Source organism: Pongo abelii, chromosome 11 (genome assembly GCF_028885655.2).
Source record: "Pongo abelii isolate AG06213 chromosome 11, NHGRI_mPonAbe1-v2.0_pri, whole genome shotgun sequence".
Classification (NCBI taxonomy): domain Eukaryota; kingdom Metazoa; phylum Chordata; class Mammalia; order Primates; family Hominidae; genus Pongo; species Pongo abelii.
Window position 1 is genome coordinate 36,025,857 of NC_071996.2, and position 1,042,411 is coordinate 37,068,267.

At 42.6% G+C, this 1,042,411-nt stretch overlaps 3 protein-coding genes, 1 long non-coding RNA gene and 1 pseudogene across 13 annotated transcripts; 2 read left to right on the plus strand and 3 right to left on the minus strand.

Annotated features, from left to right (window-relative positions):
- Positions 1-165,424: 165,424 nt before the first annotated feature.
- On the minus strand, positions 165,425-224,996 carry LOC134759559 (uncharacterized). Of its 3 annotated transcripts, XR_010135909.1 has the most exons (7): positions 224,341-224,996; positions 204,186-204,346; positions 195,989-196,116; positions 195,094-195,381; positions 192,147-192,219; positions 190,957-191,043; positions 165,425-166,743 (listed from the first exon to the last, which is right to left on the minus strand). It is a non-coding gene; the product is annotated as an uncharacterized LOC134759559 (long non-coding RNA). The 3 variants fall into 3 exon arrangements; XR_010135907.1 differs by lacking the exons at positions 165,425-166,743; positions 204,186-204,346; positions 224,341-224,996 and adding an exon at positions 181,731-182,361 and having other exon boundaries at positions 195,989-196,302; XR_010135908.1 differs by lacking the exons at positions 165,425-166,743; positions 204,186-204,346; positions 224,341-224,996 and adding an exon at positions 181,731-182,361 and having other exon boundaries at positions 192,147-192,240; positions 195,989-196,302.
- Positions 224,997-369,265: 144,269 nt separating this feature from the next.
- Positions 369,266-708,080, plus strand: MGAT5 (alpha-1,6-mannosylglycoprotein 6-beta-N-acetylglucosaminyltransferase). 7 transcript variants are annotated; one of them, XM_063712754.1, is made up of 18 exons: positions 369,393-369,626; positions 439,987-440,127; positions 500,225-500,604; positions 516,330-516,494; positions 572,272-572,348; positions 573,494-573,583; positions 589,290-589,361; positions 591,333-591,494; positions 594,655-594,824; positions 597,999-598,133; positions 602,884-603,017; positions 615,349-615,482; positions 656,295-656,444; positions 666,145-666,291; positions 676,111-676,227; positions 681,616-681,690; positions 695,000-695,157; positions 701,927-708,080. In XM_063712754.1, the coding sequence occupies exons 3-18, from the start codon at positions 500,364-500,366 to the stop codon at positions 702,123-702,125; spliced, it is 2,226 nt and encodes a 741-aa protein (XP_063568824.1). In that variant the 5' UTR covers positions 369,393-369,626; positions 439,987-440,127; positions 500,225-500,363; the 3' UTR covers positions 702,126-708,080. The 7 variants fall into 7 exon arrangements, with proteins under 7 accessions (XP_024099072.1, XP_063568828.1, XP_063568824.1 ...); XM_024243304.3 differs by lacking the exon at positions 439,987-440,127 and having other exon boundaries at positions 369,266-369,626; XM_063712756.1 differs by lacking the exons at positions 369,393-369,626; positions 439,987-440,127 and adding an exon at positions 421,627-421,671.
- On the plus strand, positions 370,264-402,701 carry LOC134759587 (uncharacterized). The gene has a single exon (XM_063712759.1). The coding sequence runs from the start codon at positions 400,595-400,597 to the stop codon at positions 402,419-402,421; it is 1,827 nt and encodes a 608-aa protein (XP_063568829.1). The 5' UTR covers positions 370,264-400,594; the 3' UTR covers positions 402,422-402,701.
- On the minus strand, positions 574,410-574,894 carry LOC103889944 (epididymal secretory protein E3-beta-like; annotated as a pseudogene).
- Positions 708,081-709,429: 1,349 nt separating the features above from the next.
- Positions 709,430-971,501, minus strand: TMEM163 (transmembrane protein 163). Of its 2 annotated transcripts, none has more exons than XM_054549298.2 (8): positions 971,423-971,501; positions 964,438-964,557; positions 806,050-806,093; positions 804,576-804,667; positions 757,162-757,258; positions 719,831-719,942; positions 711,482-711,623; positions 709,430-710,227 (listed from the first exon to the last, which is right to left on the minus strand). In XM_054549298.2, the coding sequence occupies exons 1-8, from the start codon at positions 971,451-971,453 to the stop codon at positions 710,167-710,169; spliced, it is 699 nt and encodes a 232-aa protein (XP_054405273.1). In that variant the 5' UTR covers positions 971,454-971,501; the 3' UTR covers positions 709,430-710,166. The 2 variants fall into 2 exon arrangements, with proteins under 2 accessions (XP_054405273.1, XP_024099181.2); XM_024243413.3 differs by lacking the exon at positions 971,423-971,501 and adding an exon at positions 969,959-970,288.
- Positions 971,502-1,042,411: the final 70,910 nt, after the last annotated feature.

The following is a 1,042,411-nucleotide window of genomic DNA, read 5'->3' on the forward strand; positions in this document are numbered from 1 at the left end:
GGATTGAAAGTATAGCCTAGGGCCATGAAAAAAATATTGACCGATTCACACTAAAATTGAACACACAAACAAACTCTGGCCCATACCACTAAGCAACAATAATTAAAGATGGCTTTTAAATGTGTAACCCCCATACCACCACCATGACCTGTAATGGAGTGCCAGTGTCTTTTGCTTCTAAGGGGGGACTTGGACATTGGGAAAAATCAAGTTGTTTATTGTCAGCAAGAAACAGAAGGGAGAGATTATTAGAACAAAGCCTGGCAGTGCCAATCAAAACCATACTTCTCTAGTCAAGAGTTCAGTTTTATTACATAATGGAAATGAGCCATGTTCAGCTTATTAACAGCATAGGATAGAGCTACAACACATCACCCCAAAGCAGGATACAGACAAGCAGAAATGGCCTGGAACACATCACGTCTCTTTCCAGGCCTCTCTCCTGACAAGGACAAGATGACACATGTATGGGGGTGCTTTTCCAGGTGCTTAAGCTGCTGGCCGTTCTTCCAGAACCTTCTCAGGATTTGCCTATTTTGGGTGCCTTTGCTTCAAACCCAGCTGGAAGGCAAAGTTACTACAATCAATTCATCCAGCATACGTGGGAAAGACAGATGAGGGCTTCTCAACTCATTCCTCTCACAGAAAACATTTTTCACACAACGCTTCAATGACATAACCCAGAAAATGCTAAGTGGAAGAAAGGAGACATTAGCAGGCATTTTTGAATGTAATGATTAGGAGGAAATAAAACACCAAATTTGGAATAGGATAAATCTGGCTTCAAAGCATGGTATTCAATGTGGTTTTGAGCAAATGACTTCACTTTAAGCATGTCATTTCTCTTCTTCTCTCCTGACTTTCCTCTTTTTCTTCTCTTTCAATAAGAACATTTTAGTGAACACCTTCTCAATACTGGGTTCATGTGTATATTGAGGAAAATAATAACTGCCGGGAAAACTGTTAGAAGAATTCAATTAGGAACTACACATAAAGCATGCCTAGCAGAGGAGGCATTTTGGGAATGGAAATTCCCAAACCTTGTATAATAACAAAACCTCAGTGAGCTGAATTGAATACTCAAGGAGTTCAGGAAAGAGCTTAATTCTTCATATTAGCCCTAAGTGGCCAGACATCTTTCTCTTTACATAGGAAACTTGAATATCCTTAGCATAAATGCGTGTTTTCCTTATATGGGAGAGAAAGAGGAAGCTAAAACGGCTGAGCCTTCATAGGTAGGTAAAAGAGCAAGGACTTAGGCCATGGAATGTTGTTTGGGAAGCTGTCCTTTTGTGTTCAAAATCCTACTGGTTGAGAAGAGTCCTCCAATTCAGAGTTGAGAATTCCAGTTGATGACTTCTTTAAAATCACCACCCACCAGGTTCTAAAGACTCCTTTAGAAATTCCAGAGAAAATTTTCGCAATCTATCCATCTAACAAAAGACTAATATCCAGAATCTACAAGGAACTTAAACAAATTTACAAGAAAAAAACAACCCCATCAAAAAGTGGGCAAAGGATATGAACAGACACTTCTCAAAAGAAGACATTTATGCAGCCAACAAACATATTTAAAAAAAAAAGCTCATCATCACTGGTCATTAGAGAAATGCAAATCAAAACCACAATGAGATACCATATCACGCCAGTTAGAATGGCAATCATTAAAAAGTCAAGAAACAACAGACGCTGGAGAGGGTGTGGAGAAATAGGAATGCTTTTACACTGTTGGTGAGGGATAAATTAGTTCAACCATTGTGGAAGACACTGTGGCGATTCCTCAAGGATCTAGAACCAGAAATATCATTTGACCCAGCAATCCCATTACGAGTATATACCCACAGGATTATAAATTGTTCTACTGTAAAGACACATGCACACATATGTTTATTGCAGCACTATTCACAATACCAAAGACTTGGAACCAACCCAAATGCCTATCAATGATAGTCTGGATAAAGAAAATGTGGCACATATATACCATGGAATACTGTGCAGCCATAAAAAACAATGAGTTCATGTCCTTTGCAGGGACATGGATGAAGCTGGAAACCATCATTCTCAGCAAACTAACACAGGAACAGAAAACCAAACACCTCATGTTCTCGCTCATAAGTGGGGGTTGAACAATGAGAAAACATGGACACAGGGAGGGGAACATCACACACTGGGGCCTCTCTGGGGGTGTGGGGCTAGGGGAGGAATAGCATTAGGAGAAATACCTAATGTAGATGATGGGTTGATGGGTGCAGCAAACCACCATGGCACATGTATACCTATGTAACAAACCTGCACGTTCTGCACATGTATCCCAGAACTTAAAGTATAATAATAATTAAAAAAAAAGAAATTCCAGACTTGATTTCCTTACAATCACCAGTCACCGGATTCTAAAGACTCCTTTAGAAATTACTTCAATCAGCTGAATTTCCAGCAACAAGAAAGTCATAAATAACATTCACAGCTAGAAAGGACTTCAGAGATAACTGAAGAGATCTAGAAAACTAGATATTTGGTAGATAAAGAGACTGAGAACAAAAAAGGTGAGACAACTAGTTCAGTGTCTCACAGCTAGTTACTGAAAGAACAAGAACTAGAAAGAAGGTTTCAGGACACCCAGTTTCCATTATGTCCTGTGACTTTAAGATTTTCTTAGCAAAACACACACACACACACACACACACACACACACACACAAAACCCTGTGTTTCCTCATGAAAGAAGGAGAGATTGGTATGGCAGAAAGGACGTGGGCCTAAACAATTCAGCCAATGTAATTCAAGCCCAACTCTGGCCAGCAGGATGAATGACTTGGTACATGTAATATCACCCATGTGCTCATCTGTGGTCAGGAGTCCCTTGTACAGCCGCTGAGAGCTCTGGATCCCTTCCCTGGCTCCAGATATTATAGGCATGTGACACTCCCCTAAAGAGCAATAGAACACCCAGGGTGTGCTTGGCTAACAGACTCACTTGGAGTTCTTTCCTCACTCTGTCCAAATAAAGGCAACTGCTCTCTGACCATCTTTTGTCAATAGCATTTTTGCGCTATCATCCGCAGGGTCACTGGTTGTTTGTTCTTGGACTATATTCTGGGAAGCTTTTTTACTGCCACACTGAGCCTTTGCAGTGAGCCTAGAAGAGCCTTTATCACACAGGACGCGTCAAAGAGGGGGGAAAAAAAGGCAGGGTGGGGAGGGCAAGAAGCGGGGAAAATTGCAATATTAAGCTAGCAGATGCCAAATTGTATAATGGCAAAACTGGAAAAATAGAATTGTGGTTTCCTTGCTCCAAAATCCCGTTACTAAGGTAGAATAGAGCATGTCAAAAGCTCAAATCTTTGTAGGCTAAAGCAAGAGTAAGTCTTTGGATGTAAAATCCTCTTTCTTGGCATAAATTCAACTCAACCAGTACGCATTGAGTGGCTACCCTAAGCTGAGCCAGACATTGTGTTAGGGACTGCAAGAGAGATAAAGGTGGGGATGCCCTATTCCTGCCTTCAAGGAGATTATGGTCTGGTGAGACTGAGGTTAGGAAAACATCATAGGAAAACAGCATAGGAAGCTACTAATTATAATAGCAAGCAGAACACAAATTATTCATTTAGTCATTTGTGGGTTCTTTTATTCTACAGACATTTATTGGAGTATCTGCTATGTGTCAAGCACTGAGAACTTAAAGAATAAATAAGCCAGGATCTGAGCCTTCTAGGAATTCATGGTCCCACTGGAAATATGAATATATCTATGCCATGAGACAGAGCCATGGGAGTTCAGAGAAAGAATGACTTTCATTATGAGGTGGTGAGGCCAGCCCCCAAAGAGAGGTGGCATTTAAGGGAGGGCTTATACATATCCTGACCCAGACCTGAAATCAGCCATGTCCCCAGGGGCATCTAAAGACATGTTAATAGAGACAGAGGAAAGGTAATCCAAGTGAAGGAAGAGCATAAACAAAAGCTCAGAGGTAGGGAAACAAGAGACATGGTCAGGAAACAACTAGTGGGTCCACTTGGCCAGTATGTGATAGGGTGTGCAGGAGATAAGCAAAGCTGCAGGTAGGACTTCAGGTCAGGCCAGGCTGAGAAGCACATTTGGAATGACCTGGTAGATCAGAGAGGCCAGTGAAAATGTCTAGATGCAAGTGGGATCTGACTAGTTCTAGAGGATCTGGCAGCAAAAACACGGTGCATTTGCAGTCTATGGGAATCAGAAGCCAGGAGGTCAAGTTTGCTATAACAGTTGAAGTTCAAGGTAAAGAAGAACCCTAGTAGTCAAACTGTGGTCTTGAAACAGATTTTCCACTAAAAGAAATCAACAGTCCTTGGAGAGGTGGCTGGCTTCAAGACCAGAGCAGAAGATAAAGAAGATGAGTCTAGAATATCTTGTTACGTCAGATAACAAGGATGACTGGTTTTTGTACAAAGAACTCAGAGCCAACTTGGAGAAATGACCACAGGCCAAATGCAGGGAAATTCAAGTATCAAATCAGTACATTAACTGTAGTAAATTGAAACACATCACATGTATTAAATCCATAATTTCACAGTGATTTTAAAAAGAAAGACACTGATTGGTCATTCCTGGAAGATGCTAGGAAACCAACTGATAAAGTGAGAGAAAGAATCATACATTTATCTTATCTTTCCTATGTGAAATGTACCAGTAAGAACCCAAATGTTAAATGAAAAGAACTTTATCGTTATAGACATATTCCTGCCAGTAAATGAATAAGAAATGATAGAACTAGAATATCACCGTTTTGCTCCTCTTTATGAATGAGTCATTGTAAGCATCAATAACTATTAGAAGACAGACAAGTCCATGTTCTGTGCCTCGTATGCCACCATGAAGTGGTCTTGCCAAAAAATAACTTAATCTATAGATCAAATCTATAGGTCTACCAACCAATTTACATGAAATACAATGGACAATGGAATATCTCTACTGACACCACAGGGATACAATGAGCAAGACTGAGGTTGTAGGGGAGAAATCTAAGGACAAAAGACCTGGTTTCTTTAACAAATATATTACAAGGGAAACAAAAAAAAAATGGATAGAGAACCTATAGTTTAAAAGACACTTAAAAATGTTATCAACTCATCACAAATGTGATTTGATTTGGATCTTCGTCAAAATGAATTGTGAATAATAAAACCATTTATGAGATTTAGGTATATGATACTATTAAGAAACCAATATTTCCTTATTTGAGCTAAAAATAATACATTTCAGTTATGTCTCTTAAAATTTCCTCACCTTTTAAAAGTGTTTGTGAATAAAATAATGAGTAAGATTTGAGTCAATATTATACTAATGGGTGGGAATATAGAATTGACTATTACTAAGCCTATGATGGGTGTGTGGGAGTTCATTAAACCATATACTTTTGTATGTGTTTTTAATGTTTCACAATAAAAAGTTAGTAATGAAATCAAAACAATAATAAAGCAATGAAGGATTGAACAGGGAACTGGGGAGTAAGAGGCAAGGACAAATGCCAGAGACCTATCTGTGTAAGCCTGCGGGGAACCTGGCCTCTGGCAGAGAGCCCAGCTGAGGAGGTTCTCAGGTCCTGACAGCTCTTGGCTGTTTCTCTCCTCTTGCCTTGGCTCAAACTCTCCTTTGTTTGAATTTTCCTCTCTCTTTTTGAAAATCTTCCCACCTTTAACATTCTAATTAAGCTTCACCTCCTCATTGCAGTCTTTTCTGAGCACTGCCCCTCACCAGACATAGCAGACCATGCCCTCCCTGGATCCCCAGCCACACTCACCATATCTTCCACCACCATGCCTACCTCTTCCTAATCTTTAAAGCCAAGGGCTCTGTGGATGCATATTTTTATTCTCCAAGCCTAGCACAACACTTGTCACACAATGGATGTTGAAATCACTGAATGAAACGAGCGGGTGACTCTGATCCTTGGGCGCCCAGGGCAAGGGTGGAGCTATCCATAAAAGTAAGAAGCCTGAGAAGTTCAATTGAAAGGTGCATGATGCATTTGGTTTCAGACATATGGAATCTAAAACTCATAGGACTCAAACACAGAAAGGGAAGTTAGAGCCAGATCTACATATCTGGATGTTCCCTTCACAGAGAAGATAATTTAAACCATTGGAAAGGATAAATACTTGATGACATTATTGAGGGCAGACTTGGGAACTAAGGGAACACAACCAAAGAAAAGCATTTTAAAAACAAGAGAGAAGAGAATGATACAAATTTATCTCAAAGGGGAGTGGTGTAGGACAGAATTAAAGATGAGTATTCAGAGGAAGCAAGCTCTGCCAACCGACTGAACTGTGCCAGAAAAAGAGGTCTTTGGTGTCCTACAAGGCTCAAGAAAGTGGGGCAGTGCAGTGAGTGGCAGCAGGCAGAAGGCTAGAAGCCAGACTCAACGGTCAATGGAGTTGGAAATTGTCAAAAAGAAGTGTAACTGTGACTCCCTTTTCATGAATAGCTGATGATAAAGAGATAAAGGTAGTAGCAGCATGGCATATTTTTTCCCGACATTGCAAGAGGAGAGAACTATGATGAAAAACACTCCTGGGAGAGATGTGGTAAGAATGAGGAACTTATAACTTCCAACCTCTGAATATCTATGTTCATTGTTTTGCTTCCATTTCTGATGGAATTAGTAAAATGTTATTGGTTCTTAGAGACAGGAACAAAAATATATAAAAATAAATAAGATTTGCACAGCAAAAGAAACTACCATCAGAGTGAACAGGCAACCTACAAAATGGGAGAAAATTTTCACAACCTACTCATCCGACAAAGGGCTAATATCCAGAATCTACAATGAACTCCAACAAATTTACAAGAAAAAAACAAACAACCCCATCAAAAAGTGGGCAAAGGATATGAACAGACACTTCTCAAAAAAGACATTTATGCAGCCAAAAGACACATGAAAAAATGCTCATCATCACTGGCCATCAGAGAAATGCAAATCAAAACCACAATGAGATACCATCTCACACCAGTTAGAATGGCAATCATTAAAAAGTCAGGAAACAACAGGTGCTGGAGAGGATGTGGAGAAATAGGAACACTTTTACACTGTTGGTGGGACTGTAAACTAGTTCAACCATTGTGAAAGTCAGTGTGGCGATTCCTCAGGGATCTAGAACTAGAAATACCATTTGACCCAGCCATCCCATTACTGGGTATATACCCAAAGGACTATAAATCATGCTGCTATAAAGACACATGCACACATATGTTTATTGTGGCACTATTCACAATAGCAAAGACTTGGAACCAACCCAAATGTCCAACAATGATAGACTGGATTAAGAAAATGTGGCACATATACACCATGGAATACTATGCAGCCATAAAAAATGATGAGTTCATGTCCTTTGTAGGGACATGGATGAAATTGGAAATCATCATTCTCAGTAAACTATCACAAGGACAAAAAACCAAACACTGCATGTTCTCACTCATAGATGGGAATTGAACAACGAGAACACATGGACACAGGAAGGGGAACATCACACTCTGGGGACTGTTGTGGGGTGGGGGGAAGGAGGGAAGGATAGCATTAGGAGATATACCTAATGCTAAATGACGAGTTAATGGGTGCAGCACACCAGCATGGCACATGTATACATATGTAACTATCCTGCACATTGTGCACAGGTACCCTAAAACTTAGAGTATAATAATAATAATAATAAAAAGAATTTGGCAAATTCTACCTCAAAAAATAAATAAATAAATAAATAAATAAATAAGATTTATGTAGCAATTACTATGTGCCAAGTCATCCTATGTGTTTTACATCAGACAATTGAGTCCTCCCAGCCCAACCCTATGGGTATGGTTCTAGTATTGTCATCTCATGTTACAGATGAAGAAACCAAGGCACCAACAGGTTAAGTAACTTGTGCAAGGTCAGCTTGCGAAAGGCAGATCTGGAACTTGAACCCAATGCTCTGGCTTTGTTGTCTTTGTTCTTAACCGCCACACCCTATATTTTCTAATGTGAGGTGAGGTCAGTTTTATTAAAACCATTTTATAGAGGAGAAAACCAGTTCAGTGAAGACAAGTAACTTGCCAACCAGTCAGAGGCTGAGCCAAGATTCAAATTGACATCTTCTTGTGCCAAATCCAGGGTATTTTCCATTATCTATTGTTACTTCTTGGTAAAGGAGACAAAGATGTCATCCATGAAGAGTGAGAGAAGGTTCTTGGGGAACTGGGCACCTATATCTGCAATATCTTTTAAAACAAAAAAGCTTGAAACAGCTTTTGTGTGCAATATGATCATAAATCAATAATAGGTACAATTTTGATGTATGTGTTATAACCAAAAAGCATATTCCAACAAAAATGAAGAATCATTAATAAGTATTCATTGAATAAATGAATGAATGAAACTGATAGAGACACCTCCTCTGCCTTCCTCCATTGGCTCCCAGAAACATCACCTAAAATAAGCTCTATCAATAGACAGGAGAGCTAGCATTTGTTGAAAGTCTTTATGTTCCCGGCACTGTGCCAAGCATATTACATGCATAATTTCATTTAATCTTTGTGACAATGCTATTAAGTACAATACTATTATTACTACACCAATTTTATAGAGATGAGATATATACTTTACCTAAGGAAACATGGCTAGTAAATTGATGACCAAGTTTCAGGCCCTACCTTGGCAGGTTCCAGAGGTTGTGTTCTTAATCACTAAAGATGTTGGACAGTGTTTGCCCTGTCCACGGGGCTTCTAGAAGACCTGGCCCCCACCTTAGATATCTATGTCACAGGGTTCCTATTGCATGAATCCCACCGAATCCCAGCCCCTAAAAATGACTTATGGCTTGGAAGTGGGCATTCAACCCACCTGTTTTTCTACTAGAGGCTGACCTCCTACCTGTGATTGGACATGAAAAGGTAAGCTGAAACAATTAGATTTCTCTTGTGGGACATTAGATGTGAGTAATTGAGATACTTACTTAGCAGTTAGGAAGGAGAAATAAAGTTATATGAGCATGAGTTGGATTGAAGCAGAGAGCCCTTATGGGACTATATGTACAAGCCAACTGATGAAATGAGGAGAGCGAGTCCATGGAGTAAAACCAGAAGAGGATGGAATCGACATGCAGAAAGTAACAGCAATGCCATGCACAAAAGACCAAACAGTCCCTCCAGGAGTCCATAAAAAAGTAGATTTGTTATCTTACAGTCTTCTAGTTCTAGTTGCAGAGGTCTAGATGTTGTTCAGTTCATTTCTCTGGTAACTAGCCTTCCAGATGGCACCAATGATTCCCCTACACTTATGGAACCTCTGCCCACAGGGCTGGTATGAATGATAGGTAGAATATGGCAGAAGCAATGGTATGCTACTTTAAGGATTAGGTTACAAAAGACTGTTGGATTGGAAGACTAGACTTAGGTTACAAAAGACTGTGGCTTCTGTCCTGAATTCTCTCTTTTGAATTACTCACTCTAGGGCAGACAAGCTGCCATGTCATGTGGACAGTCAGGTGGTCTATGGAGAAGCTCACCTGGAGGAAAAGAAGTTTGCAGTCAACAGCCAGCAAGGAACTAAAGCCTTCCAACAACCCCATGAGTGGGTTTAGAAGCAAATCCTACTAGTTAAGCCTGGAGATGATTGCTTGACAGCAACCTCATGAGAAAGCTGGAGCAGCCAGAACTACCCTGTTACACTGCTCTTAGATTTCTGAACCACAGAAACTGTAAGATAATAAATGTTTACTGTTTTTAAATTACTAAGTTTTCAGGTAATTTGTTACACAGCATTAGACAACTAATATACTTTTCTTAGCTCCTGGGAGATCTGTTTCATTTAATGCCCCATAAGCTTTGTTTCAAAAAGCATCCACTTCCCTCAACAAGTTTGAATACGCTTTTGTTTCTTCTGGTTGAAAGGACCAGACCTGAACCCATGCCACTAACTCAATCCTTGGGGACAACACTCCTAGGAGCCCAGACAACTCACCTTAATTCCCATCCCTGTTTTCATCCCATCTGTTCTGCTCAAGTAATTGCCTAGATTCATATTCTACTTTGCATCTGCATCCACTAGGTTCCAAGCCATTTGCCTAACTTTAAGCTACTGGCAGGCTGTGCACTTGACTCTCATCCCCTGAGCTAACTGTCCAGACACTCCCCTGGCCAGCTGGGATCCAATGCTTACCTAACCTTCCAGTCTTATTTTTGAATCTCACAGGACTAACTTCAAATATGTCACCCTTTCCACCATTGCCAAAGTCCCAGCCTTAAGGAACACTTATACTTTTGTTCTCCAGATTGACGTTAAGGCTGCCTTATAGCAAGAACTGATCATGCTTTTTCCAATGGTGAATATGGCACTAAAATTCACTGGCATATTCACCACTGGACAAATCATTAGCAGTACTTGCTATAAGACAGGCTTTGTGCTAGTTCTTGGGGATACACAGATGACATAAGACACAACCCTGCTCATCAAGAAATGTTCAGTCTAGTTGGGGAAACAGGCATATAGGTAAATAATAATTTAACATGACAACTCTTCCCATAGAGATATGTGCGCAGTGATAAGAGGATACAAAGGAGGTAGCAATTAATTCTGCCTAGAGAGGTCAATGAAAACTTCCATAGAGGTGGTGACATTAGGAGGGTTCAGGAAAACTAACAGGGAATCCTCTAATTAAAGAGCAGAGGAAGGGTTCCAGGCAAAAGGAGAAAAGTTTTGCATTAAATGAAAATAGAAAACTCCTTAGAGTTTACAATGGTTAGTTACTCAGAAAGTAGCCGTTTCATACGTGGATTACTTAGACCAAGTAATTCTAAGAAGCTATTTTATAGATACTCTCAACCTAACCAGAAATTTATCTTTTTGTTTGTTTTGTTTTGTTTTGTTTGAGATAGTCTCACTCTGTTGTCCAGGCTGGAGTGCAGTGGTGTGATCTTGGCTCACTGAGACCTCCACCTTGCGAGTTCAAGTAATTCTTATGCCTCAGCCTCCCAAGTAGATGGAATTACAGGCATGTGCCACCATGCCCGGCTAATTTTTTGTATTTTTAGTAGAGATAGGGTTTCGCCATGTTGCCTAGGCTGGTCTCAAACTCCTGAGCTCAGGTGATCTGCCTGCCTTGGCCTTCCAAAAGTGCTGGGATTACAGGCATGAGCCACCATGCTCGGCCTAGAAATTTATCTTATGGATAAATTTACGTGAAAACAAAATATACATGAAGACATAAACACACAGATATCATTGCAACTTGTTTTCAATAGAGAAAGGAAAGACACAATCGAAATCCCCATTATTAGTGGATTGGTAGAAACAGATTATATACATTCATACAATGGAATTCAGGCAATTGCTGATAGAATAAGGCAACTCCATAGGTATAACTGTAAATTATATTAAATGAACAAATAAGGTACACAGCAGTGTATGTAGTACACTACCATATGTGAGTGTGTGTGTGTTTGCATTTCTGCTTATTCATTTATTCAACAAATATTATTTGAGCTCCTTTTAGATGCCCAGCACTATTCTGGAAGCTGGAGCTATAGTACTGAACAAGAAAAAAATGTAGGGCATGGAGCTTACATTTCAGTACATTCTATATGCATAGACTATCTTTGCAATGACAAAAAGAATCAGGTAGCCATTACTTCCTGGGACAGGTATACCACGAGGTTGAGGGACCAGAGTGTGATATTTCACTTTCACTCTGTTTATCTTCTGTTACTATTTGTTACTATGCTCAAGAATTTTTTAGCCCCCCTCCCTAACTTTTAATTAGAAAAACACAATAGCCATTTCATTTCATTAAACCTCTTCTATTAAGACAGATTTAATGCTCCTTCAAAGCACACTCATTCAATCTTTTCTACATAGATAAACTCATGCCAAGAAATGATCCTGGAAATATATTTCAGACTGATGGTTTCTGGTCTGAGTTTATCTCAAGACTAGAGAAGGGTCAACTGTAATCAAAGTGTGTGATTTTTAAGAAGAAATTTCATCCTAAAGCCACAGAGAGAAATAAATTGATTTTTGTGATGGGCTCTGAGTTGGTTACTAACACAGAGTCCCTCATGTGAAAGAAATAACAGAGTTGGACATGATTAGTATCATTCTAGTACATTGCCACAACAGAACTTTACAAATGATTCCCAGCAACGAGTCAGAAAGAATGTGCCAAGATTCACAGTAGCAGCCCTAATGGCTGGGTTTTGCAATGGCTGAGGGTGTGTGGGGAGGGGCACTTGCTGAAATATTAGACATCATGTTTTCATTTGAGTCCTATGAGAACACCCATGCTCCCTCCTCCAGCTGATTAGCCTGCTGAAAATATATTACCTTCATCTCCAACCGACATAATTCACTAATAACATTGCAGATCAAGAACAAAGTTTAGGCATGTGTTTGGATTAGGTGTGATCTGTGATGACAAAGGCTCCAAACCAAGCACAAATAACAAGGATAGATTTATGTAGGCAAGGATGCTCATTGTGATTATTTATCACAGTGACATCATTTTGGTTGGGGGTGGGGAAAGGGGAAATGAGAATCTTGTGAACTGAGTTTCTGGACACATGGAACTGGTTCCAGCCATCACAGAGGCAAGCACTGTTTGAGTGGCTCCCCTGTCCTTGTCAGGGTTCTCCTGACATCCTACATCATCCTGGCTGGCCCTGTCAGACATCTGTTTTAAACAGAGGCTGCCATTCAGACCTAGTCAGATGAGAGTCTTGTGATACCTACCCATGTCCCTCCAGAGCAAAATGAGGTCACTAAGTCCCTGGGAGTGTCACCTCTGTGCTTGGAGGCAATAATTCGACCTAAGATTCCAGAATTTGAGCCTTTATCTGCCAGACTCCATTGAAACTCTGAGTTATACTGACTTCAATGTCTCTTTTTGTTCTTTTTATACTGAGTTTTATGGGCAGCGGATTCCCCTCCCTGTTGGATATGAGGTGTTGTGGACTCTCTGGGCCAAAAACCACTCTTGGCCCAGAAGGCTCATATTTGGCTTTCAGACAAGCCTGGCAGACACCACCAAGGAGTTGGCTCACGGCCTGCTCTACAGACTTTTTAAAGCAATGGAACCAACACAAGGAGACCTTACAATGTAACAGCTAAACATTGCAAGTTTGCTTCACCTCATTCAATTAACGGGAGACATATTCCAGTCAATGTTAACTGCATACATCCATGTGTCATGTACATACTCTAAGGGTCTGCAGCATTCTGGAATCCTGGATGTCTTCCCTGGATTTCACACAGCATCTGAAGCCTCCATAGAGGCACCCTCATGATAAGATGAACCTCAGTCTAGGAGAGGAGAGACTCACTGGGCTCGAGCAGGTCAGTCAGTACTGACAGCACAATCAGACCCAGGCTCTGCGTCACGCATTCTGGGATGAGGCCGGCACAGGCATAAGGATGCGCACTTGAGACTCCTCCGTGCCTGTGCACTCCTGGAGGGTGTACAGGCATGAGACTCCTCACAATAAGCCTGCAGGAATAGGATATGGAAAATATCACTATTCCTCTTTTATCCAGGGAATCCCAGTTGGTGCACAAGTAATTGCAAAAAACACAACTACCTGTGCACCAACTTAATACATACAAAAAAAGCTAAGAAGAAGAGATCAATGACTTAGTCAAAGCCCCAGAGCTAGAAACTCACAGAGGCAGGATTTGAACTTGCTCTCCTGGACCCAGAGGACCTGCTTACCCCAGTGGCCTTCCTGATTCTAGTGTTTGTAGAGCCATTGAGTGTGTTTCTTATACACAGTGGTGTGTGAGCAACAAACTTGCGCAATTACACTCACAAACTCAGGTACTGAATCTTTCATTTCCCACAAAGTCACTGATCAATTCACCACCTTTACTCTACCCAAAAAATCCCAGGGAAGAAAATAAGGAGAATTCAGAAAACAGGGATTCAAAATAACTAATGAACAGAAAAGTTACGGAAGCTAGGATGGTTTCACTTTGAAATGGAGAAGGTTGCAATCATATAATAAATAATTCTCAATTAAATAAAGTGTCAAGACATATCTCACCCAAAAGTGAGAGATGCCAAAAGCTCCCTCCAGTCCAAATTTCTTCCTTGAAGGATCTGCTACCAATGCTCCAAATTCCATTTTCTGGAGCCCACGATTGACATTCATTCATGATACCTTATGAATCTTTAATACCTTGTCACAGATTCAAATCCACCACTCACAGATAGAATCGTGGCCCTAGAGAGTAAGGTCATGTGGAAAGAGGAGGCTGAGTAGATTCACTTCAGACAGAAGAAGGCAGCAAGGCCTGGGGATGGAGGGCAGCTGAGAGCGAGCGGGAGGGCAGCAGGGGAGGGACAGGCCAATGGCAGTTGTGGCAGTAGCAAGGTGGTGGTGATGTCAGTGGGGACAGGGCAAGGGAGTTAGGTCACAGGGGCCAGCACAGACCCTGTAGCATGTGGATGCTGCATATGTGGAGCGCAAGAAAACTATTCAGATGGAACTTTGTGCCTTAATTTGACCGCACTCATTTTAAAATACTTAAGAAAAATTATTGCCAGTAGAGCAAGGCTGTTGTTTTACAGATTTTACTGCTTTAAAACAAGTGTTGGTTTTTTAAAAAGTGATCTAGTGAAGAAGAAAAAAAGATAAACGTATTCTTTATTGCCACTGAACTGTATACTTAAACATGGTAAAGATGGTAAATTACATATGTATATTTACCTCAATACAAAAACAAATAAATAAAATCAATTTGATGGAAAATGCCAAGTAAAATTACAAGGGGTCCTCAGACATGACGAACATTGGGAAGGTGGCATCCAAATGACGGAAGTTTTGAAAACCCTTATTTAGATCCTCATATTTTCTCAGCCAACATTGATTTTGCTCCTGCTTTGTGCCAAGCACCATGTACCATACAGGGGTGCTCGCTCTCTAGTTTATAGTCTCAGGGTAGTGAGACCAGTAAATCATTACAAAAGAATATCCTATGGTCACTGTAGACACAAGGGGCAAGGGACCCACCAGGCCCAGAGGACACAGGGAAGCTGCCTAGAAGAGGAGCTGTGGCATGAGTCTAGGAGTTGGACACCAGGGTGGAGGATGATGTTCCAAGCAGAGGATGCCCGCATCAAGCCTCAGGAGCACCTAAAAAGCAGGTGTTCCTTACAGCCTCCCCTGCCGCTGTGAGCCACTGATTCTGTGGAGCGGGCTTGAAGGGCATGGTAGATGGGCAGGAAGGCAAACGTGCAAATTTACCTGTCTGCCAAGTGGACCAGGTCCAACAGATAGTCAAAGTCCACAAATACTCTCTCTCAGTTGGTCTGATTTTAAGCACCCCCACATAGCTCCAGCCCTTGAGCCTGGGCTGTGACAATCCCCAGGTACCCTGAGGGCTGACCTTCAGATGTCCTGACCCCTGCCTTCCCTGTGTCCAGCGGCTTTTCTAGAATTACCAATTCTGACATTCCCAACACCCCCCAAGCCTACTTCTAGATTGCTTTAATGATTGATTACAACACAGTTTTTTGACCTTGACCTTGGACTGCATCAAAAATCTGATAACCCTCCCTATTGTGGCTTAAAAGTCAGGGGTCAAATTCCCTCCCTTAGCACTTCCTAAAAGTCGTGTGCAGCTGACCCACAAAATAACCCACTCTGGGTAGAACAGCTGATGGTTGATTTTCCTTTTCCAAAACCAGTGTTCTTCATTTCAGAAACCCTGGAGAACCTGCACAATGAAAAAGTGCAATTAATTAGAATACTTAAAATCCACCAGCAGCTACATTCGAAACAGCAGCCACATGTAAAGCAGCAGCCACCTCTGATGCTGCTGCTGCCTCTGACTAGTCCACAGGGCACTGCCAGCTTAAAGTGATAGGCCCAGACAGCACCCAGGAGGCCACTAAAGGACCATGTGCGGCCTTGAGGTGCTGAAGGAAACAGCACGCTGTTATGGGCTGACTCATTTGGCAATGATGTAATTGGATACCTTTAATGAGCACCCAAATAAACTTTTAAAAATTTTTATAATCACGCCTTTCTTACCACTTAAACACCACTAATGATGTGTTTATTGTAAACTTTTTAAAAATTTTACAATCATGCCTTTCTTACCACTGGTTTTCGGTATTTCTCCACCTTTAAAAAAGGAGAAAAGAAAAATAATCATATAATAAAAATATTAAAAAGCTTATTTATGGACCTTTGCATCTCTTTTGCTCTTTGGTAGAAGAAAAAAAGGGGTGGGGGCCTCAAACAGTACCTGGTATGTAGTAAGTACTCAGTAAACACTAATGTTATAAGGTTATGTACACAAAGAATAAGAAAATATATTCACTCCAAAGCTGAGATGAACATTTCCCTAAAGATGTTGGTAGGAGGCATTTGAATGATGACATTGATTATGTCTATCATAGCATTTTATAAAGATGATAATCATCTTTGCTTCACCTTCTTCACTTCTCAGAGAGTTTTCATTTATATTTTCTATTCCACAACCATACGGTTGGGGGCATCAGGTAATATTATTTCCATTTCACAGATGAAGAAACTAAGACCTAGAGGACAGGATGCATCATAGTCTTGTAGCTGGGTAAGGCAGAAGCCCTGGCTCTCTGTTGGCTCCTCTCTTGCACTTTACCTTCATTAACAATTGCACCCCTGGTTCTCAACTGCAACATACCACACTGGTTTCCTAAATGTGAGCTACCGGGAAGAAACAAATTTGAAAAAAAAAAATTACCCTGAATCTTGTATCTAAAAAAAATCTTTTTGGGACAGAGTCTCACCCTGTCACCCAGGATGGAGTACAGTGGTACCATCTCGGCTTACTGCAACCTCCGCCTCCCAGGTTCAGGTGATTCTCCTTCCACAGCCTCCCAAGTAGCTGGAATTATAGGTGCCTGCCACCACATCTGGCTAATTTTTCTATTTTTAGTAGAGACAGGGTTTTACCACGTTGGCCAAGCTGGTCTCGAACTCCTGACCTCAACTGATCTGCCTGCCTCGGCCTAGCAAAGTACTGGGATTACAGGTGTGAGCCACCACACCTGGCCAAGAGAATCTATTTTATAAAGAGTCACTGAGAACTCAACCAATTCCTCAGTCCTGAGCAAGTGCTTTTATGTGTGAGGCATCATGCTTTTAAAAAGAGAGGGTTAGGAGGGAAAAACAAAACTCGACCGCGATTTCGTCAATGGTGAGCAATAAATACTCCTAATTCTAAAAGTAAATTGGCCTCCTCTAGACAAGGTAGTTTTTACCCTAAAGTTAGAATCTACTCTGGAAACTTCGTAACTTCAACAGGACATCTCCTCCCATCTGCTCTTCCCTTCATGGCTGAATCATCTAGAACTGCCAATTTTCTCCCAACACACACGTTCCCCAAAATGCTGTCTACCCAGCCTTCATCAAACCGTGCCTCTCTCCTCCATTTTACCAAATGTGAAATTCATTCATCCTCTGCCATTTTTCATGTTTCCTTTTAATCAGGTCAAAATGCAGCCTACTAGCAACAGGTACACTCTATACTTTGCCCTAAATTAAGTGACATATACTTCTGTATATCTTACCACATTTTCCTTGTAGAGGGTGATGTTTTCTCTCCTTAGAATGTAAATTCTCAAGGGCAGAAATAAGAGATTCATCTTTTCTTCAATGACTTTCTCATTTCTCTGCCCCAAAACATCTAATTCATTTGGAGATATCATTGATTCTCTCTCTCTTCCTCTCCTCATACTCTGTCATTGTAGTTATTTTCTCATCTAAAAACAACTTTATCTGGCAACTGTCAAGATAAAAATTCAATAGGCAATTCTCACATATTGAATGAAATCAATGTAATAAAAAAGTACTAATAGTTTAATGATACTTTATATTTTTAAAAGTAGTTTTGCAGTTATGATCTTCTGTTTCACAAATTCCAGGTGCTGTTTCTGACCCAATTCCCTGTATCCAAAAGGGAAACCATAAAGGAAAGTGACTTTAATTGCTTAATCCATTCCAGCTATTTAGGTATTACTCTAATCCACACCATTTTGTTGGTATCACTTACTGGCCATTTTAAAAAATAAGTTCGAAATTCCATTTGCCCAAGTAGCAACATTACATTTCAGGATTAGAAGGTGATGGGGAGGGAGGGAGACGAAAAAAATGGTCGCTGCTTTATTAAGAGTACTAATGCAGTAACTTCACTCTTTTCAGAGGAATTTTACCAATTTTCTGTTTGCTGGCTAATCATCTTATTGGGAATTTTAAAAACACAGAAAAGGTTTAAATTGTTCTATCCACCAACTGTTTCTAAAAGCTCTTAATTTAATCCTGGGTAGTACCTTTTCACACCAAGTAATCCTGCTGACAAGCTCCTTTGTATATTTTGTGAGCTGCTCTCATTCTTATAAATTGATGATGAATCTAAAACTATGGATACAGCGCTATCTAGCGGTAGGAATGGGTAGACCAGGAGCCTTGAAGCAAGTTGCTCCCAGTTGACTTTTGAGACCTGTCCTGTTTGCCTGCAGCTTAGCCAGGAAGCAAAAAGTAAGCCTCGTTGTTCTCCTGCATTGAAGTATACTACTATATTGTTAGAACATCTAATGATCAGCAAATTCTTAGTGACAAGAGCTTCTTTTATCTGTCCGCCCCCTATTAAGTCTGCCTCTCCAATTATAGAGATGAGCCTTAAAGGTATAGGTTGAGAGTTGGTCAGGAAAAGGCAAATAAGAATGGAAGAGGAGAAACTAGACCTTCCCAATGAGATATGGTAAGTTTGTGAACAAAAAACAATTTATGAACCAAAAAATGGTGCTCACCATATTCAGTATCCAGTACACATGGATTTTAAAGTGATGATGATGATGATGATAATGATGGTAATGATATAATATCGGTGATGATGGTAATGACGGTGATAATGATGGTGGTGATAACGATGGTGATGCTGATAATGATGGTAACGATGTGTTTATTGTGATGGTGGTAATGATAGTAATGGTGACGGTGGTGATGATGATGATGATGGTGACAATGTGTTAATGGTGATGGTGTTAACGGTGGTGATGATGATGATGCTGGTAATGAAGATAATGATGGCGACAATGTGTTAATAGTAATGGTGGTAATGATGGTAATGGTGATGGTGGTGATAATGGTGTTGGTGATGATGATGATGTGTTAACAGTGATGGTCGTAATCATGGTAATGATAATGACAGTGATGGTGGTGATGATGGTGACAATGTGTTAATAGTGATGGTGGTAATGATGGTAATGATAATGATGGTGATGGTGATAATCATGGTGATGTATTAATGACGATGGTAATGATGGTGATGGTGGTGGTGATAATAGTGATGGTGGTAATGATGGTGATGTTGATGGTGATAATGGTGTTCGTGGTAATGATGGTGATGGTGATGGTAGTGATGATGATGATGAGAGTTGACATTCGTGGAGTGCTTATTATGTCTCAAGTTCTATGCACCCACGGTAACTTATTAAACCACCCCAAAACCACCTGTAACTTCCAATTTGCTGTTGAAGAAACTGAGGCAGAAAACAGCTATTTTCCCTGGACCATACAGCTAATCAGAAAGAGATGCCAGATGTGAACCAAGGCAATTCAAATCCGGAGCAAGTGCCCTTAATAATGATGGTGACATTATTAATAATAATTAATGTTATTATTGATTATTAACAACAATGTTCAAAATAGTACTAATTTTTAAATTTAGAAAAACATTACTTCCAGAAGTAGTATCCCATCTCCAAAGTCAGAATAGACAAGATCTAATTTTTAAATTTAGAAAAACAACATTACTTTCAGAAGTAGTATCCCATCTGCAAAGTCAGAACAGACCAGAGCAACATAGCAACATCCAAGAGCCCATGGTCCACCTTTGCAGATCTTATTCTGTTTGGGCTGTTTGGTCTTCGTTTCTCATTAATACACACACACACATGCTGACACACATGCACACAGACAACCATGCTGTACCATGACTAACAGGCAATATGTTTGTGTTCCCCAAAGAAAGAACAGCTTTGTTGTCAGGAGCTTCATGGGCTGATGCTACTGGAGCGGGAAGAGGCCTTGAAGACAACTTGGGTACAGTTTCCTCTCCATGTTTCAGAAGACAAAACAAAACTAAGAGATATAGTCATTTTCGCAAATTCAAATTGATTAAATGCTTGAGGATTATTAACCTAAAAATAATCGTGACAGTCATTTTAAGGGGAGAGGCACAAAGATGATCACATCCCAATCAAGTCCATCAAGAGGAGTATGGTCCAGTAGGGCAGAAGAGAGGTGATCAAATAACTCTAATGTCATAGAAGGAGGGACCAAGGACTATGATGATAATAATAACTACCAGCATATTACATATATTACAGCATTTGTGTGTGCAAAAACTCAGAAATTGATACGATTATCTGACTCATTTTATAGACAAGAGAGGTTAAGTTTCTTCCACCCTTGGATCTATATATAATGAAAGGCAGAAGGAAGATTTTTAAGCCAGTTATTCTGGATAGCAAGACCAAGGGCTTCAAATCTATGAGAAAAGTACAGATTATTATCCAATACAAAGAGAAAACTAAGTCTAAGAGATCATGGAAGGCTTTGTGGAGGATGCATGCATGAGCTGGGTCATTAAAGATAAATAAGATAGTAAGATTTCAGCCAGCAAATGAGGTCAGAAGGGCACTCCAGGCAGAGGAAGAAGAATGAATTAGTTTCTTCTGTTTCCTGTAACAAATAACCAGATAGTGGATGTCTTTTAAAGAAAAACAGAAATTTATATTCTTACAGTTCTGGAGGCCAACAGTTTAAAAACAAGGTGTTGGCAGGGTCCCGCTCCTTCTAGAGGCTCTAACAGAGAATCTGTCCTTTCCTCTTCCAGCTTCTGGTAGCTGTCAGCATTCCTTGACTTGTGGTCACACCACTCCAATCTCTATCATATTGCCTCCTCCTCTTCTGTCAAATCTCCCTATATTTCACTTCTACAAAGACACTTGTTATTGAATTTAGGGCCCACCCAATAATACAAAATGATCTTCTTGTCTCAAGTTCCTTAGTTACATCTGTAAAGTCCCTTCTTCAACGTAAGATAGCATTCTCAGGTTGCAGAGAACAAGATGTGGTCATATCTTTGCGGGGGCACCATTCAGCCCACTATACATGAACAAGGGGACGGGCAGCAAGAAAGCACATGACAAGTCTTGAGAACCAAAAACAATATGATTGGGCTTCTGTAGATGAAGTATAAAGCTGCAAAGGTTGGATGTGGCCAGGTTGTGAGGACCTTCCGTGCTGTGCTGAGGAGGGCACACTTTGCTGTATGAAAGGGAAACAACCGAAGACTTTTAGGCTGATGAGTGACATATTCACGATTATGCCTAAAGCATAATCAAACAGAATCTTGGAGTTAGTGGGGTCTTTAAGACATGTACATGGACACTAAAACTAATGAGCAAAACTAAGATGAGAAATAGAATACTTACAGGGTGTCAGAGTATGTTCTTATAAAATATTTATTAACTAAAAAGGGAAAATAAATGATTTTATATCAGGAAAACCTGGAAGTCTCCACCTTATCCAAGTGACCAAAGTTAACATCACCACCTCCAGGACATAGCCATGGCGTGCCTCCTCATCTGATGCACTGAGGAGAACACAACATCACTTCTATAGCTGCCCAGACAAAAATGTAAAACCCGAGTCTAATCATATGGAAAGGATGAAAACAAACTGAAAGACAGTCTATAAAATAAAGCCCCTGTACTTCTCAAATTGTCAAGATCATGAAAGTCAAGGAGAAATGGAATAAATATCCTGTGTTAAATGAGACCAAAGAAATATGACAACAAAATGCAAAATGTGATCCTGGATTGGATCCTACATGAGAAAAAAAAAATTTTTTTTCCATTTGTTCAAAGGACCCTTGGGAAACATAGATGAGGAAAATTAGACCTATTATGTTGGTGCAGAAGTAATTGCAGTTTTTGCCATTAAAAGTGATGGCAAAAGTAATAGAATACTTACCCAAAGACATGTAGAGATGGACAAAGATAACTCACTTCCCCAGTCCATGAACTTTCCAGTCTATCCTACAGTCACTCAATAGCTGTAAGTTTTATTTATAGTTTTTAAAATTATTTCTATATTATCATCAGCTCACCCAAAGATGGGTTTATCTGTAGCAATAAGATGCCCTTAAGTAATGACTCTACCTCTGGTCTCAAGACTTCTGACGCCCATGGAAAATGCTGTGCTGCTAAACATAGCCATTAAATGACAAAACACCATGGAGTGAAACCCAGCAAGTTGGATGAATTTTCCATTTCTGTTCAAATCCATTGTCTAATGATGTTTCAAAAATGAAAACCCAGGTGATCAGTGGGTTGCACTGTGGCAGTATCAGTTCTGGCAGAAAGGTTTATATTTTTGGATTTAAAAGTATTTCAAAGGGCACTGAATGTTTCAAAAGCTCTGGGAAACTGGGGAAGAAGTTCTGGGTAACAAATGCCTATTCAGGAACTGCGTATAAAGCACTGATAGATGGCTTAGGTTTGGTGCCCAGTAAAGATAAAGGAATAAAAGGAAACCTTTAGCTTGCATTAGGTTTTATGGTGGGCAGTTAAAGCTTAATTGAAACACAGTGAGCCATAGTAAAAGATGTATATTATATAATAAAAGCTTAATGAATAGGCGTCACCATTGAGAGAGAAAAAGAAATAAAAATACTGACATTTTTTCATACTGACAGACCTACTGATTTTCATACTGACAGACCTACTGACTTTCAGATCTTTTTATTTTCCTGCAAGATGAGAATGTATGTTTGATTCTTGGTGTTGCTTCTTGTTTTTAAGTTGGGGCCCAACATTTTTATTAAATATGAGTGTCTCTGCCCCTGTCATGCATTCACAATTTCCAATATTGGAATGTCCTCAACTGCTTGACATTTCATTTCACTCCCTTTTTTAATGAATTATTTTCCACTTAACAAAAGTACTTTGCCACTTTGCCACTTGTTAAAATATCAGATATGTATTGCCAAATATGGTTCTGCTGAACATTTTTATCTTTGACCTAAAAGATGAGAATAAAAAACGGGTTCATTGAACACAGGGAAATAGTAAATGCAGTGGGAATATCTTAACTACTCAACATAAAATTGATCTGTCAAAATAAGCTGTGGTTTATAAGAAATCACTTTATATAACACATGAAATGCAGGAAAACTAAAACAATGTATGATAAAGGTTACTGTATGGTCAAAATGAAACTAAGATAAATATTGAGTAATAATATTAGCACACACTGTGTGCCCATACATAATTCTAAGAAAAAATATATATATTACTATGCACATACTAGTTTATATATTTTTATATACTTTATATATATAAAACTAACAATCTTCACAAACACTTTTTGAGGAATGTACTAATATTATACCCATTTTACAGATAGAGAAACTGAGGCACAGAGAAGTTGAGTAACTTGCCCGCATTCCTACAAATAGTGAGTGTCAGAGCTGGGACTTAAATCCAAGCAGTCTGGCTCCAGGGTCCATACTTCTAATCACTTTTAATCGGCCAGTAAATATTTCATGAGTACTTCGTAAGTACTATGTTTTCTGTACTTCCTAGACCATATTAGTCAGTTTTTACTGTGGTCAGACAACCCGCAATTTCTAGTGGTTTACTGCAATAAATATTTATTTCTTGCCCATATTACATAAGGGCTGTGAGTTGACCACGCCTCTGATCAGCCCCTCTGGGCTCAGCTTGGCTCACTACAGCCCAGCAATGCCTGTCTTCTTGTAGAACCAGTATCCTTCATCCAGGAGCTCCTCCCTGGGATTTGCAGTGGGAAGGAATTCAAGAGTAGTAAAGAGTAGCTGAGCAGAACACACGCATTTACGGCCTCTGCTTGAACACAGCAAATGTTTATTTTGTTCACCTCTCATTAGCCAAAGTAAGTCACATGGCCAAGCCCAAAGTCAACTGGGGGAGGCTGTCTAGGTCTCCCATGGGTACATAGACTAGTCACTCAGAGGGAGTGAATGGTCAGGAACAATCATCCAATAGTTCAAAGTCTCTTCACCCTTTTCGGGTGATCTCAAAATTAAATTAAGAAAATAAGACTAGCATAAAAATAACTAGAGAATCATTATCAGATACAGGCCATCTTCACTTTGCATGGTACCATGTTAAGTGAAACTTGTGCACATAGGAGTTCAGTCCTTGCTTTGCAAGATTCTACGGTAACTGAGATTTGATCCTGCAGTGCCATATAAAGCAAGGATTGCTTTATATAATAAAAATAATAATAGCACTTAATGATAAATGCTCAACTGTGAGATGGGGCCCTTAGTACCAGTTCTTCTCAGGGCACTTAAAATGAAATTAGAACCATGCCTGTAAGGCCCTACACAACTGGCCTTTTCCCACCTCAGCCCTCATCCTCAGCTCTTCCCCTTTTCACTACACTCCAGCCCCAGGGACTTTGTGCCAAGTTCATTCCTGCCCAGAACCTTTGCACATGCCATTCTACCTGCCTAGAGTCATTTCCTCCAGATTTTCAGACAGCTGGCTCCTTTCAGGCATTGAAGCCTCAAGGGCAAGCAGACCTCTTCAGAAAGACCTTCCCTGACCAGTCACCCTAAATTAGCTCATTGCCACTCCTCCACTTCAGGTCCACTCTCCTGATTTGTTTTCTAAACAGGTCTTACCACTCTTTGAGACTGTTTTATCAATACATGTGTTTACATATGGTTTATAATGGTTTGTCTCTTCCACCAGAATATAAGCTCCAAAGAGCAAGAAACTTGTGTGATTTATTCTGTCTTTACCGCTTAAGACACTTGACTGGCACATGTAGGATGTACAATAAATTTAATTAAATGAATGAATAAGTGTAAACAGAGGCCAGATCACCTAGGGCCTGGTAGCCACAGTTTAGATTTTATTCCAAATGCACTGGGAAGCACTGGTGCAATTTGATAGTTATAAACAACCAGAATGGTAATTATTAAAAAGTCAGGAAACAACAGGTGCTGGCGAGGTTGTGGAGAAACAGGAAAGCTTTTACACTGTTGGTGGGAGTGTAAACTAGTTCAACCATTGTGGAAGACAATGTGGTAATTCCTCAAGGATCTAGAATCAGAAATATCATTTGACCCAGCAATCCCATTACTGGATACATACCCAAAGGATTGTAAAACATTCTACTATAAAGACACATACACACATATGTTTATTGCAGCACTATTCACAATACCAAAGACTTGGAACCAACCCAAATGTCCATCAATGATAGACTGGATGAAGAAAATGTGGCACATATACACCATGGAATACTATGCAGCCATAAAAAAGAATGAGTTCATGTCCTTTGCAGGGACATAGATGAAGCTGGAAGTCATTATTCTCAGCAAACTAACACGGGAACAGAAAACCAGACACAGCATGTTCTCACTCATAAGTGGGAGCTGAACAATAAGAACACATGGACACAGGGAGGGGACAATCACACACTGGGGCCTGTCGGCAGGTGGGGGGTTAGGGGAGGGAGAGCATTAGGACAAATACTTAATGAATGTGGGGCTTAAAACCTAGATGATCAGTTGATAGGTGCAGCAAACCACCATGGCACGTGTATACCTATGCATGTTCTCCACATGTATCCCAGAACTTAAAAGAAAAAGAAAAAGAAACAAATAAAAAATAAATAAGTAAACAACCACGTGTGGGCTAATTGTTTCTTTGGCTTTCTTAAGCTGATAGTGTCCTTGTGGGGCAAGGACCACCATTCCAATCAACAAGTATCAACCTTGGCTACATTTTGAAATCAGATGAGGAACGAGAGGAGAAATACTGCCATTCCACCTCCAAGAAATTCTGATATAACAGGTTTAGGCTGAGGCCTGGACAGGAAAACTTTAAGGACTGCCCAGTGCTTCTCAAATCCAGCCACAATTAAACTCTGCTGATCTCAATAGTACTGACTGTATAACAGAGGTTATGAAAATGCATGTCGCCTCATTACATGCTGCTGATTTGAGCCTTTGGCTCCATTTTGACATTTGTGTGACAGATAATAGGTACTCAGTCTATATGTGTTAACTGGCTTCCTAGTAAATGTTTGATTAATGAATTAATAAATAATTGATGATTTAACTAAAGTATATAAGAGTTTAGAGGTGGCAGAGGTCAGCATGGATTGGTTTAGATAGGCAGACATAAGCTGAGCCTGAGGTCAACTTCTCCTTGTTATAGAATGTTCTGGAATTCTGGAACATCTAGGCTGGAATGGGCCATAGGGGGTGCCCAATTCAATGGTTCATAATATTTTCCTGCTCACAGACTCTTTAGAATTTGATGAAAGTTTTGGACCCTCATCCCCTCCCCTCCAACCAAAAAGAAAATCCATAGTTATGTATTCAATTTGAGCAGGTTCAGAAGGCTCCTGGACAATGGTTTCCCAGCTAAACTCCTCAGGTCCAGCTCAACATGCCCCTTGATAGGAAATGCAACTGATGCCCAGAGACAGTGAGTAATTACTCAAAGCAGAAGCTGAGTCAGAAAGTAACTGGGCTAGATTCTGGTCCTCTGATGCTGAATGTAGTTACCCATCTTCTTTTACATACCGACTGAGGATACAGTTAAGAGGATGAATTCGTAACTAATTATTTTGTGTTTTCTGCTCTATTCCCTTGATTTCTTAAACCTCACACACCATAAAATTCCAATAACTAATCTAATTCCACAGCTGGGCCGCTTCATTAAAAAGTGAAAATTGAAATTCTAGAACAACCAAGTCTTCCAAATCTGCCATATTTTCATGCGAACCTCTAAGAATAGAGTGGTGGGAAACGGCCTCACATAAATCAGAGAAACCCTGAAATAAGGTCCAGCCTGTGGTCAGTCACCACTGTGGCCATCTCAACTGGTCCACATTTGTGAATACACACAGCTGAGGGCAAAAGTTGAATTCCATCCTCCCAGATGTCAGGATGAGTATCACCAAAAGCAGCTGTGGCAGTCAGCTGGGTAGCAGGTGGTCAGGACAATATCTGGACTCAGAAAGCAATGGGGACAGATGAGATCAAAGGATTCATGGATTTGAGGAGTAGGAAAATAAACTGTTGTCTGCCTACCTGGCTAGGTGCGAGTCTTCTAGACTCACAGCAGAGTGAACTATTTAAGAAGGGCTGCTTAATCTTGAAGAAGGCTTATTAACCACCTAAATGAAAGTCAGCCTTATTTTTATCATGAAAAGGACCCTGCAGAGCAGGTTCCCTGTGCACTGGTTGCCAACTCACCTGAGTCCAGTGAGACAGAACATTTTCATACACAACAAGTTACATGAAGTGGGTTTAGTACTTGCAGAAAAGGATAAGACAAGCCTAGGAGCCATTGTGTGCTAGCCCCGCAAGGCTCAAGAAGGCTTCCAGGGCAGACAGAGTCTCAATGCATGTGTCCCACTTGCACCACAGCTGAGTGCCCCGAAATGCTGCCTGCCGTGGTTGGCAAACCTCAGGGGAGACAGGACTCATTAGGCAAGTCTTTGAAGGTCACCCTGCTTCCCAGCAAGACAGAAACAAAGCTTGGGCTATCCTGGACATTCCTCCCTAACACAAGATGTTACATTCCCTAGGAAAAATAGAAACAGCCCAAACTCTTTCAGGCAGTTCCCCCATCTCAAGATGCTACATTCCCAACTCATTCTACAGTTATTCTGGAGAACTATGAGCAAGAAAGTAAGGAGATCTGGGTCAGTCCAAGGCCACTTGGAGAACTGTCCTGCAGACACAGATGCAATGTTTGAAGGATACAGAAGTGAATTCTCCAGCATCTGTTTCTTTCTCCTCCTCCTCTCTTCTGCTGCTCTTCTAGGAAGTCCTACCTGTTACCAGAAGTGAATTCTCTAGCATCTGTTTCTTTCTCCTCCTCCTCTCTTCTGCTGCTCTTCTAGGAGGTCCTACCTGTTACCAGCACCTCCTACAGAGACCAAGGAAAAGAAGGAAATCCGACTTAATTATTAGGTTGTCTGTGAGAGCCATGAGAAAGAATTTGTGCTTTCATCCAAATTGACACTTGAGAACCTCAGGTTTATCTGACTTGAGAATGTCAGATAAACATGTCTTCTCCTAGTTACTAACATATGCATATGTGTATATATGTATATATATTTCTGTAGATGTGTATTTTAAATCACTGTGTATGACATTAAGACTCAAAATACAAAATCAAATGGTCAGACTCATGGTCTGTATGGTCCATCTTGCCCAGGAAAGGGTCCGTAGAGCGTTGTGAAAGAACATGGCAGATGCCATATTAATAACTTTGTCTCTCAAATGCCCCTAACAACTCAGTTATGCCAGTAATTATCTACAATCTCTATTTACTATCTTCACCCCTATTTTTAAGTTTTTCAATTTATCATTTTCAACATGTGTGCCTTTTGAATAATTAGCTCCACAGATTTGTTGTCCTGTCTCACTTCCTTCATCACATGAAACTTGAGATTGGATTAATTAATAGTATACCATACTCAATATGCCAGGGAAACTCAATATAACGTTAAGTACTTATAGCCACTCCGCAGGGTGGACACGTGTCTCAGCTTAAGACTAAGTATACCCTTCATTCGAAATAGCTGAGTTCCTAAACATGGCACTTAGACAAAGTGGAAATTTGTCATATGTTTTAAATATGAAAATTGTTTCTGCCAATTTGTTGACATATTTCCCTCCATCATGAGTATCAAAAGGTTGTGACAAGATTCAGGAAGAAGGGCAAGTGCAGGTGATGCATGGTCTAGCGGGAGACCAGCAAATGTGAATTACAACCATACTTCACCTCTCAGATTCAAAGCCTTATCCCATCACTCGGTAAATGTATGGCGCTTTACTAAGAGATGTTAAATAATGCTGGTTGAGGCACCCAAGACCCTGACATTTCTAAGCTTTCATCAATCACCTACCACAGCCAGAGCCAACAACTCTCTACAGGCCTAAGGCATCCCAGGCAAGTCCTTGGCTTTGTAAACACTAGCTAGGGATTTGGGGCCAAAGCTCAGCTTGAAGTCTACCTGGCAAGCTGCCTATGCATGTGAGATGTGAGGAGGGAACAGTTTGCCTAGATTAGAGGTGGGTCTCAGAAGCCTGCCCTATGCCTGCTTCTCTCTCAGCCCTAACCCAGTTCCTTCCATCTTTGCAAGGGTAAGGTCATCGCACCAACTACATTAAAATGCACCATGAGGAAAAGAATTCCAAGAAAGCACTTACCTGTCATGGTTTCATGTAGATTTCCTGTCATCCTCCTTCTTCTAAAATACCTTCCCTTGAGAGATGGCCTCATATGCATCCCTAAGCATTGATTTTTGTCCTTAACCCATATCAGAGCCCCTCTCCATGATGAAGATCCTGGAGTGTGTAGCTCCTGGAAATGGGTAGTCACCAACAGTGACACTCCATATAAAGATTTGCAGTAGGGACCTGAAAATGAATAAAATTTGCTTCCCCCCAAACATGGCTAGTAGCTGTACTTTTAAACCAGCCTTCATAGATAAAACAATTGGAGGGGTTGAGGAGCTTCCTGAGAACTAATTGTTTTACAGGTTTAAAATTAGTTTCCAGAAGGCACAGCAGAAATAAATAAATCAGCAAATTAGCCACAATCATAGATTTTTCAAATCCTGCAAATTGATATCTAGCCTTCAGGCTGAGAAGTATTTTGCAAAAAAAGCAGCCATTCTTATAATCTTCTTTGCATAAAGAGTCTGATTCATCCACAAATAATAACAGGTAGGCATTTTCAGTCTAATTTTCTCATCCATTGGAGAGAGTTCCAAAACCTTCCTTTTACCAAAGTGTTTCTCCCTGATATTTATCTGATGTGAATGTAATAGGCTAATTAATGTAGGCACCTGAAGGAGATCTCAAGGGCCAAAAATATCTGAAATGTCTGAGGCTCCTGCTGGCTGCCCTGCCTGATAAGGATGCTAAGAGCATGTTAGCAACAAGCATCATTAGACATTCCTCACTTTGAGTCATTTTCATTCAGGCAGATGCAGAGGACCTTTCAGGACAGACCACTGATTCCCTGTAATTTAAAGAAGAGAGCCACATTATACGGGTCTCTCATTTGAATTATATAAGACTCAGAGATAAGCATTTTCTCTCTGAGATAAGAGTAGAGGCCCATAATAGCCATAGAAGTATTTTCATGAAAGTGTTCTCATTTGCACACTTAGCAGCTGCTAGGAAAGATGTGAGCAGCCGTCTGGGGTCTAAAGTGAGCCAGACTCCCAAGCTTAAAGGAAAGACTTGAAGGCAGAGCCACTGGGAAGGCTGGCCACTTATTAGACACCTACATTAGTTATGCTGTTAATCTCCAGTCTTAGACCTATTGGTTCCAGGATCCTGCTGAGACCCGAATGAAGTAGGATGGGAACATTCTTAAGTATGCAATCCAAAAGAAAGTCACAAATGTGAGTCATTTAGGGTGACAACTTTTTCCTACTTGAAAACCAGAGCAGCTAGCAGAAAGGAAATTATTTTGAAATGACATCAGATGTGTGAGGCCATTGGACCCGGGAGAAAAGTAGCTTCCTCACTTGCGCACCAGCCAGGATTTCAGTGTGTCTCCTGAGTACACGGGTACAGAGTTCCTGAGAGACCCTGAGGGTCCCAGTACCCAGCATCACAGCAGCATAGTTATGGAGAGGCCAAGTTATCCTCTTTCCTTTTCTTCCTTTTTTTCCTGTCTGCCATCTAGTAGGAAAAGAACAGAGTTGACCCCTGACAAAATATAAAGAACAAGTGTGGGTACTGAAGGTGAGAAAAGCCTGCAAAAATATTGGCTAGGAGGCACCAATCAGAGATGGGTCCCCAGGAAATAATATGAAATGGGCAAAGAGCAAGGAGAACTGGGGCATGGAGAGGAACTGAGTCCATGCACAGTATGGATGAACACAAAGTGGGGAAGCTGAAGTCAGTCTTGATGTGCTGAGGGCAAGAGCAAGCAGGGACCCAAGAGCAAAGCATGGGGTGCAAACTAGAAATAACCGAAATAGATGCAAGAAACAACATGAGCAGAGGCAGAGAGAGAGACCTAGGCAATCAGAGACACAGCAGGGAGGGCCAAGCCTCGTGTTCATGGATACCTCATGCTGCTGTTCCCATACAGCATGTGGGAAGATAATACAAGGTAATACAGCATGTGGGAAGATAATACAAGACAAGCTCGGGTGACTGTATAGAAATATCTAAAATCCCTAAACAATATGAGTGGAAAAGCTTGGGATTAAAAAGAAAGTTTTTCATTAGTCTGAACATTCATTCAACAACTAAGCATTTTATGTTTTTATAAGGTACTCCAACATTAATTATCCTATTTGATTCTCATAAACAAGGGTGTATGTGAGAAGACAACTGTAATGGTTAATTTATGTGTCTACTTTCCTGGGTCACAAGTTGTCCAGATATTTGGTCAAATGTGTCTCTGTGAGGGTGTTTTTGCACGAGTAAAGGGGATTGGCTCCCTAGTGTAGGTTGGCCTTATCCCATCAGTTGAAGGCATGAATAGTAAGTACAAAAAGCCAACCCTCCCCCAGATAAGAGGGAATTTCTCCTGCCTGACTGTTTTCAAACTGGGATGTTGGGTTTTTTTCCTTCTTCAGACTTGAACTGAAGAATTGGCTTTCCTGGATGAGCTTAGGATAAGATCATGGATAGGAGCCGGGCATAGTGGCTCATGTCTGTAATCCCAACGCTTTGGGAGGCCGATGTGGGTGGATCACCTGAGGTTAGGAGTTTGAGACCAGCCTGACCAACATGGCGAAACCCTGTCTCTACTGAAAATACAAAATTAGCTGGGCGTGGTGGTGGGCACATGTAATCCCAGCTACTTGGGAGGCTGAGGCAGGAGAATCGCTTGAACTCAGGAGGCAGAGGTTGCAGTGAGCCGAGATCGTGCCATTGCACTCCAGCCTAGGCAAGAAGATCAAAACTCCATCCCCCTCCCCAAAAAAAAAAGAAAAAAATCATAGCTTTATCTTTTACTTAATACTTTACTTTGTAAAATAGCTTTAGATTTGCACAGAAATTAAACAGATAACACAAAGCGTTCCCACATACACTGCCACAAACTTCTTCCCCTATCATCAACGTTTTACATTAGTATGATGCATTTGCTAAAAGTAATGAACCAATAATGATATATTATTATTAACTAAAACGTCACACTTTATTCAGATCTTCTTAGTTTTTACCTAACTTCCTTTTTCTATTCCCAGAACTCATCCAGAATATCACATTACATTTTATTGTTGTGTCTCCTCAGGATTTTCTTGGCTTTGATGGTTTCTCCAACTGCTTTTTATGACCTTTGAGGAGTACTAGTCAGGTACACTGTACGATGCCCTTCCATAGAATTTTTTTCTGGTGTTTTCTCATGACATGGGATCTGCATTTTTGAGAAGAAGATTACAGAGTTAAAATGCCATTTTCAGCACATCATATGAAGAGTACAAACCACTGACATGATTTATCTCTGCTGTTGTTGACAATGATCATGTGGCTGACAATGTTTGTCACGGTTCTTTACTGTACTCCTTTTTCTTCCCTTTTCATGTTGTACACTTTGAAAGGAAGTCACTGTGTGCAGCCCACACTCCAGAAGTAAAGCATTGTATCCCTCTACCTTTAGGGTGGAGTAGCTACATAATTTATTTGGAATTATTCTATGCAAGAGAATGGTCTCTTCTCCCCATTTACTAATGCATTTGATCTTTGATTTATATCAATATATGTGCAAGTGGATAGTCATATTATATTCTGGGTTATAACCCAACACTATGTTATAATTTTGTGGTTCACATTGTTTCAGCTTTGGCGATTGGGAGGTTTTTCTGTTGGTTCCTGTGCCCCTTTGACATACTACATTAATGAGTTGTTTTTGTTTTGATCACCTCCTTAATTTCTGATACTACAAGATGCTCAGGATTAACCTTGTGTATTTTCTGCCCCAGTCTTAGAATCAGCCATTTCTCCAAGGAGACCTGGTTCATTTTTGCTACTGGGGTATTTCTTTTGGAAACTCTCAGCTGACAGAAGAAATAAATTTGTGTATATTACTATCTATAAATATTTCTATGTGTAAACATTAGTATCTATATCAAGTTAAACATATGGCTGACTAATGTCTCTAACTTTAATCCATTACCCTACCTGGATCATTCTAACCTCCTCCTCTTGCTTATCTGTAAATTCCCATAGCAACTATGAGAAACCTGGATCTCACCATCCGGCATCCATTTATTTAATTGTTCACTTTCAGTATACACGTATAGCAGTATCAGAATTGTTAACCTGTAACCCCATAAGAAACAACTTTATCAACTAAAGTACAGTGCTTATGTGCAATACCTTTTGTCTTTATTCTTAGTCTCTACTCACTTCCAAAATTACTTAGGTCAGCATCTTTATCACCCCTCCCTTCAGTGAGGCTGTTTCATACATTTGCAACACAGTCAGAATCTCTCGTCACACTACACATTCTTTCCTAGAATCCCCTAACCACGTACATTACTTCTTAATTGTATGCATTAAGGTTCACTCTTTATATTATAAAATTCTATGGGTTTGACAATTGTATAATGTCATATCCAACATTACAGTATCATACAGAATAGTTCACCCACCCCCCACAACAAAAAAAGTCACGTGTGTTTCACCTATTTATCCCTCCCCCATTCCCCACTGGCAACTACTGATCTTTTTAATGTCGCTATAGTTTTGCCTTTTCCAGAGTATCATGTAGTTAGAATCTTACAGTTTGTCATCTTGTTAGACTGGCTTCTTTCACTTAGCAAAACACATTTAAGGTTTCCCGATGTCTTTTCATTGCTTGATATCTCATTTTTATTGATTAATAATATTCTATTTTACGTATACACCACAGTTTTTTATCTATTCACTTACTGAAGGTCATCTTGATCACTTCCAGTTTGGGACAATTATAAATGAAGCTACTATAAACATTTGTGGGCAGGTTTTTTTGTGGACAAAATTTAATTCAGATAAATGCCTAGGATCAAGATTGTGGGACCACATGGTGAGACTATTTTTAGCTTTGTAATAAACTGCTAATCTATCTTCCAAAGCAGCTGTATTATTTTGCATTCTCACCAGCAATGAATGAGTCTCTGTTGCTCCACATCCTCACCAGCATTTGGTACTGTCAGTTTTCTGGACTTTAGCCATTCTAAGGGATACGTAGTGGTATATCATTGTTGTTTTAGCTTGAAATTCCCTAACCACAAATGATATCAAACATAAGAGTTATTTGTATATTTTGAATAGAAGTCCTTTACCAGATGTGTGTTTTGCAAATATTTTCTTCCAGTTGGTGCTTTGTGATTTTATTGTCTTAACAGTGCCTTTAAAAAGAGCAAAGTTTTTAAATTTTAATAAAGTCCAACATCATTTTTTTCATGAATTGTGCTTTTTCTGTTGTGTCTAAAAACTTAATGCCAAACTCAAAGCCATATAGATTTTCTCCAGACTGTCTTCCAGAAGTTTTTATATTTTGCTTTTTATATTTAGGTATATGGCTTATTTTAAATTAATTTTTGTGAAAGGTACAAAGTCTGTGTCTAGATCTGTTTTTTGTCTGTGGATGTCTAATTGTTCTAACATCATTTGGTGTTGGGTAAATGATTTCTTTTCTCCATTGAATTTCTTTGCTCCTTTGTCAAACAACAGTTGACTGTATTTATGTGGCTCTATTTCTGGGCACTCTGTTCTCTTCCATTTATTTATGTATGTATTCTTTTGCAATACCATGCCTTCCTAATTATTATAGCTTAATGGTAGGACTGAAATCAAATAGTATCAGTCCTTCAACTTTGTTTTTTTTTTCAGCTTTATTGAGGTATAATTAACAAAAAATCTGTATATATTCAAAGTGTATAACAGGATGTTTTGATATACACATATATTGTGCAACGGTTACCACAATTAAGCTAATTAACATACACATTACTTCACAGTCCTTTTTGTTTATATATATGGTGTTAATACTTAAGATCAACTCTCTTAGCACTTTCCAAGTATACAATAATTAACTATAGTCATCATGCTGAACATTAGCTCTCCAGAACTTATTCATCTTATAACCAAAAGTTTGTACACTTTGGGGCAAATCTCCCCATTTTCCCTAACACCAAACCCTGGTAGCTACCCTTCTACTGTCTGTTTAAAGTTCTACTTTTTCAGATTCCACATGTAAGTGAGATCATGCAGTATTTGTCTTTCTACACCTGGCTTATTTTTCATAGCATAATGTCCTCCAAGGTTCACCTGTTATTATTGCAAATGACAAAAATTTGTTTTCTTTTTTGGGCTAAATAGTATTTTTTATATATATGGCATATGTGAGATACATATGTCTCACATTTTCTTTCTCCATTAATCCACTGATAGACATGTAAGTTGTTTTTATGTATTGGCTATTGTGAATAATGCTGCAATAAACATGAGAGTGCAAATAGCTCTTCGACATACTGATTTTGTATCTTTTGCATATATACCCAGTTGTGGAATTACTGGGTCATATGCTTTTTCTATTTTTAATTTCTTGATGACTCTCCATGCTGTTTGTCATAATATCTGTAACAATTTACCTTCCCAACGTTTAAGAGTTCCACATTCTCACCAGCACTTCTTATCTTTTGACGTTTTTCCACATTCTCACCAACACTTCTTATCTTTTGACTTTTTTATAACAACCATCTTAACAGGAGTGAGCTTATATCTCGTTTTGGCTTTAATTTGCATTTCCCTGATGATTAGTGATGCTGAGCACCTTTTTGTATACCTGTTAGCCATTTCTGTGAAATGAAAATGTCTACTAAGGTCCTTTGCCCATTTTAAAATCAAAGCCTTTTTTTCAGGTAGGGGTTTTGGTTTGGGTTTTTTTTTTTTTTTTTCCTATTGAGTTGCATGAGTTCTTTATATATTTTGGATATTTACCCTTTATTGGGTATATGTTTGCAAATATTTTCTTTCATTCGGTTTGTTGCCTTTTTGCTTTATTGTCTTTGCCATGCAGAAGTTTATTTGATGTAGTCCCACTTGTTTAGTTTTGCTTTTGGTATCTGTTTTTCATCATATTAAAAAAATCATTGCCAAGACCAATGTCATGGAGCTTTTCCCCAGTTTTCTCATAGGAATTGCATAGTTTCAGATCTTATGTTTAAATCTTTAATTCATTTTGAGTTGATTGTTATATATAGTATAAGATAAAGATCCAATTTCACTTTTTTGCAAATGGATATCCAGTTTTCCTAACACTTTATTGGAGATACTATCCTTTCCCCCATTGCCTATTTTTGGAGACCTTCTTGACTATTAATTGGCCATATATGTATGGGTTTATTTCTGGGCTCGGTATTCCATTTTTCTAAGTATATGACTTTATGCCAGTACCATACTGTTTTGACTACTACAGCTCTGCAATATAATTTAAAGTCAAGAAGTGTGATGCCTCTAGCTTTGTTCTTCTTGCTCAAGATTGCTTTAGCTATTCAGGATCTTTTGTGATTCCATATGAATTTTAGGATTTTTAAAATCTATTTCTGTAAAAAATGCCATTGAAATTTTGACAGGGATTGCATTGAATCTGTAGATGACTTAGGGTAGTATGGATATTTTGACACAATACTGATTTTTCTGCTATCTTTCCATTTGTGTCAGGTTCTATTTCTTTCATCAGTGGTTGATAATTTTAAGTACACAGATCTTTCATCAGCTTGATTAAATTTATTACTAAGTATCTTATCTCTGTGATACTATATAAATAATATTGTTCTTTTAATGTCTTTTTCAGATTTTGTATTGTTAGTATCTAAAAATGCAACTTATTGATTTTTTTATCCTGCAACTTTACTTAATTTGTTTATTAGTTCTAACAGTTTTTTGGTAGTGTATTTAGGATTTTCTACAAATCAAATTATGTCAGCTGCAAACAGAGACCATTTTAGTTCTTCCTTTCTGATTGGCATGGCTTTTATTTCTATTTTTTGCCTAATTGCTCTTACTAGGACTCCAGTACTATGTTGAATAGAAGTGATGAGAGTGGACATTCTTGTTATTGCTCTTAAAGGAAAAGCTTTCAACTTTTCACCATTGAGTATGATTCTATTTTTCCTCTTTAATATTGTGTGGCTATTCCAGGTTTTGCCTTTCTATATAAACCTTAGAATCCATTTATCAATATCCACAAAATAGCTTTATTGGACTTTGACTGAAATTGCCTTAAATCCATAGGTCAAGTTGGAAAGAATTCACATCTTAATAATATAGAGTCTTCTAACCTACAACCACAGAATATTTATTTAGATCTTCTTTTATTTCTCATCAGAGTTTATAGTTTTCTTCATATTTTGAACATATTTTGTTTTATAACTAAATATTTCTTCCTCTTTATTGGCACTAATGTAAATGATATTGTGTTTTGAAATTTCAAATTCCATTTGTTCATTTTTGACATATAGAAAGTCAACTGACATTTGTATATTAACCTTGTACCTTGTTACCCTTGCTATAATTGCTTATTAGTTCCAGGATTATTTTGTTGTTGTTGTTGACTCTTTGGGGATTTTCTACATAGACAGTCATGTCATCTATGAACAAAGACCATTTGATCTCTTCCTTCCCTATCTTTATGCATTTTATTTCCTTTTCATGTTATATTACATTAGCTATGACTTCTGGTAGATGTTGAATTGAAGTGCTAACAGGGGACAACCTCTCCCTCTTCTCAATTTTAGTGTTAAAGCATCCAGTTTTTTACCACTAAGTATGGTTTAGAAGTAGTTTTTTATCAAGTTGAGAAAGTTCCCGTCTATCTCTACTTTGCTGAAATTTCTTATCAAGAATGGGTGTTGGATTTTGTCAAGAGTTTTTGCGGGATCAATTGATAAGAACATATGATTCTTCTTCTCTAGTCTGTTTATGTGGTAGATTAAAATAATTGATTCTTAATTTCAAATGTTGAACTAACCTTGAGTGCCTGCCTGGAACAAATCCCAGTTGATTATGACACATAATTATTTTTATACATGTTGGATTTGAGATTCTATGGCTTTTTCAACAGATCAGATAATAGTGACTAGTCTCATTCTTTCAGGTATTAGAATGTTCAGGTCAGTATTATTTAAAACTTTTTTTCTTTTAGTATTACAATATTAAAACTTCAATTGTTCATTGTATCAGAAACTTCTTATTTCCCCAGTTTGTACCTGCCCCAGACTTAGAAGTCAGCAGTAGGGAGGAGAGGATTGGTAAGAAATGTTGTATTCTCCCCATCATCTCCTTCCTTACCCACTAGCTGAAATTTGTAGCCACTCCTAGGTTGGACTGGGGGAGGGAGAAAAGGAAGAAAGCATAGTTTACACGGCTGAGGCAGTTGTGACGGGCCTGGAGGTTTCTGGATGTTTCACAATGAGCAACTGCTGATTCTTTTCCTAACGAGGCATTTCGAGGGTTCTCCAGAGAGCAAATTCCCTGCTAGGAGGTCTCCTACCTGCAGGTCCCTTGCTATGGATGATATCTCCTCTGATAATCCACTTCTGATGCCCCCTCAGTCCCTGGATCCCTATGGTCCTTCCTTCCCTTGGGGTTGCCTCATTCCTCCTCATGGTCCCCTTGAGTAGGATCCTTTTTCAGGAGACTGCTGTGCTTCCCTCCTAATTGGTCCACACCAGACCTGCAGGGAACATGTCTGTACACATCCTTGCCCCACCAAACTGCAGGGTTTTTCCAATGCAAACTTGACTTTCACTTAAGGGATGCAACTGTAAGTTTTATCAGGTATAACTTGGGTATCTTTTCTTATATCCCCGGATTTCGAGGGGAATACGAAAAGTTTTCCAAGCAGCTTTTTAAAGTTTGACTTAAGCTGAGGCGAAGCCTTTTACCCCACCTCATCTACTTTCAGTCAAGATGTGGGGTCTGCAGAAGGCATGCTGATGACTCTCTTCTCGTGAATTCCTAGCTCCCCCTTTATGGCTTAGAGGTGTGTGATGAGCTAATGAAGGCAAATCCTTCCTTCATCATCTCCATTAAGTGAGTATCTCCTATCCCCAAACTGACACTCTCCAAACCTCAGAAGGAGAGGGTGGAGGAAAGACAATGAGAATCCAGAAACAGATGCTACAGGGTGGAGATGGTTTTTCCCTAAGGAAAGTGAATATTCCTACCATCGATCTTTCTAAAAAGAACTCAGTTCTGTGGCAGGAAATGAAGAGTCCTGAAGTGGGACTTAGACTGGGGAAAGGGGAAAACTTTGTTCTCTGGGCTTCAGGGCTGTTAGGACTGGAACTTCGCAGTGCACACACCACAGAGGATATTAGGAAGGCCAGCAGCTTGGCCAAGGAGGGCCTTGCTCACCTGTGGAAAAGATGGTCTCTGTTTATAGACCCTCCAAGAGGGACCTCATCTGCTAAGAGCTCCTAGTGATGACTGAGTTGATGACCATTCTAAATACTGTATCTAAATCTCCAATTATCAAAAGTAACCTGACTTTGGCTGTGTGGTGGGGAAGCCAGAGAAAGAGCTACCCTTTGCTTGGAAAAAGATGGTAGCAAGGAAAGCAATGACCCCTCTCTGCCCACTGCCCCGTCATCTCAGGCCAGATGGGTGGTGGTAGCAGGGGGCACTGTGGAGGCAGCAGCAGCAAAGGCATGGCTGGGCAGCCCAAGACGGGCCACAGCTGGGGACACAGCAAGCAGCAACCTGTTTCTGAGGTCTCATGAGACAAGGCTGGGAAGGATTCTCAGGAATCGCCCATGAAGGTGTGGCCGGCACTCAATCTTCTTCTGCATATAACTAACTAATGGAAATGTGGCCTCGTTTATGAGCAAATGTGGACCTACTAGTTACAGGAATAGAGGAGTCAGAAACTTTAGGCCAGAGTCAAGGACACAGTAAAAAACGATGTGGACAAGATTAAGTTTGGGATTTCCCCAGGGAAATCATTATCAACTTCTGTCTACATTTTCTATGGTGATTAGCAGTAAAGCTCTAAAAGAAAAAACAGTTTCTGCAGTGGTCTTTGGTGTGGCAATAAAAGGGAAAGGGAAAATTGAGGAGACAGCATATGGGTATTCATCAGTTTTGCAGAGAAAAAGAATTCCAAGGGGTAGAGGAAGCAGCAATGTCATCACAGAAGAAAGGAAAGTAGCTGCCCTTAAGGCAGAGAAGGAGAGTGTGAAGAGAGCCAGGGCCTGAGGAGACATCCTATATCCTCCAAATAGAAGCAAAAGTGAACACCCTCACTCCTCCTCCAAAATTCTGAGTTTTGCAATTGAACACTTGAGAGTTAGTAACCTGTAGAGATTATTAGCTGTGTGGCTTCGGGTAGTTTCCCTCTGAGCCTCAGCTTCCTCATCTTTGAAATGCAGCTCACATTCTGTCTACCTACCATTGGATTATTCCAGAATTGAATGAGATAAAATATGTAAAACACACAGAACAACGTGCACACTAAGCAAAAGGTAATGTTTAAAGAAAATCTTATTCTATTCAGTATGCCCTGGAGATAACATTTATTTCCACACAGTACCTTAATCCATGCTATTAATGAAGATCCTGAGATATCAACAAAGAGTTAGAAGCTTTAAAGTTTGGCACTTAAAGGAGCCTGAGCTGGGCATGGTGGTTCATGCCTGTAATCCCAGCACTTTGGGGGGCTGAGGCAGGTGGATCACTTGAGGTCAGGAGTTTGAGACCAGCCTGGCCAACATGGTGAAACCCCATCTCCACTAAAAATACAAAAATTAGCTGTGCATGGTGGAGGGCACCTGTAATCTCAGCTACTCAGGAGGCTGAGACAGAAGAATCACTTGAACCCGGGAGGCGGAGATTGCAGTGAGCCAAGATCACACCACCACTGCACTCCAGCCTGGGCAACACAGTGAGACTCCATCCCCTACCCCACCAATTGTAAAAAAAAAAAAAAAAAAAAAAAAAAAAAAAAAAAAAGTCTGCTATAGATTTCCAGAAAACTCACTTATTTTGGAGGTGTTTCAAATGGTGACAAATTATTTAACAGCCCCCTCATCAAGGGGTGGGTCTATGTGCCCCTCTCCTTGTGTCTTTGCAGGCTTATAGTTACTTGAACAAAGTCTCACGGAGGTGATGCTATATGTCTGTGAGGCTGGCACATCAAAGGCCATGCAGCTTCTGCCTGCTTCTCTTGGGATACTCACTGTGGGGGAAGCCGGCCAACATGCAAGAAGCCCAGCTGTCCTGAAACCACTGTGCTGGAGAGGCCACTCATAGGCAGCACTATAACAGCAGTAACAAGAACACTTGTGTAGAATATCTCATTTGCCTATAGTGGGGGATAGACTTAATGTGGCCTGATGAGTATTCTCATCAGACCATAATAAAAAATCGCCTGCAAGATTAAGAAACCCATGAACCCAGTGTTTCCAGATTCTTCCCAGGTTTCCCTAACCACCATTTGTTCAGTGAATTCAGAATCCAAAAACCAAACAAGCCTCTTCTTCATCCCCATTTCTGTCACCTGCTCGACTGTTTTGATGTTGATGAGCAATAATTCTATGTTTCTCATGTTCCTCTAAGTGCGATGAGTGGGTCTCATCCTTCAAACCAGGACAGAGCACCTGGGCCCACGGCAGGTGGGATTGTCATCTGCAGGAGCCCTACGGCCTGGCAAACACAGGCCTCCCTCCATCACCGCAACAGTCCCTCTGTCAGCATCCTTCTGCATAGATAAAGGATCATTGTAGGGAGAATTCATGAGCCACCCATTTGTCAATAGTCATGCCTTTGAAAGGAGGAGGGTGAGGGCGGGGAGAAGAAACACAAATCCCATTTTTTAATCTGCTGGGATTTGATGTCTGTTTCACTGCTAAGATTTTTGAGAGAGAGTGCCTGAGAAAAATACTATTGCAGAGGGAGAAGGGTGCAATTGGTTTCCATAGCAACTTCGCAGATAAGAGCAATGGTTCTACCCAGCCTGGAGGGAGTATTAAGACTGAAACGGGCTCAAAATAAGCACTTTTATGACTTTATCTTTCCCTTAAGTATTTAATTTTAATGTAACTTGCACTTGCTTGTTTCACATATTCTAACTCTTACCATGCGGACTGATTCCCCATGATCACCTGTTTTTGGGGACCTCATGAAATGCAAAACTACACTTTGATACCTAATATATTATACTCTACTAAAAGAGAGGAGCATAAAATTTGCAGCGTAAGTGTATTTTAGGGAGTCTAGTCCCAAGAGTCAAAGCAACTTGCCTTGTCATTTTTGAATGAGTACTTGAAAGCTTAGTGTGCTCACTTCACCTACTTGAAAATGACTCAGTTGATAACTTCCTATTTCATGGAGCCGTTGTGAAGAATGAGACAAAGTATGTTAAAAAGATTTGTAAAGTACAAAACACTGCCAATCTAAAGAGCAGAAGTAGTGGTAACAAGAGCAGCATCAGTAGTAGTAACAGTAGCAATATAATTATTAATATTGGCAGAACCAGCATCTAGGTCTCCTGAGTTTACCACTCACGCTGGTTTCTTTCTACCACTCCCCTCAATACTGAAGTCAAGTCCTCTTAATAAAACTTGAATGCCACAGAATCTATCCAACCAAAGACTTAGTTTATCCCAGTCAGAACTGCTCAGGGGTCAGACAAAGTGACAAAGAGTAAAAGAATCAAAGTACAGTAAGGTACTGCCCACCTCCCCTGCCATTTACAGTTCTCAGAATCTTTTCTGTTGTTATCAGTACTTAGCTCTACTCAAAGAGTGCTTTAAACATGGCAGCTGTTATGACCCAAGGAACACAAAACAAAATGGGAGTGGGGCGGAGGGAGAAAGCAAATAGGGACGAACAAGAAGTAGAGGCTGCATGTGCACAGCCAATGCTGAACACCCAAACTTTATATTTAAAAATATATAATTTATATATATTCTATGTCTATAAACGTATGTCTTTTGTTTCAGGTTTTTCCACTAGAATACATACAATGTCGAACTTCAAAGTTATCACCAAGGGAGGCTATGGTCTGAGGCTTGAACATTTCAGTGTTGCTATTTTAAAAGTGACTTCAGAACTGAAAATTAAATTCTGTTTCTTTAGAATTTAAAACTGATAATGACCAAAATGGTTATCTCTCACATTCCTCAAATCATTCACCAAATGTGGCCTTGAACTACTTTTGATTGTTTACAGAAATCACATTCTTCCTTAACACATGAAAAGACACCATCACGGAAGGTTAGTAGAAACATGTGCTCTGAACGCAGCTAATTCCTACAGGAGCTTGAAACCGCCCTGGGCAATAAATATATTACGGGAATAAATCCAAGTTGATTACTTTGAAGTAGAGAAAGCTTATCTGGATGTAAAAGTCCCAGGATATTTGTGTTTAAAAATTAATTATACTACTTCATAGTAAGAACTCCACTCATTCACTTATTCATCAATTTGTTCATTCAACAAATAATTTCTCCCCTACTTTACTGGAATATATAAATAAGACTTATCTTTATGCTAATGATTTTCAAAGTTTTATGTTCATTCTCAACTCCTCCTTATATTTTAGGTCAATATTTCTATCTGCCTCTGCAATCTCCACCTTGATGTTCCATAGACACTTCAGACTTTATACGTGAAAGTTTACATATAGCCTCATCAACCTGGGGACAAAAAAGTTTCTTTTTTTTCTTTTTTTGTTAATCAATGGAGTGTCAACCTGTTCTTATCAATAGGAAGCTGAAGTGCTCCCTCTCTAAAGACCAGCATTTACCATGATTCTTGGAGATCCTGAGTGTATTTGTCAGTTCTCACACTACTGTAAAGAAATACTTGAGACGTAAGTCTCAAGTATTATAAGACTTATATGAGACTTATAAGTCTTAACCACTTATAAGAAAAGAGGTTTAATTGGCTCAGGGTTCTGCAGGCTGTACAGGAAGGATGGTGGCCTCAGGGAGCTTTTATTCATGGCAGAAGGCAAAGCAGGAGCAGGTATCCCACACGGTGAAAACAGGAACAAGGAGGTGCCACACACTTTCAAATGACAAGATCTTGCAAGAATTCGCTCACTATCATGGGAAAAGCACCAAGGGGATGGTACTAAACCATTCATGAGAAATCCACCTGCATGATGCAATCCTCTCTCACCAGGCCCCACCTCCAACACTGATAATAACAAATTCAACCTGAGATTTGAGTGGGGACACATATCCCAAATATATCACTGAGGACTTTGTCAGACCCAAGGGATCAATGTGACTTCCAAATGCCAAGTAGAAAGAACTCAAAGATTTAATTTGCCCACCCTTACCCTTGCTTATCTGACAGCCACAACACAGGTCAATCCCATCTAATTTGCTATCAAAGCCACAGAATAAATGCTGATTCCACACAGGTCAGTGGTGATTTGCCTTGAGTGGTGTTCCAGGGCATCCTGATTGTGTGTTGTGCACCAAAGTGGTGCTCTTGGCTTAAATTAGGGTTCCAGCCTGCCTTACTGTGTCCTCCCGTGTTCAACAAGTAGCTAAAACCAGACAGCAGCCCAGCATGGCCTGCCAAGGTCTATTGGCCTCAGCCACTCTAGGCAGCCCAGACCCCTCTCTCGTGGTGTTTCTCTCCAACGTGCTGTCACTGTGTCCTTCACCACCCTCTCCTTTGTATTCAAGGAGCATCTTTAAATGCTGGTAGTATGTCAGTGCTCTGACCTACACATTTCCTCATTGCACTCAGAACTCAGGATTTTGAGCACTTGCTCCATAGCAGGCACAATCATTCTGATAAATAAAACTGAATCGCTACCATCAAGAAACCTAGAGTTCAGAGGATATACTGATAACTTAAACAGTAAATAAACGTGTTAGGCACTTCAGCAAAGAAGCTGCTGTGAGAGCCAGAGGAGGGACGTCTATGGTATTTCAACTACCTAAGAGTTTTCCTGAGACCTGACTTTATTGCTCCTCTTTTGTTTCAAACCTTTAGGCTTGTGGTCTTTGAACAAAGCAATTGAGGAAAATGATTGGATACATCAGAGTCGTTTCCCTAAACCAGCAAACTTATAAGGATTCCTGTAGCGTTCAGGAAAGGAAAACCACGCTGTGACCTTGTTTTCCCCTTTCCTGGAGCCTTCCACATTCTCCTCCCTAGCTCCTTTCCTTTCCCTGTGAAATAATTTAATTGTATATGAGCAAAAATGGCTTGTCAAAACCTAGCACACATAGGGTTGATAGCTCCTGTGGGGGATTTGACATGGGCAAAGGAGCTACTGGTTAGACAGAGTAAGTGGATTAAATTTCTGTACCCATAAGCAATCTTTGCATCAGCAAATTTTGAATTGTCAGCTGCCAGGTGGCGGAATGCTGGATAATTGGGTGGATGCAAACATCTGCAAAATGAACTTGATTCAAATGGACATGAGGTTGACACCATTTTAGGAAAAAAAGTATCACTTTAATTTTTTCTCTATACGCTGAACCCGCTTCTTTGGTCACATTCAAATTTTTAGAACAAGGGGAGCTCAGGCCTGATACACATGCACAAATATATGCAGCCTCTCCCACAGCATCTTCAGAGATATCAGGAGATTGTATCCAACATCTTCAGGAAGGGGAGGAACACCAGCCCCATTCACCAAGACACAACAAGAGAAGCTCAGTACAAAACTACCATGTCCCGGGCCCTTACCATCGTTTGGGAAATATTGCAAGGATAAGGAAGGTGGTAGAAGATGGACAATCAGATTGGAGAGGAGTAAAATCAAAGACGCATCATAATAAGGCAATGCAGGTGGCTGATCATGGCATGTCATTTAAGAGACAACTTGACCAGAAATACTGCTCAACAATTGGATGTTGCTGAAGAGGGTAAATAGGATTTTCGTTGCATTGGATTGACTTCCTCATTAGAAAATAAAGACATGTGTCTGCAAAACTGCCAGTACAGAGAAATATATGATCCAATTGTTGGAACCATTGCATTGCCATGGGTTGGAATATCACATTACTTAGCTGGTCACCTTGCAAGACCTTGAAAAAGCAATGAAGCATATAGAAAAGCTTCTGAGAAAGGGAGGTGACAGCTATGACCTAGAAAAGGGTACAAAGAGAGAGAGGTGATCCTGTGGGGTCAATTCTCATTCAGTCTCTTATTCATCCAACAAACATTTCCTGACGTCTTACTAGGTCCCAGGCACTACGGATGGGAATATAAAAATGAACCAAGCCCTTAATGAACGTACAAGCATAACTGCATGTGCATGAAATGTGCAACTCTGTAAGGGAGAAAGCAGATCCATTGACATCCAGATGTATTGCAAATGTGAAAAGTGCCCTCACATGAGAATACACCTACAGCAAAGGCATCAGAGACACAGGAACAATTAATTCTGCCTTGAGAAGAGGAAAGGGGCATAGGTCTCTGATGATGTCACTGACAGAAAAAAGTGACTTCAGTGCCAAGAAGGTTGGGGCAGTGGATTGAAAGGACCAAACTGGGAGGGCCCTTTGGGTGAATCCCCAGCATCCTCCCCACACATAGAAAAATGCTTTTTTCTCAACAGATTCCCAGTCAGAAGCACATCTGCCAGTCCCACATTTATGTTCAGAGCTCCGCCTTCCAGCTGCAGCACAGCAGAAAACCTCAGGCTGACTGAGGGGATGGGGAGGTACCAGGCCAAAGCCACCTGGCCATCAGCTCTTGGGCAGGCTGGTGGCCAGAGAAGCCCATGCAGGGCCCTGTCCTGTGAGCCCCATGCTGCAGTGGCTTGCAGGCTCTTGGTCACCTTCTTCATTCTTGTCCCTCAGTTTCTATAGACTGCGCCCCAAATTTGCTGTTTCCACAGACTTTGAGCAGCCTTCTGGCTATGTTTTCTGACTTTGGATTACTTAACTGTCTCTCGACTGCCTGCTATCTAGAATGGGGAGCAGCCCTTCCAGCATCCCAACAGTTCCCTATGCTGGTTGCCAACCTCAGCTCTGCTTAATAAAAAAGGGATTCTTCTGGGAGCACAGCAGGAGAGCTATTATGCTACCTGCCTTCCCTCAGTCCTTCCAGATCCTCCTCTACTATCAGTACCAGACTCTCTGCTCCAGGGGGGCTGAGCTTATAGATCTGTTTATTTCAAGAAAAAATTCAGGATAAAATTCTTTCTAATAATTTTTTCTCCTGATAAACTCTTTCCCTCCTCTCTATGTAAGAAGATATAGTCTGCCCTATGTTCAGTGCTTTAAGGAGAGTATGTGCCAGAAAGGAAGTGCTTAGTGAATCTTAGAGGATTTCGATCACATGCAAGATGTTTTAGAGAAGCATTATTAAACAGAAGGTTTCCTTTTTCCCCAAGGCCTCTGGGGACAAGGGACCAGGAAGGTAATATGGAGCAAAGAAGCCAGTAGAGTGGGCCGAGCTGGACTTGAGGCTCTTCTAAGGGAGCAAATGATACTCAGCTGTACCCAATCATGAAGAAATGCAAACCCCGCATCACCTCTTCTTCCATTGTTCAAGAGCAGCCAGAAAGCTGACTTTTACATGAAATCTTCTGATTTTTCAAATGCTGACAACTAATTCAAAAGTTTTTGTACAACACTGTGCCAGCTAAATACAATGTATCTGTGGGCTGCCTTTGTCTTCTGGCCAGATTTAGCCTGTTGACCACAAGTTTGCCACCTTTACTTTAGAGAGGGATGAAATTCACACAGCAACATGGAGATCTAAAACCCATCATTGGCCCCAACCCATCAGTATAGCCTGCTACAGAAACACTGTGCAAGAGACATTTTCAGAAGGAAGGCAGGAAAGTGGTGGCATTTTATATCTGAAATGCTGCAGCTCAGAATAGACAGAAAGCACAGGACTGTAAAAAGACTCATTTCTTGCCGGGCACGGTGGCTCACTCCTGTAATCCCAGCACTTTGGGAGGCTGAGGCAGGTAGATCACCTGAGGTCAGGAGTTCGAGACCAGCCTGGTCAACATGGGGAAACTCCGCCTGTACTAAAAATACAAAAATTAACTGGGTGTGGTAGTGGGCACCTATAGTCCCAGCTACTAGGGAGGCTGAAGTAGGAGAATCTCTTGGACATGGGAGGCAGAGGTTGCAGTGAGCTGAGATCACGCTACTGTACTCCAGCCTGGGCAACAGAGTGAGACTCTGTAAAAAAATAATAATAATAATAAAAAGCCATTTCTTCAACTCCGTGGCTAACACAGCCACTGGGGAAAGACAAAGCAACCCTCTCATTTATAATCTAGAGAGATGCTGATCCCATCCACCCACCTATGCACAGTGGACGGGGTTCAAGCCAATTTGATCTGAAATAAAAAGAAAGCATAACTCAGCTATCAAGTAGATTGCCTAAGATGAAGAGATTGGAGCTCGGAGAGATGGAATAATCTTCTAGGTTCCACACAGTTAAAAGGTGGTGGATGCAGGATTTGAATGCTGGTCTCACTTATTGGAAAGCAGATGCTCTTTAGGAACCCCATTCCAAACTCCACAGTGATCAAAGCTTATCTAGTGGGGAGGACAAAGATGATGAAGAAGAGGCAGTGGCAGCAGAGGAGGAGGAAAGACAGAGAGAGAGGGGAGCAGGGAGAAAGGAAAGAAAAAGTAACAAATGTAAGAGAAGGGAAGAAAAAGAGAGAAACGGAAAGGAAAAGAGAAAAAAGCAACATAAGGGAATCAGAAAAGGGAAGCAAAACATGGAAGAAAAATGAGGAAGAAAAGGGAAGCAAGAAAAGAGAAGCAAAATATGCAAGTGAGCAAACAGAAGCAAAACATGGGAGCAGGAAAAGGGAAGGAACAAATGAAATTGAGCAAGGGAAGTGAGTAAAGGGAAGCAAAAAATAAGAACAAAAAAAAGAGAGAAATGGGACAGGGAAGGAAGAAAAAAGAATCATGAAAAGGTAGTTGGAAAGGAAAGTGAAAATGAGAAGAGAAAAAGAAACAAGAAAGGGGACGCATATAGGGAACTGTGGAAGAGAAGAAAAGAAGGCAAAAAGTAGGGGAAGAAAGGAGAAATGAAAGAAAAGCAAATAAAGGGAAGAGAGGAAAAAGGAATGCTAAAAATGTGAGAAAAAAAGGAAGAAAAAGTGATTAAAATAGGCAAGTAAAAGAGGGAAGCATAAAAGAGAAGAAAGGGAAGCAGAAAGGGAAGAAAGAAAGGAAAGTGAAAAGATGGGAAGAAAGAAATAAGAAAGAGAAATAGCAAAAGTGATGTGAGAAAAGGTGAGAGAGGGAAAAAGGCAAGAAGAGGTAAGGAAAACAGGAATGGAAGAATGAGAAGCAAGAAAAAGGAAGTGAGAAAAATGAAACAAGAACAGGGAAGTAAGAATAGGAAACAAGGCAAGAGAAGCAGTTAAGTGTGGTGCACACCTGTGGTCCCAACTACTCGGTAGGCTGGGGCAGGAGGATTGCTTGAGTATGGGGGTTTGAGGCCAGACTAAGAAATATAATATGATCCTATTTCAAAGACAAAGAAAGAAGTTATGAGAAAAGAGTTGCAAGAAAACAGAAGTGAAAAATGAGAATGCAAAAGGAAAGCAAGAAAAAGTGAGAAATGTAGGAAAGTAAGGAAAGGGAAAAGGGAAACCAGAAGGGTGAGGAAAAGAGAGAGAAGCAAGAAGAGGGAACAAAGTAGGAAAGAATAAAAAGTAAGAAAAAGGAGGCAAAAATGCAGGGAGAAGGGAGTAAGAAAAGGGAGAAAGGGAAATCTAGAAAGAATAGTAAGAAAGAAGTGAGAATGGGAACTGAGAACATGGAAAAGGATAAAGAAATGAGGAAGAGAAGCAAAAAGAGTGAAACAAAATAAAAAGCAAGAAAAAGGAAGTGAGAATTGGTAAGCCAAGAAAGGGAATGAGAAAGGGGAAATGTGCAAAGGAATCTAGAAAGAGGAGAAGTGATAATGGGAACTGAGAAAACAGAAGTGATGAAAGGGAAATGAGGAAAGGGAAGTGAGGAAGGGGAAGTAAAAACTGCAAGCAAGAAGGAAACTAAAATCGGGAAATAGGAAAGGGGGGCAAAAAAGAGAAAATAGACAAAGGAAGCCAACAACGGAAGTAAGAAAAGGAAAGCAAGAAACAAGAAAATGAGGAATAAAAAGAGAAGCGTGAAAGAAGGAACAGGAAAAGGAAAAGGAAAAGAAAAAAGAATAAAGGAACACAAAATAGGAAAGTAGAAAAGGAAAGCAAGAGAAAGGTAGTAAAGGAAGAAAAAGGTATGAAAAGGCGGGAAGAAAAATATTTAAGTAAAATACAGACATAAGAAAGAGGAGTGAAAAAAAGGGAAACAAGAATGTGGGGGAAAAATATGAAAGCAAAAAAAAAGAGAGAGAGAGAAAGGGCATGCAAAAGGGAAGTATGTGATGCGTAACCAGAAAGGGAAGTGAGGAATAGGAAGCAAGAAAGAAAAGCAAAATGGAGAACGAAGACAGAAAAAGGTAGCACCGGGAAAGCAAAAGAAAAAAGCAGGCAAGGAAAGGGAAGAAAGAGAAAGTGTGGATGAAAAGGAAAGCAGGAAAAGCAAGTCAAAAAGAGGGAGCAAAATAGAAGAGTAAGACAGGGAAGCAAGAATAAGGAAGTAAAAAATGAAAGCAAGAAAAGAGAAATGAGGAAAAAAAGCTAAAAAGAGAAATGAGAAAAGAGCAAGAAAGGGAAGGAAAAAGAGAAGGAAGCAAGAAAGGGAAGCTAGAAAAACGAATCAAGAAATAAAAGTGAGATAGAGAACCTAGAAAAGGAAAGCACAAAACAGAAAATGAGAAAAGAGATGAAAAATTAAGACTAAGAAAGAGATGCAAGAATAGGGAAGCAAGATGGGAAAGTAAGAAATGGTAGTCAATAAAGGGGGGTGAGAAAGGAATTGGGAAAAGGGAAGCAAGACAAGGAAAGTGGAAGAGGGAAGTGAGAAAAAGGTGCTGAGAAAGTTAAATGAGAAAAGGGAGGAGAACAAAAGTATAAAAGAGAACAAAAAAGAGGTGCAAGAAAAGTGAAGGAATAAAGGGGAAGAAAGACACATTAGAATACAAGATATTTTTTAAGGAAGGAAAAAGAAAGGAGGTTAAAAATGCGATCAATAGAAGGTAAGGAAAATAGGAAAGTAGGTAAGGAAGAAAAGAAAATGGAAACAAAATAACAGAAGCAAGAAGTGAAAAAGAAAGGAAAGGAAAGAGAAAACTGAAAATCAGAAAAAAATCAAAGTAGGAAATTAAAAAGAAAAATCAAGAAAAGAATAAGGAAGTAAGAAAAAAAGAAGCAATAAAAGGAAGTGTAATACGGAAGTAAGAAGAGGAACTGAAGAAAAAGAAAGCGAAGTGAGAAAAAAAGTCAAAGAAAAGCACAATAGAGAAGTGTGAGAGAGAAGCTTGAAAGGGAAGCAAGAAAAGGAAATGAGGAAAGAAAAGCAGGAAATGAGATAATGGGAGTAAGAAAGAGAAGGGAGAATAAGGAAGCAGAAAAAGGAAATCAAGTAAAGGGAAACAAGAAAGGAGAAGTAAAAATGACAATCAAGGAAAGAGAACCAAGAAAAGAGAAGCCAGGGATTAGAAGCAAAAAAAAAAAAAAAAAGTTAGAAAAGGGAAGATAGAATAGGGAAGCATGAAAGAATGGGAAGTGGGAAATGGAAGCACGAAACTAGGGAAGTAAGAATGGGAAGGAAGAAAAGGGAAGCCAGAAACTTGAAGCAAAGAAAAGAGGAAGTGAAAAAAAGGGAAGTGAGAAAGGGAAACAAGAGAAGCTAAATGAACAAAGAGAAGCAAAATAAGAAAGTAAGAATGGGAAGAAGGAACAGGGAAGCAAAAAATCAGGAGCAAGAAAAAGGAGGCAAGAAAAGAGAAATAAGAAAAGGGAAGCGATAAAGGGAAGTGAAAAAAGAAGAAAGCAGAAGCATGAAGAAAGATGCATGGAAGGGCAGCAGGAAGCAAGAAACAGAAGCCAGAAAGAAACAAGAAAAGGAGGGCAAGAAAGAGGAGCAAGCAAGAAAGGAAAGGGTTGCAAGAAAGGGGAGAAGAAAGGAAAGCAATAAAGCAAGTAACAAGAGGAAGGAAAAAAAGGAAAGCAAGAAAAGGGAAGACAAAGAGATAGTAAGGAAGGGAGGGAAGGAGAAAGGGAGGAACACTTTCAGATACACACAAGAAGAGTCACGTGATGGCAGCCATTTACATACTCAGTTCTAAACCAGGGTTCTTCCCAGATTCATAGGTTATCTTGGCCTAAGCCCCACTACACAAGAAAATAGACAGAAATCAAAGCAGAGGAGACAACAGAAGGAAAGACAAAAATGCTTTGCTTCCTGTGCTCAGGGCATTGTGAGGAATGGGCATGTGCTGGCAGGGGCCAAAGAGAAGTCTTGTTGAATAAAGTGGTTCTGTAATGAGAGCCTGACCTGGCAACTCTGAAGAGTGAAATCTTTGTTTTCCAAAGCATGAAAGAATAAAGGAATGTATTATACTCATTCACGCTTCTCCAGGTGGTTGATGCTCTGGTCATCTGCTCCATCTTCAGAAGATGCACAGGGTCTGGCTACACTGGGCAAGCTTTGCAAGTAGATCATTTATTATTTACTCTAAAGCTGTGGTGGCTTATGGAGAGAGTTTTGAAGGGTTCCAGAGGATATGCAAGATAGGTTTGGTATTATTTCTACTCTAGCATTAAGCACTAAGCCGCTCCCTACCACTAGCATCTACATGGAAAGAAGTGAAAAACAAATCCAAAGAACCATTTTGCACAGCGCCCAGCTCATAGCAAATGCCCCAAACGTGTGAGTGGAATTAGACGGAATATTAATCTCTTTCTAATTTCAAGATGCCATGCTGTCAAAGGATGTCAAAGAAACCAGCTGTGGTTTCTGGTAATCTCCCGAATGTTCTGCCTCACTGCTTTCTGGATCTAGGAAATGAGGATACCATCTCTATCAACTGGAAGATGAGCCAATACACTATCTTCTGTTTACAATAGAAAAAAAAATGCATGAAAACTATCATTTCTTAAGTATAGCATGGAGATTTTTAATGACCTTAAGGATAAATAAGCATCTCATACTCCCCTAAAATGCCAAAAATCTAACAGAGAATCTGTGGGTTACAGAGATCTGCTCAGTACTGAAGCAGTAGGGTATATGGGAAGGTGCCTTGGACTGGGATATGTTTTCCCTCTGCTTTGACAATAACTAAAGGTGAGTCATCAAGTTAGTCACTGAACTACATTGATTGTCAATTTCCTTGCTGGAAAAATGAAAGAACTTGTTGAGTTTAGGGTTCTCAAATTAACAGTCCTCAGACTGAATCTGGTTAACAGAACTGCTGTGTCTGAGGCAAGTGCTGTCTCACACCGGATCTGCCCGGTTCTTGACCTGTTTGTTGATGCACACTGCTTGTGTACATCTCTCAGGCTGGTCAGTCTGAAGGTCCTTACTGTAACAATGCAGTACCTATTCCCACAAGTGAAAAACTAACAAGGTGCCACTCTCTCTTCCAATCTCCCTTCCACCTCTGATCTTCTTTCCTAATCTCCTTTGAGGACTTTGCTTCTTCCATCCATCTCTTAAATGTTGGGGTCCTTTGGGATCCTTTTCATCTCAGTCTATACACCTCACCCTGGGTGCTCATTTCAACTCAGTGCTCACAGGGCTGAGTGGTCATGACTCCCCCGACCTGCATGTTTAATCCTAATCTGTTCCTTTCCCTGGACGTGAATTTCCAACTTTTCTTGGGCATTCCTACTTGGATATTCCAAAAACACCTCAATCTCAACATGTCCAAAATTTAAACCACATATTCTCTCTCTCTACCACTCCACATCTAGTTGCCCTCACTGTTAAAGAAAAGGGGTCCCAATCCAGACCCCAAGAGAGGGTTCCTGGATCTCACACAAGAAAGAATTCGGAGTGAGTCCATAGAGTAAAGGGAAAGCAAGTTTATTAGGAAAGTGAAGGAATAAAAGAATGGCTACTCCATAGACAGAGCAGCCTCAGGGGCTGCTGGTCACCCATTTGTATGGTTATTTCTTGATGATATGCTAAACAAGGGGTGGGTTACTCATGCCTCCCCTTTTTAGACCATGTAGGGTAACTTCCTGATGCTGCCATGGCATTTGTAAACTGTCATGGCACTAGTGGGTGTGTAGCAGTGAGGATGGCCAGAGGTCACTCTCGTGGCCATCTTAGTTTTGGTGGGATTTAGCTGGCTTCTTTACTGTAACCTGTTTTATCAGTAAGGTCTCTATGACCTGTACCTTGTGCCGAACTTCTGTCTCATCCTGTGACTTAGAATGCCTTAACTGTCTAGGAATGCAGCCCAGTAGGTTTCAGCCTTATTTTACTCAGCGCCTATTCAAGTTGGAGTTGCTCTGGTTTATATGCCTCTGACATCACCACTGCTCCAACCTCTGACCTTTGTTATTTTAATGGTTGAAATAAAGCCAACACTTCTACCTCTCTATTCTCTGGCAAACTCCTCATCTGTCAGATACCAGCTTCAAAGAAGCTGTTGAAAGAAGAGCTCTTCTTGACCACCAAGACTATGCTTCTCAGTGCTCTCACAGTACCCTGGATTTTTTACCTTTCACAGCACGATTTGTGCAGTCATAATTTATTCATTTACCATGAGCTCCTTAAAGACGGGCACAATGTCTTCTTGTTCACTGTTGTTTCTTCTTTATCTAACACTGTACCTAGCCCAGTAAATAACTGTTGAATAGGAAAACCGAATTAAAAGATTGGAGGAAGGCTTCAAGATGGCTGACCACAGGCATCCAGCACTCACCTTCTCCACAAAGAATAACCAAAATAGTGAATAGATAATCACAATAATCACACTTTGAATAAAGCACTTAAGAGAGAACACTGGAATTCAACAGAGAAGGGACAGGAAACCCCTGAGGCACAGAAGGAGAGGGAAGTGAGGTAGTTGGCTCAGCTGCAACTGGCTGGGAGCAGAGAGAGGCTCCCCAGTGCAGGGAAAGGGTAAGAGAGAGATCCCCAGTGGTCCGCATTCCCACTGCAGAATCCTGCAACCATATCCACAGGAGAACCCTCTACCCTTGTGGGCCCAGAGACTAGCCATAGGCTCCTGCCTGGAGATCACATGACGGCATTGCTCCAGAGAGGAAACTCACCCTGGCTCCCATATACACTGAAGACCTAAGCAGCTATAGCAAGGTGCCATACGGAGAGGCCAGCCCTGACCAGACCGTATACTGCCTGGGGACCCAATATCCCCTGCATCTCCACACCCTGGAGCCCCAGTGACAGCCCCTGCATCTACCTGGAGGGCTTTAGCAGTGTGACATCAGTTGGACCCAGCAAAGCAGCAGGCCCCAGCACTCTAGCATACACGGCGTCATGCACCCTGGGGATGGGCAGTGCAGTGCCCTGGAGAGGCTGCCTCCAGGACAAAGACAGCCAAAGTGAATGCTCCCCAGAGCCTGAAATCCACCTGCATATGGCTGCTGCCACTGACAATGACCCCATCCCCCTCGAGCAGCAGGGCCATCACACCCTTGCATGCACCCTGAAGACAGGCTTTCCCTGCTGCTGCCACTGCTGCTGGGGGCCAAAGCACATGCCACTGGCAATGACCCTGTCCCCCTCCAGCAGCAGGGTCACTGTGAACTTGCATGCACCCTGAGGACTGGCTTTCCCTGCTACTGCCACTGCTACTGGGGCCAAAGCACATGCCACTGGCAATGACCCTGTCCCCCTCCAGCAGCAGGGACACGATACACTTGCCTGTACCCTGGGGGCTGGATTTCCCTGCTGGTTCCTCTGCTGTCACTGCTGGAGCTAAAGCATTTACTCCTCAGAGCCTGAGACCTACCTGCCTATGGCTGCTGTCACTGCCAGAGACCCCACCCCATTCACTAAGCAGCAAGAGCACCATGCACTTCTACACAGCCTGAGGACTGACTTTCCCTGTTGCTGCCACCAAAGTAGTCTGCTGGGGGGCCTGGGATCACCTCACCCTGCCCACCGCAGCCAGCACCCATGTGCACCACCAGGGGCCCCGAGGACAGGCCCTCCCAGCCTGTCACCCCCCACCTAGTGCACAAGTGTGCTGCCTGGGGCCTGGGAGTAACCCCACCCCATCCACCATTGCTGGCATCTGTGCACTCCTTCCAGGGGCCTGAGGTCAGGACCACCCAGCTGCCACCTCCACATTCAGCACCCATGCTCGTGGATCAGAAACACGAATATTGTTTAAATGAGCATACTACCCAAAACAATCTAAAGATTCAATGCAATCTCTATCAAAACACCAATGACATTCTTCACAGAAATAGAAAAAACAACCTTAAAATTCACATGGAACCCAAAAAAGAACATGAATAGCCAAATCAATCCTGAGCAAAAAGAACAAATTTGGAGGTATGATGCTATCTTACCTCAAAATATATTACAAGGCTATAGTAGCTAAAATAGCATGATGTTGGTATAAAAATGGACACATAGACCAATAGAACAGAATAGAAAACCCAGAAATAAATCTATGTGTTTAGACATAAGACTTGAAACTGTAAAACTACTAGAAGAAAACATATGGAAAACCCTCTTGGACATTGGTCTAGGCAAAGATTTTATGGCTTAGATATAAAAAGCACAGGCAACAAAACCAAAAATAGACAAATGAAAATATATAATATTAAACTAGAAAGCTTCTGCACAGCAAAGTAAACAATCAACTGAGTGAAACGACAACATGTTGAATTGGAGAAAATATCTGCAAACTATTCATCTAACAGGCAAATATCCAGAATATACAAGAAACTCAAACAACAGCAAAAAAAAATAATAATAATAATCCAGTCAAAAAGTGGGTAAAGTATATGAATACACATTCCTCAAAAAAACACATCCAAATGGTTGACAGGTATATTTTTAAAATGCTCAATATCACTAATCATCAGTGAAAGCCAGATCAAAACCACAATGAGATATAATCATACCTCAGTTACAAGGACTACTTTAAGAAAATAATAAATAACAGATGCTGGCAAGGATGTGGAGAAAAGGGAAAGTTGGTGGGAATGTAAATTAGTATAACAATTAGAATGTAAATTAGGAAAACAGTATGGAGCTTCCTCAAAAAACTAAAACTAAACTACCATCAAATTCAGCAATCTCACTACTGGGTATTTACCCAAAGGAAAAGAAATCAGTATATCAAAGGAATTCCTGCACCCCCATGTTTATTGTAGCACTATTCACAATCTCAAAGATATGAAATCAACATATGGGCCCATCAACAATGAACGAAGAAAGAAAATGTGGTATATATACACAACTGAATACTATTTGGCCATAAAAAAGAATAAAATTCTGTCATTTGCGGCAACATGGATACAACTGGAGATTATTATGTTAAATGAAATATTCCAGGCATAGGAAGATGAATATCGCATGTTCTCACTTATATGTGGGAGCTAAAAAAGTTGATTTTATGGAGATAGAGAGTAGAATGATAGACACCAGAGGCTGGGAAGGATGTGGAGGTGTAGGAGGGGGATGAAGAGAGGTAAGTTAATGAGTACAAACACAGTTCCACAAAAGAAATAAGTTCTAATGTTTGATAGCAGAGTAGGGTGAGTATAGTCAACAATGTATTATATCTTTCAAAGCAGCTAGAAGAGAGGGCTTATTGTTACCAACACAAAGAAAGGATAAATACTTGAGATGACGGATACCCTGGGTCTCCTGACTTGATCATTACACATTCTATGCATGTAACAAAATATCACGTATACCCCATAAATCTGTACAAATATTATGTGTCAATAAGAAAATTTTAAAGAAAGCCAAATTAATGACAGAAACTAATTCATCTTGCCTAAAAATATATAATCAACCCCTGAGGTTCCTTTATCTTCATTTTCTTCTCCTAAGTGCAGCTCATAAATCAATGATCTGCCATGATACATTCTTTTCCAGTTATTATCCGGTGATGTAATTTGTGCACTGAAGCAAAAACTGTTGTCTGTGTAGATTCTCTTGCACTTAAGTCACTGCCTCTCTGATAGCAGGCTGACCACTAAAATAGAAATGTTTATCTAGGAAGGGAGTAAAAGTTTACCAGTTAATTCAACATTGAGTAGGTCTTGTAGAAATGAATTCCACAGGAAATTACACCTCCCTTGCTAGACAGGCCTTTCCGTGCCTGGTTACTATGCAGGATATGTTTCTGGCATGACTCAGAGTGGGTCCATTTTGCACAATCGCAAAGAAGGGACCTTTATCTCTCTCATCTCTACTGAGCCTCAACACTCATTGCCACTTCAAACAACAGGCGTGGGCACCGTGCTCTGTGTGCATGATGACATATCTGCAATTCACCTGCATCCTCACCTTGACCTTGGCAACAGGATTAGGTGGTTGAGGTGAAGATTAATGAGACAATTATTTTTACAAGGAATATAAACAGCCTGGCTCTGCTGTGTTAACAGCATCCACAACATTCGTTGCTCCTAAGCATTAAGATTTTGCTCCTTGAATTCTGAGCAGTGGAAAGTCAATGTAAAGTATTCTTTGATGTAATAACTTATGACAGAAAAAAGTAAATGAAGATAAGGATTGATATCGTTAGAACAAATTCTATTAACATTGCAGTCTCTTGAAAAATAGGGTAGAGTGGGAAAACCTCAGAACAAGGCCTTAGCTCTGATGTCCATACAAACTGTTTAAACACTCAAAGCCTCAGTTTCTTCATCTGTAAAATGGAAATATTCATTAAAAAGAAAGAAAATTGGTATTTAACATAAGAACCAGCTGCAGCCACTTTTATATAATTTAGAATTCAAATCTGGAGAGATCTCTTTTTGTATAAAATACCTCAATGAGCTGCTTTGAGAATAAAAGGTAAAAACTTCCAGAGCATGGTATGGAAAGGGAAGCATGAAAAAAATTAAAAAGTGGGGAGAAAGGAATCATTTTGCACATCAATATGAAAAATAAAATTAAGCCCCAAAGAAAGGGATTGAGAATCATCAGAAGTGAGAGAAAGGAAAAACACAGACCAGATAGGCAGCAAGAAGGCCCTCACAACATGGCAGCAGGTAAATAAGAAATTCCCCATGGAGAAAACTGCTCAGTAGATTTCTATGAACAAGAATATCTGAATGGAATTGGAAGTGGTTTTCTGCCTGTGGTGTAATTACCTTCTATTTTCCCCAAAATATCAATAAAGTCTGCAACACACAACAGGTATGAGAGATGAACTGTCACGATGAAGAAAGGCTGCTGGTGGGACAACAGGTAGGAGAGGCTCAAGCAATTCTGAGGACTGGGCAGTGTCTTGGGAGCAGATGACAGTAGCATAGGCTGGTGAGGGGCTGTAAGCCTCCTTGAGAAGCCCAAAACGGAATTTGTCACCCCTCCATCCCCAGCGCCAAACTTGTCTCCATTGGAAATTCATGGAACCACTGGGTGGACCTGCCTGCAACATATAGAAGGGAGACAGGAACCCTCTGATTTGGATATCCCAGTGGAAGGTGACACCACAAGTCTGGAGGGTCTGTGCACATCTCGGTCTCGTGGCTGTGCTGACCAACTTGCTGAGAAAGGCAATCTCTTGCACAGTCTCCCAACCCCCTTTCAGGTGCATGGGAATGGGCCTTGGGCCCAGCATACCTTCTTACCAAGAGGTAGAGTCCTCACAGCCTGAGCTGGGCTTGTTGGAATATCTTTCCCTGTTTCAGACTCAACTCATACCCCTTTGTTCTGCACAAGCATGTACATTATACGGCACCTGGCCAACCCCACTGCTATTTCTGTCCCCTTTGGGCAGAGAATGTATGCTTCTGCTGCAGCACAAGATGAGTGCACACAGGCCAATGGGCCTTCATGGGCTGCTGGAGGGCCCCACTCACCATGGGGGACTGACGCCCTCTATTGAAGCTGCTCTTTCTCTATCTCTTCTCTATATGAGCAAAGTATGTTCCATCCAGGGCTTGACTGCATTGTGTTTTCCTTGGCAACTCCAATACTGAGACACTGGCAGAAGTGTTCAGGCTCCCATCCTGATAACAGGCAACAGATGCTACTCGATTGACACACCTCAGAGAGATGCACTGGGGACCACGTAAAATAACAGATGTGGAAGTAATTAGCAAACTTTACAATAACATACAAAATAAGGCACTCATGGAATAACAAGTGGATGTTTACATCTCAGGCTGTAACCTACTCCTTCCCAGCAAATGTAAAGCAAGATTTGTAGCTCACTGCAGTTCATTTTAAAGAGCTATAGTAAGTTATAGCTTACAGTTGTTATGATATTCAAACAACCTTACATGTGGCTTTCAACACATCCTATTAATCAAATAATCAGTGAGGATTTGTTATTACGTAACTGATATTACGGAGGAATTAATACAGAAAAAGTATTAACACGTGGTCACTGAACACAGAGAAGTAAATCGACAGAAACTAAGAGGACAGGAAAAGAGTCTATGAAATCTGCTTTCCAAGCCCAACTCTAGCACAAACTAACCATAACCCTGAACAATCACTTAGCCTCTTTGGGCTTCTTGTTTCAGCCATAAAATAATACATATGTCCACTCCATCCTATCTTCCTCAAAGCACTGTTACAAGAAGAGAAATAATACACATGAAAACGCTTTAAAAACTGAAATACTCTGTAAAATAAGGCATCACTATCACTATGAAGACTTTCTTTTGAAAAGAGTCTCGCTCTGTTGCCCAGGCTAGAGTGCAGTGGCACAATCTCGACTCACTGCAACCTCTGTCTCCTGGATTCAAGCGATTCTCCTGCCTCAGCCTCCCATGGTAGATGGGATTACAGGCACCCACCACCACGCCCAGCTAATTTTTGTATTTTTAGTAGAGACGGGGTTGCACTATGTTGGCCAGGCTGGTCTCGAACTCCTGACCTCAAGTGATCCTCCTGCCTCAACCTCCCAAAGTGTTGGGATTACAGGCATAAGCCACCGCACCCAGCCGAAGATTTTCTTGAGTTTCATTTCTTTGCTGTTTTAGATGTTTGGTGTTATGTGAACTCCACATTTCATCTACATAAAATGTCTAGTCTCTTTAAAAATGCTCAGTGAATAAATCATTCACCCAGCATCTTCCAAGTGGGTCGGTTCTGCTTCCCTCCCATATGCTGGAGAACAGAAGGGCAGAGAGCAGCCTACAGGGAGAACAGATTCAGCTCAGGATTGCTCTGATTGTTTTTATGTGGGTAAGAAATGGAACAGAATACAAAATACTGGAAAATATAACTGCATTTGGGTTAGCATAGTGAGATTGCAGGGGTCTTCAATGTCTTTTTTATATCTTCAATGTTTCCTTTTTTATAGCTGTAATGCTCTTGCGCAATAAATAAATGCTCTTGTGCAATAAATAAGAATAAAAACCTTTATATATCCTTTGCAACACTTTGCAATTCACAGAGCATTTTCACATATGCCACTTGATTCTTACTACTGCTCCAGAAAGAGGGCACTGTTATTGACCCCATTTTATAGCTATGGAAACCGAGGCTTGGAGAGATAACACCAGCTCCAGGATCAATACATTCTTTCCATTACTGGCTCTACCTCCCAGATGAAAAGGAGTTGCTGCTGTAGGAAAAACGAATAGGAGGAGGATGATTAAGCAAAAGTTTCCTCAGAAGATTGTTCTAGAAAGAACCAAATGAGGCTATGACTGAAGACATGACTGCTTCAGTCTCTGAAAGCAGAGAGACTAAGATTGCACTGATCTTGCCTGTGAGAAGCATTCCTTGAAGGTTCACGGATGCACATGGGAGCAGCAGGCCTCTCCTCCCAAGAAGAGAGTCAAGCCCCAACAGGAATGGAGGTAAGAGGGGTAGGTGGGAGCACTGGGCTTTCCCAGATAAAAGTTCCTAGGAGCTATAACATTTTGATTGTAACTTGTTGACTTTAAAATGGGTCTAGATTTTATAGAAGAGACAGTTGCCCAAGAAAAGTTACCACAAACCAATAATATTAACAAGCTGGCCCAGCGCAGTGGTTTATCCCTGCAATCCTATTATTTTGGGAGGCTAAGGCAGGAGGATCATTTGAGCCTGGGAGACCAGGCTGGGCAACACAAGGAAACTCTCCATCTCTACAAAAAAAAACTTAAAAATTAGTTAGACATGGTGATGTGTACCTGTAGTCCCAGCTATTCAGGAAGCTAAGGCAGGAGGATCGTTTGAACCCAGGAGTTTGAGATTACAATGAGCCATGATCGCCCGACTGCACTCCTGCCTGGGAGACAGAGAGAGACCCCATCGCTAAAATAAAATAAAGTCAAACAAGCAGTTAAATAAAATAAAGTCAAACAAGCAGCACCTTCAAGGTCTACAGGTCTAAATAGCAGCAAGCACCTCACATCCAGGCCCATAGCGAGACTGAGGGAACAGAAAGGCTGGGCCATTCTGAGACACAAGACACAGGGCTAAGGCAGAGTTGCAAACTGACAGCCCCTAAACCAACCCCTACTCTTGGATGTGCTATTTAGAGTCCCTAGAGCTATCATAGATGTTGTTGTTATTTCAATGTGAATTAGTAGCCAGCATTTTAATACTGTGAAATTTAACATAAAAATCTCCATTTCTAACTTCTTTCGAAAGTAACAAAAGCTCTGGCTTACTGGGCCCAGGATTCTGACGTGACAGCAATTCGCTGGAGCCTCAAAGGGTAGCGGTGCTCTCTCCTCCTCCCCGGGTACCTGCAGCCCATGGCCCTCATCTGTTTCATCTGGGTGGTTCCTGTATGCAGCTGAGTTTGGGACCTCTCCTCTAGTGCTGAAGCAACGATTTGGAGGATAAGCCAAGAAATACACAAGGCAGCTCCAAGGACCAAAGGTGACAACAGCCAGCAAACTGACATTGGCCATTGCCCAAACTCGCATTTCCTCAATTCCTCCCTGGCCCTTCCTGCCGAAGACATGCAGATGTAAATGTTGACCCGCCCCCTTCCTGAGGAGCATCAGGTACCAAAGCATACCCATGGGGTGGGAGTGATGTCAGGGCCAGGCCTCAGGAATGGCTGCCAGGAAACCCCAAGCAGAAACAATGAGCAGTCAGGGTCAAAAGCCATCAAGACCAAAGGCAAGCAGGAGCTGTGAGGGCTCGACTAGAGGAATAAATTCCCTTAACTTGGGGGGATTTGCCTTTAGAAGGTTCTGCATCCCACTCACATGGGGGCACTCTCCTCCATAAAACCAAAAATGGAAGTCTCTGAAACTAGTGCCTAAGGATGGGGAGGGTGAGGTCCCCAGCGAGCCTGCTGCCTCCATCAAACCCAGCTCCATGTGTCACTGAAGACCCTAAATCAACGTTATTCACAAAAGGGATTATTAGATCAAGTCTACACATTTGTCACAGGCTGCTGGAAGGGGTGTAAACTGGTGAATCTCCAAGAGAGGGCAACCTGACCATCACTGGCAAAACTGCCAAAGAATCTACGCTTTCACCCATGAGTCCAACTTCTTGGAATTTACTTTATAAGTACAACTACACAGGTACCAAATGGCATGTATACAGGTTTATCCACTGCAGTTCTGTTCACACTAGAAAAAGATTGGAAATAATCCAATGTTTCTCAAGAAATAGTTTGTGGTACAAAGAATGGAATACTATGTCATTTTTTAAAAGCAATAAGAAAAAATGTGGTGTTTTCTATGTATAAATATGGGGAAAAATTTAACAATTAAGTGAAAAAAGTAAGGTACAGAACAGTATGTATAGTGTATTAACTTTCTATATGAAAGCAGGAAAAACAAAATCTTTATCCATGTTTGCTCCATTTATTTTTTTGTTTGTTTTTCTTTTGAGACAGAGTCTCACTCTGTCACCGAGGCCAGAGTGCAGTGGCGCGATCTCAGCTCACTGCAAGTCTGCTTCCCAGGTTCGAGCAATTCTTCTGCCTCAACCTCTCGACTAGCTGGGATTACAGGTGCCCACCACCACTCCTGGTTAATTTTTGTATTTTCAGTAGAGACAGGGTTTTACCATCTAGGCTGGTCTCAAACTCCCAACCTCAGGTGATCCATCCAGCTTGGCCTCCCAAAGTGCTGGGATTACAGGCATGAGACACCACGCCCAGCCTCCATTTGGCTTTCTAAAACTCTGGAAGGTCTTTCATGTATACATGAAAAAGGAATAAAAAAAATGTTTACCTATGTGGGACACTGTTGGGCCATGAGATAGATGGACGCCAGGTGGGAGAAGGCCTGTCCCTTTATTGTCTGGCTTTTTGAACCCTATGAATGGGTTATGACCTAAAACATGAACACATTCCTTCATAAATGTCAAGTCCAGAAGTGGAGGCATCACTGAGCCTGGACCCTGAGAACAGCACGGACAGAGGCAGAGGGAACATGGGGGGACCTGACAATACAGCACTACCGTGTCTTCTCGAGACCTCACGGTTCTCAGGCATAAGAGCCACATGAGGTACCTGCTCTGAGACTCAGCATCAGTTCACTTGGATGTACCTGAAGGAAACATGAGGGCTTAGCAGGGAGTTTAACAAACTCCTGAGACACTGAACATACAAATGACCTTGGGTAGACCACATATAAAAGTCGATAACTGACCCCCAACCCGCAGCAACCAGCAAAAGAAACCAACCTATTATCCAGCTATAGATAGCCAGCCTGCTGTCTGTAAGTCAGATTGCTATCTCTAGTTACTAGTCCAGGAAGCCAAGCAACAAATCCTGTAACAGTTGGCCCAAAATGGCCAGGCCTTGATTAATAACTGACAGCTTCCCTAATTTTTGTCCCCACTTCCAAATTAAGGCCAACCAGAGAAAGTCAAATATACACCCCTAACAAATCACATAGGCTACTCTGCTTCTAGTTGGCCAGCCTGCAGCTTCCCCATGCCAGGAGCCCAACTGGCACATACCTGAAGCTTTCCCACTCTGCCTGCCTTTGAGTCTTTGCCAAAAAGTGACAGTGGCTGACACCTCTGCTATAGCAGGCTCTGAATAAATAGCCTTTGCCTGTTTGCATTTGGCTGGTCTTTATTAATTTCCACTTTCCTTTTGGACATCCCTGTTGTCCCCAATTTGGAATATCGCAATGAAAGAAGATGAAATTCCATAAGTATTAAAATATAACTAATTATTTATATATAATGACATTAACACTCACACAAGTAATTTCATCAAATTCAAGGAAAGCAGAAGAGGTGGCATTGCAGGTGCTGTGTGTTTATGCAATAAATATAATTGGATGTGTAAAAAAGAGAATTTTCTTTTTATAATTTCATGTATATTTATCATCCTATGACTCTCCCTCTCCTGAGGCTTCCAGACAACTGGTCTCAGAGATTCAGGGAGAAGTTAGCTCCCAACAGAGCAAAGTCAATATAGATTATTGTTTGACTAAATGTTTGAAAGCCCAACATCATGCAGGAAAAAAAGGAGCACCTACATTTGTGTTAGCATATCCAGGATGAAGACTGGCAGACTCAGGGGACAGAATTTCCTCAGTGATTGTGGGAGAAAGGGATGTTGTGTTTAATCTCAGGGTCTTCATTTATTGTACTTCTCTGGAAGAGGTAGGCCATTTAGAAACACCCAAATGGATATGGAGGAGGCAGGGAGCTGTGCTGAAACTCTAATCAACTATGTGACTTTACTTGGAAACAAGGTCTTTAAAGAGGTAACTGAGGTTAAATGAGATCATGAGGGTAGGCCCTAATTCAATAGCACTGGTGTCCTTCTAAGAAGAGGAAGTGGTGCCAGGAGTGTGCCTGCAGAAAAGAGGCCGTGTGAGGACACAGCAAGAAGGAGGCCAAATGCAAGCCAAGAGAGAGGTCTCCCCAGAAACCAACCCTGCTGACACTTTGATCTTGGACTTCCAGCCCCCAGAACTGTGAGCAAATGAATTTCTGTTCTTTAAGTCTCCCGGTCTCTGGTATTTTGTTATGGCAGCCCAAGCTGATGAATACACCCCCAACGTCACCTTGGACCATTGCTGGGTGTGCTCTCCCAGCACCAGCGCCCTAGCCAGCTTTGTGGGTTCCCCTGGCATGGTGTGCAGGGCCCCCGAGGTTGCCATTTGCCCCAGTGAAGGGACTTGGAGGTGCTGCAAGTCCCAGTGCCTCAGCAGAAGCCTGGGGTCCTTAAGGATGGGGAAACTTTGAAACCAGATTCAAAAGGTGAGAGCCAATGTCTGTAGCAGTGACACCAACACATCAAACCATGTGGACACCTCATTGGTTCCACTTTCACATATACTAGTCCTGCTGCTCTGTACCAGTGGCCAGGGAGTCCCCAGAGGATGCCTGTGGATACGAGGGCCCAGACTTCCCTCCACTGCACTGAGCACCTAAGCAGCATCTCTCCCTGCACACACATGGGGGATATATTGTTAAAGAGGAGGGAAGTAGGCAGGGAGGGGCAGGAATAGGAAAGGCAGCACTTATCCTTAAAAAAACGCAATTACTCAGATAAAGTGTTCAACTGATTGGCTCAGGCTAAGATTCAAAATTGGACTACATTAAGTCCCTTCTGGGGCTTCCCACCTCCCATAGGAATGGTTGTCATAAGGGAAATCATATCAGTAACAGGCAAAATAAGAAAAACACATTTTTGGCAATCTGAGTGTGATAAGAGTAATCCATTGCTCTGCTGTATCTTTTATGAGCACATATATCTATAAGTATGTGTACATACATATATTTTGTGTAAGACCATCTAGTGCCTTACAATCAAGCTATTCCTTCAAAGGAAGGATTGAATGTTGCCTAAATTTTAGAAGAGTATTATCTCTGATTTAAAATCATTCAGGGAAGCCTCTGATGGCCCTTTTTCATCTGGATCCAAAGCATTTACCACCTGCTCACATGCCCCGATAGAATACAGCACAGGAATGCCACTCACCCCCTAACCTGGCAAAGCTTCTTCTCTCATCTCTGTCCCTTTCCTAACCCTTTACGGTGGAAAATCTCCCTCCCCACCCGGGGCCATAATGTCAATACACTGAAGACAAAGGAATGAAATCATTTACCCTGTGATTTACCTTTTTCACAAACCCCTACACTATTACTAGATACAGAGACTATGAAGACTCATGAACCTCACTGCAGGTCAAAGAAAACAGAGAGGAGATAGATTGGAGAGACAGCTTAGATTATCATGTTGCCATTTGGTTTTGCTTTCTCAAAGCAGCCACACCCAGTTTACATCTGAGAAGCAATTAAAAACAAAAAACATAAATGTATTTTTAAAATAGGTTCTTGTCAACATTAAGCACTCAACAAAAATTGATGGGTTCCTGTGTTTCATGAAGGAGGGGGACAATCCCAGGACACCAGGCTTCGCCTCGGCAGGGTCTGCCCTGGGTTGGACCTCAGGAGGACACCAGTGTTCATGCCAAAGAGGTTGGTTGCTGGAAGCACAACAGGAAAGTCCCAAGGTACTGGAAACTAAAGAGAGGTCTTCACATGGAACTGAGTGGGTGAGTGAAAGCCAGGAGACATCAGTAGGACAACAGGATAATGGAGCAAGAAAATACAGGGATTCTAAAAAGCAAGTAGAAATGGGCCAGGCGTTTCTGGCTCATGCCTGTAATCACAGCACTTTGCTCCCAAAGTGCCTTACAAGGCGGACGGATCACCTAAGGTCAGGTGTTCAAGACCAGCCTGGCCAACATGATGAAACCCTGTCTCTACTAAAAATGCAAAAATTAGCCAGGCATGGTGGCAGGTGCCTGTAATCCCAGCTACTTGAGAGGCTGAGGCAGGAGAATTGCTTGAACACAAGAGACAGGTTACAGTGAGCTGAGATTGTGCCAGTGCACTCCAGCCTGGGTGACAGAGCGGGACACCATCTCAAAAAAAGAAAGAAAAGAAAAGAGAAAAGAGAAGAAAAGAATAGATAAAAGAGAAAGGAAGGAAGGAAGGAAGGAAGGAAAGAAAGCAGGCAGGCAAGAAGCAAGCAAGAAAGCAAACAAATAGAAATGGAGGTAAAGTAGGGATGGAGGATGAGGGTGCACAGCAGGTCAAAGTGAGTGCAGGATGGATTTCATAGGCCCTAGGGCTTGTGGTGTTTCTGCCTGGTTTTTGCCTGGGTCGGTTCTTCCACCTTTGCTGGGATAGGACTTTCCAGTAGCCAGATGGTGCCATGAACTTGCAGTCTCATGAGAACACAGAATGTGACCTGCAGGGTGAAAGTTAGCTCTGCAGGGTAGCACACACAGAGTACCTGAACAGGGGCGCAGGTGATTTTAGGTAACCAGAAAAAGAGAGGGAGTCCAGGGAAGGCTTTGTGACAAGACGCTTGGGTGGGCCTGGAAAGACTTGAAAGACAGGAGCCAGTGGTCTCATGGCAACATTGCTTCTCATGACCTGGGAGAGGACTGAGGCTTTGCTACATGTCCTCAGCCAAGCTCAGAACATGGTGGTCCTCTGACATCTCCTCCACAGAATAGCCCAAACCTGCTCTGTCCAATAAGGTAAACACTAGCCTCGTGTGCAATTGAAATTGAAATTCATTAAAATGTAATTAAATTTAAAACCCAGTTTCACAGGTGGCTAGATGCAACATTTTAGACAGCCCAGACGGTGAACATTTCCATCAGCATAAAAGCTCAATTGCACAGAACTGGTCCAAACAAAATATTTTGTTGTTGATGGCAATCCAGTAACTATCAGTTTGGGCTCAGAGTCTATTGAAACACTGGGTTGGGAAAATATAAAAATAATCTTAATTTCTAAAAATCTTAAAGTAAATATTTTAAATTACTAAATAATATCCTAAAGGAATATTCCAAGATATTTCAAGTCCAGAACTCGTGTGCTCACAAATTCAGATACTACCTAATATTCTAAAGATTTCCACTGATTTTCCTTGATTCTTTTCTGCTAATGTGTATGACAAATAGGAGGAAAAAATCATGCTTTGAATGGTTTACAGAAATCACAAAAATAGCATCCTACGCACCAAGGAAATTTTGAATATTTATACTTTTTTGTCTCCACCCACACAGTTACTTTGTGTAGAGAACACAGCTGTTCATTTGTAAATGATTCCTGATGTTTGGATGACCCCTGGGGTGGTCTGCAGACATCATCCCCACCAGCGATTCTAATGTTTTGATAGATATCTGAGTGGGTTCACTGTTGAAGCAGGCAGAGCCATCCTGCAGCCCCAAATAAAGACCTACAATGTACCTGTCATATTTAGCATTCATAAGTCAGCCAAAAAGGTTTCAAAACTTCCACCTTGGTGTTGGCAAACTACATAATAAAGAATAATAAATGACAACATGACTGTTCAGAAAGCCACCTGCATCTCATCAGTAGCATCAAAAACCAAGCCTTCAAAGAACAGCCCAGCAGACCTCAGATTAAAGAAGAAAAGGCAGAGGAAAAAATCCAGACAAATCTTTCACTCCATTGTCTGCTGACTTCCTTTAAAATTTTTCAAAAAAAAAAAAAACACAATAGTAACCTACCCAATGACACTGTGACAATACATTCCATCCTCAGTCACTTTACAGGGCTCCTCTGCAGTCCTTCAATCATTAGCTCTCTGGCCTTATATGTTTCTTCCATGAATGAAATTATTTATCCTTTTTAATATGATTCTTTCCCCTTGGGAACATGCAGAATAACGACTGAGTGTGAACTCTATGTCTGGGTTAGCTGGGCATTTTTGTTGCAGCTCCCCAGTGAAAAACAGAAAAAAAAAAAAAAAAATAGAGATACTTGGAATTCCCCACAGGATGGTGGTGATTATAAGTAGCTACCAGTTATTAATTGCTTACCACGTGCCTGGCACTATGCTGAGAACTTTTCATGTGTGTTCTCATTTAATCCTCATGACAAACCCAGGGGAAAGGTGCCACTATTATCCACATTTGGAAGAGGGGGAAACTGAGGCACAAGAGGTGAAGTCATACAGTGGCAGAGCTAAACCCCAACCAAGTATGTCAGGTGCCAAGTCCGGTCTCTTTCCTACCAAACTGTACTAATCTCAGTGAAACTGGGAGATACTCCCTTCCCAGAGAAGAAGAGAGGGAAGAGAATGAAAGGAAACCAATCTGGATGCTCCCAAAGAGGCGTGGGAGAGTGTCTCCTCATGTCAGCAGGGATGATGCCTGCCACAGTTTCAGGGTTTTCCTGTTTTTATATAATGTATCAAATAGTTCACCTTTTGGTTAACCTGTTTCTCTTTCTCTATGGCTTAGAGAAATCAAAATGGATTTTATATTGTTTTGAAAACAACGGGATGGGAGAGAAAGGAAAATGCTGCATTCCTGCATGTTCTCACTTATTTGTGGGTTCTAAAAATCAAAACAATGGAACTGATGTACACAGAGAGTAGAAGGAGGGTTACCAGAGGCTGGGAAGGGCAGGAGGTGCTGTGTGGGAGGTGCGGATGGTTAATAGGTACAAAAAAATAGATAAAGAATGAATAAGACTTACTATTTGATAGTACAATAGGGTGACTATAGTCAATAATAACTGCATTGTGTATTTTAAAATCACTTAAAGAATGTAACTGGATTATTTGTAATGCAAAGGATAAATGTTTGAGGGGATGGATATCCTATTCTCCATGATGTGCTTATTTCACGTTGCATGTCTGCATCAAAACATCTCATGTACCCCATAAATATGTATGCCTACTGTGTACCCACAAAAATTAAAAAAAAAGTGTTGCATTCTCTACTACACTTTCATAAAGGTAGGGTGGGCCATGGGCCAAGGGCATGCAGAAGAAAAGAGGAGTGGGAAGTAGTGAGCCCCTCAGAAAGGCCTTGGGGTCCAGAGAAGCTGTGTAGACTCACACTTCCCAATGATACTCCTCTGGGTAGAGTGAATTTGCAACAGTGTCAGTATCTTATAGCTCAAATCCACTTTAGTTGGTTGGTTGATTTCTTCAACTAACTTGTTGATACCTGCAATGCCACCATGCAGGCTTTCCATTTAGTGTAAGACTTTACTTGCTATTAAAATAAAAATATGGCAGGCAGGATACTAAGATTTTAGGCCAAGAATAGTGAAAGGACTAGCTGGTATATCTGTGAATAGAAAGATCTAAAATAAAATAAATTTTGGTACAAATTTTGGCTCCACCACTTAACCAATCTGTGATTTGGGGCAAGTTATTTAGTATTTTAGAGCTTCAATATTCTCATCTGTAACTGGGGATTTTCCTTATACTTCCACAGTTTGAGAACTAATGAGCTAACATGTTAAAAATTCCTAGTCCATAGTCGTTGCTGTTATTGTTTTGGCAGGAAAAGAAATATGCCTTAATTAAAAACCTACTATGTGCCATAGGTTTTACAAAAGTTTTCTTATTTAACCTTCACAGGAACCCATTTTCCTAGGAAAGATGGAGAATTACAGAGGTTGCATAATTTTCCTAAAAATCATAAAGCAAATTAGTGGTGGGAGCAAAATTCAAACCCATATTTTCACTTCTAGTTGAATGCTCCTTTCACTTTAGCATATAATCTATCAAGAAGGTAAAAAGGTAAAAATAATAATAATAATAAGGCAAAATACCCCTTACTGTTGATCTTACCGAACTACACCATATATGCAGCCATCCTCTCTGCCTACATGGAGAAATGATTCTACTACAGAAGCTCGGGTAAGCTCCATTTTGTCATGCTGCAGACTGGATGACCTCTTGAGTTTCTGTGCATCTCATAGAACCTCTGATAGCATGCCAGGCAGGCAGTATGGATTACATTATTACAGGATAACAAGCAGATCCATCGAGCAAGCACCAGAGCTAATTAGGCCTGGTTTGCTATAGATTCTAGTTTTCTGGATGAGCAACTTGTGAATTGAATTAAACCAAAGACATGTGACATTTCTGGCTTCCATCTCTGGCTTCCTTGAGTCCTGAGAGTTGGCATGTTCTTTGAGATCCTTCTCTGGGAATTCTGGGTCATGAGCCAAAGAGCTGAAATGCCCAGTGCCCATTACAATGACCTTTCCTGCTAACACAAGGAAGGAGGGGCACTAGTAGGGAAGAGACAGTGGGAGAAGGAAATTAATATTGATTGGATGCCAGTCATGTGCTAGGCACCACGTTAGGTACTTAATATCTTTTATCTCTATGCATCATATGTAGTCATGTTTATGACACCCTTTTACACGGTAAGTTGGAACACTGGTATTTCTAAATTAGCCCATGCTCTTGTCAAATGAGTCCACTTTTGTCAAATGTGGAGGGGGGCTCAGAGTGTCTTTTAGCTAGGATTTAGACAGATCTGTCAATCTGGCAAGTTAGACCTGCCAGGAGCCCCTTTTTAGGCAAGGACTTTCAGAAACTTCCTAGAAAAGAATTTATGCTAAAGGGGTTGAGGCAGAATAGGCACGTTTGTTGAGTAACTAGTAGCCATGCCCACCTCTTTCTTGCTAAAAGAGCCCAGATATTAGTAGGGGTGTCAATATGCCTACCTGAAAATGTTTTCCCAGCCTTCCTTGAAAGTAGGAGTGGTCACTTTACTGAGTTCTGGCCAATAAGACATGAACAGAAATCTGCAGAGATTATGGGAAAACATCCATTTTTCCAAGTGAAAGGGGAGAGATAGAAGTGGTATAACCATCTCTTCTCCATCTTCCTTCTGCCTTACATATGGATATGATGTCTGGAGTAGCAGCAGCCACTTTGTGACTATGAGGCAACAGTATGATGGAGGAAGACCAAGCATGACCAAAGGGATGGCAGAGGAGTTGACCCAACATTATTGCTTCCCTCATTGGCACCAACACCTACCTACAGACTCCTCTGTACATGGCAAAATTAAATCCTTATTGGTTTAAGCTCCTATTACTGGGTTTTTCCATCAGACAATCCCAAGAAAGAAACATCAGACAGTAATGGTGGCAGAAATAAGCTTTCGGGGGAGCACATGTAAGACATTATTAATCTGATGTCTTGTATCAGAAGATAGAAGCTAAAGACTATGCTGTCTGGTTTGTCTATTAATATGACCCCATTGTTCCTCCAAGGCCAGTAAGGACAATGAATGAGACCATCATCCACCTACAGAGTGCCTGCCATGTGCAGGGTAGCCAGTGGGCTAGCTGACTGTAAGGGAATCAAAGATTAGAAGGCATAGCAGCCCCCCAAAAGTTTACAAATGTATTTATCTAAACCTAGCTAATAATGCAAAGCAAAACATTTGGAGAACTGGTAATAGTTACACAGCAAAAAGAAACACTAATGAAGGCTGAGCATGTCAAGGAAGAATCCATGAAGAAAGAATGAATATTCAGAGTCTGATAAAAGTCAAAAGAATACCCCTCTACAAATCAAAACTTTTCTCATGCAGTTTCTACTGTCCCACTACTTCCAAGCCAAGAGTGCAAAGGCCATGTTTGACTTTCCAAAATTTACCTGCTCCTCAGGGCTAACCCAGCAGAGGCAGGTGGGAGCCCTACACATGGGATCTGGAAAGACAGAGCTAATGGCCTGGGTGGGCTGAGACCGTCCCCACCGCCCCCTCTCCCTGCCCGGTGAGGTACAAAGGCCCCGAAGTTCACACAGGGAACATACAGAGCCAGTTCACAGGCCTCCTGTTCTCCTCTGATGCGATAAAAAAAAAAAAAAACTGTGGTCATGGGAGGAGAAAGGCAGGCCTCAACTCAAAGGGCACATGGGGCCAAGAGGAGGATGCTTTGTTTACTTAAGATGGAGAAGATGTGGGCACGCTCACTGCCGAGGAAAAGGTGCTGATTCCAGAGGCAGACAAGTCCACACAAGAGGGAGAATTGATTGGAAGAGGATCCCTGAGGAGGCTGGAAGGTGTAGCCAGCAGCCTGGAGAAGGTCTGGCTTCAGACTAAGGAGGGGATGCCTGAGTAACTCCGTTGGAACAGGAAAGCAGCTCAGGTTGGCCCAGTCAGAGCCTCAGTGGTCAAGAGCAGGGGTTCCAGAGGCCAAAATTGCTGGGCTCAAATCCCTGGTCACCACTTCTAAACTAGGTGACCTTGGACTCTGTTTTTTCATTCAAAAGGTAAAAATTCTGTACTTCCATCGTGAATTGTCTTAAGTACTATAGAAAGCTGAGCCTGATAGCAAGAGTCTAATGTAAACCCTAGACATGTCTATTGGGTCCTATTCAGTAGCGATTTAAAAAAAAAAGAAAAATGAGGTAGATCTTTACACACATGCATGAAAAGATCTACAAGACAAACTTCTGAGTTTTTTTAACAGGAAATCACAAAGCGAAACATATATCCACTGTATAATTGTGATGGATCGAAAAGCATGATATACATATAAATCTTTGAGCTCATCGGGATACAAAAAGAAATCTAATAAGATAAGACATTCAAGAATGCTAGGGAAACCAACTCATTTTGAAAGCAGATAAAGGATAAAATCAAACATTTGTTCTTCTTCTGTCTATGCAAACTGTACTTTAAGTAACCAAAGAGTTGGTAAAGGGAAGCATCTTAGAATATTCCGTCTAAAAGAGAAGAAATAACAGAATTTGAATATTATCATTTAGCAACCCCCAATAACAGGTCTGAACATGAAGTTTCAATAGGTGGCAGCATCACAAAAAGAAAGACAATTAGAAATTAGGCACCAGCTGACGGAAAACACGCCACCTATGAAGGAATCCTACCAATAAATCACACCTGAATCTGGTCCCGCCTCTAGAGGTAGATACCAATTCACAAGGAAAACAAGGACAGAAGATCATGTCAAATAGTAACACCAGGGAAATCCAGACTCTGGAAATCTCTTGGAACAGTCTTGTTTCTCAAAAACAAAACCACCTCCCGCCCCACAACCAACCAAATAAATAAATAAATAAATAACTGCAATGGAAAAGAAGAGGTGCCTAAAGATTAAAAGAGATTTTAAAAGTTATCCCCTCAATGTGCATAAACCACACATCGATCCTAATTCAAGCAAGCAAATTACTAAAAGAAATAATGAAATACTGGAGAAATTGCAATGCAAACTAAATATTGAACATATTTAAGAATGCTTATTGATTTTTTCAGGTGCCTGCCTGTTGTTAGGTTCCCTGGAGGCAGACTCTGAGGTGAGAATTCATGTGCTAGTGATCTATTAAGGTAGTACCTCTGGAAAAAACTGGTAAGAAAGTGAGGGAAAAAGAGAAAATCAGGCAAGGGTGCAATCTGAGGCAAAGTCCCAGCCTCAGCCTGATCCTACAGGGAGCTCTGGAGTGGAAATTACACTATAGAAATTGGCTCACCTGGAGGCAAAGGAGCTGACCTTTCATAGCCCAGCACCAGTCCCTGGCTATGGGAGAAAGGTGGGACATGGAGGCACTTCTGGCTTTTGGTGGGTGTTCTACATTGCCTCTAGGGGAGCACAATCTTAATTTAAATCAGGAAAAACCAGCAATTTCCCCAAAACCTAGGGCCCTTTATGCAAATCTGCCCCTGGAGCAGGCAAGAAGTGGCCCAAGCTCACCAAAGGATTCTTGCAAATCTGAGCTAAAACTGATATCTGAGTATTTTTATGGAAATCTTTCTAAAATGTTTCACATCACAGAACTAAAGCCAATGAAGAGAGTATATTGAATACAATTTTAGCTCTTCTAAATGACTTAAGGTGGCCTAAAATATGTTCCATAGAATATAAGTTTCAGAGAAAGCTACAGGAGCTACACAGAGGGGATTCTCTGGTCAAGTAAGTCTGGAAGAAGAGGACTTATCCTAAGTTAAGCAGGTGCTTTTATGACAGCACTTTTCACAGCTGGAAAATGGATACTGTAGATCTCCAGGAAGCAGGTTTCCCAAACCAATAATGGATGTCATTGACTCTAAGATGCAAATTTATTTTGCCATTTTAGCATCTCTGAAATCCAGATGCATCTTATAATACATCTGATGAGTCAGAGATAGGGCCAGATGTAGTGGCTCACACCTGTAATCCCAACACTTTGGGAAGCCAAGGTGGGAGGATCACTTGAATCCAGGAGTTTGAGGCCAGCCTAGGCAACATAGTGAGACCATGTCTCTGTAATTTTTTTTAATTAACCAGGCACTGCAGTGCGCACTTGTCATCTCTGCTATTCAGGAGGCTGAGGCATGAGCCCAGGAGTTTGAGGCTACAGTGAGCTATGATTTCACCACTGTACTCTAGCCTGAGTGTCAGAGCAAGACCCTGTCTCTAAAAAACAAAATAAAATAAAAATTAGAAATACAGCAACTGCAAAACTTCAAAATTTCATGGCTTGAGTCCAAGTCCATTCTAAGCAAGTTCAGTACAAACAGAAAGGGAACTGAAACTGAAGGCCTGATATGTGCCCCCACATCAGGCTTGGTTTTCAGAGTGGCTTCCACTAGATTCAGAGGGGCTATTCTCCCCTCCATAAGAAACTTGAAGTTCGTGTGATCTACCGGTGCCAGATGTGGAGAGAGAACCTAAGCTCCATGCCCACCTTAGTCCAGCACACAATCACCTCCCTAGGAAACAAGCTTCTCCTGCCCAGCGCTGCTGCTGGAACGCACGCCTCAGCCTTCACCCAGTGGCCACAGGCAGCCTCTCGGCTGGGCCCATGTAGTTTATGACTTAGTGAAGCTTTCCAGTGACCGTGACTTCTGCTGCCTGTCAAATGTCCCTTTTCCTTCTGGATACCTTTTGTCCTGCTATACAGCTCATTGATTTTCAACTGCTGCAGGCTGAGTCACACACCCAAGGCTGCTAGGATACTGTGAATAAGTTCTCAGGCAAGGCATGAGGTCATTCTCAGAGTCCTAGACTTGCTTGGGCCTCACAGTGTGACCAGTGGGCAGGCAGAGGCAGGAGTGGTGGGGCTGGGGCCAGGAGATCTGATCTCACTTTCAGGCTGGACCCTGAGGGGTGTCTATGTGTAGTCACCCAAAGCGGTATTATGAAGTTGGTCTTCATTCAGGCAGATGCTCCTGCGTAGGGTGCTCCTGTCCAGGGGTCCAGGGGTGGGGCTCAGTGGTAAGAAAATCCAGGCAATAGGGGATTCCCGAGATCTTTCTGCGAAGTGCAGCAGAGTGCGAGTGGTCACGAGCTCAGCATCCACCCATAGCTGGAGAACCAGGGAGAATAGGAGGAGGAGCCTCCAGCAGAGCAGGGACAGAGGACAGCCCCTAAACGGTGCTAGGGGCTAAATAGCAGAGGCCCCATCTTGTGGTTTGGGTCTGCTCAGCTGTTGCTCAGTGAGAAGCACACAAGTTTTAGGGTCTCTTCCATATGCAGGTAGAAATCCTAAAGGCCCACAGAGCCAAGCTAGTCCCCAGGGCATCAGGAGGAGGTCAGGTGACAGGAAACAGCTGGAAGTGTGAGCCCAGCTCCCAACACTCATGCCCAAGCCTTGCCAAACTGAATTTTAAAAAGTACTCTGTTGGCCAAACACAATGGCTCTGGGAGTCAGCATCACCTAAGGCTGGCAGATTACAGATATGAGGACCCCAGGACACACTCTGAGGTGGCACAGGGGTGAGCCGCAGCCCTCGCTCAGGCTGTCCTCTGCTCCAGTGGGAGCCAGCCCGAGGCTGACTGCAGTCCTCCAGGAACAGGGCCTCTCCTCTGCTCGGGGCTGGCCTGGCACATGCACCCTACAGCGACCCCCCAGTGAGGAGTTTGATGACTGAGAACTGTGCATCCCCAGCTTTCCCATCAGCTGGATGCCCATTCCTCATCCGCATGCTCAGCCAGAGGCTGCCTGAGACTCTCTGATCTGGATTTTAGTGTCAAGTTTCACTGGGGAATTTTCTCCCCTGAGATGATCCTGGAGTTGAAGTGACAAGGAAGGAGATAGGATGAGACAGACGTTTGATCGAGTCATTTGACCCTCATCCAACTGGCAGAGCTCCCTTCAAAGAAACCCTGTGTTAACTCTCTTTTCTGCCCTTCTGCTCCAGTGAAAGGAAGCACACAGACATCAATCTCCATTCACTCCTCCATCCAGGGCCAGGCAGATGGACCATCCTCATGTGCACTGCACAGAGCCCCGACTGAGGCCTGCTCCCCTGCTCACACTTCCTGTGTGGCTGTAACACTCCCAGTAGCAAGGGCTCACTGGGCACACGGCATACCATGCCTGCACTCACTTGTTTGGTTAGGAAAAAACATGGCTTACCACACACCAGGCACCAGTCTAAGTACATCATAAATATTAATGCATTCAATCCTCACCGTAATTCTCTGAGGCAGGGACTGTGATTATCCTCATTTTACAAAAGAGGAAACTGAGGCATAGAGAGGTAAAGTAATTTGGCCCAAATTTCCTTAGAAGTCAAATCTTAACATGCTGTGACTCTTCATGGATGATCAATGAAATTGAAATCTTACAGATTGCGCATGTGAAAGAGGGAACTCACATGTGGGGTGCATATAACTGCTTCCACGTTACTACAAGCAGAGCTAAGGTTGTGCGTAGAGCTTCTCATGGTAGGCAATGCTCAAAGGGATCGCACGTCTTTCCATGGGGTCTCGCCTATTTCATGAGAGGTCCGTAAGCCTTGAGTAGGAGTTTGCTTAAGGCAAGAGGCAGACCAGGTGACATTTTGAGGACTGTTTGAAAGGCTATTTATTGAAAATACTCTTTGTGCCAAGCACCCTCGTAAGCACTTTCCTTGTAGTACTTCACGTAAACTTCTCAACAACCCAGCGAGACAAGCTTTTATTATGCCCATTTTAAAGCTAAGGAAACTGAGACTCGCAGGGGTCACATGACTTGTCCACGGTCCCATCAACGTGGTCCATCTGACTGAAGACTCCACGCTCCCAGCCCTTCGTGTTGATGGTGAGATGGTGAAGGAGAGGGATTTATTGCCCTTGTTGGCAAACATTAAACTCACTTATCAAACTGGCCAAGATGAAAAATAATAACAATTCCCAATTGTTTGAAAGAGTTTGAAGAAATAGTTACTCAAATCCTTCTTGGGAGAATATAAACTGCCGCACATTTTCTGGAGTGCAATTCAACATAAAAGCCCTTAAAAAGTGACTCCATTTTAATTCTGTAATCTCATTTCTAGGCATTTTGCCTAAGAATATAATTGGACAATTATACGAACATATGTGCAAAGCCATTTGTTATAGATGTTATTTCAATGGCAAAGATCTAGGAAAAGCAACCAACAATAGGTGTTTGGTTAAACCATGTAAAGGATGACAAAATGCTTACACAGCCATAGAAAATGGTGCTATAAACCAATTTACTGACAAGGAATGACACACATTTTTTTTTTCCACTGAAATGTGGAGGTTACAGGCCAAAAATAAGCTTTCTTATAAAAAAAAAAAAAAAAAAACCCTGGAAAACAACCCACCCAAAATGCTAGTAATGTTTTTTTCTGGTTAGCAATATTTTAAATAATTTTTTTTCTCTTGCTTGGCTATATTTTTTGCTACAAAAATAATAATGGGTGGATCACCTGAGGTCGGGAGTCAAGACCAGCCTGGCCAACATGTTGAAATCCTGTCTCTACAAAAATACAAAAATTAGCCGGGCATGAGCGTGGTTGACTGTAGTCCCAGTTACTCAGGAGACTGAGGTGGGAAAGTTGTTTGAACCCGGGAGGCCTCGGAGGTTGCAGGGAGCTGAGATTGCGCTATTATACTCCAGCCTAGGTGACAGGGCAAGATTACATCTCAAAAAGAAAAAAAGAAAGAAAGAAAAATAATAATTGTGCAGTTTTCTGAAAAATAAAATGTGTATTTTAAATGGGCCCTTGAGCATAGAAGGAGAAAATTGCTGACATGGTCTTGAGGAGTAAACAGCAGGGCTGTATGGCCTGAGTAGCACCAGGAAATCCCCTACTCCACACGAGCTAATTGCCACCAAGATGCCTCCTGGCTTGCAAGACAAATTCTGTGGAAAATGGATAAGACTTAAAAAAAAAGACAAATTTACCCAGGAATCATGAAATTCTTAATATTTAACTAATCGTGAAACCAAATATAGCAAAAATAATTTGAGAGGTCTGTTGGGAGGCCCAGCCAACAGGGAGGGGGATCAGAGACAATGTCTCCTGCAGAGTCTCAGGTCAAAGAACCAGTGCCCACTATGGGCAGACCAGTGGGAATCATCCTGCCTTCACCAGTCAGCCTGGGTTCTTAGGTGGCATCAGCACCTGTGAGGGGCCACAGCCCCACCCCAACCCCTTGGGAGCTCTGGGCTCTTGGCAGCTAACAGTGCTCACCTGGGACACCTGGGGGGGTTAGACTCCAAGAATGCCAAGATCCCAGGGAGCTTCCGGAGAAAGAGTTCATTTCATATCTTGCCAGCAGAAATGTGAATGGTGGCAGCTTTTTTGCAAAGCTGTCTGCAAATATCTATCAAAATTAACGGCATCTGTGTCCCCCAGCCCAGCTGTTTTACTCTTGGAATCCTTCTCATAGAAATAACAGCACCAGCTCAGGAATGTGCATCCCAGTGGGTTGGCTGCAACATTTAAAGTGTGTACAACAGCCATATTCCTAATTTCTAGATGTTTCGGGCCTTGGGATATCTGTAACAGTTAAAAAAAAAAAAGCCTTGGAGGAGGGATGGTCATTCCAAGTTAGAAGTCAGGAAGGGCAGGAGGTCTACACATACAAGACAGGAAGCTCGGTGAACTGTGGGTTCAAGGAGCATGGTCCAAGCTAGGGGGAGGAGGGCTGGTCTTTTAAAATGCACCCACATTTGTTTTAATCCGGTATGGTAAGACACAACATATGGAAATAGCTGTCATGGAAGGAGAAATGTGTGTGTTCACAGATCCCCAGACAAAAGAGGCCCAGCACAGCACAGCACGCAGGGCCACAAGAGAAGAACCAGCGTTGGTCAGGGGACAGAGGGAGCAAAGGGAAAACACCAGCACAAGCCCATATTGTGGTTTGCATGAGAAGGGACAGGTGAGGCAGCGTGAATAGGCTGAGGATTGATTAGGTTAAATCATTTGGGGAGGCGCTGGGTTATAAGGGCTGTCCCAAGTCATCTAGGACCTGGCCCTGGAGTGATTATTGGTCCAGAGTGTAAGAGCCTGATAGAGAAGGCATGGGATACGGTCTCTGGATCGACTGTTTTGCCTGTGAAAGGCACACTTGCAGAAGAGTTCCTTACTTTCTCTAGGAACTGGCTAGCTGGGAGGGAAATCTCTCCAGTGTCAGCAAGGCCCAGATGTCAAAACATTCAAATCAAAAGACATGCTTTTTTTTCTTTTTTGGAGACCGGGTCTCACTTTGTCGCCCAGGCAGGAGTGCAGTGGCATGATCATGGCTCAATGCAGCTTTGAACTCCCAGGCTCAAGCTGTCCTCTCATCTCAGCTTCCAGGGTAGCTGGGACTACAGGTATGCACCACTATACCTAGCTAATTTATTTTAAGAGACGGGGGGGTTTCACTATGTTGCCCAGGTGGGTCTTGAACTCCTGGTCTCAAGTAATTCTTTCACCTTGGCCTCCCAAAGTGCTAGGATTACAGGTGTGAGCCACCACACCCTGCCTAAAAGATATATTAATACAGTTGGCCAGGCCTCAGGCATTCAGTGGGTTCAGATGTCCCCAGCTAGGTCCAGAAAACCAGGTTGGCCAACCAATCAGCTTGCAGAGAATCATGACAAGGTCCCATCCAACAGGGAGGGCCAACTCTGCAAGGGGAGAGGAAAGCAGGAGTGAGGCTGGCTGGCTTCTGAAGCATCGAATCGTGCATTGGAAACTCAGCAGCACACAGAAGAGACTCAGACTGTCTGGGACCTTAACTTTAGGATTTGGGATTGTGAACTCATTCCAAGGCCCAACATGCCTAACAGAGGCCCAGTGGGACATGAACCATTTTCTCTGAGGATTATATTTCTTTCTGGGTTTATCCTGCAAATAGAAACTGGAGTCTGATGAGTAACTGAGGCCCATATGGGAATAAAAGAAGCCAATAAGGGAGAGAGATACTTTTTCTTGCCCTTGTGCCAAAAGTAAATTCCAAAGACTTGGGTGGCCTCTGAGACTCAGGGCTGGGTCAGGAAACGAAGCATGCTCTGAAGCGGAAGCCTGACTCCCAGTGACATGTACACATATGAAGAAGGAATGGATCATTGCTTCCAGCCAAACACCACTCACCTGCACTGCTCCCACCACATCTAGCTAGACCAGGCCTCCCTGGTGGATAGAACTACCTCCATCAACTCCAATTATTCCCTCAACAGTGGAAATTAATATTGCTCAGATTTTAAAAGAAGGGAAACCAGACCAAGAGACACTCTATTCATGCCACTAGGTTGGGAACTTAATTGAGAGAAGGAATGTGTCTTCATCTCAGCCAAAAGCTGGATCTTCCTTAAAAGCACTTACGATACTTACATGGAAACAGATATTGATCTGTCTCTGTTATGTAACTGACATTTGTGAGGGTCAGGAAAAGAATGGGAATGGCGCCTTTGGGACAACAATAGCCTATTTAATGTACACAAAAAATTTCTTATCTTCCAGGGCCATACATCTGCACACTGTCTCCATCTGCCATCCAACCTGGCCACCCAAATTGTTCCACTTAGCATGGAGAGTCCCTGGGGAGAGTCCCAGGACACAGTCCGAGGCAACACCTGGGTCCCCTCAGCCACAGATAAGTCCTTCATGTCTCTGGATGTTTCCTGAAAAGGCTGAATGCTTCCAGTTCAGAATCCCCGCCCCCACTCCCATCTAAGGAGATGTCATATAATTTCATGTGAGCTGCTGTTGCCCAAATGTGTCTGTGCTGAGACTTCACTGCCTTCCCGCCCCTTCCTGCCACCTCTCCCTACAGGATACTCCATGCCCACCACTTGCTCATCAGAGGAGCTATTTTCTCCATATGTCCCCAGTCCACACCTCTTGCCATAAAATGGCACAAATATGTAGCCCCAGCCCATTATTGCCCAACAGAATGTGCTAATCCCCACCAACCAGACCCTCCCTCCTCAAAGGGAACAAAGGAACAGAGACACGGTCCCCAATGAGCGGGAATAACGTGCCCACCTAGAAGACAGAGCCCAGTTCTGTGGTTCTCCCCTCTCCTTCCCCAGGTATTGAGAAAGCTGCTGGAACAGAAAGCAGTTGGTGCTCAGACTCTAAGCAACTCACAAATCCCCTGGGGATTATGTTAAAATGCAGATTCTGATGCAGTGGGTCTGGAGTGAGGCCCAAAATGATGCGAGTCCAACAAGCTCCCTGATGTTGCTGATGCTGCCAGTCCAGGGACCATACTTTGAGTAGCAAGGGCATAAGAGAACATACCATTCTCGGCTTCAAATGCACACATGCACACACAGACATGCAAGCACAAACAACAGCAGCTTAAAATGGGACACTGTAAAAATGGCCTGTTTGTCTGTTTCTGAATTAGACTGCTTTGAAGATTGTTAAGTTCTCCACATGGCATCAAGCTGCACGCTGCTGTCATTTTGATAACATTTATAAACACATGTTTTAAAAAAAGTCTTTATCCTCATATTCAATTCAAAACACTTTTGACAGGGAGCAATGGAAACACCTGAGGGAAGGAGCATTCACTTCGAGCCACTAGGGAACTCCCCAGTGACTCAAGGCCTCAGGTGAAAGTGCCGATTTATGGATGTGGAATTGAACCTGAGGGGGCTCCAGGAATAAGAGGAGGTGGCTGACATCACCCAGTAGCTCCGGAAAGCCCCGCGTCGGGCTGACAGCAGGCCCTGCCTTGTGCCCATGCAGCCGACTGCCCCCAGCAAACTCGCAGGGAGGGTGAAGGCCAAGGAGACCACCTGTATTTTGTTGGCAGTGGTTTGGGAGGATACGTGTTAGAGAAATTTGCCAGAAAAAAAGACTGAGGTGGAGTTGGGTGTTTGTTTTGTCTTTTTACCCCTGTTTTGCCTTAGGAAGACAACCACTTGGAGGTAGTACTTGTTCACTGTCCTGTGGCTTTTGTAGGCCCTGGACATCCTACTCTTCTTATAGATGAAATACTTAGCTGATGTACGTATGATGACATCACTGGGGAGATATCACAGAGGGGTCCATGTCCTTACAAAGGCGGGTTGTTTTGTAGCTTCTTTCAAACTATTCAGCAATCTCTCCCTCCATTCTCAGAAGCCAGCCTCACCTTTAAAGCATCAAGCCCCTTCCCGAACACCTGTCCCATTGCAAGTCATCTGGATCCTCCGAGGGCTGACACATCTCAGCCTGCCTGCACCACCCCAGAGGTCCCCAGTGGATGGAGAATGCCTAACCCCCTGTGGTGCCCGGATCTCGGCTTAGATTTCTCCCCTCTGTCCTGCAACCTCAGCTGTGTGTGGTTTAGTCCAATTCCCTCTGAGTCCGTGCACCCCTCGCTGGAACCGATTCTAAGCTATCTGGTGCCATCTGCTGGACAACTGCAATCATGGCCAAAGTCCAGTTTCCCAGAGTCCCAGGGAAGCAGAGGAAACACCTCCCCGGATTATTTTAATTCTCTCCAATTCCAACCTGCCCCTATTTGCACTAAAAGGATTCCAAGTATGTTATGAGGTTTGCATCATGTGGTGAGAAGAATTCAGGACTAGGAGCTAGCTCTAATTCAATTAAGCACCCCGAGCTTTGTGTCCTAGGCAAATTACTCATGCTGTTTCCTCAGTTGTAAAAGAGCAATGACCAACTGCCTTGGAGGTTGGTTACCTGGATTAAACATGTTAATGGATGTAGAGCTCCTAAATGTAGCTGACCCCAAAGATGGGAGACAATTTTATCTCTATCACTCTGTCATTCATGATGTTATTAAATTCAATCTAAAATCTGGCTATCATGATGACTGCACCACCTCAAAAAATATTGCTGTCACATGTGGGTCCATTTCTCCTTTCTGCCCTAGCATTGTGTCTGTGCGATACAAAGGACTTTGTTCCACCCATATTCCAACCCCAATCTGCCTGTAGTAAAGACAGATGGCAGCTCAATGGTCTCTAGAATGATCACTCCTATGTTGCATTTGCCCAGAGGATGGGTGGTAAGAAGCACCCTGGACATTTTCCATCCTAGCCTGCCCCTCTAGGGGTGTGAATGTCCACCAGCCACTTAGAGGTCATATGGTTCTAGAAAGAACCTTTAGTGGTCCACAGCCATCCAGCCAGATGTTCAATGAGCTGTCAAATTATTGGAGCTTCAGCTCTCAGATGAAGTATAAGAGTAGAAAGGTCATGAGGGTCCCAAAGATGCTGTGTCTATCTTATGCTACTATCCGCCTATATGACTTCACCTCTAAGCCTTCCAAGTGTTCCTCAATCTACACCTTATAGGCAGTCTGCCTATGCCTGCTGCAGCCCTCCCCAACCTCCAAGAGTTACCAGAGTGACTCTATAAGCTGAAAACAGTAAATTAAAGCTCAGAGATGTGTGGCAGACTCACATGTCCCTTTAGACACAACAGTAAACACTCCCCCCAAAAAACATAACTCATTTTCTCAGCCACCTTTGCAGCTAGGGGTGAATATATGATATGAATCTGGCTAATGGGACGCAAGAAGAAGGTAATAGGTGAGAATGCTGGGTAAATTTCATAAAAGGGAGCCGACTCAGCCAGTATGTTCCTTTTAGCCCTGGCCCATTCCCTTCCTCCTGCTAGAAATGTGAATAAGAGGGTTGGAGGTTAGCAGCCATCTCATGCCCATGAGACAAGCATGCACTAACGATCTTGGAAGACAGCAGATACAAGTAGCCTGCATCTCTGATGACATTGTGAAGCCGCTCTCCTAGTCCCGGACTGACTACATCCAGACTTCACGTTATGCCAGAAAAACAAAACCTTTCATTGTAATAAGTCACTATTTTCTTAACATCTAGTACTTAGAGTTGAAAGTAAGTCCTAAGTGATACAAGATAGTTATTATTGAATCATCAACTACCCAGTAAGTGATGGAGGAAGGAAAGACTTTTTTTTTCTCATGTCTTCATCAGTGCTATTCTAGGTTCTGAATAGGAATATTTGGTACTTAGTCAGCATTCAGTATTTATCTACCAATTCTAAGCACAAAGAAGACAACATGAATTGTCTGCATAACATCTAAATTTTATTTCCTGGATCCAACTTCACCCTTGTACTTTCCATGACAATTTGAGTCATGACAACTGAGTGAGATAAAATCTGTAAAAAGCTTCGCACAATGTGTGGCACATTCAACATGTTCCTCATTTAATGTAGGAAATGTATTCTGTGAACTGGAGATCTAGCCAAATCTGTGCAGGAAAGGGACCTTATCTGATTAGATTTCATAGAGATATGTTCCTGAAATCCCAACTTATTACATATCACTAAGAAGTATGGGTTTAAACTATAGTGTAAATAAACTTGGATTATTAGAAAGATTATATATTATAAAAGGCATACTAATTTTAAAAATTAAATTTGAAAAGTTACATGCCTATTTGGGAACTGATGGCTTCAACATAATCAGTGTGGCTCCCATGAGAGCAAGTATTGGTTGTCATTTACTGATAATCACAAGGCATAACTTAGACTCCACCAAGCGTGGCCCCCAGCAAGGGTGCGACACTGTCCTTGGGGTCATTACACACTAATGCGTGGTTCTTTCTGCCAATAAAGGGCTTGGTGGTACATACTTCCAATAAAAGGCAGGTTACCCACAATGCAGGTAAGCTGGGAGGGTGGATACCAGGCTCAGGAGTCGCTGGAGCGCTGGGGCATCCAAACACAGCTTGCTGGTCAGCACTGCTGTCTGTCTCCCCTTTTACACTGTGAAGTTGCTGCAGTGTGTCAGTCTGTCAAAACAGCCAGTTCTGGCTCCAGAGAGAGATTTTTGTTCATGGGCCTTTTTGTTGTTGTTGCTGTTCTTGGAGGTGGTTGAAGAGTTCCTCTGATTTCTCTCAGATAAAGAGCTGCCGACACTGCTTTACAGCTGCACTGGTGGCTGCCATTGCTAGGTCTAGAGAATGACGTTGCATGCCTTTTACCACCCAGCTTGATCCTCTCTGCTGTGTTTCTTTGAGACAGACTCAGGCCCCTAACTTACACAGCTTTATTTGGTTTTTTCCTGCCAGTCATCATGGGCTAAAGTGATTTTCTAGAACATGAAATGAATGGCAAAAAGAGAGGCAACACAAGAATGAACAACCCTCTTTAGTGGAATACATTCAACTCAAGAGAGTTGAGGGTACAGGCTCATTGGCAGAGAGAGTTTGCATCGTACAGTGCCAGCTCTCATTGTCTAAGAGTGTGAAGAACAATTTCTACTCTGTTTTTGAGCAAAAGTATACAAGAATACTTGAAACATGGAGATAAATTTATAACAGCAAATTGCAATGGATTTCTCATACACACACACATACATCTTCTTAGGGAAAAAGTTCAGAAACAACATAATAAATTAGTACAGTGCAGATTTTATTACACAGAATATATATATACTGACTCCAAAAAGTTGTTCATTCCTCTCCCTCTGTAACAAATAAATACTATGTTCTTTCTTTCAAAAACATTTGTTAAGTCTTGTGCCAGGCCTATTGTTAGAAATTGGAAATTAAAAATGAATAAAACATAAACGCTACCCTCACCTGGCAGCAGCGTAGCACAGTGGCTAAGACTCTGGAGCCTGACTGCCAAGGTGTGAATAGCAGCTCTTCCATTTACGACACCTGTGGCTGCAGGCAATTACGTAACCTCTTTGTAACTCAGTATTCTCGTCTGCAAAATGGGCATGATAATAATACCTACCTTATACAGTTGACATGAAGATAAAATGAGTTAATATTTTTCCTAACTTGGAAGAGTTAGGACATATTATGCATTTTTAAATAGGAAAAATAAAGGAGTATGTGGTTCAGGAGGAAAAAAATAGGCATGTAACATGGTAACTCAAGCAACGTAAAAGCGCTGGGATAAACATGTATTCTGGAAGCCCAAAGAGGGAAGAGACCAGCCCCTAACAGGGAGATCAGGAAGGGCTTCTTAGAGAAGATGAGCGACATGGTCCTAAAACTGCATCTTGCAGGATAAGCAGGAGTTTCCCAGAGGGACAGAGAAAGAAGCAGAGACCCTGGAATATCCAGGCACCTAATTTGGTTTGGGGTTTGGTTTTTTGTTTTTTTGCTTGTCTGGGAACTGACTCCACCTTCCTCCAGGTCCTTGCAGGCCCTATGGGAAGAGACAAGCCCCAACACAAGAGCCCCTTACTGGAGTAGAGCAGGGGTGCAGGGATTCTCCCTTTTGAAACCTTGGCCCTGACTCCTCAGTCCTTGGACAATCAGCCATGCTCCCAGCTGTCATCACATCTCACACATGATTGGTATGACTGAGCCAATTTCAACCAGAAATGTGCTGCAATGGGATTCCCCGTGGAGGCATCGAAACAGCTGTGCTTTCTCTAAGTCTGGAGGGCCCCAAATTTAGAGAAGAGGAGAGCAGCTCCCAGGGAGGACTGGGGAGGGTGGGGTGGAGAAAGGCTCACAGTAAATTCCAGCCTTCGTTGGCTGTCTCTGAGATTCCTCCCAAAAAACCCAAGCCCAGCCTCAAAGAGAATCAGGTCTGGCCAGGCGCGGTGGCTCACACCTGTAATCCCAGCACTTTGGGAGGCCGAGGCAGGTGGATCACGAGGTCAGGAGACCGAGACCATCCTGGCTAACACGGTGAAACCCCGCCTCTACTAAAAATACAAAAAATTAGCCGAGTGTGGTGGCGGGCGCCTGTAGTCCCAGCTACTCGGGAGGCTGAGGCAGGAGAATGGCGTGAACCCGGGAGGAGGAGCTTGCAGTGAGCCGAGATCGCGCCGCTGCACTCCAGCCTGGGCAATGGAGCGAGACTCCATCTCAAAAAGAGAGAGAGAGAGAGACAGAGACAGAGAGAGAGACAGAGAGAGAGAGAGAGAGAGAGAGAGAGAGAGAGAGAGAGAGAGAGAGAATGAACGAACGAACCAGGTCGGATTTGTATAGAAGAATAAGGATCAGCACAACCTGCCCTTTCACTCCACCCTCCTAGCCGTATGTGAGTGTGTGAAGAGACTTTTCAGGAGCTCAACAAAAGCAGGATCTCACTCATGAAATTCACATCCTGAAGCCTCACAGGTAGGAAGACTCCAGCCTTCTTCCTTTAGAGCTGAGTTTAAATGTAAGAACTCTTATGGGCAGCAGCCCCGGACTCACTCTCTCGCCTACCATCTTTCCCTTTTAGCCAAGTGGCTCCTGTAACAATCCTGGAGCCAATTAACTAATGTCCCAGAGGGGACATGAGGGAGGAGAGGCAGGGAAGGGCGTTAGAGAGGCAGCTCAGCAAAAAACAAAACAAAAGCCTGTACACCATTGCTTGATTTCATCTTCCAAAGACCAGCTCCCAGAGTTCAGTAGTAGACACCCATCAGAAAGAAGCAATGCTGGATGAGTAACAACATGTTCACCTGGAACTCAGTAATTATATAGCTGCAAGTTGGTACCTGCTAACTGTACTTAAGGAGCATTTTGCCTTGGGAGCTGGAGATTTATAGGATTCCCACACCTAGAGGGGCTATTTTACAGCCAACCTTGTTCATGGAGTTCCCCAAATATCTGTACAACATGAACTCAACAACCATGGCACTAATACCTTGGTTCTGTGTAACCCTGGGTATCATGTGCCAAACCCAATAAACTCTTCTTATTCACACCTTGTCTGACAGCACTTGGGTGAGGAGAACCTCAGAGGAGATCATAACCATCAGTGAAAGCAAAGTTATTAAATTCACACTAAAATCAAAATGGCGATATTGGCCCCACTCTGTGACCAATAACGTTTCTGAAACTAATTTTTAGGTGTTATTTTTGTTTGTTTTGTTTGATTTTTGTATTTTAGCAACAGGGTTTTGCCATATTGACCAGGCTAGTCTCAAACTTCTGGGCTCAAATGATCCTCCTGCCTTGGTCTCCCAAATCACTGGGATTACAGGCACGAGCTACTGTGCCCAGCCCCAGATTTTCCATCTGTACTGCCTCCTTTCTTCCCCTCCCCTGGTAACAAAAGGTGTGTTCCTAAAATACTCTGGTCAATGCTAGCAAAGGGATTGATCTAATGGGGGAGAAGCCAGGAAAGCGTTCTTCCCAGGAGTTTTCTGACTAGATTTGGGAGAAGAAAGCACTTTTCTTCTCTTATTGTGAAGACCCAAGTGTAGGAACTAAAGGCTTATGGAGCGGATGGCAGCCATATTCCTCTACCAGGTAGAAATGCTGAGCTGAAAAGATGAGAAACTCTTCCGCTATAGAGCGAACCAGAGGAAAGAGATGAAGAAGAAAGGACCCCAGCAAGCCCTTACCTTGACTCTCCTCTTGCCTTAGATGAACATCAGCCCTAAAGTTTAACTTTGATAAACAATAAATTCAAACTTAAAAAAATTAACTTTTTAAACTTTAGTTTGCATTGGATTGGGTTTCTGTCATTGTGTTTCTGTAGCTACAACAGTCTTGACTTCTATGATGACTCCAAAATGAATATGATTATACTTCATAGAGATGTATTCCTGAAATCCTTACTACATATTACTAAGAATTATGGGTTTAATTATTTAAACTATAGCGTAAATAAACTTGGATTAATAGAAATACATTATAAAAGGTATACTAATTTAAAAAATTAAATTTGGAAAGTTATATCTTATTTGGGAACTGCGTGGCTCCAACATAACCAATAATAGGGGAGGGAAGGTAATTCTAGGCCAGAGATATAATTATAATTATCAACTGTTTAGTCTCGACCACTATACTAAAAACATGGGTTTTCAGTGCCATATATAACCTACCAATGATGGAAAAAGTGTAAAAATACTTGTCGTGTCTTCTCATTGATTTGTATATTAGAACAAGCCAGGTTATCTTACAGTAACAACCCCCAAATTCAGTGGCTTAATGCAACAGAGGATTTTGAGCAAACCAGGTGCTTCTTCAAGGCATCTTTCCCCCATGTTGTGGCTCAGGGCTCCCAGTTGCTTTAATCTTGCAGCTCTGGTCCCTATACCAAAGCCTCCTCCATGATCACAGGCCCGAGGAAAGACAGAGAGAGAGGTGTGGGCTTTGTACTGCCTCTGCTCACAGATGACCAGAAGCAGGCACATGGCCTTGTCCACGTGCAAGGGGGCCCTGTCTTCCATAGGCCTGGAAGGGGAAAAGAACTGGATACTCATAATATGGGAACTTGTAATGTCTACCACATCATGCAGTGTATCTTTCCATAGCACAAAAGGGAGCTTAGCCAATACAAAAGCCAAGTACAGCTTAGAGGAGGACTGAACCAGGAGTGTTTTTTAATAGCCCAGATATATCATGCACACATAATAAACAACAATCTCATTCCCATTCCCAAACATCTATTAAACACAGATCCATGATCTCATGGTTCTCAGCACAGGCCTTTTCAAGTTTTACTGTGATTGCCTCTACCCATAGCAGGACTAAGATCAGCTGATGGATACAGACAAAAGGGGTATGTGTGAAAGATGACAGACTGTGAATTCATACATTAATAAAAACCAGAAATGGAAACAAAGACCAAACAGGCAGTGAAGGGTTCCCTACATCTGTCTTCTGATCTCATTCCACTCTCTCCAGCTCCATCTTCTACCCTCAAGAGTCTCTTGCTTTACCCCACTTTGATATTGCAGGCTAAAAGATAACATTGCTCAAAACCCTGAAAGATAAGGGTCCCAGGACTCCTCTTCCTATGCCCATCTCATCCTCCAACCCCTCGTCTGTCTGGCACATGGTTTCTTTCACTCATACATACCAATACCTGAACACCTATTTTGTGCCAGCCACTGCAGCAGGAGCTTTATATGTGTCATCTTATTTAATACCACAACATATCAGGATGATACTGTTGTGCCCATTTTGCAGATGAGAAAACAGAATAACCTAGGCTAACTAGCTCCTGTTCAAGGCTACACATTAATAAATGGCAATGCTAGAACCTGTACTCAGGTCTGAGGACTCCAGAGTCAGACTATGTTATATCTATTGTGCTGCACTGCCTTCCTAATTGATATGGTTTGGCTGTGTCCCACCCAAAGCTCATCTTGAATTGTAACTCCATAATTCCCATGTGTCCTGGGAGGAACCTGGTGGGGAAATGATTGAATTATGGGGGTGGGTCTTTCCTGCATTGTTCTCATGATAGTGAATGAGTCTCATGAGATCTGATGGTTTTAAAACTGGGAGTTTCCCTGCACAAGCTCTCTTCTCTTGTTTGCCACCATGAGATGTGTCCTTCACCTTCCACCATGATTGGGAGGGCTCCTCAGTCATGTGGAACTGAGAGTCCAATAAACTTCTTTCTTTTGTAAATTGCCTAGTCTCAGGTATGTCTTTATCAGCAGCATGAGAACAGACTACTACAATAAATTGGTACCAGTAGAGTGGGGCGCTGCTGAGAAGATAACTGAAAATGTGGAAGTGACTTTGGAACTGGGTAACAGGCAGAGGTTGGAACAGTTTGGAGAGCTCAGAAGACAGGAAAATGTGGGAAAGTTTGGAACTCCCTAAAGACTTGTTGAATGGCTTTGACCAAAATGCTGATAATGATATGGACAATGAAATTCAGGCTGAGGTGGTCTCAGATGGAGATGAGGAACTTGTTGGGAACCGGAGCAAAGGTGACTCTTGTTCTGTTTTAGCAAAGAGACTGGCAGCATTTTGCCCCTGTCCTAGAGATTTGTGGCACTTTGAACTTAAGAGAGATGATTTAGGGTATCTGGCAAAAGAAATTTCTAAGCAGCAAAGCTTTCAAGAGGTAACTTTGGTGCTGTCAAAGGCATTCAGTTTTAAAAGGGATACAGAGCATAAAAGTTTGGAAAATTTGCAGCCTGACTATGCAATAGAAAAGAAAAACCCATTTTCTGAGGAGAAATTCAAGCTGGCTGCAGAAATTTGCATAAGTAACAAGGAGCCGAATGTTAATCCCCAAAACAATGGGGAAAATGTCTCCAGGGCATGTCAGAGGTCTTCACAGCAGCCCCTCCCATCACAGGCCTGGAGGCCTAGGAGGAAAAAGTGGTTTAGTGGGCCAGGCCCAGGGTCCCTGTGCTGTGTGCAGCCTAGGGTCTAGTGCCCTGCATACCAGCTGCTCCAGCCGTGTCTGAAAGGGGCCAATGTAGCACTCAGGCCATGGCTTCAGAGAGTGCAAGCACCAAGCCTTGGCAACTTCCATGTGGTATTGAGCCTGCGAGTGCACAGGAGTCAAGAATTGAGGTTTGGGAACCTCCGCCTAGATTTCAGCAGATGTATGAAAATGCCTGGATGTCCAGGCAGAAGTTTGCTGCAGGGGCAGGGTGCTCATGGAGAACCTCTTCTAGGGCAGTGTGGAACTGTAAGTTCCCAGCCATGTGGAACTTTAAGTCCATGAAACCTCTTTCTTTTGTAAATCACTCAGTCTCTGGTATGTCTTTATCAGCAGCATGAAAATGGACTAATATACTAATCATTGCTTTTGTTTTCATTTAGCAAGCATTCAGAGAATGCCTACAAGATGTTCCATACAATCACAAGAATAAACAAGGCCAGGTGCAGTGGCTCACTCCTGTAATCCCAGCACTTTTGGAGGCCAAGGCAGGAGGATCACTTCAGCACAGGAGTTTGAGACCAGCCTGGGCAATATAGTGAGACCCCATCTCTACAAAAAAAAATTGTATATATATTAGCCAGGTATGGTGGTGTATTCCTATAGTCCCAGCTACCCAGGAGGGTAAGGAAGGAAGATGGCTTGGGACCAGGAGTTTGGGGTCACAGTGAGCTATGATCATACCACAGCACTCCAGCTCCCATCTCTGAAGAAAAAAATTTATATATGAAGACAGATCTGCCTTCCAGTTGCTCACAGTTTAAATCAATGCCACACATGTGGTGCTAAAGATCTGCCTACAAGGCTCGGTATCCCAGGGGTGAAAGTTGTAATCTCCCTGGAGGGGTGAAGGTTTCAGAGAGGAGCTGACATTGACTGTTCTGAGGAGGAAAACTTGGTGGCCAGAGGGTAGATAAGAGGGAGAATTTTCACTGCACGCCCTTTTGTGTCTTTTGGACATCAGGCCCCCAGTGGGATGATATCAGCATGTGGAGAGGTGGGTGAGAGGCCCCCAGTGAGAGGACATAGGTCACACATGCTTTCTGCTGCCCACAGCTACCACCACACCCCCAGCATTTATGCAGCCCTTTGTTTTCAGCCAGCAAGGCCAGGCGTTGGGACTTTGGCCAGGATTAACTCTTTTCAAACAAGTGGCTGCTATGAAGATGTGGCCAAGAACACTGAGAAAGGATGAGAACAGCCCCTCCAGGGGCCTTGGGTGTCCTTCCAAGCTCCCACCTGAAAGCTGTAAGAGTTGCCTTGAAGTAGAGGAAGCCTGGCTCTAGAAACAGGAATAATCTAATGCAGTGGTCTCAAAGTGTGGTGTCAAAACCAGCAGCAGCATCACCCCCTGGAAATTTGTTAGAAATGCAGATTCTCAGGCTCCACTCCAGACCTACTGAATCAGAGACTCAGTATCAGTATTTAATCTATGGAGGAATTCTACTCTAGAAATGCTATTTCTCTCCTCCAAAGAAGAACAGGACCTTGAAGGACCTACTGGGGCTAGTCATTCAACCTTGGTGTGGGCCTGCCCGCTTCTCCGGGACCAGCCTGGGCCACCTCCTGAGAACCACAGATGTGCCACACCTTCAGGAACCCCATCACAGGCTGTCCGAGGAGGAAGGAAGAAGGGTTGAGTGTGCTGACACACAGAGTAACAGGCTGTTTAGTAGAGAGGGTAGAAGAAGGTGAGTGTTCATTAGATACTGAAAAGAGAGGGAGATAAGGGGTCCCCCCCAGAGCAGAGACTAGAAAGCCACTCATGAGTGGTGCCAGGAAAGTACAACTAGGCTCTGGGCAGGAGATAGAAAATTCAGGAATGCCCCCACAACAGAGCAGTTAGACAACATAGGACTTAGTTTAGCATACTATTTCTTGAGCACCTACTGTGGACTAGGCCCACAGGAAAGCAGAGGCAAGGTTGAGATGTGGTAAGAATGTGGACTATGCAGCCCGACTACCTGGGCTTGGATCCCCACCTCAGGTGGGCTCAGCCAGCAGTACCTGCAGAACCAAGCCAGCTGTGTTCACAGGCAGCATCTGCTGACTGGTCACAGCCTTACCTCTGTTGGCTGGTGCCTGGATCATCCTGGTTGTTATGTCACTAGTGTTATAGCAGTATCACCCCTGTTGTCACTTACTGGTAGAATGAACTTAAGTTTTTTAGCCTCTCCACACCTCCACTTCCTTATCTGTAAAATGGAAATAGTAACAGTACCTACCTCAAGGGTTATGAGGATTAAGCGAGTTATCATAAGGACTGTGCTTAGAACAGTGCCTAGGACATTATTCACAATAGCAAAGACTTGGAACCAACCCAAATGTCCAACAATGATAGACTGGATTAAGAAAATGTGGCACATATACACCATGGAATACTATGCAGCCATAAAAAATGATGAGTTCATGTCCTTTGTAGGGACATGGATGAAATTGGAAATCATCATTCTCAGTAAACTATTGCAAGAACAAAAAACCAAACACCGCATATTCTCACTCATAGGTGGGAATTGAACAATGAGAACACATGGACACAGGAAGGGGAACATCACACTTCGGGGACTGTTGTGGGGTGGGGGGAGGGGGGAGGGATAGCATTCGGAGATATACCTAATGCTAGATGACGAGTTGGTGGGTGCAACGCACCAGCATGGCACATGTATGCATATGTAACTTACCTGCACATTGCGCACATGTACCATAAAACCTAAAGTATAATAATAATAATAACAATAATAATAATAATAATAATAAAAAGAACAGTGCCTAGGAGCCTAACATGTTCTCAGTAAATATTAGCTACGATTATTCTTTTTCTCTCAAAGTGTTAACCATGCTTGAGAAAAAGCCAGCTTCCCAGAGTTCAGATAGACAGAGTAGCCTGAGTTGTTAGAGGCAGAAGCTTGATTCCCATAGCGATTTAATTTCTGGGCTTGGCCCCCACCAAGTGCTTAGAGCAGCAGGAGGCAGCTGAATGGCTATAGTCACTGAGGTGGGGACAAGGGCCCCACTGGCCATAGCCAGGACAAAGCCGTTGCACACACAGACGAGCTTGGTCTCCTCCAGAACATGCAGGTGTTCTGGCCCCAGGGCTGGAACAGGCCGTTGGAGCTCATTCAAATATGGAGAAATATTTAGATCCAATCAAAACCACTCCAGATTGTTGGCTCTTATTTTAGACAAACAGGATAAGCAAACTTGGCCTAAATGAGAAGTAGTAATAAATACCCTTTTCCTGTCTAATTATTCAAAGCCAAATGCTCTGAGTCTAAATGTCTCATGGGAAATGTCTGAAGGGTTTCTGGAGTGTTTGGTTAATAACAAAAATTCTTTGTATTGCACAGACATCTCACATATGTGTGATGCTCATGATATGGCAGAGAGGAAAATGGGACGACTGGCCACAATCTCATACTAGACAGTTGGGAACCAAGGCCTGTGAGTGCTGGTGATTTGTCTGGAGGCTCCCAAATATTTCTGGAGAAAAGGGCATGAAATCTCAGTCTAGAAATGGACTTCCCCTCCTGTTCACTGACCAAGTGGAGCCCGCCTTCAGCACACTGCTCCCCAACTCAGCCCACACAGACTTTCTAAAAGATGCCCACATGCACACCCAACCATACACATTAACAATCACTGTCTGGCTTCTCACAGCAAAGGTGGGAGACCCCTGCTCAGTCCTCTGCCATCACCACCTCCCTTCAATACAAACCATTGTTAAGTTGGTTCTACACATGTTCTCATATCTTCTTGACACAAGAGAGATTTACGTACATGTCTCCTACATCCTAAAATGGGCATTTGGGGTTGAGACAGAATAGAAATTTTAAAATAAATGTATTTAAAAGAACCACATGTGTCTCAATAGCAAGACAGTCAACTTCATAGACACACAGGATAATGTGCACATATTAATATGAGAAACAAATTGATATGGTAACTTGCCATTTTTCAAGCAAGGAAGAAGGAAGAGATCACTTGCAACCATGAAGAAAGAACTGTATAAAATATCCTGTATCATGGAGTAGCTGCAAACATGCCATACAGTCAATATATTGTGGGGCTCCAGAATATCAAAATAAGTTCTATATCCTAACTGGAAAAGAGGAAAGAAAAGTGAAAGAAAAGTGAAAGAAAAGGGGAGGCGGAGGGGGAGGGGGAGGGGGAGGGGGAGGGGGAAGGGGAAGGGGAAGGGGAGGGAAGGGAAGGGAAGGGAAGGGAAGGGAGAGAGAGAGGAAGGAAGGAAGGAAGGAAGGAAAGAAGAAAGGAAAAGAAAGGAAGGAGAGAAAGAGAAAGAAAGGAAGAAAGAGAGACAGAGAAGGAAAGAAGGAGAGAGAGAAAGAAAGAAAAGGAAATGAAAAGAAACTTTCCTTCTTGAACAGACATGAAATCAGCTGAAGGGCACTAAAGCACTTTAATCCTGTAACATTCTTTTACATTCAGGCCTAATAGACACTGCCACACTCTGTTAGTGACTTAGACCATGGGTCCCCAATCCCAGACCATGGACTGGTGCTGGTCCATTGCTGTTAGAAACTGGGCTGCACAGCAGGAGGTGAGCAGCAGGCGAGCAAGCATCACCACCTGAGCTCCACCTCCTGTCAGACCAGCGACAGCATTAGATTCATATAGAAGCTCGAACTCTATCATGAACAGCATGTGAGAGGGATCTAGGTTGCATGCTCCTTATGAGAATCTAATGCCTGATCATCTGAAGTGGAACAGTTTTATCCTGAAACTACCCCTGCCCCTCACCTACCATCTGTGGAAACATTGTCTCCCACAAAACCAGTCCCTGGTGTTAAAAAGGTTGGGGACTGCTGACTTAGACAATGATATCATGAGTGGCACCTACTGTGTGTATCTTTATATTGGTGTTTCTCCCTTGAGGTGGACAGGGAAGGGCCAAACAGTGACATCGCACATGTGTCACCATGAGCAGTCCAACCAGGCATCCCACCACAGCCCACGATGATAGCCTGAGAACAAGGAATGTGGCCAAGGACTGTCAAATCATCCTTCCAAACATGTGTGACTTTCTTGGTCTTCTGATACTGCTCTGAACCCTAATGTAGGCCCTCCATCATCCCTCCATTCTGTCTCCAGCTTCCAGCCTTTCCCTCTTTTGTACCTTTGAATAGAATTTGGACAGATTAATTTTCTTATCCCCTAGAAAAGATATGTGCAAACCAGTGGTGGCAGCCAAGCTTCTCAGCCACAAAGAATCACCTGCCACCTTCAGCCACACCAACCATCTCCCCCTAGAATCTTCTCTACAGCCAGAATAACTTGACTTGATGCCTCTAACTAATCCTCCTGGGAATTCCCTCCCCCTCCTCCCCACCTTTTCCAAGTTCTTCAAACTCTAACTCAAATTCCTTCACTTCCATAAAGTCTTCCCTGACTCTTCTAGTCTGAAGGGTTCTTCTTTCCCAACAGAATTTGCCATGGCTCTATTTGCCATGACAAGGAGAAATACAGTGCAAGAGAGTAATGCCACTGTAGAGAGAGAAGATAAGATAGGAGGTGTGGTTTTATGTCTAAGAACATTTCAATCTTTTCTGAAGTAGACTTATTTTTAAAAGTCAATATTTATAAAACTCACCAGCCAAAATGGCTAAAAATTGTTTTTTAATTTTAAAAGATAACAAAACCAATGTTGGCAAGAATGTACAGCAACTAGAACTCTTTACTCTTCCTCTAGAGTATGCTCTATACTCACATACTACTAGCAAAAGGGTGAATTGGGGGAGAGAGAGGGAGAGAGGGGAGAGAGGGAAAGAGGGAGAGGGAAAGAGGGAGAGGGAAAGAGGGAGAGGGAAAGAGGGAGAAGGAGAGAGGGAGGAAGGGAGAGGGAGGGAGAGAGACAGAGAGAGAGAGAGAAAGAGATATGCTCCCAACTGGAGAATAAGTACAGAAGGAAAAATACAAAGACCGTAAGTAATATCCTTAAGCACAGTGTGGGCTGGCTTCACGGCACACAAGCTGTGCAGTGACATAGGACTCCATACTTATAGGTTCCTGACCTTTGTTCAATGTTTTTAATTTTTGAACCTGGGCCCTGCAAATTATGAAGCCAATCCTGTATACCAGTGTATTGCCAATTCCCTAGTATCCAGAATCCAAAATTCTTCCAATAGATCTGGAGCAGATCACTGAATTGAATAGTCTCAACCTCCAAAACACTCTTGGATGCCTTTTTCTGTAAACTAGAATAGCAGCTGCCTTTCTTGCCCTAAAGTCCTAGAGAAGCCAGTTGATTTCAAAGCCCACAGTAGGTTAACTCAGGGTGGGGCATGGGAGGAGTCGGGGGAGCTGCTACCCACTGGGTCCTCTGAGTGTAGTTCCTGAATGAATTAGGAAAAGCTCTTGGTTCAGCTGGATACTAGAGGAGAGTATTGTTTTCCCTGATGTGCTGGCTACCACAGTTCTGGCCTCTTTTCCTGTCCAGGGGCAGATTGATAAATGTGAGAACAATTGGCCTGCCTATCTCAGCTTCTCCTTCTGCCCTCTAGGGAATGAGCTGCCCTAGGGGAGCTTGATTTCTGCTGTTCCTCCTGGGGCAGGGTCTGTCTAGCATGGGGAGGTTGGGCCTGCCCTTTCAAGCATCGTCAGTTGTCAGGGGCTGGGGGGAGGGATGATTATGCTTAATTCTGGGCACACTCACAGACCTAAAGCCATGCCCTCCATCCTGACTTCTATTGGTACTGAAGTAACATTTAGCTTCTATCTGCTTCTCCTTTGTCTTAGTCCCCAAAGCATTCAGAATCTGGGTTGGGAAAGAGGAGTTGACCAGGTTTCTGATCTTCTGGAAGATTACTGTGCTTTGCCTTCTCTTTAAAACTGGCAGCAGACTCTTGAGTAAGAGCACCTATGAAAGGTTCCATCACTATCCCCAAATGACGAAATCCAGCCTGCAAGTTGGCTTCTGCGTGCCTCAAGGCAGAAGGCCCTGCACCTCAGAGAAAACAACCGTCTCCCACCAGACACAAATGAGCTTGCTTCTCCTCCTCTCTCTTCTCTCATGCAGCTGGCTGTCTTTGGAGAGAGAGATCCAACCTGTCTTTTCTGGGCAGCCAGGCCAACAAGGTTACTAACTCTCCTTCAGTCTTGGGAGTCCAACCGCGTGAGCTTCTCACCCAGAACATTATTTTCTGCTGAATTAAATCCAATTCCATTCCCTGCGTTGAACAGCTGACCCATCGCCTCTATTTTCTGCCTGAATTTTGCTCACAGCTCATCTGCTAAAGGCCCAGGAAATTTTCTGGGGTTATTTCACATGAAAGGAAGAGAGCTGTTATTTTTCAACTGATAGAGAAAATTCCCAGGGGACACCTCAGTCAGCCAACCACTCCTGCTGACTTCGGGTAACCAGTCTGGTGGCTGCATTCAATTTCAATTAGCCCCAAGTAAACCTTCTCTTCTCATGTGACATGCAGCAATAATAACTTTTTTTCCTTCATATGCTATCAACCATCAGAGTTTCAAATATAAGCCATGCATTTTTGTGGCTTGTCCATGTTTGGAGAACCTGTCCCTTGGTGACCCATTCTGTCAAAGGGAACTTTCACCTGAGTAATTTCATATCACCTTGTACTCATGCATTCATTCCTTATTTGCTTATTCACTCAACAAAGCACGAAGTAGATACTGGTTCCCCTAACCCTACCTATTATCTTTTCTTTATGCTTTTCAATGCCTTGTTCATAGCCCATCTTCCAGAATGTCTTCCTTGATCAAATCCATCCTTCTCCGACCAGAGCCCTCTGATCTGATTGGTTCACTCAGTATTAACCGCTTAGTCTGAATCAAACCTTCTAGTCCTAACCCCCGTGGTTCTCCACACACATATCTTAAGCTGTAATTGAATCTAGTGTTTTTCAAATGTGGAGGAGAAGTGGTGGTGAATCACATTTTTTTTTTTTTTGAGACAGTTTCATTCTTGTTGCTCAGGCTGGAGTATGAGGGCACAGTCTTGGCTGACTGCAACCTCCGCCTCTTGGGTTCAAGCAATTCTCCTGCCTCAGCATCCCAAGTAGCTGGGATTACAGGCACCCACCACCATGTCCGGCTAATTTTTTGTATTTTTAATAGAGATGGCATTTCACCACGTTGGCCAGGCTGGTCTCGAACTCCTGACCTCAGGTGATCCACCCGCCTCGGCCTCCCAAAGTGCTGGGATTACAGACGTGAGCCACTGCGCCCGGCTTGAATCACACCCTTAAGAGAGCCATTTATAGTTTATAAAATAATACCCAATGTTATACTGTATTTCACATATTTGTATTGATTTTTACAACTCAAATTATAAGAAGTATAGCTTGATAAAATATTCTTGAATTAGAGGGACACAACACACATGTAGTGGTTAGAGGGATACAACACACATGTAGTGATTCTCAATGGAGATGTGTCCCTGTGGGAGATCATCAGTTCCAGAGCTGAAGGGTCCAGTTTTTCTGTTAGTCTGCCTTAGAAGTATTAATCTTTGTCCCAGAACAAGGTCCATGTTTTCTTTTTAAAAATTATCTATTGAATAGAGATGGGGTCACACTATATTGCCCAGGCTGGAGGGTGGTGGTATGATCATAGCTCACCGCAGCCTCCATATCCTGTACTCAAAGGATCTTCCTGCCACAGCCTCCCAAGTAGCTGGGATTACAGGTGGACACCACCATGCCTGGCTAATCTTTTATATTTTTTGTAGAGATGGGGTCTTCCTATGTTTCCCAGGCTGGTCTCAAACTCCTGGACTCAAGCTATGCTCCTGCCTCAGCCTTCCAAGTCTCTGGGATTACAGGCGGGAACTACTACACCCAACCAAAGCCCATGTTTTGTAAGACTTTGTTCTAACTCTTTTCCCTACCTGGTATACCCTCCCTCTGCCTGTATGTGATCCCACCTGTTCTTTTTCTTCTTATTCTTCTTTTTGAGACAGGGTCTTGCTGGAGTGTGGTGGTGCAATCTTGACTCATTGCAACTTCCGCCTCCCAGGTTCAAGCGATTCTCTTGCCTCAGTCTCCTGAGTAGCTAGGATTACAGGCACCCACCACCATGTTTGGCTAATTTTTATATTTTTAGCAGAGACGGGGTTTCCCCATGTTGGCCAGGCTGGTCTTGAACTCCTGATCTCAGGTGATTCACCCGTCTCGGCCTCCCAAAGTGCTGGGATTACAGGCATGAGCCACCGCACTGAGCCCCAACCTGTTCTTAATGAGCAATTCCAACTGCCATCTCATCCTGTAAGACTTTCCTGGTTCTTCCAGCTGGAAGTGGCTTTTTCTTCTGAATGCCCTGTAAGATGTCTCACCGGCACTAATTGTACTGTGGTAAATATTAACACATTTTTATCCACTCACCCTCCTAACAAGTTTCCTGAGGGTAAAAAACAAACACAAGAGGTTTGACTTTTACTCCTGAACTCTAAGATACAACAAAACGCACTTTAATCTTTCTTTAAACCAAATTACATTGGTTCTAAGTCCTACCACCCAGCAGGAGAAACGTTAAATTTCAGCCATTTGGGCTGCTTGCTCGTACCTCCCCCCTCTCACCACCACCATGAGACTACACAAGAATGCTGGCGTCAGGTTCAAGTCCAGGCTCCAGCCCATGCTGAGGTCCGAAGGGACTGGGTAGATGAAGGGTAGACAGCTATAAGAACACTCAGAGGGGTATAGGTAGGTGAACTATGGCTTTATTCAGCAACTTACACTGCTTTGTCTCGGCTGCTTGAGTCGGCTGCTCCCATGCACAGATGTGTGGCCAGCTCTCCCTTCAGGGTCAGCAGCTTAACCCTCTCTCTGGGCATGAGTGTGCCTGTATAGTGTCAGCAGGGCAATTATAGCTTTTACAGACAATAGTGGCTTAGAACCAAGTGATGAGCCTTCTCACGTTATGGCTACATGGCTGTGATAACAAGTGGAGTTATACAACTGGGCTCTGAACTCAGAGTCACACAGGATGTTTACCTTGGCCTATACCCACCTGGCCACAGCACAGCCATGTTCCTTACAACTGGGCTTATGTGGGACCAGAAAACATGGACAGGATCTCTTCCTTTGAGTAGGGTGGAGTCAGCTTAGCTGCTCACTGTCACCTGACTCCTATGGTCAGGTTAAAGCACTGGGTTCCATCCCCTCCTGCCTATCCCCAATATCCAGTGCATAGCCTGCTCTCAGTGAGGCCATTCCAGCTTCCATTGGGACAGATGTTTGTCTCTGCTGAACCCCATCTCTTCACCCCACATTTGACATTGACTGCCCTCTAGCCTCTGTCTTGGCATCTATTTGGTACACATTTACCCCTCGACATAGCCGCACCCCAGTCTTCACAGGAAAAAACCATCTTCATCACATTTGCATCTCCTACCAGTGGCTAATGTAGTACTTATATATTAAGGTATTGAATGAATGGTTAAACATCTCCTGTCCTTTCTTCCTCAAGCCTGGAAGGACATACTGTAGAATTCAGCCTAAATATTTCTTTCTCAGGGAAGCTGCCCCTTATGAAAATAGGAGAGTTCCCTGACCCCCCACTTGCAGGATGTGCAAAAGGGGTGTGTTTCATCTGCTTGGCCACAGTGTGCACTCAAACCCCTTACAGGAGTGGGAGCACGCACACTGGCAGGTACAGGATCCGGGATGAGTGCTCTTGGGCTCCAGCCCCATGGTAGCATCTAGGAGTGGGTGCCTACGACTCCCGAAGCCCCAGCGGGCATGCTACAGTGCTCTTTTAGTTCTGCCATCCACAGACAGCTCAGTGCCCTCTTGGTACCCGGGTTCTTGTCCAACATCCAGGAAAATTGGGTCACACACGGACTTGAAAGATGGTGAATGCGGGGGTTTTATTGAATGGTAGAGGTGGCTTTCAGTCGGATGGATGGGGAGCTGGAAAGAGGATGGAGTGGGAAGGTGACCTTACCCTGGAGTACAGCCGTCTACCAGCAAATCTCCCCTCCAACTATTCCCAGCTGAACTCTTCTTGATGTTCAGATGCTTCTCTTTTCCCCTTCTCTGCCATGCTCTTCTGCCACTCTTCTGCATTTCTGTTCATCTGTTCATGGAGACTGGGGTTTAGAATTTATATGGGTACAGGACGGGGGACATGGCAGGCCAAAAGTCAACTTTTGGGTGCAAAAACAGGAATGCCTATTCCCATTTAGGGCCATGGGTTTCCAGGCTTGAGGGTGGTCTTTTGCTGGGAAAGCACCCTCTTCTACCCAGTATTTCCCTGTCTCCTCTCTGTATCATTGTCAGACACTATCATACCACTCAGTAACTTTTCTTACCATTATCACAGCCATTTGTGTCATTATTTCCTCACGTTTGCCTGCATCGCCAGATGGCATATTCCCTGAGGGCAACGGTGGCCTCCCTTTTGGCTCACTCTCCATCTTTCCTGCCTAGAGACCTGTTACTCAGTAGCCATTCTAATGAATTTGACTTAAGAAAAATCTTGCTCACCTTACCATAGAGCTGTTTCTCTTCCAGCTGTGCCTGTGTTTTTAAAGTGGTGAGGTATGTTGGAAGTCATGGGGTGATCATTCTCCCCTAAGGTAAAAGCAGAGGTTCCTGCTTTGAGAAGCAACTAGTAAGAATCTAGGTCCTTGTCCATATTCCTCATCAACAAGGTCCTGAGTCACAGTCTGGGGACCCCACCTCACTTTCATGCCTCAGATCCAGTTAGAAAAATCCTTGTTGCTTTCCAGTTTTCCTTCTTCACAAGAGAGAGATCCATACAAACCTGAGAATAAATTAAAATTCCCTCAAATATCCAAATAAAAGCCCTTTATGGGCCATTTTCATTTGGGTCCTTTCTTCAATACTATTTTTTTTAAATTAATGAGACAGGGTCTTACTCTGTCACCCAAGCTGGAGTGCAGTGGCTTAATCATGGCTCACTGCAGTGTTGACCTCCTGGGCTCAGGTGATCCTCCCACCTCAGCCTCCAGAAAGCTGAGACTACAGATGCCACTATGCCTGGCTAATTTTTTTTAAATTTTTTGTAGAGATGGGATCTCATTATGTTGCCCAGGCTGGTCTCAAACCCCTGGCCTCAGGCCATCCTCCCACCTCAGCCTTAAGTACAATTTCCTACCACTAAGGCATAGAGCAATAGGGGATTTTAACATGTTTGGTTGAAAATAGCAAAGAACTCAATTTAATGTGTTGGACACTCAAGAGTTGACATCGCATACAGTAATTCTAAGTGAAAATGAGATTGATGACTTTTGTAAACTAGCCTATAAGACTGTGAAGAATCTGGTACCTAACGCTGATGAAAGATATGATATTTTAGCTATTTAAATTAGAAATGGGCCTCACATAAGTATCTTCTAGTATCTGTCTAATACAGATCTGTCTAATCTGAACTGTCTAATACAATAGCTACTAGCTACCCATGGCTATTTAAATTTAAATCCAATTTTTAAAATTAAGTTTCTCAGTATCACTAGTCACACTTAAAGTACTACCATATTGGACATTGCTACATAACATTTCTATTAATACAGAAAGTTCTATGGAACAGCTCTACTCTAGGTGCCTTGAACATACACCAAGTTGAAAAATTGTCTCAGCAGGAGGACTTGTGCTTAAACAATAACCATTCCATAAATAAGCACTCTTTGTACTAAGTGCCAGATTCTGTTGCACCTGCTTCACATCAAGTATCTCAGTAAATCCTCACAACTTGGAAGGTTGGTAGCACATTACGACTCCCCTGTGTTAGTCTGCTAGGCTGTGAACAAAGTACCACAGACTGGGTGGTTTAAAAAAACATAAATTTATTTCCTTGCAGTTTTGGGGATTGGGGAAGTTCTAGGGAAGTTCAAGATCAATGTTTCTGCAGAGTTGGTTTCTTCTAAAGACTCTTTCCTCAGCTTGTTGGTGGCTGTCTTCTCCCTATGTCCTCACATGGTCCTTTCTGTGATTATCTCTGATCTCACTTCTTATTTATTTATTTATTTATTTATTTTGAGATGGAGTCTCACTCTGTCACCCAGGCTGGAGTACAGTGGTGCAATCTCGGCTCACTGCAAGCTCCACCTCCCAGGTTCACGCCATTCTCCTGCCTCAGCCTCCCAAGTATCTGGGACTACAGGCGCCTGCCATCTCGCCTGGCTAATTTTTTGTATTTTTAGTAGAAATGGGGCTTCACCGTGTTAGCCAGGATAGTCTCGATCTCCCGACCTCATGATCCGCCTGCCTCAGCCTCCCAAAGTGCTGGGATTACAGGCGGATCTCACTTCTTATAAGGACATTAGTCATAATGGATTCGGGCCCTACAAAGTAACCTAACTTACCTACCTCTTTAAAGACCCCCATCTCCAAATGCAGTCACATTTTTCTAAGCTACTGGGGGTTGGGACTTCAACAGGAATTTTGAGGAGACAATTTATCCCATAACACTCTCATTTTTATGAGAAAACAGACACAGAGAAATTAAACTTAGCAGTGCAACCCAAAAGATCCAAGTTTCCTGCATGCAACATTATAGTCTAATGATTCCTATTTATCACCTTGTGACCAAGAGCACCCATTTGAGAACTGGCTTGTAGAGAAGTAGATCTGAAGAAACTGACTTGCTCACTTAGGATCAAATCTGATCCATATCCCAGAGCTCAACTATACTCTAACCAGCTGAGTTAGCCACAAAGGGCCGGAGCTGGCAGTTCCCTGCCCTCCCTGACTTGATACACCTGTGGCAGTGCATGCCTGTACCATCCTAGAGTAAGCATACGAGACTTCCCAGCAACATTCGTTGTCTGTCAATTACCTCATAGGTTTAAACTGGCCATATCAGCCACTTTTGGTCAACATTTAGCATCTAAGTATAAACAAGGTAAGCATATACTGGATAGGATGCCACATTTAGTCACTCCATTTCTGAGAGTCTCTGGACCCATTTATTCTACCTACCACTGCTTTGTCCCTTGATGGGACCAATACTGCCAATGGGATTAGAGGAGGGTGAGTGTCAGGGCTACCTGACCATCACACCAGATTGCTTTGTTTCCCTAAAACCAGCAGTCATCCAGTACTGATAGAAAACAGAGCAATAAAACAGTCAAATGACTGACTCCACTTACCCACATCCTTTTTCTCCCTCTTTGTCCACTTGACCCTTTTGGCATAAATGTCTCATGATGAGATAGGTTGTAACTCCAAACCCAGAGAGATGGTAATGTCAGTTATAAATTCCTCCCAGAACCGTGCCTGAGAGGGTGGCTTCCTGGATTGGGAATGAGCAGCCATCTCACTGTTGTATATGCTCAGATTAAAACAATGCAGGAATGCCATTGTCATCTAGTGGGATTTTTTTGCCTTGACATATGCTAATTACTGAACCAATATGATGAGCAAAATAAAGCACCAATTCTCCTCTATAAAAATAAAAGTAACACCCAGCCAGTTCTGTTAACCATAGAAACTAGAGCAGGAAGAACATAGGCAATTGCAATTTACAGATAATTCCAAAAGCTTTGCTTTGTCACTAGCAAGTGACAGCAAATGAGCTCATTTTCAGAGGCTTCAAGGCCAATTCTAATGTAATAAACAGACAGGAACTGTGTGAATGCCACACACACACACACACACACACACACACACACACTCCCAGCCTGACTTAGGAGGAACCAATGGAAAGCAGCCCAGATACCCATTCAGGCTTGACACGCTGCCACCAAGCCCTTACACTTCATATTTATAAACTCACTGCTCATTCAAGACCTTTGGGCTTAATGCAAATTAATTAAACTGCCATGCAGCTCATTTGATTATTACTGAGGTTTTAAAATAATTAAGAGTGAAGGCAACTGATTAAACCCTTTCCAAGCTACTGTGGCAGTTTATGAATTATATAAGTTCCATATTAATGTGACTCCTCTGTGACTGCAGATTAGCTGGGGGATATTCATTAAGATGGAATAAAAAGGCAAGAGTAGCTGTAACAGCCTTTTGTTTCTTATTCCCTGACAGCTTTCCAAGGACCTCAATATGAAAGCATAAAAATAATATACTTTAATTTCTATAGCATTTTACAAATAGGATAATATGCTTTTTATCCCATTTGATCCTCCCACTAATCCGGCGAGCTTGGCAAGGCTGGTGTTGTTCTCTTTGTCTTACGGGAAAAGAAACTAAAAGCTCAAATAACTTAAGTGCCTCACAGATAATAAGGAAGAGAATGTAGCCAAATATCCAGGCCTACTGACTCCCAATCCAGTGTCTTTCCCACACACCATGGTTTCTCTCCTTAAGAACCATGTTTCTCCCAAAACAGTTCCTTCATTCTTCCATCTTAGATGTCTAAAATTTCCAAAGAAAAAGCTTCATTACTTTGGCGTAAAGCAAAGTTTCCTGTATTAAAACAGAGAAGTATTTTCCCCAAGAGATAGAAGAGAAATATTTTTGCTGTACTCTCTTCTTACAACTCCATTAAAACCCATTAAAATGTTTTGCCCATTATACTGGTTTGGTACTTAGCATATTTCAGTGCAAAACATACATACGAAAAAGATACCATTTTCAAAGAAGTAAAGAAACAAGCATGAGCCCAAAACATAAACTATGAAGCACACCTACCCAAAACTGTCAGATCTGAGGCTAGTTGAGGGAACACGGTGAGAGCTAGACTTCATAGAATATGCAGATTTTCCCAAAAGCAAGAATCACTAGGGAAGAAATGACATCAATCTCCCATAAACGCTTCCAGAGATTTTTCAAAATAATGAGTACTTCCTAACTCATTTTATAAGGTCAGCATAATGTTGATATCAAAACCTGATAAGGGACATTACATGAAAATTCTTTACTAAACTTACTCATGAATCCTAAACATAATGCTAGAATTCAAAAACCCACAACAAAATATGATCAAAAAGAATTCAACAATATATGAGAAACATAGTACATTATGACTAGTTAATTTCAGAAATGCAAGGGTAGTTTAACATTTGAAACTAAAATGATTTATTGTAGTTACATAAAAAGAAAAAAATATTTTTTTCAACAGGTGGAGAAAAAAAGTTGTTAAAATTTAACACTTAGTCATAACAAAATCTCAGCAAACTAGGAAGAAAGGTGAACTTCATAATATGATACACGCTATCTACAACAAGCCAATAATGCATATTATATTTAATGATAAAATGTTGAAAGCTTTCCCTGTGAAACTGAGAATGAAGCAAGATTGGAACTTATTAACTACTGCGCTAGACTAATATAATAAGCCCATTAGGTTTACATTGTACTGGATTAATCTAGTAAGTCCAGCCTAATAAGGCAAGAAAAAAGATTAGAAAGAAGAAAAACTACCATTATTTGCAGGAGACATAATTGTGTATATAGACATACAAAACAAACTATAGATAAATTATTAGATTAATACATGGGCTTAGCAATTATACTGGAAAAGTGGTCAACATATGAAAAAATTGTATTTCTACATGCTAGGAACAAAGAATTAGAAAATTTTAAATGTTTTAATTACACTATTTATAATGACACTGAAAAATCAAATGCCTAGGAAATAAATCTGACAGAATTACATGCATGATCTCTACAGAGAAAACTCTAAAACATTATTGAGAGAAACTAAATAAAACTGAAATAAGTTGAAATACTATGTTCCTGAATTAGAAGTTTCAATATTATAAATGTGTCAAATTCTCCCCAAAGTGATCTATAGATTCAATTCCAATCAAAATCTCAACAAGACTTATGCGTGCGTGCGTGCGTGTGTGTGTGTGTGTGTGTGTGTGTAATTTGACAAACTGTTTCTAAAACTGATACGGCAGTGTAAAGTACCAAGAATACCCACAACAAATTCAAACAAGAGCAAAAAAGAAATATTTACTTTTGAAGATGTCAAGACTTATAATAAAGCGACAGAATTACATCAGCATAGTACTCAGGCATGTTTATAGCAGCACAAATTCCAATTGGAAAAATACGCACCCCGCCTAATGCCCATCAATCAAGTGGATAAATATATATAGGTGTGTGTGTGTGTATATACACACACACACACATACACTCACACCATGGAACACTACTCAGCCATAAAAAGGAACAAAATAATGGCATTCACAGCAACCTAGATGGAATTAGAGACCATTACGCTAAGTGAAGTAACTCAGGAATGGAAAACCAGACATCATATGTTACCTGTAAGTGTGAGCTAAGCTATGAGGGCACAAAGGCATAAGAATGATACGATGGACTTTGGGGACTCAAGGGAAAGGGTGGGAGCAGGGTGAGGGATAAAAGACTACATATTGGGTGGTGTTTACTGCTCAAGTGATGGGTGCACCAAAATCTCAGAAATCACTGCTAAAGAACTTATCCATGTAACCAAACACCACCTGTTCCCGAAAACCTATTGGAAAAAAAAAAAAAAAAAGAATATGCAAAGAAAAAAACTATTTGGAAGCACAACTGGCATGATAAAAAGTTAAAAATAAACTAAAAAACATCAGTGTGGTACTGGTGCAAGAAAATACGTTAAAAAGAATGGGATAGAAATTTCAGAAACAGATCCATGCAGTATGGACACTTGATACATGACAAATGTGGCACTGAAAGCATGGGAAAAGATAGTCTTGTCAATAGGTATTGCTGATCAATTAGACAGCCATATGTAAAGACATAAAATCTGATTCCTACCTCACACCATATGAAATAGTTAATTCCACACAGATTGTGTATCTACATATGAAATATAAAATGATTAATCTTCTAAAAGGTAATAAGTAGTAGAATATTTTTATGACCTTGGCATAGGCAGAGATTTCTGAAAGGGACACAAAATCTACTAACATAAAGGAAAAGGTGATAAATTAGGCTAAGTTAAAAATAAAAACTTGCATTCATCAAAAGAAACTATTAGGAGTATGAAAAGACAACCAAAGAATGGGAGACTTTTATAATATAAATAACTAGAAGGGACACATATCTAGACAATATGAAAACTTCTACCAATAAGTAAGAAAAAGACAGACAAGCTTATATAGAAATAGGAAAGACATTTGAATGGGCACTTCACATAAATGAGTATCCAAATGACCAATCAACATATGAAAATGTGGCCAGATTCATTAAACAAAATGCATATTACAACTACAATAAGCTACCACTGGTATAACTTTTTTTTTTTTTTTTTTGAGACAGAGTCTCAGTTTGTCACCCAGGCTGGAGTGCAATGGCATGATCTCAGCTCAGCTCACTGCAACCTCTGCTTCTCAGGTTCAAGAGATTCTTCTGCCTCAGCCTCCTAAATAGCTGGGACTACAGGCGCTTGCTACCACGCCCAGCTAATTTTTGTATTTTTAGCAGAGATGGGGTTTCACCATATTGGCCAGGCTGGTCTTCAACTCCTGACCTCATGACCCGCACCCCCTTGGCCTCCCAAAGTGCTGGGATTGCAGGCGTGAGCCACGGTGCCTAGCCTGGTATAATTTTTAACATGGTAGAATTAAAAAGCCAAACACAACCTACACAGAAGTGTAAACAAGAATGTAAAGCAACAGATGCAGGAGAAGCACTTGGCAAAATTAAACTCCCATTTATGATTTAAAAAAATTTCAACAAACTAGGAATAGAAGGTAACTTTCTAAATCTCATAAAGGGCATCTATGAAAAATCCAACATCATATTTAATATTTAAAGACTAAGATCATTCCTGTGAGATACAGAACAAGACAAGGATGTCTACTCTCACCACTTATATTTGACATTGTACTATAGGTTCTAACCAAGGTAGTTAGGCAGACACATGTTTTCAATTATTCTGGATATATTCTTAGGAGGAGAATTGCTGGATCATATGACAATGCTATGGGTAAGCTTTTGAAGGAAACTGCCAAACTGCTTTCCAAAAAGGCTGAACCATTTTACATTTCTACCACAATATATGGGGGTTCTGATTTCTCCACGTTTTTGTCAACCTATAATAGTCTGTTCTTATTATTACAACAGTCTGTTCTTATTCTAGCCCTCTTAGTGTGTGTAAAGTAGTAACTCATTATAATTTGATTTGCATTTCCCTAGTGACTAATGGTTATAACTTTTCATGTGTTTATTGGACATCTGCATATCTTCTTTAGAGGAATATCTATTCAAATCCTTTGCCTTTTTTTTGTATGGGAGACCAGAGTTTTATTATTTCTCAAATCAACCTCCCTGAGCATTCAGGGATCAGAGTTTTTAAGGATAATTTGATGGGTAGGGGAAGGCCAGTGAGTCAAAAGTGCTGACTGGTTGGGTTAAAGACGAAATCACAGGGAACTGAAGCTGTCGTCTTGCACTGAGTCAGTTCCTGGATGGGGGCCACAAAATCTGATGAGCCAGTTTAATTGATCTGGGTGGTGCCAGCTGATCCGTCAAGTGTCAAGTAAGATCTGCAAAATATCTCAAGCACTGATCTGAGAAGCAGTTTTGGGAGGGTCAGAATCTCGTAGTCTTATGGCTAATTTGTTAGTCCTGCTAAGGCAGTCTAGTCCACAGGCAAGAAGGAGGTTTGTTTTGGAAGGGCTGTTATCATCTTTTTTTTGAGACAGAGCCTTGCTCTGTCACCCAGGCAGGAGCACAGTGGCACAATCTCAGCTTACTGCAGCTTCTGCCTTCTGGGTTCAAGCAATTCTCCTGCCTCACCCCGCCCCCCCGCCCGCCCGAGTAGCTGGATTGCAGGCGCCCACCACAACACCTGGCTAATTTTTGAATTTTGAATTTTTAGTAGAGACAGGGTTTCACTGTATCAGCCAGGCTGGTCTCAAACTCCTAACCTCAAATGATCAACCTGCCTCCGGTCTCCCAAAGTGCTGGGATTACAGGTGTGAGCCACCATGCCAAGCCCCTTGTCTTTGTTTTAAACTATAATAAACTTAGAAACTAAGTTCCTCCCAAAATTAGTTCAGCCTATGCCCAGGAATGAACAAGGACAGTTTGGTGGTTAGAAGCAAGATGGAGTTGTTTAGGTTAGATCTCTTTCATTGTCTCAGTTATAATTTTGCAATGGCGGTTTCAATCCCTCCTTTTGGGTTTTATAGCACCTTAATCTGAAGGTGTTGGCTAACGAAGATGGAAAAGGAGGGAAGACCACTAACTTCCTCCTGCTGATCAGGGGCATAGTAGCAGTAGGTGTTGACCCCAAGGTGAGAGGAGTGGAACCACTTTGCAACTGTCTGAGTGTACTCACGCAGGCCTGGCTGGGGCTCCAAGTCTTGCATGGCAAAGGCATTAGTATTGTCATGTATAGTTTTAGTACTGCATTTAAGGGAACAGTGTATTATAAGGTAAATAATAAGTAGTAGGGTAAGGAGTGAAATTCCCAGTTTTAAAAGTAAAGATTTGAAAGCATTAGTTTGGGGACTTGTAGCCCACAAAGAATTTAGAATTTAGTCCAAATTCCAAAAAAAATAAAAAACCTCAAGAACAGCTAACAACAGGTATACTATAGTTCTTCTTTTGAAGCATTATTTTTCTCTCTCCAGGCCCCATTTTTATTAAAAACAAACCATGATAGAACTGATTTGTTTACAAAATAAACTTTAGTCTTATGTACTTGGCCTGATTATTTACATAAAGCACAGAAAGAATAATTATTCTTCACATAGGCTTTTTAAATTGGCTTTGATGAAACTCTGTTCCATAATCAATCTCAGCCAAGACTTTTTTAAAGCCAAGCCCAGCCATGGGTTTGTACCCTCAAATACTATCAGTTGGGTAAATTCCTCTCCTCTTGAGGTCACAAGACAACTTGGGGCTCCTGGGCCTGTCAGAAAGCAGCATTCCTTACTTACCACAAGTCAGGAACCTTGTACAGGGACTGTGTAGACAAGGTATGGGGCCAGATTTCCCAAGGGACTTTTATTGGTTCTACAAGTCAACCTTGATTCTTTAAAGAAAGCATGCCATTCCAGTCAAAGCCTTGGTAAAATAACCAGTTTCTCCAATTGTGTCTTGTTACAGAAGAAAACAAATTCTTATTGCACTTATGCAAATAACTATACTGCCATAAGTTGAGAATACTCACAAATAGTTTCCAAATTCTGGAGAAATCAGGTAGAGAGAAAGAAATATGCTCTAAATTTTGTTCACAGGAGTATGTTTTCCTCAGTTGTTAAAAGCTATAAACAGCTCAAAAGAAAAGTTTTCCTGGCTCTGGAAAACAAAAAGGATCAGCAAGGTTTTAACCATAAAAGTCAAAAAAATATTACTTTGGTTTTCTATTAGTTCAGTCCACTCAGTTAACTCCTGTTCTGCTTGATATTCATGAACATTTCAGGTTTCCATAAGAGTCCCAAAAGTTTTTTCTCTATTCTAATGTCACATTATCCAAAGTTATTAGAAATCTGCATTCAAGAGCACCTGTCAAAGTCCTATAGCTGATTACAAACCACCTTTTGAAGAGAATCAAAAGAAGACAACAATTGTCTGTGTATGACAAAAAGTCTTAGGACAACTACCATTAAAAGCCACAATTGACTAGGAATTTTGGTTACTTCTGTGGCATACAACTTTACATAACAATTATACTATTAAGAATATATCCTAACTCATGTGAGAATTATAGGCATTTCCCATAATTTTGGAACACATGCCAATAACATATTTATACAAATATAGCCCAAAGAAGCTACACCATTTCATATTTGACAATGCTTTGTGTATGATTTTTATACCAAATAAGCCAAATGTGTCATTTTTGGACTTTAGGGGACATAATATCTAAAAGATTAATTAGGTCAGAAAAAGATGTACTTTGTAATTTGATTTTGGAACATTTGTTAAATATCAAAAGGTGTAAAACACTGGATATCACAAAATAGAATCCCAGGTAACCATTAGTCATTCATTTGGCCAAAATGATAACTCTAAAATTTTAAAAAATAAAAACATTTATTCTGATAGAGGACTTAACTTTCCAAACAACAAGACTCGATGAAGATAGCATGAGGCCAAATGAATCTGTCTCTTCTCTCTCCCCTCCATTTTGTGTGTGTGTGTGTGTGTGTGTGTGTGTGTGTGTGTGGTTTACTCAAAAGGCAAACAAAAATCTTTCATTGTCTCTCAATATTACACAAAAATTTTTCAAAAGAGGAAACAAAAGTTCATGTTTGCACTAGTGTGTCTTTAATGCTAAAACTAGTTTTTAAATAAAATTTTATAAATCTATCCAGTTTTAAATTAGTTTGACCATAAGGTAAGATTTTCATAAACTTTTTAAAATGCTTTCGCTTTACAATTTTCTGTTAAACAACAGATTAATTTTCTAAGCAAACCCTGTTATTTGGGCACTTGGGCCCAGATTCTGGCCCTGCATCAGTGTGCTTTCATTTGAATGTTCGACCTACAGGAAAAAAAACTAAATAAATCTCCTTCAAATCTTAGCCAACTTGCTCATATCCACAGAACTTTCTGTACAAGGTCAACCCTTCATGAACCCTTTATTTTAACTTAAAACGGTCCTTTAACCCTCTAAACCAGGCACAAAAACACATTGTCTTCTTATAATCTTTTGCCAAAACACATTCTACTTTGCTTACACACCTTGTATGTAAAACTGTTTCTCCAGTCGTCTCAATTATATGTTAACTCTTAGCAACTTTTACTTTTGGAGAAAAACCTGGTAAGTATGCGATTTTTAATTAAGTACTAGATATGGAGCCTAGGACATCAGAAGTGCAGATAAGGTCTTACTCTTTCTAGCATAGCTAGGGGGCATGGCTAACTCCACGTATTCCCAAAACTTATCTAGAATCTCATGCTCCAAAGTAGGTAAACTGAACGGTTTTCAAAAGTCAAAGTAGTTTATGACCTTAAACCATTTAGCAAATCTGATATCTGACCTAAATTTAGGCCCAATGTTTAAATTTTGAAGATAGTTTTATTTACCAATAATCATTAAAATTGTCTTTATTTCTGAAAGATTACTAAAGTCATATGAACAAAAGGCATTAGTGTTTCTATCTTTCTGACAAAATATGATTTAAGTGCTTATTTTCCTAAGCCAATTAATCAGAGCTCTTTTATATATAAACATCACGTACACAACACATATAAATACACAGACAGAAGATCCAGTAGTTGTAAGATTTTTCATTTGCCGGTTTCTTAATTGGATGACTGGTTTCAGAGTGGAGCCCTTGGAGGAACAGGGCCAGGAAAGCATGTAGTTTCTAGGACCTAATGAGGCAAAACTGGAAGGCTAACACAGATCCCCAAAATTAAAGGTACCATTTTATACTGGATCCTGGATCCCCAACAAGGAGGGAAATACTACTGGAGAAGATAGTGCTGCGCTTCCACCGTGCATTTCTTTGCAAGGCAACCCGAAGTCAATCAGCCCATTTTGTAATCAGCCCCATCCCCCATGCAAGTCTCATCTCTCGATGAGGACTGGGGATGTTTCCACACCTTCCAGATGGCCTAGAGCATGCTTCTCTGAACCAAGCATGCAAAGAGCCGAGTATCCCTCCGTAACTGCCATTAGCCATCCCTTAAAGTATATTTCTTATCTAGTTATTACACACCAAGGCTAAAAGCTCTCCCATAATGCAAAGCAATTTTGATACCCCCAAAAGTCAAAACCACCACAATGCAAAATAGAACAGAGCCTTAGATTTTAAGAGGGATCTATTTTCTTTCAATTCCTGGAGTTCCAGGAGGAAAACAGAGGTTTTCCCAGAATGGGATCTGTGGTGCCTCCTCTGTTTTCCCCAGGTGTCTCAGGCTGTTAGCAATTATCTTAGGTTCTCTCACATGGGCATCAACAGTGGCAAGAAGACAAAAATGGAGAAAAACAATTCAGTTGACCAAGAAGAAACACTTTTCAGAAAAACATGATTCCGGAAGAAAAAGATAGCCCTTTTAAATACATGTAGTTTGGATATCTGTTTTTAATTAAGCTGATTTTAACCATAGAGTTTCTTTGTTTAAAAAAGAAATCTTTTTAAATTTCTTATTACCAAACTCTAGCCAGGACAGCCAATATTTCTGGCTTTTGAGTTCTATGACAGGTAACATCCCACATGAATATAGTAAGTTTTAACTAAGGTTATAACTTAACCATGGACACATAAGGTGTCTCAAAGAGATGGTAAGCAGTGTTTTCTTGTTTTTAACAAGATTTAGAATTTCCCCAAGGGTAGTTCAGAGCAAGGAAAATTCAAGACAGGAAATCAGAAGTTCTCCATGGCTGGACAGGGGGATGGGTGGAACTCTCAATAAATGGCAGTAACACAAATAACAAACCAGAAAGGAATCATTCAGAAGCCAAACACTGAACCCAGCCTGCCATTGTCAAAAGGCAAAGCCTTAGCTACTGAGCTACACAGCATTAAGCAGCTCCTATTGCTTTCCCCACAAGTCTAAAGCAGCCAATTTCAACCTTGCAAAGGCTTTTAACTGCTCAAGATAATTTTTAGGACTATGACATGAACCCCAAAATTCTTGTCCTCTGGATGGCAGAAACCAAGAGAAAGTATCCCCACATGGTCACAAGGTGAAGCTCTTAAGGACGCAAAACAAGACAGAGAAATTTCATCTAGTATTGATTTCAGGGACCTGTAGCAACATTTGTAAATGACCAGCCTTCCTGGCTGGCTTAAAAAGCAGGTTTATAGAGGTCTTAAATCCACATTTTATTCTGTGATATCCTTCTCTCCATTACATAACAACAAAGAAAGACAAATTATTAGCACAAAGTACACCAGATGTGCTACAGCCTAAGACTAGTCTCACAAATCCTTTTTTCTATTAATCAAACCCTTGAAGAAGAGACAAATAGTGACATTTACCATTTACACACACACATACTCACCAGAAATTTGGCTGGTAAGAATTTCTTACCCTTTTTGCTGGCATACTGGGTTTCTGGGTTCCCTTTCTCTATACCTTCCAGAAGAAGAAAGTGGCTTTTGATGACTCTGCTTATTGCTGTGGGGGTCAAGCCACTGTATAAAATAAAATCACTCTTTTATGTTTTATAGAACCACAGGCAAGAGATTCTCAAGTCTGCAAGATGTTGCCCAACAGGTTGCATGGGGAACTGAATTAAGATTATTCCATCTGAGCAAAATACACATAAAACAGATACTAGTCACCTTGTTCAGTATCCAGTATCAACCTGGCAAAGCTCAAACTTTCTCCTCATTGGTCTCTGTTGTTTTTGGTCCACCCCAGGTGGGGAGGGTCACCTCTGAATAGCAATTCACAATGGGTGGTCTCTGGGAAAGGCAAAGAACGGATAGTTACCGAGACAGGCTTCTCGAGCTTTCTTCAGGGCTCACTGAATGTGATCAGACAAGTAAGGAGGGTTCTCTGAGTTAGGCCTGCTGGACTTCTGTCAGCAATTCCTTCTGAGATCTCCTCCACATCTACAAACACATAAAAGATGAGACAGACAGAAGTCCTTCCAAATCAGATCCCTAACTAAGAACTCCAAGGTTATCCTTTCCAAACTATCCTCCTATTCTCCATCTGAGAAATCTCTCCAAAATCTTCCTGATTGAGAAGTCTCCCGAACCAAGACTCTTCCTACTAGTTAGGAAGGAAGAGGCAACCAAGACTCCCTAGGAGCCAAACTGAGACAGATACCCCATGGTGGAGCTACAGAAAGACACCACACCATGGAGATACAGAACCAGGCAGGAGAAGAAAGGAGGTATTCACAGTGCCCAGGATACTCACCAACCCAGACACCCCACAATGGGGCTACAGACAGACACATGTGACAGGGCTACTGTTATGGGACATCTCCCAGGACTATTTCTCTATTGCAATTAAATCCACACACATTGGGTCAACAGCACCCCACAAGTAAAGAGACTACCAGAGTCAGCACCCAGTACAAGAGAACTAGGCAGCTGCTTGGGCTGGCCTCTGGATCCATTGCCGGAAGGGGGCTACTGAACCAAGGGCAGCTAGCCACAAGGCCAACACCAAATAAGCCCCCAAATTTGTAACCTCCCAATGGGTTCACCTTGCCCACTGCCTAGACAGAGCCAATTTATCAAGACAGAGGAATTGCAATAGAGAAAGAGTAATTCATGCAGAGCCAGCTGTGTGGGAGACCAGAGTTTCATCATTACTCAAATCAGTCTCCCCTTTGTCCAATTTTTGCTGTTGAGTTGTAGGCATGCTTCTTATAGTCTGAATATAAGTCCCTTGTCCCGATATATAATATGCAAATATGTCTCCCATTCCGTGGGTTGGTTTTCACTTTCCTGACAAGAGTTCTTTGAAACACAAAAGTTTCTAATTTTGATGGAGTCTCATTCATCTTTTCCTTTTGTTGCTTGTGCTTCTGTGTCATTTCTAAGAAGCTATTGCTTGATACAAGCTCACAAAAGTTTATTCCTGTGTGTTTTCTTATAAGAGTTTTATGGTTTTGACTCTTACTTTTAGCCTATGATCTATTCTGAATTAATTTTTTATTTGGTGTAAGGTAATTTTTGTCCTTTATTCTATTAATACATTGATTAATTTTTGTATCCTAAACATACCTTGCATTCCTGGGATAAATCCCAGTTGGTCCCAATGTATAAATTTTTTTTCATATTGCTGTAATGATTTGCTAGTATTTTATAGGGGATTTTTGGTCTATATAAGAGATGGTTTTTTGGGGTATGTTATCTTCATCTTGTTTTATAATGAGTTGAGAAGTATTCCCTTTTCTTCTTTTTTTTTTTTTTTTTTTTAAGACTTTGTGAAAGATAAGTGTTAGTTTTCCTTTAAATGGTTGGTAGAATTCACCAGTGAAACCATCTGGTCCTGAGCTTTTCTTTGGGGGAACATTTTTGATTACTAATTCAATCTCATTATTTGTTATAGGTCTGTTCAGATGTTCCATTGTTTCTTGAGTCAAGTTTTGGTAGTTTTGTTCTTTCAATGAATTTTTCTATTTTATCATAGTTTTCTCATTTGTAGAAACTTTTAATTTGCAATTTGTAAAATTTTAATTTTCAGAATTTTAATTTGCAAAATACTAATTTGCAATCATAGCTTTATAATCCTTTTTATTTCCATAAAGTCAGTAGTAATGCCCTCTTTCATTCCCAATTTCAGTAATTTGAGTCATCTTTTTTCTTCTTATTGTGTCTAGCCAAAGGTCTATTTTGTTCATCTTTTCAAAGAACCACTAGCATAAACAAGAAGGAAGATTTACTGACTCACATTGCAAGAATATCCAATGCGGAGAAGCTCTGAGTGAGTTAACTCAGCAGCTGAGATGTCAAGAAGAATCCAGGTTACTTCTGTGTTTCTGCCCTGTGATCATCTTGTTGGCTTAGTCCTTGCTTACCTCTTTCCCACAGCTGCCACAACTGAAGGAATCTATGTGGATGTGATAGTGTCCAGTAGAATAAGAGTAAAAAAAAAATTAAGACTCTCCTGCAGACCCTCCCTCACATTTTATTGCCAGAACTGAATTATATGATCACTCTTAATCCAATCTCTATGTGGATGAGACAATCATAATGGTCACAAATTCATTAGTACACATACAGGAGGGAGACACCAGAACAAAATTATAACAAGGACGTCAATAGACACAGCCTGAAGTTGAAACAGTTAAACAAACATAATGACTCTCATTCCTGGCAGTTTTTCATAATCTGCTTTATGAATTGAAAAAGGCTTTTCAAGACACCAATATTTCCATATCTCATGCTGGAAGAAACATTTAGCTAAAGTTCAGCAATTGAGATTCTTTTTCTTCATTCATATCAATAATGATACTTCTTAGTTTAATAACATGCAAACTATAAGCTCAAATTTTTAAAAAGAAATTCAAATGGTAGAAACTTTTACTAAAACAAATAACATGAGAAGCAATTATATTATATAAATATAAACTGCCTATTATTTATATCATTACCTTTGGCCATCAATACTTCTGTCTAAATTAGCCAAGTTAGTGTATCTATCACATTGGAAAACAAAAGAGCACAGTTTGGGAAGAAAGAAGAGTCCAGAAAGTTTATAGAGCTGAAAGGGATGCAGTGATTGGGAGGAGGTGCAGGGGATCCTGAGCAGCTCTTGAGTGGCAGGGCAATTCTTGGAGCCATGTGGGAGAGCCATGTGACAGCTGGGCAGATGATTTTCTGTATCCTTCCCTACTAAATGCACAGAAAGGCTCTTATAAAACACTCAGGGTCTGAACCAGAGTGTCTATTTAATATTGACGATATGGCCTTGGGCCCAAACTTGATGATACAAAGATGAATACGGCTCAGTCCCTGACCTCAAGCATTCAGTCTAATGGGAAAGATGAACTCATAAAAAGCAATTTCAAGTGCAACAACAGAGGTGCAATGGTATGAGATACAGCGATTGCCCAAAGCGGGGAGTGATTAATTCAGTGTGGAAAGTCAGAGACAACTCTACAGAAAAAAAGTAAAAATCAAAGGACGTCTACGAATTCACCCAGTATATGGCAGAGCAAAGGACTTTTCAGAAACTGAGAAGTTTGAAGTAGTGTGGCCTGCTTCGGGACCCATAAGATGACTGATGCTAACAGTGTGGCAGTGGGGAAAATAAAGCTGGAGGGGAAGCCAGGAACTAGACTTCAGAGGACCTTGCTTGACTCTCAAGGGAGAATGAAGCTTATCCTATGGATGATGAGAGCCATTAAAATTTAATTAAAGAAATGTCCCAATTTGTGTTTTTAGAAATTGACCTTGAGAGTTTCATGTAGAACACATTGTCAAGATGGAAGGCCACAGGCTTATCAGGGGTATGATGCAGGTAATAGAGACCGGAGCCTGAACCAGGGAAGTAACAAGAGATGAAAGTAGGAAAATAGTCATTGACTGTCTTTAAAGGTTGATGGAAAGAAAGCAGTAAAATTAATATGCAGGTGTCTGGATTGAGCAGCTGGGTAGGTAGGATCCAGGATGCAAGCTCAGTCCAAGGCAGCTGAACTTGAGGTATCAGTGTGACACTTCACTGAGGATGCATGTTTGGCAGCTTAGCTTAGATCTCATCCAGAAATAAAGGATTTAGGAGTCTTGAGGGGGCATCTCCTGAAGCTATAGGAGAAGGTCTAATTGCCTGGGGAGAGGGGAGCAAATACGAAGGGAAAATAGAGGGGCCTTGCAATTCAGGAATGAAGGAGTCAGTCCACAGAGGAGGCTGAGCAGGGACAGTTAGAGAGGTAGGAAGAGAGACAAGAAAAATCAGTGCATCCAAATCCAGAGGGTAAAATAATCTCAGAAGGGAATAATCACCTCTGGAAAAAAAATTAAATGCAAATCAAAACCGCAATGAGATACCATCTCACTCCAGTTAGAATAGCGATCATTAAAAAATCAGGAAACAACAGATGCTGGAAAGGATGTGGAGAAACAGGAATGCTTTTACACTGTTGGTGGGACTGTAAATTAGTTCAACCGTTGTGGAAGACAATGTGGCAATTCTTCAAGGATCTAGAACCATTTAATATAATACCGTTTGACCCAGCAATCACATTACTGGGTGTATACCCAAAGGATTATAAATCATTCTACTATAAAGACACATGCACAGGTATGTTTATTGCAGCACTGTTCACAATAGCAAAAACTTAGAACCAACCCAAATGCCCATCAATGATAGACTAGATAAAGAAAATGTGGCACATATACACCATGGAGTACTATGCAGCCATAAAAAAGGATGAGTTCATGTCCTTTGCAGGTACATAGATGAAGCTGGAAACCATCATTCTCAGCAAACTAACACAGGAACAGAAAACCAAACACCACATGTTCTCACTCATAAGTGGGAACTGAACAATGAGAACATATGGACACAGGGAGGGGAACATCACACACCAGGCCTGTTAGTGGGTAGGGAGCTAGCAGAGGGATAGCATTAGGAGAAATACCTAATGTAGATGACAGGTTGATGGGTACAGCAAACCACCATGGCATGTGTATACCTACGCAACAAACCTGCACGTTCTGCACATGTATCACAGAACTTAAAGTATAACAATAAAAACAAAAGAAATAAGAGGAGGAAGGAAAAGAAGTGGAGAAGGAAGAACAGGAGAAGGAGGAGCAGGAGGAGCAGGAGGAAAAGAAGAGGAGTAAGAAGAAAAAGAGAAGAGAAGGAAGAAGAGAAAGAGGAGAGGATAGGGAGGAGAAGATGGGGAGGAAGAAGGAGAGGATGGGGAGGAAGGAGGAGAGGAAAATGTATTCATGCCACATCAGCAGAGAATGACCTGTACCTGTCTGGGAACACTGCTGCTGGTTTCCCTGTCTTTTTTCCAAAGAAGGATGGGAAGCAGTCAGATGAGGCCCATGAATCCAGGGTACTGGAGAGGTGGGCAGCAGAAGCCTGTGCCACTTCTAGTGACCTTTCCTCCCTCATCTACCTGGCCTAGAACAGAGGCACTTTCCCAGTTAGCTCTGTGCACAGTCCAATCCCAAATGGAAATTTCTGGCCACTAAATATTAGCAACTTATAACCTACTAATATTTCTGCCTCATGAGTAGTTATTTTCCTCTACTCTGAGGTTTTGGGAGGAAGAAACCTTGGACCCTCTGAGAGGCAACTTGGAAAGAAACCCAAGCAATTGCACTCACTGTGGTTTCACTCAGCCTTGGGCTGGAGACCAGAGACGGCCAGACCCCTACAGCCTGAAACCCAGCCTCTTACCCTGCTCCTGTAAAGTCTGAAGATGAACAATTCTGTTTCCAGATCTACGCACAGCATATTCACAATGAGGATACAATCGTGATCACCTCCTCAGGAAACAGAAACCATGAAATTTTCCCAACAGCCAATTCATTGCAGGTCGCTGAGCTGCAGCTATGCACCTGTTAGCTCATCACGTAGCCCCGTGAGGTATATTGTTTCATGCTCATCAGTGAAACTCAGATTTGCATCTTCCCTAATACTACTTGACTATTCATAAAAGACAGAGACAGGGTTTGATACCCCATCTGCATGCTCCAAAGTCTAGGATTTTTCCCTCTCTGAATAAACAGGCAGTTTCTACACTTCTTTATTTTAATGGTTCCCTGTACTTCAGATTCCAATATGCAGATAAGCTTTAGATAAGAAAGACATGTGTCCATGTAATGTTGTATACAAACTGAGTTTCTGTAATCAGATATTTCAAGTCTATTAAATTTTATGACAAATCCTTTTTCTACATCAAAGAACCCTTTTACATAGCACAAAGCCAGTCCCTAATTTATCTACAGTTTCGTGTATCGAGTTTCCTTAAAGTAGAGCTCGCTTCTGCCACTAAGGAAACTGAACGCCCTGAAAAAACACCAAGTCCAAAGTTTCACTTTGCTTTCAGTGACAGCCAAAAGGCAAGCTGGGGAACCCCCAGAGCAGCCCCGGAGGGACCCCAGCACTCACATCTGGAGTGCGCAGGCATGTTCTTCACCCATGAGCCAGGAAGACCCTAATCCCTTCTCCTGGGCCCACTCTGTCTGGGCATAGCAGATTTTGCTCGCATGCATTCTTGGAGCTTCTTGGGGAGGCCGTAGAGCCTGGGTTGGCACAAAGTTACCCATTTTCCCTGGTTACCTGAACCTCTCCAGAAGAGACAGGTTCAGGGGGAAGCTGAGGCACATCCCTTGGATGTGGCCATGAAACTCCTCTGCCCATTCTGAACCTAACTTAAGCCTGTGGGTGGGCTTCTCCTTCCCTTACGCCACGCTGCTTCCCAGGAATCAAATAGGTGCATTTAAGGGCAAGCACAGACCCCCACCCCCTCCCCATCTGCATCTCTCCTGAATTTATGAAGTTGGTACAAATTCCTATATACTGAAATGGACTAAGCCCAGGGTTACCTGAACAGAGGAGATGCTGTCCTCCCTGAGTTGGACTTGAACTCTACAGCAGGTTCACCTTTGAGCTGCTCATCTGTGTCATCTACCAAATATTGCCAGGTCTTCTTCTAGGCACAGGTATGACTGCACTTCTCTAGCCCCTTTAAAGGTAAGAATGGCCACGTAGCTTTGCTTTGATCAATAAAATGTGAGCAGAAAGTGGGGTACGGTGGCATCATGCCTGTAATCCCAGCTACTCAGGAGGCTGAGGTAGGAGGATTGCTTGAACCCAGAATTTTGAGACCACCCTGAGCAACATAGCTAGACCGTCACTTCTTTAAAAAACTTTTTTTTAATTAGCTAGTGTGCACCTGTAATCCCAGCTACTCGAGAAGCTGAGGTGGGCGGATAGCTTGAGCCCAGCCTGGACAACATAGAAAGACCTCCATCTCATTCATAAATAAGTAAATCATGAGAAGTGATGTGCGTCATTTCTAGGTGGAGGCTTTAGGTGTCAGTATTGTGCTAGAAACAAATATTAAAATAAACCTCCCGTCAGCCTGGGTCCTGAAGACATAAGGTTGAACAGAGCTGCCAGAAAGTCCTCAGTGGACATGTAGCCAAAGCAGCAGCCATGGGGGTCCCTAGGAGGGGGACCTAGCATAACTCCTAGAGAAGGGGAAACTGGTCAGGGAGGATTCCCAGAAGAGGCTGTGCTGGTGCTGACTGGGAATGAAGGATGAGTGGGTGATGAGGACACACGTGGTGGGTGGTATGGAGTGGGAAGGAGGTGGTCTAGGAAAAGGAAAGAGAAAAGGAGGGAAGAGAGTAGAGTCCCCAGTACGGGCCACATAGCACCAAAGGCCTGGCAAACCCAAGAACTCCTTTCCTGGAAAACCTGCTACCACTTCAACTCTCACCAGAGAAAAGGAAAGAGCCTGGAGGTGGTGGGGGGAGAAACTATAATCCAGGAGAATGAGAAAAACAGAAAGTAGGTTTAAGGAAAAGATGACTAGAAAAAAAACAGGAAATCTAGTAAATTCAGACTAGAAGAGAAAATAAGAAATAAGGTGCCCTACATACCGGCCCCCTAAAACATCAAGCCCTCATCCCTGGAACGTGTAGAGGTGACCTTATTTGGAGAAAGGGTCTTTGCAGATGTGATGAAATTAAGGATTCGTGATGAGACCATTATCCTGTGGGCCCTACATTACTACGTAGAAGTGATGAGAAAGCCATATGATTTCAGAGGCAGAGGTTGGAACCACATGGCCACAAACCCAAGAACACCCAGTACTACCAGAAGCTGGAAGAGGCAAGAATAGATTCTCAGTAGAGACTCTGGTGGAACAGGGCCCTGCCAGCAGCTTGGTTTTGGACTTCTGGCTCCAGAAATGTGAAAGAAGACATTTCTATTGTTCTAAGCCACCCAGTTTGCATCATTTGTTACAGAAGCCCCAGGAAACTAACCCACAAGATGACAAGGAAAGACTCACCATGCTATTTGACAGTCACTCCCTAACTTTCCCTGCATAGAATCCACCTTCCCCTCCCATCCTCCTTAGTCTCCTGCCTCGGGTGCTCTTGCCATTACACACCCCTTTCCTTTCCTTTCCTTTCCTTCCTCCCAGCCAGGCCCCGCCCCAGTGCTCCAGGGCTGAGCTGGCTGGCTGGAAAGGGCTCGGGAGGTAGACCTCCTTCTCTACCCTGTCCCCAGCCTCCTCCACCTTCCTCCTCCACGCCTCTGGCCTCTGTGCCAGACAGAACTACTATTTGTTGGCCATGTTTCTCCACTTGAATGAATTCCAAGCCCTTGGAGGAAAAAGCCTATTACTACCCCCAAGTCTTTTGTTCAATGCCAGGCTCAAAACAAAGATTTGAATGTATAAAAGGCAACTGATAAATATTGGCTAATTGATTAATAATTTTTAATTGGCTATTATTACTAATAACAACCATTGATAGAGGATGTGCCAGCCACTATACTAGAAACATCAAAGAATCAGAATGATAGTAATGACCATTATAACTAATAAGCAGTTATCATGTGCCAGGTACTGTGCTAAACACTAGAAGTATATCATTTAATCCTCACCATCATATTATTATTATCATCTCCTTTTTATAAACGAATAAGCCAGGCTAAGAGAGATTACAGAACTTGTTTAGTGTCATCCAACTAGCAAGCCTCTGAGCAAAAGTTCAAGTCCAAATCAGACAGGCTCTCCAAGCTGTGCTCTTAAGTAGGGTATTTTGGGGGTAAAAAAAAAATCATACTCTTCTAGATGGTCATTTCCTTGGCCACTGTCTTAAAGTACCTCAGTTTCTCAAACATTCGGGACCTTCCTTAAACAATGAGTCCAGGTTTACCAGTTAGATATCTGAGATTCACAATTCCAGGACCTGAAATCAACTTAATTGGCCACGGGGTGGCGCCAAAAAGGTGTGTTTGAGACACAAAAGCCAGCACTGCAGGGCGGTTTCCAGCTCTGTGGGATTCCTAAAGGTGAGCTGTGTGCAAAGGAGGAACCAGAACCACCCAGAAGGAATCAAGCCAAGGTTCAAAGAAACGGATTAGAGAACATGTTCCCTCGGGTGTCTGATGCTGATAGAAAAAGATAGCAGCAAATCCACATGCCTGTATGTCAGGTAGAAATCATAATCCTGAGGAATGCTGACTATTTAAATACATCTGTTTACCAGAAGCATAGAAATCCCTGCGGGTGCCCCAAGGAAGGAAAAATTACAGGCACCACTGCCAACAGCGAGGATGTCCAAACACCTTAGCAAGTCCTTGTTGAAACGGCAGCTCTTAAATGATTCAAATGCCTCTTAGCCAAAACGCATAGCAACAGCCATAAATAACACTATAATTAACATCACATGCAGAACAAGGGAGACTTTGAAAATATTTCCTTTAACATCTCAAAGGAATCATAGATATTCTGCCCTGTAAATGAGGACATTGTCAAATTATTTATCTTGAGCCAGCTGCGAATTTTCCACGTTGTAAAACATCTGCAGATTGCTATGTGCTTAGCAGGAAGAAGGATAGCTGACAGGGCAGCTGCATTCGTGGAGACCTGGCTATGGTGCAAGTTGCCACGTCCTGCACCACTGTTACTCAGAGTGTGGGACCACCCAACGCTGCGCATTGCAAACTGTGTGCTGCCATTCCACAAGTAGACAAGTGCGGAATGTGAAGATGATTATTAGAAACATGTATAGCAATTCGACATTACCGTAATATCCAGGGCTGTGACCTGTTCAACAGAGCTGGACCCATCAGGATGTTGCCAACTTGCTGGTGATTCATTTAAGGCAAGGGCTGTGAACTAGTCCTGCCGGGTAAGCACTTACCAGTCTGAAACAGATTAGAAATTCAGTCAAACAGGCCCTCCGCCATAGGAGTTTGAGAAACACAACCCTATTCCTAGGGTTGTAAGGCAGATGACTCCCACCTTGTCCATCCAGTTCCACAGCCTTAGACAAGGAGTCTAGGAGCTATGGGTGTTGGCTTAGCAGATGGGAAGAAGGAGATGCAATCTCCTCTATTAATTACCGGCTGTGTGGACTTAGGCATGTTACCTAAACTTCCAGGTCTGTACAAAAATGTGGTTAATAGTATGTACTTCATAGAGAGGTTGTAAGAATAATAGGAAACAAGATGGGTGTGGTGAAAGAGTGCTCAGATGGTTTTCATACCTCTTTCTCAATCTCTCCTTCAATCTCTCTATACATCTTGAGAGGGTTTTTAAAATAAAGCCTTCCTTACCCCCAAGGAAATAGTGTTCTCAATACCATCATGGGGTTCTTTATGCCCGAAGCATAAAGAACATCAAGTTCGCCTATGAAAGGATGAGAGAATTCTAGAATAACGAACAAAAGAGAAAAGATGTCGGGGGGAGGAGGTGAGGCGGAGAGTAAAAATGGAAGGAAGGATTGTTCTTGGACAAAGGACAAAAAGAAGTCTTGAGGCCAGCACGGTGGCTCACGCCTGTAACCCCAGTACTTTGGGAGGTCAAGGCGGGCATATTGCTTGAGCCCAGGAGTTCAAGACCAGCCTGGGCAACCTAGCAAGACCCTGTCTCAAAAAGCCAACCAACCAATGAACAAACAAAAAATCTTGAGACCTGACAGGAGAAGCAGCAAAGGACAAGTGAAGGGCATGGAGGGCAGAGGGACAAGAGCTTGATGCTCATTCTAGAAGAAGGTTCTAATAGAAGATAGCCATTACCCCAGAAGAACAGGAAGAGTGCACAGGCCTGGAGCTCCCAGAAGCAGTCTGGTGGAGTGCTCAGAGCCACAGGCACCCACCTCTCCTCACTTGCCCAGGGCTGTGCCAATATTCCTTCTCTCTGTTCTTGGGGAGACCTTGACTTTGGCAGCAGTGATACCCTGCACAGATGAGGTGTTGTCCAGACACAGCACCTGCTGTCTCCATCTGATGCTGTCATTCAATAAATGATTGATAGCTAAATACCAATTATGTGTCAGGCACTGTTCTAACACTGGCGATCCAGCAGGCAACACAACGTGATCTCTGCTGCCCTGAAGTTCATCATCTAGAGGCAATGGGGTAGAAAATGCCAAATAAATGACAATTCCCCCTACCAGGAACAGTGGCATACTATACCTTGCTTCAGCATAGACACTGTGCTGTATGAATATTTAACATTACACTCCAGGGCAGGGCTTCTTATGCTGAGACCTGCAGAGAGCATTCAGGAGAGTTCATGAACTTGGAGGGGAGAAAAAATTATGTATTTATTTTTACTCACCTCTAACTAAAATTTAAAATTTCCTTCAAATATGAATGCAGAAAACCACAGAAGTTCCCATGACTTTAAGAACTAGAAATTAGAGATTTTGCATATCACATTACAACTGTTGCAGATTCGTTGAAATATTTATGCTCATGACTACTCCAAATTTATGGTAGTTCTGAGACCTGCCACCAGACCTTAATATGTAATGCGTTAATAAAGAAGCACATGTATTATTACATCGCATGTATTTAAAATTTTGATAGCTACTGTATATTTCAATATAATTGGTTTCCTCTTATGTATTTTTAATTCCTTTATAAACAGTATTCTGGGAAGGCATCTGTGGGTTTTACTAGCAGTCCAAAGGGGTCCAGGCACAGAAAAGATTAAGAAACTCCATTCGATTCCTCAGGGATCTAGAACTAGAAATTCCATTCGACCCAGCCATCCCATTACCGGGTATATACCCAAAGGACTATAAATCATGCTGCTATAAAGACACATGCACACGTATGTTTATTGCAGCATTATTCACAATAGCAAAGGCTTGGAACCAACCCAAATGTCCAACAATGATAGACTGGATTAAGAAAATGTGGCACATATACACCATGGAATACTATGCAGCCATAAAAAATGATGAGTTCATTTCCTTTGTAGGGACATGGATGAAATTGGAAGTCATCATTCTCAGTAAACTATCGCAAGAACAAAAGACCAAACACAGCATATTCTCACTCATAGGTGGGAAATGAACAATGAGAACACATGAACACAGGAAGGGGAACATCACACTTTGGGGACTGTTGTGGGGTGGGGGGAGTGGGGAGGGATAGCATTGAGAGATATACCTAATGCTAGATGACGAGTTAGTGGGTGCAGCGCACCAGCATGGCACATGTATACATATGTAACTTACCTGCACATTGCGCACATGTACCGTAAAACCTAAAGTATAATAATAATAATAATAATAACAATAATAATATAAAATAAAAAAATAAAATAAAATAAAAAGAACCTCCATTCTAGGGCCTGCCGTTAGTTAACATTTGAAGGGCTTAATCAGAGATTCACCCTCCCAGAACTGTTAGCACATCAAAGACTCCAGTTAGGCACTCCCACCCCAGAGCACTGGCAGCTCTTCCAATCTGACTATCCAGATCCATGCTAGAGAGCTGAAAAGTTAGCAACAGGGATAATGAAAGCCATTTTTCATTGGTGACATGAGTGGTGTTCAACACGTGTAGAAAGGATGGAAATATTATCTAGGCATACATACCCTTACATGAACAGGAATACAAGAAATAAGTAAGCCCAGCAGCTAAACCCTCTTGAGAGAAATACTAGGCCTGGCACTCTGATTTGACCCTGTGTTCTGATACTTGTAGCAGGATTCCCAGAGGACAGCTCAGCTATCTTGCCACTCTTGTTTATAATGGCACTTCATCTATTTCCGGTTGAAGCTTTCATGTAAGATATTATGGAAGCTCTTGAGAAACTGAGGCTGGAGCTTCCATAAACCAACAGAACAAGTGGGTCTGACCATTTCTGTGTGTGCTTTGCCACTCCATACTTGTCTGTGTGGCAGAATTCCTCCTGAGACCTGCTTTCCTTGTAGCATACTAGCTGGTAGCCAGGTGGTGGGGGGGAGATTGTGAAACTAAACGGAGACCGCCCAAATGAGAAGATGCAGAGACTATTTATTTGGACCTTGCTAGAGCAAAGAAGGCAGCTTCCATCACTTGCATTTGGCAGAGACTCCAAGGTAGGCAGGGCAGTAGGAAAGCTTCAGAGTAGAAAAAAGCCAAGCTTCACGGGCTCCCTGATTAACAGGAAGCTGGGGACAGGCTTGCTAGAAATGGGGCTTCCTATGGGGTGGGTTTGAGGGGCATATTTGACTCTCAATAGGGGCAAAAAATAGAGAAGTTAGCAGTCATTGAACAAGCCCTGAGCACTCTGGGCCGACTGCTACAGAGGTGTTGGTTTGGCTCCCAGGACTGATTGCTGCAGAGGTTGTAGGTCAGGGTCATATTGTCATATACGGCTTGGCAATTGTCTGTATACTCAGTCTGTCAGGACCTACAGATCTCAGCTATGTCTTGCAGTGAGATGTTAAGGATGTCTACCAAACACAACCTCAGAAAGGCCCAGATGGCAAAGATCCAGTCACAAAAGGCACGCTTATACAGAGGCGTCTCAAGCCTAATAAAGGTCTTGGGTACCCTGCAGGGTGGTGATGTGCTGGCTCCTCATACTTGTATGTGGAGCAGCTGTAGTGAATACGCTTACTCCCCTGAGGTGACGCTGTGGTAGATGATAGCTTCTCTCACAGCTAACACTTGACACAGTGCCTGACCCATCAGAAGCACTCAGTAAAACATAGCCATTGGTTTGGGGGGATTTTTTATTCATTTACTTATGAAGAGGTAGAATTTTGCCAAGGAAATAGGACCTATGTCAGTGCTTCTCAACCAGAAACAATTCTGTCCTCCAGAGAACATTTGCCAATGACTAGAGACAATTTTTTGGTTGTCACAGCTGGGGCCCACGATGCTACTACATCTAGTGGGTAGAGGCCAGGGATGCTGCCAAACATCCGACAATGCACATCATACAAAAGTCCCCACAACAAAGAATTATCTAGTCCCAAATGTCAATCATGCCCAGGTTGCCTATCCATGGAGATGAATGGAGGAGGAAATGAATAACAGAAGGATTCTCTGGTGTCAGGACAGCATAGTGATCCAGAGAGTAAATCTGGATTAAGGGCGGGACTTGGACCCTGGCTTTGCCACTTCCTGATGAGCAGGACCAAGTTAATACTAAACTCTTCTAATGGCAATATGTCATTCATAGGATTTACTATGAACTGACCTAAGTCAGTTTCATCACACATGTTTCTTAGGTTCCTTCGGGTAGATTGGGTAACCTCAGAAGTTCAAGATGGGTGACAGATGGGGACCCTTTCTCTACAAGCTGGCTATCAGGTTAAAAAGGAAGGAAATTTCAAAATTCTGCCATGTATATAGACATGTATTAGCAACCAAACCCAAAAGGAATCACAGTACCTGTTCTGTAAGCTCCACAATGTCCCAGCCCTCTGCCCCTTGACTGCCTGAAGCCTCGTTTGCATGGGAGAGTCCTGGGAGGCAGACAACACTGACAGCAGGCAGGATTCTGCTAATGTTAAAACTGGCATCCAACACCAGATCTTCTTGCTTACTCGTGGCTGGACACAAGGCAGGTAAAGGAGTTCGCCTCCTGAGTTATTTCCATGGACTCAGGCCATAGGTGTCTCTGGATCTTTATACCCGACTCATGTAAGGGTAGAGAATATTTCTAAAATATTTTATCCAGACCAAATAAATATCTTAAAGATCTTTATCTCACCTTTGAAAACCCATTTCTAATGCTTGCCATGCTATTTAACAAGACACTGATTTCACCAGTCTAGAAATATTTCTGACATTCTCTAAGCTAATTGGCAATGTATCCGATGTTAATAGAAATGCAGATAACAGACTCCTATTTTCACCTTCAGGAGGTTTTTTGATTAGAATGCTAGCAGGCCACTCCTGCGTGTTCCACCCACATTAGACTACCAGCTGCACCTGGGCTGTGGCTTCACTGAAATCACACACACCCAGGAACACATCATCTGGTTCAAAGACTCAAAGTAAATCACAGACACCATAACAGAGCTGTGAAAGATACTCAGAGATCCCATGTGCAAAGCCCTTATCACTGTTCCTGGCACACTAGTAAATATAGAATAAATGCTCGCTATTGCTGTAATTGCTTTTTTAGAAGCCCTTCTCCATCTCCTTGAAGAAAGGAAGGAAAATTTTAATATCTAAGGGTAGAATGGAAAAGGAAGGTTATAGCATTTGTTGAGCAACTCCCGGGTGCCAGGCATTTCACGTGCTTTACGGCATTTAACTGACACAAACCCCTGGCAGGGGGGTGTGGTTATCACTGACTCCCATATGAGAAAGCCAAGCTCAGACGGCCTAAGGCCCACAGCCGATGGCGCCAGAGCCAAGACTGAAACTCTTACATGGGAAAGTCTGACGCCGCAGCCCAGCCACCTCCCCAGCATTGTGCTTTGCACTCTCAACGATCAGGAGATAGTAAAATTCGGAGGTGTCAGGAAGATCCAAGTCTCAGCAGAAGGCAGGTGGGCAGTACAAGGCACAGAGTCAGGGCTGTAGACACAGCCAGCTTGCCTCGGGGGGCACAGGGATGTGGTCTGACCAGAGAAGGCTAACTGGGTATTATCCCCTCAGGGTTGTCATAGGGTGAATTCTCCCAGAATGAACTCCAAGTGGAACAAAATAAGTGGGATGGAGAGTAAGTGACTTTTACACAACCCCACAGTCAGGCGTGGGCTGTGACTCCATGAGTTTAAGGCAGTCCTGATAATCTTCAGGCTATTTGGCCTCTTGAAGTTTTTCTTGGGGTAAAGGGGCCCCAGTGCCCTCTGGCTGTCCTCTGCAGGCACCCAGAGCTGGTCAAAGGAGCCCAGAGGCTCTGGGCAGGGCTTCAGGGGTGTGCTCCGCACTAGTCACTGCCAGCATCCAAAGGGGTTCATCTTCTGAAATCCAGTAAAACCACTCCTTCCCTGGCCCCAGTGAAGGCTCCCGACTGCCCCTGCCAGGCCAAATAACTCAGGCCTCCACCCCTGCCTCCCCTGTTCTGCTTCAGCAACTCTGGCCTCCAGAATCCCCACACACACTCCAGCCTCAGGCCTGCACAATCGCTGGTCTCTGCTCAGGACCATGTTCCCTGGAGACTTTCCTCCCTCCATCCAGCCCTCACCCCAGATGTCACCTTCTCTGAGATACTTGGATTGCCTTTTAAGAGTAGCACCTCTCATGCCTGTAATCCCAACACTTTGGGAGTCCAAGGCAGGAGGATTGTTTGAACCACAGAGGTTGAGGCTGCAACCTCTGATGCAGCCTCAATCACATCACTGTGATTGAGTGATGAGCTGCAATCACATCTCTGCCCTAAGCCTGGGTGAGTGACAGAGCAAGATCCTCTCTCAAAGAGAAAAGAAAGAGCACTTCGGGCCCTCTTCCCTTCACTTCGCCTCCCTTTTCCTCATCACTGCCAGACACCACATTGCACATATTCTTTGTGAATCCATTGTCTGCCTAAGACAGAAATGTAAGCTCCATGAGGAGAGGGACTTCCGTCTGCTTTGATCACTATTCTGTCTTTGGCCCCCAGTACAGAGAAAAGGTAAATAAATGCTTGCTGAATGAAGGAAATGAGTTCATCAGTCAATCCACCAGTCAGTGCAGAATATACTCCCTAAGGCGTTACCAGAAGTAAATCCAAGGACCACTTGGGTCAGAATTCCTTAGAGGACTTACACATGCAGATTCCTGGCTAGGAAGGAAATGGCATTTTCGTGGTTCTGTGAAGGGAAGAGACCACCCCTCATATTGTCTTATGCCCAATTTCTGCCTCTAAAGAAAAAAGAAGTAAAAACTAAAAGGCAGAAATGAAATCCACAGACAGCCCGGTGCCACACCCTGGGCCTGGAAGTTAAAAATCAACCCCTGACTTAATCGCTTGTGTTATCTATGGATTCCAGACATTGTATGCAAAAGCACTGTGAAAATCCCTGTCCTGTTCTGTTCCGTTCTGATCACCAGTGCATGCAGCCCCCAGTCACGTACCCCCTGCTTGCTCAATTGATCATGACCCTCTCACACAGACCCCCTTAGAGTTGTAAGCCCTTAAAAGGGACAGGGATTGCTCACTAGAGGAGCTCAGTTTTTTTGAGACGTAAGTCTGTCAAAGCTCCCGCCAAATAGAGCCCTTTCCTTCTTCAACTCGGTGTCTGAGGGGTTTCGTCTGCAGCTCATTCCGCTACATTTCTTGGTTCTCTGACTGGGAAGCAAGGTGATTGGTGGACAGTCGAGGCAGCCTCTTAGGTGGCTTAGGCCTGCCCTGTGGAGCATCCCTGCAGGGGACTCCAGCCAGCTTTAGTGACATGAATCCTGAGAGCACTCCCAGGTAGGCAATTGCCCCAGTGGAATGCCTCACCAGAGCAGTACACAGTAGGCCCCCCACGGAGGATTAACAGCGGCTGAACACCGGGAAGAAATCGGCGCTTGGAGTCCGGACATCTGGAACACAGTAAGACCAATCTTGGAACTTGCCCACTCCGAGTGGAAACGTGGCCTGATCACCTACGGTGTGCCTTAATCAGCACCTTGGTTTTGGTTTTGATTTTGACTAGATTTGCACTGTTTTGGTTTAGATTTTGGTATTGACTTTTGGATTTGAACTGTTTTGGATTTGATTTTGGTTCTGACTTGGCTCAAATTGCTTGATGAATGAGTAACTCCTTATCCATACTTTGGTTTTAGTGTGAACTGCTTGGTGAGTGAGTGACTTTTTGCCCCCTTTTTCCCCTCTCTCTTTGTAGTAAGAGTGTTGTTTTGTCTCCTGAGAGAGGAAAATGAGTAAAACACAAAGTAAGCCTACCCCGTTAGGAACTATGTTAAAGAATTTCAAGAAAGGATTCAATGGAGACTATGGAATCACTATGACACCTGGAAAGCTTAAGGCTTTGTGTGAGATAGACTGGTCAGCATTAGAGGTGGTATGGCCATCAGAAAGAAGCCTAGACAGGTCCCTATTTTCAAAGGTATGGCACAAAGTAACTGGTAAATTAGGACACCCAGATCAGTTTCCATACATAGATACTTGGTTGCAGCTGGCTTTAGACCCCCGACAGTGGTTAAGAGGACAGGCAGCAGTTGTACTAGTGGCAAAAGGACAGACAGCCAAGGAAGAAAGAGTAGCTCCACTCCCGCTGGTCCCTCCCCTAAGGGCAGAGGAAGGAGAGAGGAGAACAGCAGCATAAGCGGCTGGCAGAGGCAAGGAAAGACCAGCAGAGAGAAAAAGAGAGAGACAGAGAGGAGAGAAAGAGAAAAGAGGGAAGAGAGGGGGGAGGAAGAGAGGGGGGGAGGAAGAGAGGGGGGGAGGAAGAGAGGGGGGGAGGAAGTGAGGGGGGGAGGAAGAGGGGGGAGGAAGAGAGGGGGGAGGAAGAGAGGGGGGAGGAAGAGAGGGGGGAGGAAGAGAGGGGGGAGGAAGAGAGGGGGGAGGAAGAGAGGGGGGAGGAAGAGAGGGGGGAGGAAGAGAGGGGGGAGGAAGAGAGGGGGGGAGGAAGAGAAGGGGGAGGAAGAGAGGGGGGAGGAAGAGAGGGGGGAGGAAGAGAGGGGGGAGGAAGAGAGGGGGGAGGAAGGGGGGGGAGGAAGAGGGGGGGGAGGAAGAGGGGGGGGAGGAAGAGGGGGGGGAGGAAGAGGGGGGGGAGGAAGAGGGGGGGGAGGAAGAGGGGGGGAGGAAGAGGGGGGGAGGAAGAGGGGGGGAGGAAGAGGGGGGGAGGAAGGGGGGGAGGAAGAGGGGGGAGGAAGAGGGGGGGAGGAAGAGGGGGGGAGGAAGAGGGGGGGAGGAAGAGGGGGGGAGGAAGAGGGGGGGAAGAAGAGGGGGGGAGGAAGAGGGGGGAGGAAGAGGGGGGGAGGAAGAGGGGGGGAGGAAGAGGGGGGGAGGAAGAGGGGGGGAGGAAGAGGGGGGAGGAAGAGGGGGGGAGGAAGAGGGGGGGAGGAAGAGGGGGGGAGGAAGAGAGTGGGGCAGGAAGAGGGGTGGAGGAAGGGGTGGAGGAAGAGAGGGGGGAAGAAGAGGGGGAGGAAGAAGAGGGGGGAAGAAGAGGGGGGGAAGAAGAGGGGGGAAAAAGAGGGGGGGAAGAAGGGAGGGAAGAAGGGAGGGAAGAAGGGGGGAAGAAGGGGGGGAAGAAGGGGGGAAGAAGGGGGGGGAAGAAGAGGGGGGGAAGAAGAGGGGGGGAAGAAGAGGGGGGGAAGAAGAGGGGGGAAGAAGAGAGGGGAAGAAGAGGGGGGAAGAAGAGAGGGGGGAAGAGAGAGACAAAGAAGTAGTCAAAAAGATAGAAAGAAAGGCAGAGAGAGGAACAGACAGAGACAAAAAAAGTCAAAGAGAGATAAAGTCAAAGAGAGAGAAAAAGAGATATACAAGTAGTTAAGAAAAAAAAGTGTACCCTATTCCTTTAAAAGCCATGGTAAATTTAGAACCTATAATTGATAATTAAAGGTCTTATTGGTGACCATGTAACACTCCAATACCACTTTGTTGTCAGTGTAAACAAGGGTGTAGCCTGAAAGCACTGAGGCCACTGACAACCCACAACCCGTAGCCTTCCTATCAAAATTCCTTAACCCAGTAACCTGCGGATGGCCCAAATACATTCAATCTGTAGTGGCATCGACTTTGCTAACAGAAAAAAGTAGAAAAATAACCTTTAAAGGAAACCTCATTGTGAGCACACCTCACCCATTCAGAACTATCCAAAACCAAAAAAAACAAAAAAGAGGGGGGGTGGAGAATTTATGTCAAAAGAATGTTATATAGTAAATTCTTGTCCTAAAATTAATTAACTGGTTGTTTAAAGAAAGGGATGTTTGCAGTAAGTCAAAGCTGATACATGTCGAAAAATTGTCTGTGAAAGTCGTGAAAGAAGAAAAGAATTTGTTATAAAAAAGGAATTTATGCAAGAAATGTTATATAATTTAAAAGTAATTAGGCCTCCTGAATGTAAAACTATTGAAGAAACAGTTTATATATGTACAAGGTATATAAGAAAAGTGAAATATACTTTTAGTAAAAGTATTATAAGGAGGTGTAAAAATGTGGATTTTTACCTACATTAAAAGGTTAAAAAAATTTGTTTTGAAGGTTTAAGCAAGTTTTAAAATGTTAATTGTAAAGGAAATTCTGTGTGTAAACATATTGGCTAAAGTTAAAGGGGTATCATCCATTTTTTCTGTGAGCTGTACATTAAAGTAAAAACACAATGGGTTTTCCTTAAAGCACTAACCTGCCCTTTAACAAAAATTATAAAAGGTTAAAAAGTCTATAAAAATCTTACCTTATGGTCAGACATTAAAAATTGAATAAATATGTCTACAAAGTTTTATTAAAACTAAGTTTAACATTAATAACACAATAATATAAAGGTAAAATCTAGCTTATCTGGTATAAACATACAGGAAGCACTGTCAGATATAAAATGGTATTTGGCTTTCTTTGGTCTAAAAACTAATAAAAATAGGTGCTAAAGGAAATTTCTCAGAAGGCACCAAGGACTATAAAGTCCACTGCTGATGTCCCCACATTTAAAACAAAAGGTCAATTTCTTAGAAATTATATACTTGGTTTATCTTCCACTTTCCTTTTCCTCAAAACTAAAAGTCTTTTATCACATGTACCTCCCCTAGAATTTCTGGTAAACCAGCACCAGCCCAAAGACTATGTTCTCATCAAAGTGTGGAAAGAAGAAAAACTTGAGCCAGCCTGGGAAGGAACCTACCTTGTGCTGCTAACCACCGAGACTGCTGTTCATACAGAGAAAAAGGGATGGATTCATCACACCTGAGTCAAGAAAGCACCACCCCCTCCAGAGTCTTGGGCCATAGTCCCAGGGGAAAACCCTACCCAACTAAAGCTAAGAGAAATTTAACTCTTTCATCTATTCTATTACTCTTTCTTTCCTCACTCTATTGCTGCCCATCTAGTTATTAACATAACCAAGTTGAATTCACCTCAAACTATTGCATTTAATGTTTGCCTTGTTATACCCTGTGGGGACTTGCCAAGTCAAAGACAGATCTCTACTTCAGAAAAGTACCTCTGTCCCTCCTGACTCTCCTCACACTGGGCATTAGTAAATTGGGACCATTTAATCTGGGGAGATTTTGATAAAGACCCCAGTGTCAACCAGGAGTCTTGCCCCCCATGTACAGCTTTTATGCTGTAGTTGGTCCAATGTTCTGTGGACTACTAGAGAGCAAGGATGGACTGCCCCAATCAGTTTTTGTAATTTCCTAAAACCATACATTCAGTTCACTAGAGGATCATAGAAGTTAAACACTTAAACTTTGGCAATTAAGACAGGATACCAAGATGCAAATGCCTGGTTGGAATGGATCAAATATTCTGTCTGCACATTAAACAAAAGCAACTGTTATGCTTGTGCGCATGGCAGGCCAGAAGCCCAGGTTGTCCCCCTTCCCCTAAGGTGGTCCTCCAGTCAACCAGGCATTGGCTGCATGGTAGCTCTTTTCCAGGATTCTACAGCCTGGAGTAATAAGTCATGCCAAGCTCTCTCTGCTATATCCCAAAGTTCAGCACCCTGCGGGTCAGCCCCCAAGGGCCATCCAGCTTCCATCTCCCAACACTAAGTTCCCTTCATGTCTCTCATGACAAGGAGGAAACTTAGCATTCCTTAGAGACCTGAAGGGATGCAGTGAGCTTAAGAACTTTCAAGAGCTTACCAATAAGTCAGCCCTTGTTCATCCCTGAGCGGATGTGTGGTGGTATTGTGGGTGGACCTTTACTGAACACTCTGCTAAATAACTGGAATGGCACTTGTGCTTTAGTCCAATTGACTATCCCTTTCACCCTGGCATTTCATCAACCAGAGGGAGGGCAGTTGATAGAAAAAGAATGGATCCGGTTATCAGATGGAAGAATAGCCATGCCACAACTGCTAGGAGCCACAGTTGTACTGGCTATGCGTGAGACCACCCACCTAGGCCAAGGGTCACTTGCAAAGTTGTTAGGCAGGTACTTCTACATCTCACATCTGTCAGCCCTTGCCAAAACAGTGGTGCAGCAGTGTGTCACCTCCTGGCAGCACAATGCTAGGCAAGGTCTAACCGTCCCGCCTGGAATACAGGTTTATGGAGCAGCCCCCTTTGAAGATCCTCAAGTAGACTTCACCGAGATGCCCAAATGCAGAGATCTCATCCCTAGGTTTAGACTGCCCTTATGAATCAGCTAGGACAATGGGCCAGCATTTGTGGCTGACTTGGTACAGGAAACAGCAAAGGCAATTGGGTATGGATCAAGGATTGGAACGTAGCCCCCTTGCGGCCACGGTGGAAAGGACCCCAGACCGTCATCTTCACCACTCCCACAGCTGTGAAAGTAGAAGGAATCCCAGCCTGGATCCACCACAGCCACGTGATACCTGCAGCACCTGAGACCTGGGAGGTGAGATCAAGTCCGGACAATCCCTGCAAAGGTACTCTGAAGATGACAACAAGCCCTGCTCCAGTCACACCTGGAAGCTGACTGGTCCACACATGACTGAAGTATGAGGAAACTCACTGTGGGACTTATTTTCCTTAAATTTTGGACTCATACAGTAAGGACTTCAACTGACCTTCCTCAAACCGGGGACTGTTCCCAGTGTATATGTCAGGTCACTTAGGTAGGGCAAAAAGTTAAAACTGTGTTTTTGTTCTATAGTTATTATAAATGTGCTAGAACTCTAAAAGGGACTTGTTTGTATAATGCCACCCAGTACAAGGTATGTAGCCCAGGAAGTGACCAGCCTTATGTGTGTTATAACCTATCTGAGCCCCCTATGGTCACAGTTTTTGAAATAAAATTAAGAACAGTCATTTGGTGGGGTCTAAACCATACTGAAAAGAATCCATTTAGTAAGTTTCCTAAGTTGCAAATTGTTTGGGCCCATCCAGAGTCTCATTGGGACTGGACGGCTCCAGCTGGACGATACTGGATATGCGAGCATAGAGCCTACAACAAGCTACCTGACCAATGGGCAGGTAGTTGTGTCATTAGCACCCTTAAGCCATCCTTTTTCCTACTGCCCAGAAAAACAGGTGAGCTCCTAGGCTTCCCTGTCTATGCTTCCTGAGAAAAGAGGAGCATAGCCATAGGCGATTGGAAAAATGACAAGTGGCCCCCTGAAAGAGTCATACAGTACTATGAGCCTGCCACATAGGCATAAGACTGCTCATAGGGATACTGAACCCCCATCTATATGCTCAACCGGATTATACGGTTACAAGCTGTCTTAGAAATAATCACTAATGAAACTGGCAGAGCTTTGACTCTTTTAGCCCAGCAAGAAACCCAGATGAGAAATGCCATTTATCAGAATAGATTAGCCCTAGACTACTTGCTAGCAGCTGAAAGAGGAGTTTGTGGGAAATTTAACCTAACCAATTGCTGTCCACACATAGATGAATAAGGGCAAGTAGTTGAAGACACAATTAGAGATATGACAAAACTGGCACATGTGCCCGTGCAAGTGTGGCATGGATTTGATCCTGGGGCCATGTTTGAAAAATGATTCCCAGCACTAGAAGGATTTAAAACTCTTATAATAGCAGTTGTAATAGTAATAGGAACCTGCTTACTACTCCCTTGTTTACTACCTGTACTCCTTCAAATGATAAAAAGCTTCATTGCTACCTTAGTTCACCAAAATGCTTCAGCACAAGTATACTATATGAATCACTATCGATCTGTCTTACCAGAAGACATGGGTAGCGAGGATGAAAGTGAGAACTCCCACTAATGAGTAAAGTTCTCAAAGTGTGTGTGATAAGGGAGGAGACCACCCCTCATATTGTCTTATGCCCAATTTCTGCCTCCAAAGAAAGAAGAAGTAAAAACTAAAAGGCAGAAATGAAATCCACAGACAGCCTGGTGCTGCGCCCTGGGCCTGGTAGTTAAAAATCAACACCTGACTTAACTGCTTGTGTTATCTATAGATTCCAGACATTGTATGGAAAAGCATCATGAAAATCCCTGTCCTGTTCCATTCTGTTCTGTTCTGATTACTGGTGCATGCAACTCCCAGTCACGTACCCCCTGCTTGCTCAATCGATCACGACCCTCTCACACAGACCCCCTTAGAGCTATAAGCCCTTATAAGGGACAAGAATTGCTCACTTGGGGAGCTCAGTTTTTTGAGACGTAAGTCTGCTGACACTCCTGGCTGAATAAAGCCCTTTCCTTCCTCAACTCGGTGTCTGAGGGGTTTCGTCTGCAACTCATCCGGCTACACTGTCATCAGCATCCACCCCTTACCACCCTACCCCTGGCACCGACCCCCCACTCCACCTGTATAGAGGCCTCCAGAGGAAGGCAAGAGGCAAGGTGAAGGGAATGACTGCTTGGCCACCCAGGAGGATAGGTACTTGGCATAGGGTTCCCAGCCCTCCCCATCACCCCAGCCCATCCAGGTTCCCAGGCACCAAGTATGGCTAAGAAGCAGCAGAGCTGTCAGCCTTGCAGGGATACCTGTGAGCTCAGTATATGTGGCTCTCAGTAGCAAGCGTGGCAGACAGGATATTTGAGGGCCCTCCCCAGTTTTCAGACATGGTCTAGCTCTTCTTTAATCTGCGACCCCTGGGAAGGGGGTGATCTCTAGTACTGGCTGAGATTGAGGCTTAGAATCAGATTATTTTTAATAAGAAATAAAGATTTGATTTTTAAAATTGTTTTTACCACTAACCATAAAGTAGGTAAATTATATCATCTTAACCTTTTATAATATGCATTCTTTAGTTTCTCAGTAGTTTTAATATCTAATATTTATTCTGTATTAAATTCAAATTATATTCAAGAACTATTAAGTCATACTTTGAAACTCATTAAAATATATTCAGATGAAAATTGAAGTCAGACTGTTTCTGTCTCTGGAAACAGATTTAATTTGATTTAGAGAAAACAAATTGATAGAGAAGTCTCTTTAAATGCAGATTCCTGGGACCCATCCCAGGTCCACTGAATCAGAATCTGATGGTAGAGGCTTGGTATTTGCATTCTTACCAGGCTCCACTCAGAATTCTCAGTTATTTTCCCCCAAAACCTGTGAGGTTTGAGATGCCCTGCAATGTCTGCCCCTCAGGTAAGTGGGAATGTTAGAAGACCCAGAGTGGGAGGGTAAGAACTGGGCCCCCAGCCTCCCCATGCTCCAAGGTACTTGGTAAGGACAGTGTACAGGAAGGACCTTGTCTCCGAGGCCTGCGAAGGTGGGCCAACAGCCGAATAAACCAAGTGGAGGTAGAGAGGCTCGAATTCAAGAGGGAAAAAGGGACGGAGAAGAAACAAGAGGAAAAATATAGGGTTAACAAATAATGAACGTTAATATTAGCTAAGAATGATGTCCAGGTTTCTTTAACACACTGTGGAGAGAGGAAAGAAAAGACGGAAGCTTCTTTTGAAATCAGGCAGGCCAAGAACTGGATGCAATGAGCATTTCTGTGGATTCAAGCAAAGAACACATGTCTATGATGGAGATGACTAGGGCCTGAACCTCGGCCACTCACATTCTCTGTTTCTCTGGGATGGTCACTGATCTGTGCCTAGGATTCCTCATCTATAAGAGGCATGTATCATTATCTGTGCTTTCCCCTTGACATTTTGGAGGGGAGGCTGGTAGAGTCCATATATGAGAGAAAATTCCAACCAGGAATAATTCTTGCCCACGCTGGCACTCCAAAGGATGGAGCAGAAACAGCTCTAACCCTGGTCTGCTTCTTGTTGTTTGCCCATACCAAGTGCATGACCACTAAGACTTTGAATTTGTTCTAACCCTACTGGGACCAGTCTTTCTCTTCACCTCCATGTTGAACTTGCCGTCCTTTTTTTTTTTTTTTTTGCCTGGAACATTCTTTCCATCTCCACATGCTACCTTCTCATCAATCAGGTCTAGGCTTGACTTTCACCACTTCAGAGAGACCTTCCCAGGCCTCCTTATCCGATATTGCCTCCTCCCCTCCCCACTCTGTCACATCATCCTCTTTTTTCTTTGTCTTAGTACTTATCACTCTGAAATTATCTAATTTGTTCACAAGTGTGTTACCCACACCTGAGCTGTCATGGGAGTTCCTTGAGGGCAGAAGCCTTTTCCTGTGAGCATATTCCCTGAAATAAAGGAGACATCCATAAATATCCAAGAATGAGTGAATTAATGACCTTCCTTGAGTTGCCTCTTGGTCCACCTGCTGTCTATTCTACTCTCAGTTCTTCTCCCCTTGATTCTGTTGGTCTTTTTATCTCTGCTCTTCCCCACTTTGTCCTCTAGGTCCCTGAGTCTGACTGTGTTTCCCCAACACAATGCTGGAGTGGAAGGTTTTAGGCCCCTCCATTTTTCCTATAGGATATTGGCTTGAAATAATCCAGCCTGGGCAGGAATCATTGAAGTTAACCGACCATTCTGTCATGAAAGACCTAGTGCTGATGCATTATTAAGTAGACATCTCCTCATCAAAGAGGGCCTTCTGGCCACCCAGTTTGAGAAGGCAGGGAAGGGGGCATGGAAGGTAAAACCCCCTCCTGCTATACTAACCAACAGGCATTGGGGGTGAACGATGAGAGCCCAGAGATGAGAGCCCTCTGGAGAACTGCAAAAGAAGAAAATAAGATTGCTCTTAGGTAAACAGGAAACTGAGCAACCTTGGATCAGGGGTGCAAGCTTGGCCAAATCTCAGGTGGAGGCACAGCCATATCTAAAGGAAGGATCTCTCCTTCAAAGGAGTGGGTTGGCCCTGGAATTACGTAAATGTTTGTTTAGCCTCATTACTTGCCAAACATCTTGCCAAAAGATCTCCTTGCATTACCTCCTGTAATCCTCCCAACAGCCCTTTTCTTTGCTACTGTTGGTCTTATAAGAATGAGATTCCTAAACCCATGGGAATAGGAACCATGTCTTTTGTTTCTCGTGATTCTTTTGCTTAATATTTTGTCCAAACATCACAGTGCAGAACTCAGTTCTGGGAGGAAGAGCCATTGTTTATTTCCTCCACCCTGGGATTTTCCTCCCTTCTGAAAATATTCTCCTTCTTTATTAGCTTCTGTACCTACAGCAGCTACATAGCCCATTCCTTGCTCTATTTTAGATTCTTCTGTTCTGTGAGGAATGCCGCTGTTACATTTATTTGATGGCCATTACTTATTTCAAAGCAATAGAGCCTGGTGGCTGGGCAAATGAACTTTTGAAAATAAGAGACCTGCAGGGCACAGTGGCTCACACCCGTAATCTCAGCACTTTGGGAGGCTGAGGCCCGAGGATTTGAGCCCAGGAGTTCAAGATGAACCTAGGTAACATAGTGAGACCCTGTCTTTACAAATAAAAAGAAAAAAACCAGCCGGGCATGGTAGTCCATGTGGTCCCAGCTACTTGGGAGGGTGAAATGGGAGGATCCTTTGAGCCCAGGAGGTCAAGGCTACATACAGCAAGCCGTGATTGCGCCACTGCACTCCAGCCTCGGAGACAGAGCAAGACCTTGTCTCAAAAAAAAAAAAAAAAAAAAAAAAAAAAAAAAAATCACAACAACAACAAAAAACCATATTTCATTTCAGGTGCTGCCACCAAATAGATACCTGACATTGGGCAAGTTAACCTCTTAGTGCTGATTTCTGTCAGTGAAATGGGCTTAAAAATAGTTAACCTCAGGATTATTGTGAAAGTTATCATCAAGAGTTACAGTGTAAAGAGTAAATTATTATGAAGTGTTAAAATGTAATTAAAACACACAGAACAATATCTGGAAGGGGAAGTTAAGCTGGAGAGAATATTTGGGAAAGAAGATGGTAAATGCTGAGCAAATTATAGCTGGTAAGGTTTTTTGACTTCAAGTAAAAGAAATTACATTTAGCTAATCAAAGCAAAAAAAAAATGAAGTTCATCATAAAGATTCTGGGTCACTAATTGGCTCAAGGTAATCAGATCAATTTGGGGAGGGATGGGCCTACAGGGAACCCAGCCTTCATGAGGAATCTTATCCTGAGTGTTGTTGCTGGGGTGACCCAGCAGCAATGGCCTTCCATTCTGATTCTGGTCTCAGAAAATCTGGGTCATGTTTTTCCTTTGGGAGAAAGTAGAGTTAGCCTTGTGATGGATAGTTCCTCTGAGATTATATTGAATGGGATAGGAATTGAAATCTATTAATTTCCTATTGCTGCTACGACAAATTACCACACACTTTAAACACCACGAATTTATTGTTTTACAGTTGTAGCAGTCAGAAGTCCACAATCAATCTCAGTGGGCTAACATCAAGGTACTGGCAAGGCTGCATTCCTACAGGCTGCTATGAGAGCTTTACCTAACTTATGGTAATCACAGAGTGTATCATATCACCTCTGCCAATATAGGGTAACCTAATCAATGGCATGATATCCCATCGTATTCATAGGGCCTAGCCACATTCAACAGAAGGGGACTGTACACACCAGTTGTGTGTCTAAGATATGCCTTTTAGCAAGGTGGACAGACAGGTAATCAGATAGTGGGACAGCGTGGGAGGCGCTGTCACAAAGGCATATGAGAGACCTTCTGGGCAACTATGAGTCAAAGTACCTGGGAAAGAGGAAGAAAATGGAAGAAAGATGAATTCTGGGCTGTATTTTGAAGGATGAAGATTAGTCTCTGATGGGAGCCATGCATCAGAGACTAACCATATCATAGTAAACCAAAGGAAAACTCAATTCAGGTTTCTAGTTAAAAGGTTAATGCTTTAATTTAGACCACAGCTGAATCCCAGAAAAGCCAGAAATTAAATCCAGGCAGAATTAATCATTTAATCAGCCAGTCAGGATACTTTGATTTGCTTTGGCAACTTAAGAGAGCTTAGTAGATAGTGCAATATGAATCCCATTTCTAAAGCTTGCTCCATCTTGAAATTCTTCTTAGCTGAGGATTTGTAGTGAATTCTCAGAGTCTGTTGGCTTTTTTAAAAAAATGTCATAAAGAAGCAGGCATATATGGAGTTGCTGGGAGGAAAAATAGTCATAATATTGTCGAGATAGTATGGTGGTTGAATTCACCAATCAGCCAGTTGCCCTGGGCTTATTAGTTTCTTTTTAATCTTACACTGCAATATAGAACTGCAGGACAGCGTGAAATGCGAAAAAGAAAAGAAGCAGAGGAGGGAGGAAAAATGATTAAAGCACACACAAAATAGAAAGGGAGCAAGCAGAAAGAGGCCCCTGAAGTTTCAGCTGGCTAGTGGTGATTGATCACAGCTCCATTCGCTGTTAGATTTGTGGAGGTGGTGGGGTGGGGGCCCTGATTCTCTTGATATTCCTTTTTTCACCAGTTTTAGAGTTGGCTTAGTGTAGAATAAACTAAGCCTAGAAATTTGGAATATTCAAAGATTTTATTTTTGTGTACATTTTTATCCAAGTAACTCATGCATTTCTTTAAAACCAGGTTTTACAGAGGGACTTCTAGTGAAAGACAGCAATTTCAGTTGAGTGGTTCCTGCTCTATCTACAAATAATGTATTTGTGTCTCTCAAATACACAAATACATTAGTCTGGATTTGCACATCAAAACTTCTGTAATCATGTATTTGTGTCTCTTTGTGTATTAATTTGAGAGATCTCGTGACTTCCTTTAGTAGATCAGTTTCACTCACCTAAATTATCACACCAACCCTAACCCCAGTATAGTTTTATCACTATTTGTATCACAATTATTTAGTAATATACTATTATTTAGTGATCACTATTATGTAGTAACTATTATTTTGTCACTTTAGATGATATGCTATAACCTTTGTTTTCTGTTCCATTGTCCATAAACACTTGTGCTTCTTTTTCTCCCTTTCACTGAAGGGATTTAGAAAAAAAAACTGGGATGTTGACAGGTGAAAATAGTTACACCAGATGTTCATAAGTGGTTTGTAACAAAAGTGTTTCATGTGAAAATACATTTAAGACACCCTGGATAAATGAAATAGAACAAATTTCTCTATAATGGAGCAATTCAGAAGCTTTGAAGTGCAAACCCACAGTGTGAAACTTCTGAAGGATGCATATTGTATAGCGTTTCACAAACTCTTGATCATAGAAACATGTTTGGTTGCTTTCTTTCCTCCACAGAACATCTATTCACATTTTAGGGAAACACTTCTAAAATAGTAGGGGAGATAGTGTCCCATTTATTGTGATGTGAGGAGTACGAAGAATCTCCTTTTACTAAAATGGTGTACCCTTTTTGAGCACTTGCAACATGCCTGTGTGGTACTGAGTGTTGGCACATAGCATCCTGTGAGCAAGTACTAATAGTATCTTCACTTTACAAATAGGAAGATCAAGACATAGAAATGGCAAATCATTTTGTCCAGCATCCCACAATTAGCTGAGTGGTCAAGTCAGGAATCTAATCACTTTAGAGCTCCCTAAATATACTATACTACCTCTCCCACTGGCTGTCACACTGCCCAGAATGAGGGCATTACAAGGGCACTTCTTAAAGTAGTTAGATATTTTAGCAGGCTTAGTCATTTTGATAATCATTATGCTGTCTCTATCTCTATACTATAATGCATCATACACCAACAGCACGTGCATCCATTGTCTCAGTTGAACCCTGTCAGACAGTAGAGCTGACAATGATACAGAGGCTAAGTGTCCTAAATCAAGCTACTTAACATATGCACTGCCTCATATTTATCTTGTTGGGGGCAGAATACCATCTTAGTCCATTTTTGTGCTGCTATCACTGAATACCTGTGACTGGATAATTTATAAACAAAAGAAACTTACCTTTTCATAGTTCTGGAGGCTAGGAAGTCTGAGATAGAGGCGCTGGCAGGTTCCCTTGTCTGATGAGGGCTGCTTTCCAAGACGGCACCCTGATGCTGTGTCCTCCAGAGTGGAGAAATGCTGAGCCCCTGCATAGTGGAAGGTGGAAGGGCAAGGGAGCTGAATGCTGTATGAAGCCTCTTTTATAAAGGCCTTAATTCCATCATAAGGGAGAAGCCCTCATGGCTTAATTGCCTTCTAAAGGCCCCACCTGTTAACACTACCACATTGGCAACACCTGAATTTTGTAGGGAACACATTCAAATTATGGCAAACACTTAAAATCTACTTTCGTAGTAATTTTTAAGCATATAATATAGTGTTTTTAACTATAGTCACCATGTTGCATAATAGATCTCTTGACCTTATTCCTCCTAACTGAAATTTTATTTTCTTTGATCAATATCTCCCCAATTTCCCCACCATTAGCCTCTGGTAACCACCATTCTAGTCTCTGCTCCTATGAGTTCAACTTTTTTAGATTCCACATATAAGAGAGATCATGTGGCATTAGTCTCTCTGTGTCTGGCTTGTTTCATTTAATACAATGTCCTCCAGATGTATCCATGTTGTCACAAATGACAGGATTTCCTTTTTTTTTAATGGCTGAATAGTATTCCATTGTGTGTGTGTGTGTGTGTGTGTGTGTGTGTGTGTGTGTGTGTGTGTGTGTGGCATATATATATATATATATATATATATATACCACATTTTCTTTATCCATCCATCAGTTAATGACATTTAGGCTGATTCTATAATTTGGCTATTGAAAAAATGCTGCGATTAATATAGAAATGTACACATTTCTTCAATATACCGATTTCATTTCCTTTGTAACTCCAAATTTCTATTTCTCATTTATCTGTTAATTGTTTCTTTGTAGCTGATGGTGCTCTCACTAGCAACCCAGTTAACTTCCTGGTGAATGCTCTGCCATGCATGCTCTATAAATTAGAGCTCCATTGTTATTTTCAAATACTTGATATGCAAAAGACAGCTCACATTTGAATTCTATTTGCCTTGTTACAAAATAAAATTTAACATAGCATTTGTCAATAAAAGTAGCTATTAAAGTCTTTAAATATAATTCTTACAAATGTTTGAATGATTGTAAAAAATGGTTTTAAATATTTTGTCATCTCTGTATGAAACTCTGTTTTCAATGATGATGATCAAGAATTTGAGGAGAGCACATTAAAAAGTCAATTAGAATGGGCTTGTACCCATTTCAACATAAAACCCAACATACAAAGCTATGTTGAATCCCACTTCCACTAGAGATGTAGAAACTCAAGAGAGAACATTGCACCCACCCTAACAACAAGAATAAACCAGATAATCTAAAAAAATCATAATTTTTAAAAGCCTGTAAGAGAGCTCAGGTTGTAAAGAAACCTAATGAACCAAAATTGAAAGAAAATGACAAAAACCTCCCAGAAGAGAGGAGACCCCATAACTGCTTTTATCTTTGGCTGCACAGTGAGTGGAAGAAGAAGCTGCCATGGATACAGATAAGAAAAAAACAGCTGAACTTCTAGTGCAATTGTAAAGGGAGAGTATAGCCTGCATGATCATTTAGAATCCCCAGGAATCTCAGACACCAGGGGAGTCTCCACTTACCCACCAACTCTTTTCTACAGGCTTTCACTGAGTGCTCACAGAAAGATCAAGCAAGCAAGACACAAACTCCAAGATACAGATGTTCAGAGCTTCTCAAGTCTGAGCAGGTGAACTGAAGGAAATCCCACAGGCACTTTGGTCATGGTGATTATAAGGCAGCAACTCTCTACCACTGGGGGAGGAACAGGTGAGCTGAGTGCACAGTGAGGCATGGTGCATGGGGTCTGCTGAAGTCCAAAGGCTGAGGGGAGAACTGAGAAACTCCATTGGCCTTCTGGACATTACATTGCACACTAGACAATGGCCATCTGCTACTGGGGAGATGCTGGAGAGCTGAGAGAAACATCCCCTCTTCTCTAGGTACGTGTGCCAAGCCTGCTGGAGTCTTAGTACTACAGGAAACCCCACAGACACTATGGTCCTTACCTAATAAGGTAAAGACCATCTACCTATTGGGGGAGGGGCCAGAGAGCTAAGAAAGACATCTCACTCCAAACCCAAGTGCACAGGTATTGCTGAAGTCCAGGGGCAGAACAAGAATATTAAGAGAAACCTCCAGCTACTCCATGCCTTGCACTGAGTATGTGACAGCTTTCCTAAGAGCTGAGACAGGCATGAAGCAAAGGCAAACCAGGCTGGCTAAAGTACTAGGGCAGGAAAGAAGGACTGATCAACTCCCTCAGGCACTCATACCCCAAGTTCTGATTTCTCCATTGAACAATGTGAAGCCTGTGGTGAATTGAATCTAACTAAATCAACAACAATTTCAGACCTAGATCAACTAGACTAAATTATCTCAAAAATTCTAGTGTAAAAATAAGCTTATGGCCTGCCAGAATAAAAATGCCTGCCCTTTTCTGGATATGATTATTATTTTCTTCTGACTCTACTGTTCATTTATAATTAATCAAAAATTATAAGGTACATGAGCAAGTTAAGAAAACGATCTTCCTCAAGAGAGAAAACAGCAGATAGAACCAGAGCCACAGAATTATTGTAATTATCATATGGGGACTGTAAAATAATAACAATATATAAAAGGATTGAGTGGAAAAGTGAGCAAAATCTCTGGACAGGTGGACAATTTCAGAGCCAAATGAAGATGCTAGAAATGAAAAATATTTTATAGATAAAGAATTTTAACACATTGTTAGCATACTAGACACAGAAAAGAAAAGAACAGTGAAAGTGAAGACAATTTGTATCAGAACACTCTACTTGCATTCAAGATATCTGATACATTTAAAACAGCCAAACAAACACATACTTTGAGTTCTAGGAAAAATTTAAATGACCTAGAATTTTCCAACATATATGAAAGACATTAACCCAAGATGGAATAAGCTCTGCAAACTCAAAGAAGAATGAATTCAAAGAAATACCAGTAAAAGCACCCATAGACACATCAGAATCAAACAGATGAATTCCAAACATAAAGGGAAAATCTGGAAAATTGGCAGAGAAAACAAGAGAGATTACCTACAGGGGAGCAACATAGAAATTACAGCTTCTTACTGGAAGCAATGGAGACCAGGAGACAGTGAAATGACATTTTAAAGTGTTGAAAGGAAAAAAAATCAATCTAGAATTCTATGCCAGTGAAATCTTTTCCAAAAATGAAACCAGCCAAAATAAACATATTTTCAGGAAAACAAAAGTGAAGGAAATTGCCTCAAGCAGATTTCTACTACCAGGAAATACTCAAATAAGTTATTTAGGCCAAAAGGAAACAATATTAGACACCCAGTTCCTTAGTAAAGAATGAGAACTCTGGAAAGAGAAAGCATGTTAGTAAATATAAAAGACATTAAAACACACACACACACACACACACACACAAACACACACACATAAATATTTTAAAGACCATTGGTTTCTAAAAGTAAAACTAAAAACAATGTAGTTATTTTACATTGTTCTGACATATTTAGAAGTAAGCTGTATGACAAGAGTATAGAGGGTAGGAGAAAGGCAATTAAAATATATTAAGAGTTTTATATTGCTTGTGAAGTAGTAAAATAATTTTTGTTGTCGATGTGATAAATTAGAGATGCATATAGCAATATCTATATAAAAATGACAGAGACATAAAAGCAACTAATGATGACAGAAAATAACAACAAAAAATAATATCTAAAAATAGTTAATTCACACATTAAGAGAGGCAGAAAAGGAGGAACAAAAAAACGAAGAGCAGGTGGAATAAAACACAAACACATCAGCAAGTATGTATTGGTTTAAAAAGGAAGACCAAAGTATATGTTGTTGACAAGGAATACATTTTCAACATAAAAACACAGAAAAGTTGAAAGTAAAAGGATGGAAAATGGAACAACATATACCGCACAAACACTAATTATAAGAAATCTGCCATGACTATGTTATATAATAGAAAGGAGACTTCAGCACAGAGAGTATTTCATAATGAGATAAAGACAGGTGTTTGATAATGATAAATGAATTATGTGATGAAGAAAACATAACCATTTTAGATGTGACAGAACAAAAGAAAAATATAGATAAGTCCATCATTATTTTGGGTTTAATTTCCTCTGTCTTTTCTTGCTTCTTAAAGTACAGGCTTTGAGCATTGATTTTACAACCAATGTAAAATCAATATTTTGAAGAATTGAATACCACTCTCTCAGCAGTTGATAGCACAACTAGATTTTAAAAAATTTAAACAAAGATAGAAAAGATATAACTCGACTTAATTGAAAGTACTAGAGCATGACGCCCAACAACAGAAAAGGACTGAGTAATCTTCTGAAGTGCGCACAAAACATTCACCAAGGTGGACTATTTTCTGGATCATAAAACAAGTCTCCAAACATCTCAAAGATCAGAAATCATACAGAATATACTCTCTGACCACAGCAGTATTAAATTAGACATCAATAACAATACAATATTTTAATACGATTTTCTGCAATGATGGAAATATCTGTGCTGCCCAAGGTGGTAGTCTGGTAGTCATATCTACATGTGACTATTGAGGACTTAAAGTTTAGCTAGATCATCTTAGCAACTGAGTTTTTAATTTTAATTCATTGTAATTTTAATTTGAATATCCACATATAGCCAGTGGCTACTGTATTAAACAGCACAAATCTAGACAATCACTAGATAATCAGAAATTAAACAGCACATTTCTAATAACTCATTACGTGTGTGTATGTATATATCACCAGGTTATATATGTGTATGTGTATATGTGTATATATATATATATAAAATAGAACAAGTCTAGACAATCTCTAGATTATATATATGTATGTGTATATAAATATATGTAAAATAAACAGAACAAATCTAGACAATCTCTAGATATTTGGAAATTAAACAGCACATTTCTAATAACTCATTACATACGTGTGTGTCTATATATACATATATACATACACATACATACATATATAAATATACGTATATACAGATCACAAGGGAAATTAGAAAATATGAACAGAATGATAATAAAACATATCATTTCACAATTCTGTGATACAGATAAAGCAGTACTTAGCGGGAACTTCATAGTTATAAATGTCTGTATTTAAGAGGAGGAAGACTGTAAAATCAATGCTCAAAGCTTGTACTTTAAGGAGCAAGAAAAGGCAGAGCAAATTAAACCCCAAAAAAGAAAAAAAACCACCATAAAATTAGAGCCAAATCAGGGAAACAGAAAACAATAGAGAAAATCAACAAACGTAAAGTCCTTGAAAAGATCAATAAGGTTGCTGAACCTCTAGCATCGAGAAAAAAGGAGAAAACACAAATTGCTATCATCAGCAATGTAAGAGGGGACAAAATTACAGATTCTGTAGACATTAAAATGACAATAAGGGTATACTATGAACAGCTTTGTATTAATGAAGTTGACAAGTCAGATAACATGGACATAGTTTTTGAAAAGCACAAGTTACCCAAACTGACGTAACAAAAAAGAAAAATATATAAATAGCCTTAAATCCATTAAATGGTTTTATTTGTAAGAGTAGTACGGAGACAGCCAGGTGGGAAGGGGTCCCATGAGAAACTCCAACCAGCCTGTGCACTGGGAGGGATGTGCACTGGTGGGGAGCCTTGGGAAGTTCGCACTGTTTGCAGCAGGGAGGAGCCTGGCCCCTTCTCTTCCTGGGTGGAACGTGGGATTCAATCTGTGAGGCAGGAAGCACACTAGCAGGATTCTGGCTTTGTAGAGGGTCCCTGTTTCCCTTTCCCCCCCACTTTTTACCCAATAAATTCCATTTATTGTCACCCTCCAAATTGCATGCGAGGCTAATTTTTCATGGCTGTGTGACAAGGACCCATCTTTAGCTGAACTAAGGAAAGAGTCCTGCAACTGTACAAATTCAATATTTAATATCTCCTACAATATATGATTTTTTTCTTGTAAATTATACTATATATAAAAAGGATTTTTTTCACCAAGCCTTATCTAAATATTCCAGAATACTCTGCTGTTTGTTGCAGTGTGCCGTGCAAATGTTATCCTTTTCTCTGTGAGCTGTAGCATGAAAACACTGGGAGGAATTTCTCTACCTGGAGTTGAAGTGGAGGTGAAGGGAATGGGGAGAAAGATAAGTTTGGGCAGCACAATGAACAAAGATGTGAAGAGATGTCTATGTCATGGGGTTGTTGTCAAGATTACAATGAAGAAATCATGCCTCTAATGCTCTTGGCATAATGCCTGCTTCATAGCAGGTGCTCAATAAATATTATTCCCCCTCCTCTCTAGGGCACCATTATTTGAGGGAAGTGAGGGTTTTGTCTTTCTGTATAGAAACCTATGTTGTTTCTTCCATACTTTTATTTTCTATAAAGGACAGCTGGAATACTCAAGAGATCCAGTATTGGCTGCTCTTCAGAAATGAGCGAATTTATAAAAAGTAATATTCTGAGTCTTCATAGTGATGTCCTTAAACTGTATGCAAATAAAGAATTCAGCACTTATTAACTGATCTTTCTGCAATTATGTAATTTGTGAAAGAGGCGGTATTCCTACAAAATGAAATGCTTTGTCATAATTCAGATGACAGTAGGGAGCTTTTCGGAACTACAAAAGGACTTTCTTCTAGACAATAGCCAAATAATTAAAATACTAATGTTAGAAATTCATTTGCTTTCGGAGATACCGCGTGTTCAAGAAGATTAAATTTTTTCTTCCAAACAATCCTTTAGACTTTGCCTCTCAAAATAATTTAGGAAGAGTATGTCAATGTTTGATAAAAATGCCTGTCAAGGCAGTTTTAAGCCACTAAAACCTAAATAAAAGGTTATTTTTTAAACGGTACTACTGTTTTAGACATGGGTAATTATCAACATAATTCCCTGGGTGTTATGTCATGCTTTGAATGGGAGGTCTGGAAAGCTAGGCTTCTTTTTTGGACATAATGTATTCTGTATTTCTCCAACATTTAACTTTTAAATTGTTTTTTAATGTTTGAAGACATTTATGGAGCATGACAATACATCATGTCAAACACATTCCCACATTTCATTTTCACAGCACTCCTAATCCCCATTTTACAGATGGTTGCATCATGGGGTAACAGCGTGGTTGGTTTATTTACACACAGGGCCCACACCTGACAGAAAACTGAGCTGAGATTGCACACAGCAGTCTGCTGCAAAGCCACGACGTGCCTGCCATTTAATTCCATGATCAAGGGAAAGCAATCAACAGAGACCAATAGATTTTTGCATTTTAACCTTGGAGTTGAAGACATTTTGGCCATTCCTCCACTTAGTCCTGGGCAAAGCTCATCTCTATCCTAACCCGTAGCTTTACATTTAACCCTGATGTTGATTTTACAAAACGGAAAATGGAGATTTGGAAACAGCTTCCCACAGAGAACAACGTTATTGCCATTAAGACTACTTATCTATACTTTTCCAATAGGTTAATATTTATCTGCAGTTATCTGTGACTTCATTATAGAAGCCTCTAGTATACACTTGAGTCACACCATTCCTTTGAGTGACCATATGTTGGGGACCAGACACTTTACATAGAGTTCTCTAATTATTACACTGACGCTATAACATAGTTATCATTTTTTCATTTTACTAATGAGTTAACCAAGACTCAGAGAGGCTAAATAATAATGAAAACAATAATAAGAAAAGCTAACATTTAGTAAGCACTCACTAGCTAGCAAGCACTGTGCAAAGTACTGTGTATACGATAATGAAAACAATAAGAAAAATTAACATTTAGTAAGCACCCACTAGGTAGCAAGTACTGTGCAAAGTACTGTGTATACAATAATGAAAACAATAATAAGAAAAGTTAACATTTAGTAAGCACCCACTAGGTAGCAAGTACTGTGCAAAGTACTGTGTGTACACTTTATAAACAATATCTCTCATTTCCTCTTTAGAACAACACAAGGAGATTGATGCTGTTATTATCCTATGTCACAGACAGAAGTTAGAGAAGATAAGGAACTTGCCCAAGGTCATATAGTTAGTGAGTACCAGAACAGGGACTTGGACACAGGTCAGATTGACAGCAAAGTCCATGATCAATCATTCCACTTGACAGGCCACCTTCTCTAGAGTTTGGATTCCAACCAAAGTCTAACTACAAAGCATATACACACTCCACTGCCATGTTTCCTAGCAATAAATACCAATCGCAGGGAATAACTCACACAGATGATTTGAACAGCTCAACTAATTCCATCTGCCTTGTCCTATAATAACCCCATCTAGACAACAACCTTGAGTGTTGGGAGCATAAGCTTGTTTGTCAAACCCATTTCTACCCTGCCTCTTCTTGGCTAGGTGACCTTGTAGATGGTACTCAACTTGTCTGAGCCCTCATTCTGTGATTCCTTAAATGAGAAAATAATAGTACTCACCTTGGAAGATAGTTGTAGGAATTAGATGAGAAAATATTGGGGAACTTGTGTGGCATTTTGGTAGGTGAATATACACAGAAGCTATTATTCTAAGATATTACATATGCAATAAGGATAAGATACATCAAAAGGCATATTTAGGAGCAGAATATCACCCATGCTTTCAATCACACTAGTGCCTTTACCTAGCTGCATGACCTGGGATAAATTACATTAGGTTTCTTGGGATTAGGTTATTTATTGAGAAGATAAGAACTAGATTTTCCAGTTGCCTTCAAACACTAATATTTGATAATGCTACCAATGTGTATGAAATTGCTTTGTAATGTGTGAATTACTATAAAATGTGCCCTATTATGATCACCAGGGCCACCTTTTTTATGATGGAGTTGGGAAAGAGAAGAGTGGAAATGATACTTATTGAAGGGACTGCACTGACTCCTCTGTGTGTCTTATGCCATTTCTTCCCGGCATTCTCCCTAAGAGGTTGGTATTTTATGCATATTACAAAAGCTTTAAAACAAATGTTACAAAAGAACCCAAGATTCGAAGACATAGAATGAATTATCTAAGTTCACCCCGCTAGACAAGAGAGGATAGCTCTCAAATTCACACCCATCTGTCAGAAACTTCATGTACCACCCTGGAAGGACCTCTGAAGGCTTGCCAAACTCACCAGAAACTTGAGGAACCAAAAAAAATGGATCTCGAGGCCCAAACAGGTCCCTCACCATGGGCAGGGGTTTTCATACCTTGCACCTTTCCATGTGTCCTGGCCATGGGGACCGAAGGAACCACTGGGGAAATAAAAGGGATCTGGGAATTGGGAATCTCCACTACCCACCTCAGGTAACCGAAAAGGCAGCACCCCAAGCTGCAGTAAGCAGGAGCACCCACAGAAAAAGGAGAGTGAAAATATTCTTTGAAAGAATTTGCTAGCTGGGCTCAGTGGAAATACTCGCGCCTATAATTCCAGCACTTTGGGAGGCCAAGGCGGGTGGAACACTTGAGGTCAGGAGTATGAGACTAGCCTGGGCAACATGGCAAAACTCCGTTGCTGCTAAAAATACAAAAATTAGCCGGGCATCATGGCGGGTGCCTGTAATCCCAGCTACTCAGGAGGCTGAGGCAGGAGAATCGCTTCAACCCGGCAGGCAGAGGTTGCAGTGAACTGAGATCGTGCCACTGCACTCCAGCCTGGGTGACAGAGCAAGTCTCAGTATCCAAAAAAAAAAAAAAATAGAATTTGCTATTTTCTCCCAAAATCAGGGATGCTGTCATTTAGGAAATTTTTTAAAATAATTTTCAATTTAGTATTGTACCAATTTTGAATTATATATGAAGGATATCATAATTTTAAAATTACGATATGATTTTAAATAATATATGGGGGGGCACTGTAATCCTTTTTTTATAGACTTTATTTTTTAAAGCAGTTTTAGATTCGCAGCAAAATTGAGCAGAAGGTACAGAGAATTCCCCTATACTTCTTACATCCACACATGCATAGCCTCCCCATTATCAACATCCCCCACCATAGTGGTGCATTTTTACAATTGCTGAACCTACTCTGAAATATTATCACCCAAAGTCCATAGTTTACATTATCGTTCATTCTTGTGTTGTACATTCTATGGGTTTGGAGAAATCTGTAATGATACATATCCATAGTTATAGCATCATACAGAGTATTTTCACTGCCTAAAGATCCTCAGAGCTCCACCTGTTCACCCCCCCACTCCACCCCCAACCCCTGGCAACTACTGATCTTTTTCCTATCTGAATAGTTTTTCCTTTTCCAGGGTGTCATATACAGACGGTCCCCAACTTATGATGGTTTGGCTTACTGTTTTTCAACTTTACCATTGTGTGAAAGTGATATGCATTCAGTAGAATCTGTACTTCAAATTGTGAATTCTGATCTTTTCCTGGGCTGGCAATACATGATAGGAGACTCTCTGTTGCTGCTCTTGCCATACTAGAAAACAGCAGTGAACAGTAGCTCCCAGTCAGCCACGCTGTCACGAGGGTAAACAATTGATGCTCTAAAGTGTACTGTCTTGCCAGCGTTTTTTGGGTACTGTGTCTTGTGATTTCCCATCCCATCATGTCTAACAAAAACAGCCATCTTTGACTTAGGATATTTTCAATTTACAATGGGTTTATTGGGAAGTAGCCTATAGTAAGTAGAGGAGCATCTGTAGTTGGTATCACACAGTATGTAGCCTTTTCAGATTGGCTTCTTTCACTTAGTAATATGCATTTAAATTTCCTCCATGTCTTTTCATGGCTTGACAGCTTATTTCTTTTTAGCATTGAATAATTTTCTATTGTCTGGATGCACCAGAGTTTATTTACCCATTCACCTGCCGAAGGACATCTTGGTTGCCTTTTAGTTTGGGCAACTATGAATAAAGCTGCTATAAACATCCATGTTCACGTTTTTGTGTGGACATAAGTTTTCAACTCTTTTGTGTAAACACCAAGTAGCATGATTGCTGGATCATATGGTAAGAGCATGTTTAGTTTTGTAAGAAATTGCCAAACTGTCTTCCAAAGTGATGTACCATTTTGTATTTCCACCAGCAATGAATGAGAGCTCCTGTTGTTCCACATCATTGCCAGCATTTGGTTTTATCAGCATTCTGGATTTTGGCCATTCTAATAGGTGCATAGTGATATCTCTTTGTCATTTTAATTTTCATTTCCATGATAACATAAAATGTAGACCATCTTTTCATAAGCTTATTCTCCAACTGAATCTATCCTTTGGTAAGGTGTCTGTTAAGGTCTTTTACCTACTATTTAACCAAATTGTTTGTATTCTTATTGTGGAGTTTTAAGAGTTTTCTTGTATATTTTGTATAATTGTTATTTATCAGATATGTCTTTTGCAGATATTTTCTCCCAGTCTGTGGCTTGTCTTCTCACTCCCTTGACACTGCAAACTTTTTAATTCTTAAAGCAGTGAAGGTCATAGCTCAGCCTAAACACTATCTCCACTATGCCTGAGGCTAGGAGACTACAAAGAAAATATCACTAACACTGATGACTCCCATTAATGTTCTCCAAATATCAAATGTGTTATCAAAACAATTACCTGAAATTTAGATACTATGTCAATAGCTGCCCAGCAGTAATAATACACACAGTTAACCTTGGCCATCTTATCTCAAATGTGCTTCTATAAGAGCTTTGGGAGCAACATGTGAGCAGACAGCTGACTCGAGTGAAGAATCTTGCTATGGAATTACCATTACATTATATCAGGAGTTTAACCTGAGCCCTAGGCCAGATCCTAGGATTACAGGTTAGGAAGCTCTGAAGATCAATTCTGTTTGGCAAATAAGCATTCATAGTCTTTCTTTGTAATATTTATCAGGTGACCATCATGTATATGATACAATATGAGTTATGAAGACATATAAATTTCTCAAGCTAATTAAAATCTTGTAGGAACTATATGGTATGTGTATAATACAAATTGCCTCTCAGCTGAGACAGACAATAAATCTTGAGAATCACTGTGGTTTAATGTATCTTTAATATATTATATTAAAGAGAGACCTTAAAGTTTATTACATCTAATTATCCTCCCAAAACAAAGATCAGAAAAGCCTAGAATAGAATTCTAGTTCCAATTTATTTGTCTTTGTGATCTTAGACAAATTACTTGTCAGCCTTAGGACTTTGTCTTCTAAAAAATAAGTATCTTAGACTTCTGGTTATTTGCTTATCTGGCTGATGGAACACACATGTATGTCTCTACTTTCTCCTGAAACCTTTCTAAAATTATAGCAATTAATTTTTTATCCATAAGAAACAAGAGAATTAGAGAGAGAAAAATTGTGGGTAAAAAATGCTATTAAGTAGAATGAAACTTCTTTCAGTGGCCAAGCTTGGAAACTAATTCACAGGCTGGAACCCTAAAGAGCCTCAAAATTGGGAGGACATGGCACTGCTAGAGATAGGGAAATAGAATGGGACAGAAAAGAGAAGAGTTGGTCAAGAAAGAGATAAACCCCAAGGTTACCTCCTCAGCCACATGCAGTTAGACTATGGCCTTCCTTTGCAATAGCAGAAGACAGGAAGAGAAATTGAATCAAGGGAGTCCAAACACCAGGAGTAGCAAAAGATGGGCTGCTGTCTTAAAAAGAAAGAAATTATGCAAAAGTCTGCTTTTTGGATGGTGAAGTTCCCCAAATCCCCTCGTAATGGACAGAATATGTGTTGCCCCCAAATGTTCACGTTCTAATCCTCAGAACCTGTGAACACAGGGCTGCAAGTGTTTACATAGCAAAGAGGAATTAAGGGACCAGGTGGAATTGAGGTTGTTCATCCATTGACATTATAATAGGAAGATTGTGCTGATTTGTCCAGTGAGCTCAATGTAATCACGAAGGCCCACAAAAGTTGAAGAGGGAGGCAGAGTCAGTCAGAGGATGTGACCACAAAAGAAAAGCACAGTGATGCAATGATGATGGCTTTCAAGATGGATGAAGGGGACTGTGAGTCAAGGAATGTGGTGGCCTCTACAAGCTAGAAAAGGCAAGGAAATGGATTCTGCCCTGGAGTATCCAGGAAAGAACACAACAGATACCTTGATTTTAGCCCAGGGCAACCCATGTGGGACTTCTACTCTCTAGAACCCTAAGATGATAAGTCTGCACTGTTTAAGCTGTCAAATTTGTAGTAATTGGTTACAGAAGTGACAGAAAACTAATACAACCCCTTACAAAGCAATAACGTACAGCAAGTGTATAATTCCAATGCATTGACTATATAGTTATTCATTTGCTATATATATTTTAAATATTGTCTAAAACATTTTTAAGGGGCTATTTCCTCATGAACCTCTATTGCACACTTAAAAAGTAACTTGTAAGGAATAAATGTAAGTGATGGCAATGTCGTCTTGCTTAGTTAATGGTAAAGTTAACATCCTGCCCTCATTTGATTGCTTTCTAAGACAGTGGCCACTTTGACAACAGAAGTACTCAACTGCATGCACACACATATGCTTCACATGTATGTGAACAAGTATCACAAACACATATTGCAGCAAGTCTGTGTTAACTCACTTCACTTATGTTAATAAAACATCTTGGAATACTCCTAAGGTCATTAGTTTCTGTGTAAGGTCAAAGTCCATGGCCAGCTTATTTACTGTAGCTAGTTATAAAGGCACCAACTTAAATTTGAGCTATGAGATCTTTCAAAACAAGAAATACAATGTATTTTATAAGAAATTCTATTTCTACTAGGAAACATTGATTATCTTAATTATTGCCACTCTTTAGGGAGTTGGAAACAGACTTAATATTATGCTTTCACTAAAGCGTAATTAAAGGATTTTTTTCTCTAGCTGATATTATAAATACTAGTATTTGTTCTATGAATTACTTCTGAAAAGAAATTTTACAAATTGGAATAAAATTTTCTTTCTGTATAGATGTGAATGAATGATTTAACTTAATTTCATTTTTACTTGATTTCAAACCCTTCTTGCATGCTTTCATTAAATAACTAAATTTTATCCAAATGAGAACTAGTATCTCCAATTCTATCTTTGCATCTCATGAACACGTGTTCTTTTGTTAGGTCAACTAAGCCACCTGGTGCTGAATATTTAAATTGAAGAGAATCTCTGGCATCTGGCATTCACTATCAGGCTGTCTGCATCTGGCTTAGCCATGATCTTTGTATATTTATGTTTAGTCTCTTCACTGACATTTTATAGAGATAAAAAACGTGGGACAAACTAGGAAAAAAGGATGAACAAAGTAAGGCAACAATGATGTGATATGGCAGAATTTTTACAGTAGCTGGTAAAAAAATGCAGAATTAAATAGTTTTAGAAAGCTTTTTAAAGCTCAAGAACATATATTTTAGAATTCAGTATGATACATAAGAATTCCTTATTTTATAAAGAATATCATAGGTCAGACTAGATATCAAATTTGGGTTATCTTTTCAAAGAAATTATTCATTCAGTCTGATGTTAAGCAAACCCTTGAGTGTTGGTTTTGGGGATTTTTATGGAGCAGATAATATTAGGGATTTTGGGGATGGTGATCAACAGTAAAATAGAAAATATTACTCCTGTTCTTACCCAGCTATGAAAGATAAAATAGTTGAACTTCACAGCTAGAGAATATTAAGACAACAAAAGTTGGTTTTCCTGCTATATAATAAACAAAAAGACATTATCAATTGTATCCAGAAAAATATATGGGAAGCAATTGGGTAAATATAACTGAAATAATCATAATGGAAATGAAAATGTGGTAGCTTGTATTATTTGAAAATCTGGCAGGGCCACTATATCCTATAGAATTGAGTCAAAATTGAGAATTATTCATTAATTTAAAATATCCATCAGTCAATGAATGGATAATGAAAATATGGCAAAAATACACAGTGGAATACTATTCAGCCATAAAAAAATGAAATCCTGTCATTTGCAGCAACATGGATGGAACTGGAGGTTATTATGTTAAACGAAGTAAGCCAGGCACAGAAAGACACGTATGGCATGTTCTCACTCATATATGAGAACTAAAAAAGTTGAACTCATGGAGGTAGGGAGTAGAATGATAGTTACCAGAGGCTGGAAAGTGTGTGTGTGTGTGTGTGTGTGTGTGTTGGTGGGGTGTTACTAGGGGATGAAAAGAGGTGGGTTGGTGAGAACTAACATACAGTTGAAGAAATGGAATAAGTTCTAATATTCAATAGCAGAGTAGGGTGATTATAGTTAACAACAATGTATTGTATATTTCAAAATAGCTAGAAGAAAGGATTTGAAATGTTTCCAACACACAGAAATGATAAGTCCTCCAGGTGATGAATACCCTAAACCCTGATTTCATCATTACACATTCTATGCATGTAATAAAATATCACACTTACCCCATAAATATGCATAAAATTATGTATCAATAAAATAATTTAAAACTTAAAAGTAGCAAAAATGCCTTTGGGAGGCCGAGGCGGGCGGATCACGAGGTCAGGAGATCGAGACCATCCTGGCTAACACGGTGAAAACTCATCTCTCCTAAAGATACAAAAAAATTAGCTGGGCGTGGTGGTGGGCACCTGTAGTCCCAGCTACTCGGGAGGCTGACACAGGAGAATGGCGTGAAACCGGGAGGCGGAGCTTGCAGTGAGCGGAGATCGCACCACTGCACTCCAGCATGGGCGACACAGCGAGACTCCATCTCAAAAAAAAAAAAAAGTAGCAAAAATGCCATGAAGTGGTAAAAGTACAAATACTTCAAAGACTGAAATTAATTGTAGCATAATTCTGCAATTGAAGCATAACAAATTTTTTTAATTTTACGTTTAAAATTACCAAAATATTGTTCTTTTTTTTTTTATTATTGTTATTATACTTTAGGCTCTATGGTACATGTGCGCAATGTGCAGGTAAGTTACATATGTATACATGTGCCATGCTGGTGCGCTGCACCCACCAACTCGTCATCTAGCATTAGGTATATCTCCCAATGCTATCCCTCCCCTCTCCCCCCACCCTACAACAGTCCCCGAAGTGTGATGTTCCCCTTCCTGTGTCCATGTGTTCTCATTGTTCAATTCCCACCTATGAGTGAGAATATGCAGTGTTTGGTTTTTTGTTCTTGCGATAGTTTACTGAGAATGATGATTTCCAATTTCATCCATGTCTTATAAATATTTGATAACTATTATTAAATGTATAAGATATATCTATTCATATGATTATTATGAAGTAATAATTTACATAAATTACATAAATTTACATAAAGCATATGTCAAGCACAGTGTTTCACACATAAAAAGCCTTTGATAAATGACAGCTATTAGTAGCCAACTATTCATCAAACTCCCAAATAAATGCATATCTAAGTTCTGACCCAACCTTCCATTGACAGAGACCTTGATCCTTCACTAGGTCATCCATTCCTTTATTGGATAAGTCTAATACTTACAAAAACAATTGTTGTGTCCAGTCAAAATCTGCATTCCAACTTTTGACTATTGGTATCATTTTTGTCTGTTAGAGCAACATAGAACACCTACTTTGACTTATACATGGCAACCCTTTAAACATTTCTAAACAGCTACCTCCTCTTCCTCAGAGACTTCTGTCTCTTGACCATCGTCTTCAGAAAGTTGAGCCTGGAAATGACCACATTGACCACATTAGTGTGGCCAAGGCAAAGTTTAGACTTGGCCACTTGGAAATTTAGTATTATGATTATCCCACCCTTATTCAGGGCACTGGAGCTGGAGCTTAAGTCATGTACTTGGAACATTTTGCTTTGCAAATATTACAGACAATTAGTTAGCTTGAGTTGAAAGGTAAAATATGAGGATCTATTAGGTTATTAGAATACAGTGATACTCAAGGAAGAGAAATGCAGCTGAGCCACAGGGACATGTAGACAGGAGTCTCCTTCCATCTCTCATGTCCACCCCTCTCTCCAAAGACTAGATTCCTCTGCCGCCCCAGTGGTGGGGGACATGGCTGCCTAGAAATCCAAAGCTTTACTTCTTAGGGTCCAGGCTTTCGAAGACAGTCCAGCTTACCATTCTTGGTTCCGGTTTTAAAATAAACAGAACAGATCCTTATTCTTAAGTTGAATATCAATTTCTGGACCTACCAACTGTGGCCAGGAACCAGGTCATGTTGTGACTTCAGTGCTTTTTTGCAACCATCTGGACAAGGAGAAGGGGCAACTTCTAGAAAAGGTGAACTGAGCACACAGGTCTGCAAGTGTTCACTACAGAATACATTGTTTTAGTTTTTAGTTTTTGACTAGCAGTTAATTGAACTTCAGTGTAATCTCATGTATTCTGTTCACGTTTGTCTCAGTATCTACCTGAACCTACGACATCATTTATAGCTAGTGAATTTTAGCACATCTTTGCAGCCTATTAAAATTTTGTGTCACAACTTCTCATCCAATATGCATTACTAATACCCTCTAATTGTCTGTCTGAAGTCTGGCTTTCACATCTTCATGAGTGGATGATAAAATGGAGATGATCACAGGCAGAACCTTATTGCAGTCCACCAGATACTTCTTTTAGGATTGACATGGATCCATTATTAAACACCTGGGGGATACAATCATTCAATCAGCCGTGATGGCTTAGAAATGAATCTTTCCAGAAGCGCATGGATCTAAGTGTCAGCAACACTGAGGTTAGAAAATTCATCAACTCCACATCCCATGGGCAGAACCTATTTGGGGAGTAGTGTTCCTGCAAGATCAAAAAAGAGGAATTCTTAGAGAGTGACCTGAAACACTATTTTTCCATTCAAACAGGAGGTAGTGCCTGAAATACTCTGTCTCATCGTGTAGATCATTATCCCAACAAATTATTTTTCTCGTGAAAACAGAGCTTATAGAGAAGTTTCCCAAAAGCACCAGTCTGACAGCAAGGCAAAGGCTCAAAAGACCCAAATGGAAGGAGTTGGGCAGGCAATCTCAGTACGATCTGCAGATGCTGGCCCCAGGATAGGCACTCATCTAAGTCATATTCACCCTGTGCCTTCAGATACCTTTAGGACTCAAAAGCATTCACACTTGGAACACTCTGATTTTCTTGAATATTTTCTCAATTGGCTTAGCGGGTACCATCTCATTTTCTAGGTACTTTTCAGTTTTTTAACTAGTGTGTCAAATTAAACCTCATTGTGTTACCAGTGGACTGAATGAACTACGCCATCCATAAACTGTTACGTTTCTAAAAAGTGCACAAATTTTGATGCTAACCAATCAGTTTATTCATTTATCTCGAGCATTTAATTTGTGTTGAGCATTGGGGATAACTCAATTCACAAAACAGTCTCTGACTTCTTGGAACTTAAAAAACCCTCTACTTCAGCCAAACAAGGCTGCTCACCGACCAATGAGCCTTCCAACACTTTCTTGATCTCCTCCATTCCCCCCAAACTCAGAGTTCTTTCCACATCCTGGTCTCCTATTTAATCCCATCTCATTTCTCAAAGAAGTTAAGACAGAATTACCATTTGACCCAGCAAAACCATTATTGGGTATATATCCAAAAGAAAACAAGCCTTTCTACCAAAAAGACACATGCACTCACATGTTCACTGCAGCATTTTCACAATAGCAAACACATGGAATCAACCCATCAGTGGTGGACTGGGTAAAGAAAATGTGGTACATATACACTATGGACTACTATGCAGCCATAAAAAGAATGAAATTATGTTCTTTGCAGCAACATGGATGTAGCTGGAGGCCATTATCCTAAGTGAATTAATGCAGAAACAGAAAACCAAGTACTGCACATTCTCACTCATAAATGGGAGCTAAACACTGGGTACCCATGGATATAAAGATGGCAACAATACAAACTGGGGACTCCTAGAGGAGGGAGAGAATAAGGGGGTCAAGGGTTGAAAAACTAACCATTGGGTACTATGCTCAGTACCTGGGTGATGGAATCATTTGTACCCCCAAACCTAAGCATCACACGAAATACCAAGGTAACAAACCTGTGCATGTATTCCCTGAATAGAAAATAAAAGTTGAGAAAAAAATTCATTCATTCATTTATTAATTAAATCTATCCCAAAGGGTACCTTCACCTCCACAAAGGCTCCCTGACCCACCCTGCAGTGATCGTTCTGCTGTCTGAGTTCTTGCAGCTGAATCGTTTATACCACACATAAGCAGCTAGCAGCTACATTTCAGAGAAAGAGATGAGCTCCAGAGTGAGACAGATACATGTTGAGATACTGCCTTGGCCACTTACTAGATTGTATGTTCACAGGTTATTTGGTATTCCTGAACCACATCTGCAAACTGAGGATGATAATGCCAATTTCATAGAAAAGTTGTGAGGAATAATTTATTCCACGTAGCATATAGCATATTCTGTTTTAGTCCATTCCTGCTGTCATAATGAAATACTTTACACTTGGAAATGTATAAATAATAGAAATTGATTTCTCACAGTTCTGGGGCTTGGGAAGTCCAAGACCAATGTGCCTGGTGAGGGTTCACTCTCTGTTTCCAAGATGGCACCATGTTGCTGCATCTTCTGGAAGGGACAAATGCTGTGTCCTCATATGGTGGAAGGAGTGAAGGGCCAGGCAGCTCTCCAAAGCCTTTTTTATAAGGACACTAATCTCATCTATGAGGGTGGAGCCCGCATTACTTAGTCACTTCCCAAAAGGCTTCACCTCCTAAAACTACCACAGGCCGGGCGCGGTGCCTCACACCTGTAATCCCCACACTTTGGGAGGCCGAGGCAGACAGATCACGAAGTCAGGAGTTCAATACCAGCCTGGACAACATAGTGAAACCCTGTCTCTACTAAAAACAAAAATTAGCCGGGCACGATGGTACATGCCTGTAGGTTGCAGTGAGCTGAGATCGCACCACTGCACTCCAGCTTGGGCAACAGAGTGACACTTCGTCTCAAAAAAAAAACAAAAACAAAAACAAAAACCTACCACAATGGAGTTTAAGTTTCAACATGAATTTTGGAGGGACACAAACCTTCAGACCACAGCATATTCTTCCATCCAAATGTCTAGTTTTCTAACAGCAGTGTAGTGAAAAGAGCATGGTGGCTCTTCACGGTTTTGCTTCCTTAGAAACATCACCCATGGTGAAACCTCATCTCTACTAAAAATACAAAAATTAGCCAGGCGTGGTGGCACATGCTTATAATCCCAGCTACTCAGGAGGTTGAGGCAGGAGAATCGCTTGAACCCAGGAGGTGGAGGTTGCAGTGAGCCAAGGTCATGCCATTGCAGTCTAGCCGGGGCAACAGAGCAACACTCCATCTCAAAAAAAAAAAGAAAAGAAGAAAAAAGAAAAGAAAACAAATATCACCCAATATCTGTGAGTCTCAGTTTTCCGAAAGGCAAAATGGAGATAATAACTAATTTTTACATCAAAACGTTGTTGTGAAGAGGAATTGAGTTAATGTACAGGGAAGTCCTTTATGAGCTATAAATCACAGAACACACGGCAGACTATCCATCTTCATGAATCCTATGTAGGTTTCCTCACTTTCAACTCGATTGGCCTCAATTGTTTCTCTCCTGCGCCTCTCCTTTTTCTAAAGGACTGTGCAGAAACAGTCAGCAATCCTGACCACTGAACACATCACACACACACACACACACACACACACACACACACATTTCCCTGTTCATATTCTGCTTTATAAACTTTCTTACGAAATATAACATTCATGCAAAAGGTGCACAAATCTTAATAAAGCTTGATGAATTTTTACAAAGTTTATAAACAGCCATTTAGATGAATGACAAAACATTACCAGCAACCCACCTCAATGACAGTACCCACCCAAAGTTAGCCATTACGTTGACTTCCATAAACAAAGACTGGTTTTGCCTACATTTTTGTGCTTAATATAAATATAATCATACAGTATAAAGTCATATGTGTCAGGCTTATTTAACTCAACATTAACATCTGAAAATTTACCCTTTGTTGCATGTAGCAATGATTCATTATTTTTTACTGCTCTATAGTATTTATTGTATAAATATGCCAAAGTTTATGTATTCATTTTTTGTTGATGAACACATGTTGTTCCAGTTTGGAACTATTTCAGATAATACAATGAACATTCTTGTATATTTTGGGTGCACTGTGCATGCATTTCTATTGGGTATATAGCCAGGAGTACAATTGCTGCCTCATAGCATACGTATATGGCTAGTAGAGTCTTCCAAACATTTTTTCAAAGTGGTTGTACCAATGTACACTCCTGCCGGCAATGAATGAGAGTTCACTTGTTCCATACCCTCACTGATATTTTGTATTATCCATCTTCTTTGTTTGGCTATTCCAATGAATGAGTAGTAGTGTCATATTGTGATTTCAGTCTACATTGCCTGATGATGAGATTAAACATGCTCTCACATTTATTGACCATTTGGATATCCTCTTTCATGAAGTGACTGTTTAAGTCATTTGCCTATTTTTATATTGCGTTATTTAATTTTTCTCAGTGATTTTCAGTTCTTTACATATTGTGGATATGAGTCTTTTTATATTTATTAACAATATACTCAATATTGTGTGGCTTATGTTTTCACTCTAATGGTGTCTTTTAATGAATAGGAAATTCCTAACTTTAATGTAGTCCAAGCGAACATTTTATGACTAGTGCATTTTATATCCGAATTAAGAAAATTTTGTCTACCTGAGATAACAAATATATCTTCTGTGGGTTTTTTTTTTTCCAAAAGCATTTATTTGTTTAACTTTTGCCTATAGATCTACAATCTGACTGGAATTGATTTGTGTAAGATAAAGATTCATTTTTCCCATGTAGATATCCAAATAACAACACCATTTGTTAAAAAGGTCATCCTTTCTACCCTATACAGCAGTGTCACTTTTGTAAAATATCAGATAACTATAGAGATGTGGACTCTCTGCTATGTTCCATTGGTCTTTTTATCTATTGTTATGCAAACTTCAATCTCTCTTAATTTCAACAGCTTTGTGATATGTCTCAATATCTGAGAGTGTAAGTCCTCAAAATAATTTTTCTTTTTATAAATAATCTCTTTGACTATGTTTTGCCCTTTGCATTCTTATGTGAATTTTAGAATCAGCTTGTCAATTTCTACACAAAACCTGCTGAGATTTTAATCAGGATTGTGTTTAATCTAAAGATCAGTTTGGAGACAATTTACATCCTGACCATTTTAATTCTAAACCACAAAAATGGGGGGGGAACCTCTCTATATTTAGGCTCCTAAAATTTCTCTTGGCAAAGTTTTATAGTTTTCAGCATAAAGGTCTTAAATGTCTATCATTAAATACATTTCTAGATTTGAAAGTTTTTATGCTAATGTAAATCCTATCTTTTTAATTTTAATTTTAATTTTATTTGCATTTTTGTTGCCAATATATAAAAATGCAATTGATTTCATACTTTGATCTTGGATCCAACAACCATGCCAAATTTACTTATAAATTCTAGTAGTTGTCTCTAGATTCTATTTTAGATTTTCTATGTACAATTATGTTGTCCATGAAGAGTGACAGTTTTATTTCACCCTTTTCCAAACTGTCTTCTTAAAATTTCTTTTTATAGCCTTATTGCCTTGGTTAAGATTTCCATTTTTCTTTTAATAGAAGTAGCAGGTATCCATATCATGCTCCTACGCATAGGAAGAAAGTTTTCAATAATTCAAATTGACTTCCTGGTTTGCTAAGAGTTTTTATCATGAATTAATATTATGTTTTATCAAACGTGTTTTTGTAATCATTAAGAAAATTTTATTTATCTCCACTTTTCTGCAAATATGGTGAACTATATTGATTGTTTATTCATAATAAATCATCATTAGCATTTCTGAAATAAACTTCATTTGATTGTGATACCTTCTCCATTTACATATCAAAGAATTATATTTGCTAATATATTATTTAGAATTTACATATATATAATTCATGCTACAAATTTGTCTGTAATTTACCTTTCTTACAATTTCCTTAAGTAATTTACCTATCAAGATTATGCTGGTCCCATAGAAAGTCTAGGAAGGCTACCGTCTTTTTTATATTCTGGAAGAGTATATAAAAAATGGATTTATCACTTGCTTTAATATTTGCTACAAATCACCAAAGAAACCATCCAGACCAGGAGTATACTTTGCACAGAGGCTTTAAATAAAACATTTAAATTCTTTAGTAGATATATAATATTCGAATTGCTTTTTCTTATTGTGTCCATTTTGGTAAGCTATGTTTTTCAAGGAATTTAATTCACTGAAATTGGCATAACATTATTTGTAATGTCTTTTTCTCTTTTAAATGTCTATAGCATCTATACTAATGTCTCTTTATTTATTACTGGAATTGGTAATTTGCTCTCTTTCTTACATCAGTCTTGTCATAGTTTTATCAATTTAATGTGTCTTTTTCCAGAAATTAGGTTTTTTTATTTATTGCATTAATACTTGTTTTCTACTTATCTTATTTCTGCTTTTATTTTTACTATTAACTTCCTACTACTTTCTTTGGACTAATTTGTTGTGTGTGGTGATATTTAAAATTATGTTTCGTTTTGAGGTGAAAACTTGAATTATTGATATGTAGTATTTAATTCTTTTCTAATATATACATTTGAGAATATAAATTTTCCTCTAGGCATTGCAGGAATTCTCCTAGTTTTTGCTAATCTGATGATATATTTATTTCACCATCCTATTTGAAAAATATTTTTATTATTATAGAACTCTAGGTTGGCAGTTATTTCCTTGAGCATCATTTATCTGTTTTCTACATGTTTTGATATGCCATGTCTCCACTATCATTTAGTTCAAAATATCTTCTAATTTTTATTGTGTTTCCTTCTTTGATTCATGAGTTATTTGTAATTTAATAGCTTACTTTTAAAGCAGTTGGTGATTTTCTGGTTAGCTTTTGTTACAGATTTCTAGCATAATTCTACTGTGCTCAAAGACCATATTCTGAATGATTTCACTCCGTTGAAATATATTTCAGCTTGCTTTATGACACAGCATGTGCTAAACTCTAGTAAACCTTCCATAAGCATCTAGAAAACACAATGCATTTTGTCATTGTGGGATGCAGTGTTCTATATCAGACATTTAGAATGTCCTTAACTTTTCTTTTTCTTTTTTTTTTGCTATTATAAGAAATTACACAATATACATCTTACTGTATATATAACTTTTTGTCCCTGTTGAATTATTTCATTTTCTTAAATTCTCAGGAGTGACATTACTAGGTCCAAGGGTTAAAAATGTCTTTTTGTCTTTTCCTGTTTATACAATATTGCTAACTAAAAGTATTGTATCTAATTAAAATGTCAGCCATGGTGCATGAAATCACCAAATTTCCCACAGTGTGGAGGGTTGTAATTGTTTTATTAATAGAGTGGATAGTAAATTGTAACTCGAAGTTAACAGTAATTTCCATGCCTTTGATAACTAGACAAGATAAACATTTTTCTAGGTATTCATTTGCTATTTCAGTTTTCTCTCATATAAATTGCCTATTCATCTGTTTAACAATCTACTGGGATGTTGATAATTTTGGAACAAGTTTGAATGAATAATTTCATAATATCAGCAATTTGCCTTTGGCTTACATATATGATGCAAACATTTTCCCAATCTATTATATTTTTAATTTTAGCTTTACTGTTTTTCACCATACAATCACGCTCAATTTGAGAAGATTGGAATCTCTTACTTTGTTGCCGGCTACTTAAAACTCTAACAATGTTTCATTCTTTTTCAACTGTATATTTATTTTCTTCTCCTAAATTTTTTGTTAATGTATGGTACAGAGCAGGACTGTCCAATAGGGATATAGTGTGAGCCACAAATGTGATTTAAATTTTTCTACTAGTTAATTCAAAAAGTAAAAAGAAACAGGTACAAATAATTTTAATGATATACTTTAACCCAGTATCCAAAAATACAGGCATACTTTGCTTTGCATGGTTCCAATATGCATAAATTCCAGTTACCACCACTTAATTAAATAACACTAATCTTCCAACAACATGGTTCAAATTTCAGTTACTGTGGTATATTAACTCTGGTATATTAACTGTACATTATGCTTACCTGTACTTTATTGCATACAGTTAATATACAGTTTTACTTTATTGCATAAAGTAAAAACTTTGCTGCTAGACTTTCAGTCCACAAATCACTACATAAACAACATGTGTGCATCAATAGCAATGACCAATCATGCCATTTCTTTTGAAGTCTATCAGCAATTGGTCACTATGCATCTGTTATTCAGTCCAGGCGCAGACAGTGAAGCATGCATGGAGTTGTGTTGATTCCTTGTCTCCCAGTGGTAAACTCACATGACATTTTACAGAAATGAATAATCTAAAGAGGGAATGGCCAACAAATACGGAAGTGCAGCAAAGAAACAAAAAGTGATATTGTTGGAAGTGAATGTAGGCGTGATTAGAAGATGGATCACTGTAGGGACTGTTGACACTACTGCTGTTCGAGAGTCTCAAGATATGCAGCCAGAGGAACTTAGTGAAGGCAAATGCATGGACATAAATGTGGAACATGACTGTCCCAAAAACGATACTGTCCCAGAAACGATGATGACCCAGAGGAAGGGACACCAGCAAAAAACTTACATTGGGTCAGGAGCTGTGGCTCATGCTTATAATCTCAGCACTTTGGGAAGCCGATGTAGGCAGATTGCTTGAGTCCAGGAGTTCAAGACCAGCCTAGGCAACATGGCAAAACCCCATCTCTACAAAAAATATAAAAATTATTTTGGCATGGTTGTGTGCACCTGTAGTCCCAGCTACTAGGGTGGCTGAGGTCAGGGAACAATCTTTTGAGCCAGGGAGTTTGAGGCTGCAGTGAGCCATGATTGAGCCACTGCACTCCAGCCTGGATGACAGAGTAAGGCCCTGTCTCAACAAAAAAACCCAAAAAATGAAACAAAACTTCTCATTGAAGAAACTCTCCGATTTCACAACATTGGGAAAGCAAGGAGAAAATGTTGGAAGCTGATCTTAGGAAGTAATATGACAATTTGGCAAAGCTTAGAAAAGATGCTCTCTCCATACTACAAGTTATAGGACAAGAAGAAGGCAAGCACTGTTCCAACTATTCACAAAGAAGAAAAGAAGTACTTTAATTCTCGATGTTTCCATTATTTGAGATTACTGTGTACTAAATAGGTTCATTTTACCACTTTTAAATTTCTGCATACATTTATGGCTGACAGTAAGAATGTTTAAAGTTTAGACAAAAATGTTTTAAAGTTTGCATAATAATCATAATTTTCACCCATTGTTAATTAAAATCACTTGCATCATTTCAGCTTGCAGGATCATTTTCATGGTTCTACACCAACAGGCAAAGCAAGGACTGCCTCTATTATCATTATAACACGTAACCAATATAAAAGTTTGGGGATATATTACATCCTTTTTTCACGTTAAGTCGTTGAAATGTGGTGTATACTTACAGAACATCTTAATTCAGACTAGCCACATTTCAAATGCTAACAGATGCATCATAGGCTACTGGCTGTGCTATTTGGAAACCCAAATCTAGAGTGTCTTTTCTCTTTAAATTAGAGATGAAAAGTGTTGGTGTTGGTGGGAATACAAGTATCTGCCTGGAAATTCTCTTGTCCAAAAAAAACAGTTTAATATAGGGAACAATACAGAGATGCACTTTATCCCTCTGTAGGTAGTAATGAAGGAACTGACATTACTTCAGCTCCCTCTGGAAAAGCGGCTGAGAAAATAAGCCTTAAATTGTTCTCATAAACTCATTGGAATTAGCCTTGTTGGAACAATAAGAGACAAGAAAGAAGAACTAGTCAGTCTTCCTATGAAAACACTGACTATTTCATCCACAATGGGAGCTGAAGCAGCTTGGCTTATCTGAGCTCCAGGGAGATTTTTCAGAGCTTTTGGGTTAACACGTCATCTCTGAAATATATCACACAAGTTCTCAGGGCCACTCAAGAGTAAGTAATCTACATGGAGTTTTGAAAATACTTTTGCCAGTTAGAGGAGTCAGCAAACTATTTATTTGATTTCCTCCTCAGTCTCCCATTCTGGGAATTCCCAATGGCCTAACAGGAATGGCAACAACACCTGCTTGCCTGTCAGTTTGCAGGCATCTTTCTTACCAATATTCCCCAAATGATTACCCTGCCTAAAATCCTAATGTCTCTAGATTTTTTTGGGTGAACAAGATTATAATGTTTCTACATTCTTGTCTCAGCTCTACCTGACAATTGGCCCATAAATATTTGTACACAGTTAAATCTTAAGTTAGATGTGTGTGTGTGTGTGTGCGCGCACGTGCACACGATCATGCTGCTATGCCTAAGAAATTCCTCATTCCTTAGGAAAAGAATATGGTGAAGTGTTAAAATCACAATCTTCAAAGGCAAACCAAATGAGCTCAAATTTCAGTACTATCACTTACTAGCTACATAATGTTGAACATGTGTTACTTAATCTTTTTGTGCCTCAGTTTCTTTATCTATAAAATGGGAATAATACCACCAACATTATATAGTTTATATGGGGATTAAATGAGATAATATATGTAAAATGCTTAGTCAATGTCTGTCACACTGTAAATGCTAAAATAGTAGCCATTCTTTATTATCTTTATTTTGCTATTATGTTATTATTACAACTTTTGCCTAAAAAGGGCCTCGCTTCTGGTACCTTTAGTCCTCTCTTTGAGTGGAACACATAACAAAGGAAAAAGAATCCAGCTTCAAAAGTGGCATTAAGGAGTAAAGGTTTTCTTGGACAAAAGGGATGCTGGCAAAAGGCTATACAGCATCCCAATAGTCTGCAAAACTTCTCAAAAGTCCTCTTCACAACAAATTTCCCAGTTGTCGCTCTCAGAACAAATCCCTCCTGCCTCTCCACAAAGCCCCATACCAGCATCTTCACTTACCTACTGTCTGCTCTTTGACTCCTGCCTTCCACATATTTTTATTTTTTATTTCACTTACTTTTTGGCTCATTGGTAGCTTCATATGTGTGATTCCTCAGGGATCTAGAACTAGAAATACCATTTGACCCAGCAATCCTATTACAGGGTGTATACCCAAAGGATTATAAATCATGCTGCTATAAAGACACATGCACACATATGTTTATTGTGGCACTATTCACAATAGCAAAGACTTGGAACCAACCCAAATGTCCAACAACGATAGACTGGATTAAGAAAATGTGGCACATATACACCATGGAATACTATGCAGCCATAAAAAATGATGAGTTCAGGTTCTTTGCAGGGACATGGATAAAGCTGGAAACCATCATTCTCAGCAAACTATCCCAAGGACAAAAAACCAAACACCGCATGTTCTCACTCATAGGTGGGAATTGAACGATAAGGACACATGGACACAGGAAGGGGAACATCACACACCAGGGCCTGTTGTGGGGTGGGGGGAGGGGGCAGGGATAGCATTTGGAGATATACCTAATGTTAAATGACGAGCTACTGAGTACAGCATACCAACATGGCACATGTATACATATGTAACTAACCTGCACGTTGTGCACATGTGCCCTAAAACTTAAAGTATAATTTAAAAAAAAAGAAAATTTTAAAGACATAAAAAGTAATTTACCTTTCTCCCATTTATATCCCCATTATCTAGATCCCCAGAAGTAACCACTGCAACCAGAGATATTCTATATACAGATAGCAGATAGAAACACACACACACACACACACACACACCATTTTACACCACTGCAATTTGCTTTTACATTTAATAAAACTTGGAGATTGTACCATATTAGTATCTATAGAGTTGCCTCCTTCTCCTTAACACACTGCATTGTTTTCCATTGGATAAATAAGGCATAATTTATTTATCTATTTCCACATTAATAGACATTTAAATTGTTTTACTACTTTGTTATCATAAAAATTGCTGCAATAAGTAACTGTTCATATATGATTTTATACATCTGTAAATTTCTAGAAATTTAATCATTGGATCAAAGGGAAGATGAATTTTTAATTTTTATAGATTTAGCCAAATTGTCCTCCATGTAGGTTATGCTGACTTAGCCCCCTGTTAGTAAGGTTAGAGAGTGTTAGCTTTCTTACACAGGTTAAGTTTTCTAACATTTTCCATGCCCTTTCTTATGCAGAGTATTCTCAGCCTCTTCAATTCTGTATCTCCAGCCATATATCCTAATGGAAGAATGTTTCTGTCTCTTCTACAGTTTCCCCCAGTTAAATAGCTGTAAATTAACTGAGACATCCAGGCTGTCTTCTGTTCCATAATCTCCAGCCCTCAACCCTTCTTTTCTTCCTCCATGATACTCCTGGGGCTTGCATTGTCTGGGGTCAGCTTGCCTGGGGCTGGGAAACATCAAATTGGCCTGCCTGAAAGCAAACAGCTAGGTTCAGGGTGAGACGTCCATCCCCCATCCAGAGTGTGAAGCACCTGCCAAGGGAGGCAGATGATGTCAATCAAATCCTTTTCCTTTGTGATTTTTCCAGATACCCTTGACTAAATCATGGCACATGTGTACATGAGAATACCATACACCCCCAAAAGTGAATAAATTACAACTCTATGCATCAACATAGATGGATCTCAGGAACATATGTCCAGCATAAAAGCAAGTCACAGAAAACACGTGCAATCAGAATACCATAACGCTGAGTTCTAAAATGAGCAGACTAAATTTTTACAAATACAGGTATGCATGGTAAAACTGCACAAATTGTAAAGAGAATGAAAAACACAAAATTCAGGATCATGGTATCCTGGGGGTAGGTGAAGAAGGTGGGCGGATGTGGTCAGGGAGGGTCACACGGAAGCCTCCCATGGTATGGTAATTTTCTATTGCATAAGTTGCATGGTGGGTTCCTAAGTGTCCATTTTATTATTCTTAATTATTTCTATGCTATTTATATTGTGTTATACATACCAACTATTTTATAATATGTTTTCATAAAAAGCTACAAAAGAAGTAGGAACTAGAAAGATGGTCATGATATATTAAGTAAGAAAAAAACAGATAAAATTGTGCATATGACATGATTCTGCTTTGGTTTAAAACACACACACACACACACACACACACACACACACACTCCATATTGATATTCACCAAATGATAATAACGGTTATCTAGGTTGTGGAATTATAATTTTTAAAAAACTTTTCTTATCTTTCTGACATATATTTCCCAATTTTTCAACAATGATTTTTTTTACTTCTGTAATGAGAAAATATGATTAAATATTTTTTTAAAAATCATGTGCTAAGTGCTACCACTAGGCAGTTACATACAGCTACCACTTACTGAACTTCCTCTGAGCCAGGTTCTCAGCCAGGGGCATTACATGTATTTTGTAATTGGAAGTATTATTTTTATTTCATAGAGGAGAAACCAGAAGGCCAGAGAGGTTAAATAACTCGCTCAAAATCAGATAGAGAATGGTTGAGCCAGGACTCAAATCCATCTGTCTTCCTATCAAGCATGTGCTCTTAACCAAGCTTCTGTGCAACATTCAATAGCCTACAGAAGTCCGAAGGAGCCATAGAGTGTCAAGAAGGGTTAAGGGTTTGCTTTACTTTTTAAGCTAATAAGCCAGACTGTTATTTTTCATGAATGTTGGCAGAAGTCACAAGACCCCTCGGTCAGAGGCAAAAGTCTTTAGTAGTCACAGCCCAGTAACAGCATGAACATGCTGTTGGTTTGTATCTGTTCCTCATGCCCCCAAGTCCCACAGGGACAACACAGTGGGGGTATAGATGAATGCATGCACCCAAGAAGGATTGTGTTGCAAGAAAGGAACACTGAACATAGGAGACTCACTGCCTTTATAGGAAGCAGATGCAAGCCTGCTCTTTGTGAGAGAGGTGACTTCATCCTGCAACATTGCTCCCTGCAAACACGATTCTGAGAAAGGTCTTAGGAAAGAGATGTATGGCCTTGAATTCTTGGCATATCCTGCAAAAATGTGCAGGCCCGTGGCAGACTGTGCTCCCAGCATATAGTCAGGATTCTTTGAGCTGCAAATTACAAAAACCCAGCTTAAACTTAATTAAACAAAAGGAGGAATGACAAAAAATGTATTGACCCATGAAACTCCTGTCTCTCTCTCTCTGACTCTCTCTCTCTCTGTGTGTGTTTCTCTCTCACTGTCTCTCTCTCTCTCTCTTCCTATCCTCTATGTGGTCTCCATTCATGGACAGGCACTCCCCTGTGATCATAAGAGAGCTGCCTGTAGCACCAACCCTAATGGAGCATAACAGGCCTTTTCTCACTCCTCAAATAGAAGTCCTAGAACCAAGTCTCAATGGCTATGTCTGGCCTGGATTGGGTCATATGTCCATCCTAAACCAGGCCTTGGGACCAGGGGATAAAGCACTCTAATCGCCCATCCATGGGTTACCTGCCCCCTTCTGGAACCAGGATTGGGATCAGTCCCACCCCAATCATGCAGACTGAGAGTGGGATTTTCTTCCCCACAGAATCAGAATACTGGTAACAGAAGATAAGGCAGTCAATGCTCAGCAGACACAACAAACACTATGCTGTGCCCAGAGAGAGATTATCTCTAAAACATCACATACAACAGACAGTGAGCTAGTTGGACTGACAAGATGAAATGCAATGGATTCCAGTAAGATTTGCAAAGTTCCATAAAGCTCAGTGGTAGTTCTGTGGCTGACTGCTGGCACTCCCAGTGACTTCTGACAATTGAGGCAGTTATCAGAAGCCTGGAGCAGCTTGACTGCACCAATTGCAGTGTGCATGGGGATTTGCCAATACAGAAAGACGGAAAAAAAGAAAAAGAACAAGGAAACCTTTCCTCCGAGCTAATCGGTATATAATTGATTTCAATGTCCTCCTTCAATCTGATGCATCTTTTTTTCTGAACTCACCTAAAATTAAGAACCAGAACCAGGAGCAATATTTCAATGTAGTCACACCCAAAGGAAAAATCCATTTGCAAGGAAATATCCGAAGTTCCCAGTGTTGCTGTTGTTAGCACACAATGTTTCAGATGAGAAGGGAGTGTATCTTCATAGTGGGTTGGGGATTCTGGGATATAAGTTGTAGAACCAAAAAGATTGCAGCACTCTCAATGTGTGGCCTGAGTCAGGGCTTTTCAGAAGAAAAACCAATTCTCCTTTGCAGCTGCCTCCACCACCACCCTTTTCTATTTTCAATGAAGTTGTCTTTAAATCTGTTGCAACTGTAACAATGACAGATGAGAGTTACCATTTTTCAGTAGCTCCACCTCACAGAAGGGGTGATGACTAAGAACGTCAGTCACAAGCACAGCCTATCCTAGCAAAATGCCCTCGATAAAGGGTGATTCAGTAGAGGCTGGGGCACAGCATCTATGAGTATGTGAGAGAAGGGCTTATAGGTACAGAGTGGCCGCCCCAAAAACACTTGTTGTTTTGAGCTAAATTCACTAAACAGCTCTGCTCTCTCATTTCTACCATGGAATGCTACTTCTCTTACTTCTATCAATCCACTGAGTAAAAATAGAAAATTGTCATTTCAGGAACTAAGCTTTGTAATTAAAGAGAATGTGTTGGCCAGAGGAAACCAATCCCAGACCTCACAGGCATTACTGCCTGTTCAGCATCCTGCGTCTCATCTCCTCTTCTCACTGCCTGAAGCCCAATTAACAGAATCCATGCATTTATGCCTAGCTCTCCGATCTTTATTATCGTGAATGCTCTTTCCAAAGAAATTCTCATCCTAGAGCAAGAGTTCCTGGAGGGCAAGGACTGGGTACTGGTTATCTCTTGCTGCATAATGAGTAACTCCAAAACACAGCAACGTAAAACAGAAACATTTATTTTCTCACAGATTCTGAGGGTCAGGAATCCTGGAGGCTTAGCTGGGTGCCTCTGGCTGAGTCTCTCCCAAGGCTGCAAAGTGTCAAACAGGACTACAGTCATCTCAAGATTCAACACTTGAAGAAACCAAGCTCCCCAGCAGGGCTATTGGTAGGAACTAGGTCTTCAGTTCTGGAGATATCAGTTCCTTTTCTCTGGATCTATTCTTCAGGCAGCTTGCAGTATGGCAGCTGGCTTCCCTCCGAACCAGCCAGAGATAGAATGAGCAAGAGGAAAGCTGCAGTCTAATTGTAATCTGATATTGGAGGTGACATCCCATCACTTTTGCCATATTCTGTTTGCCATATTCTGTTTGTTACATCACTAGAGCCGGCCCATATTCAAATGGAGAGCATTCACAGGGTCAAGAATACCAGGAGGTGCAGCTCATGAGGGCCTTCGAGGCTGCCTACTACCAACGACTTCTCATTCACACGCCTGTTCCTGGTACCTAATAGAGGAACAGGCAAATGGTAAGCTTGACGAAGACTTGTTGCACCATATTTAATCCAGTCCGAAAGACTCACCAAGTCACATCAACTAGAGTGGAACACATACGAGGAATAGACAAAGAACAGTGTGGTGGGTATGAATTTCATTCCACCAACTCAAGTGTGCAAGAAATACACAATTTTCTATAATGCCTTAGAATTGTTATTTGAGCCCTCTTCTTGCTAGGGTGACAAAAATGTAATCTCAGTCCATGGGAATTCAGTCCTTTGTCCAGGGTAGTTCCCCAATTCAAGAAAGAGTACTTAGTACCAGGCCATGGGGGGAAAAGGGGAGGGCATCTCCTAAGCCTCAGTTACAGGTGTTGGCTAAAATGTGCCTCACCCCATTTGCTCCTCTATCACCTGTCCACATGCTGAGACTCCTGTCCATGTGAACCTTTCAGGGCTGCACTTCTCTGTGCTATTTATGACCCATTGTGAAGTTTCTGGGCCAGAATAGGACATAAAAGTCTCAGCCAGGCTCTCCATGGCCCATTTGCTAGATGTCCTGCTCATACATCGCCCACCTAGCCTCTTGCAGCCTTCCGGGACTATGGCCAAGGATGATGGCTGCCAAACTTCTCTGTTCTCTAGCCGTCCAACTCCTCTGCAGTGACATGGGCTCCGAGGACCTGCCTTTGAAGCAGGTTGCACCATGGCCCTCTCAGTCCTGTTGACTTTTCTGCTCTTCTTGCTGCTTCTCTGTCTCTCTCTCTCTCTCCTCCTTACTCTGAGCCTGCCCTCAGCCCAGAGGACATTTCTGTAGTCCAAGAGCAGGAAAGTAGGGACAGAAGCTCTTCTGTGTTGACCCTGAACATTCCCCTCAGAGGCACTCCCACTTCCACCAGCTTCATGCTTTCCTATTACACCTCACCCCACCCAGGGCACCTCACTGCTCCCCATCATGGGCCAGGCTCCAGAAACAGGAAGCCAGTGGCTAGCAGGTTACCCCACCTTTTCAAGCTCCTCCCCAAGGCAATGAACACAGATGGGAATCTAGCCTGTAGAGGAAGGAGGGATAATAAAGAAGGAAGGGGGAATTATTAGAGGGGTTTTATTTAAATGGTGAAGCTTTCAATAAATACAATTTTTTCCAAAGGCAAATCATTTGCACCAAGCCAGAAGCCTAGAAAATGTTTAACACTAAAAAAGAAAGGACAACACAGGGGGTCAAAGAACACATACGAAGATGTAAGTCATGCTAGTTATATGGACAGGTGGGAAATGGGAAGGGAGGAAAAGAAGTGCTATGTTCATCTCTCTGGTGACTTCCTCGCCCTCTCTCCTTACTGTCTGGGTCTCACTTTACCTGGGCCCTGGCATGCTGCCTTGGCCCACTCCTGCCATCAGGAAGAAGCTGCTGGGCCCTGGGAGCTCCTGAGCCGTCTCTGCATGATTTGGGCACACAGCTGGGGAGGGGCATAGTCTCCACTCACTCCAGCAGGAAGGGAAGCCTGCGGCGGCCCATGCCTCACCTGAAAAACGTGGCCCTCTAGAAGGAGGTTGGGAATCTCAGGAGGTGGCGGGTGCATTATTTTTCGTGCAAAAATAGCATGCTAGTAATAAAATTTTTTAAAAACCCAAGACTTGAATTATTTAACTGCTTTACTGTCTTCAAGTTTCCCCTTAATTCTCACATTCAAAAGTTAGCTATTATTAATTCTATTTAACTGTAAAGAAATTGAGATCAGCAAGACAGGGATTTGGGACTTGAGTTAAGATATTCTCATTCTAGTATCAGTGACCTTTCCACTACAATATGGCAAAGTGGATGTTTCTAAGTAGAAGAGAATACAAATCTGAACGATTTTCTGGACTAGTATAAGCAATCAATTTACTTCATTCTTTTCTTCAATAGAGCGTCTTGACTGAGAGAAAAAAAAAGGACAATTTTTTACTTCTCCACTTTGTTCCAAATATAAAGAAAGGTGATGCCAGCAGGAAAGATTAGAATGTTCACTTGAGATTTCTGTTTGCTTGCTTGCTTTTTTCTTTTTAATAAAAACTGGTAATTGAAGGTGCCAAAGAAAAATCTTAGAGGTATTTCTGTGGCTGAATTTGTTCATCTGAGCATACTGCCAATTAACTCAATTGGCAGAGCATCCAGGGAGCAAAGTTCCCCAGGCCAGGTGAGGCAAAGTCAGCTTTAGACAACAGGGGAAGCAGCTTGGGATACAATTTCCTTCCCTCACAAGAAAGTCAACTCTTTAAAAGCACCAGGTTGATCATGAGCTACTTGGCATCTTTATTCAGTTTATGAAGGCCAGTCCTGCTCACGCCTCCCTGTTCCATGGCTGAGGCACTCTGGACAGAAAGATAGACCTGCTTTAGAAGAAGGATTTTCTTGCTAACTAGAGGTTCCCTAAGTGGGAGCTGATTTTTTTTTTTTGCAAACCGGACAACGACTCCATAAATATACCAAGTAGTGGCTGAAAACAGAATATTTACCATTTCTCCACATTTTGCTCTATAATTTCTGAAGTATATATAGACACTATTATGAATTAATAAAATACAAATTCACTTAAAAGCATTTTCTAGTTCATAACAGTTTTTGGTCTTATGTACTTAGGCAATAAAATGATGTTTTTAACAGAAAAGTAAAAGTTTTATCCTTTGAGAAGTCAGTAATAATGGTTTACATTATAAAAGAAACTTAACCCTCAGAAATGCTGGCAATCATTGATGCAAGTTACCCAGATGATCCATGCTCAAAACATCTTGGAAACAAAAAGATTAAAACTGATCTTGGAATACTCCCCAAGCTGATCTACAAATCAATGCATTCCTTGTCAAAATCCCAGCTGGCTTTTTTTTTTTTGCATAAACTGACAAAGTTATCCTAAAATTCATACAGAAATGCAAGGAATCCAAAATAGCCAAAACAATCTTGAAAAGGAAGAGCAAAGTTGGAGGACTCACACTTCCCAATTTCAAAACCTACTACAAAGTTTCAGTGATTAAGATTGTGTGGTACTGGCATAAGGATAGACATATAGATCAGTGGAATAGAACTGAGAATCCAGAAATAAATCTTCACATTTACAGTTGATTGATTTTCACGAAGGGTGTGAAGAATGGGGAAAGAATAGTCTTTTCAACAAATGGTACTGGGACAACTGTCTATTCACATGCAAGAGGATTTTTTGGACCCCTACCTCACACTATATATAAAAATGAACTCAAAATGGATAATAAACCTAAACATAAAAGCTAAAACTGTAAAACTCTTAGAAAAAAAACATAGGAGTACATCTTTGTGGCCTTGGATTAGGCAATGGTTTCTTAGATTGGTCATCAAAAGCACAAGCAACAAAAGAAAAAATAGGCAAATGGGACATCATCAAGGTTACAAAATGTTTTCACTTCCAAAAACACCATCAAAAAGGTGAAAAAACAACCCACAGAATGAGATGACATATTTGCATAATATATACTGTCTGATAGGAAACTAGAATTCAGGATATATAAAGAACACTTACAACTTAACCCAAAAAGCAAATAACCTAATTTTTAAATGGGCAAAGGATTTGATAGACATTTCTTCTGAGAAGATATTGTACAGATAGCTAATGAGCACTAGAAAAAGTAGTCAACATCATTAGCCTTGAGGGAAATGCAAATCAAAACCACAATGAAGGACCACCTTACACTCACTAGGACAACCAGAATCAAAAAGACAGACAATAACAAGTGTTAGCAAGAATGTCGAGAAATGGAAACCTTCATAAGTTGCTGGTAGGATTGCAAAACAGCACAGCTGCTTTGGAAAGCAGTTTGCCAGTCCTTCAAAATGTTAAATGCAGTTATCCTATGACCCAGAAATTTCATGCCTAGGTCTGTACCCAAGCAAAAGCACATATCCTCACAAAACTCATACACAAATATTCATAATATCATTAACTATAATAGTCAAAAAGTGGAAATAACTGAAACATCATCAACTGAGGAACAGATAAACCAAATATGGTATATACACATAATGGAATGTTATTAGGCAATAAAAAGAAATGAAGCACTGATGCATGCTAAAATATTAAAGAACCTTTAAAACAGTATTGAAAGTGAAAGAAGCCAGTCACAAAAGGCCACATTTTGCATTACTCCATTTTTATGCAATGTCAGGAATAGACAAATTCATAAAGATAGAGAATAGATTAGTGGTTATCAAGGGCTGGGGCTAACTGCTAATGGATATGAGATGTCTCCTGGGGTGATGAAAATGTTCTGAAATTTGGTAGTGGTAATGGCTGCATAATTCTGTAAATATACCAAAAATTACTAAGTTGTGCAGAGGTGAGCATTTTCTGTGAAGGATCAGTTAGTAGATATTTTAGGCTTTTGGGCCCATATGATCTTGTTAGACCTACTCTGCCATTGTAGAACAAAAGCAGCCATAGACGATATGTAAATGAGTGTGCATGGTTGTGTTTAAATAAAACTTTATTTACAACAGGCAGCATCTTCACCCTCACAGGTATAGTTTGCCAAACCTTACTGTAGACAATGAAAGCTTTTGAGGCAGGGGCCATGCTTTATTCATTTCTATGTCTGTAATGGCCTAGCCAGTAGGGAGAACTCAATATATGCTTACTTGAACTAGACAGAAATGCCCTTCCACCATCTCCCACCCTTGCGCAAAGGAAAGTACTAGCATTTCTCATTCCTCTCAGCCTTTGGCAGCACCTAGGGCTGTGGTGACCAGCTGTATGCTGGTTGGCTGTGGAAGAAGTCCTGCCACCACAGACAGCTGAGCCTAAGATAGCAAAGAAGGAGACAGAAATAGAATAAGTTCAAGTGCTAAAGATTAAAACATGGAGCCCATTTAACACTTGAATTGCCTCATTCCTAGAAGAGCACAGCTGTGGTCTAAGTGTCTCAAGAACTACCCTGCCTAGAGCTGTAATCTTAGTGCAGACACAAGCACCCCTAACAGATCTATCACATCAAGTGGAAACAGAGTCTGTGGTTCTTGTCTGAGAAAGGGCTTCAACCTACTGTTCTAAACCTAGTTAATAAGGCTCTGCTACAGTCTTTACCTATAAAGCCCATCTGCAATATTTGTTCAACTTCTCCAAGGAAGGAGTATGGGTAAATTACAGCATTTGCCATCCTGACTTAATGGGGTTGCTTCAAATTGTGCATGTTCTAAAACTATTTGCTCCAGCACAGGCTAAAAAGAGAGATGGAGTGATGAGATTTGTATTGCATTAAGGACAGTGAGGGAAAATATGCCCTATTTTCCCTCTCTGCGTTTTCCCTGTGATAGACAATGGGGATGCTCCATTGGTCATTTCTGCTCTTATGTATTTGCAGGTCTCAGCTGTCCCCAAATAACAGCCCTGCTGCCCTCCCTTTGGGAAGACATCACAGCGTGAGCAATAAGGACAAGCTTTGAGCTTTCTTCCAGTGGTGGGGATAGATATAAGTCTTCCATACCCTCTGGCCTATTTAGAGCTTAGTGACCTAAGTACATTGGCTTATTATAGACACAGTTGAAGCTGGAAATAATTACAGATATATAACTGCTCATTTCTATAACACTGTATTCCAGTTGTTGGATACTCAAGTGGAGAACATGATGGGAGATGTAATAAAGGGAGCATGTTAAGGAGTCTTCTAGGCAGCAGCACATGTCAGATAGAAAAGATGTTACAAGCTATGCTTCTTTTCTTTGCATGAGGCTAATTTATATGTGTATAATGAGAAACTGAGTATGAGGTTTGGAAGATATAGTTATTCAATATATTGATCTGTGTGTTTTTATTGTCTTTTTAAAGTTTCAGATATCAGAGGGAAAAACCATCAAGTCTATTACTCATTGAGTTAGAAGGGACATGAGAAGTATCTGTTTCTGGTATCCTTTATATAGCCCCCTGGGAGCAAAGATAAATAGATCTCAAGCTGACAACTGGAACCAAAAAGGCTGTCTTAGTTCCAGATGAGTACATACAACTCAGTAATTCTTCATGGCTGTGATGCTCTAAAATCACCAACTGGACTCCTTGCTGCATCCCAGTGGACAGCATTTCAGAAAATGGTACTTAGGGGATCAGGTAAGTAGAAGGCATGGACACAAGGATAGAGTTTCCCCATTGAAGCTGTTAAGTGCCTTGCAAGTATTTTTACCTATAGAATTCCCAGCTTCAAAAAAAAACCATGTCATTATGTGAATTTGCCTCAAAAAATTAAAAACAAAAGGCTGTGTGATGTGGTTAGGCTTTGTGTCCCCACCCAAATCTCATCTTGAATTGTAATCCCCGTAATCCCCATAATCCCCACATGTCAAGGGAGAGACCAGGTGGAGGTAATTGAATCAGAGGGCGGTTTCCCTCATGCTGTTCTCGTGATAGTGAGTGAGTTCTCACAAGATCTGATGGTTTTATAAGGGGCTCTTCCCTGCTTCGCTCAGCACTTCTCCTTCCTGCTGCCTGTGAAGAAGGTCTCTTGCTTCCTCTTTGCTTTCCACCATAATTGTAAGTTTCCTGAGGCCTCCCCAGCCATGCTAAGCTGTGAGTCAATTAAACCTCTTTCATTTATAAATTACCCAGGCTCAGGAAGTTCTTTATAGCAGTATGAAAATGGACTAATACACTGTGTCATTAGGACACTTTCAGTTGCAAGAAAGTGAACTTACTGAGAAGTTTAAACTATAAGTTATCAGTTCATATAACAAGAAGACTAGAGGTAGGAAGGGGACCAGGCATGCTGCATTACAGTCACAGCTTCGTAGCTCTGCAATTCCTTCCATTACCTCCTGTGCTGGCTTCATCCATAGGCTTGTAGTAAGATAATGACAGCTAGTCAATCCATCCTCTGGCAATCTCAGAATTCAAAGAGCATAGGTCCAATATGCAAATGCCTATCAGGCCTCTAATTTATCCCTATTTAATTTGCTCATATTATTGGCCAAAGCAAGTCACCTTGCCAAGCCCAGAGTTCAATATGGGAGACAATGCACAAGAGCATGAATATTGAGAGACATGGTCCCTTGGGGGCCATGAATGGAAGAGTCTACCAATGAGGCCATAGTCACATCCCACTTCCCCTCCTGACCCCCAAAATTTGTCATCTTGTAGTCTCATCTGGCCCCAATACTGTGTCCCAGTTCTGCTCATGGTGCTTCTGCCATCTTCAGTGAACTACCACCTTTAGCAGCTTTCTCTATATCCACAACCTAGCCCACATATAACCTAAAAAAGCAGCAACACCATGTTCTCTCTGGTCCAGGACTTTTTTTCAGATTCTACCTCCTTCATTTTTCTTTGAAGTTCTCCTCTCTCATCGGCTTATCCTTCTTTCTATCTGTAAATGTTACCATGTTCACCCTTTCGGCTTAGCCTCTTCCAAATGACAACTGCTACTTAGAACAAGCTGCTTGATTTTTATTATTGGTCTTCAACCCAAATTCTGCCCCTTAGATTGCCTTTTTTATTTCTATGCATCAAAGACGACCTGTAAGTGATGCCTACCCTGGACTCCATCTGGGCGTCTGGGTCCAGCAGCACTCAGGCATCTATATTTGACTCATGGTCTTGAGTCCTTGACTTGGAACTCATTTGTGACCCCAGTTCCTCTAGGACTATAAGTTGCCCCTCCTCCCTCCAGAGACTTGAGTTCCATCCTGAAGCCCAGCCCAGAAGTGAAAATTTTGCTATAGACTGACACACTCCCCCAGTACTAAGATGCCCAACATCCCAGATGCTGGACCCCATCACTTTCCACTGTCTTCTTAGGACACCCTGACACTTCATTTATGGACAAGACACTCAAACCAGCTTAAGCAGGAGATGGAGATTCATGGGATCACATAATCAAACCATAGGAAAGGGAAACTCGTCTCCAAAATGGACACAGGAACTGGAACAGAGCCAGGCCTGCTTTCCAGCCCTGCCTCTCTCTGTGGCTGTTTATAAATGTCAGCTTCACCTTCACTCTCTAAAGACAGTTTCCTCCAGTGGCAGGAACTATGGCCACTGATGGCTCTAGAATCTCCAGTGGGTATGAATTTCAACAGCTGAATGAAAAGCCCTTAGGTTTCTACCAGAACAGATGATTTTATGCCAAACCACTTAGCAATAGAGAGAGAAGAAAGACAGAGGCTTATAGTGAGAAAGAAAAGAAACTTTCTATCTGAGGAATGTGAACCTCCTTTAAATTACCAGGCCCAGTGAGGCATGAGAATGAGGCCACAGTCACATCCCACTTCCCCTCCTGAGCTAAGTAATCATCTCTTGAATATGCTTGCTATGTGGACTCTAGGCCTATTTTCACAAGTAGCTCAAAATTAACCTAATGTCACCACATGCTAGATATCATTAGGTCATAATCTATATGTCAACAATGTATAGCCAATAACTAATGAATGACATTTCTGTAAACCAAAGAGAATTCCTGACAAACAACTTTGTATCATCCCCCTACGTATCCCCTTGCCTTTGCCTTTAAAAACCTGCTGGTAACAAAGGCCAAACAGAGCTCCTATCCAAGGTCACTTGGGCCTGAATCTTCTGAGCAGCTATCCTCATCTTGGCCCAAATAAACTCTTTACTTACATTAATTTTGCCTCAGTTTCTTCCTTTAGGTTGCCAGTAGCTTCTTTAATAACATTTTTTAAATTTCTTTTCCCACACTGTTTTGACCTGTAGAAGAGAAGGGAGAACAGAAACAGGAAGGTGAATAACAAGCAGGTGAAGTCCACAGGACATCCGGGTCCTGGGCAAACAAGCCCACGGGGCCTCAATGCACTCTTCACGGGGTTCACAGGTGGTGCGGCAAGACCCATGAAGCTGTCTCCACCTTGAAAAGGCTTAGGAGATGCTTTTACACCCTTGTTTGGGTGCATAAATCCAAAAGCCCTTATCCATGACCTTTGGAATCAGATGAGTTTAAGCACTTTTCAGATTTTTAAAACAAAATATAGGGTAGTATACAAGATATACTCCCCATGGAGTATAGAACAGCCCCCATAGTCAAATTCATTAAACATTTTATGGTTAAAATATATAAATATTCACACTTCTTAGGATAATTAATGTTTGTATAGACACTCCTGTTAGTTTAGGTCAGGTCAAGTTTTGCTACTAAATGCATAATATTAAAAAAAGTTGGTTTTCAGAGTTTGGAGATTTAAGAATGATGGTTAAGAGATGTCTACACAAGAGATGTTGAAAGTGATAACTAAAAGCCTGGACTATTGGTTCCCAGGGTTAGAGACCAACTCTGTCCAGAGCTGGAGTCTGTGACTGATTGAGCCGTGTGCCTGCTCCTGTGTCCCGTGCCCCTACTGCCAGCCATGCCTCCCCAATCAGAGCACTGCAGAGCAACCCTTCCCCATACTTCCCACCTCACTGCTACCATCTAAGAACCTACTTGCAAGAAGGAACTGAAACCAGCCCAATTGTCCCATATAATTGATGTTTATGGTCTTTTTTATTAAACTTAGAAATTGACTCTCTTAGTCTTAAAGCTTAAAACTTAATATTTGTCTTATCTGAGTTCCTTCCTCAGGAAACCAACCCTTAGATCTCCTGGTAGTATCAAAGAACTGAAATTTACCAAATCACTCATCCAGACAATGAGATGCCAGACGCTTCATTCCTTTTGATTGCTTCCTTACCCCTTCCTAATTCTTTCCTCTTCACAATCCCCACCACTCTACCTAGCACAGGCAGCTACATTCTTTCCCTGCTATATAAACCACCAATTTTAGTTGGTTGGAGGGAGGGACAAATTTAAGACTTACCTCCCAGCTCCTCAGCTGTAGCACCCAAATAAAGCCTTCTTCCCAGGCAATACTTGTCTCAGTGATTGGCTTTCTGTACAGCAAGCAATGAAACCTAGATCAGACCCCTGGCAGGTTAGTAATAGAACCTACATTTACAGTTGTGAACCTGAAATAATCAAAAGGATCAGAATCCAGTTTTAAACAGTTTCTTCACACAAAGATCTGAGAATACCCATCCTAAAAACACAGACTCCAGAGTAATGGGGTCAGTGCTCCAGAGGTAAAAGTTCTTCCTTATATAGGCAGAAAACAAAGAAATTTAGTAGGATTACAACATTTTCTATACAAGACTGGTTTATGAGTTACAACTTAGTTACAGTTTGTTGTCCTTTCCAAACAGCTTATTTTCATTTCCTTTCCAATTTAAAAGAGTGTACTTAACATTCCATCTTAGGCAATGAAATAATGAAGTCTTTATGTGAGAAAGGTAAGAGAGAAGTTAATCTATAATGATAATCAACATAGAAAATAAGTCTTCCCTGGGGCCCTTTAGTTGTTTACAACATTTTACAAACCAGTATAGGTAAGGAACAGAGCTAATCTATAATCAGAGAAACAAAGGTTATAGCTCCCTGTTTACCTGACTCAGGTCCCATAATCACATTCTCTTGAGGCTCAGAATATTTTAAGATTCCAACAGCTTAGATTTTAAATTACTTATTTTGAAATAGTGGATCACTCACCTCCTGGTAAGAAACCATCAGTCTCACTACCACCTGACCCTACTTTCTGTTTCCCTAGATCATTACAAGATGTCCACAACCACAGGTCTTTCCTCTCTACCTGGACTCTCGCCCTCACAAAGTTCTGAACATCTCATAATAGAATCCAAATTCCTACCCCTTCAAACTATTTCACTGTGACTTCTGAAACTCATGGCCTATCATCAGCAAAATACCATCTGTCCTTAATCTCTTCTCTGAATGTTCATTTCAGTATGAAGGAGGAGAGCTTTATCTTCTTCTCTGAGTGTTTCCTTCTATTTCTTGCTCTGCTGAAGCCAGGCTCTCCCCCAAGGACACTTCTACCCACACAACACCCCCACACAGCCCCCTCAAGATTTGTTTTATCTCACTCCTCTGGTACCACTGAGTTTGTGAGTGGGAAGTTGTCCCACTTCTCATTGCTACTTTCAGAACTCCATTCCTCCCCTATAAACTGTTATAATAATATTTATAATAAGATGCATATTTGGTCTTCACCTCCTTTTCTTGAAACACAGCTCCTAAGACTCTTGGAGTCTCCAAAGTGATGTGTCTTTTTGTATGCTAATGAGATGACTGGTGGCTGGAGGCTCCTAGGTAGCCTCAGGGTGGGGCTAGCTGTCCAGGAAACCAACCACGTGATGAGAAGTTTGAAACTTTCAACCCCAACCCTGGAGGTGGCTCCAGGGAGGAGATAGACTGAAGGTCAAATTGATCACCAATGTCCAATGGTTTAGTTAATCATGCATGTGTAATGAAGCCTCCATAAAAAAACGAAACAGGATTTAGAGAGCTTGTAGGTTGCTGAAAGTGTGAAGGTTCTGGGAAAGAGCACAGAAGCTCTGCCCCTCCCCCCATACTTTGCCCTACATACCTCTTCATCTGGCCATTAATCTATATCCTTTGTAATATCCTTTATACTAAATGGGTAAACATAAGTAGTTTCCCTGAGTTCTGTTATCTGCCGTAGCAAATCAACCCCTTAACGGGGTCTTGGGAATGCCCAATTTATAGCCTGTTGGTCAGCAGCGCAGGTCCCAACTCAGGACTTACAACTGGCATCTGGAGTAGAGGGCAGTCTTGTGGAATGGAGCCCTCAATCTGTGGGATCTGATACTGTCTCCAGGTAGGTAGTGTCAGAATTGAATTAAATTGGAGGATGCCCAGCTGGCATCCGCTGAAGAATTGGTTTGGGGTTGGGAGAAACTCCTGCACATTTTGGTGCCTAGAGGTGAAATATTCTGTGTTGAGTATTGAGTGAGTGTGTAAAAATAGGAAAAACAGTTTGGTTCTTCCTATCTTTTCCATAAACCACCCCCACACACAGCTTCTGTGAAGCTTATGCGCTGTTCAATCCCTCCGTTGCTCCTTTTTGTAGGAGACACTTAAAGGTCTCCAAGCGACTCTGCTCCATTTCCCTCTCTCTCCCTCTAAGACCACTCTTGTACTAACACTTGATGATTTCAGTATTCACGCAGATGACAACTCGAGGGTCTTTATCTCTCAGTTTCTTGATCTTCTCATCTCCAATTATTTTGTCCACCCTACCTCTGCTCTCCCCCACCTTATTCTATGGCATTGCCACTTACTGCCCTCCTTCACAATCTGTGTTTTACATATCCTATTCTCCAAATATCATCTTTTATCTCCCCAGCTTACTCCCCCTGTACTGGAATACCAGTGATTCTTAGCCCACACTAGGATGTTTAACACTGCCATCATTGCGCTGTCCACTTGTACCCCAAACTTTCTTATTAGGCTCTGTGGTCCATTGTTATCATCAGTCCTTTGAAGACACCATCAACTCCTTTGCTCCTCTCTTCTTCTGTCACACTCACCTAGCAGAAAACCTAGCCCTGGTTAAATCTGACTTTCTGCCTGTGCCACACCCACACAGCTGAAAGTGTCCAGAGATAAGCATGCAGCTAGGAAGACTTGTCTCCATGTAAACTCATGACAAAAACCTCCAGTGGGCCTGTAGTGCTGTTTGTCCCTCCAACCACATTCCCTCAGTCAATTCATACCCCTACTCCATGATGAGTAATTCACACCCTCTCTCTTCTCAAATTGCCCACCCTCTTCCCATTCCTACTCTCCACCAAAGACCTTGCCTTTTATGTCACAGAGAAAATAGAAACCAGCCAAAAAGAACTTTCATGTGCTTCCGTGTGTTTTTCTCACCCTCGCTTGCTCATACTCACGTTCTCCTTCATTCCATGTGGTCTCTCATTTCAGCTTTCCTCTGGGTGTTTAGTCCAAACTTTTCCTTCTGAAGATCATCAATCTCATCTCACTTTTTCTCACTACCAGGAGTTCCGTAGCTTCAGCCCCCGAGACCACCTGACTTGTTTCTCAGGGTTCCAACGCCAAATTTCCAGTATGAAAAATCTGACTGGCCCAGTTCAGGTCACAAGTTCACTCCAGTCAATCAGCTGTGGCCATCGAGGAGGGTTGCATTGCACCAGAAAGCCTTAGAAAGAGGCCGTGCTCTGAAAGGGGGATGTAGGGCAGTAGGAAATATAGGACAACAACTAGCCAAAAACAAATAAAACAAAAAACTCCTCCAAAAGTCTGCTTCCACTGGGGAAAACTATATAAATACAACATGGCACATAAAAATTTAGAGAACAAAGCTTTTCAGAAACTACTGAGAACAAAGAGATATCATTACAAAAGGCATCTGAGGAAAGCATAGCTATAATGTATTTTGGTCTGTGTCCCCTAGACCATGTCTCAGAGCCCAGAACTGGCCCTATTGATCTTTATAATCCAGTATATTACATGGTAGCTAGCATTCAATATTTGCTGGATTGAACAGAATCCCCTGGAAGATAATGAAAAAATAAATGACAGCATGATGGGCACTGCAATTCTGCTTATCTATAAAAAGAAATAATTCAGGTTTTCCTGGAGAATTGAACTTTTCTCTAGCACCGAATATTATAAAGGATTGTGAAGAGAAATCTTTATTTGGGTGACATTTGGTCACATAATGGACAATGGCCTCATCTCAGGCTTTGCAAAAGATTCAGAAATGCCTTTCAACTGTCTGTTTCTTATATTATCTCTCTCTAAAAGCCAAGGACATAACACTACCTCATAACTCCAGGGTGGCATTTCCACGGAGAGAAGAGCTAATCCAGCAGAGCAGGCTGTTTTCTGACCAAATCCAGGAATGCAGCTGAGGAATCCTGGAGACGTGGCTATAAGCCATGGGTGGGGGGCTGGGAGGCAGAAAGGTATGTCCAAATCACCTAGAAGAATTTTTCAAGATACGAATTTTCCCTCCAGAGTGACTCTAAAATTACCTGGGTCTCTAAAATAAAGGTAAAGAGGGGACCAGAAGATTACTGGCATATATGTTTTGAAAAATACCATTATCTCCCCCCTCCCTCCCCCTCACTCTCTTGAATACCAATGACCTTGAGGGATGCCTGTGTTTGATAAGTCTTTCTCAAATATCAGTATGTATTTTATGTATGCATATATGTATGCATTTATATGCCATCTCATTCCAGAAAGGATGGCAGATGGCTCACAAGGATACATAAAATACAAAAAAGAAGCACAAAAAATAGAAACAAAATGCCAAAGAGGAAAAAAAAGTTGGAAATTCAAATGCTAGTAGCCCTAAGTGCACTTTCACGAAGTTCAGCTGGTGTGAATTCAAGAAAGGCTGTGCTCACTGAGAAGAGACACCACGCCAGGCGTTCAGGGAGCATGAGCTCCCGGCACTGGAACATCCGCTGGAGAAGCTGAACATTTGTCACCAGGACGAAGACCTCTGACTTAAGTTCTCACCAGATAGAAGCAACCTTACCAGAAAGGGAGGTGGGTGACAAGGGTCCCATTTTGTTAAATTTGAGTTATGGAAGGATCCCCATGAGAGGGCCTGGACAGGATAGCACTTGGAACTTAAGGAACTCACAGGGAAGGTATTATTCGCAGGGAAGGTATTATTAAGTCTTATTATTACCTCCCCTCCTTCCTGGAGAGAGGTCCCAGGTTGAATCACCTGGCATTCAGGTGCCTTTTATACTCAGCTTCCATCTTGACCAGGAACTGAATTACAGATTAGATGTCTAGGTCTTCCAAATCCTGCTTCTATTTAATTAAGGCTGTCTTCCTATACATACAACAATTTATACTTGGAGCATGGCCAGGCATTTATATAAGACCCCATGATAGGACTGAAAGCACTGGCATCTGTATGGAGTGTGGTGGGGTGTCAGGTGGAGGTGGACAGAAGATCACCTGATTCCACTCCAGGATAGTAATAAGTATAGCTCATTTTACTGACAACTTTTAAGGCACTGCGTGCTTTAAATGCATTATCTCATTTAAGCATTTCATCCACCAACTTAGGAGCATTCTATCATCATCTTCATGGTATAAATGAGGAGATGGAGGCTCAGAGAGATTACATGTCTCACCCAGAACAGTTCACTTCCTAAGCTGTTGAGGCAGGACCCAAGCCCAGCAGTCAGGCTGGTGAAGCAAGGCCACAGAGGGCAGGCAAGAGTGGATGTGGACTGTAGTTCGTGGATCCCATGTCTTTAACAACCAGCCTTCAGTTATTCTCTGAAGCCCAATGAACTCAGTTCTTTTGGACCAGTGAAAAAGTAGACTCCATGGAAAAAAATATTTTTGCAATTTCCCTTTCAAACACTGAGTCCTCAGTGAAGTCAAAGTAAAATTTCTGCTAATAATTTAGCAGTTGTCCTGATTTGTCTTGGCTAATGGTGAAGAGTAGGGAAGGTAGAGATGGGGTCGATGAGATGTCATTCTTGGGGTAACAGAGTCATACCATCTAGTCCTGAATTCTTCAAACTGTTTTTTAACCCATGCCTTTTGAGGAATTTTTTGTCCATCACCCTAAGAATTATTGATGTGCAAGAATCTGTTTTCTTTGACATATTCCTCACAGTCAGGAAGATTTTATTCTTCACTATTTTATCCAGTCAGAAATTACAAAAAGCCTTTTTTGGCTTGTTTTCCAAATATTCATTTTGTTACTATCTAAACTGAGTTTTAAATCTACCCATGCCCGCTCTCTTTGAGAGACCCCACCCTCCCAACACCTTTGAGGATCCCTGAGTGCTACTAGGAACTTCTTTCTGAACATATTTTTTTCTGAAATGCTGACTAGAGTTCAAGAGCAAATTCAAGAAGTCAGAAAACTGGTTTCTGCCTCAGCCCTGGGTTTTACAAATTCTCATACACCTCACTGGATCAGCAAAATCACCTGATCTGCAGAAATTTGGACACATCATTCCTTTCAATGTCTTAAAAATGGTATTCCCAGATATTTTCCTCATGTTTCTTTTCTGTCTTTTTTTTTCTTTTTTTTTTTTGAGACGGAGTCTCGCTCTGTCACCAGGCTGGAATGCAGTGGCGTGGTCTTGGCTCACTGCAACCTCTGCCTCCCAGGTTCAAGTGATTCTCTTGCCTCAGCCTCCTGAGTAGCTGGGACTACAGGCGTGTGCCACCACACCCAGCTAATTTTTGTATTTTTAGTAGAGATGGGATTTCACCATGTTGGCCAGGATGGTCTTGATCTCTTGACCTCATGATCCACCCACCTCAGCCTCCCAAAATGCTGAGATTACAGGCATGAACCACCGCGCCTGGCCTCTTTTTCCTTTTCCTTTTTTTTTTTTTTTTTTTTTTTTTGAGACAAGGTATCATTCTGTTGCTCAGGCTGGAGTGCACTTGTGCAATCATGGCTCATTGCAGCTTCAGCCTCCTGGACTCAAGCGATCCTCCCACTTCAATCCGATGAGGGGCTGGAACTACAGGCACTCCCACAACACCTGGCTAATGTTTCAATTTTTTGTAGAGATGGGGGTCTTCCTTTGTTGCCCAGGCTGGTCTTGAACTCCTAGACTCACGCAATCTGCCTACGTTGGCCTCCCAAAGTGCTGAGATTACAAGCAGGAGTCACTGCATCCGGCCTCATGTTTCTTTTACTTTGATGAACAAAATTATACCATATGTTCCCAGTGCTTATATAGGATTTTATCTGACACTTAGGCCACAGGCACATAACAAGTAGTTAATCTTCGAGGTTTCTAAGATAAATGTGTGGTGTGTGCATACATATGTAATTCTGAACTCACACAGGCTACTGAGGAGTTTTAGTTCAGATCCTCCATTCATCATTAAATGGGACAGAATGATGTTTCTCACAGCTTTCAATTCTAGAGATTTTAAACCACAGGTTTGCAGTTCCTTGCAGGTTTAATTAGTTACTCTAAGTAGTGGAGCTGTTCTCTAAATGTACAGTTGGATCCTGAAACACTCACCTTTTGATTAACCTTGCAGCCCTTAGGCTGGAGCAGCTCCTGCATTGGGACTTTTAAGAAATGCCTTTACCTAATGATGGACAGAAGGATATCCAAGGACAGGCACAGGTACAGGCTTTGGAGCCAGGAGACCTGCCTTTGTTTTATGTAACATTTTATTTTGAAATAATTTAAGACTCACAAGAAGTTGCAAAAACTGTACAGAGTTCCCATGTACCCTTCACTCAGCTTCCCCCAGTGGCAAAGCACAAACACAGGATATCAACAGACCTGCTTTCACTATCAAACACTTACTGAGCACATAGACAATGTGCAGGAACTGTTCTATGGGCTTTAAAGTGATAACTCCTTTAATCCTCACAGCAAGCCTTTGGGATAGACAGAGTAACCTCCATTTTACAGCTGAGGAAACCAAGGCACAAAGAGATTAGATAAATTGCCCTTAGCCAAAATTCAACCCAGACTACCTGGTTCTGAAACCTATGCTTTGAAGCACTACACTATCCTGGGTTTTTTTCTATGCGACCTTGGCTAAGTTACTTGTACCATCCTCTGTTTACTTACAAAAATTAAGTTGTTTTGAATATTTTTTTCTAAATTAGGAATAAAATACCACCTACAGGGTCCCATATTCAGTGGATTGTTCTTCCCTTGTACTCATGCCTCCATTCAGTGGATGACTATCGAAAAGCACTACAAAACGAACTAATTTTCTAGTTTTCTAATTTCCATGAATGGTGCAAATCAGTCACTGGTCAAGCAGCATTTGCATTGAGGTTTACACTGGAATAAAGCAGTCATGGCTATGCTTCAATATTTCAGCCACAGCACTGTCTGATTCTAAAATTTCAGCTCTTTCAGATAGTTATCTGAAGAAATGGCAAATGGCTATAATCTGCTGACTGCACAAAATTCAGGATATATAGAATGAAATTAACAAACTAACAGCAAGAAAGCTCTCAAACATATTCAAACAAAAAGGATGAAAATGGATTTTACTCCCATAGTTAGGTCTAATGATAAGAATAGATGCCAAATATGTATTACATGTCTGCAATGTGCCAAGCTCTTTATAGTCTCTCTAATCCTCGCAATTTACATAAAGCACTACCCTATTCGAAGAGGAGGAAGCTGAAGAGCTATCTACTCTTCCTACCAAAAGGAAGGAATTATCAGGAAAGAATCCAAGCGACAATGGCATCCTTTCCCAACTCTGTCATCTGCTCACCTCAAGAAAACCAAGAATGAGCTAACAGTGCAAAGTAAAGTGAATTAAGGAGAAAGTTAGCTCCCTTGCTAGTTAGGAGGTATTCCTGACCAGTCTCCTAGGTCCCTTCCAGAATGTATGTCATGATGTAAACGGTGACCAGTAAGTTCATTAAATCTTGATTCTTTAGTCTAGCTTTCTCAGCCACTCCCTCTCCACTCTTGCCTGAGTTCACGAGGAAGGAGTACAAACTGGATCAGGACAAATTTACTAATGACGGTGCATTGAGCAGAGAGTATGTATTCCATGCTTTATTTCAAGGAGACGGGAAGAGCTCTAACACTTGTTTGGTTGGTTAACTGAAATATGTATCCAAAGGTGGTCTACAGCAAATGAAATCAAAATGCCACAACTTCTTAGTGTACTATAAAGGCAAGTATTTGAAGACCTAAGGAGATTAAAACGCTAGAATGGATTGATCATGTAAGACCTGCTCATCCATTCTGGAAGGGTCCAGAGGACACACCCTTTGCCAAGGCTGTGATAAATTCATGAGGTGACCCCTCCCTCAGCATCCTTGCAGAGTTCAGTGCTTGTTCGTCTCTGTAGATCAGATATTACGGCATCAACTATGATTGAATTAAGATTCCTGAATGCAATGAAGGTGATAGGATTCTAGGGTGGCAGGGACCAAGTGACATCAGAACCAAAGCAATAATAAAAATAGTCTGATTCACAGAAATCGTTGGCATTGACTAAGCTGATCATACTGTCCCTAGAAATAAAGTAGATAGGTAGTCTATTAAGTCTTCTGTATCTGTGTGAGTGGAAAAGCTCTAAGTCTAGTGATCAGAAGTTCTGGATTAAGTCACCAAATGACAGAGTCATAGCCTCTCAGTCAGTTCCCAGACTTGAACTGATTCACCAACATAGAGTTTGTGAATCCTTGAAGAAGGAGCCTGCCATACCGTGAAAAATGTATAAGTGTGTATCTCCCTCCCAATCTTTCCCAAAAGATCCGTGGCCATTTACTAGGGTGGTTGTACCTTGGGGAAGGAGTAACAATTAGACTTTTTCAGGAATTATGGGATGCTGGCCCTGAACTAGCACTAATTCCTGAATGCATAAAATGTTACTGCCATCCACCAGTCAGAGTAGGCACTTATGAAGGTCAAATGATTAATGGAGTTTGGGTTTGGTTCCATCTCGCAGTAGGCCCAGTAGGGTCTGAAATCATCCTATGGTCATTTCCCAAGTTCTGGGGTACATTCATCAGCATGGACATTCTGAGCAGAATCCCCACATTGGCTCCCTAACCTGCAGAGGAGCATGAGCTATCATGGTAGGAAAGACCAAGCGGAAGTCACTAGTACTGTTCTCTACCTAGAAAAATAGTAAACCAAAGGCAAAACCACATTCCTGTAAAGATTAGTGTCACCACCGAGAACTTGAAAGATTCAGGGATGGTGATTACCATGCCATCCCCATATAACTGGCCTATAATAGTTGGCCTGTGTAGAAGACAGAGGGAGCTTATAGAATGACAGGGATTATCCTGAAGTTAAGTAGGTGGTGACTTCAAAGGCAGCTGCTCTTCCAGATGCAGCTGTTGTTGGAACAAAGCAACACATCCACTGTATGCATGCAGCTTGTATGTCACCTTTTATGTAGCTATTGATCCAACAAATGCCTATTAATAAGACCATCAGAAGCTCTTTTCTTTCAGTTGGCAATGCCAGCAATATACCTTCACTGTTCTACCTCAAGGCTAGGGAAACTCTCCAGCTCCATGCCATACTCTAGCCCATAGGGACACCACCACATTTCCATGCCACAGGACACCATACTGGTCCATTACATTGATGAGGTGATGCTGATCAGACCTAATAAGCAACCATTTTAGGCACATTGAAACAATATTTGCATCAGGGCAAGAGAAATAAACTCCACAAAAACCTTAAGAAAATTTCATGATCTATCTCTTTCAAGGTAAAGGACAAGTTGCTACATCGGGCCCATCTTACCTAGGAAAGAGTCACAATGCATAGTTGGTTTCTTTGGATTTTGTAGGCAACATCTGCCATTTGCCAAGTGACCCCAAAATCTTCCAATTTTAGTTGATCCCAGAAAAGTGAAGGCTTTGAAGCAGGTTCAGGCTGCGATGCAAGTTGCTCTAACACTTTGACCATATAACCCACAGATATAACCACACATGAAGAGTCAGTAGCTGATAGTGATGATATATGGAGACTTTGGTAGGCAATATGTGTGAATTACAATGCAGACTCTTCAGATTTGGGAACAAAGCCATGCTATCCTCTGCAGATAACCATGATCCCTTTGAGAAATAACAACAGCTTTTGGCTTGCTACTGGGCCTTAGTAGAGACAAAATGACCATAGGACCCCAAGTTATTATCTGACCTGAGCTACCCAGCATAAACTGGGGTTGCCTGACCCATCAAGCCATAAATGTCAGCATTCACAGCAGCACTCCATCATCAAATGAAAGTGGTATACATGAGATCAGGCTTGAGCAGGTCTTGAGGACACAGATTGAATGAGGATGTAGCCCAGATCCCCAAAGCCTCTATTTCTGCTAGTGTGACTTCTCTCTTTCCACCTATACCTCTAGCCTCCTGAGGAGTTCCCTAAAACCAGTTTATTGAGCAGGAGAAATAGAAAGCTTTGTGCATGGTTTACAGATGGTTCTGTACATGAAAGTGGATGGGTGCAGCACTGCAGCTCCACATGGGGATGACCAGGACAGTCATAAATGGGAATACTCCTAATGAGTAGAACTTGGAGTAGGTGCTGATTGTTCATGTTTCCTAGGAGATATGGCCAGAAGCATAGGTCTAAACTGCTTCATGGGCTGCTCATGGTTTGGCTGGATGGTCAGGGACTTAGAAAGAACAAGACTGAAAAATGAATGGCAAAGAGATCTAGGAAGAGGTATGTGGATGCACCACTCCACATAGAAATGGGGTGTGAAGATGTTGGTAACTCATGTACAAGCTTACTCAAGGATAACCTCATCAGGGGACGAATTTAACAATCAAGTGGATAGGATAACCCATTCTGTGGATACCACTCGGCCTGTTTCCCCAGCCGCTCCTGTCATTGGCCAATGGACTCATGAATAAAGTGGCCCTATGGCTCTGGAACATGGACTGCTCTTCACCAAGGCCAGTCTGGTTTCAGCCACGCTGACTGTTGAATCTGCCAACAGAAAAACCAACACTGAGCACTTGATATGGCCCCATTCCTCAGGAGGACTGTGGCGGGTTGATCACCTTGGATTGCTTCCATTATGGAAGACAGAATAATTTGTTCTTAGCCACTTATTCTGTTTATGAATTTGCATTTTCTGCCTGCAAGGCTTCTGCCAAGACTACTATCTATAGACTTACACAGTGCCTTACCTATCTTCCTGTTATCCCAAACATCCTTGTATATGATATGACCAAGGAACTCACTTCACAGAAAATGAAGTACAACAATCAGCCCATATATCTGGGACTCATGGAATTCACTGATCATATGATGCTCCCCATAAACCTGAAGCAGCTAGCTTGGCAGGATGATGAAATGGCCTTGTAAAGATTCTATTACAGCATTAGGTAGGTGGCAGAACATTAAAGAAGTGGGCCAATATCTTCCAGGAAGCAGCAAATGCAGCAAATCAGTATCTGATATTTGGTGCTATTTCTCCTGTAGTCAGGATGCGCAGGTTTGCAAATCAAGTGCTGAGAATGGGAGGGGCTCCCCTCACTACTCACCTAGTGATCCATTGGCAACATTGTGCTTCCTGTCCCCTCGACTTTAGGTTCTACTGGGCTAGTGGTCTTCGTTCTGAAGGGAGAATTTCTAATAGCACAACAATGATTCCGTTGAACTGGAATTGGAGACTTCCATCTGGCCATTTTGGGATCCCTCGTGCCTGTGAATCAATAGGCCGAAAAGGGGGTTGCTGAATACACTAAGAGAATCACTCCAGTCTATCATGACAAAATTGAGTTGCTGCCACATAAAGGGCATAGGAAGATGTATGTTTGGAATGGACGTATGTTAGTATTCTCATGCCCTGTGATTAAATTCAACCACCTAGTTGAGGCAGGACTAGCAATGCCCATACCAGCAATGAAGGTCTGGGTCACCCACTGGGCAAGGAGCCATGACCAGCTTAGGTGTTTTGTGAAGGGAAGGAAAGTGGAATGGATAGTAAAAGAAGGTAGATAAAAATACCAGCTACGACCCTGTGACCAGTTGCATAGAGGACTGTAGCAGCCATGAATATTTATTCCTTGTTTAGATATTAATGTTTATGTATGTATTAGCTAAATATTTGTTTCTTCCCTCTCTCTTCTCCTTATTATATAAAAATATGCTAACATGTTAACCGTATATTTCAGTATTTAAGGTAGGATATAAAAGTAGGGGCATGAGCTTCCCAGAAGAAGAATGAACATTACCCAAAGACAAAAAAAGGACTATATATCTTCTTTTGGAGACAAATTTAGGGTGTTTCTGTTTGTACATCAGATGGTTGTATCATGTCTTTATTTGGAGATTAAGTCTGGTTTCAGGAGATGTGTATGAGTGACAAGTGATCAAGAAGAGGGCTGTAGCAGCTTTGTAATATATCAGCTTGGTTAGGCTGAACTACAGTTCCTAGAATTTCCTTTTCTGTATGTTTCTGGTTAAGGTGGACCACCAGAGAGATTCTTGTGGAAATTTTGTGAGCATAGGGAAGCAACAGGTGTTTTGTAGTGGGGTGGGGGTTGGTTTGTTTTTGAGAGAGGATCTCACTCCATCACCCAGGCTGGAGTGCAGAGGTGCCATCACAGTTCACTACAGCCTCAATCTCCTTGGCTCAAGAAATCCTGCTGCCTCAACCTCCCAGGTAGCTGGGTCTATGAGCGTGCACCCTCGTACCTGGCTAATTTTATGTTTTGGAGAGACAAGGTCTTGCTATGTTGCCAGGCTGTTCTCAAACTCCTGACCTCAAGTGATCCTCCTACCACGGCCTCACGAAGTGCTGAGATTACACCCGTGAGCCTCCACGCCCAGCCAGCAGGTATTTCTTAGCTCACACATGTTCACATGTATCTGCCAGCTCACTCATAGGTGTGAGGGAGTGGTCAGGCCTGCGACTGCTCTGCCTTCTCTAGATTCTTCTTCAGCCACTGCAACTCCTGCCCAGGTGTGTTTCACACTTGATAAGGAGCCTCAGCTTCTACAGGATATCCATGTCCCCCACCCATCCCGGCCAGAGACAATGGGGACTGACAGGGGGCTCAGCTCATCCCGTGGGCTCCGGCTTGTTCTTTCCAGCCTGTTCTTACTCTGTTTTACTTCGTATATATACAATTTGTTGCAGGGATTCAGCCTTACCAAAAATTATAGGAACCGTCTCACTCTATAAATACATAGTATAATAATATTAAATTATATACACAGCTATTTATATAAATTGGTTGCAGGGATTTGACCTTACCAATAGTAGAAACTGTCTAAATATAAATATACAATAATATTATATATAATATACATATATAATTGGTTGCAGGGATTGTGTGTGTGTGTGTGTCCCCCAGTAGTTCTGCTTCTCTGAATCCTGACTGATACATGGCCCAAAGTGTTGGAAACTTGTGACCACCAGGCACATGTTCCATGAGCCTTTGAAGAGCTCCCATCCCAACCCATCCTGGGCAGCTGCCGTTGTAAACTTCCAGCTTTGTGTCTCAAGGAGGAACCTTCGTGCCTTCATAGTTTCTTTTCCTTTTAAACTGATCCTTTTCTCCCATTGCACATCTCAGGGAGGAGTTTATATAGGGATTATCCCAGAGCAAGAAATACTTGAGGAAACGAGAAATGGCTGTGGAGATCCTTGTTTCACATCCCTGGCCTGGAATAATCACACATCAGTTGTATTCCTCAAGAACCCAAGATTCTTCCCTATCTCTGCATATTCTGGAAGGATGTGATTTCCTGCTCATTTTCGGTGAACCATGAACCCTCTCCAGCCTTTCACGAAGAAGCACATTTTCCCATCGCATGAAATGGCACATCACATATCTGCTCTGATGTAAGTCACCCTGTGAGCTCCCATTCTAGAAGCCTCAGTCCTGCAATCTCTTGTTCCTATTGCTTTCTCTTTGCAGTTGACCTGACCTTTCCAGGAGGGCGAATAACAGTTTCTCCCCTACCTTCAACCATACTAACTTCACATTTTTATGTCCCACAGCTATTTGTTCTACTGTGACTCAGGAGCAGAGATGGAGATGGAACCTCCCCTTCAGCGGAGAAATGTTCACTTCCTCTCCTTTCCCCACACCCCTACTTCCCCTACTCCCCACACCCCAGCCACCCCCAACCCTGGGTGTTCACAGTGGGGAATGATGGGAACCCCCTATACCCGCCAGGCCATTTCTGCAACTCTGAGTTCCTCAAAACTTCTCCTTCTTCTTGGAAAATGCTACCACTGAGGCATGACTAGGGGGTCCTGGGGCTCAGTGATCCTCACTGCAAACTGCAGCCAACCCCAAAGCAGCTTGAGAGACTGACTGAGAGACAGGCAGAGGCAGGAGGCAAGGTGAGACCAAAGCCAAGAGCTCTATTTGGAAGCTGAATTCTTTTTTTTTTTTTTTTTTTTAATTGCACCTATTCTTATTAATTTATTTTAATTTTACTTTAAGCTCTGGGACACATGTGCTTAACGTGCAGGTTTGTTACATAGGTATACATGTGCCATGGTGATTTGCTGCACCCATCAACCCATCATCTAGGTTGTAAGCCCTGCATGCATTAGGTATTTGTCCTAATGCTCTCCCTCCCCTTTCCTCCCATCCCCTGACAGGCCCCGGTGTGTGATGTTCCCCTTTCTGTGTCTATGTGTTCTCATTGTTCAACTCCCACTTATGAGTGAGAACATGCGGTGTTTGGTTTTCTGTTCCTGTGTCAGTTTGCTGAGGATGATGGTTTCCAGCTTTATCCATTTCCCTGCAAAGGATGTGAACTCATTCTTTTTTATGGCTGCATAATATTCCACGGTGTATATGAATTGCACCTATTCTTTTTTTTTTTTTTTTTTTTTTTGTTCTTTTTTTTTTTTTTTTTATTATTATTATTATTATACTTTAGGTTTTATGGTACATGTGCACAATGTGCAGGTAAGTTACATATGTATACATGTGCCATGCTGGTGCGCTGCACCCACCAACTCGTCATCTAGCATTAGGTATATCTCCCAGTGGAAGCTGAATTCTTAATACCAACTTGCTTAGCATCCAAGAGCCATTAAAAATACTCCAACTTCTCACGGATAAAGAAGTACATATTAGAATGCCCATTTCGGCATTCTTTAGAATACTAAAACTGCCCAACGATGGGAATGTTCAATCGCAGAATATTGAGTAGCTATGAAGAATAATGCTTTCACTATTTGTAGTAAAAAAAGAAGTGCCCACAAAATGCTAAATCTTTTTTAAGAGCAAGTGGCATATAAACCCATGTTTGTTTGCTCTAAAATTTGAATTACTGACTATGCCCAGAAACAACAACAAAAAAGTCTCAAGCTGTTAGCAGTGGTTTCTTCTGGGGAGTAAAATTGGAGTACAGGAAATATTTCTGAATCCTTTGATTTAGTTACAATAATTATTATTTTTGTAATTAGAAAATAAAAATGTAAAAAATCGTATTTTTGAAGTCTGGTAAATGACAGAAAAATGTTCATAATAAAAGGTGAATTTTTAACAACATGACGCAGAATGTATAAAAGCTAAAAACACCACAAAATATTACTTCAAAAGGAGAAAAGACACTGAAAAGAAAGAAATCCTTCAATATGCAAATGTTGATATTTTCTGGGTGTTAACATTACAGGTAACTTATGTCCTTCAGGGTACCTTTCATATTCTCAGAAATTCTAAATTGTGAATTAATTTTTTAATAAAAAATAGACATTATTACTTTTCTTATAGCCAGCCTTTATATTAGTATCCTGTGACATGCTAGGCCAGAGCAGCTACACGGGACTGACATTTTCTTATTATTTTCACCAAACAGAGATTCTCTGTGGGGATTTTTCTCACAGATGCTGCAATAGCTGTATTCCTGTGAAGAATGTTACAGAACAAAACTTGGGCCACCTCTGAATGGATATCCTAAACACCTCAGCTTGATCACCACACATTCTATGCATGTACCAAAATATCACATGCACCTCAATATACAAATATACAAATACAATACACATTGTACAAATACAATATATTGTACAAAACACAATATGCAGGTACGAAAGTATTCAAATATTATGTATCAATTAAAAATTCTTCAATCAAAATAAAAAATAAAAACTTGGACATCTCCCACCCTAGAATCGGCTCTACAGGACCCTCGTGCTCCCAGCTGCCCCACCGCATCCACTGTGTGTGTTGTCTCTCAGCCACTGCCTCCAGCTTGTGAAGACTGGTTATGAATTAACCTTCCTCCTAAAAGACTTTTTGTACTCAATTCTCTAACCCATATCTGCTGTCAAGCACCATTTCTTTCATTTGCCCACAATAAAAATTGAGCAGAGATTATTTAACTTACTGCTAAAAGAACCTGTTCAATAGCAGGGCCAGAACCAGACATCCAGCTCCATTATTCTTGCAGTATTCAAGCTCCTAGTGATTGCCAGTCATTGTTGACACTAAGGATGACAAGCCACATTGGCATAGTCCTTGTCCTTTGGGTGCTCAAACCAGGCAGGTTAGGAAAGAGGACCAGGAAGGAGGAACAAACAGGTTTAAAAGGAATGAGATTCGGCAGTCGTGAAGCTAATGAGCAAAGGAAAAACCATGGCCATTGCCATAGAGATAGAGAGAAAATGTAAGAGAACAGCAGTTCTGGAAAGCCAGGCCCAAGCTTGACCATTTTCTGAGGGCTAGGGTTCTCAAAGTGTGTTCCCCAGACCAGCAGCTGCAGCATCTCCTGGGGTCTCACTAGAAATGCACAATCTTGGGTCTGGGCCCCCACCCCAGACCTCCTGGGTATCCACAACTCTGGTGGGGACCGAGTCATCTGCATTTTAATACATCCTTGTCCTCCTTCTCCCTCTTAATACCCCTACCTCCAAGTGATGCAAAATGCTGAAGCTGCAGGACTACTGATCTAAAGCTAAGTGAGTGGCAGATCATGAATAACTCAGGGAGGCAAACACAGCAGGAAACCTGGCATGGACGAGTCACCGGAGCCTCCTGGAAAGACCAGAAAAGGGGCCCCTAACAGAGGATCACCCAACATAAGCCCCCAAAACTGCCCTGTTTCAGTTGCAAGTTAGGATTGAGGGCTGTTTATGAGATGCCAGTTCCAAATGTAAGTTAAATGACTATTCAAACACTGGGGGAGAACTTGCACCCTTATTTCAGCTATTCCAAGGAGTGCTGCGTGAGAGGAAATCACCCAACAACCACCAAATTCCATGAGTCTAGAGAATTATGTAAATACGATGCTACACAGGTGTTAGGATGTGATAAGTGCCTTATTAGAGATTTGCACAATGCCACAGAGAACACAGGAAGCAATCATTGCTGCTGGCTGCAGATAGTTGGAAGGAGGTTTTGCCAAACAGACATTTCATCTGGAACTTGAATTTCAAGTAGAATTTGCCAGCTAGGGAAAAGAGCAGGAGCAAAAGTCAGAGGTCAGAAAGACCTCCTGGATGGGAAGGCACTCAGTGTGGGGGCCAGAGAGCCCCATTGCCAGGCTGAGGAAGATCTGCTTCATTTTGTAGAAAGGGGAACTCATGGGAGGTTTTGAAGCAGAGGAATGGTGTGGTGAAATTGACAAATAGAAAGATCACTTTGTATGGGTGGAAAGAGGAGATTGGAGAGGGGGCCAATTGGAGAGATTGGGATTCCGAGTGATTTCTAATTTCCATTTACAGTCACAAGTTGCTTAAGTATGGGCATACATTCCATTCTGAGAAATGCATCATTAGACAATTTCACTGTGTGAACATCATAGAGTATACTCACACAAACCTAGGTGGCATAGCCTGGTACACACCTAGGCTATATGGTATCTTATTGCTCCTAGGCTACAGATCTAGATCTGTATAGCAGGTTATTGCACTGATTATTGTATGCAATTGTGTCACAATGGTATTTATGTATCTAAACATATCAAAACACAGAAAAGGTACAGCACAAATATGATACTCTCATCTTATGAGTCCTCTGTCATACATGCGGTCCGTCTTGACCAAAATGTTGTTATGTGGCTCTTGACTCTATCTGTGCTTTTTTTCTACCAAGAATGTGTTCTACTCAGCACTTCCTTTGCAATAATGAAGTATGACTGTGAAGAGAAGGGGTCACATGGGACAGGGATACCCTGGAGATGAGACTTAAGAAATGAGAAGAGCAGAGTACATGCCCTCAAGTGGAAGCGCTGGCAAGCAGGAGGGACTGTTGGTCCTCTGAGATAGGAAAGAAGAGGCTAAGAATTCATGAAACACAAATGTGTGATGTCAAAGAGAAGTGGGATCATCTCTACCAGAGGTCTCCATTTTTTCAATAATGAAGATGTCAACATTGTGGCCTGAGAACGCAGGGTCAGGGCTAAGGGTGGGAATTTGAGAAGTGCCACTAAGGTTTGGAACAAACAGCAGCTAATACCCCTAGGGTGTGTGTTCTTTGTCAGGCACTGTGCATACATACTCATTGAATCCTCACACCACCACCAGGAGATCAATGCTATCATTATCCTATCCATCCCACAGAAGAGAAAACTGAGGCACAGTGCGATTACAATCACATAGGTGGTGAGTGGCAAAGCTGTGATTTGAGCCAAGCAGTCACCAACCAATGTGAGAATTCAGAGAAGGAATACCCTAGGAATGGGTAAAAGATCCTAAAGTAGTGCTGAAAGCTCAGCTGAGTTTAAAAGCCATGTGTTTTCTGTGGAGTCCATCAGAAGGCTTGCCTTTGCCCACACCTACAGAGAGAACCTTAGAAGAAATATCCCATGTTTTCTGAAGGGAAGACTAGAAGTCTAAAAGGGCCACATCAAAATGTTGGTGAGGGTTGCATTCACAGAAGGCAACCTGGGCTCTGACATCATGTAGGAAAGCCTCCATTGGAGGGTGCGTGGAGAATGCCAACTGCGGACCAGCAGGCGCCCTGCTGAGCCTAAGGCCCTGCATCCCCATAACTCAGGGATGCTGCAGGGGGAAGAGGGCGGCTTCCCAACCACCGAGTCTTTGCCTCATCCGACTGTGGAACTGGAAGTTCTTCAAGTATTTGGGGGAAGAGCAGCTGCCAACAAAGCTGAATCAAAGGACCTAAAAATAGTTCAAGAAAACACAAAGACAGAATGTGCAATTCAGATGATTTGGGAAACCAAGCCAAACTTAGAAAAACTACAAGATGGGTGGTGAGCAAGGAGACAGCCCTTTGCCTCACTCTCTGGCAATAATTACACCCCTAATTACTGTCTATTTGCTTAGCAGAACTCTCTCCCACTGTTTCTTCATGGCGAAAACTCGCTCGGGTCTTTACTGTATGTCAAAGCATCCGGATCAGGTAAGCAAACCTCCCTGTCTAGTAGCATGCTCACACCAAACCAAATCCTAGCACAGAGAGAGGGGTCCCTATACCATTTCCTACTATCCACAGGATGGGTCCGCCTTACATGCAGGGGAAATAATTGTGAAATCTTAAGTGTCTCCAAAACGTGCCCAGCCTCCTGGTCCTTACATATGACATTTTGAGGTGGTCAGAGGAAATCCAGCCGAGATTTTGGTCCATTAGGATGCATTTGCCTGCCACATCAGAAAACCCTCCAAAACAGTGACTTCACCCATAAGAACATTTTTTAAAATATAATTTGGGAAAAAGTAGTTCCAAGGTCAGTTCAGTACTTCCACATCATCAGGGCATCAGTCAGTGCAACTGGCAGGGAGGGGTGGCAGGGGACCTTCCTCAGTGTCTCCCACCAGATTATGTAGAGACTCCTTTGCTGCTCAGGCTAATGTCTTGATTCCCTGCTCTTTCCAGAGTAAAGTAATGTGTTTCCCACAGAGGGCTTCTGTTAGCCTCCCATGCCTTTTCTAGCTTCTGAGAGCAACTGCTCTCCTTGGCTCACAGCCCCTTCTTCCATCTTCCAAGTGCCTCACTGCAGCCTCTGCTCCCATCATCACATCTCACACCCTCTCCTTCTGATCCTCCTGCCTCTCTCCTATAAGGACCCTGTGGCTACATTAGGCCCACCCAGACCATCCAGGACAATCTCCTCAACTCAAGATCCTTAAGCTCAGCATATCTGCAAAGTTCCCTTCGCCATGCAGGGTAACATAGTCACAGGTTCTGGGCATTAGGATATGGACATCCTTGGGAGCCATTATCCAGCCAATCACAGGCCCTCAAAGGAGACTCTTTGCCTATGTTCTCACTGACTCTAAGGAAATAAGCCACTCCCCCTAAAGATTTCTGTCAGGTATTTCTGGAAAGTTCCAGATGTGTTCTTGAAACATCCCTTTAGGCTACCCTATAACAGTTGCCATTTTCCCTTTAATTTGGTCACTATGGTACCACTGGTGGAGCAAACCTAAAATTGGGGCTCAGCTTGGGGAGGATCTTGGCTTCACTTAGGAAGGAATCAAGAGCAAGCTGACAGCGAAGGAAAGCAAGTTGACTAGGACAACAGTGTGCAGCAAAAAGGCTGCTCCACAGACAGAGCAGAGCTGTCCCCTAGGCAGAGTGGCACTCGTGGATTGAGGGCTGGCTATATTTATACCCACTCTTAATTATATGCTAAATAAGGGGAGGATTACTCATGAACTTTCTGGAAATGGGGCCAGGAGTTCTCGGAACCATATACGGTAACTTTCAGGCATTGCCGTGGCATTTGTAAACTGTCATGGTGCTGGTGGGAGTGTCTTATGCAAATATATTATAATTTCTAGCCCTAGTTGGTTTGGGCCTGCTTCTTTGCTACATCCTATTTTGATGAACAGGGTCGTGAAAACTAGTCCTGCTGATGTCCTGCCTCACTATGGTGATGCCTCTTGACAGTGTGAATTGATCAGGTGTTCTCCAGAGAAACACTGGAAGATACACATACACAGATACACATATTGATACATAAGTACATATATAAAAGAGATTTATTATAAGGAATTGACTCACAAGATTACGGAGGTTGACAAATATAAAATCTACATAGCCTATGTCCAAAGACTGGAATATTGTGTACAACCAGAAAGAGCTGATGTCTAAGTTCAAAGGCAGTCAGGCAAAAAAACCTCTCTTACTTGGGGGAAGGTCAGGCTTTCGTTGTATTCAGGCCTTGAACTGATTGTACAAGGCCCATCCATATTAGAGAGAGCAATCTGCTTTACCCAGTCTACTGATTCAAATGTTCATCTCACCCAAAAACACTCTCACAGACACACCCAGAATCATGTTTGACCAACTATCTGGGTACTCTCTGGCCCAGCCAAGTTGACACATGAAATTCACCATCACACAGGGCCAGTGGCAGAGGTGGTGGTTGCACTGCTCATACCCAGCTGAGCCCCGCTGGAGCAGATGTCACTGAGCACTGACATGGTTGCTGGTGCCCACTGCAGCCTGCACTGCGGTGCCCAGAGGCCCAGCACCATCACCCATCACTGCACAGTCAAACACACCCCCTGGAAACAGGAGACTGAAGTGGTGCAGCCTGAGGTCCCAGTAAGAATGCAGGCACATGGTTTGCATTGTTTGCACCACACCCTTTACTATGGCTGCCTTCCCTGACAGAGGGCATGCATCATGACCTACCTCACCTTTATCCCCTTCCCCACTCTTCCCCACTCTTTGAAACAAACTGATGTACTTCAACTTTCTCTTCCATTAACATAAGCTCTCTCCCCAACCCAGCCCTTTATTTTCCATATAAACAGCCCCTGTGGCAGGTCCCTCACGTGTCCTCTTCCCCTATCAGCCTTCCACCTGTTCAGGCAAGCTTGAACCCTTTGATGAGTACAATTCAAAATTCAAACCCAAACCAGAACCCAATTTCAGAAGCCTGCTGAAAATCTCAAAAGTCTTCAAAGCAAAACCAATGAGTCACCAGTGTCCTGAGACTCTGCAAGCAGAGAAGCAGCAAGAAGTTTAGGTGATATGGGATATGACTGCGGGCCTCAAATTGTACGAGATAAGCCCTGTCTATTTCCTGGCTGAAAGTTTTCTTGCGAATAATCCAGTTTCCATGCTGCCACCTTCAGAACCTGTCCTTGGACAGCCTTTCTAGTCCTGAGCTGCCCTTGAAACACAAAGATGCTGCAGCCAGAATTCCTCTCCCTCCCCCCTTGATAAAGGGCAAAGCAGTGGAATAAGACAGTGGCTCTCCTCAGCCTGGCTTGCCAATCAGGCCAGCTGATCTGGACAGACACAGACTTTCCAAGGCCTTAGGAGAAAGCATACATATTTCATGGGAACCTAATCTAGTTGAGCATGTGGAGGTTGGGGGAAAAAAAAAAAACAAACCTAACAGGTGTTTCCCTCCATGCTGGGCAGGCAGGACCAGCATTTTGCAGGTGGTGAGCTGGAAACTGAGAGCTTGAAGGCCCCAAGAGGAAGCCTGATCTTCTTAGGCCCAGCCCACGGAGGCAAGGGGACGGTAGAGTCATTGATCAGGCTTCAGGTTCAGGGAGCACAAGCTGCTCAGGGGGTCTTGATAGAAACCCTTTCAGCAGAGTCAGAAAAGGAGGTGGCTTTCAGCTGTGTCCCAAGAGGCTCCTGTACAGCAGTACTAGGTCGTAGCTAAGAGCACGCTTTGGAATCAGATAGTCTTGGGTCTTAGCTCCCATTCTGCCCTATCTTAGGAGGAAGAGCTGAGCTGGTTAATTTATCTCTGAGTTACAATTCTTTATCTATAAAGACCTCTGTTATATGCTATCATGAAGCCAATAACAGCATCATTAACAGCTCTGCTGTGTCTGGCTTCTATCTTTCTATTCTGTCTTCCCAGTATGTGGCTTCAATTTTCAAGGTCACCTAATGGTCCAACATGCTCTTCAAGCTTCCAAATTCCAGGCTGGAAGGAGGAGAAAAGTCAAAATGGCAAAACAAGGAGGCTTCTCTCAGATTAGTCAGCTCCTTCTAAGCAGCCTTCCCTGCCCACACAGTACACGCTCTGCTTCTCTTTCACACATGGCCACACCAGGCTGGGTGAGTGTCTGGGAAATCATCCTTTAGGTGCTTTTATTAAACTGAGTTCATGCTCACCCCTTCTAAATTAATTTGGGCATCTGTTACTAAGGAAGAGAGAAAAATGAAGTCTGCTTCAAGAGCCTCTATTCCTCTCAAGTCCCCTTCTAGGGCTTTCCCCATCACAGGCATCTCTTCTCTCAATGAGGACCACAGGCAGGCATCCCTAGGGCAGGACTTCGGCTAGGGCACAAAATGTAAGGAGGGGCTCACACTCAGTTTCCTGCAACTGCTGGCCCTGCCCTTGCGTAAAGCTGAGCTTGAGTGCCTCCTTACATTTTGCATCCCAGGCACCTTGCTTACCTCATCCTAGTCCATTCTTGCCTTAGTGTTGCAAAACGCTAACTCCTCTGTCCCCTTTACCACATTGTGCAGGGCAATTTTCCAAAATGGGGAAACCTCCTATGTGAGCCTCGAAATTTAGATCAGTTTGGGATTCACCAATGCCCTCAGACCTCTGCATTGTTTGGGGTCTGAAGACCCTGCAGAACACATAGGCTGCACCCTCACAGCCACAGTCCCCTGCCCCTCTGAGAGCAGGCAAACAGGTGTGGATGGTCAGTCTGGAGGCCACTTTACTAGGAAGGGCAAGGCCAGTCAGACTTGTGGCACAACTTCTCATTGCTTTGGGTTTCACAACTCCTGCACCAGAAGAAAGAAAGGGCTGCAGCTGGCACTGTTCCCCTAGCCCCCACCCCTGCCTGAGTTCTTCCAGGAACACACCAACCATGCTAACACTTGAGTTTCACAAACCAGCTGGCCTGAAACAAGTTTGGATACATGTGGGTTTCATACACAACGGGTTAATTTCTAGTCCAATTATAATAATGGTAATAATTGGCCACACTCGGGGGAGCTGGCAATTATCACTATTTTTAACCTGCATCACTAAGGCAAATGGTTTTACGTTTAGCTGGTTCTCAGAAAGCTGAGTTTTCTCCAGCTGGGAAAACTGTAGCAGAGTCACTGCCCATCCCTGTTTCCTTTGAGGTTCTTCTTCCAACGTGGTATCACCTGCAAGTCCCAGGCTCATGGGACCACCAGCCCATTCCTCCCTTCATGCCCTCCCTTCCCAACTAGGTTCTCCAAATCAGCAGAGACTCGATTCATCACATCCCCATCTGTGGATACCCACTGGCTCTTGAACCCTGATCGCCTATCTTACCCAACCATTCCCAAAGGAAGTGTGTATTTCTAGTTTTATTTTGACAATGCTCTCTCTGAACCCAGGGTGGGCCTCCTGGTTCTGGGTGGCATCATCATGAGCTTGACCTGTCTCGCAGCCTCTGCAGAGAGAGGTGCTGTTGGTGGGACACAAGGAGGACTGTACCTACTGGGAAGCAGGAGGGAGGGGACAAGGCAAAGAAACTCCCCACCTTTCATCTCTTGCCCCATGGAGAGATTCCTGGCAAATAACCTGGAAAGAGTCAAGAGCAGACAAAAGCTCTGGGGAAGCATGACCCCTGCTTTGCACTGTTTCTTTCTGTGGCACCCATTCATGCCCGTCTTCTCTCTCCCCATCTATACAGTGAGCCCATCAAGGCAGAGCCTGTATATTTTCCTGTTGTCACCCAGCAGTGTCTGATACCATAAGCACTTCTTAAATGAACAAATAGAATTTGGCATTTCTATAGCCTGGATATGTTCAGTCCTCACCAACCCGGGGTTCAAGTAAAGTCACACTAATGTTAATAATTGTCCCCTGGTCACATTACCAGTTATTCTGGTCCGTTGCAAAAGTCTCCCCTCCCACCAGGAGAATTGAAGGATCCTCCAAGAGGTGTTTTCAATGCCCTCCAACCAGTCCAAGTCATCGTTGGGTGGCACAGCTGTTATTGGATAGTTGGTGACTCTGCTGTCATCTCTGCCGTCATCTCTGCCATGAGGCTCCTCGGCCCACCCTTGACATCATTGCTGTGGAAGTGGCTGAGCTGGAGCTGTGCTGATGGTGCCACCATCGATTGCTGCTTTCAAGGCTGCTTTGCCCCCTGAGGTTCAGATCCTACTGGTTCTTCCTCCCTGGCTAGTAACAGAAGAGCAACCCCTGATGGAGTGAGAACAAATACGCTCACCTGTTGGGGGCAGGTTGCTGGGACTCCCAAAACGTCACAGAGTTTGATAAGTTAATTCTTAAATCCAGTAGCTGGGTCAGGGCAGCAAGTTCAACACCACTGCCCACTCCTCTGTTGCAAATGCAGCCAGATCCTTCTTCATTTAGGATTAATTAAGGGGGATATAACTTCACGATTACTACATAGCAGAGTACCACAAACTTAGCGGCTGTTATCCTGAGCAAATAGCACAGGACTGGCCTATGCTAGGTGTCACCTGGGGTTCTGTTTGGCACCACAGTCTCACAACATCAATCAGCTCACAGTCCTGTGGCTCAGAGGTGCAGGTGGGCTCAGCTGGGTTCTCCGCTGAGTCTCACTCGCCGAAGTCACGGTATCCACCGGGATGGGCTCTTGTCTGGAGGCTCTGAGGACGGATCTACTTCCACACACTCGAGTGGGTGGCAGGACTTAGTTCCTTGGGGGTGTGGGACTGAGGTCCCTGTTTCCTTAATGGCTGTCAGCAGGGGCTGCTGTCAGTTCTTCAGTGCCAACAGCCTTGCCCTCATGGGGCGCCTCCATCCTCAAGCAAGCAACAGCGGGTCGAATTCCCCTCGTGCTTCCACTTTCTCTGCCTTCCTCTTCCACCAGCAACTGGAGAAAACTCTGGCTTTAAGGCTCGTGTGATTAGATCAGGCCCATCTGGGTACTCGTTAAGGTCAATGTTGCCATATAACACAATCACAGGTGTGCTGTCTCATCGTATTCACAGGCTTCGGGGTTAGGATGAGATACTGGGGCTAGGGAGTGGGCACTTTACAGATTCTGCCTGCCATGGGGGCTGCCACCCAGCCCTTCATCATTGCATCTTTCAGACTCCTTTCCCCTCCACCCATCTTTCACATCTGAATATGCCTAAACCCTGAAGGTGGATGATACCAAGGAGACTTCATTGCAGTCTCAGTGACCAATGGATTCTTCGGAGAAGGGTGCCATAGGGTGCCACTCTCTGGATGTGTCTGAATCTCTCTGGCCAGGTTGGGCCCTGTGTAGCACCTGGCTTGGGCCCATCACATGCTGAGTGCTTTACATTTGTCATCTCCAACAATCCTAACTGCCCTCTGAGCAGGTGTCGCTGTCCCTGATGGTGAGATGAAGAAGCAAAAGCCCAGAAGGGTAAAGTAAGGAGTTCAAGTCCATTCTGCTAAGAAGAGGTAGAGCCAGTATTTGAACTCAGATATGACTGATTTTTTTTTTTTGCATTTTATTTTATTTATTTATTTATTTATTTTTGAGATGGAGTCTCACTCTGTTGCCCAGGCTGCAGTGCAGTGGCGCCACCTTGGCTCACTGCAAGCTCTGCCTCCCGGGTTCACGCCATTCTCCTGCCTCAGCCTCTCGAGTAGCTGGGACTACAGGTGCCCGCCACCACGCCCAGCTAATTTTTTTGTATTTTTAGTAGAGACGGGGTTTCACCATGTTAGCCAGGATGGTCTTGATCTCCTGACCTCGTGATCCATCCACCTCGGCCTCCCAAAGTGCTGGGATTACAGGCTTGAGCCACCGTGCCTGGCCTTTTTTTTGCGTTTTAAAGTGTAATGTCCCTCTCAATATTTTATTATGAAAATATTTAAACATACAGAAGACATTAAAATAGTAAACTGAGCACTGGCGCGCTTTTGATTTCAACAGTTGTTAATATTTTCCCATATGTGCTTTCCACTCTCTATCTCTCTGTGTACATCTATACATGCATACGTTTATAAAAATATTTTTTGCCAAACCGTTTGAAATAAAGTTGAAGACCCCATGATGCATCTGGCCTAAATTTTCCTGCATACATCTCCTATGAATAAAGGTCAGTCTCTCACAGAACCATAATACACCACATCTAAGAAAATGCAAGCAATCCACAACACCCTCTAGTATCCAGTCCAAATTCAGTTTTCCCTAAATGTCCCAAGAGTGTCTTTTATGGCTGTTTTTGTTGTGTTGTGTTTTGCCACACACAGATTGCCATGTTCTGCCCCTCCATGTCAGAGCAAGACAGGTGGGCTGGAGGTGAGACAAGAAGGAAGGCCCAGGTCTGGGCTTGGTGGCTCACGCCTGTAATCCTAGCACTTTGGGAGGTAGAGGCAGGTGGATCATCTGAGGTCAGGAGTTCGAGACCAGCCTGGCCAACATGGTGAAACCCTGTCTCTACTAAAAATACAACAATTAGCTGGGTATGGTGGGGGGCACCTGTACTCCCAGCTATTCAGGAGGCTGAGGTGGGAGAATTGCTTGAACCTGGGAGGCACGGGCTGCAGTGAGCCAAGAACGTGCCACTGCGCTCCAGCCTGAGCAACAAGAGCAAGACTCCATCTCAAAAAAAAAAAAAAAAAAAGAAGAAGAAGGAAGACCCAGCACCAGTAGGCAATGAGTGGGTCCTGGGAGTTCTCTCTGCTGGGCCTTTAGGCTATTTAGGCTCTGGGGAAAGAAAGCTCACATCACTAGGCCTCTGTCCATAGCAAATGAGTGGAGAAAGAACCTCCTCCTTGAGCTCCTTAGTGATACCTTTGGTCGCTGACCTCCTGAGCTGACAGCTCCTGCTCTCTGTCACTCTGTGGTTGCCACAGATCTGGACATGGCCATGCCCTGTCCCTGACGCTGGGCTGAGTTAGTGTTTCTGTGTATACCTTTCATTCTGCATGCTGGCCTCCACCTCTGCATGCCGGTCCTTCTTCACCTCTGATTGATTGTTGTTTATTACTGAACATAGGCTTGGAAGGAACAGTGCCTATAAGTGCCAGGTAGGGGCACTGTCCCCAAGGATCATGTAGGACATGGGCTGGGAGCCCAGCAGGTGTGAATTAATGACCAAAGGAGCCAATGAACAGAGGTAGCTTGAACATGCCTGAGAAAGCCAAGCTCCTTGAGGGTAAGGTCCCCGTTTCCTAATACCGTGCTAGTCCCTGGCACAGAGGGGCCCTAGGCAGAACTTTAATGACAATTAAGTCAGTAATTAGCAAAATTGGCTGTGCATGAAAATCATCTGGGAAGTGTTAAATCAATGCTGATTCCAATGGCATCCCTCCACATTCTTAATTAATTGGTCTATGGCAGGATATTGGTTTTAGCTGTTTTAACTCTCCAGGTGATTCAAATAGGCTTGGTTGAGATCAATTGTGTTAAATACATGAATAAAAATATGCAACACAGAAAGACATCGTCTTACCTGCCTATTTGAGCCTCTGCGTAGTGTAGGAGTCTTCTCACAGCAACTAGGAGAAAGTCCAAAGCCCTTTGCACAGCCACCAAGGCCCCATATACATGTCCTCTCCCCTGCACCCTTGACTCGGGCCCCCTGGGCCTTCTGCAAGCACCTGTGTTGTGCTGTGGCGCTTCCTCCAGCCAGGCCCTGCACCTGCTCTCTCCCTGGCATGCCCTTTGCCTCACTGTCTTTGCACAGCCAATTCGTAGTCTATTGCCCTTTGTGCTCCCCAGAAGCCATTCGGATCTTACTTCAGACCGGGTCAAGTCCAATCTTCCAACTCCCACAGCACCAGCTGCCCCAGAGGCCCTTACCACGATTTTAATGTTTGTGCATTATTTGTTGAATGTCTGTTCTCCTTACAGAACTTGTGGCTCCAACAAGGGAGAGGCCAGGACCTGCCCCTTCACTGTCATGATGCTGGCATTCCTCATAGTGCCTGCACAGAGGAATTCCACAAATCTGTGAAATGAATGACTGTTGAAACAATGAAAGGAATATTGCTCATGGAGTCGAAAGCTCCAGGCTCAAACGCTTGCTGTTGAAACTAAGTGGCTGTGCAACCTGAGGAGAGCTTCTTAACCTTTCTGAGTCTTCCTTTTCCTCTCTTAAGGCTATTATGAGGACTAAAAATGACAACTATGGCCAGGTGTGGTGGCTCACGCCTGTAATCCCAGCACTTTCAGAGGCCAAGATAGGTGGATTGCTTGAGGCCAGGAGTTCGAGACCAGCCCAGCCAACATGCGAAACCTTGTCCTATTAAAAATTTAAAAATTAGCTGGGCGTGATGGTGCTCACCTGTAATCCCAGCTACTCAGGAGGCTGAGGTGGGAGAATCGCTTGAACCCGGGAGGCAGAAGTTGCAATCTGAGCTGAGATTGTGCCACTGCACTCCAGCCTGGGCAACAGAGTGAGACTCTGTCCCAAAAAATAAAAATAAAAATAAATTTTTAAACAATGACAACTTACATAAAGCACGGTGTTAGTCTACCCTTTTGTTGCCATAAAGAAATACCTGAGGCTGGGTAATTTATAAAGAAAAGAGTTTTGTTTGTTTGTTTGTTTTTTAAGATAGGGTCTGGCTCTGTTTTCCAGGGTAAAATGCAGTGGCGCAATCTCGGCTCACTGCAGCCTCTGCCTCCTGGGCTCAAGTGATTCTCCCACCTCAGCCTTCTGAGTTAGCTGGGACTACAGGTGTGCACCACCATACCTGGCTAATTTTTGTTAGCCAGGCTCAAGTGATCCACCTTGGGCTCAAGTGATTCATCTGCCTTGGCCTCCCAAAGTGCTGGGATTACAGGAGTGAGCCACTGTGCCTGGCCAAGAAAAGAGATTTAATTGGCTCACAGTTCGGCAGGCTTTACAGGAAGCATGGTGCTGGCATCTGCTGCTGGTGAGGCCTCAGGAAGCTTCCAATCATGGCCCATGACCCAAACATCTCCCACTGGCCCCACGTTCAACACCAGGAATCACATTTTAGCATGAGATTTGGAGGGGACAGAACATACAGACTATATCAGGCATTCACTCTAGGGCCTGCCAAATACCAAAATGTCTGTCGATGTTAGTTTTCTTTCTATTCCTTCAAGGAATGCTTATAATCCCCAGCGGGAGTAGAGTGAACATGTGGATTCTGACTCACATACACAGTACATGGATGCCTGTGCAGGGAGGAAGGAAAAATACCTTCAGACTGAGCTGGTTTGGAGAGACAGCAGCAGCAGCATCTCCCTAGAGCATCCTTCTCCCCATGGAACTCACCCCAGGTGAGCCAGCCAGTCACCCAGCCCAGAACAGTGCTACAATGACGGGTTCGACCCTGTGGCTCTGAGGCCCCAATTTCTTTCTTTATTCTAGAAGCAACACATTTCCTTTCTTTATTCTAGTAGCTGAATTCTAAGATAGCTCCCACATTCCCTCCCCATTATATATGTCTTGTAGAATCCCCTCCCCTTGAGCGTGGCTAGGATAGTTACTCCCTTGATGGGGTTATTTTATATAAGACTCTGTCATAGCTGACTGGAAAGAGAGTCTCCTACTGGCTTTGGAAAAGGAAGTCACCATGCTATGAGGGGTCCACAAGGCCAGACCCTGAGGGCGGCCTCCAGTATTTGAGTGTCAGCCTCAGTTGGCAAACAGCAAGAACATAGGGACAGACCTCAGTCCTACAACCATAAAGAAGTAAATTTCATCAGCAACTCAAAAGGGACTGGAAGAGGACCATGAGCTCCACATGAGAACACAGCTTGGCCAACACGTTGATTTCAGACTTGTGAGACCCTACACAGAGAACCCGGTTGGGCCATGCCCAGATGTCTCCCCCACAAAACTGCAAGATGATAAATAGACATTGTTTTAAGCTGCTAAGTTGTGGTAATTTACTACAGAGCAATAGAAAACAAATATGTGTGCTCATAAAAAAATAGAAATTTAGGCATAAATAATTCTATCACTATCACCAAAAGACACTATTGTTTTTCCTGTTTCTGGTGTGGCCAGATATTGTTATTTTTGAAGATACTGTTTTTTTTTTAACATGGTTATAGTCATACTGTATAAACACTTTTCTAATTAATTTTAATTAGCTCTACAGCTAAAACATTTTACAAGCTATAACATATTTTTATAAACCTCATTTTTAATGACTGCATAATAGCCCATTGAGAAGCTATGTCATCGTTTACTTAACCTTCCTCTATGGTGTGACTTTCAGTTGCTTCTAGATTTTACTCTTCTAACTCAACAGTTACTGCTTTTGTGGGATAAAATTTCCCTTCATATTTAGGATTATTCCTTTAGGTTAACTCTCAGGCCTACTAGTCCTCTGATTCACACTTTTTAATTTTTCCCAACCTATTACATATTTTCTAAATTTTGTATACCATTCATATATCATGTGTGTCATATCAAAGAGCCTAGAGACAATTTTCCTCTGCGTGTCCCTCACTGGGTGGTTACAATGGAGAAATTACAGGGCAGGACTAGCATTAGGGTGAGGAGAACAAGGCACTCAGGTGCAAAAGTTAAGGGGGCACCAATATCCTCAGTGATCAAGAGAAGTAATATCGTCATGCAACTGTATTAGTTTTTTAGGGCTACTACTGTAATGAAGTACAGTAGTCTCCCTTATCCGTGGGGAAATGCATTCCAAAATCCCCAGCAGACGCCTGAAACCACAGACGGAGATAGTACTGAACCCAAAGACACAGTTTTATCCTATACATACATAACTATGATAAAGTTTAATTTATAAATTAGGCACAGTAAGAGATTAACAACAATAACTAGTATTCAAATAGAACAATTATAACAATATACTGTAACAAAAGCTATGTGAGTATGGTCTTTCTTTCTCTCTCTCAAAATCTTACCATACTGCACTCACCCCTCTTCTTGTGATGATGGGAGACAATGCAATGCCTACATGATGTGAACGGAGGTGAATGATCCAGGCATTGTGACATAGCGTTGGGCCATTCCTGACTTTCTGATGATGTCAGAAGGGAAGATCATCTGCCTCAGTTGATTCTGGATCCTCAAGCCATGATGATGTCCACGGTTGGATGTCAGGAGCGGACGATGTCAATGACAAAGGGATGTTCCACGTCCAGGGCAGGACAGCACAAGATTTCATCATGCTACTCAGAATGGTGTGCAATTTAAAACTTTTGAAGTGTTTATTCCTGGAATTTTCCAAGTTGACTGCAGAACTGAACCCTCAGAAAGCAAAACCTTGGGTAAGAGGGGACTATTCCATCACAAGCTCAGTAGCTTAAAACAACAGACATTTATTCTGCCACAGTTCTAGAGGCTATGCATCAGAAATCGAGGTGTCAGTAGGACCATGCTCCCTCTGAAGGCTCAAGAAAGAACCCTTCCTTGCCTCTCCTAGCTCTGCTGGCTGCTGGCTGTCCTTGGTGTTCCTTGGCTTATAGCTGCATCACTCCAATTACTGCCTCACTCCAATTGCTGCCTCTGTCTTCACATTGACCACCTTCCCCTTGGGTCTCTGTGTGTTCACACAGCCTCCTAATAAGGACAGCAGTCTCTGGATTTAGACTCCACTCTAATCTAGCATGACTTCATCATAACCAATTACATCTGCAAAGACTCTGTTTCCAAATCAGTTCATATTCTGAGGTTTGGAGAGGACATGAATTTTGGAGAGATACTATTCAACTCAATAGAGGAAACTTTTTAAAAAAAATCAAAATCGATGCAAAAAATCCATGAGGAACAAAATTTCAAAATTCTAAATAAAGACAGAATCCACCCCTGCAGAAGCATGACTCACCTCATTGGCCTCTCACTAGCCCCAGCCTTGGCTTCAATGAGATAAGCTCTTTAAAAAGCCTCCAGGACAGTGTTGGGTAGCTATTAATAGAAAGACACGGTAAACGTTGGTTGCTTTCTCTTCCTTGTCCATATCTTTATGGGTTTAATCGGTTTAATCAATTTCTTCTATCTCTTTGCTTTATATATATTTTCATGAGGGACTCATCTATTTCTGGAGTTTGGACACTCCAGGTGTCAACAAGCATGTTTGTGGCCCACTTTGCATCAATTTGGTCATAAAGGACTGGTAAACAAGCACTGCTGGAAATGCTTCTTTTTCCCCTTGTATCAGCTGTTCATACTGAGGTGACTCTATTCTTAATGGAAAAAAAAAAAATCCATTCCTAGAAAAGAGATGGAGCCAGTGCTTTACGCCAGGTGAGATCTGATTGCTACCAGTGAGTATCAGAGACAGAATCAACACCAATGGGGACAAGAAGAAGCCTCCTCTCCAAGGCTCCAACCCCATGCAGAATCCTAGCAAAACAGACCTGTTAACAAAACCCCTTCGGCCGGGCGCGGTGGCTCACGCCTGTAATCCCAGCACTTTGGGAGGCCGAGGCGGGTGGATCACGAGGTCAGGAGATCAAGACCATCCTGGCTAATACGGTGAAACCCCGTCTCTACCAAAAATACAAAAAAATTAGCCAGGCGTGGTGGCAGGCACCTGTCGTCCCAGCTACTTGGAAGGCTGAGGCAGGAGAATGGCGTGAACCCGGGAGGCGGAGGTTGCAGTGAGTCGAGATAGCGCCACTGCACTCCAGCCTGGGCGACAGAGCGAGACTCCGCCTCAAAAAAAAAAAAAAAGAAAGAAAGAATAAACAAAACCCCTTCTTTTCATTCTGGTAGTTTGTGCTGTAAACTTGGAAAGGTTTCCAGAATTTCCAGAAGCGCCTACTTCTACCTTTATAGAAAAATACACAATCTCTGCTTGTATGTTGGTTTCTCAGCAAGAGAACATAAGAAATTGCACAGCCTGGGCTGCAGTGATTCAAAAAGTAGGTCATAAATATCCTTGAATCCAATTACTGAGGCCAACGGCTGGCAGAGGACAGGACAGCAAGCAGGTTCTACATGGTTTATTTTTCTTTCCTTTCCGGAGTCATAGATACAAAAAGCACTGAAGTCTTCAAGTTTCTCTCATCCTGAAAAAAGAAAGGGCAGAGAATTCAATATTATTAATATCTACAGTTTTTTTAGTATATAAAAAGTTGTGTGCACTTTCTAAATGTAATTTCTGTTACATCAAACTGACAAGGTTGATACTGAATCATCCTTGGTTTTGAAACTAGGAAAGTCTGAGAGAGAGATGTGACCCACTCAGCGTGTCCCCACCCATATGGGTGATCACGCCATCAAACACTGGAATTCTCCATCTGGTTCAGGAACTACGTGCAAAGTAGCAGTTCTAATAGAGTCAGACCCTACAAATGACTTTGAACTGGGGAGTTCAAAGACTTAAAATTGTTCTATATCACAAGTGTTTAAGATTGTCATAGCCATCACCCATGCAATTCCCCTTCTAGAAATTTGCCCCAAGGAAGCAATCCATAATACACTCAAAACTTTAATCTGTAAAGCTTTTTATAGCAGTGTTCTAAATAATAGTGGAAAATGGGAAAAAATACCCCAAATAAGTGATGGTTAAATAAATTAAAATATACTTATTGTTAAAGTATCCCAGGTTTTCCAGCCTTCTGTAATTACCCAAATGCATAATATTCCAACAAAATAACTGAACTACCCATTCTTTATGACGCCGAGATTTTTGAGTATTTCTAAAAATTCACAGGGAGTAGCTGTCACCTCTGGTGTTCATGTTGCTTTTGGCTTCTCGTGTCTTTTGGCCACATTTTTATCCTCTTTCTAGTCTACTAGCAACATGGAAACAGTCCCCTTCATTAATTTCTCAAGGCATCACTTAGATGTGTAATTAAAACTTCTATCTCCAAGTCAGACCTCAGTATTCCTAAATCCATCTCTCATACTTTAAGTTGCTTCTGTTAACAGTGGCAAAATCGTACGGGTCTGCAGCAACTCAATTCTTGCCTCTTCAGAGGAAATAATTCATCCGAGGGGCATAAAGCTGAGTGAGAGACTGAGGCAAGTTTTAGAGCAGGAGTGAAAGTTTATTAAAAAGTTATAGAGCAGGAATGAAAGGAAGTAAAGTACACTTGGAAGAGGGCCAAGCGGGTGACCTGAGAGATTCAAGTACCCTGTTTGACCATTGACTTGGGGTTTTACAGCTTCCATGTTTCCGACACTTTGAGTCTCTCCTCCCTTGATTTTCCCTTGGGGCAGGCTGTGCACATGCGCAGTAGCCTGCCAGAGCCTGGGAGGGGCTGCATGCGCAGTGTGTTTACTGAAGTTGTGCACATGCTCATCTGAGGCATTTTCCCATTGCCAGTGGAGCGTTCCTATAGGAAGGTCACGCACCTGTTAAACGCCGCCATTTTGCCTTTTAGGCATGCCTGGGCCCTCTCGCCCAGCTCCTAAGATCTTACTGGGAAGCTGCTAATCACCCGCTTTAGCTGTTTTCTACCTATTGGGAGACTGCCTTTCCCTGGCACTAGCTGCAACCAATTATTATTTTAGGGAGACAATTTAACAACCACCTGACCATCACCTGATGGTTGCCTAGCATTCTTGTGGAGGTGGTGGGGGGGCCTCTCCTGCCCTGCTCCTGTCCGCCTGGCTACCTGCTTAAACACTTCTTGCTAGTCATCTCACCTGTTTGTCCTGGCCCACCTCCCCGTGGTAGAGTACACTCTTACATGTATCTAAGTTCTTCTCAGGTGCCTGGGTCCTAGGCCTGTAATCCCTGACTCACAGGCCCCACAGGAAGCCAAAACTCTACAACCACCAGAACAACTCTGCCATCTCCCTTTTTTTTTTTTTTTTTTTGAGATGGAGGCTCACTTCTTTGCCCAGGCTGGAGTGCAATGGTGCGATCTTGGCTCACTGCAACCTCCGCCTCCCAAGTTCAGGCAATTATCCTGCCTCAGCCTCCCCAATAGCTGGGATTACAGGCATGTGCCACCATGCCCGGCTAATTTTTGTATTTTTAGTAGAGACGGGGTTTCACTATATTGGCCAGGCTGGTCTCGAACTCCTGACCTCAGGTGATCCACCCACCTCAGTCTCCCAAAGTGCTGGGATTACAGGTGTGAGCCACCGCACCTTGCCTGCCATCTCCCTTTTTGTCACAAACTATGGCCCTAATGCAGGCATTGGTCCCTGCCTTTGCATATTCAAAAGGCCCATAGAAGTGTTTCTTTTATCCCAGTAACAACAACAATGAAAAGTCTCCCTAAAATGAAGTTTGCCACCACACCCTAGAGAACCCAAGATAAACTGCCAAAAGGTTTTAAAATAGCAATTTATTTTCCTTCCCACCACACATTTAATTGAATTCCTCAGAGCCATTAAAAGTCATGTTGTAGAAAAGTATTTAATGACATGGAAACAGTGCTCATGGCATATGGATAAGTGACAAAAAAAGACCTATCTAAAAGTACGTGCAGTAGAATCCAAATTATATAAAAATTGTGTATATATTTGATTATGAAAAGAGGGGAAGATTTGGAAACATTGTTGTGTTTTCCTATTTTACCATCCTACATCCATCTGCCTCAGGGCAAGGCATTTTTACAGATGCCAAGAGAAAGAATTGCTGTTTCGTTTTTGACATTCACAATAGGATTTTACCCCTGAGATAGGCCTGAAAGCTGGGAACTGATGACAACAGACCAGTCAATACATCAGCAGCTTTGCTTAAGAGATTGGAGGGTAGATAAATGGAGAAAGAGTGGGGAAGATGTTCGGGGAGAAGAAACTGTGTCCCAAGAGCTCACGGGACCACTGAGGTAGACAGGACTTGAACCTACTCTCCCCTTGGGGCTCAGGGAAAGAACCGCTGTGCAAAGCGCCCCGTGATGCATGACTTGACCCCAGCTTGGCTAAGAAGGCAGAAAGTCACTGCTGATTGGCATGAGCATCATGGGCAGGGACCCTGAGCTAAGACCTGGACAGGAGGCTGCCTATGTGGACCAACTGGGTCAGGGCAAGTGGAAGACATGGCGGAAACCCAGGGTCTACAGTACCCATGGGAGCTAGGAGAAGACCTAGGTAGCAGGGGGAGGCTCCTGGATCCTGAACAAGCTGAGGGAGAGAACAGGACACATGTCAGCAGTCCACAGATGCCTGGGAAAATGCCAGCAGAATGTCTAAAGATAAGACCAGGCTAGCTGTATCTCAGCAACAGCAGGCAGCACCCCTGGAGGTGCCAGAACAAGGCAGGGGTCCATCTAGCCATGTGGACACGTAAGGTTCATCCTCTGATCTCCCAAATGTCATTTTGAGAAGAGATGCGTGAGACTGGCAGGGAAAGAATCTAAAAGCCTGAGCAATTGTCCCAGGAAGATGATGTTAAATCTAAAAAGACTGTATAAATTGTGGGCTTGGATTAAGCTTAAACTCAGCTGAGCTAAATTGAGGCTCTCTTCTGGCAATCCCTCATAGCAGATGAGGTAGGGGTCAGGAGGGGTCAGATTCATTATATAGCAGTAATTCTCATACTTTGGTGTGCATTAAAATCACCTAGAGAGCTTATTTGATCACAGATTGCTGGGCTAACCCCTAGAATTTCTGATTCCCAGAAGATCTGAGGTGGGGCCTAAGAATTTGCATTTCTAACAAGTCCCAAATGATGCCAATGCTGCTGGTTCAGGGATGACACCTTGAGAGCCACAGTTCTAGAGTTAAAGAACTATAATAACTGCATTATCTCCACCAAGCTAAGTGGAGTGATGTTGAGGCTTCTCCATCTATTGATCTGTCTCTGATCAGAAGCACATATACCAATCTAATTAGCTGTGGGTCTAATTAGATTGCAGGATGATGAATGACTCATTTTTTTTTAATTATACTTTAAGTTTTAGGGTACATGTGCACAACGTGCAGGTTAGTTACATATGTATACATGTGCCATGTTGGTGTGCTGCACCCATTAACTAGTCATTTAACATTAAGTATATCTCCTAATGCTATCCCTCCCCCCTCCCTCCACCCCACAACAGGCCCTGGTGTGTGATGTTCCCCTTACTGTGTCCATGTGTTCTCACTGTTCAATTCCCACCTATGAGTGAGAACATGTGGGGTTTGGTTTTTTGTCCTTGTGATAGTTTGCCGAGAATGATGGAAGTCAGTGTGGCGATTCCTCAGGGATCTAGAACTAGAAATACTATTTGACCCAGCCATCCCATTACTGGGTATATACCCAAAGGATTATAAAACACACTGCTATAAAGACACATGCACATGTATGTTTATTGCAGCACTATTCACAATAGCAAAGACTTGGAACCAACCCAAATGTCCAACAATGATAGACTGGATTAAGAAAATGTGGCACATATACACCATGGAATACTATGCAGCCATGAAAAATGATGAGTTCATGTCCTTTGTAGGGACATAGATGAAGCTGGAAACCATCATTCTCGACTCATATTTTTTATTTTGTGCATTCTAGTTACCTGAAATGAGCATGTATTGCTTTGAAAATCTGAAGAAATGTATATGACAGAATTGTTACCCAAAAAGATAAAGAGCCTTGCTAGCTGGGATCCAGCGAACAACAGCCCAAGGAAATGAGACTGACCCAACAGCCAGGCTCTCACCTTCCTTATAGACCTGGGTTGGTCCTTCCAGTCCCTGAACCTTTTGCTGTAGATGTTTTACAATGAAGACCAGTCCTTTTTATATACAAAGAAAGTAGCCACAAAATGGGTATGATTTGAGAAATAAGGAAAATCCCACAGGTCCTTAAATATCTCCCTTACCCACCTGCTATAGTGTGTGAAAAATTCCTCAACAGGCTAATTCCTAAAGGACTTCAGAAGATGTCCATTGTCACCCCAGCCTCTATGTTATCTGGTAGGGATATTGTTAACTTTCCAACCAAGGAAAGCTGTGATATAATGCGACATCTTCATTGACCTCAGGTCTCTAGGAGTGAGCAGGAATCTAAGGGGTTGGGACAAGTGACAGGTAGATTTTGATGGCAGGTTCAATAGCAGAAGTTCCAGGTCACATGATCCAGCCTGGAGGAAAGAGGGGACCCAGCTGTGTGCATCCAGAGGTCAGCCCAGGAAAGGGGACCTGGAGAGAGGGAGCTAAGACAGACTTACATAAATAACATGAAGATCGAGAGCCTGCAGTCCCCAACCTGGCAACAGGGCTGCCAGGTTGCACTGCAGCTCCAAGCTGGCCCTGCCATGCCTCCTCTGGACAGTGACCCTGCACAGGGGTCTGACAGGGGGCCTGCCTCAAAGGCCAAATGTCCAATACAGGTGGAAATCATACATTTCACACTCAATGGCACTTTAAAAACAGCTCAACTACGTGTAGAAAATTGTCTTCTGGGACATCTTATTTTCCAAAGACAAAATTTTCTGGACAAGAATTGGTACTGGGAGCCCAAGTCTGGCTCATAATGAAACTCAGAGACTGCATAGATTCCTTTTAAAAAGAAATCTCAAGTCTTGCAGAAATCCAGCTTACCTCCTGAAAAAGGTGCGGCAAGCACTTACACCCCGTTATTTCCTATCTACTGCCTTGTTTATAAAAATCACTCAAATATAGATTTTCTGAATTCTGTTTTGAGAATGTCCCAGGCTTAGAGTCCAGGCAGGCTGACTTATAGTTCTGTGCCAACCAAAAGGCTCCATATATTTAGAGGGATGGACATCCATCTTCTTGGCAATAACACTCTGCTGAGGAAAACAAATCAGGAAACAAATCCTTCCGTGGGCAATGTTAACCAGCTGTGGAGTAGTGCTCTTGAGTTCTGCCACAGGCCTGACAATCCACGGCCTCTGTATACAAGGGGACACATACCATTGCACCTAGTAGCACAGATCAGCCAGCCAACTCTGGAGCATGCGTCTGTTCCCTGGTTATTCTCCTTACTTGGTTGTGACTCAACCATGAATGCCTAGCACTACCCCTGGTGCATGATAGGATATTAATGTTTGTTGAATGAATGAATGAATGATTTATTAAATATGTAATAATTATAATGGCATTAACTATGAATCCAACAGTATGCTAAGCAATCTAGATTTTATTATTTAATCTAATCACCTGTACAAATCATTTTACAGATAAGAAATGGGAGGAGGAAGAATGAATCAGAAAAGAAAAGAGGAAAGAGGGATCAAGGGAGGGAATGGGAGGGCAGCCAAGGGGAGGAGAAGAATAAAAGAGAAAGGGGATAGAAGGAGAGAGGAAAGACGAAAGGGGTGGGATAGAATAGAGAGGAGAAGGGGAAGGTGGGGAAGGGAGTGATGAGGACAGGCAAGATGGGAAGAAAGGGACTAGAATGAGAGAGGGAGAGAGTTAGAGAGGGAGGGATTTAGAGACAGACCAACTGGTACCTACAAGTAGCTTTTTCCTAAGGGAAGCCCCGGTCCAGCAGAAGGAGCTGAGGACTGCACTGGAGCCAGCAGAGCACACCATCTGGAGGGGCTGACAGAGGAGCCTGGTGCAACAGCAAGATAGGAACTGGCAGCAAGCATCTGACAAGAGCAACCTGCTGGACAGGCCCTGGCAAAAGAACTTTGATGTGGACCAGATATTAAAACCTAGCAGGCAGGCTTGACAAGTCTGTCAGCAAGTACTGAAGCTGGAGATGTTGGATTAGAAACCAGAGACTGGACTCTAATCCAAGGTTACACACAAGGACCTAGACACAGAGCACAGGGCAGGAATCCAGTTACAGAACAGAAGCACAGGGGAGGCCCAGGCAGGACACCTCCAGTTGAATTGAGGGAAGGTATTTAATATGTTATAGCAAAGTTTTCGCATATTTGTTTGTTTTTAAAGCACGGACTTTATTGTATTGGGTGGGGGGCAAATAGTAGTCATAACAAAATAAAATTAAGCAATACAAAATAGAACAAAGTAAAACTCATTAAACTGTATTACCTACAAATAAGCCTTGTTAATGTTTCTAGATTTCATTTCTAATAACTCTAGGCACATATACAGAGAAAAACAGACAGATGGACCCTCAGACACACAGCTAGATTTTACTAACTGGTATTTTTTAAGTATTAAGATTAAGTTTAACATGTACTTAAATTTGTGGCCCAAATTTTTACTTCCTCATGTTTTGTAAAACCTCAAGCAAAAAATAGGATTTCAAGTCATCCCAGACTATGATATTGCCTTAAGGTACACAGCAGAAGCAACTGAAGTTTCTCTCTGGAGGACCTACCTTCTGCCCAGCCCCCAGAGAATTCCTACAGATAAAGTTCCAAGGAGCAGCTTAGAATTTAACATCATAAAATACCCAAGAAAACAAGGTGCCATGTTTGAGAATAAGCCAAAACAAGAAAGGGTGGAAACATCATGAAACATTTCCGATTTAGAATTATTCAGAAACATTATTTAAAATTATGTTTACTATGCTTGACTGGGCGCTGTGGCTCACTTCTGTAATTCCAGCACTTTGGGAGGCCGAGGCAGGCGGATCACCCAAGGTCAGGAGTTCGAGACCAACCTGGCCAACATGGTGAAACCCGTCTCTACTAAAAATACAAAAAATAAATCAGTCAGGCACCTGTAATTCCAGCTACTCGGGAGTCTGAGGCAGGAGAATCACTTGAACCCGGGAGGTGGAAGTTGCAGTAAGCCAAGATGGTATCACTGCACTCCAGCCTGGTCAGCAGAGTGAGACTCTGCCTCAAAAAATAAAAATAAAAATAAAATTATGTTTACCATGCTTAAAGAAATAGAGGGGATGCTTGAAAATGAACAGGGAACTAAAAATATGAAGTGTGCCCAACCATTTCAAAAACAACCAGACAAAACTTCTAGAAATTTTTTAAAAAACTAATAATTGAGATTAAAACCTTAATGATTGACTGCAAAGCAGATTAGTCATAGCTGAAGAGACACATAGTGAACTAGAAATGAGGACTAAAGAGATTATTAAAATTAGCCACAAATAGATGAAGAGATGGAAAAATACCAAAAAGAAGTCAAGAGGCATGAACCATGGAGTAGGAAGGTACAACACATTATGGTCAGAATTCCAGAAAGAAGAGAAGGAGAACTAGGCAGAAGCAATCTTTGAAGAAAAATAATAATAATAAGAGGTAATCATTTTCTAGAACAGATTAAGTACTCTAATCCACAGATTTCAATCAGAATTCCAAAAAGAAGAGAAGGAGAACCAGATCATTTTCTAGAACAGATTAAGTACTCTAATCCACAGATTTCAATCAGAATTCCAGAAAGAAGAGAAGGAGAACCAGGCAGAAGCAATCTTTGAAAAAAAATAAAAGGTAAGTATTTTCTAGAACGGATTAAGTACTCTAATCCACAGATTTCAGAAGAAAGAGGATAGAGAAATACATTCTGAGATACATCATAATCAAACTAGAAAATACCAAAACAAAGAGCAGATTATAAAAGTAGCCAGGAAGGAAAGATAAATTACTATCAAAGGAACAAAAATTATGTTACAAGACTCTTCTCAACGTAAACCAGAATACAGTGGGATAATATCTTCAACAATGGAAATTAGTACTTATTTGTGTCTATGATGTACCTAGAAGTGCTTTACTTACATTAACCCGTTTAATCTTCAAAATCACAATGAGGTAGGCATTACTATTATGCACATTTTACACACAAGAAAACTGAACCAGAAAGCTTAACTAATTTTTCCACACAGCTAGTAAATGTCAGAGTCAGAATTCAAACCAAGTTGGCCTTGTTTCAGAGACTATGCTCTTAACTACTATCGTCAACTAACTCTCTGTGCTGAGAGAAATCATGTCAGCCTGAATTTTTTTTCCAAAGTATCTTTCTATAATGAGGCCTCAGTTTCCTCTTTCAGTAATGTCAGACTATATAATTCAATTAAAAATTTTAATCTGTAATTTAAAACCTTCCCACAAGGAAAACTTCAGGCCCAGATGGACTCACTAACAAATTCTACCAAATACTTAAGAAAAAAATAAAGCCGATGTTATACAAACTCTACGGGGGGTGGGAGAAGAACATCCCAAATTCCCTTTTTGAGGCAAACATAATCCTAATACACAAAATGACCAAAAAAAATAGTAAGAAAGTAAAATTACAAATCAATCTCACTCATGCACATAGATGCAAAATTTTTTAACAAAGTATTAGCAAATCAAATCCACAAGGGCAATTTGGCAAAATCTGTGCAATTAAAAAGGCATTTACCCTGTGGCCCGGCAACCCTAATTCTGGGAATTCATCTCACAGATTTAACTACCCTTGTAGAAATTGACCAGTGTTCACTGCAATATAGAGTACTCATTACATCATTGTTTGTATTAGAAAGATTGGAGACAACCCAAGTTTTCAACAATAAAGCTCTCATTAAACAAATTATTGTACATCCATACAATGGAATACTGTTACACAAAAATGCATGATGACAATCCTATATATTGATGTGAAAGATCACTGAGATATGCTGTTAAGTTTAAAAAAATCAAAGTACAAGGGCCGGGCGCAGTGGCTCACACCTGTAATCCCAGCACTTTAGGAGTCCGAGGCTGGTGGATCACAAGGTCAGGAGTTCAAGACCAGCCTGACCAAGATGGTGAAACCCCGTCTGTACTAAAAATACAAAAAAATTAGCTGGGCGCGGTGGTGGGCGCCTGTAATCCCAGCCACTCGGGAGGCTGAGGCAGAGAATTGCTTGAATCCGGGAGGCGGAGGTTGCAGTGAGCCGAGATCGCGCCACTGCACTCCAGCCTGGGTGACACAGCGAGACTCATCTCAAAAAAAAAAAAAAAAAATCAAAGTATGGAAGTATTTCCATTATGCTGACTGTTGTACGTGAAAGTAGAAAAATAAGAATTCGTATTCATAGTTGTGTGAATACTAAGAAATATCAGAGGATTACATAAGTCTTCTGTGGGGCCAGGTGGTAGTCAGTAGTGGGAGAAAGAATTTTTGATTGAATTTTCACCTCATATATTGTATTTTGAACCATGGGACTATACTACAAAATCAAATAAATAAATATCAGAAAATAATAATGTCTTATGAGGAGAAAGTAAAACAAGATACAATGCAAACATATGACAGAAATAGCATATAAGGAAAGAAGTGCATAATTGGAATGATGATGGCCCAAGGTCCTGCATTGTTTAGGATGGAAAGCAAACATATTGGTTAACTTTAGAAGTTAAGCATTAATGTTATAATTTACTTAATTGATATATAGGATTCTAATAACATGGGCTCGAAATATATAAAGCAAAGTCTGACAGAACTACTAAGAGAAATAAATATTTTTCAATCATAGTGGGAGATTTTAAAATGCCTATCTAAGAAACGTATGGTTTCAAGACAAAATTTAATTTTTTATTAAATTAAAAAGTAAAGACATAGAAAATTTGAATGACATAATAAACAGTCTTGGTTTAATAGCCATGTATATATAACTCTGGAATCAATAATCAGAGAGAACAGATGAAGTGCAAATGAAACATTTGTAAAAATTGACTTTGTACCAGGCCATAAAATAAATCTCAGTAAATTTCAAACCACTGGTAACATCAGACTTTGTTTTTACTACTACACTATCAATACAGAAGCTCACAACTAAAACATGTACTACATTATAACATTTTAAAAAATCATTTCAAATCTTGGCCGGGCACAGTGGCTGATGCCTGTAATCCCAGCACTTTGGGAGGCCAAGGCGGGCGGATCACCTCAGGTCAGGAATTTGAGACCAGCCTGGCCAACATGATGAAACCTGTCTCTACTAAAAATACAAAAATTAGCTGGGCGTGGTGGCACACACCTGTAATTCCAGCTACCCGGGAGGCTGAAGCAGGAGAATTGCTTGAACCCAGGAAGTGGAGGTTGCAGTGAGCCAAGATCTTGCCACTGCACTCTAGCCTAGGTGACAGAGAAAGACTCCATCTAAAAAAAAAAAAAATTAGTTCCAATCTTAAACTGTAGAAAGATACTCTAACTCGTATTATGAGGCAAACATAACTTTAATTTGAAAACAGAATAAAGACATTATTAGGAAGTAACATTACAGTCTAACCTCATTCATGAATACCATGCAAAATCCCTACACGAACTATTGTGCTTTTTCTATTGGCAAAGCAGGAGAGGCTAGAAATTGAAGTAGTAGAGATACTGAGACCAGAATAAAAGATGGCACAGAAACAGCAGTGGTCTCAAGGAAAAGGGCCACCAGAGCTCCTGCTTGGCATTAGAGGACTTTAGCTCTGTTTTGCAACAGTTCTGGGTCTGAGCACCAAAAGCAAATTTCCACAAGTGTATGTTGGGGGACAGAGAGAGAGAGTCCTCCCTTTTCTACTAGAAAATCAACATGGCTATAAAATTCTTGTCACACACTTCTAAAGTTAACCAATATGTTTGCTTTCCATCCCAAACAATGCAGGACCTTGGGCCATCATCATTCCAATTATGCACTTTTCCTTATATGCTATTTCTGTCATATGTTTGCACTGTATCTTGTTTTACTTTCTCCTCATAAGACGTTATTATTTTCTGATATTTATTTATTTGATTTTGTAGTATAGTCCCATGGTTCAAAATGCAATATATGAGGTGAAAATTCAATCAAAAATTCTTTCTCCCACTACTGACTACCACCTCGCCCCACAGAAGACTTATGTAATCCTCTGATATTTCTTAGTATTCACACAACTATGAATATGAATTCTTATTCTTGTCTGAGTATGACATTCTTGTCATACTCAGAACTTTCTGGGTATTATCTCACTGTGTTTTTACATGTGTTTATCCACTTGTTTTTGTGTTTTTGCTTTTTTTTTTTTTTTCTAAAGGCGTCTCCACTTGTCTCTTGGTTTACTGGAATTTTACCACAAAGTAGTTGATTTATTCGCTTCCAGAATGGCTCTAAAGTAATTATTCCCTGATTCTTTTATGTTTGATAATTGCTGATGTTTTATTTCATGCTTTCTCTCATAATTATAGACATTGCTCCATTGACTATATTGTTGCTGTGGAAAGTCCCATAATAATCTGACCCTTGTTCAAAAGACTTGCTTATTCTGCGTGATGACCTAAAGAATGCCTATCTTTTTCTTTCTCCAATAAATTTAAAAGGATACATTTCAGAGTCTATCACGTGGACCAATTTTATTATACAATATAGTTTGTCTTTTACATCAAAGTCAGATATTCATTCCAGAAAAATTTTTCTTCTATGAAATCTTTTAACAACTTTTCTATTCATTGAGTTCTTTACTTCATGTTTATCAACATTTGATTATTATGATCTCTGTTCCATAGCTGTTATCATCTTTTTCTCTATTTCTTTTATTCTCTTTTATAAATAATCTAAGTTTCAGCCAAGCATGGTGGCTCATGACTGTAATCCAAGCACTTTAAGGGGCCGAGTAGGGCGAATTGCTTGAGTCCAGGAGTTCGAGACCAGCCTGGGCAATATGGCAAAACCTCCTCTCAAAAAACAAATACAAAAAAATCAGCCAGGTGTGGTGGTGCATGCCTGTGGTCCCAGCTATTCAGGAGGCTGAGGTAGGAAGATCACCTGAGCCTGAAAGGCAGAGGTTGCAGGGAGCAACCTGGGTGACAGAATGAGACCTTGTCTCAAAACTAAGTAAATAAATAATTTAATTTTTTTTGTTTTGTTTTGTTTTTTTGAGACAGGGTCTCACTCTGTCACCCAGGCTGGAGTGCAGTGGTATGATCACGGCTCACTTGCAGCCTCAAACCCCTGGGTCAGGCTATCCTCCCACCTCAGCTCTCTGAGTAGCTGGGACTACAGGTGTATGCCACCACGCCCAGCTAATTTTTGTATTTTTTGTAGAGACCGGGTTTTGCCCTGTTGCCCAGGCTACTCTTGAATTCCTGTGGTCCACCTGTGTCAGTCTCCCAAGATGCTAGGATTACAGGCATGAGCCACCACACCCAGCCTATGTTTAACAAAATTATCTTTAGCTTTTCCTGAATTTCAGTGATTACATTTTCAGCCATGATTATTCTATTCCTTTCTGTTTTAAATTTATTACTTTTATAGTGATAGTGTTTTATTCCTCGTTTTCTTTCCTTAGCTTTGCAACTTCCAATTCCACCTCATTCAGATGTTTTATCATCTAATTTCTGAGCTCCTTTAAAGATCTAATCAAGTTCTTCTTAAATTGTTGCATAGCATGAAATACAGTCAGCCCTCTATATCCACCTGCTCGATACCTCAGATTCAACCAATGTCCAATCAAAAATATCCAGAAAAAAATTTTAAAAGATAAATAACACGAGTTTTAAAAATACAGTATAACAACTATGTATTTACACAACATTTATGTTGGTATTATAAAAATCTAGAGATGATTTAAAGTACATGGGAGGACATGAGTAGGTTATATGCAAATACTACATTACTTTATATATGGGACTTGAGCAGGTTATAAAATAGAGTATTTATTATTGTTTTATTTTATTACATATTTAACCAATTTGTAATTACATATTTAATCATTTTATTGTTTTTGCATATTTAATCAATGTGTGTGTATATATATCTATACCTGTCTTAGTCCATTTTGTGCTGCTCATAAAAAATATTGCATATTTATAAAGCAGATAAATTTATTTGGTGCTTGGTTTTGGAGTCTGGGGAGTCCAAGCCCATGGTGCCAGCATCTGGTGAGGGCCTTCCTGCTGATTTATCCCGTGATAGAAGGTAGAAGGGCAAGCAAATGGGAGGGACAGAGATAGGAAATTGGGCCACACTTACCCCTTTTATCAGGAATCCACTCCCATGATAACTCATCCGCTCCAGTGGATAATGGCATTAATCAACCCATGATAGCAGAACCCTCAGGATCTAATCACCTCTTAAAGGTCTCACTTCTTAATACTATTACACTGGCAATTACGTTTCAACATGAGTTTTGGAGAGGATGCTTGAACCATAATAATACCTGTATGTCAACGTATAAAGTATAATATACAAATATATAAATTTTATGTAAAAATACAGAAAAGTACATGCCAAAATGTTAATTCTGGTGTTCTCTAAAAGAAAAATTCTCACTTTCTGCTTTATATCTGTCTACATTTCATAAAATTTCTACAATAAACATGTATATTTTTCAAGGCATCCTATTGTTTTATTTTATTTTATTGTTTTTATTTATAGCCTGCCTTTTTCCAAAATGTATCTGATGTTGTTTTCAGCAGAAGAAATACATAACAAAGTTAATGAAATAGAAAATCAGGACCAACGGGAAAACAAAGGAAATAAGGAAAATTGAGAGAAACAAAGGAGCTGCAAGGATGACCTGATTCTGTAGAAAAACACATTGCTGCCATGTCCCTGCCATGTCCAGCCTGGATGGGCCCAAAGTCCTGTTGTAGGTCTGTGGGTTCCAGTGGGGGAAAAGGAAGTCAGATGAGGGGTGAAGCAGAGACTGGACGTACATCTACCCTAGAGCTGAAGGGTTATTTCTTCACATGTCCCAGCCCAGAAGCAGAACATGTAGCCTGTCATAAAGAAGCTGCTGTTTACACCTAGAACCAGCCTAGCCACTACCATCAAAAAAATATCTACAGGCTGGGTGCAGTGGCTCACACCTGTAATCCCAGCACTTTGGGAGGACAGCACAGGAGAATCACTTGAGCCCAGCAGTTTGAGACCAGCCTGGGAAACATAGAAAGACCCTGTCTCTACAAATTTTTAAAAATTAGCTGGGCATAGTGACGTGTGCCTGTAGTCGCATCTACATGGGAGGCTGAGGTGAGAGGTTCACTTGAGCCCAGGAATTCAAGGCTGCAGTGAGCTATGATTGTGCCACTGCACTCCAGCCTGAGTAACAGTGGGACCTTGTCTCCAAAAAAAAAAAAAAGGGAAAAAGAAGAAACATCTGCAAATGTGCTTATGGGATGATTTAAACAAACCAACATTTGGAACATTAAATTGGATATTAAAATTAAAAGCTAACATGGAGTCAATTCTGAAATTGGCTAATTGCTCTCCTTTGCAGGAAGAGGGCTTTCACATGCCCGTTCACAGTGTCTGAGGGAGACTGCCATCCAGGGCTTCAGGCTGGACAGGCAATCCAGCTGCCCTTCCTGCCTAGACTTCTCTTTGTTTGATGCTGCCCCATTTTTGTTAAGCGTGGCAGAGTCCATTTCATCAGGTACTGCCTGCCCAGCCCCAATCCTAATGCCTCTTCATTGTCTCCTGGATAAAATACAAACTCCACAAACTGATGTTCAAAGCTCTCAACAATCAGGTCACACCCTGTCCACATATATTAATTTCAACTCAAATTAGCAAAGATATACTCAGCCTAACAGTTGAGGGTGCTTGACTTCCCCTTAAAACCCGACTGTCTAACAGGAGAGACAGATATATAAACCAAACTGGTAATACAATGTGGAATGGCATTTATAATGGAACCCAAATAATGGAGTAACTTATTTTGTATTGGCTGAGTGGCTACAGAAAATCCTAAAAGGTCATGGAGTCACCTGAGCTGGCTCTTGGATTAGAAAGAGGAATTTTGCCAGTGGTGAAACTAAGGAAGGCTATTGAGAAAACAGTGAAAAGGTGTGAATGAACATTTTATTTTCAGGGAACTGAGAGCAATCCAGAGCTGCTGGAGAATAACTGGGATATTTCACTGCAAAACTCTAGTGGCATGAATGGCATTGCCATTCATATAGAAATACAATGTGAATGGCACCCCACCCTACCGTGCTGCACAGCACTGGCCCCGGTCATCAACATGGGACTGACTGAACATGTGACTAGAAAAATGGGCTTAGACTAGGAGGGACTTTGAATTCTGTAAGATTTATACTTTATTCTGTGAAAATTAAGAGAGCTATCAGGAATGTTAAAGCCTTGGAGTGACTCAATCACATATGAGTATTCAAAGAGATGTGTATTTATTTTAGCTACCTCTACATATCAAAAAGACATTTATTTTTAAAAATCACTCCTATTTTTATTTTTTTGAGACTGAGTCTCACTCTGTCACCCAGGCTGGAGTGCAGTGGTACAATCTCGGCTCATTGCAACCTCCGCCTCCTGGGTTCAAGCAATTCTCCTGCCTCAGCCTCCCAAGTAGGTGGGATTACAGGCACGTGCCACCACCCCTGGCTAATTTTTGTATTTTTAGTGGAGACAGCGTTTCACCATGTTGCCCAGGCTGGTCTCGAACTGACCTCAAGTGATCTGCTTGCCTCAGCCTCCCAAAGTGCTGAGCTTACAAGTGTGAGCCACCATGCCTGGACAAAAGGTCAGTTTGCAAGTAGTAAGGAAAATAATGTGAGGAGAAGGAGAGAGAGAGACAGAGACTAGGGTTCAGTTAGGAAGAGATTGCAATTGTTCTGACCAGGGACTGTGAGGGCCTTGAGCAGCGCAGTGGCAGGGGAATCAAGGCATTGAGATATATGAGGTTTTCCAAGATAGATTCCAGTGAAATTAGTAACTCATTGATGTGGGTGGTGAGGGAGAAAGAGTCAACAAGTTCAGGAATTGGGTGACTAGGTGGGTGGGAATGGCGTTCACCAAGACAACCAATTCCAGATAGCAGCTCTTTTACAGGGAAAGATGATGAATCCCATCTCAGATGTGTACATTTAAGAGGCTTATGAAACATTAGGATAACCAGAGATAAAGGTCTGGGATTCATTAGCCAAGTTCTGGCTCAAAATAAAAATAGGAGAATTGTTACTCTGTAGATAGTAATTGAAAGTCATGGAACTATGTCTCTAGACTTCAGTAATGATGTGGACAGTTGCAATGGGTCATCACACTCACTATAACAACTAAGAAAAGCATAAATAAGCTAAAAACCATTGTATATTTGTAAATGACATCAGAGAGTTGTGGAAGCAAAGAAGTCTAAAGGAACAGAGTGCTGGTGGAGGAGGCCCTCCTAGGTGAAAAGAGGTCAGAGGCTGCTCTCCTCCCTAGAGGGGTCTGCTGAGTATGTGGAGAATCCAGCCTGCCATAGGCACAGGGACTTTACAAAAATGAGAAACTAGCTGAGCTTAGAACAACCCGTGGGCTGGCAAGACAGATTGGAATCTGTAAGAGCTTTAAATGCACAGCTAATTCTCTGTTGCCACCACATCTGCTGGCCGTGCAGTTGCAGCAACAAGAGAAGCTGGGCCAGGCTGGAGAGAGGAGACACCCACAGCCTGAGGAGCTCGGAGTCCAGAGCCCTGCTAGAAGCAGGGCCTAGAACCTACACAGGATGGAACCGTGGCCCTTATTTCTCACCATATGCAAAAATTAATTTGAGATGGCTATGTGAAATGTGAAAGCTGCAATTTATTTTTTTAATTGATAAATTGAACTTGGTCAAAGTGAAAGACTTTTGTCCATGAAAAGATAACATTAAAAGAATTAAAAGATAAGCTGAGAGAAAATATTCACCATAAATATATATAATATATATACACATACATGATATAACTTGCATCCAAAGTATGCAAAGAACTCTTAGAAATCAATAACAGAAACCATACTGCCCAATTAACACAATGGGCAAAAGACTTGAGAAGTCATTTCACAAAAAAAGCTATCCAGGTGACCAAAAAGCTTATAGGAAGAAGCTTAAAATTGATCAGGGAAATGCAAAGAAAACCCACAAAGAGATGCTACTATATTATCACCAGAAGGAGCTAAAATAAAAAAGACTGAGTACTGCAAGCATTGGTTAGAACGTGGAGCCATTAGAATTCTCATAAACACCTGTTATGAGTGTAAAATGGTAAAAGCACTTTCAGAAACAATTTAGCACTTCCTTAAAAATGTAAACATAAGCTTTCTGTATGGTCTAGCAATTGGATTCCAACATTGGAGTAGAGATATAAAGATATATAAAATATATATCCACAAAAGGCTTATAAAGGGTTTTTAATAAAAATTTGATTTATAATGACCAAAAACTGAGAACATTCTCCAGCAAAAGGAAAATGGATAAACAAACTGCAATGTATTCTTGCAATGGAATACTAAATGGCAGAGGAAAATAACAAACTGTGGATCTATGCATCAACGTAGTAGAAACTCAAAAACATCATATTAGATGACAGAGGTAAGTAAGACAGACCTGGCACGATGGCTCACGCCTGTAATCCCAGCACTTTGGAAGGCCGAGGCAGGTGGAACACCTAAGGTCAGGAGTTCGAGACCAGCCTGGCCAACATGGCGAAATCCAGTCTCTACTAAAAATACAAAAATTAGCCAGGCCTGGTGATGGGAGTCTGTAATCCCAGCTACTCGGGAGGCTGAGGCAGGAGAATCACTTGAACCCTAGAGGCGGAGGTTGCAGTGAGTCGAGATAATCCCACTGCACTCCAGCCTGGGCAACAAAGCGAGACTCTGTCTCAGGAAAAAAAAGAAGAAGTAAGACATAAAATAATACTGACTGCATAATTCATTTTATATGAAATCCAAAAACATGAAAAACTAATATATGATGCTAGAAGTAAGAAGAGGGGCTACCTTTGGGTGGAGAGGTGGAAGTGGGCGTTTACGGGAAGCAGCACAACAAAACTCCCTGAGCGGATGGAAGTATTCTTGATTTTGATCTTGTTAGTTATACAGGTATGTAAATATGCAAAAAGTCATCAAGCTGTACACTTATTTGTGCATTTTCCTGCAGTTAAATTATACTTCCAGATGTTATCCCCTGAAAAGGACACATTGCCTATGCAGTACTCTGTCAGAGAATGCAGAATATAATCAATCTAATCACTAGGAAATATCAGGGAAACATAAAACAAGGAACTTTCTATTTTAAAAACATGTAAATATTGTAAAATACAAAGAAAGACTGTGAAAAAGTTTCAGATTAAAGGAGGCTGTGGAGACGTGACAGCTGAAAACAATACCTGACCCTACATTGAATCATATACCAGAAGGGAAGAATGCTACAAATGATATTATTAGAACAACTGAAAAAACTGGAATATAGACAATAAGTTAGATAACATTATTCTATCAATCAGTGAAAATTTATGAAGGTGACAATTGCACTGTAATTATGTGACAGATTACTCCTATTCTTAGAATGCATACCCCAAAGAATTGAGAGGTAAAGGTCCATAATGTATATAATTTGCCTTCCAATGACTCAAAGGTGAACAATAAAAAATATATATAAGATGAGGCCAGGCACAGTGGCTCACTCCTGTAATCCCAGCACTTTGGGAGGCCAAGGCAGGAGGAGTTTCAGACCAGCCTGGCCAATATAGTAACACCTTAACTTTACAAAAAGTTTAAAAATTAGCCAGGCATGGTGGTACAAACACCTGTTGTCCAAGCTGTTTGGGAGGCTGAGGTGGGGGGATCACATGAGCCCAGCTGAGGCTGCAGTGAGCCATGATCACACCACCGCACTCCAGCCTGGGTGACACAGCAAGACCCTGTCTGAAAAAAATAATAATAAATAACAAATAAATAAATAAGATACCTCAGGTAGGATTTCTTTTCATTGTACTATTTTTAATTTTACAAATTTTTGTAAATTTGGAATTATTTCCAAGTAAAGTTTTTTCAAAAAACAAAAACATTTTTTAAATGTTTATATTGAGAAAACAGCAGACTACAGATCACTGTTTATTAAATGATCATCCCAAATTAACAGTTGTTATTTCTGGAGGGTTATGAGGACTATGAGGTGATGGGGTAAACATTACATTTTTCTATATTATTTGACATTTTCCTGCTTTCAATATTATTGGGGGAAAAAGATTATTATTTTTTTTTTTTTTTTTGAGACGGAGTCTCGCACTGTCGCCCAGGCTGGAGTGCAGTGGTGCAATCTCGGCTCACTGCAACCTCTGCCTCCTGGCTTCAAGCGATTCTCCTGCCTCAGCCTCCTGAGTAGCTGGGATTACAGACGCCCGCCACCACGGCTGGCTAATTTTTTGTATTTTTAGTAGAGACAGAGTTTCACTATGTTGGCCAAGCTGGTCTCAAACTCCTGACCTCATGATCCACCCGCCTCAGCCTCCCAAAGTGCTGGGATTACAGGCGTGAGCCACCGCGCCCGACCTATTTTAATTTTTTTAAGTACAAAACGACCATCAAAATGTGACTTTATTTATTTATTTTTTTTGGTAGTTCAGGCTGACATTTTCCTACTTTCAATATTATTGGGGAAAGAGATTATTTTAATTTTTTAAGTACAAAACAACCATCAAAATGTGACTTGATTGTTTGTTTGTAGTTCAGGCTTGGACCAAAAGGCAAAACTTAAAATATGTAACTCCTATGAAACCTTTAAGATTCAGGTCAAATGTCACCTGCTCCGGAAAGCCTTCCAATTTAGAAAAGAGTCTTTTGGTTAGGTGCAACCTTAAATAATAAGTGTCAGAAATGAATATATTGGCCAGTGGAATACACGAAAGCTTTGAACAAGCAAAACCAAAAAAGGGAGAAGCTACAGCTAGGTTGTGGGTACAACTGGGACTATGGAATAAAAGGTCCCCAGACACTCCATCTCCTAACTCTGTCTTCACTTAGGATACATTCTTTCTCACTGCAGCCCATTTTATTCCGTGAAAGTTGTCAGAATCAAAATGGAGTCACTTGTGTTAAAAATTCTGTCATACAGAGCCAAGGAAGGTCACAAAGGGAGGTTCTCAACCAGGAAAGCCTGATGACAAGAACTATCACAAAAGACTCTGCAAAAACCACAACCTTGCACAAAGGTCATCGCAACCTTACACAAAAAATACTTCTGCTAGGACATCTGCCCAACAACTATCTGTCCAACCTAGGTCTGGTGTCACTCTTGTTATTAATCCTTGTAGCCAAAGATAATATCTCAAAACTATTATGTAATCTTCCTCATTTTTCCTTTAAAATTCTTTGTCTTCCTTTATCTCCCTGAAAGTGCACATAGTTTTCCATGGCACGCATATCCCCATTGCAATGCCTATTCCCAAATATAATTTTCTTTTAGAAAGTCTCCCTCTCTGTTTAGATTGGCACATCCATGTGGCAGGAAATATGGCTGCCTACAGCTCCTGAGAACTTTGCCTCTTAAAATGTGCAGTCCTAGGAAGAAACAGAACCTCTTAATTTTATTCTGAAATATCTCAGAGAAGGAAGCAAATTGGTCAAGTTAGGATCAGCCTCCTTTCCTAGACCAATCAACTAAAGCCAGAGGGTACGGATCAGCTTGAATGCTGTTCCCACCACTGGACCAAGAGTTGAAATTGTATACAGACATGTAAGTTCCTTCAGAAACCACAGACAAAGAAGGAAATATTTCACTCTCCCATAATTCTTAGTTTCCAGCTTTCATATCACCTTCAACTAGTGGCACGGCTACTTGTGTGCTTGCCATAAATTTTCAGTAGACTGTAAGTTCCTTGGGAGTAGGAACTACTCAGTGGATATTCTCTAAATTGATAGCACAGTGCTTTCCACATACTGTATGAACTATAAGCTCCAAATGGAAAGAGATTTAGCCACCATTTTCACTGAACCTTGAACCATGCCTGGGACATGGTAGACACTCAGTAAATATTTGTTGAGTAAAGAAATAATATATAAGGCTGGGCACGATGGCTCATGCCTATAATCCTACCACTTTGGGATGCTGCAACAGAAGGATCGCTTGAGCCCAGGAGTTCGAGACCAGCCTCCTTGCAACATGGTGAAGCCCATTTCTACAAAAAAAAAAAAAAAAAAAAAAAAATTAGCCAGGCATGGTGGTGCACACTTGTAGTCCCAGCTACTCAGGAGACTGAGGTGGGAGAATCAATTGAGCCTGAGAGGTCAAGGCTGCAGTGAGCCATGATTGTGCCACTGCACTCCATTCTGGGAAACAGAATGAGACCCTGTCTCAAGGAAGGAAGGAAGGAAGGAGGGAGGGAGGGAGGAAGGGAGGAAGGAAATATAATCAATCTGTACAAGATGGATGGGTGGATGGACAGATATTTTCCTCTAGTAAAGGTAAATTTGTCCTTCGGGAAACCAAGGTATGCTTTCTGAGCTCACTGGGCTGGGTTGGCGAAGCTGACTGTGGCCATCAGATAAGCACAGTTAGCTAACTAACATTTGGGGTGATCTGTCCCTGGTCTTGGCTTCATTACCTGTAGTCTGTTCATTGAAGCCTTGGGATTGTGAGTGAAACGGAGGCTAAATCAGTCTTCTACAGCTTTGCCTCTGTGGAAGATGAAAAGATACCTAAAAACCCAGCTTAGGAAGGTTGATGTATAGCTGGGCATGGTGGTTCATGCCTGGAATCCCGGCATTTTGGGAGGCCCAGGAGGCCAGACCACTTGAGGTCAGGAGTTCAAGACCAGCTTGGCCAACATGGCGAAACCCTGTCTCTACTAAAAATACAGAAATTAGCTGGGCATGGTGGCACACACCGTTATCCCAGCTACTTGGGAGGCTGAGGCACAAGAATCGCTTGAACCCGGGAGCCGGAGTTTGTAGTGAGCTGAGATCATGCCACTACATTCCACCCTGGGCAACAGAGAGAGACTCTGTCTCAAAAAAAAAAAAGAAAAGAAAGGTTGACATATGTATGTATCCAATCAGCAAATGCTTGGATACCTACCACGGGCCCAATGCTATTCAAAGTTTGGGGGCCTGATAGGAAACAAGACAGAAATAAATGTGTCAGTGTTGTAAAGGAAAAGAGCAAAGTGCTACCAAGGTTCATAACCAAAAGATCCATGTGGAAAGCTATTTCTTTATCCTTGAGGTCAGGAAGGCTCCTGGAAGAACTGACATCCTAAACTCAGACTTGAAGGGATAAACAAAGATTAACTAAGTAAAGAGCCTGGAGGCAGAAGAGCTCCAGGCAGAAGGCATGCAAGCCCACAGACTGGAACTTAAAAATAATCGAGTAAGTGGGTCAAGACTTATCTGTAAGGATGTTTCTTGTGGTATTCTTTATGGAGAATGAAAAATAAAAACAACCCAGGCATCCACAAACAGAGAAATGATTAAATAAAGCTGTGTGATATGATGATAGAACCAGCAAGCCATTAAAAATAATAGTGCAGTTGACAATGCTCAAGGTATATTACATTTTTAATACAGGATGCAAATTTTGCTATGTCTATACTATATTTTATGTATGCATTGAATGTTCAGGCTGATTACCCCAAAATTCTACCTGTAGTTATATCTGGGTCATGGAAGGCATGACAGATAATCATTTTCTACTTTGTGCTTTTCAGTATTTTCCCAAAAAACATTCATTTTACAATGACTATATAGCACTTCTGTTGTGGAAAAAAAAATTTAAGAAAGAAGCAGGCTTGCTTTTTCAGTCCATCGCTCAGTGTGTTCTCCCAGCTGGAAAGCATCAGCAAGGTCGACAAAGGTCCCGGGGTTGTGCAGCTTGGCGAATCCATCCCCTCAGGTCCTGCATTCAGAGCTACCTGGGCCTGTGACTTGGCTGCCCCTGCCTCCTCTTGCATAGGAGTTTTCCTCCCTCAGGAAGGTTTATTTTGCCTTCATTACACAAATGCTGGTGCTCTGAAAGGAGCTTCACTCCAGGGCTTGACAGCGCTGGGGACACGGGAGAAAGAGCTACACTGCTCTTAGCAAGTAGCCCAGGGAAAGCCCGCTCGTCCCTGGTGGCCTCAGCACCAGAAACAGGCATGCCTCAGGTTGTTTGTGAGGGATATGGAGCTGCTGCTTCCCAGCCAACCATTGCCACCTGCCCACCAGATGCAGAAGCAGCCACCTCTGCCCAAAAACAATGGACTCCTTCCAACATGGGAAGACTCCACGAGTGAGGCAGGAAGAGGAGAGGAAGCACTTCTGTGAACTTGAGCACAAGCATTTCACAGTTTAAAGCAATGGTCTCAGCCTTGGCCACAACCTGGAATCACTTGGAGAGCTTTTGAAAATACTGATACCTTGCTTCCTTCACCAATTACTTTAATTAAAAATGGCTGCAGCTGTAAGAACCCTTGTCTGATATATTTGCAACTATGCTCCCGTTTATAAATGTACCTTCTAATGCTCAGTTGCCAGATTCCAATGCAAAGGTGGCATGGACTCCCTTTGTGTGGGTGGGGTTTGTGGGTAGTGGTGAAGGACTGATATCAGAAAAATGCCCTCAAATGTACTGATTTATTAATAAACATTAGGTGTTTGTTTAAAAAAAAGAAAAAGAAAATACCGATGCCTTGGGGCCATGCGCAGAGATCACAGTTTCACCTGTGTGGTCAGTGACCTGAGCATGGGAGTCTGAGGAGCTTTCATTCTCTCTTCCAAGCTCTATTCCTGCACTGCATATTCCCTATAAGACATTCCCTAAGCAAGAATGCCCTTCCTGTGCCATATCCTGCCACCCTCTCTCCTTTCTTTTAAACCAGCCATCTTCAAGAAGAACTGGAGCCCAGGCCATGTGGTCTAATGCAGTTCTCTTGGGCTTCGTTTCTTCACTCACTCAAATGGAAATGGGCCACAGCTTTCCTGCACTTGTAGGCCTCCCCTCCCTAAGAGACACCAGCAGCAGCCAACAGCGGCCCCTCCTCAGAGTTTCAGTTTTAACTCCTCCAAGCTTCTAAGTTTTAGAAGGAGTTTCCAGCCATATGTCTTTGTTCACGCAGTCCTGGAAGTAGAAGCTGCTTTCTACAGTCACTACCTCCTTGATACCTCAGTACTAAGCAGGGGTCAGCAAGGCTCTCTGGCAAAGAGCTAGATAAATAATCGATATTTTAGAATTTGGAAGCCATATAATCTCTGTTGAGACTATTTAACTCTGTCGTGACAGCACAAAAGCAGACATAAACCATATGTAAACAAATGAGCATGGCTGTGTTCTAATAAAGCGTTATTTACAAAAACAGGTGCAGGCCGGATTTGGCCCACGGGTCGTAGTTTGCGGACCCCTGCCTTCTGGTTATCTTTCTACCTTTCCAGTTACCTCATTAACAACTTTGGACCTAATTAATAATTCTGTAGATTGAATTGTCTATGTTTAAATAACTGTAGTTATTTCTGTCCCTTAACTGGGTTCTGTCTGATACCGTTTCTCTGATGTATTTTTATTAGGGGGAGGGAAAATTTTTAAGTAATCTCTTCAATGCTTCTGTATTGTTTGAATTTTTTATAAGCACATACTTTCCAAAAACGTGTTCTCCTTTAATAAGCACTTAGTACTGCCTTTCCTCTTCTTTAGCAGCAAGGGGAGATTATATGTTAAATATTTCATTTCATTTAAATATTCCCTCTGAGCATAGAATAGTTGTAGTCTTCTCAGAAATACTACTGATTATTCCATATTGAATTTTTGTGTTTTATATATATATATATGAAGAAGCAAAAGAATAAGAGCTGCATTGCCAACCACAGGGTGGTTGTGAAAAACAAATTAGATGATGGATTGAAAAGTGTTTTGAGATGTTAAAAGTGCCGCACTGATAGGAAGAGGTGGAAGGAATCACCCCTTTTAGGCTTCCTGTTACAGGCTCTTAACACACTTTAGGGAAAATATTTAATCTACTGTTTCCTGGTCTTTAAGTGCATTTCTCTTATAAGCAGATATTCGTTGTGTGTTTTTAACAAGTCATCTGATTATGAGTATGCAAGACCACAAGCAGGGGCCCCAACTCCACCTACCGTAGGCCAGCGCCATGGTCCACAGAGCCCTTGGTAAATGCCTTGGCATTGAGAGTTGGCAGGAGACCAGGCCCCCCAAGAGAATCCGCTCCCATGGAAGCACTGCCTTTCAGTGTAATACTTGCTAGAGACTTAACATGGCGAAGGAGGAAATTTATATTATCCCTACAGCAGAAGTTATATAGGGTCTATGACCTTGGTTGGACAAAAATACTGAAGTTAAGCACTTCCTTCTGATATTAAAATAGGCAACTATGTGAGCTGTAGCTGTGGCTTTCTCAGCAACAGAAACCACAGGTTTTTTTAAATATCATATTACAGTTGTATCTGGAAATATGTTATCTATGCTCACCACTACTTCAAACTATATGGTGACCATTAGACCCACTTCTAGATCTTTTTATGTAACGTGTTAATAACAAAGTGCATATGCTGTTCTATCTCAAATTTGTTTCTTTTTATATTTTGATAACGGTATTTCAATGTCATGTTTGCTTTGTAAACCTATGTATTTTATTTTCTGCATGGAAAGGGATCTGTATGTTTACCAGGCTGCCAAAGGGCGACATGGCACATAAAAAGTTAAGATTGAGGCGGACGAATCATCTGAGGTCAAGAGTTAGAGACCAGCCTGGCCAACATGGTGAAACCTCGTCTCTACTAAAAATACAAAAAAAAAAAAAAATTAACGGCGTGGTGGCACATGCCTGTAGTCCCAGCTACTCAGGGAGGCTGAGGCAGGAGAATCGCTTGAACCCAAGAGGCGGAGGTTGCAGTGAGCCAAGATCACACCACTGCACTCCAGCCTGGGTGACAGGGAGACTCCATCTTAAAAAAAAAAGGGTTAAGAGCCCTCACCCCAAAATAGTAAATATAGTCTCCCAAGGTGTTTGGTTGTTTTCGTTTCCTAATCTGTATCCTGATCCTCAATGGTTCTTCTCTCTTCACTCCCAGATTCTCATACACACCCCTCTTTTCTCATCACTTTCCACTATACAGAGCAATTCACCTCAGCTACCTTGTCAGGGCAAAATGAGGGTCTCTTCTGTCACACAGCTCATCTTCCTTTGAAGGTGGTTTGCAGATCATGTTTTTTCCCTTGAAGACCTTGGGGTCTTAGCCACTATATCATGGGCTTATTAAACTTCTCTTCTCCAGAATAATTGTGATGAATTGTTATAGAAAAGCCTGGTGTCTGTTGTAAGACCTCAGACACAAGGCTTTCAGGAAGACTTTGTTATTAACTAAAAAGCCTCATACAGGAAGGAACAAAGCAAGCACATGCAATGCAGAATCTCTACCACTTGTACACCCAGTTCTTTGACTGGCCTTTCTAGACACATGATTTAAATCTAGAAATGGAACAGTGGATTGATTCTTTTAGGTACACTGAATTAAGAAGCAAGCTGAGCATAGCAAAATATTATAATATGGAAAGACGTTCTGTGATGTTCTCTTAAAATAGAGCTTAGGTTAGTAATTTCTAAAGAGCCGTTTGTAAAGCCCACTTATAACTGACTTTTGAAAAGGGTCACACTATTTGTTCAAGCCAAGTAAAACATGATTCTTACTTGTTTTCCAAGTTCTGAATCAACAGTATCTGTGACATGTGGCTTTTTTGTTGGGGGATGAGGAGGGCAGGCAGATTTCTTCTGTAGAATGATATCTCTCCATCTTAGCACACCAAGTTTACAGTGCTCTCTTTGAATAACACAGGGAAAAGCCATATGGTAATCGTCTATCAGGTCAAGGACATGCAGTATGAGAGGAAGCATTTTTTCCTGACAAGTGATAACAAGCTACAAGAGCAAGCAAAGATCATTGAGAAATATACAGGACATACCAAAACCCAATGGCCTCCCAGTCCACAATATGAGGCCTAAGATATTTGGCCTGCATCTCTGTGCGGTTCTTTAGGACTTCCTTACAGTCTGCACTACATCTATAGTAGATGCCAAAAGTGATACCTCTTGATTTTGCCCTCATACTTAAAAGATATTTTCACTGTGTACAGAATTATAATTTGGCAGCTGTTTTCTTCCACCACATTGAGGTTATGTTTTTTGCCCTCCATGTTTGCTGTTGAGAAGTCAGCGTCAGTCTACCTGCACCTCCTTTGATAGTGATCTGTCTTTGCTCTTGGTCTGCTTTTAAGTAGTTTCTTTGTCATTAGTTTTCTGTAGATGTGAGTTTCTTTCCTTTCTTTTTAATCTTGAGATTTGTTGTATTTCTTGAATCAGTCGATTGGTATCTTTCATCAGTTGGGCAATAGTCTCAAGAATTACCTTTTACAACATTGCTTCCATCACATTCTCCATCTCCTCTATTTCTGGAAGTCCAATTACATGTGTGTTAGACCTTATCATTCTATCCTCCATGTATCTTAATTATTTTTTCATATTTACCATCTCCCTGTCTCTTTATGCTGACTTCTGTACTTTTTTTCTCACTGAGATTTTGGCCTGCAAATTATTTATTCCCATGTTGGCTCTTCAGTGCTTTTAAGAATATTTTAAAATTATATTTTGTGTAACATTTCTGGTGGTTTTCATTGGTATGATTGTTTTAAATATTTAGTCAAGCACATTCCAAGAAACTGATGTCTATGGTTGAAATTTGATGAGTAAAGCCACTTACATGTTGGAAAATTTTCCACTAAAATGGGAACTTTGGCCTATAAAATTGTTGAAGTTCTTAAATATGTAAATATCTTTTCGATCTAAGACTAAAGATCTTAGAATTTTATAAACTGTTGCATTCCTTTATACCTCCAACTACTTTACTACTGTTACTGACATTTACAATTATATCCAATTGAACTTCGAACATTTTCTACAGCTTTGTCTGACTTAAAGTCACAATCTATGATATCATCCTACCAATGGAAAGTAAACTAATGTCTTTGTGTGTGCCTGTATGTATTTATACTAGATTATTTAGTAATAGTTTATATTAACTTATATCAAAAACCTTATTCCTAGAAAAAATAATTTACTTATTTCCTTTAATTGACAATAAATAAATTTCAAAATAGCAGTACCAATATTAATACAAACAGTGATCCTACTCAGTGAAGTTCAATAGAGTAACTGCTTTTTTTTTTTTTACCCTTAGAACACATCTCACTAAAAATGGCAGTCCCGTTAATTTGTATTATGATGTATTCCCAGAACTCTTTTTATTCATGCCCAATAACAGTTGTCAATAAATATTGTTGAATGAATGAATTTTAAAGTCACTCATCATCCCACATTCTTTGTTGCTTTTTAAAATACTTATCTGAAGTTTTCTATAGTCTCATTATTTCCCTGTATTTTTCAACAAAGGTGTTGACATTCTGACAGATGGTAGTTCTAAGTTTTCAAAAGAGAGTAGCTTTGACTACTATTAATAGTATTGTCTCAGTAGCAATATTCAGCTAGTACAGTAGAGTAGAAATTAGTCCTGTCCCACCACTTTAAGAGATATATGGAAAGTCATTTATAAGAGTTTAGGCACCTCTGGGCCATCCACAATTAGTAAATGCAGGGTTATATCTGAAGAGTCATAAACATAAGATCCTGATATGCAGACCAATTGTGCATTCTACTGTTCAATTTCTAGTCATATTAGACATTGAATATTCAATTACAATTTGACTTTATGGAATTCTGATCTGATATTAGAATTTTTGTATTATCTGTATACCTTTTCTGAACTAATTTTCCTCTTTTTATAATGAGCAATAAATATTCTCTTACCTAAAAAATTATATCAAGTATTATTATACTAAAGTTTATAGTTCATAAATCAAAATCATTCTTCTAATTTGTGTTATTTTGGATCAGCACCAGTTAAAGTCTTTAATTTTCCTTTTGCTCATTTTACAGAGAATCGTAGTGTCTTGGAATTCCATGTGATAACCAAGGAAGGATACATGTAAACACAAGTTATTATGACTATGTATGAGAGTATTACTTCATAGAGTATATCAGGAATATATTATTAGGAATCTTTTTTTGAGACAGAGTCTCACTCTGTTGCCCAGGCTGGAATACAGTGGTGGCATGATCACAGCTCATCACAGCCTTGACCTTCCCAGGGTGAGGTGATCCTCCCACCTCAGCCTCCTGAGTGGCTGGGACTATAGGCATGCACCACCACACCCAGCTAATTAGGAATCTTATTTTAAATTAAAGGCAGTCCTAGTATGGAATGCCAAATTTTTTTTTTCTTTTGAGACTGAGTCTCACTCTCGCCAGGCTGGAGTACAGTGGAGCGATCTGGGTTCACTGGAACCTCCGCCTCCCGGGTTCAAGCAATTCTCCTGCCTCAGCCTCATGAGTAGCTGGGACTACAGGCACGTGCCATCACACCCAGCTAATTTTTGTATTTTTAGTGGACACGGGGTTTCACCATGTTGGCCAGGATGGTCTTGATCTCTTGACCTCGTGATCCGCCCACCTCGGCCTCCCAAAGTGCTGGGATTGCAGGTGTGAACCACAGTACCAACCATGGAATGCCACGTTCTAAGAAGCCTTTAAACAAGTACGTTTAGTACTATAATGTCATGTAAGTTTAGACTTCTAAAAGCAAATTAAGAATATTAGGAAATATAACAAAATATAACCAGATAAAATACATTGCTTAATAAACAGATATTAGAAAAATGTGACAGGTATTACACCTTAAAATTTTACTCAGAACAAGAGAAAGAACTACATATAAATAAAAACCATTGCTTAAGAGGAAATGTGCAAAGCCTACACATGAGAATTTTTAAACGTTCTTAAAAGCACAATAGCAAAAGGTTGGAAACAAGCAAGACCTGGCAATGAGATCAATTGAAGAGGTCATTGTAGCCACACAACGGAGTACTGTACGGCTAAAGAAAGAATGTAGAGGCTCTCTATATATGACAAAGAAAAATCTACAGGTTAAATAGTAAGTGAAGAAAGCAAAGTTTCTAACAGTGCCTTTACAATGCTACCTTTTATATGAGAAAAAGCAGAGAAATAGGAATAAATATTCATACTTCCTTGCATTTGCAAAAAAGAAACAATAAGATAATAAATATAAAATTAATACAAATGATTACCTCTGGAGAACAAACTGGAGTGGATGAAAACAGGAGCGAGTGCAAATGTTTTAGTGCAAATCTTTTTGTATTGTTTTGATTTTATTTAACCATGAAACTGTATTACCTATTCAAATAAAATAAAATTTATATAAAATGTTCTAGTGGAAACATTTCTCTAGATGCACATATTTTTTAGATTATTAGAGTTTGCCTAGCACCAATTCACAAAAGACACCATTTCTTACCATTGCAGCTAGCATAACACAATTACAGTACATGCCAATTGAAATCCCATCTTGCATTACATTTGCATAAAGCAATTGCTCTTTCCCTATGGAGAAAAAACAGCAAATCACATTCTTAATATTACAGTAAAGTGTTAAATTTATCATTTTTATTATATAAATGTTTTTAACCACTTTTTGAAGTTGAAAAGGGATCGTATACAAAGGTCTCCATATTTGAAAAATATATTTTAGAGAAACAAGATCTACAAATGACTTCTTAAACGAAAAAAAACAGCTCCATACCATATTTTTGCTATTTCTAGAACATGGACTTTTTATTCGGTGGCTTGTGTTCTCTTATTAACAGATCAGAATCTTTTAAATAGATGACCAAGCTGAAGACATAGAATTCTTGTTTTTAAAGCAGTTTAATTCATAATTTTTAGTTTTATGTAAAAAAAGTCCTCACATTTTTCACGGTTACAAAAGTACACAGAAGTTAGGGAAATGTTTTCAAGCAGCAGTACTTTATAGCTTTATCAATGAAAGCTTCATATTCAAAACATGTATTTTTAATTGTTTGCTTGGGAAGTGTTCCAAGCAGTCAGTCATTATTGAGACCCTGAAATCACAAAATACTAATTTTATTCAGTATTCAAAAATACCTGTGTTTGTTTTGCTGAATGTTTGCGTCTTTGGGAAATTTGCCATGATTCAGTATTCCACTGTGGTCATTCCTAGGAGAATGTCAGGCTGTACTTTTGCCACCAAGCTATGGGTTGATTTATGTCAGTCCTGTGAAGCTCGAGGGGTCTCTATGTGACCAAGCTGATGGATATGCAGCATCTTGCTCAGCACTGTGCCAGCTCTGTTTCTGCCTGGAGGACTTCACCCACCACTGCTCCAAGATGAAATATTTGTAGTGAGACCATAAAGGGGCCACTCACCACCATCAGGAAGTACATAAACACAAACGCAGCACTAACTTTTTTCCCAGTGCAGTTGCTGAGCTTAGAGAACTGGTAACTAACCCATTTTCTGGAGTACTGTGTGAAGATGAGTAAGTGTGCAGGTGTGCCGTGGCTCATGCCTTTAATCCCAGCACTTTGGGATGCCGAGACAGGTGGATCACCTGAGGTGGGGAGTTCGAGGCCAACCTGACCAACATGGAGAAACCCTGTCTCTATTAAAAAAAAAAAAAAATTAGCCGGGCATAATGGTGTATGCCTGTAACCCCAGCTACTCAGGAGGCTGAGGCAAGAGAATTGCTTGAACCCAGGAGAGGGAGGTTGCAGTGAACCAGGATCGCACCATTGCACTCCAGCCTGGGCAATAAGAGAGAAAATCCATCTCAAAAAAACAAAAGTGTAGGTGAGCAAAAGTGCAGAGACACTGGGAACTGAGGGACATGGCAAGGGGCCAAAAGAAAGGGTCTTTTTGGCAGACACAGCTAATTGCCATGACGGTTAATAATCTGATGGGAATATTAAAACCAATGTTAAAACCTAGAATTTTTCAGTCCATGCTCCAAGTCCTAAGGCCACTGGGCCTGCATCTCCTAAGGGTTGTTTATGGCTTCTTTATGAGCTTCACTCATGCAAGTGGATACCACAATACAATCCCCTTCCTGCTTACGTAGGGGTCAGCAAAATGTTTTCTGTAAAGGACCAGATGGTAAATATTTTAGGCTCTGTTGGCCAGACCATCTCTGTTGCAAATACTCAACTCTGCCATAGACAACACAAAAACAGTAGAAATGGCTGTGTACGAACAAAATTTTATGTACTAATGAAACCATCATTGCAATTGGCTGTTATTTGAATTTCATGTAATTTTCACATTCATGAAACAGTCATTTTTTGACAACCACTTAAAAGTGGGAAAATCAGAGGAGCCAAGATGGCCAAATAGGAACAGCTCCCTCCCCAGCTTTCAGCGTGAGCGACGCACAAGGTGGGTGATTTCTGCATTTCCATCTGAGGTACCGGGTTCATCTCACTAGGGAGTGCCAGACAGTGGGCGCAGGTCAGTGGGTGCGCGCACCGTGCGCGAGCCGAAGAAGGGCGAGGCATTGCCTCACTCAGGAAGCGCAAGGGGTCAGGGAGTTCCCTTTCCTGGTTAAAGAAAGGGGTGACAGACGGACCTGGAAAATCGGGTCACTCCCACCCGAATACTGCGCTTTTCCAACGGGCTTAAAAAACGGCGCACCAGGAGATAATATCCCGCACCTGGCTCAGAGGGTTATATGCCCACGGAGTCTCCCTGATTGCTAGCACAGCAGTCTGAGATCAAACTGCAAGGCGGCAGCAAAGCTGGGGGAGGGGCGCCCGCCATTGCCCAGGCTCACTTAGGTAAACAAAGCAGCCGGAAGCTCGAACTGGGTGGAGCCCACCACAGCTCAAGGAGGCCTGCCTGCCTCTGTAGGCTCCACATATGGGGGCAGGGCACAGACAAACAAAAAGACAGCAGTAACCTCTGCAGACTTAAATGTCCCTGTCTGACAGCATTGAAGAGAGCAGTGGTTCTCCCAGCACGCAGCTGGAGATCTGAGAACGGGCAGACTGCCTCCTCAAGTGGGTCCCTGACCCCTGACCCTCGAGCAGCCTAACTGGGAGGCACCCCCCCAGCAGGGGCAGACTGACACCTCACACAGCCTGGTACTCCAACAGACCTGCAGCTGAGGGTCCTGTCTGTTAGAACGAAAACTAACAAACAGAAAGGACATCCACACCAAAAACCCATCTGTACATCACTATCATCAAAGACCAGAAGTAGAAAAAACCACAAAAATGGGGAAAAAACAGAGCAGAAAAACTGGAAACTCTAAAAAGCGAGAGCCTCTCCTCCTCCAAAGGAACGCAGTTCCTCACCAGCAATGGAACAAAGCAGGACAGAGAATGATTTTGACGAGCTGAGAGAAGAAGGGTTCAGACGATCAAATTACTCCGAGCTACGGGAGGATACTCAAACCAAAGGCAAAGAAGTTGAAAACTTTGAAAAAAATTAGAAGAATGTATAACTGGAATAAGCAATACAGAGAAGTACTTGAAGGAGCTGATGGAGCTGAAAACCAAGGCTCGAGAACTACGTGAAGAATGCAGAAGCCTCAGAAGCTGATGAGATCAAATGAAAGAAAGGGTATCAGCGATGGAAGATGAAATGACTGAAATGAAGCGAGAAGGGAAGTTTAGAGAAAAAAGAATAAAAAGAAATGAACAAAGCCTCCAAGAAATATGGGACTATGTGAGAAGACCAAATCTACGTCTGATTGGTGTACCTGAAAGTGACGGGGAGAATGGAACCGAGTTGGAAAACACTCTGCAGGATATTATCCAGGAGAACTTCCCCAATCTAGCAAGGCAGGCCAACATTCAGATTCAGGAAATACAGAGAATGCCACAAAGATACTCCTCGACAAGAGCAACTCCAAGACACGTAATTGTCAGATTCACCAAAGTCGAAATGAAGGAAAAAATGTTAAGGGCAGCCAAAGAGAAAGGTCGGGTTACCATCAAAGGGAAGCCCATCAGACTAACAGCTGATCTCTCGGCAGAAACCATACAAGCCAGAAGAGAGTGGGGGCCAATATTCAACATTCTTAAAGAAAAGAATTTTCAATCCAGAATTTCATATCCAGCCAAACTAAGCTTCATAAGTGAAGGAGAAATAAAATACTTTAAAGACAAGCAAATGCTGAGAGATTTTGTCACCACCAGGCCTGCCCTAAAAGAGCTCCTGAAGGAAGCACTAAACATGGAAAGGCACAACCGGTACCAGCCGCTGCAAAATCATGCCAAAATGTAAAGACCATCGAGACTAGGAAGAGACTGCATCAACTAACAAGCAAAATAACCAGCTAACATCATAATGACAGGATCAAATTCACACATAACAATATTAACTTTAAATGTAAATGGACTAAATGCTCCAATTAAAAGACACAGACGGGCAAATCGGACGAAGAGTCAAGACCCATCAATGTGCTGTATTCAGGAAACCCATCTCACGTGCAGAGATACACATAGGCTCAAAATAAAAGGATGGAGGAAGATCTACCAAGCAAATGGAAAACAAAAAAAGGCAGGGGTTGCAATCCTAGTCTCTGATAAAACAGACTTTAAACCAACAAAGATCAAAAGAGACAAAGAAGGCCATTACATAATGGTAAAGGGATTAATTCAACAAGAAGAGCTAACTATCCTAAATATATATGCAGCCAATACAGGAGCACCCAGATTCATAAAGCAAGTCCTGAGTGACCTACAAAGAGACTTAGACTCCCACACATTAATAATGGGAGACTTTAACACCCCACTGTCAACATTAGACAGATCAACGAGAAAGAAAATCAACAAGGATACCCAGGAATTCAACTCAGCTCTGCACCAAGCGGACCTAATAGACATCTACAGAACTCTCCATCCCAAATCAACAGAATATACATTGTTTTCAGCACCACACCACACCTATTCCAAAATTGACCACATAGTGGGAAGTAAAGCTCTCCTCAGCAAATGTAAAACAACAGAAATTATAACAAACTATCTCTCAGATCACAGTGCAATCAAGCTAGAACTCAGGATTAAGAATCTCACTCAAAACTGCCCAACTACATGGAAACTGAACAACCTGCTCCTGAATGACTACTGGGTACATAACAAAATGAAGGCAGAAATAAAGATGTTCTTTGAAACCAACGAGAACCAAGACACAACATACCAGAATCTCTGGGATGCATTCAAAGCAGTGTGTAGACGGAAATTTATAGCACTAAATGCCCACAAGAGAAAGCAGGAAAGATCCAAAATTGACACCCTAACATCAGAATTAAAAGAACTAGAAAAGCAAGAGCAAACACATTCAAAAGCTAGCAGAAGGCAAGAAATAACTAAGATCAGAGCAGAACTGAAGGAAATAGAGACACAAAAAACCCTTCAAAAAATTAATGAATCCAGGAGCTGGTTTTTTGAAAGGATCAACAAAATTGATAGACTGTTAGCAAGACTAATAAAGAAAAAAAGAGAGAAGAATCAAATGGATGCATAAAAAATGATAAAGGGGATATCACCACTGATCCCACAGAAATACAAACTACCATCAGAGAATATTACAAACACCTCTATGCAAATAAACTGGAAAATCTAGAAGAAATGGATAAATTCCTCAAAACATACACCCTCCCAAGACTAAACCAGGAAGAAGTTGAATCTCTGAATAGACCAATAACAGGAGCTGAAATTGGGCAATAATCAATAGCTTACCAACCAAAAAGAGTCCAGGACCAGATGGATTCACAGCCGAATTCTACGAGAGGTACAAGGAGGAACTGGTACCATTCCTTCTGAAACTATTCCAATCAATAGAAAAAGAGGGAATCCTCCCTAACTCATTTTATGAGCCTAGCATCATTCTGATACCAAAGCCTGGCAGAGACACAACAAAAAAAGAGAATTTTAGACCAATATCCTTGATGAACATTGATGCAAAAATCCTCAAGAAAATACTGGCAAACCGAATCCAGCAGCACATCAAAAAGCTTATCCACCATGATCAAGTGGGCTTCATCCTTGGGATGCAAGGCTGGTTCAATATACACAAATCAATAAATGTAATCCACCATATAAACAGAACCAAAGACAAAAACCACATGATTATCTCAGTAGATGCAGAAAAGGCCTTTGACAAAATTCAAAAACCTTCATGCCAAAAACTCTCAATAAATTAGGTTTTGATGGGACGTATCTCAAAATAATAAGAGCTATCTATGACAAACCCACAGCCAATATCATACTGAATGGGCAAAAACTGGAAGCATTCCCTTTGAAAACTGGCGCAAGACAGGGATGCCCTCTCTCACCACTCCTATTCAACATAGTGTTGGAAGTTCTGGCCAGGGCAATTAGGCAGGAGAAGGAAATAAAGTGTATTCAATTAGGAAAAGAGGAAGTCAAATTGTCCCTGTTTGCAGATGACATGATGGTATATCTAGAAAACCCCATTGTCTCAGCCCAAAATCTCCTTAAGCTGATAAGCAACTTCAGCAAAGTCTCAGGATACAAAATCAATGTGCAAAAATCACAAGCATTCTTATACACCAAAAACAGACAAACAGAAAGCCAAATCACGAGTGAACTCCCATTCACAATTGCTTCAAAGAGAATAAAACACCTAGGAATCCAACTTACAAGAGACATGAAGGACCTCTTCAAGGAGAACTACAAACCACTGCTCAATGAAATAAAAGAGGATACAAACAAATGGAAGAACATACCATGCTCATGGGTAGGAAGAATCAATATCGTGAAAATGGCCATACTGCCCAAGGTAATTTATAGATTCAATGCCATCCCCATCAAGCTACCAATGGCTTTCTTCACAGAATTGGAAAAAACTACTTGAAAGTTCATATGGAACCTAAAAAGAGCCTGCATCACCAAGTCAATCCTAAGCCAAAAGAACAAAGCTGGAGGCATCACACTACCTGACTTCAAACTATACTACAACGCTACAGTAACAAAAACAGCATGGTACTGGTACCAAAACAGAGATGTAGATCAATGGAACAGAACAGAACCCTCAGAAATAATGCCGCATATCTACAACTATCTGATCTTTGACAAACCTGAAAAAACAATGGGGAAAGGATTCCCTATTTAATAAATGGTGCTGGGAAAATTGGCTAGCCATATGTAGAAAGCTGAAACTGGATCCCTTCCTTACACCTTATACAAAAATTAATTCAAGATGGATTAAAGACTCAAATGTTAGACCTAAAACCATAAAAACCCTAGAAGAAAACCTAGGCATTACCATTCAGGACATAGGCATGGGCAAGGACTTCATGTCTAAAACACCAAAAGCAATGGCAACAAAAGCCAAATTTGACAAATGGGATCTAATTAAACTAAAGAGCTTCTGCACAGCAAAAGAAATCACCATCAGAGTGAACAGGAAACCTACAAAATGGGAGAAAATTTTCACAACTTACTCTTCTGACAAAGGGCTAATATCCAGAATCTACAATAAACTCAAACAAATTTACAAGAAAAAAACAAACAACCCCAACAAAAAGTGGGTGAAGGACATGAACAGACACTTCTCAAAAGAAGACATTTATGCAGCCAAAAAACACATGAAAAAATGCTCACCATCACTGGCCATCAGAGAAATGCAAATCAAAACCACAATGAGATACCATCTCACACCAGTTAGAATGGCAATCATTAAAAAATCAGGAAACAACAGGTGCTGGAGAGGATGTGGAGAAATAGGAACACTTTGACACTGTTGGTGGGACTGTAAACTAGTTCAACCATTGTGGAAGTCAGTGTGGCGATTCCTCAGGGATCTAGAACTGGAAATACCATTTGACCCAGCCATCCCATTACTGGGTATATACCCAAAGGGCTATAAATCATGCTGCTATAAAGACACATGCACACGTATGTTTATTGCGGCACTATTCACAATAGCAAAGACTTGGAACCAACCCAAATGTCCAACAATGATAGACTGGATTAAGAAAATGTGGCACATATACACCATGGAATACTATGCAGCCATAAAAAATGATGAGTTCATGTCCTTTGTGGGGACATGGATGAAATTGGAAATCATCATTCTCAGTAAACTATCACAAGGACAAAAAACCAAACACCGCATGTTCTCGCTCATAGGTGGGAATTGAACAATGAGAACACATGGACACAGGAAGGGGAACATCATACTCTGGGGACTGTTGTGGGGTGGGGGGAGGGGGGAGGGATAGCATTAGGAGATATACCTAATGCTAAATGACGAGTTAATGGGTGCAGCACACCAGCATGGCACATGTATACATATGTAACTAACCTGCACACTGTGCACATGTACCCTAAAACTTAAAGTATAATAATAATAAAATTTAAAAAAATAAAAAAAAGAAGTGCCTGTTCATATCCTGCACCCACTTGTTGATGGGGTTGTTTTTTTCTTGTAAATTTGTTTCAGTTCTTTGTAGATTCTGGATATTAGCCCTTTGTTGGATGAGTAGCTTGCAAAAATTTTCTCCCATTCTGTAGGTTGCCTGTTCACTCTGATGGTAGTTTCTTCTGCTGTGCAGAAGCTCTTTAGTTTAATTAGATCCCATTTGTCAATTTTGGCTTCTGTTGCCATTGCTTTTGGTGTTTCAGACATGAAGTCCTTGCCCATGCCTATGTCCTGAATGGTATTGCTTAGGTTTTCTTCTAGGGTTTTTATGGTTTTAGGTCTAACATTTAAGTCTTTAATCCATCTTGAATTAATTTATGTATAAGGTGTAAGGAAGGGATCCAGTTTCAGCTTTCTACATATGGCTAGCCAGTTTTACCAGCACCATTTATTAAATAGGGAGTCCTTTCCCCATTGCTTGTTTTTGTCAGGTTTGTCAAAGATCAGATAGTTGTAGATATGTGGCATTATTTCTGAGGGCTCTGTTCTGTTCCATTGGTCTGTATCTCTGTTTTGGTACCAGTACCATGCTGTCTTGGTTACTGTAGCCTTGTAGTGCAGTTTAAAGTCAGGTAGCGTGATGCCTCCAGCTTTGTTTTTTTGGCTTAGGATTGGCTTGGCGATGCAGGCTCTTTTTTGGTTCCATATGAACTTTCAAGTAGTTTTTTCCAATTCTGTGAAGAAAGTCATTGGTAGCTTGATGGGGATGGCATTGAATCTATAAATTACCTTGGGCAGTATGGCCATTTTCATGATATTGATTCTTCTTATCCATGAGCATGGAATGTTCTTCCATTTGTTTACATCCTCTTTTATTTCATTGAGCAGTGGTTTGTAGTTCTCCTTGAAGAGGTCCTTCACTTCCCTTGTAAGTTGGATTCCTAGGTATTTGATTCTCTTTGAAGCAGTTGCGAATGGGAGTTCACTCATGATTTGGCTCTCTGTTTGTCTGTTATTGGTGTATAAGAATGCTTGTGATTTTTGCACATTGATTTTGTATCCTGAGACTTTGCTGAAGTTGCTTATCAGCTTAAGGAGATTTTGGGCTGAGATGATGGTGTTTTCTAGATATACAATCATGTCATCTGCAAACAGGGACAATTTGACAATTTGACTTCCTCTTTTCCTAATTGAATACACTTTATTTCCTTCTCCTGCCTTGTTGCCCTGGCCAGAACTTCCAACACTATGTTGAACAGGAGTGGTGAGAGAGGGCATCCCTGTCTTGTGCCAGTTTTCAAAGGGAATGCTTCCAGTTTTTGTCCATTCAGTATGATATTGGCTGTGGGTTTGTCATAGATAGCTCTTGTTATTTTGAGATACTTCCCATCAATACCTAATTTATTGAGAGTTTTTAGCATGAAGCGTTGTTGAATCTTGTCAAAGGCCTTTTCTGCATCTATTGAGATAATCATGTGGTTTTTTTGTCTTTGGTTCTGTTTATATGCTGGATTACATTTATTGATTTTCGTATGTTGAACCAGCCTTGCATCCCAGGGATGAAGCCCACTTGATCATGGTGGATAAGCTTTTTGATGTGCTGCTGGATTCTGTTTGTCAGTATTTTTTTGAGGATTTTTGCATCAATGTTCATCAGGGATATTGGTCTAAAATTCTCTTTTTTTGTTGTGTCTCTGCCCAGCTTTGGTATCAGGATGATGCTGGCCTCATAAAATGAGTTAGGAAGGTTTCCCTCTTTTTCTATTGATTGGAATAGTTTCAGAAGGAATGGTACCAGCTCCTCCTTGTACCTCTGGTAGAATTCAGCTGTGAATCCATCTGGTCCTGGACTCTTTTTGGTTGGTAAGCTATTGATTATTGCCACAATTTCAGAGCCTGTTATTGGTCTATTTAGAGATTCAACTTCTTCCTGGTTTAGTCTTGGGAGGGTGTATGTGTCGAGGAATTTATCCATTTCTTCTAGATTTTCTAGTTTATTTGCGTAGAGGTGTTTGTAGTATTCTCTCATGGTAGTTTGTATTTCTGTGGGATTGGTGGTGATATCCCCTTTATCATTTTTTATTGCATCTATTTGATTCTTCTCTCTTTTCTTCTTTATTAGTCTTGCTAGTGGTCTATCAATTTTGTTGAGCCATTCAAAAAACCAGCTCCTGGATTCATTGATTTTTTGAAGGGTTTTTTGTGTCTCTATTTCCTTCAGTTTTGCTCTGATTTTAGTTATTTCTTGCCTTCTGCTAGCTTTTGAATGTGTTCACTTTTGCTTCTCTATTTCTTTTAATTGTGATGTTAGGGTGTCAATTTTGGATCTTTCCTGCTTTCTTTTGTGGGCATTTAGTGCTATAAATTTCCCTCTACACACTGCTTTGAATGTGTCCCAGAGATATTGGTATGTTGTGTCTTGGTTCTCATTGGTTTCAAAGAATATCTTTATTTCTGTCCTCATTTCGTTATTTACCCAGTAGTCATTCAGGAGCAGGTTGTTCAGTTTCCATGTAGTTGAACGGTTTTGAGTGAGTTTCTTAATCCTGAGTTCTAGTTTGATTGCACTGTGGTATGAGGGACAGTTTGTTATAATTTCTGTTGTTTTACATTTGCTGAGGAGAGCTTTACTTCCAACTGTGGTCAATTTTGGAATAAGTGTGGTGTGGTGTTGAAAGCCATGTATATTCTGTTGATTTGGGATGGAGAGTTCTGTAGATGTCTATTAGGTCTGCTTGGTGCTGTGGTGAGTTCAATTCCTGGATATCCTTGTTAACTTTCTGTCTCGTTGATCTGTCTAATGTTGACAGTGGGGTGTTAACGTCTCCCATTATTATTGTGTGGGAGTCTAAGTCTCTTTATAGGTCTGTAAGGACTTGCTTTATGAATCTGGGTGCTCCTGTATTGGGTGCATATATATTTAGGATAGTTAGCTCTTCTTGTTGGATTGATCCCTTTACCATTATGTAATGGCCTTCTTTGTCTCTTTTGATCTTTGCTGGTTTAAAGTCTGTTTTATCAGAGACTAGGATTGCAACCACTGCCTTTTTTTGTTTTCCATTTGCTTGGTAGATCTTCCTCCATCCTTTTATTTTGAGCCTATGTGTGTCTCTGCACATGAGATGGGTTTCCTGAATACAGCGCACTGATGGGTCTTGACTCTTTATCCGATTTGCCAGTCTGTGTCTTTTAATTGGAACATTTAGTCCATTTACATTTAAAGTTAATATTGTTATGTGTGAATTTGATCCTGTCATTATGATGTTAGTTGGTTATTTTGCTTGTTAGTTGATGCAGTTTCCTCCTAGCCTTGATGGTCTTTACAATTTGGCATGATTTTGCAGTGGCTGGTACCGGTTGTTCCTTTCCATGTTTAGTGCTTTCTTCAGGAGCTCTTTTAGGGCAGGCTGGTAGTGACAAAATCTCTCAGCATTTGCTTGTCTGTAAAGCATTTTATTTCTCCTTCACTTATGAAGCTTAGTTTGGCTGGATATGAAATTCTGGGTTGAAAATTCTTTTCTTTAAGAATGTTGAATATTGGCCCCCACTCTCTCCTGGCTTGTAGAGTTTCTGCCGAGAGTTCCACTGTTAGTCTGATGGGCTTCCCTTTTTGGGCAACCCGACCTTTCTCTCTGGCTGCCCTTAACATTTTTTCCTTCATTTCAACTTTGGTGAATCTGACAATTATGTGTCTTGGAGTTGCTCTTCTCGAGGAGTATCTTTGTGGCATTCTCTGTATTTCCTGAATTTGAATGTTGGCCTGCCTTGTTGAGTTGGGGAAGTTCTCCTGGATAATATCCTGTGGAGTGTTTTCCAACTTGGTTCCATTCTCCCTGTCACTTTCATGTACACCAGTCAGATGTAGATTTGGTCCTTGCACATAGTCCCATATTTCTTGGAGGCTTTGTTCATTTCTTTTTATTCTTTTTTCTCTAAACTTCCCTTCTCACTTCATTTCATTCATTTCATCTTCCATCACTGATACCCTTTCTTCCAGTTGATCTAATTGGCTACTGAGGCTTGTGCATTTATGTCACATAGTTCTCGTGCCATGGTTTTCAGCTCCATCAGGTCCTTTAAGGACTTCTCTGCATTGGTTATTCTAGTTAGCCATTCGTCTAATTTTTTTTCAAGGTTTTTAACTTCTTTGCCATGGGTTCAAACTTCCTCCTTTAGCTTGGAGTATTTTGATCTTCTGAAGCATTCTTCTCTCAACTCGTGAAAGTCATTCTCTGTCCAGCTTCGTTCCATTGCTGGTGAGGAGCTGCGTTCTTTTGGAGGAGGAAAGGAGCTCTGATTTTTAAAGTTTCAGGTTTTTCTGCTCTGTTTTTTCCCCATCTTTGTGGTTTTATCTACCTTTGGTCTTTGATGATGGTGATGTACAGATGGGTTTTTGGTGTGGATGTCCTTTCTGTTTGTTAGTTTTCATTCTAACAGACAGGAGCCTCAGCTGCAGGTCTGTTGGAGTTTGCTGGAAGTCCACTCCAGACCCTGTTTGCCTGGGTATCAGCAGCGGAGGCTGCAGAACAGCGGATATTGGTGAATAGCAAATGTTGCTGCCTGATCATTCCTCTGGAAGTTTTGTGTCAGAGGAGTACCTGGCCGTGTGAAGTGTCAGTTTGCCCCTACTGGGGCGTGCCTCCCAGTTAGGCTACTGGGGGGTCAGGCACCCACTTGCAGAGGCAATCTGTCCATTCTCAGATCTCCAGCTGTGTGCTGGGAGAACCACTACTCTCTTCAAAGCTGTCAGACAGGGACATTTAAGTCTGCAGAGATTTCTGCTGCCTTTTGTTTGGCTATGCCCTGCCCCCAGAGGTGGAGTCTACAGAGGCAGGCAGGCGTCCTTGAGCTGTGGTGGGCTCCACCCAGTTGGAGCTTCCCAGCAGCTTTGTTTACCTACTGAAGCCTGGGCAATGGCAGGGACCCCTCCCCCAGCCTTGCTGCTGCCTTGCAATTTGATTTCAGACTGCTATGCTAGCAATGAGGCAGGCTCCATGGGTGTAGGACCCTCTGAGCCAGGTGCAGGATATAATCTCTTGGTGTGCCGTTTGCTAAGACCATTGGAAAATCACCGTATTAGGGTGGGAGTGACCCAATTTTCCAGGTGCCATCTGTCACCCCTTTCTTTGACTAGGAAAGGGAATTCCCTGACCCCTTGCACTTCCTGGGTGAGGCTATGCCTCGCCTCACTTTGGCTCACGCTCGGTGCACTGTACCCACTGTCCTGCACCCTCTGTCCAACAGTCCCCAGTGAGATGAACCCAGTACCTCAGTTGGAAATGCAGAAATCACCTGTCTTCTGCGTCGCTCATGCTGGGAGCTGTAAACTGGAGCTGTTCCTATTCGGCCATCTTGGCTCCACCCCTGCATAATATATATTATATATAATTATATAAATTATATATAATATGTATTGATTTATGTATAAATATATATAGTATAATTTATATAATTATATATTATATATTCATATTATACATAATTATGTGTAATATATGTTTATTCATATATAATTTATAATATATATTTAATATAATTTATATAATTATATGTTTTACATGTATAAAAATATGTATTTTATGAAATATATTATATACAGTTATCAAGGTATGTGGATTGCCATTATATATATTATATATAATGATCAAGGTATGTGGATTGCCTAAAAATATTGTTCAGTGGGAACACATGGACACAGGGAGAGGAACAGCACACACTGGGGCCTGTCAGGGGAGGATGAGGGGTAAGTGCATTAGGAAAAAGAGCTAATGCATGCTGGGCTTAATACCTAGGTGGTGGGTTGATAGGTGCAGCAAACCACCATGGCACATGCTTACCTATGTAACAAACCTGCACATCCTTCACATGTATCCTGGAACTTACAAAATAAAATAAAATAAAAAATAAATAAAAATAAAAAATAATTAAAAATAAAAATATTATTCAGGCACATCAGCATCTCTCTCTTGGAAAACTGCAACAGCTTCCTAACTCATTTCCCTGACCACCCCCACCCCTTCTTGTGTGATCTTGCCCCACCTCCAAGTCCAACCCAATCTTCACTATGCAAAGTTTTATATATATATATACACACACACACGCATACATATATGTATACACATATATATGTATATATATACACACACATTTACACACACACATATACATGTAAAAATATGTATAATCACATATATGTATATATATCATTAGAAAGAGGGTTTTATTGCTAAAATTTGAATAACTTTGCTTCATTCAACACTCTTATTGGGAAAATCAAGTACTACCATTAGGATGAGACTCAACAAATGCCACACAGTTAGTGAGTGGCAGAGCGGAGACTAGAAACTAGGTCTCTGGGACAATGCTCATTCAACCACACTCCATCACCCTCTCCCATGATAATACCATCAAGGTATCAATATGGTGACCTTTGATTTACAAATTGCAGTATAATAATGAAACCTTTACTGAGTCCTCACTTCATGCCAGGCATTATGCTAAGTATTTTACAAGTATTAATTTATTTAACTCTCGTAAAAATCCAAATAAGTGCTGTTATTGTCATTATTTAACAAATCCAGAAATTGAGTCCCTGAGGAATTAAATAACTTGCTCAAAGAGTCACTAGAATATGTGATGGAGGCAGGATGTGGCTCTGGATGACATGGTTCAGAGCTCATCTTCTGACTTGTATATTATTCTGTATCCCAAGACTGAAAAGACTTATAACAAAGCAAAGATACATAGAGTCAGTGCTTAGCTTTTCCCTCTGCTCAACAATTCTTTTTTTCTAGTCATCTTATTTTCCAACTTTTAAGAAATGGAAGTATTTTGGAAAGTAGTGTGGCAATTTCTCAAACAACTTACAACAGAAGTACCATTCAACCCAGCAATCCCAATATTGGTTGTATACCTCTCAAAATATAAATTGTTTTACCATAAAGACACATACACCTGTTATGTTTGTTGCAGCACTATTCACAACAACGAAGACATGGAATCAAGCTACGTGTCCATCAACAGTGAATTGGATAAAGAAAATGTGGTACATATACATCATGAAATACTACATAGCCATAAAAAAGAACGAGATCATGTCCTTTGCAGCAACATGGATGGAGATGGAGGATATAATCCTAAGCAAACTAATGCAGGAACAGAGAGTCAAATACGGCATGTTCTCACTGAGAGATGGGAGCTAAATATTGAGAACACATGGACACAAAGAAGGGAACAACAGACAGTGGGGCCTACTTGAGGATGGAGGGTGGGAGTAGGGAGAGGAGCAGGAAACTGTGTGTCGGATACTGTGCTTATGAGCCCGGTGATGAAATAATCTGTACATCAAACCCCCATGACATGCAATTTACCTATATAACAAACCTGCACATTTACCTCTTAACCTATAATAAAAGTTATAAAAAGAAATGAAAGTTTTGTAACCCCCAATGGATACACTGAAATCTCTGCTGAGAAAATTAGCAATGAGAGAATTATTTTTCTTCATAGATGAGGGGCCTGGACTCATAGAGGCTTAGACACAAGTCACCATTTCTCATTCACAAATGCAGATAAAGTGGCAAACCCAGATTTGGTTTACATGACAGTGTGAACTAAGTGCACATGCAGTAAAATGATGGTGTGTGTATGTATATGTGTGTGTGTGTGTGTGTGTGTGGTGAGGGGATGGGGAGTGAAGGTGGTAGATGTTGAAAGATACGGCTAGAGAGATATGCAAGGGATGAATCCTCGGTGGCCTTGAACTCTTCAGTTGCTGTGCATTGCACAGAAGCCACTGAAGAGCTTTAAGAGAGCATATGAACGATCAGCTTTATGTTTATAAATATCACTTTGCATAGTGAAGACTAGGTTGAACTTGGAGGTGTGGCAAGACTGCACAAGAAAGAGGGGTCAGGGAAACGAGTTAGGAAGCTGTTGTAGTTTTCTAAGAGAAAGATGCTGATGATTTGCTCAAGCAATGGCAGAAGTGCTTGAACAATATTTGTAGGCAATCCACATACCTTGATCAATATGCATTTCAGTGATGAAAAATAATTTCTAGCATCCCTTAAGCTCTTGGGAGTTAGTTGATTGAATATAATGTTGGCTGAATGCTGGTGGTGTGTGGATGCTTGATTAGAGATTTCAAATGAACTATCCCCTGTACTTGGGGGTGGAAGAGGATGAAAACTGACAAACAGATTTATCACATTGTTGATGCTGAAGAATTTAAAATTAAAGTACTCAGTTGACAGCATAACTGAATGATGTGGATGTGGATGGTGGCTCGAAGAAAGTGAATTGGAAGAGATCCTTATCCTAGAGGATGCTTCAGTCTACTGGAGATGAGATGAAAAAAATGGGCACAGTTGCCTGATCAGATTAGGCAGTGAATAAGGAAAGATGCAAGTGCAGGTGATAAGAGCTACAGATATCACCATAGTTGGCAGGTGGTAAAATGGGCTAAGAGTCAGGAGTAGGCTTAACTTTTCATTCATATAGCAAATATTTATTTAGCAGCCACCATGTTTCAGTAATTGTGGGGATATAACAGTGAACAGAATAGACAAAAAAGTCTCTCCCTATGGGCAGTTTACGTTCTTGGGCTTGAGCTGGATCTGGAAGGAAGAAGAGGCTTGATTAGAAGAGAGAAGACAACATCGGTGGGGGACAGCAAGTATGAAACTTAGACTCAAGGAAACTCAAGGAGATTTAGGGGAGAGGCCAAGGAGAGTTAGTAGTAGGGGGCAACAGGAAATCAAATTTGAGGGGGAGGTTGGGGTTTGGCTTGACAGCTTGGCAGGGGAGATTGAACTTTATGTGCAAACTTCACAGAGCTCTGGGGATGTATGCAAACTTCACATTGAAAGGATGCAGCGAAAACAGCAGAGCAGATGGTGGGGAAGGAAAATCTGTGGCCATCTCAGCATTAGTTATTTTTCTCTTTCACTCTGCCCTGTCTTTTTCTCCTTCCTCTGAGTTTTAAAGATATCTAAAATATTGCAATTATGTGTGAATGCATGAGTAGAATCAGGTGAAACAGCATACAGATTGGTGGAAATTATTATGCAACTGATTTAGCAATAATGCAGACAGAGTTCTCAGAATGAACACTTAACCATTCTTCTTCTGGCCGTTTAACTATATTGTGAGCTTAAGAATAAACCCAGACAATTGATGTACTTGGGTGGAGTGGGTCCCTGGGCAGGATTATATGGACAGAGTTCCTTCATTGGAAGTCCCTCATAGGGAATTTAATGTTAAATGACTGGTAATAAAGTGGAGAATTAAGATTCAGCGAGAGGGAGGGGAAATGAATAAAGTTTCCAAATTCTTTGCTCTCCCTCTTATTCATACCACATGCTTTATGGAATCTTTTATCATTCTGACACTTGCCATTTATATCCCCAGTGTCCTCTCCTGCCAGATTTATTTTACTCTTAATGTTGAAGAGAAATAAAGCTGCTTATGCAATTCTGTAGCTTGCCCTTCAAAATGTAGAACCCCATGATGATTTTTGTAGTAATGAATCCCTTGAATTCATCAGAGCAAAGATGTGCATCATCATTATGCATTATCATTACCTTGAACATGGGAAGCTTCCCTGTTCAGCCCAGATGTCCCCAAGCTGCAACAACCTGATGGCACAAATCATGGTGGAACAATTGTGGAGACTCCAAGCCTGGGCAGAATCTCCCCCAGTGATTTCTGGGAGTCTCCAGAGGGGCCTTATCTGTGCTCAGGGACATGTCTGCTCACATCCTGCTTCTGCTGCTGGTGCCTTCTGAGATAATGCCGTCTGTGTGGCATAGCATCCCTTCAACCTTTAGCTGCCTGTGGCCTCAGAGGACAAGGAGGCATGGTATTTTATGGTGAGTTCTTGCATCTTATCATCAAGGCCCAAAGCATCACTACTTGAATCTGGACTCACAAAATCATTATGATTTTCAGCCTTGAGCTCCTCTCTCTACAGAGTTTAACACAAAGCCATCAGAAATATGCATAATAATGTGTGTTCAGTTTTAGTATTTAAAGACTGGAAATAAACTGATTTTCAACCAAGAGAAGATATTGTATGAATAAATGGTGTTATATCCGTACTGTGGAATAAAATGCAGACATTGCAAAGAATGAATTAGATTTATTTCAGATTACTTGGAGGGATTTGGGTTGCAAAATAAAGACATAGAAATGCTTAGAAATGTAATTCCCTTTTATACAACAATATATTTTAATATATTTTAATATATGTGTATGTGTAAGGGATTGTTTCATACCTTTTTTTTTTTTTTTTTTTTTTTTTTAGAGACAGGGTCTTGCTCTGTTGCCCAGGCTGGAATGCACTGGTTACAATCATAGCTCACTGCAGCCTCAAACTCTTGGATTCAGGTGTTCCTCTGGCCTCAGCCTCCTGAGTACCTTGGACTATAAGCATGTAGCAACATGCCCAGCTATTTTTTTCATTTTTAGTAGAGATGGGGTCTCTCTATGTTGCCCAGTCTGGTCTTGAACTCCTGGCCTCAAGCATCATATGGTCTTTATATGATTTTGTTAGTATAAAGTAATAGAAGGGAAGGACATAATATAGGTTATTAAAATGGTATCACACACCATTTTGGGTCCTGCCTATAAACCAAAAACAAAATGCTAAGCCAAACCAACTAAATGGACCCCCTTTGGGCCAAGAGAAGCCTGAAAAACTAAATTCCCAGCTACGATGGGAAGGGAGGTTGCACAAGCCTTGTTATATCCCTTCCCTTTTGGAGCTTAGGCACAACTGACCAGCATTAACGTTAAAATATGAGGTCATAGGACTGACAAAACAGACTCTTTATCACAATAGGATCCCAAATTTCAACCTGACTCTGGTATAGCATCACATGACAGATAGGATATCTTGAAGAAAATCGAAATATTTTACCCCAAAATATATTTCTTTGACATATTTTTAAATGGTCCTGCAAAGCTGCCTTTCAACCAATTGCCAAACAGAAAATCTTTGAATCCACCTCTCCTGCTCTGCCTCCTTTGGGATGTCCTGCCCTTTCAGGCTGAACCAATATATACCTTATGTGTATTGATTTATGTCTTTCCTGTAATTTCTGTCTCCCTAAAATGTATAAAACCAAGCTGTAACCCGGTCGCCTCGGGGACGCCTTCTCAGAACCTCTTAAGACTGTTCCTGGGCCATAGTCACTCATATTAGAAGAAAACTCTTTAAATATTTAAACTTTTCTTTTTTTATTGTTGTTGTTGTTAATATGCCTCATATTTATTCAGTTAACTTTAAAAATTGGTTAATTTTTAAAAATTATGGCAGCATACACATAATGTGAAATTTACCTTCTGAATCATTTTTCAGTATATAGTTCAGTGGTATTAGTATCTTGTTGTGCAACCACCACCACTATCTATCTCCAGAACTTTTTTCATCTTCTCAAACTGAAAGACAATTACGATAGCTCTACTAAACACCAACTCCTCATTCTCCTTACTCCCAACCCCCATCAACCACTACTCTATTTTCTGTCTCTATGAATTTGCCTACCCCAGCTACCTCATATGAGTGGAATCATACAGTATTGTATTAGTTTTTCTGTGACTGGCTTCTTTCACTTAGTGTCATGTCCTCAAGTTTCATCCATGTTGTACCATGGTCAGAATTTCCTTCCTTTTAAGGCTGAATGACATTCCATTGTATGTCTATATCACATTTTATCTATTCATCCATCAGTGGTACTTGAATTGCTTTCACTTTTTGGATATTGTAAAGAATGCTGCTATGAACATGGGTGTACAAATATCCCTTTTTTTTTCTGAGATGGAGTCTCGCCCTGTTGCCCAGGCTGGAGTGCAGTGGTGCAATCTCAGCTCACTGCAAGCTCCGCCTCCCGGATTCACGCCATTCTCCTGCCTCAGCCTCCCAAGTAGCTGGGACTACAGGCACCCGCCACCAAATCTGGCTAATTTTTTGTATTTTTAGTGGAGATGGGGTTTCACCCTGTTAGCCAGGATGGTCTCGATCTCCTGACCTCGTGATCTGCCCATCTCGGCCTCCCAAAGTGCTGGGATTACAAGTATGAGCCACCACTCCCAGCCAAATATCTCTTTTTGTCCTTGCTTTCAATTCTTTTGGGTCTATGCCCAGAAGTGGAATTGCTGAATAATATCATAATTCTATTTTTCATTTTTTGAGGAACTGCCATACCATTTTCCATAGCAGCTGTACCATTTTACATTCCCCACAAAAATGCACAAGTGTTCCAATTTCTCCACATCCTTGACGATACTTGGTTATTTTCTGGGTTTGTTTTTTTTTTTTTTTTTTTAATAGTAGTTCTACTAGTGGTTGTGAGGTGATATTTTATTGTGATTTGAACTTGCATTTCCCTGACGATTAGTGAGGTTGAGCATCTTTTCACGTGTTTCTTGGCCATTTGTATAGGTTTTTTTGGAGAAATGTCTATTCAATTCCTTTGCCCATTTTTTATTCATGGGTGTGTGTACATGTGTGCCTATCTCTGTGTTTGTGTGCTTTGTTGGTGGTGAGTTGCAGGACTTCTGTTATGGGTTAAATTGTGTTTCCCCCAAATTCATATGTTGAAGTCCTGACCCCCCGTACCTCAGTATGTGACTACATTTGTAGATAGGAAGTTTAAAGAGGTAATTAAATTAAAACGAGGCCATTACGGTGGGCACTGGTGTCTTTATAAGAAGAAGATACTAGCACATAGACTGACACAGAAGGAAGACTATGTGAAGATCTAGGGAGAAGGTGGCCATCGATGAGGCAAGGAGAGAGACCTCTAATGAAATCAATCCTGCCAGCACCTTAATCTCAGACTTCTAGCCTCCAGCATTGGGAGAAAATACATTTCTGTTATTTAAGTCACTGTGGTTCTTTATCATGGCAACCTTAGCAAACTAATCATATTCTTTATATAGTATTCTGGATATTAACCACTTATCAGATATGTGATTTGAAAATATATTTTTTCATTCTGTAGGATGTCTCTTCATCTGTTGATTGTGTCCCTTGATGAACAGAGGTTTTACATTTTGATGTACTCTAATGTTGGTATTGTTTGGCTCTGTGTCCCCACCCAAATTTCATGTTGAATTGTAATCCCCAGTGTTGGAGGTGGGGCCTGGTGGGAGGTGATTGGATCATGGGGGTGGTTTGTAATGGTTTAGCACCATTAGCACCCTAGCGCTGTCTTGTGATAGAGTTCTCCTAAGATCTGGTTGTTTAAAAGTATGTGGCACTTCCCCCTTAGCTTGCTATCTCCTGCTTCACCGTGTGAATATGTGCCTGCTTCCCCTTTGCCTTCTCCCAAGATGGTAAGTTTCCTGAGGCCTCCCCAACCATGCTTCCTGTACAGCCTGCAGAAATGTGAGTCAATTAAACCTCTTGTCTTCATAAATTACCCAGTCTCAGGTAGTTCCTTATACCAATGCGAGAATGGGCTAAGGCAAATGTTTCTATTTTTTCTGTTGTTGCCTGTGCTTCAGTCTTCCTCTTATGCCAGCCAAGCTTTGCTGCAGCTACCAGCTTCAGGGAGGTAAGTTGACAGTACCACCTCTCAGCTGCACTGCCGACTTTCACTTAGGATTTCTGATGCCACTGTGTGGATGCCTGCTGGGTCCCACAGGCATTCACACATGCATACCAACCTGGGAGCTCAAGGTGGGAAACACCCTTGTGGCAAGCATTGAACAATGGGGCTTGGGAACTGGTGGATTAACTCTTGCCTGTTCCTTCCCTCAAGTGGGCAATTTTGAGGTGTGCTCCATAAAACTCCTCAAGTGTCTGTGCTAGGACAAAAAAAGGCTCCCCAGAGGGATATGTGTTAAATCTCTAGAACATACAAATGTTATTACTTTTGGAAAAAGAGTCTTTGCAGATGTGATTAAATTCAGGATTTTGAGATGAGATTATCCTGGATTATCCAGGTGGGTTCTAAATCCAATGACAAGTGTCTTTTTTCAAGGCTATTTTTTTGGAGCAGTTTTAGGGTCACAGTAAAATTGAGAGGAAAGTACAGAGATATCCAATATACCCCCTACCCTCACACATGCACAGTCTCCCCCATTATCAACACTCCCACCAGAGTGGTACTTTGGAAAAACTGGTGAACCTACATTGATACATCATTCTCACCCCAAGTCCAGAGTTTTCATTAAGGTTCACTCTTGGTGAACCTTACATATTCTGTGAATTTTTACAAATGTATAATGAGATGTATCCACTATAATATATCACACAGTGTGGTTTCACTGTCCTAACAAGTTTCTGTGCTGTGCCTATTCATTCCTCCCTCCCCTGATCTTTTTACTGGGTCCATTGCTTTGCCTTTTCCAGAACATCATATAGTTGGAATCCTATGGTACGTAGCCTTTTCAGATTGGCTTCTTTCCCTTAATAACATGCATTTAAGTTTTCCCCATGTCTTTTCATGGCTTGATAGCTCATTTCTTTTCAGTGCTGAGTGATAGTCCATTGCCCAGATGTACTAGAGTTTATGTATTCATTCGCCTACAGAAGGACATCCTGGATGCTTCTAAGTTTTAGAAATTATGAATAAAGCTGTTGTAAGCATCTGTGTTCAGGTTTTTGTGTGGACATAAGTTTTCAACTTCTCTGGGTTAATACCAAGCAGCATAATTACTGGCTCATATGATAAGAGTATATTTAGTTTTGGGTGCCAAACTGAATTCCAAAGTGACTATACCATTTTGTATTTCCACCAGCAATGAATAAGAATTCCTGTTGCTCCATATCCTTGCCAGCATTTGCTATTGTTGGTGTTCTGGATTTTAGCCATTCTGGTAGGTATGGTGGTGTCTACACCTGCTAGACACTACTGCACATCTAGTAGTGGCATCTCATTGTTGTTTTAGTTGGCAATTCCCTGATGACACATGATGTGTGATATCTTTGCATATGTCTATTTGCCATCTACATATATCTTCTTTGGTGAGGTGCCTATTAAGGTCTTTGACCCATTTTTTAGTCTGGTTGTTTGTTTTCTTATTGCTGAGATTTCAGAGTTTCTGTACATTGTGGATAAGAGTTATTTATTAGATATGTCTTTTGCAAATATTTCTCCCCGTTTATGACTTGTCTTTTCATTCTCTTGACAGTGTCTTTCAAAGAACAGAAGTTTGTGATTTCAGGGAAGTCTAACTTATCAATTATTTCTAACATGAATCATGACTTTGATATCATATCTAACATGTCACTGCCAAACCTAAGGTCATCTTGATTTTTTCCTATGCTATCTTTCAGGAGTTTTATAGTTTTTACATATAGTTATACAGTTAGGTCTGTGATCCATTTTGGGTAAATTTTTGTGAAGAGTCTAAAATCTGTGCCTAGGTTCATTATTTTTTGCATGTAGATGTCCAGTTGCTCCAACACTATTTGTTAAAAATATTATCTTTTATTTAATTAATTTATTTTATTTTATTTTTGAGGCAGGGTCTCACTCTGTTGCCCAGGCTGGAGTGCAGTGGCACAGTCATAACTCACTGCAGCCTTGACCTCCCAGGCTCAAGCGATCCTCCCATCTCAGCCTCCTAAGTAGCTGGGACCACAGGTGCACACCACCACACCTGGCTAATTTTTTGTAGAGAGGAGTTTTCCCTGTGTTACCCAGCCTAGTCTCAAACTCCTGGGCTTAAGTGATCCTTCTACTCTAGCCTCCCAAAATGTTGGGATTATAGGCATGAGCCACTGTGCCTGGCATCATCTTTTCTTATCATATTTCCCTTGTTCCTTGGTCAAAGATCAGTTGACTATTTTTATGTGAGCCTATTTCCGGGCTCCCTATTCTGTTTCATTGATCTATTTGTCTATCCTTTCTCCAATGCCAAACTGTCTTGATTACTACAGCTTTATCATAACTTTTGAAGTGTACAGCATCAGTCCTCTAACTTTGTTCTTCTCCTTTAATATTGTGTTGGAAATTCTGGATCTTTTGCTTCTATATATAAACTTTAGATCTGTTGATATTCACAAAACAATTTATTGGGATTTTGATAGGCATTGCATTGAATATATAGACCAAGCTGAGAAAAATTGACATCTTGACAATATTGAGTCTTCCTATGTATGAGTATGGAACATCTTTCCATTTATTTAGTTCTTTGATTTCTGTGGTTTTCCTCATATAGGTCTTGCATATGCTTTGTTAGATTTATACCTAAGTATTTCACTTTTTGCACTATTAATATAAATGCCATTGTGCTTTTAATTTCAAATTTTACTTGTTAATTGCTGGTATATACAAAAAAAATGGACTTTTGTATATTAACCTTGTATCTTGCAACCTTGCTATAATTACCCATTAGTTCCAGATGTTTGTCAATTCTATCAGATTTTCTTTACAGAGAATCATATCGTCTGTGAAAGTTTTATTTCTTCCTTCTCCATCAGTAAACATCTTATTTCCTTTTCTTCTCTGATTGCATTAGTTAAGACTTCCAGTACAATGCTGAAAGGAATGGTAAGGGGAGACATGCTTGGCTTGTTCTTGATCTTATTGGGAAAGCTTACAGTTCCTCACCATTAAGTAGGATTTTAGCAGTTGGTTTTATGCAGATATTCTTTATCAAGTTGAGAAATTTCCTCTATTCCTAGTTTATTGAGTTTTTTTTTAAATCATGAAGGGGTGTTGGATATGTCAAATTCTTTATTTGCATCTATTGATATAATCATGTTTTTTCCTCCTTTTTTTAAATTTATTTTATTTTATATTATTATACTTTAAGTTTTAGGGTACATGCGCACAAAGTTCAGGTTTGTTACATATGTATACATGTGCCATGTTGCTGTGCTGCACCCGTTAACTCATCATTTAGCATTAGGTATATCTCCTAATGCTATCCCTCCCCACTCCCCCCACCCACAACACTCCCCAGTGTGTGATGTTCCCCTTCCTGTGTCCATGTGTTCTCATTGTTCAATTCCCACCTATGAGTGAGAACATGCGGTGTTTGGTTTTTTGTCCTTGCGATAGTTTGCTGAGAATGATGGTTTCCAGCTTCATCCACGTCCCTACAAAGGACATGAACTCATCATTTTTTATGGCTGCATAGTATTCCATGGTGTATATGTGCCACATTTTCTTAATTCAGTCTATCATTGTTGGACATTTGGATTGGTTCCAAGTCTTTCCTAATGTGAATAATGCTGCAATAAACATACATGTGCACGTGTCTTTATAGCAGCATGATTTATAGTCCTTTGGGTATATACCAAGTAATGGGATGGCTGGGTCAAATGGAATTTCTAGTTCTAGATCCCTGAGGAATCGCCACACTGACTTCCACAAGGGTTGAACTAGTTTACAGTCCCACCAACAGTGTAAAAGTGTTCCTATTTCTCCACATCCTCTCCAGCACCTGTTGTTTCCTGATTTTTTAATGATTGCCATTCTAACTGGTGTGAGATGGTATCTCATTGTGGTTTTGATTTGCATTTCTCTGATGGCCAGTGATGATGAGCATTTTTTCATATGTCTTTTGGCTGCATGAATGTCTTCTTTTGAGAAGTGTCTGTTCATATTCTTTGCCCACTTTTTGATGGAGTTGTTTGTTTTTTCTTGTAAATTTGTCTGAGTTCATTGTAGATTCCGGATATTAGCCCTTTGCCAGATGAGTAGGTTTCAAAAATTTTCTCCCAGTATGTAGATTGCCTGTTCACTCTGATGGTAGTTTCCTTTGCTGTGCAGAAGCTCTTTAGTTTAATTAGATCCCATTTGTCAATTTTGGCTTTTGTTGCCATTGCTTTTGGTGTTTTAGACATGAAGTTCTTGCCCATGGCTATGTTCTGAATGGTATTGCCTAGGTTTTCTTCTAGGGTTTTTATGGTTTTAGGTCTAACATGTAAGTCTTTAATCCATCTTGAATTAATTTTTGTACAAGGTGTAGGGAAGGGATTCAGTTTCAGCTTTCTACATATGGCTAGCCAGTTTTCCCAGCACCCTTTATTAAATAGGGAATCATTTCCCCATTGCTTGCTTTTGTCAGGTTTGTCAAATATCAGATAGTTGTAGATATGTGGCATTATTTCTGAGGGCTCTGTTCTGTTCCATTGGTCTATATCTCTGTTTTGGTACCAGTACCATGCTGTTTTGGTTATTGTAGCTTTGTAGTATAGTTTGAAGTCAGGTAGCGTGATGCCTCCAGCTTTGTTCTTTTGGCTTAGGATTGACTTGGCAGTGCGGGCTCTTTTTTCATTCCATGTGAACTTTAAAGTAGTTTTTTCCAGTTCTGTGAAGAAAGTCATTTGTAGCTTGATGGGGATGGCATTGAATCTATAAATTGCCTTGGGCAGTATGGCCATTTTCATGATATTGATTCTTCCTACCCATGAGCATGGAATGTTCTTCCATTTGTTTGTATCCTCTTTTATTTCCTTGAGCAGTGGTTTGTAGTTCTCCTTGAAGAGGTCCTTCACTTCCCTTGTAAGTTGGATTCCTAGGTATTTGATTCTCTTTGAAGCAGTTGTGAATGGTAGTTCCCTCATGATTTGGCTCTCTGTTTGTCTGTTATTGGTGTATAAGAATGCTTGTGGTTTTTGTATATTGATTTTGTATCCTAAGACTTTGCTGAAGTTGCTTATCAGCTTAAGGAGATTTTGGGCTGAGACGATGGTGTTTTCTAGATATACAATCATGTCATCTGCAAACAGGGACAATTTGACTTCCTCTTTTCCTAATTGAATACACTTTATTTCCTTCTCCTGCCTGATTGCCCTGACCAGAACTTGCAACACTATGTTGAACAGGAGTGGTGAGAGAGGGCATCCCTGTCTTCTGCCAGTTTTCAAAGGGAATGCTTCCAGTTTTTGTCCATTCAGGATGATATTGGCTGTGGGTTTGTCATAGATAGCTCTTATTATTTTGAGATACTTCCCATCAATACCTAATTCATTGAGAGTTTTTAGCATGAAGGTTTTTGAATTTTGTCAAAGGCCTTTTCTGCATCTATTGAGATAATCATGTGGTTTTTGTCTTTGGTTCTGTTTATATGCTGGATTACGTTTATTGATTTTCATATGTTGAACCAGCCTTGCATCCCAGGGATGAAGCCCCCTTGATCATGGTGGATAAGCTTTTTGATGTGCTGCTGGATTCTGTTTGTCAGTATTTTCTTGAGGATTTTTGCATCAATGTTCATCAGGGATATTGGTCTCTTTTTTTGTTGTGTCTCTGCCAGGCTTTGGTATCAGGATGATGCTGGCCTCATAAAATGAGTTAGGGAGGGTTCCCTCTTTTTCTATTGATTGGAATAGTTTCAGAAGGAGTGGTATCAGCTCCTCCTTGTACCTCTGGTAGAATTCGGCTGTGAATCCATCTGGTCCTGGACTTTTTTTGGTTGGTAAGCTATTAATTATTGCCTCAATTTCAGAGCCTGTTATTGGTCTATTCAGAGATTCAACTTCTTCCTGGTTTAGTCTTGGGAGGGTGTATGTGTCGAGGAATTTATCCATTTCGTCTTGATTTTCTAGTTTATTTGCATAGAGCTGTTATAGTATTCTCTGATGGTAGTTTGTATTTCTGTGGGATCAGTGGTGATATCCCCTCTGTCATTTTTTATTGTGTCTATTTGATTCTTCTCTCTTTTCTTCTTTATTAGTCTTGCTAGCGGTCTATCAATTTTGTTGATCTTTTCAAAAAACCAGCTCCTGGATTCATTGATTTTTTTGAAGGGTTTTTTCTGTCTCTATTTCCTTCAGTTCTGCTCTGATCTTAGTTATTTCTTGCCTTATGCTAGCTTTTGAATGTTTACTCTTGCTTCTCTAGTTCATTTAATTGTGATGTTAGTGTGTCAATTTTAGATCTTTCCTGCTTTCTCTTGTGGGCATTTAGTGCTATAAATTTCCCTCTACACACTGCTTTGAATGTGTTCCAGAGATTCTGGTATGTTGTGTCTTTGTTCTAATTGGTTTCAAAGAACATCTTCATTTCTGCCTTCATTTCGTTATGTATCCAGTAGTCATTCAGGAGCAAGTTGTTCAGTTTCCATGTAGTTGAGTAGTTTTGAGTGAGTTTCTTAATCCTGAGTTCTAGTTTGATTGCACTGTGGTCTGAGAGACAGTTTGTTATAATTTCTGTTCTTTTACATTTGCTGGAGAGTGCTTTACTTCCAACTATGTGGTCAATTTTGGAATAGGTGTGGTGTGGTGCTGAGAAGAATGTATATTCTGTTGATTTGGGGTGGAGAGTTCTGTAAATGTCTATTAGGTCCACTTGGTGCCGAGCTGAGTTCAATTCCTGGATATCCTTGTTAACTTTCTGTCTCATTGATCTGTCTAATGTTGACAGTGGGGTGTGAAAGTCTCCTACTATTATTGTGTGGGAGTTTAAGTCTCTTTGTAGGTCACCAAGGACTTGCTTTATGAATATGGGTGCTCCTGTATTGGGTGCATATATATTTAGGATAGTTAGCTCTTCTTGTTGAATTGATCCCTTTACCATTATGTAATGGCCTTCTTTGTCTCTTTTGATCTTTGCTGGTTTAAAGTCTGTTTCATCCAAGACTAGGATTGCAACCCCTGCCTTTTTTTTTCCATTTGCTTGGTAGATCTTCCTCCATCCCTTTATTTTGAGCCTATGTGTGTCTCTGCATGTGAGATGGGTTTCCTGAATACAGCACACTGATGGGTCTCGACTCTTTATCCAATTTGCCAGTCTGTGTCTTTTAATTGGAGCATTTAGCCCATTTACGTTTAAGGTTAATATTGTTATGTGTGAATTTGATCCTGTCATTATGATGTTAGCTAGTTATTTTACTCATTAGTTGATGCAGTTTCTTCCTAGCCTTGATGGTCTTTACAATTTGGCACATTTTTGCAGTGGCTGGTACCGGTTTTTCCTTTCCATGTTTAGTGCTTCCTTCAGGAGCTCTTTTAGGGCAGGCTGGTGGTGACAAAATCTCTCAGCATTTGCTTGTCTGTAAAGTATTTTATTTCTCCTTCACTTATGAAGCTTCGTTTGGCTGGATATGAAATTCTGGGTTGAAAATTCTTTTCTTTAAGAATGTTGAATATTGGCCCCCACTTTCTTCTGGCTTGTAGAGTTTCTGCCGAGAGATCAGCTGTTAGTCTGATGGGCTTCCCTTTGTGGGTAACCCAACCTTTCTCTCTGGCTGCCCTTAACATTTTTTCCTTCATTTCAACTTTGGTGAATCTGACAATTATGATGTTAGGGTGTCAATTTTAGATCTTTGTGGCATTCTTCTTGAGGAGTATCTTTGTGACATTCTCTGTATTTCCTGAATTTGAATGTTGGCCTGCCTTGCTAGATTGGGGGAGTTCTGGATAATATCCTGCAGAGTGTTTTCCAACTTGGTTCCATTCTCCCCATCACTTTCATGTACACCAATCAGATGTAGATTTGGTCTTTTCACATAGACCCATATTTCTTGGAGGCTTTGTTCATGTCTTTTTATTCTTTTTCTCTAAGCTTCTCTTCTCACTTCATTTCATTCATTTTGTCTTCCATCGCTGATACCCTTTCTTCCAGTTGATAGCATCAGCTACTGAGGCTTGTGTATTCGTCACGTAGTTCTCGTGCCGTGGTTTTCAGCTCCATCAGCTCCTTTAAGGACTTCTCTGCATTGGTTATTCTAGTTAGCCATTCGTCTAATTTTTTTTCAAGGTTTTTAACTTCTTTGCCACGGGTTTGAACTTCCTCCTTTAGCTTGGAGCAGTTTGATCTTCTGAAGGCTTCCTCTCTCAACTCATCAAAGTCATTCTCCATCCAGCTCTGTTCCATTGCTGATGAGGAGCTGTGTTCCTTTGGAGGAGGAGAGGCACTCTGATTTTTAGAGTTTCAGGTTTTTCTGCTCTGTTTTTTCCCCAACTTTGTGGTTTTATCTACCTTTGGTCTTTGATGATGGTGACGTACAGATGGGTTTTTGGTGTGGATGTCCTTTCTGTTTGTTAGTTTTCCTTCTAACAGTCAGGACCCTCAGCTTCAGGTCTGCTGGAGTTTGCTGGAGGTCCACTCCACACCCTGTTTGCCTGAGTATCAGCAGTGGTGGCTGCAGAACAGCGGATTTTGATAAACCACAAATGCTGCTGCCTGATCGTTCCTCTGGAAGTTTTGTCTCAGAGGAGTTCCAGGCTGTGGGAGGTGTCAGTCTGCCCCTACTGGGGGTTGCCTCCCAGTTAGGCTACTCGGGGGTCAGGGACCCACTTGAGGAGGCAGTCTGCCCCTTCTCAGTTCTCAAGCTGCATGCTGGGAGAACCACTACTCTCTTCAAAGCTGTCAGACAGGGACATTTAAGTCTGCAGAGGTTACTGCTGCCTTTTGTTTGGCTATGCCCTGCCCCCAGAGGTGGAGCCTACAGAGGCAGGCAGGCCTCCTCGAGCTGCGGTGGGCTCCACCCAGTTCGAGCTTCCTGGCCACTTTGTTTAGCTACTCAAGCCTCGGCAATGGTGAGCTCCCCTCCCCCAGCCTCAGTGTCGCCTTGCAGTTTGATCTCAGGCTGCTGTGCTAGCAATGAGCAAGGCTCCGTGGGCGTAGGACCTTCCGAGCCAGGTGTGGGATATAATCTCCTGGTGTGCCTTTTGTTAAGCCCATTGGAAAAGCGCAGTATTAGGGTGGGAGTGACCCGATTTTCCAGGTGCTGTCTGTCACTCCTTTCTTTGACTAGGAAAGGGAATTCCCTGACCCCTTGCGCTTCCTGGGTGAGGCGATGCCTCGCCCTGCTTTGGCTCATGCACGGTGCACTGCATGCACTGTCCTGCACCCTCTGTCTGGCACTCCCCAGTGAGATAAACCCAGTATCTCAGTTGGAAATGCAGAAATCACCTGTCTTCTGCATTGCTCATGCTGGGATCTGTAGACTGGAGCTGTTCCTCGTTTTCTTCCTTCTTTACCTTGTTGATGTCATATATTATATCAAATGATTTTCAAATGTTAAAACTGCTTTGCACACCCAGGATAAATTCTACTTGTCATGATGTATAATTTTTTTATATATTGTTGGATTTCATCTAGCAATATTTTGTTGAGGATTTTCCGTCTATGTTGATGAGAAATACCTGTGATTTTCTTTTTTTGTAATGTTTTTGTCTGGTTTTGGTATTAGGCGGATGCTGGCCTATAGAATGAGTTAGCAAGGATTCCCTCTACTTCTATCTGCTGAAAGAGATTGAAGAGAATTGCTATAATTTCTTCCTTAGGCATTTGATAGAATTCACTAGTGAACCTCTCTGGTCTTATGCTTTCTGTATTGGAAGGTTATTAATTATTGATTGAATTTCTTTAATAGATATGGGCCTATTCTGTTTCTGCTTCTGTGAGTCTTGGCAGATTGCATCTTTCAAGGAATTAGTCTGTTTCATCTGGTTATCAAATCTGTGGGCATACAGTTATTCATAGTGTTTTTCATTGTCTTTTAATGTCCATGGAATCTGTAACAATGTCTTTTATTTCATTTCTGATATGAATAATTTGTGTCCTCTCTTTTTTCTTAGTTAGCCTGGCTAGAGACTTACTAATTTTATCTGTCTTTTGAAAGAACCAAGTTTTTGCTTCATAGATTTTCTCTGCTGATTTTCTGTTTTTCACTTCATTGATTTTTGCTCTAATTTCTGTCATTGCTTTTCTTCTGACTACTTTTGATTTAATATGTTCTTCTTTTTCTAGTTTCCTAGTAAAAGATGACATTATTGATTTTAGATATCTTTTTCTGTTGTAATATCTGTATTCAATGCTACAAATTTCTCTGTAAACACTGCTTTTATTGCATCCCACACATTTTGTTGTGTATTCATTTTGAATTTGTTATAAATATTTTAAAATTTCTCTTGAGATTGACTTCTTGACCCATGTGTTATTTAGAAGTGTCTTGTTTAATCTCCATGTAGTTTGTGATTGTTCTTTGTGTTGTTAATTTTTAGTTTAATTCCATTGTTTTCTGAGAGCAGACATTGCGTGATTTCTATTCTTTTAAATCTGTTGAAGTACGTTTTATGATCCAGGATGTTGTCTATTTTGGTGGATGTTTCATATGAACTTGAGAAAAATGTGTATTTCACTGTTGTTGGATGAAATGTCTGTAGATGTTGATTATATTCAGTTGAGTGATAATGTTGTTGAGTGATAATGTTGTTGAGTTCAACTATGTTTTTCCCAATTTTCTGCCTGCTAGATTGATCCATTTCTGATAGAGGGGTGTTGAAATCTCCACCTATAATAATGGATTCATTTATTTCTCCTTGTAGTGGATCCGTTTTCAGTTCATGTGTTTTTATGCTTTGTTGTTAGGTACATACATATTAAGGATTGTTATGTCCACTTGGAGAACTGACCCCTTTATCCTATGTAGTGCCTCTCTTCATCTCTGATAACTTTCCTTGCTTTGAAGACTACTTTGTCTGAAATTAATATAGCTACTAATGCTTTTCTGCTTACTTTGGTTGATGTTAGCATGGTGTATCTTTCTCCATCCATTTGTTTTAATCTATATGTAGCTGATATGGTTTGGCTCTGTGTCCCCACCCAAATCTCATGTTGAATTTCAATCCCCAATGTTGAGGGAGGGACCTGGTGGGAGGTGATTGGATCTAGGGGCAGATTTCCCCCTTGCTATTCTCATGATAGTGAGTGAGTTCTCATGAGATCTAGTTGTTTGAAAGTATGTAGCACTTCCCCCTTCCTGCACTGTCTCTCCTGCTTCACCATGGTAAGACGTGTTTGCTTCCCCTTCCCCTTCTGCCATGATTGTGTTTCCTGAGGCCTCCCAGCCATGCGTCCTGTTCAGCCTGTGGAACTGTGAGTTAGTTAACCTCTTTTCTTCATAAACTACTCAGTCTCAGGTAGTTATTTATAGCAATGTGAGAACAGACTAATACAGAAATTTGTACCAGAGAAGTGGGCCATTGCTATAAAGATACTTGAAAATGTGGAAGTGACTTTGGAACTGGGTGATGGGCAGAGGTTGAAACAGTTTAGAGGGCTCAGAAGAAGTCAGAAAGATGAGGGAAGGTTTGGAACTTCCTAGAGACTTGTTGAATGGTTGTGACCAAAATGCTGATAGTGATATGGACAATGAAGTTCAGGCTGAGGTTGTCTCAGATGGAGATGAGGAACTTATTGGGAACTGGAGTAAAGGTCACTCTTGCTATGCTTTAGCAAAGAGACTGGGAGTATTGTGACTCTGCTCTAGAGATCTGTGGAACTTCGAACTTGAGAGAGGTGAGTTAGGGTATCTGGCAGAAAAAATTTCTAAGCAGCAAAGCATTCAGGATGTGGTCTGGCTGCTTCTAAAAGCCTATTCTCATTTGCATAAGCAAAGAAATGAACTGAAACTAGAACTTATATTTACAAGGGAAGTAGAGAGTAAAAGTTTGGAAAATTTGCAGCTGACCATGTGGTAGAAAAGAAAAACCCATTTTCTGGGAAGGAATTCAAGTCTGAAAAAACTTGCATGAGTAAAGGAGAGCCAAATGTTAATAGCCAAGATAGTGGTGAAAATGCCTTCAGGGCATTTCAGAGACCTTCACAGCAGCTCCTCCCATCACAGGCTTGGAGGCCCAGGAAGGAAAAATGGTTTTGTGGGCCAGGCTGAAGGCCCCACTGCTCTGTGCAGCCTCAGGACATAGCACCCTGTGTCCCAGCTGCTCCAGCTCCAGCTGTGGCTAAAAGGGGCCAAGGTACAGCTTGGGCTGCTACTTCAGAGGGTGTAAGTCCCAATCCTCAGTGACTTCCACATGGTATTGGGCCTGCAGGTACACAGAAGGCAAGAGTTGAGGTTTGGGAGACTCCACCTAGATTTCAAAGAATGTGTGGAAACACCCGAATATCCAGGCAGAAGTCTTCTGCAGGGGTAGAGCCCTTATGGAGAACCTCTACTAGGGCAGTGCAGAGGGAAAATGTAGGGTTGGAGCCCCCACACAGAGTACTCACTGGGACACTGCCTAATAGAGCTGTGAGAAGAGGGCCACCATCCTCCAGGCTCCAGAGGAGTGGATCAACTGACAGCTTGCACCATGCACCTGGAAAAGCCTCAGGCACTCAACACCAGCCTGTGAAAGAAGGTGTGGGGGCTGTACCTTGCAGAGCCACAGACACAGAGCTGCCCAAGTCCTTGGGAGCCCATCCCTTGCATCAGTGTGGCTTGGATGTGAGACATGGAGTCGAAGGAGAGTATTTTGCAGCTTTAAGATTTAATGACTGCCTTGCTGGGTTTCAGATTTGCATGGGGCCTGTAGACCCTTTGTTTAGGTGGATTTCTCTCTTTTGGAAAGGGAGTATTTACCAGTGCCTGCATCCTGTATTTACCTGTGCGTGCATCCTGTATTTACCCAATACGTCTACTCTCATTGTATCTTAGAAGTAACTAATTTGTTTTTGACTTTACAGGCTCATAGGCAGAAGGGACTTGCCTTGTCTCAAATGAGACTTTGGACTTGAACTTTGGAGTTAATGCAGGAATGAGTTAAGACTCTGGGGGACTGTTGAAAAGGCATGATTATGTTTGAAATGTGAGAAGGACACAAGATTTGGGAGGGGCCAAAGGTAGAATGATGTAGTTTGGCTCTGTGGCCCCACCCAAATTTCATGTTGAATTATAATCCCCAATGTTGAGGTAGGGACCTGGTAGGAAGTGATTGGATCATCGGGGTAGATTTCCCCCTTGCTGTTCTTGTGATAGTGACCTCTCGTGAGAACTGGTTGTTTGAAAGTATGTAGCACTTCCCCCTTCCCTCACTCTCTCTCCTGCTCCACCATGGTAACGTGTGCTTGCTTCCCCTTCTGCCATGACTGTAGATTTCCTGAGGCCTTGTCAGTTATGCCCCCCGTACAGCCTGTGGAACTGTGAGTCAACTAAATCTCTTTTCTTCATAAACTACTCAGTCTCAGGTAGTTCTTTATAGTAGTGTGAGAATGGACAAATACAGTAGCTTTACATTTAAAATGAGTTTTTTGTAGAAAATATATAGTAGGGCCTTATTTTCTCATCTACTCTGACAATCTCTCTCTCTCTATTTTTTTTTTTTTTTTTGAGACAGGACCTCACTCTGTCACCCAGGCTGGAGTGCAGTGGTGTGATCATGGCTCACTGAAGCCTCACCATTTCAGGCTCAGGTGATCCTTCTACTTCAGCCTCCTGAGTAGCTGTGACTACAGAGATGTGCCACTGTGCCCACCTACTTTAAAAATTTTGTAGAGATGGGGTCTCCATATGCTGCCCAGGCTGGTCTTAAACTCCTAGGCTCAAGCAATCCACCTGTCTTGGCCTCCCAAAGTGCTGGGATTACAGGCATGAGCTACTGTGCCTGGCCTTCTCTTACAATCTCTGTCTTAATTTGTGCATTTAGACCATTGATGTTCAAAGTGGTTGTTGATATATTTGGATTAATATCTACCCATATTTGTTACTGTTTTCTATTTGTTGCCCTTGTTTTTTGTTCCTACTTTTTTCTTCCATTCTTTTCCTGCTTTTGGTTGTAATTGAACATTTTATATGATTCTATTTTCTCTGCTTTCTTAGCATATCAGTTATACTTATTTTTTAAAACATTTTTTAGTGGCTGCCCAAAGTTTGCAATATGCATTATTTACAACTAATTGAAGCCCACTTTCAAATAACACTATACCACTTCACAGGTAGTGTGAGTGTCTTATAATAAAATAATTTGAATTCCTCCCACTCATCCCTTGCAGCAATTGTTGTCACCCATTTTACTTACACATAACCATGCATAATCAAATACATTGCTGATACTTGATATTATTTTGAACAAACTGTTACCTATTAGATAAATTGAGAATAAAAACTCAGTTTTTATTTTACCTTCATTCATTCCTTCTTTGATGCTCTTCTTTTCTTTGTAAATCCAAGTTTCTAACCTCTATATTTTTTTCTCTCTAAAGAACTTCTTTTCACATTTCTTGGAAGGCAGGTTGACAAGTATTTTTTAAGAGAGAGACAGGAGGAAATTTGAGATAGAAGAGGAGAAGACAAGACACAGAGAAGAGAAGCTGAAGTGAAGATGGAGCAGAGAGAGATGCAGACACAAGCCAAGGAATGCTGACAGCTACCAGGAGCCGGAAGAGGCAGAGAAGGATTCCTTTCTAGATACTTTAGTGGGAGCGTGGCCCTGCCCACACCTTGATTTCAGCTGTCTAGCCTCCAGAACTGTGGGAGAAAAAGTTTTTATTGTTTTAAGCCACTAAGTTTGTGGTGATTCATTACAGCACCCCCAGGAAATGAATATAGTATCCTAAGCAGGATTAGCCCTAGTTACCTACTGTGGCGGTAAGCTCAATAATTTAAGAGTTAGTTTTTCTTCCTTTCTTAGGTCACTCTTCCCAGTTCTCCATTCTTGTTCCCTATGATCATTTCCCAAAATAAATTCCCCGCATGCAAGCCCTGGTCTCAAGCTCTGACTTCTGGGGAAAATCTAGGCTAATATACTTGGTTCCAGAAGTGACCATAGGAAGCAGAACCTCAAGATGTTATGGTGGAACTGCTTTATTCACTGTCCAAACAGTGGGAAGAACTCTGTTTGTGGTGGTGAGTTGGTAACAACTTCTGGTACCCAATGCATCAGTGAAGTGACCCAAAGGTCTAGGGCATGTGAGGAACAGTCCCTCCAACGTAAAGAACAATTTATTGCTTCTTACATCTCCTGTTACTGGGAGGCACTGTATTTGGTATGGCTCTTTCAATTTGGGAGGTTGCATTGAACGCATTTGGGAATTTTGCTCTAACCCTTTTATTGGGTGTCTCAGAATCCCATCAGTTTTGGGAAGGCTCTGCAGCAGTTCTAGGCTCTGGGGCAGGCTTTGCTGCCACTTAGGTCAGAAGACCTAACATGGTGCTAGAAGTATCCACAATGGATAAGGATGCCTGTGTGGAGTTTGCTGAGGGATACACTCAATATTTCAGTGCTAACTGAAAATGGACCCCTCTGTACTGTAGCCCCAGCCCTGTAGAACAGTAAGAAGAGAATTCCTCATTATGGGAAGAGCTACGAGCAGTATGGTGATTCTTAATTTGTATGGAAGCAGAGATGGTCTTAAGTATGGCTACACGTCGACTCCTGGCAGTGGTAAGTGGTTTTCTGGGTGTCCAGGCATGAGAGGAACAAGACTGAGAGATGTGTCAAGAAGTTAGGAGATGAGGCATTTGGGAGGGCCTATGGGAGTGGGCATAGCATGTAAGGATATTTGAGTGTAATGTTCATGCTCACCACAGGGCTTCTACTACAGAGGAGTTCCCTTCATATGAACATCAGCTCCCATTGTTCCTTGGCCATCTCGGGGCTTGTGCAATGAGCCCCTGAATGCCACAGTGGCCAGAAACAAGGCTACACACTTGGGCCTAGCAGCACAAACTTCTTTTCATCAAGGCTGATCTAGCCACTGCCACTGATAAATGCCCAGACTTCTAGCCAAAGAGACCACAGCCAAGCTCCGGATGTGAAAATATTGCTCTAGGAAACCAGCCAACTACCTGGTGGGAGGTGGATTTTTTTCAGATCCCTTCAATCTTGGTGGAAGCAGCAATTTGTTCTTATCAGAATTAATGCCTACTCTGGATATGAGATTCTTATCCCTGGCTGTTAGCATTGCCATCCAAGGGCCAAGAGAGTGCCTGATTTATCAGCACAGAGCCTATATAACATTGCCTCGGGTCAGAGGCCCATTTTATAGCAAAGAGGTGTACTACTGCATACATGGCTATAGGAATCTCTGGTTCTACCATTTAGCACATCACCTGGAAGTTGGCAGCCCAATACAAGGATGGAAGGACCTATGAGAGACTCTTTTAAGGTATTATTTTGGGGATGGCACCCTGTGGGTTTGGCATGTAGCTTTCAGGATTGTTATTAATATGCATTGAGCCAATGGCCCTTATATGGTCTGCGTCCCCTGTAGCTAGAGTACATGGATCCTGGAACCAAGGCATGAAAGAAGGAGTAGCCACTCTCACCATTACTCCCAGTGACCCACTGGAGGAATTAATATTTTCCACACTGAAACCCTAGGCTCTATTGGATTAGAGGATCTCTAAAAGGTGGAGGCATGCTTGTACCAGCTGGGTTCTGTTGAACCGAAGTTACAGCTACTGCCTAGTCATCTTAGATCCCTTGAGCCAGTGGGCCATAAAAAACAATATTGGTGTGGATAATTGAGTGTAATTACTATGAGAAGATGGGTTTCTACTCCCCAGCAGGGCTAAGAAAATAACGTGTCTGGAATGAGAGGACACTGGTGCTTCATGCCAAGAGGAAACTGTAAATGGGCCATGGCAGTAACCACAACTGCCTAACTGTGGCCAAGGGAACCAAAGCTCCAACTCAGCGGGGATGAAGGGTAAAAGTCTGGCTGAGAGTGAGGGGAGTCAAATGTGTGCAGGTTAAAGAAATGATGCACATCCACTGTGGTATTGAGTCCAGTTGCAGCAGGACGACTGTAGTTTGTTCCAATAACTCTCCCGTAGTGTCTCTCATAGAAATTTCCACTGGCCTCCCCCAGTAAAGGCCTTGTAACTGATTGTATTGAACACCTCTCATGCCTCATACCTTACACTTCTTCAACTCACCTTCTACTATGGCCATTGCTGCAGCGACCAGCATCATACCTGTGTGACTTCCCAGCACCTTCCCTCGGTAGCACTTCATGTCTTACGTTCTGCGTGGAGACCTCTCTGAAGCTGCTCTGTAAGACAACTGCTAAACCAGTCTGGCACTCACTCACTCATGCACAATCTATAGAAGTAAGAGGAAATGAATACCCTATGTGGCAATCCTTGACTAAGGGGAGACAGAAGTTAGGGAATAAATCAGTGCTTCTGTCTTCCTTCCCATAGGCAGACAATTCTGAGGTGCATTATACACAGCTCCTTGGAAGGTCCCAGGGAGACTGAGCCCCAGCTACCATGGCGGTGGGCAGTTCAGTAAAGCACCCTTGTAGTGGCCTTCCTTCCTTCTCTGCTTTACTCTTTTCAGTCCCTCGCTCTTTTTCCTTGGGTCACTTCTCCAAATAAATGACCTGCATGCAAAAGCAAACCCTTGTCTCAGGCTCTGCATTTTGGCTAAGACACATGGATTCCTTGGAGAAAATGGAGACAGTTGTGGAGTGCTGATATGAGTGAGGACAGAGAAAGGTAGAGAAAGGTTCACAGGGAAAAATATCATTTGTATTAGATCCTACTTCTTAAAAATTACATAGATGTGTACTTGTATGCATGAAGACATGTTTGTGAAAATAGTCACCAAAATATTAATGTTGATTATATTAAAATGGTGAATATACTTTATTATATTTTATATTTTAAAAAGTATTTATGGCCAGGCACATGACTCATGCCTGTAATCCCAGCACTTTGCCAGCCTGAGATGGGAGGATGACTTGATATCAGGAAGCTGAGATCAGCCTGGCCAACATAGTGAGACCCCCTATCTACAAAACATTTTTAAAAGTATAAAAAGATAGAAAAGTACTTATTACATTTGTATAAGTTGTTTGAATTATTTACAACAAACAGGTGATATTTATGTATTGTAATCAGAAAAACACCTTAAGAAGGAAGGTATAAATAAATGGTGGGGGGAAAAAAGGAGACCTTTAGACCAAGGTGGGTTTCCTCTTTCCTGGCATCTGTGCACAAAATCTTCCTTTCTCCCTCCTGAAGCCAGAACCCTTCTGGCTGATGTATACATCAGCTTAATGCAAACAGAAATTCGTCCAGAGCCCACTAGTTCCACAGCAGGAGCTGGACTTCAATTGAAGCTCAGTTGGGAACCCCTGCTATGCGTATACACAAGCTTCCAATCTTGTTGAAATCAGCTGAATCAAACCTCAACTTGCAGGAAAAGAAAATGGAAGTCCTGAGCTCACAGGGAGTTGCTATTTCCTCAAAATTTTCACTTATGGCAGATAGAAAGGGGGCCTAAATAAGCCAACAGGTTACAAAGAGAAAATTGGATCCTCTGAGAAATGATACCTTCTGTTTATTATCTATTTATTATAGTCACTACATGGGGTACTAATCCAATTCAGTTCTAAAGGTCCTGATCCATTACCTGGAGTCAACTGTCTCATTTAAACCGTCTTCAGTACAGCTCAGCACAGTTCATCAGTTCATCAGGCCCCGGGTTGAACAGTGGGTAGGACCCAAGGCTGTGCTCTCAGGAGGTGGGGAAAGCTATTGCACCTCTTTTTTGAATGAGGATTTTAATTTTGGAAGATACAAGTAAGTTTCTAATTTGGAGAGTAGGGTGGTATGTACCTTGCAGAGAAAACCTTCTAGGTAGAAGGATTTTAAAATGTGTCCCAGAAGATTGGTGAATCAGGTCCAAAATCCTGGGTTGGCAGCAGCTTCATATGTTATTAAATCTTGACTTTAGAGTTGAAAGGAATTTCCCACTGGAAAAAAAACAGAACAAAAGCTGAAAACTTGGCACTTGACTAGAAAATCAAGAAGAGCGAAAAGGCAGCTCTCTGCAAACATCAGTTTAGGGATCTCAATCACCAGGGGCATCTCTCTTCAGCCTTAAGACCATTGTTTCTACCACTCAGTGTCTATAAAACAAGCTTATACACGTTATTATTCCTTACTGAAAACCGTAATTTACAAGTTGACTCTCTCAGGTTTCATTGTTACCTTTCCCCTGCCCCCAACTCTAGGTTTTCCATAAGCTTCAAATTCATTGCCATCCTCACTCTCCACTTATTCTCTTTTCCTTTGTTTTAAGACTTATTTTACCTTGTCAGGAAAAGATTCTCAGGGTATGAGCCTACTTTGAAAAGGCAGGGTTGAAGGTGGGCAGTTCTGGAAAAGCGAGCCTCAACATCTTTCACCTGTCTTCAGGATAAATTGTTCCTCCTATCTCAGCGGGCTACCAGGGGTAGACTTTCCCAGAGCTGAGATGGGCTGGCTACCCAGGTGACAAAAGTTGGATGCTCCAAGTTGCATGATATTTAATGGTGATTTAAATATTTTTATACTCTAGGAATCTTCTAGAGTGCTAGAAATGTTCTCTATCTTGGTCAGGGTTGGGGTTATCAAGTATACAATATATACAAATTCACCAGTCTTGCATACTTTATTATATATAAAGTATACTTCAATTAAAAAGTAATTAAAAATACACTACCCTCAAAATATCCAGTGCCATGCATAAAACTTCAAACTGTCCTCTTACGATTTTGGGCTTTGAAACATGGAAGAGAGCTAATTGTTTTTTTCTTGGACATTAAACACCACTAAGATAACACGTTTTGAACCGGCAACAATTTTGGTTAGCATTCTCGTCTCATAACTAGAAAAACATTCAATTTTCCTAGGAGAAAAGGAGAACTCAGAGAAGAAATGGACCTTTAATTGCAAGATGTTGTGATAGGAGGCAACAGTCTCCATTTAGTTTATTACTTTCTTTTCCTTTCCTTTTTTTAAAAGGCAACATTTGATTTACAGTTGGCAGTACCCTCAAATGCATTTTCATTTCAAAATGAAAAAATGTTCAATTCTTGAGTGATTTGTGGACAGTGCCTGCCTTCAGGATCTTTTCCCAGTGTGTGGCTTCCCAGGAGACTGCCCCGGACAACCAGCAGGACTGTGCTTCTCATGTGCTCGTAGCTAGAGCCTGCTGGCTGGAAGTAGGGTCCCTGATGCCATTCCACCAAGGCCGAGAGTCCCAGCTGCTTCCCCACTCTGGACTCTCGAAGCAGCACAGGGTGCTCTATGGACCGCTGGTCAGCTGTCTGTTTCTAACTTGGAATTGTTTGCCTTTACTAAATCAGCCACTCTGTGGGCAATCTGGACAAGTTGTTTACCTTTTGAGCTTTCAGGTTTTTTTGCCTGCAAAATGAGGGAGTTACTTGGTCAGACCCAGTGGATGGCAGCTCTGGCTGTGGGTGAAACCACGGGTGAAACTCACCAGGGAAGATTTAACCTGAATAGGGAAGCAGGTGCTGTAGCAAACATTTTTCAGGGCTTTGGCTTTAAGACTGTCAGTTCTTAGAGTTTTTGGTTGCAGAGCACATGTCTTTAAAAAATGCAAGCCTGGTGCGACACACTTCTTCATCATTCATGCCACCGAATGACATTGAGTGTATTTACTGGGTAGTCTGATCCGAATATGTCACATAACCTGCCTGTTTGTTTCCCTTTACTGCTTCTAAAGTTATCTACCCTCTGTTAGAATAAGTGAGACCATCACTGGTTATTTTTATTATTGCTTTAAACCTTCTTCTCTTTAAATATTTTTAGATTCCAAGAAGTTGCAAAAATAACACAGAGTTCCTGTGTACCTTTCACCCAGCTCCCCCAATGATAACATCTTACATAACCATCATCACCGGTTATTATTCCATGATTAACCCCCCTCTCTACCCTCAGTGGAGGCCCAGAGCAATCAGCCTTCGCATCTGAAAGAGCCTAATAGCAAGCTGCAGCATTTTTGCAATGTGAGAGTGAGGAGCTGAGATGAAAACCCAAGCTTCCTAGTTCCTAATCCAGAGCTTGTAGTGTCTTTGTGATACAGCCTTGCAGAGAGGTTAAAAAAAAATCCCCAAATGAAAACTGATGGCTTATCTATTTAAAGTGGAGGCAGCAAATAACTCATGAATTCATGCCTTTGCTTATTACGCCCCTTGCAGTGGAGATGGATGGATAAGTCGATCTATCTCTGCCTACATGTCTCTCTGCACTATGCAAGGAAGATGAGATAGCTTGGGGAAGGCAGTGAGGTGTAATGGATAGAGGACATGGCCGAGACTCAGAGAACTGAAGATATAGCCCTAGTTCTGCCAACTGAGTGAACTTAGTAAGTCATTCTCTGAGCTGTTATTTCTCTGTAAAATGGCAATGGAGGAAGACTAGGCTGGGGAAGGAAAAGTTGGAGGCTCAAAATTGTATGAGTCTATGGAAATGGGTGTGTCAGGCTGGGCTTCCTAGGAAGCTAACTCTGAGAAGGGGGGTAACATGCAGGCTGCTTGTTAAGGCGAAGCTTTCATGGGAAGAAGGGGCTGAAGCAGGATTGGGAAGGGAGAGAAGTTGAGGCCCAATGACAGCCTTGGCACCTGCATGAGGAGCTGTGGAGCTAGAACACCCTTTGGCATAGTATCAAGTAGAGGTGAAAGGTCCAAGCCTTGACACCCACATCCATCTGGTCAGGCAGCCCCCTGCAGCGGAGGCCATTTTTCCCAATGACACTCTCAACTGCTGGTCAACAAGGTTTTCATTAAAGGGTTATCTGGAAGGCCCACCACCATGTCCACCATAAGGCAAAAACATGACATGGCTTTTAATCCATAGAATAATAGAAATACTAAACATTAACATTCACAGGGATATTAGAGATCATGTAGCTCAACCTCCTCATTGAATGGGGGAGGAAAAAGGAAGATTCAGTGACTTGCGCAAGGTCATACAGCAAGGTCATGGCCAACTGAGTCCCGGCCCTTGTATCCATTCTTTCCAGAATAGGACAGCTCATGTGCTATATACCTGCTAAACATCCTCCTCTCTATGTAGAGAGGGCCAGGCAGGCCACAAGCAGTCCTGAGGGTGCTACAAGCTGGCCTTAGCCACAGCTATGGGAGTCTGAAGTCCATGCTGGTTGTTTCTAACAACTCTTTTACTCCCAGTGCCTTCAGTCTTTCAAATAAAGTGGCATTCATCCTTCTGGCTGTCTGTGAGCCTGTCCAGGGAGTATTTTCAAGGCAATCTTTTCTCCTTGGAGCCTGGTTAAAAGGGGGAAAAAGTTAAAAACGCATTAGGATTAGGCTCAGTGGTGATGGTGTCTCAGAGCCTTAGGCCGAATGGGAAATTCATCAATTCATCATTCAAAGCTGGACTGACAGAACACAGAGCCAAGCCGGAGAGGACTGGAAACTGGCATTTCCCCCTGGATTTGCACAATTCCTCTGCAAGGATCGTGGGGGTCTGGGTTGGAGAGCCCTACATGGCTGGATAATGAACTTCCGCTGTCCTGCTGAGAGCTGGCCTCTGTGTCTGGCAGCACTTGGGGAGTGTGCATGTGTGAGGAATTGGGGGAAAGCATGCCAGAAATGGTTACATTTTATAAGAAATGTCTTATCTTTTTCCATTTACGAGGAAAAGAAAACATCAGCACCAGAGCCAAACCTATTTCTCCGGGTAATCCATCTCTGTACTGCTGCTCCCTGCAAATCTCTCTTGTGTTAGGTTCCCTAGCTTCAGACTAATGCATACACTGTATTCCTCAGAAATTTAGTAAGAGAACTACGTGTCTTTTGTAATTTGTATTTCTGTGTCTTATCTCCATATAATGTGCTAATACGGAAATTAATTTCATGCTCATCAGATAGCAAAGTAAATTATCAAGGTATGGGTTTCTTTTAGTATTGTTGAAAGTTCTCCCCACCCCACTGTCTGGCAGCTGAATACTTAATATTATCCAAATAGGGAAAATTATCTTACTGCAAATACATCGGAGCTAATTTAGAGCTGAAGCGATTCCTTCGCTTCTCAAGCCCACATGGGACTTGACCCTACTTGCTCAGTCTCTTCTCATCACTCTGCCTGGGTACCCCCTGCATCCTCTCTAACCCAGCTGCCCTCCAGAAGCTCAGTTAAATGCATTACACATTCTCAAGCCACTGTCCTTTGTGTAGACCTGTCCCTTTGCCTAGATCATCCTTCCTTCCTTGCCTTCCTTCCCTGAGCAACATCTGCTTCATCTTTCAAGAATGCTAAAATGTCACTTCCTCTGAAAGCTTGGGGTTGGGGCTCTCTTTGTGTGTGTTCATGTGTTATCTGAGGCTGGGGATCTGAGGCACACTCCCACAGGTGGGGGTGTCAGATATCCCCCAGGGAGCTGAGATTTGATTCGTTGCTCCCTCCTCACAGGGAAAGGATTCCTGCAGGGGAGGTCTGCTTATGTTCTGGGGGCTGCCCTCCATCTTGGCTACCTACCTTCGGAATGTTTGCTTTCACTGGGCCCTCCTGGATGGATTGGCAACTCTTCCCAAGTCAGACTCTGGTATGCCCTTGTTGGTTTCCAGCAGTTAGCAGGCTGGGCAAGGAGGCGACTGGAAAGAGTCCTCCTCAATGAACGCATGCGTGTAAGAGGGAAGGAATGAACCACGAGCAGGAAGTAAATTTCTTTCCAAGAGAAAAAAGCTGGAAAAATAATTGTTCCTCTTGTTTAGAAGATGACAGCTTTTTTTTTTTTTTTTCTTCATTAAGTGCCCTTCTCTTTAAAAGACAAAAAAGGTAAGATTCTCTGGATCAGAAGCCAGACAGACTTTTTCACAGCTCTGAAAAAGTGAGAACAGCGAATTCACTTCCCTTCTCCCAAAAGGCATGTGCCACCGGGTGCTCCTGGTCCCTGCAAGATCCCTTCCTGTAGAGTTAGGAGGTAGAGGTGTGGCTCCGATGTGTTCCCCACGCGTCCCTGTGAGGTCGGCGCCCTCCCCTGTCCATTCCCCTTAGAGCCTTGGGCCGCTTCCCACCCCGCGTCCCCTGGGACCCCTCTGGACGCCTGGCCCTGCCCGTGAGCGCCGCTCCACTCCGCCTGGGTGTGGGCACGCCGGAAGGCCCCTTCAGCCCCTGCCCAGCCGCCATTCCCGGCTTCCCTGAAGGGCAGGGCAGGGGCGGGAACGGGAGGGAGCTGCATGGAGGGAAGCCGTTTGGGAACTGTGCTTGGTCTGACTGGGTGTTGGGTTTGTGGCCACCCAGAGAAAGGCACGGAGTTAGCCCTTCGCAGTGGGTGACGCCCTGCTCCTCGCCCGGCCCCCCTCAGCTCAGCCTCCTGTGAAAGAGAATCTGGGGTTACAACGCACTTCGCTCCCCAACTCCGGGGGGCGCCGTCTCCCTGCAGCGTGGTAGGAACGGCGCCCCTGCAGGGGTGCAGCTGCAGCCCCAGGGAGAAGCCCCTTCAACCCCCCACGCTAGGAGAGGCCCACCGCCCTGGCCCAGAGGCCGGCCTGCCTCAGTTTCCCTCCCTCTGTCCTCCGCCCCCAGCTCCTTCTCCCCAGAACTAGGCAGGGCAGGACAGCCCTTGGGGGCCTTGGCTCTTTACTTGGGTCCCTTTAGAGCTCTTCCTATCAGTGAGAGGTTTATTCACAAAGACGATTCTTTCTGTTGTTCTGGGGATATTGACTCAAATACACAAAATACAAACACGGAGTCACTCAGATACTACGATCTCTCTAGTCTGTGTTAATCCAGTAAAATTTCTCCCTAAGTAGAACATTGATTCAGGCACTGACCCCGTCCCACGATGGGGAATATTATTTTCTGTCGCTATGCACCACGATGTCAGGACAGCATCCCACTTCGCCACCCTGCCCTGTCCTCCCAGGCTTGCCTGGGCCTGTATGAAGGGATAGTGCCTGTCCCAGAACCACCACTCACCCCTTGGTGGCAATACAAAGAATAAGCACGACTGCTTTTGGGCCCTGAGCCCAGATCCTGGGCTAGGTGTCCCCACACCTGTTAGGGAAGCAGTAAAGCTTTCTTCCTATGCCAGCAATCTCTTGCTGAGGGGATGGGAGGGGGATCCATTCTCTGATTTCACGTATGGTTTTAGTTCCCATGAGAGCCCCCAAGGACTTTGTAGTCACAGCTGTTTGTCTATTCTCAGCTATGCAGGCAGAAAGGCAGGCAACAGGGCCTTCTCCTCGGAGGAGCTATGGTGTCTGCCTTTAGGGAGTGCTCCCACACCTCGGGAGGCTAAACCTTCCTCACTGAGACAGCACAGCTTCCTGTGAAGCTGTAGAGTAGGGAACACTGCCCCGCACACACTGGGGGTTGAGGGCTGTGGAGAGAGGATCCTCACTCAGAGAGGGGGCAGGTTGCCATCAGGCAATGCGGGGACTTTGTCAAGGGCCAGAAACCTGTTTTCCGTTCCTATGTCCCACCCTGGATCTCCTCGTTCTCCTTCCCCAGTATTTGCCAGGTGAGACTCTGTAGTGGCTTTAACTATGGTGCTGGAGGGAGCACGACTGGGTTGTGTGTTTGGGGATGGGTGGAAGAGTGGAGGTGCATGGCATGTATGTGTATGTGTACATGGATCACATATGATGGGCACTTACATGTTGCTTTTTAATGAGAGATATATTCAGTTCAAAGGACATTTAAGGCATTTATGCTGAGCTGCTGCTGCTAGGTGTGTGCTGCTTAGAATGAAAAGGTACATCACACATGTTCTATGCAGTAAAATAACCTCAATCCAGTAGAACAGTGTTTCTCCAACTTTTCAGGCCCTGATCACAGTAAAAATTCTTTTCTTAAAAATTATATTTATTTGTGTGAAATATAACATTTATTATCTTAACCATTTTAAGTGTTGTATTTAAGTTCAGTAGTGTTGAGTATATTCATGTACAACAGATCTCCAGAACTCTTTCATTGTGAAAAATTAAACTCTATACCCATTAAAAATAAATCCCCATTAGAAATATCTTTTATGTTGCAACCTCAGTGCACACACACGCGTACACACACACACACACAACTGCTTTAAAATTTTCATGGAACAAATACTTGCTCTTACTCCATGGAACACACTCTGATATTCTTTTCTATTCTACTTACTTATTTTTGAAAATGCTGGTCAAGACCCAATAACTTATTTCAGTTAGTGTGCTCTAGTGGGTTTCACACCTGCAGTTTGAAATGCTCTGCTGTAGAATACAGACAAGATCACAAATTGCCATGTGATCAGGCAGAGTCAGGTTCGGGGCACAGGGCAGGAGCAGGAAGACAGTTCTGCAGGATTTGTAGGAGGGAGGGAAACCACTGAGTCAGGAAGATCAGAATAGGTCCCCTGGGAGAGTTGCTGCCAGAAATATTCCTCAAAATGTCAATAAGATTTCAACTGAGGGCCGGGCATGGTGGCTCACACCTGTAATGCCAGCACTTTGGGAGGCCAAGGCGGGTGGATCACCTGAGGTCAGGAGTTCAAGACCAGCCTGGCTAACATGGTGAAACCCTGTCTCTACTAAAAGTACAAAAATTAGCCAGGAGTGGTGGCAGGCACCTGTAGTCCCAGCTACTCAGGAGGCTGAGGCAGGAGAACTGCTTGAATCTGAGAGGTGGAGGTTGCAGTGAGTTGAAATCGCGCCACTGCAGTCCGGCCTGTGTGACAAGAGCGAAACTCCCTCTCAAAAAAATAAATAAATAAATAAAAATAAAAAGAGGTTTCAATTGAGAGTAGGGAATAAGAGGGATAAGGTATGTAAATAAAGGGAGGATGTTCCAGGCAGATGAAATAGCAAGTGTGATCGTAACTGCACAACTCACTAATTAAGTAAATTTGTGCCTCTGTTTTCTTATCTGTAAAATGGGGATAGTAATAGTGCTTACTTCTTAGTAACTTGAAGGTTTAGTAAATTAACCCATGTAAAGCACTTAGAAAAGTGCCTGGTACATAGAAAACATGTAATGCTAGTTCTTACTATATATTATATTATATTGACTTTTAAGGAACCTTACTCAGCTATTCCACCTATTTACAACTGAGCTGAAAAAAATGAATCAGAAGATAACTTCCGTCACAAAGCTCTCCCCCAAAATGGAGTTATTGACAATAGTTATAGACCATTGTCTGTTCAATAGCAAGGGATAAAATAGTAAAAGCAGGAATAATAATAACAACTAGCGTTTATTAAATGTCCAGGATGGTACTGAGCACTTTACATGCATTATTTCATCTAATCAGTAGTTATAGTCAGCAGCAAAGCCATTCCTACCTAAGCCCTGGACTATCTGGGTTCTGTATCAGTTTTTCATAGGGAGACCTCTGTCTCTACAAGAAGATCATTGAAGAGAAGAAGGGAGTTTGTCAAGTAGAGAGAAGTCTTTTTAAATCTAGGCAGGCTGTGGGGACTCTCTTGGGAAAGGTGGCAGGTTCTTGAGGAGCAACAAATGAAGTGTATCTCTGTTGCCATGGCCGCCCAAGGCCACAGAGAGCATTCCCAGGGTAAGCCTTTGACCCTCACAATGAGAGCTGATGAAAATTTCCCACCTCTGAGTCTAATTCTATCAGGGGTTCCTAGTGTTTCCACAGGGAAACAGGCAGCTAAACAAAATATAGCATGGGGTTTGTAGAAACCTAGGAAATTCTATGGAGCTCCATCTGTGGCAGCACTGACCTTCTCAAATGGCCCATAGATGACTTTGCTGTCTTCATCCTGCATACTCAGCTACAGGGTGGCTCACTGAAGACCCTGCACAGAAGCTCATGCCCTTACTCAAAAGATCACCTTTCAGGCCCTCCCTGAGGTCCTGCTAAGTCTCATATTAGGTATGACTTTGATCAGTCCAAATAGCTTTCTGTCTTGAAGCAGATTAGGAGCCTGAATTAAAAGGGATTGGAGGGTGTGTGTGGAGCCTGCTGAAGACAAGCATGCTGACTGCAAGACTATGAAGGAAGGAGGACCTGAGACATTACCCTTAACAAATGCCCCATGCATAGAAAACAGTGCTCAGAGTGTTCTGGGAGCAGAACCACGCTACATGGCTTTGTAGCCCACCTAGACCCTGTGCAGAATAACGCACGGGCAGAAGGAGACCCTGTGTTCTCAACACAAGGTGAACCAGCATGCCTAAGTGGAAGGAAAATGAGAGGATAACTGAGAAGACCTGGGGTCAGCCCCAGTTCCACCATGTACCAGTTTTGTGACTTTCAGCAAGTCATCATCTCTTTTAGAGTCTCAGTGTCATGTTTGCCAAATGGGGGTGAGGTGCATGATAATAATAGGACATTGGCTACAGGCTTGTAGTGAAGACAAGATAATATAGATGGAAAGTTCTCTGTGAGTTTAAAAGCACTGAATAAATGTTTGAGTTTAATTATTCAGCTCAGTGTTTAAGGCAAAAAGAATATGTACAGTAAGATTTAAAAATAGTTCTCTCCAAAATTGGAGAAACAAGTTTTGGAATGGAAAGGGATGACTTTCAGCTTGTTAAATGGGGAATAATCATACTTACCTCTTAGGGTTGCTGTGAGGGTTAAATGAGATAATACATCTAGAACAGGGTTTCCTAACCTCTGTGTGATAGGTGTTTGGGTTGGATTATTCTTTGTGATGGGGTCTGTCCTGTACACTGCAGGATGTTTAGCAGCACTTCTGGCTTCTACCTACTACATGCCAGTGAGTAGGTAGTCCTTCCCCAGCACTGTGACAACCAGAAATATCTCCAGACATTGCCAAATACCCACTTTTGGCCCTGGTTGAGAAACGCTGGTCTAGAGCATGTAGAGCAGCATCTGGCACATGTTGAATGCTCAATATGTGTTTGCTTTTAGAATTTTCAGGCTTATGCCTGTAATCTCAGCACTTTGGGAGGCCGAGGCAGGCGGATCACCTAGGTCAGGAGTTCAAGACCAGCCTGGCCAACATGTTGAAACCCCATCTCTACTAAAAATACAAAAAAATTAGCTGGGCATGGTGGTGCACGCTTATAGTCCCAGCTACTCAGGAGGTTGAAGCAGGAGAATCACTTGAACCTGGGAGGCAGAGGTTGTAGTGAGCCGAGATCATGCCACTGCACTCCAGCCTGGATGACAGAGCAAGACTCTGTCTCAAGAAAAAAAAAATCATTAAGGAAAGGTACACAGGAAAAAACAGAGATCCCTGGTATTGACATTGACTAGCTGTGGAACCTAATCTTGAGAATATTAATGAATTTGTGTGAAACTTGGTTTCTCCATCTCTAAAAAATGTTGATCATCATATATACCTTACTTAGTGGATATTACATAAAATAATGGATTAAGTATTACTTTAGTTCCACGTGAGGATATCTAAAACAATGATGGTACTGTATCTTTAAGGCAGGGGTCAGCAAACAACCCCCCATGGGCTAAATCTAGCTGCCATCTGTTTTTGTACAGCACATAAGCTAAAATGGCTTTTCGACTTTTTTAATTGAGTCTCGCTCTGTCGCCCAGGATGGAGTGCAGTGGTGCAACCTTGGCTCAGGGCAGCCTCCGCCTCCTGGGTTCAAGCGATTCTCCCACCTCAGCCTACCAAGTAGCTGGGATTACAGGCACCTGCCACCACACCTGGCTAATTTTTGTATTTTTAATAGAGATGAAGTTTCACCATGTTGGCCAGGCTGGTCTCAAACTCCTGACCTCAGGTGATCCACCCGCCTTGGCCTCCCAAAGTGCTGGGATTACAGGCCTGAGCCACCATACCTGGCCAGCTTTTACATTTTTTAAAAAAATCAAAAGAAGAGTAACATTTCCTGACATGTCAAAACTATATGAAATTCACATCAGTATCGTTGGAACATAGCCCCACTTATTTTACACCTGCTTTCTTGCTACAAGGGCAGAGTTGAGCAGCTGTGAAACAGACAGCACGGCCCACAAAGCCTGACATATTTACTATCTGATCCTTTGCAGAAAAGTTGTCTGACCCTTGCTTTAAGGTCTTAACAAGACTGGCGAGTTGGACCACTTACTTTTGGATATTATGTGCTTCCCCCTTCCATTTGATGCTTGATTTTAGTGAATGATGTAGTTTACCCGAACACCTGAACAGCTGGTATGGCTTTCTTTATCAATTTGGTGTAGTCTGCAGGATCTGTGGCCATGTGGCCCTTGAGACCAGTGAAGAGGACTGGCATCATAAGGACTAGCGGCACACAGTGAAGCCTCCTGCCATTTAACTTTCAGTTCCTCTTCTGAACTCCTCTTTGCTGTCTGGGGCTGACCCAGTTGTCTCTGGACCTGAACAGTTTCAGTTTGAAAGGCTTTGTCATTTCAATTCTAGGTCATAAATGAAGCCTGCCCTTTGTCTGTCTATTCTCTGTGTCACTTATTTCCACTTACAATATCTTTTCTTTTTTCTTTTCTTTTTTTTTTTTTTTTGAGACAGAATCTCACTCTATTGCCCAGGATGGAGTGCAGTGTCATGATCTTGGATCACTGCAACCTCCGCATCCTGGGTTCAAGGGATTCCTGTGCCTCAGCCTTTCAAGTAGCTGGGATTACAGGTGCGCACCACCATGCAGGGCTAATTTTTGTATTTTTAGTAGAGACGAGGTTTCATCATGTTGGCCAGGCTGGTCTTGAACTCATGACCTCAAGTAATCTGCCCACCTCGGCCTCCCAAAGTGTTGGGATTACAGGCATGAGCCACCGCACCTGGCCTACAATATTTTTTCTATAAGACTTTATAAAACATTTGAGTGTCCTGTTTTTATCCCTGGCCTGAATCAGCTGACCATGGGGGCACTTCCTGGTCCAAGGATTTAATAGGGCTTTCCAGCATTGCTTAGTTTTTGCTAATCCATTAGATTGCCTGGTCGGAAAGTTGGTTAAAATATGGAACAAGTACAACCAGGAGGACTCAAAATTACGCCTTCTTTTTGATGGGCCATCATGTAGGGAAACCTGAAGAAGATTTATCTTGAGCAGATGGAGGTAAGGTGGAAGTGGGAGGAGAAACTTACATGAAAGACAAAATGCTCGAGTGCTTCCCACACAAATACCCTAGAAAGTCTGCAAATTTGAGTCAACATTGAGGAAGAAGCCTTCTAAGGGGCCTGCAAAAGCCTTTCAGCAGGTTCACTCCCCATATGCCCACCAGAGTATGCCTCTGTACAGTTTCCTGGCCTCAAACCATCCCTGAACATTTCATGAAGAACATCTCTTCTTGACCTGTGTGTGTTTTGAATTGAGATTTACTTTGCACATTAATTGCAGCAATGGACTGCAGGTTGAACATGGTATAGACTGATCAGGTCTTCCTACCTGGACCATCTTGAGTGATAAACTAACAATGACTAAGCCACAAGGACTATCCAGACTTGCCTCTTGCAGAAGTCCTATCTGTGTGGGTAGCTGCCCTAATGAGAATTAGCTTAGAGCACTTCCTGCTAAAACCAAAGTCAAATTTCCTATGTGGCCACTTCGATGTCTTAATACTTATATTTACAATAAGCATAAAAGGCACGAAGCCTTTTGTGAATAAACCTCCTTAAAGAGGGTGTCTTTGTTCTAGCCCAGAGTCCATGTACCTCTAGATACGTGGTAAAGCAGTCAGGACATTTAACTCTGATGGCAGACAGGTAGCCTACTATTTGGTTGAGAACTTATGCCAGCTTAATGGATATGCCAGCTTTGTTCATTCTATAATTCCTAATTCTAATATCATCGTCTCCAGGATTCCAACTCAGGTCTCTGTTGTTTATCTGGCCAATACATTATTTTTCCTCACCAGTACATTCCCATTCATAATTCCTCTTACCTTTTCCACTATGACCAATAGCCCACATCAATTACATGGATGAGCTTAGTCGGGGAATTGCTTGAGTTGTTGCAGCTGCTAAAGCTGCTTCTCTCAAGGACCATTTATTTCCTCTTGCCACTTGCCAACCATAAAACAACCATATAACAAAAAGAACGAGGCCCCTGATTAGAAAGAGGCCATCAGGAAAACAGCATGTTGCTTCCTTCACCCTGTTTGCAACTTGTTTATGCCCATACAGGCATCCTATGATTCCTAAGTCCCCTCTACCAGTCAATACATCAGTTGGAGGAGACACCTGGGAAAGTGGAGCAGTGGAACAAATCAAAACTGCCTGTGCATGCCTGGATTTTCCATTACTGCAGCTTGTTATCACATAGAGTTCTCTGCTTGTAATGTAGGGAAGCTGGTGTCAGAAGCCCTTCACCCACTGGCAAATTGAAAGTATTGACTTTCTCTTATCAAGTGGTAACCCCATGTCCTATTTGTAATATGATTATTTTTTGGAAAGTCCAAGACTTTTCCCTATATCAGCTGTTTCAAACTTTAATGCGCATCAGGATCACTTGGAGGACTTTTGTTAAAGCACAGATTTCTGAGCCCCACTTCCAGTTTTTCATGCAGCAAGTCTGGGGCTGAAGAATTTGCATTTCTAGAAAGTGCCCAGGTGATGCTAATATTATTGATGTGGAGACTACATTTTGAGAACCATTGTTCTACAAGAAAGCAGACAGGATTACTTTGCCAAAACATTGGTCCAAACATATATTCCTCAACACAGACTCAGATTAAATCTCAAATGCTACAGGACAAGTTTTACCATTTTTTATATAATAGCTTAAACATTAAATCTGACCATAGAACCCATAAACTTGAAAGCTTTTGCAAGGCAGAGAGCAACAATTATGACATTAAGCTAGAATTAAGTAGACTTTTCAGTGAAGACTTGAAGGGTCCCAAAACCTTATTAATGATCATACTGACATGTAGTTCTGTAGCCAGAAAGCTCAGTTTAAACAAAATTGTAAGGGGATGGCCCAGGAAGGTTTTAGCTTACCTTACAGCTGTTTTTGTCCAACACCTAGAATAGCAGTTGGCAAACAACGCCAGCAGGTCAAACCTGGCCTGACACCTGTATTTGTATGGCCTGCAAGCAAAGAATGATTTTCCCACTTTTATTTATTTATTTTTATTTATTAATTTTTTTAATTTTTAAACTGTGGAACAATTTTTATTATTTAAGGATGGGTTTTTTTTTATTATTATTATACTTTAGGTATATCTCCCAATGCTATCCCTCCCCCCTCCCCCCACCCCACAACAGTCCCCAGAGTGTGATGTTCCCCTTCCTGTGTCCATGTGTTCTCATTGTTCACTTCCCACCTATGAGTGAGAATATGCGGTGTTTGGTTTTTTGTTCTTGTGATAGTTTACTGAGAATGATGATTTCCAATTTCATCCATGTCCCTACAAAGGACATGAACTCATCATTTTTTATGGCTGCATAGTATTCCATGGTGTATATGTGCCATATTTTCTTAATCCAGTCTATCATTGTTGGACATTTGGGTTGGTTCCAAGTCTTTACTATTGTGAATAGTGCTGCAATAAACATGTGTCTTTATAGCAGCATGATTTATAGTCCTTTGGGTATATACCCAGTAATGGGATGGCTGGGTCAAATGGTATTTCCAGTTCTAGATCCCTGAGGAATCGCCACACTGACTTCCACAAGGGTTGAACTAGTTTACAGTCCCACCAACAGTGTAAAAGTGTTCCTATTTCTCCACATCCTCTTCAGCACCTGTTGTTTCCTGATTTTTTAATGATTGCCATTCTAACTGGTGTGAGATGGTATCTCATTGTGGTTTTGATTTGCATTTCTCTGATGGCCAGTGATGGTGAGCATTTTTTCATGTGTTTTTTGGCTACATAAATGTCTTCTTTTGAGAAGTGTCTGTTCATGTCCTTCACCCACTTTTTGATGGGGTTGTTTGTTTTTTTCTTGTAAATTTGTTTGAGTTCATTGTAGATGCTGGATATTAGCCCTTTGTCAGAAGAGTAAGTCGTGAAAATTTTCTCCCATTTTGTAGGTTGCCTGTTCACTCTGATGGTGATTTCTTTTGCTGTGCAGAAGCTCTTTAGTTTAATTAGATCCCATTTGTCAATTTTGGCTTTTGTTGCCATTGCTTTTGGTGTTTTAGACATGAAGTCCTTGCACATGCCTATGTCCTGAATGGTAATGCCTAGGTTTTCTTCTAGGGTTTTTATGGTTTTAGGTCTAATATGTAAGTCTTTAATCCATCTTGAATTAATTTTTGTATAAGGTGTAAGGAAGGGATCCAGTTTCAGCTTTCTACATATGGCTAGCTAATTTTCCCAGAACTATTTATTAAATAGGGAATCCTTTCCCCATTGCTTGTTTTTGTCAGGTTTCTCAAAGATCAGATAGTTGTAGATATGTGGCATTATTTCTGATGGCTCTGTTCTGTTCCATTGATCTATATCTCTGTTTTGGTACCAGTACCATGCTGTTTTGGTTATTGTAGCCTTGTGGTACAGTTTGAAGTCAGGTAGCGTGATGCCTCCAGCTTTGTTCTTTTGGCTTAGGACTGACTTGGCGATGCGGGCTCTTTTTTGGTTACATATGAACTTTAAAGTAGTTTTTTCCAATTCTGTGAAGAAAGTCATTGGTAGCTTGACGGGGATGGCATTGAATCTATAAATTACCTTGGGCAGTATGGCCATTTTCACGATATTGATTCTTCTTATCCATGAGCATGGAATGTACTTCCATTTGTTTATATCCTCTTTTATTTCATTGAGCAGTGGTTTGAGGCCCTTCACATTCCTTGTAAGTTGGATTCCTAGGTATTTTATTCTCTTTGAAGCAATTGTGAATGGGAGTTCACTCATGATTTGGCTCTCTGTCTGTTATTGGTGTATAAGAATGCTTGTGATTTTTGTACATTGATTTTGTATCCTAAGACTTTGCTGAAGTTGCTTATCAGCTTAAGGAGATTTTGGGCTGAGATGATGGGGTTTTCTAGATATACTATCATGTCATCTGCAAACAGGGACAATTTGACTTCCTCTTTTCCTAATTGAGTACCCTTTATTTCCTTCTCCTGCCTTATTGCCCTGGCCAGAACTTCCAACACTATGTTGAATAGGAGTGGTGAGTGAGGGCATCCCTGTCTTGTGCCGGTTTTCAAAGGGAATGCTTCCAGTTTTTGCCCATTCAGTATGATATTGGCTGTGGGTTTGTCATAGATAGCTCTTATTATTTTGAGATACTTCCCATCAATACCTAATTTATTGAGAGTTTTTAGCATGAAGCGTTGTTGAATCTTGTCAAAGGCCTTTTCTGCATCTATTGAGATAATCATGTGGTTTTTGTCTTTGGTTCTGTTTATATGCTGGATTACATTTATTGATTTGCGTATATTGAACCAGCCTTGCATCCCAGGGATGAAGCCCACTTGATCATGGTGGATAAGCTTTTTGATGTGCTGCTGGATTCGTTTTGCCAGTATTTTATTGAGGATTTTTCCGTCAATGTTCATCAAGGATATTGGTCTAAAATTCTCTTTTTTTGTTGTGTCTCTGCCCGGCTTTGGTATCAGGGTGATGCTGGCCTCATAAAATGAGTTAGGGAGGATTCCCTCTTTTTCTATTGATTGGAATAGTTTCAGAAGGAATGGTACCAGTTCCTCCTTGTACCTCTGGTAGAATTCAGCTGTGAATCCGTCTGGTCCTGGACTCTTTTTGGTTGGTAAGCTATTGATTATTGCCACAATTTCAGAGCCTGTTATTGGTCTACTCAGAGATTCAACTTCTTCCTGGTTTAGTCTTGGGAGAGTGTATGTGTCGAGGAATTTATCCATTTCTTCTAGATTTTCTAGTTTATTTGCGTAGAGGTGTTTGTAGTATTCTCTCATGGTAGTTTGTATTTCTGTGGGATCGGTGGTGATATCCCCTTTATCATTTTTTATTGCATCTATTTGATTCTTCTCTCTTTTCTTCTTTATTAGTCTTGCTAGCGGTCTATCAATTTTGTTGAGCCTTTCAAAAAACCAGCTCCTGGATTCATTAATTTTTTGAAGGGTTTTTTGTGTCTCTATTTCCTTCAGTTTTGCTCTGATTTTAGTTATTTCTTGCCTTCTGCTAGCTTTTGAATGTGTTCACTTTTGCTTTTCTAGTTCTTTTAATTGTGATGTTAGGGTGTCAATTTTGGATCTTTCCTGCTTTCTCTTGTGGGCATTTAGTGCTATAAATTTCCCTCTACACACTGCTTTGAATGTGTCCCAGAGATATTGGTATGTTGTGTCTTTGTTCTTGTTGGTTTCAAAGAACATCTTTATTTCTGCCTTCATTTCGTTATGTATCCAGTAGTCATTCAGGAGCAGGTTGTTCAGTTTCCATGTAGTTGAGCGGTTTTGAGTGAGTTTCTTAATCCTGGGTTCTAGTTTGATTGCACTGTGGTATGAGAGACAGTTTGTTATAATTTCTGTTCTTTTACATTTGCTGAGGAGAGCTTTACTTCCAACTATGTGGTCAATTTTGGAATAGGTGTGGTGTGGTGCTGAAAACAATGTATATTCTGTTGATTTGGGGTGAAGAGTTCTGTAGATGCCTATTAGGTCCGCTTGGTGCAGAGCTGAATTCAATTCCTGGATATCCTTGTTAACTTTCTGTCTCATTGATCTGTCTAATGTTGACAGTGGGGTGTTAAAATCTCCCATTATTATTGTGTGGGAGGTCTAAGTCTCTTTGTGGGTGACTCAGGACTTGCTTTATGAATCTGGGTGCTCCTGTATTGGGTGCATATATATTTAGGATAGTTAGCTCTTCTTGTTGGATTGATCCCTTTACCATTATGTAATGGCCTTCTTTGTCTCTTTTGATCTTTGTTGGTTTAAAGTCTGTTTTATCAGAGACTAGGATTGCGACCCCTGCCTTTTTTTGTTTTCCATTTGCTTGGTAGATCTTCCTCCATCCTTTTATTTTGGGCCTATGTGTGTCTCTGCAAATGAGATGGGTTTCCTGAATACAGCACACTGATGGGTCTTGACTCTTTATCCAATTTGCCAGTCTGTGTCTTTTAATTGGAGCATTTAGTCCATTTACATTTAAAGTTAATATTGTTATGTGTGAATTTGATCCTGTCATTATGATGTTAGTTGGTTATTTTGCTTGTTAGTTGATGCAGTTTCTTCCTAGCCTTGATGGTCTTTACAATTTGGCATGATTTTGCAGTGGCTGGTACCGGTTGTTCCTTTCCATGTTTAGTGCTTCCTTCAGGAGCTCTTTTAAGGCAGGCTGGTAGTGACAAAATCTCTCAGCATTTGCTTGTCTGTAAAGTATTTTATTTCTCCTTCACTTATGAAGCTTAGTTTGGCTGGATATGAAATTCTGGGTTGAAAATTCTTTTCTTTAAGAATGTTGAATATTGGCCCCCACTCTCTCCTGGCTTGTAGAGTTTCTGCCGAGAGATCAGCTGTTAGTCTGATGGGCTTCCCTTTTTGGGCAACCCGACCTTTCTCTCTGGCTGCCCTTAACATTTTTTCCTTCATTTCAACTTTGGTGAATCTGACAATTATGTGTCTTGGAGTTGCTCTTCTCGAGGAGTATCTTTGTGGCATTCTCTGTATTTCCTGAATTTGAATGTTGGCCTGCCTTGTTGAGTTGGGGAAGTTCTCCTGGATAATATCCTGTGGAGTGTTTTCCAACTTGGTTCCATTCTCCCCGTCACTTTCATGTACACCAGTCAGATGTAGATTTGGTCCTTGCCCATAGTCCCATATTTCTTGGAGGCTTTGTTCATTTCTTTTTATTCTTTTTTCTCTAAACTTCCCTTCTCACTTCATTTCATTCATTTCATCTTCCATCACTGATACCCTTTCTTCCAGTTGATCTAATTGGCTACTGAGGCTTGTGCATTTATGTCACATAGTTCTCGTGCCTCATGTCACATAGTTCTCGTGCCATGGTTTTCAGCTCCATCAGGTCCTTTAAGAACTTCTCTGCATTGGTTATTCTAGTTAGCCATTCGTCTAATTTTTTTTCAAGGTTTTTAACTTCTTTGCCATGGGTTCAAACTTCCTCCTTTAGCTTGAAGTATTTTGATCTTCTGAAACCTTCTTCTCTCAATTCGTGAAAGTCATTCTCTGTCCAGCTTCGTTCCATTGCTGGTGAGGAGCTGCATTCCTTTAGAGGAGGAGAGGAGCTCTGATTTTTAGAGTTTCAGGTTTTTCTGCTCTGTTTTTTCCCCGTCTTTGTGGTTTTATCTACCTTTGGTCTTTGATGATGGTGATGTACAGATGGGTTTTTGGTGTGGATGTCCTTTCTGTTTGTTAGTTTTCATTCTAACAGACAGGACCCTCAGCTGCAGGTCTGTTGGGAGTTTGCTAGAGGTCCACTCCAGACCCTGTTTGCGTGGGTATCAGCAGCGGAGGCTGCAGAACAGCGGATTTTCGACACTAGAAGACATTTATGGAGCCAAAAGACACACGAAAAAATGCTCATCGTCACTTGCCACCACAGAAATGCAAATCAAAACCACAATGAGATATCATCTCACATCAGTTAGAATGGTGATCATTAAAAAGTCAGGAAACAGCAGGTGCTGGAGAGGATGTGGAGAAATAGGAACACTTTTACACTGTTGGTGGGACTGTAAACTAGTTCAACCATTGTGGAAGTCAGTGTGGCGATTCCTCAGGGATCTAGAACTAGAAATATCATTTGAGCCAGCCATCCCATTACTGGGTATTTACCCAAAGGTTTACAAAACATGCTGCTGTAAAGACACATGCACACGTATGTTTATTGTGGCACTATTCACAATAGCAAAGACTTGGAACCAACCCAAATGTCCAACAATGATAGACTGGATTAAGAAAATGTGGCACATATACACCATGGAATACTATGCAGCCATAAAAAAATGATGAGTTCATGTCCTTTGTAGGGACATGGATGAAGCTGGAAACCATCATTCTCAGCAAACTATCCCAAGGACAAAAAACTAAACATCGCATGTTCTCACTCATAGGTGGGAATTGAACAATGAGAACACATGAACACAGGAAGGGGAACATCACACACCGAGGACTGTTGTGGGGTGGGGGGAGTGGGGAGGGATAGCATCAGGAGATATACCTAATGCTAAATGATGAGTTAATGGGTGCAGCACACCAACATGGCACATGTATGTGTATGTAACAAACCTGCACTTTGTGCACATGTACCCTAAAACTTAAAGTATAATGAAAAATAAAAATAAAAATAAAAATAAATAAATAAATAAAAATGAAAATAAAATATATATTATATCATATATTATATATAATATTATACATAATGATCAAAGTATGTGGATTGCCTAAATATATTGTTTTAGCAATGAAACCCTCTTTCTAATTATATATATTAGATATATATATCTAATTAAGTACCTAATATATATGTCATTGCTAAAATATATTGTTAAATATACATATATTTCACACTATCAATACAGAAGATAGATAAAAGTGCTTCTGGTTTAATTGAAGCAGGGCTTGAGCCCCAGCTCTGGGGACTTCATCTTCCTCCTAGCTATTCCCACTCAAACCCTCTGAGATAATATGGACAACCCTAAGGCTCCTAGGTGAGATCACTGGATTACATGACTTTTGAGGACTTTCAATTTAGGAATGACTTTCCCTTTCAAAAGTAGTTTCAAAAGTTCTAGCCATATAGTAAATACACAATAAATATTAAGTATTGTCACAGTTGTTGATGATGTAGGGACATCCTGACTGGCCGCTTTGTTCATGTGTATATTCAACAAGTAATTTTTGGACAGCCTACTATGTGTTCAGATGCTTGACTAGTCCTGGATCATTTGAAGCCTATTGTCATTCTAACACAAGAATGGTAGGCCTCTCCCTGGCTATTGGCAGTCACAGGTTAGTACTAATAATAGACCTAACACAGTGACAGGCATCTGCAGAAATCAACCCCAATCCAGGCTCATTTCACACCCACCTTCTTAACCAGTCTCTGGCAACTGGTTATTTTCTTTTTCAAGAACAGCATTGTAAGAGATAACACTGAGTAAATACCCTAAGTTGTCAACCAAGGAGCCTCCAAGATGACTCAGTCTGAGAATAAGTCAACCGTGGGTGTGCAAGATAGCACAGGAGGTTGCAGTGACCCAATATTGTGCCACTCCACTCCATCTTGGGTGACAGAGCAAAACTCTGTCTCAAAAAAGAAAGAAGAAAGACAAAAGAAAGAAAGAAAGAAAGAAAGAAAGAAAGAAAGAAAGAAAGAAAAGAAAGAAAGAAAGAAAAAAGGAAGGAGGGGAGGAAAGAAGGAAGGAAAGAAGGAAGGAAGGAAAGAAAGAGAAAGAAAGAAAGAAAGAGAGAGAGAAAGAAAAAAGAAAGAAAGAAAGAGAGAAAAGAAAAGAGGGAAGGGAAAGAGGGAAGGGAAAGGGAAAAGGAAAGGGAAAGGGAAAGGGAAAGAAGGGAAGGGAAGGAAAAGAAAAAAAAAGTAAAGAAAAGAAGCCCTTGTATACATCAGGGAACAGAGAAAAGAAAGTCGGGGATACCTTTGGTAATGGGATTGTTAAGAGCCAACAGAAATCCCCTAGACCATCATGATGATTGTCAGTAGCAAGGTGGGAGAGATTTTTAGAGACAAGGATAAATCTTTGGGTCCCAATTTCCAACCAGTCCCACACACTTGGAGTTTCTCCCTTTACTTCCAACCTTATAGGATTGTGTGGTGGTTTATTAAGAATGCCAGCGGCAGCCAAGCACAGTGGTTCACACCTGTAACCCTAGCACTTTGAGAGGCCAAGGCAGGCGTATCACCTGAGGTCAGGAGTTTGAGACCAGCCTGGCCAACACAGTGAAACCTTGTCTCTACTACAATACAAAAATTAGCCAGGCATGGTGGTGCACGCCTATAGTCCCAGCTGCTCGGAAGACTGAGGCAGGAGAATCATTTGATCCTGGGAGGTAGAGGTTGCAGTGAGCTGAGATAGCGCCACTGCACTCCAGCCTGAGCAACAGAGTGAGACTCTGTGTCAAAAAAAAAAAAAAAAAAAGAATCCCAGTGGCATTCCCTTACAGATGCCCTCGCCACCAGATGTCACCCTGTGTCTTCCCACAACTGTTGTCTACTCTTCATCTACCTCCACATAGGCCTGTGCCCTTTTCACTGCTGTTCTTCAAAGAATTCACCTCTACAGAGGCAGCCATGGTGAGGGCTTTGGCAGTCTGACCCCACAGAGAACAGGCAGATTGGACTTTCTCTGAAATTCATTCTAGTGCTATGGACTAAATTGTATCCTCCCCAGAATTCATATATTGAAGCCCTAACCCCTCATGTGACTGTACAATCATGCACTGTTTAGCAATGGGGATACATTCTGAGAAATGCATTGCCAGGCAGTTTTATCATAGTGACGTTGTAGAGTGTGCTTACACAAACCTAGATGGCATAGCCTGCTAAAATACGACATTATAATGTGGGACTACCATTGCATATGTTGTTCATTATTGACCAAACCATTGTTATGAGGCACACGGCTGTATTTGGAAATGAGGCCTTCAGAAGGTAATTAAGATTAAATGAGATCATAAGGGTTGGGGCCTGAACTGACAGGATTAGTGCCCTTATAAGAAGAGACACCAGAGAGCTGGCCCTCTTCCTTCCCACACACATACCAAGGAAAGGCCATGTGAGGATGCAACAAGAAGGCAGCCACCTGCAAGCCAAGAAGAGAGCCCTCACCTGAAACCAAGCCCTGCTAACCCCTTGATCTTGGACTTCCCAGCCTCCAGAACTGTGAGAAAATAAATGTCTGTTGTTTAAACCATGCATTCTGTGGTATTTTGTTATTTTACCTGAGCAGACCAGCATAGAGATCTTTGGTTTTAAGGGATGTCTCACATCCGGTTTTGGGCTATTGAGCTGCCTAAGGAAACATTATCATCCTCTGGACAGAGACTTCATGCTGGCAGTCAAAACCAGCTTTGTTCCACTCTATAACTCTCTGGAAATGTTTGAATCCACTCTGGCAATGTGTTTATTCCTTTGCAATGTGCCAACTGGAGCTTCGAAAGCCTTCTTGAGATCAAGCTTTTGAAAATGTGGCTTAGTGTATGAATGACCGTCAGCGAAGGTCACTCTCCATCCCTGCCGACTGATTCAGCCTGCATAGGCTCCTCCCCTCTGCTGGGGCCAGGAGGGTGGGCAGAAGAATGTGGCTTCCAGCAAAACAAACCACATTGAAAAATATATAGCCATGCAGATACATACATAAATAGGCTGGTTATAACAACAATGTATACTTATTATAGAAAAATTGAAAAAAAAATAATTTAAGTATGAATAAGAAAATTTAAATTACCCATAATCCCACTGCTTAGATGCACTTCCTTCCAGTCGTGTGTGTGTGTGTGTGTGTGTGTGTGTGTGTGTGTGTACAGAATTGGGATCATACCATATATATGTATGTATATATCTTCCTTTGTCATTTAACATCATTTATCATGGATGTATTGTCAAGTCATTAAGTGTTCTTCAAAAGAAAAATACTGTTTTAGTGGCATTTTCCATGTATGACCTTTACCTAAGTGCATGAATCTATTCATGTAAAAATGCCAAAGGGAAAGGGGCTGATGGTAGCTTGATTTCCTAGTGCTCTGAACTCCTTAGCAGTGATTGCCATTTACCAAAGTGGGCTACCCAGAGAAATGGTGGGATCTTTTTTTTCTCTAGAAGAATTTGAGAACAAAAAGTCCCCTCCAGTGGGGGGTGCAGCTTTTAAAAAAGTTTCTCAGGCATGCCAGTCATCTGGGGTCATAACCAGTCACCTTAGGTTTTTACTCCTTCCCTCACCCTACCATCAAGATACAGCCCTGGGAGGACTGGAAGGCTGACAAACAGGTGCACTTGTCTCTTACCTGCAGGCCAGTGCCTAAAATCCTAGACTTTCAGGTCCACCTCTTTCCACCCCCTGGGGGAGAACACAGAGACCTAGAGAGTGGAGGCACGGGCTTGTGAGGGGCAGCCCTGAGACAGGAACGCAGGCCTAGGCCCTCGTGCTTGCTCCTTTCTCTTCCTTTTATTATAGTGAAGTTTTTTTTCAGGCATACAAAAAGGTATAATCCAAGAAGACAAATACTTTGTTTCCCCCACTCAACTTCAGAAATAAAAATATCTCTGAACTTCCTCAGTTCCCCTTCCCATTTCTCACCCTTCCTCATCACCTCCCCCTAAATAGTGACCACAGTCCCAAGTTTTTGGTCTTCATGCCACAGAGATTTTTCATATCTTTACTGCATATGCATACAAAAAATCATATTTTTTTAAAATTGAGTTGTAGTTTCACTCTTGTCACCCAAGCTGTCACCCAGGCTGGAGGGCAATGGCATAATCTCAGCTCACTGCAACCACCACCTCCCAAGTTCAAGCGATTCTCCTGCCTCAGCCTCCCGAGCAGCTGGAATTGCAAGTGTGCACCACCGCATCTGGCTAATTTTTGTATTTTTGGTAGAGACAGGATGTCACCATATTGGCGAGGCTGGTCTCGAACTCCTGACCTCAGGTGATTCGCCCACCTCGGCCTCCTGAAGTGCTGGGATTACAGGGTTGAGCCACCATGCCTGGCTGAAATTATATTTTTTCACATTTTAAACTACATATACTTGCTATCATACTTTGGGACCCTTTTGCAACTTTTTTTGTTTCACTCAATGCTTTTAAAGATTCACCTACATTTTAACATCAAGAATATTCCAGACTATGAATGTGTCACAATATATTTACCTATTCTCAGGCTTGTGAACATTTAGGACATGTTTTACCACCACAGAGGCACAGCAATGAATATTCTTGCACAAGAATATTGTACCTAATTTTTCCTGGGCTGAGCTCACTAAGCTAAGTAGCCTGCGATCGTGAGCTATTCCCCAGATATGCATGGATTCTGGTTACAGTTCTGCAGTTACTAAATTTGTGTTATGCCATCCTGGAGAGGGTGGAAAGGAAACAGCAGTAGTGGAATGAATGAGTTGGACCCAGAACAACTTGGCGGGTGGAAATACATGTAGGAAAACCCCTGCTGAAAATAGAAGAGGGAAAAAAATTCCAGGAGAAACTGTACTCGCAACTCCACCCTGTGATCAATTCCCAAACTCCTTTCCTGGAGGAGCTCTGAGGCCTGTAGGAGATAGAAGGTCATATACTCAGACACTTATTGATTGAAAAAAGGTTAAATCTAACTCTTTCTTTGTCTTTTTGATCATTAAATGAAAAATGCTGTAGATGCTAAAGTTCTTCTGAAACGTTTGACTAATTGCCTGAATTAGGAACAATTTTTTTTATCATTGCCTCAAGTTTTTTAATAGCTGTTTTTTAAGAGAATATTCTTGAAGAATTCAAGCAACACCATCAAGTAACGTTTATTCATTTGAAGTTTTATCCTCTCTTTCTGTTTTTTAAGATCCTCTGAAAAAGCTTAATGTTTATCCCTCCAATTTTTGCCCGCTTTAGCAAGTACCAAAATTCTTGCCCTGAGTTTTTATTTTTTTTAACAAAGGTGAAATTAACACTGCTCTCTTGACCCAGCTGCAAAAGCTCTTCCTTTATATAATGACTTTCACCCATATGGGAAGGAAGCTTGTGAGTCTATCACCAGCCACGGAAAATGAAATTCTCTAAATCTCAGTGAAATAATGTCTGTCTTTGGCCTTTCTTAACTAAAAGAGTGAAGGATTTAGACACAAAGAAAACAGATAGTTGAAATCTGGGCACCTTGCCTTCCCAGAATGTGCTTGCTCCAAAGTAGGTCAGACTGTATTGCTACAAATCTTAACAATTCTTTTTAATACTTTCACTGGTTACATTTGAGGGCTTGGAGGGAGAATAATTCCTTCAATTAATTAAAGAAAAATTACAGTAGTGAAAGAAAGGCTCCAGAAGTGCCAAGGATCTCTATTTCTAACCCTGGTGAGTCCATCAACATTAAAATTACTATCAAAAGAATCACTGGTAGTGACGCAATTATTATACAATGGATGCTTCCATGGCCTGCCATGGTTGACTGCGGACATTCATTCTCCCTCCTGGCGTCTGAGCTGACGCAGCTTCAGGAGAGGCCAAGACCAAGCTGCAAGAAGAGAAAACTGGAATGAACCCGACCTCTCTCAGGTTGACATCCCTCTCCAGGGGTGTCCAGGAATGGTGTTTTTTAAACCCAGAATTCAGGAGAAACTTACTAGAAGGCACAGATTTTGATGGAGGTGTGTGTGGGTGACGCAAATATCCTGGAAACTTGCATATTCTAAGTCCCTGGGGGCATATTGTTTCTGAATCCAAATCCTTTTTTTTTTTTTTTTTGGCCCCTCTTATACTTCTTCCTTAATCACAAAGTGATACAGGTGCACCTAAGAGCAACCTTGCCAGGAAGTAAACAGTACAATTTAGTCAGAGAATCAAAATGTTGCCAGTTTATTTTATTTTATTTTATTTTATTTTATTTTTGGTGAGGCAGGGTCTCACTCTGTCGCCCACCCTGGAGTGTAGTGGCATAATCACAGCTCACTGCAGCCTCAACTTCCCAGGCTCAAGCTACATTTTCTATCTAATTGTGTATTTCTGACTTCAAAATCTTTTAAACTCCTTTTCTAAATCATCACAAGCTAGCAAAATGTGCTGGGCTTTCAGGGATTTTTCAAGGACCTCCAGCTTATTCTCTTAGCACATCTGAGTCTCTGCAAGAAATTATCCCGGAAAGATGACTCTTCATTAAGCTATCCAGAAACAAAATTTTCCAGTGTTCCCCCAATTAACCAATCTAGGACAACACAGATACCATCAACGAATTCTGTCTTCTATGTATCTAAAAGATAGAGGCCTTATTTCAGCCCTCACTGGGAGGGAAATATTGTTCTCGTATTATTATTTGTGTCCCTAATGTTATTTTCTTAACCATATTTATCAACTATTACCAAAAATATACTGCATAAGAAGCAATCTGAAAACTCAATGGTATAACAAATGTATTCGTTCTTGCTCAGGTACTTGTGTGTCGTTAGAGATTTGATGAACCTGGGTTGACCTCAGCTAGTTTGGCATTCAAGCTGTGGGATGAGACAGGTCTACTCTACTTGTCTCTCATTCTCCTCAGATCAGCAGCTTCCAGAGATCTGGTCTTCCTGTGTGGGGAAAAGCAGAAGCACAAATGAACAAGCCCAACCCCACTGGTAGATGTAAAGCCTATGTCTGCTTCACACCCACTAACATTCCTTTGGCCAAAGCAAGTCACACGGCCAAACCTAACATCAGTGGAGCCAAACAATAAACCCTACTTTCCATGGTAGAACCACAAACTCACATGATAAGAGTGTGCGCTGAAGGGCAAGTGGGAAAAGTAATGTAATCTACCACTCAAATATTTTCTATTTTAAACTAAAGCTATAGTTTATAACCAGGTTTGGAACCTTAGAAGACCCCACAGAGAATCAGATAAGCTTCTGAATTTCCCCATTACTGGGTATATACTCAAAGGAAAAAAAGTTATTCTAGCAAAAAGATACATGCACGTGTATGTTCATCACAGCATCACTCACAATAGCAAAGACATGGAATCAACTTAGGTACCCATCAGTTGTGGATTGGATAAAGAAAATGTGGTACATATTGATATGGTTTGGCTCTGTGTCCCCATCCAAATCTCATATTGGATTGTAATTCCCAGTGTTGGAGGTAGGGCCTGGTGGGAGGTAATTGTGTCACAGGATACTCGGAGTGTCGCTTTGCCAGCCAGAAACCTCTGTGGCCAGTGTTGCCTTTGCCCGAGTTTTTACTCAGGGCCACTGGGCTTGTTCCACCCTCTTGGCCTGGCAGGCTGCACTCAGCCAGCACTACTGGCCCAAATCTCATGCCTGCCAAGGGCAAGCCAGGCATGGAGCAGCAAGGGGTGTGTGAGCGAGTGAGCAAGGGGTGTGTGAGCAAGCAAGTATGGAGTCTGGCAACTAAACACAGCCAGGCATGCAGGCTGCAGTGGGATAGGCAGCTCCAAGTGCCAGCACTGACACTGGCTCTCTGCGAAGCTGCAGCTGGACCAGGTGTACCACAAGCAGCTTCCACTGCTGGCACCAGGGAATGTGGTGGTGCCTGGAGGCTTGGAGACACCAGGAACTGCAGAGCCTCAAAAAGGTTGTCACAGTCCTGGCTCGGGGAGCTCCTAGATCTGGGCTCCCCAAAGGGCCACAGCTCTTCTCTCTTTCTCTCTTCTCTCCTTGTCACCCACAATGTGGCAAGCAAGGGGTGTGTTTCAGCCCTGTTTGTGTTACAGATCTTTAAGCCCTGCCATTCAGCAGGTCTCAACTTCTTGTCCTGTGTCGAGGAAGAATGAGGTGCACAGACAAGGATAGGATGAGCAACGTGAAAAGGAGTTTTACCGAGACACAAACAGCTCAAAGGAGACCCTCAGGCAGGTCATCCCGACGAATGTTCAGCTTGTAGCAGACAGGAGACCCTGCAGTGAGTAGCTCCTCTCCACAGGCAGGTCATCCCATCATCTCTTCAACTCTGGCTGAGTCTGGTCTTTTATGGGCTTCAGAGAAGAGGAAGTGTGTGCTGATTCGTTCATGGATGGCCATGGGCAGGCTCAGAAAAGGCATCATAAGTTCACATTCTGGTCCATCAGTCCAGCCCCCAGGCTTCAGGTTGTCTCTGGCTTGAAGGTGGGGCTTCACCCAGGACCCACCCCTTTCCACCCAGAAGTCTGTCTGCTTTCTGCTGTTGCTCAGGCTGTTTGTGTTGAGGGGCACCTGCAGGCCCATGTGGAGCCTCCCTCAGCACCCTCTCAGCCTCCCTCCCATGCTTGTCAGTGCCCAAAGTCTAGAGGGGGCTGAGGCAGCAGGGGGCTGGTGTGTCAGTGCTGCCCCAAGTGTGGGCACACCCAGCCAGGTTACAACAGCACCCAGACTCATCCTCAACTTTGCTCTGAGATCAGAGCAGGCGCCGGGAGTGGGGAGAGGCCAGGCAGCAGGAGCTAGCACTTCTGAGCCTGTGCGGGTAAGGGGGGCTTCCCAGACCCCCAAGAATGCAGAGATGCCCAGGTCTGCATCTGCAGCTCTGCCTGAGGTGCATGAGGCTCCTGCCCTGTCAACTCAGGAGGGGGCAGGGCTTCCACCTGTTCCTAGCTCCCACCGGCTCCATGGAGCATGCAGCCCCAGCCCTGCCTCCCCCACTGCAGCCAGCATCATGACAGTGGTCACTCCAGGTGGGCCACTGCTGCCATCAATTAGATCATGGGAACAGGTTTTAATGGTTTAGCACCATCCCCCTAGTGCTATCTTGTGATGGAGTTCTCATGAGATCTGGTTGTTTAAAAGTGTGCAGCACCTCCCTGCCCACCTCCTACTCTGGCCATGTAAGGTGGGCCTGCTTCCCATTCATCTTTCACGATGATTGTGAGTTTCCTGAGGCCTCTTCATCCATGCTTCCTGTACAGCCTGTGGAACTGTGAGTCAATTGAACCTCTTTTCTTTACAAATTACCCAGTCTCAGGTATTTCTTTATTGCAGTGCAAGAACGGGCTAATACACATATACACCATGGAATACTATGCAGCCACAAAAAGAATGAAATCATACCCTTTGCAGCAACATGGATGCAGCTGGAGGCCGTTATCCTAAGTGAATTAATGTAGGAACAGAAAACCAAACACTACATGTTCTCACTCATAAATGGGAACTAAACATTGAGTGCTCATGGACATAAAGATGGGAACAATAAACACTGGAGACTACTGGAAGGGGGAGAGATGGAAGGGGTAAGGGCTGAAAAACACCTGTTGGGTAGGTACTATGCTCACTCTCTGGTGGTGGGACCATTCGTACCCCAAACCTCAGCATCAGGCAATATACTCATGTAAGAAACTTGCATGTTTAACTTATGAATCTGAAACAAAAGTTGAAATTATTACTATTTTTAAAAATTAAAAAAAAAAAGCTTCTGGCTGGGTGTGGTGGTTCACGCCTGTAATCCTAACACTGTGGGAGACCACAGCGGGTGGACCACCTGAGGTCTGGTGTTCGAGACCAGCCTGGCCAACATGGCGAAACCCTATCTCTACTAAAAATACAAAAATTAGCTGGGCGTGGCGGCAGATGCCTATAATCCCAGCTACTCGGGAGGCTGAGGCAGGAGAATCGTTTGAACCCAGGGGAGTGGAGGTTGCAGTGAGCCGAGATTGCGCCACTTCACTCCAGCCTGTGCAAAAGAGCGAAACTCCATCTCAAAAAAAAAAAAAAAAGCTTCTGGATTTCAATGTTGGCTCCTTCACTAGGTGGCTAGATAACTTTGGCCAGATTATTTATGTTTCTCAGGCCTCAGTCCCTGAGTGTGTAAAATGAGAGAAAATAAGCCTGCTTTACATGACTGCTGGGATGACTAAATGAGACAGTATAGAGAGCTTAGCATAGGGTGTTGTGCATAGAAAATGGGCTCAATAAATAGTAGCTGTCAATAACAGCTATTCAACAGACATTTGTTGGAAACTTTCTACATTTGTTTGAAAATGCCAGGAATTTTTCTAGGCTCTGATGATATAAAGATAACTATTACAGTCCCCAAAACAGGTAATTGGTAACTAGGCGTCCATGGGCAGGAGGCACCCAACCACCCCAGAGTGTCAGGAAAAGCCCCTAGTAGAGACGATACTAAGACAGAGTCTTAGAAAATGAATGTGAATTTTCCAGAAAGGTGGGGAATTTGCCAGACACTAGGAGAGGCAGGGAGGGCATTTCAGCCAGAGGAACGGCAAAAAGAATCTGGTGTGCTCAGAGGAGACATTGCGTGGGTACATAGTGGAGAGGAAGATAAGCTGGAGGAGTGAGAGGGGCTAGGGGACAAGTTTAGTTATCATAATCATTTTTTGCTAAGGAGTTGGATTATATCCCAAAGGCCATTAGCCAACTAATACTGTTCAAATTGGAATCAGTCATCTAATTGCATCATCTCCAAACTACATTAATGCTACACAGTCTCATTTAAACTCCTGTGACACAGAGAGGTCTGGAGTCTGTTGGAAATGAGATCTTCAGTCACAGCTGCTAAGAGAAAAACAGGAACCTTGGCTGCACTTTCAATCTCATGCAATTCAGCAAACGTTTAATGGAAGCTCTTTCTGTGTCCAGCACAAGTATTTCGCACTTGGGATAGAGGGTTGGAGTGGAGTGAAAAGTGTGAACAGACGCAACCTCTGCTCCTAGAAGTTCCAACATAAGGGTTGGGTTCCAGCAAAAGGCAAAGCATGTCTCATAAAAGTGCTATATCTGTGACATGTGCCCTGCCTTCACCCCTCAGCCTGTCCCTTCTCAGACCATGGCCTCTTTCACGTGGTATTTCCTGGACAGTAAACAGGGCTCACCTCCACTGAGCAGGATAGGCTTTTCTGGGCGCTACTCAATGCTGGTCCTCCCTCTACTGCTTCATCCCCATGGTTTTCTTGAGGAAAGAAGACAGGGTCAGCAGGGGAGGGTGGAGGGTTGAGAGTGAAGGAAGGCTTGGACTCACTGTGCCTCACCTTTCCTGCAGGGGAACAATTAAACAGCTTGTGACGCCCAATTTTGTATCTCACGGGCATTGAAGAAAGGGACTTTAAAAAGCTGATTCTAGGCATTAATTAGTAATGAGTTTCTGCTACATTTTTTAAAGTTGTACTTGTCACACCATTCAGTGGTCATTATCCCTTTTTAATGAATCCACAAGGTTAGTTTTATGATTGGCGAGAAATTCAGAGTTTCAGGAGAGACTCTGTAAGTTAGAGAGCCCTTCAGGCCAAGGTCATTCTTTCTAACAAGTGTATAAGCAGCCCCCTTTCTAGGGTGCTCCAGCTTCATGGGGACCCCTTGTGGGGCAGCATCCTTCACCTGGATGCTACCCCTCCAGATGCTTCCAACCTTCAGGCCCCAGCCTGCTCTGCTTCCATCTGAGGTCACCCAGTCCTTTCATACCATGATAGACTCCAACGCTGAATGCCTGGACCTCTAAGCAAGTGCTCCTCTCAGTTCCTCTTATGAGTGTTGGGTTTCACCTCATCTTTCCCCAAGACATTAGAAGCCAAAGGTCAGAGACGCCTTTTCAGACCTTCCTGTTGCCCTAGCTCAGAGCCGTGGGTGGGATCCACCTTCACTTGATAAAGATGATTTTTGAGCCAACTCCCAGCAGGAGGGTTCTGTAGGCAGGCTCTGCCCTGTCATGGGTCAAGCAGGACCCAATTTTCTATTTCTATACATTTCTTGTTGCAGCTGTAACAACATGCCACAAACGTGGTGGCTGAAAACCACCCAGAGATTGATTATCTCACCCTTCTGAAGGTTGGAAGGCTGACACAGGTCTCACTGGGCTAATACCAAGGTGTCAGTAGGTTGCATTTCTTCTGGAGGCTGTAAGGGAAAACCCTTCTTCTTGCCTTTTCCAGCTTCTAGAGGCTTCCTGCATGTAGTGGCCTCAGCCTCTTCCATCTTAAAGCTGGCAGTGGGTGGTCGAGGCTTTCTCATGTGGCCTCAGCCTCTTCCATCTTCGAGCTGGCAGTGGGTGTTCGAGGCTTTCTCACAAGGCAGCACTCTGGTACCGATGCTTCTCCCTTCCTCTGCCACATTTAACAACCCTGTGATCACATTGAGACTGCCAAGATAATCCAGGACCACCTCGTTTTCTTCAGGTTAGCTCATTAACAATCTCATTCCATCTGCTCCCTTCATTCCTCCTTCCACGTAACGTAACATATTCATAGGCTCCTGGGACCAGGACGGGGATGCGTGTGTGGGCCATGATTATGCTTACCACAGTAATCGAGGCGAAGGAGATATGCAAAAACAAACAAAAAAAACCCATTTCCCCAGCTTGTTTAGTGGGACAGACCCAACCAGAGAGAGCCTCAGTAGGCGGAATGCTCCCAAACAGGAAGGGAAAAGGATTTACTGTTATAGAAACATTTCATTTCCTCCACTTAACTTCTTTTATCCTCCCAGGATTTGAAGTTGCCAAAAAGGTGGGAGCCTTTCCTTTGTTTATGGCTGTGACTTTGACACGTTAATGACAGGGGACTTTGCTAGCCTTGAAAGAGTGGGGAGGACCGAAGAGACAGCTTGCCTTAGTTCCGTCTGCCACGGGCCTATCAGAGCCATCATTTCACCTCGCTTTGCGGAGGTTTTCTTCATGTATTCCATGAGGATGAGGCCATCTGCTTCCCTGTCTTAATTAGTTGCACACTTGTGCTTCTGCTGCTATTGCACTATGTTATTATGTTCGGGTTTTTAAAAGTATGATGTGCGCCTCCCTTACTTGAATCAAGACTCCCTCAGAGAATGGTGCATGTTTTCAGTGCCTGAGAGAGGGCGTCTGATTGTGAGGGAACATCTGGAGGATGTTCTGAAACCTTGAGCAGCAGTCAGACTGCACTCTTACTCTTACCTCCTGGAAAGACGCAGTCACAGTCAACAGGGAAACATCTTGCCATCAATTATGAAAGCCTCGTGCAAGCTGCTTGGCTTTGAAATTCAGGAGACTATGGAAGGCCTGTTGGTTGTCCAGAGCAGGAGATACGGACCAGAAGGGAAAAATGGGATCCTGAGTGTGAGTCATTCTCACCATTTTGTCCTCAAAGAGAAAAAAGTGCTGGTGGTGGGTGCCAAGTAGAGGAATAAACAGGTTCTAACATTAAGGGCAGGAGAAGAGAGGGGTTGAGGATGTAGCAGCATGGGAAAATAGTTGGTAAGAGAATAGTTGATGGGAGAATGAACAGGTTTAAAAGTTAGATTAAAAAAAAGAGCAGCAACTCCTTTTGCCCGCCTTGTCTGGTGTTGCATGGTCTCGTCAAGATTTTTTCATCATGGTCCTGTCAACAAATTAACTGATAGGAAAAAAAAAATGAAAAAGCTTTAGAGAATGTGCTCACAGAAAGCAACTGTTCCCCCAAGGACTTGCCCCAGCTCCATCTCTGCTTCTGGAGGGAGACAGGGAGGCACAGCATGTGGCCTGGTGGTCTCCAAGAGGGACGTTCTCTGGCAGTGTGGGAGTCACACTTCAGGCAGCACCTGGTCTGTACATGTCTTGGTGGGAGAGCTGATGTAGGGACTGACCCTAGTTCCCTCCTGGATCCTGCTGCCCTGCCACTTTTTGGTGAAAAGGCAAGGGAGACCCAAACTGAGTAGTCAGAGCTCATCTGTATCAATAGACCTTAGCACAAGAGCTGCTAGGAGTGGTCATGGCTTCTATGAGTGAGTCATTTTATTTTTGAATAGATAACATAGTCACATAGTGGAAAATTGCAAAGGAATGAAAGAGTACACAGTGAAAAGGTTTCCTTCCACCCTTGACTCCAGACACCTAATTCCTTCAATGGAACCAACTAATGTAATTAATTTCTTGCACACCCTGCCAGAAGTATTTAATGCATATATAAGCAAACATACGTAAGTATCCTCTCCCCTTCTTTTAAAATTTAATTGTATTATTTTAAATGGACTTTATTCTTTAGGTCACTTTTAGATGCGTGGCAAAATTGAGCAGAAGGCACAGAGACTTCCCATATACTCTCTGCCCCATACACCGACAGCCTCCCCGCTTATCAACATCCCTCACCAGAGTGGTACATGCTGTTACAGTCAATGAACCTACATTGATGCAACATTACCACCCAAAATCCATAGTTTATATTAGGGACACTCTTACTGTTGTACACTGTAGAGATTTGGGAAAATATATAATGACATGTATCCAGCATTGCATAGTATCACTGCTCTAAAAGTCCCTGTACTGTGCCTATTCATCCCTCCGTACCCCAACCCCTGGCAATCACTGATCTTTCTACGGTCCCTATGGTTTCGCCTTTTCACAGATGTCACATAGCTGGACTTCTACGGTATGTAGCCTTTTCAGATTGGTGTCTTTCATTTAGTAATATGCATTTTAAGTTTTCTCTGTGTCTTTTTCTGACTTGACAGCTCATTTCTTTTCGGTGCTGAATAATACTCCATTGTCTGGATGTACCAGAGTTTATTCATTCACTTACTGAAGGATATCATGGTTGCATCTAAGTTTTGGCAATTATGAATAAAGCTGCCATCAGTATCCACATGCAGGTTTTTGTGTAGACATAGGTTTTCAACTCGTTTGGGTCAATATCAAGGAGTGTGATTGCTGAATCACGTTGTCTCCCTCACCCCCTTTTATCCATATACAATGTTCTGCATCTTGCTTTTTTGTTATATTTTAGAGATCATTCCATATTATCTCCAATGAACTCTTTATGTCAGTAAAAAAAATTGCATGGGAAGGATTATGCATCTAAGCTTATGACAACAGGAACACTTTTTTCTTTGGTAGCCATTTTATGAGACACGGTCATGAAAGATGAAAAAGCCCCTGTTGAGGAAAACCTATGGTATAAATAGTTCATCAAATTTAAATGGGGGAGTTGGGGAGGGAAACATTCTGGAAGCAAGAACATCATCATGTGGCACAGGGGACAAGCACACTGTGTGACGAAAGGAACACAGGATCTAGAGTCAGAAGCTGGTTCGAACTCTGGCTCCTTCTCTTGCTATGCAACCTTAGACAAGTCACTCTTGGACCTGGATCCTCCGTTTTCTCACCTATAGAACAGCACCAATAAAAATGCCTATTTCACTAGCTTTCAGAAGAATCCAATGAGATACTGCACGAGACAGAAGTCTTTGGAAAACATTAAGAGCTAGATGGATATATTCACTCTCTCGGCAATATAGCAGTGTGCCGGCTGTGAACCACAGAGTTCCAGGCCCTGGATGCTGGGTGGAAAGCTGACGCGACCCCATGCCCTGTGGAGCTTATATTCTCAGGGTGTGGACAGGATAAATAAATAAGCAAAGAAGAGAGTTTGAAAGGCAGTGCTAAGAAAGAAATAACACACAGAGAGGTGAGTAAGTGGTCACATGGGTGCCCAAGTGAGATAGGGAGGTCAGAAGTGTGGCCCGCTCAAGGGGTTCCCATAGAGCTGGTCGCCACCCAAGGCAATGAAGGGTGTCGAGGCCAGATATAAATTATCTGTGCCCAATAGTGCCACGGCATGGCAGCCTTGAGAGGAAAGTTGGCAGACAGCTGGGTTGTTTTCTCCTTTTTCCAACTGAAGCTCCTCCCCCCAACCTTTTTCTCTTCCCTGAGGCTTGTCTGGGGCTGGTGGCACCAAGCAACGCAGTGGAGGCTGTGGCTGGTGTAACATGACTCCCACCCATGCACAGATCCAGAACAGGAGCCCAAAGGAGGTCAGAGGTAGCAGGGAGCCCAGTCAGTTACCTGCCTTCCTTCCACACTGCCTCCGCAGCTGGGCCAAGCTGTTTAGATTGTAGAGTGATTTTTTATTTTTTGCTAACACCACAAAGCAGCACATTTGTGCATGTTTATGTGTGAAATGGTATGCATTTAAAATGAAACAAATTTTATATAAATGTACAAACTTACAGAACTGTATTTCTAAGCTTTGGCTGTACTTCTAAGTGCAGTGAGAGCAAAACAGCTTCTCAGATTCACCCTTCGTTCAAAAGAAAGTCTGAAGCCACCCAGGGGAGGCAAGAATGGGCCTGGGATGTCTCAAGCTGCAGGAAGAGAAACCAAGAGGGACTCATCTGAGCTCCTATCGCAAATGCCCCAGAGGTAACTGAAAGGCTCCCAGCCTAAATCCAAGTTTATCCCAGGCCACCTTGTGAATAATAGAGGTAATAGTCATCCTCCACTAAAGAAACACTATGTGCAGAGTACACAGGTTAAGTATGTTCTATGCATCTCTAATTCTCACAACACATCCAGGTTTGTGCTCCATAGGTGGGTCTCAGGGACTGGTAGGCAAGGGATAGAAACCAAAAGGAAAACCTGTACCATCCTCTGAGAAAGGCTTGATTTAAATAAAGTTTTATGACCCAACTAAGGACACAAGCTAGTCAGCAGCCCGGCTGGGATCCCAACACAGGTGTACCTGGTTCTAGATACAGCATCTCTCAACCCATAGCAGTGCATTTGGGCCACCATTTCCACCCACAAGTCACCAGAATCCTCAGGTTGCTGGTCTTAGGGACCCCTGAGAGGCTGCTCGGGGATCCCACTAAAGACCACCAGGCAGACTCAGTTTCCTAAGCAGAGTCTGTAACCTAACAATGATGGTGAGAAGTTCCTGGGTAACCTCTGACTGTGCTTTGCAGCATGCAGGGAGGCCTGGCACCATGTCTATTGTTCCTGCCTTCTGTCTACCTTCCACTGATCAGTTTTAGCAAGATTGGAGACCAGAATAGAAATCTATTCTAATTTGTTCTTTCTCACTAAACTTCTATCAAAAATTACCTATTCCAGGCCAGGTGCGATAGCTCACACCTGTAATCCCAGCACTTTGGGAGGCCGAGGCCAGTGGATCACCTGAGGTCAGGAGTTCGAGACCAGCCTCGCCAACATGGCAAAACCCCATCTCTACTCAAAAATACAAAAATTAGCTGGGCATGGAGGCACATGCCTGTAATCCCTGCTACTTGAGAGGCTGAGACAGGAGAATCGCTTGAACTCAGGAGGCGGAGGTTGCAGTAAGCCAAGATCTCGCCACTGCACTCCAGCACTGTAGTCTGGGCAACAGAGCAAGACACCGTCTCAACAACAACAATAACAAAAATTACCTATCCCAAAGATAGGTTAGTGGTTGCCTAGGGCTGAGGGAATGGGGAAGAAGGAGGAGTGACCACTGATGGGTACAAGGTTTCTTTTGGGTTGCTGAAAATATTTTGGAATTAGATAGTAGTGATTGTTGTACAGCACTGCGGATATATTAAAAACCACTGAAATGTACACCTTATATTGGTGAGTCATGTGGTGTGTCAGTTACACCTCAAAAAAGCTGTTAAGGGAACATTGTTTCATTTCCCATCTTTTCATGACTATTAAGTGATTAGATGTGGTGGGTTTTAAATATGTCTAGAAATACTTTGGTTCTTTTCCACTGAAGAGACGGAACTTAGTAACGCTCCCCTTGAGTACGGTCTGGACTTAGTAAATTTTATCCTAACAATCGCATGTGCCAGGCTAGGCGTGGTGGCTTACGCCTGTAATCCCAACACTTTGGGTGGCCAAGGCAGAAGGACCACTTGAGCCCAGGAGTTCAAGACCAGCCTGGCCAACATGGGAAGACCCTGTGTATACAAAAACCACAAAAATTAGCTGTATCGTCTTAGCTACTGAGGAGGCTGAGGTAGGAGGATCACTAGTGCCCAGGATATCAAGGCTGCTGTGAGCTATAATTACGCCACTGCACCCCGTCATGGGTGATAGTCCAAATAATAATAATAATAGCATTTTCTGGCCGGGCGTGGTGGCTCACGCCTGTAATCCCAGCACTTTGGGAGGCCGAAGCGGGCAGATCATGAGGTCAGGAGATCGAGACCATCCTTGCTAACACGATGAAACTCCGTCTCTACTAAAAATACAAAAAATTAACCGGGGTGAGGTGGCAGTTGCCTGTAGTCCCAGGAAGCTGAGGCAGGAGAATGGCGTGAACCCGGGAGGCGGAGCTTGCAGTGAGCGGAGATCATGCCACTGCACTCCAGCCTGGGTGACAGAGTGAGAGTCTGTCTCAAAAAAATAAATAAATAAAAATAATAATAATAATAATAATAGCATTTGCTAGTAGTGAGAAAGTATAACTCCCAATAGCAGGCATTACAGCTTTCCCCTTGCTTCTCTTCCTTGGATCACTCATCCTTGAAGGAACCCAGCAGCCATGTTGTGAGGACACTCAGACAGCCCCGTGGAGAGCACATGTGGTGAGGAACTGAGGCCTCCTACCAAAAGCCACCTGAATGACCCATCTTAGAAGCAGATCCTCCAACCACAGTCAAGCCTACATGTGACCGCGCCTCGGCCAGGATCTTCACTGCATCTTCATGAGAGACCCTCAGCTAGAACTACCAGCTAATTTGCTCCCAAATTCCTAAGCTGCAGAAACTGTAAGATGATACATGTTTATTATCTTAAGCCACTAAATTTTGGGTTAATCTGTTAGGCAGCATTAGTTAACAAAAGATACAGTAAAATACATGATTAGATAACAATCTGTTAGATTGTATTGGTAACAATGAGCTAATCTGTGGTAAAGTTTGGACAAACACTGGTGGGTGATGCTTTATCCTTCCAAAATAATGCCTCTCTATTTTAACAGAGTAACCTACCTAGAGCTGCAGTGCCCCAATTCGAAAGCACTGTGACAATGGTGAATATTTCCGACTTGTTGGTAGGCATGTAGGGAGGTTATTTTTGATCTAGGGCTCTGGGGAGTTTCTGTGACTTTCTAATTACGCCATGCAGCCAGTTGCCTGTTCTTCCTACGAATGTGTCTGCACTGATTCCTCAGGTGGTCTAGAGAGAAAATTCCTGTCAGAGGCAACACGGGCAGGGACTCGATAATGTTACCAGCCTCCAAGTGGCAGGAAAACGCTCCTTTCTCTCTAGGGTTCCCATTCCCCTTTCTTTTCATGGCACCACCTCCTTTGACTGTCTGGTCTCCCACAAGCAAAGGTCAGCCACTCTGTCCTTTACATCCTTCACGCACGGGTCTTTCCATTCTGGGTAAGTTATGCCTTTGCTGCCTGCTGACTTTTTCTCTTTTTGTCATGTCTTCTGTCTTCTTTGACATTTGTTGCTGCTACAGCCCTTTGGAAAGCCTGGAATTCTACTAAGAATGTACTGAAAACTGGGGATTGGCATGTAAGAGTGCTAGAGTTTTCACAGCAGGGACTTCGGAGTGTCTTTATGCTTGTGTGAAACAAGTAAAGAAGTGCACACACACAACACACCACCCACAAAACAACAAAAAGGTGAGTGTAATGGCTACCCAGAGTCTGCCTCCCCAGCCACAAGCCTGGGCGAGACGTCAGGCTTTGACTCTACACCTTCCTCCACACAGAGGTGACGCCACCCACCCAGACTGAGGGCTGTTAATAGGTAACCAACACCAAAATCATTTACAAAAGATTAATAGTAATCTCTCAAGCACACAATATCTCCTTTGCTATAATCATTACCTTTGAGTATTTCATTTCTCCATCTGCTTTGAGAATGTTTGAGAATTTTCTTTGTCTTTCACTATCAATGTAAACAATCGCTTGGGATCCCCAGGTACTTACTCCAAGTTTTGCATTTTGTGGTTTCACTGCTGTCTCTCTTTTAGAGACCATGAGCTACTAGTGGCCCAGGAATTCCCAAACCGGGCTGGGGTGCCTCAGAGCACTGTAGGGAACTCACAATGGCAGTGGGGATATTTTAATATTTTTGAGGGAAATGCAGCAATACTTGACATTGACAGATACCTCATGAACTGAGGTAGTTCAGAGTTCAGCATTAGACCCAACTATATTCTTTACAATAACATCCTCTCTTTTCAAAGCTGAATTTTTGGTGGTTATTGTGGTAAAAAGGAAGTGTCACCCCAAATTCAACATGGAGCAGAAATGAGGGTGGCAATATCCAATCTAATTCCAAAGTTTGAGAAACTGTGCAGTGTGCAACAGGTACACATATCCTCTTGGTAAGTAATGGTGAGTATTTAAGAATGGAATAATAATATTAGTTTTTGGCTGGGCGTGGTTGCTCATGCCTGTAATCCCAGCACTTTGGGAGGCCGAGGCAGGTGGATCACCTGAGGTCAGGAGTTCAAGACCAGGCTGGCCAACATGGTGAAACCCTGTCTCTACTAAAAATACAAAAAAACAAAAAAAATAGCTGGGCATTGTGGCACACATCTGTAATCCCAACTACTTGGGAGGCTGAGATAGGAGAATTGCTTGAACACGGGAGGTGGAGGTTGCATTGAGCTGAGATCACCCCAGTGTACTCCAGCTTGGGAGACAAGCGAGACTCTGTCTCAAATAATAATAATAATAATAATAATATTAGTTTTTGTTTCAATTTATATACTTTGTTTTAAAAAGGCTAGAATTATTAGGACATAAATATCCCTTAAGTGGTTTAGACCCAACTACTCAATAAATGGAAGTGCTAGGTATTTCTTTTGGCCTCAGGACACTATTAAAAAAATGTCTGCTGCACTAAGAGAACAGTGAACTGAGGAAGTTTGGGGACCTCTGTTGTGGCCTCTTGTGACCTGTCCCCATCCCATCCGTCTCTAGCGCTCCCCTGCTCCCCCATTCTATGCCTTTCCATGGGGCACTGGGTGCTATTCACCAGGTTTGCCGTGCCTCCTCAGCCCTAGGACTTCACATGCGCTCTTGACTCCATTGGGAATGGTCTTCTTTCTCCTCCATGTACACTGAATCACTTCTAATGCCTGTAACTGCACCCATCACCTTGAATTGTATTGACGTGGTTGTAGATTTGTTTTCTCACTAGACTGTGAGCTTCTTGAGAATAAGAAACAGATCCAATTTACCTCAGTGTACATACCCAGAATTGCAGAAAAAGCACTATGTGTGTTACTAGAAGCTGTCTAGAATTCTGCTGGTTATGTACTGCCTCTTACCTTCTCTCCCACAGACACTCCTATTCTCTCCAACCGCCATTGCATCAGTGGTACTGACAGTACAGAGACCAACCATGGAGCACGTGGTCTTCCTTCCTCCTGAAATTATTCCTTTGACAGGAAGTTGCCTATGGACTGGGACCTGGAGATTTTGCTTGGGATGCTCTGGCCTCACTTCAGGAAGAGTTCTAGAGCAGGATGCCACGCCAGACACTTCTGGTTTCAACAAAGAGAGACTCCTAAAGGAAGCAAGGAAGATTGTTGTGTTCTCTTGTGTTTTGGTTGGTTGGTTGGAAACCCAACGTTATGCTTCTTCAGGAGCAAGCATATGCCAGAAACAGCATCCATACCAGGATCCCTCAGCAACTGGGCTTCACAGAGCCTGGGACTCTGGTCAGGAGTTCAGAGCTTGCTCTGAATCCAAGGCAATACTGCTGCCCAGGTCACAGTGAACTTCACCCCAAGGCTCCATAGTCAGTGTGAGAAGTTTTTCCCTCCTCTCTCTAAGGTGCTCCCATTACCAGTTTACCACATTCTCACCTTAGCCCTAGTTCAGAGTCCAAACAGAAGGAATCCGATTGGCCCAGGTGATCAGTGAAGTCTGTTAGCACAGACTAAGAGATTTCCACCTGGCTTCCACCTGGCTGTGCTTAAGTCAGGTGTCTGCTTCTCATCCAATGAGCCGAGGTTCAGAAAAGAGGCTCAGAGGCACCAGAGTGATGACTCACTGGAAGAAAGTCCTCATCGGGAATGGGAGTGCAGCAAATACACTGAGGACTTTCCTCTCTGGTCCCCCACGCTCTTTACTGCTGTGTAGCATTAACTAGCTGTTTTCTCAACAACAGTGCTTGTTCTATTACAGGATCCTTATTTGTCATCCTGAAATTGTCAGTTACAGTTTATGCTCTGATAATGTTCAGACATCCGGTTATAGAGCTATCAGTATCAAGCTCATTATTTAATGTATTAACAACAAAATGACACTCTCTGTTTCCTTGAGCAAGTCTCTTTCTCTCTTGGGAGCTTAGTTGAATTGCCTATGAATGTGAGCACAAAAATGCTTTATTTGCCCAAAGAGAGGGGAGGGACTAGTTCACCTCTTAAGCTACTGTCTCATACCCAGAATCTAGAATTCTGTAGTGATTTATGAACTTAGAGTTTCCAGACCACTGAATCAGGATCTATGTGCAAGATAAATTGATCAATGAGGTAGAAAAAGAGAGCTTCTTAATTTGAGCAATGAAACCCATTAAATAAAGGAAAACTGTTTTAATTGGTATGTCCAAATAATTGAGGATTTTGTCCTTGGCCTACATCGGTAGCTATTTTGCATGGGTGTAGGCCAGGCCTGAATCTCCAGTGAAACCCTCCCTGAATCCAGGCTCATTCCCAGGGCTGACTTTCAACCTCAAAGATGGATTTTTCCCTATGTCTCCCATGAATCTGTGGTGTCAACCACACCATGGCCTCTGCCACTGAGGTATTTGATGTCTTGAACCATTTATTCACAAATTTCACTTTCATCTGAACTGCTTCTCTCTCCTAGACCTTCTTTCTTTTGCAGCATTTAAGCCCTGTTCCAACTGGCTCTTTTGCCTGAACTTATATACATATTCAACCCTCATCCAAAAAATAAACCCCCTTTCTTGGACCCTGCATGATCTCCTAGCTTTGACTCCAGTCTTTATACCCATGCTTAAGGAAGAAGTGGTCTGTACTCAGAGTTCCCATTTCCTCCACCTCCCACCTCCAACCTGAGACAAGGGGGCTTCTGCCCCTGCACACTCCTGACCCTGCCTTTACCAGTGTTACCAGGATTCTCCTAATATCCACCTAGAATGTCTCCATCTTCAGGCCTGACATGTCTGGCCCTGTCCTTAGCATCTGACCTCAAGGATTCCTCCCTCCTCCCTGGAACCTGTGAGCATGAAAATCACCAGTGATTTTGTGAACTTTAGTGAGCATCAGAATCACCTGGAAGGGCTTATTCAGACAAAGCGTGCCAGGCTCCACCTTGGAGTTTCTGACTGAGAGGTCTGGTTTGGGATGCTGGAGTGTGCATTGCTAATGAGTTCCCTGGCGATGCCCATGCTGCTGGTCTGCAGACGACACACTCACAAACATTGCTGGGGGTGATTTTGCACCACTTCCCTTTGAACATTTGGCAATGTCTTGAGACCTTCTTGGTTGTCACAGCTGGAGGGAGAGGCAAGGGAGGGGGGAGATGCTACTGAAATCTGATAAGTAGGAAGCAGGCGACAGCCCTATCCCCCCCAGCCAACAAAGAATTATCTGACCCAAAATACCAATGGTGCTGAAGTTGAGAAACCCTGCCTCAAAGATTTTTTCCTTGGCTGGCTAGTCTCTGGTATCTTCTCCTTGTCCATCTGTCATCCCCATGGCCTTACAGTCCCACCTGTCCTCACTTGTTTATTTCCACTGTCCCTTCTTGGTTCCGACTTCATAACCTCCCATATGGATTACTTGCTACAATAGCTTCTTTTTATTTACTTACTTTTTAGTGCTTATGTTTCATTATTTTTTCCTTCTTTTTTTTTTTTTTTGAGACAGGGTCTCTGTCTGTCACCCATGCCAGAGTGCAGAGGCACTGTCATAGCTCACTATAAACTTGCACTCCTGGGCTCAAGTGATCCTCCCACCTCAGCCTCCCAAATGGCTGGTACTACAGGTGCATGCCACCACATCTGGCTAATTTATTTATTTATTACTTTTTTCTGTAGAGATGGGGTCTCACTGTGTTGTCCAGGCTTGTTTTGAACTCTTTGTATCAAGGGATCCTCCTGCCTCGGCCTCCCAAAGTGCTAGGATTATAGCTTGAGCCACCATGCCTGGCCTACAATAGCTTCTTAAATGAACTTTTGGATGACAAGGTCATCCCTCCTAAGTCAACATAAACTCTCTGAGCATGTGGCTTCCCTAGTTAAAAGCCATCAATGCTTCTCCTCCTCACTCAGTGCCTGCATGAGATCCTGGACGCTTGGGACTCACAAGCCTCTGTGAGCTGCCTCTTGCTGGCCTCACCTATCTGGCCTGCCCCAATGTCCTCCCCACATAGCACACTTCTGCCTTCCGAAGCTTCTTATAACTGCTGCTCTCTGTCTCCAGATAACATATTGTGTTCTCCTCCACCTAGAAAGCCGTTTCTTCATCTCTGCCGGGTGAATTCTTTTCCCAACCTTTAAGACTCAACTCAAGTGCCACCTCTTCCAAAGAGCCTCCCCTGACCCTCCTCGTCTGCTAACTTAACTGCTCCAACTGTGGGTCTCACAGAGTCCCGTGCTGATATCTGTGTTCATCTATCCTAACACTTATCACCCTGGTGGTGCAAGAGAGCCCAGCGCTAAACACACAGACTCTGAGATGAAATTTCAGCATTTGAATCCCAGCTCTGATGTTTACTAGCTGTGTGACCTTGGATAATGCACTTAATGATCTGTGTCTCAGTTTCTTTATCTGTAAAATGGGGTTGATGAGTGCCTACCTTATTAGATTGTGAAGACCGAATGAGTTAATATACACAAAAAGCACTTAGAACAGGGCTTGGCAATTAATAAGCAGTTTAATAGAGTTGGTCATTGTTATTATTATTACTGACTTGTCTGTTTACCTCACTGGGTTGTAAGCTCTGTGAAGATAGCAGTATCTTTTTGATTTCTGTATCTGCTCGTCCACAGTAAGCATTTAATAAATATAAGTTAGACTTGTAAATCTCCTTCCCTTCTTTTCTTGTCTTGCTGTCTGCCTGACACCATTTATTCATTAAACAAGTGTTTACTGAGTACTTTATATATGAGTCATTATTGTACACACCCTTGGTTTCTAGGAGCACAATACAGTGAATGGGGCACTGAATTAAGACTTGAAAAAAACGGGCCAGCCACGGTGGCTCATACCTGTAATCCTAGCACTTCGGGAGGCCAAGGCAGGCGGATCACCTGAGGTCAGGAGTTTGAGACCAGCCTGGCCAACATAGTGAAAACCCAGCTCTACCAAAAACACAAAAAAGTAGCCGGGCATGGTGGTGCACACATGTAGTCCCAGCTACTTGGGAGGCTGAGGCATGAGAATCACCTGAACCTAGGAGGCGGAGGTTGCAGTCAACCGAGATCACACCACTGCACTCCAGCCTGGGTGACAGAGCAAGCCTCTGTCTCAAAAAAAAAAAAAAAAGAGTGAAAAAAACTTGAGTTCTGGCCACCCCTTAGAGGGCTTACACATTAGATAAGGATAATAGTGTCTTTCACCCTCCTCTGTCTCCATAATGTTGTGAAGCTATCATGAGATAATGAATTTATAGAAAGTATGGGACAATCATCAAATGTAAAAATATTTATTTTCCGAACCCACCTTATTTCTTTTTAATGACTCTGGAACAAAGGCATTGGTCTGACCTATGATTATTTGCATACTGCTCTTCACAGATGAGTTGGAGAAAATGTTAAGTGAGAAACAAATGTGCTGAGGCTGTGAGAAGTGAGAAAGCTAAGGGAACAGCTTCATTGTACAGAATCATGCAGTCAGCAACCAGCAGTTTCCAAGGTGTGTTTCAAACAACACTTATTCCAGGTGATGGTAACAAGTACTGGGATGGGGAAGGGAGTTACCTATAGTTGAATAAATTTGGGAAATACTGGGTTAAACAAATCTAAACCAATGTCTTTGTGGTAGGACTTCTCAGAGTCTTTAATAAGCTAATGTACACCATGAATCTCCAAGAGGAGGACCTCAGATGTAGGCAGGGTGCAGAATTTTCTAAAGTTATTGACTTTAGAATCTTTTTCCATTAAACGTCTTGAGAAACAAGTGTTCCATAGTACACAGTTTAGACATGCACAATAGAAAACACTGTTTTGGGCCATCTTTCTTACCTACAGACATTGAAAGTGAGATCCAGATAAATTAAACGACTTCCTCCAAATGACATAGTTGATAGAAGTCTGATTATTAGTCTAGGGCTTTTTCCAAACAACCACACTAATTCCATTCTTTTCCATACTCTCAGAAAACAGAGGCCTGAGGCTTCTGACTTAGTTTCCAAGTGGTTTTCAACTATGAATACCAGAATCTCAAGAAAACTCAAAGTAAAATTGTGAAGAAAATAGATAAAAGTAGATTTCATTGTCTTTCCATTTAGATATTGAATGATCTCCTCCCTCCTCTGAAATTCTCAGTTCAAACTATACTTCAAGTCCCCTGCTTTCAATACCTAGTATATGAGAAGAGCTTAAACAATGCTTGTTGAGCATTGATTCTGCCATATTTCTCCTGTCAGCAGGGAATCACCTCTCTCCCCCACATTCCCATCCCACATTCCCATCCCACATTATCTGCACTATTCGATGGTAATTTTCATAATCTTTCTTATAACTATTTATACACATTCTCTTTCCAGCACTAAATTATAAAATAATAGAAGAAATGGTCTATGTCCTATTCAGTCTCATAAGTTGATTTTCAAAACTATGTCCCAGGAAAAGAGCTACAATAATCATTTAAACTTTACTGTAAATTAATGAATCATTTCTCATGCTCTATTAGCCTGGACAAATTAGGTTTATGCTGCAGTAACAAACAGCCCCCAAATTTCTGTGATTTAACCCAATAAAAGTTTCTCATACATGTTACATATCTCACAATGAGTCAGCAGAGGGCTCTGCTCCACACAGTCACTCAGGACCCAGGCTCATCACGGAGGCTTGACCAATGGCCTCCTCAGTTGCTGCAGCTAGAGATCTCACACTGGATGTATCATGCCTTGGCCCAGAAGCAACACAAGTCACTTCTGCTCACAGCCCATTGGTTAGAACTAGTTATGTGGTCCTTCCCAAATGTAGTGGGGCAGAGAAGTCTAATTAGCTCATGTGACCAGAAGGAAAGGAAAATTGGATGTGGGTGAACCACAGAAGTCTCTACCATGCAATGGGTTTGTAAAAATTAAGCTTTCTTTTTAATAGTGGTATGATAGGCATTGAGAACTTAACAGATGCTTGAAATAACTTTTTATTGATGAATGGGTTGAAAGTTAAAGATATTTAAAGTAACAGAAAGTGTTAAATGAATAGAGCACAATATCAGAATTCTAAACCAATTTTGTCCCTAATCTACGACACTGGCAAATTTGATCACCATGCTAGAACTTAGTTCTCTCACCTGTAAAAATTAGAGATTGATTATATAATTTCTAAGGTACCTTCTAATCCAAATATTCTAACATTCTATGGTGGGGTAGGGGCCATTCATCCCAAGAATTACTCTCTCTTTCTCCATAAGAGAGGTCCTGTTAACAAAGGACCCACCATACTCAGCAGAATTATGTTTGTAACACAAGCTGTGTTGTTGTCCGTATAAATGAAGAGGCCACAGAGGAGAGAATAGCTTAGACAGAAAGGATCCAGCAATAGCCTTTCATTTCAAGCCAGAGTCAAGAAGCAGCCTTAAGCAGACTGGAAATGTCCACTTTTGTTTTGGAAAATACCAAAGTTGTCTCTTCGATCAAAGAAGATTTTAAAAGAAGCAAAAAAATTCTTTCATGTTCTCTGAGCTGCTTTTGGGCCTGAGCCCAGGAAACACTGTTGTAACTGAGATGCAGGGACGTTTGGTAGTGTTATGTTCTTATTTGGCCCAGTACAACTCTTTATTTATTAAAGCCTTGGGGCTGTTCAGGCCAGGGTTCAGTGTATTAGTTTATGTAGTTTGACTCCCTAGACAGAAGACAAATTTGAAAACCCCCTGCTTTAGGGTGACCCAGTTTGAGCTGAGATATTAACTCTGAAGCTTTTTCTTTCTCTTTTCTTATTATGCTGTAAAAGGTATTTGGGGCCATGCTAGCAAAAGGTCAAGATTCAACACCTCACTTCTCCCCTTACCAATGCCTCTCTCCTCCTTCACTATCCCTACATGAATTGTATTCCTTTTTTGTTTATTTGTTTTTCTGAGATGGAGTCTCACTCTGTTGCCCAGGCTGGAGTGCAATGGTGTGATCTCGGCTCACTGCAACCTCTACCTCCAGGATTCAAGCAATTCTCCTCCCTCAGCCTCCCAAGTAGCTGGGATTACAGGCACATGCCACCACGCCCAGCTAATTTTTGTATTTTTAGTAGAGCTGGGGGTTCACCATGTTGGTCAGGCTGGTCTCAAACTCCAGATCTTGTGATCTGCCCGCTTCGGCCTCCCAAAGTGCTAGGATTACAGGCGTGAGCCACTGCGCCTGGCCATGAATTGTATTCTTGGTGTAATTCGGCCCACCAATATTTCTTGAATAATAGTAATATGCAAACCATATGCTATTGTGAACTGAGAAGACCCTAGTCCCTGTGTGCATGGGGCTAGGAAAGTCCTGGGGAGACAAACATGAAGACAAACCACTCCAGGAGTGTGGCAGGTGCAGGACTGGACGTACGTACAACAGTGTGGGGAGGTGCGGGTGCACATCACTGGTTGAGGGGCTTACAGGGAGATTTCTGAGAAAGAGTCCTTAACCTGAGGCCTGAAAAATCAATAGAAGTTTCCCCAGGTTCTGGGGAAGGGTGTGGGAACAAGGGTGTCCCAGCCTTAGCCTAGGCCAAAGCACAATAGAATAAAATAACATTCCATGCTTACAGTACTTCAAATAATTTCAGTTGGTTGAGCATGGAATGAATAAGAGGTGCAGAGGTGAGAAGGGAGCTACATCATGGTGGACCTTGTTCTCTCAAAATAATTCAAGCAATGGTTCTTCTCAAGGGTGGTGGGAGATTGGATTTTGGAAGGACAAAGTGTCTCCTGAGGTCCCAAAATGAATTTTAACTGTGTCAACCAGGTCTCAACAGGAAACAGCACATTCACATTAGGATATTTCAAGGATGTGTTTATTTACAAAGGGACTATGAATAGAGGCATAGGAAAACCACAAGGGAAAGTGCAGAGGTTAGTGCCAGAGGCAGAGGAGGTACCGCCACTCTGAAGGCTGAAGGGACGAGGAGAGGGAATCATTATGGGAACTCAAAAGGGGAAAGTAGTATAGAAGAGAGTTGTGTAGGAACACAGCCAGGGAGAGATCAGGAAAATAAATCCCCCAACCTCTAGCCTCCTGTCCCTCCAATATTCTGCCAAATCTCTTGGTAGGTTCAACTCAACAAGAAACTGGAGCCTATTGATGTTGTCCATAAAGAGTACTAGGTCTGGAGAGACAAATGGAACATACCCAGCAATTTACTGCTGGCTCTGTTGACACTTTTGCCAGCTATGAGGGAGATATTTATGGTTAGGACTCTGTCCATCATGCTCACAGCATTCTCCTCTTCTTCATGGTCTTTTACTTCACATCCCAGGCAATGTTGCCCTATCCTATCCTTCCAGGCAGCTGGAATGTACTCTATGGGATGTGAAACACAAAATGCACCAGACAACTAAAGACATTATTTTATTCAGGCTATTGCAACAGAGAGAACACTCATGAGTGAGGAATGCTAAAGAGCAAGCAGGGAGTCTGGGGTTTTATAGAGGTAGGTAAACAAGAATCACGAGGATGCGTGGAGGCAGGTCTTACCTATCGCATATGGAGAAGGATGACTCTTTGTTGTTAATCATTTCCCAGAATACAAAACAGTGGGAGGATTTCTTAACTGTCACTGTTTCCTGTGAGGACAGGGCTCAGATAAAGTTTAACATTCCCAGTTCCTCCTTCAGTTCAAAACAAGTGAATATTATTCCTCACTGAACAACTCAGAAGTGATCATAAGCCCTCTGGGGTGGCACAAAGCAGGGTCTAAGAAACAGTTTCTCAGGGGCTTTTGTTGGCATTGTTCTTGTAAAATTAGTTGAACCATCTGTTGACAGGTGGTGGCAAAGATCGGTTCTTTTCAAGTCCTGGATATCAGGCATCTTACATTTAAAAAGACAGATATTTAATGTAAAAGATTGCATTAAACTAAAGAGCTAGGAGTTGAAACCAGACAGTAAATAGTCTGACAGATGCCAGGAGGTCAGTGGAGGAAAATCTTTCACTTACACGACCCCATTCATTGGGTTTCTTGAAGTTAGGACGTCAATACTCTGGTGATATTGTCCACAGTCTTGGTTGCCTCCCATATAAGAGCGTGCATGACCTGAGCATTTTGCTGGACTTCCTTCTTTAATGGCCCAAACAGCAGCCATACAGCAGTGTGTCCAGGGAAAAGTTCAGCCCATGAATAATTTGTTGCAGTGATGAATCCTTTGAGGTTTACATCAAATTGTTGGACCTTAGCTCTCAGGGCTTCTTAGGATCCTAGAGAAAAGAGCCAGAGCAAGGCAACTTGGAGTTTCAATAAATAGGAATTTGAGTAATCAAGTTTTTGTTCTTCATGATACCAGGTCAGGTGGGAGGGATGAAAACTGGAAAACTTAGCATTGAGTGTTGTAGCTAGATATTGAAAGAAACTGGAAGAACTGAATATTTGGTGTGGACTGACAATTTGGGCAAGGTAACAGGATCCAGTCCTGTTTGCAAGTAGGTACCACGAGTGTTGTTTTTTTTTACTTGATAGGGAGGGGACAAAGACAACTAAATATCTACCAGAAAGATAGATTGTGCATATGCGTGAAGTATCTGCAATTTACATAAAGGTGCAAAATAGCTCAAAAGGAATGAAGAGGGCTAAAATCTGATAACTGGGAAAGATTTACTCTGGGAAATAATTTTCCACTGATACACAGAATTTCTCTCTACAGTCACCGTTTTCTTGATCAAAAATACTCTCAAAGAAAGATTATCCTTCAACACAAAATAATAGTGGTCTCATTACATTTAGCCTGATTATTTATATAAGTGCAGCAAGAAGAGTATAATTTACCATATATAGGTCTTCTTAAGTTTGCTTTAATGAAAGTGTTCATAAGGAATCTCAGATTGGACTTTTAAAAGCAACTTAAGTTTAGGAAACCAAGAGCTAAGAACTTATCACCAGATCTCACCTGCAGTACCTATAGATTTCAGTGAATTCCACACTTCTTAAGGTTCCCAAAATATCTTCACATTTCTGAACCTCCCAGGAAATAACTTGTCTTACTCAACTGAAATACTAGGAATCCTACAAGCCAAGTAGAGGACAGTTTTCCCAAGAGGGCTCTGTGAGCACTGGCTCCATAAAGTCAGCCTTTGTTCCTTAAAAGTGCTTGGTCGTATCTAATTAAATAAGCATCATTCTCAAATATGACATTCCAGGCAAAGACATAATTGCATAAGCAAGGTTTCCAATTATGTCCTGCTAACAACGAAGACCTCATTATTGAACCTATTCAAATAGTTACAGTGCCGTGAAAAGAAAATACTTAATAGTTCCTGAATTCTGGAGAGATTAGAAAGGGAGGAAAAGATAAATGTTTCATTTCTGTTTATAAAAGCATAATCAACTAAGTTGTTATGAGTTATAGACAGCTTAAGAGAAAAGACAGCTTAGAGGGTTCCTAAAATATAAATAATATAAATATAATATAAATAAATATAAATAACATAAAAAATATAAATAATAAAAAATAAAGCATTAATATAGCAACAATAGGCCGGGTGGCTCACGCCTGTAATCCCAGCATTTTGGGAGGCTGAGGCAGGTGGATCACGAGGTCAGGAGTCGAGACCAGCCTGGCCAATATGGTGACACTCATAGTAGTCTCTACTAAAAATACAAAAAAAATTAGCCAGGCATGGTGGCGCGTGTCTATAGTCCCTGCTACTTAGGAGACTGAGGCAGAAGAATTGCTTGAGCGCAGGAGGCGGAGGTTGCAGTGAGCCGAGATCGTGCCACTGCACTCCAGCCTGGGCAATAAAGCAAGACTCTTGTCTCAAAAAAAAAAAAAAAAAGCAACACTATTCATCAAAAACCTCAATCATCCCCCATCAGTTCACTATGTGATTAATCCTTGCTCATTTCAATGTTGGGTTAGCAATCTCATGAACCTACTAGTTTTTTAACTGAAATCCTGAAAATTCCGACTCAGTCCACTGATAAGGATATATGGCCTCTAAGTTGTTTAACCAAGGCCTTCAGAAGCCTGCACCCAAGGTCCCTCACAACATTGTTTCCATAGGGCTCTGAGATTGTCCTTTGTTGAAGAAAAACCACTCAGACCTGTGGCTGATGCAAGACCTCTCAGGGAAGCATCAGAGTAAAGCAAAACTTATCCGTAGATGACAAGATTCAAACTGGTTGTGTTTAATTTATTCAAAAAAACACCTGTGGTATCTAATTGCAAACTGGACTGGATCCTGTTACCTTGCCCAAATTGTCATTTTTTCAAAAATGAGAAAAGCCTGAGTAAAGTTTATTATAAGAATAATGTAACTGACAAGAAAGAATGTTTGTTTCTATGGCGTGCAAAACAAAATAAAGCCAATCCAAAACACGTTTTAGATAAAATATCCATAAACATAGTGATTAATCCTACTTTCAAGGAAGAGTGGATATTACATCTAGTTTGTAAAAGTGGATGAACATAATTTTTGCAGATAAAAATTTCTGTGGCTGATCGCGGTGGCTCACACCTGTAATGCCAGCACTTGGGGAGGCCAAGGCAGGTGGATCACCTGAAGTCAGAAGTTCGAGGCCAGCTCCGCCAACATGGTGAAACCCCGTCTCTACTAAAAATACAAAAATTAGCTGGGCATAGTGGCAGGTGCCTCTAATCCCAGCTACTTGGGAAGCTGAGTCAGGAGAATCACTTGAATTGGGAGGCGGAGATTGCAGTGAGCCGAGATTGTGCCACTGCACTCCAGCCTGGGCGACACAGGGAGACTCCATCTCAAAAAAAAAAAAAAAGAAAAGAAAAAATTCTTCAGATATGGCATAAAATAATCCTGAGACATAATACACCATGAATATTAAGCACATAGTTAGAATATATCAAAAATATGTGGAAAAGATCAAGTTTAGGAATTCAGTAAGTCTGGAGTAAGTCCTAAACATCTGTATACTAATAAAACTCCATAGGCAAGTGATATGAATCCCAACTTGAAAACCACTGGTCTGAAAGATGCTAGATTCAAATTAAAGAAGTAAAGTTCGACCAAGTTAGCATTGATAAAAAGTAAATGAAATGATGACTGCTAACACCATACTGTTGCTGTCTAATATCAGGCAAGATAGTACCAGGACTCTGGGAAATAGAAATATATTGTGGACAGAGAGGGCATTGACAATTCTCTAGAAACTTCCCATATAGCATATAATTTCAAAATATTTATAGTAACAACATTTAACTGTTACAAATTCAACCTAGGGAAGGTTATGCTTCTTCTCTGATTTGCCAATGCTTTCCATGGACTTCATCAATAGTAACATATCAAATAAACCTAATTATTTCTAGACCCTTCCTTTTTTACAAGGTAAAAGAACAAATCTCTTGTGACTTTTTTAGGGGCTCTCTCAAAAATCTAAAAGACAGCCTTAGGTATAAAAAATATCATTTAGGATTCAATTTAGGAATGGCAAAATATCAAAAGCTGTCAGGAGATTTGAGCATTGATCAAGATATGATCATGGATTACTGAGAACAATACTTGGCTATTTCATCAAAGTGATGATAACAGCTTTAAGAAATAAATGTAGGAGGTAACATGATGGTGAAGAACCTTAACTCAGCTCTTTCAAAAGTGAGAACACTTTGTTCTCTTACATAATCAAGGACATGAAAAAGTCAACAAAAATCACAGTACATTTCACAGTACTCAGAATCTTCGTTATCTAGGCAGATTACGCAGAAGGTAAGAATAATTGCTTTTATAATTTCTTATCAAGAGCAGACCAATAATAGAAGAAAATTTTGTCATTTGAGCAAAATTCTCTCAAAATATAGTTTGAGAGAATCAAACTATAGTTTTGCATCAGTACAATCCCTGGTACTAAAGATCTTTTTGAAAATCTTACAAATAAATCACAAACCATAGCCAGCTTTGACCACAGCAAACAAAATTCCATTTCTGCAAACTTTCTACAACTTTCTATATCCATTTGTGTTTTGTCCAAAACTTTCCTCTGTCTCATTTGGAGCAACCAGTCATTTTACTTTAGAACAAAACTACTCTCTTTTTCACTTAACAAAAGCACATCCCCTTTAGTTCAACTTCTGAAAGTGGCAAAACAAACAAACAACAACAACAAAAAATGCTTATTAACAGACCAAAAGGTATAGCCTCTCCATGTCATACATGGGAACTTCAGGAATACGCTATCTATATAAATATTTATTTATTCCTAAGCCAAGCATTATAGAGGACCTTTAAGAGATTTTGTAACATAATGCCATCCAGAGGTAGGAAAATGTTACAAACTCACTGACATGTATACACTGTACATACAGATACAGATAGAGAGCTCATAGCTTCAATTTTAAAATTTTAGCCATGGGATCGGGCACAGGGACTCACGCCTGTAATCCCAGTACTTTGGGAGGCCAAGGTGGGCAGATCAAGTGAGCTCAGGAGTTCAGGACCAGCCTGGGCAACACGGCAAGACCTCGTCTCTACAAAAAACACAAAAAACAGCTGGGCATGGTGGTGCATGCCTGTAGTCCCAGGTACTTAGGAGGCTGAGGTGGAAAGATCACTTGAGCCCAAGAGGTTAAAGCTGCAGTGAGCTGTGATCACTCCACTGCACTCCCACCTGGGTGACAGAGACCCTGTCTCAAAAAACAAAATAAAATTTTAGCCATGGGTCAAGCATAAATATAGATATAAAACTCATTGTTTTCTTAATTGATTTAATCTCAAAAGGACAAATACACAAACAGAAAAGAGTAACAAAGCAGATTGTCATGCCTCCCACAGCAGAGACAGGATCTCCATAAGCTGTTGACCCATTTACGGAGTTTACAAATGGTCGGACCATAAAACCAAAAGAAGCTGGCAGTAGAAATCATGCAAGTATTCAAAAACAATCAAAATCCAATTTTTACCACGCCATCAATGGACAAGAGTCTCAAACCCAAACTTGAGAGGCAGACTCACCATCAGGTCCTCCAGCCAGCGGTCAGGGGCACAAACCCGAGGACCAGAGGACCCAAGGGAAAGGCTCAGACCTGAGTCATGGCCCCAAACTGTCAAAGACAAAATGAACTGAACAATAAAGGAGATGACTGAATTCAGTCTATTGCAATAGGGAAAATATGCTTTAGTGAGGAATCTCAAAGAAAAGGAAGTAGATCTGGGGTTTCATAAAATCAGGCAAATAAAGGAATTGTCAGGAAGAATGGAGGTAAGTCTTATCTATTGGTAGATGGGAGGGTTATTTGCAGCTAGCAGTTTTGTGGAACACAAAGGGATAAGGGATTTCAGAAAACAAAAGAATAGGAGGATTTCTTACCTGTTGCTGTTTTCCTGGAGTACAGGGGTCAGGAAAAGTTTAGTACTGTTGAGAGCTTATCAAGCAACTAAATGTAAACCATGATCATTATGGTTATTTTAGTGACTTTCAAGTTGGCATCATTCCACAGTGATTATTGTAATCTACTGTAAAATCGTAGTTAGAAACTTTTTTTTTTTGAGACAGTGTCTTACTCTGTCACCCAGGCTGGAGTGCATTGGCATGATCTCGGCTCACTGCAACCTCTGCCTCCTGGGTTCAAGCGATTCTCCTGCCTCAGCCTACCGAGTAGCTGGGACTACAGGCTCCTGCCACCATACCTGGCTAATTTTTTGTATTTTCATAGAGACAGGGTTTTGCTATGTTGCCCAGGGTGGTCTTGAACTCCTGAGCTCAGGCAATCTGCCCGCCTCAGCCTCCCAAACTGCTAGAATTATAGATGTGAGCCACCATGCCCGGTCTTAAAATTTTTTTTACCATAAAAGTCAAATATTAAAGTTTACAAATGATTATCTTTTAAAATATTACTTCAGACAGAGTCAGCGACATTTCTATTCCCTTGAGCGGGTCATGTGGAAAGGAAGTTGTGCAAAAGCATCTACAAACAGTGTTGCAACTTCAGGGCACCAAGAGTTCCAGACAGTGTACATTGAGGTGGCTTCAAGGAAAGGGGAGGCTGGAGAGGAAGTCAAGGACAGGATGGGGAGGGACATCTGGGCCTCTCACACAAATTAGAACCCAGTCTGCAGGGAGGTGGAAAGGGCTTGGAGTTAGGAGTGTGATGCCATTTTGCTAGGAGCCTAAGCAGCAGGGCCAAGCTTTCTGGGTTTGGATCTAGACTTTGCCACCGTGGCTCTGTAATCTTGAACAAGTTACTTAATCTGAGTTTTCTTCCATTGTAAAATGATGTTAATAGCATCTATTTCAGAGGAGTATTGTGACACTGTAATTAAAATGAGCAGAATTATACCTGATATGTAGAATTAGCCACGACTACTACTAGAACTTCAGTCGTTGTTACCTTTTTGTGCTTTCTTGGCTAAGTGTTGCTGCCTGGGAGCTCTGACACCAGTGGGCCTCCAATATTCCCTTATAGGAGTGACTGAGTAACATCGATCTGGTTGGATGTTGTGGAGGTAGGTAAAGGTTCCACTTGATACCATATCTGCATAGCTATTCAGGCAAGAGTGACTAAAGTTAACTGATCAAATGAAAGAATGAGGTTCTGGAGGTTAGGGTGTGGCTAAAGTCTTGCTAATGCTACACGTATTGTGTGTGGGGGAGGGTAGGAAATGAGATTGACTAAGATCTATGGCACTGGCTAACACTATACAGCTCCAGGAAAGTTTGCTTTACATCAGTATCTACTTAGTGCTCCTGCGTAAACCTCTGCTCTACAATGAAAGCAGGGAACTAAAGTAAGATGGATGGGGAGAAACACCAATGGTCTGAATATGTCTGAGACTTGAAATGCAGAGGAAGTTACAAAACCATGGCAAAGGTTGAGTTTGTTTGTTAAAATATATGATGTGTTTCTGCACACGTATGTTTATTGCGGCATTATTTACAATAGCAAAGACTTGGAACCAACCCAAATGCCCATCAATGATAGACTGGATTAAGAAAATGTGGCACATATACACCGTGGAATACTATGCAGCCATAAAAAAGAATGAGTTAATGTCTTTTGCAGGGACATGGATGAAGCTGGAAGCCATCATTCTCAGCAAACTGACACAGGAACAGAAAACCAAACACAGCATGTTTTCACTCATAAATGGGAGTTAACAATGAGAATGCATGGATACAGGGTGGGGAACATCACACACTGGGGCCTATTGGGAGGAGTGGGGAAAGGGGAGGGAAAGCATTAGGACAAATACCTAATGCATGTGTGGCTTAAAACCTAGATGATGGGTTGATAGGTGCAGCAAACCACCATGGCACATGTATATCTGTGTAACAAACCTGCACATTGTTCACATGTATCCCAGAACTTAAAGTAAAATAAAATAAAATATATATGTATATGATATGTTTCATCAAAATATGAGAAATTAAAGGAACAGCATCTCAGCCTCCTCATAAGTTTGCACACACAGGAGTAGATTTTAAGATTCTTGTTTGTCTCAGGGATTGTTCTAACCTTCATTAGGAATGCCAACTTTATTTGCTACTAGTTCCCAGCCCAGCTGAGCATAAGGTCTCTCATATTCCTGTGCAAGTGTCTGCTGGCTGCAGACACAGGCCCCCAGCGTGGTTCAAAGCCAATTTCTGTCCGCCACCTCACTCAAGAATGGCACTGTGGGGGCATTCGTCATGGCCTGAGAACAGGGCAGCAGGGACCACTACCATCTTTTCATGTCGTGCAAGCAAAATACCCATTGTTTTTCCATTATTGAATATCTATTATTTTCCCATAAATTTGAAGTCATAGCTTAAAACATTAGAATGAAATATTACCCCTACCCCACCCCTTCAGCTGGATAGAGGACAAAGAGAACACAAAAACCTGAACACTCATGGCAGAAACATCCATAGAAAAATGCCTCTGTTTCCAAATTAATTCAGGTAGTGTCACCATTTGCTTTGCTATTATGTCAAGCCTTGCTTCCAGGGGCAGAAAGGTTTTACACAAATAGATTGTTAGTACTGTAGGGAGTTGAAGTTTACTCAATCACTACAAGAGCCATGGCTTTCAGAGCTTCTGACCATGACCCAGTGTAAGAAATACACTTTTATTATGACCCAATGCACACATCCATAACTGAAGCCAAACTTCCATGGTAGAAGTTCTGCCACCTTGGCTCATTACTAGCGATCAACCTCATGTCACAGAACCACTGAACATGAGTTGGGAAGAGATGTGTACAATCAGCTGTCAGCACACAGCTGCTACAGACACACACACACACACACACAATAACAACAGTGATTAAGAAACTGCTGAACAGAATGTGTTGCAAATAACATATTTTGGGAAACTATCTAAATTGCAGAGCTTGTAAATCAGGGGGAAGAGTCTATGTGTAATACCTGAAGGTTTTCTTTGCAGAAGTCTGTTGGGAGCCTGTTTCAGCAAAACATCCTCTCTTGTAAGTTAATCTTCTGTTGGTAGTGTTCTAAGAAACGTAGTTCCTCTATTTTATTTATTGATTGATTTTATTTATTTATGTTTTTTTGAGACAGAGTCTCACTCTGTTGCCCAGGCTGGAGTGCAATGGCATGATCTTGGCTCATGCAACTTCCACCTCCCGGGTTCAAGCGATTCTCCTGTCTCGGCCTCCTGAGTAGCTGGGATTACACGAGCACGCCACCACGCCCGGCGAATTTTTGTATTTTTAGTAGAGACGGGGTTTCACCATGTTGGTCAGGCTGGTCTCTAACTCCTGACCTCATGATCCACCCACCTCGGCCTCCCAAAGTGCTGGGATTACAGGCGTGAGCCACCGCGCCCAACCTCCTCTATTTTAATCTCTGCCTTCTTTGATTCTTCTGTGGTTCAGAAACATTGTGCTTCAGCCAGATGGTATTTTCTTTGGAAGCAGTTTTTATAAAACACTAAAAATTAAGTTCGATATACTATAAAATGAAAGGTGAAGGGTGTGTGTGTTTGTGTGTAAATTTACATGACTCCAGGTATTCTAAACAATTGAATGATCATTAGTAGTTTTCCCTTAAGCCTTAAAATTATTTTGGAAGTAAAAGAATCATATTGCTACATAACAAACCACCCTAAAAGTCAATGGCATTCAACAATAAGCATTTATTTCTCACACAATTGAGGGTTAGCTGCAGGGATTATCTGCCTACTCTTTTGTCTGTGGAGCAGTTGGGGGCTCCAATCTGAGCTGGGTTTGGTTTGGGCAGCTTTGTTTCAGATACCCCAAATCCATCTCTTGGGACCACAGAGCTAGACTGAAGAAACCTTGCCTTCTTATAACAATGGAAATGTTCAAGAGAGCAGGAGGAAATTGTAAAGATCCCTGGAGGGCATCACTTTTGCCTCTTTCTATTAGCCAAAGCAAGTCACTCCCTCTTTCTCTCCCACCACAGTGAGAGGGCAGTGCAAAATTATATGGCAAAGGTAATGGTTCCAAGGAGGAAGGAAGAATTGGGACTTCTAGAAGGCTGAATAATGCATTCCAAAAATCTCTACATCCTAATCTCTGGAACCTGTGAATTTACTTTAGGTTTGCAAAAGAGCTTTGCAAATGTGATTAAATTAAGAATGGGGAAATTATCCTGGATTTTTTGGATGGGCCCAACGTAATCCCAAAGGTCCTTCTAAGAGGGAGACAGGAGATCAGAGTTAGTAGTAGTATGTGGGGTAACAGAAGCAGGAAGAAAAGGCAACATGATATGAGGTCATGAGCCAAAGAATGACAACAGCCTGCAGAAGCTGGAAAAGGCAAGGAAGCAGAATCTTCTCTGAAGCTTCAAGAATGAACGCAGCCCTGCCAACACCTTTATTTCAGGCTTCTGATATCCAGAAATATAAGACAATAAGTTTTTGTTGTCTTAAATGTAAACCAAATAGTATCCACTAGGTTTGTGGTAATTTTGTTACCATAGCAACAGAAAACTAGTACAGATTGTAGTATCAGCAAGTGGGGTGCTGATGCAACACATGCCTGCCCATGGGGAAGTGGCACTGGAATTGGGTAGAAAGGCCTAGTTTGCACCCAACAGACTGTTGGTAGAAAAATGGATGTTAAAGACTCTGCTGTTGAGGACTCAGAAGGAAATGAGGAACATTATTGGAAACTAGAGGAAGAGGGATACTGTAACACAGCGTGTGTGGAATTGGTGGGTTCTTGGTCTCACTGACTTCAAGAATGAAGCCGTGGACCCTTGCGGTGAGAGTTACAGTTCTTAAAGGCTGCATGTCCAGAGTTTGTTCCTTCTGATGTTCAGATGCGTTCGGAGTTTCTTCCTTCTGGTGGGTTTGTGGTCTTGCTGGCTCGGGAGTGAAGCTGCGGACCTTTGCGGTGAGTGTTACAGCTCTTAAGGCGGCACGTCTGGAGTTGTTTTTTCCTCCCGGTGGGTTCGTGGTCTCGCTGGCTTCAGGAGTGAAGCTGCAGACCTTCGCGGTGAGTGTTACAGCTCATAAAGGTAGTGTGGACCCAAAGAGTGAGCAGCAGCAAGATTTATTGCAAAGAGTGAAAGAACAAAGCTTCCACAGTGTGGAAAGGGACCCCAGCCGGTTGCCACTGCTGGCTCTGGCAGCCTGCTTTTATTCTCTCATCTGGCCCCACCCACATCCTGCTGATTGGTCCATTTTACAGAGAGCTGAGTGGTCTGTTTTGACAGGGCACTGATTGGTGCGTTTACAATCCCTGAGCTAGACCCAAAAGTTCTCCAACTCCCCACTAGATTAGCTAGATACAGAGTGTGGACACAAAGGTTCTCCAAGTCCCCACCAGAGTAGCTAGATACAGAGTGTCCATTGGTGCATTCACAAACCCTGAGCTAGACACAGGGTGCTGATTGGTGTGTTTACAAACCTTGAGCTAGATACAGAGTGCCGATTGGTGTATTTACAATCCCTTAGCTAGACATAAAAGTTCTCCAAGTCCCCACCAGAGTCAGAAGCCTAGCTGGCTTCACCCAGTGGATCCCGCACTGGGGCGGCAGGTGGGGCTGCCTGCCAGTCCTGCGCCCTGCCCCCGCATTCCTCAGCCCTTGGGTGGTTGATGGGACTGGGCGCCGTGGAGCAGGGGGTGGCGCTCATTGGGGAGGCTGGGGCCGCACAGGAGCCCACAGAGGAGGGGGAGGCTCAGGCATGGTGGGCTGCAGGTCCTGAGCCCTGCCCCGCGGGGAGGCAGCTAAGGCCCCAGAAGAAATCGAGTGCAGCGCCGGTGGGCCGGCGCTGCTGGAGGGCCCAGCACACCCTCCGCAGCCACTGGCCCAGGTGCTAAGCCCTTCACTGTCCAGGGCCGGCAGGGCCGGCCGGCTGCTCCCAGTGTGGGGCCCGCCAAGCCCATGCCCACCCAGAACTCCAGCTGGCCCGAAAGCGCTGCTCGCAGCCCCAGTTCCCACTGGCACCTCTCTCTCCACACCTCCCCGCAAGCTGAGGGAGCCGGCTCCGACCTCGGCCAGCCCATGAAGGGGCTCCCACAATGCAGCAGCGGGCTGAAGGGCTCCTCAAGTGTGCCAAAGTGGGAGCCCAGGCAGAGGAGGTGCCAAGAGCGAGCGAGGGCTGTGAGGGCTGCCAGCACACTGTCACCTTTAATAGTGGCAGGAAGGGTTAGCAGAACCATGTTATATATTTATGTGGAATGAGGAACTTGTCAACCATGTACTTGGGTATTTAGCTGAGGATAGTTCCAAGCAAAGTATTGAAGGTACAACCTAGCTTATTCTTTATAACTTTACAGCAAATGTCAGAAGAAGGAGATAAATTGAGGAAAGGACTGTTAAGCTAAAGGAACCAGGATTTAATGATTTTGTAAATTCTCAGCCTATCCAGATTACAAAAAAGGATAAAATTAGGAGATTTACTGTTAGGAAAGTGTATTCTAGAGAGAAAGCTGCAAGTATGGCTTTTTTTTTTTTTTTTTGAGACAGTATCTTACTCTGTGGCCCAGGCTGGATTGCCATGGTGCAATCATGGTTCACTGCATTCTCAAATACCTGGGCTCAAGTGATACTCCTGCCTCAGCCACCCAAGTAGCTGGGACTACAGGCACATGCCACCATGCCCAGTTACTTTAAAAATTTTTTTCTTAGAGATGATGTCTCACTATGTTGCCCAGGCTGATCTTGAACTCCTGATCTCAAGCGATCTTCCTGCCTCAGCTTCTCAAAGTGCTAGAATTATAGGCGTAAGCCACCACACCTGGCCTGTACAACATTTTGCTAGTGTCTGAGAATAAACAAAATGTCACAGCATTCTGTCACACAGAGAGCTCTTTGAAGAGATTAAATACATGACTCATGGATTCTTTCAGCCATCTCATGGGACTATCTAGGAAAGATCTGTGGAAGAGCCTCTTATCTAATGGAGTGAATCCCTGTGACATACATAGGAGACCCACAAAATTCTTGATGATGTTATACTAGCAGCAACAATGCCAGCTTAGCCAGAAAGGGACAAAAAGAAGACAAAAATTTTAAAAGGTTGTTGGACTCCCAAAATTATACAGACAGGAAACAGGCTGATAAAACTACTTAGATGGGCCAGGCACGATGGCTCATGCCTGTAATCCCAGCACTGTGGGAGGCCATGGTGGGTGGATTGCTTGAGGTCAGGAGTTCAAGACCAGCCTGGATAACATGGTAAAACCCCACCTGTACTAAAAATACAAAAATTAGCTGGGCATGGTGGTGCATGCCTGTAGTCCCAGCTACTTAGGAGGCTGAGGCAGGAGAATTGCTTGAACCCAGGAGGCGGAGGTTCAGTGCACCGAGATCATGCCACTGCACTCCAGCCTGCATGACAGAGTGAGACTCCATCTCAAAAACAAAAACAAACAAACAAGAAAAAAACCTACTTAGATGACAACATGTGCACTCTTCATGAAAAAGGAAGTATGATTCAGAGGATAAAGCTTCAGGCTCAAAGTGTTGAGCCAAGAGCCACAGAGGATTAATCTCAGTTTTTGAAATGGAGTTTTCACAGTTGGATTTCAAAATTGCTTGGGACTGGAGACTCCTTTCTTCCTTCCATTTTCACCTTCTTGAATAGGAATGTCTATAACTCTTATCCTGTGCCTGTCTCACTAGTGTATTTTAGGAGTAGATAACTTATTTTATAGTTTTATGGGTCCACTGACAGAGAGGAATTTTTCCCCAAGATGGATCGTACTCAGAGTCTTACCCATTTTTTATTTAGATAATTTAGATGAACACATTTGGGGCTTTTGAAATGGTAATATTCAAAGAGAATTTGAACTTTGAATTGATGTTATGATAGATTGAGACTTTGGGGGATATTGAGAAGGGGCGAATGTAGCTTGACATAGAATGGATGTGAATCTTTGGGATTCAGAGGGCAGATGGTGGTAAGCTAAATAATGATCCCCCAAAGATGTTCCCAACATAATCCCTGGAACTTGTGAACATTACTTTATATGGCAAAAAAAGGACTTTGCACATGGTTGCTAAGGGTCTTAAAATGGGGAGATTATCCTGGATTATCTAGGCAGACCCTAAATATATCACAAGAATCCTTATAAGAGGGCAAGAAGGGCCGGGTGCAGTGGCTCATGCCTGTAATCCCAGCACTTTGGGAGGCTGAGGCGGGTGGATCACGAAGTCAGGAGTTTGAGACCAGCCTGGCCAACATAGTGAAACCCCATCTCTACTAAAATTACAAAAAATTAGCCGGGTGTGGCAGTGTGCACCTGTAATCCCAGCTACTCAGGAGGCTGAGACAGGAAAATTGCTTGAACCTGAGAGGCGGAAAGATTGCAGTGAGCCAAGATTGCTCCATTGCATTCCAGCCTGGGCTAGACTCTGTGAGACTCTGACAAAAAAAAAAAAAAAAAATTCAGGAAGAGGGCCAAAATATGATGACAAAAGCAGAGATTTGGCCAGGCATGGTGGCTCATGCCTGTAATCCCAGCACTTTGGGAGGTGGAGGTAGCAGATCACCTAAGGTCAGGAGTTCAAGACCAGCCTGGCCAACATGGTAAAACCCCCATCTCTACAAAAATACAGAAATTAACCAGGCATGATGGTGGGTGCCTGTAATCCCAGCTACTCAGAAGGCTGAGGCAGAATTGCTTGAACCTGGCAGGCAGAGGTTGCAGTGAGCTGAGATGGCACCACTGCACTCTAGCCTGGGCGACAGAGCAAAACTCCATCTCACACACACACAAAAAGGGAGAGATTGGAGAGATGCTGCCTGGATCCAGTGAGTACCACAGCTCTAGAAATTAGAAGAAGCAAGGAATAGATTCTCCCTTATGGTCTCCAGAAGAGACTTAGGTCTGCTGACAATTTTTATTCCTTAAGACTCATTCTAGACTTCTGACCTCCAGAACTGTGAAATAATAAATTTGTCTTATTTTTAGTCGTTACGTTTGAAGTAATTTGCTACAGCAGCAATTGAAAACTAATATAGGGTCATTAATACAATCTTCTGTAGAAATAAACCTTGCTTCCCTGTTTTTACATATAAAAATTGTCTTAAGCATTATCATTATTTTTTAAATAGGCAGTTTGTGAACATTTGACATTCTCAAATGTGAGCTGACCTTGTACTGGACCAATCTGTCTTCCAAAAGAAAGCATCTTTACTTTAAAAATAAAAGTCAGTGAGTAATTGGATCGGAAATGCAGAAACGTTTATTATAAGCAACAGTAACAACAGTTAGTTGAAAGGTTATGTGTGATGGAATAACAACTATTAATATGAGAGTATTGGAAGTCACCAAAAAAGATTTTGTAGTTACAAGTGCCCCCTCCTCCCTCCTCAGTTTTGCTGGAGAGAGGCTGGGGAGTCCACATCGTAAACATAGAAACAGTGGGGAAGGAGAGAGGAGAAAGGAAAGAGCTGGAGACCTATGGAACTAGATGCTCTGGAGCAACTGTACCATGTGATCAGTGCAGCTTATACAGAAAGGGAAAGGAGACTTAAAAAATGAATTCCTGTAAGTTATGTACATGTATTTGGATTCTCCTCCAAGTTTGCAAGAAATACAGGGTAAGAATATGAACTGTTTGGAAATTTCTTCTGATTGTTGGAAGGAAGATACATGGTATATTCCAGTGGTATTATCTGGGGTCCTTCCTCAAAGGTTACTTGATCATTTAGAAATGTGTTTAGGCTATAGGTGTTAGAAAAGTGGAACAATAATACCATAACAAGTAGGAATTTGTTTCCCTCATTTAACAACAAGCCTGGAGCTACAGAGTTGTAGAGGAATGGTTCTTCAAAGACCCAGGCTCCTTTCATCTTTCCGTACGGCATTATCCAAGTGGCCTTTCAGTTTAGGTTTATACCTTGTGTTTGAATGATAGCTGTTACAGTTCCAGACTTCATGACCTCATTCAAAGGCAGCAAGTCCAGGGGTGTCCAGGGTAAGCACTTAGCTCCTCCTGCATTTGTTTTTAAAGGAAACAAAATATCTTTCCCAGAATCCCTCAGTGGACTTTCCTTTGGCCAGAACTGGGTCGCATGCTGCCTCATCCCCTCGCACTACTAGAGTAGAGCCTGAGGAAGCAAATATCTGGTTTTGCAGTCTCCAAAGTAGGATGTAGCAAAGGAAATTGGACTTGCAATGGCTTTAGGTTGACCGTCCAATGGTGTCTGCCACAAGTATATCCACTCTCTCTTTTATTGGAAGGGCTTGAGGCTAATGTGTTTGGAAACTGAGCAAGGGCCACATTTTTTGTTAAGAGGTCTGTCCTCCAGAGAAAAGCCACTACCGAGCTCTCCAAAAATGCTGGCATTCCCCTCACCAGTGGATTCCTCAGCGCTGAGGTGAATATGTTTCTTCTGGGGCATTTTAGAGAACATAGCATTGAGGTAGATAAGTAGGTAACACTTGATACATCTATTAGAGCATTTTCTTAAATTCTTGGATTCTCCCTCCACATAGCAAGGTATCCCTGGCATCTCACTTTCATAAATGTAACTTAGCATAGACCTAAAAAGCTCAGACTCTGGAACCAGGTATCTGATTTGAATCCCAGCTATACCACTTACAAGCTGCATGTGGAAAGTTGTTTAACCTATATATGCCTCAGTTTTCCCTTTTATAAATGAAGATGATACTACCTGTCTCATAGGTTTATTATTATGATTAGATAATTTGATGTATGACAGCACTTTGAAAAGTGCTTGGCACCTAGTAGGGGTTACATGTATGCCAGCTAGCATTATTGTTTACACCAGTCCTTATAAGTCTAGATTTCAGCAGCCAACAAAGCAGATGATTAATACTACTCTCAACTGCCCAAGTGAACACATTGAGTCTAGAACTTTGCTAATGCCTCCATATCAATACATTCAGCCTCATCTAAGGCTATGTTCTTCCCTCCTTGGTCTAGCATTCTCAGAATTTCTCTCCACATGTATTCCCCGGATTTTTGCTTTTATAAATTAGCAGAATCTCACACCTCCTGTGATGGGTAAGTCTTTTCCTTCAGAGTTTGCCTTTCCAATTGGCCTTTTGAGGTGTGCTGGGCTCTCTAGTGAGAGAAAATGAGGAATATTTGGCACAGGGCATAAAGTTTCAAGGCAACACCCTCAAGCCAGGTCATTAGAGGATCTCAATCAAAGCAGCAAGAACCTCATGACTGCCTTTATTTGGCAAAGGAAGCCAACATAAGGCCTGAGGGGTGTGGAGTACATCAAATTAAGTCATCTGAATTGTCCTATGTAACTCCATGCAATCCTCAGGGTCCTAATGAGTTCTAATCAATGCTTTTAGTTTCAAATAAGAGAGTGGTTAGGCTATGAATGCAAGTGACTTTGTACTTCAGCCATCCAAAAGATTAATAGTTGAGTTTTTTTTCACTTATTTTGGCCTCCACCTGCTAAAAATCAAAAGGTTTTCTACTTGACTGCTTCAGAAGTCATAGAAAAGCCCTGGTTTATAGGTACCTTGAGCTGAGAATGTAAGAGTTTCAGCTCATAATTCTCTTTTTTAAAGCTGTTCAGGCTGGGTGCGTGGCTCATGCCTGTAATCCCAGCACTTTGGGAGGCCAAGGCGGGTAGATCACGAGTTCAGGAGATGGAGACCATCCTGGCTAACATGGTGAAACTCCATCTCTATTAAAAACACAAAAAATTAGCTGGGCATGGTGGCATGCACCTGTAGTCCTAGCTACTCAGGAGGCTGAGGCAGGAGAATTGCTTGAACCCAGGAGGCAGAGGTTGCAGTGAGCCAAGAGCAAGCCACTGCACTCCAACCTGGGTGACAGAGCAAGACTGTCTCAAAAAAAAAAAAAAAAAAGCTATTCAGCTCCATAAAAAACAACCACCTTACTCTCACAGTCTTATTGTGAGAGTCTTTTTCCTAAGTGTTGTTTTTTTTTTTTTTTTTTTTTGAGACAGAGTCTCGCTCTGGAATGCAGTGGCCTGATCTCGGCTCACTACAAGCTCCGCCTCCCGGGTTCATGCCATTCTCCTGTCTCAGCCTCCCAAGTAGCTGGGACTACAGGCGCCTGCCACCACTCCTGGCTAATTTTTTGTATTTTTAGTAGAGACATGGTTTCACCATGTTAGCCAGGATGGTCTCAATCTCCTGACCTCATGATCCACCTGCCTCGGCTTCCCAAAGTGCTGGGATTACAGGTGTGAGTCACCACGCCCGGCCTATTTCTAAGTCTTATTGCTCAGTTGTCACTTGGTTACCCAAAAGCTTGATTTCAATGGGTACTTCATTGTAGATGTATACAGTTGATAACAAACTTTTGCCACTTCGTTACCCAAAAGCTTGATTTCAATGGGTACTTCATTGTAGATGTATACAGTTGATAACAAACTTTTGCCACTGTATACCATAGGCTGCCTGCATCAAAGACCTTTAAAGAAGCCGAGTTTTTAACCCTCAACCTTAATCAGACTAGATAACCTATCCCTGATTTCATCTATTTCCCTTAGGGTCTATACCTGTTAATTCAAATGTCTGTATCAATCAGGCTACTTAACCATCAGCAACAGAAACTTACTGTGACTAATTAAGGAAGATCACTTGAGCCCAGGGGTTCAAGATCAGCCTGGGCAAAATAGAGAGACCCCCGTCTCTGTAAAATAATTAAAAAGTTAGCTGGGTATGATGGCTTGGACCTGTAGTCCCAGCTACTTGGGAGGCTGAGGTGGGAGGATCACTTGAGCCTAGAAGGTCGAGGCTGCCAGTGAACTGTGATCATGCCGCTGCACTCCAGCCTGGGCAAAAGAGTGAGAATCTGTCTCAAAAAAAGAGGAAAGAAGAAAGAAGAAGAAGGCAGAGGCCAGAGGAATGCATATAGAAAGAACTCCTAAAATCTGGCAAGGTGAAGACACTGTCACCTGGATCACTATCTGCCAGGCATCACAGCTTACATCATCAACATTATGGCATCAGCCACTGGGCACTACCACTAGCAATGCTGCCCTAAAAATTTGGTCAGCACCTTTACCATCAGAGGTTTTGCCTTGTACCAAGATTACATAGTGGATAATTCCTCAAGCCATTAGAGTTCAGGTCCTGGGCAGAAAAACAATTTCATTTGTTTATTTCACAGACACCAGTTACAAGACTGAACCACATGGGTCCCAGCTTTATAAGGTTTACATACATAATTGTTATGTTGTTGCTATAATTTTCATGCAATTTGAATAGGTCAAGAAACCTGGTCTATGTAGGGTACCTTAAATATCCCCTTTAATATTTATTGTATTATTCGCAGTACTTTCTGCATGGATCTTCCTTTCTTCCTGGTTGTCTGGGGTGAGAAGCATGGTGTAATAGAAAAGTTCTGGGCTTTGGAGTCAGGCAAACTTTGGATTCAATCCTGGCTCTGATCCTTATCAACAGTGCCTATCTGTAAGAATATTACTTACCTTTACTAAGTCTTGGCTTCTTTTTCTATGAAATAGGTATAGTAAAATCTGCTCCATGAATTATTAAAATATAATTCACATACAGCTTAGTAAGAGATGCTGAGAAACAATATATAGTTGGCCCTCTGTAAGCATGGATTTGGAGGATCCTAAATCCTCAGATTCAATCAATCACAGATCAAAATCCGCAGATACGGAGGGCTGACTATACTTGATTATATGTAAAAAGCTGTGTTTACTATGCTTATAATTGTGCAATTATTTAAAGTACTATACATGTGACAGACAAATGAAAAGAAATGAAGCAATACAGTTAGAGTAGACTTAGCAATACCAACAGACACTGTTGCATTGTTGTGAAATAGTCCTAAATATCTTTCTTTTTCTAACCTGACACCCATTGTTTGCAAGTGGTGGAAATGCTAAACTGAATCTCTGTTCACCAGGAATGCACGACTTTGGCCATCAGCTGCCAGGGCTTTCACTTATTGAAATCCTGCTATGTTATTTTCTTCCTAAGCTTGTAATGAACTGTCTCTTGAGAGGATGTGATGAAATATACAGCTGCATCCTAATAAGCATCCTTATGTCCATAAACAGTATCCTTTAGCAATTAATAATAAAAATTGTAATCTTAACTGTGGGGAAAACAATTTAGATAGTATTACTTTTTCTTAAAGGCATTGCAAGTATATGATTTATATAAATAAATAGACTATGTAATACAAATATGGAAAATGCATATTTGTGTATACAAACGAATTTACTTAATTTCTCTATATACACATATACTTTTTATAAAAAATATCCTGAAACAAAAACCATGTGTAATATCCTCTATAGCAGTGGGTTCATAAAGTTGAAATGATTGATGCCTTTCAGAAATCTCTAGGCAACCAGGTGGTACCATTATTAACCACCCATGGGAACTTAACTTCAAATCCAATCTATTATGATTAGAATCTGCATGCTCTGTATCCAGTACAGCAAGTCCCGGCCACCAGATGTCACCATTCTTCTATTTCCCTCCTGGTGCTTGGGGAGAGCTAAAGCTACTATTTTCTCTCAAGGGACTGAGGGAAATACGTGCCTCAGAACATTGCTGGGATTTCACCAAAAGGTCTTTTCTCAGTCATCCTGGCCTTGCAGATTTCCCTGTGGTTTTTGAGTATCTTGACTCGACAGTTTCTAACAGCTGAGGAGCCAAGTGGCTGATAATTTGGGGCTCATCTGGTCAGGAAGTGTTAGAGCCATTTCCTCCAGCTAAATTTGAAGACAGGATTGACATAAGGTGCCTAAAGCCCTGAGCTTGCTCAGTGCAGGAGAGGCTGTGGATATGCCCTATTAAGGTCCTGGGGTCAGGAGACCTCAACCAGCTATGAGCTCACTCACAAAATGAAGGAAAGGGACTGAATCATTTCTAGGGTCTAAAAATTCCATGATCCTAGTTTGTAAATGCCTCTGGTGGGGAGGGTGCGTAGTAGGGTGGGGGTGATCTAAGTCCAAGAAATAAGACCCCAGAGAGGACAACGAAGTAGGGGTGAAGTCCTGCAGGACAGATCAGGGGAAACTGAACATGAATCCTTATGAGGTCTGGATGTAGTGACTGGTTATGGGGTCTGGAAATTGCTGGGGTTATGATCTTGTGGATTCTACCACTAGCTCAATAGCCCACTCTTCCTCCATTCCAGATACTACTTAACAAGAAACTATAATGCTTATCGATGTAAATGTATGGCATTCTCTCTACTGGGGCTTGGTTGGATTTAATCTCTCATGTCAGTCAATGTTCTTTGTGGTGCCTTCAGGGCACGGGATGTGTTTTATTTGTGAATTTACAGCAGTGCAGTTTTCAGCTAGCTCGTCCACAGTGTTCCTAAAATCCGGGAGTGGGAGCAGGGCAGAGAAGAAAGAATGGATTTCATTTATAAGTGCCACATATCCCTAAGTATTTCACATATATTTCATATCATCTTCACAATAACCTCATGAAGCAGCATTTGTTATGCTCATAAAGATGAATTCAAATGGTTAAGTGGCTTGCCCAAGGTCACAAAAACCAAATGGCAGTATACATACTGCTTTGTGTAATGCGTTCTACGAAAGAGGAAACTGAGCCTCGGGGCGTTTTGTTAAAGTTTCCTGCACCTCTAAGATGGTTGAGACCACAGTCTCCCCATCAGTGGGCTTCGCTGCTGGAAGGCCCCTTGTCCTTTGGGGCTTGGACTGCACCACTCCGGAGGATGCATCGTCATATCAATATTTGCACACCTTGTTAGAATATTATTTATGGCCGCGATCAGAAGGTCCCGCTCGCTCCTTTCTCTCCCCTTGGGCTGCGGAACAGAGTGGCTGGGAGAAGTCCTCCTAGACAGGGTTGAGAGTTTGCCGACGGCCCCTGAGAAGCTGGGGCGTTCCGAATTGGCTGAGCGCGCGGCCGGGGGCGGGGAGTTTGCCAAACGCCCCGGCCGGAATTTCTGCCTCCTAGAGCCGCGAGCCCAGAAGCGGGGAGAAGTTGGTGAGGTCGGCTGGGGGAGGGTTGCCAGAAATTGAGGACGGACTCCCGCCCTGGTCGACTGAGCTCCCACAGGAGCGTCTCTGCTGCGTCTCGGGGCTGAGTGTGGACGCGCCGCGCGCGGCCCCGCCAGGGCTGGTAGTTTGCAGACCGTCCCTGCCGCGGCCCGCTCGGAGGCGGCCCTGCGGCTCCCGCGGCGGCAGCGGCGGCGGCTCCGGGCGCGATCCAGCCCAGGTAGCCGCGCCGCAGGCTCGGGGCGTCGCGACCTCGCGCCTCGGGCCGCGTGGGCACGGCGGCCGGCGGGTGCTCCCGGCTGCTGCTGCTGCCCAACAAGGAGGTAAGAGCTGCCGGGTCCGGGTGATCGCGTCGGAGGGAGCTCGTCATCCCCGCGGGGTGATGCGCACAGAGGGGACCGCGGGGGGCACGGGGAACCAGGCGCGGGCGAGGAGAGCTCGCACCAGGGTCGGCGCGATCGGGGGCTTCCTTCCGTCGCTCCTCTGCCGCCTGCGTGGGTGCCCCGGCCCCGGCCGCTCTGCAGGACGCCGGAGTGCAGCCGGGAGACGCGCCTTGAGGAGCCCACCTGCCCCGGGCAGCCCCTCCCGGAGGAGGCTGAACCCCCCAGGCCTCGTGACGAGGGGGCTTGTAGGCATTCCTAGGGACAGTCCAAAGGAAGCTGTGGTTGCGCGGGCTGGAGGCGAGCGGCCAGGGATGGCAGATGGGCGCTCGGACCGCGGAGGAGCCCGGTGGGGGTCACGCCGCAGGCGTGGGCTGGGCCGGGCCGGGCCGGGGTCCTCGGGACCCAGGCGCACTGGGCGGGCTCGGCCAGGGGCCAGTAGGGAGGAAGGAAGAAGGAGGGAGGCTGACCCCGAGCCCCTAGGGAGGAGGGATGCGGCGGGCCGGCGCTCCGGGCCAGAGGATCCAGGAGGCCCGGGGGCGCCCCGGCTGTTAGGGGACGGCCCGCGGGTCCGCGATCCCGCCGGCGCGCTCAGCGCTGCTGCGGGGTCTGGGAGGCTGCAGGGAGCGCAGAGCCCACACCCGCGCACACACTCCCCGAGAGCATGCTCAGTGCGGCCCTGGGAACTTCCTGCCGAGTCGTGAGCCGCCCCGGCCCCCTCCCGGCCGACTCCGGGCCCTCGGCTCGCAAAGTTGGGGGCGGCGGGGCTAGAGAGTCGTGGGCGCCGCTCTCGCCTGTGGCTCTTTCGCGCCCCTGGCCCCTGCCTCGCCTCAGTTGAGCTACGCGCACTGCTCTCCCCGGCTGCCCTCGCAGCCGGGATTGGAGGCGTGGGTGTTAGCCCCTGCTCCCCGTGGCGGGGTGGCCAGAGGCCTGGAGCGCGGCTCTCAGCCTGGTGGACTCGCGCGCGGTGCGCCCGCTTGGTGCCTGGACCTGGCGCGGCGAGCAGGCGGGGTGCAAGGGGGTGTGTGAGCCCAGGGACGCTCGCGTATACACTTGCTGTCACACACAAAGCCGCGGTTTTGTAGCCGCCGCGCGGAAGAGCCGAAGAGGGAAGGGGGTGGCGCTTGCATTGTCCAGAGGCGTTTGGAGCACAGAGGGGGTGCTTGGCTTCTCAGGGCTGCGGGAACCGGGCGATGTGGATGGATTCGGTCTAGGGCCCGGCCCTCCTGGGACCGACTGCCGGTCCCGGCCCCGGGCGGCCGCCGCTATCTGCACCTGGCTCTGGCGGCCCAGTTAGGGCAGATGAGTACTTCTGGGTCTGTGAAGTTGGGAAGGGGCAAACTCAGTTGTGTGTGGGGTTCGGGTGGATGGCAACATCGCACTTGTAAATACACCCAGACCAAAGTGTTAGAGGTAGCATCTCATTCTAAGGAGATGCGAGTGGGAAGCTAGGTCGTTGAACTGACCCCCACCCCCAGTTTATTGTCAGGACCTGATCAACTTGGTTTTTACTCCAAGAGACTCCCCAGTGTTAATCTTTGTGTCTTGCACATCCTAAGCCTTGTGGCTGCATCAGAACTCCCTTGTCTGTTCCGAGAAAATCACTGAACAGTTTTTCATGAAGGGCAAAGCATCTGAGATCTGTGGTGAATGAATTTTCACCCCCCTCCCCCCGTCCTCACTGCTTTCCTATAAATTATTTTTGTTGCTATTGTTCAGGGCTGAGATGGGCATCCTCAGATTTATTTGGCAGTAAAGATTAGAGCAAAGCTCTCCTGTCTTTTTTTTTTTTTTTTTTTTTTTGTTTTTTAAAGATGGAGTTTTTCTCTTGTTGCCCAGGCTGGAGTGCAATGGCGCGATCTCTTTACTGCAACCTCAGCTTCCCGGGTTCAAGAGATTCTCCTGCCTCAGCCTCTCAAGTAGCTGGGATTACAGGCGCCTGTCACCACACCCGGCTAATTTTTCATTTTTAGTAGAGATGAGGTTTCACCTTATTGGCCAGGCTGATCGCGAACTCCTGACCTCCGGTGTTCCACCCGCCTCAGCTTCCCAAAGTGCTGGGATTACAGGCGTGACCCACCGTGCCCGGCCTAGCGCAAAGCTCTCCTTTCTAGAGAGCTTTTTAGTTTTTTCCAGTTTAGTTTTTTCCTCTTGTCCTCCTCCATCACTCTGCTTTTAAATGCTCATTTAAATGCCCATGTTGTCAGCCTTATGTGGAGAGGCCCTGAAAAGCAAGGTGATGGAGGAGGGGCAAGAGCGTGACTGTTTCACCCTTTGTAGGGGCTGGGAGAAGAGGAGAAGGAAGTTCCTCTGTCTGGCATCTGCCTCTGCTGGGGTGGCTCTGCCTGGGTATAGGGTTTGGGCTTTTTCTTTCATCTCCTCCTTTATTTCAGCCTGCCTTCCTCACTCTGGGACACTCGTGACTGGAGTCATTAGGAGAAAGGAATCTGCAGTCCTAGTTTGGAGCTTTGCAGGGTTTGCACCTGCACAAGCAGCCACCAGTTGGTTTTAAGGTGTACTGCAATGGCAGGAGGGGTGGAGGGCTCTGCCCAGTTCTGCCAGTGGCAACCGTATGCTCCAACTGCTGCTGCAGAGCAGCTCATGGGCTTTTGGATCTCCTCAGCAGTGTGCACTTCAAGTGCTTTATGTTTGGAAGTGTGAATATAGTACTCATTTATATATATGCCCACATCTGTATACATTTTTATAAAGAGGTGTGTGCATATGTACATGCAAATGACATGTTCTTTGGTAGAATCTGGAAGCTGGAAGGGACCTCAAGAGATCACAGGAATTCACATAATCTCTCATCCCATTCAATTTTTTTTTGTTTGTTTTAAAATAACCAACCCACCTTCTGCCCAGCTGTCCTCCAAAAGCATTGAAATGCTAGACTCCCCTTTTACCCTAGCTGACGGGGAGGCCTTTGGAAGTATGAGTTCCCAGGAACCATTCTAGTTGTAACTCTGACATTTGAGACAACTTTTCCCTAATGTTCCATGTGTCTCAGGATCTAAGTCACTACAGAGACATCCCTGGATTAATTTTGGCAGGGGACAGGCAGTGACTAGTGTACCCTGCAGAGATGTGTAGAAAACTGCAAAGAGCAGTCATCTGTAAGATCTGGGTTGGAAAGTTTATGTCCCCTCCTTCCCTGGGTCATACAGACAGGTGACTGCTCTGCTCTTTCTCAAGAGGCTTTAAGCGCAATAGGGACCCATTGTCTTCCTTCCTCCTTGTGTGTCATGGGCTCCTGGCCCTAGGAGGCATGGAGGAGGAGGGGTTGGGGGTGGCATTCTGTGTTGATGCTGTTATAACAGGCCTCAGGAAAGTGTGTGCTGTTAGCTTTGTCTTTGGGGGTTTCCTATGGTGAGTTTCAAAATTTGGGGAAGGGTCCTGGTGTCAGGTGAACAGGTTTATGGGTAGTTTTGATTACTATAATCCAGATGATACTTGAGAAAAGGGAGGAAATAATTTTATACGGGGAGATTGCTATCTGGGTGACAATTGAGAAGATAGGGTGAGAAATAAATAAGCATTTGGGACTTGTCAGTGCAAGTTTTACCAGGCTGCCTTTAAAGTTAATAATTGCTTTGAAGTATGGAATCACTCTTAGTAGCCAGAAGATGGCTACACTTTCAAATTTCTCTTTGAAATTAGGTAACGATCTCTCCAACCCTTAAAGTCTCTAATCTAAGCCATATCCCTATACTGTTTTATATCCTATGTCAACATCCACAGTTGTGACTGATGCTGGCTGCTGATGAGCATTTATCCAGCATCTGCCATGTGCTGTGCACTGGGCTGGTGCTGGGTATAAAGATGTCCTCCTAAATTATCTCACTTTTAATTTATCAGACCTTCTCTTACTGTGTGTTAATACAAACTAATAGCTCTTGGAAAGCTGCCAAGGTGGGTCCCAGGAGCCTTAGCACTGTAACCACATTCTCAACTAGAGGAGTTTGGACTCGAGCTGTGTGTTTGCCCATTTGGACTGTTGTATTTATTTTTTTCATTGCCACAATTAAGTGCATCCTTCCCTGACTTTGTCATATCTGCAGTGCTATGTGTGTGCATGGGAGGGGTTGGAGGAATCACTTGATTTGTTCAAAATCCCACAGTTCTCTTGTCTAAACACACAATCTTCTGGAATGGGAACAGGGCTTTCCTCTCGGGACTCTGCCCAGTCTTAAAAATCAGGACAGGCAAAGGTTATAAGCTATTGTGGCTGGGTTTGGTGGGAGCAGTTTGTCTTGTAAACTAGCACTGTCTCTTTGTCACCTTTACTGCCAGGCTGGCATTAATGCCTGCTGGACGTTGACCCTTGCTCGGGCGGCTCCCTGCAATGGCTAAGGAATATTTCTCCACTCTATTTCCTGACGAAGTGAACTCAGGAGTGAGTTACACCCAAGTACTTCTGTTACTAGTAAGAGTTAACTACTGGTGTTTGCAATAGGTTTACTTTTTAAAATGTCAGCACTTCAAGGTTATCCCTAGAATAATAACAGCCTCACTTATTTGCATCCCTTTGTGATTTTTGTGGCTGGCCCTTGAGGGAACATGTGCTACCCACCCACTCCTGTTTGAACTTCATGCTTTAATGTTGTAGTTCGGTGCATAGACTGCTTATAAGTCCTGTCATGCTGGTAAAATGTTTTTTAAAAATTATTATTATAAGTATCCTACACAGAAAAGCCTTCCACTCTATTCGTTTTGGGTCTTTTCTGTGTCTGGGTCCCCTCATGGGAGTGTGTTATGTTGGTGATCACCGTAGAGATTTTATTATATGTCTTGGTGGAGAAACATCAAGAAAGGGTGGACAAGAAAATAGGAATGATGGCGATGAAAAAAATCCACCTTCTCCGACTGGCATTACTGCAAATGCTTCTTTTGTCCTACAGGTATTTCACTCAACAATGAGGTAGATTCTGTTGTTATTCCCAGTTTATACATGGAGAGACCATAACATCATGAGGTCAGGAAATCTAGCTAAGGTTACAAACAGCTACTCAGTGGCAGAGCAAGGATTTGAAGCCAGGTGGTCTAGGTCCAGAGCCAGTGTGGGTTGGGCTGTGAGTAGTGGTTAAGGCTGATGAGTATGCCCTGTACTAGCCAGCACCTTCTTTCCAACCGAAGCCGAGAGGGCTTCACAGATACCCAGGGGCACTGCAGGGAGGGCCCTCCTCTTTCTAGCTGAGGTCACCGAGGTGGAGAGAGGTGGAGAGACTTTCTCAAAGTCTCACCAGCAGGCAGCAGTGGCAAAGCTGGACCTCACATCTTATCTGTGGTCCCACAGGAACAGTTGGTAACAGTTGATAACGAGTGCCTGCCTGCTTTGTTTATAGCAATGATACAGGAAGAGAATTGATGGCCACTGGGCATCTGTTCCTCCCTGGAGCCCACTGTGTGCTCACACCCAGCTTCACCTTGGAATGTGGTAGGGAGCAGGTTGGTGTGGCCCCGTTCCCTCCTACCATCCCCAGCTGGGAGAATCTAAGTGACATATGTCCTTTGGAATGAGGGGTTCCCTTTCTCATGTCACCTTTTAAGTTTGACATGATAGGAATCCAGTCTGGGCTGGATTTTACATTTCACTCTTATTAATTCTCTGTGTTTTAGGGCTCCTGGCTCTTCTCAGCATTGATTTCCTTTCTTTAGGAGCATGGGGTAGGTGAGGAGTGACCTGGAAGAGGTATCAGGACTATTCCTTAACATTTCCAATAAACGGTGCCTGTGAAGACATTCCCGCAGTGTCTGCGGAATCCTAGAAAGAGAGCAGAGGCCACACAAAATGCTTTTTTGAACCCGAGATCGCCATACTTTGTGGAATCTTCCCATTGGACATAGCAGTGAGCACCCGTTGCCTTTCCTGCCCTTACCTGTTCCTGATTCGGAATGCTTCTGCCAAATAAATAGTCACTGGCTACTCAAGGATTTTAAAGTCTAAGCCTAGTCAATGCACACCCAGAAGAGTTAAGTTCAGTGATAAAGGGAAATGTAGATGAACATACTAATTCAGCCCATGTGACCACTTTGGGCCTCAGTTGTTAGGTTGAGAAGTAAGAGGGGATTGAATGCGCTCCAAAGATCTGTTCAGTTCCTAATGTTGCTTAATTCTACACATGTGGCAAAAGAGTTGTAACATAAGTTAAATGAAATTCCCTTATTAAATTAAAAAGAAGGTTGAGAACACATTCAGGTTGTTTTTGCCCTGGCCAGTAGACTCTCTTTAGCAGACAGCTGAAAAGCTTAACTAAGAAGAATCAGCCCTTTATTGTTACTCTCTCTTTGGGGATGTTTATCTTTGTATGTTTAGAAATAAAAAACCTTGGTCCTTACTTTCAGCCCTGAAATAACCTGCTTTCCTTTAGTGAAGCTATTTTTTCCCTTGGGAAATTGAGATTCATTGAGATTCAAAGAGTAGAGAAGATGACCAGGCTCATAGCCTTCTGTGGTTCCTCGCACAGTGCCCTGGGGACGTGGCTGGGTGTTTACACACTGCCACAAGCAGGGCCAAATTCTGTCTACACGTTCAGTGTGTAACTACTACCTTTCAACATAAGGGAGTTTGGTATCAGTCTTCTTGCAGCTGCTTTTTTTTTTTTTTTTTTTTTAAACCATCTGTTATTTTCACCTCCAGTTTGTTATTTACAAGCATCCATACTGGTGAGGAGTTTTCTAAATGACCGATTCTTTCTTGGATGCAAAGAGAAAGCACCGTCTCTGCCTCATGGTGTGTGTGATTTCTGTTTTCCTTTGGCACCTTTCTTAGTATTTCTGTTTGGTATACTTCCTTCCTCCCCTTTCCTGTAATTTTTTAGAGCATCTAGGGTTAGAGGCCCCACCCGGTGAGGATATGGCAGGGAAGAGGAGTTTCCCTCTATTCCCTTCCCCCAGTAATCTTCATCATGCGGTGTCCCCAGTCCTGTGTAAGACCTTTGCAAACACGGCTTCAAGCCCCTCTGTTCATCTTGATTGGCTTCCCTCTGTAAAAAAGTTCTAGTCTCTGTGACTAAGAATGTTACATTCTTCCTTCATTTGATTTTTAGCTATTATGCTTGGCAGGTTTAAAGATGACATTGTTATTGGGCAGTCTTCACTGTACATTACACACAAATGTAATTCTCCTGGGTAAATACGATCAACTTTTACAGGTTCACCATTCCTCCTTCACAATTCTTACGTCTAGTGAGCTCCTTCAAGGGAAAGGTTTTTTTTCCCCCCCTAGGCTTGTTCCAAATAAACCCCCCCAAAACAAAAAAAGAAACATGTAGCTCCAATAAAGAAAGGAGTGTCATGGAGCTCTCATGGGTGCAGGCTGGAAGCTCCAGGCCTGGCGTGCTGGAGTTATGAGATGAGCTGTCCAGGCAGCATGGCATCGTGAGTGAACTCCGACCGTGGCAGGTGAGGCTTCTGCACTTAGCTGGCTGTCTTCATGTGGGCCGATTCTGTGCTTAGTGATTCTGATTTCTCATCTGAAAAGCGATGCATCACTTAGCCTCTCCTACACTTGGAGGGTTCTACTAGTGTGCCTGCGTGGCTGCGTTCTGCACTCTCAGCTACTTTAGTTTCTTTAGTCTATCCTTAAAAAGATTCCTAGGTGTGTTCCTGATTTTGAGCTTCCGTTTGGTCATTATGCTCTTTTGGAGTTCATCTTTTAAAATCAGTCTTTCTGTGGACATTTTTTTTTTCCTCTTAGCACAGTTTATGGTCTCATGCAGGTCAACAAATTGGGACTCTGAATGTGAGTGTGTGTGTGTCCACACACCACTAGGGCTTATTACCTTATTGTCAATGTTATCTTAAGAAAAAGTGGAGGCTGGGTGCAGTGGCTCATGCCTGTAATCCCAGCACTCTCAGAGGCTGAGATGGGAGGATCGCTTGATCCCAGGAGTTTGAGACCAGCCTGAGCAACAAAGCAAGACTCCTGCCTCTACAAAGAAAAAAAAAAGAAAGAAAGAAAGAGAGAAAGAGGAGAGAATGAAAGAAAAGAAAGAGAGAGAGAGAAAAAAAAGAAAGGGAGTGATCAGAGAGCTGCAGGTTTGGAGTAGCCATCAGTTAAAGGAAGTCTGCAGAAAGTTTCTGTGAAAGGATTTTGTTACTATGGCCTTTCCCCTAGTACCAGCTTGTTAAGTAGTATAGGTAGGGGATCCTTGGTGATACTGTGTATTAAGATTTTATTGTTCTTCCTGTAAAGTGTTTTTCATGATAATGAGTTGCTTATTCTATAATAGTGTCTGTTCTCTATTTCTGTAAGCAGAATCAAATACAACTTTCAAGTTTTATTTGTTCTTTTTTTTTTAGAGACAGGGTCTTTCTCTGTCACCCAGGCTAGAGTGCAGTGGTGCAATCATAGCTCACTGTAACCTCCAACTCCTAGGCTGAAGTGATTCTCTTGCCTCAGCTTCTTGAGTAGCTAGGGCTACAGGCATGTGCCACCACGCCTGGCTAAATTTTTTTCAAAAATTTTATTTTTTGGAGAGACACGAGTCTTACTATGTTGCCCAGGCTGGTCTCGAAGTCCTGGCCTCAAGCGATCCTACGGCCTGAGTCTCTCAAAATGCTGTGATTACAGCTGTGAGCCACCGTGTCCAGAGAGCTTTCCATTTTTTGAGGCCATGTCTGGTTAATACTCTTAAGTTTCCGAGTTTCTTCCTCCTAGTTCAGTGGTTTCAAGTGTGACTGTTCTATTTGCTCATTGTCAGTCTCTAGCAGAAATACTACAAGATTACTTCTATTGCTGCTGTAACAGCCACAAACTTAGCAGCTAAAGCCACACACATTTATTCTCTTTGAATTCTGTAGGTCCGAGGTCCCTTATGGGTCTCACTGGCCGAGATCAAGGTTTCTATTCCTTTCTGGAGGCTTGAAGGGAGAATCGGTCTCCTTGCCTTTTCTAGCTTCTAGAGGCTGCCCATGTTCCTAGGCTCATGCCCCCTTCTCCAGTTTCAATGCCGGCAATGTCCAGCCGAGTCCTTGTCTCTCTGCCATCACACTGATACTCTCACCAAGCTGGGAAAGATTCTCTGCTTTTCAGGATTGATGTGATTAGATTAGACCAAGCAGGGTAATGCAGCGTAATCTCCCATCTACAGGTCCTTGATATAATGCCATCTCCCTGTAAGGCAACATAAGCACAAGTTCTGGGGATTAGTATATGATGAACATCTTTGGGGGCCCCTTTTCTGCCTACCACAGTCCTCAAAACTCCAAATAAGGAACTGGTTCTTTGCTCTTTATGTAAAGGAACTATTTCTCTTTGCAAAGAAGGTTTACTGTTACAGGATCTGTTCTTCTCCCCTTTGAACATATTCAAATCAACTATTTGCCAGAACATTGGTATTTAAATAAGGTTTGAGGTCTGCTAAGGCCAGATGTTGAGCTGAGTACTTTTACTTGCTCTGGCTTATGTAATTGTGAGCCGTCCTACTGAGAGGTGACAATGTTCTAGCAGCCCTCGCTGGCTCTCGGCACCTCCTCGGCCTAGGCGTTGGCTCTGACCACGCTTGAGGAGCCCTTCAGCCCGCCGCTGCACTGTGGGAGCCCCTCTCTGGGCTGGCTGAGACCGCAGCCGGCTCTCTCTGCTTGTGGGGAGGTGTGGAGGGAGAGGCGCGGGCGGGAAACAGGGCTGCAGCGCTCGCAGGCCAGCACAAGCTCCAGGTGGGCGTGGGCTCCGCGGCCCGGCACTTGGAGCGCCCGGCTGGAGCAGTGAGGGGCTTAGCACCCGTGCCAGCAGCTGCGGAGGAGCGCCGGGTCCCCCAGCACTGCCGGCCTGTCCGCACCGCGCTGGAATTCTCGCCTGGCCTCAGCCATCTTCCCGCGGGGCAGGGCTGGGGACCTGCAGCCCACCATGCCAGAGACCCCCCCACCCCCGGCAGTGGGCTCCCGAGTGGCCTGAGCCTCCCCAGTAGCCCGAGCCTCCCCCAGGGGCACCACCCCCTGCTCTGCTGCACCCGGTCCCATCGACCGCCCAAGGGCTGAGGAGTGCAGGCGCGGCGCACGGGACTAGTGGGCAGCTCCGCCTGCAGCCCTGGCACGGATCCACTAGGTGAAGCCAGCTGGGCTCCTGAGTCAAGTGAGGACTCGGAGAACTTTTATGTCTAGCTGGAGGATTGTGTATGCACTAATCAGCACTCTGTGTCTAGCTCCCGGTTTGTGGATGCACCAATCAGCACTTTGTATCTAGCTGATCTGGTGGGTACTTGGAGAATTTTTATGTCTAGCTAGAGGATTGTAAATGCACCAATCAGCACCCTGTGTCTAGCTCAGGGTTTGTGGATGCACCATTCAGCACTTTGTATCTAGCTGATCTGGTGGGTACTTGGAGAACTTTTATGACTAGCTAGAGGATTGTAAATGCGCCAATCAGCACTCTGTCTAGCTCTAAAGGTTCGTAAATGCACCAATCAATACTCTGTGTCTAGCTAATCTAGTGGGGACTCGGAGAACTTTTATGTCTAGCTAAAGGTTTGTAAATGCACCAATCAGCACCCTCTGTCTAGCTCAAGATTTGTAAATGCACCAATCAGTGCTCTGTGTCTAGCTAATCTAGTGGAGACTTGGAGAACTTTTGTGTCTAGCTAAAAGATTGTAAAAATGCACCAATCAGCACTCTGTGTCTAACTCAAGGTTTGTAAACGCACCAATCAGTGCTCTGTGTCTAGCTAATCTAGTGGGGACTTGGATTTTGTGTCTAGCTAAAGGATTGTAAATGCACCAATCAGCACTCTGTCAAAATGGACCAATCAGCTCTCTGTAAAATGGGCCAATCAGCAGGATGTGGGCGAGGCCAGATAAGGGAATAAAAGCAGGCTGCCTGAGCTGGCAGTGGCAACCCCCTGGGGTCCCCTTCCATAGTCTGGAGGCTTTGTTCTTTTGCTCTTTGCAATAAATTTTGCTGCTGGTCACTCTTTGGGTCCACACTGCCTTTATGAGCTGTAACACTCACTGGGAAGGTCTGCAGCTTCACTCCCGAGGCCAGCAAGATCACATACTCACCAGAACGAAGAAACTCCGAACGTCTGAACATCAGAAGGAACAAACTTGGCTCACGCTGCCTTTAAGAACCATCACACCACGAGGGTCCACGGCTTCATTCTTGAAGTCAGTGAGACCAAGAACTCACCAATTCCGGACACATTGCTATTACAGTGGGGAAACTGAGGTGCAAAGGAAACTTGCCCAGGGTCACACAGCCAGAAGTGGCAGAGCCAGGGTACAAAAGGCTGAATTCCCAAAATTGGCATTTTTTCCACTCTGCTTTTCTGCCTTACAAGCGATAAGGCAAAAACACAGTGAGAAATGGTAATGGAAAACGTTAAAATAATGTAAAACCTCTCTGCTTCTGCCAGGGTGATGATGATAAACGATAAATATTTGCCTGTGCTAGATTGATTTTTTTTTTTTTTTTTACTATCGGCCTCTGTTAATGGCCTCCCTGAACTCCCTGTATCCACTATCTACACTCTTTGCCCTATAACTTTGCAGGTTCTCTTCCTCCTTCCTTCTTCCCCCACCCTGGTCCCCCGCCCCCTTTTGGCTATGTGACTTGCTTTGGCCAGTGGGATGTTAGCACATGCTGTATATAAACAGTTGTAAAAAGCGACTGTTTCTGATTGCCTTTTACACGACTGGGCTTGCACATTCAGACCCCGCCACCTCCATGAGATCGTGCCCAGGCTAGCCCAGTGGAGGGGGCCAGGTTTGTGCTTGCCGATTCCATCCTAGATCGGCCAATGCTGTCTGACCTGTCCGCTGTGTGCTGTCTCCTGAGCAGGTCTAGGTCGGCCACGGTCACCTGAATCACCTACTGGCTGACTTGTAGAGATGTGTAAATCATCCGTGGTTGTTGTAAGCCACTGAGTTTGGGGGAAGTTTGCTGTAGAGCAGTGGTTAACTGATGCACGGCTCATATCAGATGTTTGAATAGTGTAGAAAGTAATTTTAGTGTCCTTTTAAAAATCCTTTTGTTAGTTACTTGTAACTAATTAATATTCTTTTAAGATTGTACTTAGGTTCAAGAACTTGTCCATTATATCTGCCCCTTTTTCCCTTTTTAAAAACCATTAAAATCCTTTATATTTTTACCAATTGCACTCAGAAACAGACTAGTTTTCCTTTCTGAAACTGTTTGTCTTCTAATATGGTGGTTTTTGACCGCAACCTGGAGTAAGAAATACATGCTGAATGAGAACTCACATATGTAAGTAGATAACAGCAAGAAAAGTTTCATAAAAAGTACTTAACCTTTATCGTGGCCTCTGGTGTTTTCTATTTTGTTCTATTTCATTGTCTTAAAAAATTCTGGTCAGAGGTCAGGCGACAGGTGACTGGCTGCCTATTTTGTAAATAAAGTTTTATTGGCACATACCCAATCCCATTTGTTCTTCTGTTGTTTATGGCTACTTTCACACTACAATGGCAGAGGCCAGTGGTTGTGACTGATATAGATGATCTGGCCTGCAAAGCCTCAAGTATTTACTCTCTGGCCCGAGAAGAAAAAGTTTTCTGACCTTTGCACTGAATAGATTTCATAACCCATCAGTTAGTTGTGACCTTCTGTTTGGAAGACCCTGTTCGAGTGACCCTTCGGTCTCCTCATACCCTTGTAGAAATGATAGTGAACACATCTGGCAGATGTGAAAACTCACTCTTCTCTGTTTCCTTGGAATCAACAATTAGGTCCTTGCCATCTAACATTGCACCCGATTGGCTTATATAGGAAACTTTTCAATCATTTCTAAATTGTTTCATTATAAATAGTGTTATGCCCCCCCCTTCTTAATTTATTTTTAAATAAGGCTTTCTAGTGGAAACTAACTGGAATTAAAATGGACACAAATTCCATTCAAGTGCTAGTTATTTATTCATTAGATCCCAGCAGTGCCTTTTTTGGTGATATAATGGAGTCTATTAGTGGGAAAGGCAAAGACACAGTGATCCTAGCTTCTCTTACAACACCTTTCTGGCAGCTGGGCCTTATTGCCACATTTCTGAATTAGGGTGGTATTATATCTGAGCAGAATAAAATTTAGAGACATTAAATCATGGACTTCTGTGGTTGAAAAGACTTTGGAATTTTTTTAAAACTCAGATTTAATTGGCTCCTTAAAGGCCAAATTTCTCCAATACCTTCATTTTTCCAAGCCTGTCAAGAAAGGACAACATTGTTATTTATGTTGTGTGCCTCATGGGATTGATGAGAAAGAGCTGAGGCAGAAGAACTTCAGAGGGATGTGGATATGTCTTTGTAGAATCTCAGGTGACGGATGGTCCCTGGCCCATTTATTTATTGTCAGTGAGAATGGAATCAAAATAAATGAGCTTAAACTACAGCATGAAGAGCTTAGGTAAAATCTGAGAAACATCCCCCAAATAAGGTCCATTTATTGACATTAGAATAGGTTATCCTGTGATCTTAATAGATTGATTGCACACAGCAAGTCAATACGTAGAGAAACTGGGTTGCAGCAGAGAAAGGTTTAATCAAAGGGCCACTGAATGAGGAGAGGGGAGGAAACCTCAAATCCATCTCTCTGAGGAGTTTGGGTTAGAGTTTTTAAGGGTTTTGGAAAGGGGCAAGCTTGGAGGTTGTTGATTGGTCGAAAAGTGCAGGGTGAACATGGGGCAGGGACGTGAACCACCTGCATTCTCATGCTGATCCGTTCCTCTGTGGGGGTCTTCAAACTGGTTGTTGGCATTCAGGGTCTGAGAACATTTTAACCCATCCTTTAAAAAAAAGGCCTTATGATACTACTGTCAGAGATCCTGTCTATAGGAACAATGGGGTTGCAAATCAATTCCTAAACTGTCTTAATGACCTCAATATCAGAAATCCTACTCATAGGAAAAATGGGGATGCAAATGGCCACTATCTAGTGCTATGTGACTTTTAGCAACAGGAAAGCGGGCCAAGGTGCAGCCTGACTAGTGCTTCATTGTAACCATATTTCAGTCCAGAACCTGGCATGCAATTCTTAACCCTGTGGGGATGGTTTCACTCCTAAGCGTTTTTGGTGTTAGCTGCTGCCGTTTGTTCAGATGGATGGCTGTCCTTCCAGGTGGTTGGATGCCTTTAATTAATAAAGATTCTTCTGGGTGCTAGCAACAGAAACCTGCCAGACCTTGCTTCAGTGGAAGGAGAGAACTCATATTAGGAACACAGGGATAGGGTCCAGGAGCCCCCTGCAGCCTGGGATCGAGGCTCTAGGAACCCCAGAAATCCTTGTTGCTCTCCTTTCTGCTTCCAGGTGTCTGGCTGCTTAATTCTCCTCCCTGCGTATTCTGCTTTTCTTGTCCCAAGGGCAGAACTCTGGGTAAGGGGATTTGTTACAGGGTGTAAGCCACACAATAAGGCTGATCTTTCTTTTGTAATGCCCGTTCTGGTTTTCCCTCAGTGCCCAGCTTGAGATCACCCAGGAGTGGGCAGGGTGTGGCACCTGGAGAGAGGACTCTGGTCTAGTCCCAGGCCCTACAACGTTATTGGGGGCATTTCAACAATTTGGGGGGGCAATTTTGATTGTCAGTGATTGAAGAGAGCCACTAGCATTTATTGGATGGGGACCAGGGATGCTAAACATCTGTAATGGGTAGCGCAGTTGTGTATCACAAAATGTTTCCTGTTACCCACTAGACAATCATGGACAAGCAAAATCTGAACCTAGACCTAACTTAGGTATAAGCAAATAATTGTTGCACATTTTAAGTAAACATCAACGTTTCCAGTTAATGAAGAAAGATTGTGCTTTCTTTTGTTAGGAAATTTACCATTTTGGAAACTCATGTTACCTGTAGAATTAGCACATCACCTGTGTTAGTCCATCTTTGTAGCTGACATGACACATTTTAAAAATTTCACATTAAAATGAAGGCATCTAATGGCTCCATTATGTCTTTTAGAGTGGTCTGGCCCAGCTAATTGCATATTGAAATACATTAGATTTGTCATAAATTACTTTCCTTTATTGTCTTTTCTGTCAATCTTAGGACATTAAATGTATATGTTTGAAATTGTGTTTAGGTAGGTTATCTGAGCATTTGGTTCAGATAGTAAAGAGTGTTATAAGCTCACTGTAAGCCCCAGGGGCTTTGGGGCTGATAGGGTTTAGAACACTGCACTAGGGGAAATGAATTGTAAAGTAATGTTTTTTCTCTAGCCCAATGATTCAGCTGAATTAATACTTTTAATGTGAAGCATTTTAAAAAAAAGCAAACCTGCCTGGTGTGGTGGCTCACGCCTGTAATCCCAGCGCTTTGGGAGGCAGAGGCGGGCGGATCACGAGGTCAAGAGATCGAGACCATCCTGGCCAACATGGTGAAACCCCATCTCTACTAAAAATACAAAAATTAGCTGGGCATGGTGGTACGTGCCTGTAGTCCCAGCTACTTGGGAGGCAGAGGCAGGAGAATTGCTTGAACCCGGGAGGTAGAGGTTGCAGTGAGCCGGGATCGCGCCACTGCACTCCAGCCTGGCAACAGAGTGAGACTCCGTCTCAAAAAAAAAAAAAAAACAAAAAACCTTGGCCCATGTATGGGGTATAGCAGAAATAGAGATATTGGTCCCATAGTGCTCCTCCCCGAGCCACACCCATGGGTGGTGGACTGTCCTTGTTGTACAACCTCCACCCTCCCATGCATACAGGTAGTTTTTGGCTCTTGCTGGGCCGTGGCTCCCATGTAGGTCTCTGCATTATTCTGGAAAAACTGCAGGAATGGAAGGCAAAATTAGGTTGTCACCTGAGTTTCATAACTGCACAAGGTTTCGGGGAGACCTGTGAACTTGCATGGGAAAATATTACACTTTCATTTTCACTAACTTCTAGACAAAATTTGGCAATTCTTTCACTTTGGAAGGTTGGGCATAAGTCACAGTAGTATTAGTGCTGTTTGTGACTTTGTCACCAATAGAAATCTAATATTTTCATGTCACATTAGAGATGATTAACAGGTGTGTTGAAATATCAGTATTCATCACCACTTTGAAATTATGGTGGTTGTTGCACCTGTTGCTAGATAGTGTTATTTAATGTGTTAAGATACAAGCTGCAGGTATTGCCTTATCACAATTAAAAAAAAAAATTTGGGGGCCAGACGCGGTGGCTCATGCCTGTAATACCAGCACTTTGGGAGGCCGAGGCGGGCGGACCACTTGAGGCCAGGAGGTTGAGACCAGCATGGCCAACATGGCAAAATCCTGTCTCTACCAAAAATAAAAAATTAGCTGAGCATGGTGGCGGGTGCCTGTAATCCCAGCTACTAGGGTGGCTGAGGCAGGAGAATCACTTGAACCCCAGAGGCAAAGGTTGCAGTGAGCTGAGATCGTGCCACTGCGCTCCAGCCTGGGCGACAGGGTGAGACTCTGTCTCAAAATACATGAATAAATAAAATAAATAAATAAATATAAAAAATATTTTGGTAACTGTATTTCAATATAATTGATTTCCTTTGCAGTCCTGTGTATTTTATTTTATGCGTTAAAAAAATCTTTCTGAGAAAGGGGTCCATAGGCTGCCCCTAGTTCGCCAAGGGGTACAGTAGAATTGTGGTGTGTTCTAGACCCTGCACACCCACTGCTCCCCTTTCCCTCCTCTTCATCAAGAGGTGACCTCCTCCTGACTTGGGCTTTCTCCAAGGCTGTCAGTTGCATTTGTAGAGTGGGTGTGGGCTTATCTCCAACTTTTTATCTTAGACCTGGTCAAAGAATTGAGCTCTATTCTTGGCTCACTCTTTTATCATATGCAAGGAGGCAAGTTTGTCAGAACGTTTCTCTAGCAAGGCAGTATCTGTCACTACAAGGTATGTGATTCATTTAAAGCCAAATGTCCTAATTATCTGAATCCTAAACAGAAGTCTGATTTCAGCTTCAGTTTCAATTTTTCAAGTGGAGAAAACCCACAGACATTCTGCAGGAAAATGCCCTAAATACACATTAACCCCGTTTTCCTCTTGGTATGCTTTAAGGTTATATCATCAACAGCACTCTAAGAAATACCCCTCTGCCCAATAAATATGTTGTGCACATGGTTGCCAGGGGTGTTTTCCTGTTGGCGTATGGCTTTGGAGAGAGGGGTATCCCCTAGGAATTGGGGCTTGGCTTGGAGGTAGCGCCATAGGAATGCACTTCCTCTTGGCTTCCCGCTTGCCACTCAGTGAGTCCAGCCCAGAGGGTGCTCTGCCGCTGCTGTACCTGGATTTCTGAGAGTGGAGTCAGCCCTTTTCTCTTTCTAGAAACTTCTCTTGATAGGAAATGACTCTGTCCACAGAAGAGCTTATTGTACTGCACCTCGTCGGGCTGCAGACTAGAAGTCATTGCTGTGCTGCCATGGGCATCTCTTTCCTCTCGTAGCTATATTTAGAGCATGAAAATGCTGAACATTTCCTTCCTGTTTCTTTAGAAGTCAGAGTGGGGAGGGATTTCTCGTATTCAACACAAATCCCTCGGATAACCATATTAAAAGATGATGGGAATAATAATTTTTCGTTCTTTGTTTAAAAAGATATTAAGCTGAAGCTTGGACTAGAATAGTCTCTATTTTTTTTTCTGCTTTATTTTTCTATGGGTTTTGTTATTGGTCAGTTTTATCATTGAGGCAGTTACATTACATTATATTCTTACTGTTTAAAGAGAAGGTATTTGTATTTAACAAGTTTATCAATGAAGGGATAGCATCTCGTCTTTCTTTCTTTTCTTTCTTGCAAATGGAAATAGCAAAGTTCTGTTGCTTTCTGAGTCACTGATTGATATTACAGATTTGTGTTCAAGATTGTTGGCACAATTAGGCCTGTTTTTTTTGTTTTGAGACAGAGTCTTGCTCTGTTGCCCAGGCTAGAGGGCAGTGGCACTGGTCACTGGTCACAAACTCATGGGATCAAGTGATCTTCCCACCTCAGCCTCCCAAAGTCCTGAGATTATAGAGGTGAGTCTGACCTAGGCATAATTTTTAAAGTGAGATACCTAACATAATTTTATTAAGAAGCTGTTCTTCTATCATTGCCCTTTTTTTTTTTTTGGCTTGAGAAAGCAAGAAATTCATCAAATTTACTCGCTAAGAGGTAGTGATTCAGTCTGTAGGATCTCTGACCACTCCTGTCCCCCACTCCGAACCACATTCACTCGGACTGTTTCATAGAGGTTTGGCTTGGGGTGAATTTTTGATTTTAATCCTACTTTGTGGAGAGCATAAATAAAGTCCAGAAGGTCTAAAGTGTAGGAGTTAAAGTACCCGTGTGTGGGCCATCTTCTGGTCAGATGGATGACAGAATTAATTGTGCAGCTGCTGGACATGGATAGATCCCATTACCATTTTATAGACCATATCACAGTAGAAAGTGGAAAATATAGGTCCTGTCTTCAACTTGACAACCAAAAGGAGAAGACCTCACACATACAAATGAATACTTTCTCTCTGAGAACAGACCTTTTGAGCATGGTAGCTGGTGTACGGGCAATACTGGGTCCTCCTGTGACCGTGTCTCGTGCACACTGTCTAATGTCATGCTTGGGATAACCACGTATATTAGCTTCCCTTATTTTCACTGGACAAACGTGAAACTCATGTGGGAAAGTGAAGTATGTTGTCTGGGGTGACTCACATAATAAGCAAGGTGGTCATATAATTTATCATCCAAATCAGGATGCTTTTGAGAGTGAAGAGGGGTGCTATTGATGATTATGCTGGGATAACAGGCATAAAAGGGGATATATGGTCCCCCTACTGATAAGGTACAGATTGGGAGGTTAAATGCAGGTCTCTGATCTTAAATCGTGCCTACTTTCCATTACATGCTGTTAGATCAGGCCACTCTGTCTGCAAATGAATTGGTAAGGCACAGATGGAAGAACCTTCTGAAGATGCGTTCTGCTCTAAGAATACAGCCAAAGAGAAATTCTCTAAGGCTAGGCGAAAGGTTTTTTTGGCCAGAGAAATGTCTACTAGAGATCTTCTTTCATGTAAAAACATGGAAAGGGTTTTGTTGGAAAGACAGTTTCTTCCTTCATAAAAATGGTTTTCCATTGTTTAAAACAATGGGTCTGCTTTAGCATTTATAAGAAAGACAGAGTACGAGTCACAGAATCTCATATCCAGGGCAAACATCTTCATAGCCTGTGGCTGTTAAGATCCAGAATGGTAGATGAATTCTTTAATAGTAAGGTATGTAGATACAAATTTACTACTCTTGTTTTTAGCACTCTGGCTGTGGCTGCTATCAATGAGGCAATTTTGTGTATGGTATAGTCATTACTCTGAGATGTTCAGGTAAAAATCCCAGCCCTTAAATACACTGCTTTGCCATGCTGGGGCTTGTGACAAGCCTTTGTGCCTCTGTGAGCTTCAGACACAGGCGTGCGAACACACCCAGCGGAGGCTCAGACATGAAGACGGATGAAGTGCAGGGTTCTTATAAATGATATTACAGGCCAGTCATGAAAAGGAATGAAAAACCTCGCACAGCATCCCAGGAATTATTTGTTCGCAGTGTCGTGTTCTCTTGCAGCCTTCTAAGCCAGCTGAGGTGCAAAAGTAAAAGTTTCATAACAGAGTGGTTCTGTAAATACCGAAGACTATAAAACAGCCCTGCTAGATTACCACTTGTCATCAGGGCAGCAGTGCCAGAGGATGACATGCCATCCACAGGCCAGGCCACTGCTGGCAACCCAGAGCAAGCAGAGGGAGGGTGCTGGTTATGCGCTTGCTGGCCATTTGTGAACAGCTTTTAGTTGAGAGCTGTTACGTGGCCTTCCTTCTACACCCAGGTTTAGGGAGGACCTGCCTTCTGACCCTTGGAGCACTTGTAAAAGCATGAATCCTAAAGTAAGTAAAGTGAAACTTGCTGGTGATGAAGAAAAAGTCCTTCCTCCATCAGGAGTGACCAGCAGGACCTGGAGAGGCACTTGGGGGCTCACGGCCTGCACCTACCCCACTGGGTTGTGTGAGCCACTCCCTGAAGAGGACAGTGATCTCTGGCTGTCTTTATGAATGGTCAGCTCTCTCCCTGGAAATAGGAGAACCACTGGCTACAAAACAGGGAGAAAAAGAAAAAAGAGAGGCATGAGAAGGCAAAGCCAGCGGAGAAGGAGGCGGCCTGGGTATGGGAGCTGTGGCCGTTCCACCATGGGAAAGGAGAGGTGGGACGATGTGGAGCAGCTGTGCTGCTGTGGGCACCATGAGTCTGCTTAGAATGGGGGACAAGGCACTGGCTGGCAAGTCAGGAGATCTGGGGACTGATGCTCTCGCTGCCACTTTGTGAGCCTCTGTCTCTTCCACAAAAGTGGGCGAGTTGGGTCAGATGTTATCCAGCGTGACTACCAGCTCTAAAAGTCTTTAATGCCGAGCCAATGAGCCATTCTTGTAGGGCTTACCAGTGTGACTCAGTAAACATTTGATGAGTACTTTATATCAGAAACAGGGCACAAAGGTTAACATAACACCTGTGCCCACATCCGGGGTGGGGCCATGTCATAAGCAGTCCCATTGCTCCAATAATCGGAGAATAGCTAACTTGTACCAGGCAGTGTTCTGGATACTTTCCATTGATTTATCTATTCATGAAATACATTAGCAAAATGAATTAGCAGGAAAAAAAAGTGCTAGCTGGGCACTACTGTTCTGATTAGAGAGAGGAGGAAACTAAGGCACGGAGAGGTTAAGTAATTTGCCCCAGGTTTCATAGCTAACAAGTGAAGGAGCCAGAATTTCAACCTAGGGAACCTGGCTCCAGAACCCACACTGTGTGGTTGCTGTGGAGGTGCTATGGTTTGAATATTCCTTCCTAAACAAATGTGATTTAGTTGTCATTGTAACAGAATGGAGAAGTGAGGCCTTTAAAAACAGGTAGATCATGAGGGCACTGCCCTGATGAAGAGATTAATGCTGTTATCCAGGGAATGGGTTAGTTATTGAGAGGGTTATCGAGGGTTCCTGATAGAAAGGATGTGTTCAGCCCACTTCCCTCTCGGTCTCATATGCTTTTCTACCATGTTCTGACACAGCAAGAAGACCCTCACCGGATGCCGAGCACCACACTCTTAGACTTCTCAGCCTCCAGAACTATAAGCCAAATAAACTTCTATTTTTATAAATAACCTAGTCTGTGGTATTGTTATAGCAGAAAAATGGACTAATATGGGGGGTTGTGGTGGTCACATGTTTTTGTCTGCCTCCATTGATGGGCAGCAACCTTGTCCATCTTATTAGCTATTATATTCCTATTGCTTAGCCTAATGTAGGCTCTTGGGACATTTTTGTTGAATAGATAGATGGATAGTTGGATGGGTAAGTGGATGGATATATGGGTGGGTGGGTGGATGGATGGGTAGATGAATGGGTAGATGGAGGAAATAAACAAGGTCTTCGGGGAGCTTACAGCCTAATGAGGAAAACAGACTCACACTAATGTCAGTGAATTGCAGGCAGGGAGGGGGCTTAGTCTAATCTAGGGCATCAGAAAAGACTTCCTTGAGGTGGTGGTGGCTGAACTGAGCCTTGAAAGATATGCGGGATTTGTGAGAATGGGGTGGGAAAGACATTGCCAGCAGGGGCCATGTGGGCTAACTCCAGCATTGCTGGCAGCAGTCAGCATTCCCAGAGCCTAGAGGACAGAGCAGGAGCTGCTGGGGATGGGGCGAGGTCAGGAAAAGCCTTCCTTGGGAATGCATTTGGACTTGCTCCTGAGAGCAGTGGAGAGCACCTGAAAGGTGCATGGCTTGGGCAGATTTGGTTTTCAGATGGTCTGTTCTGCTTGCAGTGTGAAAAGGAGGGAACAGGAGCAAGCCTGGCTCAGGAGGTGGAGTGGCAGGGGCAGGGTACTGCAGTGGTCCCCATGGGAGAGCAGGGGAACTTGAAGTGGAGGGAGTGAGGAGAGGTGGCTGAGGAGTGCAAGGGGAGGATGACGCTTAATTCTGGTCTTGCAGAGTTCAGGGCCTCCTGAGGTTACTGACGTGTTGCCCAGGTGTTCCCATGTGAGTGCAAAGCTGTGCTGAGCCTGAGAGGGGAAGGGTGGGGCCCTGTGGTTTAGGTGTTGTTGGCATTGATAGTGGTTAAAGTCAGGAGACCAGATGATACCACCCCAAAAAGAGTGTTAACCTGGAAGAGCCAATTCTTGGAAAATTTCTGCATTTACAGGCTGAGCCAAAGAGAACCAATGGCCAGAAAGGCCCGGCCCCGCCTGAGCGGAGCAGGCCCATGGGGTTTTATGGGACAGATCATCTTGACCATAGTGACAACATTGGAGCCCTTACAGTGTGCTGGGGACATTTGTGAGCACTCAGGTAGTTCCGATTCATCATACAAATCCAGTGAGGTAAATGTTACTTGGATCTCCATTTTGCAGATGAGTGAACTGAGGTGCAGAGGGGCAAAACCAATAATTATCTGAGGTCACATGCTTCACAAGACCAAAGGGCACTGGGGAGCCAAGGCCTTCTGCGTTTTTATTGGTTTTGGCAAGTTGCAAATCCCATGGAATGAATCAGAAGCTGAGTAGGGAAGGAAGGTGTTGGGGCTGTCTTGACAGAGGAAGGAATGTCAGGGAAGTGTTTGTTTTGTTTGTTTTTTGTTTTTTAACTCTTTTTTTGTGGAGAAGGGGCGGGATAAAGACAAGGTCTCACTGTGTTGCCCAGGCTGGTTTCAAACTCCTGGCCTCAATTGATCCTCCTGCCTTGACCTCCCAAAGTGTTAGGATTACATGGGTGAACCACTGCACCTGGCCCTGTTTTGGTTTTTTCAAGAGTGATAGAATTGCTCAAAGGCTTAGAGAGCCTGTTCTGAGGTTTTAGAGATACAGGCCGGAGGGGGCATGGGGGTGTGAGGACAAATGTGAGACAGGCCCTCCTCGAGGAGGCTGGGAGAGCACCAAAGGGAGGCAGGGCTGTTTCTGAATTGGAATGGTAACGGGATGACTCACGGACATGGAATACACAGAATAGGTGACCCCGCAGAGACAGGAAGCAGATTAGTGTTGCTGGGGGCAGGGGCCTGTGGAGAATGCTTGATGGATCCGGGTTTTATTTGGTGGGGTGGGGGGTGGTGATATCAATGTTTTGGAACTAGATAGAGGTGATGATCACACAACATGGTGAACATACTCAATGCCGCTAAGTTTGTGTACTGTTAAAGAACTGATTCCGTGTTATGTGGATTTTATTAATATCTCAATTTGAAAAAGCACGGGAGAGGGCAGAAGTGGGCAGAGAGTGAGGTGGGTTGTATCTCTGGCCCCTGCTTGCTCCCTATTTTGTAACAGGGAGCTTTGTTTTCATGATCTTCCCAACTCCTGACATGTTCTTGTTTCCTAGGATGTAGGATTCACTGTGAGCTGAAACCGCGCTCGGCGCATCCTGGATGCCTGGGAAGCATTGGAATGAATGAAGGAATGGTTGAGTGGATGGATGAGGAACAGCAGGCAGGCGCCTGGAAATAGAGGGGTGGAAGGGTGGTGCTGGACTGGAATGGTTGGCTGAGGATAAAGGGAAATGGAGCTGGCTGAAGACAAGAAAAATCCTAGTTACTGTGTTAGAAGATCTGTAGAAGAGGAGGGTGTGCAGTAACCTGGTAACAATGTTTATGTGGTTACTGTGTATTCATTTAATCTTTCTGGTACTATTGAACTGCCTGAATGCAGAAGAGAAGGTAGACTGTGAAATGGAGGCACAGTTTGCTGTTACAACGTAAGGATTTTGCTGGGTAATTATTACAGTGAGAAGATAGGGATGTAGGGGAGAAGAAGACATTGTAACAAGTTCAGGGAGGTGAGGGAATTTAGGAGGGAAAGGCTGTGCTGGGGGAGGAAATGGAAAGAAGTGATTCTGGGATGCCCAGGGAGGAAAAGCAGCCATCAGCCTTGGGAGTAGAGGCCAGGACAAGGTGTGTCAGGGATGCCGGGTGAAGATGAAGCTCACTGGGCTCCAAGCAACCACTATGCGGCATCTAGGTCACTGGATTAGTCTGTTCTTGCACTGCTCTAAAGAAATACTTGAGACTGGGTAATTTATAAAGAAAAGAGGTTTAATTGGCTTACAGTTTCACAGGCTGTAAGGAAGCATGATGCTGGCCATCTGCTCGGCTTCTGGGGAGGTACAAGGAAACTCACAATCATGGCAGAAGGTGAAGGGAAGCCAGCACTTCCCATGGCCAGAGCAGGAGGAAGAGAGAGGCGGGAGGTGCTACATGCTTTTAAACAACAGTATCTCACAATAACTTACTATCAGGAGAATAGCACCTAGGGGATGCTAACCCATTCATGAGAACTCCACCTCTCTGATCCAATTAGTTCCCACCAGGCCCCACCTCCAACACTAGGGATTACAATTCTACATGAGATTCAGGCAGGAACACAGATCCAAACCATATCACGCACTAAGTTCCAACATTTGGTGCTCAGGATAATCCTTTGGGGAATGGGAAGAAAATGTAAAAGCTTTAATTTATATATATTTTCTTCCCTAAAAAGTGAGGTCTTAAATTGTACTCATATTTATAATTTGGCAGTAGTACATGTTTTTAATTTTAAAATAAGTCATATATAAGGGATGCATGCTCATTTTTGACTGATGAGCTATGGGACCAAAATCATTTTGGAAAGTACTGGCTTGGACGGCTCCTGGGTGAGTCCTTTGGAGTGATGATGTCGTGATGTGGGAAATGGGTCTTATGGCTTGTGGAAACAGATGCCCTGTGTTCTGACCAAACAAGGGGTCTCTTCCAATACGGACAGGCATGAGGTCACGCTGGCCTGCTTGGTTCTTTCTAAATTCATTCTGCTGTGCAGACCACCTTTTAAAAGTGATCACAAACCATCTGCTGAATACTCACTTGTGGAACTTGAATCTTCACCAATGTCACTATTTTCTGGAATCCATCCCAACCCCCACCTTGGTCTTTTGGAAAATTGGGCTGTTTGCTCCTTTTTTCCCCCTCCTCTCTGACTTCTTGGATATGCATTGATGTTTTCCCCTTCCTTCCAAGGAATTATAACCGAAGTAAGGTGTGTGTGTGTGTGTGTGTGTTTGTTTAAAGAACCTGGAATGCGGGCCGGGTGCAATGACTCACGCCTGTAATCCCAGCACTTTGGGAGGCTGAAGCGGGCAGATCACGAAGTCAGGAGATTGAGACCATTCTGGCTAACACAGTGAAACCCCGTCTCTACTAAAAATACAAAAAATTAGCTGGGCGTGGTGGTAGGCGCCTGTAGTCCTAGCTGCTTGGGAGGCTGAGGCAGGATAATCGCTTGAATTCAGGAGGTGGAGGCTGTAGTGAGCCGAGATTGTGCCACTGAACTCCAGCCTGGGTGACAGAGCGAGACTCCGTCTCAAAAAAAGAGAACCTGGGATGCAATTTTCCTGAGCCTTGACATTTGAACTGAAAATAACTAACAAGATCCGAGGAGTGAGGGGCAGGAAAAAGAGTGAGGCCCTGAGACAGGTTGATCTGTGTTCTAATTCTGACTCTGCTCTTTATAGCTGTGTGCCTCTGGGCAAGTTGCTTAACCTCTCTGATTTCCAGTTTTATTTTAAAGTTGAAGAGGTGCTAATCTATCTGGTGAGGTTGTGGGAAAAATTAATGAAACACATGAAAGTCCCTTAAACTTGCTAGGACTTACTGAATGCCAGTTCTGTCTTCTTCCTAACATCTTCCCCCAACCCCCAATCTCTTCACACTCACTCTTGTACATTTCCACCCTGCTGGAAAACAAAGTTGAGAACAAAATGTGCATTGCTGAGACTTACTGTTAGACAGTTTTTTAAGGTGTCCTTGATTTTGGTTAGCCTGGTCTTTTCTCTGTGATCTCTCTCTTCTGAGTTCTTTACTCCAGTCTTTATTCTGCTTTAAGGAGAGTTTTGGGCATTCTTAGTTAAGTGTGGTGTTTGGCTGATGTTGAAATAACTCATTCTTTATGAGCCTCCCCATCCCCATTAAATGCCTTAATTTCATAGGAGACAAAAAATTTAAAAAATAATGCCATCGTATACCTCCTACCCCATTGCGTATATTAAGTAAAAGGAAATAAGTCTTGAGAACATTGAGAATGAACACGTTTGAGTAGGCCAGGTGCGGTGGCTCACGTCTGTAATCCCATCAGGTTGGGAGGCCCAGGTGGGAGGATTGCTTCAGCCCAGGAGTTCTAGACCAGCCTGGGCAACATAGTGAGACCTTGTCTCTACAAAAAAAAAATACAAAAATTAGCCGGGTGTGGTGGCATGAGCCTATAGTGCTAGTTACTTGGGAGGCTGAGGTGGTAGTGTCTTTTGAGCCCAGGAGGTTGAGGCTGCAGTGAGCTATGATAGCACCACTGCACTCCAGCCTGTGCAACAGAGCAGGACCCTATTTAAAAAAAAAAAAAAAATTGATTAGGCTCATTTGAAAAGCTCTCTGGTAGTTATGGAATGAGAACCTTACCGTTTGAAGATAATGCTACTGTTGTCTCTAATGGATGTGAAAGGGCCTGGGGAACCTCCCTAACCTGTTTGCTGCTTTACATAGACCAGGGCTTCCTGGATCACTGGGTACCGGCATTGGCAGCTGGGTTTCTTTCAGCCCTGGGGACTGGCCACCGCTCTTCCACAGCCATGTGCCTGCATGCTGGGTCTGAGGATGCCATTCTCTTCTGCATTTCATTGGAGTGTTGTATTACTTCATGAATGGAAGGAATTTAAAAAGTCACTCTGGAGTCATTAGAAAAGTATGGCTATGAAGAAAAGTAGGTCTTTGAGTTTCTTAGCTTAGTCTGTTGCTAGGATAAGTGGGTGTGGTGGTCCCTTTCCACCCGAAGAAAATATTTTATTGTTTAGTTAAAAAAAACCCTTTTAATTTATAACTGGAATTTCAACACGAATGTTAATGTAATTTGAGTTCCTGCTCTCTCTCGCTCTCTTTCTTTTTTCCTGAGAGAGTGATTTTGTACCATCAGGCTGTTTTGAAGTTCTTAGTCATTTTGTTTCTTTATTAGTAAAATGGGATAATGGTATAGCATGGATGTGAGCATTAGAATACTGTGATTTGGGAAAAGAACCCAGTGCTGTAATGGAAGTCTAATAGCTGCTCAGTACATAGTAAATGCTATTTCAAATTTAGATTAAAGAAAAAACATGTTCACAGTCTATGCAGGCAGTGTAGCTCTATATGAAAAGGAACCTATTGATTAAATACTTAGAAAGTTTCAAAAAGCCCCCTTTTAAATCCTAAGATATTGGCATTCATGTGATGGATGTCTTGAGGCAGATAACACAGTTGAGTCTTTTTAGTGGAAGAAACACAGATCTTTTCACATGAAGTTGTACTTGAAAAATATTGCCATAATTAAAATATACAGTGTAGTTATCAGGAAATGTACTTTTTTTGTATCTTGAAGGAGCCTTACAGAGTTAATAAAAAAAAAAAAAGAAAGAAAAAAAAGGAACAGCCTCTAATGGAAATTAGCATGTGATTGAAGTTGTTTTTGTTTTGTTGTCTTCTTTCCTTCTGTCTGAGGTCTTACACCCGGTAATAGAATCAGCGTTGGGATGAGCAAGTCCTATGACTGTGTTCACTGATGGCACCCTGTCCTCCTCCTTCTACCTCTATGCCTGGCAGTCTGTAAGCTTCGATGGGAAAAAAATAGACGCTGAGTTCTAACTGAAATTTGGCATTTTCTTCCATTGTGAATATAGGCAACAAACCAAAGTAACATTAGAAATACCTTGACCTTTGTCATTAATAAATCCATATCGCACTACAGTTGTTGCAGAGATCTCTTCACTACTTAAAAATGATGGTAGATAATAAAGCCATTTTTAGATCTTGTTACTTGGTGTATTAATAAAGAAGCACTCATACCATATCACAATGGAAAAATATTGTGATAACTAAATCCAGTTTGTTTGCCTTGTAATCTTTGGTGTTTTATTTCATGCATTTAAAAATGTTATTTTGAGGAAACATCCACGGGCTTCATCAGACTGCTGGGGGCGTCCAGAGCATGCAAAAGTTAAGACACCTGCTCTGTCGCCTCTGGTCTATATTTTATCCTGACTGATAATGCAGTGGTCCTCAACCCTTGCTGCCCATTGGAATCACCTGGGGGAGTTTTAAGAATTCTAGCACTCCGGCCATACCCCAGACTAATTAACTGCAGATCTCAGGATTCCCCTGGTGATTGCCCTTGATTCCAGGGGATTCCAGTGTGCAGTGAAAGTTGAGAACCATTGGTCTAAGTGTTCATAGAAACCAACCTTCTTCCCTCTCTTCTTCCTTTCTGATTCTTTAAATAAGAAATTAAGTTTCATGCTTATGACCGAAAATTCAAACTGTGCAGGAGAGCATGGCTCTCTCACTTTTCCAGAAAAAACTATTGCTGACAAGTTTTGTGCATAAACAATCATTGTAGACATACACACATCCATACATTATCCACGATGAGATTATACTATACATGTTATACACATGGACACACTGTATGCAGTTTTTCACTTCTATCATAGAGAGCTTTCTGAGCTAGCTGTTCCTTGAAATTAAGTTCTCTTTCTTCGGTATTTTTTTTTTTTTTTGAGACAGAGTCTCTGTCACCCAGGCTGGAGTGCAGTAGTGTGATCTTGGCTCACTGCAACCTCTGCCTCCCTGGTTCAAGTGATTCTCCTGCCTCAGCCTCCTGAGTAGCTGGAATTACAGGAGCCCGCCACCACACCTAGCTAATTTTTGTTTTTGTACTTTTAGTAGATTCTTGGTTTCGCCATGTTGGCCATGCTGGTCTGGAACTCCTGACTTCAGATGATCTGCCCACCTCGGCCTCCCAAAGTGCTGGGATTACAGCCATGAGCGACCGTGCCCAGCCTGGTGTTTATGATTTGCCTGGGGAGGCTTATCCCTCCAGGCTTAATTTAGGAGTAACTTGGAGACCATGGATCCTATTTCCCTCTTTTAAGAAATAGTGCGATGGGAAGGAAAGAACAGCCGTGAGGTCAGGCCCAGGCAAGTTGCTTATCCGTCTGTGAATCTTTTTGCTCATCTGTTAGGTGGAGATAAAGAAAGCTTCCTTACAGGGTTGTTGTGCAGTGTACAAGATCAGTGACAGGCAGCTATTACCATTATCCTCCTTGTGGATTCTACTCCCCAGAGAAGCTGAAATGTTTTATAGGCCTCTCAGAGATTTTTCTACTAGCAAGCATGTGGTAGAAAGCAAGGGTGAGTAAAAAAAAAATCCCTGTGCACCTACTACAGACAGAATTTAGAGGCTCTACACCCATGCCTTGGGATTGCCATGGTTATCTGGTTGGATTTGGAGTTGGGTTCAAGGCCACACAGATGTTGAATGAGCCTTGTGAGCTCTTCTTTATAAACCTAGTACTTACACCAGGTTAATAAACTCTTGGAAATGCCCCCACGTGCTTATAGACCCACATCTGTGCGTTTCATCTCAATTGCAAAAGCAATTACATTGAAAATGAGAGTCGGTATCAGAGCTCCTGGCAGGAAACAATTCACCTCAGATGGTTTGAATAAAGCCTAATGAATAATTATAGAGGTTGAGGGATCCACCAAGGCACTAACAGCAGTGGAAAAGCCCTATCACCTCTAGGGCTGAGGGGCCTGGGGAGGAAGTAGAGTTACTGGAGTGCAGTGAGACCTGGAACTGTGGAGGAGGGGCTGCCCAGAAGGAGCTATAGTCAAGGAAGAATGTTACCTAAAGATGTGGCACCCAGTGAGAGAGGGAGCCAGAGAGAAATACCCAGACCTCTCTCTTCCTTCCTCGATTCCCCACTGGGTGCCTGGTTGGCTGAACCAATGGGAAGCCAGCAGGCAGGGAAGCCAGGTGTATACAGGGGTCAGCTGGTTGGAGGGTGAGAATGGGTGGGGGTGAGGCCAAGAGAATCACCAGATAACAGGCAGGGATGCTGTCAGATGTCAGCACTATGAGGCTCCTGGCAGAATGCTGAGCACTTAGGTGCTAGATGTAAATATTCCCTTTCCCTGGCCTCCTAGCATCTTGATAGTAGTGTGTTTACCCCTGTCAGCAAGGCCATTGAGACAGAAGGGGGAATACTAAAAAGCAAACCCTCTGGATCATGATGCTATATTTTCCTGAGCTCTGGCTCTCCTGGTGTCCAGCAGAGAAGTTCTCCACGTAAATTGTCCCCTGGTTTCTGCTCCCCATTCCCAGAAGCGGTCTAATTCACAGCCCATAGGTGCCCCTGGGCAGGCAAGACAGCCATGACACCAAGCAAGGAGATATTATTAATAATTGGGAGGCCCCGTCCCTTGCTTCTTCTGACACCGGTGCCTGGAGATTTCCTCTCATCCCCTGTGGTAGATAGAGGACCACGCTTGTGCTGGGTTTGCTCCATCAGCCACTCTGCTGGTTGGGCCTCTCAGAGATTAAGAGAAGAGTGGCTACCTCCATAATTTGAGCCTTTCAGTGTATTTAAAAAGTGAAAAAGTACATAGGGTTAGAAACACCATAGACAGTTTTAAATATTTACATTGAAGACCTGGATGCTTTTTAACACAAGGAAACATAATAGAATATAGTTATGCTTTTCACAAGGTAATAATAGGAGTTACAAAAATATGGAGACATAGCACATTATAGGTGTGGCCTGGTAATGAATATATGTTCAAAGTTATGTGACGAATGTCTTCTGCTTTCAATCCCATTGTTTGGATCTTTGTGAGGCTCCAGGACTCCATTGGGAGAGAGGATCAGAAGTCTGAATCTGAGCATGTTGTGAGTTGGGCTGGTGCCAAATCTGCACCCTACCCCTGCATGTTCTGTACACTTGGATTCACCTTGCCTCTAGGCCTTCTCAATCCCAGGTTTGGAAAGATTCAAGGTTGGGGCATGCCTGCATTTTGCATAATTATGCAGCCCATAGAGGTGAGTGAGTGAGGTCCCACTCACTGCCATGGGACCTTACTCATGCCCTGTGGGACCCGCTTACCGCCATGGGACCTTACTCATGCCCTGTGGGACCCGCTTACCGCCATGGGACCTCCCTCACTCATGCCCTATGGGACCCACCCACCTCCATGGGACCTGCCCACCTCCATGGGACCTCACTCACTCACGCCCTGTGGGACCCGCTTACCGCCATGGGACCTCACTCACGCCCTATGGGACCCGCCCACTGCCATGGGACCTCACTCACTCGTGCCCTGTGGGACCCGCTCACCGCCATGGGACCTCACTCACGCCCTGTGGGACCCACTCACCGCCATGGGACCTCACTCACGCCCTATGGGACCCGCCCACTGCCATGGGCCCTCACTCACTCGTGCCCTGTGGGACCCACTCACCGCCATGGGACCTCACTCACGCCCTATGGACCCACACACCGCCATGGGACCTCACTCACTCGTGCCCTGTGGGACCCACTCACCGGCATGGGACCCACTCACCGCCATGGGACCCACTCACCGCCATGGGACCTCGCTCACTCACGCCAAGTGGGACCCACTCACCGCCATGGGACCCACTCACTGCCGTGGGATCTCACTTACTCACGCCCTATGGGACCCGCTTACCGCCATGGGACCCGCTTACCGCCATGGGACCTCACTCACGCCCTATGGACCCACCCACCGCCATGGGACCTCACTCACTCATGCCCTATGGGACCCACTCACCGCCATGGGACCCACTCACTGCCGTGGGATCTCACTTACTCACGCCGTATGGGACCCGCTTACCGCCATGAGACCTCACTCACGCCCTATGGGACCCGCCCACTGCCATGGGACCTCACTCACTCGTGCCCAGTGGGACCCGCTTACCGCCATGGGACCTCACTCACCCCCTATGGGACCCGCCCACTGCCATGGGACCTCACTCACTCGTGCCCTGTGGGACCCGCCCACCGCCATGGGAACTCACTCACTCACGCCCTATGGGACCTACTTACCGCCATGGGACCTCATTCACGCCCTATGGGACCCGCCCACTGCAATGGGACCTCACTCACCCGTGCCCTGTGGGACCCGCTCACCGCCATGGGACCTCACTCACTCACGCCCTATGGGACCCGCTCACCGCCATGGGACCTCACTCACCCCCTATGGGACCCGCCCACTGCCATGGGACCTCACTCACTCGTGCCCTGTGGGACCCGCCCACCGCCATGGGAACTCACTCACTCACGCCCTATGGGACCTACTTACCGCCATGGGACCTCATTCACGCCCTATGGGACCCGCCCACTGCAATGGGACCTCACTCACCCGTGCCCTGTGGGACCCGCTCACCGCCATGGGACCTCACTCACTCACGCCCTATGGGACCCGCTCACCGCCATGGGAACTCACTCACTCATCCCCTGTGGGACCCGCCCACCGCCATGGGACCTCACTGACTCACGCCCTATGGGACCCACTCACCGCCATGGGACCTCACTCACGCCCTATGGGACCCGCCCACTGCCATGGGACCTCACTCACGCATGCCGTGTGGGACCCACTCACCACCAGGAGACCTCACTCACGCCCTATGGGACCCGCTTACCACCATGGGACCTCACTCACGCCCTATGGGACCCGCCAACCGCCATGGGACCTCACTCACGCCCTATGGGACCCGCCAACCGCCATGGGACCTCACTCACGCCCTATGGGACCCGCCCACTGCCATGGGACCTCACTCACTCATCCCCTGTGGGTCCCACTCACTGCCATGGGACCTCAGTCACTCACAGCTCTTCTTTCTGTTGCCAAATGTTGCACTGCCAATCTTCCCCAAAGGAAATAAAGGAAGTAAATGTAAAATCAATGTCTTTTTAATTTTTTAAAAAATAATGAACTATCTGTTGAAAAAATTGGGAAACCAGAGACTTCACTGATGAACATGGTAACTATGTTTGTCTCCAAGTTATGTGCAAATGTGACTGAGTTTATCTTCTTAGTTTTAAAAGAAAAGTATGAATCGTTCTCTGACTTTAGCTGTATATCAGCAGTGCATTAATGAAATAGGGCAGTGCTTTGGCAACCTCAGTTGCATAAGAAAGTCCAAAGGAACTTGTCAAAAGGGGAGATCTCTAAGCATCCCCTTTCCAGGCATGGAGTCCACTTTTTTTTTTTTTTTGAGATGGAATCTCACTCTGTCGCCCAGGCTGGAGTGCAGTGGTGTGATCCTGGCTCACTGCAACCTCCGCCTCCTGAGTTCAAGCAGTTCTCCTGTCTCAGCCTCCAAAGTAGCTGGGACTATAGGCATGTGCCACCACGCCTGGCTAATTTTTTTGTGTTTTTAGTAGAGATGGGTTAGTAGAGATGGGCTTTCACCATATTCGTCAGGCTGGTCTCGAACTCCTGACCTCAAATGATCTGCCTGCCTCAGCCTCCCAGAATGTTGGGATTACTGGCATGAGCCACCATGCCAGGCCAGAGTCCACATTTTTAATCAGGGCCCCAAGTGGTTAAAAAAATAACTTAGGGAGCACTGTGACATGGGAATATTGATCCCCTTAAGGCCTTTTTAAAGTGCTGAGGCTTAATCAGGAGACCCTTGGTCTTCTTTCTTTTTTTAATTATTAAATTGGAATTGTAAAATTCCTCCTGGACCTTCTCCTGACTAACTGTTTTAATCCCTATACCTCAGGCTGCCTGTCATTGGCAGGACAAATGCACAAGAACTGATTTCCCCAGAGAGGGTTCTTGGTATCACATGGTAGGAGATGCTGTCTTGTTTAAAAACAAAGAAATAAAACCCTTCATTGAACTCGATGGTCTCCCTGAAGAGGCTGGAAACGTAATCCAGTGGTGTCTGTTTGTTTCCAGCCCATGTTGTTATTAATCCTGTTACAAATGATAATGCTTTGCCTTTACAGGCTTGCTGTCTGGGAGGAGTTTTCTGTATTGCCTGCTAGGCCCTGCTGGGTGATTAAGCCACTCACTCAGAGTCTTACAGGCCACTCGAGGACGATTTCCTTATAGCAGATGACTGACTATACTTCTCGAGCAGTGTTTGCTGAGTAACATATTAACTCTTGCTTATGGTTCCTTGGGAAGAGAAGGCCCTAACGCTATGGGGGTTAAGGCCCGGAGACATGGGTTTCTCCGCTCCACTCTCTCCCTCCCTTCCCTCATCATTAGAAGTTTCTCGGCCCCTTCCATAGGTGCAAGGGCAGGGCTGTAGCTCTTTGTTCTTATGCCCTATTTTATTTTATTTTTTTTATCCTGTGGAAAAAAAATACCCAGAGCCCCGCAAAACAAGAGGTACTTAATTTAATACTTTTGTAAATAAGAGCCATAGCATTTTTCACCCACCAGGTGTTATTAATAGTTTCCACTTATAATACATAGACTTTGTGACCAATTAAGGCAGCGGTAATGAGGAGGAATATGGGAGAAACAGATATGGGTCGGGGAACGGATGGCACACAGGAGAGAGCTTCAGAGGGGCACTTGGCCCTCTCCACCCATCTCAGATGAAGTCTTTCAAAACTCTGAAATGGGTGTGGACTTTTTCACAACTGTTGCAATACGAGAGGCTGCGACTTATTTATGTAAGGAAGTGGCCCTGCTCCCACCCACTCCTCCCCTTCTGTGTCCTCCTCCAGATCCTGCCAGGCCTATCCATGCTGTGTTCAGACATGCAGGTCAGAGGGCACAGGCAAGCCCCATTTTGGGGAAGTCCTGATTAGACCTGTCACGGGAGACAAGAAACTCAGTGGTTCTGCCAGTCCAGGTGTCCCCATTGCCTGCACGGAGCTGTCAGTGGCTTTGATTCTCGGGCTGTGTAAGCTGTTAGTAAGCCTCCATTATCTACCCCACAACACCCTTTTTATTTGAAGTCAGAGGACACTGACCACACCCCTGAGACTCTAAATCTCATCCAAGGAAATGGCCTCTCCAAGATCCATACTGTTTTACCAAGCCATAGGTGGGAGTTTTCTAGAAACGCGAGCCATCCTGACAACTGTGCTGTCCAACACTAATGAGCTGTGAGGCAATCAAGTTAATTAAAGAGAAACTCTGCTTGTTAAAATTCAAGCTAGAAGCATCTTTTTATATCTAAGTTTGAATCTGGTCATTGTTCTTGAGGGCACCACCGTGAGGTGTCTTGGTCATCTGTGACCTTTCCTGGAGGATAATGACATCCCTTCTAAACAAAGAACAGACTTTTTCATCAATGCTAACTCTTAGGAATAGCAGAGGCTCAGTGACCGCCCTGTGTTTTGGGTCAGTCCTGCAGAAGAGGGAGAACTCTCCTCGGCGCTTATTCGCATTGTCTGATGGCAGGTGGTTGGGGTGGGTTAGGATGCACAAACTTTGTTCATGGTCAGGAGTTTGGAATATGTGAAACAGTCCCTAGGAGAGTGTTCTCTTTCCCCACCGCCCAGAATTCCTGTGTCTTGGACATCTCTGCTGCCGCCACCCTGGCCCAGGCTCCTGCCATTTCTGGCCTGGAAGATGCCGTGGCCTTTGCTTCCATTCTCACTTCCCTGTCTGCACGGCATCCATATTGAGCTTCTGAAAACGCAAAGCAGATCATTGAGGTCCATCTGCTTCTCCATTCTCCTGCAGAATGATGAAGTGATTGAGAGCTTGGTTTCTGAAGTTGGTCTGATTGTGTTCCAGTCCTTAACTAGGTCTGACTTGGAGCAGCTGAATTGAATTGTGTTCTCATCTGTAAAGTGGCATGCTGATAGGAGTGGAACCTACTTGTTGGAATGTTGTAAGGATTACCTTTTTATATGGAGCACTTAGGACAGGGCCTGGCACATAGTACTGGAAAAAATGTTGGTTGTTATTTTTATTGTCAATATTCTACTAAAATTCAGGGCCATCCTTTTTAAGCTTAGATGCCAGCACAGACTCTTGGTCATACCTCTGGCCCAGGTGACATCTCCAGCTTCATTTTCACTTGTCCTCCTGCCTCCCTCTGTTTCTAGCCACACTGGCTCTTTCAGGATCTCCCAAGTACCATGCTCTCCCCAGCTCCAGAGCCTTTGCACATGGTGTTCTTTTTCTGAGAAAGCTTACTTCCTTCCCTCTTTTCCTGGCCAACTCCTGCCTCTTCCTATCTGCACTTAAATGTCCTTTCCTTCCGCAGGGAGGCCTCCCTGGACCCCTCAGCTGAGAGCAGATCCCCATTATTCTCTGCTGCTCTCCCCGCCATTCTTTTCTTTCATAGTAGTTGCCACAGTTTGTAATTCTGTATTCATCCGTAGGCTTGCTTGGTTGATATCTTCAAGCTCTCCTATACTTTATGCTCCAGGAGCCTAGGACGTCCAGCAGCACACAATGCAGGCCTGGCCTCTACTGCTCCCTAACTGTGAGATGAATGAATGCTGCTCCCCCAGCTCAGCTTGTGCGCTTCTCCACGGGCCCCCAGTCTATGCATGAGATCTTGTTTATTTGCATACAGAGACCCTTCCGAATACATTTCTAGGTCACAGGTTCTCAAACTGCAGTGTGCCTCAGAAACACCTGGAGGGGATCGTGGAGTGCCAAAAAGGAAATGAAGGCTGGAAGAAAGGTGCAAAACATGGCTTGTTACGGGCTGTCCAGATAAGTTCGTCCAGGTCTCTGTCTGCTTGCCGTGTGTCATTCTTTTTAGGTCTGTGTGAGGTTGTTAACGACTCCTGCCTCTTTTGTTGCCCAGGTGGTAAAATCTAGGGGCTAGAAAGGACTGAGGTACAGGATCCCCCAGGAGAAGAATGTTTTAAAAGAGTTCCTTATAGAGGCCCAAAGCAAGGATCCCAGTGGTTTGGTTGTAGCTAAATTTAGAGTAGTTGGTGGCTGCTCCTTCTACCACTCATTCCTCTAGACATGCTCCTTGTAAGGCACTCTTGAGTTGGCTCCCTGTGTCCCTTTTACCTGACAAGAGCCACAGGAGAGCTCTCAGGTTTACCAGTAGCCCTGGAACAAGTAGTCAGTTTCGAGGGCTGTGATCCCCTCCCTCCACATCACAGCCTTCACGACATTCCTCATGGGTTTCAGGGGCTTTGCATGGGCCCTGAGCAACTCCTCATCTCTCTTGTGTCATGGAGGGAGATGGTGGTGTGGCCAGAGTGCAACTGGGACACTGGACTCGGACACATCCAGGTTTGATGCAGCATGCCTTCAGGTAGCTCACTTCTTGTCAGGGTTTCTTGTTCTATAAATTGGGAACGATGATATCTAGGTAAGCTTATGGTGTAGAGATTAAGCAGAGCCTCCAGATATGGAGGAACCAAAATCATAATCTAAGTCTTGCTAGTCTTTGGCATTTTACTGTTAATATAAGCAAGTGATTGATTCTTACTAAGCCTCAGCATCCTCCATCATATCAGGATTAGAATGGTACTTACTTCATAGGGTTCTTGGGAAGATAAAATACTTATAAAACTGCTAAAATCCAAATCAAATGTGTAGTTAATAGTATCATACCAATGTTAATTTTTTTGTTTTGACAGATATATCATGGTTTTGTAAGACGTTAACTTTAGGGGAAGCTGGCCAAAGAGCATACAGGGACTCTGTACTATCTTTGCAACTTTTCTGCAAATTTAAAATGATTCAAAAATGAAAGCTTATTTTTTAAAAAAGCTTGTGAAACATTTGCAAGGTGCTTGGGGGTTTAGTAAGCCCTTAGTAAATGGTGACCATTACTGGTGTTACTAACAAAACCATGGTTACTACTATTGATATTTTGAAGGGTCATTATAACCAATGTGTTGTCTAGCTCAGTGCTCCCCAACCTTTTTGGCACCAGGGACTGGTTTCATGGAAGACAATTCTTCCATGGACTGGTGGTTGTGGGGGATGGTGGTTTTGGGATGATTCAAGTACGTTACATCTATTGTGTACTTTATTTCTATTATTACATTGTAATATATAATGAAATAAGTATACAACTCACCGTAACGTAGAATCAGTGGGAGCCCTGATCTTGTTTTCCTGCAACTAGATGGTCTCATCTGGGGGTGATGGGAGACAGTGACAGATCATCAGGCATTAGATTATCATAAGGGGCACACAGCCTAGATCCTGCCAGGTACGCGGACAACCAGAGGGTGAGCAAGGCAGAGAGGGGCTTCATTGAGCAGCAGTACAGTTCTTAGAATACTTGAAGTGGGTAGCTTCTATCCATAGGCAGGGTGTCCTGACAAGTCTGTTCAGCTCTCAGCTGAGGGGAGACCTCAGCTGAGGGTAGCTTGTCTCTGCAGGCAGGGTGTCCTGACAAGTCTGTTCAGCTCTCAGCTGAGGGGAGACCTCAGCTGAGGGTAGCTTGTCTCTGCAGACAGGTTGTTCTGATATCTGGCCGAGTCTGGCTGAGTCCAGCGTTTTTATGAGCTTCAGAAGGAAGGAAGCGTGTGCTGATTGGTCCATGGGCGGCCATGGGCAGGCCAGAAAAAGCACCATAAGTTATCACTCTGGTAGGTGGAATGGCAGCCTGGCCCCCAGGCCTCAGGCCGTCCCTGGCGTGAAGGTGGGGTTTTACCAGGGACCTGCCCCTTTTTGCCTGGGAGCATGTCTGCCTCCTCCCACTGTCCATGGCACCTAAATTGTGCCAAGGGGCACCTGCAGGCCCATACCGAGTCACCCTCACCCCCTCTAAGTGCCCCCTTGGCTTCCCTCCTGTGTTCATTGGTGCCCAAAGTCTGGAGGGGTGGCAGAGGGCTGGCATGTCAGCGCTGCCCCAAGTGTGCTCATACATGGCCAGGTTGCGACAGTGCCTAGGACTTGGCCTCGACTTTGCTCTGAAATCAGAGCTGGTGCCGGGAGCCGAGAGTGGCTAGGCAGCGAAAGCAGGCCCTTCCAAGCCTGTGGGGGCTGGGGGTGCTAACTGGGCCCCCAAGAGTGCAGAGATGCCCGGACCCACAGCCATGGCTGGGTGGCTGCAGCTGCATCCAGGAGGTCAGGGCTCCTGCCCCACCAATTCGGAAGGGGGCGGGGCTCTTGCCTGTTCCCGTCTCCCGCTGGCTCTGTGGAGTGCCCTGTCCCACCTGTGCCTCCCCTGCTACAGCAGCGGCTGCTCCATATGGGCCCCCACTGCCATCACTACTACTGTCTCCCCAAATGGACCCCCCCAAGAGCTTTTAGAGTTTTATTCTTACCTCTTTTCTTCCCCTTTATCTGCCCTTCACTGTCTGAATCTGGGCTGTCTCACATGATAACCACTAGGCACATGTGGCTATTGAGCTCTTGAAATGCTGCGAATCTGAATTGAGGTAGACTATAAATGTAAAATACACACCAAATTCTAAATATGAAGAAAAGAATGTAAACTATTTCATACATGTTTCAATGTTGATTACATGTTTTACATGGTGATATTTTGTATATATTATGTTACATAAAATACATTTTAAAAATTAAGTTTACCTGTTTCTATTTACCTTTTATGTGGCTACCAGAACATTTAAAATTACATCTGTGGCTTGCATTACATTTCTTCTGGAGAACACTAGTCTAAATTCTACTCTGTGTGTGTGTGTGTGTGTGTGTGTGTGTGAAGGGTCCCTGTATTCCCAACATAGTGTCCTGTAAAAGGCCCCAGGATTCATCCATTCCTTCCCTTCTCGCTTCCCTTCCTCTTTTTTTTCTTCCTTTCTCTTTGCTTGCAATGTGTCTGCTAAGTGAATCTCTGGAGGAGAGAATGTTAAAGCATTTGAACGGTGACAAGATTGCTCAGACAGAAGGTTTCTAGTGCTTTACACCAGCCCAAAGAGTTAAGACAGTTGTGTTTTCTCTGATTACAAGTGAACAGCAAACATCTGTAGAGGAGTTTTTACAGGGTATTTGTACTTTCACATGATCTAATTTTACTGTCTTCCTAAGTAGTATGAGGCTGGGCATGGTGGCTAACGCCTGCAATCCCAGTACCTTGGGAGGCTTTTGGGAGGCTGAGGCAGGTGGATTACTTGAGACCAGGAGTTTGAGACCAGCCTGGCCAACATGGGGAAACCCTGTATCTACTAAAAATTAGTCGGGCATGGTGGCACAGCCTATAGTCCCAGCCACTGCCCCCCTCCACTCCCGCCCCGGAGGCAGAGGTTGCAGTGAGTGGAGACTGTGCTGGAAAGGCATTGCCTCAATAGTGGGGGCATGATAAGGACTCCTAGAAGTAAAGCATTACTTTAGCTCCTCTTCTGTCCTTACTCCCTAGAAGATTCGGTTGCTGGCATGGCGTATCTCTTTAAAAGTTCCTTATGGGATTCTAACATCCTTTTCCCAACTCTGCCCTGAAAATGAGCTCTCTGGAGAAGGGTGGTGGTGCCATGTATCCTAAACTGCATCAGAGTCCTTTGGGGAGAGAAAATGTAGATTCCTCAGCTGGCTGCTGCTGTGCTTTCCTAGGAAGGGGGATGGGTTTATATCAGACAAGTCAATCAGCATATTTGCCTGACTAGTGTGGTGGAACCTGGGGTAAGTGGTAATATGGTTTCCAATTTTTAATTTTTTTTATTATTTTTGTTTTGAGATGGAGTTTCGCTTTGTCACCCAGGCTGGAGTGTAGTGGTGCAATCTCGGCTCACTGCAAGCTCCACTTCCCAGGTTCACGCCACTCTCCTGCATCAGCCTCCCGAGCAGCTGGGACTACAGGCGCCTGCCACCACGCCTGGCTAATTTTTGTATTTTTAGTAGAGATGGGGTTTCACCTTGTTAGCCAGGATGGTCTTGACCTCCTGACCTCGTGATCCGCCTGCCTCAGCCTCCCAAAGTGCTGGGATTACAGGCCACTGCGCCCGGCCTGGTTTCCACTTTTGCAAAATGCAGGCTGGCTCACCCAAACTGCTCATGGGGGATGTGAAGGCTGGGTGCAGCTGTTGGTGTAGGTTAAGGATTGGGTGCGGGTATTGTATGAACACATCTGGTCCTCCACTTCCCCCACCAGCACCTGATGCTGGTTTGTTGTGTGTAAGGGGTCATTCTTCTAGGGGTTAGCAAAAGGACAAAGAGTGGAGAGTAGCTACAGGTGTAGGTGCTGTGTAGGGTTTACATCCTGGCTTCCCTTGTCAGCTGTGACTTTGTGCAGGTTACTTTAACCCTCTGTGCTTAGTTCCTTCACCTGCAAGTGGAGATAATAAGGGTAGCCCCTGAAAGGGGTTGTGGGGAAAGTTGCATGCAGTTCTTCGGAAGCATCTGGCTGGCTGGTGAGCATTGGGTAATGGTCCAGCTGCTCTGCCATGATCATTAGTGTTATCTGATACTTCTGGTGAACTTCAGGCTAGGATCTGCCAGGACGATCTGAGCAGACTGAATAGTTTTAGCAGAGAACATCTGTGAGCCCCGCGGCAGGCTCTAGCTTGAAGAAATTAGGACAGCTGGAGGTGGTGGAAGAAGGTGAAGAAGCTTGGAGGCAGGGAGGCCATCTGCAGTATTTGCCAGTGGTCGTGCGTTTGCAGCTCTTTACAGGATATATAAGCCCTTGTGAAGGACAAACTCTGTCACCATGGTTTCCAATAAGGCTTTCTTAGCCTCCCTCAGGAGGGAATGACTGTCCTTGCATTGATGACTGAGCAGGACTGGGGGAAGATCCTGTTGAGCTGGAGCCAGGCCAGTGCGTTGCCAAGACCATGGGGCTAGCCTTGGGGGCTGGGTTGGGCCTGGGAGCAACGGGAAGGAAGTGAAGTCATTTTTCAGCTTTGTGTAATCAGACCATTGCCTAGAAGACATATTTCTGGTGGGAGCCTTGTTACCTGGTAACTCATTTAACTTCTGAATGCTGGCCTCTTGCCCTCCTCTTGTCTCCCCTCCTGCAGGATCTCCCAGGGCCCTGGACTCTGGCTGGCAGGAGGCGGAAGCCTGGGCTGCTAGGAAGAGGGGAGTAGGAGCCTCAGGATTGTCTTCTGCTCTGACTTCCCCTCAGTTTTCAAAAACTCCTGGTGTGGTCTGGAAGAGTAGAGTTTATTTTTCCTTCTAGTAAGGTTGTGATCTTGGCTGGGGGCTTTTCATGGGGTTGTCATATTTTATCTACTTGTTTGCATATCGAGTTTAATCTGTGGATTTTTCTCTCAGTACTTCTGGCTCTCCTTTTGTTAGAATAGTTTCATAGATTTATTATTTTTTTAAATGAATAATAGTACCAGTGTATTTTTCTTTCTAGAAGGACCTTGCTAAACATGTGTAAAATAGGAGTAGATATGAATATTTGGAGATGGTGAAGTGATAAGAATGAGAATACACATGTTTGGCCGGGCGCAGTGGCTCACAACTGTAATCCCTGCACTTTGGGAGGCTGAGGTGGGCAGATCACATGAGGTTAAGAGTTTGAGACCATCCTGGCCAACATGGTGAAACCCTGGCCTTTAAAAAAAAAAAATTAGCTGGGCATGGCGGCGCAGGCCTGTAACTCCAACTGCTTGGGAGGCTGAGGCAGGAGAATTGCTTGAACCGAGGAAGTGGAGGTTGCAGTGAGTCGAGATCACACCACTGCACTGCAGCCTGGGTGACAAAGCAGGACTCCATGTCAAAAAAAAAAACAAAAACAAAATACACCTGCTCTCCTTAAAGAAATGGGTCTCCTTGCAGCTCACCATGTAATTTTCTTGTACTCGTGGTTTAGGACCTTTTGCTGAAGACTGGCGGGTTGTCAGCTGAAACTCTGGGCCTGATTTAGGGACTTCCCTTAAAGAATATGACCAGAAGGAGATGGCAGTGAGGCAAGTGAGGAGTGCAAGGGTGTGTCTTTCTTTTCTAGTTGTTAGGGCTTTAATGGAACTAAAACCATATTTAGTAAATGCTACTAATTGAGCTGCTGACTATGTACTGGGAACTTTAGGTATATTCTCTCATTTAGTCCTTAGACGAATCCTTTGAGGTTATTGATCTCCTTTTACCATTGAAGGTAATACAGTTAAGTGATGAGTGACTTCCCTAAGGTCCCACAGTTAGGATCTGAACAGAGTTGGGATTTCAACCCAGGTTCGTTCTGTCCTCCCAACCATGTTATTTCTACTGTGTCACATTGTCCCCTTAAGGAGACTTACTGATATTAGGAGGAGGAGTAGAAATAACATGTATGGGATGCCTACTATGCACCAGACATGATGCTAAGTGCTTCACCATTATCTCTTTAACACCAATGACCATGTGGGGTAGGTGCTGTTATTACTGCAATTTCACAGAAGATGAAACCGAGGTTTAGAGATGTTAAGTGCCTTGCAAACTGTGTATTGAAGTGGGATGACCTTAGTGGTCTGAGAATCTGCTGTTGGAATAATGAACTTAGGAGCATGAATAGAAACTGTATTTTCAGTGGATTGTCAAATATTTGTGGAGTGTCGGTGTTGCTGAAGATTCTGTGTCTGAAATACTCTTCAGAGACACCGAGAAGTGTAAGACGTGTCCTGCTCTTGAGGAGTTGACAGTCTGCTTAGGAGAGTTACTACACCCAGGAGGGAAAGTTTCCCAGAGGAGATGTCTGAGTTATGCAAGGGTAAGGTGAGCTTGAAGGGGGATGTATTGGGGACAGGGAAAATAACCTGACTATACGATATGGAGAAAAGGTAGATTTCTTAGTCAGAGCAGCCCTTCCTGATTCTGGAGGGCCTTGGAGGCCAGGGTTTGATCTTAGAGATGTTGGTACCTAAGACGCCTTATTGAAGGCCCTGCTTTAGTGAGTGGGGGCTGGGGTAAGGGTGTTCCGGACAGTTCACCTGGCAGGTGTGCAGGATGAAATCGGGGGAGGGGCATGAGGATGGAGAAAGGCCCACCAGGTTAGAAAGCTGGTGTAAGCTACTGAGTAGGAGACAGTTAAGACAGGGACTCTTGTCAGAGTTAGCAATTCAACTGGCTGTGGTTCTTAAGCAAAGGTGAGTAATGCTGAGAAAAAAGGCAGACATCTTACTGATGTGATTAAGTTGGATGCTCAGAGGAGAGAGGTACGTTTGTCCAGGACTGGATGATTGTCAGAGGCTCTAAGAGGAACATGTGAGTTTATTTTCCCCCAGAAGGATGAATTGATTTGCATTTGTTATTAGAAAATTCTCCACTTTGGTTTCTTGTCTTAGCTCTACACAGTTCCCTTTCATTACCTTAACATTGTACTGAGAGAGACCCAGGTCTGACCTGTATAGCAGTTCGAGTCGGGGGGCTGTCAAAGGGGTTGCCAAAATCATCTAAAGGAGTTGGCAACAGAAGTAGCATTATGACTTGGATCCACTTCTTTATAGACCAATATTGGCAGCCATGAAGGCTGGCTTGTCCTGGGTGCGGAATTCAGTTTTAGTGGCTGAATGCACAGACAGCAGGAAGAGAGGATAGGGGACAATGAACAAGAGAGAGAGAAGAGATGCAGTGTGTAGGGAACCTGTAGGTGGTAACAGTTGAAACTCATATCAATGTTCTTGCCTATTTACCACTCCATGTGCCTCACTCTGGCTGTTCTAATCCAGCAGTAACCAGTATTGTATTCTAGGGTCCTTCCCCAAATTGGAGCTACCCCCAGAATTTCTCAGGCTTTTAATTCCTGAAAATCTTTTAAACTAAAACTCCTGGGTCAGTTGTCCCCAAGGGAACTGAGGCTGTTTCTAGCCTGCTGTCCTTGTCAACAAAAGCTTGTCTACGTGCTAATTATTCCAACTTTCAGTGAAGCAATTCAGTGAGTGATAAGCTTTGAGAGTAGGAAATAAGCTTTGAGAGTTGGTTGGTTTCCTAGCATTGTCCTCTTTAATAAATAGAAACGAGACCCAATTTGGGGACCTCATCTTGCCAAGGAAGAATTGTAGAGGTTAACCTCTTACGTGGAGAGGGCCTTGATTAGGATGCACCTCAGAGGTGGGCCTGTGTGGGTGGTTCTTCTTGTCTGTGGGGCTTGCGCTTGGGTGCTTCCTGAGGTGCGGTTGCACAGGGTGGTTATTCCTGAATGCGAGGGCCTACTATGATTTTCTCTTAGCGCCTCTCATTTCTGATGCTTTCTGTCCTATGAGGTCAGTCCACTTACTAGTTAGTATTCTATATTAATAAGTATGCCAAATGACTTAACTCCTCCAGAAGTGTTATTTGTTAAAAGATGAGATGTGCTGAGACAGGAGGATTGCTTGAGTCCAGCCAGAAGGTTGAGGCTGTTGTGTGCTATAATTGGGCCTGTGAATAGCCACTCTGTTCCAACCTGGGCAACATAGTGACACCTGTCTCAAAAACAAAACAAAACAAAAACACGTGAGTATGGCCACACTTAGCCTGACAGTCCCTTAATTCTGTGGTAAGGAGGCTCTGTCCTCCAGCACGGTGTTGATAGGGTATAAGATGAAAAGATGCTGCCTTGAGATAACTCTCCACCAGGGCTGTGTGGTAGAACTTTATGTGATGATGGACGTGTTCTGTATCTGTGCCATCCAGTATGGTAGCCATTAGTCACAACTGGCTTTTGAGCACTTAAAATATGGCTAGAGCATCTAAGGAATGAAATCTTAAAATTTTCTTTAGGTTGAAATAACCACACGTTATAAGTGGCTTCCATGTTGGGCATCACTGCTCTAGCTGATGGCCAGAGATGACTGATTGCTCTATTTAGCCATAGAGCTGGGATGTAAGTCCTAGTGGGGCTGGCTTATTTATGAGTAGAGATTTAAGACATGGATACTCTAATGCACATTAGAAAATTTAATATATTGCATGGGATCGTGAGGTTGTTTCATGTTGGAATTCAAAGAAGACTTCGGTGAGTTGGAGCTGGAAGTGGGAAGGGAAGTTTTTTTAGAGGAAGATGGCATGCTCATAGCATTCAGGTCTTCTAAAAAAATTATCTAGGGCCAGGCGCGGTGGCTCACGCCTGTAATCCCAGCACTTTGAGAAGCCGAGGCAGGTGGATCATGAGGTCAGGAGATCGACACCATCCTGGCTAACAGGGTGAAACCCCATCTCTACTAAAAATACAAAAAATTAGCCAGGCATGGTGGCGGGCGCCTGTAGTCCCGGCTACTCGGGAGGCTGAGGCAAGAGAATGGTGTGAACCCGGGAGGTGGAGCTTGCAGTGAGCTGAGATGGCGCCACTGCACTCCAGCCTGGGCGACAGAACGAAACTCTGTCTCAAAAAAAAAAAAAAAAAAAAATTCTAGGGAGCCAGCAATGTTCTGTAACTCATGTTCCTAGGGAAGCAGTGTGATATGGAAGACTCCAGGCTTGGGAGCCTGGCAGATCTGTGTTAAGATGGGGATCAACTATGCAAGATATTTAGCTTTCTGAATCTCAGTTTCTTCTCCTGTAAGGTATGAAAAATAGTACCTCAAAGAGGTACAGCTGTGTTTGATAACTTGCCTGAGGCTCCTAGTGTCTCGGCACATAGCAGGTTCTCACTATAGGCATTATTAAGGGGAATAGGATTGGCATGTAGACACAGAGGTCCCTGAAGATCTAAAACTGCATAAGACTGGGTCTTGCTCCTTTCCTTCATAGCCTCTGATGAGGGAGACTGTCTTTTCACATGTATTGAGCCAGGAGTGCTGAGATGATCGCAGAGACAGTTGAGAGAAGACAAGGAGAAAGGTGTGAAGATCCTGAGTGATACACAGAGGGACCCTTGGAAATGTAAGAACTATAGTGTGATAAATCATGTCTCTGGTCAACAGTAAGGGCACAAGTTTATTCGTGCATAGTGCAGTCTTCAGAATTCTGACTTGCATTCTCTTCCTCTCCCTGAGGAGTATTAAAACTGGAGTTTACAGCTTAAACATTCTGAGTTTCTGGGCATTTATTTACATCACACCTTGGACACTTTCTGGAGCCAATTCCATTATTTCCTTATCTGGGCTTTCTGTTTACTTGAACACGTGAGATTGATTTAGTATATTACAAGAACTGAACTTTGTCTTTCAGACATTAATGTTGCCTTTCTTGTCTGGCATTAAGTGCAAGATTAATCAAAAACAAGGGAAATTAATAACATGTTGGTATTCACAATTCATCAGGAGACCTCATAGCAGGTATGAAATTAACTTCTGAATTAATACACACCTCAACAAATTACAACAAATTAAAGGTATAGAAAAGGTTTTATTTAATATTTAGGAAATGTCTCTGAATGCTTCCTACTTTGGTAATTAGTTAAGTTAGATGTTGGGTGGTGATGGGACCATGCACAATAGATGAGGTCACCTCAGGACCCATAGAGAGCTTTAAATCAACTGTTTTTTTTTCTTTATAGGGATTTCACTTAGATAAATGAGATAAAACCAGATGGTTGATACAGACTTGTTTCTTGTCAATTGAAAAAGGTTTGCCCAAAGACTTGCAGTTTTGATCTCTATTAACTACAAGTTTGATCCTGGGTTCTGTGTTTCCTTGTTATGACATATGGTAAGATGGGTTTCAAAGGATACGTTACGACGAACACATTATGGAAACTAACAGGGAGTTATAAGTCTCTATTACAACGTTCGCTGAGGTTGAGAAAGGACAAGCTTTTGTTACTGAATTGTTCCTGTAATTACATCAGAAATAACAGGCAGCAGTCACCTTCCATTAGGGTGGGAGGGAAGGATCCTTACTATTTAAGTGATCACATAAGGTGCTGAATGAATCATCCTCAGCCTCATCATGAGGAATTAAAAATAGAACAGTTGACATCATCCTATAGCAGGTTTCTAAGGGACAGAAAAATGCCAGATAGTTTAAGGAAAAGAGCTGCCTGAAGTAATGGCCCAGCCCACATGTTTATAGCGTGTTGGCAGTGGTTCTCCAACTTGAGCATGCATCCAAGAATCACCTGGAGGCCTTCTTAAAACAGCACTGGCCCCACCCCAGAGTTTCTGATTGAGTGGACCTGCAGGGTCTTAGATTTTTGCATTCCTACCTTCCCAGATGATGATGTTGCCGGTTCGGGGTCTACACTTTGAGAACTACTGTGCTAAGGGAAAGAAACACAAGTAGCTTGGGGATGGTTTAGAAAACAGAATTTTAAGATTAATACCCTGGTGCTTGTTAAAATTTTGATGACAATACCAAATTTCATTTGGTATGGTGTGCAAGTCATGTAAAGGGAATCTGTTCTTTGTGATACTGCAAATGAACATTAAAAATGGTTGCAAACCTAGATAAGTGGTCTTCCAGCACGGTTTCATCATGTCTTGGTTAAAATTTTGGATAAGCTTTGGCTACAACTATTATCTCTGTAATCCAAGTTAGTGATGGATTCAGAAGTTTGGCTATTTTTTTCTCAACTGTAAATCAAACACACTGTACCTGGGGACCATTTGTAGGAGAGCAGTCATTTTAACTAAGGGCATTCCAAGTTGCAAGCCATTGAATCATCCTTGTCACACCTGCCTGACAAAGTAGCTATCAGCAAAATAACTGTCAGGTAGCATCAGGCACCACCTGCTCCTATGGTTCCAGGCTTCGCAGTGGTTCCAGAACTGCCCGTTTATAATCCTATTAATTTATTGTTGCATTAAAGCAACAGCAACCAGAGTAATCATAATTGCTAACATTTGTGGAAGGCTCACTGACCCTGGTGCCACACGCAGACTGTGTCTCCCTTGCCTTGGCTGTGAATCCCCATTTTCATAATGAGGCCCCATGATGACCTCTGTTTCAGACACAAAAAGACGGGGGGTTGGAGATCACTTGGTTGCTGTCACACAGTTTGACAGCTGGAGCTTTGTATTTGAGCGCAAGCAGTATTAGTGAGTTGGGACAGGTTTTGATTTTATTGTATTTGGGGGACACTTTTCATGGAGACTTGATGAGAGGCCTCATTGAAATGGAAAGATGAGAGAAAGTTTTGAGTTGAGTGAATCTAAACCTATTTAAGGTTACCATTTAATACGTTCTGGCGTCAAAGACCAACCTAGATCTATGAAACTGGGCTTCACAGTATGGTGAATTTAGCTGCTCTGCCCAATGTGGATGAAAGCCACGTGAAGCTAGTATTGTAATTGTAGGGCTCTTTTCTATGTGATTATCTGATGCATGACAAGGAAGATTGAAAGACTTAAAGTTTATATGTGATCATGATTTGTTTCTAGTGCATATCAGTTGGTCTTATTTGAAATATTTTCTCTAGGCATAAAGGGGTTTTAGGCAGAACCATACACACTCTTTACTTTGATGTTCTCAGCCACCTTTGTCTTAGACGTAGACAAAGTTAGGGAAATCCGTGGTTGTTTTTGGTATTCTAGATTCTGAGATTCTTCTATTGGGAGAGACGTCGTCCATAGGGAATAAGAGAAAGAAATGCTTGAGGTTGACCCCTTGAGAAGGGATCAACCTGACAGGTTCCAGTGCTGAGGGTCATAAGTGGGTGGGGAGATGTGAGACCTGCAAGTCTGGAATTGGCTACCTTTGTCCTGTGCCATTGGATCCTGGGTGGGCACCACGCAGCTGGGCCCTGCACCTGTATTGCCTTGTCACGGCTCACCTTTAGAGATACTTTGGGGAAGGGCAAAGACACAATGCAGGTTTCTGATAGAATGCTGTGGTAGAGTAAGAGTGTATCAAGTAGGTTATTTTGTTTGTAGGGCATTTGTAACTTTCATCCAAAAAATAAAATGAAAGGAATAAATGTTGGTTGAAAATGGGATTTCAAGGCTGGGCGCCGTGGCTCGTGCCTGTAATCCCAGCACTTTGGGAGGCCGAGGCAGGAGGCTTACTTGAGCTTAGGGGTTTGAGACCAGCCTGGGCAATATAGTGAGACCTCATCTCCATAATTAAAAAATACACACACACACACACACACACACACACACACACACACACACACAAAAGATTGAATTGTACTTCCATGATATCCATCTACAAATGCTTTCGCAGCTTAGTTATAATTAAGAAAGGGAAGAAAATTACAGCATAATCCCAAGAAGAAATTGAGGGAGCCAATTAATCTCCAAAAATTACTTTGGGTGAAATCTTGATGAATGCTGTGGTGGTGTACAGTACCTGATTTGAAAATCAGGAAGGAGAAAGGACTTCTTCAATATTTTCTTTATCTATAGACACAGCTAGAAATGGCTATAAATTTCCATTAATGTTATGTACTTGGCTCTGCAGGAAATTATATTTAGATTAGTTGAACATTAAAACTTTTGCTGACAGTAGAATTAAAGGGCCTTTTGGTTTCTTGGTGACCAGGTGTTTTGCAAATGAACAGAGAGCCAAGGGTGACGCAGTAGTTTTCAGGTGACTCAGGAAGTAGCTTGTCTGATTCTTAAGGTAAAATCGAGATTTGAAAGCATTGGTGAAGTAAAGGATAATAAACTACTTCTTTATATCATGAACCTTTTTTGGAATCTTACAGTTTTATTACTGGTATGATTCATAAGTCACTTGCCACCCATGGGCAGTACTCATAAGGAAAATTGCCATATGATGCACCAATTAGGTGTTTATGAAAACATAAAAGATTAAAAGCACTGAAACTAAGTTGGTATCATTTAGGCCCGAGGCATGTGGGTATATATTCCGTTAGCCTACACCACTACTCATGAATGAAGTGCTCTTGATCTGACCAAGATGCTGAGGATTGTTTTCTAGAAACAAATCTTGACTGCACTTACTAGAGTTACAGCTTTTTCCGTGTCACGATAATCCGTTTTCAAAACCCATTCCTTCCCCTCAAGGCTATCTCAGACAGATGCTAGTTTAAAAACGGTCACTGGCATGGAATCAGTTCTTTCCAACCGTCCATCCTTTAGTAAACATTTATTGAGTCCAGACTGTTTCATAGAGATGGTGGATTTGTAATGACTGTGGGTTGAGCTTGTTCTCCTAAGTTGCCCAAGTGTACAAACCTGTGTTACTGCTCAGGGCTTGTTGACACAGAGAAAAATGTTAATACTTCATGCGGTTTGCAGGAATTGGCTTCGTTTGGATTAAAAATAATGAAACTCTTCCAGAAACTTTTCAGACGATTATACAGTATGCTCTTCCATGAAGTCCTTAAGAATAAGGTAGTCTTAAGACAACAGTCAGCTTGAAGGTAGATGTGTCCCTCCCTCCCTTACTGAGGTCCTTCTCAGTTTTACAATTTTCTGCTCATACAGTCCATGAACATCAGAAACATACTATACATGTCTTTTAATGGACATATTTTTCCCTGGTTTCTTTCTTATAAAGGAGTTTTGTAGAGGGAAAATAGCCAAATCAGAAGCACATAGTAGATATAGATCTCTACTATTTTTTTTTTTTTGAGACGGAGTATTGCTCTGTCTCCCAGGCTGGAGTGCAATGGTACAGTTTTGGCTCACTGTAACCTCCGCCTCCTGGGTCCAAGTGATTTCTCATGCCTCAGCCTCCCTGAGTAGCTGGGATTACAGGCACATGCCACCACGCCCAGCTAATTTTTGTAGTTTTAGTAGAGATGGGGTTTCGCCAAGTTGGCCAGGCTGGTTTTAAACTCCTGACCTCAGGTGATCTGCCTGCCTTAGCCTCCCAAAGCACTGGGATTCCATGCATGAGCCACTGTGCCCGGCCGAGATATATTTCTAAAATGGCTTTTTATTGCTTCTTTTTGTTTTATTCTTTGGGGAGAAACAGCTACAAGGAATCTATTACAAGGCTTGTAATTTGATTGGGTTTATTTCATACTATAAACTCCTTAGTTTTTTTTGTAATGGCGCTATTTTTAAAATTGTGCATATATATATATACATATATATATATACATATATATATATGTATATATATATATATATATACATATATATATATATTTGGGACTGTGTGTATATATTAATGTAGGCTAGTCCGGAAAGCATTAGGATTGGTAAGAGCTTTGGTTTAATGCCTCCTGAGACCTGGGACAAGAAGCAGTTTTGTGCAGAGGCTCTGTCTTTGCCAAGTGTCACCTTACTCCCGCTGAACTAATAATGGATGGATTTGGATCCTAACAAGTGAGATAATAATTTTTAGACAAATGCCTCTGGGTGTTGAAGTGGTAGGGCCGCCCACCTAGCTATTTTTAAGTATCTTTTTTTGGGAGACGATCTTAAAGGCAGTTGGGCTCCAAAAAAATGGAGAACCAAAGTTCATACAAGCTCTTTGTCAGCCTGTTTGCAATGGATCAAGTCCTTTAAAAGGAGGAACTTAAAACCGTCCTTGTCCTTGTGATTTCAGAAGTGATTCCTATTCTAAAGTGGACATTGGAGGAGGCTCCGTTAAGCCATGTAAGTACTATAGTAAGCAGATACTCACCTGGGCTAAGCAGAGAGCTGGGGTATTTGCTCTTGTCGGGGAGAGGGCCAAGTTGTGTAGAGTAGTCCCATGTTATAATTTGGGGCCATCAAAATACACTTTGGCACTCTGGTCCCAAAGAGCAAGGGGGTGGCTCTCTTGGCACCACCCATAATCCTGAGGGGACATCTCTGGCTATCTGGTGAAGGCCTGGTAGAATTTTTTCAGACTAATTGGACAAGATTATTTTATGTGTATAGAATTAGTGAAGTGACTGGAGCAGAAGGCTATTTTTTACTTCATTTAATCATTATCAATACAAATGTATTGAGCTTCATCATGGCCACTTAATTCTTATGTAGAAGGGCTGGTCCTTTAGAGCAGCCCAACCTGGGCCCAACACACACATCATCATGGCGTCAGTGGAAGGAAGCCCACTGAACTGGAGCGTGTGACTCCTAAGGACAGTATAGTCTCTGAACTGTGTCTGTATTGAGGAACCATTGCTCCAAGAGGTGTATTTTCTTAAGTCCTCAATTCTGAGCATATTTTATGGAGGAAGGAATTTGCTAAGTACTTCCTTTTTTTTTAATTAATTAATTATTTTTGAGACAGAGTCTCGCTGTGTCTCCCAAGCTGGAGTGCAGTGGCACGATCTCAGCTCACTGCAAGCTCCGCCTCCTTGGTTCATGCCATTCTCCTGCATCAGCCTCCCAAGTAGCTGGGACTACAGGCGCCCACCACCATGCCCGGCTAATTTTTTGTATTTTTAGTAGAGACAAGGTTTCACCATGTTAGCCAGGATGGTCTCGTACTCCTGACCTTGTGATCCTCCCACCTCAACCTCCCAAAGTGCTGGGATTACAGGCGTGAGCCACCATGCCCGGCCAGTACTTCCTTATTTTAACCATCTGAATTGTTTGTAGCACTTAAACCCACTGCCTAAGGGGCAGACCCTTGAGAAGTTACCTTGGTAAATCAGATGTTCACCTTGGAGCAGAACATTTATATTTCACAGGCCGATAGGAATTGGGTGTCAAGGTTATGGGGTCAACAGAATGAAACATTAAACATTCCTAATTCTTGTTTCTTTTATGTATGTGGGTCTTTGAACACACTTCGCCTCTGACAACATCACAGGAGAAAAAACACCCCAGCATCCCACAACTAGATGAATGTCTTGATGTGAATAAAAGCATTAACGTTAGAGCTAGGAAATCATGTGACCACGTGACTTCTATCTAAGGCTTCTCTCTGGCTGTTACCTTGAGAGTTTGTCCCACTGGGAGAAACCAGAGAAACAGAAAATGTGTCCTTCGGAAACTCAAAGGGATTTTTAATCTCTAAAAACATGAGATTTTTGTCTCAAATACAAGCATATTTAATCCATCCTTTCATGTCCCCCATATATACATTCCACACCCTGCTTAATAGGAACGTGACTTCATTTTAGGGACTGGACAACTGAACAATCTGTCTTCCAGGGTCTGTTTCCCCTGAAACTGGTTTAGTGCTGCCAGGTAGGGAAGTCTGCTCTTCGAGGGTTGCCAGGCGGGGCAGCTGGGGATAGTAGGCTGGCACTGGGGAGGCTGGAGCTGGGTCCGTCAGCCCTGCCACCCAGTGCTGTGGTTTATGTTCTGGGAAAGATGATCGTCTTCCTGCATTTACTGTGCTGTGATTCTCACACCAGTATCTGCGCCCCCTTGTTCTCAGTTCTGCACCATGTGGGTTTGACAGCCTTCATGAGGCAGGCAGACGTGTTGGCGTCATGTGGGACTCCTCGGCTGTGTCTTTCTGCCACTAAATATGTTGTCGCTTTCCCCCTCTAGCATGTCATACACCTAGCTGCCTTTGGAGAGGCCTCTTGGCTCTTTCAGGAATAACTACCGAAAGAGCAGCTGTCTGTCAGCCTCCTCCAGAGCCGTCGGCTTGGGCTGTTGTCAACCTGTTGTTGGAGGAGTTCCCAAAGCAGCAGACTTAACTGCCATTGACATTTATAACTCGAAAGCCATATCACAGATGACTTTACATTCCTTGTAATCCTTTAAATAGCCTTCATCGTATAAAGCATGTGGCCTCTACATGCTTTCTCCACCTTAGAGAGTGAGGAAATAGTTGGGTCATCCTGAAGGTGGTAAACTGGCTCACTGTTCTCCCCCACCCAGGTTATAAATCATCATCTCTCTTCTGACTTAGGTAGGAAGAAGTTGTCCTGGCTTTATGCTTAGATTTATGTGAGATCATACGAAGTCAGTTTAGATTGGGGAAGAGCATTAGCTTCTAAGCCTAAATGAGCCTTTAACTCTAGCAGCCACAGAGCCTGTGATAAGAGGGTATCCCTGGGAATTGGATGTCAGGGAACGTTTCTCACATGGCCAGTGGATCTTGTGTCTGGTCAGTTATGCCCTAGTTTTCTAAGAGAGCCTGTTTTTACATCTCATTTCTCAAGACGTAACTGGAAGAGAAAGATGCCATGTTCCTGGTACAAGTAAAAACGAAAGCCACCCCAGTGGATCTGAGAAACACATACTGCCAAAGAAAGTAGAGAAAGGGCAGAATTGGAATGGATTTTAGTTACTGTGGGTCTGTCTAGACATTCTTTGAGGGCTAGTGCTGGCTTCACTCCCCTCTATGCCATGCGTGGCTAGTGCCAGTGACTGGCACATAGCAGCATATGAGCTGAATGAGTATAAAGCACTCTAATTTTTAGGCAGTCAAAGTTTTATTTCATTTTATTTTTACCTGGTTAGCACAGACATTGCAATGTGTTAATCAACAAATGCAGAGTATGAGATTAAAAACTAATGACATTTTCCTGTTGGCATCAAGGACGAATAATTTGAGACAAGTCATGGGAACTAGATGGCAAGTCTTAAATGTGATTAAAATAAAGCACCTTCATTGTCTCTGCTCAGATTTCTTCCTGTGCTTCCCAGGATGTTGGTCAGTCATATCTTATAAAAGGCCAATGCCTGATCTTGGCTGGGGTGCATAGCTTGCCTAGTGTTGGGCAGAAATAGGCCTCTTGGGCCCACTTGATGGTGACCATGGGCTTTGGCAAGATTGTTAGCTGAGGAATGTTGTCACCTCTTCTAGGTGCTTTGCCTGTGGTGCATGTCAGTATCTCATCTCAGTCCTCATTCTCAGAGCCTGGGAAGTGGCTCAGAATCCCCACGGTTGCACTTTAGACACCACTGCCCATTGACAGTGAGGTGGGTGAGACCTTGCTTCCCTCCTGGCCCATGGGCAGGGTGGGGCTGTGAGCCAGCCCATATCTCCCTACCAGGGAGTATGTGTCCGGGTATGTGGAGCAGCAGAGCAGTGTTCCTTCACCCGCAGTGTCCAGGTCTGCTGCATCTAATCAGGATTCTGGTTCATGGCAAGAGGTTTTCGTGTTTCTTTGTCTTTCCCTAGAAAATGTCTAAATATTTTAAATATTTCAAATATCCACACAAGTACAGAGAGTGAATAGGGCAGGCTCTTATGTACCTACCCCTCCATATTCCCTGCCTTTCTGATCTTGCTGCTAATATGTCTTATTAACTTTGGAAGATATTTGCTTTGGCTTGTGTTAAAATTACTGTTATTTTGTCCCTGGAAGTTCTGAAATGTGTGGTTGGCCTGGGACTCAGACCTATCAGGAACTCTAGTGTACCTCCTCTCTGAGGAAGGTTGGCACTACCTGGATCCACCCTTAGCTACGGGTTCCTTTGTTGTTAGGTCACAGCCATCTATTTTCCCTCTTAATTCAGTTTCAAGGAGCCATGAGTGTGTGAGAGAGAATCCCCTTCCTCTTTCCTCCCTCCTCTTCCAGCTAGTTCAGGACTCCCCTGTGATGGGGTAATTCATTGGGTCCCACTTGGCGGAGCTGATGCTGTCTCCACATCCTGTTCCCTTCCCGTAATACTTCATCATAGTTGATGCCACTTTGTGAATAATTTCTCATTTCTCTCCAAGCCAGGTTTGGGATTTCTCCATGTGTGTCTGCCTCCCTGGAAGAAGGGGGTGGAGGCCGCTTTACTTTGTCATTGGGGTTGAGAGTGATGGATAGACGGCATCTGTCAGGCAGGCGGAGGTGCTTCCTCAGGTTAATTAATGTGGGTAGGACCCACTGACAGGTTTCTCCTTCTTTCTTTTAACTGGCTATTTTCTGGGAGCAGGGTCCTGGATTATTTTATGATAGCTTACAGTCATGTTGTTTTATGACTAGTCATCCATTTAACTGTTTGTTTTGGCCGGAGCCTCAGGATGCCTTATAGGAATTGGTGCCCATGGCTAGCACGTTGGAGGGGCTGGGGAAGGTTAAGACTACTGTTTGCAGAGAGAGGTACCACCTTGAGAGGAAGGCTGAAGGGGGTTGCTGGGCCAGAACATGGAGGAGAGCCCCCTGAGAGTAAAGCAGGAAGGATTGGGAAGGGGGTGTGGAGGCCTTGGGAATTGGCTGAAGAGTTTTGGAACTCTGGGAACGAGGAAAAATAGTTCTTAAAAATTCTAGGCTGGACACAGTGGTTCACGCCGGTAATCCCAGCACTTTGGGAGGCCGGGGTGGGCGGATCGTGAGGTCAGGAGTTTGAGACCAGCCTGGCCAACGTGGTGAAACCCTTTCTCTATTAAAAATACAAAAATTAGCCGGATGTGGTGGCGCGTGCCTGTAATTCTAGCTACTCAGGGAGGCTGAGGCAGGAGAATCGCTTGAACCCAGGAAACGGAGGTTGCAGTGAGCCGAGATCGCACCACTGCACTCCAGCCTGGGTGACAGAGGGAGACTCTGTCTTAAAAAAAAAAAAAAAAAAAAAAAAAATTCTAAACCATCATGAACTGATAAAATAAGAATAAACGACTGGAAAAATGAAATTTAAAAAAGTCTATAATACAAGCCCCTAATTTTATTAGATTCAAGGACATAATATTACCTTAGCAATTTGCTATAAAAATTTCTAGAACACTTACACTCAATTTCAGTATTGATCATAGAGCAGAAACCAATACTTGGTGGACTGGCAGTGTGCTGCAGGCTCCCCTTGGAGTGGCACTGACCTTGGAGAGGTGGGTTTCAGCTCTGTTTCTGCCCTTGGATGCCCGGAGGCCCACCTTAACCTCCAAGGGTCTTGGTTTTTAGGCTATAGGATGAAAGTGGTGGTTTAACAGGTCACTGGTCTCCCAACAGGACATGTGGGACGGGGAACAGGTGCTTGTTTCTGAGCCTCTGCCCAAGTGGGTTCTCCTTAGGGTTCCTTCTGGAAGGGACATGCTGCAGTTGTCTCATATACCCCCTCAGCCACCATGACCAGATATCTGACCCACTCATTTGAAAGGCACGTGTCCTGTGATAGGGACCTCCTGTAACAAATGAACCCGTGTGTGCGTGTGTGTGTGTGTGTGTGTGTGTATCTCTGTTTATGGTAATCTTGCACCTAGTGTAAGTTTTTTCTTATTCATAGTTTTAGGTTGATAAACAGTTCTGTGGGATGGGAGGGAATGACCTCTTTAAAGAAGTCCTGTAGCAACCCAGGCTTTAGGCCTTGACTTTTTGAAAACAGGTTCTCTAGGTCATCCTGCTGTAACTGACATTCCAGCCCACAGGCCTGGGGGGATCTGATGGAGGAGCCAGCATGGAGGTTTTTAGGGCTGGGCCTGGCCGTGGTTAGCGTCACATTCTACTCGCATTCCGTTGCCAAGAACACCTGGTCACCCCTGGCAGGGAAGCGAGGTCCAGCTGTGTGCCCAGGAAGATGACGAGAGTGCGGATTTCAGTGAGTAGCTGGCATTCCCCTCGCCTGCCCTTTCCCATTCTTCTGATTCACTGATCAGAATCTTACTCACTATTGCATTCTTCTGTCCAAATGAACTCATTTATTAATCTATTACGCCTGGGCATGATGATGGTCAGGCATGAAATTTTTATGCACTGGGGTAAGAAACAATGGAAAGCAGAGAATGGAAGTTGCCTCAGAATTAATGGCCAGTGCTCACGCAGGCTTGCAGTCAGCAGCGCGGAATGGCCGATGCTGACAATGAGAGTGAATTGGCGATGTGCCATAGGCTGCATTTGGATTTTGTTTAAAAAGTCAAGATATTTATGAGTTGAAAGTAGTGCTCGGTTCTCAAAAAGTCAACAGCACTTAAGCAGAGGGAAACTGCATAGGTGTATCGGTGTGAGGGCAATTGGTAGCCCATGATGAAATGTGACAGAGGTAATGTAATGTGATTTTTAAAAACTTAAATAGCTGTAATGTTTGCATAAGCATGGTTTTTTTCTTCCTGCAGTGGTGAATTAAAGACAAAACTAGTTTTTTTTTTTTTTCTCTCAAAAAAAGAGGTAAGATTTTGGGAGTGAATTTGGGAGAGATTCTAGGCAGAAAACTTTTAGGCTGTAAAAATGTCTAAAACTAAAACTTCTAAAAATGGCTTCTAGAGCCAGTGTTTCATAGGACATGAATCAGGAAAACTGGACTAGGCATTTCTAACAGATTCTAATACAGATAATTGCATATTAGGTGATGGAAGAGGAGAGTTACCAGACTGTTACAGCAACCTAGAGATTTGTAACCTGAGGAAGATGTCCACCCCCGGGACTGTGGAGGCAGGGTGGTGGGGGTGGCAGCTGATGGAAAGGGCAGTGGGGTCCTTTGGTGAGAGCTGTGTCCCTAGAGAAGGTTATCCCACCCAGCAAATGGAGTTGGGAGAGAGACCCAGGCACCTTCCCCTCCCAGCTTCTGATGGTACCTCCCACAGGCCAGCACTACTAGAAACCAGGTGGCAAGGGAGCTTGGGAAATGTAGTTTCCTGTGATATTTGTAAAAGGACAAAGTATGCAGAGAATGGATTTGAGAGCAAAAAGGCAGATGGCTGTGGCACAGGGATTATAACGTTGGTGCAAAGGAAGATAAGTGGAGGAGTAAGAGATTGCTCTGGGGAAAGAACTTGAATTCTTGATTCCCTTTCCCATGCCACATTCCTTCCTCTGTGGCTTTGTTAACACCTGTGTCCTCTCTTCATGTTTCTGTCATGCTCTTTACACTGCATGATATTTACATATTTGACTCCCTGTTAATAACTAACATTTACTGAATGTTTCCTGTGTGCTTTATCTGCATTAATTCATTGACTCATCAAAGCCATATGTGAAGGCAGGTATAGTCCATCTTCATTATTCTCAGATTTCTGTATTTGTGAATTTGCGTCCTCATTCATACTTATTTGTAACCCTGAAATCAATACTCTGCACTTTCCTGGTCATTCACGGACATACAGAGTAGAAGATTTCAGTTGCCTGGTGTCCATGTTCCCAGCTGAGGATGAACAAGGCCTTCTTGCTTCAGCTCTCATATTGCAAATAAGTGTTCTTCTTCCATCTGGTTAGTACTGTGTTTATCCTTTTTTTGTGCCTTTTTTTAAAAAAGTGATTTTGCTGCTTAAAATGGCCTCCAAGCATAGTGCTGAGGGGTTGTCTAGTGTTCTTAAGCACAAGAAGGCTGGAGAAGGCTGTGATGTATCTTAGGGAGAAAATACGTTTGCTAGATAAGCTTCATGCAGGCGTAAGTTGTAGTAGTAGTGTTGGCTGTGATTTCAGTGTTAAAGAATCAGTAACATAAGGTGTTGTCAAACACACACATCAACTATGCATTGATCAGTTGGTGAAAATGTTGTGACCAGAGGCTCGCAGGTATCCAACCCTGTATCTTCTCTAGGAGCAATGTTTCAGGATTCACTAATTCAGTGTCTGCAAAGACTTTACAGAACAAGACCATTGTGGGCACTGCAAGTTGGCTGTCCTTTTCTCAGCTTATAAAGAGACTGAGGCAAGTAGAAGTCTAGAAGTTGTCCAGGGTCACCCGTAGGATCGGAACCCAGGCAGTCTAGTCCCCAACCCTTTATTCTTCCCTGTTCTGCTTTCTTGCCCTTCATATCTGCTTCATGCTCTTTTACACTTCTGAATCTGTCAGAGGCATTTGAACGAGAGTGACTCCATCTTAAATAGGGGCTAAATATGAGAGTGAGACCTGCCGGGCTGCATTCCCAGGAGGTAAGGCATTCTTAGTTCACAGGATGACGTAGGAGGTTGGCACAAGATACAGGTCACAAAGACCTTGCTGGTAAAGCAGGATGCAATAAAGAAGCGGGCCAAATCCCACCAAAACCAAGATGGCGATGAAAGGGACCTCTGGTCCTCCTCACTGCTTACTACAGGTTAATAATAATGCATTGCATGCTAAAAGACTCCCAGCAGCACCGTGACAATTTACAAATGCCATGGCAACGCCCAGAAGTTATCCTATATGGTCTAAAAGGGAGAGGAACCTTCAGTTCCAGGAGCTCCCCACCCCTTTCCCAGAAAATATTTCACTACTTGTTTACTATATAATCGAGAAATTAAGTATACTCAGTCCAGCAGCCCATGCTGCCGCTCTGCCTGTGGAGTAGCCATTCTTTTGTTTCTTCTCTAATGAACTTATTTTCACTTTATGGACTCACCCTGAATTCTTTCTTGTGGGAAATCCAAGAACCCTCTCTTGGGGTCTGTATTGGGACCTCTTTCCAGTAACAAATCTGCTGTGGATGCTGCTGGAACCAACCCTAGGGCTGTTTTTAATACTCAAATTTCTCTTGGTAAAGTCAACAGGTACCACTGGCTTACCAGGATGTTTGTAATCCTGGTGAAAAACCATGTATTTCATAGGATCAGTTCGCACAGCAACGCTATGAAGCATGCGTTGCCCTTCATTTCAGAAATAAAAACCGAGGTCTTGAAAGGCCGTGATTTGCTTAGGGTTCCATGATTAGAAAGCAGCAGAATGCGCCTCCAAATGCCTCACTCTTGTTACCATACCAAGGCTGGCTCAGGACTAGGCTGTGTGGGGACTGCACTCCTGCCCTCACCACGGTTCTCATCTGCCGCTTCTGTTCTGCTTTGACCTGACCTGGAGAAAGCACATAATGTTAGAACTGTGTGTAAAATAAGAGATTCCAAGAAGGGGACCAGGAATATTTTCTTTAGGGGCAAAGAGTTTTTTCTGTTAAATACCCATTTCCATGTTTACAGAAAATCTTTTATAGGGTGGAATAACCTTCTTGGAAAGATGTTAATTTGTTTTTCTGTTCAAGGGGCACATTGTTGAAAGAAAACAAAGGGTAGATAATTTGAAAGAGCTGCGGATACTTTCTCAGCGATACCCTGTCTTGCCTAAACATTTGTTCTCATTTCTTTCTCTAGTTTCCTTTGTGTATTTAAGTGTATTTATTTGACATGTTAAGAATTCAAAAGGTACTTTGAAGCCTTCCTCCCCAGAAGTAAGCAATGTACCTGATTTCTTGTGTACTCTTCCAAAGATGTTCTAACAGTGACTCTCAACCAGGGACAATTTTGTTCTCCATGGTCATTTTTACATCTTGGTGGAGGTTGGGAGAGTGTTACTGGCAGCTTCCAGTGGGTAGAGTCCAGGGATGCTGCTAAACATCCTACAATGCACAGGACGGTCCCCACAGCCAAGAATTATCCAGCCCAAATAGTAGTGTTGAGGTTGAGAAACCCTGCTCTACACTCATGTAAACCGGAAGGGCTTACGTGTGTCCACAAGAGCTTTTGTGCCTAAACTTGTTTTTCTTGTGTGGCTGGGAGGTTTTTGTTGGTGTGGTTCCTTTTGTCCCCTGAGGGTGGGGCAACGGAAAAGGTCCTCTCCAGGTGCAGCTGTTGTGAGGGAGCACATTGTCTGTAGAGACTGAAAACAATCTGACCTCAGCCAGTATGTTTTTTTCTTTTCTTTTCTTTTCTTTTCTTTTTTTTTTAATCACAATGCATGGGCAGTTCTAAGCTGGTGATAAAATACTTCCTGAAAAATCTTTGGTTTGTCTAAATTCTAAATAATTGCTACTGTCACTAATTACATATGTATAGATAAACACATATATATTTGTATATACGCCTCAGATTAGTGCACTTCTTACACCTTAATTATTGCATGCCACATGAAAGTTAATTTGGAGAACTCCCTATTACACAGTTGGTCCCAATGCACATGGACTCAGCTCCACACTTTACCTTGAGTAAATTCCTGTTTAGAATTGTTGGAGCTTCCTCTAGATGCAGTTCACATCTCTGACCCTTATGGTACAATATGCTCTTGTGTTTAGAGATTTGTAATAAAAAATGATAGCACAGTTTAAGGCGAAGAAACAGAACTTGAGTTTCTTCACTTCCCTCATTGTGTGTGATCACTAGGAGATTTTATGTGTGATTAAAATGTAAAACGGTGAAGAAGTGAACTGTGAGTATAACATCTGGTTAAGTGCATATGGTATGCTTTGGTAGTTCATAGAAGAAATATAATATTGAGGCTCAGAAATAACTTTAAAATTGACACCCTAAATAGTTGTTTTCAAAACTAAAGAATGATTCAAAAGGATGTTATGATTATTGATTATTACATGATTATTAGAAATAATTTTGTATGGAGGAGGGAATTTCAATTAGTGATCTGACCTATTGTCATCTGTGATAGCTATACACCATACATAGGATGGTTGAGATCTTTAAGAGAAATGAGTGAGAGAATGAAAGCAGGCCCAATAAAACAGTATGTTATTTCTGTTGATCTGTGGCATCTGTCCACAGGAAACTGGTGCTCTTTTAAATGCTACATAGAATTGAAATTCTGACCCATGATGGTCTTTGTGAGAGTAGACCAAACTCTGCCCTTCATCCTCAGTATTTTAAGACTTTGTGTTGATTGATACATTTACACAAAGAACAGTGCACACATCATTGGTATGCAGCATGATTTACAACCAAACACACCTGTGTTAGGAGTAGCTAGGTGGAGAAACAAAACATGCACAGCCCTGGAAGCTCCTTGTGTTCCCGTTTCTGGTCACTGTCACCGCCACCCCATCACAAGCATACTTAATCACTGCATTGACTTCTAACAGCACAGATCAGTTTCACCTGTTTTTCTTTGTTACATAAATGGAATTATATAGTACATATTATAAGATTAATTTTTGTTGTTGTTGTTGAGACAGAGTCTCCCTTTATTGCCCAGGCTAGAGTTCAGTGGCCTGATCTCGGCTCACTGCAAGCTCCGCCTCCCAGGTTCACGCCATTCTCTTGCCTCAGCCTCCCGAGTAGCTGTGACTACAGGCGCCCACCACCACACCTGGCTAATTTTGTTTTTGTATTTTTAGTAGAGACAGGGTTTCACTGTGTTAGCCAGGATGATCTCGATCTCCTGACCTCGTGATCCACCCGCCTCAGCCTCCCAAAGTGCTGGGATTACAGGCGTGAGCCACCGCGCCCGGCCATAAGATTAATTTTTAACCAATTTCTTGGTTTTGATTCTAACTGTTGATATTTGAAATATTCCCAAATGTGGCAGTTAAACAAACTGGGCAATTTTCAGTGGTAGATTCACAAAAATTCCTTGTTCCATGCATGGGTTCACTAATCATAATATTGTTCTTCAAGGTAGTAAAATTAATACTGTTGCTTTCATAATGAAGAAAACAACATAATTACATCACTCGTTGGGCTTTAGAACTTTATTTGGAAGGAAGATAATATAGAAATTAGATTTGTGTTCATGTATGGATTGACGCAATCAAGTTCGTTTGAAGCTGGAGTAACTTACAAGCTTAAGATGTGACCAATAAGCTGGGTACACTGTATAGAAACTTATCATTGGGTTTGAGTTGGAAACAATAGCATTGCAGTGCAGTCTTACTACATCAGTTATTATATTCTGAATACCATTTTCTGAGTAGTAGTAGTCTTGTTTATAGAAACTGAATGGATAGCCTATTTAATAGTTGAAGTTTGAGCTAGGAGGAGCTGAAATTGCCCTTCATGCCATGGGGAAATGGAGCACTCAGTTTGAAGGCCCTTAGTAATGTGGAACTGTTAAATTCACTTTAAACTATTATTTTTAAAAAATAGGCTGTCTGCAGCCATCATCCATGGTGAGGATTTGTATTCTCCTTCTTGGATCTGTCACGGGCTGGCTCGCTCATGTTGAGCAAGGCGGCCAAGTTTGGAGCTTGATGTGGCTTCCATTGAGGTGTTACGTGGGCAGCAGGCCATGCGGGACATAAAAAACGTTTGCCACGCAGTTTCTGTTGGTCCCAGCAGAGACGAAAATGAACAGTTCTAGCAAAATTGCTAAGTCAGGGATGTTTGTCTCTGTAAAGTTGCTTTTTTAGCTCACTTAATTTTTTTTGTCTGTGAAAGCCTTTCTCTTTTTTAATTCTCCCCTTCAGTGGTTTCTAGCCATCTTCTCTAATTAAAATAAAGAATCTTAGCTTTATTTTTTGAAACTTATTTGTACCCACTTTCTAAATCTGCCTTTATTTTTTGCATTTTCCAGCCTCTGATGATGGAGAAGCAATGGTTGCAAATAAAAACCAGTTCAAGAGGAAACTGTATTTGAGATGAGAAATGGATCATGTTGCTTGTGAGTTTCAGGGCTCTTCAAAGTCAGCCTTTGAGGACAGGGAAGTCCTGAGTCCTACTGTGGCATTTCAGGCCCCTGCCCACTTAGGCCTCTCTAGACTCTCCTTGGCCTCTCCCTGCCTGCCTTTACATTCCAGCCTGCAGGGAAGGGTACCCTTGAGTGTGACTGGTGCTAGTTCTGCTCTGGGCATGTGCTCTTCTCTCTGCTGGGGATGCCTTCCCCACCGTCTTCTCTTTGTCCTTCAAGGCTCCTTCCAGAAGCTAGAACTCGTTCCTTTTCAGAGAAGTCTTCCTTCATCCTCTTGGATCATATGGGAGATGTTTCTTCTGTGTTCTTGCAATACTGTGTGCATATCATGCACTGCTGCATTTGCACACTGCTGTGAACCCAGGATCCACAATGGTGCCTGGCACATAGTAGAGCCTCAACAGATACTTATTGTAGTAGGGTCCAGACACATCAGTAGATAATTATAAAATATAATTACTGATGTGTCTGGACCCTACTACATTTTGAGAGCAGAGAACATGACTGAGCAGAGAGCAGAGAGCATGACTGTTCACATATTCAGTGCCTGACAAAGGTGCTCAGAAATGTGTGCATCTCCATTCAAGGCTGGCCAGAGGGGGGGACATTTCAGAGGCAAGGGAGACTTTTCTTTGCTCTTGCAGTCATTTATTTTATTTCAATAGTTTGGGGGAACAGGTGGTTTTTGGCTACATGAATAAATTTTTTAGTGGTGATTTCTGAGATCTTGATGCACCTGTCCCTCGAGCAGTATATGCCAAGTGAAGTAACTCAGGGACGGAAAACCAAATATTGTATGTTCTCACTTATAAGTGGGAACTAAGCTGTGAGGATGCAAAGGCATAAGAATGATATGATGGACTTTGGGGACTCTAGGGGAAGGATGGGAGTGGATGAGGGACAAAAGACTGCATATTGGGTACAGTGTACGCTATAGTCATTTATATTAAGTCTTGAGTCCTTACAGGCAGAACCTCATCCTGCAGCCCTGTGGTCATCGAAGGAATTCCAGAATGCTGAAGGATAAGAACTATGCCTTTCAATCCCCTATCTTTACCCCTCTTGTTTTCCAAATGGGAATGGCTTTGTATATATGAAGGTGCTGATGAACATGTTCCTGTCTCAGAGTAAATGCTTGACGTTGATGCTGATTACTTTGCTGATTGCCGATGCAGGAAAACATCAGTAAAAAAGAAACTTAAAAGTGGGTTATGTAAAGGCAGTGTTAATTATCATCCTTTAAAGGAACTAATTGCCATTTTTACGTGATTACTGTGCAGCCAACAAGGGCCCTGTATGTTGCATGTCTTGTTTCATTTCTGCGGTAATTTTGATATAAGTGCTTAACTGATTCAGGTACTGGGCCCCTAGATTCATATCAGTGATATTTTTTTCAGTTCACAGAAAAAGAAATTAAACAACAGAATAGAGCTTTCCCAATTTTAAGACCATCTTTCTCTAACCTGCTCAATTTTTGGGCAATTGCTTATCCGCCAGTGAGTACCAACGAGTGGCAAAATGAATAACCAAGGAAAAATCCAGACCTTGTAGGGAAGTGGAGAGATGGAATATTTTCTGCGTTCTTTGGAGATGCAGAGGCTGCTGTCCACAGCATGGTTCTGTTTCCCCGAGTCCGATTGCTCCTGGTTCAGAAGAAGAGAATCCATGTTGCAGGATCGCCTGGTGTTCCGCTGAGAGCCTGTGATGTTTGGGTTCTGCTGTCCTCATGAGGATGAGGACCCGTAGATTATGAATAGAGGCACCTGTGTGGGGCTCGGGGCTTACATAGCATGACTTACTGTTTGCAACTTGAGGGAAAGAAAGCAAGAGAGAAGACTGATCCCAAATTGTCAGAAGACAGATTCCTCAATCCTGCCTGTCTCCCCAAATGGGAAAGAGCAGGTCAACATGGAAGGGTCCAGTTAAAGCCCAGTTATGATTTTAGCCTAGAATGTGTCGGCCTTTTGTGTAGTGAGAGTTACTCTGGATGGAACACACTGTGCTGTCCTAGTGATGGGGGAGATTTTGCCCAATCTAATGGGAAGAGAGGAGGTGTGTAAAGACTGAGCTGCCAGAGGGGATAGTCAAGGAAAAAAGAGCCCTGGAGTCATTTCTTTTTTTTTTTTACTTGGAATTTCTGCTCACCCATTTACTGGCAGAGAGGATTTGAGATGTCAGTGCCACTTATCTCAGATTTAGAGAAATTCATCAATTAAGGAGCACTTGTTGGCCTTTTTACGTACATGTTGGGTTGTCAAATGATTTTGTAGGGAGTCCATGTCTTCTTAGGGTCAGAATCGGAGCACGTTAATTGGAGCAGCTGGCTGAGTCTGATAGATGATATTGCCTTCTGGGCTTAGCATGTGACAGGATGTGAACCAGGTGTGCCTTGTCCCTGCCCGCTGGTGTGGATAGCATGGATGCCCAGGATTGTGGATCGTGCCTTTACTCTGTATAACCCAGTCAGTGATGGCATCGTCAAAGTCATTTGTTCCTTCATTTGACATGCATTGATTGAGGTCCTACTCTGCACTCAGAATTGCTCTAGGCATTGGAGGTACAGTGGTGAATAAAGACAGAGGAAGAAACAGGTAAATCTGATGTCAGATGGAGAGTCAGGCTGTGAAGAAAAACCAAGTAGGGCAGGAGATAGTGCTGCATGGGGAGCTATTCTAGGTTGGGTGGTCCAGGAGGCTGCTTGAGGGAGTGATGTTTGAGCAGAGTGCCAAGGCAGTATCCAAGGTGAAGAAAGTTCCATGAGGAAGAGAGGGTACCTGCAGGGGCCTTGAGGCAGGAACAAACTTGACCTAGTTTGAGGGCCAAGTGGGTGGAGTAAAGGGAGCCAGGGGCTGAGTGTGGAGGGCAAGTAGTGCCCGTATATGGAGAGCCTTGCTGGGCAGGGCTCAGAACTTGGGTTTCATTCATCATGATTATGATGGACATGTGTGAAGGATTTTGAGCAGGAGGATGTCCTGAATTGATTGGATTTGTTTTTACAAGGATCATTCCAAAGATAATTCATGGAGAATTATCTGTAAGGGGCAAGAAGAGAAGCAGGTATCAGCTAGGAAGGTATGACAATCTTCCAGTAGAAGTGATAGTGACATGGACTCAGGGGAGGGAGATAGTGATAAGGGGTTGGATGCATCCTTTGAGAATGAATTGGCCCCTCTCTGACTTTATCTCCTGCCACCTTTCCTAGATTTATTTCACTCCAGCCACACACGTTGTCTTTTACTTCCCCCAGATCTTTACTTGCTCTGTTTCTTTGAACTCTTACCATTTCTTGAAGTTACACACACATGTGCATGTACATGCACACACATGTATGTTTGTCCATTCCTTCTTTGTCACTCCTGCTGGCATGTAAGTGTCATGAGGGCAGGCAGGGACTTTGTCAAGTTTGTTGCTCTGTCCCGAGTGTCTAGAATGTTGCTCTGCATGCAGCAAATGTTCAAAATATTGATCGGATAAGTGAATGAAATTGAAAGGCCACCCACTGATCTCCTTATTATATAATTTTTATTTGAAAAATTTCCACCGTGACTGCCTGAGGTTTTAATTGCTACACTAAACACACTGAAAATTTCAAACTGTATTATCAATTTAATAAAAATGAAGAAGTATTGAACACTTTAAGTAATAGGGAAAAATAAGGGAAAGGAGGTTTGTGTCAGCCGTGGAGAGATTCTACCTGTGGTGAAGGAGACAGTGCTGAAAAGGAAAAACTTTGAACCTTTTCATTTATTGCAGTGAAGTTTGTCACTTTTATTCACAACCAGTACCATCTAGCTGCTAATTTGTGTTTTTGTTGGAAAAGACTTTCAGGGAAATAGTTAACCTCCCTCAGTGCTGTGTTCTCAAAATTAGTTTTCCTGAGCTGCAGTCAAAGCTGGATAATTTTGCCATCAAAAAGCACACGTTCTTCCCTAAGGAAATCGGCACGAGGTCATTCTAAGGACGGAGAATGGGAGCGAGTGGGGATGGAGAGTAGTGGCTGTCCAAGGGCCCTCAAAGGTAGGCAGCCACAAGGCACAGCTTTTCCTGTAGACTTGTGACTAAGGGATAGCCTCTAGGGATGGAGGAGCTTTTTCTTTGAATCCTGGCACCTCTGCCATGTGGCCTTGCACAAGTCCCTTAACCACTCTATGCCTCAGTGCTCTCATCTGCAAAGTGGGAATGATACAGTACTTATCCTATGAGGTTGCTGTGATGATTGAGTTAATACATGTGGAAGGTCTTAGAACCATGTCTGGGGTAGCAAGTACTTAAAACATTTTAGCTGTTACTAAAAGGAAGAAGATTGTTGGTCATTAACAGTTGGCATAAATATTGGCAGATAAAAGTTGTGTTATTTGGACCTGAGTGTTGAACTGGTGTGTAGCACTTGAATTGACTGGAAAAAGGAGGTGGTGGGGTTGTGTTTTGACACCTCCTAGTATACTACAATACAATTCTATTGTAACCACCCAGAGTTAGTGCAGACCCCATCAGTTAAAGGGTGTGGTCCCCAACAAGGCTGTTCCCACTTCAGATGCCCACTGTAAGTGGGACTTCCAGGCCATTCACCCTTTTGACTGACTGGTTACAATCCAAGGGGTTCCCATGGCCTTCTCAGGTTTGATAATTTACTAGAATGAATCTCAGAACTCAGGAAAGCACTATATTTTCAACTATGGTTTTATTATAAAGGGTCTAAGTTAAGGTCAGTCAAATGAAGAGACACATAGGCTGATGTCTGGGAGGGTCGCGAATGCAGAGCTCCTGTGTCTTGTCCCTTGGAACTAGGGTGTGTCACCTGCCTGGCACGTTGATGTGTTCACCAACCAAAAAGCTCCAGTGAGCCTGGTGTCCAGAGTTTCTATTGGGGTTTCGTTACATAGGCAGGATTGATTGAGTACAACCATGTGGCCAATGATTCAATTTCTAGTCCCCTCCTTTCCCCCTCTCTGGATTGGGCTGGCTTAGAACCCTGATCCTCTAATTGCATGGTTGGTTTTTCTGGTGGCCAGACTCTAGCCCGAGTCATCTCATCTTAGTGTAAACTCAGGTGTGATCCAAGGGGTTTATCAAAAATAAATACACTCCTACTACGCAGGTAGTCCAAGGATTTTGAACCCTCCCTTTTCCCAACCAGGGGCAAAGGCCAGTCAGATTCTTTACTGTACAATAAGGAGATTATATGTGAGATAGCAAAATACAAGATGGTGGCCTGGGAAGGGCTTCTTGGGAGAAGTGGGCCCAGCTCTTTTCTCATGTTGGTGCTGCTGCACTAATCCAATGTCAGGTTGGGTTTCTGGTTATGCAATAACATATGACTAACCTCATGGCTCTAGTTTTTTTTTTTTTTTTTTTAGACAGTCTCGCTCTGTTGCCAGGCTGAAGTGCAATGGTGCGATCTTGGCTCACTGCAACCTCTGCCTCCTGGGTTCAAACGATTCTCCTGCCTCAGCCTCCCGAGTAGCTGGGACTACAGGTGCCAGCCAGCATGCCCAGCGAATTTTTATATTTTTTCTAGAAACAGGTTTTCACCATGTTGGCCAGGATGGTCTCCATCTCCTGACCTCCTGATCCACCCACCTCGGCCTCCCAAAGTGGTGGGATTACAGGCGTGAGCCACTGTGCCTGGCCTCTTTTCCTTTTCTTTAGAATAACTTTATTTAGTCTCATGGCAATTAAGTTGTCTTCTGGAATTTTATGGTGACCTTTTACTAAATATACCACAAATACTGCTTTTCCGAATTTGAGTCTTTGGAGAACGTGGTTTTAAAACTTTTCTGTGACATTCTTTGGGAATCCACTGAGTTACTGGTTATAAGCTATCTTTCTGGCTTTCAGATATGCCCTTCTGAATAAATGCACCCCAACTTTGGATGGACATGGGGTGCTGGCTTGTGGATGGGCAGGCTGTCTTTCTGCTTTATGCATCTGAAGTTCTTGGCCACTGAAGACTTGCATCTGGTGATGGGCAGGCTTGTGGTAAGATCTTTTTTGTGGTCTTCTCTGCTATCTCAGTTATTAGTGAACACTCACCTGATTTTCCCATGTTTGATTTTTGTAGCAAGTGTGGTTTCCGTAGTTCATTTCTTTGATTTGCTGTTTTTCTCTTGCTACTGCAGACTTCTCACTTTCATGAATTTCACAGTACATGTTTGTCCCTGCAATTAAAGATTGAATGTTCCCGGGGGTATTTTCATTTTATCTGAAGAGTTTGTAGTCCCAGCTCCCTTCCCCACCACCCAACCCCACAACAACAAAAATTCTGTAGATTAGCATTACTCCAAAGGACTTGATGAGGATTTGATTGGAGCCCAAGTGGCTGGAGCACCCTAACTAGTTACAAAGCTCAAAGGAGGCCCTTTGTTTTCAAATCTCCTCTCCTTTGTTTTTGTTTTTTTGAGACAGGCTCTCTTTGCTCAGGCTGGAGTGCAGTGGCATGATCCATGGAACACTGCAGCCTCAACCTCCCCAGGCTCAGGTGATCCTCCCACCTCAGCCTCCCGAGTAGCTGGGACTACAGGTGCATGCCACCATGGCTGGCTAATTTATGTATTTTTTTTTAATAGAGATGGGGTTTTCCATGTTGCCCAGGCTGGTCTTGAACTCCTGTGCTCAAGTGATCTACCCGTCTCGGCCTCCCAGAGTGCTGGGATTACAAGCGTGAGCCAGTGCACCCAGTCAGCTATTTAAAAAAATTTTTTTAGAGACAGAATCTTGCTAAGTTGCCCAGGCTGGTCTCCAATTCCTGGGCTCAGCCCATCCCCCTGCTTTGGAACGTTTCATGTTCCCAAGCCAAAACTGTGTCCCTCCCCGCCAGTCCCTGGCACCGTCTGTTCTTTTTCTGTATTATGTGCCTGGCACATAATACGCACCCAGTACCTGTTGTGATTGTCATTTTTATTAGTAATAGTTGGTCGTAACTAATTGGCATGTGCTGTTTTAAAGTGACAATAAAACGTACACGACAAACTTTGAGAGCATGGGGTATTGTCATGGTTTGAATGTGTCCTCCAAAGTTCATGTGTTGGAAACATCCCAATGCAGTACTGTTTACAGGTGAGAACTTTAAGAGGTGATTAAGTCATGCAGACTCAACCCTCCTGAACAGATGAATGAGGTTATCGCGGGAGCGCGTGGGTTATCGCGGGAGCGCGTGGGTTATCGCGGGAGCGCGTTCCTGATGAAAGGGTGGGTTCGCCCCCTCCCCCTCCACCTCTCCCCCCCTCCACCAGCAGGTTCTAGATGGAAGGGTGGGTTCGCGCCCTCTTTTGCCTCCTCCTCCTCCTTGCAGGAGCGGTTTCCTGATGGGAGGGTGGGTTCGCGCCCTCCTCCTTCTCGCGCCAGCGGGTTCCTGATGGGAGGGTGGGTTCTCGCCCTCCTCCTCCTTCTCTTTCTCCTGGCGTGAGCGGGTTCCTGATGGGAGGGTGGGTTCGCGCCCTCCTCCTCCTCGCGCGAGCAGGTTCCTGACGGGTGGATGGGTTCGCGCCCTCCTCCTCCTGCTCGCGCCAGCGGGTTCCTGATGGGTGGGTGAGTTCACGCCCTCCTCCTCCTGCTCGCGCCAGCGGCTTCCTGATGGAAGGGTTTCGTGCTGTCTTCCTCCTCCTGCTCGCGCCAGCGGGTTCCTGATGGTAGGGTGGGTTCGCGCCCTCCTCCTCGTGTGAGCGGGTTCCTGATTGAAGGGTGGGTTCGCGCCTTCCTCCTCCTCCTGGCGCGAGCGGGTTCCTGATGGAAAGGTGGGTTCGCGCCCTCCTCGCGCGAGTGGGTTCCTGATGAAAAGGTGGGTTTGCGCATTTTTTCTTCTGCTTGCGCGAGCGGGTTCCTGATGAAAGGGTGGGTTTGGCCCCCTCCTTTTCTCTTCCTCCTCCTTTTGTCTTCCTCCTCCCATGAGTGTACTCTTGCGTCGTGGGGTGACTTGGCAAGAATGCCCTCAAATGCAGGCCCCTTGAACTTGGGCTTTCGCAGCCTCCAGACCTGCAAGAAATAAATCTCTGTTCTTTACTTGTCTCAGGTATTCTGTCATAGCAGCACAAATTGGAATGAAACAGGTATGTAGGCATCCTTATATCTTGCTAGCTGTATCTTGCTAGTTTTGGGGATATAAATCAGCACAATTTTACTGAAAGAAACATGGGATATCACTGCTACACAAGCCTAAAAATCCTCATATTATTGTATCAGATAATTCCTTTGCTCTAAGGAAATATACAAAGGTATGATATACACATGTAGGAGTTGAAGACTATTGCATTACTTTTTAAAATTTTTTTATTTATTTTTATTTTTATTACTTTTTTAAATAGAAAAAATTGAACAAATTAAATGCCTAGTACTGTGGGATTATTTAAGTAAAACATGCAATTACTACTTAGCTTTTAAATTGTGGTAAAATATTTATCATGGGAAAATGTTTAAAATCTGTTGTGATATAAAAGGCTGTAAGAAAGCCAGCATAAATATAAGTGTATTTTTGTGATATATGTGTATGGATGATATACCATATATGGGAATATATATGGAACATACTAAAATTTTACCATCTGTAGGGAGTGGAATGATGACTGATGTTTAAAAAAAATTTTCTTTGTGGTTTTCCAGTATTTAATAAATTTTTTGTGACTGAGCAAGTATTTTCATCTATTAGAAAAAAACAGTAATTTCACTTGGAAAAGTGATATTTTGATTGGCTCTGTGAGGTTATTTTTATTTTTATGTTTGTTTTTTTTTTTTTTTCTTTGAGACAAGGTCTTGCTATGTTACCCAGGCTAGAGTATACTGATGCAGTCATGACTCACTGCAGCCTTGAATTCCCAGATTTAAGCAATTCTCCTACCTCAGCCTCCCAAGCAGCTGGGACTACAGGGACGTGCCAACGTGCCTAGCTACTTTATTTTGTAGAGGTGGGGCCTCCCTGTGTTGTGCAGGCTTATCTTGAACTCTTGGACTCAAGCAGTCCTCCCACTTCAGCCTCCTGAATATCTGGGATTATGGACATGTACCACATCCAGCTGTTACATGAGGTTAAAAGAGAACGATCCCCAGGGGGAGAACCTGGCAAAATGGGCCTGTTTATAGGGGTCCCCAGCACCCAGTGGCTAGCTGGCTCTTCACACAGCAGCTGTCCTTGTGCCCAGGTGGTGGTGGACATGCCCCCTAAGCCCTCCTTCCTAGCCCTCTTGGGAGCCCCAGCCTGAATGTGAGTGAGCCCCTCTGAGTTTTTTTGACATCAGAGGATATAGGGCAATCTCCCCTCTCTTACATACCCCAAATCTTTGTGTGTGTGTGTGTGTGTGTGTGTGTGTGTGTGTGTGTGTGTGTGTGTTTGACAAGTTTCTAGCCCAGGCCCTGTGGGGTTTGCTGGGAGAGTGTTTTAATCAATCGTGATGAAAGTTGGCTTCTGCTAGATCCCATTTTTGGATCCCATTTTCCAGGCCTGTTAAATCTTCCTGGCACACCTCACTCAAGACATTTATGTCCTTGTACTTTTGTGCATAAAATCTTAAAACGAGTAAAAATAAACTTGCCTCCTGCTCAGAATTGACCCTGAGCGATATATCTTCCGCTGGACACTGGTGCCAGATGGTATTGCACCTCCTACTGGGTTAATGAACAGGCCTTTGCCGAAAACCTTGAATTGCTCTTGAATCATTCCATGCACTTTGAATACAAAACTCTGCCAGTGGCAATTTGCATTTGTTTCTTTTTCTCTCCATCTTTCTATTTTAGGAAGGAGAAAGAGGTGACACTTTCTGGAATAATTTCCTATGAATGAATTGAATTAGTTTTATTGCTAGTATTGTTGTAAATCTGTATCCCTAAATAACTATGTTGTGCCAACTTTGGGGGGGGGCACAGAGTAAATTTCTTCTCGGAGCTGTCTGCAATGATGGCTTTAAAATACACTTCAACTTCTGCATTAGGTGGTGCAGGATGCTTATATATTAGTTTGTGGGGGTGGGGGCAGAAAAAATGGTCCTTGTGGCTTTAATACTACTGCTGTTACAGTTTTCCACATATATTCTTGATCCTTTATTCTTACTACAACCTTGGACAGTTACAAGGGGGTGGCGGGTGGAATATTACCTCTAAGTCTACTTATTAGTCAGAGTCTTGAAGATGAGATATGTCTGTGTGCTTTGCAGTAATGATAAGTGTTTGAATCAATCTAATCTTTTGCTCATACTCTAGGAAACAGATGATAGTGGGTGTTTAGAGTCCTTGAGTTTTGGTCCTGCTAGCATGCATTCTCTCCCTCCCCCGGGAGGTCTAGATACTTCAAGGTAGATATAGAGAGTAATGTCTTGCTTCTGTCATCGAAGCAGATTGTGAAATCTTGCCCCCTTCACCAGGACTTTGGAGAGACAGGAGTGTTCTCCAAATCTGCCCTCACTTCGTGTACTGTGCAAGGCCCTGGTGGAATATCTTCCATAAGCATTTGCGCCCCTTCTTGATATTATTTGGTATTGTGTGGTTCAGGTGGTTCATGTTGCTGTAAGAACCTCACTTCCGGAAGCTGATAATGCAGTTGAAGTTGGGTGCTCTTTTACTAATATCTAGTCTTTTCTCTGTAGTCTGAGTGGATTGTTCAGACTTAAAAGGTCCAGCAGCATTTTATTTGTGACTGGCTGTGAAAGTCACATATCTATTTTATTTTTATGGCCTATGATCTCAAATATCCCCCAGAACACAGTTGGCATCCATATAATGCATAGTGGAGGCTGTTAACCTCCAGGACTGAAACACCCTTTGGAATATTCCTGTGAACAGTTTGGATTCCTTCAGGTTCCTAAACCAATGGCTCATTTCTCACCCACCTAAAGAGGGTGACTTGAATCTGAATTAGCAGGTACTGTGTTAGACTTCAAACCTTATTAGTCATAAACAAATTTAATACCCCCTTACATTTTTAACTCAGAAAAAAGATTCAAGTGTGAATTTTCTGTTTCTAGACAGATTTATCTTTTCAAAAGTTCTGAAATCGCCTTTCAGTTTTAGTCTAGGCATTCTGTTTAACAATTCTTATGTTTTTATCTGCTTCAGTTAGAGTATACTTTCCTAGAATTACCCTAGAAATGACAAGAAAGATCTAAAGCTTTAAATTCTGGAGTCTGAAATATCCCATAATACCCCGTTCTTATCTCCCATATCAGCTGCAGCATGTGGTTTCATAATTTATGTACGTAGGTTTCCGTTTGCTTCACTAAGCTACTTGTGGATGAGTGTCCTTTGGCCTTATTCATTTTTTAATTCCTAGTACCTACTGCATTAAGTGAATCTCATTGTAAAGTTCACCTAGAGCCTTTTTAACGTCTATAATCTTTTCTGTGTTTGATGTCTGGTGTGCGTGAGCCTGTGTTTTAGGAAGAACTTGGAAAAACTTCTTAATGGCTGGGTAATCTCATTTTCCGTAGTGGATTTTATTTGTGACAACTGTATTAAGAAATGGACTTTATTCTGTGTGCTGTGCTGGAGAATGTACTGGAAGACCAGGGGGGTCTAGGCTTTGCTGTGCCTATAACTGGCTTGTGATCTCCAGCAAGTCACTTAATATATCTGAGTGTCCAGAACAAACGGTCTAGAAAACCCCATTCCAAAAATTCCAGGGTAAAAAGTCAGGATGATCCTCCTGAAACTAAAAGCAACGTTTTCCCCAACATATTATTCAAGGCGTAGTTCCCCGGAGTCTTCTCTGTAGCACTCTGGACATGGTGCTCTTCGGAAGTTGAATTTGCTTATTGCCTCTGTTGTTTCTTAACCATTAGTTAGACATTTAGTCTCTATGCCAAGCTGTAAGCAAGTTAGCAGAAGTGGAAATTTTTGTGGAGCATAGAATTAATTGGTTTAGATATGCCTGTGCTTGGGAATTTACCTATTGTTGGTGTTTGAAAGTATATTTTTCCCCTTTCTTTGAAATGATTTTAGGCCATTGCTTCTGGTACTCAAGTACCAGTATGGAGGATGTGAATGTGTGGTATATGGCCTTTTATTTTCAGATCTTAAGGCTTAAAAAAAAAAAACTATGGATCCAAGGGAGCTTTTTAAAACACTCTTTAAAATACGTGTTTTGTTTTCTATTTAATATAGGATTCATTTTCAAAGCAAAGTGATCATTCAAAAATATGACAGCCCAGATTTGTTAATGAGCTAGCAAATTGTTGCTGTTAAGTGCAAAATTGTTTTCCCATAAGGTTCAACTCCTAATGATAGTTGCTGCTTGTAAGTGACATGGATCTTTAGCTCCGCTTTTATAGTTTAAAGCAAGCTTGTCCAGCCTGCAGGCCACCTGTGGCCCAGGACGGCTTTGAATGTGGCCCAACACAAATTCGTAAAGTTTCTTAAAAAATGGAATTTGTTTTTTAGCTCGTCAGGTTTCCTTACTGTTAGTGTATTTTATGTGTGGCCCAAGACAGTTCTTCTAGTGTGGCCCTTTAGTGAAGCCAAAACATTGTCTGCCCCTGGTTTAAAGGCTGTGTCTCCTATCTCATATTTTAATAGGCTAAGTTGTACTAGTTTAACAGGAATATGTGTGTTTGATTTACAGGGGGATTTCCTAAAGTTGTGGCCTCTGCCTTTGAATTTTCAACTACTTTAAAAAATACTCTAAGGACAACCTTAACACAGTTCAATGATTTCTTAATTAGTTCATCAAATATTTCTTGAGTTTTTACTGTGCCAGGTACTGGGATGTATGTGGTGGATGGTATGGAGGGTGGTCAGGGATACAAAGATTAAAAACTACTTCTGCCTTTAGGAACTCTGCAGATTGGTGGATTAGCAGGTATGTATGCCCCAATACACTTCAGTCAATATTTCAAAGTCTTCCAAGCCCTTAAGACTTGGAACATTTTTACGTTTGAACTTGACCGTGATGTTGTGGAATTTTCTAGCTCAGGAAGGGCCTTCTAGGCAGGGGAAACAGCATTAGCATTACGAGATGATGCTAGACCTGTTCCAGAAATTGAGTAATTTATATGACAGAGGCTGGTAGAAAATTCAATTCAAAAGGTTGGTTGAGACATTGAGTGACCAGAAAAGCAAAGCTTGTACTTTCAGGTGGATCTAGCACTTAAAAATTGGGATTTGAGATTAAAGAGAGATTTCTTGAATCTCCTGGTATAACTTGCTATCCTTTGGAGTCAAAGACGATGATGTCGGCCATCTTGTTAGGCTAAGGAGGAAAAGGAAAGTATGAAGGATTTGCTTCTTGATCAGTAGTTCTTGTCATATTCCATGTAGGACGGAAAATCCTTGTATTAAGGAACATGTTCAGCTGTTCTAACAGAAACCTCAAACAATACTGATTTCAACGAGACAGTTTAGTTTCGTTTTAAGCTAGAATGGCATTTCTGTCTGCTAAAGTTACAGGGGGCTGGGCTCCTTCCTTCTGGTTGCCCTGCCACCCCCAGCGTTGCTCTCCTTTGTATGCCCTGAAATAAAGGAGAAAAAAAGGGTAGGAGGAAGGGCAAGCAGGAGTGATAACCCAGAGGTTGGGTAGATTTTTTTCTACTCCTGTTCCACTTGGCAAAATATAATCACTCTGCCACTCAGCTGCAAGAGATAATTATACTCTGTAGTGAGATACTCTGCAAAATTCCTGCTCCTATGGAAGAAAGGGAGAATAGCTTTGGGGGAGCAGTAAGGATCCAGTATATCCCATTTGGGCCTTGTCATCTGTACCAGAAGCTATTGGTAACTAGAAATGATTTTTTAAGCCTGTATAGCCAAGAAGGGTAGCAATAGTCCTTGTTCTTCTGGTTCTTCATATTGAAAAATGAAACTGATTTTATAAGCTGTGTCTGCCTCTGCTAGCTCAGTGAGCCTGTTCACCAGCCCTCAGTTGCCCTCCCTGAACTTTGCCATCGTAGGCAACCCATGTGCACTGTGGAAGGTGCACTTTCCTTGCTGTCAAGCCCTGTGTAGCTCTGAAGATCACCAGCATTCCGACCCAGTGTTCTTCAGACTACCAAGCAGCTTCAGAACTACCAAGCAAGACACAGGAAGTTGGCTGGGAGGTGCCTTTTACCCTTGAGCCTAGCTGGGTGTGTGAGGCTTGGCTGTTTTGGCCCATCTGGTCTCCATCCAAGGTGGCTGAGTTAAGATCTTTTGGGCATTGCGCTACAAAGCAGCTTGTCAAGCTGGAATTCCGTTGGTGTAGGGGAGCATAGTCAACCCACTCTGTCCATGTTCCTTATGGCAGCTGCCCCCAAACCTGCCTAGTGGTCAAAACTACCTGGAGAAGACTAATGGGTTCCTATGATATATTGTAGTGGATCGAGTAGTGCACGTTCTCAGGGAGGTGCCCAGGAGTGGACTTTTAAGCAAACACCTTCTCCAGGTAGGTCTGATCATGGGCCCACTTTGGGAACCACTGCTTTGCATTCTTCATCTTACTACTTATAACTTTTGGTAACTGCATCATGTTTCCCTTCCTTTGAGGGGTTTATATTACAGCTTAACTTGTAAATGTTAGGTATTGAGTTGTTTCTGACACTCAGCAAGTATAAAAGAGGCCGAAGTTTATTTTTTGAATGAATGGTATTTGTGTGTTGTTCCATAGCTCCCTTGAAATGTATTCTTGTGGCACATTGTCTTAAAACATTTTGGTTAACAGAAGGTAAAAATTAGCACACCAGGAAATGCTGCATTTCCATTTCAGAAAAACTAAATGCTTCCATATTTTCCAGAGTTGATGATAGATTTGAAAGTAAACATTAAACTCCATTCTGGACTTGCTATGTTAAGCCGCTATTTCTTGGGGAAATCTCATGTATATAATTTGACTAAATTCTTGGAGTAACTGTCTTCCCTTCCTGTCTTAATTGCACATCTTTGCCTCTCCTACTCCTCTGATAAGAGGGCAGTGTGTTTTCCTGTTCCGTGATGTGACTCAGAAGCATGTACATATATCCCAGAAGACAGCCTCCCGGGATGGAGCTGAAGTCTCGGAGGGAGTCCTGGCAGAGGGTGCAAGCTTTGGGACCAGCTGTGGACTGAAAGCTGTTCTTTGTGTCACCTGTGGACTCTCAGTTCTCTGGTGGAGGCTGAAATTTTAGGGCTGGCTGCTGGCTGCGACTGTATTTTGCTTGCCTGCTCCTTTTTTTTTTTTTTCTTCTGAAAACAGTGGCCTGAACCTCCTTCCACTATTTGTTCTGTGAGGATGGAGCATTAAATCCCTGTTTAGAAAACAGTGATTTTTGCCCTGTTCTATTGGCTGGTCCAACAGCTCTCTGTCAGTATTCCATGATTTTTTTCTCTGACTTTTGGATGACTCAAATACTCATTTTGTGGGTTCATTCTCCTAGTTGTTTAGAATCATTTGCTTTTTCCTTGTTTCCTCTATTATTTGAAACTTCAACTGTGGGAAGCTTACCGAAAAGTGTTTTGCTTGGGAAATGCTCCCCCTGCATGTAGCTACTATCCATTGTTGCTCATGAGTTCTGTTGGAGTTTGAGGGAAGCAGATACTGATTGGTGCTCTGTATGTGGAGGTTGTGCAAATGGCAGGAATGAACATGCTTCTTGCCTGCAAGAAGCTTCAGTGGTCCAGTGAAAAAATAAGACCCACAAACAGTCTTAAAATCATTAATTAGAGGTACAATTTTGGTAAACACCTCAGAATTTTTCTCTCTCTGTCTCAGGTAAAGGATGTCATGTTGAAATGAGGAATTAATTACGTGCAGATAGTAAGTCTTTTATTTGGCAATGAGGACTATTTTAGCTGGTGTCCCTGCCTCCCTACCCGGCCCCCCCAACCCCCCCTCCCCCCACCCAAGGCTGAGAAAGTCACAGCTTTCGGGAAGTATTCCAGAAATATCTGACTGACTGACCTTGGTAAGGGCACTATAGTGGTCACGCTTGAGGGGTTTAAACAGATTTTCTGCCAAGGGAATATAGCCTCTAGCCTGAATACTTCAGACAGGGATGTCTGCAAGTCCCCTGACATCTTTCTTCCTTTGTAGATTCTTCTGGAAATTTCTCTCATGTCTGCAGTGATGCTGCCTTCACAGGGGCACAGCTATTCTTCCTGGCTGATGGCAGTTGTTGCCAATTAATGGTGTTACAAGTCTCTTTTTCTTCTTTTCTCTGTTGAGCCTCTCTTTGTCCTTCTCTCCCTAAATGTAATCAGAGAAACCCTATTTGGTATAGACTGAGTGTCTTTCTATATAACCTCTATTAGCATTAGCCTTTCTCCATTTATTCACTCATTCAAGGAATAGTTGAGCACTTAGTGTGCCCTAAACTCTGTTTTAATCACGAAGTATGGAGTGAGCAAAACAGATGAGTTCTCTGCTTCTGTGGAGCCTATGTTCTGGTAAACAAAATAAACAGGATTTGCTGGGCATGGTGGCTCACGTCTGTGATCCTAGCATCTTGGGAGGCCAAGATGGAAGGATCGCTTGAGGACAGGCATTCAAGACCACCCTGGGCAACATGGTGACACTCCGTCTCTACAAAAATAAAAATAAAAAAGGTTAGCCCAGTGTTGTGGTATGCACCTGTAGTCCCAGCTATTCAGAAGGCTGAGGCAGGAGGATTGCTTGGTCTTGCTCTGTCTCCTGATTGCTATGTGACACGATCATAGCTCACTGCAGCCTTGAACTCCTGGGCTCAAGCCATCTTCCTGCCTCAGCCTCCTGAGTAGCTGGGACTACAGGTGTGTGCCACTACTCCCTGCTTGTCTTGTATTTAATCATTCAAATACCTTTATTAAGGGTGCTCTCTGTGCTTGATCTTACTCCGGGGGCTATTTCCTAAAAATATAATCTGGAGAGGCTGTGGTCTTTGCCTTCTGGAGGGCCGCTTTGGTTTAGTTGAGACAGGTTGGGCTGTGAACCAATAGCTATAGTCGAGTGTTAAATAAGGCAAAAGTAGGTCCAGGGGTTTGTAGGAGCAGGGAGAACTATCTTTTGTTCTCTTTGAGCTGGTGGACTGGAGTATGGGGTTGGGATATTGTAATCGTCTTATGCTTTGGCCATAATAATTTTTCTCTATCTTTTCTATTTAAAAAGCCTTTTTTTTTTCATACTGTTTTACATTAGGGAACCAGTAGATGGGAGGGAAGATGGGATAATGGGGGTGTGGGGAGTGAGTAATTAGATTCCCCTTCAGCAGTCTCAGAAAAGAAGTCAGCATCTTCCACAGCACCGGGTCAGCTTGTGATGGCTCCAGACAGGGTAAGACAATTTTTATGATTTGTCTTCAGATCCTTTTCTCCTTTCACCTTCGGGGCGACCTGTGTTTGTCAGATCCTCCACGGCAGTTGTTATTGTCAAGTGAGGTAACAGTGGCACAATGCTAATGAGAAGGCAGAATGGTTGTCCAGGGTGGCCTTGGTGGCCGCCAGGCGCCAGCATCTTTATCAGCTCTGACATGCTGCTCAGAAGGCCAGCTCTCTGGGCCAAGCGCTGCTTTTTTTTTTTTTTTTTTTTTTTTTTTTTAATTGAGAGGAGTGACTATCCCTCCAAAAGCTGCTGATTAGCACTCAGGCTTGAAAGGCTCCATGCTAATATGTAGTTTGCTACAAAGATGCCAGGGTTTGGTATGGTCACTAAATTATTTTCCCTTCTCTGATAATTGGCTGGTTGATACTAATGAAGAGATGCAACTATTTTCATTATATTATTATTGAATACCCTTGAAACCACCCACCCCAAGAACTTGGACTTATCAGTAACTCACATCTATCTATGACATCCTCTCTTCTTCCATCCTCTGCCTCCTGACCCAGCAGCCACTATTCAAAACTTCATTTTCTTGTCCAGCTTCTCTGTCTTTTGCCGACTGCTATGGTCTGAATGTTTGTGTCCCTCCAAAATTCATATGTTGAAATCTAATCCCCAACCTGATAGTATTAAGAGGTGTGGGGCCTTTCAGGCCTCTGATTAAATCAGAGGGAGGAGCCCTTGTGAATGGGGTTCATGCCCTTATAAAAGAAGCTGCAGGGAGTTTGTTTGCTCCTTCTGCCATTTGAGTACACAGCTAGAAGTGGCATCTATGAAGCAGACAGTAGGCCCTTACCAGATGCCAAATTTGTTGGTGCCTTGATCTTGGATGTTCCACCCTCCAGAGCTGTGAGCCGTAAATTTCTGTTGTTCATAAATTGCCCAGTCTAAAGTGTTTTGTTTTAGTAGGCTGAACAGGCCCAGGGTTTAGCATTCAGAAGTGTTGCCCTAGGCATCAGCCTCTGGTTGCCAGCCTCTACAGGCCCAGCTCACTTTGTGGGGATGGGTGGGGTAGGAATGTCCTTAGGGACTTGTGAGATAAGCAGTGTCTTAAGAGCATGTTTTAGCCAGGATCTTTTTAAAGACATTCTTTAATCCTATAGGGCCAATTGTCTCCTTTTAACAACTATTTTCTAATGCTATCTTTACCATGCAGAATGCAAGTCACAGATAATGTAATCCAACAACAAACACAATTCTCCCCTAAAAAATCAATGCAATTTCCTAACTGTAATGTAAAAGGAAAAAAAAAAGGAAAGTCGTGCGGCGTCAAACAGGCATTTCATCATGTAAATGTATGGGCCCACCTGTCCTAAGACAAAATGAAATAGCCAGATCCTTACACCTGTTGGTAAAATCACCTATAAATGCAACATCTCCAAATACAGGATTGATTTGGTGACTCATATTACAGTAGTGGCTCTATCATCAATAATATAACTTTTTTTATGGTTAATAACTTGTAAAGTTCAGAACAGAAAGTATGTTCTTGGCTCATTATACATGGTAGTTGTATTCTGGGACAATTTTAGATGTGTTAAAACTATGCAAAAATTAGGTTATCCCCATAGGTGTTGCTGACGAGTGGGGTCTTAGTGTACACGGAAGGTCAGAAACCCCTGGGTGCTCATTTATAATGCAGATTTTAGTCCCACCCTTGAGATTCAGCAAGTGTGAGGTAGGGCTCTGGAATCTGCATTTTTAATGAGCACCCCAGGTTATCCCAGTGCAGTTAGTGGGTCCAAGGATAAGTGGTTTTTCACTTAAGCTAAGGATCAGTCACAGGATGACTAATCAGATTTTTGGTGAGGCTTGTAAGGAACATTTCTAGTGCCATTGATTTCTACATTGAATGTTTTTTTCCCCAAAAGTTCAGGTGATGGGACATTCTGAAATCCTAGCACTCCCTAGGGTTTTCTAAGGCATGAGGGTGTGTGGAGGCTGAATGGAAGAGAGGACAGGGACTGATCTGGACTGCATACACAACTCCTTGCTTCTTGTGACCTTGGGCAAGTCACTCCACCAGAGCCATGTTGTGACTCTTGGGGGCCCAAGACTGGGTTTAGTAGACTCCTTCCTCCATTTAAAATAAAAAATTATATTTTTATGACTGTGTCCAGGGTGAATTGTATTCATTTTTTCCTTCTGACTTTAAAAGAAATAAAATTCTCATGGGCCCCTAAAAGTTTGGTGGGCCTTTAGGCACTTGTTTAAGTTGGCCTCACACCTCTCTGGACATTCATTTCTTCACCTGAAAAATGTGATGGTAGCTGCTTTGCAGGTATGTTGTGGGGGTTTGATCTGATGGGAGTAATTCCCTCTGAGTACTTATTACCTGGCACAAGCTAGGAGTTATCATACATGGGTGAAGAGAAAGGATTCCATTTAACAGTGACCCTTTGTACAGGTACTTATAAAAGGATCAGATTTGTCTAATCACTGTGTAATTTTTCTTAATTAACCATGCTGTTTACACGGAGATTCTTTTCCCTCCTAATCTTCATTCTTATTCATGCTAGCACTCATTTCATGCGTCTTGGTGATTCCCACCATCTGTAGGGTCTGACAGCTCTCCCACCCTTTGGGAGGATGGTGCAGTCACGTATTCATCTATTAAAGGAGAATGAGTGGAGATGCACTGGGCCTTACTGCTGTTGGATTTCTTAATCTCAGTACGAGAAATTCTAACTTCTGCCTAAGTCCCTGTTCTGTACTGTGCCCCTTTCTTCCTTGGCTAATGAGATTAAGTCTCAAGTTGAATTGAGAGACTCAAAAGAAAACTTGGTAGTTAGCAAGTGGGGTGATGTCCTGGGGTTAAGTGAGGGCGTTGGCTAGACAGAACTATGATGGAGCAGAAACAAGACGTCATGGAAGGTAAGCGAGCTGGCCAGTTGGTAGAGGGGAGAATTGGGCACATAAAAAGAAAAAACAGATGCTGGGAGAGGGAGTGAGAATGAAGGGCATTACCCTAGGAAGGAGATTTTGGTCTCTTTCCTGTAGGAACCCAGGAAATCACTATTCCTTAAAACCAAGGAGATTGACTAACACTGTACCTTTTTAAGAGGACTTGATATTGCTCTTCAGTTGTAAAACCATTCTGTCAGCTTGTGAACAGGTACCTCTCTGGGGATACTATGGGAAAAGCCCTGCCCTCAGTGAGCATGTAGTTTGCTGGAGGGGAGTCACACTCCATCGACAAACAATTAAGACTGCTTCAGGTCTTCCAAAGTGTTCTGAAAAGACAAAGTCAGGCAGGAAGAAAGGGTGGTGAGTGGTTGCTTTTGGTAGGCTAGGGTGATAACTGAAAAGTTGCAGGTGAGGCTTCAGGGAAGGAAAGGATGATAATACATAGACCTGCAGGAAGAGTATTTACAGCAGAAGGAGCAGCAAGTGCAAAGGCCATGGGTCAGGAACAAGCCTCGGCACGTTCCAGGAGAGGACAGAGGGCCAGAGTTGTGTGCATGGCATGTGAGTAAGAAAGAGAGTGGGAGAGAGGTCAAGGGGTAGGCAGTGGCCAGACCATGTAGGTAATGGTCCAGTTTGGAGTTTGCTTGTAGCCAGAAGCCCCTGATAATTGTATACCTGTGAGTGACATCCTCTGATATTTACACTTCAGAAAGATGGCTTTTAGCCCTGTGGAGGGTGGGGCTAGAGCAGGCAGGAAGACGAGCTAGGAGCCTATTGCTATAATGTGGGTGGGAGGTGAGGGTAGCTTGGAATGAGATTGAAATAGTGGAGATAGTGAAAATAGATTTGGGGTACATTTTGGAGGCAGAGCTTGTAGATACTGATGGATTAAATATGAGGGGTGGGAAGGAGTGAAGAGAACGTACACATGAGGGCTTAAGGGTCTTATTGGAGCAGCCGGAGTGGGAGATGCTGTTTGCTGAGCTGCTTTGTGCGTCTGCCTGAAAGCAGCAGCTCTGTTTCGGGCCTGCTAAGCTGGGGATGCATACTAAACACTGAAGTGGAGCTCATGAGTGGCACGTGGATGTTTGGATCTGGACCTTGTTCAGGTGAGGGTTCAAGGATAGATACATGAATTTGAGAGCCTCCACTTAACAGTTGGCATTTGCAATCATGGGACAGGGTGCGCTTGCTGAGGGAGAGAATATGGATAGAGAAGACATTTGAGGACAGAGCCCAGGGGTGTCCCAACAAGGTGAGTTCTGGGAGAGAAGTCAGCTGGGGAATTGCTGCAGTGTCCTGAAGGCAGATCAATGAGAAGGAGCAGTTCTATAAATAGAAATCCCTGCAGAGATGTTAGAAAACCAGCATTACAGCATGCCAAGAGACAGAATAGTGATTAATAAGTGCTTAAAAGTGTATGTTCTGCCACTGGAATGCTAGGAAAGCTACCCAAAAAGGCTGTTCCTAATTGAGGAATATGGTTCTTAAATGTTTACATTGCCTTATATTTGTGATAGGGATTATTGGCTTTGTGAGCAAAGCTCTTTGACATTTGTGGATGGAGTGTACTCATTATTGAGAGGAATTCTCTGAAATGAATGTCAGTTCCTTTTTTCCCCTAAGCTTTGCTTTGAATTACTATACAGTTTACTTAAGAAACCTGTGATCAGCGAGAGGAAAGAGAAGTGATTTCTGAAGCTTCTAATGGCCACTTCCTGCTGAGTCTTAGCATTTTATCATGTCAAGTATGCTAATGGGAGAAGGAGCAGCATCTCTGGATACAAAGGATCCCCAGGATGCTGATGTGAATAGTAGGGGTGAGCTAGCTTTGTCCTCATGCCCAGACCTTGTCCTGATCTGTAGCACACACTTGGGAGACAGGAGCTGTATTAGTTGCCTATTGCTGCTGTAACAAATTATTACACTTAGTGGCTTAAAAGAACATGTTTATTTTATGGTTCTGGAGGTAAGAAATCTGAAACGGCTCTGTAGTAGGCTAACACCCTCCAGGTGTTAGGCTCTAACTCGTGGAACATGTGGATGTAGCCTTATGTGGAAAAAGGATCTTTGCAGATGTGATTAAGCACCTTGAGATAGGGCAATTATCGTGGATTGTCAAGATGGGCCCTAAATGCCACCTCAAATGTTCTCCTCACAGAGATGCAGAGGAGGATTACTCAGAAGAGAAGGCAGTGTGACCACAGAAGTAGGAATTAGCATGCTGTGGCCACAAGCCAAAAAATACCTGCAGCCACCAGAAGCTGGAAGAGGCAAGGAACTGACTGTCCCTAGAGCCTCTGGAGGGAGCATGGCCCTGTCCTGCCTACCCCTTTGCTTCTACCCAGTGATACCGATTTCAGACCTCTGGAGTCTGGAACTGTGAGAGAAGAGTTTTCTGTTGTTATAAGCTAAGTATATGTAATTATTAATGACAATTTGTTATAGCAGCAATAGGGAACCAATACAGAGTCTCACTGGGCTAATCCAGTGTCAGCAGGACTGTGTTCCTTTCAGGAGGCTCTTAGAATCTGTTTTCTTGACTCTTCCAGCTTCTAGAGCCTGTCCACATTCCTTCACTCATGGTTTCTTATGTCTTCAAGCCAGTCTTTGACACTTTTTAGATAGTGATTATTCTGCTTCCCTCTTCCGCATTTAAGGACGCTGTGATTGCATTAGACCCACCTTGATAATTATCTTAAGGTCAGCTGATTAGCTACCTTAACTCCGTCTGCATCCTTAATTACCCTTTGCCATGTAAGGTGTAACATACTCAGATTCTGGGGCTATGACAGAGACATCTTTAGGAGCTGTTATTTTGCCTTAAGAAGGAGGCAATTATTTAAGTATATAAGGTGAAGAGATAGGTCTTTCTCTCCAGGAAACCTGTCATTCAGAGGTTACCATGCATGGGTATCTTCTTCCAGTTGCCTGAGCCAGCCAGACTTCATGTTTCAGCATTGAGATTGGGCTTTATTTCTCAAGGCATGTGGCAAACCTCATGATGACACTGAAAGGTTTAAAAAAAGAAAAATACAGTTGCTTACCAGAGATACTGATCATTTACTTCTGCTAGGATCGGAAGAGATTTTAAGAGCTTAGCGGCAAATCCTGACCTTGTAAAGCCCTGCCTTACTGGGAGTCTTGTGCACAGGTGTTATTGAGATCAAACACCAGGTTGCAGTGATATGTATCATTTGTGCTCTTGCCATCTACCGCCCCCTGCCTGTCACCAAGCCAACCTCAGGAGGTCTTTGCCTAGAGGCTTGGCAAGATCACTTTCCACAGCTCAGGGAGGTTTTAAGGAGAGGGATTAGCATTGACTCTGATGCCTTGTTGGTTTGTGTGTCATAACTCAAAGGTCCATGCTTCTCAGCTGGCCAGTGGTCACACCTGATTGGAAGGTGAAAAGACTTTGTGTTCTACTCCAAAAGTTTTCACATTTGTCACACTGTCCTAACCCTATCAGCTTTGTTGCTATCGTTGTAGTGAGGCCTGCCTAGGGATAAGTGAAGGATCCCCAAGGACACATCAAGACAGCACATGGAATCAGAGCTTTCTGACTCTTGGCTGAACTTTTTTTTTTTTTTTAAGCAGATCAGTATTTTCCAAACTTTGGACTTAATTTCCACCATATTCACGTTACCACCTATACTAGTTCCTTAACATATTTTCTTCAGTTTATCCTGCGTCAACTCATTTATTTTAATTTGGTCTCATTCTAATTGACAGCATATAGCAGCTTATGAATTTGATGTGCTTATGCATGTTGCAACAAATACTTAACTATTAGTATATATGCTACAGTGTAAACGTACCACACTCAGAAAAAACCTTATTAGACCATCCTGACTGTTTAGGAAGCTTGGTGCCCAAGGGAAATAGTCTTTGACCATCAGCCAGAATTTGGTTAGTTTCAGCAGGTAAGAGAGTAGCTGGTAAGCTACTTAGGAACATTTTAAGTAAAATATGTGAGAAATGAGGATAGGATATGCCTTTATTCCCAGCCGGCAAAAACATGCATTTATTTACAATAGTTGTTATAATATAAATAACATAGATGCATATGTATACCAGAAACATGGTCTTTATCCTATTTGCAGATAAAAGCTAAGGAAGAACTTGTATTACTTATGTATGAAGTGCCCAAGGGAACAGAGGCAGGACAAGTTCTGAAACTTAATATCTAGGGAATGTAAACATTTAATAAAACATTACCTTACCCACCTATGTGGCCTTTCTTGGCTGGACTTCTAAAAAATTTTGTTTTTATACCATATTCTTTGTTTTAGGAAAGCGTTATCTTACTCCCAGCCTCTGGGGAAATAAGTTAAATAACCAAGAGAATCAATAAGGAGACACCCCAATGTTGTGGTCAGTGTCTGTTTTTCCCCAATGTTCTGGGAGCAGGGTTTCCTGGTGTTCTGTTACATCAGCATGAAGGAGGCCTTGTGCATGGGAAGACCCAGACCTCACTTCCCCTGTGTCACTTGCAGTCACTTGTCTTCCTCTTGTTTTTGTGTATTTACTGGGGATGAGGAGGTGGGTGGGCAGAGGGATTGTATGTAGAACTGGCTTATTTTTAACATAACAACATAAAACCCCGTAAAATGATCAACTTGATCTCTGGGTTGCCTCTTGCCCAGCCTTGGGAGAGTGTTAAATCAGAGCTCTCTGGAAATTCGGGACAGCTCCAACTTCCTGAAAAATCAAGAATCGAGTTTTCCATGGAAAATGGTGGGAAGAGGTTGGATTTCCCCATGCTTTCAGTCTGTTTCCCTCTTCTTCATTGTATTCTTGCACTTCTCCAGAGATACTCCTCTATTATTCAGTTCCAGTGTACCCAACTATTATCTTCCAGAGAGAGAGGGAAGATATCAGTAAGACCTTGAGACTTGCTTGTCTCCTGAGTGATGGCGTAAGTGAGCCAGCTTGAATGCTGAGCTTCACTGGGCATAGAATGCTGATTTGCTGAAGTTGATGCGTGTGGGAAAATGTTTGTCTCATCTTCTCCTTGACATTGAAATACTGTTTTTCTCTTTGGAAGAGTCAGGTCTGCATAGGCCTTTTGGATATTTGCATTTTATTTTCAGGAAGTCTTTGCTGCTGACTTGGGTAAAAGCATACCCCTCACTTCATTTTCTTAGAGGAAAGAAAGGCAGCCAGATGACAGGCTGGTAACAAATTGGACTACTGGGCTGAATTTGCAGGTTGATAAATAGGTGGCCCAGGTGGTGAAATGAAGTGAAGTTGTGTTCAATCAGATACTGGACTGGCTTTGCAAACATACTAAACGCAGCCAGGTGAGGGAGACTTGGGAGCCCCCCCGCCCCCTACCACCGCCTTTTAAATCTCATGTTCTAAAATGAAGAGGGTCAGTGTCAAAAATTCTGTTTCTCAAAATACTTGTGACACCAAATGTGGGTGTTTTTTTCCCCCTCACACCAATGAATTATCCAACTCTCCAGGTAATAACTGGGTGTCCTACAATTCAATTCTGACACTACCGGGGGTTATTGCATACCCTACAAGTTTAGGGCTCAGTCCCACAAAACTGCCCCCACTTCAGACACCAGTCACAAGTCCCATGTTGTTACCTGTACTTCTGACCAATTGGCTGTACATTGGGGGTTCCTACAACCCCCTCTTCAATTTGATGATTTTCTACAATGGCTCACAAAACTCAGAAACATTTACTTATATATGCTGGTTTGTTGTAAAGGATATTACCAAGGATACAAATGTTCAGGTGAAGAAGTACATTTGATGAGGTCCAGAAGGGTCCTAAACACAGGAGTCTCTGTCCTTGTGGAGTTGGGGTATGCCATCTTCTTGGTGCATGGTTGTGTTCAGCAACCTGGAAGTTCCCTGAACCCTGTCATGTGGGATTTCATGGAGGCCTCATTATGTAGGGACGATCGATCAAATCAGTGTCCACCCTTTCTTCCCTCCCCAGAGATTTTAGGGGTGGGACTGAAAGTTCCAACCCTCCAGTCATACACTGGTCTTTGTGGTAGCCAGTCCCATCCCGAAGCTATTTAGGGACCTCAGCCACCAGTCAATAGCATACAAAAAGACATTTCTCACTTTAGAGCAGGAGTGTTCAATCTTTTGGCTTCCCTGGGCCACATTGGAAGAACGGTTGTCTTGGGCCACACATAAAATACACTAACGATAGTTGATGAGCTACAAAAATTGCAAAACCAATCTATGTTTTAAGAAAGTTTATGAATTTGTTTTGGGCTGCATTCAAAGCTGTCCTTGGCTGCATGCAGCCCTTGGGCCATGAGTTGGACAAGCTAGCTATAGAGCTTTCAAGGGTCTTGGAAGCTCTTTTGAAGGGAACTAGGGAGTAAGACCAAATATTATAACAAAAGATACTCTTCTCATCCTATCACTTAGAAAATTATGAAGGTCTTAGGGAGCTCTGTATTAGGAATATAGGGTGGGGTGGGGAGGAACAAATATTTCTTATGTTGCAACCTAACAGCCAACCAACATTTTAAGTCATTGAGGTAACTTAGTAAGCAAACCAGTACCCTTGATTTTAAACTTTCTGATGTATATTATATGCAGAAAAATACATATCACACATGTAGAGCTTGATGAGTTTCAAATGGACACCCACCTAACCACCAGATAAACAGAGCATTCTCAGCTCTTCAGAAGCCGCCTCTGTTCTCTCTTCCAGCTACTACCTCTACAATCCCCATGCCTCAATTCTGACTATTTTTGCACTCTGTATAAGTAAACTCATAAAATGTAAACTATTTTATGTTTGCTTTCTTTTGCTCAGTATTATGTTTGTGAAATTGATGTATATTGTTGCATGTAATCATTCTCATTGCTGTATAGTATTCCATTGTGTGCGTATACCAAAATTTATTGATCCACCCATTCTACCATAGATGGGCATTTAGATAATTTCCAGTTTTCAGCTACTAGGATTAGTGCTTCTGGAAACATTCTAGTACATGATATACACATTGCCATTGAATGGTGAACATAGGTACACATTACAGTTGACTCTTGTCTTAGGCTGTTAGGTGTTGCTATAATACAACACCTGGGACTGGATAGCTTATAAAGAAAAGAGGTTTGTTTGTTTTTTTTAGCTCACAGTTCTGGAGGCTGGGAAGTTCAAGACTGGGTGGCTACATCTGCTCAGCTTCTGGTGAGGGCCTCATGCTACATCAAGACATGGTGGACAAGTGGAAGAGGAACAGGCATGTATGGAGAGGGACCAAATATGAGAAGGGATTTGGCTTTATTAACAACCTGCTCTCAAGGAAGCTTATTCATTCTCAAGAGATTGAGAACTCAGTCACTCTCTTGATACTGCATTAATCCTATTCATGAGGGATCCGGCTCCATGACCCAAACACATCCCAACTGAAGTCAGCTAAACTTCTGTATAAGTTTCGGCCAGTAAATCCATATCCAAACCATAGCAAGTGTATACTTAAAGTGGGATTTTGGGATCATGAGGGTACACATATTTAGCAATATGAGATACTGCCAGTTCTCCTAAGCGGTTGTATCAGTATATAATTGTACCAGCAGTGCTTGAGAGCTTCCCTCCCTCACATCCTCACCATGGTTGGTATTTGTCTTTTTCACCTTAGCCATTCTGGTGAGTATGTAGTGGAATTAGGTTGTGGTTTTAATCCCATCCTTTATTTTTGATTCTGAAGGACTCGGTTATCTGCTTGGTGCTTTTAATGGACTCTAATCTCCACTGTTTTTAGACAGTGACCTTAGAAAGGCATTATTAACTTTTCAGAAAGGCTGATGTGTTCCAATAGATTCCATCATCTCAGTGGTTCTGTAAGAAGCTGGTAAAGTCGGTGTCTTGTACTGAATTATATTCTGCCCTCACCATATGTTTGGTTTGTTGCAGTGAGATCAGCAGAAATAAGGAACCAAGTCCAAATGAGGCAAGCTTAATTTGAGCTAGCAGAATTTATTAGTACTAAACCGGGACACTTATAGTTCTATACAGAGCCAGTCAATGGGTGAAAGATGGCTACGTCTGAAGCTTGTTCATGTTGTGGTCTTATGAGACCAAACTTGATTTTCAGGTTTTGAGTGGGAAATTCCCATGTTGTGATCTGATATACTTCCAGGATAGAGAATGAGGAAGAATGAAGGTGAAGTAGTTTAAAACCACTTGACAACTGAAAGCACAGCAGTTGTGTTTCTTCCTTACCATGGAGCCCAGGTTTTTCTGTTTGTCGAGGCAATTTCAGGATCTACAGAATTTACTGTGAAAATCTTGAAGGAAAATGAAAGCTTGACTAGGAAATAGGGCTGGCACGGGAAGCATGCTAAAGAGACCCAGGTTGCCCTGTGTGATGGTGAGATGTGATTCATCCTCGAGCTGTGTTCCTGAGACAGTTCACACCTGACATAGGAAGGTGATTAATGAAGATGAATTTGGTATCAATTTTTATGCTGCTACTTTTGCCATTTCTGCTCTCCCTCTAGGGGTGATTCTTGTGGTTTCTCAGGTACCCAGTGAATGAAGGAGGTGGGAGTGGGATCCTGAGGGGGCTGGGGAGATGTGACCATTGCTGTGCTTGAGAGTTAAGAGCCATAGGAATAGATTGGCGCTCTAGTCTGCACATGACAGGAATCTGGCTTAGCATAGAGACCCTTTTGTCAGAAAATAAAGCCATGATGATGGGCTTGGCAGAAGACTATCTTTAGTAAGATAACGGAATGCTGTTTCCTAGGGCTGTGGTGGCCAGTTTCTCATAAACTCTCTCTGTGGATTGTAGATGGAGGTTGTTCCAGGAGGCTGGCAGGATCCTTAGGGGCCCCATGTTGACCATACCTAGCATGGTGTTGGGTAAAAGTTTGTTAAATGAAATGTGGTTTTTGGGTATGATTTTCATAACTTACGCTATTGCTGGTATTGCAAATGTGACTTGAGCAGAAGGGATGAGTGGGGTCTGAGGGAGAGAGAGAGTGGTTTGTGTGTGTGTGTGTGTGTGTGTGTAAAATACACCAAATGTGTTTTTGTAGCTGAAAGGAAGGAAATACATCTTTTTTGAGCACTTACAAGGGTCCGGGCTGTGCCAAACCTTTGGACTTTCATGTTAAATTATCTCATTCAATCTTATTTGAGTTTTCATTGTATGTATGTGAAACTGAGGCTCACGGGGCTTAATCTGCTAGAGCAGAGTTACCTGAGAAAGTAGGTGTGGGTAGCCGAGAACTGAACTTGAAAGCCACCATCAAGAGGAAATACATCATGGAAAGACACTGCATTGGCTGCCAATGCAGCAATTAACCTCAGTAAGAACATTCATTAAAGTCCTTCATTTAAGAAGTATGGTTGACTTTGGGTGATTTCCCAAATAGATGGCTGTGAATAAGCTTGGTTTTGTTACCTGGGCTTTTTCATTTTAGAAGACAAGCCCTGGGGCTCATCTCCTGCTGTGGATTTCTGACTTATGGTTAGAAAAAATAAGACTGGGCTCTTATTTGGTCCTCTTCTGAGAGAAAAGGACCGTTTAGTTCCACCAGATGAGTCCCTGAGGGCAGAAGACCATGTCTTTTGTATGCTAGATGTGAGTACAGTACTAGATATTTAAAGATGTTCTTATGCCTTGCCCTTTCCTTAAAGGATTTGACATCTTCACCAAAAATTGAGATTCTTTGAGAGCTGGTTCATGTGACAGATGATGTACATACGGGCAGAATAAGACAGGTGATTAATAAACACTGCTGTTACTATTACTGGCTGGCAGAAGGTGTCAGTGGAAATGAGAAGCAGGTTCTTGGTCCTACTCTTCCACTTTCCTTTTCAAGAAAGCTTAAGTGAGTCACAGTGGTATAGATGAGGGTGGTGATGAATCTACACTAACTTAATCACTTGCAAAATTCAGAAATACTTTGTGCAAATGCCCCCACAGCAGATCTTGATGTATCTCGACTTGTTGCAACACCATGTTTAAGAACTGTGGTTCTCAGTCTGACACAGAACAAAGACTCATAACCCCAGCCTCCTAGGAACTTCACTATCATAAATTAGACTGTTCATTAATATGTATCAGTTAACTGTTATCACATGACACCCTGTCCAAAAACTTAATGGCTTAAAACAGTAAGCCTTCATTGGTGTTCACTAGTCTGTGGGTGAGTTGGGTGGTTCTTTTAGTCTTAGCTGGGTTCACTAGTGATGCGGGGGATGGGGTGGGAGGTCAGGCTGCTGGTCTCAGCTGGGCTTTCTCATGTATTTGAGGGATAGGCTGGCTAGATCTGGTCTAGGATGGCTTCCACGGGGCTCCCTTCCACATGGTCTGCCGTCCTGTGGCAGGCTAGCCCAGGCTATCTGCTTGGTTCTAAGAAGGAAGTAGAAGCATGCAGTACCTTTGGAGGCCGAGGTTGGGACCTGGTGTACTGTGACTTCTGCATTTTATCAGCCAAAGCAAGGTGCAAGACTAGCCCAGATTCAAAGGGTAAGGATATAGACTTGTTGATGGGAGTTGCTGTTGAGTCTTATTGGAAGGGGGATGGGATACAGGGAGACTCTTAATTGGGACTATTCATTCGATTAGCCTGCCACATCCTTTCTTTTATTCATTGATTCTGTTATACTTCACGTGGTTCCTTAAGCAATGCTTCATTCTGTTGTTCCATTCTTTACTAATTAAACCTTCTTAAAGGCTGTGTATCATTTACTGTCCATAGTCTCTGGGAAAGCCACAGAGATGAGTAAGATATCAGTCCTACTTTGCAGAAGTTGATAAGCAAAGGGCCAGGGGAGATGGACATGTCAGTGGCCGGTAATTAGAGAATTTGAGGAAGCCCAGGGAGGTGTGAGTGCGGTGGAGTGGGCTGGGAACCCAGAGGAAGGAGCAGCGAGCCACCTGTGGGGGTGGAGCGGCTTCGTCGAGGAGGAGCTCAGTCACCCAGGAGCAGGAAATGGCTGAACAAGAAAGCAAGAAGACAGCACATGTGGCAGGTGCAGAGGGGCCCAAGGTGGGCAACAAGGCTTGCGTAGCTGCTTCTGCGTGCACAGTTTACTGTAGGGGCAGGAGTGGCAGGAGACAAGGCTGGAAAAGCCCACCGGGGCCAGGTGGAAAAACCTGCTGTGAGAGCTAAGGGGCTTAGATGTTTTTGATGGCTGAGAAGGAAGTTAACAGGATTCTTCTCTCTCCCATGCTGGTGACTCATCTACTTTAACGAACAGACAGTTCAATTATTGCACCCTAATGCTTTTTCCTCACCAGAATGAGGAAGCCAGGATAGTATAGTTGTGTGAATTCCAAACTGTCCTGAGGTGCCCCGGAGTGCCACAGCAAAGTCACAAGGCTGACATGGGATATTTTAAAACTTTGAGGAAACACAGAGAGACATCTGTCAGGCACCACTTAACCATCACTACTAAGTTGTTAGGACCTAACTACTCAGTAAATGGAGCTTTTATGAGTTCTTTTAGGAGATCCTGAAAAAATTATGGAATCACAAAAACACAGTAAAGTGGGAGTGTTTGAATTTGGGAACTTCTGGTGAAGTTGTTAGGAGTATTGGTTTCAAATCTTGTTCCTGCCTTCTGTCCCTTGGGCAAGAGAGTTACTTTCTTGGACTTTCTTGACCTGTTTCCTCTGTAAAGTGGAGATGGTACTACTCCCTTACTTGGTTGAGTTATTGAGAGGAACAACTGAATTCACAGGAGTAAAGGAATTTAAATGGAGCTTGGCACAGCATAAACACTAAAATTAGCATTATTAAGTAATGCCACAGTACCTGGGCTGTTGCAAGGTCATTATCTTGTGAAGGCAGCAAATGCATGGCACAGGTACCCCTGTTCTTGGAAGGAGGACCAGCAGAGTAGTTGAGGAGGCTCAGAATGGTAAGTAGGACTTTATATTCTGCATGAAATTACAATGTAATAGTGTTGCATAGCTGTATGCTCTGCAATGGAAAACTAGTTCTTCCCCAGCCTCTCATTTCAGGAGACTGCATTTCCAAATGCAGCTCTAGTTTCAGAGTAGTGTCCTTGGGCACATTCACTCCGTTTTTCTTTCCCATGTATCCCCCACCCCGACCAAGTGAAATGACCTGTCTCTGTCATAAATGGCTCAGATAAAAGGCACGTAAGATGCTGTCCCTGCCTTGTTTCCTGCACTAATGGAAAGGAGCAGGATGGCCCAATAATAGTTGTTGGGGTTGGTGGGGGGTGTGTCTCCCGCCAGTGCCAGGAAATCTGCTCCACACACCTGGAAGGCTTCAGTCTGTAATTAAGAGCTGGTTTGTGATGGCTTAGCCAGCCCATTGTGCCCCATCTCCATTTGGTCTCCTCTCTTTTTTCCTTAAGAGGGCCTCAGATTGCACTGGGTTAGATTTTCTGTCCTTAGTGCATATGTGTATGTGTGTGCACGCTGCTGCTGTTTTTTGCTTTCTGTAGCAGGGATCGGCCTTCTCCCCTCCTCACCCTCCTCTTTGCTCCAGTCTGTGTGCTCGCTCTTGTCCAGGGAACTTCCTTTTTCTTCTTCATGTGTGTTACTGCCTTCTTCTCACTCTGACTTGTAGCAGGGAGTTAGCTGTGGCCTCATTGCTCATTCTGATGGTGTTCTTTTTGGATTCTGCCAAATCTCTTTCGCATTTGTTTTTCACCTCAGCACTCCACGCTGTCGGCAGTTCAGCAAGCCCTTTCCAAGCTAATTTTTCCCCATTTACTTTTTAATTAGTTTTCTTCTCCTGCTTCTCCACCCCCCTGTCCTGCAGTTTTTTTTGTGGATAACAGTTAAGAGCCCCACTCTTTCTTGTGTGATTTTTAAGAAAATGTGGGTGTTGACAAAAAGAGACAAACTCTGTAAAATATTGGAAGAGATTTATTCTGAGCCAAATATGAGTGACCATGGTCCGTGACACAGCCCTCGGGAGGTCCTGAGAACATGTGCCCGAAGGTGGTTGGGGTACAGCTTGGTTTTATGTATTTTAGGAAGGCAGGAGACATCAATCAAATACATTTAAGAAATGCATTGGCTTGGTTCAGAAAGGCGGGACAACTCAAAGTGGGGACTTCCAGGCTATAGGTAAATTTAAACATTTTCTGGTTGACAGTTGGTTGAGTTTATCTAAAGACCTGGGATTAATGGAAAGAAATATTAAGGCTAAGGTAAAGGATTTTGGAGACCAAGTTTTCTTGTGCCGAAGAATCTCTCAGCAGACTTGAGAGAGAGAGAGAGAGAGAGAGAGCAGGTTGTAAAATGTTGCTTATCTGACCTAAAAGGATGCCTGGCTCTTAGTTGATTATCTCCTGGGGAGGAAGGCAGGAAGGAAAACAAAGCAGAAAGGGGATTCTCTATAGAATGTGGATTTTTCCCACAAGAGATTGCAGGACAATTTCAAGGTATGGCAAGAAAATATATTTTGGGGTAAAACTTTTTTATTTTCTTGCTTGTTATGCCAGAGTCAGAGTGGAAAGTAAGTCACTATATACAGCATCAAATAAAACCCATCTGATGAGAATCTAGGCCCAGGGACAAACGCAGAAAAGGTGGGCACGTAAGATTGTAAGGTCCGGTTTGAGGAATAAAATTAGGACCTTTCAGATAGGAATTTGGGCAAATAAAAAATCAGAGCTTAGTCCTCGGTCCCCCACTCTTAGCCAAAAATCATCCCACAGAAGGCATATGCAGGCCAACAGCAGCAGGTCCCATGGCTCTAGGAACACTCATTCCTAGAGTTGTCTGATCTGGTCATTTGTCCAGGTCCCATGGTGCTAGAAAGGCTTGTTCCTCTGATTTGATGGTAATAGTTTTAAATATTAGCGATTTGGATAATGGGGAGAGGACATGCTCTGACCTGATGTAGTAGCCAATTCTTTAAGAGGTGAGATGTAGTCAGGCCTAGGGTTTAGTCTGAAACAATCCTGGATCAGATCTATTTTCTGAGCTATCATGATCCGGGTCTTTAATTGTGCCTTTCCTTCTGCTGTATCTGGCATAACATTTACAAGGAATGTCTAATGTTAATATAGTAACAAATATCATAAAGATAGTGAAGATGTGGGCGTCCAGGGCTATAGGTAGAATCTGAGGGCAGTAAACAACCCAATCAGCCAGAAAAAAACCCCTGAGTGCATCATTATATTCTTTGATTAGACTTACAATGTGTTTACCCTCCTTATTAAGGGTTATTTGAACTCTATGATATATCTTACTTGAAAATTGTGGGACCAACATTTAATTAGAATTTAATAAATTTAATTTCTTTTCCAGCCAATTTATCTCCATAGGTATAGTATCCTGAGGAGGGTATAAATTAAATGCAAAAAGTGCCTGGTCCTTGGTGTTTAAATTGTTATAGACTTGTTAACAGTAGACAAATCTATTTTTGCCATCACTTTTGTATTGCACCATATACTAGTATTTGGGAGAGAAAAGGTTTTGTCACAGGAGAAGTCATATAATTCTGCAGTGTTATTTTTTCCTCGGCAGGACTCCCTATGGCTGAGGGCTTTAAGAGTCAAAAGACTTATAGCCAATTAATTGTTCTAGGCCATACAGGAATGGATGTGGACAGGCATGCATTACTTCTCAAAATTATTAAGTAAAAACTGACAAAACCAAAAGGCAAAGTTAAAAGACTGACTTATTTTTAACTTTTTTGTGTTAAGCTACTGTAAGCTTGGTTTCTGTTAGACTTACAGCAATTAGCTATACAAAACATAAGCATTGTTCTGAAAAATAATTAAAAATATGTATATGTGTATATCTATATCTATATTTATCTTCACAACTTATAATTGGGAGTATTATAACCAAGAGGCTTTGTTACAAAGTATTTCATCCTGTTAGTAAATATTTTCCCTTAATTTTATAGTAAGCAGAAATTTTTATGGCTGGGGTGGATGCAAAAGTGACACATAATAGTTTAGAAGGCAACTGAACTTGTTTTACCAGCTGTTTAGGCATTTTTTGTACCCCCTTCTTGATTTGGAGGGTTTGATCTTGTCCTAATTTTATTCCTCAAACCGGACCTTACAGTCTTACGTGCCCACGTTTTCTGTGTTTGTCCCTGGGCCTAGAGCAGGGTAGCTCCTATAGTTTTAGCAACAGAGCATTAGCAGTGAAACAGATCCGGGGCCAGTGGGGTGCCAAATGAGGGAGATCCTTATCTCTAATCTTCAGAATACCATGATTTTTGTTTTCTTGGAAGCAAAACATTTATATTTTGACAGTTATAAGAGTAATTTGTATGTTAGAAAAAGGAACCTCTTCCATTAGGGTACCAACTAAAAATGTGAAGAAAAATTATAACCTACTTTCTAGAGGATTATTGTAGCCAAGAAATAATGCTTTAATCTGCACTCAAAAAATTAGGGCTGAAATCTAGTATTAAGTGTTATGTTTTACCCTCGAAACAGTTTTTAAGCTACCTTTTTTTAATTAAAGAGAGTATTATAGCAAGGCCAATTTATGTGCAAGATTAGTTTTAGGCTTATTATGCTTGCCTGATTATTTACATAAAATGCAGCAAGAAATTTTTTGACTGGCCATATAGACTCCTTTTAAAGTTGGTTTTGCTGAAACTTTACCTAAAAATAGGCTATTTTAGTTTCAGTCTTGGTAAAATAACCAGTGTCTCCAATTGTTTAAAAAACTATTATTGAACTTATACAGATAACTATATTGTCATAAAATTACAATCTGAATTTTGGAGAACTCAGGTAAATTTGCTTACAAAAACATACTTTACCCAAATAACTTAAAAGAAAAATTTTCTTGACTCTTCTTTAGCCAGAGCAGCAGCTTTTAAAACAAGATGTTTGTTTACCTTGGAAATGCCGTTTACAAACTGAACATGTGTTTGAGCAATGCTCGTCATGGCATTTATTGTTCCCAAGGTTGTGGCTTTGTCTTGACATTTGGGGTTTTATTCATCTGTCATCTTGCTTAGTGATAGATATAATATGGGTCCTATTAGCAGGCGTTTCATGATCTGTGGGAAGTTTCCAGAGCGGTACTTGGTATCTTCCATAAGTATTAGTCAGAAAGGATTTGTGTAAAGTGCTACGAATGAGTGATAACTTGTGTCTTTAAAGTATGTCTTCTGGAAGACAGGGAGGCAGCTTCCTTTTATAAATGAGATTGGGATATAGTCAATGAAACACCTAAAATGTTAAACCTTTAGTATCCATGAATTTTGAGGGAGAAGAGTGTTTATAGCTTTTACTTAAACACTGGCTCCCAAATATTAGGATCTCCGGCCTGGGTTATTTAGAAAGCCCTTGAGAGATTTGAAATGATAATGAGTGATCTGAAAGAAAAGGATAGGAACACACACCTGTTTCTTTTAAAAATAAAGCCTAGGCACTTGGAGTTACACCAGTCTAGGTCTCCAAAACTATGACATCCAAAAAAAGCTATGGTAGAGAGTTTTCTGCCTGTACCAATTCTTACCTCTTAGAGTTGATTGCTAATAGACGTTAGACGCTTAATGGAATAAAAGACAAAGATCGTTGGGTGCCTTAGGAATTTCCAATCTAGGCCAGGCATGGAGGCTCATACCTGTAATCCCAGCACTTTGGGAGACCAAGGTGGGAGGATCGCTTAAGCCCAGGAGTTCAAGACCAGCCAGGGAAACATGGGGAAACCCCATCTCTACAAAAAATACAAAAATTATCCAGGTGTGGTGTTGTGCACCTGTAGTCCCAGCTACTTGGGAGGCTGAGGTGGAGGAATGCTTGAGCCTGGGAGGCGGAGGCTTCAGTGAGCTATGATCTTACTGCAAGCCAGCCTGGGTGACAGAGTGAGACCCTGTCTAAAAAAAAAAAAAAAAAAAAGGCGGTGGAAATAGGGAGGAATTTCCAATCTGAAGGCACCGCGTCAGGCTCTGTCCTCTGTGACAAGAGCTCTGCTAACTCAAGGAATGTGGTGTCCACTGCAAGGAACAAAGGTGGTTATGGGTTCCCACTGGTGCTCCTAGATCCTTTGTTCTCAAGGGTGGGCCACAAACTGGCAGTTTCAGCAACACCTGGGAACTTGTTAGAAATGCAGTCTCCTTAGGCCTGCTGATTCAGAATCTGGATGACCAGATCCTCACACGAGTCACACAACAGTGATGTTCAAGGAGCAGTTATAGGCTCAGCCTGTTTCATGGGCAGCGGTGGTGGCCACATCTTAGAGCGATTGTGTTGTGGTCATGACCTTGCCGTGTTTTAGTTTAAGTTCTGATTTTCTATCATTTTTTTGATAAATTCTAATACAAAGTGATCTAGTTATATATCCATATGTCAGTATGTGATTTGGTTTTGTACCTTTCTGTGGGTATTCACGTGCAAGTGTATAGATCAGGAAAAGAATTCTTTATTATCTTCCATGAGGTCTCAGGATGGGAAGATAACAGTGCCTATTGTATACAGTCATTATAGGAGGTGCTGGAGATAGAAGCAGTAAGACAATGCTTCTACATTTGATAAGTCTGGTCCAAGGAGATAAATATGTAAAGGGAAAACTTTATCTCAATAAACTATATCTCGTGATAGCATAAGGGACCAGAGAGAATAGCCTGTAGTTCTTTATCCCACTGCTGGGGTGTCACTAACATTGTACTAGGATAGATGGACAACTTTATATGATAAAGACTGTTTTAGAGCTTTACCAGACTTTTGACCTCTTCTGGGAGCTGTCCTGATTCCTCTTCAAACCGAATGATAGCACCTTTTGTATGTTAAGTAGCCTAAACAGTCGTTTGTTTAGTTACCACCTGCTGGTGTGTAGCCTTAGGAGAAGAGTGTTTACTGTTGAGTGGTTGTTCTGCTCTGCGCCTTGGCTGAGGATTCCTGCTTTCCATTAAATGGAATGACTACCCTCTCTTTTTGTCTTTGAACTCAAATGGAAGGCATGTTATCTTTACATCTTTAAAGCTTTTCCTTCCAAATTGCCTAGTTGATGCATGTTCACTAATCCTTGTAGTAGAATTAACCCTAATTGAAGATTTAGCAGGTGGATTTTGGCTCTCTTAATGCAAGATGTCTTAAGAATTTTGCAGAAGAGAGATGCAATAACCATATAACATATCTACTTTTTGTCCCTAAGTATGGAACAAAGACTATGTGGGAAACCAGAGTGTTTGCAATCAGCCTATTGCCTTTTCTTAAAAACTAGAAGTTCTTTTTCTATATTTCTCTCTACTTGCTTTTCCTGTATTCTTTTTCTGTGTTTCTGCTTGCTTTTACATACTCCTTTGCTTTGGTGTCACATAAACGTGGGATGAAATCATATAGTTATTTACTAGCTAGATGGGTTTTGGAAGTTCATTCTCTGAACCACACATGTAAAATGGGAAGCAAATATTTCAAGATGATGTTAAGAATGAAATGAGCTAGTGTAGACAGAGGGTCTGGTAGAGTTCATGCAGTCATTTATTTGATTTGAGCCCCTAGCGCCTAGCAGGCACAGTTCCTGGGAACTGTATGCTAGGCAGTGTGTTGAAATATGCTTACAGATAAAAACGGACATGACCTGCCCTTATGGGGTTTATGGTTCTTTAGTACATGACTAAAACACCAGCAGGGGCTGGACAGGTCACACAGGCATGTAAAGCAGCCTGCATGGGTTCTGTGGCAAATTGGAAAGCCATGCCCCAATTCTTCATTCCTGCCAAAGTCGTCTCACAGGAAAATGGTTCTGTGGTACCAGATAGTCCTATTGTTTTTTTTTTTTTTTTGGAAAGGCCAGAAACTCAGATTTTTATGTGAAATCTCCGTTTTTCAAGTGTTGGTAACTAATAAACTTCCTAACCTCTGACTTCTAGTTTAGCCTCAAATACCAAGGGTATATCCTTATCAATGAGTGTAACTGGTGTTGTGTTCTCTCTGGCCCATCAGTGATAACACAAAGAATGGCTCCCGTCTGCCATCCCATACTCTTTCCCACTGATAAGAGACATCCTTGGGCTCTGTATTTCAGGGCTTTGCCTCTTCTCTCCTTGTGAATTATGGACTGCAACAGTGAGAAACTTGACCCTGGGGTGGCTCCTTGTCTTTGGGGAAACAAATAGTTAAAAAAGCCCATACTGGATTGAGCTCTGGGTATGGTCTTCTTACTACTCTGTTTTGGTTGCTCCTTCCTCTTGAGGCCAAAGATGAGAATCTGCAGTGGTAAGCTTCAGAGACTAGCTATTCCTGGCAGGTAGGATTTGACTTTTTACTCATTCACTGCAGAGTTTAGCATGTATGAGCACTCAAATACTGAGCTACAAATTATTGCCTTAAACAAATAAAAAATAATACCTCTCAAACCTCTTTGTTAGTATGGGTATAGATAGGCTGTATTCTGGAAAAGGTAAACACTAACACATATCTACGTACCTTTGAGTTGCATTGCCCATTCCTGGGTGTGACCTTGGGAGGGAAAGCTTTCTCAAGAAGGGAAGGCTCTTGGTTTACTCTAGGATCCTCTTCAGCTGTGATTTTCTTAGCATCTTGTATGGACTCAAAAGAGTTCTGGTTCATGGCAGGTAGGGACCATTGTATTCTTCAGACTGTCCATTAGCTTTGGAGTGGCAGCTGGTGGTGGTAATGAGATGGTTTTGGCAATGGCTCTGGGGCAGAACAGGTGGGAATGAGCCACATTATTTTACCCAGACAGGGCTGGTTGGCAGGCTTTTCACTCACCTGCCAGACATTAGGTAGACAGAATGCAGCCCGGTTTAAATACTCGAGACAGTGAAGAATTGGACCCAGAAAATATCAGACTCAAGGAGATGATTTCCATATGAGAATTTTAGCTCAAAATGGGAAAAATTTTTACAGAAGGAGCAATCTTTTTGATAAAAGAGGAAAGGTGGGGATCCTCTTGTCGTCGTTTTAAGGCATAGTTTCAGAAGTTCACAGCATTTGTGTGAGACCAGTCATGGGAACACTGTGTGTTAGTGATGAGTGTGTGAGTGTGTGTGTGTGTTTAGGAAGGTAGAAAAGAATGGGTGCAGTGGAAAGTAAGGTGTTTCTTGGAAGGGGAAAGTGACAGATTTCACAGGAAAGTTGAGAGTTGTTCTTAGCATTGTAGATGTTTAAATGCTTAGAGTCAGCTTTTGGCAAATTATAGGGTAAGAAAAGCCCTGATAAAAATCCTTACTTTTACTTTTGGTGCCCTAGTTGCCTAAAAGGTCCTCTAGCCAGAGAATAAACAAGTGTTTTTCTCCCGGATAAATATCTGACATTTTCCAGATGTTTTTGACTCTAGTACAAATGCCATTTATTGATTTATGGCCTCTCAACTTCACCCCTTTTTCTTGCTCTGTGAAAATGGATCTGGGCCTCTTGAATATTTTTCCTTTGCAGCTGGTACAATGTTAAGCTTTCCCAGTAGAGGGCGCTGGAGAAACATTGCAGGAGGCAGAGAGTTTTGCTTCCTGCTTTCCAGTGGTTTCTGGGAAGGCTCTTCCAGTGTGTCCTCTCTGGTGATCTTCTTTTATGATGTGTGGTGGCCAGCAGCTTACTCTGGCACCCCCTTGGGGTGTCTTGTAGCAGAGTGTTGCCAGTGTGCTACCTCCCTGTGATCAGCTTTCCTGCACCATAGAGGGCACCACAGTGACTTTTCTGCCATCTAGTGAGTTGTAGTTGTGTCTTGTCCAACAAAGTCAGGGTCTCAGTCCCCCACCTGGGTATTTTCACGGATGTTTCATCTTCTTCATGGATGTTTTCTCAGTCTGAGGGATAGTGGTTACTCCTTATATCTGGCCTTTCTGTATGATCTAGAGTTCCTTGCATTACTTCTTACTAGTCAACATCTTGTTAGCAGAATCTCAGGTTGTAGTTAATAATTGTTTATATTAATCTTTCCCTGTTCAAATTAGTATGTTTTCCATCTTCTCATTGGACCCTAACTGATAGAACAAACCTTACAAAAAAAAAAAATCAGGAAAAATTGTGGAAGACTCAGAAATGGGCAAAACAGATTAAAATCTAATGCAACCTTCTAGGTTATCTGTGTCTTTCATTTTCTTTGGACTGATTTACATTTTGGCAAGTTATAGGAAAAGTGATAGTAATGGAAATGGTTCTTGTTCGTAGAATGGCACATGAATTTTGCCCAGTAGAGGTATTATTGATCCCTCCCAAAAAGCATTTTTATATATTAACAGATTGGCATTCCTGATTGCCTACACACATGTGTGTTTCGTATTCTTTGGACCTGTTGTAACATCTTTCTGGTTCCTGCATTAATTAATCAGCTAAATAAGATCTTTGATGTGTTTATTTTATATTTGTAAAAGTCATGGTTTTATCTTTTAAAATATTCTATAACTGATATATTAAGGAGCTTACAGGATATGCCCATATATGTTAAAAATGCCACAGAAAATGGAGATATGAATTGTTAGAAAAATGATTTAAATGCATTTTAGTACTTTATAACTGGACAGACATGGATGAAATCATCTTATGAACTAAAAAAGTATCACTATTATGTATTGAAAATAGAACATTCATAACATACCCACAGAATGGGAGAAAATATTTGCAAATAATATCTGGTAAGAGACCTGTATTTAGAATATGTAAATAACTCCTACAACTCAGTGACAAAGACAGATAAGCCAATTAATAAATGAGCAAAGGATCTGAACAGATATTCCCCCCAAAAGAAATACAAATAATCAATAAGTACATGAAAAGATAAGATGCTCACTCTCTTTAGTCAGCAGGAAAATGGAAATCAAAACCACAATGAAATAGCACTTTACATCTGTTAGGATGGCTGTCATCAAAAAGACGGATGGGAAAGATGGGGGAAGGGAAGGATAGGGAGAGATTTACTAAAACAGCAGCCCCCAAACTTTCTGGCACCAGGGACTGGTTTCATGGCGGATAATTTTTCCACGGATGAAGGGGGTTGTTTTGGGATGAAACTGTTCCACCTCAGATCATCAGGCATTAGATTCTCATAAGGAGTGTGCAACCTGGATCCCTCACATGCACAGTTCACAACAGGGTTCGTGCTCCAATGAGAATCTAATGCAACCGCTGATATGACAGGAGGTGGAGCTCAGGTGGTGATACTCACTTGCTGGCTGCTTGCCTCCTGCTGTGTGGCCCAGTTCCTAACAGGCCAAGGACTGGTACTGGTCCACTGCCTGGGGGTTGGGGACCCCTGTGTTAAAGGATACCAAATTACAGCTAGATAGGTGAAATAAGTTCTAGTGTTTCATACCACTGTAGGTTGACTATAGTTAGCCATGATACATAGTTTCAAATAGGATATTGAACCTTGCCAACACAAATTGTAAATGTTTGAGATGATGGCTATGCAGTTACCCTAATCTGCTCTTTATACATTCTATGTATTAAAACATCACTATGTACCCCTTGACTATGTACAATTATTTGTCAATTTAAAAAATTGTTAAAGAGACAAATAAGCGTTGGCAAGAATATGGTGAAATTGGAACCTTCATACACTGGTGGTAGGAGTGTAAAATGGTGTAGCTACTGTGGAAAACATTTTAGCAGTTCCTCAAAATGTTAAATACAGAGTTATCATGTGACCCAGTAATTCTACTTCTAGGTATATACTTAAGGGGAATGAAAACACACACACACACACACACACACACACACACACCCATCAAGTCATACACAAATGCTCATAGCAGTTTTATTCATAATAGTATCAACTGATGAATAGATCAACAAAATGTGATACATCTATTCAATGGAATATTGTTTGGCTATAAACAAAATGAAGTACTGATATGTGCTACAACATTGGACCTTGTGAAAGAAAGCTGTCAAAGAACACTGCATATTATGATTCCACTTATATCAAGTGTCCAGAATAGGCATATCTATAGAGACACTAAAGTAGATGAGTGCTTGCTTAGAGCTGGAGTGGGGAGGAGGAGGGATTAGGAGGTGGTAGCTAAAGGGTATGGGTTTCTTTTGGGTGTGATAAAATGTTATATGAGACTCTCTACAGCCACACTACCTTGAATGTGTCCAATCTGTTCTGATATTGGAAGCTAAGCAGAGTTGAGCCTGGTTGGCACTTATATGGGAGAAAAGTTGTAAAGCTGATTGTTGTAATGCTTGTACAAGTCTGAGCACAGTAAAAACCATTATATTATACATTTTAAATTGGTTAATTGTATGGTATGTGAATTATATCTCAGTAAACTGTTACAAAAAGGGTTTATAACCTAGACAAATAATTATCAAATAAACTGCATTCCTCTGTGGTGGGTGGTAAATGTACAGCAATGTACAAATTCCTATGTCAAGATCTTCATAGGCTGTCTTGATGTCCTCTCATGTGGAATTCTTCCTTTCACTTTGGAACACTGTTTCTCAAAGAGATTATGGCAAAGTGAAATGATTAGTTGCTTGATTTCTTGATGGATGATTTCCCTCATTCACCCTCTGGAGTTCTTTTAATAGAAATGTTAGAAGCCCAGACCCTCTAGAACCTGTGGGGAGCAGCTTGGTTGAGTAGCTCTCTACCCACTGGAGGTATTTTGGGGTAAGATGACTGGGTTTGTGGCTGGCTGTGAAAATGATCTGACCAGGGCAGGGCCAAGTGGCTGACATGGCTGAGTAGTGGCTGGTCCTTCTTGCCTGCTGTGCCAAGTTGTCTGTCCCCTGGTACTTTCCACCCAGTGAGTTGAGGAAGAAGGAATTACCTCTCTAGACAAAGATGGTTCTGTCTGCAATATATGATATAGCACTATTGCTCTGTGGAAGCTTCAGGCAGCCATCCTCCCTCGCAGACCAGCTCCTCCATTTTCCTGTCTTGGTGAATGACATGTCACCTTTTCCTCAGCTGCCCAAGCTGGAAGCCTAGTGGTCATTCTATACTCCTCCTCCTCCTCCTCGTCTTCCCTCATTCCTTCCAGTTAGTCATTTCCCACTGTCCTGCTGATTTGACCTCTTACATATTTCTAGCATTTGGTTTATTTACTTACTATGACTGGACTGCCACTACCCTGTTCAGGCCTTTATTGGACTCATTTCTTACCCAGATTTTCATGAGCCACCCTTCAAACCCATCCTCTACACAGCAGCCAATATCAAATATGGTGGCCTCAGTACTGTTAAATGTCTTCAGTGATTTACCTGCCATTTGGTGGTGGTTCTTATTGAACAGGGAAGGAGTTTCAGATCATCTAGGAACCAGAATCCTTTTCAAAGTATTTAGGTGTAGGTCCTATTCTGGACCCATTAGCTGAAGAGGGGCCTTGGGAAAGAGCTTCTACATCTTGAAAAATCTCCCCAAACAGGACAATACCCAATAAGTAATGCTTAGAAAACAATTTATTTTGAAATAATTTCACAGGAAATTGTAAAAATAGTACAAAGAGACCCACGGACCCATCTTTCCCCAAATTTCATGCTCTGTTACAATACCAAACTAGTAAGTTGATACTAATAGGTTACTGTTTATAGACCACAGACCTATGTAATTTTTTTTAATGCCCATTTTTCTTGCTAGGTTGGAGTGTGGCACTTCCTGCTAACCTGAGATATTAGATTATTTCTTAACTGGGACACATTTTTATTTAAGAATGGCGTGGGTCTTCTTGATTCTGTGGGTGATGGTTGTTATGGTGTGTCTTGTATGTACATGTGTGTGAGATATTGGTGGCAATTACCAGTTTTTCCTTGCAGAGTGAATTATATCCCCAAAGAGTTTGCCAAGAATACATTTGAGTAATGTAATTCTATCTAGTGACCTAAGGTCATAACTTTCTTAAGTTAAAAAGTTAAAACTGCCACAACAGGTTTTATGCTAGAAGAATAGTATAGACATTGATTCTTCTTGAATCCAAGATTCAGTTAGCTTAAAATTATGTCATTGTGAATTGTTTTCCAGGTATGTGTAAATCTGACTTTGTTTTATGTAGATTGTAAAATATAAGGGTACAGGGCTGGTTTTGTGTTTTGTTTTGTTTTCTGTACTTGTTTTATTCATAAGTCTAAAATATAGTGTCTACCAGGGAATGGCTCTATGCAATGAATCAGAGTGTAGTTTTGCTTTGAGAGATGGGGTATTACTATGGGTCTTAATGAATTCAGTGGAATGGATTTCAGACTTTTAGGTGCTGACCCAGAAAATTCTTTGAAGTAGCAATCTTTACCAATGCTAGGAATTGGGCTAGTCTTCTTTGCTTCCTCATCAAAACTGATGGACAAGATAGAAAATTCCTTTTTATCAGTTGCAGTAACATTTTGCTGACACTTGGTGCATTTTTTTTTATGTGTTTCACACAGATATGCTTACATCCTTTGAGAAAAGGAACTGAAGGGGAGAAAGAAAACCACAACTGCTTTAGAATAAAACTAGGTCAGCAAAGGCAGATCTTAATGTATTTAGATCAGGCAGAAGACTAGGTCCTTCCACCTTACTCACAGAGGCCTCTGGGGCTCATTGTAGGAGTCATGAGACTTCTCCAGTAACTCTCATCAAGGATAGGTCACTAGACTAGGCCCTTTGCAAATTTAAACCCTGCAGGTAGACAGTTTACAGATAAGGAAACTGGATCTTCATTTCTGTAACTTCAAGAGGGCACAGGGCTGGCTTATGTCATTGCAGAGATTTTAATCTGAATCTAATTCCCAAGCCTCTCTGCCACACCAGATTGCCTCTCTATTCATGCACAACACCCTAGGTTTGGCTCTGGCTCTTGAATAATTCCGAAGCAGGTTTCTAAGAGAGGATTGCAAAGGCCAACTTCTTTCACAGCTGAGAAGCTGCCTTCTGAGGTGTATCTCTGAGTGGAGAAATCAGAACACTAGATGCTATGTCCTTTCATGATGGGTAATAATCTCATTAGAGCAGGGAGACTTTGTGGTCCAAAGAAAGAAGGAAACAGTCAGTTGAAAGTTGCTCATGTGTTTCATTTTTCTGTGTTTCTCATACTTTGTTATTGATGTGATGAAGTAGTTGGGGGCTGAGAAGGAAGCTGGGGATTGGGGGCAGGGGTTGGTGGGAGTCAAGACTTACGGGTTCTTCCAAGAGACTCCTAGAGCAGTGATGCCTATAGTTTGCAAGGGCACCACCAGCAGCCATCTTTATTAACCAAGGGGGCTACAAGGACTTTTCCCAACAAATATTAAGTAGTCAGTTCACAGAAAGATTTGAATCTCTTCCTTCCAGAAGTTTGAATCTCAACAGGGAGCAGATCATAAAGCTAAAAGTCAAATGTATGTATATATCAAGAATTATAAGACTATAGGGGTCTATACATAAGACACAGCAATGTGGCTCTGTCCTTCAACTAGGGTGACCAACGGGGACAAATTTGTTCACCCTACCTTGACAGTCTTTGTGGCCCTGGGCAAGTCACTTAGGCTTTCTGGATTCTGAGGCCTGCTTCTCTCTCACCAGGTGCTTTTAAATTCCCTTTGTTTCTTGGGATTAGCAATAAGGTGTGACTAAGTCACAAGCTTGTGTTGGGTGGTGAATGAGGGCTGGAATCCTTTGAAAGTGATTAGCAGAAGTCAGTATTTGAGAACAATACCAGCTGCTGTTTAGAAAGTCCAGAATAGTTGAGCAATTAGGATAAAGTGACAGACACCTATCATGAGGTGGACTGAGCAGGTGAGTGAGATTGTAAACTGCTTTCAATTCAAGGTCTTGTATATTTGCCTCAGTCTTTTTATAAGACTCCCCAGCTTCAAGTACTTAGGGTGGTTGTTGTAAGGAAGGTTGCAGATGTGTTTTATTTGGACCACCCAGAATTTTTTTTTAATCTAAATTAGCACCAGCATTTAAAAATACACAGATTTGACCAAAACTCTGGGTTTCTGGCTTCTTTGGAAAATTGAAAGATCTAGCTAACCCAGGCTGTCTTAGCTCAAGTTGTCTGGTGGTTAGAGCTGAGAAGTGGCTGCCCTATCAGAGGGGTGCCTGGTCTTGGGTTCAACACAGCCCCCATCTCCCCTGCCATGCTCCCCCACCTCATACCTGTTTCTCTTCCCTCAGTACCCTTCTACCCACTTATCTGCCTGGGAAGGTGGTTATCTTAGATCAATAGTTCTCAACTCTGGCTGCACCTTAGAGTCTCTTGGGATTGCTTTAAATTATACTGCTTTCCTGACCCTGTGTAGACCAATTGAATTATGATCTTGGGGAGGGCTACCATTTGTATTTAAAAAGTCTTCCAATATGATCATGATACCCAGTGAGGGTTGAGAAACTAGTACCTCAGCTTGATCCTGGGGTGGGTTTTGATGGAGAGAGAGAAGAGCCACAGAGCAGAGGAATTGAGGAAAATAACCTAATCCAATTGACAGGGCCAGTAACACCATGAGCTAAATGTTAACTGAACACCCTGGGAAAAATCAGGGCACTTTAAAAAAATGAATATCGAAATGATGTATTCATGGCACGTTTTGCTAAGGTATTAATAAACTCTCCCCACCCCAGATCCTGCTGTACTGTTGTAGGGATTTAAATCATTATAATAATAGGGTTTTTTTTTTTTTTGCATGGAGTGATTATAAAAGTATTTTTAATGGGCTTATGAATCTAGTGGTCATGAGAGGCAAGTGACGTAGATTTAGTGTATTTGAGGCAAGGGATAAAAGGGGAGGGGGCACAAATTAGCTTTGGTTTTCTGTTTTGCATAATGACTTCATTCATCTATAATTCTCACTGTAACTCAGTTTCTGTCTGTTGCTTCCCCTCCCCTTCCTACCACGATCACATTCTAGGCTGTGAGTGTTACCATTCTGAAGTAGTGAAAACATCCAAGTAGCTGGAAAATATAGACCTGTTTTTCTCAGTTAAGTTGAAAATGGAAGAGCCTCAGACACCACCTATTTCTGCTGCTTAATTTTATGGGCATACAAAACCAAAGTTTTGAGATGTGGCTCGTTCAAAGCTCTGCCTCTAGCCCTGTAACTCTGCGCGGTGTTCAGAGTTGTTCTTCACAGGTCCCATGACTGCAGAGAAAGCTTGGAGCTTGCAGGCAGTGGTTCCAGGAACTTCTTTTTCTTCACCTTTTATTACTGGTGTTTAGCCTGGACCTTGAGATTAGTTGGAGGGATATGAAGGGATAAGACCCAGTTTAGGCCACAGGATCTCCGTGAAACCTCTTGAGGCTTCTCTGCAGCCCAAAAGAGTCTCTGATATGGTTTGGCTGTGTCCCCACCCAAATCTCATCTTAATAGTTCCCATAATCCACACGTGTCATGGGAGGTAATTTAATCACAGAGGAGGTTACCCTCATGCTGTTCTCGTGATCGTGAGTTCTTAGAGATCTAATGGTTTTATAAGGATCTTTCCCCCCTTTTGCTTGGCACTTCTTGCTGCCACCATGTGAAGAAGGACGTGTTTGCTTCCCCTTCCCTGAGGCCTCGGCAGCCATGCTGAACTGTGAGTCAAACCTCTTTCCTTTATAAATTACCCAGTCTCGGGTATGTCTTTATTAGCAGTGTGAGAACAGACTAATACAGGGACACGCCAATAGGGCCCCTGATTTCAGCATGTCCTGGCTGCTCTGTGGGAGTGGTGGTGGGTGTGTGCATGGTTGGAGGATGTTTCTAAGTGCAGGGACTCTGTCTTGTACCCTCGGTGTTTTCTCCTCAATACTTTAGCATCACTGGGAGCACCCAGCAAGCCCCTTCCATGAATATTTGTCTGATGAGGTTGCAACTCTCTAGTTGGCCTCTTATCACCCTTTTATATAGTTTTCATCCTGTGGAAGATACTCTAATGTCACTTTGATATAATTGCAAGAGAAAAATAGTAAGATTTGATATCTTTCTAAACTAACAAAATGTGCTAGTAATCTCTCCTTTTCCTCAGGATAGCCTCTGCAAGTTTAAGGTAGGTAGATAGGTAGGTTATGTAGAAGGAGTGTATATGTATGTGTATGTGTGTGTGTGTGCACGCGTGTGTGAATTTTTACCCTCTTGGTCTGCACTTGGCTGCTGAGCCCCAAAAGAATTGTTTTGCTCACTGCCTAAATTTTACTTGTGCCTCCTAATGTCTTTGAAATTAAGTCCCTCATGTGAGACTTCCCACTCAGCCATTCTGGATTCTACTGTCTGTCATGGGAGGCAAGACACCTCCTAGCAGAGATGCTCCACTGGCTGGGGGAAAGATATGAGTAAATGTTTGCAGAATAATCTGGGAAGTTTTCTTTTTAAATTTCCAGATATAAACCAAACCTGCAATGATGAAAGCAGTACTGGGGGAGGAGGATAAAGGAGAAACTGCTTTTTGAAACATTCCCCAGGTGGGAATTCATAATACCTACCTGGCTCATTTGAAAATAGCTGACTAGCAAAGTTTCCTGGATGAAACGGGGGGGGAAAGCCTATCACTCAAAGGAACTCAACTTATATAAATGATTTAATTCTCTTTTTTTTTTTTTTTTGAGATGGAGTCTTGCTCTGTTGCCCAGGTTGGAGTGCAGTTTTTTGTTTTTTTGTTTTTTTTTGAGATGGAGTCTTGCTCTGTCACCCAGGTTGGAGTGCGGTGGTGCAATCTTGGCTCACTGCAGCCTCTGCCTCCTGGGTTCAAGCAATTCTCCTGCCTCAACCTCCCGAGTAGCTGGATTACAGACGTGTGTCACCACGCTCAGCTAATTTTTGTATTTTTAGTAAAGATGGGGTTTCACCATGTTGGCCAGCCTGGTCTCCAACTCCTGACCTTGTGATCCGCCCACCTTGACTTCCCAAAGTGCTGGGATTACAGGCATGAGCCACCACGCCCGGCCTCCTCTCTTTTTTTTTCTAGACTTGTTCCATTTATTCATTTCATAAGTTTGGAGACCTTCTAAGTCTGAAGCTCTCTGAGAGGTACTGAGGCACTAGAGAACACTGATTAAAGAGCCTGATGCCCAGTCTACAACAGCTGTACTACCTGGTAGCTGTGTGACATTGAACAGATTGCTTAGTTCTTTGTGCCTCAATTTTCCCTACTCTAAATGGAGATGGTCAGCACCTACTTCACAGGCTTAGAGTAAGCATTAGAAGAGAGAAAGTCTGTTAAGGATCATGGTCCGTAATTGTTAGCTTTTCTTATAGTGGTAATTAAGATCATCTTACCTTCATAGAGCATAAAGTTAGGTGGAAACATAAAGGAGAGGTTCAGAGGAGAAGCATTGTGATAGCAAATGACACATGTGGCCTTTGACCTTATCTGTGCTTTCCCCATCCTCGTCATGTCTTATTTATGTATCCTTTTCAGGAGTTCAGCTATAAGACTTTTCTGGGTTCATCCCACAAATCTGTATTACATCCTGTTTAGGAAAGATGTGGTGTCATTGTGCGATGCTTCCAGGCAGTTCTGAGATATATAAGGCTGTTGCCCTGATGAAATATGGCCCTAGGCCAAGCGTGGTGGCTCACACCTATAATCCCAGTACTTTGGGAGGCTGAGACGGGCAGATCAGCTGAGATCAGGAGTTCAAGACCAGTCTGGCCAACATGGTGAAACTCTGTCTCTACTAAAAATACGAAATTAGCCAGGCATGGTGGCGCATGCCTGTAATCCCAGCTACTGGGGAGGCTGAGGCGGGAGAATCGCTAGAACCCAGGAGGTGGAGGTTGCGGTGAGCCGAGATCACGCCACTACTGTACTCCAGCCTGGGCGACAAAAGTGAAACTCTGACTCAAAAACAAACAACAACAAAAAAAGAAATATTGCCCTAAACGTGTTTTATTTATTTATTTATTTTTGTTTTGAGACAAGAGTCTTGCTCTGTCACCCAGGCAGGAGTGCAGTGGCGCCATCTCAGCTCACTGCAACCTCTGACTCTCAGGTTCAAGCGATTCTCCTGCCTCAGCCTCCCGAGTAGCTGAGACTACAGGCACATGCCACCACACGTGGCTAATTTTTTGTATTTTTAGTAGAGGCAGGGTTTCACCGTGTTAGCCAGGATGGTCTCGATCTCCTTGACCTCATGATCCACCCGCCTCAGCCTCCCAAAGTGTTGGGATTACAGGCGTGAGCCACCGCGCCCGGCCCTGTTCTTTTCTGCTCTATGTATCTTGGGGTTTCCCCCTCAGTATTATCAATTACTTTTGGGGCTGTCACCTTTGTTAGGGAGCTCCCTCATTCTTCTTAAATTCCTAATCTGATTACTACTAGAATAGAACCAAAGGTTACCAGAGAAACCAAGTAACCAGACTTGTTAAATCAATAACCTTGATTTATGCAAATCACTTAATAGTCTGAGCCGTCTTGAGGAGAGACTGTTGACATCCTTCTTACCTACCCTCTGACTCCCTCTTCCACTTCTAATGACCATGTGATGACATTGAGCCCACCTGGGTAGTCTAGACTCTTTTTTCCCCTTTTAAGGTCAGCTGATTAACCTTAATTCCATCTAATACCTTGATTTCCCTTTGCCATGTATGTCCTGGGGATGAGGATGTGGATGGATCTCGGGGGCTGGTATTCTGCCTACCATAGCTATCTTGCTCTTTTTGTTTAATTATGATATGTTCCAAAAAGGAGTAAAACATAATACAAGAAGATAAAAATACATTTACCATTAAGTAAGAAAAAAGACAAGGAGAAGAGAGTAGGAAAATGAGTCAGGAGTGGGATTTATACAAAAGATTAGTGAGTCCACTTTACTTCCTGAAAGTGGATGGTGAGGTTTCCTTGCCAGCCTTCTTGAAGAGAGAAGCACTGTCAGTTATGTTGTAGTGTGTTGATCTAGTAAAATCCAACTGGTTGTTCAGATACCTAGATGAATATTCTTGATATGAAGATGAAAAAAAATTTCTTCCGAAGTCTTCATGGATACATAAAGTGTATAATGAGCAAAACCTTTGACATGTTTACAGTAAACCCAATGGTGTGTTTCACCTGGCCTTTCTCTTCTTTCTTTTACTGCTTTATATTTAAGGTCAAATACGCATTCTTTGAAGATCTCTTATAAGACGTTTGTTCCAGGGTCAGGCCAGATGCAGGAATTTGGAACAGCTAGAGCAGTGATTCCCATCTGGTGGCTCTCACCCCCTAGGGATTTTTGAGGGTGCCCTGAGCTTTCATTCTAAAATGAAAGTGATTTTTTTTTTTTTTTTTTTACCATTTGTATGTTTGAAGGACATAAAGTATGTATTTACGTATATAATTTCTGATCTCCCCTTAAGACGGAAGAGTGAAAGCCTACCAGTATTTATTAAGAGCTTGGATATGGTGGTTAGTTGCAGTCGGAAGAGTGATCTGTACTAGCAGTCTGTGAGGTTTTGGACCATTATATGTTACATTATAATAAAAAAAATTTATGTTCTTAAGGGAGTGTTGTTTAAAGACAGGATGCATTAGGAAAAGTTAAATTGAAGTATAAATTATTGAGGAGTATATGAGAATTCTGTTGATTTTCCTCATGCTATTTTCTCTGTAGTCAAAAGTTGCATTCATCTGAAACCTTTTGGCATATCTGATAGTATTTTTTTAAAAATCAATATTTAGAAATAGAAAATATTATGACTGTTATATTCATTTTGTCTTTTAATTTATTAGGACTAAAGATTCATACACCTGCATTGTGTTATTTGTGGAGAAATGCTTTCAAATAGCTGCTGGAAAACCACCTGTCTTAGCCTGATATTTAGAAACAGAACTGGAAAAAATATTTAAAAATAAACTTTCAAGGTATTGGAGATGGCAATTAATCACATCCTTCCTCCCTTCTGGATTCTGAACTAGAGGAAACAGAAGAAGCTAGACAAAAATTAAAATACAATACCAGTTTTATTAGTGTAGAGCAAAGTTGGGAGATGTGTTTTGGATGTAAGGCTTCCTTATTCACCCTAAATGTAATCTTCATAGCCACCCAGGTGATGGCTGAGCATCTGTGGGTGGGCTCTGCCCATTTAACCTGTGGGAGCAGGAACAGAGAGTGTGTCCAGCAGCCTTTTCAAGCTGAAATCCTGTCCTTCCCCCTCTGGGAGAACTGTGAGTACCCCAAAGAAGGAGCAGGCATAATTCCCCACTATGGTTTCTTCCTGGGAAACGGGTGAACATTCTGCCAGAAAACATGTTCAAAGGAGGCAATGAGTTCTCTTATAAACTCTTTGATTTGTTTTGAAGTCCAGATATAAGAAATGCAAACATGGGACATTTTGTCGAGTTGGGGGTGGTAAGTAGATTGCTCTCTGTTTTGAATATGCATTTGGTCCCCACACCAAATATGTACTAACAAGTATATAAATTCAGAATGAATTTTATTGACAAATTATACTTTTTTACCGACATAATTAAGTTGAATGCTGTGTGTTACAGGTTAAATGGGCAAATGGTAATTTGCCATTAATCATTTGGAACATTAGCTAAGATGGTATCAAAATGAACTTCGTAAACTTTCAATACCTTGTTTCAGAAATGGATTATGACTTTAATACCCTGTCTTTCTCATATATATGTAAACACTGAGAAATGACTGAAAAGTTCCTAAGGGATGGGAGTGTGTGTGTGTATGAGTGAGAGATCATATATTACTGTTAAAAGCCTCACTGGTCATAAGAGGTTGGGCAAAGCCGACCTAGAGCAATGGATGGATTGTGTATCCCTTAAGTCACGTTTCAATATAATTTCTTTCAACCAAACTTTGAAAGACTTTCAGGGGCTATGAAGTCACTGAAGTACCCCGGAAATATCGGAATTAGAATCATTTCCAGAAACTTCTAACTATTGGTTGAAATACTCTTATGCAGAATTAAGGCACCTAATGAGCATGCTTATCTCAGTTGAAGGCTATTTCACTTTGAAGTCAACTGGGAAAGTACTTGTGATTGCAAAGCACTTGTTCTAAAGAGAGCACTTTGGATTATAAAACAACAAAAACTCAAACCCCCATGATGTTGAACTTTGAGCAGTGCAAGATGTGTGTTGGGTAGCTGCATAAGGCGCTTTGCTGTGTGGAATTACTGCTTTATCAGAGTTAGATGTTTGGAAAACATGTATCCAAACTGTGTCTTCAATTTTAACCTAATGGATCAAAACATTTGCTTTTTGTCAGCAACTAGAAAGTAGGACCAGTTGTCCTATAAGCACTCCTAGTTCACAGTGATTAAATTATGCCATTTATGTATATAATGCTCATCTCAGCTGGATATGTGTCAGTAGGATGTACATCCAGTTTATTCAAAAGTAATATAAGTTCCGTACGTGTTATGAAAAGGAGAATTGTGCCATGTTCTCTGTGATCCTCCACTGGAAATCAGGATCTGATCTGCCCCTGCTCTTACTATCCTAGATAAGATAAAAAGCAGTGCTTCTCATGTGAAAACAAGTAACCTTGCAGTCTGGTTATAAACACCAGTGGATTCTATTGTTTTGGGATTGGGCCTAAGATTCTGCATTTTTAACAACCTGCCAGATCATTTCAGTGCTACCTTTCCATAGATGAGTGTTCAAGTAGCAATGTTGTAGAGGTGCTAGTTGCTAAAAGCATTGTAGACATTGAGGCTGTTAGGCTAGCCTCAAATCATTTCTCATCTTTGGAGCCAAATGCCCAGGAGAGGTTAATAAAAGCTGTATTAGTTCAGCATTATTCTCTACAAGTCCTTCCATAGTGTGGGATGATCTAACAAGGCTCTGTGGTAGACTAGCTATTGAAAGTCTGGCTGTTCAGGCAGGGCATTGGCCTAAGACCAGTTTGTGATTCCTTTAAGGAGAAAACAAGCCTACCTTGGTAGATGAATTATCTAGTAAGCCAGTGACTCTGCATTTGTGGGGTGGGAGAAGAGCAGAGAGTTTACCTCTTAAAATTCTAGAATGGATCACATTTTGGGTTTCACTAGATAGGGCCAATAGAGTTGTTATAGAATGTCTTTTAAATATTCTCATGGCTGGCTGTGTATTAAAATCATCTAAGCAGCTTAAAATAAAAATACCTCTGCTTGGGCCACACCTCAGACAAAGTAAATCAAAATCTTTGGGTGTGATAGCTGGGCATCTCTATTTTTTAAAGAGCAGTCCAGGTGATTCTATGTACATCATAGTTGGGAGGTCCTGGTTTAGTCAGTCCTAAGCTCTGAGGGCAAGAAACTCTCCTGAGAAGCTCCATTTTTAACTGGAGCTGGCTTATCATTTGTGCAAACTGAGGGTTTGTGACCAGAAACCGGTCAGGCTGACCCAAGTTATTTGCAGTGTTTGGGAGAGCTGACCTTGGTATATACATTAAGGAACGAGTGAACTTATCAGCCAGCATCTAACCAATGATTTCTTCCCTAAGAAAATTCAGATCTTGACTTTTATGACTCTGGGTCTGTTAAAGCTTAGGGCTGTGTGATTGAGTGGCTTGACTACTGTAGCCTTATTTTAGAAGTAATGAGAAATTCTTTATAAGGTTAAGTTGGATAAGTCCCAGTGGTCACTTCAGATTGTGCATGTGTGTGCACACATATGTATTTCTTCACTGCTTAGCTAGTTCATTTTTTTAACCAAATCAGATTTGGGGAGGACTGTCCCTTTTCTGCAAATAGGGCAGCTAGAACACTCCTGGGGTAGGCCAGCACCCAGCCTGTGCTCCTCCCAAGGTGGAGGAGAGGGGTACTAGAGGTCGGGGTAATTGGGCTGGAGGGCTTAGGAAGCATTTGGAAATAATGAGCTGTATCTTGAAGGCATTACCCATATTTTTGAAATAAGTGTGGGGATTTTTGTGACTGTGATTTTCTTTATTACTGGGGCCATTTTGGCCTGTTGTCATTCTTGGTTTTTTTCTAGATGTAGAGTGTTGCCAGAAGTCTGATCCTCAGAGAAAAGGTGCATTTTACACTTATTATAAAATTTCTTTGTGGCTTTACTGTCCTTTGAGAGTGGAAGCAAATCTTTTGAGTATTTTCATTCGACATTAAGGAGACCTACCTGACAAATTGACATGCTGTGTGATCTTTTCACAGACAATTCTTTCTTTCTTCTTAGAGAGTCATTATTGACCTATCTTAAAGCCTGTTCATGGTTTCCTGGGCCGGATGCCAGGTGACAATCCTAGCGTTTTTTTTTTTTTTTTTTAATGGCTGTCTGATAAAGCATCATCCAGATTTGGTCTTGCTCAAAGCCTTCTTCCCTATGCTTATTGATTTATGGACTAGGTCTTTGGAGCAGAGGCCTAGTGCCTTAATACTCATTAGTAAATTGGGCACAGCTAGCCTAGGAATGAGATTCTCAGTTAGTGCCCAGACAGCACTGAGAGATGTGGAGAAAATGAGACTCATTTATCAGTCACCTTGAGACAGCGTCAGCAGTCGGCCACCTTCCTTCACTCTGAGGCCTTCCACAGCCTCAGCACAGGCTTCTGAGCCTGCTGGTCTTCAGGGGTGGTGATGGACTCCCAGGTTCACCTTGGTCTGCTTCTCTCTCACTCTGCATTCTAGTTACATGGGCAGAACCTGTCTGAGCATCTTCCAGTGGGTGAATAAGATCCTGTTGATTGGTAAGGCAGTCCCTCTCAACCGAGGCAGTTTTGGCAGCATTGAGAGACGTTTTTCGATTGTCACAACCCTCTAGTTATAGAGGGTTATTGGAGGGCTCTAATGGCATCTAGTGGCTAGAGGCCAGCAATGCTGCTAAACCTCTAATAGTTTCCCACAACAAAAAAATTATTCAGACCCATATGTCAATTGTGCAAAGATTGAGAAACATTGGATTAAAGTGATTTATTTCATTTTTCAGGGACCCGTGTTTTGTTTTGGTTTAGTAGTTGTTTTCAGAATTATTATTATTATTATTTTTTGAAGCAGCGTCTTGCTCTGTCGCCCAGGCTGGAGTGCAGTGGCGCGATCTCGGCTCACTGCAAGCTCCGCCTCCCGGGTTCACGCCATTCTCCTGCCTCAGCCTCCCGAGTAGCTGGGACTACAGGCGCCCACTACCACGCCCAGCTAATTTTTTGTATTTTTAGTAGAGACGGGGTTTCACCATGTTAGCCAGGACGGTTTCGACCTCCCAACCTCGTGATCCGCCCCCTCGGCCTCCCAAAGTGCTGGGATTACAGGCGTGAGCCACCGCGCCCAGCCCCTCAGAATTCTTGGAGTTACCGCTGTTGCCTTTTTTTGTTGTTAGGAAATTCTGTCAACTGTGAATATCGTATGCGCCTGGTGAATGAAACTCATAGAACATGTGAAGATCTTATCTGCTCCAGCAACCACAGCTTCCTTCTCACTCTTGTCCTCTTTCCCTTTTGTCCACCTGCCAGTAATGTACACATCCAAGAGACTAAGTCAGGATAAAATCATCAAATGTTGGTTTTCTCTTACCCCATCCAGGCCCTCTAGTGTCCGGCTTTGCCTCTAAAGCTGCTTTGCCTGTCCCTTCCTCCTCCTCTGCTTCTCCTTTTAACACCAACTGTATTTAGGTGAAGACTACCCCCATCCCCTTTCCATCTGTCTTCTTTATACCTGTGAATGTCAGAGAACAGCTGGGGTAGGTGTGGCGGAACCTGGGAATAGAGAGGACAGGAAGAAGAGTGCATGTTCTGGACCCAGATTCACCAGCCCTGTTACAGTGTTTGGAAATTTATTTTGCTATTGATGCCAGATATGGAGCCCTGAACTCCACTGAGTGGATGGTGTAACTGCAAGACAAATATGCGCTTCAGGTGGGTGGCATTGGAGGTTTTCCTTTCTCTGCCCACAGGAAAAATGCAAGTGTAGCATAATGAATTAAAACTCTGGGTACAGGACTGTCTTGCTTTGATCACTTCAAATGTAAGAGGGGATGGGCTGTTTAAAACCCAGATATTCAAAGAGTCTTTCCAAGATAGCAAAGGTGTGCTGTTTTTAGCTGGTGTCTTTCAGCTAGTTAATTAAAATAAGACTAGTTTAGCCAGTTCCAAAGGGAGCAGACTGTTTTCATTTAGAATGTGTTTTTCCTGTTTATAAAATAAATAAATAAATAAAAGGACCCAGGTCCTGAAAGTGAAAGGTCTGTTCATACCTATTTCTTGGGCAGCACCCCTGCCTGCTCTTGAGCTCCTTTGCTTCCTAGAGCTAGAAGAGAGTTGGTGGCATCACAGCTGTCAGGGATTCACAGTTGAGCTTTGGGCACCTGCTGAGTGGGCTCTATCAGGTTGGTGGCACTGGGCCATCTGGGGGAGTGAATGACCTCAGAGCTTCTTCCCAGGAATTTGGATTTATTTTAGAAGAGAAAGCTGCTTTGCCTGTCCCTTCCTCCTCCTCTGCTTCTCCTTTTAACACCAACTGTATTTAGATGAAGACTGCCCCCCACCACCGTCCCCGTTCCATCTGTCTTTCTTACACCAGTAATCCTGTAAATGTGTATTTTTCTCCCTTTCATGTGTTGATTCAACCCGTGAGGTTGGTGGGACATTGCATTAGACTCACGGCTTCTTAATAGTACTGGACTTCGGTTTCTGTTTTGTGTTCCATACGGAGAGGCCTCTTCCTTTCTGAGTTTCCGCATGCAGCTGGTAGACTCAGCTTGGTTTGGCGGAGGCCATGTAGTATTAGGAGGCAGGAATGGGGTGCTGGTTTGATTCTGATTCTAACTGGAAAACATAACATTTTCTGGCCACAGGGTCTTCCTCTGTAAATTGAGGGTTTGCATTTGATGTTTTCCTAAGCAAAACCAGACGTTGACTTCCAGTCTGTAAAAAGGTATTTTATGCATTTTAATTTATCATATTTCCTGTTAAAGTTGATTGTTAGACCAGGGAGATGTGGTTCTGTGGTGAGCACAAAACCAGGAGTTTGGTAAGAGGTTGTGCAGTCAATGCAAGGTTAGCACCCAGTTGATTTCTGCACTGTTTTGGTTCAGAGTAGAAGCAGTCCATATTCATCCAATTATGAATGGGAGTGGCTATCATTTTAAAAAATAATTTACCAAGCACTCTAAGTTGCTTTTAGTGTAAATTAAGATGGAGGCTGAAAAGAGAAGTAGTAGAAATTGTTTCAAAGTTGAATTACAACATCTAAAGACAGTTGCCACTTAAAATATGGGAGTCAGGCAAGCAGCCTTGGAACTTCAAGATGTATGACCAACTCTCACCTGGCATTTAATTAGGGTAGTGCTTTTTTGTCATACAATTTCATGTGAATAGATAACCTAGGCCTGAATTAAAAAAAAAATGTAAACTAGACCACTACTGAGCATTAGTTTTGTGACCAATAAGGTGGAAATTTGAAGTTCAAACTCCAATGTATGGAGGTAGCCAGGGAAGTTTTGCTGAGTCTCTGCGATATAAATTGATACGTATATTGATTGTCTCTAGTATCTTAGGATTCGGCATGTCAAACTTTTTTTGAAAAATGTTTAAAAACATTTTAAACAAAACCAAAAGTCAAATGAAACATTTGTGGAACCTCTGGAACATCTCTGTGAATGAATCTTTGATGTTCTTTGGAGCACAGTTTGAGAACCAATAACTCAGTTGCTCACCCCACTCCTCCGGCTCTAACAGTGTTCTGTGTTTCTAGGACTTTCTCCATGTTATACATGCGGAAACCGAGATGGACACACTTAGGAACACACAATGCCAATGGCAGAACAAGCTGCAGATCAGAGATTTTCAGGTTTTTGATGCAAGGTTCTCTCAGTTCCTCCTTTTCACCCTTTCAGGTGTTATTTCCTGTGATCTTCTCAGCATAACAGTGACAAGACAAGTGGCCTCCGAGAAAGGTTCCTGGGTACTTTCCCCTCCATCCCTTGTCTTAGACATATTTTGTTTCTGTAATCTCACTGCCCTGCCCACCTAGAATTTTCTTCTGGAGTGTTTTTTTGCAGTTTTCTTCTCTGTTAATACCTGACTACCACTACATCCACTTTAGTTTAACCCTGCCTCTTCAAGAGTTTCACTACTAAGGGTAAAATCTTGCAAAAGGTAAGGTGCAAATGTAGTGTCAGAATGCCCAGTTTCTGTGACCAGAAGGAGGTCTTGGAGGTCTTTGCTAATTTGCATTTCTTCACCTCATTTCCACCATCCTGTCCTTTCATCTAGCAAATACTTAATGACCACCCTCTGTGTGCAAGGCATGGCCATTGCCGGCATTTCTTGTCTTTGGGGGCCTCACAGACCCCATAGGCGAGATGAAATGGGATTGTCCTGTAGAGCAAGGAAGGAGCACGAACTGCTATGAGTTACGAGTACTCTATGGAAGGGGAGCTCTCCTCAGTCTAGGGAGCCCCTGGAGGCTTTATGCAGGAGGTGGGGTGAGATTGGAGGCTGGAGATGTTGGTGGGATTTTCCAAGGAAATTGGGTGGACACAGTGACTTAGGATTTCTTGAAGGTTACTGTACAGGATGAAGCTAAATGTAGGCTCCTTAGCCACCATTTAATGATGACTATGAAGTAGCTCAGGTGGTACACAGTGAGGACAGAGAGGTCTGGGAATCACTGAGTTAAAGCAGCACTGTCCTGTGTGAATGTGGCGCATGGGATGGTATTGTCCTGCAGGGCTATTGGAAAAGACCAAATCTCTGCTTGGGGCTGGCATTGCTTCTGAAGGGATGGGCATTTCTGCCTTTGTTTATCCTCTAAGGAGGCAGGCCCTTGTGTCAGAAATAGGGCCTCCAGGGATGTTGGATGGCCACCTGGAAGAACTGCTTCATTGGTCTGGTTCTCACTCCATTGGAACTGAGCTGCTGCTTAGTGTTCTCAGGTGGGTTGAGAAATTGGCATTTGCCAGACAAGGTGGGCCAGGAGCCTTCTGAAGGGAGGCCTGTAAGGTTGATCCAGAGGTTATAAGAGCGGCCATATGTGGTGAACTGGAAGTAGATCACTGTGATTTCCTTCTGTTGCTAGGCCTGTAAGGTTGATCCAGAGGTTATAAGAGCGGTCATATGTGGTGAACTGGAAGTAGATCACTGTGATTTCCTTCTGTTGCTAGGCCCGTGGCCAGCCCTTAGTTCCTGCCCTGGTCTTGGCTGTGCTAGGCCCATGACACTCATCTGCCTGCTCTAAGCCAAACTCCTCCTTTTCCCCATAGCTTTAGAGGTGGACTTGTTTTTTTTTTTTTTCTTTTTTTTTTTAAGTTTTTTTTTTTGAGATATGATACACATATCATACCATCCTTCTATTTAAAAGTATACAACTCCATGGCTTTTGGTATGTCCACAGAATTATGCTCCCATCACCACAATTTTAGAACCTTTTTGTTACCCCCTAGAAAAACCCTATACACCTTACCTATCACCTCTCATTTCCTCCTTTCTCCATACCCCAGCCCTAAGCAAGTACTAATGTATTTTCTGCCTTTACAGATTTGCCTATTCTAGACATTTAATATCAATGGAATCATGCAATATGTGTTTTTTGTTATTTTTTTCGCTTAGTATAATGTTCTTAAGAGTCATCTATGTGTAGCATAATCATTTCATTCCTTTTTATAGCCAGATAATATTTAATTGCATGGATATGGCAGTTTTGTTTCCATTTTCTCAGTTGATGCACATTAGGCTGGTTTTAGTTTTGTTTATTATGGATAATGCTGCTGAGTATGGATACTGCTGCTGAGTACTTCTGTGTACAAGTTTTTGTGTAGACATGTATTTTCATTTCTCTTGGGAGAATTCCTAAAAGCAGAATTGTTTGGATCATACGGTAACTCCATGTTTAACTATTTGAGGTACTGCCAGATTATTTCCCACACTGGCTGCGCCATTTGACATTCCCACCAGTGGTAGATGAGGGTTCCAATTTCTCCACATCTTCACCGGCACTTGTTCTTATCTGTATGTCCTTATGAGTGTGAAATTAGTATCTCATTGTGGTTTTGATTTGCATTTCCTTTAATGACTAATGATGTTGAGCATCTTTTCATGTGCTTTTTTTTTTTCTTCAGGAGAATTGACACATTTCTTTGCCAGAGATCTCTAACCATCTTTAGAAAGGTTGAAGATGATTTTGTTGTGTTGAGGTGTGAGTGGGAAGGAACAAGGTGATTGCTACTCTTTTAGGAAGTAGGAGGATAGAGGGGATGCATATGGAGGTGGCTAATTCTGCAAACAGACTTGGTGCAAACTTTTTTCTGGAGGTGAACTGATGAAGTCACAGCCATGAGCTGACATTACTCTGGTTGGCAACAAGGTCTTCTGAGATCTACTGTAAAGTCCCACTGTGCCCATTGGATGACTTAGCTAGAGGACCCAGCCGTTAGAAGGTCTGGAGGTAGGCATCTTCTTAGCTCCAGCAACAACTTCTTGATCACTGTTAGTCTAGGGCTTCATCATTAATTGTCTGGTCATTCCTGATGATCTTCATTGTCATTTTGTGGCACCAAGACTATTATGAGGATGGCTGTTCATTTTCCTCCTCATTGTCCACCTGTTACTGTGAGAGATAGGGGTGTCTCCTGAATACTGCTTTTGAAAAGTCTTAAGTTCTGTCATCTTAATAGGAATTGTAGAGATGCATTCTGTGATTCTCTGTGTGTGCTGTGTGTATGCTGATATTGTTTCTATTATTTCAAGCTCTAAGTACCACTGGAGAAGAGAAGTTTCCTGGCACTTCTATAGTCACTTAAAATCTGGGCCCTCACTAATCAGAACTGTACTCTGAACTCCTCATAGCTAGGGATTTCCACTTCAAATTTGCATGTCTCTGAACTGGGATAATTTTACCTAGGCTGAGATTTTTTGGCCATCTCTTTGCCCCTCTGATACACCATCTGGATGTGTCTGACCCTCTCCAAGGCAAGGGCAGAGAAGAAGCCTTCTACCTTCTAAGGAAGCTATCGTTCAGTTCCTAGCCCTTGATCTTTCGTTTGTTTTAACTCCACAGCTTGAGCAGCCTATTCAGTAGGGTTAATTGAGGAAGTAGAGTGGGGTTTCCTGTCTGAAAGTGGACAGCTAATTCCTACCAATGATTCGGGCTCTTTACTAAAATAGTGAAAGAAAATCACCTTTTTTGATATAACACCTCATTGGCTTGCCCTAGGAAAATTCCTTCAGCCCTGGGGTAAAATTAAGTAGTGAGTAATGAGTATGGGTTATCCCCCCCCAAAAAAAAGCAAATTCCCTTGGAGCAAGGTGCAGCACCTAGTTCATAATGTGGCTTTCAGAGTGTCAGCTCCATGGGATAGAAACTCCATCTTGTTCACTGTTCAGTCACCAGGGCCTGATGGCAGCTCATGCTCAATATAGACTTGACGTGGAGCAGAGTGGAGGAAGGAAAGAGGGCAGGTGCTGGTTGGCTGGCCTGCAGTTAGAAGGGCTGAATAAAGTGCTGTAGTGCCCTAGGTAACATATTCATTTAGCAGATACTTTATTGTGCCACTGTGGTCAGTGCCTTTCGCTGAGAAGGTGTGTGTGTGGGGAGGGGCTCCCTAAAGGATGTCATAGAGTCCCACATAGAAACTTTAAACAATCCAAGGTAGACAGGTGTTTTTAACTCATAATACTCCTTTATTCCCTGTTTAAAATTTTTTTTTAAATTTGATACAATAATTATACATAATAGTGGAGTACCATGTGAGATTCAATCCACATATACATTTTGAAATGATCAAATTAGGGTAGTTAGCATGCACATCACCCCCAAATAATTATCATTACTTTTGTGGTGAGAACAGTTAAAATTGTCTCTTTTAGAAATATACGTTATTATTAACCATAGTCACCTTGCTGTGCAATAGAACACCACAACTTATTCCTTCTAAATGTAACTTTTTACCCATTGACCACTCCCTCCTCATCCCCCTCTCTCCTTCCCACCCCTGGTAACCACTGTTCTGTTATCTCCTATGATAGCAACTTTTTAGCTTCTGCATGTGAGATTGTACGGTATTTGCCTTTCTGTGCCTGGATTATTTCATTTAGCATAATGTCCTTCAGGTTTATCCCTGTTGCTGCAAAAGACAGGATTTCTCTCTCTTTTTCTGATTGAATAGTATTCCATTGTCAGAGAAGTGTTGTAAGACTAGGAAAGGAACACTGCAGGCTGGAGCCCTGGGGAAAGTGGTCTGAGGCAGGTGGGACTGGAGCTGGGGTCTGGCAAACAGGCTGGGTTTGATTGTCAGCATAATAGAGAGCACTCATGTGCCCGCTGGGTGGGAGGAGCAGCCGAATGAAGACTGGGAAGCCTCTCAGGAAGCATGTGCAGGGTTTATGGTGATGAGCAGACCAGCAGGTATGTAGCGGGAGAGGGGTGTGATGGGGCAGAGGAACTTATGTTGTGATAGTACAAGGCAGAGGTTGAGCCTCATTTTAATGGGCATTGTGGTGGGTGTTGAATAGTGACAGAATGTATGGGTCTGGAATCAGGCTGCCTGGTCAAGGGCTCTGAAACTTGTGTGTGCATCAGAATCACCTTGAGGCTTGTTAAAGTATAGGCTGCGGACCACATCTCCTCAGTTGCTGATTCAGTGGGTGTGGGTGGGGCCTGAGAATTCACATTTCTCACTGGTGATGCTGCCGTTACTGAGTTTGGGACCACATTTGGAGAACCACTGGTCTAGAATTGAGAGGTTGGCAAACCTTTTCTGTTAAGAGGTAGATAGTAAATATTTTAGGCTTTCTGGGCTACAAAGAGTATCTGTTACATATTTTTTATTGCTTTTCATGACCCATTAAGCATATACATATCATTCTCTGCCATATACAAACAGGCTGTTGGGGGAGTGAGGAGGATGTAGGGAAGGTGGGGCATGGTTTAATAACCCCTGGGCCATGCCTAGATGAAGTCCTCTGCCACATAGCTGGCTGACCTTTGCCAAGTTAATCACCTTTTGCCTTTATTTTCTCATATTTCTCATAAAACAGAGATAATAATATTCATACTTCTTACCATATAGAACTTCTGAGGATTCAGTGAGCAAAGCCACAAAAGATTGTATGTCACAATGTCTGGGACATAGCTAGAATTTATAATTTATTTTTACTCTGTTGATAGGCAATGGGAAAACAGTAAGAGGCAGACCAACAGTGATCCAGGGCTCTGAAAGCTAATTGCTTCAAGATCCTGCTACCATTTTCTTTTGGGCTGCTTGCAAAGAAGAATCCTTTGACTGAAGCATATATGTACACTCTGAAGTACATCCTGGATTAGTCCCTTATAAGGGATCAGGATCATTGCTTAGCCTCTCCCTTGAGTGGCACTTAGAAAATGGCACTATTCGTAAGCTGACTGGTATTGGGCCCAGGACTCTGGCCGAAGGAGTGGGCATACTGGTAACCATTTGCAATGTATGCTCAGGTGCTACTTGTTGGGAATCCCTGATTGAGAAGAGTGGCCTGGTCTGTGCTGGCATTAGATAGGATCTGGCTGCATTAATATTGAAACTACTCTGCCTTTTAATGTCTCATTTTGCCTCATGGTGGGAGTGAAAGTGAGAACCACAGAAAATCTGCCTGCCAGGTGTTCCACATTTCTTGTGCTATAGCATGCAAGTGAGCAGTGAGGTGTAGCTTTCCCTCATGTAGCTGGGAAAGCAATACCCCTGCTTGTACCTCTGGCATATCTTCTCTGTGCTGGTGCACCTAGAGAGGTTGCCTGGTGGCCCTGAGAGAGCCATCTCATCACTAAACACTGATGGTGAAAGCTGGCCATGCTCAAATAAGATGTAGCAATCTACCTCTTCTTTGTCTAGTTACCCCCAAGGGGGCATCCACTTTCTTGCTCACCTCACCAGTTGCATGTTCTAGTCCTTGCCAGAAGCACATAATAATGACTTTGTAAGCTTAAGTTACAGGCACACAAAAGGGCCTAACAGTGATATGACTCCACCTTCCGCTTGGGTTTTTGCTGACATTCAGTGAAATATCCTTCTGTCTCCTCCCCACCTTGCAAAACAAACTTCCTGTTTTGAATTTGGTCCAGGCTGGAACAGCCCCACTACACCTGTTAACACACGCAGATGCACACTTCCCCCTTCATAATTGCTTAGCTTCTTGTTGCCTAGCCAGATTTCCCCTCAGCTTACAGTTCCTGAATCATAAGATATTGAACCAGCAAATTTAAGAGTTGACATTTTACTTAGAGGTATTCAAGTGAAAACATGACTTCTGGTTTATTTTGTTGTATTGTGCCATGCCCACTTGGCTAATTCTTTTCCTCCTTCACGGCAGAATGGAAGTGAAGAAAGGCAACCAGCTGACACAGGAGCCAGAGTGAGACCAGCAGACTCTCACACTCAACCTACACCATGAATTTGTGTCTATCTTCTACGCGTTAAGAGCCAAGGACAGGTGAAGTTGCCGGAGAGCAATGGCTCTCTTTACTCCGTGGAAGTTGTCCTCTCAGAAGCTGGGCTTTTTCCTGGTGACTTTTGGCTTCATTTGGGGTATGATGCTTCTGCACTTTACCATCCAGCAGCGAACTCAGCCTGAAAGCAGCTCCATGCTGCGTGAGCAGATCCTGGACCTCAGCAAAAGGTACATCAAGGCACTGGCAGAAGAAAACAGGAATGTGGTGGATGGGCCATACGCTGGAGTCATGACAGCTTATGGTAAGCACTGTGTTTCTGGGACCTCTCCATTAAAGGGTGCCTTGGCCTTGAAATGGCCCTAGAAGCTCCCAGATATGGTCTTGTCATGGACTGAAAGTCCTTTGCCACTGCCTTCATAAGCAGTGAATTGCACACAGAGAGGCATCTTTAGGAAATTAAAGCAATGCCATTTTGGGGGTTCTGAGCTGGTGTATGCAGACACACTTTCCCCTGAAATCAGTGGGTTAATATAGTTAGGGCTCTATTGGTCGTGTATGCAGCTAGCTCCTTCTCCCTGAACACATTTCAGGAACTATGTGATCTCATGTGGGAGTGAGTTCAGGGAATGCTGAAAAATATTCTCATCTTTCCCTAAACAAAACTTAATGAAGGCTGGTGGGGGTGAGGTGAAGAGGATGGGGAGGAATGTTCTATGGAAGCCAGTAAACTTAGAGCCAATTGTGTGCCTTCTTCCAGCCAATAAATAGGACACTGGCACTTGCATGCTGGTGAGTTTTAACCTTTGGCTTCTTGAGGTTATGTTGCTCTTCTTCTTGCCCTTGTCTCTAATTGCCTTCACTTTGAAAGGAATCTTTGTGTACTTGTTGCTTTTTCTTTAAAGAATTTTTTTCAGAATTCTTTGTGAAATCAGAAAGAGTAAAAAAAATACACATATGGAATGTAACTTATTTTTCTTTTATGTTTAATATAGAAAAAGTTGGAAGCTGTAGACAAGCAAAAAAAGAAAAAAATTACACATAAGTCTACTACTCCAAGCAATAACCACAATTAACATTTCAATGTGTATTTTTCTGATATTTTGCATACACACACAAATATATATATATATATATACACACACACACAAATACTTAGAAAAAAAATTGCAAATGGAATTTAGATCATGCTGTGTTTTGCAGAGCAGACTTGGTCTGTAGAAGATGAGTGACAGTCTGATCATTGAATTGAGGTTTCAGTGGTCTCACTGAAGTGGTCTCCCTGATAGTATAGATGAGATACAAGAATGGGGTTAGGTGAGGTGGAGAAAGTGGAGTTCTGTTTTGTGACCCACTCAAGGACGGTGCCCTGAAGTATTCAGAGTTCAAATCGTGATTCCCAAAAATGTGCAGCAACAGTTCAGTTCAGTGCAGGTTGAGTTCAGACACAGGAAATCATACTCAGTTATACATGTGCTTCTTTCTTTCCAAAAGGGGAAAAAAACTTGTTTTTAAAAAAGTATGTAAAATTTTATACACCCATATGTGTATGTATGTATGTGTGTGTGTATATATTTATTAGAAGATGCTTACTTCTGAGGAACATTGTGGAAATTCTTCTCTAGTTCTTACTATGTAAATTATCACATTCTCTGCATTTAATCTGTTAAAAGTGTCTGTAGGCATTGGCTTTTAATATATCTAAATAAAGTGGTACCTTTTTTGAACTGATGGACTTAAAAAATGGGATTCCACTGTGGGAACTTACACTGAAAAATAACTAGGTAGTTTTTCCTAGAGTTGCATTTTAAAATTGCTCATTGATTTACACTTCTGTAACATTTCCAGAGTAGTTTAGATAAACCAACAGAAAATAAAGCTGATTGTCACCATTAGTGTTACCAATGTATATGACATAGCAGGTAACACAGGTGCAGTTTTAAAGTTTCTGGTTGTATGCATTTCATGTTATAGCTTTGAAGGGAAAGAGTTACAGCTCAGTGGTAATTTTCTCTTGTTTCTCTCAGTCTGTCAAACGTTTTCCATGGGCAAGAAAAAGCCCCACAAATAGCAAATTTATAGGCTTTAAATTTCTCCAGTTGTTTTGGCTGTTTGTATTTCTTGTGTATTGCTAAAAATCTCATAGGGAAGGCTTCCCCACATTTTAAAGGACAATAATTTGGTCTTAGCTTTTCAGCCTCACAGAAATATTATTTTTTAAGTTACAAAAAAAATCCCAACATAGGCTGTTAGAATTTCAGCCACCTTATATGCCTGTAATCATAAGACTTTGCATCTCAAAGAAATTATAGAAATTAATTATTCCAACTTACTTTCATAGATGAACCTTAGCAAAATAATTTGTCTTTTTCTCAAAAACAACAAAGAAACAAACAGGTCACATCAGCAACTCTAACTCACACTGCTAGTTTTCTCTTTCATCTAATCAACTTTAACATATCAAAGTGGTTTTGGGAGCTGAGTTTCTGGAATTTAATTGGACTTATATGTATGTGCTTGAGGTATTGGGGGGTTATCATGTGGTGAGATCCTACTAAGACAGGGTGTCTCATTTGGTGCTATTGACTTTTGGTCTAAATAGGTCTTGATTGTGGTAGGATTTCAGCAGCATCTCAGGGGTCTCTACCCACTAGATGCCAGTAACAGCTCCCTAGTTGTGACAATCAAAATGTCTTTAGACATGTGATAATTGTCCCCTTCCTGCCACCTTGGAGAACTGTACTAAGAGTGGAAACCACAAACGCTATCTGACATCATCTTTTTAAGGATGTTATCAAGCAGATAACTGGTTTTAGTTTTTTTGTTTGTTTGTTTCTGAGATGGAGTCTTGCTTTGTTGCCCAGGCTGGAGTGCAGTGGTGCGATCTTGGCTCACTGCAACACCCCCCTCCCCAGTTCAAGCCTCAGCCTCCAGAGTAGCTGGGATTACAGGTGCACACCACCACGCCCGCCTGATTTTTGTGTTTTTAGTAGATACGGGGTTTCACCATGTTGGCCAGGCTGGTCTCGAACACCTGACCTCAGATGATCTGCCCGCCTTGGCCTCCCAAAGTGCTGGGATTACAGGTGTGAGCCACTGTGCCCGGCGTGGTTTTAGTTATTTCAAACTTGAAAGCCTAGTCTTCCCCCTGGTTTCCAGTTCTGGCACCAACAATTTGGATTGAACGAGAGGATTGTACTAGGGATTAGTATAGTCCAGGGCCAGTCCTAGAAGCTGGAGAGCCATGCTGATGATATATGCTTCCCTTGGAATCTGTCAGTATCAGTAACATTGTGTGACATGCAGGCAGCTCTGGCAGTTAATGTCACATGGTGGTGCAGAGACTGTAGGATTCTCAGTGGTGTAGCTGGGCTGGCAGAATGGTGATGTGGATGCATGGGCCATTAGTTTGCAGTCTCTCTTTTTTTTTTTTTTTTGCCATAAATGCAGCCTATGTGCAGTCCACTGCCTACACATCTGCTTTGAAAGAGTGAAGAGTTGATCCTGTATGGCTAGGATTTGTGTCGGTTTAAATGAATCCATCAAAAAGAAGAAAAAAATTCCTTCTTTCTCTCATCCCCATATTGGTATAATCAGAGGCTTTCAGGATAAATGGGTCTACAGTAGGTATTTGAGGGATTGTAGTAGCTGATTTTAGATGATTGCTGATTTATTCGAATTTCTGGTTAGAGATTCCAGGGCAGCAGGGTTCGGTGAACTATGACCTATGTGCCAAATTCAGGACCTTTGTCTGATTGTGTAAATAGTTTTCTTGGAATACCTCCACTCCCATTTGTTTGTAACAAATGCAATAACAGATAAACATGATAATTCCAGTATTTATTTCATAAAACATCTGAAACATTCTGAATCCATCGATCAGCAGTCACCATAGTTATTCTAAATACTCATCTGATCAAGTTCCTTATTGATTCAACTACTTCCCAGGACTCCCATGGTCTAAGGCAGAGTCAGCAAACCATGGCCTTATGGGCCAAGTCTTCCTTGGTACCTGTGTTTGTAAAGAAAGCCACACCCATTTGATTATATGCTGTCTGTGGCTGCTTTTGCACTATAGTGGCAGAGTTGAGTAGTTGTCATACAGACTGCAAAGCCTAAATATTTACTGTCTGGTTCTTTACCAAAAGTGTTTATCAGTCTCTGACCTAGATAGTCTCTGGGTGAGTCTCTCTCTCTCTACTGGATTTTGTGTGTATGTGTGTGTCCCAAGTCTCTTTCACGCCTGTGTTTGGATACGCTCACGACATCTTCATAAGGCGCACATATAGTGCAGCATTTCTCTGCCCTCTGAAAATGCTTCTTGTAAGTGGCAGGTCGAGAGTTGTAGTGGTTAGGAGCATGGGTTTTGGAGCCAACTGGTTTGTCTTTGCCACATCCTGTCTGCATGGCTTAGGCCCTAGAAGCACAAAACCGGTTTAAAGTGGGATGTCAGTGCCTCTCACCAAGGACAGTGAGACATGAACAAGGTGCTGTGTGTCAGGTGCCTGACATTGTGTGCTTGTTGTTGGCTGTTAGTGTGACTTGTGACTAGTACTCAAACAATAATAGAACTTGAAGAGTATCTTCCCTGCCCCAACACATCCTTGTTTTGGTGATTTGAAGAGAGACTTCTGAACTTCTTTGGGATTTGGTAACTCCACAGTGATACCCAGAAGATCTCCCGGGCAGCCCGTGTGGAACATTCAGTGCGTTTGTTCTTGGAGTGTGGAGGGCTTTTCTGTGTATTAACTCTGTCAGTCCAGAGAGGAGTGTGTTGGCTTTTGCCTCCCAGGGAAGTGTAGAACCAGAGCCCTCTGCAGGTCAGCCCCATCTGCATCTCCCAGCCAGTGTGGCAGGGGCCATGCCTGCCAGTGACGTCTCGGGAATTGTGTCATGGATGGTGCCACTCACCCGAGTCAATGCTATTCTTGTTTCTTAGGTGAATTGATCTCTGTCTCCAGCAGCCTGACCCAAATTCTGATCCCTAGTGATCACCTCTTATCTAACAGGACAAACCGGTCCACTTGTGTTCTCTAATGAACAGTAATGGAAACCCGAGGCGAGGTGACATTTCCCCTTATGGTCCATCCACACGTTGTTAACCCTGGCTTCTCTGGGCTGGGGTACTGTCCTAGAAAAGCTGCCAGCTCAGGCTCAAGCAGCTGTGCTCCCAGCTTCTCTCTGCCGACCCCCATCCCACTTTGCCTCCTGCCTGTTTCCTCCTTGACCTCCAGGTTCTGTGTGCCTGCTCTTCCCTCCTTCTGCCTGTCTCCTGGTTTCCTGAGCTTTTTAGTCCTGGACTGGCCCTTTGGCTTCTGTCTTTCAAGCCTGGTCCTTCAGGAAATGTCTGTCATTGGCTGGAATATCCTTCACATTTTGTGCATACAGTGAGAAACAGATGGACAAAGGCCCTGCTCTCATAGATGCTTTGTTATCTTTGGAAGGGAGGAATAATAAACAAGAGAAAGTCAGATAGCAGTACATTCCAGGAAGAAAAATGGTGATAGGATTTAAAATATCTGAGGGGCTACTTTGCACTAGAAGGTCACCTCTTTGGAGGTATCTTTTAACCAGAATGACACACAGAGCAGCCAGGTACAGTGGCAAGAGAGAGGTGGAGGCAGAGCATGCCAGGGAGAAGGCATGGTGTGTGCTAGGCCCTAAGGCCAGCATATGCACTCCAGGGTGGAAGGGAGGCCACTGTAGCTAGAACGAAGTGAGCAAGCAGTGGCATGGAAGGTGTTGAGGCAGTGAGAAGCCGGCAGCTTATGCAGAGCCCTGTAGGCTATGGCTTCTGGTATCAACATGGATGTTCTTATGTGGAAACCAGATGTCGACCTCACCCTATAGTTCACTGCTTTCTCTATGGGAAGAAGGAAGTTTTTTCCTGAAGGAGGCACACACGCCGGTTGGAGAACCAGCATAGGGCTTTTGGTTGCTGGTTGGGGGCAGTGGAGAGGTAACTGCTTTGGACTTCTGATTGGCCCTCATTGGCTTGGGATGCTATGTCTAAGACGTTAACACCATTTAGGGCTGCTGAAGATTGCTCTGAAAGGTTAGCAGCTGCCCTGTGTTGCAGATCCAGATAACGTTCTGAGATTTGGATGAGAGCTTTTGCAAGTGTTTCCTTCCACCTCTCTTGTGAAAAAGGAATAAAAACAGGTTGGATTTCATTAAAGATGCAAGCATGTAAAGGGTTTTTTAGTTTTTTTTTTTCACTTTTCTTTTGTGTCTCTCTTTCTACAAATAGGGAAATATGGTCAAGGAATGGGAATGGTTTCTTTCTTCTTTTTCTTTTTTTTTTTTTTTTTTTTTTTTGAGGGCTGGGACTGTTGTGGGATAATGTGGAAAACCACTGTTGCCAAAGTAGAAATCCCCTGCCCTTGAGGGAAATACACTGTTCTTGAAGTGAAAATGGTAGGGAAAAAAATAGCTGGGCTGTTTGGTGTGTCTGAGAAGGCTTTAGTTACTCTGTGGTGACGTGGCTGGTGTGATTAAAGAAAGGGCTTTCTGCTTTAAAAAGCTTGGAACCTAAAAAGGGGCCTCTCTGTGGCTTGGGACTTTTCCAGCCATCCTGTGGTAGAGTCCAGCCTGCCCAGTATCCTCATCAAAGCCAGGCCAAGTTCACAAGCACGCCCAGGCCAGTCAAAAGGTCTGAGGAAGACCTCAGGGATGTTTTAGACAGGAGGAGTAAACGTAAACTCAGAATAAGGGGCTCATTCTTCTACGCCTCAGTCATTAAGACCCTTTCTTTCATGCAGCACCACTACTTCAAGTCTGGATTGAGGAGGGATTGCACGCACATGTGTGAGGTTGGAGTCTCAATCTCAATGTGATTGTCATTGCCATGTTCAAACGATGAGGCTTAGAATGTCCCTTGTCTTACCTGGTGGCCATAGCTCTCTATGACCCTCTGCTTCTTCCCAACTGTGTCCTGGTGCTCTTTTGCTGTCAGAAGTGCTTGGGCAGACCTCGTGCTGCTGTGGACACCCTAGAAAGCTCCACACCCTCTCAAGTCTACTAAGGCATGGCGGCTCTCTTCTAGGACAAGACTGTTGGGTGGTGGCTGAGCATTCGCCTGTCTTTGAGCCTCTGCATTTACTCTCCCCCACCTCTTCCTCTCTTCCTTCTTTGTTTGTAAATAAAGTTTGTTAGAACACAGCCATGCCCATTCCATTCTGTTTCAGAGAAGTTAGCCTTCCCTCCTTCACAGGAGGGCCGAAGCCCACTGTTACTCCCATTCTTTATAACACTCAAGCTACTTAGCATCAAGTATTTGTTGTATGAGCTGATCATGTGTCTCTCCCACTTACAATGCAAGTTCTGAAAGAGCAGGGACTTTGGTCTGTTTTGTTCCCCGCTGTGCCCCAGAGCTTAGTACCTTTTGCCTGACACATAGTAAGAGCCATGAATGAATAGCAGCAGCCCCCGGTGGAACTCTGTGATGCTCTGTGTGGTACAGTTACAGCTGGGACTCATTTGAAAAATCACAGTAATGTTTTTAGTGAAGCAGGAAATGAGAAGAAATTCCCTATGGGTTCTGCATCTAAGAGGCTCCAAGTAGCTGTTATGTATGATCCTAACATGGGAACCATTGTTTATTCTGGAAGGTAGTTAGTGTTTCTGTTGAGATGGAACACGTTGTGTTCCTTACTGATGTGTGACCTTGAACAAGTCACTGATCATCTTAAAGCTTACTTCCTCTTTTGTAAAACAGACAATATAATATCATTTAACCTCATAGGCTTGTTGTAAGGATTACAAATGACAAAGTTTATTAAGGCACTTAGATTAATTTAGATTATTCTTGTTCTTTTTTTTTGGTATTGTTTTGGTTTTATTTTTGTTTTGTTTTATTTTGTTTTGTTTTGTTTTGGAGATAGAGTCTTGGTCTGTCACCAAGGCTGAAGTACAGTAGTGTGATCAGGCTCTAGCAACCTCTGCCTCCCAGACTCAAGCCTTATGCCCACCTTAGCCTCCAGAGTAGCTGGGACTATAGGCATGTGCCACCACACTAGGCTAATTTAAAACAAAAGTTTTTTTCTGAAGATGGAATCCCACTGTATTGCCCAGGCTGTTCTCAAACTCCTGGCCTCAAGCGATCCTCCCACCTCAGCCTCCAGAGTAGCTGGGACTATAGGCATGTGCCACCACACTAGGCTAATTTAAAACAAAAGTTTTTTTTCTAAAGATGGAATCTCACTGTATTGCCCAGGCTGGTCTCAAACTCCTGGCCTCAAGCGATCCTCCCACCTCAGCCTCCCAAGGTGCTGGGATTACAGGTGTGAGCCACTGTGCCCAACCAGCACTTTATTAAAATGCATTTGTTCCTATTAGTTATCACTAACTCTGGCTTGAATGTACCTGCATCTGTTACCACCCAGGCATAACTGTTCATGTAGATCTGCCATTGTTCATTCCTTTGAACACAGGGCTTCAGCAACCTGTTTATGTAGCTGTTCTTAGCATTTACAGGGGTAGAGCCTGACCAGACATGAGAGGGAATATGCTCTGTTTCAGAAGAGGTCAGGCTTGCCACCACCCTCCTAAACTAGGAGACGTGGTTGTCATTGCCCTGTTCAAAAGATACAGTTTTCTTCTGTGGGCTGTAAGATAAGCTGGATGTGGCCAAGTTCACCTTTGTATCTAACCAGGGCATTGGTGGTGGTGGTGTTTCTGGCATGGTACAGCGAGCAGGAAGCAGTAGTGTGCAAGGCCACCCTTTCCAAGAAGGTGTGGGCCCTGGCGTCAGGTGGGGGACAATGGATGACAATAGGCTTGACCTCTCAGCACTTCTCTGATTCCTTATCTTTTCTATAAAAAAGGCTAAAATTCTTGGTTCCTATTCCATGCAGCTGGCTACATGTTAGGAAAATTCAAAGAATAACCTAAGAACTCTATTTAGGTTCCATAAAGCACTTAATATCATCAACAGACCTAGAAAGGATCCTTTACCAGATTTTGATGCATGGAAACTTCCTCAATAGTAATGACACCCTCTGCAACACCTTAGGAAAAACATTCGCTTCTGGGCACAAGTTCTGGTGAAAGCTTAAATCTGTAGTTCTAACCCAGAAGAGAAGGCTAGTCAGTGTTGCTGAGCATCTGAGCTGCTCTTTGACTTTGGTGATAATTGTTCATGCCCTTTTCTGTCCAGAATCTGCTGGCTGGGACAACTGCAGGGTGGAAGCCACCTTTGTCATTTCAGGAGCAGGCAAATTATCTAACATGTGGCTTTAAAATTCAAATGAGATAAGGCAATAAGGGTCACTAAGATGTTTCTGGTGGGTATTGCCTTACATGACTTTAGGGTACTGGTGGCACTATCTTTGATTCTTAAGAGTACAATTCATTGTACTATGTATATACATTTAAAATAAGACTTAATGCCTTTGTGACTGAAAATAATGTGAAATTTTATGTAAAATTAAAGCATATGAGGAAGTATGAAGAAGAATAAAGAATAAATACACTCTTTACCTCTAAGTGCAGATCTTACCGGATAAAATTGATTTCCCTTTAGTTCTTTAAAAAAAAAAAGTGATACGTACATGTGTGTATATGTGTATATATGTACATGAATATATGCTTTTTAAAAAATTAAGATACTGCATTTCCTTATGCCATTAGGGGTTTTTTTTTTTTTTTTTTTTTTTTGAGATGGAATTTCACTCTTGTTGCCCAGGCTGGAGTGCAATGGCACGATCTCGGCTCACCGCAATCTCTGCCTCCCAGGTTCAAGCGATTCTCCTGCCTCAGCCTCCTTAATAGCTGGGATTACAGGCATGTGCCACCATGCCTGGTTAATTTTTTGTTTTTTATTTTTAGTAGAGATGGGGTTTCTCCATGTTGGTCAGGCTGGTCTCGAACTCCCGACTTCAGGTGATCCGCCCTCCTCGGCCTCCCAAAGGGCTGGGATTACAGGCATGAGCTACTGCACCCAGCCAGCCATTAAGTATTTTTGATAACTGTACACTTTTCATTTTTTTATCCATCCACTTAACAAATATTTATTGAACTCCTGATATTAATAGCTAGTGGCCGTAAACAGAGATGACAAGCAGACTTGGTCTCTGCCCTCCCTAAGTTTACAGTCTAGTGATTTATTCTATCTTATGAATGGCTGACATAATGTAATTTAATCTTTTTGTTGTGTGTTTGGGTAATTTCCAGTTCTTATCTGTAATAACACTATTTTATAAATAACACTGCTTTGAATGTCCTTGTACATAATAAATGGACTGTATTTGGGTCATTATTCTATTATCTTTCTGTGGAAAGGTCACTCTGAAATTAGTTTAAAAATATATAATTGATGAAACTTGACATTCCTGACAGTCAGTGGAAATAAGAGGTTAGGGTTAATTCTTTTTTCATTAGCACCTTCCTTTCTCATTAACGCCCTGTCTTTGCCGGTTTCTCCAGAGCAGCAAGTGAAGCTGCTCTGTGGCTCTGTTGTTCATGCTCTGCCTCTCGGGCAACCATGGTGAAAAGGGATTTGATTTAGGAGCAGGCACAGATGTAAATTATTTTTGGCAGTTCAGATGTAAGACCTTGCTCATTGCATAGTTGGTTCTGTGCCATAGTATCATGGCGGCCGTACCTTCACGGTAGATCTCAACCTTGGTTGTGCCCCAATCCTTGATGGACTCTGCAGATCCGGATTTAGTGTGTTGGAGATGCAACCTGGTAACTGACTGCACAAAGTGAGTCTGATGCACAGCAGGGCTAAGAACCACTGCTTTAGAAGCATGTTCCAGGAAAAATGGGGTGGTGGACAGCGTAGCTCCCAAGCGTGGCCATTTTTGATAATTCCTCAAATACGGATTGATTTTGATGATCTGGGAAATGAAGGTTTACCACCCAGTCTCACAGCATTAGCTGATAGATCTATAAACCTTATTCCACCAGCAGGGCCCTCCTTTTTACTGAGATCCCATCTCCTTGAATTCCAGAGATGGAGAAAACTGTGACTTGCAGTTATAGCTCCTTGGCTGTCTGCTCAAGGATGTGTCTGTCAGGCCCTTCCAGTCACTTCTTACCCATCAATACCATGGCTTCCTGGAAATGAAAACTTAACAGAAGCTGTCAAATAACCTGTTCCAATGCAGTTTAATCGACCTTACCATTTATCAGAGAATGCCAGCATGATAGAAACGAAAGCCTGCTTCCTCCAGAGAGACATTTTAAATGTTTTTCAACTACTTTGATCTCGACTTCATCATGTACAGTAAGTTTTAGGAATGCAGAATTGCAGTAGTAATGTTGGGATTAAATTTTTATTGCGAAGGCTTTGAAGCACAAACAAAATTTTAAAAGCTCATTAGTAATTGAAAATGATAATCTTGTTGAGGACACATTTTATGGCTATAATAACTATAAGATGCAATGAAATATTAAAATATACTAGAATTTGGAGTAGTATTTTTCTCTCATTTTTATTAAACTATAGAAATTATTTGTACAGTTGTATTTAATAAAAGGGTTACCATTAGGATTAAAACACAAACGGTCTGGGCACGGTGGCTCATGCCTGTATTCCGAGCACTTTGGGAGGCTGAGGCTGGTGGATCACAAGGTCAGGAGTTTGAGACCAGCCTGACCAAGATGGTGAAAACCCATCTCTACTAAAAATACAAAAATTAGCTGGGTGTGGTGGCGCCTGTAATCCCAGCTACTCAGGAGGCTGAGGCAGGAGAATCGCTTGAACCCAGGAAGCGGAGGTTGCAGTGAGGTGAGATCGCGCCACTGCACTCCAGCCTTGGCCACAGAGCAAGACTCCATCTCAAAAAAAAAAAAAAAAAAAAAAAAAAGATTAAAACACAAAAATACTGTTATTTCTTTATTTTATTTTATTTTTTTTATTAGAGATGGAGTATTGCTCTGGCTCTGTTACCCAGGCTGGAGTGCAGCGGTGTGATCTTGGCTCACTGCAGCCTCCACCTCCCGGGTTCAAGCGATTCTCCTGCCTCAGCTTTCCGAGTAGCTGGGACTACAGGCACACACCACCACGCCCAGCTAATTTTTGTATTTTCTGTAGAGACGGGGTTTCACCATGTTGGTCAGGCTGGTCTCTAACTCCTGACCTCAGGTGATCCGCCTGCCTCGGCCTCCCAAAGTGCTAGGATTACAGGCGTGAGCCACCACGCCGGCCTCTTATTTCTTTAAAGTTGTGGTAAAACTGTTAACAGTTTTTGGAGGTTTAACAGTAAAATACAAAGGTGCAAAATAATTTCATTGCCCGGAAAGGTATAATTTATTGAGCCTTATTTGTGAGAGTACTATAGTTTGTTTCACTCATTCATTTGTTCACTTACATAACACATGCTTAATGTGCCAAGCACTGTATAATGATACAGATATGGGCTTGGCGTCATCTCTGTCGTTGTGTTTTTTATTAACAGCATCTTTAATCTTGGGTTGGCTGCTTTGAAGTGGTGACTCAGGTAGCTGCTTGAGTTGAAAATGAACTTTTTTCTTTCATATTGGGAGAGAAAACATGCCTACCTAGGTAAAGTGCTTAGAGAATTCAAGGTTTTTAGTAGCCTTATATTCCGTCTTCATTTTAAGGGAGAAGATAAAGAAAGAGTCTTAATTTTAAAAAAATCTTGGATCACTTGATGTATTTGGTAGTCTCCAGTGTCAGCTGGTGGATGTTTAGTGATACTGGATCAGGTGGACAGAGTTGCCACAGGACAGGGACATGAGTGAGTCTTAAGAGTGGTTGGTATATGTTGTCCCACGAACACGTGGCAAAATCCCAGAGGTTATTCCCTAACAAGTAGATTCAGGGGGAGCAAGTCAGAGATGCTTGCTGGTGGACAGGTCCGTTGTAGTTCTTAAGAGGTGGTGAAGCATGGTGGGTAAGAGCCATAGCCCTGGAACCAGACTGGGTTTGAGTCCTGGATCTGTAATCACCTCTGCTAAATTATTTAGCCTCTCTGTGCTATGATTTATTCATTTGTAAGAGGGGCATAGGGATGATCACATGCTCCTCAGATTGTCTTGGTAGGATTAGATGAATTAGTTCATGTAAAGTGCTCGGCACACTGCCTGGCATGTAGAAAGTTCAGTAAGTGGAGGAGGTGATACTGGGGTGGCCGTGGTGATGGGGATCCCTCCTCCTCATTATGAATCCCTTTTTACACTCCATGTCACACAGTCACAGAAGGTCAATCTTTGGCAGATGGGGTCAACAAGAGATAGTAGGTCAGTTGTATTTACTGGTCACTGTAATTTGAGAACTGAGGGAGAATATCTTCCTAATTATAAGTATGACAACTTCGTATCCTACCTACAGTATGCTCCACTAATGACTATCAGCAATAACAATGGATTGAGGGACTGTGTCCAGTAGTCTGTTGAGAGCCCATCAGCATTGGCTCATGTTCTATTAGCTCTCCCATAGGGAGGAAGGCAGACTTCCCTCACTGCAACTTTCTGTTGTATTTGTAGTAGTCCCTCCAGTGAATGGAAGTCACACATGATGCAGGTTCATTCAGTAGGCATTTCCTATCCTGTAACCTCTCTATCACAGTTCTCTCTCCATGTCTCCACAGAGGGGCAGTGGGGAATACAGAGGGGTTGAGAGAATGCACCTAATTCAGCGGTTGTCAAATCAGGGCAGTTTTGTCCCTCCAAGGGATATTTGTCAGTGTCTGGAGATGTTTTTGATTGCCACACCTGGAGAATTGCTGTTGTCATTCAGGGAGTAGAGACCAGGGATGCTGCTAAACATCTTACAATGCAAGGACAGTCACCACGACAACGAATTACCTGGCCCAAAGTGTCAGTAGTGCCGAGGTTGAGAAATCCTGAGTTAAGTCACACTAGGGGGCCAGGGCTTCTGTACTTGGGCTTCTGTGCTTGGCCAACTACAATTACTGGTGATAGTTAAATGCTATTCTAGATTGTATTCGGATTCTAGCTGGCTGATGACACAGGCTCTAGGCAAAGAGGCTGAAATGGGGGAGATTGATCTTTTATATCTGAGGAGTATTTCTTTATGCTGAACATTGCCACTTCTCGCTGGCACGACTGCCCCCTTCTGTGTGGCTGGCCTCTGGCACTCTTCAGAACTCTGGAGAGCCAGTTGACGCATTAGACTTAGTGACAGAACAGGTGACCGACTCCCGCTGTCTGTGCCAACTAATGATGTGCCTGTGACAGACTGAGTCATGCTGACCGTGGGACTGCAGACCGCAGAGGAGAGTGCTCTCATGACCCCTTGGATAAAGCAGTAAAGCTTTGCATCACCTGAGGAGAGAGTTCTTTGGGAAGGATGAGAACATTTTCTAGTGAAAGGTTTTATTTTACTTATATATTTAACAGGCAGTTATGCAGTGCTTATTATGTGCCAGCCAGTATTCAAAACACTTTATAAATATTAACTCATTAACTCCTCTTGACAACCTCAAAGCTGAAGTGTTGTTCATGTCCCTCTTTTACAGATAAGGAAACAGGAATGCCAGAGGTAGGACTCAAACCTAGGAACTCTGGCTCCAAAGTCAGGCCCTTAACCACTGTGTTATGGATGAAAGACTCTGAACTTCACCCTTGGTTTCTTTTTTCTACCCAGGTTCTTGACTTCTGATTGGTCCCATTGAGATGTCAGGGAATTAAGCAGTCCTGAGGCAAGCCCTCATTTTATCAGCTCATTATTTAATATCTGTGAACCTCAGTTTTCTTATCTGTGAAATGGAGTCACATCTACCTCATGGGGAGGATGTGAAGATTAAACAGTTGTCCATTTTGCATTGCTATAAAAAACACCTGAGCCTGGGTAATTTGTAAAGAAAAGAGGTTTATTTGGCTCAAGATTCTGCAGCTGTACAAGAAGCACAGCACCAGCATCTGCTTCTGGTTCACGGGGCATAATGCAACAGGCTGTTGCACCTTTGTTGAGGTTCGTTGGCTGTGGTCTGTGCTGTTTATGTGACCATGTGTGTTTATTTCATGGCCAGATTACCGCATCTGCTCAGGGACAAGTTTGCTCTGTTTTTAGGAGAATGGAAGGTGGCAACTTCCCGTTTGTCTTAACTCAGGGCTTTTCTCAGTCCTGCTACCCACACTGTGCACTTTTCCCCTGGCCCACTCCCAATTCAGAAATGGGTCTGGATTCTATTTCTGTGGATGGTTATGCAGTCACCCATCTGCTTTTCTGACACATACAAGTCAGTGTATCTTTCTGTGATTATGAATTTTTAGAGGAGAGAGTCTAAGCTTATCTTTTTTTCTTCTTTGAATATCTTGTCTACAAATAGTAAATGCATCCATAGGGGTGAAGAAGGAGTTCCTGTAATTTTTCCAGAGGGAAGTTTAGTACTCTTTAATGTGTAGTCAGATGTGTGAGAAAGGGACCCAACTCTTAAATGTAAGAACCATGAGAGAGTGTCCCTAGCATCTAGAATAATATCTGGCACATAGTAGTAGCTTAATAAGTATTTGTGAGCAAATGAATGAGACTAATCTTTATTTTAAATATTTCCTAAATCTGATTATAGTCAACTCTGGGTTACCTAGCAGACCTGAAAATCTGGAGCTGTAGCTTTTATGAAGTGTTATTGTATGTAACTAACAGAATTAAACACTTTTAAAAAAAACTGAGACATGCTAGAGTATGCAACACGAAAAATAATGAACTTGATCCAGAGGCTACTTTGGGATCTTGCTGCACTCTTGGGGTGTCAAGCTTTGTGTGAGAAACTATGGTGCTGTAAGGAGGAGGAATTCAATGTAGTGCTATAGCAGGATGCTAAATAACAAGGAGTTTTCCTTGTTGACCAAGTAGCTGGAAATAGTTATACCATGTTACTTATTGCCAGACTTGCATTCCACGACAGACTGATGTATTTAGTAGGATCTGGGCCAGTTGAAGATGGCCCTTGTCATCTTTCAGATGTGGTTTGACAGATCTTTTGTATCACTTCAGAAACATTTGAGAAGTTTTTTCTCCATGATAAAGAGAGCAAGCCAGACAGATATATAGAGGTCATAGAATTTTAAAATTGTCTGCACTTTCTTTTACAGATCTGAAGAAAACCCTTGCTGTGTTATTAGATAACATTTTGCAGCGCATTGGCAAGTTGGAGTCGAAGGTGGACAATCTTGTTGTCAATGGCACCGGAACAAACTCAACCAACTCCACCACGGCTGTTCCCAGCTTGGTTGCACTTGAGAAAATTAATGTGGCAGGTAAAAAAAAAGCTATTCTCTGCCCTGATACGGAGTCACACCCTGCTTTGGACCAAGAAGAGAATAAAGGAGAGCAGTGATTCTTACTGGAACCTGCATAATATAAATTCTATAAACTTGGCATGGCCATTGTAAAGATAAGTCTAAATTTATTTTTTAATAGCAGATGTTAAAATGCTTTTTATAGTTTTATCGTGATGCATAATATTTGGTGGTTTGTGTGACACATTTGCTCTTAATGAGATCCTGGAATTCACTTGTAAAGAGACGATTCACGGCATAGATTAAATGAAATATAGAGGTTATTTGAGAAGCTCGTGCCTTTTAGAGTTCCTTCCTCCTCCGTACTCCCATCAGACAATTTTGAAAGTCTGTTACGTATAATAGGTTCTCTCCTCCCTGTTGTTAAAAAAGAGCCACCATTGCAGAAAATGCCTCCTATGTATATATGGAGAAATAGAAATTCTGGAAATGGCTTTTAGGAGATAACTCCTGCCTAATCCTAGGCAGATTCTGTAGCCACTCATGTACACCACCATACGGTTCCCACTGGGAGGCATTTTGTTTGGCTTCTTCTGGAAACTGGAATATTGGATGAGACAAGGAAAATTGACTAAAAACAACACCCAGATTATACGCAGCATGTTGTTGCCTACAGCTCACATTAGTATCCCCCACCCCCGCAACTCCCCCACCATCACACTGCTCTGAGGTCAGCCCCTGGGTCTTTGTGCTTGAGCCAGGACTGCTCTTGTTAGGGTGACCACAATTTTCTGGGGACCCAGGACAAAGTGAAGAGCCTGGGGATTAGGATTCAGTGGTTTGGGTGAATGGTTGTGAACAAGCTGTCTATACTTTTGGTGGGTGGTAGCCAAACTCTGGTTAATAGATAAAAGTAAGTAACTAGGTTACTTTTGACATCAGTTCCTGCTTTAAAAAAAATCTTGTTTCATATACTTTTAAGCTTATTTATTTTCCTTTCCCTTTTGCTTGTAAAAATTCACACACTTAAGTGGGAGAGATTATTTACCTTTCCCACCTCCCAGTGTCAAAACATTTAATTGTTTTACATTATGCAAGCTGGTTATTACCTTTTTTAATGTTCTTTGCCCTTGAGCAAATTTTAAATTGAAAAATATATTTCTAATAATTCAAAGTATTCAACCAAAGGTATTAAAAATAACTTTTAATTACAACACAGAGGCAGTGTCATCTAGGCCATAAATCCTGTCTTCCTTGCAGTTTCCAACAGCTTCTGTAATTAGACAAGAGAACCTCCCACTGTGTTTAGCTGCTTTTTAATAACTGGAACCATGCCTCTTCAGTCTCCACTTGCCACCCCTGTACCCAGTAGAAAATGCTACTGGAAAGGCCCTATCTGGTTTCATCACTGTTCTGTGTCATATTTCTGGAGGTGGGATGGAGTGTTCTGCCTTTAACTTTGCTGTTCCCCACTGCCTCTGAAGTCCTGTGGCTTGTGAGCCCCTATAAACACATCTGCTGTCATTCTTTCCCCCAATGTGGGATCTTGCTGCTCTGGCTGTCCTGTTTGTTGCAAGGCTCACAAGGACTTTGCTACCTGGGCTTTAAGCCACAGAGCACAGGGTCGTGGGTACACCTCTAAGAAGGAAATGGGAAGGACTTGGTGACTACTTTCAAACGAAGTATGGAAATATACCAGCCATATGTATTGAGCTAGTGTACCGCGTAACAAGTATCATATTCTCTAAGCCAATGGCTCTGAGCGGGACTCCTTTAAATGTGCCACTGGTGCTGTGTTTTTAATAATATTTAAAGAGCCAGAGTGTTGTGTTTTGTTTTTTTTTTCCTTTTTGGGAAATGGGAGCAAATTTAGAGTTACACATTTAATGATTAACCTCATTTGCATGTCTTTGCATCTCTCAGGTATGTGTGGGACACAGTCCATACCATCATGATTTTTACTGGCTAATTAGGAAAAGAATACACATGCATAAAATGACACAAACCATGGTTGCTGTAAAGTAGGGGTGACTCAGAAAAAAATTGGGAGGCAGGGAAGGAGAGGAAACTAACGTTTAGTAGCTGTCCAGTAAATACAAGTTCCTCTGCCTGACCCTCCAATGTACATGATTTTACTTAATCTTCTTAGCATCTCTGAGAAGTGTTTTCACAGGTTTTGTTGAGTTTAAGTACTTGGAAGTGGGTAACTGTTGGTGCTGGAGTCCCCTGAGCTCAGCTTAAGATCTGCTAGTGCTATGTAGAGAAGAGATTCTGAGTGTTAACTCCATCTCTCCTTCCATTTGTAAATTATCATGAAGGCGTGTGTCTGTAAAAAAGATGCTACCATTTTCTTACCTAGAAGAGAGCTGCCAGTTTCCTAGATTTAATCATCTGTCTCATTAAAGATTTCTCTGTCTCATTGTCTGCTCTCAGGCTAATGTTTGTAAAAGCTGGTCCGTGTATGTGTGTGTGTCTGTGTGTGTGTGTGTGCACGTGCGCGTGCATGCATGCAGAGGCATCCCTTTCATAGACACTGTCTTGGCCAGAGTGGATCTAAATATGCTGGACAGCCTTCTTCATTTCCCCCAGAAGGTGGGGGGGTCCTTTATATCTTGGCAGTCAACTACATATTTTTAAAAAATGATTTGCCATGTCTATAGAGTACCAGAAAGAAGAACAAGGATTTGAGTGAACAGTTCTCATTTATGAGCAGCCCTTCCTTGCTTTTCTGCCCTCTCTCTGATCCACAATCATGCTGGTGTCTTCAGACCCCTCTGTCAACCCAAGAATGGCTCCTGAGCTGTGAGAGTTCAGTTTTATGGGATTCCAATCCTCACCGAGTAAAGTTTTTCTCTCTCCCTTCCTGAATGGAGACATGTGGTAATTGCTCAGAAATGTTCTCCCTGGTGTGTCTTTACTGCTGACTCTGGTGTCTTATTGCTCACTGATGTTTCTGATTGCTTATTGTTATGTCTTATTGCTTGCTGATATATCTTCTGGTTGGCTATAAACTGTCTCTAAATTGGGTACCATAGCAATTGAAGAAGGATTCCCTAAATTTATTTTCTTTAGAGGGATAGCTGTGTGTGTGTGTGTGTGTGTGTGTCTCCTTATTTTCTCTCTCTAGCTGTGTTCTGTGTAGCTTTTATCCAGTATGGCTTATCCTCACAAATTTATCACCAAGGGTTTTTTAATGTGAAAGTAAATTTGCCCCTAGGGAAATTTAGGTGGAAATGAGCTTTATTAAAATCAAGAAATCAGATTGAACTGGATTTTTGAGCTCTGTTTGTCTTGTTGAAGAGAAAGGGGACTCAAAGGAATGAAAAAGCAGATTTTTAAAATCCCAACCCTTCCACCAATCACACAGTAAATTAATTTCTCCATATTCACTTTCTGAAAGGGCTTGAAAGGCCTTCATCAAAATTCTCTCCTTTTAGAATGATGCTTTGAATTTTAGAAAGACCCATTCTGTGTTTCTCTAGTTTTGTGATCTTAAATGAGGAAGTGGAGTGAATAGGATTGGATCTATGGTTCTTTGTCATGTACCTGAAATGGGGAAAAGGTAAAAAGTATACATATCTGATCATGAAAATGCTTACCTTCTAAGGACTGAGTGTCTGATACATCTTTGTTCTGCCCATAGTGTCTTGATTGTAGCCTTACCTGTTGGAGGTAATTCAGTAAATATTGCTCACATGGATTGGTTTCTATTGGAGGGAACAGCATTTGGTTTCACCACCCGGAGGAGTTTCTTCTTACAGTTCTTCTTCTCCATTTACATTTGTGGCGATTTGCCTGGAAGTCAGACTTGGTACTTCATTTCCCTAGTTCTCAGACCTTAGCAGACACCACCTAAGAAGTGGGACTGCCTTTTTTGTTGGTCAGGACTGAACTTCTCATCGACGGTTATGGGATGTGGAGGCTTCATAGGATGTGATAGTTACAATCCTAGATTGTGATATTTTAGAGGACAAGAACATTGTGCAGCTCTGTACGGGGTAGTGTATGTATGTGCATGTGTACACATTTATTTATACTCTCAATAACGAGTTGTCATTCAGCTTCAGCTGAATAACCGGCCAGTGTTGACTGTTCCCTAAAAGCCAAAACCATAATGATACCATCCACGTAGTGTTGTGATGACTTAACAATTGCGAGGTCACTTGGGAAGCAGAATCACAAAATCAAAGGTACAGGTATAACTCAAGCAACTGTTTCCTGGTATTTAATCCAAATTGAACTTGCAGCAACCCTGCATTTTTTCCAAAGTGGGGAGCGATATGCAACACTTTCCAGTATTTGGGGTTGAAGTGCAATGTATTTGAATTTGGAAGCTGTTCTTAAAAACAGCAACCATTATTATTATCCTTAACATTTGAAAGTTGAAAATGAAAAATGTCCCTGCTGAGTTCCAGGGCTTGCATTTGGAAGTGCAGTTTCCCCCGCTTTGTGCTGCTAATGGACCTTGAAATTTAGTTGCACCTGTGCTCTTACCTTGTATGTGTACCCGTGTTATCAGTTTGTGTTGAAGTAGCACCTGAAGTGTCCCAGCTCCACCCGTGGGCAGTGGCTCGGCAGATGACTTTCCCAGGGTCAGATATTGGCATGTCAGTGAGATCCCAGATGCTCCTGAGAGATAGGCAAAAGATGAGATTGCAGGTGACTTCCTATTAAGTTGAGCAAGAAGCAAATATGTTCTGTCTATCTACCTGTCACTTTCTGTTTTGTTATTTGCAATGGTAACAATAAATATGTGGACCCTTGTCAGAAGCTATTCTTTTGGTATCTTTACAGAAAAATGCTTGTCTTTGTTGGTATGGTTTTTACTTTGTGTGGTCAAGGATATTTTGATTTTTATTTAGAAGAAGAAAAACGTAGTTCAGAAGTGATGGTGATCTTTGAGGAAGTGTATTTATAGCAGTGATTAACAGCTGTGGGTGATTTTGCCCCCAGGAGACACATGGTAATGTCAGGAGACATTTTGGTTGTCACAAATGAAGAGGTGCTATTTCCTTTTTTTTTTTTTTTTGAGACAGAGTCTCGCTCTGTCGCTCAGGCTAGAATGCAGTGGCATGATCACAGCTCTCTGCAGCCTTGACCTTCCGTGTCTCCACCCCCTGCCGCCTCAGCCTTCTGAGTAGCTGGGACTACAGGCAATGTGCCATCATGCCCGGCTAATTCTTTTTTCTTATTTTTTGTAGAGAATAGGGTCTTGCTGTGTTGCCCAGGCTGGTTGGGCTCCTAGGCTCAAACGATCCTCCCACCTCAGCCTCCCAAAGTTCTGGGATTACAAGCATGAGCCACTGTGACTGGCCTATTTACTTCTAATAGATGAAGACCAGAGATGCTGCAAAAAGCATCCTACAGTATATAAGACACTGCCCACAATAGAAGTATCCAGCCCCAAAGGTTAGTTGTGGCAGGTTTGTGAAATTCTGATCTATGAGATACTGTTAGAATCTGGTGCCAGCAGATATTTTCACGTATGGTTAGTGCAGAAAGATGCCTGAGACGCTGAAGTTTCCTGATTGGCCAGCTGAGACCTAAAGTTCCTTTCCCTTTTCCTAGCAAGGCTGTTTACAAGCCCCCCCACCCCCGCCACCCCCCAGCCTCCACCTCATTTAGCTTTGCCACTGGTCTTGAAGGCCTCCAAGGAAAGAGATTTTAGAAACTCCCAGAAGACTATTTTAGGATCCTGACCTTAAGGAACTCCTTTCCTGGCCCACAGTGTGCTTTTGGCAATGTACATTTTACTTTTGCTTCTATAGAAGGTAATTATTTCTTCTCATGAAAGGACCACTAATTCCGGATAATAATGGTACAAAGTAGTCTTAGAGAATGGGTTTAAATTGCAGAATGTTTTAGAAGAAATTCTTTGTTATTTTAAGCAAAGTATATAATTATCAAGATATGAGAGAGTAAATTAAATAAGTTAAAGAAAACAAGACAGGTCCCCAAGGATCTACTTTACATCAGAAAATACCCTTCACAGCATACTTGGAGCAATACTGAAGAAAATGAGACTGGAGAGTTAATTGGGATTTGTGAAGCATTTTCAATGTTAAATGAAGGAGTTTCTATTTTGTTCCCTGGGCGGTGGCAGTTGATGAGAGGTTTAAAGTAGGAGGATGAATAGGTGTGAGGTCTGTATTTTCAGAGAATAATTACCAGCCATGTGGAGTGAGATACATATGAAGGGGTGAGAGAGACTGCAGTTAATCTTCAGTTAGGAGGAGAATGCCCTGGATTAGAGATGTTCCTACGGCCCAGGGAGAAGGAGAATTTGAGACCCACTTTAGGGTGAAGCTGGTGTGATGGGGACATGGACAGACCATGGGAAAGTTCAAGGGAGAAGTTGTCATAATTATTTCCAAGGGTGTAGCTTGAAGGATAACTGGGTGACTCATTATTGAGGAAACAACCCAGCAGAGAGACAAGGTTCCATGAGGACTGTAGCCACAAGCCATTTGTTTCAGAATATCAGTTTAAAGGCAGTTGAAACTTTGGTGCTTAGTGTTGAGGGGATGAGGGACAATGAAAGGCAGCATCTGTGGAACCAGACTGGCTTGGTTCAAATACTGGCTCCACCACTTCATAGCAGTATGTCTTTGGGTAAGTTTCTTAACCTTCTTCTGGCTGAGTTTCCCCATTTGTAAAATGCGGGAAATAATAGTAGTGCCCATTTCACAGTATTGTTAGAAGGTATATTAGTCCATTTTTACAGTGCTATAAAGATACTACCTGGGACTGGGTAATTTATAAAGAAAGGAGGTTTAACTGACTCAGAGTTCCACATGGCTGGGGAGGCATCAGGAAACTTGAATCATAGTGGAAGGGGAAGGAAGGTACGTCTTACATGGCGACAGGAGAGAGCGAGCGAGAGAGCAAGTAAGTGCCACACTTCAAAATCATCTGCTCTCCTGAGAACTCACTACCATGAGAACAGCATGAGGGAAACTGCCCCCATAATCCATTCACCTCCCACCAGCTCCCTCCCCTGATATGGGATTAAAATTCGAGATGAGATTTGGGTAGGGACACAGAGCCGAACCACGTCAGGAGGATTAGGTGAGACCGATAACGTGCTTAGAAACATGTCTGGCATAAAGTCGGTACTGTATGAGCATTTGTTAATTACAGTTTAAAAGTTACATATTTGGAATATTGACATAAAAATGGAACACTGTAGTGACTACTTATTTGGATATCACCACTAGTAGTGAAATTAATATTTTGTATAGTGCTTTATAGATGAGAAAATAATTTTGTATATAGTATTTCACTGGAACATTTTAAATTTGAAGTTCCCAAATTGATCTTTTTGTGCCTCTGTTATCAATATTTAGCTCATCACGAAATTCGTGTTTTGTCAATAATCTCTTGGTTCAAGAGGCCAACCACCTAGCTTATATTAACTTAAACTAAAAGGGAACTCGGGGCTCATGTCATTTGAAAGTTTGTAGGATGCTGTTGAGAGATTCAGTCATGGGAACTGTCTTCAGGAACCTCAGCTGTGTCCTCTCAGGTATTGGATACTGTCAGAAGCCAGTCTTTTGGTATGTTTACCAAAAATTCTTCTCATTGTTGGTATAGTTTTCACTTTATGTTGTCAAGAGGGTTTTGCTTTTTATCATTAAGAAGAAAATACAGTTCAGAAGTGATGCTGTCCTTCAAGGCTGTGTTAATATGTTCTGTCTTTTATTTTGCCTTCATTCTTAGGCCATCTTTGCATGGTGGGGGCAGAGACGGGTGGTCCCAAGGAGGCTCTAGGTTTTAGTTTTCAGTCCCAGACGGCTGTGCTGCTTTCCAGGAAGTTTTGGCAACTCTCTAGAGCAGGGTTATGATTGGGTTGGCTTGGCCTCTATGCCTATTCATGATCCAGTCAGAGTGACCAGTATCATGTTCCATCCTGATTGGCTAGGCCTGGGTCACATGGGTCACCCCTGGGAATTCATGGTATAGGAGAGGTTCCCTGAAGAGATTCCAGACGAGCAGATAAAATGCATATGGCTACTAGAGACCCTGGTCATGTCACGGTTTGGCTTTCTGGAGCTATCCTAAACCTGACTCAAGCTTTTCTCTCCTTGAGTGTTTGGAGGGCAAAGCCTCAGGATTGCTAACTTTCTACCTCCATTTTAAGCACTACTGTGGCCGAATGTGCCTCAGCCCCACTTGGAACGAGCCCAAACCCCTGCCTGCAGTTTATTCATGCTCTTACACACTTAACATGTTTTTGTCCACAGCCTGGCATGCTTCTGTTGTTCTGGCTGACTCTTTACCACCTTTTTCAAGTCTCATCTGAAGCTCTGTCTCCCTAAGACTTGCCTGATGCCCCTCACACCCCAGAGGTTTGTGGTGTCCTTGCCTTGTGTTCCTACCATGTGTGTCCTTGGACTTTTCCACTCTTTGCTTGTCTTCACAGCCAGTCTGTAAGCTCCTCAAAGGCATGGGTGGGATCTCATATTTTTCTTTTCAGTTCAGTGCTGAGCTTGGAGTCTGGCCAATCACAGGTTTTATCAATAAATGTCCAGCTGGGTACACTTCTCCCTCTCCCGAACACAACTCCTGCCGGTCAGCCACTGTGTCCTAGAACCTTTGCCATGACACTGATGGCCATGCTTTCACTTCTAGATCACCATTTCTGCCACTTATGTGCTTTGACAGGTCCCTGAATCCTTTTGGAATTCCCAGAAGCACCTGGAAAGTTTACTGCTAAATTGTTAAGACCAGAAAAGCCTTTGTTTCACTTCACTTTTGAAAACTGAGATTCCATAATAAGAATTTATTTTGTGTTTCTTAGTGGCTAATTATAAACATGTAAGTAGGATTAAAAAAATTCAGGCCACCTCCACTACCTGAGAGGTTGCTTTGAATGAATAGTTCTTGCAGAAAAGAAACAGGGACCCAGAATTTCTAATTCTGTTGGACTAATTACTGACCCTTCAAGGAATACATGGCTTGTTTCATTTCGAAAAGTGAGACTATATATATCCCTGTCGGTAATAATGTTCCTCCCTAGCCACTTGATGGGGGAACTCAATAACATACACTGCAGGGCTGTCCTGGGGACCTTGAAAATGCCTCTGCTCAAGGTTGTTCTTTGTATTGGTGATAGGACATGCTGAAATTAGACTTGTTTGTTTTAATCAGAAGGTGACAGAACCCACTTGCTTAATTTGGCTTAATGAGGTATGTGTATACAGTTGTGATATCAGCTTACATATGGTATTGATTCAATAGACATTCCACAGCTACAGCATAGCATATGCTTCCTCAGATAGTCCCTTGTCTGTGCTGTTTCATCCTTTACCTGTTTTCACTGACAAGTATTTCAACAAACTCACTGTAGAACCTGAGATTTTAAAATTTAAAAAAATACTTGGAATAAAACTGATTTGGTGAGACATGAAAGAGAGGTATCTGACTCCATGTTTTTGAAAAGGTTTTGTAGGTTTGAAGATTTCTGGGGTTTTGAGAGATTTTCCTTTAAGCTGTGCTTTTGGCTTTGCATATCCACAGCTTCTAAAATTAGGCAGCCTAAATAAAAATCAGTTGCTAGTTTTTGTTTTTCCCTTCTTGCTTACATCCCAGAAAAAGGAGAGAAAGCAATGCGGGGTGAAGATGGTTTGAAATTCTTTGGGTTTAGAAATGACAGAAAGAGGGATTCAATTAGGGATGTGACTGAACTGCCCTACAGTTCAGGACAGCAGAAATAATCTTCATCTCACAGCCTCCTTTTTCTGTACTTCTTTTACCCTTGAACATTCAGCAAGTCTCACGTGTGGGATCACGAACCCCAAATCTGCTTATGTCAAGCAGAGGGCCCATGGCGTGGACAGAGCCAGCTGAGGACAATATGTCTGGGATTGACAGAGCATTATAAACTGCATTTTGATTTGCATTGTCAGAGCTGGACAGCTGCACTCTTAGCTGGTTTTAAGCTGTCTTGAAGTTTCATGTTGGAGAGGTTTTCTAGTCAACATTTACTGTGGAAACTTTCCTTTAGCTTGGTGCAGCTAGAGATGGGCTCTTGAACCAGAGAAAAGTGGACACCAGTGAAGGACTTGTGCTAATGTTTTCCCCCCATGGGCGACTTGATTAAACAGCATCCATATGATTATGGGACCCTGGATAAACCCAGTCAGTTTCCTCATTGATAAAATGAGGATAAGACATGGTATTGTTGCTAGGAGTATAAGTTAACATGTGGAACACACTCAGGGTGCTGCATACAAAATAAGAGCTCAGTTAAGTTTTGGCTATTGCCTCATACACTTCTTAAGTGTCCAACTCAGGTTTTCACTCCTGGGCCAGGCATGTAGCAGATGGTCAGTGCTTGATGGGCATGTAAACTACCCATTCCCAATGTTGCATTTTATACAGAAAACCAGACCTTGTGAAAGGGCTGTCCGGAAGCTACTTGGCATTCACAGCCTGGACCTGGTCTTTGGCATCAGACATTTTTGAGCAGAACTCTGGGTCCACTTGCATACTTGCTGTTAGCATTTTATTATACTTACCATTGCTGAGCCTCCGATTCATGCTCTGTGCAATGGTGGTAGTGACACCAACACTGTCCTCATGGTGAGGATGCAATGAGATGATGCATATTGAGATCCTGGTCCAACATCTCCCTGTGACCTACCTACTGACCTTGCCGTCTGTGATTAATACCCTGTTACAAAGCAGTGGTCACAAACAGAACATGGCAAACACTGATGTATCTTTTATCCAACCTACGCGGGCAGCATGATGCCAGGTCTGTGTCAGGTGGTGGAAATGCAGCTGGGTAGGAAACTAGGGCTCCTTTTGGGAATGTTGAGTTCACCATCTACTGGAGGAGAATGACTGAGCGTATTGGCTGTGCTCCTACTTTTTTGACCCTAAACTTGTAGATGCATTCCCCTTAGTCCAAGAGAAGCTATTGGCTTTTCCTGACCTTTTGGCCTTGGAAATGACCTTCAAACACTATAGCCATCTCAGGATAAGGATAGCAATGATGTACAGGAACTGGCACAGAAGGAATTTTCTCCTGTCACAAGGCAGAAGTTGTATGGCTCCTGTGCTACTTGTCACAGCAAACTTAAGCAGATCCAGAAACTGCCTGACCCTTTACTGTACCTTCCCACTCCAAAATAGGGAGGGGAACTCCTGTGTGGGAGTGCTCAGCTCTCAAGGGAAGACAGTCATTAACCTGTCTAAACTCTATGTTAATAGAACCTTCTCGATAATTGCTTTCATTAAGTGTGGTTCATATGAACAGTACAAGTTATAGCAAGATTTGCAGAAGAACAAAGTAAATATTTAAGACTTTATTTCAGGATGCAGCTGGGTCGAGGCAAAGAGAAGATTAGTAGAAGCTATATCTGATGGTATCTGAGGTTGAAACACAGTGAACCTCTTGGCAGAAGTGCCAGTCATTTCTCATCAGTGGTTTACAGAATCCTAACTCTGGGGAGGCAGATGGGTGTCTCCTGGAGATGGTTGTGTGTTCAGGTTTTCTCCTTTTGCTTCTGACCTCTGTCAGACATGAATGACATGGTGATGAAGATAAACTGCCTTCCCTGTACTGCCCAGGAATGCAATGAGGATTAAGAAGGTGGCTTTTAGCCTGTGTCTGTGCCACATGGGGAGGATGGTTGCTCCTTGAGGGCAGAAGGCCATTATTAGCAACTGAGTTGGCCAGGAAAGCTCCTGAATTGGCCAGGAGTGTGCGCCATGCCAGGCTCGGTTGTATGGAGCTGTCAAACCAGGCACCTGGGGGTTAATTTAGCATGGGTTTTCATGCCCCCAGGCTACCAGTGACCATGCAGCCGTCATTTCTACCTTTGAGTTGATGTGTATAACTGAATAATAGTGCTGTGTTTTCAAAAGGAAAGGCTTAAAAAACAGTGCTTCTATAGTACAAGGAGGGATGCTCTGCTGAAAATCTGGAAATTACAGCTAAGCAAAAAGATGAAAATACAAAGCAGCTGTTATCTACCACCCAGAGATTGATTGATTCGTTTCTTTACTAACAGATATGGCAAGTGCCTGTTATGTGCCAGGCACTGTCTAGGCACTGGAGATAGTGATGAGCAAAACCAAGTCTCTTCTTTCTGGAGATTACACTCCAGCAGTGAAGGCAGGTAGGAAACAAATACATAAACACATCTGGTGAAAAATGCTTGAGGAACAGCAAAGTAGGGTAAGAAATTAGTGAAGGAAGTGGGTGCTGTTTCAGGTTTGGGGCTTGTCAAGAAAGCCTCTCTGAAGAAGAGAGATTGAGCAGAGACCCATATTATTGAGTGAGGGAGGCCTGGGGCTCTCCAGCTAGCTGCCAGAAGGATCAGTCTGTACAACATCCCAGGGCACATTCTTCCTGGGTGTGTTTAAGAACCACTGTTGGGCCCTTTTAATTCTAATACAGAAGGTGGCCTATTAAAACCAAAACCAAAAAAATAAATAAATAAAAGGACCCTTTACTGTATCATCTGTCATTTATGTTTCTGCTAGGCTCAAACTAGACTTTTGAGAGAGCAGTGTTGGAAGCACAGAAAGGTCTGGATGTGTTAACGCATTGGTTCAGCATGTGATGAGACCTGTGTGCGCAGTACAGACTTAGGCTGCTGGGGTTCGAGTCTGAGTTCCACAGTGGTGCAACTGTGGTGAAGTCATTTAGAGAGGTTAAGTCTCAGTTCTCTCATCTGTACAGCAGAAACTAGCTCATGGGGCCACATGAGAAAGTATCTGTGGAGGGAGGTCTGGCACATGGTAAGTGCTCAGGAAATACTGGCTGTTGCTATAATTAACAAAATGTGGTTTTGGCGAATGGTTTTAAGAGGGTCTGTATGTGCCTTTGTTCCATAAGTTTTTAACCAAAACTAAGGAGCCTTGAAAATTATGTTAGAGGCACCAGATGGGGAGCAGGTTCTAGTCATTCATCAAAGAAGGAGCTAAATAAAATCAAAATTTAACAGAAGGATCACACATTTGAGGTAGGGTTTGGAGTTTCAATCATGAAGTGGGTACACAGTTTATATAGGGTTCAACTTCTTGTCTGTAGGTGCCTGTCTTTATTCACATTTAAAGCCATTGTTGAGGAATGTAGTATCTTTTTTTTAAATTTTTTTTACAGGAACTGTTCTCAGTTTGGAGAATGTGGATGTGTGGCTTTGAGGCTTCAGAATCCCACCGTGAAGTTGTCATTGGTCTTCATGGTTATTTATGAGGCTTGACCTAAGCTGGGTCCTGTTCTTAACAGGAGAACGATACACCTTCCCCTGGCCACTGGGTTCTCTTTCTGTGATGCAAGGATACATCGCTGCACTAGGCTCTCTGAGAAATTTGTGACTGGCTAGCAATTAGAGTTGAGAGTGTAAACTGGCCACAGATTGAGGAATTCCAGGCTAGGGACTGTGAGCCCTAGTGAAGAAATGTAGGGTCAGGGCTCAGGAGGCTGGGATTAAGCCCACTGCTGACAGAATTGATGCTGAGACCTTCAGCAAATCACCTTATCTTTGTTTCCTCTTTCAGATCCAGAGATTCATGAGCTTTTATAAGTGGAAAAGATTTAGATGTTCTAACATTTCCTCCAAATGGGAGATTGCAACTTTTCAAAATCCTTGGTGGATGGTTCTCCAGATTTATCTCAACAATTCTAGTGCTGGAACTTTTAGCTGCCATACTGTTGAACTTTAGTGGGCCACATTTACATAGCCTGTGTCGGGGTCAACAGACTGTGGCCCATGGGTCAAATCTAGTCCACTGCCTAAATTTATAAATAAAGTTTTATTAGAACACAACCTTGCCCATTTGTTTACTTACTGTCTGTGGCTGCTTTCATGCTACAGCTGCAGAATTTAGTGGTTGTACAGAAGACCATAAGGCCCACAAAATTGAAAATATTTACTATCTGGCTTTTTACAGAAAAAGTTTGCCAACCCCTGGCCTAAATGAATGGTGCTCTCTGGAATGCAGTACATAGTCTGCATGCAACCCTGTGTGCTAAACGTATTAGATTTGTAAAGTGTTCATAAAATAGAGCAAAAAAAAAAAAAAAACCACTGTTTATTGAGAGATCGCTGTGTCCCAGACACAAATAATAACTTTAAAATACTTTATTAGTTCTTTCCTCAGAGCAAACCTGCAGAACAGTTATCTCAATTTAAGAGGATCAGGGTAGGAGATGATGTGTAATCTACCCAAAATGGTGGCAGTCTGAGCCAGGGTTCACATCCTGGCTGGTGCATCTCTAATGTGCCCATTTAATCTGCCACTGCTGGGACAATCACATTGTATTGTGTATCACACCAGAAGGTCACGTGTGGCATTTTAAAAGATGAAAATAGTTTAAGGCTCAAGAATGGAAGATAATCTAAGAGTCCACAACTTTCTGGTCATTTGGATATTGTTGTAAATGTTTCAGGTGTTAAGCATACTTAATTTTGTGAGTTTTGGTTTTTTGTTTTGGTCTTTTTGTTATTGTGTATTGATTGCCGTTTGATTTTCTTCTTTACCGTTACATATTTTAAATGAGAAATATATATGTCTCTAGAGAAATATCTAGAATTGTTTTCCAATTCTTTTTCTGATTTAAAAATTAAAAACACTTTTTATAATGCTTGATAAGGCCAAGTTATTGTAGGAAATTTGGAAAATGCAGAAAAAAATAAGGAAAAAAAAGTCTTGTAATCCTGTTTTCTAGAGCACTTGACAGCTTTTTTTTTTCTGTGCATATATTGCATAAAGATTATAATTCTACTCTTTGTTTTAAAGTCTTGATTTTTAAGGGAGCATTCTCTTTATTCTTCAAAAGCTTTATTTTTAAATAACTACATAATAACTAGGTTCTCAATTTTTGTTTTTCCTTTTTTCTACTACAAAGATCATTGTGATGAACATAAATCTTTGCATTATTCTCTTGGGAGAGTTTCTTAGAAACAGAATGGCTAGGTCAAAGGGCATAAGCCCTTTTTAAGTTTAATATTTATTTCTGTCAAATTAGTACATGTATATAATTTTAAAAGTATAAATTTAAAGGTCAAATAGTATAAGACTGTAACAAGTCTGTCTTCTGCTATATACTTCATTCCTCCTTACCCCTGACTTTTGTTCTGGAAACACAAATACTTCTAACTCTTGTTTCTTCCAGTAATATATTTTCATATTTCTCCATAACATGTTTATGTTGCTTTTTCTTATCTTGCATTTTTTTGAGGTTATCTACTGATTTTCTGTTATGGAAGATGGGAATTTAGCTCTCTGACACTGCCACCATTGCCAGCAACCCCTCCACTACACGGCTCCTCTCTGTTTTCCAGAATCAGAATGTCCTAAATATTTGTTGGGGTCAAATTTAGTGGTCAGTGCTTACTTTATAAGGACACTGCTTAGCCACCTACTAAAATAAAATAGGGTGATAGTAAATTGCCATTCTGATACATCTTTCTGTTTTTCCCAGCGTTAATAATTTACTTCTTATGTTTGCATTGTTTTGATTAATTAGGACAATATTTACTAATTATCTTCTGTGTGCCAAGCCACACATCAGTGAACAAAACAAAAAAAATTCTTACCCTTACCAAAATTCAGCCCTAAACATTCCATCAGAGAACCCTTCTTACTGCGGCCCACAGATCAAATAGTTTACCATGCTTTTATTCAGTAGTCGTCTTCCTGATGCTTTCTGCCCTCCTTTGACAGGCTGGCCTGGCTGCATCCTGGGCCTGCTGTACAGTTGTCGTAGGACTGTTTCCAAAGCCCCTTTCCCCCTTTGGTGCTGGGTCTTTTATTTCTTAGATTCCACATTTTCCCCTTTGTTGGTTTCTTGCCTCATCCTGTAATAGTTTTCTGAGAGAAGAAGGTAAATGGAGGGGAAATCATGATTTCTTTTTTTTTTTTAAGATGGAGTCTCGCTCTATTGCCTATGCTGGAGTACAGTGGCGCAGTCTCGGCTCACTGCAACTTCTGCCTCCTGGGTTCAAGCAATTTTCCTGCCTCAGCCTTCCAAGTAGCTGAGATTACAGGCACCCAGCTAATTTTTGTATTTTTAGTAGAGACGGGGTTTTGCCATGTTGGCCAGGCTAGTCGAACTCCTGACCTCAGTTGATCTGCCTGCCTTGGCCTCCCAAAGTGCTGAGATTATAGGTGAGCCCACCGCGCGCCCAACTGAAGTTTCTTGAATTTTGGAAAATGTCTTTATTCTGCCTTCCCACTTGAATGATACATTCGTTGCATATAAAATTCTAGGTTTGAACATGTTTTTCCCTAAACAATGTGAAGATCTTGTTCCTTTGACTTCTGGTTTTCAGAGTCATTTTTGCAAAGTCCAGAGGCATTATCACACCTAGATGTGACTTTTGGCCTTCTGGAAGCTGGTGGGATTTGCTTCTACCTTGTGTTCAGATGTTTCCTGTGCCTGGTGTGGACCAGATTTCATCCTTGTTCTGACTCTTTTGTGACATCTTTCTTGTCTGGGAAATTTTTGTGAACTGTTTATTCAGTAGTCTCACCTCCCCACAGTCTTTCTTCTAGAACTCACTGGGTGGATTGTGCACATTGGGGCTCTATTCCTACCCCTTCTCTTATATCACTTTTCTCTCATCTTATCCTTCCCGTTCATCTTATGGCTGTATTTTCTGTAAGATTTTCACAACTTTACATCCAGCTCATCTCCTGAATTTAATTCTTCTATTTTAGTCTTCTTTCCAAGAGTTGTTGTTCTCTCAAGGTCTTTTACAAAACAGAAATCCTATTCTTGCTCTGATTTCATGAATCAATATTCTTCGCTCATCTGTGAGGTATTATATTTAAAAATATTGTTAAATCATTTTCTGTTGTATGTATCATCTGAGAGTTTTTCTTTTTCAGTTTGAGTTCACTTTTCTTTCTTTGGTGTGAGAATGTTTTCTCACATATCTGGTAATCTGTAGTGCTGGTTTCATATTTGAGGGTGAGGTTGGCTGTGAGTGAGGGCTGGCAGCTGCTGGGCCACCTCCTAGGGAACCATAGATGATGTTGGACCCTAAATGTCTATTTCAGTCTTTTCTCTCTCTGCTTAGTTTCCTCATAGATGGATCTTTCAGCCTTCTTCCCAGGGGCTGCCAGAACTTTGCTTCATAGCTAGAGACCAGGACCTTTTAAAATTTGTATTAGAGACCTCACTTCCTTTACCCTTCCACTGTTGTGAATCTAGAGCCTTTTTTGTTCAATCTCTCTAGAGAGTAAGCCTTTGCTATTTATAACTGGAAGGCTCTAGTATAAGCATCTTAAGACTTGATAGACCTTACAAGTTATACTCTGATCAATAACGTATGAATATTCCTGTCTTATATCCTCTGTGTAAATACTCAGTATTTTCCTTTGAAAAATTCACCAGTATAATAAATGGAAAATGATATTTTACATATGTTTCTTTGATTGTTAGAGAGGTTGTTCTTCATATGTTTTATGGGATTTGTATATATTGTGAATTTTCTGTCCATGTCTTTCTTTGGTTTTTATTCTCAAGTGCTTACTGAATTTTGAATTTTCTTGCTGGTGTCTGGAAGCAAAGGCCTCCTTTATTTTTGCTGGTTTGGCATGATTTTGTCTCCTGACATGGCTCTGGTAGTTTTTTGTGAGGGTGGAGGCACCTGAAACACTTTCTCGGGCACATGATAGACATTGCTTATCAAATGGCTCAACATCAGTTCCACAAAAAACTTAAATGGCCATTCAAGACCTGTTTCTGCCTCTTTCAAGTTCCATATAGGAATTAGATCAGTAGTTGGCAAATGACGGCCTGTGCGCCAAAATCTAGCCCAGTCTGTAAATAAAGTCATACTGGAACACAGCCGTGCTCCTTTGTTGATGTGTTGCCGTGTTGCCTGTGGCTGCTTTCACATCACAATATCAGAAATTGAGTAGTTGATATAGAGACTATGTGGGCAGCAAATCTAGAATATTTACCATCTAGCTCTTTAAAAAAAAAAAATTCAACCCCTGCACTAGATGTTTGTTTGTTTGGTGCTTGATACCATGTAAGTATTTGCAAAGGCTTATGGAAATTGATGGTTCATTGTTCTTACGAATAAAAACTAATAAGCATGAGTGTCATGCCTTCTGTAAAAACCAATAAATGACAGTGGCAGTCATCTTCCTTCAAATGATGTATGTGAGTGTAATACCTCTGTCAGCCTATCTTCCTGTGAATTCCCCCGATAACTGGTTTCCAGAAATATTGCTGTTGTAGCCATGCTCTCCCCTGACAGCCTTTCCCACTCTTCTCCCTCTCCCCTACTCCCATACCTTCTGGAAATATCAGATGTACAGAATGGGCTTTACTTGCTCAAACCTCTCATTGTCACTGTTTTCACAGCATTGTAAAACACGTTACATTAAAAAACGAACCAGCTGGTGGAAGCCAGTGGTTAGCACCTAGAAGGTGAAAGACTTGGCGCATGTTTAAGCTTCCAGTCTTTTTTGGGTGCCCTTCATCTCCCTTTTCTCTAGGGCCCCATTCTTTTTCCTGTGGCTTCTCTGCGTCCCCCTGTGTGGCCGTCACTACCATCCTCTTCAAGACCCAGACTTACTCCTCAAGGGCTCTGCTTGCCCTGTGGATTGGGCACCCCAGTGTGCCAGTCTCTCCTCTTGCCACCTGCCCTTTGCTCTGCAGGACTGCTCTTCCACTCCATGGACCTGTCTTGCTCCCTCTGACTTTGAGAAGGAAACCATTGCTGGGCTGCATGCTCTGGGGGAACACTTTTCTCTTCCAGGGTGCTGATCTCCCTTCTGTGGCCCTTCCTAAGTCCTTGCCAATACTTCCCCTTGGTAGTGGCCCGGGCACAAAGCCATCAGCCAGCTGCTTCCTGCCAGTCTCCCATGTGCTACCTGAGTCGACGGAACACTGTGTGTTGTGTGCATATAGACGTCAAGGGACTTTGGTGTGGTTGTAGGGCTCTGCTGAGAGTTGTCAGCATAGCAGGCCTGACATTGCTGTCTTTAGAAAGGTCTGCTTGCAGGACTAACCATGGACTAGCATCTGAGAATTTGGATCTTGGAAATCCAGTTTCCTACCATATGCTGATAAGAGTGACTGACTATGCTTCAACCATGTGTACAAACAATATGGTTTATGCTGAACACTTGCATTCCTTGTGGGAGTCTGGAATCTTGGCACATGTTAGGTACAGTGACCAACATTCAGTAAGACACAGAGTCTCTAAAGAGCTTCCTTGGTAGACCACATTTGTCGTCACAGCTCATTGCTGGAGGAATTAAGGATGCGCTATATGACTCCACTGGGAGAGGACTCTTGGAAGCTTGTGCCTGGTCTCTGGACATTGTCCCGTGTGCCTTTTTCCTTTCCTAATTTTTGCTTTGTATCTTTTTGCTATAATCTGAACTGTTAGTACATATTCATGAGTATGTACTGAGTATACATGCTGAGTGCTATGAGTCCTTCTAGCAAATCATAGAACTTGGGAGTGGTCCTGGGAACCCACCCCTGACACAAGGACTTCTCAGAGCTGGAGAGCTTTCCAGGTCATGCCGATTCAAGGCAGACTGTGAGGTATTTGATAGTCCTGCTCGTGTGTTCTCATGTGCATCCCATCTTTCCAAAAGTGCACACTTGAAACAGATGATTTTGAGAAGAGCTGCTTCTACCAGCTTGATCTTGGCCACTTGTTGCATTGTTGTGCGTTCTTAGTTTTTCTGCTTTTACCATTTCTGGCCAGAGCTGTCACTTTTAAAAATTACTCCATTGATGTTGCCTAGTAAGAGCCACTCAGCAGTCTCTGGGGCCTTTGTGGGGAATTAAAGTAGATGATAGGTTGAGGCCAGTTGCACTTACTGTGCTGCAAATTGGGGGCTGATGGTCTAGTCATCCCCTTCCTTTCTTACACACTTCCTTCCTGTGTCTTTTCCACATGCAAACTTGAGGTATGGCTTCCTGTCTTTAGTCATTTCATATAGTTTGGTTTGTACTATCTTTGGTCATAGAAATTGTTCTTCTAAAACCTCTCCAGATCATCCTTCATTTCTGTGTTGGACATGCATCTTCCATGGCTGGTTTTACTTTACAAGGGGTGCTCCCCCTGAAAACAGCACTGGCAGGATGGCCATGCAGAGTTGATTGCTCTGACAGAGGGGCTTGCTGATCCTGTGGCTTTATCTCTATCTGGTGTCTGCTATGAGTAGAGAAACATGGGAAAGACTGAGCTGCAAAGCAAAGCCAGTTTATCCAATGCTTTACAGTTGTGGTTTAAAAAAAATTTAAAAAGCATGGCAGAATACTTCTCTCAGATGAGCCGTGCAGAGGGAATCCGCTTGATCAGATTGGCTCTGTGGAGTTGGAGGATCAATTATGTGACTCAGTAAGTGCTTATTGCATGTCTTCTAGGTGCCAGAAACGTAATGCAAAACAAAATACACAAAAATACTTCACTTCAGAGAGCTTATATTCTAGTAAAGGAGACTGGCCATAGACAGTTTACATGTAATGTCAAGGAGTGAGAAATCTTATTTAGAAAACACACACACACACACACACACAAAACATAAAGCAAGGTTAAAAGAGAAAATTGCCTGGGAAAGAGGTTGAAGGTGTGTAGTGGACTGAATGTTTGTGTCCTCTCCAAATACATATGTTGAGATCCTAACCCCCAAGGCGATGGTGTTAGAAGGTCTGGGGCCTTTGGGAGGTGATTAGGTCTTGAGGGGAGAGCCCTCATGAATGAGATTATTGCCCTTAGAAGAAGACACCAGAGCTTGTTTTTTCTCTCTGTTCTTGTCTGTGTGAGGATACAAGGAGAAGATGGCTATTAGCTAACCAGGAAGAAGGTCCTCACCAGACACTGAATCTTCCCACATGTTGATCTTAGAATTTTAGTCTCCAGAATTATGAGAAATAAATTAAAAGTCTGTGGTAATTTGTTACAGCAGCCCAGACTGACTAAGACAAGGTACTTTTAGGATGGGGAAGGTTTCTGAAGGAGTGATGTTTGAACCAAAATATAAATGAAGTGAGCCACTACCTGGAAAAGCGTTCATGACAAGGAACAGCAGGGAGAGAGTCCAGGACGTGAGAAGTTCCTTGGCATGTTCATAGGGCGAAGTGAGGTCAGTGTGGCTGGCTTGCAGTGAATGAGGGCAAGAGGCATATGAACTGAGGTTGAGAGCTCTGTAAGGCAAGTTAGGGTCACTCATTTGATACTGTGAGAATATATTAAAGTGTGATAACAGCTGCTATGACTACTTGCTTAGTCAGTTTTCCCTAGAAGCTTATAAAGTTTGGGCCCTGCTAGATTCTTTTGGTGTTTTACATTTGGTGGTCACTCAAGTGGCATTAGGTATAGTGCTTCGTCTCTCCCTTTATATCGGCAGTCATAGAATCTGGTTCATTCTGGAACTTTCCGTGACTGTTTCTCTAGAAGGTGTCCCTCTCAAATTCATTCACTCAGTGGTTCTGTCAGGCCTGGTTGGCATATATGATTATACCATTTTTTTTTTGTCTAGAGATGGGCATTTCTAATTTTTAAAAGGGTTGGGCCCACTGATAATTTCAAAATAAAAGGAAACATTTCTTTATCTTGCAAAGTAAATGTTGCCTAATTTAGTGAATATCATAGCAGTAGTGTGTGGTTTTCAGATTGCGTCTGGGTCCTCAGAACTGAATGTACCTCAGGGAAGGTATTTACTGTTAATAGAGAGCAACTGGAATTGAGAGACAGGAAAACACATTCTGAGACCCAATGCCTTTTACTCGGTGCTGACTCTGCTTCACATATAGCATCTCATTTAATCCTCACAAGTCTCTCCTCTTCTGGAGGAGGTCAGTGAAGGTCAAAGAGGAGTGGTTTGATTCAGGTCCCTCAGTTCACAGGTGGAACAACTCTCTTCAATCCGACAAGGTGCATTGGGTAAAAGGAGAACTGCTTTCTGTTGCCGGGTCTGCTGCTAACTGAAGGTTTAAATGTGGGGATAAAGCCAGGTTCTGGTTTCTTTATTTTTGAAATGAGGAGCTTTGGATTTTCCTTAAGGTCTTTAACTTCTGTGATTTTAATACAATTCAGGTTTATTTCCTCCTATCCCTCACCTTTGCTCTGCCAGTCATTACTGGGTGTGGTGGTGTTTTGTTTGTCTTATTTGTTTTTCCCGTTAGGATCTACCTTCATCTGTGTTCTTTGCCGTGGGCCACACCTGGTGTTAACACTCTGAGCAGGGGTAGCTCTTGTAACCAGTGGCTGTGCTGTAGACTCTCAACGACATACAGAGGAACTTTATCAAAGCATGTTATGTGACTTGCTGCTCTTGCAGCTCTTTGAAACCCCCTGCAGTTGAGCCACATACCTGTGATAAGAATAAGCAGGTACTCAGAAGGCCAGGCTTCAAGGTGGGGTCTCCAAATAGATACCAGATGGAGGTCATGGACCTTCACAGATGTGTGCCTGGCATAGGGCAAATCCATTGTTGTCACTGGGAAAAATAGCTAGCAAGCATGCCTCCAGGGAGTGTGGGTCCTTAACATATGAAGGGCACCTTCACACATGAAAGGTTGCCTATTCTCATTTCATTACAATTCATTTTGGATATCACTGTGCACCCTTGCTTCTCTTGCATGCTTTTATAACATGTATATGATAATAAGCATTACTACTCAGTGAATAGAAAATACGAAAATTGAAAATGGATCGTAGATTCATTAAATTGGAGATTAATACATTATCAGTGGGTACTTGTTTCCAGGCACTAGGCTGGTCACTTGTGCTGATTTTAGTATACGTGTGTGCGAGGGAAATAACATTTAAGCCCACAGATGTTAAGAGTAAGTGCTTGGCTCCCTTCCTTTTCTTCCCTCTTTTACATATGTGCCTGTCTATTCTTCCTCCCTTCCTTTTATTCCTCCCCCACTTCCTTGCTTTATTTTTTTTTTTTTATTTTTTTGAGACAGGGTCAAACTCTGTCACCTAGGCTGGAGTGTAGTGGTGCGATCTGGGTTCACTGCAACCTCTGCCCACCAGGCTCAAGTGATCCTCCCACCTCAGCCTCCTGAGTAGCTGGAGCGATAGGTATACACCACCATGCCTGGCTAATTTTTTGTATTTTTTGTAGAGATGAGATTTCACTATGTTGCCCAGGCTGGTCTCAAACTCCTGAGCTCAAGCGATCTACCCGTCTCGGCCTCCGAAAGTGCTTCCTTGCTTTAAATTGAAGAAAAGCCAAGCTGGAAAACTATAGATTTTGATAGCAGCCAAACCCCTTGAGTCTGCAGTTGGCTGACACCATGATGTGTGATGGCTCCCAGGTCTGTGACTATGGCTTTGCTAGAATGAAGTGAGACCATCTCCTCTCCTCATACACAAGCGTGTGGAGGATGTGAAACAGAGTAGGGAGGTAGGAGGGCTGGACCGCACCCTAGGCAGGTAACTTGCCCCATTTGTTCATTGGCTTCCCAGACTCCTCATAGTTGTTTTAGGTGGATCTAGAAAAGATGGCCTCATGGAGCACTGCATGTTCAGTGTAAAGATGTGTCACTTTTCTTACAGCCTCAAATCTTTTGCCTCTGAGTGAGGAGGCAAATGGAGGAGTGAGAAGTTTTATTCTACCTTCCAGGGTGGCTATTCTGCACTGTTTTAGGCATCATCAGGTAAATAAGGCATCCATTGTTCTCTGCGGTTTAGCCCCATAGACCTTTTAAGTCATGGGAAGATCTCTGCACTGGCAGTAAAGTAACTTTTTGTTTTCAGTGTTTTTATTTTTATTTTCATGTTTCCAAGTCTTAATATAAGGTCTTAACTTAGGGACTTTTTGGAGCTGCTAGATGATTTTGCCTCAGAAACCAGTAAGACTAAGTATTCGGGGTATGATGTTCATATTTCTGAGACAAATTTAGAAATACATACAGTCTAACCAAGGATTTTTGTCCCAGGTATATACCAGTGGAGGTCAAGTTCTGTATAAGGGGATTTGTAGTTGTGAATGCCAAGGGCTTGGTTTTATAGAAGGTAGGTGTAAAAAGTAGAGGTTCCTCTTCAAAGACTTTCCTCCCCATCTAATTAAGAATAAATAGTAACTTCTCTTAGAAGCAAAATTTATTCAAAGACCTGTGCTAACATTCTTAAATATCTGCTAGCCGTAATAAAGAAATCAATGTACTTTATGTTCTTAGCTCCCACAATTTAGCTAAATATTTGCTTATAAGTATGTTTATACTGGTCCAAGCAAGCATTAGGTCATAGTCTGTTCCTCTTCCTTATTTAAATATGTTTTTTTCTTTATTATTATTATTATTATTATTATTATTATTATTATACTTTAGGTTTTATGGTACATGTGCGCAATGTGCAGGTAAGTTACATATGTATACATGTGCCATGCTGGTGCGCTGCACCCACTAACTCGTCATCTAGCATTAGGTATATCTCCCAATGCTATCCCTCCCCCCTCCCCCGACCCCACAACAGTCCCCGAAGTGTGATGTTCCCCTTCCTGTGTCCATGTGTTCTCATTGTTCAATTCCCACCTATGAGTGAGAATATGCGGTGTTTGGTTTTTTGTTCTTGCGATAGTTTACTGAGAATGATGATTTCCAATTTCATCCATGTCCCTACAAAGGACATGAACTCATCATTTTTTATGGCTGCATAGTATTCCATGGTGTATGTGTGCCACATTTTCTTAATCCAGTCTATCATTGTTGGACATTTGGGTTGGTTCCAAGTCTTTGCTATTGTGAATAATGCCGCAATAAACATACGTGTGCATGTGTCTTTATAGCAGCATGATTTATAGTCCTTTGGGTATATACCCAGTAATGGGATGGCTGGGTCGAATGGAATTTCTAGTTCTAGATCCCTGAGGAATCGCCACACTGACTTCCACAAGGGTTGAACTAGTTTACAGTCCCACCAACAGTGTAAAAGTGTTCCTATTTCTCCACATCCTCTCCAGCACCTGTTGTTTCCTGACTTTTTAATGATTGCCATTCTAACTGGTGTGAGATGGTATCTCATTGTGGTTTTGATTTGCATTTCTCTGATGGCCAGTGATGGTGAGCATTTTTTTCATGTGTTTTTTGGCTGCATAAATGTCTTCTTTTGAGAAGTGTCTGTTCGTGTCCTTCGCCCACTTTTTGATGGGGTTGTTTGTTTTTTTCTTGTAAATTTGTTTGAGTTCACTGTAGATTCCGGATATTAGCCCTTTGTCAGATGAGTAGGTTGTGAAAATTTTCTCCCATTGTGTAGATTGCCTGTTCACTCTGATGGTAGTTTCCTTTACTGTGCAGAAACTCTTTAGTTTAATTAGATCCCATTTGTCAATTTTGGCTTTTGTTGCCATTGCTTTTGGTGTTTTAGACATGAAGTCCTTGCACATGCCTATGTCCTGAATGGTAATGCCTAGGTTTTCTTCTAGGGTTTTTATGGTTTTAGGTCTAACATTTAAGTCTTTAATCCATCTTGAATTGATTTTTGTATAAGGTGTAAGGAAGGGATCCAGTTTCAGCTTTCTACATATGGCTAGCCAATTTTCCCAGCACCATTTATTAAATAGGGAATCCTTTCCCCATTTCTTGTTTTTGTCAGGTTTGTCAAAGATCAGATAGTTGTAGATATGTGGCATTATTTCTGACGGCTCTGTTCTGTTCCATTGATCTATATCTCTGTTTTGGTACCAGTACCATGCTGTTTTGGTTACTGTAGCCTTGTAGTATAGTTTGAAGTCAGGTAGTGTGGTGCCTCCAGCTTTGTTCTTTTGGCTTAGGATTGACTTGGCAATGCGGGCTCTTTTTTGGTTCCATATGAACTTTAAAGTAGTTTTTTTCCAATTCTGTGAAGAAAGTCATTGGTAGCTTGATGGGGATGGCATTGAATCTGTAAATTACCTTGGGAAGGATGGCCATTTTCATGATATTGATTCTTCCTACCCATGAGCATGGAATGTTCTTCCATTTGTTTGTATCCTCTTTTATTTCCTTGAGCAGTGGTTTGTAGTTCTCCTTGAAGAGGTCCTTCACATCCCTTGTAAGTTGGATTCCTAGGTATTTTATTCTCTTTGAAGCATTTGTGAATGGGAGTTCACTCATGATTTGGCTCTCTGTTTGTCTGTTATTGATGTATAAGAATGCTTGTGATTTTTGTACATTGATTTTGTATCCTGAGACTTTGCTGAAGTTGCTTATCAGCTTAAGGAGATTTTGGGCTGAGACAATGGGGTCTTCTAGATATACTATCATGTCATCTGCAAACAGGGACAATTTGACTTCCTCTTTTCCTAATTGAATACCCCTGATTTCCTTCTCCTGCCTAATTGCCCTGGCCAGAACTTCCAACACTATGTTGCATAGGAGTGGTGAGAGAGGGCATCCCTGTCTTGTGCCAGTTTTCAAAGGGAATGCTTCCAGTTTTTGCCCATTCAGTATGATATTGGCTGTGGGTTTGTCATAAATAGCTCTTATTATTTTGAGATACGTCCCATCAATACCTAATTTATTGAGAGTTTTTAGCATGAAGCGTTGTTGAATTTTGTCAAAGGCCTTTTCTGCATCTATTGAGATAATCATGTGGTTTTTGTCTTTGGTTCTGTTTATATGCTGGATTACATTTACTGATTTGCGTATATTGAACCAGCCTTGCATCCCAGGGATGAAGCCCACTTGATCATGGTGGATAAGCTTTTTGATGTGCTGCTGGATTCTGTTTGCCAGTATTTTATTGAGGATTTTTGCATCAATGTTCATCAAGGATATTGGTCTAAAATTCTCTTTTTTGGTTGTGTCTCTGCCAGGCTTTGGTATCAGGATGATGCTGGCCTCATAAAATGAGTTAGGGAGGATTCCCTCTTTTTCTATTGATTGGAATAGTTTCAGAAGGAATGGTACCAGTTCCTCCTTGTACCTCTGGTAGAATTCGGCTGTGAACCCATCTGGTCCTGGACTTTTTTTGGTTGGTAAGCTATTGATTATTGCCACAATTTCAGCTCCTGTTATTGGTCTATTCAGAGATTCAACTTCTTCCTGGTTTAGTCTTGGAAGGGTGTATGTGTTGAGGAATTTATCCATTTCTTCTAGATTTTCTAGTTTATTTGCGTAGAGGTGTTTGTAATATTCTCTGATGGTAGTTTGTATTTCTGTGGGATCGGTGTTGATATCTCCTTTATCATTTTTTATTGCATCTACTTGATTCTTCTCTCTTTTTTCTTTATTAATCTTGCTAGCGGTCTATCAATTTTGTTGATCCTTTCAAAAAACCAGCTCCTGGATTCATTTATTTTTTGAAGGGTTTTTTGTGTCTCTATTTCCTTCAGTTCTGCTCTGATTTTAGTTATCTCTTGCCTTCTGCTAGCTTTTGAATGTGTTTGCTCTTGCTTTTCTAGTTCTTTTAATTGTGATGTTAGGGTGTCAATTTTGGATCTTTCCTGCTTTCTCTTGTGGGCATTTAGTGCTATAAATTTCCCTCTACACACTGCTTTGAATGCATCCCAGAGATTCTGGTATGTAGTGTCTTGGTTCTCATTGGTTTCAAAGAACATCTTTATTTCTGCCTTCATTTCGTTATGTACCCAGTAGTCATTCAGGAGCAGGTTGTTCAGTTTCCATGTAGTTGAGTGGTTTTGAGTGAGATTCGTAATCCTGAGTTCTAGCTTGATTGCACTGTGATCTGAGAGATAGTTTGTTATAATTTCTGTTCTTTTACATTTATTGAGGAGATCTTTACTTCCAAGTATATGGTCAATTTTGGAATAGGTGTGGTGTGGTGCTGAAAAAAATGTATATTCTGTTGATTTGGGGTGGAGAGTTCTGTAGATGTCTATTAGGTCCGCTTGGTGCAGAGCTGAGTTCAATTCCTGGGTATCCTTGTTGATTTTCTGTCTCGTTGGTCTGTCTAATGTTGACAGTGGGGTGTTAAAGTCTCCCATTATTAATGTGTGGGAGTCTAAGTCTCTTTGTAGGTCACTCAGGACTTGCTTTATGAATCTGGGTGCTCCTGTATTGGGTGCATGTATATTTAGGATAGTTAGCTTTTCTTGTTGAATTAATCCCTTTACCATTATGTAATGGCCTTCTTTGTCTCTTTTGATCTTTGTTGGTTTAAAGTCTGTTTTATCAGAGACTAGGATTGCAACCCCTGCCTTTTTTTGTTTTCCATTTGCTTGGTAGATCTTCCTCCATCCTTTTATTTTGAGCCTATGTGTGTCTCTGCACGTGAGATGGGTTTCCTGAATACAGCACACTGATGGGTCTTGAGTCTTTATCCAATTTGCCAGTCTGTGTCTTTTAATTGGAGCATTTAGTCCATTTACATTTAAAGTTAATATTGTTATGTGTAAATTTGATCCTGTCATTATGATGTTAGCTGGATATTTTGCTCGTTAGTTGATGCAGTCTCTTCCTAGTCTCGATGGTCTTTACATTTCGGTATGATTTTGCAGTGGCTGGTACCGGTTGTGCCTTTCCATGTTTAGCGCTTCCTTCAGGAGCTCTTTTAGGGCAGGCCTGGTGGTGACAAAATCTCTCAGCATTTGCTTGTCTGTAAAGTATTTTATTTCTCCTTCACTTATGAAGCTTAGTTTGGCAGGATATGAAATTCTGGGTTGAAAATTCTTTTCTTTAAGAATGTTGAATATTGGCCCCCACTCTCTTCTGGCTTGTAGGGTTTCTGCCGAGAGATCCGCTGTTAGTCTGATGGGCTTCCCTTTGATGGTAACCCGACCTTTCTCTCTGGCTGCCCTTAACATTTTTTCCTTCATTTCAACTTTGGTGAATCTGACAATTATGTGTCTTGGAGTTGCTCTTCTCGAGGAGTATCTTTGTGGCGTTCTCTGTATTTCCTGAATCTGAATGTTGGCCTGCCTTGCTAGATTGGGGAAGTTCTCCTGGATAATATCCTGCAGAGTGTTTTCCAACTTGGTTCCATTCTCCCCGTCACTTTCAGGTACACCAATCAGACGTAGATTTGGTCTTTTCACATAGTCCCACATTTCTTGGAGGATTTGCTCGTTTCTTTTTATTCTTTTTTCTCTAAATTTCCCTTCTGGCTTCATTTCATTCCTTTCATCTTCCAGGGCTGATACCCTTTCTTCCATTTGATCGCATCGGCTCCTGAGGCTTCTGCATTCTTCACGTAGTTCTCGAGCCTTGGTTTTCAGCTCCATCAGCTCCTTTAAGCACTTCTCTGTATTGGTTATTCTAGTTATACATTCTTCTAAATTTTTTTCAAAGTTTTCAACTTCTTTGCCTTTGGTTTGAATATCCTCCCGTAGCTCGGAGTAATTTGATCGTCTGAAGCCTTCTTCTCTCAGCTCGTCAATGTCATTCTCCGTCCAGCTTTGTTCCGTTGCTGGTGAGGAACTGCGTTCCTTTGGAGGAGGAGAGGTACTCTGCTTTTTAGAGTTTCCAGTTTTTCTGCTTTGTTTTTTCCCCATCTTTGTGGTTTTATCTACTTTTGGTCTTTGATGATGGTGATGTACAGATGGGTTTTTGGTGTGGATGTCCTTTCTGTTAGTTTTCCTTCTAAGAGACAGGACCCTCAGCTGCAGGTCTGTTGCAGTACCTGGCCGGCCGGCCGTGTGAGGTGTCAGTCTGCCCCTGCTGGGGGGTGCCTCCCAGTTAGGCTGCTCGGGGGTCAGGGGTCAGGGACCCACTTGAGGAGGCAGTCAGCCCGTTCTCAGATCTCCAGCTGCGTGCTGGGAGAACCACTGCTCTCCTCAAAGCTGTCAGACAGGGACATTTAAGTCTGCAGAGGTTACTGCTGTCTTTCTGTTTGTTTTAAATATGTTTTTACCTTTCTCAGCATTTCACAAATTACTTCCTCTTTCCTTTGTTCTCCTCTGCCTTTGCCTCTTTTAAAATGTTCTAAGTTGCTAGCCAATCAGGACAGATACAGAATGTGAGGTCCCGTTCCAGCCAATGGAAACTGGACACAGCAGTAAGGTGGACGTGTCAAGTTATAAATGACCCTGTCTCCTTTGTTCGGTGTACTCTCGTGGCAAAACTGCTGGCGAGTGTACCCTTTCTGTAGAAAGTAAAAATGGCCTTGCTAAGGAAATTAAATTTATGTTTAAGTGCTGTTTCTTTACTGCACCGAGGAACAAGCATTTCTAACAGTAGGTTTGAGTATATAGTTTAGATGTTCCTTATGTTGATTGACATTTGATGGCTCTTCAGTGGTTCGAAGATGCCGGAAAAGAACAATGAGAATGGCCAGAGAAATCTAGAAACTATGGTGAAAGTACTTACAAGTTGAATATAGCCATAATAGAGCTGGATTGTGCTAGAAGTGACTAAGTTGGCAGTGGAATTGGGAGCTTAGTAGGCCCAATCAACTGTGTGGCTTTCTTCACTCAGGCAGGGAAAATGTAGTATCTTAGGATCCTCTTGCAGTAATTTCCAAACATAAGAGCTGCGAAATAAGTTATAATTGGAAATAAATCTTCATTGGTGTTGAAAATATTTTTCCCTCTGGATTAGCCTTCTCTTTTATTCTCACTTAATCATAATTTTAGTAGGGAGTTTTGTTATCACTTTAAGGGTATTCATTTCATTTCAACTTGTCACCCAGATTCTCTTGGAGGATGACAAGAGCAGCCAGTAGTGGCTGGCTTGTGGCTCTTCTGTGCTGTTGCTGGCTGCAGCCAAACAGGAAAGGGCTGTTCGGAGTTTCTGTTGGAACCATCAGGAATACTGTTTGGGCAGCTTTGCTACCTGACAGGAATGGTTTTGGGAAGCTTGAATTATACCAAGTTGCAGTCTGTTTCAGTTCAGCCTCTTGCCTTAATATAGCAGATACTCCCCTGTCTTAATCTAAACAGTGCTTAAGTGTGGGGAGATGGGTTCAGTGGATTTACAGCATTCCTTCTGAACCCTAAGAATCTGCAGTTTTATTATTTGTAGTGCAACCCAAAAATAACTACAATTTTTATTTGGGAGGTGGAAAGTCGAGGTAAAATTCTTTGGAAGGGGAGAGGATTTCATCTAGGAGTGTTTGGCAGCCTCATGCAAACGTGTTTGTTCTTATTTGAATTTTGACTCTTGAACTACTGTGATCTTGGCGGTTTAAGCCAAGAGGTGGGGTAGAGAGGAGGATGGGAAACCGACTAAACTCATGGAATTTCATGTAGCTGGGTAGGCCAAGTCGATTCTAGTTTAGTTACCATGTTTTCTTTGTGGCTGTGTCAGGGAATTGGGGATGGACACATGGAATTTAAAAAATAACACAAAATTTTAAAAGTTATTACCACCATATAAAACTAGCTGGACCTGGGAGTCAGTTGCTGGAATTTATGGGCATTAAAGAAATGCCAAATATTAAATTACTTGGTTTGGTATCGAGGGAGTGGCTGCCTGGCTCTTAACAGTTTTTGTGAATTTCCTGTTCTTTTTATCCTTGGCTTCAAGTTTTTATTGATGGAAGGTTAAATATTCTTTTTTTTCTTTGTAGCATATGACTAAACCTATGGTTCTTTTGCTTCCTCTTTTTTTCCCCTTGCCTTGTTGTATTTCCCTTTCACCCCAGGAATTAATTATAGTACTTGAAAGAAAACCACTTTCCTTATTCTTATAAAGTACATAAGAGACAGTAAAAAATAGAAAATCTTTTTATACAAGTGACCTTGTTTCCGCAGACATTGTAATCTATTCCACTTAACCTCTCTTTCTTCTGTTATTTTACTTTGTTAAAATAGACTTGATATTTGATTAGGAAAAAAAAATCTGCATTCAAATGTTCAGAGATGTAGAATCCAAAAAAGGGAAGATTGCAGAAATTAAAAATAAATGTAAAAGATTATAAGTTAATACAATGAATAAGTTCATACTATGAAATGACACAACTTTGATGACATGGAAAAATTCCTAGACACAATCTGTACTGACTCAAAATCATCTGAAGGCGGGGTGGAGTGGCTCATACCCGTAATTCTAGCACTTTGGGAGACAGAGGCGGGAGGAGTGCTTGAAACCAAGAGTTTAAGATCAGCCTCGGCAACACAGTGAGACCCCATTATATACAAAAAATAACATTAGCTGGGTGTGGTGACACACACTTGTGGTCCTAGTTACTTGGGAGGCTGAGGTGGGAGAATCACTTGAGCCCAGGAGATTAAGATTGCAGTGAGCCTTGATTGTGCCCCTACAGTCCAGCTTGGGCAACAGAGTGACACCTGGTCTCAAAAAAAATAAAAAATCATCTGAATAGCTCAATAACAAAGAATTTGAACTAATAATTAGAACTCTTCCCACAAAGAAAAACCCATGCTCAGATGGCTTCACTGGTGAATTCTTTCAGGTATGTTAAGAGGAAATGACACCGATTCTTCACAAATTCTTCCATGAAATATAAAAGGAGGGAATACCTTGCAATTCATTCTGCCAGTAATACCGTTACCAAAGCTAGACAAAGACATCACAAGTGAACAACAGACCGTGAACTCCTATAAACACTGACACAAATTCTTAAAATATTAGAACCCCAAATTTGGCAACATATGAAAAGGGTTATATATAATGAACAATTGGAATTTATACTAGAAACACAAGGTTGGTTTAACATTCAGAAATCTATTAATATAATACTCCATAATAGAACAAAGGTCAGAAATCATGTTACCTTAATATAAGCAGAAAAGCATTTGAGAAAATCTGATTCATGAAAGCAGTTCTCAACAAACTAGGAAAAACGTACAGGTTAACATCATACTTACTAGAAAAGAACTGTTTTTTTTTTTTTCCTCCTAAGATTAGGAAAATGACAAGGCTGTTCACTCTTGCCACTTCTATTCAATAATATATTTGTTAACTGTTAAGTGATGGGTAGAAGGCATTTGTTATATCATTCTCTGTATCCTTGTGTATGTTTCAAATTTTTTTCTGATAAAAATTGAGGAAAACAAATGTAGGTTAAAAAAATAAGTCTGCTAGATCCTTAAGTTTTGCTCTGTTTTCTGTTTAGCTAAATTGAGGTTCTAAAACCAGTTATTTTCTTTTAGAGTATGGATGTGTATTTCTTTGTGTTAATGTTGAATTATTTGTATAAATAATAGAGAAAAATATTAACTCTGAGTTACTATTTCTGAAACAGGATCTCACTCTGTCTCCCAGACCAGAGTGCAATAACGCACTCTTGGCTCACTGCCACCTCCGCCTCCTGGGTTCAAGCAATTCTCCTACCTCAGCCTCCCAAGTAGCTGAGATTACAGGCATATGCCACCATACCTGGCTCATTTTTTTGTATTTTTAGTAGAGACGCTGTTTCACCATGTTGGCCAGGCTCGTCTTGAACTCCCGACCTCAAGTGACGACCTCAAGTGATCTACCTGCCTCGGCCTCCCAAAGTGCTGGGATTACAAGCATGAGCCACCGTGCCTGGCCTATCTCTGTATTATTTATCACCAAATAAAAATTATGGTGTTTATAAAAAATGTAGAGTTAGAACACTATTTCTTTTCATAGTAAGTTATGTCACGTATATTTTTTCCACTCCTAAGAATGATCAGCGAATCAGAGGAGCTGTTTATAAGGGCAATTAGACACCATGCGGATCATATTCTGTTGTTACAAATCCTTGTTTATCATAATTTAACATCAACTAAATATAGTTTTGAATTTCCAGATGTTGGAAGGTGTTTTCAATAGATTTGGTACTGCAGATGGTTTGGGTGGTCTCCTGGAGTCTCTTTTGATTAGATGTGATCAGAAGTATACTTGAGAGCTTAGTCTAGGATAGGAATTGGAGAAGAGGTAGTTCATAATGGTGATGGTTGAGTGTGTTTATGTAGATAGGAACTATGGGTTGGGATTGGGGCTGGTTGAGTGTTCTGTATGAAAGACAATTCCAAGCAAGAAGCATGAAAGCCGTTTAAGACTCTACCTTCCCTCTGAATGAAAAAGGCAAAAGAAGAATGGAAGAAAGAAGTCACATTTAGAAGATAAGAATACTTCTGCTTTCCTGTAAAAGTGTCCCATTTAAGAATAATATTCTTACCTAGATCTTCCCAATTGTACTTTTCCATCTTGCCCAAAAACACCTGCCCATCATTTCTTCTTCTTCCCTAGAATTTATATCTTTCCGAGCTTCAATACCACTATCATCATCTGTAGTCCACGAAATCTCAATCAATTCTGTGAGCCAGTGTTATTCTGGAGCATACAAAAGCAGACTGACACATGGCCACTGACTTTGTGGAAGTTGGTCTCACTGGCTTTGCAGTCTTTGTAGGTATGTGCATTTCTGCACACAAATTCCAATTAGAGGATGGTCAAAGCAAACACCAGATTTTTAGTTTTAGATCGTTCAGTATAGACTAAAAATTTTATAGGTGTTCACAGGCACCCTGGAAGTACCTGTGCGAGCTGGAGTACTCTTGTGAAGTTTCACAGATAGAGGAGAGTTTGAGCTAGGCCTGCAGGTAAGGTAGGATTTGGTATACTATTTGCAACCTTCATCAAGTTGAATAAATTGAAGTGAGATTTGTATTTAAGGTTTTGTAGCTTTTTTGTTTTTTAAAATGCAGTGTGTCTGAATCAGGATCTTCTTTATTTCAGCAAGATGAACTACAAGTGTTGGTAAAGGTAGTTACATCCTCTCTTTTGATTTCATAGTGGTAGAGCCCAAACCCAGTATCTAATATTTATCCCCTGTCCCCTCTTTTATTCCTCAAGAATTTTTTCAGATTGGATGTGTACAGACTCCATTCAGAAATTTTAAAAAGTTCCCATTTCAAAGCTGGTTTCCTTTAATCCCATAGTCAATGTCCAAAGGCCTCTTGTTGCAGTTCTCTCTTCCTGTAGCAAACACCCACCCTTGGATCTTCCCTGGAACACACAAAACTTGCTGCTGCTTAAGAAATTCCTCCCTGGCTTTCCAGTTGACTTGCACTCACCTTGTATATAACTCTCTGAATACTTGTAAGCTCATATCATGAAATTTTGTCATATCATTATAGAAAGCATTAGTGATTACTCTTTGATCTGCAGCTCTGTTGCAGAGGTTGCTGTTATATTAATTTCTATGTTCTAGTGAGCAGAACAGAAGTAAAGTGAAGATTAATTCCTTACACTGTTGGTTGTTCAGTATAACTTTTGCAAGAAGCAACCATTCTCTGACCCTTGGGTTTATTAGCACTGCATGATGCTGGAAAATAATAAATTCCTGATTACCTTTCAGATTTCCCTCATTTAGGCCATCTTCTCTTTTCAGTACTTACATTGGCACTTACTGTGTAAGACAGAGCCGGGTCCTGCAGATAGGCTGAAAAATCAAGATTGCATATTGTAAAATGGAAGTTGGGTGATTTCTGTCGAAGCCTACAGACAGGATTAGGAATGAAATCACAGCCTGCCTTCTGTTGAATGTCTTGAGGGTGAATTATTTCCTAGTGCTGGTGACTCTGCACATGTGCAGTTAACCTTAATGGAGTAAAGGCTGTTTTTTAAACCTCTCCTCAGCTTTGGGCCCAGCACTATACACAGTTAACTAGTTCACTCCAAATAGGAGACACCTAAATGCACTCAGTGACAGAGAAAAACACTTTACCAACAGTTTGTACTTAAGTCCGAGATTATAATTTCCAAGATGAAGATTAAACTTTAGTTTTATGCACTTTTGTAACCAAACTAAAGAGATGGACCGCTTAGCACTGTCAGCCCACAATGAAATGTAATGTTGGAAGTCATTGAAGGTGTTATTTGAGGTGCTTTAGGTTGCATGTGAGCTTGCTGTAGAGTAAGTTCCAGCGAAGGTGGTTGGCAAAGGGTTAATTGTTAAAGATTAGCAAAGGAAAAGTATCCTTCATCTGTGTGCTTAAGTCACAGAGAAAGCACACATTTAAGCAACTTAGCTTAATTTTCATACACTGCACAGCCCAGATCTTAAGTGTACAATTTGATGAGTTTTAATAAATGTATATATCTATAAAATCACCACAGGCAAGATAAGGAACATATTCATCACCCCAGAATGTTCCCCCATGCCGCCTTCCATTCAGTCTGCATCCCCCATAGGCAGTCTCTACTCTGATTTCAATCACCATAGATTAATTTTGCCTGTTCTTGAGCATCATCAAAATGAAATCTTACAGTATGAACATTTTTGCAGAGTCCGGCCTATTTTTCTCAGCATAGTGTTTTCAAGATTGATCCATGGTGCTGCATATGTCAATAGTTTGTTCTTTTTTAAAAATCGCAGAGCAGTACTTTGTTGTATGAACATACCATAATCGGTTTATCTGTTTTCCTGATAATGAGCATGTGAGTCATTTCCAGTTGTGAGCTGTTATGAATAATGCTGCTAGAGACACATGAGCCTGTCTTTTTTTCTAAGTAGTAGATTCTATTGCCATAAAGTTACTCATAACATTCTTTTATTACTCTTTTAACATCTATAGGAATTATAGTGATATCCCTCTTTCATTCTTAATATTACTCATTTGTGTTTTTCTTGATCCCTCTTGCTAGCAGTTTATAAATTTTATTCATCTTTTTAAATAACGTACTTTTTTTTTTGGTTAATTTTTCTCTATTTAGGATTAAATCAGAGAGGCAGAACCACCAAGAGAGGCGTTTGTCTATTAAGGGATTTGTCAAAGGGGTTTGACCTTACACAGCTGTGGGAGCTGGTTTAACATTTTCTGTAAGGCTGTTGCTTTTATGTCTGATGATGGAGTTGGCATCCACAGGGCAGGCAGCTAGGAAGGGAAGATAAACGGTAACTGGAGGAGAATAAGGACGTGCTGGAACACATGAGTATGAGCTGGAGCTCATAATGACAAAGTAACACTCATGTCAGTTCGCTTTTGGTTTTGGCTTGATTTTGCCTCCAGCCTTGGAGTATGGATATTCCTGCACAAGCTGGGGCCCTTTGTCTCAAAATGAACATCCCCCATGTGCATGGGGGATGCAAGTCTTCACTATTCCATTTCCTAGAAACCAAAAAAATTCTTAAATAGTAAGACCAAAGAACTGTGTAGGGTAGGGGTTGAAAAACTTCTTATGTAAAGCCAGACTTTTTATGTCAGCCAAATATTAAATATTTTTAGCTTTGTGAACCGTATGGTCTCTGATCTGTTGCAGTGATTTAACTCTGTCATTGTACTACAAGAGCAACCCTGGACAATATGTAAATGATTGGCTTGGGCATATTCCAATAAGACTTTATTTACAAAAACAGGCAGTGGGCCAGATTTGGCTTAAGGGCTTTAGTTTGCCATCCCTTGTTACAGAGATTGTAATATATTTTCTTATCACAGTATACTTAGAGTTAATATTATACATTTCATGTTTAATGCATATTGATTCACCATCCTTTGTACTATTGTTGTTCAATATCTTACGTCTATAAAGGCCTTAAATCTCACTATACCCTAATATGATTTTTATATTTAGCAGTCACTTGTCTGATAAAGAAATGAAGAGAAGGAAAACACTATAGTGTTTTATATTTAGCCCCATATTAATATTTCTGATTCTCTTAATCCCTTCTGTAGTTCCAAGTTACCATCTAATGTCCTTTCGCTTTCAACCTAGAGCTTCTTTTATTATTTCTTGCCATACAGGACTGCTGGGGGTGAAATCTTTATTCATTTATCTTAAAAAGGCTTTTTTTTGGTAGGGGCTGGCATTTTTCAAAGACATAAATATAGAATTCTGAGCTGACAGTAAGTTTTCTCTCAGCATTTAAGAAATGCTGTGTGTGTGTGTGTGTGTGTGTGTGTGTGTGTGTATGTGTTTTCTAGCCTCCTTTTTCTGACGAGATGTCAGGTGACATTGCTATCTTTGTTCCCTTTTATGTAATGTGTCTTGTTTTTCTCTGTCTGCTTTCAACATTTTCTCTTTCTCATTTGCTTTTAGCAGTTTGATTATAATAAATGTGATTGTCTTTATCTTGTGGTTCACTGAGTTACTGGATCTGAAGTTAATGTTCCTCAACATATTTGGGAAGTTGTCAGCCATTATTTCTTCGAATATTTTTTGTCTGCATTTTCTCTTTTCTACCTCTGGGCATTCATTTACACAAAGGTTCGCCTACATTATGTTCTCCACAGGTCATGGAGACTCTGTGTGTTTTATTTGTCTTAATCTTGAATATCTCTGTTTTTCAGGTTAAGTAATTTCCTTTTTTTTTTTTTTCAAATTTACTGATCTTTTATTCACTGATGACCGTTTTTCCTTTGTCTTTAATCTTATTTATAATAACTGCTTTAAATTCTTTGTTAGTTCTCCAACAGTTGCGTCATCTTGTTTTTGTTGACTGTTTTTCTTGCCTTGTTCACATTTTCCTGTTTCTCCACATGTTCAATAATTCTTTATTATGTATTGGACATGACAAGGATATGCTGTAGAGTGTCTGGATTCTGTAAACTTCCTCTGAAGAGTACTGATTTTTTTTCTAGTAGGCAGTTAAATTACTGACTTACTGCCTTGAACTTAAGAAGACTTGCTTTTATGATTTGTTAGGGTGTGTCTGTTTCCATTTTTTTCCCTAGTCTTGGACTATCTGAAGTCCTGGGCCTGATGTGAGGCCCTTCTGGGGTTTCACTGGAAAGCCTGAAATGTTGACCCTTTGACTTTTTGGGATTTAAACTGTGGCTGCCCTGCAGTGAGCAGCAGCTGAAGTCTTGTGAATACTTTGAACTTACATTGGAGCCTCCCTCACAAATGCTTAGTTTTAGGGTCGCTCAAGAAGTTTAAGGTAGTTTATATACAGACTTTAGGATTCTCCTCTTTGGGCTCCCTCTTTTTGGGAATATGCCACCTTAATTTTTCACTACTACGCAAAACTTCATTCTATGAAACCTCAAGCCAATGAGACTGTAGCCTTTTGTTTGCTACCTTCCAGACTTGATAGTCCCCTCTGGGGCACAGCCATATAAATGTGAGTCTTATTCAGTGTAGTTTCCAGAAAGAATTTAAGAATCAAATTCCTTCTAGTTTCTGCTCACTTTCCCTCACTCTTCAGTGTCATATTGTAAGTTATCTGTGGGAAGATTGTTCCAATACAAGCTTCTCTGCTATTGCCAATGCATAGTTTCTCAGCTTTGTTTTTAAAAAATCCTAGGTTAAACTGTTGTGTGGTTCTTACACAGGTAGTGTAGTTTAGCAGTGTGCTCTCGGCTGGGAAGCTGTCTGAATTATCTGTTACCACAGTGCTGCCTTCCCCCTGCTTTTGGTATGCATGCTAGCTCTTTTCTGTTAGGTACAATATACAATAACCACCATTTCTAGGTTGGCAAGGATGGTGTGTATTTAACAGTTGCTCTCCTATCCGGTTGCCATGGCTGGAGGGTAAGCAAGGGACTGCACTTTATTCTGGATACTGGGATGGTGAATGGGTTTTCAGGTAGTAATCCCACCACCTGAGGATCAGTGCCTTCTAAGAGCTAACTCAAAAACCAAATATTCATCTGGGAACAGACTACTTGCTGAAACAAACAAATTCCCAGGCAGTTGAAAACCTTTGTGTTTCCTACTAGCAATAACCTGCATTCACATATTCATTAGTCTTTTATGTGGAGTTGATGAATAGCATTCCAGGATTATAAGAATACTTGTAACATCCTGGAATATGCACATTAGTCCCTTAACTTTACAAGCAGAGTATTGGTATCCAAATTTACATAGTCTTAACACAAAGCATGTTTCTTTTCTACATGAAGGAATACCTGCTAAGGGCCAGGAGAAGTTCTAAGGAATTAAGTTGTAAGATAGCCTGATTTTTTGTTTTTTAATGTCTTGCTGTGTTGCCTAGGCTGTTCTCAACCTACTGGGCACAAGCAGTCTTCCTGCCTCAGCCTTCTCAGTAGATGGGATGTAGGCATGCACTACTGCACCTGGCACAATCTGGTTTTTGAGAGGCATCCTAGCCAAGGACATTACCTAGCAGGCTTGGCGTGTATATTTTATGCCAATGGCTTGTGGGTTTCATATCACTCTGCATCAGTCACAGGAGACTTACAATTTAAATAACTTTCAGCCTTTCTTCAAACCATACCCAAGAATTTGGTGTGCTTGTGGGTGTTTGAAATATTCTGGCTTTCAGCTTCTTTTTATACATTCTCTCTGTTCTACTTTCTCTAGGACCAAAACCTTATTATCAAGGTGTCATCTCAATTCTGCATTATCTTGCAGTTTATTTTTCCGTTTAAAAAGTAAGGTAAGAGACCACAACCAAGCAACCAAAACAAAATGAAAACCTCAGTTTATGCGAGACGGTGAAAACAAAAATTTATTTTGATCTCCTATTAAGAGAATAGTCGAAGCACTTCTTCCTTACCTCTAGATGTCTGGCTGGCCAGATAGAATCCCTGTTTTTAACTAACAGCTATAAGACGCTTGTGACAAGTGATTCAGAAAGTGGGCATTGTGTGATATGAAGAGCACACACCTATTTTGGGCAATTTATACTATCTTAAAACAGCCCAAGGATATAGCTAGCCTTCTCTCAGTTATTGATTCCATATTTCTTCTTCAGTTGCAAAAAGGAAATACAAATATACACACATAAACTACATGTATGGCTTTGCTTTTCCTTTTTAACAAAATCCAAACTCAAAACACCTTTGACAATTTGATAAGAACAGGCAGAAATCTATGAACTGTGCTTAACATGGAACCCTGTTTTAGAAGAAAAATCAAACCTCTCTTTGAGAGGTTGAAGTGAGATATGGGTGCTCTGTGTTGCAAGGGCATGTCACTGTTACAGTAAGTTATCTGCGTAACACCCTTTCCTTCTTCTAGTAAACTGCATGTGAGAAGAGGGGCTTGGCAAAAGCTTGGCACTATTTTGTTTATTGGAAAAGGAGAATAGTTATGAATGTCACCTTAGGCCCCCAACTCGAGAATATAATACAGTTTTGCAAGTATCCTGAATTTTTAATGTCTCCCACCTACTTCTCAGTATATTTTCTTAAATCAAAATTGATAGCTGAGGATGTCTCAGTATGTTAGCATTATATCTTATTCTTTTAAATGTATGTTTAGAAACATTTTTTTTTCTGGGAATATATCTGTATAACTTTTTGTTTGTTTTGATGTATAAAGCTAGCATTCTCCCAGTTTATTTCCTGTTACGACCATTTGTTGTAACTAAGTACATGTGTGATACCCATGTGGAATATTTCATATCCTTTACATCATTACTTAAAATACTAAGGAACATTTTGTGGCAGAAGAAATTATAGCAAAAATTAAATATAAACTTACAGAAAATGGCATTTACATAGAAATGAATACATGCAGAGTTTTGCATTAAAAAGCACTCTATCCAAACCATATTACAAACTCAGTTTTGTCTTCCAATCTCAAAGCTGCTAGAATATATATAGCATACACTGTTTTGCTATTATATTCATTGAAAAAGACTTAAAATTTTACCTTCCATAGATCTAAAGCATTTTTGTCATTGACTATACCTCATACCCCACCAAGCATTGTGATGAAATTAGGGACGGACAAGACAGGCACAGAGAATATACAATAGGACGAGTATATTGTACAAATAGATTAAATGATCTAATGAGAGCTATTGTGTGATGTTTCAGTGTGGTGCAGGCAATCTCTCCTCATGGCTTTATCTTTTTCAAAATCCCACATTTTACTTTGGAAGTTTGTCCTGAGGGTGAATGAGGCTATAAATGAGTGCCAGGTACAGTACCTGGAGTCAGGGTGACTCAGATGTTAGAAGGCTTTGCTGACTCTATTTTTTGAGTGAAGAAACTCCTGAAGGTTAAGTAACCTGCTCAGCTTATGTGATTAATAAAAGGCAGAGAGATAATCCCAGCTGAGATCTCTTACAAAACAAAGCCCCTGCCTTTTCCAGGGCATAGTCATGACATTTTCTACCTTTCTCATTGCTGAGGTTCAGTGTGGTCAGGGACTTTAAAAGACCGGGACATGCGGGTGCTACTCTCTGCCGACACATTTCAGTGTCAGTTCCAGGAGCAGGCCTCTTCCTAATGAGGAGGCATCTTGCATGGTGGCCAGATAGTGTCTTATGAGAGGGTTGATCTACTGTTTGGAGATTTAGAGAACACAGATTTTTATAGCTTTGTAACTTTAGAGGCCAATGGGATGATGGCATTTTGGAATATGTTTAATTAATGTTCATTAATTTAATGAAAATGGATGTTAAAGAGACTATTTAAGAAAAGCATTAGAAGCTGCTGTTAATCAAAGAAGGGGGGTTGAGCATTCTTAATTTGTTTTGAAGACCTTGTGTCAGAAAAATACCCCTGACTTCCTTACTAATGAAAGAGAGTTTTGAACTCCAGGGCCATTTACAATGTTAGATATAAACTCTATTCAACTGTAAAGATTTTATACAGTAGTATCTTTTAAATTACACATGGTCACATTTTTATCCACAAAATGTGACTTTCATTCCCCTTTTCCTCTGAATTTCACCTTTTTCCAAATGTTGTTTCTCCATTCAGACCATTAGTTACTTCCCCTGGCCATTGTACTGAAAAACTCCGCAAGTGTTTTCAGTGGCCTTCCCATTTCCTGCTGTGATAACAGTGATAAATTATGTTCTGAGGCTGGAATTCATGATTCTGTGGCAGGCTGTGTCAGCGTACCTTTCCAACCATATTTCTTACTGCCCTACCCTGAGTCCCCTGCTTTAACCAAATTGTCCCCCTCTGCTCTCCTGTGCCCTCTCAGACAGAGATGATTGATTGGTTATGCCTACCCACTGTGGGTAGATTTGCTGTCCTGGTAAAACACTCTAATTGTTGAAACATAACATAAAATCCATTTTCCATCTCTGGCCATTCCTTTTCCTCAGTGTTATTTCACCTTTTATTCTATTGATTCCCAGCTGTGGCTGCCTTTTAGAATCACCTGAGGTTGGCAGAGCATTAAAAAAGCGGGTAGCAGAACCACTGCCTGGGGGCCACTCAAATAAGAATGCCTGGAGGGTGAGGCACATTCTTAAAAGGTCCCCAGGTAATTTTTAAATGTGCAGATAGGGCTAGGAATGGCTAACTTGTGACCTTGGCCAAGTTACTTAATCTGCCTGGTCCTCAGTGTCTTCTGCAGTAGAATGAAGGATAATAGTACTTATTATTGTGAGGCTCAGTCGAGTAATCAGTGTACATAAGATACAGTGGTGTTCCTAGTAGATGCTCAGTCTGTTGGCTACCATCATTATTACTGCTGTTCTTCAGTGTACTCATCTTCCCTTTTCTCTCCTGTCTACTTCTACTTTAGAGCTCAACTCAAATCCCATTTTTCCAGTGGTTACTTAAGGTTTAAACTAAGTTGCTGCAACAAAGAGACCCAAAAATTCAGGGTTGAAATGAGACAGAGGATGGTTTCTCTGTCACATGATAATCCAGTAGTGAGCAGTCCAGACCAATAGAATGGCTCTTCTCTGCACTGACATTCAGGGCTCCACATTCTTCCCATTTTACTGGCTCATTGCATGTCCCATCTACTAGCCCATGGGAAGTGTATATGGCATTGGGCTGTTAATTGCCTTTTGTGGTGAGCAAATTTTGGGTTCTAAGCATATTTAAGGCTCCCTCAAGGTGAATAATGTTCTGTGTGTCTCTTTGCTTCCCAGGAAGGTACTGAAATAATGACAAATGCTCTAATTTAGGTGCAGTATTTGTTGAGTGAGTCAATGTCAGAATTTTTCTGGTTTTTTAACAGCTTTATTGAGATAATTTACATACCACACATTTCACATATTTAAAGTGTTTGATTTAAGGCTTTTAGGGCCGAGTGTGGTGGCTCATGCCTGTAATCCCAGTACTTTGGAAGGCTGAGATGGGAGGATGGCTTGAGCTCAAGAGTGTGAGACCAGCCTGGGCAACGTAGCAAGACCTCATCTCTACAAAAAATCAAAATAATTAGTTCAATGTGGCTTTTAGTATATTCAGTTGTGCAACCACCACAATAGTCAGTGTTAGAACATTTTCATCACCTCAAAAAGAAACACCATATCACCTCTCCTCCCTTTCCTCAACCCTAAACAACCACGAATTCACTCTCTCTCTAGATTTGCCTGTAGGTTCTGAACATTTCATGTAAATGGAATCTCATAAGTGGCCTGTGTGACTGGTTGCTTTCATCTAGCATAATGTTTTCAAGGTTCACCTGTGAAGCATGGATTATCACCTTATTCCTTTTAATGGCTGAATAATATTCCATTTTATGGATATACCATATTTGGTCTGTTAATTGGATGATGGGTGTTTGTGCTGTTTCCAAATTTTGGCTGTTATGAATAAGGCTATTATGAATGTTTACATACACATTTTTGTGTAGTTTTGTTTTTATTCTTTCATAGTGTAAACCAAGGAGTAGAATTGTTGACTTGGATGATAAGTCTGTTTAACTTTTTAAGGACTGCTAGACTGTTTTCCAAAGCAGCTACACTATTTTATATTTCTACTAGTTGAGGGTTCTATTTTCTTTACATCCTTGTCAACACTTGTTATTGTCTGAATTTTTATTATAACTATTTTAGTTGATGTGAAGTCGTACCTCATTGTGCTTTTGATTTCCATTTCCCTGATGACTAATAATGATAAGCTCTGCCAACTTTTGTCAGTAGCAATTATTTAACCCCAGCTGTGTTCTTCCTATCATGTGTGTGCTCCTAGGTGTGTGGATAACCTTTTCCCTGGCTGACCATTTCTAGTAGCAGCACCGTGGGGCTTATCAGAATGGAGGGTTGGTGTATATATGATGTTGTGGCTGTGTGTATGTATAGCATTCTTATATAACTGTTTTTCATACCGAGAATCTCAGTCCTAGGTCCCCTTTTTAATACTAATTTACCAAAAAAAGGAAAAATCTTAATGCTGGCTTAACAGCTTAATTAGACAATCCTGCCATAAATTAAATAAACGACAGAGGGTATGACAAAAGGAGGTATGAAGAATCTGGAGTTATTTGGCTGAATTGTGATTTGAAATTTTGTGACATTATCTTGGCAGTGTGTTTTCATAGTCATCACAACTTTATTCTTTTTATACGTTAGTTCTATTCTTGAAAAGCTATACATAGAGAACCCGTATATATACACTGAATTTGATTTTCTTGTTGAGTTCCATTATGTCCATAGTATTTGTACACGGGCAGTACTGTAGCTTCTGGTTTTTATACAGCAAGTCCATGAGGCCCTTGGAGGTGCTTCTTCAAGAGGGAATAAGAATTTGTTAATTGTGTTCACTCTTGAAATTTCCCATGCAGAACATGAAGATGATGATGTGCATTTCAACAGTGTTGTGGAAATAATCTTGACTGAGAAGGCAAATGCCTCGTTGAACATGCAGAGTGCTTTGCATATGGAAGGTGCTAGTGGATTTTGTTTAATCCATGAATGAGGAAGGCACTTCATCTCACTAGGCCTTAGTGTTATGAATCAGGAAAAGTAGACGGTTGAATGGTGTGGTTTCAGAAGTCCCTTGCAGCTCTAAAATTATTTTATGCAGTGATGATTCTATTTTCAACTTAGATTAAAAAACAAAACAAAAACCATATACAAACAAGTATTTTCGAAGATCCCAGTATATACCTCTGGGGGTCCATGAGTGAGTCTTGCCTGTTTCCCATGTCTTGACTTCTCAGTTGCTTTGCTGGGGAGGGAACTTCCTATTGCTGTGGGGCCGTGGTCCTGGAATTCATGTACATGACTCAGTTACAGAAATCAAATTACTTTTTTTATGGCACAAAAGTAAAGCATTCCTAAATGAGTATTTGCCAAGCTGAGTGACTGGTGAGGTCATTTTCAGTGGGAGACTATATTCCATCATGGCTGGTTTCAATCTGATTTATTGCCATCCACTCCTGAAACCAAGCCAGCTGATGGAGGTGCTGGCAAGAGCTGTGTCTCCAAGCCCATTGTGGAGATTGAGTCGGTTCCCAGCCATGGCTGAGCAGCCAGGCCAGTGGCATGCTCATTTGGCTGCACTTTGCAGGGGCCATCTGATAAGCATGGCCACATGTTCATATCAGGTGTGCCAAGAGAAATGCTACCTTGTCTGACACAAAATAGAATTGCTGGAGACCTTTATCTTTTGAGAGAAAATATGTTTAGGGTGTCATTGCACTGAATGGAGCCCTTGCTCGTGAAGTTGATTATCTTAGGGTCAGCAAAACAACTGGGTAAGGAGATTGAATCAGTTTCCTGTAACTTCCTGGGGTCAGCAGATACTCATGTTCTTTGAGGTTTCTGAGAGTTTTTATAAACCTACTTTTTCTTCTATTTTTTTCTTTCCTTTTTTTAACCTTTAAAATGGCAATGGCGATGGATTTAGATGCCCTTAATCTATCAGATGCCTGTCCAGAACTAGATAAAAAGTTGATGGACCTGTGTTCTACAGGTTGTTAAAAAGAAGTGTCATTTCAAACAACACCTGTCGTCTTTGCTATATAGAATTAGTGTATGGAAAAGTGAGCCTTAATGAAGGCTCACTTCCTAGGATGGTCAGCCATTGCTGTGAAAGAACTGTCTTCTGTGTGAGCTTGCATGCAAACTCCTGTCTCTCTCTCTCTCTTGCATCCACTCTCCTCCATTCCACTTCCTCACTTTATCATCCTCGCCCAGGAACAGGTAGTTGAGATTCTTACACATGGTACCACCTTTAAGCATTGGCAGAAGTGAGATTAACCCCTGACTTCCAACCTCTTTGTTTTTGAGATTCTTTTTATAACCATATTTCCAGATCTCCTTTATTCAGCAGTGAGGAGTGGTTATTAAAAACTTTAAGTTTGTAGTAATTGAATATTTTATGATGCCACGTAGTTGATAGTTGGTGATACTTAAAAAGAAATGGACGATAGCGTCTTTATATACGTATAAATATTGATCCTAGGCAATTAGAAGATGCAAGTAGCCTTGTGTGACACCCAAGGCACCTAGCATCTGATTTATACAAGCAGTGGGACAGTTAACAAATGATTTATTAAGATTATCTCCAGGACGGGTGCAGTGGCTTATGCCTGTAATCCCAACACTTTGGGAGGCTGAGGTGGATGGATCGATTGAGGCCAGGAGTTCGAGACCAGCCTGGCCAACATGGCAAAACCACATTTCTACTAAAAATGCAAAAACTAACCAGTCACAATGGCACACACCTGTAGTTCCAGCTACTTGGGAGGCTGATGCAGGAGAATTGCTTGAACCTGGGGAGGCTGAGGTTGTGCCACTGCACTCCAACCTGGGTGACAGAGCCAGACTTTGTCTCAAAACAAAAAACAAAACAAAACAAAAAAACTCTCATACAACCATAAACCTCTCTTTTTTGAATACCAGTAAGATGTGACTGTCAGTAATTCACATGGGGGCTAGGCCATGTCCCTTCTCCCAGCATCAGGAATGACTTTTCTCCCACTACTGCAGCTTCCTGCTGTTTTCCTCAGCTATGTGGCATGTGCAGTCCAGAACTCAGACTTCTTGGGTCAGTGACTCCAAGTAAGGCTCTCCCACTGCTTTTTATCTGTGGCACTTTCTTTCCTCTTCAGTTCTCTGGAACTTGGGCACTCCATTTCTTCATTGCATTTGTTCCTTCCATTATTAAACAAGATGGAGTCTCCAGTGTGCTGGGCATATATCCTGGGAGTACCGACGGGTAGAGGAGGCTTCGTTGCCGGGTACCTCATTCACTGTTGTGTGTGGTTTCCCTTCCTCCCACGTGTACCAGCCCCCAGAAGGCAGGGCTGAGTCTTACAAGGATGCAGTGTTGGCATTTCAGCACGTGGCAGGCAGCAGATGCCCAGTGAAGGTGGGCTGAATTAGGAGGTCAGTGCTGAGGATTTTAAAGGCTTTCCTTTTCAGACTGTCAGATGAGGTAAACATCTTCCTTTTTTCTAAAATGGGATAATGTATGTGATGTATCAAGGCAAGTTATCCTCCATCCATTTCTTTTCCTGTCCTGTATTACGCTATTTCTATTCTCACCGTTCCTTTGAGACCGCCGTACCAGCTTCTCCTGCCCTGACTCTCCCCTCTCCCCTTTTTCCTTCCTTGCTCTGAGGCCACAGACAGCAAGAAATACACACACACACACACACACACATATCTGTCTGGTTTCATATTTCTTTGTCCCTTTCGCTTCTTAATATGTATGTGAAATGCTGTTGTTTCCCTCTGTACACATCTCTCTCGATATGTGTGTGTCTGTTGGGACTGTCAGGGAGAATCTGGCTCCACGCCTCACAGGAACACCCCCGCTGCGTGTATTTGTGACATCTTGTGCTGCTTCTGCTCCTGCAGTGGGTATGTTCCTCCTGAATCTTAAGCATTTTTGATGGCAGGAAAAGTGTTTGTTCACTTAGATTAAACCCATATTCGAACACCCACTACATTGTATGGGCACAAGTGACTGATAAAGCAACAGAATTTTTTTTTTAATTTATTATTATTATACTTTAGGTTTTAGGGTACATCTGCGCAATGTGCAGGTTAGTTACATATGTATACATGTGCCATGCTGGTGCACTGCACCCACTAACTCGTCATCTAGCATTAGGTATATCTCCCAGTGCCATCCCTCCCCCCTCCCCCCACCCCACAACAGTCCCCAGAGTGTGATGATCCCCTTCCTGTGTCCATGTGTTCTCATTGTTCAATTCCCACCTATGAGTGAGAATATGCGGTGTTTGGTTTTTTGTTCTTGCGATAGTTTACTGAGAATGATGATTTCCAATTTCATCCATGTCCCTACAAAGGACATGAACTCATCATTTTTGATGGCTGCATAGTATTCCATGGTGTATATGTGCCACATTTTCTTAATCCAGTCTATCATTGTTGGACATTTGGGTTGGTTCCAAGTCCTTGCTATTGTGAATAGTGCCGCAATAAACATATGTGTGCATGTGTCTTTATAGCAGCATGATTTATAGTCCTTTGGGTATATACCCAGTAATGGGATGGCTGGGTCAAATGGAATTTCTAGTTCTAGATCCCTGAGGAATTGCCACACTGACTTCCACAAGGGTTGAACTAGTTTACAGTCCCACCAACAGTGTAAAAGTGTTCCTATTTCTCCACATCCTCTCCAGCACCTGTTGTTTCCTGACTTTTTAATGATTGCCATTCTAACTGGTGTGAGATGGTATCTCACTGTGGTTTTGATTTGCATTTCTCTGATGGCCAGTGATGGTGAGCATTGTTTCATGTTGTTTTTTGCTGCATAAATGTCTTCTTTTGAGAAGTATCTGTTCATGTTCTTCGCCCACTTTTTGATGGGGTTGTTTGTTTTTTTCTTGTAAATTTGTTTGAGTTCATTGTAGATTCTGGATATTAGCCCTTTGTCAGATGAGTAGGTTGCGAAAATTTTCTCCCATTTTGTAGGTTGCCTGTTCACTCTAATGGTAGTTTCTTTTGCTGTGCAGAAGCTCTTTATTTTAATTAGATCCCATTTGTCAATTTTGGCTTTTGTTGCCATTGCTTTTGTTGTTTTAGACGTGACGTCCTTGCCCATGCCTATGTCCTGAATGGTAATGCCTAGGTTTTCTTCTAGGGTTTTTATGGTTTTAGGTCTAACATTTAAGTCTTTAATCCATCTTGAATTGATTTTTGTATAAGTGTAAGGAAGGGATCCAGTTTCAGCTTTCTACATATGGCTAGCCAGTTTCCCCAGCACCATTTATTAAATAGGGACTCCTTTCCCCATTGCTTGTTTTTCTCAGGTTTGTCAAAGATCAGATAGTTGTAGATATGTGGCATTATTTCTGACGGCTCTGTTCTGTTCCATTGATCTATATCTCTATTTTGGTACCAGTACCATGCTGTTTTTGTTACTATAGCCTTGTATAGTTTGAAGTCAGGTAGTGTGATGCCTCCAGCTTTGTTCTTTTGGCTTAGGATTGACTTGGCGATGCGGGCTCTTTTTTGGTTCCATATGAACTTTAAAGTATTTTTTTCCAATTCTGTGAAGAAATCATTGGTAGCTTGATGGGGATGGCATTGAATCTGTAAATTACCTTGGGCAGTATGGCCATTTTCACGATATTCATTCTTCCTACCCATGAGCATGGAATGTTCTTCCATTTGTTTGTATCCTCTTTTATTTCCTTGAGCAGTGGTTTGTAGTTCTCCTTGAAGAGGTCCTTCATGTCCCTTGTAAGTTGGATTCCTAAGTATTTTAGTCTCTTTGAAGCAGTTGTGAATGGGAGTTCACTCATGATTTGGCTCTCTGTTTGTCTGTTATTGATGTATAAGAATGCTTGTGATTTTTGTACATCGATTTTGTATCCTGAGACTTTGCTGAAGTTGCTTATCAGCTTAAGGAGATTTTGGGCTGAGACGATGGGGTTTTCTAGATATACAATCATGTTGTCTGCAAACAGGGACAATTTGACTTCTTCTTTTCCTAATTGAATACCCTTTATTTCCTTCTCCTGCCTAATTGCCCTGGCCAGAACTTCCAACACTATGTTGAATAGGAGTGGTGAGAGAGGGAGGGCATCCCTGTCTTGTGCCAGTTTTCAAAGGGAATGCTTCCAGTTTTTGCCCATTCAGTATGATATTGGCTGTGGGTTTGTCATAGATAGCTCTTATTATTTTGAGATACGTCCCATCAATACCTAATTTATTGAGAGTTTTTAGCATGAAGCGTTGTTGAATTTTGTCAAAGGCCTTTTCTGCATCTATTGAGATAATCATGTGGTTTTTGTCTTTGATTCTGTTTATATGCTGGATTACATTTATTGATTTGCGTATATTGAACCAGCCTTGCAGTGCAATCAAGCTAGAACTCAGGATTAAGAATCTCACTCAAAACCGCTCAACTACATGGAAACTGAACAACCTGCTCCTGAATGACTACTGGGTACATAACGAAATGAAGGCAGAAATAAAGATGTTCTTTGAAACCAACGAGAACCAAGACACAACATACCAGAATCTCTGGGATGCATTCAAAGCAGTGTGTAGAGGGAAATTTATAGCACTAAATGCCCACAAGAGAAAGCAGGAAAGATCCAAAATTGACACCCTAACATCACAATTAAAAGAACTAGAAAAGCAAGAGCAAACACATTCAAAAGCTAGCAGAAGGCAAGAAATAACTAAAATCAGAGCAGAACTGAAGGAAATAGAGACACAAAAAACCCTTCAAAAAATAAATGAATCCAGGAGCTGGTTTTTTGAAAGGATCAACAAAATTGATAGACCGTTAGCAAGATTAATAAAGAAGAAAGAGAGAAGAATCAAATAGATGCAATAAAAAATGATAAAGGGGATATCACCACCGATCCCACAGAAATACAAACTACCATCAGAGAATACTACAGACACCTCTACGCAAATAAACTAGAAAATCTAGAAGAAATGGATAAATTCCTCGACACATACACTCTGCCAAGACTAAACCAGGAAGAAGTTGAATCTCTGAATAGACCAATAACAGGAGCTGAAATTGTGGCAATAATCAATAGCTTACCAACCAAAAAAAGTCCAGGACCAGATGGATTCACAGCCGAATTCTACCAGAGGTACAAGGAGGAGCTGGTACCATTCCTTCTGAAACTATTCCAATCAATAGAAAAAGAGGGAATCCTCCCTAACTCATTTTATGAGGCCAGCATCATCCTGATACCAAAGATGGGCAGAGACACAACCAAAAAAGAGAATTTTAGACCAATATCCTTGATGAACACTGATGCAAAAATCCTCAATAAAATACTGGCAAACAGAATCCAGCAGCACATCAAAAAGCTTATCCACCATGATCAAGTGGGCTTCTTCCCTGGGAAGCAACAGAATTTTTACACCTGCGTAATCTGCCTTTTGTGTAGATACCTGGTTGCCAATGCCATAGGATCATACAGAGGTGAAGTTTTGGGGGAAAGATGTTGCAACCTGGGCTGGTGTAAGGGTAACGGATTAAACTGAATCCTAAACAGAGCTGAGCTTCATTGCTTACACTTAAAATTTTTATTTTCCCTTGCCCTTTCAACATTTAAAAAAAATGGCATGGGGAAAGCTTGGGATAAACAGCAGGCGGAGCATTCAAGTTACGTATCTTGGCAGGATCTTTCTCCTTTTTTCTTTTTATGCCCTCGCTTTTTATTTTATTTCAACTTGTATGATGTGGACTCTTTATAATAAAAGTTTGTTACATGAGTAAACTATGTGATGCTGAGGCTTGAGGTCCCATGGATACCATCACCCAGGCTGTAAGCATAGTACCCACCTCCCTCTTTTGAAGAGAGCTTGTGTATAGTAAGCTCAGTTTCCTGTGGAAAGCAGTAACTTTACCCTTTTTTGGCTCAAAGTTTTGTTTCTTAACCAAACTTAGATGAGAGACATTTCCACAGGTAGGAAGGTCCTCCATGGACACAAACTAATAAAAATGTTTATAGAATTTTGGTCATTTGATAGAAACAAAATGAGGAGCCATCTTTTGAAAAGGAGCTGAAAGTCCTTATGAGCTGTGGTGTGATGGAAGGTCTTGGTCAGGTTATTCCCGGTCAGGTTTGGGAGCAGTTCTGCCCCATGCTGGGAAGGCTGGGACTCCCGGTTTCTCCCAGTCACAGATTCCCTCTACCTGAGAACCTTGAGCACTCTTAAGCCAATGCCTCTGGAAGCCCCTTATCTATTCAGACCCATCACTGTGTAACTAAATAAAGGAGAGAAAATTCATGTATAAGAACATGGAGTTGCAGCGGAGACTGTCGAATTAGCTGACAAACCACCAGTTTGAGGAAGAGGAAAAGCCCTGGCCTGGTGGGAGTCTCTGCTCAGTCTAGTTCTCCTTGAGCCCAGGAGTCAGGCCTGTTGGGCAGAGGGGAACATGCCTGTGTTTATTCAGTCAGATGGCACTTAGTGTCTGGAGATCCAGCTGGAAGACATAACCTTCCTATAGGTTCCTCGTGTGCTAGGAGGGGAGATGGACTGCCATAAAGGAATAACGTGATCAGTCTCTACAGTAGGAGAGACATGAGCAGGAGGCCAGGGAAGCCCAGAGGAGGACAGGATTCCTAACAAAATCCTGACTAGGCTTGGGAAGGAAGAATTAAGGACTGTTGCTTTAGCTGAAGAAAGAGGAAGGGGTTTTAACTGGGCAAAGGAAGAGTGGTGGCCTGGAAGGACTGAGGAGAAGGACATTCCAGGAAGAGGAAGGCCTGCAGGGAGGCTTGAAAGAAGTCAGTCCAGCAGGCTTTGGCAGAAACGAGAGGCCTTGTTTTGGGAATCTCCTAGCATAGCAACAGGGGGGGTCTGTGCCTGATTCTGTAAATAATGTTTTATTGGAACACAGCCCATCCATTCGTTCAGCTGTTATCTGTGGCTGCTTTTTCATGACAACAGCAGAGTTGAGTAGTTGAGACAGAGACCTTGTGGCTCACAGAGCCTTAAATATTTACTCTCTGTTTCTTTACAAAAAAAGTTTGCTGACCCTTAACTTTATTACTTGAAATTCTTGATGAATGGACCCACACTGAGCACTGGGGCTTTGCTTGCAAGCCTTCATGGACCTGTTAGTTTATTTTCTCATTCAATGAGCCTGCTTCACCCTGCCCTACCACACCACCATGTCAGTAGCCTCTAGCTGGCAGTGAATATTCCAGGAGTAGAATAGTATCTGTGGTGTAAAGGGGGTGGCATTTCCCCGCCAGGTACCCCCTAAAATGTCTGATTACCAACCCCAGGCTCTCATAGACTGTGCCTAATTTCGTGGAACCTCTGCTGCTGCTCATTTGCCTGGTCAAAACCCCCAATCATGCCAAGTAAACATTGACAAGCAAAATCAGAATTTAAAATAGTGATAGGAATAATGATCGTTGCAAAATACTATTCTATGGTGAGGCATTCCATTTGTTAGGGCTTCTCGAGCTGGCAGCTAGAAGGAGAGCCCCACCTCAAGTCTGTGTCTATTTCAAAAACACAGAATGCTTTTCCAGAAGTGTCTGTGCATTTGAAATGCTGCTTTTCCAGATATAGCAAGTGAAAGTTGTGTGGAATTATATAGCAAATGCCAACTTTTAAGCACCTGCTGTGGTCCGTGGTATCTGCCATTGGGCGTGCCAGGCCAGCCTCTTGATGGGTGTTGACTTAGTAAGAGCTGGAAGAAATAGAGGCAGAGTCATTCCCATTTTACAGATCATGCAACAGGGTCTCTGACAAGCCAAGTAACCTCCATTTTAACTACTAAGAGACCCATGAGAAAGAGGGTATTTATTTTTATGCTCTAGTTATTCTTAGCAGTTAGAGGGCTTGTTGAAATACTTGAATCAAGAGGTCAAGAATTTTGGTGACAGACTATCAAATAACTGGTTTTCAAGGGGCGGGTAAAATCCTCCTTAGCACTAACTTCTGTCTCAGTCCCAGCAGCCACTGAGTTATCATTTCAATACCTCTGTGAAATAATATTGCAGTTTGGAATCTAATTTCCGATTAATGCTTTCTTTAAAAAACTATCAGCAGTAAGTAATGATATTTTCCAGACATTTCTGGAAAATATAGTAGGTCTGAAAAGAGAAGCATATAGGTTTAGGGTTGTCCTGTTTTCCGACTAAAATGGTCATTCCTACATAACAGTGTGATCATAATCTTCCCCTCCATAACATTATTCCGCCATGTTCTTAGGGTAAAGATCAGCGTACTTATTGTGGCATTTGAAGCCTTTCCTGCTGCATCTCCTGTCTGGCCTGAGTACCTCACACTTCTTTCTGTTTGAGACCACCTCAGTTCCTTGAATGGCATCGTTAGATTGTCCCTTTGGCTGGCTCACTCCTACTTTGTCTTCACATCTCGGCTAAGATGTCACTGGATGCAGAAGGCCTTCTTGGAGCTTTGGAGAGTGGGTTAGGTATCTTGCCTTGCCCAGCCCTGCCATAATGCCTGTTATACTGTTGTTCCATTGTTCATTGTTCATTTATTTGTATGTTCTCCACCATTAGACCATAAGCTTCATTTAATTTTTTTTTAAATCGACAAAATTACACATATTTATAGGGTACTTAGTGATATGATGTTGTGATACATAAAATGTACAGTGATCAGATCAGGGTAATTAGCATATTCATAATCTCAAACATTTCTCATTTCTTTATAGCTAGACAGGAGGAATAAGCTCTGGTGTTCTATAGCACTGTAGGATGACTCTAGTTCACAATAATACATGGTTTTAAATAGCTAGGAGGAGTATATTGAATGTTTCTATCAGAAAGAAATGACCTTTAGCTTCTCAAAGGCATTTGTTTTCGTTTTTACCCTACAGTTACAAGGAATAGGAACCCATTCAAGCTAGCTAATGTAAAAGGAGTTTATTGTGAGGAAGTATTTAAAACAATAAGGAGAACTTCATGGAAATCTAAGGACTGGGTCTGTAAGAAGCTGTATCCCATGGATGCAGGGCAGGAGTTCCTTAGGATGGTGTAGATACGTCTCATGGCTCTCTGTGCACCAGCTCTATTCACATCTCTCTGGCCTGTTGGCTTTCTCAGCTCATGCAGTTGTCTTCATGAGGTCTGTTCATGGCCCCCCCAGCTTGCCCACATAGCCTAGAATGTCCCTACCAGTGCTGGAGGACCCTCCTAATTACATGGCTTTATTTCCTGCTCCCTGCTTGTTTGGTTTCTTAGTTTCCCTATTGCAGATTTCTAAGCAAGCGCTCTGGTTGGCTTGGCTCACTTTTTTAAGCCGGGCCACACATGTTGTCATAGGTCTCTGGCCAGCCTGTAGGTGGGCTGTCCTCAGGTCAGTCATCACTCTGGACCAGTTAGATATATTGGAGCTGGAGGGGCTCCATGTATCAGAGCATGGCTGCCAACAGAGACCTTTCTTTTTTGGTTTCTCTCCCTACCTCTTGGCTTACAAGAATGTTAGGCTTGTGTTTTATAGATCTCATTGTATCCTTTGTTGTTTTTCATTCTTCACAGATATCATTAACGGAGCTCAAGAAAAATGTGTATTGCCTCCTATGGACGGCTACCCCCACTGTGAGGGAAAGATCAAGGTAAGGCAGAGGCGAGCAGGGTCATTTTCATCATCCCCAATCTGCACAAACACCCCTTCTTTTTCCCTTCCCTTCCTTTTCCTCCTCAGTGACACAAATGGGTGAGTGAGCCCTTGACATGAATCATTTATGGGGTGCCTCCATCCTGCCGGCTTTGTCTGTGGCTATGAAAACCCTGCTATGCCTATGTCAGCCATGTGGAGTTGGTCAACAATGGCTCTCACTGGTCAGCATGAGAGAGCCTGGGCCATTTCAGGCACCTGCTGAGTCTTTGAAGCTGACTTCCCCGCTCTGTTTCCCAGCCTCCAGCAAGTGATCCTTGAAGGACCAATGACAAGGAACTGCTGTTATTTAGTGTCCAACTCCCTACCCTCTCAGTTCCCAGGCTCCTGCTCTGAAGCCTCCAGATTGTGGTTTAAGTGTCACATTTGTATTTGTGGTTGAGTACCCAGAGACACTTGGCTGCTCTTTTACTTGGCTGCTTTTTTTTTTTTTTAGAAATCCTATTTGTATGGCCTGCGCCTGGGGAGACCACTCCCTGCTCAGTAGTTTTCAGAGAACAGTGTCCATTCAGGGATGTAGTTAGGACAGTGGGACCGGCCCCAGAAGCATGGGTGGTATCCATGTGGGCCGTCCGTCAGAGAACAGTGTCCATTCAGGGATGTAGTTAGGACAGTGGGACCAGCCCCAGAAGCATTTGGGTGGTATCCATGTGGGCTGTCCGTCAACGCTCATGCATGCCCTCCTTCACACACTGTATTTCAGGTACCATTCTGTGGGCTGTTGGAACTGGAGTTCCTGGAGGGGGTGTAGATATCAGAGTCCCATTAGGCACTTGATCTTGATAAAAATCCCTAAGCCACTGCCTCTCCTGGGCTTTATTGCCTGCTGTACCACGACCTTACTCTCCACTCTAAGCGCTTCTGCTGAGGCCTAATGTAAGCCAGTGTCTTCCTGTTAATCATCCAAGGAGGTGAGCTGCGCACCTGGCTATCTTGACCTCAGCTCAGTGACTCCGTCACTCAGTTCTTTAGGCCACAGCTTGAGCCATTCACTCCGTCTTCACCGTTCTATCCTCGCCTTCCCTGTCAGCAGATGTGGAGGTCCTGTGAATGGGCTGCTCAGAGATGTTCTTCTTGTTTCAGTGGATGAAAGACATGTGGCGTTCAGATCCCTGCTACGCAGACTATGGAGTGGATGGATCCACCTGCTCTTTTTTTATTTACCTCAGTGAGGTGAGTAGCTTTCTGTGGCTCCTGGGGGTAGATGTGACTGATTGGACTGTTCTGTAGCTGAGTCTGAAATTTGAAAAGCTTGAAAACGTGTGGTATTTTTATATGGAGGACCTATGGTTCAGTCCTTCATTACTCTCCCTGCCTCCCCAGGAAAAATAAGCGGAGTTAGTTAGCTATTTCCTTTTTTTCTAGCTTTTCTTTAAATTGTAGTAAAATAGACATGAGATTTGCCATCTTAACTGTTTTCAAATGTGTATAGTTCAGTGGCATTAAGTATATTCACATTATTGTGCAACCATCACCACTGTCCCTCTCTAGAATTCCTTTTATCTTGCAAAACTGAACCTCTAGACTCATTAAACACTAACTCCCCCTTAAGACCCTGCTTTCAGTTATTTTGGAAATATACCCAGAAGTGAAATTGATGGATCATATGGTAACTGTATTTTTAATTTTGGGGGGAATTGCCTTACCATTTTGTAAGGCAGCTGCCCCATTTTATACCAACAGTGTGCAAGCATTTTAATATCTTCATATTCTCACCTACACTTGTTATTTTCTGGTTTTGTTTTTTGAATAATACAAATTATTTAGAGAAAGGAGGATCATTCAGCTTGGGTAGGTATAAAGAGAGTCAATATCAGGAAATCTCCTGGGTTTGTCGAGAAGAGATGCCATATGATCTGAATCTTGAGAAAAAAAAAATGTTAGAAGTAAGTTAGGTAAATGAAAGACAAAAGTGTATTCAAGGCAGAGAAAAAACATAGGGAAAGTTATGGTATCAGTTGCACAGTGGGAGTGGTGGGACAATGGACATAGGCAGGGGCTACCACTTGGGAAGTATGGAATACTCTACCAAAACCTGGGAATGTGGGTAGACCTTCTGGTTGCCGATAGGCTTTATCTTCAGGTCCTCTATGCCATCAACATACTCATCCATGCTGTGGTGGAATTCAATGTAGCTGAAGCTCCTGCTCTCTGTGTAGCTATTTTTGGAATTCTCCCAGTGACACTTGAGTATATTGGGGGCATTCTGGGTCCATACATATGCATGTCTATAGCAGTCATCCCAGTTGTCATTAGCACGTGTATGCTCAGTTTGGTAACCTGAGATTTAGATGAACATGTGAGAGCTCTTATCTTTTAGAGCACTTCTTTTGCTCTCATGAGGACATCACATCTGTACTCTTGAACGTGGGTAGTGATGTTTTATGAATTCCCTCCAGTAGATGTTCTTCCTGTGTACAAGCAGCCTGCATAGGATCAAAGCAGGGCCAAGAGCAGGCTCCAGATCTTTAGAGAGGTTGCCATCTCAGTCACCAGGGCCACCCTATTCAGATTCAGCGTTTGAGTCACTGCTTGTAGTAGGGATCAGTGTGTGGATCTGAATAGCAGAGCCTATGTCCTCCTCCTCCTTTTAAAGACCAGGAAGCATTTACTGGTTTATTATAACAGAAACAACTCAGAAACAGCCAGAGGGAAGAGATGCGTAAGGCTAGGTTTGCGAGGGAAGTAACTAAAAGTTAGTTACATTTACCTTCCTTTTTTCCCCTAAATCTGAGCGTCATTTTCATTTGTACCCTTGAATTTAAATAGCAGCTTCTGTAATTTTTTTTTTAATGGTTGCAGAGAACTTTATGGGCCACTTGAATTTTTTACAGACTTTAAGGATATACATTTCACCTAGAACCTCTTGGGAATCAAAACCAGCTGGCTTCCCCTTTATGGACTGGGGGAGGAAGGGGTTGGAGCAGGGTAGGCAGCTTTGGGGTCTTGTGAAACAGGTTCTGGCCAATTTTGAGGTCATGCCTCCACAGACCCTCTGCTGCCCTTTCTTTTTATTCTGTCCCCCGTTTTTGTTTGCTGTTGCTGTTGTTATTTGACCAATAATAACAGCTGGTGATACCATGCAGGAAGGAGAATACCTTCATTTTTGAGGCTAAATAAAATATTCTTGCCATAGTTTTCCTTTTGTGGGATTCAGATGCCTCTCCTTTCTTTGCCATAGGGTGATGGGGATAGAGGCCAAACAGTATTGCTAATAGAGCATGTGGCCCTGATTCTGTGGGATTTGCCCTTCTCTCAGACTATTACTTCTTTGCCTGGGTACATTCAAGTTACACTTTTTGGGGGGTCCAACCAGGCTCCATGATTTTTTGGGGGAAGGGGGACAAGGTTGTTCCATTGCCATCATGAAAACCCCAGAGCTAACAATAGTTAAAATACCTCTTGGAAATGAACAGCTCTGAGAGTTGGGTGTGTGAGGCTCCTCATCAGCAGGCTGCTGGCAAATTGACTTGGTAGCATTTATTTGAGTTTCTGGCTTCGGGCTTGGGTGGCCTGTAGCCTGCCTTCTCATTTCCTTCTCCAGAGGAGTAAAGCCTGGGGCCACGTGTGAACCTTCACTCTAGTTGAAAAGTCAATTAGAAGTACCTCTCCTGCCCTGAGGAAAAGGTCCCTCATTTAGTTTAATTTTCAAAAGTTTTATTCCCCTTTCTACTTGAAAGAATTTAGCCAGAGTCTGACCAGGCTCCATGATTGACAAGCTGGGCTAATTTCATGCCTTCCTAAGCCTTTGCATGTTGGGGTATGCTGCTGAGGCAGAGGATTTTACATTCCCATACTTCCATCTCCTTGGAAGGCATGGAGAGTGATCCAAATGGAAGAGACTGCAGTTATTTGTGACTTCTTTCCCTCCCTTTGTCACACCTCACCCCTGCTCCCAGTGAAGTATATGGCTAAGCTGAGAGAAAAGTGAGGTTCTGGGGAAGGGAAGTAGAGAGGAATACGGGATGAAGAGACATGATGGATCACATAACACTTGCTATCTGAGGCGGAGTATTTCATTTTGGAACCAGCAACTATGTTTTCTCTTCCTGAGGTGTGAAATACGCTTCATTAGCCCATTCCACGCTCTTCTTATGCAGATGATCAGGTGGTCTTTTTGTTGCTTGGCTGAATTCTGTTCAGTGAGCGGTTATTGAATTCATTGTCAACAGTTAATGAAAACACATTTTCTTGACACCACGTTATGTGTTAATCATTGTAAAAGCAACAGGAAGAAAGGATGCAGGTAACTGAACCAGGAGAATGGGTGGAGATAACTAGGGACCTCTTCTTAAAAGTTTTAATCTGAATATAACCCTGAACCTCAGGGCTTTTCTGTGTTATCATAGCATTGTAATAAGTACCCTGTGAGAGTTAAAGGAGAATTTCACCAATATGGTCCCTTCAATAGGAATACTATCTTAGAGTCTTACACCTGACGTCAGCTTCTGTTTCTGCTGCTTTCTTAGCTCTATGAGGTCACTTAACCTTTTGTGCCTAGGATTCTTCCTTTATAAAATAATAGGAATGTACTTAGAGTACAACCCGGCAGATAAAACACACTCAATAAGCATAACTGACACTTCCGTGGTTTTAAACGTTGTGATCTTTTTGAGAATAATTGTGGGATGTCACTTAGCCTTGGACATTATAAGTGGGAACATTGTTCCATTTTAGAATTAGAATCAATTTCTGGTTCTCATTTACCAGTGTAATGCAATTTTAGATCCTTTGACTTCTGGTAATATAGAAATTCAGCTGTTTCCCTTAATGCCTATTTTTAAATTGACAATGTTTGTATGTATTCATGGTATACAACTTGGTGTTTTGATATGGGTCTGCATTATGGAACGGCCAAATCAAGCTAATTAACATGTGCATTACTTCACATACATATTTATTTGTGGTGAGAGTATTTCCCCTTGATTGGTCATTTCTGGACATGATACTTGTGTTTGCACTGGAATTAGCTGCACGTATGGACCCAGTGCACCCTACCATTGTTAATGCGAGATTAGTAGAGATGTTTTGTAAAACCGATTAATTCCTTTTTAGTATTTTTAAAATCCTGGACAATATCTGTGGCTTTGTAGGAGCTGTTGGTTCACTTGTGTGGTTTTATTCTCTCTTGCTGTCTTGAAACTTTCCTTATTCTGTTATTTAAGTAAACTCTGAAACCTGCGTTTTTATTTCCTGTATCATCTAGGTTTCTCTTGCAACTGGGGAGATGATTGAGAGAGATATCTTCATTTGAGTTGTTAATGTGATCAACACATGCACCAGTGACTTTTATTCTATTCCTAATCCTTATTGAAAGAGCCAATTCTTGTTTTGATCTATGTTTAACATCAGAGCTTTGACAGATGCCAAGAGGACATGAAGTAAAATGTCTCTTGTATAGTCAGTCACTAGTTGAATTGGAGCATTTAGGTTCAGACCCATCTTAAGAGATGGTACTCTTCCTTCATTTTTCTTTCTTAGGATTGTCTCAGTGCACCAGCTTCCACTGAGTTATGGGATTAGAAACTTCTGTTAGTACTTTCACCCTCACCAACTTGTAGTCTATGGATCTTTTTTGGTTAAATCCCAGGAAGCAAAGCCATCAGTATTTTTCCTTAAAATACCCCCACAGCTGTTTGTTATATGTCTGACGCTGTACTAGAGATGGTAAAGATAAAAGCTGAGTGGTTGCCTTTCTTTAGAGGTGGGACTTTGGGGCAGACAAGAGAAGAATGAAAGACTATTGATGCGCCACTGTACCAGACACCTCAAATATAGAACAACCCCATTTTATTTAAGTGACTTCAGCATCTGAGGATTTTAATATCCACGGGGGTCTTGAAACCAGTCCCCAACAGATACTGTGGGTCAGCTATACACAATCTTATTTAAACCTCTTGCCAACTCTAAAGAGTAATGGAGAGCCAACTCATAGATAGCTCAGAGAGGTCAAGTCGCTTATCTCCAAAGTCCTGCAGTTTTCGTTCCTGCTGTCTCCTTTATGATGAAGGAAAACTGATCTTAGGTAGCTGACTTGCAGCCATTGACTTTGCATTCAGTTGTATGGTTAAATCCACTTGTGATGGGAAAATGGCTCTAATTTAGCTAACTTCAATGAATAGATCTTCATTGCTAGTTTTCTAATACTCCATCATTGCTAGTTTTCTAATACTCCATAATTTCGATACCCTCCGCCTCCAAAAAACCACAAACTCTCTTGCTGCCATAACTCACGAAAACCAGATGTCAGCCATTCCAAGTGGTAGGAATGAGCAAATGATTCATTAGGCAGCCTTATATTTCCAGAACATCAGGCAGTTCATTTTCTGTATCTGTTTTTGTGAGCCATGTAACTACTCCCATTACAGAGACAGGGCCCTATAAAGTAATTACTCTGAATGTCATTGTTTCAGGTATATTAACTTAACCGTCTGCAGAGCCTTTTACTGCTATCAGCTTTTACAAAATTTAGAATGAATTTCTTCATCTCTGTTGATATTATGTTGATAGATGATACTGATATATTTGACACTGACACTTTTTTTTCTTTTTAAACAGTTGTTACAGAACCTAGGAAACATCATACCTTTCCAGAGTTCCTAATTTGTTTGTGCTTTTCTTGTATGCACTTCTGTTGCCATTGCAAGTAGAGTTGCTCTGAAATAATCAAATTGCCCAGTGATTGATTGCTAGATCTTAGGATGTGTGCAAGCTATTGCTTCAAATGCCAATTTGGACTAGATGCATGAGAGTGTGTCTATGACTCTTTCACAAAGGAGCAAAAGAAGCAGTTTCTTGCCTTACTTGTCAATCTAGTTCTTATATTTCATAAACAACTGACGTAAAGGTCTTTGCTTCTTTCTGTTCTCCCTTGGCAGTATGTAAAACTAATATTGGCTGAGCATGTAATTAACCTTGAGTTTAAATTCAGCATACTTAATCCCTTGATTAATGCTAAAATTAATGCCCAACAGTAAAGGTTGAAAGCTTAAATGTTTGTGAATGTGAGCATGAAATGAAATCCTAATAACCAGTACAATGATTTGGATTTATGAGCTGTGTTGGCTGCTAAAGATAAGTTGGAAATGGTGTTGCACAGACTAATTTGTCAAAGTGGGCAGTGATAAAGAATAGACTGCTTAGGTTGCAGGACAAAACCTGAATGAAAAAACAACTAACATTTTGGGGTGGGTCAGGGAGTACTTTAAAAATATCACCAGATTGTTGCCCGAGAATACCAACACACACCCTTCAAATGTTCAGCCATTTGAAATGGGAAATTCCTTTTCCTCAAGATAATATTTCTGGGCAGTAAAGGAGGTGGCAGAGATTATGATCATGTTCTTTTCACCTTCTCTGTTCAGCCTTTATTGGTATCTTTTTCATATATATATATTTGTTGCTGTTACTACCTGAGTTCTAAGACATCCTTAGTAAAAGAATTTTTTAAAAAAAAAATCCTGAGTTTACAGAACAGTATTTGTTAGTCAGCCTAACTGATCTCTCAGTTTCTCCCTTTAGCCCCTCACCCACTAAAGTTCTTAGCAACACTTCCTGTTTTTGAATGTTATATACCACAACATTTATATTTAGACTTCTTGTTCTGGCCTCCACTCTACAAAAATCAGAAGGGCAAAGGACAAGACTTGCCAAAACCCAAACCAACACTTCTTTGACTGCTTCTTGGAACACATGTGGCAGGATGGGGCTTCAATGCTGTCATCTCCAATTTGTTTTTTATACACATTTAAATATTGTCTCATGTAATTTCTATTGTGTGACCCTAAAAATACTTTTAAAATTATGTTTTAAACTTTTTAATATGCAGAATTTCCAGCATGTACTACAAAAGAGTATAACAAACTCCTGTGTGCCCATGATCCATATTCAACAATGTCAATTCATAGCCAGTCTCATTTCATTTATAACCTCCTCTGTTTCATTATTTTAGGACAAATCTCAAGCATCGTATCATCTGTTTCAATGTGTATCTCTAAAAGAGACTTCTAAAACATACTGTACAACTATTCTCATTATAACTGCTAATACTATTTCACACCTGAAAATTAACCTAATTCCTTCACATCAGATTAGTATTCACATTTTCAGGCCATTGTATAAATTAAAGTTTATTTATTTGAACTGGGTTTCCAGTGCGGACCCTAAATTGCAATTGTTGATGTCTCCTAAATCTCTCTTCATTTTAGGTTCTCTTCCATCTCTTATTTTTCCTCCTTCTAATTTTTTGTTAGAGAAACTGCTTCATTGCCTTAGAGTTTGTCTTACTCTGAATTTTGGTTACAGCCCATGTTGTTACATAACCTGGCTCTTTGCCCCCTTGTATTTCCAGTAAAGTGATAGCTAGCTCTGAGGTTTGATCAGAATAGTGCCTAATATTGTTTGTGCAAGTTATTTCATGGATAATGGTATTATATACTTGAGTTGGGAGGCACATAATGCCTGATTTCTCTTTCTCTCTCTCTCTCTTTTTTTTTTTTTTTTTTTGATGTTAGCAATCATTGATCAGTGCCCAGGTTCATTAATTCATTAAAGGTACCTTCTTAATATATCAGGAATACTTCTGTGCAGAGACGTGACTCTTCATCAGGTATGTGATCACCCTAAGAGGAAATTCATAGAAGAAACCATTTATTTCCCAGTTCATTTCCTAGAACTTCCAGCTTTTCTTCTTTTTGCTTGCTTGTTTTTGTTTTTTATTATCATTATGTAGTAATGGATTAAAACATTTGAACAATCCATTGCAGTTATTTTCTTACTGATTGTCAAGTTGCCCCGCTTTGGCCAGTGAGGACCTATTCATACTGCTTTCTCAGACCTTTTGACATGACCATGGTAGTTTGTAATAGTTTTCTTGTTCTGTGGTATGCCAAGATCTTCCAGATTCATCTCATACAGTTCCTGCCCTAGGCCTGGAACCAGCATCTCTAAGAACCACCTTGCTCCCCTGGCCTGCATACCACCCCAGTTTCACTTAGAAATAATGCTTAGGGGCCACAACCTGAGTGCCAGCAGCATTAATTGCTATTGATTTTTTTCTGGCTGCTGGAGATTTAACAATGAATAAACACTCCTCATTATGGTTGTGTTATGGAAGGAGAGATAGCTAGCAACATCAAAAAAGTAAGACGTATCATCTAAATTGTAGTACGTGCCTGGGGAGAATTACTAAAGAGAGGGCAAGAAGTACTTATGAGAAGTGATGGTGTCAGTTTTGGATAGAGTGGTCAGGATAGGCCCTACTGAGAAGGTGAGAAAATGATGTTGGACCATATTTGAAGAAAGTGAGGGAGTAAGAAGTGCAGATATCTGACAGGTGTTTAGCAGGCAGTGGGAAGAGAAGTGCAGTCACCCTGGGGTGACCATTAACACCTAACGTTAACAACAAGTACAAGGAAAGTCATTTCCACAGAGAGTTTTGTCTGTTTTGTTCTCACGTACAATGATGTCTGGCACATGTGTTTATTGAATGAATGATTCTATCTGAAGCATTTTTTAAAATTGACAATAGTTTTTTGTTTTGAGTGGGTAACTTCTAGCTCTAACCCTTCCAATCTTAAAAAAAAGTCGTAAACTTTGTAACATTAAAATCTGCTAAGACATTTGAGTTGAGATATGAAGCAGGGGTGTTTTGAGCACTGATTAACACATTTAATATACAGTAGTCCTCTCTTATCCATGGAGGATATATTTTAAGACTCAGTGGTACCTGAAACTGAGGGTGTTACCGAACCCTCTATATACTATACTTTTTCCTTCTTCACAATGTTATGGCTTCTCTTTGGCATATCTGAATTGCCAGCATCATTACTCTTGAGCTTTGGGGCTGCTATTAAGCAAAATAAGGGTTTATTGAACACAGGCACTGAGATACTGAGACAGTTGATCTGGTAACATAAAGGCTACTAAGTGACTAATGTGAGTGGGTTGTGTCTATATCATGGATCCCCTGGACAGAGGAGCTGTTCCAGCCCTGGGCATGATGGAGCAGGAATCACAAGGTTTCATCATGCTACTAAGAGCATTGCGCAATTCAAAACTTTTGAATTGTTTATTTCTGGAATTTTTTATTTAATATTTAATATTTTCAGACTGCGGTTGACTGTGGGTAGCTGAAATATCAGAAAGTGAAACCGTGGATAAGAGGGGACTACTGTAATGCTCTGTAATATTATGAGAGCATACAAGGGCTCAGATTAGACTGTTAGAATGGAATGAGCCAATTGTATTAGAAGGCACAGCTTTCTTGCCCATTTTTTATTTTCATTGTCACTTACCATAATTGCACATTAAACACAAAAAAAGAGCTATATCATTGTTGTCTAAAATGTGACTACCTCTTAAAATTGAGTTTAGTTGTCAAAATGTCCTCATGTGGATAGAGACCAGTTGGGACCAGTTTTGCCAGCATCCAGTGGGAGCTGTGCCTAGTGAGAGTTGCTATAGAAAGTATCTCTATGCATTATCTCTTTGGTTGGCTACAGTGGAATTTATTTGCTGCTTCTCGTGTGTAAGGGAGAATTGGCCTTTCTCCTCTTAGAGCAATTTGGGATGGATTATTGAAAGTGTCTCATCCTCTTGTTAGAACCCCACTGGTTTTGTGGCACACTGAACACTTACTACAACATCACCTTAAATTCTGCACCCCCCTCACCCCTGATATGCTGAGCAGAACTCTCATGGATCACTCTGGCCCTGCACTCTGTGTCTTGCAGGTAGCCAGTTCTGTACTTTGTGTTAATAATATTCCTGCCTGTCTTGTCAGGAGGCAGCAGTACAGTGTTAGAGGAAACACACAAGACCTGATTCCCTGTCTGGATCCCACCACTTCCCTATGTGGCTTTGAGCTTTCCCTTGAGTTCAGTCTGGTTTCTCCTCATTGAGGTCAAGATAAGCCTGCTTTGCCTCCCTCAGTGTATTGTTGAAAGGTTCCAATAAAATGAAAACAGTTAAGCGCCGCATAAGTGGAAAAGAGTATCATTATCATGAGTCTCTTTAGTGCCCAAGTTATGCTTTTTGATTTATTCATTCACTACTTAACAAATACTAATTGGACATTGCCTGTGTGCCAGGTACTGCTTTCAGGACTGGGGATAGAGTGAGAACCAGACAGAGAGGTTTCTGTCCTCAGGGAGCTTACATGCCGATGGGGCAGCAAACGATAAAATCAGTATATAAAAGAATTGCCTCAAGGGATGAATACTCTGAGGAAAAATAAACTAGGGAGGATGCAGAGTGGCCAGGTCAGTGGGTCAGGGAAGGCTTCTGTAAGGAGAAGTTTGAGCATAGTGTGGAAGGAAGTAAGGGAGTGAGGCATGGAACACTCTAGAAGGAAGAGGGTTTCAAGTAGAAAGAAGAGCAAATGCAGATGCCCTGAGCTATAGGATTACCAGATAAAATACGTTACAGCCAATGAAGTTTGAATTTCAGGTAAACAATGAATTTTTTCAAGTATAAGTATGTGACAAATGCTGTGTGGGACATACTTATACTAAAACAAAAACTGTTGTTTGTCTACGGTTAAAATGTAATTGAGTGCCCCGTTTCTTTTCCCTAAATCTGGCAACCCCACTGAGATAAGAATGAACTTGCATGTTCTTGGGACTTGCAAGGAGGTTGGCTTATGTAGGGCAGGGTAAAAGAGGCAAACAGCGTAAGAGTTGAAGTCAGATTCTATAAGATCTTGGTATAAATTCTGGGTTTTATTCTGAGAGCAAGGAGAAGCCGTTGCAGCATTTGAGTATGTGTAGAATGTGATCCAATTTTGGCATTTCGTTTGCTCTTGCTACATAGAACAAATGGTAGGAGCAGGAGTTGGAAGCAGAATTGTTGCTACATTCATTAACCGTACAGTACTGCCACGCAGTGGGAGTATAATCACTTTAAAGGATTTCATACGGAAGACCTAGGCGATGATACTCCAATATTGAAGACTGGACTGTGCTTTTGGGACTGTAGGAACCAAAAGTTTAGCCAATATGCTTCAAATAGTGATTGAGCGTACCAGCTCTGGGGCAAGACAGGTGGCATTTCCATCTGTAGCTGTGTCTAGTCTGTACTTCGGCGTCTTCATCTAGCATGATAATTAGCCTTTCTCAAGAGGTTATTTGAAAAGACCAAATGAGATGACGTGTGTAAAGGGCTTATCCTCATGCTTGGCTCCTAGTACATCGCAACTTTTATTCTTTGTCTCTCCCAGCCCACTCCCCCTACACAGCTCTTCAGATAAGGAATCGGACCAAAATATTAATCAACTCAGGTGTTGGTGCAGAGAACTAGTCTAGAGAGTTCTCTAGAACTAGAAAGTTTCTAGAACTAAAAGAACCACTTACCACTTACATGAGTAGACATCCTTTACCATCTGCATTTTATCATTAAAACTTTAGAAAGTAGAGGAATTGGGAGTTGGCATGTGGTAGAGAGAAGTGCAGGGGGCTTACTTTTTTTTAGCGTATCCCGTAATGAGTAACTTCATTTGATGTCATCAGTATAACAAATGTGTATATGTTTATGTATGCATGTATATATAAGCGTAATCAGTGTGTCAAATGAATATTTAGATATATAGTCAACTGTATTCATTTGATATATGACCAACTAGCCTAACAGGATGACATAAATTCTATCTTTCAGATCTTATCGGATAATAAAATTAAGTGGGTTACCTGATCCAACTCTAAAGTAGATGAGAAAACTTGAAAGCCAAATGGTTTAAAATTACATGCCTGGTTATTTGCAGAGTTGGGCATAGAGTCCATTTGACTGATCCCAGATTCAGTCATCTTTCCCCACTGAAATAGGTCTCTTATCCCTCACTAAGCTTGGCCTAAAGGTAATTCTAGTGTATCCTGGTCAGGGAGGCAACAAATTTCAGTTGTCACTCAGCCCTGCCACTCACTAGAGAAGTTATACTGGCAAATTCACATTAAGCCTTGACTTCATCCCATGTAACATGTTGATAGTACCCGTGTTATAAGGCCCTATGGGGAATTAAATCGTGTAGTGTGTGTGTGTATGTGTGTGTCACGGAGCCCAACATATTCTAAGCCTTCATACATGATGGTATGCTTATATAACTCCTTTAAAAATTATTCTCTTAATTTTCATTGTGAAATGTATAATATGTAGATTAGCAAAAAGAAAATGAAAAGCCCCCAGAACACCATCATCCAGAGACGATCTCAGACTTCTCGTATGCATTTTTCTCATTTAGTTTTGATTATACTTAAATCATCTGAAAAATACAGCATGAAATCCTGTGTGTTGGTGACCCATTAGAACAGAACACTTCACATTAATCATGAAAGAAAAAGCCATAACAAAGACTAATCATTATTCTTTCAAAAGAATAGAACATTACTACTAAGAGTTTTGCCATATTATATCTAACAACATGCATATATACATTGGATCTATTAGTTTTCAGAGTAGCTTTATTACTTTTTCTTTCTGTCTTTAAACTCCAACTTGAGCGTCTATGTATCTGCCAGCAACTTTTTTCCCCTTAATATAATGAATTGGCCATCCTACAGACCTTAGAAATAAGTCTGACCAGATTAGACTTCTAGGGACTCAGAGAATGCTTTGATTCACAATGTTCATGTTTAAGCTGCAAAACCCTTTTTGTTCAAAGAAGTTTAGATCACTGTGAGGAGGAATGTCAAAAAAAAAAATTGTTGTATTTTATATCTCGTTGTTCAAGAAAAGTGATTTTATAGGGTCCTTTCCATGGAATGTGCATTGATGTTCTAAAGTTTTAGCCTGGCTGGTCTTTGTTTTTGTTGCCTCTTCATTTTGTGGCCTGAGGCTAGTGAGAAAGATTAGTTCATGTCAGAGTTTGCTTTCCAGTTGAAGGTTACTGGGGAGGAATGCTTCTCCTCAATCGATTGTTGTGTGCGTGTTGCCGTGAGCTCAGACGCTTTTAATTTCTTAGATTTATGGTAGTAAATTGTAGGCTACTTTTAGGACTGTCCAGTCCCTTCCCTGGCAGAGGGCTTGAAGGAGGTCTTTCCCAGGCCGTAAAAGCTGGGTAGAGATGGGGTTGACGGCAGGAGGTGGGGGGGGAGGCAGGGTACCCAGTGTGTCTCCATACTGAGGGGAAATATAAAATCATGTCCCAGGAAGAGCGTACCAGGAGTCACAGTTGAGAAAGTGTGAAGGAAGGTGGTCATAGACAGCTGTAGGACGCTAGGGCTCTGAGAGCCAAGAGTGGAAGAGCTACTGAGAATGACTTGAAATAGAACCATTTTCAGGTCAAGAAGGTGGTGGGGCTCACCTTGGGGTTTAGCTTTATTGGTAACATCCTCTGCTGGTGGGTTAAGCTTGTTAAAGGACCCTGGACAGATCAAAAGAAAACAAAGTTAAGGATTAGGAGGTTGTTACTAGCCTTCAGCAAGATTTTCCCTGAATGTTATTAATGGTGTTCTTATTTAGGAAAATGTTGCTCATTTGAGAGCTGTTTGTTTCAGTACTTGGAGTTATTGCCAATGCTGGCTTTCTTCCAATCCTGGTAATCCTCCGAGATTTCCCAAAGAAAGAAACGCTTTGTTTTGTTTTTCCCTTCTCCCCATGGGATAATTGGTTTATGTATAATTTAATTATTTTGTTAACCAGTTATCCTATCACAACATACAAAAACAACCTTAAGAACCCACCCTCTCGCTCTGTGCTAAGATGTTCATAATTGATTTTCCCACCATTACGAGTGCATGTATAACAGCGAAATTTCTTGCTAAAAGCTAAATTGGACTGACTCTATATTTTATATTTTCAGGAGTGCCCTTGGAGCCTTAGGAAGTAATACCCAGTGATTTAGAATAAGAAGAACTAAGATAAATGATCAGTTTCAAAGAGGCATTACAGTCTTCAGGCTTCTGTAGGGAAGTCATCTTTTTAAAAATCACCTGGGACTGTATTTTCATCACAGTGAATCTTGAAAGATTCTTCTTGCAGTGGCAGAGTGAGGAGAGAATTTTATGAATATCTGGTCTCGCTCATGTCTCTCCTCTTAGTTGATTTTCTTTAGTCTTGTTTCATCTTTCCCCATCATGCTATTCCTGGGAAAACTTTTCATCCTGGTGGGTGGCTGGTAAATTTGGTTATTTACTTGGTGTAAGGTTTATTTCAAATCTGTACCTTCCTTGCTCATCCTTTTTTTTTTTTTTTTTTTTTTGGCGGGGATGGGTTGAGGTTGAAGATCTCACAATCAAGTCTACAATCCATTTGAAGCCTTCATGTTATAAATATGCTTTATTGAGTCAATTTGCACAAATCTAATTGGAGCTAAATAATTCAATCTGGCCTAAGAATACAAGGTACAGATGCGCATAATGCTACTGAGACCAGCTTAGGCTTCATCCACTTGCAGACTTTTTCTCTGCTGTTTTTCCTCATTTTTCTCATTTGTGGAGCTGCAGATATTGCCTTTCATGGTCATGTTGTTGTCAGATCCCAGTAATTAGACTGTAGGCCTCCAAGGCAAGTTGGTCTTTTCTTTTTTATGAGTAAAAACCATTTTAGCTTTCCTTGTGGGGAATCCTTTTGAGTCTCTGAATCATTCACAAATATGGTAAGGTCTAATTTTATCCCGTAAGAAGAAAAGAGAATATTTCACTTTTCCTATTCAGAGATTCCGCCCTCTCCCCAAGCTTTGCTTCTCTCTGCTTATTGCTTTGGGATCATCTGCAGTGGCAGATGGCTTTATGCAAATCAGGCCAATTACTTTGGTTATAGTAAAGATCACCTTGCATTATGAGTAACTTCCAGATTAGTAAAACTGACATGATTCTTTGAAAACTTACCCAGACTGAGAGGGCACACTGTCTTGTGCTGACCCATGAGGCTATAGTTCCACACATGTCTCTGCCATCTTAGTGACCCCTTTAAGGACATTCCCTCACTCTACTGCTCATTAAATTTTATAGATCTACCTGGCCATAGAAAAATTATTTTCAATGCCTGTTAGCCATATTTCATAATCTCATTATTTATTAGTAAACGGATGATAATGCTGTCTTCAAATTTTATGGCTAGTTTTGACAGAGAACAGACATCAATATAACTTTAATACATTTCTCATTTTTTTTTTGCTAGAAATTAAGTTGCCTAATAGTCTTTGATAACCTTTGCTGAAATAATTTCTATAGAATCAAGTTCTTTTTTCCTTTCTCTTTCCTCGTCCCCTCAATTTCTAAACCTTATGCATTGACAGAACAATCCGTCTTCCAGAATGGCTCTCACAAGATCATCAAGGTTTTTTTTTCTCTCCTCCTTTCATTTCTTTCTCAGATAGGTTTTACCACCTTATTTCTTGAGATAGTATGAAGTGAATAGCTAGAAAATGAGGGAAACCTTGACCAATTAGCCCTAAACTATCAGTGGCATTCCTAACTCAGGTAAAGGATTGAGTTCTGTGGCTCCAATGCCATTCAATTTCCTTTCCAGATATGCCACAGCAGATAAGGATCTTTCCTGTCCATTTGCTAAATGGTCACAGAGACACCTTACATTCTCATTCCCCAGTGGCAATGTTTCAGTCTTTTAACTTTCTGCCATTAGACTCCCTTTCCTTCTGGTACAGAGATGTGAGGCTTAAATGACTAAGGAATTAATTGCTGTAAAGTACTTTGAAGGACAGATGTAAAGTATAATCTCTTCCTTCTGACCTTTGCTGCTGATTGTTTCATCTGAGAGGGCACTTTTATCTGGAATACTAGCTAAAAGCATGGGAATTTGGCTAATAATAAAAATAGCACATATTAATATAGTGCTCATTGTGTCCAGGAGCTGTTCTCGGTGCTTTGTATGTATATTAATTCATTATAGATGAAGCTGCATATTTAGTGTCACTGATGCTTTTTAGGTTGAAAATTGGTGTCCTCATTTACCTTGGAGAGCAAAAAATCCCTACGAAGAAGCTGATCATAATTCATTGGTAAGTGATTTTGGAAAACTCTTTCTAGACTTGTACATTTAGGTCAGATGCCAAGTGATACATGTGGAATCTTCTAGAAATGCCAACTATAACCTGAAATAGTGTTACACTGAAAAGCTTCTGTATTCGTCTCTGTGGAAGTCTAGGTGACCAAATCAGTCAACCATTAGCATATGTTTGTTTACTGAGCAATTCTCTGAGGGTTCCTGAATGATGGGCTACTGATATGAGTAAGACCTGGTACCAGCTGTGGAGGCCCTTAGTGATCTAATAAGGGTGATGGCAAATAATGACCATCTCTGTCACAAATGCTGTAATATAGGCCTGTGGGAATTAATGAGGAAGAGGTCATTTTAGTCTGCAAGGTTCAGGGTAGATTGAATAGTGAAGATGACATTGGAGCTGAATTTAAAATGATGAGTGAGTTTATATAAGGTCAAGGAGAAAAGGGTAACTCTCGTGTGGGAAAATGAGAGCATGGCAGTTTCGGGGAGTAGAGCATGCATGCATGGTTCAGTTGGCTAAGGCCATAGGTGATTGGATGAGCTAGGCTGAAGATGAAATTGGGAAGGTAGGAAGGGGACTGTGAAAGTACTTGTTGCCCCATTAAAAGCTTAAGTCTTTACTCTTTAGACCATAGATCAGCAAACTTCTACAAAATACCCAGATAGTAAATAGTTTCATCTTTGCAGGCCATATTGGTCTCATTGCAGCTCCTCAGTTCTGCCATTGTAGCACAGAGAGCAGCCGTATATGATATGTAAATGAAGGGGCATGGCTGAGTTCCAGTAAAATTTTATGCACAAAAACAAGCAGTGAGGATTTAGCCCAAGGGCTGTAGTTTGCTGATCCATGCTGTAAACCACAGGAGTCGTAGGATATTGTTTAGTCAAGAAGGGAAATGAAACTGGATGTGGTGGCTCATGCCTGTAATTTCAGCACTTTAGGAGGCTGAGGCAGGAGGATTGCTTGAGGCCAGCCATTTGAGACCAGCCTGGGCAATACAGCAAGACCCCATCACTACAAAAAATTTAAAAACTAGCTGAGCGTGGTGGTGTGTGCCTATAGTTTCAGCTCCTTGGAAGGCTGAGGTGACAAGAGGACTGCTTGAGCCCAAGTTCAAGGCTCCAGTGAGCTGTGATCATGCCACTGCATTCCAGTCTGGGTGGGAGTGTGAGACCCTATCTCAAAGAGGGATAAAGAAAGAAAAGAGATGAGTGTTCAGAATGAGCTATCGTGGTGACTGAAAAGGTGGATTCAGCATGTTTGAGATGTTCTGTGAAATAAATACTGGTTATTATGTTTCTCTATTATTCCAATCACTGGTTGTATCCAGCTATATTATCCAGAGCATTAGGGAAAATATTCTTCCTGGCTTTTAAGTTATTCTGTTTGGAATTTTAAATTGTTCTCACTCATAGCAGAAAAGTAGTATTCCTGGCTCTTTAAATTCCTTAGAAAACAATGAATTTTTGTTTGGACTGGGACAAAACCAGAAGATGAGCATTTATTTCCCTATTTAACTCTGTGGACAGAAAGAGGCTTTTTGGCAATTTCCACGTTGTCAAACAGCCTGCTAAGAATTGACTTCAGTTTTCTTAGAAGTCTGCTGTCCTGTGGTAGATCCAAGTGGCACAGTAAATTTGAGTGCTGAGAATTTCAAGGTACATCAACCATACTCATTATAAAAACTGCATTTTAACATAGCTCAGAGCTTTGTAATGCCTGTGCTGCTTTTCTCAATTTCTAATTTTTTAATGACGTCCCTTCCGGCAGATCAGCAGTCAGCAGCCTTTGCTTCAATTTGCAATCCTGGGACCTTAAAGTCAAAGCTGCAGCAGACAAGGCTTACTTTTGAAGCTCTCAATTTAATTGACTAACCCTTTTAAGTTTTCAAATGTCACATCATGAAAACTATTGTGCTTTCTGACTTTTTATCTTCTATTCATTTTATTAAATTTCTGTTGCTAGGCGGAAATTCGTACGGATTTTAATATTCTCTACAGTATGATGAAAAAGCATGAAGAATTCCGGTGGATGAGACTACGGATCCGGCGAATGGCTGACGCATGGATCCAAGCAATCAAGTCCCTGGCAGACAAGCAGAACCTTGAAAAGAGAAAGCGGAAGAAAGTGAGTTTCTTATTAATTCAGTGCAGTTAGATGCCAGTTTTCTTTTAAAATTTGATTTTGCTTGGAAACAAGACTAAGAGAAATGTCATATCTCCAATGATATTCCCTCAGGGTGAATCTGCTCAGTCTCTTGTACAGCTGTTTTTGGGTTGTCCTTTCCCCACTTACAATGCTCCCACTTAGCAGGGTCTGGCATAAGTTTCTTGGGTGAAGCCAAGCAGAATATCTGCCTGTAAGACTTCTCCTTTGAACCTGTCTTTGTCGGAGTATCAGGAAACTTTCCCCCATTTCCTTACCTGAATCCAACCTTTGAGAGCTTCCTATTATATCATCATGAAAATTTTGTATTTTTGTTGTTTTTCATCCCTGGCTTTTGGATAGCCAGTGAGTTTCATTGTTACTCTGTCTGGTTGGTGCTTCTGCTTATGCCCCTAGGAGAGAGAGAGAGAGAAATTTGATTAAATTTGAGCCATTTCTTTCTAGTTTATGAGGAAAGGCTTGGAAAACCTCTCGAATACCCCTGGGCTTAGAAGACTTTATGCCCTGTTAGCTATAGATTTGGTGGTCTGGCTTTAGATTAACTGTTCTGATTTCAGAACTGAGCAAAGTGAATAATTTGCTCCCACATCTAAAAAACTTAAAAATGAGTTTGGTATTCCTAATCCAACTAATCTGATATGTTTGAAAAAGAAAATAAAGATACATTTGCAGGATCCCAAGTCACAGTTTGATAGGTCAGTTTTGCCTAGATCTCTTGAATTTGTGAGACAACAGGACCGCACATTCTGTCACCAAATGGTTGTGTATGGAAGAGCATGTGTTCAGATGTGCAGGTGGGCTGTAAAAAGAAATAAAGAATTTTTCTGTATATTCCTGTGGAGTAACCTTGAGGATATATTGTTAGGTGAAGAAAAGTAGAGAATAGTTTACATTATTTTTAAGAAAGAGAGGGAATTTATATCTATGTATACATAAAGATATACACAGATACATATATTTACTTCTTGCTCTTAGTTTGAAAACGTATTTTTCTTATTTTGATAAACTAAAATTAAAAATAAAGGAGATGGTGATGATGGTTGCACAATAATGTGAATGTGCTTCATGCTACTGAACCGTATACATTAAAATGGTAAACTTTATGTTAGGTGAATTTTACTACAATAAGAAAAAAAATGGTCCAATTATTAAGGGGAGTTGGGATTAGCATGGAGGCAACAGAAACTACCATAGAAACTAGACTTCTGAATATATCTGACTTTGTAGATTTGACGCTGGAATCATTTTATGTGTTAGACGAAATGTTATTACCAAAAACTAAAAATTAGAAGGAATGTAAAACAAATGAACTGACTATATATCCATCCAGTTTTGATGGAAACACACAGAAAAAGACTATTCTTAGTGACTTTAGAACACAGTAAACTGTACACTTCTGATGGGATATCACAAAGGATAAAAAACTGTAAAAACATTTTAAAACCATTTTTATTAATCATGTAATATGTGGTAGCATTGATATTCTCATTCTGAATCCATTGTGAACATTGGAGTAAAGCAGATGAGTAATTATGTTAGTGTCTTTGAGAAGTGAGATTTGCAGTGTGGAAGAGAAGAATTAATGGATGGTAGGATTGGTGATGTTATGTAAAAACACTATAACACTGAGTTTGAATTGGAAGCACCAGTCCAAACTCATGATTTGTTTTATCTTTGAGGAAAAACAAATTTCCTAGCTAGGGCCACTATCAGGCCTATAAACAGTAATAAAATTGAGTCCCTTAAGCCCCACACTTTAGTCTCTAAATGCTATTTCTACTAAGCGGTATAAGAGGTTCTTGGAAAAATGGCTTATTAAGGTCCGAGACAGAAGTTGTACCTGTTGAGCCTAGAAGAGTCTTGTCAGGCACATCTGTCTACCCATGTGCAGAGAAGCTATCAAAGAAGACTAGGATCATGTCAAAAGAACTTAGGAGCCAGCTTGGATAGCCTACCACAGGCCTAGATGGGACAATTGGATAGTCAGTGAGAGGAATATCCACAATATTTTGAAGCATATCAAATATGCTTTGATGTCATAATGATTTTTTTAATTAAAAATCCTTATAGATCATCATTAGAGTAGGCTAAAGAACAAGTTTATTATTCTGAAAAACTGGCAGATGAAGAGAAAGAATCAAATATTTACCAGGCTCCTTCTATACAAACCTTAGAGTTACCTCAGGGTGACCAAATGGTTGATGAGGAGTAGTTTCTCTTTATAGAGAGGTGTTATTCCAGCTAATAAACAAAGAAGGAATTATAAAATATCATCATTTTGCAGTCCATAATGGATTAATGGATCTAGCTAGTGACCATCCAGGACTGCTAACATCCCAAGACAGAGACACCTGTACATTGTTTTCTATGAGGCTAAGAGACACATGAGGCAATTGTTACGTATGCTCTCTGACTCTTGAATCACACAGGTGCACTTAGAAAAAATAAAGGGCAGTTGAAGAAGTATGAATATTAACTGGATATCAGATTATGTTAAGGAATTACTAGGCTTTTTAGGGATAATAGTGATGTTCAAGTTATATTTTTCAAGTGAAGGTTTGTTCCTTTTAGGGATACATACTGAAATATTTACAGATGAAAGGATATGTCTAGAATTTGCTTTGAGATAATCTAGAGGGGTTGGGAGAAAATGGGGGTATTGATTAAATATGCATTAATAATTGTTGAAGCTACACAGTAATTACTTTGGCATTGACTATATTGTCATGTTTGCCTTTCTATGTGTTTGAAATTTTCCATGGTAAGAGGTTAGAAGTATTTTAGCTGTAGATAAAAGACCAATAGTGTTAGAAAATACTGTCCTGTCTTACCTTCCTTTAATCCCGATTTTACAAATATATTGTGCTTTTAAAAGGTGGGATTATCTGTCCATACCTTGTACTCATAGCCATACCAAGGGCTGCAGTGATTTTGTTTCTCTAAAACCACAATGAAAAATGATTTCCTTCCTTTGTACTTTCTAGAAAAACAGCATTCCCCACCCTTTGATTTTGTTAGGATGTAAACATGACTTTGGGATTGGTCAATCATTTCTTGGCGCATTACTGTGCATTTTGTATGTGGTTCAGTGTGAATCAGTATATGCCTCTTTGTTTTCCAGGTCCTCGTTCACCTGGGACTCCTGACCAAGGAATCTGGATTTAAGATTGCAGAGACAGCTTTCAGTGGTGGCCCTCTTGGTGAATTAGTTCAGTGGAGTGATTTAATTACATCTCTGTACTTACTGGGCCATGACATTAGGATTTCAGCTTCACTGGCTGAGCTCAAGGAGTAAGGAGATTACTTTTCAATTTTAAAATCAGAATACAAAAAAGAAATTGTAAACTCTTAAAGTATTACCTCTATTAGTGTATAATTTTTTGTCAAGGAAAATGAAAGTGATAATTCACTAAACAGGAGATAAGAAGATTATTTTCAGGAGCTAAATACATACACTGTGAAAAGGATAATATGTTTTCATTGTCGCTGAAGGCTCCAGAGGCTTCATAAATGAATGCCAGAAAATTCAAACTAAGGAGCTTATTCTTTGCTATTACAGGTGCTTCCAACATCTGTAGCACAAAACATTATTGACTTTCCTAATTCCCTGTCTCTTGCTGAAATTCATACCACTGCCTACTCAACATCAATCTTGCTAAATCTTAAAACAGGGCAGGTTCCTGTTTGTAATTCAATTTGGATAGAATAAATTTCCTGAAAGCCCTGAGCCAATCCTTTTTCAATTAGCCAACTTTCAGCTGAGTCTGTTAACTCTACTTGGGTTTTTCATTTCACTGAAATTTGCTTCTAGCTCCAGCCCTCCTGTAATCCCTTCTATATTGGCATAGCTGGCTGAGCAGGGATGCTTCCATCCCCTGCAGTCGCTTAGGATTACTGCCCATGGAGACTTCCCACCCAACAGTCAAGTTGCCATGTTGCTATATGTCATATATTTCCAGAAGGAATACCTTGAATGAACATTCTAGAGCTCATTGAGATGAGAGACATGTTAAAACAATATATGGTGGCTCCCAGCACTTTGGGAGGCCAAGGTAGGTAGATCACTTGAGGCCAGGGGTTCAAGAACAACCTGGCCAACATGGTGAAACCCTGTCTCTACTAAAAATACAAGAATTAACCGGGTGTGGTGGCCCATGCTTGTAGTCCCATCTACTCGAGAGGCAGAGGCTGCAGTGAGCCGAGATCATGCCACTGCACTCCAGCCTGGGTGACAGAGCAAGTCTCTGTCTCAAAAAAAAAAAAAAAAAAAATTGGATACACAACCTACAAAGTGGCTGCATTTATACAGTTAGCAGTCACTCATCTGGTGTCTTCTGTAGGCTAGTTTTGGTGTGGGACATACAGAGATGGCCAACTTGTGGTCAAGGACCTTGCTGCCAATCTTTTGATAATTACAACTAACATATTAAAAATAATTACACTAATTCCGGTTCTATTAGTGCTAATTGAGGTGTACGTGGATGCTAGAATGTAAGCACTGGGATTGCAGAAAACTGACTGTCGTTTGTCACTGTGTAGTGGGCACCTAGATAGTGCCTAGCAAGTAATGAGTACTCACATAACTATTTATAAAATGAATGAGTGAAGGAATAAATAGGTGAATGAATGAGTGGGTAGGTAAATAAATGGAGTGCTGTGGTAGTACCAGGGAAAATTACTGCCTGGGGAGGTCAGGAAAGGCATGTTAGGGATTTATCAGTCAGAGACTGAATTTGATGGTCAAGGGAAAATTTGTTCAGTATGTCCTCACTTAACATCGTTGATAGGTTCTTGGAAACTAGGACTATAAATGAAATTATGTAAAATGAAAGCAATTTTTTTCATCAACATTATAACCAGTGATTTGAAGGAAATGACTTTATTGGAGGGCCTGCTATCTGTTGTTTTGTTTAAAGTTCCAGTTTTCAGGAACCTGTTGATGATGTTAAGTGAGGACTTAACTCTAGTAGTCTTTATGCACACTGGGGTCAGGGCTAGATGTGTTTTATTTAAGAAGATAATTGTGGAAGCAGTGTAGAGCAGTGGTCTTTAAATATATCTGTACTTTAGAACCACCTGGAGATCTTTGTATTTATTTTTTAACTGTGGGGGATCTTTTAAAAATCCCACAGACCATGCCATAGGCTGATTAAATCACAACCCTTGGGGGTAGGACACAGCCATAAGTATTTTGTGATGCCTCCAGGTAATTTCATTATACAGACAAGTTTGGGAAACACTGAACATGGAGTGGACCAGAGATCAGCAAACTATGGCTCAGCAGGCCAAATCAGCCCTCTGTCTTTTTTTGTAAATACAGTTTCATGGGAACATAGCCATGCCTATTGTTTACGTATCATATATAGCTGTCTTCATTTCACAACGGGAGAATGGGCCAGTTGTGACTGAGAATGTATGGCCTGCAAAGATGAAGATAATCACTGTCTGGCCCTTAACAGAAAGGGTTTTCTGACACTTGGGAGGAAACTGGTTCTGCAGAACCTAGCTCTTTCATAAACAGGGGAGAGGAAGAAGGGTGGCTGATGTGGTGGTAGTACAGAGCTGTCAAGCAGAGTCCTGTTTGTGACTCTTTTCCTTTGAAGCAGGATATCCATAATTTGGTGAAGGATTATCGTGGGGTGTGGGCAGGGATAAGCAACAGTGGTGACTGATTAGTGAGTGGATGGCAGTAGGGTTAGCACTGACTCGTTCCTACACATGAAGTTGGCCTACCAATCAGGTACATCGTCATGCTCTGAGTGCAAGTATGGTTTTGTGTGGATGGATGCATGGGTGGGGGAAAGGGTGATAAAAAAAACTATAAACCATAGTGCCAGTTCTGTAATATGGTCAAGCGAGGAGGAAAAATTTGACATAAGAGAAAAAGTTAAGGAACAGTATGAGGCAGGTAGAAAGAAGTTAATACTATAGAGGCTAGAAATTGAAGACATTTAGAAAAAGGAGAGGGGAAGGTTAGTAAGGGTGCTAAGCGGTAAGAACAGGCTCTGGGGGAGAAAACTAAGTTATTGAGTATCTGGTATTCATTAGGCACTTTCTTTTCACTATCTCATTGTGAAGAACCCCTGAGAGATTGGTATCCAATGCTCTTTGTATCCAGTCCTTGTTTTCTGGAAGATGAGCAAAGAGACTGAGAGAGGGTAGGTAACTTGTTTAAGGTCTCACAGCTGCTACATAGTGGTGATGGAGTCAGACCCATATCTTCCTTGATTTCAAAGACTGTGTTTATATGCCACCATTTGCTTTTGCAAGAGTCAGAATCAGGGTACTGGGTTGGCCTTAATGGATGGAAATAATTTATATAGGTAGCAGATTTGAAAGGGCCATGCTGTCATCTCTAATAAGGATTTTTGGGGTGCTATTTGCCCATTAAAGTTGCCAAGTTTATTACCTTTTAAGTAAATGATTTTTCTCTTTTTTCTCCCCTCTCTTTTGCCGTTTCTCTAGAATCATGAAGAAGGTTGTAGGAAACCGATCTGGCTGCCCAACTGTAGGAGACAGAATTGTTGAGCTCATTTATATTGATATTGTAGGACTTGCTCAATTCAAGAAAACTCTTGGACCATCCTGGGTTCATTACCAGTAAGTGCTACATGGTGTTCTGACTTAAGGCTTTTTTTCCCCCTCCTTAACAAAGGTTGCATGGTTGTGGGTAGAAAAAGCTTATCAAATAGTATCTTTTCAGCTGTATGGAGTGTTGCTCATTCATAATTGAAATTCAGATTCTCAGTGACTTTGTACTTTCTATGGCTATTCATTATTTTCATGGGTTTCTTAGAAAACAAGTGTCAACCTCCTTTCTACCTTGACTAATATTAATACTTAGCCTTCCTCTCAGTATGCGTATGCCGGTGTCATCTATTTAATCAAATAACAATTTTGATAAAATATGTAGTGTCATTTCTTGTGTTCCATGGGTTTTAGATCATGATTCGCTTTTCTTACCCTTTACCTCATCAGTATTCTTGTCATTCCTGGAAGGGAAATCTGGGAATACGTTATCTGAATGCTGGGGTCTTGCACTTTTTAAGATAAGCCCATTAAGATTAGTATGACTGTGGTACATGTGTACTCTGTGCAGTCTTTGTTATTTAGTAGAGTAGCTCACTGTTTGCCTGAGTGTGGGTTTGGGACCACGATTTAGTATTTGAAATGCTTTTACCTGGTATATACAAACATGGCACTAAATCACAATGAATTATATAATGAAATTTATTAATTTTTCAATTTTCTTTCAGTCTTTTTGAGAAAAGGTGTAGTTTGATGCTACTCTATCTCCGACACTACTTTTAACACATGCATTTTTAGCAATGTGAGAGTAGCTGTGAGTCTCAGCATTCAGCAGGCAAAAGTGTCTATTCTGAATTGTAAAATACTTCCTAAAGGTTATATGCTTTTTTTTTGTTGTTATCTTGCATTTATGGCAGTCAATACTGGGTTTTATTTATGGTCTTTAAAAGTTTCCTTTAAAAAATCAATTTTAAAAGGTGAATAAACTTAAATATATTTAACAATGTAAATGGCACGTAAATATAAAAAAAGCAAAACTAAAAACTTGCTGCGGGCCAAGATAGTGCTCTACCTTTTGCGTGAGGTGTTTTTCTGGTTTTTGGCTTGTTTCTTGAAATCTTGACCGAAGTAGAGCTGTTGTTTTCTACCATTTTGTAAACGGCAGACATCTGATAAATGTGCAAAGGAATCTACACGGTACAGGCTTCCCTTGACTCACATATCCTCGCTGTTAAGAAGAGTTCTTTGGATGGAAAAATATTCTCAGTGGTAGTGTTTAGGTGAATTAAAAAAGGATAATTTTGTTATTAAAATGGTCACCGTTGATTGGTATTTGATTCTTGTTGGATGAAAAGGCACCATCTCAGAGGGGGTTTTATGGATGAGTGTAATGTTTATCTTCCTTTCTTTAATAAATCATCTATGTTAATGATTATTACCTGGCAGGAGGTCTGTTAGTGCTTTAGCTCTGCAGTCTTTGTGGTATGATGAAGCAAAGATTCCATTAAAAGCCTACTCAGATCCTCTTGGAAGTTTCTGGCTGATTTCTTTCCCTTTTAAAAATTAGAAATTGTCAGGGAAAATTTAAAATTTTCCCTTTTAAAAATCAGAAATTTAATGGAATGTATTCCATTAAATGTATTGCTGTTATCTGATCTTTCAATTAGGAGCAAACCCTTGAGGCCAGTTGGTCTTGGAAAAATAATTGTAAATTTTGTCCAATTTACGTAGGGACCTAGGAAATTCAATTAAACATATATTAAATGCCTACACAACTAGTATTCTGCTAGGTACTGCAAAACTCATACGCATTTTACTTCCTACAAGGCCTTTGTTGAAGGACATACAAGAAAGTAAACTGCAAGTAGTCCAAGATATGCCATGTTTTATGTCAAACACCAGATTAGAAATTAGGGCATGGCAAGGAGCTCCTGAACATCCATTTCATAGTAGTGTGGCTGAGAGCAAAGAGAAGTTTCCAGGAGTTATTTGGCATGGCTGCTGCGATCCCTGTTACAGGAAGACAAGCTGCCTTGGGGATCAAAACAAACATCTTTTTAAGTCATTAGTCTGCCTATGATACTCCAGACACAGAGACATTAGAGGGAAGACATAAATATTAGCAACACATTATAAAAATAGTTGCAAAACACACAGATGCAGGATGTGATTGAAGAAGGAAAACTATAATGTCAAACCTTCCATGTCATAGACCAAGTCCAGTGTCCTGTCTGTGCTTTATAAATTAAACCTAGATAAGCTAGAAAAGTAATTCCCAAGCCAAAGCCTCAAGTAAAAGGATGTCGAATTATAAATTTCTGAGAGACATCCGATCATTCCATTCCTCTTTCAGGAAGAGCCCAGTGCCACATAGCTTACATCTAGGCACTGTGCAAAGTCCAGGCTTTCAGGAGTTAGGCCCTTAGCAGACAACTTTACTCATCAGGATTTGTTTTAATTGCCCAAATCAAAAATAACAATAATAAAACTTCAAGTTAAAAATATGGTCACCAGCCAAAGCTAGAGAAGAGTATATCGTTAGCATTTTATATCCATGAGTTCCACATCCACGGATCAACCGCAGACCAAAAATATCTGAAGGAAAAAGATAATAATACAATAATAAAAATACAAATATGATATTAGGCATTATAAGTAATCTAGAGATGATTTAAATATGAGAGGATGTGCATAGGTTATGTGAAAGTACTATACCACTTTATATAGGGACTTTTGAGTATCCTTGGATTTTGGTGTCCACAGGGGTCCTGGAACCAATCCACCAGATACCAAGGATGGCTGTAGACTGTTGGAGTCAATTACCAATAAATGGAAGAAGCTGAGCCTTCAAGCCAAGGCTCCACATGACCACAGTGGCCCATTTCTCCCTGCTTTGCCTGCACAGAATGCTATAATCTTTGACTCACAAAGTAGTGCTGGCAAATCCCAGCTCTGGTTCTCTGGTAGGAGTGGAGCATTCCCCAGCCCCACAAATCAGCATGGGTCCTATCTTCTCCTCCCGCTTTTTGCAGTGACCTGCAGAGCTGCCACCATTAACACTGCCAGCTTTTGCAGAAGAGTATGTACTGGCTCAAACCAGTTCCTTGTACATCTTTTTTTAAGCGGAAAAATATAAGTTAAGAAATGGGTATGTTTTATCAAGAAGTGGAAAGGGATGCTCTGAGCTATTCAGAGAGCAAAGAAAACAAACACTGATCAGTTCCTTGGGTCCCTAGCTTTCTTTTTTTGGGACTGTGGGCTTTATTTCTGCCCACCTATTGGCCACCAGGCCAGTGACATATCTTTGATGATACTGTGAGAACTGCCGCTATGATGAGAGCATATTCCGTGAGAGCCACACAAGAATCTCAGACAGGGAAATTCCTCCTGTGGTTAGCTTGTATTTGACTTGTGGTGGTGGCCTGCCTGCCTTTCTTTTCTTCACTTCCTGGCCTTGACAAACGGTAGTGATCTCTAATGAGAAAACTAGCACACAGAAATGAAAATTTGAGTGTACTTCCTAAAACGTCCATTCTCGTGTTTGGATTTTTTTCCCCTGAATCATACATTGAAGTGAAAATAAAAGTTGAAAGAATGCTTTTCTGATAGTAGGAAAACACTGAGCCAGATTTTTAAAAGTCATTGCCATCATCTGATTCTAAAATGTGGGTTTCAATCTTAACTTTTATGCTCCTTAGTCTTCTAAAAGTTATTCAGAAGTTATTATTGATACATAATAGAAAATAGAGCTGCTTTTATTGGCCATCCTCAAGTTTAATTTACATCAAATATTTTGAAAGTCAGTGATGAAATATTACCAAAATCAATAAATTTTGTTTTGGGATTGATTCCTTTCTTCCAGTTGGTTGTTCTTCGTGCACTCTAGAGCAGTGGTCAGAAAACTTTCTGAAAAGAGCCAGCTAGTAAACATTGTAAGCTTTTTGAGCCATGTATGCGTCGCTGCAGCTACTTAGCTGTGCTGTTACAGGATGAAAGCAGCCATAGACAATAGGTCAACAACAGGGTATGGCCGCGTTCAAATACAATTTTTATTTTTGAACATGGGAATTGGAATTTTATATAATTTGTACATGTCACAAAATATTTTTTAAAAACCATTTAAGAATGTAAAGATTATTCTAAGCTCACAGACCATACAAAAATAGGCGGTAGACCAGATTTGGCCCTGGTTTATGGCTTTGGTGGAATAGTAAACAAAACATTTTCACTTGTATTTCTTCAAGTTCTAGGAGAAAGCAAATAAAGTTCTATTACTATCAGATATATAAAAAAAATACTCATTCAATAACCATTGAATGAGATTCTAAGCTTAATGTAAAGTCAAATACTCCAATTGATGAAAACGTTGAATGATTGCTCCTAGAGATAACAAGTGTCATATGCTTTAAGCAGAATAAGACCTCTATAGATGGTAGCTCTGTTTCTTCGGCATCAGTTGATTAGACACCTACTGTGTGCTCAGCTCTGGCTAGGTGCTGGGGGTACAGCATTGAACATGGCAGTCCCCAGTTCAAGCTTTCATAGAACTTTTTATTTTGCTGGTAGTTGAATGATCCTCTGTAATTAGTTACCCGATCTGAAGCAAATCGTATCTGCTGTTGTGATGTCTCAGACTCTAAAGTGACACAAGTAGATGTTTGGTACACAAGCTGTTCTAAAACATCACAATTCTTGTCTGGTCCTGCTTCTATTTAAAAGGATTTACCTATTTTTAGTAGTCTTGAAGGAAGGGTTAGAGCTTTTACCTTTTCAACTTTGGGGGCAGGTATGTAGTGTTAAACACATTGCTTTTTTCTTTCAGATGCATGCTCCGAGTCCTTGATTCATTTGGTACTGAACCCGAATTTAATCATGCAAATTATGCCCAATCGAAAGGCCACAAGACCCCTTGGGGAAAATGGAATCTGAACCCTCAGCAGTTTTATACCATGTTCCGTGAGTATTCCTGTTTCATGTATGCTTTCCAGAATGCCACCAAAGATAGATGGGAAAATTAGCCGCCATCTATTTTGGGTTATGATTCTCAGGACCATTAGCTGTAGAAGTGTGTACTGTTGAACCTTTTCCTTGGGAATTACTGAATTTGTTTTTTTGTTTTTGTTTTTGTTTTTTAATTGAAATCAAAAGGCCACATGAACATTTTTTGAAAAGCCTTGAAAATGTTCTGGAGAAAAAATGTTCAATACAAAGTATCATTAGAAACTATTTGGGAAAGGACTTTGCAGTTACTTTAGATTGGCAGGCACTAAACACATTTTATGTCACATGGATGCTATTTAGGGTACACTTTGTCACTAATGAGGGGTGAAGTCTTTCATGCAGATCTATTTTCCACATAATTAAACCTTAATTATTTAAGCATCAAACTTTTTAAAGAAAAAATAGCTTTTTAAAAATGGAACTGTTTTAAACTCAGTTTTGTATTTTACTGATTTTTTCAATCTTAGGCCCAGAATGAAATTTTACCTTCTCTTGCTGACTAGATGTCATTGTTTTCAGCAGCAGTGATTATTTCATGAGCCGATATAGTAAGAATAGCACACCAAATGATGATGAATTAACTGACCACAGATGCTAGGCTCTTAGACATTTTCTGTTTCTATAGGGTTATTTTCCCACTTTTACCATTTCTTCCTGCTGCTTTCTGTTTACCTGGCACTGGCCTCATTTCTAATTAGCTGAGGACTGTGAACTCAAAAAACCACATTTGATAGTGTTTGTACCAAAAATAAGTTTATTTTATAAGTCAGTAGTCCTTAGTAATGAGATGAAGTCCTATTCCAGAAGTGAAAGGCCACATGAGATAATTTGGTTGTTGAGAGAATTCCTATTTTCTAAAATTATCAGGATAATTTTAATCCAGAGGTTTCCACTTTATAACTTCTGAGATGAATCTGTTTGTTTTGTGGAACCAAGACCCAAAAGACCCCTTCGTGATCTTCTTCCCATGTGGTTGCCCCTCCCCCTTGTATGCAGCTACCTGAAGGTGACCCCTGTCTCACACTCACTAAATGTTAACAGCGAATGCATTGGACTAATCTTTGGGTGTTAGGCATGAGAAGGGAGAATTAAGAATGGAGAGTAATTTTAAAAATCAACTCATCGTTAAGTGTTCTGTTAAGCTCAGATTTGTGAAAGTGTGTTGTATGCTTCATAAACATTATTGTTCATGGAGCTGTATCATCCTGCTATTACACACCTTCCCTGGGGCACAGTTCATGGGGCAAATTGATTTTTGGCACATTAGATAACAGATGGCTTTCAGTGTGGTGAGGATGCTCAGAGTGTGCCTCTGGTTTGACTTTGCTGTGTAACTTTGAAGGATGGGATAAGGTGGCACAGAATAGCCTAAGAAGTGACCTATGTGTTAAACCAAGTGAAATAAAACATTAACTGTGTTCAAAGTAACTAAAACCACTGGGTGATATGGCAGGCGTGTGCCCTACAAGAGATGGAGTTTCCAGGGAATAGAGAAGAGAGGTTTCTTTTTTCCTGGAAAACCTAAAGTTCTATTTTAGAATATTGGAATTCAGAGTCCTGCAAACCTATTTTGTTCTCCATGGATGGAGAATTTCAGCAGTATTGGTTGATTAAATTGAAAGAAATTCACTGCTTAAAATGTAACTTAAGACAAAAACATGGATTAATTTCTATTAACCTGGGAAGGGAGTAAGTTTCCTAACCATGACTCAGAATTCAGCAGAAATCAGGGAAAATTGATGTGCTTGACTGTATTTTAAAAAAAGAAGAACCTGTATGGCAAAACAACAACCAGTAACATCATAAGCAAATCACATCACAGAGGGCTAAATTACTAACATAGACCCTTGTATATACATACATACATATAAAAATTGAGAAGAAAAAGTTCCATGTTCCAACAGAAAAATGGGAAAAGGCTATTAACAGTTTAGAGGAAAGAGAAATTTACTGCTCTGAACATATGGAAAGATGTTAACCTCAATCACAGTAAGAGAAATGCATTTTTAAACTGCACCATGATACCATGTCCCACGTACAGGCTGGCAGAAATGCAAAAATTAAACAGCATAGCTATTCTGATGGCGCAGTGAGCAAAACCAGCCCTCTTCAACCCTAGTGGTTAGAATGCAGCATGCTACTACCCCAGTGGGGATGGTGTTTGTCAGCATCTAGCAAAACCGCCTCTGCATTTTCTTTCTTCAACTTAAGCACCTCGTATATATGAATCTATCCCAAAGATAATGAGCAAAATCAAGATGTGGCATGTGCTCAAGGGCATTTAGTGCAGCACTATCTGTAATAAGAAGCAACAAGAAACAACCCAAGTAATCATTCATAATGAGTGAATAATATGGTCCATTAATAGAGTGAAGTACTACATAGCTATAAAAAGAAATGAGGAAAGATTTCATTCTAGGAGGGGTGTGTCTAGGATATTTTAAGTGATAAGAGCCAACGTGCAGGACAATGTAGAGCTACTCCCTTTTATATATGTCAGATACAGAGGAAGAGTGTGTGTGGTCATGTTAGTATATATGAATGAACTTATGTTCCCAAAAGAAACAATGAAAGGATAAATAAACTAATAAAAGTGATTGCCATTGGATAAAGTGATTCCCATTGGATAAAGGTATCCAGGGATGGGGCTAGAAGGGTGATGTCTCTTAATGTTCCTTATTTTGATTTTAGGACCATGTAAATGTTTTACCTAATTTAAAAAGAGAAATACTCCAAGGAATTCAAAGTAGGATCTCGAAAAAGTGTTTGCACATTCATGTTCACTGCAGTAGTATTCCTAGTAGCCATGAGATAGAAGCAACCCAAATGTCCATCCACACAAGTGGATAAAGAAAACGTAGTATACATATACATGGAATATTATTTAGCCTTAAAAAGGAAGGAAATCCTGTCATATGCTACAACATGGATGAACCTCAAGGATATTATGCTAAGCGAAATAAGCTAGTCACAAAAGGATGAATACCATATGATTCCACTCGTAAAGTATCTAAGGTAGTCAAAATCATAGAAGCAGAAAGCAGAAAGGTGGTTACCAAGTTGGGAGGAGGAATTAGTGTTTAATGGCTATGGGATTTCAGTATTACAAGATGAAAAAGTTCAGAAGATCTCTTGCATACCAGTGTGAATATACTTAACACTACTGAACACTTAAAAAAGGTTAAGATGGTAAATTTAGTGTTACTTGTTTTTTTACCACAATAAAAATTCAAATAAAAAAGAAAAGCATTCACTAAAAATTGAAAACAGAGACAAACCTAGCCGTACGTGTGAGGTTGGTGTTAACCTCTCATACAGAGAAGATTATTACTTAAGTGGCTTTAAAAGACAATCTTTTGACTATACAGTTGTAGTGGAAATATTTATATTGTTACTTGAAACTGTTATAGGTATGTTGTAGGAACCACGATCTTTAGTATACAAAAAGAGGGGAGTACCTAAAGATTCTAGATTCCGGAATGATACACCAACCAAGAAAACTCCACAAAGTGTAGTGGGTCACCTTCGCAAATTGCTAGGATACTACCTCATTACTGTAAAAAATAAAGTGAAAAGATTCAGCTTTGATCATGCCTTTCTAGCACAAATTGTATTTGAAGATAATCAAATACTTGATGAGAGAAAGTCATTAATTATGGAGAAATCACAACTAATAAATGCAAAAGGAATGAATTAGAAAATGAGCATTATAAAACTCCTGATGAGACAGTAGAGCAAAACAGTCATCATCAGCGGTCGCTAAATCCATCAAGTAACAGGTTGATGGAAAACTTTCTCATGGATGAGGCTGACTTGAATGGAGGAAATATGGAAATGAATAGAGAAATAAAGCAGTTTGAGACCTTTATCCTATTGAGATGTGTCTGAGCTGGAAAATTTGCAACAACAACAAAAAAATAGCTCCTGCACTCTGTTTTCCAGCGACTGCCCACAGTGAACTTGGATGCATGCTTGCAAGAGGGTCCCTTTCTTCCCATGTGACAAAGGCCTGGGGTCCAATCCAGCTAGGTCCTTCCCATAGAGCCCTCCATTCCTTTACCTTTTGGGTCAATGTGGCTATTTTAGTGGTCTGAAGAGAAATACCATTCCTTTGAATATCAAAAGTTATATTTATTTCTTGTTAATTTTTCAAAAGTGAAACAAATACTAGTGCTTAATATATGAGCTGGATAGTAATCATTATATAATTTCTGTATAAATATGCACATATACTAAGGATGTACTCAGGTTCCTGTGTGCTTAGATTGTGTTCTACTGATGGAATGCACAATGAAAAGTTTGGAGACTGCAGAAATAGAGTGCTATACTTGAGGAACCAAGTCTTCAGGACTAGCTGCCTTATCGTAAGATGTAGCAGTATTGTGGTTCATGTGCAGACAGAGAGCGTGGGGAAGGCCAGTCCAAATGAACCCAGTGGGAAGATAAAGAAAAATACACCATTGGGATGCATCTTGAGGAGCAGTGAAGTGAAATACGCTGGACCGGAATTTGTTTGCGTTCTTAAATATTCATGGTACACGTCTCACTTTAAGGCTCCTTCTGTTTCTCCTCTAACTCATTTCCTAAGTTGGTGGGGTTTCTACAAGTTGAAAAACCTTGCATTTCTGTATTATTTTGCCCCCAGTCTCAGAAGTTCACTGGCGCCACCGTCGTCATGTGTTCTCTTTGCGGTGAAGCATTTTAGGTGGTGTCCACATAAACTATTCCTGACACCTTCCTAAGCAGCTTCTGGAGGGACTGGTGGCCAGACAATACTAAGGCCATTTGATTAGATCTATTAAGTGATGGTTTTTCCCCAGGAATCTGGTAAGTCTGGTTGTTTCTCCTTCTAGGCCCCCATTCCTGCTCGCTCCTCCTGTCCACATGCTAACCTGACCTCTGAACTAGGCGCTAAGGCTTTCCAGCCACAAAAACCAGCTCTTGAAAGCTCAGCTTGGATCAGGCTATTTCTCCTCAGAGACTGCAGTGCCTTCCTTTTGTCCATGGGATCATTTTCAAACTCCACAGCAAAGTATTCAAGACCTTAGGCTCTCTGGCCTCAACTCCCGACTATATTCCTCCCCAGGTCCTGGCCCCAGTCTCACCCAATAGCTTGCTGGTCCCTGAGAAGCAAACTTTAATTTTTTCTTTAAAACTCTACTTAAGTGACTTCCTCCAATTTTCCAATCAAATTTATAAAGAAATGTAACCCAATTACAAAAACAGGGAAAGACTTCCTCCTCCTGAAAAAGGCTCCCCTAACCCTGGTGTAACTTTTATCTTTTTCACAAGTATATTTTTACATATTTGTCACATACGTACTAAAATTTTGTATCTCCTTTTTTTTCACTTAATGTATCATCTTTTTTTTCCTTCAAGACTCTACTCAGATTTTAAAACCATTGTGTCCAAGACTCTTCTACACTCAAGTGGCTAGTTCTTAAGTCATAGTTATTTGGGGATGCTTTTGTTATCTCTTGTTGAGACTTAACTGATGCTTTTTTTATGGTTGCCAGGTACCTGGCTTGGCTTATATTTAGGTATTATTTAACTATGCATACGGCTTGTTTTAAATTCCTGAAGGCAATCTTTTATTTTTCACAGTCTCAAACAAGGTGCATTACATCTCAGTAAATAAATGCAAGAAATCTGCCCGCACAGAAAAATAAGAGCAAAGGCATTTGCCTTTACCATTTAGAAGAGAAAGCTCTAAAATTGATCACTTGCACTGTAAATTTTCCAGTATTTGGATAGCTCTAATTATCTGCACCACACCCACATTTACAACTTCATCTGGCTTGTATAAAAACATTGGCAGTGGTAAATCATCTTTATCTAATTGAGTTTTTTCCTCTTTCCCTAGAGTTGATGGCTGAAAGTAGCAATAGCAGGCATTACAAGATACACCATCCCTGGTTTCAGATCTCAGATCTTATTTTTATATCCTACAAAAATTTCAATAACCTTTGAAATCAGTTTGCTTAACAGCCTCACTTTTCATATCATTACCATAGAGCATTTACTACATTGCCTGAGCAAACTATGTTCGTATAGTTTTATTTATTTTATTTTTACTCATGCATGTATGTGTTAAGTACCTGCAACATTTTGGCTGTCATTCACAATGTGAAGACACAGAAGAATTTGCCTTCTGGGTGCTCACATTCTGTATAGTCAAGGCTGGAGAATATTCAGCATTTCTTGGTACTTGTGGAAATTTGGAGCAGAAAAGACAGGGAGCTATAACAAAGTGGAGAGAAGAGCAGATTGGGGATTCTAGAGGTGTTTAGAACTTTCTCATTTCACCTTCCACCTCTTTGGTTTTTTTTTTCTTTTTACCCCCTCCTCCTCTTTCCCAAATCCTTGTAAGGTGCTCCTTAGTAAAGGCTACAGAGCTGACTAAGCCTAAGTATTTTCTTGTTCCTTATGAGTGTCAGTTTAAGAGTTAGATTGGAATCTTTATTTGGTTGTCGATTTTATCCTCTTGTTCAGTGTGTGTCCCCTGACCATCTGTGGGATGTCTAAGTCTCTGTTCTCCAGAAGCTTACTTTCAGTGGAGTCAGGAGGTACACAAAAATAAGACTTTCTCATACTTCCACTTTAGAAATTACAGACCCAGGTGAATGGAGCAGGGAAAATTTGAACGCAGAGGTGGGGAACATCCTAGTTGTGGCAACTAGAGGGAAGTTTTCCCAGGGTCCTCAAGACTCTGTTGCTTACTATGCGGCTTTTTGCTCATTTCTCTCTACTTCCTTGCTGTTTCTTGAGTAGAATAGGCACACTCCCCCTCAGGACCTTTGCATTGGTTGTCCCATCTCCTGGAACATTCTTCTTTTAGACTTCCCTATCTCCTCCTTCAGGTTTTTAATATAAATATCATTTCAGTGAGACTGACTGTGACCTCTTTTAAAATGCAACTCCTTCCTTCCCCAACTTTCTACTCCCCTTCCCTGCTTTATTTTCCTCCATAACTTTATTGCTACCCAGTATTTATGTTTCACTTACTTTTATTTTCTTTTTCCTTCCCTGGAATCTGAGATATATAATGGCAGGAATTTTAGCTGCTTTGTTTATTGCTGGAATGCTAACATCCTGAAGAGTGGCTGGCACATAGTAGGCATTCAGAAAGTCTTTTATTGATAGAATTAAACTAGAATGAACAATATTGCCTATTATGTTTTTAATCCATGCAACAATGTAGGGAAGGAGACTGTTGTACAAATTTAAGATTGTAGAAACTTCTTTAGGCCAGTGGCCTCATCTTACTTTCTTGTGTCTTCCCAGGGAACTTACTCACATTTTTGAGCTTTCAAGTGGCATTCAGACCATAATGATTGTCAGTATCATTGACATTCCAACCCTGAATTTCTCCCAGGATTTGGGGCTCACAGCCATTTTTATTTGCATGATCAAATTGAATGATGGCTTGTGGATCAAAAATTTTGCCTGGCAAAACAGGAAGTTTAGAACCAAGTCAATTCCCATTCATGCAGATAATAAGCCTTTTGGCTGTAGCTAAGGATCAGTTAACTTCCATGTACAATTTTATTTTTAGGGCATGATGACCAAAGGAGCTATTTGTGATTGAAACTGCCATTTTGGCCTTTAACTTGAATCAGGAGGGCTCTTGCCTTTAAGTTCTGTGCAGACCAGTGAGGATTAGGATCAGCCTCATGGTTCCTTCAGTCTGGGTCTCAGCTTTCAGGAGTGTTACTCTTCTAAGGAGTCCATTCCCTCCTAAATTGCTTTTTGACACTTGAAAATTTTACCCTGAAGTGCCTTTTGTCAACAATTTAGGTGCTCGTCTTCTCAGCTCAACTTATATTACAGTTTCCCTAGCCTGCATCCCAGCCTTCTCTCTTGAAGAAACTAGTATCACCACCATTTGGGGAAAAAAAATCAGTTTTTGTAAAATTTGAAGCATAACGTTACTATGTATAGTTTTTTAATCCAGATTTCTTGTGTGACATAATTATTTTTCAATGAATTTTTTTCTACCATCGGTTTTATCAGGATCAGCAAAAAGGCATGAATATGATGACAACCAGTATTCTTCTTCAGTATTTTAAATGATGTTTTCAGCCGTACAAAAAAATAGAAGAAATGTTACTAGAAACCCACAAATCTAGATTCTACAATTAACCATTTACTGTATCAATCCATATGCCAATCCTGTCTCTATCCATCAATCCACCTTTTTTTTTTTTTTGGATGCACAAAAGAACTCTCTGATGCTTCAGCTTCACATCATTAACTATAATTCAATATTTTGAGGAGAAAAATGATCCACAAACTTAGAAAAAAAGTCTATTAATAGTGGTTATATCTAGGTGATGAAATGATATGTAACTTATTTTTTCTCATATCTTTATTATCTGAAAAAAGTTTTAATCTGAGGATATATTTCTGTTATAATCAGGAAAACCAATAAATCCATTTGTATTTAGGAAAAAGAAAAGCTTGTTTATTGCAGAAGTCTTAGCAAAAAGTGAGAAGGCCTGGACTAACAAATGTGAAAAGGAAAGGATGAGTTGATGGATTTTTGAGAAACTAATATCCCTGGGACTAGACTGACTGTGAGGGCTAAGGAATGGGCCCAGGCTGGCGCTGGGGTTTCTTCTCTTGGTGACCAGGGGATGTGAAGATACATTACATTCTTAGAGATGTTTGGGACTTACTGATAGAAAAAACAGACCTCAGAGATTTATGCAATTGAAAGAAAGGTCAACTTGACTTAGTATGCATTTTGAATTATAGTTTAAAAGATGATATTATGACTGCTTGATAGATATAGTGTATGCTTCATTTATTAAGTAGTTGGTAGGCTCCTTGAGGGCAGAAACTCATCTTTATATTGTAATTTGTCAATACTTATCATATAGGCTGGTTTGTAGAAATGCTCCAAAACATTTGTCATTGAATGAATTATTCAAGCTAAGCTAATAGTATTTCTTAGAAGTAGTTATCATCATACTCTGCTCAGGGAACACATCAAGCTGATTTGTAATCATTTGTAAATAGGTGCTTCCAAAGTGCTTAAGATAGTGTTTCTCTTAATAAGAGATATTTTGTTCTAAATTGTCTTAAAATCATTGCTAATGTTTGGCAAATCTCCTGCAGTTTTGTAGCATGTAAAAAAATCTGTGTGGTCCCACATACATGTGGCACAAGATACTCAAGAAACTGAGGTGACATTGCGTATGTATTCTAGATCCCTCTTGTGTATTTTCCTCTACCTTAGAACATTATTTTCCTCTGAAGCATGGTTTACCACTGCCGTTCACAGGGTCCAGAAAATTATTTGGACTATGAGGCTGTATATCAGAGTGACTTAAGGAGCTGATGCCCTGAAAGCAGCCAATCTGGCTCTGAATCCCAGTGTTGCCATTTCCTAGCATGTAGACTTGGGTAGTTAAACCAAATCTCTGTTTTCTCATCTGTACAAACATGTTACACGGTTATGAGGTTAAAATGGAAGAGTCACTATAATGCGCTTAGCACAGAACTTGGCATGTAGTCAGAACTCAAAATATCAGCCATCTTTTTTAAAAATCACATTTGTTTATCCTCTGGGATGGAGGGATTACTAAAAGTGCAGGATTTCCTGCATCCCGTTTATGATGAGATTTGTTTGATTTACCTTAAAATGTAAATACCTTCTCTTTGAAACCCTCCCAACACAATGAAAGTCTCTCTTCCCTTCCTAAGGCAGAGCAGGAAAGAAAGCTTGGCATGAAATTTGAACTCAGTGAAATGAACATTTCAGATAACATCCTCCTGGACTTGTGGCTTTTGATTTATTCTAAGCACCATTAAGAACACTTGTGATAAGACCAGGGCACTCTCGGCAGATGTTACCGGGCCGGCTCCAGCTGGTGTTCAGATCCTTGGAAGCAAGCCACACTGGGCCAGTAGTTACTTCAGAATCACCTGCTGGGGCGAGTCACAGCTGAGCAAACCCTTATGTGGTCAAGGTTTAGTGTCCTGTGGCAAGTTTAGAGTCACCTGGGAGGAGAAGCATGTAGAGGTCAGACCAGTGCTCAGGCCTTGGCTCATTAAATGTGGTGATACTGTTTGTAAATCTTAAGTCTCACCTGAGGTCCTTGAAACCACACTTGCAGGTTGTTAATCCCTAAGTTAACATTTCACAAGGTGAGACAGGAGTTAAAGTGTTTGGATGAAAACGTAGAAGGGAGCTTAGATGTGAAATTCATAGTGTCAGAGTTAATTGAATAACAAATTATCATCATAGCAGCAAAAGCCCACCATTCCTCACAAGTTTTTCTGATATTTACTTCTCCCTCTCACCAGTCAAGCTAGAAGCTAGGAGAATCTTTCACACAAAAATATGTTATGTATATGTGTTTTTTCATTTGGGGGGGTTAATCATTTTATTTTTTACTATACATTAGTATATTATAACATGAAATAAAACCCATTGTTTCACTTGCTGGATTATTTTTTAAGTGCCTACCTAGGGACTAAATAACTACATTTCGGAAGCAAGTAATTCAAGCATCGTGCTTTAATCACCATGTAAATTTTCTGAAAATAAAAGAAAATTTAAAAACACCTGATCCTAAAGTATAGTGTCAGGTTTGAGTTCAAAACTTTAAGAATTAACAAAAAATTTTAGAAATATTTTAAGCTGCATAATAACACTGAGAATGCACACAGGTTGTGTTCCTCTCCCCACTAATCCTTGAAAATTCCCTATGCCCTCAGCTCCTCAAAAGGGGGGAGAAAAGCAATCATCGCCTCTTGTTGTCAGTAGAATTTATTCAGTAATTTACTTTCCAGCCAACTGCAGCCATTGCCATTGCCTCTGGGCACTTGTTCAAAAACGCAGAAATGAAATAACAGATTGGCCAGACAGAACACAACTCCCCAGTCACAACCCTATTATCTCCTCATTCTGTCACCCCCATTAGGCAAAAGCCTGGGAAACGGAGGGTGACAACACAGTATTTACATGGCTCGTGCATTTCTACAGCTCAGGGCTTCCTGCCACTGTCCCTTCTTCATTGTGTTCCCCTGCGTGCATGGTGGGTGACATTGGAGGCTGGGCATCGGAGTCCTAGGCCTGTGCTGCAGGCTCGCCTTTGCCCATCTGTCTATCTGAAAGGATTTCTATGCTGCTACAAGCCTGGGAAACAGCTCCTCAGTCCTAGCACAACCAGAACAAGATGAAGGGACCAGCTTCCTCTGTTTGTTGACCACCTATCTGTGAATGGATGTGGTGGACTTTTCAGAATCTTGTGTATATCTCAATCACCAGGAAGAATTTGGTTTCATGTTATTTATAGCTGTTCTATTCAGGTCAGAGCCAAACAGAGCAGTTGCTTCATTTAATATCAGCCACACATGGGCTCTGCAGGCTCATCTCCTGAAAAACTGAGATTTCTCTTGACAGAATGAAGGTAGAGGAGAGGAGCATCTCTGTTTAATCTAGACAGAATTATTTTCTGATTGTCACTTGCTGGTGAAATGCCTTTTAAAATTATAGGCACAAGATGCAGATGTTTGGAGAGGGTGTGGGGTTGCTGTCCCCCGTTGGTCAAGTGTTAGAGAAGTTACAGAACCCAAATGAGAGAAATCCAAAATTTTCTCTTCCAGAATAGCCTACTCCGTAGACAGTATTCCTTTGCAGTGGTTGGTTTTTTTGGAGTGGTTTGTGCCCCAGCAGGCTTTACCTTTTATTCTGTCTTCATTCCGTGCACCTGTTCAATATAGCCCCATAATTACATCTTTTGTGAGTGAGTAATTCTTAGAGGAGATGAAAGGTTCTGAGGATTATTCATCACTTTGTCCCTCAACCTCCTGTTATGTAGCTGGGTGAAAAACACAGCTGGAGTCAGATTCAGTTACGTGGGGACTCTGCGCCTATTCAGAACTCCCAATCAGCCCTGCCCTCTACAGATTTCTGGCCAGTAGGTGGTGAAACCTGGGTGAAAGCATTTCTGCTGGGAAATGGACAGTAGCCTTATTCTGAGGCAACAAGGAAGAGAGTACACAGCTTAATGATTTTCAGACAGATGTATTTTCCCCTAAAAAGAGCAGGTTTTGGTTCAGGTTAATTCATCCTAGAGAGAAGTATTCTCATGACGGTTTTACTGGGAACGTGTGGGAGAGATAACAATCCCTCACCTCCCTCAGGTAAGAAAGAACAGGGTAAGATGAAAACAAACATTTTGTTATGGGTAAGATGGCCTGTGTTAAATATGTGATTGTTATTTCTTCTTGCTCATTGGACACTAACTGTCCTCTCCATTTCTTTGCACACCAGCTCATACCCCAGACAACAGCTTTCTGGGGTTTGTGGTTGAGCAGCACCTGAACTCCAGTGATATCCACCACATTAATGAAATCAAAAGGCAGAACCAGTCCCTTGTGTATGGCAAAGTGGATAGCTTCTGGAAGGTGAGTCAGTCTGTGCATGTCTCCTTCTCTGAAAAGAAGTTTGTTGGGTAATTTAATTTAACTTTGATTCAGGGAATAATCAAGCCAAGTGCCCAGGGCTTAATGGGATCTACTTAGACATAAACAAGAATGTGCAAAGATTCAGTTGCTCAGCATTTGGGTTCCTAACCAAGGCTGTATGTACCTGCTCTTCTGGTAGTGGCCGTACAACAGCCACCTTCACTCTCTGCATGTCAGAAGGGACACATTCTAGCTGCTTTCACACCTTGTACTTGCTTCTGAGAGCCAGGGCCCTCCAGGGGTTGAATATCTTTCTGGAGCAAGATACTGCACAGGGAGAAACTTTACCAAGGGAGTCTTTCCCTCTGCTTCTGGGAGGTAGTCTGTGGAGGTAGGCAGCTCCCTTTCCTGGGAAATGCAGTGGCCTTCACATCCTCTTGGCTATAGTCACTACTCCCCTGACGTAGAAAGTAAATTCTTGCTGGGGCTGACTGTAGGCAGTTTGTTCAGGGAGGTCTTGGCTGAAACAGCACTCTTGGCCACAGACCAAACCAAGTTTTCCAAAAGCATTGGGCCCCTTGGCCCTCCTGAGTTGATTTCCTGAGTACGTCTGGGGAAAGTATAACAGGAGAGGAACCAGATTGGATGTGACCTGTTGACAGGTAATGTAGATCTTTTTATGTGGGAAGTCTGTCTCAATGGCCAAATGTCATAATTTTTTTTGAGGAAATGTTTTTAGAAGATAGAAGTCTTCAGGAGCTCACAACATGCCTCTTCCTAAATGTAAGAATTCATTGCTTTCTTGAATGATCACAGACTGTGGTCTCATGTTTCTTCCTAGCCAAGGAAGTTAGGAATCCTACAACTGAGGGAGTACAGGTGATATACAGGATAAAAAATTCCTTGGTACTGCTTTTCTGACCCTGTGTTCAGAAAAGGAAAAGCAGTGCCCTACCCCTCAGCTCTAAGGTACTAACTACACCAAAGGGATGATGAGATCAGCCCATCTCCAGGGAGGCAGATTTAATTCCAGACAACTCTTCATCTTAAACAGCTAGACCTTTGTCTTTGTTTAGTACAGTAGTTCTCAACTGCAGATGATTTTATTTACTGATTCCCCTACGCCCAGGGAACATCTGACAGTGCCTGGAGACAATTTTGGTTGTGATGTCTGGTCAGTGGTGCTACAAGCATGTAGTGGGTAGAGGCCAGGGATGCTGTACATGTCCTACAATGAATGGGATGGCCCCTGGCACAAAATACCAGTAATTCCAAAGGTGGAAAACCCTCGGCTGGTAAGAATGTTTCCTATGTATGTTATGCCATACTTTGTTGCCTCAAGTAAAATGAAAGTCAGTCTAGATTGTAAATGGCTATCGAAGATGGTCCCATAAATTTGTGTTGCTTTCCTTGTATAAAAATGTGTCCTGTGTTGATAGTGCATTCCCCAGCTGACTTTCAGCCAAAGTTGGGTTAAAACAGGCATATTGGGTGTTCTCATGCTCAGCTTGTTTGTGAAATTAATGGTTTACGGCATTGGTTTTAGGAGGACTGTGGCTTTTAAAGAAAAGCCTCTGCATCTGCTTGAAGAAGATAGCTTGCATGTCCATGTGGGCTTAATATTGAAATTATATCACTTTGTTTTGGGGCCAAGTGCAACCACCTCCTAGTACTCTCTGGCAACTTTTTCCCTTTCCCTAGAAAAACAAAACAATAAATTGGTTCTGAAAGATTTTTGTCACCTGTTTTGGATAAATTAATATTGCCACTAAAAGGGTGACTTTTCCATGCCAGTAAAATCCCGAGGCCAGGCGCAGTGGTGCACGCCTGTAATCCCAGCCCTTTGGGAGGCTGAGGCAGGTGGATCACCTGAGGTCAGGAGTTTGCGACCAGTCTGACTAACATGGTGAAACCCTGTCTGTACTAAATACAAAACAATTAGCTAGGCGTGGTGGTGGGCGCCTGTAATCCAAGCTACTTGGGAGGCTGAGACAGGAGAACCACTTGTGACCTGGGAGGCGGATGTTGCAGTGAGCTGAGATCATGCCATTGCACTCCAGCCTGGGCAACAAGAGCGAAACTCTGTCTCAGAAAAGAAAAAAAAAAAAGGAATCCCAAAAGCATTAGCCATGTTGCTCAAGTGATCTGGAGTGAGATTTAGAAATCCTTCCATGTTTTGAGGTGTGAAAACTCCATGGGTGCCCAAGCTTCTGTGTACCTGTGCTATGCGTCACCTAAAGATTATAAAAGGTTAGGTTGCAGTGTGTCCACATTCATCTTTGCCTGAGTAATAACACCCAAAAATCCTGGGTGTTATTTCAATTTTATTACATCCAGCATTCTGTGCTGGAAAAAGCCCAAGAAGATGTAAAGTTTTCACATGAATTCAGGACATCTTCTCCAACTCTAGAACACGGCACAGTATGTGAGAATTTAGTTTCTTTTTCCAAAGCGTGTGCGTCCCAGAGCATTTAGTGAATGCACACAGAAAACCAGTGTGCCTTTTACGTGAGATGTTATTCCAACTGCATTTCTAAAGTTACATTCAGCATAGGCTTTAGCTAGCAGGATGTTTTATCAGTGGTCTTCTCCATCTTGTGTCCCATTCCCCTCTCCCCTACCCAATCCCAATTCACCTCAGAGAGCTTCAGGAAGGGAAGTGGCACCTTTGTGTCCTGGGAGGTTTAGAATTGCAACTGGAGGATGTGGGAGGGCACAATTTGGACCAGATGACTTTGGAAGGTCTTCCTTCACCTCAGATTCTAGGACTTTAAATTCTGAAGATTCCTGTTGTGCCATAAATCCTGCTTCACTCTTCCCACCACCCTCCTTCTTGAGGGAAATCTCCCTACTCACCTCGGCACTTAAGTGGGAAGTGCAACCATGTAACTCCCTCCAATGTTGGCTGATTGGACCCTGGAGTTGTCCTCTGACCCAATGCAGTCCAGCTTTTTGGTGGCTGGAACTGTAATTCTGGCTCAGAAAGCTGAGCTGCATCAATGAGATTCTTCAGTTCATGTTGGAAAACAGAGTCACTGAGAGTGAGCCATGTTAACAGAAATCAAAAAAATGCGTCTGTGGCAGGAGGGCGGGGCAGAAGCCTTCCAGGAGTCCACATGATGAAGCAGGACCAATGTTGACAGGGAGAGGGCGCTGTTGAGAGGATAATGCATTCCTCCACAAGGAGAGGCACCACTCTGACAGAATTAGGGTGCAGTGGAGGGCCTGATAGAGTGGAAGACACAGATAGAACTCCTGCAGCCTGGAGAGAAAGAGAAAGTAGCTGCTGGAGTTTCTGGCAGCTTTCTTTTCCCAGATCATATATCCTTTCTCACACTCTGGTCTTGCAGTATCTGAGTGCTCTGTTCCTATAGTCATATCCATATACTTACTAAAATACTAGATACTAAATGCCTATCAAGAAAAACAAGTCTATTAAATATACAGGCTAAGGAGGAGTGAGCTTGTCCTTTAATCTGTCCCCAGATTCATGACCAAGGTACTCATTAGTCTTGTCCTGATGTTATATTGCATGGTGGGGAGGTTGAGGTAGGGAGGGGAATCTTGCCGTCAGACTCCAGAATCCCAAGGGCATCAACTTAGGAACCACCTCTGCCCAAGCCCCTTAATATCAAATGAGACTACTAACAGCCTAATCCCAAATAGAAGTCTCTCTTCTTAACTCAGGAACCTGCAGTTCTGGGTCCCTGGCCTCTACCTCTGAGGCCATCTAATCATTCGCTCCTGCTAACACTGGAGATGTGCCCAGAAGAACAGCAATCTGTCCAGTATGGTCAATTTCAAAATCCTTCTACATTCTTTTAAATAAAGTCATCAGAGAATGGAAAATTGGTCAACTCTGTAAAAAGAGATTTTTGAAATATGGGAATTGAAGTGTTAACTATATTACTTTAATTTCTGTGTTTCTTTAAAAATAGTATACTGAGCATAACTGAATCTTCAAGTGATGGTGCAGTGTTAGTATCTTATGTATTCATGATCCTACTATGATCTTATTACAACTTAATACATGATCGCCGCTAAGGTAAATGTCCTGGAGGCCTTTCTTTGACCACGTCAGGAGAACAAGAGTTGCCTCTGAATCACACATTGGGGTTCAGACTTGCAACTTAACCACATGTAAGGTGGTTGACTGTCCTGAGCCTCAGGTTCCTAGCCTGTAAAGTTGGGGCAGTAATAGCTGATGGCTTCTCAGCCTTACTAATGCACACATCACCTGAGGATCTTGTTAAAATGCAGATTCTGGTTCATACCTCGGATGAGACCGAGACTCTCCTTCTCACAAGCATCCAGGTGATAGGGATGGGCTGTTGGAAGAGCATGCTTTGAGCAGCAAGGTCTTAGGATAGTTGGGATTTGTACAATGTGTGGTACAAAGTAGCTGACCAATTCGCAAATAAATAACTCCTCTTTTCTACTTACCTTTGTCTTCCTGCTGCTCTTGTCAGACTGCTGCCTGTCACTTTTTGCTACTGTAGGTGCCTAGTTCAGTCACCCTCATTCCTACTTTAATATTTGCAGACCTTGCTACTTCTAATCTCTGCCATTTAGCCCCAAGAGCCAGGTAAAGCTGTGGTGAGCAGTGGGCTCTGAGAGGAGGTGAGAGGCACAGTGTCTTCCTCGTGTCCTGCTGTCCTGGTTTGTACATTCAGGTGCCCCTGGGCAGTGTGATCAGGAGCATAGACTTGGAGATAGGTGGCTGGGTTCAAATCCTGACTGGGCCACCAGCTGCCTAAGGTTGGGTACATTACTTAGCTCGTGCACAGTAAGTCTAAATACGTGTTTGCTGCTCTTATTAATGTCATTATTGGGGCCAGATAGGAAATGCTGCAGTGGGAATTGGTGGCGATGTGAGCCAGGGAGTTCTATCCTATGAGGAAATGGAAAATATAAGCCTGCCCAAAGATACTCAAATTCTAATTCTTAATCTGTGTAAGTGGTTGGCGAACTCTAGACTGTGGACCAAATCTAGCCCAACATCTGTTTTTGTCAATTACATTTTACTGAAACATGGCCATGGCCATTCCTTGTCCATGGCTGCTTTTGCACTAAAATTGTAGTTAGATAATTGTGGCAGACTGTATGACCCACAAAGCCTTAAAATACTTACTCTCTGGCCTTTTCTGGGAAGTTTTCTGACCCCTGAATTATGCCACGTCCCAAGTAAACTATGTCTCTCTCAGAACACATTGGCCAACAGTCCCTGGCATTGATCTCATCAGAGGTCTTTTTTAGGGTTCTTGATGATTGTATTCTTCTGTATGATTGAGGCTGGTGGATGGCCAATATGTGGAAAAGTGAAGTGTAACTTAACTGAAATCCTGATCACTCTAGAGATGGAGCTCCAGGCATTGAGCCTGGTACCTCTTTGTAGGCATTCAGCAAAAGCTAGTGCTTATTTAGTAACTAATGCATTGATAATAAAGGAGTCTTGAATCTGCACGGTGTTTCTGCTTCTTGGAGCCCTTCACAGCCATCATTTAAGGTGGTACAGGCTGATGCCTTTTAAGGAAGCAAGGGCAGCTATTATCTTCCTTAACCATCCTGGTGTGTAGATGAGGAGCTGGCTCAAGGAGGGGGAATGACATGGCCAAGTCCTACAGCACATGACTGGCAAAGCCAGAACCAGGGTCAGGCTCTGACCTCTCCTCTTGGAGACTTGCCTCCCTGCTGCCAGTTGTTCCATGGAGGTGCTCCACCGCCACTACCCTGGAGGGAGGGAGTCTGTGGTTACAGCAGGATTCTAAAGCTAGGAAGGAAGGTCTCTCTGGGTGAGCTAAGTGTACAGCAGAAGCCCTGAGCAAATACTGGCATCACAGGTAAAATGTTGCTCCTGGCTGCCCACCACAGGATCGCCAAATCAGCGACAGCCTTGCAGCCAGTTCTGTAGAGTAAATAAGCCTGATATGAGCATTTCAAATAGTTTCCAGCTCCAGACCCTAGGGCCTGGTGTGGTCCAGCCCTCGCCTGCCTTGGCAACAACCAAAGTCAACCAGTCTTAACTGAATTTGGAAAGTTCCTTTTTGTCTAGACTTCAAAGACTTTGTGGTTTTAAAGCATCCCCTGAAATGACACATGATCCCTTTCCTATATGCCTGAGAAATCAGGCAGCAGAACTTTCAGAAATGTGATCCCACTTCCCCTGCTCCTGCCCTTTTCTACTTCATTCTCCATACAGCAGCAGCTAGAGTGGTCTTTTCTAAAATGCAAACTGAATCGTGCTACTCCTTTGCCCAGACTCTCCAATGACTTCATTTCACACTTAGAACACCTTACATTTACAGTGAAATCCAGTCTGGGTAGTGTGTTTTATCGAGGTTCTCTGCAAGCCAGCCACTCCTGCTCTGTACCTACTCCTCTCTGGCTCCTGGGCTGTAGCCATAAGGGTCCTGTGTGTCACCCATTCCACCAGGGGCCACCACCCTCCTTAATGGCTGCTGCCTGTCCTGGCTTACCTCAACTGGAGCCGCCAAGACCACCCTGTTCCACACTTGTGCCCTCAGCCAGATGTCACCCCTCCCCGTCCCTAGCACAGCACCCTGTTTATTCCCTTTATATCATTTGATTCATCTTGTAATCATATAATTATCTTTTTTTTTCAATCTCTCTTCCTTACTAGACTGTATGCTCTGTGAGAGTAGGAATTGCACCTGCTTTGCTTACCCAGCTGCCTGGCACGTGGTAGGCACTTGGAAACTACTTGATGACTGAATGAATCTCCCCTAAGTTTAGCTTAAATTACTGATTTATCTGTGGAACTTGGGATACAACTTGGAATGCCTTCTGCCTAGAACATTTCCCTGTGTTATTTGCTGACCCCAGGGAGACCAGGAAGAGGGAGTCTGGTGGAAAAGGAACAGAGCTACACATGCAAATTCTACAGACCCCATAGAGGCTTCAAGAGTTTTTCTAAACCTCTTGTGAGATTAGCGGGGAGATGGATGGGAACAGGATGCTGCACAGGGAAATGGGAACCTGGCTCTGGGCCAGCTCTGCTGTCATATGATTGGGACAGGCCACTCCAGCCTCAGTTTCCTCGCTTGCATAAATGAAGGTATTGGTTTAAAAAAAGAATGAATTATTATACACAACAACATGGATGACTTCAAAATAAGAGGAGCATTTATTCTGTTTGATTCTGTATATATTATACATATAAAACTCTAGAAAATGCAAACCAATCCATAGTGACCAAAAAGAGGTCATTGGTTGCTTAGGGAGGGGAGAGGAGGAGAGATGGATATGTTTGTTGTCTTGGGTGTGGTGATAGCTTTATGGTTTTTACATTGTGTGTGAGTGTGTGTGTGTGTGTGTGTGTATGAATGACAGACTTTTATGTGTTCCCATAAAGTCTAGAAATTTGCTATCTTATCCTTTACAGAAAAAATTTGATGACAACTGGATGAGATCAATCATTATTCACCTGTGTGTTTTTGGAGCCCTAGGGTCTGCTATTATAGGAGGTCAAGGAGCAGCCACACAGGATGGGCCCTGCCTCAACAGAGCAGTTCTAATATATCTGTGGCATAGATTTGCCTTTTGGCTTTCCAGTAAGATTTAACTGGGGAAAAGGGTAGTTAAAGTCTCAGACTAGGTGACTGCTGCATCTGAAATAGAATCCCATTCTGAAAACTATGTAATTATCTAGCTTGCTAATTTGGTTGACTTGGGCTTAGTTTAAATTAATGCAAAATTGGGAATGGGAGTCATTTGGAGAAATGCCATTTTATTTCATAGTAGGAATTAACTGCTCTTAGCTCATTGTTTTAATGAACCACCCAAGACCTTTGTAATTAAAGAATGTACTGAAACCCTTGAAAAGAACACATTTTTGTAAGCAGATTAAACCTTGTCATCCTGTTTTGTTCTTCAGGCTACTTAGCCAGGCTTCTCTGCCCAGATAATGTAGAGATAAATAAAGCAGATAAATTTAAACCCACCCTAACTCAAATTGGCATATATTTTGAAATAACAAAGTTAGAATCAGTGTTGTTGGATTTACTGGAAAGTCTGATGTGATCATAGCCATTTGTTCTGGTTCCAACCAGAAGAACATTAAAAATTAGAAAATAATGTGTCTCCTGCTTATTTCCCCTGGGGGAAAAGTCAGAAAAGATCTTTTCATGATCCCTTGGAGATGGCGCTTGCCAGAGGCAGGGAGGAGTGTAGGCATCAGTGGAAATTGTGAGCCCCCAGGGGCAGCCACTCACCAAGCCATGGTTACCTGTGCCTGTTTTGTGCCTAGCACATGATAAAGGGCACTCACATCACAGAGCCTGTTCTCTAAATTCAAGGATAAGATTGGAATAGGCAAGGGAGGAACAGAGGAGAAATAAAATGCAAAGGGAAACATCAGAAATGAATCATTAGCTTTTAAGATTCCAAGAGCCATGATCCAGGAGCCTTAAGGATTTATTTTAATGGGTGTTGGCTGCATGCTGACTATAACATAACCCCATGTGGCATCCCCTGTGTAAGCGTGTCAGTGTTTGATAAGTGTATGTGAGTAGGAATCAGTGTGGAACTAGGAGCCCATGGGACCCGGGAGGTAGCCTCACCCGATGTCATCACCCTACTGGTCCATTCCCTGTTTCGACAAGCTTTATGCAATCATCTTAAATCCATGAGGTTTCCTTGTCACACATTCTTCTTCTTGTACCCGTTTCAGCCCGGAGACATTGATTGGACATGGTGTAGAGGAGCTAGAGGAGGCTTGGGTGGCAAAGGAGATGCCCGGATTCTCATTTCCGTTGAGCCATTTATTGGCTACATGTCCTCTGAAGTCATTTGCCCTCTGGGTCTCACTTTCCTTATCTGGCAGCCCTGCCAGCAGCTTTCTGAAATCTGTGAGGTTTCAGAAGAAGCTTTTGAGTTGAATAACACGTTCCATGTTCCAGGCCAAGTCATGCTTTCAGTCTCCTGTTTAAAAGTCTATCAAGTTTTGGGGCATAAGGGTGGGAGGAAAATAAAATCAAGGCCCTTTTGTCAGCATACAGCTTCAGTAGATACCCCAAATTCTTGAAATCTGTATAGTAGACTGCTGGTTTTTTCTCCTTGTCAGAGCCCAGCCCACTGACACTTTCCAGTTGACAGCCCAGCCCAGATATGGGCCGCTGTGGCTTCTACCGAATCATGCTTGGGATTGCCACAGTTTTCTTCTTTGGGTTGGGGCTTGAGGTAGTTGGGAAGAATGCATGCCAACCAGCCCTGCATCTGGGACTTGGAGCCTATCACCTCCCTGCTCTTTGATAGTGGAATAGTCTGTGGACTTCTTCCCACTTGTGAGAGAAAACTCCCCCTTAGAACTCAACTGGTAGAGCTTCTCATAGCTTACAGTTTCAAGCAATAGCTTGGTTGTAGTCCAGGCGGGACTCTGACATGGCCCTCTGGAATAGCATTGATGTGTTGGGTTCTTTGCTAAGATGATTTCCAGTCTGTGTTCCAGGGAGATTCAGGAAAGCTGAAGTTCATTCTTAGAACCTAGCTCTGTGTTTGTTGTTTTGTTTTGTTTAAAAAAAAAACAAAACAAAAAACCTTGCCTGATCATAAGTGCCAGCTGGGAACTTGTTCAGCATCCACACGCCAGGGCCCCTTGTCACCCTCATTTAGTTAGAATTTCCAGGGGAGGGACCAGGAAACCTGTGTGCTCCAACAGATGCTCCAAACAGGCAGGCTTGGGAAATGCTACACTAGGTAGCCACCCATTTTCCTAGTTCAGAAAAACCTTAATCTCTTACTGTCCATGTGTGGTATATGGCTGCCATGTAGCCGGCAACCACATCAGGCTGTAGAAGACACTTGCTATTCCTTTGTTTTACCTCGGTCGCATCCAGCGCTCCGGGCCTTTGCTTCCCAGTACAGCTGACCAACTGCACGGCCTCCAAGGACTTGCCCCCTTGTTTCCATGATAACAGCCAATCGCATAATTCCATGTGGGGTGCAAAACATGGATATGGGTTTCAGTGATATGTCTCTCAAGAATGCTTATCTTTTAACCCAGGAATGCAAATAAAAATTTGTATGAATTTTAGATCTTTTAAAGCACTATCTCATAGCCTCTTGAAGCATGTGTCTGTTTTACAGGTGATAAAGCCTCAGAGACATTTAGAAGAAACAGTCCACCTTTAGGATAAGTCATACTCTTCTCAATGTCCTTCCTTTCCTGTGACCTTTACACTGTAGAGCTAGAGCAGGCCACTCATGGTACAAAGGTTTGAATGATGGATGATAGAATCTTAGGCCTTTGTCGCAGGTGGTTAGGGAGGTGTTCCAGAAGCCTGGGAATGGAGAGTAGTTTTCTTGGTGCCCCCGCATGAAAACCACTAGCCAGTTGCTTATTGCGTGGGTGGCTGGCAGCCCTCCCAGCAGCATAAACAGCTAAGTGCAAATCACTGCAGCTGTGAGAAGAAAACATACAAGACTGCTGTCCATGAAAAGAGGCCCTTGGTGCTCAGCAGAGGGTCTCCTGCGAAAGCCAGGGCTGGCTTGGGAAGCTGGAGGCTCAGGCAGCCAGTGAACATCCTGAGGGTGGGGCGCTTCTGGAAGGTTCCGAATCATTGCCTTCCTGCTCCAATAGTGCTGGGATGAGTTCATTTGTAGCTCTTAGTAAACACAGCTGTTGTGGTTGTAATTTGCCTGGAGGCTTTTTACTATTACTCCAACCCTAACAGTTTGGCAGCCGATATGGGAGCCGTGGTGTTGAGGGATGGGAAAAGAAGTTGCTATCTGAGACCAAAGAGAGATGGGTGGCAGCTGCCCATGGACAGAAGCCACCGAGCACATGCAAGTGTGTGGAAGCTGTTCTCCATGGACAAGGAGGAGGCAGCGTCTCACATAGTGACCCAGGGGCCTTTGGTGCCCAGATGATGCGCAGTACAGGGAGAGAAGCCAGAGGACCTGTGTGGAAGGCTGTTAGAAAAGCATTGCAAGATTGTTTCCCTCAAGTGAGGAAAGGGTTGACAGAGCGTTCTTGAAGGGAGACAGAACTGTAATGCCTCTGAATTTAAAACAGTCTGAAAGCCATGGTCTTCTGAATGTGATTGGGCACGGATTTATAAGAATGAGGTAATCGTGTTGATTATGTGATTTTACACCTAAATAGAACGTTATTAAAGTATAGCTTGTAGGAAAACAGAGTTTGGATTAGATTTCTAGGCATAGTCCATATTCTAAGAATATGGTGACAAATTGAGGAGATAGACCTAAACTGGTCCATCCCAGACAGCGGATTGCTGGGCTGGCAGGAGATCGCCTCACTGTTCAATACTGAGATACTGGGGTGCTCCTTCCAGTGTTCCCACAGAGCTCCTCATGGCATTTCAGCCCTCCTGAGGCGGTGCAGCCCAGGCATGGAGAGACAGTCAAGGGCACTGTCACCCTCCCAACTCGATGAAGGCTTCCCAGCTGGGGAAGGAGAACTGGGGGCTTCATTTGGTTCAAGGGTGAAAATCCCTGAGGCTGCTCCAGCTTCATCATGGGAGAATAATGTTCATTCCTCATCAACAATGCTAGAGGTTCAGACACACCAAAAATAGGATGCCTTGGAACGAGTTCTCTATGGTCCTTATCAACCATTGTTTAAAACATCAGCCAATGGAGCAAAATCACAGCAGTAGAAGGAAACAGAAGTGTGTGTAGATTTCTGCCTTTTACTTGGAGAGAAAAGCAAAGTTAGTTGTATGATTTTAATATGGAGGTGGAGAAGCAATTCTTAAATCTGGGAAGGGTGGGGGATTCATATAAGCCAGTGGAATGTATTGGGCCAGTTGAAGGAAGTCTGACCTCTTTCCGGTGGCTGTTTATACATACACAAGTATATGAAGTGTTAGTATGGATTGGCACCTGGGGGCTTACCATGCCAGTTGGAATACTTAAATTTTGGTAGAAGTGAAAATCATGAGATTTACCCTGTGGAACCTTCTACATCAGTGCAGATCCATTTCATAAACACCTTGAAACATAGGCCCTGCAAGAACAGAGCTTGTTGATGGAGTTTTATATTAAAAAAATACAGATTGGGAGCAGACTTTACAATATGGAATATTTGTTGGAAGCAGATTTCAACCTTCAGTGGCAAGAAAGGGTATTATGGCATTGAGAATCAGTGATAAACCAACTTAGAAAATATTTTTAATGTATGTGCTTCTAAAGTCATATTTAGCATCTATATACAATTCTTTACTTAAATAAAAATCATATATGTAGCATATGCTCAAAATCTGGTGGTGGCTGTGCAGCCCTCAGTACTGAACAAGTCCATCTGCAGTCAACATAATCAGGACTAGCCCGGGCACAGTGGCTCATGCTTGTAATCCCAGTACTTTGGAAGGCCGAGGTGGGCAGATCACTTGAGCCTAGGAGTCTGAGACCAGCCTGGGCAACCTGGCGAAACCCTATCTCTTCTAAAAATACATAAATTAATTGGGTGTGGTGATATGCTCCTGTGGTCCCAGCTACTCGGGAAGCTGAGGTGGGAGGATCGCTTCAGTCCAGGAGGTCAAGGCTGCAGTGAGCTGAGATTGTGCCACTGCACTGGATAGATCGAGACTCTTGCTCTAGTCTCGACGGACTGCAGAGCTCCAGGGAACGCTGGAGTTATCCCTGCTCAGTTGTAATTTGTACTGCTGGCCAGCCTTTGATTCTCTCCCTCTTGATTCTGTTTTTCATAGATTGAGCTCCTTGAGGAGATGATAATGGCTGACATTTTAGTGCTTCCGACGTTCCAGGCATGGCCTTCACAATGACTATGAAGTAAATACTATTATTAACCCCATTTTTGAGTGAAAGAACTGAGGCAGATAGAGGTAAAGGTTCCTCAGGTGGTCAGGATTTGAATTACAGCATGTATTGTAGCCAACACACTGGACTACAAGGAATGGATTCTCTCTTTGGTAACTTCCTCCTCTGTCTCCAGCCCATCCTCTCAAATCCCAAAAGCCTAAATACATTTATGCTGGCATGGTACTGATTTCAAGGAAAGATTCTGTAGGGTTCTGTGTGGAAACCTGAAATCCACTATGCAGAGTAGTGAGACCGAAATGGGCTACAACTGTTGGCCTTTGTTGCAAAACAGGTGAAACAAAGCTTTATCCTAAAGATGGAATGTGTTGGTTTTCAGTTTTCACTGCATGTGATTCTTGTCATCCAGAACCAATTATTAGGAACTTACTTGCGTATCAGGACTTCAAAAGATATGTCTGCCTTTAGAGAGCTTGGAGAGCAGAAATACCGACTTGGTCAAGCGAAAAATGAGGGAAATTTTAAAATGAAGTTAAAAATTGGGTGGTAGAGCACATCTCATGAGCCCAAATGGGCTTTAAGGGAAAAGGCAGGAGTGATTGTCCACATGTGGGTTGGGGGGATTTCATCTCACTTCCCTAATTATGTCAGAGCACATCTTGTCAACTGGAGAGGGCCCAGAAAGTCAGTAGTGCTGGCTTTCACCAAGTATTTTTATCCTCTTCCAGGCTGCTGGGGGTGTTTCATGACCACAGAGGTGAGAGTCAGTACAGGGCTGCCCCAGCGGGTCCCGCAGGTTGTCCCCAGGCACTCCAGAGAGTAACATTGCCACTGTAAGGAATTAGTAGAGCAATGTACAGCCCTGTTGATCCAGACCAGTTAGTGATCTTCCAGGTTCTCAAGGCGTGCTAAGGTTTGGCCAGGCCTCCAGATGGTGCCAGCACACCGACAATGAATAATGAGGAGCTTCCCAACCCTATAAAGCCGCAGCACTGTCTGTGTTTTTCCAGGAGGAAACCAGGCTCTGGGAGATGTGGAATTTTAACCTATTGCCTAAGAGGGTCTTCACTGAAATACTCAATTCAAACGCTCCCTTTTCATTCTTTCTCTTTCTTTCCCATTCTCCTTTTCTCTTCTCCTTCCTCCCCTTCCTTCACTTCTCCTCCTTCCTCTTCCCTCCTTTTCTTTACCGTTTTTAAAATGGATATCATTTACTGGAGATACACACAATTTGTCCTAAATTGTCCTAAAGACAGTGTCTTTTTATTTTCTTATTCTTAATGATAGTGTTTACTTGGAAGGAGTTGGCAAATGAATCATTTAAACCAGTAACAATGTAAGTAACAACTTGAAGGAGAAGCAGAAGTTTAACCACTTTCATGGACTGATCCCTCACTATTTCGACCAGATACTCATTCCTCCTCTGTGACCTCTAACCCCAGCATGCCTCCTGTCTGGAAGAGCCTTCCTTGCTGTTGGGCCTAGGGGAGGAAAGAAATTATCCCTCATCCTCATGCAGTGGCTCAGTGGAAGCAGCTGAAACTAGCAGGCCAATCTTTATTTCTCAGCTGAGGCCAGAGTCCAAAATACTGAATTAGCCTTGTTTATATTTTGTGACAGTGTGCTGGCTTCTGTAGGACCGTGATCCAAGGATAGGCCCCCTGAAAATGGTACTCATTTAGCAGCCAGGGTAGGTCTTCCTACCAGCACCATCCAAAGATGGTAACTCAGTAGGCCCAGACAAATCCTACTCTGCCACTAACCATCTCCATGCTCTGCCCAGATCCTTTCACCTACCTAAACCATGTTTTTATCCTTAAAACAGGCTCACAGCACTTGTTCTTCCTAGCTCACATTGTTGACACAGTGATCAGATAAGAGACAGCTTTGAAATTCTTTGCAAACTGTCACAAGCTAGTCAGCTATGTCTGGGAACCTGTTTGGATAAATTGAAAGTGTGCTCAGCTGTAATTAGCAAAATACCTCACCACCATGAAGCAAGGGCTAACTTTTCTCATATAACACAGTGTGGGGTACGGGGCTGGTTTCTTCACTGGATGTCTGCAAAGACCCAGGCCACTTTGGTCTCTCCTTTGGCATCCCTCATGCATTGGCTTGCCACCATAGCGTCACAAAGCCTGCAGGCCTCATAGCTGTGGTCTAAGCAGAAAGAAAGGTGAAGGGGCTGGATCCTTTTCTCAAGAAACAGAAGCTTCTCCTAAAGCTTCCCTTCCTCTGATTTTCCCCCCCATTATTTGACCTAGGTCACATGACCATTCTTGGCTGCAGGGGAGGCCAGGAAAGTTGGGATGGGCCAATTGAGATTGGCTTATCAATCAGGATTCACTAGCTGTGTCCTGAAGAGTACCTGATTCTAGTAACAAGGTAGAAAGGAAGAAAAATAAGTTTTATGACCACGGCTCCTTTACCTTCCGGTTTCTTTCTATCAAAGTCACACAACACTTACATGGACAAAGGCAATGTAGGCAGTGGTCATAGAGATACAGGAGACAGTTTATATCTTCCCAGGGCCCTGCCTTCCCCAGCTGATGTGACTTGGGCTTTCAAAGGATTCCCACCATCAAAACTGTTAACTCTTTTCATGTTGAGTACTTTTTCCTCACCTGTTTTTCCATTCCTGTTAGCTGGAGCAAAAGGGCCTCCAACTCCTCTTTTAGAGAGAAATAACTAATGCTCATACTAGCAGATACCAGACGTGTCCAAGGAGGTACCTTGGGCTTAATTCCAGCAGTTCTCAACAGAGTCCACGTGGCATGTGCTATACCCAGCATACCTAGCCTCTTCTGCCAGCCTTGCTTAGAAGGCCTTCAAACACATTATTTCCTGGCCTTGGCGTGGAGGGTCAGCCAGTGTACCAGTTTTCAGTGGATTGATATTCAGCTCCAAATTCATCATTTCTAATTGCTCAGTGAAAATGGATCTGGCCCCTGGAAGTATGTTTTCTTTGCAGCTGGCACTAAAGCATTGTCAGTAGTGGGTGTGGAAAGATGCTACAGGAGCAAAAGTGTTTTATATGTGGTTCCCGGGAAGCTTCTACAGCATCAGGATCCTGCCGCCCCAGCACTAGAAGTGGGGAGGTGGAGACTGTATGGGGGAGCAGAATGTGTGAGCTCAGGACTTTGTGACTGGGAGGCAGAGCCCATAGCAAGGTTCTCATCTTTTATAATTCTTCTCTGTCTGTGCTTTACCTTCCCCAGGGTCAGATCTACTTGACAAGGCACTCAGGCATAGAAGTGTCTGTCAAACCCGAGAGGCAGAATACAGTTAAGAGCATGGGCTTTAGAGACAGACTGGGATTTGTTTCCAAGCTGTGCCATTTACTCTGTCTGTGCTCTTTTACTGGACACTTAACTAATCTAAGTCTCAGTGTTCTCGACCATTAAATCAGAACACTAATCATATACAACTCAGGGTTATCTGGATTACTTTTTTTTTTTTTTTGAGACAGAATCTCACTCTGTTGTCCAGGCTTGTGTACAGTGGCATGATCTCGGCTCACTGCCACCTGTGACTCCCGGGTTCAAGTGATTCTCCAGCCTCAGCCTCCCTAGTAGCTGGGATTACAGGCGTGCACCACCATACCCAGCTAATTTTTGTATTTTTAATAGAGATGGGGTTTTGCCATGTTGGCCAGGCTGGTCTCAAACTCCTGACCTCGGGTGAGCCACCTGCCTCAGTTTCCCAAAGTGCTGGGATCATAGGCATGAGCCATCGCGCCTGGCCTGGATTACCTGAGATGATGATATGTGAGAGCATTCAGTGCAGTTCCTGGCACATAGTAATGATTATGTTGTGGCTGTGGTTGAGGGCCCCGGCTTTCAGTGGGTGATGGGACTGGATAATTTGAGTCATTTCTACTCTAAATCCTCATGATAACATGGATGCCTCAAGGCCTTCTGGCTTTTTCTCCCACTTTGTCTTCTCCCCTGTTCTTTCCCACCTTTTGCTTATACCCGTTCTTTCTCCCTGTGTCTAGACTTTGGCTGTAATGAATTAACAATTGTCTGATGAAACAGTTTCTAAATATTTTCTTAGTCCCTTGCAGAAACGCGTGTACTTTTGTTCTCCATATTTTATCATCTTGTGATGACTTGTAGTATTCCTGTCTCCAGGATCAAGTATTCCCATCTCCAAGATCAAGTATTCCTTTCCAGCTTTGTTCTTTTAGGAGTAAAATAAAGAAGTGTTATTGTGGCCAGTACCCAAAAGATAGGTGAGTCACAGCTTAGGAATAGACACAGAGGTCTTAGTGTAAGCGGTTTCTTGTCCTTGCTAGGAAACATCTGTAACTTTCAACGGCTTCCCTTTGCCAGCTGGATAAGGAGTTCAAAGAATTAAGTTTTAGGCAGGCACACCAGCAGATGGAGGCAGCCCGCCAGCACCTGCAAGCCCAGAGAAAGTGGTTCTGTGGGCGAGTCCTGCCCCTGATGGGACAGAGGTTTTTACCAGCGAGCGATCATGGCTGGACTGCAGGCATTATGAGGGCAGGCACCCAGTGGTCTTACATTTGTATCCTCGGTGACTAGCTAGGCCCTAGCCTCAGGAGGTACAAAATACATATTTCAAGAGAATAAAATGTGAACGTTTGGATGGAAGTCAGCCAGTCCTAGGAGCATGAAGTCTGTTTCATCCCCTCTTGATAAGAACTCTGGCACTTCTCATGGACAGGGACAAATCAAGTGGTTTGCATCTGAGAGCTGTGTTCTTGTGGCGAAAGGATTAGGCCATGGCTCTGCACTTGTTCTGATTCTGTCACTTGGCCTGTGGCCTTGGGCATATTTTAACTTCTGTCAACCCAGTTTTCTCACCTGTAAAACAAGAACGACACAAACAGTACTTGGGTCATAGGGCTGTAGAGGTGAGATGACGCATGTCAAGAAGTGCATAGTATAGTGTCTGGCATGTAGTAAGTTCCCAAGAAAGGTTTGCTTGAAGATTCCTTTCCCTAAGACAAGGAGCGTGTCGTTCAGACTTAGAGATTTTTAGCACTAAGGGATTAAGAGGTCATTTTCTGGTCCAGACTCTCCCCATCCTGAATTTCATCTGTTAAACAGGCGTAATACTTACCTCATGGGATTGTGGAAAGAAATAAACTAGAAATATGCACGTGGCATAGTTTCTTCTGGAGCATAGTAAATATTCAAATGGTAGCTACTATCTTTTATTTGCACCACGTACTCATCATTTATGATTGCACTGAAGTTAGCCTTTTAACAGAAAACAGTAGTGTCAGTCTGGCCCGGCTTTATGCTGTTGTTAGAATGCAAGTGCACCCCTTCTGGCCTTGTTTTGATGCAAGTGGAGTGGTTAAGAAAAAGGGACATGAATTATAGGCAGACCGTCTCCCTCTCCCCTTGCCACCCAGCCTTGCAGTCTTGGGCAAGCCACTTGTCTCTGTGAGCTTCCATTTCTTCATCTGTTACCTGGCAGGTTCACTGTGAAGATCTCATGAGAAAAGACTATAAATACTGATACCATGTTGGAATGGTAGCCCTCATTTTTCTGATTATATCTTAATTTAGTATTACTTTCACTGTCCTGCTTATGGTCAGATATTGTCCTGTTTAGCTCTCTTATTTCTGCCCACCCAAGCCAAGTTGGTTATATTCAATTTGTAACTTAACAGAGGGCAAGAACCTGGTTTCATTCATTGACAGTACATACACCTGTAGAGCAGACACTGTGCTAAGGTTTGGTAATGAAAGAGTAAACACATTGTATGCTTGCCTTTATGGATCTGATACTCTAAAGAGGAAAAAGAAGGTAATACACCATTAAATTCATACATAGTACAGTGATATGTTCTATGAAAAATAAACGTAGAGAAACAGAACGACAGAAGTTGCCCCCCTTTTTTGCTCTTTTTAAAATCCACCTACCTCTCCCCATCCCAAATTCCGATGAAGTCCTTGCTTATAGAACAGCCCGTGCAATCATTTGTGGAAATGAATTCTGAACTCTGAATCATGGGAAGATTGAATTTTGCCTCATTATAATGACTATTTAGAATAGCCTGATTATAATGACTATTATAGCTAGGTATAGTGGTGTGTTCCTTTAGTCACAGCTACTTGAGAAGATGAGGTAAGAGGATGCTTGAAGCCAGGACAATTGCTTGTATTATAGTTAGCCATCATCATGTTTGTGAATGCACTCCACTGCACTCCGGCCTGGGCAGCATAGCAAGACCTGTAGATGGATGGATGGACGGATGGATGGACGGACGGACGGATGGATGGATGGATGGATGGATGGATGGATGGATAGATGATAGATAGATAGATGATAGATAGATGATAGATAAATAGATGATAAGATAGATAGATGATAGATAGATAGATAGATGATAGATAGATGATAGATTGATAGATGATAGATAGATTGATAGATGATAGATAGATGATAGATGATAGATAGATGATAGATGGTAGATCTAGATAGATGATAGATGATAGATCTAGATAGATGATAGATAGATAGATAGATGATAGATAGATAGATTAGATAGATAGATAGATAGATAGATAGATTAGATAGATAGATAGATGGCACTCCAGCCTGGGCAACATAGCAAGACCTGTCTCTAAGATAGGTAGGTAGGTAGGTAGGTAGGTAGGTAGGTAGATAGACAGACAGACAGATAGATAGATAGCACTCCAGCCTAGACAGACAGACAGACAGGAGAGATTAGACAGAGAGAGATTAGAATCCTTATAGTTCCAGGAAAGGGTGGTTGGCTTCCTACTTTCCATGGAAATGCAAACAGTTTTCCGAAATCCTGCCCAGGCTCTTAAATGCAAGTCTTAGTCTTAGCTTCTTCAAATTTTGTAATTGGCTTTTGTGGACTTGGTCTTTAGGTTTGTTCTCTAAATCATTTCAATTTGTAATTCTTTAGAAGTTGATTTTTAGCTGCTTCCCGGACCCTGCTTAAGCATGAACATAGGTTTTTTATGGTAAAAATACATTTGAAATGTATATTCTTAATAAAAACAAAAATTATTTTTCTAATAGAGCCTGGTTATATGAAACAAGTTTGGGTTTTCAGGAATTGAGAAGTGTCTGACCCCATTCTTAATGCTACCCCTGGAGTTTTGCTATGGTTCTCAGCCAAGCTGTTGCTCTTTGGAATCACCCGGAGAGCCATTAAAACCCCAGTGATGGCCAGGTACAGTGGCTCACATCTGTAATCCCAGCACGTTGGGAGGCCAAGGCAAGAGGGTCACTTGAAGCCAGGAGTTTGAGGCTGTAGTGAGCTATGATCATGCCGCTATACTTCAGCCTGGGCAACAGCAATACCCTGTTTAAAAAAAAAAAATAAAGTCCCAGTGCCCAGGCCCAGCCCCAGATCAGTAGATCGGAATCTCTGACATTGTGGTAGAAGCTCCCCAGGTGATTACAGTATGCAACAAAAGTTGAAAACTACTGTTCTGGAGACTTCTATTGCGTCTAAATAGGAAGATTGAGGCTGCCAGGAATGCTTCTTTAAAGAGTGTTTTTCAAATATCGTGTGCCTGAAAATCATGGGTGGAACTCGTCAAAAGCAGTACCACCCTTAGGGATTTGGCTACAGAAAAGCTAAATATAGGGCCTTAGGATCATGAGTATTCTAGGTGATTTGATACAGGTAGTGGGGGAACCAAACTTAGATAGAGCTTTTAAGCCTGTACCTCCCCAGCTAATTCTTGGGCGTTCCAGGATTGAACACTGCTGTGAAGGTTTGGGAGTAGACCAGAAGATCTCTTGGTGGACGTCCACTTCTCAAAGTCCTGGTTACCTACTTCTACCATTTCCTTTGTCAGACCTGCTGAGGCCAACAGCCCACTGAACATTGGGGCGGCCAGACTGCTCCCAACAGACACCATGAATTTCTGCACCCACAGCTTGAGCTGTGTGCACATCAAATGTTGAAAGAGTTTACTACCAAACCTGTTTATGCCACATATTTGTGTTGTAATTATGTAGTATCATTAACACATAAACTGACGAAATATAAATGTGAAAAGTAAGAGCGCTCACTTCTATATAAACTTAGTTGGTAGCTTTGGAAAGATTTGATAGAGGCGAGTCCTTTTAAAATATTGCTGTTAAATTTGGGGTAGTCAAGGTACCAGTAAAATAATGGGGAAGTTCACAAAAATGTGAAGTCTGCATTTAACTTACTCTGCAAGTATTTTTACACTTACCTGACATTTTAAAGAGATTTCAGAGACAGCGTTATAGTTTTATGGTAAAATGTTTGTGATATATGGATATCACTTTTTACTTTGCCTGCATCTGAGGATTTTTTCTATTAGTTCATCACCTATTTCTCCCTCTTCTGAATAAAAAACAGTGAGCAATGATATCTGCTGTGGTTAGGTCAGACTGCTGTGATTAGCCATTAACATACTCATCTGAGCATTTAATTTTCTGCTTATTATTTAAACAATACACAATTTAATGAACTTTGTATTTTTCTTATAAAATGCCAAATGCCTCCAATTTAAATCAAGCACTGAAAGGAGAGTATTAGTCAAGTACTTTATCACTAATCTAGCTATTGAACTGTACTTCATTAAAAGATTTGCTTTTGAAATTGTTTTGTTCCTGCTCGCTGCCCCAGGCTGTTTTAAATACTGCTGTTGTCCACTTCTGCAGCTGGTATCCAGTTGTTTTTATATTAATAATACAGGGATTAATCTCAAAGCTCTAAATCAGTAGTTCACAAACTCCAGCCCACATATCTGTCACCTGTTTTTGTATAGCCAATGAGCTAAGCATTTTTTTTTTTTTTTTTTTTTTGAGACAGAGTCTTGCTGTGTCGCCCAGGCTGGAGTGCAGTGGCGCGATCTTGGCTCGCTGCAAGCTCCGCCTCCTGGGTTCACGCCATTCTCCTGCCTCAGGCGCCCACCACTACGCCCGGCTAATTTTTTGTATTTTTTAGTAGAGACGGGGTTTTACCGTGTTAGCCAGGATGGTCTCTATATCCTGACCTCGTCACCGCCTGCCTCGGCCTCCCAAAGTGCTGGGATTACAGGCGTGAGCCACCGCGCCTGGCCGCTAAGCGTGGTTTTTATGTTTTTAAACTACTGAGAAAGAATCAAAAGAAGGGAATATTGGACATAAAAATTTTATGTAATTCACATTTCGATGTCCCATAAAGTTTCAGTGGGACACATCTAAGGTCATTTGTTTACTACTGTCTGTGGCTGCTTTTGAGCCTCAGTGGTAGAGTACCATAGGGACCTCATGGTACACAAAGACTAAAATATTTATTACCTGGCCCTTGAAAAAAATAAAAAGAGTCATCATCCGCTCATCCAGATGTACGCTGTGCCCAAGTCCTAGGCCTTTTCTCTCTGTCTCTCCGGGCATACAATGCTCTTGCCCTTACAAGTTCCTTCCTGTCCACTATCCTTTTTGATTGAGGGTTTGTTTGGAACCTGCCTTTGAAAGTAAATGTGTTGAATGTAACTGGTTCAGTTTTTCAGGGTTCTTTCTTCACTGGCTTCATTGGAGCCAATCCCCTTTGTGCATAAGAACCAAACTCCTAGTTCTTACTAGTTCCTAGTTCTTACTAGAACTGTGAACCACAAAATATTAGTAAAATAAAATCTCAGTTAAAAAAAATATTGATTCTTTATAACTATTTGATTTCTACAATTACACATTTAACTTAAATTTCTCAAGTTTACATTTGATGGCACCAGAAGTACACTTACCTTTCGGAAGTTTGGTGTACAAGCATTTATGCTATATCATGATATCTGCATTTCTGAAAAATCTTGAAAACTGCAGATTAAAAGTGATAGAATTTATGATAAAAATAAGGGCCAAACCACTGCAAATCAAATCTACACATTTTTGAACAACGGCAGTTATAAAAATAACAATCCAAATAAAAATGGTAGAGTGAAAACATTTAAAAGCTAAAAAGCAAATACTATAGTAAATATACAAGTTTACCTTTAAAAAGGTCAAATTAGCATGCTGGGGGTGGGAATGGTTTGAGGCTACTTTTAGTTTATAGAAAGAAGGGTAAGATGCACCTGACCTTTCCTGATGGAAGAGAACTCCACAGAAGCATGTCCATGGAAGAGCCATGGCTACACATACTGGGCTGGAAACTAGTCATGGTATACAGTACTATACGCTCTGCAGATTACTACATGTAGCTGAGTAAATGTATCTTATATTAAGCTGCTGTTATTGATTCTACAAAATAATAATGTGCTAGAGAAAAATGGTGTATGAACCAAAGTGACTTACGTGCTCTGTTTACATCATTTCTTACTTATCCTTCGTCTATGAGATAACTGACATTAGAGAAACACACATTTTAGCAGAACCCACTGTACTTCTTTCTTCATTCTCTGAGTCTATCTCTCCAAATACTGTTATGCATTAAACAGCAATAGCAGCAAAACTTGCCTCATAATAACCAGCAAAAAATCAAGCAGATATCAAATAAGCATTAAAAATTTCAGGTCAGCATTTATGTCAAGACAGCATGTATATACCACGATATATATTAAATCCAAAGAGAAGGAAGAATAAAAGTGTGACTAGAATGTCCTTAGTCACTTAATCCTTCTTGTGCCATCAAAAGCCCCTCACTCCCTCGATATTGCCTCCTGATTTGAGAAGCCCTCAGCTGCTGATTGAGTAGACCTGGGGTGTTCAATCACAAATGGAAGGCAGAGGACAACATAGTTTTTAATGCCATCAAAATTCGAGGTAGTAAGGTAAGCCTCAAAGATCAGGTTCTAGACATGTGTATGGTTTTTAAAAAGTACACACGTAAGGTTGGATATTTATAAATACATATGAAACATATACAGGGCATGACAATTAAAAAATGAAAAGTTTTGACAATATGACACTAGGGAAACATAAAGCCACTGAAGATAATATTGAGTATTTTTGGGAGGAAGAAGAAATGCAGATGATTAGGCTTGATAAATGCTTATTGAAAGGAAGATCGACTTAGCAGGGTTTTTTTGTTTGTTTTTACTTAGGGTGTATAAAATAAGGTCATATTGGTTCTAATAGAGTGGGGAAATATGGAACAACTAAAAAGCTGTGCTATTCAACAGCAAAATCTCAGAAGGTAAGATAAGATGTAAGAAGCACCTTGTTATCAGGCGGAATCACACTACAGTAAGCACTGGGAACATTTTGATCCGGTGACAAATTCTCAAAAAGGTGTCAGAGTAAAAATTTTGATGCAAAGTAAAATAATGTGTTATTTTAAGGTGTGCAAAATTAGCTTGCAGTTGGACCATGGAAAAATCACTTCAGCATCAGGATGAGAAGCTGTCAGAGACAAAATATGAAATATTTGAACAAAACATTGATAGGAAAAGCAAAAAACAGGAATGACCTCAGAGAAGTTAGAAGAAATGTCATTTAAACAAGGGACTACATAGAAAAAAATCAAATGTTGGCATTAAAATTTCCTGTAGTCAGAACATGCAAATGGGTTGGTGTATCAAATTAAGAATTGCATTCACATGTGAATATTAGATTAAACCATAAAAAAATCTCTTAAAGAATTTCCTTTTTCTCTTAAAAAAGATAAATAAATTGCACTGCTTTAGTGGTCTGTTATTAGGGACTCCAGCTGTTTCTTTCAACCATCATCTTAGTAATGGCATCTGCCCTCAGAGGCACTCTTGGTCCAAGATGGCTGCTGAAACTCTAGCCATTAGGGCCTCAATTCACTTAGGAGGCAAAAGCAAGAAGAGAAGGATAAAAGAGTGTATGTTTCTCTGCTGAGGCAGCCCCCTCTAAAGAGCTTTCTCTGAAGCTGTGTCTAGTCTTTACCTACTCCTAGTTACGAGGGAGATTAGGAAATTTCAACTACTATTGCTGCCCCAAGTAAAAGTGAGATTCTGTTCATAAGGAAAAGGGGATATCTTTGCATTAGATAAAGGGGTAGAGAAGTAGTTCTATATGCTTAGGAAATATGTATATATGGGATATCTCAAAATAAGGAAAAGTTGGAGTGAAGATTAAAATAGAAAATAACAAAATGTTAACACACTAAGAATACACAAGAGACCATTTGGCCAGATAAAAGATATGTATGAGCCGGGCGTGGTGGCTCACGCATGTAATCCCAGCACTTTGGGAGGCCAAGGCGGGCAGATCACCTGAGGTCAGGAATTTGAGACCAGCCTGACCGGCATGGAGAAACCCCATCTCTACTAAACATACAAAATTAGCTGGGCATGGTGACACAAGCCTGTAATCCCAGTTACTCGGGAGGCTGAGGCAGGAGAATTGCTTGAATCTGGGAGGCGGAGGTTGCAGTGAGCAGAGATTGCGCCATTGTACTCCAGCCTGGGCAACAAGAGCGAAACTCCATCTCAAAAATAAAAAATAAAAATAAAAAGATATGTATGATACTTTTTTTTTTTTTTTTTTTTTTTTTTTTTTTTTTTTTTTTACCAAACCAGCACAGAAACTAGATTTCATAGAGTATTGGTTAAGAACTGTGTTCTAATCCTGGTTCTATCGGCTAACTTATTAGAGGACTAGAGGACCTTAAGCAAGTTTCTGGGCCTGAGTTTGTCTGTCTGTAAAGCAGAAACAGGAGTCTATTCTACCTGAGATCGTTGTAAGGATTAGCTGGAATGAGGCAAGTAAAGTCTTCCTACAGAGCTGAGCACACAGGAGGCAACATGCCCACTAATATGGCTGCGCCATTTTCTGCTAGAAGTTCCTGCAGCTGGTAACAAAACACCTAGCAAGCTCTTGCTGCATGCTACCTCATGTTGGAGGGAAGGAGAAGAATCATCATCCTAATGACTTGGTTCTGAACAGCACAAAAGAGTTTGCTGTAGGGGAACAAAAAAAGACAGGAATATTGGGAGAAAGCTGCCCATTTATAGCCACAGATGGTTGAGTATTCAAATGTGTACCCAAGAGCTCCAAAGTCCAGTGATGGGAATTTGCCTCTGAACAGAAGACTAAGAATGGAGACCTCCAATGGAAGGTGACTTATAAGGTGATTGTTAAAGAATCAGGGTGCTTTCTACATGTAATTCTTTGATGACAGCTCTTCCAATAATGAGAAGTCAGGAGACTCCAAAATCTCCAGCTAAAATTCGTGGGGATCAGAGCCTTGGATTTTAGAAGGATGCACAAAAGATAAGTAGAAGGGAGGCACAGAACTAACATGGAAGGTCCCTAAAGCTCAAAATTGCCACCTCTTCCCAAAAAGTCAAGGACAATGAAAAAGAAAGTGCTCTTTCTCTCCACTTGGAGTATTTGAAAGCTTTTCTCAGAATAAACTGTGATGACTCTTTTTCTTTAAATTTTGTCATGAAACATTTCTAATAAAAGAATTGTATAATAAGCCCCCATGTACCTCTCACCCAGCTTCACCAATGATCAACTCACAGCCAGTCATGTTTCCTCTTTATCTGCCCTCTGCCCCCAGAATATTGTGAAGCAAATTCAAGACATCTTATTCTTTCATTAGTAAAATATTTCAGTATAGTCTGTATCTCTAAGATATGAAGATTTAAAAAAAAAAACCCACTGCTATTACACCTGAAAATAATTAACAGTAAGTTTTTTAATATTGAAATATACAGCGTTCAGATTTCTTAGACTGTCTCAATTTTCTCATTTTATTTAAATAAGGATGCAAATAAGATCCATACCTTGTGATTGGGTAGATTCTTTAAGTCTCCTTTAACGGGAGCTTATTTGTTAAACCAGGTTATTTATCCTGTAGGGTTGCCCACAGTCTAAATTTTACTAATTGCATACCTGTGGTCTTTCTCCAGTATATTTTCTGAAGTTGGTAGATGAGATACAGCAGCCTGATCAAATTCAGGTTTGATTTTTTTTTTGGGCGGGGGTGGTCGGAGTCTCGCTCTGTTGCCCAAACTGGAGTGCAGTGGTGCAATCTCCAGCTCACTGCAACCTCCACCTCCCGGTTCAAGCAATTCTCCTGCCTCAGCCTCCTGGGCAGCTGTTATTACAGGGGCACACCACCACATCTGGCCAATTTTTGTATTTTTAGTAGAGATGGGGTTTCACCATGTTGGCCAGGCTGGTCTCAAACTCCTGATCTCCAGTGATCAGCTGCCTCGGCCTCCCAAAGTGCTGGGATTGGCCTCCCCAAGTGCATGAGCCACCGCCCCCAGCCCAGGTTTGATTTTTGCAGGGCTACTTTATAAGGGGTTTTGAGGTATTGGCATCAGGAGGCACATAATGTCCGGTTATCCTGCTTTTTTCTTCATGTTAGCAGCCGTTAAGAATAACTGCCTAGACCCATTAGTTCATTAGTACTTGCTAGTGATAGTCTAATTAGGTATCTTTATGAACTCACTTAATTTAAATATATTTGTTTTCCAGTCCATTGCATTCTATGTTGACGAGTAATGCTATATTGACTAGTAAATATAGCTTGTAAAGACTAAGCTTGGGAATCTCTGAAAAGTCATCTCAGGAAACAGATCTAGACAACATCTGCACTAAGCTAGCACCCTCTGTCTTTTCCAGATTTGCTCCTTTTTTAAAGGAAGGCTGTTTCTCACTTTAATTTTTCTAAGTGGCGTTTAGCCTCAGCCTCTGTGCTACTCCGTATGCTTTCCCAGCTGAACTATCAGACCAACCAGCTAGATAGGTTCCCTGGTGACTAATTTTTTTCTTGGAGCCCCTGAGGCCTGTAGTCATGCACATATGGTGTCTAATGGCTTGGTGGATAACTGAGTTAATGGTGTGTGAAGGTGACCTGAATAAATTTGGAATCAAAACTAATACAGGTTATAGCAAGCTGGTCCTATCATAAATTTGGAGTACTTGTATTCTTGCCTAAGTAAGTGCTAGGTGACTCCTTTGGAGAGAAACTATGTGGTCCTGAGTTCAGAAATTCTGTTAAGGACACAGGAGACCAAATGCCTCCTCTTGTGAACCTTGTATTGAACATGTTCACTTTCCCTTTCTCACATTCAACTGGAGTTCAGAAAATATCATTCTCCTTTGACAATTATTCTTTCTAAACTGAGAATGTGAATAACTAGGACAGTCAGGGCGTTGATGTGGTTTCATCACTTTTTCCCAATCCTTCCTGTAGTTTTTTGCAAGCCTTCCATTCCACGCTTCAGACTGCCACTGGGTCTTCAGTCTGTTTTTGATTGTTGAAGCCAAGTCAATGAAAAAATGCTGAGTTTGACCTCTCAATATATGGATACTAATTTATTGATAAAAATGGAGAGTAGAATAATGGTATGTATGGTATACAAATATTACACTGTAAAGAAACACATTCCTATTTTGTGCATCCCCGTGGATCATCTCGTGCATCCCCTTTTGAGGTTCACTTTTTAGATCAGGCATTGCTTGAGGTGCCAGCAAAACAGCTACCGTCCAATCAAACCGAATGCCAAAAGCAAAATCCAACTTCAGTTACTTTTTTTGTTTGTTTGTTTATTATACTTTTTCTAGGGTACATGTGCACAATGTGCAGGTTTGTTACATATGTATACATGTGCCATGTTGGTGTGCTGTACCCATTAACTCATCCATTTACATTAGGTATATCTCCTAATGCTATCTTTTTTAAGTCAGAAAATATAGAAAGGAATTATTTTGATTTCAATATATATTTCTTTTGTTTTCAGAAATTAAATTGTATTCAAATCACATGGCAGAATACCGTAACTATTTTAAATGTAGGACTGATCCAAAGACTTTAACCTTGTCCTATGTCTACTGTTATTTTCATGGAGGAGTCTGTCTTAACAAACACAGATTTATGTCACATGATATGTATTCTGTCTGAAAACACTTCCCCCTAACCCTCCCACCCCCAAATCTAAGTGAAATATAATGGTCACTGATTTTTGGTAAAAATAGTTGCTGCAGAGTTCCTTTAACATAGCAAGTTATTTGGGCCCAGGTCTCCACTGAAGTGGGCCATTTCCAACCTCTCTGTATGGTTTCTTTTACTGGATAAATGTCTCTTCTTTAGCATCTTTTATGCCAACTCTCAGACTTTTGCCTCTCTTTGTCTTGTTTCAGACCCTAGAGGTCTTTGTTTCTTGGACTCCTATTTCTTTTAGCATGTGTCAATTGAGCAACTTCAGATGCTGTTGATCTAGACTATCTGATCAGGTCCTTGCCCCACTGAAGCTTGGAATCAAGTAAGTGGAGGGGACATATTGAACCCTCAAGCAGTGTTTAACCAGGTGGGAGACAGCAGTAAGCAGAGGATTAGGACTCCACTGGCTGGGGATGGGGATTGAGTGCTGAGAGAGTTGAGGAGGTAGGTGGTACCGTTAGTGATCTGCTTGAGGAAACCATCCAAAAGAGGCTACCATTTGGAGCTCTTCAAAAGGGGTCTTACCTGGGGTGGTGGATGGCAGGATGGCATTTCTAAGCAGGAGAGAGCGTCTTGAACAAAGACTGGAAACTACAGTTAGTTAGCCTTGGCTGAGTGTTTGGGCTGCTGTGATAAAGTACCATAGACTACTTGACTTATAAATAGCAGAAATTTATTTTTCACAGTTCTGGAGGCTGAAAGTCTGAGATCAGGGTGCCACTATGGTTGGGTTCTGGTGAGGCCCCTCTTCTGGGTTACAGACAGCCAATGTCTTATCCTTACCTGGTGGAAAGAGTGATCTAGATCTCTGGTCTCTTCTTAAAAGGGCACTATTCCTCTCCATGAGAACTTCACCCTGGTGACCTCTTTACTTCCCGCAGGCCCCACCTCCTAGTACCATCACAGGGGGATAAGGATTTCAACAGCAGCGGGGATGTGAATTTTGGAGGACACAGACAATTAGTCTGTAACAATCCTGGACATGGGATGGAGAAGAAAGACTTGGCTAGAATAGAACCACAAGGTTGAGAAGTCATGAGAAGAATCCTTTGTAGTTTGAGTCACTTAACCACATTATTTCATGTGATCCTTTGGGCCTCTCCAGGAGGGAGGGTAGTTATTACCTGAAGAGTCTGGGTGCAGGTGGGTGAAACCACTTCCCAAGGGCACATATCCAGCAAAGGGCAATGTCAAAGTTCGAAATCCTGATTTCCTGGCTCTGGGTCCTTCTCCCTTTTTCTTATAGACACACCTCTCTATAGGGTGTGTCATGTTGGAATTGGTAACAGGGCAGAGCTTCAGCACTCACAAGCTGCCTGAGAAATGGGGAGGAGGACGTAGAAAGTGAGAGATTTTCTGAAACCATTGATGAGTATGAGACCTCAGCTTTGCTTTTCCAGTGTATTTTAATTGTTCCTGTTTTCAAACTGCTGCTTGCAAATTAGACACTTCAGCTGCTTTTCCTTTCAAATATGTTTATTTGCAGCAGTTTAGATTGGAAGGCACTCTAATTAGGGTGATCACTTTTATTTTGCTATCTTCATGTTTTTAAGAAATCAGGAATGAGGTGAATAAATTTCAAGAGGCATGTGATTTATTTTGAGGAGAGGGATGGAGAGGATATTTTTAGCTTCTGTCTTAAAAATCAGCTCTTCATTTAAAGCCTGGTGGTCAGCTGTCCTTTAAAGGGACCTTACACTGCTATACCTGAATCAGAATCTCAATCTGTACACCTCAAACACAAAGAGATCGTTCCTGGAATTTAGAAGTTTGTTCTTAGCTTGGTGGGAGCGGGGAAGGAAGGAGCCCAAGAGAGTCTCGTGTTTTAAGTGGCCTGGTGTGTCACATGTCAAGTCCCTGCCTACAACAACAGCGTGTTGACACTCGGTATTCTGACAGGAGAGATTATGTGCATTATTACCAGTGGTCACATCCATCATCATGAAGCCGTGGGTATTAATGCATATGGCACGGGACTGAGTTGCCTCAGCAAGGAAATTTAGCAAGCACGGCCCTACAACTAGAGCTTAAAGTTAGAAATGCACCTTAGTGATGTGGCATAGTGGAAACCAGCCTGCGCCATCCCACCCAGGAGGGGGCACCCCTGGGTCAGTGGGCCCAGCATCTAGGACAGAAAGCCCTTTGGTGAGGGATGGGTCTGCCCCACACCACACGAAGGCATTGCATCCTCTGAGGTCCATGGTGTGCCCAATCTCAGCCATAACTAAGTGCTGGGTAGAGCTCTTTCAGATGCATGAGCCTTGGGGACAGCGAGTTTGTGAAAGAATGTGCTTTCACATAATAATTTAAAAATCTCATTTGTTTCCGTGAACACCCACGTGAGATAATAGGGCAGGTTTAATATTCCTTCATTTTACAGATAAGAAAACTGAACCTTGGGAACTTGCCGAAGTCCCATAAGAAGTTAGTCAGAGAACTGGAATAAAAACACAGATTACTTCATTCTTGACCCCAAACTGCCTGCTAAATTTTACACAAATATGGATAGGGCCCCAGAAAAGGCCAGATTACCTCAGATCAGTGTGGGAGGGCTGGCCTGCCTGTGTAAAGGCTATTTACAGACAGAGACCAAGTCTCCCCCGTCTCCACTCTGAGTAATTAATGCCACCCCTTCTGTGAGACTGCTGGGAACAGCTGCCAAGCATAAGGATCTTCAAAAAGTCTCGTCTTTTTGAAGCAGTGCTGTTTACCCTGCGTATAATTATTATAACAATGAGAGCTTCCTGACATTAAATTATGTCTTATTTGGAGTCTGTCATCCCCCATGCAGACAATGAAGTCAAGAGCTGGGATGGCACCAGAAGGGGCATTGCAACCTGCCTGAATCTGGCTGTCCTGGTGTCCCCAGAGAGGTGCCTTTTATTATCTATTGGGGCTTCGAAGAGAGCAACATCTCCAAATACTACTCTAGAACCATATGATTAATCATTTTACAGTAAATGAAGCACTGAGTGAAATTGTTTCAGCCCTTGACTCTGTGCCACCATGCTTCTCCACAACATGGTGGCCTGGTCTCGTGTTTTATGTAATTCAGAATCAAACTAATGAAGCTGTCCTGGTTGCACCCCACCCCCGCCCCCACCACCTGCTGCTTTGGAAGGATCCAGGGAGAAGCACATGCATATTGAGTGAAGTATAAACTCCTTCCTTATGTGTGGTGCATTGAATTCAGGCTGCCCTTTTTATTCCTAACTGTGAGAGGCTGGCAGGAAGGTAAGGCCCTTGGGATGAAAGGTAAAGGTGTGTACCATACCATAGAAGTGGGCCCTGCCTCACACACCATTTTCCCTTTCTGGTTTTCCAATGAAACTGGGCCTTCTCCACTCATCCCACCTCCCAGATTTCTACATAATTACTATATATGAGACGTGCCCATTGGAAGCTGCCAAATGTGATTTTGCAGACAGGTCTTATCTTTCTCCCTTGGTTGTAAGATAATTACAAGTAGAAAAGTTGGAAATTACAAGAAAGCAATTACTTTTTATCCTGGCCTGCAGAAATTGTGTTCTGCCAGTCACTGTGTGTGTTCTTATTTTTATATTTTGCTTCATATGAAAAAAAACTTGATCAACTGAGTAAAGATCAATTGACATCTGCTAATACTGTCCTTTAACATGAATATATGAAGAGTATTCTTTGATGGAATCCCTCACAGATTTACAACAGTTAATACTGGAAAACACAAAATGTTATTCCTTACTAAGAGAGACCAATATATAGATAGAATTCTTCCTTCTTCTTGTTACCAAGAAATACACTAAAATGATTTAAAAATATTAATGTATTACTTTGTATTTTTCATATTATTTTTATTCTTTACTGATGTGATTGGGTGGTACTTGGCCTCTGTGGTTTGGTTCCTGGCCTTTGGGGCCTCAGTTTAATTGTCAGAGGAAGCCCCATCACACCTACTGCCAGTGTGACCATGCAGTTTTCCAAAATTCTTCCCTGACAACTCTCACAGGATGGTCCTGTAATAATAGGAGACACTTCTCCCTTGCCTTTAAACAGTATCTGGCCAAAGCTCATCAAGGTATCTCCTCCTCCCTTTCAGGAAAGGATATTCAGTCCATGATTTCCTGACCCTTTAGGGATTCTATAAAACATGCAATTTCAGTTTGCCAAGGCAAAACCTTCCACTGTGACAGCCCTCTTTGTCACTAAACAGTCTGTTTTCTGTGGTTACTGCTCAGATAGGTGGAAAACAGAAAGCTCATGGAGGAGTCTGTTGACGCATTTGGGCTGTGGTGGTGTGTTTTCAACCTACCAGCCTGTTTTCTGCATGGTAGTATAGCTGGCGGGCTTTGTTGCTTTAGGACCATGCCAATCAGAGTAGATGAAGGAACATCATTATCCGTAAGTGACTGCATTTGCATTGAGGAAAAGAGAAACCAGCTCTGCAATTTGAAGGTCTCCTGCCCTTCTTAAAGCAGAAAGGAGGTCATGCCAAAGGGTTTCTTGTTTTCACAAACTGGCTGGTGGTTCCCCAGGGTCCTTTAAGAGCCATTTGTTAAATGGCAGAAAGCTCTGTGCTAAGGCAGAGAAAATCCTGAAAAACAAAGGGCTGGAAAATAGAGACCCACACTGACCAGTTCAGACTGAGAGATGCAGAGTGGGCATAAGCATTGGTTCCACATGGGCAGTGATGTGAAGGTGCTAGCCAGCTCAGGACTCTCATGTCTAGCTTGTCCCGTTTTATGGCTTTGGAGTAGTATTAGCACCTTGTTTTTAAAAGCAAGGGTACATACTTAAACATATTTTAAATGCATTTTATTCCCAGTGCTGGCTCAGCACTGCACATGTAATAGTTGTCTAAAAGAACCATGAAGTGCTATTACTTCCTATTTATAGATGAGACATTTGCCATCAAGTTGCAAATACAGGACTGATTGCTCTTTCTGTACCACCCATTTAGCCTCAGAAATCTCCCTATGTCTGTCTTTGGACCTGAAACCAAAATTCTCACCTAATTGGACAGTAGAGAATAATAAGTAAAGTGTGGCTGTTCTTTCCTCCCGCTCGTTCCCCCAGATAGGCAAATTCTAGAGCCACTCAGTATCATACTTGAGACCCATTGCCCAAGATGAATCCTAATTTATACCAGAGGATCTCAAGCCAAGACTAAATGTGGAGGCCAGTACATGAAAGGAAGCAGACTCCCCTCTTTTTAGTGCCTGTGGACCAAGAGGTGGACCACAGACTGGGCTGGAAACAAGACAGCAAGGTTCCTCTTATTGTGCCACTGCAATCATTGAGCACCATCTTTTTCTCCTAGAGAGGTAAGGGTTTGGGAAGGAAGAGGCAGAGGTGAACAGGCTTTGAGATTCTTAGCTTCCAAGGGTTTTTCAGAGCCCCACAAGGTTTGAGTGGGACACAGTAAAGACCACCCCATACATATGTACCTTGACCTTGGGTGGTTACTTTAGATAAACAGGCCAAGGACTGCAGAGACTTGAAATTGTCCTGAAACGTAAATTTTTTCTGCTACACTGCTGAAATTCACAGAGATTTGCATTTTAGAACTTACCTCCAATCTTGGAATAAAAGAATTTTTCATCTTTGTTGAATTTTAGACTTCAGGAGCAAGCAGATGAGGTAGTTTCTTTTTGTCTCTCTCCTCTCTTTTTCTTTTTTGTTTGTCTTGCAGTTCCTAAGTGAATGTGGTACTTAGGAGCAATATAAGAAGGAGGATGAATCAACTATAAAATATACCTTTTAAGTTTTACAAATCTTTTTATTTTTGTTTTATTAGAATACACACTTAGGTAGTCGTGGACTTTAAGCTCATTTGCTGGAAGCAGGTGGAAAGTGAAGGAATATGCCGTGCCCGAGATCCATGTTTCCCACAAGTCCATAAGTGCTTTGTGGTTTGTGTGCCTGCCCTCCTTGTGTTTTTCACTCAGCCAGTATGTATTTACTGAGCGCTCGCCCTGTACCAGGCCTCTGCCGAGCCTACTGGTTCTGCCCTGGAGAAGTTCACAGTTCCAGCCATCTGGGAACATCCAGTGACAGTGCAGCCCAAGCAGGAAGATGGTTAAGGCCCAGAGGAGACAGCAATGACCTTCACCTGGGTGGATCCAGGACTGCCTGCTTGTAAAGGAGGAGGAGGCAGGAGTCCATCCAGAAGAAAAGGAGGGAGGAGAGAAGGGTCTTTTGGGCATTAGCAGTGGCAGGCCAGGTGTGAGACAGCAGGAGAGGTTTGGGAATGAGGGATAAGTTAAGTATAGACAGAGACCTTAAGCAGGTGGCAGAGGGAATAGTTGGAATTAAAGCTGGAGAGCTTGCAGAAGCCCAGATTGTGAAGGGCCTTGTGTGCAGTGCTGGGAAGCTCTTTATATAGGGGAACAAAACTTTGAGTTTTGAAAACTAGTGACAATAAGGAGGATGGGTTGAAGGAATGAGAGCCTACAGACAATGTCTTAGCCCACAGCCTCTAGGAAGCAGGGCCTGAGACAAAGACTAAAGTACCAATATTTTGCTGCAGAAGGAGTTGCAAATCCAGGGCAGCAAGGATGAAGGAAAAGGGAAGTGCAGGGTAACAGACGGTGTGTCTGACCATGCTGGCTCCTGCCTCACCAGGGGCCACAGAGACACAGCAGCACATTGGGCTACCTGGACTCTCCCCAAAGGCCTGCAAGGAGGAGCTCTACCTTGGAATAGTGGAATAGTCTGGAGGAGAGAGAGGAGGTGGGTTTTATTTGCCCTGCTCCTTCCTGTGTCCTGTTTCCCATCCATCTTGGTTCACCTCACACATTTCTAAGGCCCCTATAGTTCTGCGATGCTATTTAGGAAGGAGGACCCCATCACCCCATCCCATGGTAAGCTTATTCCCCATCTGGCAGCAGAGGGCAGCCTGGTTTGTGTGAGCACTGACTGAAAAAGAGAGGAGCAGTGGCAATCTGAAAGGGCTCCTAAGGAGCGTGCCACTGTTGAGACAACAAGCCCAGCCCAGACATTACGATAGCAGTTCATGCAGGAGGGGGCTGGCAGAGCAAATGGAGGTGACCTGTAGTGGAGGGAGGTTTACAAGATTTTCATTCTGTGCAGTTGACAGCCCCAGCCTCAACCTTTATAGGAGTTACGTTACAGTAACAGTAAAGGACTCCCATGGCTGGTTCTGGTCAATGCATACTCTGTGGCCTTGTGTTTCTTAAATAAAAAATAGGATTCATTATTGTATGTTTGTAAAACCATGTAACGGGCCAATTTCCATATTTGTGGGGAAAGAGGAGAAGCTGCTACAGGCCGAGTATCCCTTATCCAAAATTCTTGGGACCAGAAGTGTTTTTGATTTTGGATTTTTTCAGATTTGGAGATATTAGCAAATACTTAACTGGTTGAACATCCATATTCCCAAAAATCTGAAGTTGAAAATGCTCCAGTGCCCAGCATTTTGGATGACCTGAGCTGTGGACCGAGACCCTGCCACTCTGTCCTGTTAGGCCTTCTCTGTAGGACTTAAATTTTTCTCTGCCGTCCATGGAGTGGGACACATGCTCGCCTCTACAGCCTGGTTTTGTCACCCTGCAGAGGGATTGACAGCACTTCCCAGGGAGGACTACTGCGGCCTAAGACTCACAGATGTTCACCCTGGAGGAGCCAACTTTGGGCTGAGCTGCAGAATTTTTTAATGACAAGTCATAAGGTGCTGCGTGAATGAGGGGAAATGATGTCCAGGAGAAATATGTGTGTCTGCAGTGGGGAGCAGGGGTGTTACTGGGGAGGATACTGCCATTCACCAAAGAACATTCCTATACCCTAATTCACCAGCTACAAAGGAAGCTGGAGATCAAAGAGATATCTGCATCCCCATGTTTATTGCAGCACTATTTACAATAGCCAAGATACGGAATTAGCCTGAGTGTCCATCGGCAGATGAATGGATAAAGAAAATGTGTATATAATGGAATACGATTCAGCCATCTAAAAAAATGGCAGTCTGTAGTTTGCAGCAATATGGATGGAGCTGGAGATGATTATGTTAAGTGAAATAAGCAAGGCACAGGTGTCAAATGTTCTCACTCCTATGCAGGAGCTAAAAAGGTGGCCCTCATGGAGGTAGAAAGTAGAATGATAGATACCAGAGGCTGGGAAAAGGAGTAGGTGGGAATAAAGAGTAGTGAGTTAATGTACAAACATACAGGTGGATAGAAGGAATAAGTTCTAGTGTTCAATAGTAGACAAGGGTGACTATAGTTACCAACAGTGTATTGTCTATTTCAGAATAGCTAGAAGAAAGGACTTGAAATGTTCCCAACACAAAGAAATGATAAATGTTTGAGGTGATGGATACCCTAAATACCCTGATTTGATCATCACATGTAGTATGCATGTATTGAAATATCACGTATACCCCATAAACATGTACAATTATTATCAATTTAAAAATGTTTTAAAATAAGTTGGGGAAAGCTTCTGATTCTCTAGTTCTGCATTCTGCCACTCCCCGCTGCTGTGGACTTACAGGAGTGTTGCGTAGATGGAATTGTTTTTCTAAAGCTTTCTCTCCAAGCTCTAAATCTCTTATGACTGGTTCTGAACATGTACCTGCCTCCAGCTACAACCATAAACAGCTGAAGAGACACTGACAACACTGCTCATTGACTCCAGCATGTGCTCTCCTTTCCCTTTGCATCTCCTCCCCTCAAATGAGCTTAGGTAGATTTAAATTTTAATCAGTTAGATCAGTTGTTCTTAATGAGAATTTAAATTGAACTAGAGAATAAAAGCATTAGGGGGACTGCTGGTTGCTCAGCTGGAACCTTTGGGCAACAGAGGTGGTTGCATGCTGTGATGTGATACTCAGTGCAGGCCCTTTTTGACTGCATCTCCAGAGATCTGTTGGTGATAAAGTTTTTAGAGCAGATAATTTTCTTTGACCTTAGTCTTTTAAGTTGGAGAAGGAAAGCTTTCTAAGAAGTGATCTTGATCCAGTTCTTAGATCAGTGGGACATTCAGGTCTATGGTGGTCACCTATGGTCACCTTCACCCTGGGCCTGGATGACCAAAGTAAGGGAAGGGAAGGGGGAGTGTATGCTGGAAAATGTCTCTTACCTCTAACCCCCTCCCCACTTTGAGCCTTCCCATGTGTAGGGGAAAGGCAGACAAGGACACCTTTAATTTTAAAAATCCTGAATATCCTGCATCTTAAACACAAAAGATAAGAGTGTCCATGAAGACAGAAGGGGATCCTTTGAGCCCCTTGATGGCAAGAACTGACCCTTCCATCCTGGAGAAGAGGAGACCAATTTGATATTATGGAGGCAGAATATACAGGACTGTGTGACTAATTCGACATGTGTGTCCATGGAGCTTGAAGGGGACAGAACCACAGGTGCAAATCTGGTGTAGGTACTTGGCTGGGAGTTTGGTATGAGAGGCTTCTGGGGCACCTTTACCTGGAATAGGCAGCGTGGTTCATCTGCACCAGGATTCTACTCAGAACTCTTAGAAGTGGTAACAAGAGACCTGAGGTAGAAGTATCTAATTGTTACATCAATGTCAAAGGCTAAAGTTAGGCTTGAAACATTTTTTTCCCTCTAATCAGCTGTTGGGATTTTCACGTTTATGAAATTGGTAAATCCTTTCTGAAGGTAATCTCTAATTTTGGATTTTACCATGCCTAAAAGTTAGTAAGTTCATACACTTTATTAGTCTTTACATATACCTCTTTATATTTGCCTGAACTTGCCCCCTTGTTATACTTCAAGAAACCCCAGGCTTTTCTGGGATTTAATGGCAATACTTATATAATCTAGTACCTTGTTACTTTCCCAGGCATTTAGTCTGTGAACCCTAATCTTGAGTCTGTCTACAGTGGATATTTTTCTCCAGGACAGGAACCAAATGGCCCCAAATGAGCTATGGGGCAGTTACTGGTCTGCCCCGTAGCTCACCACAGACATAGCCTAGGGGCTTTGACCCATCTTCACTAGTTGGCAACTGGCTTTTTAGGTGAAATGCCTCCTTTTGCATAAAGGAGAGATGCCTGTCCCCACCTGCACCGCCCAACTCCTGCTTTAAGGCCAGCAAGATGTCCCAAGAGGCCTCCTTGTAGATGAGTGAAATCCACACAGGGAAACTCAAGTAAAAATATGGGGTGGGGTCTGGGGAGAGCTGTGTTTATTATAAGGATCCAGAGGGACCTGGGGAATTTAGGATCTGGAACCACTGTGGGTGGGATAAGAACCAGAGTGGCTCCAGGCCCTAGTTTTTTCTCCTCTGTCTCTCTGCTTTCTTTTCCCATTCTCTTCTCTCTCCTTCCTTCTCCTTCTTCTCCTTCTATTCCTCTTTTTTTTTTTTTTCTTTCTTTCTCTGTGTCATGCTTGCCGTGGTGATGTTTTGGTTGTAGTCACACTCTTGGGTCCCTCTTATTACCGGCTGTCTGTGTCTTCCCCTCTCCTTTAGCCTTTGCTTGGTTCTTTTCCCAACCCACCCACCAAAACTGGCAACCAGCTTCCTCAAAACTTGTTATCTAGCTCGTAATTGCCCAGACTCCAACGCTCAAATGACCTTTTTGCTCTAAAGCCAGTGGCCATCTGGCAGTAATCTCCCTGTATACAGGATTCTGAGTTCCCAAGAGAGCATCTGGTTGGCTCCCCTTGCCTTCCTGAGCCTGCTACATCATTCCTGGGCTGCTGGCCAGCCTAGGATTGGGTCCCCTCAGGTCAGACACACCCTGGGCAGGTTAGCAGCCAGCAGTGGGCACAGGGTAACAGAGCCCCCTGCCTACTTAACAGGAGCTGTGGGTGCGGGCAGGAGTTACCACATACATCTAGCACAAGAACCATATCCTAGAACCCTTCAAACTAACATATGCCAGGTAGGTGTAAGCTTCTGTACTAATTTAAAAGTATACATTTCTAAGGTAATGAATTCAGCATCTTGCGGCCGTACCAGACACGGCATAGAATTAAACTTTCAGTCCCACTGTTCATTTTATTCATACATTAGGGTGGCAAGTGTGGTCTTGCTCATTGCAAGCAAAGTCATCCTGGTTCATGAAATGAAGAACGTGGACTGTGCAGTTTTCCCAGTCATGAAGACTTTTGATACATCACTTGAAATGTTTCCCCTGAAGTTGAGTGTCTTTTGTAATATCACTAGGGGAGTGAATGGCAGAGACCAGATCATGAATCGCTTCATTTAGAGCCTGCCTTCGGGCTTCCCTGGACTCTGTGGCTGCTAATACCACACCCCTGTGTCCCTTGTGGTCTTAAGTCACAAACCCAGCTATTATTAGATTTGCCTGGAGTGTCTGAAAACAGGCTTAGAATGAGGAAACCTTGTCCCACTTTTATACAACTGGAAAACATTACAGAACTTGACTTTTTTGAAAATTTCCCAAAAAAAGGAAAAGAAAAACCCACAAACCCCAGCTTGTACAGTTTAGTCACAGGGAAACACAGAGGTAAAGAAGGTGAACTTGCTTCCACTTCACAAGTGGTTTTGATTTAGAAAACGTGCCTCAAATTTCAGTGCCTACAAATTCAAGAAGAGGGGTTTGGTTGTGCTTCTAATAGTATAAGTAAAATTACTCTGGAATGTTTCAGGGCTCATCAAAATTTACATTTATTCTCTTTTTCTACTTTTATCTACCTGAGTATTCTCATTATCTCTTCAGCTGTGAGAAACTCTCATCTTCCCATGATCCCGAATTAGGTGGGATCCAGTTCTGACAACATGAGTTAATCATCACTAGAAACATTGGCAAGAGCTGGGGATGTTTGTATTCCTCTGGGACAGCTTAGCATCTCTGGGTAAATATTCCAGTCCAACTGACTGCCTTCCCCAGGCTGTCCTTCCCCAAACTTCCTCTCCTAGAGGTAGGAAGAGCCAAAATCAACTGTTAGGTCTGTGGTAATTTACAAAGCAAGGATGATATTTCAAAACAGTTGGCTATATAATGTATTTCTTCTTGCAAAATTATACAGTTGGCATTCAGTAATATGTTGCCATATAATGTATTTCTTCTTAAAAAATTATACAATGGCCATATGACTGTTTATGTCCTCAAAGTCCAGCCAGATTACTTTTCAAAGAAATTTTAGCAGTTTGATTGCCAAATTCTTGTGATCTCCAGTTAAGAACTCTGTCTGTGGCCTCTAGTCTTAGAAGTTCTAGTCCATGATACAGGTTGTTATGCAAATGAAAGACAAAGAGAAATGTCTTCTGCTTGTTTTCTTCTTTAGAATAAGAAGATCTACTTGGACATTATTCACACATACATGGAAGTGCATGCAACTGTTTATGGCTCCAGCACAAAGAATATTCCCAGTTACGTGAAAAACCATGGTATCCTCAGTGGACGGGACCTGCAGTTTCTTCTTCGAGAAACCAAGGTAAAAATTCACCAGGGATGTGGTGTTCAGGTTATTGCCATTGGCTGTGAAAATGGGATCAGAATATTTCATGCTTGTTTTTCAATGCTGCAATAAACTTTTGTGGCTATTTTGGGGCAGCAGTTTGCTAGACCAATGGCAGCTGAAAAGTTAGTGAATTGTGGAATGAGATTGCTACAGTTTTGTTCACTGATTTACTCAAAAATCGTATTTACTAAGGACCTACTCAGTGTTAGGTGTCAAGCAAGGGGCTAAGGTTAAGGCTGCAAATGGAAAAGGTAAAGCCCTGCCTGGAAGGACAGACCTTCTAATAGAGCAGCAGCTTTCATAGTAAGCCAGGGGTGCTGAACTCTTCCCCCAACCCAATCATCACTGTTCAAGGAGTGGGTTTCCCAACCAGCTTTTCCTCATACCTCCTTGTTCACCAAGTACACATTGGACAGTGAAGAAGTTCAGATGAGGGCAAAGTCCCTGTGGGCTTGGGAAGCAGAGCAAGCATCAGGAGAGATGCAAGAGGTGAAAGATGGATGGAGTGTAGACACACCTGGCATGAGGGCCAGACAGGAGTTAGAGTCAGGTGGTGGAGGTGGAGGTGGCATATTCAGGAAAGAGCTAGAAGCCAACCCAGCTAGTCTAAGTGTTGAAAAATAGTGGAGGTAAAATTGGATGAGGGGATGTGAGGGTCTGATTGGCACAGATGGAGGCAGAGTTCAGACCAGGTGGTGGAGGTAGCTTGGCAAGCCCCTGAGGATCATTTTGCTCAGCAGTAGCGTGATGACCTGTCACTTTGACACTGTAGGGAAGTCCACCCAGTGGTCTGTGTTTTTTCTGTAATGCTGCCATGGAAGTACCAAATGAAGTTCAGGAACTTGTGAAGAAACCAGAGTTTGGCCTTGAAGGGTTGGCTGGCGTTTCAATGTATGAGATAAACTCCCTCAGGTTTATTAGTAAGTTTTTATTTATGAATTTCACAAATATTTATTGAGTAGCTGCAATGTGCTAGGCGTTGTACACGGGATGCAAGTGTGAAGAAGGCACATGGATCTCTCTCGTGGTATGTCCTAAGCACAAGGAAGCTTATTGTCAGTAGTGGATTTCTCAGCTCTCATCTCTGGCTCACTTTGTTTTCATGTTCAAGGTAGGGGAGAGAGGTTGAGCAGGTGGACTTCTATGGCATAATCTCGATTGTCCAATCATTATGTGATACTTCATTTATAAAAAGTGTATTCACATATGCTTTCCTCTTTGATTCTCACAATAGCCTCAAGAGGTAGATAGAACAGGTATTATTGTTAACTTTATTTTGAACATGAGGAAATAGGCTAGAGAGTTTGGCTTGCCCACTGGGGTCAAGTCCTGGAGGTGGCCCTAACTCATGATTTTTTAAATTGCAAATTAAAGCTCTGCTAGCCCCTTGATGTACTGTCATCATAAACACTCAAACTTAAGAACGCTTATTGGACACCCACTAGCCAAAAGAATGTATATCTCCTCTTTGCTTCAGTTTCTCCATCTGTAAATGCATTTGATCTTATCTATGTCCAAGGCATTTGTATGATGCCACGAATAAAATGATTTGACAATTTCTTTAGCTTATTGGCCAAAGACCTGGTTTGTTTTAAGATTTTATTTCCTTCCAAGGTCATCTGTAGTCTGATAACTGTTTTTGGTTATCCAGGAGTGAAGTATGTTCTCTAGTTTTCACTATTTGCTTTCTATCACCTTCTGTCTTAGGCCGACATTTTAAAATCATCAGAATGTCTGGGCCCTTTAATGGCAGTGCTATTTTTGCCATTTGCCTCATTTTACTTTTCTCCACATTGGATTGTGGAGAGCTGAAGCTCCTTTAAAAAACACTTGGCAGAGCTGGTTTTCAGCAGCGTGTCATTACTGTCTCACACACTTTTATTAACCCAACCTCATGAATGTCTCTCTCAACTTCGCAAATTTTAAAAGAACCCTTACTTACCTACCATCCATTACCCTGTCAGAGATTAGGAAATAGGCCAAAACAGAGATCGCTGATGTCCAGGGGAGGACAAGAAAAGAGGCAGGGGAGGCCCAGGCCAAGATGTCCAAGTTTGTCTAATGAGCAAGGATTGCAGCCTGAGTTAAAGAGCACGAGGGGTGTATGTTCATCCTTGAAAAACTGGGACCCGTGCAGAGGATGTCACTGATCCCATTACCTATTGCCTGCTCCTTGAGTAGAGTATATTAAAATACTCTGAGTGGAATCATGGCTCAGACATTTGGCAAATGTGACAAGGATGGGGCAGCGTATTGCTGAGACTCCTCTCAAACCCAGCACACAGCCACAGGCTCCAAAACGAATGAACTTTTGGCTTTGAAATAATGACATGAAAGACCAGTCAGGCTTTTCATCTATAACCCTTTCTGTCTCTGACTCCTTTCTCTCTGTCTATGAGCAATTTAAAAGGGATTTATTCTAATCCACATTGGAAATGGGGAACCGGAGCAGCCGAGAAGCAAATGTCTGCAGCATGAATGGGATTCACACACTTCTTGGACTCCTTACTGGCAAGAGAAGCAGGGCTGACCTCCTCAAGAGAGTTAAGAGACATAGAGAGGTGATTGATGCTTGATCAGCTTCTGACTCATTATTTTTCTTTACAAGCCATCTTTGAATCTCTGCACCAATCTTAGGAAACCCTCTGCTCAGCAGAATTTTGTCCAGGCATGCCATTAGGGGTGCAGGCGTCATTAGTAGCCTCTTGCTTCAGGGAACCTGTGAAGATGGAAGGAATTCAATGTAACACTTATACTGGGGCTAAAAGAGCCAGGAAGTTGTTGGAATCTAGCAGACCCTTCTAATTGGGGTATAAATTTGGATGAATGAATTATTTATCACAGGACCACAGCCGAGTCATTCAGTCCAGCAAACCCCAGGAGTGCAGTTTAAGCCAGCAAATCAGGACTCACTAGGGTGGCATGTTTTTATTTTTGGTTTAAATCTCCATCTCTTTTAAAGTGGAAATCTTCATCTTCCTGGTTTTAACCTCTTCATGTCCACCTCCCTCAGTCTTCCCTGTTTCATATATGATACTGAATAGTGCATTTGCATCTGCAACTCACTGAGTGCTTTGTGAACTGGACCAGTACCGTCCTTTCTACAGTTGTAAACAAATTCTGGCTGTGGGGAAGAAAACAGGCAAAGCTGTGGCTTCTGCACATACTGTCGCTGTACCCCTTCTGTACCCAGACCTCCACTCATTCACCTCTCCAAGACTTGGCTGGGTCATGACGGTACTGTTTCCCCATCATGTCAGCTTATCAGCTTACCTGTGAGACTCACCTAGGAACCTGGGCAGGCCTGGCAAATATGCAGTCCTCCCTCTGACTCATCTTATCCTCATGACTGACTGTGCCACCCTGCCCCCCACCAACTGTGTCTCTTCTTACTGAGCTTGGATGTGCTCACAAAACCTGTTTAAGGCAGGTGCGGTGCAGTAGCTCACACCTGTAGTCTTAGCACTTTGGGAGAGGCTGAGGCGGGCAAATTGCTTGAGCCGAGGAGTTCAAGACCAGCCTGGGCAACATGGCAAAACCCCATTTCTATAAAAAATACCAAAAAAAAATAACTCTGCGTGGTGGCATTTACCTGTAGTTCTAGATTTTCGGGAAGCTGAAATGGGAGGATCACTTGAGTCCAGAAGGCTGAGGTTGTGGTGAGCCAAGGACACCTGCACTCCAGCCTGAGTGACAGAGGAAGACCCTGTCTTTAAGAAAGGCTGTCTGAAAAACCCAGGGCTTCAGGCAGCAGACTCTCATGCAGCTGCATGAGGGCAGAGGGCCTTTGCTTGTTCTATCCACAGGTGCATTCACAGTGCCTGGCTTATAAAAGGCATTTAGATGATTGTATAAAGAATGAAAGAAGGAGTCAAAATGAAACACATTGACCATCTGGGATCTCTGAGATTTCTTCCTGTTCTTATATACCCTGCGCCTAGATCTCTTAATCTCCCCAGCTAGGGACACTACCCTTCTGCCTGTCTGTGATGTTGCCTACACCTCCAGGCCCTGTGAGTGATAGCCCAAGAGCTTGCTTCCTTAGGAGGAGCAGTCCTTCTTCTGTTTCTATTACAGATACTGGTTCCCATTTGCCCTCAGGCAGCCAATTGAAGCAGGTTTCATCCTAGTGAGCATACTTCAAGTCATTCCCATGCCATCTAGATGGGGAAAAAATTGTACGAACACATCCATGCCTCCTTCCCTCCCCCTTATCTACACATGTATATAGACTGAAGACTGTACAGAGGTATGAGTCAGTAACCTGTCTGACTTTCAGAGCAAAAGTGCATACCTACACTCAAATAAATACAACACGTTCAACCTCTGTGCACAGAGACACTTGATTGTTGGAAAGATCCGGTCTCATAGTATTTATTCTTTCACTGTTTCATCCAGCAAGTAAGTATAATATTAAGTACTAGATATATTCTAGGCCTTAGTCTAGCCATTCTAGAGACAGTGATGACTCAAGCAGTTTTGCCCACAAGGAGCATACAGGTATGCTGGAGGAGGAAAGCAGGTAACTGTAACAATGTGGAAAGTACACAGGTAGAACTAGTCATAATATGAAATAATGATACCAGCATAAAACTTAACTGTCACGCTGAGTGGGGCCAACAGTGCAGTTGTGTAAAATGTGGTTCTGTGACTAGTGAAATCAATGTAGTGGATTGGGCAGTCCCATTCAGAGGACAGGAGCCACTGTCAGTCACAGTTTAACACCTCCATGCTATTGTGATGCACCTGCCTATGGGATTTACCATAACAGTAACAGCCATTATCTCTCCCCTCAACCATGTACTAGGCCCTATGCTAAGCCCTTTCTGTGTATTCTCTCTTTGCATCACAAAAATCCAATGATCTTGGTACTGTTATAAACGGTACCATTTTAATGAAGCAGCCACTGAGGCTCCAGTCGTGAATAAGCCTGTTTTGCTGCCTCCGTGTTGGCGGCTGAGGGGTTGTCCTGGTGTGGAATTTGGGTGAGAGAGGCGTGGTCAGGAAAGGGTCCTCCCAGGAGATGATGCCTGAGTGGACTTTTAATGGTGAGCACTTGAGACTGGCCCAACTGAACATGTTCAGCATCTACAGGTTTAAATTTATGCAAATACTCTTTTACTCCCCCATCTCCAAGTTAATAAATTTACAATGTGAATTGTAATGCGTTTGATTTATATTGGGGCTTTCAAATGACCGAAACTCAGGAACTTTTTATCCTGATGCCGTTGTTTGTGGTTTGGGTTTTTGTTTCTGAAACGGTATTTAGGTAGCTGGGCATAATCAGCCAGCTGGTCTTCAGGAAATAGTCTTTGGTTTAGCAGCAGACTGACAAAAGTCTGCTTTGGGCATGTAAACATGCTTGGTGAGTCTTCTTTTCTTGGCCTCCGTGGCCCTTCCAGCTCTTCCCTAGAGAGTCTTCAGGTCACATAAGTCAGGGGCTTGTGGAGCCCTTGGGAGGATAGAGCCAGCCTGGATGGAAGAGAGTCTGGCCACTGTTTATCCCTTCCTTAAGCATCGGGTACCTGAAAGAAGGCAGATGGCCAGAGAGGGACCCTTTGGGCTACATGAAAGCATCACATTTTGGAAAAATTGTTTTCTTCATACCCAGCCCTTGCCTGGGTTATTTTTAAGATATAAAAGGGATGCCTATTACCAGAAACATTAATATAATGATTCCCAGTCATTGTATAAAAATAAACAAGCAAAGCTTAGCAATAGCATGTGACTCGTGGGACTGGCTTATGTGGCAGTCACTGTAAACCATATCATCTCTTATCTCTCTCTTCTGATGAATGTCCCTCCCCCTTTTTTAGTACAGATACTTTATGAAACAATGAGAACTCATAAATATACATGCAGGTGCTGAACATCTTGTAAAAACCCACAAACATAACTCCTGCACACCTAAACTCCGTCTAAATGATACAAGGCCGTGATATGCAGCTGTGTGAAGTTGCATATGGATTTGAACTTGAGTGACTGATTATCCAGCACTTACTAAGTGCCAAGACTTGGAATGAATCCTTTCCATGTACTATCTCATGTAATCCTCACAGCAACCCCATGAAATAAAGCACTATTGTTTTACCCGTTTTACACACGAAAAGACTGAGGTTTAGCAAGCTTGTTACCTGGACTAAGGTCCTATAAATAGAATAGATTATAAATGGGCCTTAAATAATCCATAGACAGAAGCATCTAGCAGTGTGTCACAGTTACTGACCTGGGAAATGATGGAGCCAGACCTTGAAGCCTAATCTGACTCCAGAACCTGCGCTGTTTATTACCACATTGTTCTGGACACTTTGTGCAAATAATGGATTCATCAATTCATTTGGTGAACCGAGGGTGATTCATTGCTCAGTTTCCCTCTAGAGTCACCATGCCAACTTCGCTAATTAAAACTGGCCAGAAAAGTATGTGTTGTGTGTGTGTTTCCTGTTTATGATTATCCTCAATGTTCCCCATCAAGAGTGAAACTGACCAAGCCCATGGATAAGAACCCCCTTTATCCATGTTTAAAAGATTCTTTAAGTACTCCATTTAGCAGTTTAAAACAATTGTTTCTTCTTTCACAGAGTGGGAAAAATCTGAGTGGTTTTACTGGACCCTTTGTGAATGTGTAGGAACGTCCCAATCCTATACTGTGAAGAAAACGTATGATGCTTCATCTGTTCTCTCTGCTTAGCATTAGTTCAAAAATTTAATCCTAGATCCCACAATCCCTCTGTGTAGAAATACTCATTGATGGAGCTGGAGTTGCAGCCATGGAGATATTTTGTCATCTGGAATATCCTCATTAGATTCTGGGCTTCTGAAGGCCAGGTTAAGTATAAATAAAATAGGGCCAGTTTTCTCCAGCAGTTAAGCCTTGGCACTTATGTACATCCTTGCAGTGTGTCTCTTGCCTCCTTGCTAAGGAAATCGGTAAGTAGGCAGAATATCAGGAGATTAGGGAAAAAGCAATTCAATGTGGTTAAGGTGCCAATGTGTGGCAAGACCATAAGTGCAAGGAAGTTTACAGAGTGCTGTTTGGTGGTGATGAACTCTCTCCGCCTGTTGTGTTTTCATTCAAACCTCAGATGTGCTATTTGACCTTAATACATCTACTCCATTGTAATGTCACAGGTAATAAGCACACAGGAAGCAAGAAAAAAATTGCTTATTGACTGAAGTGACAAAAAACTGTTATTTTGGTGTTTCCAAGTAATGTATGTCCTACAATCCTAATTGTGTGACAAAAAAACTCATTGCCAGGAAATTATGTTGTATTTGCTTAGGCTTCATTCTAAACATATGAGGCTTTGGGAGAGTTAATAAAGTGTTTATTTTATGTGTACTGAAATATTCTGGTGCCCACAGGGCAGAAGAGATGGTTCATATTGTTATTCAGATATAATTAAACCTAGGTCACATTCAAGTCCATTAAGCAACAGCCTCAAATCCTTTTAATTAATGGGTTCAGATTGATCTAAAGAAGCTAATTAAATTTTTCCCAAGATTTTCTATTTAAATAGACAAACATTGTGCTGCTTGCATTTCCTCCAAAGCTGTTCTTTGAAATTTAGAGTTGATGAAGGTATCCACACTTCATGGCAGGCCCTGATTTTCAGAGGTCAGGAGGCACTGTGGGTTCTCTGACTAAACCTGCAGAGATCCTGATCTGCGTCTTCTGGCACTTTTCTCCTCAATCAGAAAGATCTGGACTCCCTGTGCTGTCTTATGCCCAACCACGGCCTGACAGAGGTCATTTGTTTTCCACTGGAGAGCCAGCACATCCTCTCCAAAGTCTGATAGGAGAGGGCAAATCAGAGATCACAAGTCTGGTAGATAACAACCCTGGATTCTTCATATTCCATAAAGCTGGGATGTCGTGGGACTAGTACATCCCACTGTTTCCTTCCATTTCATCTGTAGCAGTCAGATCTCCCCCACCCCTGAGCCACATGCCCAGGCCACACCCTATAGTTAGAAGTTCTCTCTGACAATCTCGTTTCTGTTAGCTGTATAATAAGAGTAAGATGCAGAGCAGGAGCTTCCTAATGGTAGTAGAGCTTTCCCTTTATCCTACAGCTTCCAGGCTCCTGGCTACCATGTTTTCCTCACCACCACCACCCCCACCCGTGATCTCTGGTGGTTCTGCTGCCCAAGGGGGAAATGACCCAGCCAGCATTAGGGGCTCTGCTGGCCTCTCAAAGCTTCTTTTCTTCCCCGCTCCCTGCCCTGTGGACATCTCTGGCATTGTGATCACGCAGTTTTCAGGAAACGAAAATTTATTCTTTCAAAAAACCAAAAAGATTGAGTACCCTATTCTGTACAAAACAAAAGTAAATAGGTCCAGAAAACCTGAGATGTTAGTGCTTTGCCCCAAAATTCCTTCAGGAGCTACCTGGTTCTCCAGTATGTCACCCATGGGCTGTGCTCAGAGTTGGCCTGACACATGCAGCCCGGCAGCTTGGGCCTGGCACCCTCCAGCTGAACCTTTCTAAACGATCGTTCAATTAGAGCAGCTGCTAAGAGAGGAAAGCTGGTGAGAAGGAGGGGATTGCTGTGAAAAGACCGAGGGAAAAAGAGAACCAAGCTTGCAGCTAAATCTAGTTGAGCCATCTCCTTCATTCGCAACGCCTGGCCTTGTGGTTGGGTGATGCTCTGTGTGATGGCAGAAGGAAAGGACGCCCTGGGGCCCAGTTATCTTTTCTCACTTAATGTGCCTCTGGGGGCTGGAACAGAACAGGCTTTTTGATGTGGGCAGAGAGGACACAGCCTCATCAAGCCCAGACCTGGACCCTGCCCATCAACAACCTTCAGTGCTCCAGCAGCGTGAAGTACACCCACTGCGATGGTATGTGCCGAGGCATTTCTGGGAGCAGTTATTTCATTTTTGGACCCAGGAAATCAGCACCACTGAACTGCAGCTTGTCCCCTTTGTCATCGTGGCTTCCAGCTGCTGTGGCTGCTCTGAGGACTGAGAGCAAGTTGTTGCTGCCATCTATGGTCTGTCTTGGGGGAAGCACATGGTTTGCCTGCTGGAGAGGGAAGCAGCTGCCTTGCAGATTCAGCAACACAGCATCCTCTCTCCCCTCTGAGGGGAAAATCAACACCAAGATGTTGGTGTCCCCAGTGTAAACCCCATTATGAAAACCTGTGTTTACTGACCTACCATCATTTTAAAGCAGTTCCGTTTGAACTGCAATCAAACCTCCAAGTGACCTTTCTGTCCCTCCGCCCAGCATTCCTGAAAGGGCCTGTTGTTTCTTTGGTTCAATGAAGAAACCTTCTGTGTAGTTAAGCAAGTGTTTTTCCAGTCATGTCTCCTGGTGAGTTACAGAAGGATTATTGTTGGGTCTTGGTGGTGGTGGTGGTTTTTCTTTTAATACTCCACCCTCCCTACCCCTTGGATACCCCTAGACACTTAATATTTTACTTCCTTGGTGGAGGAGAGCATAGTGAGTTCAGCAGCTTTGTGGGGACTTTAAAAGTTCGTAGTTTTTCAGATCCTGGTGTAAGCTGAATTCTCTCTGCCCCACTCCCCAGGGCCTGGGAGCCTTCCAAAGTAAGGTGTCCACACGGGAATGGGCCACAGAATCACCGCCTGCAAGCCGGGAATGCCCGTCCTGCCTGATGGTCCTGCCTGATGTGTTCATATGCTGTGTGGTTTTCTGTCTTACAGTTGTTTGTTGGACTTGGGTTCCCTTACGAGGGCCCAGCTCCCCTGGAAGCTATCGCAAATGGATGTGCTTTTCTGAATCCCAAGTTCAACCCACCCAAAAGCAGCAAAAACACAGACTTTTTCATTGGCAAGCCAACTCTGAGAGAGGTAAGCATCTATCAAAATTATTCCACTTTGAATAATATGAATAATAGCTATTTATTGAGTGCTCATGTAGGTATTAACTTCATTTAACATGATTGGGTGGGAGGGTGAGGGTGTAGAGGCTCAGAGAGGCAAATGACCTGATCACATCACCTTGTGAGTTAGGGGCAAGATTTGAATTTACTTCTGCCTTCACCAAGTAAGGGATCTTGACACTCTACCCCCACTCTAGCTTATTGTAAACTCAGACATTCTAGCCTCTGATTGTAGCTGAACTCTGGTTTCCTGAATGTTTGAAGTTTAGGGAGTGAGATCAACTGGTTAGCAGATATTTGTGAAGAATCTGCTCCCCATGATGGGCTTTGGAGAATAAAAAGTGGGCTGTGGGAGTTTTCAAAGAGCCATCAGCCTCAGGATACCATATGTATCATGGATAATTGAAGTAATGTGACTGATTTTTTTCACCCACCATCCCAAGAAGTAATCCTGCCATTGCTAGAACCATTTACAGAAGCCTCATTTGAATTGCCTTCAGAGATCCTGTTGAAAATCTGCAGTGTGTGATGAATCACCATTGAGGGTAGTTGGATTTGATTTAGGGCAATAAACAAAAGTCTTTTACAGCTACGTGTGAGTGATCAAGCTGGGTGTTTCTTCATCTGGTCAGAAATAGGTGTGTGCAAGAAACCATAAGATTGATTTTCTGATTATTTCTATGTAGTTGGTAGTAAGTGGCTCGGCAGGCAGCTTATGAAGGGAAGTCATAGCAGCATCCTTGTCATTCAGGGCCTTTGACTGGGGGATTACATTGATTAGCATCCCTCCCATGGCATATCAATGTAGAAGGACAGTTTATAAAACATACATTTTTCAATTCTACTTTTAAACCCTTCTGAGTCATTTTCTTTCCCAAATAGTATATAAGATGCATTTTCAATGGTTATTTTTTATTGATCAGTCAGAAACCTTGATAATTTATAGAACATTACTTTGAGAGTTATTTTTCTCTGACCCTTCCTGTCATTAGTGAAATAGCCAAAGGAGATAGAAGATCAATAAGATCTATGTTTATCTATAAAAGGTTAAACTGTGGCCCAGATAACCTTTGACAAGGGTGATACACACACACGTGTGTATGTGTGTGTGTGTGTGTGTGTGGTTTTTTTTTTCCTTCTGCTAGAATAATAAATTTGAATTCTTCATTTGGGGAGTGGTTTTATATTAAGAGGTCAGTTTGTTCATTTATAACTCGGCAATACTTAATGTACATCTGTGTGCTAGGTGCTGTAGGAAGTGCTAGGACACAGAGACCGGGGACATTCAGTCTGCCATGAACCTATTCTTTTGAAAAGTTTAAAAAGATGCTGCCCAGCAGTGAAAATATCTCAGTTTAGGAATCTCTGCTTTAGCATGTGACTGACTTCTTTGAAACTTGGAGTTTGGGCTGGAAGAGAAACTAGTAAATCATCCCTCGGGTTTTTTGTTTATTTTTGACAAAAAATATACTTAAGGTGTACACCTTGATGTTTTGATAAATATACACATTGAGCAATAGTCATTACAATCAAGCTAATCCATCACCTTATATACTAAATAGATATTTTTTTCATGGTAAAAACACTTAAGATCTCCTTTTGTGGCAAATTTCAAGTATGCAATACAGTATTGTTAACTATGGTCATAATGCTGCACACTAGCTCTCCAGAACTTAATCAACTTGTATAACTGAGACTTTGACCAACATCTCCCCATATCCCCATGCACCAGTCTCTGGGAATCACGAATGTATTCTCTGCTCTGTGAGTTCAACCATTTTACTGTGAGTTGAAGTGTGAGTTCAACTAGGCTGGTCTGCATGTGGGATCATGCGGAATGTTCCTTCTGTGCCTGGCTTATTTTACTTAGCATAATATTTTCCACATTCATCCGTGTTGCCGCCAGTGATGGGATTTCCTTCTTTTGCAGGCTAAATATTTCATATACACATAATTTGTTTATCTATTCATCCACTGAAGGCCACTTAGTTTGTTTCCATATCTTGGCTATTATGAATAATGCTGCAGTGTACATAGGAGTGCAGATACTGCTTTAACATACTGATTTTAATTGCTTCGGATATATACCCAGCAGTGGGATTGCTGGATTATGTGGAGTTCTATTTCTTATTTTTTGAGGAACCTCCATTTTCTTTTTCATTTATGGCTGTAACACATGACATTTTAACCAGCAGGGTACCAAGGTTCCCTTTTTACCACATTCTTGCCAGACACTTGTTATCTTTTGTCTTTTTGATAAAAGCCATTTTAACAAGCATGAGGTGATATCTCCTTGTGGTTTCGATGTGCATCTCCCTGATGATGAATGATGTTGAGCACCTTTCCATATATTTGTTTGCCTTGTGTATGTCTTCTTTTGAGAAATGTCTTCAGGTTATTTGCATGTATTTTAATTTGATTGGTTGGGTTTTTTCGCAGTTGAGTTGTAGGAGTTCCTTGTATACTTTGGGAATTAACCGCTTATTAAATATGTGGTTTGCAAATATTTTCTCCCATTCCATAGGTTGCCTTTTCACTCTATTGACTGTTTCCTTTGCTGTGCAGAAGCCCTTTAGTTTGATGCAATCTCAGTTGCCTGTTTTTGCTTTTGTTACCTGTGCTTTTAGTATCATACCCAAACATCATTGCCCAGACTAGTGTCAAGAAGCTTTTACACTTTTTTTTTCCTCATAGTTGTGCTGTTTCAGGTCTTATATTGAAGTCTAATGAATTTTGAATTCATTTTTATAGATAGTGTGAGATAAAGATTTGATTTCATTCTTATGCATGTGGAAATCAAGTTTCCTAAATATTATTTATTGATGACACTGTCCTCCATTGTGTATTCTTGTCAGCCTTGTTGGGAATCAGTTCTTTTCTGGTTTCTCTGTTCTGTTCCATTGATCTGTATGTCTGTTTTTATGCCAAAATCACCTGTACGTTTGAAATTAGGTCTAGGAAATCTCTAAAGTTCTACTTCTTCCCAAACTGTAGATATTATTTTTCCATGTTTTATGTCCAAATTGTAGATATTAATTTTCCATGTTTGTTTAACATTTTGAGATAAAGTATATACAACATAAAACTTACCCTTTATCGTTAAAGTTTTTAACCATTTTTAAGTGTACAATTAACTGGCATTAAGTATATTTGCAATATTGTGCAACCATCACTGCTATCCATTTCCAGAACTTGTTCATCATTCTAAACAGAAATTCTGCACCTGTTAAACACTAACTCCCCATTCTCCCCACTCCTCAACCCCTGGTAAACCTCTCTTCTACTTTGTGTCTCTGTGAATTTGCCTATTCTAGGTACCTCATATAAGTGGAACCATATAGTGTCTGTCCTTTTGTGTCTGGCTCACTAACTTAGCATGTTATCAAGGTTTGTTCATGTTGCAGCATGTTTCAGAATCTCATTCCTTACTTTTTATTTTTTTTGGAGACAGGGTCTTGCTCTGTCACCCAGACTGGAGGAGTACAATGGTGTGATCATGGCTCACTGCAGTCTCAGACTTCTGGGCTCAAGTGATCTTTCTTCCTCAGCCTCCTGAGTAGCTGGGACTACAGGTGTGTGCCACGACACCTGGCTACTCTTTTTACATTTGGTAGAGATGGGATCTCACTATATTAACTAGGCTGGTCGTGAACTCCTGGACTAAAGCGACCCTTCCAAGTAGCTTGGGATTACAGACACACCCCACCACACCCAGCTAATTAAATTTTTTTTTTTTTTTTTTTTTTTTTTTTTTCCAGAAACAAAAGTCTTACTATGTTGCTCAGGCTGGTCTCCAACTCCTGGGCTCAAGTGATCCCCCCCACCTCAGCCTCCCAAAGTGCTGGGATTACAGGCATGAGTCATCTTGCCTAGCCTATGTCACTCCTTTTTATGAAAAAAAATATATATATTTCACTCCTTTTTATGAATATATACACACTACTTTTTTAAGGCTGAATATTCCATTGAATATATATATAAATCATTTTGTTTATTCATTCATTGATGGACATTTGGGTTGTTTTCACCTTTTGCCCATTGTAATGCTACTATGAACATTGGTATACAAGTATTTTGAGTCTCTGCTTTCAATACTTTGAGGAATGTACCTACAAGTAGACTTGCTAGAATTTACTTTTTACTTTGAAATAATTTTACTAGTACAGAAGAGTTGCAAAAATAATATGGAGTTCAGGCATACCCTTCATCTAGCTTCTTCTTATGGCAGCTTCTACAAAACTACAGTACAGTGGTCAAAACCAAGAAATTAACATTGGTACTATAGTATTATCTAAACTACAGACTTTATTTGGACTTCACCAGTTTTTCCACCGAGATCCTTTTTCTGTTCCTGGATCCAATTCAGGACCCACATTGCATTTAATAGTCATGTCTCCTTAGTCTCCTCTGATCATTGCCAATTCAGTCTTTTACTATCACCCATGACCTTACCACTTTTAAGGAGCACAGGTTAGCTTTTTGTACACTGTTTCTCAATTTGGATTTGACTGATATTTTCCCATCAGTCAAATTTGAAGTTAAGCATTTTTGGCAAGAATATCCCAGAAGTGATGTACCTTTCTCAGCACATCACATTAGGGGGCATATGATGTCAATATGTTGTACTGATTGACCCCAGTTTCTCCACTATGAAGTTCTCTTTTACTCTTTTCCTCTTTTCTCTATGGTAGGGGTAATACTCTGGGGCTATGTTAGAATATCCTGTTTATCCTCAAACTTTTGTATCATATAGCAGTGGATTTGTATAGTATCACATACTATACAAATAAATACGGTATTTATTGTATCATATAGGACTGGATCATGTCTGCAACAGTTATTACTGTGGTATTCTGATGGTGATTTTCTGATTCCCTCATGATTTTTTAAATGCATGAAAAGCAAAGAAGCCCATCTCTTTTCTTACTGCAGTTTCTATATACAAGCCTTTGGGAAATGAATCAAAAGTAGCTGAGATTAAGTTGGCAACTGACACGTTTTTGTTAAAACTGACTCTAAAGGTTTTAATGACACTGTGGCCACTGAGTATTTTTTTCCTGGAAAAAAAAAATTAGGACACTCTTAAACACAATCTGAACATTGCCCAGTGAATGATGTAATGTTACATGGATCAGATCAGCTAGTGTGAAGTTATCAACAAAAGCATTTCATTGTTTTCTGTCTGTTGCCATCATTTTGTAATTTACTTTTTGCTGAACTCATGGAAGGTTTTCATTCTTCATGCTGTAAGAAGAGAATAGGCATTGCAGCTGTCACATGGGCATTTGGTTCCTCCTGTCCCTTCATCCCTTCAGATGATTCCACCAGCCCTTACATGTGACTCTATTAGAGAAACTGTGGGATCCTTTCAACATTTGCTCAGCAGGTGACCTCATACAGATGACTCCATCTGTCCTAGGCTCCCCCAGGAGGGCAGGATGCAGATGGGAGTTGACAGGTGTTTAATGCATCCCTGCAGGGTGGTACTAGTTGCTGCACTGGGAGAATTCATCAATGTACATTTCCTGTTTTCCAGGAGCTCCAAATCTGATATGAAAGAGTTATAGGACAAATGCATAATCAGTGGAAGTGCATGAAGAAATAGCTAAGTGAATTCAGGAGGGGAGTGAACTTGGAGTTGTGCTGGGTGGAGGATGTGCAGGGTTAGCTGCGAAGGGGATAGTGGAGGGGCTGTGCTTTAAAGGAAAAGGAGGCGAGCGGGTCTCAAGCCTGAGAAGCATGAATACTGACAATTTGGGGATACCCCAAGAAGGTCAGTTTGTTTTATGCAAGAGGGCAGGTTCCATCTGATATCTAGCTCCCTCCAGCAACATCAGACAGCATTGAGAGGGACCAGCGAGCTTGATCTCATGGCCAGGTGGGTTACCCTGTCCTCCTCTGCCAGCTCACAAAAGTCCGCAAAATCCCTGTAACCAAAGAAGCTTTTAATGGGAGAAGAGCTGTCAACAGGTTCATTTCTAAGAATCAAAAATCCCTAGAAATTATCTTTTTTCCTTAGCAAATGGAAACATTGTAACCAGAGTATACATAATTACAAAACTATCTTTTTGTGCCCATACAAATCTTTCATATTAAGTAATAATTGATCCACCTAAATTGTTCATACCAACTGCATACATGTCTCTTTGCCTTCAGCTGAAGAGAAGAAAAGGTCTGGATATCTAAATGTGGGTTTAGCTTTGTTTTTATTTTTGCACTGGACCATTTTTCAAACCATGATGTCTACTCAGAGGGGGAAAAGTTCTGCAAGGCCTTAAGTAATGTGGCTGGTTCAGGTTACATTTTAATATAAATTGGATTTTTATCTTTATATTGGGAAACATATGAGTATGTTCTTGATCATTTTTCTGACATTTTTTAAGCCATTAGAAATACTCTGGCTTCAGGGTTTTGTGTGTGTGTGTGTGTGTGTGTGTGTGTGTGTTTTGTTTTGTTTTGTTTTTCCGTAAAGAGAACTCATGCTCTCCTTGGAGATTTAATAGCCACTCTGAAGTAATGTCTCATATTTAATAAGGTTTTCATTACTTTTACAAACTATACTCCAGTAAATTTACTGATTGATATACAATGAAGTATCTTAGATCAGACAGTTCTCAATAAATTAACAAGAAGGAACATAGCATTCAGAGGGGAACTAATGAATCACAAAATGCCTCACTCATGAAGTTAAGTAACCTTCAGTAAATGTAAATAAATAAAAGGATAATAGCTCAGCATTTTGTATTTTCCAAGTGCTTGGAGCAACCTTGTAAATAAGCAGAGACCTTAAAAGGCAGGAGAGGAGGGGGACTGCTGACATGTAAATTACTAAATAGTGACATTGATGGCAACTTTAACTTACCCTGATTCCGTCAGAAAATCTAATCAGTTCTCAAGGCCACAAAATGAAAATGATGTGACATTTTGCTCATCTTCAGAAAATACAGGCATAAATTCAGTCCTGAATTTAGGTTGGCAAGTTTTAAGAGCTGGATTAAAAGGTTGGTGTTCACATTGGGCCTTTGTCTTAAGAACTCAAAGACATCCTTTAAAATTGTCACCTTCCTTTTTATCCAAAGCTAAGAAGTTGTTGAAGGACCTAGATTTGAAGTTGGCTCTTCTCCTTTCCGGCTGTGGGGTCTTAGGGGAAGTGTAATCGCCTCTCAGTCTCAGAATCGTCATTGATGCATAATAAACCTGAGAAATAACGTTTGTGCAGGTGATTAGCAGGAAGCCTAGGGCTTCCTTGATAAGTGTTGAATTCAAAAGTGTGCAGAAAAAAAAAAATAGAAGTTTTCTGAGTTCCATGGGCCTGCAGAGAGTCTGTAGCTTTTATCACTGACCATAGAGCTGAGCCGAGGAAGAGGGCACCTGTCAGAAGGGCGGGAAACTGAAGAGACTGATGACGGGCTGCTGCTGGGTAGAGGCCCAGATAACCTGCAGCCAGCAGGGGCTCACTGCTGGACCCAGGGACTTGTCGGGCTTCCTGCCTTGAATAGCACATGCATGTTCTTGGTGTGGTAGGATACAAAGAACAGTGCCTAAGGGAAAGATGGAGGGGTGCCAGTTAATTCCTCCAGCCCTGTGAGTATCCTGAGGAAAAGAGGAGAGCCAGCTTTGACCTCCAAAGCAAAGGCCTGAGGAGAAGAGAAGAGCCAGCTTGACCTCCAAAGCAAAGGCCTCAGCACTACCAGACCCAATATTTCTTATTGTTATAAATATGAGATGAAATTTGTAAATTATATAACCTTGCCTACCTGTGTAATTTCAAAAGGGAATAATTCTGTAATTCAAATATAAAAGAGAAATAAAAGGAAAATAATTTCTAATAAAGCAATACATATTTCAGTATTATGGAGTCAAGAACTATACTGTCCCATACCCAAGAGTTATACCAGGCACTATGATGCCTTGTTCCTCCTCACAATGAGTGTTTTTATTTAAAAGGAGTGAAACATTCAGCTGAATATGGTCGGCCTTTTTACTTAAAATTGACATTATGAAGGAGGAGCGAAGCCTGAGTGTGTTTACATATACCTACATATAAACAGAATTGCCAGTAATGTGATAGCTCCAAATATAGACTAACGTGGGTATGTTTTACTGGAGACTGACATCCTCAGTGGCACTGACTTTGTTGCTTTGATCTTTCTGAAATGGTGACAGCTCATTGGTGACGTTTCAGATAAAACAGAGCAGAGACATTGCTTCATTTACATAGTGATTATGTCTCTGGATAATTCAGTGTATGTTTGAACTGTCAAAAAGTTAGATTCTGCCTGGGCATGGTGGTTCATGCCTGTAATCCTAGCACTTTGGGGGGCTGAGACAGGCGGATCACTTGAGGCCAGGAGTTCGAGACCAACCTGGCCAACATGGTGAAACCCCATCTCTACTAAAAATACAAAAACTTAGCCAGGCGTGGTGGTGCGCACCTATAGTTCCAGCTACTCAGGAGGCTGAAGCAGGAGAATTGCTTGAACCCAGGAGGCAGAGGTTGCAGTGAGCCAAGATCGTACTACTGCATTCCAGCCGGGGTGACAAAGCAAGACTCTGTTTCAAAATAAAAAATAAAAAAACTAGATTCTCTAAGCCCACGTGAAAGCCCCGCAGGGCATTTTAAAGTTTCGTGGGCAGTGGACAGTTATTCCTGTGCAGGACTGTCCTTGGACATTGTGAAGCAGCTTATATCCCTGGTTCCCACCCACAGACTAAGGGTAACATTCTCCAGTTATTATGGTAGCTGAAAATGCTCTCACACGTGGCTAGAATGCTCCCTTTACAACACGACCTTAAAGGGATATGAGGATAGAGGTGGAAACAAAATCAGGGGATAAATTTAGCTGTATTAAAGAATAGACTCAACTGAGCACAGTGGCTTGTGCCTGTAATCCCAGCAATTTGGGAGGCGGATGCAGGAGAATCATTTGAGGCCAGGAGTTTGAGACCCACCTGGGCAACATACAGAGACCCTGTGTATACAACAAAAGAAAAAAATTGTTTTTAATTAGCCAGGCATGATGTGCACATCTGTAGTCCCAACTATTCAGAATGCTGAGGCAAGATGATCTCTTGAGCCCAGGAGTTTGAGGCTGCAATGAACTATGACTGGGCAACAGAGCAAGACCCTTTGGGGAAAAAAAAAGAAGAAGAAGAATGGACACTTCATGAATTCAGAATTGTCATAGTTCACACTTGGTTTCTTTGACCACACATTGTTTTTAAAATAAAACCCCCTTTAGGACAAAAACTGCCATTCCTTGTTTTTCTGAATATTATGCTAATGATTATTCCTGAAACCATCCCAAAAATTCTGTGTATTTCTGATGGTGTCATTTTTTTCTATCACCTTTTGTATGCACCGTGACTTAGCCTCCTGGGACTTTAAAAGCCTTGATTTTTCTTGTAATTGTCTATGCTGACCTTTCTGTCTTAGCCAGGATAATAGATACTGGTTTGATCTATTAATAGGTGATTTTCAGGGCTGGGTTCTGGGTAGGAGAAACTGTTCATCATTTCTTGGTGTGATGTTGGGGGCTAAAGCCTCCTGTAGCAGCTTCCTTGTCACCTGGTTGTGACATTATCTTATTTCCAAGTGGGATTCAAGATACAGAACCATCACTGTTTTGTTATCTGCTTATGGATGGTTTTGATCATCAAGGTGAAGGACACAGTGTCTTGTTACCTACATGATTATAACTCAGTACCATAAAAAGCATAGCAATCCATCTAGCACAGGTTATTTTAAAAATTGCTTGTGAGACTGAGGTGTTCGGTTCTTTTCCAGCTGACATCCCAGCATCCTTACGCTGAAGTTTTCATCGGGCGGCCACATGTGTGGACTGTTGACCTCAACAATCAGGAGGAAGTAGAGGATGCAGTGAAAGCAATTTTAAATCAGAAGGTTGGTTTCTTTTATTCCACTTTCCCTCGTTTCTAATGTGACCCGAAATGTGTATAAAACACATCATAGGTCCTTGTTTTTAGCAAACAGATCTTTACCACATCAGCTTAACTCTGGAATTCGAAAATAACCAAGCTGCAGGATTTGGCCTGTGGATTTCATGAATGTTCTGTGAAACGGAAACAGAGCTGGTATCCCGATGTGGGCATGGATTCCATAGACCGTTTAGACATGACCGTGGATCCCAGGCACAGGAGCAGGAACTGGAGTCATACTTGGTTCAGTGACCTGATTATGTTGCTCTCACAAAGATCTGAAAAGATAGCCCTGCTTCCTCTACAAAAGAGAGAGAAGTGCAAGGAAATACTGAGGAATGTTTTTATAGAACATCTGTTTTTTTTTTTCTACCTAAACATTTAGTAGAATTTTGTAAAAGTAACTACATTTCTGGCCTCTTCTGATCAATTCAACAGACATTTGTCAGGTACCTACCATACACAGAGTGCTCTCTGAGTCACCTGGGGTTGTGGAGGGCGGGGTGTTTACTTCCATAATCATAGAGGAGGCTGGTTTCCCACCTATCAGAAGTTTACCATCCAGTAAAGACAAGTTCAGTTATCCTTTCTCCCAACTCGGAGTCCACCATGGACTCTCACAGCTGCAGTCTGCTGCTATACTTTGATGGGAGCACTTTTTACACTTAGTTGCGATGCTTTAAAAGAAGCCAGTGTAGGCATGTGGGAGGGCAGGCTGGACTCACACAGTGTGGGTTCAGTTCTAGCTCTACCACTTACTAGCAGCTTCCCTTCATGTATAATGTAGGGCTAATATTACCATTTGATTGGTCACTTGTGAGGAGTAAATGAGATAATGTATATAAAGTGCTTAAGTTCAATGTCTACTACATAGTGTTTAGTCAATATTAAATATTATGATTTTTGTTGATAGTTTAAATTTCTACTACACCATTAGCAACATGAAGTCAGGATATACATCTGTCTCATTTCCGTATTACCAGTGCCCACATAGGGATTTACCCAATGGATAGATGGGAGAGAGGAATAGATGTCTGCAAGTAAGCATAATACAAGGCTGAATATGTTCAGTGCCAAAGCAACATGCAAATGCTCCAGGAGTGGAAGTTGGGGAAGCCTTTCTGGAGAATGCAGCCTTTTAGTTAAGTCTTACAGGATGAGGAGTAATTTGCAAAGTAAAACTCAGAAGTGGATGCAGAAAGGCATGGCTTCAAAGCACAGTGTGACTGAAAGGGAAGAGGCTGGAAAGGCATATATCCTGGGAGGGATAGCCAGTGTGCCCATGTGGAGGCCATCTTACCCCTCTGGGAAACAGAACAGGATAATCAGTTTGTGGCCCACTGAACTGCTGATTTCAGTTAATTCAGAACATATCCAGGGGAGTGAGGGCACTCTGATGCATTATCTGTGCTCTGCCTGCTTCAAGGTGGTCTGGTTATGGGGCTTTGGTGTCAGCTTCCCATTGATGATACATACAATCCCAATCCCAGTTTCATCAGTTTCAGCAGTTTCAGCAGTCCCCAACCTCAGGAGACTGAGCTGATAAAAGAAGTGCCAAATGGAGTGTGGTTCCTCTAGGCTGGCTCAAAATATCTGCCACACACCAAAAGCTTCACCACTGGAGTCATTCCTATGGAAGGGTAAAGGTTCTTCTTTCTTGATTCTCCCAGTCCCTTAGTATATGAGCTTCCTAGGGCTACCATAACACAGTAGTGCAAACAATTGAGTGGCTTAAAACTGCAGAAATTTATTCTCTCTGTTCTGGAAGCAAGAAGTCTGAAGTCAAAATGTCAGCAGGGTCACGGCCCACCCCCGAAGTCTCTAGCTGGATATCCTCCCTTATGTCTTTCAGCTTCTGGTAGGCCTAGGCATTTCTTGGCTTGCAGCCTCAAAGGTTTGATATCTGCCTCCATTATCCTACGGCTTCTCCCATATGTATCTCTGTCTTTTCGTTTTATACAAGATTAGGGCCCACCCTAATTCAGTGTAACCTCATTTAACTTGTTTACATCTACAAAGACCCTGTTTCCAAATAAGATCACATTCATGGGTGCTGGGGGTTAGGACAGCGTGTCTTGTAAAGGGGTGCAATTCAATCCACAACACTTAGTTAATGCTTGTACTCTTGAGGAGAGTAATTTTAAAGCTGAGGTAGAAGCAGAAAAGGAAAACACACCAAGATACATTATAATCAAACTGCTGAAAAGCAAAGATAAGGAAGAAAACCTTGAAAGCAGCCAGAGAAAAATGTATTACATTTAGAGGAATAATGGTATTAACACAGCCAACTTCCCATCAGAAATAATGGAGACCGTAAAAGGGTCCTCAGGAGCCAGAATGTGTGTGGGGCCTTTCATTAGGCCGTGGTAAACATTCAGGGGTTTTTTTCTCGTTTGTGTTTTTTGGGTTTTTTTGTTGTTTTTGTGGTTGGTTTTTTTGTTTGTTTCTTTCTTTTTAAGTGTTGAGGATTTTATAAGTATGATGGGAAGTTTTGAACAGGGGAATGAGATAACCTAGTTTACATTTGAAATTAAGAAGAGAAATTACAGATTCTGCTTACTCAGAATCCTATGGTTAGTAAGTGGAGGAGCCGTGACTCACACCCTGGCCTCCTGGTACTTTCTAAGACCATTTCTTATTGAATGACGCCAAGCCACATCTGTCAGGTCAGACCATGGAGGGCTTCTCATGGAGGCTGATCTCTAAAAGCAATTGCCTGTAGAAGTTGTCCCTGACTTGGAAAGGTGAGTTGGTACTAGTGGAGACAGGAAATCTCACAAGGAGGGAGGTCAAGAAGAGAAAATGGAGGGGAAGATAAGGGAAAATTTCCAAGTTCAGTAGGAACTTCACAGTGCAATCTGTAGGCATCCTTCCTGTGGCCCTCGCCATATGAGTAACAGTACTTTTTTTTTTTTTTTTAACAAAGCAGGATGGCCAAGAATACTTCCTTGCTTCTGCACAGCTGGCCTAGCTTGGGTTTCTCAATGACTGGATGTGATTTAGCATTCTGCTTCATTCTGTCCCCCAAAGAGGCCTTCACTTGTTCCTAAAGAACTTTTATGCAGAAAACTGCCCGCTCTCCCAGCCCCCAGACCACATTAACAGCTGTCGCTTCAGAGGCTTGCCAGGACTCTGAAGAGTTTTCCAATGCAGAAGCCCCTGCCTGCCCTCACCCACAGGGTCCAGCAATATAGACCTACCTTCTGACTCACCGACTTCCTTCCTTCCTTCCTTCCATCCCTCCATCTCTCCCTCCTTTTTGCTTTTCTTTTATAGGAAAATTGTTTGCTTCATATCCTTTAAAACAGTGAACTGCCCCAAAGCAGTGAATGAGTCAACATCCCTTTGGTTAAAGTGGGCTGGGTTGGTAGGAGAACAGAGGAAGAGCCATTTTTCTGCATTTTTGGCTTTGAACCCTTTGAATTAACTTTCTTTCATTTTCTAACTGATTCCCTTTGGAAATGTTGGAATGGCACTTGGGTACTCGGCATGCTTCCTAACATAACTAAATCTGTTCATCTCATGAAAGATGACCATGGATGTTTATTTCACTGTACAAATCCTACTTTAACACTGATAAATAAACCCAGATATGCCATGTTCTTTGTTTTAGATCGTTCCTTCTATGAATCTTTGAGAGGAAACTTATCTCTAGGCCAGCAATAGAAAGCTTCTGGAGTCACCCATGGGTTGAGTAAACATCCTTTAAAAGAAAAGAAAAAATTTTACATTTTGTGTGAAGGGCTGTGTCTGGGTTAAAGAGGGAACAGTAAGTTCAAAAGCTTGAGTTGACAAGGAACAAACTGAGAACATGAAAGTCAGTTCTTCATAGTATTTTGAGCTCTTCAGAGATGAGCTGTCTAGGAATAGAGTGACCTCTCTGTTCTTGTAGAATAGTCTGCCATGATATTACAGTATTTACGGCTCAGCCTCTTTGAGCTCTATTCAGACAGCTGTAGGCCATTGTGTCCCACATTTGTGCATTTGTTCAGCATTTGAAGACAATTAAAATTTCTGAAAATCATGGTTGAAGATTTCAATGTAATGTGTGATTTGGCACACGAGAAAGGGGGAGACGATGCCCTGAGACCAACTGCTTGGCTGACAACTAAGGAATGTTATTTCTGTTCATTGTCCCATTTTCAGCAAGCTTCAATTATAGATGTTTTGCCTAGTTCTCCACCCTGTAGATTCCAGCAAACATTTTAGAGGTAGCTGGTGCTGGTGAAGGTGCCCCACCATCTACCCTATTGCTGAGAGGAGCTGTTGGGCTCCCTGAAGCAATAATAGACTATATTGCTGGTGATTTTCTCTCAAATGAAATTTCCATTTTAGATTGGTAATACCCCTGAAAACACAGGCCTCATAGTGTTGGCAGACACTGTGCAGCAGAGATCAAACCCACATTTCTTCCCCTTCTCCAAGGTGTCACAATATTGATAAGATCGCCTCCTCTACCCTAATGAAGCATCCTCTAGAGTTTCCTACTCCCCTCAAATAAAATCGGGCTCTTTAGCATAGAAACCTCAAGGCTTTTTTGGAAATTCAGTGAATTTTCCACCTCGTCTCACCAGTTCCCATAATACTGAGCTGCAGTTACCTGCTGTCCTTTCATGTTAAAGACCACACTACTTGTTCACCAAGAATGTCTTCAGCATCTTGGCCCTCCCCAGTTTGGGCCTGCTAGACTCACAGCCTGCCTTAAAAGCCCAGCATGAGTAGAAGTCTGCTTTGACCCTCTAGCCTCCCAGGACCCCCTAGCTGACTTCTTGTGACACTTTATTTTTACACCCTGAGTTTTTTGGATACAGGCTAACCTCACCTACAAATACAGACCAAATACACGTCACTGTCACGGATCCTTCAACTGCTCATTGTTGCCTTAGAGCAGTGACCATGCATTCATTCAACAGATGTTTGCTAATTTCCTATATGTGCCACACTATGCTCATCACCAGAATGTAAAGATGACCCAACAGCATGGACTCTGCCCTGTGGAAATTACCTGCTAGCAAGTGATAACTTCCATCTTTTGTTGAATGCCCACTATGTGCTAGTCACTAAACTAAGCACCTTTTTTCTCCCAGATAATCTCTGCAGCTTAAAAGAGGTGAGTTTTTCTTGACACCGTTTTACATATGAGGAACCTGAGACTTAGAGATGGCAAGTCGTTTGCTCAGAGTCCCACACCTAGTAAGGATCAGCTTGAGATCACGACTTGCAAGTCCATAGTCAACCCTCATGAGGCCGACTCCTGGTGTTAGCACCCGTGTATTGAGTGAGTCGGAGGACTGAGGAGGTGCTACATGTTCTCTGTCCTTCTCCTTCATGGTATCATGCTCTGTTTCCACAGATTGAGCCATACATGCCATATGAATTTACGTGTGAGGGGATGCTACAGAGAATCAATGCTTTCATTGAAAAACAGGTAAGGCTTATCAGAAGTCAGTCTGTCTTTACTGTGTACTGCTTCCTGTGACCCCATAGGGCTCTCAAGAACAGTTAAGAGCTCACTGTGTTTCTGTGGCTATTTTCCTGCTTTGGGAGACTCTAGAAGCTGGATAATAGTAGCACTGTCATGGTCACCCAAGAGAACCAGTATTCCCTTGGAGTAGGTATGTTCTTGATGACAGTGTAAGGTGAAATGGAAACTTATAACAAGAGAGATGGGATGATTACTGTGAAGATGCCCCTGACCATCAGGGTCTGTGCCCTGAGTGGGTTCTGAGGCCCATTCTCACCTTAAGAAAGGCAAGAATTGAAACCAGCTGTTTCTAAGCAATATGTTAATAATACATGTTCAGCAATTCTAAATGTTAGGACTTTTTAGAGGTTTTCAGACATCTTCTAAAAGCAGGACCCTTTGTCAAATGAAACCTTGTAAGTATATAAAGCAGATAAAAAGCAGGACAAAGCCAAGGAGGGTGCCAAGAGTCCCACCTTCCCCAACAAGGTTTGGAAACTGCAGCATGTGCTCCTAGAAGTAAAGGCCAGGAGCCTGTTGCTATCATTTTATAGCATTTTAATTCCTTGGATTTCAAAAGCAACACAGAGCTAGAAATAGACAGACTCAGAACCCCTGTGGGTAGGAGAATATGAACTCTTTGACTAGATTCCAGAAGTAAGGTGCTCTTCTTAAAGGATAAAGCATTTTTTAAGGCAGTCAAGGGATCTTTACACAATAGGGGATGAGGATGGTGCAAACTGAAAATAGAAATGGTGTATTGAAAATCTAAGTAGGCCCAAGGTGGGCTTCAAAGATAGAGTTGATGGTTTGAGGAGACTGAAACTGTGGCGAGCAGCCAGCAGCCCTGGGTGCTGCTGTTGGAGCTGGGAGTCGTGGTCATATACTGCGTGGTGGTGTGTCTGATATGCTGGGCTTTTGTTAGCAGCAAGAGAGCATGCTCTGCAGCCAGGCCATGTGGGTTTTACTCCTGGCACCATGTGTTTCTAGTTATATGACTTGGGCATGTTACTTGGCCTCTCTATGCCTTAGTTTCCTTATCTGTAAAATAAGGATGATGCTAATAGGACCGACTTCATAGGGCTGATATGAGGATTTAATGAGCTAATACATACAAAGTTCTTAGAACAGAGCCTGGCACATACATAGTGCTCAATAAATGCAAACTTACTGTTGATTATTTAATACATTATGCTATATTGTATCGTAATACACTACTTTGTAATATAATTATTTGGTTTCATGAGAAACCATTTGAATCTTTATCTCATTCAGCCTTTATATGACACCAGAATGACAGTATCATCACAACTCTAGCAACCACATCCATACAGATTTCGTGCCAGCATGTGCCAGACACATCATAATATAACATCTCATTTAATTCTCACAGTAATTCCAGGAGGTGGTAGTAATAACCCCATTATCTGGATAGTGGAAACCAAGACTCATAGTTATCAGGCTCACAGATTGTGGAATCAAGATTTGATACTGGTTTGATGTGAGGCCAAGTCTACACCAACCATGCTTACCAGGGCCTCAGGAGACGGAAGGTGTCCAGAGCTTTGCTTCCCGTCTTCTTGCATCATCAAGGGCTGCTCACCCTTCCTGCAGCTGCAAAGAGGAGTTGCAGGGCCTCCTTCCATTGTGGGTCTTAAGACATCACAGCTCTTGCCGCCATCTCGGCGGCTCGCTTGAGATCATACTAAGATCCCTGCAGCTGCTGCTGAAACCCTCTGCCTGTCTCCACGTCCTCTTAGGGAAAATAGTTACCCAACTGCCAGGCATAAATGACTCTTGATCAGGTTTATTTGAAGGCTTTTATTTCTCCCCTGAGGCTCAGGAATTCCAGCCAGTCTTTAAAAGTTACCAGGTCCTCTGTAAGTCTTGCTGGGCTTACTTTCAAACAGGAAGGTCCTGTTCCCCAAATAGACCTTGCTAAATGCTCCATAATGCAGAGGCTCCACCTGGCTTCACTTCTGTATCCCTAGTAACCTGCTGGACACATGGTCGGTGCACAGTAACTTCTAGGTGACAGAAACAATGAAGGAAGGAAAGGGAGGAAGGGAGGGTGAGTGTGCTTTTTATTCCTGTGTGTCAGGAACCAGGCTCATCTTGGACTTTATGATTTGGAATACATGTTACCAAAATTGTCTGCTGGAAAGCATGCTAATAAAACTGCACCCCCCCCCCCACCACCACCATATAGGCCTTTCTGCAGAGATCTGCATTTCACAGAAATCCAGAGGTTTCTTTTTTGCCTGCTGTTGTTGATTCATTCCTCTACTCTGAATTGTCAGCTGGAGCATGCCATGGGCTGTGCAGTCAGTTGGGGAGGACAATATCTCCAGGTCCCCATCCCTGCCCTCAAGTAGCTGCAAGTTTCATGGAGAAGGCAGCCAAGTCCACAGGCAGTAAGTGCCACTGCTGTAGGTTCAGCCTGGTAATAGTGAAGCAACAGGATGCTTTGAGATCACATGGCCCAGCCTGCCGAGGGAGGATGGGGGAGAAATGGTAGAGTGTATCCAAAGGCATCTTGCAGGAGGTGAGTCCTGAAGGCAAACTGGTAGCACAGATGGAAGGCTGGACGAGTCCAGATGTGAAGGCCTGGAGGGGGGAAAAATGTCGTGGGGAATGATAGGCACTTGACTGAAGAGAGGGATGAGGTAAGAGACCAGGCTGGAGGAGGAGATTGCAGAATGTGAAAAGACACTGAGGCTCGGCTGAAGAATTCCATTTTGATTCTGGGATAATAGGAAGCTAAAGAAGGGCTTTGTCGCAGGCTAAGGGGCAGTGGAACTATCAGATTGGTGCTTAGAAAAATCATTCCAGGAATCTTGTGTTAGGGGCATTTCTTATTAAACATTCTCCAAATGCTCCTAAATGAGCAATAAAGGGGACCTATTTTGAGTTTATCTCAGAGATTCTATTGAACCCAGAATGTTCCCCTGATGCCAGAAGGAAGATAGAAAGCCAAGATCCCATTGGTTCACAGATTGGGTCTGCTACCTCTTTTAGCTCCAGACCCCAGTGTTTTAGAGGGTGGAGTATTCATTATTTTTTGCAACTAGACGAATATCTTCAAAGGGCAGCGAGGATGGAGAGGAGGTGTTCCTGGTATGAACAAGAAAGCCTGCAGCTCCGAGGAGGCCCTTCCCATCCCTTGAATGGTAGGAGCACTGCAGCCCTAATTAGGCCGATATCTGCCTCCAGAGTTCTCCATGTGATCTGCAAGGAGAACACAAAAGGTTTTACCCCAGAAACCTTTCAGGGTTGTCTGTCACGCTCAGCCAAGGCAGGGGGAGCCAGAGGGAGCTAACAGACAGCAATCGAGGGCACCCCGGGCTTCAGTGTGCAGTTGAGCAGTCGCCAGCAGGAAACCCACCTCATACCCAGCCCTCCCTGGGTACAGGCACCCAATGAGAAAGACTCCTGGATCTGGGAAAACCACTTGCTCTTTTCTCTTAATGTCCCCACTTCCTTTACTGTACTGAAAATGTTGATTCAGAGTGCATGCTCTTTTAAATCAGCTTTCTCAAAGAGATGCTGTCTCCAGCAGGGGGAACTTCTTTGTCATCTAAGATCAAGCACTGTTGTTCCCTATCCTCAGTATGTCTGGGCTTGTTAAGGTTTTCATTATGCATTTCTTGGGAAAGTCTTTTGTATTAGCCTCAGGTCAGAGAATATAGCAGGACTTTTTTGAAGGAATGGCAATTTCAGATTGATTTATTAAAACCATACATATGCTCTTGAATTATATTTTCTATTTCCTGTAAAGACACTGTAAATATATAGCATGGTCACAGTCATGTTAATTTGTAAAGAGCTGTGTGATTCATCTGAGAAGCATTCTGGAGAGATGGAGGGTAAAAAAAGAGTTAACTCCAACAATGGCTGTGGAATCAGCTGAAGGTCCTAGGATGTCTGTTCATCAGAACCCAGAATAAGCCCACTATGGAGTGTTCTAGATGCAAGGACAAGCCTGTTATGAATCTGGATAGTCCAAAGGTGGGAGCAATGGTAGAGGTGACAGATTGCAAGGAAAGAGGGAGAAATTGAAAAGGGGAGAACTAGCTTGAGGAATGTTTACTCTTGAGAAATCAATAGCTTTTGTTTACCCAGCCTTTCCTGCACCCAGAGAGACTAGGCAGGTAATGATTAAGCACTGAACCCTAGCAGCTGACTGCCTGGGTTCACACCTTAGCTCTGCTTGCCACTGTGTTTCTGACCTTGGGCAAGTTACCTAACATCTCTGTGCTCTTTCCTCTTCTGAGAAATAGGGATAATGCAACCTACCCATCAGGCTGGTGAAGGAAAATGTAGTTTGATAATGTTTAGCACTAAGAACAATGCCTGGCCTACGAGGGTGCTCTCAAAGCCTTCGCTACGAGTTGCCGCAGGAGCCCAGAAACCAACCAAGGTGTGTTTTTCAAACTGGCTCACTGAGGTATGGTTTACAGACCATAAAGTTCACTGCATATAAGGACGCAATTCAATGATTTTTTTTTAGCATATTGGTAGTGTTACACAATTACCACCACACTGCAGTTTTGCAGCGTTTCCACCACCCCAAAAAACTCATTTGTCCCTGTTAGCAATCAATCCTACTCCCACCCCAGCCCTAGGAAACCACTGATCTGTTTCCTGCCTTTTTAGATGAGCCTTTTCTGGAGATTTCTAGCTTTCACTTAGCATGATGTTTTGGGGGTTCACCCATGTTGTTAAATGTGTCAGAACTGATTTTATTGCTGAATAGTATTCCATGTGTGTACAGATTAATATCACAATTTATCTGTTCACCAATTGATAGGCTTTTGGCTTATATCCACGTTTTGACTAATGTGGTAGGTGCTGTTGTGAACATTCACATGCAATCTGTGTATGGACCTGTTTTCGTTTCTCCTGGGTAGACTCCTAGAAGTGTGTGAATAAGGTAGATTTCTGTTTTGGCTCTTCGAAGGTGAGTTTTTTGCTCAGTGGAATTTTGCATGTGTAGAGATGATCCATGAAGATTGCTGCCTACTGCTCAGTTTTACAGGCACTGTCACTGTTTCTTTTGTGGAAACAAAAATTCACACCCACTTCTGGGAAACAACCTCTGGGGCCATGTGTGGACACAGTTCACTGTGTTTTAAGGGAAAGCACACGCCGAGAATGGTCGGTTTCAGCCTGGCACCTGAGGTGTGCTAATCTAGTCAGTTACTCAATATTTATGGAACACTTCCTGTGCCCGTCCCTGGATTTCTCAGCTGTAACACAGATAACCAATATGTGCCTTATCCCTCAAATAGCTGACCGAATGGGGCCCAAACCCCATTTTCATGGTCCTACCTGTCCTACCAACTTTTTTTTTTTTTTTTTTTTTTGCCAATTTCTGGTTTTTCTTCCTCTAGATCCTGCCTGCAGACATTTATATTTGAACCTGTGTTCTTCGTTCCAGACAATGTGGGCTCCCACCAAAATCCACTTGCACTGAACTCTCATGGGCTTATTAGTAACTCTGTGAAAGAGTTGGCTGCAGTGGGTGGGGTGAGGGGTTTCTGGACCCCCTTCACACACCACTCAGCCCTCTCTGACTGGCCCTTCTGTTACCACTCCTCTGCTTTGCTCTGAACAAGTGACCCTTCCGCTGGCCCAGCAAACCAAGAGGGCGCGAACAAGCCAGTCCCGCTACCTAGCGCTTCTCCCAGGGAGCATTCTCCTCCCCTTCTCTGGCCCCTTCTGTATTTTTATGGTGTTTTCCTCAGGCTGCTAACTAACCTTCTTTACAAAGGCGGTGCTCTTACCTCTTCTTCAGGGTTGGCTGTGTTCCTTTGTTTAGAACATTGTTCCGTCTCATAAATTGGTTGGTTATTAGAGTTTTTGTTGGTTTTTGGCTACTGCATGGAAATTTCAGGATAGTCAAGCACATTTAGAGAAATTTGGTGACTGGTTGAAATAATTGTTAGGGAAGGATGCAGATGTTCTGTGTTCTAAGTGGGCTTGTTAACCAGATTGGAAATTACTGTTTGTATCTCATTCTGGCTGCATAGGAGCTCGTTAAGTTAGAATAGTTTCCTTTTCTACTTCTGCTACTGTCAAAGCCTCAGAATGCAAAAAACATTCAGTTTAGTTGAGCAGCTCCTGCAGTCTGTTCCCGGCACCAACTATCTGCAAAGCGCCATGTTAGAGGTAAGCTGCTAACTTCCATACAGCCTACAAAACCCAGATGGCCTTCCCTATCTTCTGGAAGCCTTCTCTGACTGCTACCACCACTTTTCCCTTCCCTAGAGTTAATCTTTCTTTTCCTTTCTGCAAGTGGCCTGCGCATCCTATTTGGGCATTTGTTTTGTACTGTTCGGTAATTTTTTAGCATTGGCCTCTCTTACTAGACTGCACACTGAACCTCTGAGTCCAGGGACTGTGTCTCCTTCATGTTTTTATTTCCAGCACCCAGTGGGAGACTTTAATAGTCATTCATAAAGTACTGAATGAATGAGGAAACCTTCAAAGCCAGCTTACATGAGTGTGTCATGGGGGTTTGTTGAACAGAGATGCCCTGTCTCAGGGTCTCAGTCCCATATCTCTCTCCTGTGCTGTTGCGGCAGCTTCCTGTCTCTCTGCTGCTGCTTTGCTCCTGCAGTCTGTTCCCAGCATGCAGATCCCATCACCCTCTTCCCAGAAATCTCCAGTATCTTCCATCTTACTTCAAGGAAAAGCTAGAGCATTCAATTAGACCCCAAAGATCTGACTCCCAGGGCCCTCCTGAACCCCATCACTTCTAACCCATAATATACACACTCTGCCAAGCTACCTAGAAGCTTGGGTATGCTACCCCTGGAATGTACTCCCTTGTCAAATCTTCTGATCTAGATGTTCCTCTGCCTAGCATGTTCCTCCCAGATGTTTGCATGGCTCACTTCTTTACTTCCTCATGTCTTTTCCCAGCTGCCACCATTTCAGTGATGCCTTATCAGGACATCATCTCTGCCAACAGTCTCACTTCATTCTTTTCTAGAGTACTTATCACCTTTTAATGTACTATATATATTGACTTATCCATTGTTTTTTTGTCTCCCTCACTGAATGCAAGCCCTATGAAGGCAGGGGTTTGTGGTTCCTCTGGTTCATCGTCCCTTCCCCCGCACTCCAGGGACTAGATTGCACGTAGTCATGGTGACAACCAACATGCAGATGGTGTTTTTGTGTCAGGTGCTTTTCTGAGCACGTTACACATTATGATTATTAAACAGAGGAGGTAAGAGTCCACCAGGCAGTCTGAGCTCTGAGCCCTTATGCTTTTCTGCCTAGTAGCAAGTATTTTGTTCAATGAATGAAGGAATGAGTACTTATGGTAAGGAGATAAGGTAAGTTGGCACTGCCTTATTAGCCTGTGCTGCAGTTGAATGAAACAGAGGACGCCCAGCCTTCTCTGAGCACCCAGTGGGACTGGAACTTACGGGAGAGAAGAGGCTATGACAGGGGCTTCCATTTCAGTTGTGCCCTAAAAGCAGCTGGGCCAAAAGGTGGATCTTGTGGATGTAGGTGAATTATGATATGTAATCAGCCAACTCAACTTTTACCTCCAGACCCTTGTAGCAAACAACGGTCAACTTTGGAACATTATCTTTAACATCTCAAAGTTCTTTCTTATCAGTCACCTCATTTTCTTCTCACAGGAATTAGATAAGGAGTGAAGGACAGATGGCATCATCCTCATTTTATGTGTGAGAGCAGGCAGAGCTGAAGAGACATCTATGAAGTCCCACAGCTGGGAGCCAGAATCCTAACCCAGATCCCCAGCTTTCTCCTGCCACCTTCAGGCCTCCCTCTGTTCAGTGTGATCATCTTTAGCCTCTCCAGGTGGCAGCAAGCTTTGAGAAGGTCCTGCTCCTATTTTTACTATTCCTGATTCTGTTGACCCCCAAAACAGACTGCTGAGAGGATGCTAGACCATGCTCCTGGGGAGCACCAGAAAGGGTTCCTGGAGCTCCAGTGTTCATCTGCAGGATTGAACTAAGCACACCCGTTGAGGGGGACCTTGAGAGGGGAGGCTGCTGTAGTTTACAAAGAAATGAACAAATAGGGCATATCAGCCCTACAGTGCAGCTTTAAGGACATCTCCCATGGTTTGGGCCTTTTGATGCCATCCTGCCCTGCTGGAGCTGAGGTGTAAGATATCCATTCATCTAGGGCTGCCCCAGATTCTGCAGATGTCTCCGATGCAGTACCTTGGAAGCTCTGTGGGGCACAGGCAGCTCTTCCAAGAAAGGCTAACAGGTGGAAAAGGAGCATTTATGGATCACCTGCCATTTGCCAGCATTCTGCTCAGCTCCGTGTCTTACTATCTGTTAGCCTCACTCTCTGCAGACAAGCAGGAGATGAGACCAGACTGGATAACACGCCCAAAGCACCACAGTGGTGGGGCAAGGCTTCCAATCTGCTCCTTCTGACTTGAAGCACATTCCTTCGCCACATCACTCATCACTTCCTCCTTGTCAAACAAAGCAAGACTCTGCCCTAACTTCAGTGTTTTGTTTTGTTTTTTGACACGGAGTCTCGCTCTGTCACCCAGGCTGGAGTGCAGTGGCTCCATCTCAGCTCACTGCAACCTCCGCCTCCCGGGTTCAAGCAATTCTCCTGTCTTAGCCTCCCGGGTAGTTAGGATTACAGGCACGCGCCACCATGCCTAGCCAATTTTTTTGTATTTTTAGTAGAGATGGGGTTTTACCACATTGGCCAGGCTGGTCTCAAACTCCTCAGCTCAGGTGATCCGCCCACCTTGGCCTCCCAAAGTGCTGGGATTACAGGCATGAGCCACTCTGCCCGGCCTCTAGCTTCAGTGTTAACCTTTGTGCTGCTTCCTGTACCCCATGAGGCTGAGCATGAATAAGAAGCCAAGTTTCTAAAGAGTCTCCAAACTCAACAGGTACAGATACTGCCCTCAGCTCTGTTTGTTGGTGTCATGTAAGTAGAGATGTTCCACAGTTTTCTTGCAAGCCATGAAAGCCTAAACAGGAGCTTTCAGCCTTCGTGGGTCTTCATTTCCCCAGCCTAATCCAGGACTGGGTCAAGCCAAATCCAAGATGCAGAGAGAAACATTCCCACTTGGCTTCTTCTGATGTAAATGATGTGATCTGGTCTAGATTTCCCAGTTGTCTTATCTTTTCTGTTCAGTCACATGATTTGGTGTATGTGGATTTTAAAATCTCTTTATTATAAAATTTAAAGGCTGCAGAAATTATCCAGTTGCTCGTAAAGAATTACAGGTTGAGCAGGCTGGCATGGTGGCTTACACCTGTAATCCCACACTTCGGGAGGCCGAGGCAAGCGAATCCCCTGAGGCTAGGAGTTCCAGGTCAGCCTGGCCAACATGGTGAAACCCTGTCTTTACTAAAAATACAAAAATTAGCTGCATGTGATGGCATGTACCTGTAATCCCAGGTACTCAGGAGACTGAAGCAGGAGAATTTCTTGAACCTGGGAGAGGGAGGTTGCAGTGAACCAAGATCATGCCACTGTACTCCTGCCTGGGTGACACAGCGAGACTCCATCTCAAAAAAAAAAAGAATTACAGGTTGAGTTTCCTGAATCTGAAAATCCAAAATGCTCCAAAATCTGAAACTTTCTGAGCACCAACATGACACTACCATGGAAAATTTCACACATAAAAGTACTTTAACTTTGTGTAATGCTCAAATGTACTTAAAATATTGTAAAAAAAAAATACCTTTAGCCTCCATGTTTAAGATATATATGAAACATAAATGAATTTTATGTTGAGATTTGGGTCTCATCCCAAAGATAGCTTATTATATATGTAAATGTTCCAAAATCTGAAAAAATCCAAACACTTCTCATCCTAAGCATTTCAGATAAGGGATATTCAACCTATATAAACAAAGTTGCTTGCATTAGCCAACCAGAAAAACAACCAAAAAACACTTTACCTTTTCCAATGCCCATGCCCCCACTCAGCTCTGATCATCAGTAACTCCATTGATCACTGTGTGCTTTCATTCTTCCTGTCTGATGACAGCTGTCCCGATGGGATTGGCAGAGTGTCAAAGGCCAGCCAGCAGGTTTCCTGTCACCTAAGAAAGCAACGGCCACCAGTGATCACTGTGCCCCCATTCAGGGTCCCACAGGTCTGTATAGTCATGCTGTCAGCGTTAGTAGCAGCATTCAGACTCAAGTTACCTTGCCACCCATGGCTTACCAGGGGCCTGGATTGTGATGAAAATCACCATGAATATAAGGAGTCATTTGAGGGTCTTCTGTCTAGTTGTCTGTCTCTGGTGGTGCCCAGGGCTGTATGGGTCCTGGGGCACTCTGCTTACCCACTCACCCACTGTGCATCATTTTCAGAAGAGTAAGCTGTATCCTAATATCCCTCAATAATCCAATGTGTTTCTTTTCATCTCTGAATTATTAGACCTTCCTGGAATTCTATTTGCAGCTGATAGGAATCCAAGTTCTAGGTTTCCTGCCAACTCTTCGGTGAAGCATTTTGCTCATTAACCACCAAAACTCACTCGGGCTGGAGTAGTTGAATCCCCTCATCATAGGAACACATGAGTGGAGGGCAGCAGTGGGTTTGCCTGCCTTGTTGGAATCAGGATCCTTGATTTAAGGAGACTCTAAGAGAAGCTGGCACCAAGTAACCTGGTAGTAACCTACAGTTGCCTTTCTCAGCAGGCAATGCCTTTCTCAGCATTTCTTCCTTCAAGGAGATGGGAAGAAGCAATAGCCCTAATAAATCATCAGAATCATCATCTTCCTTTTTCTGATGAAGAAACTAAGGCTTCAGACTGTTAGGTATTTTGCCCAAAGGCTCACATAGCTGGTAAAAGCAAGAGGCAAGATGTGCTCTCACGGCCAGCTGCCCACAGAGCCTTTGGTGGGTTTTGCTTTGCTCTTTCTTACTGTCTTTTGGCTTATTAAAAGTAACACAAGGCCGGGTGTGGTGGCTCACACCTGTAATCCCAGCACTTTGGGAGGTCGAGGTGGGCAGATCACCTGAGGTCAGGAGTTCGAGACCAGCCTGGCCAACATGGCAAAACCTCATCTCTACTAAAAATACAAAAATTAGCTGGATGTGGGGGTGCACACCTGTAGTTCCAGCTACTCAGGAAGCTGAGGCAGGAGAATTGCATGAATCCAGGAGGCGGAGGTGGCAGGGAACTGAGATCACACCACTGTACTCCAGCCTGGGCGACAGAACAAGACTTCGTCTCAAAAATATTTATATACAAGCACAAGGTTAAAAAAAGAAAAATGGCAACAGTATGCCCCCTAGATGCAGCTCTGGGCCAGCCCCTGTTCTGGTGCTACACCCACCTCCATGCCAAGGGTCCCGCCTGGCAGCATGAGACCCTCATATCCCTGTGGTGGCATTCCACATGACAGACAAGGGAGGGACAAAAACGTTTCCTCGGCCTGTGTCAGTGCTAGGAGCCCTGGGCCCTGAGATTACTGATCAACTCCTCCTCCACACAGATCTGGAAAGGAAACGTGAGGAAAAGTAGGATACTCTAGAAGGACACACATTGAAAAGTACATCTTCTTACCACTCCTGGTGCTGGTACTCCATGTTACTTCTCAGGGGCAGTCCTCCAACCCTCTCCTCACCCCCGAGTCCTCCTTAGACCTGCTGGTTTCCTCTATTCCCTCTAGATCCCAGGGTCAACTGGCTCTGCCCCACCCAGAGCACTTAACACACATTCTTGGTAGGGGGTGCCATATTCCTGCTCATCCTATCATATGCTACTTAGACTTCTATTTCTCCAGTTCTTGAATATACAAAATGTTGTACAGAAGATCCTCGAATAATGTCATTTTGCTATAATGTTGAGAATGAAGAAAGTTGATTCCTGGCCGGGCCCACTGTCTGTGTGGAGTCAGCCCATTCTCCCTGTGTCTTCATGGGTTTTCTCCAGGGACTCTGGTTTTCTCCCACATTCCAAAGCTGGGCACCTGAGGTGAATTGGCGTGTCTACATGGTCCCAGCATGAATGAGTGGGGGTGTGTGTGAATGCACCCCGCGATGGAACTGTGTCCTGTCCAGGGCTGCTTCCCGCCTGGCACCCTGAGCTGCTGGGATAGGCTCCAGCCACCCTCAGCCCTGAGCTGGAATAAGAGCGTTCGAAAACAAATAAATCGATACAAATTATTGTACAATAAAACCATAACGTCTACGATAATCATACACATGCAAGAAATCAGAGAGAAGGGAACAGACCAGCTGGTGGAGGCAGGCCTGATTGTGGTGCCATGTTAGTGATTGATTGATAGTGAATTATGAGGTGAGAGGAGGCACTCCTTACGATTTTCACTTCGCAAATGTGTATTCCTCGATTGAACCCACCATCACTACAACTGCCGTCACTCACTGATTCACCAAAAATTGAGTAAATGATTTATCTTATTTGTATTTATTCATCTTTCTTAAATGTGTGTATAGCTCACATTTGTTTCAATGTTTAATATTGAAAGTGTTTTGGGTCTTTATTTAGAAGTTTGGTGACGTTTCTTGACAAGAAATGGGCCATAGGAACGTAACTCTTGTTAATATCAATTAGCCTGTTGTAAAATTGGTTTCTTTATATTGTCATTTCACTTAACGTTGCAGTTTCTGAGAGACTATTGATGACACTAAGTGAGCAGACTTACTGTGCTTGTTTTCAACCAACCAGCACTAAGTCCCTACCAAGGACAGAGCACCGTATGAGGTGGTGTCAGAAGTGTCTGCAGTCTCCTTGGTGTGATCTTCACCTCACAGCGTCAGAACATTGCCATTGAGATACAAGTAGCGCTCGTGAAACAGTGTCATATTAGGTGACTGCCAAGATGGGGTAGACATAGTGCCTTTGGAATCAAAGAGAACAGACCAGTTGGTGGAGGCTGGTCTGAAGAAGGGCCTTGAAGAGCAGAGGCTCTAAATAGCCTGGCTGCATAAGTGTTGATGGTGATGATTGAGAATAGCCACCCTTCACGGGCAGGCGTGGTGCCAAGCTCATCACAAGTAAGCCCTCTCATCCTGAAGCCCTTTGTGGAAGGCACTGCTGTTGGTCCCCGTCTCGAGGTTGAGTAAGCTGGTGGTTAGGGAGGTCAAGACCTGGCCTGAAGGCATATTCCAGCTGAGCCCCAATCCAGCCCATCTGTGTGGCTCCCAACTCTTCCCCGTCCCTGTGCTCTCCCAGTGTGCCGCCTCCATTGCCAGTGTGGTTGGCAGAGCTGGGGATCCCCAGCTGTATCCTTGGACCTGTGGCTGATGGCTTCACTGTCATTCTAGGACTTCTGCCATGGGCAAGTGATGTGGCCACCCCTCAGCGCCCTACAGGTCAAGCTTGCTGAGCCCGGGCAGTCCTGCAAGCAGGTGTGCCAGGAGAGCCAGCTCATCTGCGAGCCTTCTTTCTTCCAGCACCTCAACAAGGACAAGGACATGCTGAAGTAAGTGCCCTGGGGTGGGGGTGGGGACTCAGCCCCTAGATTCCAGCTGGCCTTGTGGGGTAGTCAGGTGAGAGGTACAGGTTTCCTCTTCCAAGCTACTGGGCTGTGGGGATAAGGTGTGGGAGGGGAGTAGGTTGTAGCAGGATCCCCCTAGAGAGTTAGCCCAGTGTTGTTACTGTTCCTGTTGGGTGAGATGAAGTCACCTGGCATGATGATGTGTTTAGCATTTGAATGCGAGTGTTGTATTTGCATAAATAAAGCTGTATCTGGGTTTGAAGATTGTGGGAGGTGTTCAGCTTGCTAATGTGGACCCCAAGAACAGTGGGAGTAGAGGTAGGCACGGAGCCACAGGTATAGATGGACCAGCTCCTCAGACCCCTGCTGGCAGCCAGGCCCCCCAGCAGAGTCTGAGCAGTGCAAGGGGCTGGTGGCGAGTGACATTGTTCAACCCTGGAGTCAGAAAGGAATGAGAAACATGGAGATGGAGCTGGCACAAAACTGCCCACATCAATCTCCAAGAGCAGCCTTCTCCTGCGGCCTGTTCCCTTTTGCACTTTCTTCTAGGTCACTGACACATGGTGCATCTCAGGCCCCAGCAGACCTGAGTCTGCGGGGTCCCTTGGTGATGAGGTGAGTGCGGCACTGGGAATGCTGACCCAGGGCTGCACAGGGGAGGCGCCTTCCTTGAATTTCTTACCTTGTGCTTGCATTACTTAGTGGCACCTTTCCTTTCCCTTTGCATTGGCATTTTGAGTTGGGCATTTGCAGTTCCCAAATTTCCATGTGAAGTTTCTTCTGGCCTCTCACCCATGACCTTTGACAGGCCTGAATCCATTCTCTCAATTTTTATCACACCCCACCATGGTCCACATATTGCAGAATTATCTAGCCTCCCCACCCACCCACCACCTTAGTAGCTCTGATTAGGTGTTTTCTGCAAGAGACTAGCCTACAAATAATAAGACCCTACTGTCCCAACTCCATATATTCGATCTGGCAGGTGTACCATTCCAGTCTTGAAGAGGATGTTTAGGAAGTGGAGTGGACCTGGGGCTCAGGGCTCACCTGTCCCTGTTCTGGCTTCACGCCCTGTTAGTGCTGTTGGCCACTGTTGTTATTTGTGCACCATGGTCTGAGTTGGCCTGTTTCCTGTGAGTCGTCTTATCCTTAAGTGTGGTGTAAAACCCTTTGTAGGGAGAATGTGTGGCCTCTTGTGTCCTGCCTGCTGCAGGGAAGCTCTCGTGAGTAGGGGTGTGAGGGTGTGAGCTACGTTTTTTTTTTTGTTTTTTGTTTTGTTTTGTTTTGTTTTTGAGACAGGGTCTCGCTCTTTTGCCTAGGCTGGAGTGCAGTGGCACTATCTTGGCTTACTGTAACCTCCGCCTCCCGGGTTCAAGCGATTCTCACGCCTCAGCCTGGGACAAATAGCTGGGACTATAACTGCACGCCACCACGCCCAGCTAACTTTTGTATTTTTAGTAGAGACAGGGTTTTACCATGTTGGCCAGGCTGGTCTCAAACTCCTGGCCTCAGGTGATCTGCCCACCTAGGCCTCCCAAAGTGCTAGGATTACAGGCGTGAGCCACCGTGCCCGGCCCTGGTGATGCTATTTTTTTCCTGTTCTTTTTATGAGAAGACCCAGGCACAGAAGCTGCCCTGATTCCACCATGAAAACAAACGCATAGGCCAAAAGTGGGGGCTCGGGGTGGCACCCTGCTCTGCCACCAGGCAAGCTTTAGGAGGGGGCAGTGGTCTGGGATGTCTGGAAAGTTTGTGATGGTACCAGAAGTTTCCAGTTCCACAGCGCAAATCTTGAATTGTAGAGTCCTGTGAGGGGCCTTCCACGTGCTCCTTTTGCATATAGCTCTTGGAGTAAGGTGGCTTCTTGAGAACCCTGAGTCTGTCTGCATCAGATTTCAGAATTCACTAGTTACAGACTAGGGACTGTCTGCATAAGCCCACTTCTGGAAGAAGAGATACGAAAAGCTGCATCCTGGGAATGGGACCAAATGGGGCTCCTGAACAGCACAGCTTCCTTCCTGGCCAGGCAGGAGTCAGCGCTCTTGGCCCAGGGACTGTGCTCAGGGTCTGGCTCAGAGCTAGCATGGGGCCCTACAAAGGCAGGCCACCTCCAGGCCAGGGTCCAGGTCAGGGAAGGCAGGAAGGAGAAAGAGCAAATGACCACTTCCCTCGGTTCTGCCAGTTTTCTCATCTGTAAAATGGGGATATCCTAGGTGATGGGTAAGATAATGAACAGCCCTTGCCAAAGACAGAGTAGAACACCCCTTTCTTCCAGAGAGCTTTGGGCAGTGGAGTAGGCCCAAGGCCACTGAGCCAAGACAGATAAGCCAGCCCCAGCCCCGGCCCCTCCCCACCTCCGTATCCATGCAGAGTTCACGAGAGCAAAAGGACTTGGCGTGGGGCTGTCCTAAGGCCAGGCCCTGTGCCATGGGATCGCTTGACCCCACCCCCACCCCCTACCCCACTATAGAGATGTGGGCTTTCTTAGCAGGAGGCTGGAATGAATGCTAATTTTGCAATAAAGCTGTCTGAAATTAATTCTCTGAACATAAGAACCCTGCTGAATAACTTGTTCATGCATTTGTAAATACTGATAATGTTGTAAAACCCCAGCTATCTGGCAGTCTGTTGAGTGCCTCCTCAGTGTGGAGGTGATCCTGGCCCATCCATATTCATAGCCAATTAGCAATTAGCAGTTCCTGCAAGCCAGTGCTGCCTTTGCATCTCCAACTTGGAGCCTGCTTTGAGCTAAGTTTAAGTTCCTTTTTCAGTCTTTGGGTATCCATAGAGTTTAAGAACCACCCGTCCTCACTCTATAGTATGACTTTAGTATATCACATCAGGGGAACCCTTTGGAGTGTCCTGTGTTGTCTTGAATCAGGGCCATTCAGGAAACCAGCCTCGAGTTCTTGTGTATGCAGGGTGCAAGGGCGCAGTTAAGCACTGAAGAGGCCACCGCAGAGCACACGTGATTCAGGTGCGACCCACATCCTCTGGACAAGTCTCCTCCCAGACTGGGGTGGAGACTGGAAGATGGAGGCTCCAGGAAGTGCCAGGGTTCATTCCAGTGGGGCCCAGTGGAGAGGACCTCAGTTCCATACACAGGAGCATGTGTTCCTGCCCAGTTTCTAATTTTGCTACCTCTTAAAGTTGTTTCTTCTAAAATGTTAAATTATTGGCAACTGGGGTTGCTCTGTGTGAAGAATTCTAGTAGCAGTACAGTCTAGACTGAGTGCTTTGGTATCTGAGAGAGGGAAGGTGACTCTTAGTAGGCCACCTGCTCAGCCCCGTACCATGTTGCTGGGGAAGACAGTGGCCCCAGCCCCATCAGGCAGGACCAAGGGCAGAAGTCATCCAGGGACTCTGGCAAGACCCTGAACTTTTTGGTAGAAGGTTCTGATTTGGTAATACTCCTGCTGCACTCAGAGCAGCCCAGTGGAGTCTTTGCCAGGTGGGACCTGGCAAGGCAGAGCTGGAATGAACAGAGCCCTCAAGAGAGGGGGCTAAGGGAGGGAAGGCACTTGAGGGAAGGGGCAGGAGGGAGGGGCGGGAGCACTAGGTGAGACAGCAGCACTCGCCTCCTGTCCAGCACATCCTGTCCTGTGCATTATAGGTCTGTGTCAGGAAGGGACTGGTGACTTCTCAGCCCAGTGCCTGTGACTTCAGTCACAGTGTGGCCAGCCCCATTAGAGGGGGCTTTGCCTATTTTTATTCTTCAAGAGCTATAAATTGTAAACTCAGACCTGATGGGCCCAGATACTTTAACTCCCATCCTGTAAGAAACTAGAAAGAAAGGAAAGGAAGATGGCACACTGCGGTGGGGTCTCTGAGCAGGAGGATGTGGGTGTTTGTGAGACAGACACTGCAGGGACAGAGAGGCAGACATAGCACCATGCACTCCCTGGAAAGGCAGGGACCCCCTAGGGATTGAGGATCCTGGCTGCAGAGGCTTTCTGGTCTCCATGTGCTCTAGCGATTGGGGAAAGCTGCTTTGCCTCACTGATGACCTTTGCTCCCAAGGATAATAGAGTCACCTTCCTGACTGCTCAGGGCTGTGGGATGGACACATGCATGCCAGTAAAAGGGAGAGCTCCCTGGGGGCTTAGAAGACACTGGGGCCAGGGACTTGGTTAGAGCCCTGCATTCCACAGCCGAATCCATCAGTTGAACCCTCAAGGAGCTGCCTGGTGTCGGGTCTCACCTGTGGCCTGGTGAAGCGTCTGCTGCTTGAGCACTCTGCAGTGGTCTCTGTGCATCACCCCAGGCAGGCTTCTGCTGCTGCAGCCTTAGCTGAATCCTGCTCATAGACACACGCTCATGTGTGCTTCTACCCTGGAAGATGGTGGCCTACAGCCTGAGTCCAGGTGACCCAGGGAGCGGGCAGGAGGGTTTTTCATGGCTCCTGACAATTATATTCCTCGCCATGGGGTCTGAGAGTCGCTGTAGAGATTTCTGTGCTCTGGTTAGCAGTGTGCTGGAAGATGGTTTAAGTAAAGCCACAGCAGCTGCTGTAATTCACCTAAAAAAAAGGTCATAAGTATAAACCTGTATCCCAAGGCCATGTTCCATATGTAAACTTGTCATTCAGAATTGAGTTCCAGATATTTTTCTCTTTGTTGTCCCGTTGAGGTATTCCATGAAGGAGCTGGTAGCTGCAAGTCTCTGACTCATTTTTCCTTTTAGGAAATCCATAAAAATCGACTTCCTGCCCTCTGCCTTCATGATTCATGACCTTAACTCCCTGAGCATCACCATCTCCCAGCTGGCATCAAGAGCAGGGGTGGTGGGGTATTTAGGGTAGTTGCAGCGCTCTCCTGGTGACTATGGAAGCAAGAGAAGAGAGTCCCGCTCTCCTGAGCAGGCCTGGGCTCCTGGTGCAGTTCACATGTGCAGGAGGCACTGCAGGCTCTGGGGGAGGGAGGCCCGAGCACCGGTGACATGCTGAGTTCCAGAAGCAGTTGGGGCTTCAGCTGCAACTGAGCAGGAGCCAGGCTGACAGCCTGGGAGATCTCACCAGAAGCCCCAGCAGATGTGCGGGGAATCGCAGGATTAATGTTGACAAGGGGAGGAAGGCCCCAGGCAGTTGGTTAGCTAGAGAAAGACAGGGCAGGAGTAGGAGAGAAAATGATGCTTTATATACACATACACATACACATATGCATACTCATGCACGCACACAAATGCAAGTACATAAACATGCTCTACACACATGCTCATGTACATACACATATGCATACATACACATACAAGCCCATTTGGAAGCTTCCCAGAGGCAATGAGAAACCTCAGGCTCCCCCTCCTCATCCCCTCCGTGTCAGCAGAAAAATGAGACTTCCATGAACCAAGTGAAATAGAAATGGTTGGTGTGTAAATTCATACCACTGGACAGGCAAGGTGGGAGGTGGTATAGCCCATCCGGCATCTGCCAAGGCAGGGTGATGACGACAATGACCACAATCCTGACAACAATGATGGTTGCCATTTATCCACTTACTTAGAGCTTGACTCCGTCACATGCTCTAGAAGCACTAACTTAATTCCTGCAGTAAAGGATTATTTATCCCCATTCTGTGGAAGGGAATCTGAGCCACAGAGTGGCTCACTCATTTGTCCAGGGCCACACAGCTCCTAAAAGATGAAGCCAGGACTCAAACCTAGGTCTGCCCGGCCCCCGACACCACCTTCTCTGATATCAGATACAGCATGGGTTCCCACCTAGCATTCATGCAGGACACCAGGTGAGGCCGCCGCCTCCTTCGGGAACCAAGGTGGATGGGAGCAGTCATCCCAAGTGGGAGGGAAAGATATGAGATAAGAGGCCAAAACTGTTGGGAAGGGAAACATCAGAATATCCTGGGCCCCCCCACGCAGTGGTCCCAGCCAAAGGAAGCAGCCACCAGGCTCCACAGCCTGAGACCACTCAGCTGTTGGGAGAAGATGGCAGAGGAGGAAGAGAGCAGGGCTGGGGAGAGGGCCTGGATTCAGGCCTTCTCTGCACATCCTGAAGCCTCAGTTCACCTGCCTCTAACTGGGGTTACCATTGCCATGGCTGAAGGGTGGCTGCAAAGACCCAGGGAGGCGATGCCCTGGGACAGCACCTTCTGTCTGATTGCTTTCCAGCAAGAGGCTAAGGCCATATAACAGGAATTTTTTAAAGCCTTTAATTAAAAAGTTAAACATACTTTAAAAAAAAAAAGCATGTAAATAATGCTTAGCTTTGCCCCACTCTCACTTCTTGGAAGCACCCATTGCTAAGGCATTAGCATGTAGCCATCTCGACTTGCAGCCTTCACTTCCCGTGTGCACACTGCGGGCTGATTGCTCTGTGCTTCCCATTCTGGGACTCACCTTTCCCCAGGATGACTCTCCTGCTCCTCTCTTCTCCCTCATTCTTTTTCAATGGCTGCAGAGAACTCTAAAAGCACAGAAGGGCCATGATTTATTTGGCCATTCCCTGCTTGGTGAGTATTTGGATTGTTTCCAGTTTTTCTCCATTGCAGACAAAGCTTCACTGGGCAGCCTCAAACACACACCCCTGCACACACTCCCTGGTGCACACATGCCTTCCTGAGTCTAGATGCCTAGAGGTGGAGGATTGCAGACGCAGAGAGTGGGCACCATTTCATTTCTAAAGTAGGACAAGATAACTGAACATCCCCCCATGCCTCAAGATGAGGGCTCACAGGGCCAGTGACGAGGACAGGCTCTGTCCCTTCATCACCAACCCTTGTGCCTTTCTCTTCCTCTTCAGGTACAAGGTGACCTGCCAAAGCTCAGAGCTGGCCAAGGACATCCTGGTGCCCTCCTTTGACCCCAAGAATAAGCACTGTGTGTTTCAAGGTGACCTCCTGCTCTTCAGCTGTGCAGGCGCCCACCCCAGGCACCAGAGGGTCTGCCCCTGCCGGGACTTCATCAAGGGCCAGGTGGCTCTCTGCAAAGACTGCCTATAGCAGCTATCTGCTCAGCCCTGCACCATGCTGCTGGGGAAGACAGTGGCCCCAGCCCCTTCAGGCAGGGCCAGGGACAGAAGACTCTGGCAAGAGCCTGAACTTTTTGGTAGAAGGTTCTGATTTGGCATTGCCCTTGCTGCACTCCAAGCAACCCAGTGGAGTCTTCACCAAAACAAAACAAGAGCGTATGTCAGGCCAGAAGCCTGGCTTGTTCCTGGCACAACATCATTTCTGTTTCTCAAGGAGCAACTGTGCGAAGACTGTCACTGCAGCTGCTCCAGGGCAAAAGAAACTCTCAAGAGTCCTTTAAAACAAAACAGGAGGAATTGAGCTGATGGGAAAGAACTTTGAATGGGAACATTCCTAAACCCATTAACTTATTTATTCGGGTGGGAGGGAGGGGACTGCGGGAGGGAGAGGAGGGATTGATCACAGGCTGCTTTTATTTCCACTGTTAATCATCCACCTTCACTATACTGTTGTTCTGTCTGCTTTGGGCAGGGTGCAGGAGAGAGACCGTGTGCCGTGGGGCTGGTGGCCTGCTCAGGGACAGCCACGGGGACCTGGCAGCTCAAAACGGATGGCAGCAGAGCAAAAGAAACTTTTGCTTTGGAAGCACAGCCAAATTCCCCGGGGCATTGTCATAGATGGCACCTAGAGCATGGGCTGCCTCAGTCAGGGGGACGTGCCTGTGTTGTCCAGAGAGCCCAGCTAGGGATGAAAAAGGAGATGAGGCCCCTTTCCTCCATGTCCCCATGCCCAGACACATACCTTGGCCATAATTTCTTTTAGAATCCCTTTGGGAAAGAAATACAGGATTGAGAGATTTTGGAGTTTCTGGTAAACTCACTCTCCCTCCAGCCCCGCTATGAGGAGGAAAGTAGAGATGAAAGACTCGCGCTGCTCATGGACTTGGAGAGGATTGTCTTTGAGCCAAGATTTGGACAGGAGTGAAGTCGGTCCTTAAGAACTTGTGGCACGACCGGAGCTGGGCTCCTGACAGGTGGGCTTGTGTTGTGTCACCTCTGATGGCACCAAAGTCCAGGGAAGGGGGCTCTTGATGTCTGCTGGGGTAGTGGGGGCAGCTCAGGATGAATGCAGTGCCCTGTCCTGGCTGCTCACCTGAGGGTGTAGCTCGCAAAGGTGGGAATCTGGTGCTGGCTTTTCCTTCAGGCAGGATCACTCTGACTCGCTGAGTAATCAGTCATCAGGTTGGCCTGGTCAGACACACTGGACCCCACCTTCCAAACCCTGGACCCCCCATTCTCTGTCTTTGTACAAGTTCCCACCCCACTGAATCGTTGCTGCCATGCTCTGTACAAGTTTGTAAGTTTCTGGAAAGCCCCTGACATCTCCATGCTGATGCGAGTGAGCCCCCTTCTGCCTAATGTGAGTGGTTGGCGTCATCCACTTGGCCCCTGCTGGGTGCCTCAGTCGTTCAATGATGTGCTCTGCGCCGGGGCTTCCAAGCACCCTTCCTGCTAACAGAGGGTGGCCCAGTGGAGCCTCCGCTGGGCAGAACTGATGGGCAAGGTTTAATGGCTGGTAGCTTTCAGAATGTGAGGGAAAGGAAGAATTCTGCTTCAGGGGGACTAGAGTTAGTGTGGGGCCTTTAAGTCTGGGAAGTTACATTCTGCTTCTTTCTCAGTTGCTACACAAATGTGCAGCCAGCCTTTTTTCTTAGGCCCACTGAGATCCCTGCTCAGTGGGTCTCAATTGTACCTCCAGTCTAAGAGGAGGATGGGGGGCACCTGGGGCCTCCTCCACTCCTTAGGTGGCCCCTGAGCACATCTGCCAGGGAGAATACCATGGGGAGGCCTCTGCCCTGAGCATCATCACAGGGGCGCCTCCAGACCTGGCTGAGAATAGCCTCTGCTTGGGCCTAGGAAGAAGGGCAGAAGTCCAAAGGAAACCTTGGTGAGTGAGGGAGTGTGTGTGTGTGTGTGTGTGTGTGTGTGTGTGTGTGTGTACGAGCCTGTGAGTGAGGGAGTGTGTGTGTGTGTGTGTGTGTGTGTGTACGAGCCTGTGAGTGAGGGAGTGAGTGTGTGTGTGTGTGTGTGTGTGTGTGTGTGTGTGTGTACGAGCCTGTGAGTGAGGGAGTGTGTGTGTGTGTGTGTGTGTGTGAGTGTGTGTGTGTGTGTGTGTGTGTGTACGAGCCTGTGCATTTCTTTAAGCTTAAAGCAAGGGCAGTTTCCTGCGGTAGGAGGGCAGATGACTGGCATCCTTGCTGTAAGGAAGAGCTTTTTCCTTGTGAATGGGCCTCTTGGCTGTACCCTAGGGTGTGGGAATTTGCTAGAGTTCCCTGACCTGCAGTCCCTGGGCCAGTGCCGCCCTCTCCTGGGCTCTTCCAGGAGCATTGAACACTGAGGATGTCAATGCAAGTATCTGACCAGCAGGGGGAGCCTGCAGGCCGAGCAAAGTTTAACCCACTTAGCCACTGCTACTTGAGCAAGGAAGCTGAAAAGTAACCTTAGCCCTGCCTTGTGTTCCAAAAGCTGCAAGGATCATTTGCTGGCTGTCCCTAAGTTCAAGGCCTCCCTACCTTCCCCTTTTCCAAGTCACGACCCGCCCTCCCCAGGCCAGACAGCCCAGAAGAGCACTTTTCTGCCATTTAAAAATCCCTCTTTCGTCCCCCCCGAGTCCAGTATTGGGTGGAAGTGTGCCGGAGTTCCACTGACAGGGCAGCTGCTGTTGGAGCAAACAGGCCCACACTCCAGTTGTTTAGGGCATTATCTGAAGAGTCAGTAACCCCTGAATCTGTACTGGTTCCCAGGCCTCCTCAGACTTGGCCCAGGTCTAGTCAGTGATCCTGGAGAGGAAACTGGGGAGGGGGCTTCCAACTGCCCTGCATGGAAGAGGAGAGGAAGGTGCCCCTGTGTGGGCTGGAAGCCTGCGGAGGTTTTGCCATTGCTGATCTTGATAGAATCCTAAACCGATTTGTAGCTGATAACAGTTCCATGGGGAGAGAAATCCTAAGTTATGATTAATGTTTCTCCTCGCTATAATATCTTGCCTGTTTTTTTGGATTATTTTCCCCATTGTGATCCTAAGCTCTTAAAAAACTTGAGGGAAAACATTTATCTAATTTACTAAAAGAGAAAGCTTTCCATTGAAAGGTAAATACTTTGAGGAGTAAAAAGACTTCTTTGAATGCTGGTAAACACCTCATTTATTTTGTGTATGCAGTTTGATTTGCACATGTATAAATGGAGATGCTTTTCATTTTTGCTTGGACTGGGTTTGTGTCACTGCTCATTACAGTTTGCTTTTTTGTGTGTTTGCTACGCGTTTGGAGATAGTCAGTTTCTTTGGTGATATTTGTTTCCTTGATGTGCCTTTTCGCTTTTCTTTGGGGTTTTTGGAATCCAGATGCTGTTAAAGGGCAATAGCAGACTCCTCCAGCTAAGAGACAGGACATGTTCTTGAGCCACTGTAGCTGTTCAGGCTGGACACCAGAAGCTCCCTATAACCCTCCCGCCAGGCCGTAGTGTGTATGCATGTGCAGTTCCACCCACAGAGGAGGGTGTGAAGCCTTGAGAACCTCAAGAAAGGGCTGGATTCTGCCATACCTTTGGGTCTACCTTAGGACTGCTGGTTGCCAGTGTGTCAACCGGCCTGTGTTCCCTGCCACCCACACACTTGCTGAGGTGTGGCTGAGGCAGAATCATGTGAGCGGGTGCATCCAAGGAGTTCAGGGCCCTGCTTGGAGAAGAAATACTTTAACATCGTGAAAGGGAAAGAACATGCACCCCTTTTTTGTTTCTTTAGTGAATGCAATATTTAATGAAAGTGAATAATGAGCTTCCCCTTTGGGAGTGGAGCCCAGTTCAGCTCACTGGCAGGGTTGACGTCAGTATGATGTGTTGGACTGAAACTGTATGTCTATAGGTAGGTGCGTGCCTTTTAGGGCAGACCACGGTGGTCACCCCGTTTCTCCGAGGTGGTTTACCTAGCTTGTGTATATAATTAGACATTGCCACCCTCACCTCTGGCCAAAAAGTCTTGATTAAAAAAAAAAAAGTCTATTTTGTTAACGACAGGCTCTGTTGTATGTGTTACTGTCCCAAGCCTGGATTATTTTATTTATTTAAAAGTATTTTAATTTCCATATTGGCTTTATTCTAATCCCATCCGTCCCTGTGGGGCTGCAGAGCATCTTCATGTGAGTAGACGGATGGACATAAATAGATTCATGCTCATTTAGGAAGCTGGGAGTTTCATGAAGCTGGGAGTTTCATGAAGCTGAGGGTGAGTTCCTGTGATTCTTTTTGGCTTCAAAAAGTGGGAGACCAAGTTTTTATAGCAAAAGACCAAATTAGCTGTAGAGTCTTGAATGCAGAAAAAAATTACCCTAGCTTTCTTAGCACTTAGGGTTTTGTGAGGATTCAATGTTTAGCACAGTGCTTGGCACATAGTAAGCCCTAGTAAATGTTAAATATTGTTATTAGTGTTTTGTAAAACTTGCGAAATAGAGCTGAGCTCATTCCCTTCCTGTTGATTCAAAAATAATACCTACATGAAAACATGATTCCAAGTTGATTGAATGTTGTAGGAATTACTGGTTTAGAGTAGCCCAGTTCTCGGCCTACCCTGCTGGTTGGGATCTTACTGTATTCTTGAATGTACTGATTTGAAAATATGCCAGACTTCAGCCCCCGAGGAAACAAGCCTGCAAGAATTTATGAACTCCAACTGGAAAGGGTAAAGGTGACCTTTGGCTAGCCACATACTGGACCTTACCTCACTGATGTCTTTCAGAACATTCCAAGGGTTTTCCTCAAGGAACATTTTTGAGCTAGAAATTAAAATGGGTTCTCTGGCAGACTGCACCCCTTGAGTCAAAGTGAACAGTATTCCTTTGAATGCAGTAATAGCTTTTCTGCGTTAAGGGGGAAGGAATGACCAATTGAACTTACACATTCCCCAGGCAGGTCCCTTTGCCGCCCCCTACAGGCTGGGGTGGCCCCTCCTGTCCTCAGGGATCAGACTCCCAGACTGGTTAGCTCTGCATGTTTCCATCAAATTAAAGGTTATTCCCTGGCCTCCTGCTGGAGAAAACCAACCCCACCCTGCCAGCTGGAGGCAATGGGGCAGGGATTTTGGCCTCTCAGAACAGCTCCTAGAGGCTGCTCATGATTGAATGTTTCCCCAAATCACCTAAATATCGGTTTGCTTTTTGTTTTGGGGGAGAGGATTTAGCCTCTTACTTCCCCGGTGGATTCCAAGTTTTATCTCCTTATCTCCTGTCCTGTCTTGGCACAACTCTGGATAGATTGCAGGTGTGGAATTTGCTGGAGTTTGGTGTCTTTTTCAAATTCCTTTGGATTCTGTTCCGCCAAATCAGCAGTCTCGTCCTGTGGATGCAGTGATTGGAATTTCCCATCTGCAAAGCATCTCTCTCTAGCCCAGATTTTGTGGAGCCTTAAGACACTCCCTCAGTGCCACCTTGACCCCACGGCTGGAGAACCCTGTGCTTATGTGGTGGGCAGGGCCACTGTTGATGGAGGATGGCAGGGACAGGGTGGTGCTCAAAGGATCTGTGGTGCTGGAGGTCTAAACACCTCTCGGGACAGCATGTCAGGAACCTCAGAGCAGCTTCACGTCTGCCAAAGCTGAGAGGGAGCGAACTTGGGAAGCATTTTGCTCATTGTCCTACCCAAGTATTAATAGCATAATAGTTGATGCCAAAGGAGATGGTGACGTCCCTTCCACTGTAGTTGCTGTCACAACCTTGATGTCTTTAAGCTAATGGCCGTTTGCATCTGTGTCTTCAAACAGATCCTGGTTACAGCCATTTTCTGTGGTTCACTTCTGGGGTTAAGTAATGCAGGATTCTGCAAACAAGTTGTCGCTGTCCAAATGTACTGTCCTGGCGTAGAGAGCACTGCTTTGTTTTCCACTGTTGTAGAGAAAACTAGGGAGAACTTTATTTTTCAATAAACTTTTCTTGTGTGACAGGTGGAAGTGATTTTTGGGGGGCAGGTGCATGCAGGGTCACCTCCAGAACAAAGCTGAGCTGCTGTCTAGGCGCGTCCCCAGTACACAACTTCCCCCAGCTGCATTTCACGGTTTGCATGCAGCACACTGTTGAAACTGCTGGTAGGAAGACAGGACGGTGTATTTAAGGAGTGGAGAGGGGAAGGTTTTACTACTGTGTATTCCTTCCCTTATATCACATCCACCACTACTCATGTTAGAGCACTCTCCTTGTGCTGCCTTCCCCTAGAAAGTGAACTGCTAGATTTTGAGAAAAATCTTTAAGAATGAGCTAATAAAAATAATAGCCCTATAAGGGGCTGAGCACCAGCGACCATTGGACTTAGAACAGATTTCTCCCTTTCAAGAGCAGCTTTTGAGCCAGAAAGCAGTGAGCCATGAGCAGTTGGTTAGGCAAATGCCCTGGAGACAGGGAAGGTTAGTCCATGCCCCACCCAACAGTTTGTCTGCAGGTGACACTGGCCCTCATCTGCATGGCCTCTCTGAAGCTGGTGGGCCTCCTGGCTACTGCCCAAAACGGACACCCCACACAGTTCACATAGCATGTTAGAACCCAAGGGAAAGCCAAGTGCCTGTGTTTGGGCAATGCTACCAGTGTCGCTTCCCCTCCCTGAGCTTCCATGATGTATTTTAGACACAATGAGAAAACCAGCAGAAGAGAAACCTACAAGATCCTACACTTCCCAATCTTTAGTTCATGTTACATATATAACATTCCTGGATGTATTCCTCAGTACTGCTAGGGAAGCAACCTGAAAGCAAGGAACTGGACGAAGGTTCCATGACCTCACAGAACACACTCCCTTCACCAGCATGGAGGGGAGACAGGGCCCCAAAGCTGCAGCAAGGCCGTGGAGCAGCTGTCCCTCAGCTCCAGGTGCCAGGTGAGTGTGTGGCCCCTACCTGAGTGGTCAGAGAGGGCGGCCTGCGCTACAGTCCTTCAGGGTCTCCATGTTCAGCACCCCTAGGCACAAGCTTCCCCTTCCACGTCATCCTTCAGCCACAGCGGAAAACCTGCCCGTGACGGGTATCCCCATGTGTTGGTGCCGCACGGTGACGACTCCCAAAGATTGCCTTCCCATGCCATACAAAACAGGTAAAGGTCTTTATTGGTCAGCCACTACTGCCCGGGCAAGCAGTGGTGTGAGAGGTACAGAACGGTGTGGGTTGGGGAACACTCTACAGAATCTAAACCTACCGTGACATCAAGCTGAGAATGTCTTGTTCCTTACAGAGGGAGCGAACCATCTCTCACAGACTGTAATGTACCATTACCACTTAACACAGCATATAGATATATGCATATATGGATAGATTATAATTATTTATTACAAATAAACTGTAGTTTCACATCTCTCAAAAATGGACCCAGTTTTCACATGGATGTTCAGGTTCTGAATGTACAAGAAAAGGTCATGTGCTTATTTAATTCGTCCATGCAAAGCTTATACGTATATCACTAAGTACTTTAAAAAATAGAATGGTCTCCTTTTGAGCAAATCTGTTTAGATTTAGGATTAGTAAAACAGTATGAAACTAATGAGATACACTGATTGATAGAAATTAGGAAGTGACACACTGATGATTCTGGGTATGTAAAGGGTGAGGGCTACAATCCTCCCTTAAGACCTGCCAGGAGAGGACAGACCTGGAACCAGGAGTGGCAGGGCCACCCAAGCTGGAGGAGGTGGGTCTGCTCAGTCCTATGCAGCGCAGGCTCAGAGCACCACCGAAGACCTTTCTGCCAAAGATCTCATCCTACCCATGAGAACCATCATACTCCAGAGACTAGAAAACGCCAGTCCCAGCTGGAGATGGGGAAGCAGGTCCATTCCTATGGGCATTATCCTAACATGTTTGATGGGGGCGGCAGGTGATGGGGGCAAGGTAGATCCACCTGGCTGGGCAGACCTTGTCTTTTAATGACAAACCATGTGAAAGAAAACTTCCAAAAAGAAACCAGATGTTCAGTTAAATATTGGCACCCTTTGCCTATGTGGAAACTCCTCATATCTCGATGGTCTCATGTGGACGCTGGCCCCCTTCACTCAAACATCTCGTAGTGACGTGTCTGCCTCACCCTCGGCACCATGTCGATGAGGAGTCTGCAAAGACGAAGACAGACAAGGTCACCTCCACGGCATGGGGCTGGAGAGCTTGGGGAAGCATATTTTCATTTTTTTTTTCCTGAGATAATTCACATACCATAAAATTCACCCTATGTGACTCGGTGGATTTTAGTATATTCATCCATTTGTGTTATCTCAGAAACCCCATGTCCACTGTACCATTCACTCCCCATCCTCCCCACGCCTGATGAGAAGTACCCTCCTTCTGGCCTCCATGGATTTGCCTATTGATATTTTATATAAACAAAATCATAACAAGTAGCCTTTTGTGACTTCCTTCATAATATTTGAGGTCCATCTATGTTGGAGCGAGTATTAGCACTTCATTCCTTTTTGGGGGCTGAATAAGCATCCACTGCACAGATCTACCACATTTATCCATTCATCTGTTAATGGACAATTGTGTTGCTTCTGCGTTTTGCCTATTGTGAATAACTCTGCTGCGAATTTCATGGACAACTTTTGGTGTGGAGGTTTGTTTCCATCCTCCTGCAGTGTATACCAAGGATTGGAAGTGCTGGGGCAAATGGTAACTCCGCGTCCATGGCAGCACCATCGTCCATTCCCACAGCCATGGATGAGGGTTCCACTTGCGCCACGTCCTCACTGACGCTGGCAGTTGTCCCTCTTTTTGATGATAGCCATCCTACCTTTCCTTGAGCAATGGAAGCATTTTAACATTTAAAAGCACAGCACCCTTTAGAAATGGTTCTCTGAAAGGCCAGCTCCAGCCTGGGTGCTGAAGTCTGTCAGTGATGCCAGCACGGCCTTTCTGCACTGACTAGTCCCCTTTTCCAAGAAGTTCTCTAAGGTGAGGGATGTGGCCTCTGGCCAGCACACTGTTGCATCCCCCATTTGTGGCAGGAGGGGCTCCACTTGTGAGGAAACCACACAAAGGTGCTTCCCTGGGGCATCATGAAGACTGTCAGAGAGGAAGGAGCATAGATGTCAGGACACGAAGGGTCCTAAAGGCATCAGACGGAAGTCAAGGAGTGCCTTTGTGGCTTAAAGGCCTGATTTCTCTTGTCCCTGCCTCACTTCTGTGCCAGCCCCAAGGGTATCTGACCCCTGCTGGGTGCTTTTCCAGTCACCTGACACTGGTCAGGCTCAGGAGGGGCACAGGTACAAAATGTGACCTTCAGAAGCCTGTCATTTCCTGACTGGGGAAGACGGTGGAAAAGGGACACTCCTAGCTGCCAGGAAAGCAAACAGGAAAGCACAAGAACCTACTTGACCCCATAGGCAAATATGGTGAGGCCGATCAGAATGCCTATGCTGCCGTCCAGGTACCAGACCGCCGAGTCATGCTTGAACACTTCCGCGCTCAGAAGAATGGAGAAGCCCATCACGCCGCCCACGAGGGAGTTAAACCCTGCAAAGGAAGTGGAGAGAGGCTAGATGGCAGTGCCAAGCAATCCAAGAAAATCACCCAAATGCCAGTCCTGCCTCACATAACTGGAGCATGTGCTGGAAGGAACGGTGCCCAAAACTCTCACGAGTGATAGCCACCACCTGGGCCCATCAAGTCTCTGCTCAAATGTCACCAGATACCTCCCAGAATAGAGCCATCACCCCCACCATCATCCTGTACCTGCTTTATTTCTCTTCTGGGAACTGACGCCATATGTGGTTTATAGCTGGTCTCGCCCGTGCCTGCTAGAACGCAAACCTCCTAGAGGCAGGGGTGTGGTTTTCTGTTGAGTCCACAGTCCCCAGGACAGTTCCAGGCTCACAGTAGACATTCAAATACTTGGGGACTCATATCTGAGTGTCTGCTGGGCCAGATTCCGAGTTGGGTGTTCAGGATGTGCAGTTACCTATAAACCTTCTCAATCCTGTGGCGTCACATTATCATCATCATCCCTGTTTTCCGATGAGAAAACTAAGAATGAGGTTAAATACATTGATGGAGGTTATCCAGATTGAGAAGGGCTGGGATTCTACCCCAACCTGCATCCTTTCCCTCCTGAGTCTCCTCTAAGTAACCTGAGGATTTTTCCTTTCCCTCCAGAAGAGAAATGTAAAGTCTATTATGCTAAGTTTTTTTGCAAAGTATTGGCTACATGGTTGGAGAAATGGCCATAAAAACAGAACTGAAGCTACTAGATAGCGACTGCCATCTCCTTTCACACAGCAGCCCACTGGGGCTCCCAGCTTACATGTGATACTTCTACTTTACCAGAGCTGTCAAAGGCCACACGGGAAGGGAATGGCTTAAGGTAGCTTCTAGGGTCTCCCCGCGAAGGACACCAGTTCCTCCCCTGCTCCAACACACTTGTGGCCCCAAGAGAAGCTCCAGGTCCACGCTGCCCAAGGAGGACTTGCCGGTAGGTTTGTGCAGGACCGTAACCTCCCACACCAGGCCCGGCTTCCCCTGGGGCAGATGAAGATTGCCAGGCAGGGGTGACCTGAGCAAATCTACTCAGGATCCAAGGCAGGGATGCAGTGGCCGCTCGCAGGAATGGAAGATGAACTGCGGACCTGCAAGGGCACCCCAGGGACTGGCCTGTGCCCTGCGACGCACTTGGCGGCACGCCCTTCTCTCCCCTGTGCTCAAGACACCTAGGTTTGGTCGAGGCTACCTCATATTCCCCACACCACATCCACCACCCACCTGTAACTGTTCCTGTAACAAGAACAAGGGCTGGTTCTTACGATGTTCCTCCCTCCCTCCTTCCCAGGAACAAGGGCTGGTTCTTACGATGCTCCTCCCTCTCTCCTTCCCAGATAGGACTGGATCGTTCCTACTGGGATTAACCCACCTTCCCATCCCCAGTGAACTCTTCTTGGACCCCACGCCTCCCCCATTTCCTACTGGCCTTCACAAAACCCACAGAAGAGTCTGCCTGCTGCCTCCACACACACACCTCCCTTCTGCCTGGGTTCCCTCCTCCCCCAGCCCTTCCCAAAGTCAAAGTCATCCTCATTCTGCTACCTGCAGTGGTGACAGGCCCCTTTTCGGTGGGGGTCACATCCCTAGCCTCACACCCCCCTGAGGATCCTCCTGTCCCCTTTGCTGGGTCCTCCCCTGCATCCCCACCTGAGTGTCCCAGGCTCTGTCCTCTGAGCTGGCCCTCTGCCAATCCATAAGCCCTGCTCCCCTCAATTCCCAGCTTTTGTCCTAACCTTTGACCTCAGGCACAGACTCCTCATGGAAGCATCTCAGACTGACCACAGCCATGACAAAGCCCTGAGCGCCGCCTCGCCCTCCGCTGCATGCTCCGTAGATGGGGCCACCAGCTGCAGAGGCCAAGATTCTAGGAGCCTGTCTTCCCTTACACCACCAACCTGCCCCTCAAGCCCTTTGCCAGATGTTACCCTCCCAACTCATTCTCACTCTCCCCGCTGATCCCTGCTCTGTCCCGGCCACCTGTGGCCGTCCCTGTACCCCGCCACAGCCAGAGGGACCCTCTGTCAGTGAGCAGCAGCCAGACTCTCCCGCAGGAAAGCCCCCGTCACGGGCTCAAATCCCACAGACCCCTCACATCCAGCCACACAACCCTGCGACAGCCACCCTGCCCTCCCCACAGGGCCACTGAGCTTGTCACCATCACCCAGGGCCTCCTTCTCAGCCCTCAGCCCCTAAACTTCCTCCCCTCCCCCCACCACTCCCTCCTGCCTCCAGCCGGCAACACACCCACCTAGCAGGGGATCGCAGGGCCACAGAGCACAGGGCCCCGTGGGAACAGGCTCGGGGGTGGGGGGCATTGCCTCTGCTCTGTCTTTCTCTCATTAAACCCACTCAGCCGATTCATCCCCACGCTGACCATTCTATACCTACCCCACCACTTCCCATACCCTCTCCTTCACCCCATCTAAGCTGCCATCCCCTCCTCTCCCCAGGCCTCCCTCTGCTCAGCTCCCAGCTCCCTCGACTCTGCTCCCCACCACCAATGACCAGAGGGCTCTGCAGAAAACAGCACTCATGTCACCCTACCTGTTTCAAAGGTGAGCTTTGCCATTTTAACTGCCCCCCTCCTCTCACTGGAAACCTAAGCTTAAGGACAGGAACTTTGTCTCTCCTTGCAGTATTCGAAGTCCCAGGACAGGGCCTGGCATTCATCAGGGGTGCAAATGACCGCTGCATTAACAAGTGACCACACGAAGGAGGAAGTAGGCAGGCAGGCACAGGCCCAGCCTGAGCGCCACCCCTGCCTGGCTCCCGCAGACAGTCACCCCAGGAGAAGGTGAAGAGGCAAAAGCGTGAGGTTCCCCAGACAGCCACTAGATGTCCACTCAGCTCCACCAAGTCACCCGCTCTGCCAGCCAGCACCAAGGCCGGCCCAGCTTGCCATTCCTGACAGCAGGTCCGCCAGGTGCTCCCCGACGCCCCACAGCTGAGAGGCTGGTGGCAGGGTCACCTGTTTGCTGCTTCTTCTAGGAGGAGACTCTGCCTTGCCCGGCTCGGCTCACCTTTTGCGATGACAGAGCCTGACTCATTTCAGCTTCACTTCTTGAGAGTCTGCCTGAGGATGCTGGAACAAGCACACAGGGACTAGGGACCAAGTCCGTGGCCACCTGCCACTTTGCTCCGAATGTCAGGGCCTTCCCAATCCGTGATTCCACATGAAGAGCCCTGAGCCCCTAGCCCCCACCAGCGCAGCAGGCAGGACCTGCCATCTCTCCCCTCTGCAGTGCCAGCCCCACGAGCTTGGTCCTGTCGCCACATTTGCAACCACAGATCTGCTCTAACGCAGAAATGTTATCAGTTTAGGAGCATACAATGGCACAAAATGATGGCTGAGGCCATCCTGATTAGAGCTCCACCAGTCTGGCTTTGCCAACTGGATCAGGATCTGTGTAGTTAAACACATTCATTGTATGCAGAATATTCTAATTTAAAAGTTTCTCGTGTGCCTGAAAGATCGTCATAGATGGGGTATTTGAGAATTGGATGTGAGCAGAAGAGAGCAGAGGCCCCTGTTTCAGAGAGGCTTCCAGATTTGCCCCAGCTGTTCCTGTAGGAGTGAAGCTGTGCCCCTCATCCAGAGCGCTCCCCCGGTGCCCTCTCGTGCTCTTCCTCTGATTTGTAGTATGTGTTTGTTGTACAAAATCACATTACCCTCGTACAAAGCAAGCTTCAGCCCAGCCCCAATAGCAACAAACCCATGATGACAATACATCCAAAGCCACAAACCAGATCAGACAAGATTCACTGCACCGCACAGAGTGAAGTGGGGAAGTCTGGAATTTCCCCATCATCTCCATCGGCCACACTCTGCTGTCCCTTTCCCTGAAGATCTGCCTCCCAGCTGTAAGGACACCCCAGCGACAAGTGAGCTGGCAGCGTCAGCCTGGCCCACTTCAGCCTGGCTCCGGCTTGGGACCCAGCTGCCGCCAGGTGAAGGGAAGCCGGCCCTCTCCCACAGAGGGGATGCTTGGCTCTGCCACAGCCTGGCTGGCAGCCTCAGGGAACCCCCAACGTTCATGACAGCCATGGCTCCCTGACCCCGTCCTGCACCCCCACCTTCCAAAGTGAGGAAAGAACTGAGAAGATAATTACAGATTGCTCCCTAGTTCTGCTAATCAATGAATGGAAGAAGCCCAGATCCCAGATAGTACAGTTAGCAGGAGGCTGTAATTACTGCTGCATGTTTTGCCGGCAACACACCCACCTAGCAGGGGATCGCAGGGCCACAGAGCACAGGGCCCCCTGGGAACAGGCTCAGGGGTGGGGGGCATTGCCTCTGCTCTGTCTTTCTCTCATTAAACCCACTCAGCCGATTCATCCCCACGCTGACCATTCTATACCTACCCCACCACTTCCCATACCCTCTCCTTCACCTCATCCAAGCTGCCATCCCCTCCTCTCCCCAGGCCTCCCTCTGCTCAGCTCCCAGCTCCCTCGACTCTGCTCCCCACCACCAATGACCAGAGGGCTCTGCAGAAAACAGCACTCATGTCACCCTACCTGTTTCAACATTTGGCAAAACATTCCAAATCCCACCCTAGACCTCAAGCCCTGCCATGCTCTGTCCCCCCACTTCCGAGTAAGGAAGGGACTCCCCCATGCCCCTTCCTCACTCGGACTCCCTCTGCCTGGAGGACGGCTCTTCCCCACTCTTCGCCTGATTGTGAGACTGTTTTCACCCAAACCCCCCACTTTTCCTTGTAATAACCTCCTCCCTGGTTCACAAGTATGGTAGAAATACTGCTTATGTGTGTGATGGATTCATGTGCGCAAACCAGAGTCAGAAGTTGTTTCATTAGAAAAGCAGCCTTATTGTTGTTCTCCTCTGTACACCATATAACATGGTGGAAGCCAGAACAGTGAAGCCTAGACTGAGATCGTGTATCTGGAATATCTATAATGTTAGGAAACAGCACCAACCAAGTCACAGGGCCAGTGTTCCGAGGAGGGGGGTCAAGTCCCATGGTCATGGGCAGGGTGGGGCCAGGGACTCCTGCTCGGTCTCTGACTGCTGGATCCACAGCCAGGTGTCCGGCGAATGAGGTTCCCTGTACCCCAACTGTGGTCAGTGAGGTGGATAAAGATCCCACAGATCTGCGAGCCAAAGGGACTTGACAGCCTGCCTGGGAACCAGCCAAGCAGCTGCCTGCTATGGACTCACCACTGGGAGCCCACAAAGCTGTTCAGACCCACACTGCCTACCCCAGGGGCTCCTGCCTTTCCCTCCTGTTCCAGGTGAGGAGACATTGGGGGGCAAGTGGGCAGCACACACAGCTGAGGGAAGCCGAGGCCAGCCAGGCCTCCACTCTGCATCCCTACAGGGCTGGGCCAGAGTGTGGCCCTCAGAACCATGTAAAGGAACCTCTAAGGCAGCTGGAGGTCCCAACCCAAACCCCTGGCCAGGGCCCACTCATCTTTCGGCTCTCAGCACAGAACCCACCCCGTGTCCTGGCTACACTCATCCCTAAGGAAAGAAGAGCTCCATGGCCAAGGAAGGCATTTGATTTTGCAGACCACAAAGCAGCAGACTACAAAAATCCCAGTGGGTGAACTCCCTACCCCAAATCCCAGGTCTGCCCCAGACAGGGAAGGCCATGCAGATGAACCCAGGTCTTGCAGGACAATATATTAGGGTCAACTTGACGCAAGCTGCCTATAATTCAGTGGGTGACAGAGACCCCAGAAGCCCAGGCTGTGGCCTCAGCATGCTGTGTCATTCTCAGGAGGCTGAACTACAAGTTCTTTAGATCCGGCTGTGCTAGAAAGTCTATTTATAGTAGAGGGGTTGCTTGGCTGAGTTGCAACCACGTTCTGGGGATCAGGGCAGGATGCCTCACAGCAATAAGGCAGAAACTGGAAAGGGAGGCTCTGCTTCGGAGCTGGTTTCCCCAGCCAGGGCAGCATCTAACAGAGTGTAAAACCCCGCTGATCTGGTGTTACTGCAACTTCACGCTCCAACAGCATCAAACCCGGGACCTAACGGCAGCAGGATCCCGACTTCCCCCAGCCTGGCAGGAGGCAGCAACCCAGGGCTTCATCTGGAGCTTGGGGAAGGGGGTCCTGCCTGCCTGTTGCACATGAGGGGCCTTAGCGCTGCTTAAAGCTGCACAGGAAAGAGGCAGTCTTAACCCAGGCAGTCAAGGTAGTCAATCCTCTCACCATTTTAAACGCTTTTACCATCTAAAATAGGTTTGGTTTCATATGAACTAAAGGCCTCCTCAACCCGAGGAGCAAGGTGGCATCTCACAAGGGCAGAAACCAACAGCAGGCCCTGCTGGCCGGGGCGACTTGAGGAAGGACTCTGAGCTGCTGGTCACATGGCATGCAGGAGTGCTGGACACAGCAGGGGCCACCTTCCCTGGGGAGATGCTGTACTTGGCCCCTGGGGCACAGGGGCAGCACCAAACCTTGGTGTGCACCACATAGACTGGGGCGCTGGCATAGAACACCAGTTCCGGGGCCCCAACTCAATCCCCTGGAATCAGAGTCTTCGGGGTGGGCCCAGAAATCTGTGTTTTCAGCAAACACCCCAAGCAATTTCAGTGCTGCCAGCCCGGTAGTGGTCAACTGATGAGTATCTGGGGTCTGGGATTTTGCAGTCAGGATGTCAGGTCCTGTAACCCCCAACATCTTCAGGCCTGTTCAAAGGAACCCCATGCACATCCATGCACACGGGCGATGCTCTTCCGAGGGCAGCCGTGGGTGAAAAGCTGGGGGCCTCCTCTTGCCTTCCCAAGAGACCGTGTTGCAGACTCAGGAGGAGGAGTGGGGGCAGGCGGTGGGTACAGGGACTCCTGGCTCCCCAATAAGAACAACCAGCCCACACTCCCACCCTCACCCCCCAGAACTGCCGACACATCTGCCGACAGTCCCGCCACCTCTGCAGATGGATTCTTGGGCCAGAGCTCCGTCCCAGGGTGGAAAAGTCACTTTGGCTTCCCATGCCCCTGCCCACTGTGCAAAGCCCAGCTCTGCACCCAGCAGGCCCTCAACATCGGCTAAGACAAGGAGCCCATGCCATGTCACCATGCTCCGTCCTGTGGGTGAGAAGGGCCCCACAACTGTCACTGTCACCATGCACGTCTGCACTCCACACTTCACACACAAAAGAGCCTTGAGAGTTTAGGACAAGGAAGTGTTTCTTAAAAAAATAATCTACCCGGGCACGGTGGCTCACACCTGTAATCCCAGCACTTTGGGAGGCCAAGGTGGGAGGACTGCCTGAGCTCAGGAGTTTGAGACCAGCCTGGGCAACAACATGGCGAGTCCCCATCTTAAAAAAAAATATATATATATATACACACATACGTGTGTATAACATATAAAACATTTTTATGTTTGTGTATACATATATACATATACAGACACATATATATAAACTTTTTAAAAAAGAATCCACATATTTCTGCTCTATTTTGTGCAGATGCACCCACCAACCCACAAGACTTTTGCCCCTTGACCTGACCCCTGGGCACCGCACATGCCCAGGAGTAAATAAAAGCAACATGTCCAGGAGACACTGCTTGTCAAGTTTCTTGTCTACACATCAGTGATATCAGCGAGTCTGGGGCCTGAAACATACTTTTCCTGCACTCACACACCCCTCTCTGTCATCCTAAAGGTCACAAAGGAAGTTCCTCCTGTCCCACAGGGACACACACAAACTTTTCTAGCTGGTTGAGATTCTAAGCAGAGAACACACAGGTCATTTCCCCAGAGCAGGCACCTGGTAACTGCAATCTGAACTTCCAGGTGAGCGTCCCACTAGCTGGAAGGAAAAACAAGCATGGAGAATTCACAAAGGAAACATTTATAGAATCCAGAAAAGGCATTTACTTTTTATGGGGAGCAATGCACATAAAACCCAAGACTCCAGGAAGCCCTTTGTGCTTCATGATTAAGAGGCTGGGGAGCCCCAAGCCTCCCTGCTAGGAGGTCAGAGTGGAGGTGATTTATGAAGAGTTTATTAAATTCCCAGGGCACAGTATATCTGCTCTGATATGGGAGCTCTGAGAATCATTAAACAACTTGAGGCGGGTAGGAGAGTGAGAAATGGATTCCAAATTATTGAGTTCTCCAGCAAGGGAAACAACTAAAAGAGACCCAAACAGCATCTTCCTCCACTGTGAGCCCAGCCCCCAGAGATTAGGCACGCTGGCCTTACTCACCATCTGTTATGAGTGCTCTACTGGTCAGAACCTTCCCCAGCATGAACTTCAACACGGCCAGGATGCTGCAAAGAATCCCACTTAAAATGGAGACACTGAACAGGAAATCGTCCTGCAAGAGAAAGTTCCAGATTTCAACAGTTCACCTCCTGCTGGAGCAGATCATCTGCAACCCACTTGCCTTACAGATCACAGCCTTGTTCCAAGTACAAATAGTCAGGTGTGCTGCCACCAGGTGGGGGTATACTGCATGCTTTCACATCTCAGTTACGTGTCACCAGAAATTGGAAAAGATGCTCAAAAACAGATAATCCCAATTTATATTTACTTAGAAAACCATTATGTATTTATTTTCCTGTAGGAGATTTACCTTCCCACTATTCTGCTAAAATGAGTAGCAGTCATAGATCAATAACAGAGTTGGTCAGAATGCTAAGAACAGCATCTTCTATATAGAATTTTCCACAGATAACTCACCAAGCAGTTGACTGAGAATTTTGGAACACGTAAACACACCACCGGCCTAATAATCCTTCAACAGAGCCAACTGAATTTGCCACAGGGTCGGTTAGGGCCAGAGCTACTTAAAACCATATTTTTTCCCCTTAAATTCACACAGGGCAATTGAGAGTTCATAGACATGGGTAGAGAAAATAGCATCTAAAAATATTGTCTGCTACTGATCTTATCTTAACACTTCCTCTAAGTTGTTACCTTACCTTCACAAGCAAACAAGTGAGTCCCATATGCAATAAGTAAGCACCACTATTCTCCTGACATTGGGGCCCATCCAGCTCTTCTGCTTCAAGCTCCCATGTGTCACCCCCAAGAGACACAGCCTTCAGATTTCCCAATATTAAAATGCAACGGCCAACAGAACTCTGATGTAGCATCATAAATAGGCAAAGAAATCGGCTTCTCCCTATGCATTTTATTAATCAAATTCACAAACCTCGTGTCAGAACCTGGGAAGAGGGAGACAGCCTGCTTCATGTTCAAAACTGAACAAAGCCATTTGAAAAGCCACTTCACTGGAAATGGGGTATCTGTATAGGGTAAGAGCATCTCCCCGAAAACATGGGTCAATGGCGGTGGTCATTTTGGCAACCTATGTTCACAAATTCTTTGCTACTCCATCCTCCAAGAGTTGGAGATTAATCTCCCCACCCCATCCCCTGCCCTTGAGTTTGGGCTGGACTTACAGACTCAAATCTAACACAGAGTATAGAAAGGGAAAAACAGTAGCTTACCAATGGAGAAACCAAGCAGACACCACCTTAGCCAAGTGATCAAGGTTCACATCACCATTAAGCTGTGTTGGTAACATGTGGCCCCTGATACGATGTGACAAGAAGGGCACTTTACCTCCACGGTGTTCCATCCCCAAATCCATAACCTCATTTTAACTGCGAAACATCAAACAAACCCAAACGGAGGGACCGTCTACAAAATACCCGATCACTACTCCTCACGTGTCAAGGTCACAAAACACGCGGAACGACTGAGAGACTGTCACACACACTGGAGACTTAAGGAGATGTGACAACTAAAAGCAACATGGCATCCAGACTGCATCCTGGAACAGAAAAAGGTCATCAGTGGGAAAACCGGGGACAATGAGAAGAGAGTCTAGGGTTCTGTGAATAGCGCCGTCATCTCACGGTAGAGATTAATTTGCTGCGGCCGTGTGCGATGTTAACAGTAGAGCAGGCTGGATGGAGGGGATATGGGAACTCTCTGTACTATCTGTAAAACTCTTCTATTAATCTAAAATTATTTCACATTTAAAAGCTTATTTAAAGTAATCACCTCACTGAAGTTTCACCTCCTCAAATGACCAGTAAGGACCGTCCCAAACCAGGCCTCTTGACAACTCTTCAGTCCCTCCTATGCAGAGGTTACACAGCCGGGGACACAGCGGGAGGGGGTCAGGAGCCCCAGATGGAAGCTCTCTTTGTGCAGGACTCAGCCTAAGTCCAGGAGACAGCACCCACAGAAAATAAGGTGAACACGATGCTACAATCTGAGTATGTGTCCCTCCAAAATTCACACATGGAAACCTAATTGCCAGGGTGATGGTATGAGGAGGTGGGGCCTCTGGGAGGTGATTAGGCTGCAAGGACAGAGCCCTCACGAATGGAATGAGTGCCCTTATAAAAGAGGCCCCAGAGTGCCGGCTTGCCCCCTCCACATGTGAGGACACAGGAAGAAGCCACCATCTCATGAACCAGGAAAAGGGCCCCCACCAGGCACTGAATCTGCTGGCACCTTGTCTTGGACTCCCAGCCTCCAGAACTGTGAGATGGAAGTGTCTGTGGTTTACGAGCCACCCAGTCTGTGGTGTTTTGTTATAACAGCTAGAACTGACTAAGACACATGACCAAAGAATCGCATGTCAACAGCCCCAGGTGCTACCAGGACTCAGGAAGCACAGGCTGGGAGACTGAGGCTGTCAGGAAAGTCAAGAACTTTGAGGCCTCAGATTTGGAGACTGAATACTCACTTTGCTTACCCCATGCCTGAATCCCCTCTGGCTCCATTCAGTCTTTGTTTGCAAAGCCCTCCTCCCTAAGTTTCCAGAGGTCGAGAAAATCTGTGTTTACCCCGTATCTAGGCCCCTGGGGCACAGGGGCTGGGGTGTGCTGCCTCACCCTGAGATGCAGCTCAAGAAACGCCACCCATGGCTTTGGTGGCCCTTCCTCCAGCTCCTAAAGGGAGCTGCAGACCCAGGGCTCGGCCGACCCAGTGGAAGTCATGTGCCAGGCAGGCCTCTGCTCAAGTCTAAACTCCATGGCTCACTGGGAAACAAACACTTGGATCTCAGTTCCTCCCCCGTAAGCGGCAGTGGGATGCCTACAGCCCCTGGCAGCAGCTGGCAATAAAAGGTACGACTTGTTGTTAAGTGGCCCAAACACATGATCCACACACAAACGTCCCACACCTGCCAGCAGCATCGGGTGCTCACGGTGAGCCCCAGCCAAGCCTGGTCAGCATTCTTGTAAGAGACACACAGGAAGCTTGTCACTGAGAAATAAGGATGCATGGTGAAACATAAAGGAACTTCAACTTCCAAGAGACCAGGACTGAGCTCCACCGCAGTCTATCCAGGGGCTGTGCCGGAAGCTTCCTGTACCTGGGAGGCTTCATCTCGGGGGCGCTCTCCATGGACCGAAGGGCCCCCAGGTCCAGCTCCTGGAGGACTGGGGTGGGCTTCCTGGGGCGAAAAAGTAGAAGCACTGGGTGGCAGCTTCAAAGGCACCGAAGCAGTAGCCCCACTTAACTAGCTGTGTGACTCTGGGCAGGTCACTTAACCCCTCCATCCCTCCACTGTCCTACCTATAAAGTGGAAAAAAATAACAGACTCCCTCACGGTGGCTGTATATACTGCGTGCACAGAGCTCAGCTGGAACTATGTTGCCCAGAATTTCCTTCCTACGTGGTTCCCAGTTGAAGCTGACTCCCAGAGACATCTGCATGAGCTGTGAAAGGTGGAGGTGAAGCGGCTCTGGAGGTGAAGCGGCTCCGGTGCTGCCGCAGCTCAGCCAGGCACGTTCTGTGGCTCCACGGGCTCGCCCAGGGGAGAGCTGGGCAGCACCGAGCCCATGGATTCTCCACTCCTGCTGCATCCCCCTGCTCCAGCTTCGCTGAGTCATGAGCCAGGCGTGCATATAGCTCTGTGGCAAAGGCGCCAGCTTCTTCTGCAGGATGCCCAATATCATGGAGGCTGAGACAGTGAGGGTCACATACAGGTCCAGGCCATCTTCATGGAGCCAGTTTGTCCTTGCCCCTTCCTCCTTGCCCAGCCTTCTTTCCTGATTGCACGGCCGCTGACTTCAGACCAACACCACACTCAGAGGCCCGCCTTACCAGGACGTCGGCACCAGCAACCACCATGTGGAAAGTCTCACTCCTGCCACAAACCCCTATTCCGCATCACTTAGAGGGGTCTGCTTCCCTGCCTGAACCCTGCCATAAAACTTCATACGGGGCAGGGCCCAGTGGCTCACGCCTGTAAACCCAGCACTTTGGGAGGCCAAGGAGGGCAGATCACGAGGTCAGGAGATCGAGACCATCCTGACTAACACAGTGAAACCCCGTCTCTATTAAAAATACAAAAAATTAGCCGGGCATGGTGGCGGGCGCCTGTAGTCCCAGCTACTCGGGAGGCTGAGGCAGGAGAATGGCATGAACCCGGGAGGCGGAGCTTGCAGTGAGCCGAGATCCGGCCACTGCACTCCAGCCTGGATGACAGAGCGAGATTCCACCTCAAAAACAAAACAAAACAAAACTTCATACGGATGTGTCATGGGGTCAAACAGGGCCCGGCACAGAATGAATGCTACATTGGGAAGCTAAGTTTTTTAACGTAGAGAAGCCGAGATGCAAAAGACAGGCTTTTTCTGAGCACGGGTTATTTCTACCAGCCACCCTTTGCTCCTAGGACTGGCTCAGAGAGCAACTACCTTTCCCTCGAGGAGAACAGAGTCTGGGGCCATCTCTGAGTGTCACCCAAAGCTGCAAGCTGCAGGCTGCAACTCACCACTGCTGAGTGGATCTGCCTCAGAAACAGATGAACCCTGCGGAGGAACCCAAGGAGGATCCAGGCTGGCACAGACCTGCCAAAGCCCCTCTCCCAAAACCAGCTTTCAATGTCCTAAAAGCTCTGTGATTACCCTACCCAGGCCCAGATGGCTCTCCTGCAGCGCAGGTGCTCCTCTCTCCATGCGGCTGCCACGTTAACTGTTGGCATGAACAAAATGTCACAGAGATGCAGTCAGCAGCCTGCTCAAGACATCAGTACCTGGCTGGGCATGGTGGCTCATGCCTGGAATCCCAGTGCTTTCGGAGGCCGAGGCGGGAAGATCACTTGAAGCCACGAGTTCAAGACCAGCCTGGGCAACATAGCGAGACCTGGTCTCTACAAAAAATATAAATATTAGCCAGGCATGGTGACACATGCTTGTAGCCCTAGCTACTCAGAAGGCTGAAGCAAGTGGATCACTTGAGGCCAGGAGGTTGAGACTGCAGTGAGCTATAATAGTGCCACTGCACTCCAGCCTGGGAAACAGAGTGAGATTCTGCCTATAAAACTATGTTTAAAAAGACATCAGTCCCTGTTATGGACTAGATGTCTGTGTTCCTACAAAATTCATATGTTGAAGCCCTAACCCCAGTGTGATAGTATTTGGAGAGGGGCCCTTTGAAAGATAATTAGGGTTAGATTAGGTCATAAGGGGACCACATAATGCGACTAGTACCCTTATAAGAAAACAGAAGATCTTTTTCCCCACCACCCACGTGCACCAGGGAAAGGCCACATGAGGACACATGAGGACACAGTGAGAAGGCAGCCATCTGTAACCCAAGGAAGGATCCCTCACCAGATGCTGACTCTGTTGGCACATTCATTGTGGACTTCAGTTTCTAGAAATGTGAAGAAGAAATTCCTGTTGTTTAAGCCACCTAGTCTACGACACTTGTCTTTGACACCCCAAGCTAAGACAGTCTCTAAGTTTAATAAAAGAAAGTTTCTGAGAAGATTCCTTTCAGAGATTCAGGAAGCCACAGCAGACGTGGAGACATGGCTGATGATGAGAAACCATAACATGCGTAGGCTGTTCCACCACTGACTCCTCTCAAGGTGCAGCCACACCTATCATGCCACTGAATTCTCAGCACTGTCAGAGTGGGCATCTGACAGATGCATAAACAGTTGGAGAGAGTCTAAATGACTTTCCCAGGGTCACTCTGCAGTGGCAGGACCTGGAATTGTTCCCAGCTGTAAACTCTACCATGTTGCCTCATCTAAGGCCTCATCGTCATCTCTCATGTCCCTCAACAGTGGATTCCGTGAAAAGAGCGACAGCGATTTCCTTGCTAGGCATTCAGTTCCTGCTGTTACCAGCACTGTGTCTCTATAATTTCTCACAGTTGAATCTTCACTGAATGATGGAAGATTATGACAAAAAGGTTTAAGGAAATTAGCCACTCATTCAAAGCCAAGTATAAATGTACATTAAAGGTAAACTCCACATAAATTTTGTCCATGCTGGCAAGCTCCTTCAACATCTTGTAGTAGCAAAGCCATAAAAGATTGATATACTTGACAAGACAGAAGTTAAAACATATTCAGGGGAAAGATCAAATACAAACTAGGAAAAGGGTTATCACAAAGGGTTAATCTCCTTACTATAGAAAGGGCTCATGGAAATCTAGAAGAAAAAGACCAACAAAGAGAAAATGGACAAAGATATATGTGAGAGACAGTTAAAAATAACAAATTTTAAACATATGAAAAAGGCTCAAATGCTCATAAAAGAAATGAAAGCCAAAACTATAGTAAGATCCTTTTTATCTAACCAAAAATATTACAAGGCTATGAGAAAACAGTCTCTCATACAATTCTGGTGGCAGTGCAAAATGGTCCAACCTGTACAGAGAACAATTTGACAATTTCTCTGAAAAGTACAAATCTACCCTTTGAGCAAGCCACCCACTTATGTGAATTTATCTTACTGCTATACCTGTACATGTATGCAAATGATGGCACATATGGATCATTCATTACAGCAATGAAAACAGACAAATCCAAAATTAAAGATGAAGATCAGAACACTTTTACATAACTGATAGAACAAACTAACAGAAAGTCAGTAAACAGAAGACTTCAACAACATGATCAACCAGCTTTGCCTGACATTTATGGAACATCTACCCTACAAAGGCAGGACACACATTCTTTTTAAATGTAATATTAATGTAGATCACATTCTATGCCATTAAAAAGATGTCAACCAATTAAAAAACTGAAATCATACAAGGCATATTCTCTGACAATGGGATTAAACTAGAAATCAGTAACAGGATGATATCTAGAATATTCTAGTATTTGGAAACTAAACAATAAAACAACCCACTTCTTAAAAACTCATGAATCAAAGAATAAGTCACCAGGGAAATTACAATATATTTTGAAGTGAAATAAAGTAGAACAACAGTATACTGAAATTAGTGGTATGCAGCAAAAGCAGTGCTTAGAGGAAAATTTATAGTAAATAATGTACTTAAAAATGTTTAAAAGGCCTAATATCAATGATCTGAGCTTTGCCTTTAAGAAAAAATTAAAAGAAAATCAAATTAATCCCAAAGTAAGAAGAAGCAAAGAAATAATAAACTTATGAGCAGAAATCAATGAGACAGACCAGGCACGGTGGCTCACACCTGTAATCCCAGCACTTTGGGAGTCCGAGGCAGATGGATCACCTGAGGTCAGGAGTTCAAGACCAGCCTGACCAACATGGTGAAACCCTGTCTCTACTAAAAATACAAAATTAGCTGGGTGTGGGGCCACACGCCTGTAATTCCAGCTACGTGAGAGGCTGAGGCAGGAGAATCACTTGAACCAGGGAGGCAGAGGTTGCAGTGACCCAAGATCACACCATTGCACTCTAGCCTGGGCAACAAGAGTGAAACTCCGTCTCAAAAAAAAAAAAAAAAAAAAAAAGAAAGAAAAAGAAACCAATGAGACAGAAAATGGATAAACAGTAGAGAAGAATCAATAAAACCAAAGACCTTGATAAAGATCAGTAAGGTAGGATGGTAGGATAAACCTCCAGGACACATCTAGAAAAAAGAGGACACATGTTACCAATATCAGGAATGAGAGAAGGTACATCACTACAGATCCAACAGGATTAAGAAGATAACAAGGAAATATAACCAACTTGATGCCAATAAATTTGACAACTTAGAAAAAATAGACAAATCAAAGGGCATCCAAGAAGTAGATAACCTGAAGAACCCTGTATCAACCGAAGACCTTGAAATTGTAGTGAAAATCCTTCTCACAAAACTTCAGGCCCCAATGCTTTTACTGGCAAATTCTGCCAAACATTTAATCATTTAAAGGAGAAATAACCAATTCTAAAACATCTCTTTCAGAAAAAAAGATAAAGAAGAAACACTTCCCAATTTATTTCTGAGGCCAGCATTACCATGACACTAAAAGCAAAAGCATCAAAAGAAAACTACAGCCCAATAGCTCTCATGAATCAGATTTAAAAGTCCTCAACAAAGTATCAGCAACACAAATTCAGCAATATATAAAAAGGATAATACAACATGACCAAACGGGGTTTATCCTGGGGAAACAATATCGATTAAACATTCAAATATCAATCAAAGCAATTTCCCATATTGACAGAACAAAAAAGCCCATATAATCATCTCAAAAGATGCAGAAAGAGCATTTGATGTGTCAAATGTGTCACTACCCACACATGGAGAAGGGAAGGAGAAAAGAAGGAAGCCAAAGACTTCTCAGCACTCTAGGAATAGAAAGGTATTTCCTCAACCTGATAAATGGTATCTCCGAAAAACCTACAACTAATATCAACCAATGGTGAAAAAAATGAATGTTACTCCTAAGATCAGGAAAAAGGCAAGGACATCTACTTTCATTACTTCTATTCGACACTGATTAGGAGGGACTAGCCAGTATACAGATAGAAAAGAAAGAAGTAAAACCATTTTTATTTACAGACTACGTAATTTTCTATTTTGAAAACCCTAATTTACCACCCCTCCCACACACAAAACATAGTTATTAGAACTATAAGAGAGTTTAATAAGACCACATACCAAGTTAGTAAGTAAAACTCAATTGTATTTCTGTACACTAGCTAGAAATATGGAGTTTTTGGAAACACTATTTAAAGTAGCATAAAAATACAAAATACTCAGTGATAAATTTTACATGTAAGACCTGTGCACTGAAAACTACAAAATATTACGGAGATAAATTAAAAGATTTTAGTACATGGAAAGATATACTGTGTTCAATTATCATTAAAATGTTAGTTCTCCCCAAACTGATCTGGATGCAAAAGCCACCCTAAGCCAAATCCCAGCAGGCTTTTTTAAAGAAATAAAAATGGACAAGTTGATTTTAAAATTTATGTGTAAATGAAAGGGCTTACAATAAGCAAAGTGATTTTGAAAAATAACAAGTTTCAAAGGTTTACACAAGGCCTTTCCTTATTTGATTTATGAAATAAGTCATTTCCAAACTGATTTATTATAAAGCTATTGTAATCAAGAAGTGATACTGTCATAAAGCCAGACAGACATACAGATCAACAGAAGAAAATAGCCCAGAAATTAGCCCACTCTCAGATATAGTCATTTAGTTTTAGACAAAAGCACAAAAGCAATCCAGTGGAAAATGTAAACTCTTTACAACTAACGGCACTAGAACAATTGGATACGTGTACGGAAAGAAATAAATCCTGATCCTTATTTCACACTATATATAAATTTTGAGATGGACTGCAGATCTCAAAGTGAAGCTAAAACTGTAAAACTAAATTATGTATGACCTTGGGTTAGGCAAAGTATTTCCTATGACAAAAAACAAGCACTAACCATTAAGAAAACTGTGATTAATTAGACCTTATCAAAATTAAAACTTTTGCTCCTTGAAAGACTATTAAGAAAATGATGGCAAGCCATGATACAGAAAAAAAAATTGTAAAACATATCTGATACAGAACTGGTATCCAGAATATTTAATAATTTCTACATCTCAATAAGAAAAGAGATGACTCAATTAAAACAGAAGGCAAAAATTTGAACACTTTACCAAATAAGGTGTAAGAACGGCAAATAAGCACAAGTAAAGATAATCAACATTATTGGTCAACAGGGAAAAGTACATGAAAACCACTGTGAGTGACCACTACACACTCATTAGAATCACCAAAATTAAAAAAAAAGAAAACACATAATACCAAGTATGTGAGGATGTACAGCAACTGGAACTCTCATATGTTGCTGGTGAGAATGTAAAATGGTACAGTCATTTTGTAAAAGAGGTTGGCCATTCCTTATGAAATTAAATATAGACTTACCATAGGATTCAGCAATTCTACTCCAAGAGAAATGAAGGCATATGTCCACATGAAGACTTGCATACCAATGTTCTCAGCTGCTAATTTCATAATAGTCAAAAACTGGAAATAACCTAAATGTCCAACCACTGGTGAATGGAATAACAAACTGTCATCTGTCCAGACAACAGAATATTACTCAGCAATAAATAATAATGAAGCACAGATATGTTCAGCAAGAATAGGGCTGCATTTCAAAAGCATTATGCTAAATAAAAGAAGATAGACACAAGAGACTAAATACTGAATTATTTCATTTATATGACTGCAGAAAAGGGGACCTATAGTAACAGAAAGCAGATTAGCTGGGGAGAGGAGGTGATTAATGACAGCAAAGGGGCAGGAGGGATCGTTTTGGGGATGATGGAAATATTCTATATCTTCATTGTGGTGGTAGTTCTGTGACAATACACATCTGTCAAAACTCATCAAGCTGTATACTTAAAGGGTGAATTTTATTGTATGTACATTATATCTCAATAAAACTAATTGTTTTAAAAAATACTATTTATCTCAGGGATTCTTAGGTGATAATTACTGACATTTACATAATTCAGCTTATACACATAAGCTGGTATGATCATGTACATCATAATGTTCATAATGTTCCTAACGTCCATTATTGGAATGTACAGTAAAGGACACAGATCAAACCACAGTCGTTGTAAAGATTAAATCAGAGGCTTAGAGGTCAGTGGTGGAACATGGACCTGGGGGGCTGGCTTTAAGTCTCAGGAGCTTCCTATGGATGTGGATAAACACTCTTTTTTCTAGACATCTCAAGTGTTTTATCCTCTATCAAGCTTTTCCTGACAGCCCATCAGTGTACTCACTGACCCTGCAGTATGGCCTGCAGAAGCCTGGGTTCTACATGATTATCATCACTGCCATGCCTCATGTTCAATTCAACTTAGTGAACCTCAGTTGAGTGCCTTCTGTTTACTCCTTCAACAAGTTTCCTCTTTATCATCAACTCTGGAAAACCTTGTCTGACTCCTCCAGGCTGAGTAGGAACCCTCTGCCCACTGAAGACTGCACACCACACCTACGTTTAGCACTTGCTGCAGCATCTTGTAGTCTTTGGCTCACCCACCCCTCTTTCTTATCTGCCTGTGAGCTCTATGTCAGAGAGAACGTTGTGTTGCTCATTTGTTGTCCGGCGCGTGTCCAGTGTCAGTCGCACTGCTGGCTCTGACGGAGCACTTGGGAACCACTATGCAGGAGGCACTGGGTGAATTTCTAGGGAGATAGACATAAATGTGATGCCATTTTACCCTCAAAGAACTTACAACCTAGTTAGAGAGATAGACACACAAGCCACTAACTGTAACATAGTGCAATCTGTTTGTTTAAAAGCTGTGGCAGAGAAATGTGCCACGTGGGAGTGAATAAGCAGCATGGTATATACATGATGTGCAGGGTGGAATTTGGTAAGTCCCACCTTTCAGGAACCATCAGTTTGCTAACCTGGACTTCATGAGAGTGTTTAGTATGTATCAGAGCCATGGGGAATAGGAAATTTCTGGACAATCCAAATACTTCAATCAATGACATCAATAAAGACTCACTGAGCACCAGTGTATAGGCTGAAGTGTTTTACAAGAAGCAAAGAGTAAGCATAGCTTTTGCTTTTAAGATAGTAACTTTCAGATGAGAAAATATACCATGAAGGCCTAGAAAGTAAGATTTTTTTCAAAGAGAGCAAGAAAGAAAATGTTGGATAAGCACCAACAAGGAAGTCTGTGATTAATTATCAACCCAAGGTCCTACCTATTGAAATGGAAGAACATGGCCCTCATAGCACTTTTCTGTCCATCCCATCCCACAGACTGGTGAAGCTGTACAAGATGTGGAATGGACAGGTTTGTTGATATGGTTTGGATGTTTGTCCTCTCCAAATCTCATGTTGAAATGTGATTCCAAATGTTGGAGGTGGGGCCTGGTGAGAGGTGACTTGATCATGGGGGCAGATCCCTCATGAATGGTTTGGCACCATCCTCTTGATAATGGGATTATTATCAAGTTATTTCATTCGAGATCTGATTGTTTAAAAGTCTGGAACCTCCTTGTTCCCACTCTTGCTACTGCTCTCACTGTGTGATTCCTTGGCTTTGCCCTTTACCTTCTACCATGATTGTAAGCATCCTCAGGCCCTCACTAGAAGTCCAGCAGCTGTTGGTGCCATGATTACACAGCCTGTAGAACCATGAGTCAATTAAACCTGTTTTCTTTATAAATTACCTAGCATCAGGTATTTCTTTAAAGATACCTGAAAATGTGGAAGCAGCTTTGGAATTGGGTAATGGGCAGAAGTTGGAAGAATTTGGAGGGCTCAGGAGAAGACTGGAAGATAAGGGAAAGTTTGGAATTTCTTAGAGACTATTAAATAGTTGTGACCATAATGCTCATAAAAATATCGACAGTGAAGACCAGGCTGAAGAGGTCTCAGATGGAAACAAGGAAGTTATTGGGAACTGGAGTGAAGATCGCCCACGTATGCCTTAGCAGAGAACTTAACTGCTTTGTGTTTGTGCCCTAGGAATCTGTGGAAGTTTGAACTTAAGAGTGATGACTCAGGGTATGTGGTTGAAGAAACTTCTAAACAGCAAAGCATTCAAGAGGTGGTGTGGCTGCATCTAACAACCTACCATCAGATGTGGAAGCAAAATAGTTAAAGTTGAACTTAAAATTAAAAGGGAAGCAGAGTGTTAAAAGTTTGCAAAATTTGTAGCCTGGGCCCGTGGTAGGGAAGGAATCCAAGCAGCCTGTGGAGCAACTACTTGCTAGAGAGATTAGCAGGACTGAAAGGGAGCCAGGTGTTCATAGTCAAGACAATGGGAAAAAAGGCCTTGAAGGCACTTGAGAAATCTTCAAGTCAACCCCTCTCATTGCAGCCCCAGAGGCCTCAGAGGAAAGAATCATTTCGGGATCCAGGCCTAGGGCTCTTGCTGCCTTATGCAGCCTTGGGATACTGCTCCCCTCATCCTGGGGTGGAAGGGGTCAGTTCTGGGGATTAGTGCCCTTCCTCATAAGGGAGACCCCAAAGGACATCCTTGCTTCTTCCCCATGTGAGAACACAGTGAGAAGACAGCCATTGATGAACCAGGAGGCAGGCCCTCACAAGACACCAAATCTGCTGGTGACTGGATCGTGGACCTCCCAACCTCCAGAACCATGAAAGATCCTTTTCTGTTGCTTGTCAGCTGCCCAGTCTATGGCATTCGGTGATAGCAGCCTGAATGAACTAAGGCAGTCCTACAGCCCGAACTTCAGGGAAGTGTAGAAGATGCCACCTCACCCTTCTCCCATCATGCCCCCTGCATTCCAGACTGTGTGGGACAAAAGCCAATGGCCAGTCCATCTGAGTGGCATGTCTTTTCCAAGAGCTAGTAATGCTCAGATTTGAATTTTCCAACTTCATTGCCCCAAAGTGTGAAAAATAACACCTTTACCCTATTGAACAAAATGCTTATACAGGGATTCCAAGAACCTGACAGACCCCTGGGGTATAAAAAGCATTACATCCCAAATGTTTTGGTGTATACCAATGCTAATCCTGTCATCTCAGAGAACAAGTTGTGGAAACACACATCCCTGGGGCCCCAAATCTGACCCCCATAGATAAGGGCGAGCATCCCTTCTGTACAAACGTGAGGTGATCTTAAAATCATACAGCATTAGAAAGGAAAAAGGGCTTAGGGAGGACCTAATTCATGCCGCAGGTGATGAAACTGAGGCACACTCAGGCACACAGAAAGGGGTCACTCCCCCAGAAACAGCAAAGAGAAAGTGACAGAGCTGTGTCCCAAGCTCAGGGCTCCCAACCATCCTCCAGCTCTGCTTAGGAGGCCTGATGCTACCCACCCCACCGCTTCCACTTCTCTCAGCCAGGCTGGAATATGGTGAAAGCCACAGGCCTAATTTTAGGATTCAAAGGCAATTAGGGGAGAGCTGACAAAATCTGATCTGGGTGAGGATTCTCGTGCTGACCTGTGATGTGGGTTATCGTACACTAGCTCAGGAGACTTTGGTCAGCCAGACCAGGTCAGCTTTTCTCCTGGAAGATGCACAGCGCCTGCACTGCCCCATACACAGTCTTGCAAGTTGGTGGATAAGTGTCCCCATGACCTGGTGTACATTATGAGACATAGTCTTTTCCAGCTCCTTGCAGAAAAGCCAACCCCAACCAAACCAGCTGGATAAAGGGGACTCCTCTGCCCTCACCTCCCAACACTCTCCCCTTTTCTCACTCTGTTCCAGCTGCTCTGCCTCCTCTCTGTTCCTCAAGCATGACTGGCAGGCTCCTACCCCAGGGCCTTTGCACATGCCACTCTCTCTGCCTGGAGGTTCCACACAGCCACAGGGCTCACTGTGTCATCTCTCTGCTCAAGTGTCAGCTCTCAGTGAGGTGGTCCCTGATTGCAATCACTCCTCACCCCCCGATCTTTTTTCTTTTTTTTAATAGTGCTTTTCACATTTATACACATGTGCTTAAATTTAAAATTAATAAAATTGAACACTCAGTTCCTCATTTGATTAGCCACAATTAAGTGCTCAATATGGCTACAGGCTATCATACTCAAGAGTGTAGAAATAGAACATTCCCATGACCACAGAAAGTTTTATTTGATCACACTGATTTAGGAACAAGTTGGTTTTTCCCTCTGACCTTGGGATAAAGCAGTCAGTGGCTAGAAAGTGGTGCAGACAATTGAAGAATGGGAGCTGTGGGAGATAGTGACCTGGCAAATAGTCAAAAAGGAGTTAGGCAAAGAGAGGGGACCTGAGATTTGGCAAGTCACAGGAATAAAACTCATTGTGCTCGACTAACACCCTGCCTCCAAAATGTACCTAGGGATTAAGAGTTTTTAAATTATTATATACTTTTTTATTGAGGTGTAATTAGCATACAATAAAGGTACAGATTTTAAATGTTGAATCTGATAAATTCTGTCAATGGTAATACCCATTTAACCATCCCCAAAACAAAACAGAATATTTCCATGACCCCCGAAATTCCTTCACGTCCCTTTCTCAGCCCCCTGCAACCACATTCTGACTACAATCACCATGGATTAATTTCTTCTACTCTTAGATTTTATATAAGTGGAATCACACAGTATGATTTGGTGGTGTTGATGACTTTGTTCGTCAACATCATGTTTTTGAGATTCATCCATCTTGTTGCAGGTATCAGCTGTTGATTCTGTATCATCCTGGAGTCTTACTCTAGCTATTTGTTTCATGGCCCTCCCCCTGACAGGTTTATTATAATTCCATCTAAATGTTTCCCATTGACACCAGGTGATATGGTTTGGCTGTATTTCCACCCACATCTCATCTTGAACTGTAACTACCACAATTCCCATGTGTTGTGGGACAGACCTAGTGGGAGGTAATTGAATCATGGTGGGGCGCTTTTCCTGTGCTATTCTCCTGATAGTGAACAAGTCTCAAGAGATCTGATGGTTTTATAAAGGGGAGTTCTCCTGCACAAGCTCTCTTATCTGCTGCAATGTGAGACATGCCTTTCACCTTCCACCATGATTGTGAGGCCTCCCCAGCCACGTGGAACTGTGAGTCCACTAAACCTCTTTTTCCTTGTAAATTACCCAGTCTCAGGTATGTCTTTATCAGCAGCGTGAAAATGGACTAATACACTAGGCTTTTTTATTTCAGTTTCCAATGGAGTTGGGCAGTTGTTGATGCAAGGATGGGGGAAGGAACAGGAGAGAAGCTGACGGGGTCTAATGCTCCCCCGTTACGTAGGAGACCATCTCCCTTCATGACATCTGCACATTCAGGTCAAAATATCAGAGTGACATGAGCTGAGATGAAAGTGCTGTGAGAACCATTTCTCCCGTCAAAGTCTACAAGCAGCCTTGAAGATGGCTGGTGCACTCACAGAGCAAGACCTCGGGGGTCAGGATGTCTCAAGGTGACCTTCCACCTCCTCCAACGTGCTCATCAGGAATGAATCCCACCATCTCTCCCTGTCACTCCCACCTGATACTCCATACACCAAAATGGAGGTGGAGGTGGAGGTGGCGGTGAGAGCGAGCATCTGTAAATAAAATTCCACCTCCTGATTAATTCTCATCTTCAAAGAAAATGTTTCTAGCTGGTCATCAGCCAACAGCAGTTTCCAACATTGTGACACCAAGTTTCTCTGTCCTCGCCACCACCCCCATTTTCCCATACAGTCTCATCTCAAAGATAAGACAAGGATGAGTTGTTATTAATGGTGTTGCTCACAGAAAAACCTCGTGTAGAAATAAAATGTTTTTCTGCAGGGCCAGTTGTCACCTCCCACTTTAAGCTTATTCCTCATCAAGGGTGACACCAGCAGTCATAAACCCAGGTCACAATGAACTGTGGCCACTGACACTGAGCAGAGACCATGTCTGAAATCCTAACCCACCCCTTCCCCCAAAGACCAACACTTTCCTTTTTCATGAGATGTGAGCCAGCAAGCGGAATAGGAGGCTCACTTGCTTATGCCTGCAAAAAGGAGTCCTCTGCCTTCCTAATGAGGACAAATTTCAGCCATCCTGACACTACATGTGTTAGAGTATTACCCAGGGAAATGCTAATGCTGGCTGAATAGTAAATGAATATTGATTTATGGCCCCAGGTGAAATTGAAACAGTCACTCTTGTCTTGAGAACTTTTCATCACCACTTTCCCCGCCCCCAACCAGCAGATGAGAAAAGCTGGCAGATGTAGAGGAAATTGCGCCAAGCCTGAGCCCTCCATTTCCCCTGGTTATTAAATTATATTGACAAATTACCATGGATTCACATTCAATGGCTTCACAATTTTTAAATCAGCATCAGACCATTTTGATGTCGGGAGGGTCAAGAGTTGATGTTTAGACAAGCAGGTGAGCAGCCAGAAAGTTCCCCAGCCAAGAGACATCAGGGTCATCAGTGGGCTTCCCAGCAGACTGGGGTGCCCTGATCCCCGGCATTTTCTGGCTGGCTGGCCAACCTGCCAAGTGAGGCACTGCAGAGCAAGCACCAAAAAGGGAGCAGATGCCCAGCTCCAGGGGCACCACGAAGCTGAGGCTGGCGGGATCACAGGAAGCCACAGCAAAAGGTAACGCAGCAGCGGCCGAGGGCTACGACCACCTCCATGAAAATGAGGGCACTCTGCGGCACTTGGCTGCCTCTCCAAGACATAGCCCAGCTTCTGGTCAAGGAAGCACCATCAGTTTGCTGTTTTCTGTTACAAGAGAAGGAATCAGAGTCTCGGGGACAAGCCCTCCAACCCCTGAAGGTTGCCATGGAATCCGAGATGAGCCACCCTGGCTGGGCTCACACACCTCCCTCCCCTGGTGGCCGTCGGGCATTTAAAGGACCAAGCACAACATCCCCTCATCAAGCCCCTCACAACACAGAGGCACTGCCATTCCTGAGGAGCTCTGCTCAGTGACAGAAGTAGGACCTCTGGTTGCCTGCTTTTGCTCCCTGCATTGGTATGAACACCACACCAACACCCCAGTATCAAACTAGAGTTCCTTAAGTAACAGTAATAACAACACAAGCTCATACTATTTATTTAACGCCCATTAGAGAGGAGGCTCTTTTCCAAATGCTTAATAAATGATTCAATTTTATTTGAAACATAACTGTCACAAGACCCCTGCGAGGTGGAAATTCCGACCCAAAAGTTAAATAACACTCCCGCCCCCGGCCTTAAGGTCACCCAGCTAGTCAGAGATGCTGGAGGCATTCAAGCCCCCATCTGTCTGACCTAAAGTCCACTGCCCTTTACACCCAAAAAGACATGTACGACGCTCTTTTCTTTAAACGTTGTCTGATGGCCCTGAATTTGAACAACAGGAAGCCCAAAATGGTAGGTCAGAGAAAACATGAGTTTTGAGAGTATTAACAATTCTGGGCCAGGCACGGTGGCTCACGCCTGCAATCCCAGCACTTTGGGAGGCCAAGGTGGGTGGATCATCTGAGGTCAGGAGTTTGAGACCAACCTAGCCAACATGGCAAAACCTCATCTCTACAATACAAAAAAATTAGCTGGGCATGGTGGCATGCCTGTTATCTCAGCTACTCTGGAGAGGTTGAGGCAGGAGAATCACTTGAACCCGGAAAACGAAGGTTGCAGTGAGTGAGATCAAGCCACTGTACTCCAGCCTGGGTGACAGGGTGAGACTCCGTCTCAAAAGAAAAATTTGTTTTTTTGGCAAAACCAGGACTGAAGGACATGAGTTCCACTCAGGGTCTGAGTGCCTAGCACAATGCATGGAGGGGAAAAAAACACCCTTACCAAGGCGAATAATGAAATTCTCAGAACACTGAAGACAAACAGAAAATCTTACAAGCTCCAGAGAGAAAATACAAGTTTTTTTTTCTCTTTTAAACAAAGGATTATTAGAATGGCATTAGTCATCTCAAAAACATTAGAAATTGGAAGACAGGCTGAGCACGGTGGCTTACACCCATAACTCCAGCACTTTGGGAGGCTGAAGAGGGAGGATTACTTGAGCTCAAAACCAGCCTGAGCAACACAGCAAGACCCCATCTCCGGAAAAATTTTTAAAAAATTAGCCAGGCATGGTAGCATGTGCCTGTAGTCCCAGCTACTCAGGAGGCTGAGGCCCCTGTGTGTGTAACTGACGTATATATTCATGTATTAGGAACAGGGAACACAAAACCTAATGCAAGAAAGGAAAAGACAAATCACTTGAGACTACAGAGCTCAGCTATGAATAACATTTACAACAATAACAACAATGTTAAATCTTGATCTAACCAAAATAACATGTAACTATACTGGGAAGAGGGGTAACTGGGCAATGGGGCAATGGTTAAAGGGCCAACCAGAGTAGGAAGTTCATAAATCATGCTGACAACAAAAAATCAAGCAGCAGCAACCTGCACATGTTACTTAGAGGTGTGGAGGTTGAAAGGAGTTATAAATGGTTGCTCTAGGGAGGGAGTTACTTTTTATAATAAGCCTTGTAGAACAAATGGCTATTCAAATTATATATATGACTAACTTGGATAAAAACAAAAACTTGGAAAATATTTTAAGACAGTAATTTCTGGCTGTATCAATCAGTTCAACCAGAGAAAGAGAACCAGGGAGAGATACACAGGTGCTCCTTGACTTACAATGGGGTTATGTCCTGATAAACCCATTGTAATTTGAAAATACTGCAAATTAAAAATGCACTTAATACATCTAATCTACTGAACATCCTGGCTTAGCCTAGCCTAAACATATCCAGAACACTTACATTAGCCAACAGTTGGTCGAAATCATCTAACACACAAAGCCTGTTTTATAATCAAGTATGGAATATCTCATGTAATGCACTGAATACTGTACTGAATATGAAAAACAGAATGGTTACATGGGTCCTTGAAGTATGTTTCTGCTGAATGTATATCACTTCCACATCCTTGTAAAGCTGAAAAATCCTAAGCGGAACCATCATAAGTTGGGGACCATTAGCAGATTTAGAAACGTATTACAAGGAGTTGGCTTGTATGATTACAGGAACTGAGTAGGTGAGTCTGAAGTCCACAGGCCCAACCAGCAAGAAGGGCAGGCGGGGGTTCTCAGGTACAAGCTGAAGCTGCTGCCCGAGGCACAATTTCTTCTTCCTCCGGGAAACCTCGTTCTGTTCTTAGGGCTTTCAACTGACTGCATCAGGCTCACCCAGATTATCAAGGATAATCTCCTTTACTTAAAGGCAATTGATTATAGATGTTCATCACACCTGCAAAATACCTATATATTGAATACCTATATATTGAAGGTTGATTTGAAAGCAAATCAACAGGTCTGATCCACAGAATCAAACACTTCAAACACTTCTTCAAAAAGACTAGTACATACAAACTTTGGGCAAGTTTGCTTGAGAGAGAAAGCAAGAGCACAAGTAAACAAGTAAACCTTCAAAGCAACATCCAGCTGAGTGTTGGAGTGAATAACCAGGGATACATGCCCCTCACACTGGGTAGCACACCTGTGGCCTGTTCCATGAGAAATTCCCCTTGAAAGCACTCGTTGTGAACTCTCAGATTTATAACTATCAGGGCTCCATCAGAGGTACTCACATGGCAGGGTGTAAGTTAGGCCAGAATCTGAAAACCACGCCTAACACCTAAAAATACAATATGGAGAAGCTCTATGCATAACACCCTTCATGCAAAATACCTTTGCCAGCTCCTAATTGAATATTTCATTTCCTTTCATTTAAAAATAAAACAGAAAAAAGAATTAAGTGCCAACAGCTAAAACCAAAAAGATAAACAAACATAAAACTCATTTACCCGTCCCTAAAACTGAATGTGAACAAAATACAAGGAAGGCACTACTAAAGATGAGAGCTTAGATCTAGAAAGCAAATCAACAGGTCTGATCCACAGAATCAAACACTTCAAAAACTTCTTCAAAAAGACGAAGACATACAAACTTTGGGCAAGGTTGCTTGAGAGAGAAAGCAAGAGCACAAGTAAACACCATTAGCAACAAAACAGGGCATCTAAATACAGATGGATTCGAGATTTTACAAATCACAAGTAATATGAGCAACTTTAATGCAATAAATTTGCCACCGAAACAAAATTTGAAAATTCTTACAAAAACATAAACTATAAAATATATTGGATCTTCAAAAAGTAACAGGCCCAGTTTTACAGATAAATTCTACTAAAACTCAAAGGAACAGATAGTTCTTACATTAAAATCAGTACACCAGAGCACAGAAAAGTAGAAAAGCTGCCTAGTTCATTACATGTGGTACAAAGAACAAGAACTTTAGACCAATGTTACTTAAAAGCACAGATGCAAAACTCCAAACAAAATAGTAGGTTGAGTCTAGCAATAGACTGAAAGAATAATACTCTTTGACCAAAGAGGGTTTATCCCAAGAATTCAAAGATGCCTTATTAGAATATCAATTAATTTGAAATATTCACATCTTAAAGGAAAAGAAAATCTCAGTATAAACAGAAAAAGTATTCAAAATTCAATACCTATATATATAACTAACCAAACAAGCAAACCTCTTAGCAAACAGCAACAAACCACTTTTGGTAATGAAATTGAGAAGCCCTTCTGTTACAGTAAGAACCAACAGAAGGATATAGGATAGCACCCTTACCACCAACACTATATTGAAAATCTTGGCTAATAAGAAACAAAAAAGGAAAAAATATAGAATTTGAAAAGAGAAACAAAGTGGCATTATAAAACATATCCAAAATAATCCACTGATAAAAATAAAACTAATTTTTAGAAAGTCAGCAAGGTTGCAGGTTAATGAGAACAATATTCAAGTATCATTAGCTTTCTTATACAGTAATAATTGAGAAAATTAATTAAATACAAACACTTAATAGCAATAAAACTCACAAAATATGAAGGAATTGGCCTGATAAAAATTTCACCAAAGGACATAAAAGAAAACCTTAACAGAGAAGGATGAAATGGAAGGGAGGATTCAATTGTTAAAGCAAGCCAATTCTCTCAGAATTAATAAATTCAATGCAACTTCACACAACACCCCAACAGGATTTTTCATTAAACTTGGCAAACCAGTTTTGAAATTCGTATGGAATATTACAAATGCAATGTTAGTCAAAACCACTTTGAAAACCCAAGAAAAGATGGTGACCAAACATTAAGACTCATTGTAATTACAGGAATTTTAGAGAATGACTCTAGAACAAAATGGACCCACGCATCCACAGAATGGAACGGCAAGTCCAGGGACAGCTGTGCACTTATGAGAACATGGCACATGATGGAGGTGGCCTTTGAAATCATCTTGGGCAAGTTGTATATTCATCTGAGAAAAAGAAAAACCAAATTGGATCCCTACCTCATACCAAATACAAATTCTAGATGAATTAAAGATCTAATTTTAAAGTCTAACCTTTAATATCTTTTAAAAGATAATACAGGTATATATCTTCATGGCGTCAGGGCAATAGACCTTCTTAAACCTCTATGTCCTCCCTTGCCAAACAAAAACAAACCACCACCATCTCCATTAAAAAAAAAAAAAAAAAAAAGACTGATAAATTTGATCACACCAAAATGGAAAGGGTGGGAAGCAACAGATAGACAATATTAAGAGAAAAACTAAATATTAGGAGAAAAACTAAATTAAAAGAAAAACCAAATATTAGGAGAAATTATTTGCAATGCACATATGTGATGGTTAATATTGAGTGCCAACTTGATTAGACTGAAGGATGCAAAGTATTATTCCTGGGTGTGTCTGTGAGGGTGTTCACAAAGGAGATTAACATTTTTATCTTGAACTCCTGATCTCAGATGATCCCCCTGCCTCGGCCTCCCAAAGTAAAAAGAGATTAACATTTGAGTCAGTGGACTGGGAGCAGCAGACCTAATCAGCTGCCAGCGTGGCTAGAATAAAGCAGGCAGAAGAATGTGGAAGGAGCAAACTTGCTGAGTCTTCCAGCCTTCATCTTTCTCCCGTGCTGGGTGCTTCCTGCCCTCAAACATCAGACTCCAAGTTCTTCAGCTTTTGGACTCCTGGACTTACACCAGTGAACTGCCAGGAGCTCTCGGGCCTTTGGCCACAGACTGAAGGCTGCACCATCGGTTTCCCTACTTTTGAGATTTTGGGACTCAGACTGGCTTCCTTGCTCCTCAGCTTGCAGATGGCCTATTGTGGGACTTTAGCTTGTGATCATGTGAGTCAATACTCCTTAATAAACTCATTTTCATATACATACATATCCTATTAGTTCTGTCCCTCTGGAGAACCCTGACTAATACAACATAGAACAAGACTGGTAGCTGGAACATAGATAAATAACTCCAAAAACCTGTGAGAAAAAGATAACGATAGATAAATGGGCAAAAAATATAAAGCGGCAATTTATAAAAGAGGAAACATAAAAAGTCAGCAGATGCATAAACATATAATCAACTTCACCAATAACCAGGGGAGAGCAAATTAAAATGAAATACCATTTTCCACCCATTAGTCTGGAAAATTGTGGTAAGTTTGAAAATATAAAGTGTGGTAACATTCTGAGAACATGAACTAGGGCAGCCACACTAAAGGGCACTTGGGAAGATCTATAAAATGAAACATGGGCATACTCTACGATCCAAAATCCATGTTTACCCTAGAGAAACACCATCCACACATAGTACACACTACCATGAGAGTACGACAATGTTCATTCTAACAACGCTGTAATAATAAAAAACTGGAAACTACCCAAATGTCCATCAACCGGGGAATGCCTAAAGCACATACATTTATATGATGAACAATTCACATTATAAATATTCTAGATATTAAGACTACGTTGAGTAAAAAAGTTGCAGTGTGGGCCGGGCACGATGGCTCACACCTGTAATCCCAGCACTTTGGGAGGCCAAGGCAGGTGGATCACGAGGTTAAGAAATCAAGACCATCCTGGCCATATGGTGAAACCCCGTCTCTACTAAAAATACCAAAATTAGCCGGGCATGGTGGCGGGCACTATAGTCCCAGCTACTCGGGAGGCTGAGGCAGGAGAATCATTTGAACCCAGGAGGCAGAGGTTGCAGTGAGCCGAGATCGCACCACTGCACTCCAGCCTGGCGACAGAGCAAGACTCCCTCTCAAAAAAAAAGTTGCAGTGTGTTACGTGCAATATCCATCCATGGAATAACCCACAACAATGTTATAGTTCCTATGATATGATTAAGTATCATGCAATAATTGGGGGTGATAGTGAAAGGGACCATATTTATGCACATGGGCTGCCTCACCTGCACATCATCTGTTCACATTCATCATTCCCACAGCACAGAGAGGATATGAAGTTCAGACCACGAACGCGGGTGAATAATTTGGGACAAGCCCCTTTTGCCGTCTCTTTCTCTTCCAAAGGGGTATAAAAATGTCCACAGCAAGGTCCCAGGCAGCCTCTGTTGGGGATTCCCTGAAAGATGAACTCCTCCTGGTTATACCCCTTTCCTAAGTGCGGTACCAGCTTACCGCCTGCTACAGCCAATGGCCACGTGCACACATGAATTCACTCATTCAGCAAACATTTGTTGAGTTCCCACCCCATGCCAGGTCCTATATTAGGTGCTTTGCTGAACAGCAAGTCTAGTCCTCCAAGAGTTTACAGTCTCCTTTGAGAGACAAGTAGACAAAGAATTATAATGCGGTGTGCTGAGCTACTCCAACAATCTGCATGAGGGGTCATCGGAGCGCCACCAGCTGGGTGATGTTTGGGGCATTCAGAATGGAGTGGGAGGCAGGGTTAGCTAAACTCGATGGCTAGCAGGCAGAAGCCAGTGGCAACACTATCTCTCACCAGCGGTAGTGGGGAAGTGTCAAGGACCACAAGCACTTCATGGCTGTTTCCTCTTACAACCCTTTCTGAATACAGCCTCCCTCTTCAGAAGAGCCAACACTACAGATACTCAAGGAGCAGGTCCAGGGGTCCCTCCTGAACACAACTGACCTTCACAAGCACCCACAGTCAGCCCGGCTTCCATGTTCCGACTCTCCCTGGAAAGTTCTTTAGAGAAAAGATCCTGTGTTTAGCTCATCTTGGTCTCAGAATCTCTCAACTCCCACAAGGGCCTGGGATGATCAGATAGCCCATTTTAATAGGATTACTGAAAGGTTAAGAATTTTTACTCAGTTTTCCAAAATTACTTCCCAAAAAAGTATCAAGTGTTTCCTTAACAACTTTGGTAACAAATACTCATATGCTGGTCACAGGCAGAAAACTCCCAAGTGACTGCATGGCTCCTATGATAGATGGAGGCTGGAACACATGTCATGTAGAGGGGGCCCTCATGACTGCCAGAGCTCATAGACACGGCTTTGCTGTGCTAGGATGTACTGTGTACACCACATAATCAGGGATATTTCATAGCTTGGGAAATAAAAAAAAGCATTCAGTATGATTCTCTCCATTAGCTAGACAATCAACAAAACAGCCAGAAATGTTATGAGGATCATGTTGTTCATATTATACTTAGGAAACTCGATGAAAAAAAATATTTTCCTTAAACTGTTAAACACCTTTTAAAACATCATCTTTCTTCAAAAGATAGGAAGGTGTTCTCAAAACCTTACAGAGAGAAAGAAGAGCTAAGTTAGTTTGTTCTCACATTCCAGATGGAAAAATGAAAAGCAAAAGATTCACTCAGTGTCCCAAGGTCAAGTAGAGAGGCATGTGAAGAGCAAAGCACTCAGCCCTGATACTCCCCATACCCATCTCTGATGAACACCAGTGTCCTGAAATACACAGATGCCTCTAGAGCAGGCTGGGGGCTGGAGAGATGAGCTTGTCTCCCTCACCTCGCTCTCTTCTCTATTTTTCTTTCCCTAACCCAGCACCCCCTAGGATAAGTCTCCAAGGCCACTGGGAAGATGGGGGTGGGGAGTTCACCCCATTCAGGAGAGTGTGGAAAAGTCCTAGACTTGGAGGTTTCTCAGAATCTTCTGAGAGACTGAGTCTCGGGGCCGTATTTCCTCTATCAGGAAACTTGGCCAGTTGTATTAGCTTTTCATGGAGGCTTTCAGATCCCAAATTCTATGGTACTTCAGGAGACACTCTGTGGACCAGAAAGTGCCCTCCCCCCTTTAAAAGACCTGGTTCCACTCACCCTGTGTCTCTGACACTGATATGATGTAGTCTGGAAGGAGTGGTTTTATTTATCTGAGGATCTGTTTCCTTGTTATTAAATGGCAATGTGTCTAACGCCTCTGCCTACTTCAGAAACACCTTGAAGGTCTAATGAGATATCAAGCTAAAAAGCTGTTTTTTGCTTTTTACACAAAGAAGCTTAATAGACAAAATAGAGTAACATGGCAGACAGCTCACAGACATATCACATCCTGCTTAAAATCCAAGGTTTCCAGAGTGAGGAAAAGAGGACCAATCAGAGACTCTTGTACAGTCATTTCCTAGGTAACACTCAAACTGACAAACAAATCCTGCTGTAAGCAGGAGATGGAAAGGATAAGCTGCCTGTGCTTCCAGAGGTTTACATGGTTAGCACCCTCCAGCCCATGCCACCTGCTGGCACGTCATGGGTGTTTCTGGCAACCGCATGAGATCGGCCGTGGTTCAGCAAAGGCTCCTCTTGCTATCTGCCTCTGGCGACAGCTGTTATATTTAGCCTACTATTTACACTTTCCCCTCTTATCATACACTTTGTCTTCTTCTTATTATTTACAGCATTAATTTTAGCAGTGAGGTCAACATCTCAGGTACTGAGTGTATGTGTCACAATCAGGAAAATAAAACCTCACTTCATAGCACCTTACAATATTTATCCTACATGGATCTGAGCAGAATTCCTATTTGGCTTAGTAACGGGAGATGGTTTGTGGCCAACCACAGTCCCTGGGTGCACCTGAACTGCATATACTTAAAGTATACAGCTTGATCAGCATTAACATATCTTAATTATGATTAACATGATTAACAGACTAACATATCTGTAACTGTTACCAAAAGCCAAAGACTATTTCCGTCACCCCCAAAAGTTTTCCCATGATTCTTTAATAATTCCTCCCTCCCTCCACCTCTAGCCTCAGGCAACCACTGTCTGCTTTCTCTCACTATAGTTTGTATGTAAAAATTTAAGTAAACAGAGTCATATAGTATTAAATACATAGTCCTTTTTGCCTTGCTTCTGGTACCCACCTTCACTATTTTGAGACCCACCCACATCACTGCATGCATCAATAGTGTCTTTCTACCACCAAGCAGTCTTCCATTGTGTGAATGCACCACGATTTCTTTATCCATTCACCTGTTAACACACATATAGGTTGTTTCCAGTTTTTGACATTAGAAATGAAACTGCAATAAACATTTGTTTAAGAGTCTTTGTGTAGACATCTATTTTCATTTCCCTTGGGTAAATACCTAAGGATGGATGGCTAGGTCCTACAGTAAATAGATATTTGACTTTTTAAGGAAACTCTGGATTATTTTCCAAAGCGGTTGTAACATTTTACTCTCTCACCATCAGAGCATAAGAGTTCCAGATGCTTCACACAAATTTTGGTTTTGGGGGGTTTTCATTTCTTTTCTAATTTTAGATATTGTAATGGATATGTAGTGGTTTAATTTGTTATCCCCCAATGACTAGGGTAATGTTGAGTATCTTTTCATGTGCTACTTGGCCATTTTTATCTTCTCTTATAAATTATCTGTATAAATCATTTAAGTCCATTTTCTTATTGGGTTGTTTGCCTTCTTAAGCTATTCTTTACACATTCTGGATGCTAAACCTTTGTCTAATATATATATATGCTGTCTGTGCTATCTTGTCATTTTCTTAATGGTGTCTTGGAAGAGCAAAAGTTTTTTTATTTTGATGAAGTCCAATTTTCAATTTTTTGACTTATGGTTCAAGCTTTTGGTGTCTTTTTTTTTTTTGAGATGGAGTCTCACTCTGTTGCCCAATCTGGAGTACAGTGGCACAATCTCAGCTCACTGCAACCTCTGTCTCTGGGGTTCAAGCAATTCTCCTACCTCAGCCTCCCAAGTAGCTGAGATTACAGGCACCTGCTACCACGCCCAGCTAATTTTTTCATTTTTAGTAGAGGCAGGGTTTCACCATGTTGGCCAGGAATCTTGAACTCCTGACGTCAGGCGATCTGCCCGCCTCGACCTCCCAAAGTGTTGGGATTACAGGCGTGAGCCACTGCACCCGGCCTTTTGGTGCCATATCTAAGAAAATTTTGCCTATCCCAAGGTTGCAACAATTTTCTCTTTTGTTTTCTTCTAGAAGTTGTATAGTTTCAGGTTTTACATTGAGGCTTATGATCCATTTTGAGTTAGCTCTTGAATAAGGGTAGATGCCCCTTTTTGTCCATATGGCAACCTGGGTGATCCAGCACCATTTGTTGAGGAGACTTTCCTTTCCCCCATTGAATTACCTTGGCACCTCTGTCAAAAACCACTTGTCTAGATATGTGCAGGTCTATTTCTGGATCTGATATTCTCCTTGTATGAGTACGTCCTTAGGAGTACAAAGAAAGTATCAAGTCCAGAAATAGACCTACACATATCCCCCCACTGGAACTGGGCACTGATGAAAGAAGATTGTTAACAGACAGAAGGGAGGGAGAGTGCCGCCCCCCTCCACACACACATTCTCTCCCCCTTCCATCTGTTAATAATCCACTTTCATCAGCGCCCAGTTCTATTCTGTTTAGAAGTTGGTAGGTTCTTGCTCTAGGATAAATGAAGAGGTCAATCTTGCTGAGGAAATGGAATTATTTTGTCTTGAGTAACAAGAGTAAGATGGCACTGATAGTCTGACACAATGATTTCTGCTTCTCTGTGCAGTGCTGAGGAGATGGTGATGGGCAGATGTTGAGGACTTTGACCACATATGATTGTTTTTAAAAACAATTAATATAACTCCCCAAATAAATTCAGAGTTACACTTGACAGCATGTCATACTAGAGGATGAATCTTTCTATTGCTGATGGCGGATCTTGGAATCAGAGGTTATGCTCAAGAAGGAACCTACGGCACTAACCATCCTGAGCTGAGAAGAGCGTCCCTGAAAGTATTTCATGGACTGTTCAATACAGCTTAATCTTCTAGAATTAGAGGCACCAAAAGGCCCACCAACTTGCTTGGAAGCCTCTCCTCTACTCCAACAGCCATCATGTAAGCCAACATTCCTTTCATAGTTATAGGCTAAGCACATCCCCTATATCTTTTTATTTTCTTAACAGTCCTATAAAGAAGTTACCATTATTATTTCCATGTTACAAAGAAACTGAGGCAGACAGAGATCAAACAGCCAGTTAGGGTGTGGCAGGGTTGGGCTGTCTCCTGGGCATCCTTAACCCCTATGCTCCGGGTCCCCCAGGCACTCACTGATGCCAAGAGAACCCTCAGGAATTCATTCCCATGGGTGAGGCATTTGCTTCAGAAGACCCCCAGCAGACATGCTGACTGTGTGGGCAGCAACCCTGGGAAACCATTCACCCTTTACTGCTGCCTCCCAGGTTCTCCCTCCCTCTGTCAAACGCTTCCTGCCTCCAAAGGGATGCCGTGAAGAATCTACTGCCAGGGCAGGCTGAGGGGAGGCGGGGATTGAACTTGGATGTGTCAGAAGGGAGGCAAAGGAAAGGATGAGTGTCTTCAGAGAGCGCTTTCACGAGTGGCAAAGTCAGGGAAGGGGCTGGAAGTCAATGCCTGGGAAGGTGGCTTGGCCACAGGTGGCTAGAAGACACCCAAAAAAGAAGGCATGTGTGTAGAAGCCACATTTCCAAGGAGGAAAGCAGGAGGGAGCTCACAGAGTTGGCACTCCAGCCTGGGTGGAGGGGAGAGGCCCTGAGTGGGAGGGAAGGATGAGTGACACGACAAATGGCACGTTGTACTGAAGACAAGGGTGTGGGGAGAAGGCAAGCGAGGCTGTCTCGATCCTCCTCAAGGCAAAGCTCACTGAGAGTGAGATAATAAATAGCTGAAGAACATATCAATCACTCCTGACACCCCAAGCTACAGGCTGAATACTGAGTATGGTGCATACACAGAAGCCTATGATGGAAGAATCACAGTCACCTCCACAGGTGGGAAATCTCTGGGAAAAGTTCTTGGCTGGGGGCTTCCAAATCGTTACACAAAACTCTGAGAGGCTACTGCTTTGGCCTGAGCTCCTGCACTAGGCCCCAACAGACCAGACCAAACAAGAATGGAGTCGTTCATGTTAAATGCCACATAACCAAACAAACTTTCAGGAAGCAGACAGATCCCAAAACAGACTATTTTTTCCTGAAAACAGAAGATTCCAGTCTACCTAAGTTAGTGTCACAAGAAAGTCCCCTCTGCTTTAATCCATACAAAAAAAGTAATTTAAAGTAACCCAATGTTAACCAGTCTGCTTTTCTTCTATTTCTGTTTCCTTGTTCCCACCTCATGAAGCCCACTATTCTGCCATTGCCCCCTGGAAGCTCCCATCCTATGTTATAGAATGGAGGACACCCCAATTCATCCACCACAAATAGAAGTCGGTTAGATCTATAATGAAATTTGTTGTAATTTCACAAAATCCAAGGCTTAAATTTTTTTTTTTTTTTTTTTTTTTTTTTTTTTTTTTTTTGGAGACAGAGTCTCGCTCTGTCACCCAGGCTGGAGTGCAATGGCGCAATCTTGGCTCACTGCAACCTCCACCTCCGGTGTTCAACCAATTCTCCTGCCTCAGCCTCTCAAGTAGCTGGGATTATAGTTGCCTGCCACAACGCCCAGCTAATTTTTGTATTTTTAATAGAGACAGGGTTTCACCATATTGGCCAGGCTGGTCTCAAACTCCTGACCTCAAGTGATCCGCCCGCCTCGGCCTCCCAAAATGCTAGGATTACAGTTGTGAGCCACCGCACCCGGCCCCAAACCTAACGTATCTTTGACAAGAGTTCTATTTCCAGTTTTGCTCAGGAGCGTGGAATCCCATCTGAGGCTCCTGCAGGAACACCACCGACCTCTACAGGGCCTGCAGAGCCAGCCTGGCTTCAAGAGCAGGACACACCAGGAAACACGTGTTGAATGGATGCACCAGGGAACAGAGATGGCCACATCGCCAGAGCCACAATCCACGGGGACTGGAGACCAAATGACGCTAATGACTGCAGGGAAATGAACAACTGAGAGGGGCTCCCTTTTATCGCTGGAGGGAAGCTGCTTGGTTCTAGTGAATGGGAAGGAATTTCAGGCAAAAACTCAGGGAGGAGACAGACAAGGAGAGATTGGAAAGGGAACCTTACTAATTAAGACAGAAAACAAAATTTTGCTAAGCATCATTTCTGACTTACAACACAGTCATTTTTCCTTTCTTCCTTTTCCCTCCTCCTTTGTTCTCCCTATTCCTTCCTCCTTCTACCCAGAGACTCTCATGTAAACAGGATACAAAAGTATGACAGAGACCACAGGTGCACACAGAACCTGTGGCCCCCTCTGCAGCTCCGCCTGGAAGTGCCTCCTCTTCCCACGCCTCCTCCCACACATCGCCTGCCTTGCCCACAACCACCCTTCCTTCAGATGTCGCATGGAGTGTCTGCTTACCGGGGAAGGTCCCCATGTACCTCCCCCTACTCCAGGCTTGACAAAAAAGCTCCTCTGTGTTCTCATGTGATCGTGTCTATTATAGCTGTTATCACTACATATTTAATGTAGCAGCTAATGAGTCTCTCCCCAACTGTGCTCCTTGGGAGCAAAAGCCAGGTCCTCTAAGAAGTAAAAGGCTTTGCAGTGCAATGCAAAAACTCTAGCCGTTATTGCTATTTGACTCTGAATCCCAAGTGCCTAGACAGAGGGTTGGTCTGGAGATGAGCAATCAAATGGTAGCCATTATTAGTATCAACATATATGCATGTATTATTTATTGCCAACATGTGACTGTTTATTACTCTAATTATAATGATAATCAGCATTATTGCCACATGACCACTTAAGGAGCCTGGGCCCAGACACTGGCCAAGAACACAAGGTGAAGATGTCATGGTCTATGCAAGGCAGAGGCCACTAATGAGCTGGTCATTGATCAGGACACAGAGAAAGCTCAAGGGCAAGGACGGGAATTCTAGAACCTTAACTTTAGAAACAATATCTTCTTCCTTTGTAAAGCATGCAACTGTTTATAAAGCATTTCTACATTCAATATTACATCATTTACACTTCTCACAATTCTGTTGTGGAGTGGTGGGTACTGCATCCATTTTTGTCGTGAAGAAACTTTCTCAGAGAGGAAGCGTGATTTGCTAAAAGTCACTCAGCCAGTTAGGGGTGGATTAGGCCTAGAAGTCAGGTCTTCCAATGGCATGTTCAGCGTTCCCCAGGACACTGGCCCAAAGACAGCTCCAGCTGACTGAAGCCCAAGAGAGAGCAATACAAGCTCCATCCAGGGACCCCACAAGGCCAAGCATCAGAGAAACCACAACTGGACATGTTGAGATGGTGCTCAGGAGCCGAGTCTGAAATCACCTCTGGCCACTATTTGGGGCAACCTTGATTAGCAATTCAGAAACTTCCATAGGTAGAAGAGCAGCAGCCGCCACAGCAGGGCTGTCATCTACTGCCAATTCTCCTAACTGTTCATTTGATCCTTATCATAAGCCTCAGATGGAGGTGCCATCTCCATTTTACCTAAGAGGGGACCCAGAGTCAGGGTGACCGCGTGACTTGCCTGCGGTCACACAGGTAAGAAAAGGTAGAGAGCGCCACACCTTGGACAGGTGCGGCCACGCCCAAGCCCTCCCACCATGCTCAGCAGCTTCACTCCAGCGCCACCCTCCACATGCTCCACGCATCCCACCCTCCCCTCATCCCACACTGTCCTGCTGCAGTCTCCACCGATGCTTGGTGCACTTGCATATGGGCTTTTTTTTTTTTTTTTGAGATGGAGTCTTGCTCTGTCCCCCAGGCTGGAGTGCAATCTGGTTCAAGCGATTCTTCTACCTCAGCCTCCCGAGTAGCTGGGATTACAGGCATTCACCACCACGCCTGGCTTTTTTTTTTTTTTTTTTTTTTTTTGGTATTTTTAGTAGAGATGGGGTTTCACCATGTTAGCCAGGCTGGTCTCGAACTCCTGGCCTTAGGTGATCCGCCTGCCTCGGCCTCCCAAAGTGCTGGAATTATAGGCGTGAGCCACTGCGCCCGGCCGGCCGGCATGTGGGCTTTCAAGAGACAAGGCAGTGGAGACACACCCTGGTCAGCAGCACAGAGTGAAGGGGCCCATGTGGAAAGGGGCGTAGGTGGCAGGAGTAGCCAGAAAGGCCAGGGACAGGCAGGGTCAGCTGGGGGCCCTGCACATCCTCCTGCTTTGGGACAGCCCTCGGCAGCACTGCCCTCAGGAGTGTGGGGAGAAGACAGACAGGAGGCTGGAGCCAAAAAGCCAATGGGCAGCAGGATTCTAAAGGCCCCATGTGCCAGGGCCAAGATAGTCCTGGACGAGGAGACCAGGTTCAAACCCAGGCTCTGCCACCACCCAGCTGACGATCTCAGGAAGATCACTTCAGCTTTCAGAGCCTCTGGGTCCTCGAGGAAAGAAACAGCTCGACACCTGCCCTTTCTTACCAAAGCCAGGCGTGGCTGGTGGGGTAAAAACGGGGAGAGCGAGATACTTCTTTTAAAACAACCCATATTAATATATGCATCACTGTGGAATGGTTAAGACACCATAAAGATATACCATTTTTACTTGTTAATTAAAAAAATATAATAATAACTAAATAAAAAAGATGCAGTCAGGGAGGGAGAGGGTCAGTAGTGTCATGGGTTTCTGGAACCTGCTTATTTTGATTAAAACTATCCTTTCATGCTAAAATAAAACAAACAAAAATAAAGCAGCCTATTGGTAAAAGGAAAGCACTATTACTAACATTGTGGCACAGGCCACACGCGTCCCGGCTTCCAGAACTGCAGTTTCAGAGACAGCTCTGTGGAATCTGTTTCATGAACCACCTGCATGTTGGGAGGCAGCAGCCTGTAGCCATTTGCCCACACAGCCCTGGAGCAGAGTCCCCAGGTCCTGTTCCACGTCCCCAGAGAGCTGGCTGGCCTGACTGCTCCAGCAAAACCCTGAGGGGCAGGCAACACCACGAGGCTCAGAGTCAACCAACTTTACAGTTGGGAAATTCCAATTGCACAGCTCTCTTACTCAAAACTTACCCATTCCTGCAATTATTCCCACTCTGAGAACCGTGCAGCGAAACTAAAAAGAAGGCTGCCAAGGGACGAGGCTGGGGAAGGGAAGACGCTGTTTCTGACAGAACCTACAGTCACAGCTGGACAGAAATCCCATGTAAAACGCAGTTCTGCAACTGAGACTAAGGGGGAGGTGTCACTCGGAGCTAAGTCTGTGACACAGAGGCCCTAAACACTGGTCTCCCTGGTTTTGCCCAGATCCTACCCTCACAGCCTGGTTTCTGCAGAAGCAGCAAACTCTGTGTGCAGCCAGGAAGCATGCTTTATTTAACCTGCATGAAATTATCCACCCACTCTCAACCAGAGTTTTCAAAAATGTTTAATTAGTTGCCAATTTATCTCACATTAAACATAGGTTTCCACTTCCTTTTTAACACTCAGAAGACATGATGATGATGAGTCTTCCGTACAGCCCACATTCCAGCATGACATCTCCAGAGGAGGCCAGGCCCTTCATCCAAGTGCACACACCCCAGTTGCCACAGACCTGGTCAGTTTCTCCTATTTTTGCTTCAGAACTGGCTTCTACGGGCATTTGAGTTTGTGACTCCTAACTAAGATGAAGCATTGTGAATAAATGCACATTTTGGATTACTGCAGGCCAGAGGTCAGGGGCCTGGCTGTCACCTGTTGGCTTCTATAAACCTCTAGCCAAGGGAACAAGACGACCCAGGATGGAGACACGGTCAGCTGCCACCTGGCAGCATTCACCTGGCCCCGTGGGCCACTCAGCCCTCAGCTGAGGAGGAGGCCTTCCCCTCTGGAGAGGGGAGCTCACACAGCTTGAAAGCTCCTTAGTTAACAACTCTGAAGGCTTAAACAAAACCACCAGCAAAACCATCTGGCATCGCTTCTTCAGAGTTCTGATGAGATGACCATAAATGGGTATGATTTTTAAATCCCACACCAACAATGGATGAAAGGATAAAGAAAATGTGGTATATATACACAATGGAATACGATTCTGCCATTAAAAAAAAAAAGTGAAATCCTGTCATTTGCTACAACACGGATGGAACTGGAGGTCATTACGTTAAGTGAGATAAGCCAGACACACAAAGACAAGCATCACATGTTCTCACTCATATGTGAGCTAGAAAAAGGTGATTGTGGTTGTGGGGTGGGGGGAGGGGGGAGGGATAGCATTGGGAGATACACCTAATGCTAGATGACGAGTTGGTGGGTGCAGCGCACCAGCATGGCACATGTATACATATGTAACTTACCTGCACGTTGCGCACATGTACCATAGAGCCTAAAGTATAATAATAATAATAATAATAATAAAAAGAAAAAATAAATAAATAAATAAAATTTGCGACATATGAACTGGAAAAAAAAAAAAAAAGAAAAAGGTGATTGTGTAAAAGTAAAAAGTAAAACAGAGGATACCAGAGACTGGGGAGGGGAGAGGGAAGGGAGGAACTTGTTAAAGGACACAAAATTGTGCAGGTTTGTTGCATAGGTAAACTTGTGTCATGGGGATTTTTTATACAGCTTATTTTATTAGCCAGGTATTAAGCCTAACACCCATTGGTTATTTTTCCTGACCCTCTCCCTCCTCCACCAGGCCAATGCCATATAATACTTATTAAAACAACTTTTGGTTCCCCAAAAAAAAAAAAAAAAAAAGGATACAAAATTACAGCTAGATAGGAGGAATAAGTTCTAGTGTTCTAAACAATTATAGGATGACTAGAGTGAACAATAATATATTATATAGGTTATAATTGTATAATATATAACATATTATATAGCTAGGAGAGGGATATTGAATGTTCCCAACACAGAAATAATAAATGTTTGAGATAATGGATATGCTAATTCACTAATTACCCTAACCTGGTCACTATACATGATATGTATGAAAACATCACTATGTACCCTATAAATATATATCATTATTGTCAATTTAAAAAAATAAGCAAATTAAATGTTTACAATCCCATAGCACAATTCATCAAAGGTGTAGATGGTATGGGTTCTATAAGGACAGGCACAACCATGGAATCTTCAGCTTCTCTGAACCCCAGGTGAGGCTGGGTGTTGTTGGACATGTACACCTTGAGGGGGAATGTAAGTCGGTGAGCTGCTTCTCTTAAGAGTATTTACACTGTGGGATAATAAGAGATTGCTCCCAGTTAAAAGTGGTTCAGCTATCAGGAGAATAACAAGGAGAGCCACTACAAGGGCTGTGAGCACAGCCATCCATCCCCTATCACGTAAGCCCTGCTGGAAATTAATTTTTAATGCCTAAATAAATGTGTCAACTGGCATAGTGCAGAAAATTCCCACCAACAAACATTTCTCAGAGTTGAGGCATATTTGCAACGCCTATAAAATGTAGACGTTACCTGACCGACATCTAACATGTATAATCACACTTGGCGCCCTCATATCTTACCTAAGGTTCAGATTCTGACTGAATGAAATGCAGGCTAGCAAGTCTGATGGAGGAGGAGGACATGAGAGTCCCATATGCCAGGCAACCAGGGAGATCGGTTAAGTAGGAGATGAAGAGCACAGGACTGTAATAAATGGTAATATTTGTTCGGGCTATCTCTGCTTCTGAAAAAGACTAAATACCACAAATAGGTACATTCCTATCCCCATATCCATTTTTCCTCCCTGTCACTGAGATGTTAGAGAGTAAGCGCTGGCCAACTGTGGTGATAAATAACAGTTAAAATCCTGCTGGATAATTAAAGGGATGGCGCTAATCATTTACAAGGGAGTGAGGAAAACAACTTAAAGCAGCCACTTTCATGCCTCTACTAAATACAGGAGAATGTCTCACCTCATTTTCATCTTCCCTATAAAAACACACATACACACACAAACACACATACACGCAATACATCACCCCAACAAGGATTAATATCTTTTTTCAAAAGTAAAATTAAAGGTCTAATCATTTTGGTCTTATATCAGATGGTGCATGTAGCCAAGCTCACATCAAATCACATCCTAAGAGGAGACCAGATTTTGCATTCAAATTTCCATTGCAACTTGTACGCAGGGAATTATTATAATGGCAGCATCTTCATCTCCTGGTAACCAAATCAGCTGCCTGCCATGAAGACTGCATGACAGGAGGCTGTAAAAATATTTCTTTTCTCAGCACTCATAAGGGGAGGGAGGGAAAAAGAATCAGTGCCGGTAATGACTCTCATCCAGAGGACAAAGCAGTGAAAGACACATTTTAATATGAATTCATGTCCTCCAGTTTCAATATCCCGGTGTCAATTGTGCCAGAAAACCTAACATGAATAGATTTATGTATTGAATTGAGGTGCAAAGGAAAAAAAATAATTCTTAATACAACGATCATTGAATGAACACAGAACAACAGATGCAAACAACACAGATAGGCTCACTCTGCTTCACAAAAATAACCCAATTTCTCTTTACACATGCAAAAAAATCTTGCTTTAAAAATAGTGAAAATAGCTAAGGAAAGGCACACAGAACCCAGTCCTAGCTCACCTATCTGGAGTCTCTTCACCTTGCCCAGTGTTTCTCTCCACCAGGTCATTTGCATCCCTGCAACAAGTTCTTCTGACCCCCCAGAATGTTGTCTGTTCCCTCTCAACATGCCCGACTCCACTCTCACCCTGCGATGAGAGGCAGCCCAGGGGGCCAGTGCTGTCAGGAAGGATTGTTAAGGAAGAAGAAGGACCTTACCACTTCTGGGAGCAGCCTAGTTGAGAGGTCATGGATGGCTTTGACCACTATACATATGGATGACAGAAGGAATATCACCCCCAAGATGACACAGGCTCTGCAAAAAACAAAACATTGAGAATCTTAACTGGGAGAACTCACACTGCTGAAGAGTCCACACAATTGACAGTGACAAAGACACAATCTGGGAATGAACTCAATTGTAATTTGCCACACCCCCAGGGTGACCACCCACAGTCCATGGATTGACACTAAGTCACCTCTAGGAGAATACAGTTCAGAGTTTGATCACCAAAGTCAACCGCAGGGAAAAGAGGTCACCATCCTACAGAAGCTCACAGCATCCCATGAATGCTGGCATGGAAGGGTCTTCAAGGCCGTGAAATCTTTCTCCCTTGCCTGGCAAATATGATGTTTCATTCCTGCTCAAACGGGAAGGCACATGGTTTAACAGCAGAATGGAGGCTCTGGCATGAGACATGCCAAGCTCTACCATTTACTTAACTTGTGTGATCTTGATTATTGTCTCTCTTAGCCTTGATTTCCTCATCTTTCAAATGGGGATATATTCCCTACCTAAAGAGGAAATGAGACAATGCACAAAACGTAAAATGGGAAGCCATTACTGTTAGCTTAAGCAAAGGAAAGTCTACTCTGTCACTTTTGGATATGATGTGATAGACACCTTTGCATTTTCCCAAAGATGAAAAGGAGAAATGATTTGGTAATGACAAGACAGGAGTTTGTGGTAAGATAGAGAAACTCTAAAAGGCAGAAATGAGGGGTAAGAAAGGAGAAGGTCAACCAAGACACTCAGCACAGGCGGAGGCAGGAGCAGGTGCACGGTAAGGCCAAGGGTGAAGCAAGAGGACACACAGCTGGGGGTGTGGCGTGGGGACTGGCAAAGAAAGCTATGGGACTCAGGACATAGGAAAAGTCTCTGACAACCCAGACACAACAATCTCAGGATGGAAAAATGAAGAGTGATGGAAGATGAAGGTAGGCACGAGGAAATGATACCATCACAAGGGTTAAAATATCAAATGAAAATGAAGAGGGAGAGAAAAGATAAAAAATACAAGAGTAACTACAGTGAGGTTGAGATCATTCCTGTCCCAGCTTGATGTCTCCACCATTTGGCGGCCTCCTGAGCAATCTTGCCCCAACTATCAAACAAAATCATGTTTTATTATCCACCTTGGAGTCCCTTCTCTAGACTAACAGCATGGCCCCAAATTGCTCACCTAATTTTGAGGTGGCACCTACTTATAATCCCAGTAAACCTGTGAACAGACCCCATCCTCCACATTTAGGAGTGAGAAATAAAAGCAGGTGAGCAAGGCTGCTTGGAGTCCACTCAGTCGGCTTCTAAGTCACACTGTGGTGTAGGTTTTATTCCTTCAAAAGCAACGACAGAATCATCGCAGGTTGGAGCAAAACACAAAAAAGAACAGAGATGGAAGGAAAAGGAATGAATGGGTTAGGAATCAGCACAGACTTGAGCAAATGAATATACACATGGATGATGGAAGGAACATCACCCCCCCAAGGGACACAGGCTCTGCAAAAAATGAAACATTGAGGATCTTAACTGGGAGAACTCCACACTGCTGAAGAGTCCATACAATTGACAGTGACAAGGACACAACCTGGGAATGGACTCAATTGTAACTTGCCACACCCCCAGGGTGACCACCCCTAGACCAAGGATTGACAGTAAGTCACCTCTAGGAGAATACAGTTCAGGGTTTGATCACCAAAGTCAACAGGGGAAAGAAGTTGCCATCCTACAGAACCCACATGAATGCTGTGAGCAACGTGGCCCCATGATCCACCAGGGGCAGAAGAGACAATTCAGGCAGTAAGTAGGTGCTAATGTGCTGCCTGTGTGTGACAGTGTGCCTGGGGCTGGGAACCACAGTCCTAACGCTGGAATCAGGGACAAAGGGGGCCATGATAGAGTCCTGGAGGAATGAGGTCAACCTACTGGAGGGCCCTTTAATGACTACATACTGTAGCAAGAACAGGGATTCCTAGGGCTTGGGGATCATCACTCCCAAAGCACTTGCTTCCTGTTTGGAAGACAGTTCTGGACCAGCTGTGCTAGGGACCTGGAGTAACCATTCCGCCCTGTGAGCACATGTGCATGAGAGGTCCCATTACAGGAGAAGAGCCTAAAATCAGGATAGGCCTCCAAGGTAAGTTTCGCAATGTGGTTCTTCCCTCCATTCACAAAACTCTTGAGTAACTCACAGAGACTCGCTCTTTAATTAACCCTTTCAGGTAGCTTCAGTCATCAACTCAGCACTTCCCAGCACTGAGAGCACATTGTACTCACCTGGGGAGTTCCTTTTTTTTTTTTTTTTTTTTTAAAGTTTCCTGGACACCACTCCAGTTCAATTTTATCAGAATTTCTAGGGGTGAGCCTAAGCCTCTGCATTTGTTTAAAAGCTCCCAGGCAATTCTTGTGTACACAGGACTGAAAACGTCCGGCCTAGAGTCAGGTGGAGCCCTGTCCCTAGGAAGCTTCCACTGTGAAGTGACAACACAGGACTCCCTGGAACAGAGGCTGAGATAGAAGCGACATCCAAGCTGGGGAGGAAGGAAGGGGGTCTCGTGGGACCTAATAGGCCTCGTAATGCATTTGTTTGTCAACCAGCTTTCACTCCCTGAAAATCAAGTAGGGCAGCCACAACTTGCATGCTATACTCTACACGCAATTTGTCACCATATCCCCAAGGGAGCTTCCATTTCCATACTCCTCTGGGAGAAGGAAGGAACAAATGCCTGCTTCTTTCTGACAGGGAACAGTGGTGATAATGCAGGAATTGCCTCTTACCAGCTCACTGCAGCCACGCCTCCATCAAGCACAAAAGGCGGATATGGATTCTGTTTACATTTACCTAAGGAGATGAGTGTGAAGGATGCAAGGGCCTCGTACATAATTTATTGCTTACTTTACTCAAAATTACACTATAAATTCTGTAAGGGCAAGAACTACATAGCATGTAGCAGGTGCTCCTCATGCAGTAGAGTGGATCAAACATCAATGGATTCATCCCTGACTGATTGTAAGCTCCCCCCATGGAGTCTGAGGAGGCATCAACCATTTACCACTGGGGATGAGAGGAGGAAAGAGACTCCCAACACGTCAGCCAAATGCCCGTGGAATAGCCCACAGGGTAAGGCAACTCTGAAATATAATGAAAATCAAAAGAAATTTGTGATTTGGTTTATTAAAGTTGAATTTCACAGAATTGTAATCCTATTTTCTTCACCAATATACCTATGAATATACTCCAAAATGTGTCAAAAACTCATTTGCATCTTTTAAATGTGTTACAGATTCAAAACCCACAGTCACCCCTCCTTCCACACTGCTGGGAGCCTGTGTGTCAGAGTGTCTCCAACAGCCCAAAGCAGCTATTATTAGCAGAGGGCACGGTGCTATTTTTTAATGATTTATTAATATTTATTGTGTTTACACAGCAGCTTTCTCCTCTAGCACTCAGAGCTCCACACATCAGCTCATCAGTCCCCTGGAGGCCACTCACCGGACCCAGCTTTTTGTTTTTCTGCTATTTTATGGATGAGGGGTGGGGAGAGAGGTGTTTTATAAACACTAGTGTTTAAAAATGGAGGAGTCAAGGATTAGCCGGCTTGCCTAAGGTCACTCAAGGAGTTTGTGAAGTCCACCCAGAAACAGAATCCCATTCAACTGCTTCCCTCCTAGCAGCCAGCCCTGGTCAACCATCCAGCCACACGAAAGCTCTGGGCAGCCACATCACGTGCTCACACCACCACTGCCCTGGGACTAGTAGTCTCCAGGATGCTGTGAAGGTTTCAGTCAGGAGCAAACAGTGCAAATATGACTGCTTCTGTATCTGCAAGTATGAGCTGCTTCCAGGCTTAGGGGACCAGAGACGGGTGGGGGGCAAAGGGTAATTGCTCTATCAGCAATCCCTGGCCTCAACCCAGAAAGGCTGGCCTGGCCAGTAACAAGGGCATTGAGGAACCAGGTCACTAAAAAGAATACAGACTCCTCCCTCCTGCCCCAATTCTGGGGGAGAACTTCATGGATCAGAAAGAGGCAAATGAGCTGTACCCCTTCAGCATAATCCCCCAGTCAACCCAGACTGAAACCAAATTTAAATTCCCGGCTGGGCGCAGTGGCTCACGCCTGTAATCCCAGCACTTTGGGAGGCCGAGGTGGGTGGATCACCTGAAGTCGGGAGGTCAAGACCAGCCTGCCCAACATGGAAAAACCCCGTCTCTACTAAAAATACAAAATTAGCTGGGCGTGGTGGTGCATGCCTGTAATCCCAGCTACTTGGGAGGCAGAGGCAGGAGAATCGCTTGAACCTGGCAGGAGGTGGTTGCAGTAAGCTGAGATCACACCACTGCACTCCAGCCTGGGCAACAAGAGCGAAACTCCATCTCTAAATAAATAAATAAATAAATAAATACCCACCAGATCAGTGGTTGTCACAGAGTGATCCATGAGTCAGCAGCACTCACGTCACATAAGAACTTGGTGGAAAGGCAAATACTCTGGGGATGTGGCCCCTCAATCTGTGTTTTAATAAGCTCTTCAGGTGATTCTGATGTACGCTCAAGTTTAAAAACCACTGAATAGGCCGGGTGTGGTGGCTCACACCTGTAATCGCAGCACTTTGAGAGGCCCAGGCAGATCTGCTTGAGGCCAGGAGTTTGAGACCCGCCTGGGCAACACAGAGACCCCCCCCCCCTCCCCCACCACCACAAAAAATAAATTAGCCGGACATGGTGGTGTGTACCTGTAGTCCCAGCTATTCAGGAGGCTGAGGCAGGAGGATTGCTTAAGCCCAGGAGGTTATGGCTATAGTAAGCCATGATCGTGCCACCGCACTCCAGTCTGGGTGATGGAGAGAGACCCTGTCTCACACACACACACACACACACACACACAGACACATACACACAGACACACTTAATGTCTGAAAGGAAGCAATGGTTAACAAGCCACTTCAAAGAAATGATTAGAGGTAGCTAAAGCCCCCTTTTTTTTTCTATTCTGCTAAAGGCTCCAAATTGCTAACTGTGCACAGTACTGTAAATCTCTAGAAGCATCAGTTTTTGATTCTGAAATTATAAGGGCAAAACCCACTGACAGACACTCATACACAAAACGTTGTCAGATCGAAAGTTTGGCCCCTTGTCAATTGTAGGTTTAAAGGCCTATGGCTCACATTAAAATCACCTGAGTCCTAGCCTACCAATTCTAGGTTACTTCCTATCAGATCAAAAAAGCCAAACAAGAGAAGCTTCTCTAATCACCCTCTAATTTACGACAGCTCTAAACACAAAGTAGCCCTGGTGATTAACCAATTCAGCCCACAGTTTAACGTGTAATTGTTTTATGTATCATCTTTCACTCTGGTCTCCAAAGCATTTGTAATCTGAGACAGTGCTCAAATGTGAAGCAAATAATGAAGTTAAGTGGTGTGAGCATATAACACGGTACTTATGGCTGCATAATTCCTAATGCTGGTTTTCTCCAGCTAAGCCCTCTTTCTCTCCATGTGTTCTGACATTTCAAACAAAGCCACAGAGGAAGCTCATCTTGGAGGCAGGATAAAAGGAGAAAGTGAGCAAGGAATGGCTGTGAGCCATTTTCTCCTCTCTATCATGGAGAAGCCAAACCAGCACCATCTGGTTAAGACTCCACCCCTCCCTCAATCCGTCACTATCAATGCCTCCCTCCTCTCCTCCTTCTGGAACTCCCCCACTTCCCTTCATGTTTGTACTCATCTTCACCTCATTTCTTCCCTCAACTCTCCTGAGCTCCAGTCCCTCATCCTCTCTCTCCATCCATTTCCCATCTCTCTCCTCTATCTTCAACTGCATCTACCTGCTGTGTTTGTGGAGCAGGTGAGATTGACTTGGACCAGCAACAGTCACTCAGACCACAGCTTTCCACGCAGGCGTTCTCTACCCTCTCCATGGTAAGAGCCTCCACTTCCTCAAGTTGCAACCATTAAAACCTCTCCTTCCTCAACAAAGGACCTTTGGTTTACATCTGTAATAATACACAAGCTGAACAGAACCCGACCAACTGAAATCCCACTTAGATAGGACTTTATTTCTGGCATCTACTTTAGGGACAAAAGTCAATATGAGGAACTTGTTAAATGATTAGTCTCTAGGGCAGAGCAGACCCAGGGCATTTTCTGCGATGATGGATGCTATTCTATATGGTAGCCACTCGCCACGGGTATCTATTGAGTATTGCAAATATGGTTACTGCAACTGAAGAAATGAAATTTTAATTTCTTTTAATTAAAAATCAAACAGCCACATGTAGTTGGTGACAACCATACTAGACAGTACAGCTCTAAAGGTTGGGCTGAAAATACACAGGTTCACCAAAGGGGCTGTCCCCCAAGCCACTCCTCAAGATGGGGTCAATTTATGTGGGCTAACAGGGACTGCTCTAGGAAACTATGAGAAGGCACATCAGGCCTTTGATACCTCCACCCAAGCCCCAAGTCTACATGCCAGTCTCTCTCTTGTTTTCATCTAACATCAACCTATCTCCAGCCACAGTGACTGCTTCACCAGGGTATCTGCATTTTAGAAAGGGACTTGAAAATTCAGTCACTCACATTTTAAGTTCTACGTGTCAAGCCCTGAGGCTAAGGCAAACAAAATCTATACCCAGCATCCAGACAGCATGAATCTAGAATAGGGAACCTGGAAATCACTACAAGACAGTCCATCACTTGTGAATGTGAAAATAGGCAATGGACAAGGAATAAAATGAAGAAAGAACTCAGAGTGATAAAACACAACCTAGGGGGACAGAACAGGAAGAAAAGATGGCTCTGTAGTGTGACATCTAAGCTGGGTGTACAATTGACAGGAATCATGAAGCCGAAAAACTAGAAGGCTTTGGAGGTTACTCCAGACAGAGGAAACTTTATGGACAGAAGCATAAAGACAGCACTGTGGGGCCCTATTTCAGTGGGAGTTCAAAATGGAGATGCTGTTCCTGGAGCATTTGGCCCCAGGGGAACAGCAATGCAATAACCACAAAGAAAGGCCCTGTGTATCCTGGAAGCTCCCTCAAGATGGCAGGTGCATCACCCATGGTACACACAACAGATCTTAGACGGCATACGGACCAACACCTGTTGTATTTAATAGTTATATAATTTAATGTACCTTAGAAAAAAATAATCATTGCTCCATGACTACAAAGATATTGTTGCTTAGGGAGAAAATGAATATGATTATATTTAGATAAATATTAAGTTCATAAAAGGATAGGATAGATAGTACACAGATAGGGCAGGATCACCAAGTCGGAACACACAGGTCTCAGGTTGGGGAAACCTTTGTGGTGACAGGAAGTCACTGCAGCATTTTAAGCAAAGGAGACCCATAATGTGATCTGGGCTTTGCAAAGACCCTCCTGACTGCAGCTGGGGTTAGGAGGGTTGAAGGGAAAGGAACTAGAGGGAGGGGAATAGCCTGGAAGACAATGTCAGTGGCCACGAAAGCAAACTGATGACTCTACACACGGGCCATGATAGCTGAAAAGAATCAAGATGGAAAGACACCAAGAAGATCGAACTGGCAGAACTCGGTGACTGACTGGACACAGGCAGAGGAGGAGAAGGGTGCAAGGACAACCCCAATTTTGAGACTGGTCACAAAGGAAGAGGTGGTGGCGCATCCAAGAACAGGAAGTGAGGAGCCGGTAGTGAGTCTGTTTGGGGCTTGCCAAGCTTAAGGAAGGTCTGGACAGTGAGATACACTGACCTGAGCCTGAGAGGCCTCTTCCCAGCCTAGGCTCCCAGGGCCATTTTCCTGGGGGCTTCTAGGTCTCACATTTCCAGGGTGGAGGCGAATGGATAGAAAGAAACGAACAGGGAACAGCCCGTCTAAAGGTTGCCAAACCCTACCCAAGATCTCTGCTTCCAATATACACTGCACAGGGAATGCTTGCAGAGACTCATGGCCCAAGGTCTTCCAATTAATCAGCAAAACACTGATTCTTGTGTTCTAGGGCAAGGATTTGGCATGAACAGGACAGCAATTTCCTGCTCTTGTGGAGCTCACATGGGGATAGGCAATGAACACATGAACAAGTAAGTATATTATATACAGAGACAAAGCAGAAAAAAGGGGAGAACAAGGCGGGTGGGGGCTGTTACTTTATACCCAGTACTCACACTTCTTTCTAATGAGGGTACATCTGAACAAAGACCTACCAGATGGGAGAGTCAGCTCTGCAGCCACCTGGGGACGAGCACTCCAGGCAGAGGGACAGTGAGTGCGAAGGCTCCTGGCAGGAGGGAACCCAGCATGCTCAACCTACGGCAACGAGGCCAGCATGGCTGGAACCCAGGGGCCTTGCCATTACCATAAGGACTTGTGTTTTTCCACTAAGGATGGCAGGGCACCACTGGAGGACTCCGCAAAGAAATGACACAACCTGACTCACTTTCAAAAAGGATCACTCTGGCTGCTCTTTTGAGAAAAGACCAAAGAGGGACACGGGTGGAAGCGGGGGAGACCAGGAGAAGGCACCTGCAGGGATGCTGGAAGAGGTGATGCTAGAACAAGGCAGGAGAAGCGGCAGCGCGGGGAACATGGGTCCTACAGGCTCCCATGAGATCCAAGGCAGACTGGCTAGAGTTCAGTGTGTTCCAGCTGCTGAGGGAATAAGGGAAAAAGTGGCTTTTTTGAAAGATTTTAAAGGTACTCTCAGGGTAAACCTGCTTCTCAGGAGAATATGAACATCTATAAATCTTGCTACTTTAGCCAACTGGTTATTTCAAGTAAACCATGCAAGTATTTTCAATGTCAGGGCAATTAGCTGCACCAATTCCAATTTTTTCTTAAATATCTGCTGAAGGTACAACTGCTTGTCTATGCATGGAACATATTCAGGCAGATACCCGAAGACAGTGACAACAGCTTTTGCTGAACACGGAGGGGGAATAGAGGCCTGCTTTAAGAAAAAATATTCCTAGAGAAGCTGATCATGGTTTTCGTAGTTGTGTGCAGATACGACCTATGAAACATGAAGAAACACTGAATGTCTACCATTTGCAAAGAAACCTGCTGTGCATTAGCTACGAGGACAAAACATGGCCCTTTTCCTCCAAGTAGAGAAAGGGGGCATTTAAATCACACACAAATATTCCTAGAGGCCCAGGCACAGTGTCTCATGCCTGTAATCCCAGCACTTTGGGAGGCCAAGGTGGGCAGATCACCTGAGGTCAGGAGGTCGAGACTAGCCTGGCCAACATGGTAAAACCCCATCTCTAATAAAAATACAAAAATTAGCCAGGCATGGTGGCACACATCTGTAGTCCCAGCTACTCAGGAAGCTAAGGCAGGAGAATCACTCGAACCTGGGAGGTGGAGGTTGCTGTGAGCTGAGATTGCACCCCTGCACTCTAGCCTGGGCAACAGAGCAAGGCTCTGTCTCAAAAAAATATATATCCTAGAGAAGCTGAGAATTGAGCTGACTTTGAACAAACCAAAGAAATTAACCTGATAAAGAGGAGTGAAAAGTATGTTCCGGGGAAAAGGAAGGCACACCAGAATTCATTCATCCCGCACATTTCCACTGCACCTTGTGCCAGGCACTGTTCTAGGGGGCAAGCCATGCAGGTATAGGGAGAAGAAGCTTCAGGCTCTGAGGTGGAACCCTCCTAACTCCAAAGGGGAGTGAGAAAGAGGGAGAATGGTGAAAGCACATCATATAAGGTCTTAGAGCTGTTGTCAGGATTTAGGCATTTACAAAGATGGGAAGCCACAGGGCGCACGAACATGGAAACAACATGATGTGGCGTGTTTTAACAGGACCACTGCTCACCAAGGGCAGAAACAGGGACAGCAGTGTGCAGGCTGTGGCGATATCCAGGCCAGGTGAGGGTGTGACAAACAACATCATGACTATCCAGGCCAGGTGAGGGCATGGCAAATGATGTCATGAATATCCAGGCAGGTGAGGATGTGGCAAATGATGTCATGGATATCCAGGCAGGTAAGGATGTGGCAAGTGATGACATGGATCAGGATGTAGCACTGAAGCGTGAGTCTCTGGACATCTTCTGATTCTGAGTTTTGGTCTGTTCAGGGATATATTCTGAAGGCACAGCTGACAAGTCTTGTTAATGTATGGTAGGAAACAAAGGAGCCAAGAATGATTTGAAGCTTTGAACCTGAGAAAAGCAAAGGATAGAGTTGCCATTTCCGGAGACAGGGAAGACTGTAGGAGAAGCAGTTCTGGGGGCAGAAAAGATCAGGAGTGCAGCTGTGGACACAGTAAGTGTGGGATGTGTGTGTTAGACATCCAAGTGGTAGTGTTGAGAAGGGAGCTGGAATAGGAGTTTAGATTCAAACCTGACTCAGGAATCATCAGCACATGGATTACACTAAAATCTTTCAAAGTTAAGGAGATTGTTTTCCCCCGCCAAGAAATTACAAATGCCCTAGGAAAGCTGGAGTGAAGGTTCCACGAGGGATCCAGCTGGGAAGCTGAGTAGGAGGGAGAGTAAGACCCAACCCCGTGGAGCCTCACGTGCTAATAAGGTAAGCTGTATAAATGTTCTTGTGAAAAACCATGCAGAGCCCCTGACAGCTTTGAAAATGATGAAGATGATTAGATCTGCATTTTCCAGCGCTGACTCAGGCACTGTCTGTGCTGCACACTTGCAGGGCCTGACCTGCATTCATCCCCCCTTCATGGGTAATGGGCCTCAATGCTCCCTCCAGGCTCCATTCTCCCCGAGGGGAGGAATGACAGTCACTGCACCCCACCTGGAACCCAGGCCCCTGACCCAAGCTGGGCCCATCAGACACTCTCCCTGGACTTTCAATCCAAGAGGAATGATAACAAGGACTGAAAGCCAAGATGATTCGTCCCCGAGCAGGGATGGCTAGAAGGCCATGCTCAGCTGAGACTGTCAACCAGAGTGCTGAACAAACACCCCTGGGTGTAGCCAGGCTTCCTGTAGCAGGGGGGCTGTCTTCCCCCCCAGCCAGTGCTCCACTCAAAACCAGGCAGAAGCTACAAGGCCTTGGAAGCCTGCTGCGTCCTTTCAGGGCATTCTGCAGCCCTTAAGTAAGTCAAAGCCCTGCTGAGGTTAAAGAAGAAGGGGACAAGATGCCACGTCTTGATGGAGGAGTGACAAGGTAACATTGTAGAACAACATGTGGAGGGGGGCTATGGTTGTGGTTATCTTCAGAAAATGCCACCTGTCACAAGAATGAAGAGGCCCAAGACCAGGTTGGCCATGTACTGTGTTAGCAAACCCTTTGTTTCCAGAAATTCTCTCGTGCTGGGGTCAAAGTCAGGGGTGTCCAATCTTTTGGCTTCCCTGGGCTACACTGGAATAAAAAGAATTGTCTTGGGCCACACATAAAATACACTAACGATACTGATGAGTTTTTTTTTTTTTTTTTTTTTTTTAAAAAAAGAGGTCTGTGCATCAATCTTATATTATTTTAAGAAAGTTTACAAATTTGTGTTGGGCTCTGTGCATGAACTACCTTGACCAAGCTTGTCCAACCCATGGCACATGAACCGAAAGCCATCCTGGGCCACATGGGCAATGCAGTTCACGCACAGAGCCAGATTTTGAGGCTTCTGTGCTACGGTAAAGAAGGGGATGTGTGGTCATCAAAAGAAAACAAGGAGGCCAATTCCCAGTAGGCCTGCAGAAGTGTGTATCATTGCTCACATCAATTGCTCTCAACCTCACACCCCTACCTTTGCTGTGTGATTGACAGCACCTTTGTGTAGGGGACGTATACATCCTGCCCACTGTGGGGCTTGGCCGTGTGACTTGCTCTGGTCAACAGTGAGTGGAGATGACATCACTGTACCTGTGCAGAAACTTTCCATGTGCACAGTTGGTTTGGCCTCATTTCTGCCCAGTGGTCCTCAGAGAGGAGCTATTCCTTCTGCCTAAACCCTGGAATGAGAACTCATGTGGAAAAGGTCACCACCAAAATGGAAATGATTAAGAAATGCATGTTTGCGGCATAAGTCACTGAGACTTTGGGTGCTGCTATTGCAGCAAAGCTGACAGATAGAAGATTCTTGAAAGGGATGCATCTTATGGCAGTGGCAGCAAAAGGCTGTCTAGGCAATGCGATACTTGGAACCAGGGGAAGAAGTTGCCTGTCCAATGATAACAGATGAGTCGCCTCAAGCCTTAGTCCATCCTGAAAACCAGGCAATCCCACTGACACAGGATGTACAGAAAACCACCTGAGTGAATAATCTTACTGAATCAAAAAGACAAGAACGGAAGCCCCCCGTGGTCTCTGAACTCTCACATGGGGTCTGAAGCATCCAGCCACTCTTCTGCTCTGTCTCTGTGGGAAATGACGAGCTCAGCACCTTCTGAACACAGGCTTCTCAGCATAACATGGTTAATTAAAACTTTTATTTTGATTCCTATTAAAAATACTACATAATTTCCTTAGTAACCTATTTTCCAGTGTTTCTAACCTTGATTATAGTATTTCAAGTAATTGACTTAAATTATTCATTCACTTTGATCCACTTCTTGGAATCAATCCCTAAAGAAGAATGTTCACAGCAGTGTTACTTATACTTAAAAGTGGGAAATTTAAATGTGCCACAAAGGGAGTGTTTAAGTAACTGTGATACATCAGTTCAGTTGACTATCGGATGCCATTAAAATTTTTTTTGTTGATCAAAAAAAGTATTCAAAAGATAAGTGAAAAACAGGATACAAAAATATACATATGCAAATTAGAAATACATAAAAATAAATCTAAACCCAGGGGGAAATTTTTGGAAGGAAACACACAGTAAAGTAATAATAGTAAGAAGACAGACTTTGTTCCCTTCTACTTTTCTGTGCTGTACTTTTGTGACAAAAACAAAATTTCTAGAAATGTCTTCTCCAGCTACATCACTTCTAACATTGACCTGTATTTGCATCTTCACAAGACATGACATGCTGGTCTCTATCAAGTCTCAGACTTGACATGTAAATCAACCACGTTTTCATGAGCGTGTACTGCATGTCCTGCGGGGTGCTGGGGCTCAGGTGTGCAAGGTGCAGTTTTGGGGAGTTTCTGCACTGCTTCTGGGGCAACATAGAAAGCTGCTACCCAAGCTCAGCTGTTCATAGCTTCTTCTCCAAGGCTCAGTTTCCTTAGAAGGAAAATGGGAATGATAAAAAGACCACTTCCCTCCCAAAACTGTAGCAAACATAAATAAGATGAGTAGGCACAGGTCATCCAAGATGATATTAAGCATATATAAAATATGGGCCATGTGCAGAGGTTCAAGCCAGGCACAGTGGCTCACACCTGTAATCCCAGCACTTTGGGAGGCCGAGACGGGCAGATCACTTGAGGTCAGGAGTTTGAGACTAGCCTGGCCAACATGGTGAAACCCCATCTCTACTAAAAGTACAAAGATTAGTCAGGCATGGTGGTGGGTGCCTGTAATCCCAGCTACTCGGGAAGTTGAGACAGCAGAATCACTTGAACTCAGGAGGCAGAGGTTGCAATGAGCTGAGATTGTGCCACTGCACTCCAGCCTGGGCAACACAGTGAGACCCTGTCTCAAAAATAAATAAATAAATAAATATATATATATATTCATTCATATATATATTCATTCATATATATATTCATTCATATATATATACATTCATATATATATACATTCATATATATATTCATTCATATATATATATATATATATACACACACACACACATATATATATATGAAAGGTAAGACTCCCAGATGAGTAGAGAAGAGACCAAACTCTATCTACAGCCAAGGACTGCAAAACTAAAATGCTACTCTAGACTAGAGATTTATCAAGCACCCCAAATTAGAGAACAGAGGCAAACGTGAAGGGAGGTTGTGAGCTGTAATTAATGGTTATGTGTTCAGTGGATTTGTTTACATGGATTTTTCTGTCATTAGTTTGTAACTTCACAACTGCTTATCATGCTGACTTGCTTTACCGCCCCCCCCCCCCACACCCAAAAAATAACATTTCTAATCTAATCCTGTGGCATCATCTTCCCTCATTGGGACCTCTGGTAAAATTCACCATAGGGTGCCCTTTGGGAAGCTGATCAAGCTGGCCAGGTCCTGTGGACATGAATTCCCTGAGGCAAACACCCCATGGCACCTGGGTAAGCATGTGAGGCTTACAGAGAACCCGCGTGGACTTCTCGCATGCTTTTCCCTGACACTGCCAAATGGAGTATACATTACCTCTCCCCTCTGACAAGTCAGAAGGCTGATGGGGAGATGGGGAATTAGGGAGAAATAGAGAGCTGGAGACAGTCTGGGAAAAGTCTATGAGCTACCCAGTGTTATGAAGCTAGCCAACTGAGCTGCGACTCAAAGCCGAATTTGAGGCTTGCAATGTACACAAGCCGGAATTTTCTTTATCTGGGTGTTTGTCAACCTAAACACATACACAAAATTTTCACACACAGTTTTGTGTTTAATTTTTTCTAACTGGAATAGCAATATTGCTGGATTCACTAAGCTGGAAGCAGAGCCCAGGAGTTCTTGTCATTAACTTGGAAAAAAAATTGGAAAATATCTCTAGACCTCAGTTTTCTCATGTTGAAAGTTAGCCACTTTGACTTAACCGCCAAGATCCTGACATACTAAAACCCCAATCTAGATGGAGCCATGGGAATTCTGGCTCATTAAAGATTTTTATTTTAAATCAACAGGTTTAAGGCTCAGATTTATTTGCATAACCAAAATGTAAGAACTGAACCATAGGTATTATTTACCCACTGGCTAGTTAGGAGAAAAAGTATGAGTTTCCCACTGAGTGATCTGCAAATTGTGGGCTTCCTTTCATATATCACTACAGAGTTGTCAGATGGAAAAAAAAAATGCACCACATTTTTGGCTGATCTTACTTATTTCTGCAACTTCTCTGTGACCTATACACTCTACTATTTTGAAAGGCTGACATTTCCCAGAGTAAGAGAAAAAGGATAATACAGAAAGCAGAAGGAGAAAATTTTAAAAGAAAATATTATTCATCCATTGCATTGGGAAGCTGGTCTTCTAAACAGAACAATGATATTTAATTATGTGAAGAATACCAACACACCAGAGCCTCACTATATTGGGAAAAGCACATTAATGATTCATCTTAGAGCTTTCACCTGGAAGGGCGAGTTTCTGAAAATTCTGGAATATCAAGTTACATTGAAATGTGTTATCAGATTATCAGATTCACAAAATGCTGGCTTCCCTACAAAATACAAATCTGCCCATAAATAGGCTATTGGTTTGTCCCTCAATCACTAGTACAAGTAGAAAGATCACAATCACACCATCTCAAGAGATAAGTGCTGGTGTTTCCACACCCATTATCATCCTGCCTGTCCTAGGAATGGGAAATTAAGGAACCTAAATGTAATGCGCCACAGTGCTGACTAAATACAAGGCCATCCCAGAGTCAAGACAGGTAGGGAGGATGGTCCTTTAACCACTGAGGGTCGCATAAAAGACTTTTGGTGCCACATCACATCTTCTTGGCCAGCTCAGATTTCCTTCCAACACCCTGTACTTTCTAGCACGGTCCCAATTCAGCACGGTATAGACTTCTCAGAGGCAGAATCCAGCCACCTCTGCCTACAGAAGTGATCACGATATCTCACCTCAATTGACTTTTCCTCTTTTCCTGTCTAACTCGCCCCCTACTTCACTCCCACTTCCTAGATCATGCCTGGAATCACTGTCCAATCTGCTGCCTTGTCTCAGGCCCCAATCCCAGGCAGGGGGCGTTCCAGGAAGAACTTAGAGCAGGGACAGTTATAGTATATTATATTGTCAAAATAAAAGGAAAGCAAGACAATCGGGAGATAACACAGACAAACTCAGAGTCTAACCACAAACATCCACGTGAACAAACCAAGTGCAGACCCAGGACTTCAACATTCTCCTGGCTTTGCAAATTAAATCTATTCAAGACCCCAGGATCAGGACATCCTCCTGGACTCAAACGTCCAACCAAAAATGACAGTCCTTGGCACAAGTGTTGTAGTAGCCCACAATTCCGTGTTGCCATTTAAGATACTCACAGACTTAAAGGCAAGGCTATTGCTAGACCAAGCCAAATAAATCAGATTAGAGAGCCCCAAAAAGCAAGACTTCCCTCCTTCAAATCACTACATATTTTGCCATGAACTCTGTTGACGTTCCCCTCTTCTGGGGCAGTCTTTAAAACCTTCTACGGCTCCATAAGAGGCAGCCTTGATAAGTCTGTCCTGAGGTTTGTGTCGGCCTCAAATGAGCACAGTGGACAACGGTGGCATCAGGGATGTGAGCAAGCTTTAAAACACAAATGAGGCCAGAGCAATGGCTCACGCCTGTAATCCCAGCAGTTTGGGAGGCTGAGGCAGGCGGATCATGAGGTCAGGAGATCGAGACCATCCTGGCTAACACGGTGAAACCCCGTCTCTACTAAAAATACAAAAAAATTAGCCGGGCATGGTGGGGGCGGGTGCCTGTAGTCGCAGCTACTCAGGAGGCTGAGGCAGGAGAATGGCCAGAACCCGGGAGGCAGAGCTTGCAGTGAGCCGAGATCGTGCCACTGCACTCCAGCCTGGGCAACAGAGCGAGACTCTGTCAAAAATTTAAAAAAAAAAAAAAAAATCCACCAGGCATGATGGTATACACCTGTAGTCCGACTACTCGAGACGCTGAGGCAGGAAAATCGCCTGAACCTGGGAGGTGGAGGCTACAGTGAGCCGAGATGGCGCCACTGCACTCTAGCCTGGGTGACAGAGCAAGATCCCACCTCAAAAAAAAAAAAAAAAAAAAAATCCCATACACAAACATCCTCTGAAGACTGAGCAGATGAATGTGGGGGAGGGAGGCAAATGCGGATGATTATGGGCCAGATGTGAGAAGAGACAAAGACAGTTCATATCACCTGAGCTCTCATGCCAATATAAAGATGAAGGGGCGTGGAAGAAGAAAACCTCATTCTCATTTACATAACTCTACATACCACCATCTTAGAGAAGCAAGGGAGGGAGAGGCCCTTATAATAAGACAACCTGTCATTGTGTGTTTGATAGGTCCACACATTCCCCCAAAGACAGAATCAAATCAATGTCCTAAAAATGACGATTTGTCCATTCATTAATGATATAGACACCTCTAATAAGGAATTATCATGCAGGAACATTTCCATGAAGTCCACCGCAATGCCCTAATGTCTGGCAATAACAGTGGAAGTTCTGGCTGTCCCTTCATGCTTGCTATGAGAAAAGGCAGTAGAGTACTCCACAAAGCACAGTCCCCAGAACCTATGTCTGGCTACTTACAGCACCAGCCACCTAGCAGGGTATGACCTCAGGTAAGCTGTGTCACTTCTCTATGCCATGATTTCATTGTCTGTATGATTGTAGTACTACTGTTGTGAGTTAATCCACATGTGGGTCTTATTAGCACAGTGCCTGGCACAGTTTTGTGTGTGTGACCTTTTTAGATGATGTATAAATGTAACTGATTCAAACACACAAACACTTCTTGTTTACACTCCCATCTTCCTATGACAGGGTCTATAGCTCACCCCATAAGGTCCAAATGCGTTCTTGTCTACAAACTGACTTCCCCATTACTAACCTCTGACACAGCATAGGCAGATATTAAACTCATCTTTAGAATGAGATTGTAGCAGCCAAGTTCACCCAAAGCTACTGGAAAGGGAATCATGACAGGGTAAGTCTCTTGATCCCCAAACTGGCTGCTGATCAGAGGCTTCTGCGAGGCTCATAAAGAATTCTGATTCCTGGGCTCCCCCTTGAAGTTTCTTCTTCCATAGTCTTGCATTAGGGTCCGGAAAGGTGTTAGTTTTTGTTTTTACAAAGCTCTCCAGGTGTTCCTTATGAAGTAAGGGCCTTGGGAACTTTTTTTTTTTGGAGAGGCTGTCTCGCTCTGTCACCCAAGCTGGAGTGCAGTGGAACAATCTCGGCTCACTGCAACCTCCACCTCCCAAGTTCAAGCAATTCTCCTGCCTCAGCCTCCTGAGTAGCTGGGACTACAGGCACATGCCACCATGCCCAGTTAATTTTTGTATCTTTAGTAGAGATGGGGTTTCACCGAGTTAGCCAGGATGGTCTTGATCTCCTGACCTCGTGATCCACCTGCCTCAGCCTCCCAAAGTGCTGCGATTACAGGCATGAGCCACCATGCCCAGCCAGGAACTTTTTTTCTAAGGCTTAGGCATGGCTCTATGTCAGTGGCTCTCAACCAGGGGCAATTTTACACCCTAGAGAACAAGGGGTCATTCAGCAATGTCTGGAGACATTTTCCACTGTCATAATTTGGGCAAGGGTGCTACTGGCCTCTGGTGAGTAGAGCTCAGGGATGCTGTGACGCACAGGAAAGCCTCCTGACAACAAAGAATTATCTGGTCCAAAATGTCAACCATGCTAATTTTGGGAAACCCTGCTCTAAGTCATTTTAGGGTGTGCCTTTGACTTGGTGGTACCAAGGATAAGATTCCCAAGGCCATCAACTGGGGCCAACCCACAAAGCCAACAGAACCAAATTGGGTAACATGTGGACTGCCAGCTAACAGGAAGGCTTTTGAAGGAGCAACGGTGAATTCACAGAAAGGCCACCACAGCCTCTGTGCACACAAGGTGAACATCAGCTTCGCTGAAGAGCATCCTATAATCCCAGGATCGGGGACATATCAGATGCAGAGCTGCACCTGCATAACCCCTCCTAGGAGGCAGGCACTGGGGAGACACTCTGCCTACACTATCTCCCACCACTCCTCATACCTGTCTGAGAAGACAGACATTTAAGCAGTCGAGGAAGCCCAAGTTCAAAGGGTATAAGAAACATGTAAGGTTGCCAAGCTGAGCTGTGGACTTGTCTGCCCATAAGGCTCAAAGCTTCCACTCCAGACACTCACCATCCTGTTTCTCATCTTCTTCTGTCTGTTTCTCCAAAGCATGCCCTGAGGCACCTTTTATACTGCCCCATCCTAGATCCGTGGAGAATTTCTAGAGGGGGTGGGCTTAGACTCAGGAGTCTTTATAAGCTCCACTGATGGCTCTAGAGCACCCAGAAGTCTAAGAACAGGACAGTCACTGTGACAGCCTTTGTCTGCCCAGGCACAATTACTGCCAGGCCAACTAGGGGCTTGTTTCCCACAAGAGGGAGAGACTGGCACTGCCCACTATCTGATTTTCCTCAAGAGGAAAGAAAACAGCATAAAACACACTGGCTGAATTCATCACAGAGGAGGAATGCGTTTGAATTTGCTTCCCTTTATTTGAGAGAAGCCAGCTGCTAAGAGAGCACCTAAAAGGTGAACTAAGCAGGTTAGTCCCAGAAACTAAACCATCTTGGCACTAACGGCATCCGAAGTGCTAGCACTTTAAGGCCTGTGGATTCGTGGACTGGATAATTTGCTCCCAAAAGTTCCACAACCAGAAATTAAGAGGACACATTTGTAAATAACCCACGGTGCTTGTGTTAGAAGCCACAGATCCCACAGTAGCTTCACCAACCATGGCCTTTATTTTGCCCACAAGAGAAGCAGCCTTGTAAGGAGAGGTGGCCAGCCACACAGGGCGAATGACTATGGGAACAGTAAAGAGAAAAGTCATTTATTATTCCTGCCATGATTACTCTACTGGCATATCGAAGGCTCATCCCAATTTTCCCTACTGTTACAAGTACCCCATTTTTCTCTCATTTGTCTGCCCAATGATCTTGAATTAAAATCACATGCTGATTTTAAACAAGGGGGGAAAAAAAAGATCGAATCCCTTGCATGTTGAAAGAAAAATGCCATGTGGCTTTGAGCAGACGTTGTGATGCCCATTCCCTTCCTAATTACCAGCCTGCTGGCTTTCTGACAGATGGGATAGAACCACACCGCCCCATACAGCACTTATATAATGAGGTGCTGGTAATCACGACTCCACATTCAATCTGCCCCATTAATGCCAGAGGTGGTTCAACCAAATTAGAGAATTAGAGTCTTGCAGATAAGACTGATATGTGTATACACAGTAATTTTATTAACCATGAACGTGCTTTGTGTAAAAAGGGCTTCCAGTTCAAAACAGTGAAAGAGACATGCAATTTGCAACCTTCACTGATTTAATAGCCTGGGGGTGGGTCTGCAGGTGGGGGTCGGAGCGTTTATGTGCTATCACTGAACTGCGACAATACCACAGAATAAAAACATCACCAGCCAGTCAATTAAGGGAATTATTCATGAGCTTGTTAAAAGGTCACATGCCAAAAACTTCATGTAACAGAAAGAGCTGAGGTACGGTACTCAGTTGTTTTGTTGCTTTTAAAACTCAGAGATGATTGGAAATGAGGATGAGCCAAATTTCATTTAGAAAAAATGCTGAAAAAGCTATTACTGATGTCTTTCAAAATCCATTACTGAGAAAACCTAGAAAAGCACTCCTGTCTCTCCCCCAATCCCCCCTCAACTGCTCACTGCCACCATTACACCACCTTTCTCAGCAAAGGAGCTGATATCTAATTCATCTTGGTAGGAATTACTCTGATCGTCATGAGGCCTCTTCCAGGCATTTAGGATCAGTCTAGAGGGAGATAAATGGTTTTTCTCCTAGTCAAAGAAATAAAGTTTCCATTAAACAGAGAAACGGGAAGTGGGGAGGGGTCCTGAAACCCAGCCTTGGTAAGTAACACTACTCCAGTGGTTCTCACCTGGGGAGATTTTTACCCCCCACCCCACCTCACTTCTCCCCCAACTCCCTCCCACAGGGGATACTTGGCACTTTCTGTAGACATCTTTGGTTGTCAAAACCAAGTGGGTGGAGTGTTGACAGCATCTAGTGGGTAGAGACCAGGGATGCTGCTAAACATTCTACAATACACAACAAATAATTATCCAGCCCAAAGTGTCCACAGAGCTGAGACTGAGAAACCCTGTTCTACTCCAATATTTCAGAGCCTTGCAACCCCAAATGTGGTTCTTGGACCAGCAGCAGCGACATAACCCAGGATCTCAGAATCTCAGGACCTTCCCCAGACTTCCTGAACTACAGTCTGCATTTGAATAGCCCAGATTGATTTGTAATTGCATTAAAATGAGCTGCAGTCTTAGGACGATGGTTGTCAAAGTTGGTTACACACGAGAATTACCCAGGTGGCTTAACACTTGGGTCCCACACTCAGCCATACAAGGTGCAATTGGTCTGGGAAGCAGCCTAGGGGAAATGTAAGAGTTTTTGCTTTTTAATATTGATAATATTTAATGCTGTAATTGAGAGCTTGGGTTTTTAAAATTTTAAGTTCTGGGATATATGCACAGGACATGCAAGTTTGTTACATAGGTAACATGTGCCATGGTGGTTTGCTGCACCCATCAACACATCACCTAGGTATTAAGCCCCACATGCATTCGCTATTTATCCTGATGCCCTCCCCGTTTCACCCCCTACCCATAGGCCCCAGTGTGTATTCTTCCCCTCCCCGTGTCCGTGTGTTCTCACTGTTCAGCTCCCACTTATAAGTGAGAACATGTGGTGTTTGGTTTTCTGTTCCTGCATTAGTTTGCTGAGGATGATGGCTTCCAATTCCATCCATGCCCCTGCAAAGGACATGATCTCATTCCTTTTTATGGCTGCATAGTATTCCATGGTGTATATGTACCACATTTTCTTTATCCAGTCTACCATTGATGGGCATTTGGGTTGATTCCATGTCTTTGCTATTGTGAATAGTGCTGAAATGAACATACACATGCATGTATGTTTATAATAGAATGATTTCTATTTCTTTGGGTATATACCCAGTAATGGGATTACTGTGTCAAATGGTATTTCTGGTTCTAGGTCTTTGAGGAATTGCCACATTGCCTTCCACACTGGTTGAACTAATCTATGTTCCTACCAACAGTGTAATAGCATTCCTATTTCTCCACAGCCTCGCCAACATCTGTTGTTTCTTGACTTTTTAATAATCGCCATTCTGATTGGCATCAGGTGGTATTTCATTGTGGTTTTAATTTAATGCAAGAGTTTAAAAAGCTCCCCAGGTGATTCCTGTGTGTAGTGAAGTATAAGAATCACCGTCTTCAAAAGGATAAATTAGTGCTACTCAACGTGTGGTTCCCCAGACTTGCAACATCTGCATCACCTGGGAGCTTGTTAGCAATGCAAATTCTCAGCTTCACTCCATCCCTCCTGATCAGAGACTCTGGGGTGGGCCTGGCAGCATGCCCTTTAACAAGCTCTCAGCAGATTCTGAGGCCCCTGGAGTCTGAGCAGCACCGCATTAAATGATAAGCCTTAGCTTCCTTGGAATTTCTGATCATCTGCAATTAGATTATTGTGTTCTGCATCAGATGGGTATCACAATCGCCTCTAGATTAAAGAAGCCCCCATTTTGCAGGAATTCAACTACAAAATCAATCGCTGGGGAGCACTGGAAGGGCAATTGCCTCCTTTGTTGTGACATTATAAGTGTTGTGTGAAGACAGCGCCTAACGAAGTAGACATTTTGCTTTTGAGACTACCCTCTGGGCTAAGGGGACAAGTTTACTATAGTTTGGAACCACTCAATGGAACTGTGACCTCCTAGTTTGTGTTTAGGGAAGAACCCACTAAAAACAGAATCTGCCTCCTTGCCTGTCTAACACTCCCAAGACCAAGGCGGGCACCCCTTGCAGACAGCCTAAGAAGCCTGCCTCTGACACCTGGCTGGACCTGAGGGCATCTCTCCTGCATCAGTCTCCCAGACCTGGGGGTGTCCAGTAGTCCAGAAAAGCTTTCCAGAATGCTTCTGGGCAGTTGGGTTAAGATAAATTAGATGGAAGGCAACAAGAACCGTTTGCAAATAAGAAGGCCAGGATGCTGCAGTCATTCACACAACAAATTTGTTCATCAGGCTGTTGGAAGGGATTTCAGCAGAGGGTACAGAGAACACGGCTGGAGAACTGGCTCAGGCCAGGCCTCGGGTGTGCACCAGGTGTTGCTGCTTCTAGTGCCAACCATGGTGCTGGGCACTAGACCTTTCAGAGCTGGTGCAAAGCTAGATTTGCTCAGCACACAGTAGGTCCAAATCCATGGTTACTTTTACCTTTGCATTTCACACTTGCTCTTGGGAAGCCGATGGGAGAAGGAAAGGAGTTTTTCCCTCTTTTTAATAAAAGAAAAGGGAGCGTACACTTCAGGACACATTTAGCAGGACAACAGAATGTTATACAACCACCCAAGGTAAGTACAATATTTTAAGTAAACTAGTGTTCCACATCAGAAGTTTCTCAGACTATTAACCCCGCAAAAGCCCCACCAAAATTCAACACAATTCCACATCCTACAGCACCACTAATAATCATCCCTAGACCCCCATAAATCGGAGAAGGTTTCGAAGAAAAACCTACAAACCCTATAACCAAAAGAACACTAAACAATAAAGCATATGCCATTATGCATATACTTTATGAGATTTCCACATCAGAAGTCTCTCAGGAAGGGGCTGAATTAAAATCTCCTCCACAATTATGCTAGACAAATCGACTACGTGAAATTGAACTTTTATGTAATTAATAAAGTCTCTCCAACTAGATTAGCTACTTCTAAAATCAGAGTGAAAGCTACGTTACACCCAGCAGAGAAAACAGCCCGACAATGCAGTGGGCTGACAGGTCCTCTTACAGAACCATTGGAAAAGCATCATAAAAGTTCCATGTCTGCTTTTGCCCTAACTGAGCCATTATATTTTAAGAACATGGTAAATGCTCATCCTCTAAGCCTTGTCTTTTACCAACCCCCTAAAAGTGTTCACTAAGAAAACCTAATAATGAAAACGTAAGTGTCTTAAAAACAGCAAGGTTCAGCGTACGCTGTTCAAGACAGAAACAGATGAAGTCTCCCATTATCCAGTCTAAGCTGTAACCACTCAACTAAGTCCCTATAAAAATGCCTCGCCACAAACAGTTTTCTAGAGAGTTATCAATTAATTCTGGTAATGAAATCTCCCATATTTCTCATTTTCTTTCCCATGATAACAGACTATTTGCCAGTCATGACTATTAGCTATAACTAGGATAAAATCTCATCTTCTTGGTGATTATGTCATGTCTCTTCCATCTCCTTTCACTTGCCCTGACTCCTCTGCAAATCTATACAGTGTACATGCTTACACACATGTATGCATCTATACATACATGCATATGTGTTTATGTGCATGCTTATGTGTTATACACTTACTATAGAGAGAGAGAGGAAGTAAGGGAGGAAGGGGAGGAAATCTTAGAGAGTATATTATAAAGAAATTTTAGAATTAAGAAAAAAAAACCTTCAGAAAAAAATACAACAAATCCTTAACATATGCAAAAGACACTTGCCAAAAAAACAGTCCCAGATCCCCAAATCCCACTGCTATCGCTGAGGGCTGGGGAGTGAAGGGGAGCAGCTGTGGCAGGAAGTTAAAGGTCTAAGGGCTTTACAATTTCTAGAAAAGTGTGTGACAGTGAGCCCAACACCACAGGGCTCTCCACTTCCTGCTCTCTCGGGATCCTGAGCAAGGCTATAGGAATGACCTGTCCTAGCATTGGGAATCATTCCGGTCCTGGCTGAAACCACAAACACTGGCTGGGAAAACAACAGGACTGAGACATGGGATGCCCATAAATGAATCACTGTAATGGCATGGAAAGCCCTCTGATGAGGTGATATTTAAGAGGAACATAGGAAAATAATCAATTAGCCAAAGACACAATCAAAACAGTAGTGCCAACATGTACATTAGATATAGGTCCAAAATGGGCTAAGTCTTGAAAAATATCCTTTTGATATTTAGGCAAAAAAGGGGAAAAAATATTTCCAAGTGCCATTCAGAACAAAATTCTCAGGTTAACTACAACCCAAGAAGAATGGTCAATGTTTACATGAGACAAAAGACAGAATAGCACCACTTCTGGCCTTTCAACTGGGCAAGGATCAGAAAATAAAACTCATTAAGAGGACACAGAAGTCCAACAAGAGAGACTCAAAAAGAAACACCTGGTCCTTCTAACACCATCCATATCCTAAACCACATTATCCCAAATGGTGAAAGATCATTCCATGTTGTTATGGAAAAACTCCCAGTAGTCTTTAAAAAGAATCAGGGCAAACAGGAAACTATTCTAGAAGTTGGGAAATGGGTCTTGGTGTTTGTAAGCAGATCTTAGAAACTCAAGACTGATGAAAGGCTTTCTTCAATTATTAGATGGCTTACTCAACAGATTTATTCTAACAATTCCAAAATGAAAAAGATTTTGTTCAGCTCACCTAGGTTCACCATGAATAAATCTAACTGGCCTAACTCCATTTCCTTTAGAGATGGCTTCCCTAACCTAGTAAACCAGGAGAATGCCTCAGATGATACATTTTGATTTTAACAAGGCATTTGATAAGAGTTTCTTATAACATTGTTATGAATGAGATAGAAAAGTTAGGGTATGGTCAGGTGAACTAAACTCTGATTAGACAAACATTCTGGAAAATCTTGATCAGCCAAACAATCAATTTGGAGTAACATCTCTAGGGTCAATTCTTAAGCCATTTGAAAAGTGAAAAAAAGTTGTAATGGTACCATTTTGCCTCTTCAATTGTCCATTTTTAAAAATGAAAACAGCCAGTGCTGGTTGGAATAACAAAGTGTCAGTCTCAGTGGACAATTTAGTAATATGTCTCACACTTCTGATTAGAAATTCCATTTTAAGAAATATTCTTCCTAAGGAAATAATCAGACACAAGATTGTACAAAAGCCCTTCACTGCTATGTTATAATGGAGAAGAAAAACCATACCTGGGTATTTAAGGGGAATGGTTAATAACAGTGCATCAATAAGATGCAACATTGACACTTAAAACGAAGTACATCAAGATTTTCAATAACAAAGAAATGCTCACTTTAGAAAGTGGGGAAGAAAGCAGGATGCACAACAGAACACATACCCATTAACTCAGCTTTATAAAAATGTGTATCAACCCGGCCAGGTGCTATGACTCACACCTGTAATCCCAGCACTTGGGAAGCCAAGGCCTGTGGATTACTTGGGGCCAGGAGTTCGAGACCAGCCTGGCCAACATGGTGAAACCCCGTCTCTACTAAAAATACAAAAATTAGCTGGGCCTGGTGGTGCATGTCTGTAATCCCAGCTACTTGGGAGGCTGAGGCAGGAGGATCACTTGTGCCCATGAGGCAGAGGTTGCAGTGAGCTGAGATCACGCCACTGTACTCCAGCCTGGGTGACAGAGCAAGACTCAGTCTCAAAAAGAAAAACAAAATGTATATAAACCTGTGCACATGCATAAAAGAAATGGAAAGAAAAAAATCTCCAAAAGCTAACCATTCTCTGGGTGGTAGGATGAGGGGTGACTCTTCATACACTAAATTGTCCAGTTTTTGGTCAGGTGTGGTGGCTCACACCTGTAATCCAGCACTTTGGGGGGTCAAGGCAGGTGGATGACCTGAGGTCAGGAGTTCAAGTCCAGCCTGGCCAACATGGCGAAACCCCTATCTCTACAAAAAAAGTACAAAAATTGGCCGGGCATGGTGGTACGTGCCTGTAGTCCCAGCTACTTGGGAGGCTGAGGCAAGAGAACCACTTAAACCCGGGAGGCAGAGGCTGCAGTGAGCCAAGATCACGCCGGCGATCACACTATTGTACTCTAGCCTGGGCGACAGAGCAAGACCCTGCCTCAAAAAAAAAAAAATTGTCCAGTTTTTAAATAATGAGTACGTACTAATTTTTAAAATCATGAAATGTTACTTAGACTATATGTATTTTTACAATTGGTTTTCAAAAACCATGAAAAGGAAAGTTTCGAGTAACCAAGCAGAAGCTGGAGGCGTGGAAGGCTACCATCAGGGCTGTGGTAGGGATGTAGTCAGGAGGATTCTTATGCTGGAAGGAAAGGGCTGGCATCGGTGCCCACCAACGCCACTTCCCACCTCGCAGCCAGTCCAGGCCTTCACAGGAAAATTAGACACACAGGTAGGAAGCCCATGTCCCCATCTGACTCTCGAACCAGAAGCAAGAGATATGTAGAGGCCAGGGAAGGGGACACATCTGCTCTTCCTTCAAGCCCTTCTCCCTAAAAGTTCATGCTAGAAATGCCCCAGAAACAACCCATCTTTCACTGTGGATGCCCTCTGATTCTACTCTCCAGAAGGCAGTTAGAGAAAAAAAATGCCCCCCTTGATTGACGTGTGTGTTTAATATATACATTGAGACACGGTCTCACTCTGTTGCACAGGCTGGAGTTCAGTGGTGTGATTAAGGCTCACTGTAACTTCAATCAACCTCCTACCCTCAATCGATCCTTCTACCTCAGCCTCCTGAGTACCTGGGACTACAGGTGTGCAACACCATGCCCAGCTAATTTATTTCATTTTTTGTAGAGACAGGGTCTCACTATGTTGCCCAGACTGGTCTCAAACTCCTAGGCTCAAGTGATACTCCCACCTTGCCTTCCCAAAGTGCTGGGGTTACAGGTATGAGTCACTGTGCCAGGCCTACTTCCCAATATAAAATGGGCCCCAGAGAAATTCAAAGAAGGCTTCCTCAACAAATCTACCCAAACCATTTTTATTCTATAGAAGGAAAAACAAACAAAACTAATGTATAGGTTAAAGCTTTTTCTTTAACTCAGTAACATATGCCTTCTTTGGAACTAAATTTAATAACCTAGACTTCCCTCTGGGGTTGGATGAGGAATAAATCAAAGTAATTATTTCTGGAAAGTAGCTAATGTGCAAATATATTTTCGCCCACAATAAAAGTACTCAACACATACCCATGTGCACAGACAAGCGCACGTACACACAACACATGCCCTTCCTTTGAAATGAGCCAGTCCAATATCATCAAGCTTAGGATCCAAGGAGAAACTGACATATCCTTTTCTACGTTTCCTCAACTGTGGTTTGATTCTTTCTGGCCTCAGTTCCAACTTCTATCAGCTTATATCAATCTGGTTTTGATGCAGAGTAGGGAGTAAGGGGGCTAACAGCTTTGTTTTACTTTGCCCCCTTTTAAAAGGCCACTGAAATATGTACTGTGACTAATATCCTAAATGTGTCCCCAAGGATTTTTTCATGCCAGTACCCATCTCCCTTGCTAGCAATGGGCAGAAAGAGGCAGTGGACAGAGGCTGACGAAGGCGAGGTGGTGTGTGGGTATGAGAAAACCAAACTCAAGTTATTTTCCTATTCTGTCACTCAACAGCGATCGTGACAGACTTCTGTGACTGCTGAACACCAAAACATATTGAGATTTTCCCCACACACTAAGCAAGCAATTCTGTAGCAGACAGCAGCTGGGTGTCCTCCAGTTCAATTCTGACACTACCTACTCAGTGACAGTGTCAGATCCCACAAGGTGAGGGCTCAGTCCCACCAGACTGCCCCACTTCCAAGGCCAACCCCAAGCCCCAGGGTGTTTTGACCTGTGCTTCTGACCCACTGGCTAGGAATTAGGGTTCCCATGACCCATTCTCTTTGGGTTCAATTATTTTACTAGAGTGGCTCACAGAACTCAGGGATACACTTAACTTACATTGACTGGTTTATTATAAAGGATTACAGAGGATACAGAAGAAGGGATGCATGGAGCAAGGCACAGGAGAAGGGGGATACAGTGCTTCCATGCCCTCTGGGGTGCACCACCCTCCACGTGTTCAGGTATCTGGAGCTTTTTGAACCCTGTCATTATGGGTTTTTATGGAGGCTTCCTTGTGTAGGCATAATTGATTAAACCACAGGGCACATCAACTTAACTTTCCAGTCCCTCTGTCCTTGCCAGAGGCTGGGGGGTGGGGCTGGAAGTCCTGACCCTCTGAATTCTGCCTTGGTGTTTCAGGTGACCAACCGCATCCTGAAGCTACCCAGGAGCTGCCAGCCATCAGTGAGCTCATTAGTATTCACTAGGACACAATTTTGAAGATTCTAAGAATTTTAGGAGTTGTTATGCCAGGAAACCAGGAAGATGACCAAATATGTATTTCATAATATCACAGGTAGGATGGACTCAGCTGGTTTCAAAACAAAGTTCAGGTATGTGCATTCAGCACGAGACCATAATCTTGTATCCTTGACAAGCCAGAAGTGAAAAGTCTAGCGCATCTGTGCTGGGAGTCAGCCATTTAGGCAGAGATACCCTTGTGCGCCTAAATCCTGGCCCAGCTATTAAAGCTGGACGCGCCACGAGTAAAGAAATTGTTCTCCAAAATCTGTACACAAGGCCCCCTGTCGAGATAACACAACAAGCCCCAAATGCTGTGCAATTCCTCCCAAACATCTCAGTAAAGCATATCTTCTTGGACTGTCTTAGGGATTGGGTATAACAACAGATGCGGAAAAATTACTCTGGAATCATTTCTTTCTCCCAAGACCTTTCAATCAGCCAAATCCTCCTCCCTAAGCTACTTTGCTTTTGATAGGATATGATATTTGCAGAATGTGGATCCAATAATAAGGAAACATGTATTTTATCCTGAACATGCTTGCTGCTGCCTCAAGCAATCACATTTCTTGAAATGCAGAATTGCAGGTTAATTATGCAAAGGGCAGACCCAGCTTTCTGTAGTCTATTGTTTGTAAGCCTGTCCCTGGCTTTAGTTACTCATGATATTGGGAAAAGCAACCTAATACAGACCTGCAGCTGTGCCTACACAGTGAAGGCCGCTTGGGGAATACTGCTGGCTTCATGTGCATATCAAATAGGTGAGCTTGCCATTCCCCACATATGTTCCTCATTGTTCTGTGCATTTGTGGCTGGCAGTGTTTCCAATCACAGCAGCCACTCCACGAACAATCAAAATTACAGATGAGTGGCAAACTGCAAGCCCACCACACTTTGGGAGTGATAGGCCTCTGGTATAATGCACACCCTTACCAACAAACCAGCCTTCATTCTCATTCAGAATACGTGTTGGGCTAGGACACACTATGGACGTTTAAACTCAGTTGTTTCTTATTAAAGTAAAAAGTACCCCACATCTCAAGCACAGGGCCTAAAGAAATAAACAAAGAGGTGTGCACAGATTCATGCACCAGCCATAAATGTCATCGCAACATAAAAGAGCAAGAACTGGAACGACTCAGATTTCCTAATAGACTGTTAAATAAATTATGCTGTAGCCAACAGAAGAACTCCATGAGGTCATTAAAAAGAATGGGTTACATATATAGAGAGTTTAATGTCCTTGGTTTTATGTTAGGAGAAAGCACCAGGCTCCAGAACAGTATGAACAGAAAGATCCTATTTTCATTACACTTAGTTGTGTGTGTGTGTACACGTGTGCGTGTGTAAAGCATATGGGTATGCATCACACTTTATTTGCAAAGTAAGTATTCTGGAAGCACACGCACCAAACTGTTCACTGTGATGATGTTTTATGGGGAATGGAGGACAGGAAAACACTCACTTTAAAATTCATATTAATTGAAACATATTGGTTCTACAAATATGCGCCACTGTTACAAATCAGTGAGATGAATGAAAATATGTTCATTTTTAAAGAAACACAGGGCCTTCCATATTCACAAGAATGTCAGGGTTCTCTTGTAATAAACCATCTGAGTTCTCCAAGGTTAATTACGTAAGCAGATCATATCACCCCAAGGCTTAATAATGCACCCGTGGCCTCCTACTGCTCCTATAATCAAAACTTCCTCCCCAGGCTCCCGAGGCTCAGCTGCATCTCACCTTTGCCCTTCACTAATTGGGTCCTGCCACAGGAGCCTCTTTTTCTGACTTTCAAACACACCACGCTGGTCTCACCTCAGGCCCTTTGTTTGCAGCAATCCCTCTGTCCAGGGATGCTTTTTCTCAAGTCTCCTTGGTTGAAGTGTCACCTACTCAGCGACCTTCCTTGGCCCCCAACTTCAAAGTGGTCCTCCTCACATGCTGTCACATCACCCTGCTCTGTTTCCTTCACAGCTCTGCCTACTCTCTGCAGTCACCTCCCTGCCCATCCCCTTCTTTAGGTCCAGGAGAGCAGAGAACTGGTTTGGTGCCTCAAAAAGCAGCCAGCACAGGGCGGGCTGAATTGAACTGAATATTTTACTCATTAAATGAGTAAATACCAGGGTCAGGTTTTAGGAAATGCAGCTGATAGGACTCTGATAAAACTGGACTTTTAAAAACAAAAAATACAAATGTTACCTTCTCACATAGGAAACAAAATACAGGCTACACCGACAGAACAGCTATCCAACCACAAACAAAACCACCACCCCACCATTCCACAGATGCAGACGTTAACCTGAAATTTCAAACAACAATGGAGTTTACATTCACTAACCTGTCATGGAAGTTCCTCAAGATTGATTTATAAATTAACCTTGGCCAGGTGCAGTGGCTCACGCCTGTAATCCTAACACTTTGGGAGGCCAAGGCAGGCAGATCACTTGAGGTCAAGAGTTTGAAACCAGCCTGACCAACACGGTGAAACGCCTTCTCTAACTAAAAATACAAAAAAATTAGCCAGGTGGGGTGGCACGCTCCTGTAATCCCAGCTGCTCGGGAGGCTGAGGCAGGAGAATGGCGTGAACCCGGGAGGCGGAGCTTGCAGTGAGCCAAGATCGCACCTCTGCACTCCAGCCTGGGCGACACAGCAAGACTCCATCTCAAAAAAAATAAATAAATAAAAATGAATTTTTATTCTACTTAGAAAAGGCCGTAAAGAGTCTCTCTGTGACCACCTTTCCTGAGTTGTCAACCCAAACAGCCAAGTGAATCCTTGAGTAAGAACAGATATTGAGCCAGATTGGTCTCGATGCAGCCAACAAAGTACCTTGCTCAAAGTCAGGGTAAGGGGAGCACTGAGACACAGGGGCCTGAATGTCTCATTTCCCAAACTTCCATCTGCTTTCCCAGAAAAGACTTGTCAACAGACACCTCACACCACTACTATTCTGGAAAAGTACTCAATTTCAGATTCTAACACATGTCCTCATATTCTGGAAGAATTACATCTATAGAAACCTGGTTTTTCCATAATCTTAGCCTCAGTCACCTTGGAAGAGGAGGAGAATTTGAACTTGGATTTTAAAAGCAGGCAAGATTCATGTCCTGGTTGTTCACAGGTGACTTCCACACCACTGACATATCGTGCACATTGCTTTTCTCACTAAAAACACACACACACAAAGAGCAAGCACTTTCTTGGCTGAAAATGCCAAGGAACAAATTTTGGTGGGTGCTAACACCCATGTAGCAACAAACACAAAAGCAAATAGAGACACAGCAATTTGCTTGTTCTGTTGCCCTAAGAAAGCTATGGAAAGAAGGTTTTTATTAACTCTTCCATGTAAGCCTGGAGCAATCTTCCTGTCCAAATACTAAAGTCCTTTCAGAGATTTCCCCCTCTAGTGGTGTGTGTTTAAGAATCTAAGGGGAGAGTAGCAAATGGGAATTACTGATCAAAGGGCATAAAGTTTCAATTATACGAGACGAATTAAGTTCTGGAGACCTGCCTATAGTTAACAATACAGTATTGTACACTTAATTTAAAATGTAGATTTCATGTTAAGTAATATATATTACTTTTACATGTATAAATATTTTATACATTTACTTATTTGTATGTTTTTGTTTTTTTTTTTTTTTTTTTTTTTGAGGCCGAGTCTCACTCTGTTGCCCAGGCTGGAATGCAATGGCACGATCTAGGCTCACTGCAACCCCCACCTCCCAGTTCAAGCAATTATCTTGCCTCAGCTGCCTGAGTAGCTGGGACGACAGATGTGCACCACGACACCTGGCTTATTTTTGTATTTTTAGTAGAGACAGGGTTTCGCCATGTTGGCCAGGCTGATCTCGAACTCTTGACCTCCAGTGATCTGCCCGCCTCAGCCTCCCAAAGTGCTGGGATTACAGGCATGAGCCACCGCACCCAGCCTTGTTTGTATGTTTTACATTGTGTGTGTATATATATTTAGACGGAGGGCGCACGTGTGCATATGTGCACTTTTCAAGTCTCATAGCAATGTCTTTTAATCCTTTTCTTAAGGCAGGTAAGATAAGAAGTTTCAACCTTAACCTAACAGATGAGGAAATGGAAGCAAAGGGTACTACATTATGTATAGCACAAACAAACCTAAAACACCATTTTTTTGCCTGTCAAATTGGGAAAACAACTTCCTTCTGGGCTCCCCTGTTCAGCTTGCTGGAAATCTGTGAGACACCCCAGTGGCAGTGACTGAGGTTGGGGCTGTTCACAGCTGTTCTCTTCCTCCTTTTTCCTCCTGAGTCCATAGCACGCGAAGACTCCCTGGGGCCTCCCACCTGAGCAGGACACGTGCTGCTGCCTTGAAGTGAAGGCAGCCCCGGGCTCTGGAGGCCAGCGGCACAGGGCATGAATCCTCACCCCACCAGCAGGATCCCAGCTCTACAGCTCTGGGCCTCTGTCCACCACTGAGAGCCTCTAAACCTCCATCTGCCACCTATAAAACTGGAAGAGCGAAACCTCTATCTCATAGGATTGTTCTAAGGATTAAATGAGACAGAATACAGAATATACTTAGTACAGTGCCCGAAGCATACTAAGAAAGTCAGTAATAAAACTATCTTCAGAGTTAAACTTTTAGGTCAAAAACCTGTCAGATTAGAAAAGGAACTATACAAAAACCCCTTGGCTCCCGGGCCGTGGTTCCCTGCCAGGCTGTAAGAGCCATAGCTCTAGGTCTAGGGCCTACAGGCACTTAGAAAATGTGCAATTAAAAAAGAACAGAAAGCCTCAATTATCAGCAGATGATCACAGCATCAACATAACCAAAGAAAAGGCTTATTAATCAGGAAGGGCGTTGGTCTGCTAGGAAAACACAAAGATAGTTACAAGGGAAAATAGGGCAGATCACTGCAAAGTATGTTGCCCACAGGGAAAGAATCTTGGCCACTGTTCTGGTCTCAAAGGTAGTTTCACTTAGACCCAAACCACATCTCTAATACACAGACTGACAGATCAGGCAATCAGAGGCTGATAGCCCTAAATATTGTATTCACCAAATTCCTGCTTGTCCCAAGGCCCAGGATCCCTACATGGGTCTACCTGAAGGGAGAAAAAAAGGAAGAAACTACATGGACACTGTCAGAACTCAGGCTGCTACAGCAAAATACCACAGACTGACTGGGTAGCTTAAGCAACGGTGACTTTCTCACAGTTCTGGAGGCTGAAGTTCTGAGATCAGGGTGCCGGCACGGTCAGATTCTGGTGAGGGCCCTCCTCCTGGCTCACAGACTGTGTCCTTACAAGGCAGGGGGAGCAAGTGCTGGCCTCTCTCCCTCTTCTCATCATGGCACTAATCCCATCATGGGGGCCTCAACCTCATGACCTCATCTACCCCTAGTTACTTCCCAAAGCACACATACCTCCTAAAACCATCACACTGGGAATTAGGGCTTCAATACATGAATTTCAGGGAAGACAAACACCCAGTCCATAGTAGACACCCAGACAAGGTCTTCTAATGGAGATACTTTGCATCCACTAATAAACTGCTATCCTATCCATGTTTGCATGTCAGTTCTTTGAGCTTGATTCATCTGAGTCCCCTGACTTTGTGCCATTAAAATCAAGCTTCAATCCGTGAGCCCACAAGCCAGACTGTGCAGAGTGGTAAAGAGGCCAGTAGAACAAATGTCAGTGAGGTGCAGGGCCTCCTGGAAGTTTCCTCCAGAACAATGACCCACTACTTCAATAGTACTTTAATAATACTCAAGTACAAATCAAAACCACACTGAGATACCATTCACACCCACTAGAATGGCTGGAACCAAAAAGACAGATGATAACAAGAGTTGGCAAGGATGAGAAGTTGGAGCCTTCGTACTCTGCTGGTGGGAATGTAAGATGACATTGCCTCTTTGGAAAACGTTTTGGCAATTCCTCAAATGTTAAACATTGAGTTACCATATAATCCAGTGCCAGGGGCTACATGTTTCCAAAAATTTGTATGTTAAAACCATTACCTCCATGGCTATGGTGTTAGGAGCTGGGACCTTTGGGAGGTGACTAGGTCACAGGGCCAGAGCCCTCATGAATGGGATTAGTGTCCTCATAAAAGAGGCCACAGAGAGCTACCTTGCCTCTTGGGCCATATGAGGACACCTCGAGAAAATGCCATCTATGAACCAGGCCCTCTCCAGACACTGAATCCTGCCTTCATCTTAGACTTCCCAGGCTCCAGTACTGTGAGATATAAATGTCTGTTGTTCATAAGCCACCCAGTCTATGGTATTTCATTACAGCAGCCCAAACAATGACACATAGCAATTCCACTCCTAGCTCTATACCCAAGAAATAAAAAGGAGAACATATTTCCCCATAAACACTAGCACACAATGTTCACAGCAGCATCCTTGATAATAGCCTCAAGGTGGAAACAACACAAATGCTCATCAACTGATGAATGGATCACTTAACTGTGGCATATCCATACAATGGAATATGATGCCACAATAGAAATGGAGTACTGACACGCTATGCCACAGCAAGGGTGAAGCTGACCACACTACGCTGAGTGACTAAGGGAAGAAAGAAAAGATACGCTAGGACACAAAGGACCAAGAGTACCTGATTCCACGTATATAAAATGTCCAACACAGGCAAATCTCTAAGGACAGGAAATAGACAGCGGCTGCGTGGGGCTGGGCGTGGGGAAGGAGACCTGGGAGGGGCTGGGTGGTGAAGGCTACAGGGAGTGGGACTTTTTGTGGTAATGAAAATGTTCTGAAATAGACTATGGTGATGGAGGCACGACTGACTATACTAAAAGCCATTGAACCATACTCTTTAACGGGGTGATAGTATGCTATGTGAATTATAGTTTAATAAAGCTACTTTATAAAAACCACCTATCTCTATTTTGCCTGGAAAGCCTGCTAAAAATAACCCCTATGTATTGAGTACCTAACTTTAGGTCAAACACTGTACCAAGCAATGTTCCTTTATTATCTCATGTGTTTCTCATAACGATCTTACAAAGTGGGTAGGAACGATGAAAAACCACTCAAGGATTTATTTAAATGCCTCCTATTTAGTGATAGGAACAAGCTGAATCATGCTACAGAAAGATGCTGGTAAAACCCACGCTGACTGAAAGCTCAAAGGGTGCAACTACTTAGAGAAAGGCAAGAGATGGGGAGAAAAAAATCACCAGAATTCCATTCGATGCAATTTCATGGACACCCGAGGAAGGCAACATGCACTGTGGTAGAACCCTTCATAAGGGAGGTAAAAGCACCCAGCGGTGCTGACGGTGTATGCACAATAGCACCCAGTGGGCTAATCACAGGAAAGCAATGCCAGCATAGAGGAAATGAGAGCTTTAGTCTATGTTCTCACACTGGCTTGCTTCCCCCCGTACCCCACTAAAGGGGAAAAGGTATGCTTGATATGATTACAAAAACTGTATATGTATCTCATAAAATATTTTTCCAGAAAATTTAAAAAGTCTAAGGAGAAAGTCAGCAACAGCTATAACCTAACATCAACATTTTGGTACTGATTTGTAGTCAATGGCAGGACCTATGCAAAATCAAATAGAATTTTAAACGTCCAGTAGCAAACACACTGGACAAAATCTGGAGACAGAAATGAGAAAAAACATGCCATGCTCTGAGCCTAAAACTTCAAAGACAGCTGTGGGGAAAACAAGCCCGCAGAGATTTCTTCTGAACACACGACATCTCAGAAGGGAAGGAGCTTGCCCAAATCCCCACTGACAAAGGTGGTCACAAAGGGAGAAGGACCTCACCCTCATGCCTGTCTTCCTGAAATCTCACCATCAAGGAGGGCTCCTGAACTCAGCCCACTCACCTCCACGCACAGGCAACAGCTGACCGAGGGCAGCAGGGAGCAGAAGATAGAAGGATGCCAAACACCATGACTTCCAGGTGCAAGTGTCCAAAGGGTAACCATCCTCAGGGTGAAATAGGGGCCCCATCCATAGTGCTAGGCCCTGGCACTCCAGGGATAGAACACTCTCCTTTTGGCAAATGCTTCCTGGCAGCAGGTGCCAGAGGACAGGCTACAGCTGCAGACGAAGGCCAGTTACAACTCCTTGATGGCAAAGCCACAGGGCTCCAGCCCAGTTATTTGTCATGGCTGCCATCTGCCAGGGGACCCAGGAAATGAACACTAGCTCCTGGGAACACCAATCTGGCCCCTAGACTGCCCTGCAGGGGCCCAGGCAGTTTATCTGTGTCTGGCCAACAGCCAGCCATTTCTCCACCTTGCAGTTAGAACCAAAGCCCAGGACTGCATTTCAAGTTGGAGAATTTTATAGTTCTTCATTTTTCTGGATCCATAACCACTTTCTCTCTCCCTCTAGTTAATTTTGGGTTGTAGCTAATTGCTAGGAAGATGCATTTCCAGAGGAAGGAGAGGGCAGGTGGAATGTGAGACTGGTGAAACTGAGTCATGCAAATGACCATTTGAAGAGAGAGCATTGCATAGTGGTTATGAGCAAATTTCAGAGCAAGCAAGGCCCCTGTTTAAACTCCAGTTCTATCCATCACTAACCAGCAGCCTTCAGGAACAAAATTTACCTTCTCCACCAGGAGTTAAGTAATACCTCTACTCAACAGAGTCCAGCATAATACATGACACAAATCAGGTGCTCAGTACATGGTTATTACTATCATCTTAATAAGGGTAATCCAAACCTTACATAAAATGAAGAAATTCCATAGTTAAGTCTTTCCTTCTGCAATTCTTTATGAGAACTTACTAAATGCCAAGCATGAGTCTAGGGGTTAGGGATAAAAAGAAGACAGTTAACGAATACTGTTGCCTCGGTGAGCTTAAAGGCTTGTGAGGGAGATGGACAAGTCAATAGACCAATACATTAATTAAATGCAGGTAATTAGATCTTTAAACAAAAAACACCCATGGCATTCCAGAAAAAGCATATGAATGGTGAAGGCAAAGCAGGAACTACCTGGTCAATTACTAAGTTGTGCTTCCTTAGTTGCCTAGGTTCCACAGTCTGGGAACTGTCCCAAGATGGAAATAAAAGGCTTTTCATTCCCATCTGAAATCCTGGCAACCCATTTCCCAAAAGAAATGCAAATGCTCCCAAAGCATATGAGAATATGTTCAGCTAGGCTGCTAACTAAAGAAATGCACGTTAACATGGAGAATTAGCATTGCTGATAAAAAGAATTATAACACTTGGTGCTGGCAAAGGAGAATAAACATTTTCACCCCCTGCTAGTGGTAAATTAGTATGACCGTTTTAGAGCACGGCTCGACACTGGTCGTCAAAATTATGTGAGCATTTTCTGTGACCCAAACTTCTAGTAATTTCTCCTAAAGAAATAAGACAGGCATTAAAATACAAATGTTTAAGGACAGTTATTCTGGATTTTTTCTAACCTCAAGACATTGGAAATAACCCATGTCTTCAGCATAAAATTGCTAAAATAGGCTAAACCCATACATAGAATACCACATAGCTATCGAAAAATAACAAACCTCTATTTATCCATGGAAAGATGTTCAAACTATGGTGTTAAATACAGAAAAAACAGTTTTCAAAAAAACTATATGTAGATAATCTCTATGTTTTTAAAAAAGCTAAATGGATATACGTGTGTGCACGCACGTGCACACACACACACACGGAGCATACATCAAAATGTTAGTTCCGGTTATCCCTGGAAGGCCCCATAACAAGTGAGTTTCACTGTATTTTCTGCACCTTTATGAATTACCTCAACTGTTTACAATAAACATATTACTTTGCCTTGCCCCACACCTTTCTTACTGCAGACCACGGGCAGGGGTGGGAATGAAATTGAGGCATCAAGAAACAATCTTTTTATCCCCTCACTACATGACTATCCCTTGTTGCTAAGTCAAAAGCAACTTTCTAAATATGCTGAAGTGTATGTCTGGGTTTTCTTACAATTTTATTTACAAATTCTTTTATTCCATGTTCTTGAAAAGCAAAACAAAACGCGAGGGTAGACAATTTCAAACTCTTCCAGGATGACAAATAAAAAAAGCTTTCAAAATTTTAGTGCTGGAAAGTAAGTTATTCAATGCCATGTTTGCTCTTCACCATGACGCCACTTGGCAGCTGTCGTGACCCTCCCTCCCTTTCATGGATGAGAAAACTGGGGTTCTGAAAGATGAATAAATCACATGGAGTCACAGAGCAGGTAAGCAGCAGAGTGGAGCTCTGATGGAGGACTCTTCTCAGGACCACATTAGCTTTGCATGGCTGCCACAATACAGCACTACAAACCAAGTGGCTTAAACCAGGGGTCCGCAATCCCTAGGCCACAGACTGTCACCTGCTTTTTCTGTATTTACAGCCACTCCCCATCACTCGCATTACCACCTGAGCTCCACCTCCTGTCAGATCAGCAATGGCATTAGATTCTCATAGGAGCACAAACTCTAAAAGTGTACAATAAATGTAATGTGCTTGAATCATCCCCAAACCTTCCCCCACCCAACCCCAGTCCGCGGAAAAATTTTCTTCCATGAAATCAGTCGCTGCTGCCAAAAGGGTTGGGGACCACTGGCTTAAGCAACAGAAATGTATCGTCCCACAGTTCTGGAGGCTACAAAGTCCAAAATCAAGGTGTCTGCAGGGCCACCCTCCCTGTTAAACTTACAGGGAAGCTCCCTCTTCTAGCCTCTGGTCTTTGCTGCAATCTTTGGCATTCTTTGGCCTGTAAATGCATTACTACAATCTCTGCCTCCTTGTCCCATGGGAGTCTACTCCCCATGTCTGATTGTGTCTCTGCTTTCTCCTCTTATAAGGACACTAGTAATATGGGATTAGGTCCCACCCTAATCAAACATAACCTGATCTTCACTTGTTTACATCTGCAAAGACCCTGTTTCCAAATAAGGTCACATTCTTCCATACTAGGGGACAAGGACTTCAACATATCTTTTATGGGGACACAATTTAGCCCATAACAGGGACCAAGTCTACACTCCTTCCTCTAGTGCATCTTACCTGCAGCACCATAACCCAGTAGTGTCATGTCTGTGTCATGCCTGGTTTCATCTGTCCTGTTCAGGACAGTGGAGGGCCACTCCCTTCTGCCTCCAGGTGAGTCTAAATTCATGCTACTCAAGGCGGAGGAGCTTCTGTCCTGCTGAAACGGCTCCACCTTCTGCCTTGACTCTCATCAGCCATCGAGGGCATCTCTGAAGTTACTTATTCTTCTAGTTCAGGTTCTGCTCTTGAGTTAAAACACATTCAAGAGCTTTGTCAAGTTAAGAGCACTAGACAAATGTGGAGTAATAGGATTCACTTTCTCAGAGCCTCTGATTTAGGGCCAGATCAAACACCCTATGGGAAGAAGCCGGGGGAGACATGATACTGTTTTAATATGTTCTTGGTATAACTCATTGCCTTCACAGTCCAGCTCAGGCACCAAAAGCAAATTACCAATCCATCACTTCTTGACTGAATTTTCTTTTTAAATTTCTGCAGTTGTTTTCAAAAGCAGCGAGGGTGCTGGTGGAGTCAGTCATCAAAAGGCTATTAAGCTATCCCGTCGACTGGTGGCAGGCCGATGCATTTGGCTCAGCAAATTGGAAAAGAACACAGAGCAAGCAGCCTGGGTGAGAACAGGTGGGCCCGTCTATTTCACATGAGAAGACACACAAATGACTTATGCCTCTCTCAGGACATCCACTGCGGGGCCGTCCAGTTCCCATCTCAATGTGCTGCTGAGCAGAGCACCACTGGGAGGTACATTTGGAACAGGAGAACCACCTCTCGGGCTGCATTGTGACGCCGTATTGTAGAATTAGAAGGCTGTCTAGGTGAACATCTCCTCCCATCTGCCTTCACCTCCACCTCAGCAAGCCAACTGACAGCCCAGGAGACAGCCGGGCCTGGGGCCCCTCCACACAGCCCCACCTGTGCTGCAATCATATGCAAAATGTCAGAGACCCCCAGTGAGCGTCAAGCTGGACCTTCTGTGGCAAGCATCCCACGGCCCTCGCGGCTGATGGTGGCAGGCGGCTGTTATTCCTGGGGCCTTACACAGTACGCAGGGCCAAGAATGGCAGGACAGACATGAAATTCCATGTCATTTAGCCCTGCCAAGTTCCTCCTACACTTATTTCTCCCCAATCCCTCCATCTCCAGCACCTCCTTCCTTTCCTCAGTATCACTCGTCTCGTTTCCAATCTCCTCAATCTTCATTTTTAAAGAACTTTCGTCTGTTTTTTGAAAACAGGTTAAAAATGACCCAACTGAAGAGACATTGTCCAACACAGTAGCCGCTAGCTGCATGGGCCTATTTAAATTCTTTAAATCAAGTTAAAAATCCAGTTCTGGCTAGACACAGTGGTGGCTCGTGCCTGTAATCCCAACACTTTGGAAGGCCAAGGCGGGTGGATCACCTGGGGTCAGGAGTTTGAGACCAGCCTGGCCAACGTGGTGAAACCCCGTCTCTACTAAAAATACAAAAAATTAGCTGGGTGTAGTGGCACATGCCTGTAATCCCAGCTACTCGGGAGGCTGAGGCAGGAGAATCACTTGAACCAGGGAGGCAGAGGTTGCAGTGAGCCGAGATCATGCCACTGCACTCCAGCCTGAGCCACAGAGTGAGACTCTGTCTCAATAAATAAATAAATAAATAGATAGATAAATAAATAAATATCCAGTTCCTCAGTGACTCTATCCACATACCAAGTACCCAATGACCACATGTGGCTAGTGACTACCATATTGCACAGCACAGATACAGAACACAGCCATTGCCGCCGAGCATCTATTGGACAGCTCCGGTTGTCATAAAATGTGTCCCCTCCTTCCTCTGTCCGCAGCCCCCTCCTGGAGGCGAGGCGACCCTGCTGCCAGTCTCCTTTGTATCCTTTGTATGCCTACACAAGTGTGTGTGGATGCAAACCTCTTTTGTTAAAACAAATGAGAAAAGACCACACACGCTATTTTGTGTCACGCTTTCTTCACTTAATGCAGCTTGGAGGTCACGAAGTTGAGTAAACAGATAGTGCTTCATTCTTTAGAGTGGCTGCATAGCAATCCACTGTCACCAGGCCAGTGTCACCAACCCCACCCGCACCCCCCAGGCTCCTCTGTCACCCACTGTGAGGCTAGCTCCCTTCTCTCCCAAACACTCTCATCCTACCCTCCCAGTCTCCACATCCTCAAACTCTTTTCTGACTCTTCCTTTTACCTTTCCTGCCCTAATAAAAATGTAGCTGTTCTCTGAGGAAGCTGCTTTCCCTGCCTTTGCAGTAGAGGCCGCTTTTCCTCTCTGATCCCACATTCTCCAAGCCTCTTTCTTCCTAGTGGCTGCCCCCAGCTTCCTCCCTCAACGCTGCCAGTTGCCATCAGACTAAAGCACCCACCGCGCCTCCCTCCTGGCGCTGCCACCTCACCTCCTGGCCCCTTCCCTGCACTCACTGACGACTCACTGATGATGACCTGCTTCGTGGCCTTTACCTCCTCCCCAAATTCTACACACATTCCTGGTAACTTCAATCTCAAATGGATCACACGGCCAACACCTGGCCTCACCCATGTCCCTGAACTTTTGTCCCCACCCTGCTTCAGCCACTCACTCTACCCTAAAATCTGTGCCAATAAATGAAATGCCTATGGAATCTTGGTTTTTAGCAGCCTACTCCCAGATTAGTACCCCACGCCAACAATTACCAACCTATCAAGACTTCTCATCTTCTAATCAAGACTTCTAATCCATGGTGATTATTCATTAGCTTTGCCATTATCCTTCCACCTCTCCTTGGCTAGTTTATTCTCTCTTCTTAGAATCCCTTGCTTGTAAACATAACTTTCCCTTGCTCCTCCTTCTATATTACCTGTTGAAAATCCTGGCCATGAGTAAACCTGATGGTCCACCTTCTCCGTACCTTTATTTCCTACCACAGGAAAGTAACCAAATTTAGAACTTGAAAAAACTAGTTGGTAGAATTATAAAAAGATATAACAACTATGTAAAACAGTATAGAGGTTCCTCAAAAATTTTAAAAGAGAACTGCCATAGGATCCAGCAATCCCACTTCTGGGCATTTATCCTAAAGAATTGGAAGCAGGGTCTCAAAGAGATATTTGCACACTCATGTTCATAGCAGCATTATTCACAATAGCCAAATGTTCATCAACGGATGAATGGATAAACAAAATGTGGCATATATTTACAATAGAATATTATTCAGCCTTTAGGCAGGGCACGGTGCCTCACATCTGTAATACCAGCACTTTGGGAGGTCAAGGCAGGCAGATCCCTGAGGCCAGGAGTTCAAGACCAGCCTGGCCAACATGGCAAAACTCCATCTCTACTAAAAATACAAAAAATTAGCCGGGTGCCATGGCGGGCGCCTGTAGTCCCAGCTACTCAGGAGGCTGAGGCAGGAGAATGGTGTGAACCCAGGAGGCGGAGCTTGCAGTGAGCTGAGATTGCGCCACTGCACTCCAGCCTGGGCGACAGAGACTCCGTCTCAAAAAAAAAAAAAAAAAAAAAAAAATTAGCCAGGTGTGGTGGTGCATGCCCAGTCCCAGCTACTTGGGAGGCTGAGGTAGGAGAATTGCCTGAACCTGGGAGGCTGAGGTTGCAGTGAGCCAAGATCGTGCCACCACACTCCAGCCTGGGCAACAGAGCTGGAAATAAAAAATAAATAAAATAAATAAAAAAGATTATTCAGCCTTTAAAAGGAAGAAAATTGTGTCACATGCTACAAAAGATGGAGGATCCTTGAGGACATTATGCTAACTGAAATAAACCAGTCACAAAAAAGACAAATACTGTATAATTTCATTTATATGAGGTATCTAAAGTAGTCAAATTCATAGAAACAGAAAGTACAATGGTGATTGCTAGGGATTAGGGGACGGGGAAAATGGGGAATTGTTCAATAGGTAGCGTTTCAATTTTGCAGAATGAAAAAAGTTCTGGAGATCTGTTTCACAACAACGTGAAATACGCTTAACACTACTGAACCATATACTTAAAAACACTTAGGCTAATGCATTTTATGTTATGTGTTTTAACAAAATAAAATAAAAATAAAAATTTACAATAAAAATTTTTAAAATGCAAAATAAAACTATCAGGGCTAGGTAGGTTCTGGTGGTGCTGAAACCAAACTCTCTTTCCCTGAGTATGAAATACCCCATCATATCCACAGTAGGGATACACAGTCACCAGGTGGCAAGGCTAAGGAAGGTTTCCAGTTGCTTTGCATGACTGATTCAAGCTCAAGATTCATCCCAAGGTTTTGGGTCCAGTTCAAAAAAACAAAGGGAATTAGCTAAGGGCCAGTTGCATATTTTCCAATTTCCTCTAATATTACTCTCCAGCAACTAACTAAAAACCAATGGCTTTTCTAGCTGTGCCCCTCATAACTCATTTATGCTCATTAATAGGCAAATATCAGCTTCTCAGCTGGCAGTGATTTCATTAATTTTAAACTTACATGAGGTAAGCCAGGGATTAAAACTTTAAACCAAAGCCAACAATATAGAGGATTGTGAGTATCACTTAAATCCCTAGATTAGGAATCTTCAAGTGAATGCATCGGCATTGGCATTGTCACGTGAACAATTACCTGGGAATTAATCAAAGCAACTCCTCTGTGAGTTTTTGCCTTTTGGGCAATGATATATACTTTTAAAAAACAGTACCTGTTTGGGGGATTATTAAAAACAGTGAAACCAAAGGCATTTCTCATCATCAATTTTGATCTTGGAAAACCTCCAGACCTAACAAATGTTCACACAGATCCCAACACTATAGAAAAGCCACAATTATTCGTGGCTTTCTGACTAACATGTACGAAACTCATTTCAGCAGAAAGGAAATCAGATTAAAAAGCAAATTAGAATAATGAAATTGGAAAACTCTGAATTCAATTCCTTCTGGAATTGCAAATCAAATTATGTATTATTAGCTCTAAAATAAGAAAGAAAAAGCAGAGGGAAAAACTTTCTCCTTTGAGGGCACTGGCCAGTACAAATATAATATAAGCCACATATGTAATTTTAAATTTCTAAAAGACATTTTAAAAGCTAAAGCAAAAAAAAAAATTGAAGTTTAACCAATATATCCAAAATATTCTAATACCAACATGTAATGAACATTTTTTTAACTATTAATAAATACTTTTTCTCATTAAGTCTTTAGGATTTAGTGTGTATTTTATACTTACAACACATCTCAGTTCAGACAAGCCACATATCAAGTGCTAAAATATTGCATCAGTGGCAACCATATTGGACAGTGCAGCTATAGAACCAAAGATGACATGTTCTTCTGACACGACAGTGGCTAGCTCCTGAAATCCAAGTATATCTCTACATTACACTCTCTAGACTTCTTATTGAATTCCTCAAATACCCAGAACAGCTTGGGTTGGGTGCATTAGTTGCTCCTTTGGCTAGACCAGCGTTAAGTCAAGGTTGATCATCACAGTGCAGGTTAAGTATCCTTTATCCAAAATGCTTAGGACCAGAAGGGTTTCAGGTTTCAGATTTTTTTGGATTTTGGGATGGCTGCATATACATAATGAGATATATTGGGGATGGAACCCAAATCTAAACATGAAATTCATTTATGTTTCGTATACACCTCGTACACATAGGCTGAAGGTAATCTTATACAATATTTTAAGTAATTTTGTGCATGAAACAAAGTTTTGACTGTGACCAGTCACGAGGTCAGGTGTGGAATTTTCTACTTGTGACATCAGGTTGGTGCTTAAAAAGCTTTGAATTTGGGAGTATTTCAAATTTTGGATTTTCAGATTAGAGACGCTCAACCATCATTTGAAATTTTTAAAAGTCAGTTTACTACTATTTTCTAGTTTTTTTTTCAACCACAAATTCACCTTTAAAAATTAACTTTATCCTAAATGATATCATCTGTAATATCACAAGTCTGATACTTAATTTGTTAAAAAAACTAATGCCCATTAAAATAGACATTTAACATTTAAAATAAGTTTTTGTACACTAAAGCTAATAATGACATGAACTAAAATTTGCTCTCATTAGTCAGTCAGTTATAGTGTCATCTTTTAAAAGTTTTCCATCTGGCATATTCAATCTCAGATACATTACTGTCTGAATCACTTGGCCTCAAAGAGGTATTGCAACACTTGTATGTTGGAATATGGCCTAACATCCCATTCAAGAGTACTTTCTTGTTTGAGACAAAGTCTCGCTCTGTTGCCCAGGCTGCATTGCAGTGGCACAATCTCAGCTCACTACAGCCTCCACCTCCCGGGTTCAAGCAATTATCCCACCTCAGCCTCCTGAGTAGGTGAGCTACAGGCACACAGCACCACACGCAGCTAATTTTTGTTTTTGTAGAGATGGGGTTTCACCATGTTGGCCAGCTGGTCTTGAACTCCTGGCCTCAAGTGATCCACCTGCCTCAGCCTCCCAAAGTGCTGTAATTACAGGTGTGAGCCACCACACCCAGCCTCAAGAGTACTTTCCATCTGGGTACCACCACAAACCACAGAAAGGGGCATTTACTCATTTGTGTTCAACTGTCCAAAAGCTGCAGACAGAGAAAACTGTTGCCCTGATACCCACACATACATGTATACATGCACACATATACATATAACTACATGCACACATATATATGCACATATTAGTGTATAGGTATATGCATAAAAATGTATGTGTCTGTGTGTGTGTGTGTGTGTGTGTGTACTCATCGCAATCATCCTACGAAGGAGGAATTGTCTTTTTCTTGCTTTTGCAGATGAGGGAATGAGGCACAGAGCAGTTACTGGCTTCCATAATCACAGAGCTAGCAAATCTGATTACGGAACCTGCGTTCTTATTACCCTGGGGTTTACAAATGATATACAGAGATGGAAGTTGGAAAAGACATATGTTTTAGAGTCACAAACGTAAGTCCTTCAAAGTCAAAATCTTCACCCATGGGATGTGAAGACTGGGGCAAGCAACATCCCTTAATACAGAGAGGGGTAGAAGGCAAATAGCATAATTTAGAATGCCCCTAAGATGTCTTCTGTAAATGACAGTAGAGAATTCATTTACTTAGAAGAAAAACAGCATAAAAATCCAAGAGAACAAAGATCCAATAAGAAAAAGCGAAAGGATGGATGGATGAGCAGATGGATAGACCAGCAAACAAATATTCTCAAAATCTGAGAACAGAGAAAATTATAAAGGTACATCCTCTCTGACCATCCCAAGAGGACCCTGTCACATGGCTGGCATTGTACTAGTCACCCTCAGAAGCAACCTGGGGACCTTCTTCTCATCACTGGGACAAAAGTTGCATGGCAAGCTGTGTTGAGAGCCTCATTCTGTGGCCTTCATCTGCACGGGTTCTGCAGCCTGGAGAAAGACAAGAATCTACTTACATGTACTCCCTATGGGCAGAGTGCACAGCAGCTGCATTGCTGTAACGCCACAGGACAATCGCCGATGACAGGACGTCCAGGATGGCATCAAACTAGAAGAAGGAGACATGGCATTAGAGGCTTTCCACAGTCAATAGCATACAAATGTGAAGACACAGGACAACTGTGCTGTGACTCAGAACATCTGCACAAGTACACTCTGAGCAAAGAGGCCTCCCATCATTACGACGCAGCCACTCACTGCCCTCATGCCCGGGGCATCTGGAGCTCAGACACCCAGCATGCCATGTGGAGGGCTCTGCTCCCAGGGCCCCTGGCTCCCAGCACTCTGGAGATATAGAGCAGAAGGTGGGGGAGTTCACTGTTCTGAAGCACATGGAATTGGTTTCTCCATGACAGTCAAGATAATTGCAGTAGTTTCCTGCACATCCCAGATAAGAGATTCAGGTGAGAATTCTATTTTTGACTCTCAATGGGACTATTCTACCTGGGGTCCAGGGTGAGGGTGGGGGTCACCAGGACCTGCGATAAGTCTGCCAGCACTTTAAAGTTGCATACAAAATTCAATGCTTTTGTCTGAATGAGAGAGCGTGAATGCACAAGCAAGCAAGAGAGAATGAGAAAAATATCTGTGTGTGTTTATATGTTTCTGGGTGTGTGTATGCATGTGTGTGTGTACATGTTTGTATACGTGGTATGTCTGGGTGTGTGTGTGTGTGTGGTGGTGTGCCTTTTTCCTGGATGGTCCACATCTTTCATAAGATTCTGCAAAGAATCTGCAATGTCCCTACAATATCAAGTTCTCACAACAAAGGGCAGAAGTGGGTTTGGGAACAGGCATACCGACCCTTGGGTACAGGAAACCCTAAAGCTACGCGGCAAGGATGTTGACAAGAGCTCTCTTTATGGGTCACTACAACACACCACACTTCTCAGCTGGAAAGTCACAAGCACTAGCATCCTCTCCAAGGGGCCTGGGGAAACTTCACCCAATTTCTCAACAGACCTAGCCTGTGAAGCAGAGACCCGCTTTCTCCCAACTAGCTTCGATCAGGAGGCCAGCTGGGAAGCCAGGTTACCCCTAGCTGGCTATAGACTGACTCATTCTAGCTCAAGTAGCCCCGATCTTCACTAGCAACACTTCTGCCTACACCAGAAAATGCTTTGCTCCAGTGCGTGCCAGGTCCACACCTGGAAGGCAAAAAAGGGCTAAAATGCCCAAAACATCCTCTCACCCAAACACATTGTGGGAAATGTGGTTCTCCCCAATCTGGGCTTGAGAATTACACAGTCCTCGTTGCAGCTTAATTCTGTTAAATTTTCATTTTTTTAATAGAAGTGGGTTTCCATAAAATATGTTTCTCACGCTAAGCTCTCATACACTAACCACCCTCATTTGAGGGCTCAGGGTGAGGTTTATGGGCTTATGAAAAAACGTGCAAAACTTGATGAAAGTACATTTCAGGTTACTTACTGCAAACCCAAAAGCAGAGGCGCTGTACCTCATAACGGAGACAGCTAAAAAGAAAGAAAATATTATTCAGAATATTTTAAAACCTCTCTCATTTTTGAGTATATTAATACATTACATGGCCTTTTAAACATCAGTGGGGAAGTTCCAAGGGAATAAAACTCAAAATTAACTGTACTTGTAAAATCTAAGAATTTTTAAAAATGAAGAGTGAACCGAAAAGATTCCCAGACTCCACCTGCAACAACTTCCCCTCACAGTGTTCTGAAGCACCTGAGGGCCAATTTCCAAATAAAATTGCTTCAACAGCTGTCAATCAAATGACTTCTGATACTTTGAGAATTTAGCAACTAGGAACTATATCAAACTTTCAAAGTAAAACTCCAACCACCCAAACTGTTCCCATAATAAGGTGGTGTGTCTAAGTAAGGCATACACCATTGCTAAGATAGATGAAAAAAATCTGTGGGCACCAGAGTTTAAAATCCAATGTAGACACCAGTAACAGTTGTTTAGAAAAGAGCGACAAATGATCTTAAACAACAGATGTCTACAAATAGAGATGTCTACAAATGTCAATGCCACAATTCTAATTACAACACATTTTGATCCTTTTTTTTTTTTTTTTTTTGAGACAGAGTCTTGCTCTGTCACTCAGGCTGGAGTGCAATGGTGCTATCTCGGCTCACTGCAACCTCTGCCTCCCGGGTTCAAGTGATTATCCTGCCTCAGCCTCCCAAGTAGTTGGGACTACAGGAACCTGCCACGACACCCAGCTAATTTTTATTATTTTTAGTAGAGACAGGGTTTTGCCATGTTGGCCAGGCTAGTTTTGAACTCCTGACCTCAGGTGACCCACCTGCCTCAGCCTCCCAAAGTGCTGGGATTACAGGTGTGAGCCACCACACCTGGCCTTGATCCATATTTTTAAATTGGAGAATGTCAATTGGGTGGCACTTTTTCCTAATTCTGTTTTGTGCTAAAGCAATGACAGCTTCAAAGACTTCTCAATTTGACATAACAAAGGCAGATCTCCAGAAGAAAGCCATATTTAACAAGCATATATGCACCTCCAACCATGACTAAAGCCCTACACTAAGGGTGAGCAAAGCCGGCAGTGGCTTGTTCCCAGGCCTACATTCTGCAAGTGGTCAATGGCGCAGTAGGAGAAGCGTGGGTGGGAGGCACAGAGGCCAGCACGTACATGGACTTCCATCAGCTCATCACAATGTCCCTTCTCTAGGACCTGCTCCTTGTCCTCTCCACAAGGTCCAGGGACAGTCCCCGCACAACTGTGTTGTGCCTTGTGACCTCCAGCTATAAGGAGGGCACCTGATCCACTGTGAACCAAACAGAGTTCATTTTCTGTGATTTAGGACTTGAGACAGAGAGAGTCTAGTTGGTCAATCTATGTGGTTAGAACAGCAACTTGTAAATGCTGGAGTTGCCATCGGCCACCATTGGCCATAAAGACTGAGGAGCAGGAAGGCAAGCGTGGGAAAGCCACAGCACTGGGGAGAGTGAACCACTGGTGTCCAAGTGTTTCCAGGCCCTTCCTGAAACTCAGCCATATTCAGGTCCTCAAACTCTGTGAGGCGGAATACAACCCATTAAATCCCCAACCACCTTTGTTTTTGACATGAGCTGCTCCAGGAGTCCCTGCTGTTACTCTTACTGGCACAGGGAGAAGGGCAGAGCCAGCTGTGCATGGTGACCAGCTGGAGCTTTCACGGGACACACAGGTATGCTGCTGTAAAGGGGCCCTGGCCCTTCCCAGAGAACATCAACTTGCCAGCCATGCTGACATGTGCAAAAAAGGCATCTGATCCCTGGCGGGACTGCTGCAAGCACTGAGGCGGCCTATAAAACACAGCTTGGCTCACAGCACGTGCTCCATAACTGTTAACTAAGCGTAACAAAATTTCACAGAAGTAAGTCAAGGAGGATATCTTTTCTTTCCCTTTACAGCCTGTTTTTAGAATATCTTAGCTGTGTGCTTTTTGTGGGTTGCTTCTTTATCAGCAGTGGAAACCTTTTAATTCCAACTAACATCTTGCACAGATGCTCCAGATCTACAACAGATAAAAGAAGAGCCAGGCACAGTGGGGCTCATGCCTGTAATCCCAGCACTTTTGGAGGCCAAGGTGGGGGGATATCACGAGGTCAAGAGATCGAGACCATCCTGGCCAACATGAAGAAACCCCGTCTCTACTAAAAACATAAAAAAATAAGCTGGGCGTGGTGGCGTGTGCCTGTAGTCCCAGCTACTTGGGAGGCTGAGACAGGAGAATCACTTAAACCTGGGAGGCGGAGATTGCGGTGAACCAAGATCATGTGCCACTGCACTCCAGCTTGGCAACAGAGTGATACCCCATCTCAAAAAAAAAAAAAAAAAAAAAAAAAAGAGAAGAGCTGCTGCTGGACTCCCAGCCTGTCTCCAGCTGCGCTCCTGGGGCTGAGCACCGTGGAAAAGGCACAGCTAGAAAATCACTCCACCCGACTCGCTATGGCAGAAGAGCACCTGCCTCACCAGCAGTGAACGATGGCTTCAAAACAGATTTCAAGTGGACATTCACTTGATTATATTGAGAAAGACAAGGAATCTGGTCTCAGGAATCTGGAATCAAACAAAGGAGATGGCCACTAAATGGTGGGTAGGGTGTCCCCAACTCAATTGGAGTGTTGTGTCCATGATTTCCAACACCCTCAAAATTATGCAGGAAAGATCCGCTTGTGAGAATTAAGCCTTCCCAGAGAATGGATGACCTAGAGCACAAGTTGAATATTAGTACTCTCTATCCCACCTGCACCAAGGAAAATATGAGTCAGATGACTCCAAGTTAACCCAGAGTCCTTCACAGAGATGTATCATTTACTTATAAGTTGGCTCCATCTAATTTCCTTGATGAGACGGAAAGGGAGAAATGCCAAAAATTGCATGGGGAATTGAAACTACTCTGAAGGGCCCTCCACACAGCCTTAGCTCTGACAGCTTCCTTTTGTGGCCAACTCCCCAGCTCTTGCTACTAAATAACAGCAAATAGTCATTAGCACAGGATCTGAATGAGAGGTCAGATGGCCTTTCAGGAATTTCTGAAGAGTGTCAAGTAATAACTTCACTTTATTTGTCTCATAACTCACCATGACACATCCCAATTTTGTGATAAGAACAAATTCAATGGAAGGGTCAGAATGGTTTACACACCACCCCCACCCCCCAACTTCCATGGGGTTTTCATCAGGACGTTTCCAACTTCCCTCATGCTAAGAATGAGGTTGGCTTGGAGAATGGCAGGCCTGAGCCAGGAGATTACATGGTAGAGGCACCTGGAGCTGCGTGCACATGTGGCTGAGTGTAGTGGAAAGCCACCACAGGGCCAACAAAGGCCGCAATGCCTTCAAGACAGGTGCTTATTCAACAGTGGACAAGAAACAAGGGCCCTTCTGAACTCAGACAATTATGTTGCAAACTGGCAACACATCCACAAAGAGATGGGCGACCAGGCAGCCGTGGGGCGGAGCTCTCCTATGAAGGCTGCTCTTGGCCCCATGTGGTCAGAGTAGAAACACATTGCTATCTGATTAGGCAGCAGTTACACATCCAAAAAAATGCATGATTAGGATGCAGCTGGGCTCCTATCTCTTTCTCTGTTGGCTTTTTTTTTTTTAATTAATTTAAGACAGAGTCTCTAAAATGTTCATAGGTAAAATGAAGATGTGTCATTTGGGGCCAGCCCAGCATGCAGTCCCCATCCCATAAGAGCATCCTGATTCTCCTCTGGGAATGGCACCTGCCCTACCCTCAGACTAAGTGATTTGGGTGGGATGATGCTATTCCCATGCTAGTATATCCCATTAACTTTTCCCATGTCCAGAGTTAATGATTCAAAAATGGCACAATTCAATTTGAGCCAATGAGAACCTGTGCCAAGTTTTTTGCTAAAAATATTGCAAAGGGGATGTCTTCCTTAGAGGGGATTTTAGAGATAGGAGGATGAACACAGGAGCTACAGGTAGTGATTTTGACATAAGTGGGAGGAGACTGCCTGAGAATGAAGCCAACACAAGAAGAAAGTAGGTATTAAATACAGATATTAAATACTGATTTAAATCAGTCCTGCCTGATGTATCCCTCTACTCCTCAAATACATTGGCCAACAATTTCCTTTGATTTGCTTAAGCCAGTTTGAGTTGAGTTTCTATCACTTTCAGCCACATAAGTCTTAATACAAGATATGTTGACCCAGTAATCCCATGCCCAAGATTTTAATGCGTAAGAAATGGAAAAACACTTTAAGTACAAAAGGTTCATAATAGGTTCATGTGATTTATAACAGCAAAACATTAGATGTAACTAAATGTTCCATAGTAGGGTGATGATTGAGGTATGATTTATTCAAAGAATAGGCTATAGGCAGATATTTTGAAGCCTTTGCAAAGAGGACTGTTGCTGGCTTGGAGTGGTGGCTCACACCTATAATCCCAGCACTTTGGGAGGCCAAGGCAGGAGGATCACTTCAGGCCAGAAGTTTGAGACCAGATTGGGCAATATAGTGAGACCTCATCTCTACAAAAAAATTTTAAAATTAGCTGAGTGTGGTAGCAGACACCTGTAGCCCCAGCTACTCAGGAGGCTGAGGTGGGAGGATTGCTTGAGCCCAAGAGGTAAAGGTTGCAATGAGCCAAGATCACACCACCGTAAGCCAGCCTAGGCAACAGAGGGAGATCCTGTCTCAAAATATTTTTTAGAAAAATTACTACTGCTTAATGTTTCTATTAGCATATTAGAAAGAACAATGGCATTGATAATAAACAGATAGGTTGTATGCTGGGTTCTGCATTGGGTGCCACAGAAAAGGTTGGGTCTGAAACAGGAGGAGTTCTAGCTAGCACAGGTGCAAATTGAATGGGAAGATCAGAAGAGGCTTCATTGACAAGGGGACATTTAAGCAAAGACTTAAGGAGATGGGGGAGTAAACCATGCTGTTACTTGGGGAACAACCTTCCAGAGAAGAAGAGTCAGTAAAACGCTGAGGTGGAACACTTGGCATGTCAGAGGCCATACTGGCTAAAGCCAAAGGAAGCAGGAGGAGAATTATAAGAGATAATTTGGGCAAGATACAAGATGAAGTATGTGCTACAACTAGCTTTACAGGCTGCATTGAAAACAACCAGAAAAAAATTCCCTCAAATGGCAATAGTGGTTAATCTTTGAAGGGTGGGAATATTTGAGTGGGTTTCTTTCCTTTCTACTGTGAACCCAAAAGTATCTGAGACAGAGATCAATCAATTTAGAAAGTTTATTTTACCATGTTAAGGACATGTCCGTGACACAGCCTCAGGAGGTCCTGACCACATGTGCCCAAGGTGGTCCAGGCACAGCTTGGTTTTACACATTTTAGGGAGACATGAGGCATCAATTAATATGTATAAGATATACATTGGTTCTGTCTGGAAAGCAGGACAACTCGAGGTGGGGAGGGGGCTTCCAGGTCACAGGTAGATAACAGACAAATGGTTGTATTTTTTAAAGTCTTTGATTAGTCTTTCACAGAATACACAATTTCTATGTGAGCGGAGGGTAGAGGAACAGTAACTTACACCTTTGCCCAGCTTGGTGAAACAACAGTGCAGAGGAAGCAACTGGATATACATCTGTCTCAGGTGAACAGAGGGAGGACTCAAAGTCTGTCTTTTGTGCACAAAGAATTTCCCTGTGGGCAAATTGTGAGGGAGGTATGTAGCTTCTCAATCTTTGTAGCTATCTTATTTAGGAATAAAATGCGAGGCAGGTTTGCCAGACTATCCCCAGCTTGACTTTTCCCTTTAGATTAGGGATTTGGGGGTCCTGAGATTTATTTTCTACATTTTCTACAACCACCATATCATTTAAATCAGAAAAAGAAATCTATGTGGGGAAAAAGATATCCAACTCACAAAAATATCAACAAAGGTCTAAAATGGAGTCAAGAGAAACCAGATCTGTGCTACACATCTGGGACTAGGCTGCACTGTGAGTTCACAAATGCTCTAACAGGGCGGCATATGACTATATGTGTCTATTACATCTAAGTTTCTGAATCCATCTTTCTAGGTCAAATCACCTACATGAGTGGTTTGTTAATGGCCCAAAAAGTTCATGGAAGTGCAGTGGTGGACCAAGAAAGCCAGCATGTGGAGCATGAGCAGAATGTCACTTGCAGTCTGAGGGACCTCCTGCCTCCCGGGATGCTGCATGTCACACACACTACTTTCATTTACGTGTCAAAGGGGTCATAACAGCTACTCTCCCAGAAGCACACACACAACAGAAGTCTTAAATAAATATTTATACAAGTCTGGTTAAAAGACCAGACCTTCTTTAACTAAGTCACACACCAGGCCATAAAGCATATCAGCTGGAAATTCAAATTCAAATAGAAAGACAGCTGGAAAATGGACAGGACCCAGGCAACCCATTGTTAGGGCAAAGCTAAATCGTGCAGCTGAATCAGCAGCAGGCTTTGAGGGAGGGTTCTGGACAGTAGAGACAAAATACCTCGGAAATGCACAAAGAGGTAAGGATGCCAGCAAGGCAACAGAGGATGAGTGCAGACAGCCCCTCCACAACCTTAAACAAAGAATGCCATTTCAATCGCTGGCTAGATTTGCAGCAAAAATGAGGACCCATCTGTCATTCTCTCCAAAGTCATGCAACAATTATCTTGAGCCTTAGCACTCTTTAGCAATGCCCCCAGGCCCCATAACACCTCCAAGTTGCAAAATTATGTGACTGTAAGTTTCGTTAATAAATCAATCCTACTTTAATTGGACAGCCTCTATTACACAGGGGCCTGGCAACAACCTCACCTCCAGCCATGTAATTAACTCAAATGTAGAACCATCTTTCCATCATCTACCATAAATACATATACACATACATAAATTTGGACCCCTCTTACTTCCACCTCTTCTGCTGCCTAACAAGAAAACATAATAATGAAAACACCAATCTGGATCTTTGGATTCTCTCAAAACACTGAGATCTGCCCACCCTGGGCTGTCCCTTTCTCCCAGTGGTGCCAATGCTGCGTTCAAATGAGGCATGTGCTCTGGGGTACCCACCTCTCCTGCAACATCACAGCCAGCCTGCCTCACTCACCTCTTCCATCTGCCTGGCCCCTGTGGTATCTAGTTAGCCCCGTAAGGCTTGAGTATTGGACCTCACATGTAGGGCATGAGCAACCAGCAATGTCCAGCAAAGTGCCTGCTAAATATTCATTTTGCTGTATGGACTGTGGCTTCCAATGTTTTCTACTGGAAGGTCTGGCTCTCAGCAAATTACAAAAAGCTGTACCATGGCCAGGTTCTCAAAGCCAAAACCATCCTTTGAGAGCTCTTTGACTTCTACAGACAACCCTGAGAACTATTATTAGCCTTAGGTAGGCCATGGGCACTGCCCTGCCACCCTCCGGGGCTCTACCTGTCTGGAGAGCAAGTGTTTGTTAGGAAAGCAAGTGTTTGTCTCAGGCAAACCCTTGCCAAGACCTCAGGGATGATCATGGGTCTCTCTCACATGACCAAGGGGTGGCTACATACAAAAAGGGACTATACAACCCCGCCCCTAATCCCACACCCACAATAACCTATAAAACCCACAAAAACGGGCTTGAAGAGGTTAGAAAATATTGCCCTTGAGCTGCTGCTATGGGGGTAGGGAGTGCCATTTGCCAGTGTTCTGGGCCATTTTGCAATGAAAGGTCACTTGCACTCCAATTTCTAACAGGAAGCAGCCACTGTCATTCATTCCTCCATGCCCCTGGTACTTGTACACATCAGCCTCCATGGAAAGGCCACGCTCCTTAGGATGGAGGAAGCCGCTGTTCTCTGATCTCCTCTTCTGCGGGCCACACCTGGTCACTGCACTCCAGCCACATGGGGCTCCTCGGTGACCTCCCCACAGCCAGGCCACGGCTCTTCATTCTGCCAGGAACAAGCTTACTCCAGGGATCAGCCTGGCCTGCTCCCTCCCCTCCTTCAGGTTAGGGCTGTCCTGGACACCACATTTAATGATGAAACTTGCCCTCGCTCCAAATCTGAGCTCTCTGTCACCCACCTCTACATTTTCTTTATCTGAAGTACATCTACCACATTATCTTATGTACTTATGTATGTTTCATCTGCTCCACCCTACTCCCACCTATTAGAATATAAACACCACAAAGGCAAAAGCTTTGAATGTTTGTTCCCTGATGTATCCCGAATGCCAAGATCAGTGCCTGAACACACAGAAAACTTTCAGAGGGATTCGTCAACACCTTCCCCTTAGCTCCAGCATGCAGCAAACAGAGCCTTCTGGGAGAAGGCAGACAGGACCAAGGGCTCAAAACACAGGGAGGCCCAGCCGTGCTACCCGGAAGCCCTCCCCTGAGCAAATGAAGCTGCAGCCGGCACTTTCTGGGGCATAATGGAGAAACCAGCCTCTAAATGGACCACTCCTTTAGGGAGGGCTTGAAGCATTTGCAAATGGCAAAGATCTAGGACTAAGGAAAGAGTAAGGATAGCCCCAGACCCAGAAAGCCGAGAGCCAACACAGAATAGTATAACAGGAAAAAAATCCAAATAAAAACAACCCAAGGAAAGTCTCTAGCATGGACCAGGGCACCCTTGTTCCCGCTACCACACACCACCAGACTAGCTCTGCTCCAGTTAGCATAACATGAAATGCACATGACTGCCGTTCCGAAGGAGGGATCGGCATTCCTGGGACAAGGGCAGGATGCCTGCCACTCAACAGGGAGAGACCTGGGTTTCAAGCAGCTCTCAGAAGTCTCACACACAGGAGTCACCAGCTCAGAGACAAGAAGACAAGACCCCAGCTTTTAGTGGCAAAACTTCCTCAACACCACAGCCCACTTTCACTTTGCTTCTTCTTCAGTCTGGGAATAAGGAGGAGGAAGATCCCTTGAAGCCACAGTTACCTAACTTTTATGAGCATTTATGGGCCGTCTCCGATGGAGTACACAGCCCTTCAACTTGTTAGCACATTTGCTCCACAGACCTCACACGCCAGAGCTAAGAGTAGCAGCAAAGTTCTTTTATTATTATTATTTTTGTTGTTGAGATGGAGTCTCGCTCTGTCGCCCAGGCTGGAGTGCAGTGACGCAATCTTGGCTCACTGCAAGCTCCACCTTCTGGGTTCACGCCATTCTCCAGCCTCAGCCTCCCGCATAGCTGGGACTACAGGCGCCCACCACCACACCCAGCTAATTTTTTTGTATTTTTTAGTGGAGACGGGGTTTCACCGTGTTAGCCAGGATGGTCTCGATCTCCTGACCTCGTGATCCGCCTGCCTTGGCCTCCCAAAGTGAGCAGCAAGGTTCTTGCTGAATGTCATTCACACTTTCCTAACACTTGCTCTTACACCTCCTTGTGCCAGGGTTGCCCACAATGCCAGTAGAACTATCAAGTAAGCCTGTGGGAGGCAGGCCTGGTCAGGTGTCCTCAGACCACACTCAATTCATGTCCTGCAACCCACGCTGCCAGACTAACATGAGTAGCCACGCTCAACTAATCACTCTTTCATTCAACCAACAAGTGCTTATTGAGCACCTACTATATGTCCAACACTATTCTGCTGAGCTGGGGATACAGCAGTTGCTTGCCCATCAATTTGATAAAACATACATTTTAAAGCCTTATGTTTCCCTTAATCATAGAATGCAGCTCCTTTAGCCCAGTAAGTAAAGCATTCATTAGATAAACAGAGATAGGGATAAAATTTATAGAACAGAACATTCGCATTTTATCTTCTCTTGTCTTCTATGTTAAATACCTGTGAGTTTGCTGGGAGTCTGAAGCTTGTTTCTAGGTAAACTCATTTTCAGTCCATTCTTTTTACCTTGGCTTGGTGTCTTTTTGGGCCCCAAAGTTCCCTGCCCCTAGCTGCCTTTCTTTTATAAAACACAGAAATGCTCCTTGCCTTCTCCCAAGCAGCACACAAAAGCCTGAAGTCAAGGGTTGTATCATATTTGTCTCTATCCTCAGGGTCTGTGTGCTCAAGCACAAGTGCATTGTCAGTGCTCAAAAAATCCTTGTTAAACTGAAAAAGACTGGAAGAATCTCTAACCCCCAATTATAATTTCTGGTTTTTATTTAATGTGTGACAGTTAATTCAGACCAGAACCAAAAGCTAACACTATGGGCAAGAAGAGCTAGCAAGGGCATGGATATTGTCACCCAAGGTCATCCTTGCCAGGCCACTGAGATGGCCCTTGGTCTGCACTGCTGATTCCAAACACATTGAACCTCTTTGGTTTGAAAAGTCACTTAAGAAACATTTTAAAGAACGGAACATACTATGAAGAAGAAAAATACACTGAATAAGGGTCCAGAGATTTGGCTTAAAGAAACTATGCTGAATAAACACCAACTCATTTGATCTGAATCAAAGTCATTTGAAGATTAACGTGATCGCTCAGAGAATACAAGTTAAACATGGTGGAATACAGCCCTTTTGTCCTCTCTCCTCACCACCCTGCTCCATAAAACCCAAAGCAACAAGAAACATGAAAAAACTAGAAAAAGAATAAAATGATCAGAGACCCAGAAAATGGCCAACCCCCAATAACCTAAGTTATAAAGGAAATCTACAAAATACATTAAAATTTAGACCATGCTAGGAGAAGATGCTGACAGCTGATAATATATCTCAATCAAATCTTGGGCATAGTTTAGATTTTTCCAAAATTAGATGGCAGTCATCAGTAACCCAAACAATTGTCCCTTATATGCAATGGCAAGCTTGGCGCTGAGCTCCAGCATCCACCCCTGGACCCTTTCCTGATATTCTACACACTAGAGAGCAAAGGCGTGAACCAAAGGAGTGCTTGCTCAGACAGACACTGATACAAGAATCAGACACTACCATTCCATCAACGAGGGGAGCCAAGGCTCCACTGCCAGCCAGGCAGTCTTCTCTTACATTCAAGGCAGGAAGATGTTCTCCAAGGTAGATTACTGAGATCAGGTGCCCCGAGAATAAGTACTCAAATTAAAGCTGCCTGCTGCTCCCTTCACGCCTGATTCTCCACAAAGTCACAATTATTAGAGCAGTGAAGCACTGGCAAACTGTCAGACAGAACAGGGGAACTAGAAAGAATTAAGAAGTGAATTCAGCAAGGCCACGACACATTAAGTGAATACACAAATTCCAGTTATTTCTATATTAGCCACAAACAGGAAGGAAATGTAATTTTTAAAAGGCTCTATTCAAAATGGCAAAATTATCAAATACCTAGGAAAAAACTAATGAAACTAAAAAAAACATGCAAGACTTCTACCTAGAAAAGTAACGAAATATTTTAGGAGAAATTAAAGACAACTACTAAATATATGAAGAAACATACCATGTTTGTGAACTGGAAGCCTCACTATGGCCAATCAAAATCCTAGCAGGTGGTGAGAGAATTGATAAGATGAAGCCAGAGTTCATGTGGAAAGTGGAAAGAATCAGGAATAGCCAAGACAGGCCAGGCACAGTGGCTCACGCCTGTAATCCCAGCACTTTGGGAGGCCAAGGCAGGTGGATCACCTGAGGTCAGGAGTTTGAGACCAGCCTGACAAACATGGAGAAACCCTGTCTCTACTAAAAATACAAAAAACTTAGCCAGGCATGGTGGCGGGTGTCTGTAGTCCCAGCTACTCGGGAGGCTGGGGCAGGGGAATCTCTTGAACCCGGAGGCGGAGGTTGCAGTGAGCCGAGATCACACCACTACACTCCAGCCTGGGTGACAGAGCGAGACTCCACTGCGGCAGTGGTGGCGGCAGCGGGGTGAGCAGGGAGAAGAGCCAAGACAATCATTAACAACCACACCCAAAAAAACCTGGAAGACAGTCACTACCAGATATGAAGATTTCAAAGCTACAGTAAATAAAATGATATTAGCACAAGGATAAACAGACCACAGAACAAAAGAAGACCCACACATATATGGTTACTTGATTTATATATTTCAAAAGTACCCCTAAAATACACGGGGGAAAGAAAGTTCTTTTCAATAAATGGTGCTGGGCCAGTTGGACATCCATATGAAATGACTGAATTATGACCCTACCTTACTCCATATAGAGAAAACTGTGGATGAGCTGTAGATATAAAAGTATAAGGTTAATATAGGAGAGGCCTGAAATAGAATATTGGCAGGGAGTTTCATAATCTTGGGGAAAGGTAAAGATTTTTTAAACAAGACATAAATGCATTCATCATAAGGGAAAGGACTCGTAAACTGAACTACATTAAAGACCTCCTTCAAAGAGCAAAACAGCAAGCCATTGAGTTTATTGAGAAGATATTTATAAAACATAACTACCAGGGGACTTGTATCCAGAATATATAGACTTATAAATCACTAAGAAAGAGAAATCAACCCAATAGGAAAATGGGTGAAAGACTTAACAAGCTTCATGAAAGATGATACACAAATGGCCAATAAACATATGAAAATATACTCTACTTATTAGTAACCAGGGACAATAAAACTAAAACCACAGATGCCACTACAAACTCAAAGTGTGGCTAAAAAGTAAAAAAGCTGACAGGTTCAAACATTGGTAAGGATGCAATACAACTGAACTCTTGAACTGTTGGTGGAAGTGTAAAACAGTACAAATACTTTTAAAAACTGGCTGCCCGTCTCTATAAAAGCTGATCAGGTCAGGTGCGGTGGTTCATGTCTGTAATCCTAGCACTTTGGGAGGCTGAGACAGGCAGATCGCATGAGGCCAGGAGTTTGAGACCAGCCTGGGCAACATAGTGAAACCCGATCCCTACTAAAAGTACAAAAATTAGCCAGGTGTGGTGGCGCGTGCCTGTAATCCCAGTTAGTCAGGTGGCTGAGGCACATGAATCAATTGAATCCAGGAGGCAGAGGTTGTAGTGATCTGAGATCACGACACTGCACTCCAGCCTGGGTGACAGAGCAAGACTGTCTCAAAAACAAAAACAAAAACAAAAGTGATCTTACTCCATGACTCAGCCATTCCATCCCCAGATGTAAACTCAACGGAAATACACACATATGGCTGGGTGCAGTGGCTCACGCCTGTAATCCCAGCACTTTGGGAGGCTGAGGCAGGTGGATCACCTGAGGTCAGGAGTTCGAGACCAGCCTGGCCAACATGGTGAAACCTCATCTTTACTGTAAATACAAAAATTAGCCAGGCATGGTGGCAGGAGCCTATAATCCCAGCTACTCGGGAGGCTGAGGCAGGAGAATCACTTCAACCTGGGAGGCAGAGGTTGCAGTGAGCCAAGACTGCACCACTACACTCCAGCCTGAGTGACTGAGGGCAAGACTCTGTCTCCACAAAGAAAAAAAAAACCGTACATACATACGGATACTTGAAGATGCTTACAAAATGTTCACAGCAGCGTTATTCCTAATTGCCAAAACTGGAAACAGCACAAATGGTGGTCAAGAGTAGAAATGGATAAACTGGTGGTATATTCACCCAGTGAAATACTATACAATAGTGACAATACATGAATTACAGCTAATCACAACTACACATATGCATCTCAGCAAAGGCAAACATGAAAGCACTCATTGGATAATCTATATATGATTTGGTTTGTATAAACTTCAAAAATAAACAAAGCAAATCCACAGTGGTAGAATTCAGGCTAGTGGTCACCTTCCGGGCAGGGAGTGGTGATGAAGAGGGGGCATGAACAGGTCCTCTCAGGTGGGAAGATGAGTGTGAGTGGTGGCTACACAGCTATGTTCACTTTGTGAAACAAAATTAACAAAATTAAAAAATTAAGCTATGGGATTTTCATCAATGATGCTTCTGTATGTCTATTATACTTCAATTTTTAAAAGAATACTTGCAAATCAGTAAATTTTTTAAAAGCCCAAGAGCCTAAAAGATAAGGCAAGAAAGCACCATGAACATGCAATTTTAGAAAAGGAATTTAAAATAACTGATAAACATAAGGTAGCAAAACTGAATAAACGAGAAGAAAATGAAGATCAGTCCCATTCTACCTTTTACAATGGCAGATATAAAAGGATTTTACTGACGCCTGTAATCTCAGCATTTTGGGAGCACAAGGTGGCGGATCATGAGGTCAGGAGTTCGAGACCAGCCCAGCCAATATGACGAAACCCCGTCTCTACTAAAAAACACAAAAATTAGCCAGGTGTGGTAGCACGTGCCTGTAGTCCCAGCTACTTGGGAGGCTGAGGCAGGACAATCGCTTGAACCAGGGAGGCAGAGCTTGTAGTAAGCCAAGATCATGCCACTGCACTCCAGCCTGGGTGGCAGGGTGAGACTCCATCTCAAAAAATATATATATTTTTGCAAATTCTGAGTACTGGTGAGAGCACGAGGACAAAAATCTCTCTCATTCAGTGTCAGTGGGGAAACCTCTTAGAGGTGCAGCTTGGAGATGTTTATCAAAATGTAAGATACTCATTATTTGCATCCAACAAGTTCTACTTTGAGAAATATATTCTATATTTATACTGGCATAAATGCAGAAAGAATACATACAGGAGTGTTTATTACAGATGTATAAGAACAAAATATTAACTACTTAGGCATCCATTAATAAGAGAGTTGTTTAATAAATCATCACACATGCATACCATAAGATATCATTAAGCTCTTGAAAAAGATAGATGTGTAATGCTGCAAAATGTAGTAAGAGAATAAAGCAAGATAATTAATAGATTATCAAAGCTTGTGTGTGTGCGTGGGTGTGTACAGAAATTTTTTTTTATATATGCAGATACAATTTCAGAGAAGCTACACAAGAAATTCCAGACGACTATCTCATTAGAACTGCACTGGGAGTACAAGGTTGAAAGGCAGCTCTCATTTCACTGTACATCCCTCCGTATGCTTCGGTTTTCTTACTCTGTGTATGTATAATATCTGCATGTATTTCCGAGGCGGGAGATAGGGGTTCATGCTCCACAACCAAAGAAAGAAGCCAAACCACTTTCCACATAGCCACTGAGAATCAGTCATTATGTGGTTCCTTGCCATCACTGACTTAAATGGGATTTGGCCAAAAAGAGCTTGTGCAGTGAGAGATTTAAATTACTGATATTTTAAACTACCTAGGTGTACTCACCACTTATATAGTTACAAAGCAAATAGATCCTGATTTGCCAATATTCACAAAATAAAATAAAGAGTCAGGGGCTGGGTGTGGTGACTCACACCAGTAATTCCAGCACTTTGGGAGGCCAAGGTGGGAGGATCACCTGAGGTCAGGAGTTCTAGACCAGCCTGACCAACATGGTGAAACCCCGTCTCTACCAAAAATACAAAATTAGCCAAGTGTGGTGGCACAAGCCTGTAAACCCAGCTACTCAGGAGGCTGAGGCAAGAATTGCTTGAACCCGGGAGGCAGAGGTTGCAGTGAGCCTAGATCACACCATTGCCAAACTCCAGCCTAAGCGATAAGACCAAAACTCCATCTCAAATAATAATAATAATAATAATAATAATAATAATAATAACAATAAAAGAGTCATGGACTTCCCAAAATTTAAGTCCCCAAGATAGCACCTTTCTCCATTAGCAACAAAACCTTTCCTTCCTAGTTGTGGATGACGTTAACAGGGAATCAAGAGGAGGAGGAACAGATGCAAGTCTTTGCAATGATGTAACTCTCCTGGACAAGCCCTGGGCAGATACAAAGGTCAGAGAATACATTCTGCAGTGGCTAAAAAAGATCCACTTGGCTACATCGTCTCCTCTATTAGAGGCTGAAAACCTATGTGTTCTCCTTTTTAAAGGGTTGTCATCATATCCCAGGCAACTGCATAGTCTTAGCATTCTTTTAACTTAAAATAAAACTAGACTCAAGTAAGATTTATAATAAAATAAGGTAGTTTACTCAAAAAATATGACTCCCTTTATTTGAAAGTGTGTGGTAACTGATATATTTTGGGGTGCGCCAGATCTATTATGTTCCGGTAAGGCATCACCAGCTTTCATTAACTTTGAGTGTAAGTGTACAGGCTACATAGAGAAACAAGAATAAAGGAAAGAAGGCAGGGCGTGGTGGCTCACACCTATGATCCCAGCACTTAGGGAGGCAGAGGCAGGTGGGTCACTTGAAGTCAGGAGTTTGAAACCAGCCTGGCCAACATGGCGAAACCCTGTCTCTACTAAAAATACAAAAAAATTACCCAGACATGGTGGCAGGTGCCTGTAATCCCAGCTACTTGGGAGGCTGAGGCAGGAGGATCGCTTGAACCAGGAAGCAGAGGTTGCAGTGAGCTGAGATAGCACACTGCACTCCAGCCTGGGTGACACAGTGAGACTCCGTCAAGAAAGAAAGAAAAGAAAGAAAAAGAAAGAAAAAGAAAAGAAAAGAAAAAGAAAGAAAGAAAAGAAAAAGAAAGAAAAGAAGGAAAAGAAAAAGGAAAAGAAAAAAGAAAGAAAAAAAAGAAAAGAAGGAAAAGAAAAAAGAAGAGAAAGAAAAGGAAAAGGAGAAAAAAGGAAGGAAGGAAAGAAGGAAAGAAAGAAAGAAGGAAAGAAAAGAAAGAAAGAAAAGAGGAAAGAAAGAAGGAAAGAAAGAAAAGAAAGAGAAAAGAAAAGAATGAAAAGAATGAAGGAAAGAAATCTCAGGTCTGGCTTCTGAATTAACAAATGTATTAGCTATCCATGAGCCCTGTGAGCATTCTAAAGTAAGGAGAGTACGACCACAAAGACATCATCAGATCCATCAACCAATCAACACAACTTCACAGGAGAAGTCTGGGGAATCTGTCACAAGAACAAACATGAAAGATACAACTCTCAAAAGTGAGATTCAGACACTCCATGAAATCACTATGCCAAAGACCCACAGTGACACTGGTTACCAGTTACAAATAGCCTGGACTGAGCTCTGATAGGATTTTATAGATGGAGAGCTGTGTTTCTGACATTTTACATGAACCAGAACAATTTCCCAGTGATATTGAGCTATAAATCAAAAATGAATCAGTGTTGATGTTTCAAAAGACAATAAAAATAGGAGTCATAGTTTTTCTTGATCCAATGACAACAATTCTTCCCTGACAGCATCAGCTTTACTTCTACTCAGTGCTAATAAATAACTCATAAAACCAGGTATCAGGGCAGTGAACTGAACACTGCCACGGTTGGACCACCACCCTTAAGGTTTTTCAAAACAAGTTCCTTAGACCCTGTAGGTTTAAGCCCTAAGGGACCACAGTGGGCCCCTCATCCCACCCCCACATTATTTCAATCAGAACGACTTCTTTATAATCTCCATTAGGAATGAGAGTTATGTCAAAGATTTACCTGCAAAGATTTAGCTAAAAAGAACACTTGGAAAACACATATAAATGAAACACATATGAATGAAGACCCCCTAGCCACATTCATCCTTGTAGTTAGGACTGGAATTCTAGCCATAGTCACATCCCCAGTCCCTGGCCCAGATCGAACTTCTAATATAATTATTACCCACCAGGAAAATAAGGTCGTATTCTGTTTAAGTACTCAGAGATGGTTCTCAGAGACATTCATCAACTACCTCCAACCAACACTCAACTTCATGGAAGCCATGTAACCTTTTCCTGGGATCCATATTCAGTAGTCCCCTTTGTCCATGATTCCACTGTCTGCAGTTTGTTACTCAGAGTCGACATAGTATGAAAATATTAAATAGAAAATTCAAGAAATAATGTATCCATAGGTTTTAAATTGCAAGCTGTTCTGAGTAGTGTGATAAAATCTCACACTACCCCACTCCATTATTCCCTAGACATAAATTATCCTTTTGTCCAACAAATCCACGCCATAGACACTCCCTTCCCCTTGGTCACTTATTAGCCCCTGGGTAATCAGGTCAACCATCATGGTATTTCAGTGCTTGTGTTCAAGGAATCCTTAATTTACTTCATAATGGCCCCAAAGACAAGAGTAGTTGATGCTGGCAATCCAGGTATGTCAAATGTATGCTGTAAAGTGCTTCCTTTAAGTGAAAAGGTGAAAGTTGTTAATAAGGAAAGAAAAAAAAATCACGTCATGCTGATGTTGCTAAGATCTATGGTAAGAATGAATCTTCTATCTGTGGAGTTGTGAAGAAGGAAAAAGAAACTTGTGCTAGATTTGTTGTTGCACCTCAAAATGCAAAAGTGTCACAGTGCATGATAAGCACTTAGTTAAGGTGGAAAAGGCATTAATTTGTGGGTACAAGGCAGGAACAGAAATGTATTCCATTAGATTCAATCAGGTTCAGCACTATCCAAGCTTACAGGCATCCACTGGGGGCCTTGGAACATAGCCCCCACAGATAAGGGGGTACTACTACATACACATATACATACACATATACATACACATATACATACACATATACATACACATATACAACATAGTCATTTTTGCTCATTCTGCCCTCCTTACTTCTTCTAATAAAAGAAAGCCTCTTTTTTCTAAGGAGGGGCTGTTCCTTTTTAGTGGAGCAGTTGACAGTAATATGATCCTATCCTGTGTCAGAGGAAAGCAAGTGACCAGACTGCAGAGTGTCCCATTCCCTGGACACAGTGATAGGACAATCAGAATCCTTTTTCAGAGACTGAGATAAATGGTGGGACAGAAAAGGTCTTCCTCCCCTGATACTGTAAGGGCTAGGACCCTTTGGGGTCAATTCAAGGCCACTTGTGTAGAGAACTAGCCGAAGAATGAAGCTGACATAGAAGACAGGAGAGAGAAAGGAGAATGGAGGGAGTGAAACAGGATTCTGACATCATTCGACCCCATAAATCTAGCCAGTTACATTCTGAAATGCGTTCTCATTTATTTTGCTTAAACTAACAGGAGGATTTCCATTGCTTGTAACTGTGATGCTCTCAGCTGCTACCACATACATATGTCTCTTTTAATCAAAATGCTTGATGCTAAAGCTCATAGTACTCCCCCACTCATCTTGGCATCACCTCAAAGATAAATTAGGAACCGATTCACACAAGGGATTTCTTCAACAAGTTCCCCTCAAATTATAGATAGCCTCAGTCTTAAGAATCCAATTATATCTAATTCAAAAACACAGAAGGACACACCAATATGGAAAATACACAGTGAACAGAATAATGGCTGAAATGGCATTGCCCATATACTGTTTCGCTTTGCATTGACCCTTTCTTGCTTGTGTTTATTTTCTCACAATCAAAAGCGTTTATCTAATGGCCAACAAGGCTATGGTTTGACCACAGAACAGGGGAGCTTCTGCTGGCTCACCCCCACTTGCCTCTGCCATGACATTTTTCTCACTACCAATTTAAGGGGAACAAACACCTGAAATACAGAAATAATTTTTACTCCAAAAAAAAAAAAATCCAAAGAATTCTACTTATAAAATATGTTTTCAGAGAGCTTTAGAGTACCTGTATTAGGGGTCCCCAAGACGACTCCTAGCTTTGGTGACTCACAAGAGGGACTCACAGGACTCAGCATATAGTCACACCCATGGCTAAGATTTATGACAGCAAAAGGATATAAAGCTAAATTGGCAGAAGGAAAAGGTGCATGGAACAAAGTCTGGAGGAAACTAGGCATAAGCTTCCCAGAGTCCTCTCCCAGTGGAGTCACAGGAGACATATTTAATCCCTCTAGCATCAAGTTGGGACAACAGGTGCAAAGTGTTGTGTACCAGGAAAGCCTGTTAGAGACTCGGTGCCTAGGGATTTCACTGGGGGCTCATTGCATAGGTCATATACTGCCTGGCATGTACCAGAATTCCAGATTTCTGGAAGGAAAGCAGGTATTCAGCATAAACCACACGGTTTGTACAAATGGTTTGGGCACACTGAGCCATACTTCTTTACGGAAAGTTTAATATTCATATAGGGGACTACTTACTAGCTATGTTGCCAAACAGTACCTAAGGGCCAACCTTGCAAGCAGGCTTTTCTAAGGATAGGGAATCCCAAAACAGCTCTATTAACCTTCTCTACACAAGACCAAAGTTGAATTCCTCACATGAAAAAGAGAACTGAGCCCTGAGACATGGAGCACCTTGCACAAAATCACACAGCAAAGCTAGAACCAGCACCCAGGTCTCCACGATTGCAGAGAGAAGATGTCGTCAGCCACACCCCCAACATCTTCCAAAGATGCCTGTGTCTCCCAAAGTCTGTCCACTTCAGAGCAGAGACTGCAAACTGATGTGAAGATAGCTCTGTTCTCAGTCCACAAATTCTCCATGGCAACATTAATTACATCCCTCACTTGAAAGTTTCACTGATGGAATATAATTTTTAATATTCTACCACTATCCCTCCTCTTAGACAAAGATACCTCTCCAATCCTATTTAATTATATCTGAAAATATCCAGTTCATTACCACCTTAATTAAAATCACACATTTTCATTTAAAGCTCGAAGAGTCCTTAGAGATGGTCTATCTATTCCAACGTCTTTATTTCACAGAAGCAGTACTGTGGTTCAGAGAGGAAACAACTTGACTGGGCCTCCATCATCAACAGGTCTAAATGCCAGGGCCAGAATCCTCCCCGCTTGGCTTGATGTCACGTGCCCTTCCTGCTGCCTCTTGCTGTCCTACCAAGCCAGACTCTCAGAATTCGGAAGATTGTGTGCTTATTATAGACCCTTCAGCGCTTAATGATCTGAAATGAGCTCCGCTTCATGACCTCTGCAAGGAGGCCTGTACAGCCCTGCAAAGAGCCAATATTCCTGAAATTAGAGAATAAAAATGATTGCTGCAGTGGCAACGATCTCAAATGACATTTAGATGCTATTTATATGCATCCTCTTTTAAATATATGCAGTTACCCAGAAGTACAACACACTGTTGAATCTGGAAAGAATCAACATGCCTGGGACATCTTGCCCCACAACCAAAGCTGCTGGACTGGCTACCGAGGGATCTCCCACACCCTGTCTAGTTCCTGAGCAATCTGTGATTCTTTCAGGCTCAACTGGCCTGAAAGAAAATTAAGGGGCTTATTTACATGGCCCAAGGAAACAGAGATTCAGTCTTCCCCACATGTTATCATTATCACACTGCACAAAGCAGCCACAAAGGCATGAACACAGAAGAGCAGTCATTTCTCTCCAGAACAGATTCTCTTTGTGCATCCAGCAACTAGAAGAACCCAAGTGCTGAGAATGCTTCCCTATTCTAACCTGAAATATCTGTCAAATCATAAAAGCTGATGGATAGAAGGGGCTCCGTCTAGAAAGTAGTATTTAAATGTATCAGAAAAGTATAAGCCAGTGTTTCTCAACTGGGGGCACTTTGAGCCACCAGGGGATATTTGGCAGTGAGACACTGTTGGTTGTCACAGCTGGAAGACAGGTCATCACCACTGGCTTCTAACGGGTAGAGGCCAGGGATGCTGCTAAACAGCCTACAAGGTACAGGACAGCCCCACAGCGAAGAATCAGGGCCCCAAATACCAATAGCACCGAGGCTGAGAAACTCCCTTCTAAACAGATACAGGCCAATTCACAGTTCTTGAGAGGGTGGAGACAGATGTGATGCCGAGAGGTCTGTGCTGTTTCAGTGTTAAGTGCAATGACGTACAATAAAAATGAGAAAACAGAATTAAAAAACACAGTTACCACTTTCCATAAATTTTAGACCGAATTTTAGTTTATTTCACTGTTTTAGGCTTTGTGTCCCTGCATTCTGCAACACTTCAAATGCCTTTTGTTTCCAATTGGGCCATTCTGCTTGGGATGCAGTAGCAATGCTGCCTCCATTTCTAGAGCCCAGGAACCCAGGGAGTAAAGAACTCTCAGGGTGAACTTCCGGAGGGACCCACAGAACAGAGCTTGCCCAGACAGCCATCAGCTATTACGTGGCCTGTGTTCCAGAGCCTCTGACTACTGCCCAGAAGTTTGTGTTTTTAATTATTTTTCTAAGAATTTACACCCAAATTTTAGAAACCACTGTGAAAACGCTGGGAAATCAAGACAGCAATTAGGAATGAGAAAGAAAATTCATAGTACCAAACACCGTAGCAGCACATCCTTATAATCTAGGTGACAGAGCGGGTACATACTATAAAAATAAGATTTGCAAATTGTGTTTATAGAAAAAAAAAAGCCAAGCATTAAAAGAGCTAGGACATAGGCTCTATTCAAAATCTAGGAAGACATGGCCAGGTACAGTGGCTCATGCCTCTAATCCCAGCACTTTGGGAGGCTGAGCCAGGCAGAATACCTGAGCCCAGTAGTTCGAGACCAGCCTGGGCAACATGGCAAAATCTCATCTCTACAAAAAACACAAAAATTAGCCAGGTACAGTGGCATGCGCCTGTAGTCCCAGCTACTCGGAAGGCTAAGGCAGGAGAATCGCTTGAGCCCAGGAGGGGCAGGTTGCAGTGAGCCAAGATCGCGCCACTGCACTCCAGTCTGGGCAACAAGAGAGAAACCCTGTCTCGAAACAAAAACAAAAAAAAATCTAGGAAGATGTTTTCAAACGTCATCTTTTCCAAAATTATTTAGTACTTGTCAGGGTCTTTCAGCGTTCCTCAAATTTGCACCAAGAAAACGTCTACCTGGATGAAGAAATTATCTGAAGACCAAATGAGAAGGTTAGCTCGTTAACAGGATCCATCATGCTTTCAGGTTTCTCAGCTGCAAGGTAGGAGCAGACTGCCAGATGGCTCGATTTGATGCAGCTGTGCAGGAGATTTGCTGTCCAAGGGCTCCCAGGTGAGGGATGGAGTGGATGCTGAAACCCAGGCTGTTAGGCTTGCTGGACTGAGCACCTTGGCATGGGGCTGCATCTACATTAGAAGAGGGCTTTTTCTAATATGCACTAAGGTCCCCGTGGTGTAGCAGGGCTGTGACTGTATGGTAGAGAAGGCATGGTCCATTTGCCAAGCAAGGCCAGCCCAGACATGTGGGGCTCTGTGGGGGGGGTGGGGGAAGGGGACCATGTGGCGGTCCTGAACATGCAAAATGGGAGGCCAGAGGGAGGAAGGGGAACGCAATGACCTTCTTGGCGCTGTAGGGTTCTTCTTTCGCACAGCTTGAGTGGGAAGAATCGAGAGGAAGTAAGTGACCACAAACCACAGGTACTGAGAGCTGGGAGTAAACTTATAAAGAGGGCTGCCCTTGATTTTTCATCTACAGAATGGACCCTGATTAAGCCATTCTGGAAGCAAATCCATCTGCCATCTGAACCACGGTCAGGCCCCTACCCCACCCCCAGTGCCCACCATTCCTGCTGCTGTCAGCCAAGACCCAGGCTGAGAATCGCCCCCTCAGCTGTCAGACACCCTGATGTCATACTCACACTTGCCTTCAATGCTAGGGGCCGGCGGTGTGTATAGAAGTGGCTGAAAACAATCTCTGCCTCTTAGTTCACAGTTTGGTAGAGCAGAGAGTCACATACACAGGGTTCTCATGCCTTTCCTAGCTCCATGCCATCACTCTGGGTCACGCTTTCATGAGATGTGTCACTCGCCACACGAAGTGAATTCCCAGCGCCCTGGGAAGGTAGAAGAAAGCTAAGCAGCTATGAGGGTCCTTAGCTTTAGCTCCCTACCAAACCAGACCATAAGAGAGTGCAAAGTCCCTAAAGAGGATCTGGTTTGGTGGGGAGACGACACAAAAGACTGCACAGATGAGCCTAGTTTGATTTAAGTTAGGCAGATTTCAGCAGGTGCATAGGGGCAGGTGGCATTTATGAGAGAACATCCTAAGTCAAAACGAGGCATGTCTGGGGGAGGCAGGTCTCCAAAAAGGACAGGTCCCAGGAAGAGTGAGACTCCTGGGGACCCAACTACACAGAGGTGAGCCCAGGATGCAGAAGGACCTCGGGGAACACCTGTGCTTAAGAAACTGGGCAAAGATGGGAAAGCCAGTGAAAGAAACAAATGACACCCATGGGCACAATAAGATGAGGATTTGAAGGTGCGGGGCTGTGCGGTCAAGGGAGGGTTTTCAGGGTGGTGGCCACAGATGTGTCCAAGAATAACCCCTGAGGAAAAGGCATTTGACCGGTCAGCCGGAGCAGGGTGGGGCGAGACCAGGGGATACAGAGGAAGAATTGAGGGGACGTGAGGATTCAGAAAAGTCCTGGAGATCTTAGGTGGAGAGACACTAAGAATTAGGTTATGGACTGTGACTTGCCTGTGAAATTCTACGAAGTGGTTTTAGGCGTGAGACAAATCTGTGACTGTTGCATTTCTCACCAAACCCTAAACCAGAAAAACAAAAATGCCACAAGGGCCTGGTATGGCCACACCTGGGGGAAAACTGCATCCCCAATGCTGACGGTTTAATCCCATATAGACCTAATTTTAGCTGACAGAATTAAGCTCCCCTAACATAAAAGGGCCACCCATTAAGTGGCAATAAGAATTTTAACCTTGAACAAATGGCCCAGCAGGACTCCTTCCCAATCACACAGAATGCTTCTCAGAGGCCAAGATTTTCTTTTTAGGAGAGAAAGGTCTCCCACACAAAAAGGAACCAGGAGGAGAGACAGGGCCTGGCCTCTCCTGAGTCTCTCTGTTACAAAGCTGAAGGTTTCGGGGCCAGCAGGAGTCATATCTTTCTTAAAATCTAAGGCATCTGCAAGTATTTACAAGTCCTGAAATGAAAGGACAAACTTGGCACACCTTGCAGACAGGTCTACTTAAGTTCCTCTGATGCACAGGAGTTCCTCCCTTTCCCAGAAGGAAAACACTATCTCAGGATGGGAGGTGGGGAACAACCCTTTTACCTCGTAAACTGAACTATTAAACACAGACACTAATATTTACTCACTGCTGATATGCTGCAGAGCCAACTCTTCCTAAACCTCATAAACGCCTTTATGCATGATCACATTCCATCCCAACTATTGTTTGCGATGTTCCGATTCCTCTGGCCTGGAAGCTCCAGGAGCTGCAACTACCTTATTCCTATCTGTGAATTCCTGCTCCAACCTTACCCCACTATAAGGCTGAGACCAGCACAAAACAGACACCCAACAGACTTTTCCTGAACTTAATTAGGGTACCTGCCATGTTTTGAGCCTTTTTTGATAGACATTTACATGTCATATACACACACGTATACAAGCACACGCATAAAGATATGGATGGCGTCGACTCTAATTTGATACCTTTTGAGAGCCCAAATCTGTATTCTTTCTCTGTAACACACATCGTGGCTCTTCAGATGGTCTTGTTCGTTCCCTTAAGAATCACCTATATCAGCCAAGGTCCCGGCAGGGACCAGAAGTCACCTTAGACGGTGAAAATGAAAAGATTGTAACTTACTCTCAGGGTTAGAGGAGACACAGCCGGGACGTTGAGGCACCAGAAATGCACAAGGGTCAGAAGCCAGTTCCTCGCTGAGGGCTGCAGTGAGAGGAGGAGACCGCATCCCCAGAGCAAGCTGGAGCCCTGCACGAGGCGCTGACTGAGAAAGAAGCTAGTCCAGAGGGGCTACAGCCAGAGGTGCAGGGCCAGGAGAGAGGGCGCAGGAAAGGAACCAGCCTCTCTCCTTTTCACACTTCAGGTCTCCGCAGGTGTTCCCAGGTACTCCAGACACACCTATTTCAGCTGGGAGGCATTTCCCCAGCCCTCCCCACCCACCCTTGGGAGCCTCCGTGCCCACCAGATATTTACAGTCAGCCCTTCTCTGTGGGTTCTTTAATCTGTGGATTCAATCAACCATAGATCGAAAACATGTGGGGGGAAAAATACAAGAATCAATAATACAAATAAAAACACAGCATAACAACTATTTACATAGCATTCACGTTGTATTCAGTATCGTAAGTACATCTAGAGATGATTTAAAGTATACGGGAGGATGTGTGTAGGTTACATGCAAAATACTATCCCATTTCACATCAGGCTCTTGGGTATCCAGGAATTTTTGTATGGGGAGGTCCTGGAACCAACCCCTCTCGGGTGCGGAGGAATGATTGTACTTCTGTCATAAAAAAAGAAATTTTGAACACTTTTAACCCTACAATTTTCCTATTTTTGATAATACAGTTATATTAGTTCCATAATTTAAAAATAAGTGGAAGAGAAAGGGTAGTTTTAGAGGAACTGTGCAGTATTCTGGCAGGCTTTCATTAAAAGTCTTAATCACAAGATTTTGCTCAAAAAAGAAAAGTCCACTTACAGATTCTCCTCACACTGTTTCCTGTTCTGGATGTGCCCCATTTCAAAAGGATTACTCTCACCAAAGCCAAACAGAAGCACCCAGACACACCCAACTAAGGGAAGAGCAGAATATTTTGCATATGTCAATGCCTCCACTGCACTGGTGTCGCCTTTCTAGAACCAGAAATGTAAAGTGTGACGTTCCTGTCAGCCAGTTGTATTTGCAGCTTGTCATGCCCGTGAACAGGGAAGCATTTCCCATCATGGTTAGCGTCTGTACGCGTAATGTTGCATGCAGCCATTTGGAAATATTGATTGGATAATGAAGAGCAAAAGGCATTGGACAATGCTTTCCCCACGGTACAATTAGTATGAAAAATACTATGCGCAATCAAAGTAATACTAACAAGCTGCTGTGATTATTCCCCTCTCTGCGTGTCCAGTAATCTGACACAGGGCCTAGACTCAGTAATTCAGATCATGTAAAATCTCATGGAATAAGTGATAAATAACTGGTTTGAGTGTGTGTGTGTGCATGTGTGTGTGAGAGGCAGTGTGTGTGCATGTGTGTACATACAAAGCAACAATTTTCCAAGTGGAGCCTAACTGCATTTTCAGAAGGGAGGTAAAAAGAGACCGCTCTATTCACCAACAATCTCACTAGATTTCCTCCATCCCAAATTCCCTACCACAGAGATACAAACTTCCATCCTGGATGCATCCAGTATTTGAATGGAGAGAGCGATCGCAAAAGGAAATAGATGGCTCAGTTATTCCTGCAGGAAAGAAAATTCAAAGGTGAAGTTTCCAGCACCCCAGGCTAGATGGTGTCAGGCCCTCCTGGGAGGGAGGATGCGTTGGACCTATCATGTCCCACCTGATTTTTTACAACAGGCTGTCCTGTGAATGGCTTCCCCCAAATCCCCAATTCAATCCAAGAAGACACTTTTATATCTACAAAGGGGCAACTATTCCCATTAGAACTTTTGATGCAAGGATTACTGGTAAACTTTCCAGTTTATCAAAGCATTTATAGCATGGGGCACAGAATTCTTTCACAAAGTTCATTTGTTTTTCTCACGCTACAAAATAAAATGGATTTAAAATCACGTCACCATAATCTATCCATCTACAAGTATAACTCTAAAGCTGTAAGTGACATAATGTTTTAGGATGATTCTTCCATGATTTTTTTAAAACAAATATGAAGTTTCTAACACTAAGAAGCTTTTTGGACAGACTCACTGTCCAAATGAACAGACTCACTGAATTTAAAAGTTCTGGATTCACCTACGTTCTGAATGTTCTTGCTGTCACCACCTAAACAAATTCATCCTTTTTTTTTTTTTTTCCTGTTTTCTCCCTTAACAAAGGAGCTAATGAACAGGGTGAATGCTCTCCTAGGGGTAGGAAACTAAATTGGTTCCACAGGGCTTCGGAAGAGATACACCTGGATTTGAATCCAGTTCTGCTCTACACCAGCCATAAAGACAGGGCAGATTGTTTAATGTTTCCAAACCTCAGTTATCTCATCTGAAAAGTGAGATACTTACAAAGTTGTGAAAATTAAAAGAAATCTATGTAAAATATCAATCACACAGTAAACAATTTACTGCATGGGTATTTCTTGCTGACAACTTGGCCCCTGCGCTAATGGTAATGATTTGTTCTCTTATACAGGGCATGAAGGACCTCACATGATACCAAATTGAGAGATCTAGCCTTAAAAAAATAAAATGATGACAAGAAACCAAAAGTACCTTAGGTACCAATGATCAATTATCAAACTAGAGTACTCAGTAAGATTTGAGACTTAAGAAAAATCTCAATTCCAGGCTTTCATCAAGCACTTCAATAAACAAAGCAGTATTTTACCTGTCCAATTACGTGGTAATAAAGGAATTTTCTTAAATTGAGACGATGTATTTTCACGGCACATTAAATGCTAGCTGTCTGCACCTCAATGACTTTTGTACTGAGGGAAACAAAGGTGAAGAGAGTTAGAATTCATTAAGGGCTGAAAATTAATTAGGCCATCTCAACCCCATGAGTCATAGCCATCAATTTAAGAGACGTAACAGCATACACTGGATTTTAATTAGGAGGGTTACAAAACTGTTTAAGAACCAAAACCCAATTAAGCAGGCTGATGGAACATACTATGTGGTGCTATAAAGTGTTCCTTTTACAAAAGAAGCATAAAATAAAATCCTTGTTCAAGAGCTCACTGGCTTCCCCACATACTATATACTGTAGTAAGTATATACGGAATAAAATTCATTCATTTATTGTGCAAAGGATGTCAGTCTTTGAGACAACAAGAAATTAATCTGGAATTAGCCCAAGATCAATGCAAAAATAAGTCAAACAACCCTAGAGGCCGGGTGCAGTGGCTGCCACCTGTAATCCCAGCACTTTGGGAGGCCGAGCCAGGTGGATCACTTGAGGTCAGCAGTTCAAGATCAGCCTGGCCAACATGGTGAAACCCCATCTGTACCAAAAAATACAAAAATTAGCTGAGCATGGTGGTGCATGCCTGTAATCCCAGCTACTCAGGAGGCTGAGGCAGGAGAATCGCTTGAACCCCAGAGGTGGAGGTTGCAGTGAGCCAAGATGGCTCCACTGCACTCCAGCCTGGGTGACAGAGTGAGACTCTGCCTCAAAAAAACCAACCCTAGGACAGGAGCAAGATGTGGATGGTGGTTCTGGGTTTGACTAACCAATCTCTAGAGGCGGGGCTTCATGAGATAACCTCTGGGGCTCAATTCAGTCCCTGGACCCTCTAATGAAGATCTAAACTTCCTGACAATCACAGATGGAGGTGCCAAGAACAACAGAATCAGGGCAGGAAGGCACTGAAGGGGAGAGTCAGAGACACATGGGGCAAATCCGACGGAAAAGGATTTGTAGTCCAGTACATACATCTGCATCCTGAGGCACCATTTCTAGTTGACCTTGATCTTCCTTTTTTTCTTTTTTAAACCAAGCTTCTATCACCCAAAGTAGCTATTTGATGAATAACTCAACAAGCTCCTTTCCCTTAAAAGGCCAATTAATTTTTTTAAAATTAACTAGAATATACATACCACAGAAACAATTTTCACACCTTCTTCATAAGTGTCTACAGGCAAATAGCCTTAGCAACACATCATGCTTATCTCTTTCAGAATATATCTAAAATTCTCCACTTTACTTTGGTGAGAGAAATTGAATGTCAACATTTATGTTCATTCCAGAACTGGGTCCACTTCCTTCCAAATGTAAAATAGCAGCTGCCACCCCACTCTGGCTTCATTGCTGCACTGACCTTCCCCCAACCAAACCATCAGCAATTCCCCCACTTACAGGAGCTGGGAACATTCTTCATGCTCTTTGTGGGGGGTGGGGGAGATGCCTTTTATGAAGTTGATGAGAAAACAAGTTCAAGAGTCAAGTCAGCTCATTTTGAGGGGAGGATCTCCTACCTTTAGTTTCCCCATCCTTTCCCCTTGCCCATGTCTGCATATGCATATACACGTGTACAATAATTATACCAGAGTGACCAAAGAACACAACTTTACAAGAAGCAGCAGAACCAAAAAGGCAACTACCCTTCCATCTCCCTCCTGCCCTTGAACCACTGATTCTCCATGTTAAATATTCCATCATTCAAAATATGGCTATGTATATTGAAGACTTTGTCCTTCCTAATGGTGTCATGAAGCTGAAGGGTTTCCTTGTCACCATGAGTGTGCGTAGAAGTATCAACAGCACTGCAACCAGAACTGCTTGGGTTCACACACACGGCAGAGAACCATGAGAGAGCACAAGGTATGCAAGAGCTTAAAACTTTTAGAGTTTCCTAGAAACCACAGTCATGTCAAAAAGGGAAGACAAGAAGATCGCCATGTGCTATGGGAAGATGCCTAATTAGAAAGGAACTAAAAGAGAGGACAAAGGCTGGGAAGGGGATTAAGTTTTGCAAAATTGTTTTCTCATCAACTTCAAAAAAGGCAACCCCAAATCCCCCAAAGAGCATAAAGAATGTTCCCAGCTCCTGTAGGTGGGGGAAGGTCAGTATGGTAGATGCACCTAATAGTAATAACTTAAGAAATGAGAGCTGCCATGTGGGGGCTGCTGCTAAGTGAAAGTGCTCTATAAACTGCATGGTTTTTGCAAGAGGTTGCAGTTCTCCTGTCCAGTCTGCCACCATTGGACTGTTCCTGCATGTAAGTTCTCACAAATAAAATCCCATATCTCATTTGCTGGCTCTGGGTCTCTTCTTTAGACTCTTGAACCTAGTGCCGTCCCTGTTGAAGTTAACAGGAGTCTGACAAGACAAAAATTCATGTCAAAGCTTCACTCAGACTAATCAGAAACCCAAGCCCAAGCTGGTGCATGGTGGTGCTAGGTCCTGCCATGTGATTCTCATGACTTGCATACAACCACTCAGTCATCATAAGTGCTCAGTCTCTGAAACAAGGAAGAAAAAAATAATCATGTCTCAAGTTGATGCTTTATTTGTGGCAACAATGAGTTACTGGCAGGTGAGGAAGAGGAAGTGGTGATATCTCATGTGGGGGCTGGAGGTAGCCTCCATCCTGAGAGGAAGAAAGGTAGGGGGTAGAAAAATGGCTTCTGGGTCCAAGGGGCCTAAATTCCCTCCTACCTGCAAAAGTAGAGAAGAATCCACTGGCTTGAACACACTCCACATATATGCTAAGAGATCTCTACTCTGGGACCATTCTTCCTATAAAAATGGCACTAAAACATATTTCTCTATTTTAACAGGCATCTCTGTGCAATGATTATTTGGATTTTAAAAAAATATGAGAATAACTTCATTTCTGCTTAGTCCTGTGGACAGAGAACTGTGGAGCTTCACCAGAAAGCTCCTGTCAGCACAGCAGTCACAGCACCAACTTTGGAATCCAGCTACCCAGATTCGAATCCTCATCCCACACTGGCAAGCCACATAAAATTGGACAATTTATTTCATGTCTTTGTGCCTTGGTTTCCTTCCCCACAAAATGGGAGTTCTAGCTAATGGAGTTGCTCTGTATCAAGAGAGCTGACACATGGACACATTTAGACCCACAGCAAGTGCTTACTGGCATGTAAGTTTCTAATAAATAGTTCTCATCATTATTACCTTCTGGGCGCTTTGTGTTTGTCACTTACAGTGATAAAAATTTCAGACAACAATCTAAGAAGAGGCTCCTAGAGTTTGAAGAAACAAAAGCAATAAAACCAAGTTCAGCACCATGACACTTCTCACTCAAACCCCATGGAGAAGACCACAACCCCTAGAAATAGGAGGCCGTTTGATCTACGATCGAGAAAGAACTCAAGGGCCAATAACGAAACTGAAGGCAATGGAGTTCTCGGAAAAGGGGTTCACCACATCCATGCAGCTACTGTCAGCCATGCTGTAAAACCACTAACAGATGTTTCATAGCCTAGCACTCACGCACCATCACTCCCAGTGACCTCATGGTCCCCTCCCCTCCCCTACATCTGCTCCAGCCACACTGTCCGCCTGCCCCCTATGAGATGCCACCTGCTCTCAGGCCCATGGCTTGCTCTCTGCTTCCTCAATCCCTCCCATCTTTGTAGCTTTCTCAGGGAGGCTTTTTCTGACCACATTATTGAACACATAATTGCTATTCCTGTCCTCTTCCATCCCCTTTCTGGCTTCATTTTTCTCCATAGCATCCCTCACAATCTAATGTGTATTTTATTTCTCACTTCCTGAGGCAGGAATTTCTGACCATTTGTTCACTGCTCCATCTCCAGGGCCTAGAGCAGCACCTGGCTCGTAGTAGTGCTGAATAGATGGGCTACAAAATCTCTGCACAGGAAATGGAGACTATTGCTTGGCAGATGTAAAGGTTAAATGATAAAGCAAGCACATCACTAAACTCTCCTTGCCCTGCTCCAGGATAAAGTCATATTTTGGATGCCCTAATTGATATCCAAGTATAATTTCTCAACTGCTGCCAGCAGCAGAACTAAGGAACAATGAAAAACCTTGAAATGAAGAACATAAACAGATCATGCTGCCAAGAGAAGGCTGCATCAGGGAAGGGCAGCAGCCTCTAGCAAAAACCACAGACTCACTGCCCAGCCATGGTGTCTGAAGCAACATCCACAAAAGTATGTGTGCACTAAGATCCTACAAGGCAGAGGTCATGGAATGAATGTCCAGAGATCATTATGTAGGATAGCCAGGTGGCCTATATGCCTGCTCTATGGTCACCCATGTGAAAAATCACAGGTGAAAAACCCCTCCCCATTAACTAAGTTCCAGGCAAGGCACAATCCTCAATGTTTGTTTGGAAGATAAAGTACCCAGAAACATGAGTTTCTTGACCATTGCATTTTAGAAGACCTCTCTGAAATTTCTAGTAAAAAAAAAAAAAAAAAAAAGTACAAAGGCATGTGATAAAGACTCGAGACTCTTGCTAAAGAAATAAGAGAGTCTGGGTGGCAAGAGAGTCTGGGTGGCAACTTTTACTGGATTCAGACACAAATGTTCACTCAAATTATCTATAATGTGAAAGTATCCACAATGTGCCAGGTACTAAGCTTAGCATGTAAACTTAGAGTAGTATTTCCATTTCTAGCTAAGGAACATGAGGCTCACCAAAGGCAATGACTTGTCCAGAATCAAAGAGCTGGTAAGCAGCAGAGTCCAATGCCCAGCTCCAGACCCAGCATCAGTGACCTGCCAACTACTCCACAGACACTTCAGGGACAGGGCACTTCATGGATGCCTGGGTATTCTTCATATAGAACTTGAGAGGCCCCTAAACTGTGAGCTCTGCCTGCAGACATTTCATTCTCTTATAACTACATCACATGTAGAGATCTTTATTAAATCTAACCATCACATTTCAACCCCACCTGGAAACGGGGACAGAAAGAGATAGAAACCTCGTCCTCTTTTTTCTTTTTTAGAGACAGGGTCTCACTGTGTTGTCCAAGCCAGATTCAAACTCCTGGGCTCAAGTGATCCTCTCACCTCAGCCTCCTGAGTAGCTGGGACTATGGGACTACAGGCACAGAGTCTGGCTACCTCACACTCTGGACCTAATAGATTCTCAAGTGATGGCTGCAAATAGAACCATCTAGTAAAACCTTTAGGCAAGTTATTTAATCTCTCTGTTCCTCCATTTCCTCTTAGAGGGTTGTTGTGAGAATCAAATGAGTTAATACACTAAAAATACCTGGAATGGCCGGGCGCGGTGGCTCACGCCTGTAATCCAGCACTTCGGGAGGCCGAGGCAGGCAGATCATGAGGTCAGGAGATCGAGACCATCCTGGCTAACAAGGTGAAACCCCGTCTCTACTAAAAATACAAAAAATTAGCCGGGCGTGGTGGCGGGAGCTGTAGTCCCAGCTACTCCGGAGGCTGAAGAAGGAGAATGGTGTGAACCCGGGAGGCGGAGCTTGCAGTGAGTCGAGATCACGCCACTGCACTCCAGCCTAGGAGACAGAGCGAGAGTCCGTCTCAAAAAAAAAAAAAATACCTTGAACAGTGCCTGGCACAGAGTCCATGCTCAATGAATGTTAGCTGTTATTATCAATATTTCTTATAAACATAAAGCAAAATTGGAATATTTAATAGTCATGTGAAGAACCAGTTGCTTCTTCAAATATTTATTAAATATAAAAGCCAACATTTTAGTATAAATGCCTTATAGTAAATGTTCCTCCCAGGGAAGATTTTTGTGCGTGGACTTAAGACTTTTTGAAAGAAGAGCTCAACAAAGTCTGGAATGAAGAGCAAGCAAGGCTCTAAGGACCACAAAACAGTGTTCAAAGTTTGGGTCATCAATTCTAAGATGTTTTACTGTTGAGTCAAGATACTTATATGACACTGAAATTCTTTGGATGGCACCTGTTGGAGAAATGGCTGTTTCCAGGGCAACTTCCTTTTCTTTAGTGATTCCTTAATCTCAGGCCAAGCTTGTATTAGTTGGCAAGGGCTGCCAAAACAAAGTAACACAAACTAGGTGGCTTAACCAGGAGAACTTTATTGGCTGAGTTCTAGAGGCTAGAAGTCTAAAATCAAGGTGTGAGCACCATTGGTTCCTTCTACAGGCTGCAGAGGGAAGTGGCCCCAGGCCTCTCTCTAGCTGCTGGTGGTTTGCTGGCAAACTTTGGCATTCCTTGGCTTCTGCTGCATCACCCTGATCACTGCCTCCATTTTCATGTGGCATTCTCTTTGCGTGCGTATCTGTGTCCACATTTCCCCTTTTCATAAGGACGCTAGTCATGTTGCATTAGGTCCCACCATACTCCAGCATGACCTCATCTTAACTCATTAATTACATCTGCAACAATCTTATTTCCAAAGGAAGTCACATTCTGAGATACTCGGAGTTAGGACTTCAACATGTGAATTTTGGAGGGACACAATTCAACCCACGACAGAGCTGTTGACAGAATCCAGGCCTGGTCAGCCAGGGCTGCAGTGGGATTGGTGCAGCAGCAGCAGAACTCCTGGCCCAGTCAGGAGATGGCGGGAAGCACCAGTGTGGGCTGTTATTGGCATCTGTAATTAACCACAGAAATGTAGCAAGTGGCAGAGGTTATTAGAGCAAGCCATCTTAAGTCAAGCATCACCTATATTTGGTAACTCAATCCACCAGAAAATCCCCAAAGGGCTCCTATTATCCTTTCCACACCAGTAAGCTGTAGACAGAGCACACTTCCTTTCCCATGAAACCCGGGCAAAATGAGAAGGTGGGGAAACAGGGGTCTAATTAGGGTAAATCTTGGACTTAAGATATCATCTGTGAGTCCTGAGAAGCCATGGCCTTTAAAGTCCTGAAAAAAAAATGGCTTAAATAAAAGGTCTACCCTCAACTTTGAACCAAAGTACCACCCCCTGGCAGGGCATAGTGGCTCACACCTGTAATCCCAGCACTTTGGGAGGCCGAGGCAGGAGGATCACCTGAGGTCAGGAGTTCGAGACCAACCTGGCCAACATGGTGAAGCCCCGCCTCTACTAAAAATACAAAAAATTAGCTAGCATGGTGGCGCATGCCTGTAATCCTGGCTACTTGGGAGGCTGAGGCAGGAGAATTGCTTGAACCTAGGAGGCAGAGGTTGCAGTGAGCCAAAATACGCCACTGCACTCCAGCCTGGGTGACAGAGCGGGACTCTGTCAAAACAAACAAAGAAAAAAACAAAGTATCACCCCCGTGTGAGAAGCTAGGCTGAGAACACCACCCACAGAAAACCTGAACGCAGCAGGCCTCAGTCCCCAAGGCCAGCCTTTTTACCTGTCTTCCTGCACGTCCAGGTCAAAGGCCTAAGAAGACACAAGAGAACCCAGACACGTGGTTGAATCACACAGTCAGGGCATCAAGAAACTCTGTCTCCTAAATGTTCTAAAACTAAGACTCTAAGACTCTCAATAAGAAAGCAGTTCCTTAACCAAAGAGGCCCAAAGGCTTCTGGCTGATGGGATTCTTTTTGTAGGTGACAAAGATGCAGTTTATCCACACAATGTGGAAAACCTGGAAGGCTCCAGAGATATCCTCCTGGGCACTGACAAGAAGGTATTCAAACAAATAACAAGAAGGGATGCACTTCAAATCCAATTACTGCAGAGTGTTTATATTTAATTTACTTTTAGGAGGAAAGCAACTTCACAGTGCTCCCTGTTGTGTAGCATGAAAAATAATCCAGGCAGTTACAACCTCTCTATAAATCACCACATCCAAAGGGAAGGAAAATGTTACAGAAGGCCAGAAAAAATGTAAACGTGAGTCCTTTCAACATCAGCCAGGTTCCTACCCAACTTGTAACATCTCCATAAGCCAAAGTCTACTTACCCTGTGGTCCTACAATTGACATTTTTGGCACCAAGAGAATTCACCACGTGAATGTGGGAACTATTGGTATCGTTCCAAAAATCCCACTCCTGGTAGTGCTGTGAGCAGATCCTGGAGAATCAGCCAGGCCACAGTCCTGGAAAGCTGCTAAGTTGTTAATGGAATTAACCATTCTCTGGCAACTCCAAAAGAAAACAGTGAGTCAGACAATAAGAAAAGAGGGAAAGGTGAAAGAGATGAATGATTCTGCAATAAAGGCATCGTCCACCACTGCTAAACCATGCCAATCACACCTTGTCACATCATCATTCATGACAGCGAAGCAAAGTCAAACAGAAAAGACAATTATCACCTTGGGATCCAATCAGCAGTTCCTAAGCCCGATGAAACTAGAGTGGCATGGGCAGTGAGAGAGAAGACAAGGTCATCCCCGGGGACAAGGAGAGAGCACTGAACCAGTATGTGCCATTAACCAAGGCACATGCTCTCTCATGTGCCTTGAGACTCTCTCCAGAGGAACAGTCTTTCATTCACACATTTATTAGCTGCCTGCTGTATACAAAAAACAAATGCTAGATAGGGTAAGAGGAAACTAATAGGAGGTATGCATGGACCCTGACCCCTACAAACTCATTCCAGTAAGGCAATGTATACAATGAAAGGTTTGCCTCTCACAGGAGTACAAGGGCCATAGGATTTATTCTTTGATCATGTCAGAATCAAGAAGGGCTACATGGAAGGATGGCAAGTAAACAGGCAAAACATTGGGAGAGGAAAAGCCCATTCGGTGGGGAGGAAGAGGACCAGTTAGACCAAAATGTAGAGTTCATGAAGAGCAGCAAACAAAGGAGTAGGGGCTTTCTTTAGTAGGAAATGGGGGACATTTCATGTTAGAGGGAATAGGAGATACCCCTCAAAAAGTTTATTATCCAGCAATGCCAAAGATAAATAGGAAGAGACAAAAGTCAAAGGCAGAGAGTATAACTATGAGGCTACTGCAATAGTCCATGCACAAGGTCATGACATCCAGAAATGAGAGGCAGCAGAAAGAAGGGACTGAGGTAAGCTCTGAGGTACAGGTAGAATACACAGGACCCAGGCACTGAAAAGGGAATGAGAGCAGGTAACGATCAAGAAAGAGGCCAAAATTCAAAGAAGAATTGTTAAAGGCATTTGAACCAGAGCGACTCCATCTTGAATAGGGGCTGGGTAAAATAAGGCTGAGACCCACTGGGCTGCATTCCCAGGAGGGTGGGCATTCTTAGTCACTGGATGAGATGGGAGGTCGGCACAAGATACAGGTCACAAAGACCTTGCTGATAAAACAGGATGCAGTAAAGAAGCCAGCCAGAACCTACCAAAACCAAGAAGGCGATGAAAGTGACCTCTGGTCGTCCTCACTGCTCATTATACACTAATTATAATGCTTTAGTATGCTAAAAGAAACTCCCACCAGCACCATGACAGTTTACAAATGCCATGGCAATGTCAGGAAGTTACCCTATAAGGTCTAAAAAGAGGAGGAACCCTCAGTTCTGGGAATTGCTCTCCCCTTGCCTGGAAAACTCATGAATAGTCCACCCATTGTTTAGCATATAATCAAGAAATAACCATAAAAATAGCCAACCAGCAGCCCTCAGGGCTGTTCTGCCAATGGGGTAGCCATTCTTTATTCCTTTACTTTCCAAATAAACTTGCTTTCACTTCACGGACTCGCCCTGAATTCTTTCTTGCACGAGATCCAAGAACCCTCTCTTGGGGTCTGGATTGGGACTCCTTTCTGGTAACAGAATGACTCATTCAGCACTCATTGAGTGCCTATTGTGAACAGCACACTGGTAATACAAACATGAATAAGACTCCTCCCAGCCAGTCCTCAAGAAACCTGGGTGAGACAGGGAATCAACAGCCACAGTACTAATGACAACAGCTATATGATCTGAGTTTTAATAAATAGACTTGCTCTTATTCATCAGTCACTCATAAAATTCCCATCATCCTTCATGCCCTCTCCCACCCTCCAGGCCCAAGCCCAACTGATTCTTTTTTTTTTTTCTATAAGAGTCATTGACAAGTATACCCAAGCTAATTCTATGAAATTTAAGGTTGGGGTCCCCAATTTCAGACAAGGATCTAGTACAGAAACAGAAAGGTTAAGTAACTTGCCCTAGATCACAAAGCCAGTCGGTGGCCAAACCAGCTTGTCTGTCTCTAGCCCTGTGTTCCTCCTGGCCTCGCCTCCATGAAATCTTCTACCTAACCCTTCTTCCCACTCTCAGAGACCCCAGCTCAGCCTGACCACTGTCACTCAGCATCTGAGCTACTGTGGCTGCCCCAGTCATGTTACTGACCCCACCACTTACTCAAAGTTAACCTTTGGGTCAGTATTATTTCTTCTGTGGTCACCAGAAAGATGTTACCAGAAAGGGGGTCCAGATCCAGACCCCAAGAGAGGGTTCTTGGATCTTGTGCAAGAAAGAATTCAGGACGAGTCCATATAGTAAAGTGAAAGCAAGTTTATTAAGAAAGTAAAGGAATAAAAGAATGGCTATTCCATAGGCAGAACAGCCCTGAGGGCTGCTGGTAGTCCCTTTTTATGGTTATTTCTTAATTATATGCTAAACAAGGGGTGAATTATTCATGCCTCCCTTTTTTAGACCATATAGGGTAACTCCTGACATTTCCATGGCATTTGTAAGCTGTCATGGTGAGAGACGAGGAAGGAAGACACCTGTCAGGCAGGCAGTTAGGATAGGTCCTCAGTTGAATTCTTTCAAACAGAAAAAGAACAGCCTGCAGGCACAGATGGGGGAAGTTACACAGAGGGCCTTGCCTAAGACATGCCCACAGCTGCAAAGATAAGAAAGGCTACACAGGTGACTTGCCCAGACATGCCTGCAATGGAAAGTTCCATTCCCTGACACATGTGCAGTAAGGGGAACAAAGCAATATGGAGTAACTCAAGCTAAGGGCCTACATGTACATTAGAAGGATGGGGTAGAGCTACCAGAAATCTGTGCCTTATGCAAATGAGACACCCATCCCTCATCGATTTTTTATAAAAGCCTTTGCATTCAACTGTAAAAGTGACAACCCTCTTCCAGTTCCCCTCTTCGTGGCGGAGAGCTTTCTTCTTTCACTTATTAAACTTTCATTCCAACCTCACCCTTTGTGTCCATGCTCCTTAATTCTCTCAGTTGTGAGTCTCTCACAATGAGAGACTGCTGCATTGTGGTGCATTGGGAAGACTGTAACAGTGATGCTGGTGGGAGTGTAGCAGTGAGGACAACCAGAGGTCACTCTTGTCGCCATCTCGGTTGGGTGAGATTTGGCTGGCTTCTTTACTGCAACCTGTTTTAATAGCCAGGTCTTTATGACCTGTATCTTGTGCCGATCTCCTATCTCATCCTGTGACTTAGAACACCTAACCATCTGGGAATGCAGCCCAGTAGGTTTCAGCCTCATTTTACCCAGCCCCTATTAAAGATGGAGTTGCTCTGGTTCAAATGCCTCTGACAGTCACACCTCCAAATCTGTTTCTCCCAGTTCTCACTCAATGCTTCCAGATAAATCTGCCCAAAGCCAGGTTTGTATCACAACACTGTTCCATTTACAAATGTTCCTGGCTCCCCAACGTCTACCAAATAAAGCTCACATTCCAAGACTGACATTCAGGGACTCCAACCACCCGTCAAATGCCACCACTTAAATATGCTACTACCTCCCATTTAGCTCTCAGAAGCAACACAATCTTATGTTCTCCTGTAGCAATCACAGCCCATGAATGCGCACATATAAGACAGTCATCCAGACACATAGACAGTTGATTAAAAAACACACAGATACACAGCGTTGATTTAAAAAAAAAAAAAAAAAAAAAACCCTATAAAAGATGTAAAGAGGTTTACTCTGAGCTACTATGAGTGACCACGGCCCAGGGAACAGTCTCAAGAGGTCCCGAGAATTGGTTCGGCCTGGAAAGGCAGGACATTTTGAAGCAGGCAGGGAGGGAGAAGGAGAGTGTTATAGGCCATAAGTGGATTCAAAGATTTTTGGATTGGCAACTGGTTTAAAAAGTTAAGTTTGTCTGAAGACTTGAAGTCAGTAAAAATTAAAACTTGAGTTAAAATAAGTGAGGGCGTTGTGGAAGCCAAGGTTCTTGTTATATAGATGATGTCCTTTGGTAGCAGCCTTTAGAGAGAAAAGATGGTAAAAGTCTCCTTTTGGACCTTTAAGGATGTCAGACTCTTAGTGAATCTCTCCCAGATCCATGAAAAGCCTGGCTGCATTAATAGAGATTCTTTACAGATGCAAATTTCCCCACAAAAGATAGCTTTGCAAGGCCATTTCAAAATATGTCAAGGAAATATATTTTGGGTTAAAATATTTTTTTTCCTTCAGGGCCTGCTATCTGTCAAGTGATGCTATACCAGAGTCAGGTTGGAATTTAGTATCTTATGGCCACAAAGAATCTGTTTTGTCACTGTTAGGATCTCTATTTTAATGTTAATGCTGGTCAGCTATGCCTAAGCTCCAAAAGGGAGGGGGTATAACAAGGCATGTCCTCCTTTCTCATCATGGGCAGGAAGTCTGTTTTCAGATTTCTCTGGGGTCCCCCTAGCCCAGGGGGTTGGGGAGGGGATTGTTCAGTTGGTTGTGAGGGCTCAGGATTTTATTTTGGTTTTGGTTTATAATAGATAACTATCTCTCCCTGTATGTATATATACACACGTATATAGAGATACAGATATTAATATAGATAGATAGATAGACCATATATCCTTGGAAATGAAAGAGTTAGAAAAGCAATGTCACAAGTATCATCTATTCTCATACAGTGCTCTACTCAGCTTTTTTCCAAAGTTTCCTAAGCAGCCTCAGGCTCCAGGAGCTTCTGTTTTATTGGGACTACAAGATGAGGCATTTTTAAAAAGACAGGATAGTAAGTGATCAATACCTGGGTTATGTGGTACTGATTAAGATGCTACAAGCTCTGAGATGAGAGAAATCCATGTGAACTAATAAGACCTAGCTTCAGCGGTGGACCAGAACTCGAGCTGGCCTGGAAAGGAAAGGGCAGAATTTAGACAGGGAGGGAAGGGGGAGACGGCACTTTCAGCTTCTTGGAAAATACGCAAATTTCCTAAAAGTTCTACCATGATTCTAATTGCATTCACTTAAGATTGCATTAGGAAGCCCCTTTCTGTAGAGCACAGCCTGACAGCTACATGGACCCCAGACAAAACACCACACCATCCCCTGGGGAGACCGCAGAAAAGAGCAGGCCAAACAGACAGTCCCCTCTCCCTCTGCCATTAACACGCACCAGGAAGGAAGAAGAACTTGTCATGACAACACTTAAAAAGGCACATGCCCCACTGCTGTCTGCAGTTTGATTTGGAAGAGATGGCCGAAGAAGGTGCCCTGATGAAAAGCCTTGTATGTTCTGCTGGGCCAGGAGGATGTGGACTAGAGTAGGGAGAATGTCCAGTCCCTACTAGAGTAGGGAGTTGGGGCAGAGGAAAGGAGGGGTGGCTTAGTTACTGCTTCCTGATCAGTCTGCACCCAGGCAGTTCAGAACACGTGCTACTGCAGGGTTAATCATTTCTATGGCCTAAAAGCTTGATTCATAAAAAATTGAAGACTACGACACTGACTCTGGGATTTTTTTTTTTTTTTTAACATGCGAAAGTTTAACTCAGTAAGATGCCGGTTGCCTTGCAGCAATAAGATTAACCCCTATGAAGGCCACTCAGCCCCCATCTAGCCTTCCTGGAGCATTCCTGCAGGGGAGGCATAGAAACCAACATGCCAGATGGAACAGGAGGGTCCTTCGATGAAATTTTCAGGTTCTCCAGGTGGAGAATTTAAAAGATGTGGACAACTACTTAAACGAAGAGGCAAGAAACAAAAAGGCAGTTCTAGGTACAATTCTTGAACAATGGAAAAGACAAGATGGCAGAACTTCCCCACCTTACCCAGCAGCAGAAAACGTGTGTATCTGGCTTACTCAAGAAACACTTGTAATCTGCATCATTCTGGTTTATAAGACAGAAAGGAGGATGGGCCTGGAAAGAGGGAGGGACAGACAGGGGGAGAGAAAGGGGGAGAAAGAGAGAAGCGGGGACAGAGTGGGGGTGGAAATGTTGAACATTAATGCAATCTAAAGGTTCTCTATGTCATCACCAGGCTTATTTTATTCCATTCTATGTGGACTTTACTGTGAGTTTCCAATGAGTGTGATGCAGTCTGCCTTCTGCTAGGTGGTAATTACATCCCATAACTTATTAAATAAGAAATCCCATTTCAAAAAAAAAAATGTCATTACCACTAAAAATAAAAACAGGAGCTAGCTATTTATATGCTGCCTGTCACTGTGCCCTCTCACACACACAGCGGGATAAAAACAAAGACATGTGGCACAAAAAGCGACTCTCCAGTTCCCCAAGAGCCCAGGACATGGCAGAACTGTAGATTAGGGAGGCACGCCCATTGGCAGAAAGCCTGCTTGCTGAATTTGTTCATTTAGGTCCATTTTGATCTACTGCTTCAGATGATCAGCAAGTAAATATCATTTCATCAAACATGCAAATGCGCCAACTTCAGAAGGAAGCTTGGTGCCCAATTCTCTGAATCCCATAGAATCTGCAGAATATAAACTTCAAGGTACAATAATATGCTACATGGATTCAAGAGATCTTGAGTCTTTCTCTCTCTCTCTCTCTCTCTACTTCTCTCTCTCCTCTCTCTCAGAAGAAAAAAGAATGACAAGGAAAGGTTTTGGCACAGAAGCAATATAGCAAGATAATAGGTTACTGAAAAACAACAACAAAAAAAGATGGAAAATCTATTTCCAGGCAGCTTGGTGCATATTCTGAATGAGATTATGTGCAAGTGTATGATCAATTATACACAAAGCATAAATTTTTATTTTTATTTTTATTTATTTATTTTATATATTTTTTTATTACACTTTGAGTTCTACGGTACATGTGTGCAGATTTGTTACATATGTATACATGTGCCATGTTGGTGTGCTGCACCCATTAACTGGTCATTTACATTAGGTATATCTCCTAATGCTATCCTTCCCTGCTCCCCCCACCCCACAACAGGCCCCGGTGTGTGATGTTCCCCTTCCTGTGTCCAAGTGTTCTCATTGTTCAATTCCCACCTATGAGTGAGAATACGCGATGTTCGGTTTTTTTTGTCCTTGCGATAGTTTGCTGAGAATGATGGTTTCCAGCTTCATCAATGTCCCTACAAAGGACATGAACTCATCATTTTGTATGGCTGCAGAGTATTCCATGGTGTATATGTGCCACATTTTCTTAATCCAGTCTATCATTGGTGGACATTTGGGTTGGTTCCAAGTGTTCCCTATTGCAAATAGTGCCGCAATAAACATACGTGTGCATGTGTCTTTATAGCAGCATGATTAACAATCCTTTGGGTATATACCCAGTAATTTGATGGCTGGGTCAAATGGTATTTCTAGTTCTAGATCCCTGAGGAATCGCCACACTGTCTTCCACAATGGTTGAACGAGTTTACAGTCCCACCAACAGTGTAAAAGTGTTCCTATTTCTCCATATCCTCTCCAGCACCTGTTTTTTCCTGACTTTTTAATGATTGCCATTCTAACTGGTGTGAGATGGTATCTCATTGTGGTTTTGATTTGCATTTCTCTGATGGCCAGTGATGATGAACATTTTTTCATGTGTCTGTTGGCTGCATAAATGTCTTATTTTGAGAAGCGTTGGTTCATATACTTCACCCACTTGTTGATGGGGTTGTTTTTTTCTTACAAATTTGTTTGAGTTCTTTGTACATTCTGGATATTAGCCCTTTGTCAGATGAGTAGATTGCAAAAATTTTCTCCCATTCTGTAGGTTACCTGTTCACTCTGATGGTAGTTTCTTTTGCTGTGCAGAAGCTCTTTAGTTTAATTAGATCCCATTTGTCAATTTTGGCTTTTGTTGCCATTGCTTTTGGTGTTTTAGACATGAAGTCCTTGCCCACACCTATGTCCTGAATGGTATTGCCTAGGTTTTCTTCTAGGGTTTTTATGGTTTTAGGTCTAACATTTAAGTCTTTAATCCATCTTGAATTAATTTTTGTATAAGGTTTAAGGAAGTGATCCAGTTTCAGCTTTCTACATATGGCTAGCCAGTTTTCCCAGCACCATTTATTAAATAGGGAATCCTTTCCCCATTTCTTGTTTTTGTCAGGTTTGTCAAAGATCAGATAGTTGTAGATGTATGGTATTATTTCTGAGGGCTCTGTTCTGTTCCATTGGTCTGTATCTCTGTTTTGGTACCAGTACCATGGTGTTTTGGTTACCGTAGCCTTGTAGTATAGTTTGAAGTCAGGTAGCGTGATGCCTGCAGCTTTGTTCTTTTGGCTTAGGATTGACTTAGTGATGTGGGCTCTTTTTTGGTTCCATATGAACTTTAAAGTAGTTTTTTCCAATTCTGTGAAGAAAGTCATTGGTAGCTTGATGGGGATGGCATTGAATCTATAAATTACCTTAGGCAGTATGGCCATTTTCACAATATTGATTCTTCCTATCCATGAGCATGGAATGTTCTTCCATTTGTTTGTATCCTCTTCTATTTCATTGAGCAGTGGTTTATAGTTCTCCTTGAAGAGGTCCTTCACATCCCTTGTAAGTTGGATTCCTAGGTATTTTATTTTCTTTGAAGCAATTGTGAATGGAATTTGGCTCTCATGATTTGGCTCTCTGTGTGTCTGTTATTGGTGTATAAGAATGCTTGTCATTTTTGCACATTGATTTTGCATCCTGAGACTTTGCTGAAGTTGTCTATCAGCTTAAGGAGATTTTGGGCTGAGATGATGGAGTTTTCTAGATATACAATCATGTCATCTGAAAACAGGGACGATTTGACTTCCTCTTTTCCTAATTGAATACCCTTTATTTCTTTCTCCTGCCTGATTGCCCTGGCCAGAACTTCCAACACTATGTTGAATAGGAGTGGTGAGAGAGGGCATCCCTGTCTTGTGCCAGTTTTCAAAGGGAATGCTTTCAGTTTTTGCCCATTCAGTATGATATTGGCTGTGGGTTTGTCATAAATAGCTCTTATTATTTTGAGATACGTCCTATCAATACCTAATTTATTGAGAGTTTTTAGCATGAAGGGCTGTTGAATTTTGTCAAAGGCCTTTTCTGCATCTATTGAGATAATCATGTGGTTTTTGTCTTTGGTTCTGTTTATATGCTGGATTACATTTTTTGATTTGCATATGCTGAACCAGCCTTGCATCCCAGGGATGAAGCCCACTTGATCATGGCAGACAAGCTTTTTGATGTGCTGCTGGATTCGGTTTGCCAGTATTTTATTGAGGATTTTTGCATCGATATTCATCAGGGATATTGGTCTAAAATTCTCATTTTTCGTTGTGTCTCTGCCAGACTTTGGTATCAGGATGATGCTGGCCTCATAGAATGAGTTAGGGAGGATTCCCTCTTTTTCTATTGATTGGAATAGTTTCAGAAGGAATGGTACCAGCTCCTCCTTGTACCTCTGGCAGGATTTGGCTGTGAATCCATCTGGTCCTGGACTTTTTTTGGTTGGTAAGCTATTCATTATTGCCTCAATTCCAGAGCCTGTTATTGGTCTATTCAGAGATTCAACTTCTTCCTGGTTTAGTCTTGGGTGGGTGTATGTGTCGAGGAATTTATGCATTTCTTCTAGATTTTCTAGTTTATTTGCGTAGAGGTATTTATAGTATTCTCTGATGGTAGTCTGTATTTCTGTGGGATCAGTGGTGATATGCCCTTTATCATTTTTTATTGCATCTATTTGATTCTTCTCTCTTTTCTTCTTTATTAGTCTTGCTAGCAGTCTATCAATTTTGTTGATATTTTCAAAAAACCAGCTCCTGGATTCATTGATGTTTTGAAGGGTTTTTTGTGTGTCTATCTCCTTCAGTTCTGCTCACAAAGCATAAATTTTTAAACCGACCTCCACTTACTCATGTACCAGAGTAGCTGACAGTCCATTCCTTGTGTAAAATGCCCTGACTGATCTAGACTATGTCTTGGGGTACTCACTTGGTCCTTCCTTCATTTCACCAGCTTTTAGCCAAGAAATGGTGTCACCTGCTTCCAAACCTGCTTATGTGAGTTTTATTTGTTAATATACTTACAAACACTAAATATTTATGGTAATACTAGTAGCTAGCACTATGTACTATACATTGTTCTAAGAACTTTATTTGTATTAATTGATATAATTCTCACAGCCATCGTGTGAGGTATAGATGATCATTAGCCTTAATTTACCAATGAAAAAATAGAGGCCACAGCTCTGCTTTAAGCCAGCTAGTAGCAGAGCTCAGATAAGAACTTAGGCAGCCTGCTCCATGGCTCATGCTTTTAGCCACTAGGCTTTGCTGTGTAAACATGACACAAACTGATATACAAGAGGGCAAAAAGAAAGCGTTGCAGGCCGGGCGTGGTGGCTAACGCCTGTAATCCCAGCACTTTGGGAGGCCAAGGTGGGCGGAGAATCACTTGAGCTCAGGAGTTCGAGACCAGCCTGGCCAACATGGTGAAACCCCGTCTCTACTAAAAAAAACCAAAAAATTAGCCAGGTGTGGTGGCTCATGCCTGTAGTCCCAGCTATTTGGGAGGCTGAGGCAGGATAATTGCTTGAACCTAGGAGGTGGGAGTTGCAGTGAGCCTAGATAGTGCCACTACACTCTAGCCTGGGTGACAAAGTGAGACTCTATCTCAAAAAAAAAAAAAAAAGAAAAGAAAAGAAAGACAGACAGAAAGGAGAAAGAAAGAAAGAAAGAAAGAAAGAAAGAAAGAAAGAAAGAAAGAAAGAAAGAAAGAAAGAAAGAAAGAAAGAAAGAAAGGAAGGAAGGAAAAGAAAAGAAAAGAAAAGAGAAGAAAAGAAAAGAAAAGGAAAGGAAAGGAAAGAAAGAAAGAAAGAGAAAGAAAGAAGAAAGGAAAGAAAGAAAGAAAGAAAGAAAGAAAGAAAGAAAGAAAGAAAAGAAAGCATTGCTATTTCTATGGATTGGATTAAATGCTTTGAAAGGACTCACTAAAGCTATTCTGTTAAAAAATAAATAAATGGACTTCACACCAGCTGTGGGCAAGATAATTATGGAAGACTGGGAAAAAGAAATCATTAAAAATTAGAATTCTGGGCTCAGATGACCTTACAAGTATGTAGGTGTTGACTCTGCTGTAACCCCAAGCAAACTGGAATTGGAGGCTACACACTGCATATGGTTCACAAGAAGTTCAATTCATAGCTCCTGCCATGGAATCCCAGGAAAGGGTTTACATGTTTCAGGTGTAGCCATGTAAACTTTAAACATGTAAAGAGTAGGGACTAAATGTTTATGCCTCTCCAAAATTCGTATGTGGAAATCCTGATCCCCAAGGCTATAGTGTTAGGAGGTGGGGACTTTGGGAGGTGATTAGTTCATGAGGGTGGGGCCCTCATGAATGGGATTAGTGCCCAGAGGTCTCTCATGCTGACTTTCCACCATGGGAGGATACAATGGGAAGATGGCAGTCTGCACCCGGAGGAGGGCCCTCAGCAGAACCTGATGGTACACCCTCATCTAGGATTTCCAGTCTCCAGGACTATGAGAAACAAAGTTCTGTTGTTTATAAGCCACCCAGTCTATGGTAATGTGTTACAGCAGCCCAGCAGACCAAGACCCGAGACACAAACTTAAAACAAACACTGAAGATAGCTATGTTCCCAACTTTATCTTTTTTTTTTTTTTTTTTTTTTTTTTTTTTAAGAGAGACAGGATTTCGCCATGTTGCCTGGGCTGGTCGCAAACTCCAGGGCTCAAACAATCCACCCGCCTCAGCCTCCCAGAGTGTTCAGATTATAGGCATAAGCCACCACACCCACCCATCCTATTCTACTTTTTCATTAACCAAAAACACTTGGTCCTAATAGCACTGGCTAAGACAATTTCTGTGTGTGGATGTGTTTACCTATACACACATATACACACACACACCCTACACACATCTAGAGTCATCAAGAACCTCACAATAGAAAGTGTTACCTAAGCAATTCTAGCATTGCTCCCATTATAAAGCAAGTTCCTTGAGAGCAGGAGTTTGTCTGCTTTGTTCCCTTCTGCATCCCCAGACCCTAGAAAACTGCCCACCACATAAAAGCCAATCAATCAATATTTTGTAATGAATGACTACGTAACTAAATGAATGAAAACAACGTACAACTGTGATATTGGCTTAGTGACATGAAGTCTATATAAGCAAAACAGGGAATTTGAAAGATTCCTTAATCCTCACAGGAAATGAAGGTGAATGTTGTTGTCATGTGACTTAATTGTTTAGTAGTGCAATTCTTCACTTGCCTCTGATCCAACAGGATAATGGCCAAACAATGGCATACAAAATCTTATCTAATGAAAGGAAGGAAAGGGAATCTAATACCTGAGGGCCTATTACGTACCACATGCCTCCAGATCCATTTTTATCTTAAATCACACACACACACACACACACACACAAATCAGTAAAGCAGGTTTTAGCCCTTTTAAGAGTTTTATCTACTTAGCTAATAGCCTGATTCCCTTTAAGACTTGGTTTATTAATGCTATAGTTTGAATGCTGGTCCCCTCCAAAACTCAAGTTAAAACTTAATCCCCAATGTGGCAGAATTGAGAGGTGAAGCCTTTAAGAGGTGATTGAGTCATGAGGGGGAATGGTGCATCAATACGCACCTGTGAATAATGAAAACAAATGAGATCCTTCAACTCTTTACTCATCTAAGTTACTCCTTCTTCAGGTTTCTCAGAAAAAGGAGGCCAGCGCATGGGAAGAGCATTAGCCAGAGGTTCAGAAGCCCTAACCATGACTGTAGCAGCTCAGTTACCATGCGGTTTTCAGCCAAGCACAGCTTCTCTGGGCCCCAGCTCCCTCACCCATGAAAGAGGGGACTACACTTTCCCCATGAACTCAAAGACAACTTTAGGTCTCAGCCCACCATATCTTGGGTGGCCCCAGCCAAGTCAAAACTGGGGCTGTGTTAAGACTTTCATGGGCCCTGGACACTTTTGCCTTCATAGTAAACACACACACACACACACACACACACATATATATATGCTTTCATGGTAAAAATATATACTTTATATATATAAAGTATATTAAATGTCTACTTAAATATTAAAAATTATATTTTACAACTGCAATGGAGGAAAGATGAATATATTAACAATATAGATTAAAACTTCTTTGACCTAAAAGGTCTTTCTTTTCTTCTGATTTTAAAAGAAATTAAAACATTTTCCTGAGTGTAATGCAAAAGCATCACAGGCCCTAAGCACTTCATCTATTCTGGCTAAAGGATAAGTCAGCCACGGTCACCTAAACCTACTTCATGGGAACAAATAACACCAGACTTCCCTCCCTCTCAAATGCACAAGAAATGATCATGGGATCGGAACGACATCGCCAGCGATCCATCTGGCAGCATGTTAACAAGAGCAGCAGGAGAAGGCAAGGCTGGAGCCCCAGAAGCCAGTGAGGTGGAAACCAACCCAACAGCCAGTTGTAACTAAATGATGAGCTTCCAGGAGACAGATGCAATGCCACTGCAAAGGCAATTCGGCAGGGCTGGACCACCAACTGTGTTCCTTCCTGGCCTGCCTCCTAAATGGGTTCCAAGGTTTTCTGGCGTAAGTAATTCAGAACCAGTTCACAAACGCTTATGGAGTGCTTGCTGTATGCCAGCCGGCACTGTGTGTTCAAGACACAACATCAGTACCATCAGGGAAATAAAAACAAAGAACGCCGCCCTGGGAACATTCTTCTGAGACAACAAACAATAAGCATAATAAATAAACATATGGTACATCCAAAAGTGGTAAGAGCTATGAAAAAAATAGAGTAAGAAGGATCAGGAATTCTGGGTGGGGGTTACAGTATTAAACAGAGTAGACAAATCAAGCCTCACTTAAAAGGTGAGATTGTAGCAAAGACATGAAGGCAATGAGTAGATACCTGGGGGAAGAGCATTCCAGGAAGAGGGAACAGCTTGAACAAAGACTTGGAGGTAGGAATGTTCCTCCCTGATCACTCCCAAACTTGTCCTTCAAGGAGAAAATTAAAATGTCACCTGCAGCTGAAAGCAATCTCTACTTTAAATGGAGGATGAAAGTGGTTAAGGTCTCATTTGAACAAGCTGAGTCTGAAATGTCTGGTGAGAAAATTAGAGGTGCAGACCCTGTAACTGGACAGAGATCTTGGGCTGGAGGGATGCAGTTTGTGGTGTGGCAGAGACAGTTAAATGTGCACCAATTCCATTTTCTATTCTCGGCTTTCCCGTGCAATTAGGCTGCAATCAGGTGACATCGTTCTGGTTAATTACACTGCTTCCAGACCTGACCATAAACCCCCCGCATGCCCGTCCATGATCTTCCCCTTCCTACAGCCACAGCAGCGACCTCATTTTTAAGATGGCGGCATCATAAGGTAATGGCTCTGAGATTCCCAAGACACCGCTTGGAGGATTGCTGCCAAGAAGGACTGCCCAGCCCCACTTAGGAAGTGGTATGAGTGAGACACTCTGACTTAACTATGTGAAGTCCCTGAGGTTTCTAGGGTTGCTGTCAAAGCAGGTAGCCTGAATTGCCCTGACGAGCACAGCAAATATCTCTACAGAGGACATAAAGTGGAAAGAACCAGCATCACTGAGGGATCATTCCTCTTTTGAAACTACTTTAAAAGGAGGATGAAAATGTCCTGATTTTCTGGCCGGGTGCAGTGGCTCACGCCTGTAATCCCAGCACTTTGGGAGGCCGAGGTGGGCGGATCACAAGGTCAGGAGATCGAGACCATCCTGGCTAACACGGTGAAATTCCCTCTCTACTAAAAATACAAAAATTAGCCAGGCGTGGCGGCATATGCCTGTAGTCCCAGCTGCTGGGGAGGCTGAGACAGGAGAATGGCGTGAACCCGGGAGGCGGAGCTTGCAGTGAGCTGAGATCGCACCACTGCACTCCAGCCTGGGCGACAGAGCGAGACTCCGTCTCAAAAAAAAAAGAAAATGTCCTGATTTCCAAATACAAGAGACACTAATTAACCTTTATCTTACTGGATACATCTAAATCATTCCCTCCTCTCCTCCTTGAAACGCTCTCTTCCCCAGGCCCTCCTGGGTCTTCTGCCCTTCCCTGCCCGCCCCCGCTTCTCCCTGGGGATCACATTGGCTCTCAAAGCTTCAGCTCCCACTTACACACTCCTGAGTCCACCACCTGTATCTCGGTCCTTACCTAGCTCCACAGCCATACTCCCTACTGGACACATCTGCCTTTGGGGGTATAGGCACTGTCAAGTTAAAACTGTATGTCCAACACAGGATTGATCTCACCTCCAAAAGATGCTGCCCCAAGAGAATCAGAAATAACATCATCCTTCCAGCCACCTGAATTACAAATCCAGAGTCACTCTGGACTCTTCTTTCCCAGCCCCATAGCCACAACTAAATCATCTCAACCTTGTCTCTTTCTGCTGGAAGAGATCACCCCAAAATCCACTCAAGGACCTGGTCGGATTACACTTCTTAATAAGGCTTTTTCCCTTTATTACCAGGCTCTTCTCTAAATTCGTTCAAGTTCAAAAACCATAAACGTTATTTTAAGACACGAAGGGATTTTATTTTATTATAATAGTTTGGATTTGGCCCCAAAGGCCATGTTTGAACTGATGTTAATGAGGAATTTTATGGAAGTAATTTAAAATGGCAAGCGGACAGACATGATAAAATCCTGATGCCCTAGTAAAGAAACCTCATCAAAGAAAACGTCTTCAGACTCTGTGTCCTGGGCAAGTTGAGGTAACAAGACACACACCCACTACTGTGGCACCTTCTGAACACCACTAGTAGAACTGCTGTCCCTCCCTGACAAAAACAAATTAAAAAGCCATATGGCGGCTCCTCAAGACCCACAGGTTACTGAGACCACACACGCACACACATGCACACACACATCACACATGACCTCAGTACATGTTGTATCCTGCCTGGCAGGGTGAAGGCTGTAGCCTCTAGCACCTACCTCCCCCAGGCTAAGGACCCTCTCCTTCTTCTTGGACCAGCAATGACAGGAACATTGATATAGCTGGCACTGTTTTGCCCACATCTGGTGAGTATATATAAGGTGGAAGAGGGGTTTGGGGAAAGGAAGAGGAAGGGGAGGGAAGGGGAGGGAAGGGGAGGGAAGGAGAGGGAAGGGGAGGGAAGAAGAGGGAAGGAGAGAGAAGGGGACACGAGGGGAGGGGAGGGGAGGGAATGGAGAGAGAAGGAAGCGAGGAAGGAAGCTTTCTTTCCACTTTTGGACTCTGCAGTTAGTCTGTGGACAGTCTATCCCACTCTGTAGCCCCTCTCAAAGGTACCCTCTCTCCATCCCCACTGCATCCACTCAGATTCATTTTCTCTTTCTCCTGGACTACTGCAATCAAAGGAGTGAAGTTGTTTAGCTCCAACCTAACTCCTTTTCCTTCACTGTGCTGTCAGATTAACTTCTGACAGGCACATCTGATCCTAAGTAACTCTCCCCTGCTGAAACCTCCCGTGAAAAGCATTGATGTGTGGAAGGAGGCCTGCCCAAGGACCCCTGCTGCAGCACTGTTTACAATACAGGGAAAGCTGGGGGTGCCGAATGTCCATCTGTGGGGGGGACGGACTAAATTCTGTTACCACATAGAGAATGGAATAGAGCAGAGGAAGACAATGGTTAGGTTTATATGTGGAAAAAAGAAACATGAACTAGATATGCTGTTCATGAAAAACCAAGTTTGAGAACTTGAGCCATAACATTAGCTTTTACTGAAAAAAAAAAACCCTCAAAATAAAGCAAGAAATTTTCTCTAGGTACCAATGTTCATGTAAAGAGATAAGAAGGGGTCTGAAAGGTCATTTCCCAAACTGGTAACAGCTGAAGTTCTGGAGCGAGGGGAAGAGGAGTGGGACTCGGATGGGCAACCCCATGGGAATTGGAAACACACCTACAAGGCGGCAGTCATTCAAAACGTAATTAAATGATTACATTCAAATAAAAAGGATAACACCTAAAGTATTTTTAAAACCTCCACACATCAATAAGAAAGCAAGCAACCCAATTTTTCAAAATTAGCAAATGAGATGCAAGATACTTCACAGAAGAAATCATTGGTCAATATACATGGTAAAATATTCTCAATTTTACTAATAACAGGAATACCTATTAGAATATTTAAATGTTTCACCTATCAGTTTGGCAAAGATTTGTTTTTAAGAACACAATCCTTGGCCAGGTGTGGTGGCTCACACCTGTAATCCCAGCACTTTGGGAGGCCGAGGCGGGCAGATCACCAGAGGTCGGGAGTTTCAGATCGGTCTGGCCAACATGGTGAAACCCTGTCTCTACTAAATATACAAAATTAGCTGGGCGTGGTGGCGCATCTGTAATCTGAACTACTTGGGAGGCTGAGGCAGGAGAATAGCTTGAACCAGGAAGCGGAGGTTACAGTGAGCTGGGATCACACCACTGCACTTAGCCTGGGCAACAGAGTGAGACTCAGTCTCCAAAAAAAAGAAAACCACAATCCTCATCCACTTCACTTGAAGGCACCTTGCAGGGGCCTTCTGATTGAGCATAATCTTGGGCTTAGCAATTTTTCTGTGGTATTCCATGTTACAAAATTTCACTTGAACACAAAACAGCAAAGAAGCATATGCAGGATATTTGCAACAATATTGCTAATAATAGAGAAAATTTAACAACAGCAGTGCCCCTCAATAGCAGTGATTAAAGGAAATAGTTGGGCCAGGCAGGGTAGCCTGTAATATCAGCACTTTAGGAGGCTGAGGCAGGAGGATCACCTGAGGTCACGAGTTCCACATCAGCCTGGCCAACATGGTGAAACGCCGTCTCTACTAAAAATACAAAAATTAACTGGGCATGGTGGTGCACGCCTGTAAGCCCAGCTATTCAGGAGGCTGAGGCAGGAGAATCACTTGAACCCGGGAGGTGAGCTGAGATCACGCCATTGCACTCCAGCCTGGGTGACGAGAATGAAATTCCATCTCAAAAAAAGGGAAGGGAAGGGAAGGGAAGGGGAGGGGAGGGGAGGAGAGGGGAGGGGAAGGGGAGGGGAGGAGAGGGGAGGGGAAGGGGAGGGGAGGGGAGGAGGGGAGGGGAGAGGAGAAAAAAGAAAAGATGTGACACTGATACAATGAAATGCCATGAGTCTGAGAAAAAATAGGCCAGATCCAAACATATGGAAAGGTAAAGATGACAACAATGTACTGTGTAAGTGACAACAGCAAGTTACAGAATAGTTTGTAGAGTAGGATGCCATGTTAGAAATTTAGATACTCATTACATACACACAAAAAAAATCTGGGACACATACAAAATTGATAACAGAAGTCACCATGGGGGTGATTTTGGTGGGGAAGAACATTCACTTTTCCTTTTAAATAACTGAGTATACGCGGTGGGTGGGGGCGGGTTGTTTGTGTTTTAGAAGGGGATATAGTGAAAATGGGTTAGTTTTGGTAAAAGTTACATGGATAACTTAAAATAAGTGTTTTTGAATTCACTGGTCTCAGGGTAAATTGCAAATTTCTAAACACAGCATGTAATGTCTTTCTCTGACACCAAAACCCCACTCCAGGGTCAACTTTCAGCACCTGCCCCCATGAATCCCACACTCTAGCATTAAGACTTCTGCCCTCTGCGGAGGTTGCAGTGAGCCGAGACCACGCCATTGCACTCCAGCCTGGGCAACAAGAGCAAAACTCCATCTCAACAGAAAAAAAAAGACTTCTGCCCTCTAAAAATGCCATGTTCCTCCCTCTGCTCACAGTGAATGTTTTCTTCCTTCATCTCGCCACAATCAAAGGGCATCCTTCAGACCCTGACTCAAAATCCCCTCCTCTTCGAATCTCTCCTGGCCCGCCCTGCAGAATCACTCTGCCTGAGGTGTTTCCAGAGCCATGCTCCCTGCCTCTCCCCTCTTCCATCGCCCTGGAAGAGTCGGGCTGGAGACGAGGAGCTGCGCGAAGACATGGGCTGTGCCTCATATGTCATCGCGCCCCTAGCACCCATAGATGAACTGGCAGAGCACAGGGCTGTGGCGACCAGCCAGTGGAAGGCAGAGAAAATCAAGAGGGTCTGTGACAAGCAAACGGCACACAGTGTCCATCAGGAAAGGGTGGCCACAGCACTGAATGTCACAGAGAATTCAGGGAAGATGAGGATTGATGGGGACAGTGAGTGAATCTCTGGATTTGGTAAACTTTTATTTGGCAAAAAGCAGTTTCAATAAAACAGTGAAGTAGCAATAGGCTCGGCTGTGGCGCAACAGTGAGGACAGACCCTGAGAACTGTATTGGTGAAAAGGAGGACAGACCCTGAGAACTGTGCTGGTGAAAAGGGCACAGAAGGGCTGAGGAAAGGTTTTACGAGGCCTACAGGGGAAGGGGAAGAGAAAGCAGAGAGAGAGAAAACCAAAGCTGCTGGGTGGGGTGAGGCAAAAGGGACTGGTCAAACAAGACCCCTGGCAGAAGCAGAAAGGGGAAGAGGGAGAGAGAAAACAGGCCACAGGGCCAATCTTAAGAAGCACAAGGAGATCCAGACACCTCTTCTGACAAGGGTTGAGGAAGGAAGAAGAGATGGCCGTAAACACTGGTGACAGGATGGACCCTCGTCCCCTAAGTGAAGGCAGAACCAGTCCTCTGCACTGCTGGGACAGAGGGGACAGAACCTACGGAGGGCTCTCTCAGAGCCACAGCGGCCGCCAGCCACATGCAGCCTGTGCTCTGGGAAGCTGAAGTCCAGCCAGGTGCCTGCCAAGGCCAGCTCCAAGGCCAAGCTCTCCCTGGAACTCAGTGGTTTGCAAATCGCAGCATGATCCGAGTCAGCTGCAGCGCTTCTTAAAATAGATTTCTGGGCCCAGCCCTTGAGTTTCGATTCAGTGGTCTGTGGGGAGGTCTGGGGACATACAGTCCTGATGGATTCCCAAGTGATGCTGCTGATGATGATCTGGGACCATACTTCGAGAACCGCTGCTTTCATTCATCTTTCCAGAGGGTATTCTACAGGTCGTAAGTCGATGGGATCCAGGTTTAGAACCGACCTCCAGGAATGCACATGGGATTTGAGTCTCAGCCCTGGTGGCACGTTTGAGTCACCTGGAGATTTCTGTACAAATGATACCCATGCCTGGGTCTCACTTTCAGAAATTTGAACACAGTTTGTCCGGGGATGAGCCCAGGGATATATATTTTTAAGCTCCCCTGATGAATCTTTCTGAGCATCCAGAGTGAAGAACACAGCACGAGGGGACCAAGGGAGAATGTGAGTGTGGGGGTAGTGCCTTAGAGCTTGGGCTAATTGCTACAGGTTAGGCAAAATCATTAAATCCGAAGAGCTTCTATACCGAGACTATGATTCTCACTCCCAAACTGTCTTTTGAAGAGACGAGTCAGCAGCACTATTTCACACAACTAGCACATAGAGTGGTGTATGCACAGCTGACAAATTAGATATAAATAACTGAAAGCAGATGCTTTTTACTCAAGCATTTTGGAAAAAAAACCAAACAAATAAAAATAAAATTTAAATAACAATTACCCAAAATATGTATCATGTAGCCAAAAGTCAGTTACTACATCTCTCCATTAAAGCTATGATTTCTGCCCAGTAGAATCCAGCCTGTCCCAAAATGGCAAACATCACTTTCCAAGCTTGGTTCTCACCTAATATTCCCACTCATTCATTCAACAACAAATAGCTACTCAGTTTTCAGGCACAGTGCTAGGGATGCAAAATTAGTAAAACAGGGAAATACAGTCCCTACCCTTAAGGGAATCACAGGATAGAAGGAAGAGACAAATATCTAAACAAATGAACAAAAAATATAATGAAGTGTTAAATGTGCTTCGACAGCTATTTCTATGGAGTACAGCAAAGCCACTTAAAGAGTGTCATATTTAACTAGGGGACAGGGATGTTGGAAAGTATGATCTCACCACAGCACAGATGATTGACCTAATCGTGACATATTCAGAGGTGTTCACTGGGAGGAGGGGTAGGGACAATAACAAGGAACAGCATTTTAGAGAGTGATGAGCAAAAGAACAAGGACACATAGGCTAAAATCATAAGAATTGCATTATTTTCCTGAAAATGATGCTAGACTCAACCCATTTAACACATTTTCTTGTAATCCGAAGGAGACCTGGTACAGTGGACTCTTTGCTTTCCATTTACACCACGGCTTTCCAGAGAGAGAAACCACCCGGAACACCTGCAGCCCTCTCAACGACGGCCAGAGCAGGCAGTGAAGAGGTGAGCCCCATGTTGGGGGAAACAGGCAAAAATGACAGTCACTTGCAGGAAAGTAACCAAACACTAGCCACAATGATAGGCCTGTAAATGAAATCAGGAGTTTGCCTGAAAACACTGGCATCCATTCCCATCCCCTTCCTCCCAATAGGGGAAGTGGAAGAAACACCAGAAAACCAACAGGACCTTCCACAGAGGTCAGCATATGGTGGCTACCCAAAAACCAACAGCCTTGCCACCACCACAGGTGACAGACTGGACTTGGAGCTCCCTGAAAAGCCAATCCACAAAGTATTGCCACTATTTGACCTATCTCAAGCACCTGAAAAAGCCCCATTTGCAAGACACAAACTTTATTTGACTGGGCTTAGAGATCACCCTGCAGGAAAAACTCTATCTCCAGGGCGCTTGTTGAAAACATTCAGCAGTAGTTGTTTGACATCACAGCTGCCTCTAGTAGTCAAGGCATAAGAAGAGCCTGTAAACTTGAAGATTTAGGAAATGAGATGTCTACAGGGGCCTTGGAAAGCTCTAACTTTTTCTGGGAAGACAGAAGCCTGCACACGTGCAGGGCTGTGTGCAAGCTCAGGAAAGACCTGGGAGAGCCCCAGTCTCTCATCCATAGCAGATTTTAAGCCTTCACAAAAGCAAGAAGTGAAGGCTAGGCAGGTTTGTAAACTGCCAGAACACTAATGAAGGTTTGCCCCCCCGCCCGCCACACACACACACACACGCACACACACAGCTCCTTGACAAAGGATGGAAGACTTATTAGTCAAAGGCATATAAGGAAACCTCTGACTAATCACTAGTGGACAACTAAGCTAACAGAGCAGAACTTCAGAGATCACACACTATAGGAAATATAGATGTTGCAGAATTCTTCCTAGAAAGTTACTAAAAAAAGAACCAGCAGCCAAAACAAATCAGCAACAACAACAAATCTTGGGGAGAGAAGAAAATTTTATTTCCAGAGTTGCCACATTATATTATTTTAAATGTCTGATCTTTAACAAAAAAGTATGACATGTGAAGAAATAAGAAAGTTGGGCCCACATGCACAGGGAGACAGCAGTTAATAAAAACTGTCTCAGAGGAAGCCAGATGTTAGACTTACTAGGCAAAAACTTTAAGTCAGCTTTTGTAAATGTGTTCAAAGAACTAAAGGAAACCATGTCTTTAAAAATATCACAACAATGTCTAAGCAAATAGAGACTATCAGTAAAGAGACATAAATTATTTAAAAGAACCAAATAAAATACTCGAGTTGAAAAGTATAATAACTGAAATGAAAATTTTACAATAGGTGCTTAACACCAGATCTGAGCTGCCAAAGAAAAAAATCAGCAAACTTGAAGACTGGTCAGTTGAGATATTCCAGCCTAAAGAAGAGAAAGAAAAAAAGTTAAAGGAAAATAAAGTTCAGAGACATGTAAGACAACATCAAGTATATTAACATATGTGCAATAGGAGTTCCAGCAAAAGATGTGTAAAAGAGACCCCCAAAACTGGAGAAATAATGATTCACAACTTCCAAAATTTGAGGAAAAGAATTCATCTAGAAATCCAAGAAAATCAATGAACTTCAAGGAGCACAATAGAAAGGGTTCTGTAACTGTAGACAAATCAGAGTCAAAATACTGAAAGCCAAAATCTGAGAAATTTTGAAAAACAAGAGAAAAATAATTCATCACATATTGTGGGACAACAGTACAATTAATGGTGGATTTATCATTATAATAGAAATACAAAAGCAGTGGAATGACATATTCAAGGTGCTGATAGAAAAAAAAAAATTGTCCATCTAGAATTCTATATCCAGCAAAATTGTCCTTCAAAAATGAAGGCAACTAACAACAAGCAAATGGAAGTTGAAATTTAAAAAGGCAATACCATTTATAAATACTCTAAAGAAAATAAAACAAGGCATAAATCTAAGAAAACACTTATGAGATCTGTATGCTGAAAATTATAAAAGTCTGATAAATAAAAAGCCCTAATAAATAACAGAAACTTACCACATTCTTGGTTTGGAAGATTCAACACTATAAAGGTGTCAATTTTTCAAAATTTATTTATAGGTTTAATTCAGTTCTAATAAAAATCCCAGTAAGGTTTTTTTGGTACATATAGACAGGTTATTCTAAATTTTATATGAAACGAAAATGTCCTAATAGCCAAAACAACAGAGAAAGAAGAAAAAGGTAGAATGAATCACTTTTCCTAATGTTAAGGCTTATTATAGAGCTATGGTAATCAACACAATATAATGCTGGCAGGAAGACAGAAAAATATATCAATGAAACAAAACAGAGACTAGAAATAGACCTACAAAAATATGCTCAATTATTTCTGACAAAGATGCAAAAGCAATTCAATGGCAAAGGGACAGTTTTTTCAACATACAATGATGGAGATATCAGATATCAAAGGGCAAAAAGAATAGGGAACCACAACCTCACACTTTATATAAAATTAAATCAAAATGAAACAACTTTCATGTAAAACTTAAAACTATAAAAGTTTTAGAAAAAAACAACATAGGTGAAAATATTAAGGATCTACAGTGAGGCCAAGAATTCTTAGACTTGAGAACAAAAGAATGCTCAGCAAAAGATTGATAAATTGAACCTTATCAAAATTAAAACATTTTCAGTGGGACACAGTGGCTCACACCCATAATCCCAGCACTTTGGGAGGCTGCAGTGGGTGGATCACTTGAGGTCAGGAGTTTGAGACCAGCCTGACCAACATGGTGAAACCCCATCTTTACTAAAACTTCAAAAATTAGTCAGGCGTGGTGGCACATGCCTATAATCCCAGCTACCTGGGAGGCCAAGGAAGGAGAATCACTTAACCTGGAAGAAAGCATTTGCAAACTACATATCAGACAAAAGGCATACCTAGAACACATAAGAAATGATCAAAACTCAACATTAAAAATTAATCTAATTAGAAGATGTGCAAAAAAACATTAACATAGACACACACACACACACACAGAAACACAAGTGAGTGCATGTACTAAAGGTCTTCAAAAAGCTCATGGAAGATGCAAATTATGAAAAATCTCTGGATGGATTCCAATGTTTTTTGCACCAAAATGTACTAACTTGTTATAACATGTCTAAACAAGATGTAGTTTGAAGCACTAAAAAGGATAAAATATCAATTTGAAAAGAGCCCCTATCACAGCAACATGAATTCTGCTAAAATTGAAGCAAGAACAAACATCAAATTTATGGTAAAGCCTAGGTGGAAGAATGGCAAAATCATTAATGCTTTACAAATAGTTTATGTGGACATGTTCCAAAAATATCAGCGGTTTATAAGTGGATAGCTCATTTTGAAAAGGGGTGAGATAATGTTGAAGACGAAACCCATAGCAGCAGACCATCCACATCAATTTGCAAAGAAGAAGTTAATCTTGTTTGTGCCCTAATTGAAAAGGACAGACAATTAACAGCAGAAACAATAACCAACACCAAAGGCATCTCAATCAATTCAGCTTATATAATTCTAACTGAAAAATTAAAGTTGAGTAACCTTTCAACTTGATCTGTGCCAGATCAGCTGCAGACAAGAGCAGAGCTTTTTTTTTCTTTTTGAGATGGAATCTCACTCTGTCACCCAAACTGTAGTGCAGTGGTGCAATCTCGGCTCACTGCAACCTCCACTTCCTGTGTTCAAGTGATTCTCCTGCCTCAGCCACCTGAGTAGCTGGGATTACAGGTGCCCGCTGCCATGCCCAGCTAATTTTTGTATTTTTAGTAGAGACGAGGTTTCACCATGTTGGCCAGACTGGTCTCAAACTCCTGACATCAGGTGATCTGCCTGCCTTGGCCTCCCCAAGTGTTGGAATTACAGGCTTGAGCCACCGTGCCCAGCCTAAGAGCAGAGCTTTCAGTGGAAATTTTAAACACATGGGATCAAGATCCTGAAGCATTTCTTTGAAGAATTGTAAAAAGAGATGAGATGTGGCTTTACCAGTATGATTCTGGAGATAAAGCAATGGCTACCAAGAGGTGGAAGTGGTCAAGTCAAAGCAAAAGTGGACTGGTCAAGAGCAAAGATCATGGCAACAGTTTTTTGAGATGCTCAAGGTATTTTGCTTACTGACTTTCTGGAGGGCCAAAGAATGACAACATCTGCTTATTATGAGAGCATTTTGAGAAAGTTAGCCAAAGCTTTAGCAGAAAAATACCTAGAGAAGCTTCACCAGAGAGCCCTTCTTCACCACGGCAATGCTCCTGGCTCATTCTTCTCATCAAACAAGGACAATTTTGCAAGAGTTCCAATGGGAGATCTTTAGGCATCCACCTCTGAGTACTGACTTGCCTCATCCTGACTTCTTTTTGTTTCAAAATCTTTAAAAGTTTTTAAAGGGAACCCATTTTGTATCAGTAAATAATGTAAAAAAGACTGCATGGATACGGTTACATTTCCAAAACCCCCAGTTCTTTAGGGATAGACTAAGTGGCTGGTATCGTCACTTAAAAAAGTGTCTCGAACTGGATGGAGCTCATGTTGAGAAATAAAGCTTACACTTTTTATTTCTATTTTTTAATTCCATGTTTCTGCAAACCCTTTGAAGCCCTTTTGTATAACTGTTAAAATCTGCATGAGTTCTGTGGATTGTACCAATGTCAATTACCTGGCTTTGATATTGTACTATAGTTATATAAGATGTTAACATTGGAAGAGACTGGGCCAAAGTACATAAGACTTCCCTGTATATCTTTCTTGCAAATTCTTATGAATTTATAAATATTTCAAAATAAAATGGTTTTTAAAATGAAGGCATAACAAGGACATCCCCTGCCAAATGAAGACTAAAAGAATTTGTAGTTAGCATACTTGCTTTACAAGAAATACCAAGGGAAGCTTAAGGAAAATGACTCCATATGGTAACATGAATGCACAGCAAGAGATAAAGAGTACTGGAAATAGTAATCATGAGGGCAAAAATAAAAGACTGTATGAACATATATCTTTCTCTTTTCTTCTTTTAATTTCTTTAAATGGCATAAGGTTATATAAGCACAATATTTTGGGGTTTGTAACAGGTATAGGTATAATATATAAGACAATTACTCAATGAAAAAAGAAACAAATGGAACTATTTGAGGCAGTTTCTATATTTTTCTCAGATTATGTTAATATTAATGCAAAGTAGATTATTATACATTAAAATGCACATTATAATCCCTAGAGCAATCACAAGAAACACTCAATAAGTGGAGTTTAAAAATCAGAGGAATTGGCCAGATGCAGTTGTTCATGCCTGTAATCCCAGCACTTTCGGAGGCCGAGGCGGGCAGATTACCTGAGGTCAGGAGTTTTAGACCAGCCTGGCCAACATGTACTCTACTAAAAAAGTACAAAATTAGCCCAGTATGGTGGCGGGCACCTGTAATCCCAGCTACTCAGGAGGCTGAGGCAGGAGAACTGCTTGAACTTGGGAGACAGAGGTTGGAGTGAGCCAAGATCGTGCCACTGCACTCCAGCCTGGGCAAAAAAGCAAGACCCCACCTCAAAAAAAAAAAAAAATCAGAGGAATTAAAATGGTATACTAGAAAATATTTGATTAATATACAAAGCAATACAGAATAAACAGGGGAACAACCAAAAAAATGAGACATAGAAAACAAATAGCAAATGATAAACGTGAAACCAATCATATCAATAATTACAATAAATGTAAATAAACTAAGCACTACAATCAAAAGAAGAGATGGTCAGACTGGATTTAAAAAGCAGGCCTCAGCCAGGCACAGTGGCTCACACTATAATCTCAGCACTTTGGGAGGCCAAGGTGGGAGGGGGCTTGAGCCTAGGAGTTCAAGATCAGCCTGGGCAATATAGTAAGAGCCCATCTCTACCAAAAAAAATTTTTTTCATTAGCCAGGCATAGTGGCATGCATCTGTGGTCCTAGCTGCTTAGAAGGCTGACGTGGGAGGATCACTTGAGCCCAGGAAGTTGAGGCTGCAGTGAGCCATGATCACATCACTACAATCCAGCCTGGGTAACAGAGTGAGACCCTGACTCAGAAAAATTAATGAAAAAAAAAGGCAAGCTCCAACTAGATGCTATCTACCAGAGACACACTTGCAATTCAAATGTACAATTAGGTTTCATGTAAAAGGATGGAAAAAGATTTACCATGCAAACAGTAACCATAAGAGACCTATAGTGACTATCTTAATATCAGACAAAATAGACTTTAAGATGAGGACTATTACTAGAGGTAAAGAGGGATATTTCATAATTCAAAAGGGTCAATACATAAGGAAGATATAATAAATACATATGCATCTAACAAAAGATCTCCAAAACACATGTAGTCAAAACTAACAGAATTAAAAAGAAAAATAGATAATTCAACAACAATACTTAGAAACTATGATTTCCTTTCTCAATAATTAATAGAATGAGACAGAATCAGTAAAGATAGAAAAAATTGAATAACATTATCACAATCATGACCTAATATTTAAAGAACACTCCATCTAACAAGAGCAAAATGCTGATTATTTTCAGATGCATATGGAACATTCTCCAGAACAGACCACAAAACAAGCCTCAATAAATTTAAAATACTTAATTCAAAGTCTGTCCTCTAACTACAACAAAATCCAATTAGAAAGCAACAACAGAAAGACACTTGGGAAATCACCAAATATTTAGAAATTAAACAACACATTTCTAAATAACTCACAGGTTGAAGAAGAAAATCACAATCAAGTTGAATGAAAACAAAAACACAACATATCAAAATGTATAGGATGTTACTAAAGCATGCTTAGAGGGAAAGCTATAGCATTCAATGCTCACATTAGAAAAGAAAAAAAGACAAAGCTTCTATCATTAAAGGAAAGTACATTAAACCCAAAGTAAACAGGATGGAATAGTAAGTGAAGTTGAAATTAAGAAAAAATAGAAAGCAGAAAATCAATTTTTAAAAAATCAATAAACCTGAGTTGGTTATTTTAAAATTAACAAAACAGATAGACTTTTAACTATGATGATAACAGCCCTACATATGCAAATAACTGAATTTGTAATTTAAAATTTATGCATAAAGAAAAATCTGAGCCCAGATGGCTCAACTGATTAGATCTATCAAACATTTAAAGAAGAAATAACACTAATAGTAGTCAATTTCTTTCAAAAAGTAGAAGACGAAGGAGCACTTTCCAACTAATTTTATGAAGCCAGTATTACCCTAATACCAAAGCTAGATGGACATCACAAGAAAGGTGAAATCAATGTCCTTTATGAATGTAGATCCAATATTCCTTAATGAAACATTAGCAAATCAAATCTAGCAACATATAAACAGGATTATACACGACGAGTAAAAGAGATTTAGCACAGTAATGCAAGGTTGGTTTAACATCCAAAATTAAATGTAATATGCCTCTACATTAATAGAATAAGAATAAAAGCCCAATGGTCTCATCAGTAGATGCAGAAAGAGTATTTGACAATATCCATTCATGGGGGGAAAAAAAACACACGCTTTGTAAAGAGCATCTATGAGAAACCTATAGCTAAATAATACCTAACAGTGAAGCAAGGATAAATGCTCTTGCCACACCTATTCAACACTGCACTGGAGGTTCTAGCCAATGTAATATGGTAAGAAAAAGCAATTAAAGGCACCCAGATTGAAAAGGGAGAAAAACTGTCTTTATTTACAGATATCATGATCCTAAGGAATCTACAAAAAACTATTGAAGTAAAAAACAAGTTTAGTAGGGTTGCAGAACACAAGATCAATATACAAATATTAGTTGTATTTCTATATACCAGCAATGGACAATCCAAAAATGAAATTAACAATCCCATGCACTATGGCTTCAAAAAGAATAAAACACTTAGAAGCAAAATTAATAAAGTGTAAGACTCGTACACTAGAAACTATAAATATTACTGAAAGTAAAGATCTAAATAGAAGAGAAATTCTTTACATCCAGTAACATGGCAATAATCCCCAAACTGACCTATAGATGTAATACATACACTATTAAATCCCAGCAGGTTTACTTATTTATTTATTTATTTTTATAGAAACTGATAGGCTGATCCTAAAACTTATATGGAAATGCAAAGGATCCAAAATAGCCAAAAACAATTGTTAGAAAGAAAAACAAAGTTGGAGGATCTACACTATCTAATTTCTTTTTTTTTTTTTTTTTTTTTTTTTTGGAGATGGAGTTTCACTCTTGTTGCCCAGGCTAGAGTGCAATGGCACGATTTTGGCTCACTGCAACCTCCACCTCCCGGGTTCAAGCGGTTCTCCTGCCTCAGTCTCCCAAGTAGCTGGGATTACAGGCATGTGCCATGACCCCAGCTAATTTTGTATTTTTTTAGTAGAGATGGGGTTTCTCCATGTTGGTCAGGCTGGTCTTGAACTCCCGACCTCAGGTGATCCACCTGCCTCAGCCTCCCAAAGTGCTGGGATTATAGGGGTGAGCCACCACACCCGGCTACACTACCTAATTTCAACACTATAAACCTACAGGAATCAAAAAGTGGCACTGTTGTAAAGACAGAAGTATGTATAAATGAAACGGAGTTGAGTGAGAGTGCAGGGAGGAAAAATCTTTCATTTATGGTGAATTAATTTTTAATAAAGTTGAATGCAATTCAATACAGAGGAAGCTTGGTCTTTTCAATATATAGTGCTGGGACAACTGAATACCCATATACAAAGAAAGAAAATTGAACTTAAACCCTTACCTCATATAAAATACAAGAACTGAGAAAAATGAGTAACAGCACTAAATGTAAGAGCTAAAACTACAAAACTCGTAGAGGAAAACATAGGAGAAAATCATCATGACCTTGAATTAAGGGCCAAGATTTCCTAGATACAACACCAAAAACACAATCCACACAGGAAAAAGTTGATAACCGAACATCATCAAAATAAAATCTTCTGTGCTTCAAAAAATATCTTTAAGAAAATGAAAAGACAAGCTATGTAGTGTGAAAAAATATTTGCAAATCATATTTCTGATAAACTACTTGCATCCAGAATATATATTCCTCGTATCATTCAATAAAAGAAGTAAAACAGCTCAATTTTAAAAACAGGCTAATGATTTGAGCATATATTTCACCAAAGAAGAAAACACACATGGCTAATAAGCACATGAAGAGATGCTTAATAATATTAGTCATTAGGGCAATACAAATTAAAACAAGATACTACTACAATACTCATTAGCATGGCTATAATCAAAAGACAGACAATAACAAATGTTAGCACATGGTATGGAAAAACTGGAATGCTTATACGATGCTGATGGGAGTGTAAAATGGTACAGCCACTTTGGAAACCAGTTTGACAGTTTCTAAAAAGGTTAAATGTAAAACTTACCCTTTAACCCAGAAATTCCACTGCCAAGTATTTATCCAAGAGAAATGAAACTATACTTCCATGCAAAGCCTTCTATGCAAATATTTATAGCAGCATTACTCATAACACCCCAAAGCTGGAAGCAATCCAAAGTCTGTCAACTAAATAAATAAACCCAATGTGGGCCGGGCGTGGTGGCCCACCCCTGTAATCCCAGCACTTTGGGAGGCTGAGGCGGGCGAATTATGAGGTCAGGAGATCGAGACTATCCTGGCTAACACAGTGAAACCCCGTCTCTACTAAAAATACAAAAAAATTAGCCGGGCATGGTGGCGGGCACCTGTAGTCCTAGCTACTCGGGAGGCTGAGGCAGGAGAATGGCATGAACCCAGGAGGCGGAGCTTGCAGTGAGCCGAGATGGCACCACTGTACTCCAGCCTGGGCAACAGAGTGAGACTCCATCTCAAAAAAATAAAAATAAAAAATAAAAAAAACTAAACCCAATGTGGTATATCTGCGCAAAGGAGTACTATTCAACAATTAAAAAGAACAAGCTACTGATACTTTCCACAACATGAATGAAATTTATTATGCTCATTGAAATTTCATTATGCTAACTGAAAAAAGCAAAACACAAAAGACTGTGTATTACATGGTTCAATTTATATGAAATTTCCATAAAAAGCAAACCCTACAGAAACCGAAAGCAGATCTGTGGTTACTTGAAGTTGAGAATAGAGACTGAACACAAATGGACATCCAGGAGATTTTGGGGGTGATGAAATGTTTTACAATGGAATAATGGTGATACACAAGTTTATAAATTCTACAACTGGCAAATTTATAATATATAAATTATACTTTAAAAAATCATAGCTCGAATAAATTCAGCAAATATGTTTGCTGCCCATCTCTCCATTGCCTCCAAGGCAGGGTGTCAGTGGCCTCACTTCTGTACAGGAAGGATGCTAATTTGCTGTATGAAACATTGCCAAGAATTTTTTGTTAAGTTGCAGCAAAGGCCGTGTCTTTGCATCACTAACATATTGTGGTGAAACTGAGTGATACTGAAGCATTTGGCTTCAGTGTGCATAAGACAAGAGGTCTGGTTATTCTCCACTGGGCAAATGATACTGGCTTCTCCTAATTCCACTTACTTAAGAAAATTACAAATGCAGCACAGACAGGTCTATGTAAATTAAAGTGTCTGCTGATTTCAATTAAGTCAAGTTGTTTTCTCAAATCCTGAGCAACTGCCAGCCACCTGCTTGCTAAATGGTCATTGTGGATATTTTCATTGAATTCACCTAGCTAATATTAAATAAAATCTCCACTCCTTTTTTTTCTTTTAGACATGAAGTTTTGCTCTTGTTGCCCAGACTGGAGTGGAATGACACGATCTCGGCTCACTCCAACCCCCACCTACTGGGTTCAAGCAATTCTCCTGCCTCAGCCTCCCGAGTTGCTGGGATTACAGGCATCTGCCACCACACCCAGCTAATTTTTTGTATTTTCAGCAGAGGTGGGATTTCAAAAATCTCCACTTCTTACCATAGGAAGATAGTAGGAAAAAAGAGGAGGGCAAAAGCAGAGAGAAAGTGTCAAAAACACACAAATAAGCAAACAATATTCTCTCATCTCTGACCCAAGCACCATCATTTTCCTAAGGATTTTCAGTGGACAGCACCAAGTCTTCCCTTCCATGCTATTTTCTATCTCTCCCTTCTAAAGGTTTCTGATGGTGGTGAAAATGGAGGGGGAAAAAAAAAGAAAAGGAAGAGAAACATCATTTTCTCATCAACACTGGCTTTGTATATATGTGGAGTTTTTTTCTTGCATAACAATGCAGACCTCAGACAAATTCTGATGGCAGCCACGCACCTGAGTCCACACACCCAATCTTATACTTGAGTTAGTCTTAAGACTTCCATTTACACTTTGTCGAGCAGCACTCACACCCAAGTACTAGATTCTATTAAGAATTCTAGAATATTAGACACGGGAAAAACCAGAAAGTTCACAATGTCCAAACCGCCCTACTTTACTAAAAGGGATATAAGTGGCCAGCCGCGGTGGCTCACATCTGTAATCCCAGCACTTTGGGAGGCTAAGGTGGGCAGATCACATGAGGTCGGGAGTTCAAGACCAGCCTGACCAACATGGAGAAACTCCATCTCTACTAAAAATACAAAATTAGCCTGGCGTGATGGCAGGTGCCTATAATCCCAGCTACTCGGGAGGCTGAGGCAGGAGAACAGCTTGAACCTGGGAGGCGGAGGTTACGGTGAGCCGAGATAGCACCATTGCACTCCAGCCTGGACAACAAGAGTGAAACTCCATCTTAAAAAGAAGAAAGGGATATAAGTATATGGGGCCCAAAGAGGTGAAACAAATCTTAGAAGTTCAGTTAGCAACAACCTAATAGTAAGAATTCTAACCTCTGACCCTGAATTTAGTACTCTTTGCATTACTCCACACTATACTTTTACAACAAAGAGAAAACCATTTAAGAAGACCACGTAAGATCATTGATGAGTAAGATGACTACTTGTTCTTACCAGCGAAGCCACAGAAACCTTTCGCCCCAGAACTGGAGTTTCTTAATCACTATCCAGATGTTAAAATAAGGAAGTCACTGGTTGAAGATGGCAGGCAATCCTTGGTCTATAATAATTTTCATGAATGCTCAGACCTCCCAGGCATCACCAGCCCCTGCTCTATAATCTGGGCCAGCACATAAAGGCAGGTCTAGAAATAAATATCTGTGTTCTGCTAACATGAAGGAATGCTCATTGCTGAAAACTGTGATCAGGTAGTAAAGTTACGTAGAAAGAAGCATCAAACGCACATAGAAATTTCTCATCTTTCACGAGATCATGTCCTTTGCAGGGACGTGGATGGAGCAGGAGGCCATTATCCTTAGCAAACTAACACAGGGACAGAAAACCAGATACCGCATGTTCTCTCTTATAAGTGGAAAGGACGAGAACACGTGGACGCGAAGAGGGGAATGACACACACTGGGGTCCATGGAGGGTGGGAGGAGGGAGAGGATCAGGAAAAATGACCAATGGGTACTAGGCTTAATACCTGGGTGATGAAATAATCTGTACAACAAACCCCCATGACATAGTTTTCCTATGGAACAAACCTGCACATGTACCCCTGAACTTAAAATAAAAATTTTTTAAATTTAAAAACAGCTAGGTGGAGTGGCTCATGCCTGTAATCCCAGTACTTTGGGAGGCTGAGGTGGGTGGATCACTTGAGGCCAGGAGTTCAAGACCAGCCTAGGGAACATGGCGAAACCCCGTCTCTACTAAAAATACAAAAATTAGCCAGGCATGGTGGCATGAGCCTATAATCCTAGCTACTCAAGAGACTGAGGCAGGAGAATTACTTGAACCCAAGGAGGCGGAGGTTGCTGTGGGCCAAGATCTCACCATTGCACTCCAGCCTGGGTGACAGAGTGAGACTCTGTCTCAAAACATAAAAATAAAAAATTTAAAAATAATAAAAATTTATCTTCAAAATGTCCACAATGAACCCTTTTTATACTACCTGTAGTTACTTAGTGTATGTATGCTGAATGCCTAGTATATTACATTTTAACAAATTAATTCTTTGAACTTATTCTTTACTTAATTGATGCAAATATTGCTGTGTATATGCTGTATATGTGGGTACATGCTTATCTGAGTTAGAGAGAAAGGGAAAGAGAAAGAGAGAATGCACATACTGCACAGAAAACAGAGAAAGAAAAAGTTTGTGTCCACTACCATTAATTATAACAAAAGGTTTAATAACTAATGCCTCTGAAAAAAAGAAATTTCTCCTCTTTCTTTTAAAATAAAAAGCACTGCTCTGTTCTAAGAAGTCAATACACATGGATTGCCAAAGTAAGCTAAACAAAAGAATATATCCCCTAACCCCACCACCTAGTCAGCCACTGGCCTTTTTTCTGCCTAGAACTACATGGAGCCATTTCATAATGGAACCGTGACGCACACACATATGTATTGCTTTCCATCAGGGAAAGGAGCGGATTTGTGAAAACAAGTCATATGCCGTTCTGAGTCAGAGTCCAGGCGCACAATAGGCAAACAGGCATTTGGGGATATCAGGAGGCTGGAAGCAGAGATACCTGTGATTCTGACTTCCTTCTTTTCCTTTATATGAGATGTGGCCTTGATGATTCTATTAGCTCAAAACCCAAATAGGTCCTGACTGGCTGAAAATATCACCTATTGAAAAGATACAGCATTGCCTATGTTATTCCTGAATAGTGACACAAAAGGTACAAAAGGGACTATGACACAGGACAAAATTAAGCCTAAGCATTTACAGTCTGGCAAATCTGTCCTTTTGGCAGACAGGGTCAACAGCTTATCAGAGAGTCAGCTGCTGCAGGGGGCAGCTCCTCACCCCACAACCATCCCACTGTGATACCCTGTCTCCCCAATCCACTTACAGCGTGTGAGCTAGCCCCAGAGTCCAGGTTTCCCATTGCCGCTATAACAAATGACCACAAATTTAGTGGCTGAAAACAATGCAGATTTATTAGTTTACAATTGGACATCAGAAATCATCTCACTGGAAATCAAGACATTGGCAAGGCTACATGTCACCTGGAGGCTCTGGGGAGAATCTGTTTCCTTTACTTTTCCAGCTTTTTTTTTTTTTTTTTTTTTGACACAGAGTCTCGCTCTGTCGCTCAGGCTGGAGTGCAGTGGCATGATCTCAGCCCACTGCAACGTCCAACCCCTGGGTTCAAGCAATTCTCCTGCCTTAGCCTCCGGAGTAGCTGGCATTACAGGCATGTGCTACCACGCCCAGCTAATTTTTGTATTTTTAGTAGAGACAGAGTTTCACCATGTTGGCCAGGCTGGTCTCAAACTCCTGACCTCATGTGATCTGCCTGCCTCAGCCTCCCAAAGTGCTGGGATTACAGGTGTGAGCCACCAAGCCCAGCCTCCTTTTCCAGCTTTTAAGGCTGCCCACATTCCTTGGCTGTTAGCCCCACATCGCTCTGTCCTCTGCCCTGTCATGATGTCACCTCTTCTGACCTTGACCCTCCTGCCACTCTCTTAAAGGAGCTTTGTGGCTGCATTGGGCCCATCTGGATAATCCATAATCTCTCCATCTCAATATCCTTAACTTGATCCCACCTGCACAGTTCCTTTTGCCATGAAAGGCAATATATCCACAAGTTCTGTGGATGATGACATGGACATCATTGGGTAGCGATGAGGAGTTGAATTATTCAGCCTATCACAAGTATTCATAAAACATTCTTCAGAAACATGAATTTTAATATATGCTTAGTATTCCAGCTTATGGGTAGGTCAAACATTCTCCTATTGCTTATGTTAGGTTGTTTCTAAATATTTTGCTATCACTAATAATGCTGAAATAGAAAACTATACTGTGTAAATATTTAAATATTCCTATAGCTATTTTCAGATCTAAGGATCTGAGCACACGTTTAAGGCTCTTGAGAAATGCTTCCAAACTGCCTTCTGGAAAGACTTTACTTACACGCTCGCCAGCAGCGTTTAAGAGAGCCCATTTCACACCACTCTTGCCAACACAGAATATTATACTTTTAAAAAAACATTGCCAATTCAATAGGAAATTCTAGCTTAATGTTAAATTTGTATTTCTTTTCTTTCCAGTGATGCGTATACTATACATTATATTTATTGGTAACCTATATTCCTCCCTTTGAAATTGTCTGCTCATGTCTTTTGCCTGTGTCTCTGGTACAGTAGGGCATTTCATCCTATGCATTTGAAAAATATCTGTCTTTAAGAGTGCTAAACTTTTTAATTTCATCCCTTATACATGTACTTTAGAAAAATCAAGTTCCTCATTTTCTTTTTGCATTTTATTTATGGATGCTTGGGACTAAATAGTTGAATCTTTATAAAAAATATTTAATTACCAGGCTTTTCTCTTTGGTACATATCTTGCCTTATGTTGTTGACTTCCTTTATTGCTTACTAGCCTGAACTGGGATATAAGAGAACACCGAACTGCAAATATTAATAGAAAACTTTTATATTTGAGTTTTATTTAATACAAAACACTCATACTAAAATTAGTTAACAACTATATAGAAAGAGATGACTTATTTTTTTACGTTTAATAATTTAAAGAGACAATTAGCAAACTATGGCCTACCACAGATTTTTATTTGATCCACAAGCTGTTTGGGAAAGAAAAAAAGATGTATGGATGCGCAACAAAGACAGTATATAACCCACAGTGACTAAAATATGTACTGCCTGGTCCTTTACAGAAAAATTATTTCTATGAAATGCATTTTAGTGTATATGGGGAGAAATAGGATACAATATACTTTTTCAAAGAAATCTATTGTACCAATGGAAATTTCAAAGAAACCAATTGTCGCAATACCATGTATTAAATACTTCTATTTTTCAAATTTGAAATGATGCTCTTCAATTTAAAGAAGAAATAGAAACGGCCAGTATGCATACAAAAATGTATGATCTATCTAATTACAATGAATTGCAAACTAAATTAATAAGATGTCATTCTAGCAGATCCGAAATGATAACAGGTTTATTATATATCATTGAAAAAATGTGGGGAAATGTCAACTCTGATTTTCTTGATGGAAATGTGAGAGCAACCTTCTTGGGGACAATATTACAAAAACTGTCAAAGTTGAATTGTATAAGAATCTTTGAGTCAACAATTTAAATTTCATGAATCTATCTATAGAAACTCTCAGAGAAGTTCACAAGACAAAATGTATATAGCTACTTCTTGAAGTATTGTTCACAAGAGCAAAATAACGCAAAACTCCTACATGCCTATCTGTGCAGGATGGGTTACTTTAGCAGACCCGGATTGCTCAAACCCTGCACAATCCCAAAGAAAGGCCTCCTTTCAAGGCTGGCCCTTGGCCAGAGACTAGGATATGAACTCTGAGCCTTTGCAATAGTCTCTCTGATAAGAGCACTTTCATATGCCTGGGCCCGTGGGCCATGCAGTCCTGGTTTCACCAGTTTATGCCAACAATGGGATATATGATTGACACCTAGTTTTGTTCTGAGGGACTGGAGTGTGATTAGCTGAAGCCAGTCATACAAGCACTCTCTGCCTACATAACTGAACCACAATAAAATCCTAGATACCAAGGCTCAGATGAGCCTGCCTAGCAGCACTTTGCATGTGTTGTCACATATCATTGCTGGGAGGATTAAGGACATCCGTGTGACGTCACTGGGAGTTCAAGTGGAAGCTTGCACCTGGTTTCTCTTGACCTCACCCCATGTGCCATGTGCTGTCTCCCTTTGCTGATTTTAATCTGTATTATTTCATTGTAATAAACCATAAGTATAACAGCTTTTCTGAGTCTTGTGGGTCCTTCTAACAAATCCTCAAGCCTGAGGGTAACCTTGGGGACCCCCAACACACCATCAATGAGGAATTTTGTTTAATGGATATCATAGCACAGGGTATAGCCATTGAAAGAAATAAAACAAATATATGTGTATGAGCATATGCTCATCATAGATGCCTACAATACACTGTTAGATGATCAGTTAGTTGCAAAATATGACCTTACATCTTAAAAACCTATCTCAGATTGAGCATTCATGATGTGCCAGGACTTACCTAAGTGTTTTACACGTATTAGCTCATTTGATCCTCACAAAACCCCTGTAAATACTATTATCACCACTATTTTAAAGATAAGAAAACTGTGGCACAGACAGGTTAAGTAATGGATCCAAGATCATACAGGCAGGTTTTGAAACGAGACTGTCTTGTCTCAGTGCCAGCACTCTTAAGCAATGCACTATACTGCCTCTCTCTCAACAGTGTGCATATCTGTAGGTGTATTTGTAACATACCTCAAAAAATATATTAATTGTTTCTTCTCAGACATGAGATTACAGGATGAAAAGATGTGATCTTTACTTTGAACTTTGAGATATAGATATACTGTGTTTCCAATATAACAAGCATGTAACAGTATTAATATATTAATGATATAATTTTTGTAGATTAGAAGATCTGCCTTATCACATGGCAAGTTTGTATAGATACGATGGGGGACAATTTCTGGTTTTTCTGTTTTCTTTCACCAATCAGCCCTTGTACCATTCTGTTTAATTTAACGTCTTCAATTTAAACTTCATGGTAATTCTGATTATACTATTTTCCCCTCTCCAATCTCTGCCCAAACTCTAGGCTACTTTTGTATATTTACTTTTCTAAATAAACTTCACTATCACTCTATCAAGTTCTCTAATAAAATTCCATTAGCGTGTTAATTGGAGTTATATGCACAGGTTTCACATAGGAGTATAACCTCATTAATAAAAGAGAGTATCAATTCAGAATTTGTGATTTCAAGGGGGCTGGCTCCTAGCTGACATCTCTGTGTGTAAAGAAAAGAGTTGACGGACAAACTGACCAGTGTTGGTCAGGTATTCCAGATAAACATATAAACTAATGGGAACAGCTACATCTAAGCACCTATGAGCTGCTCTTTTAATTAGAGGACACGATGAATTATATATCAATATCAGTATCCACAGGCCCTCTGCGGGCCTCACCAGAAGTAATTGAATCCATTCACACAACATGCTCACCACGCACCTACTATGTGTCAGGACTATTCACGGTGCCTAACTGAGTAACAATCTGGGCTTCATTACTGTCACTTACTAGCTGTGTGATCTTAGGCAAGCACCTAACCTCCCTGATCCTCACTTTTTGCATCTGTACAATGGGTCTAATAATTATACACATGAAAATATACACAAGAACCCAATGAGACAACACATGATAAGTTTCTAGGACAGGGTAGGTTTCTCAGAAATGGAAGGGATCATTGGTACCAGCGCCACACAATAAGCCTATTTCAAAGCTGTAGCTTATTTCCAAAAAGAAAAAAAAAAAAACTCTAAATAATACTCCTTTTATTTCCAGCGTTTTCAAATCAGTGATGTCTTCATATATCTGAATTTCCCTTATTAGGCCCCTCATATCCAATGCAGCACTGTGCAGAAAATAAGACAAGCACGGCGAGAGGGAAAAGCCCCCGATGCTAGAATGGGAAAGAAAGCCCTAAGCAAACAGCCTAGACATGGGCCCGGCCGTCTTGACACAGACGCATCCCCTGCACTCTTGGAGAGTCAGATGCTGATCCCAAGACTGTGCTGAGAAATCAGATGTTGCTGAGGGGCTGAAGAGGGGTCTGACAGCCATGTCCTCTCCCCTGGGCCCCTCCCTCCCTACCCAGGTTGAGTTATCGCCACATAGTTGCCATGGCAACCTTCCATCAGAAGCACACCACCTCCAGTTCCTCTTCAGCACTGCAAAATGTCTAGGATGCTTTTTGAAACTGATTTTGTAATATCTGTGTTTTGTATGGGAGATGTGTGAGGGACAGAGGGGGAGTTCTGGTTGTTAATCTGTGGCTCAGCAGATTAAACAAAAAACCACCACAAACACACACACAATACTGAGCTAAGACAGGCTATGCTAATGGAGAAGTAAAACATTTTGACAGCCTCACTCAGCTAAGTGTCAAACAAACTTGAGGGAAAAAAAATTGGTTTAAAAAGGGAAAACCGGCAACAAAGTACAAACAAGAACCTAAAAGGAATGAATTAAAGACATTCCAGGTATACAGAAGGACCTTTTCTAATGCTTCGAATAAAAAGGAAAAAGCAGGCTCAAATGAAGTTTACAGATCTTGGACTGGGGTGGCTAGAATATGTCAAGGGGGACATGGCAGTTCCGACATTCGCAGGCAGTTGGGAAGGGTCCTAGATAAGCACAGCTTGTTAATTTCTTGCTATGTTGCTTCTAAACCTTCAGTTTTAAGCTCAACTTTAGGGTTCCTCAATCTCACACTAATGACTTTTTTTCTTGTTCTGTTTTGTTTTTCTACTGTAATGACATTTTTGAAGATTCTTTCCTGGGGGGGCATCCTGTGCAATTAGCAGGTTTGGTCACATTCTTGGCCTAGTAGCACACTAACCCCCAAGAAGTAGTGACTACTTCAAGACATTGCCAGACATCCCCTGGGGAGTACTGCTGCTCTACTGGAAAGGGTATTTATCCAGGCCCACTTTACAGATGAGAAAACTAAAGCCCAGAAAGGCCAAGGGTCAAGTCCAATGCCAGAGCACTGAGTTAGTTGTCAAGATGGTATTACATGCCATGGGAGCTATTTCTGGGTTCTTCGTATTCCATCATACTGAGCTGGTATGTGCTGGGCCTTGGCTAAAGACAACAATATTTTAGCTCAAAGTAAATGTTACCAAAGGCATATTTTGAAGAACTGAGCACCACTTGATCAACAGTATATTAGGAATACCTGAATGAGAAGTCTGTTACATTTCATGGCCAACCATATGATTTTCTCCTATAATTCCATTCAGAATAATCCAACAAATATTTATTAAGCATTTCTTAGGCATCTTAAACATTATTTAAGCAGAGAAGATTTCCTGCTTTAGCGTATTTGTGGTGCCATGAAGGGACAGTATGACAAGTTCATCAGTCACCACAGTACATGTAGGAGCTAAGTTCCATAAGAAAGTTTCCAACAAAGTCATATGGAGTCTCAAAAGGGACAAAATTCACATTTGTCTGGAAATCAGAGATACCATGGAGGAAATAGCCCTTGAAAAGCGCTTTGCAGGATGGCAAAAGCATTTCAGAAAGAAGCGATAATACCATGAAGGTGGGAAGCAAGGAACCACAGATTAGGACCACTGACTTGCCCAATTGCCTGGGACTCAGGGAACACAGAGCAGGCAATGAGCTAGCAAGAAAAACCAGAGGCCATAGAAGGGAAGGCTTTGTGTGCCTCTCTGGACACTGGTTAGTAATTTGTTCACCAGTAGGAACAACTGGGCTTTCAAGCAGATAAGTGATATAAAAGAGGAAAATTATTTCAACCATAACTACATAAAATAAACAAATCAGACATGGGATGGACTGCAGTGCCATCACTGACTATGTCAAGAAGGTGTCTTAGTCCATTTAAGCTGCTATAACAAAATACCTTAGACTGGGTAACTTTTAAATAATAGAAATGTCTTATTCACAATTCTGGAGGTGGGGAGCATCCCCGACCAAAGTGCAGCAGATGTGGTGTCTGATGAGGACCTGCTCTTTGCTTCACAGGTGCCACCTTGTTGCTATGTCCTCAAAGGGTGGAAGGAGAGGGGCGCTGCCTTCAACCTCTTTTATAAGGGCATGGACCCCATTCACGGTGGCAAAGCCTCATGTCTTTATCACTCCCCAAAAGGCCCTATGTTCTTTTTTTTTTCTTTTTGAGACAGAGTCTTACTCTGTTGCCCAGGCTGGAGTGCAGTGGCGGGATCTCGCCTCACTGCAAGCTCTGCCTCCCAGGTTCACGCCATTCTCTTGCCTCAGCCTCCCAAGTAGCTGGGACGACAGGCACCTGCCACCACACCCAGCTAATTTTTTTTTTTTTTTTGTATTTTTAGTAGAGACGAGGTTTCACCGTGTTAGCCAGGGTGGTCTCGATCTCCTGACCTTGTGATCCGCCCGCCTCGGCCTCCCAAAGTGCTGGGATTACAGGCGTGAGCCACTGTGCCAGGCCAAGGCCCTACGTTCTTAACACCAACACAATGGAGATTAGGCTTCAACATGAATTTTGGAGGGATACATTCAGACCACAGAAGAAGGTTTCTGAGGCACAATCTGGTTAAAAGGAGAGTACCACAAGGCAGTCTGTCATTCCTGGCCTGGAGCACTAAAGACAGAAAGAGGCTATTATACTGGTCCAAGCAAAAGGTACTGCAAATGCTGGCCTGGGGTTGGAGTGGCAGGAATAGGACAGGCCAGGACAAATACATGAGGTGACAGAGACACGAATGGTCGGGAGGTGAGGGAGGCGGATAGGAGGAAATGTAATCATTATCTTCCAAATCTTGAGCAGAAACCCTGAGGCCAGAGGAAGAACTAATCCTAGGGAAGAATAGGAATTTTTAATGTCATGCAGACTCTTGATACAAGTTCCATAAAAAATTAGAAAGATGGGAGCTTTGGCAAAAGATCAGGACCACAATTTAGTTCACAAAGAAAAGCAGACTACAGATTCTATACAAAGCTGGCTCTTAAAGGTCTAACCATAGATTAGATCCCTATAGAAGAAAAGAGTGAATAAGAACAGTCTTAAAATATGCCTGGTTTAGGCCACATGCAGTGGCTCACACCTGTAATCCCAGCACTTTGGGAGGCCAAGGCAGGTGGATCACTTGAGGTCAGGAGTTCGAGACCAGCCTGGCCAACATGGCAAAACCTTGTGTCTACTAAAAATACAAAAATTAACCAGGCGTGGTGGTGTGTGCCTGCAATCCTAGCTACTCAGGAGGCTGAGGTGGGAGAATCACTTGAACCTGGGAGGTGGAGGCTGCAGGGAGCAGAGGTCATGCCACTGCACTTTAACCTGGGCCACAAGAGTGAAACTTTCTCAAAAAAAAAAAAAAAAAATATATATATATATATATATGACTGTTTTAAGATGCAAAAGTAAGAGGAAGGATGAGAAAATGAAGTCTCTAAGGAATTTCTCTTTCTCTAGGTAGAAGAAGTAGAGAAGACAAACATAGGCAGCAAAGTTCAAGTATGACAGAAAGATCAAGTCAGATGGGGCATGAACAAAAGCCTGTGTGCCTCAAGGCTAGGCTTGGTTTTGATGAGGCAGTAGCACAGCAGAGGAGGAAATGGGCTGCTCTCTGGAGTCAGACAGACTTTGGCACCTGCCAATTATGAGACAAGGGACAAGTTACAAAGCTGCTCTGTGCCTCATTTCTGTCAATAAAATGAGGATAATTCCATTCTCTCCATGTAAGTTGTAGAGAGGTTGAGCATGTAAAGTACTTAACTTAGTGCCTGGTACCAGAACAATAATTCAAGACCAGCTCCTCCTCCACCCTCACCCAGAATGGAGGACCACAAGGCAGTGACTAGGTGAGAAGGATGGGGCTGCACATCTCCAGCTAGTGCTTTTGGCTGAATGACTGGATATGATAGAGGAACCAGCCAAGGAGAAAATAGGATTAAGGTGGAGGGGGACAAGAAGTGAGATGACAATTTAACACAATATGACAGGGATCCACCAACTCTTTCTGAAAAGGACCAGACAGTAGATATTTTAGGCTTTGGGTGCATATAGTCTTTGTCAGAACTACTCAAATCTACCCTTGCACAGCAATCATGTAAACAAATCTCAATAAAACTTTATTTACAGCAACAGGCAGTGGTTGGCCCACAGGCCATAGTTTGCTAACCTCTGCAATAAAAGATGGAATAATGCCAAGCAGGGCAAATTTTCTTCAATCCCTAACTCTAGAATAGCTGCTAAGTTTAAAGAAAAGGATAAAAGAGAGATGAGAAACATACATTGAACAAGTGAAACCAAATCTTAAAGAATCTCAGCCAGAAGAATCTAAGTGTGACAACTGGCTTCACATGTGTAATGTGTCATTGCTGTTGATGGAGAAGGGGACAGGAGGAAAGACAGTGCGATTGGCTTAAAAACATGAAAAGGTCTCATGGAAAATAACAAGCAAGTTAAAGAAACATCTAAGTAAAAACATTTATGAAAATCCATCTACATCAAAAATTGAGAGAATTACAGTCTCTGACTCCTTGCTGAGATTTCTGTGTTGACTGGAGAACAGGAATACTACAACCTTATTTCCTGGTGACAGGGACTTGTTCCCAATGCTCAGTAGAAGGCTCTTCTATCTGTTGGCTCTGTGCATCCCTGAGCCACCCCCTCAGACTCCCACCCAACTCCAAAACTGCCCCCATAAAATATCTCCTACTTCCTTTGCTAAAGGAATAGCAATTTGTCCTTCTCTATCCCTTTTCCATCAGTCATCAGTTGAGTTACCATTTGAGGTATCTCAGAGTGACAAAATCTTCTAAGATCCTTGGACTAACAAGTATTATATTAGAAGGACCAGAGCAAGCATTCGATACTGCTACAGTCCTGGAAAATGCCTTCACTAGAATAGAGGAGACACAAAGACAAATGACTCCGGTCTCACCAGAATGTCATTAAAGTCTTTACCAGGGGAGATAAAACAAGGAAAAAACCAATAAGCCCATGTAGAAAGAAATACGGAAACCCAGACACAGATAAAGGCCTTCCAGCTTCAGAGAGCAGAGGGTGAGTACTTGTAGCCAGGAGCAAGGAAAAATGAACAGGGGATCTCAGCCAGCCTTGAAGCAGGGGCAAGATCAGCAAAAGCAGGGATTGGAAAAGAGTGTTCCAAGTGGAAAAGACCGTGTGAGTGTGGGCACATACTCAAATCAGCAAGCAGAGACCCCATGAACAACATTCGGGGTTGACACTCATTGGGGAGACAACAGAATGGTCCTGCTGGTTGTTAAAATCCCCCAAACCCTGCATATCAGAAGGTATGTGGCTGCTAGCTTGCCCTTCCTCTCCTGCCTCATGCAACTCTGCTACCCCCGTCCTGGCCACCCTTCCTTTCCCTTCCCCCATGGAACTCTCTGCATTGTCTCTGCAATCCAGTCACTAACACGAGGACATGTGGACCAAGGGTCTGCCAGGACCTGGTCTAGCACTAAGCGCATTGTCAGGGCTGTGCCCACTACACCACACCAGTGATCAGAAGTCTGTGCCTTTCATCACTGGGCTCAGGCTGGCTGGCAAAGACCAGGCACAGGCACCAAATCTAAAGGTGCTTTAATGGAAGGCTGCTTCAGAAATCCAGACTTGTTTCTACAGTCCACAAGAAGTACTTGCAAGGTTTTGTTAATTTATTTACTTGCCAAGGTTTCTTTAGGGAAAACGTAAACATGTACAGCAGCCCCTATATAGTATCTTTCGTTCAATGTCATTTAGTTATCATCGAAACCGCCATTGCAAAATTATAACTGAGACAGTGAAAGAGACCTGACCTAACCAATATCATCTTGCTTCTAACCTCCAAGCTGTCCTTGTTCTTTCCTGGGCATAGGGTGAACTGACTTTGGGAAGAACTTAGTTTATAGTTTATAGTTTAAAACAAAGACCATAACAGCCCTTTCCCAAAACAAACCTCCTTCTTGCCTGGGGACTAGACTGCCTTTGTAGGACTAACAAATTAGCCAGAAGATTTGAAATTATGATTTAGGAGTCATGTAGCTGGAGGCTACAAGATTCTGACCCTTCCCAAATTGCTCCTGGGGATAATATTACTATTATAAAACCTAAGGTCAGTGCTTGATATACTTTGCAGATCCTGCACTTGATGGATCAGCTGGTACCATCCAAATCAATAAACTGGCTCCTCTGGTCTTATGGTCCCCACACAGGAACTGACTCAGGGCAAAAGGACAGCTTAAACTCCCTATGATTTCATTTCCGACCCAACCAACCAGCACTTCTGACTCACTGGCCCCCCACCCACATTATCCTTAAAAACTCTGATCCCCGAATGCTTGGAAAGACTGATTTGAGTAATAATAAAACTCCAGTCTCCCACACAGCCAGCTCGGACTGAATTACTCTTTCTCTATTGCAGTTCCTCTGTCTTGATAAATTAGCTCTGTCTAGGCAGCAGGCAAGGTGAATCGTTGGGCGATTACAAAACGTTGATGAGAAAAATCATCCAATTCCCCGCCAGGGCCACTGTCTGTGTGGAGTTGGCACATTCTCCCCATGGCTGCATGGGTTTCCTCTGGAGACTCCAGTTCCCTCCCACAACCCAAAGCTGTGCATGTGAGATGAACTGCCAAGTCTACATGGTCCCCACTCATACTACATGAGTGAGTGTGGGTGTGCCTGAGTGTGCCCTGAGATGAGATGGCATCCCATCCAGGGCTGGTTCCCACCTGGCAGCCTGTGCTGCCAGGATGGGCTCCAGCCATCCTCAACCTAGAACTAGAATAAATGGGTTGAAAAAATGAATGAATCAATAAATGAATGAATAAACATAAATTATTGTAAAATAAAAATTCATCAAGTCTACTATAATCATACAATTTCACAACAATATCCGATGCAGGCTGAGTGTGCTCAGTGAGTCCACCCTACTTGTGATTGTTTTTGAGCTGCTTAGTGGTAGGAGGTGCTCCTGATGATTTTTGCTTTGCAAACACTTATTCCTTGAATGAACCCACCACCACCACAATCACCATCACTCACCAATTCACCAAAAACTGGGTAAATAATTCTCTTACTTGTTTTTTCTTAAACTTTCTTAAATGTATGTGCAGCTCACATTTATTTCAATGTTAAATATTAAAAGTGTTTTGGGTCTTTATTTGGAAGTTAGATGATGTGTTTGTAATAAGAAATATGCCTTTAGGAACTTAGCTCTTGCTTATATCAATGAGCCTATGGTAAAATTGGTAAGGTCAGTTTCCAAGAACCAATCAACAATGTTAAGTGGGACTTACTGTGCATGGCTTAACAAAGTAAACTGCACAAAACAGGGTTAAGTAATCTTCCAAAAATATTTGATGAATATTCATCCTGCTTGTTTAACACAAATAGAGATGTATTAATATATACACTGTTTTGCCTCTCACCTTTTTAAAAATTTACCAATGTACTTTGGAATTTGTTCCATATCAGCAAATAGACACATACCTCATTATTATTAATAGCCGCAGGATATTCTATGCATTATATTACTCTACTGTAATTTATTTAAGCAGTGCCCTATTGATGGTTATAGAGGTTATTATCCACTTTTGCCATTACAAAACACGACAGCAAACATGTCAGCAAACTGTGTGTCAGACTTTTTGCACGCACATCTGCGTAAATCTGCAAGATAAATCCTAGTAGAAGTGGAAGATGTCAATCAAAGGGCATGTATCATTGAAAGCTCCTGAATAAGTAGGAAAGTCAAGAAAAGGGGGCTGGTAGGATCACAGACATCTGTGGTATGGTGGGAAATCTGGATAGAAGAGTCAAGAGGATTAAAGGAAGGAGATGATGGAGAAAGACCATTTAGGAGGTGCTAGCAATGTGCTGGCAAGAGAACCTGAATGAAGGCAGGAGTAATGGAGAGAATACAAGGAAAAGGATTTAGGACCAATACAGGAGAAACCACAGAGGGAAAAATTAATTGTTAGTGACTGATGGTATGGGGACAGGAACAGAAAACAGAGCAAGTGGGTAGGACAGTGAGGAAAGGAGAGGGGAGAACCAAAGGCTCCTACAGTGTTTCCAAGCCTGAGATGTCAGGAGGACACGGGTGCCAAAACAACACCCTCACCACGGGAGACGCTGAATTGAATGAAGGTGAGCTCCATGGTGCATGCAGTGACCTTGAAATGTTTATGGGACAACCAGGTAGATGTTTTTAACAGTGGCTGAAAATGTGTCATGGAACTCAGAAGGGACAGGAATGGGAACAGACATTTAGGCACCACCCACAGAGTGATGGCTGAAGCCTGGAATGGGACAAGGCCACCCAGGGAGAGAGGGGTACAGAGCGCCAAGTGCCACTTCTCTCTCAGTTCACCAACATTTAAGGAGGAAAGGGATGATCTGACTCCTGGACCCACAGTCATCTATCAACACAACCTGAAAAAACACCAAAGGAAGCAAAGGAAGTAAGACTAGAGCTGCATTCAACCGAGCTGACATTGAGCAGAATCAACACAGGAGTGAAGGAGAGCAGTAAAATCAGTGGATTTTTCACAGGACAGGAAGACTGTTTGGCATTCATAAGCTAAAGAGAAGGTTTAAGTGAAGAAGGCAGATTACTGAAGAAGAGACAAAGGAGATAACTGATATATAGCAAAATCTCAGGACAACTGGTCCCAAGTGCCTCATCATCATGACTGCTGAGAGATTCTGACCATCTGAAAATTAGCCCACTGTGTAATACTGCCATGGTCTCTTTTATTTGTGGTTTCTGGTTCCATTTCCCATTTTCTGGTAGCTTTTGCTTCCATTGGAGATGCTGAGAGCCACCAATCCCCAATGGTGTTTCTGCAGTGAGAGAAGCTTCTAACAAAGAGGCTCACAGCAAAATGTCACTGACACAGGCTGTCGTCTAAATGGGCTGTTTTTGTGTAACCTTATCCATGGAGGACTCTTTTGTCTAGTTATAGCAAACCGTCTGCTAAATCAGAAATAAAGATCTAGAAAATGTCACAGAAACAAGCAACAACACAAAAGATGACATACCACTCTTTCCGAGGCCCAGCGTATTAGATACTTTTCAAACCACTGTTGACAATGAAATTAAAATATTTTTTCTGAATATGCCCCATGTCTCCCAGGAAAGGAAAACACTAATGTTTCTTCTTTGGCTCATTCCTTTATTGTCAGGTCAGTAATAGCATTAAATTCAGCAAGCCGCTTCTTTCAGATATTAAATTATCTTCTTACTCCTTTCCTAGACACAATGAGCACTTACAATTCAATTTTCCTTAAAAATAAACCCCAGTTTCCCCAGAGTATAGTTTATCTAAGACTTTGGTTCTGTTTACTGCCATTTCTATTTCCTGGTAACAAAGTCCTAATTTTTAAAGTACCAGTTCTGCAATCAGTACTTGGGAAAAGGCTAAAACTCAAGTCAATAATATGGGATATGAAATACAAAATCAGAAGGTAAAATTATAAAAGGCAGAAAAGGAAGGGATGAGCCATGCTGTGCGACATCTGTGTTAAAGATGGCATAGCACAAGGACCAGGGTCCCCCCTCACTTCATTAATTCCTAACAAACTGATGAAAAATACAGCCTTCTCCCCTCACCCCCAACCCCAGAAAAAAGAAAAATGAAGAAGATAAAACTTTACCCATCAATCCCAAAAAAGAAAAGAAATAGCTTTTGCAGGGTGCCTAGCCTGCAGAAGATGACAATATACTGAAAATTCTCACTAATACACTCCAATTTCATGAAAAGCAAGATGAGGAAATGGATAATAGCCTAGAAAACTCAAGCAAAATGGCATTGGTACAGATGAGTTTTAACCATCGCTGCAGTATCTCTAGATCTCAGCAGAGGCCATCAAAACGGTTAACAGTTCTTTGGGCAGTTCTCTATGAACCAGGGAAATGCTTCAAGCCTGAGACTAGCCTCCAACCCACGGGAAAAGACACACCCCAGGGGGACAAACTCTGGTTTAAGACCTTTAACCAAATCTCAGAAAAGAAAGCACAGCCCAGGTCTCTCAAAACAGACTACACCCATGCTCAGCCAAGCTCCATCCCCATAGCCCTTTACCTACCATGCACCTTCAGATCATAGAAAACTTACATATAATACTCAGTGTCCTCAAACTGCAGCTCAGAGAGGAAGGCAAACAGGTCTCATTTAAGACAGGAAAGATAACATGAAGAAATCTGCTTTACTTTGTTAAAACAAAGAATAGTTGTAGATAAAGCTGTCCATGTTCAGCTGAGCAATATGACAAAGAGCAAGCATGTGTGTAAACATACTACAAACAGCAAAAAGAAAGTTCCAAAGCATTCTTGAGAAAATGGATGAAGATGCAGTTGGAAATAATACATAACTAGAAAAACAAAAGGAAATTGCCCATGAATACAAAATTTCAGTCGTAATCAAAATTGAGATAAGGGTAGTCAAATAAACAATGGCACACAACATAAAATGCAGAAACAGGCCCACACATATATGGTCAATTGATTTTCAACAAAGATGCCAAGGTATTTCAAGAGCCAAAAGAAAATCTTTTTAAAAAGTGGTGGTGGAATAACTGAATAGTCGACTGTAGGAAAAAACGGACTCTGATTCCCACCTCACACCATATACAAATAGTAACTAGAAATTGATTGTGAGCATGAACATAAAAGCTAAAACTATAAAACTTCTAGAAGAAAACATGAGAAAATATCTTTGCAAACTGAGCATAGAAAAAGATTTCTTAAAATAGCATAGAAAGCAATACCATTCAGAGAAATTAAACTTTTAACTTCTGCTCAGAAAGACATGGTTAAGGAAATAAAAAGTCAAGCAACAGACAGAAGGAGAAAATATGTGCAATACGTATATCTGGCAGAGGAGCCACTAAAAATTTATATACAAAGACATAGTCAAAAGCACAATAATTAAATTAAAATGGGATACTAAAACATGTTCAAATAATTCAAAAAGATCAGGAAAAGACAAAGAAACAAAAAATAGATAATTAAATGGTATATCTAAAGAAAAGCACATCAATAATTATATTAAATATGAATGCTCTAAATGCACCAATTAAAAAACAGAGGCTATAAGGATTGCATTTTTCAAACAAGCCAATTATGTGCTATCTACAGACTACTCACCTCAAATATAATTATATAAACAGGTTAAAAGCCAAATGTAAAAAGATATACCATGTCAGCAAGAATCAAAAACAAGCTAGAGAAGATATATTAATATCAGACAAAGTAGATTTCAGAGCAAAAACAACTATCAAGGATACAGAGAGACATTACATAACAGTGAAGCGTCGATTCATCAAGAAAACACAACATACTAAATGTATATTTACCTAACAGCAGAGCTTCAAAACACATGAAAAAAGAACTGAAAAAGGAAAAAGATTGGTTATTAAGACCAACCCATGTTTTTTTTTTTTTTCCTGAAATGGAGTCTCACTCTGTTGCCCAGGCTGGAGTGCAGTGGTGTGATCTCAGTTCACTGTAACCAACCTCTGCCTCCCGGGTTCAAGCAATTCTCCTGCCTCAGCCTCCTAAGAAGCTGGGATTACAGGCATGCACCATCATGCCCAGCAAATTTTAGTATTTTTTTGTAGAGACGGAATTTCATCATGTCGGCCAGGTTGGTCTCGAACTCCTAACCTCAGGTGATCCACCCGCCTTGGCCTCCCACAGTGCTGGTATTACAGGCACGAGCCACCGCAACTGGCCACCAATTCACAATTATAGTTGGAGACTTCAATACTACTTTCTTAGTAACAGATAGAACTAGCAAGAAAATCAGCGAAGATGTAGAAGAATGGAACAACACCAGTATCCAGCTGGAACTAATTGAAATTTACACAATACCATACCCCATAACAGTAGAATACACATGTGTTTCAAGTGCACATGGAACATTCACTAGGATAAACCATAGCCTGGTTCACAAAACATGAAGTATATCCTCTGACTATAATGGGATTAAATTAGCAATCAACAATGGAAAGATGACAAGAAAATCTTTAAACATTTAGAAACCCAACAACACAATTATAAATAATCCTAGACTCAAAGAGGATACTTCAAAAAAGAATTTGAAAATATTACAAATGCAACAAAAATCAAAATAGAGCATATTAAAATTTGTAGGATGCAGACAAAGCAGTGCTTCAAAGGACATTAGATCATTAAATGCTTATCTTTTTAAAGAAGGCAGGTATCAAAGCAATAATCTTAGTTTCTACCCTACAAAAAAAAGAGATGAACAAAGAATAAGCATGGCAAGCAGAAGCAGAGAAATAATAAAGAGATCAGAAATCAATGAAATTGAAAACATTACAAAGGCAAAATAAATGAAACAAAAAGCTGATTATTTGAAAAAGAAGTACGTAAACCTCTAGCAATGCTGACACAAAAAGAGAGAAGACACAAATTACCAATATCAGAACTGAAAGAGGAGACATCACTAGACCCCACAGACATTAAAATAATAATAAGTAATACAACAACAACTTTATGTACCTGAATCTTTCAATTTAGATGAAATTGATCAATTCCTCCCTAAACTACCAAACTTTACTCAAAATGAAAAAGATAAACAGAATAGTATTCTAACTGTTATAGAAATACAATCCATAATTTACAATCCTTCTCTGAAGAGCAAATCTCCAGGCCCAGGTAGTTTCACTAGCAAATTCTACCAAGCATTTAAAGAAGAAATAACTCCAATTCCACACCAAGTCTTCTGGAAAATATAAGAAGAGGTAATAATTCTTACATTATTTTATGAGGTGAACATTATCCTGACACCAAAACCAAAGAAAGTATAAAAAGAGAAAACTACAGACCAATATTCTTCATGAATATGATGCAAAAATCCTCAACAAAATACTAATAAAAAGAATTCAGCAAAATATATTTATTAAAGAATAATATACCATAAATGAAGTGAGTTTATCCTAGGAACACAAGGCTGGTTCAGTACTCAGAAATCAACTAATGCAATCTAACATATTAAGAGTATAAACAATTAAAAATACACGATCGCATCAATTGACAATAGTCAAAATTCAATATTTCTTCATGTTAAAAAAAAAAAACAACTCTTAGGAAACTACAAATAGAAGACTTCTGGGAGCTGATAAGAATGTTCACTCTCACCATTCCTACTCAACATGACACTAAAAGTCTTAGCCAGTACAGTAATGTAAGAAGAAGAAATAAAAGGCATACAGATCGGAAAGGAAGAAATAAAACTGTCCTTATTTGCAGATGATATGATTTTCTAAACAGAAAATCTCAAGGCATCTTCAAAAACGTAAAAAAGAAACTCCTAGGACTAATAAGTAAAATTATCAAGTATGCAGAGTATAAGATAAACACACTAAAATCAGTCATATTTTTATACATTGACTATGTATAATTGGAAATAAGTTTTATAAAGCATTTACAATAGTTCCAAAACATCAAATACAGGTAAATCTAATCAAATGTGTGCAGTAACAGTATGCTGAACACTTCAAAACACTGATGAAAGAAGTTAAAGTTCTAAATAAATGGAGAGACACACGACATTCAAGAATTGAAAGACTAAACACAGTAAAGATGTACATCTCTGTAAACTTATCTATAGATTTAAGAAAAGGCCAGTGAATTCCAGAAAGATTTTTTTTTTCTAGATATAGAGGAGTTGATTCTAAAATTCTTAGGGAAAGGCAAAGGAACTAGAACAACTAAAACAATTTTGAAAAAGAAAAATATTAAAGGAATACACTACCCGATTTGAAGACTTACTAGAAAGCTATGGTAATTAAGACCATGTAGTATTAGCAAAAGAAAAACAAGTAGATAAGAACAGAGTCCAAAAACACCCACAGAAATATGGCCATATGATTCCCTTCACAGATCCTAATGTGATTCAATTTAAAAAGGTGGTCTCTTCAACAAATGATGTTAGAACAACCAAACATTCACATGCAAAAAATAAGTTGCAATCTATACACGTCATAATTAGTTGTAATCTATACCTCATACATCAAAAATTAATTCAAAATAGATAATAAATCTAAGTGTAAAACATGAAACTATCAAAATTTTTGAAAAAACATAGGAGAAATCCTTTGGGATCTGAAGTTAGGCAAAGAGTTTTTAGACATGACGCCAAAAGCATGCTCCATAAAAGAAAAAATTGATCAACTGACTTCACCAAAATGAAAAATATTTTTCTGCAAAAGATGCTATAAAGAGAATGAAAAAAACAAGCTACCCGCTGGGAGATAATATTTTCAAATCACATATCCAACAAAGGTCATGTATTCAGACTATATTAAAAACTGTCAAAACTCAACCGTAAGTAAACAACACAATTTTGAAAAATGGTTAAAAGACTTGAAAAGCCACATTACTAAAAAAGATATACAAATGGCAAACAAGCATATGAAAAGGTATTTGACATCATTACCCATTAGGGAAATGCAAACTAAAACCATGAGGTACTACTACATACCTGTTAGAATAGCATAAGTTAAAAATGCTGCTTATACCAAATGCTTACAAGAATGTAGAGGAACGAGAACTCTTATACATCGCTGATGGGAGTACAAAATTGTACAGCCTGTCTTGAAAAACAGTTTGACAATTTCTTATAAATTTAAACATACACTTGCCATATGACCCAGCAATCCTACACCTAAGTATTTACCCTTGAACAGGGTTCAACCTATGTCCTCAGGCCAAATCCAGCAGCAGCTCCACTGCACCCAGGTCCTTTTCATTGATTTATTGTTTATGGCTGCATTTGTACTACAAGAGTGGAGTGGAATAGCTGCAACAGAGACCACATGGCCAGCAAGGCCAAAGATATTTACTATCTGGCCCTTTACAGAAAAAGTTTGCCAACATCTGGTCCAAAAAAGAGAAAACTTATGTTAACACAAGAACCTGTATGCAAATATTTATGGCATCTCTAGTCATAATTGCCAAAAACTGGAACCAACTCAAACGTCCCTCAATAAAAGAACAAATAAACAAACTGTGGTATATCCATATAATGGAATGCTATGCAAAAATAAACAGGAACAAACTATTGATATACACAATTTGGATGAATCTCAAAGGCATTAAGCTGAGTTAAAGAAGACAATCTCAAAAGGTTACATACTATACAATTCCGTTATACGACATCCCCAAAAAGACAAAACTATAGTGGCAAGAACAGATCAGTGGTTGTCAGGGTTTAGTTGTTGGGGGTATATATAAAGTGACTTTTGGGGGATAATAAAATTGTTCTGTATTCTGATTATGGTGGTAGTTAACACAATCTTACAATTGTTAAAAGTCATAGTACTATATACACTAAAAAACAAAGTTGATTTTACTCTATGCTAAGTTAGAAAGTAAAATTTTTTTAAAGATAAACTTTACTCTTAATATTATGATTTCCTTGTAGAAGACATTTATTCACTTACAGTATCTGAGGATTAACATGCAAACATAGTCTCAATGTGTAACTTATGGAATGGCTTTTTTTTTTTTTAGACAGAGTCTCACTCTGTTACCCAGGCTAGAGTGCAATGGTACGATCTCAGCTCACTGCAATCTCCATCTCCCAGGTTCAAAGGATTCTTCTGCCTGAGCCTCCCTAGTAGCTGGGATTAAAGGTGCCCACCACCACATCTGGCTAATTTTTCTATTTTTAGTAGAGACAGCGTTTCACCATGTTGGCCGGGCTGGTCTCAAACTCCTGACTTCAGGTGATCCACCCACCTAAGCCTCCCAAAGTGCTGGGATTACAGGCATGAGCCATTGTGTCTGGCCTAGATGGCTTTTTTAGTTGTTGGTTTGTTTCTTTTCAGCTTCAGCCCTCATTCTATGCTATTATTTATTTATTTATTTATTTATTTAGAAGCATAATTTCACTCTGTCACTCAGACTGCAGAAGCACGATCTCAGCTCACTGCAACCTCCACCTCCCGAGTTCAAGTGATTCTTGTGCCTCAGCCTCCCAAGTAGCTGGGATTACAGGTGTGCACCACCATGCCCAGCTAATTTTTGTATTATTAGTAGAGATGGGGTTTCATCATGTTGGCCAGGTTGATCTCGAACTCCTGACCTCAAGTGATCCACCTGCCTCAGCCTCCCAAAGTGCTGGGATTATAGGCATGATCCGCCATGTCTGGGCCATTCTGTGTTTTTAAACTAAATACAAATCCTGGGACAAGAAGGCAGTCAGGGATGTGAACCCACTGTGGTTGGATTCATGATGAAGGCATACAAGAAACAATTCCAGGAGATCACAGGATAAGTCATATTCATAAACTGTTCATCCTCACACTCTGCATCCACCTGGAGTTGTGTAATTGATAGAGGCAAGTCAGCCGAAGTTCATTCCCAATGTGGGTCCCTTCTTCCAGTTTCTCAGAATACACTGTCAGCACTGACAAAGGCCACCATATGGCAATGTCCCAGCTTGAGAAGTAACAGGAAGACAGGCTTGGGAAATCCAGATCTGCCAATCATCAGCTGTGTGCCTTGGCCAAGTCATTCAATCGCTGCATGCCTCAGTTTCCTCATTTATAAAAGGAAGAGTCCCAATATCCTCTACATTGCTTCCAGCTCAAATTAAGTTTATATGATTATTATCTTCCAGTTCATTAGTCAAAATGTCTAGGAACTATGTTTAGTAAACATTAAAAAGAAAACTGACATAGAGGGAACATTTATGGCAAAAAGGAAAGCAATCACAAAAGAAATAGTCTCAGCCTTTTTATAAAATTTTAGAGGAAGACTCTTAGTTTCCCCCAGCATCCCTCACCTCTCAAAAGCGCCTGGAAGCAAATGGTCTTGGAATGTGCTACCAACCTCCGAAATCACTGACAGAGGATTTTCTTCAACAATTCCTGAGCACTCATGGACAGTGGGGTTTGCATCTGGACCCTCAATCTGTTGCACTGTATATTAAGCAATAAGGCTGAATATAAATTGTGGGGACTGTAGACTAGATCGCAACTGATAGAGGGATTTACATTCCCTACACCCCACAGATACTAAGAAAATAGCTGACAGATCAAAACCACATTACCCACCACCAGTTTTGAGCATTTGGAAAACCTACTGAAGCAGGAAACTTTCCCTGACTTCTTCACAGGTGGGAACTGGACTGCACGGGTGATAGAGCTAGCTGGCTGCTTCGTTGCCAGCAGGGGCAGACTCCACTCACTTAGTCCCACTGTGTTCCATCCCTCACAGAGCGGGGAGCATAGGTGAGTGGGTACAGGAGCCAGGGCAAGCGCTTTTGGATGCTGGCTGAGCAAAACTCTGTGTGGCCCCGTGGCAGCATCTAGGAGGGTGCTAACGACCCCTGAAGCCCCAGAAAGTGTGTTACAGTCAGTGCTCTTTCAGTGCTGTCCACAGATGGCTTAAGTGTTAACAGCTCAGTGGAGGGTCAGCATGACAGCCTTTTGCACCTGCAACTGAATTCTTGTCCAGCGTCCAGGAGGAATGAGGTCACACAAACAAATCAGAGATGGTAAATGTGGGGGATTTTACTGGCAATGAAAGTGGCTCTCAGCAGGAAGGAGAGCTGAAAATGGGATGGAGCAGGAAGATAATCTTCCCCCGGAGTCTGGCCATCCCCAGTTGGACTCCTCTCTGAAGCAATACCATCAAGCCATCCCTCTGAAATCAAGCTGCTTCTCTCCAATGTCCAACCATAGTCTCTGGCATCCCACTGCTTCTCCTCTTCTCTTCTCTGCTGTGTGGAACCTGGGGTTTTTATGGGCACAGGATGGGGCTGTGGGGCGGGCCATGGGTGGTTTTGGAAAAGGGAACATTCGAGCAGGAAAACAGGAATGCATGCTCTCACTTCGGGCCACAGTTCCAGGCTTGAGGGTGGGGTGGTTGCTGGGGACCCACCCTCTTCTGCCCAGAATTTCCCTACCTCCTGTCCCTATCACTACCTGATGAGTAGGAAAGATACATATTAAGGATATGGAAAAAGAACCATCATGCAGCTGGCAACAACGAAAGATGGTTGTATTTACGTTTCTATTTGAATTGTATACACAAAGATGTGAAAGGAAGCGATAACTCCACACAGACCGATAACTCGTCAATCTGTGTAAGTGTTGTTGCTTCTAATTATAATAGGCTTTCTGAAATGGGTAGTATGATTCATGGTGCTAAGAACTTGCTTCCTGCCAATAGTATTAAACTGTAATATTTGTTATATCCATTTAGCCCTTGCTAATATGGGATGTAAGTGATTTGCTTCAACCAGAAGTAAATACTTCCCCAGGGTATTACCACAGCTGATCGCTCATGGCTAAAAACTTCCCTGGTGCTGAAGAATCATTTTGACTACTAAGAAATCGTTATATATCCATTTATTTGTAGTGGGGGAAAATAAAATTGAAGAAATAACTGAATGTCAGAACACTGGAGACATAATTCTCAGACCTGCGACATATCAAAAAGTTTAAGACATTTGAGTCCATCAAAGTAAAAAAGCTTGTGCAACAAAATAATAGGCAAAGAGGCTGAAAAAAAATTCATATGAAACACAACAAAGTATACCTATAATATATAAAATTATCAAACTCACTAAAAAATCAAGGCATCAAGAGATAAATGAGCAAAACAGACTCACACAGTTTACACAAAACAAAAACAAACACTTGAAATGTTCAATGTCAACAAATGATCAAACACAACTTGAGGAATCCTCATGCTCCCCTCCATCCCTCTCATGTCCTAGCGCCTATGACTGGTATCAGTGACCAATACACCCTCAAAGTGCTAATGCATTGGAAATGTTTATAATCCCTTTTGCAAACAATAGTGTAATGTAGCCCATTGAAGCACTCTCTATAGTAGAGAAAAAGAGACATTTAAGAGCATAACAATCTGGTAATGTTTAGGTGCATTCTTGGTTGAAAGATATCAATCTTAAATAATAAGATAGAGACATAGATAAATGCTTATACTGATTTTAAACTTGTAAGTACAGTGAAATTACATTAAAATATGGATGCATATTTTAATAACTGAAACTTTGAAACCTTTTAAGTGTCAATCAGTATCGGAATCGGTAAAATAACTTAAGGTATCTCTATAGAACATTATGCAGCCTATATAGGCTGAGCATGGTGACTCATGCCTGTATTCCAGAACTTTGGGAGGCTGAAGCGGGTGGATTGCTTGATCTCAGGAATTTGAGACCAACCTGGGCAATGTAGTGAACCCTTGTCTCTACAAAAAATTAGCCAGGCATGGTAGCGCAGGCCTGTAGTCCCAGCTACTTGGGTGGCTGAAGTGGGGGTTCTCTTGAGGCCAAGAGGCTGAGGTTGCAGTGAGCCATGATCACACCACTGCACTCCAACCTGGGCAACAGAGTGAGACCCTGTCTTAAAAAAAAAAAAAGAATGACGTAGGTCTGCATATTATGGCATGCAAAAATGTCCATGATATACAATTGAGTGAAAAAAAGGAAGGTATAAGGCAATATGCACAGTATGACCACATTTTTGTGTTAAAAAAAACTGTACTGTATTATATATGCTTTAGTATGTATATGTATGTGTATAAAAACATCTGGAAGTATACATTTCAACTCATTAACACATAAAAAGGAGCTCGGAGCCTTTAATTTTTAACTTCTTACCTTTCTCTTTCATATATATTTTTAACATGAATAACTTTTTACTTAAAAAATCAATTGTATCTTCAATTAAATAAGCAAAAAATTTAAATAATAAGGTTGAAGCAGCAAGATTATAGGTGATGATATAAATCAAACTTGAAAGATTTATTTTTAAATAAACATTTGTATAGAATCATATCATCAATGAAGAGAGAGAATCTGACTTCTTCTTTTCCTATTTGGATGCCTTCTATTTCTTTCCCTTGCCTGACTGCTCTAGCAAGGTCATCAAACACTATGTTGAATAGGAGTGGTGAGACTAGACATCCTTGTCTTGTTCCAGTTCTCAAGGGGAATGGTTGTAGCCTTTGCCCACTCAGTATGACGCTGGCTATGGGTATGTCATAGACAGCTCTTATTATTTTGAGATATAACCTTTCAGTGCCTTGTTTGTTGAGGGTTTTTATCATGAAGGGATGTTGAATTTTATAAAAAGCTTTTACTTTGTCTATTGAGATGATTGCATGGTTTTTGTTTTTAATTCTGCTTATGTGGCAAATCACATTTATTGATTTGCATGTTTTGAACCAGCCCTGTATCCCAGGAATGAAGCCTACTTGATCATGGTGAATTAACTTCTTGATGTGCTGCTGGATTCAATTTCCTAGTATTTTGTTGAGGATTTTTACATCTATGTTAATAAGGGATATTGGCCTGTAAGAACTTTTTTTGTTGCGTCTTTGCCAGATTTTGATATCAGAGTGATGCTGGCTTCATAGAATGAGTTAGGGAGAAGTCCTTCCTCCTCAATTTTTCGGAATAGTTTTAGTTAGTAGGATTGGTACAAGCTCTTCTTTGTACATCTGGTAGAATTCAGCTGTGAATCCATCTGGTCCAGAGCTCTTTTTGGTTGGTAGGTTTTTTATTACTGATTCAATTTCAGAACTCAGTATTGGTCTGTTCAGGATTTCAATTTCTTCTTGACTCAGTCTTGGCAAGTTGTGTATATACCATTAAGTACCATACGGCCATAGAAAAGAAGAAAATAACTTCCTTTACAGCAACATGCATACAGCTAGAGACCATTATTCTAAATAAAGTAACCCAGGAACAGAAAACCAAACACCTCATGTTCTCACTTATAAGTGGGAGCTAAACATTGAGTACTTATGAACAAAAAGATGGGAACAACAGGCTGGGCACGGTGGCACATGCCTGTAATCCGAGCTACTTGGGAGGCTGAGACAGGAGAATCACCTGTATCTGGGAGGCGGAGGTTGCAGCGCGCCAAGATCACGCCATTGCACTCCAGGCTGGGCAACAAGAGTGAAACTCCCTCTCAAAAAAAAAAAAAAAAAAAAAAAAAAGGATGGGAACAACAGACACTGGAGGCCAGTAGAGGGCGTGGTTGGGAGGAAGGTGAGGACTGAAAAACTACCTACTGGGTACTATGCTCATTACCTGGGTGATGGGATCACTTGTACACTAAACCCCAGCAACACACAACTTACCCATGTAACAAACTGACACACACACCCCCTGAACTTAAAAGTTGAAAAAAAAAAAAAGACAAATAAATAAACAAACATTTGCTTTAGAAACAAATAGCTATAACAGGAAGAAATGAGTATCGACTATTTTATTGTTACTTTTATTGATTGTCAGGCTGGTCAGAGCTATCCACTTGCAGATTCCTATAGACTTCAGAAACCTCCTACTATGCATAGGCAAAAGCCTATGAGTACATGAAGCAACATCCCGAAAGGCCAGCAGAACTTGCAGAAAGAATGCAGCTAAGAAAAATTTAGTAACATTCACTGTTCCAATTTAACAGCTCAAAGGTCACAAAAACCTAGCTCTCAATTCAGGATTCTACTTGTTTTAGAGAACAAAAGCAACATGAAAGGCCTTTGCGAGGTTTTGTTTAAATGACAAACTCTCCCACCAGCACTATGTAGAAAGGCGGTCAATGTATAATATGAAAAATTAAATATTTTTCATGAGTTTTCGGAGCACAGATCCTGGCCTTGTTCTGAGTATTGGTATGAGCAAAGCAGAGTCTATGCCCCAGTTGTCATACTCATGGAGAAAAAGTGGAATGCATATTCCAAAACAACAGGTAACATAAACATCACTTATTTTTCTCTGAAATATATATATATATTTTTGAGACCAAGTCTCACTCTGTCACCCAGGCTGGAGTGCAGTGGTGCAATCTTGGCTCACTGCAACCTCTGCCTCCCGGGTTCAAGCCATTCTTCTGCCTCAGCCTCCTAAGTAGCTGGGACTACAGGCGCCCACCACAATGCCTGGCTAATTTTGTGTATTTTTAGTGGACATGGGATTTCACTGTGTTAGCCAGGATGGTCTCGATCACCTGACTTCCTGATCCGCCCTCCTCAGCCTCCCAAGGTGCTGGAATTACAGGCATGAGCCACAGCATCCAGACTGAAACATAATTTTTTATGAAGCATCTGCTTTGCAAAAGAACTCAAATACAGTCATGTGTCTCTTAACAACACGGATACATTCTGAGAAACGCATCACGAGGTGATTCTATCATTGTGCAAACATCGCCAAGTGTACTTACACAGACCTAGATGGGATAGCCTACTGCATACCTAGACTATGTGGTATGGCCTACTGCTCCTAGGCTACAAACCTACAGCATGTTACTAGACTGAATACTATAGGCAACTGTAACACAATGGTATTTGTGTATCTAAACACACCTAAACATAGGAAAGGTAATGTGTTGCAATTTGACTTTACCAATGTCACTAAGCAAGAGAAGTTTTCCAGCTCCATTTTAATCTATAGGACCACTGTCATATATGCAGCACACAACTGTACTTCAAAAAGAATTAGGAAAACAGGGTTTAAAGTCTGAGAGTCCAGGAAGATTCAGGGTTTCCTGCTTTCTCCATGCTTAGCACAGACCGTAGAGGGGCCCCTCAGGCTAAGGCATAGAATGACTGCAGCAGCTCTGGGTGTGCCACTGCCCAGGTCCCCTCATGAGCAAGTGTGGATGGCAAGGACCTCCTTGCTCCTCACTGGGATGTACCATCTCCTGCTGGCACATTAGCCTCCCCACTCCACACATATTCACCAAGTGCCTACTGTTTGTTCTAGGCTCTGCAGATGCCATGGTGAAAGAGAAAGACAAGTCCTTGCCCTGTCCTCAGGGAGCTTACATTCAAGTGAAGGCAGACAAATATTTTAAAAGTCAACAAAGGGCCAGGCACAGGTCACTTAAGGCCAGGAGTCTGAGACCAGCTTGGGCAACAAAGAGAGATTAACCCCATGTCTACGAAAAATTTAAAAATCAGCTGGGGGTGGTGGTGTGAGCCTGTAGTCCCAAGGAGGCTGAAGAGGGAGGGTCCCTTGAGCTCAGGAGTTTGAGGCTGCAGTGAGCTACAACCGCTTTACTGCACTCCAGCCTGGGCAACACAGCAAGACCCCATCTCTGAGGGAAAAAAAAAAGGTCAACGAAGACAAGAAAATTACTTCATACAATGTTTATTTAGTTCATGAAGAAAGTGAAACAGGGTGATTTGAACTGAATGAGGGAAGGAGCCAGCCTTGCCCAGATCTGGACATGTGCGGGGAGCGTGGAAGGCGGCTGTGGCTGGAGGGGAATAAGTCAGCAAGTGTTCCTATGAGGTGGGGAGGTAGGTGGGGGGCAGACCATTCAGCACCCAGACTCCATGGTGGAGAGTTTAGATTTTTGTTGAAGTGCAATGGAGAAACACCAGAGGGTTTTTAAGAGAGTGGGAAGGTTAATTTCTAACTAAAAAAATATGATGCTGCCTGTTATGAGAAGGTGCGTAAGCCAGCTTGAAGGGCCCTGGACGCAGGGCATGTAGGAGGCCTCTGCAATCAGGAAGGCAAGAGATAATGGGGGCCCAAAGCAGCAGAGAGGGAGAAAGGGGGCAGATTCGGGACATATTTTGGATGATTACTAACAGAACTCACAAATGGACTGGATACAGGCATAAGAAAAAAGGGTAAATCAAGAGTGTCATAGGTAGAAGCTCAGAGATTACTTTGAAAGGAAACCTTTTCTGAACAAAAACAATTCCTTTCCTTATCCAAAAATCAGCAGTGCATGCTTTAAGGTGTCCCGCTGTAGGAGGTACAGATTTGCCTCATCTTCTAAATGTGCCCACTGGTAAGCCATGGCCAGCTTCTGAAATCAGCCACATGACATCCACCGTGGAGTCCGTCCATGGCAGACAGAAGCAAGAGAAACCAGGCCATTAGACACACCTCAATCGGATCCTCATTAGCTCCACAGTCTAAGTGTGCATGCCCAGTGGCATTGCTGAAGATCTCAGTATTTTGCTCAGTCAGTTAACAGAGGGGTTGGAGGAGACAGAAGTAGTATTTCCTGATAGCTCAGAAATGAAAGGCGGCTCTGAGGAAAGGTAGTTTCACTTTGCTACGGTTTGAATGTGTCCCATGGTTCATGTGTTGAAGACTTGATCTCCAATGAGACAGTGTTGGGAGGTGGGGCCTTTATGAGGCATTTGGGTCATGGCGGCACTGCCCTCATGAATGGATTGATGCTGTCACTGCAGGATTAGGGTCCTTATTGCAGGAGTGGGTTCCTTATCAAAGTATGAGTTTGGCCCCCTCTTGCGCTCACACGTGCTCATGCACTCTCTCTCTCACACACACATGCACAAACACACACACACACACAGCTCTTGCTTGCTCCCTCTCTCTCTCTCTCTCTCTCTCATAAGATGTGAAAGAGAAGGCATGTGATGCCTTCTGTCACGTGAGGATGCAGCAAGAAGTCCTTCGCCAGATGCTGGTGCCTTGATCTTGCACTTCCCAGCTACCACAACTGAGCAAATAAATTTCTGTTCTTTATAAGTTACCCAGTCTCAAGTACTCTGTTATAGCAACACAAAACAAACGCAGACACACATACACATGCATAGTTTTCACCAGGTATTTATTTGCAGGAGAACTTATATCGATGGGCGAATGAAAGGAATGCAGCCACATTTGTGTTTCAAAACAATGGCTTCCCGCCACAGCCCAGCACCATCACCAAGTGTTCCTTTACAGCAAGTCCAGATGAAGATCGTGCAACCCTATTCAAAGGCTTTTAAACGTCATGGTTTCTTAATTTTTCAGGTGGAACATCTGCTAATTTGCTAAGTTCAAGGGGCTTAGGATGATCTTGAGAGCAGCCATTCACAATACATAGTCCATTTAAATTCTACAAAATAAAGATCATTTTAACCTTTTTCTTCCATTTACACATTATGCAAATGTACATAGAGCTCACACACATTCTTGAGAAGGCACTTTGCCAATCCAAGATTAGGAACCCAAAGGCTCTAGTTCTGCATATTTTCTGGAGAACTGTGTGATTTCAAAACAGGGAGTTTTAATGGAGTCAAAATTTGGAATAAATAACAAGATTTGATACAGTCTTTCAAGTAAGTTTTCATGGATTCATTACTTTTCTTTTCTTTTTTTTTTTTTTGAGATGGAGTCTCGCTCTGTCACCCAGGCTGGAGTGCAGTGGCACGATCTAGGCTCACTGCAAGCTCCATCTCCCGGGTTTACTTATGCCATTCTCCTGCCGCCTCCCGAGTAGCTGGGACTACAGGCCCGTGCCACCACATCCGGTTAATTTTTGTATTTTTAGTAGAGTCGGGGTTTCACCGTGTTAGCCAGGATGGTCTCGATCTCCTGACCTCGTGATCCGCCCGCCTCGGCCTCCCAAAGTGCTGGGATTACAGGCGTGAGACACCGCGCCCAGCCTGATTCATTACTTTTCATTCATTCGATTGCCACCCTTGGAAACAAGGTCTAATCATATTACATAGTTTCTCCTTCTTTAAAACTGATATTTTGAACTGGGTAAAAAGTGATCTCTTCAAACAGAAAGATGTAAGGAAAGAGACAATACAAGGACAAGGATATGTGCCAAGCTCATGGATACCTTCAGATATGGGGGAGGCAGAGCCAGAATGGGTATTGGTGAAAAAGATGAGACTAACTTCTCACCTACAATGTTCTGTTCTTAAGATAATTATTCATATAATTTCAAAACATGTATACAGGAAAAAAAAAAAGACTAGCTGTAAATATGACTGAAAGGTTCATAGTGCTTCATTCTGGGATTTGGGAGGTGAGCAATTCTTATTCTCTCCTTTTATCTTTCTCCTAGGAAGGAAGAAAAGAAGGGAGCGAGGGACTTATTTATGCATTTGTTATCATACCTTGACATTGCTGACCTGAAATCCACCAGTGCTCCTGGGACTTATCAGATCATGGGTTTCAAAAGAGTGAGGAACAGCCAGGAGCTTTCCAGCATGCTTTCATATCTCTGGGTACCTAATAACCAAATCACGGTTTCTCTGCACCATGCCTGGCAGACTTGGGGCTGCCTGCCCAGCTGACAAAACCCTGTTTCTCTGGGAACCAAGCACACTCCAGTGGGCACCTTGTGTGATGGTATCCTCCATGCCCACCCCATCAGTCCACACCAGCCACAGCTAACAGCATGGCTGGGATCAGCCCCCTCCACAGAAAAGTCATACTCTCTGGCGTGGGAGTCTTGAGTTGGGTCTGCAGGACTGTTACATCTCTTTGTGTGACCAACCCTCTATCATAGGCAGCCATACTTCACCCTGTGGCCAGAAGAACAAAAAAAACTTCGCTACAGAAAAAGAATTAAACAGAACTGCAAAAAGGCACATAGGTGGAGATGATGGCCAGAGTTCCCTTCCTATAAGAATAAGCCTTGCGGTTCCTTATGATAAACACTGATTTTGGCTTAAGACAGCTCAGGCTGGTTTCTATGACTTACACCTTCTGTTTGTCCTGATATTTCAAGGCCTGCTGGGTGGACCCCAAGGCCTTTGATCTGGTAAGTGAGGCAAACATGCGGGACAGAATTCAGTAGGAGCCACAGAGCAAAATGCCTCATCAAAGTCTTGCTACTTCCAAAAAAAATCAAAGATGGTAAATCCTTTGCGGAAGACCCTGACTGACTGTTTGGATGGGTACTGCACTTGGTTCTGGGAGGAGTCTTGATAATGATGTCTAGGAGCCATGATCACATGCTCTAAATGTGTGCACCACAGGTCCCTTTCGGCAGTGTCCTGCTCCACCCACATGTGGAAGCATTGTCAGGTCTGTGTTCATTTTGTTCCATGTCAGGCATGAATGCTAGATGCTCTGCAAGCATCCTCCTGCATCCTCCCTCATCTTCCTGCATCCTCTCCCAACCCTGCAAGATGGCATCGTCTCCACCCGACAGGTGAGGACAGGGAGATGCTATGCGTTAGGCAGCACGCCCGGCTGCCCAGCTAACAGGTGGCAAAGCCAGGACCCTCCACATCTGACTCCTGCCCTTTTTACCACACCTGTTTCCTCTCAGATGCTCCAAAAGCTACCACTGAAGCCTTGACAGTAGAAGGCTGTCTCCACAATGCCTTGAGGCCTCTCTGGCAGGTGGGGACCCAACCTGGCCAGCCTGCTGATCCTCAGTAGCCCTATAGGCACAGGCTTGTCTGAAGGACCCAAGTCAAATGTCTCCTCTCCCATTTTTGTTCCATGCCTCTCCTCCTCCCATCTGTGTCACAGCATTTTCATCTAGATCATGTGTCCCTTTCCTCTTGCATAAATTCCAGGTCTAAATGTCTCAGACCAGTTTTCACCAACAGCAGGAAAAGCAAGCTCCCTCACAGCGAGTGCCTCTGCTTCTTGCTGCCACTTCATATCCTTGTGGAGAGATTATAATGTCCATGGCTTGGACTAATCTCTTCCCAGCGCCTAGCTCAGTAGACAGTTTCCACTTACAGGCTGAGCTGTGTGAGCTCAGGGTCAACTTCAGGGTCCATCAGAATCGCCCAGAGGACTGGTTAAGATGCAGAATGCTGGCCCCGGCCCCAGAGTCTCTGATTCTGTAGGTCTAGGGTGGGGTTTAAAACTTTGTATTTCTAATAAATTCTTGGGTATGAAAGCCTGAATAATGGCCCCCAAAGATATATAGGTCCTAATCCCTGGGATCTGTAAACATTACCTTGTAGGGGAAAAGGGACTTTGCAGATGTGATTCAGTAAAGGTACTTGAGGTAAGGAGATTATCCTGGAATATCTGCTAAACCCAAAGTATAATCTCAGGGGTCTTTATGAGAGAGAGGCAAAGGAAGATTAGATGACAGAAGAGGAGAAGGCAACGTGACAGGAAGGAGCAGAGATTGCAGTAGTGTGGTCACAAGCAGGGGGATACAGGCCACCACCAGAAGCTGGAAGGGGCAAGGAATGGCGGATTCTCTGCTGCTGCAGCTTCCAGAAGGAACAAACCCTGCTGCCATCTTGATTTTAGCCCTGTAAGACTCGGCTCAGACTTCAGGCCTCCAGAACTGTAACAGAATAAATTGTTGGGGTTTTTTTTGTTTTGTTTTATTTTATTTTGTTTTGTTTGAGACAGGGTCTTGCTATGTCACCCAGGCTGGAGTGCAGTGGTACAATCTCAGTTCACGAATTCCCAGCCTCAAGCGATCCTCCCACCTCAGCTCCCCTGAGGAGCTGGGACTACAAGAGTGCACCACCATGCCCAGCCTAAATTGGTGTTTTAAGCCACTAAATCTGTGGTAATTTCTAACAACAGCCACAGGAAAGAAAAACAGCTTGTGATGCTTGTATTGCTGTTTGGGGGTCCACACTTTGCAAACCACTGCAAGACATCTGTATTAGTCTGTTCTCACACTGCTAATAAAGACATACCCAGGACTGGGTAATTTATAAAGAAAAAGAGGTTTAATGGACTCACAGTTCCACAAAGTTGGGGAGGCCTGACAATCTTGGCAGAAGGTCAAGGAGGGGCAAAGGCATGTCTTACATGGCGGCAGGCAAGAGTGCATGTGCAGGTGAACTGCCCCTTATAAAACCATCAGATCTCATGAGACTTATTCACTATCACGAGAACAGCATGGGAAAACATGCCTCCATGATTCAATTACCTCCCACCAGGTCCCTCCCATGACACCTGGGGATTACAGGAACTACAATTCAAGATGAGATTTGGGTGGGGACACAGCCCAACCATATCAACATCTATCCCTGGCCATACCTAATGCCACCTGGAGGATCAGGGTCTGTGTGAATGGTCCCCTGGAAACTCTGATGATGATTCAGAATAGTGCAATACAAGGTGAGTACACAGCACACCCACCACCCCCTTCACTTTAACTCATACAGTGGGAAAGCGCACAGCAGAGGGATTACAGAGCTGAATTCCAACCCTGCCTCTATCAATTACTGGTCCTGCAGCTAAGCCAGTTCCTCAGCCTCTCCGGACCTCAGCATCTGCATCTGAAATTCAGGTATAACACCACCAGCCTCAAAGCACTCTCAAGAGCATTAAACAAGATAGTGCCCGTAAGCTCCGCCTGGCTTGTGGCAAGCTCTCGCCAAACGTCTGCAGCTATTATTATTTTTGTGACTGAAAACTGCTTTTAAAGTAGCTGAATGCATATGCCCCACTCTGATCAACAGAAGCCTCTTTCTTAATGATGTGTGTTTCTTGACCCAAATTAGTAAGAAGCTCCCTCTGAGATCTGATACTGTCATCTGCAAATTAACAGACAGAATAGTAGTGAGAAAAAAATACACAGGAAGTTTAAAAAATCATATCCTCTACACTGCACTGCACATACAGCTAATCAGACTAAATCCCACAGACTAAATCCCACCCACCACCACCTTCCACCACGGGGCTCACAACAGCCGACTTCTGCCTGCCTTTCCTCTCATCTCATCTCCCCGAGTCCTTTCCCACCCTCCCCCAACCCCCAAATTGCACTACAGAATAAAACCCAAGCTCCCTGGCACAGCCTAGAAACTCCAACACTGGGCCCCTGCCCATCCCTGAGGTCTAATTTCTCATGGCTCTCCCTCACCCACACAGACCATCTATTCCAAACTTAACTAGACAACTTCCAGTTCCTCAGAAGCTGCTGATGTTTCTGCCTCCACCTATGCCACCTGCTCTGCCTTGAAAGCGCTTCCGGCTCTCCACCTTCTCCACCTTCAGCACAGCCATGATGTGTGAACTTCTCCAGAGCAGAATCCTCCACCTTCCTGCCTGGGGGCAGAATAAGCCTGGCTATCCCTCTTCTGGAACCAAGTAGGGGAAGCAACCTTCGAGGCTGCACCATCCAGAGTGTAGACTTTCATTTAAGACTAAGAGCAGTGACTCCCACATTCAAAACCTAGTTCCACCAATTCCTCATTTTAGGATCTCCAGCAATTTACTCCAGTTTCCTCATCTATAAAAAGGAGATCGTAATAGTGTCTGCCTACCACATATGGATTTTATGTGGATTAAACGAGATAATCCACATAACAAATGATGGCCACCATAGAGTAGGCGTTCGATAAATGTAAACTGTCACCAGAAGTTGCATAATCTGAGTGCTCCCCTTCAGAGACATCGTCCTGGGAGGATGTTGTCTTCTCCATCAAAGCTTTCACTCCTTGCACCGCCAAAGCCCCTCTGTGATGCTGTGGCTTCCAGAACCAGTGGATGAGCCCCACTAGAAAAATCTACTCATCACTCACGATTACTCCTTGTGCATCCCAGCATGAGTGTGACCTAGTGCTTGAACATCCTTATTCACCAGATTTGACTCAAGTTTGATTCCGAAATCAAACGTGCACCCAGTGAAGTGCTCCTTCTGAGAATAATCAAAACCAACATTGTGACAGAGGCTGCTGGCTAGGCTGTGATATTTCCTCTTTCTTCTGTAGTAATAGAACCACAGCGTTTAGCTGGGCACCTGGTATTGAGAATAAAAATCTTATTCGCAGCCTTCCTTGCAGCCAGGAATGGCCATGAGATGAAGTTCTAGCCAATGGGATCTGAGTACAAACTGTGTTTTCCAAGGGATTCCCTTACAGAGAGAGGCCAAGCTTTCTCCTCCCCCTTCTCCCTTCACCCTAACTGGCATGTGACATGGCAGACATGGGATGTAGAATATGGAAACCTCTTCTCTCCATGTTAATGCACTCAACATTCTAGAAAAAGCAGAGCAGAAGGAAGGAAACAGCATCTCTGATGCCATGTGTCATTACAGCAGCCCTGGACTGCTTCCACCCAGGCTATGTGTTTAAACCATGACTATCTGGGGTCTCTTATGACAACCAAACCTATGTTCCAACTATTAATAATTCATATATGTAACCGCTTCTAAAAGCATCTGCAAAAGAAAAGTTTAAAATATGTTTTAAGCAAGGATAACACTGTATGGATTTTCCCAAAGTTACTTATTAAAGAACACTCATTGAGCTAGAGTATTTGTGTGATGTTTGTTTAATTAGTCACACGGTTAATCGTTACATCTCCTGAAATAGGAAGAAAAAGCAACCCAATGGTCTAAATCCACCAATATCACCTAGACACATTCAGTGACATTTAGAATGTTCTATTCTAACAAACTTTTTGAACACCACAGTTGGAAGAATAGAGACCATTCCAACAGGTCAAGCACTGGCCCAGCTGCTGGAAGATCAGATCTGCTGATCCAGCCCTGCCGAGGGCAGCAAGACCTGCTGGGCCTCACTTTCTGCATCTGTAGATACTAAGGCTGAGGGACTTGGATGGGGCCAGGGACCAAAACCCTACAAACCAAAGAAAGAAATGGTCCAAAAGTAGCAACTCAAAGGAGAAAGAAAACTACTAAGGACAGAAAATGAAAAACCGAAACTCAAAAGAGTTGTCCATCAGACTGCTTTATAACCATGTGTCCCCAGTTGGCACACAAACCTCTCCCAGAACAAGCCCACAGTTTCCATCAGCGCTCATCAGTGGCCACATATCCCTCTCTCCGAGGTCACTAGACCCGGTGTTGAGGGGCTGGAAGGGGAAGGACAGCAGTGGCGATGGGGTCAACAGTGTCCCATCTCTTGGCTCATTGATGGGCATTAACATTCTTCCAAACACTCAGACCCCAAATTCAAGTTCCTGAACCCAGAGAGCCAGTCCTCACTTTTAGGGGTCTTTACTGCCATTTCTTTTCATCTTCCACTAGGCTTAGAGAACACAGAGATTGTAAAAAATGGGTTTTCTGCAGGAGGCAGAGGTTGCAGTGAGCTGAGACCGTGCCATTGCACTCCAGGCTGGGTGACAAGAGGGAAACTCCATCTCAAAAAAAAAAAAAGAAAAGAAAAATGGGTTTTCTGGTGCCCTTTCTCCTCTCTACCCCATAACATGGGTGAATACATAGTAAGCACATAGTTAACTGAATATATCTTAAATAAATGTCTGATCCTCTAAGAACTGACTCACAAAAAAAAAAAAATCTACAAGGGGGACTAAGCATACATGTATATATATATTTGGAGGCAAGAGGGGCCTGTGTTCACACTTGGAAGGCCAAACCTTGCCCAGTGCGGTCATTTCTCCACTTCAGTTGCTGAACAACTACAGCATTTCCTAAAGGAGCTTTCACACCGAGAGACTCACTGGCTCACAGCCTCCAGCATGAGCTACATGAAAGAGACAACCGCCAAGGAGTGACTCAAACAAGAAGCCAGGGCGCCCCGTGGCCACTTCCTCACCACAGAGGCATCTGTGAGAGCAGAGCCTGGGGCTGCTACCCCTGACTTCCAAAGAACAGGAGGGGCCAGGGGACTGGATGAAAAGTCCTTTGATCATGACCAGGATATGCTGGCACTATAAGGACCAAAGTCCCTCACCACAGCAAATATGAACCCTTTTGATACCCACTCACGTGTTCCTGAGCTTCTGTTTCCCCTGGAGATTCCCTCCTACTTTGGGCACAAGGTTCCTTCCTCGGTCACAAGGTACCGAGTCTCTCCAGTCCTAGTTCTATCCTTCATCACACAGAAAAGAAGAATCAACAGTCAAGAGCCCAGCTACCTCTACATCCTTTACTTTTTGCTTTCAATTCTGATCATCTCCAGATGGAAGGCGGAAATCAGATCCCTAGTAAAGATTCTCTAACACCCTCATTCCAAAGTTCATCAGTTATAACAAGTTAATTCCAACCAAGTTCCCCATCCCGGGGGCGCAGCAGATTGTTTTTCTGAAGATGGCTATGCCAATGTGGTTCCCATTCCACGTGCATCTCTCTCAGTGTGACCCTGACATTCCGTCACTGACAGTGGGTCTGGTTTCCCTTCCCTTGAACCTGGGCAGACCTCTGCAACTTCTTTGACCAAGAGAGAATGTGGCAAAAGTGATGCAGCACACCTCCTGAGGCTGGGTCACACAAGGCAAATCGGCTTCCACCTGGTTGGCTCTTGGGACACGTGCCTTCAGAGCCCAGAGCCATCACTGAAGACATCTGGCAACTGCAAGGTGACCATGCTGGAGGGATGAGGTGGAAAGACTACGAGAAGAGAGATGGACAAACAGCCCCATCTGTTCCAGCCCCCGGTTGTTCAAGGGTTCCCTGACCAGGCACCAGACGTGAGGAAGAAGCCTGTGAGATGACCCTAGCCCCAGCAACCCTCCAACTGTAACCCCATGAGGGACCCTGGGCCAGAACCACCCAGATGAGGGGCTCCCAAATTCCTGCCCCATCAAAACCATGAGCAATAAAAGCGATTACTGCTGTTTTAGGCCACTGTGTTTTGGGATGATTTTCTGTGCAGCCATAGTGACTGAAACATGGGAACTTTAGTAGACGTGGCTCCTTCTCTCAAAATAGCAATTTACCTCCTCAAGAGTAGGTTTAGAACATCTTGTCAGTGTTTAATTTCACAACTCTACTTCCTAGTAGAGTAAATGGCACCTTTAAAAAAAAAAGTAAGAGTTTAATTTTTTACTTCAAGCTCTTAAGAATTTCACAATACCTTTTTCAAGGTCACTCTGGAGACCTTGCAGCATCTCACACAGGAGTTGGGCAATCGCCACAGCTAGAAGTGCATGGCGTCCTGTGCTTCCAAAGGGCAGACCCCAGGTGGGGGAACACTGGCAGGGCTGGGCTAGATTTGGGCTTCTCCCCTCCCTCTCCAGCAATCTTGCCCCAACACTACCCTTCCTCTACCACAACAGCCAAGCCTACAGAGCAGGCTTCTGAAAAACCACAATCAGGCACACTTGTCAATACATAAAAGCAAAACGGCACTGGTGACATTCATCAAATTCACTGAGAGCTGCTGGAATACCATGGCTGTGGGCAACAGCAGCAAATGACACAGAAAGGCACATTAATGAGCTCAGGCAAGAGAGGGGAAGGGGAAAGCAGGCATGTCATGGGACCCCGGAGCTTCGATTTCAGAAAACCAAAGACTTGGTCTTTTAATTGAATTTGGCTGGAATCTGAGATCACCTACTCCCCATTTGTAACTGGAAACCTTTCCATAAAGAGCCAATTACTTGACATTAAAGTCCCCGATTTTAAAGGACTTTGAAACCAACACCACATAAGTGCTTACATAAACAAAATGTCAGCCTGTGATATTCTGGCTCATGTCCTTTCTTTCAAGCACTGCCCCGTTCTTCCTATCAGCTGCTGGGTCTTCACAGGACTCTAGGAACTCAGTCCCTGCCCTGTGGAACGTTTGCCCTCTGCACCCCAGGTTGCTTTCAAAGGCCCCCCTCTGGGAATGATGTCTGTGTCCCTGTCCAGCCGTGTCAACAGCCCAGTGATTGGGACTGGGGACTGCATCCCTTCTGCTTTCCTCACCAGCAGTGAGCCGGCCCTCAGCAAAGACTAACAGCAAATAAGGCAAAGACTGGAACCTGGCCCATAGTTCTCAGGCTCCCAAAGGCTGTGAGTCCTGCCGTGTGGCAGAATCCTCACCATTAGTAGTGCCAGTTCAGCAGGCCCTGAGATTCTAAGCTGACTCTCAGGAGCACAGACGCCCCTGCAGCAAGGAAACCCACCCCTCCCCAACTCCTGGCTCCTGCAGTCTCAGGATCACTTGCTACTTCTTCCCAAACCATTTCAGATCCAGCCACAGATGCCCACGGCGCTGCTCTCCCCCTCCTGTGTCTGGCCACTCTCTCTCCAGCCTGGGTCTACAGGAACACTGACCTCCCTGTGTTCAAGCCCGAAACCAACTCCTCTGCACATGGCTGCTGCTGCACAGTGCTGCAGCCCCCAGGGATGCCACAGCTCTCTGCTCCTTGCTGACAATACCTCCACCACCCTCTTCTGGGATCCCTTTCTTCCCACCACTGGCTATGAAATGTCATTGTTAACCTCCTCCACTTTCCCCACCCCCCAGAAAGACAGTGGTTGCAGAATAGAAAGAATACAGGAACTGGGGTTGACGAGCATGAATATGGGCCACAGCCCCACCCCTGAGGGGCTTGACACAGGCTTTAGAGCCACACCCAGCCATCTGAGTCCAAATCCTAGCTCCACCCCTCTCTAGCTGTGATTTAGGGCAAGCTTCTCAACCTCTCTGGAACTTGGCTGACTCACCTATAAAACGGGATGATAAAAGCAACTCTTACAGGGCTACTGTGAGGATGAACTAAGCTAATAAATGTAAAGTGCTCAGAGCCTAGCCTGGCATGGTGAATGTTCATATATGTTATCTATAACTATTATTCACTATTATCATTACCCTCATGTCAATGACAGTTCATCCACCACTCCTCATCAGACTGATGCAATGATAAGATGGTATTTGGATTATAAAAAGTGTCCTATAAATTATAAAAGTAACAAAAAGTGTATTAGCTGTTGCTATTTCTGCCTCAAAACCTCCTAAGTCCTGCCCAGTTTAAGGGTTTAGCTTTACTGAAGAGGAACAGAGTGGAGATATTAAATAAGAATAAAAATATAGAAAGTTCATGAATTTCTATACCTCTGGACTCTAGAAATGGCTATGACCACACACTGTATACTATTTACCTCCATTTGAATGTCCCACAGGCTCTATGATATGCATATGTACAAAACCAAATTTATGTATTTACTGCCTTTGAGTGGAGGGAAAATTGGAGCCAGACCAACACATGCCTATGTGAGCTCATAGACAGGGTCTCACTCTGTTGCCCAGTCTGAAGTGCAGTAAGAAGATTCACTGAAGTGATCCTCTCACCTTAGCCTCCCCAGTAACTGGGACCACAGCCACACCTGCCTGGCTAATTTTTTTTTTTTTTTTTTTTTTTTTGTAGAGACGGTGTATCACTCTGTTGCCCAGGCTGATCTCAGACTCTTGGACTAAAGCGATTCTCCCACTTCACCCTCCCAAATTGCTGAGATTATAGGCATAAGCCACTGTGCCTGGCCTTAAAGCTGAATTTATCAGCTCCCTCCCAACCCACAATAACCCCTAAGCCTACTCACCATCTATATCCCCTTGGTTCAGCATCCAGAATGCCACCAATTACCCTTTGCCCTGCTCATCCATTAAATCATCCAAGTTCCGTCAATTCTACCTCCCCATCTACCTTGGACCCAGTCCCAATGCTCTGCTCCCACTGCCTGCCCTGCCCATCATCTTTGGCCTAGTACTGGGGGGCCTCCTAAGGATGTCCCTGCCTCTACTCCTATACCCCCAAGTTCCACTCATGGTCAGTTTTCCAAGGCACAACTGTAATTAGGTCATTTAAAGTCCTCTGAAGGCATCCAATCAACCACAGCTGCAGCATTGAACTTTTGGCTCATAAACCCCATTGTTATCTAATGAATATCATCATGGACCCTCTCCACAGAAAAATGCACACATGCCTAAAGTTTTACCTACAAGTCCAGGTGGTAGAGGAACACCTGGCAGTCTTCTACTAACCCCAGGACAAGAAGTCCTGATCCACAAGATACAGTCCTGTTTCGTGAGCTCACTTTGGCACGTGTTGGTCTGGCTCCAATTTTCCCTCCACTTTCATTTTTGGCTGCCTCCCACCTTATACCTGAGGCTCAGCCACTATGAATGCAGATCTTCCAACACCGCACATCCTTTCATGAGTTCCCACTCCCTTCAAGGCTACAACCCCTTGAAATGCAGAAAACTGTGCTGTTCATTTTTGTATCCCTAGGACCTACAGCTAGGTCCCCAAAGAGTGCTCCCCAAAGATGTTCACATCCTAATCCCCAGATCCTGTGAATATATTGCCTTACAAGGCAAAAAGGACTTTGCAGGTTTGATTAAGCTAAGGATCCTAAGATGAGGAGATTAGCCCATATTTTCCCGGTGGACCCAACATAATCACAGGGACCTTATAAGGGAAACACAGCAAGGTAGGAGAGTGGAAGAAGGAGATGTGACAATGGAAGCAGAAATTGGAGTGATGTAATTGCTGGGTGGAGAGAGCCCACGAGCTGAGGAATGCGGGCAGCCTCTAGAAACTGGAAAGGCAAGAAAGCAGATTCTCCCCAAAGCCTATGGAAAAACACGGTCCTGCAACACCTTAACTTTAGCCTACTGAGGCTGATCTTGGACTTCTGTCCTCCAGAACTGTCAGATAATAACTTTGTGTTGTTTTAAGCCACTAAGTTTGTGGTCATTTTTCACAGCAGCAATAAGAAACTAATACAAATTACTATACGGAATGAGAATGTTGTACATTTTCATTCCATAACTGTTTAGAATTCTAAAACTGTCTCCTGAGCATCCACAAATAGCAGACTGGTTCCATATATTATGGTGCATATGTACAATGAAGTACCTCACTGCTATCAGGAAGGAAAAAGTAGCTATTGGTCTATTCCTCATTTATGTGCACAAACACATACTTTTGTCAAGAGTATAAATTCTCCCATATCTGAGAGTATACTTTCTGTACATAAATCACATCATACTATACACACTGCTCTCTAACCTGCCTTTTGCACTTAACACATTACATCACAGGTATCAGCCCAGCTTTATAAAAAGTATCTCACACTCATCTCTGGAGGGTAGGATGTGAACATTGTCAAAATCAAAATAGAGTCATTAATTTTTTTTTTTTTTTTTTGAGACAGAGTCTCGCTCTGTCACCAGGCTGGAGTGCAGTAGCACAATCTCGGCTCATTGAAACCCCTGCCTCCCGGGTTCAAGTGATTCCCCTGCCTCAGCCTCCCAAGTAGCTGGGACTACAGGCGCGCGCTACCATATCTGGCTAATTTTTTGTATTTTAGTGGAGAAGGGGTTTCACCATGTTCGCCAGGCTGGTCTCAATCTCCTGACTTCGTGATCCGCCCCTGTCGGCCTCCCAAAGTGCTGGGATTACAGGCGTGAGCCACTGCACCTGGCCGACTAATGTTTAAAAAAAACAAAACCCGACAAATAGAGCCAAAGAAGGCCACAAAGAGAGGGTTCTCATGCTTGTCTGCCTAATAACAAAAATGATCACAAACGACTGCAAAAACCACAATCTTGCGCAAAGGCCCTCACAACCTTACATTAAAAATACCTCTGCAAGGACATCTACCCAGCAACTGCCTATCCAACCTCAGACTGGCACCACTCTTGTTATTGATCTTTGTAGCCAAGGCTAATTATCTCAAAACAATTATGTCACCCTCTTAGTGTTCCTTTAAAAAACCTTTGTGTTCCTTCACCTCCCTGAATACGTACATAATTTGCTATGGCAAGTGTACTCCCAGGGCAAAGCTCATTTCCAGATAAACATCTTTTTCATTTAGAGAGCCTCTCTCTCTGTTTCTTATTCAGGTTGACAGGATTAAGCATCACTTTTACTTTTTATGTACTGATTGAACTTTACAATATGTATTATCGAAAAGAAACCCATGAATGTTTCCATTTTGGGGAAGGATCCATTCTCAGGAAAGTTTCCTGTTAAAATTTTATTTTGATCATTACAGAAGGAAAAAATACAGACCAAATATTAGTAAACTATAATAAAACACTCAGATCATGCAGTGACTTTTCCTTTTAATAAAAAATAACAAGTGAAAGAAATCTAAACCATGCAGGCATAAGGAGAATTTATATCTGGGTTTAAACTTTAGCCACTTGTATCGCCTGAGGTTTTTCAAAACCTTTATTATTTCCACAATTTCCAGTGTGCCTGACCATCTAATTACTAATCTCACTCAGAGATGTTGACAAAGTAACACACGGGAACAGCAGTAAGATATGTGGCAATGATTTCTCAAGGGACCGATATGCTCAGCTCATAATATGAGAAGGATATGAATAATTCAGATATTTCCCATCTGAAAAAAAAAATGACTTTTAGATATCTAAGCCTAAATCAGATTGAATAAATTAAAGAAGATGAATAAGAAGTAAAGTGGATTCTGTTGCTTAGCTTCACAAGTTACTGTTGCAAATTTCATCCAGAGCTCCCAACAGGGCAGCCTCCAGTGAAACAGCAGCACTAATTAGCAAATCCGGTCCCAGGATTTAGGAATCAAATTTTTCTTTCTCAAAAGCAGAAAGGCCATGCAAAAGCAATCATTGATGATTAGCAGACTATCCACAGAGCATAACTCCCCCAAAACAGGAGGCCCTTCAGGTCAGCACCCCAACCCTAAATAGACATGTTAGCTAGCCAGATGCTTCCTGGTGGAGGGAATGTGAGCCTAGCAGATTTCACAGTCAGCCCTCCTGAGCACCCCACCCCACATCAAGACTATTCTCCTAAGCTCAGCTCTTAATTCAATTGCCTGGAGTAAAGCTGACCTGTGACATACGGTACAACAGAATGGGGCCAGTGGCATGATGGTCAATGTTTCACTGGCTCTCTGGGAGGAAAAAAGGCCCCGACTTGCAGCATTTGCCAATTTCTATGGTGTAAATACACTCCCCCCATTGCCAATTTCAAGCTACCAACTTGATGTCAATTAGCTTGCAAAATACTGAAAATGTAACCATCAGCTCTTGTGAGCCAGCCCACTCCAGTGCACTATTGAGTAGCCCTCCATCCTTCCTCAGAAATATAAAAAATAATCTTCAGAGGCCTGAATGTCCACTCATTCCTATGGGTAAAGCGTTGTTTCTTACATGTCTGTTCTCTCTTTAAGGGACATGCCCTTCCAATGGGTGATACACTGGCTGCATTGTTTAGTACTGCAGTAGATATAGATATATATATAAATATTCATATTTTTAACATATTTATTGATATACAATTTATACACCATACAATTCACTGATTTCCAGTGTACAATTCAATGGTTTTTAGTGTATTCAGAACTGTACAACCATCATCAGACTTAATTTTAGAACATTTTCATCACTCCCCTGCCCCAAAAAATTCTTCTTGTCCTTGGAAGTCCTTGGAAGTGACCTCTCACAGTCCCTCAACAGCCCCAGTCCTAGGCAATCATTAATCTACTTTCTGCCTCTATACATTTACCTATTCTGGATATTTCCCATAAATAGAATCAAGACTTCACATAAATGGAATCAATATCATACAATATCATACATATATGTCTAAACATAAAAATATTTGAGATGAACAGACCTTAATGAATAAGCACCATAGGAGCCAGTGCTAAATGAGAAAATTAACTACCCTCATGATTATCTTGTAGAACCAACTGATAAACCACCATAAATAGGACAGGAAAAAATACAAGAGTCTGTACTGATGCTTTCTGTCAGCAGCTTTTCTTCTACAGTTCTCTGCAGAAGGCATTTTAACCAAATGCAGCCCACCCGAGAGAGAAAGATAAAACACTATGAAAATGTCCACATTCCCTGAGTGTAACTTGTGATGCTCCAAATCAAAGCAGGTCAGCTTCCGGCGACCCTGCTCTTCTCGCTTCCTTCTGCAGACCTCGTGGCTTTGGCTGTGCAGAGAATTATGGCTTTGAAGAGGTTTCAGACCCTCACATTGGGACGGAGGCTGCAGAGCACTGAGGCCCGCTGGCCTGCGACATGGAGCTATTTTTAAAGGCATCTCTGAAGTGTCAGCAACTGATCTTGCCAGACCCCCTCCCTCAGAACCAAATCCCACTCCTTATAAGAGAAAGACTACAGAAAAAAGCTTATGCAATCCACACACGAAAAGGCATGGAGAAGACAAAAATAAAAGTGGCAGTGGCCTTTTGAATCATAAAGAAACTACTGGCTTTTAATATAGTTGGATTTTTTTTTTAAGCCAAGCCATGTATTGCTTTTATAAGCAAAAGAAAAAAGTTAAATTCCTCTTGCGGGGAGCAGGGGGAAGGTAGTTTCTGTCTCTGAAAAGTCTTTTTGTAATAAAGTCACCCAAGACCAGCAGTGTATAAAAACTCTACCTATAATATGACCATGGCTATATGTTTCTTAAAATGGATTAAGATTGTAGGAATGAACAAAAAATATTAAAATGGCTGTCCCTGAGATACAGAAGAGTAGAGGATTATTTTCCCATTTTTTCCAAAATGATGTGTTACTTCTATAATATTATTTTGTAGTAATTAACTCTGTAATCTTTATCTTCTTAAATAAATGTGCCCCTGTGTCAACAGTTCCTAACGAAACGGGCAGCAGTTCTTCCAATGTCATTGGATACATAGGACCGATAATGAGGCCATGAGTTCTCCACATACAGTTTGACAGTAAGGAGAGACTCTGGCCAGGAGACACCCTTCCACGTTCCAGTAAACCCACCCGCAGCCAAGCACAAAAAACGAAGGCGTGCCAGCAATGCCCAACACAACCTGCAGTGCACTCTTTGTCCTGGTTTCTTTCCGGTCTCAGGAAAGCAGATCAACCCTAGCTAATTGATTCTGCTGCTTCTGCTCCAGAACGTCCATTTTCCTGGACTGCACTGGGCTATTTAAAGTCGTTTTTATCACATCTGCTCCCTTCCTGAGTCCAGCTGCAAACACCCACGGGTAAAGGGAGCCACGGAGTGACTGCAGGAACTCCGAGGCTTTACATCCGAGGGGTGCGAGCGCCAGGACAGGGAGCAATCTCACTGTTAAATCCAGGCAGATGGCTGTTGAGCCTCAAGGTCAAAGCAGTGGCAGTATGCCCTGTCTCATTCTCAAGCCCGTGGAAGCACGTGAATCTGTTATTCTCGTTGTCTGCCTTTTCAGACTTTAGGGTTGCAAATGGTCTCAGAAAGGAAAAACAGGAAAAGGCTTTTGTCTTTTTGTAAATAAAATACAATTGTAGGGACTTTCCCAGTTTACATATAAATCCTCCCACCGGGATGAGGAAAGGACTGTGGCATCTCCACCTTCTCCTTCCACATATCTGCTGAGAGGGAGGCTGAAGGTCAGGGCAGAGGCCCTGGAATCTTCAGACCTGGGCTCAAGCCCCATCTCTGCTACTCACAAGCTGTGTCAGCCTGGAGAGTCCTTTCCCATTCCCCAGGTCCACTGGGCTGCAAGTACCAAAAGCAATAGCAAGCCCTGGCATATTTGTATTATTTTTCCAAGCACAAAGCAGGTGATCAATAAATGTCTGCAGAATAAATTAATCCTCTCAAGTTATTGGTTTTTCATTGCTTTAAAATTTGAATTTTTATTAAGCTATTTTGTTCTAACTTCAAGTGGATAAGTTACACTTTAATGAGGCTCCTGTATTTGAGAACAGCTATTAATTCAACTGCTGAATGTCAATCTTTCGCCAAGCAGAAAATCTCTTCCAATATCTATCTATGTATATGAATATAATGGATTTGTCCACAGAGGTGACAATCAACATATTTAACAACGAGCAGAGCTCTGGCCCCTGTCAGGCATAAGGCACAGTGTCTGTCCCTGGCCTAGGGAAGGTCCCAGAGACCAGGCCAGGCCTCAGCCCTTTCAGCTGCTGGCTGATAGGGACGTCCAGAGGATCTGGGGTGGGGGGCACAAGGATGGAGGTAGGGGCCTTGGGCAGTGGCTGATTACCAAGTGGTGTTTTAACAATCAGCGGAGCCATGCTGGAGTGCACTCACTGAACAGCAGCCCTGCGGTTCATGTATATGTGTACATGACTATACATATATGTCTGGCCTCATGTGTTTGTTATATGACTCTAGGACAAACTCATGCACGTTACATCATGCATCACAAGATCAGGAAAGATTTCCTTCCATGAAAACAAGACTGCCACTTCAAGTAGGTGACAGATATATGTCATGGCCTTGCCTAGGCCACCCACTTCAATCATTTTCACACCTGCCTGGCCCCTGTGAGAATTTACACTTAGAACAATTCACCAGAGTGATAGAAGTGAGTGATGCAGTGCTCTGGGTTGGAAGGAAGAGCACTTTGTAACTAAGTGCTTGCAAAAAGGTAAGATGCATTCAGGAGCTTCCCAGGAGCTTTCGAAGACATTTTATTTGATTCTTACACCTATCCTGGAAAGGACTTAAGGTGAGGATAACTAAACCCGTTCTACAAATGACCAAAGAGACACAGAGATACTCAGTCTTACACAAGGTAACAAAGCTAGTAAGAGGTGCCCTGCGTAGAAACATCCCAGACCCTTGTTGCCAGCTCCCACCACCACCCCACAGCTGAATTATGGGGAGGTGATGAGCTCACCCACAAGGTCCCCACCCACCCTGCCCAGATACTCAGCCATGACTTCCTTCTCTAACCACACTGGCTTCCCCAGCAACCCTAATGACTCCACCCTATACCTGCCAGAATAAATGTATTTTAAGTTGCTCTGTAAGTGCTAATTCCAACAAAAATACCAAGGAATCTGGGCATACAGAAGGCTCAGAAAATACAGGCAACCTGAGGTTCCGTGGCTCTGGGCCAGGTGGCATGATGGCTGAGAAAGTCAGGCTGCTAAGGCAAGACTCTGACTGTTCCAGAAGCCTGTTAACTATGTAAATGGCTGCATGAGAAAAGATGTTTTTCTACATAATGTTTTGGAGCAAAAAATCTTAAATGAGGCCTTAAGAGAATTTTTAATTGTTTTCTAAATAATTAATTACTATTTTCATGAAATTTTCATTTTAAATAAATATTTATCCTCAAGGGATAGATAAAAGGATTAAATTAAAAGACTAAAATCAAAGAAAGGATTTAACACACAAAGATGAGACCTATAAAAAAAAGCTCTTTATGGAGGCTGTAGTGAGGCGAGATCACATCACTGTACTCCAACCTGGGCTACAGAGCTAGACCCTGTCTCAAAAACAAACAAAAAAACGAACCTTTAAAGTTACTGGTCAAACTTGACTAAATGTCCACCTCTCACAAATCTTTCACTTTCTTATTAACTAAATCATCAAAACCTGTAATTTTCCTCTAGTGTTATATCCCCAAGGGCTCATTATGGACCACATCAATGCGCAAGGTTCTCTCAGTTCTTCTGACAGCTACTTTGTATGTTGGGCAGTTACCCACTCCCTGGCCAGGTCAAAGGAGTAGGGACGGCCCCCATCCCTGCTCAGAGTCTCAGAAAGTTTGGGGCAGACAGGGTTTATCATGAGGACATGTTGAGAAAGGCTGGACCGTGGCACTGGAGCCAGAGAGGGATTCAAGCCCAGCTTCACCACGTGTCAGCTGTGACCATGGGCAAGTTACTAACCTCTCCATACCTCCATTTCTCTGTGGAGTTGTCATGAGAATTACACAAAAGCACATGAAGAGCTTAGTTCACCTGGCACACAGTAAGTGTAAAGATGAGCTTCTCAACCTCTGGAAACTATTGGAATAAAAGTAGTTCAATAGCACACATTCGATAATCCAGGATGGAGCCTCCACCCATCTTTATAACCACTTGGATCAACTGCCTGAGATTCTTGGGTCATTTAAGGGTGCCTTAACAGTTCCCATCATATCCCAAGTCATCCTCTTCCCTCCATCCAACTTACACTGCCGGCTCATAGAAGCCTCTCCTTTCTCCAAATGTCCAACACAGCCACCCAGCAGTGCACCCCACTGCAAAGGGTCACCGTGGCCATCTCTGACAGGCATGTCTGGTCACACCTCTCTCCAGTCTGACCTCCTTTGGTGACCCCGATGGGTATTGACAGAGTCTCAGTTCCACGCCGGGAAGGCTGGCTATGCATTACCTGCCCCCTACCCTCTTCTCCAGCTCAGCCTCACAGCTCTTACCACACAGACCCCATTCCAGTGTCCCAGCCAAGCTCAGCCAACCACTGGCAATTGCCCAGATGCAAAGGCCTTTGAAGAACTCTGCCTTCTTGCCCCACAGCGTGCATACACAAAACCTCTTTCTCTCTACCCCCCACTCTTTCTCTTTCTCTCTCTTTCTGCCCCAACCCCCTACATCCCATGCAAACAGGAATAGAAGGCTCCATCTGTGAGTTCTACCACTCAGCTTCTATAAGTCACACAGGTATCATGCCTTCTTTTAGCAGAGCATCACCTCCAGGACACAGTATACTCTTGGTTTACAAATCATCCCACACTGCATTCCCCCTGATGACCCTGGTGCCCAGCACATGGCAACCTCAATCAGGGTGTGTGGAATGGACAGATAAACAGGTCACCAACAAGCACCTTCTTCAAGAAACAAAACAGCCTGATGCCCGCCTACTGCCAATTTAGTTTTCACATGCCCCAAAGCACCTTGGAAGTAGGCATATTTTCACAAGTGTACATTTAGAACCTAGATTCAAAAGAAACTTCTAAAACAATTGGCTTGGGGGAGGGGGACACACATTACACACAGCAGAAACCTTACTACAGCAAACATGCAATTAAGAGATGCCTAAGAAAACAAATACAGAATCTGCATTCAATTAACCCAAAAGATCCTACGTAGTCTTTCAGCCTTTCTCAACTGGGATTCCTCATCTGACCCACAGAGCACAGAAAATGACTGGTGTGAGTTTTCTCAATTCTCCCAGGCATGGTACATGGCTATTGCTATTCTTGATGCATGGGACTGCAGTTAATCCATCACATACAACACTCTTCTCAGGGTATTAGAGCTTAAATCTCTTGCAGAACCCAGGTTGAGAAATGCTGGGGGAGGGGGATTTTCTCATACATTTTTATTCACTTTCCCTTAACACTTCACAAAGCTGCAACTTCTCTTCTTGTTTGGGGAGAGGCCAAGAACACACACAGGTCATGCTCAGCTTATTTTGCAGGGTCAAAGCTGTGTCTCAGTCTGCTGACCATTTCTTGTGTCAGCAGCATCCTCAGTAAACTGAGGTGAGTAGGGGCCATCCCTTTATACGGAAAGAAAACTAATGAGAAAGTAGGCCCAAGTCTAAGCACCACAGGCTAAGAGCGTGAAGAGCCTTGGGAGAGTTCTTCATTCTCACACTTACAAATATAATTAAAACAACAATCTACCACAACACACCTATTAGAATGACCAAAATCCAGAATACTGTCAACACCAAACACTGATGAATAGGCGGAGCGACAGGAACCCTCATTCATTACTGCTGGGAATACAAAATGGTGCAGCCACTTTGGAGGACAGTTTGGCAGTTTCTCACTCTTACCAACAATTGTGCTCCTTGGTAGCTATCCAAAAGAGTTGAAAATTTATGTCCATACAAAAACCTGCACACAGATGTTTATAGCAGCTTTATTCACACTTGCCAAAAACCTGGAAGCAACCAAGATGTCCTTCAGTAGTGGATAAACTTTGGTACATCCAGGCAATAGAATGTTACTCAGTGCTAAAAGGAAGTGAGCTATCAAGCCAGGAAAAGACATGGAGGAACCTTAAACGCATATTGCAAAGAGAAAGAAGCCAAACTGAAAAGGCTACATACTGTATGATTTCAACTGTATGACATTCTGGAAAAGACAAAACTATAGAAACAGGTTACCTAAAGGGAGGAAAAGATGAATAGGTGAAAGATGGGATTTTTAGGAGAGTGAAGATACTCTACACGATACTATAATGGTGGATACATGTCATTGTACATTTGTTCAAACCCACAGAATGTACAACACCAAGAGTGAGCCCTAATGTAAATAATGGACTTTGGGTGATAACGATGTGTCTGTGTAGGTTCATCAAGTGTAACAAATGCACCACTCTGGTGGGATCTATTGATAACGGGGGGAAGCTATGTGTGTATGGGGGCAGAGTATATGGAATATCTCTGCACCTTCCTCTCACATTTGCTGTGAACCTAAAACTGCTCTAAAAAACTCTTTAATTTAAAAAAAAAAAGAAAGAAAAGAAAATGGAAATCTAAACTAAACTCAATTGTGAAGGCATAAACCACCAGAACAACTTTTCTGATCATAGAGCAAACAACAGGGGTGGCAATTACAAAACATGAATAACTTGACACTATTACCTAAATTTCTGCTTATTCGCGGTTCTGCAACTCTGCTGATTAAATCCGTAATAAGTCATGCTGATCTCTGGGCATGCTGAATGACAGGCCTTACTCATTCCTCTGTCTCCACCACAGCCCCTGGCTCAATAGCAGGTGTTTAGTAGATGCTGGGAGGGAAGGAGGAAGAAGTTTATCAGATTTTGCTATGAAAACAAATATGGCCAGCAACAGGCAAAAGGGCAATGATAGCAACTAGAGTGACTCATTTCTGCAATTCCCTGAACTTGACATGTCAACACCAAGGTCATCATTGGGGGAAACACAGAACAAACACTTTTAGCACTGGTGACTATGGACATAATATGCCCTCAATTTATAGAGGTCTCTGAAGGGTACGGTTTAACTTCTGGTCAATTCAAAGCAGTAAAATGGGCATTTTACCAGTGATGACTAATGATAATCACTGCCATTTATTTGTGCTAAAACGACCTAAGCAGTTGCATATGTTAGGACCAATATTCACCATGTCCCGGAGGTAAGTACTATTATCTTGCTTTACAGCTGAGGAAAGCAAGACCTATAACAAGGTTTAGTGACTTGTTCAAGGTCACAGAACAAACAAACAGCTCTTGGTCTTTGCCTGATGATATATACCACTCCCCCGATTCTCTTAACAAATGTTGAAGTGAGCACCTTCTATCTGCGAGTAAATGAAAAGATGTATCAGGCATAAACCTTACCATCGAGAAGCTTCATTAGTGAAGGTTACAGACATACCCAACTACCACCTACAGGCAAAATGAGCCCCAGCTAAAACCACAGGCAGCAGTGCTGTGGGATGGTAATTATTAATAATTCTATGAGCATGAGTGAAGGCTCAGGTGGTGCCTTGAAGGAGCTGAAGGTTTCTCCAAGGCCAAGGACAATGGGAAGAGGCTTTTCTTCTGAGGGAACCCAATGAGCAAGGGGCACCTCGGAGTCTGAGCTATCAGCTAATGAGGCTGCACTTCAGAGGTATCAAATAAAAGGGCACAAGAATAGGATGGAGCCCCACACCCTCAGTGTTTTGGGAACACAGAGAGATACCTTAAAAGCAGGCCAGGCGAGGTGGCTTATGCCTGTAATCCCAGCACTTTGGGAGGCTGAGGCAGGTGGATCATGAGGTCAGGAGATTGAGACCATCCTGACCAACATGGTGAAACCCCACCTCTACTAAAAATACAAAAATTAGCCGGGCGTGGTGGCGGGCACCTGTAGTCCCAGCTACTAGGGAGGCTGAGGCACAAGAATTGCTTGAACCTGGGAGGCGGAGGTTGCAGCGAGCCAAGACTGTGCCACGGCACTCCAGCCTGGGAGACAGAGCGAGACCCCGTCTCAAAAAAAGAAAAAGAAAAAGCAGAATGAATTAGCTCCCAAGAGTATGGCCTACACAAACACGGCACTCCAAGAACGTCCATCCTCTCCCACCTAACTCTCAAACTTCAAGTCCACACCTTGCTGATGTCATACTAAAATAAAAAAGGAACTACTTCTCCAAACCTTCCCTTGGGTGCTGAGTTGACAAGGTAGTTGACAGAATATGTCTTCTCTCAAGGGTCAAACAGTATTAACGTTTAAAGATCCTGGCTGAGTCAGCTTCTGAAGCCACTCATTGCATCTTAAAGATGTCTGACCCTTAAAAATAACTGTTTCTAAAATTCCCATTTAGTTGCTCTACATTTCCACTATAAACCCACCACTCACAATTCTCTTGCTTTATATAAGTCATCATAATATCCTAATAGAACATTAATTTCTAATCCAGAAAGAGCTGTGAGTAGGTAGAAAACAACAAATCAATAATTGGATCTGTAACTTGAAGTCTTTTTATCATGAGCAGTTTTGGGAGAGCAATTTTGCTCTTTGCTAAGTGAAGCAATTCAGAATGCTAGGAATACTAAATTATGGAAATGAATTATTTAAGAGTAATAAAGCATAATTTAGCATAATGTTACTATTTGAGTTATAAAATAAGGTATTTTCAAGAAAAGTCACTGTAAGGTCCAAGGTTAGCCTAATTAGATCTGGAGAACCCCTCACCACAGCTCCTGCTTTCCCACTTGCCCCTATCAGCATTTTATGCAATCATTATAAAACTTACAAAAGGAACATGGAAGAAACACAACCAAAACTAGGAAAGAATTCTCTGTCCAAAAATAAAACATACAATCATCATTAAACCCATTTTCTGAAATGACCACCTCATAGATTCTTGAATATGATTACACTCTCCATTACCTATTTAGGGATGGCAAATAGGTTTTGCATTCACTTGTACTTCTTCATTACAAGAAATGGAGATTCCAGCCCCAGCTGGCCTAAGCAAAAAGGAAATGTATTGACTCATGTCACATACACCAACAAATGTCTAGAACAAGACTATCTTCAGCTATAGCTTGATTTAAAGACTCTGCCAGCCATATACCTGTCCGTCCTGATCACAGAAATGGCTGCCACAGGTCCTGGTGTCATACCCAGAGTCCAGCCAGGAGGAAAGGAGTGGCATCTGGGTCCACTTGTCTCTTTTATCAAAAAAGGACAAAACTTCCCTGAACCCAGCTGCCCTCCCCACCCCAGCCTGATAAGCCTCTACTCACATCTCACCTGCCAGAAGTTTTCCATAGCCACCTGGACTGCAGGAAAGGCTGGGGAAGAGAAAAGGTAAAAGATTTTTAAGTGAACGGCTTATCCAACCTCCACAGCAGGTGGAGGAAGGGAGAGGAGGCCGTGAGTATGGGTTGTGAAGCCTGCCCCCGGGCTCAACATGCAGCCTAGAGCCTAAAAAGCAATCCGTACATATTAAAGCAGGATAGTGGTGGCTTCCAGGGACAGAACCCCAGTCAAAAGAAAGAACTGCTAGGTTATATGACAGCTGACCCATAGTTGTGTTTTCTGTATTATAGAGCTGTCAAAAAGCAAGGGACTACTTGACCAGAAAGTAAAAGAAAACTCACCAACTAAAAATTTTTCAAAGGCGATGATTGACTTACGGGGCCAAAAAGGAGATAGAATCATAGCATGCCACTCAGCTCATCATGATACAATTTTTATGCAGTAAAAATTATAAATACATTTGATACAAATTTAACCAAAGCTTGTAATACTAAGAAATTTGGAGGAGTGGAAGTGAAAAGCTGTGAAGGATGAGAGATTTTACCCTACTTGCGAGGTAACAAGTTAGTCAGTCAGTTTCATGAATGCTGGCAGAAGACATGAGATTTTTAGGTCAGAGACAAAGGACGATTTATTACTCACAGCAATAGTAGTAGCCAGAGAATCAGCATTTCTGCCTTGGTTCCCTAAGTCCCCATTCCCCTGGCCATCCAAAGAAGTGCAGATGAAAATTGCAGACACAGTGAGTTACACTACAGGAGAGGAACCCAAGCTTAGGGAAGCTGATTTTTTCACAATGGGCAATAAGCCCATAACATCTCTATCTTCCAAAGCTATAAGCAAACTGCCTTTTGCTCTGGCGGAAGACACTGTATCATCCAAGACTATACAAACATCCTTGAAAAAATAGAAAGAAAGCGAGTTAGTGCCTCTACTTGCAAGATGGCCAGAAATGTGTGAGACCCAGGAAGAATCATTCCCAGAAAGGAAGAGAGTAAAAATCCCCACTTGCTAAAATAGGTCCACAGAAATGCCAAAACGTGATGGCTTTTAGAAATGGGGTTGACAAAAAAAGCACAGATAAAATATTGGGAAGAGTTGCTTCTTGGGTAAGAAGTAGCCATGGGAGGTGGAGAGAGGGAAAAGGACCCACAGGAATCCTTTTTTTGTGATCAACTTTAGCACTATTTCACTTAAATCATGAGCACATATGCTGATAAACAAAATCAATGTTAAAATACGTATAAGTTTAATAACAATGCACAATGAATGTATATTCATCTGCATATACAATTTCAACAATGTCATGAAAACGCTGAACATCAGAGGCCTCTCTAAAAGTGATGCAGTGTGGCTGTGACAAAGTGAATATGGCGAAGGTGGCAAAACTCGTTCTTAAATGGCATTCAACTGTGCAACGCATGATTCAGGTAACAGCTCAGTAAAGGTATTCCAAGTGGAGGTCAATTCTTTATAAATCACATACTGTGACCAACACCCTACTTAGGTACCCTGGACTTTTTCATCAGAAAAGACATCAGTGTGGTAAAAGGCAGAACCTAGTTTATCGACCAATAATGTAGTGTTTAACTCTATGCAAGGCACCATGGGATGACATAAAAGTATATATAAAGACAACTCCCAAACTTAAGGAGCTTAATTATTGGTTGCCAACAGCACCCAGCAACTCTAATTAACAAACAGAAAAGAGATTTACACGGGGAAGAGTTCTGAGTTCAGCTGACTGGAAGACTGGCAAAACAAGCTCAGGAAGGGCGTAGGAACAAAGGAAGACTAGATACTGGAAACAGAGCAGAGAGCATGGCCAGACTACTCCAATGACAAAGCCACCACCGGCCGCTCAACACCAAGGCACCTGACTTCTGGCTGTGCAGCAAGCTCCCCACCGCGCACCAGACACTGCTGTCATCTCCAATGCGAAGGAACCTCAAAAGACACTCCTGCCAGACTCACAACCCCAAGCAGGAACTTCTCACTGGTTCTGCTTCAGTTATGTGCCTCAGCCTGAGCTGCAAGCATCTTGAGAAATAAGTTTCTTCCAGCCTCCCAGAGCCCTGCTTCCCCTCCCACCAAGACACAAATGGTGGGTGTCTCCGAACTCATGAAAGAGGTTCAAAGGTCGGCTGCCAGAAAACAAATCAAAATGAATGTCACCTTGGTGGGTGTACAGAATACACATAAAAAGTCAATAATCGACCTACAACAAATTAGAAATAATCTCTCTAGTCCTTATAAATTTCCTCCTTATACAAATTCCTAGGTTCTCTCAGTCCTTCTACCAGGGAATATATTAATCTTCAAAATATTCCTAAACAGGAAAGAGTAATTAGGTAATATATTACTTGGAGTTTGGAAGAGAAATAATTTTAGTTCTCCCACCACCCAAATCCCTCAGCTGTAACTATTTCTCCACTGGAGACATTCATAGACACTCTACATATTTCCTGCAACAGACATTGAGCAGCAATGGAAGAAATGATCTTCAATCTTCATCAAAGTATTAATCCTGTTCTAATATCTTATAATACTAAGCAACAGATTATCTTCCTTTCAGGACTCGACACACCGCCCCACCCCCTCCTCCCTGCTACCACACACGCACACTCTCTTTGGAACTATGGTATCCACTAGCCACATGTAGGTACTGAGTACACGAAACGTGGCTAGGTGGCTAGTCCAAATTGAAATGTGCTCCATGTGTAAAGCACACACTGGATTCCAAAGATTTCACTTGAAAAATAGAATGTAAAATATCTCAATAATTCTTATATTTGATTACCAAGTATAATATTTTGGATATACTGGGATAAATAAAAATATCAGCAAAATTAATTTTATGTTTCTTTTTACTTCTTTGTTTAATGGAGCGCCTAACTTTTTTTTTTTTTTTTTTTTGAGATGGAGTCTCGCTCTGTCACCCAGGCTGGAGTGCAATGGCGTGATCTTGGCTCACTGCAACCTCTGCCTTCCAGATTCAAGCCATTCTCCTATCTCAGCCTCCCAAGTAGCTGGGATTACAGGCATGCACCACCACGCCTGGCTAAGTTTGTGTTTTTAGTAGAGATGGGGTTTCACCATGTTAGTCAGGCTGGTCTCAATCTCCTGACCTCAGGTGATCTGCCTGCCTCAGCCTCCCAAACTGCTGGGATTACAGGCGTGAGCCACCATGCCTGGAGACAATTTTTAATTACACATGCGAGTCACATTTCTGACTAGAATTATATTTTGTTTCTATTGGATAGCACTGGTCTAGAGACTCAGCTCACTTCCCCAAATGACTAGCACTGTGACATCCTCTCCAACTGCCCACTCCTGAGAGGCCTGCTGCCACTCAAAGGACCTCAGAGGTCCAGAAACTTCCAGGAAGGCCTGCTCCAGGGATGGGGCTTCCTTGAGGAAAACAAGATGAGAGAGGTGGGGGAAACGTTCACAGTTCATCTTTCCCTAGTGCACATGAATGAGTTCAGAGGGAAAGATACAGTTAGAAAAACTAATAGCTTGTGTTTTTATGACCAAATGTTATGGCTTCCTAAATTTTAACAGCCAAATGTACCATAAAGTTACACATTTTAACTTTATTTCAAATGAACACCCAAGCAAATATAGGTCCCCATCAAAAATGTGGTTTCTCTAAAGAACAGCATGCAGAGCCCAAAAGTAAAAGTCAACTTGCTCCTTTGCGGTTTGTTTGTTTGTTTGTTTGTTTGTCTGTTTTTGGAGGCAGAGTCTCACTCTGTCACTCAAGCTGGAATGCAGTGGTGTCACTCAAGCTGGAATGCAGTCGGCTCACTGCAACTTCCGCCTCCTAGGTTCAAGCAACTCTTATGCCTCAGCCTCTGAAATAGCTGGGACTACAGGCATGCACCACCATGCCTGGCTAATTTTTGTATTTTTAGTAGAGACAAGGTTTTGGCATGTTGGCCAGGCTGGTCTCCAACTCCTGACCTAAAGTGATCCACCCGCCCCGGCCTCCCAAAGTGCTGGGATTACAGGGGTGAGCCACCGTACCCGGCCTCTTTGCATTTATATACACTGGATATCCATCAATTTATCAAACTTTACCTACATCAGCAATTTTTTTTTTTTTTGAGACAGAGTCTCACTCTGTTGCCCAGGCTGCAGTGCAGTGGCATGATCTTGGCTCACTGTAACCTCCACCTCTTGGGTTCTAGCGATTCTCCTGCCTCAGCCTCCTGAGTAGCTGGGATTACAAGTGTGTGCCACCACACCTGGCTAATTTTTAAATTTTTAGTAGAGACAGGGTTTCACCATGATAGCCAGGCTAGTCTTGAACTCCTGACCTCAAGTGATCCACCAGCCTCGGCCTCCCAGTGCTGGGATTACAGGCGTGAGCCACCGCACCCAGCCTATATCAGCAATTTATAAAGGAGAAAAGTCACAAATCAAGGTGAAGGATGGATTTAATTTATCACAAGAAAAGCCACTGAATTCTTCAGAGCCTTGAGCAAACTATCAAAAAACCCAATCCTTCCCTCTGACACAATTAAGAACTTCATGACTTTGGCTTTCTTTACACAGCTATTCTCAAGGCTGACTAATTAGACCTTGTATAATCACAGTTGTGGCCATTCCCACCAGTGTAAAACCTAATACTAGCAAAATGCAAATATCAGTGAAACGGAAATACACTACTAAAGTAAAGACAGGGCCCTGGATAACGACTTTGAGAGACAACTTCCTCATTCATTTATTCAAGAAACCCTGACTACCTATCTACCTGGTCCAGGCAATCGGTGCCCCAGGGGTGGGTGACAAAACGGAGGAGATCAGGTCCTGCACTCCAGGCGCTCACAGTGTGGCTGGCGGGAATGGTATTCAAGGGTGTGGGAGGCACTCTGCCAATCACTGGGGAGATAGGAGGGCAGTGGTTCACACAAACAGCAGTGAGGGCCTGAGCAGGGAGCAGCCAACTCTCCCAGAGCAGGACTTTGGGGAGAACAGGGGAGAAATCAAAATGCCTAGTGAGTTCCAAGAACAAGGTTAGCAAAGCCCCCTCTTCATCTCTCTGCTGCTGGCCTTCTGCAGAAAAGGGGATCTTGAGTCAGCACCTGTCATTCCACAAGTAGACCCGCGTCCTTGGAGGAGCAGTCAAGTCACTGAGTCTGCCTAGTGTAGGCACCAAACATCAAGAAGCCCTTGTGGCTGCACTGAGAGCCCCATTCTCCAATCCGGGTTTCTCAGCCATGAAGCTGCTATTTTGCTTTCCCTCTGTTTGACTCCTCTGGTTCTGAACTTGGGAAGAGAAAATGAATGTTATTCATTGTATTTCCAAACAACTCTATCGTAAATACACACACACGTGCATGTATACATACACGTGCTCATACAGACATGCACACATGCGCACATACCACCCTTGTCAGACAACCCTGGGTGCCGCCAGGCTTCTCCAACAGACAGCACTATGCTGACAGTCCCTTTCCTTCTCCAATGCTCATGCCCATCTCTTGGTAACCTGGCTTCCTTGTTTACCACTCTGACAGAATGTTCTCTGCAGGGTCACAAAGTGACCTCCTAAACACCAACTCCAATGAGTAGTCTCCTCAGCCTTGACCCTGGCCGGCATGTAACATCGCTGGTCACACCTTCTTGAAGTGTTGTATTTGCCTTTCTGTATCCTTGTACAATCCTTGCTCCACATCCTAATCCCTAGAACCTGTGCACGTTACCTTAATAAGCAACAAATAGGATTGAGGCAGGGGCTGCAGTGGATATCTTTGCAGATGTGATTAATTTCAGAACCTTAGCAGGAGTGATGACCCTGAGTTATCCAGGTGGTCTTAAATGTCATCACAAGTGTCCTCATAAGAGACAGGTGGAGGGAGATTTGACACAGGGAGAAATAGAGAGAGATTTGAAGTTGCCAGCCTTAAAGACTGGAGTGATGTGCCCATGAGCCAAGGAATGCCAGCAGCCACCAAGAACAGAAGAAACAAAGAAAGTATTCTTCCCTACACCTCTGCAGGAGCACAGCCCTGCTGACCCTTCACTTCAGCCCAGGGATCCTGATTTTGGACTTCTGATCTCCAGAAATGTGAAAGAATAAATAGATCTTGTTATTAGAAGCCACCAAGTTTGCAGTCATTTGTTACAACAGCCAGAGAAAATGAATACATTCCCTTCAACTTTTCTGACCTCTATGTCTTCCACTAGTTCCTTATCATCTTCCTACCCCAAGAGAAGTCATTCTCCAAATTCTGTCCTTTGCCATTTCCCCTCCTTATCTGTTTGGGCTGCCATAACAAAATACCACAGGCTGGGGGACTTCAACACCATGAATTTATTTTTCACAGCTTTGGAGGCTGGAAGTCCAAGATCTAGGGGCCGGCAGGGTCGGTGCCTGGGGAGGGCTCCCCGTGGGTTCCAGATGGCTGCCTCCTCACTGCATCCACACACGGCCGTTCCTCAGTGCAGAGGGTGGAGGCAGAGAGGAAGCAAGCCCTCTGGTGTCTCTTCTTATAAGTGCACAATCCCATCACGAGAGTCCTTCCCTCATCACCTCATCATTCTCACGACCTTGTGTAAACTGAGCCACCTCCCAAAGCCTCCCCCTCCAAATACCATCACACTGTGGGTGACAGCTTCACATATTTATTTCGAGGGATACAATTCAGTCCAAAGCAGGTCCTCTCTCCTCCTCATGATCCCAGGCTACTTCACCCATTCACCACACTGCCTCAGTCACTGCCCTAAAGCAAAACACTCCCAAATCCATGTTTCTTCCAGCACCTCAGTCACATTCCAGTTGCACGTTTCCAACTGATCATCAGTTGTCTCCATCCCAAAGTACTGCCAGGCCATAACCCAGCATCTTCACACTGAAGACATCTCTGGACCCCTCTGTGCCTCAGCCTCCGCAGTGCCACAGAACCCTCGCTTTGTCTCTAATCCCTTATTTCTTTTAGAGATTCCACCATCCCCACCCTCTAGGTTCTGGAACTCTTTACTCTCCCTCTTCATCCAGAAACCTTGAGTATTAGCAGATACTGATATGGGCCCCGCTTGAAGAGTAAGACATTAAAAAAATAAATTTTAACATTGTTTTAAAACTCCAGCAATTGTAGGTGATCAAAAACTGAAACCTTGCCAGGTGCGGTGGCACATGCCTGTAATCCCAGCACTTTGGCAGGCCAAGGCGGGTGGATCACCTGAGGTCAGGAGTTCGAGACCAGCCTGGCCAACATGGTGAAACCCCATCTCTACTAAAAACAAAAAAAAAATTAGCCGGGCACAGAAGCGTGTGCCTGTAATCCTGGCTACTCAGGAGGTTGAGGCAGGAGAATTGCTTGAGCCCAAGAGGCAGAGGTTGCAGTGAGCCAAGATTGCAACACTGTACTCCAGCCTGGGCAACAAGAGCAAAAACTCCACAAAAAAAAAAAAAAAAAAAAAAAAAAAAAACCTGAAACCGAGCCTACAGCATGATGGAGCTTTTAAAAACAAATCAACCTTGACTTGCTTTGGTAGGAATTACTGTGAATTCCACACCTGTCAGGTAGCAGGTCTACTATATTCTCTGTTGATGACATGACTTAGAAGACACCTCTGGGCACTGCTTTAAACAGGACACCTTTAGGTCCAGACAAGGTTGGCCAGGAGAGTGGGTTGCCTCCTACACGAGGAACAGCTGAAGAGTCTGGGGATGTTCAGTCTTTGGAAGAGGTGACAAGACAACACAATAAGCTCGCACTGCAGATCTGTCTTGTGGACAATGGAGATGGGTCCCATGGTTGAGAGTACAGGCTCTGAGTCAAGTAGGGCAGAGTGTGAATACTGTATCTCTTATGAGCTTGGAAACTTAGGAAAGCTCCTGAACTTTTCTGAGTCTTAAAATCCCCATCTACAAAGTGGGGATGATAATGTAACTCAGGGCAATGTTGCAAGAATGAAGTGTGATCTATGGGAAGCACTTAGCACAGTGCCCAGCATACTATGTGCTTGCTAAGTGTTAGCTAAGAAAATAATGACTATAAAAGAGGAGTTAGAAAAAGGTAAACCATTCAATTAACCATTAAAAAAGCTTTCTGAAATTGGGAATGGGCAATATAAACTGGGTCTCGCTAAGTTATTAGAATCCCAGTACTAGAAGTATTCAAACAAAAGCTGAAGAACTATTGGAACTGACCTAAAGAGGGTAATGAATCTCTAATGATGGCATCTGGGAAGAATGGCACTGCCAATACTGGAGAACTAAAGGACTAATGTCATTAGCATGATGACTTTATCACTTAAAGGTACTGAGATTTACTTACCACTAAGAACTTATTCTTATTTCACCAGAAATAAATCACATCTGTCCTTGCTTTGGACAAAAAATGGCCATCTTTTGTAATGCAGAATTCATTCCCTAAGAATGCTCTCTTTATGGGACATGTAAAGTTTAAGCTTCTCCTTTCAGGAGACTGGTACATCAATTACTCTGTAATAAATATCTATTCAGTTCTGATACCATATCTCCTCATTCACACTGAAGAATAACCTGGGATTAGATCCAAACTCTCACAAAATGACTATATACACACATTACTCTTTAAAAAATATAGCAGAAAGTTTCCATTTTGAAAATGTACTTTATCAAATGAACAAAGATCAACTGAAAATCTAAAAATACTACAATGTCTCTAAGTATAATTAACTGGAATGCCAGAAATCTCCCTGGATAAATAAAAGCATAACGTAAAAGGAATCCAGGTAAAAAGAAATACAAACTCCACTGTTTTCTGGAAAGAAAAAAATGGTGGTGAAACTTTTTTGATTTCCCTGAATTCCTCCTTAAAGACATCAGAAAAACTAGAACAGCAAAACCAATAACAAAGCTAATACTTCTAAAGAACTAAATGATGGAAAGGAGGAAAAAAAAAATTTTTTTTGAGATGGGGTCCCTCTCTGTCATCCAGGCTAGAGTGCAGTGGTTCAATCTCAGCTCACTGCAACCTCCGCCTCCCGGATTCAAGCAATTCTCCTGCCTCAGCCTCCTGAGTAGCTGGGATTACAGGTGCCCATCACCACACCTGGCTAATTTTTTGTATTTCCAGTAGAGATGGGGTTTCACCATGTTGGCCAGGCTGGTTTCGAACTCCTGACCTCAGGTGATCCACCCATCTCGGCCTCCCAGTAGCTGAGATTACAGGCGTGAGCCACCATGCCCGGGCAAATTTTTAATCAAAAAGAAATGAAAAATAAAAATGATGTGGGAAAAAAAATACTAGATATAAATGACAAGCAAAAAAGAGCCAACATGCATACATTATAAATCCCTAAGGAATTAAATCAAAGCAACAGAAGAGAACAAATACTAAAAACTGTAGTTTTCTTGAAATAGAAAGACATGAAACTACCTTTTACCTGAAAAAAGTTAACCCAGAAGAGCTATCACCAAGACACAGTTGTTTTATATAGTGTTTTCTGTGCACAAAGTTCTTCTTAGCTTGAAGTTAAATTTTTTGAAGTTTCTATTCATGGTTTGTGCTTTCTGTGTCTTAAATTCAAAAGCCTTTCTTTTACTTCCAGGTTAAACGGAGAGTCTCATATTATTGTCTAAAAGTTTTGACCGGGCATGGTAGCTCACGCCTGTAATCTCAGCACTTCGGGAAGCCAAGGCAGGCAGATCACCTGAGGTCAGGAGTTCCAGACCAGCCTGGCCAATATGGCAAAACCCCGTATCTACTAAAAATACAAAAAATTAGCCAGGCGTGGTGGTGGGTGCCTGTAATCCCAGCTATCAGGAGGCTGAGGCAGGAGAATTTCTTGAACCCGGGAGGCAGAGGTTGCAGCAAGTCAAGATCATGCCGTTGCACTCCAGCCTGGGCAACAAGAGCAAGACACCGTCTCAAAAAAAAAAAAAAAAAGTTTAAATTCTTTTTTTTCAGGTTTAGTTTCTTAAATCACATGGAATTTATATTTGCATATGTGGGAGGTACAAATTTATTTTAGTTTTTCCATATAGACAGCCAATTGTGGTATCATTATTTCCCTCCCTGATGTATGATGCTACCTCTCTCACATATCCAATTTCCATATATGTGGTTACTATTTCTGGACTCCCTATTCAACTTTCCTGGACTATTTGTCCCTAAAAATATCACAATCTCAACTGCCCTAGTTTTAGAAGTTTTGAGATACATATGCACCTTGTTCTTGAAAATTATCTTGACTATTCTTAGCCCTTTATTCCTCCATCAACATTTTAGAGCTTACCAACTGCACTGGAAAAAGCCTATTGGAATTCTTAGTGAAATTGCATGTATTAGGGTTAATATAAGGAGAAACGGCATCCTTATTAGATTGTCTTCTCAATTCTGAACATGAGATTTCTCTCTATTCAGATCTTATTTTATCATTTTAATAGCATTTTATAATTTTCTTCATGAAGGAATTATACCTATATTAGATTTATTCCTTGTGGTTTGTTGCTATGAGAAATGATATCATTATGAAAATTAAAAATGTATTGCTGTGTTGCTATTATATAAGAATACATTTGATTTTAGTATATTAAACTTCTACCCATCTCCAGCAGCTTTGTTGGAATTTCTTACTTCTAATAGTATCTGCAGAATCCCTTGGATTTTCTTTTGTTTTGCTCTTGTCACCCAGGCTAGATAGAGTGCAGTGGCATGATCTCAGCTTACTGCAACCTCCACCTCCCAGGTTCAAGCAATTCTCCTGCCTCAGCCCCCCAAGTAGCTGGGATTACAGGCACCCGCCACCACGCCCAGGTAATTTTTGTATTTTTAGTAGAGAGGGGGTTTCGCCATGTTGGCCAGGCCAGTCTCAAATTCCTGACCTCAGGTGATCTGCCCACCTCGGCCTCCCAAAGTTCTGGGATTACAGCTGTGAGCCACCATGCCCGGCTTCCCTTAGCTTTTCTATGTAGAGCTGTGGAAAGCTCTATATTGACTATAATATCTATAAAGCTCTATGTAAACTATAATATCCACAAGTAATGATGGTTACTTTTTTCCTCCCCAATCCATATACAGTACCTTTCTTTCTTTTGCTTTCCCTCCTATACTGGCTAGGACATCACATATAATAATAAGGAGAAGTGGTAACAGCAGACGTCCTTATCTTCATTTTAGATTTTAAAGGGCTGAGTCTACCTAATTTACCAGTTACAATTAATATTTTAGGTTAAATAACCTTTATCAGCAATTCCCAGCCTAGCTGCTAAAAATTTTTATCTTGTCTTGAATTTTATCAAATGCTTTTTGTATTGAGAGATACTATAGGTTTCTTCTCAAATTTTTTTTTTTTTTTTTTTTTTTTTTTTTGAGATGGAGTTTCACTCTTGTCACCCAGGCTGGAGTGCAGTGGTGCAATCTCAGCTGACTGCAACCTCCGCCTCCCAGGTTCAAGTGATTCTCCTGCCTCAGCCTCCCAAGTAGCTGGGATTACAGGTGCTGCCACCATGCCCAGCTAATTTTTACATTTTTAGTAGAGACGGGGTTTCTCCATGTTGGCCAGGCTGGTCTTGAACTCTTGACCTTTTATGAACATGGTAAATTACATAATAAACATTCTGATTATATCATCCTAGATTCCAAAAATAAACACATATGGTGAGCATGTTCATTGATTTATTTATTTTTATATAAACACAATGAGATTTAGTTTGCAAATATCTTATTAAGGACTTTTTGTGTCTATATTCATGAGTGATACTGACCTATAAATTCTCTGTTGCCTTTGATTTAGGTATCACAGTAGTAGTAGTCTCAAAATGATATAGGAAGCTTTGCTTCTTTTTCTGTAGAATGGAGTGCATGAGATTGGGATTATCTGATCCTTGAACATTCATAAAAGCACTCATAAAGCCACTGCTGGCCGAGATCAGAGTTTCTCAACCATGGGCACCACTGACATTTTGAGCCAGATAATTCTTCGCTGTGAGGGGCTATCTGTGTACCCTAGGATGTTTAACAGCATTCTTACCCTCCACCCAGTAGATACCAGTAGCACCTCCATTCCCAGCTGTGACAAATAGAAGTGTCTCTTGACATTGCTGGATGTCTCCAGGGAAGGGAGGGGGTGCAAAATCACCTCTGATCATGAACTATGTCTTGGATGTCATCCATGTCTTGGATGAACATCTTTAATGGTCATAAACCATTCATGGCAAGTTATTCTAGTAAACTATGCACTTCATCCAAGTCTTCAAATTTATGGGCATACAATTGTAAATAATAGTCTCATTTCCTAAATGTTCTCGTATTACTAATTACACTCCTCATTTCACTTCTAATTACCTTTCACTCATTTCTTTTTCAATCAATCTTACCAGAGTTAAGCCCATTTTATTAGTCTTAAAATAAACAGCTTTTAGTTTTGTTGATTTCTCATAGCTTTTTCTCTTTCATTTATTTGTATTCTTCAATGTATTGTTTCCATTCTTCTATTTATCTTTCATTTACAGTTTTTTTTCTGTTTCTTATCTTCTTATTTTGGACAGTTTTGTTTATCAACTTTCAGTTTCTCATTGTAAGCTCTAAATATTGTTTAATACTTAATATAAATTTTATCCTTGAACTATTCAGAAATGTGTTGCTTAATTCCCCAACATGTATTATGATATGTACAGGTATTTTAGCTATATTTGATTTCAAATTATTATTGCACTGTGGTCAGAGAACATTGTAAAATACACATCCTTAGGAATGTGATGAGAATTCTTTTGCATATGATGGAAGCAGTCACCTTTTACAAATATTCCATAATGTGCAAACATCCTTATTGGATGCATGGCTCCACATTGAGCCACTGGATCAATATTCTTTAAACTAAAGGGTAACAACTCACTAGTACGGCATAAAATGAATTTGGTAGGATGTGACCAGCACTTTTTTTAAATGAAAAAGGATAGAAATTATCAAAGTGAAATTTTTTTCACATTTTAACAACTCTGGAGTCAAGTATTAACAGCTCACAGAATGACTAGCATAGCGCACATTCAATAGCAGCAATTTTTTATTTTCTGGTACAAAAAATCATGTAGCGTATTATAATCAAAAGTGTTGTAGAGTGGCCAGGCACAGTGGCTCACGTCTGTAATCCCAGTACTTTGGGAGGCCAAGGCGGGCAGATCACTTGAGATTAGGAGTTCGAGACCAGCCTGGCCAACATGGTGAAACACTGTCTCTACTAAAAATACAAAAAATTAGCCAGGCGTGTGGTACACGTCTGTAGTGCCAGCGACTCGGGAGGCTGAGGCAGGAGAATCGCTTGAACCCAGGAGGCAGAGGGTGCAGTGAACCGAGACTGTGCCACTGCACTCCAGCCTGGGCAACAAAGCGAGGCTCAATCTCAAAAAAAAAAAAAAATGTTGTAGATATGATGACATAGAGTATATAACCACATAAGTTTACATATTCTGATATATTCTACGTCACATATGCATTCCCTGTTATGGATGGCAGTCAAAAGTGTTTGAAAAACACTGAATTCCACAAGTCAAATCTTCAATATTTTCATGAATTTTTTTTCTTTTTATCTATCAACTAGTAAAAGAGGTGCATTAAAGTCTACCATTGTAATTATGATATGTCTGTTTCTACCTATAATCCCATCAATTTTTGTTTGAGTGCTCTGGGGTTTTGTTGTTTGGTATATACAAATTCACAAATGTTTTATCTTCTGGGTGGCTGGAACTTTTGTTTATATGGTAACAACCTTTATGCCTAATAATGCTTTTTGTTTTCAAATCTATTTTCACTAATTAAATAGCTACACCAACTTTATCTTGTTAGTATTTGCCAGATACATCTTCTTCTATCCCTACATTTAAGGAATTCTGTGGTCTTACATTTTAAATTTGTCTCCTATTAACAGCATACAGCTTGATTTTTCTTAATGCAATCTATCTCTGACTTTTACCTGATGGCTTTAATTCATTTACACTTTTGATAATTTCTGAAACATCTGGATTTGTTTCTACATTTTATTTTGCACTTTCTATGCTGTTTGTACCATGTATTTCACTTCTGCTGTCTACTGATTAAGTTTCCTAATTCTTTTTCTCCATCTAATGATTTGAAAGGTATGTACCCCATCCCTCCCATCAGCTCCAAAACAGTTTCAGATGCCTCTAAAAACACTGACTGTTTTCTATTTCCTCTCTTTTCTGCTTTTGGAATTCTTATTTGTTTGTATTGGAGCTTATCCTACCCTCCATGTTTTTTAGTAAACGTGAACATGAGAATCCCTGTTCCACGTTCTGGATAAGCTCCTCTGATGTAGAGTTCGATTCTCTAGTTATTCCTCATTGGTTTCTGATTCACATACTATATTTTTCATTACAAATTGTTCTTCTGACACTTCCAGGGAAATATAGCAGGATGGTTTCTCATGTACTTTTGCTTCCTCTAAAAACCCCACTAAACTAAGAATACAGGGGTGTTTTTAAAAAGACGAATCCAGCCAGGCATGGTGGCTCACGCCTGTAATTCCAGCACTTTAGGAGGCTGAGGCGGGCAGATCACCTGAGGTCACGAGTTCGAGACTAGCCTGGCCAACATGGTGAAACCCCATCTCTACTAAAAATACAAAAATCAACTGGGTGTGGTGTCAGGTGACTGTAATCTCAGCTACTTGGGAGGCTGAGGCAGGAGAATTGTTTGAACCCGGGAGGCAGAGGTTGCAGTAAGCTGAGATCGTGACGCTGCACTCCAGCCTGGGTGACAAGAACAAAACTGTCTCAAAAATACATAAATAAATAAATAAAGTAAAAAATAAAGAGACAAACCCATTAGTTTAAAAAAAAAATGGAAGTGACCCCTCCAGGAAACTAGATGAACGCAGATGCATGGTGCATAGAGACAGTCCACACGGTCTAACTGGCAGTTGGAAGCACAGATCTGGAGCTTAGACGATGTACAAAGACACTAAACATGTTGTTTTGGTACTCCAAAGTAAATTCAAAACAAATTAAAAAGTTAAATATAAAAAGTAAAACCAGAAAAATTAGAAAGAAATCAGAGTGAATTTAAAAAAAAAGAAAATGGAAAAGGCAACAAAAACAATTTTTAGAAGCTAGAAAGCATATGGGCAAGTGGTAATTGATTTAACAGACTCCAGAAAGCAAACTCCTAACACAGCAGTGTGAAAGCAAAAAGGCAACCCAATTTACACCTCAGGACACCCAATAAAACAGAAATTGGTAGCACAGTATAATAAAGAGAAGACTGGCAATAGGGAGGTTTGTTCAAAGCCTGTGTAAAAAGGAGTTCTCCAGAATCCCTCCCCAGCTCTGCCCAGAAGGGCAATACCCACTCACCCCCAACTCTCCTACAGGATTATTGGAGGAGTTTTCTCTGGAGAAGGTGCAACAATCTCTTCTTTGAGGAATACCAAACTCAGCCAAAGATGGGGAAACCAAACTCAAAGTGGCTAAGAATTTCAGGCCAGGCACAGTGGCTCATGCCTATAATCCCTGCACTTTTTGGGGCTGAGGTGGGCGGATTACTTGAGGTCAGGAGTTCAGGAGTTTGAGACCAGCCTGGCCAACATGGTAAAACCCCATCTCTACTAAAAATATAAAAATTAGCCAAGCGTGGCGGCACATGCCTGTAATCCCAGCTCCTTGGGAGGCTGAGGCAGGAGAATCACTTGAACCCGGGAGGCAGAGGTTGCAGATAGCTGAGATCACGCCACTGCACTCCAGGCTGGGAGACAAAAGCAAAACTGTCTCAAAAAAAAAGAAAGAATTTCAAACAGAGGGCTGAAATCTCCATCCTCTTCCCCAACTCAGCTCCCAAAATTCAGGCAGTCAGAAGTTCACCTTCAAAGCAGAGGCTCAGAGTAACCATCTCAGGGAAGCCTGGGCAGCCCAAAAAGAAGGATCTGAAAGTTTAAAACTGGAATCCACCAACAAAACAGTCCAACATGTCACCCTACCATGAACACTGCCGGCGTGCTCGGAGCTCAGGACAGCCTTTTAATGACCTATTTTTAACAAGAACAGACTATCTAGAACCACACTCATAGGATTCCTCTCCTAACATGAATGATGAGTCCAAAGCAACAGGGGAAAGAAGCACCTGGAGGAAGACAATGCAAGAAATGGAAAAGTATTTTTTAACCATCACAAATATTTTCAGAAAGATAAACGCTATTAAAAAGATCCAGTGTGGGGAGCAGTGGCTCACACCTGTCATCCCAGCACTTTTGGGAGGCTGAGGTGGGAAGATTGCTTGAGCCCAGGACTTCAAGACCAGCCTGGGCAACAAAGTGAAACCATGTCTCTACAAAAAATCCCAAAATTAGCCGGGCATGGTGGCATGCCCCTGTAGTCCCAGCTAGTTGGGAGGCTGAAGTGGGAAGATTACCTAAGCCTGGAAGGTCAAGGCTGCAGTGAGCTGTGATTGTGCCACTGCATTCCAGCCTGGGTGACAGAGAGAGATCCTGTCTAAAAATAAAAAATAAATAAATAAATAAATACTAAAAAAAATTAATTTTCAAAAAAGATCCACAAAACAAGAGCTGGATAATTTTTTAAAGAAATACACTCAGACAATTTTTTTAACTTGATAATGGAAATGAAAAAGCTCAATAGAAAGGCAGGAATAGAAAGGTGATTAAATTTCCCAGGAAGTAGAACAAAAAGACAAAGAAATAGGAAGTAGGGTGTGTATGGATAAAACAGCCCCCACCACAGCAGGTACCATGCAAAGGTGTAAGTTTCAGAAGATCTTAGGACTTTCATAGCCACGCTACAAATGACAATAAAATGAAGCAAAGTGTTCAGAACTCTTAAGGAACATTATTTCCTACTGAGAATTTTCTATCCAGCTATCAATCCAGTGTCCGGATATACTGAAGACATTTCAGGCATTACATGGCTTGAAAGCTATACCTCCCATGTGACCTTACCTAGGGAGCTAGGAGTAGATGTGGTCCCCCTAAAAGGGAGTAAGCCAGAGAAGAGAAAAACATGGTATCCAGGAAACAGGGGGTCCAACAGAAGAGAAAAATAAAGGAAATCCCAAAAAAAGTAGGGAAGGAAGAGTCTGGGATGCAGCTGTGCACCAGGTGAAATGGGCAATCAGAACCGGTTACAGGAGGTCAGGTGCTCCAAGAGAGGTTTCTTCAAGAAGAAACCAATAGAATTACCTCTGCATCTGAAAATATCACAGAGAAGCTAAGGTTAGAAAAGAAATGCTGAATGAAAGTTTAATAAGAAATAAATTCATAGAAAAGTAAACATGGGAATAAACAAAACAGATATGAAATCCAGAAAAAAAAATTGTACAAGAAAGAAGTCATCATACTTCACCCTATGGCTCTAGGAGGAGGATTTACGTAGTCATAATAATGAAAACCATAACTACAATACAAGGATGGAAATGCAGGAAGTCAGTCTGCTTGTGTGGGGCCAGGAGGATAAAAGAGTAAATTATTTCCTTCCATTTGGGGAAGTTAACAAATAATGCCTAAACTTGAAAAACAAATTAAGAGTTAGCATTGGAACCCTGTTATTTACACAAGTAAATACAAGAACTAACTACAAGAGGTGAAGCGCTTGCTGGGAGGAGAATGAGGGCGAAATAAGAGAGAGGGATGGAGAATGGGGGCTGCTGTCATTCTTAACGTTCTTATAACTACATCCATGTTAGAGAGTAAAAAAAAAAAAGATCGAAAATATCTTTCTTTGGTTATTCTCCAGCTCCTCTTTTCAGCCTTTGTATATTCGATTCCTTTTTTATTTTCTACTCATATTAAACACATTTATTTTACAGATTTTGTCAGCTACTTCTCTCACCTAGAATTTCAGGTCTAATCACGCTATCTGTATGACACTCAATCATGGTGGGTCCTCTGCTCGGGAGCTTTCTAGTATTGGATTGTGAGCTCATCTTTGGTGGGGCTGCCTCCATGGGACACCTACTGGGCCTTGTTCAAAGTTCTTCTGCACCTGCTTCTTTCAGGTGCTCCAGGGGTATTTCCAACCTGGGACCATGTCCATGTTACTATCTCAGCTTGAGGGCCCCCAAGCTAAGTGCAGGGTATACATTCCCAGAGTGGATGCCCTGGTGTGTCTCCTAAATTCTCCTCCTGGACCTGGGCACTCATTTCCCCAGCTTCCAGGAATGAGGGCTGCTGATGGCTGCATCCCTTTCCCGGAATCCCCCTCCACTGAAGGACGCTGCCTCCCCATGGTTGTACATGTCCCTGCGGCAGCCCACGCCAAAGAGTGATCTGGTCCCCATGCTTCACCTGGAAGCCATCTCAGCTTCCAGGTCCCTGTGAGACAAGCCTCTAAGGCAACAACACTGCAGTTCAACCTCCCCTCTGCCATTCCTGGCTCCCTGCAGGTGTTCTTCCCGAGAGCCTCCCTCAGCCCCTCGCCCCACTGTCAATAAACCTCCTGGAGGGAAGCTGAGTCTCCGAGTCTATTTCCCAGGGAATCGACCTATGAAAATTCCAAACACAAATGTACATGAGGTCAGTCTCATGGTTCTGAATTCCAGTGAAGGCTCCCCCACGCTCTTCCCCTCCTCAGCCCACACAGAATTATTCTGACACAGGTGAGCTCTTCATTATCTCTGGGCTGCTGGAGGTATTTATTCTGGTCCACCCTTTCATTGAAGGTAAAGTCCTTTTAAGGAATTTATTACTAGTTTCCTCTATCTGCTTGGTGCTGGCCAAAGCATTTGTTACTGACTGAATTGTGTGTCCTCAAAATTCAAATGTTGAGGCCGGGTGTGGTGGCTCACACCTGTAATCCCAGTACTTTGGGAGGCTGAGCGGGGGCAGATCACCTGAGGTCAGGAGTTCGAGACCAGCCTGGCCAACATGGCGAAACCCCGGCTCTACTAAAAATACAAAAACTAGCCAGGCATGGTGGCATGTGCCTGTAATCCCAGCTACTCGGGAGTCTGAGGCAGGAGAATCACTTGAACCTGGGAGGTGGAGGTTACAGTGAGCTGTGATCGTGCCACTGCACTCCAGCCTGGGCGACAGAGCAAGACTACGTCTCAAAAAAAAAAAAAAATTCAAATGTTGATGCCCTAACCCCCAGTACCCCAAAATGCAGTTGTATTTGGAGATGGGGTCTTTAAAGAGGTAATTAAGTTCAAGTGAGGTCATTAAGGTGGGCCCTAATCCAATATGACTGGTGTCCTCATAGTAAGAGGAAATGAGGACACAGACACACACAGAGGGACAACCACGCAAAGACACAGGGAGAAGACGGCAATCTATGAGCCAAGAAGAGAGGCCTCAGAAGAAAACCAACCCTGCTGACACCTTGATCTTGGACTTCCCACATTCACCAATGGGAAGGAGGCATGGCCGTCAGGCATGGGAGAAGGTGGACAGGGAACAAGAGTTTCCCCTGCTGCAAGAGTTTCCTCTGCTGGGGTAGGAGCAGGGGTTCCCTTCCTACCCCTGGCTTCCTCTGTTCCTTCTGTGTCTCAATACTTCTGCATCTCAACCCACAGCACAAGGCACTGAGAAGTCACATCTTGTCCAAGAAGAGCTACGCCAGAAATTCACCTGACAGAGGCAATTCCTAGAGAACCAAATTACAGCCCCAAGATATCCACAGACGAGAAAACCCCTTCTCACCCAACTGCTTAACAAATATGACTGGAAAAAGACTGAGAGGCAAGAGAAAAAACCCTGACAAATGTCCCAAAGGGCCCCTGCCAGCAAGGACCCAAGCAAGAAGGGACAAGGGATCCTGGGCATGAGATGAGCCCACCTGGAGCTCGCCGCCCAGCTACCCTGTGTCACCGCCACGGCTGTGCGACAGGGGCACCTGGTGCTAATGCACCCTGGCCACGCTTCCAATTAAACACTGTGTGAAGAAGGTACTGAGAAGGGAGGCAGGGCAGGCAGGCAGCTGCTGAGACCCCTCCCCCACTCCTGGCTGGAAACAGCAGCCCACTGTGAGCGGAGACTCAGGGAGATGAGTCCTCCTAACAGCCTCAGGCAAGTCCCTGTCAATAGAAGCCTGGATGCTTCAATCGGGGGTTAGGGGGATGCTGGGCAGTGCAGCAAGGAGGAGGGTGAGAGAATGAGCTCCTGCATCCCCACCATTTACAAAGTTGAAGATGCCCTCCTTGTTTCCTTTCTCTGGGATCTCTACCTGCAAATGTACATCCTCAGCCTGCTGCAACTACAGTGCCCAAGCACGGAGGCGGCAAAACTGACTCCAGTGCAACCAACGTCTGAGTGTCCACTGTGTTAGCGGCTGACAACACCACCTGAAGAAGACCGGCCCTGGTGTGGAGGAGTGCACATTAGTGCCGAAAGCAATAACACAACGATTCAAGTATTGTGCATTGAGTTCCTGATCTATGGGTTCCCGTGGGGCTGTGGGGGAAGGGAGGTGTTTCAATCAGCCTGGAAGGCTTCCCAGAAAAGGTGATCTTTCATCTTGATCTTGAGGGATAAGTAAAATTTCCCTAGAAAAAGAAGCATGGAGGTCAGGAACCAAAGGCATCTGAGACCAAGGGAAGAGCAGGTACGTGGGTTTGAGGCAAGAAACAAGACACAGCCTGTAGGGCCCGCAAGGAGCCTCTGGGGGCTGCAGTCGGCAGTGCATGGGGGTGGGAGGGGGTGAGGCCAGCCAGGACGAAGGGGACAAGATCATGAGGGACCTCGTGGTAACCAAAGGGGCCTGTCTGAAATACGCCTCCGTACTCCATGTGCTGTCTGAGCTCACAGCACAGAGGGTGACAGGCACAGAATCCCTGATCACGTGGCCACAGGGTATGAAGGCAGAATGCAAAGGCAGGGAGAGTTGTTGGAGCAAGGTTCCCAAACCGCTGGTCTGCCTGTTCCTCCCTCCTGGTCTCCACCTCTCAGAAGCAGCCTCCGGGTTTATCGTCCCTGAGCACACCCACAAGGAGCATATTATCCCTCAGAACACCGCCAGGATGTGGCTCTCAAACTTCCTGCCCACATCCCCTGGCCCCTGCACCATTGCCTGCTTCAGTGGCGGCAGCCGGACGTTAGGCAGGAAAACATTCCTGCAGATTCTCCACAATAGTTCCACCTCATACAAGGAGATGGACACAGGAGCTTGTGAAGAGGCCCGGGGCTGTGAAAAGTCCAGCAAGGATTAGATGCCACATCTGACATGAGGAGCGGCCAGAAGCGTAGGCAGGCACCACACCTGGGCCTGGACGTGCATAGAAAATGTCTTGAAGAACAATTAAGACACTGGTGACAAAGGCTGCCAGCGGAAGAGAGAGACTTTAGGACGGGACGGAGATTTGGACTGTGCACCTTTGGTCTCAGGAATTTTTATCTTGTGTACATTCTGCTTTTTTCAGTAAAATAAATACACGACCAGCAAACTACGCAAAGGATCATTCCACATGCAGAATGTCAGCTGCACGGTTAAGGCCTTGGGTCATGGAAGTATTTCAGGGGTAGGGGAAACAGGCAAGTTTAGGGACACAGGCAGAAGAGGCAAGGGCTTCACAGCCTTCATCCATGGAGGAGGGGCACAAAGGGAAGAACTGTGATGAAGGAAATTGGCAGTGTCATGGATAAAACTGCTCTGGGGGAATGGGTGCCTGCAGTTGGTGAGGCCTCTTTGGGGAGGGGAGTTGTCAATGAGGAGGCTGCCATGTGAGATTCGTGAGATGGGTTGCCCAAAGGACATGGGCTCCAGTCCTGAGGAGAAGAAGTTTGGGGTGTCTGAAAAAAGGGGGGCAAAAGTCAGGGCAGACCAGACCTTTTATTTTTTTTTGAGACATAGTCTCCCAGGCTGGAGTGCAATGGTGCGATCTCAGCTCACTGCAACTCTGCCTCCTGGTTCAGGTGATTCTCCTACTTCAGCCTCCCAAGTAGCTGGGATTACAGGCACATACCACCACACTTGGCAAATTTTTGTATTTTTAGTAGAGACAGGATCTCACCATGTTGGCCAGGCTGGTCTCAAACTCCTGACTTCAAATGATCCACCTGCCTTGGCCTCCCAAAGTGCTGAGATTATAGGCATGAGCCACCATGTCTGGCCAAGGCCAGACCTTTAAGGCCACTGCAACTATTTCCATGTTACTCAGCACACCAGAAAGTGCCTGAAGAGTCTTATGTCTTTTCTGTCTCCCAATGTGTCTGTCAGATGAGAGATCACCTAAGAAAGTTCCCAAACATTTTTTGCTGAGTTTACAGAAGAATCGTGCAATTTCATTTTATCCATCTCTCAACTCTTAGTCTCATAATTTAGAAAGAAAAAGAATAAAAATATATATCTTGGAGGAGGAGCCAAGATGGCCGAATAGGAAGAGCTCCGGTCTACAGCTCCCAGCGTGAGCGACGCAGAAGACAGGTGATTTCTGCATTTCCATCTGAGGTACCGTGTTCATCTCACTAGGGAGTGCCAGACAGTGGGCGCAGGTCAGTGGGTGAGTGCACCATGCGCCAGCCGAAGCAGGGGCGAGGCATTGCCTCACTCGGGAAGCGCAAGGGGTCAGGGAGTTCCCTTTCCAGGGGTGACAGATGGCACCTGGAAAATCGGGCCACTCCCACCCGAATACTGTGCTTTTCCGAAGGGCTTAGGAAACGGTGCCCCAGGAGATTATAGCCCGCACCTGGCTCAGAGGGTCCTACGTCCACGGAGTCTCGCTGATTGCTAGCATAGCAGTCTGAGATCAAACAGCAAGTCGGCAGCGAGGCTGGGGGAGGGTCACCCGCCATTGCCCAGGCTCGCTTAGGTAAACAAAGCAGCCAGGAAGCTTGAACTGGGTGGAGCCCACCACAGCTCAAGGAGGCCTGCCTGCCTCTGTAGGCTCCACCTCTGGGGGCAGGACACAGACAAACGAAAAGACAGCAGTAACCTCTGCAGACTTAAATGTCCCTGTCTGACAGCATTGAGGAGAGCAGTGGTTCCCCCAGCACGCAGCTGGAGATCTGAGAACGGGCAGACTGACTCCTCAAGTGGATCCCTGACCCCTGACTCCCGAGCAGCCTAACTGGGAGGCACCCCCCAGCAGGGGCAGACTGACACCTCACACGGCCGGCCAGGTACTCCAACAGGCCTGCAGCTGAAGGTCCTGTCTGTTAGAAGGAAAACTAACAGAAAGGACATCCACACCAAAAACCCATCTGTACATCACCATCATCAAAGACCAAAAGTAGATAAAACCACAAAGATGGGCAAAAAACAGAGCAGAAAAACTGGAAACTCTAAAAAGCAGAGTACCTCTCCTCCTCCAAAGGAACGCAGTTCCTCACCAGCAACGGAACAAAGCTGGACGGAGAATGACATTGACGAACTGAGAGAAGAAGGCTTCAGACAATCAAATTACTCCGAGCTACGGGAGGATGTCCAAAACAAAGGCAAAGAAGTTGAAAACTTTGAAAAAAATTTAGAAGAATGTATAACTAGAATAACCAATACAAAGAAGTGCTTAAAGGAGCTGATGGAGCTGAAAACCAAGGCTCGAGAACTACATGAAGAATGCAGAAGCCTCAGGAGCCAATGCGATCAAATGGAAGAAAGGGTGTCAGCCCTGGAAGATGAAGTGAATGAAATGAAGCGAGAAGGGAAGTTTGGAGAAAAAAAGAACAAAAAGAAATGAGCAAAGCCTCCAAGAAATGTGGGACTATGTGAAAAGACCAAATCTACGTCTGATTGGTGTACCTGAAAGTGATGGGGAGAATGGAAACAAGCTGGAAAACACTCTGCAGGATATTATCCAGGAGAACTTCTCCAATCTAGCAAGGCAGGCCAACACTCAGATTCAGGAAATACAGAGAACACCACAAAGATACTCCTCGAGAAGAGCAACTCCAAGACACATAATTATCAGATTCACCAAAGTTGAAATGAAGGAAAAAATGTTAACGGCAGCCAGAGAGAAAGGTCGGGTTACCATCAAAGGGAAGCCCATCAGACTAACAGCGGATCTCTCGGCAGAAACCCTACAAGCCAGAAGAGAGTGGGGGCCAATATTCAACATTCTTAAAGAAAAGACTTTTCAACCCAGAATTTCATATCCAGCCAAACTAAGCTTCATAAGTGAAGGAGAAATAAAATACTTTACAGACAAGCAAATGCTGAGAGATCTTGTCACCACCAGGCCTGCCCTAAAAGAGCTCCTGAAGGAAGCACTAAACATGGAAAGGCACAACCGGTACCAGCCACTGCAAAATCATGCGAAAATGTAAAGACCATCGAGACTAGGAAGAGACTGCATCAACTAACGAGCAAAATAACCAGCTAACATCATAATGACAGGATCAAATTCACACATAACAATATTAACTTTAAATGTGAATGGACTAAATGCTCCAATTAAAAGACACAGACTGGCAAATTGGATAAAGACTCAAGACCCATCAGTGTGCTGTATTCAGGAAACCCATCTCACGTGCAGAGACACACATAGGCTCAAAATAAAAGGATGGAGGAAGATCTACCAAGCAAATGGAAAACAAAAAAAGGCAGGGGTTGCAATCCTAGTCTCTGATAAAACAGACTTTAAACCAACAAAGATCAAAAGAGACAAAGAAGGCCATTACATAATGGTAAAGGGATCAATTCAACAAGAAGAGCTAACTATCCTAAATATATATGCACCCAATACAGGAGCACCCAGATTCATAAAGCAAGTCCTGAGTGACCTACAAAGAGACTTAGACTCCCACACATTAATAATGGGAGACTTTAACACCCCACTGTCAACATTAGACAGATCAACAAGACAGAAAGGCAACAAGGATACCCAGGAATTGAACTCAGCTCTGCACCAAGCCGACCTAATAGACATCTACAGAACTCTCCACCCCAAATCAACAGAATATACATTTTTTTCAGCACCACACCACACCTATTCCAAAATTGAACACATACTTGGAAGTAAAGCTCTCCTCAATAAATGTAAAAGAACAGAAATTATAACAAACTATCTCTCAGATCACAGTGCAATCAAGCTAGAACTCAGGATTAAGAATCTCACTCAAAACCGCTCAACTACATGGAAACTGAACAAACTGCTCCTGAATGACTACTGGGTACATAACGAAATGAAGGCAGAAATAAAGATGTTCTTTGAAACCAACGAGAACCAAGACACAACATACCAGAATCTCTGGGATGCATTCAAAGCAGTGTGTAGAGGGAAATTTATAGCACTAAATGCCCACAAGAGAAAGCAGGAAAGATCCAAAATTGACACCCTAACATTACAATTAAAAGAACTAGAAAAGCAAGAGCAAACACATTCAAAAGCTAGCAGAAGGCAAGAAATAACTAAAATCAGAGCAGAACTGAAGGAAATAGAGACACAAAAAACCCTTCAAAAAATTAATGAATCCAGGAGCTGGTTTTTTGAAAGGATCACCAAAATTGATAAACCGCTAGCAAGATTAATAAAGAAAAAAAGAGAGAAGAATCAAACAGATGCAATAAAAAATGATAAAGGGGATATCACCACCGATCCCACAGAAATACAAACTACCATCAGAGAATACTACAAACACCTCTACGCAAATAAACTAGAAAATCTAGAAGAAATGGATAAATTCCTCAACACATACACCCTCCCAAGACTAAACCAGGAAGTTGAATCTCTGAATAGACCAATAACAGGAGCTGAAATTGTGGCAATAATCAATAGCTTACCAACCAAAAAAAGTCCAGGACCAGATGGGTTCACAGCCGAATTCTACCAGAGGTACAAGGAGGAACTGGTACCATTCCTTCTGAAATGATTCCAATCAATAGAAAAAGAGGGAATCCTCCCTAACTCATTTTATGAGGCCAGCATCATCCTGATACCAAAGCCTGGCAGAGACACAACAAAAAAAGAGAATTTTAGACCAATATCCTTGATGAACATTGATGCAAAAATCCTCAATAAAATACTGGCAAACAGAATCCAGCAGCACATCAAAAAGCTTATCCACCATGATCAAGTGGGCTTCATCCCTGGGATGCAAGGCTGGTTCAATATATGCAAATCAATAAATGTAATCCAGCATATAAACAGAACCAAAGACAAAAACCACATGATTATCTCAATAGATGCAGAAAAGGCCTTTGACAAAATTCAACAACATTTCATGCTAAAAACTCTCAATAAATTAGGTATTGATGGGACGTATCTCAAAATAGTAAGAGCTATCTATGACAAACCCACAGCCAATATCATACTGAATGGGCAAAAACTGGAAGCATTCCTTTTGAAAACTGGCACAAGACAGGGATGCCCTCTCTCACCACTTCTATTCAACATAGTGTTGGAAGTTCTGGCCAGGGCAATTAGGCAGGAGAAGGAAATCAAGGGTATTCAATTAAGAAAAGAGGAAGTCAAATTGTCCCTGTTTGCAGATGACATGATTGTATATCTAGAAAACCCCATTGTCTCAGCCCAAAATCTCCTTAAGCTGATAAGCAACTTCAGCAACGTCTCAGGATACAAAATCAAAGTATAAAAATCACAAGCATTCTTATATATCAATAACAGACAAACAGAGAGCCAAATCATGAGTGAACTCCCATTCACAATTGCTTCAAAGAGAATAAAATACCTAGGAATCCAACTTACAAGGGATATGAAGGACCTCTTCAAGGAGAACTACAAACCACTGCTCAAGGAAATAAAAGAGGATACAAACAAATAGAAGAACATTCCATGCTCATGGGTAGGAAGAATCAATATCGTGAAAATGGCCATCCTTCCCAAGGTAATTTACAGATTCAATGCCATCCCCATCAAGCTATCAATGACTTTCTTCACAGAATTGGAAAAAACTACTTTAAAGTTCATATGGAACCAAAAAAGAGCCCGCATCGCCAAGTCAATCCTAAGCCAAAAGAACAAAGCTGGAGGCTTCACACTACCTGACTTCAAACTATACTACAAGGCTACAGTAACCAAAACAGCATGGTACTGGTACCAAAACAGAGATATAGATCAATGGAACAGAACAGAGCCGTCAGAAATAATGCCACATATCTACAACTATCTGATCTTTGACAAACCTGAGAAAAACAAGAAATGGGGAAAGGATTCCCTATTTAATTAATGGTGCTGGGGAAACTGGCTAGCCATATGTAGAAAGCTGAAACTGGATCCCTTCCTTACACCTTATACAAAAATCAATTCAAGATGGATTAAAGACTTAAATGTTAGACCTAAAACCATAAAAACCCTAGAAGAAAACCTAGGCATTACCATTCAGGACATAGGCATGGGCAAGGACTTCATGTCTAAAACACCAAAAGCAATGGCAACAAAAGCCAAAATTGACAAATGAGATCTAATTAAACTAAAGAGCTTCTGCACAGCAAAGGAAACTACCATCAGAGTGAACAGGAAACCTACAAAATGGGAGAAAATTTTCGCAACCTACTCACCTGACAAAGGGCTAATATCCAGAATCTACAATGAACTCCAACAAATTTACAAGAAAAAAACAAACAACCCCATCAAAAAGTGGGCAAAGGACATGAACAAACACTTCTCAAAAGAAGACATTTATGCAGCCAAAAAACACATGAAAAAATGCTCACCATCACTGGCCATCAGAGAAATGCAAATCAAAACCACAATGAGATACCATCTCACACCAGTTAGAATGGCAATCATTAAAAAGTCAGGAAACAACAGGTGCTGGAGAGGATGTGGAGAAATAGGAACACTTTTACACTGTTGGTGGGACTGTAAACTAGTTCAACGCTTGTGGAAGCCAGTGTGGCGATTCCTCAGGGATCTAGAACTAGAAATTCCATTCGACCCAGCCATCCCATTACTGGGTATATACCCAAAGGACTATAAATCATGCTGCTATAAAGACACATGCACACGTATGTTTATTGCGGCATTATTCACAATAGCAAAGACTTGGAACCAACCCAAATGTCCAACAATGATAGACTGGATTAAGAAAATGTGGCACATATACACCATGGAATACTATGCAGCCATAAAAAATGATGAGTTCATGTCCTTTGTAGGGACATGGATGAAATCGGAAATCATCATTCTCAGTAAACTATCGCAAGAACAAAAAACCAAACACCACATATTCTCACTCATAGGTGGGAATTGAACAGTGAGAACACATGGACACAGGAAGGGGAACATCACACTTCAGGGACTGTTGTGGAGTGGGGGGGGCGGAGAGGGATAGCATTGGGAGATATACCTAATGCTAGATGACGAGTTAGTGGGTGCAGCGCACCAGCATGGCACATGTATACATATGTAACTTACCTGCACATTGCGCACATGTACCATAAAACCTAAAGTATAATAATAATAATAATAATAATAAAAAAAGAAAAAAAAAATTTCTTCTAGCCCTAAAAGCAATCCTGGACCTACTCTAATGAATGACTTCTCAATGGAAACATGTAAGAACTCATTTTTCAGGGTAATTAAAAACTCATTATTACCTAAAAAAAAAAAATATATATATATATATATATCTTACTATTTTTAAGGATTAAGAGTTTACATTAAAATCAAATAAATTATTTTAAAATCTCCACATCTAAAAAGAAAATCACTTCTTTCCAAGGTGTTTTTCTAGTTCTTAAATCTACAGCTGCACCTAATCTTTTATATATTTTTTTAATTTTATTTATTTATTTATTTTTATTTTTTGAGACAGAGTCTTGCTCTGTCATCCAGGCTGGAGTGCAGTGGAATGATCTTGGCTCACTGCAACCTCCGTCTCCTGCATTCAAGCAATTCTCCTGCCTCAGCCTCCCAAGTATCTGAGACTACAGGCATGCACCAACACACCTGGCTAATTTGTGTATATGTTTTAGTAGAGACAGGGTTTCACCAGATTGGCCAGGCTGGTCTCAAACTCCTGACCTCATGATCCACCCTCCCCAGCCTCCAAAGTGCTGGGATTACAAGCATGAGCCATCGCTCCCAGCCAGCTGCACCTAATTTTGAGTGAGCTTTTTCTGAGAAGATCTGGGTTTGGAGTACTTTTTTAATGGAGCTGTGTATCTTAGGAAAGGTTTTCCCCTGAGAATGTTTCAAATATGTCTTCACTTCCCACAGAACATGTATTGAGTGCCTAAAAATTAACTTGCATTCAAACCTGAAAAACAGAGTCAGAATGCATTTTCCTAAATCACTGTAACAAAGATATCAATGATGTCAAAACCCTGAGTTTTGAAACAGAACTTCTGTTCTCTTTCTAGCTTCATTATTAAAACAGACTTTTTTTTCACATTTGTTCATAACAGGATTGCCATTTTCCATGCTGCCTACCGATTATAAACAGAAGGAATTTTAAAACCAAACTAGAGCGCTCTCTGAAATATTCAAGATGTATTACCATCTGGTTTTATATCAGCATTTGAACAGATCCAAAATCACTACATTACCAAGTATTATCAAAAATAGTTTACATTAAAAAATAGTTCACATCCCTTTCAAAGCATACTCAAGGCACAAACTTTGAAAGTCCACCTAATTTTTCAAACTATATCAGACATATGAATGCCAACCATAATTACATATGTGATCTATAACAAATAACTCAGTAATACTGACGTAAGCTAGTTTTATCATCAGGTCTTTTAGAAACTACTAACTTGAGAAGACATGGTATATTGATTACCTGGAAGCTTATAGGAGATGAAGGGTAACAATCTTTAACTTGTAAACCACAAATAAAATTTTAAGGCTCCCCAATCATCTGAATGGACCTCTCCTCTCAGCCAAGGGCACTCCAAAGTTAACCTGAAAAGCTGTTTCCAGCCATGATGGGAAAGGGGACTCGGAGGTGCCTCACTGTACCCTCCTCTCTTCTGGAATTCAGGAAAAGCTGACTAGCATTAGCATCAACACAGACATTAAGTCTGATAAGAAACATTTGCAGTCTGTTCTCTCTGAAGTCTGCTACTTGGAGGCTTCATCTGCATGATAAAACTTTGGTCTCCATAACCCCTTATCATCAGAATCCAGATATTCATTTTTACTGATTCCAGGTGTTTAGATAATAACTTAAGTCTTTCAACCAATTGCCAATCAGAACATTTTTTAATCTACCTATAACCTGGAAGCCATCCACTTCCAGTTGTCCCAGCTTTCCAGATCAAATCAATATATATCTTACAAATATTCATTGATATATTATGTCTCCCTAAAGAGTATAAGAGCAAGCTGCACCCCAACCACCTTAGGCACATGTGTTTAAGACCTCCTGAGACTGTGTCAAAAGCGCATCCTTAACCTTGGCAAAATAAACTTTCTCGATTGAGACCTGTCTCAGAGACTTTTGGGTTCACAACCTACAATGTATATGTCAGGTAAAAATACAAATCCTTCCAGTTGACTGAGGAAAAGAGGTGTGCCCGCCAACTTCTATCCACCCTCCTCATTTCCAAACTCAAAAGAGCCAACAGCATTTCTTCAGAAGATACTCAGCTAAAAATCAGTAACTATGATTAAATAAATAGAAAATGGCAGCTGAGGAGGTGAAGACAGGAACTCCAGCTGACCCCAGGAGATGCAACTCCAAGACAACTCCCTTAAGAAGAGAATGGCCATAGGATGACCCAATTGCCCCCCAAAATTCTAATTGTTTATAAAATAAATGAAATCTCAGCCTTGTATGTAAATCTTTAGGTAGAATTTATCATTTTCCAAGAAATATTGTCCTTCCACCTAACTAAAAAAAAGAAAAGTGTTAAAAAATCTCTCCGTTCATTTATTTCAGTCTTGAGTACTGATTCCATGCAAGGATGGATGCTCTTCCTGCCCCAAATTTTTCACCATCCAACAGTAGCAAGAAGCCATGTCCATAAATACAGTCGCTTTCTCTTCATCATGATTAACAGCCCCTGCCAACACACACAAACACACACACACACACACACACAGGCACACACTCCAAAACTTCTCCACCACACCAAAGCATCATATATAGTAATTCTATAGCAATCCTCTTAAAAATACTAATTGATGCAACTCGGCCATTTCACTGGTTTGAGCAGAGATGCAAGAAGTCAGAGCATTGCGTTTCATCCATCTCTGTTAACTATCTCCTTCCTTGAAGAGTAGGACTGGGAGTTTTTTGACACTTTACAAAAATCTTTATTGCCATTTTGAAATGTTCCATTTTTCTTTACACACTAATTTAAACATAATTTCGAAAGTCAGTTTATATTGCTTAATCTCTATTTATTTCCATTCAAAACTAGGAAAATAATTTCACAAAAGTCTGGCACCATATAAATGATGCTTTGGAAGAGATTTTAAATACTGCATATTAGAAATACATTTAGGAAACTAAATAGTAAAATCAACAACCCTAACAACACAATCAGAGACCATATCAAGGGTTTAAAATATGAAACACATACACACACACACAAACACTAAAGCTACTCTATAGTTAAAGTGGAGGAAAATATAATTCACCTTCTACATTTTTTGGTTTGACTAAACCAGAAGAAACTGAAAGTAATGTGAGAATAAATTGAATGTACTATAGATAACACAAATCATGATATTATATGCCAACACCAACATTTTATCGGCTAGAAGTTAGAAGATTTAAATTAAATACTTGCTGCAATGAAGGTGTAAAATCATTTTTAAAAGAAAAAGAAAGAGAAGCCCTTTTCACAAAGCAACATTCTAATTCTGTATGCACTATGCAACTGTCTTTCTTTATTAAAGGAAATGAACAACATTTTTAACATAACCCAACTGATCAGGTGTAACGTGAAACCAAAATTTCCTCATAATTTTTGTCTATTATGAGACTTAAGTACATCCAATGTAATATTACTCTCCTAGAAGAAAGACTTGCCCAATATTTCTTCACATTCAGGTCCTCATTCAAACACCCACGTGACAAATCAAAACAGCTTTATCAGGCACATGGACACGTCTGAGTTACTATTATTCTGTTTGTAAATCACCTCCCTTCATTCCTTTCCTTTTTCTTTACATATGTAAATTATGGTGTCGGATCCAAAGTCCTCCGCCAGCCACCGCAACCAAATTATCCCCTAGGGACATCAATCCAGCTTGTTATTCTTGTTACAGCATTAAAAAAGTGGGGGCAAGGGGAAGGAGTAGCTATTTTCAGGAATCAGAATTCCCCTTGATTAGATTTCTGGCTCACCGGTAAAAAATGTTTATACTCTGGAATGCATTGCCCTCCACTTCTAAATGTTTGGCTGTTTTAGAGCCAAGATATGGTACAGTGTTTCCAATATAAATTGCTTCAAGTAATATATGCCTAGTTTTGCAGGGAGCATTTGGTCAAATTTTAATATTCCCTCTTGGGAGCCAACCCCAACTTCCAGCAGCAGATCTACCCTTGCAGAATAGAATTTTAAACAATACACACACATAGCTTGTCTTCTAGCAGACATGTGCCTTTTTCTCCTAATCTGAGGGTTGTCACAGGAGACACCTTGTGTGATGCCTATCACTGAGAAAATAGATCTTTCTGTTAGGTAATAAATTCGTCACAAAATGCAGTCTTTTCCCCAGCATCAAAAAAAAAAAAACCGCCACGGGTTGCTACCAAGGTTGAGCGGCAACTGACACTGCTCAGGCTTGTGAGTCATTGCACAATTCATAAGAATAAATAGCACACGTACATTTCCATAGGCTGCAAAATGTTAGTCCAGAAAACACATGCCATCGGCCTTCCTAACCCCCAACAGGATTATCTGGCAGAAACTGTTCCACTTCCTTAGTTTTTCTTAATTGTAATACAGGTTTTTGTTTCCATGGCCACTGAAAACTTGAGAGAAGACCCTCCCACTTTCCTTTCACTAAAGTGTGCATAGAATTTTCCTCCAAGCCTTACACAGATGTGATCAGGGAAAAGGAGAGGGCTCACTGCAATATTGCCCCCATCTTCTTGCATTAGGCTTAAAATAAGAATCTTAAGGATATATATGTGTCCTGTGTCAGCCCAAGCTGAAGGCATCCACCAAGAGTATTTTCACTATTCAGCTAGCAGCCAGCATCTACTTCCGCAAGCCCGCATACTGATGAAAGCCAAGGCTCCCAGTTACTCTCCACCTCATCTTCTTACCACCCATTCCTCTGCAGAGAAGAGAAGCCATTTTACTCATTTATAAGTACCCTGACTATCCAACCATCTAAAAAAAATTTACTCATCAATAATAGTCAACTAAAAGCAAAAGCACATCCCACAGGAATTAGAGAATAAAACGGGCAACAGCAACACATATTGGCCGATGAGACCCTTGATACTCACTAAAGGCAGCCACCGCGAGGGCCAGGGTGACAATGATGGAGAACCAGGACACCCACAATGCCTTCTTCCTGTAGTTCTGGGCTTCGTGAGGTTTCAGGCGGGTGCTGCTTTCTAGCAAGCCTGACAAAAACAAGGAGAAAGGGAAGTTAGACATTTCCTTACTAAGAAACCCACAGCGAGAGCTACAATTTCTTACCCAAAAATTGCAAACTAACAGCCCGTGGGCCAAGACGTGTTTTGTTTGGCCCACACTGTGTTTTAACAATTAGATTTCACATGAAAATCAAGCTTTCTGGCACCCCTTGAAAAATCACAGGCTCTGACAATATGGGCTGTGTATTTCTGCAGGGTAACAGCAGCTGTCCTCTTTCAAAGAACTCCACAGACCCCACCACTCCTTGACATATCACACCAGGCCATTCCTTTGCCCCTGTGTTATGTTGCTTGGCCTCAGGTAGATGCTGTTCCTGCCCACAAGACCTTTCTGTTAGGAAAACAGCACAAACCACCCACATTCAGCCAGGCCTTCAGGCTCCTCAGCTGTGAGCATTGATTTGCATTGATTCACCAGCACAGTCCCAACTGGTGGACTGGGTTTTGCCCAAAGCAAGGAGTCAGTCTACAAATGACCTCACTGCTCCCCCAACAATCAGGAGAAGAACCACTTCTCTTTAACCACATCCAGCAAGAGCCTCCAGGCCCAAATTATATGCCACGTTTCCTTCCCTCCTTTTTCTGCTCTATAGTATACACATCGTTTTTAGCAAGCACATGTCAAAAAATTCTCAGAATATTAAAGTGGGGCAAACCTACTAAAACTAGAGGTAGCTTCCCAGGTAGGCCATGTATAAGACAAATTTTATTTTTATCTTCTATGCTTTCAACATAGAGAGTCCTTGACAACAACAGAAATTCATGACAACTCCCAGGCGATGGCCACAACTGCCTGGGGTCAAAGACTAAAATGTCTTCAGAATGTTCTTGATTTATATGTTTATCCTTCTCCTTTGACTATAGATCATATACAGCATCTCTTAGTTGCACAGAGTACCACATTTTCAGCCATGCATTTACATAAACAGGAGCTTACTACACCATCCCTGGTGAAACAACCCACAATACAACTTTCAGAGGTTGAGCAGCCCCATCAGAGCAGCTCCAAAGAACGAAGAAATTGGTAATGAAAGCTCAGGTACCAATTTGTAAAACATCACACAGTGTGAGACATATCACACCTACGTATCACATAAAAGACACCATCTCATTCATCCAACTGGGTACCACACTAAGCCTCTGGTTGCCAAAAACCACATCCTGATCAAAAGTTAAAGCCAGGACCCTGCTAAAACTTCTCAGTTCCATTTATAACCCAGACTCGAGCATCGCTGAACAAGTCCTGAGCAAAACAAGCCAGAATGTCAAGAAGGTTGTTGAGTGAGCCCAGCTCACAGCCTAGAGATTTTTAAATAATTGAAACCTACAGGCTTACACAGAATCAAAAGGGAGATGAAAATGCAAATGTTGAGCATAAACACCATCACCATCCTCTCTCTGTAAAAATCTCCCCAAACCTTCCTTTGTGAGTGGACTTGGAGGGAAAAAATAAATACCTTCTCTCTTGTCAAATTCTGCCCAGGTACAAGTAATTTAAATAAAAATATAGCATGTCCCTTTGTCTATATCTTCCTTAGCTGCCAAAAACCACCCTATTCCAGTTTTCAACTATACAATCACCAGTTATAGCCCTATCCTAGAATGAGCAGATTCCACGCACACTTAATAATTTATGTCCCTTTTCCCAAATGATATAAAAATATTCCTTTCATTGTGGCCAATTGATTTTCAGGAGAAGTGAAGCTATAACATTTAGTGGCTCAAATAAGCAGTTTGTTTGCTAGGTATTTTGACAGCAACAATCTCCAGATTGTCATCCACTGAGGTAAAAACAAGGTTCCTTTGAGAAGTAGATTTCATTTTCTAAGAGGAATGACAATGATGTCCATTTTCTCTTCAGCCGCATAACATTTATTTTTCCATCCAAAGTCAGCTAGTTTCAATAATATAACTGGTCGTGACCACACATGCGGACCAATCTACATGCTTCACCCACCAGTGAAACAGCACCCCCCTGGAGGACTTTCAGATGACAGCCCAGGACAGCTGGACTGTCCCGCTAAGGTGGCACTTGGGACTTCTCAGCATTACGACCAGTACTTCTTCCCCAGATCTGGGCCTGTGTGTGCCTCCTCCATGATATTTTTAAAATTAAAAAATAAAATGGAATAAGTACAATGGGAAGACTGTCCAAAAATGGAAGGACTTTCCCATTTCTATTCAACCTTTGCTTATTTTCTGCTGATTTTCCTTCTAAAAATATAGCCGATCCTAAGAATGGAAAACTTTGCACTCCTCAAGGGGAAGTGGAGTATGATGATGTATAAAGACTCAGTTCCTAGTGAATGTTCCACACACAGGTACCTCCACACTCATGTTGGATGCAGGCACACTCACAAGTTACAAAGATGTAGTGAGAATTCCTAATGTTTTCAGGAAGCTGTGCTTTAAAGCTGGAAGAAAGGCAGGTTGAAGAGACAGGACAGCCTAGAGAAGCTACAACAGGCCTCGGATTTGCAGGCAAGGCTGGATCCTCCCTACCCATAGCTGGCCCCCATATTTGAATTTCTAAACTCACTCAAATTTCATATATTTGCAAATTTGGCCTGGGAATACTAAGCATAGTACTAATGAGAGACTGATCCTTTATTTATTTTGGAGAGGGGAAAGGTACAAATATATGTGGAGAGGCTGGAGCCATCAGTTATTTCTACACTAGGATACATGAGTTCCAATTCCTTTCTCCTAAGTTTGTCAAGCTTGAACTCTGTGAAGAAAGGGAGATTTTGTTAGATGGGGAAGTAGTGGGAAATGCTGACACATATAATTATCTAAGGCTAAGCTGGGCCCTAAGGTTACGGACAGAATGATAGGAAAATACTTGTGGGGAGAAGAATAGGTATTCGAGGGGGATGGGAAGAATGATTAAGATAAACCTGGCCTAATTTTTGTGTTTAGTCCCTAAAGGTCTTAGGCCACAGAGCTCTTGCTCCCTGAACTTTAAGTTCAACTAGATGGCACTGCAGTTACTGACATTCTGAGCTAGCTAGGTTTCTGAGAACCAGCCCACATCACTTCTAAGGCGCAAATGCCTCCGAAGTCTCAAAACACTAGATTTTAAAGCAAACCTTTGATGAGAGTTAACCGTGGTCTGGAACCACATCCTGATAGCTCCAAAGGGAGTTAGGACAAAAGAGAATGCCAAATACAGGTGCAGATCCGAGGTACCCCTCAACCCATCTACAGACAGCCTATAGATATTTAGGCCTGAAAGAAAGCAAGCCAGGCAGGATGCAGAGACACACAGCAGGCAAGTGCTGGGGCTTCCTCCTCCCCAATTCCTCTCACCAGCAGGAAAGAGGTAGCTGCACTCAACCCATTCCCAAAGGATATAAAAATCAATACTGGAAAAATGCAGCCCCATAAGAAAAAAAAAACAGAAACAACAAACACAAAACCTCCCCAGGTAACGTTCTCATTTACTTAACAAAAATCACTTATTCACCACATACTGGTTGCCATCAGGAAGAGGTCAAACAAAAGAATGTCACATTGACTTTCAGCTCTCAATGCCACACAGCACCGGGTTCTTTGGGGAATAGGGTTCATCCTAACAGAGAGGCTGTGTGTGATATGCCACACTCTCAAACAGTGACAGTTTATGAACAGTCAATGCTTTCATGCTATCATATAATGGAAAATGAAATTCTGTTGACCAGAGAAAAATAACCTTAAGAATGAATTCAGAAGGGCTTTTTACACTTGAACATGAACTACAAAATGATGCTAAATATGAACTCACCCTAGCACTGTTTTCCCTCCTATCATTTTGTGGGGTAAGGAGAAACAGGCCAGCTCTTACAGATGACCTGCAATGCTACAAAAATAAGCTCAACCCAGGCTTCTTTCTTCAATATGGAATTTTTAAATCCTACAATATTAGCTGGAGAGGGGCAAAGGTAATGAACACATCCTATAATAAAAGTGAGAGGTTTTGCTCCATGCTCGTGATGTCCCCTGTCCTCACCTCTTAAATGGCATCTAGTTATGTGAGAAGAGGGGGAGAAACTGCAACAGAGGTGCAGAATTCGTTGCCACTGGAGCAGCTCCAGTTCTCGCTGAGCATCTAGGCGGATTCTCTGGGAACTGCCGTTTCCATGTCATTTTATTTCACATGCTACAGTTTAGAATTTCTAAAGAGAAAGAGATCGTGCATCCGAACACTAAACCGGAATAAAAATGTACAGGAGATACTAAGAATAGGACAGAAACCTGCTAAGTCTAAAATATATAAACCCGCCACAGCCAACAAAATAAGGCTTCCAAGAAAAGGGGGTGGAGGTGCAAAGAGCCGGCTTCCCCTAAAGGGCCTGGCTGCAAGAATCCCGCTTTGGCCACTAAACGGTTTTAGCAGAACCACAGATTCGTTCTGAGGGGGACAATTTGGATTCGGATTCAGCAAGAAGTAGAAAAGGTGCAGACGCGGCCAAGAACAGGGCTCCCTCTGCAAAGAATCCAAGCCCAAAGGAAACGCGGAAGGGATGGAGGAGAGAGACGCGGGAATGAGCAGGGAGTCTCTCCCGTCCTACACTGGCGACTCAAGGGGGCATCGGCAGTCGGTGGGAGGCAGAGTGTGGTCTCCCAGCAGAGGCAAGTGTGCGGACCTCCAGGCCAGTGTCAGTGGAGGGGGACTCTGAAGGGTCTGCAGACGCGCCCTCCGGAACCATCAGGTTTCAGTGGCATCCATCCAGATGAGGCTGGTGGCCCAAATCCAAATGTCCCATTCCTCTGCCCCATCATGAGACGACGGGGCAGGGACCCACCGTGACCCGGGTCCGCGATGAGAATCGGGGACTGCCCGAGACCAGAGGCCGCCCGAGTCCCGGCTCGCTCCCCTCCTTGCGCCCTTCGCCGGGGCGGGCAGCCGGGCGGCCGCCGAAGGACATCTCGCGACTACACCCGCAGAGGGAAGTTCTCCCAGGCAGCCGGCGGAGCCGCAGGGGACTACGGAAAGGAGGATGCAACGAGCCCGGGTCCCTCCGAGCTGAGTAGGGCCCGGAGTGGCCCAGAAGCGCTCGACTCCGAACGCAAAAAAATGCCTCCCGCAAACTTTTCCCGTGGGCGCCGGAGGGCCTGGAGCTGGCGGAGAGGAGGGCAAGAGTCCAGGCGGGGTCGGCCTGAAGGCAGCCGGGGTCTGTGCTTCGAGGGAAGGAACCGCAGCCGAGGCGGTGCCGGCCGCAGGTGGGGCTGCCGCTCTCGGCTCGCAGCGTTCTCGCCGGGAAGTCGGGGCTCCGCGCCCCCGCGCGCTCCGATCCCCGAGCCTCGCCCAGCGCAGCCCGCGAGTGGGGAGAGGCGGGCCCCGAGCAGCCACCCCCGTCGCCGGCCGGGTCGGGCGGCTAGCGCTCACCTCGGTCTTCCAGTCCGTCGCTGAACTGGCCGCTCTCGCTGATCCGCACCTGCCGCTCCTCCTCCAGCTGGGGCGGCTCGCGCGCCGGGGAGCTCAGCTGGGCCGGGCCGGGTGCGGCGGCCGGTGGCGCGTGGCCCCGGGGCGGCGGCGGCGGGACTGCGGGCCCCTGGGAGCTGCGGCGCTGGATGCCCGCGGCCGGCTCCATGGCGCGGGGCTGGGATCCTGGCGGCGGCGACGACAAGAGCGGCGGGGACTCGAGTCAGAAGTGCGAGGCGCCGCGGCTCTGGCGGGCGCAGGAGCGGACGGACTGGCCGCGTGGACAAGGAGGGAGGGAGGGCGGGCAGGCGCCGCGGAGTGGAGGTGCACGGGCGGGGGCGGGGACGAGCGGAGAGCCGCGCGGTTCCGCGGCCGGTGGCGGAGGCTGGGGCCGCGTTGTCGCCGCCGCGCTCCGCCCCTGGGGGCAGGTGCGGGCGGCAGGGACCCGCCCCGAGGCTCGGGCGCGGGAGCTGGCGCACCGAGGCGGAGGAGAGGGAGGAACCCAGCGTGGGGACCCACAGGCGGCCCTGGCAAAGCTTGGCTAGGGCGTAGCGGGGACCCGCCCCACCTGCGCCGCGGGATGGTGCCCAGAGGGGACCCCTCCCACTGGATTCCTCTGCGGTCCGCGAAGCCCGCGGCCGCGCGTGGGTAGCAGACAGCGCCCCTAATTTGGCATCTTTCTCTTCTGGAGCTGCACAGGCTGCAGAGGCTGTACAGGGTCTTTGCCTGGGCCTCCAGTCTCACTGCTCATCCAGGGGAAAAGGGTTCATCTGTCCCCAAGCCCGTCGCTCTCTGTCCTCGGAGCTTTAACTCTCCTCCCAGTTTCTCCTTGGAGCACCCATTTAGCCAGGGATGGGGTATCTTTAGGACAGCGGGCGCTATAGAAGATGCTTGAACTCCGAGGCTTCCCCATTTCCACTCTTCCTGGGCCTTTGTCCCATACAGTTCGCTCCCCTGCTCATCTAAGCCTTGTGTGATCTTCAGAAATCCATGGAAGTCTCCCTTCTACGAGAAGTCTCCCCAACTCTGACCCCTGCAGCTCTTAATTCATTTTGTGCGGTGGGGCTGATCTCACCAGTGAGCTGATCCACCGCAGGGCACACGCCAGCTCTCTTGATGCCCAGAGAGGAGCAAAAGAGGACCTGCTGTTTGATAAATTCAGCTTGGATTTGTTGAGGCTCAGAAAAGTATACCCCAACATATGGCACTTTGGTATGCTAAGTTTGAACTAAAAAACTAAACAGGCCTCTGAAGCCGCCTTAGAAACAAAGTCTGTCTCCCGCCCGACTTTCTCCCCACTAAGCAATTCATAGAAACCAGAATTCCTCTTCCCTACGGTGGTCATACAACCTAGAAATAGTACTCCAACCTCCCTGGTCCTCTGCCTTTCTGTGTAGGAGCTGGCCATAAAGAAATACTCAGACCTACCTCGTCTGATAGTAGATCCTAAGACCCTCATTCCAGAAGAGGTCCTGCTCTATACATGCTGCACAGAGAGGCCAAGAAGAATCTGAACAGGCCTCGCTGGGTTCACCCCTCAGTCTATTACCATTAGATCACACCCTTTGTCCAATCACATTTCTATAAGGCTGTCCATTCTTCACTGAATCTAAGCATAAAAACAGGCAGTTTTCCCTGAGTCTTTGCATCTTCATTTCTGAAGGCTCCTGTATCACATAAAACTTTAATTCAATAAATTTGTTACGTTTTTCTCTTATTAACCTATCTTTTGTTATAAGCATGTTAGCCGTGCCCCTTATGATGGGAAGGAAAGGTATCACACCTTTTCTGCCCCTACCGTTTCAATGGTATCAACATCCAAGCTCTAGAGTCCAGCTTTCAACTTTAGATTGATTCAGTCTCTGAATTTAATCTGGGTACTCCAAAATGTCAATTCCTCATTTAAAGGAGTCCTCCTCGTTTCTTGAAGAGTCACCCTTTTCCTTTTTCTTGTCTGCTTTGCTTGTGATTGAAATGAGAGTAGGATTTAAATGCCTTTGTGGTGCACTGGAAATATCACCAGAAATGGGGAGAGGGGTCTTACTTTATTTTGTTGCTGCTGTTATTATTGTTGTTGCTGGATTGGAATGAGAAGATCTGAGTTGACCTTGACCAACTTATTTTACCTCGTTGACCACTAATTTCTTCAACTACAAATTGAAAGAGTTGAACTAGGTCATTTCAAAGATCCCTTCCTGCTGCAAAGAAAAAGAAAAATGCTATGATTACTTGGATAAAGACAACGAAAATCTCTACCCATTAATCCTGGTTCTATCCTCTAAGGTAGAACATCCTTCAGATATATTTGCAGAGCCATCTCCTCCACTTTTTTCCTCCAGTCTATACCATTTAATCCCCCTGTCAATGGCTCTCAAAGTATCACCTGGGGAGTCTAAGAACAAAAATATGGAAGCTTCGACTGCTAGAGATTCTGATATCATATTTAACGTGACCGTTCTTGGCTGGGACCTTGGCATGGGTATTTTGTAAGGCCCTTCCCCATTCTAAGAGTCATCTGGGGGCTTAAAAAAAATTGGCGGGGCATGGCGGCTCACGCTTGCAATCCCAGCACTTTGGGAGGCCGAGGTGGGCAGATCACGAGGTCAGGAGATCGAGACCATCCTGGCTAACATGGTGAAACCCCGTCCCTACTAAAAATACAGAAAATTAGCCGGGCGTGGTGGCGGGTGCCTGTAGTCCCGGCTACTCAGGAGGCTGAGGCAGGAGAATGGCGTGAACCCAGGAGGCGGAGCTTGCAGTGAGCTGAGATTGTGCCACTGCACTCCAGCCTGGGCGACAGAGCGAGACTCCATCTCAAAAACAAAACAAAACAAAAAATTATTCCTCCCTGGCTTTCTGAGATTCTGGTTCAATAGATCTGGGATCTGGCTGGGAACCTTCCTTTAAACCCCTCTCGCCCCCAGGCCTCCAACACACATTCTGATGTCAATTATTCTGCAACCACCCTTTATGATTACTCTCCACAATATGGACCATCTAGCTCTGTGACCTTCACATACACACACAAACACACACACACACACACACACACACAGTCTGCAGCAGATTCTCACCAAAGGAACTGGTATCATTATTCTTTCCTCTGGTTCCTCAGTTGGTTCTGTAAGTCCAGCATATCTCAAAGGTGAGTGTGGCAATGAACACCCGCAATTCTTCTTAAAATGCTGATTCTAATTTAGTTGGTCTGGGATAGAGGCTGTCAACCTAAAAGGAAGAGGCTGAGGCACAAAATATAATTGAAAGAATTTGCTTGAGCCCAAATGAGGACAGCTACCCAGGACGTTTCTAAATTGCCTTGAGGAGTGCTCCATTAGCCTTTGTTATAAGCAGGGTTTTAAAGGCAAAGGGAGCAAAGAGAGGGCCAATATAAAGTTGTGTGACAGGAATCCTCATTGGTTTGCAGAGATAACTTGGGTTAGTGATTGGCTATAGATTGTTGAACTGTAGGGTAGGAGTTATGGTGTCCAGTGTATGGCCATTTTATGGCTATTTGGCATAAATTAGTCTAGAGCCCACATAGTCAGTGGCTTCTAGAGATCATTATTTCACTCAAATGGTTGTCACTTGCTGCTGTTTCATTCCAGTAAGTCTCTGGGCCTGATAATGTAAAGGGGCTTGCATTCCTCAGATTAAAAGTTTCTTTTTTGTTGTTTTCCACCAGGCTGAGATTCTGTTTCTAACAAACCTCCCGATGCTGCTGATGCTGCAGATCTGAAGACCACACTTTGAGAAGCAAGGATCTAGGAGTTTTTTGTTATTCGTGGAATAAATATATTTCCCATCATGTTCCAGCTGCCCTGATTAAACAAGCCGTTATTGTCTTTTCCAGAAAGATTTCTCTGACTCCAGCTCCCCTCTGGGTGCTCCTTTTTCTAAACTGTAATTGATTAATAATTTACCATTTATTTCATGTGTGGAGCAGGGATAGTGGTGCTTGCCTGATGTGCATTCCTTACACACACCTACCTGGGTATCGGGGACACAGTGTCCCCTCAAACAATCCCTGCTGATTAACTGGAAGATAACACTAGCTTACATTTTTGGAGGACATACCATGTGCCGGGTACCTAGCTAAGTGTTTTACAAGCATTGTCTCCCTCATTCAGCTACTACTGTCCTCATTTCACAGATGAACAAAGGCCGATCTGCCTTGTCGACCTCTGCCCACCACCATAATCCACAGGAGTACTGCCCCCTAGGGGGCATTTTGGAAATTTGCAGGTACTTTCATTGGTCATCACAATGATGGCAGGAGGGGGCCACTGACATTTAGTTAGGGGTGGCCCCAGATGCAGGAGATTGGTCTGTGTCCCACATGGCTTTCATTTGTCAGACCTGACCTTTGCTTCAGTTGAAATGTGCATCTAATTACATTGGAACTTTAACTTTGTTTTACATATAAACACAAAATGTTTTTGCATCTTGTGAATACACACAGGAATTTCTGGAAATGCAACTACTGTATAAGTCTAGGAAGGGATGGTACTCTGTTTACCACTTTGGAAAATCAGGACACAGAAGCCAGTTCCATTCATGGTATCTGTTTCAGCAATCAACACATATATGATGCCCACAGGCCCAGTAATTCCATATGTGTGTACTTTAGCTCCTGTTTCAAAATAACAGCAATATAAAGAAAAAGTGTAAAAAATATTCCAGAGTGCCTGACTCTCTGTTCTTAAATTACAAATAGGTACAAATATCTGACTACTTACTTATGACCTCTGGTGTAGCTCTGAGTGAGCATTTAAATATTAATTATGTATTGCTTTACTTTTATTCCTCCTCTATTATAATTTAGGTCATTATATTGATTTTTCAACTATGTGTATATGCATTAGCCATGAATTAATTTCACAATCACAACAGTGAATAATCTAAAACAGTTGGGGCCAGGCACAGTGGCTCATACCTGTAATCCCAGCACTTTGGGAGGCCAAGACAAAAAGATCACCTGAGGCCAGGAGTTTGAGACCAGCCTGGTCAACATGGTGAAACCCTGTCTTTACCAAAAATACAAAAATTAGCCAGGCCTGGTGGTGCACGCCTGTAATCCCAGCTACTCGGGAGGCTGAGGCAAAAGAATTGCTTAACCCAGAAGGCAGAGGCTGCCGTGAGCCAAGATTGTGCCACTGCACTCCAGCCTGGGCGACAGAACGAGACTTTGTCTCAAAAAATAAATGAATAAATAAATAACCAAACAAAACAGTTGGTATAAAAAGGGAGACTGGACCATTACAGCCAAGAAGATCCTGAGGAAACACAACCACTAGCTGAAATATGGCATTGTGGATGAAATCCTGGAACAGGAAAAGGACATTAGGTAAAAATCAAGGAATTCTGAATAAAGTATGGACCTCAGTAATGTCCCAATTATTAGTTGTAAAAAAAGGGCACTCATGTGAGATGTTAGTAATGGGGGCACTGGGTGCAAGGTACATGGAACTTTCTAATCTTCTCAACTTTATGCAAATCTAAAACTGTTCTAAAAAAGGAAAGCTGAGGAGGGGCTTCAAGATGGCTGATTAGAAGCATTTCATGCCTACCTCTTCCACTTAGTGTGTATAGACAGTCATACTTTGAATACACCATCCAAGAGAGAATGTTGGAATTCAATAGAGAAGTAACAAGAAACACCAGAAAGCAGGTAAGAAGGGAGAGAGACAGCCTGCCTGGAGGGGATGAACTGGGAGCAGGAGTAACTTCCCAAGGCAAGGAAACGGTGAGTGACTTCCAGAGGCCCACATCCCCACCATGGAATCCTGCAATCCTGCCACAAGACAGCCCCTCAACCCTCCCAACTCCTGATACTAACATAGGGAGCTGCTGGGAGATCATGGGATGGAACCACTCCAGGGAGGGAGCTCACATTGAGTCCCATACCCTTTCTGAGCCTAAGCAGCTATGGCAAAATGCCATTTTCAGACCTAGCCTTTGGCAGACTGCATACTGTCCTGGAGCCCAGCAATGCCAAGACTGAGGCATTACAAAGACTCTGTTGCTGCTGGGAGTGGGGAGCAAGCTGGAAGTTGTCCCACAGCCAGAGCTAAAAAGCAAGCAAGGTGCGGGCAGCAGCTGTTGGTGCCAAGAAGTGAGCGCCACTGGGACAGAAGACTGGGATGCAAGCAGGGTGTGAGTTGCTGCTTGGTCTTAGTCGCCAGCTGGGTGGGAGCTCCTGCAGCCAGGGAGGAGCATAAACTAGGAACAGGCTACTACTGCTGAGGTGGAGAACAAGCCCCACTGGAACTGGAGCATGAGAGAGATGTGGTTTTCCTACGCTCTGGCCCAGGCTGTGACCACTGAGGATGACCCCACCCTCTCCAGTGCCAGGGCCTCAGTGCAGCTGCTACCACCCTTTACCCGAGCACTCCACCTGCAGTCTGAGGATCACCATGCCCCTGCCAACCATGTCATCCAGGCTGGTCTTCAACTCCTGACCTCAAGTGATCTGCCCCCTCAGCCTCCCAAAGTGTTGGGACTACAGGCGTGAGCCACCATGCCCAGCTGCAGAAAAGATAACTATTGGGTACTGCACTTAATACCTGGATGATGAAATAATCTGTACAACATCCCTGGTGACATGTGTTTACCTATGTAAAAAACCTTCACATGTACCCCCAAACCTAAAATAAAATTTAAAAAAATAAAAAATAAAAGAAAGTCATATATGGGTAAGAGCACATGGTCATAAAACCTGACAACTGAAAGACTATAAGAAATTGAGTGCTGTCTTTTTTTGTTCTTATTTATTTTTTAACATTTTTAGTAAATGTCCCCAGAGCCCCAATTTCAGGAATACACATAGGAAAAAGAAGAAAGACCAAGAAGACAAAGGAAACACATTAGACATAAGAGCCTCCACTGGGAATAAACGTCACAGTTATCTCTGGTGCAGCCACTTGCTAAGGGTCATGAGTGTTCTAATGGAACTCACATAAAAAATCACATAGTCCTCATAGTCCTATAAATCAGATATGGTATTATTAGCATCCCTGTTGTAAAGATAAGGAAACCAAATCTCATTCCTGAGGTCTGCTTTTATCCACTACCATGCACAGCCTCTATGGAAGAATCTACAGATGGCCCAGAGCATGGCTTCTGCACCTGATACAGCTCCATGAGATTTCAGGTTAAGGTGTATAGTTACTTAGGTTAAGGTATATAGTTACTTTACTTCGCTTCTTGTACGGACTTTGGAAAACCAAATATAAACATACTATCCATCTTTGGCATATCTTGAAGAAACATAATCAACACTCAAGAGCTAGGGTGTGGCACCCTTGCAGGCATGGACTCTAGGGCTGGGGCTGAGTGAGGACCTGTCCAGTACAGGAGTATCTAAGCTGGCTGCCAAGGTCAACTCCAACAGCACTTACAGGAAGGGCTCTAAGATCTTCACTTGGAAAGAGGGAAGTATGTGTATGTCCACATGCCTGAAGTGTGAATCTTAAATTTATTAACTCCCTTTACCATGGAATAAAAAGTATAAACTTGAGGTATGACTACAGAGCATTTGGAGAAATATCATGTTGGTTATAGCATTATTAAGAGGCTTCATTTGGAAAATATACATACAAAAAGAATGTTTAAATGTCATTTCAGCCTTTAAGAGACTTGTGGTCTAAACAGAACGGCATAGTTCTGCATTACCAGCCTTTGCTGTGCATTCTCATCAGCAGTGGGTCTCAACTTTACAATCACTAGGGATAGGGCAACAAACTCACCCTGGTTGGCCCAAGACATTCCTGGTTTTAGCACTGAAAATTCCATGTCCTGGAAAATTATCTCAGTCCCAGGGAAATTGAGACAGTTAGTCACCTTATCAGGATGTTTTTAAAAATCTTGATGTTCAAGCCAACCTACCCCTGACAAATTGCTCAGAATCTCTGGGGGTGGGACACAGGCTTAAATGTTTCTGAAAGATCTCCAAGTGATTCCAATGTACAGCAAAGCACAAGAAAGCCCTGCTCAAGGATAGGGCTTCTTAACTTGAAAGTACACAAGAATCACCTAGCAATCTTGGTAAAATGCAGATTTTAATTCCGCAGGTCTGGAGTGGGGTCCAATTTTCTGCAGTTCTAACAAGCTCCCTGGTGATGCCAGCGCTGCTGGTGTACGGACCAGCCTCTGAATGGCAAGGATCTGGAAAACACAAGCAGTATGTTTTTTATCTACTTTGAAAGAATCTATAATAGAGTCACGAAGAGAAGGATGTCAGGACAAAATTAACAAAAGGGGGAAAATCAAATAAAATATAAGTAACTAGTAATGCAGTAAGGAGAGGGAGCAGGTTCTAAGACATTTTCTTGGATTCCTTAGTACACTGACTACACATAGTAGGTATTTGACACATATAATCTGGAAATGCTTAATGGGGGTGAGTTCTAACACTGACTTACAAGGGTGGAAGGGCATCCCAGGAAAAGGCAATGGTGGGCATAAAGGATTCTGCAACAAAATAAGCTAAAACTTTGTTAAGTGTACAAATTCACAATTTTCTCTGAATAATGCTTAATTGTGGAAGAAAAGAATTTGGATGGGGCATATTGAAGGAACTTCTGGGGTGGCTGGGAGAGTTATATTTCTTGATTTGGGTGGTACTTGCTTTATAATGATTTATTAAGCCATGCATTTGATTTCTGTGATTTTTAGTATCTGTGTTTTTACAATACTATTTTACAATAAAAATATTTATAAAAATTTTTATCTGGAATGACCACATGTATTGGGAGGAATAGGTCTGCCTTGGCTAAACAGTTTGTACTGAAACCGGTCAGAGGTTGCTAGCGGCTACTGACTATGCAGAACTAATGAGTCATCTCACTCAGCTCCATGGGAAATGTCAAAGATGTGGAGGAGTAGGGGACTAACAAGAATAAAGAACAAAGTCAGCTGCATCTGATATGGGAAAAGGGAGTTACATACGCTCAAAAAATTGTTTCATTTTCTTCTGCTCACATATCAAAAAAAATTATTGCATCTACGCTCCATGATTTTCTTCCTACGCCTCTGGCCTCTCGCCCTAGACCCACAAATCCAATTGTCCTTGAACATCTCCTGCTGAGTAAGCCCACTCCCCAAATTCAATATGTCCAAAAGCAGAATCCCGAAATCTATGCATCTTCAACCTCCATTTATTGGAGAATTTCAGCACCATCCACCATATCATCTCAAGCCAGGATCCGAGAAATACCTCCCCTTCACTTCACTCTTCCTCACACATTACAAGTGACAGGTGACCAACCTCTGATAATTCCACCTTCTTGCCATCCCTTAGATCATTGCCTCCTGAAAAATCACCCCCTAAGGGGCTCCGATTTTTCCCTCTCTCGATTGATACTCTATGCATACTTCCATTGCAGCCCTTGTAACACTGTATTTCTCTAATTTTGTTAATATACCAATTTCTTTCTGCATGATGGAAAATTTCTTAAGGCAAGAACACAGTTTATTCATCCTAGTGTTTCAGGCATCTACCAGAATGCAGGCAGAGTTTAAGTGCCCAGAAAAAAGAAAAGGTTGTTGAAGGAACAAATGAGTAAATGCTTACCTGCTCTCTTCAAGCCTTAGATAATTGAGCTGACCAGGTCATTTGTGACTGACTTCACATCCAGCCACTGAGGCAGCTCTCAGAGATTGCATCTTCCTCCTAGGCCTTCTTCCTTCCCCCTCCATCAGTAGAAAAATAAAAAGAAACATGTTCTAGCTTTGAAACTGCTAAGATAGGGGAACTTTCAGGGAAAAAAAAATGTAACTTTATACCATCCTCCTAAAGATGGCGGACAACCTTCCTTTCCTGTCTCGTATGTACAGTGTGGCAGATGCTGTTGAGATTACATTATTTCAAACCTGACACATGTTTTAACCCCTCTCTAAAAGCCTGCAATATTTTATGTAAACATTTTATTGAAGTTTAACACACATGTAAGAGGGCACACAAATCTTAAAGTTACACTCAACAAATGTGCACCAAGTGAACACACACAGAAACATTTCCATAAACAGAGTATGATCCCTACCCCTAAAGTGTCTCCTTTGTCCCCCTCCATGCACTAACCCCACCCCGCCCAAGACTAGATGAAAATATTTCCAAATTTGCTTTGGCACAAACTATTCTGTGAAAAGTTTCTATATTATACTCTCCATTTATGTTAAAAAGTTTTTAATTCTAAAAGAAAGCAACGTATGCTCACTGTAAAAAGTTAAAACTTAACAGAAGTACAAAACTATAGAAAGTGAAAGAGTTTCCCTATCAACCCTCTGCCCACCCCGGACTTCCACCACCACCATTCCCAAGGTTAAAAACTTGTAACAGTTTGGTGCATTTATCAGTTCAAACTATGTTACCAGTAAGGAAAAGTTCAATTCAAAGTGGACAAAACAGTAAAACAATGTATTGCCCCTCATAATTTACTTAATCATTTTCTGAGTGAATGAACATTTGTTTCCAATGTTTTGCTATTACAAACAATGCCACACTGACCATTTCATTTTGAACACTTTAAACAGAAAATGTAAAGAGATCTTGAAAGTCCAGAGTTGGGGCAGGCTTTGGGATTTGTTTAATTCAGTCACTCAACTATGTCATCAAAGACTCTGTTTCTATCTCCTTGCTCTGCTTCCAAGACATCAGCTGCATCCTGAGGCTGGCTCATTTCAGGTTGTAACATAGCTGACAACAGGGCTACATATTTTATCAGAGAGAAGTGGGTAGGGAGGGAAAGAAAAGGAAGAGAGGGAAGAGAAAGAAACTCAACAACAGTGGAGTGAAAGTCCTAGGCTTCATTCTGATTGGATCCAATTTGGTTATATGCCTACTTACAAGCCAGTCATTAAGGCTTGGGGAATGTCAAGTAATAATTGGAGCAGTTCCCATTCCTGAATCAATCTCTGTGGCAAAAAGGATGGGATTATCCTAATTGATTCCAAGAATAGGACCAACCTCTGAAGGATGAGGGGTCAGTTCCACCCAAATCAAATAAATGGCTACTACATGATGGGGTATAGTTGGAATGGAGACTGGGAAGGCCACCATATTATTCATTGCTGTAAATATCCTTTGAGACCATTTTTTGCGTATATATATATATATTTGTATATATAGATATATACACATAGACACAGTTAATTTTTAACTGTAATAAATCACACTATTCTGCAACTCAAACTATTCTGCACCTTTATATACATATAAATCTACCTCACCTTCTATAGGTGCAAGATATTCCATTGTATGAGTGAATAATAATTTATTTAACTATTTCCCTAACTGATGAACGTTTAGATTGTTTTAAATATCTCTTCTGCAAAAATTCTACATTGACCATTTCATTCTGAACAATATCTTAAATGGAAAATGTAAAGTAATTTTTGGAAGAGATACAGTCGTCCCTTGGTATCGGGGGATTGGTTCCAGGACCCTCACGGACACCAAAATCCATGGAAGCCCAGTCCATTCCCCTGTCTGCAAGCTCAAATCGACTTAAACACATGCAAGCTCTCAGTTAGAACGTCACCAGGAGGCAACTTAGAGCTTTAATACAAAATATTTGATATGGAGAATTTTCCATGAAATAACTGATATATCTATTGCATTCAACTATAAACATGATTCTTTCTCTACTCTTTTCTGTAATATTTTACTTGTAGTTTTTATTATAACTTTTTTCCCTTTTCCTCATCTTCCTGACAGAGAATCAACTGGGTCCCTGAAGGAGGTGCTCCAGCGGCCTGCTCCGTCGTGTCGGAGGCTTCCTGAAGGCCTGTGTTCTCACCTGCCCTTGGTGGAAACCTTCTATTCATCTGATCTATTTTCTTGTGGGTGTCAGTGCCCATATGTCTCGATCTCCCTTTCCAGCTCCAAGATATCTGTCATGGGCTGCACTGTATCTCCACAAAATTCATATGTTGAAGCTGATACTGAGAGGTGACGGTGTGCGCCCTCGCTCACTCTCGGCGCCTCCTCTGCCTGGGCTCCCACTTTGGCGGCACTTGGGGAGCCCTTCAGCCCGCCGCTGCACTGTGGGAGCCCCTTTCTGGGCTGGCCAAGACTGGAGCCGGCTCCCTCAGCTTGCAGGGAGGTGTGGAGGGAGAGGCACGGGCGGGAACTGGGGCTGAGCGCGGTGCTTGCGGCCCAGCGCGAGCTCCGGGTGGGCGTGGGCTCCGCGGCCCGCGCTCGGAGCGGCCGGCAGGCCCCGGGCAGTGAGGGGCTTAGCACCTGGGCCAGCAGCTGCTGTGCTCAATTTCTCCCCGGGCCTTAGCTGCCTTCCCGTAGGGTAGGGCTCGGAACCTGCAGCCCGCCATGCCTGAGCCTCCCCCCACCTCCGTGGGCTCCTGTGCCGCGGGAGCCTCCCTCTACGAGCGCCGCCCCCTGCTCCACGGCGCCCAGTCCCATCGACTACTCAAGGGCTGAGAAGTGCGGGCGCCTAGCCCGGGACTGGCAGACAGCTCCACCTGCAGCCCTGGTGCGGAATCCACTGGGTGAAGCCAGCTGGGCTCCTGAGTCTGGTGGGGACGTGGAGAACCTTTGTGTCTAGTTCAGGGATTGTAAATGCACCAATCAGCGCCCTGTGAAAACAGACCACTCAGCTCTACCAATCAGCAGGATGTTGGTGGGGCCAGATAAGAGAATAAAAGCAGGCTGCCCAATCCAGCAGCGGCAACCCCCTGGGGTCCCCTTCCACACTGTGGAAGGTTTGTTCTTTCGCTCTTTGCAATAAATCTTGCTACTGCTCACTCTTTGGGTCCACACTGCCTTTATGAGCTGTAACACTCACCGCGAAGGTCTGCAGCTTCACTCCTGAAGCCAGCGAGACCACGAACCCCACCAGAAGGAAGAAACTCTGAACACATCTGAACATCAGAAGGAACAAACTCCGGACACACCGCCTTTAAGAACTGCAACACTCACCGCGAGGGTCCGCAGCTTCATTCTTGAAGTCAGTGAGACCAAGAACCCACCAATTCCAGACACAATATGATTTGGATCTGTGTCCCTGCCCAAATCCCATGTCAAATGGTAATACTCAGTGTTGGAGGTAGGGCCTGCAGGGAGATGATAGGATCATGGGGGTGGATTTCTCATAAATAGTTTAGCACCGTTCCCTTTGTGATTAGTTCTCACGAGATTTGGTTGTTTAAAAGTGTATCACACCTCCCTCCCCTCTCTTTTGCTCCTGCTCCAGCCACGTGATGTGTGCTTTCCCTTTGCCTTCTGCCATGATTGAAAGTTTCCTGAGGCCTCCCCAGAAGCCAAGAAGATGCCATCATGCTTCCTGTACAGCCTTCAGAACCGTGTGCCAATTAAACCTGTTCTCTTTATAAACTACCGAGTCTTGGGTATTTCTTTATAGCAGTGTGAGAATGGACTAATACAAAGCCCTAACTCCCAGTACATCAGAATGTGACTGTATTTGGAGATAGGACCTTTAAAGAGGTAATTAAGGTGAAACGAGTTCACCTGGGTGGGCTCTAGTCCAATATGACTAATGTCTTTCTAAGAAGACATGAGGACACAGATACCCACAGAAGGAAAACCATGTGAAAACACAGGGAGGAAACAGCCACCAACAAGCCAAGGGAATGGCCTTAGAAGGAAGCAATCCTGTGGACACCTTGATCTTGGACTTCCCGTATCCAGAACTGAGGGAAAATAAATTCCTGTTGTTTAAGCCCCTGGTGTGTGGTTTTTGCTATGGCAATCTTAGTAGACTAATACAGTGCCCAAGCCCAAGTGTGCTGTGGAAACCCCTGAATGGTCCAGAAGGAGCCTCCTTGACATTCCATTGCTGTCTGGGTGGCTCCTAGGCCCCTTCTTCCCTGTGTCTTCCTGACCTCTGATGGGTGGTCCCTCCAGTTCTACTCCTCCCAGGTTCTGCCCACCAGTCTGCTTAGAGTTGGTGCTTACTTCCCTTATTTGGTGCCTGTAGATGAATGGTTTTCCAATCTTTCAGGGCTTAAAACTCACTGCTTTGTGAATTCAGATTCCCAGACCATGGCTCCAGAGATGCAGACTAACTAGTTCAGTGACGGGGCTGGGAAACCTGCACTTTAACAAATACTCAGGTAATTCTGAGGGAAATGACCACACTTTGAGAAACACCACTGAAGATATGTCCTCTTTCCTGTTTCTCTAACCCGGTGGCCCGCCACCTTGCCTGCACGTGAGATTCACCTGGGCAGCTCTTTAGAACACCCATGCCTAAGCCCACCTTAGATATTCTGGGTTAATTAGTCTGGGATGGGGCTTGGGCATGGGTACTTTTTTACCATAGGTTATTGGGGTAGAGGTGGTGTTTGGTTATATGAGTAAGTTCTTTAGTGGTGATTTGTGCGATTTTGGTGCACCCATTACCCGAGCAGTATACACTGCACCCTATTTGTAGTCTTTTATCCCTCTCCCCCTCCCACCCTTCCCCCCAAGTCCGCAAAGTCCATTGTATCATTCTTACACCTTTGCATCCTCATAGCTTAGCTCCCACATATCAGTGAGAACATACCATGTTTGGTTTTCCATTCCTGAGTTACTTCACTTGAAATAATAGTCTCCAATCTCATCCAGGTTGCTGTGAATGCCATTAATTCATTCCTTTTTATGGCTGAGTAGTATTCCATCATGTATGTATAACACAGTTTCTTTATCCACTCATTGATTGATGGGCACTTGGGTTGGTTCTACGATTTTGCCATTGCGAACTGTGCTGCTATAAACATGCATATGCAAGTATCTTTTTCGTATAATGACCCATTTTCCTCTGGGTAGACACCCAGTAGTGGGATTGCTGGATCAAATGGTAGTTCTATTTTTAGTCCTTTAAGGAATCTCCACACTATTTTCCATAATGGCTGTACTAGTTTACATTCCCACCAGCAGTGTAGAAGTGTTCCTTGATCATTGCATCCATACCAACATCTACTGTTTTTTTAATGTTTTGATTATGGCCATTCTTGCAGGAGTAAGGTGGTATCGCATTATGGTTTTGATTTGCATTTCCCTGATCATTAGTGATGTTGAGCATTTTTTCATATGTTTGTTGGCCATTTGTATATCTTCTTTTGAAAATTGTCTATTCATGTCTTTAGCCCACTTTTTGATGGGATTGTTTGTTTTATTCTTACTGATTTGTTTGAGTTTGTTGTAGATAGTGGATATTATTCTTTTGTCAGATATATAGACTGTGAAGACTTTCTCCCACTCTGTGGGTTGTCTGTTTACTCTGCTTACTGTTCCTTTTACCACACAAAAGCTCTTTAGTTTAAATAAATCCCGGCTATTTACCTTTGTTTTTATTGCATTTGCTTTTGGGTTCTTGGTCATAAAATCCTTGACTAAGCCAATGTCTAGAAGGGTTTTTCCAATGTTATCTTCCAGAATTTTTACAGTTTTGCGTCTTAGATTTAAGCCCTTAATTCATCTTCAGTTGGTTTTTGAATAAGGTGAGAGATGAGAACCCGGTTTCTTTCTCCTACATGTGGCTATCCGATTATCCCAGCACCACTTGTTGAAAAGGGTGTTCTTTCCCTGCCTTATATTTTTGTTTGCTTTATCAAAGATCAGTTTGCTGTAAGTATTTGGGTTTATTTCGGGGTTCTCTATTTTGTTCCTTTGGTCTATGTGCCTATTTTTATACCAGTACCATGCTGTTTTGGTGACTATGGTCTTATAGTATAGTTTGAAATCAGGTAGTGTGATGCCTCCAGATTTGTTCTTTTTGCTTAGTCTTGCTTTGGCTATGTGTGCTCTTTTTTGGTTCCATATGAATTTTAGAATTGTTCTTTCTAATTCTGCAAAGAATGATGGTGGCATTTTGATGCTGATTGCCTGGAATTTGTAGATTGCTTTTGGCAGTATAGCCATTTTCACAATATTGATTCTACCTATCCATAAGCATGGGATATGTTTCCATTTGTTTGCTTCATCTATTATTTCTTTCAGCAGTGTTTCATAGTTTTCCTTGTAGAGGTCTTTCACCTCCTTGGTTAGGTATATTTCTAACTATTTTATTTGTTTATATTTTGCAGCTATTGTAAAAAAAAGTTGAGTTCTTGATTTGATTCTCTGCTTGGTCACTGTTGGTTTATAGAACAGCTACTGATTTGTGTACATTAATCTTGCGTCCAGAAGCTTTGCTGAATTCTTTTATCAGTTCTAGAAGCTTTCTGGAGGAGTCTTTAGGGTTTTCAAGGTAAACGATCATATCATCAGCAAACAGTGACTGTTTTGACTTCCTCTTTACCAATGTGGATGGCCTTTGCTTCTTTCTCTTGTCTCATTGCTCCGGCTATGACTTCCAGTACTATGTTGAAGAGGAATGGTGAGAGTGGGCATCCTTGTTTTGTTCCAGTTCCCAGAGGGAATGCTTTCAACTTTTTCCCATTCAGTATTATGTTGGCTGTGGGTTTGTCACAGATGGCTTTTATTACATTGAGGTATGTCTGATTTTGCTAAAAGTTTTAATTATAAAGAGATGCTGGATTTTGTTGAATGGAACATGGGTATTTTATTTTTAATTTGTCCAGGTAATTCCAACATGCAGCCAAATGGGAACCACTAGTCCAGCCCCATAGCCATGTTCCCAGAGCTGTCATCGTTTCTCACCTGAACTGAGCGAGAGGCTCCTACTGGCTCTGCTTCCGCTAACAGCTCTCTCCACCTCACTCCTTCTCCACAATACAGTCAAAGTAATAAAACACAAGCTTAGTCGTGTCTTTTCCCTGCTGAAATGCCACCAATAGCTCCTCATTATCGCAGGCTAATATTTACAAGTTCCCTAGCCTGACATCAAAAGCCACCCACGTTCTGGCTTCTTAGGGCCTCTGCACCTTTCTGTCTCCCTTTTGACCCCTAAGCTCCAGCCACACTCATGTCCTGGGTTCCCCCAAATCACTAAGTCTTGCCCTTTGTTTTCCCACCTGACTGGAATGCTCTTCCACCTGGCTAATGCCTTCCATTTAGTGCTTGCATGATCTGTGAAACCTTCCCTGACACTCTCCCCATGCCCAGACGAGGAGATAGGCCCTCCTCCTTTTCCAAAAACACACCAGTGCACCCCTCTTTCAGATCACATATCACATTGTATTGTATTGCTTTCCATTGGTCCCCTTCTCGTGACAGTACCCATCTTATTCTCAGTCTCCCTGGGTCTTAATACAGTGCCCAGCATGTGCACAGTAGGGCATGGTGAGCATCTGTTGAATGGATGAATAAATGGATACCTGGCCTCTCCCAGCTGTGCCCTTGCCCAGCACCTGCTGTCTGGTTACCATTTACAAATGAGCTTGGCTCCCTCAGTTCTGGTGTTTCCTTACCTCCATGTTCCATGTCTACTTCAATCCCAGAATAACTGTTTATAGCAGAGCTCGTCCAGCCCATAATTGGGGCAAGAACAGGTGAAAGACTCACAGCTCCTCTGGGCCCAGCACTTTCCATTCTTTAACCCTTATGGCAGCAACACAAAGTCATCGTTATCACCTCCGTCTTACAGCTGAGAAAACTGAGGCTCTGAGTGGCTGAAAGTGACTTTCCTGAGGTCACACAGCTAGGGGGTGACCTAGCCAAAACTTGAATCACAGAATCTGACTCCATGAGCTCCAGCCGTTCCTGCTGGGCCCCGTGCTCATCCACTAAAAGAGACAGGAGCTTGGTGAGTGGCTGTTTTGTGTTCTTTTGTGCGATGGTGAGTCCATGTGGGCACAACAGGGGACACAGGGGAGGCTCAGGAAAACAAAGTTTATTCTACTCACAGGTCCTAGGGACAGGAAGCATGATATGCCTTGCAGGGCCTCAGGGGAAGACACCAGGGTGGTCAGGAGCCAGAAGACAGGAGTGAGGGCAAGGTTTAGACCAGAGCCTTCCTTGGCATTTCTGTGGAAAAAGCAAGGTAGGGCAGGGTGAACAGTCTAGGATTGGCTAGTTTGAAGAATTTCAGCAGGCTCTAGGCTACAGGGGTGGTCCCTAGTTGCCTGGCACCTGGCTGTGGAGTGATGAACGCAGACAGACATTGTCTCCTGGGGTGTATGGGTCAGATGAGGGAGGGCTCTGGTTGGTTAGTTTGCTAATCAAATGCTCTAGGGCCAGGCGTGGTAACCCCAGCACTTTGGGAGGCCAAGGTGGGAGAATCACTTGAGCCCAGGAGTTTGAAACCAGCCTGGGCAACAGGGCGAGACCCTGTTTCTACCCCAATTCTTTTTTAATTTGCTGGGTGTAGTGGTGCATGCCTGTGGCCCCAGCTACCCAGGAGGCTAAGGTGGGAGGATGGCTTAAGCCCAGTAAGTCAAGGCTGCATTAAGCCATGTTCATACCACTGCACTCCAGTCTGGGTGACAAAGTAAGTGAGACCCTCTCTCAAGAAAAACAAAAAGAGAAACAAACAAACATTAAAAAAAAAAAAAAAAAAAAAAAAAGAACACGCTCCAGGCTGGGCCTTTTGTTATCTCTAGGAATTGGCTAGCCCCAGAGGGGCAGTCTCCCCTGGACCCAAAAGGGGTTTTATGTTTTATGATGTCAGAACATCATAATATACAGAAAATGTAAGAATATATTTGCAATACAATGGGGAAGGAGGAATGGCTGCTGGAGACACAGGCTGACAATGTGACTCACTGCCCAGGAATGAGCCTGAGGAAGCCCTCTAATTCCACAGCCATCAGCTTTTCCACCATCAGTAATGCCACGCTCAATCAGACATCCTGAGAATGTGTGGCCCATGTGGATGAGAGGGGTTGCCACTTTTATTCACAAATGTATCACAAGTGCTTAGAACAGTGCCTGGGATAAGGTAGACACACATTTATAAAGTAGAAAAATATTTACTGATTTAATGAAAAAAGAGTGAATTAACAATGACGCTATTAAAATAACTCAGTGTAGTCCTTTTCACTACTGTTGTTTAAGGAACCTGTTTCAACACAGTTGTTTAAGGAACCTATACATAAGGGTGGAAATTTTTGTTCCTCTTTCTCCTCTGTGATGTTTTTCTTCCTCTTTTCTCAGGTGAAGACTGAAAATTCTAAGTTCTCATTGGGCAGAAATGGACATCAAGATCCTCAGATGAAAAACCCCTTAATAAGTGGGGGGAAAATGTCCTGATAGTACTTTAATTCTAAAATAGTAATCCCATGTGTGCAAGCATCTGTGGCACCTTGGGAGACTGTGAAGCTTTGTGGCTGTTTATAAACTTGATAATTGTTTCTAACGCTCAATGCCTGTTGGGAAGGGCTGCTGTTCATCACCTTGACTCTGATTTTCAAGTCCTCCCTTAGTCTGACCTTGTATTGTCATCTCATGATGCCGATGCCATTGGGATTGGCTCAAATTATTCTATATCCAAACAAAACATAAGCAAGAAAGACCTCTTCTATGACTTTGTAATCTAACAGAACTGAAGAGATGAGTGACTGGGTTCTGGTTAGCCTTGGCCAGAGCTGTGTGTCCTTGTTATACCTCACTGCTCCTCAATTTCTGAATGTCTGAAAAAGCCAGCTGATAGATACTATAGATACTTATTCTGCCTAGCCCAAAAGAAAGCCAAGAAAATAATTATAGAATGCAAATACGAAAAAGAGAGTTAGATGAGGCCTCACAGGTCAGCTAAATTTGGTGAGGCTTCCAATTTACAAGTGAGAAACTTGAGGTGCAGCGGGGTGTACTCATTTGTTATTGCTCCATAACAAATTACTGCAGACTTGGAGGCTTGAAACCACACAAATTTATTCTCTTACAATTCTGGGAGTCAGAAGCTGGAAATGAGCCTTATGGGGCTGAAATCATCTTATGGGGGTGTCAGCAAAGCTGATTTTCTCTGGAAACTCCAGGAGAGAATTTGTTTCCTTGCATCCTCCAGCTTCTAAAGGTGGCTGTCACTCCTCGGCTCCTGGCTGAATTGCTCCGATCTCTGTTTTTACTGCCAGTTAGCCTTCTTCTCTCTGACTCTGATTCCCCTGCTTTCTTCTTATAAGGATCTTTGTGATTAAAATAAAGCCACCAGGATAAGCCAGGATAATCTCAAGGTGAAACAGACAGAGCCTATGCTGGCTTGTGTCAGCAGGAAGGACAGGGAGCACCAGGTGTGGCAGACCCTGAACTGCATCACTGTTGTCAGACTGCTGTTTACTCTCTCCACGCCTTGTTGCTGTCACTTCCTGAATGTTAGCATATTGTATATTACCTCTGAAGGGTCTTTCCCACATGGCAGGGAAGATGAACGCTGACAGCCCTAGATTTGAATCCTTCTAGAAACTCAAGAGGCAGGAGGCTGTCCTTTCCCTTAGTTTCTATAAAACAGTCCCAAAGAAGGGCTCTAATTATCCTGGCTTGATAATGTATGCAAAGTCCAAGTCTGGCAGGAGGTTTTGCACAAACCCAGCTTCCAGAGTTCTGCGAGGGTTCTTACTCTGGAGCTCAAAGCAGCCCTGGCTGCTGCAGCAGTCCCCACGCCATCAGGACAGCTGCAAGGAGAAAAAAGGAGCCCCAATCCCTCACCACTTGCATTTTTTGGTCTAGTCTGGGGAGACGGAACATTGGCACAATTTAGGAAAAGCAACTTTGTTACTCACAGTTAAGCAGCAAAAATCAACAGAAGCCCAGGGTCCACCATGAGCAGTTCCCCAAGGTTCAGGAATGCTGCCAAGGGCAGATGGAGTCTGAGCATGCCTTACATTACACTCTAGCTGAGGGACTCTGAAAGCACTCCATCCTGGGTTTATATACCCTGGGTACCACTTGGACTGCTGAATGCAAGCACTGCAGAACACCCTATTCTAGAACGAATAAGGACATAGCCTGGATTGCTCCAGACATTTCCTCCTTATTACAAGATTTTCAGTAGTTTCTGTCTAGGAATTAAAAGCAAGAAGGTGAAGAGCTGGGTCGGCCAAGGTCATCCAGGGACCTGTGTTCCTGCAATGTGCTCATTTCTGAGCCAATCTCTGTAACCAGCCAGGGATGGTGCCCTGGTTCAGCCTGGGTCATGTGTCCACATTGTGGGCAAAGCTGGAGGGCAGGATTACTATCAGGAGAAGCCACAGGAAGAAAATCATGCTGGGCAAGGCAAATTCATGGTTACCTCAGCCTCCAGCTTGTCTGAGAGTGTCCCATGGCCATGGTTCATGATGGGTGGTGGGCAACCAGGATGAGACAGAAGCCAGGGAAAGAATGAAGATAAAAAAGAGTGGGCCCAGAGGAGCACAGCCCATGAGATTGCACCTCTAGTCCTTGGGAGGCAGTGGTTTCAAAGAGGGGCACTGCAGATGAACACTCCCAACATGGCTAAGGAGGTCAGAGACATGCCACATCTCTAGGACAAGATGAAGTGGGGACAGCCACCCCCAGCTTCACGCTCCTGCTCAGCAAAATATGGACAATAGTTCTGGATACATAGGGCTTATCTGAAGTTCTATAGAGCAGGACCTGAGACACAGATTCTTGGTGCAAGTGATCTCAGAAAGGGAATGTGGGTGGCAAGATAGAAAGAAAATGGAAGCCAAGAAAAATGTAGATTCAGCTGCATTTTAACCTCTCAGCGTGATCCCACCTCAGCCTGATCCCATCATAGCATGAAGAACATCACAAAGTTATGCAACCTTGAGACAAGGCACCAGACTTTTGCACCCCATATCTGTCACTCATTATCTGTGGCCACCCCTAGGGGGAAAGCAGGCATTTCTAGGCAAGGTGGCTCCCTTTAGCTGAGCATTCAGAAGAAGGAAGCAGCTGCAACCTGTGAGCAGCCAACACTCAGCTACAGGGTGGTGCCTGGCAGATTAAATGGTATCTGGTGGGGGCCCCAACTATACCCCTTATGGGGCTATTGTGAGATAATGAAGCTCAAGTCCTATCACAAGGCTGGGAGTTATCATCATCATCATCATTATCTTATCCCTGTTGTAGAGAAGTAATAAATAGTAAGCATCACATAACACATGCCTCTTGGCTGGCTGCTGCACAGACATACATAGGCAGTAGGAATGTAGACAGTCCTTTGTTCATATCCTGTGCCACCCCTACCATGGACTAGTTATGTGATTTGGGGTGCCAAATTTAGCCCCCTTGAGCCTCAGGGTTCTAATCCATAAAATGGGCTAGGTAACCAGAGCTGAGCTGTTGCAAGGATGACATGAGGTCATCCCCATGGTGCTCTAGGTGCGGTTCTTGGAACAGAAGAAAGAATTCAAGTGACTGTGGGTCATCAGCTTCTGTGGTCAGACAGCCTAAAGCTTCAGCTGACACACATGGAGGCCAAGAAGACACTGGCTTCACGAAAGGCAGTAATATGAACGTGTATTAGGTAAAAGATGAAGCCAACTGTGTTTAAGGAAGCAAATCCATTTTCAAAAAGAGGATGTGAAAACAAAGCCTCTAAAGATGTCTGTCTGTTACTCATCAAGACTGTGCCATGGGTGGGGCCTTTGCTGTACAGCAGCTCCTCAAATGCTCACACAGGCCACCGCTCAGAACAAAGGGGCCTCACCCTGGGCTTCCACAGAGATTTGTCAGCCCGAGGCCACCACCTTTAATTTGGTGGATCAGCTTTTCCTGCCTGTAACCAAAGAGGATAGGATGTGTGTCGAGGTATAGATTAGTTGGGGCTGCCCTGCCCTGCACCCTAATAAAGGTGTAGCCGTGAACCTTATTTAGTCTCTCCTGAGCCTCATTTCCTTCTTAGTTAACAGGGGAAAATAATATTTGCATTTAGAATTATTTTAGAGAACTAAATGAAATGGTATTTGTGAACACTTAAATCAGTACCTGGTCTTACATCAGTCCATTTGAATCAGTGCCTGCTGCCAAAAAGCAACTATTATTGTGGTTATTGATGTTCATTTTTTCAACCAATATTTACTGTCTACCATGTGTCAACATTGATTTTGGTGGTGGGAAGACACTGGCAAGAAAAAAACACGAGGGTCCTGTGCATAAGAAGCTTACATTCAAGCGAGGAGAGATAGTTAATATAGAAACACGAAAACCTACAGGATGTGATAGTCACATAGAGAATTAAAATAGGACGATGAGACAGAGTGATGGAATAGATCCCTGAGTCTGGCCTCTACTTTAGAAAGGCCTCTCTAAGAGGTGAGGTTCAGGCTGAGATCCAAAAACCCAGATGAGGCCAGGCACAGTGGCTCATGCCTGTAATCCCAGCACTTTGGGAGGCCAGGGCAGACAGATCGCCTGAGGTCAGGAGTTCGAGACCAACCTGGCCAACCATGGCTAACATGGTGAAACTAAAATACCCTTCTCTACTAAAAATACAAAAACTAGCCGGGCATGGTGGCACACGCCTGTAATCCCAGCTACTCGAGAGGCTGAGGCAGGAGAATTGCTTGAACCCAGGAGGCAGAGGCTGCAGTGAGCTGAGATCACGCCACTATACTCCAGCTTAAGCGACAGAGCGAGACTCCATCTCAAAAAGAAAACAAAAACCCAGATGATCAGCACCACTGGCAAAATCACCTGGGGAAAGTATATTTCAGAGGGAGTGCAAAGGCCCTGAAGTAGAAACAGTTAGGCATAGTGGGAACAGGCTCAGTATGTTTAAGGGACACACAAAAGGCCAGGGTGGCTGGAGTATGGTGGGGAAGGGGAGTGGTCAGAGGAGAGATGAGTTTGGAACAGTGGACAGAAAAGACCATTTAGTTTCATAAACCAAGGTAAAGAGTTTAGCTCTTAATCTAAATGGGATAGAAAGCAACAGAAGGGTTTTAAGCTAAAAAGAGACATAATCTGAAACAGGCTTTTAAAATGTCACCTGGAGCTGGCACAGTAGTGTATGCCTGTAATCTTAGCACTTTGGGAGTTTGAGGTAGGAGGACCGCTTGAGGCCAGAAATTAGAGACCAGCCTGGGCAACACAGCAAGACTTCATCTCTACAAAAAATAAAAATGAAAAATCATCCAGGATAGGTGGTACGTAGTGCCTGTAGTCTTAGCTACACAGGAACCTGATGCAGGAGGATGGCTTGAGCCCAGGAGTTTGAGGATGCAATGAGCTATGATTGCGCCACCGCACTCCAGCCTGGGTACCAAGAGAGATGCTGTCTCAAAAATTAAATAAATAAATAAATAAAAGTTTGCCTGGATAATTTCATCCAATATTTAAGGAAGCAATTATAACATCCCACATATATCTTTCAGAAAATTGAACATGTGGGAATACTTCCCAATTTGTCATATGAAGCTGGCATTATCCTAACAACAAAGCCAAATACAACAGGAAAAGAAGACTAAAATCTAATGAATAATAACCCCATGAACATATGCACAAAAATCCTTAACAAAATTTGAGAAAGCTGAATCCAGCAACATGTAAAAAGTGTTATGTACCATGATCAAGAAATTTATCCCAGGAATGTGAGGTTAGTAACATCTAAAAATCAATTAATGAACTGCAACATATTAATAGAATAAAGAAGGCCGGGCACAATGGTTCACGCTTGTAATCCCAGGACTCTGGGAGGCTGCGGCGGGCAGATCACTTGAAGTCAGGAGTTCCAGACCAGCCTGGCCAACATGGTGAAACCCTGTCTCTAATGAAATTACAAAAATTAGCTGGGCATAGTGGTGGGCGCCTGTAATCCCAGCTACTTGGGAGGCTGAGGCAGGAGAATCGCTTAAACTCAGGAAGTGGAGGTTGCAGTGAGCCGAGATCGCACCATTGCACTCCAGCCTAGGCAACAGAGTGAGACTCCATCTCAAAAAATAAAAAAATAAAAAAATAAAGGACAAACCTTTCATATGCACTTCAACAGATGCACAAAATGCACTTGCTATGGAAATGTAAAATGGCGTAGCTACGGAAAACAATATCGCAGTTCCTCAAGAAGTTAAAAATGGAATTACCACAGGATTCAGCAATTCCACATCTGGGTATATGCCCAAACGAATCAAAAGCAGGGACTTGAACAGGTATTTGTACACCCATGTTCACAGCAGCATTATTCACAATGGGCCAATGTTGGAAGTAACCCAAATGTCCCTTAAAAGATGAATGGATAAACAAAATTTGGTATATACCTACAATGAAGTATTATTCAGCCTTAAAAAGAAAGAAAATTCTGATACATGCTACAACATGAATGAACCCAGAGGATATTACGCTAAGTGAAAAAAGCCAGACACAAAAGGACAAATACTGTATGATTCTCCTTACACGAGGTACCTAGTCAAACTCAGAGATAGAAAGTAGAATGGTGGTTGCCAGGCACTAGCAGGAGAAAGGAATGGAGAGTTAGTGTTTAATGGGTATAGAGTTTCAATTTTGCAAGATGGAAAGAGTTCTGGAGATGGATGGTAATGAGGGTAGCACAACAATGTGAGTGTGCTTAACACTACTGAACTGCACACTTAAAAATGGTTAAGATGGTAAACTTCATGGTATGTGCATTTTACAATTCAAAAAAAAAAAAATGGGGCCAGGCACGATGGCTTATGCCTGTAATCCCAGCACTTTGGGTGGCTGAGGCGGGCAGATCACTTGAGGTCAGGAGTTCGAGACCATCCTGGCCAGTATAATGAAACCCCATCTCTACTAAAAATACAAAAATTAGCCAGGTGTGGTGGCATGTGCCTGTAGTCCCAGCTACTTGGGAGGCTGAGGCAGGAGAATTGCCTGAACTTGAGAGGTGGAGGTTGCAGTGAGCTGAGATCACGCCACTGCACTCCAGCCTCTGCAACAGAGTGAGACTCCATCTCAAAAATAAATAAATAAATGAAATGAAATGAAAGCTACTGTGGCTGGGAGGCCATGACAGGGAGATGTGGCATCACAGTGCTCTCCACAAGTCCACGCAGCCGATCAGACTTCCCTGTGAGCCCAGCCTTTCCTTTGTTTCAGGCTGACATCATTAGTGATTTTTCCTCTGATCCTCCAGCTGCAGCCTTCCAGAACTTTCCTCTTCCAGCTCCACCAACAATCTAATTCCAATATAAAACCTGTTAACACTTTTTAGAAAATAATGCATTTGAAAAAATCCAACTCCCATTCATGATAAAACCTCTCAGCAAAATAGGAAAAGAAAGGAATTTCCTTAATCTGATAAAGGGTATCTATGAAAAACCTACAGCTAACTTCATATTTAATATGAAATACTGTAAGACTGGTAGTAAAGCAAAGGTGTCACCTCTCATTACTTCTATTCAGCATGGTATTAGAAAATCTAATCACTGCAATAAGGCAACAAAAAAACAAAACATCTAGATTGGAAAAGAAGAAGTAAAGCTGTTTTTATTTACAGATAACATGATTCTGTATGCAGAAAATCCCAAGGAAACTATTATCCAAACAAAACCCAAAAACCCATACTACTAGAACTAATAAATTCAATAATAAGATACACAATCCCATTTTTAAATGGGAAAGGAATTTGAATAGGCATTTCACCAAAAATTAAATGTTCAATAGCTAACAAGCACATGAAAAGATGCTTAATGTCATCAGTCGTTAGAGAAATGCAAATTAAAATCAAAATGAGATGCTACAACACACATCTACTACTAATGTCAAAAAGACTGACAATATTAGGCATTGGCAAGGATGTGGAGAAACCTTATACATTGCTGATGGGAACATAATATAGTACCATCACTCTGGAAAATATTTTGGCAGTTTCTTAAAAAGTTAAGTATATAGTTATCATATGATTCAGCAATTCTACTACATATTTACTCAAAAGTAATAAAAATATGTGTCCACACAAAGACTTGTATGCAAAAATTCACAGAAGCATTATCCATAGTAGCCCAAAACTGGAAATAATAAAATTTTTCATCAACTAGTGAATGCATAATCAAAATTTGATGTATCCATACAAAGGAATACTGTTGAGCAAAAAAAGGAACAAACTACTGATACATGCTACAACCTGGATGAATCTCAAAAACATTTTACCAAGTGAAAAAAATCAGACATAAGCAACCACATATAGTATTATTCCATGTACGTGAAATTCCAGAAAAGGTAAATCTATACGGTCAGAAACAAGATTTAATGGTTGCCTAGGCTGGGCATGGGCACTGGACTGACCAAAAATGGGTCAACCCTGTTTGGAAGACATGGAAATGTTCTCAAACTAGATTATGGTGAAAGTTGTACAACTCTGTAAATTTACTAAAAACAATTGATTTGTACACTTACAATGGATGAAATTTATGAAGATAACATATACCTTAATACAGCTGTTTAGAAAACCGGGGGTAATTAGTAAGGGAATGGAGCTGTTGTAGTGATCTAAGGTGAAGGTGATGGCTTAAGCCAACATGGTGGCAGTGAGGATAGTGAGAACTGATGGGATTCTGGTGTTAGTAAAGTTGACCAGACTTGCTAACAATGAAACACATAGTGAGGAAAGAAGAACTTTGAGAGGAACTGTGGGAATAGAGGTGATGATAGTTGTGGTTATATTTTGACCTGGAAAAGACAGGCTTTGTGGTTAAATTCTGAGGGTTCATTATCACCCACTGCTGAGAGCCCTGGCTTATGTGTGGGTGGAGGGAAGAGGAGGTATATGTGTTTGCGTGTCGGGTGAGGGGCAGGAGGGCCCTTCCTATAAGTACAGATTCCTGGGCTCTGCTTCTACTGAATCAGGACTGCTAGTGGTTGTTGCTGTAATCCACATTAAAAAAGAAAAAGTTCCCTCAGGCAATTCAGAAGCATAGCAAGATTTGTACTTTAATTTGCTATATGCATTATTTTGAAAGTGTTACAATGCGCGATTTTAAAAAATTAATTCCTGTAGTCTAATGTTCATCTTTACTGTCAAGAGTATAGATATACTGTTCCCATTCTCATTGGTTTGGCTCTAAGAAAGCCAACATCAAAAGTCTTTCCCATAGTTCCAAAATGGAACTTCACAGAAAACCAAAAACAAATATACAGCATAAGACTATCACCAGCAATATCCCAGAACTCAAAAATGAAAAAGAGACAGTTTCTGGGGCCACAGAGAAGTGAAAATTTTCTGAGCAGAAACAGACTGTTCTCAGCTAAGAATCTGCCACATCCTTCCCAGCAATCTGCCCAGCACCCAGCATGAGGGAACCTCCCCACCCCACAACTCACAGTTTCTACAATGGAAAAAGTGAGATGAAGGTGGACAACCAGCTTCCCTTCTATCTTGAGTTCTCTGGCTGGAGAATTATCCCTGCCTCCATCCATGGGAAGCATCAAGAATGCCTGAAGGGAGAAATATCCCTGAGAACAGCCAGAGACAAACAGGGGAAGTAGGGCCACTATCCCCAGCCATGGAAACTGCTCTGTAACTTGGCCAAAAGAGATGCCAAATCAAAGTGGCTTTTCAACAGAATCACTCTGTGGGAGATTCATTCCACAGGGACACAAAGCCCTAGTCAGCCTCCCCATACTTCTGGGATAATCTCTTTGGGACCTCCCTGACTCAGGTCAGGTGGCATTCTGATTGTTTAACCAGAACTGAGGCAAACCTGGAATTAAGGTGTCATCTAGCACTAAAAAGAGAGCAGTTACCTAATAGGGGAGAAAAAGAAAGAAAGAAAATTGCAAAGAATCTCTAAGCAAACATATACGATAAAAAGCAAAATGAGCCAGAGAGGACTGCAATAAACAATTATTCCTTCAATATAAAGACATAGATGTATGTCCACAAGAAACAACAGCAAACAGAGAATGATGCCTTCCCAAATGAACAAAGCAAATGAGCGCCCTAATGAAATGGTGGTATGTGAACTCTCTGACCAAGAATTTAAAATAGCAGTTTTGTTTTGTTTTTTTTTGAGATTTTGTTTTAATATACTTTAAGTTCTGGGGTACATGTGCACAACGTGCAGGTTAGTTACATATGTATATATATGCCATGTTGGTGTGCTGCACCCATTAACTCATCATTTACATTAGGTATATCTCCTAATGCTATCCCTCCCACCTCCCCCCAACCCCACGACAGGATCTGGTGTGTGATGTTCCCCACCCTGTGTCCAAGTGTTCTCATTGTTCAATTCCCACCTATGAGTGAGAACATGTGGTGTTTGGTTTTCTGTCCTTGCTATAGTTTGCTGAGAATCATGGTTTCCAGCTTCATCAATGTCCCTACAAAGGACATGAACTCATCATTTTTTATGGCTGCAGAGTATTCCATGGTGTATATGTGCCACATTTTCCTAATCCAGTCTATCATTGATGGACATTTGGGTTGGTTCCAAGTCTTTGCTATTGTGAATAGTGCCTCAATAAACATACATGTGCATGTGTCTTTATAGCAGCATGATTTATAATCCTTTCGGTATGCCCAGTAATGGGATGGCTGGGTCAAATGGTATTTCTTGTTCTAGATCCTTGAGGAATCCCCACACTGTCTTCCACAATGGTTGAACTAGTTTACAGTCCCACCAACAGTGTCAAAGTGTTCCTATTTCTCCACATCCTCTCCAGCACCTGTTGTTTCCTGACTTTTTAATGATTGCCATTCTAACTGGTGTGAGATGGTATCTCATTGTGGTTTTGATTTGCATTTCTCTGATGGCCGGTGATGGTGAGCATTTTTTCATGCGTTTTTTGGCTGCATAAATGTCTTCTTTTGAGAAGTGTCTGTTCATGTCCTTCGCCCACTTTTTGATGGGGTCGTTTGTTTTTTTCTTGTAAATTTGTTTGAGTTCATTGTAGATTCTGGATATTAGCCCTTTGTCAGATGGGTAGATTGTAAAAATTTTCTCCCATTCTGTAGGTTGCCTGTTCACTCTGATGGTAGTTTCTTTTGCTGTGCAGAAGCTCTTTAGTTTAATTCAATCCCATTTGTCAATTTTGGCTTTTGTTGCCATTGCTTTTGATGTTTTAGTCACTAATTCCTTGCCCATGCCTATGGCCTGAATGGTATCACCTAGGTTTTCTTCTAGGGTTTTTATGGTTTTAGGTCTAACATTTAAGCCTTTAATCCATCTTGAATTAATTTTTGTATAAGGTTTAAGGAAGTGATCCAGTTTCAGCTTTCTACATATGGCTAGCCAGTTTTCCCAGCACCATTTATTAAATAGGGAATCCTTTCCCCATTTCTTGTTTTGGTCAGGTTTGTCAAAGATCAGATGGTTGTAGATGTGTGGTATTATTTCCAAGGGCTCTATTCTGTTCCATTGGTCTATATCTCTGTTTTGGTACCAGTACCATGCTGTTTTGGTTACTGTAGATTCGTAGCATAGTTTGAAGTCAGGTAGCGTGATGCCTCCAGCTTTGTTCTTTTGGCTTAGGATTGACTTGGCAATGCGGGCTCTTTTTTGGTTCCATATGAACTTTAAAGTAGTTTTTTCCAATTCTGTGAAGAAAGTCATTGGTAGCTTGATGGGGATGGCATTGAATCTATAAATTACCTTGGGCAGTTTGGCCATTTTCACGATATTGATTCTTCCTATCCATGAGCATGGAATGTTCTTCCACTTGTTTGTGTCCTCTTTTATTTCATTGAGCTGTGGTTTGTAGTTCTCCTTGAAGAGGTCCTTCACATCCCTTGTAAGTTGGATTCCTAGGTATTTTATTCTCTTTGAAGCATTTGTGAATGGGAGTTCACTCATGATTTGGCTCTCTGTTTGTCTGTTATTGGTGTATAAGAATGCTTGTCATTTTTGCACATTGATTTTGCATCCTGAGACTTTGCTGAAGTTGCTTATCAGCTTAAGGAGATTTTGGGCTGAGATGATGGGGTTTTCTAGATATACAATTATGTCATCTGCAAACAGGGACAATTTGACTTCCTCTTTTCCTCGTTGAATACCCTTTATTTCCTTCTCCTGCCTGATTGCCCTGGCCAGAACTTCCAACACTATGTTGAATAGGAGTGGTGAGAGAGGGCATCCCTGTCTTGTGCTAGTTTTCAAACGGAATTCAGTATGATATTGGCTGTGGGTTTGTCATAAATAGCTCTTACTATTTTGAGATGTGTCCCATCAATACCTAGTTTATCGAGAGTTTTTAGCATGAAGGGCTGTTGAATTTTGTCGAAGGCCTTTTCTGCATCTATTGAGATAATCATGTAGTTTTTGTCTTTGGTTCTGTTTATATGACAGATTACATTTATTGATTTGCGTATGTTGAACCAGCCTTGCATCCCAGGGATGAAGCCCACTTGATCATGGTGGATAAGCTTTTTGATGTGCTGATGGATTTGGTTTGCCAGTATTTTACTGAGGATTTTTGCATTGACATTCATCAGGGATATTGTCTAAAATTCTCTTTTTTTGTTGTGTCTCTGCCAGCCTTTGGTATCAGGATGATATTGGCCTCATAAAATGAATTAGGGAGGATTTCCTCTTTTTCTATTAATTGGAATAGTTTCAGAAGGAATTGTGCCAGCTTCTGTTTGTACCTCTGGTAGAATTTGGCTGTGAATCCATCTGGTCGTTGACTTTTTTTTGTTAGTAGGCTATTAATTATTGCCTCAATTTCAGAACCTGTTGTCGATCTATTCAGGGATTCAACTTCTTCCTGGTTTAGTCTTGGAAGGGTGTATGTGTCAAGGAATTTATCCATTTCTTCTAGATTTTCAAGTTTATTTGCATAGAGGTGTCTATAGTATTCTCTGATGGTAGTTTGTATTTCTGAGGGATCGGTGGTGATAGCCCCTTTATCATTTTTTATTGTGTCCATTTGATTCTTCTCTCTTTTCTTCTTTATTAATCTTGCTAGTGGTCTATCAATTTTGTTGATCTTTTCAAAAAACCAGCTCCTGGATTCTTTGATTTTTTTAAGGGTTTTTTGTGTCTCTCTCTCCTTCAGTTCTGCCCTGATCTTAGTTATTTCTTGCCTTCTGCCAGCTTTTGAATGTGTTTACTCTTGCTTTTCTAGTTCTTTTAATTGTGATGTTAGGGTGTCAATTTTGGATCTTTCCTGCTTTCTTTTGTGGGCATTTAGTGCTATAAATTTCCCTCTACACACTGCTTTGAATGTGTCCCAGAGATATTGGTATGTTGTGTCTTTGTTCTTGTTGGTTTCAAAGAACATCTTTATTTCTGCCTTAATTTTGTTATGTATCCAGTAGTCATTCAGGAGCAGGTTGTTCAGTTTCCATGTAGTTGAGCGGTTTTGAGTGAGTTTCTTAATCCTGGGTTCTAGTTTGATTGCACTGTGGTATGAGAGACAGTTTGTTATAATTTCTGTTCTTTTACATTTGCTGAGGAGAGCTTTACTTCCAACTATGTGTTCAATTTTGGAATAGGTGTGGTGTGGTGCTGAAAACAATGTATATTCTGTTGATTTGGGGTGGAGAGTTCTGTAGATGCCTATTAGGTCCGCTTGGTGCAGAGCTGAATTCAATTCCTGGATATCCTTGTTAACTTTCTGTCTCACTGATCTGTCTAATGTTGACAGTGGGGTGTTAAAGTCTCCCATTATTATTGTGTGGGAGGTCTAAGTCTCTTTGTGGGTCACTCAGGACTTGCTTTATGAATCTGGGTGCTCCTGTATTGGGTGCATATATATTTAGGATAGTTAGCTCTTCTTGTTGAATTGATCCCTTTACCATTATGTAATGGCCTTCTTTGTCTCTTTTGATCTTTGTTGGTTTCAAGTCTGTTTTATCAGAGACTAGGATTGCAACCCCTGCTTTTTTTTGTTTTCCATTTGCTTGGTAGATCTTCCTCCATCCCTTTATTTGGAGCCTATGTGTGTCTCTGCACATGAGACAGGTCTCCTGAATACAGCACACTGATGGGTCTTGACTCTTTATTCAATTTGCCAGTCCATGTCTTTTAATTGGAGCATTTAGCCCATTTACATTTAAGGTTAATATTGTTATGTGTGAATCTGATCCTGTCATTATGATGTTAGCTGGTTATTTTGCTCATTAGTTGGTACAGTTTCTTCCTAGCATTGATGGTCTTTACAATTTGGCATGTTTTTGCAGTGGCTGGTACCAGTTGTTCCTTTCCATGTTTAGTGCCTCCTTCAGGAGCTCTTGTAAGGCAGGCCTGGTGGTGACAAAATCTCTCGGCATTTGTTGGTCTGTAAAGGATTTTATTTCTCCTTCACTTATGAAGCTTAGTTTGGCTGGATATGAAATTCTGGGTTGAAAATTCTTTTCTTTAAGAATGTTGAATATTGGCCCCCACTCTCTTCTGGCTTGTAGAGTTTCTGCCAAGAGATCCGCTGTTAGTCTGATGGGCTTCCCTTGTGGGTAACCCAACCTTTCTCTCTGGCTGCCCTTAACATTTTTTCCTTCATTTCAGCTTTGGTGAATCTGATAATTATGTGTCTTCGAGTTGCTCTTCTCAAGGAGTATCTTTGTGGTGTTCTCTGTATTTCCTGAATTTGAATGTTGGCCTGCCTTGCTAGGTTGAGGAAGTTCTCGTGGATAGTATTCTGCAGAGTGTTTTCTAACTTAGTTCCATTCTCCCCCCCACTTTCAGGTATACCAATCAGACATAAATTTGGTCTTTTCACATAGTCCCATATGTCTTGGAGGCTTTATTCCTTTCTTTCTACTCTTTTTTCTCTAAACTTCTTGCTTCATTTCATTCATTTGATCTTCAGTCACTGATACCCTTTCTTCCACTTGATCAAATCTGCTACTGAAGCTTGTGCATGCATCACATAGTTCTCATGCCTTGGTTTTCAGCTCCATCAGGTCATTTAAGGACTTCTCTACACTGTTTATTTTAGTTAGCCATTCATCTAATCTTTTTTCAAGGTTTTTAGCTTCTTTGCAATGGGTTCGAACATCCTCCTTTAGCTTGGAGAAGTTTGTTACTACCGATTGTCTGAAGCCTTCTTCTCTAAACTCGTCAAAGTCATTCTCTGTCCAGCTTTGTTCCATTGCTGGCAAGGAGCTGCGTTCCTTTGGAGGAGAAGAGATGCTCTGATTTTTAGAATTTTTCAGCTTTTCTGCTCTGGTTTCTCCCATCTTTGTGGTTTTATCTACCTTTGGTCTTTGATGATGGTGACGTACAGATGGGGTTTTGGTGTGGATGTCCTTCCTGTTTGTTAGTTTTCCTTCTAACAGTCAGGACCCTCAGCTGCAGGTCTGTTGGAGTTTGCTGGTGGTCCACTCCAGACCCTGTTTGCCTGGGTATCACCAGCAGAGGCTGAAGAACAGCAAATACTGCAGAATGGCAAATGTTGCTGCCTGATCCTTCCTCTGGAAGCTTCGTCTCAGAGGAGCACCTGGCTGTATGAAGTGTCAGTCAGCCCCTACTGGGAGGTGTCTCCCAGTTAGGCTACTCTGGGGTCAGGGACCCACTTGAGGAGGCAGTCTGTCCGTTCTCAGATCTCATATTCCGTGCTGGGAGAACCACTACTCTCTTCAAAGCTGTCAGACAAGGACGTTTAAGGCTGCAGAAGTTTTTGCTGCCTTTTGTTCAGCTATGACCTGCCCCCAGAGGTGGAGTCTACAGAGGCAGGCTGGCCTCCTTGAGCTGCGGTGAGCTCCACTCAGTTTGAGCTTCCCGGCCAGTTTACCTACTCAAGCCTCACAATGGCGGATGCCCCTCCCCCAGCCTCACTGCTGCCTTGCAGTTCGATCTCAGACTGCTGTGCTAGCAGTGAGCTAGGCTCCGTGGGTGTGGGACCCTCTGAGCCAGGCGTGGGATATCATCTCCTGGTATGCCGTTTGCTAAGACCATTGGAAAAGCACAGTATTAGGGTGGGAGTGTCCCGATTTTCCAGGTACTGTCTGTCACGGCTTCCCTTTGCTAGGAAAGGGAATTCCCTGACCCCTTGCACTTGCCAGGTGAGGCAATGCCCCACCCTGCTCCATGGGCTGCAACCACTGTCTAACAAGCCCCAGTGAGATGACCCCAGTACCTCAGTTGGAAATGCAGAAATCACCTGTCTTCTGTGTTGCTCATGCTGGGAGCTGCAGACTGGAGCTGTTCCTATTCGGGTATCTTGGAACCTCCTCCTAAAATAGCAGTTTTAAGGAAACTCAGTGATCTCTAAGATAACACAGAAAAGCAATTCATAAATTACTTGGAGAAATTTAACAAAGAGATTGAAATTTTAAAAAAATCAAACAAATATTGGAACTGAGAAATACATTCCCTGCATTAGAGACTCTCAATGACATAATAGATCAAGCAGAGGAAAGAATCAGTAAGCTTGTAGACAGGCTATTTGAAAATATACAGTCAGAGGAGAAAAAGAAAAAAGAATGAAAAGAATGAAGATTGCCTGCAAGACAAAGAAAATTACCTCAAAAGACCAAATCTAATAATCATTGATGTTCAAGAAGAAGTTGAACAAGAGCAGGGAGTAGGAAGTATATTCAAATAAATAATAACAGAAAACTTTCTGAAACTTGAGAAAGAGACAAATAGCCAGATACTGAAAAGTAAGAGAACAACAGATTTGACCAAAATAAGACTATTCCAAGTCATATAATAATCGAACTCTCAAAGGGTAAAGACAAATTCTTAAAAGGTAAAAGCAGCAAGAGATAAGAAGCAAATAACATATAAAGGAGCTCCAATTCATCAGCAATAGACATCTCAACAGAAACCATACAGGCCAGGAGGGAGGGGCATGACATTTTCAAAGGGCTGAAAGAAAAAAACTCATCCAAGAATACTGTGTCAAGCAAAGCTATTCTTCAAATATGAAGGAGAGATCAAGTCTTTCTTGGACAAACAAAATTCTGAGAGAATTTACTACCACCTGACCTGTTTTACAAGAAATGCTAAAGGGAGTTCTTCAGTGTGAAAACAAAACAAAACACTGACATGCAAAAAGAAAGTACTTAAACATATAAAACCCACTGGTAACATTAACTACATGGACAAACCCAGAATACTCTAATACCATAACTGGGATATGTAATCCACTCATAACTCTAGTATAAAGCCCAAAAGACAAAACTATTAAAACTAGCAACAGCAATGTGTTAAGAGATAGGCGATATAAAAATATGTAATTTGAGATGACAAAGTCAAAATTTGGAGGGGATAGAGTTATAGTTTTTTTTTCATTTTTTTCTTTGTTTCTATTTTCTTTGCCATTGAAGATATAATCTCTTTAAAATAACTCATTATAACTATAAGATGTTTTTTGTAAGCTTCATGGTAACCACAATGTGAAAACCTACAACAGATTCACTAAAAATGAATAACAAGAAATTAAAACCTACTACCAGAGTAAACCACTTACCCACAAAGGAAGACAGTAAGAACGGAAAAAACAGAAGAGAGGAACTACAAAATAACCAGAAAACAAGCAACAAAATGGCAGTAGTAATTACTTCTAAATAATAACAATGAATGTAAATGGACTAAATTCTTCAATACAAAGGCATAGAGTGGCTGAATTAATAAAGAAACAAGATCCAACTATACATTGTCTACAAGAAACCCACTTCACCTATAAAGACACACATAGAATAAAAGTGAAGGGTTGGAAAAGGATATTCTGTACAACTAGAAACCAAAAAAGAGCAGGAATAACTGTACTTAGATTGAAAAATGGACTACAAATCAAAGACTGTAAGAAGGACAAAGAAGGTCATGGTATAATGATAAAATGGTCAATTCAGCAAGAGGATACAATAATTTTAAGTATCTATACAAATAACACCAGAGCTCCCAAGTATATAAAGCAAACATTAATAGTTCCAAAGGAGGGATAGACTGCAATACGATAACAGCAGAGGACTTCAACACCTCAGTAATTACTCTCAGTAATGGATGGATCATCCAGACAGAAAATCAACAAAGAAATGTCAGATTTGACTACACACTAGACCAAATAGCCTTAATTGACATTTACTGCAATAAAATACACATTTTTAATAAGTACATGGAAGATTATCCAGAATAGATTATATTTTATGTCACAAAACACATCTCAACAAATTCAAAAAAGTAGAAATCATATTAAGTATGTTTTTTGACCGCAGTGAAATAAAACTGAAAATCAGTAACAATAGGAGCCTTGGAAAATACGCAAATACCTGGAAATTAAACAACATGCTCCTGAATGAGCAATGGGTTGATGAAGAAATTCAGAAGGAAATTTGACAATTTCTTGAAACAAATGCAAATGGAAATACAACATACCAAAATCTATAGGATACAGCAAAAGCAGTTCTAAGAGGGAAGCTTGTAGCAAGGAACACCTATATCAAAAATGTAGAAAGACTGAACAATCTAATGAGGCACCTCAGGGAACTAGGAAAACCCAGATAAACCAAATCCAAAATGAGTAGGAGGAAAGAAGTAATAAATATCAGAGAAGAAATAAATGAAAAGGAAATGTAAAAAACAATACAGGCCGGGCACGGTAGTTCACCCCTGTAATCCCAGTTCTTTTGAGGCTGAGGCAGGTGGATCACTTGAGCCCAGGAATTCAAAACCAGCCTGGGCAACATGGCAAAACCCTGTCTCTACTAAAAACACAAGAAATTAGCTGAGCATGGTGGCACATGCCTGTAGTCCCAGCTACTCAGGTAGGAGGTAGGAAATCACCTGAGCCTGGGAAGTCGAGGCTGCAATGAGCTGAGATGTCACCACTGCACTCCAGCTTGGGCAACGGGAGTGAGACCCTGTCTCAAAAAATAAAAACAAAAACAAAACCCAATACAGATCAATGAAATGAAAAGTTGTGCTTTTTTTAGAAAGATAAAGTCGGCAAACCTTTAGCCAGACTAAGGAAAAAAGTGACCCAAATAAATAAAATAAAAAATGAAAAAGGAGACATAACAACTGAGAAATACAAAGAATAATTAGAGACTATTATGAACAACTATATGCCAACAAATTGGAAAACCTAGAAGAAATGGATAAGTTCCTGGACACATACAAACTACCAAGATGAACCATGGAGAACGAGAAAATCTCAACAAATGAGTAACAAGTAATGAGATTGTCTTAGTCCATTTTGCATTGGTGTAAAGGAATACATAAGGCTAGGTAATTTATTTAAAAAAAAAAAATTAGAGGTTTAGTTGGCTCACTGTTCTGCAGGCTGTACAAGAAGCATGATGCCAGCATCTGCTTCTGGTGATGGCCTCACAGGATGCTTCCACTCATGATAGAAGTTGACAGAAAGTTGGCATGTAGAGATCAGATGGTGGGAAGTGGGCAAGAGAGAGAGGGGAGGAGGTGCTAGGCTCTTTTTAACGACCAGATTTCTTAGGAAATAATAGACCCAGAACTCACTCGTTACTATGAAGACAGCACCAAGCCATTCATAAGGGATCTGCCCCCATCATTCAAACATCTCCACTACGACTCACCTGCAACACTGGAGATCAAATTTCGACATGACATTTGGAGAGCACAAATATTCAAACTATATCAGAAATTGAAGCCATAATAAAGTCTCACATCAAAGAAAAGTCCAGGATCTGATAGCTTCACTGCTGAATTCTACCAAATATTTAAAGAACTAATACCAATTTTACTCTACTCACACTCCCAAAAAAATTTAAGAAGAGAGACGACCTCCAAACTCATATTACAAGGCCAGCATTACCCTGATACCAAAACCAAACTAGGATACAACAAGAAAGGAAAACTACAGGCCAATAGCAATGATAATATAGTTGGAAAAATCCTTGACAAAATACTAGCAAACCAAATTCAACAATACATTACAAAGAGTATTCACCATGATCAAATGGGATTCATCCTAGACATGCAAGGATGTTTCAACATTTGCAAATTAATAAACATGATACATCACATTAACAGAACCAAGAACAAAAACCATAGGATCAGCCGGGAGCCGGTGGCTCACGTCTGTAATCCCAGCACTTTGAGAGGACAAGGTGGGCAAATCACGAAGTCAAGAGATCGAGACCTCCCTGGCCAACATTGTGAAACTCCATCTCTACTAAAAATACAAAAATTAGCTGGGCGTGGTGGCATGCACCTGTAGTCCCAGCTACTCGGGAGGCTGAGGCAGGAGAATCACTCTAATCCAGGAGGCAGAGGTTGCAGTGAGCCAAGATTGTGCCACTGCACTCCAGCCTGGGCAACACTGTGAGACTCTTTTTCAAAAAAAAAAACAAAAAAAAACCATAGGATCATTTCAATAGATACTGAAAAAGCATTAAATAAAACTCAACATTCCTTTATGACAAAATTCCTCAACAACTGAGTATAGAAGAAACATACCTCAACATGATAAAGGCCATATATATGACAAGCTTACAGCTAATATACTGAACAGGGAAAGATTGAAAGCCTTTCCACTAAGACCTAGAAGAAGACAAGGATGCCCACTTCCACCATTTTTATTCAACATAATACTGTAAGTCCTGGCCAGAGCAATGAACAAGAGAAAGAAAGAAAAAGTCCAGGCACGGTGGCTCATGCCTTTAATCCCAGCACTTTGGGAGGCCAAGGTGCACAGATGGCTTGAGCTCATGAGTTCGAGACAAGCCTGATCAATGTGGCAAAACCCCGTATCTACAAAAAATACCAACATTAGCCAGGCGTGGTGATGTGTGTCTGTAGTCTCAGCTACTTGGGAGGCTGAGGTAAAAGGATGGCTTGAGCCCGGGAGGCAGAGTTTGTAGTGAGCCGAGATCATGTCACCTCACTGCAGCTTGGGGGATAGAGCCAGACCTTGTCAAAAAAAAAACAGGAAGAAAGGGTATTGAAATCAGAAAAAAGTCAAATTAGCCTTTTTCACAGATGAACATGATCTTATAATTAAAAAAACCTAGACTCCATCAAAAAGCCATTAGAACTGATATATAAATTCAATAAACATGCTGGATACAAAATCAGCAAAAAAAATCAGCAGTATTTATATATGCCAACAATGAACAATCTGAAAAAGAAATCAAGAAAGGAATCCCATTTACAATAGCTACAAGGAATCAGTTTAACCAAAGAAGTGAAAGATCAAAGATCTATACAATGAAAACTATAAAACACTGGTGAAAGAAATTGAAGAGGACACCAAAAAAATGGAAAGATATTCCATACTCATGAATTGGAAGAATTAATGTCATTAAAATGACAATACTACTTAAACCAATTTGCAGATTTAATGCAATCCCTATCAAAATACCAATGACATTCTTCACAGAAATAGAAAAAAAATCTTAAAATTTATGTGGCACCACAAAAGACCCCCCATAGCCAAAGCAATCCTGAGTAAAAAGAGCAAAGTTAAGGCATCATGCTACCTGACTTCAAAATATATTACAAAGCTATGGTAACCAAATCAGCATAGTACTAGCATAAAAGCAGATGCATAGGCCAGGCATGGTGGCAGCTGCCTGTAATCCCAGCTACTCAGGAAGCAGAGGCAGGAGAATTGCTTGAACCTGGGAGGCAGAGGTTGCAGTAAGCTGAGATTGTACCACTGCATTCTAGCCTGGGCAACAGAGCAAGACTCTGTTTCAAAAAAACAAAAACAAAAACAAAACAGATGCATAGACAAATGGAACATAATAGAAAACCTAGATATAAAGCCACTCTTTTACAGCCAACTCATTTTCAACAAAGGGGCCAAGAACATAAAACAGGGAACGTCTCTTCAATAAATGGTGCTGGGAAAAATGGATCACTATTTGCAGCACAATGAAACTAGACTCCTATCTCTCAACATATACAAATATCAAATCAAAATGGATTAAAGAATTAAATCAAGACTCAAAACTATGAAACTACTAGAAGAAAACTTGAGGAAGTGCTCTAGTCCATTGGTCTGGGCAGATTTTTTTGTGTGTAAGACCTAAAAAGCACAGGCAACTAAAGCAAAAATAGACAAATGGGTTTACATCAAGCTAAACAGCTTCTGCACAGCAAACAAAACAATCAACAAAGTGAAGAAACGACTCATAAAATGGGAGAAAATATTTGCCAACTATGCATCTGAAAGGGATTAACAACCACAATATAGAAAGAGCTCAAACAATTCAATAGCAAAAAAACAAATAACCTGATTAAAAATGAGTAAAAGATCTCAATAGACATTTCTCAAAAGAAGACATACAAATGGCCAAAAGGTACATGAAAAGGTGTTCTACATGACTAATAATCAGAGAAATGCAAATCAAAACCACAATGAGGTATCATCTTACCCTGGTTAAAGTGACTTTTTAACAAAAAGAGGAAATAACAGATGTTGGTAAGGATGTGGAGAAAAGGGAACCCCTGTACACTGTTGGTAGGGATGTAAATTAGTACAGCTACTTATGGGAACTGTATGAAGTTTCCTCAAAAAAACTAAAAATAGAACTGGCATATGATCCATCAATGTACTACTGGGTATGTACCCAAAAGAAAGGAAATCAATATATTAATCAATTGGATTCTTTTGGATATACCTGCGCTCCCATGTTTATTGCAGCAATAGTCACAATAGCCAAGATATAGAATCAAAGTGCCCATGAATAAATGAATGGTTAAAGAAAATGTGATTTCAAGACCAGCCTGGCCAACATGGTGAAACCCCATCTGTACTAAAAATACAAAAATTAGCCAGGCATGGTGGCGGGCACCTGTATTCCCAGCTACTCGGGAAGCTGAGGCAGGAGAATTGCTTGAATCTGGGAGGTGAAGTCTCCAGCCTGGGCAACAGAGTGAGACTGCCTCAGAAAAAAAAAAGGAAGAAAGAAAAGAAAGAAAGAAAGAAGGAAGGAAAGAAAGAAAGAAAGAAGGAAAGAAAGAAAGAAAAGAAAGAAAGAAAGAAAGAAAGAAAGAAAGAAAGAAAGAAAGAAAGAAAGAAAGAAAGAAAGAAAGAAAGAAAGAAAGAGAGAAAGAAAGAAAGAAAGAAAAAGAAAGAGAAAGAAAGAAAGGAAGGAAGGAAGGAGAGAGAGAACGGAAGGAAGAAGGAAGGAAGGGGGGAGGGGGAGGAGGAAGGAAGAAAGGAAAGAAGAAAGGGAGGGAAGAAAGGAAGAGAGAGGGAGAGACACAGAGGGAGAGAGAAAGGGAAGGGGAGGGGAGGGGAGGGGAGGGAGAAAAAAAGGTGATATATATGCACAATAGAATATTATTCAACCATATAAAAAGAATGAAATCCTGTCATTTGCAGCAAACTGGATGGAACCAGAGGTCATTATGTTAAGTGCAATAAGCCAAGCACAGAAAAATAAATATTGCATGTTGCCCACTTATATTTGGGAGCTAAAAAAGTGGATCTCATGAAGATAGAGAGTAAACTTGTAGTTACCAGAGGCTGGGAAGAGGAGATGGGAGGGTGAGATAAAGAGAGGTTGATTAATGGGTACAAATACACAGTTTGATAGAAGAAATTAGAACAGGAATTTGATAGATCAGTAGGGGAACTATAATTTATAATTATTGTATATTTCAAAATAGTCAGAAGAGAATGATTTGAACGTTTCTAGCAAAACACAAATATTTAAGGTGATGGTTACCCCAATTATGCTGATTTGATCATTCCAAATTATATGAATGTATTAAATTATCACATGTACTTCAAAAATAAGTACATCTATTGTGTATGAATTTTATTTAAAAATTTTTTCATTGGAATACTCATAATAAAAGAATGGATTCATTTTTTAAAGTTCTTTCAGGGAATGTACAGCTTTCTCTGTGCACTGTGTTCTTTCTCACTTAATTCTGTTTGCCCAGCATGGTGAGAACCACTCCCAAGAGACAGGACATGACTTTGGAGGAGAAAGTTTTACCTAGGCTGGTGTCTGGAGTTCCATGCCAGACTTCCCACCAGGGACTGTTTTAAAATGATGTAGCCACAATTCTGACATGAACCACTGAAATTATTTAGAATTCATGGAATTCACAAATGTTCCCACCAACCCTTCTAAATTGGTCTTCCTCTCTTTTTCTCTGACTATATCCACCTCTTCTTAAGACCATTGATTTATGAAACCTGAGTTTGAAACCTCATGTCCCACTTAACTAGCCATGTGGCCTTTTTCAAGTTCAGGGACACAATTAGCTTATCCGTACAAGGAGCATGGAACAAAATCAGTGGAACAAAGTCTTAACCCTAGCTGAATATTAGGATCACTGGGGAGGAGATTTTTAAAACTACTGATGCCCTGGCCACATCCCAGACCTCTGGGATCAGAATCCCTGGGTGGTAGTCAGGCCTCAGTAGCATTGAAAGATACGCAGGTGATTCCAGTGTGCAGCCGAGGCTGAGAACCACTGATCTAAGGTGATCATTAAGAATGCTTAAAGTGGCCAGGTGCAGTGGCTCATGCCTGTAATCCCAGCACTTTGGGAAGCCGGGGCAGGAGGACTGCTTGACCCCAGGAGTTCGAGACCAGCCTGAGCAACATGGTGAAACCCTGTCTCTACAAAAAATACAAAAATTAGTCAGGCATGGTGGCACATGCCTGTAGTCCCAGCTACTCAGGAGGCTGAGGTGGGAGAATCATCTGAGCCCAGGAAGTTGAGGCTGCAGTGAGCCGTGATTGTGCGACTGCACTCCAGCCTCGGCCACAGAGCAAGACCCTATCTCAAAAAAAAAAAAAAAAGAGAAAAAAAAAACTCGTAAAGTTCTTTCTCTGATCTGTATTTTCCTTGGCTCCTATGATCCCCGCCCATGGCCACCAGTCCAAGGCAAGGATGAGTGGGGTACACTGTATCCCAGTCAGTACCAGAGAGTGTATCTGTTCAGTCCAAGGAGGACCACATCTAGCCTGGCTATGAAGAACCAGTATTTGAAGGTGTGTTCTCGAGCATATAAGCAAAACCAGCCTCCCTGGGTTGCATGCAAGACCCTGCCCTTGGTGTCTCCTAAATTAAGGAAAACTACCACTTTATGGAGAGCAGGGGTTATATCTCTTAAAGACATTGCCTGGAAGCCTCCAGAATCCACAGAAAGGCAATCACGGTTTGTTTTTTCATCTTTTGTTTCTGCCACCCAAATGGAGTGAGTCAAATAGAGGGAATGTTAACTTCAGGAAGCAGAGACTATTTTTAAACATTATTTGACTTTTTGGATTGATCAGGTGTCAACATTAGCTAATAGGATCCTGAGAAATTTGTAGGACTTTAAGTTGTGTGGAAATCTCTAGACATCTTATTTTTCTATGTATTTAGAAATTGCCCATTATGCCTATATGGTATAAATCATTCCTAAACCTATACAACACAGAATTTGAAGACAACAAGAATGTCTGAAAACTTCAAATTACCTTCCCCACAAGTGTCTCCCCCATCTCAGCACACGGCACCATCTAAAAACTCTGGGTCCGCCCGGGCACAGTGGCTCACACCTGTAATACCAGCACTTTGGGAGGCTGAGGCAGGTGGATCACCTGAGTAGGAGTTCAAGACCAGCCGGCCAACATGGCAAAACCCCGTCTCTACTAAAAATACAAGAATTAGCCAGGCATGGTGGTGAGCGCCTGTAATCCCAGCTACTCGGGAGGCTGAGGCATGAGAATTGCTCAAACCCGGGAGGTGGAGGTTGCAGTGAGCTAAGATCACACCACTGCACTCCAGCCTGGGCAATAGAGTGAGACTCTGTCTCAAAAAAAATAATAATAAACAAATTTAAAAAATAAAAAACAGAAAAATAAAAACCCTGGGTCCACTTTGATTCTACTCTTTCCCACCTGTATGCCCAATCCATCAGCACATTCAGTTAGCAGTACTGTCGTCATATATCCCTAGCCTAATTTTTTCCACCACCTGTGTCTAAGCCACTGGCATTTCTTTCCCAGGTCTGGCTTTAATGCCCATTTGCTCTGTGACCCACTGAAGCAATATCTCAGGTCTGACCCGCTAATATCTGAGGTCTCTGCTAGTCCTAAAGGTCTAGATTCTAACTCATAGAAGTGGACTTGTACTGAGTGCTTACTCTGTACTAGGTGCTCTGCTTCTGTTATTTCCTTCCTCATGCCAACCAACGAGGTAGGTGCTATTATTCCCCCTTTGAAAGGATGAGATGGCGGAGGCTTATGGAGGCTGAGTGTGACAGATGCTGCTGGTGCCTACCTAAGGCCACTGCCACTCTCCTGTGCCTTCTTGCTAACAGAACCTGATTTTGTTGGGAGTGGCAATGAGCCCAGCTCCTGGTGAGTCAGTGAGACAAGATTAGCCAAGCCAGTTTTGCTAGCCACAGTCCACTTTATCCATGTTTGGTACAGAGGTGGGCATGACAGACAGAAGGGAAAGTCTGTTGAAGGCTCCTGGGGAAGTCTTTTCTCCCCACAAGAAAGAAAAGAGCAGGAGACAATTAATGCCACTGCTCCTATTACTTCATGCTTGGGATATTATCATGAGAGGAGGTGAAGCTGGGGTCTTTGTCAGTCTTGTGGCAATCATAAGGGGTAGTGTGGGATGGGATGTACCTGAGGATGGAAGAAGAAAAGGATGAGAAACTTCGGTCCTTGGTGATGTCCTTGAGCCACTGAAAGCTACCTCATCTTGCCTAGCTCTGGGCTGCTTCTTAAGTGAACCATAAATGTCTTTAGAAATTAAGCCAGGCTAGTCAAGAATCGTGTTACATGGAACCCAAAACATGTTGACACAGGAGCAACTTCCCTAAGGGCGCACAGCTAGTAAGTGGCAGTGCCAGACTGCAAAACCATGTCTATCTCTCTGTCTGTCTGGAAAGCCAAAGTGGCCAGGCTCTTGCCTCTGTCCCACCCCCAGTTTAATTCCAACTCTACAACTCTGTAATCAGCTGCAGTCAAACAAGGATTCAAGGACTCCCCAGCCGCAGCTGCTGCTGGGCATAGATCTGAACACAGCTGCTCTTCTCACCCTCCTGGGCTGCACCATCCTGAAGTCAGCTCTGTGGGAACCAGGGACCCCCATCCCCTAGCATTGGGAAACAGTAGTCAGGGGCACCAGTGCATCATAACAAATAATGAGACTCACAGGAAGCCACTCAGCCTCCCCACTCATCTGCCTTCATGACTCTGCATTTCACTGTGCTTATGTCTGGAGCTTGGTTGACTCCACTTAGCCTTATTTTCTGGAATTAGAGCTCAGCAGGAAAATCCTTCCCCCAACTTAGTATGTTCTCATCTGGGGGGCCTCAGAAGTCAAGCCACTCATTCTTGTACTGTACACAGAGGGCTTAGGGAGGGTGACTGGAGTGTTCTCCTCTCTCCACTCCTGGTCTAACCCTACGCCCCAACAGGCTGGCCTATAATTGTTGAAGCAAAGAGATCTGAGGAGTGCCAAAAGCTTCACTCATCTACAGATGTCTCCCTCATTGACCTAGCATAGGGTGAGAACTCCTACCCTTAGCCAATCCAAAGAAATATAGTAGTATTTCAAAATTTGTATATTTTGCAAATATATTACTTAACAGGGATAGCAGATCAGCCTCCTTGTTACACAGAAGGCTTTTATATGCTGCCTCCATTTATGTGGAAATAAAACCTATCTCTATTTGAAACAATTGTTAATATAGAGATCATAAGACTGACAGAATGGACTCTTTGTGTCAATAAGATACCAAATTATAAACAAGAACCTAAAGCCATGCCAGGCAAGGGTTAAGTCATACATCCCAAAGAATAAACTATATTCTAACTGCTAAAAGGCTTTTTGCTTTTTCTCTAGCAGCTAAACAAGCACTGGCCTTGAGATAAGCAATGTTGAAACAATTGCAGCTCACTGACAACCAGATGCTGACTAACTGGCCCCATGTTCAAAAAGCCATAACTACAGCTTTGATTGGATAAGAGACGGAAGTCAGTAACTTTCTTTTTTTTTTTTTTTTTTGCTTTGTTTTTAGACAAGAGTCTCACTCTGTCACCCAGGCTGGCATGCAATGGTGTGATCTCAGCTCATTACAACCTCTGCCTCATGGGTTCAAGCAATTCTCATGCCTCAGCCTCCAGAGTAGCTGGGATTATAGGCATGTGCCACTACATCTGACTGAGTTTTGTATTTTTAGTAGAGACGGGGTTTTACCATGTTGTCCAGCTGGTCTCGAATTCCTGGCCTCAAGCGATCTGCCAGCCTCAGCCTCCCAAAGTGCTGGGATTACAGGTATAAGCCACCATGCCCAGCCAACTTTCTCCTGTTAAGAGATCACTGATGGTGGACTGGTTCTGGCCAGTTTACAGAGGCCACACACTGAGTGCCTTCATGTCCCTGCTTCACCCTTTGACACACAGGGCTTAATTGTAATACATTTAAATGTTATGTCTCCACTCCAAAGTGAACATGGGATGCATGTAACAGGCATGTTTGGTTAGCTTATAACACATGTGTGCATCCCTCTCTTTGTGAATATTAATAGCTCCTCCTATAACCTGTTGCATATGCATACTTGGCCAACTTATTCAGCATAAATTCTTGTCTCATCTTTCCCTCCCTTGAAGTACCTGCTTTTAGTTTCTACTGGAGGCTACACTTCCCAGCCCACAGGATGGCCAGCCTGCACAATGTAGCCCTTTATAAGAAATAAAGTTCCCCTTTCCAAATTTATGGATCTCATGATTTTTCAGTTGACATTAAGTACTTTTAAAATGTGATTTGTGGCTAGGTGCGATGCCTCATGCCTGTAATCCCAGCACTTTGGGAGGCTGAGGCAGGCAGATCACCTGAGATCACGAGTTCGAGACCAGCCTGGCCAACATGGTGAAACCCCGTCTCTACTAAAAATACAAAAATTAGCTGGGCGTGGTGGCGCATGCCTGTAATGCCAGCTACTCAGGAGACTGAGGCAGGAGAATCGCTTGAACCCAGGAGGCGGTGTTTGCAGTCAGCTGAGATCACCTCACTGCACTCTAGCCTAGGTGGCAGAGTGAGACTCTGTCTCAAAAAAAAAAAGACGTAGGCAGAGCATGGTGGCTCATGCCTATAATCCCAGCACTTTGGGAGGCCAAGGTGGGCGGATCACGAGGTCAGGAGATCAAGACCATCGTGGCTAACAAGGTGAAACCCTGTCTCTACTAAAAATACAAAAAAATAGCTGGGCATGGTGGCGGGTGCCTGTAGTCCCAGCTACTCGGGAGGCTGAGGCAGGAGAATGGCATGAACCCGGGAGGCAGAGCTTGCAGTGAGTCGAAATCGCACCACTGCACTCCAGCCTGGGTGACAGAGCGAGACTCAGTCTCAAAAAAAAAAATGTAATTTGTTATTAACCCTGTTTCTCTTTCTCAATAGTCTGTAAGCTCTGTGAGTGTGTGGGGCCTTATTTATTTAGTAGTCTGAGCATATAGGATGGTACCTGGCATATAATAGGTATTTAATAAATATATATTGAAAGAATGAGTGAACTGTACAATGGAAAGTCAAAGGGAGGTAGGACATGGAGACAAGTGTAAGTAACTTTTTTAAGAAGGTTGGCTTCTTAAGGAGAGAAAATGACTGTTAAGAAAGGAGATGGCTGTTGTTGTTGTTGTTAATAATAATAATATATTGGAGAGAAAGGGATGGTAGAGAAGTATTATTTTCAGGACAACCCTGTGCATTGCCACCTCCAGGTGGCATAATTTACACTGTATCACTTGTGAATGGCACCCCCTACAGTTGTGCAATGCAGTGGCCCAGTTGCACATAGGCAGGGAGTGATCATCAATGAGAGGAAGATAGACAGGGATCTATCTAGAACATAGCTTGGCTTTAGTTGGGGTGCTCATCCTTTGAAATTGAACATAGATGAATATATTAGGAGTAAAGTGGGAGGCAGGAAATTAGGGCAGTTTTTGCCCAGTAGGTTAATTATTTTTGGTAATATGGGAGATGAAGCCATGCAACCATGACAGGGCTGGGACTGTGTGAAGGTCTTAAGGAATGTGAAAAAGGTTTGGAAGGGGAGAAAGACAAGTAAAAGAATGTAACTAAATTACATGCAATGTCCTAAGGATCATAGACCTGGGTCCGGGAGACCTGGGGACCATGAAAGGGAAAGGAGGGGAGGCTGAGAAGTGAAGTGGGGGAAGATGGTGAAGGCTGGAAGGGTGTCTTTCACGCACAGCCTCCAATTCACATATGATTAGAAAACTCATTTTTAAGTGACTTACCTGGACTCACACAGCATTGTCCTATCAGAACTATTGTTTACAGTGGTTTGATTCTTCAACCAGCAACACATCAAAGTCTATTTATTCTTCAAAGTTGCTGACATCATGAGCTGATGGCTGTAGTAATACTTCAATGTCAACTCCCACTATTACTAATTGTAACCTTTGTATGGAAAAATGTATTCCCAGTTACAGGTCAGCAGACCAATAGCACCCTTCCCTTTTACCACCCATCTCTGAGACTCTCCTCCAGCTTCCCTGCCCAACATGTGGTGAAAGCCTTGGTCAGCCTCCAGTGCCAGGCTGCAGGTGGGACCAAGACTCTGTGCCTCCAGAATTTGTTGTTAATTCCATTCACTCAGCCAGCCACTGGACCTGTAAGCATTTGTAATGGGACTTAGCATCCTCCAGAGTTTCTGAATTCCACACAAATGGCAGCAGCCACCACGTGTGCTTGGGGAAGAAGGCTTTAGAGAACGGAGCACTCTGAGACAAGTCTCCCTTTGATTGACAAGTCATTTCTACATCACGACACTTAATCATTGAAAGGACCCTTAGACTTCGATCCAGCAGTCCTGTTTCCAGGATTCTGGCTGGTTGAAATATCTACACAAAAGTGCAAAGATTATGCTTGAAGCTCTTCACTGCAGCACCATTTGTATTTAAGAAAAACTGGAAATGATGAAAATATTCATTATGGGGAATAGGTAAATTAATTATGGCATTCTTATTTCCCCACACAGTAGGCCACCATGTGACCTTTAAAAGGATAAGGTAGGTGTCCAGGTATTAATATGATGTATAATTGAAGAAAAAATTGGGTTAGACACAGTATGTGTGATATTAACTTAGATATAGCTATATTAAAAAATATAGGCTGGGTGTGGTGGCTCATACTTGTAATCCCAAGACTTTGGGAGGCCAAGGCAGGAGGATCACTTGAGCCTAGGAATTCAAGAACCTGCTCAAGATGGCAAGACTCAGTCTCTACAAAAAAAGAAAATTACAAAAATTAGCCATGTGCGGTAGCAGATACCTGTATTCCCAGCTACTCAGGAGGCTGAGGAGGGATGATCCTTTGAGTCCAGGAGTTCGAGGTGGCAGTGAGCCACTGCATTCCAGTCTGGGTGACAAAGCAAGGACCCTGTCTCTAAAAAAGAAAATATACCCATGTTAAATATATGTGTATGCATAATTACAAATGTGCTTATTAAAAACACCTTGTAGGAGGAACACCTCATAACAGTGAATTTTAGTATCTGCTAGGGTTTATCTCCTTTAATTTCTCTTCCTTTTCACAAAATTCCTGATTATTCTACTGTGTTTATTTTCTCATATTAACTTGAAATCAGCTTGTTGGCTGGGCATGGTGACTCACACCTGTAATCCTAACACATTTTGATCCACCAAGGCGGGTGGATCACTTGAGCTCAGGAGTTCAAGACCAGCCAGGCAAAATAGTGAGACACCGTACCTAAAAATATAATTAATTAATTAATTTAATGAAAATAAAATCAGCTTGTTATATTACCCTCAAAAAGCCTCTATTTATATTTTCATTGGGAGTGCATTATATTTATAGATTAATTTATGGTAACATAACATACTTACAATACCTAATATCCCTTTAAATGGGCTTAAAATGCTGTTTCTATTATAGACATAATACATGCTCATTGTAAAAAAAAGTTCTGGCAATTCTGTAATTTATGAGGTAGAGTATTGAAGTTCAGTTTATTCTGTCCTAATCTTTCCCCTAGAGGTAACCACTGTTAATCATGAGGAACGCTTTTACACTGTTGATGGGAGTGTAAATTAGTTCAACCACTGTGGAAGACACTGTGGCAATTCCTCAAGGATCTAGAACTAGAAATACCATTTGATCCAGCGATCCCAATATAGGGTATATACCCAAAAATTATCAATCATGCTACTATAAAGACACATGCACACGTATGTTTATTGCAGCACTATTCACAATAGCAAAGACTTGGAACCAACCCAAATGCCCATCAATGATAGACTGGATAAAGAAAATGGGGCACATATACACCATGGAATACTATGCAGCCATAAAAAAGGATGAGTTCATGTCCTTTGCAGGGACATAGATGCAGCTGGAAACCATCATTCTAAGCAAACTGTCACAAGGACAGAAAACCGAACACCGCATGTTCTCACTCATAGGTGGGAATTGAACAATGAGAACACATGGACACAGGGCGGGAAACATCACACACCAGGGCCTGTCATGGGGTGGGGGGTTGGGGGAGGGATAGCATTAGGAGAAATATCTAATGTAGATGACCAGTTGATGGGTACAGCAAACCAACATGGCACATGTGTACCTATGTAACAAACCTGCAATTGTGTACATGTACCCTAGAATTTAAAGTATAATAAAAAAAAAACCATACACCTAGCTTTCTTAAAAAAAAAGAAATTATAAAAGTATTCGAATAAAGTATAACAGAATTTGAGAATATATAAAATACAGAATGCAGAGTGATTTTCTAAGGAATACACAAAGCCCAGAAACCATAGAGGAAGTTATTGATGCATTTGACTTGATAAAATTAAAATTTTTTCTACATGGCAACAAATACCTAAAACACACAAACTGCAGACTGGAAACATATTTGCATAATAAATATTAGGAGGTTAACTTCCCTAATACATAGAGTATTTCTACATCAATTTTAAATAGAGGTCAAGGAATCAATTTTTAAAAATAACCAACCATGACTAGAAAATCCATAGAAATCTAACTATAAACATAAATGGCTCATGACCACTTAAAAGATGATCAACCTCACACAAAACAACATAATATCATTTTTCATCTATTAGCTTGACACAGATAAAAAATTTAACAACAAAGTTTTAGTAAGGCCACGAGCAAACAGACTCCTACACAGTTGGTAAGAGTAGGTATGATCCACTTTGGAGGGGAGTTTGGCAATATCGGAATAAATGTGCATCTACTCTTTGGCCCTGCATTCCATTTCTAAGAGCTTATCCTTCAGATAAACAGTACCTGTGTGCAAAGATGTATAGTCAAAGTTGTAGAACAGAAGACTAGATATAATCTGTCTATCACTAGGGAATTAGTTAAACAAACCAAGTTACATCTATGCCAGAGAATGGAACATTACACAGTTATGGAAAAGAATGATTGCCTCTTATGTATGATGATACAGAACAATTTTCAAATTATATTTTAGTGACAAAAGCAATATGCAAAACAGGGTGTGTAATATACCGCCATTTGTGGACAAAGGGGGAAATTATATCTGTACTCATACAGTCTCCAAAAGCATGCGCAAGAAAGTGTATGGTGCTTGCATCTGGAGAGAGAGACCAAGGACTGTAAGTTTGCGGTAGAAAATAAATTTATTTTTATCATACACTTTATTCAGACTGTGTGAATTGTTTGCCAACTACATGCATTTGTTTTCAGTTAAGCAAACAAAATGTAGTTTAAAATACAACATTACAGATCATTAACTGAGTCCAAATCTCCCATTTTACAAACAAGGGAATGGAAGCCCAGACTATTCATTCATTTGTTGAATGCTTTTGAATGCTGTTTTCATTTCCTATTGCTGCAGTAACAAAGTACCACTAATTCAGTGGCTTAAAACAATACAAGTTTATTCTTATTATTCTAGGAGGTCTAAAATGGGATGGAAGGACTGCATTCTTTCTGGAGGCTCTAAGGGAGAACCCGTCTCTTTGCCTTTTCCAGCTTCCAGAGCCTGCCCGCATTTCTTGGTCCATGGCCCCTTTCAACAATCACATCTCTGCAACCCTGCTTTCATCATCACATCTCCTTTGACTCTGACCCTTCTGCCCTCCCTCTCATAAGAACCACTGTGATTATGTTGGATCTACCCAGATAATCCAGGATAATCTCCTCATCTCAAAATCCTTATTTTAATCATGTCTGAAAAATCCCTTTTTCCATGTAAGGTAACATATTCACAAGTTTCAGGATTAGGGCATAGACATTTTGGGGGATTCTTATTCTGGCTACCACAAGTGCCTTTAAAACAGGAATAATACAAGGTGGTCGTAGGAGAATAGAAAATTCCAGGCAGCAGTTTCACATGACTAGCAAAAGGAAACCGTTAAAATAGCTGCAGAAGCTAGGAACTGATTAAGACCCTGAAAAACAGGGTGTGGACCAAGCTGGTTAAGGATCGACTGAACCCAACATGGTAATGTATTTGATTAACATACAAATCACACACCCACCAGCACCATGACAGTTTTGAGAACACTCATATTTGGTGCAAAAATGGGTGGCATGGCAGTTCCGAGAAATCCCCACCTTTTCCCAGGAATTTTCATGAATATCCCACCCCTTGGTTAAAGAAAACCATAAAGGTAGCAGATCAACCTCCCTCACGCATGTCTCTCTTGAGTATGCTTGCACTCCCATGTCTTCAGTGTGTACTTTTCCCTTTGCAATCCATCCCTGTACTTTCACTATTTTCTGACACAGCTTTGAATTCATTCTTGATATGGCGTCAAGAACCTCAACACTAGCTGGGATCGAGGTCTGACTGGCATTTGGGGACCTCCCCCAGCCCCAAACAACTGGTATCCCCTTCACTGTGCTGGTGCCTACTCTGACCCAGGGACTGAGGATACAGCAGTGACAAGACATACAATCCCTGCCTCAGGCAATTCCCATCCAGTAGAGGGAGGGAGACAGTAAACAACACACATGGATGAAATAAATATTGTTAGATGGTGACTCATGACTCTTGCTACAGAGAGATAGCAGGATATTGGGGGAAGAGATGTTGGAACTGGGGTGGAGGAATTTAGAACCAGAAAGCCCTCACTGGGAAGACCTAAATCACTGGTGTGAAGATCTAGGGGAGATAAAGAAGTGGCTATGCAGACATCTAGGGGAAGAGCATTACCAGCAAAGGGAACAGCAAATGCAACGGCTCCAGAGGCTGGAGTGATTCTGAAATGTTCACTGCAGCACAGAAAATGACATGTGTGGCTGGAGATGGGGAGGGAGATGGTAGGAGACAAGGCCAGAGAGAGCTGAGAGTGGGCACACAGTGCAGGGTCTTCGAGACCATTGTAAGCCTGCTTTTCATGTGGAATGTCCTGAAGCTTCTGGAGGAATGTGAGCAGAGGCGTAACAAGATCTGTCTTACAAAAATCCTGTTAAAATGTAAGGGAGGAAACCAGGAAGTGATTGTGGATTAAAGATTGTGGTAATCCAGGTATTAGAAGGTGATGGTGTGGTTCATGGTAGTAGCAGCGGAGGTAAAGAGAAGTAATTTGATTTTATGAGACGACAGCATATGATATATACGCCAGACAGATTTATAGACAGATTGGATGTGGGATGTGAGAGAAAGTGATAAGTCAGGAATGACTCTAAGGGTTTTGGTCTGAGCAGTTGGAAAGATGGCACTGCTACCACTGGAGAAGGGGAAGAGCTTCAAAAGAAGCAGATTTGGGAGTGGCTGGGGGCCAGGAGACAAAGATTAGGAATTTAGTTTTGGACATGTTAAGTTTGAGAATCAGGCATCCAAGTGAAGATGATACATGGGTAGCCATAAATCCAAATTTTGAGTTCAGAGGAGAGGTCTGATTGGAGAGGAAAATCAGGAGTCAGAGAAATGGCACTGAAAAGCATGAGACTGAACTGCTACCAGAAAGGGGTCCCGATCCAGACCCTCAAGAGACAGTTCTTGGATCTCCTACAAGAAAGAATTTAGAGTGAGTCCATAGAGTAAAGTGAAAGCAGGTGGATTAGAGAAGAAACAAAAGAGTGGCTACTCCATAGAGCAGCCCTGAGGGTTGCTGGTTGGCCATTTTTATGGCTATTTCTTGAGTATATTCTAAACAAGGGGTGGATCTTTCATGAGTTTTTCGGGAAAGGGGTAGGGATTGCCTCCCCAACTGAGGGTCCTCCCTCTTTTAGACTATGTAAAGTAACTTTGGGCGTTGCCATGGCATCTGTAAACTGTCATGGTGCTGCTGGGAGTTTTTTAGCATGCTACTGCATTATAATTAGTGTATAATGAGCAGTGATGACGTTGTGTTTATGGCCCTCTTGGATTTGGTAGGTTTTGGCCAGCTTCTTTACTGCATCCAGTTTTATCAGCAGGGGTTTTATAGACTGTGTCTTGTGATACCAGACCTACCAACCTCTTAGCTCATTCTGAGATTAAGAATGCCTAAAGTCCTGGGAATGCAGCCCAGCAGGTCTCAGTCTCATTTTACCCAGCCCTTATTCAAGAAAGAGGTGCTGCGATTCAAACGCCTCTGACAGAATAATGGGCCACGGGTTGGCGAAGCCACAGCTTGGGCCCAGATCTACTTACACCTGCCCTTCTACACTGAAGACGTGAGGAGAGAACTGACTGTATTTCTTAGTTTTTGTTTTGTTCTGTTTGTAAAATAATTAATTTCTGTTTTCCTTTTTTAGTAGGAAAGTATTTCATGTTCAACTTAGACTTTCTAAGAAAACATAATAAACAACAAAAATAAAAATTATTTATAATCTCATTAATCACAAATAATTGCTCTTAACCATTTGACATATTTTCTTTCAGACTCTCGCCAATGTACAGTACATATTTTGTATGTCATACAGTGCCCTGCCCAAAAAGTATGAGTTGATTTGACTTTTTTATTTTATAAAAGAATATGAGAAGGGAAATAGGCAGCCCCGCTGGGAGGCTGGCCAGGAGAAAGGGTGGAGAATCACCATCCATCACTATCCCCAGTGCAGGCTTCCTGCCCAGGGAGGCTTGGTTTTGCATAAGAATTCTCAGTGCCCTGCCCTGGGCCATGTGGCCATGTGGCTCTGCCATCTGTTGAGCAGATAAGGGAGCCTGGGTTTCTGACGTGGGTCCCTGGTACCTGGTGAATACACCGGTAAATTGTCCTTTCGCTGGTGTGACTATCTGGTGCATCACAGACCTTACCACCCTGGGCTTCCCCCCACTCCGCAGTTGGGTAAGTGAGAGGCTGTTGCCGTGGCAGCAGGAAATTTGTTTCCTTATCCAAACTGTGAGGTTCAGGGAAGGTTATTCAGCAGTGGTTTCACAGTGGAAAGAGAAAACTGTTTCAGACAAAACGGGAAAAAAAATAAATCTCAGGAATTCATTTTGTCTTCTTAGCTCCCAGAACATCTCATTCAGAGGGGAGCTGTCACCTTTCTATTTCTGACCCGGCACGAGGCTCAGAACTCATGCCCTGCCTGTCTTTAGCCTGCTCTTTTCTTCCCCCCCCCCTTAATGTGAGGCCCAAAGTGAAAGTCCCCAGGGAGCAGCTGCTCTAAATACTGATTCACAAATGGAGGAGGGGTGTGGGGCAAGATCTGCTGCAACCCTCCCCAGCCACACACCTTTCCAACTTTCCTGCCTCATCATCCCAGATGCTCTGGCCAGGACAAAGTGAAAGTGTGACATGGCCCCAGGGGCCCCAGGCTCAGGGTTTTCCTTTCCATGGAGGTCAGTGCCTCTTATCACAATGAATTCAGCACACTCAGCCTTACTCACTCCTGCCAGAGCCCAGCATGATGCATTGATAAAAGCATGGATTTTAGAGGCAGCACATTTGGGCTCAAATCCCGCCTTGAGCAAGTTCTTTAACTTCTTTCAGACTCAGTTTCCATGTCTGAACAATGGAAATGGTAATGCCTATGTCAGGTCTCTTGGGCAGACTAAATGGCTGCAAAGCCCCTGGCCTAGAGTACAGTCACAGCAAACATGACTTCCCTTCCCTGTTCACAGAGGCCAGTCCAGAGGAAGTGGATTCCCTCTGTACATATGTTTCTTCTGGGGACCTCAGGAGGTCATCTGGTGACACACTTCTCCATTAGCATCTTCCACAGTGTTCCCGAAAAGGAATCACATGTCATTACCTTGACATTTGCAGTGCTTACTAAAATAGAACCTGATGTGAAGTACAGAGACTAAAAGTCATAGTTCAGGGCCTAAAGACGGTTCAAAATAAAAATTACCTGGGGTGAGAAGTTTAATTTGGGAAAATGTGAGTAACTCTCTTTGGGGAAAAAGGTAGATGCTTCCCAAAACTGCCTCAACAGAAACATTTAATGAGGAGGAAGGCCTGCTGGGGCCTGGGGATGGCATGGATGTCCCAGCCCCATGGGATGAGGCCCTCTTGGATTAGAACCATTGCTGGGCCCAGGTGTGGCCTCTGGAAGAATGTGCCTGTGGGTCCCAGAGGAGTGCCTGAGCCCTGCTTTTATAAAGGGCTTCATCAGATAATCTCCCGACACTTCGAAGGGGGAGTCCTCCCCACAGGAAATGTGAAAGCACAAGATAAGCGATCTTATCCTTTTCCACTTAGGCTTCTTCAGAAGAGACACAGTGGAGAGCAGTGTGTGAATGGAAGACAATTTTTACTTAAAGATTGTAGTTTCAAGATTATTTCTACAAACAGATACTAAATGCCTCCATGTGACAGGCAGGATAAAGGCCAACTCCTCACCACAGCATGACAGGCCAGGGCATCCCTCCTCTGCATGCTCCACACCAGCCACCCTGAACTTGACTCACTTCCTTGAGCACCTCGACAAAAACCCTCCTTCCTCATCCCAGCTCCAGGGGTGAATGGTGGCAGTGCCTAAAGCCAGGCGTGGCAATCCCATTTCCCTGGAGGTGATTCATTTGGGTGTAGGCATGGAACAGAGTTCTGGCTAAGAACTAGAAGGGAAATCTTCAGTTCCCTGGGGAGTGGGGAACCAAAAAGCACATTAAACAAAAAGCTCCTATTATTCTGCTGGACCCGCCCATGTCTGTATGTGAAGCCAGGAACAATGGCAACCACTTTGTAACAGAGAGTGAGCTAAGCTGATATGTGAAGATAACAAAGGGGAAAGGGGAAAAGAACCTGGGCTTTAGAGAATGTTGTTTGAGCCACTGGACTAATTGGCCCTGCAGCTGCTCTACCTCAGGACTTCTTGCTGAGTGAGACAATACATTCCCCTATAGAGTGAAATAATACATTCTCCTATACAGTGACATAATGCGTTCCCCTATAGTTGTAGCCATTTTGAGATGAGTTTTCTGTTCGTTCCCACCAAAAGCATCCTGAGTGATACATGGTCCCATCGACTTGAAGTCGATTTTTAACGCTGTATTTTAATTACATACATAGTCACAAGACGAGATTGTTTTTCTCTGAAGCTTCTACTTTGTTTTTCAAGGGAGCAGGGGAAATGAGGGGCACAGCAAGAGAGAGGAAGCACAATCTTTCTTGGCTGTCTACGAACTGAGACTAGCATTTGCCTGGATGATTGTTTGTTCCTGTGGGGATGAGTGGTTGCCTTTTCACATTTCACTAGGGTGTATGTACGTGTGTGAAGGGGAGGATGCACTTGGAGGATTGCTTGCAAAAGATGAGGAGCTGAAGGAAAAAGTTAAAGGAGTTCTTTTTCTGAGGGTTTTTATGGGAGTCTATACATGGACAGCCAGGGAGTTTTCTCCACTCCACACAAGGCCACCTGGCCAAGGGGGCGAGTGGGCATGCAAATCCAGCTCATTCCCTGCTAATTGAAATGCCTGGCACTGGCTGCATCCACCTGGGGGGGGGGGGCATTTTTCTAATCTGCACAAAGGTACCATAACGGCTGGTGGTCACTTTATGGGCAGTATTGCTTCAAGGCCAGGTAACGAAGTGTGTCACAGAGGTCAAGAAGACCTATGTTCATATTTAGCCCAAAGCTGCTCTAGAAGTCCATTCCGGAAGTAGGGACTTTGGCAACAGCAGGAGAGAGCTTTCGGAACAGATGTTCTTGACATCTCCAAGAGCATGTCCCTATGTCTATAAATTGCTTTAAACATTTCATCATAGACGAGGTGTGCCAGACATACGTGCTAGATGGTTCAAATGTCATCTCCGAGCATGTCAGTTGTCTTAATCAAACATATATGTTCTAGGGGTATTCAGTTGGCTTTACATCAGAAAGGCCACAACACATGCTTCTGATCATATTTCCATCAATGCTTTGCCAATTAGGACAGTAAATGTCAAAAATTGCTGTTGAATGATGAAATTGGTGACTTGTTGATTAATGTGATTCATGGTTAGATATGCATTCTCGTTGGTGAAATAATGGTATTTAAGATATGTGGACTGCATGAAATACTTTAGAGATAGACAATTGCAACACAGCTTGCTAAATACTAGGATAGAGGGTCATCAGGCTGCTTGGATCAGACACATCACAATACATCAAGGCTTGAGGGGCGATCTTCCAGGGGGTGATCACTTGATCTGAGTCTTGCAGGATTAGCCAAGTGGCCAGGGTGGAGGAGCAGAATGAAAGGCATTCAAGTGGGATGGCAGCATGTGTGAGGGATTGCTGTTGTGACTGTGGGGGTCCCAGGGGAGTCTGCAGGGAATTAAGCTCTTTGGCAGGTGGGGCATAGGATGCACTGGGTGGGGAGGGTGCAGGATAGAGTGGCCGGGGTAGCATCAGAGAAAGCTGAAGTTCCAGGCAGTGCCCAGATTACAGAGAATATTGAACTTAATCCTGAAGGTGATAGGAATTCAAAAGATTTTAAACACAGAAGGAACTTATTACAAAAATATTTTGTTAAAGGGCATTGAGGACAGACTGCAGTAGAAAAGAAAGATGGGAGGCAAGGCCATGGCAGCAGTTTACTGTGTGATTTTTAAAAAGACCCCATTCACTTATATTTACCCCTAATATTATTCTACTCCTATAAGTAGTCTATAATTAAGATTTTTTTTTTTTTTTTTGAGATGGAGTCTCACTCTGTCGCCCCCAGGCTGGAGTGCGGTGGTGCAATCTCTGCTCACCACAACCTCCGCCTCCCGGGTTCAAGCAATTCTCCTGCCTCAGCCTCCTGAGTAGCTGGGACTACAGGCACACGCCACCACGCCTGGCTAATTTTTGTATTTTTTAGTGGAGATGAGGTTTCACCATATTGGCCAGGCTGGTCTCGAACTCCTGACCTCTTGATCCACCTGCCTCAGCCTCCCAGAGTGCTGGGATTACAGGTGTAAGCCACCGCACCCGGCCGATATAATTAAGACTTTTAAGTTGAAGGCTCATTATTCTCTAGTACTGGTACTTGAATCAAGGAATGCTATTTATCATTCCCAGTAAATCATGTTGCTGAGCAACTTCCCACCTGTTGAAGCAGTGGCCTTCTTTGCTTCAGAGAGAAGGCAGACACCACTGAGATCAAAGAAATCATAGCTCAGCTTTAAGTTTCAAGTAGATTTGAATTCCATGGTGAAGATAATAATCTTGAAAGCTGGGCTTTGTTGAATGACAAGGGTGTTTTCTAAATTCTGAAACCTTCTGTTTAAATAAAAAGAAACAAAGCTTCGATCATAGAGAAGGAAAGAACTTGGATAAAGGGGGACATTTGAAAAGGCAAGAGGAAAGGGGGCAAAAGATCAAATGCAAATGCCTTGGCTTGTCCTGGGGGGTGGAAACTTCCAGAAGACGTGTAATGAGCCCACTCTTACGTTTGAAGAAACCTGAGAACACTGGGGTTCTATGCATGAGGAAGCTGTAGGAAAGGAAGTCCCACACTGGTCAATGATACTTAGGGAAGTGGTGGAGCAGCTTCATTCAAGTGGAGTTAGTGGTCCCAGTGGACCACAGTCTACATGGTGCATGCAGGGCTCCAGGAGGGAATGTGGAAATACTAAGAAAATTGGTAGACCAGAGAAAGCCTGGGCACCAAAAAGAGGAGGCCCCACAGCATAAGGCCTTATGACTGAAGGATGTAGCAGGGACCTTCATATTTTGTGGTGACGTCCAAAATTCCAGCCAGGACCTATTTGTCCTCAACATCATGGTTAGAGATGGCCCTGTAGGACAAGGGCCATCTAGTGGTCAGCAGGGGCAACCCATAGAGGGCACCACCCCGCCCTGACCCACCGCCTGCCACCTATACCCAGGTGCCCAAGGAGAGGGGAAGATACAGTCTTGAGAAAGAATGTAAATAGGGTAAAAATCCACTATTTACCCACAATTCACAGATTTAAACTGGGAGAGACTGAGTTAAATTTAATACAAAATTTTAAGTGTTTTCCTCAACATGGGCAAGACGGGCTCACTGAGTAAATACAAAATTACAGGCTTTGTGTGTGTGTGAGCTGTAGTGTGTAAACTTCTATCCTGCTTCATATATGTATGTGAGTATATATGAGTGTATTCATATACACACACAGACACACACACAGGCTTTTGGATTCCTTCTCTGACAGAAACGAGCATGTCAAAAAATATGCCCCGATGTAGCAGACAACAAAAAATCCCAGTGAAGGGTGGCTTTCCAATGAAAAGGGTGAGCATTCATTTACAGAGTATAATCATTACAGAGTATAATCACTGAGCCCAAGGGACCAGACTTGGAGTCTTTGGACCCTAGTTCTGTTACCAGTGGATGGTGTCCAGGTTCTTGGCATTCTGAACAAATAATTATTCACAATGCACAAACAAAGCAAGGAAAGAATTAAGCAAAAAAGCAGAGATTTATTGAAAACAAAAGTACACTCCACAGGGTAGGAGCAGGTCTGGAGCACAGGGCCTCAAACGCTCAAGAGCCAGTTACAGAAACTTCTGGGGTCCAAATACCCACCAGAGGTTTCCCATTGGCTACTTGATGTTTACCCCATGCAAATTAAGTAGTGGCCCACAATCTGTCTGATTGGTTGTGACCAATCAGAGGCTGAAGTGAAGTTACAAAGGTTACACTCCTATGCAAACATCTGATTGGTTGCAGAAAGCAACCAATCGGAGGTACTTTCCATTTTCCATATGCCTGCAGAAAAGTGCGGTGGTAGGGGTTGCAAAGGGAGTAGCCTCTGGTCCTTTTGCTACTTAGGCATGGAAAGTTGGGATTTTCCTTTTGATTTAGTTCTAGGAAGTCAGCGTGAATTGGCCTTAGATTCCCTGCCTCCAGACCCTACTCTCTTGCTTCAGTCCCACCACTGACTAGCTGTGATCTGGAGCAAGTCATTTTTCTCAGTGCCTCAGTCTCCTCATCAGTAAAATGGAAATAATAGTACCCACTTCCTAGGGTTGTCATGAACATGAAATAAGTTGATATTTGAAAAGCACTTGCAATAGTGCCTGGCCACACAGTTGGTGCTGTGTTTAACGAATTAACACTGCTCTCAGAACCTCAAACTCCAGAGGGTCCCCTGTGGTTGAAGGCACAGGGCACATGTGAGATAACTATTTAGAATTTTTAAATGTAAAATTATTTTTGTACAATCTTCTTTTTGAATCTGGGCAGGTCCTTGGGCTACAAGACTTCTTTTCTCCTAAACCTTTGTACTGTGGATATAAGTTTCTTTTGTCTGTTTCTTACACTAAAGGACTGTGGAAATGAATAAGAAAGATGTCTGTGAAGTGCTTTGAATTCTCTGCAGGAAAAGTGTATCATAAATAAAAGGTGATCTAATTTTTGAGGCACTTTTTTATAATCTTTTATGTCTAACTGTTTCACATTGTTGTCTTTCTTCTAGTATTCTCTATTTATTTACCAGGTGAAAAAAAAAAAGAAAAAATAATACCAATCAAAAATATAATGTTTCATGAAATGTTTGTCCCTCAGCTCTCTCATAAAATTTAGAGCTGGGTGGCCTACGATATGTATTTAATATATTTGCTTATATTTGTATTTAATATATTTAGATTTTTTTTAAAATTTCATGTGTTAAACATAAGAAGGGATTTCTCTTACACTGAATCCAGAAAATTAATCTGACATCTATCTAAAAATAGAGATGGTTTCTTTTTCTAATTTTTATATTTTTGGAACAGGGTCTCACTCTGTCACCCAGGCTGGAGTGCAGGGGCACAATCTTCATCTTGGCTCACTATAACCTCTGCCTCCTGGGTTCAAGCGATTCTCCCACCAGCCTCCCTAGTAGTTGGAACTACAGGTGTGCACCACACACCGGCTAATCTTTGTACTTTTTGGTAGAGACAGGGTTTCACCATGTTGGCCAGGCTGGTCTCAAACTCTTGACCTCAGGTGATCTGCCCACCTCGGCCTCCCAAAGTGCTGGGATTACAGGTGTGAGCCACTGCACCCGGCCTGTTTTCTTTCTTCTATGTCTTTTTCTCTATTTTTGAAAACCCACTGCTGTTCATTTGCCTTTCCCAGATGTTAGCTGGAAAGTCTAAATTTTTTTTAAAGCCTAGGTAGAAGAACTCACAGATACACAAAAGTGTTGATAACACCAAAGGTGGAAGTTACATCAGAATCTCACAGAATTCAAAATTCTGCGTTGTTGCCACTTCATCTTCCATTATTAAATGCATAGAAATCACAAGATGTGTGCCTGTGAGAATTTCTTGAATTAACAAACATCCAAAAATGTAGAACTAATGGGAATGACATTTAGGCTTTGAGGCAGAGCTAAATTCAGATTTTAAAAGGTGGTCAGCTGTTCAATGCAGATGTTGTTTTTATCTAGTGCTATGATCATTTCATCAAACGAGCGTGTTTCTTGAAGTGGCAGGAAATTTGGGTCTTGAGATATGTTTAAAAGGAGTAGTTCCTGTGATCCTCCTAGGTGCATATGTGAATTACACTCAGCTGTGTCCTCTCCCAGGCTCTTACCAGTGTTTTTTCAAACTGAGTCATGACCTATTCATAGGCCTTGAAATCAACTTATGAATTAAAGCTAGCATTTAAAAAAATAGAATAGGAGATAAAAGAAAACACAACATCAGAGGAATGCATTGTGCGTTCAAAGAGAAAGCTTTGTTTCAGTTCATTTATGAGTGTGTGGGTGTGTGTTTGGTTAAGATACAAAATGTGTTTTTTAGGGTGAGTTACAGTTAAATATCTTTGAGAGCCACTAAGATTACTACACGCAGATTTCCCAGCCCATCATACTGCTAGTAGGAGAGGAAACTAGTACAAACCTAATGGAAAATAGTTTTTCAAGAAGTTTCATAGACCTTGAAATTATCCACAACCTCTAAACCACTTATTTCATCTTTGGTTATCTACCTTAAGGAAATAATCCAAAATTCAGCAAAGACTTTGCATAAAAATATTCACTACACTGTTATTCATTATACTGGAAATCCCAAACAGCTTAAATGCTCAAAAACAGCAACATTAAGTCCATTTTAGAAGACGAAAACGGTTGAGTATTGTGTTATCATTAAAAGCAATATTTTCACAGGATTTATAGTGATGTTGGAAATGCTCATGATATAATATGAAGTAAAAAAATGATTCAAAATTGCTCATGCTACATACTCTTGACAATTACAAAAACTGGTTAGATGAAAAATGCTACAATAGTGGTTCCCCGAGTGGTGGAATTATGGGTGATTTTTATGCTCTGTTTTCCTATATTTTCTAATTTTCTAGAGTGCACGTGTAACATGTATCTATTGCCTAAGGAAAAAAGTGTTTATTTTGAAAAAAGTTCCCCCTCCCTAGGACAGTTAGGTGTATTCTCATCAGTCAGGTAACTGTCATCATTTACTTTTGCAAGGATGCCACCTTGGTTGACTCTCTGTTGGGCCAGAGAGAGTAAAATTTCTCTTCTTGTAAATGCATTTTCACAGTGTCATGACTTTCAAGGATTTGGTTCACATTCTTCCTGGATGATTAACACAAAAGCAACAGCACCAGGGTCAGGGTTTTAGGTCTCCTGGCAGCATGCCCCATAGCCGCTTTCCCTTTTCTCAAAAAGTAGTGCATTCGTTTCCTACGGCCGCTGTAACTAATCACCAGTAGCCTGGTGGCTTCGAACAACACGCTCTTATTATCTTACAGTGCTAGAGGCTGGAACTCTGAAATGTGTCTCACTGGGCTAAAATTAAGGTGTCACCAGGCCTGGGTTCCTATCGGAGGCTCTAGGGGAGAATCTGTTCCCTTGTCTTTTCTAGCTTTATGAAGCTGCCTGTGTTCCTTGGATCATGGTCCCCTCCTCCATCTTCAGAGACATCATCAAAGCATTTTCAGCTCTCACTCTGCTTCCGTTCTATCTTGTCTCCCTCTGGCCTTCCTGCCTTCTCCTATCTCCTTCTCTCACTCTGGGCTTCCTGCCTTCTCCTACCTCCTTCTCTCACTCTGGCCTTCCTGCCTCTTTTTTGACAGGACTTTCTGATTACATTGGGCCCACCTGGATAATCCAGGGTAACTGCCCATCTCAATGTCCTTAACTTAATGACATCTGCAAAGTCCTTTTGGCCACGTATGGTAACATATTCACAGGTTCTGGGGATCAAGACACAGACATCTTTGGTGGGTGGGGGGTGGAAAAGAATATTCTGTCTACCACAGCCAGGTTTGACAGAACAGCTTGAAACTGGGAAGTTTCATCCCGCTTGCATAACAGAGTGGTTTGAAAATTGCACTGTGGCCAAGTAGCTGTCCCAAATGTGAACGGTCCTGTGAATTTTCCACTAGGGGGCAATATCCATTAATAACAGATCCCTGTCACTCAGCACTGGCACTGGCTAAAGGTTAAACTAAGAAGAGATGATATTTAAGTTTACTGTTACCCTTGTCATACTCTACAGCATGACAAAAGTGTAGACAAGGTACAAGCACATACATAACAGATGCTAGAGGACCTGCAGTCGCAATTAGGAGTCCTTTGTATTGTTATACTTTGGGCTATTGCCATATAGAAGGCAAATGAACCAGAGGAGGGAGAATATGGGCTCAAAAAATTCAGAGGTTATTGTAAATAGCTTTTATTTTTATTTTAGAACTCTTATAAATCACTCGAGTAATGCCACATTGTAGAAAACTTAGAAAATACAAGTAAATTTTTACATGTTTTTTATGCCACTTTCAGTTCTTGCAAGTTGAGTACGAAACAACTAAGTGTCAGTGTTTTATTTCTTAAAGACCTTTTTACTGAGTCATGGATTTTGAAAATTAAAGTTCATTTTAATAAGTTAAATTCCAAAGCAATAAGAACATTTGGTTATTAGCTTAATTATCTTTGCACCTACTGTTTTTGTTTGCTTGTTTTAAACTCTAGTGTGCTTTTTTTAAAAAAAATTAATTTTACTGGCCTCTCAAATTTTAGAATCACAGTTTTCTCCGGGTTTGAGCAGACCTCTGTGTTCCTGGCTTTTTTTTTTTTTAATTTAATTTAAAAAATGTTTTTGTCTGGGTGCTGTGGCTCATGCCTGTCATCTCAGTACTTTGAGAAGCTGAGACAGGCAGATTGCTTGAGCCTAGGAGTTTGAGACTAACCTGGGCAACATGGCAAACCCTGTCTCTACAAAAAATACAAAAAGTAGCCAGGCATGGTGGCACATGCCTGTAGTCCCAGCTACTCGGGGGGCTGAGATGGCAGGATCACTGGAGCACTTCAGCCTGGGCAACAGAGCAAGACCTGTCTCAAAAAAAAAAAAAAAAAAGGCAACACAGAATCTCTCTCTGTCACCCAGGCTGGAGTGCAGTGACACAATCATAGCTCACTGTAACCTTGAACTCCTGGCCTCATGCAATCCTCTCAACTTGGCCTCCCAAAGTGCTGAAATTACAGACATGAGTCACTGTGCCAGCCCGTTTTGTTTTAAATAGCCTCCAATTCGTGTTTCCCTTCCCTTCCTTTACTTCAAAACTAATAGAGGAAATAAAATGCCAGTATTCACAAGACAATGTGCCTTTTCTTTTAATTCCTCTTTTTGGACAAAAAAGTAAAAAAAAAAAAAATTCTTTCCCATCTGTCTCTTCATTGCCTTTAAACTTTTTCTTCTCAAGATATTATCTTGCCTGAAATAGTCTGCTGTCCTCCCCATTTCCCTAATCTCTGCCCACCCCCTCAAAGCTCAACTCAGATACTGCCTCTTCCATAAAGATTTACAGAACCACAGAGGCCAAAGTAGATTTCTCCCTCTCTGAGTTTCTCCAGAATGGATGGATGTTCTCCCCAAGTCTGCCACTTAAGCACCGGTGTGTTGACCAAGCATTTTCACGTGGCCTGAACGTATGTTTCGACCTCCCCTTTTACAGCTAAGGGAATTTCATCCCAGAGAGGTGAAGCAGTTGTCCCAAGGCCTCAGGGGAACCTCAGCACCAGTGCCATGATATTGTCAAAAACAGGTCTTTACATTTTATGAGATTAAGCTCTTGAATGTTTATATTTCACCCCAGATACATTATAAACTGCTTGAAGGTGGAGGTTGTATTATTTCATGCAAAGGACAAAGAATATGGATTGAGCTCCTACTGTTTGCCAGGTACTGTGTCAAGCGCTAGAAATGCAAGGCTAAATTGAGACCATCCTTACTGTCAAAGTTCTTAGGGTCTGGTGCAGAACAAAGTAAACCAGCAATGGCGCTGCCTTGTGCAAAGGGTCCTAATATAGGAAAATGCAGGGTGGCCAAGACAGCCTCGGGGTCAGGAAAGCCTTTCCAAAGGAAAAGTCCTTGAACTGAGCCTGGAAAGGAAAGGAAAGCAGAATGGAGGGGAACTAGCATTTATTCAGCAGGTACTATGTGCTCAACATGAGCCAGCTGCCACTCACATATACCCCTTTTAATCCTCATAGCAACGCTATGAAATCTGCGGGGGAGGGCAGAGGACACCAGACAGGTATGACTCACTTGCTGTGTTTCACCATACATTACTAGTAACGGCAAACTCATATGCAGCATGTATGAGCCGGCACTATTCCAAACATGTCATGTATGTTAACATATTTAATCATCACAACAACACTACTAGCTAAGCACTGTTTTACAAATTAGTAGGGCAGGCACAGAAAGGTTGAATAACTTGCAGTCTCACAGCAAGTAAGTGGGCAAGCTGGATTTAAACCAGGCAGCCTGGCTCCAGAGTCTAACCACCATGCTATGCAACCTCTACCAGACTTTTTTCATTCCTTGAACACTTTTACTGGTAAAAAGCAATGCATACTCTTATGAAACAAGTCAACAATTTAAGATTGTATAAAATGTAAGCCCCTTCTTCACACTGACCCTGACTGCATTTCCCAAAAGGAGCCAGTATGAACAGTTTGGTAAGTAGTGAAGCTAAATATTATTATCTCTATTTTACAGATGAGAAAATTGAGTCTCAGAAATGTTAAGTAAGTTGTCTGGGTCACACCGTTGGTAGGTGGCAAATCTGAGGTACAGAACCAAGTCTTTCTGGCTCTAACACCTGCGTGGGCACTCCTAGGCAAGCCGGGAGTCTGGTGAAGGGTCACTAGCTGACTACTGGCATGTGTTTTGTATGTGAGATCAAGAAGCGCTGAACATGCCATGCTAATGAAATTAGGCTTGTCTTATTGGCAATGCGCAAGGGCACACATGATCCCGTTGGCTTTTTAGGAAGTTCTCTCTGGTGACAGTGTGAGGTTTGAAATGTTGGACACCAGAATCTGAAACAAGGCAGTGGTGAGGTGGAAAGATGCCAGTGATACTGGGGGATTGCGGTGATGGAAGTTGGTGACAGATCTGCTGTGGGGAGTAAGGGAAAGGCCATGTCTGTGTGGGTCCCTGTCTTCTGGCCTGGGTGAGTAGGTCTATGGGCCATTGGTGTCATCCCCAGAGGTAGGGAGGACACTTTTAATCCACGAGGAGTTTGCTTGTAGTAGGATGCTGATGTGTGGCAGAATTTCAACATTAGTTCTAGGCAAGAAAACTTGTCTTTGTTTAACTGGTTGTGAAATTGCTAGACAACTTACTTTCCTGGAAATAGTTCCTCATTAAGAGTTCCAGAAACTGCTTCCGATGGTTCAGGCAGTCTGAGTTTACTGGAATAGGCTGAATATTTATGTCCCCCTAAAATTTATATGTTAAAATCCTAACCCTCAAGATGCTGGTATTAGGAGGTGGGGCTTTTGGGAGGTGATTAGGTCATGACAGCAAAACCCTCATGAATGAGATTAGTGCCCTTTTAAAAGAGACTCCAGAGAGCAAGCTTGCCCCTTCCTCTGTGTGAACACAAAGCGAGAAGTGTCATCTAAGAACCAGGAAGTGGACCCTCACCACGCACAGAATCTGTCTTGATCTTGGACTTCCCAGTCTCCAGAACTGTGAGAAACAAATTCTTGTTGTTTATAGGCCACCTGGTCTACGGTATTTTTAATGGTAGCCCAAACAGTCTAAGAGAGTTGCTTTCCTGCTATCTTTTTTCTCTAGCCTCTCAGGAGAAAGCTCTGCCACCCCTGTATCTCTCACCCATTGAGCTTTTCTTTCCACCTTCTTGGTCCCTCTCTGAATGATACACTTAGTTCTGGGCTATGGTTCACCATCTCTGGCCAGCAGCACCAGCCTCAACAGCTGCATCAGACAGTAAGTGAGCAGTGAAGAGAGAGTGGCCCCAAAGCCCATGCTGGCCAGGAGCCGTGCATGTGAAGATTGTCAATCAGAATATAAAGACCACAGCGTGGCAAAAGGCAGTGGGTTTGTCACTGGGAGACCAGAAGCAGGAGAAAGTTGAAGGAGTATAGGTTTTCATCTTAGAGTTGAAAGTCCTGACCAGGACACAGCATAGAATAGGCCAAGGGGCAATACTAAAGAGTTATGCTGGCAGACCTCCCTGGAACTCAGTCAGCAAGCAGACCTACTGCAGCACTCTGGAGCTTCCAAACAATATTTCCTGCTTTTGTAGACTTAAATAGCTCAGGCCTACTTTGCTAAGTCTGTCTCTGCCATTTTTCTGGACTTCATCAGAACATTGATAGCAGGAAACGGGATTACTGATCAGCTAAAACATACAAAAATCCAACAAATAAAAGGAAAATAGCAGGAGGCATTCAGTGTAGGAGTCTTCAGGCCCTAAGGAAATCACGCTAGTTCAAAACGGTACTGTATTAAGAGTGATACTACGGCTGGGAGCGGTGGCTCACACCTGTAATCCCAGCACTTTGCGAGGCTGAGGTGGGTGGACTACTTGAGGCCAGGAGTTCAAGACCAGCCTGGTCAACATGATGAAACCCCCGCCTCTAAAAGTTAGCCGGGTGTGGTGGCACACACCTGTAGTCCCAGCTACTCTGGAGGCTGATGCAGGAGAATAGCTTGAACCCAGGAGATGGAGGTTGTAGTGAGCTAAAATAACGCCACTGCACTCCAGCCTGGGTGAAAGAGCGAGACTCCAGCCTGGGTGACAGAGTGATGCTATGCTATTTTATGTTTAGTATCATTTTACCTGGCAATAAAGGAAAAAAAATTGATCAAAAAGATTTCCCTCTCATGGCTAGAAATTTAAACTTGTGTGCTCAACAGACACGTTTCAGGTCCCTGGAAAACTCAGCCCTCATTGTCTGTGAATAGATGATGGGAACTTGTCTGATCCATGGCCTTCCCCCTAGTTCTGCTGGCTCAGGTGAGGCCACTCATCTGAAACTGCAGGGGAATGTCCTTAGGGCAGAGCGAGAGGGTCAGCTGGCCCAGGCCCCACCTTCACTGTCTACCTGGAGGGAGCAGCTGGGGCTCTGGGAGGCAGAAGCCAGGCAGTGCCTCCACAGTGCCCGGTGGGCTTGGACTCCTTGAGAGGCCTGAGTCACACTCAACCCCACCAGGACAGCCAATAGCACACCTCTGCCCTCCTCCCTGCAGGCTGCACTGTTTTCCCTGATTTTCTCATGCTCTATGTCCGCTTCCCTGGATGCTCATTCCCCTACTTCACTGGGATGGAGGTAACAGTGAATGGTTTCTCAGACCTGCCCTCTGACAGAAGGGGCAATTTACCTCTGGCAACCCCCACCAGGTGCCCCAGACTCACGCCTCCACCGTCAGGGTGGAGTAAATGTAAATGTGTGAGGCAGTCCGCAGGAAAAAACTGGGAATGGTGGGAACTGTGGCCAGCTCCAGAAGGCATCCCTCAGTCCCAACCATTCCCATTCCATTTCTTTTTTTCTTTGCATCACCATGCTGGTCAAACAAAATACCAACTATCCTCATTGTCTGCAGATTCTGTATCTGTGCATTCACCCACTTGCTAAAATGTATTTGTAGCCTCCAAATGAATACTTGCCTATGTTTGTGGGTCATTTGCAGGCATGCATAAGCAGCAAAAAATTGGAGACTCCCCACCCACCTGTCCCCCGCTGAGGTCAAACTAGCCACACTCTGCCTTCCTGTTTCAGCTGTCATACTGTAAATAAGTGTCCTTTCTGCTACCTATTTACTGCCGCATTTGTCATATTTTGGTGGAGTTTTTGTCTGTGATTTTGCGTTGAAAATGGCCTCCAAGTGTCGTGCTGAAGTGTTGCCTTGGGTTCCTAAGCACAAAAAGGCTGTGATGTGCCCTGTAGGGAAAATAACATGTGTTAAATAAGCTTTGTTCAGGTGTGAGTTGCATTGCTGTTGGCCATGAGTTCAACATTAGCAAGTCAGCACTGTATATTAAATAAGATGTCTTTAAACAGAAATACACACAAAACAAGGTTATAGATTTATTGGCTGACAAAAACGTTGTGACCAGAAGCTATAGGAATTTAGCCCTGTATTTCTTTTAGGAGCAATTGTTCAAGATTTGCAAATTCAGTGTTTGCTGCTAATATATAGAATCTAACTGCCAATTATAAGAAGAATCATCTGTATCTAAAAGCCCCTCATTTGGCTGTCAGTTTGGGAGTTTCTATTCGATAACCTTATCCTAGTTCTCAAACTTCTCTTTTGTGGGGCTTCTAAGGTATAATGGACTGTCACTGGGACTCATCATGAAGTGCTGAAGTTTGTGTATTAAATGAAATTTGCAGTAATCCCTATAATAACATCACTTACATTCTGCAATGCCTTCTAGAATGGGAGGATGTATCAGTCACAGCCTTCTAGATCACCTGCCGGTGCTTCTTGTGGCTAAACCCAACAGGAAGCCAGGTGGCGAGGGAGTCCAGGGTCATCCTCTGGGGACAGGGAAGGGTGAGGAATGGGCCTGGAGGAGGGCCATGGAGAGAGTTAAAACAGCACAAAGAGCCAGATATGAACCAAACAATCCCCACATTAAAGTAAATATACACACTAAACACTCTGAAGGACAAGCGCTTGATGTCCTAACAGCTTAGGACACAAGAGGATGATCCCGCAAGGGGGTGAGAAAGCAGGGCTTGAACTGAGATCTGAAAAATGAGGAAGAGAGAAGAACCCCAGTAGAGGTAATAGCATGGCATGTGCAAAGGCCCCCAGAGGGGTGGGAGCAGGGGCAGGGTTCACTGAGAGCTGTTGGTAAAAATGTAAATCCGTGGTATTTTGAGAGGCAATTTGGCTGCTGCTATCAATTTTTTAAATATGCATGCAGCAAACCTCCACTAGGTTTCTATTCTAGCAAATCTGCTTGAGTGTGGCACAGAATAGTGTTAATCTGATGTTGAGGGCAGCAGTGTTTGTTACAGCAAATCTCTGGAAACAAACAAGGGAATGGTGATATCAACTACGAAACATTCATCTTACAAACACCAGGCAGCAATGAAAATGAATGAAGTAGATAGAGATATGGTAGCTTGGAAATATCTAGAAGATGGAGTCATTATGGAGAAAAAAAATTGAGAAGAATATAAAAAGCATAATTGCATTTATGAAAAATATATTTTTATACAAACATATTCAAATATAACAGCAATG

Excerpts from the sequence above, each read along its gene's own strand:
- MGAT5 (XM_054549296.2), top strand. The coding sequence starts at position 567,719 with ATGGATAAATTCCTCGACACATACACTCTGCCAAGACTAAACCAGGAA. Across the intron at positions 568,221-572,271 it reads TGCCATAGGATCATACAGAG|ATATCATTAACGGAGCTCAA; the intron begins GTGAAGTTTTGG and ends CATTCTTCACAG. Across the intron at positions 573,584-589,289 it reads TTTTTATTTACCTCAGTGAG|GTTGAAAATTGGTGTCCTCA; the intron begins GTGAGTAGCTTT and ends GATGCTTTTTAG.
- LOC134759587 (XM_063712759.1), top strand. The coding sequence starts at position 400,595 with ATGGGACCTTACTCATGCCCTGTGGGACCCGCTTACCGCCATGGGACC.
- TMEM163 (XM_024243413.3), bottom strand. The coding sequence starts at position 970,163 with ATGGAGCCGGCCGCGGGCATCCAGCGCCGCAGCTCCCAGGGGCCCGCA. Across the intron at positions 806,094-964,437 it reads CCTCGCGGTGGCTGCCTTTA|CTGTCTCCGTTATGAGGTAC; the intron begins GTGAGTATCAAG and ends CTTTCTTTTTAG. Across the intron at positions 804,668-806,049 it reads CCTCTGCTTTTGGGTTTGCA|TTTGATGCCATCCTGGACGT; the intron begins GTAAGTAACCTG and ends TCCTTCTTCTAG.